We start from the raw sequence: 1153433 nt of genomic DNA, 5'->3' as shown, positions 1-1153433 counted from the left end.
CCAGGCTATCCAGACGGGGGTCGGTAAGCAGGCCACACAGCTTCTATCGAATCGCCCAGGAGTCTGGGTTAAGAAGGGGGCCCACGTGAAACGCCAATTATACTGACGAATGCGGAAAGGAGTCAGCTGGATATCTGCACAAGTTTGAAGTAAGACTTTTTGTTTTAACCTTGGGAGCGATATTTTGTTAATTATCTGAGCAGTGGGTATAAGACTTTCATACACCTTGCAAAATTATGCGCAAAAAAAATCTACACACGGCATCCGAAATACCAAAGAACACCATGGAAAACTACCTTGTCCAAGTGGTTAGCAAAATCAACAGCGAACGCAGACAATCGTTAGGTCTGTCTCAATCCCCTATTCTTCCTCCTATGAGCCCACCCACCTCCTCGCAAATTAATGAGTCACTGTTGCTAGACTCTAACAACGATTTCCATGCACCAGCCTCACCAGTAACTGTCAACACTGATGTCAGTACAGTGAATGTGGGGGACATTGAACAACATGCGGTAAATGACTCAGATGCACAGTTTGTCATTGAGGATGAAGGAAATAATGACAAAGAAGATGCGGAGGATGATCCACCGGCCAAGCAGTCCTCAAGGGCAGTTAGAGCCAGTCGCAGATTGCAAAGTAAACGTGGGGGGGCACGTTCTGGAAAAAACAAGACCATATCACCACCAAAGGACAAAAACCTCTGCCAGATCAAGGAGGTTAATAATTTGAGGGACATTTTGGACGAGGACTTAATGTCAAAAATAGCGGAGCTGTTAGAAATAAAAATACAGACAATTGTTAAGCCATTTATTAGCAAGATTGACAAACTCTCTGCAGAGATAAAGAAACTTGGAAGCACTCAAAATGTTTTAGCAGATGCAATAGGTAATGTCTTAAGTAATGTTAACAAAGGCAGTGATCCCCCAGAGAATGATATTGAATCCAGGGTAACATCAGATGTTACTCCTCCAGGAGTAATTCCTGCAGAAGACCCACAAACTGTTAGCCAAAATATTAACAACTTGCCACTAGAAGCCCCAACTGTCCGATCAATTGATTCAACACATGCTACAGTGCCCACTAGTTTTGATGAAAACCAGACACAATTTGTAGTTGAAGAAGCACCGTTAGTGCTAGTGTTAGCCAACACACCAACCCTATCACCGGACCAAACTGAGTCAGCCTCATCACTTAAAAGTAAGGCATTATATTGGCTCTCAAATAATATGCGGATAGCACAGAGGGGTGAACAGCGGTTAGCTGATGAAATTAAAACAGCAAGGAGGGTTGGTTGGATAGGAAATAAGCAAAAAAAATGGAAGGGCGACTGTGTGATACTAAATTTCTCGACTGCAGCTGCTCTTCCGGATATCTTGCAAAATATCCTTCCACCACAAAAAAGAAGTAGCTCTATAATCCCTCTCACATTAGAATTTTTCTATACTGATTCACAAAAGGCCAACAACCAAAAACCCCGGAAGCCTGTTTGGTCAACGCGAGATCATGGTTGGGGAGGGGGTCCATCAGCTCCTGACATGAATTACGCTCCCCAAAATAGGGCAGGTCCATGGCTACCAAATCACCACAATATTTTCCAAAACATTACCCCAGGGCAAAATTGGAATCAAATGGGCAGACGAGGGCCTGGTATTATAACCAATAACTGTGGGCCTACAGGAAATGTTAAATACAATGGAGGATGGCCAGGCATGCAGCAGAATGTATTGTATCCTAATACCCCAGCACCCATAGGTAATGCTGACTTTAATGGAGGATGGTTGGGCTCTTACCAGAACCCACTCCTTCCCATTACCCCTGCACCTAGATGGAATGCCCCCACAAACGGTTGGGGTTTTGGGGCCCCATCCTACAACTGGGGAGTTAGCACTTCGAATAGGTTTGCAGCTTTAGCTGGTTTAGCTGGCTGCGACTGACTTGAGGGAAGGGCCCTGACAACGCCATGTAATATTAACCACACACACCCTAGTTCATGTCTCGAAACCGAATCAAAGCATATTGCACCTACTAAAATCTTGCAACAGTCATTACATCTTGTTGAAACAACAACACAACAACTGCTCCCAGAGACACCTAGGGTAACTCCACCTTGTCAGGTAGCAGAAACAGAAGGGGCTTTAGGAAGTATAAAAATCATCTGCTGGAATATAGCAGGTCTGAAAAAAAACCTTTCAGACCCATCCTGGCACAATTACATTTCGAGTGGGGATCTCATTATGTTCCAGGAGACATGGGGGCTTGAAAACTACTATAAGGTGAACTACAGATCTTTTTTTATACCCGCAGTAAACACAAACGGGGGGAGACCCTCTGGCGGATTAACAATTTGGGTGAAAATCACAGGTGGCCTATCCTTCAAGCAAATTGATATTAATAATCCCGACATTTTATTGCTCGAGTTAAAAGATACAAAGGGTCGCTGCACTTACGTGATCAATATTTACAATAGACCACATCGATCATGTAAAGAATCAACTATTGTAACCCAGCTGAGCAACCTTGTGGCGGGATTTGATCAAAATGCACAAATGATTATAGGCGGTGATTTTAACAGAGGTTTTGAACCCATAATAGGTCTAGAAGACATCCACAAGGATGAGGATATGGCAAACAACATTCCCTTAGTAGATACAAATTACAAAGCACCCTGCTCAGTGAGTGCCTTACAATTATTGAACTTGACATTAGAATCAGGCTTACGTGCATGTAATGGGCGGTTGCCCTCAGACTGTCCCAGTAGACCAACGTTTACTAGAGGGGCACACTCCAGCCACTTAGATTATTTATTAGTCTCCCTGAACTTGTGGCCTATGACTATCGATCTATTAGTAGATGATCGCACGGAAAGCGACCATTATCCTCTGATTTTATCTGTCGAAACCCAGACTTTTAAAACCCTTGACAAAAGCGCTAATAGTATAAGGTCTTTGCCACAAGATCCTCTAGTGGCAAACAACCGCAGATCCCTGAAATGGCCAATAGTATTCGACAATTCCAAAATCATTAGTCAAATTTATAATGTTTTTGTGAGCCATATGTCTTCTCTCTTAGGTAATAGCACGGTCACCCAAAATCTCAGTTTGATAGAATCCCATGAACATTTAATTAACCAACTTGGCGGGATCCTGACCAGGGCAATAAAAAGACAACACAATGCCCAAAAGAGCAAACAAACCGGGATTACCTGGTATAACCAGGACTGCCGGAAAGCCAAGACAGATTTAATTATAGCGGTCAGGGGGGGGTTCAACGGATATTGTGAGAACTAAGAGAGTACAGTACAAAAGAATTTTATTAAAGGCCAAGAAAGAGTGGGACGAAAGGGTTTGGTCCGATTTACTGGATGCATGTAAGTGCAAAGATCAGACCACTTTTTGGAGCCTCATTGCTAGAGGCACCAGGGGGGTGACAGAATGTAAAGATAAATTTCTAGAGGAAAAGATATGGGTCGAGCATTTTACTATGTTATACTCTTGCACAAGCTCAGGTGAAAGTGGAGGTTGGGATAGTTTGCAGGCCCCCTTGGTAGCGTATGATGCACCCCTTGTTTTTTCTTTAACAGAAACTATCTCCGCAATTAAGGCAGTTAAGTCAGGGAAAGCACCAGGCCCTGACAGAATACCAGGTGATCTTTGGAAACACGAAAATTACATCTGGGCTCCTTACATCAATTTATTATCCAACGAAATTGCTCAAGGAGCTGCCATTCCGGAAACCTGGAAGGGGGCAGAGATTGTGGCTTTGTTCAAGAAGGGTGATAGGTCAAATCCCTCGCATTACCGACCTATCAGCCTTATTGACGTGTTACAAAAAATCTTTGCACGACAGGTTCTTGGTCGGCTTACCTCCTGGATTGAAGAGCACTCTATTTTTACAAAATATCAGGCAGGTTTTAGATGTAAGATAAGTACTGTTGACCAGGTTTTTAGATTTTTATGTTTAGTCTGGAAATATACCATTATAAGGAGTTCCCATATATACGTGGCTTTTGTTGATTTGAAGGCAGCTTTTGATATGGTTCCTAGGGCAGCCCTATGGAAGACATTAAACAAAATGGGTGTCCCTGGAAATATCCTTCAAATTTTAATTAGACTCCATGAGAACAATTATGCACGTGTGAGATGGGGACCGAATGGAGAAGTCACAGAGAAAATAAAAATAGCAAAAGGGGTAAGGCAAGGGTGCGTAATGGCACCTACCTTATTTTCTCTATATGTCAATGACATCCCTGATACTCTTTTGGGCTGCGAGCATGACTCTCCCAAATTGAGTGGGCAAGCCGTTCCGGCACTATTATTCGCAGACGACACAATTTTAATTTCTCAGACACCCAGGGGGCTCCAAAACCTTTTAAACACATTCAGTTTGTATTGTCATGACAAGGAATTAGAAATTAACTCCTCAAAAACAAAAATCATGACAATCAACCCCCATAAAGGCTTTAATAAGGTTTTTAAAATAAACAACGAACCTATTGGAGAAGTCCCTAATTTTAAATACCTGGGCATTATTTTAGACAGTGATGTTACATGGAAAACGCAATTGGAGAATTCAAAACTAAGGTTAACCCAAAATCAGGTACCAATCCTAAGGAAGTACAAGAATAGCCATTACAAAGCGGTCTCACCAGCTATTGAATTATTCAAATATAAAGTGCAATCTTCTTCACTTTATGGTGCGGACCTTTGGGCTTATGCTCTAAAGGATACCTTCCGAGTGAGGGAAAATTCCTTCATTAGGCAACTCTTAGGGATACCCGGGTCAACTCCAATGACACCCATATTATGGGACCTTAATTTTAGGCGTACTGACGATTATGCTTCTCTTCGCCCGCTACTCTATTGGGTCCGTCTATGGTCCACTGAGGAGCTGGCTGTTTATAGAGAAGCATTGCAAGAGATATTGGCAATAAAGAATATCACGCCCTTGCCATGGCTAGAGTACGTCAAAAAATGTTTCGAAAAATTAGGGTTAAGCGATTTCTGCTTGACCCCGATTCCCTTACAAGTAGTTCAAAACACATCTTGAAGCAAAGGTACTGGGACTATATTAGAGACTCAGTGCTTGCAAATCCCAGAACAGGGACTCTAACTTCAAAAATTTTTGAAATTAAAATGAACATGCAACTAGAGCCCTTTATGGACGAAATCCACCCTCCATTGGCTAAAAGCCTATATTTAAAGGTCCGCTATGGCATTTTGCTATTAAAAGATAGAACAACTAGCTGGAACTGCAATAAGGGGTTGACTGGGGTTGCTGGCTCTAACATATGTGAGTTATGTGAAATGGGGGTGAAAGAAGATGAGTCTCATGTTTTATTTATATGCCCAGCATACCTTAAAGCAAGGAAAAAATGGCTCAAGCCAATTTGTAATAGGCTAGGCCTTAGACAAATCAAGGTTGGTCTAAGAATATTTAAAGGAGATACTGCACAACCGATTGTGTTTAGCCTAAGTCGTTTTCTCCTATGTGCTGCCTTGGTTAGGAGAAAGAAAAATCAGAAAACTTAAATATAATGGGCTATTTTACCATGTTATTGACTGTCTGTTAGTATAATGCTGCCTGTCTTATTGTTATGGTGTATATCACTTTTTAAACATAACAGATATTTAATTTATTATTTTACCTTTGTGTATATTTACTTAGTGTTCTTTATAGAAAGGGGACCGACCAGGAACTAGTCAATCCCGGTGTAGATGACTTTTGCGTACTTTGCACAAATAAGATGTGATGATAAATTTTTACCCACTGCTGCTATCTACTATGTATTATAATGATGTGTCATGATTTTAATGTATTGTATCTTACAAGGTTTTTTAAACCGAATAAAGATTGAAATGAAATGAATGAAGCGATAGAGAGGTGAATGGACCAAGAGATTGTTGGACGAGTTAGTGGATGGAGAAGTAGATAGATGGGTGAAAAGATGCAGAGCAGGGTGGGTCAGTGAATGGATGAGAGATGGGTGGATAGGTGACTGGTTGAAGAGATGGTGGAAGAGTGAATGTATGGAGAGGCAGAGAGAGAAGTTAATGCATGGTATTGGGTTTAAGGAGAGAACAGATGGAGCGATATATGGGTTGATCAATAGGCTGGTGAGTTTGTGGACAGGTGGATAGATGAGTGAATGAAAAAAGAGATAAATGGATTGCTGAATGGATGGAGAGATGGGTGGTGCAGCAAATGGATGGAGAGATGGATTGATGAGTGTCTGAATAGACTTGGAAAAGATTGGATGGGTGGATATAAAACGAGTAGATAGATAGATAGATAGATAGATAGATAGATAGATAGATAGATCGAGATGCATTAATGGAGGGATATGTGGATCAGAGAATGGTGGTGAGGTGGATGGAGGAGTGAATGGATTGGATGATGACATGTTTAAATAGATGTGCAGGTGGATAGATGAGTGAATAGATGAGGAGGTGGTTGGAATTGTAAAGGGATGGATGAATATGTAGGTGAATGAAGAGATGGAAGAAGACACATATATGCAGAAGATGATATTGGGTGTTTATGGTGGAAGTGAGGGGGAAAGGCAGGAAGAGAGGCAGATGTACAGATAGGTGAGTAGGTCATGGGATGGATGTATGAGTGAAAGTATGGCATTATGGATGGCAGAGTAAGTAGTTGGATGAATATGTGGATATCTTCTTGCCTAGGTGAATTATTAAGTGAAGGCATTGACCCAAGATAGTTTTGGCCTTTCACAAGGGATGGTCTGTCTCTCTTTTAACTTTCTTTACTGCCCCTCATCACACCAAAGAGCAGAGGAGATGGAATATACTGGATCCCAGGCCTCAGGTATCTTACTACACCAGCAGTACGTGGCAGAATCATGTGGATGACCTGCTTTTTGTGGGCTTTGCTGGAACCAAGAAAGCCAAAGCTGTGACCAAATGCACCATTTCATGTTGGGTTAGCCTATGAATCAAAATCAGCTATGTTTTAGCCAAGGAAGATCCTCCACTAGGACCTGCTGCCTCCACAGCTCTGGTCAGAGGTGTTCAGGTGATTATTATCTGCTGGGCAGCCACATGGTTGTCCCTGCATACATTTGCTTTACAGTATTGCCTCACAGCCCAAGCACATAGAGACTAACAATCTGCAAGAGCTGTGATGCATGACTTCCTAGATTAAGGGGCACTACTCATGCCCACCTCCCAAAGGTTACTGCTTTGTCACACATTCTAAAGGGAAACGTTACTTACCATCAATGACAATATTTCTGTTCATTTCATAATATTCCTGCCGATTCTTCACATCCTACCTCTCCTCCCTGATGATTCAGTGCCCTATGTAATAAAATCCCACGGTATGCAACGGTGTTATGTGCTGTTATCGTTGATGTAATTAATCTTTCTCAGTTACTCACCATATACCTCACTGGGGCGTGGAAAACCTGGCAAGACCTGGCAGGTTTCTGCCTATTATACATCAGTGATGCCATATCTGGTGAGCTGTGATCGAGGCCACATGACATCTCTTGGTTGTACTTGAAAGCTACTGCTCGGGGAAGAGTTTTCCAGTACAGGCAGGCATCTGGGGAATCTTCTAAAGGTGAGTAATCTTTAGGAAACCACCTGAAATGTCTTTGCTGAAGCTATGCTCCTTATACATTTGTTCCTTTAAAGGGGTAAAGGCACACAACCTGCCTGTTATCGGACAACTTTATATTCACACTTTAAGCTCCATTCTACAGCTCGCTTTCCTCGAATTCAGAAGAGGTTGGAAGAAGAGAACTTTTATTGGCAGTCCTGATAGGTTTTAGAAATTGTATCAGCACCATAGAGCTATATCTGGTTTTGGATGTGGCTCCTCTGTAGTATGTTATCCTGCAGCTTCTGTGTACCTATTGTTTATCAATGCCGGCAGGGGAGTTCTAAATGTAGGAGTATGTTTATTGGGGACAGTAAGGCAGAAGAAACTAAGTAATTCCCATACTCAGGTATGTTATTTGATCACAAGGGGACTTGGTATCAGGCAGTAAAACGCACTTTTTATGAAATCCACAGCAGCACTGGCCAACTTGGCAAAGAAGTTGGGCAGGTGGCCACCAGCTTTGCTCCTGAAAATGTACCTAGCAAACTGTGTCAGTATAGGTATCTATGGGGCCGGTGTGTGGGGATTCCGAGATACTCAACCTATTCAGCAGGTCGAAAATGCCTTTTTAATATTTCTTTTGGCGATCCATATGCTAGGAATTGCTTTCGATGTTCCTGGACATCCAGTGGCTCATAGAACCTTTGATGGCGTGAATAAAGACCCTTTGCAGTGATATTTAGGCCAAGCTTTTGTTTGGCAACTATTGCTTCCCTTTTAAATGTGGTAGTGGGTTCAATTAGAGATTTGTTGCCAGTGTCTTTTAATTTGTGCATTAATGACTTTCCCCTAGCCATACATGAGGCAGGAAGAGACATACAACATGGGAGGAGGGTGTGTCCCTGTGCTACTTAACTTAGATAGTGCAGCTTGTTTACCGTGGACCCTGCTATCCATATACAAGATGTAGCGGCCCTGAACGCTTACATGGGTAAAGCACCTAGATTGAAATGTCTTTTGCTCTGCTGCAAAATGAGGTGCAAATTATAGAAACCTTAATCACCTTACAAAGCGCAGGCTGAGCCAAGTCAATAATTTGAGCCTGAGAATCTGGCGGACTGTAATCCACGGATCACCTATGCGTTATATGAGGATGGCGTTTTATGGGCAATGATTCCTCTTGTAAGACTATAGGAATATTTGCTGAATTAGTGAGTTCCAAAACTCCTTTCACCACGATGGACGCACAAGAAATAAATACTATGTAATTTGTAGACTTTTTAAAACTCATTGTCCTAATCTAGTTCAGCTAATATTTATAGATGTAAAAATAAACACAGCACTGGCAATGAAAATGATTTATGAACAAAATAGTGCAACATTGTGATGGTTTTCAATAACTCGTTCCGTGAAATGAATGATAAAATCAGTCTTTGGTGAACAGCCTCTGCCCTCTAGCCCTACTTAACCTTAATTAACACAATAGTACCTTTCTGAGGGGCATATTCTCAAGAATGTGTGATAACCATCGCAAAAGTTACTTAACGCAACTTTCAACATTGCAGTCTATCGCAGGAAAATGACGCTGTGTAAACCAAGCATTCTCAACACGGCGGTACCATGCAATAGTCTCCAGGTAATGCTTTAAATGTCTGCGTTAAAATCAACGCCACACCGCAAAAATGTGAATCGCGAAAACAAAAAATCTTGCGATGAGGCCAATGCGGTACAAAAAGCATCAAAAACCAGCAACAGGCCTGCAAATCCTATGCGTCTGGTGGGAAAATGCACCATAAAAACCACAGAAACAACACACCAGAAACAATCCAAAGCGAGTAGCAACATGAATGTACCCTGACCGAGCGCAGAGGCCCACGCGAACCCCACAACCCCCACAGACCACAAACAAGGAACAGCAGGGACGGCCAAGGAGAAGAGAGAGAGAGAAAGACGGGGTGCAGTCTGCAGCAAAACCAGAATAGCATCACGGAGGTGACAGAACACTACCATCAAATGACCCACAAGTAGACCACCTGGAATGCAGTCGAAGTGCAGAGGAGGCCAATCGACTAGGCCAAGAGGTGGTGGCATGATGTGATAACCTAAACCAGGCACAAACCCGCTGTCAACAGGAAGGCTGCAACGGCAACAGGAGGTGGGAGTCCTGGGCCACAGGAGGAGATGGAGGAAACCGAGGCCACAGTCATCAGTGTGGAGACCGTGAAAGGAGTAGGGAGGACGGACACAGCGAGAGGACCTGACACAACATCAACAGGGTGAGTAACGACCAGGGACAGTCGGACGGGGGACGGGGGAAATGGGCACAATGGCACACATGCACAACGAGGTGTAGCACACTGTACACCCACAATTACCCTGGATCATGTCCCTGATCCCCGTGGCACCCTGCAGCACACATACATAGCAAGAACAGCACACCCACATTAACTACAACCAGGCACAATGCTCAAACATGACCCTGCAGAACAGAGAACGCAAGTGGCTCCGCACACTCACTGTAACATGCCTACTACATCTGACAGAGCTGGAACATTGAAATGGAAATGTATGCGTACAACCACACATCCATCATGTAGCCCAAATGTACATTGTCCCACAGCAATATTCAGCACCCCCCAAACAGTCACAATGTACACGGTCATACAGGCTGCAGGTAAACAAGAACAGTGCACAACATACAAGTCAACACAATGTCAACATGCATCTCCCCTTCACATTGCAGAGGGGCACACAATACCTCCAGCAGAGCACAGAAGACAACACATCTTTGATGCCGGAGAGGACCACCACACCTATGACACCGAGGCCCTACCATAGCCCATGGACATCCCATGCAACCCACCACCAGGACCCGGGCAGCCAAACTACTTAGAGGAGAACACAGACCCTGCAACAGAACACATAGCAGGAAGTACCCGCAAGCACAGCTGGTGCACAACACTTCACCCACCCACACATGGCATCTTAATGCCAGGTGTCAGCATGCCAAAAGGAGGTGGCCGAAGAGATGTCGGTGGGGTCCGAACCCATGGAAGGCGAACTTAATCACATACGTTGGTGTCTATTATCCTTAAGGGACCACCTACAACCCACAAAGGAGAGCCACACTGCCATAGAGACACATGCAGATGCACATTCACTGTACAGAACCACGCCCAGTGGCACGCAAATAGCAGCCACACACCCACGTTGGCTCTGCGTACGATGGTCCAGGCAACTCCCCTTACGAATTGAGTGGGTGACAACAAAGCTACATTTCCAAGCTCCAACCCCCTGCCTGCGGTGACATGTCTGCGCCCGCTGTACACAGCACAATGTAATGTTGTAGGGCCCTCATGCATACAACAAGACCACAGGGACACGCGCATATATTATGTTGAACTGGCCACGGGCATGTGCGCCCGGCCCCTTTATTGGCAGGGCCACATGTACAGTGAAGCCTGTGCTGGATGTGTGTGTGGTGAGTGTAAGCCAGCCCACACAAAGTGGTTGGTGCTGGCAACAACTTGAACAGTGAACACCATTGAGACAGAAACAGAAAACACAAGCATAACAGGGTCAACTGCTGACCAACATGGAGGTAGCCGGAGCAAGTACAGAGGTCACCCAATATGCAAACAGAAGTGTCAGCGAGTTGCAGTGCACTGAGGTTGGGCCACTAGGGCTAAGCGCACTCATGTGAAGAAAAAGTCTAGGATTGTGTCCCTTCGAGATATTCCTGATGCAGATGCAGTGGGGTGAGTTAGACCTGCATCATCTCCCTCATCAACGTCCCAGGTCTCCCACACTGCTTGAGGTGACATTGCTACGCAACCTCTCCACAGCACAAAGCTCCATGGGTTGCGGTGCACTGAGTCAGTGGCACCTGGAGTGCTGAGCTGGGGATCAGGCGGAAGATGGCATCCACAACAGGTGCGAGCAACTCCATAAGTCTGCTAGTACCACAGTTTATACTCTAGCAGATGGCAGTTGGAGGTGGTCCTGGCGGTGGTGGCATGTGCCTCCTGCGGTGATGCGCCGTCCAGGCCGGTCAGGACTCAATTTGATGTGTGAGCCCTGGTGGGCCGCAGTTGAGCCTCAAGGCAACGGACAGCGCAGGGCCACAGACACATGGCGCTGATGACCCCAAGGCCATCACCTCAGAGGTCATCCAATATCTCAGAAGAAGGGCTGGGCGGGTCCTCATCTATGTTGAAGGCGAATGTGGGGGAGGGTTGCGGGGGACAGTGGAAGGTGTCCTCCGGAGCATGATGCTGAAGGTTTGATCTTATCCGGAAGCAGATAATGGTGGAGTGGACGGCAACAGCCTCGTTGCCAGGACCAACTTGGTGTCAGATACATGAGGATGAAACTACCCCCAGTCCATTGATTCAGATGCCACTAATGTACATCCAGTGAGTGTCCTTGAATGTCGGGAACAGACAGTGGTACCAGGACTGAGAGGGGATGTAGTCTGCGATGATGCCGGTACACTGATATGAACTCCGCCATTGCTAAATCAAGACTCTATGACGTACTGCCAGCAGCGGCCCACAGCCGTGTGTCGTTGGCGCGCGATGCACAGAGTTAGTGACACCAGGGCAGTTGTCTCTAGTGTTCGATCACCTCCGTAACGATGATCATCCACACGTGGTTGTAATGCTATGCATAGGCTTGGTGGCACCACATCAAAGGGAGTATAGTGATTTAAACTCTGCCATAATTAATGTTCTCATGGTGTAATCAAGACTCAGTTCCAAACGTGTGACCTACAAGTCCGCTGTGTCAGCCGGTAGAGTACGTCAACGAGAAAGGAGGACTGCGCGCCTGTGTCGCGGAGGCCGTAATGGTTGTAGCAGGTTGCCAGGGTCGCGGGCCTGGGGCTTGCACTAGCACGTGGTGGGCCTTCTTCGACAGACGCCAGTGTCGGCAGGTGGGCATTGAGGCCTGGGTGCGGTGCGGGAAGGCCTGTTTCAGGGACCAGCATCCCGGGGTGCAGCAGGCGCACAGGATCGCAGGCATCTCCGCTCACAGTGACGGCATCGGCCTCGTGGCGTGATGAGAGGTGCCGCCCTGGCAGAGACGTTGGGCATTCCGGAAGAGAACCACACCCAGAGCTACGTGCCTTTTATTCACACCCCTAAGCTGGCCTGGAGTATGCCGGGCCAGCCCACTCTGCTCACGCTTATGGGGGGACGTAACAAGCTACATTTCTGAGTTCCTCCCCACTGGCTGGGGTGACATGGTTGCGTCTACAGTCCATACACTCCATACACCAGCGGTGTTTGTCGACATGGATATGTGTGGTGGTCATACATACTGGAGTGTGGCCATCACATCCATGCCACACTTGGCATTATGTACATTCTCATTCCTGGGTCAATTGCCTCCTTCGCACTTGCCTGGTCCCCACCTATACCCACATCCTGCTATTGTATGGCTGAGGTGCCATGCCATTGATGGATAATGTACAATATCTGTCCCAGGTTCCCTCAGTAAGTTGTTCTGTCGTGTCTGCTGGGTGTGCATGTTTAATGTGAACTTCTGATGTGTGCATTTCCTGTGTTGTGAGTTGCACGATTGTGAAGTTGAGGTGTGTGGTGTGTTCATTTGGTATTGGCCAATGAGCTGTGCATTTAAGTGGGTGCCTTCCTGGTAGTGCAGGTTAATGATGGACTGTCAGCTGGTGTAGGGCTCATGCACACTGCCTGCCGGGTTGGCGGCGATGTTGGCAGGGATTCATCGGTGGTCCAATATTGGCTGGACATTGGTGGGATACGTGCGCTTTCTGTTGCACTTATTGTGTGCAGTGTTGCCAGGGGGAACAAGTAGGACATGTGTGCAGTCAATTGCCCTCTGACACGTGCCGGAAGACAGCTGTGCCGTGGATGCCTTGCTTGGTCTCCAGCTGTCCCTGCGCCGTGTGGGGGAGGTTTAAATGGTGGAGTATCAAGCTGATGGTGTCACCCATGCACGTTGTGAGGGACTTGGATTGGCCTGGCTGAGTCACTTCTCTGACTCGTGGGGATGTTGGTTGGAGGGTACCAGTGGCCAACAGGTACATCAATGCCAGCAGCTTGGTCTGAGGTGGGATGTTGGTTGTCCGCTGTGTTTTATACCGTCAGCCTGTGTGCAATTGCGGTCAGGATGCGTAGTTGGGTTGATCGTTTGTGCCTGTGGTGGCCTATGACATCCTCTGGTGTTGGTTCTGTGAGTTGGTGCATTTTGGGAGGATCGCTGACTTTGTCTGCCCTGCCTCGTGTTGGTCAGGGGGTGTTCCTGGGGGTGGTGGCAGTGGGAGTTGTGTCCCTCTTGGGGCTCTGAGCTGCATGTTCAGTGGCTCCATGGCATCATTTGTTCTTCAGGTGTGGCTCTGGGCTGGGCTCCCTTTTCTGGTGGAGGCTGTGGTACGACTTTACACCAGGCCAGAGCAGGTGTTAGTTTCCTGCTGCTAATGTGCCTTATCGCCTATTTTGTGATCTTATCGCCGATCTGGCTGGTCGTTGAGAATGTTACGGAGTGGTGTTGTTGCGGCTTTTTGCTGAGAAACGTCTGCATCTCATTAGCGATAGTTGCAGGGCTCATCTGTAGAGATTTTTTGCGGATGCTATCACAGGTAAACTGGTGCTATGGGCTGTTAACACCGCTTGTGAATGGGGCGATACATTTATTGTGACTTTGGTTGCGCTAAAGTGCAGATAACTCGGCGATAAGTCCTTGAGAATATGCCCCTGATTTTCTTTAAGGACCTCTAGCGCGTATGCTTTAGCTGAACAGGCTTGTCGTGTAGTTAGTTTCTGTTCTTGAAGAGGATCACTTTCTGTCTCTTTTTATGGAGTTCTGAACTAATAAGGACCTCTTGGCTCTGTGTTAAGCTCAGTTCACACAACTTGATCACCCAGGAAGCTAAATATTCCTCCCTGCTCAATGCATGTCTCTGTCAGGCTTAAATACACTTCACTGATTATTTTGAAAATGGGACACCAATTGATGAATGATGTAAAATGCAACAATTAGCATATGAATTGTGTTGCAATGTCACTAAATTTTATCACACATTATAAATCTGTTAAATACATCACATTAATACATATTCACGAATTCACGACTAATTGATGTGCTATCAAACAATAATAAAGCAAATGTTAAATGTTGTACATGTGCAATCAATACTAAATGCATCACATATCTATAAATGAAGACAGTGCATTTGGATACATGAATGAAAAAAGTTCATATAGATTTATGCACAACATATGTGTATATATATATATATTTTAATTCTTTTTATTGCAAACATGCTCACTACATAAAAACTTACATCAGGGCATGCTGAATACTATAAGACATACATGACATATGGCAGAGGACAGTACTTTAAAGCAGAAAAACAATCAGAACTGCAAGAATGCTTTTATGGCCATCAACCAGATCTAAACCCCTTACTCACCCTCCTCACACCTATGAAATCAGGGATCCTTCCACACTTAAACGGACCCCGTCAGAACCCCCTATATGCCTGCCATGCTCCCTACATGTGCATGTCTGACAGTGTAAATATTATTTCATGTACGCACATATGGATATATTTACATGGATTTATGCCCTATACAGAGAGAATATTGTGTATATGTGTGTATGAATGTATATATGTATAGAGTTTGATGTGTGGGGATGTCTTTATTCCTGTACATATTCATTTTATAGTTATTTATTATGTTAATATGATTATAGGAAAGATCCCTAGCAATATAGCTAGATATAAACAAAAGTCTATTTAGATGTGTGCACAAAATACATGTGTATATCTAACAATGTAAAAATGATTACATGTATGTACATCTATGTAAGAAATTGGTCACAATCAAGCCCCAAACTAACCTGTGCTCAACTGTCTGGTAGCTTGGCACAGAGCAGTCAGGCTTAACTTCGAGGCAAGGTGTAAAGTATTTTTGCAGCACCTCAAACAGTAATAAAGTGAAAACACAGCACAAGAAGAATCAAACACTAATTTAGAAAAATAGAGTACAATTTAATACATTATTTTACACAAACACAACAACAATCTAATTAGAAGTACCAAAGGCATTTAATTGTAAAGATTTGAGTGAAAATAGCCCCAAAAATCACAAATGGCCATCTGCGACCATCTGTTCATGTGAGACCTTGTGAAAGTCAAATGTTCAGGCCAATTATGATAGAGCGCAGGTGGGATACAGGGACCAGGTTAGTCCTGCTGAAAGAGTTGCCTCCGAAGTCCAGCACAACGATTTCTGTTAGCTGTGAAAGGGGCTGCATGGAGCAATGAGAGCATCGTATATGGTCCTCAATGTAGCATGAAGAGCAGACTGGGAGTTGGAGTTTGCTGGGACTTCACGTTGGTGGGCATCGCAGGTGGTAAAGTCTTGACACGAACAGATATGAACAGCTGGAAATCTTCAGGGGAGCTCAACAGAGGCCACACCAATGGTCCAGGACATGAGGAGCACCCATTTTGAGGGTCAGGAACTCACAACAGCAGAGGTCAGCAGGGCTCGGGTGGGTCCAGTTGTAGGTGCAGTTGCATATCCAGGCAGCAGATAAGTTGGGCAGTGCAGGGAGCTTCTGGAGCTTGTTATGTCCCTGTACCTCAGAACAGAAGGTCAGCTGGCTTACGCTTGGAGTCACTTCAGCCTGGGATGAAGGGTGCAGGTTCAATCTTGCTGCTCAGCAAGCAGGGCAGTAGACAGCAGAGTAGCAGGGCAGCAGAGTGGCAGTCCTTCTGTCAGCAAAGCAGCACAACAGTTCTTGTGAAGAAACCATAGGTCCAGGAGTGAACTGAAGAGTTGTTGTCTGAGGTCCAATATTTGTACCTGGTGATTTCTTTGGAGTGGAACAAACTTCTAGAGGATTCACTTTGAAGAGCTCATGTTCCTACCTTTCCTGCCCTGGCTACAGACTAACTTTAGGTGGTGTGCAATACTTTGTGTGAAAACAGGACACAGCCTATTCAGGAGTAAGTGTGGCTATGCCTAACTCTGCCCTCCCATCCTCATAATGAAGGACAATCCAGACACACCTAAGCTCTTTATTGTGTGTGGCTGTCTAGGAGAAATACACAAAGACCAGCTGCCAACTGCACGCTAAGGCAGAAAAATGCAAACTTTGGTAAAGGCAGGAAAATGCCAACTTTCAAAAATTGGCTTTTTCAAAATTGTAATTCAAAATCCGACTTTGCCATAACAGAGGATTTTTCATTGCAATTCCAAAGACACCAAACCAAACATGAACTGTTTACTTGTTCCCAGTTAGGAGATTGCCTTGTTAAATGTAGTAAGGTACCTCCAATGTTATTCCATGGGAAAGGTAGGCCTTTCAATAGTGAAAAACAAATTTAAGAGATTTTTACTACCGGGATGTCTAAAGATTAAAAGGTGCATGTCCAACTTTTTAAATACACTGCAACCTGCCTTTGGGCTGTTCAGGGCCTACCTTAGGAGTCATTAATAGGTATTAAAAAGGAAGGTTTGGGCCTGGCTAAAGTTTATTTTTGTTTTGCCAGGTCGAAATGGCAGTTTAAAAATGCACACAAATGTTGCAGTGGTATGCCTGAGACAAGTTTAAAAGGCTACTCAAGTGGGCGGCAAAATCAATGCAGTGCTCAGTAGCATTTAATTTACTGGCCCTGGGCAAACATACTCCAACTCATCTGAAATCGTACAAGTAAACTAAATATGGCAATTGGTGGCCAATTCTACCATGTTTAGAGGTGAGAGCACAAGCACTGTAGCACTGGTTAGCAGTGGTAATTGCCAACAAAAATGAATTCAGCGGAAAAAGTGGGGGGTAAAGTCAAAAGGTTTGGCCGTGGGCCGTCAGAAAGGACCAGGTCCAACAATATATATGTGTGTGTATTAATATATAAAATATATGTATATGTATATATATATATATATATATATATCAGCACAGCAATCCTCATAACCTCCTCGAGGGCGCAATGAAGAAGCGGACCTAACAGCTTCAGGCAAGTCTGTATTCTTTATTTAATCCGACCTTTCACGTTGACCCGTTTCGAGCATCAAGTGCTCTTGTTCACACAACAGTTACTGTGTCAGCCTATGCCTTTTAAACATAATTGTGAGTAACACCTCCCTTAGTGAGTCACATGATCACACTCATAGACATAGACAAAATACTGTTACATTTTCGATGTTTCACAATCACAATGCTGACCATATTAAAAAAGGCTTTCTTATTGATATTTGCTACAGAAGCTGTAATTATGTAGTTTTATATAATTACATCTTGGACTTGTTCAAATTATATACTGCATGAATGCATTCAAGTTTGTAATCCAAAATGGCAAGTGCATTAAATAATTTATAATGTTCAATATATAAAACATTTATAAATAAATAAATAAATACACTTAAAATACATATTGCATACTTTAAAACCTCAGCTGACCCTCTAACTGCTTTAATGCATGTTTGGACTTTGTATTTCATCTATATATACATCTTTGTAAACATTGTAAAGTGCCAAATGCTTGTTCACCAGTTGATATATTAAATCAACAAATGTGCGAAACTATTGCCAATGTGCAAGTCATAGCAATATGTGCAAAATTCTGCATTTTTTGTTTACATGTAATCAAAGCCTGTACATCACATATCTTATGTTTGCCTTAACTTTAGTTAAGATTTCAAACTTGTCTTTTGTGGCCGCGTGCATGCGCCTATCTGAACAAACTTGCACTATCACCAATGTTGTCTCCTCTTGTATTTGACCTTGCCAGAGATTGTGCACAGTAATTATTTAGACATGAGTGTGGGTTTGCCTTACTTGTTTTTTGTTTATTTTTATAAAGTGCTTTTTTTATGTGCAAAACAGTGCCGTAACATACTAATAAACTATCTAAAAAACCTTTTCAATTAAAGGAAAAAAAGCCTTTACCCAAGACCTTCACAAATAAGAAAAGTGCTAATACTAACAATACTACATAATTTTTTTTAAAAAGTCTGTAATATTAGAGTTTTAACAGTTTCAATGTACTGTGTGAGGTTCTTGTAACATGAACTTGACATATATACAAATCTTACATTTGATACCCAATCATGGCTCTCAGAGTGACTTACTTTTCACAGTTTTGCACAATTTTACAAAGTTGCTGAATTTTAAAAGATCATAAAAAGTTGTGCAAGTCCTCTGTTGTATTTAACCCATTAGGATACTTACTGTCCAGTGTTACTATGTAACCTGTCTCCTTTCTCCTCAACAATTTTTCTCTATCCCCACCTCTTCTTAGGGGGGGCACAAAATTGATCACAAAATATGTGAGGCATGCCAAGTTGTTATCATGCATAGCCTTGAAGTGCTGGGCCACTGGGTAAGCATTGTCATTATTAACGATGGCCCTGAGGTGCTGCAACATTCTGACGGGCACCTGCAGCCTAGTGCTGCCCACATAACATAGGCCACAGGTGCACGTCAGAACATAAACAGCAAACTCCGTCCGTCAACCATAGTTGCCCTTGATCGCGGTCTGGTATTTGGAGAAAGGAGTGTCATAATGAGTAGTGTTTGTCCCAAATTTACAAGCTCGACACGACGAGCATCTAAAAAAAAAATGTCCTTAGGTTTCAAGCAGGTACTGCCACTACCTATTTCTGGACTTGTTTTCACCAGTTTAATGCGCATGGACATTGCTTTTCTATAGGTAATGGTGGGTATGCTGGGCAATCTATTTCCCAAAACCCCATCAGTGAGTATGATGGGCCAGTTTTTCTTAATGATAGATCTAATCTTTCTCTCCTGCTTGCTGAATGTCATTATCAAGCGAGGAGTATCATTATCTTCTGATTCATTAAGTTCTTTGGATACTAACAAAGATTCCCTGGATCGTTCTTGTGACTTGGATAATGCCCTTGATGTAATGTAATGTAATGATGTCTTGTAAAGCGCCTGAATCACCCCACATGGGGTATCTCGCGCTGTAGACCGCTGGGGGACCCGTCCTGGCTATCCCTGTGAGATGGTCCCTACTGGGTATCTCCAAGGTGAAACCAGACATCCCCGGCGTATGTGGGGGGCCGTTGTGGAGATGAGGCAAGCTAATGCCCAGAGTTGCCGAGTGTGATCCCTGGTTAGAGTAGGCACCGGGGCGAGAATTATCGAGTCCGCTGACCCTGCTCCACGACCCTGTCGTGTAGGGAATTGAACCCTGGTCCCGGGCCGTCCTCTGCTTCCGGGTCTGCTGCCTCTACCCAGTGAGCCACACCACTCCAGTCACATCACTGTAGCCTCTTGTTTTTAAGCGCCCTACCATTTCTTTCGCACCCTCTTCAAAACTCTCAGGGGAGCTGCAGATTCTCTTTAATCGTAAAAGCTCCCCATAAGGGATGCCTTCAATCAGGTGTCTTGGATTCCAACTGCTGGCATGTAAAATGCTATTGCCAGCAGTGGTTTTGCGGAATAAGGATGTTTCTATCGTGTGGTTTTAAATTTCAATTTTTACATCCAAAAATTCAGATTTTACTCTACTAACATTTGATGTAAAAAGAGGTTTTGTTGGTTTTCATTCAGTGACTCCACAAATTTCAGTGCACTGACTTCATCATATATATATATATATATATATATATATATATATATATATATATATATACATACATACATACACATATATATATATATATATATATATATATACATACATATATATATATATATATATATATATATATATATATATATATATATATATATATATATATATATATATATATATATATATATATATATATATATATACACCACACTACCAATAACTTCCGTATCCAGAAATCTCACGGACACCTTGAGTACTTTGCAGATAATGTATTCCTCTACTGCATAGCTGTGCAGTTGTGGTATTGCGCAGGGCTACCGGTGCCCTGTTCACGGACTGCCCTGGAAGACGGCCTCTCTCAAAACTGGACTTATATATATATATATATATATATATATATATATATATATAAGAAACACACTCCTCAACACTCAAGAAATGACGATGCCATCTAATTTGTGCAGCACACCCTAACCGGCTAAATATTTTATGGGTAGGTGATTTTAACGGGCACTGTTCTAAAAAGCTTGCTAGGCCAGTGTGGGGGATAGTTGATGCGGTGAGAGAGGTAACCCCACACTTTGTCTATAACAAATATAGCAATGCACTCAACAGATTACTTATTAGGAGTTTAAACATAATTAATATGAGAGACACACACACAGGTCAATTAATAAAGACATTTCGGTGCCCAGAGAGTGGTTCAACAATTGATTATTTCCCGGCATCAGAAGTTTTATCTAAACAGGTCCTTCAAGTAGAAGTGAAATCCGTCATTTTTTGTGATTGCGCTGCCCTTTGCTGCTTAATGAATTGGGTTGACAAGCATAAGCTATCAAAGGATAAAGCCCAAAGCCAGTGATTGCTAGGAGAAATGACGTTATTCTTAAATGGGAGAAGGTCAATAAGGAAAAGATTGTTCCCACTGATACTGGCCCAAAAGCAGATAGAGATTTTGGCATGCTTAGAACCCAATTCAGATCCGCGGGATAGATGAAAGCTTTTGAAGAAATCCTGGACTATATGAAAAGTAGCCTGACGTGACAAGGACTTGTTCAACTAACCAGACACCAAGAGACTTATTTATGAGCCCTTTGCACCACCACCGTATGTATCTTTTCCCATATTAAAAGTGATGCACCAGCAAAGCAAGGGCCTTGTAAATAAGTCCCCAAGTGTGTGCTGGTTTGATTCCGCTTGCTCGAAGTCACTAAAGAACCCTTAGGATGCTCCCTAGAAACAAAGCCTTAGTGAAGAGCCTGCATATACAATACAAGAAAGCTCGGAATGGTCCATTGAGGTTTTGGAGGTAAGAAGCATGGGAGAGTCAGAGATCAGCAGCAGTCAGGAAGAACGGTCAGGATTTCTGGAAAGTGGCAAACACCCTCTTTAAAAATGAGAATGACCTGACCTTAGATCTGCATGTGGCAGAAGAAGCATGGGTGGCGCATTTTACAAAAATATTTGGGGCACTTGCCAGTGAGGAGGCTCCCCCAAACATCTTGCAGATGGCTGACCCAAGATGTAATCCAGTATCTGATCTGGCAGAGGTAAGGAGCGTTATGGCGCAGTGTGGGTCTGAAAAGGCCCGCCCGGACAGGGTCGCTATAGACTTCTTTTAGTACATCAAGAGCTGTGGACTCCATTATTGACCAATATATTAAATGTTATAGCCAAGGTTAGCCCCCCAGACTCCTAGAAAAAACACATTATAATTTCAATATATAAAAGGAGACAAGTCCCTGCATCTTAATTATAGACCTATATCACTGATAGACAGCACAGCCATATGGCCGGGATGCCCGCCACCCCCTCCCAACACAAATCCCCAATGGATGGGAGAAGTCGGACACAGGTTTGAACTTTTGAAAGGCGCGGGGGAGTTACCCCCCCCGGACGTATTTATTAAAATATGAAACAAAATTTAAAACATTAAATAAAAGTTTCATGAATTATGTACAATTTTACATTTATTACATTTCGATGAAGACATGTTCTTTGGCTAACCTTAACAGATCTCTAATACAAAGGTTTCCTAGCCGAGTCTAGCATCCTGAAAATGTATACATTCTAAATTAAAATTGTACATCCTAGCATTAAGGGCCAACGGCAAGGTCTTAACCGGTGTCAGATCCCTACTACCAAAATCTCGCCCTCGCGGTGTGAGTGGGGCATACGCAGAGGACTCTACCCTCATTGCCAACTGTAACTTCCCTTGTCGTGGGGGCCCCCTTTCCACTCGACGCCATCTTAAAGGTCGTCCGAGTTCCCGTGTGAGGTATCTGTAGGAAGGACAGCGTGGACTCCCCCCCCATCCCCACACTTTCTATCCGCCGTCGCGGATATCCGGCCCCCGGGAAATTCGTAGGAGGGGCATCTAGCCGCCTCCCCCCTGGGAGGGGCCTATGGCCGTCTCCCCCTAGGCGACCCATCCTTAGTGGGTGCCGCCTCCCCGTGGAAGGGGCCAATGGCCGCCTCCCCCGGGCGCTCCCATCCATTCTGGGTGGCGCCCCCCTCTAGGGACCTTGAAATTACTGCTCACCGATCATGACCTTACCGCCCGACCAAAAAATAAATACGACAGTTGTTTACCTACTAAGGGAAGAAGAAAAAAAAATTCTGACATAGCCTTGATGTGTCATCAACTGCTCTCTCATACAAAGGGAAACATTATCCTATAGGCAGAAGTCACATCATTATCTGAAACATTCCTTTACTCCTCTACAAAGGAAAAAAGGCCTATACATTTCTCTAATCAAAACTTTATTTAAACAAACATTGCCATAAGGGGCTGGTGGGTGGGTCAAAATTGCCGCTTGTTCCGTCGAGGGCTCACGAGCAACGAGTGGGTGCAGCCTTCAGAGCACAGGAACAAGAGGACGCTTCTTCGGATTCCCGCTCTATTTATCCTTCTGCGGGAGGGCGGGGAGCCTCCTCCGGTACGCCTATGGGCGTGGTCTTCCGTGCGGGTGTCTAGGACAACCCCTCCTGGGCGGGAAAAGGCGCGCCCCGGCTACGCCACTTCGGGCATACCAGCCGAGCCATGCCTCCCGCCCAAAATGGTTTCCCGGGGGGATCGGGGCACCCAACCATACGTTCGGAGGGAACCGAGTGGTCGCCCCTTTCCATATGGCCGGGATGCCCGCCACCCCCTTCCAACACCAATCCCCAATGGATGGGAGAAGTCGGACACAGGTTTGAACTTTTGGAAGGCGGGGGGAGTTACCCCCCGACCGTATTTATTAAAATATGAAACAAAATTTAAAACATTAAATAAAAGTTTCATGAATTATGTACAATTTTACATTTATTACATTTCGATGAAGACATGTTCTTTGGCTAACCTTAACAGATCTCTAATACAAAGGTTTCCTAGCCGAGTCTAGCATCCTGAAAATGTATACATTCTAAATTAAAATTGTACATCCTAGCATTAAGGGCCAACGGCAAGGTCTTAACCGGTGTCAGATCCCTACTACCAAAATCTCGCCCTCGCGGTGTGAGTGGCGCATGCGCAGAGGACTCTACCCTCATTGCCAACTGTAACTTCCCTTGTCGTGGGGGCCCCCTTTCCACTCGACGCCATCTTAAAGGTCGTCCGAGTTCCCGTGTGAGGTATCTGTAGGAAGGACAGCGTGGACTCCCCCCCCATCCCCACACTCTCTATCCGCCGTTGCTGATATCCGGCCCCCGGGAAATTCGTAGGAGGGGCATCTAGCCGCCTCCCCCCCTGGGAGGGGCCTATGGCCGTCTCCCCCTAGGCGACCCATCCTTAGTGGGTGCCGCCTCCCCGTGGAAGGGGCCAATGGCCGCCTCCCCCCGGGCGCTCCCATCCATTCTGGGTGGCGCCCCCCTCTAGGGACCTTGAAATTACTGCTCACCGATCATGACCTTACCGCCACAGGCCGGATAGTTGACCGACTATCCGCCCCCCCCTACTCCTCCTAAAGGTCATGCTCCCTCAAACCATTTAGCCATGCTATGAAGTCTCCTATGAGTAAGTCATTCCCCTCCCTGGACAGGTGAACCCCATCATTCAGATACATGTGATCACCCCGAATACACCCGTGAGGAATACTATGCAACTGCGAAGAGCGAAACAATCTACCAATTTTATTGTTAACCCTTTTCACTGAGTGGTTCAGTGCTGACACCGAAAGGCCCCCCGCCATACCTTCCTGGGGATCATGTGGGACCAGGCAATTGTGCACCCCAGGACTTTTTTAGCCAACCAGCTAACAGCCGACAGGACGTGTTCTAATAACACTCGTCTACCCAGTGTCACCAAGTCATTGCCCCCGAGGTGTACTATGACTACAGATGGCGGTGACCTTTGCCGCCCTAAAAGATCCTCAAAAAACGATTGGAATTGGTCAAAACAGAGCCCGCCCTTCCCATGGAAGGTCACTCTGTACCCGTATTCCCCAGATGCGTGAGTCGCGTCACCTGCCTTGAATACGTCCCCGGCACGCCTCACATATGAGTGGCCCACGACCCATACCACTCTCTCTCCAGTCGGTGATCCTTGACCGCTGGTCTCCTGATGGTGGGTCGACTTCCAATTCCGCCCCGCGTGACAGGCTCGCGAAACTGTAATTCAAACAAAAGACAAGAAGCGTGAGTGCATGTCAATTGATCATTACAACATGTGCAATCGCACATACCTTTTGAAGCAATTCGAGGACCAACGGCCCAGCTGTTTTACTTCCTCCGCACTCTGACCCCTGGCTGTAGCCTCAGTAGCAGCCCCTATCCTAAAGGAGTGGGTCCCAAAATCGCACGGGTCCATGCCCGCGGCAGCGATTGACAGTGCTAGCACCCTCTGAAACTGAAATCTCGTCAGTGGGGTGCCATCCTTGTGTCTAAGCAAACACCCCCCCCCCATGTAGCCGTCCTTAGTGCCAAATATTCCTCTAAACACTTTATCGGGCACGTGGGGGACCCTCGCGCGCGCTGCACGATAACACTATTTCCCATAGCTCCCTGGTCAGTCTTGGACCTGGCTATCGAGAGCACCATCGAATCCCCCCTTATTTGGACGTGATCCCTGCACAAGCCTCCCTCCATATCTTTCTTTCTTGTTCCTTGCGACGAGTTCGCTCACCTGCATAGCCCCGTGGAATGCCAAAGCGAAAGCTGCCCGGAACAGAACTGTTTCGAAAGGGGAGGAGCACGTCTCATCCAGCTTTGCTACAAGTAGAGACAACCTGTCTAAACCAATTGGGCGCCTCGCATCCTGCTTGCGACCCTCGAGGCGTTGCCAGCCGCGGAGCGCCTTCTTAACCAAAAAGGAACCCGTCGGGTCTCTTATGCCATGCACCTGCGCCATGAATGAAATGGCCGCCCTATGCCTATTGGCCGTTGCCGCCGATCGGCCTTCTCTGTGCAGTGCTACCAGGAACCCCAGGAAGGATTCCTCCTGACCCCAGCTCTGTCTCCCTGTTGGACCCAAAAATGTGCAGTAGGAACGAAACGCTCCTTCGTATGCCTTCCTTGTCCTGGGGGCTAAACTGGCTGCCACGAGGTCTTGTAATCCGGGGCACCGATTAGCCATAGTGCTTCGGGGAACGGTGCCGCCACTAGGTCCGCTGTGGGCAGATAGCCCCTGAACGCCTGCATATGTGAACGAGAGAGTGCATCAGCTGCATGATTCAGTACGCCTGGCACATGTTTTGCCCTGAACTGTACATTCAATCTCATGCAAAGTAGTACAATTTCTTTCAACAATCTCAAGATCCACTTGCAGCGGGCTGCTTGCTGGTTAATGCATTCAACCACAGTCATATTATCAGACCAAAACACCACTGAGCGGTCCCTGAAATGGTCTGGCCATGCCATCAGAGCAATCCAAATGGGGAACAGTTCCAAGAACCCAATGTTACCTGTCAGACCGCTGGAGTGCCACCACGTCGGCCATACTTGCGCCGACCATCGGTTACCAAAGATGGCGCCAAATCCCACGCTCCCAGCTGAGTCAGTCCACAGACCTAGTTCCTCTGAAGACGCTGGTGGCTTGTTCCACACAACTCGACCGTTGAAGTCCGCCAGAAATGCCAACCAAATGCGCATATCCTGGCGAACCTCTGCCGACAGTCTTGTACGGTGGTGTCCCTCCTTGAGACCAACCATAGCTTGTGCAATAGAGCGTGAGAAGGGGCGGGCCATTGGTATCACTCTCAAGGCAAAGTTAAGCTGACCCACTGTTTGCTGTAACTGGTGCAGGGTCACCTTCTCCTTGCCCAGGCATTGTGTCAAGGAAGCCATAAACTTGGCCACCTTTTCGATCGGTAAACGGAAACATCCCTCCACAGAATCGAGCTCAATTCCCAGAAACTCCAGTGAAGTAGATGGTCCTACCGTCTTACCTCGTGCCAATGGGACTCCAAACTCCCGCATGAGGATGCAGAAGTCCTGCAGCGCCTGCGCACATTTCGTATCGCCGGCTGCTCCCAAGAACAGGAAGTCATCCAGATAGTGCATAACATGCCTATGCCCTGTGGCCTCGGTGAATGCCCACTCCAAAAAACAGCTGAACATTTCAAAATAGGCACAAGAAATAGAGCAACCCATAGGCATGCATTTATCCATGTAATAACTCCCCTGAAAAGCAAAACCTAGCAATCGCTGATCTCGCGGGTGTACTGGGAGCAACCGGAATGCCGATTCGATGTCTGATTTCGCTATCAGCGCTCCGGGGCCCAGGTGATTTAACATGGCCACGGCATCGTCGAACGATGCGTACCGCACTGAACAAATATCCGGGTCGATGGCTTCGTTCACCGAAGAACGTTTTGGGGCAGACAAGTTGTGAATGAGTCTAAACTCCCCCGGGTCTTTCTTTGGGACCACCCCTAGCGGAGAACACACGAAATCCGCCACCGGCGGGCGATGAAAAGGCCCCGCCACCCGCCCCAAGCTGACTTCTTTGGAGATTTTTCTTGCAGCTACACTTGGGTTATGTTGGACAGATAACTGATTTTTACAAAAAGAGTCACCCCTAAAATCCCTCGCCGGGATGTTGAAGCCATATAGGAATCCATTCCTCAACACCCCGGCGGACACATGATCAGGGTATTTGTTCAACCAGGGAGTCAGTGCCATGATATCGACAGGTGTAGGCAACCGGGTACAAAGTACCACCCCACTCCTGCTTAGACCCCCCTTTTCCGCCCGTTCCGCTGTTTTTTGATCTACAGCTACTCTCTGGGTGTGAGGAGTTCCCACAGCCCGCGCACGCATGCCGGAACCTACATGTGCCCTGGGGCTTGCTACAGTTGCCTCTATTGAAGCCCCAACAAACCCCCCGCTTGCCACCATTCCTGCCGGTCTTGGGCTGATATTCCCCACCGGCGCCCGCTCAAAAGGGCACCGCGGGTTTTTGGCGGACTGACCCTGACCCGCTCCCGCCCGGCGAGGACGTACCTGCTGCCCCAGGCAAGAGCTGCTTGTGCCATGACACCGAGTCGAGGCAATCCCAGGTCAAAGTCGCATCAAACTCTTTCGCTTTTCGGAATTTCATATCATATCCTTTCCACTCATCCCCCTCATACATGGTATAAAAATCCATAATCCTATTCTGATAACAGGTCAACTCGGTCATGACTTCTGGTCTGCGTTCCCCCATGACTGCCGTAAATATCGAAAAGGCCTTGACCCAATTTGCTACAGTCTCATCGACCCTAAATTCCGCCATCTTGGCCCGCCATACACTGGGGTGCCATAAATCCTTCTGGGATTTTGCATATTCCATCTCGCGATGGTCAGTCAACAAGGAAAACATGTTCACATATTTCTCCCCCCATATCAGTTCCTTCGTGGCCGCAGGGATGTGCTGGGCCACCCTTTCACGCCTTGAAGGTAATGAACCTCTAAGATTCCCTTACCACCCTTCAGACTCCTGATCCGGTGATGGCGTCACAGGAGCTCTGCAACAACATTGCAACGTTTTTTCAGACTAAGATCCTGGATATTTATACCGCTCTAGAGTTGCTGAAACCTGTTACCACCAAGCCCGCTGCCTGTGCTGTCCTGGACTCTGGCCCTTCGGAGAAGTCTTCGGTATGGTGCCTGGAATCCTTCCCCTCTCTCTCTCTACAAGATGCAGAGATACTTCTCAGTACAATTAAATCTGGCTCTCCTCTAGATGTCTGCCCGCTTAGGATCCTAAAGCAGTGCGGAAATTCACTTTTACCCCCTCTTGTAGACATCATGAACAGGGCCATGAAGGAGGGCATCTTTCCCCAGCAGTGGAAGAATGCGGTAGTAAGACCTTTACTCAAGAAACCCTCTCTCGACCCTGGGGTGTTAAAGAATTTCCGCCCCATCTCACTGCTCCCAGCCCCCGCGAAGATGTTAGAAATCCATCTGAATAAACATCTTGCGGCCTTCGTGGAAAATTCTGGCTGTTTGGACCCTTCCCAGCATGGATTCAGGAGGGAACATAGTACAGAGTCTGCCCTCACCATAGTACTGGATAATATCCGCATGTGTGTGGATGGGGGGCAGACCTCCCTCCTGATCCTCTTAGACCTTACTGCCGCCTTCGATACCCTCTCTCCCTCAGTGCTAACATCTCGCCTGAGGGAGATTGGGGTTCAGGGGGAGGCACTGGCTCTACTCACTTCTTTCCTCGACAAGCGAGAGCAAAGAGTGAAGCTGGGTAGGTTTCTATCTCCATCCCTGTCTGTGCAATGTGGGGTCCCTCAGGGGTCGGCGCTTAGCCCGACCCTTTTTAACATCTATGTGACCCCCCTTGCCAGACTTATTAGATCTTTTGGGATGGAGGTAGTTTCCTACGCGGATGACACCCAGATCCTCGTCTCTCTCTCCCGGTCAGTTACTACAACTGCCTCCAATTTTAGATCTTGTATGGAGGCGGTTGGACAGTGGATGATTCACAATTCACTGAAACTGAATGGGGAGAAGACTGAGGTGATGGTGTTTGGAGGCAAGGAGGAGGTATGGTCAACTGACTGGTGGCCGGACTCACTTGGAGCATGTCCTGTCCCTGCGTCATCTGCTAAAAATCTTGGGGTGGTGATCGATCCTTCCCTCAGTATGTGTCAACAGGTAAACAGGACTATTGCCACCTGCTGGGGCGTTCTACGCATACTGAGGAAGATTAGGCACTACCTTTCACAGCAGGCTAGGAAACAACTGGCAGTGGCCCTAGTGGGCTCTCGTCTGGACTACTGCAATGCGCTGTACGCGGGACTGAACAAAAGCCTGCTGCAGCGCTTGCAGGTGGTCCAGAATGCAGCGGCCAGGTTCGCCCTGGATCTGCCTCGGGGCACCTCGGCCACGCTGGCCAGGAAACGGCTCCATTGGCTCCCAATGGAGGACCGCATTCTGTTCAAAATCCTGTGCTTAATCTATAGGACCTTAGCAAAAAATAGCTCTATAGGAATCGGATCTATCCTGTCCTGCTATAGTCCTTGCAGGAACTTACGTTCCTCTAATCAGGCTCTTCTATTAGTCCCGCGTATTAGAAAAGCTCGATGGGGAGGTAAAGCCTTCTCCAATCTTGCACCCAAGTGGTGGAACGGTCTTCCCATGGAATTGAGGTCCCTCCCCACTCTGCAGCTTTTCAGAAAAGCCCTGAAGACCCGTCTCTTCGCGCTCGCATATGCATAGTCTGATCTGCCATCTTTTCTGATTTATTTTGATAGGCGCCTTGACACCTTAGGGTTTTAGTTGCGCGGTACAAATTATTTTCAATTCAATTCAATTCAATTCAACCCTCCCCTGCCATTGGCAATGTGTGCTTACCAGGTTCGACCGTCGTGTCTGCCGCCTTTTCCCGGCTAACTGCAGGTCCTCCCGGTGCCACCTGTGGAGGAACAAGAGGAACATTCGCCGTCGCCGCCTCTCTCGACTGCCGCAACTGCTCGAGTATTAGTCTAGCTTCCTCGGCCGGGTCCCCCGCAGCCACTGGCCCCCCCGCTTTCTTCTTGAGCCATGACAACACCGCCGCTAACTGGATGGCCAATTCGGGGGGCATCTCCTCATCGTTAACAGGAGTAATTACAACCGGGATCGGTAAACCTATATCTGGGTTTGGTACCGGGCTACCCGCCGGTGTGATGGGGGACGATTGGGGGTACCTCAGGAACCAGAACCTCCCCAGAAACCGCCCTCCTCTTAACACGCTTCCCCCTACCCTCAGGGACTACTCCCGGCAAGGCCGGGCCTATTACCTTTTTAGGGCGGCCTGAGTTGTTCTGGGCCGCTAACTGTTTCTTAACTTCGGCCAAACCCCGGCCGATTGAGTCAACTTTTCTGAGCTTTCGGTCCATGCTTGCCATTCGGTTCGACAAATGGCGCAATACCTTCTCCATCTCGGAGCCCTTTCCTGCTTTCTTGCCGGCCATGGCTTCGAGTACTCTGCTTTAGCTGATCAACGAGGTCCTGGATCCTTCGTACTCCAAATAACTGAAAGAGAAACAACAAGATTACAAGTTCTCAAAATTGCCGCTTGTTCCATCGAGGGCTCACGAGCAACGAGTGGGTGCAGCCTTCAGAGCACAGGAACAAGAGGACGCTTCTTCGGATTCCCGCTCTATTTATCCTTCTGCGGGAGGGCGGGGACCCTCCTCCGGTACGCCTACTGGGCGTGGTCTTCCGTGCGGGTGTCTAGGACAACCCCTCCTGGGCGGGAAAAGGCACGCCCTGGCTACGCCACTTCGGGCATACCAGCCGAGCCACGCCTCCCGCCCAAAATGGTTTCCCGGGGGGATCTGGGCACCCAACAATACGTTCGGGGGGACCGAGTGGTCGCCCCTTTCCAAATGAATGGGGGGGCCACTTCTACATAGGTTCGAGAACTGGGTGAGGGGTCGGAATAGTCTGATAACATCGCAGTATGGTTTTAAAAAGGGGAAAGGGACCATAGATCAATGCTTAACCCCTTCCATGCTGATGACGACCCCCAGCCGTCATGCATCACAGTGCTCGGGTGCTGATGACGGCTAGAGGCCTTCATGAACCCGCCCACTCTTCAAATCGTCCGCACAGGCGCAGAATCGCGGCCACGCCCAAGGGGTTAAATATGAGCTTGATTATTGATAAATATACAGCAGCTAAGAGAGGCCAATTATATATGGCCTTCATGGATCTCTCAGCTGCCTTTGATTGCGTCATTCATTCTAAACTATGATCCATTCTGGAAACAATGGGGATAGAGGAGAGCATTATAGCTTCCATTCATCAGATATACTCACAGGCATCTGCCTGTGTGTGGTTTCGAAGGGAGGGGAATGTACAAGATAATTTGAGATTATGAAGGACATCTGACAGGGATGTGTCATTGCCCCATTTTAATTTCCAATCTACATTAATGGGGTGCAGGCCGCACTGACGAGATCTACACCTGACGCCCCTTACATCAATTCTACCCCCTCTAAATACTATTTTACGCAGACAATGCTGTGCTAATTGCTGGATCTGGAAAAGTGCTGCTTACACTGATTGGGGTATAAAGGAAGTTTATGGAGAACCTGAACCTTCGGGTTAATGAAGCAAAAACCTTTGTACTAGTCTCAGGAAGTCGCCGGAAGTCATTGTCAGCCTTTTCTATGAATATACAAAGGCTCGAGGTGGTGGATACCTTTTTCTTTTTCGGGATTCTTTTTGATGCCAAACAAACCTGTAATTACATGGTAGCTAACAGAGATTTGTTATTGGAATAAAGCAGAACAGCAAGTTTTACTTTTCTTCTATAAAAGGATGTTAGCTCTTCCCAGCAACTGCAAGATTTGTAATTGCCATTCTGCACTCGGAGCGCAATTTATAGTTAGTCCCACTATCACCCATTGCATTGTGGCATTCAATCTGGAGACGGGAGATGATACATCTGAATCAGAGTATTTATTATTAGGGACTGACAGAAATTGCACACAATATACGGCCCTTACTATATGTAAAATGCTCATTGAGGTCACTGGGCTTATAGGAGAACCCACAAAGCTGTTCCCTAATCTCAAAGGCGAGTATGAAGGAAATCTTTTTAGCAAAGGTGGAGAGAGAGAGAATGAGGCTAACTGTACAAAGCTTACAGTGATGACATATCTTACAACTCCTCTTATTACACAGGATCAGCATTCTTACTTAGCCACAGCATCGAACCCCCAGCACTGTTTTATTCTAGTGAGGTTATCATTAACCCGTTCCGTGCTTGTGTCGGAACCACTCTGTCACGAGCCTCGGGCGCACTGTGCTCATGATAGAGTGGTTCCGTCAAGCCACGGCCGCTCTGCCCACGCAGCATCAATTCCCCGCCTGCACGGGTGAATTAATGAGCGGGTGGGGCCGTGACGGAACCACTCCGTCATGAGCACAGCGCGCCCGTGACGGAGTGGTTCCGTCACAAGCATGGCGGCGCCGCGCGACCCCCCCTCAACTCCCAGCGTACCGCCAAGGGGTTAAATTATATTCCGTTAATGTTGGGCTATCCGAGTAATGTCCACTCTGTGGGAGATTTGCCAATATGAGGGAGAGGAGGTGGTATATGGCTAGGGCTATCGATCTCAAATCTGGGGAACTGGGTTCGAGTCTCAGCAATGACGCTGAACATCCTGTGATTTTGGGCAAATCACTGTGCCTCACAAAAAAATGAATGTGTCCTTATGTAATGCAACTGGTGCTATGTAAAGCGCTCTGATACCCGATTCGGGTCAAGTTTGCGCTATATAAAACTCTGTAAAAAAAATGCCCTGTGATAGCCAATCACCCCAAACAATCCTACATATTTTATTCTTTTGCAGATTCTATCACAGCAAGAGGAAATTATTATTTGTACCTCTTTTGCGTAGATATAATTTTAGACAATGCCGGGTAGCCTTAAATTTTATCCACCAGCTAGCAGATCCTTTTGTTTGTTATTCGTTGGCATCATTTTTATGCTCCTCTCTGAAGAAGAGGAGACTACAACTTGACATGTAGTGCTGGCTTATGAATTATTGATATAATGTTTTTTTATGGTAACAGAGTATGCTTTTTATGATAGAGGCCTCTTTCTTATTGCTTTTAATAGTAATAATTCCTGATAATACGGGGCAGATTTACAAGCCCCTTGCGACAACATTACACTGCTGTTGGGTCACTTCTGTGACGCAGCAGCGTCGTAAACAATGCGTCACGATGCAACATATTTACAACGTGACGTATCTAGGGAGATGCGTCACGTTGTAAAGCTCTGCGCAACACTATACCTGCGTCAGGTATACTGTATGCAGGGTGAGCCAGTGCTTTATTTGTGCCGGTGCTTTCCTGTGCTTAGCGCCGGCACTTAATTATCAGGGCCGGTCTCACACGCATTGCTAGACATCAGCGATTCTTATATTTGACATTAAATATTTACCTCACTACTGGACTTGGCAGTGGCACATTGGAGTTCTGGACTTTTTGGTTCCGTCCAGAGGTGTCAGGGAACAACACCCAAAGACCCCGGAGTTCCACCTGCCTTGGTGCGCAAATGAACAGAAACACGGGCTTCTCGATGGTGGCGTCAAAGACCAAAGGTTTATTACTGCAGGGACACAGAAATCACAGAATCTACACACGGGCAGAATCTAGGAGACTGTTCGATTTGTACATTGAGGGTTGCTCCTTATATACCAAAAATTGTGCTTCAGGCAAATATTTCACATGTCAGTACATTCCCAAACCTTTGTGTCTTAAACAATAAATATTTGGCGTTACACAGGAACTGTCGATAATATCTGATGCCAAACATCACGAAGAGGGGTTCCCACTAGTCCATCACAATCCCTTGTCAATATTGCATTCAAGAGCCGGACCGCCTCATCGTAAAGTTCGTTACCTCCCCCTAATAAAGGCCCAGAAGGAAAGGAGCAGAGCCAGGTGCAGAAGATAGGAAAGCGGGATAAGAGATGTTTGTGGGTTGTAAATGGGCAAGGCTACCGGCTTCGGCCGCCTAATCATGATCGGGACAATGGACACGAGAACCAGTTCAGGTGGGCTGGCCTCGGGCAGAGGAGGCAGCCTTTGTCGAGTCATGCAGCTTCAGCGTGATCTGGTTTAAGGTGTACGTGTCATGTAAGAGGTGAATCTCCGGCTAAGGCTACGTGTCCTTAATCAAAATGGAGTGATCAGAGGCTATTGCATATGTGAGGGCAAGGAAACACAAAATGGCGGCCATGATCTAAGATGGATGCCATGGGTAGATCACAAATGTGTTCATAACAGGAGTGCTCTTACTCGTATCGTAGCGAAAACACCAGGATATGCTAAATGGATCATTTGCGGTTCGCTGATACTAATATTATGTATTTCCGACAAACTTGATAACACGGGTTCAAATTGTCACGGAACCTCAGACCCTCCTTTTGCCCTTACATAGGCAATTACTCAGTCTATATCAGAGTCTAGTTCTATACTCATCAGGTCAGTGACATGTTGTTGTACCATCATCCTTTCTCGTGCCTTTTCTCCAAACGCAGGTGGTTTCCTAAAACAGGTTGCAGCACAAAGGCTACACAGGGCTGGACCACACTGGATAATCAGGCAGCATGAGAAGAGGAATACTAAGATGACACCAATGACCATTAGAACCTTCCATCCCCACGCTGAGATCAGAGTCCAAACCCACTCCATAAAGGACCAGTTTCCCTTGTCTACATGTATAGAGTCGGAAATCTTGTGTAGCTTAGAGATCGCCTCATAGACTGTTGGAGCATTATTAGGAATAAAGACACAGCAGCTCGATTGGATCATTCTGCATACCCCACCTCGGTCTGCAAGGATAACGTCTAAAACCATACGGTTTTGCAACGTCATGAGTCTATCCGCCTGAAGCTCAGCCGTCAGGTTGCTAAGGGCACCAGTAGTTTCGGTAATAGTAGATTCAACTACCCGTGTTAGCTGACGTATGTTTCTACTATTGGCCATAGGCCCCCAAAACGGAAGGAAGCCTTTGAAGAAGTCTCCAGCTTCCTGACCAGCAGTATCTTCTTTGCTGAAGACACCTCTCGCTACTCTTGTTCTGTGGTAATCAGATGAAGCAGTGTATGTTGGAGGCAACAATCGAGCAATATAGCATGAACCTGAAAAGTCAGCAGGCAACCATGTATAAGCTCGGTCTTGACAAATGAAATAGGTACCCCTAGCAGTAAGGAAGGCAGGGGAAGAGTTAGCCGGAAACACATAAGTCTCAACGCACTCACTCCTCCCTAGCTGAGCTCTCGAATTTCTCCCATTACCTTGCAAACAGACCTGACCTCGGTGAGGTACGACCCAGATTGGAGTTGAGCTTTTACGCTTGCTTTCTCCTAAACTAAGGCGATACTCTGAAGTATTCCAACTCAAATACACTCGTAGTTCGTCTCTAGGGTATGATGGAGTATTATTGACATCCTTGATCATGTCAATAATTCCCTGGACTAAAGCTTTGTTGGCAGAGTTATATTTAGTGGAACGTGGTGGACGCGGAGGATAGGTCTCAAGGGCATAAGCAAAGATGGTTTGAAGGGCCTGAAATGATCCATTGTAGCTGAAAGGCAAAACCAGATAGGGAATACCTTTATCCATAGTGTGGGGTATCAAGCCACACACCCAGCAGTCTGTAGTGTTAACTACCAGTTGGTGTTGGTGCAAGAGCTGTACAAAAGTGTTGTTAATGAACTCTGTACGTCGGGCTTGCTCATGTTCAGGAAACGAGTGAAAAGAGTGTATAGAAGAAACAGTAGAAGTAACAGGATCAAGGGGAGGTACTGTAGTAACTGGCACAAAAATCAGATTTATACTAAAGACTATTCCACCCATCAATGTTGCTAAAATAATCAAAAATGTAACGGCACATTGCATCAAAAAGCATTTGCTACGAAGAATTTTGTACAGTCTGTTTCTGCGAACATAAATCACATTTTCTTGTTGCAGCGCAGGAAGCTCCATCTTCTACAATCCGCTCGCGACCACTGATGATGTGTACGTAGATGAAAATGCCTCTGTCAGCCCTGGGAGTTCCCAGAACCGACAGAAAGATCGACCTTGTGTCAGACCCCTGCAAATTCAAACTAGGCACACAGCCACGACCCTACGGCTACCCAGACGGCAAGGCAATTTAAAAACAATAAACAATAGCAAACTTCCTGGCTGAAAAGCAAAAGTTCAATATATATGCATATATATCAAAATCACAATATGCAGTTGCCTGCTTTATTAGTCCTTTTTATGGCTTCTAAGGTTGTATCTCTTCTTCGCTGGTACTGTTTGATCGGAAAATAGTGTATCACTAGCAGCTGTTGCAGAGTTTAAGTTCGCAGATAACAAAGTTTCTTCTGATGCTGGAGACAAATGTTCAATGTTCGAAGGAGTTTTCTCAGGAGGAGAGTCAGGTTTCAAAGTGTCAGTAATCAAATCGGCATCACTGAAAGGGATAAATTTCGGGGTGATTTCAGATTCGGAGGCACCAATTCCCTTCTTCACCCAGTCGTCGTAAGGCAGCGGCAACGGAACACGCTTTACGTGAGAAGCGTGAATCCAGTGCTTGCGGCCAGCAACACGTACAGCTGTCCTCGTTGCCAGCAGGACCTGGAAGGGGCCGATGTAGCGAGGCTGAAGATTCTTTGTCCTCGCGAAGTTTCTGACCACCACGTGGTCGCCGGGTTTCAGTTGATGCCCTGGACTCTCCGGAGGCTTTGGTAGTGCATCGAAAACCTGTTGATGAATAAGACTCAATTTAGCAGTCAAGTCGTAAAGGTAGTCTATCAACATAGGATATTCAATGGAGCAAAATTGTTTAGGCCTTGGCACACCCCAGATATTTGCCGGGCGGCCAAACACAATCTCGTATGGAGAAAGCCCTATTCTAGAATGCACTGTTGCTCTCGTTGATAACAAGGCCAAAGGAAGTGCGTCTGGCCAAGCCAAACCTGTGGATGCTTGTATTTTGGCTATCTTCAGCTTGAGGGTGCCATTATAACCCTCCACTAGACCAGCTGACTGGGGATGGTTCGCACTATGAAATTTTTGTTTCAAACCTAGGCCTGCACATACACTCTGCATAACTTTCCCTATAAACTCACTTCCGTTATCTGACCATACAATCCGTGGCATACCGAATCTAGGGAAATATTCTTTGAGAAGAATTTTGGCAGTTGATAAGGCGGTATTGTCCTTCAGTGGGTATGCTTCTATCCACCTGGAAAAAGCACAAACCACCACCAAGACGTATTTCAAATTATTACAGCGTTCCATGTGAATGAAATCTAACTGAATCACTTCAAAGGGACAGGAAGGAGGAGCGAAATGACCAGCTGGAGTTGGAGTTCCCTTGCCAGGGTTATGCATCAAGCACACCATACAATTTTTCACCACTCTCTCTGCACACTTACTGATCCCATCATTCTTCCAGACCGGAGCCAACATCTTACAGATACCTTTAGAACTTATATGCGCTACTCCGTGCGCCATTGTCACTACTGCAAGCACATACGCATCCGGCAACATCCAACGTTGCTGCTCTGTCAAATCAATCCAACATCCATTCGAGTCCAACTTGCCCGTACTTTCTCTCCATACACGTTTCTCTTCCTCAGTCGCTTCTCTCTGAATCTCCTTCACACTTTCCATTGTATCTTCACACATCCCAGACTCAGCGATCCATCTTGCAGACGTTGCAACATACATTCTACTCATCACAACTCTAGCTGTTTGTTTAGCAATTTCATCAGCAAAAGCATTCCCACGTCCAATATCATCCGTGATTGCTTTATGAGCACTGCACTTTACAATTGCAACTTCAGTTGGCAAGGTTAGAGATTCCAACAAGTCGTTAACTAGCTGACCATGTTGAATCTTAGTCCCATGGGACGTAATGAAACCTCTTTCTCTCCACAACCGGCCAAAACTATGGGCCACGCCAAATGCGTACTGACTATCTGTGAACACATTCACTCTCTTTCCCTCAGCTAAAACACATGCTCTCGTTAGAGCTATTAATTCTGCAGCTTGGGCAGAATTCTGACTCACTCTTGCAGTCTCCACAATCGTCTTCAAAGTCGTCACCGCATAAGCAGCAGTCATATCACCATTCTCCAATTTAAAACATGACCCGTCCACATATAGCGTACCATCCGGATCGAGTAACGGAGTATCCTTCAGGTCAATGCGTCCTTTTGTCTCTTCCTCCGTTTTAAAATAGCAGTCATGTGGCTCAGAATCACTCGACTCTTGATCAGTCGGCAACAGTGTTGCTGGATTCAATACATTACATCTTTTGATCTGAATATGACTCGCTAGTAGTGTCAGTTCGTAACCAGATAATCTCGCACTGGTAAGGTGTTGTGTCTTCGTTCGGTTCATGAGTGTATCCACTGCATGAGGAACCATGACCACTAGCATGTTGTTCATCACCAAACCAGCAGATTGCCGAATGGAAGCCGCAGCTGCCGCTGTAGCTCTCAAACAACTAGGCAACGCTCTGGCTACCGGATCTAATGTTGATGAGAAATACGCACAAGGGCGTTGTTTATCACCAAACTTCTGTGTCAGGACACTCAACGCGCAACCTTCTCTCTCGTGAACGTAGAGCGTGAATGGTTTACTGTAATCAGGTGTACCCAATACAGGAGCTGAACACAAGGCTTTTCGTAATTCGGTAAAGCTCTCTTGACATTCATCAGACCATGGCACCGGACTCTGAACATTTTTCCCAGTCAAAGCTACCAATGGTTTCGCTAAAAGAGAAAAATTTGGGATCCACTGCCTACAGTAGGAGGTAATACCTAAAAAGGCACGTACTTCTCTCTGTGTGCGTGGAACACTCATTTGCGTAATTGCTTTTATTCTTTCTGGGGTCAACTTCCTTCCCTCCTTTGACAAGAGATGACCTAGGTAGGTCACTTCTTGGCAGCAGTATTGCATCTTGGAAGGTGATACTTTGTGATTCAAATCAGACAAATGATGTAATAACGAAACTGTAGCTGCTTTGCAAGTTTCCTTGTCATCGGCAGCCACTAAAAGATCATCTACGTACTGTACTAGGGCCGAACCTGGAGGAAGGACAAAAGAATCTAGCTGACTTTTTAATGCTTGACTGTAAATAGATGGACTCTCACAGTAGCCTTGTGGAGCGCGTTTAAATCTGAAGCTTCGACCTCCTAGACAGAAGCCAAAAATATCCCTGCTTTCCTCGGCTATCGGAATGCTGAAAAAGGCATTCTTCAAGTCGATGACTGAGAACCAATTGGCTGTAGCAGGAATCAATGTTAACAAGGCAGTAATGTCTGGAACCACAGGAAACTGTGGAACCACAATCTTATTGACTTCTCTAAGGTCTATGACAAACCTATATACTGGAGGCTTCGTAGGATCAGTTCGTTTCAGAATTGGCAATACAGGACTATTACAAACATTTCCTCGAGTTTCTTCAACCACACCTTTCTTAATCAAATCTTGCACAATCAATAAAAGTGCACGTTCTCCTTCACTTGATATTTTATTTTGGGGAATTCTAGGAAATTTTACATTTGCTTTCAAAGTTACTACATACGGTGGTATTTCTAAAAGGCCTACATCATTAGGACCAGTCGCCCAAAGAGAATCAGGGAGTGAGCGCAGCTCTGGCGGGAGTGCGTCCATTGACAAGTACATCGGAGAAGTGAGTCTTTTACCCAAAGTAAGCTGTACTCCTTCCGGAGAACAGTACAATGTCGCATATAGTCGTTTTAACAAATCTAAACCAAGCAGATTTTCATTACAACCTGTCGTCAAAATCAAGGGTGCTTTCAATTGGCATGGTCCAACAGAAATAGACAAAGGATTAGATATCGGGTTGTAAACAGGGGCGCCTGAAAAACCTACGGAAACATTCGTTGAGCCAGACAAAGGTGCGCCAGGGAGTTTCGCATGAATTATAGAACTTTTTGCGGCACCAGTATCCAACAGAAACGGTTCGACTACACCTGATGTTGCTACTGCGACATAAGGCCCACTCTGATCCACTGGAACTGATACTACTCCCTCTCTCTGTCCATGGCTGTCCTAGTACCCATTTTGCTGGAATCCCTCATCAACTTCACAATAATCCTCAACAAGATATTGCTGAGATCTATTCTGTTGAGCTGACTGTACGTTTCGTTGATCAAAGTGATTGGAGGGACGATCATTCGTTTGCGGAGGCATAGCACCTCGCCCTCGACCTCTAGAATTCTGCGCAAAACCACCACGACCTCTCTGGGCTGCTGCTGCATTATTTTGCGCTAAAATCGGACATTCATTCTTGTAGTGACCCTCTTTCTTACAGTACGCACACTGATTCCACTGATATTGAGGCCTGGTTGAACTATAATCTGTCCTTTGATACGAATTCTGTTGCATATTAGTCTGGTTCGTGCGAGGCGGATACGCCTGCTGTAAAAGAACTTTAGTCTTTAAATCTTTCGTTTTCTTCTCTGATTTCTCCTTTTCCTCTTTATCCCTATTTTCGTAGTACTGCGCAGTCGCAAGTATTTGCGCAGTCGTGGAAACAGCCCACGCACTCTCTGAATCCTTTAATTTATTGCATAATTCAGGTAACAAATTATGCACAAATTTATCGACAAACAACCTCTGTCCTCCTTCAGTGCTCATATCCTGACCACTATGGTCTACAAAAGTCTCTTCGAACCTCGTGAAGAAGTCGGAGACACTTTCATCTTTCTTTTGCTTGCATGCGGATAATTTATCCCAATTAACACGCAACGCAGGCATCAGAGTCTTCATTAAGTCAATTATTCTACCTGGAAGATTAGCAATTAGGGGTTCGGGTTTTGCACCACCCGTTTGCTGACCATCTGCTGCAGTGATAGCTGCCCAATCACCACCTAAAGCTGCTTGATGATCCTCTCTACGAATTTTAGCCCACACTGGTTGTGGAACTACATTGCCAAATAGCATGTCAATGTCTGCCAAATTCATTATACAAGCTTCAACTGTCTGAGCCAATTCCTTGTAATATCCGGCTGGATTCTTACGCGGATCTGGTAAGGCCTGTTTCACCGCTAGCACTTCAGCTCGCTTCCATGGAATGTGTATCCACACTCGTTGGAACTGTGCTGGAGCAGCTGCAATACCCGCAACCGCATCAGCTTGAATAGCTTCGCGCCAAATCGGAGGAACCTCCCTCATAGGATATTGGCGACTTAGCTTCATTTTCCCTTTCTCTAAATCTCTCGGCGAACGAAGAGATGGATCATTCCTAAAACTCAAAATAAGTTCCATCGCTTCTTTTATATTATCACCCACTATCATTCCTGCAGCAAACTCTTTTTGCACCTTGATTAAATCCTCCAAGTCTGATTCAACATCATCTTCCTCTATTTCCTCACGTAACAACGAGCACATCTCATCAAAGACGTATCGTTGCGTTGGTTCCTTCCACTGCATAAACGTATCTAATACATCTCTCGTATTATATCTTCTAACTTTCGTAATCCATCTGAGAGCCGTGGAATCTAAAACTCCCCGTTCTTCAGTACTTGGTAGCTGACTACGTCTCTGAACTGAATCAGAAGTAGGAGTCTTAATTAAGGATTTATATAAAGGAGACAGAATATTAGCAACAGAATCAGTTATTTTTCGACGTACAGAAAGTGGAGTTAACATACTCGCAGACGTAGAGAACACAGTAGAGGTAGGAACAGATTGCGAAGCAGTAGGAGTATCGATGAAAATAGTTTGTGAAGTAGTAGGTGTAAGCGAGACAGATACAGGTATAGAAGTCGGCAACCCAGGAAGAGGAGGAGCCGTAGGAACATTCACATTAACCACAGGAGGTACAGGAACTAGATTCTGAGGAACAAGAACACCAGGTTGTCCAGCAACCGGCAGTTGAACATTCGGTACAAGCTGGGCCGCAGCACCTTGTGCATACGGTGGAGGTGAACGTAACAGATAAGACAACAGAGGATCATTTTCGGGATCCTCCAGTATCTTAGCTGTTTTCGATGGCAAGGCAGGGTAGCACTTGTCAATCGCTAAATTATGCTCTCTAATTGCTACGTCTATAGCCTTTTCGCACTCATTATCTTGCAGTTGTTTAGTTGCTTGCTCTAGAGTTAACTCTTCTTGCTCTTTTTGTTCTTTCTTCAACCTTTTCATTTCTCTCTGTTTAGATTCTTTTCGCCAGTAACGGAAAGAATCAAACATTGCCGGCCGGGCTTTCTTACTAAACAGTTTCGCTTCTAAATTATCAAGGATCTCGGGTTCAAAACTACCATGTAGTGGCCAACTAAGGACACCATCTTTCTTACAATAACGGACCCACACCTCGTTATAGGATATAGGACCCACTCCAAATTTGCAATATAGGTCATAAAGGGGAGTCCCAATTGGAGGAACCAGACAAGAATCCTCTAATCGTGAGTCACTGTTGCAACTAAAACAAGACAACATTTTCCGACTTACCATTTTCAGTCTGGAACACAAAACAAACAAAACACGAAACAGATATGTGCACTTGAACCAAGAACTTAGGCCTACCAAAACCAAACTAATGTATCGATACCCAAACTGAACCAAATAGATTATCGTAACCAGAACAACTAGTGATAATCTTACGAAACCAAACCAAACCAAGAACCGATCAAGGATTTTTAACAATCCTCACAAAGTAACCAGCTAGCTATCACTAAATACTTAACTGAGGCACTGAAGACGTCACCAAGGAGAAACCCGTCACGTTTCGCTGTACTAAGGCTGCACCTCGGGTCCAAGACAGGGCGACGGTCAAGGCAACGGCCCACTGCAGCCGTCCTGAACGGGAACCCTCGTGGAAGAGAACTTCAGGGCCACTTTTGCGATATGCCGGGATCGATGAAGTGGGGCGCCTCCCTCAGGAATCTTCACACGAAGCTTCTCGAACTCTTCAGGCTTTTGGACCGGTACCGAATGACGTCGCCCCACGTGGGGCGCCAATTGGAGTTCTGGACTTTTTGGTTCCGTCCAGAGGTGTCAGGGAACAACACCCAAAGACCCCGGAGTTCCACCTGCCTTGGTGCGCAAATGAACAGAAACACGGGCTTCTCGATGGTGGCGTCAAAGACCAAAGGTTTATTACTGCAGGGACACAGAAATCACAGAATCTACACACGGGCAGAATCTAGGAGACTGTTCGATTTGTACATTGAGGGTTGCTCCTTATATACCAAAAATTGTGCTTCAGGCAAATATTTCACATGTCAGTACATTCCCAAACCTTTGTGTCTTAAACAATAAATATTTGGCGTTACACAGGAACTGTCGATAATATCTGATGCCAAACATCACGAAGAGGGGTTCCCACTAGTCCATCACAATCCCTTGTCAATATTGCATTCAAGAGCCGGACCGCCTCATCGTAAAGTTCGTTACCTCCCCCTAATAAAGGCCCAGAAGGAAAGGAGCAGAGCCAGGTGCAGAAGATAGGAAAGCGGGATAAGAGATGTTTGTGGGTTGTAAATGGGCAAGGCTACCGGCTTCGGCCGCCTAATCATGATCGGGACAATGGACACGAGAACCAGTTCAGGTGGGCTGGCCTCGGGCAGAGGAGGCAGCCTTTGTCGAGTCATGCAGCTTCAGCGTGATCTGGTTTAAGGTGTACGTGTCATGTAAGAGGTGAATCTCCGGCTAAGGCTACGTGTCCTTAATCAAAATGGAGTGATCAGAGGCTATTGCATATGTGAGGGCAAGGAAACACAAAATGGCGGCCATGATCTAAGATGGATGCCATGGGTAGATCACAAATGTGTTCATAACAGGAGTGCTCTTACTCGTATCGTAGCGAAAACACCAGGATATGCTAAATGGATCATTTGCGGTTCGCTGATACTAATATTATGTATTTCCGACAAACTTGATAACACGGGTTCAAATTGTCACGGAACCTCAACAGGAGGGTCGCAGGGCCTTCACAATGCACGTGTTCTCGACGGGGTGCACTTACCCCTAATCTATGAGCATTATCCTGGTCTTTAGAAGCTTGTGTCTAATTAAATAATTGTTCAGTTACGCCCTCAACCCCTTCTGTTCTCCAAACTCAGACACTTACGCCTCTCGTTTCCGAAGGATGCACATAACGCCGAGGCGCTAATTCTCCATTGATTAGTGCCTGTAAATAGCACAAGATTAGTACTGGGAGTGTTGCCTGCTGAGCGGAAACAGGCCCCTGTCTCTGAAAACATGATGGTCTTGGAAGTGTCGGCCAGGTGCCAGGTGCGGCTTAGTGTGTGACAGACTCGCAACAGCCCCGAAAGCCTTTTTGAATAACTTATCTGCCAAGTGACTTACTCTGCTCCATTCCTTCCGAGGTCTGACTTTAAAGAGGCACTTGTCTGACACCTGACTGACTCTTCCCACATAAGCACTCGCTTGCCATGGGACTGACTACCCAAAGGCGACACTTTTTCCAGAGACAGTCTCACATGCCACTGACACACTGCCCCAGCTTTACTGGCATTTAAGTTACTGCCTAGCACGCGACCGACTCTACCCCAGCCGCATCTGTCTTTCAAATGCACCCCTCTGCGTGTGAGGGACTACTCCATCTCGTCAGCCATTTAAAGGCATTACATTAGCAGCTGGCTTAGTTCGCCCAGTCCCCTGAGCCTTTCAGAGGGACTCGTACAAACAGCAACTGACTGTGCCACTTTCAAACAGCTTTCCAGCTAACTAACCTGATACGTAACTGGCTCTCCAAAACCCCAATAGATTTCTTAAAGGAACTCCTCATTATCTAGGCACACGCAAAATCGCTACAAGACCGGGTATCAGGGTGGTCCATGTCCGACGCATGGAAGGCACTCAATAAAGGGATGAGGGAATACCCTCCTATTCTCCACCACATAAACTCACACCAGTCTGGACTGTATTCTGTGTTCTTCACACATGCAAGTGCTCATTACTGACTCCACCTACCTGGGTAAAACCTTGTCTGATCATAATCCCCTTAAACTCCTCATGTCCTGGGCTGATTTCCTACCCCAGTCCCTACGTGGTGTTTACAACCTCTTCAATTAAAAGACTGTGTCTAAAGACACCCTGGCCACTACTATTACCACTTACTTTGCAGAAAATTCTGGCGCTGCTTCCTACCCGCTGATAGAGTGGGAGGCATTTAAAGTAACAAGACAAGGCGTGTCCATATCCACAATGGCAGGGGCGCGGCAGGTGGCTTTGCGTGACCTCAAGCACTCCAAAACACAGTTGGGGGAACTGGAGCAGAACTTGGTCCTTGATGATACTCGTGCAAACGGCTTGCAGAATGCCATTCCAAGCGGGTTTATTCCAAGCCACAGCGCCTCACTGAATGTCAGACATATGTAGCAGGTCATGCAGGTGGCTAAAGTCCTCTCTCCTACAGCAGGCTGCCTCTCCCTTGATCTTCAGCAAGCATTCAACATGTTGGGATGAGATAATATGTTTGCAACAATAGTCATATTCAGTATTCCTCCCACCTGTACCAGGTGGATTGAGCTTTTGTATACTGACCTTGCGGCAAGAGCAAGAACAGGTTCACATGTATCATTCCCATACTCAATACACCGCAGTACTAGGCAGTGATGACCTTCATCCCAGCTCTTATTTGAGTTACCTATTGAACCTCTGGTACAAAGCTTCAGGCAGATGGCTGGTGTATACCACAAGGAATACAGCATCACGCTGTTTCCATGTACATGGATGACATGATAATATACGTCAGGACCTCGCTATGGATTTTACATCCACATCCACCTTACATCATACGTTTGGCGATCTGTCTGCCCTTCGCATCAACCATGCTAGGTCCCATGTGTTTTTATTTCAAGAGCACCTAATCAGTGATACACTGCTAATGGGCACAAACATATCCAGGTAGCATCACACCCGTTTAGTTATTTATGTATACAGGTCTATAGAACTATTACTGATTTATTAGATGGCAAATTAAACAAATCCATCCTCTTGCTTCGCTCACAAATACGTTTTTGGGTCATACTATTCCTCTCAGTGGCTAGTCGCCTGGCACTATCCAAAACGGGTATGTTATCTCATCTGTTGTGTTTTTTTGTTAATTTGCCAGTAGCCATTCCCACTACCTATTTTAGACTGCTCAATTAGCTACTGATAGATTTGATATAAGGTGGTGTAGAGTGAGTCTCCTAACTTCAATTGTGAAGTATTTCAGTTAATGATGATAAGGACACAGGAAGGCAGATCAAATGCAGTTTATTCTGGGAGGAAGATCCCATACACCACAAGCCAGTTGTCAGCTTCAAATCACATTAAAACATTCCACAAGCCCTGAATCCTCTAAGCCTGAAACTATCTTACATACCTAACATTCTAATACATCATATTGATTATAGAAATATATATTTCATTCCTAATGAAATACTATGAAATCCTACAAATTGCTAACGGAGGAGAAAAGGATGGGCACCCCGAACTTCAAGGCTTACTGTTTTGTCGTCCAACTGCAATGGTTGTCCTATTGGCTGGCAGGCTTCTCTTAACTAGGATTGGCTATATTCAGTGGCTTTTGCGGCTTGGTGAAATATATACATTATTACTGCCAGACGTGGCGCGACTCCCCCTACCATTATTACTCAGCAGTGCACTCACATACTGGAAATAGGCTCTTACATACGCCAAAGCCCCCCTGCATGACTCCCCTAACACCCATTATGCTGCCTCCCCACACCTGTAGGCCTTCTCACATGGTTCAGATTGAACTCCTGGTAAACTGCAGGAATTACTTTGATGGGGGACATGTTCACAGAGAGTGGATTGATGTCACACAAAGATTTTATTCAGAATCATGGTTTGTCTAGTTCCCTTTTATTTACACATGCCAATATCTACCACTATATTTGCACGCATTGGGCGGAGAGCGGGTCGGAACCAGAGACCATTCATTCGTTCAGTCTGTATACGAAATAGGCACTGGCAGATATCTAGTTAAATGATTATATAAAGGTATGGCACTTCTCCTCAAATAACCCAGCACTTGTCCCCGTAATTCGCAATTTAAATGTGCTACATTTTCACTCCTAAGCAGGGCCTATTTTATGCCATTGAAGTTTCACAAACTTTTTCCTGCAGCTTCTTCACACTGTCCCAAATGCCATGCAGACTCTGCCAATTTATTACACATGCTTTGGGCGTGTCCCTCTTTGATGCCCTTTTGGGCAGATGTTCACACTGCTCTTGCTGTACTTGCCGGGGTTACCTACTGGAATACTGTAGAGCACAGTCTCCTGGGTTTGTATTCAGGTCCCAAAAACTCTAAAACCATGATGCTCTTCATGGACCTGGTGCTTCTCCTAGCCAAGCGTAAGATCACCACATGCTGGAAATCCCTACATTCACCCCAGTACAGAGATCTTGGCCTAAATCCATTGTCTCTTTGCTCACCATGCCATTCAAGTTTGAACCCAGCCATATGCAAATCAGTCTTGACCCTGTTCCTCATGAGAACAATCCACCCCGAACTGCTAAGCCAGGTCCTCCCTCGACTGGAAACGGATAGGGATATACACTGGGGTACTGCCGCGGGCTATGCCTTGCGAGAGAACAATATTGTGGTCTCCAGAAACAGCCTGTAGCCTTAGTCTGGGATGACCTGTTGGAAACTTTAAAGTCCCAAATGGATGATAACTAATATTTACTAGTAGAACAAACGTTTTTTCTTCTACTGTATTGCTGTCACCTGACCTTCAAAATAGATGTTATTGTACAATGTACCAGGTACTCTATTTCCTTAATTTTTATTGTGATTCATGACGATCCCACCTTCCTAGATGGAATTCTTGATTCCTCTGTGAAGATTCTCAAAAGCATAAAATGACCAGTGTGGGAGGTCAATATGGAGCCCTGTGGGACACAGCATGTGACTGTCAGGACCGGACCTGGTATTTCTCTTTGCACCAGCTGTTTTGCAATCCTGAGATAATAATAATAATCCACATTTGTAAAGCGCACCATCACCCGTAAGGGTCTCTAGACGCTGGGGGCCGTCGGGAAGATTAAGCAAGTTATTGCCTAGAGTCACATGGTGCTGGGCTAACCAGCCGCCGATGCCAGGGATCGAACTGTGATCCCCAGATTCCGGAGTCAGTCAACCTAGCCGCGGCACCACACCTCTTCCTAGGTAGGAGATGAATGAGCAGGGGTGTAGCTTAGTCCGTGAGATTTGGGGGTGTGAATCTCAAATTTCCCAACTAAAAAAAGCAGTATGTTGCAGGGTGAAAGGGTGAGCTGACCAAGGACCGTTTCTATGAAGAACAGGGTCAGTACTGATTTGCATTATTTTACCCTCTGTCTAGAGTGACACAGTAGATGAAAGTGAATGGGTTGGGATGCTACTTGATTGATTGTCATTAGCTAGACTATTTGCAAGCATTCGTCCCATCACATTTTGGGTATTTGATTGGCAGTAGTATGCTAAAAAACCTGGGACTGTTGTAGCTGTCCAAGCCAATTACTGCCAATGTTTGTGAATTCCAAAAAGTAGTAAATTTGCACCCATTCAAGAAGTACTTCTATATGCCTATTTGGTAAACCAGTCACTATAGGTATTTAAGTTTCTGCTCTAAAAAATGGAGAAGACAAAAATTCTTGGTGAAATAGGAATGATGAGAAAAAACACAACACAGACATAGCAGAACCGACTGAGGTCCAAAGACCAAACTACCAAGCCAAGAATCAATTCGAGGAGTGTCCCACCCCAAACACCCCAATCTCTTACAACTATGGATCCACCTGTCCCACTTAGGACAGGCTGTTCATGGCTACAGTCACGTACAACACAATGGCCGGCATATCCTGCCTTTTAAATGTATTTTCTATGCACGCGCTCATCTTTCTCCCTTCTGCGCAAAGCCGTGATGGTAGAGTTGTCAAATCGGTGTATATCTGTATATAGGCAGGGCTTCACGTTTCCAGTCCTTGCCTGTTATAAATCATTTTATTATGTGACTAGAAGTGGGTGTGCCAGCAAATTAATAGGGTGTGCCGGAGCCAAGGGTGTGGCTTGAGTCTAAGAGGCCGTGCTTCAGCCAAGGCATGAAAACATTTGGCATGTATATGGTGCAACAAACTGAGGCCCTAATTTACAAACATGTTACAGTGTGTTTGCATCACAAAAGTGATACTAAATTGTGAAAAAAGATTTTCTTGGATTTCCTTTCCAGTAAGCTGGAAAGTTTCCTCAAAGTAATGCATGCAGCACAAAGTGCTGCTCAGCATTATTGTGAGTCAAGAGGGCATTCCACACATTGTTTTTCAAGCACAGCCCTATCTACTAACAATAGTAGTGTGGGTTTTAAACAAAAACATAATGTCACTTTGAACTAGGCGTAAGACGAAGACGTTTTATTTCTCCTTTTTTTCCTACTTTACATGGGTGCTGCAATGTATGGCACATATCCCAAGTGGGAAAACTTATAATGTTAGTCTTAGCATAGTTTTTAATAATGGAAAGGCACAACCCCTATGATAGACATGATGGTCTGTGTATGTGTGCCTCAAGGCAGCCTGATTATGCTGCAGTGCTACTGAGAGAGCTGTATAGTATAGTGCCATATCTTAGTAGATCTCCACCTCCCAGCCAATGCAGCACACCATCTTTTTGTTGCTGCACTACATTGCGTGACACATTTGCAGTTCTGGGCCAGAGTGTAAAAATATGACACAGTCTCTTCAAAATTCCAAAGGGTGCATTTCTTTAACATACGGTACAGTTTAACCTTAGTTTATCCAATTATATCACTGCACAGACAGCCATTTATTAAAAGAGATAGGTCACCCACCAATGGCAAAGCCATTAGTGAACTAAGGCAGTAGTCGTGTAAACCCTCATAGTGGTCTAGATGCTTATTATAGATGGAGCAACATTATAGCCAATTAAATCAACTATAACAGGTGCTTGTACGGGGCACATTCTCAACTCAAGTATTTAATAGTGCTCTCATAGGTAATAAGTAGCCTCCCTCACCACACAGCTCCGCCTGGTAGCTGTTGCTCCCTGACCCTGCCAGGTCCTAAGTTTGAGTCCCTCTTCCACTCCAGGAACCTGCCTATACCTCATTCCTGGTGGTCCAGTGCGGAGCATCGCTACTCTGGTGCTTCTCTGCCCTCTGCCTTTTTCTCCTCTGACCTCTGCTTTTCCTTCATTTAATCTCTTCTGCTTTCCTGTTGACTTTCTTTCCCTTTTCTGCACATTTGCGCCTTTCCTTGCCGTGTCCCTGCCGCTGCTCGCCCCCTGTGGCCCGCCCTCCTCCAGCCCCACTTTCCCACTTCCTGATTTTCTATCTCCCGGGTGCCCAGCCCTCCCCTCATGCTACTTAATGTTGGCTGCTGCACTGTAAGGAGCGATCTCACTGACATCGTCAGTGAGTAGCCTCCTTTAACTCACAGCTCCGCTTGGTAGCTGTTTCCCCCTGACCTTTCCAGGTCTTGAGTTCAAGGTCCTCCTCTACCCACAGGCTCCTGCCTGCGCCTTATCCCTGGTGGTCCAGTGGGGAGCATCTCTGCCCTGCTGCTGCTCTGCCCCCTGACTCTGCCTTTTTCTGTTCCTGCTTTTTTATCCTTTGACCTCTGCTTTTCCTTAATTTCATCTTTTCATCTTTTCTGCGTATCTGTTCACTTTCTTTCCCTTTTCTGAACTTTTGCTGCTTTTTCCTTGCTGTGTCCCTGCCACTGCCCGTGCCCCGCGGCCCTGCCCTCCTCTAATGCCTCATTTCCCTCCTCCCCGCTGTCCAGCACTCCCCCTCATGCAACTTAATGGTGGCACCTCCAAAGGCAAGCCCATTTGTGCCTGTCCCTACCGGGACCGCACCCAGCGCCACAGACTCTGGCCCACGGACTATCCACAGCTACGACGCCAACACCCTCCACACCCTCAACACTGGACACCACACTTCCTGCTGCCGGGCATCTCCGAATGACACCCAGGGCCCTTTTCCCTGCCAAAACTGCAGCTGCACCTTCCCGTGCCAATGCACATCAGCCCCACTCACAGCACGACCAACAAACCCTGGACCCGACCTCCTCTGCTGTATGCTGCTCGACAGACGCTCCCTTCACAAACACGCTGGGACCTACTGCACTGTCTACCCCGACATCGCCTTCATCATGGAAACCTGGATAAACTTCACCTCTGCCCCGGACATCGCCACCGCCATCCCAGACAGCAACAAGATCATTTGAAAGGACCGCATTAGCAAACCGGGTGGAGGCATCACCATCATACATGAAAGCACCCTCTGCCTCACCACCCACTTGGACGGCCACTCAACTAACATGAAGCACCTCCACTTTCAAGTCTAGACCAACCCAAACACCACACTCAGTTAGACCCTCAGACCCCCCAGACCCCATCCACCCTTCAGCGACTCCATCATCAACTTCATCGCACCCACGCTCTTACTACCACAGACTACATCTTCCTTGGTGACTTCAACTTTCACTTGGACAACTCCAAGGACAAGAGCACCTCCTCGCTGCAGGAGAACCTCGCAATCCTCAGACTCAAACAACTGGTCACCTCCACAACCCACTCATCAGGACACACACTCAGCCTCATCTTCTCCGCCAGCTACAACATCACCTTCAGCCACACCTTGAAGTTTCTATGGACTGACCATCACTGCGTCCACTTCTCCTTCACCAAACCCACTGTACACCATCACGCCCACCACTACCCTTGCAGAAGTTGGAACAAGGTCACCAAAGAACAGCTCACCACCTCCCTCAGCAAAACCCCACCACCGACAGCCTCGGACGATAATACCTCATCACGCAACCTCCACCGATGGATCTCCAACTGCGCCGACGCACTGGCTCCCCTAAAGAGAGCCCCAGGCAAGCAACACTCAAAGAAAGCCAGCTGGTTCGCACCCGCCCTGCGTGAGTCCAGACGAGCCTGTAGATGGCTCAAGAAGAGATGGAGGAGCAGCAACACCCCTAAAGACCACTCAGCCTTCTAAACCGCTGTCACCACACATCCAAAATTATTGAAAAGGCCATAAGTGCTCACATGTCCGAGTTAATCGAAGCGAACCACATCCTGGACCTCTTTTAATCTGGCTTCCGAAGCAGCCAAAGTACCAAGACCATCCTCCTCACAGTCACATACTACATTTGCACCCTCCTTGAGGCAAAACCGCAGCTCTCATCCTCCAGGGCCTCTCGGGGGCCTTCAATACCCTATGCACAAGCACCACGACAACGGCATCATCAACAAAGACCTGGAATGGATACGCTCCTTCCTCACCGGCTCAACACAGTGAGTCAGACTACTACAGTTCCCCTGTGAACCCACAAAATTCAGCTGCGGGGTGCCTCAGGGCTCCTCCCTGAGCCGTACTCTCTTCAACATCTAGAAGGACCTGCTCACAGCCATCGTCAGGAACCACAGACTCAACATTGTCTCCTATGCCGACAACACCCAGCTGATTCCCTCCCTTACCAACTAACCCCAGCCAACAACAACTTCCACGACGGAATGAAGGCTGTCGCCACCTGGATGATAAACAGCTGCCTAAAGCTCAACTCAGAGAAGACCGAAGTCCTCATTCTGGGCTCCACCCCCTCCACCTGGGATGACTACTGGTGGCCCCTGCACTTGGAACCCTCCCACACCCACAGAACACACATGAAACCTCAACATCATCCTGGACTCCTCGCTCTTCATGAACCTCCAGATCAACGCTATCTCATCATCCTGCTTCCACACACTACACCTGCTCTGAAAGATCTTCAAGTGAATCCCAACAGAGTCCAGAAAGACAGTCACCCATTCATTCATTAGCAGCAGAAACAACTACGGAAACACACTCTATGACGGCATCACCTAGAAACTCCTCAAGAAACTTCAGAACATTCAGAACTGCCAGACTCATCCTCAACATCTCCCAGCACAGCCACATCATCGTCCACCTGAGAGACCTCCTCTGGCACCCAGTCAACAAAAGAATCACCTTCAAGCTACTCATACATGCCTACAAATCCCTACATGATGCAGGACCTGTGTACCTCAACCACCGCTTTGTATTCTACGTACCCACCAGAGACCTCCACTCTGCCCAACTGACCCTGGCCACCATACCAGATATCCGTAAGACCACAGCCGTAGGAAGATCCTTCTCCTATCTCACAGCAAAAACCTAAAACACCCTGCCTCTCCACCTCAGGCAATCCCCATCACTGCCTCAATTCAGGAAGGACCTCAAGACCTGGCTCTTCGACTGAACCACAGTGCCTTTGACGGGTCACCTGTCCCCCCCGCCCCCAGCGCCTTGAGACCCTAGTGGGTGAGCTGTCGCGTTGTACAAGACACCTGATTGACCGATAATAAACAAGTATTTGCAATGCAAAAGGTCTCACATTTTTTAGAGGTAGAGCTATTGGCACTGTAAATGGCAATGTCTTTTACCTATGTGTTTGGTTTGGAGTGTAGTGGATGTATGAACTGAGACAGAGCTGTAGCACTGTCTAGAGGACTAGGATGAGGAATTACCACTGGCACCCAAAAAGCAGCTGCAGCACTGTCTAGAGGACTTAGAATGAGGAATTACCGATGAGGCTAGAGAACTAGCTTTAGCATTGTCTAGAGAACTTAGAATGAGGAATTACCACTGGGATCAGAGAAGCAGCTGTAGCACTGTCTAGAGGACTTAGAATGAGGAGTTACCACTGGGAACAGAGACTCGGCTAAGAACTGCCTAGAGCACTTAGAATGAGGAATTACCACTAGGACCAGAGAAGCAGCTGCAGCACTGTGCAGAGGACTTAAAATGAGGAATTACCGACGGGATAAGAAAAGCAGTTAGCAGCACTGTCTGGAGGGCTTGGAATGAGGAATTACTGACAGGACCAAATATGGAATTATCAAAGAGACCAGAGAAACAGCTATAAGTTTAGCTATGAGTATTTAGTCATGCATCCCTTTTTTTTTTACAATTTAAGCACCTTTACATTTGATATAGAAGCAAAGTGTCTCAAGCGCAAGACCCACTGTGCCCTTTGCCAGTAAATGATTCAAACAAACCACACTGCTTATTCGGAGAATTCGAGGTAGTCATAAACAGAGTGCATCACTGCTCCATAATTAGGACAGTACATGTGCAGTGTACATATTAGAAGCAGTTCCTCCAACAAAGAAGAAGTACTGATCCAACATTGGTAATGAAAATTGAAAGTGGCAAGCCGATTGGTTAAAGCGCTTTGATACTTTTATTTGCGCTATATAAAACTGCAAAGAATAAAAAAGCATGGAAGGAGAAGTGCTTGCTGGTTTGTGGGGTGAAGGAGCGAAAAGATGCACTCTGTAGGATGATTAAATAGAGCATGTCTGTTTGTGAGGGCCTTCTGGCTGGGGTTAATTGGGAGGCGGAAGAGACGACGGAGTACATACTTATTATATACTTATATGTGTATGTACTTTGTGGGCTCTGGAGATCAACCCTGGGAGTAGTCTGATTCTGCTTAGGCACTTGTTTCTGTTCAATTGCCTCTATTCAATTGTCTTGATAGAAAACGACCATCAGAGGTCAGTAAAATACCAGAATCACTTTAGCATTTTCTAGATTCCAGTCCATAGAAATTGTCTTCCCCAAGCACCGAGAGACAATGATATTTTTTTCAGATCTTGTATTTTCAGTGATATGACCACCGAAGGCCCTGCTTTTATATTAAAAACAGAGCTTTGGACTATACCATTTCCCGCTGAAAGGCAATATTTCTCTCCATGTGTTCCCATACCTGGAGGGTCACGCAGTTTGGTGCTTACTTTCCCTCCATGTTAAAGAACAGTAGATGTTTCAGCACCCAGGCTAATGTGCTGCATAGCTAAATACATATAAGGTCCCAAAGGCGAGACCAATTGCACTGCAAATGCTTGTTAAGGATGCAATAATGTCCAGATGAGCTTCAAATGTTTCATATTTAGATCACAATCCACATATATTTTCGTGTCCTAAGTATCATTTTTAATTTAAAACAAAGCGTCCGGTTTTAATATTTTGACCATATGTTGCAATAAGCAGCTTTTCAGAAAGTATATTGTTATTAAAAGCTTCATACACATACCAACTCTTCCTCGAGCATAAAAATTCTAAGCAGCACAAATACATTAACTAAACAAAACGTAACAAAATGTATTATAAGTGAAATCTGTAGTGTTCAGCTAGTTTATCTTCCTGCAAACTAGGCTATCGAACCAACACTTAGAAGGAAGCAAAGAACAGGATTTTGCAGCCTGCTCCTGTTTGAAAGGAATGATGTGACAAGGAAAAACATACAATGTCATTTTCCACAGTGAAGGCTTTAGTAACTTCAGACAGTCTTAGAGGAAAGCAGTGCCATACATCCAACGATACTTGCATCCTGGTTCAGCCCCCCCAACGGAAGCTGACAAGGTGTAAGTAATGTTTAAAGCCTCCCCATTCCCCCTTTCCCCACCAATTGCCCTTTTGTATTTCGTGCCTCGCGGAAAATGCCAACGGAAACAATTCTAGGACAAGGTAAGCCCTTTAAATCACAAGGGAACGCACAATCGACAGAAACCATCTGATTTTTTCCAAGTTACTGGGAATGTAAATTAGTATCCGCAGGAAACAAAAGCGACTCTTAAAAAAAAACTGAAGCCTCCATAATTCTTAAGGTTTCAATATGACTGTTCGCCTCGCTCAAAGTTCAAGAATGTTTGTAAAGCACAAGAAACAGAAACACTCACCCAGCAAACATGAACTACTGTAACACCTACTAAAAGGCAGTATTTGATTAAAACAAATGTCCAGATTCCTTCTCACGTCATTAACGGGGGACAGCATAGAGACAGCAAGGACAGAGCGAAAAACAAAGTAGTAACCCTGGGCGTAGTGTGCGTAGTGGGGCTACGCGGATGGCCACAGAGTTGGAAGCAAACTCTGTGGAGCTCCGCTACGCTGCCTACTTCCACCCCCCATTAAGTTACCAGTCATTTAAAAAAACTAAAAACCACTTACCTCTTTACCGCAGCGTCCCGGCTGCCCTCCTCCTCTTCCTCTCCATACGGGTACTTCTTAAGAGACCTGTGAATGCACGCGCGCCTGCGCATGTGCATTTCTCGCAAGAAACCCATATGGCGAGGAAGAGGGCAGCTGGGAAATGCCATGGTAAAGAGGTAAGTGTTTTTTAGTTTTTTTAAATTACTGGTAACTTATATCTTAATAGGGGGGTGGAGACCGCCGGCAGGCCAACTCTGCTTCGCTGCGGAGTGTGCAGAGATTTGCCTACTTCGCGGAGTAGGCAAATCTCCGCACACTCCGCGGGCAGAGCGGAGTTCTCTGCCCATGGTTACAAAGTAGTGCACTGTAGGAAAACATATGGCCCATAGTGAAAAGATTCATGTAGCAGAGGTAGTCTCCAGGGAGGAACAAAAGGATGGACTCCTAAGAGGATTCACCAATGAAAAGCCAGCATTTTTAAAGAACAGTAACAGGAACCAATGAAAAAGATGGCCATTTTTTGAAACCCATATCTAGATACAACATGTCTCTTCGAGACAGCACATGCAGCACATGCGGTGCCTAAGCAAGACCTAAAAAGGAAGCTCCGTGAAATACAATGTTTGCGTAGGATGACATAATTAGGACAAGCAGGGAAGGGAAGTGATTCCAGGGTATCCGGTTTCACTTTTTGAAATTCAGCCACCAGATGCATGTATGTGTGTATGTCTCACTCCTATTTTACATCAAAGGTCACTGTTTTAGGTTTATTCTTGGTACAACCGACCCAAACAGCGCAGATCCAACTTGGGGCCCCAGACCCAACTCAACAAGTAAAGAATGCAATTATTTGGGGGTGTCACACCCCACACACCGACCCCAAAGCTATGCCCCTGTGAATGAGCTTAGAACTGTGCTTGTGAATCCCATGCAAGCACCAAGGATCTCAACATGCAGTTAACCTCATCAACAAATGTATGGAAGCCATTACAGTACCTTAGCCCTTGCGGAAATCTGTCAATAGGTTCGAAAAAGTATTTGCCTTTTCTGTAAACACTGAGGGGCTTATTTACGAGCCCCTGGTGTCAGCGGTACGTCACTTTTAATATGGGGAAAAGTGGCGCACTGGTGGCACAAGTGGCTTGTAAATAAGCCCCTGAGGGTTGAGTCGCTACACATTTTTCAATAATTATCATTGGAGGTGTGATATAGGTCTGGAATCATGACATTGCTATTAAATTGTATTTATGTAAAAATGAAGGCCATTGTCAAACCTCGTTAATCGTTCCACAACAGATATGCAGGTAGCGCCGCCACTCATTTTTCTCTGAACCACCTTTGTTCCGGTGTTTGACACCTGGAAGCAATAAGGCGTCTATTTAGCTTGCAGCCACTCACAATTCAACACTTCTTTTAAACGCACAGAGGTATGTGGCCGAGTTATCTGTTGTTGCCTCTCTTTATTTCCCTGATCCATATTTGGCCCTAGACAAATCCCCTTATGTGGCATGGGGCTCACATAAACCCCGTGTGCTCCTTTCCCTGTCGTACAACAAGCACAAATATTACAAAAGCATTTTTTTTGCAGTCCGAGCGAGGTCTGCGACATTTGGACCCACCGAGTGAATCATTAACTCCTTCTCGCACAAGGAACAGCGAAAACGCAACGTCTTGTGGAAGAAGGCGGGCGTCTCTCAGTGCGTAGGACTTCTCTTCAAACGCAGGACTTCTCTTCAAACGCAGTAAGTATTCTGGCTGCCCTGAATAAACCTCTGAATGTATCAGTTTACCGTCGATTCAGGGAATTCTTTGGTGGATTATTTACAAACCCCTGGGAAAAAGGGGAGTACCAATGGCGCAACGGGCCTGTAAGTGTACCCCCGTCTCTATTTGGGCACCCTTATATTGCGCGAACTCGACCCGCAGGTATCAGAGCGCTATAGGCAAACATCAGTTGCATCACAGATGGACACATTCATTTTGCTAGACACGGATAGATTACGTGTGTTGCCCAGAACAACAGGTTGTTGAGCGTCCCTGAGAGATGGCTCATAATTGAAGCCTGAACATATCATTTATGTCTAACCAGAGTCATACCTCTTCCGCTTAAAGCAAACTCCTCTATGATCCATTTCTCACAGTTCATTGTAAGATTGATGTAGAATTTAATTCAACCTATGGTTGGTTTGGTTTTTCTCTGGGATGGTTTCAGTGCTCCTCTAGTGTAGGCATGGCGCCACTGCGTCCTGCATCTTACATCCAGTGTAGTTTGCCACCAACATGCTTGAGAAACCTTATTCTGCTGCCAAGCTAAGCCTGGATCTGTCAAAAGCAGCATAACTCTGCCATTGAGGCATTTGTCTCTACAAAAACCCTACACAATGAAAACACTACTTTGTGCACTACTTGTTCCAGTGTTAAAATGGCAAACTGGTAGCCGTGTTGTGTGCCTGGAGTCTCTCTTGTGCCGGGTTCGAGGGTGTACCTTTCGCAACCCTAAGCCAGGCTAATTGCTATAGTTAGTATACACATTTAGGAACAACCATAATATGGAATACATTCATTCTTTTCAAAGTAATTTTGGAGAAATTTGTAACAAAGGTTTCGCATTATAATGCACATTGACCCTGGAGAATTTAGAGAATGTATTAACAACATTGATAGTTTAGTGGATTTGAGACTGTGCTGGGGCCTCAGAACAGAAATGAAAGCATGATTTTTGTTATAATAACATGCGCTAATAAGAGGCATGATGTCGGTTTCCGCTGGAGTGACCTCTTTGCAGGACATTGGCCATCAGCTACACATTCTATGTATCTGGAGATGGAAGAATTACTTGTATTATTTGCCCGCTAGAACAACTTTTGTTGCAAAGTTATTTTAAGCAACTGCCTTTTTGGCAAGTTCAGTAAGCCTGATAGCTTCCTGCCTGGATGGAGCTCAGCCATCTACTGATCAACGTGGATTGCTATTTTACTATTTTATTTTGATTTAGGATAGTGCATGTTCCTGGCAGAGTAATTAACTGGTATTAATATTGCCAAGTGGTTGGCACTCACTCATTCCTTTGCAGAATGAGTTGACGATGCATTAGGAATCAATCCTTGCGGTGCATGGCTATTACTCAAACAAGACGGATGCTGAAGTCTGCCACTCTGTGCCTGCACTGTGTAAAATGGAGCATTACCACCACATACGGCCAAGAATAGAGACAGATTCTTACGAGATGCTTACCAAATCTGACATGGGAGTACCCGCTGACTTACCTGTCAAAATCCCCAGTAGCTGGAAGTCGAGAGCAACTTAATCTGGGGATCACAGACCACCAAACTCTCTTTGAGGCCCAGACAATTTAGCCGCTCTCTGCTCCGCCGGATGGTCTGTCAGGCACACTAAAATTGTACCACATAAACACCACATGAATAGGTAAGGGAACCGTGATACAGACAATTGCCCGAGCACATGACAAACCTGATTTCAACTCACTGCCAACCAGCGATGTCGCTGAAAGCCCACCCTCATCGCTGGGGTCTTCAACAGAGTCCTGCTTCTACAAGTGGCTCTGTACCTCCCATTGTGCACAGCAACCTTTAGAAATGTATTTTCCGGCTCAGGTACATAGCATCCCTACTTTGCACACATCAGTGTGAGTGTATCAAGGTCTTCAAAGATATGGGATTCATTAACTGGCAAAGTGCCTTCTCTCAACAATGAGCCTAGAAACATCTCCTTGCCACCGCTGTCTGCTATCTGCGACTTCCTGGTTTACTATCCATTTTAAGCAATATGTTATATGCCTGCAGCACCATTTGCAATTCCCTTTCTGACAATTAAGGGAATACGATCCTCCCTTGGACCACAGTAAAGGCTACAGATGTCCAATTCTGCTCCCTGTGTAACTTCCTACCACCCTAAAATGTAATATACTGCATCACAGTGCAATAACAACAACAGCTCTACTCCTTCTAAGAAGGAACTTCATTTCAGATAACTGCGATTTGAGAGCTAACCAAACTAGGCGATTCTTGCAGCTATACTCAAGCAAATAAATATATGAACTTCCACATCACAAAACCTTTGGTTATCGTCTTCAGTGCACGTTTAACTCATCTATATCTAACCCGAACTGCTTAACTATCTCAAGCCACAAATAATGAATAACTCTGATAGTAAAGAATAACTCGCTGAATGGCAGAATCGAGAGAAAAGGAGGGCGAGGAACCGAAAAAGGCCAGGGAGCTCAAAACAGGACCAAAGATCAAAGGCAGAGCCACCTATACTGGACTGTCCAGTCAAGCCTAAAATGGATTCCAGTGCCAATATAAAATTAATTCTAAAAGTATGTAGTTGACCTCCAGGATCTAAAGCAAGGAATTTAGACAAACACAATTATTATGCAAAATAAAATACAGGCACTGCGAAAGGATTTTAAAGATCTGTCCGAAAAGTCTACAGAAGCTGAATCCAGAATAAGTAAATTAGAAGACAATAATTTGAACTCTAATAAGCAGGCCACAGCCTTAGGATCCAAAGTCACAGCTTTAACCTAAGAAGGTATGGATCTGGAAGACTGAAGCCCATTTTGTCTCCCAGAAGCTAACTCTTGCACATAATTCCTAGAAGCATGGATTCCAAACACGTTGTGAATTGCATTCAACCACTAGTTTGAAATTGAAAGAGCACATAGGATACCACCTGGGTTTAACCCCTCAATGAGCACAGCAAGACAGCCAAGACTGTACTATCACCACAGGGAAGCCATGCTTTTGCACATGAAAAAAAGTCCTTCATATACAATGGAATGGATGTAAGATTAGCATAGCACAAGACTACTCAAGGAAACAGAACCCCACAGAAAAGGAGTCCTAGACTTCAGATAGTTGCTGGAGGATTTGCTTATACCATTCTCATTCATGGACCATGCATAGTTCAAAATGTCGCATAAATGCGAGGACGCCCTGATCTATACTGAGCCTACTGACCCACAGACCTACATCGCCTGTTCAATCCATACAGCAATGGATACTGAACATAAGTCCCCTAGTTGAACAAGGCATCGGCCCTTCAAATGATACTGCCAAAATGTGTGTATAAATAGTCTTATAGCTACGAAAGATCTGTGGCTAATTGATGCAGAATAGGACATCTGGGTTTCTATATGCCTCCTCGATAAATTGCGCCTGTCCCAACATCAGCCTCAAATGACTGTGATGGGAGACCTTACTCATCTAAAGGTATAGCAGAATAATCCCCAAAGGGAGTACCCTGCAGCAGCCGCGGTCTATGCAGGTAACATCGGTGGGGCAGTGGGGCCGGTTGTGAGAGATTTTGAGGGACAATTCTTAGGGAACAATTAATTTTCCTTGGTCATCGTCCGTCGGAATCCCCTCCACCCGGACCCACCGCTGTTACCTGCACAGACTGCGGTTGCCCTGCGGAATCACACACATTTCAAGGTAACTTGGAAATAGGATAGCAAATCTACTGATAACTTCCTTTAAAATCTTCAATAATTCAGCAATAAGCTAGCAATTATTCAGGCATGCATATTTCTAAAAGCCCACAAGGTCTTTCAGTGGCCAAAACTTCACAGTAAGATTGGCCCTCCATGCTTACAATATGAAAAGGATGCTTTGAATCTCAAGATATTTTTTGTTATGTGAATCTTAATATATGTTATGTTATCATATGTCATGTTATGATGCATATGATAGGACTCTTCTGTTATTAGATTGTTTAAGATTATGCAGGAAAGTTTTAAGGTCCCAATTGTTTATACTCCCACAAAAATAATTGTATGGTAATGCTTTGACTTATATTACTTTCACATACCATTGTCGGCCAGATGAGGCATTTCCCGAGACATTTTCTGGCTCAACACATTTTGAGTAATGTCGGTGGGAAGGTGAACAGTTCTTCACCTCAGTATGGGGGTTTGGGGTGGGGTTATGTTGGGATGCATGTTCTTTATTTTTCTGTTCTTCCATTTCATCTTTGATCTTCCCATCTCTTCCCTATTCCACTAACCTAGACAGAAGACCACTGGTCATGCCTCCTCCTCATGTTAGAGTACTCATTACACCTAAAGCAATCATATCATATCATAGACAGCATGTTGGAGCGAATGTGTATACAAGAAAAGCTTTATAGTCGCCCCAAAAATCAACCTCATCCTGTTGCACGTTCTCACGCCATCCACTTGTTCTGCACTAAACTTCATCACTGGTATTTTAGTGTATCCAACCACTATGCATTATAAATCCCAAGAAGAAGGATCATGCCCTCAAACTGTTATCACTAAATGGAAAAGGCATAAACCACCATATTAAAAGAAAAAAGCTAGCTGAATATTGCAATAGACTAAAATGCAACCATGTCCTTTTGCACGAAACCAGCTTGAACCAAGAGACAACATCAAGTTTAATGCTGCATGCATTGCAGACTCCCTTAGCTCACAAAAAGGAAAATGACGTTATAACCCTTATCTCTATAACGTCCCAACAAATGATAACCAACAAATGATAACCAAGGAATATGGCTTTTTACAAAAGCCCCAAAAACAAAAAGGAAATTATTAATAATTAATAAATGTCCATGCTCCCACTGACAACCCAGTGAAATTCTGTCTGTAGCTAGATAAATCTATCATGAACCTTCCCAACACAAAAGGAATAGTTCTAGGGACGATTTTAATTTACCTGTGGAAACGGGGTCGATATCGGACACTGTAACATAATAAACTAAAGGGGTAATCCCAAAGAATGGAAAAAACATCTTGAAATCACAAATTCAAAACCCACCTTACATTCATTTTCGAGAATGTTATACACAAACTTATTCATCCACCCCAAACAGGTTTCTTAAAAGGATAATTGGCAGTGTCAACATTTTGTCATGTCATTGGAAAGGCACAACTTCTGAACTCCCCCACTGTGCTTTGGCATTAGACTCAGAGATGGCCTTGGACAACATTTCTTGGACCCTCTAAAAGGCAGACTCAGAAAATCCAAATTAGGCAACAACTTCATCTTCATGATTGTGGCTCTGTACTCTAGCCCGGAAGCATAGGGAAGAACTTAGGTACATCTCTCTTCCTCATTTAAACTGGCAGAAGGCACAGGACAAGGGTGCCCTTTGTCACCACTTTTCTTCCTATTGGTCATTGAACCATTGCTATCCACTTGAAGATCTAAAGGTAATATCAAAGGGATCTCATTCCCATTCGGTAAATACTCAGTTGTGACATTTGCGTACAGTGTTATAATTTTTACGGTGGAAGCAGACAAGGCTATGCCAAAATCTCCACAATAATGGAATCCTGAGGATTGAAGTGGCAACAACATGCTCTCAAGTATTTAAGTATTTGGACACAGATTTATCAAGGCAACGCCAGGACAACACAAAGGCTTTTGAAATATATTCAAAGCGATCCAACAGGTGCTTTGCGCAGCCTTGCAGGTCTTTGTAAACAAATTCAATGCTTGCACTGTGCTACATTACATTTCAAGCTGGGAGGTATTGAGTGAGTTGAGCATGGGTGTTCCTGTGCATCCACACATGGATTTTGGTGCATTCCAAGATTTACTTAAGCTAGTAAACCTCAATATGCTGTACCTTCCCTAGTGTGGCATAATGAGGAGAAATATCCTTATTTCTTCTTGTTACTTCCTCTTTGGATTGTTTTTGTGCAGGAAGGTGTCCCTTCCTGCATGAAAACAATCATGCCACTAATGCAGACACCCTTGTTCCATGGTACAAGGCTGCATGCATCCGCACTAGGCAGCACCAGTGATTCATCACAAGGATAAAGCAGAAATGCTTCATATATTTCTAAATATATGTACAGCGGAGGTTTTTTCCCACTCGCGATCCCGAATGGTAAGTTCGCAAGCGCGAATGGTAAATTTGCGAGCTGCTGTTTGAGTAGAATTTCTACCCGAGCAGCAGGAATACCAGCACAAACTGCAGTTCGCACTGCACTCCGTCACTCGTGGAACTTCGCAGAGTTTTTTTGTAACTTTGCAGAGTTCCGCATAGCAAAACTCTGCGAACTACTCCCAGGCCTAAATACAACACTATGGCTGCATATTGTATTCCAGCTACTATACCCAATACCGCTGTGTGCTACGCTAACAATTAACCATGCTACTAACGATAAACTGGGTCGTTCACAATCAATAAGTACTATAAATGAAACGTGATAAGAAAATGACCATCCAGATGCTGAAATCCACCTTTGTGCAATTTGGCCCAATAAACAATTCAAGATTCAGAATAATACTATATACTGAGATAGGTAGGTCACCCAGGGGATCAATCTTATTAAAGACTAAGTTCACAAGAATACCTTATAAGAATTTCTTAAATTTTATGTAACCCGAAGAAACTGAAGGGAAATTACTCCCCTGACCTTCCTAATTTGATACACAAACTTAAGAAACCAGGACACACAGTACACAGAATATTTAATTGTTTAGAACCTGGAAATAATTATCTTACACAACAACTGAAAAAAATGTGATACACAAGTAAAACAACAACATAATCACTGAAGCTGCTTGGTAAACAAACTGGCAATTACCATTCTTGGAGAAAATCACACCTTCATTAGTCCACACTTGCTTTTAGTCAAACTAAAGGATGGATTGGACACCAGACAAACTGCATAAACTTGGCCTTCTTCAATTAAATCTATGTTGGAAATGTACTGAAGCCAAGAGAGATTTGGAACACATGCTCCAAAGTATAAACGTTTCAAATCTTTTTGGACCAAGATAAAGAACCTCATACAGGAAATCTTTAAGACCCTCTCTTTTTTGGATTTCCCCACAATCACCATAGGTGTTTTAATCCAATTGCAACCACCAAACCTATAGCCATCAAATCTTCTATTAATTGTTAACTTTATTAACAGCTCGAACTGCCAAGCCAGGTCCACCCTGACCCGGAACACAAGCAACCCAATTCCATGTGGAGCTGGGACAGGACTGATTTGCATATGGCTGGGTTCAAACTGAGGTGGCATGATGAGCAAAAGAACAATGCTGTAGATGGCTGGGTTAACTGGTTGCACCGGACTCGGTCAAAGTCATAAGTTCAGGCCGGCCACGATGGAGTGAAGGACTGTTACAGGGACCCAGTTAGGCCCACTGAACAAGAGTACCTTAAACCCTGGTTGCAAAGCATTGTGGAGTTCCACGTCGAATATGCGTCATGCAGCAGCATTTCCTAGGAGCTGCGAAGCTGAGATTTGAGGTGCCGCGCTGCGGCTAGGATGCTGTGGAGGAAGGGCTTGCAATGAGAAGTCCTGCATCACGATGCATCATGCACCGGCTGGTTCCGAAAAAGCTGTGCAGCTAGTGATGCAGAGTCCTGATCTGTCATCAAGGATGCTGTTGACGAGGGATTTGTGATGCGTGAAGCAGCACACATGAAAGTGACAGAATGGCATTTTAGGATTGTGTATGTGCAGAAAGGGACACCTTCCTACACATAAACAATCCTTCACTGCATGCAGACACCCTTGCACCATATGCGTTGGTGCTACATTGCTAAACTTAGCACCATCGCAGGAGGAAATGCAAGGCTGCACCACATTCTTGTAAATATGTTGCAGCCTTCCTTTTCAGTAGTGGCAGAGCCAGGGGCGTAGCCAGAGCTTGTGGCACCTGGGGCTATCCCTCAGATTGCTGCCCCTGGGGAGAGTGGTGAGGGGGAGGAGGGGTGCTGAGGAAAAAGGACCGAGAGACACATAGTATCGCCGCTAATAGTTACCTCGATCATGCAAGTTACATGCACATACATGACACGGTCCAAGGCTACACAGTTTAATACACCGGTGACCAGCAGTACAAAGAAGAGCACACAGACTGCCACCCTGCAGGATTTCAGGAAGGGCCTAAAAACATGGTTATTCAATTAACGTCCCTCATCAGCAGCACGGCCCCCACCCCACAGTGCCTAGAGACCCTCACAGGTGATAAGTAGCGCTATGCAAATCCTGTTTGTTTGATTGATTGACACCCGATTTCCACACATCACTTGTGCGCTATATTAGTTTTATCTGCTTTAATGCTATATCTGCAACATTGTGATTTCAGTGATGAAGCATTGATGGCAGCAACACCACTCTGAAAATTATTCGAGCACCACTGGGTGTTACCAATCCTTGGTTATTTCTCTTGGTTATTACGTCTCTGAAAATGCTCTGACGTCATCCTGAACATTTCTTTGTAAATATGTATGATTATTACTTGAAATCATTTCTCACATTTTTTTGTAAAAAAAAACTGTAGAGTACTTTGTCGTCTGCGTTAGAAATTACTAGCATTCGCAGGGTTCTATACGTTATGGAATGTTCTCCGACACTCCACTGTACAACTGGCGGCCTGGTCTACGTTTCTGCAGTTGCAGGGCACTGGCTGCAATGTTCAGCTCATGGTTTGTGCACGTGGAGGGCCGCAGCTGGCACCGGATGTACAGCTAACAGCAGGCTGGGCATAATGGAAGGAAGAGTTAGTCAAATCTGAACTAGGAAATGGCGGAGTCAAAAAGGTGGGAGTGGCGCACCCCGCCCCCACCTTCTCGCCAGTCTTCTGCCGCGGTTGGGAAGGCTTTGACTGCTTGATATGCCATCTGTCCCTCTTCTCTCTCTGCTGTACTCTCACAGAGGATGAAGAGCCCACTAGTCGTCCTTATGCTACCGATCCTCGACCTCATCCAGCAGCCGGCTTGCTTGGACCTAGTCCAAGAATACTCCCCCCTTACCACCATAGCTGCCAAGGTTTCAGAATGCTATGTGTGACATTTTCATAATTCTAGTGTGATTATGAGTGGCATTTCCACAAATATGAGTGACACTTTATAGCAAGCAAATCAAGCAATGAAGACAAGGGAAACATATAAATATTAGAAATTACACCCATTTAAGCACATCTGCTAATGTTTCAAATTGCTTAAGTGTGAAATTTTTTATAGATTCAGTGGATGTATGAGACATTCAGTGAATAAATGTGTGACATTTAAAGTGATTCTTTCTTGCAACCAAAATTATGCAATGAAGTCCATGGAAACAGACAAAAATCGGAAATCACACTAATTTTTGCAAAAAGAAAGTCAAACTCTGCAGCAGGTGCTTTTAAAGCTATTATTTCATTTTTAAATAATCAGCACCCTCCACCCCGACCTCAGCTCCAGGTGTGGCTCAACCACAAGTAAGAAAGGGATCTCTGTCCGACTGGCGTGCAGTAAATTGAACATCCTGCCACAGCTTGGGCCCACCGGACACGTCTCCTCCCCCAACCAAGTGTTTCCACGTGGGACCTGGCGGTACCCGGGGAACATCTACAGAAAGCAGGTTTGGCGCTATTTTAAAGAGCTTTCTGATATAACAAAGAAAGCCTTCTTTAAAAACAATAAATGTCTTTGGCTCGAATTCACGCCAAGATGAACTGCTCAAGAAGATATAGTGGGCCAACGACGCACAAAAGTTCTAGTACTTCAGCTGCATCAGAACTGAACTGCATATTGAACAAAGCCTTCTGAGGCCGCACCACCACTGCAGCAGCTTGGCCAATGCACGTCGGGCGGCGCTGTCACGAGTCAGTGTTAGCCCTGGCTATTTCAAAGAGGTATTACATCGGATTGGTAAAAGAAAAGATAACAGGCTCACCAGAATCTGAACATTTCTGGAGTACGTCGTTGTTCTGCAGAGGTCACGCACGCACCTCACATTTGCATTTGGCTCTGGCTGCGACGGTCTTGCGCACCTTGGCCCGGTGATGTCAGGCGTAGCTGTAGTCAGTGAGTGACTGACCCGCCTACCTTTTTGTGTACAGCAATTGTAAGCAGTTTGCTTTCACTTCAAACGTGGGCGCACGCGCAGCACTGGGGGTCCGTTACGGCTGCATTTATAATTTATTTGGGGACACTCACTGAGTGTCCCCAAATAAATTATAAATGCCGCCGCAACCGGCCACCAGTGCCGCGCGCGCTGCCCCCAAAACAGTGCCGCCTGGGGCGGTCCGCCCCCCTCGCCCCCCCTAGCTACACGGGTGGGCAGAGCGCAGCTTTAAGCCAAGGAAGCTAACGCAGCACTCCGCCACTTCCTTGTACATATCCTCCTTACTCTTTTCCCCCGGCAGTGGCAGTGTATAGAGTCTAGACACACATCTGAGATGATTACGGAAAGGAAATGTACTGTACAACTAGCTGTTCCATAACCATGATCATGGCCTAGTTAAACTAGGACATGATTGTGGTTATGGAATGGAAAAGTACAGGCCTTGAAGGCGGTAACTGCCAACACCTATTTTATTTGGTAGTAGTAGCTGTTTGGTACTCACACCACACTCCTCTCTGTGCCACTATGATTGATCATCACACATTCAGGGAGCAGGGAGGCCCGGAGTCTCGTTGTCAGAGAGAGGGCAGGGCATTCACACATTTGCCAATTCCAAATGCCAAGTTGCGCATGAGGCGGGCCTCACAATCAGGCTCTGAGGATCAGTAGGTCTTTTATCCTCTCGAGTCTCTCTCCACAGTCCCTTTTGTGCTAAAGAGGGAAGGGAGAGAGAGAGGCTGACGCAGCTAGGGCAGAATGGCCATTCACTGTATGACTACACAATAAAGTCATGCAGTGATTGGTGAATATGCTCCAATGCTGTGGACATGTTCAGTCCAACAACCCCTGCGCTGTCTACCTGGCAACTCACTATACTCTAAAGCAGCCAATACTGGCGCTGCTAGGACAGAGCCAGGATTGGCCTGGGCAAGGCAACTCAATGCTCTTTAGGAGGCCAGAGGTCTGCTGCTTCAATCCCCCGTGATACCAAATTCTACGGGCAAGACTGCACAAGACTGCACATGTTGGGCTGGCTGGAGAAAGGCATCGGCCCAACCCAACATGTGCAATTTGGCAGTTGGTTGTTTACCCCACCCCCTAAGCCTGCTGGTGGCCGCAGCACGGAATGAAAAGGTACCAGTCTGCAGCTGAGACAGCTGACTGCCGTTGTCTGAGATTAAGTTGTAGTGCACTTTTATTTGTAAATGCACTGCAAATTTGCACATTTAATTAGGTCCATAGGGTGCAAAAAGTTCAGGAGGGGTGACGCCCAAATGTTCTCATGAAGGAACCACCCCTGAGCAGTCCCAATTTGGAGTCTGGTGAGGCAATGCATTGCACAGTAGTTCAAAATAGGAGTGCCTGGTCGACGATGTGTTGCGCTGTGGTTCCAAAGCATCAGTTCTGCTGGGACTACAGAAGGGCTGCCAGAGCACCTTCAGAAACACTTCCAAAGGTCAAAAACTGGGGTGGCACCACTTGGGAGGGTATGACTCACAGCAGGCAGAGTTCAGGTGCTGGGTTCAGGGTGGTTGGAGCCTTCTGTCCCTAAAGCTCTAGTCCGGCCAGCCAACTAGCCCTTGCAGTCACTGTGGTGGCCCTGAGTTCAAGAAGCAGGTCCAGTCCTTCACTCACTCAGCAGTCAGCAGGGCAGCAGAGTGGCTGTCCTTCTTGCAGAGCAGGATAGAAGTCCTTCTTCTGAGGTTCCCAAAGATCCAGATGTGCACTGAAGAGTTGGGTCTAAGGGTCCAATATTTATACCTGGTGCCCACTTTGAAGTAGGAGAAGCTTTTAGAGGTTTCTACCCCCCTGAGGTGTCCGGCATTCCCTTCCTTCCTGTCCTGGCACCAGCTTGCCTGGAGTCACAAAAGACCAGTGTCAAACCCTTTGTGAGAGCGCCCCGGCAGAGCTTTTGTGTAACCGTGGGTGGCAAATTCCGCTCTGCCCATGGAGTCTGCGGAGTTTTGACAACCCTGCACTCTGCTTTATCTGTGGAGTTCGTCAAAAAATTCCGACTCCGCCGCATGGCTGAGATTACTCAGTGCCACGGCAGGAAGTGACATCACAACAGGAAGGGACATCACGGCAGGAAGCTGCTCAGTACTTAAGCCTGTGACTTAAGGTCCCTGTGTGGGGGGAATTAACTGCCCAAATATGGATGAAGTTTGGCATAAAACTACATTAGTCAAGCCATCAAGTGCTGTAAGTGAGGCATACTAAAACATGGCACCATGAACAAAAGCAGAGTTTGTGTGTTGAAAAAAACCCCAAAGAAAACCACATGCTAGAAACTACAATAGTGATTATCAAAACTATAAACTTTATTACACTACCTAGAACACCACATTTAAATATACTGACAAGGTATTTTATTCATGTACACACTGTGAACATGGGAAAAAAATTGCAAGGTGCACAGTTTCAACCAGATACTCTGTACATCTGTTATTGCAGACATTATGGGACATGTTATACTGCCACAGGATGTTTGACCATGGAAAATTTGTGAGACCGCTTATAGCATTGAAAACAATCAATTAAAAAACGCCCATGCGTCTGCATACCTTTTATTGTGCTGGCCTGTTGACATACAGGATTGGATTCCAAAGAGGCAGAGTAGGGCCCATGAAGTTTATGAACATTAATGAGGGAAGACGTCTAATACCAAGGCAGTTTCGTATGGGTGACATAATCAAGTTCATTGTGCTGAAACCCCCTTCGCAGTCACTTGAAGTCACAGGAAGTGTATTTACAGCCCTCAAAGCAGGTTGCAGTTGCTCTGGAATCTCATTACCACCATTATCAACATAGTGTCTGAAGCCTTCAGATATGCCTTTATAATTAAGAGCGAATTTCCTACACAGGTTTTGTAGTTTCTCCTCACCTTTATACCATGGGCTCTCAATGTCGTTTGGCCACTTCTGTGGGCTGATAACATCTATCTCTGATGTAAAAGCTAAAAATTCATCTGTCCTAGATGATGTGGCTGACCTATTGCTTACAGACTGTGCATACAACCTGGAGCGCTAGTTATCTGCCAGATTTTGATAAAACTGGGGAAGGTTTATTTTTACCTGCCCACGTGAGTCCTCCCACCTTATTGGCACTCCTCTAAATAATCTCCAAAATCGACCAAAAAAAACTTATCATTTCAAGACAGGCAAATTCTCAAATCACTTCAAAATAATGACCAATTGATGATTCAAAAAGCTGATAAAGGGGGAGCTACTGTAGTTATGGATGCATCCTTCTACAAGAGCAAAGTCACTGAACATGTTGCAGATGAATCTACATACTTCTAACTAGACAAAGATCCTATTACAGAACTGAAAAGTACTCTACATCAGATTTTGGAGGACGCAAATGGTAAAGGATACATTTCTATGTCAACTCGTCAATTTCTCAACATTGATTTCCCTAGACAACCAAAGTTGTACATGCTACCCAAGATTCATAAGCACTTACAGAATCCACCAATGCGGCCGATAGTCACAGGATGTGGAACCATCTTCGAACCATTGGGTCAGTATATCTACCTTTCTTCAATTATTCGTCCAGAAATGGCCATCATATGTAAAAGACACCACAGACTTTTTGAATAAAATCAAATAAATCACCCCACACCACAGATATGTTGCTTTGCACAGTAGACGTTAAGTCGTTATACATGTCTATACCTCACCAAGCTGGCATTGAAGCAGTAGAATGGGCACTGTTGCAACAATCTGGAATCAAGGCTGAAAAACTTTTTATTTTGGAGATCCTGCATTTTTGTCTTTATCATAGTTATTTCACATGGGACGGACAATTTTTCCTTCAGCAGAAGGGGACATCTATGGGCTTCGCTGGGGCGCCAGCGTACGCCAATACGTTTATGGCTAAGTTTGAGTCAGACCATATCTTCAATGACCAAGAATGGATTAACAATGTGAGTCTCTTTTGTAGATTCATAGATGACATTTTTATCTTATGGACAGAAAGTAAGAAAATATTGGAGGATAAACTACTGCATCTAAATAACCATGATGAAAACATTCAATTTACATATACCATAAGTGATTCTCAGATATCATTTTTGGATGTTCATATTCAACTTAAAGAGTCACAAATCACGACATCAGTCTTTAGGAAGGAAACTGATGTGAATAATGCACTGCAGTTCCAAATTTTTCATCCACCTAGTTTGAAGAAGAATCTACCTTTCTCACAATATATGAGACTAAAAAGGATTTGTTCTGATCCACTGGATTTAGAAGTACAATTGTCCATTCAGGAACGGAAATTTAGAGAGAGGGGGTATCCCCAAGAAATACTTGAACAAACTAAGAGCCGGATCCAGGCCTTGGATCGAAATAATCTGCTCAAACAAAAACCCAAAAGTAAAACAGAGAGACACATGTTTGTCTCCAAGTTTAGTACAAGCACTCAGAAGATTAAAAATATCATTAGTCGTCATTGGGCGCTCTTGGAGAACGAACCAGATTTCAAAGGGATCTTTCGCATGAAACAGTTATTTGCCTTCACTAGGTCAAAAAATCTGAAAGAAATTTTGAAGTTCTCATCCAAGCAAAAACAGCAGACATCGTTGAAAGGAATGAGGAAATGTACCAATTGCGTACATTGTAATAATGTAATTGTAGGAGCTAGTTTACATCATCCTCACACAGGAAAAGAAATCAAGCTGTATCATAATTCAGACTGCAATTCAGCTAATCTTATTTACTACATTAAATGTCTCTGCGGGAAATTATATGTAGGTAAAACTGAGAGAAAACTAAAAGTAGGGATCTCAGAACATAAAAGCACTATCAGAAACAGAACTGTTAAAAGTAGTCTAGCAATGCATTGGAATGAGGCGAGACACAGCATAGCACAAATGCAATTTTCGGTACTTGAACAAGTCTTGATCTCTGAAGGTACGGATCGGACCCGATCCCTCCTGCAGAGAGAGACTTTCTGGATTAAGAAGCTTGGGACCCAAGATCCTAGGGGGTTAAATGAACGCATATATTTTGCATGCTTTCTGTAAATTGCATTCATATGTAATCTGTTTGTTCAGTACACTGTTGAAATGTGCAGAGCTTAAAACAATTCATAATGGCTTGCATTCATGTATTTATAGGACTAGCACAACGTTTTCTCTAAGATACTTAAGCATCTGGATTTTTCCATTCACTTTTCTGTTTTAGCACTATTTGATTTGTTTTTTCACAAACACAGTTCATTTCTTAGAGTAGGATAGTTGTAGAGTGTTAATAAAGTTTAGTTGATCGTTTTTGTAATGAGTGTCCTTTCAATATGGCGTTCAAGATTGAGTTCTTTGTTTATTTTGATGCGCGTGTTTATGGTGCCCACTGGGAAGATTCATGAACCGAACATTGTCGAGAGATCTTGTGAATCGCAGTTTATTGGAAGGTATTGTGACTCTTGAGTTGTATTAGTAAGATTTTCCGTGTTTCTATGCGCAGAATTGGTTTTCTCAGATTAGTTTTGCCTATCATTTGAGAGAAGCGCCTTTCCAAGATGGCGCTCAGTTTAGAGTTTGTTGTTTGTATCTATATATACAAACCAGTATCAACACACGTTTGAACTGGCGTTTAGCTGTGGATTTCAATGAAGAATAGAACTCGTTGATTTAAGCTTTCTCTGGTGAGGACTTTTGAATTCAACAGTTTTAGAATGGTGGTTTGAGATTTTTTGAGAACAGCGCACTTACGCTTTTCGTTTTTTAACAGCTTTTGAAACTTGAGGAGTCCTCTTCGAACTAGTACAGCATCCTTGTTTTGAACAACCCGTGATATTTTGGTAAGAACGGTTGCAAGATCATTGGGTTTAACTTATGTATCGGCATTAGTGGCATTAGATTGGCCGTTGCATACTATATATTTTGCAGGAGTTTGTGACTTGTTTGGAGTTTGAACAAGTAAGCACGTTTTTATTTCGCTTTTCACGACGCACACACGGGTGTGGTGGTGGTAATATAGCCTTTCAAAGGTTATTTTAGGATGCATCAATGAATAACTGACGTATAATTTTTGTCTTCTTGCTGAGAGAAGTTACTTATGACTGTGTATAACATTGTTGTTTATAGATAAATATGCTTCTGATGAAGGGCCGGCTTTGGTCCGAAATGCATTGAGCCAAAGTAGACATACAGATGAAGTTGTTGAAACATTTTTTCTACGTTTATACAATGTGAAAGTTGTTTTTCATTTATTTTGTCATCATTTATAAATATTTTGATGTATGTTAATGGACTTCTGATGAAAAGTTCGATAAAATGACAGCATTCATGGTGTCGAATTAAAACAAAGGAATTTGTTTTCCTAAAAATCAATATATGTTTAAATGTGTTTATTTGGGTTGAATTAATCGTGAGTTACTGTGCGTAGAGGTCGAATCCTCACGGATTCGAGATAGGAAGGTCCAGTTTGGAGGTAGGGGAAAGATAACCGTACTACCTCTGCAGCACGCTGATAAAAAGTCTTAAAACGCACAACGAATTTCCCAAAAATTTATATAAATTTGATTACGGTGTGCATCTCCGCTATAGTTCAAAATTTAAGCCCTCCTCTAAATAAGCCACTCTCAATAGCTTGTTCGTCGCAGAGTTACTTCATCCCTTTGAAGTGCTTCTGACAGTGTTCCAAATTCATGAACCGCATCCGCAACACCGGCGAGATTCAGCAAAAAATCTGAAGATGTCAGGATTTTATTGAGCCCGCTGAAAGTAACCTGGTTTTTGGCATCATGAGAAGTACTCCAGCTGGACTGAACAAAATGCTGGTGAAGGGCTTGGTATGACTCCCACATTGCTTGTATTGCGATTTTGCTAGAAGCAATCCACCGGATTGAAAATACTCGCCCAATTTTCAGTATTGCAATTTCTAAATCTTTCGCACATGCAGAGAGCTCTCGCTGATTTTTGGGAGACTGGTGGTACATGGCATACAGTTTTTTTGAAAAATGATGCATGGTTCTTAAGGCCAGGCACTGTATCAACCGTGTCCACTACACTGAGCTCAAGCCGGTGGCATAGACAGTGCCATTTTACAAGGCGAGGGTATTTACAGCATAGTCTCTCCAAAACACCAGAGTTTCTCCCAAGCATTACACTAGCACCATCACTGCACACCCCTATCCAATTGTCTGCAAGGAACTTGTTGCAAAAAACATGTTTTTCAAGACATTTCAACAGTGAGGACTCAATGCACTCTGCATCGCCCCTAGGCAACTCAAGCAAGTCAAGGAAAAAGGTGAGGGGCTCTTTTCCATTGATTGCAGCACGCACATAAATCATTAAAACAGTCATGGAAGAATGGGTTCTTGACTCATCAATATAAACAGATATTTTTGGAGCCTGTTCAACAATGCCGATGCAAAGCTTACTCCGCATTTCCTTAGCAATGCAATCAGTTATCTGTGCTGCAGTAAAATCGCTGTGTAGAATCGAGCCCACATCTGACTCATTAGCAACCTGCAAGGCTACTAGACCTGTAAAGTCTGAAAAGGGTCGATCATTTTTTGCACAAAAGTAAAGCGTGTGACACACCTTTACCGTTGAAGCATGACAATGCCTCTGCTGCTCCAGGATTGTTAACCGCAGTACCTCCTTCTTGGATGCAGCTCGGATATCACATGCGTTACAATGTGCTTCCGAAATATTATGCTTATGTATTTTTTTCCGCAGTGAGCCTAACTGGCTTGCATTTGTTGGGCCAGACTAAGCAATGCTCCCAGTGACCCATTCTCTAGCCATAGCCACACCCTGTGATGCTCCAAGTAGCTTAACCTCACTGCATATGTTGCAGTCAAGGTGCCCATTTTCACTGGTTAGCCATGGATACTTTTCTTTAAATTGAGCCCACTGATTGTGGTCCCAACACTTTGGCAAGCTGGTATCCCTTTCAAAACTGGCGCCCGCATCCAGGATCTTTGTTGAAGAGTCTTCCAGCGGAGAAGGTTGAATCGATCCTTGGCTTGGCATCATACTCTCCATATGTTGTGCAGGTACATCTTTCAAGCATGCACTGGGCTGTACTAGGCTACTTCCCGAATGGAACCGAGATCTCTTGTTCGCATTTGCAAAGAAATCCATGAAGCTGGATTTGCGTTTGCTTATTTCTGTAGAAAGCAGAAAGCATTGGGTCAGCTATATTTTTTGCATTGGTCACTCTCATATTCACTGATGGTTGGTGAGGAGAAAAAATTGCAAAATTGCTTTGCAAAAATATTTTTCGGATTACTTTTGGCACTTAGGAAAATGTTTGTGGTCCAATGAGCCACCCATCCCAGTTTATGGTGGTATTACAATTTTAAAAAAAAGAGAAAGTCACACAATGCCTTTTTAAAAAAGAAACATTCCTTCAATTAGCAAATGATGATCTTCAATTTTACCGGTGTGCTATTGCTCATTTTGTTTCCCATAAAAATTGTCCCAAAAACATTTCTGTGGTGAAAAGTTCTGGAATCTGTATGAACATTAAATTAAAATGATTTGTGGTCATAAATTAACCAAACGGTTTCTGGCAAAGAGTACCAGCACTTTTTACCTCTTTTGGCTACTAATGTTGCAGGCTCTGTGCTAGGGGTTAAAGGTAAAGTGTCTGGTCTGGCAGCAGCTGGCTGTGCGACTTCCTGGTGATCTGTGTTGTGTCCTGGGTGAGCATGAGACCCAACGCGGCCCTGCTGTGTTGCAGGATGGACCATTGCAGGTGTGAGCAGGACAAATGTAAGGCAGGGAGATCTGTTGAATAGGATGGCTCCCAAGATACTGTAAGCTGTAGTGCAAATAAAATATTCCACATTAGGCAACTCTAAGCATTTTCATAGTTGAAGGAATGGTGGCTTCCTGCTGCCATGGCCATTCATTCCTTAGAAACGGTTCTGAGGTATTCCATAGATTTCAATCAATCTTGAGCACCCAATTTTAATATTTGAAGAGGTGAAAGGGCTTTTGGATGTTGATGGCACAGCAGGTTGCCTTTATTGACTGCATTGCGACCTTTCAAAAGAGATCATCTTTAACCCTAAACTTAGAAACTTCCATGCTTCCTTGCCCTAGCAACAATTCTACTAGGGAACTACGAGGAAAGTCAATTGGAAAGGTCATGCATGATGTGTGGAGGAGAATTGGTCAAGAGCAAAGCATAAGATACAGTCACTCAAGCTATGTTACAGGTTTGTAAAGTTCAGCTGCACAAAATAGGTTGAAAGGATTCTCATTCAAGGTAGGTATGGTCTACTTAAGTTAGGCTGGCCTGCCATATCGCAAAGTGATGGGATAATAGTGCATAACTCGAAATAATACAAATAGCTGCCAAGTTTTCAGGATGCTTATGTGTAAGGCTCCCCGTGTTCAGTTTAAGGATTTTTCACTGATAAATACTGACAGAAAACAATATTTTTTCTGCCTGCATTTATTTTTAAAACTGGATAAATACAGAAAATTGCCCTACTTTTAAGTGACTCCCAATCCTGTCTTTCATGAATTATAGGCCAGCAGCTGGACAGCATGGAAATTAAAAAACAGGATGACATTTCTTTAAACAAGGGCATATGTCAACATACATTTTTGGTATAATGCTAGTATTACAGTGGATTGATTGTTATGTAATAATTGCCAGCTTAAATAGCTAAAACTCGACAGACAGCAAAGTATGAGTGCGCGTCAATCAGTGAAATAAATATGGAAATGTACAGTTTGGCAACCTTATTTATGTGCAAAGCACAAAATAATTATGGATAAATACAGATAAAGTGCCCAAAAGATAAATATGGGTAAGTACAGACGGAAATGTTAAAAAAAATAAATACCATAAAACAGGAGCCCTACTTATGTGTGACATTTCCATGATTTCAGTGTGTATGTGTGACACTTAGAGTGACACTTTCCACTCAGTGAAAACCAAGCTACAACGTGCAAAGTGATAGATATCAGTCAATGCACCCTATTCAGCAATGAGAAGCAATAAAGAACCTGTCTCAAAGTGATACAATAGACCTATTCCATAGGATTACACAGAGTCCGAAAAAGAGGTGGAGATAAGGCACTAAGGATCTGTTAGCCACAGCTACCTTAGAGTCACTGCCAAAAAAAGCAACAGTCAAGGGAAATTAACAACAGGCATTGGCATAGCCAATAGGTCTCGCTTTTGGGTCCTTCTAAGTATTTAGTTATGCAGCACAATATCCTTGGTGCAACAACATCAACCGTTGCATGTCTAAACACTTACAAGGTCCCCAAGGCGAGACCTATTGGCTATGTCAGGCTTGTTGAGCATGGTAGGCAGGTTTAGGATGATCTCGATATAAAAAGCTGTTCTCTTATAGTTAGCCAGGCTCTGGTCATTTCTGGAGGTTCGACGGCATCACAGCAGGAAAGAATGAGATGAGAGTGAAGACGAAAATTGCATTTTAGAGTCTCTTCATCCACAGACAACTAGTGTGAAAGTCAACTCATTTACCTAACTTCCACTAACCAGAAGTACACCTATGCCTTTAAACCTACGTCACTCTAAATGTACATCTTTTCTACCCTAGAAGGAGTTGTTGCTTCTAAAATCTATGTCAGACAGAAGGACAACACGATCCTTTCAAATACATATTAATTATCAAAATTCTATTCCCTTTGTCTCTAATGCGGAATCCTCGAAAAACTTTGATATAGATATGTGTCAAAAATGTATCTTCATAAGGTTGAGACTGATGCCACAACAAAACCTAAAAAACGATTTAAGACGTTAGGGAGCTGCTTTAAATCATAAGATCATCGTAACAAAGTTAAAGCTAGGTCACACTAAAACGAAAAAGACATCCAATTGTAGTGTTTGAAGAAAACTCAGGCGGTATACAGTAGCGTCAACATCGGCTAATTACAATAACATTCACCCCTTGGGGAGTCTCCCTCTTCCTCTCAATCCCAGCCCATAAATATTTAGTTAAACTAATTATGATAAATCTCGTGAGATGTAGCGAAGAAGGAAAAAAAAAGGACAAGGTTTTCGGGCGGATGGGAAGAGTAAGCGCCTATGTAATGAATGCTGCCTGGTCACCTTCAGGAGGAGCCTGTGGTCTGTTAAAGGTATAGCCTTTTTACTGGGAATCTTGTCATATAAAGCCATATGGAAAACTGGCATAAAAGCAAAGGGTGCAGGGATGGGTGTAATTAAATCAAGATGCAGATCTACTAGACAGAAAGGCAAACAATATTTCTTTCTACCTCGAATATCACTTGTCACCTCACCATAGACACACACGGGTGAAGCCCACAGCGTCGATGACACACGTCCACTAGGCTTTACCATGGTGACCATTCAGCGAGTACCTGGTGTACTATAACAGTGTCTCAATCAAAAGCTTACCGAATATTAACACCTTGGCTGCTAGGCGTTTTCCCCTCCAGTGCTGAATGATGCCCATTTCCATATTTTCATGACGAGCTCAGCTCGTCATCAGCACAGCTCAACTGTGCATCATGACGAGCTGAGCTCGTCATCAGCATCGAAAGGGTTAAAGCTAATATTGCCTCTGAGACAAAATGTCATACAACTATGCTATGCCAGTGTGCATCCGATGAGAAACAGTGAAGAGTATACCACGCTATATTCTCCCAAAATACTATTCTACTCCAGTGGTCATGCTTCAAACCCACACATGAAACCCATGTATTACATTCTACTAGTACAGTTGATACATCGGCATCGTAGTCAAAATACAATTTCCATTACTCATTTGTAAAGGTCTTGTAACGTGGTTTCTGTGTCAAACATTGTTTGTGCAGCCATTAAACTTACACTTACCTTAAAAGTGAAACTGACGCCAACGTCGCCAAGCCGAAAATGGTTTCTTAGGTGACGGTGTAGGTCGTAGATGCAGGGAGTGAAGTCTCCAGCGGGTCAGGCAACAGGGGAGGCCAGGAAGGGAGGGTGAACCCGGTCGATATCCGGATCCAGTCACATCCAAAAAGGAAAGGAGCCAGAGCAAGAAAAGCCTGAAAAATAAAGGGCATGGAGCACAAGGGCGGTACTGCTGAGGTGCAAAAACACCCATCCAGTGACGTATGCTATGACCACTGATTGGTCGCAGATGTCTCTGTTCTACTGATAGGTCTGACTCCCCGGCAAGGTTAAGAAAGGGTGGGGCAGGTTGCAAGAGCTGCAATAGGCATAGTTAACCTAACCCTAGGTGCAGGGGCGTGGTGATCAGCAAGCAGTCCAAGGCTTCACCTGGAAATACGTGGTTTGATCAGTGCGTGCTGTGCGCGCTTTATCACATTTTGAAGGAGCAGACCAGCGCATGGTGGACAGAGTTTTGATAAGCAGGGGGGAACGGCATCCCCCCTGGAAAATAAGTGGGGGGATGCCGTCCACCCGCGTAGTACCCCCACTCGAGCCCTGGATGTGTGGGATTGTGGGCTGGGTGTCCGGGCTGTGAGATGTGTGGAGGAAGGCCACATAGACATTCACAATCAGGCAGTGTGACCTGCAGTCAACCCAGGGGTCCCATAATGATTTCTGTTGTGTTTTCTTAGTCTTTCCCCAATTTCCTAGGCTAGCGTGAGCAGAAATTTCTTCAGTGACATGGCATTGTAATGGTGAAAGGGTGCCAGGGCAAACGGAGGTGACTTGGCTGTAGTTGGCACAAATTGATTGTTTATCGCTTGTACCCTTGGTGCCCCAATAATATTACTAACATGGGTGATGTCATAACATCAAACCTTTTGCCCATAAAGCTCCTATTACGCATACTGCACAAGTCTGTGTTAACTTGGTCCTTAGATTAATTAAATGAATACGCCGCCCACTTGCGGAACTTCGCGTAGAGCGGCTGATTATACTTCACCACTTTGCGGAGTTCCGCGTAGTGCTGCTAAGCGAACTCCGCCCACCCTTACTTTTGTGATCAACTCAAAGTGCCCCATCCTGCCAACACGTATTGTCCCTTTGTGTCACTGTCTGGGAGAAATACACAAAGACTAACTGCCAACTACACCTAGTCACACGACTCAGTGTCAGGCTGCAGGCCCTAAATGATTGGGTAAAAAAAATGTCCACTTTCTAAAAGTGTCATTTTCTGAAAATTGTGATAAAAATCTGGCTTTACCATTAAAGAGGGCTTTTAATTACAATTATTTAGGCATCAAATTCGACCTGCCTACTTGCTCCCAATTGAAAGGTATCACCTATTAAATGTAATCTTATCCTATTGGAGAGGTAAGGCCTTGCAATAGTGAAACAATTGTTTTGGAGTTTTCCGCTACCAGGAAATGTAAAAATTAAAAGTACATGTCCAACTTTTTATCTACGCAGCACCCTGCCCGCGAGGCTATTAAGGGCCTGTCCTAGGAGTGACTTATATGTATTAAAAAGGAAGGTTTAGGCAAAAGGTTTATTTTGAAAGGTCGTATGGCTGTTTAAAAACTGCACACATAGGCCAGAGACAGGTTTAAAGGGCTACTTAAGTGGGTGGCACATTCAGTGCCACAGGCCCATTAGTAGCATTTCATTTACAGGCTCTGAGCACATGCAGTTCCACTTTACTAGTAAATCAAATATGCTAGTTGGGGGTATGCTTATTTCACCATGTTATAAATGAGAGAGCACAAGCGCTTTAGCACTGGTGGGATGTGGTAAAGTGTACAGGTTCCTAATGCCAGCAGAAACAAAGTCAGCAAAATAGGAGTTTGGATTGCAAAAAGTTGGGGGAACATCACGCCAACGATGTCAGGTCAAAAATAGACAAATATTTTCAAATCCAGTAAAATATGTTTGTTGTAATCATCGGCTTTGACCAATATATTTCAAATGCGCAGTGCAGCACACATGCAAAGTCGGAAAAGCATAAAGAAATGAAAGCATTTCTACTGTTAGCGCCTCCTTTGAAGGGTGTTAACTTTTGGCGCAAAACCATGTCTACAAATCTTTATCAAAATGGCTTTGCGTCAAAGGCATGGGTGGTTTCATGGGAACGCCCATGTTCCACCCATGTAATGCCTCCTTGGTGCTAAGTAACACAAAGCAGTGCTTTGAGCTATTTGTAGGGTCCTTTCCAGCGCAAAACAAATTTTGCTCTGGAAAGTAAATAGCAAAATAAAATTCACGCTGGTTAGCGTCACTTTTGAAACCCAGCACAAAATGTTTGTAAATCTCCCCCGAAGTTCCTTTAGGCACATATAATTTGCGACCCCCTCTAAAACCCTCCTGGAGACACTGGATGGAGATTTACCAAATCTCTATGCAAAGCAGCACATCCTCCCGCGTGGCTTCGCTTCGCAACAGAGAAGAAGCAGGAGAGCACCATATTTTCAAAGATATGGCTCTCTCCTCCCCTTTCCCTTGCGCCAGTGCTGGTTACAGCTGCCGCGCGTCACGCACCACCTTAGCGCCATAGCGCTAGGGTGTGCGTGAGTCTAGCATAGGTTTTGTACAGGAAGGGGGCCCTTCCTGAACAAAATACTGTGCCTAGACACAAGAGAAAGCTTTTCCACTCTACTGTGTTTAGTAAATTGGGTTTAGCGTGAGAAACCTTGGGTGGTTTCATGGGAACGCCCATGCACCACCATTGACACGCCCCAATGGCGTAAAGTAATGCGTAGCAGCACTATGCGCTGCTTCGCATTACTTTTAGGTTATTTCAAGTGCTAAACCAGTTTAACACAAGAAATTAAATGAGGAACAAATATTTCATGTTTTGCGTCACGTTTTGTGATGCACACTTTGCGCAAAATCTAAGTAAATCTCCCCCGGGACTCACTCACCATTCACTACACTGTCTTTGTAAAAAGTAGGGCTGCCATAAACACATCTTTCAGTGTTGCTTTTAGCCTTTTACACTTTTAGCAGTGTTGCTACCTCTGACAGAAACCCCTTCCAGCGACCTCGCCTCCACCTGCTCTATTTATTTATTTATTTAGATTCTTTTATAGCGCAGGAATTCAATCTCCGGAGAGATATCTCCGCGCTTTGTTCTTTCTGATATCCAAGTCGAGACAGTAAAGTGTGACAAGTAAATGATTGGCATATGGGAGCTAAAGAGTGGAGAATAAATATGTCTTTAAACATTTCCTAAATACAGGTAGATTGGAATTAAGTCTGAGGGTGAGTGGCAAGGAATTCCAGATAGTAGGGCCCTTGTAAGATAAGGCTCAACCTCCTTGTCTCTCTTTTCTAACTTTGGGGATTGAGAGTAAAGCCTGGTGTTTTGATCGTAAAGAACGACCTGGTAGGTAAGGCTTGAAGACTTCTACAAGATATCTGGGTCCAGTGCCGAACAGGCATTTGTGGATGGTACAACAAATCTTGAATTTCACTCTCAGGCGAATGGGGAGCCAATGGAGTTTGTTTAGAAGGGGACGGGAAGGAGTCCTAGCTGGAACATTTAGGATCAATCTAGCGGCCGTATTTTGTGCCACTTGTAACCTCCCCAGTTGTTCCTCGTTGGCTGATATACGTAGCCCATTGCAGTAATCTAACCTGCTAATTACCAGGGTTTGTACTAGTGTTCGTCTATGATGGTCTGCTAAGTAGGGGAAGACTCTTCTAAGTAGGCCAATCACCCTCATACAGGTTCCTGTAACCTGTATGACGTGATCTTTAAGTACTAGGGATTGGTCCAGTTTAACGCCTAAGTTTTTTACATTTTCTTTAGGGCATGGAGCCGTGCCTAGTTCTGGCGGCCGCCACTCAGGGGACCAAAGAAGTGGAGCATTACCGAAGAGCATGACCTCCGTCTTGCCCACATTACACTGTAGGCAATTGGAGGCCATCCATCCGGCAATAGCTCTCATTCCAGCAGCAAATGAGTCTTTCACCTCAGATGTCATATTCTGGAAGGGAAATAAAAGCTGAGTATCATCAGCATAGGATATAGGTGTAAACCCATATTCTCTCACGATAGTCGCCAGGGGGCCACATATATATTAAAAAGTGTAGGGCTCAGGCATGAGCCCTGCGGAACCCCCTTTGTGAGCTCCCTATAGATGGAACTGTGGGAGCCCAGGCGAACACATTGTGAGCGGCCTGAGATAAAGCTTTGCAGCCATGATAGGGCCACTCCACCCACTCCCACCTTTTTTAGACGACTGATGAGGATGTCATGAGATACCGTGTCGAAGGCAGCGGACAAATCCAATAGCACCAGAATCATTGAGCCACCCCCATCTTGTGCCATCCTGATGGTATTGGTCACAGAGAGGAGAGCTGATTCTGTGCTATGGTTTGGTCTGAACCCAGATTGTGAGGGGTCCAGGCCGTCCGCTGCCTCGATGGATTTTCGACAGGTGAAGGTTGACATGTCTCTCAGTCATCTTACTTAGGTGGGGCAGGAGGGATATTGGGCGGAGATTGTTAGGATTTGACCATGGTAAGGAGGTATTCTTCCGAACCGGGTTTACAACTGCTTTTTTCCATTCATTAGGGATATTTCCCTCCTTGAGGGAGAGATTAATTAATGACGTAAAGCTCGGAGCTAATAAGTTTTCTAGAGAGACCAACATTTTGGCAGGTATCTTATCTGTTGGGGAGCCAGTTTTTATTGCATTAAGTAGGATGATGACTTCTGTTAACCTGATTTCTGGGATTGTAGTCAAAGTGATCCTACTGTCGTCCATTTTGTCTAGCTTAGGACTAGGAAGGCACAACATTTCTCCATTATTTATTACCTTGGTGATTTTGTCATAGATGGAGTCAATCTTGTTTTCAAAGAATATAGAGACATCATCACACAAGGTTTGGCTAAAATCGTCTGAGCTTTTGCAAGCTATAGGCTTGACGAATGTTTGCAGGATTTTATAAAGTTCTCTTGTGGAGTTTCCAGCCTACGTTATTTGTTTCTCCAAATTATATTTCCTTGCTTTTTTTTTATATTTTTGAAGCACTTGGATTGTGCCTCTAGATAAAGCATTTTCTTATACATTGCAGGAATAGACAAGGATTCAGGTACCACTTGTCGCTCGGACAAATTCCTTCAAGTTCACAGCCTGGTGAAAGTCCATCCAGTATTAGCTAATGTTTACACCGGAAGTGTTTTGCTTGAACAACCTTAAATGTGCAATTGACAGTATGCCTCGTTTTTTTCCAGTATCTGGTAAAACTTAAATAGGGTTAGGAGTTGTTAGGTAAGAGTTATTTTCATATTGCTCATGCTAATTCCATTGCTCGGTCCTCTAGTTCCTTGCTGGGCTCTTCAGAGGTCAGTTGTGTGAACAGGTCCTAATGACTGCATCTCACCAACACAGGGTGCCCATTATGAGGCGAGTAGCAGTGATCGGGGCTGGCGCCAGCGGCCTGAGCGCCATCAAGTGCTGCCTGGACGAGGGGCTGGAGCCCACCTGCTTCGAGAGGAGCGAGGACATCGGAGGGCTCTGGAGGTTCAAGGTAGGTGTGCTTGTGTTCATGTGGTAGACGTGTCCCACAAACGTGCAGGAAAGCTATATCCTCGACAGATGTTCATGCTGGCCCCTGGCTGTATCTCCTCTCTGCTAGCCAAGGGAGTAGTACCCCGAAAAATACCCCCACTTTGACCCATACATTGCAAAAAATGCGCGCGTAAATTGAGCAATCCCAACCCTTTCCTATGAAGCGTAACAGGAATTGTACCCCTGGGGGAAATGATGCAAAATGATTATTATTATAGCATGATTTTAAAGGAATGTTGCCAAAAACTACACATTTACCGGAGTTGACCTATTTCTCTGCTTCACCATTTCCCTCTTCTTTCCGTCCTTCCATGCATCTTTCTTTCCAACATGTTTTTTTGTGTTACATGTATTTCATTCTTTCTTTCAAATTTTATTTCCTTCTGTCTATTATCTATTTCTATTAGCCCTTTTTTCTAGCGTTTTATCCACTTATTCTTATGTTTCTCCTTATATTCTTTCACACATTATTTGCATTTTTTTTTTGTATTCCTTTCCTTAGACAATTCTTTTTTGTCTTCTTTCCTTCAAGTGGCCATCCTTTCATCTCACATTTCTTTTTATTTCAATATATTTTTCTGCTGTCCTTCTTTCTTTCTTTCTTTTCATTTTCTCTTTTTTATTTCTTTGATCTTTCCCTTTCTTCTATCCACTCTTCATTCATCATTTTATTTCTTCTTTATCTTTTTCTACACGTGTTTCCTTATGTTCTGTGCTCATTTGTACGTTCTATCCTTCATGATTCCTTGTTCCTTCCTTCATTATTTGCATTTTACCTGCTCTCCCTTGCGCTCTCACTCCATTGGCGTCTAACTTTTTTTGTTTGTCATTTTAATAGTTTGTCTTTCTCTCTAAAACTGTTTTAGGCTATTTTACGGTTTGCTTTTAGTCCGAACCTCACAGCTGTGTTATAGTTTATTTGGGGGATTTTTATTAGTTTTAACTTGTGATTTGCGATGACACGCGAACCAAGATAAATGTCACGAAGGGACATAAAACAAATTATTCTGGCTCAGGCATTCCTCCCCTTAAGCTGGTATAGCAGGTCAGTCAATAGTTACGCTCTAACCTCCCATGTGTTTTGGAAGACTAAGTGGGTCATAAATGAATGATTTACTCTGCTGCATTGCGTGAAAGGCAGAGTCCATAGAAGGTATGGCACTGTTTATTTCTCTCCTTGCGCTGGCACACTTTAGTGTACCTCCCGGTGCCTGCAGCGAATGTATGTCGATACCTCGAATACCATTACCAGCATGATCTTAGCGCGATGTTTTTACTTAACATAAACTATTACTTTGCAAGTTTTAACTACACATACATTTATAAGTCAAATTGTTATAAATGTACTATGGTTTATGCTAATTAAAACATCGCACTAAATCATGCTTACACTACACTACCTTACACTATTTAAACACCACTACACTACCCTAAACCCTAATAGACTACCCCGTACACGACCTTCCCCCTTTCTGGACCCTACATTCTAACACTACATTTCATGACCCCCAACACTACCCTAAACCCTAAACCACTACCCCCTGCACGACCCTCACCCTTCCCCAGTCTGCTCCCTACACTACAACAGATTTGCCTGACCTGGCAGAACTTCAAGTAGCAGGTGGACCCTCCAGAGAGGACGTGAGCCAGTGGCAAAAGACTTGTCCCACTCTTGAAGACCTGAGACAGATGGCTGTCAAACAGGAGAAAGAAGATGTCACTGGAACCCATAAGGTATAGTGGGAGGAGGGAATGTTATACAATGAGGTAAGCCCACACAACACCAAATGATGGGTCAGATGTCATTTATTGTTCATTAGTCACAAGTGCTCCCAGGAAACTGCCAACCTGGAGTCCAGGGAGAGTATTCAAAGACCACATTCTGTTTCTATGGTAATAGCAATGACATACTGTAAATCTAATGAAGAATAGACATAGAAGATAGAAACCAGATCACCACAATATCTCCCTTCCTTATAATTATTACACCTAAAACATGTTTTGTTCAAACAAAAAGAAATGTGAAAAATAAGCATAAAGAAAACTAAGACAAGAACAGAAAAATCGAAACAAAAGCACAAATAATAAGAAAGTTGAACATTGCAATAGAATAAACATACAATTGCATTTCCTATACAGATCAATAACCTACTGCTCACCCATGTGAAAACAACCTTATAAAAAGAATTACAGAGCCATGCGTTTAGGTGTAACCCAGATCCTATTGCTTCTTCTATGAAGAACATAAAATTAATTTTGAAACATTTTTACAAGAACTAGATGTTTTCTCTTTTGCACCATTATTTTGACTAAGACCCATTTGATATACAACCTTCTGAGGAAGTTTATACACCCTTGAAAGGTTCCACCAATTTTTGCCATTAATCCTTACAGCATGTTACGTAACCGCATCAACCTGCTCTGGTGAACCAAATATCGATAACCCTTCAGTACATTATGTGGTGACTTGGATTTTAACCCAATCACCTACTTTGATCTTAGACTCAAATTCTCTCTGATCATTTGATTTAAGTTGTCTTGTATAGACCTTTTCACCTACAGGTCTAATCTCCTTTACCCCAGATTGAGATTGAACATTTGTTAAACTACACTCCTGTATTCTCTTCCTCTGAATATATGAACCCCATTTTTTCATCCAAGCTGGACACAACTGAAATGATGCCTCCCTTCCTCTCAACAGCTTGAATGGACTTGATCCGGTAATAGCATTGGGTGTCGTGCGATGTGCCCATAACATACTCTGCACTGCCTCTTTGATATTGAAATTAGATGACACTGCCCACTGAATGCACTCCACTAAGATATGATTATTCCTCTCAATAAAACCGTTTCCTTGTGGGTGATAAAGAGCTATTCTTTTGTGCACAATGCCAGATTGTGACAAAAATCTGACATTTCTTTAGAAGTGAATTGCACTCCGTTGTCTGAAACAATCTCTTTCGGGAACCCTTCTCTTGCAAATAAACTTTGCAAATTTTTTATAACCTCATTTGAGTTTGGATCCGTCATGAAATGAACCTCCCACCATTTGCTAAAATAGTCTGCAACAACTAATGCAAACTTACACTTATTAGGCAGAATGTTAAATGGACCCACAAAATCCACCGCCAACTTTAACCAAGGTCCATCTGGCAACGCCAAATGTTGTATAGGAGGAGAAACTATCTTAACAACCTTGTCACTAGAATTACAGATCACACAATCTTCCACCACAGATGTAATCTGTTGATCCATGGAGGGCTACCAGTAAAAATTTTGAATCCTCTTCTTTGTATTAGTTTGCCCCAAATGACCTTCATGTCCAATGTTAGTTATAGCAGTCCTTAACTTTTCTGTGAAGTACCGAAAAATTATTTACCACCTCCCAATTAGAGTTACATTCACAACCAATCCCATTCCCATTACCAATAATCAGTCGGTTGGCAGTGCAGAAGGTCCATTAGTTTATTATAACAATCAAACTCTGCCAGAGGAGCTCCTTGCGACCTAACCCCACGAGGTCCGCCAAGAAGACTGCTGGCACATTATCAGAACATCACATATGTACAGTTACATTCTCGAAACCATTACCCAAGATGGAAAAATACAAATTGGTACAGGTTGGTGCAGGGGGAAAGTCCATATATGGGAGACAAAGCGCTCTTGGTTTAGCTCATCCTAGATGCGCAAGGTCGTACGGGTGACTCCCTTCTGCTAACACCGAGACAGTCCGCCCCGCACCCCTCCCGGAATGTGCCTATCAGGCTTCCTCCTGCTACCTATAACCTTGACAGGCCTAACGAGCTGAAACAGCAGTATTGCAACAGTTGGGCTATTTCTCAGGAGAACGACTTCGGTGCAAGAATTGAATGGGGTCTGTTAATGTAGGGCATCGAGCGAGGCCACAAAATGGCGTTAGTCAAGTCAAGCAAGTGTAAAACGTAGGTTAGAAATCTGAAATACTGCAATTCGGGTTCATGCTAGTGTTTGCGTATTTGTGGTAAGTAATTTAGATACATCATGCTAATTCTAAAGCATCGATTATATGCTTCGCATAACCGGAAATCAATTCCGGTTCCTCAAACCCTTCTTTTAGCGTGGTGTAGCTAAATACAAATGGGGGCATTATTCTCTGAAAACCTCCTCGTCAATGGCCATTAATTCATGAATCTCCTTTTGTAGCATCTGAATCTTGGCGGGAACTGGGGTAGGGACGCACAGAGTCGTTACTCTGGAAGCGCAATAGGAGCAACAAGCCGGACCACATTGTATCAGGACGCAACAGGTAAAAATACTACCGGCTGCTCTACCCAAGATTAACAACAATTTCCATCCTCAGGTGGACAGGAGCCCCCAGAACTAGCCGGACAGTGACCAGGATCCGTTGTCAGTATGCATTTCGGACGCTATGCAATGCAGCTTTTGAATGGCCAAATGAGCAGTGGGGGCGGAGTCTGGAATTTATACACAGCAGAAGCTGCCAATCACTCGGCATGCTCCGCCCCGAGCAGCCAAGACAACGTCAAAAACCATACTGTTTTGGAGCGCCACAAGCCTGGTCGCCTGAAGCTCAACCGTAAGATTGGCCAAGATATCAGATGTGATGTTAATGACATTTTCTACTATTCTGGAAAACCTTCTAATTTCTCTGCTATTAAATATAGGTCCCCAGAATGGGACCATACCTTTGGTAAAATCTGTGAACTGCTGCAAGGAGGTGTCAGTCTGATCAACTTCTGTTGCGATGAGCTGTCTACGTTGCCTATTGGGTACTGCGCTCGCTGGGTGTAGCTGGTGTGTTCTGTGATAGTCAGACGGTGCTATGTCTACAGGCGGGTACAGGAAGGACAGATAGCAGTGCCCAGCCCAACCACGTGGTAACCAAGTGTAAGCATTTTCCCCACATACAAAATACACATTGGGTGGCGTTAACAATGGTGGACTACTAGGTATCTTCATACGATAGGTATAATTGTAGATACTGTCACCAACCTGTACATGCCCCATCCCCTGTACACAGAAATCGGAGGAAGTATTTAAAATAGGAATGGGTACAATGCGGTCGCTTGTAATATTTCATTCAACAAAAAGCTGGAAATATTGGGAAGCATTAAAATAGTTTAAATCATAGAGTTCATCCTGCAGCCAGGTACTGTTCCTAACCTCCATGTACCTATTCATACACGCCTGAGGGTCTAACGATCCCCGTCCCCTGTTACCTTGTGGGTCAAATCCCTGATGTTCCTCGATATATGCTAAAATCATATCATAATCTTTCGCATTGTAATGCCTGTGATATTCTATATAATGATTGTACATGGCGGAAAACAGTTTGAACCATGCTTCACAGCTCCCTAGATAGGACAGGGGTAGTGAGAGGAACAGATCATGATTGTGCACAACAGAAGGCAGAAGCCCACAAACCCAGCAGTCAGTAGTGTTGGTAGCACTGTGCGTCTGATGAAGCATTTCGACAAATACATTTTTCGCATAGGTCTGGCGATGTTTTTCTTTGTGGGGTGCTAGGGTGAACAGCAAATGCTCAGGTGGTGCAACAGTAGAGGGTAAAAATGTTTGCAAAGGGTATTTATGCTCTAGATATACAAATGAGCCCATAAAAACAGCTATTATAACAGTCATAACCAACACAAAGGCTACCTTGACCCTCGTGGTCCAGGTCGAAAACATTGGTTCATAGAACGGTACGTATCGGGGTGCAATGGGAAATTCTTCTTCAAGTACAATACGACCAAAAGGGTACATTCCTAGCTAAAATTCCAAAAATAAACTCTGGCCTAGCAGTCCGTTCTGCCAGAGGGTTCTTCTCCCTGTGTCCGTCAGAGTCTCACAGGTAGACTCCTATCGTTCATCTCAAGAAAACAAAGAGTGATCCCGTTGTACAACCTGGCCGTTCACAGAAGATAGTCTTTCTTTCTTAACAGAGCACAGTCAGCCGCGTAGCTAGGGGGAGGCGGGGGGGCGGTCCGCCCCAGGCGGCACCATTTTTGAGGCGGCCGCTACGGGCCTCCAGTGCCGTGGTGCACGTGCTTTATTCGCCGTGGTCTAAGTTACACGTTCTTATTGCCACTCTAGCAAGGATGCTAAAAGTCAGTGAAGCTGTCCCCTGCCTCCCACAGTTGAATTGCATTATCCCATGTCAACCTGACGGTCGGCAACGGTCCGTAACTTAAGGCTTACCCACCCACCCCGTCACGTCCCAGCCTCGAACAGTCCAGCCAATGCCAGGGCCGTCATCAATCAATTGTAGCGTGCGTGGCGCGCGCTAGCTCTACAAATGACAGCCTTGCAATGGACATTTGGCCAGCCCTCCCCTCGGGCCTCGCATCGTGATAGGTGACGCATTACGCACTCACCACTACGCTCCCGCCTCTCGTCGTCACTGTCGTGAGGAGGAGAGAGTCAATGGCGGGCAGTGCTGAGAGCTTTTAATTATACTTGGTCTTAAATTGAAAGAAGAGGTGAGCAAATTTAATTACCTACTTACATGGTACATTGTGAAGTTAGAGGTCATCTGTAAACCGGAACCCTATTGTAATAATACCATTACTATTTGAGAGCATCAAGCACCTAATATAGCTCCCCGAACACCCTAGCATGTTCATCTCATACTGCCATACACTGGTTTATTACCTCCACCTTTGAGGGTGAATAGAACAAAATACAATGCGTTACTGACGAAGAGGCTCTACACAAATTGTCGCGGTACTATTGAAGGGATAAAAAATAAAATACTGCGCCGAAGACACGATAAACAACCCCCAAAGTAAAGACACATGTAGAAGGGGCAATGGGTGCCGGGTTTGGCAGCGGGAGAGGTTACGTACATTGAGGGTGCATCTGGATGCTTACTGATCGCACATAACTGCAGCTTTGCACCCTGGGGTGCTGCACACCAGATTGTCACAGTTGGGTCGTTTCCTTTAGGCCCCTGTGGGTCGATGTATCTGCGAGTGGCCCCTGACTTTATCCTGCCCTGCACGCTGCACATTGCCGTCAACCTTGCACCACTATCTATCGACCTCGTACTGTTGGTGGGGGCACGCCGGCAGGCATACTATCCCTCTGCTGCTGCCTTCCTTCACTGCCAGCCTGCCTCCCTCACCGCAGCACCGCCAGGCAGCCTTGGTGCGAGCAACCGGGGGCCGCAGCCCAGACATGAATACAAGCCCCCACCCAACACCTCTCCTCAGTGAATAACAGAAGGCAATAAAACGTAGGTTTTGTTTGAAGTTTATATAGCGCGAACTCGACCCAAATATATTGGAGCGCTTTATATGAGCAGCAGTCATATTACACAAGGACACATTCATTTTCGGTATGCATGGAGGGATTGCATTATTTGCCCCGAATCCCCTGAGCCAACACAGAGTTTAGAACCCAGCTCTTACATTCAAATGTCAGCAGCTCCGACCGTTAAGATACATCCTCTCCTTGGGTCTACACTATGATAGGATAGGAGTCCATCGCTAAATTATGCAACTGACAGCACTAAAACATTGAAAACCAGGCAAATGAAATACCCAAATACCCTGGGGACAGTTGCCCTCAATAATATTGAATGGTGGGGTATCACAGCGTAAATGCATGCAGACAGTAGGTTTGTTCTCCATGCCTCGAGCAACAGCGAGACTCCAGGGGCCTTATTTATGAAGGCCTTGCGCCACCGGTGCGTCACTTTTTCCCATTTTAAAAGTGACGCACCGGTGGAGCAAGGCCTTCATAAATAAGGCCCCAGGAATTAACTTAGCACTGCAGGCCGCGGTTCCAAGGTAGTAGCTCTACTGCAAGGCTGCAGAGGGTGGGAGTGAAGCTTCTCTCGAAACGCAGAGTGCTAAAGCACAATCGAAACAACACTGATTAGGGTTAGCGTGTAAAAACGAACTGTAACGAGCACAGTAATGTCAGTGCCCAGAATGGCTATAGGCCGATAAGAGGACAGGTGGGTAGGGTCCCTGCCCAGTTTGAGTAGGGAGATGAGGAGGATATGAGGAGGGACTCCCGGAGGGAAGCAGTAAGTTCCCCTGTAGTAAGTGCCTTGTATATGTAAAAAGAACAATTGATGGACAAAATGCAGAACAATGTCATACATTCACCCCCTGGCTTGGCAGTTCGGGGTGGACTGTTCCCATAATGAACAGGCTCAAGATTTGCATATGGCTGGGTCCAAACTGGGTTGGTGCGGTGAGCAAAAGAACTAATGGATTAAACCCAGATCCTTGTGACTGGGGGGGTGAATGTTTGCACTGCTCTAGGGCATTATTTTAAAAGGGAGCCGAGCCCAGTGTTCATTGTAGGTACTTTTTATTGCACAGTGTGTCTAATGGTTATTTACATCTGCTATGGCTTAATGTTATCCGTAGAAAGTATTTCTGCTGTTATAGCGACATTCAAGTGTTGGCTGTCCAGGGATGCAACTGGTCTCACTTCTGATGGACATTATAAACATTTCTGAATCTGCATCTAGTGCACAGTGTAGAATTTGGATGTATTTATTATATTATTAAAAGTCAGACCTAACAATAAAGTCATATTAACCTTAGTGTTGTTTGTGCTGAGGCTGCTCTGAAGGAGAGATGCACTATTACAAGCTGGTTTTGTGTCCCCAAGAGCACACGTCTTTTCATTCCCAGGTAGTTGGTTGCTACTGCTTAGAAGTAATGACAGGGCGCGATGCCTGGTTGTTGCCTTTGGGCCACCAGAGTGGGCTGTCACTGTATCCAGCCTGTGTTGGCAAGGGAGGAGCTGACTGACTGACCCCTTTGTGCTGTGTTTAGTTCTAAGGGCACACAGTGAGTTATTCCCTGTGAATAATTAATTTGTTGTTTTTGAAAGGTAAAGAATCACAGGCTTCGACACTGTTAAGTTGGTTTTGGGTCCCCAGAGCACATCATGTTTGTGCAGGTCCCCACTGCTTTAATGGGGGTACTATGGTGTATGGTCATTTAATGACCGCTGTAGATGATGGATCCCTGAACAGTGTCATGTATGTGCATGTTTGCATTGTGCTGAGGGTTAATTGCTCACACAGCTCTCTGATGGATGTCACATGCGGTTTTTCTGAGTCCCCAGATAGAGCATGCAGTCTGTGTATTTTCTTTTGTACTGCCAGTCACTGGTGTATTCAACTGTGTAGCCTTTGATCGTGTCATATATGTGCATGTAACTTGCATGATCGAGGTAACTACTATTAGCAGCAATACTACGTGTCTCTCGGACATCTTTCAAGTGCTCCCCGTCAATTTTCCCCAGCACCCCCCGCCCTGCCCCCCCCCACCCCAAGGGGCGGCAATCTGAGGGGTAGCCCCGGGCGCCACAAGATCTAGCTACGCCCCTGAGCACAGTGATCAAAGTTCCAGCTCTCAATGGGTTCAGTCCAGTGTCTCGCTCAGTACCTCAGACCGGCAAACTAGCAAACCCTATCTATTCAATTGAGTCTTTCCTTGTCTCCTAGTGATGGGGTCTGAGGCACCGTGGTGTTTTCTCGGCCGCAGGTTGTATCGCACATGACCTGGAACTTCCTGATCAGAAAATAGCACTGCAGGTATCTCTCTCTCATTAGAACTTTCGCTTGTCGGGGTACTCAAAACAGGATTCAAAGCAATTGCAGATTCAGCAGAGACCGGTTCACCTGATCTTGTCACTCCCCGCCTTTGTTCAATCTCGCAGGCGTCGGAGAAGGGTACGAATGCAGCAGCTCTCTCAGTTTCCTGTGTCAGAATTCCCCCTGGGCGTCGCTGATCATTCGGAAGTGGAAGCGGCAGCTTTTTCAGATGGGAAACATGTATCCAATGTTTCCTCCCGTCCACTTTGACAGCCGTTCGGGTGGCAAGTAGGATCTGTCGTGGCTCGGACCACCTTGGAGCCAGCAGGCTGGTGTCTCATTCAAACTTCTTTACTAGAACCCACTGGCCGGGTTGTAGTCGATGTCCGGGGCCCTCTGGCAGAGGCAGCAGTACAGATACTACCTGCTGATGAATAGAACGGAGATCTTTAGTCAGGGCATATAGATAATGAAGCAACATAGGATATTCTATATCAGAAAAGGATCATGGTCTGGGCACCCCCCCATATATTAGCGGGCCGGCCGAATGTGATCTCATAAGGAGAAAGGCCGGAACGAGAATGTGGGGTAACCCGTAGTGACATGAGGGCCAAGGGCAAGGTGTCAGACCTTTTCAACCCCGTGCTTTCTTGAATCTTGGCCATCTTGAGCTTTAAAATCCTATTGTATTTTCCACGAGCCCTGCTGATTGTGGGTGTCGGGCTGCGTGAAATTTCTGCTTTATTTGTAAACCATCACAAATATGCTTAACAAGGGCCCCATGGAAGTACCCCCCATTGTCTGACCAGATCGAGCGGGGCAAACCGAATCGTGGCACAAACTCCTTGAGAAGGGCCTTTGCTGTGGCCAGAGCAGTATTCTCATTGGTAGGGTAGGCCTCAACCCATTTGCTAAAAGCACAAACTACCACCAGAACATATTTTAAATGATTAACACGCTCCATGTGGATGTAATCCATCTGGAGTACTTCAAAAGGTAGCGTTGGAGGTGCAAAGTTCCCACTCAGGACATTTTCTTCCTTCCCTGGGTTGTGTTGCAAACAGACCATGCAGTATTGGGCTAACCGGACAGCCGTCCTTTGTATATTAGGGTTGTTCCATACTGGGTCCAGGAGCCCGCAAATACCTTTTGCTCCTACGTGGGCAGGGCCGTGAGCCATAGTCACAACGGCCTGTACTAATGCATTGGGTAGTAACCACCTCTGTTTTTCTGTCAGATCAACCCAACAATTGTTTTCGTCTAGTCTCCCTACTTCCTTTTCCCATTTTTCTAATTCTGCGGGGGTGGCTTCCTTTTGTAATTCTCTCACACTTTCCATAGTATTATCAAGCAAGTCAGATTCCTCCACCCATCTTGCGGAGGACGTCACGAACATAGCTGACATTGGGGATTGAGCTGTCTATTTGGCCACCTGATCTGCAAAAGCATTTCCTTCCCCCACTTTGTCCACTATTGCCTTGTGTTCACTGCATTTGATGATGGCTAATTTCTTGGGCAGAGTGAGGGCATCTAACAACCGTAATACCAGGGGGCCGTTCTGTATTTTCTGGCCATGGGAAGTAAGGAAACCCTGCTCCCTCCACAGCCGCCCAAAACTATAGGCCACGCCAAAGGCGTATTGGCTGTCTGTATAGATGTTAACTTCGAGTCCTTCACTCAATTCACAGTCTAGTAGTAAAGCCACTAGTTCTGCAGCTTGGGCTGACTGGTGGGATACTCGAAATGTTTCGACTACTGTCTTCAAAGTGGTAATTGCATACGCAGTTGCTGTTGTTCCATCTGCTAATTTAAAACAGGACCCGTCCACATATAATTCCCCCTGAGGGTCAGGTAGAGGAATGTCGGTAAGGTCAATTCTTCCTTTGGTTTCTTCCTCGGTACGGTAAATGCAATCATGTGTATCATTGGTAGTTTCACTCTGAGGGAGTGGTAACAGTGTAGCTGGATTTAGTGTTGCACATCGTGTGATCGTGATGTGTGGTGCAAACAATATCAATTCATACCCAGTGAGGCGTGCACTTGTGAGATGCTGCGTTTTTGTTTTATTTAGCAATGTGTCCACAGCATGTGGCACCATCACTGTCAGATTGGAATTTAAAACGAGTCCTTCCGACTGCCGGATGGCCACTGCAACAGCTGCTGTGGCCCTCAGACAGCTAGGAAGTGCTCTGACGACATTATCCAATGTGGCTGACAAATAAGCACAAGGTCTTTGCTTACCACCAAAGTCCTGCATTAACACTGAGAGTGAGCAACCGTCAACCTCATGCACGTATAGTACAAAAGGTTTACGGTAGTCAGGAGTGCCCAAGACAGGAGCAGAACATAAAGCAGTTTTTAAAGAGTCAAAAGAGTGCTGACATGACATTCATCCATCCAGGGGAGGGGTTCATGCACGTCCTTAGTAGTCAGATGCAACAGAGGTTTAGCGAGCAATGAAAAGTTAGGTATCCATTGGCGACAGTAAGAAGTGATGCCAAGAAAAGCACGAACTTCGCGCTGCGTGCAAGGAACAGACATATTAGAAATGGTAGAAGTACGCTCAGGGGTTAGTCGCCTACCCTCCTTCGACAGTAGATGACCTAGGTAGGTTACCTCTTGTCGACAGTATTGGAATTTAGACAAGGACACCTTATTCCCTTTTGCTGCCAAATGGTGTAGCAATTTAACAGTTGCAGCCTTGCAGCCTTCTTCTTTGTCTGAAGCAATTAGCAGGTCATCCACATATTGCAACAGTACGTTGCCTTCCAGCAAGTCCAGGTCGTCCAACAGAGCCTTAAGGGCTTGGCTATATATGCTCGGACTTTCAGTATAGCCTTGAGGTGCGCGACAGAAGCGGAAGCTTCGGCCAGATAACGAGAATCCGAAAATCTGTCTGCTATCGGGATGGATAGGGATGCTGAAGAAGGCATTTTTCAGGTCTATGACCGAAAAAAACTGGGCAGTTGGTGGAATCATCGTGAGGATCATGGTGATGTCTGTCATCACAGGATACTGTGGCACAACAATCTTATTAACAGCTCTAAGGTCAATCACAAAACAGTAAGTATCACCATGTCCCTGTGCACCGGAATCAGAATTCTTTTTCAAAATCGGGAGAATCGGTCTTTTGCAAATATTAGCAGCCGTTTCTTCCACCACCCCTTTGTCAATGAGATCTTGAATAATGGACAGCAGAGCCCGTTCACCGGCTGGTGCTATTTTATACTGCGTGATACGTGGTAATTGCGCACCAGTTTTCAACGTAATATGGACCGGGGGAATATCCAGCTTACCCACATCCGTATCCCCGGTTGCCCATAGGGTCGCGGGAATGCCATCAAACTCAGGGGGAAGAGGTTCGTTTTTAGCAAAACATTGTTTCATGCAGTCAGTGTAGGGTTGTATCGTCAAGTAAACCCCATCAGCGGAATAATGTATTGTGGCATTCAACCTTTTCAACATATCCAAGCCCAACAAATTCTCCCCACAATGCGAAGTAAGCAGAAAAGGTGTTTCAACAGTGGCGGGACCAATCGTAAAGGGGAGAGGTTTTGAGATGGGACTGACAACCGGGACTCCCGAGAATCCCACGGAAACATTATTTTGCCCGGACAGAGCCGCCCCTGGAACCAATGAACTATTCATTGCTCCCGTGTCAATTAGGAAATTCTCAGAAGTCCCCATCACTTCCGCTTTTACATAAGGTCCCGGTTGATTGACCGGGATCGACACTTGGCCCCTACTCTGTCCCTGGCTGTCCTATGTGTGCACATACGAATCCTGATCCTCACATGCGTAATCCTCATGAAAATACTGCCTGCCTTGGTGACCATCGAAATGATTTTGTTCAGACTTGCTTGATCCTTCCTCTCTGCGCATATCACTCTGATCGGGGCCGCCTCGTCCTCGTCCTCGCCCTTGGACTGCACTGTTCTGGGCAAGCAACAACGGACACTGCGCTTTCCAATGTCCTTCCTCTCTACAATATGAACATTGGTTTAACCCCACCGTCGGAGCCCCCCCTGTGCCTCGGCCTGCGCCCGCCCCTCTGGACATGGGCCCTCTGGCCCCTCTCCCCCCTCCTTGTCCTCGGACGACTTGCTGAAGCAGCACCCGAGTTTTGAGGTCTTTGGCCTTTTTCTCCACTTTATCCTTTCTCCCGTTCTCTCTATGTTCGTAGTACTGAGCCATACTCAAAACCACGGAAGGGGTGGAGGTAGTCCAGGTACTCTCTGCAGCCTGTAACCGTGCAGAGATTTCTGGGTCCAGGTTCGTTATAAACCTGTTCACAAACAACCTAGTTCCACCCTCCGTGGCCAAATCTTGCCCACTGAAATCAATGAAGACTCCTTCGAATCTAGTGAAGAAGTTGGAAACACTTTCATCCTTTTTCTGCCTACAAGCTGTCAGTTTATCCCAGTCAACTTTTTGCAGAGGTATTAAGGTGGGTAAACAGCCTTTACAATGAAACTTTTACAACGCACTACCATTACAACGCAGTCATTACATCGCAAACCATTACAACGCATTGCGCTGGGGGGCGCTCTAGGATAGGGAATAAGTTTAATTTTCTATCCAACACCTTCCCTAGTGTCCACGGGGACTGGAGTTGGAATAGAAAATTAAACTTTTCACTATCCAGCACCTCTAAGCGCTATGCGTTGTAAAGGTATGCGATGTAAAAACCGCGTTGTAAAGGCAGGCGTTGTAATAGCCTGCGTTGTAACGTCATACATCCTTAAGGTGTGCATATATGTTATTATTTTTGCCGGCAGAGAAATGATTTCATTCCTAGGCTTATGTCCTGGTTTGCGATCTCGGTCCCAACCCTTCAAGTCATCCCAGGTCCCCCCTAGTTCAGCGTAATCAGTGTTGTGTACCTGCCGCCATATATCAACAGGAACCAGTGACCCAAAGAATAACTCAACGTCTGCTAGGGTCATTACGGCAGAGGCCGCTGCCTCGGTCAGTTCTTTATAGTAGGCGGTCGGATTCTTACGGGGGTCAGGTAGTTGGGATTTCAGAGCAAGAACTTCGCTTCTTTTCCACGGAGTGTATACCCATTGCTCCTGAAACCGAGCATCCACCTGAGCCTGTATCACCTGCTGGGCATTATCGCGTAGTTTGGGAATTTCGGGATGATAGATAGGGTGTACTTCTCGCATGGGATGTTGACAAGTCCAAATGGGACTCTTTAAAAACATCCTGTCTCGATATTTAACCAATGTGTCTACATTCTTATACACATCCTGTGGATCCATGTTGAATTTATGGGTCTAACCTCGAATGTTATATAGTATCTGAGGGGCACTCCCATTATCGAAGCTGACTTCCCAAGCTCCGATAAGGGAATTGGACATTTGGAACAACACGTGTTGCTGCATTACCGGCTGTAGATCTTTTAGGGTACTCCATATGTCTGCTACCGTATATACATCGTTCCGCATCCATTTAACGGCCTGATCTGCAAATGCTTCCTTTTCGCCATATTCCACAGATGATCTAGTGAATAGTCATTTACCGTCCAACCATCCCGGTCCCCCTTTTGGTGTCTGTCCCGATTCTCTGGGCGTTGTGCTGGCTGATTGGGACGTCCATACGGGACTCGGGATGCTTAACAGTGTACGGGGTGCTTCTAGGGCATGCCTAGGGTCAGGGACGAGGGTGACCAGGTCTCTCATTGAGGTAGATGGGGCACTGACATTCCCCTGGGGGGTGAGAGACCTGCGTTCCTCCGGTGCGGAGGCTTGGGGCGCAGCCACCACTTGAACGGGTACCGCAGGGTATATGCGCTGTGGAGCATATGGTGGGGGAGGTCTTTTATCTAACAGATCTTCTATCTCATCTTCGGTCTCATTTCGTGTTACATAGCTCTTATTCACATGCAACCTAAACTGCCTATCCGCATACTCAATATTTTTCTCTGTCCTGTTCTTGTCATGTGCAATGGCTTTCTGAGTTACAGCTTGCCCTTGCTGTATCTTTAGAAGTTTCTCGGACCGAATGCGTCTCCTCTTTGCCTCTTTCTGCCATTTGTTAAGTTTGTCAAACATAGCCTGTCTGCTGCGCTTAGCAAAGAGGCGCTCTTGTAAATACTGAATCTTTTTCTCGTCAAAAGACCCAGTTTTTGGCCATTGTAGTTCCACATTATCCTTTGTGTACTTGTGCCACAAAGTATTGAAAAGAAGGGGGGGCGTGGTCTGAGCGCCGACCGGGATGGCTGTGTGAGCGTGCAGCTCCGCGCCCAGTCCCGACAATTATCCTGTTATTCCTGCCCCTGGTGCCCCCGGAGGAGCGGATTTGCAGCACGTGGTGTTGCTTGAGCAGAGAGAAGAGTTTGGACACCAGCGGGACTTCGGAGACAGTGTGAGGATCCGGTCCCGGAGCGCGGAGGAGCCGGGCTGAGGACAAAGGAAAATGCCGGCGTGAGAGGATCGAGAGGCCCAGGAGCTGACACACCCGAGCTGAGCCGGTGCTTCGGTGGCTGCCCGGCAGGGCAAGCGGAGCGTGGGTTCGACGGGGGGTGCCCTCGGCGCCGGCTCAGAGAAGTGATATCGGAACCCTAAAGTACGGTGAGTGCGGCGCCCCTCCCCCCCCCTCCTCGACATGGAGGCCCAGTGAACGACGGACTGCTCCTGGACGGCAATGCCGGCGACCAGCGGCGGCCGCGCACCCGGGGAGCTGGCCGAGTTCTTGAGAACACGCAGTGTGGTGACGGAGCGAAGGTCGAGTGGGAGCTAGGACGGCACTCTCAGGTTACCACGGCGCACTTGTTTGGGCGGCCGACGTGATCGGCTCTGGAAAGCGCCCAACTGCTCTTTTGGGGGTGTGCCGCGGGCTTGCTGCTTTGGACTGGAAGTTCCCTGGGCCTCTGTTGGAGTGCGGGTGGCCCCACGCAGCACACGGCCGTGGATCATCTGTGATAGCCTTTGGAAAGAAGTGTGCTCGTTGGGTGCAGGAAATCGTAAAAGAGGACATGGACAGTCCGTGATTGTGAGTGCGGAGCTCCTGTGTTAACAAACACTGGTCTCCACTGGGCGGTGTCGTGACCGGAGGGCCAGTGTTGAGGGCACTGTGAACTGGCGTGGCCTTTAGCGGTGGCCCGGGTGGCACGCATACCGCGGTCAAGATGGCCGCTCTTGGCGGCGGGCTGAACAAACCACAAGGACGAGACGACGCGGCTGCTTTGGTCCAAGATGGCGGAACTCAAGCCCCATTGGAGGCATTGACGCAAGAACAGAGGCTGATCCTGCGCCTCGACGCCATTCTGGAGGCGATCACGGCGACGAAGGAATCGCTGCACCAAGACATAGCGCAGGTTGCAACGGGGCTGGGCCTACTGAGAGCAGACCATGCCAAGCTCTCGGACAGGGTGAAAGCGAATGAACAATTGCTCCAGGAGTTGAGACCAGCGGTGGTGACCGCGGAGCACAAACTGACGGACATCCTCGGCCGCTTGGCGACTCTGGAACGACGGGTGGAGGATGCTGAAAGTCTTAACCGGAGGAATAAAGTGAGGGTAGTGGGTCTTCCAGAAAAAGTTGAAAAAGGTGACGCTGTGTCCTATATGGAGAACTGGTTTAAGACGGTTGTGGCACCGGAGGGTCTGTCTCCCTTCTTCTCCCTGGAGAGAGCGCATAGGGTCCCAGCCAAACCGCCCTTGGAGGGCCGACCACCTCGGCCGATGGCGGTCAAATTGCTGCACTATAAGGACCGCGATTTGCTGATACAGAGGGCACGTTCCCAGGGCCCCTTCCAAGTGGAAAATAACAAAGTTACGGTCTTTCCGGATTATACGCAGGAAGTCCAGAGAAGTAGAGCATCCTTCTTGTCAGTAAAAAAGGAACTGAGAGACGAGGGGATTCAATACTCCTTGCACTTCCCTGCCAAATTGAGAGTGATCCTTGATGACAAGACCCACTTCTTCCAAACTCCTGATGAGGCATGGTCGTGGCTTGAACTATACCGTGCCGGGACGGATCGCGCGCACAAAAGTGGAAGGGAACGGCAGAAGCCAGTCCCGATTAGAAAATCGCAGCGCATCCGTTCCCGGAACAAACTCAAGAGGGCCGTACGAGAAGCTCAGATGGCAGCTGACAGGAAGGGAGCGTTGGCTGCAACGGCGACCATCACAGGGTCGCAGCAGGAGAGAACATCAGGGGGATCGGAATCGGAGGAGGAGGGAGAGAAATCCAGGGGAGACGACTCGGACACGGGGAGTGCAAAAGGACCAGCGGTCACACCACAGACTTCGGATGGACTGTTTAACGAGTGAGGCTTAGGAGAACTGAGTAACTCTGAGGTACCTGTTGGTACAAACTCTCCTGACTTTTGATGGTCTATCAGGTATGGGGTTGAAGAAGCAGTGTGGGACAAAAGGGGCGGGGTGGGAGCTCTGCTCGCCCTGGCTCGGCGCTCCATCACCCTCTTGCGGCCCTTAAGGCCTTCTGTGGTGGCGACCACAGATTAGAGTAATGTGTGGAATGTTGATGGTTTGGAACGGGGCTGAAGCTGGGTTATTAGGTCCTGTCCTGGGGAGAGGGGTTTGGGGAGATGTGTGGGGTGTTTTGAAGGGGGGCTACAACTGCTGCGATGCGGGGAACAACTGTCTGTTAGTGATACTGTGCAGAAAAATGCATCATGGGGACGTTACCTAATCTAAAATGCATAACATGGAATGTCCGAGGACTTCGAACGATGGTGAAACGTCATAAGGTGCATGCCTATTTGGTGAGACGGGGCGTACAGATAGCAATGCTTCAAGAAACTCATTTGACCAAGAAGGAATGCGGGGCCTTACAGAAGAGGTGGCGGGGTCAGGTGTTTGGAACGACATACTCAGCATTTGCCAGAGGGGTACTAATATGGATCAGAGCGGGGATACCATTCCAGGTGACGGATCAGCGGGTTGATCCTGAGGGTAGATATGTAGCGGTTGAGGGACGGCTTTAGGGCAGGGAGGTGGTCCTGTGTAGTGTATATGCCCCCAATTAGGATCAGGACCACTTTTTTGAGGGTTTAACGAGCTCGCTGGCCTATTTCTTGGCTGGCCCTGTCTTACTGGGGGGCGATTTTAACTCAATCACTGATGTAGAGCTGGATAGATCACATCCGCCATTGGCCGACTCCCCAGTACGCAGGCTTGCGGCTCACCGGAAGGACTGGCAGGAGAGGTGGGGAATGGTAGATGTGTGGAGGGAACAGCACCCTGAGATTAGGGATTACTCCTACTTCTCCACAATACACAAATTACATGTTAGACTAGACTCGGTACTGTGTAGTGGCCCCTTGGCAGCTGTGGTGACTCATTCTGAATATTTGACCAGGACCATTTCAGATCATAACCCCTTATTGGTGTCAGTGCAGTGGCGACAGGCGAGGTCAGCGGTTCCATCATGGCGGCTGCGACCTGATACACTGGAGGACCTGGTGTTTAGTGACACGGTTCAACAGGGAATTGACTGCTATTTTGAGGAGAATGAAGGCTCAGCCACGTCAAGGTCAATAGAATGGGATGCGATGAAAGTGGTGGTGAGAGGTGTGTGCATGGGTAGATTTTCGAATGCGAGAACAGCAGTCTTGAATGATCTTGCGAAAGCGGAAGAGGTATTGAGGGGGCTGGAGCGGCAAACACCTGAGCGACCGGATATACAGGAACGACCGATGGAGGCTAAGGAAGTGGTGGCGACTGAGACGGAACGGCTGCGGTGCTATGATTATAAATTGTATGCTGTAAAGGTACATGAGGAACGAGATAAAGTGGGTACGCTCCTTGCCAGGCTTGCCGATCCAGAGCCTAGGGGGTGTCCGGTCATGAGTATAAAAACAGCAGAAGGGGACGTAGTCTACTCTCAATCAGCAGTCCTGGCGCGCTTTCAGTCCTATTACACAGGATTGTATGAATGCCAACTAGAGGCAGAGGTATCGGAGATAGGCAAATACCTGGACCTGATCCCGTTACCGGTGATGGATAGTGAGGAGGCGAAAGAACTGGGGGGTCCCATAACATTGGCAGAGATCAGGGTGGCAATTAAACAGATGGCACAGAATAAAACCCCAGGGGTGGACGGCCTACCGATAGAATTTTATGCCAAATTTGTTGATATACTAGCACCTAAACTATTGGTGGTGTATTCGGAGGCGAAGCAGGTGGGGCGCTTGCCTGAATCAATGAGGGAAGCACTGGTGGTACCGCTGCTGAAGCCAGGCAGAGATGCGTTGGATGTGACGTCCTACCGACCATTGTCTATGCTGACGGTGGACTATAAGATCCTGAGTCGCATCCTGGCCACCAGGTTACTGCCACACATGACCGCATTAGTACATAGGGATCAAGCGGGATTCATCCCGACTAGGAGCACTTCGATGAATATACGTCGCCTGATCCGAATTATAGATGGTGCTGGGGCCTCGGCTCTTGACCCTGTGGTGTTAGCAGTTGATGTCGAAAAAGCTTTTGACAGCCTCGAGTGGGAGTACCTAGATGAGGTGTTGCTGAAATTCGGGATCGGGGAAAGTTTTCGGAGATGGACAAGGGTGCTTTACTCGTCGGCGAGGGCACGGGTACGACTGGGGCCAATTGTATCTTTGGCTTACCCGGTTTGTAGGGGCACGAGACAGGGCTGCTCACTGTCCCCCCTGTTGTACGCTTTGGCGATGGAGCCACTGGCGGCACAGGCACGGACAGGCGCCATGTACAGTGGGGTTGCGCAAGGGTCAGAGTCGCATTACATATCATTATATGCTGATGATCTGTTATTGCACCTAGCGGATCCTGGACAATCCCTAGAAGGTGCAGTGGATAGCTGGCTAGATTCGGGCAGCTGTCAGGCCTTAGGGTGAATTGGACTAAGACCTGTGTATTCCCATTGCGGGTGGGTACGCCCTGTCCCCCACTAGCGCGAGAGGTGGTGTGGGAACCCTCCTGTTTCACCTACTTGGGGGTGCGCATCTACCATGAGGCTGCGGACCTCTTAGAGGGGAACGTGGGGCGTTGCATTCACGCGCTGAAGGGTTGCATGGATTTCTGGGCCTCCCTTCCCCTGTCGGTGTTGGGCCGAGTGGCATTGTTGAAGATGGTGGCACTTCCGCGGCTGCTCTATTATTTTCGTACATTACCAATATGGATCCCACAGCAGATATTTAAAGAATTGAAGATGCTGGTGACTGGCTTCCTTTGGGGTCATGGATGGCGTAGGGTGGCACTGGGTACCCTGACTAGACCCAAGTCTGAAGGGGGATGGGCGTCCCCGATTTTGAATTATACTACCTGGCGGCACAACTCCAGATATTAACGCAAAATATTGCTAGAGAATTCAGGGGTCCTGAACACGAACGTGGGATTGGCATCCAGAGGTGTGTCTTGTCATATATAGTCATGCAACAGAAACTGGATATGAGGGATCTTACGATAGAGGAAAAGATGCTTAAATTATGTTGGCATAGGAGTTTAAAAAGAGCGAAAAGAGACCGGCCGTAAGCACCGGAGATACCTTTGGGAATGCTGACCGCGCTGCCTCATGGGGGCGATTGGTCCCAGCTATTGGAATGGGAGGAGTTGGGCTTGCAGGTGGTAGGGGATCTGTATATCGATGGGACGTTGGTCCCCTATCAGACCCTACAGGAGCAATTTGGCTTACCGTATGGAACTTTTCTACTGCAAGCGGCAGTGGTGGCGGCGATGCAGAGACATTGGAAGGGAGGGCTAGCAGAGCCGGAAGTGACCATGGCATGCCAATATGTGGTGATGGCCGCTGGCACTGTCAAAGCAGTGACTTGCCTCCACACTAGAATGCTGAATGAGGGACTGGTGCCACTGCTAGCACTAAAGTCGCGATGGGAGGACAGCATAGGCAAGCCCATACCAGACACAGTCTGGAGACATGTGCTGCGACGGACGTGGAAGGGGACGAGGAGCGTACCTGACCCCGGAGAGGATAAAACGGTATTTCCAGGTGCTCGACGCAATGTGCCCGAGATGCTTGGCTCCCGAGGTTGATCTGGATCATCTGTTGTGGGATTGTCCGAAACTAGGGGCATACTGGCCGGAAGTGGGGGAGCTCCTGAATGCAGTCACAGACAGGGAAGTGGACTTTGACATGGCGGCATGCCTGCTGCTCTGGTTCCCTCATACTAAGAGGACTAAAATCACGAGTAAATGTATTGACCTGGGACTCATGTTGGCCCAGAGCTTTCTCTGAGGCAGTGGGACGTCACCGTCTTTAATTACGCTGACGACCTACAACTCATCTTTCCTCTCTCCACCCCTTCTGCTGTCTCTAATTTCCACTCTGTTATGTCTCATATTCTTCTCTGGATGAGCCAAAATCAGCTTAAGCTGAATCCCGGAAAGACAGAGCTCCTTCTCCCCGGCAGGAGCTCCATCCATTGGGGCCCACACTTCTGGCCCTCTGAACTTGGTCCTCCCCCTGTCCCTGTGACATCTGTGAAGAGCTTGGGTGTCATTATTGACTCCGAACTCTCCCTCAAGGCCCAGGTGGGGGCAGTGGTTTCGTCCTGCATGTTTCAGATCCGCAGGATCAGGAAGGTTGCTTACCTCCTGTCCCCCGCTGTCCTACTTCAAGTCACTCTGGCCTTAGTCCTGTCCCGTTTGGACTTTTCCAATTCTCTTTATCATGGCCTGCCTAAAACCCTGCTTCACAGGCTACAGGTCGTGCAGAACCAAGCGGCGCGCCTTGTATTTAGGACCCCCAAATGGCAGTCGGCCAAGCCCCTCCTTGCTAAACTGCATTGGCTCCCCATCAATCTCAGGGCAGCCTTCAAGATCGGCTGCCTAGTATTCAAGTCCCTCACTGGCCCTTCACCCAGCTTTCTGAAATCTCTTACCACCCCTTACTGCCCCCCCCGCACTCTCAGATCTTCCCATCTTCACCTCTTGGTCGTCCCACCCTTCAAGCTTACAAGGATGGGAGGCCGAAGCTTCTCATATCTTGCCCCTACATTCTGGAATTCTCTTCCTTTTTCTCTCAAATCTGTCACATCACTTATCCTTTTCCGTAAGTCCCTTAAAACCTGGCTCTTCCCCCAATCTGGATAAACTCTAATTTGCCCCTCTCAGTATCCCAATCAGCGCCAGGAAACCTACGGTGATAGTGCGCTTTACAAAAACCTCCTAACATAACTTGGCACTGGAAGTCCAAAGAAGGCCCATCGGTAAGGAGATGGATGAATGAGCTGTTGAAATGGTCAGGCTGTGAAAGTATTATCAGAATGCAACAAGCTACTAGAACTGGCAATGAGAAATGCTTGGACATGGCGAGGGCTTGGGAGATGGTGGTCCAAGCACTACGTGATTACATGACGAAAGATGAAGAGGAAGAGCAATGATAGCATAGAGCTCCATGCAGGTTAAGTGATTGCAAGGGACTCCTGATAGGTGGCGTGCTCCAGCGTTAGCACGGATTCTGTATGCTCGCATCAGCAGCAGTTGAGGGGAGTTGGGGGGGGGTGTTCCGGGGAAGACAGTTGAGCCCCGTACATAGGTTAAGAGAACAGGTAGTTAGGACACAGGGCTGATCCACGAAGAGAGGGGTTCCCGATGAAGTAGGCAAGCGCCACGGAAGTATCACTGGGGGGTTACGGGAGATGGCCTTTGGAAGGGTAGGGGTGGGACTACATTGGTGTGGGTAGGAAATGTTGACGGTGTCCCAGTGTGAACTTTGGGTCTTGATGGTGCAAGGAGGGTGGGTTGTAGGGGGGTAAAAGCGGATACTAAATGGTGCAGCCGACCAGATGCCCGAGAAGGGCAAACACTGAGGCATCTTCTTGAGAACGGACGACTTGGCGCGCCGCCCAGCCTCCGGGATGTGGGCTGAATGGCTGTGTACAGTATCAATGTCGCTTTAACATTCGCGATGCCAGAAGTGTAATGGTTGGCCTATTCTGAGGTCTTGTCTATAATTCTGCAATAAAAACAAATTAAAAAAAAAAAAAAGTATTGAAAAGAAGGGGACCTATACCGTGCTTGCAATACATATCATGGCTGGGTGTTCCTTCCGGAGGACTGGCTGGCTGGCTTTCGTCCAACCTCGTGCTCCCTCGATGAACGTAGCCAAAGCATAATTTACTAAAACACGGCATTGCCCTTCTCTACCGAATTCGAGCCTGAAAAGAATCGAAAATTATTGTTCATAACACAGAAGAATCAGTGATCATTAATCACAACCCTCTCATACACATGGCCATGCTTTCATTCAAAGTCACTCTTTCATTGCAAAACAAACCTTCAGTTTGACATGAAAACGAAAACACAGATATTTGCAAACGTAAAAACGAAAACACAGACTTTTGCAAACAAAAGGTGGAGCCCGTCGACTCCCACCTATGGAGAACTCTTTTTCAAATCTTCAACGCTGCAAAAACGTCTTCTTGTAACAGTCTTGTCCTTAGACTGCCTAGAGATAGCTACAGAGGTTTCTAAACCACAGACCAACCTACAGGCCATCTAACAGTATTCATGGTTCACCTCCCGAACTATGCTGGCTAATCCCGCTTTTTCAAGCGCCGCTCCAGATCTGTCCGAGTGCTACCCAATCTCAACTGCCGACGTTCCCGAGAGCAGTCCGGCCGAGTGAGAACTGCAATTCCCGCAAAGGCGTCTAGTCTCTATCTCTAGTTATCCCACACAAACCAGACCAGAGGCATCTGCACGTGCAATTTCAATGTTGCCCCGTCAGACCCGCTATTCAGAGTTTCTCCGTGACCACAGGTCACCAAATGCCAAGTACCAAGTCCAAAATTGCAAAAACGTTATCCAATACAAAACGAGACAAGACACTCACCTGGTGCACGCAGGTAAGATTGTACGTTCTTCACTACCAATTTCTGCTAAGGCCAACGTGGCTGGTTCTCGGGTTACACCCGAAGGACTCCGGTGTGGGGCCACTAGCAGCTGGGGGTCTCGCGATCGGGAGAGCGGAGCAGACCCCGAATTCTATTTAGTCTATTCGTCAACCCCCCCGATCAAGATCACCCCATTCAATGTCCCGCTTCTCTTCTGATTACAGAGGGACTACCCCAACGCGGAGTCCCTGCAGAGTCACCAACTGAAGTACCGAAAAATTATTTACCACCTCCCAATTAGAGTTACATTCACAACCAATCCCATTCCGATTACCAATAATCAGTCGGTTGGCAGTGCAGAAGGTCCAATCATTTATTATAACAAACAAACTCTGCCAGAAGAGCTCCTTGAGACCTAACCCCACAAGGTCCGCCAAGAAGACTGCTGGCACATTATCAGAACATCACATATATACAGTTACATTCTCGAAACCGTTACCCAAGAAGGAAAAATACAAGTTGGTACAGGTTGGTGCAGGGGGAAAGTCCATATATGGGAGACAAAGCGCTCTTGGTTTAGCTCATCCTAGATTAGCAAGGTCGTACGGGTGACTCACTTCTGCTAACTCCGAGACAGTCCGCCCGCACCCCTCCCGGAATGTGCCTATCAGGCCTCCTCCTGCTACCTATAACCTTGACAGGCCTAACGAGCTGAAACAGCAGTATTGCAACAGTTGGGCTATTTCTCAGGAGAACGACTTTGGTGCAAGATTTGAATGGGGTCTGTTAATGTAGGGCATCGAGCGAGGCCACAAAATGGCGTTGGTCAAGTCAAGCAAGTGTAAAACGTGCAAAGCGGTGTAGGTTAGAAATCTGAAATACTGCAATTCGGGTTCAAGCTAGTGTTTGCGTATTTGTGGTAAGTAATTTAGATACATCATGCTAATTCTAAAGCATCGATTATATGCTTCGCATAACCGAAAATCAATTCCGGTACCTCATCTGGTGGAACAAATTTTTCCCCCCTCATGATCATACCACCTTCTTCTACAGTTAATTCATCTGCAATTTTTGCAAAAGGTTGAAAATCTTTATCCAGATGTTTCTCTTTAGGCCAACCTGTGACAATGTAATGCCTAATTTTCCTTAAATTTGAATCAACCTCCATAGCCCCAAACCATTCATTTTCAGTGAAGCATCCAACTGAACAAGCATCTACAGCCGCAATCAAACAATCCTCATCAATATTTTCCTTAAAATCATTCTTAGACATGGGTACAGGAAATCTTGACAAAAAATATGCACGGGTATTTTTCCCACCTGGTATATGTGCGACTTGAAAACTGTACTGTAAAAGTTTACTACTAAGCCTAGCTATACATGGTGTATGATCTTTCACCACCTTCCCCTGCAGAATTGGAATCAAAGGTTTATGATCTGTGAGTAAGTTGAAGTTCCTTCCCCACAAAAAACATTTAAACCTCTCAATAGCCCAACAACATGCCAACAGTTCAATCACCGAGTAATTTTTCTCACTAGGTCTCAAAGCTTGTGAAGCAAAACCTACTGTAAATTCTTTTCCTTCCTTCCTTCACTTGTGATATCATGCCCCCTAAACCATACAAACTTGCATCAACTGACACCGTACATTTAGTGTCGGGATCAAATGGTGTCAAAATGACACATGACCCTAATTCTTTTTTCAAATTCAAAAATTCATTTTGACATGTCTCATCCCATCTAAAGATTGCCCTTTTTTAAGCAAATCTCTCATGTGTACTGTTTTCATTGAAAAATTAGAAATACATTTTGAGTAAAATTTGCACAGTCCCAAAAATGAATAAACCATTTCCTTTGTGGTGGGACTGGGAGCATCTACTATTGCCTGAATAAGTCCTTCCCTAGGTACTATTCCTGCACCGAAATCTGATGTCCCAAGTATTCTATCGACTGCACTCCAAAAATATATTTAGACTTATTTGCTACTATTCCATTCCTTTCCAACCTTTCTAAAACCTTACACACAATTTTATCATGTTGTTTTTTTGTCTTGCCAGCCACCAGTATGTCATCTTGATATACTACAGTCTCCTCAACTCCTTCCAACACCCTTTCCATAATGAGCAGAAAGACTGAAGCCACAGAGGCCAGTCCAAATGGCATTCTTCTAAATTGAAATGTCCCAATGGGTGATACAAACGCTGTGATATGTTTACAAGAAGGATCCAATTGCACTTGATGATAAGCTGACGCTAAATCAATTTTTGAAAAATACGTAGCACCTGCAAACATAGATAGAATATCATCAATGCGTGGAAGAGGATGAGAGTCTATCCAAATTTCACTGTTGACACTGCGAAGATCAATGCAGACTCATAGACTTCCATTCTGTTTGCGTCTGACAACCAAGGGAGACAACCAAAGTGAAGATTCAATTGGTTCAATTGCTCCAGACTCACACATCTTCTTGAGCTCTAAAGCCAAATCGTCCCTAACACTATGAGGTACAGTGCGTAACTTGTGTTTGATGGGGATTGCACCTTCTTTTACTCTTATTAAATGTTTGAAACCAGAAATGCATCCTAAACCATCACCAAACACTTTCGGGAATCTTTCAAACCAGGAATTAAATGTATCCTCTACCTACAAATCCTCTACCACTGACACTTGTTCTTTCATACCTGGTCTAAGTTCCATCTTAAAGAAACCCTGATGATACCAACCAAGGATGTTAAGTCCTTTTTCGCCACGTACGTCTTGCCCTCAATTATTCTATCCTTAAACATAAGAGTAGTTTCAAAAAATCCCGATAATTCTATTCTCCTCCCTTTGTATGAAACAGGGCTTCTATCCGGTGGATTAAGTGACTTTCCCTTCCATGTTCTTTCAAATAACTCGTCAGTTATCATGGTTATATGTGCTCCTGAATCAACCAACAAATCCAAAGGTTTATTATCAACCAAAACTTCAATAATCGGGTCAACACACTCTTCACTTTCATCCTTCACAACTACCACCAACTCAGTTAACGAGCTAACTACTTCACCATCACTTTCAAACTCTTTTACTTCTACCTCATAGATTGTATTCACACTATTTTTTGAAATACAGACTTTTGCAAAATGCCCTTGTTTACCACACTTATGACAAGTGGCATTCTTGGATGGACACATTCTTGTATTAGGAAAATGTGTGGCAAACCCACACTTATTGCACACATTTCTTTGATTTATTTTGTTTGGTACATATTTTATACCTTTTGATTCAGTGTTAATTCCTTTATAATCTACTCTATTAGGAATTTTAGCCTGAACTTTTCCATTGTTTACACTTTCCGACACTTTTATCACATTAACCATGTTTTTCTCTGATTTCAATTCTGACTCTTTTATCACATTAACCATGTTTTTCTCTGGTTTCAATTCTTTTTTAGCTTTTTGAGAAAGCTCAATACTTTTTACAATTGACATCGTCTCATCCAATGTTGGATTTTCAAGTGTCAGTAACTTTTCTTGTACTTTACCATTGTTTGTATGAACCACAATCTGATCCCTTATTAATTGCGAAGTGAATTGTTCAAATTCGCATTCTGAAGCCAGAATACATAAAGCCGCAACATAAGCAATGATACTCTCATTTTCTTCTTGTTTTCTTGTAAAGAACTTATGCCTAGCCACAACTAAACTACTCTCGACATCAAACTGTTTCTGCAAACTTCTTACTACTTTTTGAAACTCATATAATTCCCCCCCCCTCCTAATTGCGTTACTGGCAGATGTTCTAATACTGCTTGCCCTTCAAACCCAAGATTATGCTCAAGGATAAAACATTTTCTTTGAGCACTAAATCTGCTGCCACCAATTGCCCCTAAATACTTTTCAAAGGCTCTGAACCATACTTTCAATTTGACTGGTGGGTCACCTGGGAGCTGCAAAAATGGGGGAGGAGCTTGAACGTTCTGCATGTTTCCTGAACTCCAAAACAACACTAAGTTATAATATTGCTAAATTATATAATGCTTTTTGTTGTAATCCTAGAAAAACCAAAATGTCATTGTCTTACATGCAAATAACAGGTTCAACAAATAACAGTCTTCCTTTGATGCTGTTTTAACCCACTGCAACTTACTCAAACCTTTACTTTTCCCTCATAACAATGTCTCGACCATATGCGTGTAGTTTTCCTTCTTGATGCGTTTTTATTTAATGTACTCCTTCACAAATGGCACTAAACACTGTCATTTGTCGATACCTGTTGTTTCCTCCGGCCACAAGAAACACTTCCTTTCAACATGCTGACGTTCTTGATTAACGTTCTTCCACCGCTGCTCTTCCGACATGCACTCCAGACGTGTAAAGAAGAGAAACACTTCCTTGTGACGTGTAGACATTCGTGAGTAGCGTTCTTCCTGCCCTGCTCTGCTGACGTGCACTTCTGACGCGTAGAGAACCGATCACCAATACGCGCTGTCAATTCCACAACGTCATCAGTTTAACTATGCAACAGCAACGAGCTTAGCTCCACCATGCCAAAAAAACCGTTGCTCAACGCTTTTGCTGTTAGAGACAGTGCGACATGCAATCTCTGTGAAATCAGGTACGATAACTCAATTAGATTTCTGCCACAATTGAACAGCAGAATTATTTCGATTTTTTATTGTTCCTTCCGTTGTTTATATATCACAGTGCCAACACAGTCTAAAAATGCACACTTGCTTTACGCTGCGATAATGTCGTTTTAAAAAAAAAAAAAGCTTGCCAATTTCTTCTCTTTAAATTCACAAACAGTTTATCTTTACTCACAGTTCACTTCAGGAATTTCCACCAATTCCTCTTGAATTTCCCCACTAGACGTATTTCCCCACTTTTACGCCAATAACTCCTCGAAATACTTCAGCCAACCAAATCGAATCAGACGCTTGAAGTAATCAAGTTATACACTGCTCCTGGACTACGATGAGATCCTTGATCCCATCAGCGTCAAACTTTGAAATTGAAATTTTTTCGATATTTTCCTCCCAAGTGTACTCGAATCAGAATTCAGAAGCTCCAACACACGTGGGTAAGGTGACTAATGGCCCATCCTCGTCGCCAATTTGAAATAAGCCCACACAACACCAAATGATGGGTCAGATGTCATTTATTGTCCTTTAGTCACAAGTGCTCCCAGGAAACTGCCAACCCGGAGTCCAGAGAGAGTATTCAAAGACCACATTCTGTTTCTATGGTAATAACAATGACATACTGTAAATCTAATGAAGAATAAACATAGAAGATAGAAACCAGATTACCACAGTATACTGGGAGGAGGGAATGTTATACAATGAGGCAAGAGACACCAAACCAGGGGCAACCAGAAGAGTGGTGGTGTCCCAAAAGTAAAGAATTACTCCTTAACCTGACTCATAACATCTCCTTAGCTGGACACTTGGGGCAGACCAAGACCTGGGAAAGGCTTGTCAATCACTTCTACTGGCCCAAGTTGTCAGAAAAAGTGAATTACTTAATTCGCTCCTGTGTCACTTGCCAAACCACTGGCAAGGCAGGTGGCAAACCAAAGACTCCCCTTATACCATTTCCTGTGGTGGGGACTCCCTTTGAGATGGTAGGGATCAATATTGTTGGTCCCCTACACCCCCCTATTGCCTCTGGCAATAGATTAATCTTGGAGGTAGTACACCATGCCACTAGGAACCCTGAAGCTATTCAACTTAAGGCAGTTACTGCTCCTGCAGTAGATAGATTCCTGCTTCTCATTCACAACAGAATTGTGTTCCCAGGGAGGTCATTTCAGATAAGGGCACACATTTCATGCCTGCCCATCTGAAAGCAAAGTGGGATGAATATGGGTCACTTTTAAGTTCTAAAGGTAGCACTACTCGTTTAGTGAGAAGTGTCCCCCGGGCTCCTTAATAGACCTCGTATGAAGGTTTCACCAATATAAACAATATGAAAATGGTGCTTTGAAAATGCTTGTTTTTTTATTATTATTCCATCTTGTTGTATTCACAAGAAAATCTTTTGTTCACATGAATCTTTCATATTTGCAAAATGCACTCATATAAATCCCAATGCATTTCGGCATAACGTGAATGCCTTCTTCCAGGGGATAAATATTTGTCAATGAAGAAGAAAAACGGGGTGTATGTAAGAAAACGATACTCTGTGCCTGGTACATTACAGTGAAGTGATTGAAAAATGGAAAATCGGTGAGGGAGTGCTGGTGAAAGAATATCAGTGAAAAGATAGTGCAAAGTTCAATTTAAAAACACGGGTGCCTGATGATCAGTGAGCGGGATCGTGACTATGTAAAAGTACGGTTGTGAAATGATAGCCGTTAGGTAACGTGAACGCGGGTGAAATGTGCGGGTGAAAAATGAGGTCTAAACTAACTGGGACACAGAAAAGACAACATGCCGCTATTACGTGGTGAAAAGTAAACGAGTAGGAGTTAATGAGAAGCTTACCGTGGCGTGCACGGACAGGATTCACGAAGATACCGCAGTCATCTGCCAGGTCAGGGCGTTAGCTGAATCCCGGAAGCGGTTTAAGGGTTGTGGTTGCTAGGTTACGGGTAACTAAAGGTGGAGCTGACGTTAATGCGGTGAGGTGGAGGGCGATACTCCGGAGCACCTCACAAACTTTAAAACTATTAACAACGACGCTGTGCGTCCATTAATACCCCATTGACTTTTAAGTTCACCACTCCCTACAATCCCCAAGGAAATGGTCTTGTGGAAAGGTTCAATAAAACCTGAAAGGGATGATTATGGCTTTGCCTGAGAAATCCAGAAGGAGATACATGTTTGCCTACCATCCCAAAAATTTGCATACATGGAGGTTCAGCAGAAAGGAGTAGGCTTCGGGCCATTTGAACAGCTATTTGGACATCTGTAAGAGGTCCTTTGAGTTTGGATAGAAAATGTTGGGAGAGACCTCTCAAGGAACCCAAACAAGAAATTTTGGACTATGTACTTGGCCTTCGCTCTAGAATGGCTGAATACATGAAGAAAACAAACCCAAACTTGGAGGCTAGCAAAGAGCTTGTCTAGCACTGGTATGACCAGAAGTCCTATATGCTTTAATGCCAACCTGGACAACTGGTGTCGGTCTTTGAGCTTGTTTTCCCCAGGGTCCTACAAGAAAAGTGTATTGGGCCTTACCTTATCTTAGCGAAGAAGGGTGAAGTCACATATCTGGTGGATATGGTAAGCCCCAGATACCCTCATAGGATGATACACGTGAATAGGCTCAAGCTTCATAATGACAGAGCAGACATCACAATGATCATAGTGACAGATGGGGGTGAAGAGAAGGAGAGTGGACCTCTTCCTGACCTACTGTCTACCAATGTCAAAGATGGCTCAGTAGAAGGAGTAGTCCTCTCTTCCACTCTGACACAAAAGCAGGAAAAAAGACTGGTACAACCTGTTCAGACAGTTTGCTGATCTCTTTCCATTGACCCCAGGTTTGACAACATTGTGTACCCATGATATGGACATCAGTGATATCTTGCCTATCAAAGCAAAATATATAGATTGTCAGACCAGGTTAATGCTAGCAACACATCTGAGGTAGCAAAGATGATAGAGTTGGAGGGGATTGAGCCCTCTAGTAGTCTATGGAACAGCATATTGGTCCTGGTGCCTAAGCTAAACCCCAAGGGAGGAAAACCAGAAATTAGATTTTGTGTGTACTATAGAGGCTTGAATGTAGGCAACAAGGCTGATGCTCACCCCATTCCAAGAGCAGATGAGCTCATTGATAAGTTGGGGACTGCAAATTATCTGAGTACCTTTGACTTGACTTTAGGTTATTGGCAGATAGCCGTCACACCAGGATCCAAGAAAAATTCAGCTTTTTCAACTCCTGAAGGCTATTTTCAGTACAAAGTGATGCCCTTTTGCTTGAAGAATGCAACTGCCACCTTCCAGAAGGGGTGGGCTACCAAACTGCTACCATTCGAGGAAGGACTTGGACATATTGTGAGTAGACAGACTAGTGCACTCTTTGATTGCTTGATGCCACACATAGCAAGAAGGTCATCACAAAGCAAGAGTATACCTGGCAGCCCATTGGCTAGTGACCACATGTGGGCATTGATATGGCACTGTGAAAAGGAAAAGGAAGACTCCAGGTACCTCAAGTAAGTGGGCATGTATTAATTTGACGACACCGGGTCCCGTCAACAACTGCCGGTCCCTCAGCATGTAACCATCCTCGCGTGCCAGCATTCCATACAGACACATTCTGGAATGTCAACACGCGATCCCCACATATCTCTTTCCCTTATAATAAATGCAAAACATTATAAGTAATACAATTCACAAAAGTACAAAGTACAGATGATAATAAACAACACACTGCAACAAAAAAAGGAAAGATCCAGCGTGGAATGAATAGCAAAAGAAAAGATACAAATGTTACTACTACATAAATCAACGCCACACATCTACTTGTATAGCACATAATCATCAAACTTTACAGGTGCATATCTCCTCCTTACTGATGCAGAACAACAAACATCTGTGTTCTCAAGTTGCATGAAACCCATAGAACTCCTGGGCATTTCCTTCCCCATTCTTCCACACACATAGCTCTCTTTAGAGCTAGGCACCACTACCACCATGCTCTTGTTCCACACCTTACTATTCTCCAACACCACTACGAGATCATTTACCTCAGGCACCAACATGGGAGGCAAAAATCTTGACTGTCAATTACGAACATTATGAGAAACAACAACTCTCACAACATCACCTTTATGAACATCAATTTACCTCCCAGAACCAACATCACACATGGGCTATGCTTCTCCTGAACATGCACTTCCACCACTCTTCCCACTTTTTCACAATCCCAACTTTTCCTACCCATCAATTCCCTGTTCAAATGCGAACCCGCAACTGTTCCCCTCATCAAAAGAAGGAAGCCATATCAATGCTGACATGAGGAGTAATTCTCTTAGCCCACACCATCTGCTGGATGAACCTTTCCCAATCCAATCGAATTGATTGACGCTAATTGTAGCTGGTTCTTAAGAACACTGTTGACCCTCTAAAGAAGACCATTGCTACGAGGATGGTACAAGGAAGTCTTTACATGAATGACGCCATTCTTGTCCAGAAAATCACTTGTTTCTTTGAACACAATTGGGTGCCATTATCTGTCACCAAAACCTCAGGAAAACCTTCCCTAATGAAAACTCTACAAAAAATGTTTTATGACCACTCTAGAATCAATACTAATTACAAACTCCAACTTAATCCACTTGGACATGTAATCAATTAACACCAGGGCATATTTGGGTGCCGACCCTAGAACCCCAAATTTATTTATTTATTATTTATTTATTTATTATTGCTATTTATTAAGCGCGAACAAATACCCGTAGGCGTCTCAGCGCTAGACTAACTGCCATCTTCAAAGAGTATCACTGTAATTTTATTGGTTAAAAAGCCAGGTCTTTAACCGCTTCCGGAAGAGCAGGAGTGAGGGGCTGGTCCTGATAGGTTGTGGAAGAGTATTCCACAACTTGGGGGCCGAAACCACAAATCGACGATCGCCCCAAGTAACAGTTTTTGTCCGTGGCACCACTAGTTGGTTCAAGGTGGTGGAACGAAGTTGTCTAGAGGGAGTATATGGAATTAGTTGGTCCCTGAGAAACTGCGGGCCTTGATTATGTAGTGCTTTATAAACTGGGCATAAAGTCTTGAACTTGATTTGGTTACGAATAAGCAGCCAGTGGTAGTTCCTTATCGTATCTGAGACCAATTTAAATCTGGGTGTTCCAGAGAGAAGTCTGGCCGCCGCATTCTGAATGGTCTGCATTTTATTAGTCACCCGAATCTGTACATTTGCAAATAGGCCATTACAATAATCCAGGGAAGATAGAACTAAGGCAACGACCAGGGTTTTTCCCGCTGTGTCAGGTAGAAAAGGAATCATTTTCCTTATCAGTTGTAGTTTATGACAAGCTGTGGCTGCTGTTTTCTTGGCGTGGGCCATAAAATTAAGGCCATCATCAAATGTTACTCCCAAATTCCTAACCTTGGAGACTGGCTTAGGCGGAGCTCCAAAAGATGCAGGCCACCAGGCCGGGGACCATCCTGGCGAGAGAGGTCCAAAGATGACCACCTCCGTTTTCTCGGAGTTTACCTTTAGACAATTAGAGGCCGTCCACTCTCCAATTGCTAGCATACATCCTTGAAAGCGTTTTGCCACCTTGTCTCCATCACTGTTTATAGCCAGAACCAGCTGCGTGTCATCTGCATATGAGGTTAGGCTCATCCCGTGGGCTTTAATGAGTTTAGCCAGGTCCGACACATAGATGTTAAACAGTGTCGGACTTAGGGATGAGCCTTGAGGAACCCCACACGGCAGAGACAGTTGAGCTGATTGAAAAGATCCAAGAGTAACAATCTGGGTCCTCCCGGCCAGAAATGAAGCCAACAAATCTTTGGCAATCAGCTGGAGGCCCATTTTTCCGACACGGTCGATCAAGATCTTGTGATCGACCGTGTCGAAGGCTGCAGATAGATCGAGCAGCACCAGGACAGCTGTACCTCCCTGGTCCCGGATGACTCTAATGGCATCAGCTGCTTTGATTAGTGCAGTTTCCGTTCCATGGTATTTACGGAAGCTTTACGAAATGATCCAGATATGTCAAACGCCAATTTATGCTCTGGTATTCCTCTACTGACCACTGCCGGATCAGGAGAAGGCACTGTAACCTGTGAATTATCACTTAAAACATACATAAACATACACTTTACATTCCTTCACAAAACGTTCAATTGACCTGTCCACCCCAAGGCCACCAGAAATCCTCTCTGACCTATCATCGCTCTCATGCCAATATATCCTTCATGAGTAAGTTCAGGAATCTTGCACCTCATGCTTGAAAGAACTACCAACTGCTCACCCCTAAATAAGATTCCGTTGACGATGGACAACTCATTAACCGCCCTCCAAAAAGGAACCACTGTGTCACTCAACTCACGTATACATGGCCAACATCCCGTCACATACTTGATTACCTACTGTAAGACTTTGTCACCCTCAACAGTTGCACAGCATTCCACTTCTAATAATATGCCATCAGAAACTGCATCAATGGCACAAACAAATTCTAAACTTTCATCACAGTCAACATTCACATCCGCATCAACCTTTAACGGTAATTGTGACAAACAATCAGCTGCAAAATTTCAAACACCAGGAACAAATTGTAACTTATACTAAAACTCCTGCATGCGGTATTGCCACTTGGTAATGTGTGGGGTTGCCTACCACCATAGATAAAACTGAAAAAAATCCACCGATGGTTTGTGATCGGTACAGAGGATGAATTGATTGTCCCGCACAAAATTCCTGAAATAATGAACACCACACCACAAACCCATGGCTTCTCTCGCTATGGTGGAGTAAGTAGACTCAGCGAATTATCTAGATGCAAAAGCAATAATCTCTTCTTTGCCATTACTTCTTTTCTGCATCAACACGGGGCCTAAATCATGGTTCTGGCAGCAGTAGAGATGATACACAAATCCTCTGGGTCACATTTTTTGAGGGTATTCGTAGAAATAATCATATTATTGACAACATATAATTTGATCATATCAAAAACTCCCTGACACTCATCAGTCCACACATACTTTTTTATTTTTTAACTTTATCAGTTTCAAAAGTATAACAATGTATCATCAAATATCAGGTCCATTTATATCATGACAATGCCGCATATAATGACAAAGATGCTGTCCACAGGCCACACATAAACTTAGACATCACATTAGTCAGCTCAAAATAACCTTTCAAATCTGCAATTATGTGAGCGACACTACCCCTGCCAATGTTCCATACAAGTTACAACCTAGATAAGTTTTCATAAGAGAAATGATTTTAGACATGATTAATAATAACATTTCGGTGCCCAGTATACGTTGTGCTATTTACTCAGCCTATCCCAGTTGGAACGTGTCCACGCTCCAGCTGAGAGGCAGGTTGTGCCTGCGCTGCTGCCTTATAGTGTTTGAACGGACCCTAAATATCCCTAGGGCGGGACTTTCTAGGAAGCGTGGTGGAGTATAGATCATAGTTGGTGTTGCAATACGCAAGACTATCTAGCCAACCTTTTGATGTCGGGGCAGCTTTTCGCCCCAATTTAATTGCAATTTCCCTCTTAGCCAGAAGTAGCCGTATGGCGGTAAATTTCCAGACTGCCTTTGGGATATTTGCCACATACCCCAGCAATGCCACCTCAGGGGTTGGTTCAATGTCTAACTCTGTCATTTCCCCGAGTGTGTGGAAAATTGCAGCACAGAAAGTTTTAATTTTGCCACAGTTCCAGGAAAGATGAGCATAATCCACATGTGGGGATTTGCACTTCAAGCAACAGTGGAATCTGTGTGGGTCAAGTCTATGTGTATCATCTCAGGGGTAATGTATGTTCTACCCAGGAATTTAAAGTGAAGCAATTTGTGACAACTATTCAGGGTATACCTCCTTAGTCTGGCCGCAGCATGCTGCTCATTGATAATCTGTGATGGGGTGCCCCAGATCCACTTCTCAGTATGTATTAAACCATAACCAATAAAAACACTCCTCAGTTCATAACATCAATAAACATCACTTCTCTCCCTCTTTTCTTTAAAAAAAAATATGTTTTACCTTATCCAATAAACAACAGTCTATTCCAAATGTAACTTTAACCAGACCTGCACTTGTTCCCCTTTCCATGTTCTTAATCCACCCCCTTTTCCGTGAGTCCTAGATTAGTTCATTCCAATAAATCTAACAGTGACACTTCCCATCCCAAACATTCCAATTCAGGAAATGATCAAACAACAAGAGAACATTATTCCTTTATATCATTAGCTATCTCCACTCATGGGTATCATTCTGCCCTTACCTTTCAAGGGGGTCTGGTGCCTGGTGAATTTGACAACGCTTAAATCATATCAACCCAAATCATTAAGCTTTTATCATTCCAAATACACACCTATTTTGAACGCCTTTGAGGCCATTGCACCTCTAACAGATTGTGTTCCAATCAAAGAGACATCCACTCTCTCCAGTAACATAACTCACTTTACCCACCATACCACCTGCTTGGTTTGGCAGTTTCATAACAATAAACAGCTGTCTAATTCCTCTAGGTCTCAGAGTCTTGGGGCCTGACTTACATTTTGGCAGATGGGTTAATCCATCGCAAAGAAGGATATCCCGCCTATCTTATCATAGGTGCATTATATTCCATGGCACATGTAATAAGGCAGATTGGATATCCGTCATGTTTGTAATAGAGCACCCATCTGCCACACTCTGAATCAGACCCTTAGTGCTCTGCTCGAATGCTTTTAAATACTTGATTACACACAGTTTAAGGTTTGCAGTAAATGCTGAATAAAACATACTCTAGAATTTTTTTTTTGTTCTCCACCAAATCATAAAAGTCACCCCTTCTGCAGACAAAGGTCCCTTACATCAGATGCTCTTGGGCCTGACACTATTCATAAAAGTATAACTGATTTCCATGATAACTCTTTAGAAGACAGTTCACCATTTTTGGACCTTGATAGAATGAACTCAAAATCTTTCTTAATGTTCCACATCAGTCCATTGGGTGGATGAGGAGGCATTTTAATTTTTTTACCTTTTATTAACCAACACGCTAAGTTATTTTGCCCAGCTGGTGCTCAATTTACATACAAATGGCCATCTGAAATTGTGAGACTATAGGAATTCGCTGCCCTACATGCTGTTCCCTGTTCAGCCAATTCAAATAAAAAACATAATGCCTCATCTTTTCCTGAAATCCTTCATGTCGTCAGACTGAGAAGGCCCTCCAATATTAAAGGATGAGTGTCTCCTGAGTGATTTATCTGCACTGGTGCTCGAAAAAACACCTCTAGGAGATCTGGGTACCAAATCTGAGTTGGCTACCATGGTGTGATCAAGATCAGAACTGCTGCCTTTCTCCAAAGATGCACTACCATCCTTGGAATCATTCAAAAGGGTCAGAAGTCATATTTTAGCCGAAGACCCCAGAGAAATGCATCGGTTGCCTCTGCTTCTGAATCCGGACTCCAACTGAAGTGGTCTATTTGGAAATTCAGGTTGGATGTAAAGAGATATAGCTAAGACTGCCACCAAAGCTGCTGAAACATCACCACTCAAGAGTGACTCAGGTTCCTATCGCTGGGATCAGTCCCTGCAAATACTCTACTGATACAGACAAAAATTCTGAAACCCCTTTTCTGAACTCGTCTAAAAACTTTAATCTTATCCCTCCTAAGTGACTGACTTCACTCATGGCTGACATGTTATCCATACTCAACATTATACAGGATTGCACCTTTTTCTGCAGAAACTCGAAAAGGTTGATGTGGAGCTCTGATTGTTGTTCTGACCAAAGACCCCCGTTGCAATGTCACTGCAGAGAGTGCCCCAGCCTAAATAACTGACTTTCTAGTCCCCAAACATGTCTGGTTTCGCAACAAACATCCTGATTAGAATCTTATAAACTGTGAGGCTCCCAAAATGGTCCCACCAGACAAGGATCCTTTAAATCTGTTTGCACCATCCAATCTCTTTATCTCACAATGTCACAGAGTAGAAGGATGTCTTCCATTTTGAGGCGATGATACATTAGCAACTTATTAAATGCCTTAAGATTTAAAATTGGACACATTTCCATTGATTACATTTTTGCCATTAAAATTAAATTGCTCAAAAAACATATCGATTGCTCTGGCGAGTAGAGATGCTCTCATCTATAAAACATTATGGTTATGTGGCACTGCATTTTGGAAGAGTTCCTGAACACATTGTAGTAAAAACCCTCTCACTGTCAGTAACACAGAAGCATCCTCATAACTATTTTGCCACTTGGCTACAATATTCTCTATTCTGCCCCCCCCACCACTCCCCCAAGAGGTACTTCTCCCTCATAAATCCTCCTCACCTGAGATAACTGTTGACTTTTCTTCCCGGGCATACATCGACCACCTCTGCCCCTGGTCAGGAAGCTGGGGAGTGACCTCCCCAGGACTTGACAGTACTGGTCTTGTCGGTATCGCTGGTATATGCATCCTGCTGAGTAGCTCTTCCTCGGCAAGCCCTGCTGAAAAACAGCTGGCTACACACCTGCGTTTAATAAGACTGAATCTTTTACAGCACAGGTGCCCACCAACCTCCTTAGATATTAAAGGAAAGAGTCTCCAAACAGCTGTCCTAGTTCCATAGCCACAGCTAATTCACTGCTAGGTCTCCTAACTTAGGACTGATCTTGTTGGACTTGGCCCATTTTGCAGGGTCATCCCAGAACTTTTTGCCTTCCTCCTGTATTTTTTCTGACCTGTTGTTGACTGTTTTATTACTCTGGGCACTTTACCACTGCTGATCAGTGCTAAAGTGCATATGCTCTCTATTGTAAATTGATGTATGGATTAGTGACTCCATGATTGGCCTATTTGATTTACTTGTCAGACCCTAGTACAGTGCACTGCGTGTGCCCAAGGCTTGTAAATCAAATGCTGCTGGTGGACTTGTAGCACTGGTTGTGCCACCCACAGAAGCAGCCTGTAAAGTGTGTCTCAGGTCTGACATTGCAGAGCCTGTGTACAGTCTGGTTCTGCCATGTTGCTGGGCAAGTGCACCCACTTGCCTGTCCCTAAACCTTCCCTTTTCTGCATATTAGTCACCCCTATTGTAGGCCCAAGGGCAGGGTTCATTGTAGGTAAAAGGTAGGACATGCTCTTGTGTGTGTGGCATGTCCTAACAGTGAATTTCAGCCTTTTTAGTTTTCACTATTGCAAGGCTACTGGTTCCCCATAGGCCAGAATGGGCAGTTTGATTATTACATCTTATAATCCTAACTGACTTGGGGAACTAGGTAGAAATTCGAGTTTAGTATGCCTGAACTCAGAACGATAAAATACTTCTTTTAGTGAAGTTGGTTTTAACATTCTGTGTTTGAAAATACCATTTTTAGAAAGTAGGTATTTTCTTGCCTGCCTCTGCTAGGTGTGTAATCCTTGTTTGGAGTTTGAGTGACTTGGGATGGGGGATTTCAGGAGGCAGGGTGCGTCAGCACAGGGCTGAATAGAGAGATCGGCATGTAGATGGGTGGGAGGAGTTGCACCTGGGACTTGAATAGGGCTGTGCCTTCCCTCCACAATGCTGGCTTCACCTCCTGTGGTGCATCTGATGTCCTTGGCCTACACTGTGAAAGGAAAGAAGGAGCCTTGTCAACAAAGTGCTCCAGGACTGACCAAAACTGGTTTGGACTAGGCAAAGGCCTCCCTGCTTTCAGATAACAAAGGAAAAATGAGTATAAAATAGGGGACCCAGACCCAAGAACTTTAGATCACTTTTGGGAGACAAGAAGAACCTTTGCTCATGAGAGGAACCAGAGGAACTGAGGAGGACACTATTCCTAAGCTGAGCGCTGTTTGGGGGATTGGCCTGCAGTAGTTGCCTGACTGCCAAAGAAAGGAAAAAGGACGTTGTGCTACTTTTGAATTCAACCTGTAAAGGATCTCCAAGGGCTTGAGATAGAGCTTGCCTCCTGCTGAAGTCTCAGGGACAACAGACTTCACCGACCAGCTCCCCAAGAGTTCTTTTGAAGACCCTGCTGTTGTGTTGGGCCTCCTGAGGGACTGTGTGCCACAAGGAGCTGGAAGTGTGACTTACAAAGAAGAAGCGTGTCGCCGCCACAGCCGCTGTCATCGCATCACTGAAGAAGGGTGTCACTGCTGCAGCTGTCACATCGTTTTGCCGAAGCATCTCGCATCACCGGAGAACATTGTTGCCGTCGCATCGGATGCCGTCGCATCACCGGAGGAGCGTGTCGCAGGGCCTGGTGGAAGAATCGTTGAGTCGCTGCACGGCCGTCGGGCGTGGATGCATCGTGTCGCATCAAGAAGAAGACGCCATTTTTGTTTCATTGCACCGGATCTTCATCGCATCACAGCGCTGCTGCTCGCATCGCCACAGAAGTGCAGTAAGAAACAGACACATCACCTCCCCTCGCCAAGAAGAACCAACGCATCCATTACGCATCAGTAGGGACCCGATGCATCACCGTTCTTGCGTGTAAGGAACCGATGCATCACCTTCCCTGCAACACTTTTGTTGTATAGCGTTACGCATCCAAAGGTACATTGAACTCAAAGTGTCGCATTTTATATCTAAAGAAAACTAAGCTATTTCTACCTTTTTTAAAGTACAGTATTGTGGATTTTTGTTGTTTGGGGTCTTGTGTTAAGCCTATATAAAAATACTTATATTTATACTACAACTTGTCTGGTGTCCATCTGTAGTGTTGTCACTGGTTTACTGTATATGTTCACAAATGCATTACACACTGCCTCTGAGATAAGCCTGTCTGCTCGTGACAAGCTACCAAGGGGGTGACCAGGGTTATTTTATGAGTGTACCCTCTTTCCCTGACTAGACGCAAGGGTCCCTATTTGGTCAAAGGTACCTACCTCTGCCAACTATAGACCCCCATATCTAACAGATCTTTAATATCACCCCTTTCATCTGTCCCCTGCTAATGCACCGTTAACATTTCCCAGAAAATATACAGCTTTCTAGGCTCACCCTTTCAGCACACTTGGATCAACTCATCTTCATCTTGCTTTAGCTTCGCCTGCCAAGACTAGGATTTTTGCAAGTGGCCAACTAATATCAAACAAACAATCTTGGCAGCCAGACCATGTTCTGGCTCTACCTTTGTTAGGGACTTTGTAAACATGGACTTAAAAGTAATCCACGTCTTATCCATCTCTGGGTAATCACCACCTTGTTCTTTCTACATTTCACTTCTTAGTCACAGATTAAACATCACAGGAACAGACTCTACTTTACAGAGATCCACTCCCCAAGATTGTTCCCTCAATTTACAGTAGAGTAGACACACATCTGTCTAACAAATGGACAACATTTTATAATGTACAACCAATACACAGGATAGATGTGTGTTTTTGTTGCGTAATTTTAATCTCATGTAAACTGATTTTGATCATCTCTTGTCTGGTAGTAAATATACACTGATCAATCTCTACATTATTACTCTTGTATGCCTGCTCATTTATGTTCTTATGTTCTACAGGTTCATTTTGTGGAGCTTATAATGCTACGAAAACAAATGTTGTTAGATTAATTCTCAGAGCTTTGATTGCAGGCTTACCCCATATGGACATAGACATATTTGCTAATAATTAGAGCTCAATCTGTAACTGAACCCCCTTGTAGGCCATTTACTTTACGTGATAGTATTACCCAAGCTCACAATGGGTTATTGGGTGTGCCCTTCCATTCTCTTGATTCTTTTTACTTTGTGACATCACTTTGTTTCTGAGCTCGTGTTTGTCATTGCTGCTAATTTGAGTGGGCTTTTATACATTTAGTATCTCCTATGCACACATGGTTAATTATAAACAAGCTTACCTTTATTAGCATTACTTAATATTACCTGAAATAGTGACCCAAGGCATTAGGTCATCATGGCATGACAGACACATCTGAAGACTTCGTTGGACCCTTTGTACCCATCACTTTGTCCGTGCTTCTAAAGATTGCTCCCATGGTATAACCACATATAGTGATTTATCAGGTACCACGGCCTAAGCCGGTACTCTCCCTCATGTCTTGACTAGGATGAATTATCTCACACAAGTAAGGGGAGAGGGTCAAAAACAACTCCAAACCCCCTGGAGTTAACATATACACACATAAAGGGGTGGAGAGGGAACGACCACAAGGAAGGGTTGAAAACAAGCAGTGGCACAATTGTGTTTTGGAAAACTGCCCTCACTCACACACAAATGTGTGTGACATGCTTCATCATCGGGTCTGCTTACAAAACGCCCTGGCGTAGTCACGCACAGGGCGAAGCATAGGGAGGGGGAACACAAAACACAAAGACGGAAACAAACTTAGAAGTGACAAACACTGTTCACAACAGAATGTGTTAACCAAAGACTGGGTAAAGTGATAGAACAAAGTGCAGTCAGGCTAGTGAGGTTAAAACTGGCTCATGGATACCTGTCATACCTTTAATCCTAGGTTCCAAAGTCAGGATTAAAAATGTAATGAAGGATGGTATTGTTAAGGGAGGAAACCAGGATCCTGTAACACCCCTCCTTAAACTGCCAAGGTCAACATGTTTCGACCTTATAGTGCCACCATTCAACAGGTCACGCCGGTCTTCCTCAGGACGTCTATCAGTCCCAGTCTTTTCTACCCCGTTACCTTAGCTAAAGAGGTAACAGGTGATCAAATCGATCTTGCCCATGTGGAGGGAATTCCGCCAACACGGAATCTACATACTGAGGAGAGATAAAGATAATTCTAGAAACGTGATCCCAACAAATAACATACCCTTATTAAAATGTTGAATCAACTTGCCCTCCATCCACGTATAGTTTCCATACACTGAAAATATTCGAATGCCCCCATAGGCATCTGATTAGTTAATCAGTATGCCCCTTTTCCACACTGTGGTCCCAAACATTAAAACTAGATGTGTTTCCTTATTCTCATCACTGCTGCAAGAGTATTTTCTACGCAACTCTCACTGACATATATGGCGTTAGGCATGCACGATATTCATGGTTTAAAACCCATGTTCCAATCCAACTACAAAAGTGACAATCCAGCCCCATGTCACCACATACCAACACTCACCGAGTTTATTGGGAGATCAAACTCGAAATGGCGCCAGGCGGGAGGAGCTCCAAGGAACACAACCTGTGTTCAAAAGCAAAGGGTGGAACGTCGGGAAAAAGTGTAAAAAACGCACATACATGAGGATATATAACTGCGTATTTGCCTCCTCTCCAGGATATCCCATAAGTACATCCTGCATGTCCTTTCACGATAATAAAATGGACATGCCCTGCGGTATTTGCCCCAATAGTGAGCCATGCACCTCGGGAAACATCTCAGCATCGTTATTAAGAAAACATCCTTGTAATTCTAATTGAGGAATTGATCATTATCAAAACATGCACAATCATGTATATATCAGTGCCTGGATACCCTCACAGGTGATTAGCTGCGCTCTACAAATGTACATAACATAACATATATACGTTCCAAGTTACTTATCCTGCCTTTGAGTCCAAGGTCTTAGCCACCCAAGAGGTGCACCCTATGATTATCACATTTCATGGCACATCCTTGCGTAGCAGCCGGGACAGAATAGGTAAATCACTAAAGCCTTGTCAAGGCTGACATCCAGATCTTACAGGTCTCTGGAAAATTCTTCTTGTGGTTAGCTTCAACATACAGGGTGCTTCTTGGCCAGCGATAACACCACCATCTTCACGGTGCAGTGGCAGGACATCAACACTAAAGCTTCTGAGTCAGTTCCAGGCAACAATGATGAGCATGCTAATAATACGTTATTTTGGGATGAATTTCTGAAAGAAAAAAATCTAAGTTTGTGAGGCTTTTACATTATCAGAGGGTACATAGTGACATGCACAAGCCTTTTCAGGACCATAATGTTCTTGGGTCACAGAGAGGCCACATCACTTGCAAACAACAGTTTTCCGTTTGTGCTCCTCATGGTAGGCAGGATTCAGTTGACATCAGTCAGAAGACTCCTGCAAAGGTTTCAAGTAGCATGAAGCACAACTTTCTCCACCTGTGGAAAAGCTGTTCAGGGGTATATTTACATTAAAATGTCGGAGCACAATGTTACTTCAAAATTGGTAATTCCACGCTCCGCCATTTTTTAAATGCAGAGATGCACCATATTTGCAAAAATATTGGGCAGCCCGGCATTTCCCTAGTGCTGCCAATAAAAAAGCTGCTTAGCTCAGACACCCTTTGTGCCATGTTGCAAGGGTGCCTCTGCTGCATGGGTGATTGTTTATGTGCAGGAAGGGACATCTTCCTACACATAAACAATCAAAAATTGGCAATATGCTGTTCTGCAGCACGCATAGAAAGAGCAAACTACAAGTAGAAATTCATAATTTCTCCTGGTATCGCTATCCTATGACCAGGTTTTACCTGGCCTTAGTTTTGGTGCTGCCCCATTCTTGTAAGTATGGGGCAGAGTAAAAAAGCAATGGCTGTTGCTGCAGAATGCCCATTGCAACACCTGTTGCACGTCCCTTTCAGGCTAAGTGAAGCTTGAAAAGGGGCCGTATTTACAAGGCAGCGTTTAGCCACTTTATATGGCTTAATGCCACTATGTAAGTAAGGAGGGGATATCTCCAGCAGAACATCACAAAAAGTGACGTTCTGGTGGTGATATCCCCTTGTAAATATGCCCCTAGATCTTTATTCTACCCATAAGAGAGGTGACTGCATTGCTCACTTGTATAAGACTGAGCAGGCACTACTTTGCACCCTTGGGTTCCTCTGACTTTGTGGAATTATCAGAGGTACTCCATCAATGTTTATCCACCACTCTTATCCTCCATTCTGATCTCAATCCTGCTTTACCAGTTACTTCAAGTGAATTAGTAACTATGCAATTATTTGAAATAAGAGCATCACCACTAAGAATCCCTTCTCTAATACTGGATCCATCAATATGACGCCCATGGCTAGTCAAGGCTCACTCATCCAGCTTGCTTTTAGGTTGTCTCATGCCCCTTGGTTCTTCAACAAACTGAGGTGGTCTGGCTACTTTCAAAGGTATACAGCCACAGACCTAGGGCCTTCAGAACTACTTGAAGTTACTACTCGTCTGGAAACACTGGTCATATAGGCTTACATTGGGTTGTAGATCCACTTTCAAGCCCTGACCCATGCATTGTCAACTTTTTTCATCTATACACAAAACTGTTGCAATAAGGCAGTGCACAAATTGAGGGTCTTAAAATTGTGAGGTCTGCTTTGCAGCTCTTTGAGCTTTGAAAGCTTAGACTTTAAAGATTCAACAATTCCAAGATATAAATAAATAAATAAATATATATATATATATATATATATATATATATATATATATATATATATATATATATATATATATATATATATATATGTATGAAATGCTTCCTTTTCCACGAAAAAGAACAGAGGCCACAAGGGGAAAACAGGGTGGACACAGCTTTATTCCACAAGGTCCCAGCTCGGGCTGATGCATTTCGGCAATTAAACCTTCCTCAGCGCCTTTCAGCTGCAAAGTACAAGCCCCTGATGTCCTCCTACTGTTTAAAATGATCACCGGCATCTAATCCCCTCCTCCTTACGCTGTCAGCGCACCAATCAGAGTTCATGTGCAGTAGAGTGAACTCCAAGTCCCAGCATGCCTGGAATTAGCATCCCGAGATGGTGGTGTGGGGAAGTGAGTGACAGATGATTGCGGTGCAGGCTTCAGGTGAGTCGGGTGAGTCATGGAGCAAATGAAATAGGGTGAGTCCTTTCTGTGTCCCCTTGTCTGCTGCAGCTTCCAGTTGCGCCTAGTTGGAACAGGAGTGGGGGCTGTCAAATGCGAGACAACACGCCCCATTAAAGTGAAATACCTCGATCCACTCGCTCCTTCTAGACGGTCGTGGCGGTCTTCAGAGATAACAGTACCCTGGTTGCAAAGGTGCTGCGAGCAGCGTGATGCCAGTTTTTCTCCGAGTCACTTTATGCTGCATGGCCTTCTGGTCTGAGCCGCTGGCTTGCTCAGTATATATGAAATGCTTCCTTTTCCACGAAAAAGAACAGAGGCCACAAGGGGAAAACAGGATGGACACAGCTTTATTCCACATGGTCCCAGCTCGGGCGGATGCATTTCGGTAATTAAACCTTCCTCAGCGCCTTTCAGCTGCAAAGTACAAGCCCCTGATGTCCTCCTCCTGTTTAAAATGATCGCTGGCATCTAATCCCCTCCTCCTTACGCTGTCAGCGCACCAATCAGAGTTCATGTGCAGTAGAGTGAACTCCAAGTCCCAGCATGCCTGGTATCAGCATCCCGAGATGGTGGTGTGGGGGAGTGAGTGACAGATGATTGCGGTGCAGGCTTCAGGTGAGTCGGGCGAGTCATGGAGCAAATGAAATATATATATATGCCCAATACATCTGTAGGACCCTATTTTGTATATATGTCCAACATTTTACGCTCTGTTTTTAGTTATGGAGTGATAAACTGACATATTTAGACATATTTATACATTTAGCCAATTGCATGTATTTATTCAACATTGTATTTATATATGAATTAATGTCAAAGTCTTTTTTTCATATCCTTTGTAAAAGAAGGGAGGTGCCGATCTTAATTGGAAACAGTATATATGCACTGTGGTGGTCACGACATGTCATGTGATCAAGTCCGGGCTAACCGGAGGAAACGCGTCATGTCTGTTTGGATGGGAAAATAAAAGCACTTTAAAAAGTCGTAACTTGCTGTGTGGTCGGAGTCCTGGTCGGAGTCCGTCTTTATGGTGAATACTGGGAATCGTTTGGCATTCAAATTGGCCGGTTATCTGCTGCAGCCGGCTTTTGAACGGACCCTCCCTTGTTTGTTGGTTGTCTCAGTGCAGTGGACGCCGTTTCTACGGCAATCTGGAAGACTCGGAAGGAGTAAAGTGAGCCAGCCCCCCGGAAGTAATCTTTGCAATCAAGTGCGTTCGCGGTACACGCTGAAGCCGAAAGCTGCCTTCGAGTGTTTCGAGTCGCGAGAAAACTAAGAGGATCGAAGACATACAGAGCGGCTTCACTGGGCAGTGCAAAGGTGAGCGATAACCGCATAACGCACATTGCGTTCAGACTAACCATCACGGGAGAGGGAATACACAAGAGCAGAACAATATTAGACAGTTTGTTGTTTGCGACGATTCGCATTCACATATAACTGCAGTGCTAAGGTTCGTTTTCCCATCAACGCTGTAATGGCGGAGGCAGCAGGCGTGCTTCGTGACCGCGAGGCAATGGCTGAAGCATTATATTCGAATGTGGATATAGCGGACAAAAGCAAAACAAAAGACACTTCACAAACAAATAAAAAAGAGGCAAATGTGAGAAATGTTTTGAAAAAATTTGAAAAATTACAAAAATCGGAGCTTACCAAATGGTGGGAAAGTAAATCCCTGCAAAAGTACAAGGAAGCTGGAAGAGTACCAAGGGGGTTGAGAGTATTAATAGCATTTTCCTTTGAAAAACCGAATCCCCAACTACTAAAGGAATGGGCAACAAACAATCTGGATGCTTCAATGAATATGGTTTGCTTACTTATAAAATACGCTGATATTGACAGAGCGGAAATTGTAAAAGAAATAGACGCAGTTCTACTGGAATTGGAAGCATTTGAGGAACAAGAGCTTATTAAAAAGGAAAAAGAAAATATTAATAAACGTTTGGATAAACTACAGGATGTCATCAAAAACAGAAAGATTTACAAATTTGCAAGAGACAAAAATGACTATGAGACTGGAAAAATATTTACCTTTTCGAAAAAATTCGATAATGTGAAAAGGAAAGCTCTCTTGCCCAAAGCAGCTATAGCAGCTGCAAGCAGTGTCAATACTGAAATGTTATCTGTTGATGATACAAACTCCATGACTACCTCAATGAGCAGTAGCAGTGCGGACTCCATAGATGATATGGGAATAAATCTGAATGAAGCAAGTTTTACCCCCTCAGAGGAGTTGGGGTTTATGGTGGAAGATCGCAGGTATTCCCTACGCTCGAGGGGAACGCAACAACAAAAACCATACAATCAAAGTGCAACAAACGCCGCAACCAGAGGCGGAAACGCAAGAGGTAACTGGAGAAACAGAGTAGGGAAAGGGAAAGTACAACCGCCCCAGTAACACAGGATGACAAAAAGTACAGAGAATACAGTGATCAATTTGAGTAATTTAGATCTTGATACTGCGGAATTAGAATTACTCTCCTTAGGCCTTTCCTTTTGCCCCAAAACCGGCTTCCAATATACCCAAGCTAGAATTGATGTTTTCAAATTTATTCGAAAACTAAAATTGGTTAAGTTCCACAAACTAAAAAAAGCTAATGAAAAGGCAGCAGACATCAGTTCTTCTAATACACCGAGTATGCAATTCCAAGTTTCTGATACTGCAGGATTAAGAACTGTACAAGCATTGGCTGAGACGACAGATGCTGGAGAATATGAAAATACCCAACAGGAATTGAGGGATATGAGCATTATATGTACATGCCCTGCAGAAAGCCCTTTCAAACCAGCTTCAACTTTTGTACCGATCATGCCACGTGATGCTATTGATATTTTCAGTGAGGTCGTCATTGATGACCTCAAGCAACTAAACAGAGACATGAGCAACAGAAAACCTAATATAAGTTTTTAAGAACAACAATACACCAAACTGATGAAAACAATTAAGGATGCAGACAACGTCATCATAAAAAATGCGGATCAGGGTGGAAACATAGTCCTCTGGCCAAGAACTATGTACATTGACAAGGCCAACAAACACTTAAATGAAGTGGGCTGCTATAAAAAAGCCACTTTAGAGAATTGACATCTGTAAAAGATCTATTATTTAAAGAACTAGCCCATTGGAAAAGGAGAGGTCTCATCAACAAAGAGGAATACAATTTTCTAAAAACAGATTTTCCGATTACTCCAACTTTATATTTCCTACCCAAGGTGCATAAACAGGTCAACCCAGTGCCAGGGCGCCCTATTATATCTGCCCAGGGAGGATTGATGGAACCTACCTCTAAATATGTGGATTTTTTTTATCAGAAACTATGTGGAGGCCCTTGACTCATATATCAAAGATACGGGTCATTTTTTGGAAAAGCTCAGTAAAATAGCATGGTGTGACTAATACTGTTTTATTGTCATGGATATTTGTGCCCTGTATACTAGTATTGAGCATGGGTCTAGCAGGAGTACGTTTTTACCTGTCTAAACGTGAGATTAAATTCCATGAGCACAACAAAATGATCCTAAAAATGATTGAAATGTGTCTTAAACATAATTATTTCTTGGTTAATGCAGTGGTGTACCAACAACAGAGGGGTGTGGCGATGGGGGCATGCTTCTCCCCCAGTTTTGCATTTTTACATGTAGGATGGTGGGAGGAGCATGTCCTTAAGCCCATCCTGGAAGAACACTTCTCAAACAAGGTAGTTGCCTGGTGGCAATTCATTGATGATGGCTGTGTCATTTGGCAGGGCTCTGTAGAATCGGCACAGACTTTTATTGATGAAATTAATGTTAATGAATTGAATCTCAAATTCACAACCAACATAAGCAAGAAAAGAGTGGAGTTCCTAGATATAGAAATGTATATTTCAGAAGGTTTATTAAACACCAAACTACATAGGAAAATCATGGCTGGTAACTCCATCCTACATGCCAGCAGTACCCACCCTAGACACCTTATTAAAAGCATCCCATAAGGGGAATTTTTGAGGATCAAGAGAATTTGCAGTAATACTGAGGATTTGAAAATTTGCCTAGATCAAGCAGTGCAAAGATTTCTAATTAGAGGGTATACAATGGAAGACCTTAAGAAAGCCTTACACAAACTAAAGACACCAACAACCATACCCAATGAAACCCTGTTGGAAGGTAATACCGAAACTACCAGTGAGAAAGTACCTATCAGATTGATCACGGCCTATAACTGTCAACATAAGAAAGTGAGACAGATAATAGCTAAAAACTGGCCTATTCTCAAATCTGATATAACTCTGGCATTGGAAATTAAAGCTGTCCCTAGCATTACTTATAGAAGAGCACCCTCCATGCGGGACGCTTTAGTTAAAACTATGCCGGAGGTAGCTACTAAAACCAACATCAAGAGTGACTGGCTAACCAATAGGAAAGGCTTCTATAAATGCAGCTCATGCAGAGCCTGCAAATTTGGTATTAATACAAGGGAGGTTCAAGATGCTTTCTCCGCAGAACTATACCAATTGAAAGGTCTTTTTTCATGCAAAACTGAATTTGCTGTTTATGTCCTCGAATGCACTTGCAGACTTAAATACATAGGCAGTACAAAATTACCTGTGGCCAATCGTATCTTACAACATTTACGAGCTATTGTCAATTCTGACGCCAGTTACCCTGTGGCCCGCCATTTTAAACTTGTACATAATAATAATCTTAATGATTTAACTTATTTTGTACTAGATGCGGTGCCAAAAGAATTGAGAGGAGGAAACAGGGATAAAAAACTTAGACAACTGGAAAGTCGATACATTATGCAATTTGACACTAAGATACCGAATGGATTAAACACAGGGGAAGATTTATACAATTTCTTATAAAATGTTTTTGAGCGGAACTTTTAGAGATATTATAAATCTGTTCTATATTTGCTGCTAGTTTGCACTCAAATTTACCGCATTATGGATGATTTTTATAACCTAATTTTATAACTGTCTTTTAAACTTTTTATATATGTAGGTAGTATTGTGTAGATAATTTTGCCTTTTTTATATTGGATTTTAACGAGTTTTACCAATGTCCTTTGGTTTCACTGGTTTTTATCTGGTGTTTATTGGGTGGAATGTTTACGCTTTGCTATTTGCACATATATGGACAGTCATGTCATTTGAATTTGAGATTCGGACATAGTACAAGCTAGTAACGCTGGTTCAATAATTGCCATGCTTTGATTCACTTTTTCATTGCATTTGTCACTTTATATCCCTGATGCCTCGCTTTTTACACATTTAAACAATATGACATTATATAACTGAACAAATCGCATTTATGCATATGAATTAGTGTCATACATTTTTATTTGATATAATGTGAAACTTTGATGGGTTTTGCTTTTTCAACTATTAAGGATTCGAATCAAGACTATATTTTTCTTTTTTGCACTATATGAAATTGAAATATTTTACTGTTTTCCCTTTTTATAAAGGCTCCTTATTGTTGTTAATTACTGGCTTTGGAATACATGCTAATATGTATGGATTTGGTACCGTATATATTTGTTGTGGTATGATGATATCTGATCCACAAACCAGAATGTTACGATACCCATTTTGATTATGGGCACTTGCCCAATACATCTGTAGTACCCTATTTTGTACATATGTCCAACATTTTATGCTCTGTTTTTAGTTATGGAGTGATAAACTGACCTTTTTAGACATATTTATACATTTAACCCATTGCATGTATTTATTCAACATTGTATTTATATATGAAATAATGTCAAAGTCTTTTTTTCATATCCTATGTAAAAGAAGGGAGGAGCCGATGTTAATTGGAAACAGTATATATGCACTGTGGTGGTCACGACATGTCATGTGATCAAGTCCGAGATAACCGGACGAAACGCGTCATGTCTGTTTGGATGGGAAAATAAAAGCACTTTAAAAAGTCGTAACTTGTCGTGCGGTCCGTGTCCTGGTCGGAGTCCATCTTCAGGGTGAATACTGGGAATCGTTTGGTATATATATATATATATATATATATATTGCACAACGCTGAAACCCCCAGATCTCGGGTTTACAAATGAGAGCACTCCAAGCCAATACGGCGTAGGTTCGCCAAGTCTTTTATTTTTCAGAACCTTCTCAGCAATCAATCTACAAACGCGTTTCGGCGTTGCCGCCTTCGTCAGTGTAAACTATATATATATATATGGCAAATCCTGGTGCTCAGCCTTCTGCTCATCTGCTGAGAAATGAATAATTTTCCTTAAAGCACTGACCATTGTCCTTATTTGATCAGAGACATAAGACTCTAAGGCATGTGCACCCTTGATGTTTACGCTAGGGTTTTCCTTCTGGGTAAGTTAGTTTTTCCGTACCATAAATACACCTCTTATTACATTGTGTTCCCAGCCTCTCTGAAAAGCCCTTCTCTCTCCGGTGGTCCTTACACACATGCTTGTGAAGCCCATCTTTGACCTCACAGGTTCTGTACAACTTTTAGTTGATTTATGCCCATTACAGCTGCCCAGTTGCCATTTTGTCTTGTTGTTGGATTGGTATGGCAGGGCTTCATAAAGTATATTTGAAACACAGTCTCCTTGGGTAACAATGGGCTCAGTAACTCTCTTGGTGGAAGGTGGTTTATATGGCAGCCTAATGTTAGCAGATGGGTCATGGCCTTAATTTTTAAAACTTCCTACTTTAGACCGTTAGATAGCGCAGTTTTAAGTTGCGGCCAGAACTTGCACTTTAGATAAAGTTAGCCTTTGTGTCCTGCTATAAAATTGAGGTTTTCTCCTTATGTTAGGAACTTACAATTTTATTGAAGTCACAGAGCCAAGAATTAGCTTGACCTTCTGGCTATTCATCATTTTTGGTGTAAATTAACTATGAAGTGTAGATTTACATGTCTCTCTACCCAGTCAGTTTTATGGGGTGGAATCATAAAAAACATAATTTACATCTGTAAATTTACTTTATCACCATATGTAATGTTCTGCACACTTCGCAGGACCTCTGCGCTTGGGCAGAGACCTCCACCAAAGGGTGGAGACCTTTGTACTGAGGTTTGGGCATTGCATTTTATAATACATGAACAGTACTACTCTAGCAATACAAAACATCCTACAAAATGCAGTTTGTGTGTAGGTCCCCTAAAGTCTATCACTTATCAGCTATGAAATGCAAAATGTGTTACCTTAGTTGAGTGTACTAAAATATTCTATTGATGCAGCACCACTACTGATAACCCACTTCTTCAGGGTACAATAACAATTATGCTATTACATCAAAATTATCCCTCTTGAGAACACCACAAGAAAGAATATCTCTACATCAAATAATAAGTAGGGTAAATGTAAGGGGTAATGTCATATTTTTGATTAGGATAAAAGTCAGCAGTATGTTTGGGGTGTGGATTAAGTTTGGTGTTAGGTTAAGGAGTAGGCTTGGATTTAGAGTTAGGGTGAGGGATAGTATTGCATTTAGATTAATATTTTAGTTTAGCATTTGGATTATGTTTTGGGTATGGAATAGGGATAGTAGGTTTGGGCAAAAGTTTGGTTTTAGGCCTAGAGTAAGATTTATGGATTAGACCTAGTACTAGGGATAGGTTAAGTTTTAGTGGTAAGGGTTAAGATTGTGACCCTTCGTTTATTCGGTGTATTACTATTCTCAGGTATGGTATTCGCAGTACTGGTAATTACAGCATAAATGTGTGTATTATATTCCATGTACAGGCATACAGAGGGTCTACAACATATCAAAGCATGTGCTATCCACAATAGTTGTAAATCATGTACTATTTTGGTCACAGTGTAACTGATCTATTTTTGAGAAGGAATCTAACTTATTAGTCCCATATCATCAAGCAGTGATCACTCACAAGGTTTGCCCATGCTGTCATTGAGGACATGCAACGACCCATTATCTGTCCACGACTGTGGCCCATATACTTACTCATTTATGGACCAAAGTATCTCCATCCACTTATGAACACCCGCATTCATGGACACATCCCCACAGACATTCATTCTTCTCTTACCAACCAGACAATTAATCAACCCATCCAACCAGTTACTCATTCATCAAGCATTCCTGCCTTAATATCTTTGTTTGTATGGTCATTTGTTTTTCTGTTTCTTCCTTTCATCTACCTTGCTCCTATATTTCCTTCTTTACTTCCGTCTTCATTCCTTCTCTCCTTTGTTTGCATCCCTTCACTCCTCAAGTCTTTTTTCCTCCTTTCTTTTCATCAGCCCTTCCCTACTGTCCCTCCTTCAACTCTCTTTTTCATTCATTCTCTTGCCTCTGTCCTTCTTTTACTTCCTTTCCATGCCTTCCGCCCTTCATTATTTCCTTAAATTCCTTTCTTCTTACTCAAGCATTGACGGCTAATATAGGAATATGTTCTTGACTTAGTTATACTGCAAGCTTTTTTTATTGAACTTGGTATATAGATGTATATTTTCATGACAGTATCATGATATTAGCAGTAATAATACTTCTTATTTCCACAGGAGGATCCTGAGGAGGGCCGGGCGAGCATCTACAAGTCAGTGATTATAAATACTTCCAAGGAGATGATGTGCTTCAGCGACTTCCCAATCCCAGACAACTATCCCAACTACATGCACAACTCCAAGATCATGGACTACTTCCGCTTGTATGCCAAACATTTTAATCTCCTGAAGTACATACGGTTCAAGGTATTGTACAAGACAATGATATGAATTCACGAGTGTGATCAGCTACTAAAGCACTGTAGATGTATGCCCATCAGTTGTGACTTTAGAGTTAGTCTGAAGACATGATTAGGGTTGAGAAGTCTCAGAGTGTTTCCAATTGCATTAAGCGCATCTTCAAGCAGGGCAATCACTTCACATGTAGCATGCATAGCAACCCCAGTTGATAGGTCCTGACTAAGGGCCAGATGTATCAAAGGGTTTTGCCCATTCTGTGTCTATGGGGAAATGGGTTGATACATATGGCCCTAAGAACTTGAGCACAGAGAGAAGGCTAAATAAAGCCCTCGGCTCATTTTCAAGTCTAACTCTTTGTTCCTGCAGCATTTTATGGTAAACACAGATAACAAACATAACCCTACTCATCTATCCACTTTCCAATTCTCTGCATCCTTTTATGATGTCATTAATCGCCCTGGCCTATGTTTCTCCTTCACTGTGCATGTATTTATTCAAGCTGTGGCTGTCTAGTGTGTATGTGTTTGAAGCCATAGATGCAAGTTTAGATGTTCTCCAAGTGTGTTTTTCCAAAGTGTACAGTACAGCCCAGCCCCACCATCTCCCTGTCCCTTTTTGAAGCAGTGAAAACGCTGGAGAGTGGCAGATTATTTAATTATGTTAGAAATGTAGGCCAGGTATTGGAATTACCAGAAAGATGACTTCTGGCTCTGTTTTTAACAGAAAAAATGTTTCTATTTGAATACCGGGGTACCCAGCAGTACACTAACCCACTTCCACTCGGGCCAAGTGCATTCCTGTTCAACTCTAATGCAAATGAAATTAGTCACACACCACCTGAATATTTACCAAATGTATCCAAAACGTTCTGTCCATTCCTGTGTTCCCAGAGCCTTTATATAAATGATCGATATCTATACTTCAGATTCTGGTCCCTTCTAATGTACAATGCATTAATCCATCTGAAACGCTAACTTGTAAGACTTGTACCAACCCATCTTACAATAATAGCCACTACTTTATAGTGAAGCTCCCACACCTATTAACTGCATTTATCCATGTGTGCAGTTCACCGGTAGCCAATTATACTTTGGATTTTTTAAGCCTTCAATAAACCCCCTTCCGAAGCTTTGGAGAAACATCTCCCTGAGATCTCCTTTGTCTTCTTTCCACTTCTCAAAACACACTTGGCTCATGTAACCAACCTACATACCACCAAGAGTCACAATTTCCATATCCAAACCCTGGTAATCCCTTATTCTTGGGACCCTATTCAAAATCAAGACCAACCCAACTCTCCCAGAACACTGACCAAAGAGCAAATTTATCAACCTCAAAGGTGCCCTAACAAACATTTGAGAGATCCAAACCTCATAATATCTCAAAATGTGAATGCTTGTTCATCACTGAAACCTGGCTCTTTCCAACCACTCCATGGACATTTGACTTTCCCTTGCCAGCTGGCTTCACTCAACTTCACTGTTAGACCTGGCATATTTTGGTGTGTTTCCCCTCTCTTTTTGCTTTCTGACCTCCTTGTTTTGGCTCTGCTTTTGCTGGTTTAGTGTCTCTGCACACTTTCTCACTGCTGTTCAGTGTTAAAGTGTCAGTGTTCCTATTGTAAATTGTATTATGCATCGGTGTTTCCAAGATTGGAATATTTGATGTACTGTTAAGCCCCTAGTAAAGTGCACTAAGAGTGCCTGGACCTGTAAATAAAATGCTGCTGGTGAGCCTGCAGCACTGATTGTGACACCTACACAACTAGCCTTTGAAAGGGTTCTCAGACCTTACACTGCAGTGTCTGTGCGCAGTTTTTATTGTCATGTCGACTTGGCAAGTGCACCCACTTGCCAAGCCTTAACCTTACCTTTTAGCACATGTAAGCCAGCCCTATGGGCAGGGTGCAGTGTATGTGAAAGATAGGACATGTACTGGCATATGTGACATGTCGTGATAGTGAAATACAGTGTATTTTGTTTTTCACTATTGAAAGGCTATCTGTCCCATAGGATAGAATGGGAGTTTACTTATATCATCTTATGAGTATATCTTACCATTGGGACAGGATGGAGAAATTGAGTTTAGTATGCCTGAACTCAGAATGTAGAAATGTATATTTTAGTGAAGATAATTTTTATGTTCTGTGTTTGAAAACACCACTTTTAGAAAGTAGGAATTGTCTTGCCTAGCCATCCTGTGTGCCTCTGCTGGGCCGTGGATTAACTGTCTGGCTTTGGAGTGACAGGAGCTGGGTATGTGCATTATCTTCAGACAGCCACTGATGAAATTGAGGTGTGTCCTTCCTTTCCTGTGTGAGTCAGGGCTGAGCTGAATAGACCTGGGCTGCATTTAGAGTTGTGGGAGGAGATTTCCCTGCACCTGAATAGGCCTGGTCTGCCTTGGACTCTTGCTGACTCCACCTCCTGCCATGAAGCTGGGAGAGGACCGTACTGGTTTGGGCTGAGCTCAGACACTCTATGCCCAAAAGAGTAAAGGGAAACTGAGTATAAATATTGGGGCCCAGACTTCTTTTGGACTCAGAAACCTGCCACGAAGAAGAGCTGGAGAAGCTGTGAGGGAGAGCTACCACTTTACTGTGTTGGCCCGCAGTGGCTGCTTCTGTCTTGCTTCTGTCTTGGGCAGAGAAAAGACTGGACTGAACTTTCTGCACCTTCTTTGTTTGAGTTTCTCCAAGGGCTTGAGGTAGAGCTTGCCCCCTGTACAAGAAGTCTCAGGAACAGCAAAGACTTCAAGATAATCCGCTCCCAGCACTGTTTGGTGCAGCAACAGAATTAAAAGCAACCCAACGCCATCACCGCCGCGTTGCCAGCTCTGTGTCCTGAAAGCACAGCAGAGGACACCAATGATGTTGTTTGCCACCGCCACTGAGTCGCTGCTTGCACCGCGACCTATGGGCACCGCACTTTGCACCGCCTTGCTTCACTCTCTGGTTTCCCCAACAACGCTGCTTCATGCTGACATCGACGACACTGCTTGCACCGTGGTTCAAGGGCACTGCTCTTAAGTTACACAACACCCCGCACCCCATTCTTGGCGTACCGAAGCCAGCGGCATTGACTCGACAGCGCTTCCACAACGCCAACGCTGCTTGCACCACGACCTGTCAGCACCGCGACGAGCACTGCATAACTTCGTACCACAGCCCTGCTCTCACTGACACAGCAGTACAACCGTCATAGGTCCGCTGCCTGCACCACCACCTGAGGGCACTGTCTGCCACACCGCTGCACTTCGCACCGCATCCCCAACGTCTGCTGACACCGGCTCTCCTGACTTGAACCGCAAGGTGTTCGATCTGCAACTCGTGTTACTTCAAGGGCCCAAAACTCCTGCACCAACTTCCACATGGCACATCAGATTTCCACGAAAGGTTGCCAACGCCCTGCATTTCTAAAGGTACTGCATTGCAGGCCTCCCTGAAACGGTAGCTGGCCCGCGACGCCGTGGTCAGCCAGAACTGTTTGGATTTGTTGTTCACGATGCTGTAATAGACGCAGATGGAGCTACCCACTTCAAGGAAATGTATTTTGAGTCTATTTTTGATTATTGATATTTCTAAGAACTGTATGGTGGATTTGTAAATTTTTGGTCTTGTTTGCACAGATAAAATATCTGATATTTTTCTAAAACTGGTGTGATGTCCTTTTGTAGTGTTTTACTGTATTACTGTTGGTTATGTGCAAATGTTGTACACACTACCTCTGAGATAAGCCTGACTGCTCGTGCCAAGCTACCAAGGGTGGGGGGAGAGAGGAGCAGGGTTTTTTCAGTAGTGTACCCCCTTATCTGACCAAGAAGAAGTGTCCCTACTTGAACAGGGTAACAACTTGCCAACTAAAGACCCCCCTTTCTAACATTCACAAAGATATAATTCACAAAAATGGAATAGGTCATCTGGTATGTACAAAAACAAGTTTTTCCTCCTTTGAATTTCTATCAGTAAGTGTCATTTCTAACCAAACCAAAATATTTCCTACCACATCATCTATCATCCACCAGACCATATACACAAGAATCCTCAATCAGAATAATGAACTCATCACATCCATATTAGCATGCTATTCAATCAAAATGCTCCCAGGAAATGTCTGCATTCCTTGGAACATCTGCAAAGCAAAAACCTAGTGTCATCAAAGCTAAAGGAACTATGAACAATACATTATCTCTCCCAACTCATCTCCTTTACAATCCATAACAAAGAAAAGACTTCACTCAATCAATCTCCCCACCAATCAAACTTTATCCTCATGGCTAAACCTCGTAATGCCAACTAGATATACAGTCACATATAAATATTCTATGTTACTCTACATAAAAGTGTGATCAAAAAATTACAGACATCATGAGGAATATTCATTGGTGATTCTTTTAAGTCCCTATCTCCATTGTTTTTTTACGGTAGGGTGTGGCAGTATCAATGGTTGGCCATGTGTGATGCTGGACATACTACTGCTCCTTTCTGACTGTAGCAACTTTACACTCTTAAATTAGACTCCACCCCCTGTTTCAAGGGGTGGAGATATATATGTAAGTCTATGCTTACACATGTAGATTTACTCACATGTAAGCTTACAATTGTGAATAAGCCCTAATTTTCTCCTCACCGAAGCCAAATATTTTTTAAAAACTGACCAAGGAGAGCTCATCCCACTCCACTGCACTTTTCTAAACAATGAGTTAATTCTACACAAAAGTCATTAGTTTCTAGCTCACAACATTCGCAACCAGCATTTCTAAGTTCTTCTCCACGAAGATTTAAAAACACACAAGAAGACTCGTTATCACCAATCCTCCCTGTTTACTGAAGAGGGGCATATTTTTATTGTTCGACACACCCAATATATACTAGGCGTCAGATCCTTCACCAAACCATCATGATAGGCATACAATCCTATGACACCAAGTCTGATAAAAGTATGTGCACTGGACATAGCCCACTTAAAGTTCAGAATAACTGCCTCCTACCTAGAAGAAGGTAAGTTACCTTCATTTATAAAATCTTATCAGATTCAACTTCTCCTAAAAAATGAAAAAACTACATCACTGACCATTTCAAAATCTGCACCCAGTTTCCAAACTTCCCATCTTTGTAAAGTCACAGAAAAAAGTTGTGTCAATGCGATTCCGATCCCACTTATAAAAAATTAATGCACTAACCTTGCCCCAGTGCCCCTTGCCCCAATGTGACAGTCAAGGTGTCAAAGACACAAAGATATTAGACTACAACAATCCCATTTTAAGAGACCACTGTTGGTTTAATCTTAAAGCCCTAATAAACATAGATAGCCCGTATAACTGTTGGTTTCTTCTTAATGCCCTAAAAAACTGTAGATAGCTTGTATAGCCTTATCTCAACTTTCACAGGTATCTTACGGACAAACCTAGAGCCTTAGGAAGTGAAAGGAACACTACAAAAAAACACTAGACACAAATAAACAGGCGTACATCTTTTCAAAGTCTTAGAGTTTGGAACCTTTTGCTTGATGAACTCAGATTTAACTTCAAATTGCTATTCTCTATAAAAATGTAAAATCACACCTTTCAGGATCTATTTTGAGGGCTAATTTTACAATACCAAGTTTTTTTAAATCAACTCATTAGTTAATTTAGTTGTGATAAATACATTTGTTAGAAGCCTCTCTATTGCTCACATGGGTATGTTTGGCTATAGAAACAATGATAATGAATGAAATTAATGATCTTTCAGATACTCATTCAGATAACAGTGGTGCACTGTTCAGGTTGCAAAGCTGCCACAGACATTATTTTCTTTTGCAAAGAATATATGTGTGTGTTTGTGTGTCTCTTAGAAATGTATACACAATTAATAATGTAATATTTTATTTAAAAAATCATATTTTGCCTATTTAATGCAAAACATGACATTCTATTTTTATACTTTTATTAAGAATTAAAACCTAATTTAGACCCATTAAACACTGACAATAATAACATGTTCTAGATATGAATAAAAAATAAAAAAACACAAAGCAAATTAGTATGGGATTTCCTTGACTTTAAAAAACAATTTAAATGATAAAATACATTTATTTGCATTTAATTATTTATTAAACATTTAGTTTACAATAATTTTTCACATTAAATTATTTAAATATATAATTTTTAAAATAATAAACATTTCTAAGTTTTCCCTATACTTCCCCTTAGGGAGATCTCCACCACAGTGAAGTATAGTTCACATGAATATATATATACAAGTGTAAAGCAATGTTTGTGAATAGCCCTCAGTGATTGACTTGCAGTCTTGCACTCAAAAACCGCAATGAACGTAACCAAATGTTTTGCAGCAGTGAAAGGTACCTGACCTCTCTGGTTACAGCAGAATCGGTGTATCATACCCACAAGAGCAGTCTTTCTACGGGCCTATCCCGGCACCCCCTGGCTTCTTTGAAAAGTGGTGATCGATGTGCAATTAATTTCAACTTCATCTGTATTTTCTACAGAGGACACAATTTTGCTTTGTTTTGCCACCTACCTTTCCAACATAGATTGAACCAAAGTAAACAAAGCCTGGCTCAACCGCAAACTAATAGTGGAGCACCCCTCCCCAACATACACATGTTTACTTATCTACTTTTCTAAACAAATTCAAAAGATAATCCTCTTAAATTTACTCCGTGCTTTCCAATTGCCCCTACTCACAGATTTCTACCTAAGACCTCCCATTTGAGTGAACCCCTTCAGTGCGCACAACGGCCCACGGCCGTCCGAATCCCACCCACTCGTTAATTCTCCCGCACAGCAGGAGAATTAACACTGCAAGCAAGGGGCTAAACTCATATTCTGAAAAGAAAACACCATATTTCTCTTGATCTATCCTCTGTGCATTATATCCACTAAAGGCACCACGTGAACTAAAAGTACTGAAAATGATGTTACAAACTCATGCATACACCGGAGAAAATCGTACAGTTCTATTATACTTGAAATGGGCATGATACTTTGTATTGTGTCTCCCAAAAGTGGGCCAGAGCTAATGCAGTTTGACGTTCAGGTGAAAGACTCTCTAACCTTATTCCAACTTATGGAGCCATCTAGTGGACCTTTCCCCATTTCACAGGAAAGATTTATGCTCAAGTGAGAATGCTCTGTGATCGAAGAGCCTGATCACGAAGGTACATTTTTGACCAAGTTTGGGTGAGTTTACTACTTTTTGGTATTTACAAACTGCACCTTTGTAGTAATTTACACTTTTATAGTAATTTACACTTTTGTAGTAACTCCAGCACTACACATAGCCAACCAGTGGTACATCCCAACATAGAAAATAATGGAAATAGGTAAGGTAAGGTGAAGATTTATTGCACAGTTAATAAAAACTCACAATTATTAAAACAAGCAAATTTATAAGACAATCTCTAACTAAAGTGTTTGTAATTAAAATAACAGGTGAGTTCTCCTTGATAGTTAATAAAACACATTTTGGTATGTTGCTGTCCGTTGGGGCGACTGTAACAGTTTTTTGTTTTAAGCAGTGCTTCCAGTTGGCCCGGCAGCTGATTCTTTTAGTCTATTAGCCACAATGTCAAAGAATTTTGTTGTTCTACAGTTTAACTGGGTTTCACCAGGGTTAAAGCAGAGCATCACAGCCTGCCTGCAGCTAGTTATTCCCTTCTGAATCCATAGGGGCCGAAGCAGGTAGCGTCTTATGTCCAGAAGTTTTGTGCAGATGCAGATTATGTGTGTCAAGTCCTCTTTTCCAGTAGAGCAGAGTCGGCAGCAGTTTGCTGCGTTTTCTCTTTTCCAGGGTGCTAAGTGAGGCATTATCGGTATATTGCCAAGACGCATATTGAGGAACTTATTTTTTGTTGTCTGTGTAAGACCCGTTGTTAAATACGGTTGTGGCTTGAGAGCTGTGTAGCCTTCCAGTACCACCCATCCATGTGCTCTCTTAGCAAGAGTTGCTTTGTCCTCCATAGATGAGACCATCTTGGTGACCTTCGATACAATTTTTTTAAAAGTCTTGGGATCAGTTGCTGACTCCCATAAGTTTGTTAGTCCTAGGGTCTCCAATGATTCCATTAGATGTTTTCTTGCTGGTGAGTTTTCTCTAATAGATAGTTCAGTCCACAGGTGGGTGTTTAGGGATCCATACTCTGCGTCTCTGATTTTCCGCCAGCTTTTAATGTGTGCGCCTCTTCGCTTCACCGTTTGTTTCTGCAGCCCAAATTCAAGGCGGATTTGGGCAGGCGAGGTGCAAGTGGGCAGATGGAATATTGCCCTGTAGGCTCGACTGATGGTGTTGTCTAATGTCGTTGCGTCTTTACCACGCATGGGTTCGCTGCCGTAGGTGAGCATTGGCTGTAGGCGAGCTCAAAGTCAAAAGTCAAGTCAAAAAGTTTTTATTTGCTTTGGTACTGAACTGAGGACCACAAATTTAAAGAACAATTACAGAACATAAGCATAATCAATATAATTTTAAAAAGGATTTTAAAAATTTATAAAAATTATAACAAACCCATTCGTCAGTTGGTTGTTTACATAATGCTAGTAAACTGTTTACTGTAGTAATATTGCATTTCTGGTATATCGGCTTAAGATATCTATCACGTGCTTTAACTACACTTTCGTGTGGACAAACAAATAAAATATGCACAATATCTTGATCACCACCAAAACAGAGTTTACAAATGGGGGAGTCTCCTGGTGACCATTTAGATGTAACAGTGGAGACTGGGAGAATGCCTAAACGCAACATAGTTATGGACCTTCTTGCTCCATGTGTAAGGCAGAGCCCCAGGTATGGACGTAATTGCTTATATTCCAGAGACTCTATGTATGTTTTGTATGTAGATAACTTACTACAATGCATAAGGTCTAAATCATAGCTTAGTCTTGGAGTAAAGCATTTCAGAAACAGTTTTAACTGGGGTTTTGTCCATGCTATCAGAATATCTTCAGTCAGGTTTGCTGTTTTAAACGCTTCAAACATGTTTTTTGTGAAGTTGAGTTGTCGCGAATCTGTTTTAAATATCTCAATCTTCAACAGGAATCTCAATGTTCCTTTCTTTGCGTGCAGAATGTTATAAGCCCATCGAATAACATTTGCTATTGCTGTTGCGTATGAACTTGTCAGAGCGAATTCCAATCTGAGGGCCTGTACAGATGTTGATGTGGAAACCTTTAATAATCTTTTCAAGATCTTTCCTTCGGTCATATCCATAAAAGACCATTGTTTTATAGGTAGGTGTTCAGTTGCATAGGACAGGACCGAGGGTATTTTTACTTTATACACCTTGAGTAATGAGGAAAAATGCCTACTTCCTGTGGCAGTATACATTCTAGAGAGTGCCCCGGCATGGATTTCAGATTTTTTCTTTAGATTGTTTATATGTTTAAGGTTTTGTAGGTTCTTGGTGAAGATCCTGCCGAGGTAAGTATATTCATCTACTTCCTCTACTCTTGTCCCATCAAGGTTCCAGTGATATTTAGCGCTTTTCTTCCGACCAGAAAACGCCACTACTTTTGTTTTAGTTAGATTAGGGATTAGAAAATGTTCCTTCGAGTAAACATTTAAAGAATCCAGTAAATTTTGGAGACCAAAAGGGGTGAGGTCTAACATAACTATATCGTCTGCGTAAAGTAGCGCGTGTATGCTCTGAAGAGCAATCTTTGGTGGCAGGCTCGAGCATTTTTGTAAGTGAGATGGTAGATCGCTCAGATATAGTGAAAAAAGAATTGGTGCAAGAAGACATCCTTGTTTAAGACCATTTGAAGTATTAATTGGTTTCGTCAGACCTTTTTCACTTCCCATTTGTACCTGGGACCAGGTGTTCGTATGCAATGTGATTATAATTTGCAATAGATTTTCAGAAATCCCCAGTCCTCTCAGTTTTCTCCATAACGTTGGTCTATCCACGCGATCAAACGCAGTGGAATAATCTATGAAGGCAGCATACACTGGTTGTGATTTCCTCCCAATGTATTTATCGAGAATAGTCTGAAGTATTGAGATATTATCTGTTACTGAATGATGGGGGCGAAAGCCAGCTTGAAACTTAGGTATTATTCCATTCGAGAAGCACCAGTCTTTTAATCTGTCCAGTACCTCAGCTGCGAATATTTTACCAGTGGCGTCCATTAGTGCAATTTGGCGGTAATTACTAGCTACATTTCGATTCCCTTTTTTATAAATAGGGATTATTGTACTTCCTTGCCATGATTTAGGTATTCTCCTGGTACAGAAGATAAGATTAAAAAGTGATGTTAACATCAGACTCCATTCCTTAGGATTTGACTGCAAAACTTTAATCGGTATCAGGTCAGGACCTGACGCTGAAGTGTTCCTGGCATTTCTTATGTGATTTTCAATAGAGTGTGCTGTAATTTTTTCTGTTGGTGTTAGGATGCTCTTCAGACTAATTTCAGAGGCATTGTTGCCAGTCTTAGTTGGGTTCGCTTTATATAGGTCAGTTAAATAGACTTCCCATTCCTGGGGTGGTACTGGTATAGCATATAACTTCTTTTTTGTTCCAGTTATTTTGGCTATCAGAGACCAATATTTTCTTTGGTTATATTGTTTCGCTGCTTCCTGAATGTCCACCCAGTTTTTGTCTTGTTGCATTCTTTTTTCGCTCATCTTCTCCCTTTTAAGCTGATTTTTTAACTTATTTATCTCTTGCTGTATAACAGGTGAGTAATCTAAGAATTGTCCTCGTATAAGTTTATTTAATTTCCTCCTATGTATATTTTCATTAGCGTTCTTGTAGACTTTGTTTTTGCGTGGTTTCTCTCCGTATAGAAGAAATCTTTTAAGGATTGTCATTATACATTCGAAGTTAATTATTTGGTCTTCCGAATGTATTGTGGTTAAAATGTTGTTTTGTAGAATCTTTCCATTTATATAGTCTAATGTCCCTGAATTCCAAAAGATTCGTCTCTGCTTTTTATCAATTTCAATATTCCCCTTGTGGTACATAATCGGAATAGAAGAGGCAGTTTTTATCGACCAACCAGTGTGTAGGCATAAAAGCGCATGGTCGCTTTCTTCTGTAAAGATGACTTTCAAGTGATGGAATGTGTCCGAAATCTCTATACTACATATTAAGTAATCGATGATAGAAGAGGATCCATTTCCACGCCTTGTGTAGGATGCCGGTCTATCACCTTCTACGTTACCATTCAAGATTAGACCGTTTATATTTGGTAATGATGCTAATAGCATTTTCCCTCTTTTATCGGCTACTTTTCCTTTTGGGAATATTGGAATAGGTAGATCTATTGACTCATCTTCGTATATTTTTGCCCATTTGCCAATTTCATTATTAGAAAGTTTCCCGTTCACATCACCCACAATTAAATACGGAGTATTGTCTCGTTCTTCAATTATCTTGGATATTGAATCTATGGTTTCCAAGAAAGATGTATCCTGTATTGTGCCTGGAGGATTGTACATGTTGAAAAACAAGAGGGCTTTTTTTTGGTCGGAAATATTTGTTTTTAATATGATCTTGATACATTGAAAGTTGTCAGATTTCGAGTCAATTATTTCTTGTGACCATTGATGCTCCTCGCTTAAAAGAATAGCCAAACCTCCCTTGGCATGACCTCTGCTAGTTGTTGTGGCTGGGGTAGCATAAACATAGTAACCTTTCTGTTTGAATGAATTTATTGCCCATGTCTCCTGTATAGCTAGAATGTCAGGGTTTTCTCTTAGTGCTGTAGTCATTTTGTTGGATAGTTTTCCGGCCATATTCCACGAGATAATCTTTAGGCAACTGTTAAACAGTGCATTGTGATTGGTGTACTAGTTTGTTGCTGTTTAAGGCCTCTGATATCCAGGCCCAGGATTCTGTTGTTTTTCTGGCCTCTTTTTCCTCATGATATTGAGTCCATACATTCCTTTGACCATTATTGACCTGAATTTTTAGAATGTCCTTCCTAGGGGTAGTTCGCCCCAATTCAACATGATCAGAGGTATTTATGGTCCAATTGTTTGAGTAAGTATTGGTAGTAAAGTTTTGGGGACAGGTCAGTTTGGTTGCAAAGCTCTTTGGTGGAAATATTTCAATAACATCATATCCATATTTATGCAATATTTCTTTTTCCCTTACAATGATCCCAGGAACAACAGTTGACCAAAAAGCGACTTTCGCGATTTTTTGATTTTCTTTTATAGGAAATGTGACTAAATCTATTTCTTTACTAGTGATGGATTGTAGCGTATAGATTTGTTGCAACAAATTGATTATTCTTTCTCGATTTAACGATGGGTCATCAGTAGGAAAAAGTTCTTCAAATTGTAGGTATTTGGTTGAAGGTTGATCACCACCTTGGGGTTGCAACTTATTAGTTCTACTTTCTCTATTTGTTTGATCTATACTGTTTCTGAGGGGAACATATTCGGGTGCTTTATGATTCAGTTGTTTTGTGGGCAATATATTTGTGGTTTCATTTTGTTCCACTACCTTAGTTTGATTAGTTGTTACCTTTTCCAATCCTTCCTCAATATTTTGATCAATACTTTCGTTTTCAAATCTGATCTTTCTAGTTTTCTTTTTGTTTATTCTTCTTAGCGACCTCCTATTGCTCATTTTTCTTTTTGCCCTTCTGTTACTTTTCTTTTGATAGGGTTTTCCATTTCCAACCTCATCTAGTACAGGTGCTAGAGTAGTTAGTTCATTTCCTTCAACGGTATCTTTTATCATTTTGGTATTTTTAATCGAGAAGATCGGGTATTCTTTAACTATTGATGAAGGTTCCTCTCTAAACAATTTCTTTAGAGAGTATATTCGGTCCTCATTAAGATTTTTCTGGGTCGTAGTGTTAGGTAAACATACTGATTTTTGATCGGTAGTTTGAGTACTATTGTCACATTTATTTTGAGATTTAGGAGTTGGAATTTTTGTTGAAAGGAACGATTCAGAGAGATCTTTTGTTTCCTCTTGTGTCTGTATATTTTTTGTTAAATGAATATGCTCTTTTTTCCTCTTTTCTTCTACCAAGAATTTCAGAATGCCAATTTGTACATCCAGAGTTTGGTCAGAATTTTCTAAGATGTTACTTAAAAAAGAGAGGACAGATTCTAGTATTTCCTGTAAAGTATGTAGAGATTTTGAAATAGGTGTCGCCATGTTAGTAGAGTTCATATTATCTGGCAGAAATGTATCTATTGATGCTTCCAGGTCTATTTTATGATCAAATATTTGATTATGAGATTCCGTTTGCGGGCCAGCTGAGTTAGATGTTATCTCGGAGATATTTTCTATCGGTTTTGTACCGTTCAAGTAGGGATCCTCGATGTCGAAAAGATGATTTATTTGTTTTACCGGTGTGTTAGAGATTATTTTAGGAGAGTCAGATGTCAATGTTTGAGATTCCTGTGTTGAACAAAATATCTGAGGTTTTGATTGGGACCCTTGATCAGTTGAAATTGAGATATTCTGTACATCCGTAATAGGCAACTCAGTAGGCTCTTTACCTGGGTTATTTTCCATTGTTATAGGCAATTCACGATCAGGTAGACAAGATTGATTTTTTGGAGTAGGAGCTGAGAAATAATTACTGATAGCTGGTGTACCAATTAACCGACCCTGTTTCACTGCTTTTACGGAACTTTGTCTTACTGCTTCCTCTGTACCCATTCTCTTCATAAAAATGGTACGCGATCTTAGTTTTTTATATGCCATAAATAATTATCACGGTCAAATAAAGTATATTGTAAGCAGTTACCGTGATGTTATCAGATGTGTTGTTTATCAGCGTCGGGAGTCGATGACAAGGACTTTTAGGTGAAGAAGCTTTTTCCACGGTTCCGCAGATTTCTCTTGGTAGCAGGGTCTATATGTCTATCAAACTTTTAAAACCAGGTATTAGTATCACAGCAGATAATCAGGAGATGGAATAAGGGGGGGTGGCCCGTCCCGTCCTTGTGCGTCCTTGGACGGCCTAAGACGGCCCGCCCTTTGTCCGGGCTTCGTTCCGCGCTTGGTCCCGCACGCGTCCCGCGTCGCGGGAGGCAACTCGTTTTTCTACGTTTCGTCAGGGGCGTGTCCGTGGGCGTGTCGCCTGGGGGAAGAGGAACCAGCTGACCCCAGCAGGGAGTTCTGGTCCTCGCAGTCCCCCAGGTTAGGCGCTCTGTGTTTTTTCCCCCTTGCCTCAACCCTTCAGACTCCAGCTGGGAGCGGTGGACAGAGCATGCGGATTGCAGCTCACGCTCACACCAGCGAGTCAAGGGGAGGCACACCACGGAGAGATGAAAGATAGAGCGTCAGCTCTGGCAGAACAAAAACGGGATACAGTCAGCAACTTGGATTAAGATCCCTCGCCAAGCACAGATGAGCAACAGTTTTCGAATCCAGATAGCGGTGAGTGGCGCCCGCGAAGCGGGTGTCACGAAGCTTTGAGCTGCCTCGTCAGGGGCGTGTCCGTGGGCGTATCGCCTGGGGGAAGAGGAACCAGCTGACCCCAGCAGGGAGTTCTGGTCCTCGCAGTCCCCCAGGTTAGGCGCTCTGTGTTTTTCCCCCTTGCCTCAACCCTTCAGACTCCAGCTGGGAGCGGTGGACAGAGCATGCGGATTGCAGCTCACGCTCACACCAGCGAGTCAAGGGGAGGCACACCACGGAGAGATGAAAGATAGAGCGTCAGCTCTGGCAGAACAAAAACGGGATACAGTCAGCAACTTGGGATTAAGATCCCTCGCCAAGCACAGATGAGCAACAGTTTTCGAATCCAGATAGCGGTGAGTGGCGCCCGCGAAGCGGGTGTCACGAAGCTTTGAGCTGCCTCGTCAGGGGCGTGTCCGTGGGCGTATCGCCTGGGGGAAGAGGAACCAGCTGACCCCAGCAGGGAGTTCTGGTCCTCGCAGTCCCCCAGGTTAGGCGCTCTGTGTTTTTCCCCCTTGCCTCAACCCTTCAGACTCCAGCTGGGAGCGGTGGACAGAGCATGCGGATTGCAGCTCACGCTCACACCAGCGAGTCAAGGGGAGGCACACCACGGAGAGATGAAAGATAGAGCGTCAGCTCTGGCAGAACAAAAACGGGATACAGTCAGCAACTTGGGATTAAGATCCCTCGCCAAGCACAGATGAGCAACAGTTTTCGAATCCAGATAGCGGTGAGTGGCGCCCGCGAAGCGGGTGTCACGAAGCTTTGAGCTGCCTCGTCAGGGGCGTGTCCGTGGGCGTATCGCCTGGGGGAAGAGGAACCAGCTGACCCCAGCAGGGAGTTCTGGTCCTCGCAGTCCCCCAGGTTAGGCGCTCTGTGTTTTTCCCCCTTGCCTCAACCCTTCAGACTCCAGCTGGGAGCGGTGGACAGAGCATGCGGATTGCAGCTCACGCTCACACCAGCGAGTCAAGGGGAGGCACACCACGGAGAGATGAAAGATAGAGCATCAGCTCTGGCAGAACAAAAACGGGATACAGTCAGCAACTTGGGATTAAGATCCCTCGCCAAGCACAGATGAGCAACAGTTTTCGAATCCAGATAGCGTTACAGTAATCTAATCGATTTAATACCAGTGCCTGAATAAGAGTTTTCTGTGTGGATACTGGTGGAAAAGGGAATTATCCGTCCCGGTCCGGTTACCTTTTCAGAGAAATTAGGGCATACTGTTTTTCTTAAATTAAAAAGTAAGAGCGAGTCGTGCCCCTCAGATTCCACCCACTTCGACACTGGTCGCGCTGACAGAAAGGCTAACAAAGCGTGCCGATTCCTCTCTAAAGTATTAACGGGAATGGATATTTCAATGGAAAGCCATCGCGGTCGCTGATGACCTTGAAGCTGGAGACTGCCCTTTATGCTTCCTCAAGGATATACCCGTACGTAACATTACCAATAGCAGGGAACGTCTCGCGTGATTATTGCTCCTCCCCTAACTCTGTAGGCGAGCTCTTATTACCTGTAGGAGGGGACCCAGTGTCCGGTCAGGAAGAGCCTTCTGCAACGGCTTTATCGACAGATGGAATGTCGTGCCCTTCCGCCGGATAGCCTCTAGTTGTTGTTTAAATGAGCCATTGCTATCTAGTATGACGCCTAAATATTTGTAGGAGGTTACCTGCTCTAACTTCTGTCCAATCAATAGCCATGTAAAGTTCCGTTTTCTGTGGTGGTTAATTTTCATGATTTTTGTTTTGTTTAAGTTAATTGTCAGTGAGTTATTTTTGGAAAACGTATTAGTTTTGTCCAGCAGGTGTTGAAGGCCTATAGGGGACCGGCTAATGAGAACTAAATCGTCTGCATAAAGAAGATTGGACAATGTGTTGTTGCCCAGCCGTGGACCGTGAGATTTAACTGCATCTAGTTCTCTGGGGAGATCTGCAAGGAAGAGGTTGAACAACATCGGGGCTAGAACGCAGCCTTGTTTCAGTCCTTTGCTGGTCCCAATTTCTCTTGAAAGGTGTGTCCCAGGTCCCAGTTTTATCCTGACCCAGATGTTACTATATAGCAGTATTAACTGCTGTAGGAGTGGGCCTGGGATACCCCAAACGCTCAGTTTCTGTCAGAGTTTGTGACGGTTTACGTGATCGAATGCAGCGCTATAATCGATGAAACACAGACACAGAAAAGTCTTGCTGGCTTTTGCCGCGTCGGCCAGGAGGGTTAGCGCCATGATGTTCGTCGTAGTGCCCTGACCACTGCGAAATCCAGTTTGGGTTGCTGGGATGATGTTCTTTGCGGTTGCCCAAGCTGTCAGATCTTCTAGGATGAGGCCCGCGTACTACTTTGCCTCTGTATCCATCAGAGCTATGAGGCGATAGCTGCTTGGGTCGTTCCTGGGGCCCTTTTTGTAAATCAGACTTATTATCGAGCCTCTCCAGGATGTTGGTGTTGTTATTATTTCCCTTATTTTGAGAAAGACCGGTGCCAAGGTGCTGCTCCAGTAGCCAGCGTAGTTTTTGTACAGTATTGGCGGGATCCCATTTGGGCCAGGGGCCCCCTCAAGTTTGCCTTTTAGGATTTTTTTCTTGATCCTATCTGCTATTTCTAGGTGTGGGTTAATCTCTGTGTCTGCCGTTAAGTTGGTGGTTGATTTTAAGTCTGTGCACGCGTTTGAGTTGTGGGGCGGAGAAGATTTCCTTTTGTAGGCTGAGGTCTCGTCCCTTCCGGGTGTAATAATGGAAATAGAGACTTAAACTAAAACCCCATTGGAAGAAATGTTAAAGGTAATTAAATTAATTTATTTAAATTGCTTAAAAATTTAAATAAATATACATTCATGTAAACGAATATATCAATGTATGTCCTTATAGACATTATTTCCTGTATTTAGAGTATCCCTAAATGTTTCTATTTCTGACTTATTAATATCAATAATTGACTGTTAATTATTATGAGTGCTGGGGTATATCTGGTTTTTGAAAGATAATACACAAGTCACTCCCTGTCACTTGTGTCTCTACACCCAAGGTAGTGGGGTGTTTATATTACCCTAAGTGGCACCAATACTACTGTTCCATGTTATTTGATCACACAAAACACTGTATTGCCCACTCGTAATTGTTCTCACCTTTGATGTGCGACCCCTCAGTCCACCACTACCTTCCTTTAGATTCGTATATAAATAATGTTTGAAGCGATAAGGCCGTTGAATCTCCACACCAAATTTCCACTCTTTCAAGTCTGGCAGCACTTGATTAAAGAGTTCTACCATACATTTCTTGATGTCATTACTCTTAGAGCCTTCTACGATCCTAAAAGTCCAAATATTCGTAAATCATTGACTATTCTCTGCATCCCTCAGCTTTTGATGAATATTAGATGCTCAAAAGCTTGACTAGTTACCATGAACACCTTCTCCTTTCGCTGTAAAAAGTGTCTCCAGCTCTGTGACATTTAAAAAAAATCAGACAATGTTTTAACCACACCTTATAGTCCATTGAGTTTTGCATGTCATATTCTTGATAGTCAAAAGCTTCTGCCTTCACTTTTGCCTATGCCTGAGATTCCAGTCGCATTCGGTGCATCAGTATTACTTCCATCAGCTTCAAGTGCTTCAGTTACTTAGTGAGATTAGCTTAGATATTCACCATTCTTGCTCTCTGCGGTACTTAGTTCATAAGCAAAGCAATCCCTGCAAAATATATTAGACTCACTGGATCCATCGGAGAGTTTACCTTCTTCAGCATCCTATACACCCGTTGAGGGCAGTAGTAAGTGTTGTATTCATGACACTTAGGATATAGGCAAAGCAAGTGATCATAGATGCCGTGTGACCAATCGGACACTTCAGCCTGCAGCCATCTTTTCTTTCAAGAACCGTTTTCAACAAGTATATTTTACTTCTCACTTACTCCTGAAAGAAAGAATTTGCTATCTAGTGATTTTAAGAATCAATTAATGGAAGTGACACTAGTTGTGTATCTGTGAGTACACTGAATACACACAGGCCCTCACACTGAGGGACATGGTTTTGCCTTGTAGTCAAATTGCCACAGAGTACATTTTCATTCATGCCTTATTTTCCTAGAGCAATGTAACATCTGATTCCATGCATGGCAGTAGGAATGGTGAATAACATGCAAATGTGGGTTTACTGGAACCAAAGGAAAAGTCCTGGTTGAGCTGTAATTTGGCAAAACCTGGAATCAAGAATTTGTCACCGTTACTGACAATATTAAACCAGTTGTAAGCTACAAAAAGATGGCATAAAAAGTGTCTTAGGCAAGGATGGACAGTCTTAAGTTTGCCTTTAGACTGTTGTACTACAGGGCAAAACATTCTGTAAATTGGTGTGGGATCAATACTATGTTCAACATATCGACCTATAAAGATGTTATAGATTCCTCTGCTTTCCAATTGTTCCCACCCATAAATTCCCAGTAAATTCCTCCCAACCAAGTAAAATTTCCCATCATACAGACACCACCCTTCTTTTGAGCAAACCCCATGACGTCATACCTAATGAGGGCACTGGGTAAACTGAAAGTGCGGAAATATATGTCCTCAAGCCCCTTATACATCCAAAAAAATACAATTCTGTCATATTTGAAATGGGCATAGCCACTTCTTTCACAAAAAGACTCTAATATGTAAGAGGTCTTTTCATTTAGGATCCGTGCAGAGTTGTCATATTTTAAAGATCACTGGCCAGAGCTAATGCAGTTTGACCGAGTGATCTTGGGGTCAAAGGCTCTCTACCCATATTCTAATCTGTGGAGCCACCTTGTTGCCCATTGACCAAGCATTTGTAGGGACACATTGAGGGGATAAGGGTGGGGCAGGTAATCAACCTTGTGACTTAATCAAGGGGGTCAAAGAATGTGAGTCGTCAGTTGAGCAACACTGAAATTCTGTGTATTCTACACCCTTGGCCAAACCGCCTATTTATTGATGGTTGTGAGCCAACTGGAACAGCTGTCAATGACCTTCAGAGAGAAGGTTTATGAGCATTCAAACTTTAATCTGTGATTTAGTAGGTCACGTTGGTAAGCTTCTATCACAGTAAATCAGTAACTACATTCGTAAACGATTCAAAAGAGGTGATGGAGGTTCACAATGCTAACCATCTGCTGAGTTGCAATAAAAGAATATTCACAAATCCTATTATGTTATTTAAGACATCAATACCGGTCACTAAAGCTCATATATTCCTAGAATGACCTCCCCCCTCATAATTGGTTCCAACACCCACACTGCTAGAGAACAAAAATCCACAACATTCAAAACATTTGTAACTGTAAATACTTAAAATACAAATTACCCTTGGAAAATCAAACTAATTAACTTAAAAAAGTATTGCGATCATATACGTGCTCCCTACAGTCTCGGCTCCTAGTGGGAGTGCTGCGGGGCAGTGGGGTGGGGCGGGGGAGGGTTAGGGCATAGCATGGCTTTGCAGCGCACGCAATTTAATTTGTTTTATTTATTTATTTATTTATGTACTTAACTCTGGCCGGCCTTATGCCGGAGTTTACTACCCCCACCCTGCCCCTCCCCACCGCCCGCAGCACTCAGATTAGGAGCAGAGACTTGCTCCATATCCAATCTAATGCCTGTGCCATGATTAAGTTTAGCTTGGTATGTTAGGCAGACGTGTTGCGTACAATCAGAGAATTTATACACTTCCTTTTCTAAATTAAATCAAATATGGGTAAGCCGGACATATCCCTGCCTATTAACAATATTTGTCTACCCAGTTATAAAAGCAACAAGCATTTGCAAAGCAATGGTCTTGCATTTGTGAGAGTTAGCATTATTAGCGTTGTAAATGGCAGTGTTTTTTAGGTCGAGGACTCCGTCGCACTACGTAAGCAGTGGGCAGAGCTCTGAGATTTTATGTTTTGTAGTGTAGGGGGCTTGAACCCGCCCCTCTTCTCCATTGGCTGGCCTCGTAAATGCTGGCCAGCCATTGGAGGAGAGGGGCTTCACTCCCTTTAAGCCCCGTCTTTTTCGGATTCGGGGGCGTGTTTTTTGCGTTCTTTCTATCTGTGATGTCATCCGTCACTCTATAAAAAACACGCCCCCGATTGCGAGAATGTTGGAGCCTTGCGGCAGCCATTTCTGCCTGACCGCGTTCGGTCCTTGCCCCCGCCGTGAGTGTAAGAATATGACTCGTGATATAACAAAGTGGGCAAAAGGGCTGGAAAAGTAAGCCTTAAACACCCGAGTCCGTGAAGATAAGGAACCAGCCTTTTACCAGTCTTTTACTAGGGTTACCCTATCACAGCTTGACAACAGTAAGAAACCAAACAGTGACGTAAGACTTATTCTAGTATGGCTACCGCTGCAGACACAAGCCAAGCCGGTTGCTTCGGTGCAACTGCAGCCTTTTCATCCGTCGCGCGTTTGTGACGGAAGGCGAGAAAGGCGTGTGAAGCATCGGCTCCGCTCCTCCCCTCTACTGTGTTTTGGGGCAGTTGTTGGCTTGCGGCGCCAGGTCTGCATCAGTGAGTGCACGCCCCCCTGATTTCTCCCCTCACCTCGGAGGAGCCGCCATGCTTCGGCAGCAGTTCCAGTACGATAACAGCGGCAACACCTTCTTCTACCACCTCACATCCTTCATGGGGCTCATTGTCGTGCCGGCCACCTACTACCTGTGGCCCAGGGACCAGAACTCCGGTGAGTGCCCCCCTCGATAAACAACGTCGCGAGCATCCGCAAAGCCAGACTCCAGGGATGTTGGTTGATTACGTCTGTTACACTTGCTGTTGTCACTAGGTATACCTAGCTCCCCCTGTTTCGTCATGGACCTTTGGTTCTGAGGTCTCTAGGGCATGCAATATTGATGCTTACTTGACAGTTTTTTTGAGGGGGGTGAAAGGCTACTAAAGTGTGAGTCTTTGTTTTTGAAGTCAATTGGCTATATGTACTAGCCAAGAGAGAAGCTCCCGGTTCTTCAAGTGACAGACCCACTCTCCACTTTCTATCCTATTCCCTCCAGATTTGCTGCAGTTCCTGAGCATTCCAAAGTTGTACATGCATTTATGAGTTTCGTTTCTACCTGTGGCAGTCTGAGAGCCGTGATCATGGTCACAGTGCTCCAGGTTGGGAGGCTGCAAGAGTTTTTGAAGATATTTAATGCTGGTTTGTGTGACGCATTGCATAGCTGTTTGGTGCCCTCTTCTTTTTGAGTGACCCATGGTGAAGTGGAGGTATATTTCCATGTTCATTTTATATGTGTAAGTCACACACCTGAAACGTTTTATTCGTTTTCCCTATCGTAAGCTAGGTTATAGGAAGGGTACCTGTAACAGCCAAAATTATTTGAAACCTAACCTGCACGAAGCATCTGTGCAGTGTAAGATACTCAGAGTACCAAGCCAGTCAAGTGCATGCTGACAGCTGCCGTGTTGTAGCACCCTCTATCAATTGTCCTGCTGTTAGTAAACCCAGAGAGTCCTTACAGCACCCAGGACGTGCAGTCTTTCAATGATGTAAAAGAAGGTCTACGTGCACCCATTCCATTTTCCGTACAGCTCTTAGTGACTGTAGGCATCTTGAGCAGTACATCGCTGAAGGCGCGTTGCAGTGTGGCGGAGCAGGGATTACTGTTGCACCAAGGAGCTGTATTCAGATTGGGAATCCTGGAGGTGTGGGTCATACCAGCAGGCTCTGAGTGGTGGTAGCTCGCTCAAGTTTCCAAAATATCTGCTTTCTCTTGGAAATCCATCCTGCCGCCTCCCACGGGACACCGAGCCCACGGACCCGTGGAAGAGAGTGACGCGCCTGATGACGGCATCTTTGTTTTCGCCTTTCATTTCTATACCTACGAGGCTAAAGCCTAGTCCCGCCATACATAGCACCGTTTTCTGCTTCACAGATCTGGTGTTAAAGTTCCTTTATAGTGAAAGACGTCACCCACGTCCTATCTTCAAAGGAAGAAAGTGCCCTATATAAACCTGTATAACATGACATAACATACTAAAATATAGCATAATATATGGGATAAAGTCGCCCCTGGTTGTGCTTGCTCCCCTGCCCCCTCGCTGTGCTTGCTTCCCTGCCCCCTGGCTGTGCTTGCTTCCCTGGCTGTGCTCATTCCCCTGCCCCCTCGCTGTGCTTGCTCCCCTTCCCCCTCGCTGTGCTTGCTTCCCTGCCCCCTCGCTGTGCTTGCTCCCCTGCCCGCTGGCTGTGCTTGCTCCCCTGTCCCCTGGCTGTGCTTGCGCTCCTTCCCCCTGGCTGTGCTTGCTCCCCTGCCCCCTGGTTCTCCTGCCCCCTTGCTGTGCTTATTCTCCTGCCCCCTGGCAGTGCTTGCTCTACTACCCCCTTGCTGTGCTTGCTTTCCTGTGTATGTGCGTGTGGCTCTGTATGTATGTGGCTCTGGGCGTGTATGTGGCTCTGGGTGTGTGTGTGGAGCTCTGTGTGTGTGCGGGGCTCTGTGTGTGTGGGGGGGACTCTGTATGTGTGTGTGTGTAGGGCTCTGTGTGTGTGTGGGGGGGGCTCTGTGTGTGTGTGTGTGGCTCTGTGTGTGTGGGTGTGGCTCCGTGTGTGTGTATGTGGCTCTGTGTGTGTGTGTGTGGCTCTGTGTGTATGCGTGTGTGTGTGTGTGTGTGTGTGTGTGTGTGTGGCTCTGTGTGGATAGCTTTTTTTGTAGGTGGCTCTATGTGTGGGTGGCTCTGTCTGTGTGAGGGTGGCTCTGTGTAGGTGGCTCTATGTGAATGACTGTGTGGGTGACACTGTGTGGGTGGCTCTGTATGTGTGTGTGGGTGGCTTTGTGTGGGTGTAAATGCAATAGGTCATGCATTTGCGAGCGATTAAGCTATTGGCATTGTAAATGACAATGCCATTTATTTAACGATTAAGCTATTGGCAATGTAAATGACAATGCAATTTATTTATTAGTTAAAAAAAATTTTAAAAATGTCATGAGCAATGCCAATAGCTCTACCTTTAATAATGCCGAGACCATTGCATTGTTAATGCTTGTTCTCCATGTGTTTTGGTTTGGAGTGGAGTGGATGTATGTGATTTGGAGTGGATTTTTTTAGGTTGAATTGGAATTGTTAGTTGTAGAATTGTGTGGGGTGGAATTGTGTAGTGTGTAGAGTATTTGTGTAGTATAATTATGTGGCATGGCAAATAGCTAGTGTGTGAGAAAGTGAGAAAGAAGGGCAGAGCAGGCCACAGCGTGATTAAGAGAGAACGCCTGTGTACGCAGAAGACACCCAAAGAAGGAGAGAGCGTGGTTTTGAGGGACGGAAATTTTGAAAAGGCATGGGAAGGCAACTGTGCTCAAAGACACAAAGTGAACCATTATGAGAGAGGTGGGAAGAGTGTGCGAAGGTATGAGAAAGAGTGCAAGCTTCCTTTCTATAGAGGACCGGTGCAGGTATGGCAGAAACAGTGCAAGCTTCCTTTTTATGGAGAACTGGTGCAGGTAAGGTAGAAACAGTGCAAGCTTCCTTTCTTTAGAGGGCTGGTGCAGGTAGGGCAGTACAGTACAGATTTCTTCATCACAAGACATGTACATGGAGCTCTGAATAGCTTTGCACAGGAGGTGATTACACCATCTGTACTGTTGCTTCCTCCTCTGAGTAAATGAAACCCATCCTTTCGCACTTGTGTGTGTGTTTGTATACAGTGTACACGACTATGCATTGGACATCCTTGCCTTTGCAGTATTGCTCCATTTCTACACTTTTGGGTACCAACTGCTTTCTAGGCAAAATGTCATTGGCACAGTTTGCCATCTTCCATCAATGCATCCTCCAGGGAGGATTATTGCATTTCGATAAGTGACATTAAGAATATAGATGTTTATTACCAAGCATTGGCAGAGCCAGTAGGTCTGGCGCTGGCACCCAGCCTTCGGGCAATTTCTGTTTTGTTTTGTCATGGTTTTTGCTAAACTTTATGGGGTGTATGCCAGACACTCATCAATGTGAAAAAAGAGAAATCAGGGCTGGGGAAGCAGAGAGTGGGAGAAGCGGTGGCTACCGAGAGGACTGCGAGAATTAGGAATGGTGCGAAGATGAGCAAGGAGCTGAGGAGAAACGAAGGGGGCAAAAAGAATAATGGGTGGAATGGGGGTAAGAGACTGGACATAATGTGGATACGAACTGGAGGAGGAACAGGTAGAAGCAAGGGGAGGGGTATCAGCAGCACCCTGTTGGCTGCAGAAGAGAAAAATGCCCAACAAGCATGAGGAAGGAGGAGGCAGCTGCAACCCAGGACAGGGGGGGAAGAGCAGCTGCTCAAGATAAAAACAAACTGCCAGGGTGGGAACGGCATGGAAGATTACGTGAACTGTGAGAAGCAGTGAAGAGAGAGCGGAAAGACAAAGTAGTTCACTGAAGCAAAACGTATGGCCTATAGTGAAAGGATCCATGTAGCAGGCGTAGTCTCAAGGGCGGAACAAAGCAGCCCAAAGGTGGAACAAATGTATGCTACTGACTAATAAAAACAAAGGAATGAGTAAAAGCAGGCGAAAAAACCAATGGAAAGTGCTGGGCATGTTTAAAGCCCATAGACTGAATACCACATGTCTCGAAGACAGCGCATGCGCTGCCTAGACGAGACTTTAAAATCAGGAAGGTCCTTAGTCAATAAGGCAATCAGTAGGAGCCACACTCAAATGGATTATTAACTTTTTACTTGATGATCGCTTCTAGTCAGTGTCTCTACTGCACTTTCAATCTAATTTTAGGAACCTCCATTGCAAAGTCCTGCAGGGTTTATCAAAGAATCTGACTATCTTTAACATAAATCCTGCTCCACTCGCACTCTTAATCCATTCTTTTGAAATGACAGTTTATGCTCTAAAACACGACACCGAGCTGATTATCTTTCTAGAAGATGAGTTTACCATCCTTCACAAACAGTTCAAGGGTTGTTTATGAGTGGAGGTCAGATAGGTTAAATGCAATTATGTCAGATTTCATGCAGGTGAGACAGAGGTGATCTTTCACATGCCTTGAGCCTGGACCTTGAGTTGGTGACCAGACGAGTTAGGCTCTCCTGTCCAGTTCATGCAGTCAGTAATTTAGGGGTTGGTTATCTTTGACAATCTGCTTACCTTCAATGACCACATTAACAAGCTCTCCTTATCCTGTTTGTACATTGTTTCAATGATAAGAAGTTTGTCCGCTTGTTTGGCTCACTTCCTTGAAACAGTAGTTCACTCTTGTCTTGTCTGGACTACGGAAACTCTCCTTAGGTCAGCATTCCTTCCAACCTAGTGTCTTGCTGCTGCACATTCAAAATGACAATGCATATCTTATACTCTGCCTTAACAGACATCTTTAGATGATAATTAATATTTTTTCTTCTCATTGCCTGCCTATTCATAAGTGCAGAAGGTTTAAGGCGTTGAGCTTTTGACAGGCTGCATTTAACAAGGTATCAGCTGGATACATGACCACTTGTTTTGCTGTGTATTCTCTGTCAAGGCTTGTCCACTTAAGCTCTGATAATCTTCTAACCATATTCAAGGTTCCACAGATTCAGAATCGGTGGGTATGCTTCAAGTTTATCAAAGGCAAATGCTGGACCACACTTCTGTCTAGTTAGTCTCTGTGAAAGGTTGTGAGAGTAGATGTGTCCCAACTTTTGAAAATGCACCATTGTCTGAATATTGCCTCTCATCATTTTAATGCCAGAATGCTCTTTTGCCTGATGCACTTTAAAAAATAATTCATTCTTAGGTGTACATTTAATGGTTAAAAAAAATAGTCTAGCATCAAGAGACACCAGATTGTTTCAGTTTAGACCAGGGTTCTCCAAACCGGTCCTGGAGGGCCGGATCCATGCCAGATTTTTGGGATATCCCCATTGAGATACATGTAGTTATTTTAAAAATCTGGTATGGATCCGGCCCTCCAGGACCGGTTTGGAGACCCCTGGTTTAGACTGTTCAAGTTCTTATTTAACCATTGTCTGGTGTAAGTAAGATTTGTTACCCTGAAAAGGCATTACCTGTTTACCATGACCGCAGATTTTCTTTATCAATTTTTTGCCCTAATCCTAATTCTTAGATATTCCTCATGCGGCAAACTCTTAAATTCTGATGATGACCTGAAAATTATTCTAGGCCGAAATGCTGTTGATGCTACCGACATTTGAACTTTTCTAAAAACCTTACTGTCTAACTCATGCTCTAACTCATTTCACTGGGCCAACAATATAAAAACTGTTTGCTGAAGTTCATTGTCTTCTATTGAACACACTTGTTTTTTGATTCACTGCACTATGAGATCACAACAGGCACTGATTACCTTCGTTTTTTTATTTTTTTAAAAAATTATTTTTATTGTTGCATCAGAAAGCATAATCAATGAAGAAAATCAGCAGTCGGCAGGGCGTCAACATTCCGCCTCTGTCCGTTGGTTGCGCAACTTTTTTTGTTCCACAATTATCAGAGTAAACACGTAAATCTACAACATGAACAATAAAAACAACCCCCAGAAAAGCAGCATACACCTCCCTTCCCCCCTCCACTCCCCTGGACCCACCCTACCTCCCCCTGGCAAAGAATCCTCCATCCCTCTCACATAGTCTGATCAGTCAATTTTCATACGGCCCCTGTGGTCACTTTTGGCAGATCCACTGCGGTGTAAGCCCTCCCGTCTCCCAACACTTTCCCTTATCGGCCCCCCTCCAAACCATGATATTGTCTCCATTTAGCCCACACTCTCCGGAACTTCTTTGGGCATCCTCTGGCTTTATAAGTTACTCTTTCGGCGGCCATATACAAGTCCAGGCCCCTCCTCCACTCCTCTATATCTGGTGTTTCGGTTGCCCCCCAATGTTGTGCAATGTCCCTTTTGAATAAATGATAGCGTGGCCCTCAACCTGAGCAACGTCCCCTGGTCACAGCATGAAACCCATTCACTGGGCTATATTGGTTCTACAAACTCTATTCCAAAACAGGTTCACGTTCTTTGTAGAAGTCTTTGTATTTATTTTTTCATTTCATGAAAGTTTTGTCATCACAATCAAATTCACAGATCCAGCCTTATGAAATTCACATTTATAGTGTCCAATGCATTTCGGCTAAATGCTAGCCTTCATCAGGGACTAGATTCTAAAAACAAATATGAGGATATATCAGGGACTTAAGTGTCTAGATCATAATAATATATAACAACTGTATTTACTAATCTAACAAAGTGCAAGAAGGGTTTAGCCAAACAGTGAATTACCAAGATAATTGGTGCATAAGTCAAACAAAATGCATATGCGGTCTATTGAAAGACAAAAGGTTGCTGAGTATAAAGGACGATTAGCCACCACCAAAATAAGCGCGTGGAAATGGAGAATGAAGGGAAACGTGCACAGTTGAAACGAAACCCCGAGTGATCCAAAGTGTCCATGCGGAAAACGTCTAGAAAACTAAATTCCAAAGTACGTTAACGGTTACCCTCCACCAAAATAGTCGGGTTCACAGTGAAGCCGATAGTCAAAAAACCAGAGTGCTGCGAGTTACGGAATACCGGGAAACTCAAAAGATAAGAAAATAGACACGTCGGGAAAGCCATGCGTTAGTGGGACAACGTGAAATAATTCAAGCCGCTTACCGGTGATATTAAACAGCGTGCCCGTGAGCCGCTTCTCGGAGGGTTAGTCCACTAGTTCGAAAGCCCACGTTTAGATAGTAAGTTAAACATAAACAAAGGACCAAGTGCCTCTGTGGTTCATGGAGATAGAAAACGGATGGCTATGTGTAAACAAAGGTGTAAGAAGCAGGAGAAAAACGGTGCCATGATGGAAAAGTGCATGGAGTATGTTAAACGACCAAGGGAGAATAAGAGAAAAAGAGAAAAAGACAAGGGTCAAGATGAATAATGGAAAAACATCAGAGAGATACTAAACAAAGGCAAAAAATATATATCTAGTCGGCCAAACCTAACAGTAATCTAGATATAGGGAGGGATCATATAGTGCTCAAGTGGTTGTGATAATTATAACAAAAACAGATAAACAGAACACAAGTCAAATAGTGGTTCATGATCAGTCTCATGGAAAAACAAAACAGGCAATTATAAGAAAACATGCAGAGTCCATACTAATAGCTAGTTATGTAGTCCTAATCATAGGTAACATTTAAATTCAGTTCTCTCATTCATTCCGGTCGGTTTCAGCGTTTCAAGCTTAAAAATCCAGAAGTTTTCTCTACGTAGCATATTGTTGTGGTTGTCAACACCTTCACATTTTCGAACAATTTCAAGAATGGTAAATCTAAGTTGGCTCACATTATGCGAAGCTTCACAAAAATGGGTTGCAACAGTAGATTTGGTCTGTTTATTGCGAATGTTAGATTTGTGTTCATTAAGTCTCACTTTCAAGGATATGTGGGCAAAACTGAGAGAAAGATGAAAGTGAGACTTAATGAACACAAATCTAACATTCGCAATAAACAGACCAAATTTTTGTGAAGCTTCGCATAATGTGAGCCAACTTAGATTTACCATTCTTGAAATTGTTCGAAAATGTGAAGGTGTTGACAACCACAACAATATGCTATGTAGAGAAAACTTCTGGATTTTTAAGCTTGAAACGCTGAAACCGACCGGAATGAATGAGAGAACTGAATTTAAATGTTACCTATGATTAGGACTACATAACTAGCTATTAGTATGGACTCTGCATGTTTTCTTATAATTGCCTGTTTTGTTTTTCCATGAGACTGATCATGAACCACTATTTGACTTGTGTTCTGTTTATCTGTTTTTGTTATAATTATCACAACCACTTGAGCACTATATGATCCCTCCCTATTTCTAGATTACTGTTAGGTTTGGCCGACTAGATATATATTTTTTGCCTTTGTTTAGTATCTCTCTGATGTTTTTCCATTATTCATCTTGACCCTTGTCTTTTTCTCTTTTTCTCTTATTCTCCCTTGGTCGTTTAACATACTCTATGCACTTTTCCATCATGGCACCGTTTTTCTCCTGCTTCTTACACCTTTGTTTACACATAGCCATCCGTTTTCTATCTCCATGAACCACAGAGGCACTTGGTCCTTTGTTTATGTTTAACTTACTATCTAAACGTGGGCTTTCGAACTAGTGGACTAACCCTCCGAGAAGCGGCTCACGGGCACGCTGTTTAATATCACCGGTAAGCGGCTTGAATTATTTCACGTTGTCCCACTAACGCATGGCTTTCCCGACGTGTCTATTTTCTTATCTTTTGAGTTTCCCGGTATTCCGTAACTCGCAGCACTCTGGTTTCTTGACTATCGGCTTCACTGTGAACCCGACTATTTTGGTGGAGTGTAACCGTTAACGTACTTTGGAATTTAGTTTTCTAGACGTTTTCCGCATGGACACTTTGGATCACTCGGGGTTTCGTTTCAACTGTGCACGTTTCCCTTCATTCTCCATTTCCACACGCTTATTTTGGTGGTGGCTAATCGTCCTTTATACTCAGCAACCTTTTGTCTTTCAATAGACCGCATATGCATTTTGTTTGACTTATGCACCAATTATCTTGGTAATTCACTGTTTGGCTAAACCCTTCTTGCACTTTGTTAGATTAGTAAATACAGTTGTTATATATTATTATGATCTAGACACTTAAGTCCCTGATATATCCTCATATTTGTTTTTAGAATCCAGTCCCTGATGAAGGCTAGCATTTAGCCGAAATGCATTGGACACTATAAATGTGAATTTCATAAGGCTGGATCTGTGAATTTGATTGTGATGACACAACTTTCATGTAATGAAAAAATAAATACAAAGACTTCTGCAAAGAACGTGAACCTGTTTTGGAATAGAGTTTGTAGAACCAATATAGCCCAGTGAATGGGTTTCATGCTGTGACCAGGGGACGTTGCTCAGGTTTAGGGCCACGCTATCATTTATTCTGAAGGGTATCCTGAAGGAGGGTACACCCTGGGGCACGCTACAACTTTAAAATTACAGAAAGATATGGTGTGCAAGCGAGAATAAATCTCCAATGTCCCTTTTGGCCACCACCAATGCAAGTACCAAAAAGATAAGCAGAGGGCGTGCCAAGTCCACCTCGGTTGTCATGCCCAGCAAAGCTAATCTAGGGTCGTGCGTTAAAGCCACTCCCAAGACCTCACCTAGCTCCGTGAATATATGTCCCCAGTATGTTTGTATGGCGTCGCACACATAGATCGTGTGGAAAAAATCACCTCTCTGGCGGTGGCACCTAAGGCACGCCGAGTCTGTTATCCTTCCCATTTTAAGGAGGCGCACTCTGTCGAAATAGGTTCTGTGGAGCACATTCAGTTGGATGAGGCGTAGCCTTGATTTAATCGCCACCTCACGGGGGTGCATGAGGACAATCTCCCCCAATCCAAATCTTCCATCTCTCCCACGTCTGCCTCCCACACTCTCCGTAGCCCTGTCAAGTCGCCTAGCATGTTGTTTGTCAGTGTTTTATATGTGAGGGATACCGCCCGACCCAAGACCCGCTCCTGAAGCAACCTACCCTCCAGCGGTGCGTACTCTGGAATATCTGTGAGCGTGATGTTTTGTGCCCTCCATGCATGTCTCAACTGTGCATATTTGTAGAACTGAGTGTTGTGCAGTCCAAATTCATCCCTAAGTACCTGGAAGGATTTTAGTTCCCCCCTCTCAATCACATCCCCAATTGTTGAGATACCTATATCGTCCCACCTCCCGAAGCCCCGCAGCTTACTGAGTTCTCCCAACCATTTGCAGTGCCACAGCAGCGTCTGTCGGGTAGGCCTCTTGTCCCACCCCATGCGTCTAGTGGCCTTGTTCCATGCGGTCAGTGTGATCATTGTGGCCGGTAGCAGCGATGCCCGCACCGCCCCCCCGTGATCACCTTCGTTTTTAATGACTTGATCATTAAAGCATATTTATTCTACATCAGCATGGTCAAAGGTATTGTATTTTGAAAGTTTAGATATTTACCAAATGCATGAATGATAAATGTGTTAGTATACTTTTTTATATCTCTGGATGCTAAACTATGATATTGAACCTTACACTGTATGCCTTTATCAATTTTGCTGCTAGAAACCCCTTTTTGCCTAATTACACACATGGGGGCTTATTTATGAGAGCCTAGCATCGAAAATTGTAACATGTGCGATGCAGGGCTCGAATAAAGATTTATGAAGCCACGCAAAGCCACCCTGTGTGTCTCTGAGAGGCCTCATAAACCATGAGTACGGCTTCACAGTGCAAATCGCTTTATCTCCTTACTCTGCGCCCAGGAGGCATTCCATGGGCGTTGTGATGGGTTTTCCCATCTAACACCCATTGAATTTGATGCTGCTCCAGATTTACAATGTAAACCTGGGGATCCGTTAAATATTTACGCCTCATGAGGTGAGGGGTAACAAGGAGAAATATGTTTATTGCTCCTCGTTTTTTCCTCTCTCCATGTGTGCTGCATTGTGCAGCACACATAGAAAGAGAAAAATGCCTCATAGGATTGTTTTTTGTATGAAGGTGACCATTACTACAGAAAAATAATTGTGCCTGCAATGGAAGCCCCCTTCCACCACGGCGCAAGGCTGCCAAAAAGGCACCAACGCAGGTTGAGAGAAAAGGAATGAACCACATTGCTTAAATACAGTACATTTGGTGTAGGACAGCACAGCAAGGTGCCTTGCTGCACTGCCCTATGCCAGAATTCCATAATTCAGGCCCATAGATTGGAACTTGACTTCTAACGTCCTGACTAGCCTTTGCTAAAACGTTTACAGAGCTTCCCCATGCTCAAAAATCACAACCTGCCATTTGATTGGAGCCTGCTCAGCATTCTCTAAAAATCGTCTTTACGGGGAGGAGCCGCACCAGCGACCAAGATGGCCGCTTGAGTCTCGCTCCGCCGGCCGCCACATCCTGACCAGCCATCCGGCATATTATCCTGACACCCGTCCCTGCCATCGGGTAGGGGACCAGCACCTGAGTCACTAGGTGAAATTCTGGTTCGATTGGACGTCCTGGTGTCATAATATCGTCGTCTGAAACTTTGAGGCCTACGGACGTGGAAGCCGGGACCCCGAGTTTGGTGGGGTCCGTAGTGGAGTGCGACAACATCGGCCTCTGGGACCGGAAGTGGTCAGTAGGATCCTGGTTTATCTCGAGAGAGTCTTGGCTGGGGTGCCCTGAGTCCACCTACATTGGCCTAGGGTCACACTACTGAGGAAGTAGCCAGGACCCTATCGGCGGTGGCAATGGCTTCGAAAGGAGACCCTGAGAAGCCCCAGTCGAGGTCGTCGAAGAATAACCAGCAGATCCAGACCAACAAAATTGACAAGTATGCCCTCTCTAAGGGGTCCCCGTTTGATGCGAAGCGTACCCCGACTGGTGGTCGGGATGTCGATTCGGTCTTTGAAGACCCTACAATGAAAGACTTAATGGCGGCGATCACCGGGGTCCGCTCATCCTTGGACAAGATGGACACTAAATTGGACTCGGTGTCGATCGAGGTGGGCCTCATAAGGGCTGACCTGACCAAAATGGCGGAAAAAGTTAAGGACCTGGAAATCAAGATGACCAGTCTCATCGAGGATGTATCGGAGCTCCAGAAGGAGGTGCGAGACCTTAAGGCGGCCCGGACCCAATTCGATCGGAAGCTCGATGAATATGAAGGACGGGCACTCCGCAACAACGTCCGTATCTTGGGAGTACCGGAGAGGTCGGAGGGATTGACTCCGGACCTCTTTGTCGGGGAACTCGTCCTGGAACATCTCATGCCTAAGGGCCTCAGCAACTTTTTTATGGTTGAGAGGGCCCATAGAGTTCCTGGTGGTCGCCCGAAGACGGGGGCACCTCCCCGTCCCATAATAGCCCGGGTCCTGAACTTTCGGGATCGAGACGCTATCCTGCAAACGGCAAGATCCACGGGCCCGTTGGCCTATGAGAACGCTTCCTATTGTTTTTCCCAGACTTTACTCAGTTGGTGCAGAGGCAACGGCAGAACTTTATGGCCATCAAGCGACGCTTGAAGGACCGAGAGATGAAGTACTCGATTATGTTTCCGGCCTGTCTTCGGATTGAACATGATGGGAAAACTTGGTTTTTTGACAATCCTGAGGTCGCCGCAGACTGGCTGGACCGGATTGTGGGCTCGGACCCTGGAGGTCAGGCCCGGACAGACGATGGAGAACAGTGACTTGTCGCTGTGACTATACCGCATTAATATCACTAGTGACGTAAAGGAACTGGTCAGGGTTGTTTCTATTTCCCTTCTCTGGACTATTTTTTGTTATTTCCTTTATTGTGTATGGCTGAACGGGGGGACAGTGGTTGGTTCGGGAAGGTGGGGGCAGGCGGCCTGTTGTAAGGTCCTCCTCTGTTTTCTACTTTTAGATACCTGTAGTTAGTTGGGGGTGACAGGCACACTGCGAGTTGGGGATGTGCGTTTGCTACATGCAGGAGTGCCGGGAGGGGGGTTGGGGGACCGTTACTGGGGGGGATTCGATTGTTGAGTTGTTTGTTTTGTGTGACCAGAGTTCGCTATGGGTGCCTATGGATATTCTGTTCTTTTTTGGAGATAGGAATGGCCTCCGGTAGGTTGGGCTTGGGGTTTTCCGTCCTTAGTTGGAATGTGAATGGCCTCGGTGATAAGATCAAGCGCACTATGGTGAGTCAACTGATTAGAAGGCACTTGCCCGATGTGGCGCTACTACAGGAAACTCATCTTATGGGTAAGTGTTGTATGGCGCTTCACAGAGGAGGCTATAAACTAGTGGCTCATGCTGGCTTTACTTCCGGCTCCAGAGGAGTGGGGATTTTGGTTAAAAATTCCTTTCCCCTTATCATCCAGTCGACATGGTTGGACAACAGAGGCCGATATGTTGGTATTTCGGGGTTATGGGAGGGCAGAACTGTCACGTTTTTGTCTATCCATGTCCCCCCAGCGTTACAGGTGGACACTTTCCGCGATTTGGGCCGTGTGTTTCTGACTTTGCCCATTGGAACTATGGTATTGGGCGAGGACTTCAATGCTGTACTGGATGGTGAACTAGACAGGCACCCCTCCCGTGTGCTTTTGCCTTCCCTAGATGGCTGGCAGATTTTACTGCCGCATCGGGCTTGGTGGATGGATGGCGCCTTAGGCACCCTAGTGAAGTCAGCTATACACACGCCTCTGCAGCGCATCACTCACTCTCTAGGATAGATTATGTTTTGTTACCAGCGTCTCAGGCGGCTCTTATTCAGGAAGTAACTCATTTGGCACAGGGGTGTCTGATCATTCACCGATATGGCTTTGATTGAGGATGGGACAGGTTGATGTGGGTAGGGTGGCACCGAATAATGCGTGGCGTCTGAAAGACCGTGCTGTTAGGAAGGAACTTGTGCGTGTCACGGATCGTTACTTTCAGGAGAATGTAGGTTCGGTTACATCGAAGTGTTCCCTGTGGGAGGCGTATAAAACTGTTGCGAGGGGGGGAGGTTCTCTCACTTGTATCTGGGCAGAAGAAGAAGAGCAGGGCGGAAATAGATAGGGTGGAGGCGGAGTTATTGGTCTTGGAGGCTGCTGTCTCCTCCGGGGGTGACCCTGGGGCGGGGCACTGCCTCGGGTTGCTCCTGGATGAGTACAGGACCCTGACACGTGACAGAGTAAAGACGCAACATACTACCACGCAGAGTAGAATATATGAACATGGCGACAAGGCCGGGAAGTTGATAGCATGGCTGGAAAAGGGTGATTGGGGATCTCGATTGGTGCCGGAATTGTGTATCGTGGGCGCGGCGGTCACATCGGACCTTCAGTCAATTGTAGATGAATTTGCCCGTTATTTTGAGGAGGTTTATACCCCGACTGGGGACTTCACGGTGGGAGAAAACGCCGACATGATACAGGATATTCCAATGCCTTTTCTGTCTGCAGGGCACAGAGAATTTTTGGACTCCGCCCTCACGAACGACGAGGTGGCGATGGCTATCAGGGAGTTCATTCCGGCAAGGCTTCGGGCCCAAACGGTCTCCCCATTGAACTGTTTAAGCTTCACGCCAACCGTTTGGCCCCGCACCTGAAAGACATGTATCTTGAGAGCAGGGACCGTGGCAAGTTACCATATGATCAACGCATAGCCAATATCGTGCTTATCTATAAGGATGGCAAGCCGCGCCTGGAGTGTTCATCGTACTGCCGTATTTTTCTCCACATCGAGCGCACACCACTCGTTCACTTTCTTGTTGTTAGGTTCTTGTTTCTCTCTTATTTCATCCAGTTTATGCCTGGAGGAGAATGATGATTTACACAGTAAAATGTTTGGTGTTTGGTTTTAGTATTTACAATATACTTGCTGCCTTTGATCACAATGACCCAATTAAGGACTTTTACGTGGCATCGTTCTAGAATTTGAAAGACTTGAAGTTTAAAACTAGAAGCTTGTTTTGGATTCGTATTTGTTGTTGCTTTCTGTGACTAGTTTGAAACTATAGTTCCAGCAGTGGATCCTGACCTAAGAATGGTGCACACAAAGTGCAAATTTGTTTATTAACCTATTCAATCTGACAGCACTTTTGGATTTTTAATAAAAACATGCTGAAACTAGCCCTCAGAAAACCCTCTAAGTGGCAGACGCAAATGCAACGTTTTATCGTCCAACTATATGATACAGACACACAAGTTACAGATCAGTAAGGGGACTGAAAATAATTATTCGCGCAGGACTAACCTACTTGAAATTCATCCAGTAATTCCAGGTCTGAAAATACATTCCACTCGCTCTGACTCAGGACATATAGAGGGGCATATTTACAAGGGCTTTATCTCTGCTTTCTTGGCTTAAAAAGCCAAAAAAGCGGGGATAAAACTATCACCCTATTTACAAGAGGGTGCTAACATGCATAATCGCATGTTAGCACCCTTTTTCCTGACGCCTCCCTTTGCATCTCAAATGATATGCAAAGTGGGCGTCACTGGGCGTACCCTGGTTAGACAACCTTGCAAATATCAATGATGTTCACATCGTGATATTTACAAGGCTGCCCCAGCATTTTAGCACACGTTAGTTTTTGGAGAAAACTGCTGTTTTCTCCAAAAACTAACGTCTGCTAAATTGCAGACTTGCCTACCCCTAACATTGGGGTGGATTATGCTGATACGACCCTGAGGGTCGTATCAGCAAGGTTATCGCCATTTTGCAGGGAACATCGCTGGAAAACCAGCGATGTTCCCTGCTAAACGGTGATAACCTCGCTATCTCTGCAATTGTTATCACCCTGGAGTAACGCAATAAATTCCAGAGATAGCCTGCAATAATAAAATTATCGCTAAGCACGGCCAGCGATAATTATTGCTGGCCATTGATAATATGCCCCAGAGTGAGGCAATTTTTGCAAAGTAAACATCCCCAGGCCCTAGGAAGACGCTGGCCCGCAGTGTTACTGTGTATTCATTTGTCACAGCTGGGTGAGTGGCCAGGTGGAACCATCCAATAGGTGACAGACAAAAAGCTCAAATGAATTCTCTAATGCAGACACAGTCAAATGTTGACATTTACGAAGGCCATAAAAATATGTCTGGGGTCTTGAAAAAGTGGAAGTCACCCTATCCTCTCTGGACAACTGACAGTGCCATGACCCTAAAACGCCACAAAAAACAAAGCTGAGAGGCGCTTTTTAAAATAACATGTACTTGCTGCTCGGCTGCCCTACAATTAAGGAAGGAACACAAGTAAGGCCTTTTCCCTCCACAAAACGTCAAGGTCCTTCTTGACTCCGCAGTACGACCACAACTATTGCTGCTTTACTGTAGTCATGAGTTTTCATGCTGGTTCCCCTTTTTTCCAGAAATGATTCTAAATAGACTTTTGTGACCAGAGGAGGTGGGGGATAAAACGAGTGGCTTCGCATTTCGGAGCCACATACGTAACCTTAAAGCATCCCTTCAGCTTCATTCCACGGCACTGCTGCAGTGGAAGGACAAGTTGATCTGATATTCTACTCAGCCTTCGCCTGCCTGTGTTAACAGCTCTGTGCCGGTGCTGCCTGCCCTACACATTATTCACGGAGGTCCATCAGGAGGAGCACCTTGTGGGTGTTGTAGGGGAGCACATTTGTCTCTGCATGTTGTGGCGCATGATGTGACTTACATAGTGAAGCTCTAACTAAATGGCCAAGCTAGGCGCGCTACATGTGTTGAGATGCTTACAGCCTTACACTAGCCCCTTGTCATTCTTGGTACCCTTCCAACTTCGGAGCATATTATCAACAAGCCGTGATAATTATCGCTGGCCGTGCTTAGCTATAGTTTTATTATCACAGGCTATCTCAGGCTTTATTAACAACGCATTACTCCAGGGCGATAAAAATTCCAGAGATAGCGAGGGCCAGGGACAGACTGATTTGCATATAGCCAGGTTCTGAGCTGGGATGGTGCAGTGAGATAAATAACGGTGATGGATCAAGCCCTGATCTTTGGACTGGGTAAGAGTGGTCTGCTTAATTCAGACACTCTGTTCATCAATCATCACCACCCCCTTTTCTGAATCGGTGACAAAAAGGCAAACACCAAACAAGAATACTAATACACATATATCTAAAGGAAAATACATTCTGACAATTATTCATAAGCAAAGATTAATTCTAATAAACTATATACAGATTTGGACTTCATGGGGAGAATAACACAGTAAAAAAACAAATCCATTTTCCAAAAAATTATAAAATACAATCTGCCAATAGTTCATGCAAAAAAGTGAAAGTGGAATCAGTACAAGGGAATACAATTAAAGAATGGTGTTACTCATCGGCCCACATGCATCAAGCATTTTTGGAGTCGCAAATGGTGCGATTCCTTAAAATCGGCCGTTTGCGATTCCAAAAATGCTTTTTGAGATGCATCATGCTTTTTTAGAAATCGCAACTTTTTTGCGATTTCTAAAATTGCGATAGCATTTCAGAAATCGCAATTTTGCGATTTCTAAAATGCTATGCTTCATTTGATTTCAAATTGCGAAATTTGAAATTGCAAGTGCAAATTACCACGAAGTTGAACCTCGTGGTAATTTGCGAAATTGTTTAAAAAAGCACAAACATGCATTTTTTAAACTGTAAAGTTACAGACACACATGTCCTTAGGACATGTGTGTATGTAACTTATACTCAAAAGTACATTTCATGGGTGAAGGGGGGGTTCCTTTGGACCCCCCTCTCCACCCTTGAAATGCATTGCTGAATTGCGATTTCAAATTGCGAATTCGCAATTCCCATTCATTCCTGAATGGGAATTGCGAATTCGCACTTTGCTAATCACATAATATTTGAGAATCGGTAAAAATTGCGATTTTTACCGATTCTCAAATATTTTGCCAAAATGTACATGCATCCCATTTTGCATTTCCTAATTTGCAATTCCCTAAAAATCGCAAATTAGGAAGTGCAAAATGAAACAATGATGCATGTGGGCCATCATCTTTTTCATACAGCAGAGCGTCCAAAAGTGCATAGTCTTTTCTTTTTCTAATTGATTGTTGTATAAAACAGATTACAGAGCTAATAATTTTCATAGTGTCCAGACTGCATATACAATTAAACAAATCCTTATAGTTAAAAAGCATATTTTTTTAAAAAGTGGTTTCAATACAGTTTTTTGAATATTCATATAAAAAGGACAAAAAAGAATAAAATGCAGAGTGGACTGTAAAGTTTTACCATCGCATGGGCAGGGGGGCAAAGTTCTGTGCCATATCTCTGTGCTTGGGAATGCAGTTAGATAGTGTAAAGTGTTCATCCATAGCCTGGTCAAATAAAATCTATGCTGAACGTTCTTGACAAGGATAATACATAACTGAGTACCCCTCATGTATGGTCGTTCACAATGGGCTGCCACTGTCTGTTTTCTCATATTCGTCTTATCCCTAACATGTTCTGCGGCAGTAAAATATCTCGATCTCAAGTCGCTTTTACTGTATTCTCGTATGCTTAGGGGGTCGTCTGTACTTATTTCACATTTTGTCAAAAGTTTAAAAATGTGACACAGCCATGGTATTTTCATACCACGGTCTAAAGCTAGGCAATCTGTAATTAGATCCTTAGAGAATTTAGTTTCTTCCTTTGGCCATAAACAGTGCCAGAGGATAGGAGCAGCTGTATTAAAGGTATCACTTAGATATTGGGCGAACAGTTCTTTATGTACAATCACGTTTACAGTTGCAGTAAGGACTGCCAATAATCTTTTTAGGAACGTATTTCCGTTAATTTGAAGGATTGTCGTGTTTGCTCTCCCCCATATGGCAGCTCCATAATTAACTGCTGGGACACACTTGCTCCTGTACAAGTTTAACATTTCTCGTAGGGGTTTTTCCCAAGTTTTGCCCCAAACCTAAAAATTCCCTCAGTCGTTTTTTAAAAATTTCATTTTTTTTAATTCAATATGCGAATTACATGTGCCGTTATTGCAGAATAGCAACCCCAAATATGAAAAAGTCGGAGCTCTGTTTATAACCCCCCCCCACATGATGCTGTCTACACTTTTGTCTCTTGCCTCCACATGACATTACAAATGTTTTTTTTTAGTTCAGCTGTAAGTCTATGTTAGTCATATATTGGGCAAAGTTTTCTATCAGGCATTGTAAGCCGTTTGCAGTACTGAAAATTAGGACAGCATCATCTGCAAACACTGGGTGGGGCGTATTCCAAATGTTGGGGTATCTACAGCCAATTTTCGTAAAAATGAGTCCACATTATTTATATACAAGAAAAATAAAAGGGGAGCCAATACGCATCCCTGTTTAATACCACACTTTACTGCAAAGGCAGGCGTACATTCCCTAATTTTCCATACCGTACCCTTGAGGTTAAATAGGTGTCAATTTGCGATAAAATAGAATTATTTCTATGGGAGCACCAAGCCCTCTTAACTTTTGCCATGGTTTTTGATGATGAACTAAATCGAAGGCACTAGTCAGGTCTACAAAACATCATATCATGACAGCGATAGGACACCGTACGGTAAAAATGCGCTATAAAAATGTCAAAAATAAATAAATAAGTGGAGTGTACCTTCCTTAGCTAACGTGTACTTCCCAATTAACAGGTCTAGATTTAGACATTGCTTCACTGTCCCAATACCCCTCCTGAAACCATACTGTGCCTCTGTTAAGATGTTATTTTCGCTGGCCCAGTCTTCAAGCCTTTCCAGCATAATCCAGCCCATGATCTTAGAAGAGGAATCAAGAAGGGATATTGGGTGGTAGCAATTTGCCTTTTCCCTGTCCCCTTTTTTAAAGATGGGAACATTAATACTTTCAGCCCATATGACTGGTAAAGCTCCTCTCAAAGCAGCATTAAAAACTGTCACTAATATTGGTGTCCAGAAATCCAAATCATACTTAAAAACGTCTATTGGTACCCCATCTGACCCTGCTGCTTTCCCACTTGCACTTTTCTGAAGTGCAAGTTTTACTTCCTCTGGTGTGATTGGCAATGTTTTAAATGAATTTACCCTAATACATTTTTCATTTTTCCAATCTATGGTGTTTGTATCTTCTGGGTTAAAAATACTCTTAAAATGTAATACCCAATGTTCTGGTGGTACTACAGTATCAATCCTTACAGCATTATTATCTGTAAAATATGGATGGTTAACTATCTTCCAGAAGAGGGCTGGGTCTTTCAGCTCTGCCGCCTGGTTTAAATTCTCTCAAGCTTCCTCACGGATCACCCTTTTTCTTATTTCCAGTGTCTTTTTGTAATCTCTCCTGGCGGCACTCATTTTTGGGGGATCTCTAGGTTTTTGTTTGAGTGCAAATTTAAGTTCCCCATTTAACCTTGTACATTCATGTTGGACAACTCAATTTTTTCCTTCTGTTAGATTTTAAGTCGCCTGAGATTACTTTGGTGATGTTAGCAAAGGCCGTAATAACAGCTGTTTGGGTAGAGGAACCATCCAGACAAATTTCAAGATCTTTTGGTGTTTTCCCTTTAAGGGTTTCCATAAATAGGGATGGATTGGCACCTGTCTATTTTATAGAAACACCATTATTGCCTTGGGTGTCAATATCAGCATCTGCGTTCTTACCCCTTTGTTTTGTTAACATGTTTACCTTCAATATCAAACTTAGGGAATGATGGTCGCTAAACATACTGATATTTATTGAAACTTCCTTGACCAAATCATTGCCATTTGATGATATTATGACATGGCCTATATTTGATGATGATCTTGTTCCCATAAAGGTATGCACATTTTCTTTCCCATCTAAAGTTATTGGTTCTAAAATTATTAAATCATATTTATGTATTGCATTATTGATTACTTTCCCATACCTATCATGTTTAGAATGTGGGATCTTGTCGCCAGAATGGTCACAGTACCCACATGGCTCACCGGCTTCAATATCACATGTAACGCCATTAAAATCCCCAGCCCAAATTAAAACATAAAGCACTATGATTCCCTTCACAAAACAATCTAAGTCCCTTTCTTTTTTAAGTTCAAAGATAAGTTTATTAGAATAAAGAATAACATTAATGTGCAAAATATAGGAACAAAGAAGGTAAAATAATTTCATACAATGCATCAGTTGGAAGAGATAAGCACAAAGTATGTAAAACAACCAATCAAATACATCATATAGATACAAGATAATGCTCTCATAAGTTACATTGATTCTGTAAAGAATTATAATATATAATGTAATATAAATATAACATATATAATAACAATATGAAGGAAGTCATGTAACTTCTTGTTGTAGAGGAGCAGGGAGCACAGAGCATCTAGCACTAGTATCAAGGAATAGTGTAACTGGTGCCGACAGATCTAAACGTTTGGAAGCCATATGTGTCGGGTACACAAATGTCATGTCTAGCCTATGATGGTAGCAAACAGCATACCACCATGCTTGATGTGAAAGTTTAGTGAAATCTTTCCAATTCTTAGTTATTTGTTGGAAGGCCACTGTTAATAACAGTTCAATAATTTTTACGTTGGTGTCGCAATTTTCCCATGTAGGAGATAAGCTACCTAAAAAGATATGTGAAACTAAGAAGAGATGAGTGGATTGAAAAATGGAATTAAGTTGTGACCATACCTTTTCCCAGAAAACCTGGACAAACTTGCATGTGAAAAGCAAAGGAAATAGGTCAGCGTGTGGAAGCGAACAAGACCAGCAGTTATCCGAAAAATCTGAATGTCTTGCATTGAGGGTGAATGGAGATAGTAGGAGCTTATCGTAAACGAATAATAGTGTCTGTGTAGTATTTGCGGCCCTGGAAGACTTCCTGAGTTTGAGCCATATTCTATCCCAGAAGTCTACAGGCAGGGAAACTTCAAGCTCTTTCTCCCACGATAATTCTACCTTAGTTTTGTCTCTTGGAATAAGAGAGCTATGTAAAAGTTTATATATGTTGGAAGCTCTGAAACCATGAATCAGGAGGGTTTGCAGTTTATCTGTATGATTAGATACAGGGGTTATGCTGGGATGCTGTGTGTTGTAGTCGAGCAGATTGGATGGCTTGTGTTAAGAGATAACATTTGGGGTGGAAAGTGGAAGGAAAACCAAAAACGGTGCTGGCATGTGCAAAGGATATAATTACGTCCTGACTATATATTTGTTTCACCCAAATCAACACTCGTTGTCTACAGGATTTCCAAAATAAAGGTTTATTATTTATTAAAATGTGTATGTTGTGCCATATAGGAGAACTGAGAAAGGATGTCAAGGGGGGCAGTGGAATGATCTTGGAAGTATGTTTAATTATGGGAGTGGAAACAGATTGTGGCTTGCGTGTGAAGGAGAAGGTGGAAATAAAAGATCATTTATGTGTAGTCCAAAGAGGACAATATGTGGAAGGATCCAAGAGCCAACGCGACGACTAATTTAGTATGAAGGACTTATGATAGATAGGGTAGTCAGGGAAATTTACCCCACCCTCCGATTTTGGACGAATCAATTTTTGGATGGATATACGTGTTTTTTTGTGCCCCCATAGAAAAGAAGACAAGATGGAATTGAGTTTTTTTAAATATTTGAGAGGAATCGATAGCGGGATATTAGAAATTATATATAAGACTATGGGAGAAAGCATCATTTTTATAGTGTCTAAACTACCCCACCAGGACAAATATAGTGGATGTCATTTTGTTGTTAAAGAGGATAATCTCTGAATGCAATTGTCCATGCAACGTGATACTGTTCCTGAAATGGAAGAAGTAAAGTGTAGTCCTAAATATTTAATAAATTGGGGACTCCATGCGAAACCCGAAGTAGCAAAGTCAGCCGTAAAAGTATATTTTGTTAAAGGTAATATCTCACATTTGTCTTTATTCAATTTATATCCAGAAACATACGCAAAAGAGTTTACCTCTTCTAGAAAAGCAGGGAGAGAAACTTGAGGTTGCGAAAGAAATAAAATCGCATCATCAGCATAAGCTGCCATTTTAATACTGGTCTCCTAAAAAGTGAAGTCGCGAATGTTACTGTTTTGATGAATTCTCAGCAAAAAAGGTTCTAAAGCGAGGTTAAAAAGAAATGGAGAGAGTGGGCATCCCTGTCTAATTCCTCTACCAAGGTTAAAATAGGAGGAGGTACCACCATTCGCTGTTACAGCTGCTCTAGGATTAGAATACAAAATAGAGATTAAAGCAATAATTTTTGGACCAAAGCCAAACCCCAAAAGTGTACAAAAAACATTCGACTCTGTTGAATGCTTTATCTGCATCCAAGGCAATGGCTGCCAATGGATGAGAAATATGTGAGACTTTGGAGAGAATATCAAAAAATGAACAAGTGTTGTCTGTAATGAGCCTTCCCTTAACAAAGCTGGATTGCTCTGCTCCCAGTAAATCAGGCATTTTTAAAAAAAACTTTTTATTCGTGACTGTGACAATTATTACATGTTACATTCAATCATTGTACATTCTCTCAGTCTTTTCCTTTTTCTTTAATTTTAACTGCCGCGTAGTAGCCTTCATATATAACTTTCATCATGTCTTACATTTCTCCGGATATCATTCCCTTACAACGTTTATCATTTGCATTCAAATTACAATATCACCTGTATGTGAACTGTCCCTCAACCCCTTCCCTCACCCTCCCTGTCACCCGGCCATTTCCTTGCACATACTCTGTATTTTGGATGTATTAGCTTTAGTCTTTCCAGAGATTGTTTCAGTCTTTAGGCTTGGTTAACCGTTGCATCTTGCATTCGTATCTGTACGCGCTGGCATTCTACATATCATGTGTATGGTCATATGGTATGTCCTTGTGACATTTCTAGGTCTACATCCTCCAGCTCTATCAACATTCGTTTCCATTCTTGCGCTATAGGGTATTTACGAAGCCCTTTCTCTTCTTCCCTACGCAGTGCCACAGTTTCCGCTTTGCCCCATTTCAACAAATCAAATCGCCATATTTCTACATTTGGGGGTCTGGCAGATTTCCACCCCATAGTGGGAACCCTGAGTGCCAACAAGAGGCCTAAGCCTAAGAATTTCAGTTGTGCTTTACAGGTCTTGGATCTCTTCGTGTGTCGTATCAGGCAGGGTAGTGCCCCCTCAGGGATCTGCAGGGCTGTTATAGTGTGTAGTGTGTTTCTGATCGGCACCCAGTAATTGCGTATTCTCTGGCATGTCCACAACATATGGAGGATGCTTGCTTCATCCTCTTGACATCTAGGGCAATTGTGGGGGGTGGCAGGGAACATCCTGTGGAGCCTTTGGGGGGTGAGATATGCCCTGTGTAAAATCATTTATCAATAAACAAAGAACGCCAATGCTGCCCTTAGGTAATTCTCAACATATCAACAACTCACAATCGATTCAAACATAAAGTGAGGGGATCAATGTCTCTTGACTGAATCTTCAGTTTTATTAATTATTTTACTTCATTTGGAGTTTGTTTTGGTTTTCTCTGAATCTTTTTTTTTTTTTCAGTTTGAAAATACATCTAACATACAAAAACTGGAACACATTTTGTACACTTAGAACACTCCCAAACTCACACTCCCACATACACTCAGTTGTGAATCACAACTGAGTGTATGTGGGAGTGTGAGTTGGGGAGTGTTTTCAGTGTTACGCCTAGGCCTCCCTGTCTGGTATTCAGTTGTAGTTTGTTGAGGCTTATTCGCCTTCTTCCCGATCCCCATATGAGGGTGACTAATAATGTGTTCAGTGTGGTACAAATTTGCTGTGGGAGTAGCACCGGCAAGTTTACAAAGTAGTACAGTATCCGGGGAAGTAGGACCATCTTTGAGATCGCCACCCGTCTCATTACAGACAGGGGCAGGGACGTCCAGAAGTTCACACTACCTCAAAGACCATTGATTTCCCTCCGTACGTTACCCTCGATCTGGTCTTCCTGACTTCGATACACGTTAATGCCGAGGTATTTAAATGTGGTCGGTGCTCCTTGGATCTCATAGGTACCAAACTGTACATGGGAAGGCCGCTGCCCTTCCCGGAAATAGAAGCCTAGGGATTTTCCCGGGTTTATGGCCAGGCCAGAAATATTCTCAAATCGTTCAAAGATGGTCACTAAATGTGAATGATTACCATGCAGGTCCCGGAGGAACACTAATATATCGTCGGCATATATGGAGAGCAAATTATGGATTTCTCGAACTGGTATGCCCGCCTCCGCTGCCCTAGCTCGGAGTGCGATCGCCAGGGCTTCCAGTGTAAGTACGAACAGTAACGGCGACAGCGGGCACCCCTGCCGGGTGCCTCTGTGGACGTCATAACTGTCCGAGGTGTACCTGCCTGTGCGTGCTGTAGCCGTTGGATTCATATATAACAGACAAATCCATTTTATAAGGGCATCCGAAGCGTCTTAGGGCTTCAAACATAAAGCCCCATATCAGGGAATCAAATGCTTGTCGGAGATCCAGGGCTATGCAGCCGGCGTGTGGCAGATCCTGTGGGGTGGTCGCCATGAGGGCGTGGAGTCGTCTCGTATTCTGGGAAGTGCTCCTCTCTGGGAGAAAGTCACATTGGTCAGTGTGAATCAGGCCAGGGAGATGGGCTTGTATTCGCAGGGTGATAGCTTTGCTAAGGATTTTGTACTCCGTGGAGAGCATGGAGAGGGGTCTATAGTTGCTCACATCAAGGGTGTCCCTGCCGGGTTTCGGAATGGATATTACCAAGGCCTGCATAGTCGTGGCTAGTAGGTGGCTGACCTCATAAGCAGTTTTGTATATTTTCTCCAAGACGGGTGCTAGTGTTTCAGAGTAAGTTTGATAAAACTCCCCAGGCAGTCCGTCCATACCAGGAGTCTTGCCCCGGTTAAGTGTGTGGATAGCTACTTTTATTTCCTGCTGCGTTATGGGTCTGGCTAGGGCCGTCTGAACCTCCTGGGTCAGGATTGGAATTGTCAGTTCTCCTAGGAAGTCTATCATGTCATCCCTAGCATCTGCGGGGGGAGGGGCATAGAGTCTCTCCAGATGGGTCTTAAACTCAGTGTTAATTTCCAGTTGTGTGTTTACCTGCCTGCCTGTTTCATCTCGGATGCTCGTAATTACTGGATACAGGGGTATCTCGGATCAAACGAGCTAGTAGGGCACCGGATCTATCCACTTCCGCCTGCTGGCATCTCAGATAGTCCCCATAGTCCATAACACTTAAGGTTTCCAGGAGTTCTGCGTGCTCAATGTTATATAATTGTAAGTCACCTTTGCACCCAAGGTCTATTCCTGCCTCTGTCTCAAGCTCCCTCAGATGGCTCTCCACCTCGCAGTTTTCCATGGATTTCTTGTCTGGCTCCCACCAACTGGTCAATTGCAGCTCCCCTTATCACAACCTTCATATTATCCCATACTACCAAATTTGAGAACGTGGAGTCCCAGTTTTCCCTGAAGTAATTGGTTAACGTGTCACAAAGGTGTGTGCGGAACTGGCCATCCTCAAGTAGTGAGGGGTTGAGCCTCCAGGTGGGTACTGGTGAGGGTATCTTTCCCCAGTGTAGGTCAAGTGTTAGCGGCCTATGATCCGAAAATGTTTTAGCGAGGTAGTCTGAGGACGTACACTTGGTCGTTAAGGAGTTGGTACAGATAAATCTGTCTAGGGGGGTATGTAGGTTATGCAGTGGGGAGTAATATGAATACTCTTTGTGTGTTGGATGTAGTGCACGCCATACATCTGTCATTCCCCATCCCCAAAGCCATGTCCCAAATGAATCAGACAGTTTGTGTACCCCTGTCGCCTGTAGGGGAGGGTGCGATCTGTCCAGGTCCACATCCAGTATCATGTTCCAGTCTCCCCCTAAGATCCAGGGGACGTCTATCCAGTCTGCCAAAGCCCGAACCCACGGTTGCAAGGAACCTGTCCTGATCAAAGTTCGGGGCATAGATGCTACCCAAGGCTATCATTGTACCGTCTAGTGTGCCCTTCACCAGTATATAGCGCCCTTGGTTGTCCACCCTCCTCTCTAGCTCCATGAAAGGGGTACCATATCGCACCCATATCGTGGCCCCTCTGGAGAAGGCAGAGTACGTAGTGGAGAATATGGTTCCCCTCCATTTTTTCCGCAGTGTGTGTGCCTCGGACTGCGTTAGGTGGGATTCCTGTAGGAATACTATGTGCGCTTGCTGGCGAATCAAAGAGGCGTGCACTCTGTCGCTTCTGCACTGCCCCTAGCGCTCATACATTCCAGGTAACCAGCCTATATTTCCCTTTCTTGTCAGCCATATCCAAATACGGGTGTCACAATGGGCATCTTTTCATATTGCAATATGTACGTTATCGGTGCTAGCCAGGAGATGGTTCCCTCCCCTTCCCAAACACAAACTCTGGAGGCGCAGCCTCGGAACCTTGCTATGCCGAACATTAGACTGTAAAACATAACCAAACAATCTACGGTGCATACGCTTTAGGGGGGTCGGATAAGCATGGGCCGTGTCCAGAGAGCCATACTTGTCTGCGCTGTCGGCTCAACGGCACCGCCGGTAGAGTTATCATATAACTATCCATTACTGGTAGCCGCGTTTTGGGAGGGGGGACACTTCCCTGCTTATACAATATTATGCTTCTGTGTTTCACAGGAGTGTGGGGTGTGTGAGGTCCCTATTTCAGAGACAGTATATAGCAAACACAATTTGGTTACCTCGAGTCTCATCATATCAATTGGTAAACACATTCATCTACCCCGTCTGTAGGTCCCCCTCCCTCACTATGTCCTGGCTGTGCAATCAGTTTATAATAAAAGGATACCAATATGACCTGAAGTCCCAGGTCTCTTCCATGTCAGGAGTTATTCCTGGGCGTTGTCTAGAAGTTCATCTGCCGCTCTGGGTGTTACAGTCGGGAACAACACCATACTATTTTCCGAGTTCGAGTGTACAGTGCTGTCTTCAGTGTCCGTATTGATTGTCCCTCGTTCCTACCTGAAGGAGCCCACCTTTGCGACAGCATCGTCCTGTCCTTGTTTCTGTTGGTAGGCAGTAGGTTTACGCCATTTTGGTTCCATACTCCGTGCACTGGACCTGTCTCCCGTGTGATCCGTCCTTGGATCCATTGGCCGATGATCCCTGGGTCGGGTCCGGGTTTTCTTCGATATCCATCACTTCCAGCCACTCCTCCACGTCCGTGGGGCTTTCAAAGAAGTGAGTTTTGTTGTCGTGGATCACCTTGAGGCGTGCAGGAAATAACAGGGCGTAGCGGAGTTTGGCTCTCTGGAGTCTCTTTTTTACCTCGTAGTAGGAGGACCTCTGTTTCTGCACCAGGTTGGTATAGTCTGGGTATAATGAGATACGTTTGTTTTCATACTCTATGATGGATTTTATTCGGGCCTGTCTAAGCAGCACGTCCCTATCCCGGTAATTAGGAATCTTAACAATCAGCGGCCGTGGTGGTTGTCCCGGTCTCGGTTGGCCGGTGGGGATCCTGTGTGCCCTCTCCACACAGAAAAACGGTGACAGGCCCTCTGTAGCTACGTTATCTCGGAACCACTGCTCCATGAATTCCGTCATGTGGGGTCCCTCACTGCGTTCCGGAAGCCCAATGACGCGGATGTTATTGCGTCGGTTGCGGCCTTCGGCATCCTCCACCCGTTCCATAAGAGATTTTACTTGGTGTTGAATTTGTTGAATGGAGTCGGTGTGTTCCGCCACCGTCGGGGTGAGGTCCGTCAGCGTCATCCCTTGAACTTTAACTTTGTCCACCAGTTTGTCGTGATCGGCTTTAAGCAGTGAGAGATTAGTGGTAAGGTGCCCATCTGCGTCTCCATCGCGGCCCTGGAGTCTCTGATTTCTTTGAGTATCAGATCCAGTTTGTCCCCTTGTTGGTCATCCCAAAGGGGAGAGTTCAGTGTCAGAGGTGTTAGATCCTCCCAGGCCTGTATCCAGAGTAGGCCCCGCAGATGTCCCTTCCTTGCCATCCGCAACTTTCATACCCTTTCGTACCATGTTTGTCGTCTGTAGGCCCACACAGTGGCCGGGGCTACGACGCAGGGCAGACACCTACCACCTCCTGTGTTCCTCCCACTCGGATTCTCGTCTCAGCCCTGCGTTCTCTCAAGTCTTCGACAGGTGATTACCCTCTCAACAGGGTTCCAGTTAGGCCACCATTACGTATGAGTTCGCAGGCCACACCCATCTCTCTCCACCTCAATAGGGCAGCAGGGACCAGTCCATAGGGTGGGCAGTCAGCTTCACCGTCGTAGGGTTTCAGTCTTAGGGTGGGCGATTTTGTACCCCCCACTCAGGGCAGCAATGGCAGCCTTCTTCACGCCCTTACTCGTCCCTTAGGCCCGCTCCCGCGTCTTCGCTAGGTTTGGCGCCGGCCGTCTGTACCCTCACACCTCCGGCATAGCGCGACTCAGGGCCGGCGGCTCCTCGCTTAGGGCAGTGTCGGTGGCCCTCTCCGCGCCCCCATCCCCAGCTCAGGCCGTCGGCGCTTGCTCAACCTCGCCGTCTCGGCTCTCAGCTTCGGCAATGTCAGTGGGGAGGAGGGAGGGGGGAAGAGGGGGAAGGCAGAGGGGGCCAATTCCGTTCCACCCACCGTGTCTTCGTGCTTCCCCCACCCGTCGGTGCTCTATCGGGTCTCCGTTCAGGGATGCCGGCTCGGGGCAGGTCCCGGGGTCTCCCTCAGGTGGAGCTCACCTCTGCACGCCAGATCATCTCTCCAGGCGGTCGCTCCCAGGCCCTCGAAATCCTGTTCCAGGAGTGTAGGATGGCTTCAACTCATACACTCTCGGCTCCGCCGGCAGTCGGGCAATGATTTAGGCAATTGCGTCAGGGCAGTCCCCCGACACCGCGCCAGGCAGTATCCAATGCTCCGGGTACAGTCCACAGTCGAGGCCCCGGCTTGCAACGTGGGGCTAGGCCGCGGACTCCTCCTTCCAGTCCGCCGGGTATCCACGGCTCCTGGAACCCCCAAACTTCAGTCGAGGCAAGCGGGGCACCACAGCAGTAGAATCCAACCGTTGGTGGCGCAGAACGGCCCCCCGTCACGGCTGGCAGGATGTCTTTTCTCCCGGCGGCACTGGAGCTCTAACAGACTCCGTCCGCCATGATGGCTTGCTAGCCACGCCCCCCCCAGTAAATCAGGCATGTGAGATTCTAAACGTAATGCTAGAGCTTTTGAAAAGATCTTATAGTCTATGTTGACCAGGGAGATAGATCGACAATTTTTACAATGTTGAGGGTCCTTACCATCCTTAGGTATGAGACAGATAAGAGCATCGGAAAAGAGCCAGTACACTCTCCAGATTGCAAAAAGGTACGTATAAGGGTTACAATTTGAGAATTAGTAGATGAGCAAAATTAGTAAAAATTTCTACAGTGAAGCCATCTGGGGCAGGGGCCTTATCTTTTTTGAGTATTTTTAAAGCAGCATGAAATTCTTCCTGTGTAAAGTCTGAATCTAAAAGGGTCAAATCTGGGCGTGTATCAGGGGAGCGATGTACTGAGAGATAAAATGGTCAGAAGAAACGGTCTCAGATGTATATAATGATTTATAGAAGTAAAGAAATTCATTCAAGATCTCTTCGTCTTTAAGTTTTAGTTAATTATCCGCACCAAAAAGAGAATCTATATTGAGTTTGTTTTGTTTAACTTTTAAATAGTTAGCCAATAATTTCCTGGCTTTATTCTGAACACCATAGAATTTCGCAATGGATTGCAGTAAATAATTTGAAGCATTATTAGTAGTATCTTGATTGAATTGAAATTTGTCTTTTAGGAGCTCAGATAAACACGTTTTTTATTTAAAGAAGTAATGAGAATGTTCCAGTTGTTTTATTTTAGCTAACAGAGCAGTTGTGACTTGTTGTGCATTTTTGCGTTTTTTGGAGACAAAACGGATAATAAAATCTCTGGCTGATGCCTTGAAGGCATCCCAGACCACATGAAAAGATATGGCATCTGATTGATTAAAACTAAAATATTCGTTAAAGAAAGAGGTGAAGGATGATGTGAAAAGTGGGTCCAAAAGGAGGGCATTATTAAAGCACCATTTCCGTAGCAACTTGAGTTTCTGCAAAATATCAAGGTTAATAGGCACAGGGGCATGATCTGATATTAGTATGGAACCAATATCCGCCACCGTTAATGATTGAGAAATGTTATGAGATACAAAGATGTAGTCTAGGTGGGACTGGGTATGATGAGCTGGTGAGTATAAGGCATATTCTCTCAAGGTGGGATTGCAGAGTCTCCCAGCATCTCTGAGTTTGTGTTGTTTTATTATTCATGTAAATAGTTTATGAGATTTATGACGTACAAAGGGACATGATAAGTTTCGATCTAAAAAAGGGTCCAAAAATTCATTGCAGTCTCCTGCAAGAATGAAGTTGCGGTCTTAATATTGTGTGATGTGTTGGGCCAGGGAAACCCAGAAAGAGGGATCACCAACTGTGGGTGCGTAAATATTCAATAAAGAGACTGGAACATTATCCACTACGAATGTAACCAGTACCCATCTACCTATTTGGTCTGTACAATGTGATAGTATCTTAACGGAAAGGGATTTGCGAAAAAGATTAAGGACTCCATTGCGTTTCCCATCACCTGGGGAGAAGAAAACATCACCCAGCCAACCTCTTTTTAATTTTGCAGACTCTTCATCTGTTAAATGGGATTTTTGTATACATGCAATATCTGCTCCCAATTTAGCCAAATGGGTCAAAACTCTCTGTCGTTTGATAGGTGAATGTAAACATTCCACTAAATAATTTTTAAAGGCATACATTAGGACTAAGAATATATGAAAAATGCTGATGAAAGCAACATCTTGAACTATTCAAGCTATTTTTGACAACAAACAAACCAACTGTACATAAACTGAAATATTTGAAATAGAAAAACAAAGTAAGAAGAAGAAGAGAAGGGAATACAGCAAATAAACAACCTTTGAAGAATAGAAGAAAGATGTGAAGAAAAAAGAGGCAATGAGAAAGATACAGATTGAGATAAAGCGGTCAGAAGTAAAGAAAGAGAGAAAGAGAGAAAAGTGGCACAAAAGAGGTAACGCGCAATTGAAGAAAAAGACTTACATGAAATCCAGGACATACGAGGGGTGGAGGGATGAAAGGCCACACAGGACAATGACACGTCCAAGACGCATGTGGGAAGGCGGGACGGAGGACAGAACGAACAGACGTCATAACATAGAGAAGACAGTAACACACAGGAACAACCTGTTTGGAGAGAAAAGAGGTTAGTTATATAATAAAAACAATAACTATGAAAAGTAACTTCTGTTAACAAATCAATAAATGACAAATGAGTCAAATACAAATCCAAAGGTCATTAAAACAATAGAAAACATAACCGGGTCCATAGATTGTCTATTTGGCACTAAATGAGGAAGTAGTATCTATTGTGCCAGCATTGTAAGAGTATAAGAAACTATTCAGCTTTATTGGGTCCTCATATGTGGTAGTTTTATTGTTGATGGTCACTTTAGATAGACATGGGTGAAAGAGACCATATTGTTCACCTTTTGAGCGTATATGTGGCTGTAGTGCTAGGAATTCCTTGCGTCGATCAGCAGTCTGCTTAGCATTGTCTTGAGAGAAAAATAAGGATTTTTCTGACCACTTTAGGAGATTCATTGCTCTGGCTGCTGACAAAACTTTTAATACATCAGTATATTCGAGAAAATATAAGATCACTCCTCTTAGTTGTTTTGCTGAGGAAGAAGACTTTATATTTGATGATGGACCTAATCGATGTGCTCTTTGGATGTTTAGAATAGTGCTCTCAGGTAACTTAAGAAGTCGCGGAAGAAAGGACTTGAAAAATTGATTGGATCCGAGCCTTCTGTTTCCTCATAAGTAAGAAGGTTATTCCTCCTATTTCTGTTTTCCAAATTTTCAATTTGCTTGTGTAGTGAGGATACCTGAGAACATAGAGAGTCCACTCTAGAAGTAGAGGAAGATAGAGAGTCAACATTATGTTCCAGGAGGACTTAGCGTCCAAGGACTTCACGGCCACTCTCTTATGTCTCAACCTTAAGTCCCATGTATCGATCCCTACACACAATCTTGGACACATTCTAGACCAAGTCTGGTCATCCCAGGACATAGTTTCCCCCCCCCAGCATCCTCCCTTGCACCTGGTCCGACCATTCTCTTATCTCATTCTCTATTAACATTGGTTCCCCTCACTATCCCCCGCGTCCCAAAACCGTTTTTACACGTAGCTGGAATCGCGCTGATTTGCTTTCCCTTTCTCATTCCCTTGCTTCTTCCCCTCCCGATCTTAATGGCATTTCCCTTGACTCACAGGCCGCTGCAGTCGGCAATTGGTTATCTTCCGCTTGCGATCTAGTAGCCCCTCTCAAGCTAGTTAAGTCCATTCGTCCACACGAGGCTCACCGTTGGTTTAACTCTGAGCTCAAGGTCCTCAAATTGGAACTTAGGCGCTCTGAGCGCCTTTGGCGCCGTAGCTACTGCCCCGACCTCAAGGCCAAATACAAATCTCTTCTTAAAGAGTACAAGAAAGCCATTTTGGTGACCAAGACCAAGTACTTTTCCGAACAAGTAGTCCTCTCGGCTAACAAATCTAAAGAGATCTTCTCCTTGGTCAACAACTTGGCCACCTCTGATCGTGCTTGTCCTAACTTTATTCCTTCCCAGGCCCTCTGCTCTTCTTTAAACGACTTCTTCATCGAGAAGATCGTTAAAATCAAATCCAACATTTCTCTCACTCCTTTTACTCCACTTCATTCTGCCCCTTCCGTGTCTAATTCTTCCTTTTCCTTTTTCCCGCCCCTTTCCCTGGATTCCTTCTTAGCCCTGCTCACCAAAATCAAGTCTGGCTCTCCCATTGATTGTGCCCCTGCTCGCATTCTTAAAACTCTCTTCTCCTCTTGCCCTGCTACCCCTCTTTCCTTCCTTAATGCTTCTCTTTCTACTGGACTGGTCCCTTCTTCATTTAAATCTGCTATTGTTTCCCCCATTCTTAAAAAGCCTGGTCTTGATCCCTCTCTCCCCTCTAACTTCAGGCCCATTTCTCTTCTTCCTTATCTTGCTAAAATTCTGGAATCTTACGTCACTTCCTGTCTTTCTACTTATGTCGAACAGAACCAACTTCTTGCTTCTCACCAAGCAGGCTTCCGCTCGGGTCATTCAACCGAATCTGTGGTGCTCGCCGTTCTTGACGAGCTGAAAGCCAAGGCTGACACCAGCTCCCCCCAAGCTTTGGTTCTTCTCGACCTGTCCACTGCGTTTGACACGGTCGACCATAACATTCTTTTAGACCGTGTCAGCGCAGCGGGCATACGAGGCCCTGCCCTCTCCTGGATCACGTCCTTTCTAACAGGACGTTCACAAGCTGTTCACCTCCCCGGCTTTTCTGCTCCTCCCCTCCCGGTGTCCTGTGGGGTTCCCCAAGGTTCCTTCCTCTCTCCTCTTCTCTTCAACCTTTACATTCACCCACTTATTTCTTCTCTTCTTGAGCTGGGGGTCTCTGTGTATAACTACGCAGACGACCTCCAGCTCGTCTTTGATCTTTCCTCTTCTTCTCACTCCCTATCTTTTTTTCGCTCCACCATGGTCTTTATTTCTGGGTGGATGAGCGCCAATCACCTCAAGCTCAATCCAGATAAAACTGAGCTTGTCCTGACTGGTGGCTCATCCAGCCCCTGGTCCTTTGCTTTCTGGCCCCCTATTCTTGGCCCCCCTCCCACCCCGGTTCCCTCTGTTAAAACTTTGGGCATTAAGGTCAGCCAGGACCTGTCCATGCATGGCCAGGTCAGCGCTGTGGTGTCCTCCTGCTTCCTCTCCCTTCGGCTGATCCGTAAAATTTCTCGTTTCTTTTCTTTTGACTCTCTTAAAAGCATCATTTCTGCCCTCATCACTTCCCGCCTTGATTATGGTAATAGCTTGTTCGTGGGTATTCCTGCCTACGAAACCCGCCGCCTTCAAGCAATCCAAAATCAGGCTGCCCGTCTCATTTTTCACTTGCCCAAAACTCACCACATCACTCCTGTCCTCAAATCCCTTCACTGGTTACCCATCCTGCAGAGATCCTTTTTCAAACTAGGTTGCTTTGTCTATCGGGCTCTTGACCGCTCTGCACCAGCGTTCATCAACTCTTTGATTTCTTTCCACACCCCTGTTCGCACTCTCCGCTCATCTTCCTCTGCCCTCCTCACAGTTCCCCGTTTCCGCAAAACTCGCACTGGTGGAACCAGATTCTCTGTTCTCGCACCCCGGTTTTGGAACTCCCTCCCTCTCTCAATGCGTTCTATTCCTATCTTTTCACACTTCCGTAAAGCGCTCAAACATTCCTGTTTGCCCTGGCCTACCCCCGCTAACCTCCTTGGCCCTGTCTGTTCTGTTTCCCTAGAGCTCTCAGCGCCAGGAAGCCGTTTGGCCATCGTGCGCTCTATAAATAATTTCATTCATTCATTCATTCAATGTAGTAACTCGTTCATCAGTATCTAACCATTTATCAGAGAGCATATGAAGCTTAGAACTAGTCTCCTCAACAAATGGGCGTAAAGCTCTAATTTCTTCTAGCAACAAGTCCATTGTGACAGAAATAGATTGTTTAGGAGGAGAAGGAGGGTCCTTCTTCAGACTCTTTGTTGATGCTTTAGTGGTGCTAGAGCCTGAAGTCGTAAGAGGTGTCAATGAACCCTTAGGTGAGGTATTGGCTAGGTTATCAATGGAAAGACAAGACAGTTGTAGCGTGAGCTAGTATGGACCAAAAATCTATGGGATAAAAGTTTAAATAAAGGGAGATTCCTAGGTAATCTTCCCATAAGAAAAATTAACTTTGACAACGAGTATCAGCAAATACTACATATCAAGTTATAATAGCCAGAAAAAGTAACTTTGTGGCATAAACACATAAAGCAATGGTCAAGGTTTTATGCAATTAAACAATTTGGTCTATCATTGGAAGCACATCTCAAGTAATATCATGAATGTAAAAAGAAGAAAGAAGGAATGGCCCTAAGAGACAGACATCCAGAAGACGTCAAAAAGACTGGAACATAGACTCATAGAATTAACTTTGTTCCACAAAGGAGCACGCTCAAAAGTATATCATGACCAAACCAGGTAATTATTTGAGCAAAACACATATAATCAACATAATATGCATTGCTTAAATCATAACAATTGAAACACCATGGGGAGAAAACGTAAAAACATAATATCCTCACAGTAGAAATGAAATATGCTAGAATAAAAGTTCAGTCAAAATTTTGAGGAAGGCACATCTTCTGTGGTGAATTGTGACACTGTAGATTTCAAAAATGTCCAAGAGCACTAGTAAGAGGCACAAATTTAAAAGAGCTTGTGAAGAGAAATGCTGTGTTATTCAGCACTCAACTCCCTTAATATTAGATGGCAAGGCAATACACAAGGAGGAGCGTCATAACGTAGGAGCATAAAATGCCTGGCGTATGCTCAGTGAGGCTGTGCTGAAAATGCGCTTGCAGGTTGAAAGGCTTCACATAATACTAAACGTGGGGAAAGTACCTACAGTAGCATGCGGGACCATTACGAACATCGTCTGACATAAAACGAGCCGCTAGGAAAGAACTCCATCAGCGGACGAAGAATCCCACAAAATGGCGGACGCGAGCTCATCGGAGCTGCGCCCCGATCCACTCACGAGCACCTATGCCGGCAGATGTTGGAAAGCCTCAAAAACGGACTCCTTTAGCTCTGGATATATTTGCACAACATATCCTTTGTTTTAGATATGCTGCAAGTAGAAAAACACAGCGTTCGCTCCGTCCTCACCCCCGTCGTCCCAGGAGAGTCACGGAAGAGCTGCCATTTCCTTTGGGCGTTAGCCACGCCCCCCAATCTAATTCCTTTTCTAATTAATCAATTACGGTGCTCCTTGAATTGTCAAAAACAATATTAGAAAAGTTTATGATAACAAAGATCTGATTTTCATTAGAGATTAATTGTTAAATCTTTTTATAGTGTGATTCAGTAAAGGTGTTCCCTACAATCAGGGGGAGGCAACTGGAATTAATGTGGCCAGACCTCCCTTCGCCCTACCCTTTCTGGATGGTATTGCACTTGTGCAAATGCTTTGGTACCCATTTAAGCAAAAAGATTCGGGGGACCAAGTTTCTTGTAATAGTACGACCCCCAGACCCTCCGGTATATTTTGCCAGTTGGCATCATTGATCTTATTTTTGAGGCCAGCTATATTCCATGTCGCAATTTTTAGGGTGTTACTCAAAGGTGTTCCAGGATCAGCTATCGGGGGTTAACTGGTTTTTTCGCTATAATCATGCTCAAGTACGTCCTCTATCTCTCTTTCACAAGTATCTGTTAAAATAAACTTTCTTGCATTTATTTTAGGATTACCATTTCTGATATTAGTGCTTATAAAACAATGGTAAGCAATTCCCTCCACAATAAGGGGATTACGCAAATTCGTACCAATCACTTCGGCCTCCCCTGATGTTGACTGATGGGGAAAAAGAGTTAGACAACCCTGATTTTGCTGTGTTTTTAACTGGTATTTATCATACAAGTATTAGATCATTTCCTAATGTATTCCTAGGGGTACACAGTCAAAATATCGAATCTTTAATTTTGACTTACACTTATATCGAGTTGCTAATATCGAAGGGACAGAATATCGATGTCCAGAATATCGATGGCCAGAATATCGACCCTAAGGTAAGTAATATCGAAATTACTTATATCGATAGCATATATATCGATGTAAGTAATTTCGATTTACTAATATGTGTTAGAAATTTTAGTTAAGTATTTAAATTAATTGTTATAATATGTTTAATATGTTTTTATAAATAAAAAAATATATAAAAGTAAATTATGTTTTACTACCAGAGCGGGTTGTGGGTTTTTAGGGGAATAGGGTGGGAAGTAATTTATTTGTAATTAAATAATTATTTTTTAATGATTAATTTATTTTGCAATTAAATATTAATTGGCAATGAATTATTTTGATTGATTAATTGATTAATTAATTGATAATTTATGTATATTTTTAAGTAAATTATATGCTTTACTACTGGAGCGGGTTGTGGGTTTATAGGGGAATAGGGTGGGAAGTAATTTATTTGTAATTAAATAATTATTTTTTAATGATTAATTTATTTTGCAATTAAATATTAATTGGCAATGAATTATTTTAATTGATTAATTGATTAATTGATAATTTATGTATATTTTGTAAGTAAATTATATGTTTTACTACTGGAGCGGGTTGTGGGTTTATAGGGGAATAGGGTGGGAAGTAATTTATTTGTAATTAAATAATTATTTTTTAATGATTAATTTATTTTGCAATTAAATATTAATTGGCAATGAATTATTTTAAATGATTCATTGATTAAGTAATTGATAATTTATGTATATTTTTTAAGTAAATTATATGTTTTACTACTGGAGCGGGTTGTGGGTTTATAGGGGAATAGGGTGGGAAGTAATTTATTTGTAATTAAATAATTATTTTTTAATGATTCATTTATTTTGCAATTAAATATTAATAGACAATGATTTATTTTAATTGAATAATTGAATAATTAATTGATAATTTATGTATATTTTTAACTAAATTATATGTTTTACTACTGGAGCGGGTTGTGGGTTTATAGGGGAATAGGGTGGGAAGTAATTTTATTGTAATATTAATTAATTTTGGGTAAAGGAGTATTTTTAGGGTTCAGGGTCAGTTTTCAGTTCTTGGGTAAAGGGGTATTTTTAGGGTTCAGGGTCAGTTTTCAGTTTTTGGGTAAGGGGGTATTTTTAGGGTTCAGGGTCAGTTTTCAGTTTTTGGGTAAAGGGGTATTTTTAGGGTTCAGGGTCAGTTTTCAGTTTTTGGGTAAAGGGGTATTTTTAGGGTTCAGGGTCAGTTTTCAGTTTTTGGGTAAAGGGGTATTTTTAGGGTTCAGGGTCAGTTTTCAGTTTTTGGGTAAAGGGGTATTTTTAGGGTTCAGGGTCAGTTTTCAGTTTTTGGGTAAAGGGGTATTTTTAGGGTTCAGGGTCAGTTTTCAGTTCTTGGGTAAAGGGGTATTTTTTGGGTTCAGGGTCAGTTTTCAGTTTTTGGGTAAAGGGGTATTTTTAGGGTTCAGGGTCAGTTTTGAGTTTTTGGGTAAAGGGGTATTTTTAGGGTTCAGGGTCAGTTTTCAGTTCTTGGGTAAAGGGATATTTTTTGGGTTCAGGGTCAGTTTTCCCTACTGTTGCACCCACTGGAGTGGGAATAGTAATTTTAACCCCTACGCTATCCAACACTTTCCCTACTGTTGCACCCTCTAGAGTGGGAATAGTAATTTTTACCCCTACGCTATCCAACACTTTCCCTAATGTTGCACCCTCTGGAGTGGGAATAGTAATTTTTACCCCTACGCTATCCAACACTTTCTCTACTGTTGCACCCTCTGGAGTGGGAATAGTAATTATTGTTAAGTAAGTATATATTATATATGATTTGTTAATATTATTTTTTTTATTAAATATGTATTATTATTATTTTTTACCATTATTAAATATATTTAAATATGTTTAAGTAATTTATAAGTATTATTTACAGTATTTTTCATGTTATTTTAAACCAAAAAAAAAATCGATATATTTGACAACGATATTTTTAACATCGATATTATTTTTTCGATATTTTGGTACTTACCATGTTGTACATAGGGCGTCGATATTCTTTCAATCGATATAATTACGCCGATATTTGTGTAGGTCGAAATTCTGTCTGTCGAAATTCTGTCATAGATCCATTCCTAGGGGCTACTTTAGATCCCACAATTTGAGACCCCTGTGGTTTACCAGGTGGTTGTGAGCAATCACTTACAGTAAAGGCCGAAAGGGATGGGGTCCCTCTACTCTCTATTAGCTTTAATGGTACTACCTGTACACTGTCTCCGATGGAAGAGACTGTTGGGGTTGGCTCATGCTTTTATCAGGGTAATCCAGTTGTACTAGCTGTAGTTAATCACATGTTTCTAAATCTGAAAGGGGGGCAAATCAATTTTCACAGCTTAGATTATAAACCATGGGTGAACCTATAAGGTGTCTATCTCTTTGTTCCTCGCTCCATGGCACAACTAACAGTCACGGATGTATCCTCTGCATAAAAACATACCTTATATTTGTACCATTGTTTACTGTTTAGCATTTTTTTTCTTTTTTTTCCTGTTTTTCTCCTTTTCTCAATTACTGTGTTTACTTCATGTTGTCCTCTCTACCAATTTATTGTAAAGCGCTCTGATATCCTTCGGGATCTTGTTCGCGCTATATAAAACTTTATAAATAAATAAATAAATAAATAAATAAATAAATAACCTCTGGGGACCAGCTAGGTCTGTCTCCCCGACATCAAGCATGGTTGAAAGGTCCCTGATAATTTAAGGGGAATGGCCTGTAGAAGAAGCGCAAAGGTAGCACTATGATCTTGTTGGGATTTCCATCAAGGTCAGTACCCAGAAGGTCCAATGCATTTTTTTCAATTAAGCCATTGTTAAAATTTAAAACCACACATTCTCCCCTCTTTTCCTTCCTTGTGGGCCCTATCCAGGTAACTGTCCTGGCCATAATCAGATGGGTTTGTATAGCCCCATCCCAAGCTCCCACCCCCCTCAGCTTTTGGTCCACCATTAATTGGGCTGTAGTTTCTGCCTGGCCCTCCCTCAGTAATGGCACGTTTCCCAGTACTACCACCAAGGGGGCGGCTGCCGGTGGCAGATGCAGGGTCTGAATACCAGTCCTTTTTATGTCTCGGTCAGATCTTTCACTCTTCCTTTTAGCACCTGCGCTTCCTTGTTCTGATGGTAATGTAACCTGCCCAGTAGGTGCATTAACAATATTGATCGTTAATGGGTTGTTTACGTCATCCATATTATTTAAATTGTTACCACTAGTTGGGCTTGTTATCCCTTGAGCAAATTCTCCGGGTGTATCCACTAAAACGTCGGATTCGTCCATGTTCTTAGCTAAGTTGGTATCAAATGGGAGTGCCGAGCTTTGGGGTACAGGCTTCTTCTTTTTAGGCGCTGTTAGATTTGCGACGAGCGTCCGTTTACTCATCTCTTGGCTAATACTATCAGTGATCTGAGCATTTTCATTTAACAGGGGTAAAGACCATTATTCGTAAAGCCTCTGTGGTACTGAAGTTTGATTTGGATTGTGATTCGAGGCTATTAAACTTGTCTTCAATATGGGCCAGTCTCAAGATGATTGGATGTAGCATGTTAAACATCAGAGTTTCCTGCCTCTGCCATGAGGGTTCATCTTGGGGTAGGCAAGGTGTTTGTGGGGTATCGATATTTAATATATCCACAAGATTTAAGGCTCTTTTAGTTGTAACATCCACCCTTTTATTGACAACTTAGCATGTTTTGCAGGTTTAAGTCTCTGCGGGCCCTCCCCCCTCTTCCTCTTTACTACTGGGTCAGGAATTATTTCCGGACTAGTAGTTTTAGTCAATCTTGATGCCCTGGTAGATGGTCTTTGGGAAGTACCTATTGACTCTAACTCTGGTGTAGGATCACAGGGTGTCGGGCCAGTAGCTATATCGGGACTATTTCAGCAACTGCATCGGGGGCTATTTCATTCGCTAGGTCGATGCTGGGTCCACAGTCCTGAAATTTTATGGCGGCTATATCCCCCAGTGAGGATCTTATATTAACTAAAGGTTCCAGTGATAGACGCTGTTCCACCCTCACAATCTCATTTTCAAGTACAGAGGTGGCTCTAATCAGGAATTGATCAAGGGTCCCCGCGATAGTCCCGGCTGGCTGCACACCTTTCCTCTTTCCCTCTCATTTGCTCAACTCGGCTGTTGGCAAAATTATTCAAAAGGTAATGTATAATAAGGAGCCATCCACAGTACCTTCCTTTTGATGTAAATCTCAGGGAGGGGCTCAGCCCAGTCTCCTCCGGTCTTTGACGGGCACAGACGGCCAGCGGCCCCTTAAATACGCCGGCTGGCGCACAAAAAGTGTGCTGGCGCCTCCAGGTGCAGATGCTGCTGGGGTTTGTTTTCCAGTCCTCCCGGGGCGAGTAAATGCGATGTGGTGTGGGGGGTAACAACCCCCATAGGGCTCCTGTACCTGCCCTTTGAAGTGCGCTGTGCTCAAGGTCTCTGATCCGGCAAGTAGAGGCTCATTTGAGATGCAAAGGGAGTCGTCGGGGAAAAAAGGGTTCTAACATGCGATTATGCATTTTAGCAGCCTCTTGTAAATAGGGTGATAGTTTTATCTCCGCTTTTTAAGCCAAGTAAGTGGAGTTAAAGCCCTTGTATATATACCCCTTGGTTCCTAACAGTTTGAATTTATTAATATTTTTTTGTTGAAGGAGTGGCCCGTGATGCAACGCTATAGAAAAAAAACCCTCAGAAATAAACATGTTTCCACTGTTTGTTTAAACGATACACTTTTAATATTCCGTGAAGGATCGTTTTTTTTGTAGCACCCACATAAAGAGACTAGCATAAAATACAAATGAGTTTACACATATTTGGCTAAGATGTGTAAGTTTGAATTCCACAACAAAATGCTTTATTATGACTCCCATGCATCCATGACTGGTTGTTATCCACAGTTTCTGGTGATTAAAACTGGTTCTGCGCATGTCTAGGTTCTTGTCCAAGCGATTATTTCTAAGCAGCAGTCCTGACAGACGGTTACAATTGTAAAATTGTTTCTCATGCAGATCAATGCAAGCATTGGAGTGGTCTCGCAATTACGCAAGTTTGAGCTGTTGGCATTGAAAATGGCAATGCTTTTCGTTTATGTTTTGATTTTTTAGACATAAATAAAACGCATTGCCATTTACCATTCCAAAATGTCTGTCAGCTACACTCAGTCATGTGACCCAAGACAGGCTGTAGGCAAAGAGTTGAGTGCAGGAAAATGTCAACTTTCTAAACTGCGTATCTTCAAAACTGTAATGAAAAATCTGACTTTACCATTAAAGTGGATTTATCATGACAATTTCATAGATACCAAACATAACAGCTACCTGGGTCCAATTTGGAAATGTCAGCTTATTTAATGTAATAAGGAATTACTAATCTTTCCCAATGGGGGGTGTAGGCCTTCACAGTAGTGAAAAACAAATTTTTGTTTTTCACTTCCAGCACATGTAAAACCCAAATGTACATGTCCAATCTTTTAATTACACATCACCCTGCCCTGTTGGCTGCCTAGGGCCTACCTCGGTGGTGACTTATACGTAATAAAAAGTCAAATTTAAGGCTTGGCAAGGGGGTTATATTGCCAAGTCTTGTTGGCAGTTTAAGATTGCATTCAGACTACAATGACAGGCCTGGGGCATGTTTTAAGGTGCTACTTAAGTGGGTGGCACAATAAGTCCTGCTGGCCCACTGTTTGCATTTAACTTATAGTCCCTGGGTATATGGTATACCACTGTACAAGGACTTAGAAGTAAATTGAATATGTGAATAGAGTGTAAGCAAAAATACATGTTTTGGGGGAGTGCGCAAAAGTACTTTAGCACTGGTTAGCAGCGGTAAAGTGCACAGAGTCCTGAGGCAACAAAAACAAATGTCAGCACAAAAACAGAGATAAGTAGGCAAAATGTTTGTGGGCAACCCTTCAGAGATTGACAAGTCCAACAGTATCATACAGCATTTTCTTTACAAAGTCCTTATTCTTCGCTGAAGACTAATGCATCCTTCACCTAGTGAACTCTGTGGCATGGATCAAGGATAATGGCGAATGATCAGAGGGCATGATTGGATGAACCTCTGTCCAGAGGGTACACCCATGCGCAGTTGGGTTGAACATTCAGCATCCATAAACTTTTATCATACTGTCTCCGGCAAAATGTAATTATTCTGGAAGTATGTTTAGAGTGTGACATATACAGTTTTGGATTTTTTTAAAAAATCAGTACATGTGACTTAGAGTTTGTTTCACTTGACTAATTCAGGAACTAGTTTCACAGAAAGCCAATATTCCTCGATATTGGGACAGTATTGCAAGAAAACTGTAAAGCAACAGGAACATTTCTCTATGATGACAATAAATCCTCTTGCTGAGGGTTTGCCAGTTTCTTTTCACTTTCCAAATGTTAGTGGACAAAAATGGTGATGCTGTTCATATAGCCATGTTTTTGGTGCAATATACTAAAACTTGATAAACTTAAGTCTTTAAATAGAACAAAACCTATGGATGGGATATGAGACTCTAGTATACAGACATTAACTGAAATCTCCTGTTTCAGCTCCTTTATCACTTTTTACTCACTTGTTAATAGGATTCAATCCCTTAACGTTCCATGTCAACAAGTGCAATTTCTCCTATATATATACCTAATGGGAACCTATATATGTCCACTCACCTCTGTATTCTTACTAGCTGCTAATTTTTTTTCCAACTCTTTTCTCTTTGGTTTATGCTCAGCCACTCGCTGTGATCCTTCCGGACCTTCTCAACTCTAAAGCAAAATTAACCCTTCACTCAAATGGGGAATATCAACCTTTGCATTGGTTACAACTACAGCCACAAAGTAGTGCCTATTTATCTTTGCTGTAACCTGCCAGTTTACAATATTCAATGTAAAGTAAGCCCTATCTGGAAAATTAGTTTGTGAGAAAAATTATAAATCATACGCCTCTCACCTGAGAGAATAAAATGGTAACCAAACCATATGTCCTTTTAAAAGTCAAAAAAGTGCATAGAGAATATTAGTATAGTAAGAGAAGAGATGGAATACAATGTGTATTGCCTATACTTCATAAAACTTTGAAAAAAGAAAGAAAATGGTGTCTTCATAAAATCATTACCCTAATCCCACATGCGTCTACATGACCAGTAAGCTCCCTGCTCCTGTTCAACTAGCACCAACACTGAATCCCATAGCTTCAATTCATATTTCAAACATCCCCAGTGACACAGATTCTTAAGGTATACCATCAACCACCATTACTATACCTACAGTTAACAAACAATAGTTATCAATTCATCAAATCTTGATCAATCAACATCTGAAGTGGTAGCTTCAGAACCTTTGCTCTTACTCCATTGACCCAACAGCTCCTTGGCAGCACCCAGACATATAAAAAATATTTGATTGCCCTTAAGTATTTTGAAATATACATTCTGCTGTGATGTTACAGGATCACTTGGCCTAGCACAGGCTAACAGAATGTCTGGAAGAATAAAGTTCTTGAGATTGCCCGATGAGCAGTGGCAGGTTTATGAGCATTCTAAATCCAAAAGGGGAAGTGGTAAGGCCGTTGAATCTCCACACCAAATTTCCACTGTCTCAAGTCTGGGAAAACTTGATTAAACAATTCTAAATCTCTTGATGTTGCTACCCTCAGAGCTTTCTGTGATCCTAAAGGTCCAAACAATTCTGAAATCATTGATGATTCTCCGCATCCTTTAGCTACTGATGGATATTAGATGCTCAATAAAATGACTATTTGCTTTGAGCACCTTCTCTGTAGCTGTAAAATATGTCTCCAGACCTGTGATTGTTTAAAGAAAATCCTGCAATGTCTTAACTCTTTTCCTTTTAGTTATCTCAGTGTTCCATGTCATATTCTTGAAAGTCAAAAACTCCTCCTGTCTCTCCTACCTATGCTTTAGATTTCAGTTACAGTAGGTACATCAATATCATTTTCCTCAGCATCAAGTGCATCAGTCGCTCTGAAAGATTTGCTTAGAGATCTACCATTCTTTTTCATAGCAGTGTTTAGTTCATAAGCAAAGCCACCCCTGCAAAATATATTAGATTCAATATAATCCTGAGAGAGTTTAGCCTCTTTAGCATCCTCCACCACTATAGAAGCAGCGGTAAGCTCTGCATTTATTACACTCACAGTTTAGGCAAATTGGGTGTTTAAAGAGGTGAAACAAAAAAAATGTGCAAATTCAGATGAATCTGTATTGTAGGGATGCCAGGATCTCTGCAGTACTTTCCTACTTGCCCTTCCAGAATCCACCACCCAAAAGTAATTCACTTTTGACACTGGTCCCGTGGTAAAGGGGATTTGGAAGAGAAAAAAGAAAGCTAGTTCAGATATATGTCTCATTGGAGTGCTGATTGTCTAGTCTCTCTTTAGTGAAAATCGAAAATAAAAAAAAGTGTATTTTACTGAAATGTATGATTGTAACTTGGAAAATTCACTCACTTGGATCATTAATATACCTGCTGATTTACATCTAATTTCTGAGCTATCTCCTCTCTATTGTATTTATCAGATATGGCAATCCGCAAAATAAATACACTCTCGCAATGTATGAACATAATTCAATACACTTAAATTGTCAATAACTGTGTTTACACCCACCTCTGTACCAAGGATACTTGGGAGAAGAAAATAGGTTCAGAACTCAAGAGCTGTTAAACAAACAATTCTCTCCTCACACTGAAATTGACAAGAGTCCGCACAGAACACTTTCTAAATAAATCCCCAAATACTATAACTTCATTAAGTGTCCTTCCAAATTCCGTGCGTTATGGCTTGCAATCCTTTCATACATTAAACAAAGTTCTTCTGCAAGTTCAGACAGTCTTTCTCTGGATGTCAAGATTTATGGCCTTGGGTACCTTGTAAAAGTAAACTCCAAACTAAATAATGTTCACAAAACCAATATGCAGTTTCTTATCAAACTTAATTTTACAGAAAATTAGGTTTTAGGAGCATTAGATATGAATTGTTCAGCTTCTTTCATTTTTGGACAGCTTAGTTCAAACACTTTATATTTTTAACAAAGGCATCATGAAATCAAAAATCTTTCATTTAAATGTCTTGCTCCGATTGCCAAACCTTTGCACATTTAACTCTTTGCCAAAAAGAATTAAAAACAAGCATTTACAATGCAATGGTTTAGCCTTTGGAAAAGTTAGAGCTATTGGCATTGTAAATGACAAAATGTGTATTTATGTGTTGGTTTTGAAAACAGATAAATAAATGACATTGTCATTTACATTGACATAGCTTAATCTCTCGCAAATGTGAGACCTATTGTACCCTACGGACGAGCTCAGCAGACAGCAATTAGTACCACACACACACACCCAGAGCCACACACACACACCCAGAGCCAGCCACGCACACCCAGAGCCAGCCACACACACCCAGAGCCACACACACCCAGAGCCCCCCCACACACACACACACACAGAACCACACACACACACACACACACACACACCCAGAGCCACACACACACCCAGAGCCACACACACCCAGAGACTGCCATAGTGTATGAGCTATTACGCCTGCAGAACGCAATGTTGTCTGCCTGTATCTTGCTGCCTATATCTTGTCTGACTTTTTTTTAACCTTCACATATTTTGTGTGCTATGAAAATTGAGAATTTAGCTGAGCAATTAGCATTTCGTCACTTTAAGGTGGCAACGGGGCACCCTCGCTCTGTCCCATCAGCCCAGCCACTTCTAGAAAGTTATCCCAAGTATTTTTATTTCCTGCACCCCTGTCGCGCCGCCCCTGGCACCCTCGGGTCTCCGCACCTTCCAGAAAGGTCGAGCTGCATGTCAACAATAAACACACGTCCCAGGCCTGCCACTCCGACCAATGCTTCGCCCCTGGACGCCTTTAAATCTATATTTGTGCATCAACAGGCCCCAGCACGGCACCACTGCACGAGCACCGACCCTTGGAGCAGATTCTGCCTGTGCCCCCCAGTGCCGCACTTTTATCCACCTCGGAAGGATGAAAGGCTGCGCTGACTGCAAGCTAAAGACCAACCCCTCACTCATCAGAGAAAATGGTCCTCATACTGACATTTAAAGGGGGACCCATCTGGAAGTGCCAGGCTGCCAGAGAGGCTAGTCCAACACAGGGTATTGTTTCTTTCTTCATTCCAGCTAATTCCTCCACCCTACACTTCCTCTCTTTCTAGCTCACCTTGGCAGGTGTTTTTCATCTCTGCTTGCTCCCTTTGTCACTGCTTTCCTCTCTTTTTCTTCCTCTTTCGTTCTCCCTCTGCTGCATTTTTTCTCTTCCCCTGGAACATAGTCTGCTGATTAAAAAGTAGCACCGGTCCCAGCAAATAAGTGCCGGTGCCCCACCGCCTGCACCCACCAGCACACATTTGGAACCGATGCCAAGCAGGCACTGTCTCTAGATATTCCTGCATGTTTTCAATAATCACTATCAAGCTGTTTTCTTCAGCTTGTTTTCCAGCCCTGACTGGTGGTGGCGCTAACCTTTCACTTTCCATCCAGCTTGTCTATGTTTTCCAACTCCAGTGTTTGAGATGCTGGAATCACCCAAGTGGTAGTTAGTGTTCACTTTTTGTCCTGCTTTGTTTCTGTATAACATGTGGTTGGTGTTGTCACGCAAGGCCTACTTGGACCATTGTTCCCTGAGAAAGACTCGAGCAGTATCTTAAGCAAAGGACTCCATTTGTTGTACTTTTCAATGGATTCTTCTTTTCCATTGCTAGTTGCCAAAGTCCTTTACTGCGCATCCCTAGCATTGTGCAGTGCTGGATACATGTGGATTTTTGTTTCCTCAATTTTTCCTGCTTATATCATTGCAAGTGAACTAACCAATCCTGCTTTCTTTCTCCCTGCAGCCCTATAGTGTCAGCTGGGTCAGATTATACTTCTTACTGCAATAACACGGAATTACGACTACATCTCCCATGATGCATTGGATCCATGACTAGACAATATATGGTCACAGTTCAGTGGCAACTCTGGTCACTTTTTTCTACATAGTCTTGCCAGGGTCTAGACATTGACAAAAAAAAAACACCTTCCTAGACCCAGCACATAAATTTTTAGGTCCAACATGTACCTTTTTTTTAAAAATCCAATGTATCTGTCCTTACTCGGTGCTCTCATCTGCCCCCTTAAACTGTTCAAAGTGATGGGCAAGGTATGGGGCGGCCCCTCTCTGAGCGCGGCTGTGTTTTATCCTTTGATAAAAGAAGATGTGGTAAGTGTGGCTGTAATCCGGGCACCGGTTTCAAAGGGGAATCCACCAGCCAAACGGCGTCATTGTTCCAAACCCGGGCAGGCGAGGCGGGGGAGAGGCACGCGCGCGAGGGACAGAGATGGAGAGATGGGGAGAGGGCCATAGTGTGCGAGGAGATAAAGTACAACATGTAGGGCCAGGGATAAAGGGGTGAAGTTTGAGGGATGAAAAAATACGCATATGGGGTTGATGGATACGAGGGGTGAGAGAGTGTCGAGTGAAATGAGATGGGGGGCATGTGGAGGAGTGGGAAGAAAAAGACTGAAGTCACGGAAGACGGCTAGGGAGGCGGTAATAGTGAAAGGGAAACAGCACATGTGGGGGGACGGACGGGTATGGGGGTCAGGGAATAGGGAAAGCTGCGGGAATCGAAGAGGTCACGGAGGGAAGTAGACACGAGGGTGGTGGAAAGGAGATATAGAGGAGAAAGAGGAAAGACAAACAGAGACTGGAGAGGGGGAAATCAGGGCGGAGAGAAATAAGGAAAGAAAAGTGGAAACATGGAAAGAGGATGGGGGAGAAAGATACAAAGGAAGGGAATGTGTGATAAAGGCGGGGAGATGGAAGATGGCAAAATGATTGTGTAAATAAAAGCAGTGAGAACAATGTAGACAAATGGATTGAGAGGGTAGATCGTAGAGAGGAATAGAGAAAGTGAAAAGAAAGGGGTGGAAATTAGGCTAACGAAGAGCAATGGGTCGCCTAGAGTAAGGAGACAAAAACAACAACAAACAAGCATTAAGCACGGGCACACGGACAGCGGGAGGGTGGGCGGGAACGGGCAAACGGACAGCGGGCGGGGGGCGGGTTAACGGCACGAACATAATAATGTCCTGACCTGTACAAACAAGCTACTGCCCGGCCGCCATCTTCAGAGAAACGAAAAGATTGAGAGGGTAGATCGTAGAGAGGAATAGAGAAAGTGAAAAGAAAGGGGTGAAAATTAGGCTAATGAAGAGCAATGGGTCATCTAGAGTAAGGAGACAAAAACAACAACAAACAAGCATTAAGCACGGGCACACAGACAGCGGGGGGGCGGGAACGGGCAAACGGACAGCGGGAGGGGGGCGGGTTAATGGCACGAACATAATAATGTCCTGACCTGTACAAACAAGCTACTGCCCGGCCGCCATCTTCAGAGAAACGACGAAAACAAACCTTGACGACCCAAAAAAAAAAACCCCGCCCACAGCCGCATGACGTGGGCAAAAGCCTAAAATTCTCGGGAACGCCCCCGAATCTATGACGGACAGATCTCTGTTCCAATGGCTAGCCTCCATTTATGGAGCTAGCCAATGGAACAGAGAGGTGGTGACCAAGCCACAAACTGTTCTCATTAGATTTCGCCTGCGCCGAAAAGCTGCGCGGTGCGCAGCTTTCGACAGGCGAAACCTAAAAACAATCTTACCATGGGTCTTGTCTTGGGGGTCAAGGCTAAAAACCAAGATAAACCAAATTATATTTACTACTTGAGAGTTACAGATAGCAACAGCAGTCTAAGAAAAGACATTAAGGGCCTATTTACAATGTCGGTCGGAAAGCCTCCAACCTGCAGCTTTCCGATCGACATTGTAGGCTTAAAGTCCAACTGCCATATTATGATGACGCTGGTTGGAGTTTAAACTGACCGGGGAATCCGACGGTGTTCCCTCAGGTTCAAGGAACCCATCAGAAAGGCCTTATAATCCCTTAGGGATGGTGCTTCCACCGCTGGGATTATGGTGTTGGTTGCCCGCAGCCAATCCATGTCGGCCTTACCGACATGGATCGACTGTTGGAAACTGACTTTGGTGGTCGCTAGCAGGTCTCTCTTCCCCCCGGGTTGTCCACAGTTGGCCCTGGGGGGATAAACATTCCTAACGGTGCCTGCCACATGGTGCAGGGATGTTTTAAAACATACATTTTTCTATAGGAGCTTATGCTGCAAGCGTTTTCTGCCCGCCACACAAGCTCCCATAGGAAAATGGATGCTTCCGACCGCACTGTATGTAGTTGCATCCAATTGATGCGGTCGGAACCCCTGACCTGAAGTCGATCGATTCACAATCCACAACGGTGTCTGCCCGACATCGTAATCAGAATTTAACTGATTTAGGAAGCAAGCAGCTGCTGAATTATTCTCTTAATATAACTTTCAAACTAGACAAATCTGGTTTTCAGAAAAACTTGTCTGTGTCTTGTCTCACCACTTTATCAGCTTTAGGCCACCATGTTGGAAGTATTCTCCTGCCATATTATTAAGGAAATCAGCTTTCATTTTGTCAATTGTCACAACATCTGTTATTTTTACATAGAAATCATATTAACCATTTAGCGCAATTATTTCTTATGACAGTCCCTTTATGCAAATTACATCTGTTTTCACAATACTGACAGTACCCCTTTCCCTATGGCCTGCCTCAAGGCTGGGATTCTCAGCGTCTGATGAATGGAAATTATTTTCTAATTGGGGAGTATGAACGTGTGTAGCAGATTCTCATGATTGCTCCTCAGGCCCTAACACTTCCAATTAATTAAATATTGGACTTTGCTCTTTACATATCGAGAGTCCACAATAGAGTGAACTTCATGTTCAGTATCAGAGCTTTGCACTATGGAAGGAAGAGGTTGGCAAAGTGAGGTCCCTCTTTTCATGGTTTAATTAAGGATACATGAAACACAGGATGTATGTTCATGGAATCTGGTAGAGCTAGTTTGACAGTTACTGCACTTATGATTTGATAATAAAAAATGGACCAATAAATCTTGGGTGAAATTTACATTTCCCATGTGGATGTATATTCTTAGTAGACAACCATACAGCATCATCCACATTGTATTCAGGAGCAGGATGTCTTCTTTTATCTGCTTCTATCTTGAATATTTCTTTATCTACATGTAAATGTTCTGTACTTTTTTATGAACATATTTCAATATGTTGATTCTTTCCTCTACTGGCGGTTTACTAAATTGTATTTCCATTTGTTCAGCAGTGAAGTGAGAATGATAACCATGGGGATAGAAAGAAAGGTGTGTAACCAGTAGACAAACGTATAGTGTTATGAGAGAATTCTGCCAACCACAAGTGTTCAACTAAACTGCCCTGATCTTGAATATAGCAGCGCAAATATGTCTCGAGTTTTTGATTCACTTTCTCTGATTGGCTTTCTGTCTGAGGATGATAGGCAGATGGTATAAAAGATTTTTTTTTTACTTTTACAAACTTCCTTCTAAAATATTGAAACAAATTCACCTTCATGATTAGAGACAATTATGTTTGGCAATCCATGCAATCTGATTGTATGCTGTAGAAAGATTTTGTTAGTCTTTGTAGAAGATAAAATTCCTTTTACAGGAATCAAATGAGAGATTTTTGTAAAAAAATCTGGGGCATATTACCAACAACTAGCGATAATTTTTGTCTCTAACTTGTTTAGAGACAAAAATTATCGCCGCACATCGGCGATTTTTATCGCAGATAAACCTTGCTATTAGCAAGGTTTATCGCAAATGCGATAAAAAACGGCCGCAAATTGCAATGCATGAATATCGCTGAAAAGTCAGCGATATTCATGCATTACCGAGCTAATGCTCTTAGTCATGTTATCCACCTCCCATTGGATAACATGGCTAAGAACTGCTCAGGGCAGGTGTTAGCTTTTGGAGATATTCGTGCTTAGCGCGAATATCTCCAAAAGTTGGTAATAGGAGATAGCGATGTTAGGGACTGTTTCCAGTCGCTAACATCTTGGCACGCCCACTTTGCATGTCATTAGTGATAAATATCACTGACATGCAAAGCGGGGCCCAAGATGGTCGCTATCTCCTATTAGCTGTCACTAACTGGTGTTAGCGACAGCTTGGTAATAGGGAGATAATTTTATCTCCGCTTTCTTGGCTTTTAAAGACAAAAAAGCGGAGATAAACCCCCTTGATAATATGCCCCTCTGTCCCCACAAAAAGAATGGTACACCCCTGATTTGATGGTAAATCCACATTACAATCTATGGTAATGGTATCCCAAGTTCTAGGTGGAACTTCCAAACGCTGAAGCATTTCCCTTGGTCTGCTTAGATCATTGTATGCTCACACACAATTCTTTGAAATCTTCTTTCATCTTTTCTAAATATAAATATTACTTCATCAATTCTAAGGTCTTAAATGCTCCAGGATTACCTGAGGAGGGCGATCTATGTATTTCTTTAAAAGCTACAGTTCTTATCTCTTCTGAGGGCAGATATAATTGTCCCTTCACCCATGGCAAACCTTGTTCTCCAGTTCGATTAACTCCTTCCTTAATCCATTTTAGAAATCTTTCTTCAGACCATGTGCTCTTGATCTGTTCAGTGATTTAAGCCTGGGTGTTAAATCACGCCCTTCTTGGTGAGTTTGCAGAATTCAGCAACTCCGAGTTCCTCAGAGAACACAGAGTAACCGATAAACGCCGTACTCCACAATTGTGCCAAATTTATTTGTGCCGTTGATGAGCGTAGTCAAGTGTGAGTGACCGCGGCTGCAACCTGTAGTGCTCCAGGAGGCTTGGGCCCTTTGCTGAGTGGTTAAGAAAGGGAGCGGACCTGTAACAACATCTAAGCAATCTAGCTGTGGGCAACTTACTTGTGGCAACAATAGGCATTCTTGGCCCCCAACAACCCTCAGCAGAAAAGGGGACTTCATCCCCCAACCAGTATTGTGTGCCAGGAGGCCCCTGTGCAGAGTGGTTGAAACAGAGGGCGTGGCCTTCGAAGACATCTCAGCAATTCCACTATGAGGGACTGACTTGCGGCAACAATAGGGGTTCTTGGCCCCAATGACTCTCAGCAGCCAAGTGAACTTTATCCCCCAACCAGTAGTGCACCAGGAGGGCCTCTGTCCAGCATGGTTGAGAAAGGGAGAAGACCTCTGATGATGTCTCAGCAATCCCACTATGGGGGACCTAATTGTGGCAACAATAGGGGTTCTTGGCCCCAACAACCCTCATCAGCCAAAGGGACTTAATCCTCCAACCAGTAGTGCACCATGAGGCCCCTGTACAGAGTGTTTGAGAAAGGGAATGGGCCTGTGACAACATTTTAGCAATACGATTATGGGGGACTTACTTTTGGCAAAAATAGAGGTTCTTGGCTCCAATGACCCTCAGCAGCCAAGTGGACTTAATCCCTCAACCAGTAGTGCGCCAGGAGGTCCCTGTGCAGTGTGGTTGATAAAGGGGTTGGGGCCCCTGATGACGTATCAGCAATCCCGTGGTATGAGACTTACTTGTGACACCAATAGTTGTTCTTGCCTCCCCAACGATCCTGAACAGCCAAGTGGACTTCATCCCCCAACCAGTAGTGTGCGAGGAGGCCCTGTGTAGAGTGGTTGAGAAAAGGTGCAGGCCTCTGATGATATCTCAGCAATCCCAGTTTGGGGTACTTACGTCTCACAACAATAAGGGGTCTTGGCTCCCAACAACCCCCAACAAACCAAGGGGACTTTATCCCAACCACTAGTGTGCCAGGAGTCCCCAGTGCAGAGTAGTTGAGAATGGGTGCCCCCAACGATCTTCATCAGCGGCAAATTTCTTTTTCAATTCTACAAAGGCCTCTTCTGCTTCAGGAGACTAATGGAAAGTTGCCTGTGTCTTTAAAAAACGTATAATAGCTGTAATTATCTTGGAAATGCACTGAATGAACTGTCCATAAAAAATGAACAATCCTAGGAAACTTTGTACTTCTTTCACAGATTTGGGGGTAGGCCAGCCTAGAATGGCCTATACCTTTTTCTGATCTATCTTTAGCCCTTCTCTTGATAGAATAAATCTTTCTCTTTGTGTGTTTTTTCTTCTTCTGCTCTTGGTAAACGTCCGAAGAGTTCATAAAAAGTGTTGGTCCCCAAAAATAAGTTTTGATGGCGCCCACTTTCAACCACTGGCTCAAATTAAGCACTGAATGGATGCAATATTTTTAGGTCGTTGTTTTGATCCCAAAATATTGAGATGCAACTCAGGACCTTGACTCCTGGCTTAAGCCATGCAGAAACTTTAATAAATCTGCCAGGCACTGTTTAACTCATAACATTTAAAAAATGTCTTTGAATACAAATGTTTTAATTTGTGTATTCCGTAAACTAGACTAATTCATCACTCTATACTTCTTCCACACTTCCTTCTCCCAATTATTTATTCATTTGTAAGTTGTTATGCCTAAGATAGGAGGATGGCTATAGTAAATGGAATTTGATAAATGTTCGTTTTTTGGGGACCACAAGCCAACAAAAGAAAAATAACTTGCTCAATATTATTTATCTCGAACATAGCCTTTCAATGGTAGTTCTGCCCTCTTGATATTTTCTTTCTACAGCACTTAATTAGTGCAAAATTAAATAAATCATTTAAGTGCAGATGCTCAAAACTAACCTCATCGCCAGCAGTGTTAAACACAGGGGTTGCCGAACACCAGCTCTGATTATTCTTGATTAATCGTCCTGCCTCTTTTTTTCCATCGAACTCCACTACCTGTCTCTGTGCCTCTCTCTCTTGCAGGTTCTTTTTGATCCATGCTTTTTGCTTTTGTCACAACTTTCATATCTTTCTATTACTCATTCGTTTCCCATTTTTGCATTTCTCTCTGTTCCTCTGGATTAAATCATAGTTATAAAATACTTTTTGGACCCAAAAGGGAGTGCTGGTGCTAATACGCACCAACACTAATTAAGCATTGTATTTCTCTCTCCCTTGTTTCTCTAAGCCTATCCTCTTTTAAATTATGTCTCTTCTAGCTCTCTGTGTAAGATCTTTTCTTGGTTTATTTTCATAGTCTCTCTTGCAATCTTTCTTTCTTTTTTCTCCTCTCATCTTTCCAGGCTGTCGCTTTTTTGTCTCTTTATTTCTCAACCTTTTTCTGCACACTCTCTCTCATTCCCTCAAGGCTGTTTCTCATTCATGTTGACCTTGATAGGGTCTGCTCTACCTACCCTGTTGGGATATGTTCCTAATTCACGTTGACCCTTTCAAAGGTTAACAGAAATTGAGAGTTTTGCTTAGATTGTAAAACCCAAAAACGGAATTTTAACACCTTCTCCAGCACAAAAAGTGCCCTATTCCCAGCACTAAATGGTAATTTAGTACATATTTTATTCCATGCAGACTACTGTGCGTAACATTAAACAACGTCCCGACTTCTCCACTACGGGCCAATGGGATGTGGTCACAGAGACGGATGGGGTGCAGGAGTCAGCCATCTTTGATGCCATACTGGTCTGCAGCGGACATCACACTTTTCCACACATGCCGCTGGAATCTTTCCCAGGTGCGTTCCACTGCTCTAAACTCTTGAAGCAGGTCTGTTTATTGTGGCCAGAAGCCGAAAGCATATGCCTCCTTACACTGCATGCCTTTTCTCCGCATGCAATTACAACGCAGTCGTTACAACAACTGCATTGTAACAACGCATACCATTACCCCGCAAGTCATGACAACGACTTGCCTTGGGGGTGGGGGTGGGCGCTGGATGTTGGAATAGTATAATTTACTATTCCAACTGCAGTATGTGCAACAGTAGGGAAGGTGTTGGATTTTAAATCCACCACCTTGTGCCCCCTCCGTAAATCGTTGTTACGGTATGCCTTGTTACAATGCAGTCGTTGTAACGACAGCGTTATAATTGCATGCCCTGAAAAGGATTTGTGGTAAGCACTGTTCACTGAAGCAGAATGAAAGAATATCTGCTCCAGTATAGGTTGCTGCAGAAACCGAGCTAATGATGGAACTTATTTTCTAATTTACTAGCTGCTAAGAATGTATCTGAACTTTCCCTATTAGATCTGAGCTTTGAGAAAGCCCAAATTGTGGACATTGAATGAAATTCCAAATCATGATAGAGAGTCATTACACTACACTTCTACCAAATATTCTTGGACTCAACATCCCCTTTTAACTTGACACAGCCTTGTTGGGTTTTGAGCTGGTGAGAGTTCCCTGTATTTCACTCTCTGACTTTTGTCACATAGTAATAGTAAGCTTAGTGTGTATGTAAATGGACAAATTCCAGCTTAATCATTAAGCAAATCTCTTTTGAGCAAGCTCCTGGTGAAAAGTCTCGCTCTGTTGTCAGGGGTGTCCCAGTGGCAACTGATAATGTTGATGAGTTGTGGGGCAGATATATGTGCACACTCACTCTCGCAAGTGCCCACATACACCCACCATTCACAAGCACATACATCCAAAAAACACCAATTCACAGTAGGCACGCGCAAATAAAAATACTTTCATGCATAAACACATGCAGTCAGCATTCAAGAAGCACTTTCCGAGCTGTGGTGGTAATGGAGGCTTTGGGGATGGAATGGACTTTAGGAAAATACTTCTGCCTCCTTTAATTGGCTGACCTGTCATGGCTCAGCCAATGAGAGGAGAACCTTCCTAAACTCGTTACAGAATGGGGTGTGATCAGTGAGGCTTCTTGACCCCATCCCACTCTGTGACAAGGCATCATTCAGGGCTTAAACCCGAAGCACCCAGGGCTGACTCTGTCAGTCACTCTCCCACCTACATGGCTTTACGGTGCTCATGAGGCCACTGCCAACAGGCGTGGGAAATCTGCTGCCTGGCAAAACTATCCTCAGGCTTCCAAGGGCCTGAGTGCATGTAAAGCACCTGGCCGCCTTGCCCTGACATAGAAAGTGTCTGTGAGGCTGACCTTTGCTCAGCCTGACACTCATCATGCTTTGGTAAAGAGAGGGGGCAGAGCCCCAGGACCCGTAATGACAGACCGCCTCTGGGATGTCCCAGGGGTCCATTATGTTTCCTCTTTTATCCCACATCTATGTGGAGACTGGGAGATCTGGTACATGACTCCTCAACTCGATGCACCACTGTGGCCACAATACTTAAATATTTCTGAAACTTTCCACCAAGAGGACTGTCTCTGAGCCACTGAGGTTCGGATGGCCCATTATAGTTTGCTCCTATCAGTTTGAGTTTATTCAATTATTTGCCTGTTGCACCCCTTAACTAAAGAAGCAGCTTCCACCCCTCTCGGCACTTGGTATTACTCCCTCACTTGTTCCTGTGACTACATCTTTAGTTTCCTCTCTGGGTTTCTCTCTTAATTCTTAATTCAGACTCACATTTTAAATCTGGTTTCCACATGCATATTTCAATTAATAGGGCATAGAGAAGCAGAACCAAGTATTTTGTCTCTTACAAGAAGCTTGGAGTGGTATCCCCAGACCGGATACTGCTCTGCCCGATTACAACTGGACAGTGGTTCCCACACATGGCTTTTCCAGGTGCGGTAACAACAGGTCTGATTTATAATCCGGAATATCTGGCTGTAGATACAAGATTAGACCATCTGAGCCCCTCCTATGGTACTGAGGGAACCTGAAACAGCCCACAGCCCACCCTGTCCACTCACACCCCTTCTTACACCCTTCCCTCGGTCCCAGTCCCCACTACCATTTACCACCTGCTGTAAATGCACTTGTTCATCTGCGAAGAATTAGGAATTCAGAGTGCAATAAGAATCAGGACAGGTCCACATGGTTAACTCAAAAATGCCAGATTTAGGTTGGAGGATACAGACAGACCAGAAACATCACTTCCAGCCACTCCGTATCCTCATACATAAATCCAGCCAATTCATAAAAGGGTCCTTTGAAGTTGTACATGATTGATTTCAAAGCCTAATTTTATAGTCATGTGTAGTGATCTCTTGATTATTGAGCTGTCTTGGCCTGTGCCTTTGCCCCTTGGTTTATATGTTTTTATAGCCATACACTGTTCTGGAGACTACTGCAGTTAATTACATTTTGCACCTTTTTCATAATATGTGGCTCACCAAACTTTCTTACAGAAGTCACTATTTACCAATCATGCACTTGGCTGAAATCCATTTTCGTATCTCTTCCCATTTCTCCATGCAGGAATTGAGAAATTCAAGGGCCAGTACTTCCACAGCCGGGACTACAAAAATCCAGTGATGTTTGAGGGGAAGAGAATCATCATAATCGGAATTGGGAATTCTGGAGGTGATCTTGCTGTGGAGCTGAGCCGCACTGCCAGCCAGGTGCCGTAACCCTTCAGTTTCTTTTGAAGTTTTAAAAAGCATGGGTGCACCTAAGAACGTCAGATCAGTACAACCAAGCTACATACTCAGTTTGGATGCCCGCTCATGTATCACTCCTTTCCCGAACCTGTTCGCACCTTTTCTATGTCCAGGTAGACGGCAAGGGTGAGGAGTAAGGAGATTTTGGTGACAGGAGCACCTCTACAATGCTGCCCCAACAACGAATGTTTCTGAACAACGCATTGCTTCACCACGCATGCCTTTACCATGCAATTTTGTAGAAAAGTCATGACTAGAAAAGGGATGTGTGGTAAAGATCACACCCCAGCCCTCCCGGCCTGAGCCCTAAAAACTACCCCAACTCCCAGCCCTAAAAACTACCCACCTGAGCCCTAAACACTACTCGACCCCCCTAATCCCTACAAACTACCCGACCCCACCTAAGCCCTAACGACTACCCTGACCCCCCCAAGCCCTAAACACTACTTTGACCCCAAGCCCTAAACACTAACCCAACCCCTGAGCCCTAAACACTAGCCCAACGCCCCTGGGCCCTAGACACTACCTGACTTTCCAGAGCCCTAAAAATTACCCAACCCTGAGCCCTAAAGTCTACCCCGACCCCCTGAACCCTAAACACTACCCGACCCCTGAGCCCTAAACACTACTCAACCCCCCCCTGAGCTCTAAAAACTACCCCGACCCCTCCTGAGCACCAAAAACTACCCTGACCCCCGAGCCCCTAAAACTACCCCAACCCTTAAAAACGACCCCTACCCCCAAAATACAGCCCCACTCACCTGACTGTGTCTTCCCCCGATCCCTCCTCTCCTTGTGCCCGCCCAGCTCAGCATCTAGACCGCGCACTGCCTTAACCACGCATATGTGTGGTTAAGGCATATGTGTGGTTAAGGTAAGTGTGATTCCGCTTGCGGGGAAATGGCACGCAAGTGTGGTTCTGCTTGCGTGTAAATGGCACACGTGGCTCAGCCCACGTTATAACAGCTGTTACCCTCTACTAAATAACTATTTTTTTATATCGACCGTCACTTACATCAGAACAACAATATTGACTACCAACATTGCGTTATGAATAGTAAATCTATATTTGGCTATCTAAGCTCACCTTAACAATATTTGTAGCTGATATTTGGAGATGTTGCAAGGACTGGTTGATATTTATGTAAGCTTACCTTGACAATGCTGTGGCTGACTATCTGGAGTTGTTTTTAGAACTGGTTGATATTGACCTTAATACTCTGACTTACAGTATTTGAAAGTGAGTTCACACTGGTTGTCCCACTTTGAAGCATCCTTTGCCTTTTTTTACTTGCTGTTGTAGATTTACCTCTGTACATGGAGAGTTTCTGTGTAGGTCCGGCTATTTATGGTCACCTTTCCAATCTCTCTGGAAATCGCAAGGACCTCACCCACATACAAATGTGGCATGCTTCATCATTGGGCTTCTAACACACTGCATCCTGTTGAGTCCAATTGGGAATAAGGTTGTTTTTGTTTAATTGTGGAAGCCAGAGATAAATATAAGTGAACTTTTAAAACCATCTAGAACTATCCTAAATCAATTGTTATTATTGGATGTCTTGATAGGATTAAAATCATAAGTTGATGATACAGAGGGGATACCAATTAACCTGCCATACTATACTACCATCAACATGTTTCGGCTGAATCCAAAGTGCCCTATGCTCGTCAGGACTCAGAGTTTCTGGTTCAAAATGTAGTACATTGTCCTGGATTTTTTATGTTTATCCAAGGTACTTGACTGTTTTGATTGGAGATGTTAGCTATAGGCTAACCCCATGTAAGATTGACATTTTGTATAAGGAAATGTTGTCTCCATAAAGTATTACCCTCACAAGCTACCAAGGTACTCAATGTCCAGCAGAGATGCCACTCTGTTAAACGTTTGAGCTTCCAATGGCTTAGTCATTGTAAATGTCAGAGTACCTTCTGATAGGTCGGCTAGGAAAACCTTTTTAAATGGTATGCCGTGTAGTCCATTACACTACACTTTTATGCATACATTGTTTTTTAATCAGATTTGGCATTTTGAAGTCTTGCAATTAGAAGGTAGTGTTCATCCTCTACACTTAGAATAAAAAACGGGGGATCATTATGTAAAAAATGTCTCTCTCTTTCTGGAAATAGAGTTTCCAAAGCGCTTTACCACAAAGATTACAGAAAAGCATCTGAAATTGCAAAGGAATTTTCAGCAACAACAAAATGCTACCAGGAAGAGGAAGTACCAATAGAATTTATCAAATGGTGTGAATAAATAATACAACAGATGATCGCATGTTTAAAGATAGAGCTGAAACCTAGTATATGTGGAGATAAGGAAAAAAGCTTGATAACTGGAATAAAAACGTGATTTGATGAAGAGTGTGGATGCTTAAAAAGCAAAATTAGGAATTGGGAAAGGAGTATAAAAGCTTGCAACAATTTTGAGTCTAAGGCCAAGGAACTGTAAATGATTATTAATTTAAAAAAGAAGCAGACTTTACATGCTAAATGCTGGAAGACCAGGATTGAAGTTATTGATTCTAAAGATATTTAAAAATTCTGGACCCTCGTCCAGCATGGGATAGGCAAGGATACAGTTAAGGTGAAGTGCCTGGTGTGGGAAGAAGCATGAGGTACATAGTTGGAAGAAGCATACACAAATGGGTACACAATACCCCATGTCGAGGTAATCCTATAATAGAAGAAGAGACAATGGCTGAGTTTTCCCAGCTTGTCATAAAGGAAGCAATAAATTCCCACAATTTTACAAGCGCAGCTGGTCACGATAATTTGTCCAGGATGTTTTGTTTTTTTCAAAGAATATTAAAAACAGGTTTATTTCTGGGGAACTGGACGGCCACTGTAATAAAACAATTTTGTTTAAAAGGTGCTGCGACAGATCCCCAAAATTATAGACTGATAAATCTGCTAGATGTGGTAAGAAAGGTATATTCGAAAATCACTTTGAGCGTACTGAAACAGTGAACAGAAACTAAGGGGCAGATTTACAAGCCCCTTGCATCTCTTTTACGCTGCCGTTGCGTCACTTTTGTGACGCAGCGCTGGCGCAAAACCAGCGCCATGCTGCGGGGTATTTACAACATGACGCATCTGGGAGATGTGTCACGTTGTAAACCCCTGCGCCAGAAGTAGGCTTTCCTGCACAGGGAGTGGGGGGGGGGGGGGGGGGGGGGGGCGTTCCGGTGCAGGAACGCCTCCTAAAAGTGGCTGAGTGAAATCTACAAGATTTCACTCAGTCACTTTTGAGCCCATGCTGCGTCAAAACCCTGCGCCTGCTTGAAGCAGGCGTAAGGATTGAGGCAGCATTGTACAGATAGGGCACCCCAGAGCCTTGCTGGAGCTGCGTCGCGCTTGTGACACAACTCCAGCAATGCGCCGCTTTAACGGCACAGATGCGTCACACATCTGTCCATTTTTGCCCCATGGTGCGCCGCATTGTAAATGCAGCGCATCCATGGTGGCGGAGCTGTGACGCACAATAACTGGCGCATCCCTGCTGATATGCAGGGATGCACCAGTTATTGTAAATCTGCCCCTAAAAGTATAATCCCCACTGAAGAGGGTGGTTTCAAGTAGGGGCATTCTACAATTGACCACTGTTTCAGTTTATGGTCCCTAGCACGAAAGTGCCTAGACCTAAGAGACAATTTGTTGTTTTGTGGACTTGCATTTAGCCTTTGATTCAGTTAATCGAGACGTACTGTGGGAAGTGTTAGTTGTTAGTAAAGTATGGGATTCCCAATGGGCTTCTCCATATATTGCAGGAACTGCATAGAGAAAACTGGGCTCAAGAAGAAGTAGATACAGAAGGAGCACTGTCACAAAAAAAAGCAATCAAGATAGATTGTGGCACGGTTGTGTGTTGGCTCCTCTCTTATTTTCAATCTTTGAAGTGCATTTGCCAAACGTTTTGGGAACGGTGAATAGGTTTAATCCTAAAATGAAGGTCTTTCATATTCCATGCCTCTTATATACAGATGAACTTCTTATTATGAATATGACTAAAATCGGCCTCCAGAGGAAGTTAGACATCTATTTTTAAACTCTAGGCAGTAGGTCTTGCCTTTTGGACTTTATAAGTGTTTAGCCATGCAGCACATCATCCTTTGTGCTACAACATCAACTGTTACTTTACGTGCCACCAGTGACAACAAGGCTGCACGCATACTGAATGATAGGTGCTACGAATTAAGGAGACAATCAACAACAATCTGTTTAATATTAAACAAAGCTGCCCAGGATGTTAAACCCTATTATCAACTACCACAAAAAGGCTATGGCACTCTTTCCAGCTTCTGAGAAACATTTGAACACCAAAGCCAGCCACTCCCTTCACTCACCACTACTCAGATCCTACAGTCGCACAACTTAGACAACATTAGTCAGAGTCATCTATGCAGCTTTCGTGGGTGCTTAGCAAGCAGAAATATTTGTTATACAGGAGAAGAGTTGACACTATGTCCAATGGAAAGGACTGGAACTCAGTAATTTATTGTGAGAAGAAATAGCATGACATTTTTCTGCACTTAGGATCCCAGGGCTTTTACTCACGGTGCTGGGGTAGGTGCATATTACTTTGCAGCCTTGGATTACTTGTGTTGCAGGCACAGTGCTGAGCTTCTTAAACCTTCTCCAGCAGTTTCCACATTGCCTCAGTTGTTTGGGTTATACATATGTTATAAACTCTAGTAGCAAACTACAGATTGGAGGGATGTTGTGAGTATAGGCCCTAGAGCAAATATTTAGGTTATAGTGATTGTAGGGACAAGGATTTATGACAGATTAATAATGTTGCGTATTAGATCGATCTAACAGAGTCAGTTTCAGATAGCTAAGCCATCAATTAGATTACATATATTTTATAGTCTTATGCATTGGACATAGATTGCAGATGACACAGATCTCACATTATCAGGGCTGTAACCTGCAGAACAGTTCTTCATGCTTGCGCGTTTCACATGAAAGCACTCTATCTCTCTGGTATCAAAAATATTACACACCCAAAGGACTGAACAGTTATTATCCAGTTTATTTAAATCTCACAGGAACGGGGCACTGACTGCAGGGAAATCCTTCATGGTTGAGCATCACACATCAGCTCCTTTGTGTTACACACAAAGTGCTTGTGCTACAAACATAGAATCAATCACCCTTGGATGAACTGCCAATGGCAAGTGGGCAGAAGGTGTTCCTGACTTTCACAACACTGATAGCAGCACCACAGTGTTGAGACTTATGTTTACTTTGCCCTCTGAAACTTGTCACTGCATGTAGCAATTTACAAAATGAAACTTAGCTAACCACTAATATAAGTATCTCTCTGCAGTTGAGTGTTCATATTTGCCTAGGACTATTGTTATTTGTAGCTTGACTACACTAAAATGAGTACATGTGCAGTGGAATATTTCATACAGAAACGTAGTAAACAAACTATCACTTTATTTAAGTTTAATGTTGTAACCATTCCATTTTCTACCTAGAAGCCATTTCCTAACACCTGCCCGTTTGCAAGTTTATACAGCGGAAGTTCCAAGACTGGATTAACATTTAGGGACAGAGGAGGACTGGTTTTTTTGGAGTTTGGCAGGCAAAGCCTAGGTGCGGGGGAGGGGTGCGGAGAGAGCTACAATTAAACTCCAGTTTAAGAAGAGGGAGGGAGAAGAGAATAGGTGCAGCCTATCGGGATTTTCATCCGTGTTTTTATTTGAACACTGTTGTTGCTTTGTGCTGCAATCGGTACTTAATATAAAAACATTCTAATTAGGAAAATATAAATGTTCCTTTTGGTTACAACCTTAGCATTGCGACATGTGTATTGTTTCCGGCCTAGATTCGCATGCATGTACGCAGTGAGAAAAAAAGTTACACATAAAGCATCGTAGAGGATGGGAAAGCAGGTCAGCATATCCCGTAAAATCATAGCTGCTTTGGAGAATGCTGGTTTAAAATGTAAACATGAAAAACACAGCCTTACCTTGCTCGTCCTTGCTAACACTAGACAAACAGCATACACCTCTTGCCGATTAAGTCCTTGAAGTTTACAGCACGTTAGTGCGTGGGGGGAGGGAATCTTAAACATGCAGTCAATTTAATTAATTTTCCGCCTCCAGCGAGCTTGCCATGGGGTCCCAGCAGATGTAGACCAGAACCTTTGTAAATTTGGCTTGCACCTGGAAAGTACAACAGAGTAAGAAGGTTACGGGGCTGTAATACGGCCATTTGATTTTCCGCCCCAGCCAAGTTTAGTTTACTGCGAAAACGTAGACATCACTCGTCTCGACGATGTTGTCGCAATCGGGGACACACACACATACGAAGACGGAGAGCCTTTTAAATATTGCTTGCATCGGTGGGTAGTTTCAGGCAGATGATAACAAAATATCCCAGACAAACGTGATAGAAAGAATGAAAATGCACCTTTGGCCATCTGCTCAGAAGTGGTGCTGTGCACAGTGCCATCTCGCTAGGGGTGGGCGGAATGTGCGTAGTCGCGCTATGCAAAGCTCCGTAAAACTGTAAAAAATCTCTGTGAGCACGCAGAGTTCCGCAAACACGCGGATTGCTTGTTCCGCACTTTCACAATGCTTTTTTCTTGTTCCCAAATGCTGTTTGCATGCTTGGGGGAAATATCTCGCGAACACGCATGTTGAAAGCATGAACAAGCAAAAAATTCAGTGAAGCCGCGGATTGCAGAATTTTAATAACCCAAATTCAGTTAGCGGAACGGAATTTACCACAGTGGCCTACATCTTGCATGCCTCCTGCTCCGAGTACCCCTTGACTGAACTGCCAAAAGTTTCCTTCCAGCGAACAGAGTAAAACAAATTGAGGCACAAATCACAAGGTGGATGTCAAACCAACCAAAGCCATGTGGAAAAAAATGAAACCAGCTGAGGCTGTGCACCTTTCTTTAGACAAGAAAGTGGTACGGCCCCCATTATAAGTAAAAGGCATAATGGGGTGCATCTAGAAAAACAAAGTAGTCCTTAAACACATGAATGAAAATCTACAGTGTAAGGAAACTTTGGTTGTCCGGTGCTCCTGGCTTGCAAACGGAAGTGATGTAGCGGGAGCACCGGCTAATAAGGAGCTATGAAACAAGAGCAGTGGAGTTTTGAGCCAATGGCAAGCAGCAGCTGCAAATACACTCCGAGGAGTGATTACTGCAGGTCTTGCAGACAGCGCATGCATGCTGATGCTCGACCTAATACCATACTATAAATATGGATAAAACCAAAGTGCTTCTTTTAAGAAAAGGAAATTCTAAATTTAAATGGTACTTAGATAAAACCAAAGTTGAGGTATAAATACCTAGGGATGTGGTTTGGAAAGAAGCTACAATGGAAAGACCACATTGACTACCTACATGCATAGGTCAAGTCAAGTCAAGTCAATAAATTTATATAGCGTGCTACATACCCAGAGGGTCTCAAGGCGCTTGAAGAAGGGTGGGGAATTACTTGTCAAATATCCACGTTTTAAGTTGCTTTCTGAATGCTAGGTGGTTCTGAGTAAGGCGAAGGTGAGTGGGAAGTGAGTTCCAGGTTTTAGCTGCCAGGTAGGAGAAGGATCTACCTCCTATGGTGGTTTTGTTGATGCGAGGTACAGTGGCAAGGGCTTGGTTGGAGGATCGTAGCTGGCGGGAGGGGGTGTAGAAGGACAGTCGTGTGTTGAGGCATTCGGGTCCGATTTCGTAGAGTGCTTTGTGTGCGTGGGTCAGGAGCCGGAAAGTAATCCTCTTATTGACAGGGAGCCAGTGGAGATTTTTCAGGTGACCAGAGATGTGTTCTTTACGCGGGATGTCTAATACGAGCCTGGCTGAGGCGTTCTGGATGCGTTGGAGTTTTTTCTGGAGTTTTGCGGTGGTACCGGCGTAGAGGGTGTTTCCGTAGTCCAGTCGGCTCGTGACCAGAGCGTGGGTGACCGTTTTTCTAGTTTCGGTGGGGATCCAACGAAATGTTTTTTTGAGCATGCGAAGAATGTTGAAGCAAGATGAAGAAACGGCGTTGACTTGTCTGTTCATCGAGAGTGAGGAATCCAGGATGACGCCCAGGTTCCGTGCGTGGTCCGTCGGGATGGGTGCTTTTCCAAGGGCCTCTGGCCACCAAGAGTCATCCCAGGCGGAGGGGGAGGTGCCTAGGATGAGGACTTCTGTTTTGTCTGAGTTCAGTTTCAGACGGCTGTGCTTCATCCAGTCGGCTACTTCTTTCATTCCTTCATGCAGGTTGGTTTTGGCAGTGTTAGGGTCTCTGGTGAGAGATAGGATCAGTTGAGTGTCATCGGCGTAGGAGATGATGTTGAGGTTGTGTTGGCGTGCGATGACCGCGAGGGGGCTCATGTATACGTTGAAGAGGGTGGGGCTGAGTGAAGATCCTTGTGGTACGCCGCAGATGACTTCAGTGGCCTCTGACTTGAATGGTGGAAGGCAGACTCTCTGGGTTCTTCCGGTGAGGAACGAGGTGATCCATTCCAGTGCTTTTCCTTGGATTCCGACGTTTCTGAGGCGTTGTAAAAGGGTGCTATGACAGACCGTGTCGAAGGCTGCGGAGAGGTCGAGGAGGATGAGGGCGACTGTGTCTCCATTGTCCAGTAGAGTTCGAATGTCGTCTGTTGCTGCGATGAGGGCGGTTTCAGTGCTGTGCTTGGCTCGGATGCCGGATTGTGAGGAGTCGAGGGATTTGTTGGTTTCGAGGAATGCGGCGAGCTGGTTGTTGACCGCTTTCTCTATGACTTTGGCCGGGAATGGAAGGAGTGAGATAGGGCGGTAGTTTATGAGTTCGGTGGGGTCAGCTGTGGGTTTCTTCAGGAGGGCGCTGAGTTCGGCATGTTTCCAGCTTTCCGGGAAGGTTGCGGAGTTGAGGGAGCAGTTGATGACGTCTCGGAGGTGCGGTGCTATAATGGAGTCTGCTTTGTTAAAGATGTGGTGAGGGCATGGGTATGTGGGGGATCCTGAGTGGATAGAGTTCATCAGACGGATGGTGTCCTCAGTGGAGATTGGCTTCCAGTCATTGAGGATGTTCAAGGGGGGTGGGGGTCCTGCAGAGGGTTGGATGGGTTGGTCTTCGGGTCGGTTGTCGAAGCTGTTGTGGATGTCTGCAATTTTGTTGTGGAAGAATGAGGCTAGGGAGTCGCAGAGGGCTTGAGAGGGGGTGATGTCGTTAGAGTTGGCTGAGGGGTTGGTAAATTCCTTGACTATGTTGAATAATTCCTTGCTGTTGTGGGCGTTGTTATCTAGTCGGTCCTTGAAAGCGGCTTTCTTGGCATTCCGGATCAGTTGGTGGTGTATGCGGGTGGCGTTTTTGAAGGCGTCCTTGGTGCTGGTGGTTGGGTCTTTTTTCCAGGCCTTCTCAAGGGAGCGACAGAGTTTCTTGGATTTCTTAAGATCATCGTTGAACCAGGAGGCCTTCTTGCTGCCTAGTTTGATTTGTCGTTTTTTCAGTGGTGCTAGGATGTCGGCGCTGTTGGATAACCATTGGGTGAGGTTGGTGGCTGCTTGGTCGGGGTTTGAGGAGTGGGCTGGGGGGTTTAGAAGAAGCGATGAGGAGATCTGGTCGATGGTGATTTTGTTCCAGTTTCTTTGCAGAGTGGGTTGGGGGTGGTTGTTGGATGTGGGCTTGTTGTAGGTAAAGTGAACGCAGCTGTGGTCAGTCCAAAGGAGAGCTGTGGTGTGGCTGAAGGAGACATGTTTGCTGGAGGTGAAGATAGGGTCGAGTGTGTGACCTGCGATGTGGGTGGGGGTAGTGACAAGTTGTTTGAGTCCGAGGTTGGCGAGGTTGTCCAGAAGGGTGGTGGTGTTGCGGTCGTTGTTCTTTTCAAGGTGAAAGTTGAGGTCTCCCAAAAGGATGTAATCCTCGGAGGGGAGCGCGTGTGGAGTGATGAAGTCCGTGATGTCTTCACTAAATTGTGCGCAGGGTCCTGGTGGCCTGTAAAGGAGGGTGCCTCTGAGTGTGGTCTTGGGGTCGATGTGGATCTGGAAGTGAAGGTGTTCAGTGTTGGCGAGATTGACGTCTGAGCTGGTTGAGATGCGGATGGATTTCTTATGGACGATAGCGATGCCTCCTCCTGTGTGGCCGGTACGGTCCTTACGAATGATCTTATAGCCTTCCGGGATGGCAATGGTGATGTCTGGGGCTGAGGAGGCGTTCATCCATGTTTCTGTTAGGAAGGCGACGTCCGGAGAGGTGGTGTCTAGTAGATTCCAGAGGTCGATGGCGTGCCTGTGGACTGAGCGGGTGTTGAGCAGGATGCATTGTAGGTGGTTGGGGTCGGATATCTGTTGTGTGTTCGTAGATGAGGAGTTGTTCTTGGTGCCGTCGAACTTGCAGGAGTTGCAGGAGAAGGGTCCATGGGTGTGTCCAGGAGCGGCTTGGATGCAGTTGGGGGAACGGCCGGGGTTAAGGGCTAGGAGGGTGGTGGCATCGTAAGTAATGCGGGAGGGGTGGGCATTACGAGGACCAGGGGGTCTGGCGCTGGGCGCGGTCCAGGCACGGACGGGCGTAGACGGGCTTACCTTTGGAGCACCTTCAGCGCGAATGGGGAGCGGTCGCTGCGCGTTAAAGCTACTGTCATATATAGATAGTGGAGGGGGGCGGAGCGTGGGAGGGGCTGCTGGGAGGCGGGGAGGAGACACGGTCCACGAGTGACCAAACACAAAATGGACGGGCGAAAACGAAACTGTTACTACAGTCAAAGCGTCAGTAAAGTAAATAAATAAACAATCAATGCTGCGCAATATACAAAGAAATGATTCACATAAAAAACAATACCAGGCGCTATGTTCACCTCTAGGCTATGGAGGGATCACCTTAAGACCAGTCCTAGTGGCCTACTTGGCACTAATCCGTCCTCATTTTCAGTATTGGGTAATACTACTGTCTATAAGCTGTAAGTTGAGTAGGAACTTGAAGAAGGCAGATGTTTAAAAAATGTTTGTAATTGCTGCCTTCCACTGTGCTTAAAGAAGTAAGGAAGGAAACCGAGTTAACTGCCTGGAGTTACCTAACCTGTGCAGAGGTGATTAGATTTTGAAATCACTTGGAGCAAACCCTCACTCAAAATTATCTATGCTCTGTCATAAGGAGAATATATAGAGTGAATTAAGATGGGCTCAGTCTGTCTGATTAACGCGAAGGGAGACACACAAGATGTTAAGACTGAGAAGACTTAACATGTGTGCTGCATTCTGCAGCACACATAGAAACAGCAAAATGACAAGCATGATTGTTTATGTGCAGGAATGTGTGCCTTCCTGCACATAAACAATCATTAAAAAAATGACAATTTGCAACTTATTTGTGTGCTGCATTCTGCAGCACACATAGAAGTTACAAATCGCCATTTGTGATTGTTTATGTGCAGGAATTGACACATTCCTGTGCATAAACAATCATTCCCTCTACCTAGGCACCCTTGCTCTATGGTGCAAGGGTGCTTGTGTTGGCAGCCTAGTTTGGCGCCAGTGCTCTGGTAAATGCTGGGGTGCGCTGTATCTTTTTAAATACGGTATATCTCTGCATTTTCGGAACGGTGGAGCATGGCATTAGCATTTTGTGCTTAATGCCACGCTCTGCCATTCCCTTGTAAATATGCCCCTCAGTGCTTCCACTAATAAGTCTCCAGTCAGTGGAAGGTCTAGAGCCTCTAGGTCTGAGATCAGTAGATTTTGTATCAGCGGTAACTTTTTCAAGGCTTTAGCAGCTTTGTGAATAGATATGGATTTTGCCACAAAACAGTTTTTATAAGATTCTGCAAAGGCGAAGCTATTTCACAGGCACCAAAAACCAGGGCCCTGGATGGATCTCTGATCATCACAACAGTCCTGAGAGCTACCTTCCAGATGGTAAATAAGCTTGCCCAAACTATCCCCTGCTTTTTGTCATCCAGATCATCCAGGCGTATCGAGAGCCAAGTAGTTTAATTCTAGTCCTGTTGATTGAATTGAGAGGCACAGCTATGACTCCTGGAGTTGGCAAACTACCGATCTAAAACAATGACTTGTGTCTGCAGTGCAACCCCAGCAAGCTCCTTATCCCGTCACCTACACTTAAGGGTTGCCAACAACCTCTTGGCACTGGTTTTAAGGCTTCTCCTAGTATACTAGGGTAAGAGACTGGTCCCATGTTTAGCTTGAAAAATGAGTCTTTCTCTTCCAGTAGGAAATTGGAAAGTTCCTCATCCATCAACTACTATGCATTCAAGCACCAGATCCCATGCAAACCTGAACATGTGCGACTGATGGATATTACTACTGGGCAGTGGATGGAGATGTCCTGAGGTAGGATACACAAGCTTGTGACCCTTAATGTTATGTTATGTTATGTTACTCGTTTTGTAGAGCGCAACAGCTGCCCCAGCAACGGGGCGTCCCGGCGCTAGAACCGTAACACAATCTACTGGATACGAAAGGAGGGATCTACGGGGCGGGAAATAGATGGGTTTTGATCGCTCTTCGGAAGGTAAGCAAATCATCCATGCAGCGGATGTGGAGAGGGAGGGAGTTCCACAGCTTGGCCCCCAGGAGCTTGAAGGAGCGACCTCCGATGCGACAAAATTTTGTCTGGGGTATCAGAGCTAGATGTTGCCCCAAAGACCGGAGGTTCCGTTTGGGTTTATAGGGGGTCATCAGAGGACGGAGCAGCTCTGGGCCTTCATTCTTCAGGATCTTAAAGGCGAATAAGAGGGCCTTGAACTGTATACGGGCTTCTATGGGCAGCCAGTGAAGTCTGTACATAGTCGCTCTTACTGAGCATCTTCTTGGAAGGCCTACTATTGCTCTAGCTGCCGAGTTCTGGATTCGTTGGAATCTTTTTATCTCAGCTTTATTGGCTCCAAGCAACAGGACGCTCGCATAGTCCAGTCTTGACAGGATAGTAGACTGTACTATGAGTTGTCGTGTCTTGGAGTCGAAATAGCCTAGGATGGGGTATAGGCTTCTCAGTAGTCCAATGCAGGTTGCGGCGACTTTTTTAGTGTGTGATTGGAAGCTCAGGGTCGAGTCCAGCCACACCCCTAGATTTTTAACTAGGTTTTTTGGAGGGGGTGCTGGGCCCAGGGACTGAGGCCACCATGAATCGTTCCAGTAGTTGCTGTTTTTCCCCATTATTAAAACCTCGGTTTTGCCACCGTTCAGTTGGAGGCAATTTGCTGTCATCCATTTGGCGACGGCAGACAGTCCATCCCTGAAGTTGGTGGCCTCCGGGGAGGGGGCCTCACTAAGGCTGATGACTAGCTGAGTGTCGTCAGCATACGACACCATTGTGAGGCCCCATCTCTTAGCGACCTCCGCCAAAGGTTGCATATATAGATTAAACAGGGAGGGACTGAGAGCTGAGCCCTGTGGGACCCCTTGTCCTATGTCTTGGGGTTTGGAAATAAACGGGGGGGCAGATACCCTGAATGATCTGCTGGTTAGGAAAGACCGAAACCATTGGAGTGCTGAGTCCACGATTCCTATATCTTCCAGGCGTTTTAGTAGGATGGCATGGGACACCGTGTCAAAGGCCGCGCTAAGGTCAAGCAGTATCAGCGCGGCACTTTTACCGGTGTCCATGATTTCCCGCAGACTCTCAGTGGAGGTGAGGAGCGCGGATTCCGTACTATGGCCCGGCCTGAAGCCATGTTGGGAGGGGTCCAGGATGTTATTTTCCGCCATATACTCACTGAGTATTTTATTCGCGTGGGCTTCTGCTAATTTAGCAACCCAAGGTAGCAGTGAGACAGGCCGGTAATTCTCTGGTTTGGCGGGGTCTAGGGAGGGTTTTTTTATAATCGGGGTTACCCAGGCCTGTTTCCAGCAGATGGGTACCGTGGCCGTAGCAAATGATAGATTCAGAATCGCGGTAAGGGGTGGGAGGAAGAATTCCAAGGCTCCTAGAAAGTGACTAGGTCTCATTGGGTCTGTGGGTGCACCCGACTTCACCTTCCTACAGAGTTTGGCAAGTTCATCGCTGGAGATGGCGGGTAAGCAGGTGAGCTTTGCTTCTCCAAAGGTGGCGTTAGGAGAGTCGACGTCTCCTGGGATGTCCTGGGTGAAGGTGTTGTAGATTTTCTTCACCTTGTCTGTGAAGAAGGTAGCTAGATCTTCACATTGTTGCGTGGAGGTGATATGAGTGGCCGGTTTGGCTCCGTTCTGTATTTTTTGCACTATTTGAAAGATAGTTTTTGTGGGGTTTGCGCTGGATTCTATTTCAGAAGCGTAAAAGGCAGCACGGGCTGTCCGAATTGCCTTGTGGTATGATTTCAGCGAAGTCAGGTATAAGATTTTATCATCCTGCTTATATTCCTTCCTCCATTGCCGTTCTATTTTCTTACAGGCTTTCCTCATTTTTTTCAGGCTATCGTCAAACCAAGGGTTGGGAGGAGTACTACGTCCTTTAGTCCACTTGGCTGGTATGATAGTATCCAGCCCTTTGGTGATCCAATCCTGGAAAGATGCGTAAGATTTATCTATGTTGTCTGTGGTCTTAACAGGTTGGTGGCCAGGACAAAGAGGTAGCACATTCAGGAGAACAACTAGTTGGCAGCCGAGTTAAAAGTAAAGGAGCTCTTGTTTGGATGTCAGATGCACCATGCATCATTCAGTCCAACATATAGTGTGGTGTTCTAGAGTGTTGCGGTGTGATGCGAGTGGCAACAATCTATATTTAACTCCATAACTGTATTAAAGTCACCTTCTATAACTGAGAACTCCTGGGATGTGCTTGTCATTGGGTCACATAAAACCTGTTGGGTTACGTAAGAGGAAGAGGGCTGAAGGACTCAGTGTGAAACAGGGGTGACCCTCTAGGTGTCCCTCGCCAAGACATAACATTCTAGATGAACAGTATGCACCTGGGACACCAACAGATGCAAGCATTTGTGCAGTACGATTGTCACTCTTCTGAACATTTTAGTGAACCTAAAGTGGTACACCCTCTTGCATATATATCTCTCAGGGAAGATACAATTGATGCCCATTCAGTGTGTTTCTTGCAGCAAGAGAACATTGGGTGAGTGTCTCCTGGCAAAACTGCTGGACTGCCCTATGCTTGATCCTTCTCTTAAGGCCATTAAGATTGCAGAATAGAATAAAGTACGATGGGGTTTTAAATGGTGTGATGCACCGGAGACGTTGGACGACTTTAGTGATAGGAGGCATCAGGTCATGTGCACTTTATTGCAGTATTCTATACCTGGGGAAGCATCTCTTTGCTAAGCCAGCTTACTTTATTTGGAGCCCCATGTACATCATCGCTAGCAATATGACTACACTGCCAGACAGCAACATGAATTTCCAATTCCAAACAGAACCCTTCCCTACATTTCTCACCACTGTATAATAACTACGCTGAGGTATCTAGCACCCTCAAAACATTAGCTTAATTAAAAACTGGATACCCTGGAGATGTATGAATTTGATCCACATCCTAGACCCAAATGCCTCATATTATGAAAGGAAGGGAAAAAGAGCACTACATCGTATCCATCTGGTGGCATGGTGTTTTCCCCTTGGGTCCTGCCCCTCTCACCAACAAAGTCCAGATCAGCAATTAGGTTAAGTTGCATGGATATGGGCCGAGCATATATAGGTTCACTGGCAGAGGCAAAATGACTAGGGTAACAGAGACAAGTCACATTCTCTGTGGTCGTCCCAGTATTGGTAGTATGCTAATGATCTGACAGCGTCTGCTCCTCGTTAGGCTCTCTGAGACCACTCTGCTCAACGTCAGTACTGGTTTGCAAAACCTTTGTGGCATGACGTCTTTGATTTGTGTTCTCTCCATACGGGGTAGGCTGCTGTTGGGGCATGTGTCCCTCAAGAGGGAGTGGTCTTTGCTAAACCAGGGGGACCTTCCTCTCCTCAACCCAGTTCTAGGCAGTCTCTGGGGTTTCAGAGGAGTATGACCTCCCTCCAAAGTTAACTTGAGCTTCGCAGTGTGACTTGGTATGTATTACAACTATACAGCACACCGATTCTGCTTGACTGTTTGATGTTGAATCAAATGTGTATAATTGAGGAAAAGCATCACTGTGGCAGAGTTAAATTGCCCCTCTCCTGCTCCAAAAACTATACAGAGTATTGCATTGCAATCGGTATACTTGAGTCATGCAATGATAGGACAGGCTAGTGCACCCAGAGGGTCCTTGACGAGAGCAACGGGTGGGCCCTCGCAATCACAAAGCAGGTTGAAAAGTCTTCAGACAGCACCTTGGTTCTGATTGTTTCAGACTCATTCCGTCTTCTCCTTCAGGTGTCCCAAAAATCTTGAAATTGTTTTCATGGAAATGTCATTCTGCCTCCTCAACCATGTCTTCCAACTGGTTTTCTGTCTGAGTTGGCTGAGAAACTGTACCTGGAAAACTTAAAGCATGTTTTCTGTCGCTGAGAGGCAGCCCTCAACATTGGTAACTAGATCTACTACATTGTTGCGAAGGTATTGGCAGAGGAGGTACATGGAAAAATATACTTTTTCATTTTTCCCCTTGCCTCCTAAATGGCTTACAGAATTGTGCTGTTTTATGAGCTGCTTCACCTTTTATTTCCTTTACGAGTAGCCCTTCTGTTTCTTTGTATCCTGGGAGGTTTTGGACTATTTTTCCATTCCTGTTTGTTGTGTTGAGGGGGCCTCTGTCTTTGAGCATTTTCTAGAATATTAATTGGCAAAATTCAGGATAGTGCATGAAAGCCCTGAGTGCGAGCAGACCACTCGAATGTGCAAGCAATTGTGTGGTTGTATGCCTCCCTCATCTCCACTCCCATCTCAATCCTAGTCCTCAGTTGCGAGATCCTTGTCACAAGCAGTTCTTCTGCAGCTCACACGGGGTCAGGCGTTGGCTGCTTGATTCAATTTTCAGGATTCCATGGCGGTGCTCCTTGAACTTAGTTGCCAACTCCTTGCAGGGTGTGTGTGTTGCACCTATCATCTCTTGCTGTGCATTGCTCCTTTATGTGGGACCAGAGCATACGCCTAGACCACATTTTCTCACCTGCAGGGTTCAGACAAACCCAGTTACTTCAAATGTTGCGGGAAGCTATCCTTCACTTAGATTCAAGGTGGCGGCTCTTCTCGGTCTATTACGTAGCATGGATACGTCCCAGTGTGGTTCCTCAGCCCGCCCCCGGGCCCTCTGGCCTGTGTATGATTCTTGGGTTTGCTCTGGAGCAGCCCTGCCAAGTATGACGCATCTCCGATCACACAAATGTTTTTCCTGTCAATATCCGTGTTCCTGCAGGGACTGCAATTTATCACTAAAATCAGCTGAGCAGGTCGGCTGAGAGCATGTTCTTTCAGTGTTTAGCCATCATTTTGTTCATTCCATAATATTTGTTTACAGTACATAACCCTAACAGTATACATATACATATTTACAGAAAATCACCAGTACACAATAAATACACCAAATAACAACTGGAAGGAACAAGGATGATTAGTATTTGTGACACACTGAGTGCAACAAACATGTCGATCTCAGGATGATGTGAACAAAGCCCATTATGAAATAAAACTAAAACAGAATGAAATCAGGGTTTATCATATACATAAGTATTAAACAAGCACAGACCTCAAGGGTCCGCTAAGTAAGTCCAACTAATTGGATAAGACAATCACTCCTATAGGAATCCCTAGGGGCGCTGTAAAGAGAAAAAACATCTTTACCCATTTATATTCACAATCTCAAGCTGTAAGGGAGACGAGAGAGGCTCAGTTTGTAACTGAACAGTTATTTAAGTGCATGACAGATAATCAATCAATCAATCGGGGTTCTTGAAAAGCGTGACTCCTCACTCGTTAGAGTCTCAAGGCGCAGGGTGGAAGGGGGGTGGGGGATCCGCGGTTCAGCCAAAGAGCCAGGTCTTGAGGTCCTTTCTTAATTGACGCAGTGATGGTGATGGCCTGAGATGTAGAGGCAGGGAGTTCCAGGTCTTCGCAGAGAGGTAGGAGAATGAACTTCCTCCATCTGTGGTCTTGCGGATCCTTGGGATGGTGGCCACCCATCCCATCTGTGGGACAGATACCATCTCTGTCATTTCGTAGTGGTGCATATTTATAGTATTGGGACCCGACTGGAAATACCTAGGAATACTCAGCGTGAGAGTTGATCTGAGCTGTGGAGAGAGCAGCAGCCAAAGCAGTGGCGGTGGATGGCCACGTCGCCCGCATAGGGACACAAAAGGGGACAGCCCCTTAGTGTTTCCTCACTGCCCGGGGTTAGTATTTTGTGAGCTGCCACCAGGCTTAGAAAGGTAGCCAAGGCTAGTCGAAGACTTATCACCCACCCCCTTTTGACCCCAGGTGGATGGCGGCACATCCAGGAAGGGGGGGGGGTGTCGGCAGCGCTTTTTAGATGGGCTCAACAGAAGATTGCTTAGGATGTCAGCTGGTGCTTGGCTTCAGAGCTTTAATTACCCCTAAAACATCCTGGCCACAAGTCAGCCTGCAGAAACAACACAGACTTTTGAATTTCACGTAGGTTTATTTCAAATTGTGCTTTCTTAGCTGGCTGTAAAAGGCACTTAATTTCCTGATGTATTTTTTGGCTCACAGTAATATTCCCACTAGCATGTGTGCCAACCAGCTACTTTATTTCAAGTTCTTCTGTAATGTATTGGTACTTAATTGGCACTTTTCACAACTCTTTTGACTTGTGAAGAGATTTTTGTGCTGATTCTTGTCTTACAACCAGCAGATGCTCTCAAGCGTCACTATTTGACTACATCCAACCCACGTTTTTCTTTGCATTCAGGTACTTGTAGGTTCGTTTATTCCAGTGTAAATTCAGGACTACAACTACAAGTGCCAGAATGCAAAAGAAAATAATATATGATGCCATACTTACTGGCATAAAACCGAAAAACCTAAGAGCTGATGGGTAAGAACTGTTGTATTTTTTAACTATTATATTTTTTCTTCCTCTTTTGGGCTGAAATCGTATTACAGTGTTTTCCCCATGATGACCTGTGAAGCCACGCCTACTTCTTAAAATATTTAAACACATGTAGATATTAAATTGCAATAATTTAGTAACACTATTTCTCCTAAATTATTTGTGATGTATTCATGAAACAAGATTTGAGATCGTAATTTTCATCAAATCGTTAATGGATATGGCGCAAATATAATACTGTTGTCAAGTCTTAGTCTTTGAATGGCCAGCTAAGTAACTGAATGATAATCAATGATTCATTTAATACATTTGTACTGATAGGATTTGACAAATCCAGAAGTGTGCCAAACTATGAGCTGACATGTTTCGAGAGCAAGAAATAACTTTAAAAAGTGGGGTCTTCATCAGTCCAAATATCTTTAGTTGATCCAGACAATATTTGTTCTTCCACCTATGTCAATGTCGAGAATCTGTATTTCAAAGCAACCTTTTAGTGTGGAGTCTTGAATCTGAAGGCTAATAAAGGTTATTCACTTTGGAAGCAACCACAGGGTGTTTTTGAAGATGCACAGATGAAGGATAGTTTGAGATAAGTCTTTTTTGGACATTTGTAACTCCAGAAAATGTGAAATGTCCAAACTTTATGGTAGATAAAGTCAAACTCCGGGGATTCAGTGTCCATGTATTTACTCCGCCTGCCATAGTTTAAAGCTTCTTGGCACTTTCGATTTGTCAAGGGAACATGATTTATGGGGCAAAATGTGATGTTAAAAAATTCTGTAATTCTGCATGCCTTATCACCATCATAGGGGTTTTTGAAGAATATATTCTTCAGGTAAAAACTGAATAACCTATATTTGGGGAAAACTTGTTGAGTTGAGTAACAACCTACAGAAATAAGTTTAGACAATGGCGCTCATTCAATAGGGGAATATTCATAATACTGCAGTAGTTCAGTGTCACAGAAATCTCAATCCTTGTGGTTTGCTAATTCTGGGTGCAGAATTTCAAATGCAGTGTTGCCACTTAATTTAGAATGAGAACATTAGAGAACATAGATAAGGTTTTGTAAGCTGCCTGTTCTGCCAAAAAGAAGAAGCCCATGAGATACCAGCAGGGATTGAAGAGTTGTTGTAGAGCACATTAATCCAAAGTTGCATAAAGGATGAGAAAGTTTATTGAGAAAAGTGACTGCATCATTTGTACCTGTCAGGTTTTTCTAAGCACGCGGCGAGGATCCTGGGTTCTCAACCGCATTTCAAAGAATGGTTATCCAGTGGATATTGTATTGTCAAGACGCTTCCAAAATACGTTATTTGGTCTACTTCCTCGATCGATAATCAACTACCTGACAGAGGCAGATCTCAATAAAAGATTCAACCACTCCAACTATGGCCTGCTACCACGACACAGGTATTTGACCCCCAAGTTCATCTTTGTGTTTGGATCAGAGACTTTCGTGTAGACAGTGTAGTTATTTATATGAAGAGCAGGACATGTTCTAGGCACCTTGCATGTCAATATATCCACAACATAAATACCCATTGCAGACAACAGGGCACATTTACTATTGGATTATGAGCTCAGCAGTGCTTAATTTGTGTTGTTTTTTTGCGGTGCTCAGCACCGTCACTTCCTTCAAAACACTGGCACCTATCATTGGATTAAACCACTTGGTGGCGGTGTGTATCTATTCTTCAGCTGAATTTGTCAGTGCAGTCTTTATTTTAAACTGATAAATCTAGCATATAGGTAATTCTGCTACTGGCACTCAGCAGCAGTGGCAGGACTGTTGTTGGTGCCAGCTGGAGTGGACTCTTATGAAGTGCTGCAGTCCTCACTACAAAACCCACACACCGAAGTCTTGGTTAAGGTATGTTAAATTTCTTGTCTAGAGGGCTGTCCACCAAAACACTGAGTACTCCAATCTCCACCCTCCATCCTGGAGCCACCAACCACTGGTGAAATCACCTTTAAAACTAAATAAGTGGTCTCTTGCTTAATTCAAATTCTCACTAGTCAGAACAAATAGTTGTTCTACCAACTAAGGGCCTTATTATGAGTTTGGTGGTCCTTCAGACCGCTGAACCCATGGTGGAGGTGCGGTGGTGGTCGAGGACTGCCGCAACAGTAGTCCCACCACCGCAATACAACTACAGCAGTTGGACCTCCATGGGACCGTTGCAACCACCAGGGAACTGCGTTCCCAGGCAGCGGTGCGGTGGTCAGAGGCATTCAAAATGCTGGTGTTGCCCCTACAGCACCGCCAAGCATGTTTCGAGTTTTCCTCCCCACCAGTATTTCCTGGAGGTGTTCACACCATGAAATTCTGGCAGAGACGAAAGAAATGCGACCCTACAGGGCCCCCTATTGCCTCTAGGCCCTTGTGAACATGCAGGGGGCACATGGTGTGCTCCCCTGTGTTCATGCACACCCTTTTCTGCATGGTATGGTGTTTACAGTCCATGAGGTACAGGAAAGGGCATTGGCATTCCTATTGCAGTGCCTCTTTCAAAGGCACCACTGTGGGAACATCAAAGGACCACCCTTCAGACTCTGAGAGAACTTGTAATCTGGCGGGTGGTCAAGTTTGTGCGGGAGCAGGACAGGGGTGCGCCTCTTTGCTCTCAAACCGCCAAACTCATAATCAGGCCCTAAGTGTTTTCCTCTGTAGTATCTTCCGGGACCCACCCATATGTCCCATGATAACTCTGCATGTAATCTCAGTTTTGGGGAATGCAGGGATTTACCAATATAGAACAGAGCTCTACATGAATGCAGCTTGTCCAATACTAGCACAGTCAAGTGTCTGGGAGGTGGTATACTACTGCGCCTATTACACAGCTGAATACACAAAGCAGATAAAATAAGGACAGCGTCTTTCCAATTTATAAAGTGATAACATCACATAGAGAAGGTGATATGGACAATAATATTGTAGCCAACACAAAGTAAGTACTAGAATATTCAAATGATAAACACATAGTAAGCTAATACTCAAAATGGAGATTAAAAATGCCCATTGCTGGAGCATTTCAGGGCATCAAGTGCAGACTCACAGGGAACATGTTTGTAGATTACAAATGGCTACCTCAGGCGAATAATCATTGTACCTGAAGCCTACTGAATCTAGAATCTTCGCTCTAGGAGTTTGTTCTCTGGAATTGTTTTATTGACAGAGCCTGAGATGAAACCAATATTCTTTTCAGATTAGGAGTGGAATCAAAGTGTCCATGTCTTGTCTCAGCATTCTGGAATTTCTGCATTCCGGCTCTGTCCAATCATTGGCTTGTGGGCGAAGGGGGGGTTCACTGCACCTCTTTGGAAAAGGGCTTCTTTATTGCCCTTCCTGCAGGTGCTTTTTGCAGTGTAGAGAGATTGGGAGAGAGACGTTGTGTCTTGTGGTACCAGAACAGACCACTGTTTCCAAACTTAAACCCTATCCCTTTGAACTCAGGTAGGGGGGAATTCAATTCTTAAATGACCTCACACACAAACCTGGCTTACTAGAGATACGCAAGCACAATTAGGTCTGAGGAAAAAAACAAGAGATTTGCACTTGCCTGCCTTTGACTAATTTGGCAGACATAACTTCACAAGTCAATGAAAAACCAGGAGATAGAATCTCTATAAATCAGGAAGAAGCATGCTTGCCACTTATGTCAAAAGTGCCCACCGTAGGGTTTTCCATGTTAGAACTAGACTCTGTCTAAAGGACATAATAATTGAGACACCAAGAAACCTGTGGGTTCTCCCTACCTGCTCTCCAGATCGTTTCTAGGCTCTATATGTAACTTAACCCCAGAGAGGTTTCCCAGAAGCAAACATGACACTCAAGGGTCATTAGGTTAGAAATAAAGGTTCCTCCATTATCTATCTCTGAGATGCTGTCTAGGGTACATATTTACCTTTCTTAGCAATTTAATTCTATGCTACCCTGGTTTTTAATCACCCACCTTTTTCTCAAAGCCTTCTCTAGGAAAGTATGCAACGTTGTTTGTAGGGGGGTGACATTTCCACCATTAATGGGTGCAACACATTATAAGATTTTTTCTTTTCAAATTTTCCCATCTGTAATTGTTTTTCTGTCTTTCCTAAACTTCTTGTTTCAAACCTTTTAGGTATTTTAGCCAGCATCCTATGGTCAATGACGATTTACCCAATCGCATCATCTCAGGCAAGGTTCTCGTGAAAGGCAATGTGAAGAGATTTACCGAAACCTCTGCTATCTTTGAGGATGGAACAGTGGAAGAGGATATTGATGTGGTCATCTTCGCGACAGGATACAGCTTCTCCTTCCCCTTCTTTGAGGACTCTGTTCTGAAAGTCCACAACAACAAGATCTCTTTATACAAAAAAGTCTTTCCACCACACTTGAAGAAGCCTACGGTGGCCCTTATAGGGCTGATCCAACCTCTTGGTGCCATCATGCCCATTTCTGAGCTCCAGGCTCGTTGGGCCGTCAGAGTATTCAAAGGTAAGTGAAATTAGGACCATACAATGACAGGCTATTTGGAATTCTTTATCATCGACTCTAAGAGACTTCAATAACCATACAGCATAGAGCTTGCTGTTTTAAGAAACCCTCCAACATTGCTTCCCAACCTTTCATTAGGGATTTGGTTAAAAGATTGATCATTGTACTTGAAAACATTAGTAATCAGCATTAGTAAAAACACTCTTTCATTACCTGCCAAAACTCTCCTTTTATAAGCATCTGTGCAAATTGAGAGGCGGCCTCAAAGCAAAAGTTCCCTCTTCCAAAGATTATAGTCAAGTAAGGCGTAGAATAGCAGTCTTCAGGATTGCTTCAAAAAAGATGGCTGCTGGGAAAGTGCAGGTTGGTAAAAGGAAAAAAATCCATTCTTGTTTTAAAACGTGGAACTGAAGATATTTTTTCGCCATAGTGTATTAAGTTAATTTACATTATGTTAATGAATCAGGAATATTTTGGGAATGTTCAGGATAAATGTTAAAGCACTGTAAACTGCACCTGTAAGGTAAGGGCCAGCTTTAGGGTGGTGCATCTCATGCAACTGCACTTGGTGCAGAGCTTGGGGGTGCTGCATTTAAAAATTACTTATGGGTTTAAAAACACCTACAACAGAGTTCCTTGTGTGTCCAGCAGTTTTCAGGCAACAATAAAAATGTCAAGATAACTCTTATGAATATTGTTCTTGCTGGAGAGGGATCAGAGTTTTGCCTAATGGCGGTTTTGACTCATTATAAAGTAGCGCAGAGGGTTACTATGCCTGGTGCAAAGAACTTGTACCATTCAGATCACAGGACTGTATTTTATGTGGCTAGCTCAATTAATTACTGCTTTTGTCACAGAAATGATTTTGTTACTTGCAGGTCATAAGTTATAATCTTTATATAGCAAAGTGATCTATGAACTTTCATCAAAGAGCTGCATGGAAACTGCATGGTATAGATTAGCACTTTGTTTGTTATGTTTTTTCTGTCTTTATCCTAATGCTGCTAAAAAAAATTGTTAGTTTTCCTAGAAATACATTCTTAGCCTCATCGCTGCTATAGGAATTCCCCCCCCTGTGCTGGACAATGCAGAACAGGGTGTGGTCATGACGGAACCATTCCGTCATCAGCACAGCTCAACCGTGACTGATGACGGAATGGTTCCGTCACAACCATCGAAGGGGTTAATAATAAAGCCACCCACTAGGGTACATTTTAAATCATGAGTTTGTGTTTCCCAGGCTAAAAACTCCTTAAAATATACTGCCTGCTAGTATGGAAGACGTGATTCTTACACCTTGCAATCTTCATTGTTTTAGGTAATACTTCCTATAGGCTGATTTACACACAAGTGATTCATTGTTTCTGTATAATGTATGTGTGATGTTAAGTGCTCTGACACCCTGCACTGGTTAGGCTAGTACTATAAAACAAATTAAATACATGTAAGAGAGGGGTTATAGGGAGATGAGCGGCAATGTTGGATGGAGGTAGTGAGGAAACCAGTAGAGAAGGGAACCATGGCAGGTGCTAAAAAAGGATTGCCTTACCCGGCGCTAGTAGCGCCAAAGCCGGCACTGTGTACGTTTATGCTATGTAAGTAGCATTCCCATTATGCACAGTGTGCCATTAGTATGGCCTCGGGGTGCTGTTGATCGTCTAGCTTGCCTCTGTGTGTTTCTGAAGCCCCACCACAGACTGGAGCCGAAGCTGTTCTCTGATGATGTAGTTGGGCCTTGTGTTTTAGGTCACCTCTAGATGATAATATCGAATTTTTAGTGGTGGACGTAACTTGCATAATTCAGTATAGCGTAATCATGTTGAATTACCAGTAATTCAGTGAGATTATGGAGAATTACACAGGAAGTGTCACTGTGCATTTAGCACAATTTCGCTAGTTGAAAAATTCTAACTCGCGTCCAAAATGGATGCTAGGATGTATTTTGTGCTAAGAAATAGCGCTAAATGCAAAAGAATATGAATAGCGAGTGCCAGCAGCTGATCGCCCCCTCTAAATGTGCACTTGGGGTAGGATTTTTCCCCAGGTTACACCCAGTATTTGGGAATAGCTTCTAAGTGCAAAATGCAGACATGAGAATGCATCTTGCTCTAAAAACATTGTGCTAAATGCAACAAAACATATACAGAAGCGTAAGAAGTCACTCAAGCGCACTAAATGTGCTCTTGTGGTAGGTAGGATTTGTTTCCAGCAAATTATTTAGTTATATAAGTGGACGTAATTGTGTTATTTTCGGTAATTCAAAGAGTAACGCGGAATTACAGAAATTACTTCGGTTACTCTGGTGTAATTTAAATTCTGCCCAGGCCTAGTTTTTTCGAGCTATCTTCAGTTGGTTATCTGCCCACTGTGTGGCTGTTAGAAACAGTATGAACCCAGTGTTGTTGGCTTTGGCATGTTTACACGGCTTTAGACACGGTTAGTTTTCTGGAAGTGCATTCTGAGGCCTTGTATGGGAATAGCCAATATGGGTTGGAGATAGTTATTGCATCCATAAAATCTGACACCATGGGGCATATTAGCAAGGGCATCTTCGCCACTTTAGCGGCACTTTTTGGCGCTAAAGCGGCGATATTTTAATCGCCCTATCAGCAAGCTGTCGCTAACTGCTGTTAGCGACAGCTTTCTGGTGAAAGCGACCGTTTTGTGGGCCCCTTTGCATGTCAGCGATATACATCGCTATTGACAAGCAAAGTAGGCGTTCCCGACCAAAAGACCGCCGAAACAGCTGCTAACAGACATAATGCCTATTAGCAATGAGCCCCCGGCCCCAGTTAGCGATGAGAAAAGTCGCGCTAACCGGGGTTATAGCAGGAATTTTTACACCTGCCAAAATCCTGACTTAGCCTTTATCCTCAATAGGAGGTGGATTCTAAGGCTGAATCCTCCCCTGTCTATGAGCAGGCTTTACGTTTGCGATAAAAGTTTTATCGCTGTTTTAATTGTGTTTTTGGTGGATTTTGCCGAATCGCTGGATCTTTTATCGCATGGGAGATAAACGTTGGTAATAACGCGCTATCTCCGCGATAGGATACAGCAATAGACGGCGATAAAAAAAAAGCGCTAATCGCCAATTGCGATATTTTTAGCACGCCCTTGCTAATATGCCCCCCTGTTCGATGTTTATTGGATGCAATAATGTTTGCCTATTATGGGCAAATCACTTTTTTGGCTGCTAAATTCCAATGGTATTCTCCAACCTGCAATTTAAGATTTAGCCAATAATAATTGGCACATATTCCTAAAACCAAAACTGCTGTGATGGGTGACAGGCCAAATTAAGCAAAACTCTCCCCCTGCACCTTCGCAAGCAATCCGACCCTAACAAATTTAAAAAGCAGTTGGAAGCGTTTCCAAGTCTCAGTGTTCTCTATGCGCTTTAATATGTTACAGCATAGCACCAAGATACCTCGGTGATAGCAGTGCTATATAAGCTTACGTGCTTATAGATTATAGCGAAATCCTTCAAAATGAGGCATAACATGCACATTTGGTGGTTTCCGCATCATAATCTCCATATGCCAGCATTTACCAGGATGTTTCCATCAGTATATGTCAGAGGGTTAAGTTACAAGTTGCGGTAAAGTTCTGACAACTAATAATTGTTTGCACAAGGGTTGGAATTTTCTGGCCCACTTGTATATGGGCGTGTATGAGAGATTTTTTTTCTCAGATTGTCTGGTGTTTCTAATTCGGATATTTCAGTAGAAGTAGCTGCTGTTAGTATTATCCAAAGTTGTGTGCTCAATAGATGTTTGTGTGTAAGGTGTTCTGTTTGATGTATTCTGCCTTGATGTTAATGTGCAGATCGTTTTGTTGGGCTCTGTTCATCAATCTCAGGGGTGTAGCTTGGTCAGTAAGATTGGGGGGATGAGGCGGGTGAGCTTCAGATTTCCCAACATTCACCCTGGAATATAAAATTTAAATACATAATATGACAGGCAGGGCTCATAAGAGGGGCTTAAGGGTATCGGAAAGGGAGGGGGATGAGGATTGGTAGGGCACTAAGTGAGAGAAAGCTCATTTTTTTCGCAAAATAAACATTTTGGAAGCCTTTCCAAACAGAGACAGGGAGAGTGTGAGTTTTTGATTGAGTGTGCAAAAATTCCTGGAGAAATCCGACAGACACCTCACCATACCAGACTGAAAGTACCTGCACCTAGCTATTTATCACAAAATACAGTTATTGAAGCTACACCTCTGACCAAACTATTTGGAGCATTGGTTCTGCATTACTTTGTCACCACTGTATATTGGAAAAATGGAGATGATATAAACGTATGTACCTGAGATCTGCAGTGGTTAATTTGTAAAAAAATAAATAAGTGCCAGGGCTCTCGTCAGGAGGCAGCTTGCACGATCCTCCTGTCTTCTATTAGCGCCTCCTAAAACAGAGCCAACTACTAACCATGAAACTCTATAAGTTGGAAGAGGATATGGCTTAATGGCCAGAGCCGCCGATTGCAGAACTGGTGAAACCAGGTTAGAGTCTCTGGTTCGGCTCAACATCCCGTGATTCTGAGCAAATCACTTAATCTCCCCATGCCCACCATAAATGAGTGTCTCTAAGTGCCAGTGTATAGGATTAAGTGCCGGTGCTGAGCACTGGATACCACCAGCTCAAATTAAGCACTGGAGATCTGTATATTCTTCGAAAAAAATGCGGGATTTGGAGGTCTCATGGAAAAAGTGTGAAAAAACAACTCCACCTGCCTTGGGAAGCTCCAACTGTAGAGCTGCAGTCTGATTGTGCTAATGCCAAAGAAAGGCGATGTGCCCTGCTGCGAAGAGAAGCTCTGCCTGCACAAGCCATCTGATCGATCTCTGCTGGCTGGGCAAAGTGCATGTAGTTTTAACAGAACATGTCCAACAAAGGCTTAAACCTGAACTACCAAACTAGTAACAAAAACCTCAGAATAAAAAAGGGTTTTAACCACTATTTGTAAATTCACCCACTGAACAGAGACCTTGAGTTGCCCAACTCCTGCCCTCTCTAGGACTAGACACTCTACCAACGCCCTCACTCACTCACATATATCTCTTACATAGCATCAGCACTCACAGGCAGCCAACACTTTCCCAGCACCTTCACTTGCTGACACCCTACACTCTCACAACACTAGAGCTCACTGGAGTCTGAACATTCACATTACTTCATACATCATACACATGGGTGATGTTTTGGGTGTGTGGGGCTAATGGACTCATTTCACGGAGAATATCTAGATATATGTATTGTCCATGTGCGGTGCTTGAAGAGGAGGAAGTGAACCACCCTACTCCTCATAACCCAAATCACAAGGATCGGACAATAAACGTGTACAACTCTGGCACACGCAATTCAAAGAGTACTCAATAGTCAGTCCAGTACACAGACAAGAAAAGAGGCCAACGGGCCAAAAATAAAAAGAAATATAAGAAAAGCAAAAAATATATTATTTCCGTTTTCTATAACCAGACTAACTATTGAGTATTCAAATTCATTCGAATTGCGTGTGCTAAAGTCGTACAACATTACTTGCTCACCTCCAACACTCTCAATACCTGAGCGCTCTTCCCAGCATGTTTCAGTGTCAAACTTTACCCTTTAACTATGACTGAGGGGCATATTTATGATGAAGTGGCGGAGTGCGGAGTTAGCCTGTTTGGCTCAACATCACACTCTGCCACTTTAGAAACACAGGGCTGCACCGTACTTACATCAATACGGTGCAGCTCTGTGTTTTCCCCTGTGCTGGTGCTAAATTTATCAGCCTAACGCCAACGCTGGGACGCTTGCACCATAGTGCAAGGGTGTCTGCGTTGAGGGGAAGGTTTTTTATTTGCAGGAAGGTGTCCCTTCCTGTGCATAAACAATCTTTAATCCCTCCCATGCTCGTGACGGAACCGTTCCATCACGAGCCTCGGGGGGGCTGTGCTGGTGACGGAACGGTTCCGTTACGGCCCTCTCGCCGCGCCTGCGCGGCGCGAATTCCGCCGTCACAAGCACAGCTCACCCGCGTGCCGTGATGCAGCAGTTCCGTCACGAGCACGGGACCGCCGCGCGGCCCCCCCACCCCCTTAGCACTGCGGCGGAATAGCCGCTGCAGTGAAGGGGTTAACTGGTGTTTTGTAACTTTTATGTGTGCTGCTTAATGCAGCACATATAGAAGTTGCAAAGTGTCATTTTTTTTAAATTGTTCATGTGCAGGAAGGGACACCTTCCTGCACATAAACAATCACATAGAAACAGCAAAAACGAGGAGATTTAAACATTTCTCCTCGTTTTGCCTGATGAAGACCAGGTTTTCCCTGGTCTTAATTTTGGCGCTGCCTCCTATTTACTCCTCCCTTGTAAATAGGGGGCAGTGTCAAAATCAATGGATGTCGCGGTGGAACGCCCACCAGACCACCCATTATCCTCCACTTTCACGCAAAACACAGCGTGAAAGGATGCCTTATTTACAAGGCATCGTTTAGCTTTGTAAATATGGCGAAGCCCCTATCACCACCACAACGTCACTAAAAGTGACGTTTTGGTGGCGATAGGGGCTTTTAAATGTACCCCTGAGCCTCATGCATGGTGCCACCAGGTGGGTTGAGTTTGTGTTACTCCAGTGTTTTCTTAACTGTTGTAAGTCTGTTTCTATCAATGATTAAACTGCTTTTTTAGTGGTTAGATGAGTGGACTTATAAGAATTGGACAACCAAACTAGATGGTGGTGCGATTAGGGTTCTTGTGGGGGTGATGGTTCAGAAGAGTTTACCAGTGTCAGTGGCCGGGGGTACCTTTTGGGGAATGTTAATGCGAACAATCGTTGAATCCTTTCAAACCTATCCCAGGTCACTGTGTGTTGAGTAAAAAAAATCTTGAAGAAATAAGTCAAGAAATACATCAGTGAGTTGAGCACATCCCACAGAAACTGCCCCCCTACAAGTTCCTCACTCCAATACCATTGAGATTGGTCAGGAAGTTGATGTCTGCTGTGGTGATCTTTAGGTAAGATGCAGGTCACTGGGTCCAGTGCCATTGAGATAGTTCGGATAGGTTATGCATCGGCAGAATGTGTGTATCTGTTGGCTGGATGTAGCTGAAATCACATTAAAAATCAAAGCACAATCAATAGTTAAAAGACAACAACATTATTAAACAGCATACACATCGAAAAATGTGTCTAAAATGGCTGAGAGCAAAAGGAACACTTTAACCAAGTACATACACAAATACATAGATGTTGACTATAAGTAATAGGCAGTGATTAGACACCCTAGGACAAGAAATGGGGATACAACTTCAGCTACGCTGCAAAACCAGTGATGCGGTTTACCTTACCCATCATCTGCAACTCAAATACCTATTCAACAATTGCAGATTAATTGCTACTGTTTTGCAAGCTGTCGCAGGCCGCAGGCTATTCTGTGCACAGGATTGGAAACCCTTTAGGTCGACCCTGGGCAGTGCATGCACAGCTCTACGAGGCATGCTGTATTCAGGTAGGGACTTGAAGCTCCGCCCACTCTCCGCTCATATTTTTAGTTGGCTTGTGCCATTGTCCACTGTAAATTGTGGCTGTTCATTGGTCAATAGGCTTAGTAGTCCCTCCTTTGTACCGCCTTGTCTCATTTGGTAGCCTTCCATGGCGCCACCCACCTGTTACTTGTGTTGTTATTCAGTAGGCTTTAATTACAGCCTCTGAGCGCTATTTTCTCAAATTGCTTTATCCTGTTTTCTTTTGCAGGCAGGACACGCTCTCTCCTAACGCTATTTTTTATTTTTGTAGCACTGGCGCTGGCATTTGCAAAGCAATATGTCTCACATTTGCGAGAGTTTGAGCTATTTGCATTGTAAATGAGAATGTATTTAATTTATCTGTTTTAAAAACAACTCATAAATAAAAGGCATTGTCATTTACAATGCCAATTGCTAAAACTCTGGTAAATGCGAGATCTATTGCATTGCAATTACCTGCTGAAGTTTCGAACATAAAAGAAAACTGGTGTCATTTCTACTTTCGAATACAGCATTCAAGATATTTTTTTCCCAAATGAAATTCATCTGGATGGATATACAAAAAAGGTCAAATATCAAACTTGATAAAACAGAACCTGGGGTCCAGAGGATGTGGGCTAATGGCTAGAGGGGTCGACCTTGAAGCTGGAGATCCAGGTTCTAGCCCCTCCAGGGACGCTCAACATCCTGTGATTCTTTGCTAATTACCTTATCTCATTGTGGCTACCAAAAATATATGTGTCCTTGGGTAACGTAACTGGTGCTCATGTAAAGCGCTCTGATACCTTTGGGTCGAGTTTGCACTACATAAAACTCTAAAATAGAAATATTCCTGTTTATATTTCCATCAATTTTATTTTAGGAACACATAACGTCTTAATCTGCTAGCTCTGATAAATAGAACACCCCAAAAAGGAAAAAAAAGTAGTATTGCTACTGCCTATGAGCTCTAAAAATTCACACTCAGCAAAAGAACGCTGATTCTGGCTCTTTAGATTGTTGAACGGAGTGGAATTGTGACCAGTCTCTCTGGTGGCGGATGTCAAGTCCTGCCTTGTGTGAATATGTTTGCTAGTTTTTTTAATCCGCAAAAATATCCACCTACATGGGAATGTTTACTCGATTCTGCCATGTGCCTTACAAACCAAAAAACATAAACCTATTTTGAGTCGCACTTAAGTCAGCCATGTGTTTATCTACTTTTATATGGCTGTGCTACATCCTTATCTGTGTCTGTACAATTGACCTTTTGTTCTGAATTTTGACTATTTGTCCTGAATTTTTACAATCACTGCTTGGAATTTGCCTCCTTGCTGACAATCACCCTGGAAAACATCCTGGCGCTTATTTACAATCCTGGTGCACTGCAGAAATGTCACTTTTAATGATGTCCCAGTGGTGCACTGAGGTTAACTATGTCTACGAGGCCATGTAAAGCCACCCTCAGCAGCTTTTTATGGTCTCATAGATAAGGTTTGGGGCGGCTGGTGACATTTGAAAGTGGTGGAGTGTAAATATTGCACTGTGGCGAGCGAGCGTAGCCAGCTAGCCCGAACCACCTACGGGGAGGGGTTGGGGCGTCTCACCCGAGAACATTTGTAAAAAAGAGTGGGCAAATGTTGCATTCTCAAGCAAATTTGAGAAAGAGGTGGCTTGGCGAACACCTCTCTGGGAGTAGCTAGACAAGTGTCTTTGCACTTGCACAGATACATCACTCTACCTGCATTCACATAGGCACACTACTTACCCTGCACTCAAAGACCCATTACTGACCCTTCCCTGACACATCACTAAGCCTGCATTCACCCATCCACATCACTCACCCTGGATTCTCACAGGTACACTGCTCAACCTGCACTCACACAGACATCACTCACCCTTCGCTGTACTGCACTCAATAGGTTTAATTTATTACAGCCTGTCTAGGTATTTATGATACTATTTTTTAAAATTTAAATAATACATTTTAACAATAATATACAGAGAATTCCTTCAATTACATTGCTCACTCTGACCATAATGTGCCATATAGACAAAGCATTAAACAACAGTGGAAATGATAACACCCTTATAGCATTCGGATTCGGTCCTTCAAAAATTCAGTCATTCCAAGGTTTGTTGTATGTAAAATAATTATTTAAAAAAAGAACAAACTTATGTGAAACAGGAAACAGACAAAAATTAATTTACACGTGCAACTTCATAAAAGCGAATAGAGATATCCTGCATGGATCTTAGCTATGATGCAGCAGTCAGCTGCAGCGCTTCATGGCTTCCAGCCATGTGCATTGCTTAATTATTTATGCTTTTAAAGTACCCGCCTCTACTAGCACCAACAGGATTAAATAAAGCAGAGCAAATCTCAGAAGGCTTTGTTTAAACACAGGATTGACTAAGAAGGAAACAACCTCCTTGTAGTGTGCACTGTTCCTGTAGGAAAAGAATCCCTTTTCCAAAATAGTATTAATCAATAAACCAATAGTTCAAAACACTAGACATTGTGAGATTTCACATTATATTATTTAATTCTTACTGAAAAAATTATAATCTAACATTTCATAGAGACACAAGCATCATTATTGTGAGTCTATAACAAGTAATTAACATGAAAGTCAACAGTCATGATGTTTTCAATCTAGAGTTGTTTGTGACACTCTTGTTCTATTTACACATTTCTTTTTGAATAGAAAACCAAAGTTGATGATTGCTCAAGAATCAAAACTGCTGAATTTTCTGAGAACATGGTGCCCAATGCATTTCGGGACCTGAAGGTACCCTTCGTCAGGGGCAGAATCCTAAAAATATACAAACAACTGATCAATACGTGGAATGTTGATACACTATATACATATATATCAAGTTATGAAGTCATATAGTGGTATTTAAGACACTGAGGGGGGAGAAAAAACAGATCATAGTAACATCGCCTTCGTGTAATACATTAATAGAATATTTATATCAAAATAGACTCACATAGCACTCTTCCCCACATATATATACAACTAATTACAAATATTGAAGCACTCATTTCAATTCCATTCCTAACAATTCATGAGATAAAGATACACTGACAAGTTGTGGTTAAATGATCATCCAAAATGTACAACGTATTCATTGATATCCAGCCTCAAATAATATAGTTGTTTAAACACAAACACAATACTGAAGTCCATCTGCCTCTCCAGGTGCTTGCACTCCTGATATAACGCTGGTATTTATAACAATGTATGAGGTGCTGAGTAGGAGAGATGTTTAATATCCTGATTAATCAGTAATTCTTACCACAGGTGTGTGTACCCAGTGCTGTGCACTGGCAGCGTGTAAAGGGCTGACCTGTGTGTACCCAGAAGAACGTTATACCCAGCAAGGGCTATTAAGCAGTACAGGCACAGAATTGTGTGTCTAGCGCCGTCTGCACTCCATGATGTGTAGAGTTGTGCATCGGGCTGCCTATTACAAACTGTTTATACCTGGCAGTTAGATACGGCAGTGTGCCATGAACTGAACGTACACTCGCATATGTGCTATCAGTATAGATTTTCATATAGTTACCTCCAACATTTACTCACCAGTTGGAATCAGCAGAGCACAGTGACAGCGTGCATTTTTTTGTTGTTTAGGAAGCGCTTAGAACATAAGTATTCTCTCTGGAGTTTTTACTTAAACACATTATATTTTACTAATATGTATTTCCTGGTTCAGTTAACTGTCTCAATCAGCGCTGTCTAAGATGTCCCTTGGCATGAACTTAATGCATTAAAAAAAATATATAGCAAATTAATCACGTCTAAGCAGTGCAAGCGCCGCCAGTGGTGTTTGTCCTGTTATTTGTACCCACAGTGTGTAACTCGCAACGTGCACCCAGAACAGCTTATAGGCAAAGTGCACCCAGAAAAGCGTGTGAGCAGCATGTACCTATTGGTAGAATACGATGCATGAGAAGGAATCAAGTCCAGCTAGCTTTGATATTTTAAACCACATGCATCCAGCACCGCCGAGGGGGGGTTGGGTGGCAGGAACTCATACAGAAGAAGTTGCACCACTTCGCTTATATGTTTGTTTGCAAACTGAACACTGGCTCTGCCAAAATAGCGCGGACCGAGGCCTGGTGGATGCATTCAAAACTAACATTTCTTTCTCCCTAATTGCTGGGTCTCTCTCAGCAGTACCCCAGTCTGTGAAGACCACTAGCACACTTGACAGGACACCTCAGTGCATTAAGACCCGCTAGCAGCCACAGCAGGCATGCTCACCATAGGGAGGGGGAGGGAGCGTGGGGGGAATAAAAATAAACAAATAATAAAATGTTACTTACCAATCAGACCAGGGGTCCCCGCTGGTGCTCGGCCGGCTGATGCTGCAGGTTCAGCCGATTCCCATCACCCGTGGTGGTAGCAGTGAACACGAGGTGTGTATGTCTCGACGAGGAAGCTCTGGCATCACACTCACTGCTGGCTGGCTGGCAAGTACCTCCTACGCCAATCCAGACGCTGCTCCAGCAGCAGCTCCAGGATTGGATTGAGCAGTAGTGCACAAGTTCTGTTTGGGGCTTAAAAATGTTTGCGACCAGCTCGAACATGCGTACTAGGCTGCTCATTAGAAGAGCGGCATGAAACAACCCTCGCTCTTCTAATGAGCAGCCTAGCGCACATGTTCGGGCTGGTCGCAACATTTTTAAGCCCTAAACAGAACATGTGCACTCTTGCTGTGAGCTCCGCCAACCACCTGAATTGATACATATTATCGTCGAATCGATGCACTTGCACTGAACTCCTGCTGCCGCGCCCCCTTCTGAGCTGACTGGCTCAGGCGGCCTGTGAATGTGATTGTGTAATTTGCAAGTATGTGAGTGAGAAACAGCATGCACGCTTCTTACTCAACTCAACTCATGCCTCAAATTAATAAGTGGGGCAACGCCCAAGCGCCCTAATGGACACACCGCCCCTGGATAAGGTGTGGGGCAACACAGCACAAGCCGCTGTGTTGCCTCACACTGCAGTGGGGAGGCGTGCCATGGGCATTACGGTGGGTGTTCTCAAGTAACTCTCATGACATTCTCAATTTTACAACAAGCTTTAAACCTGTGAATGCGTCAAAAGCCTACGCCTACTAAGGGGTGGCGTAATGGTTGTTTTTGCGAGGTAAGGTGTACCCTCCCCCACAAAAACAACTGGATTTCAACACAGACACCTTTATACCATGGTGCAAGGTTTCCTGCGTCGGCGCATGGCAGCCATTTGAGCATCAGTGCAGTAACAGAGGACAGGAATGCATCCTGCCCTTTTCTTCAGACGTAGGGCAGCACAGCAGGAAGGCTTGCGGCTCTGCCTTATGCCAAACATTTGTTAATTAGGCCCCCTCTCGTTATCCATGTTAAGTGAATTTCAAAGAGATCTTGCTGAGGTAAAAAATAAATAGTGCACAAATATGAAACTATCAGTAAACAAAAACCTACCTTTGTGGAGATCAAATGCTGGACATTAAAAGTTTCCTTATTTCTTTGGAATGTGAAGAAAGTCCGAAAATGGCAGTTAGCCAAGTGGAAAATATTAACTGCTGATATGGAGGTGGAAGCAATGAATTATCCAAGGAGGAGAAGTTGATTGAGCTCCGCCATGAGTTGGGTGGGCCATCCAATGATGGAAGAGCCAGAATTTTGCCAGCAGAGAAGATGTCAAGACCAAGCACCCGTCTAAGCACTCTTAAGACAAACTCCAACAGTTTCCTCGTCTGTGGCCCACCACCGGACTTCATCTGCAGTCCTTGAGTATCCAAACACAATTGTCATCAGTGAGCGGTGGTACTTAAGTTTCTACTTGGTGGGAATACTCACTCATTTATGTGTGCGTTCCCCAGGCTTTTTGACTCAGCGACACATTTGGTCAATGCTTTAACGTCAGTCTCATCGTAAGTGCCTAATACGATTTGTTAAACGTTGGGATAGAAATCACACTCTTAATTTCAAGTGAGCGCCTGGTTCATCAAGTATAGGCTCTGTGAATATTGTGTCAGATACAGCGCTGTAAACGACACCACATGCTCCAGTTCAAACTATCTTTTCTTCCTCAGGTGGTCTTCTTCTTCAAAAGCCAAGACTCTTCTAATGGTAAAACATTGCTGTTTTCCTTAGCCCACTAATTTCTATTCCCTTTATTATTTAGTGCCTTCTGATGCTGCATCTGATCTTTAGCACCAACAATTCCCACCAGATCAAGCAGCGCCGCATATATAGTGCAGTACAACTACTCTTACTTTGCTGAGGTCAAAATGCTGCTCTAACAATTCAGATATGGGGGCACTAACTCTTTAACTCAACTGGACATGACACTTTTCTGAGTGTAAAAGGGCTACTATAAATAATTCATGTAGGGGGCATGACAGATGATCTACTGTTGATGGCTGGCAAGGATACGCAAATGAAAATACAGGGTGTAACAAACACCCCCACGGTGCGGGGGGGGGCACTCTCTTCAGTAAATGAAGGGGGTATGGGCCCCCTCAGCTCTTTGTGAGAGATGTGAGAGAGGCTTGAGCTGAAGCAAGCCTCTCTCCCTCTAAAGCCTGCAGCCTGCTCTGAACCCCTCGCTCTGAGCCCCTCCCACTGACTGAAGAGAAACAAAGTAACAAGTTGCAATGTTTCTCTTCAGTCAGAGGAGCAAGGCCCGGAAAGAGGATGGGGTGGGTGGGGGACCCAGATAGCAGGAGGCAGCACAGAGCACTGCTAGGGACCCTGACAAGGTTTGAGTGTGGAGTCGACAATTCTGTGGAGTTGACAATTAGGAAGCAGAACAAGTCATGAGGTCAGGTCTACCTAGTTGTGAGAGGGGAAATGGAGATGGTGTTCTTCCAGCAGGTTTTGAAGGCGCATACCACACTCATGACAAGAGTATGGATGCAAATATGCATGTTATTCATGAACTGGTTGCCATTTCCTAACAAAGAATGGCAAGATGGGTAACACACTGTCCCGCACACCTGCAAGACTATGTTTTGAATTAATGGTTTCAAGATCCTATCTTCTCAATGTTGTCAAATATTGTAGTACTAGTTCACAACTTTGGTTGTCATGTAACACTGCACCTTTATCTGTAGCTCTCCACTGTGAAGCATTTTAAACAATAGCTTGATTCCTATAGGAAATCTTTGGGTTGGATATTTTCGAGCTTTCTGATGAGGGTGGTGGGGAAAGTTTGTATTCTTTAGTGAATTTGCCTCTATAACATCAGTATATTGTTTCTCTGAATTTAAGCTGTGAGAAAGGTGGAGTATGTCTTGAGTCGGTATCCCCTTTGGGAGTGGGGGCCCTCAGAGTCAGACTGTCAGCATTCTCAAGGGCAAAGCTCATATGAGAAGGGATGAGGCAGCAAAATGGTGCCCTCAGGTAAGCACTCTTGTCAGAACGAACTGTGTGGGCGTCCGCACGGGGGTTGGTAAGAGAGGACCGAGAAGGGTGCAAGGCAGATGGGCGAAGGGTTCAAGGCAGATGGGAGAAGGGTGCAAGGTAGAGAGGAGAAGGTTGCAAGGCAGAGGGGAGAATGGTGCAAGGCAGAGGGGAGAAGGGTGCAAGCCAGAGGGCAGAATGGTGCAAGGCAGAGGGGAGAATGGTGCAAGGTAGAAAAGGGAGCAAGGCGGAGGGGGAGAACGGTGCAAGGGGGAGGGGGAGAAGGGTGCAAGGGGGAGGGCGAGAAGGGTGCAAGGCAGAGGGGAGAAGGGTGCAAGGCGGATGGTTATGAAGTTAAAAATGTGCCTCCCCTCGGAAATATTTCTGCGGATGCCCATGGCAACGCACACAACTTTGTGAGAGAGAGTGGGAGAGAGTGGAGAGAGAGTGGAGTGAGAGAGAGAGTTGAGAGAGAGAGAGTGGAGAGAGAGAGTGGAGAGAGATAGAGTGGAGAGAGAGAGTAGAGAGAGAGGGTGGAGAGAGAGAGAGTGGAGAGAGAGAGTGGAGAGAGATAGAGTGGAGAGACAGTGGAGAGAGAGAGAGTAGAGAGAGAGGGTGGAGAGAGAGAGAGGGGAGAGAGATACAGTGGAGAGAGAGTGAGGAGAGAGAGTGTAGGAAGACAGTGGAGAGAGAGTGGAGAGAGTGGAGAGAGAGAGAGTGGAGAGAGAGAGTGGAGAGAGAGAGAGTGTGGCAAAAGAATAGAGAGGGAGTGGAGGGAGAGAGTGGAGAGAGTGTAGAGAGAGTAGAGAGAGATAGTGGGGAGAGAGAGTGGAGAGACAGTGGAGAGAGACAGTGGAGAGAGAGAGAGTGGAGAGATAGTGGAGAGACAGTGGAGAGAGTGAGCGAGAGAGAGTGGAGAGAGAGAGAGTGGAGAAAGAGAGAGTGGAGAGAGACAGTAGAGAGAGGCAGTGGAGAGAGAGAGTGGCGAGCGAGAGAGAGACTGCGAGCGTGGAGAGAGAGTGGAGAGAGTGGAGGGTGAGAGAGGGGAGAGAGAGTAGAGAGAGAGAGAGACGAGAGAGAGAGTGGAGAGAGAGTGGAGTGAGAGTGGAGTGAGAGTGGATTGAGAGTGGATTGAGAGTGGAGAGAGAGTGGAGAGAGAGTGGAGAGAGATTGGAGAGAGATTGGAGAGAGAGAGTGGAGAGAGAGAGTGGAGAGAGAGAGTGGAGAGAGAGAGTGGAGAGAGAGAGTGGAGAGAGGGTAGAGAGAGAGGGGAGAGAGAGAGTGGCGAGAGAGAGTGGAGAGAGAGAGTGGAGAGAGAGAGTGGAGAGAGAGTGGCGAGAGAGTGGAGAGAGAGAGTGGAGAGAGAGAGCGGAGAGAGAGCGGAGAGAGAGCGGAGAGAGAGGGGAGAGAGAGGGGAGAGAGAGTGTAGAGAGAGTGTAGAGAGTAAGTGGAGGGAGACAGTGGAGGGAGAGAAGAGAGAGTGGAGAGAGAGTGGAGGGAGACAGTGGAGAGAGAGAGGGAGAGTGAGAGAGTGGAGAGAGAATAGAGAGAAATAAAGTGGAGAGGGAGACAGTGGCGAGAGAGACAGTGGAGAGACAGTGGAGAGAGAGTGAAGAGAGAGACAGTGGAGATAGAGTTGACAGATTTGAGAGAGAGAATGGAGAGAGAGAGAGTGGAGAGAGAGTAGAGGCTGACTGACTCAGAGACTGACTGGCTGAGAAACTGACTGAGAGAGAGAGAGAGAGACTGACTGACTGAGAGAGAGACTGACTGACTGACAGACTGACAGAAAGAGATAGATACTGACAGACTGACTGACTGACAGACTGACTGACTGAGAGAGACTGACTGACTGAGAGACTGAATGACAGGGAGAGAGAGACTGACTGACTGAGAGAGAGAGACTGACTCACTGAGAGAGAGAGAGAGACTGTGATGGAATTGGGGTCACAGGGCCCGATTCACAGAATGAACTTAAGACTCAATCCTAAACTTACTACTATTTTGGTATTCACAGAATGCACTTACTACTTTTGGCATTCACAGAATGAACTTGCTACGTTTGGTATTCACAGAAGTTAGGATTTTGTCTTAAGTCTGTCTTAAGTCTGTCTTAAGCCTGTCTTAAATTTGTCTTAAGACAAACTTAAGACAAAATCCTAACTTCTGTTAATACCAAAAGTATTAAGTTCATTCTGTGAATGCCAAAAGTAGTAAGTGCATTCTGTGAATACCAAAATGGTAGTAAGTTTAGGATTGAGTCTTAAGTTAATTCTGTGAATCGGGCCCACAGTGTGTATGAAGCTATGCAATGCCTCTTAAGATTGCTATTGTCTACTAATAAAAATGTATTATCAAAATGTGCTCTTTGTAGTTACATCTGCTTTTGAAATACTGCATTGTCGCATTGTCTAATGTTTTAAAACGGAAACGAAAAGGAGCAGTGGATGCACTTTTGTCAAAACTGAACGATGAGTGGGCCCGATGTTGTATATCATGACAGGAGTCTGCATCAGGAAACCCACCTAAAATTGGGCAAACTTCCCGGCCTACTGATGGAAGGGACTCTGTAATGAATGAACCCCCACCTACGATAGCCTGCTGGCAGACTAAGCCCAATCTTTAACTCCACCATCCAGTATTACTTATAACGGCTGGATTGGTGACAGTGGCGTAACAATAGCCCCGCATCCCCCGCAGTATGGCGGGTCACTGGCCTGAGAGCTCTAGACTGGCACGGAGGATGGGAGGGGAGCCCCCTCCATGTAGTTTGCAGGGGGGCCCCCTCAAGTTTCGTTACGCCACTGGGAAAATAGTATGGTAAACTCAGGGCAAAATGGCTGCACGCACAAGGGACCATCACTGATAAACATCTAGAGATGGCACCTTGTCCTGAGGGCAAATGATTGCTCCAGAATGTGTGGTAGATTGGCACAGCTACTGAGACTGTCACAGGAAACTCCGCTTCACCTTCAATGGTTTGTGAGTTACATACCAAACCAACAAGTGAATCCTTCTATATCGGTAATGCATAAAAAGCTCCTTGAGGGAAGACAGGATGCATTATTATTTCAATCACAACTAAGGGCCTCATTTACAATATTTTGAAACACGGCAGCACAGTCAGCAAGCCTTCCTGCTGTGCTGCTGTGTGTCAAAATAAAAGTGCAGGAATGTGGCCATATCTACAAGATACGGCACCTTTCCGTCCTTTTTCCCTGCGCTGGTGCACAAACAGCAGCCGTGCGCCAGTGCAGACACCCTTGCTTCATTTTACAAGGGTGCCTGCATGGAGGGGATGATTGTTGTTGTGCAGGAAGGGACACCTTACTGCACAAAAGCAATCATTAAAGGCTTTTTAACCTTTCTATGTGTGCTGGCGAAAATGAGGAAAAATAAAAGTATTTCTCCTCATTGCGCCTCCTTATACCTCCCCTAGGGAGGCGTACTTGGACGAACTGGGAACCGAAATCGGCCCTGGCAAACCGCTCAGTCTCCCCCCGGGAGACAGGGTGCAGCCTAGCTGTTTGCTAAGGCCGGTGTAGGCCACTTTGTTACAGGTGACCGATATTGCCAACACCCGGTAACAAAAAACGTCCCCACAGGGGCCAAAAACCAGCCCCCACCCTAGAGGCCCACATGCGAAAGGCCTGGTGCCCGCTTACGGCCAATCAAGCCATGGAGGTGTAGGATTCTGATGTGTTCCCAGGTTTGTCCCAGGTTTACAAAATGTTGTAAATCTGGGAATGCATTCTGGTCTATGGATGGTGCCTGGGAACACTCACACCAACACCCATAGAACGCCCCTTTCATGCAGAGTTATGCGTGATAGGGAAACATATTTACAATACCAAGAAAAGTCATGCAGGGTGACTTGACAAAGCCTTGCAAATATAGGGAAGCCCATTGCACTGCTGGTGCATCAATAAAAGTGACGCACCTTCGTCGCAATTGACCCAAGATACATGCAGGTGCATAAACAAGGTCATGAGAAGGCGTTGACATGCTCTTTATAAGTAACAACAATGTACACAGTTTGGGCTGAGAAGGCTGGTTTTTGCTAAATCATACTTCGAGTGCCAAGGAGCATTGCATCTCTCTATGGAGACAAGCAGAGAAAGGATCAGAGTTAGCATGAGCATGGAAACCTGGTGGTTGGGATTAACAGCGGTTAATTGTGAACTGTTTTAGAATATGAAGACAGAATTTCAACTTTTAACCAGTCGCGGCCTGTGCAGGAAAGAGCGGTAGGGTAGGGGTGTGTGGGGGAAATCGACAGACGACAACGAGGTAAACTTACATTTAAAAAAATGAAACCCACTTACCTTACGCTCGCTGCATCGGACCGCAAGCCAAGGTAAGTGATTTTTGTTTTTGTTATTTAAGTTTACCTAGTTGTCTATGGACTCCCCTACCCCCCATGACTTTTACCTGCGCTAGTAATAACTAGTCCAGACGTGTACCAATGCCATGAACATGGATGCATTCACATTTAACTTTCAACCCCAAGTCACTCGGATTCAACCTCAATACCGATCTCACCCTGAAGGAACACAGCGTGAATAAAACTAAGACAGCCTGGTACCAGTTCTCCCCACTGAAGAGAGTGACACCTTTCATCCTAGAAAGCGAGTTCAGAGTCACAGTTCAACATAGTGAACAACATAAGACCGAAACGTCAACTGTAAAGTCCATCTCTTGGCTGGTTATTAACGACGCATTTGGTTTCCACTTTAAGAACTATAGGAATCATCTATCATTAATTTAGCCTGATTGGACTTTTATTTCAGATGTTTGATAGGACAATTTATTTATCCCTTCGACATTTGAACTTTTTGATCTTGATTTAATCCTTGAAATGATATGTATCCTTTGAATTAAATTTGTTACACATATAAAAGAATCTTTTGATATAAAGATTACCCGTTTTGCTGTCTTCTCATTTATTTGTTTATTTTTATACTCACAATAAGGTTGTTTGAGATAAATGATACACAGATCCCAATGTGCTTAAGTCAGATAAATTGATATTTGGAATCTTTTCAATCTGACGCCTGTAAATTGTTTGACTTAAATGAATTCCCTTGCTGGTATTTTCAAGTTTATATTTCCTGCCCGAGCCCGCAAGGGTATATTGAGGCACCCACCTTACCCTAATTAATTAATTAATTAATAATTCATGAGAAGCAGCTGGGATGGAGGAGAAGGCGGGGAACAAGCAGTGTTCAGGTGAGGGAGAAGATGGCCAAAGGTATGAGAGGGTGGTATTGGGAGGAATGAGGTGTGCATAAAGAAAAAAGGGAATCAGGGAGGAGGAACAAAAGAGGAACATAAGTGGAACAGAGTGAGACTAAAAGGAGGGAGTGAGCAGGAGCAGATGGAGAGGACTGTAGCCCCCATGCATTTCAAAGGACACACTTAAATACTCTTAAACAGCCAGTAGCACTAGGTGAGAGATGAATATTCCACAGAGCTGAGCCAAGACATCATTGACAACATTTCAAGCCAATGGATGAACACTGTAAGGCAGAAGAAAGCCAATGGCTGATAGGAGCTAATTCAAAGATCACTCCATATGAAGTGTAAGCAACAGCCAAAGCCACTGGAATGATGTGATTTTGCAGCCACTGCATTTTCTGCATAATCATGGATATCCTGCATGTGCCACATAATCCAGCATCTACTTCCTAATTTGCATATTTTACCAAAGCATTTTTTCTAACTCAAATGGATCGAAACTCACTAAACAAAAAGAACCACGAACATTTCTGAGCACAGGAGTGTGGAATTTCACACAATATCTACTTGTTTTAGGGAAGGAGTATACTATATGTAAGGTCATGGCAGGAGGTCTGAATATGTCAGCAATTTCATTGTGCCTGACACCTGATTACAGGATAGGAATGGCTAAATCATTGATCTATAACTGAAGTAGTTTTCTCCTTCTTACTTTAGTTTCTGAGGAGGTGCCTTTTGAAATACCCTGGAAAATACATTTTAAGCATTCACTCAATTTTACAAACTATTACTTTATGTAAAGCCAGATTGTGGTTGCAGTCCAGTTCCTCGGTTGCCAACCGAGGAACAAAGAGACTGCCCACAGTCTGACCTTCACTTGACCACACTGTGTAATTCTTGGACTTATCACTTCAGGTCACTCGGCCTCAGTTCCCTTGTTTGCCATACACTGAAAATATACCAAGTGCTATCTCAATGACTGGCCATTTAAGTTTTACATTGAGATTAAATCTGCAAGGTTGTCAGAGTCAAACTATTATGGGTTTGGTTTTCAAAGCTTTTGGTCTGTGTATACTAGCCTTAAAGGTGCAACGGTAGTTTTGCATGTATAGAAGGATTTATTGGAATGAAGATTTTCATGTAAGTACATCTGTTTATAGCGGCTGAAAGTAGGAAGAAAGTGGTAATGCTGGTGATAGAATTCCATTTGAACTTGCACATAAGCTCGAGCGTGATTTATTAAGGTATTCAACCCCTTTCTAAGCCCATCCTAACTTTGAAAATGTCGGAAATTTATTTCTAACAAGAGAATAAATAAATCCGTTTCCAGAGTGGGCAGGGACCCCTCCCAAAAAATCTGGTGCTATTGGGAAAGGAGTTTCACAATGGGGTAAAATATCTTTCCCCCAGAGAAAAATGAAAACATGTTTCAGCAAGTGAATTTGCACTTGCTCAGCGGATTTGCACATCAGGGAATATGTGGCTGTAGATTTGCTCATGCAAAAATGGAACTCACAAAAATGAATAGGAGTACTCATGGAAACCTGCAAGTCTTCCAGGTAATCAGACCCACTTCTGCAAAACTGTGAATTCCTGAGCTGTAAATGGGCACCCACGAAAGGTGACAGACTTAAGAGAGCCCATTGGTCCCTTTCTTTAGGAACGTGTCCCTTATATATACGTTTATCTTTCGGCCCATATTGTTCTTATGCTGATTCTCCATCAAACACGCTTTATTTAATGACGCCTTAGAGAAATAATATTTAACGTTGTGCTTTAAAAAGGACAATGATTTACCAAAACTGCTGGCAATCTTAGTTCATATTTTTTCAACTTTCAAATATTACTTGGTTAATTTACCTTTGAAAACAAGTAATCACTAATCTTACCTCCATCTATCTGCACATTTTTGCATATGAGCAAGGAGAGTTTTGGGAGCAACCTAGATGGGCAAAAACATATTGAGTTGGCAACTACGTGTACACGTGTTCTGTTTTTTAACCACTGTCAATAATGCAAGCTAAATTTACGGTTCACTGTATTTCCCCGTCAGCACTCTCTCTAACAAAAAAGACTTGGCAATAATGAATTATATTTACAATTTACAAATTCTTACACATCTAAGTAGAACATAGTCGTTAACCACAATTATGCAGTAACATTATCTACTATTAATAGTAGTTAAATTAACAAAAGAGTGAAACAGTTCTACTTCCTAACTTGCCCTTTCTAATTGCATAATTCAATTAACTCTGAATCGTAATTTAGTCCTCAATTGTGGAGTATTTCCAGTGGCACTGGCAATAGGGCTGTCTGACAGCTCTGCTGTCTAAACCCACCCATAAAAATGCAAGCACGACCAAGTTGGCAAAGAGATAGCGAGAAGGATTACGCCCTTCTGTCCTCCAATTACTAAAGACCATCGGAAGGGAAAATGAAGCCTGATTTTCAAACCCCTTTTTATTTTGGAAAATTCTATTGATAAGACTATTTAATTAAAATAATATTAAATATTGCAAACCTGGATGGAATTATATTTTATAGAGTGCTTTAATGATATAATCACAACAATAGATATACACGCAAGTCGTAAGGTAGTTATTATTCGTGGAAAACATTCTACTTTGATTTTTGATCTATTCTTCTCTATTTTCATTAGTAGAAGTTGAACTGTCAATTATTTGTGCAATGTAATTTTTGCAATATGGTGCAGTGTTGGTGTGTCGCTGGCATTTCCACAGGTGGCGCAACTACTCATAGGACACAAAGTAAGGCCAATAAGCTTAAGTGGATTTGGTGTTGTATTATGTTTATTGCACATCCACTGGATTTATGAAGGGCTATGCCCCATCTAAACTCAGGGCCTGATTTAGTGTTTGACGGACAGTACTCTATCTCCAGGGTGGGGGAAGAAATTACCTCCACCATCCTAACAGACTACCACCCATCAAATTTAGAGATGCCTGCCTGCCCAGTAGCAATCTCGGTACACTTTCAATGATTGAAAATTTGGGTAGATGGGGGCCATCAGTAATGACAGCCGTTAAACAAACTTGTAAAAATGTTTTGGGTTTTCGAAAACAAACACTCAAAGTGGGAGTTTCTTTCAGAAAAACAAAAAACTAATGACCCACACACCATGCACCAGCATGACTTTCCTGGAAATGACAGATGGGGAGAATAAGTTACACAGTCTACCCTAATTAAAGCTGACAGTGTAATGTCCTTCCTCCGAGATCCCCACTCCGTCAGCCGCTGGAGGGAGTATCCATCAACAGAGCCAACAGGCATTCCATGGACTGACCACTTAACATCACCCCATCTCTAAATTAGGCAGGCAGATCAAGAGTTTGGCAGACAGGGTACTGCATCACGTTTGCGGCAGAGTACTTAGGGGCAGATTTACAATTACTGGCGCATCCCTGCATATCGGCAGGGTTGCGCCAGTAATTGTACGCCGCAGCTCCACCACCCTTGTGCGCCGCATTTACAATGTGGTGCACCATGGGGCAAAAACGGCACAGATGCATCACGCATCTGTGCCGTAAAAGCGGCGCATTGCTGGAGTTGCGTCTCAAGCGCGACGCATCTCCAGCAATGATCAGTGGGGCCTATGTGCACAATGCTGAGTCAATCCTTACGCCTGCTTCAAGCAGGCGCAGGGTTTTGACGCAGCATGGGCCCAAAAGTGACTGAGTGAAATCTTGTAGATTTCACTCAGCCACTTTTGGGAGGCATTCCTGCGCCGGAACGCCTCCCCCTGCGATGGTACGCCTCTTCTGGCGCAGGGCTTTACAACGTGATGCATCTGGGAGATGCGTCACGTTGTAAATACCCCGCACCATGGCGCATCTTTTGCGCCACTGCTGCGTCACAAAAGTGACGCAACGGCGGCGTAAAAGCAGCGCAAGGGGCTTGTAAATCTGCCCCAGAGTCTGCAAAACTTTAAATTGGGCTGTCAGTCAATCAAGTCGGCACTTGACCTCATAACACTTAGGGTCTCATTACGAGTATACCAATATTTGGTGTCAATATTGAGACACCCAGCAAATCCTGATATTTTAGTGCATGGTATTTATGGGAAACTGTATTACCTCCCCATCCTGAGTACTGCATCTCAGAATGGGTGTTAACACTGTAATACTGCAAGTTGTGCCCCATTCCAAGCAGCAAAATTCAGATTGGGCCATATTTTCAATAGACAAATTCTGCTGGGTCTTCCCTCGAGAACTTTGTGAGAAGACACATTTTGACCAATCCGAGATTATAGTTCTCATACTGTGTAGTATGTTCTCAATTATTATTTCACTTGCATTACATTGAAATATCTCTTTGTTGTACGTACCGGGCCTAATTCACAAAGGTAAAGTTAGACTAAAAGTCAACTCAGACCAAAAGTCTAACTTTACTTTTTGGTATTCACAAAGGTAAGATACTACTAATATCTTTACTACTTGTAAACTTAGTAGTAGTAACTTTGGTAAAGTTGCTAGTAGTGACTTACCTTTGTGAATACTAAATTAGTAAAGTTAGACTTTTCATCTAAGGTAGACCTTTGGTTTAACTTTACCTTTGTGAATCGGCCCCAGTGAATTTCATCACAACTAATGTTATCCCTCACCACAGCTAATGTTTTGAAATTTAAAGTAGCTTGTATGGCACCCCTACTTACCAAAGAATCACTTCTCTTCCAGGATTAAACAAGCTACCTTCGGTAGATGAGATGGAGGCCGATATTGCAATGGAGAAAGAAGCACTGGAAAAACGGTACGGGACCATATATTTCTTTCATTTTTCTTCCTTTATTTTGTACTCCTCCCTCAACACCCCAAATAAACATATCAAGCTTACCAGCTCACCAAAAGACCACATGTTTATACTTTTCTTATCTCCAAAGGCATGGAACCCTACCCTGCTCTCAATAAATTGCAACACAAATTTACTTTCAAGAGAAGGGACCCAATACTATTGTCAGGGGATTGCAAAAAACCTGACTGTCGAGGAACGACACTCTCTACTTTGTTCACATGGGATGGCAGTCACCCTAGCTCTGAAGGAGCTGAGTCTCGTCAATGACTGATGGCCTGCCACATGTCAACACAGAAGGACTTCTCACTTCCCACATCTCAAGTGCTTGCTTCATCCCCAACTGTCAGGGGGCAGTATCATCCGATGGAATAGTAGTCTACGCGTTTCTCTGTTAAGCAGGGGTGTCTCCTACGCCATGGTGGAGGAGATGCCCCACAGGAAAAATAAAATGATAATAACAGCATGCTCTTATCACTTATGTTTCAGTACTCCTCTGTAGGGGTGGGGTGGGCTGGACTGCCCACAGAGCAGGGGTAGGAGTGGAGGGCACCCTCTAAGTGTGCATGATTGTTTGGCCTGCCAAACCATCATGCACACTTAGCATGTTTTCCACTGGGCTGTGTTGCACAGCCTGGGTTGGGAACATGCCCAGGCTCATAGTCCCCATCTGAGCACCAAACCATGGTGCTCAGACCAATTGCGATGTTGCAATAAGCAGCGTCATGATTGGCTAGCTGAGTCTGGAAGCCTTGGTGCTTCCTTTTCCTGCTGCCTGCATGGACGCCAGAAGAAAAGGACGGAGGAGAAGCAGAGGCTGGCAGGTAAGTTTAAGCTTTTTTCTGATTGCTTTTTTTTCTTCAGTTGTTTTTCACCCCCAAGCCTGACTAATGCTGTCCCGTAGAAGCAACTACTGCTGTTAAGGGCTACCAAGTTTGAAACAACACAATGTTAATATAACTGGGACCTAATAGATGTATGCAATTTATAATTGCTTTTATAGCAATTCTAGTTGGGCATCTACATGTAGCTAGACGCTTGAAGACTCCAACTCCACCTTGTGTTGCTTCGTGGAAGGAGGAACTCTTGGATATCTACACTTTTGATAACCTTAAGGAACTAAGACAAGCCAAAAGAACTATTTGAACACGGCTGGGGTAAAAATATCACTTCCGAAGTTAGGTGAAGAGAACAGTCTGGGGCCCAAAGTGCAAGGACCAAGAACAATTAAGTCACTCATTGAGCATTCTGTATTTGAAACCTTATTTTATTTTGGTGTATTCTTGGCCATGACTTTTTTTGTTTTATTTGCCAAATGAAAAAAGTTAGCAACCTTCCCTGTTGCCTCTAATTTGTTCCTTAGCTTCTCCAGTGGACTGCAGAACTACATATTCCTACCGCATTGCTGTCGAGCAGGTAAAGATTTACCTTTCACTCACACAAGCCCACCTCTGAAAATTTCAACAGATTATGACAACCAAAACCACTGTGACCTACACTGTTTCCAGTTTTGATGGATGGTGCCCTTGTAAATCCAAAAGTAATTTCACCTTCACTCTCAAATGATTATTCCATGTGCACCCCAAATGGAATACATGGGTTGAAAATCATAGTGAAGCACACCCTCCGCACTCTCAGGAGAATGCACCTCAACCCAACATCTTGATGGTCCAGTTGCGCCATTCACTGGAACGTCAGTATTTCCTCAGGAAAGATGCCTGTAAAGGGTCTCACCTGCAAAATTCTTCATAAGCGGCATTTGAGCACCTCAGGAACCCACGCTACAAATCAATCTACTAGAGCTAGGCACCATAAAACTTATCTTCAAAACCTATTTTTTTTATCGCAAATGTGTATGTCCATACTTGGATAGACAGTAGGACAACATTCTGTTATAACCAAGCAGGGTGGTAATGAAATACCCAAAACTGTCACAAGAGGTTCAGCATCTCTGGCAAAAGGCAATTAAAGAGTGTCATATGGTTTCAACGGAACCACTCGAAGAAGCAGCAACAAAAGGGGGGGGGGTGGGGGGGGGGGGGAACGGCCTCACTCAGGACGTTATAGGAAAGCCCTCACTCACCACCTGGTGATGACATGCTTCATCATTGGGCCCCACTGAAGAGGCCGAATGCCTCCTCAGGATATGTGAGTTCAAGGCGTGCAGTGAAAAATAAACTAAATAGTGGTGAGGGGTTTAAAAATGATTTATTTGGGTGATCACTTAGGACATATTATTAAAATTAAGTGTAGGAAAGCAGTCCACAGTTACCACACAATTAACTGTGGACTGCTTTCCTACACTTAATTTTAATAATATGTCCTAAGTGATCACCCAAATAAATCATTTTTGAAACACTAAAGACATTTTTAATCCCCTCACCACTATTTAGTTTATTTTTCACTGTACGCCTTGGTAACTGTGGACTGCTTTCCTACACTTAATTTTAATAATATGTCCTAATGCTAGGTCACTGAGCTACTGGTGGTTGGCTTAATGCAGTCCTCCTTGAAAGTTTCAGTGCTGTAATTCATTTCTTTAAGAATAGATTATATTGAGAATAAACTCAAAATGAATTTCTAAAGTGCTGACTGACACTATGGATTGTTCTGCCAGCATTTTTTTTACAACCTAATTTCATATTCAACAAAGTATTGCATTCAGTTCCTCAACAGAAAAAAATACTTTAGACCTACAACTAAGCTGATTGTATGGTTTAGGAACAGAAATAAAAGCCAGGTCTTGTCCAAAGAGGGGCTATCTAGATGTACTCTGACAATCACCATCATATGTATCTCGAATTCTAGCAGTCTTTTGCCAATTGGAGTTTGAAAACACGTTATTAAAGGCTTGGCTGCAACTGCTGTCCTCTTCACAGGTGCCCAGTCGGTTGGCATTTGCAAGATAGCAACGTAAAGGTGATCCTTCTCGAAACACTACTACCCTGATCTGCAGCCTAGATTGGGAAGAAAAGTAGGACAAGCAGTAGTGTACAACATATAACCATAAGATTGCGAGCAAGTGAGTCTGTGAAAGATCCAGTGGTAGAAAACTGAAAAGTACTCCCCTATAACTAGAGGTTTGATTTCTTTTCTACTGATCATCCAGGGTGTGCCCATTTGTAATAATGTGAAATCAGGACTTTTGTTAAAATCCAAATTCTTTTTACCAAAGGCCCAGCAAATTCTAGCGGGTGGAAGAACCCTCCTTATTGACTCTTTGATACAGTTGAACTAATAAAATGCAGTGATCAGTAGACAGCTGTTTTATTCCTCTCTTTATTACTCTGCCTGGCCTCTGACACCACTACAAGCATACTTTGCAGGCAGTGTTTACCTCACTGAAGCACAGCCAGGAGGAAGACATTGCTGGAGACAGAGACTCAGCTGGTATGTAAACTGGCCAAACAACTCAGTTGGCATTCAAACATCTTTGCCTCCCTCGGCTGCCATTTTGATGTCCCTCTCATCGTTGAGACTGTTCTGCCCCAGCCAGGCTCGGTATTGACCAGCCCCCCCTGCTTCTGGCCTCCTATGCAGATATCGTGCTGCGTGTGGCCCTTTATTGCTCCCTATCACAGACGTGATGACCGGCTCTCCTCATCTGGACCACATCATCTGCCCCTTCACTAGCGGCTCAAGTTCACAGCCCCCTCGTGCCGCCTTGCAGACCTCTCAGCAGACCTTCACCTGCCCCGGTGTGGGTTGGGGCGGATTTTTCCGGCCCGGTCTCCAGCTGCAGGCTCATTACCGACGTGCTTCTGCTGCAGCTTCCCACCTCCTGATTTAGCGGACTGACAGCTCATGGTCAACATCATTTCCGTCTTTGATTCTTCTTGTAAACTTCCCAGGCACTCGTTCCATCGCCTAGTCCTGATGAGATCCCACTATCTCTCAGGGATCGAAACGTCGTCGACACATATCTCTAACTCTATACTTCAATTTGTATTATATTACTGATTATGAGATGCTAACTGATTGTGACTTTTTTCATTTATATTTCCACATATATAAAAGTCACCCTTTTAAGTCACTTGCCTAGGGTCAGGAAATCGGCTGATTTCCTTGTACCTCGTCACGTTTTGCTCACTCACCTTTTGTATTAATTGTGCAGTATATTATTGCTTTAATCAATTTTTCTATTCTGTTTAAACACGCTTATACCCCAATTATTGATTGTTGAAATTGGGTTATTTTGCTTATTCTACTTGTATGCGACCCTTGTTTTTTCCAATAGACATTTCCCCTTGGTCTCGTCTGACCTTTAGGGTCTCCTTGTTCTCTCATTTATACAGTGGCGGTTTCTCTTTGCGGGCGTCGGGGCTCCGCCCCAGGTAATTTGCACAGTTTATGTTCAATCAATCAGTAGAGAGGATTTAGATCACGTTTATTTATTTCTGTAAAAAATAAATTCCAAAGAACACGGGGCACTGTCTCTGAGTCTGCTGCCCAGCCCCAGTTACCAATACCGCTGCACCAAGTTTATTATACATTACGTGACGTCCACTGATTGATTTGCTGCTCCGGGGCCCAAAGAAGCCTGCTATATCTTTGCCGGCTGAGAACCTCACAGCCCTCAAGGCTGTGATGTCATCAGCTCGGCAAAGACATTGCCTGGAGGCCAAGTCTCCACCCCCTGATGGTGTGGAGATTAAGTTAGCCCCGGGCGTTTTTAATACAAGCCCGGGATTGCTAACGTCTCCACGTCAATCAGAGAGTGGAGGAGAGCTTGCTATCGTGTCATCCCACCCCCTCCCAACTCATCACAGGGCGTGGCGAGACCCACCCTGGGACGAGTTGGGATAGGGATCGTCTGCGCAGACTCAGACACTTCTTCCCGCGCATGCTTTTGCAGTTGGAGCCTTGGAGGAGAAGTAGCAGCCATTTTATGCAGACGGACTTTCAGGAGCGGAGACTAGCCGTCGTAGCCGAGGTCAAGGTCAGAGCCTCTGTCTGAAGGAAAGCGGACCGGTCGTGCCCTGCAGCAGCAGCCTAGTCCATCCATTTTGCCAGGTAACGGTTGCTTTCCGGACCGGAGTACAGTAGAGACTTGTGAACTACTCGGGCAGGTAGGGCCCCCCAGGCGGGCAGTTTTTTACTTCTGCTGCACTGCGTGTGTTATGTTAGTGTAGTGTTATTCCAATTCCATGGTGGAGCGGAGGAATAAAGGGAGCTAGTTTAGTTTGAGGGCAGAAAGGCACAAAACACGAGTTGAACAGAGGGCAGAAGGCCTAGTCCATCCATTTTGGTTGCAGGCTGCCAGGTAACGGTTGCTGTCCGGACCGGAGTACAGTAGAGAATGTGAACTACTCGGGCAGGTAGGGCCCCCCAGGCGGGCAGTTTTTAACTTATTATAGGCCTGCTGCACCGTGTGTGTTATGTTAGTGTAGACTAGTGTTATTCCATGGTGGAGCGGAGGAATAAAGGGAGCTAGTTTAGTTTGCAACAGAGGGCAGAAAGGCACAAAACACGAGTGGAACAGAGGGCAGAAGGGCACAAAAAACAAGGGGAAAATCATGAAGTGGAACAGAGGGCAGAAAGGCACAAAACACGAGTGGAACAGAGGGCAGCAGAAAGGCACAAAAACGAGTGGAACAGAAGGCAGAAGGGCACAAAAAACGAGTGGAACAGAGGGCAGAAGGGCACATAAAAACGAGTGGAACAGAGGGCAGAAGAGTACAAAAAACGAAGGGAAAACGAGTGGAACAGGGGGCAGTAAGGCACAAAAAACGAGTGGAATGTTTACATGGTTGTCCAAATCCCTTAGCCTGAACCCTTAGCCAAAATTAGACTTACACATTTCTTCTGTTACAGAAATTGTTTTCTGATGCAGTGAAATACTGTCAATCATTGATATTATTTGTAAGATTTCGTGTTGGGAAAATCTCTATGAAGCCTTTTGTAGTTTCTCTGTTATTTTAGATTTTGTGTACTGATTAGAATGTTTGTATTTTCTTTTCAAATATCTTACACATTTTGTTCTGAAGATATTTTATCCACATGAATCTAAATTCAATGTCAATTAAAACTTTCGGTGGAATGGAAGTGGTCTACTGATTGGAAGGTGCTGTCTTCAGCTGTTCAGTTATTTGTTTGAGGTGTTTTTCTTGGCCATGGTATATGATTAACCAGTATAAATATAGGTGTTGTCAGGCAGTCAGGGTGCGTTGGGCTGTGATTCGTTGCAAATGATAGGAAGATCACTTGGGTAAGTAGATGTTTTACAACACAGGTCAAGCCCTAACATGCCATTATTTACTCTTTACTGGACGCAGTGTATCTATTTGTTTGAGAACACTCCTTTTAAAATCAGTGTCCAAAATAAGAATGGCCATTTTGAGCAAGAGCATGAATGTGTGTCTATATACTTATCAGGAAAGAGACTTTGCAAAGTATATACGCAATCAAAAGTGATTAGTTAACACCTCGTTATTCCATAGTGTCCATGTAATATGGAACTTGCCTAAAATATTGAGCCTATAAAGGTTGAGTATTTTTTATGAATATGATTGTATTTGTTTCTGTGCACTTGTAAGGAGGAAACAAATGTTTTTACCATTTAGGTGACCAAAGCCATTCACGTATCTTGTCCAGGTCTGATTAAAATCTAGTGATCCGTGTATGCGTCTCTGAATCACAGTCCATGCACCATCTGAACACAAAAGTAAAATGGAAATGAAAAATATTTTTTTATTATAATTTCTGTCACAATATGTTTCGTGCAACACAAATGGAATGCATAGATTAACTGGTAAAACGCTATCATCCCAAATCCAAATAACTGACTAACCTATCCACTACTTAAAATGTACTTTCATGTTTCACTATACTAATTCAACACTAATCCTCTATGGGTCCCAATGTTTTTTCCCACTATTCTTTTTATTTGTTTTAATTATACTTATGTGTTGTGTGTGTTACAGTAATTCAAAGCCAATGGAACTTTTTTTATTAACTGGCAATAGTACTTTTTCTTTATGTCTATAAGAATCACATGTTCTTATGATGTGCATTAAAACTAAACAGGGCGTCTATACCAGTTCCAAATACAAATGCCTGATAGGAAGCACCTGTGCTCTTCTAATCATATTCTATTCAATGGATATTTTTTACAATTTAAAATGTTTATTTAAAGCATATTGCAGAAACTTTTACATGGCTGCACATTTTAATTCTTCTCACTAGTATTACATGTCTTTACAATAAAACACTATTGCATTAACCTGCTAACATCAGAACTATTGGCAATTCAAATTCACATATCCAGAACGGCTGCATCAAATTATCCTCCACAGCCTGATGTAGGTAGGGAAAACATTTTATGTGTTGCATGTATATATTTTATCTCTGTATGTTATGTGTTTTTGGTTTATACATGGTGCCTTTATGCATGATATTGAGTTTCAAAAAATGAACACTAACCAATATGATATTCAATTCTATGTGGAAAAAGTAGGCATTTTACTCTGATGGGCTAGCTTGAATGCCACTTTATCTCACGTGGGCACTGGGTCAGTAGACAGATCCAACCTGTTTATGCAACATTGTTAAAATTAATTGTGGTTTATTGCAATTTAGAATGGTTTATTCATGAGGCCTTGGAACTGATTATAGTTTTAGGGGAGGCAGTGGCCTGTTTCTGTTAAGCATAATGGCTTCCGAAAGTCTTGAAAATCCACCATTTGCCTGCTCATTTTTCAAAATTTTCTCGGGGGGAAACCCCCCACGAACCCTCCTTAGGTGGTTCAGGCTCGCTCGCTGTGCTCGCTCGCACGGTGTGCTACACCAATAATTTTACGCCTCACCACTTTCAAATGTCACCAGCCGCCACTGCATTTATATAATACCTCTCCGCCCTGTGGCACCTGTTCTTCTCCCTTATGTCCATTTCTGGCACCTGTTCTTCTGCCCCTTCCTCCCCCTCTGGCACTAGCATACATGTCAATATTTTAAAAGAGGAAAGTGGGAGGTTTAAAAAAATATATCAGAAGAATCAATCAATCGTCAATCATTTCGGATTACTAGAGCGTGGCTTTTCACCCAGGAGGGTATCCTGGCACTGAAAGCCAAGCTGCTTGGGAGGAATCAGTTCAACATTCAGGTCTTGAATCACTGTGTGAATTCCTCACTTAAGGGTGAAGTCTGGAGGTGGAAGGGGAGGTTGTTCCAGGACTGCGCTGCAAGTTAGGAAAAGAGTGACCTCCAATTTTGCTTCGGTGGATGCAAGGGGTATGGGCAAATGGGAGGGAGGCGGAGCGCAGGTTTTTTGGAGGGTTGGTGGAAGCTCAGGCGGTGGTTGGTGTATGTTGATCTTTGATTGTTCAGAGCTTTGTAGGCTATGGTCAGCATCTTGAATTGACATCTCTTGTGGACAAGGACCCAGTGGAGTTTCTTGAGGTGTGGGATGATGTGGGTCCATCTGGGGAGGTCGAGGATGAGTCTGGCCATGGAGTTCTGTATGATGTGGAGTCTTGGCAGGAGGTCTGTGGTAATTACTGTGTAGAGTGTGTTGCCATAGTCCAGGCAACTGGTGGTGAGGGCTTGAGTAGCGGTACACCTGGTGCTGACTGGGAGCTATTTGAAGATCTTTCGCAGCATGCGAACTGTGAGGAAGGAGGCTGAAGTGACTGCATTGATCTCGTTTTTCATGGTCAGCTTAATGTCCATGATGATGCTGAGGTTCCGGGTGTGGTCTGTAGGAGTGGGTGAGCGTCCTAGTTTGGCAGGCCACCAGAAGTCGGTCCAAGGGGAGGCGTTTGTACTCGTGGTAGATGGGTCATGAAATAGTAAGGGGTTGATCTGGGTTTCGTCTGCATAGGATATGATGTTCTGTCCATGGGGTCTAGAAATGTTGATTGTGGGCAGTCATGTAGGTATTGAGCAGAGTCGGGCTGAGGGATGACCCTTGAGGGACGTCGCAGATGATGTTCTTGGGTTCCGAGATAAAAGGTGGAAGGCAGATTCTCTGGGTTCTCCCTGTGAGGAAGGATCCGATCCAATTGAGGGCATCCTCTTGGATTCTGTTCTGATGTAGCCTTTTGATCAGGGTATGGTGGGACACGGTATCAAATGCTACTGAGGAGTTGAAGAGGATTAGGGTGGCTGTTTCTCCATGGTCTACGAGGGATCTAATGTCATCAGTGGCTGTGATCAGGGCCCTTTCTGGCTGCAGTTTGTGCAGAATCCAGATTGGTATGGTCCAGAAGGTAGTTGTTCTCCAGGTATTCCATGAGATGAAGGTCAAAGGCATTTCTAGGACCTTAGTGGGAATGGGGAGCAGAAAGATGGGCTGGTAGTTCTTGAGATTGTTATGGTCAGCGGACGGTTTCTTGAGAATGGGTTTGAGTTCAGCATGTTTCCATTCTTCTGGGAAGGTGGCCGAGGTGATGGATGTGTTGAAGATGGTGGTGAGCTAGTTGCTGATAGACTTGTATCCAAGGTTGAATGCGTTGTGGGAAAGGGTCTGTGGGTGCTCCTGAGTGGGTGGAGTATTTGATGGCTGTGGTGCTCTATTTGGTGAGATGGTCCCAAGCGATAATTCAGAGGTCGGAGCTTGCACCAGTGGGGGTGAGGAGGCCGAGAATGTCAGTGGCGGTAAGTGGGGTTTGAAGTGTTCGAAGATGGTGGAGATCTTGTCATGGAGAAAGTTTGCCAGGGTGTCGTAGAGATCTTGGGAAGGGGCGTTGATGTTTTCAGTTCCTGAGGGGTTGGAGAAATCCTTGAAGAAGCTGAAAAGTTCTTTGCTGTAGTTGGAACTGGCTTAGATACGGTCAGCTAGGGAGTTCTTTTTTGTCACTTTCAGGAGTTGATGATAGTGGAGCGATGTCTTGATGGCAGTGCGGTCTGTGGACTTATTGCTGGTGTGCCATTGCCTTTCTATTTGCTTGCATTTTTGTTTTATGGTTCTCAGTTCCAAGGTGTACCAACTGGCATGATTAATGGGTATTTTGAGCTTGGTGTGTCGCATGGGGGTGAGTTTGTTGGCACAGCCAGTGATCAGGTGGTGAAGTCCTTGACAGCCAGCTCAAGGTTGGTGGAGAGGTCATTATGGGAGGTGTTGAGGGCATAGGTCCATTGGCCCCTGGATATTTTGCTCCAGCTGTGGTGTGTGGTGCTGGGCAGCTTGGTAGCAGTGTTGGAACCTACTATGATGGTGAAGTGGACAATTGAGTGGTCTGTCCGGGGAAATCGTTGACATGGTTGTACTTCACTCTGTTGCTGGCTTTAAAAATAGGGTTGAGATTGTGTCCTGCTTTTTATGTGGGGTAGGTGAGGCCGATGTTCATGCTTTCAAGGAGGTTGACTGTGTTGGTGTTGTAGGGTTGTCAAGGTGAAAGTTGAGGTCACTGAGAAAGATGTAGAGTTTGGTGTTGATCGCTTGTGGTGCAATGAATTCGTGGATGGCATCACAGAATTCCTGGCATGGTCCTGAGAGTCTGTAGGCGAGGGTGCCTCTGATGGTTGTTGTTCTGTCTGTTTTGGGTTGGAAGTTGAGGTGTTCCATGATAGGGATGGTGATGTCCATGGTGGTGGTGCAATGGATGTTTTCTTTGTGGATAATAGCAGTTCCACTTCCATGTTTCTTGATGCGATCCCAGTGGGCAATCCTGCAGCCACTGTGTGTGGCTGCAGCGATGTAAGATGCAGATGCCGGTTGGAGCCAGGTTTCGGTGAGGAAGATGGCATCATCGAGGTGGAGGTGGTGATGTCTCAGATCTCGGTTTCGTGTGTGCCGAGCGATCGGATATTGAGCAGGAGGCGGTGGTGTAGTTCAGGTATAGTAGTGGTTTGTGTGGTAGGGGTGGTTGCATGTGCAGGTGCTTCGGTGTTGCAGGAGAAGAGACAGTGACAGTCTTATTGTTGAGCGTGGAGATGTGTGGCAGCAGTTGTTGTTGTTAAGTCTGGAGTCCAGGGATCTAAGCTTGGCACAGGAGTTGCTGTGGGTGGTGGGAGATCCAGGGTTCCTGGTACTTGGCAAGGTCCAGGTGCACCTTTCGTGCGCTGGCAGTGTGGGCACACTGTGGCCTGCTTTAAGTAAACCATGGGATAGGTGCTGGGAGGCAGGGAGTGTTAGAGGCCAGAGTGGTGGCAAAGCGAGCATCTGGCGCAGCTGAACACAAATGACAAAAGTAACAAGCAAAGAGGCAAAAAAGAACCAAAAAGAACACAAGCAAAAGTCACAAAGATAACAGGCATGAATTAAAATTGACAAAAGGCAAAGAAAATAGGCACAAAGTTTAAAGTAGCAAAAGGCAAGAAATAACAGTGAAGACCAGCACAAATGGAAACAGAGGGCAAGTGGGCAAATACCAAAACAAAAAACTTAGGCAGCGAGGGGGAGTTGGCACAGGGACCTGCTCTTGTGAATGGCAGAATATATTCCTGCCATTCACTTCTATTGAAGCAGAGAAGATTTCAGGTAGAAGGCAGACAAATTAAAACAATTTTTGGTTTAAGAAAACATGAGTCTCCTGTCTGAATTGCATTTATTGGCAAGTAGGCACTAGCTCTACTCCTCCCCCCCTTCTCATCTATTCGCTTGCTTCTCTCCTTCACCTGTGGCAACGGTTCTCCTCCTACCTTTGTGAAACTAGTTCTACTGTCCCTCCTCACCCAATGGCACACCTTCCATGTCCCCCTTCCTCTCATGCCTTTGACACCTGCTTTCCATTACACCCCATTTTCCTGTCCATTTCCCAGCAGCATCATCCCAGCCCACCATCTCATCCCATGTCAGGAGAGTGAAGGGGGCTAGAATAACAGCTCCTTCCAATGCCATGAATTTTGCTCTGGGGCTTTTATGCTAGGAAACTAGATGTAAGGGTTGTGTCAGAGAGAGCACAGCTTTTAATGTGGGGCCTCTACTCTCACTAGCACCAAGAATTCTTTTTCCCAGCTCTCACTTCACCACCAGCAAGGCCTGATGCTGCTTTGCTGGCTCTGCACCTGAGTCTGTCTTTTTCTGACTGGGACTTTTTATTCCTGTGACAAAAACTGCTCTAAATCAACACTTTCGCCATCATTCCATTCAAATGTCACTCAAATAATCCTTACTGTACTACAGCAAAATATATAGGTCAGTGAACTAGCCCACTTTACCCACTGGATACCTTTACTTCAAGTGACTGCATTTAGCCGTTTCACGTGTATATACACACCTAACAAATGGTTATTCAAAAATAGAACTTTTTACACTCTTGTAATTTTCAGTGACTGCTATTTCCTATGTACAGTAGGGCATCATCAACTATTTACTTAACACTCATTGCATTTACTATAAGTTGCAATGTAGACTCATTACTATGAAACAGCTTACGTACATTGGTTTAAATATTGGTTTATTATATAGCATCTCAAATAACAACTGAGGATAGCCGTGGCCTGGCTATGTAATGGTCTCAAAACTAACCCTGGTCCAAGTACCACGCTACGCTCGCAGAGCATGTGTAGTTTACGGTACTACGCACTACGAGAATTGCATGTAACATAGTGCAAAAACACGTAGCGTAGTGGGCATTTTTTGCTTGCTCGTGGTCCTCAACGTCAAGTTGGTGACTGCAATTGAGCAAAATCAACATCCCGGCGAGACTTTTTCCTCGTTCGCGATCAGCAACATCAAGTTGCCGATTGCGAGCTTGGAAAATAAACCTCCCGGCAAGATTCTCAACTTGGAGAGGTCAGGTTTCTCATTGCAAGTAGTTGCATATGCTCACGACTGCTCCAGATGAGAAACTACCAGTCCGCGTTGAGAAAGCTGCCGCTCGAGTGCAAATCTACTCGAGCGGCAGAAAACGACCACTTGCACTGTGAAAGATGCCGTTTGCAATGATTGCACAGTGCAGACAAGCAGCCGCACTGTGTCATTAGTGCGAGCAGCATTTCCCTACTGCACTACGAAGTTCGCGTAGCTACGCGTAGCGTGCGTAGTGCAAAGTGCACTTCGCGTAGCTATGCGTAGCGCTACTACGCAAACTACGCCCAGGGTTACTCAAAACATCCTACACATATTTCGATTCCGTCTCTGTCTTTACAGATTCCTGCCTTCGCTCCATTATGTCTTAGCCTGTTAGCTATAAGTGTGAAAGGCTTAATTTAACCAATCATAAAAAGTCCCTTCAAGAATAACAATTTTCAATATTTCCATAGAGATCTATGCCCATCCAGTAGGATCCCAAAGTCTCTATAACAAAATAATAGGGGTCCCTGCGCCCTCCTTCAGACCATGCCAGTCTCTCATCATCTGTGCCAGAAAACGACCTCAACTCTTCTCAAACCTTTGCAACAGATTGTTTAGACAAAAAAATATTTTTTGATACGTGACTACTTGGAACATTTCTTGCATCCATGTCTCTACTTTCGGCTAAACTTCAGTTCAGTTTTGGGGTGTTTGTGTTTAGGAACGCTGAGACACCACTGTCCCTATGGAGGTATAATTAAACCGGCTGTCATTCCAATATGTATAGCGTCATGGTCTGAAGTACAATTCCATATTATGTCTAGTCTAGTGATACGGGACAATAAAGAGAACACTAAAAACGAATCTATTCAGCTACTCATTTAGGGTGTACAAGAGATGAAAGTGTATTCCAGAGCAGTCGGTTGGATCAGCCGCCATGAGTCCAGTTAAAAAATGGTCTTTCATCAAGTCGCCCAGGATTTCTTTCTCTGTAGTGAGACGAGTTATAAAATGTCCTCCTTACGATATTTTATCCAGTGAAAACAAGTATTTAATTTTATTAGTTGATTATTACACCAAATGGCTGTACTATAGTTTTTGTAATGGAGGTACAACTAAAAATGCGATACATTTTTTGAAAACTATATTTGATGTGGAAGGTTTTCCTAAAATTATTGTGACTGACAATGGCACACATTTTGTTTCACAGAAAGTGTGTTCTGTTCGTAAAATGCTTGACACTTTTAGTTTCAAGGTTGCTGTGTACTCGTCCTCCTTTAACGGTTTAGTTGAAAGAGGAAACCGGATCATTAAGGAGGGTATACAAACTGCAGTCTCTACCAGACAAGACCCCTTTGCTTTCGTACATGACAAAGTGTGGGCATTCAACACTACCCCACACACTACCACTGGCATTGCACCATTTACACTTCTTAGGAAAAGAAAAGTACATACTCATTTGAATCCTAGTTGGTTGCATAAGAAAAACAACCAAAGTTGTAGTTCCACACATGATTCTACTTCTCTTCAAGAACATGTAAAAGTTGAACAAGACTCCATGAAGGCAAGCGTTGATACTGGTAAACATTCTGTGGACCAACCTTTACAAAAAGGGGATTGGGTTCTCATTAAAAAACCAAGAAAGGTGGCTAAAAGTAATTCCAAGTTTTCCACGTCACCTTTGGTAACACAAGTGAGTAGAGAGGCTCAAGGAATGGTGGAACAAGAGGGCTCTTTTCATTGTTTCTCCTTTTCAGGCTGATGTTATTAGTAATCACACCACCTTGGAGACAGAACATTTTGACTGGTATGACTTGTGCCATGAAAAAGAGTCTAGTTCTAACTGTGTTTTGGAGCGAGTTATTGTACAAACTGCCCAATCTCATGTTACCAACCATAGCGATTCGCGGGAGATATCCTTCAAGAGGGCCTCACGTCTAAGGCAAATTTCTTGTTAGTTAAGAGATTATGTTTTAGAACAGCATAATCTGTTCACTTTGCAGCGTGTACAGTGATTATGCAATTTACAAGTTCAACTTAAAAGTGATCCTGTTTTATTCCCCTTTTTCCCCCATTTCTCATGATGTCTCCTCACCTATGTTCTCATGTTTTCATTTGCTTCCTTATTGCTTTTTCCATGCCCTTCAAAAAAGGGGGAGATGTTGTAGTGTTACTCCATGAGTTGCATGCTACCACGCGACTCATGGTCATGTTGTTTGTCTTTAATCAAGCATTCTCAAGTGTGGCCACTCAGTTCAGGAGAATTCCTAGCAACACCATTCTCAGCGTTGGATTCTCTGCAGCTGGACAGCTGTAGTCGTGGGTTCATCAACGTATGAATAAACCTGTAACTTGAACCACCTTTTTCCTTGTTGTTATTGAATAAGGTCGTAGTAGTTGCCGTTCAAACTTGTAGGCTAGTCCATAACAGCAACAATCATGTACCTGAGTGTGACTTAAAGAGTGTGTACAGATGAGGTGCTAAAAGGGCCTCAGCCCTATCTCAACACTGCTGGAAAGGTAAGAGTGTAGCCCGGCCGGAGGCCTAGGCAGAAAGCGACAGGATAATGAAATGTAATCAGGCAGGAATCCAGTGAGGACATATCTCCAATCCACCATCTACAAGGAGCAGAAAGGTCGAAAAAGTAAGGCCAAGAAAAATTCAAGGGGAGTCATTCCTGGGGGCATTGCCTGTGTGCTTTTGATTTTTTGGTCAGTCTGGTCCCATTTGTCATGAAGGTGGCTGGTGGGCCCTAGAAGAAGAGGGCGTCAATACTTCAGCACCCAATCCTAGATGCCCAACTCTCAGGTGGCTCAGTCAGTCTCATTTATAGTTCCATCACCACTAGACCCTGGTTTGCTGATCCATTCGGTAGCACTCTCCACCTGGCACCGCTAAGCCAAGACACAGTCCCGCCTGAAGGTAAATGCTTGGGCACGTTAGATTGGACGATTGGGCCCCTTGGGCATCACTGCCTTTGTTTGCTGTGTGGCGCAGTGCAGCACACCATCAGGACAGCATGTTAAAACTGTTGTCAAACCGGCCACTTGTTCTGAGCGGCTTGGTGCATAGCTTTGCACCCCTCACCCCTCTGGCTTTGATATTTTTATTTATCCTTTAAAAAACAAGCACAAGAAATTAGAGTAAGAACAATGTATATGCAAATTTCTAGGCTGAAGCTACACTTCCTCAGCTTTGTGATTGATATTTTAAGCACCTGTGTCTGACTTGAGAGGCACCCCCAAGGGTATACAACGTTTACAACGCGAGCGTTACAACGAAGTACCATTACCACGCGGTTATAACAACGAAAGTTGTTACAACGAATTGCGCTGGGTGGCGCTCAAGGATAATAAATCATTTAATTTACTATCCCAACACCTTCCCTACTATCCACGGGGACTGGTGTTGGAATAGTAAATTATATTTTTTAAATTTGCGCCCCCCCCCAACGCAAGTCGCTGTAACGACTTGCGTTGTTACAACCGCGTTGTAATGGTACGCGTTGTAAAAGTGTGCGTGGTAGTGACGTACATCCACCCCAAGTAACGACTTGAAGACCTGCATCAGGTTTGCCGCCCTAGCTCTTCTTTTGGATACAGTGGTACTGTAATTACATTAATTCATTCTGTGCAAAACTGTAAGGATGGTAGAGTCTACCTGAAATAGTTGTGTTATTGCCGTTCTCCATTGTGGTTGTAAGGACTTCCTATCCTTATGTTTTCTAAAAACAATCCTTCCAAAATACATGCATATAAAATTACTCTGAATCAACACATCTTTGCCATGGCCCGATTAAAATTTCATGCAAATAATACTCATGCCCACCACCGCTCAAAGAATAGGTCACTGAACCAATCCACTTCAACCATTGCTGCCTTCCCTTTAAGTGACTGCAAAAACAACAAGTGATGGACCGAATGTGGATCAATGTCACACATTCCCCCAGTCAAAAGATCTGGGCCCAAATCCATCGTTTTTTTGCACTCCACACCACCCTGGGTTAGACAATGGCGATATGCAAATCAGCTCTGACCCTGTTGCCCCATGGGAACAGTCCAGTCCGAACTACAAAAGCCATGTCCTTCCCAGAACGGAATCAAGCATCCGAGGACCGGACCGGTTTCGAGGTAACACCTCTCATCAGCCCGGCTAGCTTGACTCCAAGTGGTGTGGAGTGCCTGGGACCCACGTCTGGGCATCCCCAGCGCACTTAGGGCGGCAATTGCAAAAACAACAAGTGATGGACCGAATGTGGATCAATGTCACACATTCCCCCAGTCAAAAGATCTGGGCCCAAATCCATCGTTTTTTTGCACTCCACACCACCCTGGGTTAGACAATGGCGATATGCAAATCAGCTCTGACCCTGTTGCCCCATGGGAACAGTCCAGTCCGAACTACAAAAGCCATGTCCTTCCCAGAACGGAATCAAGCATCCGAGGACCGGACCGGTTTCGAGGTAACACCTCTCATCAGCCCGGCTAGCTTGACTCCAAGTGGTGTGGAGTGCCTGGGACCCACGTCTGGGCATCCCCAGCGCACTTAGGGCAGCAATTGCAAAAACAACAAGTGATGGACCGAATGTGGATCAATGTCACACATTCCCCCAGTCAAAAGATCTGGGCCCAAATCCATCGTTTTTTTGCAGTGGTGTGGAGTGCCTGGGACCCACGTCTGGGCATCCCCAGCGCACTTAGGGCGGCAATTGCAAAAACAACAAGTGATGGACCGAATGTGGATCAATGTCACACATTCCCCCAGTCAAAAGATCTGGGCCCAAATCCATCGTTTTTTTGGGCCCAGATCTTTGGACTGGGGTGAATGTGTGACATTGATCCACATTCGGTCCATCACCTGTTTTGTTTGCAATTCCCTTTAAGTGACAGCATTTAGATCTGGTACATGTGTACATATTACAAAAAATAGTCTGCCAAGAACAGGACTTTCCACACACTTGTACTTCCAGGGACTGCTAGCCCTTATGTGCAGGAGGGTGTCATCAATTATTTCCATAATACTGAAAGGCATAAAGTTGCATAATGTGACTTCACTATCTACTAGCTCTGATCTATTGAATAATCCTTTAGCCAAATGAGTTCAAGGTACAGAGAGTAGCAGGAGGCTCTGAGCACATTTCAAGGTGGAAGGCACACTCCCTCAGCTTTGTGGTTGATATTTCAAATCTGATTTGAATGGGGCCGCTAGCAACTACTTAAGGAACTGCAGCAACTTTGCAGGTCTTGCACTTTTTTCAAATAAAGTGGTGTTAAAGCCATATGCACTTGTGTGCAGAAATTCCAGGATGTAAGAGTCATCCCGGAATACCTGTCTGGTTACTATTAACCATAGGAATGCACATTCTTATTACTAAAAAGAAATGCAAAGTTTAATGTTAGAAGCCAGTCAATAGCAAATGTGATTTTCAAGAAGTCAATATGTTTATTTATAGCACTTGTTTGGGGAGAACCTGGAATTATGTGTAAAGCACTGTTGCATGTATTATTTTCATCAACACTGTGTGCCTTTTACATAACTCTTCCAACGCGTAAGTCTACAACCAGTAAGACCTATGATGTCCCTGTACTCTTCTTTGAGGATCTCTGTTGGTAGTATAGTGCAACAGCAACTTACCATGTCTATTGCATTCTCCTATGAGGATGTCTGTTGGTGGTAAAGTGCACCTGCAGCGTCCCATCTCTTCTCCTCTGTTAGAACTCTATTGGTAGTATAGTGCAACAAGTTTGACGCCTATATAGTGCTCTTCCGTGAGGAACTCTGTTGGTAGCATAGTACAAGCGTAGCTTTCCGTCTCCATTTCATACTTCTGTGAGGACCCCTGCTCATAGTATAGCACTCTGGCCGCCGCCATTGACGGCGTGCAGCGAGGCCACGCCCCCCTCTGGCCACGCCCCCCCCCCGCCCAGTTTAAAAGGCGCTGAGTGCGAGCGCACTTTCAAAAGACTCTTTACTCCTGAGGCGGAAGCCGGGAGCTGCATTTTGTGTCTGCTGCCGATTTTAAAACCTTTTATCTTTTGAGTGTTAATTGAATCTGTGTTTTACCAATTATTATCCTACCTGACAAAGCCTGTTGCACACTTCTTGGGAGCCTGCTGAATGCAAGCAGCGCCTCCCTAACTCGGACAAACGCCCTCTGGCCGCCGCCATTGACGGCGTGCAGCGAGGCCACGCCCCCCCTCTGGCCACGCCCCCCCGCCCAGTTTAAAAGGCGCTGAGTGCGAGCACACTTTCAAAAGACTCTTTACTCCTGAGGCGGAAGCCGGGAGCTGCATTTTGTGTCTGCTGCCGATTTTAAAACCTTTTATCTTTTGAGTGTTAATTGAATCTGTGTTTTACCAATTATTATCCTACCTGACAAAGCCTGTTGCACACTTCTTGGGAGCCTGCTGAATGCGAGCAGCGCCTCCCTAACTCGGACAAACGCCCTCTGGCCGCCATTGACGGCGTGCAGCGAGGCCACGCCCCCCCTCTGGCCACGCCCCCGCCTTTCCCTCACTATAAAATGTGCCACTGGAGAAAGCGCAGCGGACGAGTGCAGCGGGAGCGCCTAAGGCAAGCCCGTCTGCGCCCGTCCACGGCCGACCGGGGCTAGGGGCAACCCACTCTGCTCCAATCATCACTTACTCTGCCTCCCAACTCCGCAGCCTACAGGGCCCCTGGCCTCTCCCTGCCTCTACCCGTTCTTTCATATCTACACTTGATCTTTCCCCCGCCTCTTCATCTCCCTACCTTCCGACCCCCCCCCACTCCCTCTCACTCTCTCAGAGATGATGCCAGCCCTGTCTTACCTAAAACTCTCTCGGCCTATTACCTCAACACCCGGTCAGCAGTAGCCCACTCACACGAACTGTCGGTACTGCTAGACCTCCACGCACCTGATCTTCTCTTCTTAACAGAGACTTGGTTCAGCGAGGACTCTCTCCCTTCCCTACTGGCCACTCTTCCTGCTCCATACTATGCTCTTCGAGCAGATCGTTCCAACGGTAGAAATGGGGGCCGGCGTAGCAGTGATCGCCCGGTCCGACCTCCCCTTTCAATGCCTACCTCTGCCAGATATTGCCACAACAGAGTACCTAGCTATCTGCACTACTTCTATCAATCCTCCTCTCACCTGTGTCCTCACTTACCGACCCCCTCAATCACCCCTATCTTTCCTCCCCTATTTTCAGGAGGTACTTTCCACACTGACGGTCAATAACTCCTCCATTCTATTACTGGGAGATTTTAATTTTTGGCCTTCAGATCCTGCGGAATGCCCTTCCTCTAGGGAATTCTCAGATACACTCCTATCTCTTAATTTTGTATCACATGTTCATTCTCCCACTCACGTCAAAGGACACATTTTAGACCAGATTTGGTCCTTGAACTGCCCAATAGACTCTCTGACCATCTCGCCTTGCACTTGGTCCGACCATTATCTGATCTCGTTTACCCTTCCCATCAATCCCCCTACCAGGCCCCCGCTCCCTAAGAACGTTTTGGTCCGCTCTTGGAGCCGAGTGGACCCGGAGAATTTATCTGCGCTATTAGCTTCCTCCTACCCTACCCTACAAGACCTGTCCTCTCTTTCTCAGGCCGCTGCCATTGAACATTGGCTCTCGTCTAGCTGCAATTCAATCGCCCCGTTGAAGCGGGTGTCATCTAAACGGGAGAAAGATGCCAACTTATGGTTCAATGAGGATCTTAAAACCATCAAACCTGCAGTACGCGGCGCCGAGCTCGCTTGGAGGAAGAACTACTCTCCCCCACTTAGAGCTGAGTTTACCACTCTCTTTGCTCAATATAAGCCATCCTGGCTGCAAAAACGGCCTATTTTTCCGCAAAGATCCATGCAGCTGAGAATAAACCGAGGGAAATCTTCTCAATTGTCCACAACCTGGCCTTTTCTGATAGGACATCTCTCAAGCCCTCCCCGTCCCAGGACCTTTGCCACTCTTTAAATAATTACTTTATCGAGAAGATTGCCATCATAAAAGCCAACATTCCCTCACCCCCTCCGACTTTTGTTGACCCCCAGTGCCCCCCACCTAAAGGACAACTAGATGCTTTTCCTCCCCTGACTAAAGACTCCATGGCCTCAATAATTCCTCTTGTCAAATCCGGATCCCCATTGGACACTTGCCCTGCACACATCCTTCGCCACATCTATACAACCTGTCCAGATCCCCCCCTTCACTTCCTTAACAGCTCTCTTTCCCTGGGGGTTGTAGCCAACCCACTGAAAACCGCTGTTATTGTCCCCATCTTAAAAAAAACGGGCACAGATCCTTCGATCCCCGCCAACTATTGCCCTATCTCCCTCCTACCATTCCTGGCGAAGGTGCTCGAACGCCATGTCACCAGGTCTCTGAGCACCTTTGTGGAGGAGTATGGGATTCTCGCCCCTCGCCAGGCCGGTTTCCGCCCCGCACACTCTACGGAGTCCGTAGTTCTCTCGGTCCTCGACAACCTCAGGGAGGGAATGGATACCAACCAGGCCCAGGCCTTGGTTCTCCTCGATCTTTCAGCCGCCTTTGACACGGTTGATCATACCATCTTACTTTACCGTGTCAAGGCGGCGGGGATCGGAGGTTCCGCGTTGGTATGCTATCCTCCTTCCTGAGGGACCGCACCCAGGCGGTTCGCCTGGGAGACTTCTCTGCGGACTTCCAAAAAGTTCAGTACGGGGTCCCCCACGGTTCCTCCCTCTCACCCCTCCTGTTCAACCTTTATATTGCCCCTCTCATTTTTTCACTGCAACAAATGGACGTCAGCATATACAATTATGCTGACGATCTTCAACTTGTCTTCAACCTGTCTTCTTCCCCTACTTCTATCTCCAACTTCCAGCCTATTATGATTTTTATCCAGGACTGGATGAACTACAACCACCTGAAACTTAAGCCAGATAAGACCGAGCTGGTGCTAACAGGTGGTTGCTCCAGTCCTTGGTCCTCACTCTTCTGGCCCCCTTCCCTAGGTTCCCCCCCGGTCCCCTCCACCTCAGTCAAAACTCTAGGTATCAAACTCAACTCTCAGCTCATTCTTCACTCCCAGGTCAGTTCCGTGGTGACCTCCTCCTTTCTGTCACTACGCACCATCCGCAGGGTATCTCGCTTCTTCACCTTCGATGCCCTGAAACTGATCATTCTGGCAATGGTCATATCCCGCCTGGATTATGGCAACGCCCTATATGCGGGGATCCCTGCATATAGTTTACGGCGGTTGCAATTAATCCAGAACCTGGCGGCACGATTGGTGTTCAATCTTCCGAAATCTCATCATGTAACTCCCCTCCTCAGATCTCTACACTGGCTTCCGGTCCGTGAACGCGTCCAGTTTAAACTTGCTTCTATCACCTTTCAAGCACGACTGGGCGCGTCTCCGGCCTTTATAACATCTGAAATTGTTCCCTATGTTCCAACCAGAGAACTGCGCTCCTCCTCGCAATTCCTGCTTTCAGCCCCCCGCTTTCGGAGAAAGAAATGGGGAGGATCCAAGTTTGCAACCCTTGCCCCACTCCTGTGGAACTCCCTTCCTCTTGAGCTCAGATCTATAACTCTGTACCCTCAATTTCGGAAGCAACTTAAAGCCCACCTATTTGCCAAATGTTTTAACTAAACCACTTGCTGTTCCCCTCTTCCTATTCTGCTCCCCCCTCTCCCACTCCGGAGAGCTGTCTTTTGTAGCGCCATGAAACCGCTGGTGTAAGTGCGCTTTACAAATATTTTAAACTCAAACTCAAACTCAAACAACTGCAGCTTTCCCTTGCCATTGTACTCATCTGTAAGGGCCTCAGTTGGTAGTAGAATGCAACATGTTTTTCATCTACATTGTACTCTTCTTTGAGGACCTAAGTTGGCAGTATCATTCAACTGCTGCCTTCTGTCTTAACTGCCCTCTGAGGCCCTCCATCGGTAGTATAGTGCTACTTCAGTTTCACACTAATTTGTAAAGACAACTTTTTTCAGTACGGTGCAAGAAGCCTTACACCACCATCTCCATAGTACTCTCTTGTGTGGACTTATATATGATACATAGTGACACTTCAGCTTTCCAGCACCTGTCTGAGGGTGTGGAAATCTTGGGCCTAGATGCAGGGCAGTGATGTATGCATTTTTTCAAGATGTCATCTTGGTCAAGGCACACTCATGTCTTTGTTTTCTATGCTGCAAGTATAGTTTTTCGTTTACACAGAATAGAGATTGTATATCTCACTCCTCTGAAGTCCCTCTATGAATAGTATAAGAAGGGCAGATTTGATTTTATTTTCGGTCTGGTACTGCTATTTCTATGTATAGTTATTTATCATATATTGCAAATGAAAGAATGCAGGGGGAAAGTTAAATTGGATGAACCATTAAGTGTTAACCCAGAAAAAATTGGGAGAGTCCTGCCATCATCTGAATTTTCTGCTCCCTCATTCGCAATATTCTTTTATAAGAAACTGTTTAGTGAAGCTCCAGTTCTCTCTAGACCCTATATTATAATTTTATAGGAGAGAGCATACATGTCTTCCCTTTAGCACATCTGCACTCCACAATCATGTCTGAAGACATCTGTCAACAGTATAGTGTGACTACAGCCTCCAATGTCCTTTGTTTTGTGCTGCGGGGACATCTTTTGGCTACTTCAGCTTTCAAGCACTTTATTTCTCCTTTGAGACCCCATTACTGCCAAAACCAACCTCCACGAAGGAATGAAGGCCATCGCCGACTGGATGAAGACCAGCCGTCTGAAGCTGAACTCGGACAAGACGGAGGTCCTCATCCTCGGCTCCAACCCTTCAGCCTGGGATGACTCCTGGCGGCCGACAGCACTGGGGGCAGCCTCGACACCCACCGACCACGCACGCAACCTGGGAATCATCCTCGACTCAACGCTCTCTATGACCAAGCAAGTCAACGCCTCCTCCTCCTCCTGCTTCAACACCCTCCGCATGCTTCGCAAGATCTAGAGATGGATCCCGACAGATACAAGAAAGACAGTCCCCCAGGCCCTCGCCAGCAGCAGACTCGACTACGGAAACGTCCTCTACGCGGGAGCCCCGACCAAGCTCATCAAACGACTACAACGCATCCAAAACGCCTCGGCACAACTGATCCTCGACATACCGCGCCACGGCCACATCGCCCCCCACCTGAGAAACCTGCACTGGCTCCCAGTCAACAAGAGGATATCCTTCAAGCTCCTCACCCACGCACACAAGGCACTCAACTAGACCGGCCCAGACTACCTCAACAGTTGGCTCTCCTTTTACATCCCCAACCGCCAGCTACGCTCCGTCGACCTCTCACTCGCCACCGTCCCGCGCATCCGAAGAACAACAACCCACCTCGCCGCCAAGATATGGAACACCCTCCCAATGAGCCTACGACAGACCCAAGACCTGCTGACCTTCAGGAGGATACTCAAGACCTGGCTGTTCAATCAGTAGCACCCCCCTCCCCCAGCGCTTTGAGACCCTCGCGGGTATGTAGTGCGCTTCACAAATGATTGATTGATTGGTGGCTGTATAGTAGAACTGCAGCTCTCCTGTCCTAGCTCCATTGCCGGTGGCGCCCTCATGGCGCTCTGGGTAAAAAAGTTTGACCAGCGTTTTACATCGTTGGGTTGTGTGAAGACTCATGTCTCTTAGTAGGCCAAGGACAAAAGTAAATCAAAAATTCTCATTGCACCGCAAAACAAAAATGCTTTGAATGCAAAATTCATCAATGCAATAGATAAATAAAAGCGTGATGACAGAGTCTGCTTTTCAATTATTAAATGGTTCCTCATGCATTCCACAAAAAGCAAAAGGACACATCAAAGCTGATAGATGTGAGAATAAATTGCTACAGGGGGATAATCAAAAATGTGTTTAACAATGTCTCAGGCCAGTGGCTGACCTGACGCCCCTTTCTATATGTTTGAAGTAAATATTGAATGAAATATGTTTCCCAAAATGCTGCAAGCACCATTACACGCCAAGCCTAATACTGATGCAAGCACCATTACACAAGAACCCTAAAAACATACATACATTCTGATTATTTTATAAAATGTATAATGCATTCAATGCTGCTATATAAAAGAAAGTAGTTGCAAGACCTGTTGATTTTGCCAAAGCTTGTTTAAATGTCTTTCTACCAAATGCACCCTAGTAAAAATGTTTACTGCATTTTGTTAATATGGTGCTGAGATATCCCCTTAGCATGAGGTACATTTGTACTTTAACGAAGATGTAAGGCACAATGTCACTTTAGAGGGAATGTTGTAAACCATCCAAAAACGTCTGTTCTATCTACACCAACAACGCCTGTCTTTGTATCCTTTTAGGTACGTGCCCAGCCAGCGTCACACAATACAAGTAGACTATATTGACTACATGGATCAACTCGCCCAACAGACTGGTGTAAAACCCCACTTGCTCAGCCTCTTCCTCCGGGACCCTCGACTGGCAATGGAGGTGTGCTTTGGCCCCTGCACACCTTACCAGTACCGACTGACTGGACCTGGAAAGTGGGATGGAGCCAGAAAAGCTATCTTGACCCAGTGGGACCGCATCATCCTGCCAACAAGAACTCGAATACCAGAAGATTGCACTAATTCCAAAATGATGCCACTTCTTTTTAAAATAGCTGGACTATTCCTGATGTTTGCTGTGATCCTCACTGTTTTATAACGTGAGAGAGCAACAGTGGAGGTGGAGTAAAAGTGTCTAAACGTTTTACCTAAGGAAAATTGGGACTTACATTTTCAGGCACCCTACTTTTTGGCAAATGTTCATTTATCAGACTCAAAACTCCCACAAACTTGCCTGTTTCTAACACATACTAAGTAAATCAACTCACCAACGTTTCCTCCCATTCCACCCATTGTGGCAAAATGGAGTACACTTCATGGAAACTCAAAGGGCAATTATTGGGCCTAATTTATGAGGTCCCTTGCGCTGCCGGATCGTCACATTCTGTGGCGTTCTGGGGTGCAGAAGCCTGCTCCATGTTTACCAGGCAGCACTGAGCCATTTTTTTGGCTTAAGGCTGCCTCATAAATATTGTTCCCTATAACGCAGTTTTCTGCTGGGGGTGTTCCCAGAAATATCCATGGTTTTTTGGCACTGCCCCAGATTAATGAGAAATCGTAACTCTGAGGTAGCACCAAAAACCTACGGCTTACTAATGGAGGAATAAGGGAGGCACAACGAGAAGAAAAATCTTAATTTCTCCTCTTTTTTCATATTTCTATGTGTGCTGCCTTCTGCAGCACATGTAGAAAGAGAAAAAAGCCTCTTTTAATTGTTTTTGTGCAGGAAGGTCTCCCTTCCTGCACAAAACTAATCATCCCTGCAATGCAAGCACTCTTGCACCATGGTGCAAAGGTGCCTGCATTGGACTCGGCAGCCCATTGTGCACCGGCGCCGGGGGGGAAGGAAAGGAATGCGTTGTATCAGATAGATACAGCACATTTCTGCCCTTTTCTTTTGCCATAGGGCAGCACAGCAGGAAGGCCTGTGGCGCAGGCCTATGGCAAAACCTCATAAGTGAAGCTCATTGTGTTTAAAGGCTTTATTATTAGCCAAAAATATATATTTGTCATTACAGACTACAACTTGACAAAGATACTCTATATCGAATCTACTACATCAGAAAGAACACTTCTGAGAATCAGCTAGTACAAGTACAAGTGTAAACCCTAATACATAACCTTCCCCATATACTTAATTCTAAGACTAAACTTTAGGGGAACTATAACCCTAACAGAAAGCCTGGTCCAAAATCTACCACCGACACTAAAACCAACTCTAAACCCACGCTAAGCCTGCCCCATACCTACAGTATCACTAAAACCCTTCACTCATATGTAATGCTATCCTTTAACCCAAATATAAACCTGAGGAAAATACAATCTGCAGAGCACATGGCTACCCCACTGGGGTTTCCCAGCGATAATGGATTACAAGCAGATACAGTGGAGATTACTCATTTAAGAGATAAAGACACCTCATACCCTAACCTCAAAATGAGTACAGATCCTAAACTTAGCCCACACCCTAAAACTTATCCTTGGCCCACACCATAAGCTTAACCCTAGGCACCAATAACCTTTACTGTAACCCTTTCACCTCAATACCCTTTACTCTAAACCTTTCACCTATCTCATTCAATGTTATGGTGTTATCAGTACTGACACTTTCGATGTAGTGGTATGTTTGAATGGTACATCAATGTAGTAAGTTCTCAGTAGTGGGCATTACAATTTGAACTATGTAACCGTATGTACTCAGTCAAAAGAGTGCCTACTCTTGCGAATGTGTATAATGTGTTAAATAGTGCTCCCCTCACATGAACGAAGCCAGAACCCTTGACCCCCATCCATTATTTTTCTTCCCCTTCTGCTGAAAGACTTACAGGCTTATTTACAATCCCCTTGCGCTGCCAGTACGTTACTTTTCCCCATATTAAAAGTGATGCATCGGTGGCACACAAGCCCCTTAATCTCACCAATCAACGTCCGAGCTACTGGTAGCTGTCCTCCCCACCCCTGATACTAAAAACCACGGGTTGATCACATGCTTTACACATATATCATACTTTCTGTCTTTAAGCTTATATTTGCCAGGAGGGCAAGTGCTCTTAACATGCCAAAATTCAGTATGTGATGTTAAGTAAAACACCTAAATAAGTAAATAGTGAGGAACTGACTTGTTTTATGTTGTTTTTGATTTAGCTGTGATAGTATTAGGATTTTAGTCCTATGATTACAGGATTATATTGCTCAGTCGGCCTCATCATTCTTCTTTGCACTGATTACAAGTGAAGTGCTGAGCAGGTACATGATGTTTCTGCCATTCTCTCTGTGCAGCATCAGGCACAACAGCCTTTTACATTGAGAAACTAGGCCTATGCAATTATCTGAATGGCAGAGAGGGCAGGAATAGATAGCCCAGATATAATATCATTCTAGAGATATAAATCTGTGTCCCTCTCTTACTGAGCTCAAGGTGCCATGGTGAAAGTGAAAAGGAGATGGAAGGATGAGTGCACATCAGACTCTCACTAGAAAAAATGTCTTCTAACACAACTATTGCTGGTGAAAATATTCCCCACTGGGTGCAGATTTTGTATTATTAACTCCCATGGGGAGGTATTTTTTCTAAATGATATTTGGGACATAATGGTTCTGTCAGGCTGTATTTCAGTTAAGATGTTTTATGTCAGAATATTGTTAGCTACAATATCATCTGACAAAAATACTGCATCCTCAATTTTCTTGACAAAATATCATCCCATGTGTCGTAAATTTCTAATATTAATGTCATTGGGTCAATATTTATATAAAAATTATGATTTCTACTATTAACGCCAATGGGTCAACATTTGTATAAACATTTAGGGCACAATATTTTAGTTCCGATATTCTGGTACCATACCAAAAGAATAAAGGTGGAGGAAATTCTAATGTGGATGGCAAGGGGAGATTATCAGGCATAGGACTGACTCATGGGTAACCAATCTGAATGACAACAGGAAACGAATTTAATAATTTAATAGCTGGCAAGGGAGAGCTGAACATCGAGACATCCAATGGAACATACACTGCTGGGTATTGTAAACCGCTCTCTGCAGCTATGGATTAAACAATGGATTCCTTCTGCATTTTCTGCCGTTACATATGTATTCAGCTGACCCTATTTTAGCTAGCTTTTTTCATGAGATATTGAATGGTTCTCAGATGGGATCTAAAAAGAGTCCAGTCATGTTCCAGCAAATTCTGGGACTGCAGAAGGTAACCATTCTCATGCATATATATGTTTGTGGACATGCACTGTTTAACTGACTGCATTCTGATTCAGTTGTGAGTAAATATTCCACGGAATTCTTTGTGTTGTTTTGCCTTTTTTATGCATGACTCTCATAGAAAGCCATTAGCGTCAATAAATGAATTCTGAATCCAGTAATTCATTTCTCTGACCTAACAACGGTGGGTAAGAAAAAAGTTACTTAGCTGTAACTAAAGCTCTCCATAATTGCTATTGATCATAAATTCATATGCTTGAATCATCCCCGTCATTGAGCTGGAAGCCCCATGTTATACAAATATACAGTACATGGAAACAAAGGCGAAATCGTCTTACCTTACTGGAATAAGTGTCCTAGGACCACTTGGCCTACCGTCGCCTCCTGCCTTGGTGCTGTGTCTGGCCAGTAGAGTTGCATAAATGTATGTCTGTTTTCCCATATCGCTGCTCTGCATATGTCAGCAGTAGATACACCAACAAACAGTGCTGTAGATATAGAGACACTTCTTGTAAAATAAGTCTTAACACTTCCTTGTAATGGATGACCTGCTTTCATTTAGCGGATCACTATTGCTGAAGACACCCATCAAGTATATCTTGCTTTGATTGAGGGTGTTCTTTAAGAGAGTGACTATATCCGTGAGTAACTGATCGAATTTTCTGAGTCGCTTGGTTTTCTCAATGTAGCATTTTAGACATCTTCCAGCATCTAATGAGTGAAGTCCTCCTTCAGCTCCAGTAGTTGGATTTGGGAATAAAGGTTTTGAGAACTACTGGCTTGTTCAAATGAAAATCTGAATGTACTTTCGTACTGAAGCATGGATTAGTTCACAGGCTAATGTTATCCTCTCTAAATTGAAGGAAAGGCTCATTTATTTTGAAGGCTTGGATCTCTCCTATCCTTTGGGCTGAAGTGAGAGCCAACAAAAGTGCTACCTTTCATGAGATCTATGTTAGGTCTGCTTTGTGAATGGGCTCAAATGGTTCCTTCATTAGTTGAGACAGTACTGTATTAAGACTTAATTATGGAGTAGGATGTCTTTTTTGAGGAAAAGTACTTAAGAGGCCATTGAGAAACTCCTTCATATGTCTGTTAGACCAAGGAGATAGTTGATTCAATGTTGTTTTAAGTTTAAAAAGCTTTATTTAGAACAAAACTCAATTACAAAACAGTAAGCCAAATAAAATCTCATGAAGTAAGTAACTACAAATATGAAGGGCAAACTGATCAAAGTAGAAAGTTGCTTACAGTTTTACATTATCAAAGGAAGGAAAGGGATAAAGGATGTAACATAATTCAAAAACTGAAGATCGAGCAACAATGTATACTAATAATAAATTAAGCAGTAATGAATAAACCAATAAAAAGTATAACAATAAGAACTAATATACAGTAAAATGTAAAGAAATAACATCTTATGGAGGTCTAACATTTTCAGAACGTATGGAAGATATAACTTCTTTTTTTTGCAACTTTGTTTAAATAAATAGTCTTGGTAACCAATATAAGTCTCTATTGACAAGTGGATTGTGTGAGGGGGAAAGCAATATCTAATCTATGGTAGTGGCAAATGTTATTCGCCCATGACTTAACAGAGAGTTTAGTTGAACATTTCCAATTTAATGTAATTTTCTGAAAAGCTAAAGCGGACATCAGATCAAGTAGTTTTTTTTTACATTGAGATAGAGCCAAAGACTCTATTAAACTACCTGCAAAAAGGATATCATTGGCCAGGGGTATGTGCAAGTTAAAGATTTTAGAAATGAGAGATCCTATATCAACCAAGAAGGAGGCTACATAGGGACATGAGAATAAAATATGTAGCAAATCAGCTGAAGAAGAGTTGCAGGACCAGCAAGAGCCATTGTTTGTGTGAGAAAAAATAGCAATTGATAAGGGAGTGAAGTATAGACTATCATATGGTAAAAACATAGACTGAGTAATAGAAGCAGACCTAGACATTTTTAATGATCTTTTCCAGATCTTATTCAGACATTCACGTTCCACGGACAACCCAAATCTGTTTCCCAAGCAAGCTCCAAATTTGTTTTAGAGCGAGTAGGATCCGGAGTGGAGAGATGCTTATAGATCAAAGAAGCCTTTGGTAACAGTAGTGATAATTTTAAGAAAGAATCAGTTAAAAGTGGGGAAGCATCAGAGGCAAAGGGGTTGAAGACGTCCAGTATTATTTTCATGAGAATTGAGAATTTCCTCCAAAAACAGTGCGGACAATTGAGAGAAGTTTGATAATGAGGAAAGAACAAGGGGTCATACCATCAAACCTTATCTTGAACCCAAACAATACCCCGAAGTCTCCAAGATTTCCAATATAGAGGCCTATTGTTAACAGAAATAAGATGATTATACCATGAGGGAGATTGTAGGAAAGATTCTCTAGTATAAAGTGTTGGTTGGTAATAAGGTCTTAGTAAAGAACAACTGTGACGAAATAATGGGAGATACGTAATGCTAGCCTTTGCAAAAAAGGAAAGAGCTTCCTTTATGGTGAAAGGAGCGAGTAATGATCATTCTATTTTAACCCATAAAGGTGTATAAGGTGTGTCAACTGTAAGAAGACATTTGGAAGCGTGCTTGAGGCAAAAGCTGTATGATAAAGTCAAAAGTCAGGAAACTTTACGCCTCCATTAGCTTTTTTTTCTTGAGGTGATTCAAGCAAATTCTAGGTTTCTTATCATGCCATAAAAATTTAGAGAGAAGAGTCACATTTTTTGAAATATGTAGAAGGAATACGGATGGGTATCATTGAGAGGACGTACGATAAAATAAGGGTAATCATCATTTGAATAGAATCAAGGCGGCCCCACCATGATAGGAAAAGAGTATTCCAAGAGAAAAGAAGGTTAAAAAAATGTGATTAAGGGTCTCCTTCATATTGAGTTTAACCGAGTTATTCAAACAAATTCCTAAGTATTTAATTTTAGAATTATTCCATCGGAAAGCAGTAAAATCAAATTGGTATTTAAGACAGAATTTGGTGATAGGCATGATTTCTGTCTTATCAGGATTGATTTTGTACCCAGAAGACAAATCAGAAAATTATTTGCAAAAGGGAAGGAATAGAGGTTTCAGGATTGGAAACAAAAAGTAAAATATCATCTGCGTAGGCTGACAATTTCAAATGGAAGTCTCCATAAGAAAAATCAGAAATAGAAGAATTTTGACGAACACGAGACAAAAAGGGTTCAATAGATAGAACAAATAAAAGGGGATAAGGGACATCCCTGACCAAAACCACGTTGCAATAGAAAAAAATTAGAGATAAGGCCATTAACTGAAACAGACGCAGTAGAGGACGAATAAAGTAAAGAAATAAGGGAAATAAATTTGGTGCCAAAACCATGCCAGTTTAGAGTTTTGAATAAAAATGGCCAATCAACTGTCGAAAGCCTTCTCCAACAGTAATTGCAGCAAGAGAATAAGAGAGAGTGGATGATTTATTCTGAACATTAAAAAACATTCGAGAGTTATCAGAGGTTAATCTGCCTTAAACAAAGATGCATTGTTCTGGATCGATGAAAGTAGGTAGAAGAGGTTTGAGAAGTAAGGCAAGCAATTTAGCGAAAATGTTATAATCTACGTTTACAATGGAAATCGGGTGTCAATTCATACAAACCTTTGGATCATGACCTTCCTTATGCATTAAACAAATTATAGCCTCTAAAAAAGTACCCTCTGCTTTGCCAGTATTGCAAAAGTGTTGGAAGAGGTGTAGTTTGGCGAGAAACAAATTTGAGAAGTGCAAATAGAATTCTACTGTATATCCATCTAGACCCGGAGTTTTCTCTTTTTTTTTCAAAACCGCTTTTATTGAAAGTTTAGGCAAAGCATAAGTACAGTTCTCCACAATCAGGAGGATACTGTCCACAGTAAACACATGGTAGAATGACTAGAAGGCCTAAACCTGGAAGCACCCCCCTCCCCATCCCATGTCCCACCAGCCCCCAAGAAACATACCCCAACTCCCGTCCCCGGCTACCCACCCCTTATCCCACCCTAACCCCGTGCACGTGTTCACAGTTCACCAAATACGTGGGTAAGGCAAAGCAGGTGTCAGATAACGTCCTAGGTCCCAAGGTCCCCATCCAGAGGTGGCACATCATCTATATCAACCGGGGGTTCCAAAGTCAGCCCCCTGTAGTCCGCCCACCGCTTCCAGATCTTATAGTGTTTCCGGGGACATCCTCGGGCCTCAAACACAGGAAATTCCAGCCCCATAAGAAAATCTAAGCCCGCCTTCCAGGCGCTAAGTGGGGGGGCACGGTCGCTCTTCTAGGCTCTTGCCAGATCCCGTTTAGCTACAACCAGCCCCAGTAACAGGAGGTGGCGTTTGTAGATGTTGCCCCCCACATTCTCCAGGACATGGAGGAGGTCCAGTCTAGGCGTGCGAGGGAGGTCCCACCCCAGCACCTCCGACAAACAGTTCCACACCCCATTCCAAAATCGAGTCAGACCCACACAGGACCATACCGTATGCAGAAGCGTTCCTCTTTCAGTCCCACAGCGCAAACATTCCGGAGCGGCAATGAGGCCTGCTCTCCACAATCGCTCCCTAGTGTAGTACGCCCTATTTAGGTATTTAAACTGTATAAACCTGAGGCGTACAGCTATGGCAGTCCAGCGGGGGGACTCAAGGGCCTCCCTCCAGTCATCCTCATCCAACGGGCCAACATCTGTCTCCCAGGAGGCCTTCAGTGACAGGAGAGAAGAAGAGCAGTGAGTAACCAGCGTTCGATAGATTTTGGAAACTTTATTATCACCCAGGTCCCCCATGAAGAGCTTGGCCTCCACTGGGCTGAATTCGGGAAGCTGGTCCAATCCCACCAGGCTCGGCGCGAGTGCATGGCGAAATTGTAGATATTTGAAAAATTGTGTCTTGGGCATATTGAATTCGGAGCTGAGGTCCTGAAAGGATTTAAGCGTAGTCCCCGTGAGGACATGACCGAGTGAGGAAATCCCGATGGCGTCCCAGCCTCCAAAGCCCGATAGGGAGGCCAGTGCCGGAAGTTGTCCGTTATTCCACAGCGGAGTTTCGGCTGTCAGCCTGCCCCACCAACCCATACGGCGCAGTGCCTCTCTCCATACCATGAAGACCACCTGGGTGACCCGCGGCAGCACCCTCTGTCGCCTGGCCGAGTACAGCAGCGTGTGTAGCGTGGCATCCCCCATCAAAAAGAGTTCCAACGCATATGCCGGGTCGCTGTGGGCGCCATACCACCACTCATTGAGCACCAGTAGATGCGAGGCCTGGTAGTAGGACAGGAGGTCAGAGGTAGCCAGGCCTCCACAGTACGTGGAAAGAAAGCAAGTCCGCAGTGCCACTCTGGAGGCACCCCCAGCCCACAGAAATCTGCCAAAGTACTGAATTCACACGACGGAACCACTGCGGGTCAATCCTGTACGGGTGGTTCTGTAGTTGATAGAGGAGCCGTGGCAGGGCAACCATCTTAAAGATGGCAGACCTGCCATAAATATTAAGGGGCATGCGTGACCAGGTCTTGACGTCCGATTGGACTTTGTCCCATACCGGCAGCACGTTGCGTTCCCATGCCACAGCAGCAGAGTCCGACAGGAAGACACCTAGATATTTTAGACCACGGACCGCCACCTGTAGAGCCGAGGCCGATGGGTATGTTTCCGGCCCGTCACCCAGCACCCTTCAGGGTCGATTTACGCGGATTAAGGAAGAGTCCTGAAACCTCGCCAAACATTTGCATTATGTCCAGCATGCGAGGGCCACAGCGGTGAAGGTCGGTCATAAAGAAAAGGACATCGTCCGCATACAATGCAATGCGGTCCGAGAGTTCTGCCCCCCACACAAAGCCTCCATACTGGGCATCTAGATGTATCTGTGCGGCCAATGGCTCCATGGCCAGTGCGAAGAGGTAGGGGGAGAGGGGGCACCCCTGGCGGGTACCCCTAGCAATTGGGAACTGCTCAGAGATCGCTCCAGAGATACGCACCGAGGCGGTGATGTCTGTGTACAGTAGCCTCACATAGGAGATGAACACCGGTCCCAAGTTGAGGAGCGGCAGGAGGGCAAAGAGGTAGGTCCAGCTGACCGAGTCAAACGCCCGGTCAATATCTGCGAGCAACAACGCTGCCCGATCCCTGGTCGCCCCCACAGCATCTACCGCCGCCTGTGCACGCCGAATGTTATACCTCGTCGCCCGGTGGAGTTTTCTCTTTTTTAAGTGAATTTATGGGGAGAAGGGGTAACTTGGGCAAGGAAAGTATCAATCAAAGAAGGAGAAGCAGGGGATTCCGGTGTGTATAAGGATTTATGGAATTTCACAAATTCTTCTAATATATCCTGTTCTTTAACAAGGTGTTCTCCCTCTGGAGTTTGAATAGATTCTATTAACGTACATTCTTTTCTAGCTTTAAGGTAGTTAGCCAAAGGCTTACCAACTTTATTTTGTCTGCCATAGTAGCGAGCACTACTACGTAAAAGAATAGACATAGCATTATCAGTGGTTATTTTGTTAAAATCTAATTTGCACAAACAAGTTCTTGTAAATTAGAGCCAAGGAGAAAGAATAAAATTGATGTGCTAGTTGTTTAATGTTAGCTAGTTTTATGTTGAGCAAAGGACTTTTACTTTTTCTTGGAGACGAAATTTATAATAAAACCACGAGCAGCAGCCTTAAACGCAACCCATATCAATGAAAAAGAGGAATTGGGATCCTCATTCAAAGAAAAAATTCTTCAGCAGAAGAGATGAAGGAAGAAGAAAAAAATTGGGTCCCGTAAGAGAAAATTGTTGAATCTCCATCGAGAGGATCTGGGTTGTGGTTGGAGCAAATCAAAATCTGTAATCACTGGGGCGTGGTCAGAAATCACAATAGGTTTCAGTTGAAGAAGAAATTAGTTTTTGAGATAAATGTTTAGAGAGGAAAATGTAATATAACTGTGTAAGAGAGCCATGGGGAGGGGATAAAAAAGAAAATGCTGTTGCATCTGGTTGGCAAAGACGCCAAGCATCAATAAGGTGTGACTGGGAAATGGTGTTGTGAAATTGTCTATGAGTTTTATGGGGAATAAAATGAACTTGGGATTTGCGGTCTATAAATGGATCTACAATCTGATTGCAATCACCTCCTATAACAAAAATATCATCTTTACATTGGATACATTTTTTTGTAATGTTAGGCCAAAAGGAATAGTCCGCTTGAGTTGGACCATAAACATTAAAAACAGTCAATGAAATATTGTTAATAAGTAACTTAACTCATAACCATCTACCTTCCGAGTCTATGTCTTGGGAAACAACAGAACAATTTAACCTTTTGTGACATAGATAATTACACCATTTTTCTTATTGGAGGAAGGAGAAACAAGTACTAAGCTGACCCAACTCCATTTGAGCTTCAAAACCTCCACTTCTGTCAAATGAGTTACTTGTAAAAGGACTAAATCCGGATCATAGGAGGCTAGATGAAAAAGTATTCTCTGCCTTCTTATGTTGTTAATAAAACCTTTCACATTCCAGGAAATAACCCTGAATGAAAATCAACTAAACAGTATATAAAACAACACAATCAACAGTAGTAAACGAGGAGAAGTAAAAGATTGAAACAGGGGAAGGAAGTAGAAAAAAGGAAGATAGTAAAGAAGAAAAGGAGGAAAAAAGGGATGATAGAGAAGACAATAAGAGAAGACAGTACATGTCACCCGTTTATTAGGAAGAGATATATAACTACAATGAGGGTAAAGAAAAAGGACTGACAACTGTAACACATAACTTTAGGGTAGAACAAGAAGAAAAATACAAGGAGTGGCAACCCACAAGTGAAGACTGCACATCCAGTCAAGGAAGAACGCACTACAATAGGGACGCATATAAAAAACGGATAAATAAGGAAATTCCAGAGACAAATTCCGTAAGAATAAGAAACGGGAGAGAAAAAGAATAATAACATGTAAAAAACCAGATATCGTTATTAACAAATCTGTAAATGACAGATCAGAGAACCTAACCAAAGGGAAGGGCTTCCGCTAAATGTGCAAAACAACGCCCGAACCTAAGAAGAGAAAATTCTCTTCTTGAGTCCCCTCACTCACCAAGGGTTGCCCCTAGGTGACATGCTTCATCATTGGGGCCACCCCAGACTGCTACTGTCTGGGCGTGCTGAAACTTGCGGAACGACTTATGAGCACTTTTTGTGAAAAAATTTGTAGTGCTGTATATGGGGGAAGTGTTGATGGTGATGCTAAAAATACCTAGCTAGTGAGCGATTTATTTATTCCTGCTCCTAGTTGGTATGGATAAAAGGGGGTTAATAGTAGGGAGGAAGTGTAACTGTTATGTGTATACTGTCCCTAGTATTTGGTCATCATGTTTTGAGGTGTCCCCAAAACCTCTTCTTCAGAACCACTTGGGAGTCAACCCATTGCGTACCACTCCGTGAGAAAAACAATCCTATACTAAAGAAATAATATAATAAAGAACAGATTCACACCTAATGTGTGAGCGCCAAAATTAAATACATATGGTTGAAATCAGACTCATAGTATTATTGTTTTGGCAACGCTTTGCCTCATTGGCTGCCAGGGTGGAGGGGCTTGTAGTATCCTTGGCTCAGCACTCCTCCGTCAATGACACCTATTCGTACCCGGGCGGACCGCATAATATTTCTTTAGTATAGGATTGTTTTTCTCACTGAGTGGTACGCACGGGGCTGATCCCCATGTGGTCCTTAAGAAGAGGTTTAGGGGACACCTCGAAACTTGTCGACCAACTACTAGGGACAGTATGCACATAACAGTTACACTGTCAAGGTATTGAAGTTGCAGAAGAAGGACCAGCAATTTCCATGAACATTGTAGAGTGAGAATGAATGAATTTCCTCAGGTCTGCCGGGTCTTCAAAGGTGCAAGTTTTGTTTTGAAAAGTCACCTTAAATAAGCCTGGATGAAATAATCCATATCTTGCGCCCAATGTGCGTAGAGCAGGGCGAAGGTTAAGAAAATCCTTCCTATGTTTAGCAGTAGCTGAAGACACATCTTTTGAGATAAATAATTTGGATCCAGACAATGTAAGTTGATTTTTGGCTTTAGCTGCATTAAAAACTTATAAAAGGTCAGTAAATATCAGAAAAAGTAAAATTAGACCCCGTGGCTTTGACGGAGCTGATGTAGAGGTCAAACGAGGACCTAGTCTAGAGCCCGTTGAATACATAGCTTTGTTAGATGGTGGAAGGTCTAGAAGCTTTGGGAGAATGGTGGTGAAGAAATGAATGGGGTCATCACCTTCCAAGCCTTCCGGAAGTCCATATAATCAGAGATTATTGCATCTGTTTCTATTCTAAAGATCTTCAGCAGAGTTCTTTAACAGAGGACCTCCTTCTCTAAGGTAAACACCCTGACAGACATGTCTTGTAACTCTCAAACATGTTGTTCCACCACAGAAATACGAGAATCCATAGATTACCATTTGGTATCTAAGACTTGTAGACAAGAGGTTTCCTCAATAAATGGACGAAGGGCACTTATTTCATCCAGAACAGTGTCCAAGTATACAGGAGAGACAGACTTCGGTGGAGAAGAAAGATCCTGATCAAGACGCTTGTTGGCAGAAGATGGAGTTTGCGGATTGATTGAAGAAGTTGGCGATGCCACCAGATCGCCAAGAACTAGATTGCGGCATCTTGCCGATACTATGTAATGAGGAATTATTATGAGAAGGATTCAGGAGGAGTAACAGTAGATTTTTTGTTGATAAAAAGCTGTTTTGTACTCCTTCCCAAAGTAAAGAGCAGAGGAAAAAACAGAACAATGCAGGGATTCAGGAGTAGACTGTCTCAATGTGTATAATCATTTTTGTTATTTGTGCTCCAAGAGTAAAAAGGCGGAAGATAAGGGCTGAGAATTATACTTGCGTAGAAACTGCCAAATCAAATCACCTCAGAAACCAGCTGATCTAAGATGCAAGATGAGAAGTAAGCAAACTACCATTTATGCAACAAGGTATGTAGAATTGAGCTGAAAGTCTCTTCAAACATAATGCAGTTGAGGAGAAAAAATGCCATTGCAGGAAAAAACAATATGGCGGCCGAATATGAGGAGATATAGCTTCTTTAAAATATCTCAGAGCAGGAGAGGTAAAAGCCATACCATTACACACAGGTGTTCAGTGGGTCTTCCGCTGCATGAAGAACACCGTTTCAGATGTAAAATAAGGCTGGAACTGCAGGAATCACTGCAGCATTTCCCATCGCAGAACTGAGCTCCGGAGCAGGTGGCCATCTTAGTTTGTGCGCATGCGCCTCCTCGATTCCATGCTCTTTTAAAACAAGAAATAGCAGCTAGCTGGACTCTAACGGAAGCATGCCTTAGCCCTGGATTTGGTAACAATTGTTGAGGCAAGGCAGATATTGGACTTAAATGAAATCAAAAAGATCCACCACAAAGGTCTGACTGTTTTCAGGGAAGTGTGTTTCTCATCCTGGTGTGGATGCACACAGTATTTGCTTAAATACCCTTCACACCAAAAATGAGCCCTTGGTGTCATGCTTTATCATAGGGGTCTTCCGGCTGCAGGACGGGGCGTGCTACGACCTAGGACTACATGGGAGCACTGTTTTAACAATACTGGGCCTCATTTATGAGGCCCTTTGCACCATCAGAACGTCACTTTTTGTGACGTTCCGGGCTCAGAAGCCGGCGTGATATTAATCAGGCAGCACTAAGCCACTTTTTTTGGCTTAATGCTGCCTGATAAATATCAGTCCCTTTAACGCAGTGTTCTGCGTTAAAGGCGCATGCAATGGGTGTTGCTGGGGGCGTTCCAGCAACATCCATGGCCTTTTGACACTGCCCCAGATTTACGAGAAATTGTCAATCTTAGGCAGTGCCAAAAGCTTACGCCTCCCCAGGGGAGGTGTAAGGGAGACGCAACAGGGAGAAATATATTTTTTTCTCCTCGTTTTTCCTTTTTCTTTGTGTGCTGCATTCTGCAGCACACCGCCACACTGTATCCTTATAGGCTGTCTGTCTTTGACACCCAGCAGGCTCTGCGGTGTACGCGGAAGTACAACTAGAGGCAGCGTGAGTGGCTTTTACAGCACGTGGTGCGGGGAGGTAAGACTGCACCACCTCTTAACTTGCATATAAGCCACTTGGCCCATGTGTGTGTTTGGAGGTTGGCCACACCGGACATTTTGTGGCCTCTATCGGCCTGATTCTAACATAGCCACAGCTACATCGGTTGTACGACGTCCGTGGTGGGAAAATTGTTTACTCTCTGGTATTGAGAAGCAGCATTTACTTTTAAGCAAGGTCTCAAAGGACATGTGTATTGGACGTTGTCTTCTGCTTTACACAAGCGGTCTATTTGTTTTAGTTTTTTTGGACTACAGTGGTAGTACGCATGTTATTGTGCGCGTTCTACCAGAGCACTTAGAACACATAAACAGTTGAAAAAACAAAATAGCCAGCTCCTGTCCTATATGGCAGGGGGTATAAACCCTGGCGTGCTTATACACAGGGGCTTTCTAAAAATGTGTTGTGTGGCTCATATTTTAGTTTTATTAAAAGGACCCCTAACCCCAAGTTGTAGCGTAATGGCTACAGCTGACAAACTTGGTGTTTAGGAAGCAGATTTTAGTCCTAGCGTTGTTTTTACATCCTTTGTTTCTGGGCAAATCACTTACTCCTCCGTGCCTACCTCAAAATAAAAACATTGTTTGCGATCTTTAAATTACGTTGCGATGTACTGGTATTAAACAGTAGCATTTGATTTCAGACAAGGCCACAAAGGGTGTGTGCATCAGGAGTTGTTTTCTGCTCATGCACAAGCAGCACAAGGGTTTTTTTTTTTAAAGACTACGCATGTTATTGCGCGTGTGATACTACTGCTCATTTTTGAAAATTCTGCAAGGTGCCGCATTACCTCAGCCCTCTTCTCCTCTCATTCCCCTCCCTGTTCTCTTGTGTTTTAGCAGCATCTCAGGCAGCTTTCCAACAACATAGATAGGTGAACCCCAGTACTATGTAGATCTTTAAAAAAATTATAAGTAGTAAAGTGGAATGCTTAGCTTGTTTAATATTGCAAATCCTTCAACAGTAATGCTAAGCATCAGCCCCGTTCGTGAGGTGCATCATCAGAGCTGTGTGACTGATAACAGCTGTGAGCCCGTGCCTGAGGTGCATCATCAGAGCTGTGTGAATAATAACAGCTGTGAGCCCGTGCCTGAGGTGCATCATCAGAGCTGTGTGAATAATAACTGCGTCAGCCCCATGTGTGAGGTGCATCATCAGAGCTGTGTGAATAATAACAGCTGTGAGCCCCGTGCCTGAGGTGCATCATCTGAGCTGTGTGAATAATAACTGCCTCAGTCCCATGCGTGAAGTGCATCATCAGAGCTGTGTGAATAGTAACAGCTGTGAGCCCGTGCGTGAGGTGCATCATCAGAGCTTTGTGAATAATAACAGCTGTGAGTCCCGTGCCTAGGGTGCATCATCAGAGCTGTGTGAATAATAACTGTGTCACAGCCCCTTGCTGAGGTGCATCATCAGAGCTGTGTGAATAATAACTGCGGAAGCCCCGTGCTGAGATGCATCATCAGAGCTGTGTGAATAATAACAGCTGTGAGCCCGTGCCTGAGGTGCATCATCAGAGTTGTGTGAATAATAACTGCGTCAGCCCCGTGCGTTAGGTGCATCATAAGAGCTGTGTGAATAATAACAGCTGTGAGCCCGTGCCTGAGGTGCATCATCAGAGCTGTGTGAATAATAACTGCAAAACAAGACCTAGACCGACCAGGCATAGAACATTCAATCAATTAATGGTGTACCATCAAATGCAAACCTTTTTGCACACTACTCCTCTCTTTTAATTGCTGAGGTAGGAGGTACATCCAAATTATGCCACAGTTAAAGAACACCTGTCCAATCCCTTGAAAAACATAAACCAGTTGTGAGACAGCAAATAACACACACCTATGTGCCTAAATAGGTAAATAGAGGAAAGTAGAAAAAAGTGTGTGTGAGCGAGATGGCGACTCACGGGCGAACCACCAATGGGAACCTGGCAGGTACTCACCAGGATTGCCCTGATCTCATCATTGGCGCCATCAAGCTCAAAGAAAGATGGGTGTCCACAAAACAAACAAAACAGTGTTTGTGAGGGAATGCAGTGTGTGGGACTAACAGACAAACACAAAACGTGTCAAAAGACAAATACGTAAAAGGCCACGAGCAACACGGAACTTAGCTTTATTCTGTCACTTTCGTGTTGGTCGTGGGATGTTAAAAAAGTGAGGATGGCTAATACCTATCTAGCCATACTCCACATCCCACGACCAACACGAAAGTGACAGAATAAAGCATGGGCAAGTAAAGCGCACATTTCAAACACCTTAAGTAACAAAATAAAGAATAATTGTATAGCTCATATTCCCAAACGTAACTGCCTCTAGGTGCTTGAACAATTGGAGTTATAATTTCTCAATAGAACAAGTACGATTGAGTTGCGTAACATTTATAACTCATAAATGTTACACAACTCAACAGTACTGTGTTTATTGACTAGAAGGATAAACAGAAGAGTTGGCCCTGCCGTAATTTGAAACTCTGGCTGGCAGGTCTACGGCAGGCGCCTAATCCACTCAACTGTCTCACTGACCTACTTTGCAGTATTACCTTGGAAGGGAAAATGTAATTTTCTCGCTTTATAGCTTAACTGGGTTCCTTCTTCAATTCTGACCTCTTGTTTCACTTCCCTGAATAGATATACCTCTTTAACACATCCTCAGTATTCAACAATCTCTGTCCACAATTTGATTCTTACTCCGAGGCAGTGCTTAGCTTGTAAAGGAATAAGTTCCTGTGCTGAGAGGTCGGCACCCTGAATTCGTAGTCTTGAATCCACCTCAGGCCTCTTTAGTCCACTACCAGACCCTCCCCGACCCGCTATCTCACTCTGCAGCTTTCTGCTTTCTCTCTTTGTGACCGTTTTAGGTCTTTCTCTTCCTCCTTCGTTCCCATATGTTTATTTTTCTATCTCTTCCTTTCAGTTAATGCTTGAAGAGGAAAAACACGTTCCATTCCCCAATATATCGCACCCACTGTCTCCAAGCGGACAAACCCCTGTAGACCCTCTACTAAACGTTCAGATGGTTCTCTTTCTTTCTCTCACTCTCAAGCACACAACCAGACACACACACGGATGCACACACCACACACACATTCCATATCTCACTGGTATCCAATTAAACACATTTTGTCGAGTTACACTCACTCCTGTAATCTCACCCCATCCACATTGCTCAGGTCACCCAAATTCCTACACTCTCTACCACAATGCTTTTAAGAACAGCATACTCTTGCACACACTCCCACTGCTCATCAATTCAAAGTTTGCTAAAAATGTTATGGAACGCATTGTCATACACAATGCCAATAACTCAAACTTTAATGCTGCGAGACCTATTGCATTGTAAATGCTTGTTATTTTTGTAGGTGAGCCACCTTGGCTGTTAAGCAAGATACTTTTTCCTCTGTCAGGAAAGCGTAGTCTATTTTTATATCAAGGAAAGCTCTAAAGAAGTGTGGGGCATATTACCAACAACTAGCGATAATTATCGCTATGTTGGTTTAGCGGCGATATTTTCATCGCCGAGCTGCGGCGATTGTGATCGCTTAGGAACCTTGCTATTATCAAGGTTTATCTCCTAAGCGATAAAAATCGGCCGAAATGCATGAATATCGCTCAAAAGTCAGCGATATTCATACATTACCGAGCTAATGCTCTTAGCCATGTTATCCACCTACCATTGGATAACTTGGCTAGGAACTGCTCTGGGGCAGGTGTTAGCTTTTGGAGATATTCGCGCTTAGCGCGAATATCTCCAAAAGTTGGTAATAGGAGATAGCGATGTTAGCGACTGTTTCCAGTCGCTAACATCTTGGCACTCCCACTTTGCATGTCATTAGTGATAAATATCACTGACATGCAAAGCGGGGCCCAAGATGGTCGCTATCTCCTACTAGCTGTCGCTAACTGGTGTTAGCGACAGCTAGGTAATAGGGAGATAATGTTATCTCCGCTTTCTTGGCTTTTAAAGCCAAAAAAGCGGAGATAAACCCCCTTGATAATATGCCCCTACATTTTTTGCTTGGGATACTGAGAAGATTTCTCCTTGTTTAACAAAAGGCAGAGTTTTTTTAATAGTGAGACAGTGCATACGTTAGCCTCTGCAGCTGATCGTGAAGTTCTTGCCTTGAAAAACCCGTCATCTAGGTAAGAGACTATTTGGTAACCATTTTTCATGAGATGGGCAGCTACTGATGCCATGCATTTGGTAAAGATTCTGGGAGCTGATGTGTGGCTGAAAGGGGGGATTTTGAATTGATAATAACGACTGGATACATTGAATCTTAGAAATGTGCAAGGTGTAAGATAAATGGGAATATGAAAGTATGCATCCTGTAGATCCAGAGATGACATGGAATCTCTGTGTGGTAGAAATTGTAGAACTTTCTGCAGTGTTTCCAAATGAAATGTTCGCTCCTTCAAATATTTGTTGAGATTCTGAAGATTTAATATTGTCATTCATTCTCCAGTCTTTTTTCATATAAGGAAAAAATTAGAATAAATCCAAATTCTGCTGCGTTTTGGGGACCAGTTCTATCGCTCCTTTCTTTGGCATGAAGTTTATTTCCTTCTGTACCAGGTGCAGATGTTGATGCTTTACCGTGAGCGGTGTTGTTGCTGAAGGTTTTTCTAAAAAATGTATGTGACCTCCATTTATCAGGTCTAACACCCAGAAGTCGGATGTGATACTGACCCAAGTGTAGTAATGGTGTGAAATTAGACTATCTAGAGGTGCAACTCTGTGTTCTGTAGTCTCCAGCAGAGCGCCATTGTATTTTAAAACTCTCATGCCCTCTGCCTTGGTTTCCAGCCCTTCTACATGGGGCTTGGCTTGTCTATGATAACCTGCTGGTGGTGGGGCTCTATATTTTTGCTGGCATGGTTGTTTGTATTGAAATTGTGATGCACCATTGTTATTGGTATTTTCAATGTATAAGGCGCACAGCTACCTGAAAGAATCAAAGAGCAATAAAGGAGAAAGTACTACAAGTTGAATGGCCACGTTTTTACTCCCTTCAGGAAATTCTCAAAAGAGAGTTTGTTCCATCTTGTTGGTATCTATGCATTTAATAGGCTCCTCTGTAGGATTACATGCCCCTTCCTCAAACACCTTGAAAGGATGTGTTAGATTTGGGGGTTTCTAGTTGGCAATGGTAGGTACCTTTGACCAATTAGGGACCCTCGCGTCTAGTCAGGTTAAGGGTGTACACTCCTAAAATAACCCCTGCTCACCCCCGTAATAGCTTGGCATGAGCAGACAGACTGAACTCAGAGGCAGTGTGTAAAGCATTTGTGAACACATACAGTAACCCAGTGACAACACTACAGATGGACACTACACAAGTTGTAGTATAAAAATAAGTATTTTTATATAGACTTAACACAAGACCACAAACGACAAAAATCCACAAAACTCTACTTTAAAAATGGTAGAATTAGCTTAGTTCTCTTTAGATGTAAAATGTGACACTTTAAGTTCAATATACCTTTGGATGCGTAACGCTATACAACTGAAGTGTTGCAGGGAAGGAGATGCGTTGGTTCCTTACACACAAGAACGGTGATGCATCGGGTCCCTACAGATGCGTAGGGTATGTGTTGGTTCTTCTCGGTGTGGGGAGGTGATGCGTCAGTTTCTTACTGTGCTTCCGTGGCGATGCGACCAGCAGCGCCATGATGCAATGAAGATCCGGTGCAATGAAACAAAAATGACGTCTTCTCCTTGATGAGACACAATGCGTGCACGCCCGACGGCCGTGCAGCGACTCAACGATTCTTCTGAGTCATGACAGGCCCTGCGACATGCTTCTCCAGCGATGCAACGGCGTCTGATGCGATGGCGACACTCTTCTCCGGTGATGTGAGACGCTTGGGCCATGCAATGCGACAGCTGCAGCGGTGTTAACCTTCTTCAGTAATTTGACGGCAGCGGCTGCAGCGGCAACATGCTTCCTGATGATGTGACGGCGTCTGATGCGACGGCTACACTCTTCTCCGGCGATGTGAGATGCTTCTGCGAGGTGAAGCGGCAGAGGTGACACCCTTCTTTAGTGATGTGATGACAGTGGCTGCGGCGGCGACATGCTTCTTCTTCGTGAGTCTCGCTTCCAGCTCCTTGGGACATGCAGCCCCACAGAAAGCCCACCACAACTGCAGGCACTTCCAAAGAACTCTTGGGGAGCTGGTGGGTGAAGTCTGTTGTTCCTGAGACTTCAGCAGGAGCAATCTCAAGCCCTTGGAGATCCTTCACAAGTTGAATGAAAGTAGCACAAAGTCCTTTCCCCTTTCTTTGACAGTCAGGCAACCACTGCAGGCCAATCCCCCAGACAGCACTCAGCTTAGGGATAGTCTCTTCCTCAGTTCCTCTAGTTCCTCTCCTCAGGAAAGGTTTCTTCTTGTTTCCCAAAAGTGATCTAAAGTTCTGGGGTCTGAGTCCCCATAGTTATACTAGCACATCCTTTGTCTATAAAGGCAGAGAGTGTGTGTCCCTAGTCCAAACCATTTCTGATCAGTCCTGGAGCACTTTGTTGACAAGACTACTTCTTTCCTTTGACAGTGTGGGCCAGGGACATCAGACGCATCACAGGGGGTGGAGCCAGCATTGTGGAAGGCAGGCACAGCCATATTCAGGTCCCAGGTGCACTCTTCTCCCACCCATCTACATGCAGATAGCTCTATTTAGCCCTATGCTGACTCACCCTGTCTCCTGGAATCCCCCAGCCGCTGTCACTCAAACTCCAGACAAGGAATACACAACCTAGCAGAGGCAGGCTTGGATAGTTAGGCAAGAAAATACCTACTTTCTAAAAGTGGTATTTTCAAACACAGAATGTTAAAACCAACTTCACTAAAAGATGTATTTTATCATTCTGAGATCAGGCATACTAAACACGAATTTCTACCTAGTTCCCTGAGTCAGTTAGGATTATAAGATGTTATAATCACACTGCCTATGGGGAACAGGTAGCCTTGCAATAGTGAAAAATGAAAAAGCTATATTTCACTATCAGGACATGCCACACACATCAGGGCATGTCCTACAATGCACCCTGCCCTTGGGTCTACCATAGGGGTGACATATTCAGAAAAGGGAAGGTTCAGGGGCTGACAAGTGGGTGCACTTGCCAGTCAACGTGGCAGTACCAGACTGCACACAGGTTCTTCAATGGTAGACGAGAGACACACTTTACAGGCTGCTTCTGTGGGTGGCACAACCAGTGCTACAAGCCCACCAGCAGCATTTCATTTACCAGCCCTGGGCACCCGCAGTGCACTGTACTAAGGTCTGACAGTAAATCAAATAAGCCAATCATGGAGTCACTAATCCATACATCAATTTACAATAGGGAGTGCATGTGCACTTTAGCACTGATCAGCAGTGGTAAAGTGCCCAGAGTCATGAAACCAACAAAAACAGGTCAGACAAAATAAAGGAGGAAGGCAAAAAGTTCAGGGATGACACTGCAAAAAGGGCCAAGTCCAACATACTGTGAGAGTCTTTGCTGAACGGCACCCAGAGATTATGCTGGTTCCATGACATGGATTGCAATGCTTCATCAATACCCAGAACAAATAGGGATTTATCATTGTAAGGCATGTCTAGAATTCTACTTTGTACCTCCAGTCTAGAGGAGGATTCCATGAGCCATCATTGTCGTTCTAGTACAGCTACTCCTGCCAATGGTCTAAAACCTGAAGGTAAAATATCCATGGTGACGTCAATGATTGACGAAGATGTTCTTTCTCCTTCCTGCAATTTTGCTTTCACCTCTGCTTTTTTATCATCTGGTAGGTGTGCAAGGCACGGATCTACATTGGGCCACATCTCGCAATATATCTTACTAGATTTTCCAGAGTATTCAAGGCCCTTGTAGTGGTGGCAGGAGTCGCAGAAACATACTTCCCAATGTTATTTAGCTTTCTACCTTCTCTATTCAAAGGACCAGTACATGGTGCTGATGGATTTCTGGGACTTCTTTGAGCAGCCTGTGTAACAACAAAACTGCTCAAGGGTGAAAAATCAGACATATCACGTTGTTTATTTATTTATAAAGTTTTATATAGTGCAAACATGATACCGAAGGATATCAGAGCGCTTTACAATTGGAGGGAAGGAAAGGTAATACATGCAGTATCGGCATCCAATAAGAATACCAAACAGAACAATTACAAACAAAAGGGGTCAGCCGATAATAAGACAGAACTGGTACATATCGAACTAGGAAGGGAGCAGATGATAAGTTAAAGAAGAATACCACCATTGCCTAGGTATAAGTCTAATCTCTTAGAGCAGAGGATCCAAATCCATTTAAGATAAGAACTTGTTCATCAGGAATCTTTAAGCTTCCAATTTGAAAGCAACCGTGGAGGAAATTCTGCATACTTCCTGTGGGAGAGAGTTCCAGATCTTCGAGGCAGAGCCTGAGAAAGCTCGGTAACACATTCTCTTTTTGCAAAAGATCTGTGGTTTCAGGAGGAAAGATTTAGCACTTCTAGAAGGTCTACCACCTGCGGATAATACTAGCTTTTGCGCTAGATAGCTGGGGGTTTTGAAATGGAGGGCTTTGTGAGACAGGCAGGCAATCTTTAGCTGTATTCTTGCTTCGTAAGGCAACCAAGTTAGGGATTTCAGGACTGGGGATATGTGTGCATTTCTTTTGGTACCTGTAACCAATCTGGCAGCAGCATTCAATGATGCCCCTAGTGGGGCCAAGGTATATTTGAGGTGGCCACAGAGCGTAGCACTGCCATAGTCTAGGCTCAGCAAAACAAGTGCTTGGACCATCTGCTTGCAGTCATCCTGTGGAAGGAATTGTTTGAGATTCCTGAGTTTCCTTATCAGGTGATTAACTCTCTTGCACACATTACTAATATGATTCTTAATATTCAGATGCTTGCCCAGGGTGATTGTGAGAGATTTGGCTGAATCAATGAGGGGTGAGCAGTTGAAGGCAGCAAGTTGGTTCATCCGGAGGTCTAATTTGGGGATGTGATTCGGAGGATAAATGAGAAGGAATTCTGTTTTGGAGGTGTTGAGCTGGAGGTGGTTCTCGGTTAACCAGTTTTGAGTATTCATTAAAGTAGTGTTGAGTGAAATAAGGTTATCAAGGGAGGAGATTTTCAAATAGAGTTGCTTATCATCTGCATACATATGGATGAGAATGTTCCTGGATTTTAGTGCATTAGCTAATGATTCCAATAACAAGTTGAAGAGAATGGGAAATAGGGCGGACCTTTCGGGGACCCCCATGGATACTGCAGAGGGTTTGGAGAGAGAGTGGTTCACCTTGACTCTTTGGGATCTGTGGTGGAGGAAGGAGGTTATGCTGAGCTTTATATTTTTTGTCTAACCGCTGGAATACCTGCACAACTGTGGCTGATGTTTTCATAACCTTAAGACTGTCTTCCGAAATGTGATCTATTATACTGATTGATTTGATAGTCTTCCTGGCAGTTTCCTTGAAATCATAAAGAGAACAATCATTCTTGTTGTTATAGGTAAGTCAAACCTCTTTGATGCCTTCTTGATGAGATGGTGAAACCCACTGATGTTGTCTGCTGGATTATCTACTACTGGATGAGTGGCGTAATCCGCAGTAGTAGCTACATACTGATCCTATTCTGGGCTTGAATACTGAAGATGTCTGATAACTGCCCCTCTTCCTGATTATCATCTGTATCTCATTGTGGTGAAACGGATTAAGGCAGTGCTGTAGACAATTGTGGTAAGGACATTAAAGCAGGCTGAAAAACTGCACTGGTAAAGGAGGATTAATAGGTCCCGCCTGACCTCTGGTCAGTGACCTGCTCTCTACCCCTGTAGCTCCACTGTTGTGCCTCCGCCTTCGCTGATCTGGTAGGGTTAGAGCCTGCCCCTGTGGCCCCTGCCTCACTGTGTACGTTTTTCCCCCTGTGTCACCTTTCTCGTTAGTTTGACATCATTTTTGCTGAAATTGCATTATTTTGTTGTGCCTGTCTTTCTTCTTGTTTTACATTGTATTGTTTGTTTTGATACTGGTATTTTCAGTCACTGTAGTTCTTTCACGCATTTCTCCCCACACTGCTCCCACATGGCTCCTCTCCCCTGCCGCTCAGGCTCCTGCCTCCCCGCTGAGCTTTCCCACCCTCCTCCCCTATTTAATGGCGGCTGCTGCTGTGACGATTGAGCAAGACCCCTGACCTCTGGTCAGTGAATTTCTCTCTTCCCCGGTAGCTTCAACGGATTAAGGCATTGCTGTAGACAATTGTGGCAAGGACATTAAAGCAGGCTGAAAAACTGCACTGGTGAAGGAGGACTAATAGGTCTAGCCTGACCTCTGGTCAGTGACCTGCCCTCTCCCCCTGCAGCTCCACTGTTGGGCTTTCGCCGTTGCTGATCTGGTAGTGTTCGAGCCTGCCCCTGTGGCCCCCTGCCTCGCTGTGCCAGTTTTTCTCCCTGTGTCACCCTGCTCGTTAGTTTGTCATCCTTATTGTTGAAATTGTATTGCTTTGTTGTGCCTGCCTTCCTTGCTGTTTTAAATTGTATTGTTTGTTTTGATTCTGGTATTTTCAATCACTGTTCTTTCGCGCGTTTCTCCCCACACTGCTCCCCTGCGGATCCTCCACCTGCCGCTCACGCTCCCATCTCCCAGATGAGTTTTCCCTCCCTACTCCCCAATTTTATGACATCCGGTGCGCAGCCGCGAAGCGGACGCGGGCTGGGGGCGTGCCGATGTCAAGCCTAAGTCAAGCCGATCTGCACCTGCCCGTGACCCGACAGCCACCAGCGCCAGGGACCCTGGATCCCCAAGCATCCACCGCTATGACTCAGCCACCCACCTCACACTCAACCACGGGAGGAACAACAACTGTCAGTTGTCCAAGCTGAACACCACCCACAGTCAGTTCTCCTGCAGTCACTGCCACCCGACCTTCAACACCATCAGCACACCCACAGCTACCACCCGCGTACCGAAAGCCAACATGCCCAATCCCTGAAGTTCATCCTCCTCAACGTGCACTCCCTGCACAGACACACAGTTGACATCTGGGACCTCCTCGACACCCTCTCACCAGACGTCGCCTTCTTCACAGAAACCTGGACCAACGCCTCCTCTGCCCCGACATCGCTACCGCCATCCCAGAGGGATACAAGATCAGAGGAAAGATCACCCCAACTGCCAAGGAGGAGAACTCACCATCACACACAAGAGCTCCCTCCGACTCTCCACCTCCACCACAAATTACTCCCTCTCCACCACTGAACACCTTTACTTCCAGACCAGCCCTGAAACCACACTTTGTGGCACCCATGCTTACAGACCACCCGGACCTCTTGGCTCGTTCACCATGATCATCGCCGACCTCATTGCACCCCACGCCTTTACCTCCATGGACTACATATTCATTGAAGACCTGAACTTCCACCTCGAAAACCCAAGTGACCCCAACTCCACCACCCTTCTGGACAACCTTAACATCGGCCTGAAACAGCTCGTCACCATGCTCACCCACAAGGCAGGACACACCCTCGAACCAATCTGCGTAGGAGGAAACAGCACCTAGTTCAGCCACACCATGCATCCCCCCTGGACAGACCACCACTGCGTACACTTCAACGTCGACAAAGCCACCACCCCCAAACCTGGACCGCACCCCCCAAGAAGGAACTGGAGCAAAATCACTGAAGACCAGCTCAACACTGCCCTCAACCGTGACACCCCACCACCTCGACCGACGCCAACCTCCCAGCCAAAGAACTCCACAGATGGATCTCAACTGCACAACCGAGCTCGCACCGCTACGCAACTTCAACAGACAGCGCCACAGGAAGGCTACCTGGTTCACCACTGACCTCCAAGAATCCAGACGCACTTACTGACATTTCGAAAAAACTGGAGAAACAGCAAATCCCCAGAAGATTGCACCACCTTCAAGAACGCCATGACGAGATACCACCAACTCATCAGATCCACCAAAAGGACCTTCATCCAAAACAAGATCCTTGCCAACTCCAGCAACTCCAAGGAACTCTTTAACATCATCCAGGAATCCACCAAGCCCCCCAGTGAAACCACAGACATCACCCCCTCCAGGACCTCTGCAACAAGCTCGGATCCTACTTCCACCTGAAAATCAAGGGCCTCTATGACCACTGCAACGACTGGAAACATGACCCTCACCCCGAAACATCCTCAATCTCCAGCCGCGCCTACCAGCCTACCTTCTCCGCATGGACCCAAGTCACCACTGAAGACACCACTTTAACTGTGAAAGGCATCCACTCTGGGGCTCCCACGGACCTCTGCCCGCTGCACATCTACCACAGAGCCGCCATTGCTCCAGAACTACGATAAACCATCAACACCACTTTCATGCCCGGCACCTTTCCTGACGACTGGAGTCAGACCCCTGCTCAAGAAGCGCTCAGCAGGCGCCACAGACCTCAAGAACTACCGACCCATCTCCCTCCTCCCCTTCACTGCCAAAGTCACAGTGAAGATCATCAATGCCCTGCTAACAAAATTCATCGAAGAAAACTTCAACCTCGACCCCTCCCAATCTGGATTCCGCATCAACCACAGCCTGAGACCATTCTACTCGCCACCACAGATGACATCCACACCCACCTCAACCAAGAAAACACCACTGCCTTGATCCTACTTGACCTCTCTGCAGCATTCAACACCGTCTTCCACCACACACTCACCACCAGACTCCACCAGACACTGATTCTTCTGTATCAAACAATTGTCTTGGGGCCAGATGTACGACCCGCCAATTAGCAAATAGCAAATTGTGTCCCATTTGCGACTCTCTAATTGGAATGCACAACAGTGTCTCAGACACTTTTTGCGATTCCTAATGGGGTTGCAAATTGCATGCCTCATTAATATTAATGAGGCAGGTGCAATTTGCAACCCCTTTAGGAATGGCTAGCATTCACAAGGATGGTGGCCTGCTGGGGTCGGCAGACCACCATGTCTGTGACTACTTTTTTAATAGAGCATTTTTTTTAAATGCAGCCCGTTTTCCTTAAAGGAAGCGGGATGCATTTAAAAAAGAAAAATGAAACTTTTCAGTTTCATTTTTTTAAGGGCAGTCAGTGGTCTCTGGGACCACGGCCTGCTCTTAAAAATATTTCCCCACATACTCACAAAGGGGAAGGGGTCCCCTGGGCACCCCTTCGCCTTTGCGAGTGGTTTACCACCTACTTGAAGTGGGTGGTAAACTGCAAGTGTTTGCGGCTGCAAAACATCAGTACATAGCATGTTGAATCGCTATTAGGAAGGAATGCCCCTTCCTAATAGCGAAAGTCGCAAATGCTATTTTGTGAGTCAGTGGCTCTCAGAATAGCATTTGTTCATGTTATTACCCTTTTTTGCGGCCGCAAATGGGAGGATCTCCCGTTAACGGCCGCAAACGGGTTGTACATCTGGCTCCCAGTGTGTAAGGAGACACTTTGCTAGGGGACGTTTGTTCTGCCATTAGAGTGCCTGACATGGCTTCATCTGAAATTATAGTTATTTCGGATTCTTTTGTAGTTGTTATCATCTTTGCTTATGGTGTTATTGTCGTGAAAGTTGTGCTTGTCCTAGTTGCGGAATATTTTACTAAAGTAATACTCTGGGTAGGTATGGTTGATTGCATCTTGTTTAATGGTTTCCTTGTTGATGGTTTTGTCATCATCAACAATATCGTTGTCGACTATGCTTTCGTCAATGTTGCTGATATTGCTATGGGCATCTCTGTCTTTGGGATTGTCATCAACAATATCTTCATCGATGAACTTGTGGATGGTGTGGTTGCTAATTCTGTCATTGACGGGACTCTCATCAACGGAGATCATGTCATCATTGACAATTACTTTTCCGTAGACAGTGTCTTTGGCGCCGTCTTCGCAGACATTGACTTTGACAGTGATAAAGTTTGAGACTTAGGGCCCGATGTAGGTACATTTTTTTAACCGGTTCTTAAATACCGAATGATACCGAATCGGTATTTATGAACCGGAAAACCACATGTAGGTAAAAAGTCGGTAAAAAATACTGATTCGGTAACAATCGGTATCCACACTCGGTAAATACCGAATCGGTAATCACCGATTCGGAAATCTCCGAATCGGTAACACCCAATCACCCCTATGGGCCTCCAGTCCCATAGGAATGAATGGGAGACACCGAATGGGAGATTACCGAATCGGTATTTACCGAATCTGTATTTACCGAACCGGAAAAATCCGATCTCGAAAATTCGAATACATGACATGTGACCCAGTGAACCAATCAGGGAGACATACCACACCCCACAACAAAGCCTCAGAGAAACCAACCAATCAGATGCAAGTACCACACCCCAGTACCTGGAGGTGGCCACACCCATGCAGATGCAGAGCAACAGAACTGCAGAGAGAGCTGGAGGAGAGACAGAGGAGCAGGCTGCACTGAGACTAGCATAGCTAAACCATGGAGTCCCAGGAGCCACAAAAGGATGGAGGTGACAGAAAGAGAAAGGTGAAATTCAGCCCAACAGAGCTCCAGGTGCTGGTGGAGGAGGTTGTGCAGCACTACAGTCAGCTGTTTGGGAGACAGTCCCTGCAAGTAGCAGAGTCTGTAAAGAGGAACACCTGGCTGGCAAAACAGAGCAAAGTCAATGCCCTGGGAGTGACTCATCGTGAAATTGACGACAGGAAGAAAAGGTGGTATGATCTGAGGATCACCACCAAAAAGAAGCTTGCCACCCATAGGAAGGAATCAGCAGCCACAGGTGGGGGGAAGAACCGTGCTCCAAGCCTCACAGAACTGGAGCAGCTTGTGGAATCCACCATGGAGCCTGAGAGCATACATGGGATTGAGGATGCTGACAGCTCAGCCAGAGCTGCAAGGAAAAAAGGTAAGATGCATGGACATGTACCCCACCCATTCCCTGCCCCCTTCCCCAATGTGGGTGACTCACTCACAATCCAGCACACAAGACAGTAGTCACCAGCAATGCATCATGGTAGTTGTAGTCATAGGTACATACATCAAAGCTGCCAACACTGAACACTGCATGCCATGCCACACTCCCCATACACAACCAGTTGAGGCACATGAAAATGTTTAGTAGGAATATGTGTGATGAAAACACACAGCTGATCATTGTCCATGTCTCTCCACAGGAGAGTCATCCCGCAGAGCAGCGCAGGGAGGGGAGTCAAGTGCACCAACAACGGCACAGAGGGAGAAGTCAACAGAGACAACAGGACCTAGCACTGTCCCTGAGGACACAACAACAACCCACGCACCCACACCTACGGAGCAAGACACCATTGCACAGCCACTGTCGCCCCTGCTGTTCGAGACACAGACTCCGGCAGCACCTGCAGGTGCAACTACACCAAGCTCTGGGTCCCCTGTGCATGTGAGGCCAAGGAGGCAGGACGTACCACCATTACGTATATTGGAAAGCTCCGATGAGGAAGTGGTGGAGGCACCCAGACCGACCACACCACCACTGGCTGGCGACGCAGGCCACCAGAGATCATTGGGATCTGGCCGTGCAAGTGACCGTGGCCGTAGGGCACGTGAGCAGGATGAGGGGCATAATGCGCAGGGGGTATTTGCAGGGCTGGAAGGGACAATGGTGAGGGTGCAGCGCATGCAGGTCAAAGGAATACTGGCAGTGCAAAGACAGGTGTGCATCCTGAACAGCAGGATGTCAGACATCAATCGGGGGATAAGTGGCATGGCAAAGGGAATGGTGTCCATGGGCAAAGGAATGGAGGCAATGGGCAAAGGAATGGAGTCCATGGCAGAGGCAGTGAGGGACATGGGTGTGCGCATGGGTTTCCTCTGTGACAGCCTGGAGAGTGACCACCAAGAAAGGCGCAGGTATAGGCGCAAGGTTCAGCAGCTGAATCTTTCAATTAACCGTCTGGCTACTTCTACCACACTGCTATGCCGCCAGTCAGTGACCATGCAAACTGAAATTGTGCACTGCTGCAGTGACTTGTCCAGGGGGATGGGGAGGGTGACCTCTGCTATGGAGGTTATGCTGACACAGCAGACAGCCACTGCTGGCAACACGTGTGTGGGGGACACAGAGGAGTCCACTAGCAGGAGTGGAGCCAGCAGGCCTGTACGGGACATTCGTCGGAGCAGCAGACTCCATGCAGATGACACCGCTCCCACTGCGCAGGTTGACCCCCAGCCCCGTGGCTCCCACAACATCACACATAAGCGCAAACATTAGGAGATCATAATGAACACAGGACAGGTCACAGTGAATTTAACTTTGGCCACCCAGTGTGCAAAGTGAATTTAATTTGATTTTTTTTGGTCTTGAATAGTGCAGTTGTGCAAATTAAAGTGAGTGTTCCAAGACATGAACATGCCTGTGTGTCATCACTCTATTAAAAGTATCTGTTGGTGATTTCTGCGCGTCGCATTCTACCATCTGTAGCAGGTGCTGCTCCTGCTGCAGTGTGATCGGCTGGTACAGTCCCGTCATCTATGTCCTCATGATATGTCAGTTCAATCTCTGTGCCCTCCTTGGTGGCAAGATTGTGCAGCATGGCGCAGGTAGCTATTATCTTGCAACAGATAATTGGCGTGTATTGCCGTGCACCTCCACTCTTATGGAGGCACCTACTTTTCAGCAGTCCAAAAGTGTGTTCCACCACGCAACGTGTTGTCCTGTGTGCCATGGTATAACGCCTTTCGCTCATGGTGGATGGGTTCAGGTAGGGGGTGAGCACAAATGACCGCAGGGCATATGCACTGTCACATGGGTGGAAAATGGAAATTTTGATTAGTGAAGTTCTCTTTATGTTTCCTTCTGCATGGACTATCAGGGTGTCTCACACATACTTACCCAGCAGGTATCCATCACCAAAATCACCAGCCACAAGGCGTCTGTATATCCCACTGTTGGTGAATATGTAAAAGTCGTGGGTACTCCCTGGATATTTGGCTACAATGTCCGTAATTATGTTGCCAGCGTTGCAGATCACCTGCACATTTATAGAATGTGTGGACGTCCGGTTTCGATATATGTGTTCAGTTGCTGCAGGTGGGCATAGTGGGATGTGCATCCCATTGATACAGACTATGATGTGCGGAAACTGGGCAAGTTGATAGAAATCGGTTTTCGTCCTTGCAAGTTCTGCAGGTGTGTCAGGGAACTCGATGTAGTGTTCCATCCTCTACATCATGGCGTCTAGGAATTTTCTGAAAAACCGTGACAGGCAGCTCTGAGACACCCCACCTACTGTGCTTATCACCTGCTGGTAGCTACCTGAGGCAAGAAGGTGTAGGCAGCACAGCACCTGCACATGGGGTGGGATGGCTTGTGCTCTTGGGGTTGGGTGTTCCAGATATGGGTGGAGGTCCCAATCAAGTCCAGGATGGTTCTGGGGTGGAGTCGGTACCTTTGCAGGATCTCAACTTCAGTCAGTTGGAAGAGGGTGATCCTCTGCCTATACACCTGCTCCTCCCTTAGCCAGACCCTCTCTCCTGATGCCTGTATCCGTAGCCGCCTTGCAATAACGTAAAAAGCCGCCATTGTGGTTGCACTGTTGCATTTTGGGGCCTTCTTATATATCCTGTTCCTGGTTACCAACTGATCCCAATCCATGGTAAATACCGATTCTTAAATACCAATTTTCATGAAATTGGGTATTTTTAGAATTAGCTACATCTCAACAGGCCTTTTTTACCATTTCTTAATTACCGACTCGGTAAATATAAATTCGGTATTTTCCGATTCGGATATTTACCATTTCTTATTTACCGAATCGGTAAATATGATTTCAGTAAATTCCGATTCGTTTAATACCGAATCGGTGTTTTACTGACTGGTATTTACCGAATCAGTACGTTTTTGGTCACATACATCTCGTTTATCATATACCGGTCGGTAATGGCCGAAATGACCGAATTTCGGCCGTTACCGACCTGTATTTGGCTACCTACATCGGGCCCTTAGTCACTGCTGAAGGGGAAGAATGCTTCAAAGATTCAGCACTTAACGTCTCTCTTTTGGACTTGGAGGAGCTGGAGATACTCTTAGACGTTTTTCTGACAGTTTCTTGTCAGATTTATAACCTAACTCTGAAGAAGTAATGTCCTCTCTTGATTTTCTAAGGGTTTTTCTGTGAGGTTCTCCCTTAGATTTTTTCCTTGAAGGATGTCCAGAATGGTTATGCTCACTTTAAAGAGATCTTGAGGAGGTTTCATTTTTTTCCCCAGATTGGGATTCTTCAGATTTAGGGACATATTAGCAACAACGTGCGTTTTTTTAATCGCGTCATGGGTATTCTAATAGGCGATAGCTGTGTTAGAGACTGCTTTCAGTCGCTACCAGTTTGGGTATGCCCACTTTGCATGTCATTAGCGATAAATATCACTGACATGCAAAGCGGGCCCCAAACCGGTCGCTATCGCCTCAAAATTGTCGCTTGCTGATGTCAGCGATAGAAAAATCACCACTTTATCGGCAAAAAGTGCCGCTAAAGTGGCGATAACACCCTTACAAATATGCCATACAAACTTTTGCAGACACAACAAAGCTCCTGCTTCTCTGTCCTTTAATGTTTTTGTAGCGAATGTTCTACATATTTAGCATTCCTTGCCTTCGTGGGCTAGATAATGACAATATATACAATCTTTATGTGGGTCTTCAGAGGGAAGTCTCTTTTTTCCACGTTACCCACATGGCCTAGAAAGGCTCGTCTTATTAGCTTTAGACATCGTCTAATTTGTAGTAATTAGTATCTGCTGGAAATATGGGAAAGAAATGGTCACTTATCTAACTGAGCACACAGACACACACGACATGCTGTTAGAAATCCGAGCTAGCTCACCTGGGTGAAGAGAGGGGCATGCTGTGCTTTGCTCTGATTGGCTTGGTTTGAATGTTTTATAAAGAGGCTATTGTTGTGATTTTGTTAAAGCTATCTAGGTGTATGTTTAACATTGTACTACTCATTATGTCTACTGTGGGATTCACAGGTCAACTACAGAAATTATTCAAGCAAGTGATTCTAGGAAAAATCCAATACTGCTGAACAGAACTTGTTTGCCATCATAAAGGAATCCCTGGCTGCTTTGACTGGGTTTCCTGTGAGCCTTCAGTGGTGCAATGGAAAGCAGGGTGCACTGTTCCTGGAGTAAAGGGTAGGCACAGAAGTCAGTGGAGGTGGTTATTATGTATGTTATGTTCAGTGCCTAATTTGTAAAATATTTAATTGCAGGTGCTCACATTTTTTAGGCGACCACACCCACTTTACCTGGCTCCACCTACTTCCTCAACTGGCTCCACCCAGTTATTTGTCTTCACCCACATTCTCAACTGGCACTATAATACCCGATCTGAATTTCAGTATGGGAGTCTTCCTCAAGTAAAGGTTTGATAGGAGGTTCCCCCCGCCTGAGAAAAGTTTGGGGAAAATGAATTAAAAAAGTGCATTTTAAAACACAATTTCTTAATAAATTGGCTGAAATTACTAATTCCCTGAAGGGACATCTATAACTACTACCTTAAGGCTCCCGTATTCCCATTGTTAATGCCTAAGCTCAGAAATAAAATGCCATCAAAATACCATGCCAGAGATAATAGGGAGGGTTGAGTGCTGGCCGTATCGCAATAGCCATGTAGACAGAGGCAGAGAAAGGACTCACACTGTGAAGAAAGGAGAGAGATTGTTAGGCAGATGGTACAGGGCAGTGAAGTTGGAGTGAAGGATGGTGCTAGTTTTGAACAAAAAAAATCCAGGCGTTTGTCACAATATTGTTGTGATGCGCATGGGTTGGTCTTCTAGGCATCTGGGTTAGACAGTTCTTGAAAGATGCAGAAGGTTTCTGAGATTCGGTCAGACCTGCTAGGAGTTTTTTAAATTAAGACATTTTGGTTCTCTTTATGGCACTTTGGAGGCCTTACAGGTAGCCCTTAAAGAGGGGCTATCTTCAGATAAAATAGTCTTGTGCAACTTGCATTACAGACTGGTTTGTTTCAGTTCCACTGTCACTAAATGGGACAATTTTTTGTGGATTTAAAGCCAAATATAGTGTTTCTTGGTTTGGCTGGGGCCAACATCGCAGAGAGCAGTGATATATTGTGGTATAGATTGTTCCGTAAGTCTTCAGTGTCATCCTAGTTGAGAAAGTTAGTTGTAAAACATTCTATGAGTTCCTCAAGCTCCTCTGCGATGACATATCTGTAAAACCTGGATGGCATAATTTCATATCTCTTTCTTTCAAAGAAATGCAAGCAGTTCTACAAACCTGTATCTAGTCCATTCGTGTATATCATATGGAAAAATCTGGCATGAATGGTGCAGGTGTCATCAATTCAAACCTAAAAGGTAGCTGACTCTTAGATGTCTCAGGACCTTTGTCAAAGATTCTTGACACAGCGGAGGATGCAAAAACATTGGGGTCCCTGATTTCTCCTGATGTCCTTTCTAGTTGGGAGGAGCAATAGGGCATTATTCTGTTGGGGAATGCCAACTGTGCAATCACCATTCAGCGTCGCCACTCGCTTCTGATTAAGATTGATCCTAAGCTGAGTGTGTTTTCCACGTAGGAGGTGGGCCCTCTGGCCGATGTCAAACTTGTTTGGGGATCCATTCATTAAAGAGCTGGTCACATTTGTAAACACTTTTACAACCTTCGACAAAGCCCAGTTTCCGTTTAAGCGATTTTTCATGCCCCAGGATTTTGCCGGTGCCAGTCTTGGTAGGGGGCGTCGACCGGCTGCACTGGCTACCAAGCCCGTCCGAGAAGTAATAACCATTGCAGTGGAAACTAGCAGGATCCCGCCCGCTTTGGTAATTTCTACGCCTCCGGATCCTACCCTCAGAGGAAAGGGGTAAAAGGAAGGGGCCATGGCTCCTATGCACCAATCACAGTAAGCGTTCAGAACTCCACAGTGATCCGCCTTGGGGCAGATAGGAGGAACGGGGGTCATCGTCCTGTTATAAATTTCAGGGATCTCAATGAGTGGTTGGTTTACCGCCACTTCAAGATGGAAGGCATCCAACTCCTCCGGGACCTGCTCCTCATCAACGATTGAATGGTCTGCCTGGATCTCTGGGATGCGTATCTCACGGTCCCGATCTTCCCACCTCACAGGTGAATCTCTAGTTCTGATGGAATTCCCAGGTGTACAAGTTCACTTGCCTTCCTTTTGGGCTGTCGTCCGCTCCGTGGTGCTTCACCAATGTGATGAGGCCAGTTATCAAGCACCTTCAGGCCGAGGGCTTCAGAATGATCGTATACCTATATAATATTCTGATCATGGACCACTGCCCTTTACACAACAATGGGGTAATCCAATGAACTGCCAGATCTGGGTCAACTACGTTACATAAAAGTTGGTTGAAGTGGAAGGAAAATATTTATACAAATCACATCACCCAAAATAAACATTATTCAAATTGGTCTGACATTTTTGTCAAGTTTATATCATAGTCAGCATAATGAAATCAATCTGTACAATTGCGAAATGGTGCTCAAAGATGAAGTGAAAGTAAAAAGTGCTCAAAGGAGTTCTTGTGTGAAGATTTAAGAGGGTTGAGATAAGAAAATCACAATATTTACATTTATTATACAAAAAACCTGTCTGACCATCAGTTGTACGTGTTCGATGACTAAGGAGAACCACATGACAGCAAAGAGATAGAGTAAATTGATTTCTGTCATCTACATGTGGATGCATATAAAGTACAGGCTCAAATGAGTGATAGACAATGTTTCAATTCCAATGGTGTTAGGAGGAACAATGAATCCTTATATCGGGGTCTTCATTGGGATAGAAGGAGCCACCTATGGATTATGTAAAGCAGAGGCAACAAATTACTAAGAGTTATGGATATGAACTCATAGATACGATATGTTAATTGACAGCAAACTTTCACCTTATTTCCACTGCAAGGGTGTCAGTGGGTTTAATCAAAAGACTATGCCAGAAAAATGACAGTGTTCACAGATGGTTTGGAGATTTAAAGATGTGCTGAAAATTATTAAAAGCGGTACAAAAGGGGGTGGTAATGGACGGAGCATCTGAACCAATCAAACACTCACACCCAGTCAAAAGATCTGGGTTTAATCCATCACCGTTCTTTATCCCACTCTGCCACCCCAGTTGGCTATATACAAATCAGTCTGACCCTGTGCCTCATGGGAACAGTCCAGCCCGAACCGCCAAGCCATGCCTTCCCTGGACCGGAAACAAGCTTCCGAGGACGGTTTCTGGCATTCCAGCCGTCTTCAGCCCGGCTTGCTTGAATCCAGTGGCAAAGTGAGCAAGTGACTCACGTCTGAGCATACCCTGCCACACTTATGGCGGCCAAAAGCGGTACAAAAGGGGGTGGTAATGGACGGAACATCTGAACCAATCAAACACTCACACCCAGTCAAAAGATCTGGGTTTGATCCATCATCGTTCTTTAGCCCACTCTGCCACCCCAGTTCAGACATGGCTATATGCAAATCAGTCTGACCCTGAGCCTCATGGGAACAGTCCAGCCCGAACTGCCAAGCCATGCCTTCCCTGGACCGGAAACAAGCCTCCAAGGACCGGTTTCTGGCATTCCAGCCGTCTACAGCCTGGCTTGCTTGAATCCAGTGGCAAAGTGAGCAAGGGACTCACGTCTGAGCATACCCTGCCACACTTATGGTGGCCAAAAGCAGTACAAAAGGGGGTGGTAATGGACGGAGCATCTGAACCAATCAAACACTCACACCCAGTCAAAAGTTCTGGGTTTAATCCATCACCGTTCTTTAGCCCACTCTGCCACCCCAGTTCAGACATGGCTATATGCAAATCAGTCTGACCCTGTGCCTCATGGGAACAGTCCAGCCCGAACTGCCAAGCCATGCCTTCCCTGGACCGGAAACAAGCTCCCGAGGACCAGTTTCTGGCATTCCAGCCGTCTTCAGCCCGGCTTGCTTGAATCCAGTGGCAAAGTGAGCAAGGGACTCAAGTCTGAGCGTACCCTGCCACACTTATGGCGGCCAAAAGCGGTACAAAAGGGGGTGGTAATGGACGGAGCATCTGAACCAATCAAACACTCACACCCAGTCAAAAGATCTGGGTTTAATCCATCACCGTTCTTTAGCCCACTCTGCCACCACAGTTCAGACATGGCTATATGCAAATCAGTCTGACCCTGAGCCTCACGGGAACAGTCCAGCCCGAACTGCCAAGCCATGCCTTCCCTGGACCGGAAACAAGCTTCCGAGGACTGGGTTCTGGCATTCCAGCATGCCAAGACCTCTGTACTTGGGTGAATGTATGACATTGTTCTACATTCTGTCCATCACCTGTTCTTTTTGCTTTTGTTACCCCGAGTGGGACGGGTATGCTCAGACGTGAGTCCCGTGCTCTCCATGCCACTGGAATCAAGTTATCCAGTCTGATGAGGGCTGAAAGCCCGAAACCGGTCCTTGGATGCTTGCTTCCAGTCCAGGGAGGACCTGGCTTGGCAGTTTGGGCTGGACTGTTCCCAAGGGGCACAGGGTCAAGACTGGTTTGCATATGGCTGGGTTCAAACTGGAAAGGCATGGTGAGCAATAGAACAATGGATTTAGGCCCAGATCTCTGTACTGGGGTGAATGTATGACATTGTTCTGCATTCTGTGCATCACCTGTTGTTTTTGCTTTTGAGAATTATTACAAAGCACATCAGCACAGGGAACTGCAATATAATATTAAAGCCTGGGAAGGCATTTTGGGATTATGTACTTACGAAGTTAGTAGGTCAACCATAAATGGAAGAACTGCGTGACATTGGCATGATATTTATCACCCAAGTTTGAATTTAGCCGTATGCATGGGAACAGAACCAATCTGAAGTGATCTAGAAGGAGGACCAAAATAACATCAGAGGCCATGACTAAATCATAACAGCTAAACATAAAAGACTACAGGGGGCAAGGATTCAATATACAAGTACGGCCAGCCGACGGGATAATGGACTTACCTCTGCGTACCTGGAAAGGATCCCGAAGTGCCTTGCATGTTTCCGAGAGGGCCGCGTCTAACAATAGCCCGCGAGAAAGGTCAACGTGCACGTGGCTGTACTCACGTCGGGGCATAGTTGAGGAATGCAGGCACCATTAGACTGAAGCGGCGTCCACAGACCTTGCTTACTACCAAACTGGATTCAAGCTAGCCTGGCTGATGAAGGGTTATGCCCCGAAACAAGTCCCTGGAAGCTGGTTTCCGGTGCAGGGAGGACCTGGCTTGGCAGTTGGGGCTGGACAGTGCCCAAAAGGAACAGGGGCAAGACTGATTTGCATATAGCTGGGTACATCAAAGGTTTCTTTTGTGGATGTTCCGAATATTGCACACAATGATTAGAAACACAGAACAGGTTCAGGCACAGTAAAAATGAAGTGAATTTAGAAATGCAATGTCACATAATGGAAATAAATCTGCATAGTTGGTTATTTACAGAGGAACTGCCTACTTTTCCACCAAAATCCTTAACTCTGCGCAGAAATCCAAAGATATTTTTGCAATCGTTGACGAGCTCTCACACCCGGATAGGGTAACTCTCAAACCCCTTCCGTCTCAAGCACTCTGTGACTCCCTCAACTGTTTCGTTATAGAAAAAATTATCAAAATCAAAAATAGCATCTCCTCCACTCCCCCGGCTGCACCCTCAATTGAGGCTGCACCCTCTGTCAACCCTCAATCTTTGACTCAGTTCCCCCCGATATCAGAAGAAGTCTTCATCAGTCTGCTTAAGAAAGTCTCCTCTGGTTCCCCCACAGATTGCTGCCCCCCCGCGATTCTCCGGGCTGCCTTCTCAGCCTGTCCCACCCCTCCACTGGCCCTTCTGAACAACTCCCTTCTGCTCGGCGAGGTTCCCAGTCAGTATAAGAACGCGGAAGTAGTACCCATCTTGAAGAAACCCAGCGCCGATCCTACAATCATGGCCAACTTCCGTCCCATTTCCCTCCTTCCCTACCTTAGCAAGGTACTTGAGTCATATGTCACCAGCATCCTCAGTTCCTTTGTTGAGGACTCCAACTTCCTGGACCCTCAACAGGCTGGGTTCAGACCAGCCCACTCAACCGAGGCGGTCATTCTCTCTGTAATGGAGGAACTCCGCAGAGGTGCTGACTCTAACGCCAGCCAAGCCGTAATCCTCCTGGACCTGTCGGCAGCCTTTGACACGGTCGACCACTCCATCTTGGTCGACCGTGTCAAGGAGGCTGGTATTGGAGGGACGGCCCTTGACTGGGTTCGTTCCTTTTTGACGAACCGCCGCCAATCTGTTCGAATCTCCCAATTCTCGGCGTATAGGATGAAACTCACCTGTGGAGTCCCGCAGGGCTCGTCTTTGTCTCCACTCCTTTTTAATTTATACCTTACCCCCCTGATCCGCTCCCTCCGGGGAAGGAATGTCACTGCATTTAATTATGCAGATGACATCCAGCTCATCTTCAACCTTGACTCGCAGGAAGCGGCCCAGGATTTCCAGTCCACCCTCTGCCATATCAGCGACTGGATATGCGCTCACCACCTCAAGCTTAACCCCGACAAGACGGAGCTCGTTCTTGTCGGAGGCTCAGCCAATCCATGGAACTCCACCTTCTGGCCCCTTTCCCTCGGCCCTCCTCCTAGTCCCGCCGAAAAAGTAAAAAGCCTGGGGGTCTACATCTCACAAGATCTTTCCATGAACCATCAGGTCAGTGCCACAGTATCTTCCTGCTTCCACCAGCTCATTTAAATCCGGAAAATAGCTCACTTCCTGACCACTGAAGCTCTCACCTTGGCGCTGCTGGCGCTAGTCATCTCCCGGATTGACTACGCCAACGCCCTATACGCAGGCATTCCGCAATACCAAATAAAGAGACTTCAGTTAATCCAGAATCAGGCCGCCCGTCTCATCTACCGTCAGCCAAAACATCACCACGTCCGTCCCCTCCTCAAAGCCCTTCATTGGCTTCATGTGTCGGAACGCTGCAAGTTCAAACTTGGCTGCCTAACCCATAAATCCCTGGCCAGCATCGGCCCCTCTTTCATCTCCTCTCTTCTTCATCCGTACGCCTCGCCCAGACACCTCCGTTCCTCCCATCACGCCCTCCTCCAGATACCTAGGTTCAGGCAAAAAAAGCACGGAGGCCTTAGATTCTCCTTCTTGGCCCCCTCACTCTGGAACTCTCTACCTCTAGACCTCAGACTCTCCTCTTCCTACCCTCACTTTCGGTCTCTCCTAAAAACTCACCTTTTCCGCGGTGTCTATACATAATGCTCTCCTTTCTCCCCTCTCTGCCTCTTTATGTGTTAGTGATCAGCGCCAAGAAACCGTCCGGTGAACGCAGCGCTCTACAAATCCTTTTTACATTACATTACATTACATTACATTACACGGGCATACCACCTTCAAGTGAAATGAAGTAAAAACCAATTCCATAAAGCATATGGCGGTGTTTTTAATCAAGTGGCATTTTTAAGTAGTCGAGTCTGATATGTTCAGTAGGCAACTTGATATTCATACAGAAAACATCAATGGTAAGTGTGATGGAATTTTGCCAATGTTAAGGCAGGACATCTGCCTGGCGGTCTCGGCTTGCTCATTCAGACCATTCTGGATTGTATCCAGGGTATGCATCCTTTTGCACTCACGTATATTAGGGATGGCAGCTATGTCCCTCAATTTTTATGAATATTTTCCTTCCGCTTCAACTAACTTTTATGTACCATGGACCAGTGCCCTTCACTTCTGTCCCATCACTTACAGTCAGCACTTCTAGAGTCTCTGGGGTTCATCATCGACTAAAGGAAATCCTCCTTGATCCCTGCCCAGTTGACTCCGCTGCAGCTATCCTCAGCTACCCATCTCGCAAACTGGCCAAGATCAAACATAAGCTGCGGAAGGCGCTGTCCAGGTCCTTCATCTCGCTTCGCCAATTGTCGCCAGATTGTGGGACTTCTTTAATCATCAATCCAGGCAATCTTCCCAGGACCCTTACATTACAGGGTTCTCCAACGGCTTCAGATATCTAATCCAGGGCCGGCTCTAGGGCGATGCGATCGGTGCCACCGCACCAGGCACTGACTTGGGGTGGGGGCACCATGTTTATTGTTTTAAAAGCTCCAGATGCCACATTCCTTGTCCAGCAATTTTCAAGTATCATTAAAAATGTCACGATAGATAGCTACGGTGATTAATATTGTTCCTGGTGAGAGACCCGAGCTTTGTCTGGGGAATGTTTTAACTCATCATAGCCAAGAAGGTTAATATGCCTGCTGCAAAGAACTTGTCCAATTCTGCTTACAATATAAATAGGTCAAGGGGTTATCGCTCTTGTCAGCAAGATCCTTTTGTTGCTTGCAGTTTAAAAGTTAAAATCCTAATATAGAGCAGTGAGCTATTAACTGTCATCAAAGAGCTCGTACAAACTGCAGGAAATGTATTACAGCTACATGTTTTTGCCCAGTCTTTCCTTATCCTTGTATTGCAAAAATGTTTCATTGGGTAGGAATCAACTCTTATTAGTAAAGAAAACCCCTTACATTTAAAATTCTTAATTTGTGCTTTTCCACACCAAGGACTTTTTAAATACTGCCTACCAGTATGAATGACATGTGACTCCTACACATTGTAGTCCTCTGTCTTAGGTAAAATTTCCTATACACTGTAAGCATAGTAGCACCGCCAGTGAGCAGGCGAGCACCTGCAATCACAGTAGCTTTTGAAACATAAATTACCTGCAATGTAATCGGCAGCATTCTTGCTCTTCGGAAAAAACAAATTGCAATATCAAAACACAGAGCAGGAGAAAACAAAGTAGTGATTAAATACTAGCTACTACTACTAACCAAGGCCCGGGAACTCGACTCCGAGCAGGTCGAGCATGTCTTGCTCCCAGTCCAGGAGGTCGGACCACCGGTGAGTCACCTGGTTGTAGGTGCGCCGGACCCCAGACACCGATACATGGCCCGCAACACCTTCCCCCATAGCTGGCGACGCTCCCGGAGCCCATACCCGGCACCGGCCCTGCAGCCTGCCGCAACGGTCTTGGGGAGGTGGCGCTGGACGTAGAAAATCAGTGCGGCCACCTCAACCGCGCTGAAGATCTCCCGGGCTACTACAGCCTCCCCCCTTAAGCGCCCACAAGGGAGCTGGGTACGGGGTGCGGGACCCTTCCCCTTGATGTTCTTCCTGGCTCCCTTTGCCATGGTCCTGGACAAGAAAGGAAAATAAAATAGGAAAGAAAGAATAGGGAAAAGGTAAATGAAAGAAAAAAGTTAAAAAAGTAGTTTTAAGTAACCAAAAGTAGAAAAAAACACAAAATATAGATGTAGAAAAATAAAGAGATAGATAATGAGTAAAAAAAATTAAAACAAAGGTCAAAGAAACAAAGGATTGCAGAGATTGAAAGAGGATGGAAAAAGCATGCCCAGAAACATAGCAGTGAATGGAAAACAAGATGGCCGTGCCCATTGTGACCGCAAGAGTAAGTTTGCGCGATATTTCCCCCTGCGAGCACGCAAAAACGCACGCGACCACGCAATTGCGCCCCGCGCACAACGCGAGCATGCTACTAGCTCCCGGTAACGGAAATACGCAACGCAAACAAGATGGCCGTGCCCATGTACGACTGCATGGGTTACTTCGCGGTCGGCGCGCTGAGAAAAAACCTGCGAACGCGCATGATTGTCTCCATGCAATGTATGTGTGATGTAAAGTGTTATGAGACCCTAAACTGGTATGAGGGGTGGTAGAAAACTAAATGAATCTAAGAGGCAGTGGTTATGGAGACTTGGGGGGCGTTGTCAAATGGTGGAAATGAGCGAATCCGTGGTGAGGTGGTCATAGGGGAGCGCCATCAAACATTGTCGCACAGGGCGCCACCAGTACTAAAGCCGGCCCTGGTCTAATCTGAGATGGGGCCAAGGGCATTCCCAGTCTGTTCCCCTCTTGGAAGAGGCTCACAAAGAGTTACAGTGGTGTATTGCATACATGGAGGCTTGGAATGGCCGTGCGATCTTCGGGTCTCATCCCGATTTGGTCATAGAATTGGAAACAGGCACCTCCAATTGGGGTGCACGCTGTGGGGAATTCTCCACAGAGAAGCAGCGCTTGCACTTCAACTGCCTGGAGCTGATGGCGGGGCCATTTGAAGTGAAATGCTGGACCAAGGAAAGAGCCCAGTGCTGCATACTCCTAAAGATGGACAATGTTACAGTGGTTCGGTATGTCCAACCATCTGGGAAGCACCAGGTTGAATGCCCTCTCCGACCTGGCTCATGGCCTATGGTCATATTGCCTGGACAACAAGATCGCTCTCTCAGGGTAACATCTCCCAGGCATATCCAACTAGGTGGTGGACTGGCATTCAGGTCATCGGCACAATACTAGCCTCTGGGAGTTTCATCTGGGAGTCTTTTGTGCTCTCCAGGAACACTGGGGCCCGTTCTCGATTGACCTCTTCGCTTTTCGGCTGGACCATCAACTGCAGAGGTATCCCAGTTGGAGGCCGGACCCCACTGCGGTGGCCACTGACGTGTTCCTCCAGGATTAGAGCAAGGAACAAGCATATGCCATTCCACCATTTGCCATGATCATCCAGCTTTCCACCCAGGTTCCGAGGCAAGCCACGTACCTAGTGCTGATCACCCTGATGTGGAGATCTCAAGTCTGGTTTCCAGTTCTGATGGAACTTTCTTGGGATTTTCCAATTTCTCTACCCCATTTTCAGGATCTCCTCAGGGATCACCTGGGGAACAACAATCAAATGGTGCTCTCACAGTCTCTCTGCCTCATGGCCTGGCGGTTTACTGGGAACATTGGAAAGTCCCAAGCATTTCTTCAGCCGCTGTAGCATTGCTCGCCAGAGTATGGGCAAACAGCACTAATAAGAGATTGGTCTGCTTGGTCAAGTTGGCTGAGTTGCTGTTATCAACGACAGCTGGATCCCGTGGGTGCGTATGTTGTATATATCTTTCTTTTTTTGGCAGATTTGGCTTTCTCATGCTTGGCTTTTAGTTCATCAGTACCTTTAGGCCCACGATTTTTGCAGGTTAAGTACTGGTCGATGGTTGCATTGTGGGTGAGAAACCTCTGGTGTGCAAACTCCTGAGGGGATTGAGGTTGTCGGTCCATCTGGAACCTAGGTATTACAGAGTTCAGAGTTCCTAACCTTTTTAAATCTTGGACTTCAATTAAATATCTCTCTCTGAAGCAGTTATCAGCAAAACTAGCTATTTTCTGTGCATGATCTCCTGTCTTGGACGTCAGAGTACTGAACTTAACAGATAGAGTCTTTACCCAAGATGGGGTCTACTTTACCAACTCTAGACGTACCAAGTGTAACTCTAGATCAGTGTTGTACCCCTCTTTTTCACAGATTCCTACGGCGTACGAGTCTGTGATGGAGGGATTCCGTCCTCATGGGGAGAATCAACTGCTTATTGCTCTTATCAAGCCACATCGGGCTTTGTCTTCACCTACCACTGCCAGATGGGTCCTGTGGGCCATTAAAGATGCAGGAATTGACATTTCCCAGTTTGGGCATACTCGGTGAGAGGGGCGATGGCTCTAAGACGTTCTCTCTTGATGTCCATTTGGAGGATATCCTTAATGTGGCGGATTGTTTCCCCGACTCTACTTTCAAGAACTTTTACTTCAAACTGGTCACAGACTTGGCATCCTTGGTAGTGGAGAAGGTTTAAACCAGCCTAATCCTCGCCTCTGGCCTGACATAGATTGAAAAATTTCCCAGCTATTGTAATGGAAAGTTTACATTCTATTAAGGATTCGGGGGTGAGGATTAGCCCGCCCTTTATCGTATGTTGCAGATTACCGCCTGATACAGGGGGTATTTTTCATTCATGTTATGATCATTTTGTTATTTGATGACTCTTGTATGCATTTTCTCTTGATGTCTGTCTTATTCTGGTATTCTGGTACATAGGTACAACAAGATCTTGTACTATTTGACAGCTTTAAAGTTGTATGTTCACAATTTTGGTTCTGATTCCCTTGTTTGAATTCTTTTATGATCAGAGAACCCCAAACAGGACTAATGTACAGTGAAAAAAGAGATGTTTGCTGAAAGAAAGAAGAATGCAGAGCATCGACAGGATGGGTTAAAGGAGAGTTCTTTTAAGGCTGCTGTGAGAAATAAAGCAAGAAAGAAAAGCCTCATCCTGGCCTCTGAGCCCTTAATAGAATTGAAACTTTCTGTTACAATAGCTAGGGTATTTCTCATTATTTCACTGTATACGTTTTACAAGAATTGATGAGTTTAATGGTCAGAACACGTATAAGTACCAAAAACGTATACACAACCTACAGAACACACACCAACACACAGAAACACAGTCAAACACATAACACATCCAAAAACACTCACCCAAATGCCCAAATGCACAAAACAGTCCCAGACATTTAAGAATGCAGACACAACTGCACACCCATTCCCCTTCCATAGCAATGTGTGTCTTTTTCCTGTTGAAGTCTTGTCAGTTCTCTCCCATAACTCGCCTCTGATAAACTGGTACAAACAAGGCAAAATCCAGATATCATCTGGCACTCTTAGCAGAAGGGTGAGGCAGTTGTGGGCACCACTGTGGATGGTGCGGAATCCTAGGGAGGTCAGACTGGCACCTCGCAACATCACAGGATGTACACTCTAAATCCTATGAAGTGCCCAGAGGATATACAATGCACAATGTTTGCAGGTACTCACACACTGGCATGATGAAACTTGAGGGGGCACCCTGCAAGGTATGTGGAGGGGCCCCCTCTGGACTCAATCAGGAGCTCTCCAGCCAGAGTATTGTACTGAGAGGGTTCCTGGAGCTTGGGGCCCTCCCCGCACCGCTGGGGCTGCAGGGACTTGTGTTACGCCACTGTACCCTGGGAAGGTGAAGCATTTTTTACTCATTTCCAGGTTTACGATTTGTCGTAAATATGGAAATGCAGCAGAAGCCATGGGTGTTGCGTGGGAACACCCACAGCAACACCCACGGCACTCCTCTTTCACGCAAAGTGCTGCGTGTAAAGGGGCCATATTTACAAGGACATGAAAAGCCCCGCAGAGTGGCTTTACTTGTCATTATAAATATGGGGCAGCAAGATGGGCTGCCGGTGCGTCACTAAAAGTAACGCACCAGCGGCTCAAGGGGCTTGTACATAAGACCCTATGTCTCTTAAAGCATGTTCAGTCAAAAATGAATAAAATTATAAGGAGCAAATTTCTTCATGGTATGTTAAATAAAAATGCTGGTAATGTTTCCAAGAAGAAAAATGTTTGCCATGATCAAGTTCGCTTTACCGGCTCCAGATTTGCAGCATGACATGTCCAACCAAGCTCTCTGCACAACAAAGCACTAAAGTAGAAACTCACATTAACAGAAGCACCATCTTCCCTGCAGATACACAGTAAAGACTGCTATTATTGGCTGGGCTCCAGTGGAATGTGCAAATAGTGACCATATGGAGACAGGGTGCAGCATAAGGACACCCAGCCACTCCTGGGCAGTGGAGACACTGCATTTATTTCTGTAGCTATGCTTGTAAGTAGTAGGCTGGTGTCACACGTTCTGAACATTTGTGTCAAGTGGAATATTTTATAGTGAACTGGCCACTAACATTGTGCACAGCCCCAACAATGTTTTGACACATCTTTACATGGGTTAACAGAATTGTCCTATATGGAGATTGTAGAGCAAATTAATGGCAAATGCCATATTTTAAGGCACAGCAATAAAATCACCACAAAAGCAGGGGCCATCAATAAACCTTGAGTTTTGTACTAGCCCTTATAACACTGCCCTTTTTTACAGGTGGGACAGTTCAAGTCTGGACAGCAGGGATCCTTCACTGCAATGACCAAAGAGATCAGTGAAATATTCAAGTTAGAATGTGAAATATTTAGTAAAATACTTATATAATTCGAAGTAACATAGTCAAGAACAAGCTGTTCTTTGGTTGGCAGGTCAGGAACTTGCAATGATGTGCTTGCACATAAAGTCATTAGTCATGCATCACAAGGCTTGGCATGTCTGCTATTAAGTATCAGTGTTGTGGGTAGAGAGCGGCAGCTGGTCGACTTCCAAGGTGAGCCACCGCCCTGTACCCAGTCAGAGACCAGTCTGTTCGGATTCAGTTGATGACTTTGGGCCTCGTTTATGTTTTTATGCTGTAGAGCAGTGCCACAGACTTGCTGCTGCACTGTCCTACGGTGAAATAAAAGTGCAGGAATCAGATATGATGCATTCCTGTCCTTTCCCCCTGCGCTGGCGCACAACTGGCTGCGGTGCGCCAACGCAGGCACCTTTGCACCATGGTGCAAGGGTGTCTGCATTGCGGGGATGAATTTTTTTGCACAGTAAGGAAAACCTTCATGCACAAAAAATCACAAGAGGTTTTTTCCTCTTTCTATGTGGGCAGCACACATAGAAAAAGGAAAACAAAGGAGAAATTAAGATATTTTCCTCGCTGTGACTCCCTTATGCTTCCCCTGGGAAGGTGTAAGTTTTTGGTGCTGTCTCAGACTTACGTTTTCTTGTAAATCTGGGGCAGTGCCAAAAAGCCAGGGATGTTGCTAGGAATGCCCCCAGCAACACCTATGGAACTCCCCTTTCACACAGTTTTCTGCGTGAAATGGGCACATATTTATAAGGCCATGAAAAGTGATGTTCTGGTGGCGCAATAGTGCTGGTAGGGACTCATAAAGGAGGCCTTTTCTTTTTAGCTTGGGATGCCAGTGACAGGACACATAGTCCCCCGGAGATCACTAATAAATGTGCATAATTACACCCTAAAAATCTATCAAATGGTTTTCCCGAGTCCCCCATAGAGGATCCTGCTCTTTGAGGTTTGTGGTGGGGTGTGGCGAGAAATAGTTGGCTCTTAAAATAAGTTTCAAGTAGAAACCTAGAGTCCTATCTTTTACTATTAATCCACAACATACATTTCCTTTCATCCTCTCCCTATTGTTGCAGTGAGGTTTTCAACTAACGATGGTAATAACGCAAACCCTGCAGCACCTGTGGCGCTGGGCGGCCCCAACTTCCAGTGGATTCCCATTCAGTCCAAGGACAATGAATATCTGTGAGATATGGGAGACTCAGGGGCCCCTCATCACATTCTGCAGGGGTACACCGTTATTTTGCGATATGCCACTGCAATTGACACAAGTAAAAGACTAGCCATTGGACAGGTCTTCTTTTGCGCAGTTCTGGAGACAACTAGTAGGCCTGTGGCCTTGGGGCAGCTGGTGCTTTTCGGAAATCTCAAAGCATCGGCTCTATATTTACTTGGCATTTATTACTTAAGGGAGTGTGAATATGGCCCAATAGGCCGGCGCCCCTGTAAGGCCTTGTAGTTCCTCAGAGGCCGGGGCCTGGTAGGCCTTTGGAGGAAAATAATTCCTTGTAAGTTAAACATCTATGACAGGCGACTGTTTAATGCCAAAGCCCTCTTTAGAAGTTAGGATGAATAGGGTGAGGTAGTTACCACAGGTGGTAATTATGATAACCCAAGGGTGAGGGATGTATGTCGTTACAACGTATACTTTTACAACGCATACCTTTACAACGCATTTTTTACACTGCAACATCCATTACAACGCATTCCATTACAACGCATGCCATTACAACGAATTCTTTGAAAGTAGCTTTACAACACATTCCACTACAACACATACTACATTTACAACGCATACCAGTACAACGCATACCATTACATTGCATGTATGGTAAGTATTGGATAGTGTAGGGGTAAAAATTACTATTCTAACTCCAGGGGGGTGCAACAGTAGGGTAAATGTTGGATAGTGTAGGGGTAAAAATTACTATTCTAACTCCAGGGGGTGCAACAGTAGGGTAAGTGTTGGATAGTGTAGGGGTAAAAATTACTATTCTAACTCCAGGGGGTGCAACAGTAGGGTAAGTGTTGGATAGTGTAGGTATGCGTTGTAATGGTATGCGTTGTAATGACATGCGTTGTAGTGGTATGCGTTGTAGTGACATGCGTTGTAATGGTTGCATTGTAATGGCATGTGTTGTAATGGATGTTGCGTTGTAAAAGTTTTGTTGTAAAGGTAGTGCGTTGTAAAAGTTGCGTTGTAAGTGTTGTTTCCCAAGGGTGGGGTATTTACCACTGGTGGTAAAAACTTCCTAGTCTGAGTTTTTAACTTGTAAATGAGGCATAACATGCAAAATCGGTATTTAACAAACATGCAAAATCGGTATTTAACACACCTAATTCCACGTTTTGCCTTTTTTTATGAGCTTTTTCCCCCTGATAAATTTAGACAGGTTTGACGTGCCGGAATCTATCAGGGGGAAACTGGAGGGTGTGATAATTATCACACAATTCCTAATTCTGTTCCCTGTGCAAACAAGCCTCTGTGCAAGAATCGGAATATAGCCCTGAATTAGGGCATAAGGGCAATACATACAATTTTTTTTTTTAAATGCAGCCCGTTTTCGTCAAAGGAAAATGGGATGCATTTAAAAAGACAAAATTCAACTTTGAAGTTTCATTTTTTAGGAGCACTGCCTGCTCTTCAAAAATCCTGTGGACCCCTTCCCATTTGCAAATGGGTACCACCACCCTTGAGGTGTCAATAAAAAATTAACATTTCTCAATCACAATTCAATTGCAAAACATTCATACGTAGTACTGCAATTCAGTATAAACACACCCCTTCCAAATACCGAATCTCTCAACACAACAGAATCGCAATTTGTGCCCTGAATAAATGGAAAAGCATTTTTACATTCGTAACATCACATTTTTTCAGTGAAAACTGACCCTGTTTTTGCAATGTGCCTAGCTGTGTATTTTGAACCGTAGCTCAGCCAGTACCTAGGGACCCCTAGCAAACCTAATATGTTTTTGAAAAGTAGACATCCAGGGGAAGCCAGCATGGGTGCAAACCTCAAACTTTGTGGGGAAAAAACACATTTTCCTCACATTTCTGTGATGGAAAGTAGGAATGTGCGTGGATCCACAAATTTCCATGCACCCCACATTCCCCAAAGTCTTTCAATAAAAATGGTACCTCACTAGCCCGCACCAGAGGGAATTCATTTTCCATGTACGCGGACGGACGTAAGCTGTCCCACACACATGAGCACTGGTACGTCGAACGGCTCACGGCCGTCCGATGCACCAAAGGGGTTCATAGTAAATTTACATCTGGCCTAGACATCAGGTTGGATCTAGTGTTCCAATTAAATTAATTTGATACCTTACATGACCACATTAGGTGGTCCCATTCAGGAGTCAAATGGGTTGGGGTGCAACCGTTAAACCCTATGTTAGCCAATGGGGCTCCAAATCTTTCCAAAGCAAGACAACAATGTAGAAGTGTTGCTTAAGTGTATATAGCTCCCTGTCATAGGGCTTCATAGGTCTTCCTTATTGGAGGCGTATATATATCCTAAGGGAAGTGGTGTACATGCAATTAGGTGTAATGGCAAAGTCAAACTAGCTCTGTCAGCTATAGTGGGAGGCCAAGGTACATTATGTCTCTGTCAAATGTAGCATGGCACAAACAGTGCTGCAGCCCTGGGTAAACACTGCCTTACATTCCCTTAGTACACTGGGTACCATATACTACGGACTTATAAGTAAATTCTTGCCAATTGAGTTTATCCAATTACACTTACCTTTTGTAATGAGTCAGAACACAGGCACTGAGGTCTGGACAGCAGGCCTCAGTGCACTTTCAAAGTCGAAAAACCAACAGCTAATAGTCCAAATCGGGAAAAAAGTGTGGGGGGGAGGGGAAACTGCACAAAAGCCTGTTTCCTTACACAGCGTATTCCACATAATTATGGCCACTATTTGCAGTAGAATTTGCGGGTGAGCTGTGCTTGTGACTTAACGGTTCCGTCACGGCACCGCCCGCGCTAGAGAACGTTAGCGCAGGCACGGAATTCGCGCCGCGCAGGCGTGGCGAGAGGGCCGTGACGAAACCGTTCCGTCGCCAGCACAGCCCACCCGAGGCTCGTGACGGAACGGTTCCGTCACGAGCATGGGAGGGGTTAAAGAGCCATGTAACAAAATATTTCTCATACGATAAGTCAGGATAGAGACATTGCCTTGTGTCCATTAAAAGTGCGAAATCAGATGGTACAGGAGAGCAATCCTGGTGCAAACCCCAACCGTATTTATCTGGAATCTCTTTCATGGGATTCCAAGATTTATTCTGTTGATGAGATTGGATATGCTCCCTCTAAGTGTTATTATTACTGGTTTTTGGGAAATGTGCCAAATAAAGAGACAATTTGCAAAGTATGTCAGTTACATGTTCAAGATTTTTATCGTGTAATATTCACCTGTCCTACGTTGCACAATGCAGGTCGGCACCTTTTAAGACCACTGCTTCTCAAATATAATATTCGGTCTGCAGCGGCAGCCTATAAGTGTTTAATGTGTCCCCCAAATCATCTAATTTTCGGATGTTTTTTAAACATTCATTAATGAGCTTGGTTGGTGCACTTATAAATGGGATATCTATTGAATACTCTGCCCTTAATTTAGTTGTAGGTATGAAGAAGTATTGCATGTCTTGCGTTGCACAATCCACTTTGTTGCCCTATAGACTACTAATGTTTAAGTTATAATTGTTGATAAGCATAGGAGGGTGTAAGGCTTTAAGGCTTCCATCTATGATATGAGCAGAGGGTTTGAAGGTTTAAGGGGACTGTTTGTAATTTTATCTTGTACAATGCACATTGTTATATTTTAAAGACATTGTGTTTTTTTAAAAAGCATTCAACTAACGTATGAGGATAGTAAGTGTTTAAAAATATTCTTACAAATTTGGTCATGTCAGGTCTTTTCACATTTTAGATATGTCTTCATCCTGGTCAACTTGTGTACTTTCAAGTTCAATTCTTTCTCAAAGGACTAATCATGGATTATATCTAAGCCTTTTACCGCAGTATGCACGAGGTCACTTTCTTAGGGATCTTGTCCCAATGATTTTAATCACCTTCTTGTTTTAGAGGTTTCTTTGTAGTATAGGTGGCATGAAGATCCTTTTGAATCTTTTTTGTAATCTATGAAGGAATTGTTTCCATTTAGATTGTAAATAATATGTTTAATGTATAATTGTGTTTGTATATTTTGATAAACAAATCCATACTAATATAATAAAGAGAGAGCCCAAACCTTTGAGGCGGGTAATCTCAGGAACCACAGCACCAATCACAACACCCAATACAGCGGTGGAAAGGGCAGTTGCAGCAGAAGGACACAGGCTATGCAGATGCCCACCATATACATTCAAAAGGTGAAAGAACCGTGCCAGCAAAGTAGTGCTGTGGGCGTGTGCTGGGGGCGTGACAAACGCTGGGGGCGTGTGGTACGTTCCGCCCTTCATGCCATGTCTCATATCATGTGCTAATCCCACCCTGCTCCCTTTAAATACCCCTGCACCCCATAATCATAACCCACCCTTACTCCTTAAAATACCCCAACACCCTTAAGCACTAAGCCATCTTAACCCTATAAATATACCCTGTACCCCAAAACCCAAACCTATCCCTAAACCCTAAAAATACCCCTGTACCCCAAAACCCAAACCTAGCCCTGAACCCTATAAATACCCCTGTACCTCAATACCCAAACTTACCCCTGAACCCTAAAAATACCCCTGTACCCCAAAACCCAAACCTAACCCTGAACCCTAAAAAAACCACTGCACCCCAAAACCCCAACCTACCCCTGAACCCTAAAATACCCCTGTACCCCAAATCCCAAACCTAGCCCATAACCCTTAATATACCCCTGTACCCCAAAACCCAAACCTACCCCTGAACCCTAAAAATACCCCTGTACCCCAAAACCCAAACCTACCCCTGAACCCTAAAAATACCCCTGTACCCCAAAACCCATACCTATCCCTAAACCCTAAAACTACCCCTGTACCCCATAACCCAATACTATATCTGAACCCTTAAAATACCTAAACACCCCAAAACATATACCTCACTACCCCAAAACATATACCCCTATATCCATACTTACCTTATCCAAACATTAAAAAAAAACATGCTTTTACCATTCATGCATTTACAACGAATTTCGTTGTAAATGTATGCGTGGTAAAAGCATATAAAGTGTAATGCCATGCGTTATAATGGCATTGCGGAGTCATGGTACTTTCGTAATGAAAGTATGCGGAGTGATGGTATGCGGAAAGAAAGTTGCGGAATAATGGGTGTTTACCCTTCCCAGTAAGTACATTGGTGGCACGGCGGCCCACATCTCCAGCAACATACTTTCACCACCCATTTGAAAAATGCACAGGTCTCTCTCATTGATGGCCATCACCGACATACACTTTTAGACACAGGTTCTAGAAGTGCGAACTTTAGAGCTGGGGAGCTACGTTCGAATCTCGGCATCAGCTCCACATCCTGTGATTCCAGGCAAATTGCTTTGTCTCCCCATGCCTACCACAAATGAATGTGTTCTTCTGTAATGTAAATTATGCTCATGCCATGTTGTCGAGTTTGCGCTATATAATATTGCAAGGAAAAATATAGAAGGGAAACTAGAGTTCACACACTACTGAACGCGCACTCTTAAGTGCATCAGCAGTGCACTGTGAATCGAAGCGTTTCACAGGCCTGTCACAGATAAAAAATGAAATCCTACAAAACAATATACAACTGGCCGGCAGCAATTTATACCCGGACAACGTCGGGACGGGCTGCTAGTAAATGATAAATGGCAAAATACATGAAGGGTAGAGCAGAGATTCAGTCTTTGGGCCCGTTGTGAGGCCCAGGTCAGAAGGTGACAGTCCGCAGCAAGTGACTGGGACAAGTGTGTTATGTCGGCCCGAGATGATGGGCCTAGGATAAACCCTGTTCAGGTTATTAGCCCAACCTCAGAGGCAGTCGGACCCTTTTATTTCACTACCCACATCATCTTGGAACATACCACCATGTCCCACAATATAGGGTCACCTCGCCCCACACTTTTTCTCATATTGAGCCTGCCCAATACTATATTGCTCCTTAACCTACATAACAACACAACAAAACAACTCCCTCCCGCTACCAATTAAAAGTTAAGTTTTGAATGATGTTTCTGGGAGGGACTGCGGTCTTTAGGGTGTATCAGAGAGCCCCCCTCGCTGACTCAAAGACTTCTCATTCAGCACCTCTTGCCTTGCCCAAGCTCGGTCACAGGTCTATGGCCTAGGGCTCATCCTGTCAGGTGCAGGCTCTTCAGGCTGTTCTGTTCAGGAGGCCAATCTCAGCAGGGCTATATCTTCACCCCCTCCCCCCCTTCACTTCCTGATTCTTTCTTGGTCTACCTGAGCCTCACAATTGTTCATCCTTTCCTGTGTGTCATGAACTGGTCTTGTGGTGCCAAAACATCCTGAAAAATTAGATGTTGCTTATGATCATCTCGGTCCCTTTTCAGGCTGACACCATGGTGCCCCTCACTCTGGTTACTTTCCATGGCATCGGTTCATAAGGGAGTCAGACCTTGCTTAAAAGAAGCTTGTCTCTCTCTAGCACTTGGCCTCCTACTAGTAGCTCTCAGGGTTTGGCCCCTCATCATTTGCTTACCTCAGCATTTCAGTCCTGTTGGAGCTCAGACAACACATCCTCGGTTGGGGCCATCTTAGCCCATTTCTCATGATGAGGGATGGTGGCAATCACTTTGTGGCCTAGGCACATCACGCTCATGGGCACTCCTGTAGTCACATGCAGGGTATACCTGTACCCCTGAGGAATGAACAGATGGCCCACTTGATGTTTTGCCCAGCTGCTTGGGCTTTGCTAATGACCTTCAATACAGTCATCATGAAACGTTTGCCTCCCCAGTGGCCTGGGGCCACCTGGGTGCAATCTTCCAGTGTTTGATGCACCAACATTATAGATACACCATTGTCTCATGTCCATTGTCTGTTCATAATTCAAGAATGAGGCTGTGGGTCACCTAGATTTTGCCTTGCTTCAGTATCACCTCTCCCACTGCTATTGAGAGTATGATTACTTCAGGCTCCTTTGAGTGGGTTGACGAAGACAACAAGCATGTATCGACCTTCAGGCAAACTCCCAAAATCGGTGCTCGCCCAATGCCGTGGAATGTTGGGGATGCCCCTAGTCGTGTGGGACTGGTGCCATGGACAGCCCAAAGTACTTAATGTGATTAAAATAGACGAGGGATGTATTTTACCAAAGAGCTATCTTTGTGTTTTGAAATGCCCTTTCCTCTTCCCCAAATCCATGGAGTAGAGGTCTTTGTGAGCTCTCAGAGAGGGGCTGTCAGGGTGGTCAACTTCGTTATGAAACAGCTGCAGTAATTAACTATGCCCAGGAAACTCAGACCTGCCAAATGCCATGTATCTGGCTTTTGACTAACGCATTTCAGTATGGTGGTCCCCATCACCGCACTGAAATGCGAAGTCATGCATAACATACATAGCGCATGCCTTGACTGTTAGGACACGCAGCGCTGCTGACTGAAACTAATTAAAGCTCGAGTGGCAGCACGCCTCGTGGAATGCGCGTTGCTCCCGGCAGGTTGGGGGCTGGCTGGCCATTGGTGCTGCGTGGCTCAAGCCGTTGCTGTAATAGGAGCCACGCTCAATCAGGTAACGCAGAATGAGAATAGTGTGCTGCTAGCAGAGTGTGCTGTCTGACCACAGCCTGCTGAAGTATTGCAAACTAATCCTGGATCTCCGACCATCCATCGCTACGCACTACCACCCTCCTCGCACTCAACCCCGGAAGACGCAGAGACTGCCAAGAGGCCTAGCCGAGCATGACCCATGGCCAGTTCTCCTGCCTCCACTGCCGCCAGACCTTCTCCACCACCCTGGCCACCAACACAACGGACACCACCACCGGTGACACCCTAAGATGCATCCTCCTCAACGTGCGCTCCGTACATAAACACGACATGGAAATCTGGAACCTACTCGACTCTCACTTGCCTGACATTGCCTTCTTCACAGAGACCTGGACTAACGCTTCCACTGCCCCCAACATCCACACCGCCATCCTAGATGGATGCAAGATCCAGAGGAAGGACCGCCCAACCACCCGGGAGGGGGCCTTGTCATTGCCCACAAGAGCACCCTTCGCCTCACCACCTCCAGCGAAACCTCCACTGAACACCTGCACTTCCAGATTTAGACCAGTCCCAACTCCACACTCCGAGGAACCCTTGTCTACAGATCGTACGGCCCTCGGACACCCTTCGCCACCACCATCACTGACTTCATCGCACCCCACGCCATCGCATCAATGAACTACATACTCATCGGAGACCTGAACTTCCACCTCGACAATCCCAGCAACCCCAATTCCACCATCCTTCATTACAAGCTCACCAACATCGGGCTTAACCAACTCGTAACTACACCTACCCACAGAGAAGGACACACCCTCGACGCCATCTTCGCTGCAGGAACCGTTGTTCACTTCAGCCACACAGCGCAACCACCATGGACCAACCACCACTGCGTACACTTCGCCGTCGGCAAACCCAAGGCACCCAAACCAGCCTCACGCCCACCACGAAGGAACTGGAGCAAGGTTATTAATGAGCAACTCATCTCCACCTTCATCAGAGACAACCACACCTGTGCATCCGACGCTAACATCGCAGCCAGATAACTCCACACTTGGATCTCCTACTGCGCAGACGAGCTCGCCCTGCTACGCAACCTCGACAAACAGCACCCCAGGAAAGCCGCCTGGTTTACCACTGCTCTCCAAGAAGCCAGACGCACCTGCAAGCGACTGGAAAAGAACTGGAGAAACACCAAGACAACCGAAAACTACACCACCTACAAGGACGCCATGACGACATACCACAACCACATTAGAACCACCAAGACGAACTTCATCCACAACAAAATCCTCGCCAACGTCAAGGAACTCTTCAGTGTCATCCAGGAATTTGCCAACCCATGCAGCGAAGCCACAGACATCACCCCATCCCAGGACCTCTGCAATAAGCTTGCAACCTACTTCCACCTCGAGATCATCAACCTCTACAATAACTTTATCGACCACCCACCAGACGCCACAACTGGCCCCCCGCCCCCCAGAGACACCAGCTAGACCATCATCACCAACTGGACACCAACCACGGCCGAAGACACTGCCTTGACCAGGAAAGGCATCCACTCGGGGGCCCCCACCAATCCCCGTCCTCCACACATCCTCACATCTACCACAGAGCTTCAGCCACCATCGCACACGAACTACAACACACCATCAACGCCACCTTCAAAACTGGCACCTTCCCAGATGACTGGAAGCGAGCAGAAGTCAGGCCCCTGCTAAATAAACCCTCAGCTGACTCCACCAACCTCAAACACTACCGGCCCATCTCGCTCCTCCCCTTCGCAGTCAAAGTTGCAGAAAAAACAGTCAACAGGGAGCTGATGCGATTCATTGAAGAGAACACCATCCTCGACCCATCCCAATCCAGATTCCGAAGCAACCACAGCACCGAGACCGCCCTACTTGCCGCCACAGACAACATCCGCACCCTCCTGGACCAAGGCCACTCAGCAGCCCTTATCCTCCTTAACCAATCAGCGGCCTTTGACACCGTCTCCCAAACGCACACTAGTCGCCAGACTACACAACGTCGGCATACAAGGAACAGCCCAGGACTGGATCCAATCATTCCTCACCGGAAGAAGCCAAAGGACCAGACTACCATCCTACCTCTCTGATCCCACAAAAATCACCTGTGGAGTCCCACAGGGGAATTCACTGAGCCTGACCGTCTTCAACGTATACATGGCCCCCCTCGCAGCCATCGTCCAACAACACAGCCTCAACATCTTATCCTATGCTGACAACACCCAGCTTATCCTCTCCCTCACGAAAGACCCCACCACTGCCAACCTCAACTTCCAGAAAGGAATGCAAGACATTGCAGTCTGGATGACCAACAGCTGCCTGAAGCTCAACACCGAGAAGACAGAAGTCTTCGTCCTTGGACCCACCCCTTCAGCATGGAACAACACCTGGTGGCCGACCACCCTCGGAAGCCCACCTACCCCCGCAGACCACGCCAAAAATCTCGGCATCGTGCTCGACTCATCACTCACCATGAACCGACAGGTCAACGCCGTCACCTCCAGCTACTTCAACATCCTCTGCATCCTCTGTAGAACTTTCAAATAGATCCCCTCTGAGTCAAGGAAGACATTCACCCACGCACTCATCACCAGCAGACTGGACTATGGAAATGCACTAAACGCCGGCATCAACAAGTCCCTACTCCGCAAACTCCAGACAATACAGAACACCGTAGCTAGACTCGTCCTCAGCAACCCCAACACCTACAAAGACTCCACTGGCCCCCGTGGAGAAAAGAGTCACCTTCAAGATCCTCACTCACGCCTTCAAATGCTTACACAACAACAGACCCAAATACCTCAATGACAGAATCAACTTCAACATAACCAAAAGAAACCTCCGATCGTCCAACCTCGCACTGGCCGAAAGCCCGCGCATCCACAGAGCCAGAACAGGCGGAAGATTCTTCTCTCACATTACAGCCAAGACCTGGAACTTGCTAATGGCAGACATCGGACGGGCCCCCTCCCTGAGCACCTTTAGAAAGACCTTCAAGACCTGGCTCTTCAGATAGACAGATCTGCGCCCCCCCCCCCCCCCCAGCACCTCGAGACCCTCACGGGTGAGTAGTGTGCTTACAATTCCCTGATTGATTGATTCCCTGATTGAATTAGAGTTGGTGCTGCACCCTGGTCTGGGGGCAGGCTGCATTCAATTTTCAGCAGTCTTACTTTCAACCCAGGCCGCGACCAAGCTTCATGTGACCTGGCTGTCACAGTTCCTACATCCGAACGCATAAAAAAACAGCCGGTAGTGCACCTGCATTGAATAAATTGGGGGCGGCGTCTAGCCTTGTTAGTTTTTCAGCAACCTGCACTACCATCCGTTTGTGTTGGGAATGGATTATTGTGGCCAATGAATGAGTGGCAGGCAAATTCATAGCTGCCAAGGTTTCAGATTGCTTATTAGTGACATTTTCATAATTTCAGTGTAATTACGAGTGACACTTCAACAACTATGAGTGACACTCTCTCACAAGCAAAATCAAGCAATGAAAACGAAGGAAGCATATATAAATAACAGAAATGACACCCATTTGAGCAACGTGAAACCCTAAGAAGATCTTAAAGCTGCTGTAAAGCACCACAAATGGAAGGGCACTTACCTAGCGCCCTTACATGGGGTGCTGCCTGGAGGCTGTGCATCGCTGCAGTCAGGCCCCAGGTTAAAGGGTTTTGGGGGCTGCAGAGGGGTTTGAGAAAGCTTCATACACATAGCCGCCAAGTTTTCAGATTGTGACTAAATTAAACTTTTTGTTTCCATGTTTCACCGCCCGTCTCAGATAGAGTGTGAGGCTGGGATCCTTAGGTCCACGTGGTACTCAATTGGCAACGCACTTACTGTGTGCTGACGTAAACAAGCCTTTACAGGGTTGTTGGTGCACGTGACAGGCCGGGTGTTTCTAATGTTGCTATCCTATTTGCCCCCTGGAAGACATGACTGTCTGCTGCTCAAGGGCCGGGGCCCGCTTTAAAACATCATGGGTCCACGTTGTACCTAATTTTCAATGCACTCTCTGTGTGCTAACGAAAACAAGCGTTTACACGCTTATTGGCGCGTGTGGCAGGCAGAATGTTCTAATTGTGCTACCCTGCTTGACCCGAGGAAGGCATCACTGCCGGCTGCTCAAACGGGGCCCGCCTCAAAGCATCACGGGTCCACGTGGTACCTAGTTGGCAATGCACCCTCTGTGTGCTAACGTACACAACGCATTACACGCTCTTTGGCGCGCGTGACAGGCAGGATGTTTATATATTGCTACCCTGGCATAACTGTCCGCCTTAAAACATCACGCAGGGGATCCTCTAATCGTCGAACACGGCCGCCAGTCAGAGGGAGACACTGTTGAGGAGAGCTGCCTGTGACTCCCCGTGTGCTCTGAGACCGCTTTTAAGACGGCTGTAGCCCGTCACGCTCCTCCCCAGCTGAAGCCTCGAGACTGTGTCAATAAAGCTAGCTGCAAAGCGCTTAGCTAAATTGAGGCACACTCCAGGCACCTGTTGAATGGCAGCCCTCGGGTGAGTGAGTCCTGCATTCTAACTAGGGTTGACACCTTTCCAAGAGAAACTTAACAGTTGTTAAGAGCTTTCAAAGGCCTGTTACTAAATATACCTGGAGGAAAACAGGTATTTATTTACTTGTATCGTGCAATTTCTGTATTTGTTTACTTTAAGTATTAGTAATGTTTCAGCTCTGGAGCATATATAAAGCTGAAAACTATTTCTATTTGGTCTTTGAAGTATGTACAGACAAAGGGTAAAATATTGCTACCTGTGATTTTGCTTGTTGCTATATTGGCTGGAACATTAAAATATCTGCCCTCTCTGCAGCACCTGCTTAACTGTTTTTAGGCACAAAATGCGCAACGGTATGGGGTGAGACATATTATGATGATTGCTTTGTTGTATATCTTCTGGTTACAAAATTTTTTGTATCAATATCTTAACATTCCATTTCAGGGATGTTAAAGACTTTCCAAGATATTTAGGGCTTCTCATTGATAAAAAAGGGTGTAATTTCCAAAATGGATATTTTTCCTTGCATTTTATGGCTTGGTTTGACTTGTGAGAAAGTGTCACACATTTGTCAGTTGAGTGTTACTCATAAGTGCACTGATACCATGGAAATGTCACAATCTGAAAACTTGGCCTCTGTGTGTATGAAACTTTTTTTCAAACCCCTCTGCTTCCCTCAACACCTTAACCTGGGGCCTGGCTGCAGTGATGCAGAGCATCCAGGCAGCACTCCTATGGAAGGGCGCTAGGTTAGTGCCCTTTCATTTTTGGGGCTTTACAGCAGCTTTAAGATCTTCTTAGAGTTTCACATTGCTTAAATGGGTGTAATTTCTGATAATTTAATGTTTCCCTCATCTTTATTGCTTCATTTTGCTTGCAAGAAAGTGTCACTCATAGTCATTGAAGTGTCACTCATAATTACACTATGACAATGACACTATGAAAATGTCACTCATAAGCAATCTGAAACCTTGGCTGTTATGCTAATTTAGGGTGTGCACAGAGGCCCAGGCCCGTCCTTGGTATTATGAGGTCCAGAACCTGTTCTGCCACTGAGAGGGGTGCAGTAGGCATGCCCCAATTGTGGGCATTGGACTCCCGTACATGCCCTGGTGCATCATGTAAAGTGGTGCTGGCACCATACAGTGTTTAGAAAATATTTAGTGTGAACTGTCCTATTTATCATTGTGAAGGAGAGGCAAACCTGCTGGCTCCTCTTGTGTAAAGTTCCTGTTATCTAAAACCCAGAGCCTTGCAGTGATGTTCCACGTGCATGTCCAGTGCATGCATGTGCAGTGAGTGTGTATCACATGCATGGAAGTATACTCTGTATGTGTTATCAGTCTGGGTACTGAAAAAGTTGGATCTATATTAGATGCCCTTTGGTTAGCGTGGCACAAGATGGAGGATGGGAACAGCTTCCCCAGACATTGGAAGTGTATTGTCTGTCCTCCTCTGGCTGGATGGTGGAGACCCAAACCCTGAAGTTAGTGAGGATGGAGGCAGAGTTTCCTTTAGAAACCTATTGAGATCCTTGATAGCAAAGGGATGCTGATTAGTTCTTCCTGAAAACTGTCCTTTTTAAGATGTTAGGGATGATGGGTGGTGCTGCAGTTTGTTGCTCTAGGTGAAAAGGTTTCTAGGCAGGTCCTGCCCTTTAGTCTGTCCTTGTGTATTGCTTCAGGAAGGCTGATGACCATCATGTAAGTGCAGATATCTTATACATAATTGTGCCCGTGTTTTGGATACCACTGCTTGCATCCAGCCCCATTGCTACTTGCTGTGAGAGCCACAACCATGCACAAAGGCTGCTTCTGATGAACAGCCAGTAAATTACATTTGAAAGAGAACCCCCAGAAGACTGTATTAGCAAGCATTTGCAATGCAATAGGTCTCGCATTAGGAAAGTTTGAGCTATTGGTCTTGTAAATGACAATTTATTTATTTATGTGTTGGTTTTGAAAATAGCTAAATTAATAGCTTTGTCATTTACAATGCCAATAGTTATAACCTTTGCAAATGTGAGACCTATAGCATTTGTAATGCAACATATTTACGTGACTTAGATGTATTGATATCACAAATAACAATGGCTTTTAATTTTTCGAAATAATTAATACTTAAATAAAAGTGATTGTAATTTATAATGGCAATATCTTAAACTTTTGTAAATAACTTTTGTGAAGATTATGTTCAGTGTATTTTTTTGTGACTAAAATCCAAGAACAGAAGTGAAATATTAACATATTTTTGTGACATTTGTAATAAAGCTTGAAACATTGAGAGAACATATTTGAACCAGTTGTTGTTGAATGGTTGCACAGATTGATGCTGTGATGGCGCAAAGTGATGTTGTGGTGGTGACGAGTGATGCTGTGGTGTTTAGTGATGCTGTGGTAGCGCATAGTGATGTCCTGGTGCCCCTGAGTGATGCTGTGGTGGCCCTGAGTGATGCTGTGGAGGCCATGAGTGATGCTGTGGAGGCCATGAGTGATGCTGTGGAGGCCGTAAGTGATGCTGTGGAGGCCCTGAGTTATGCTGTGGAGGCCCTGAGTGATGCTGTGGGGGCCCTGAGTGATGCTGTGGAGGCCCTGAGTGATGCTGTGGAGGCCCTGAGTGATGCTGTGGAGGCCCTGAGTGATGCGGTGGTGGCGCTGAATGATGCTGTAGTAGCGCACAGTGATGCTGTGGTGTTCTAGAGTGATGGTGTCTTGTTCCAGAGTGATGCTGTGTTGGTGCTGAGTGATGCTGTGGTGGCCCTGAGTGATGCTGTGGAGGCCGTGAGTGATGCTGTGGAGGCCGTGAGTGATGCTGTGGAGGCCGTGAGTGATGCTGTGGAGGCCCTGAGTGATGCTGTGGAGGCCCTGAGTGATGCTGTGGGGGCCCTGAGTGATGCTGTGGAGGCCCTGAGTGATGCTGTGGAGGCCCTGAGTGATGCTGTGGAGGCCCTGAGTGATGCTGTGGTGGCGCAGAATGATGCTGTGGTAGCGCACAGTGATGCTGCGGTGTTCCAGAGTGATGCTGTAGTGTCCCAGATTGATGCTGTGGTGGTGCTGAGTGATGCTGTGTTGGTGCTGAGTGATGCTGTGGAGGTGCTGAGTGGTGCTGTGGTGGTGCTGAGTGATGCTGTGGTGGTGCTGAGTGATGCTGTGGTGGTGCTGAGTGATGATGTGGTGGCACTGAGTGATGACGGGGTGGCGCTGAGTGATGCTGTGGTGGTGTTGAGTGATGCTGGGGTGGTGCTGAGTGGTGCTGTGGTGGTGCTGTGGTGGTGCTGAGTGGTACTGTGGAGGTGCTGAGTGGTGCTGTGGTGGTGCTGAGTGATGCAGTGGTGGTGCTGAGTGATGCTGTGGTGGTGCTGAGTGATGATGTGGTGGCACTGAGTGATGACGGGGTGGCGCTGAGTGATGCTGTGGTGGTGTTGAGTGATGCTGTGGTGGTGCTGAGTGGTGCTGTGGTGGTGATGAGTGATAATGTGGTGGTGCTGAGTGATGCTGGGGTAGCGCTAAGTGATGTGGTGATGCTGAGTGGTGCTGTGGTGGTGCTGAGTGATGCTGGGGTGGCGCTGAGTGATGCTGGGGTGGCGCTGAGTGATCCTGTGGTGGTGCTGAGTGGTGCTGTGGTGGTGCTGAGTGATGCTGTGGTGGTGCTGAATGATGCTGTGGTGGTGCTGAGTGATGCTGCGGTGGTGCTGAGTGGTGCTGAATGGTGCTGAGTGATAATGTGGTGGTGCTGAGTGGTGCTGTGGTGGTGCTGAGTGATGCTGGGGTGGTGCTGAGTGGTGCTGTGGTGGTGCTGAGTGATGCTGTGGTGGTGCTGAGTGGTGCTGTTGTGGTGCTGAGTGGTAATGTGGTGGTGCTGAGTGAAGCTGTGGTGGTGCTGAGTGATGATGTGGTGGCGCTGAGTGATGCTGTGGTGGTGCTGAGTGATGCTGTAGTGGTGCTTAAGAAGGAAGGGGTATGCAGTGAGCTTGAGTATGGTGATCGAAGCAGGCAGAGCGAGGGCTAGGAGGGTGCAATGAGGGTTGGACAGGGACAGAAAGGACTAAAGCGGGTGCAGTTAGAGCTGAGGCAGTGCAGAGATCTGTCTAGAGGTCGCGGTGAAGGATTCAGTGAGTTCTGGAGGTGAGTGTGTTGCAGCGAGAGGCTTACTGAGTGCTGGAGAGTGAGCGTTGTTGCAGTGAGCACTGTAGTGACAGCTGGTAGTGGTAGGTGTCACAGTGAGGGTTTTATGAGTGGTGGAGAGGGAGCGTGTTGCAGGAAGGGTTGTAGTGAGTTGCGGAGTGGGAGTGTCATACAGTGAGTGGTTAAGTGAGTGCAGGAGGCTGAGAGTGTTGCAGCGAGGGGTTAGAGAGTGCTGGAGCGGCAGGGTGTTGCAGTGATGGTTTTAGTGGGCATTGGTGTGGGAGTCTGGTGCAGTGAGCGTTGTAATGAGTGAACTTGCGTTTTAGTGAGGGTTCTAGTATATACTGGGTTCTAGTGTATGCTGGAGTGGGAGGATGCTGCAGTGAGGGTTGTAGTGAGGAATTGAGTGGGAGTGTGCTGCAGTGAGGGAGTTAGTGAGTGGTGGAGTGGTAGGGCGTTGCAGTGAGGCGGTAGAGAGTACTGGCGAGTTAGTGAGTCATAGTGAGGGCGTGACTGTGGCCTGACTTGACCACGATCGGTTGCATTCGAGCCTTGTTGCATTCAGTAATGTTCACTGCATAACCAGGTAAAACTTTGGGGCGAAATTGGTTTGTTGCTGTTTTTCTATAAAGCACCTTTCACCCCCCAAAATGCCAATACAAAAATTGCAGTCTGTAAATAGATCTGGAGGCGTGTCCCGATAGCACTCAATCTCCACAGATTTAAGTAACAAAGCCAGTGACCATGGGACGTAGGCTCTCATCCAAGCACAGCTGCAATGATAAAGGGGGGGAGCTAATCGGATGCAGACTAACATAAAAAGCAACGGAGAAGGAAGGAGGGGGAGGCGAGAAGGGAGGAAAGCTAATCGGATGGAGACTAACATGAAAAGCAACAGAGAAGGAAGGAGGGGGAGGCAAGAAGGGGGAAAGCTAATAGGATGGAGACTAACGTGAAAAGCAACGGAGTAGGAAGGAGGGGGAGGCGGGAGGCGGGAAGCTAATCGGATGGAGACTAACGTGAACAACAAGAAAGTGGAGTGGGAGGATGTTGCGGTGAGGGCTGCGGTGAGGACTTGAGTGGGAGTGTGCTGCAGTGAGGGAGTTAGTGAGTGGTGGAGTGGGTGGGCGTTGCAGTGAGGCGGTAGAGAATACTGGCGAGTTAGTGAGTCATAGTGAGGGCGTGACTGTGGCGGTAGAGAATACTGGCGAGTTAGTGAGTCATAGTGAGGGCGTGACTGTGGCCTGACTTGACCACGATCGGTTGCACTCGAGCCTTGTTGCATTCATTAATGTTCACTACATAACCAGGTAAAACTTTGGGGCGAAATTGGTTTGTTGCTGTTTTTCTATAAATCACCTTTCAGCCCCCCAAATGCCAACACAAATATTGCAGTCTGTAAATAGATCTGGAGTAAGCATGGGCGGAAAATCTGTTTCGCTCGCGGATTTTGCGGATTTTCGGTAAATTCGCAATCCGCGAGATTCGCGAATCTCCCGCAAAATCCGCAAATCCGCGAGCAGCGGATTTTATGGCTTGCTCGCACTGTTCGCGTGAGTTCGCGGCTTTCCAGTACAACTTCGCGCCCCGCGAATAAGCGCTAAATTGCAGAAATACGATCTTAGCAAAACTGAAACTACTTACCAGGTTCAAAAGTTCAGGCTCATCATTAGTAGCCATTTCCTGTAGTGCTTCCTGAGGGGCCCCTCCAGAGTTCAGTTGCCAGTTGCAACTATTATGTGACCCTGCTCTGAACCTCAGAATAGTTACACATATGCCACAAAGGTCCTGAATTACAGCTAAGGGAGACAAGCAGGAGCCAGGCTGGAAGTTCAAATCCATTAATCAGTCCCTAATTCATTATTGTCAGTTGGGGCAGGGCAGGTGTTGTAACTAATTTTGCAACAATGAAAGCACTTAGCAAGTGCAAAAGATCACTAACCAGGAAGCACTATGGAAGCAGGTGCCAGCTAAAAAAATATTCTGTGACACATTAATCAGCCCCAAATTAATTCAGGTCACTTGAGGCAGGGAAGGTGTGCTTTGCTTTGCCACAATAATGTAAAACTGGACAACCAGAGGGTGCTGTGATGAAACAGAGGGTGGCATGGGTGGGCCAGAGGGTGGCATGAGTAGTCAGAGAGTGGCAGTGGTGACAGAGAGTGGCAAACACAAAAAAAAATAAAAATCCGCAAATTCGCGAGAATTCGCGGATTTTGCGGATTGCGAGTTCGCAAACACGAGATTCGCAAATTTCGCCCATGCAGGGAAGGAAGGAGGGGGAGGCGAGAAGGGAGGAAAGCTAATCGGATGGAGACTAACCTGACAAAGCAACAGAGAAGGAAGGAGGGGGAGGTGAGAAGGGGGGAAGCTAATAGAATGGAGACTAACGTGAAAAGCAACGGACTAGGAAGGAGGGGGGGGCAGGAGGGGGGAAGCTAATCGAATGGAGACTAACGGGAAAAACAAGAAAGTCTTGGGCGTAAAGCACCAAAAAAACAAGCATTGGCGTCACGCGGAAGAAAGAATGTGAAGTCAGAGTGGGGGCGGGGGAGAGGAGGCGGGGGATAGCTCTTTAAAATGTGAAGCTCTTGGCGAGGGGGGAGGAGAAGTGAGCAGATCCCTTTGAAGCACGCACGGCCTCGCGGCCATGAAAGAAGTGTGAACGAGACCTAAACAAGCAACAAATGGCTTTCATTTGGTGATGCAAGGCAGGCGGATAGAAGCTCGTTCATTAGACCATATGCACTTCTGGAAATCCGCATTTTTCAGAGCTTAGTTTAGCTCTTAGTTTAGCCCCAATAGTCTCGTCCTATTCATTCCTTGCGGAATGGAATAGGACGAGACCTAAAAACTTAGTGGATTCATACACCCTATCATTCACATAATGTGTATGAAAGTGGGATCCACACCAACCCACTTTATTCTTGTTCCTTGTTTTTCATTACCAAGGAGAGAGCGCTCCACAGACAACTCAAAAGACTACTGTCTAACCAGGGCTGGTGTCTGCATGACAGCCAGTCTCCCAGAGAGTGGAGACTGGCTGTCTCCCCTCTCCTGAAGTCTGCACAGCCTGCCGGAGATATTGAAGGTCTGTTTCGCAATGAAAAGCCTGTCGGCCTGCTCAGAGAGTAAATGAGAGTGCCTGGCCCTGCATGAGGAGAGACAGTCAAGGAGAAGCCAGCTGTTTACCCAGCATGAGGAGCACCCAGAAGGTGCTGACTGCCCTTGGGAGTGAAGCTGAAGCCAACCTATGTTAGATTTGGTCACCCTTTGTGACCCTTCCATTGGTCCATATTTAACAATCAAACCTTTGCTTTCTAGGTCACCTGCTGCACTCAAAGGCTTCTTGCTGCCCTCCAATCTCCCAGCAAATCTCAAAGAGGAGATGCCATCACTGTTGAAGCAGGAGCCAATCTCAGCCTGGAGAACGAAACTGCTTGTATAGGTACAACTCCCTTTGAATCTGACCAGGAGCCTGCAACTGTCCAAAGAAGCAAACACCCATGTGAACCGAGCCCGGCGGCTGCAACTGCACAATCATCGGATTATAGCCTGGAAGCTGCATCTACCTGAAAGGGTGCATACCGACCAGTCCTGCTGAGCTGCTCCCTTATCATGGTTACAGCCCCCAGTGAAATCTCCATTATTATCTTGTTTAACGAAGACACAGTGGAAAGCCCTAGCTTGAGCAGCAACCATCAGCTTGACCTTCTGCGACAACACAAGAAGGTTAATGAAGCCTTACACAAGAGTCTAAAGCAGGCACTGTGATCATGATCTACAGTTGGAACAGTGGCTGTTGCCTTAGTGATCCCATTAATTTGGATACAAACTCTTGAACTGACCTGCTAACTGCTTCAAGTGACTGGCAACCTAGGTCCAGATTTATGAGCCAGCGCGTTGTCCTTGCATCGTTTGCACTACATTACGTTACATTTCAACTTGGGAGGTGTTCCATGGGCATAGCATGGGCCGGCCCATGCATCCACCCATGGATTTTGGGCTAAAAATAGTAAACATGAGAATGTGTTACAATGCTACTCCTTCCCCAGTGAGGCGCAATGAGGAAAAATCTCTTTATTTCTCATCATTGTTAAATTCTTTCCACATGTGCTGCAATCTGCAGCACACATACAAAGAGGAAAATGCCTCTAGGATTGTCCCTGCCTGCCCAAAAGCAACTGTGTCCATAACACAGGCACCCTATTCTATGGTGCAAGGGGGCTGCCTTGGTGCTCCAGCGCAAAGAGAGCAGAAATTCTCCATATCTTTGTAAATAAGCAGTTTTTCTGTTTTGCCCTTCGACGCAGCACAGCAACTTTGCTGCCATGCATTGCACATGCTTTGCATGAGGGATTTCTAAATGTGCTCCTTAGTGAACTGCACCTGTGTCTTATCTATCAATAGCTAAAACACAAGAGATGGACGATGTAATTATTGACCCACTGGTAGAATGTTGAGTTCTGAACTCTTGCTCTCCAAACTACCTCACAGAGAAGCCCCTGATTTCTTGCCTTCACTACCCTGAGTTAAGTTTGCCAAGGGTTGTACTTGGCCTAGTTTGAGAATCATTGTCAATACAGAGACCACAACATCAGTGGAAAACGACCAAACCCACCACGGTTGTGGCCAGGAAGACCTTGCCTGCCTCCTCCACTATTCCCATATTGGGCTTGACCGCTTGTATTACTGGAGAGAAGTCCAAATATATGTTTTTTTTTAAAAAGCTTGAGTCTTTTTTTAGAGCAAACAGTGCTGGCTGATGTCAGCATACATTTAATACGCATTCTCATTGTGAGGCAAAATATCTGAAACCCTAAGACAGTGTAGGTAAAAAAACATATATTTTTAGTTTCTCAATCCCATCTATCTTGAATTTAGGTTGGTGTTCTCATGTAATAAGAGTACATTTTGTATTGGTATGATTTCATTTGAGGAATTTCGATGAAATCCATTTTTAAATGTTTGACAGTTTTTGAGATTGATAATGTCAGTGAAGAAGGTGATTTTTATAATTTGTTAAAAACACACTTGATTCAACCATCAAGAATCGACACAGTTCTGTGCATAGGATGACCAGTGTGGGAGGTCAACATGGAGCCCTGTGGGACAGTGTATGTGACTGTGAGGATCAGAGGTGCTATTTGCCAATCCCGCCAGATGTTTTGAGATCCTGGAATAAGAGATGAATGAGCTTAGGACTGTGTCTGTGAATCCTATGCAAATTCCAAGAATCTCGATGAGCTATCGAAGGTCAGTTGTGTCAAAGGTCATAGAGAGATGAAGAGTTAGAGGGAGACAGGCCTCTTTAGAATTCAGGGAACATCATTACCAACTTTGATGGAAGACATTTCAGTATCATACCCAATGCAACGCATAAATTATATATAAAAAATAATTACCACTTTCTATAAAGACCTGATTGGCTACACATTTTCAATGATTTTCCCAAATCATGGATGATTTTATGCAGATTTGTAGTTATTGAACAAATTACTCAAGTTGGTAATACTCTTTCTGGTAGAGGCTCTATCTAACTGCAGATTCCTCACTTTTTGAATATTCCTCATTTGTCAGATTGGATTTGAGAACTTGCAAGCAGAACCTCAGCATGCCTGGGTGGCATCCATGTAGCCACCAGGCAGATGTCTAGGACAGGAACTCCATGTGGCAACGCAGTAGTAGCAGCGTTGGTCCTGATGGAATGAGCTTGCAGTCCTTCTGAAGACTGCTTTTTGGCCAGTGTGAAGCAGATCTTGATGAAGAGCAAGGTCCAGCTGGAGATGGTCCGCTTTTGCATGGCCTTGCCTTTTTTTTGTCATACTGTTTTCATTGAGATTGCAGGGATTCAGTGTCGCACAGTATATTAGCCCCAAATTTACAAGTCCAGATCAGCAGTGCGCTAATGACAGGTACAGATTATCATAAGTACATTTAGCGAGTTCACTGAAGCCATTTAGCACAAAGATCTGTGCAGTATTGCAAAATATCATATTTCGATCTGATAAAGTACTCCTTTTCAAGTAAGATTTAACATATAAAAAACAACAAGTAACAACCAAATATTTTTTTTTATAAAGTATGCATGGTGTCATCAGTAATCCCAAAGTACCTTGAAAGCATGGGGATATTAGGACTTGGCATGGCATATCCAGAGCGTGAGAGTCGGGGCTCAAAGGAGGCGCAGAACTGGAGTGGGGGGGGGAATTCCCCAGTAAGGCTATATATAGAAGAGGTTGATTGCTCTAATACAGGGGTGGCATGAAAAAGGGGGAGTCCCTATGATAAAAAATTTCCTAATGGAGCCCATACATAGTCAAAGCCTTTCTGAGTATCATTCATTATACCAGCCATATATTCCAATGCTAGGGCCTAGTGTGCCATTGGGAGATGGACAGGGCACCAGCCTTTCTCCAGACTGCCGCTGTGGCCATTTTAGCAGCCCCCAGACAGAACCATAGAATAGAACGGTCCCCCAGCGTCTGATATTTTAATAAAGGATCCGGTTTATTAGAGATCGGTTAACCCCAGATTTCCCTGATTTGTGAAAGGATTTCTTTCCAATATGGCCGAATGGAGGAGCAGTAGCACCATTTATGTCGAAAGTCTCCTATCATCCCAAACCCCCTCCAACATGTATTTGACATGTTCTGGGAAATTCTGTGCAGTTTCTCTGGGTATGAGTATCAATCATAAAGAAGTTTATAATGCGCTTCTCTTAGCCCTATGGAGCAATTATGTTTACAAATATCTCTGTACAGCGTGTGCCAGTGTTTATCTTCTATTGTGAAGCCTGAAGTGTTTTCCCACAATAGAACACGGCGGGGAGAGGGTGTGTGCTGAGAAGTCATTAGAAGCATGGGAAGGTAAGAAATACAGCCCTGAGCTATCCTAGCTTTCCAAACAAATCGCTCGGTAGTGAGAAGCTCCCTGGTGGTAACCATTTTTATATGGGGCTGTAGTGCCCAATATTTCAGTTGCATATAATGGAATCTTTTGGAGGGAAGTAATGTAAAATCTCTGCAACAATTTTCAAATGTTAGAATATTCTCGCCATGGGGGGTTAGCTAAGGTGCCGATCAGGATGGCTGTCTAGACGGTTTCCTCCGTCGTACCGGGACGACTTTGGACTTTTAAATGCACATTCTGGCATTTTCCCTGACACCTGATATCTCCAATATACGTCGGAACGCGTGGAGTCTTCGGTGAGCCCCTTTTTTCCTACGAGAATGTCCTCTTGCTTTGTCTTCTCCACAGCGGTTCGTTTCCCTCAGAACGGCCGCGGCCATTTCAGACGCGCGCGTCTGCATTCTCCCGCTTTTGGCTTCTTCATGCTGCCGTCTTTCACATACCACTTCTGAGCTCCTGGCACTGCCGTTTTGTCTCAGATTAGGGTGGTGGTTTGTGGAAAAGCATGTGACTCCCTTCATGAACCCTGAATTTACCTCGATGAAAATTGCAATGATTACTTCACAGCGCCACCATTTTAGAAGTACTTCAAAACTCCTTCATATCTAATATGTTTTTATGGGTCTGCTTTCTCGTTTTATGGACATTTTTTGTGACAACTAATGTGAATGCTGCTGTATAATATACCCTTCGCTGGAGGTCTATTTGAATTTTTCCAATCTGGCTTCTACCACAGTCTGCTTTAATGATTTTCCAGCGACTTTTGTCACTACCTGCTATTGTTTCACCAGCACTGATGGGGAGAAGGCTTTCGACAGAGTAGATTGGTCTTTTTTGTTTGCTTCACTACGATGGCATGGTTTTGGTCCCAAATTTATTTCTCTCATATCCTTGTTATATTCTGCGCCCAAGGCTTCAGTTCTTGTGAATGGTCAGCTTTCTATATACTAAAGAATTCTATGTTGTTCCTCTCTCAAAACCGTAGCTATTTGGAGGAGCCAAGAGATTGGATCTCACTATTCCCTACAGAGGGTAGTAGTGGGGATCCTTTTGTTGGATCATAATGCCCTCACACACCCTTTCAGTTGTCATGCTTCATCATTTGGGCTGCTCCTCGTTGGGGCGACGGTGCAATCCCCAACGGGCTCCCTAAAAAGGGGCTCTTTGTCGGAGATCTTCTATCCAACTGCCGTATGATGAGGTGCGGGTGTGGGGCCAAGTTGTGAAGATGCTGTGTTGTGAGATAAAATAGGGCTGGGAGTACCTGGAATGGGCACACTTTATTCTGGGGGTCTCCTGTCCTAATTAAAAGAAGTGTAACAAGGCGCTATCATGTACCACTCTACGGGTCTATGTGCTCTTGTTAGAGTGTCGGTCATTGATAATGTAAATAGGAGCAAACTCTGGGAGTTGATGAGTGGGCTGGGAGTTGAGCCAGGACTCATCAACATATAGAGGGAACTTCATTGGAACACCACCGCCAAGGTCCGCTATAACACGGGGGGAGCACTGATCCCTTCCCGTGTTCTGGCGGAGTGAGGCAGGGATGTATTCTTGCACCGTTTTTGTTTTCCCTTTATATCAATGATTTGGAGAGAAGTTTGGTTGCTCTAAACGTGGATTGCCCCAAAGCAGGAAAACGTCATATACCAGTTTTGTTGTATGCAGACGACGCCGTCCTGCTTGCCAGGACGGCTCGGAGCCTACAACAACTCATAGACAGGTTTGTGGACTTCATGGAAAAATTTGATTTGTCGGTGAATCTAAGTAAATCCTATGTTATGATAGCCGGCAAGAAGCCCAGTAGGAAATTTGCATTCAAAATAGGGTCCCACAAACTAGAAATTGTAAGCTCATTCTCTTATCTAGGATTGCTGTTTGACAAGGATACAAAGTTGGACCCTTTAATTGATGAAAGATGTAGAAAGCTGGTATCGGCAAACGGAGCGATTCACAACTTTGCTCGTAGATTGGGGCGGTGGTCTCCAGAGCAAGTGATGAACTTGTATGTAGCAGTTAGTACCGCAAAAGCTTTATATGGAGCAGAGGTCTGGGGCTTCAGGGATGCTAAGCTCTTACAACTGGAGGAGGATAAATTCTTGAGAAGAATTCTGAAAGTACCACAGGGCACCCCAGCAGGAATAACACACACAGAACTGGGGATACCTTACATCACTGATCTAGTAAAGATAAGGCCTGTAATGACATGGCTCAGGCTGTGGGTAAATCCTGTAGCAGAATTAAGCAGGCAAATAATTAGCGATTGCCTGCTTAAAGTCAATCACCTCCATATTCCGTGGTTAAGGTACATTAAAGAGACCCTGGAAGTCATTAACCACCCATCACTTTTTAGCGACCCGACTTCCATTACCCCTACATGCAAACATCAAATTAAAAGAGAACTATTAGATAAATTTGAAGCAGAAAGATTAAGCTCCGATTTATTAAAGAAATCAGTGGTGGCACATTGCCAAGTGAGAAATGGGGCGGGTATGGAACCTTATTTATTTTTAATGTATAATCATCAGGATAGATTTTTAATGTGTCGTTTTAGGCTTAATCTGTTAATCATATTTTAGCTTATCCCTCAGGTTTTACAGTGACAGTTGAGCAGAAGGGTGCCTGCGGCTGTGACAATAGGACTCCGCAGGACGCCCTTCATTTTGTACTTCTATATTCCTTTTATCAAATGCCCTGTCGGAGATTTCTGGTTGATATTTTAAAGGAGGCCAAAATTCGCCAAGTCAAGACTGCCCTGAATTTTTTACAAATGGCTGCTGATATCCGTACATTGTGCTCAATTATACATTTTTTGAGAGATTAACAGTAAGACTTAGGAAAACCCGTGACTGAATAATGATAATTGTGAAATATTCTTTTTAACACTTTTAACAACCCCCCTGTGCAATATGTATTTAAATCTTATGGTTCAGTCTCACAATGAACGTATATTTTTTGTATAATGCATTATGTACTTTTTATGATGAATTTTTCATCGAAATAAAGATTTTACTGAACTGAGTGTCGATCAACATGTTTCTCGCTATCGGTATATTAACCCTGCGATTCTTCTGGACCTAGAAATGTAAGCTATCTACAAGAAATGATAAGTGGTAAACAATGGTAAAGTAAATCAGGGATAACAATTTTACCCTAAGTCATCTTCGACCTGCCTGGATCTACCCACTCTTTGTGGTCCCCAGGCTTCAACAGTGCCCGGTGGAACCAGTCACACGGCTCTGCTCGTATGCAGCTTAGTGTGGGTGTCCTCAGATCTACCCTCCTCCACCAGTTCCGGGTCCAGCTTTCCTCATCCTTCACCCTTCAAAGGGGAGTACGTCAAGGCTGCCCCCTTTCCCCACTTCTTTTTGTTTTAGCTCTTGTTAGACCTGACATCATTGGCTTGAGTCTCTCCTCCATTCGTTCTGTTTTGCCTCTACTGTTTTACGATGTTTTGCTGGTATATGCTTTGGGCGCTGTGTCACTGCTGATCAGTGCCATAGCGCAAGTGCTCCCGATGTTAAATTGATGTGTCTAATGTATCCATGTTTGGCTTATTTGGTTTACTGTCAGTCCCTAGTCTAGTGCACCAGGAGTGCCGGGGCTTGTAAATACAAATGCCGCTCGTGGGCTTGCAGCACGTGTTGTGCCACCCACAGGAGCGGCCTCGTAAAAGAATGTCTACGGGTCGGTCATTGCGAGACCCACGTGCAGCCTCGTGCTGTCACGCCGGCTGCGCAAGTATACCTACTTGCCAGCCCTCCAAACCTTCCCTTGGCTTCATGTTAGTCGCCCCTATGGTCGGCCTTCGAGCAGGGTGCATTGGAAGTCTGAGGTAGGACACGCCTGACCAAGTTGGCATGTCCTGATAGTGAATTACCGCCATCTTGGTCCTTCACTATTGCGAGGTAGCCTGCTCTCCATTGATTAGAATGGGCCGCCGGGATTATTAATGCTATGATCCTAGCTGGCTCGGAGAGCACGGTGCAATGTCGAGTTTGGTATCCCTGAACTCGGGGTTCAATTACGCGTCCGTTGGTGTGGATGGTTTTTGGACTCTGGGTTCGAAAATAGCACTTTTAGAAAGTGTCTATTTTCTTGCCTAACCATATCTGGTTTCTGCTGGTCTTGCGTGTGTGTGACAGGAGCTGGGTGGCTCCACAGGTCTGGATGAGTCAGTATGGGATGAGTGGGACATTTACGTTGAGAGTAGGGGGAGAGTAGTTGTTGATAGCCTGCCTTGCCTGATACAATGCTGGCTCCACCCCCTGCTAAGCGACTGATGGCTCTGTGCCTGCCATGGACGATCCCAGCCCCACCTCCTGCCAGGAGGGCGATAGCTCTGCTCCTGCCAGTATCAATGCTGGCTCCACCTCCTGCGGGGCGTCTGAGGACTCAGCCCGGCTCAATGAATAGGCCAGGTGCTACTGCCTGGCTCCACCCACCACAGACCCAGGATGTTGGGAAATCCCCGGCATAGACAAAGGGATCAAAGACGAAAAGGGGTATAAGAGAAGGACCCCTGAACTAGGAAATCAGATCACTTCTGACAAGGAACCCTGTAACCAAGGACAAGAGGCCTGCTGATCTACGGGACTGCCTACCCCTTCTGCCAAGTGTGCTGTTGTTGGGGGAATCCTGCAGTGCTTCTTTATTTTTGCCAAGGAACCAGGAGAGAGGAACTGTGTGTGTACTCTCACGCTTGCTAAGAAAATCTCCAAGGACTGGAAGAGTGCCAGTCTCCTGCTGAAGTCACAGGGCTAAAAGACTTCATCTGCTAAAAGTGCTATTTGCTGGAAGTGTGAATCCAGCACCTCTGAAAGAACCAGCAATCACGACGACCGGACGCTGGGCCCGACCGACGCCAGCAGCAACGCCAGTGAGTGGGAGTACGGCTCTAGCTCCAGAGGACCTCGTGTCTGCACCGCTGCTGATCGCATCACCTGTGTGCCCCTTCGACGCCGTGAGCGCTGCTCACTCTGTGCAACTGCATCATCGACGACGCCTGCTGAGGCCTGATCGACACCGAAGACGCGACGCCGGATCGCTCGACGCCGTGGATCATCGTGTGCTTCATTTTCCTAAGGTACTGTGTTGTTGGGGGTCCGTGTGACTCCAGGCCCGACGTAGCGCTCCTCGTGGTCGCCGCCGAACCTGTGGATTAACTTTGCCTCGACGTTGTGTAACTCCCGTGTGGGTTACCCTGTTGCTAAGAACTGTGTTTCCAAGAAGAAGATTTGCTTGATACTAAAGACTTTTGTGCTAAAGAAGAAACTACCTTTGAACTATCCTTTTTCCTTCCCGAACGTATTTATTCCGATTGTGTACAGCTTTGCCGTTATTTGGTCTTGTGCTAAGCCTTATATAAAAATACTTATTTTTATAATACTACTGTGTTGTGTCCATTTGTAGTGTATTCACTGTATTACTGTATGTGGTCATAATTGCTTAACGCACAGCCTCTGAGATAAGCCTGTTCTGCTCTGCCAAGCTACCAAGGGGGTGAGCAGGAGTTATCGAAGGGTGTGATCCCCTTGCCCTGACTAGAAAAGGAGTGTCCCTATTTGTCAGAAGTGCATACCTCTGCCAACTAGAGACAGCCGTTCTAACAGCTCTTGAACGTTTTTTGTCTTCCATCCGTAACAATACATCAATGTCCGGTTTTCCCTATGGTGACAATCCACTGAAACTTTCTGCATATGCAGATGATATCCTTTTGTTTATTTCCTTTTTTTTTACATATATTTTTATTGGTATTTTCACAATACAGAAATATAAATGAAACATTGTGACACATAACAAATAGACAGTTATACGGGCAGGCAAGTAACGATACACGATTTATAATTGTGTCTGCCCCGCATTTCTACGAGTGGTCGCAAACAATTAACGGTGAACATATAGGTGATTGCGTGCTTCTTGTAGTGCGTAGTAAGGACAAAGCGTAGATGGGTGTAGTGGCTGTTTGGTGTTAGCTTACACTCCCTGCGATGGATTACTAGGAGTTGGTCAGGCGTGTGCGGTAGCTCTACGGTGGCTTGTGTGAGTCGAGGTATTTGTCAAGTGTTGACCACAAGGCTCGGGCGGGGTTTTTCCAGGGCATTTGCCTTAATGCAGTGATGTTCGCCCCTCTTAGGAATATGACCCAATTCAGCCACCCCTTGAATGTGGCTTAAGTGGTGTCTTTCCACTTGGCTAGTACGGTTTTGACTGCTGTCATCAGGAGGAAGTCTAGTAGGTACCTGTCTTGTTGTGTGGTCAGATCTGTAGTGATGTGTGCGGTGGTGGTTGTGGCAAATGTGTGCTGTAGGGAGCATCCTAGGGCTTCGCTGATGAAGCTCAGCACTTTCTTCCAGAATTTGGTGACTTTACCACAATGGAAGATGAGGTGAGCGAGGTCTCCCCCTGCTGCACCGCAGTTCCAGCAGTTGTCGTTGTCTTTGAGGCCTAAGGTTGCAAGGTGAGCAGGTGTCCAGAAAGCTTGGTGTAAGAGCCAGAATTTCATTTGTGCTAGCACTGGGGAGATCATGTTTCTAGATGGGGCCTCCCAGAATGTCTGTAGTTCTTGCTCTGTGAGATTGGAGCCGAGTTGTGTTTCCCAGTAGGTGTTGTTTTTTGTGTTTAGTTTGGATGTTCCTGGTCGGAGCAGCTTGTATAAGTGTGAGAACTGGTGTCCAATCTTGTTTATGTTCTCCATTTATCTGAAGATTGTGGGCTTGTGTTTGGATAGCTTCGCTTTTGTTAGGGCTGTCTTGATGGCAAGGAAGTTGTAAAGTTCTACCTCGGGGTGGATTGTCTGTCTCCCCTTTACTATCTGAATTTGATGCGTTTTCCCTACTCCCAGGTTATAAGATTAACTCCGATAAAACCGAAATTCTTCCTTTGACCAAAACTTGTCTGCCTCATCTTTTTTCCGCGACTGGCTTTGCTTGGAATAGTTCAAAGATCAAATATCTTGGTATTTAGTTTTCCAATTCTATTTCCTCTTCCATCAAATTAAATATGTCTGCAGTTTTGTCTCGGATTGATCAATTGTTCTCCTCCTGGAATCCTCTTTTTCTCTCCTGGTGGGGTCGACTTGATTCAATCAAGATGATGATTGCCCCTATTTTGATTTATATCTTTTCCATGTTACCTGTTCATATTCCTTCCCTTTACTTTAAACGCATTGATTCCTCTCTCTCAAAATTTCTTTGGAAAAATTAAAAATCTAGAATTTCTCTTGTAGCTCTTCTCAAAGCCAAGTCAATTTTCAAGATTTTCGTCTATATCACAAATCCTTTTTTCTATGTCAAGCATCCCGATGGCTTTCGTCAGAACCTTCCCCCTTTTCTCCTCTTTGGCTCCGTATTGAACAAACTTTATTATTACCCTTTTCCTTTGATGAAGTACTATGTTTCTCCACCAAGTCTCCTTATACTTCCCTCCCTTTATTTAAACATACTTCTTCTCTCTTAAATTCCTTGATTTTTCCGACTGACATCTCGCCAGAATCGTTTTTGCATACCCCCATCTGGTACAATTCACTTATTCTTTTGAACAACAGACCCATTTATTGGACGTCTTGAAGACTACGAGGTATCATGTGGGTCAGTCATCTCTTTGATGGCATTTCACCTTGTTCTTTTCCTCAATTTCAACTTCGGTTCCGTTGTCTGCGCTCTTTTCTACAGAAATTTACTATTCTTATGGAAATAATTCTTGACCGTTATTACTCTCTCCCTTCCCCAGCTTCAATAATCCCTCAATCTCCTCTTCTTGTGGTACTCTCCACTCTTCCTAAAGCATCTCTTATTTATAAATTCTTCTCCTCTCTTAACCCAGACCGTGTCAAAACTAAATTGGAGCTTTCTTGGGAAATGGATTTGGATTGTGTTTGGTCTGTTGCTCTTTGGGATAAAGTCTGGTCCAGAATTTTGAACGTTTCTTGTTCTGCCTCTCTTACCCAATCTTTATTTTTTCTATATCTTAGACTCTACCTTTCTCCTCTTTCTTTATCTCGTTTCATATCTTCTTCCGATTCTGCTGGACTTGTGGTACTTTCAATGCTGATCTTCTGCATCTATTCTTTCTCTGTCCTGCTGTATCTACTTTTTGGAAAAAAGTTTGGTCTTATATTTCTCTCATCTTCACACTCTCTGTTCCATACTCATTCACTCTTCTTTTTCTGGGCAGCCTTTTAGACTCTTTAGAGCTTCCTGCACACTCACATGGTGTTTACAATCTCATGCTTGCACTTGCATTCCAACATATCTCTTCCAACTGGAAATCCCTTACAAATGTTTACATACAGGGTTGGTGGTACTCTTTATGTCATTTTCATAGGCTTGATGTCACCTTTGCCTCTTCCTGTAAACCAAGACGTAATGTGGATCTTTATTGGTTACCTCTTACCACATACCTAGACCAATCAGTTCAAAAGAAATGTACTCCTGTCAATTCAGAACATGTTAAACCCCCTTGAAGGACTTGCACTCTCTCCTTCTTGTTTATTTGATATTTTTTACAGTTTTTCCTATATTGCAACGCTTTTATATACTGTATTTTTTGTATTGATATTTGTTGCATTTATTTATTTGCCATTATTTTCTATAAGTATTACTCTATTATAGCATATTTCTGTCTTATCTTCCCCTCCCCACCCTTCCCTATAACCTTAAAACTCCCATAAAATGCTTTATTTCTCAGTTTCAACATTAGCAATGTTACTACTTCAGACTATGTTTCCACATTTTTTATGTATTTTGCTGATGTCTAATTGTTGTTTGTACTTATTGCTCTTCAATAAAGCTTTCAAACATAAAAAAGAATATTCTCGCCATGGAATAAGTCGGAACTGGTTAGACATGCCCCGTGATTTGTCAAAGGTCCCTGGTGATAGTGCGGACGGAAACTCTGGATTATAAAGGATAGGAGTGTATGGGGAAGGAAAGGTTGTGAGCTCATGTGATTTAACCACTGTATCACATACTTTGAGTGTGGTTGATGTGGGTATACTCAAATACGCATTTTTCGGGGCGGTCTTGTTTAGGCTTGCATAAAACATCCCAGATTGTTTGTCCCACTATGGCTTTATCCATATAGATCAAACTCAAAGTTACCAACTGCACATTTCTTTTGTTATCTCAAATTTGAGAAACACAAACTAATATCAATTTAGTTTGTTAGGTACCTTTTATTCACACCCCTTTATTTTTTATTTTTAGTTATTTTGATTTTTATCAATGTATAAGAAAAACACTGTACACTTTTACACACAAATACAAAACATTTCAACATGCAATACAATTCCACAATCCATATAAATACAAAAACAGTTTATACCAAACTTTCATCAGCAAACATCAGTTCATCGATTGTGTGGGGTGTTACTTAATAACACCAACAACAGGGCTACTTCGCATTAAGCTGAATATTCCATCAACAGCAAAATCAATGTGAAGAAAGAAATTCAAACAAAAGATTTCAAAAAGACCACAAATCAATTCATTAGTCTACAAGACATTCAAAGTCAGTCTTTTATTAAATATGCCGACGCGTTTCAAACCCTATGACATCAGTTTTCGGGTTCTCTTCAGGGCTCTGTCTTTTGTGTTTGTCTGTTCTCCAGCTTCGTCCCCTCGCAATTTGCGATTCGCAATTAAGGAATATGTAGGATTCGCAAAATGTATTGCAAATCCTACATACATAGCGTTTTGCAATTCTCAAATAGCGATTCTCAAAAATTCGCTATTTGAGAATCGCAAAAACTAACAATGATGCATATGACCCTAAGTGCCATTTGAATTAAATAGGAGACTGTTGAGAAAATTGTATGTTTTCTAGGCCTGGGCGTAGTTTGCAGAGTAATAAAAAAATTTCGCGAACTTCCGTGAGTGGCGGAGTGCAGTGCGAACTGTAGTTTGTGCTGGTATTCCTGCTGCTGGGGTAGAAATTCTACCCAAGCGGCAGCTCCGAACTTACCGTTCGCGAGTGGGGAAAAAACTCAGCGCACATCGCAAAGCGGAGTTTTCTGCATTCCGCTAGGTCCGCGGAGTGCGGAGTGCAGAAAACTCCGCAAACTCTGCGAAAGGACCAAAGTTAACCGCCCTGCCCTAATGTTTTCTCTGTATCAATAAATTGATTGAAATGTGGCTGATGTTTTTGAAACCTTATAACATCCCTGCAGAAGAGACTGGGCCAGAGAATAATGTATGACCCCAATGTTAGGGGAAACAAAGACATAGAAAACCCCTCCCAGAGTGTAACGTGGGAAGCATGGACTATCAGCTGGCATGAAACACAAGGAAATGATCTTCACATGTGCACTGTTCTGTCATTGATCAATGACTGTATTTAAATTATGTTTATGTGTTGATCTTCAAGAGTAATGTCCTGCTATGTTTCCTTTAGTGTTTCTTTAAATGATATGAAAAATAGTGCATTACTGCAATAGAGAATACACATAGTTTTATGCAGTGTTTCTGAGTGGTCTACTGCTGTTGATCTTTCTCTTTTTTACTACCTAACAATTTTTTCCTTCTAGGAGAAAAATCTGTTCATCTTTCAGGGTTTAAAATTGTGAGTGAAGGACACAATGGGGACCGGAAAGTCTAGAAGGAATCATAGAGGTGGTAAGGCCTCGCATGGTAAAAAGAATAAAAAAAATGGTTAAAACAACTGTCATTAGAGAAGGATTTTAAATTATCACCAGAGAGCCCCAAGCTCAGATTTTAAAAGATACAATTTTTTTATAATATGTAACTCCTTTTTGCGTGCTAGTCTGGATTTGGAAAGGGAATGAAGGATGGTGACCTAGATTTGGTTTCATGTGAGATAGATGACATTCAACACTTGACAGAAACTATGGACTTATAGGGTGACCCTTCATAAGATTCGCACTATATAAAAGATTGCTTACAGCAGTGGCTTTCAATTGCTAAAAAGAAGCTTTCCTTTCAAAACAGAAAGGCCAGGGGAATGCCTCCACTGAGTACAGAGACTGTTCTGCATTAGCAGTGATCAACAGTGAGTGTAAAAAACCTAATAAAAAGGAGCTAGAACTAGCAAAGGATCGGCCCACAACGTATGATTAATGTTTATTAGAATTAAGTAACTATGTGCAAGCCGAACAGCATTTTTTGTCACTATGGCAACAGTGTGGGTTTTCAACAGTTGAAACAGACTTGGTTAAAGCAATACCAAACGCCACATCTCCTAGAAGATCTGCTTCTCTGCTGTGTATTTGGATGCACCGCCAAGTAAATATTGACAGAAATAAGTTAAAGAAACTGTTTATCGCCTCCAAGCTTCAAGGCCTTTATGTCAAACTGGTAGGAGAAGACAGTGAGTAAATATTTAGTAGCGCGTTGACTGAGGAGAAGATTTTTTTTCTTTACGGGGGAAGAAAGGAAAAGACAGAGAGTGGATGCAAATAGTAAATTTGATTCCTGGATCCCAGGTAGGGACCGCAATGAGAACAGCCACCCAACATTAGGAGAAAGCATCCACTCTGCAGGGACTTGTGTGCTTGCACCTCATTTCTCAGACCCTCCTCCAGCAACTTCAATTTACCCATCACTTCCAGACCCCTCCATACACTGTGAAAGAGATAACACACACGAGCAGGCACTGGCTCCAAAACCAGGCTTATCATGTGTCCCTTATTTCCATATATCCCGGAAAGGTGATTTAACTAGGGTATCTGACATGCCAACTAGCACTAGAGAAGGCTGTTTTAGAACACCAGTGCTGAATGGGCACCTATCAGGTGGAGGGGACATGCTGCATGCTTTTTATTCACCAGCCAAAACTTCCCCTTTTGTCTGATGGAGGATTTAGGGCTAAGTGTAGAAAATAGACATAACAAGGAGGAATGTGAGCAGTTGGCACACCTGAGTAAGGAGGCAGATGAGTTCCAAGAAGAATTGAACACTGATCAGGAAGAAATACAACGCTCTATTAATAAACTCCAGGATAAGATAAATAAAAGGGGACAGATGACACGTACATAGTTACGCTCACTGGCACTAAAGGGAAAGGGTAAGAACTCATATACTTATGACATACTATTGAGCACTAAAATAGCTGCAGCAAAAATAATGTTGAGGGGGACAGCCATGTTAAATCCATGGACCTCCTTGAAGGCGACTTAGATGACTGAGGATGTGCCTGACCTGCTCACTGCCAGTGTGAAATATTGAATGGCTTCATAAAATATGCATTGCCTATACCCCCCCTCCCTCGAGATGTAGAAATGTTTTAAAAAATAGCATATGGTCAGGGGATAGATCTAGAACCTACCCCCTCTGTCTCTGCTGTTGAAGAGCTGTTGAGTTGATCGGACTGTGCTGCACTACAGATGTAGACTCTACCTACATATGTACCGCTTTTCTTGTACCTGTGTTTTCTAGGTTGCTGGGTGCGTCCAGCCGTATTGTTATGGTACTATCGTTTGTTGTTTAAAGTTCCTTTTTAATGTGTTTATTGCATCAACATGACTCTGTAATTTTTGTAAATTTTGAAATCAATGCTGCTTGTCATTATATACTGCTGACACACTACGGGACGCCGAATTTGTATTGACTTTCAACAATAAAATTGGGTTGTAAAAAAAAAAAAATAGCATATGGTAGAAGATGGTCTTTGGCAAATAGTGTGTTCCAAATTCCACAGGGAAGAGATTGGACAATACTGACTAATAATATGGATGTTACAGAAAATAGATTGATAAATATGTTCGAGTCTATCAGGGATACAATTAAAGACCTAGCAGTTAAACATGGTGATTTTTTTCAAGTCACAGCCACTTTGCAGAAGCAAGGCGAGTCAGTTGCTGATTGCATCTTAAGATACAATGAAGCATGGGTTAACAGTGCAGTGGGGTACCGCACACGACAGAGGCATATAAGGATATAGCTACTCAAACACTTATGAATGGATTTTTAGCTTCTGTGGCCCATAGTTGTGACCTGCGCTACCCTGATTGGTCCACTAAAGGATATCAAGAGTTGTGCACGCTTCTCATAACCATGGAAAGAGAAGGTATTTTTAGGGTAAAGAAAAACACTGCTAAAAATTACGAAGAAATAATGTTGCAGCAAGTACAAAGAGAGGAGGAGCCAGAGGGAATGTACTATCATGGGGCACAGCATGGACAGGATAATGGACAAGGATACTAGAGAATATACAAGAGTAGGGATCAGTGTTATATTTGCCGGAGGTACGGGCACTGGAGTCGCAATTGTAAAAGTAATAAAGGTAAAAGGTACTGGAATGAGAGAATTGACCTTTATAACACAAATAATAGAAACAGCAGGAAAGACGGGTTTGACAGAAATGAGGTCCAGCCATCAACACCACCCATGCCCAGAGACCTCAAGCAGACCCAGCACTCCCTGAGAAATCCCTTCTAGGAGCAACATAATTCAGCATAGGACCACACGGAGAAAGAGATTGGATGAACTGTAGAAACGAGAGCCCAGTACTTTATGATGAAGGTATCAGACACAGCTGAGGAAAATCCCATATTTCCAATTAAGGTAGGAGGAAACCCTATCAACAGTAAGAAACAAGTTGGGTCCTAGTAGGGGTGAAACAGTCACTACTACTACAGTAAATGGAATGATGATGCATGAAGAATTATCAGAACCCCTACCAGTTTCTGTTGATAACTTCACTCTGACCCTTCAGTGTCTCCTGTCACAAGATGCACCCATCAATTTGTACTGGAGAATTGAGTTGCTCGAGCACACATTATATGTAGGAAAAGAAGGGTGTGCAGTGAGCATTTAGCTAGGACCACAGGAAGAGAGATTATTTTAAGTGCCAGCTTCTGAACCAAATGTATCACCAGGTTGCTACCCTAAGAATTTGGGGCCCATGGTCCAATGTCCATTGCTTTCCCCCTGACCCCAGTCACGAAACCTTTCGAGATGGAATATCCCCTACAGTGGACTGACGACTCGGTACGATACCCAGAACTAAGGATTTTACATTTCCTTTGGGAACTGTGTCTGTGTTGGGAAATGAAGAAGAAGGGTGGTGTTGGACGATGTGTATGCGTATGCTCAGAAATAACAGGACTTCAGTTTTTGACAAGCTTGAAGGGAATATGGTTTTACAGCTGACTAAAAACAGGTTCTAAAGCAAGTGAACGCAGAGTATTGGTCAAAATACAAAAATGAGGCATGATTATTGAAAGCATGCCCTTTCTATAAAGTGACACTTAAAGAAAATTAAGAATTACCTTAGGTTTGTCAGTACAGACTGTCACCTCAGGCAAAGGAGGGAATAAAACCTGTGACTGAATCGGTCTTGCAACAGGGTATCATTAAAAAGACCTCTAGCCCCTGTATTTGTCCTATCATTCCATTGCACAAGGTCAATACGGGGCAGTACAGGTTCATATAAGATTTCCGACAGATAAATAACATTGTGGTTCCCTTAGCACCTGTTGTGCCTGACCCCAATACCATAGTATCTTCTATACCTGTAGAGGCAGAGTACATTTTAGTCATATATCTCTACTCTGCGTTTTTCAGTATTAGAGTCCATCCAGGGAGTGAGTACCTCTTTGCCTTCACAATGAAAGCTACTCAGAATACTTTCAGAACAATCACTCATGGCTTCACTGAGAATCCCACGGTCTATGCGCAGGCAGTGAAGATAGACATGGACAGCCTACATCTAAAAGATTGTAGCATCATTTTGCAGTAGGCTCATGATTTCCTTGTGGCATCTCCATCACTTGAGGCCTGTGAAAAGGACCCTGTAAATCTGCTGAATCGCCTCCAGGAGAGAGGACACAAACCTTCATTGTCAAAATTCCATTGCAGCCAAAATTAGGTAACTTCCCTGGGTTATGTGGTATCCACAGGTACACGCCACATATCACCTGACAGGATAAAAATGATTCAGAGCATTCAGCCCCATCCACCAAGAAAGGAATGATGTCATTCATGAGGATGATTAACTACTGCCGCCAGTGGGGGGCGGAGCTAGCCAGCGTCGATGGCGGACGTGTGAGCTTTCGGCTCCTCGCCTAAGCCCCTAAAATATCCTGATAAACTATCCTATCGCATGCCGGCGTAGCTGTGTTCGGTGCCTGGTGACCCCTGGTACCCCCAGACCCGATTGAGCGGTCCGGAGCGGCCGTTAGTAGCGGAGAAAGCCAGGAGACGTCCCGCGAAGGAGAGAGATAGCGGACCAGGCCTGAAGCCGCGACCTGCCTTGCGGAGCAGACCGCACGACGTCACCCGACGTGCGGCCCCAAGCACTGGAGGAGCCGGGGCGAGCGGTGCTGGACTCGGCGCGCTGCCGCCAGGACACACGGGAGGCCCCCTCCCATCCCCACCGCACCACCCTAGAGCCAACGCCACGACACCCCCTCTCAGCCACACCTCAACGGAGAGGGCGAGCACGGTGCCGACTGAACACGGGCTGCGGAAACTTGGGAGACACGCCTTGGTTCGTCTGGGAGCACGCGCTCAGCGACATTACAGCTAGAAGGACACCGTCGCTAGCAAACCCGGAGGGGTTAGCATAAAATCTGCGGTCTGCGGGGGCCTACACAAGAAGCTTACCGGAGGGGACGCTCTCGACATAGCCGCCATTTTGGCCCACATGCTCCTCCAACGCTGGTGTGGAAGCCGGGAGTGGTGAAGGGGTGAGCGAAGCGCCACTCTCGCGGCCCTGTCTAAACTGCGACGAGGCGTTTCTCAGCGGCAGAGCCCCCCCTTCAACTGGGAGGCCATCATGGGGAAAAACGATGCGACGCAGGCCAAACTCTCGTTTGAACGCCGGAGGACGAAGGGGACGGAGCCACCAGCACTGGAGGCCTCCCCGAAAGGGGCAGCGGCGACAACGGCACCTGCGGAACTTCGGGAATTGCTGGCGGCGATGGAGAAGGGCATCCAGAACAGCATCGAGGCTGTGGGATCCAAGATAGATGCTTTGTCGTATCGCATGGACCGCATGGCGGAGCGAGTAGACAAACATGCGGAGCGCCTAGATATGGCGGAAAGGCGCCTCACGGAGGCCGAGGAGGCGCAGACTGAGTGGGACAAAGACCGTCGGCAATTCGGCAGGCTGCTCCAAGTGATCCGTGACAAGGCCGAGGACTTAGAAGCGCGCTCCCGCAGATCGAACATTCGTATAACGGGGGTAGCGGAATCGACTCGGACTGGTAAGATGGAGCTCTATGTGGAGAACATGCTGAAAGTGCTGCTTGGGGAGGAGGCTTTCTCCCCAATGTTCCTAGTGGAGAGAGCGCATCGCACTCTGGGCCCTCAACCTCAACCTGGCGCGCCTCCCCGACCCATCATAGCAAAGCTCCTGAACTACAGGGACAGGGACACGGCCTTGCGGCTGGCCAGGGAAAAAGGCCAGCTCCAGATGGAAGGCATGAACATATCGCTGTACCCCGACTTCACGGCCAAAGTGCAGGAGGAGCGCCGTCAGTTCGTACCGCATAAGAAACAGCTCCGCGAGTTGGGACTTGACTACGCGATGCTTTACCCGGCCAAGCTGAGGATTAACACTGGAGGGAAATCGTACTTCTTCACAGACCCTAAGGAACTGCAGAAGTCGCTGAAAACGTGGGCCAGGGAACGTAAGGAACATCGACAGCAGCACGGAGAGGACTCGGGGGCAGCATCGAACTTGGAGGAGCAGGACTGAAGCGGTGCACCCAGTATGTATTGCTCCCCACTGCGGATAGTGCCGTCGGACATGCCGCCACAAGGAAACTGCGCGATCCCATAAGGTGAGCTGTCCACCGGAACCATTTTGGAACACTAGATGTGAGACGGGAGTAGTGTCCACACCGCGAAGCAACCTGTTTTGCAGGGACAGACTACAAGTGCCGGAGTGGCGCTCAAAGTATTGACATTGAGAACTGGTTTGGGGGGAACGGGGGAACTGGGTGAGCTCAGTGTAAGGCATTGGATTACTTTGGGGCTAGGCAGGGGTGCAGAACTGGAGATAAACTTTGAAACCGTTGGTGGTTCTATGCAGTTTTGGCACGCTTTGCCCCTGTGCTTTTGGTTGAGACACTCCCCAGGGAGTTGGGACTTGTACTGCCTAACAATTTGAGGTTCTTGAGTTGATGGGGATTTGTGGGGGGCTCTGTCTGGCCGGGTTGGGGGTGGTCAGCTGTGGGTGGGGAGGGGACAGGGGGGCGGGTTCTGGAACCGGGTTTGGGGGGTTTGTTGTTGTTCGAAAGTTGGGGGGTCCGAGGTTTGCTAGGAGCATCTGGCTTGGAGTGAGTGCGTGTGAATGGAGTGACTGTCTGACCGCCTTGGGTACTGGTGCCCTGGGCTGTGTCGCGCCACCTGCCTACGGCGTTACTATGATACGTTGTGATCTGCGATGTTGGCTGCTGTAGTGTCTGAGCACCCACAGGCCCGACGCGCACTGACCCTGCTGACCTGGAATGTGCGAGGGTTAAACGACCACCGCAAGCTGAGGAAGGTTCTGAGCTTTCTCCACAGACATCATGTGGACGTAGCCCTGCTGCAAGAAACACACCTACCTGTTCATAGTAAGATGTTGCAGTCTAGAGGGTTGGCAGGAAATATAGTGGCAGCAGGCTTCACCACTCACGCGCGTGGCGTGATTACCTGGGCTAACCCCTCCTCGAGATTGAAACTAACCCCGATACATGTGGACACAGAGGGTAGATATGTGATTGCTAGGTGTGCGGGGAAGGGGCTAGATCTGCTATTAGTGAACGTTTATGGTCCCAATCATGATAATCCGGAGTTTTATGCAACACTGTCGACCACATGTAGGGCATACGCACACTCCAGAACGCTATGGGGGGGGGACTTCAACTTTGTATTTGACCCTGACAGGGATCGATCCGCTGGCCCTGCTCGAAGGCCAGTGGCATCTGCTGTCTACATGAGAGCGGAGATGACAAAACTGGACCTAGTGGATGTGTGGCGGGACAAACACCCTATGCAGGGCGGATTCACGCATTACTCGGCCTATCACAACATCCATACTAGAATTGACTACTGGCTAGCCTCCTCTTCAGTGCTTGGCGGCATCAGCTCGTGTACAGTCCTCCCGCGCACACTATCAGACCATTCCCCAGTCCTGATCAGTCTTTCCACCGCCAGGAAGGGGATCCCGCCTTACACTTGGCGTTTCCCGCCCTATGCTCTGCTGGACGACGCCTTTCGCGGGGAGATGGCGGAAGACATAGAACGCTACTTCGCCACCAATCTTGAATCGGTTGATAGCTTCTTCACTGTATGGGAAGCCTTCAAAGTGTATATACGAGGAATGGCCATGTCCAAACACTCCAGCGTGCTGCGCTCCATTAGAAGGGACCTCTCCGACTTAGAAAACAAGCTGGCGGACTTAGAGAAACGACAACTGGCTAATTCTGGGGGAGACGCTGGACAGGCGCTCCCACCCCTGCTGGCGGAATACAACGCGCTTGCGGACAGAGAGGTCCTTTATATGGGCAAGTACGCCACTGCCCGAGCTTACGGGGAGGGAGAGAGGCCGGGGGCATTGCTGGCCCGCATGGTCAAGGGCTCCCGGAGACCATTAGTGATAGAAGAACTGCAGACCCCGGAGGGTGACAGGGTAGTTGAGGAAGACCAGATACTGGAGACGTTCCGGCGCTATTATACGGAACTTTATCGTTCCAAGGCGGGGGGTGCGGAAACGGAAATTGACGATTACCTGGACTATATCTCAATGCCGTTCCTCAAGAACTCAGACAGGGAATTTCTTATGGCCCCCTTCCACGAAGACGAGATCTTAGATGCACTGGGAAGCATGCGGTCGGGGAGCGCCCCAGGCTCTGACGGTCTCACGGTAGGCTTTTACAAGGCATTTAAAGACCTCCTGCTACCGCACCTGATCGCCCTCTTTGATACCATCTGCGAGGATGGAGAGATGCCGCCCTCCATGCGAGAGGCCTTGCTGGTTACGATCCCGAAACCGGGGAAATCTCCGGACCTCTGTGGGTCGTACAGGCCGCTCAGCTTGCTGAACGTAGATGCGAAATTGTATGCAAAGGTGCTAGCCAACAGACTGGCTCTGCTGGTACCGGACCTGGTGGCACCGGAGCAATCTGGTTTTGTGCCTAGCCGGAACCTGACTTATAACATCCGCACGATACTGGGTACGATACAGCATGTTAAACAGGAGAATCCCGCGTTGGCGATATTTCTGGATATGGAAAAGGCGTTCGACTCTGTCGAATGGCCGTTCATGATCAGAGTGTTGCGAAAATTGGGACTGGGAGAACCGTTCTTGCAGAGGATAGGGGCACTTTATCACCGCCCCTCGGCCCGACTGCGCCTGGGTGACAGGGTTTCAGACCCGATACACATCAGTAGGGGAACCCGACAGGGATGCCCCCTGTCGCCACTGCTGTATGCGCTGGTGGCTGAACCGCTAGCATGCGCCATGCGGGAATACCATAGCCTGGAAGGTGTCAGTTTCCCCACCTACAAGATCGGCATCTCAACATATGCAGATGACACCTTACTATATGTCCGGGACCCGGAAACCAATTTGACCTCGATTCTCAGGGAAGTGGTCCGATTTGGAGCGCTTTCTGGACTTAAAGTGAACTGGGACAAGTCCATTGCTTTCCCCCTGACCCCAGTCACGAAACCTTTCGAGATGGAATATCCCCTACAGTGGACTGACGACTCGGTACGATACCTAGGTATCCGCCTTCACACGGATCCTGAGATCCTGATCCGAGACAACTACGGGGCCGCGTTCAACAAACTGGTGGATGATGTGGATGTCTGGATCAGACTCCCCCTCTCCTTGTTGGGCAGGATTGCCCTCATGAAGATGGTAGTGCTTCCCCGATTCCTCTTCCTCTTTGTTAACATTCCGGTTGTATTGTCGAGGGTCTTCTTTAAGCGATTGACACAGGTCTTGGTCAGGCTCGCCTGGGGCGGGAAGCAACCTCGAGTCAAATGGGCGACACTGTCACTACCATGCGAAATGGGGGGACTGGGGGCGCCAGACTTGGAGCGCTACTATCGAGTGGCTCAGGCGATACACTTACACTCATGGATCCATGGAGATACACGTACACCACATCTCATCCTAGAGCGGCTGTTCGCTGACCCTCTCCCCCTGCCGGCCACGATCTGTCTTCCATCGGACCGAGCGGTCGGACAGATGGACTCGCTCAAGGCGACCAACCATGCATGGCATGCACTGATGAGGGAGCGGGGATGTGAATTGATGTACTCCCCACAGATGCCGGTGGCCTGGGCCCTATGGCTTGACCCGCTCAATGAGAAAGGGGTAACGGAGGCCCTAAAAGCCCTAGGCGTACAGACTATGGAGGACTTGTTCTTGGATGGTACCCTGAAAACCTGGGAACAACTCCCCCCTATCACCCCGGCTCCCTCGCTGCTGCAAAGGTTCCAGTATCATAGGATCCGATCAGCCTGCCGAGAAATACTGGGCCCTTCGCTACAGGAGCCTGAGGAGGTCCCTGAATTGACGTATATTATTAAGACTAAAACTCCTACTAAACTGGTCTCTATGGTCAACAAACTAGGACCCTCGCACCAAGCGTTGCCTGTCTCTGCTCCTAGAGCGGCGTGGGAAACGGATCTCCAAACCCCCATCGATGACGCTATGTGGCGCTACTGCTGTGCCAACACCCGTAAAGTATCTCTTAACGGCAGGCACCGTTTGGTGCACTTTAAATTCCTGCAGAGGGTATATTATACCCCTGAGCGGCTACACCGCTATGGCTTACGTGGCTCCTCGGAGTGTGAGCGCTGTCGGGCCCGGATTGCTGACTTTTTTCATTTGGCCTGGCTTTGCCCGGGGGTGAGCTCCTTTTGGGAGGAGGTCTTTGCGGAGCTTGGCGGGATTTTGGGGGAACCACTGCAGAGATCTCCAGCGCTCGCGCTGCTGGGCTTCTCCAAACTACTGGCCCCTTCGTTGCGCAGGATGGTGGATGTAGCGTTGCTGTTGGCCAGAAGGGTCGTGGCAACGTGCTGGATGCGCGGGCCACTCCCCACCAAATCGAGATGGCTTAGGGACCTCCAATACTGCTGCACACAAACGGAATTGTACAGCGAGCTGCTGCCGCCCAGGAGCAGGCCGAAATCCTTCTGGGACCTCTACAGGGAACACCTACTAAAGGGGGAGGAGGACGACACTGACTTGTCGGAGGCAGATGAACCTCAGGCCGGGGAGTTGGAGAATGATTTGGACCTGGGACAACTGCCGCAAGGGGAGCTCTGAAGTTTTCCTGGAATAACGTGGGATATGGGAGGGCGCAGGTGGTACACGGGGAGGGTGGGTTGGGTGAGATAAGAACTAGTGGACGGTTCAGGTGGGGGGTGGGTGCGACACACACTTAGGACACACACGACACCATTCACATAGGACGAATAACAGAGGCTCCAGCAACGTGCTCGATGGCAAACGGGGAGGGCCTTGGGGTTGTTTAGGGGTAGTTTCTTTCTGGTTTTTCACTTTCTTTCCTTTCCCTTTCTTGTTGTTGCAAGACCGCACAACTACACTTGAATTGTATGATTGCCGACTGTCTCATTGCTCAGCTGAAGCCTCTCAGGGTACGATAAGATTGGCGTATACTGTTCTGTTCCATCACCTTGCGCCGCCGGGCCTCCGGGATGCCGGCACTCAGGCTGTGTATAATGCTCTACAGAATTGCCCACTGGGCCTTCGCGAAGTGTTGTGAACTGCGCTGTTGAAATGCAATGCCACTTTATGCTGACGGTTGGAGCTATCAAAAATAAAGGTCTTTTTAAAAAAAAAAAAAAAACTACTGCCGCCAGTGGATCCCTTAGTACAGATCCTATGATGCCATCCTGTGACAATGTACACTACAAGATGCTCCCAACAGCATTGTATGGACTAATGAACTTGCAGACTGTTTCAAGAACCTTAAATAAACTATGTGTACTGTGCCAGCCCTGGGGCTGCCTGATTACAAACTGCCCTTCCATCCCTATGTGTCAGAGCAAAATGGCATTGAAACTGGGGTGCTGACACAGCAGCATGGCTCAGGAAAAAGACCTGTGGCATACTACTCTGTGACTTTGCCTGTAGCAATGACTGGGCATCTGACTTGTTTGAGAGCAGTGGTCGCAGTAGCTGTGATGGTAGAAGGATGGCTCCCATTGTGTTGGACTAGCCTTGTAATGTCCATGTGCCACATTCGGTACAGTTGTTGTCCTCTGTAGCAACACAACATTGTCTGGCGGCCAGGCAAACGGGCTATGAGGTCTAACACCAATATCACCATTAAAAGATGCCCAACTGTTAATTTGTCAACATTATTACCTCCAAGAGGTGATTCAGATGAGACCCCTGACCGTGACTGTGTTGAGGTTGTAGAGACATGCACCACACCCAGACCAGATTTGCAGCAAATGCCATTAGAAAAGGCAGACTATGAGTGGTACACTGATGGTTCCTTCAGCAGACTAACAGCCACAGATTACAGATCGGGGTATGCTATAACAGTAGACACCACTGTTGAAAGTGCAGCTCTCCCCCTGGCACATCTGCCCAGTAAGCAGAGATGTATGCTGTAACAAAAGCATGCATCCTAGCTGAGGGAAAACATTTTAACATTTACATTGACTCACGTTATGCCTTTGGAGTTGTCCACGATTTTGTCCAGCTGTGGCAGTATTGTGGTTTCATAATGGCAGCAAGAAACTTGGAGTAGGGATGAGATGGTTTTTGATGGTTTCTGCTCATCTAGTGTCCAGGCAATTCCATCTGCTGCAGGTAGGGCAAAGGGTGGTATAGCTACCCTAATCTCTGTAAAATACAGAATGATAAAGATTGAGAATATTATGGACTACCCTTGGTTTAAGATCATCCTGGTCTCAAACCGATGTCCCAATTTTACTAATTAATTGGTATTATAACTTTTTTTACCACAACGACAGTGGGGTCATTATTAATTTAAAAGAGGAGATAAACAAAGCAGTAGTTAAATGTTTTCCTGTTTGTATAATTTGGCTGGGGGATTACAATTGCACCTTATGTCAGTATAGCTCGCACATGGTTTGTGGGGTGCTAGATATTTAAAACCAACCACTCCCACATTTTAAACACACTGTCCAGGGCGAAGCTCTAAATGATATCACCGTAACTAACAAATTATGTTTTGTTGATACTCTGGTTTGTACTCCACTTAATCAGTATCCAACATTCCAGGGAGGGGTTAGGGCAAGTACTATAGACTTTATATTGATTTCTAGGAAATGTTCCCATTTGTTGAAAAATGTTGGGGTGGAACCCACCGCCACTAGTGATCATAACCCCCTGGTCGTCAGTTTACGAATAAAAGTAGCAAAGGGTAATAGTGATGATCTCCCCTTAAATTATAACCCTAACCAAGGGGTGAGATTAAAATGGATTAAAATAAACCCCGTTGAATTCGAAGAGAACATTGTGCAATCTAATATTGATAAGGTTATGATGTCTATCCAATGTTCTTAGTTCAGAGGAGGTCACACAGAGGTTTGAAGAAATTTGTAGAGACGTAGCTAGTAATTTGACAAGGTCCATAAAGAGAAAAGAACCACAGGTTGTAAAATGGTTTAATGCTGTGTGCTCTACGTCCCAAAAAGACCTAAAAAAAGCCCTGTGCACGGTACCGCGTGCTGGAGATTTAATTAGGAAAGCAAGACAAACGTATAACTTAGTAATTGGGAAAAGAAAAGAAGAGTTATGAAGCCTTGCTTGGGATGACCTGGAGAGAGCTGGGGCCCTCAAGGACTCCAGAGGTTTCTGGGAAGTCATAAACCGCTCACTCCTTACAGACGAGGTTAGAAATATGGAATCATTAAAAACTGAAGATGCATGGGTAGTCCATTTCTCAGAGATTTTTAATCCCAAGGGTGTATAATTGCAAAACCAGAAAGAAGAATTAGCTGCTAATTTTGCAACTGCAACCCAATTGAGTCTGTCCATTATGTTTGGGAAGGTTGAAGCTGCATTCCTGAAGGGCATTTATGCAAAAGCCCCTGGGCCAGACGGTGTCCCTCTAGATATGTTTAAAGGTAATCCCCTAATATGGGCACCTTTGCTGCGAATTGTTTTTAGATCGTTTATAGTGGGCCGCATCCCTGATTCTTGGAAAGAAGCCGTGGTGGTCCCAATATACAAGAAGGGCAGTAGGAATGATCCCACTTGTTACAGGCCTATCTCGCTAATTGACTCAACATACAAAGTCTTGGGAGGGTAATTCTTGACCGTCTTGAGCTTTGGTTGAATGAGTCTGGCATGATATCCCATTCACAATTCGGCTTCCGAAAGGGGATGGGTATGAACGAACAATGCCTCAATTTGTCCTTAGTCATGGGTAAGTACATGAAGGTCAAGCGAGGATTGATCCACTTGACCTTCATGGACTCATCCATGGCTTTTGACACAGTTAATAGGGGAAAGATGTGGTTACTCATGGAAAAGATGGGCTTTGAAGAGGCACTCATTACCCTCCTACGTAGGATGCATTTATCTATGTCTGTTTCCATACGTTATGGACCAGGAGGAAAAAAATCTAGGTCCATCGCATCCACAGAGGGCGTACGTCAGGGATGCATTTTGACCCCCTTTTTATTTCTTTATACACAAATGGGGTGGAGAAATTCTTACTGTAGTAGGAAATCCAGTTCCCCTGTTATCATAGCGGATGACACCGTATTGATGACCTTGACAGCCAATAGTCTACAAAAAGCCCTGATCGCTTTTACTTATTTTATCACGGAGTTGGATCTTAAGGTCAATTTTAATAAGTCTTTTATTATGGTATGTGGCCTGAAAAACACAAAAACGAGGAAATTTGTGGTAAACGGCAGAAATATTGAAAAGGTCCCTTCTTTTACATATTTAGGGAATGTTTCGAACAACAAATTAAACTGGGACAATTTGATTGCGACTAGGGCCCAACAGACCAGCAGAATCGGAGAGGGCCTGTTTTGCTTTGCGTCCAAATTGGGTCATAAGCCAGTGGCAGAAATTTTTACGTCCTATATATCAAAATGTTGGTCAGTTACAACCTATGGGGCAAGAGTATAGAGAAGTCCAAAAACCAGTCAATTGCAAATTTTGGAAAATACATTCATGAAAAGATTGCTGATGGTTCCCACCGGCTCTCCTACAAAATTTTGCCATTCAGAGCTGGGATTGGATTTTGTTGAAGATAGAGTCCCCTGATTTTATGGGAGAAAGTGTGATCATCGAAGAGGTATCATTTACCAGTGTGATTTTAAGGGATTGTTTAAGTTTAGAAAATGTTTTGTCTATTCCCTGGCTCTGCTACGTCAAAAATGTTCTAAGTAAGATTGGCCTAGGACATTTTTTTGAAAATCCGGATGGCACACCATCTAATATAAAATCAATGATTAAAAATGCCTATCATAATGAGTTAATTATATCTAACCTGGATGATGAGACCCCATTCTATGTGTCGCCAAATATCCAACAATTTTATTTATATTTTAGTACCCATACACATTTCCGCCTCCTTTTGAAGAGGTTTCGTCTCTGCACATTGCACTTTCTAGCCGCTTTTCCTATCCAGGCGAGCTGGTGTGAGAGACTGACTCCCTGTCCATGCAGTAATTCAGCCGAACAAAGCACAATGCACTTTATGCTGTTTTGCACTTTATACAAAAATGTAAGGGCATGTTTTATTAGGCCCATTCTGAGGGAATGCCTCTTGTTCATATCTGGACGGTTTTAATCATTTATGATCTCTGTCCAATGCTGTCATTTGTTGCGCTGTGTTAAATTTTATTAGAACTGCTTTGCGAATCAGGAAAAGATATAAATTGTGATAGGGAAATCCGGGAATAGGGCTTTAAGTATTTTTAAGCTATTTATTTATTCTGACACCCTTGGACTGATATAAAGAAATTGGCAGCCTACAGAAAACCTTGCTTTGAAACTATATATGCTGTTTGGTTTAAACATTGGCAAATTTTGCTAATCTGGCGTTCGCGAATTTGCGTATTTGCGAACTCGTATTCCGCAAAATTCGTCGAATTCTCGCGAATTTATTTTTTTGTGTTCGCAAGGGTTTCTGCCAGTTCCCGAGGGTTTTGTACCAGTTCGCAATTGCGAACTTACTTGTCGGCTCGCAACGGTCGCAACTATGTTGTTTCTACGTCTGGTTCATCATCACAGGTTCACAGCACCCTCTGTTTCACCACTGCCACCCTGTTTCACCCATGCCACCCTCTGGTACATCAATGCCACCCTCTGGTTCATCACTGTAGATTATGGGGTGGGGGGGGAAAGAAGGCACACCTGCCCTGCTTCAACTGACATGAATTAATTTGGGGTTGATTTATTAATGTGTCACTGTTTTAAAATTCCAGTCTGGCACCTGCTTCCTTATCTGTAATTTGCTTTCTGTTGCAGTGCAATTTTTTTTCCCAGGACCTTTGTGGCCTACTTGTAGCTATTCTATGAGCCTGCTGTGAGGGTCAGAGCAGGGTCATAGAATTGTTGCAACTAGCAACTGAACCCTGGAGGAGCCCCAGTCAGGAAGCACTACAGGGAATGGCTACTAATGATGAGTTTGAACTTTTGCACCTGCTGAGTGCTTTCAGTTTTGCAAAACTCGTTTTTCTGCAGAACAGCAACTGTAATGCCCCAAACAAACATAGGCAACTGAACTCTGGAGGGGCCCCTCAGGAAGTACTACAAGGAATGGTTACTAATGATGAGTGAACTTTTGCACCTGCTGAGTGCTTTCAGTTTTGCAAAACTTGTTTTTCTGCAGAACAGCAACTGTAATGCCCCAAACAAACTTACTTGTGAAAGTTGATTTCTAATCCAAAAATGATCCAAAGAAAGTCAAAAGGCCTCAAATCCAAAAAAGTGCAGGCAAATGTCAACCTGAGGAGTTATTCTGATAAAAATCATCATTTTCAGAAGGTCTATGCTGCTTGCTAGTGGATTTCTTGTGCAGAATTACAAATTTTGTAATTTCGCGAGTGCGAGATTGTTGCTGCCCACCGCACCTACATGTTCGCAATTGCGAACTCTCGCGATGCGTCGCCAAACTCCAGCGGGATCCTGCAGCAAGATCAAAAATGGCGCAGAACTCGCAAAATATAGAGAAAAACAACTCGGCAAACGCTGAATGACGGTAAGTGAACGCCGCACGCCGCAATATTGTATCACCAAGAAAAAAAATCCACTGCGTGCGAATTTGCGGATTTTCGGTAAATTCGCGAGAGTTCGCGGATTGCGAATTTACCGAAAATCCGCAAAATCTGCGAGCAGAACGGATTTTCCGCCCATGCTTAGTTTGGTTACACTTAGCTTTTGCAAAACGTAATATAGAATACTTTTTAAGCATTGTATATATTTTATCATCATAATCATGTACTTTTATGATTCGTGAGAATCGAATAAAGTTTTTCAAATGAATGAACAGCAGCAGGACCTCCCATTCAAAATGGTCCCTTAGTAAAAAACTTAGTAAGGGCAATACTACTATCCAACATAATAGCAGTAATAACATGTGAGGCACACACAGGAGCTAATATTAAGATAGCCAGAGGTAATGCAATTGCTGACACAGCAGCAAAAGAGAGCATGTTACAGCCAGTACAGATGGTGCCTTTAATGGCAAAAAGTGTTCCAAAAATACAGCTCATTCAGAAACAATTGTTGCTAACTGATGTGAAGTAAGCACAATGCAATACCAAAGGGGATGATGGATGGAGTGTTGAGCATTGCAAGCACTCACCCCCAGTCAACTGATCTGGGTTTAATCCATCATCATTCTTTAGCTCACTCCGCCACCCCAGTTCAGAAATGGCCAATATGCAAATCAGTCTGACCCTGTGCCTCATGGGAGCAGTCCAGCCCGAACTGCCAAGCCATCTCTTCCCTGGACCGGAAACACGCATCCTGAGACCGGTTTCGGTTTCATAAGCCTGGCTGATGACGGCTGATTAGACCAACATATTTCTGCCCACACAGAGAGCCAAAGAGGTCTGGGGCATTCGTCAGGCTTGTCGTATCCCTACTATTGTATAAGTCAGGTGTGCCCTATAACCTTGTAATCTGAAGTGGGGGTGTGCGCCTAAAGTGTGACCAAGTGATTCCTACCTGGGATACTCTCATGTGCAAAACGTTGTGTACCAGCAGAGAGGAAGAATAATACACAGAAACAAGTTAGTTGAAACGTAACGGTGTGCCAGATACAATTAATATTCAAAAGCACACATTGGTGAATCACATGGCTATAACCACAAGTCTCCTCGCAAACTTACAATCATCACCAAACACATGCAAAAGATACAAATTATCTTGTGAGTGTAAGGGGGTAATGGAACGGCAAAATTCTATTGTCAAGAAATGGTAACGTTAACTAATATTGGGTATGATGGGAAATATTCCATCACTCCATCCAATGATTAATATGTCCTTGGCAAAAAAAAAAGTGATCCACCCTTATGTGAAAATATAGTGGTGTTCCTCCAGATGACGTGTGTCTCCTACAATGGTGGAAAGCACAAAGCTTTGTGGCATGCTACATCACTGGAGTCTTCCCACCACATTGCGGGTCGGGGCGTGCTGGGACCCAAGACTACATGGGTGCACTGGTTATGAAAAACAATACTATGTGAGTTGTAGGAGTGTGAGTGGAAGGGTCAGAACTGAGTGAATGGTGAGAAATAAAAAAAATCTGGCTCAGTGGAAAAAATTATTTGTAATGTTCCTTTGAGCTGGTTAAAAGTGGGGAATGAGATGGAGATACTATGCTTTAATGAGCAGTGTAGACATGTTTCTAAGCCCTCCCCTGGCTTCTCATCAGGACCTAGAAGAGATCCCTTCTACACTCAAATCAAAACAACTGTGGGCCGCATTTATGAAAAGTGATGCATCGCTGCGAGAAAACAGCGACGCGTCACTTTTCATTTCGCTCTCCCTGCGACACTAATGAGGCGCCATATTTACAGTATGTCACATCATGTCGCAAGGAGTTACTGATACGTCAGTATTTCTGTGTCAACATGTTTCGAAGCCCTCCCATGGCTTCCCATCAGGACCTAGAAGAGATCCCTTCTACACTCAAATCAAAACAACTGTGTATTCAAATATAATCCTAACTAAGTGGTGCACATAAATTTAACATGCACAGTATACTATACCCCAGTAGGTATATTGCTGAATGGGTTCTGGAAGAATAAAAAAAGAGTTAAAATAACATAACACATCCAAACTGCACCATATGTGGTGTTGACCTGTAAAGAAAAGTGATATATTTCTGCTATATATATTTTTTATCTTTATCCGTTATAATTGGTAATCAGTGCTGTATTATGCCGGCGAGATGGGACAATACAAAAACATATACTCTTAAACATAAAACACACACTCTATATCTAAGGCCCGCATGGTGTGCATATCCATATGATAAGTATAACTGAGAGTATCTGTTAAATATATCTCTCCTTCAAAAAACAGTTTAGTGACAGATAAAGAAGCCTCCAAAGTTTAGGCTGTTCACATACTCTTTTATCGCCCAGAAAATGCCCCATGTCACACACTGTTAAAAGAAATGTAAAAAAAAAACTGTTGGTTTTGAGATCCTTCCTAATTGAGCAGCGTTTAACTGTTGCAAATCGGCTGTGCGGTACTTACAATAGCAAGGTTACCTCCTCACCAGCACACTGCCTCACTGCGGCTCCGTGGAACATTGAGCCAGTTTGGGCAGTGTCCTTAAATACTGAGCATAATTGGTAGTTTTGCCGCCAAAAAACGCACTAATTGGTACAAACACTAGACCGTCAGAAAATCCAAGAAGGAGACCTAGAATGGCACCTCCGGCTGAATGTGTTTGTTCCTCACTTCCTGTTCCTCAATGGTGTTTGTTCCTCACATCCTGTTGCTCAAGGGTGCATGCTGTATAGCTGAAAAAGACTAGTGCGCTAACTAAAAGGACACTATCTCGTCCTAACTCTTTTAACTGAGTGTAAAATATGGACCAGTCGCTTAGCGTATACAGAGCGTAATAGCCTGGAGCGTTCACAGAAAAAGCTTCTGTTGTAGATGCGTATAATGAAAAAAATTAATAATATTAAAAATAAAGTAAATCATTTCTGTACAAGTATTTACAAATGGTACATGTATTCGCGTTTATGGTAGACATTGTACCAAGGGAGTGTGCATCCAGACATGCGGGTTATGAGAAGTGTTTTTTTTCATGTTTCATAATATACACGACAAAATGGGGGTATTGGCACCTCACAATAGAGGGGTGAACTCATGACGGCATAAACAAATAAATACAAGAGTGGCAAGTCTTGTTGCAAGGCAATGACTTCCCATGTTTCTATTCGGCCCCTCATAGCGACATTGTTGAGATTTTTATGTTGGCTGTAGTGTTTCTTAATAAACGATGTGTTAACAAAACTGGGTTTCAGCCCAGTTGCTTCAAAAGATTTTTATGTAGAGGACATATAGTGGTAATGACACCTCTCTACAGAAGGGTGAGATCAAGATGGCGTAAGTGAAAAGGAGTGGAAAAACGTGTGGCAGGACATTCAATTCCACAGGGTAATGTACGGGCCATAATATTTCAGGGGTGTTTTCCTGCTGGCCCTAAGTGTTTAATACAAGTTTGGCTAACATAAGGGTTCTGCCCAGTCGTTTCAAGAGTTTCTATGCAGTGCATTTGCAATAGATTTCTCTTCCCAGAGATAGTGACAAAAGTCACAGGGAGATACAAATCAGCTAAATTGTCTCCAGGGGATGTTGTCGTTCAGACCTGTAATGTGTGTCCCCGAACTGAACACCACTGATGTTCCTTCTCTAGAAGATCATGTTCACTGTTCAGTTGTTCGATATTGGTCCATTCTAGGTCTTCCATTGTGTGTTGGGTTGTCAAGTAGTGGGTAGCCATTTTTGTAGTTCTTCTTTTGGAACGTACGTTGCTCCTGTGCTCTCCTATGCTTGTCTTGACAGGTCTAGTTGTCATTCCGACATAAATTCATTCCGCATGCGCAAGTGATGATACAAACCACATTCTTGCTGTTGCAGTTCCTAAATCTCCTCTGCTCCCATTCCGTATCATTCCTGAATTTTATACTTTTGCTTTTCGCCTGGAAGAATTAAACCAGCAAATGAACAATTTTGAAATAACACTAAAACAAAGCAAATACAACAAGCTGAAGAAAGACACAGCACGTTTCAGTCATGGGTAGCCATTTTCGTAGTGCTTCTTTTGCAACGTACTTTGCTCCTGTGCTCTCCTATGCGTGTCTTGACAGGTCTATTTGTCATTCGACATATTCCATTCTAAATGGGCAAGTGATGATATGAACCACATTCTTGCTGTTGCAGTTCATAAATTTCTTCTGCTCCCATTCCATACCATTCCTGAATTTTATACTTTTGCTTTTCTTCGGCAGGTGGAAAGTGCTGCAATTACCACAAGGATAATGGCCCTTCACTGGGGGTAGGATAGTATTTTCTGCCTCAATTGCTAAGGTGTGTCATGGTCTTGTATAGACCAGCATGTCCCTCAGGCTCCTTCCACTTTTGTGTGCAATTATCGGTTTGGGAAGGTTGAGGTTTCCACATGCCAGGAGTCTCCAATGTTTGTTTACAATTTTTGTGACTTGATTGGAGTTGATATTGTAAGTAGTGACACATATTGCTCTCTCTTCTGGGTCCTTAGGTACTCTCGGTTCCATAAGGGCTTCCCTATTGTTGTTGCGTGCCCTCTTCATGGCTCTGTCAATGATTCGTGTAGGGTAGTTGTGTTTCTTCAGGTTCTCTTGTAGATAAGTAGCCTGCCTCTTGAAGTCTTTAATCTCCGTACAGTTCCTCCGCAAGCAGAGAAACTGTCTGTATGGGAGATTGTTCCGAAGGTGGCGGGGAAGGAAGCTGTTTTATAACAGCAGACAGTTCTTTGCTGTAACTTTAAAGTGAGTGGTAGTCTTTAAAGTGCCCTCATCTAGGTAGATAATAAAATCCAGGAAGACCAAGTTGGTCCATGAGGTTTTGTTGGTGAATTTCAGATAGATGATTAGTTGGTTCAGCCAGGTCATAAAGTTATCAGTTGATGTAATGTCTCCTTCCCATAGTGTAGTATCTTCTTCACTTCTAGGTGATAGACATACAGGCCAGCTATACTGAGAGCAAATGTGCTTCCCACGTTGGTACCGTGCTTCTGTAGGTAGATGGTATCCTCGTAAGCAAAGACGTTTTTTGTAAGTGCCAGGAACACACATTCCATAACCATGTTGCATGGTGTGGTGAAGAGTACCTCCTCAATGATAGTTAGTGTCTCATCATGTGGGAGACTGGTATACAGATTCTCCACATCCAGTCCCATCAGGATGTGTCTGTTGGGGTCAAAGTCCATTCCTTGGAGTAGCTACAGGAGTAGCTGTAGGACTTCCTTTGTATCCTTCGGGTATGTATCAGTTTTGTGGACCAGTGGGCGAAGGAAAGCGTCTGCGAACTTTGATAGTGGTTCTAGTATGGAATCAATGCCCAATACTATGGGGTGGCCTGGAGGTTGCACAAGGTCCTAGTGGATCTTGGGAATGGTGTAGAAGTAAGGGGTTCTTGGTGATTTTTTGGTGAGGAAACCAGCTTCCTTTTTGGAGATCAAGTTGTGTGCTGTCGCTTCTTCCACCATAGAGGCTATCCAAATCATGATGGATTCTTTGTGGTCTTCTTGTAGAACTTCATAGTTCCTGAGGTCTTTAAGCAGTCTTCTGCATTCGTTGTCATAAGCAGTGGCGGTGTATATGACAAATGCCCCGCCTTTGTCTGCTGGCTTGATCACGATGTCCCTGTTGGATGAGAGTTGTCTTATTGTTTCTTTTTCTTTCTTGGTTGTGCTATGGAAGGTATGTTATTCACGGTGGTGATGTTCTCCACTTCTTTCATCACTGCTTTCTCATAAGTTAGTAGTTCGATAGGGAGCGTAGAATCAGAAGGGGTGAAGGAGGATTTTACTCGTAGTCCTTTGTCCTCTCGCTCTTCCTCAGATGATTCTTTTTCTTTAAAGAAAACGCATAACTTGAGTTTTCAATTGAATTCCTTCATTTCGGCACAGAGTTTGAATCTGTCCAGGTTGTTGGTTGGAACAAAACCCATACCTTGTTCTAGAGCAATCCTCTGTAGTGGTGTCAATTCATGGTCGACCTGTTAGGTTGACCTCTAAGTTATCTTCCGGCTCGTTGATGGTTAGTTGGGCAGTGCACCTGTCATGCTCCTGGTGAAGACAAATGACGCCTCGTCTTCTATGGTTGACCAGTGGACATTGCAGTCCCTCCGGTTCCTACCTCTTCGTGGTTCAGGACGTGCTCCTAAAACAGGTGGTGGTCCATAATAATTATTGTCATACTCCTGTGGTGGGAGTAACCAGTGTGGGTAGGCCTCTCCCATTGGGGTGGGCCATAGGGATATGGCGGATATGCTGGTGACCCATGACCTTCCCCCATCCTTTTCGTCCTCTGTTGAGGGGTCTTTGGTGTTGTCCGCCACCTCGTTGGTATCTTGGGCCGCTCCCTCTGCTGGAACTGGAACTATTCGACCCTGATTGTAATGCGTCTCCTTCTGAGCTCTGATCTTGGTTTGAATTCCTAGATACGTAGTCATCACAAATGTATGGGTATACCTTTTCATGACTGAAACGTGCTGTGTCTTTCTTCAGCTTGTTGTATTTGCTTTGTTTTAGTGTTATCTCAAAATTGTTCATTTGCTGGTTTAATTCTTCCAGGCGAAAAGCAAAAGTATAAAATTCAGGAATGATACGGAATGGGAGCAGAGGAGATTTAGGAACTGCAAAAGCAAGAATGTGGTTTGTATCATCACTTGCGCATGCGGAATGAATTTATGTCGGAATGACAACTAGACCTGTCAAGACAAGCATAGGAGAGCACAGGAGCAACGTACGTTGCAAAAGAAGCACTACGAAAATGGCTACCCACTACTTGACAACCCAACACACAATGGAAGACCTACAGTGGACATTATTGAACAACTGAACAGTGAACATGGTCTTCTTGAGAAGGAACAGCAGAGGGTGTTCCGCTTGGGGACACAAATTACAGGTCTGAACAACGAAATCCCCTGGGGACAATTTAGCTGATTTGTATCTCCCCGTGACTTTTTTCACTATCTCTGGGAGGAGAAAAGTAACTACTGCAAATGCACTGCGTAGAAACTCTTGAAACGACTGGGCAGAGCCCTTATGTTAGCCAACCTTCTATTAAACACTTGGGGCCAGCAGGAAAAAACCCCATAAATAATATGGCCTGTACATTACCCTGTGGAATTTAATGTCCTGCCACACGTTTTTCCACTCCTATTCACTTATGACATCTTGAGCTCACCCTCCTGTGGAGAGGTGTCATTACCTCTATATGTTCTCTACATAAAAATCTTATGAAGCAACTGGGCAGAAACCCGGTTTTGTTAACGGATCGTTTTTTAAGAAACACTAGAGGCAGACATAAAAACCTCAACAACGTCGCCATGAGGAGCCGAGTAGAAACATGGGAAGTCATTACCTTGCCACAAAACTTGCCACTCTTGTATTTATTTGTTTATGCCGTCATGAGATCCCTCCTGTACTGTGAGGTGCCAATACCCCCATTTTGTTGTGCATATTATGAAAAAAGAAAAAAATCACGTTGGCGTAACCTGCATGTCTTGCTGCACACTCGCTTGGTACAATGCCTACCATAAACGTAATTACATGTACCATTAGTAAAAACTTGCCCAGACCTGGTTTACTATATTTTTAATATTAAACATTTCTTTCATTATACGCTTGTGCAACAGGAAGTTTTTTCGACGAGTGCTCCAGTCTATTACGCTCTGTATACGCTATCCGGCTGGCCCACATTTTACGCTCGGATAGTTTAAAGAGTTCGGAAGAGGTATTGTCCTTTTAGTTAGTGCACTAGTCTTTTTCCCTCCTAGGGTTATACAACTGTATAGCCCTAGGAGCGAAAAAGACTGAACGTAATGGGGGTCGATCCTTTTCCTTTCTCGCCCCCCACTCTCGGGATAAGCTGCAGTCTCATCTACTTTCTAATGCGGGCAACCAGTGTTTCTGCAAAAAATTGAAAACGTGGCTGTTTGACCAATTGGATATGACCTTCAGTCTTTGGAATCTCCGCAAGCGACACAAGACCTACCAGTGATATGTGCACTATATAACATTCTCTTACTTGACTTGACTACAACAGGCACCCTTGAGCAACAGGAAGTGATGAACAAACACCATCGAGCAATAGGAAGTGAGCAATAAACACATTCATCTGGAGGTGCCATTCTAGGTCACCATCTTGGATTTTCTGACGGTCTAGTGTTTGTGCCAATTAGTGCAGTTTTTTGGCAGCAAAATTGCCAATTATGCTTAGTATTTAAGGACACTGCCCACACTGGCTCAATGTTCCATGGAGCCGGGGCAAGGCAGTGCCCTGGTGAGGAGGTAACCTTGATATTGTAAGTACGGCACAGCCGATTTGCAAAAGTGAAAAGCTGTTCAATTAGGAAGGATCTCAAAACCAACAGTTATTCTTTTTTTTTTTAATTTCTTTGAACAGTGTGTGACTATAGGTACGCCTTCCCTCCCGTTTTGAAGGCTCATGGGGCATTATCTGGGCAATATAGGAGTATGTGAACAGCCTAAACTTTGAAAGCTTCTTTATCTGTCACTAAACAGTTTTTTGAAGGAGAGAAATATTTAACAGATACTCTCAGTTACACTTATCATACGGATACACACACCACGCGGTCCTTAGATAAAGAGTGTGTTTTATGTTTTGTGGGGGTATGTTTTTGTATTGTCCCATCTCGCTGGCATAACACAGGACTGATTACCAATTATAACGGATAAGGGTAAAAAAATATATCATAGAAATATATCACTTTTCTTTACAGGTCAACACCACATATGGTGCAGTTTGGATGTGTTATGTTATTTTAACTTTGTTTTTATACTTCCAGAACCCATTCAGCAATATACCTACTGGGGTATAGTATACTGTGCATGTTAAATGTATGTGCACCACTTAGTCAGGATTATATGTAAATACACAGGGGCCTATTTATGAGCCCTTGCATCTCTTTTTTGCCATTTTAATTTAAGAAGATATTTCTTCTTTTTCTTTCTTCACTTGAAAATTCAAACTCTTGGTGTTAAGGTGGCCTCAATTTTCTTTCATCAATCTGTGCAGCATCTACTTCTTCTGATTCTTTACTCAAGTCTAAATTCTCTAACTCTTCTAATATTACATAGGTCCACTCAGGGGCCTTGTATTTGTTGTTCAAAATTATCAGTCTTGGGCTTCTTCGTGTGTTTCTCACAATTAACTGTTTAGACTGAGATACGATCTGAGAAAAATAAGAGGAAGACCAGAGCAAGTTAAGAAGATTACTAGTCAAACTCAATCTTTTCACTCCACCTTCACATTCTCCGTCTTTTTCTAAAGTTCTTTTATTTTCAGTGTGTCTAGGCACACTCTGTTCTTGTTCTGAATCACTCTCTATCTGTTCCAGTTCAGGTCGTAATATTGTTATGTCATCCTTCTTCCTTTATCTGGTTCTGTTCAGGTCTTATTTGAAATTGATCTTCTTCTTCTGCCCAAACTTGTTCTTCTTCTCCTAAATGGTACTGTTCAGGTCTTACTACAATTTGTTCTTCTGCTGCCTGAACGTGTTCTTCTTTGCCTGTCTGTCCCTGCTCAGGTCTTTCAATAGTTCTGTTCACCTTTGCCTGAGTATTTTCTTCTTTCCCTGTCTGGTCCTGCTCAGGGTTTCGAGTAACTTTATTTGCTTCTACCTGAGTGTGTTCTTCTACATCTATCTGATCCTCACTACTTTCCTGTCTCTCTAACCTGGTTATTTTTCTTGTTTGAACAACAACTTCAGGTATGTCAATCACTGGTATCCATTCCCCCTGACCTGTGCTCGGCTGTTCCTCATCTATTACTCCAGAATCAATCTAGATTCTCCGACTCCATAACCTTCAGCTGTTTCAACTGGTTCTGTTGCTGTTCTTCTTCAGTGGGACCTGGAACTATTTTGGTATGACTGGCATGAATCCAATTGGATAAACCTGAACACTTCACTGCTGTGGTAGTGACCAGTATGACTTGAAGTGGTTTATCCCACCTGAGTGCTAGGCACGACTTTCTGGTGTGTTTCTTCACTACAACCCTGTCTCCAGGATTCAAATCATGTGCCTGTTTTGGCTGCCTGGCAACTACATCTTCTCCAACCTGGTGAGAGACAGAATGCACTTGGTCAGCCAATCCTTTTAAATAGTCCAATACCAAATAATCTGTTATATTAATCAATTTATGTCTTGGAATAAATGCTTGCATCATTGCCCTTCCCATGAGTATCTCTTGTGAACTCAACCTGTTTTCCTATCAGGAATACTTCGGAGTCCCATTAACACAAGAGGCAATGCATCTGGCCATTTCAGTTATGTGGATGCACACACTTTTCCTGAATTGTATGCATAACCTTGTACTAAACTTTAAAAATCAATAAAATAGATTCGCAAAGAAAAATATATTTTGCTCTGTCTTGTGCTTGTGTGGCAATTCTATTTTGTATCCATCTGAATGTTTTACTGGTGACAGCACTTTCTCACATATATAAGCACCACACAAAGTCAGACTCATGACAGAAGAAGCTGTTTCATGTCTTAACAATGGGATGTGTGTTTGCCTTTTGCCTTGGCATGCCAATAAACATTGGTAGAAGCAAATATATTTCATCTGTTTTGGAGCCTGCCTGGTGTCTGTATTTTCTTTTTGTCGCTCTGAGGAGGATCGGAAGAATTATTGCTTACAGTATGGGAGACGTTTGCTCTATATAAATCTGTAGCTCTAGATGCAATCTTAATCCCCAAATAAGTAATGTCCTTCCTAGCCCACTAAAATGGGAAAGCAGCTACAAGACCCTCCATTTCCATTGCGGGAATCGTCAAATTCAGAAGATAGGATTTTGGAGAGGTTGCCTCAGAATGCGGAGACTCTTTCAAAGGTTTGGAGTTCCTGCTGTAAGGCTAGTAGGGAAGTGTGAGGAGAAGTGATGGGAAGGAGGATGTCATCTGCAAATAACAATATTTTATATTCATCTGGCCAAATGGGTCTCCGCAGATGACACAATTTGCTCGTATCCTTGCTGCTAGGAATTCTATACAGAGGGCAAAAAGAATGAGAGATAGGGGGCAACCCTGTATTGTTCCTCTTGCCAGGTCAAAAAACTCAGATACTGTGCCATTCACCAAGACTCGAGATCAGGGCTGGTGATAAATAGCCTTTACCATATTTATAAACCTTTGTCAATCAGGTGAATAACATTTCTCAAATTATCATGTGTTTGACGGCCCGTAATAAATCCCGACTGGTCGGGTTGTATCAATTCAGCCATTATCTTGGTGTATAATTTAGCATGCAGGTTAAGCAATGCTATTGGCCTATAAGAAGAGCAAAGCTGCAGATATTTCCCCAGATTAGGAATGTAGGAATGACTGTGACCATTGCTTAACTCATCAATGGGGTCACCTCCTGAGATACACCCATATGATTAAACAGGTCAGTCAAGTTTGGAGAGAGGTCTGAACTGAAGGTTTTATGAAAGTGGGAATGAAGACCGTCAGTTGGAGATAGTCCATGGCAGCCATCACTCTTTCTCTTGTGATAGGACTATTTAGATGTTCCTTAATTTCAACAATGTCAATTGGGTTTCTGAGGCTAATGAGTCTGCAGTGCATAAATGTTTGTAAAAGTCTTGAAATGCCTGGGCTTTCTCTTTCTCGGTCATGTGTATCAGTCCTTCCTCATTCTTAATTTGTTTGATATAGTCCTTTTCCTGTTTAGGAAGCATCAGGCATACCTTATTGCCATGTTCATAACCCAATATTTTTAGGTGTAAGAGTGTAGTCTCTGCATTGTTTTTATAGATCGTCTGGATCTTTCCCTTCAGCTCTGCTTCCTTCCTCTGAAGAACAAGAGAAGGATAGGCCTTATGTGTCCCCTTTGACTGAAGAAGTTCCCTTTCCAGGGCCTGTCAATATGCAGCTGTTTGTTGATGTAGAGTGGAAACTAGTGAGACACATAAGCCTTGTATGACTGCCTTAAAGGTGTTCCAGATATTGGAATAGGGAGCATCACTGGTATCATTTAACTGAAAGAACTATTTCATCGTTTTACGTATTTCGGCCTGGAAGAGCCTGTGAGTGCATTAGGGAAGAACCATCTATGAATGCTGGGGGTTGGCACTGGTCAGTCACAGACACCCTCCAATGGGATATGATCCAAAATGTCTGTAGGGTGGATCTCTGATTCCTATATATTTGTGGAGCAGCCATTGACTTAAAAACACATAGTCTATCCTAGAATAAGACCCATGGGAGTGCAATAAAAGGTATAGTCTTACGTAGTGGGATTGAGTATTCTCCATATATCTAGTAGCCCCAATTGGTGAAGAGCTGATTTTACCACCTTAGGAAAAAAGCCAGCTTGTGACCTGTGGGAATGGGTAGTGTCTAGAGTGGTTTCCCAGATCAGGTTGATATCCCCCATTAATAACGTCACCCTCCGATAAGCCACCCAATAAGGAGAGAAAGGATAGAAGAAACTCAGATTGGCCAGTATTAGGGACATAAATCATGGCTATAGTCCATAGATGACCATGGAGGAGACCTTTGACCATCACAAACCTTCCTTCTTTATCTTTTTTGCTATCATGCAGTTGAAAATGAACAAACAAGCAAATCAGCAGGGCTACACCACTTTGTTTGGTAGCAGGTGAGGATCTAAAAAAAAGGGGATATAATTTATGTAGCAAACGTTGGTCATTGCCCCTGCTCAAATGTGTTTCCTGAATGGGCAATACATTGATGATGGTCTTTCAAATATCTCCAAATCTGTTGACTCTTGTTAGGGGAGTTGAGACCTTTAACATTCCAGGACCAAAATGTAAGTGTCATGGTTCTTTAAAAAAAGTAATTTTCTCCACATGGGAGGATGGGAGTGGCAGATACATTGGAGTTACGGGCAAGTGGGAGGGTCAACACATAACCTTCCTATCTATTTATGTTCCTCCGGGCCTACAGGGCACGACATTTGCAGATTTTGGGACAGTCCTACTTACTCTCCCTGAGGGACTTTTAATTTTAGGAGGCGACTTTAACACGTCGTCTCTGGTATGGTGGACAGGCATCCCCCACGGGAAACGGGGCGGGCGATGCGGTGGCTACCGGACTTCATGGACGCAATGGGCCTGGTTGACGGTTGGAGATTACTCCACCCGGATCAAAAGCAATACACATTCCACTCCGGGGCACACAATAGTCTCTCCCGGCTGGACTACTGTCTAGTCCCCGCCGCACAAGCATCCTACATAACAGAGGTCACACACTTAGCCAGAGGCATCTCAGACCATTTTCCGCTGTGGGTCCACATAGTCGTAACTCGGGGTACAGCTGGAAGGGTGGCCCCCATCAATCCGTGGTATCTGCGTAATCCAAAAATTCGCAAAGACCTCATTGCATTGCTAGATGAATACTTTACTAATAATGTAGGGTCAGTATCCTCGTCCCCGTCCCTATGGGAGGCCTTTAAAACTGTCATCTGGGGTCAGCCTCAGTCTTTGATAGCCGGCTCTAAAAGGGAGAAGCAGAGGGTGGTGGTGGAGCTAGAGACCGAAATTAGTGTGCTGGGGAGAGAGTTGGAATTGGGAGTTATGTGGGCTAAACTTTATCTGTTGAGCTTGAAGCAGCATGATTATAAGGCGTTAGTCACTGATAGGGCTAAGGCTCTGGGTAGGGAGCAGCAGGGCAGGCTCTATGACTGGGGGATAAGGCAGGGAAGCTTATCGCATGGCTGGACAAGAGAGATTGGGCTTGCTGTTTCGTCTCAGAGCTCCTAACGGAGGAGGGGGTATCTCTTACAGAGCCACAGGACATAGTAGATACATTTGCTGACCACTTTCACGAGGTTTACACCTTGGTCTCCCCTCACTCGGAAGCTGACTCCCAGCTACTACTCCGTGACATACAGTTCCTGTGTCTTTCCCCAGCGGATCGAGAGTTTATGGATAGTGCGCTAGCCGCGGACGAGATTGCTCAGGCCATCCGCTCATTAAATTCTGGTAAGGCACTGGGCCCCTACGGGTTCTCTATCGAGCTCTATAAACTTAAACCTGACAAACTGGCACCTTATTTGAAAGAAATGTTTGGGGACCCTAGAGACGAAGGGGTTCTGCCTAGGGATCAGAGAGTGGCTTTGATAGTCATCATTCATAAGGAGGGCAAGATAAAAATGAACTGTGCCTCGTACAGGCCTATCTCTCTTTTAAATGCAGAACTAAAAATCCTGGCCAAGCTCCTGGCAAATAGACTGGTAAAAGTAATCAGCGGGCTGGTCCACCCCGACCAATCGTGCTTCATGCCCCATAGGAACACAGCCCTGCATAGATTGCATTGGGTGATAGCCAGAGTTCACACTCTGCGGGAGCCAGCTATAATTGCGTTGCTCGACACAACAATGGCCTTTGACACAATTGAATGGCCCTATCTGTGGGCGGTCTTGGCCAAATTTGGGTTTGGTCCCGAATTCATCAGATGGGTATGCCTGCTATACACGGAACTGCTCGCCCAAATAGTGGTAAACAACAGAGCTTCAGGACCATTCTTGCTGGGTCAGGGCACCTGTCAGGGCTGCCCGCTGTCCCCCCTTCTTTTCTTGCTGGCCCTGGAGCCTTTTGCCACCTGGATATGTTGGGAACCTTCGATTAGGGGCATGCGGTGGTCCCTCGAATGGGAGGATCGCAAATCTTTATATGCAGATTATATTATGCTTTACTTGACCTCCCCCGTAAGTCCCTTATTGTGATCTTCAATGTCCTGGCCTCCTTCGGGAGAAATTTTAGGACTTTCAATCAACTGGGAGAAATCCTTGTTGTTTGTATTGAGGGGAGATCCCCCTGTCCCTCCTCAAAACTGTCCTGTACAGATCAGCACAGAGGGGTTCAAGAATTTGGGAGTCTTTGTCTCTTTGGATCCCTCGGTTAGATATGAACAAAATCTCCTTACCCCCCCTGCAGAGGCTTAAGAGTGATATTGCCAATTAGAGGAAGCTTCCTCTTTCAATGTTGGGTAGGGCAGCCCTCTTTAAAATGATGGCTCTGCCTCGTTTTCTCTACGCCTTGCAAAATACCTTGGATGTGGTGCCACCTGGTTATTTCTGTGAGATCGAGAGCCTGCAGCAGAGTCTACTATGGGAGGGCAGGCCCCGCATCGCTCTGAATAAACTAATGCTTTCTTGGTATGACGGGGGCATCGCCCTCCCAGATATCAAAAGATACTACTGGGCCTCCCACCAGGCTGCGATTAACCATGGCACATAGGGCTGAGTTGATGATCTGGGGTATGCCATGGATAAATGGCTTCTTCCCGGGGGTAGGTATAGCAGAGCCTTGTATTCTCGACCGAAAAAAACTGGCATTAACGGGGCCGACAAAATGACGAATGCAGCACTCGGAGGGAGGAAGAGCCGCTGGTCCTTAGACACCTCCGCGCAGCGCACTGGGAGATTTTGTGGTGGTTGCACACCCATCGTTATCCCTGAATGAGCGGTGAGCGGGACGCTGCATACCACGACCGGAGCAGCTCAGTCGGGACTGTCGCTGTGGACAAATGATCCCCTGGAAGGAACAACTCTTACATCTGATGAGACGGGTGCACCTAAACAACCGGGTGTGGTTTAAGGTCAGCAGGAGCAATTTCAGTACCCGACTGGCTAGAAAACGGCAGAGAACCGGAGCCTTGCCTTACCCTAAAATGGCTGCTGGCACTCAGCAGAAGACTGAATAAATGAAAGGGGCTTTGCAGTAAGTGCCCCAGCAGCAACAACTTACCTCATCACGGCAGGAGGGGTTTTAAAGTAGAAGGGGCTCTGTGCCTTCCCCACAGATCTACAAGCACTGACAGTGCTCAGCAGTAAAAATTGCAATACTACACATCACCCCTATCAGTCTCCAATTGCAAGTGCTCAGGAAGACTTAATCAGCAGGCATTTACTGATAAGGCCCTAAAGAATTCCTAAGGATAAACCTGGGAGGCATTGGGGACCCTCGGAAGTGGAGTTCGCTGGCCATGACTGGTGGAAAGCATGCTGCTACCCTGGTCATCCTGGTTGCCGTGTTGGAAGTGGTGCCTGTTGACTCATCATGCCTGATCATCGGACTCTGTACAGAGGGAGGCCGGAGTGCTTCATACCCACATTCAATCTTGAGGTAGCGATGTATCCCATCTATTTTGCAAGTTTCAAGCATGTCCGTGTTCCTCGCGCTGAGCTGCTGCTGCATACTTCTGGTTCTTCAGTGGATGCGCCCCAAAGTTAGGTCTGTGGTGAAGGGCATGGGTACCACTATGATCTTTTGGCAAGCATGTTTTTTTGCCCTCCCTGTTACTACCTGTTGATCCCTTGTCTGACCCCAAAATGCTGTCATTGTGTTCCCTATCACGTCGTGCTCCTCCTCTGACAATAAACCGGACTTCGACCAGTCCTCAATTTCATCCCCATTCCGTCCTACCCTTCACGATACAGAATTTGGGAACCTACCTCTGACCGTGGAGACCTAAACTTTTGGCTGAAGCCCGGTGGAGCTACTTGATAGCTATAGAGGAGATGGGCTGTGGACTTTCCCTTCGGCCCTCACCTACCCAGCAAGGACATTGGGCAGACCTTACTTTGTCTCTTCATCGTACTCTTCCCCCTACCCCTTTACTCCACCCACTTTCTCCTTTACCGCCCATTTATTCCTCCTCTTTGCTCTGTGTTTTCCCATTGAGACCTAGCCGCTTGACCGATGCCCGGTGGAGCTACCTGATAGCTATAGAGGAGATGGGCTGTGGACTTCCGCCTCAGTCGTCACCTACCCAGCCGGACTTTGGGCAGACTCTCCTTCGTTTCTCCATCCATCCTATCTCCATCCTTTTCCCCTCTTATACCCCTCCCCATTCCCTTCAAGCTCCTTTTACTTCGTCTTTTGACGCTCTGGAAATTTTATCGTGAACTGATGTAACTTGTAACAGATGTAATTTTGTAACTTTATGGATCCTTAAGTGAAGCGCTCTGATACCTCCGGGTCTAGCCAGTGCTATATAAAACTCAAATAAATAAATAAAATAAAAAATGCCACGGGTTCACTGGGTTGGAAAGATAAACTGACCATGGCCACCCCGCTGTGGGGCTCCGAGAGGCTGGGTAAGCTCTGGAGAACAAAAGGTTTCGATAAGTGGAACCTTCTAGGAATCTCCTTGGTCAAGGATATTTGGGGGAAGGGGAGAATTAAATAGTTCGAGGAAATGCAGGTGGAGTATGAACTAACCAATGCCGAATACTTCCGCTATGTACAGGTCCGTCACTCACTTCTCTCGGCACTGCCCGGGGATACGGAACCCCCTGAGGCCTCCCCTCTAGAGGATACGATACTGGATGGCCACCTTCCTGAGAAAACGATTTCCTTGATATATAAAAAACTAATCAACCACAGAGGTGATCCCCTTGAGGCGCTAAGGGACAAATGGGTGCAGGATGGGATAGAGCTAGATGATGAGGACTGGCAAACAGCAGTGTCATCACCAAGGGAGGTCGCCATCCCAGCTCGCCTGAGATTGGTTCAGCTTAAAATTCTCAATAGGGTCTACCTCACGGGACCCCGACTGGTACGCATGGACTGTCAGATATGGGGTTATGCAAACGGCATTGTGGTCTCACAGGTACCTTTATGCATATCATCTGGGAGTGTGTACACATCACCGCACATTGGCCCAAGATACACAACACTCTACATAAGGTACTGGGGGTCTTCCTGACGCCGGAGGCGAGAAGGTGCCTCCTGAACATCTGGGAGCCTACCGACTTAAATACCTCACAGACGCAATTGGCTACTCTGGGCTTCATGTTAGCTAAATGAAATATAGCCCAGCTATGGGGAGCGGAGCAACCTCCCACTCTGGAAGGGTGGGAAAACAATTTAGATTGGTGCATGTTTAGGGAGAAAACTACGTATCTTGCGAGGGGACGCCCTTGAAAGTGGTCACAGGTTTGGGGGCCCTGGAATCGTTACAGAGGAGAAATTTGTATGCCACCCAGAAATGCTGTTCTTGACGACCCCCCTCCCCGTGAAGTTCCCTTACATTTGTAGGTATTGCTTATCATGTGACCCCCTGATGTATAGTCTGCAGCTCTGCAGGAACCACTGTAATGTGATTTCTGCTGATGTTTTCTTTAATAAAAAGAACTATAAAAAAAAGTACTTTTCCACATTTCCTCCCTTCATCCTAAACTCCATAAGAAGCTGAAAGATGTCCCTATTGTCCCCCCATTTCCCATCCCCCTCCACACAACCCCAAAATCCAATGCCATCCGTCACACCATGCAAAGACTAAGTAAATTAAGAAAAGAACAAACAGAAACAAGATAATGTAAAAGCACATAAACTACAGATACTGGTTTCTTACCGATTTGTTATCTCGTGTTCCCTAAGCACAATAGGGGTGGACATACATCTGCTTTACCACCCCACTTATCAAAAGTAGGCGACTTATGTACCATAGAAAAACTGTCATCCAAAGGTGTATAGTTACAGCGTAGGTAACCCATATGGTTAGCAGTATAAATGTGCCAATGTCCGCATGTAGCTTCACCCTTAATATCCGCCTAGAGATTCATCAGTGATACAATAAGATTATATCCCAGTGGAGATCAAATGAAACAGATAAATCAATAGAATGCATTTGTTTATAGTATCCACTCAAAGTCAGACACCACCATATATTCTTTCCATACAATGGATATGCTTTAATTGCATCATACTATCTGAATTAATCCATTAATAAAGTACAAACCAAATCCACAATACATATATATACTTTAAGGAACAGGTGCACCGAGGGGTGAGGTGATGGGTGTAAGGGAAGGATTGTGGAAAAGGACAGTGGTGTGTGCATATATACATCAATACGATAATTGCAAACTATCCTGACAGTGTTATTGTCCAATCATTGAATGTAAATTCCTAACACAATTACAAATAAAAATTCTCTGACGTGTATGCTTGACAAAAATACAGCTAACACGGTATACAGCTAACACCGTAACACTGTTCTTTAAAGTATATATCCATTGAGGATTTGTTTTGTACTTTATTAATGGAATAATTCAGATATTGTGATGCAATTAAAGCATATCAATTGTAGGGAAAGACTGTATGGTGGTGTCTGACTTTGAGTGGATACTATTGACAAATGCGTTCTATTGATGTATCTGTTTCATTTGATCTCCACTGGGACATAATCTTATTGTACCATTATCTACCCAGGCCCAGTGGCTTTTGGGTCGCCCCATTCTTATAGCTCTAGAGATTCATCAGGTTATGGAAGGCCATTGGATTGCCTAACTGCAATCAAAGAGAAAAAAGGATATCATTCATAATATACCCCAATACCGAACTTCAGTAAGAGTTCTCGAGCTGGATAAACATAGATGTTTTCTCTTCACGTTTTATTTTGTCTTCACCCCTTCTTTAGAGTCTTCTAGGTCCTCATGTGTTGCTGACCTCCGGGTTGCGCTATGGAAGCGTCAATGTTCTTGGCGGAGCCCGGCAATTCCCCTCCATTGATTCCTAACAGACCTGCAGGTTCTGCAAAGTCTGTGAAATGGCAGTGTTTATTTTTATATTCAAAGGTGATGCAAAAAGGGAAAGTCCATCTGTATTCAATAGGTTTAGATTTCAGCACCTCTGTAACTGAATGGGATTGCAATCTACGAGCTAGTTAAGCTGGGGCGATGTCCTGAAATAGGGAGCAGGTAGCTCCCAGAAATTCCACCATTTCCAATTTTCTGGCTTGTTAAAGACCTCTTTCCTTAATCTGAAAAGAGTTAAATTTGGCAAGGATATCCTTAGGCCGCTTGCCATCTCCATGTGTTTAGAGGCACACCCTGTAGACTCACTCCAGTTTTACCTGTGGCTGGTCATCTCCCAGGACTTTTGAAAAGAAGTGAATGATAAAGGTTTCCAGATCCAGGCCTTCAATTCCCTCCTCCAGACCCCACACTCTGATGTTATTGCGCCAAGAAATGTTTTCCAAATCCTCACATTTGAGAAGGCCAGCCTGCACCTGGGTCCGGAAGAGCGTTGTGTCCTCCTTCATTGGAGCAATTCGTCCTTCAACATCCTGAATTTTCGTTTTGAGATCTTGAGCACAGGAGCCCACTGAGTCCACATTAAATAGTAGAGAAACCAACAGGGAGTGTATCTGCTTTGAAAGAGTCAAAGGAGGCGATATCTACTTTAAGCTCTTCTCTCAGCTCTTTTTTTAAAGTCCCAAAGGGATTAGAGGAGGTCCTCTTTTGTCAGTGCCATAGTGTCATCCACTGAAGATGTATCACTTACCACTTTCGGCTATGCCGGTCCATAATAACTCGAGACTCTATTGGTCTGCACCTTTCTTCGAGACATTGGAACAGGTGGAGGTCCCAAAGGTACACCGGGCGGGGCACTCTGTACTGTCAGTGTCTAAAATTGGCATAGACAGCAGGCATGTTCTAAGGGTGGTGCGTTCATGCTGACCTGTCTGCTTGATCTGAAAAGATCCCAAGAGAAGACCTTGGCATAGGTCAGAAACGAAGATCTAGGCGACCGACTCTTCAGCCATCTGTAGGTCACCACAATAGTCCTGGGGATAATTTAAGTATCTCCAATATGGCTCTCCCTGGTCCATCTAATATATTTTGTGCCTTGCCTGCCATAGAGTTCCAACATACATAGACAAGAGACTGGTCAGTGGGTAGTGGCGCCAGGAAGCAACAAAATGAGAAGAAAGGGAATGTATCGTTTATGTCAACTGGCCCTGCTCCTCAAATCGCCCCTGATAGTGCCAGTAGTAAAACTGGCTGTTAGGGATCTGGAGCTGCCATCTTAAAGTCAAGAATGTAATGTAAGTACCGCACAATCCGCTGGTTCTCTCCTCCACACACGGAAGTACCCGAGGGCAGCTCGGAACCAGCCAGACAGAGAGGAACATCCTATATACTGTGGCCAGTGAGTAACTCATGGTTCTCTGTGAGAAAGGAGCTGTTTGTCATTCTCCACTACCTCACATCCACACATGGGAAGAGTCGGCACATCTGCTGGTGTCATCGGGGATCCGCTGCATCTTACGATGACAGCAGCCTGAGATTAGGGTTGCCCAGATCAGTGGTGTCTCTTTGCTGCTTCCACAGACACTAGGTGGTTTCTACAGTCGGGGCTCAGCACTGAGTGCTGGACACAGTCGTCACTTGTTACCAGGCCGCTTCCCTCATTTCACCATTCCACGAAGTTCGGCACCTCCTCAGTGCTTAACACCTCACAAAAGCCCCCTACAAAGTCCACCTATAGTGCGCTCATCCTGGCGATGATCATAGTTGGTGGGACAAGGTTAGTAGGCTGTAATCTGCAACACAGCCATGTTGGCTTGGCACACCCCAGGCTTTGTCTTTTTTCACTACAACGAACCCCACAAAGAGCTGGTCATTTACCCAGTTTTCTCCAATACCACAGATGTAAAAGCTCAGTGCTCATTTGGGCTTCAAGTGATAGCGTCTCGCCTCCTCCTTAGAGGGGTTAGACAGAGTATTGACGTCCGGCAAACTGATGGTTTGAAAGACATGGAACAGAGTCACGACTTTCGACAAGAAGGATGCTTGGGTCCTCAGAACCAGGTGTACTGGGTAGAGAGTAGTGTATGGTGGGTTAACACAGACATCCGAAAGCTTCCTCACTTGTTGCACCAAAGCTATGTTAGCAAGGAACACTGTCTTGAGAGTGAGAAGCAGCAAAGGGCAGCTCAAAGGGAGTGCACATAAAATATAACAAGTTGAGGTCTCACTGTGGCATCACAAAAGGAGAGCAAGGAAAAAGATGTTGCAAGGTTTCCAAAATGCATCACAACCGGGGATTTAAATACCAAGGGCGGGCCCACTCCGTTCAATAAACCTATCCCAACAACAGGCATATATAGTTTTAGTCGCAGGATGCCTGGCAGCCATGTTGACTGCAACCACCTTCGAAAGAACGCCAAAAGGTGTTCAGTTCAGCTCAAACTCCAATTACAAAGGTGGAGATTGCCAAGGCCTAGGTGCAGGACCCTACCCCATTGCTGTGACCGCAGGTCCTCCTTGAGGGACAGTCTGTTTAGAGGACAGATGCTCAAGTGCAGGGGCTCAGAGTCCATACTATCCTTGCCTTATCTGGGAGCACGAGAATGACTTGGGCCCATTTGGTCGTGATCTTATTCAGAATTTGGAGCAGAAATAGTATTGGCTTAAAAGAATGTGTCTCTGAGCGAGAGACGCCTTGGAAACTCCAATGCGCTGAACTGCTGACATTGCACGTTCTTGGTGTTGGTGAAACGATAGAGCCAAGGTTCTCTGCATGTGTTGAAGAGACCTTGTGCCACCTCTGGATGCAACTCCCCCTTGTGAGCCGCTCTGTGTCGACGGCGAGCATTCAAAGATCCTGTCAAGTAGTTGACCACCAGCAAAAATCCCTTGAAGGTCTAGGCACTACGCCATTTCCAGAGGCGTAGTGCCTCCTGCCATATGTCCAAAGACCCCACTCTGCCCTGCTTCTTTATTTTATTTATTTATTTATAATGTTTTATATAGCGCAAACATGACCCACAGGGTATCAGAGCGCTTTACAGTACACTGTTATCACACAATTATACATACAATCGGAAATCGCATACAATACAAAAGAGGTAGACATTGGTGTTTGGATATAATCTGTGGCAAAAAGTCATCAGAGAGTTAAAGTTTTAGGATGTTAATTTGTTCATTAGGAACATTTTCACTTCTTTTTTGAAGGCGTAAAGGAGGAGATTCTGCGTACATCTGGGGGAAGGTTGTTCCATATCTTCGGGGCGATACCTGAGAAAGCTCTGCACCCAGTTCTCTTTTTGTGGAAGGATTCAGTTTTTAGTAGTAGTGAGCTCAAGCTTTGCGAATGTCTGCATCCTCTCAATCCCTCCAGCTTTTGTGCTAAAGAGCTGGGGGTGTTGCTATGTAGGGCTTTATGGGTCATGCAGGCGATCTTTAGTTGTATTCCCGCCTCATAGGGTAGCCAGTTCAGAGCCTTCAAGGCCGGGGTGATGTTGTTATTTCTTTTTATTCCGGTAACCAGCCTGGCCGCAGCATTAAGCGATGCCCTGAGTGATGCTAGCTTATATTTTTGAAGACCGCATAGAGTGGTACTTCCATAGTCCAGTCTTGGAAATACTAGAGCTTGCACCGCCATTTTTAGATCAGTCTGTGGGAGGAAAGGTTTAAGTTTCCTTAGGATACTCAACTCATAATTGGCTTCCTTGGTGGCATTGTAGATTTGTGCCTGCATATTTAAATGTTTGTGCAGGGTGGCTCCCAGGGATTTTGCGGAGTCAATGATGTGTGGGGCGCAATCAAAGGAAGTTAGATGCTTCAGCCATAAGTCAATCTTGGGTGTGTGATTGGGAGGGGAGATGAGGAGAAATACAATTTTCTTGGTGTTGAGCATGAGGTAGTTGCCATTGAGCCAACTTTGTGTATTATGAAGACTGGCATTGAGGGAGATGAAGTCATCTGGTGAGGATATTTTCATATATAGTTGTGTGTCGTCCGCGTGTAGCTGATATGGAATGTTTGCAGCCTTCAGCGCATTGGTGAGGGGTTCCATTAGTAGATTAAAAAGGATTGGTGATAGTGCTGATCCTTGTGGAACTCCTAGGGTGACCATGGATGGTTGAGATAATGATTGCTTCATCTTGATTCTTTGGGTTTTGTTGCTTAGGAAGGAGGTGAACCATTGTAACACTGGACCAGTTAGGCCCTTCGTTCAAGTAGGGACAGTAGATTGTCGTGTTTAACCGTGTCAAAAGCGGGAGATAGGTCAAGAAGTATCAATAGGCACGATTCGTTATGATCTAACATTTTTAAATTGTCATCCATTATGTGGGTGAATGCTGATTTGGTACTGTTGCCTTGACGGAAGCCGGATTGGTATTTATCTAGGAGGTTGAAATTCTCGATGTGGTTGCAAAGTTGAATTTGTACACATTTTTCCAATAGTTTCACTGAAGTGGGGATGTTGGATATAAGGCAATAGTTGTTGAGGTCTGTGGAGAGGGACTTGGCTTTCTTTAGTATAGGTGTGACCTGCCCTATTTTAAGGCAGTCAGGTACTGAGCCTTGCCTCAGAGAGGCGTTAACAATTTTTGCCCATAGCGGTAGAATAGATGTCTTTATCATTTTGAATACAGATGGGGGTTGGGGATCGGAGAAATGATTGGCAGGGTTGATATCTAGCAGGGTGCTATAGATTTCATGTTCCGGGATGGGTGAGGAGTGCCAGTTGGCATTGTTTTTTGCAGCTTCGATCGGAAAGCTAAAAAGGTCCTTGATCTGTGTGTAAAGCAAAGACTCATGGTCAGTAGTTTGTTGGAGGTCTTTCTTGGATTGAATTTCATTTTCAATGGTTCTAGTCTTTTCTACGAAGAATTTGCTCATTGCAGTTAGCGGTTGCTTAGCTCTACCACGTTTGGAGAGTTACGCAATTGTTGTTTTACGATTTCGAATCGTTTTTTGTTACGGTTAATGGCTTGGGTAAATGCTTTAGCTTTTAAGATTTTCTTGCAATGCCACATAGTGCTAGTGTTGTTCTTAAGCACCAGCACAAGTCTACACTTGATGGATAAAAAGTAACCCTGGGCGTAGTAGGGGTAGTGGGGCTACGCGAAGCTACGTGAAGTGGGCGAAAAACTACACCCACCTACGCACTTCGCGTAGCCCCACTACGCGCCACCCGCCTCCCTCCCGCCCTCCCTAAATACTTAAATTACCTATTAAAAATGAATAAAAACCACTTACCTTGTACGCTGCGTCCTCCGGGGCTCCCTCTCGTAATCGCGCCACCGTCTTGGATACTGATGCGCATGCACGGCCGCGCATTTCTTGCAAGAAAAACGCATGTGCATTAGTATCCGAGACGGCGCGATTACAAGAGGGAGCCCCGGGGACGCAGCGGACAAGGTAAGTGGTTTTTATTCATTTTTAAAAGTTAATTTAAGTATTTAGGGAGGGCGGGAGGGAGGCGGGTGGCGGGCAACTTCGCTACGCCCACGGAGTGGGCGTAGTGTTGTCTGCTACGCCTACTTCGCAAAGGGCAAAGTAGGCAATACTACGCCCACTCTGTGGCCGTAGCGAAGTACTTAGCCCAGGGTTAATAAAAAGCTTTCAAAACAAGCGGATGGCCCTCAGCTCCAGGAGGTCAATATGAAGCCAGGACTCCACCAACTACCAAAGTCCTCTGATCCCCACCTCTCACAGACTGCCATCCCAACCCAGAAAGGGTGCATCAGTCAGAACTGTTAGCTCTGGTGGGGTAGGGAGATGAGTCTGCTGCTGACACAATCCTGGTCCTACAAACAGCACTGCAGATATTTTGGCCTGTGGCAGGGCAGTGGTGTCTCACAATTTGGAATTTCCATGTGGAGCAGAACTAAGTTTGGCCAAGGCACCTAAGATGGTCTAGGTCAGTGCCTAATTCAAAGACAGCAATGGCTCAGTATTGGTATGCCTGGACTAGAGGATACCTATCAGAACAACAGATCTGAACTCAAAGGTGGATAGCTGAAGATCAATAGCTTTGGCTGCCCTCCCCATGTCAATGGGGAAGGAAGAACTTTCCTCAGTCGCAGGACCAGGGGGTGAGATAAGGCTGGAATCAGGAGAGGTGTCAGCGCAACTGACATCATGCAGGTCATCATACAATTTGTAGGGTTGGCCAGTTTCATCACCTGTATCATAGTTATTATAGAAATCTATCTCGAACAGGGAATTTTATTTGTGGGATCTGCCTTGTGGAGGTGGGACACTAAGCATGTCTGAGGTGGAGAGGGTGTGGTTCGGCAGAGTGCGGCTTCATCAAGGTCATAGTTGTGCTAGCTCAATAGCAGGAGAGCACAATGGGCACCTCGTCCTCCAGTGCCAATGGTGGTGTCATTGGCATCAACATTGCAGAAACTGACATGGGTCGTTGAGCTGTAGTCTGACCTGGTGCCAGAGAAGGCCCAGTAACGTGTTTGGAGGGTCTCACTAGCACCAAGAATGAACCAGTTGGCGATACCCCAAGTGGAGGGCTTCTTGGCTACATGGGGCCCACAGGCATGCCAGAGGGAGTCAAAGGGGATCTGAATAGTCCTCGCCATTGTGCCTTTTCCAGTGTACAAGTGTGGCAAGAAGGGGCCAATTGCCACTTTGATTTTTTTTTTAAATTACCCGAAGATATGGAGCGTGATGATCAGTGACCTTGCGATCGACTCTTGTGACTTCTGGATTGGGAATGGGACAGAGAATGACACTTGGAACTGGGCCTGTCACGACATGGAGTCTTCTGATGCTTACCGACATATAACTTCAGTTGCCAGTCTCTTACGGCCTTTGTGTTCAATGATGCACAGCCACTGCAGGCCTTAGATTTGTGACTCGACCCCAATCACCAAAGGCAAACCTTTTAGGGTTTTAACCCTGTCATCTTGGAAGGTTGTACTTCCCTTTGTACTGTAAAGTTTAGGGAGCAAAATGGTGTCTAAGAGACAAAAGGTAGGTCTAGATCTGCGTCTGGTGGTTCAGAAAGGAAGGAACATATGTCAGCACGGGGGAGTGGTACCTATATAGGTCCCACACATCATTTCTGCAGCGGAATGGTATCAGTGCTAAGCTGCATGGTGCCACCTGCCGGCGCTCAGAGGTACTGTTCAAAAGTTTCTGGTTCCAGTCTGGAATATATTCAAAAGGCAAAGAGTCTGTTATTATAAGTCACTATCAGATTTTTTTTAATTAACGTGTAAATGTGTAAAACTGAAGGACATTATCAAACCCTCCAATCATTTTGCATGTGATGTGCAAAAAACACCCACCATTCATGTATATTACACCACCTTGTTGGACCAACTTTGATACCAAGAGGCAATAACGTTTCCATTTAGCTCGCTCCCACTCACAATTAAACTCTTCCTTTAAACGATCTGGTGCAAAATCTCCTAGCTGATATGGCCTATTATAAACACTGTTTGCACAATTCCCTGGCATACAAACAGCAAAAATATTGCAAAAACTATTTTGCTCCATTTAGGCACCAGTGCCAACCTTGCTCAATCGAGCTCGGAGTGTAGCTTTAGTTTGAGTACACTCCCTTCTATTTCAGAGCATGTGCTAGGACCTGAGACCTCTTGGGCTAGCCAAAAAGCTGTGGGGCATTTGAGTTCTCCAAGTTAATCATTTGCCCTGTGTCATATAAGGATGAATCAAAAACACAGTTTCCTACAGAAGAAACGATCCTTCCTTGGTGCATAGGACATTGCTGCAAACACACAAGTAAGTACTTCGACTGATCTGGCTACACCTGAGAATTTATCAATTTATTTTAAATTCAGGAAAATCCATCTTTATAATGTACAGATTCGATTTCTTTTTTTTTTTTTTTTTGTCCTCATATATGCCACCAGATTTTGTATGCTCTAGATGGGTCTCACTGTCGCCTTTTATACTGACATTTCTGTATCCGCCCCGGGGACAGTATCTTAGCGGACAGGAATGTCCCAGAGGTAGGTTATTTCCTTATCCAACTCGCCTGACCTATGATGGAATACTTCAGTGCAGGGGAGGACAGGACCGACACAACCTCTGGCATAATCATCGGACCGTTTACTTGTTAGACCAGACCTCCAGTTTTGACCAAACATTCTCAGTATTTCCATTGCGACCGACCATGTCCATCTTACAGACTTCCATTATATTTTTTAGACACTCTGCAAATCTGGGAGGGGCAGCTGACTTCCATTCTTTACATATTTCTCTCCTGGCGATAACCACTACATAGAAAATAAACTGTGAATGTAGATTATTAATATTATAGTCATAAGGTAGACCGAAAAATACAAGTCTGGGTGTACATAAAATGGTTGTTGTTAGTACCTCGCCCAGGAAGCCAACTATCGCTCTCCAGTACTCCTGGATCTCCGGGCACTCCAAAAACATGTGGATATCATCTGCTGCTATGAGATTACAGCGGGGACAGCAGTAATTATTTTGCGTTATCTTGTATAATTTAGCCGGGGTCCAATATACTCTGTAAGCTGTAAATAAATGATTACGCCTTAGATTGGCTGGTTTAATTAGTCTCTGGGATAAAGTAAAAGAATCTGACCAGATTTTACTGCGCTCTTCAGGGAGTTCAGCTATTATGTTTCCCCAGAGGCTTGTCAGTTCAAGATGTAGATTATTCTCGTCATCAGTAATTAACAGTTTATACCAGAATGAGACTTCTCTAATCCATCCCCCCCCTACAAATTGCATCCAGAAGTCCAGTATCTTTTTCCCGCTGTAAGGTCTGACTTGACCACCAAGCAGATAATTGGTAGAATTTAAATCTAGTCAGTAGCCCGTTTGTAAGTAGTGTTAGGGAGTTCTAGTCCATAAGGCCCGAATCTACCCATAAGTCCCCCATTTCAGTATTCCAGCTATTCTCAAAGGATGTGAGAGCTGATCTTGAAGACACGCAGGAGTTCCCGGAGAATCCCATATTGGAGTGTACGTATGATAATAGGGAATTCCCAATACCTTTCGAATAAACCCCCAGTTTTTCAGTGCGGTCTGTAGGATCTTAAGACAATTTTTTTTAAAGAATTTCTGGTCGCCGAACTTAAAAAAAAAAAATCATGGTCATATGGTAGATCGTACAATAAAGCCTGGAACAGACAGCCCTTTGAAGATGCATCTAGTGTGTTTGCAAGTAGCCTAAAATTTTTAAAGGGGAAAGCATGACAATATAATAGTAAGTCCGGTAGAGCTAGACCTCCGATTTTTAAACCCCTCCTCAATTTTTTCCAGGCAATCCTAGAGGATTTACAGGCCCAGATAAAAGATCCAATCTTGCCCTGGAGATTAGTAATATCTTTTGATGAGAATGATAAAGGGATGGAATTATAAAGAAAGGTCAGTTTGGGGAGTATAGTCATTTTAATGAGATTAACTCGTCCATATATATTTAATGGTAGATTGCCCCATCTTGTTAATGTTTTAGTGATGTCTTTAACAACAGTCTGCCAACTAGATATTGGTATATTATTTAAATCTTGAGTTAAGTAAATTCCCAAATATCGCATTTTTTGTTTCGCCCCCTGTATAGGAGTATTATTATTCCACCCCATTATCTCTGTCTTCTCCTTGTTAATTTGGTAACCTGACAGTTTTCCAAATTCTTCTGATAAGTGAAATAGCCTGGGTATAGCTTCAGTGTGGTTAGAGGTATATAAGAGGAGATCATCCGCATATAGGGCAGTTTTGAACTCCAAATTAGCCATCCTAAAAAGTTGAATTACATTGTCGCTTCTAATACCACAAACAAAAGGCTCCATATAAATATCAAACAAAAGAGGAGATAAGGGGCAACCCTGTCTGGTACCTCGAGATATGTCAAACCAATCAGACAATGCCCCGTTAACCAATACTTTTGCCATTGGGTTATGATACAGTGATTTAATACCCTTTATAAATATTAGGGGGAACCCAAATGCAGTCATTGTGGCCCAAAGATAATTCCAATTGACCTGATAAAAGGCCTTGGCCGCGTCTATCGCGACCAAGGCTAACGGGAGGCCTTTGTCTTTAGCGTAGTCTATAGCCCCTATCACTTGAAAAGTTAGTTCATTTAATTGTCTCCCTGGAATGAAACCTCTTGGATCAGTATGGATTATAGATTTTATTATCTTCACGAGTCTGGCCGCTAAGATCCCGGAATATAGTTTCATATCCGTGTTTAAAAGAGAAATTGGCCTGTAAGACTCTATTTCCTTGGGGTCTTTATTAGGTTTTGCAATAAGCGTTATTGTGGCTTCAGCCCAAGAAGGGGGGATACTGTAGCCATGAGATAGTAAATGATTAAAGAGTGTAATAAGTGAGGGTGACAGTTGTTCTGAGTAATCTAGATAGAGCTCGACCGGAAGCCCGTCTGAACCTGCCGCTTTCCCCCGCTTCATTTTCTTTAATTGGTTTGATATTTCCCCCTCTGTGATCTCGCTTTCTAGATATCTTTTATCCAATTCAGAAATTTGAGGTAGGTTTTTCTGGAGCAACCAGGTTTCTATCTCTTCTAACTTTGGGTCTTTATCTTCAGTATAGAGGCTTTTCATGAAGCTCCTGGCTTCATCTCTGATATCAGCATCTTCCTCAATCAAGTCTCCTGTCTCTCTTTGTATTAAAACTTTGATATTGTTCCTAGTTCTTTCCTCTCTAGATTTCCAAGCAAGGAGGGCTACGCATTTTTCTCCATATTCAAAGTTCTTTAATTTGCTGGTCTCCCATTTTTCTTCAATAATTTTCTCATCACAGACTTTAAGCTGAAGTTGTAACTCTATAAGCTCCTTCTCTAACACCTGGACCCTCTCGGAGTTTGATAAGATGGCGTTTTGTAGCTCAGAATCTTTTCTAGTTATTGCCGCCAGATCTTCCCTTCTCTTGGCTTTTATAACCTTTCTTTTGTGGGCCATTAGGGAACTCAAAACCCCTCTCAGAAAAGCCTTATAAGTTTCCCAAACAACCTGAGGGGTGGAGGAGCCTATATTTATTGTGAAAAATTCTGTGGTTTTTTCTTTAACTTCTCTTTTTACCTGGTCACTTAGTAACAATGACCTTTCCAAGGTCCATCTTGTTTTTAAGGGACTCAAGTTTAGTAAAATTACCATTTCCAAAACTGCATGGTCTGACATCCCAACGGGTGTAAACAAAAGAGAACTAATGTCTGTAAGGAGATGCTGATCAACTAAAAAGTGGTCAATCCTTGAGTAATTTTTGTATTTTTTACTGTAGAAGGTAAATCCCCGTGTAGATCTATATTTCTTCCTCCATACGTCTAAAAGGCTGAAGTCTTTCATTATACCGCCTAAGGTAGAGAGTGATTTAGTGGGAGCGTGATACTTGGCTTTGGAGGTTCTATCTAGTGTCTGATCGAAAACCAAGTTAAAATCACCTCCCAAAATTACTGGGCCAGTTGTCCCTAGTAAAACTGTCGCTAACTTAAGAAGCGGGCCGGGGTTATCGTCGTTTGGACCATAATATACTGCAAGTGTATAGGGGATATTTTGAATAGATATAGCTGCTACCAACCATCTTCCTGTCTGATCTGTCTCGTACTTTTTCAAACGTATCCAACTATTTGCGCGAATTATAATGGAGACCCCCCTTGTTGTTCCGTCTGCCTAGAGCAAATAATTTCCTGCACCCATCTCAATTTCTTAAAAAGTGAGCTACAGACGTCTGCCTCTGGGATGGGTCTCCTGAAGCATTATAAGATGCGCATCAGAGTCTCTTAAAAATTCACAGATCCGAGTCTGTTTCCTTTTTTCCCCCAGTCCATTTATATTCCATGAAAGGGCTTTAAGCTTATATGCCTTACTCATAACCTGACTATGATCTCATACCCATCCTGAGCTGTGTGTAAATGAATTTTTTCTGTATATGAGGATTTTTTTTTGTCTTTTCTCCCGCTGCTCCCCCCACCCAGTGTACTCCCTCCCCCCAGAGGAACCCCCCCAACATACCAGACGATGGCATCGCCTTTGGAGTTCCTAGGAGGATCCTCTGACTGAATCCAAACTAAAGCTAATCTTTTATAGCGAGTAAAGTATAGTGCTGGTGATTCCCCTTCCCTCTTCAGTGCATTGGTGCATTGTGTCACGAGATATGTTAAATCAACAACAACAAAAAAACCTTTCCTTTTCTTTTTTCTCTTTTTTTTTCTTTTGTTCCCTCTTTCCCTTTTTCCCTTTCCTTTATCCCTTACCCCATTTTTAGACCCACTCTAATATAAATATCTAGTCTTATTCTTCACTAATTTTCTTGATTTTAACTCATACGACCTAAGAGATTATCTACCTCATCAGGCTGTGAGAAGCTGTAAGTCTTATTTTTCCACATAATTCTAAGTAGAGCGGGGAACCTCATCTGCACATGAGCTCCCAATGATCTCAATTCTGGCATTCTAGTGCCGAGCTCCCATTGTCTCTGTGCAGTTCTGGCTCCTAGGTCTGACCTGATGAGGTAGGGGTTAGACCGATAACGAAGATCAATTTTTGACAGACATCTCCCTAAGATAAGCTCCTTGACACTGAAAGTTTGGAAATTTACCAATATCTTTCTAGGGGCTTTCCTATCTGTGTGTCTCTTGAAGGGGTCTCTGTGTACTCTTTCGATTTCCGCCTCCAGATCTATATCAGGACGGTCTTTTAAGACTCCTTCCCTGAGAAACCTACAAACAAATCCCTTAATGTCTTCCAATTCCTCGCCCTCTGGTATCTTCAGAATCCTCAAGTTGTTTCTTCGGGCCTGGGTTTCCAATCTCTCGACATCTGTAACCAGAGATCTGTTTTGCGCTCTCGGGGTATCTATGTCTTTTGAGTTTCCTTGTACAGATTTACTTAATGTTGCAACTTCCGTTTCCAATTTCCCAGTACGGCAAATAACATCGTCTAACTTGGACTCCAAAAGGTCTGTCGTGTATTGTCTTTTGATTATTCTCGGATATCTCAAATTTAGACATCATGTCCCCCCTTAAAGACTGAAAAAGATGTCCCAATCGGTCACTATCTTGCTCACTTAATTCTTCTGATCCTCTTCTTGATCTGGAAGCGGCGGGCTCTGGGTTTCTATCTTTATAGGGACCCTGGTTCGTAGTTCCTTCTTGGGTTCCTATTAAGCCATTTAGTAAAGGCATAGCTGTTACTGGAGTTTTCTTAGGTCTGGTGTCTTGTATGCCTGGTGCTTTATCACTGGTCAGAGTATTATGAGAAGGAGCAGGGGGAGGGGGAGGGAGAGGCAGGGAAGAGGAAGTTAAAAGTGTGGGGGGTGCGTTAGGGCTTTTATGTTCTGGAAGATTCAACTAAACCTGTTGATGCTCTAAATCAGATATTACCAAAGTCTCTGTAACCCCAACCTCTTCACTTATTGCCCCTCCATTTAAGGGATCCAACAGCCCGGCGTCTTCCATGTTACATACATTTTCCAAAGGCCCAAACCGATTTTTTTGAGGTACTGTGTTAACACTTCCCTCTATCTGTGTGGTAGAGCTCATAGACTGATCCCTGACTTTGAAGTAGGATTTGAGCGAGGGAGTGTTCTTCACCACCTGTTTGTCTACATTAGACCCTTTAGACTTTTTTACCGAAGTTGCCCCTTTGTTTTTCCTTTTGCAGGGGGTTAATGGCATGGGTCTCTCTCTCTCTTCGAAGTCCAGGGCCCCTCCCTCCTTCAACTCTTGCCGTGATCTCAACTGGTACCTATTCCTCCTTGGAGGTGGGGTAGTTCTTATTTTCAGTGTTTTTGTTTTCAGGCTTAAGTTTCAAGCACCTGGCGCAGTTACTGCAGTTACTGCAGTTGCTGTGTCTAAGGCTGCTAAGGCTGCTGTAACAGGCTCTGATTGCCTCTGCACTTGCCCTGGCACAACGTCTAGCTCTGAGGGATTCTCCACGATTTTTGGAGCCTCTTTAGAAAAATTACTCTTGACAGGGACCTTTATTAATGTTTGCTCCATATAACCCTGCCTCATTAACAAAGGCGGGGGACTTGTTACTAATCCCCCCTTTACTCCCCACCTTACCGCAGGAGTGTAATTATGCTGTTCGCCGGGTGAAACATACTGGGATCCCTCGCATGCCGGTCCTCTGAGCTGGAGCTGAATGAGAGCAAAGCGCGACCTGATCCATAAACTCCGCCGGCGTTCTCCCGGTGAAAGTGATACCTCCCGCGTCATGCGGGTCTGGGTGAGCGCAGGTCCTAGCGCCGTCTGCTGTAATCCCCGTGGAAGCAGCCGTTAACCTCGCAAAAGAAAGAGGAACCGGCTTAGTCTGACCTGGGACAAATTTGGAGCATAATACATCTGCCGCTTACCTTGACATAGGGAAACTCGCGATCTCTCGCTAATGCACGACCTAAATCCCAGTCATAGGGAAACTCCTCGGTGCTGCCGCGACCGGCTCTCAGCCTGCCGCCATGTTCCTCGTGGGCGTGACCTCGGACCGCCCCTCTATCTTTCTGATGCAAAGCTGGCACCGTTTCCACCTGTTTCCCACAGATTCGATTTCTGACTCAGATTACAAGTTGGACATCCTAAAGTTGATGTATTACGTGCCAATGCTGAGCTGGAAAATAACATATCCTTTTATTAACCACCTCATGGCAGTTCACTTTAAATATGCTGTACAAAGTATGTCTCTCCTGTATGCACATGCAATTGATGAAACATAGTACTGTCTAAATAGGGTTATGAGTACAACTTTCCACACTCCTCCACTAATGAGAAAGGGTCCTGGGGAAAGTTTAATGACCAACTACCAGATTTACTCCTCAATTCAACCGATACTCATAACAAACAAATCTGGTGGTCAAAAAAGACGGAATGGGAGCAAGAAACAATTAATTACAACAAACAAGCGTGCAAACACCCAGCAAATATACACAATGTAAAAGAGCAACATATAAGAAACAAACCTTAATGAAATAGTCAGATTTCCATCAACTACCAAGAGAGGCCAGTGTCATAACTTGGATATCCTTCCTTCCTACCACAGCCCTTCTTTTATTGGTTCTCCATGCTGTCAATCATTACTGTGAAGACTGATAGCATAGGAGGTGAATGACAAAAAAATTGAATCAAAACATTGTGCTACTTAAACAGTGTGTCAAAAATACTGTCACTGCAAAAATATGGAGGAACAAAATACATAAAGTAAGAATATACTTCTCTATGTGTAAAACATTTTTTAAAATATTGTATATAAGAGTTTTTAAATTAACTTAATACTCATTTATCATATTAATTTTAGGTGTTAGTTTTATCAATATAATTGTGGTGCATTCTTAGTGTAGGTTGTATTTATTAATGTGTAATTACAATTGTTATACATTTAGTTAGTAATTTATAATTTTAAAGTGGGTTGTAGGGTTTGTAGGACATAACACAGAAAGTTATTTAAATGATAAATTATTGTTTTTTATTTAAAAAATTTTTTTTAGACTAATTAAACATTTAACTGGTGATTAATTCAGTTTTTTTTATTGATTGATTGATTTTATTTCTGTATAGTTTCATTACTGACTTATATTTTAGTTGCAGGTTCTTGGGTTTGAAGGGGACTATGGTTGAAAGTTATTTAAATTATAATATTGTTTCTATACAATCTAATCCTTACATTGATTAAATATGTAATTGGTAATTATATATTTTTGATTATTTCTTATGAAAATTAGTTGCATTGTTTATTAGTTGACAATTTGATAATACATGTTATAAAATGTATGTAATGTATTTATATTTATATATATGTACGTATGTATATATATATATCTATATATATATGTGTGTGTGTGTGTATCTTCATTTATAACTCTATTTGTTTCATTTAATTACTATTTTAATGTCATTGTTTTATTTATAATTTATTTTAATATTTTGAGGTTTAATAGAGTTTTTGGATAGTAGGTAGGAAGTGTATTTATTTTAATTGTGTTTATTTTGCTTTTTAAAATATTTTTATGTTTACATTACATTTTTAATAATGTATACTGCATATTGTTTTTTATTTTGAATGTTTTTTAATAGTTTAATGTTGCTAGCTAGTTATATATTTGTTTAATAATCCTCAGGTCTTGGAATAGTATATGTACCCTTCCTAACTCTTACATGTTCCCTGAAATGTGTTACCCCTCCAAAATCCATTACCTTCCCTGCTTTTGCTTAGGTTGGAGGGGGAATAGTAAATCTAACCACTACTAAGTTCAACATTTTCTTTGCTTTTACATACATTGGAGTAGGAATAGTAAATCCAACCCCTCCTAAGCCTTACACTTTCCCTGCTTTTGCTTACATTGGTGGGGAAAAGTAAATATAATTCTCCAAAGTCCAGCACTGTCCCTGCTTTTGCTTATGTTGGAGGAGGAATAGTAAATCTAATTCCTCCAAACACTTTTATTTATTTATTTATTTGTTGGTTTGTATAGCGCTTGAATCCACTCCAACTGGAGTATCTCTGCGCTTTTGGAACCGGCAAACAGGAGGCGTGAAATGGAGGCTAGATCTCATTTTTGAACAGTGTGGTTTTCAGATGTTTTCGAAATGTAAGGAGTTCTTTACATTGTCTCAGAGACAGAGGGAGTTTGTTCCACAGATTAGGTCCAGTAATGGACAGAGCTTTTCCTCTGTGTCTGGATTTTTTGGCACGAGGAACCACTAGGAGGAGATTGTTACTAGATCTGAGAGATCGTGTTGGGACGTAGGGGACAAATTTCCGCTCGAGATAGACGGGCCCCTGTCCATTCAGGCATTTATGAATTAAGCAGCATATTTTAAATTTGCCTCCTTGTCGGATTGAGTGCCAGTGCAGCTGCTCAAGGAGAGGTTTTGAAGCAGTTCTCGGGGGGCCTTGAGAATAAGGTAAGCTGCTGTGTTCTGAATGACCTGTAACTTAGCCAATACCCCTTCGTTGGCAGAAAGCAACAGGCCATTACAGTAGTCGATCCGACTAAGGATCAGGGCCTGAACAAGGGTTATCCTAGCAGAGTCGGGAAGCAGCGGAAAAACTTTGCGTAGTAGGCTGATGGTATAGAAGCATATTCCTGAAATGTAGCTTGTGTGTTGTTTGAGTGACAGATCTTGGTCAAACCGAATTCCCAGATTCTTCACGACCTGTTTAGGTTCAGGAACAGCTCCTAAGTCTAATGGCCACCACTCCGGAGTTCATAGCATTTTGTCCTCCCCAAACAGCATGACCTCCGTTTTGCTGACATTGCATTGAAGGTAATTGGAGGCCATCCATTTTGCCACTGCCTTCATGCCTGAAGAAAAAGAGTTCCTAACCTCAGCGGAGAGAGTCTGAAAAGGGAAGAGGAGCTGCATATCATCTGCGTATGATACGGGGATGAAGCCGTACCTACGCATTACTCCTGCCAGGGGTGCCACGTAGATATTAAAGAGGGTGTGGCTCAAACAGGAGCCCTGTGGCACCCCCTTAGAGATCCCTACTTCCACTGAGCGATGCGCACTCATGGTGACTCTCTGGGTGCGATCAGATAGGAAACTCTTCAGCCAGTCAAGGGCTTTGTTCTTAATGCCAGCGTTCGACAACCGTTCCGTCAAGATGGTGTGAGACGCGGTGTCGAACGCTGCTGACAGATCTAATAGAACCAAGATGACTGAGAAGCCCTTGTCCTGGTACATATGTAAATCATCAGTAACAAATAATAAACGCAAGAATGACAAGCTAACGAAGGATAAACGCTTCTATACCCTAGAAGGTACTTACCCTTACCTGAGGCAAGACTTTTACAAACAGAACCACTATGTGGATGACATTAGACCAACACCACAAAGAGTGAATAATTTTACTGATTCTTCGGACTCTGAGAATGGAGGACCCACCAACTACTATGAGCCAGAAAATAACTTTAACCAATACAATGGCCCTCGTCCAAAACAGGCTTTTTTGTCCAACAGGGGCCCACGACGAGGAAGACCCAGAGTCCATTTTCGGAATCAGACCAGAGGCAACTTCCAACAAGCCCATCACCAACAACAGCATCAACATCAACACCAACACCAGCATCCACACCAACAACATCAACCACAAGAACCCCAATTCATTCGCGAGACGCGCAATCGTCAGTACTGGGGACAAGGGATGTAATCCCGATCTTTAATCTGTCCTCAAGAAACATAGACTCCCACACTGAATCCCTTCTATCTAAGGGCCTTTCCTTTGTCCCTCATTCTCAACTAAATATTTTTGAACTCCAGAAAGATATCATCTCTTTCTTTCGTAAAATCAGGCTAAAAAAATTCTTCTCTTTACATACATATAATAATGAGTTAACTCAGGAAACCAGACAATTATCCTTGCCATCTATTTTCATTAGATCAATTAGGCCCTGAAGTCGCCACTTTTGAGCTAGTTGTTCTTCAGCAACTTGAGAGGGCTCTCCGCTACATACCAAAACCTATCTATAATCTCAGTAGAGAGGAATCAGACTCACTCAAGAATTTGAGACAGGACAATACCTTAGTTATTAAGAGTTGTGACAAAGGCGGTGGCATTGTCCTGATAGATACCGACAACTATGACCTAAAAATGAAGACTATGCTCTCCGATACCGCCACCTACTCTCTAGTAAGAAGTAATCCTCTTATCTCTATCTCCAAAAAAATCTGCAATCTTACTACCACAGCTCTCACCGCAGGTGACATTAGTCAAAAAGAATTTGAATTTTCAAATCATCACCAACATAAAACAGCATGCATTTATGGCATGCCGAAAATTCATAAAAACACCATAGATCCCCCCTACAGACCTATTGTGTCCACGATAGGTACGAACACTGAACCCCTCTCTAAATTCGTTGATTCATTTTTACGTCCTCATATACCAAAGATTACTTCATATATCAAGGATACAGGTTCTATGATATCTAAGATAGAAAACGTGCCCTGTGATCCATATACAGATTTGCTAGTTACTATGGATATCGAAGCGCTGTATAGCAACATTCCCCAGCAAGAAGCATTATCAGCCACTAGTTGGTTTATCGATAAATTTGATATTCCATGCCCAAAAGAATTTCTATTGGACCTTCTACATATTGTACTCTCTGAGAATATTGTAGAATTTGGTAATACCCTCTATCGCCAAATCAAAGGCGTTAGCATGGGGGCTTCAGTTGCTCCATCGATTGCCAACATCTATATGGCAGCCTTCGGAACCAAGGCTATCCATAACGAAATAGCCCCTTTTTTCGAGTCCATTTCCCATTGGTCCAGATATATTGATGATATTTTTTTTATCTGGACCAATGGGAAAGACTCCCTCTGTGAATTTCTAGAGTGGATTAATTTAGCAGACGATAACCTTAAATTCACAGCCCAATATAATAACAATCAAGTTGAATTTTTAGATATAATCATTAAACATCAGAATAACAAACTGGCTGTCGATCTCTTTGTTAAACCCACTGCGAGGAATACCCTCTTACATTTTAAAAGTTTTCACCCCGATGCCAAAGATAAAGTATACCTTTCTCCCAGTTCCTTCGAGTCAGAAGGAACTGCTCTAATCTAGCCGATTACGACATTCAAGCAAACATCATGCGTCAAAAATTTCTAAGTAGAGGCTACCCGCATAGGTTAGTTAGAGATTCATACAAACGAGCAAGATATTACGATCGAGATTCATTACTTAAACCAAAGCCACCCACAATGAATAACAAACTAGTCTGCATTACAAAACATTCTACCCTAGATAACACAGTCCGCCACATTGTGAACTCCAATTGGCACATTCTGAACTCTAATCCGACCAATTGTAAACTAGAAAAACCCATGTTCGCACACAGAAGGAATAGAAACCTTAAAGATCTCATTGTGCATTCTCGCTTCATTTCCAAAGATGTTCGTTCAGAATTTGTTCAAAGGTCAATCGATGATAACTTCCCAGTCAAAGGCACTGTTAGATGCTCATCCTGCAAATCTTGTAATAATATCATATCAGGAGAGTCATTTGAACACAATGGTTGCCACTTCAATGCCACCGATATGTGGAACTGTAAAACAGCTAATTGTGTCTATTTGATCCTATGTCCTTGCCAACTCGGGTATGTTGGTGAAACCTTTAGACCGATACAGACTAGACTTACGGAACACCGTTCAGCCATCCGCACCAACAAGATCTTGGCGCCTTTAGTTAAACATTTCATAGAAAACCAGCATGGCCTTGATGATTTTAAATGGCGCATTTTAGAAAAGATCAGACTCCCAGATAGCAAAGGCGGCGATAAAGTCAGAAGAAAAAGGGAAGTCTTCTGGATTTTTTCTCTGGGAACTTTTAAGAAAGGATTAAATTCCGAGATCCCATGGGAAAATGCTATAATCTAACCTTTTTAGGTTTTGAGTTATAGTTTTAGTTCTTATATCTACTATTAGTTGCCTGGACTGGTATTAAATTACCAATAACTCTCTTTAATAGATACTGTACCTGACTTTGCCCTCATAAAAAGTATTATGAATTCACACCACGGTGACCAATCAGTATCACTAAGAACTAGAAAGATTTTTTGACATCAGAAGATATACAATTTTGTCTTTCTTCTGCTTCTCTATATTCAGTCTTTAATATAGATTTATATATGAACTGTGAGCGCTATTTAGAATGCTATTTTTAATGTCATAACTTTTGTTTTTGCAAGCATCTTTTGTTTTCCAATTTTTGCAGTTATAGTATTTATTGCGCGCTGTTATCCATCTATGAGCGCCATCTTGTAATGGGTTTTATGCATCACGATCATAGCAGTAATAGTCCGTTTTCACTTTCCCATATCTAATTATCGGACCTCGCGTTTTCGCGCCGTCTATAGACTTTAAATAGCTGTTGCCACTATAACGTCCACCCTTTCGACTGGCGAGGCTTCTATGCAACTTTGTAGCTCCTGGAACAGCACCATCTTGCTGCTCACGAGACGTTTCTCGCTCGTAGGTAAGAGAAAACGAGTCACTATTTTTAGCCGTCACACATACGAGTTATGTGTTGGCATCCACTGAGCGTTTCTTTATCTTTTTATTTCAGCTTTAATATATCCTTTGGAACAGCACCATCTTGCTGTTCGCAAGAAATTTCTTGTTTTCGAGGTAAGATCTCACGAATGCGTGTCACTATCCCCTGCCGCCACACTCATTACCTGTGTGCTGGCATCTGTAGAGCCATTCCCGGCTTGCTCTCGTTTCATTTACTTAGCAATTCTTTATCTTTACAGCCATTAATTATCCCCGGCATTCTGACCCGTTTTGGATCTAGGAGTGGACAAGTATTGCGATTTAAGAAGCCCCATTTACATGTTCCAAGGTACATGCCTAACCTATATCAGTTGTAATACTGCTTAAATAATTCTCACATGAGCATTTTGCTGGTGAGTGTTCTTCGACATAGCCTATTGAGCACCATATTGATCTAAGGCATATGTTGTCCATTTTATATTGTAGCCATGAATATGTGGTAACAACCAGACGTCTATACCTATTGACGTAGTTCTAATCGTATGGCTTTAGAATCCACATCTGAAGATACTAGGTAATTATTTTAAGTAAAACCATTATTTAACAGACCATGGACGTCGACTTTTTTGTGTTATCTCATGAACATTATGTGTCGATACTCCACTCTTTACATTTCCCTTATCGTTTTTTTCTCTACTTCTTCCTTCTCATCTATAGTTGTATTCTGTTGCTATTTGCACAATAACCGTATAAACAATCAACGTGTCTCCTTTCTCTACATATCCAATCAGGTAATTTTATGACCATATTATCATTTCTTTTCTATCAATAGTTTAACAGCAGTAATCAGTTACCTAGAATATCGCTACGTATAGACGCCTTTGTCTTCATGTAAGCCAACATCTACTTTTATTAATATAGTTAGTGTATTGTTTCTATTTATGCACTTCATCTTTTTATATATAATGATTATGTAAACAAAGTATACAGATTCTTACCTTTATATATGTTCCCCTCGTATGGCACAATATGTGAAATATATCCTATCTAAATGGTTAGTTGTTATTCGTAGACCAGTCACTGTGAACCTATATAAATTCCTTCACCACACCTATGTGTCTTTAGGTCCCCATATTTATGGAATCCACCAGACCGTTTGTAGTTAGACATTAAGTGGCTCTCTGTGTTCTAAGTGTCATCATGAATATTCGACTCCCATGTTTATTGTTATACATCTTATTTGATCAGGTATTGGCCTTTATCAAGCGGCCCTGACTATTCAAGAAGTTATCATCGATTTTTTGTGCTAGTGAATGGAAAGACAATACTGCGAATGTGAGTTTATTGATTTGTACCATGATGTACTATATTAAGATTAAGATAAGTTAATCATCACTATTTCCTTAATGTAGGATTTATTTAGAAACATCCCTACATGAAATGAAGAAATCTAACTACGTCTTATATGAATACTGAACCTCACATGATTTTTGACTATTTGTCTTGTGTCTAGTTAAGTACTGCACTAATACTTTATGAATACCTGTCTATCATATGACAATAAGTGACCAAATTTAAAGTCTGGACCTGTTAGGTCGTAAAAGTTCGTCGAATATTGATTTGTGCAACATTTTAAAGTATAGTTGGTAATATGTATTAGTCATGTTAAATAAAACCTGTGCTTTGATTTATAATATTTTTTAATAATGTTCTTTCAGAGTTTCATCTGTGACTCCTGAGGAAGGCGTTTTTTTCTGCCGAAACGCGCGTCGAGTTTTTATAATTAATTCTTCAGTATTTCTTATGTCATTTTGAATTTTGAATGTATTATCACTTGCAACTTTTTTGATCTATATGTTAATATGATTTATATGTCTTATACCTATTGTGTTTAAAGTCTGTTGAGGATTTTTTATGTACCATAATTTTATTGTATCATATAGTTTGACTTATGTGTTTGAGTCTCTATATGATTTTTATCTATGTTAATTAAATATATATTTTTTAAGATACATTTCATTTTCGACATTCCTTTTCTCCACTGGTCCTAGACTAATTGTTCACGCACTCAGCTGATGGCCTAGGATTTTTTACCCATATTAATCATCAGTAACAGACAGGAGGGTGGACTCTGTGCTATATTTGGGACGGAACCCTGACTGGGAGTAGTCCAGGGCACTAGCAAGTTCAATATGTCCGGATAGATGACAATTTGCATGTTTTTCGATCAATTTCCCCAGAAATGGTAGTAAGGAGATAGGTCTTAAGTTGGTTAAGTCAGACCATGGGGTAGCAGTGTTTTTCCTTATAGGTCTGACAAGGGCTCGTTTCCATTCCTTGGGGACGATGCCTGAACTGAGTGAGAGATTCACCAGTTCAACAATCGTTGGGCAGAGTTGTTCAGCTAGTGCGGGCATTATCCTGGCAGGGATGGTGTCCTCTGGACTCCCACTCTTAATCTGTTGTATTAATGAGGAGGTTTCTTGTAAAGAGATTGGAGGGAAGATATCTAGGGAATATATATCCGGTATAGCTTCTGTGTGTATCTGGGGAGAAACTGGGTCTGAGGATATAGCCCGGTTTGTGCATACTATTTTGTCATAAATTTTATTAATTTTGTTGGTGAAAAAACAAGAAATTTCGTCACACAACTGTTGAGATGACATCCCAGGGGATTCGCATGCAATAGGTTTAACGAACATTTGCAGAATTTGAAAAAGCACCCTGGGGGAGTTCCCTGCATCTTGTATTTGTGAAGCAATATGGGATTTTCGTGCCGTGCGAATCTCTTTGTGGTAAAAGGATAAAGCATCCCAGTACTTTTTCTTATCCTCTTGAAGATGGGAGGTTCTCCATCTTTTTTCTAGTTTTCTTGCACCTAATTTGAGTGTTCTTAGATGGTCAGAAAACCAGATTTTTTGTTTTTTAGCTGGTCTAGATTTGAACTGCTTCAAAGGGGCAATTTTATCTATGACTTTCTTAGTTTCTCCTTCGAATTTATTAAGGGCAGTTTCGATGTTATCCTAAGGTAAGAAGAGCGGGGGATTACATTTTTCCCTGAAGGTAGTGTCGGTGACTTTGTGCCACTGTCTACGGACACAAGGTAGTGAGCTTGGGCATGAAGGGGTGAGTACATAGTGGGAGGTGGGGAATTCTACAATAAAATGGTCAGTCCAGCTCCCCTGGGTTGCAGGTGGGCAGGAGACAAGCGGGATATTAGAGAGTATCAGGTCTAAGGTATGACCTGCCTGATGCGTGGGTCCACAATTCCTTAGTATTAGTCCTAAGGAGGATAGGTCAGTTAGTAGGGATTGTGCTTCGCTACAGTCTGATCTTTCACTATGTACGTTGAAGTCTCCGACTAATATGAAATCTCTGTCGTTGTCAACATGTGGGGCTAGTAACTCTACCAGCGTGTTGGAGAAGTTGTTACAGGGGCCAGGCGGGCGATAAACTAGGGCACCTTTTTGGCTTTCTTTGGGGGATCATATGTATTTTAAAAACTAGAAGTTCAATTTCGGAGGAGCTGAGTTCTTCTAAGACCGAGATGGTCAGCTCTTCTTTGTGTACAATAGCAATCCCACCGCCAATTTTTGATGGACAGTCTAGTCTGACTATTTTATAGTTACTCGGGATTCCTAGAGTTATGGCCGGGGTACAGTGTGGTTTGAGCCATGTTTTCGTAAGATAACATATGTCTGGTTGTTTAGACGAAATTAATTCCCAAACCTCTGCGGAGTGTTTCGAAAGTGATCTAATATTACAGAGGATATTTTTCCTCCCTAAGGGAATGTCCTTTGCAACTCTAGCAGTAATGGAATTCAAAGGCTTAGGACAACTTCTATAGTCGGTCTTCCTCATATGCGTGGAAAATTGGGTGTGGCAATGGCGACAGGAAAATCGGCCTTCGACCTCCGGGAGATCGTCGCATCTGACGCCTAATTTTGGGTATATATTTAGACCCAATAGTGCCTGCGAAGGGTAGGTTATCCTTTCCGGGAAGGGTACAAAAGGTAACGTTGTGTCAGCCTCCATGGCCCCTAGCGCCGTCCTGTCGCCGACGGGCGCAGACGGGCAGGTCTTTGGCTTGTCTTAGGCGCCGACTAAGGCGCCCCGCTGCGCGCAATTGCTAAGCGCTAGATCCGACGAGGGGCTAAATAGCCCTCACAAGTGAACAGCTAGAACGCTACCTGCTCAACTTCCTGTGGGTGTCTGGCTCTTACCTGCCCCGCCCTCCGCACTACAGTATTGGCTACCGAGTCGGACCGGGGCGGGCAGGCTGGGGTATTGAGCACAGACGGCTGATCAATGTAATGTGAGCCCCTAGCAGCACCGGCAAAGTGCAAATAACAACACAATGTGAGTAAAGTTAAAATTCTTAATCAATTTTAACAGCTATCCGCCGCTAGTACAAAGTGCAGGGTATATTTAAAAGTATTTAAAATTTGTAATCAATTTTAAAAGTCGTGCGCATTAAGAGGAGTAAAACAGTATTTCATCAGAGCCTCCGCTCTAAGTGTGCTTGCAGGCGCCAAGCGGGGTCAGGAGATGCTGCCACCGTCGTCCCTTACCGCAATGGTTTGTGCCTCCTCGCAGCCTAAATAGCCCTCACAAGTGAACAGCTAGAACGCTACCTGCTCAACTTCCTGTGGGTGTCTGGCTTTAATGTTGAAGTTGGATTTTAAATGACTATTTTGAAAATCGAACTTTTAAAAAGTTGGTATTTTTTTGCTTAAATCAAATGTGCCTTTCTGCCAGTGTCGCATGACTGTTAATGGATTTTCTGTAGTGTAATATGTATTCCTTCCAGACAGGGGACAAAAGGGACTTTGGTTTGGCGAGGGATATTCCTCTCCAGAGCAGGATGTCCTGGTGGGGTGTACTTAGCTCTTCCTGAGCTTCAAAGGGTAACCTGGAGGCCCTTTCATGACTTCAGAAGATGCCTGCCTTTCATTGGTAATTGCAGCTCATAACTGGGCTTGCCTGCCCTTTGTTCCACATCAGAACTGATTTTAGAGGGCCGGAGAGCCCTGGGCCGAACCGTGGTAGTTGAGGCCGTTTACTCCTGATGTCACGAGGCCAGACTCACTATGGATCCTAAACAACTGAGCCAAGTACTCTTTCTGCTCTTGACTCTCAGTGGTGACTATAGACAAGCAGTCAAAGATTCCCTTGTGGAGTGGGGGGAGTGTGAATACAAGTTAGTGAACATGACTCATAACTAAAAGAGCAGTAAGACAGCAGTTCCAATAAATCAATGTCCAGTCAAATACTTATTTTTCTAACTATATGCATTCAAAGTAGTGTTACAGTATATAAACAATAACACGTTCAATTGAGGTTGGGGCTCTAGTGTTTTGCTAGCAAATCCCTATCCCGCATGTTCTTCCTGATGTGGTAGGGGTTATTCCCAATTCACTTGTGGCTGCATCCTGAGACCCTTAACTTGAGTCTATTCCGACCCTTAGCAAAATATGCAAAAGTGTCTTTGTCTGGCTTGCTTCACTCCCGATGGCATATGCACGAGGGGCGGAGCAAGACAGGAAGAAAAAGGGCTGAACAGGGCGGAAGAGCGCTTCCCGTTCTAGTCGATGCATGCGGCTCTTCCATCCTGCCCCTCCTCACCTACCTGTATTACTTCAGGGTTGCTCTGAAGTGTTCGGAGTGCTTTCTCCAGAATCAATCTTGTCTACAGTAGTTCACCCGGCAGGGGGACTTTCCCGTCTTCTTTGCTCTGGCTGTTCGCCGAAAACCGCTGGGGCCTTCACTCACCATCTCCCTGACTACAGCTTTTCACTCAGCGCCCGGGAGCCTTTACCTTGATTCCTGAAAACATAGGAGTAAGGCATTAATTACTCACACAGAATCAACGCTCTCCAAGTCGGTAACAGTTATATTGATTTGCATTTTTGACTGCTAAAGACTTATCTGTAGGCTCTCCTGTTTTTGGTTTCTATTTTTGGTAAATTCTGGTGGTTTTTTTTCAGTTTTTCCAATACCTTAAAAAACAGTGGTTAACAGTGATTACACATTTTTGTGCCATTAAAAACAACAGAAACAGTGTTCTTCCAGTGTTTATGGAATTTTAATTTAATTGTAATTATTGTTTGCTTTCTGCACTGATAGTGCATGCATATAGGTAGCATATGCCCAGGGTATATGACGTCCGAATAATTTTTTTCTGTACCAGTATGGACTAGAAAGTCAATTCCATTCTTCATTAACTCTGAAGATTGTAAAGAAGTTTTCAGCATACCATCTAGAAAGTGACAAGGATCTCTTACAGGAAAGCACTTCAGCTCAGGTATCGATTTTGACAGATCATCATACAACTTTTTCATACGTAGCTGAATTACTGCACATACAAACAATATCACTCCAATCTTTATTGAACTTGAAAGGAACTTTTTTCAACAGCATTCCAAGTGACACTGCATTCCATGCTTACCAAACACTTAGGGGCTGATTCTGATTCGGGAAAAACCGCTCAGAAAAGCCGTTCAGAGCGTTTTTCCCGTACGAATCGTACCCTGCAACGTATGACAAAATACGATTCGTACCAGGAGCGGTACTCCGTACGAGTCGTACAGAGACCGTACGACTCTAATCTCCGTACTATTCTCCCTCGGAACCTGCTATACACGTCATCTGTACGGTTCGCGGCTGGTTTTTACGACTCAGCAAGTACGATACGTGTCGGGTACGCACCGTACGACCCTTTTTCTAAGGGAGCTGAAAACAGCCATAAAAGCAGAGTTCACCCCGAAGCAGGTATGGAACGCCCCCCGGGTACTGTGCGTACACCCCATGATGGCAGGGGTACAGTGCATACCCCTGCGATCATGGGGTGTACGATCGGTACCCCATGTACGATGGGTGTACGAGCCGTACCCCATGTACGATGGGTGTACGAGCCGTACCCCATGTACGATGGGTGTACGAGCCGTACCCCATGTACGATGGGTGTACGAGCCCCACCCCATGTACGATGGGTGTAAGAGCTGTACCCCATGTACGATGGGTGTACCCATCGTACATGGGGTACGGCTCGTACACCCATCGTACATGGGGTACGGCTTGTACACCCATCGTACATGAGGTACGGCTCGTACACCCCATGATCACAGGGGTATGCACCGTACCCCTGCGAGCATGGGGTGTACGGACTGTACGGTGTGTATGTGTTTGTGTGCTTTTCCGTACGACTCGCCCTTACCTGACGTGGACCGTACAAATCGCGTCCTCGTACCCCGGTCCGGATCGTACTCGTCAGGTCGTACGGCATGTGTACGAGTCGTACGGCATGTGTACGAGTCGTACGGTTCACAGTTTCAGCCTTGCAATATGTACGGATCGCGACGATTCGGACGGATTCACGGAATACGGATCGTACTATGCGACTTGGACGGACGGGTACGATTCGTACAGAGAGGGCTTCGGATACAAATCGTATGGATGTTTTTTTTACCGAATCAGAATCGACCCCCTGGTGTCATGTTTTCGCCACTATCTCAAATGCTTGTTGACATCATTCTTTTCACATATACCTGTCACTACACCTTGCATTGAATGTTTAAAGACTGGGATATATGGATATTCACTTACAATCAATACTGACTCACTAGAAAAAGGGGCTGATGTATCAAAGGATTTCTCCTATTCTCTGTGTGTGGGTAAATGTGATGGTACATATTAGGAAAGAAAGATTCTTATGAATCCAGCCATTTTTCCTATCAGTGAAATTAAATGTAGCCAACATTTGAAATATGATTTTGATATTTCCAGATTCTCTACAATTTATAAAAAAAACTAAAAAATACCTAAAACATGCTTCTAAACACTGCATCTTGAGACCGAAGATCAGAAAACTGAAAAAAAGCAGAAGGAAGAAGAGACAATGTTTTAGTGACATCCGTAAACAACAAAACCCAAGCAGAATAATGTTAGCCCAGTCTTTCTTAATGCTACCTTGTATAACAAAGTTACATTGTATTGGCGCCTTCAGGAAGAAATAAAAATGACTCTTTCACTCATCTTTTCCTTTCTATGAATGACACTTAGTTTGTGGTTGCAAATAGTGTTTTTTCAGTGTTTATATGTTTACACCAGTGGTGGCTACTTTCCTTTCGGTGGGATGTTATCAGTTATTATAGGTTTAAACCTAAAACCAAATAACCTACTTATCTGAAATAGTTTCTATGGTCCATGGAGATCCTGTCCCCTTGCTTCTATTACTTGATAGCTATAAAGAGAGATAAATATAATAATAGTCTCCTTATATTCTAAGGGGCTGATTTATTTTCTTTGCAGTTTAGCCCTGCAAATGTTTGTGTTTTTTATTTTTTCTATCCTTATTTATTTCCGGGAGAATATGTTTTTTGGTTTTCTCTTGGTCTTTATTGAATGTGCATAGGTTAGGCTTAGTTGGATCCTAAGCTGATTATCTCAGGGGTTAGTTCTACCTTATCTATTCCTAATTACTCTGACTTGTGTTCTAAGTAGACAGTACCTAATAACCTACACTTCCATATAGATACCTACCAATTGCTTGCTGATAACCATTAGATCTATACGGGATAGGGATTTTTACAGTGGTTATCTCATAGTAATACATTAATTGTGCTTCATTACCATTTCCCTAAAGCTTACACATTGCAATACATATACTTTATTTTCACTACGGGAATCATAAGGATTATCTGACTAGAATGTCCATATCTGATGCACGTTCGTTAGGTGTCTTCCCTTTTCCTTGTTTTGTTTACCCTCTTCCCACAAGCCACCATGTTAGCTTTAACTCTGTTAAGCTGGCATTGATTGGTGTGGGAAGTTGGGACCTTGCTTCAGATCTTGCATCTTGCCCCTGTGGAAATAACAGGTGAGAATTACGGTCTTGGTGCCACAGTGCCCTTAGCAGCGAGTTTCCTGGGGCCTGATTGGCTAATAACAAGTCTTACTGACTCCAGCAGCAAGGAAGTTGCAGTGTTTCAGTGGGTGCCCCGCCCGCTGGCAGTCATCATACTCCAGTCCTGTTCAAAAAGTGGGCTGCATGCAGGAGGCACGGCAGCAACCTGCATGCAGGCACTGCTCTGAGCTTACGTTGCTGATTTCAGCATCAATCACACAGTAAGTTCTCCACTCCCCAATGGGGAAGGGGAGTTGGATTCCAATGCTCCCAGTTGGGGTCCCATTAATATGGTGATGCACCCAGAGTGTCCTCCTCAGATGACGGGGGCAATTCAGATAGATCCCTAATGCTTCCATGTAACCTACGGGTCACGAGACATCGCAATTCTAGACCGATGGCCCTTTCCTCATAGTATTCTTGATATAGGCAGCCCCACCTGGCATAATATGTTGCTGTAACTGTACAGGCCAAGGCGCTGGCTCTCACTGCATGGTGGTCGGTACCATGGAGGACCCTCCTGGGATTCAGAGTGGCCACTAGGTTCCTCAAAGGCTTCTGCCCTTAGTCTCTATCAATAACTTCCACAGCGTACCCTTCAGGCATATGGGGGGGGGGGGTACCGCAACCAGCACTGCATAGATTTAACTCCCACCTCACAGCTATGTTCACGGTTGTCCTCTTCTGCATACAGGGTCGCCAACTTGAATCTGCACATGGGCAATGGCCCAAATGGTGCAGCAGCCATCGAGTCACACCTCGCAGCGGAAGTCTACTCTGCTAGGCTTCCCACTGGACTTCGCTCTCTCCAGCACCCTCGTCTTCCTCACAGGGCACACTGGTCTTGCGAGGAATGTGCATGCGTGGGCGGCCGCACATGCGCATTAGTATCCAAGACGGCGGCGCGCTTACAAGAGGGAGCCCCGGGGGACGCAGCGTACAATGTAAGTGGTTTTTATTCATTTTTAAAAGTTAATTTAAGTATTTAGGGAGGGCGGGAGGGAGGCGGGCAACTTCGCTACGCCCACAGAGTGGGCGTAGTTTTGCCTGATACGCCTACTTCGCAAAGGGCGAAGTACGCAACACTACGCCCATTCTGTGGGCGTAGCGAAGTACTTAGCCCAGGGTTAATAAAAAGCTTTCAAAACAAGCGGATGGCCCTCAGCTCCAGGTGGTCGATGCGAAGCCAGGACTCCACCAACTACCAAAGTCCTCTAATCCCCACCTCTCACAGACTGCCATCCCATCCCAACCCAGAAAGGGTGCATTAGTCAGAACTGTTAGCTCTGGTGATGTAGGGAGATGAGTCTGCTGCTGACACAATCCTGGTACTACAAACACCACTGCAGATATTTTGGCCTGTGGCAGGGCAGTGGTGTCTCACAATTTGGAATTTCCTGGTGGAACAGAACTAAGTTTGGCCAAGGCACCTAAGATGGTGTAGGTCAGTGCCTCATTCAAAGGTAACAATGGCTCAGTATTGGTATGCCTGGACTAGAGGATGCCTTCAGAACAACAGATCTGAACTCAAAGGTGGGTAGCTGAAGATCAATAGCTTTGGCTGCCCTCCCCATGACAATGGCGAAGGAAGAACTTTCCTCAGTCGCATGACCAGGGGGTGAGATAAGGTTGGAATCAGGAGAGGTGTCAGGGCAACTGACATCATGCAGGTCATCATACAATTTGTAGGGTTGGCCAGTTTCATCACCTGTATCATAGTTATTATAGGAACCTATCTCGAACAGGGAATTTTATGTGTGGGATCTGCCTTGTGGGAGAGGGACACTAAGCATGTCTGCGGTGGAGGGCTGTGGTTCGGCAGAGTGCGGATTCATCAAGGTCATAGTTCTGCTAGCTCAATAGCAGGAGAGCACAATGGGCACCTCATCCTCCAGTGCCAATGGTGATGTCATTGGCATCAACATTGCAGAAACTGACATGGGTCGTTGAGCTGTAGTCTGACCTGGTGCCAGAGAAGGCCCAGTGACTTGTTTGGAGGGTCTCACTGACACCATGAATGAACCAGTTGGCGATACCCCAAGTGGAGGGCTTCTTGGCTACATGGGGCCCACAGGCATGCTAGAGTGAGTCAAAGGGAATCTGAATAGTCCTGGTCATTGTGCCTTTTCCAGTGTACAAGTGTGGCAAGAAGGGGCCAATTGCCAGTTTGATTTTTTTTTTAAACTTACCCGAAGATATGGAGCGTGATGATCAGTGACCTCGCGATCGACTCTTGTGAATTCTGGACTGGGAATGGAACAGAGAATGACACTTGGAACTGGGCCTGTCACGCATGGAGTCTTCTGATGCTTACCGACATATAACTTAAGTTGCCAGTCTCTTACGGCCTTTGAGTTCAATGATGCACAGCCACTGCAGGCCTTAGATTTGTGACTCAACCCCAATCACCAAAGGCAAACCTTTTAGGGTTTTAACCCTGTCATCTTGGAAGGTTGTACTTCCCTTTGTACTGTAAAGTTTAGGGAGGAAAATGGTGTCTAAGAGACAAAAGGTAGGTCTAGATCTGCGTCTGGTGGTTCAGAAAGGAAGGAACATATGTCAGCACGGGGGAGTGGTACCTATATAGGTCCCACACATCATTTCTGCAGCGGAATGGTATCAGTTCTAAGCTGCACGGTGCCACCTGCCGGCGCTCAGAGGTACTGTTCAAAAGTTTCTGGTTCCAGTCTGGAACATTCACAATGCAAAGAGTCTGTTATTATAAGTCTCTATCAGATTTTTTAAATTAACTTGTAAATGTGTAAAACTGAAGGACATTATCAAACCCTTCAATCATTTTGCATGTGATGTGCAAAAAACACCCACCATTCATGTATATTACACCACCTTGTTCGACCAACTTTGATACCATGAGGCAATAATGTTTCCATTTAGCTCGCTCGCACTCACAATTAAACTCTTCCTTTAAACAATCTGGCGCAAAATCTCCTAGCTGATATGGGCTATTATAAACACTGTTTGCACAATTCCCTGGCATACAAACAGCAAAAATATTGCAAAAACTATTTTGCTCCATTTAGGCACCAGTGCCAACCTTGCTCAATCGAGCTCGGAGTGTAGCTTTAGTTTTAGTACACTCACTTCCATTTCAGAGCATGTGCTAGGACCTGAGACCTCTTGTGCTAGCCAAAAAGCTGTGGGGCATTTGAGTTCTCCAAGTTAATCATTTGCCCTGTGTCATATAAGGATGAAGCTAAAACACAGTTTCCTACAGAAGAAGACGATCTTTCCTTGGTGCATAGGACATTGCTGCAAACACACAAGTAAGTATATCGACTGATCTGGCTACACCTGAGAATTTATCAATTTATTTTTAATTCAGGAAAATCCATCTTTATAATCTACAGATTCGATTTCTGACTCAGATTACAAGTTGGACATCCTAAAGTTGATGTATTACGTGCCAATGCTGAGCTGGAAAATAGCATATCCTTTTATTAACCACCTCATGGCAGTTCACTTTAAATATGCTGTACAAAGTATGTCTCTCCTGTATGCACATGCAATTGATGAAACATAGTACTAAATAGGGTTATGAGTACAACTTTCCACACACCTCCACTAAGGAGAAAGTGTCCTGGGGAAAGTTTAATGACCAACTACCAGATTTAATCCCCAATTCAACCGATACTCATAATAAACAAATCTGGTGGTCAAAAAAGACGGAATGGGAGCAAGAAACAATTAATTACAACAAACAAGCGTGCAAACACCCAGCAAATATACACAATGTAAAAGAGCAACATATAAGAAACCGACCTTAATGAAATAGTCAGATTTCCATCAACTACCAAGATAGGCCAGTGTCATAACTTGGATATCCTTCCTTCCTACCACAGCCCTTCTTTTAGTGGTTCTCCATGCTGTCAATCATTAATGTGAAGAGTGATAGCATAGGAGGTGAATGACAAAAAAATTAAATCAAAAACATTGCGTTAATAAACAGTGTGTCAAAAATATTGTCACTACAAAAATATGGAGGAACAAAATAGATAAAGTAAGAATATACTTCTCTATGTGTAAAACATTTTTTAAAATATTGTATATAAGATTGCGTACCAGTTTTTAAATTAACTTAATACTCATTTATCATATTAATTTTAGATGTTAGTTTTATCAATATAATTAAGGTGCATTCTTAGTGTAGTTTGTATTTATTAATGTGTAATTACAATTGTTATACATTTAGTTAGTAATTTATCATTTTAAAGTGGGTTGTAGGGTTTGTAGGACATAAGACAGAAAGTTATTTAAATGATAAATAATTGTTTTTTATTTTAAATTATTTTTTAAGACTAATTAAACATTTAACTGGTGATTAATTTTGATTTTTTTAATGATTGATTTTATTTCTGTATAGTTTCGTTACTGATTTATATTTTAGTTGCAGGTTCTTGGATTTGAAGGGGACTATGGTTGAAAATTATTCAAATTATAATATTGTTTCTGTACAATCTAATGCTTACATTGATTAAATATGTAATTGGTACTTATATATGTTTGATTATTTCTTATGAAAATGAGTTGTATTGTTTATTAGTTGATAATTTGATAATACATGTTATAAAATGTATGTAATGTATCTATATTTATATATATATGTATGTATGTATATATATATGTATATATATATGTGTGTGTGTGTGTGTATCTTCATTTATAATTTTATTTGTTTCATTTAATTACTATTTTAATGTCATTGTTTTATTTATAATTTATTTTAATATTTTTCAGGTTTAATAGATTTTTGGATAGTAGGTAGGAAGTGTATTTATTTTAATTGTGTTTATTTTGTTTTTTGAAATATTTTTTATGTTTACATTACATTTGTAATAATGTATACTGCATATTGTTTTTTATTTTGAATGTTTTTTAATAGTTTAAGGTTGCTAGCTAGTTATATATTTGTTTAATAATCCTCAGGTCTTGGAATAGTATATGTACCCTTCCTATCTCCTACATGTTCCCTGAAATGTGTTACCCCTCCAAAATCCAATACCTTCCCTGGCTTTGCTTAGGTTGGAGGGGGAATAGTAAATCTAACCCCTACTAAGTTCAACATTTTCTTTGCTTTTACATACATTGGCGTAGGAATAGTAAATCCAACCCCTCCTAAGTCTTACACTTCCCCTGCTTTTGCTTACATTGGTGGTGAAAAGTAAATATAATTCTCCATAGTCCAGCACTGTCCCTGCTTTTGCTTATGTTGGAGGAGAAATAGTAAATCTAATTCCTCCAAACGCTTTAATGTTGAAGTTGGATTTTAAATGACTATTTTGAAAATGGCACTTTTAAAAAGTTGGTATTTTTTTGCTTAAATCCAATGTGCCTTTCTGCCAGTGTCGCATGACTGTTATTGGCTTTTCTGTAGTGTGATATGTATTCCTTCCAGACAGGGGACAAAAGGGGCTTGGGTTTGGCGAGGAATGTTCCTCTCCTGAGCAGGATGTCCTGGTGGGGTGTACTCAGCTCTTCCTGAGCTTCAAAGGGTAACCTGAAGGCCCTTTCATGATTTCAGAAGATGCCTGCCTTTCATTGGTAATTGCAACTTACAACTGGGCTTGCCTGCCCTTTGTTCCACATCAGAACTGATTTTAGAGGGACATGGAGCCCTGGGCCCAACCGTGGTAGTTGAGGCCGTTTACTCCTGATGTCACAAGGCCAGACTCACTATGGATCCTAAACAACTGAGCCACGTACTCTTTCTGCTCTTGACTCTCAGTGGTGACTATAGACAAGCAGTCAAAGATTCCCTTGTGGAGTGGGGGGAGTGTGAATACAAGTTAGTGAACATGACTCATAACTAAAAGAGCAGACAGACAGCAGTTCCAATAAATCAATGTCCAGTCAAATACTTATTTTTCTAACTATATTCATTCAAAGTAGCGTTGCAGTATATAAACAATAACATGTTCAATTGAGGTTGGGGCTCTAGTGTTTTGCTAGCAAATCCCTGTCCCGCATGTTCTTCCTGATGTGGTAGGGGTTATTCCCAATTCACTTGTGGCTGCATCCTGAGACCCTTAACTTGAGTCTATTCCGACCCTTAGCAAAATATCCAGAAGTGTCTTTGTCTGGCTTGCTCCACTCCCGATGGCATATGCACGAGGGGCGGAGCAAGACAGGAAGAAAAAAGGCTGAACAGGGCGTAAGAGCGCTTCCCGTTCTAGTCGATGCATGCAGCTCTTCCATCCTGCCCCTCCTCATCTACCTGTATTACTTCAGGGTTGCTCTGAAGTGTTCGGAGTGCTTTCTCCAGAATCAATCTTGTCTACAGTAGTTCACCTGGCAGGGGGGTTGTTCGCCAAAAACCGCTGAGGCCTTCACTCACCATCTCCCTGACTACAGCTTTTCACTCAACGCCCGGGAGCCTTTACCTTGATTCCTGCAAACATAGGAGTAAGGAATTAATTACTCACAAAGAATCAACGCTCTCCAAGTTGGTAATTGTTATATTGATTTGCATTTTTGAATGCTAAAGACTTATCTGTAGGCTCTCCTGTTTTCGGTTTCTATTGTTGGTAAATTCTGGTGTCTTTTTTCAGTTTTTCCAATACCTTAAAAAACAGTGGTTAACAGTGATTACACATTTTTGTGCCATTAAAAAAAACACAAACAGTGTTCCTCCAGTGTTTATGGAATTTTAATTTAATTTTAATTATTGCTTGCTTTTTGCACTGATAGTGCATGCATATAGGTAGCATATGCACAGGGTATATGAGGTCCAAATAATTTTTTTCTGCACCAGAATGCACTAGAAAGTCAATTCCATTCTTCATTAATTCTGAAGATTGTAAAGATGTTTTCAGCATACCATCTAGCAAGTGACAAGGATCTCTTACAGCAAAACACTTCAGCTCAGGTATCGATTTTGACAGATCATCATACAACTTTTTCATACGTAGCTGAATTACTGCAAATACAAACAATATCACTCCAATCTTTATTGAACTTGAAAGGAACTTTTTTCAGCAGCATTCCAAGTGACACTGCATTCCATGTTTACCAAACGCCTGGTGTCATGTTTTCACCACTATCTCAGATGCTTGGTGACAACATTCTTTTCACATATACCTGTCACTACACCTTGCATTGAATGTTTAAAGAATGGGATGTATGGATATTCACTTACAATCAATACTGACTCACTAGAAAAGGGGGCTGATGTATCAAAGGATTTCTCCCATTCTCTGTGTGTGGGTAAATGTGATGGTACATATTAGGAAAGATTCTTATGAAACCAGCCATTTTTCCTATCAGTGAAATTAAATGTAGCCAACATTTCAAATATGATTTTGATATTTACAGATTCTCTTAAGTTTATAAAATAACTAAAAAAATACCTAAAACATGCTTCTAAACACTGCATCTTTAGACCGAAGATCACAAAACTGAAAAAAAGCACAAGGAAGAAGAGACAATGTTTTAGTGACATCCGTAAACAACAAAACCCAAGCAGAATATGTTAGCCCAGTCTTTCTTAATGCTACCTTGTATAAAAAAGTTACATTGTATTGGCCCCTTCAGGAAGAAATAAAAATGACTCTTTCACTCATCTTTTCCTTTCTATAAATGACACTTAGTTTGTGGTTGCAAATAGTGTTTTTTCAGTGTTTATATGTTTACACCGGTGGTGGCTACTTTCCTTTCGGTGGGATGTTATCAGTTATTATAGGTTTAAACCTAAAACCAAATAACCTACTTATCTGACATAGTTTCTATGGTGCACAGAGATCCTGTTCCCTTGCTTCCATTACTTGATGGCTATAAAGAGAGATAAATATAATATTAGTCTCCTTATATTCTAAGGGGCTGATTTATTTTCTTTGCAGTTTAGCCCTGCAAATGTTTGTGTTTTTTATTTTTTCTATCCTTATTTATTTCCGGGTGAATATGTTTTTTGGTTTTCTCTTGGTTTTTATTCAATGTGCATAGGTTAGGATTAGTTGGATCCTAAGCTGATTATCTCTGGGGTTAGTTTTACCTTATCTATTCGTAATTACTCTGACTTGTGTTCTAAATAGACAGTACCTAATAACCTACTCTTCCATATAGATACCTACCAATTGCTTGCTGATAACCATTAGTTCTATACGGGATAGGGATTTTTACAGTGGTTATTTCATAGTAATACATTAATTGTGCTTCATTACCATTTCCCTAAAGCTTACACATTGCAATACATATACTTTATTTTCACTACGGGAATCATAAGGATTATCTGACTAGAATGTCCATATCTGATGCAAGTTCATTAGATTTCCTCCCTTTTCCTTGTTTTGTTTACCCTCTTCCCACATGCCACCATGTTAGCTTTAACTCTGTTATGCTGGCATTGATTCGTGTGGGAAGTTGGGACCTTGCTTCAGATCTTGCATCTTGCCACTGTGGAAATAACAGGTGAGAATTACGGTCTTGGTGCCACAGTGCCCTTAGCAGCGAGTTTCCTGTGGCCTGATAGGCTAATAACAAGTCTTACTGACTCCAGCAGCAAGGAAGTTGCAGTGTTTCAGTGGGTGCCCCGCCCGCTGGCAGTCATCATACTCCAGTCCTGTTCAAAAAGTGGGCTGCATGCAGGAGGCACGGGAGAAACCTGCATGCAGGCACTTCTCTGAGCTTACTTTGCTGATTTCAGCAGCAATCACACAGTAAGTTCTCCACTCCCCAATGGGAAAGGGGAGTTGGATTGGAATGCTCCCAGTTGGGGTCCCATTGATATGGTGATGCACCCAGAGTGTCCTCCTCAGTTGACGGAGGCAATTCAGATAGATCCCTAATGCCTCCTTGTAACCTACGGGTCACGCGACTTCGCAATTCTAGAGCGAGGGCCCTTTCCTCATAGTATTCTTGATATGGGCAGCCCCACCTGGCATAATGTGTTGCCGCAACTGTACAGGCCAAGGTGCTGGCTCTCACTGCATGGTGGTCTGTACCATGGAGGACCCTCCTGGGATTCAGAGTGGCAACTAGGTTCCGCAAAGTCTTCTGCCCTTAGTCTCTGTCAATAACTTACACAGCGGCCCCTTCTGGCATATGGGGGTGGACCGCAACCAGCACTGCATAGATTTAACTCCCACCTCACAGCTATGTTCACGGTTGTCCTCTTCTGCATACGGGGTCGCCAACTTGAATCGGCACATGGGCAATGGCCCAAATGGTGCAGCAGCCATCACACACCTCGCAACGGAAGTCTACTCTGCTAGGCTCCCCACTGGACTTCGCTCTCTCCAGCACCCTCGTCTTCCTCACAGGGCACACTGGTCTCGCGAGAAATGCGCATGCGCGGGCGGCCGCGCATGCGCATTAGTATCCAAGACGGCGGCGCGACTACGAGAGGGAGCCCCGGGGGACGCAGCGTACAATGTAAGTGGTTTTTATTCATTTTTAGAAGTTAATTTAAGTATTTAGGGAGGGCGGGAGGGATGCGGGTGGCGGGCAACTTCGCTACGCCCACGGAGTGGGCGTAGTGTTGCCTGCTACGCCTACTTCGCAAAGGGCGAAGAAGGCAACACAACGCCCACTCCGTGAGCGTAGCGAAGTACTTACCCCAGGGTTAATAAAAAGCTTTCAAAACAAGCGGATGGCCCTCAGCTCCAGGAAGTCGATATGAAGCCAGGACTCTACCAACTACCAAAGTCCTCTGATCCCCACCTCTCACAGACTGCCATTCCATCCCAACCCAGAAAGGGTGCATTAGTCAGAACTGTTAGCTCTGGTGATGCAGGGAGATGAGTCTGCTACTGACACAATCCTGGTCCTACAAACACCACTGCAGATATTTTGGCCTGTGGCAGGGCAGTGGTGTCTCACAATTTGGAATTTCCTGGTGGAACAGAACTAAGTTTGGCCAAGGCACCTAAGATGGTGTAGGTCAGTGCCTCATTCAAAGGTAGCAATGGCTCAGTATTGGTATGCCTGGACTAGAGGATGCCTTCAGAACAACAGATCTGAACTCAAAGGTGGGTAGCTAAAGATCAATAGCTTTGGCTGCCCTCCCCATGTCAATGGCGAAGGAAGAACTTTCCTCAGTCGCATGACCAGGGGGTGAGATAAGGTTGGAATCAGGAGAGGTGTCAGGGCAACTGACATCATGCAGGTCATCATACAATTTGTAGGGTTGGCCAGTTTCATCACCTGTATCATAGTTATTATAGGAACCTATCTCGAACAGGGAATTTTATGTGTGGGATCTGCCTTGTGGGAGAGGGACACTAAGCATGTCTGCGGTGGAGGGCTGTGGTTCGGCAGAGTGCAGCTTCATCAAGGCCATAGTTCTGCTAGCTCAATTGCAGGAGGGCACAATGGACACCTCGTCCTCCAGTGCCAATGGTGATGTCATTGGCATCAACATTGCAGAAACTGACATGGGTCGTTGAGCTGTAGTCTGGCCTGGTGCCAGAGAAGGCCCAGTGACTTGTTTGGAGGGTCTCACTGACACCAAGAATGAACCAGTTGGTGATACCCCAAGTGGAGGGCTTCTTGGCTACATGGGGCCCACAGGCATGCCAGAGTGAGTCAAAGGGAATCTGAATAGGCCTCACCATTGTGCCTTTTCCAGTGTACAAGTGTGGCAAGATTGGGCCAATTGCCACTTTGATGTTTTTTTTATACTTACCCGAAGATATGGAGTGTGATGATCATTGACCTCGCGATCGACTCTTGTGACTTCTGGACTGGGAATGGGACAGAGAATGACATTGTAACTGGGCCTGTCATGACATGGAGTCTTCTGATGCTTACCGACATATAACTTCAGTTGCCAGTCTCTTACCGGATTTGAGTTCAATGATGCACAGCCACTGCAGGCCTTAGATTTGTGACTCAACCCCAATCACCAAAGGCAAACCTTTTAGGGTTTTAACCCTGTCATCTAGGAAGGTTGTACTTCCCTTTGTACTGTAAAGTTTAGGGAGGAAAATGGCGTCTAAGAGACAAAAGGTAGGTCTAGATCTGCGTCTGGCGGTGCAGAAAGAAAGGAACAGATATCAGCACGGGGGAGTGGTACCTATATAGGTCCCACACATCATTTCTGCAGCGGAATGGTATCAGTGCTAAGCTGCACGGTGCCACCTGCTGGCGCTCAGAGGTACTGTTCAAATGTTTCTGGTTCCAGTCTGGAATATTCAAAATGCAAAGAGTCTGTTATTATAAGTCTCTATCAGATTTTTTTTAATTAACTTGTAAATGTGTAAAACTGAAGGACATTATCAAACCCTTCAATCATTTTGCATGTGATGTGCAAAAAAAACCCACCATTCATGTATATTACACCACCTTGTTCGACCAACTTTGATACCAAGAGGCAATAATGTTTCCATTAAGCTCGCTCCCACTCACAATTAAACTCTTCCTTTAAACGATCTGGCGCAAAGTCTCCTAGCTGATATGGGCTATTATAAACACTGTTTGCACAATTCCCTGGCATACAAACAGCAAAAATATTGCAAAAACTATTTTGCTCCATTTAGGCACCAGTGCCAACCTTGCTCAATCGAGCTTGGAGTGTAGCTTTAGTTTGAGTACACTCGCGTCTATTTCAGAGCATGTGCTAGGACCTGAGACCTCTTGGGCTAGCCACAAAGCTGTGGGGCATTTGAGTTCTCCAAGTTAATCATTTGCCCTGTGTCATATAAGGATGAAGCAAAAACACAGTTTCCTACAGACGAAGACGATCCTTCCTTGGTGCATAGGACATTGCTGCAAACACACAAGTAAGTAATTCGACTGATCTGGCTACACCTGAGAATTTATCAATTTATTTTAAATTCAGGAAAATTCATCTTTATAATCTACAGATTCGATTTCTGACTCAGATTACAAGTTGGACATCCTAAAGTTGATGTATTACGTGCCAATGCTGAGCTGGAAAATAACATATCCTTTTATTAACCACCTCATGACAGTTCACTTTAAATATGCTGTACAAAGTATGTCTCTCCTGTATGGACATGCAATTGATGAAACATAGTACTGTCTAAATAGGGATATGAGTACAACTTTCCACACACCTCCACTAAGGAGAAAGGGTCCTGGGGAAAGTTTAATGACCAACTACCAGATTTAATCCCCAATTCAACCGATACTCATAACAAACAAATCTGGTGGTGAAAAAAGACGGAATGGGAGCAAGAAACAATTAATTACAACAAACAAGCGTGCAAACACCCACCAAATATACACAATGTAAAAGAGCAACATATAAGAAACAGACCTTAATGAAATAGTCAGATTTCCATCAACTACCAAGAGAGGCCAGTGTCATAACTTGGATATCCTACCTTCCTACCACAGCCCTTCTTTTAGTGGTTCTCCATGATGTCAATCATTGCTGTGAAGAGTGATAGCATAGGAGGTGAATGACAAAAAAATTTAATCAAAAACATTGCGTTACTTAAACAGTGTGTCAACAATATTGTCACTGCAAAAATATGGAGGAACATAATACATAAAGTAAGAATATACTTCTCTATGTGTAAAACATTTTTTAAAATATTGTATATAAGATTGCATACCAGTTTTTAAATTAACTTAATACTCATTTATCATATTAATTTTAGGTGTTAGTTTTATCAATATAATTGTGGTGCATTCTTAGTGTAGTTTGTATGTATTAACGTGTAAAGACAATTGTTATACATTTAGTTAGTAATTTATCATTTTAAAGTGAGTTGTAGGGTTTTTAGGTCATAAGACAGAAAGTTATTTAAATGATAAATTATTGTTTTTGTATTTTAAATTATTTTTTAGACTAATTAAACATTTAACTGGTGATTAATTTTGATTTTTTTATTGATTAATTGATTTTATTTCTGTATATTTTAATTACTGATTTATATTTTAGTTGCAGGTTCTTGGGTTTGAAGGGGACTATGGTTGAAAATTATTTAAATTATAATATTGTTTCTGTACAATCTAATGCTTACATTGGTTAAATATGTAATTGGTAATTATATAATTTTGATGAAAATTAGTTGTATTGTTTATTAATTGATAATTTGATAATACATGTTATGTAATGTATTTATATTTATATATATGTATGTATGTATGTATATATATATATATGTGTGTGTGTGTATCTTCATTTATAATTCTATTTAATTCATTTAATTACTATTTTAATGTCATTGTTTTATTTATAATTTATTTTAATATTTTTGAGGTTTCATAGATTTTTGGATAGTAGGTAGGAAGTGTATTTATTTTCATTGTGTTTATTATGTTTTTTGAAATATTTTTTATGTTTACATTAAATGTTTAATAATATATACTGCATATTGTTTTTTATTTTGAATGTTTTTTAATAGTTTAAGGTTGCTAGCTAGTTATATATTTGTTTAATAATCATCAGGTCTTGGAATAGTATATGTACCCTTCCTAACTCCTACATGTTCCCTGAAATGTGTTACCCCTCCAAAATCCAATACCTTCCCTGACTTTGCTTAGGTTGGAGGCGGAATAGCAAATCTAACCCCTACTAAGTTCAACATTTTCTTTGCTTTTACATACATTGGCGTAGGAATAGTAAATCCAACCCCTCCTAAGTCTTACACTTCCCCTGCTTTTGCTTACATTGGTGGGGAAAAGTAAATATAATTCTCCAAAGTCCAGCACTGTCCCTGCTTTTGCTTCTGTTGGAGGAGGAATAGTAAATTTAATTCCTCCAAACGCTTTAATGTTGAAGTTGGATTTAAATGACTATTTTGAAAATGGCACTTTTAAAAAGTTGGTACTTTTTTGCTTAAATCAAATGTGCCTTTCTGCCAGTGTCGCAAGACTGTTAATGGATTTTCTGTAGTGTGATATGTATTCCTTCCAGACTGGGGACAAAAGGGGCTTGGGTTTGGCGAGGTATGTTCCTCGCCTGAGCAGGATGTTCTGGTGGGGTGTACTCAGCTCTTCCTGAGCTTCAAAGGGTAACCTGAAGGCCCTTTCATGACTTCAGAAGATGCCTGCCTTTCATTGGTAATTGCAGCTCACAACTGGGCTTGCCTGCCCTTTGCTCCACATCAGAACTGATTTTAGAGGGCCACGGAGCCCTGGGCCCAACCGTGGTAGTTGAGGCTGTTTACTCCTGATGTCACGAGGCCAGACTCACTATGGATCCTAAACAACTGAGCCAAGTACTCTTTCTGCTCTTGACTCTCAGTGGTGAGTATAGACAAGCAGTCAAAGATTCCCTTGTGGAGTGGGGGGAGTGTGAATACAAGTTAGTGAACATGACTCATAACTAAAAGAGCAGACAGACAGCAGTTCCAATAAATTAATGTCCAGTCAAATACTTATTTTTCTAACTATATGCATTAGCCCTTTCCCTGTTGATGACGGAACCGCTCCGTCATCAGCTGCGGTGGTGCTGTGGTGATGACGGAGCGGTTCCATCATGGCCCGCTCGGCGCTCTTGCGCGGCGCGAATTCCGCACCTGCGCTGAGCGTTCCATTGAGCGGGGCGGGCCAAGATGGAACCGCTCCGTCATAAGCACAGCGCAACCGACGTTGGTGATGGAGCGGTTCCGTCACCAGCATGCGGCCGCCGCGCGGCCGCCCCGCCCCCTTAGCACTGCGGCAGAATAGCCGCCGCAGTGAAGGGGTTAAAAGTAGTGTTACAGTATATAAACAATAACACTTTCATTTGAGGTTGGGGCTCTAGTGTTTTGCTAGCAAATCCCTGTTCTGCATGTTCTTCCTGATGTGGTAGGGGTTATTCCCAATTCACTTGTGGCTGCATCCTGAGACCCTTAACTTTAGTCAATGCCGACCCTTAGCAAAATATGCAAAAGTGTCTTTGTCTAACTTGCTCCACTCCCGGTGGCATATGCACGAGGGGCGGAGCAAGACAGGAAGAAAAAGGGCTGAACAGGGCGGAAGAGTGCTTCCCGTTCTAGTCGATGCATGCTGCTCTTCCATCCTGCCCCTCCTCACCTACCTGTATTACTTCAGGGTTGCTCTGAAGTGTTCGGAGTGCTTTCTCCAGAATCAATCTTGTCTACAGTAGTTCACCCGGCAGGGGGACTTCCCCGTCTTCTTTGCTTTGGCTGTTCGCCAAAAACCGCTGGGGCCTTCACTAACCATCTCCCTGACTACAGCTTTTCACTCAACGCCCGGGAGCCTTTACCTTGATTCCTGCAAACATAGGAGTAAGGAATTAATTACTCACATAGAATCAACGCTCTCCAAGTCGGTAACAGTTATATTGATTTGCATTTTTGAATGCTAAAGACTTATCTGTAGGCTCTCCTGTTTTCGGTTTCTATTTTCGGTAAATTCTGGTGGTTTTTTTTCCAGTTTTTCCAATACCTTAAAAACAGTGGTTAACAGTGATTACACATTTTTGTGCCATTAAAAACAACAGAAACAGTGTTCTTAAAGTGTTTATGGAATTTTAATTTAATTTTAATTATTGCTTGCTTTCTGCACTGATAGTGCATGCATATAGGTGACATATGCACAGGGTCTATGAGGTCCAAATAATTTTTTTCTGCACCAGAATGGACTAGAAATTCAATTCCATTCTTCATTAACTCTGCAGATTGTAAAGATGTTTTCAGCATACCATCTAGCAAGTGACAAGGATCTCTTACTGGGAAGCACTTCAGCTCAAGTATCGATTTTGACAGATCATCATACAACTTTTTCATACGTAGCTGAATTACTGCAAATACAACAATATCACTCCAATCTTTATTGAACTTGAAAAGAACTTTTTTCAGCAGCATTTCAAGTGACACTGCATTCCATGTTTACCAAACGCCTGGTGTCATGTTTTCACCACTATCTCAGATGCTTAGTGACAACATTCTTTTCACGTATACCGGTCACTACACCTTGCATTGAATGTTTAAAGACTGGGATGTATGGTTATTCACTTACAATCAATACTGACTCACTAGAAAAGGGGGCTGATGTATCAAAGGATTTCTCCCATTCTCTATGTGTGGGTAAATGTGATGGTACATATTAGGAAAGATTCTTATGAAACCAGCCATTTTTCCTATCAGTGAAATTAAATGTAGCCAACATTTCAAATATGATTTTGATATTTCCAGATTCTCTACCATTTATAAAATAACTAAAAAATACCTAAAACATGCTTCTTTAGACCGAAGATCACAAAACTGAAAAAAAGCAGAAGGAAGTCGAGACAATGTTTTAGTGACATCCGTAAACAACAAAACCCAAGCTGAATAATGTTAGCCCAGTCTTTCTTAATGCTACCTTGTATAACAAAGTTACATTGTATTGGCTTCTTCAGGAAGAAATAAAAATTACTCTTTCACTCATCTTTTCCTTTCTATGAATGACACTTAGTTTGTGGTTGCAAATCGTGTTTTTTCAGTGTTTATATGTTTACACCGGTGGTAGCTTCTTTCCTTTCGGTGGGATGTTATCAGTTATTATAGGTTTAAACCCAAAACCAAATAACCTACTTATCTGAAATAGTTTCTATGGTGCATGGAGATCCTGTTCCCTTGCTTCCATTACTTGATGGCTATAAAGAGAGATACATATAATATTAGTCTCCTTTTAATCTAAGGGGCTGATTTATTTTCTTTGCAGTTCAGCCCTGCAAATGTTTGTAATTTTTATTTTTTCTATCCTTATTTATTTCCGGGAGAATATGTTTTTTGGTTTTCTCTTGGTCTTTATTGGATGTGCATAGGTTAGGCTTAGTTGGATCCTAAGCTGATTATCTCTGGGGTTAGTTTTACCTTATCTATTCCTAATTACTCTGACTTGTGTTCTAAATAGACAGTACCTAATAACCTATTCTTCCATATAGCTACCTACCAATTGCTTGCTGATAACCATTAGATCTATACGGGATAGGGATTTTTACAGTGGTTATTTCATAGTAATACAATAATTGTGCTTCATTACCATTTCCCTAAAGCTTACACATTGCAATACATATACTTTATTTTCACTACGGGAATCATAAGGATTATCTGACTAGAATGTCCGTATCTGATGCACGTTCGTTAGGTGTCTCCCCTTTTCCTTGTTTTTTTTACCCTCTTCCCACATGCCACCATGTTAGCTTTAACTCTTTTAAGCTGGCATTGATTGGTGTGGGAAGTTGGGACCTTGCTTCAGATCTTGCATCTTGCCCCTGTGGAAATAACAGTTGAGAATTACGGTCTTGGCGCCACAGTGCCCTTAGCAGCGAGTTTCCTGTGGCCTGATAGGCTAATAACAAGTCTTACTGACTCCAGCAGCAAGGAAGTTGCAGTGTTTCAGTGGGTGTCCCGCCCGCTGGCAGTCATCATACTCCAGTCCTGTTCAAAAAGTGGGCTGCAGGAGGCACGGCAGCAACCTGCATGCAGGCACTCCTCTGAGCTTACGTTGCTGATTTCAGCAGCAATCACACAGTAAGTTCCCCACTCCCCAATGGGGAAGGGGAGTTGGATTCCAATGCTCCCAGTTGGGGTCCCATTGATATGGTGATGCACCCAGAGTGTTCTCCTCAGTTGACGGGGGCAATTCAGATAGATCCCTAATGCTTCCTTGTAACCTACGGGTCACGCGACTTCGCAATTCTAGAGCGATGGCCCTTTCCTCATAGCATTCTTGATATAGGCAGCCCCACTTGGCATAATGTGTTGCCGCAACTGTACAGGCCAAGGCGCTGGCTCTCACTGCATGGTGGTTGGTACCATGGAGGACCCTCTTGGGATTCAGAGTGGCCACTAGGTTCCGCAAAGGCTTCTGCCATTAGTCTCTGTCAATAACTTCCAAAGCGGCCCCTTCTGGCATATGGGGGGGGGGGGTGGTACCGCAACCAGCACTGCATAGATTTAACTCCCACCTCACAGCTATGTTCACGGTTGTCCTCTTCTGCATATGGGGTCGCCAACTCGAATCTGTACATTGGCAATGGCCCAAATGGTGCAGCAGCCATCGCGTCACACCTCGCAGCGGAAGTCTACTCCGCTAGGCTTCCCACTGGACTTCGCTCTCTCCAGCACCCTCGTCTTCCTCACAGGGCACACTGGTCTTGGCAAGCAGGCAGGCGCTGGTGCTCAAGGGTCCAGGGTAGGTGAAATTTGTTTTCCTGGGTGATGTCCTATTATTAAGCAGGTAGACTAGAAGGCCTTGCCTGCCAGTACTGGTCAGAGGCAGAGGTCTTGCAGAACTTCCCCATCTCACACAGCCCATCTGGCTACTTGGCAGATGACACATTTTTGGGATCTCAACCTCTACTTCTTATAGTCCATTTACAGACACCAAATGTGATATGGGTCTGAGTCTTTGCAGTTGTGTGTTGGGATTCTGATTCTTTTGAAGTACATGCTTCTCCTCTATCTATTCCTCTTGAAAGGCTGTCTATCACAGCAGGAGTTACTCTGAAGCTGAAAGTCCTACAGCACAGACAATAGGTGTGACTAGTGTTCACACCTGGATTTCAACCACAGTGAAATGTGCATCTAAGAGTTAAACCTGGACTCTCACCCCTACACTTTATGATTCATTCATCAGCCCCATCTTCATCCTGAGATGCATACAGGCCCTTACCTTGTGATCTCTCACTTAATCAAGGAGCAGCATTTGAAGTGCCCAAGCGAATCCCTCTCTCCCTTCTCCAGTGTGACTCACCCACCTCACAGTAATGCAGCAACACACAAATCTGTCAAGGAGGATTCCTCTACCACTTCATGTCTTCATCAGTGAAAACTGGGCTTCCCAAAATGGAATCCAGTATTCTCCATGTAATGTTGCATGCACATTTGCACTCAGTACATGCACATAGCACACACTAAGCAGTACTGGTACCTCAATGCATTGTGTTACCCAAGGCACACATATTTTCAGCACACACATTCATTCTTCATGCACTGCTCAGTACTGTAGTCATTCTGTATTGTGCGTTGGTGTGCCACTTACAAGCACACACACTGTTAGCACACGTGTTCACCATGCGTGTGCTGCACACTTCACGCTTCATGCATTGTACTTGTTGCAGGCACACATACAGCCAGTACATGCAATTACAGTGCATACACTGCATCTCTCATGTAATGTACTCCTTGCAGGTATACATCCATCCATTACATGCACTCACCATGCACGCACTGCACATGACTACTGTATCCCTATATTGTACTGTTCCAAGGCACACATATCCAGTGCAGTCACCACTCCTGCACTGTGCAACACTTTACACCTAACTGATGTAGGCATGGGTGAATTAAGCACACAGCAGAAGAACTTTAAAAAATGTGGTTTAAGAAAATTGGTTAAAAAAGACCAATTCACTCCTACTAATCACTACACAGTATACTGCCATCACCCAACTCTAGATGCTTAATTTGAGGCCATCGTTTTGAGCGCCCCTCCTTGTCCACCAATACCGCAATTCATGAGACAGGTGTAGGGCATGGCACACATGCATGATCTGTGTTTGCCTATGACAACAAAAACAGCATTAGGCGTACAGGCAATAGTACAGTTGGGCACTCAGGCCTAAGTATACACGTCCATTACCATACATAGGACCTTTCCATCTCAATATCCTGCTAGACAGATGGGAGCCAAACCCAGGGGAAGAATAGACCAAAATTAGTTCAAAAAGTGCCTGACCCACACACAGGCTGGCATTGGATATGAAAGTGGTTCCCTCAGAACCTCTCATCTGAACACTCATGGACCTTTATAGACTCATAAGAAGGAATTCCCTGCTCTCTGAAGCCTGAAGGAATCAAAAGTGCTTGCCTTGAACCCAGGATCCCAAAAGTAACTCTAAGGGTCAGTTGGCTCACCTCCTGTTTGAGCAACAGGAACACAAGAAGCTCCAGAGGCCTTCCATGCAGTTAACCAGCTGCCTAGAACCAAATGGACATGGCTGGTCTCTGCTGCTGTTTTCTGCTGGTGATAGTCCTGACACCCAAGATGTGCCCTCCAGTCTCTGCACCCTTGGCATGTGTCAGAGTGTACTCCTCCAACCTAAAAACTGCAAACATTGTACTCTAAGTGAAAATCTATATGTGCTGGGCTCTTTGTGTTGAAAACAAACCGTCCCAGGGCTCGTCAGGAATGTGAGAGGACTTCACTGAGGGTGACATGGGACCTGCATCGGACTGCTGACGCAACCTTCCTGGCTACAGATTCCTGACTTTACCAGAACGGTGCCCTTTGCACCAGCAATGACAGCACTGCGTTTCCTGCCAACGTGAATTTCTGACCGGTGACTAGCTTTTCATGTCAATATCATTCCCCTGGTGGTCAACCACCAACACAAAGCTCTGACCAAAGCTTTTCACATTGAAATGTACTAAGTTAGAAAGTAAACTTTACACCTGGTCACTGTCTCCGAAACAACTTCCATCGCTGTCGGCCTGTACTTTTGACTCTGACCTTGTACAGTGACCAGAAAATCGTGACTGAAGCTTTGTGCTTCTTGGCACTATTTTTTTACCTAAAACTTAAAAAATTAATAACCCCGGATCAACTTATTGGATATTTGTCATTTTGGTGAATTATATTTATTAAAATATAAAAATTAAAATTTACTCTATTCTAAATTGGTTTGGGATATTTCTTGTGTTGCGTTTTTACTTTGTTACTGTTTGAGGGCACATTAAATACTTTACACATTGCCTCTAAGTGAAGCCTGACTGCTTCTGTGCCAAGCTACCAGAGGGATAACCACAGGTTTATTTATTGACTTAGGAGTTCACCCTGACAAGGGCTGAGTGCATTATTTGAGTAGAGCTCTTACCCCTCTCAACAAATAATCCAATTTGTTACAATCCTATTAACACATTTGTTTCCATAACACTTCCGAATTACAATAAGAGCGCTTTGTTTGTGCTTTCATAGCTGGTGTATTTTGAAATGTATGTACAGTTAATTTGTAGGTATTTGCATTTTGTTGTTTGTGAGAAAATATTACATCCTACATCCTTTCTTTGGTCACCAGCAAGAATATCACATAATTCATTTTATGATAGCCTCTCACTTTGCATTCAGAGAAAGAAAAGTAAACACAAATGTCCACGTTAAATGTAAAAGCAGCAATTTAAGACGGCACAGACTAACATTTGACTTCTGTCAGACTGAACACACAGAAAATGTGATAAGATAAAAAAAATGTAAGGGCATCTTTATTCCTCAGTCACCTTCTGAACAACAACATGGTTATTTTGAGGGTACTGCAGCACCCCTACTTCCAGCGTCCATGCTTGAGTGAGTGTCACAACTTCTGCCTGCATCTGTGAATGTGTGTGCAAAGCACTGTCATTTGACTATGATGGGAGCGCTTAACTGCTTACGGAATATATATGTGTGTGTGTGTGTGTGTGTGTGTGTGTGTGTGTGTGTGTGTGTGTGTGTGTGTGTGTGTGTGTGTGTGTGCGTGTGTGGGTGTGTGTGTGTGTGTGAGAGAGAGAGAGAGAGCAAAAGAGAGATACAGAGAGACAGGTGTGAGCACTGGCCCTCCGGGTGGGACACCCAGCTGCGGATCAAGTCTGTGTGTGTAAGCTGGGTCGGACTGGCCAATAGTAAAGCCCTGGCATTTGGCACTCTAGTGGGCACCATAAATTGCTAGCCTAATTGCAGTATTCTGATTAAGAAGTTTTTTCCAGAACCTTTGTAGCCTGTGGTAGATATTCATTGGCCAAAAAACGATTCCACTCCCATTTCACTGCACCACGACATCAGTAAAGACCACAGGGAGCAGGGCTGACCTTCAATATCCACTAAACCCCCATTATCTCAAAACCCACTGCTTCCAGGGAGCTCAGCTCTCCCATCGACCTCAGCTCGTCTTACTCCATACATTTTATGGATGGGCAGGAATTCCACTTGGCACTCTGCCAAATTCCCCCAAGTTCACTGCATGGTAAAAGTCCACCCAATACTACTTGATTTTTGCTCAGGAACTATAAAAATAAAAATATTGTGTTTTGCTTGAATAATCAGTAAATTGCACTGCAGGCAGTAAAGTAGATATCCGTGGTGTGTCTCCAAACTTCAACAAGGTGAGAAATTATTGGCCCAGAGTTCTTTTCACATCACTCTTTCTAATTTTATTGGCCTGTCTTCTAGTTCCTCAGTGAGTTCTCCATACACCATTTGTGTGAACAGGTGTTAATCATTTGGATGTTCTAACCTACTCTTCTCAACACAGGGTGACCATTATGAGGCGAGTAGCAGTGATCGGAGCCGGCACCAGTGGCCTGAGCTCCATCAAGTGCTGTCTGGATGAAGGGCTGGAGCCCACCTGCTTCGAGAGGAGCGAAGACATTGGCGGACTCTGGAGGTTTAAGGTAGGTGTCCTTTGAGTTCAATTAGCGGATATGTCCAACAAATATGAAGGAAGTGTGTAGCCGTGACAGATTTTCAAGATATCCACTGAATATATCCCCTTTCTGCTAGCCTCTTTTGTCATTTTGGATTATTATGTGGGTCATAAAGCAAATGACCAAACCCATGGTTCCCCTGGCTCATTCACAGTTGTAGGAACTGCTTGGTTTCCAACCGCAGAGCTCTAGCTGGTTCCTCTGGTGGCCCATCCACCAAAGGGCTGCTAGCTTGTACACATCCGGAAGTCGCCCTATTTAGGATTTCTCTTCTGAAGCTGATTTTTCCTGGCCAGGTTTGCCGGACTTGCAATTTTTCCCTTCCTCTGAATCCAGTGGATGTTGCCCAGTTACTTAAACGACCTGATATTAATTCTGATGTCCTTCCAAGTTTCTGTCTCACTTCACAAGCTCCCTGTTTCTCCAAACTCCTGAAGAAACCTGCCTACAATCAGCTGCAAGAAAATGGGGAAAAGGAATAGCTGGTCCACACTATGGACCTGATTATGCGTCTGGCGCTCCACGGACCGCCAGATGGTGGTGTGGTGGTGGCAGTCCATCCACGGCCACACTGGTGTTCCGACCGCCCTATTACAATTAGGGCAGTCGGACTGCCATTGCACTGCCTCCAATGTCAGGGATCAGAGATCCCTGGCAGTTGTGTCGTGGTCTTGAGGCCAGAATATGCTTGGCTGGACCGCCGCAGTCCCACCAAGCATACTACAAGGCTCCTCTCTGCCACAGGTTTCATGGCATTTCCTACTCCATGAAAACCATTGTGGAGAGGAAACAAAAGGGACCCTATAGGGCCCTCTGTTGCCTCAGGGCCATGTGAAGCATGCAGGTGCCCCCTCTGTGCATGTACCCACGAACCTGCATGGCATGGACTGCACCAGTCCATTCCGTGCAGGTACTGCCTCTGATGTTCCCATTGCACCAAAGAACTGCCCACCAGTCACAAAAAAGCCATAATCTGGTGGGCGGTGCACACACAGGTTTGGCGGTGCAGGAGCGGGGCCATCTCACTCCCACACTGCCGAACTTGTAATCAGGCCCTATGTGAGTACGCTTTCAGCAATGCATCTGAAAAACGAAAGTTCTTGCAGTAGCATTTGAAAAGCTATGAATTCAGCTTAATTATGGTATTGCTGTAGGTTCAATATTACTGGACCTTTCTGCTGCCTTTGACAAAGTGGACCCCCAGAATTTGTAAAGCAGATGGAAAGATAACATTATCCAGGACATTTCACTAGCTTCAGGACCTGCTGAAATGAGGAATTACAAGAATTGCTAATTTCTTGCTTATTTCCCTGATAACGCCTCATTTTGAACCAGAGTTTTACCCTCATTTGCTGCCACAGATTTTGGCTACTTTTGGCAGAGGTTTCGGGGTGAAAGTTAAGAAATTTGTGGTGTTCCCAGCCTGGGATCTCATAATTCCTATGGGACTGGTAATGACCTAAAATTCGTTGTTTTGTTTGAGTGTTGACTACTGCTGTGCCAAATATTTAGCTGCACTCAGGTCACTTGGGCAAAAGTGGCAACAGAAATCTGTGACCACACTTTTTCTGATCTTGATGAAACATGATTACATTTCTCCAGCGTATGCATATTTTCCATGGGTTCTAGCCCATGAGTGAACCATATTCAATGCCAGGTTGCATTGAGCACAACCAAACAATGTTCTGTACAATACATTTCAGGTGGTATGCTCTTGGACAGGTCCTTCAAGCAATTTCATCTTTCCATTCCTAAATTTATACGCTTACTACTGGTAGCTGGGCAACTATAGTGCCACTAACCCCAATGGGCATTTGTCTGATCTTCATATTACCCAATAAAGTCAAATATAGACACGATCTGCAATTAGAATACTTTTCTGTGAATTTATCTTATGTGAATATCCTTTAAATGTGTCATGAAACTCACTTTTCCACACCTGGGCAAGCAATTCCCTCTACAGCGTAGACTAGACTATTGGTTTCCAAAATGTGGAGTATTCCTCTCTTGATTCAGAAAAGGGGGTGGTGATGAACAGAGTGTCTGAATTAAGCAGACCACTCTTACCCAGTCCAAAGATCAGGGCTTGATCCATCACTGTTTTTTAGCTCACTACACCATCCCAGCTCAGAACCTGGCTACATGCAAATTAGTCTGTTCCTGTCCCAGTGCATGATGGGAACAGGGCAAACCAAACTACCAAGCCAATTCTTATACTGGGAAGGAAACAAGCTTCCGGGGACCAGTTTCTGGCATTTCAGCCGTCATCGGCCCGGCTTGCTTGAATCCTGATGGTGCAATGAGCAAGGGACTCACATCTGAGTATACCCTTCCACACTTATGGTGGACAAAATGATTCAGAAAAGGGGGTGGTGATGAACAGAGTGTCTGAATTAAGCAGACCACTCTTACCCAGTCCAAATATCAGGGCTTGATCCATCATTGTTTTTTAGCTCACTGCACCATCCCAGCTCAGAACCTGGCTACATGCAAATTAGTCTGTTCCTGTCCCAGTGCATGATGGGAACAGGGTAAACCAAACTACCAAGCCAATTCTTATACGGGTAAGGAAACAAGCTTCCGGGGACCGGTTTCTGGCATTTCAGCCGTCGTCGGCCCGGCTTGCTTGAATCCTGATGGTGCAATGAGCAAGGGACTCACATCTGAGTATACCCTTCCACGCTTATGTTGGACAAAATGATTCAGAAAAGGGGGTGGTGATGAACAGAGTGTCTGAATTAAGCAGACCACTCTTACCCAGTCCAAAGATCAGGGCTTGATCCATCACCGTTTTTTAGCTCACTGCACCATCCCAGCTCAGAACCTGGCTACATGCAAATTAGTCTGTTCCTGTCCCAGTGCATGATGGGAACAGGGCAGACCAAACTACCAAGCCAATTCTTATACTGGGAAGGAAACAAGCTTCCGGGGACCGGTTTCTGGCATTTCAGCCGTCGTCGGCCCGGCTTGCTTGAATCCTGATGGTGCAATGAGCAAGGGACTCACATCTGAGTATACCCTTCCACGCTTATGGTGGACAAAATGATTCAGAAAAGGGGGTGGTGATGAGCAGAGTGTCTGAATTAAGCAGACCACTCTTACCCAGTCCAAAGATCAGGGCTTGATCCATCACCGTTTTTTAGCTCACTGCACCATCCCAGCTCAGAACCTGGCTACATGCAAATTAGTCTGTTCCTGTCCCAGTGCATGATGGGAACAGGGCAAACCAAACTACCAAGCCAATTCTTATACTGGGAAGGAAACAAGCTTCCGGGGAACGGTTTCTGGCATTTCAGCCGTCGTCGGCCCGGCTTGCTTGAATCCTGATGGTGCAATGAGCAAGGGACTCACATCTGAGTATACCCTTCCACGCTTATGGTGGACAAAATGATTCAGAAAAGGGGGTGGAAATGCCAGAAACCGGTCCCTGGTAGCTTGTCTCCTTTCTGGTGAAGAATTGCTTGGTAGTTTAGTCTGCCCTGTTCCCATGATGCACTGGGCCAGGGACAGACTGATTTGAATATAGCCAGGTTCTGAGCTGGGATGGTGCAGTGACATAAATAACGGTGATGGATCAAGTCCTGATCTTTGGACTGGGTAAGAGTGGTCTGCTTAATTCAGACACTCTGTTCATCACCACCCCCTTTTCTGAATCGTTTTTGGCCACTATAGGTGTGGCAGGGTATACTTAGACATGAGTCCCTTTCTCACTGCACCATCAGGATTCAAGCAGCCGGGCCGAAGACGGCTGAAATGCCAGAAACCGGTCCCCGGTAGCTTGTCTCCTTTCTGGTGAAGAATTGGCTTGGTAGTTTAGTCTGCCCTGTTCCCATGATGCACTGGGCCAGGGACAGACTGATTTGCATATAGCCAGGTTCTGAGCTGGGATGGTGCAGTGAGATAAATAACGGTGATGGATCAAGCCCTGATCTTTGGACTGGGTAAGAGTGGTCTGCTTAATTCAGACACTCTGTTCATCACCACCCCCTTTTCTGAATCGTTTTTGGCCACTATAGGTGTGGCAGGGTATACTCAGACATGAGTCCCTTTCTCACTGCACCATCAGGATTCAAGCAAGCCGGGCCGAAGACGGCTGAAATGCCAGAAACCGGTCCCCGGTAGCTTGTCTCCTTTCTGGTGAAGAATTGGCTTGGTAGTTTAGTCTGCCCTGTTCCCATGATGCACTGGGCCAGGGACAGACTGATTTGCATATAGCCAGGTTCTGAGCTGGGATGGTGCAGTGAGATAAATAACGGTGATGGATCAAGCCCTGATCTTTGGACTGGGTAAGAGTGGTCTGCTTAATTCAGACACTCTGTTCATCACCACCCCCTTTTCTGAATCATTTTTGGCCACTATAGGTGTGGCAGGGTATACTCAGACATGAGTCCCTTTCTCACTGCACCATCAGGATTCAAGCAAGCCGGGCCGAAGACGGCTGAAATGCCAGAAACCGGTCCCCGGTAGCTTGTCTCCTTTCTGGTGAAGAATTGGCTTGGTAGTTTAGTCTGCCCTGTTCCCATGATGCACTGGGCCAGGGACAGACTGATTTGCATATAGCCAGGTTCTGAGCTGGGATGGTGCAGTGAGATAAATAACGGTGATGGATCAAGCCCTGATCTTTGGACTGGGTAAGAGTGGTCTGCTTAATTCAGACACTCTGTTCATCACCATCCCCTTTTCTGAATCGTTTTTGGCCACTATAGGTGTGACAGGGTATACTCAGACATGAGTCCCTTTCTCACTGCACCGTCAGGATTCAAGCAAGCCGGGCTGAAGACGGCTGAAATGACAGAAACCGGTCCCCGGTAGCTTGTCTCCTTTCTGGTGAAGAATTGGCTTGGTAGTTTAGTCTGCCCTGTTCCCATGATGCATTGGGCCAGGGACAGACTGATTTGCATATAGCCAGGTTCTGAGCTGGGATGGTGCAGTGAGATAAATAACGGTGATGGATCAAGCCCTGATCTTTGGACTGGGTAAGAGTGGTCTGCCTAATTCAGACACTCTGTTCATCACCACCCCCTTTTCTGAATCGTTTTTGGCCACTATAGGTGTGGCAGGGTATACTCAGACATGAGTCCCTTTCTCACTGCACCATCAGGATTCAAGCAAGCCGGGCCGAAGACGGCTGAAATGCCATAAACCGGTCCCCGGTAGCTTGTCTCCTTTCTGGTGAAGAATTGGCTTGGTAGTTTAGTCTGCCCTGTTCCCATGATGCACTGGGCCAGGGACAGACTGATTTGCATATAGCCAGGTTCTGAGCTGGGATGGTGCAGTGAGATAAATAACGGTGATGGATCAAGCCCTGATCTTTGGACTGGGTAAGAGTGGTCTGCTTAATTCAGACACTCTGTTCATCGCCACCCCCTTTTCTGAATCGTGTTTGGCCACTATAGGTGTGGCAGGGTATACTCAGACATGAGTCCCTTTCTCACTGCACCATCAGGATTCAAGCAAGCCGGGCCGAAGACGGCTGAAATGCCAGAAACCGGTCCCCGGTAGCTTGTCTCCTTTCTGGTGAAGAATTGGCTTGGTAGTTTAGTCTGCCCTGTTCCCATGATGCACTGGGCCAGGGACAGACTGATTTGCATATAGCCAGGTTCTGAGCTGGGATGGTGCAGTGAGATAAATAACGGTGATGGATCAAGCCCTGATCTTTGGACTGGGTAAGAGTGGTCTGCTTAATTCAGACACTCTGTTCATCACCACCCCCTTTTCTGAATCTTTTTCGACCACTATAGGTGTGGCAGGGTATACTCAGACATGAGCCCCTTTCTCACTGCACCATCAGGATTCAAGCAAGCTGGGCCGAAGACGGCTGAAATGCCAGAAACCGGTCCCCGGTAGCTTGTCTCTTTTCTGGTGAAGAATTGGCTTGGTAGTTTAGTCTGCCCTGTTCCCATGATGCACTGGGCCAGGGACAGACTGATTTGCATATAGCCAGGTTCTGAGCTGGGATGGTGCAGTGAGATAAATAACCGTGATGGATCAAGCCCTGATCTTTGGACTGGGTAAGAGTGGTCTGCTTAATTCAGACACTCTGTTCATCACCACCCCCTTTTCTGAATCGTTTTTGGCCACTATAGGTGTGGCAGGGTATACTCAGACATGAGTCCTTTTCTCACTGCACCATCAGGATTCAAGCAAGCCGGGCCGAAGACGGCTGAAATGCCAGAAACCGGTCCCCGGTAGCTTGTCTCCCTTCTGGTGAAGAATTGGCTTGGTAGTTTAGTCTGCCCTGTTCCCATGATGCACTGGGCCAGGGACAGACTGATTTGCATATAGCCAGGTTCTGAGCTGGGATGGTGCAGTGAGATAAATAACGGTGATGGATCAAGCCCTGATCTTTGGACTGGGTAAGAGTGGTCTGCTTAATTCAGACACTCTGTTCATCACCACCCCCTTTTCTGAATCGTATTCTTCTCTTGGGCAGCTCTTCATCATAGTAGTGGGGCCTACAGAAAACAAAACAATCTTTGCATAGTCTATGGCGTTTTGCTGCTACGTAACAGGCTCAACGTTATTCAAAATTAGAGCCTGAAGGCTAGAAGTTATTATTTGAGAATATCGTAGAATTAGCAGACAGGGTCTGAGGGTGTATATGAAGCCCTTCTAATATCAAGAGGAGGAAAGAGGCTGTGGTGTCAATCAGGGTGGTGTTGAGGGTCTTGAGGGCCAGCTTCCTGTCTGTGAAAGCAGGACAAGACAATATGAGGGTACCTAAGGGTCTCTTGTGTCTTCAGAGATCAATCAAATGATACATTCTTGAGTGCTAGTGACAGTTTAAGGGTTTGTGTTGATGCCAAGATTTTGTAAGAGGTTAGAGTGTAGCAAGAATGGGTGTAAGCATCAGCAAGGTGGGTTCGAAGGGCTATGTGACGGCTGGCTGAGATGGCTTAGACCTTACTGGAGATCTCAGAGGATGACTGAAGACTAGTGTATCATTGGCCCAGGTCTAGCCTGGTTAATAGTACCATTGGGTAGAGGTATTTAAAGGCTGGCTGAGGGACTCTCAAGGACAGATACGCGTCTATGTAACTGGTTGCGGTAATAAGAGTGCTGATTAAGAGCTCAAGAGTGACAGCTGACAATCTGTGATGAGCAAATCAGGGCCCTCTTAACTGTGAGCTTAGGGTAAATCATTGAAAGCTGTGAAACTGAAGGACAACAAATGCCTAGGAGGCCTGGTTGCCTAAAGGAGGTCTCTGAGAAAAGTCATGGACAAAGAAGCCTGAGCAGAAGGCCTCTTCTCATACATTACAAGCAAGCCCTTCCCTCACCTCTCCTCACCCTCCCCCCTGCATAAACTGTTTGGGGCAGGAGGACCTTGGTGAAAAAATTCCCCCACCTTCTGTCCGGTGAATAGTTTCTGGTACATTACCATAAGTACAAAGACTGAGTCCCTCAAAACATGTCTGTGTACATTGGTGGGGTCAGACCATCTGCACAAAAGACTCATGCAATCCTGTTTGGCAGAGGTAAACCTGAACTGCTGCTATTCTTGCTGTAATTGCTTTGTGTGTGAAGGAAGCTTGCATTGCTGCTAATACAGTTATATTTATTATGTGCCTCAAGGAAAACCTGCACTATTGCAGCCCATGCTATAGCTGATCTCTGATTGTTATGGATGCTTGCACTGCCAGTGCTGCCTGAGTTGTATACACGGTTGGACATACTTTACATTTCATATACAAAGGGTGGGCCTGTGGACATACACCACTAAATATCATGTTTGTTCTGCTATGTTAGAGTTTAACCCCAAACAAATACCCTTTACCCCTACCTATAATATCAATATCTCTAGCTGAGTATGCATCCAATATGGATATGTGAATCCATACATTTTTTAAGGGCATTATAACACTCTAAACGGCTTCTTAAGGGTAAATTGCAATTGTTAAACTCCCAGAACTTGAGAATTTCTTGTCTTCTCTCATGAATGTATGCATTTCACCATACATTTTAGGAACCTCTGGGAAAGCTGGATATATGCTTGAGATGTTCAAATAGTGTCACTTGGGATCTTCAACTGGGTTTCACTAAGATTAACTCAGGTATATGCTAAGCCTGGGCGGAGAACTCCGCAAAGTGACAAAAAAACTCTGCCAAGTTAGGCAGGGTTTCGTGAAGGGCATATTGGGTTACCTTACGCGCTCGCATTTTTGGGCCAGGTCCTCATCCTATGCTGTAAAATCAAATAAACAGCAATGGAAGAGGGCACTGCTTCTTTTTGCCACTTGAGTAGAAGTTCTACTCGAGCAGCAGCTTCCTTAATGCAAACCGAAGGTTTCTCAACACGAGCGGTGGCGACCATCCCTGTAATGGCCCATGTTGAGACATCTCGCAGGGAAGTGGCCTAGCGTTGGATTTTTCTCACTCACAAATGTCAACTTACCTTTGGAGAGCGTGAGCAAGGAAAAAACTTTCTCGGAGCTCCACGAGCTCCGCGGAGCACAGAGTGCGAAAAACTCTGCAAACTCTGTGAATGGCATGAGTTCACTGTCCGGGCTTACTATGTGCCTCTATACTTATGCCACCATTCTGCCTATTATGGCGAAGGGTGGGAAATCATAGTTTGTCACTTCTGACCAATCTTGAAGGAAGGCGTTCACTGTCTCTGCCACAGGATCTGTTTTCCATCTGATGCACTGTGGTAACTGATGGGAGAGGCGAGAAGCAAAAATGTATTTTCACATAATCCCCACTTAAGCATCAGCTGGCATACTATATGTTTGTTGAGATACAGTCCACTATGGTGTTGTTTATCAGGGAAAGTATTCCAGTGTCACCGAGGTTTGCCTGTACAGTAAATGTGGCAAAAGTCTTTTGCCAGCACTGCTAACATTCAGGATGGCGTTCCCACCTAACGACTAATAAATCTCACTGCAGAAGGGTTATCCTTCTTGAGAAGGAAAACACTGAAAGAACTGAGACCTCTCTCACTACTTTTTCCATCTGTCTGTGATTTTGTAAAAAGATTAAAAACAAATCAGTTAATTCAATTAGCAATATTTATCTAATTGTTATAAGTTGTCTTAAAAGACAAATTTCAGAAAATGCACTGCCAATATATCAAAAGGGAAATACAGGAAATATTCTTATATTTATAAAAGTAATTTGTGAAGTGATAATATGCACCAATGAGTGTTGGAAGTGCTTTGTGGTCAAAGCAAGTTCTTCTTGAGCAGGCTACATTGTAACCCGGATTCAAGGTGAAGGAAAATGTTTTAAAGGATATAGATAGATTCAAATACTTCATTATATATTCAATTTTTTTAACCAATTCAATATTTTTAGAGTTGGTAAGCAAAGGATTCAAGTGTTCTTCTGTACCCGTGTTTAATGTTTTGTAGTCCTCTACTGGTGCCCTTTTTGGGAGAATACACTACAGTGTGGTGTTGGGGTTCTTATTATGATGAGACATTAGTAGAGCCTGTATCATTAAGATTGGAATCTGGTGGAGCCTGGAAGATTGAGAAATAAAAGGTCAATAGGAATGGGGACAAATATCTGTTTACTACGCAGACAGGCATAATCAAGGGGAAAATTGTCCCTAGCTTTCGTAAGTGCACAATAATGGGCCCCTCCTCTTAACTGTAAAATCAAACTTCTTAAAAAATATTGTTACAGATTTTGATCATCTTAAGCAAAGCCAAAAGAAAAAACAAAGGCATAACTTTTTCATATCAACATTCATAAATTACAAACCATTAATGGGTTATCAACATCGCAACAGTTCTGTAGCAGTATTGATAACATTGAAGATAGGCTGTTTGATTATGATCGAGAAATCCTGGTAACGCTTGACATTGAGGCGTTGTACACCAACATCCCCCAATGTCAAGCGTTACAGTCAGGGGCAGGACTCCGGAGCAGATCCCCTGGCAACAGACCAGATGCCTTCATTTTAGAATGCTTGGAGATAGTTAAAATAAACAATTTTTGGGACTTTGATGGGCTGGTATACCAACAGATCAAGGGCACCAGCATGGGGGCTTCCTGTGCGCCGAGCATAGCAAATATATGTATATGGGTGAATGGGAATTGAAGAATATTTTCAATGAAGCAGCTCCTTTCTTTGAAAATGTTAGCTAATGGAAGCACTTCATTGATGATATATTCTTTGTTTGGAGAGGAGACAATGATACTCTACCTGAATATATCTCCTGGCTCAATGCCAGTGACAGTAATTTGAAGTTCACAGCCAAATCTAGTCCTGTAGAAGTTGAATTTTTAGACATAGTGATCTGTGTCCTAGATGAAAGGCTACAAGTGAGTTTTTTTAGAAAACCAACAGCGAAGAATACCATCCTCCAACACCAAAGTTTCCATCCCTCAAGCCAAAAGGATTCTATTCCTTTTGGGTAATTCTTGCGTGTGCGCCGTAATTGTACTAACATGAATGACTTCCACATACATGAGGATGCATTGAAAAAACGTCTCCTAGCTCAAGGGTACCCTCATCGATTGGTAAAGACAGCCTTCAAAAGGGCTAAATACTACAATCGGGACACTCTACTACAGGGCAACACTTGTGCTCCACAAGAACAAATAGTATGTGCTATTAACCATTCCCAGCTAAACTAAAAAAATTAAGAACATTGTAACTGAACACTGGAAAATTCTAAATGTACATGAGGATGAGGAACAACTAAAACCTCCCATGGTAGCTTATAGGAGAAATAAAAGCGCCTGTGACATGCTAGTACGTACAAGAGAAGAAACCCACAACACCCAGCATCAGACCACCATCACGGGCCTACCCCCCTATTAGGGAAGAACAGATGTGGCTCTTGCCACGCCTGCGACACAGCCATGTGTCACGAGCTCCCTGACATATACAAGTAAAAACATCAAACTTAGAGATCTAATTGTAGGAGCCAAAACATCATACACCTTATCTTGTGTCCAGGCAAACTAGCTTATATAGGAGAAACAGGTTGTGAATTCCGCATTAGATACAGCCAGCATAAATCGACCATTCATACAGAAAAACTCAAAGCTCCTATTGTTTCAAACTGTCTATAAATTAATCATGTGGAAATTGACCTGAAATGGTTCATCCTTGAGAAGGTCAAACCACAGGCAGGATTGTCTGTTGAAGTGGTTCGGAGAAGAAGAGAAACCTTCTGGATTTTTTACCCTTAATAGTGTCAAGGAGGGTTTGAATGAGGAAATTATTTGGAATGATACAAACTACCATTAATTACCCCATGCATTGCATCTTAAAGAGTGAACTACATGTAATTTGTACATAACCCATATTTGTTTCATCATTCACTCTAACTAGGCCATTTGGAGTACCTCTGGGATAGATTTCATGCTATTTGTCACTAGTTCACCATATGCTTAGCTAATAGTCTGCTCTTTGTGGGCTATGACCTTCTGATGGTTATGTAATATTTCGATCTTTCAAATAATATATGTTTTTTGTAATTGAGCCCTATGTATATTTGGGCTAACCACTTTATCTCGGCTTTTTATCCTATAGATCCCTTCCAATCTATACTAATCATCACCTTAAGAAATAAGAAGTATGCTACACACTGCACAGATTGAGGACATGATTGCTATCGAGAACACAACGTATCAGTACTCAGTTGTGCCACCACAGAATCTCTGGGAGTGAGGATACCCCATACAATGTGAGCACCTTAATCAATAGGAAGAAGTGACCCTATTTGATCATTTCATACGCTTGGCCATTCCAAGAGGGCACCAGATGGAGCGCTTGAATGAAAGTATACTTCTTTACTGTGACGCGTCGCGGCAGAACGCGCCGCCAACTTTAAAACGTTAGGGCCATAAATCAGTCTATTGGTGTTGATTATTTTATTTTAACCTGATCCACACACCCAGTCTCTGTACTAGATCGATTGATGGGCAATATAGGCGCATTTTCCGTGTTGGTGTATTTCACTGACATTCAACATTTAACGTGATAGTACTATAATCTTCCACCTATAAATACAGGTAATTTAAAGATGGTAAATGAGATATTCACCTGTGTGTAGATCCCACAATACAGTAATCACTGGCTTTGCTGAATTATATCAGGCATATATTCAATCTAAGATGGCGCGTGATTTAGCTGTTGGAGCATAGATTTCTTTTTGGCTGCGACGCATTGCGTTATGACGGGTGATCTGAGCATTTTTTATGGCGGCTTTGGTGTTTGTACAGTTCCAGACACTGCTGCCAGTTGCAGAGCCTTAAGCACGTCATTATCGTAGACATAGGTGAGTGGATAGCGCTTGTTTTTGGTGTGAGAAAGGGCATTTCACTCTGCGAGGAGTCGATATAAGCCATAGACCGACACCTCACCTTATAACTATATCTTCTCGTGAACCTGCACGTAGTAAAAACCATTAATAAAGAGAGCACCATAAATTGTCATCACATACTATTGCACATATATGTTCATAGAGCATGCTCGCTCCGGCTTGTAGGTTTTTGATTTTAGTTAGGTAACTCTGTAGCCTTTCCCAGTACATTGTCACTGTATTGCAGACAATTTAATGAAACACCTCCTCTCTTTTTGTTACCGACATGGACATCAATTTAGTTGATGTAGCTACATGTAGGGGTGGGCGGCCAGCTACGCTCCGTGCACGGAGTGTGCGTAGTGCCGCCTACTCCGCATTTTGCGTAGCGGGCGTAGCCAGGCGGCACTACGCACGCTCCGCAGACGGAGCGTAGCTGGCCGCCACCCGCCTCCCTCCCGCCCTCCCTAAATACTTTAAATTAAAAGTTTAAATTAATTAAAAGGCACTTACCTTGCCCGCCGCTGCCCGCCGCGTCCCCGGGGCTAGCTATCTTCATTTTGCCGTCTTGTGTACTAATGCGCATGCGCGGGCCGCCGCGCATGCGCATTTCTCACGAGAAAATGCGCATGCGCGGCCGCCCGCGCATGCGCATTAGTAAACAAGACGGCAGCAATGAAGATAGCGAGCCCCGGGGACGCGGCGGGCAGCGGCGAGCAAGGTAAGTGCCTTTTAATTATTTTACCCTTTTAATTTAATGTATTTAGGGAGGGCGGGAGGGAGGCCTGTGGTGCGTAGTGGGGCTACGCGGAGTGCGGAGGTGGGCGTAGTTTCTCGCCCACTTCACGTAGCTCCGCGAAGCCCCACTACGCCCACTACGCCCAGGGCTACATGCAAATCTTGCCAAATTTTTCGGGAGCCAGTTCCCTCATCTCTGTTACGAGCACCCTGACATTTGTGCTACGTGCGCACAACATAGATGCAAATCTCTTACTATACAGATTTTTGTAAGTATTAGGAGTATCTTCTTAATAACAATACCACCCCACAATTAGAATATCAGCTCCAGTAGACATTTATTTTATTTATTTATTGATACAGTTTTATATAGCGCAAACTTGATCCCGAGGGATATCAGAGCGCTTTACAATTTGAGGGAAAGGAAGGTAAGAGTTCACAACAAGAATCAAATGGGGAATCTAATAGGCATTGAATCATATAGTGCACATATAACAGATCTTTTATAAACCTGGGGTAACAAAGAATGGGCTAGTCGATTACACATAATGACATAAGGGGAGCAAATACAGTAGTAATAAACAGGATCAATAACCAATGTATTAGCGCCGGAGTTACACCAGAGTTCAGCCCGTCTGCGCCCGTCCGCGCTGAGGACGGGCTGCAGGACGGGCTGCATACCGGGTTCCCCGATTCTTTCCCTCAGGTATCACACTCCTATACCTTGGAGGAAATGCTGGCTTGGAAACCAATTGACTTCCTGTGCCACCATAGGTATACCCCTGAGGAACTACTGCTTATGGCCTCACATAACATATGTACCCGGAGCCCTGACACCTCCCCCATGATTAACCATCCACCTCTTAATTTACACTCCTCGTCTAAAAATATTCGTTCGGAGAAAGGATACCTTATCAATGCTCGCTCTATAATCAAAAACAATATAGCTTTCCATGATTTTGTGTTGGCTAGAAGGCCTGTCTGGGTCTTTGTCATGGAAACTTGGGTCTCAGAGACCTCAGGACACGACCTCTTAATGGCAATTCCAGAGGGATATGCACTGCACAGATTTGATAGAGTTAAGCGAAGGGGCGGAGGATTAGCTATTCTCTACCAGTCGCATCTTATCTGCCGCATTAATGCTCTGTCGGTACAATCCGACCCCTTCCAGGTTCTACATTTCTTTATCTCTTCATCTCCTTCAGCATCCTTTGTTGGCCTTCTTGTGTATAGGCCTCCAGGCCCAAGATCCAAATTTAGCAGTGACCTGTTTAGAATCCTGGAGCCATATGTTGGCAAACCCCACTTCACTATTCTAGGTGACTTAAATTTCCACTTAGATGACCCCACCTCTAAAGATACTTCCTCCTTGGTCGACCCCCTCGAAGCCTGTGGCTTTTCCCAACTGGTAAAAGGCCCAACTCACCGGGCAGGCCACACGCTTGATGGAGTTTTCTCCAACGATCCCAGGGTTAAGACAGGCACTCCAGAACCGCTGGTCTGGACAGACCATCTGGCAGTACCTTTAGTACTGACCCTTCCTCATTCAGATCCATCCATGAAAGGTCAGACTCAGGGAGAGGGCAAAAGGAACTATAAAAACATCACCAATGACTCTTTGGCCCTCTCATTAGTTCTGTCCCCATGCCGTCAGACCCAGAGAAGACAGCACAAAATCTTGCCAACTCCATCGCTGGGGCTATAGATACTCTAGCTCCAGTTACACGCCGATATTCAGCGAGGCGTAGGCCCTCTGCCCCTTGGTTCACTGAGCCTCTTAGGTTGATGAGACAGGGGTGCAGGAGACAGGAGAGAAAATGGAGGAAATCATGGGACACTATGGACAGAGAGACTCACAAACGACTGTTAGGTGAATATAAGTCCACGGTCATTAAGACAAAGCAACAATACTTCTCCGACCTTACTACCTCTCTCACCTCATCGAAGGAGCTGTTCAAAGTAGTGGACTCCCTCTGTTTATTACAAGATCCAGACCCAGTGACGGGATCTCAGGAGCTCTGTGACAAGATTTCAACCTTTTTCTACACTAAAATCGATGAGATTGCTGCTCATTTGGAAACACAGAAACAATCCTTAGGGAATCACACTATACAGGCTCTCACCAACTTAGAAGCCTGGCCTAAAGATCCCACCAAGACTCTATCTAACTTCCCGTTGATCACACTTGACAACCTTAACTCACTGCTAAATAGGACCAAATCTTCCTCCCCTTTGGACCCCTGTCCTCTTAGAGTGATGAAGGAGTGTAGGGACACACTACTTCCTCCTCTGCTGGAGGTAATGAATAGTGCCCTGTTGCACGGGGGTTTTCCTTCAGCCTGGAAGAAAGCGATTGTCAAGCCACTACTAAAAAAACCCTCCCTTGACCCCACCATCTTAAAAAATTTCCGACCCATATCTTTACTTCGTGCCCCCGCCAAAATGCTTGAGACCCACCTGAATTCGCACTTGTCTGCCTTCCTTGACTCTGCTGGGTTCTTAGATCAGACCCAGCAAGGGTTCAGGAAACTACATAGTACGGAGTCTGCACTCACTATGGTGACAAATAACATCAGAATGAAAGTGGATCAGGGACCGACAACGCTGCTGGTTTTACTCGATCTGACCACAGCATTCGACACCCTATCTCCCTCAATTCTAACATCTCTTTTGAGGGAGATAGGAGTGGAGGGGTCCACTTTGAGCCTTCTGTCCTCTTTTGTAGATCTTAGAGAACAGAGGGTCAAACTTGGAGAATACCTCTCCCCTGCTACATCATTGCAATGTGGGGTACCACAGGGGTCGGCTCTAAGCCCGACCCTATTAACATTTATGTGGCCCCACTAGCGAGACTAGTAAAAGCGCAGGGTATGGAAGTAGTGTCATATGCAGACGACACTCAGATCATGGTGTCACTGGCCCAACCGGTCAGCACCTCTGCGTCCAGCTTCAGGAGTTGTATGCAATCAGTCTCCGACTGGATGATACTCAACTCCTTGAGGCTGAATGGCGACAAGACCGAGGTGCTGATCTTTGGAAGGGACCAGGATGTATGGTCGAATGAATGGTGGCCGCCATCCCTGGGAACATGCCCGGTCCCCTCTCATTCAGCCAGAAATTTAGGGGTTATCTTTGATACCTCGCTGGCAATGACCCTTCCGGTCAACAGAACGGTGGATACTTGCTGGGAAATTATCAAAATTCTCTGACGAATAGTGCACTACCTTTCTCCCCAAGCTAGGAAACAGACAGTAGTTGCATTGGTCGGTTCAAGATTGGATTACTGCAACTCACTATATGCAGAGATCAATAAGGGACTGATCCAGCGCCTCCAAATAGTACAGAACGCGGCCACAAGATGTGTATTAGACATTTCGCGCTCCTCCTCTGCGACACTAGCCAGAAAGAGCCTCCACTGGCTTCCTATAGAGCACAGTATCTCCTTCAAAATCATTTGTCTGGTGCACAGGGCTCTGAAAGCTGGAACATCTGATGGGCTGGGATCTCTTCTCTCTGGCTATGTCCCTAGCAGATGTTTACGCTCATCACAACATAATCTTTTGGTGATCCCTCAGACTAAGAAGTCCAGATGGGGAGGAAGAGCCTTCTCCATAGTTGCTCCGCGTCTTTGGAATGCACTTCCATTGGAACTTAAGTCCCTATCCTCTTTGCCCCTTTTTAAAAAGGCTCTTAAAACATGGTGTTTCAAGAAAGCTTATCAGTAATCTAACTCTCTGGACATGAAAATAAGTTTGGGTTAGGCGCCTTGATGCCCTATGGGCTGAGTCTGCGTGTTACAAATTTGCTTTCATTTCATTTCAATGCTGTAGTATTTCCGATGCGATTAGAGCTGATAATCCTCCATTATGTTAAGGTAAGAACTTATTCATGAGGAATCGTTTTGCTTCCAGTTTGAAAGCAACCTTGGAAGAGATTCTACGAATTTCCGGTGGAAGCGAGTTCCAAATTTTTGGTGCAGAGCGGAAGATCAGAGGTTTCAAGAGGAGGGAGGTAGCGCTTCTAGACAGTCTCCCCCCTCCAGATAGTTCTAGCTTTTGCGAAAGGTAGTAGGGAGGCTTGAAGTGGAGGGCTTTGTGGGATAGGCAGGCAATCTTCAGTTGAATTCTAGCTTCATGGGGCAGCCGGTTTAGAGATTTTAAGACTGGGGACATGTGGGCATTTCGCTTTGTGTCTGTGATCAATCTGGCCACCGCATTCAGTGAAGTCTTTAGGGGGGCCAAATTGTATTTGGGGAGGCCACATAGCGTAGCACTGCCATAGTCAAGCCTTGGCAAAACAAGCCCTTGGACCACTTGCTTGAAATCTGCATGAGGTAGGAAAGGTTTGAGATTCCTGAGTGTTCTCAGAAGGTGGTTAGCTCCCTTGCACACATTGGTAATATGGGTCTTCATATTCAGATGCTTGTCCAGGGTGATTCCTAGAGATTTAGCAGAGTCAATAATGCGGGGGGAGCAGTTGAAGGCGGTGAGTTGGTTCATCCAGAGGTCTATTTTAGGAGCATGTTTCTGGGAGAAATGAGGAGGAATTCTGTTTTGGAGGTGTTTAGCAGGAGGTGGTTCTCAGTTAACCAGTTTTGGGTAGTCAGTATGGTTCCAGGAACAAATTGAGAGATTGGGAGATAAGGAGGACCCTTGGGGAACCCCCATGGTGACTGGGGATGGCTTGGAGAGTGAGTGGTTAGCTTGAACTCTTTGGGACCTGAGATGGTGGAAGGACGAGAACCAATGCAGCACCTGACCAGAGAGGCCCATCCTATGATCAAGAATGACTAGGAGGTTGTCATGATTGACAGTGTCAAAGGCGGAGGAAAGGTCAAGTAGGATAAGGAGGCAGGATTTATTTCGATCAAGCATCATTAAGATTTCATCCATCACGTGAGTGAGAGCCGGTTCAGTGCTGTGCCCACTACGAAAACCAGATTGGTGTTGGTCCAGAAGATGGAAATTTTCGATGTGCGCACATAGTTGAGACTGGACTCATTTTTCAAGGAGTTTGGCTAGTGTGGGGATACTGGAGATAGGTCGGAAGTTGTTAAGATCTGTACTGTCAGCTGTAGGGTTTTTTAATATAGGCGTTACCTGAGCCTCTTTTAGGCATTCAGAGATCGTGCCTTGTGACAGAGATGCATTGACGATCTTTGTCCAGAAGGGGGAGATTTCATCCTTAATTACTTTGAAGATGGTGGGTGGTAACGGGTCACTGAAGTGATTAGATGGGTTGTGTTGTGTTGTCCAAATATAAATAAAAGATAATTTGTTTTGGTGGATACAAGAAGATGGTTTTATTTACCTCATCCACAAACAGCTACGGGTCAACTGACCAGAACATGTCACAACATTCTATTCAACAGAGATCTACAGTGGAACTACAATGAATGTGCATTCCATATGTTAATTACAGCATACACGAAGCATAAACCAGACCATTACATACCTCCCATCTTAACAAAAACAAAGAAAAATTATAAGTTGAGAATACTGCAGAAGGAAAAAACTTTAAGACACATGAAAACAAGTCATACATAACGTAATTTTAAGCAAAGGTGCACCACAACAAAGACATGTGTAAACTAAGGTCTTCTAGTTTGCACACAAGATATATTCAAAAAACTTTTTTCATATGAAACAAACAAGAACATTTTTTTCTCAAAAAAAGATTTTTCTTTATTCACTCCAAATGTTAAAGGACACAGCCGACGCGTTTCGTCCCTGCAAAGTAAATAGTAGAAGCTCTTTGAGCGCGACGATGTATTATTGAAGAAGCAAGGTTGCAACAAGATGACCAGGTCGTATATGGTCACAGGATCACTGGTTCGAAAAAATCAAGTGTATCGTTCAGTTCAATAAATAGGACGTTATTCTGTTACAGTTGGTCAGGGGACCCAAATTTCGAGGGACTAGCATCCATTGGTTGATTGAAAGATGCGGATGCGTGTTTTATAACGAAGCATCCAAAGGAGTCAATTCTTGCAAGGATTACGGCGAGTCACGGATAGTGCTTAGCCCTTTATTCAGTGGCTCCAATCGTGACTGGTGACCAGGCTCTATACGAACTGGTTAAGACGGGAAGGGGACTACGGACGTTTTTGGAACATCTCTTGTTTGACGAATCGGCCGCTGGATTCGAACCAGTACGGACTGCTGCATAATATAACATAAAATAAAATAAAAAAATAAAGGGGAAATGCCGATTGGAGCCACTGAATAAAGGGCTAAGCACTATCCGTGACTCGCCGTAATCCTTGCAAGAATTGACTCCTTTGGATGCTTCGTTATAAAACACGCATCCGCATCTTTCAATCAACCAATGGATGCTAGTCCCTCGAAATGTGGGTCCCCTGACCAACTGTAACAGAATAACGTCCTATTTATTGAACTGAACGATACACTTGATGTTTTCGAACCAGTGATCCTGTGACCATATACGACCTGGTCATCTTGTTGCAACCCTGCTTCTTCAATAATACATCGTCGCGCTCAAGGAGCTTCTACTATTTACTTTGCCCTGAAGAAGTCCCCGCAGGGACGAAACGTGTCGGCTGTGTCCTTTAACATTTGGAGTGAATAAAGAAAAATCTTTTTTTGAGAAAAAAATGTTCTTGTTTGTTTCATATGAAAAAAGTTTTTTGAATATATCTTGTGTGCAAACTAGAAGACCTTAGTTTACACATGTCTTTGTTGTGGTGCACCTTTGCTTAAAATTACGTTTTGTATCTCAAGTTCTATATAGAACTGCCATTGTGATGGTGGGTGGTTGTCAGTGTGCACACTACTCCCTTTGTGGTATTTAGAGGGGAAATATTAATTTGGCTATTGTGGTCAGGTGCTCCGTTAAGAAAGGTTCCACCATCCAACTTGCTTCTTTAAGTCATACATAATCCTTCATGTAGACAGGTGGCTTCCGTATTCTTTGGCTCCTAACACGAACATGAAAAGAAGGCTTAGAACCATGTGAAGAAACATTGGCAAAATTAAATGATGGCTTAACAGAATCAAGGACATTTTGACCACCCACTTCAGATTTCACAATTACAATACGACTCTTATTCCAAATCCTACCATCTTTTGTTTTGACAGCATTCTTAAAAACCTTAACCACAGGTCTAATATCCGTATACTTAGACCAGGACTTGCGTCCAACAGGTGCTTTTATTTTAACACAATCACCAATCTTAACATCATGAAATTGAGCACATTTTCTTTCATCAAAATATTTCTTTCTAGAAAGTTGTTTTCCCAACTCCCTTTCTCTCCATTCACCAATACTGTTATCTGCCAACCCTTTATTCAATTTCATCCACCCAGGACACCACATGGTATCTGGAATTCTGCCCTTAAATAACTCAAATGGAGATTTTCCAGTAGTGGAATGAGGGGAATACCGATAAGCAATTATCCTCTCCTTGAGGGCAACCTTCCAATCCGACCCATTAGCCCTTGCTAGCTGTATACATTCTTTTAGAGTTTTGTTAACTCTTTCTACAGCTCCATTAGTTTCAGGATGATACAATGATGATCTTTTATGAGAAACCCCACATTTTCTCAAGAAATTTTCAAAGAGACTAGAACCAAATTTAGGCCCATTGTCAGAGAGAAGACTGTTAGGAAAACTTTCCCTCTTGAATATATCGTCTAAGAACTTGATCACAGAGTCAGAAGTTATGTCTCTGACTGCACACACCTCTATCCATCTAGAGTATAGATCAATGAGAACTAACAAATAAGGAGTATCAGACACACCACTAAGTGGACCCAGAATATCTATTGCAATTTCATCCCAAGAATGATTTTGTAAATCTCTACAGACCATGGGAATCTGTTTGGTCTTAAGAACTTTGTCACTTGTACTGCATTCTAAACACTCCCTAACCATTCTTTCAATTTCTAAATCCATTCCTGGCCACCAGAATTGGGTACGCATCATCTCTTTAGTTTTAACAATTCCTAAGTGGCCAGAGTGTGCATGCTTCAATAATATTTTCCTAATCACTGTAGGGGGATCCAATTTCGTTCCACGTGTTAACATACCTTCTGAAATTGATAATTCCTCACACACTAGAGACCAAGGTTTTTCCAAACGTTTATTTTTTCTCACCAAGGACATAACCTTGATTAATTCCTCATCTTTCTCCAGTTAATTTTTCCATTCATTCTCCCCGACAACACCTTCTGTGACCTCACACACATTGATCAAATCTTCTTCCTCCACCTTTTCCTCATCACTTATAACTTCCTTGTTTACTAATCTTGACAAACACTCAGCGGATTTATTAGAAACCCCAGGAATGTAATGCACATCAAAGTCAAACTCTTGCAATGAAATGATCCACCTTCTGATTCTAGAAGATATTGCATCCAAACCTTTCTTTGAAAAAACTTCCTTTAATGGTTTGTGATCAGACATAACAGAAACCTTAGTACCCCAAACCAAATTCTTAAATTTCCTCAGGGCCCAAAAGATTGCTAAAGATTCCTTCTCTATTACAGAGTAATTTAATTCTGGACCTCTAAGACACCTTGAAGCACAAGCAATTAGAGATTCGCTGCCATCTCTACTTTGAACTAACACAGCTCCAAGACCTTTGTCACTCGCATCAGTAAAAATGAAAGTTGGTAAGCCAGGAACAAACATATGTAAACACAAGCTTTTTTTAATTCATCCATTATCTCCACAAACTCTCTCTTACATTCACTAGACCACTCAAAAACCACAGTAAGTCTCCTCCAATTTTTTGTCTTGTGAGCGAAATGGATAATAAATTTTCCATAAAACTCGACCATTCCAAGAAATGAAAGAAGTTCATCCTTATTAACAGGTTCAACCATTTTGTCAATAGAATCAACTAACTCACTCTTAGGAAAAACACCTTCACTCTTAATGCAATGACCAAGATAATTCACTTCATTCATCCCAAATTTACACTTTTCCCTCTGGAGTGATAATCCAGCCCTATTCAATCGTTCCAAAACAGCACATACACGTCCATTATGTTCAAAAATGTCTTTACCATAAATCAACAAATCATCCTGATAACATTTGACACCGGGAAGACCCTTCAGAATTCTTGCCATAATACGTTGAAACACGGAAGCTGCCGAAATCAGTCCAAAAGGCATTCTTTTAAATTTAAATGTACCCATTGGTGTAATAAAGGCCGTTAACTCTTGGGAATCTGCATCTAGCTCTACTTGATGGCAAGCAGAAGCCAAATCCAAGGTAGTAAAATATTTCGCACCTTCCAAAGTTCCCACAATTTCATCAATATTAGGCAAGGGAAATCTGTCTACTATAACCTCCTTATTCAATGCGCGTAAATCAATGCACATGCGAATCTCTCCAGATGGTTTCTTGGCAATCACAACAGGAGACAACCATTCTGTGGCTTCTACCGATTTAATAATCTGACTCTCAACAAGCCTATCAATTTCCTTCTGCACACTTCCCTGTTCACCCAATTGAATTCTCCTTACTTTAGCAACCACTGGAATTGCGCCTTTTTAAAAATGTTATACAGTGCTTGTAACCTTGTAAGCATCCTAAACTTTCATTAAAAACATTAGGGAATTTGTTTGCAAATGAAGAAGACATATCATCCACCTTTTGTATTTGAACTTGAGGAGAAGCATTAGGATTAAGTTTAACTCCTAGATCACGTTGATGTCTCCAACCCAGTAAAGAGTCACCCTGTTTTGCCACATAGACTTTACCTGGAATAATACGACTTCCTAACTCAATAGTAGCCATAAAATGACCCAACATCTTAATAGGTTTCTTGCCATATCCCAAAGGAAAAATGTCACTCCTTAAGAGTTTAACCTTGTTTTGGAAATACCGAAGAAACACTTTTTCATCAATTATAGTAATTTGCGAGCAGGAATCAAATTTAAAATCAATTAACTCATTGTCAATTTTTAAAAAGTGAGATGGATGCTCTAAAAGATCACAATTTACTTGAAAAGTTACAGTTTTATCTTGAGGTTGAGACCACTTCCTACTCGATCCCTCTCTTTTGTTCGTTTTGGTTCTACAACACTTTGAGAAATGTCCCCTTCTTCCACAAGAATTGCACATAGATTTCAATGCAGGACAATTAGGAGAGTTGGCCAAATGCCCAAAATTCCCGCTTCTAAAACAAGAAAACTTATTATTAAAATTAAAAACATTTGAACTAGAACTATTCGTCTCATTGTCATTTTGTACTAATGTCACATTTTCATCTTTTTTTACTTGACATATAATCTCTTCTACTTTAGATGCAGTTTTAGTCTCAGTATCTGTGGTTTTCTCTTTTTCTCCTTTCAGTTCTTCCACACATTTTGTCATATGTTCAACTTGTTTTGCAATAACTATTACTTCCTCCAAGGTGGGTTCATCCTTTAACCAAAGTTCCTTTCTTATACTGTCATGTGCACATTTTAAGACAAATTGATCTCTTATTCTTTCATCGAAAGTCTGCCCAAATTTGCAAGACGAGGCTAGTTTTCTTAAAGCCGAAACATAGTCTTCTACCGTTTCATCTTTCTTTTGACCACGTAAACCAAAATGATATCTCTCCCTTACAGTGCTCAGTCTTGGAAGATAATGCCGATCTAATTGTTCAATTGCTATTTCATATTCATTCAAGTTCCTTTGCTCTGACGCACTTAGGTCCGGCAAATGCTCTAAAACATCTTGACCAGCTCCTCCCAAGCAATGTAGTAATAAAGAATGTTTTCTTTCTGCATTTACATTCGTGCCACAGACCCTTGCATAGTTTTCAAAAATGTTCTTCCATTTTTGCCACTTGACATTCGGCTCACCCGGACTCGTCAAAAAAAAATGTTGGTTGAGTTACATTCTGCATTCTTCTTTTTTTTAAAGTTTTACAAACCAAAAAAAAATATTTTTTTATTTATTTCTTGACCAAATTCAAATTTTCCTTTCCTTTTTTCTTGTTATTATTCTGTTATGAAAGTAGTAGCAGTCACAATAAAATTGCTTATTTTCTTTATTTTAAGATATCCAGAGCACTTTGAAAAAAAATTCTATTATTTTGCTCAGTCATTCATAGATATAGTATTTTTTAGTAAAAGAACAGAACAGAACACAAAGCTGTAACAAAGGGGATGCTTATGAAAAATTCCAATGTATACAATGAAAATATGTGTGTTCTCTTAGACTAAAAATGTTCCTTTCTTTACTTCGTGCTAATAGTCATTATGGAATGCATTCATTGATGTCAATACAGAGCAGGAACGCAGATTAGAGTATGAATGTTCTACTCTTTGTCAGCTTAGAATAGGAGTGCTCCAGTCTTAACTTCGTTTTTTTTATGAACGATGGAACGCATGAAGTGACGAAGAAATAGAGCGTCAGCTTAGAATAGGAATGCTCCAGTCTTAACTTCGGAGCGCTGAAACGAGGTCTTCATGCAACGCATGCAGCATAATAGTACACTGACGTCCTTGACACGCACGTCACTCTTTTTAAAAAAAAGAAAAAAAATCCTGTTTCCGATATTTTGCATTTAGTAAAGAAACTGCTTCTAATCCTCCCACCGTACTCCTCACCGTGTTCTTTAAGTAAATCAAAATCCATCGTACAGCCGCTGGGAAGACATTGCTTCCTTTTAATAAAACTGCCGCTGGAGGAGAGGTGCACGGAAACATGCAAGTCTTTGTGTTGAGGTAATCTTTTAATATTCTACTCCTGATCGTCGCCAAATAAATGTGGTGTTGTCCAAATATAAATAAAAGATCATTTGTTTGGTGGATACAAGAAGATGGGTTTATTTACCTCATCCACAAACAGCTACTGGTCAACTGACCAGAACGTGTCACAACATTCTATTCGACAGAGATCTACAGTGGAACTACAATGAATGTGCATTCCATATGTTAATTACAGCATACACGAAGCATACACGAAGCATAAACCCGATATATACAAGCTAGCCACCTTCCAGCTTCTTAACGCAGTCCAAGCGAATTATGTTGTGTGGGGGGCGCAAAGAAGTCTCGAATTGGAGTGGACGAAGGGTTGAAACAGGTTCTGTGAGGATAATTATATCTATCTCATTATGTTGTATGAGGTCGAAGATCTCGGAGGCGTGTTTGTTGGCAGACCTACAATTGAGTAGTATGCATTTGAGTGGAGCCAGAATAAGGGTGGGAGGAGTCTGAATGATGTTCACTCTCTTGAGGTTATCGTTGTTTATGATTCTGAAGTTGTGGTAGGGTTCTTTGTTAGGTTTAAAATGAATGGTTTGAAATATTCCCTTTGGACTCATTGATATCCATGCTAGACGAATAAGACTTGAGAAGGCTGTCAATTTCTTTGGGCGTAAGACTGGACGAGCTCCTTGGGCAAGAGGCTGCAATAGGTAGGGGAACGGAATTGGAGATGGTAGGGGAAGAGGGATGGTCACGGAGAGCTGTGTCAATTGTGCTGACGGGGGCTCTGGGCCGGTTCAGACTAGAGAGGAGGGGGCTTAACAATGGGAGATATTCAAGTGAGAGGGCTTTCAAACCGTTGAGTTCGAGGGAGAGAAGGTGTACCTGGAGGGAAATATCGTCCAAGATTTCCAACAAGTCTGGGTGTTGGGAAAGGGGAGGACATTGAGTGTGGAGATCTGGAGAGGGGGAGGGTGTCTAAGTGTGTTAGAGGGGTCCGAGGCTGTAATGGGAGATTCAATATGAGAGGGTAGGTCACTGAATATAGGCATTGTTCCAGGATGCATTGACCAGGAGGTTGATTGAGCGTTGACAACTGGAGAGGGGGGGGGATTCGGCACTGAGTATTAGAGGTGTACCAGGAAGCCTTGACAAGGAGGTTGGAAGTGGTGATAGCATTAATGGCCACGAAGTATGTATTTCGAGCCGTTTCGAAACCAGCAGGGGCAAAGGAGGGGTGGTGAGTGAGGAGAGAGGTAAAGCTGAGGAGGAAATGGGGGCATCGATTTGGCGTGGCCTTGAGGTAGTTAGTGTTGAATCTTGTCGTACTGGGGTTGAATTGTTAGCTACAAAGCTTTTGATATTCAAAAAGAGTTTGTTGAACTGCTCTAGGTTTCGATTGGACGCTTGAACGAGAATGATCCCATTGTTGTAGACAGTAATGGTGAGATCCACTTTGTGGATAGGAGAGGAAGTGATAGAAAGACTAAATCCGTGGGGTGTTTTCCTCATCTGTTTGCACTGGAAAAATGACATGAGAGTTGTTCTCCATTAGGCTCTCCTGTTTGTGAAGAAGATTAGGTCAGACATGATGTTGCAATTGGACATACAGAAGTAAGTATCTGATATAAGTGTTTCCATTGTTTCTTTTTATTAAGCTGAGTTTGAGCTTTTTTGATGCATTCTTAGTGAGGTTAGGGGGATAAAGGTAGAGGTTAAAGGCGCTGAGGCCCACTCTAGAGAGTGATCCTTCAGTCAGGCTGATGGTGTTGGCATCCATGGTGGGTGTAAACCGAGGAGGCAGTGGAGGCGAGGGAGAAGTCTGGACACTTCAGCATTGTCAAGGGCGAATGATTACTAAATAGTTTCCTGCACTCATCCCCAGCCATCATGTCTTTCAGTGGGCAAAATAAATGGAAAGAAGAAAGCCTTTCCAAGATGGCCGCAAGATATGTTGGGACTTGCTCGTCTATGTAGAAAACAGTCACAAACCTAGTCCTACTTCCATGTTGAGGCCTAAGGTCAGAGTTTTGATATACGGGTGATGATCCCAGGTTGGTTTTCCCCTCAGGGCTACAGGATAGGAACCATTTTGTAGCTAACTAGTAGACAATTATGGGCTGAGGGAAACAAAATGGAGAGATTTTCCCATCAGGGCTTCGGAAAGAGCCCAGAACCAGCAGAGCAACAAAGTGAAAGCATCTGTGCCTTCATAAGCAAAGCACACAGCCTAGAGTTTCGAACAAAAGACTGTGTGATTTTACCAATTAACATAGAAAAGACACATCGGATACAGAAATTTGAACAAGGGTATAGAGTAAGGTTCTACAAATACACCTATATCTTGACCTTCGATCACTCTAGAAAAAGTACTAACTTATCTAAAAAAAAAAATGTTTTTTGATTCATCTCATCTATAATACCAGCACACCAAGTGGACCAGTTCCGCATTTGAAATTTGCACTGTCGCCTTATGCTCCAATCATTCATGTGCATCCTACCCATATCTGGGCTTGATCCATTGTAAAAAAAAAGTCTGTGAACAGTACTTTCTGTAAGTCAAGTATTTAGTTGTCCTGTTAACTAGGCATTGAGAACAGACACACACATAAGGAATGTCCACCACGTATGAATTGCATGATTATATTCTTGCACACTTTCTACAGGTCTGTGATCACCTTTCTGTCACTATTTGTATGACAGATTGTGGGAATAAGGTAACTTTGTCTTTCTACTTTCTTTCTACATGGAATCTCTCTCAGTAAGCAAGAGAGAACCCATGGATCAAATTTATATAATTGCTTACATCCGATTTTCTCTAATTAAAAAGCCTTTTGCCATCTTAGATCTTAGCTTCTTGAATCTGGTGACCAAAGTCACACCACTGGCCACTTGTATTACCTCTTCTGAATTTGTCTAAATTCCTTTTTTTCTTTTTAATAAATTGGTCCAATCAATTGTATATATATATATACTAGCAGCCCGTCCCGACGTTGTCCGGGTATGAATTACTGCCGGCCAGTAGTATATTGTTTTGTAGGATTTCGTTTTGATAGCATTTCTTATCTGTGACAGGCCTGTGAAACGCTCCGATTCACAGTGCACTGCTGATGCACTTAAGAGTGCGCGTTCAGTAGTGTGTGAACTCGAGTTTCCCTACTTTATTTTTCCTTGCAATATTATATAGCGTAAACTCGACAACATGGCATGAGCACAATTTACATTACAGAAGAACACATTCATTTGTGGTAGGCACGGGGAGACAAAGCGATTTGCCTGGAATCACAGGATGTTGAGCTGATGCCGAATTTCGAACGTAGCTCCTCAGCTCTAAAGTTCGCAATTCTAGAACTTGTGGCGGGAGGTGTGTCTAAAAGTGTATGTCGGTTCTGGCCATCAATGAGAGAGACCTGTGCATTTTTCAAATGGGTGGTGAAAAAATATGAGTATGTTGCTGGATGTGGGCCGCCGTGCCACCAATTTACTTACCGGGGGAAGGTAAACACCCATTATTCCGCAACTTTCTTTCAGCATACCATTACTCCGCATACTTTCATTACGAAAGTACCATGACTCCGCAATGCCATTATAACACATGGCATTAAATTTTATATGCTTTTACCATGCATACATTTACAACGAAATTCGTTGTAAATGCATGAATGGTAAAAGCATGGTTTTTTTTTAATGTTTGGATAAGGTAAGTATGGGTATAGGGGTATATGTTTTGGCGGTACTGAGGTGTATGTTTTGGGGTGTTTGGGTATTTTAAGGGTTCAGATATAGTTTTGGGTTATGGGGTACAGCGGTAGTTTTAGGGTTTAGGGATAGGTGTGGGTTTTGGGGTACAGGGGTATTTTTAGGGTTTAGGGCTAGGTTTGTATTTTGGGGTATAGGAGTATTTTTAGGGTTCAGCAGTAGGTTTGGGTTTTCGGGTACAGGGGTATTTTAAGGGTTCAGGGCTAGGTTTGGGTTTTGGGGTACAGGGGTATTTTTAGGGTTCAGGGCTAGGTTTTGGTTTTGAGGTACAGGGGTATTTTAGGGGTCAGGGGTAGGTTTGGGTTTTGGGGAACAGGGTTATTTTTATGGTTCAGGGTTAGGTTTGGGTTTTGGGGTACAGGGGTATTTTTAGGGTTCAGAGGTAGGTTTGGGTTTTGGGGTACATGGGTATTTTAAGGGTTCAGGGCTACGTTTGGGTTTTGGGGTACAGGGGTATTTTTAGGGTTCAGAGGTAGGTTTGGGTTTTGGGGTACAGGGGTATTTTAAGGGTTCAGGGCTAGGTTTGGGTTTTGGGGTACAGGTGTATTTTAGGGTTCAGGGGTAGGTTTGGGTGTTAGGGTACAGGGGTATTTTTAGGGTTCAGGGCTAGGTTTGGGTTTTGGGGTACAGGGGTATTTTAGGGTTCAGGGGTAGGTTTGGGTTTTGGGGAACAGGGTTACTTTTATGGTTCAGGGCTAGGTTTGGGTTTTGGGGTACAGGGGTATTTTTAGGGTTCAGGGCCAGGTTTGGATTTTGGGGTATAGGAGTATTTTTAGGGTTCAGCGGTAGGTCTGGGTTTTTGGGTACAGGGGTATTTTAAGGGTTCAGGGCTAGGTTTGGGTTTTGGGGTACAGGGGTATTTTTAGGGTTCAGGGCTAGGTTTGGGTTTTGGGGTACAGGGGTATTTTAGGGTTCAGGGGTAGGTTTGGGTTTTGGGGAACAGGGTTATTTGTATGGTTCAGGACTAGGGTTGGGTTTTGGGGTACAGGCGTATTTGTAGGGTTCAGAGGTAGGTTTGGGTTTTGGGGTACAGGGGTATTTAAAGGGTTCAGGGCTAGGTTTGGGTTTTGGGGTACAGGGGTATTTTTAAGGGTTCAGGTCTAGGTTTGGGTTTTGGGGTACAGGGGTATTTTAGGGTTCAGGGGTAGGTTTGGGTTTTGGGGTACAGGGGTATTTTTAGGGTTCAGGGCTAGGTTTGGGTTTTGCGGTACAGGGATAGTTTTTAGGGTTCAGGGATGGGTTTGGGTTTTGAGGTACAGGGGTATTTATAGGGTTCAGGGCTAGGTTTGGGTTTAGGGGTACAGGGGTATTTTTAGGGTTTAGGGAGAGGTTTGGGATTTGGGGTACAGGGTATATTTATAGGGTTAAGATGGGTTAGTGTTTAAGGGTGTTGGGGTATTTTAAGGAGTACGGGTGGGTTAGGATTATGGGGTGCAGGAGTATTTAAAGGGAGCAGGGTGGGATTAGCACACGATAAAAGACATGGCATGAAGGGCGGAAAGTACCACACGCCCCCAGCATTTGTCACGCCCCCAGCACACGCCCACAGCACAACACAGACACGCCCACAAGGGACTACTTTGCTGGCACGGTTCATTTACCTTTTAAATGTATATGGTGGGCATCTGCATAGCCCATGTCCTTCTGCTGCAACTGCCCTTTCCAACGCTGTATTGGGTGTTATGATTGGTGCTGTACTTTTTGAGTTTACCCGCCTCAAAGGTTTAGGCTGTCTCTTTATATTATTAGTATGGATAAATATATATATAAATTCATTAAGTATGTTATTAAAAAGAAATTTGTTTACGTCCTCTAGGTGCCAACTTTCTTTCTTGCCTGTGTGAAAATCTATACTATTTGGGAAAGGTCCTGAAGAAGGTGGTTCATATCGTGTTTCACCCCACCCAAACGTGTGGTGACCTTATTTGTCTAGATCTTGCTGTATACGGTCATTTGACCTGGTCTTGGAGACTGTTAATACCCTTGTTTCTCCCTCACACCCAGATGTGTATATATGTTTGGATTGTTTGCGTTTGCCTGTTTAGATTGGTTGAGTGAGATTGCTAATGATATAGTGTTGTGTATATTCAGTTTTCAGTAGTCCAGAACTTATGTACTGTAATCAGAGCATATATGTTTTGCATATCTTTGCTTTTTAAAGAAACAATAATGTTTGTAGAAAAAAAGAAAAATCCCAAAAAACACTAGTGTACTTTGTTTTAAACAAGTAATCAAGCTACGCTGATATGTTTTATGAAAAAAGCAATCATGAATAATAAGTAATAGACAAAAGTAGAAATAAATAATGCAATTGGAATCCTACAACTGTGAAGTCTTGATCATGTGTTTTGCATAAAACCATGCAAGATTTAATCTAACTCACAAAGAAATATAGTTCAAAGTGGAGTTTTATTGTTTGATTGGCAGTATTAGTAAGCAGCCTCAGCAGGTCAATATACTATGGTTCTTCTATACCCATAGTTGGGTCTCACTCTCCCTCGTCCTATCCGCCACCCTATCGCTGAGGTTACCGGGGCCATAGTAGTTCATCCAACTACCAACACACTCTATGGAATTTGGGGACACAGACTCTATTTTCATAGTCACACTTTCGGCTTCCATGTATATGTCGATTCTGGGTTGCCAGTCACTATTTGTTGGAGTCTTTTGGCAGTGCCTAGTTTGTGAAAAAAAAGAGAGCCAGTGCACGAAGCTTTGCTCAAAATCTGGTGACTGGTGCAATTAAACACCAGCATGCTGAAAACTAAGGCCAGTCTTTAATCCAGTACCAAAAACTCCCTGCCTCTTTTGCTCACTATGGCAGGTTCCTGCTTTGTCCCTTTGTGACAGTTTTGCCATCTTCCTCTTCCTACGTCTTTCCGATCAGTCTGTTGTCCCCAGCTTGCACTCTGCAAGGATCTGATGTGGGAAAATAAGTGCCAGCCCCCAAAAATGAGTGCCTGTTTGTCAACCCCGGCTCAAATTAAGTACTGTGTTGGTATCCCCACATTTTTGCAAAGTCATTGTTGGTCAACATCAAGCCCAGTCCATAGAGTAGGAGATAGGTTCTTGGTACATAGAGTTCGTTTGAAATACCAAGGACTTTGCTGCTCAGGATCCTAGGGATTTCCAAGTTAAGCAGTGACTCATCTCTTGGGGAATGTCTAACCAGTATTTTTGGATCACACTACAACCCCTAAGAATGTTCATTAATTGTTCATGCCACACTTCATACATGTGGGGCTCAAAGCTCACACAATCTCATGTAGTTTACTCCTGTGGTTATGGACCCAGTGCAGAATTTTCAGCGGTGGTAATCTCAGCCTAGTTTTACCACCACCCTCCTAGACTACCTCTTTAAGTTCAATGAAGACTTCTTTCTTAACTGCACTAGCCCATTTGGAATGTTACTAATTTAGGTTTAATAAGTATACATTAAAGCTCCCCTATCCAGCTGACTCTCCAATTGGGCGAAGTCAGGCAGGCTCACCAGTCTAAGTTTTCAGCCATTAAAGCATGGTTCAGCTGTGTGTCTTGAAATAACAGATTCTGTAGGAAGCTGGGTTTCTGTTTCAGTAACACCCCCACGTTTCACCAGACTACTGATGTACTTTGACTTGGTGTGCCCTGGGTCCCTGCCAATCAGGTTCCCAGAGCCTGTGTTCTTTCCCAAAACTGTACATTGAACTCTCACTTTGGCACCTCTCTGGCCACGTCAGTCCCTTGTGAAAGGTACCATGGGTACCAAGGGCACTGAGGACAGGCAAGGTCTCTAAGTGCCACAGCACTTATTGTGCCACCCATAGAGGCCCTGTTCCTTTACACACATACACTGCCATTGGAGGTTGCGTGTTTTGGTGCAGAACAAAGTGAAGAGTCGACATGGCACACATCCCTGTGTGCCATGCCTACAACCCACTGCCCTGGCAGGTCAGCCACCCCTCTAGCTGGGTGCACTATACCTGTGGTGAGGGTACTGGTGCATTGGCCCTGTTCCTCTAGAGTGTCTTAGACATTGCAAGTGCAGTAATGTTATTAAGACTATATGGTGCTAGGAGTTTGTCATTATGAGCTCCACAGCACCATAATGGCTTTACTGAAAACTGGGAAGTTTGGTATCAAGCTTCTCAGCACATTAAACCTAAACTGATGCCAGTGTGGGATTTAATAAAAAATGCACTCAGGGGGCATCTTAGAGATGAACTCTGAAAAACAACTAGCCTCTGGTGGGTCCCCTGACTAGTAAAAACCAGACTGCCACCACAAGACATGTTTCTGGAAACCTGGGGTAGGAGCTTTCGCTCCCTGAGCCCAGAAACCAAGCCTTTCCTGGGCGGATTGTTCACCCCTTCCCCAGGCAAGAAAGATTCATCTGTGGCAGGGGAGCTTCAAAGGCCTTGCGGTCTTTGCAATTTGACCCCTTGCCACTCCTGCTATCAGGAGCAGGCCCCCTTCCTGTCTCCCCTCCTTTTGGGCAGGAATACAGGCAGGAAAAATTAGCCATCCCAGAAGGTGTGCCCATCTTTGCCAACCCCACCTCTCAGGTGGGAGAGGCGAGGTGAAGCCCACTCTTCAGAGCCCGCCATTTTACAGATGGCAGGCACTCTCCAATCCGGATTAGGGCTTGTGCCCAATCCGCTATGTGGGGTGAGCACACTAAGGTTATACTCACCCTAAGGTCAGTAGCTGATTGGTTACTGACCTCGAGACCCCTAAAATGCCCCCTTCATACAGTATTTGGCTGGCAGCCCTGAACCAAGAAGTCAGAGTCCTACGAAGAAGAAGGACGAAAGAAGACGCCCAGCAGAGGAGCATGCCCTGAAGAACTGACTTGGCCCCAGCCCTATCGGCCAGTCTGCAGCATCCAAGAATCCTATGCCAAAAGTCACCTTGTCCTTAAGCCAGTGACCTCCAGAACCCCTGCCAGGGCTGACTGCCTTCAACAAAGACCGGATCTCCTATGAACAGCAGCACTATTCTAAAGAAAACTCCCAAGACAGACTCGGAGCCTGCTGAGGACAAAGAAACCCAATGCATGTAACCACCACTGCACCCGTTGGCTAAAGGCCCCAGTTTGAGGGGCCCACCTGTCCCAGGAGGTCCCCCAGCACTCTAGAGTCTGAGTCCACTGTGGATTGGCCCCTCCAGGACTCCCAAACATTGCCTGCAGCCTCTGCACGGAGACCCCCCCCAACCGAAAGAGGCCCGATAAGGTGAAATCTGACCTCAAAAGAAACCCCTGCATCCAGCCGCCCTGCACCCTGGAGAAGAGAACCCAAGGTGCTCCTACGTCCCGAGCCATCCAACTTACCTGCCCAGCTGTTGGTTCCTCCAGGAAGTCTACCTGGACATAGTCTGCAGCCAAAATCCCAATCCAGCAAGCCCCATTGAAACCAACAGGGGACCTGATGCCAAAAACAGCACCCTGCACCCAGCCACCCCTGTGCCGCTGTGTGTGCACCTTTTGTGCTAAACTGGATCCCCCTTTGCCCTGAGCTAAACCCTTGGAGCTTTCCTCCCACAACCTTGTGGCCTGCTCGTGAGCAGCCACCAACCGGAGGCCCCCTATCCCCTTTGGATAACATTGGGCCTCAGCACTCTGCACCCGACCGCCCTAGTGCAGCTGAGGGTGTTTAAAGGGAGCATCCTCGACCCTGGGGGAACCCTGGTTCTTACCCCAGAATACCAACTCCCACAAACGTGTACTTACCTGTTAACCAATACCTTAATTTCTCTCCATAGGAATACAGTGACTGTTTTTCCTTGAAAATTGTTTTAAGTGAGGAGTTGGTTTATATGGAACATTGACACAAGTGCAAATGTACTAAAAGTGATTTACTTACCCTTTTTCTAGGAAATGTCTCAGTGTGATATCTAGGCATATCACACTGATTAGCAAAAGTTATCTGAAAAGTAATCCAATAAGTACTGTACAAAGTAATCTGAAAAGGAACTGAAGAGTAACTTCAAAACATTGGCTTACCTGTAATTCAATCAACTGCATTTGAATCTGCATTCAATTGTAAAACATTGCATAAGATTTTGCAAAGCATTTATTTCACTTACTTGCATCAGGCCTGGCTTGCTTCTAGAAATAAAATACCTAACTAATATTTTTGATACAAAAACATTAGTCTGAGGTGAGTCTTTGAGTGTGTGACATAATTTGCTGATTGAGTGTGCACAACAAATGCTTAACACTACTGTAGGAAAGTCGTAGGTGCTTCTTATGGTTACCCCCACGTTTAGCTTGATGTGATGCTATTTTTTACTAGTCTGGCTCGGATCCTGCTAATCAGGACACCAGTCTGTGTACTTTCTCCCTAAACAGTTATGTTATGTACTTAGGTACACTCCAGATTGGATACTGGGGTACCCTTGTCAGTCCCTGGTATATGGTACACATGTGCCTGGGCATAGGTACCCCAGAGGTCTCCCATGGGCTGAACCATGTATTATGCCACCCATGGGAGGCCATGCAAAATGGAACTACAGGCCTGCCTGTGTAAGTTGGTGCATGCACTACTTACTAAAGATATAGGTTTATTATATCTAAGGGTCACTGCACTTAAAACCTATAAGTCCTCCCTCTAGCAGGCCTTTACAATCCTGAAGAAAGAGTGTTTGGTTCGAAGAGAGAGGGTGCACCTGCATGAGCAGGACACCCTGCAGCCTACGGAGTCCATTCTCCCGGGTTGTCAGTGAAGCAGTCATAAACTATATATAGAGGGGCATTATGCGACCGTGTGATGACCAACTCTAAAATGGCTGTAACAAACCCTATCGTGTTTGGTGTCAAACATGTTGGAATCATACTCCCACACTAGTAACCAGTGCGGAAGGGATGATTCCACCCCACAGAAGGGTGCTTCGTGGGGTCCCTGGTGTTCCCGGTACCAGCCTTCTAGCTCCGGACAGCACGAAGTGGTTGCTGCCGACCAGAGACACATTTCTGCCCTCCTGCAGCTGCTGAGCCAAGCTCGAGCAGAGGAAGGCAGAAAAAAAGTATCCTGTCACAGGGAGGTTTGACTACCTCCAAGACAGGATTTTTTTTATTAGGGCTGGGTGGATGTGCTTACCAGCGGCTGAAAATCTGCATGTGGGGCACATTTGGTGTCCCTGTGCATAATCCAGTTCTGGGAGCCGTTGGCTCCAGCTCTGGCGTGAAACTGGACAAAGGACATAGGAGTAACCTCCCCTCTGTCAAGCCTCTCTCCTGGGAGGGTTCCCTGAATCTTTCCAACTCTCTCACGTGGGTACTTAAGGGCTTACCTGGCTATAGGACCTTAGATTCATTGTTTGACAAGATTCTAACCTGAAACCACTGCACTTTGACCATCTGGGAACTCTGGACTTCATTTGGGCCTGACTCCGTCTCCCTCTCAGTCTGCTGCATCGTCTGTACCTATTCACTATACAGGGTCCGCGCAGGACCTGTGGAGCAACAAAGACAACTGAAGATAATTTCTCTTGGAGTGAAGGCGTCACTCCCCTGCATTCGCAGGCACCTCAACACTGCTGAGTGGTCCACTAATCTTGAGCTCCTATGGACTCCAGAGGGTCCAGCAACACAGGAGGTAGGTTTCTATGTCCCTTGAGCCCCGATCTGCCCTCTTACTGAGTTTGAGGTCAATATCCCTCGTGGGGGCTGCAGTACCTGAATCCTGGTGCACCGCATTCATTTGCAAGTGCATATGCTTGTTGGCATTTCCTTAACAAGTGCATTGGGCTCCGTGTAGCCTCAGCCTCTTGGACCATTTTCTACCAAGATCTTTGACCTCCTCACACCAAGTGCTCCATGGCTTGTTGTTTGGAGAAAGTGCTTGAGGTCCTCTCGCGACTCCTGTGCCTCCGGCCTGTGGGTCCATTTGAGGCTCAACTTTGCTTTTCTTGGGATCCCCTGGGTTCTCCAGACCTGCTCTGACTCCCCTTTCTGTGGTGAGTTGCCTGGACCATGCTGGTCCGAACCGTATACTATCTTGACTCTCTGCATGGGTTGCTGTTGCCAAAGCTTATTGGTGCTCCCACTGGACACCGACCCCTCAGCACTCGACATCCTTTGTGAGACAGCTCGCATCCGGCTCCTGGCCATCTTCAACATCGCCTGATCCCCGCAGCGGCAGAGTCAAGAGCACCGCCAACTAACCTAAAGCACCCGACATCGGTGGGCATTCATCTACCGAGCCCCTGGTAACTCCTAGAGGCCCCAGAACTCTGTCCCCTCTGCTTTCAGGTACTCTTCATCAAGAATCCATGTTTGGATTCCAATGGACATTTTTCTCCCTTCCAGAAGTGGCACTTTCTCAAAGTCCGCCATTGAGTTCAATGGTGGTTTCCTATGCCACTTCATCCCTATGCACCTAGTTCCCTGGGATAGGTAACTTGTGTATTTCGGTATCCACTGGTTGGGGTGTCTCTCCAACCTGTTGTCTTCCACGGGGTTCCTTCGAGGTCCACTGGGAAGGGTCCTTAATCTCTAAAACTCCAACTGTGACTTTCCTATGGAGTTGTATGGAGCACGCAGTCGTGTTCCCACACTGTACCCATCCTCCGAGGAGTCCCTACTAACTCACCTTGGGTGGTTCCTTGGGGTCCCAGCCATTCTTCATCCTCTCAACATCGTCCTGACTTGAGTCGTGGTTCTTATACCACTTTCCTAATATGTAGGTTGATCTCCCCCCACTCCCCCAGGGCCCACTGTGGATAAGTGCTATTTACTGTAATTTCTGTGCTTAAGTATTGTGTGCTTTGTGATTATCTCCGTGTAGGAGATACTGTGTGATACTAGATAGTATTATAATAATAAATACATACTTTCATTTAACCAGTACTATAAAATGGCATTCTGGTAAAACAAGCTGCTTTACATTCCTACAAGACTAAGCCTTAAGGCTGCTCTCTACAGCTTCCACTTGGATAGCTTTCTAAGGTTATCTTAAACCTCTTAAATCACCATTAGGGTTGTTTGGACTGGTGCAAGGTGCCCACTTTAATCAGAGGACATCATATACCAGGCCAAGCCTTTTGGCTCGCCCACACTACCACAAATAGAGAGTAAGGTGCTATCTACTTTTACCTCTGCCTACCTTGAGGGTTCCACTAGACTCTGTGCACACTATACCTCACTTTGGTGTAGTACATACAGAGCCAGCTTCCTACAGACTCTGATTGATGTCATATACTTGCTCCTGGGATGAGAATGATTGAATGTAGCGCCCTTCCCATACGTCTCTGATCTTGGATATATTAATAGTGTTGCAATCTTTGAACCCTCTCAGCTTTCCTACATCTACAAGTACCCTTCCCTCCCATAGCAGCGTTTCTTGAGTAATTTTGTTTTCCTACCTAAACATTTTGTTGACTTTTACCAAGCATGCATTGCTAACTGCGTCACAGACAGTCGAGTGACCCTTTTATTCTTCACTCTCCCTTTTCTCTAACCCAATCACAAACTGTGAAACTCAATGCCCAAAAGTCTGTTGGAACCACATCTCAATAGTTTCTTATTACTACACTTTTTATTACAAATGAGTTATGACATTGCCATGCCTTATTTTCAAGGTTAGGTGGCACATGTATTCTAATTATCTAAAAGCATGAACGCTTTCAAGGAAAAAAAGATGTTAACAATGAAAAAGAGGGGTGGGCGGAGTGTGTTGGTGCAACCATATATTCTAAGGCATAACATTTTCCAATAAATTAAATGGATGGTGCATAATTTTCTTATAATGGGCACATTGTAGCATCAGAACACATCTTTGTTCCAAAAATATGTCAAGTATGTCACCAGGCCCCACCTTATGAAATAGACGGTCTACACACACGCATGTGCATCCTGACCTCGGGCGTGGGGTCAAGAAATGATTCGATTTTCCGGCACCGTGCTGGGGCGGGCGCCAAGTTGTAATCCTGCCACCAGTGTTCTGTGGGGCAGATATACAAGCCCCTTGCGCCACTTTTGCGTCACTTTTCCCATGTTAAAAATGGCACAAAAGTCGCGCAAAGGCCTTGTAAATAAGCTGTGAGTTTTTCTTTCGGCCGCAGTGGCCCCTCCAATTAAGAAAACTACAAAGTAGTTACCATTACTGACTTAATACACAAGACTAACAATCAAATTGCCTCTGACTATTCACCCTTGCTCGTTACATTTCGAGGCTCCTCTCTTCGCCACTCTGCAAGTTCCCAAAACAGGCAAGGAAACCCCAGCAAGGTCCTGAGACAGGAGCCTCACTCTCAGGCAGACATCATATGCATATGCCCCCCAGTTCAATGCTTAATTTGTGCAGGCAGTGGGCACCAGTACACACTTTTGGGGACTGGGACTTATTTTTCAATATCGGACTTTCATTCAGAGCAGGGAACAGCAAAGGCAGAAAAGAGAGATGGAAAGACGGGTAAGGTAGAAAAACAGTGACAAAGGAAAAAGGGAGGGATGAAAAAAACCTGAAAGATTGTAATCGCAACAAAAAGTGTAGGGTGGTGGAAGAAAGAGCTATGAGGTAGTCTCAAGACCAGACAGCATTGGAATTTGGGAACCTGAACAGCCATATGGCAAGTTCTTAAGACATCTTTGAGCACTTGTACTTATTCTTTATAATTTACAAATAAAGCATTGCTTCTGTTACACCTCCTGATAGCTCTCCCCACTTACCAGGCAGGCCACTCCTATTCCTGCTATTGTTGAGATGGCACTAGGTGATCTGTCTGTTGAAGTCACCCATCTTTCCATGCACTACCAGCTCTACCGAGCATGTAAATCCATTTGATCATGTGTAGAGATGCAACTATGCTGTCTGTCCCTATTTAGCGAGACTTGGACAAGGCGCCCAAAGTTACTCTTTCCACAAAATATTCGAGAATTGGAGTTGGAACAGTAAATGATCCCAGCCTGGAATATATGACCACATTAGGGGCTTCAAGTCTCAGAGTTTGAGAGTCATGTCCAACTATTATCTTGGCAGGCCAGGGAGAATAACATGTCTCACAGTGACCACCAGGAACAGTTTGTGCTTAGGGCCATGGGTCTTATTGCAGCTACTCCCGACTCTGATGTGGTGGTGGGGGGCTACTTTAATCTAGTTTGCAACAACTCCCTCGATAGATCAACATGGAAGTGTGGCGGCTGTTCCTCCTGGGAGCAGAAGAGTGTGCTCCTCCCCCACACTACTGGGCAGAAATAGGTTTTTTTATTACCATTTTATTTTTGATACCTTCTGACAGCAAACGAAGTGTTAAGGAAGGGCCAGTGCGTCACTGCTGCCAAAGATTGGCAGCAGTAAAGAGTGCCCACTTAAGTTTCCACTGCGCAAGTTGGTTAGGCCGGCTACCTTGCTGCTGCCAAACCGACATGCGCAATTCAAACCTCTCCAAACTAGCTGTCTTGGACAGCTGGGTTGGAAAGCAGGCACAGGCCCACAGTGCCTTTTGGAGTATAGAGACAGCCTGGTCCAGCCAATCAAGACGCTTCAAAACCAGTAGTGGCTACCAATCGCGAGTGGTAGGGCTGGGGCTGGAGTGCTCTCGGGACTGAACAAAATTTTTAAAAAGATACACTTACCTCGGCCGCCCAGCTGCTGCCTCTTGTCCGTCCTCTTCTTTTCGTCTCCGCCGGCTGCAGGAAGGAGGATGAAGCACCTGGGCTCCCAGACTCCCAATAGCTAATCACAGCGCTGCAATGCAGCATTATGATTGGTCTGAGCATCAAACCAGGGCATTCAGTTTGGGACTGGGAGGCTTTGCATGTTCCTCACCAGGCTGTGTAATGCAGCCTGGTGGGGAAGATACAAAGTGCACAGGGCTGTTTGGCCTACCAGAGAGGGCCAGCCAAGCAGTCAAGTGCACGTAAGGACTGCAAACCACTCCGCTCCCTAATCTGGCCAGCCCGCCTGCCTGAGAGCCACTCACTTCCATAGAAAAAGAAATGATAGTAAAGATATGTTATTATCATTTTATATTTCCTTTTGAAGGCAGTGGGGCAACGCTCCCCAGCCTGAGTGGAGGAGCTGCCACTGTTTAAAACAGCATTTTGATTGGATGAGAGTGTTGGCTGTGGGCTTTGCGCTCAGAGGATGTGATGCAGAACATTGAGCAGCAGTGTAAGGTAAGTGATTTTTTTAATGTATATATTTATGTTAATATGTATATTAATGTGTATTTGTTGTGTATGTGTTATGTGTATATGTGTATATATGTGCATATGTTATTATGTGTATATTTTTTGCGCCCCCCACAATGTGATTGCCACCAATGGCCACTGAGAGAGTCGATCAATCAGGAGTTTTCACGGGCACCAGGTTGCAGTGGTTCGCTGATATGGGCCTAGCGGATGCCTGGTGCACTAGTCATTCCACTTCGAGGTGGTGCACTTTTCTCTCAGCCGCACACCAGACCTACAGCTGAATTGACTGCTTCCTAGTCTCCCTGCATATTCTTGCAACAATGCACCAGACAAACATTGAGATGGCAGCATTGTTTGACCACTCACCGTTCACACTAACATTTATTATACCTGGGGTGGGGTTCAATGTCACTCATGGTGACTTAACGTTAACTGCTCACATACAGCTCCATTAAAAAAGAGATAAAGAACACTATTCAGCACTTTCCCAAAGATAATGACATGCCGGGCACGCCTATCTCTCTCCTCTGGGAAACACTAAAAGCTGTACTTAGGGGGACCTTCTGTGCAATTTCTGCAAAGCTCAATAATAAGGAGCAGCGGGAGAAATTGAAAGACCTAGAAATACAGGTAAGAGACTTGGAAGAAGCCCACAAGAATACAGTCACACATATAGTTTGTAGGCAATTGGATCTTGCTAGGAGACAACCTAAATCTCTGGACAGGGATAGGGCAGAATACACCGTGGTCTGAACCACATACAAAATACTGTGCAGGGGTATTAAGGCAGGGCCCTTATAAGCCCACAAATTTAGAGGCCAAACTTAAAAACACTGGATCTCAGAAATCTGTCAGGCAGACGGTATCCAAGCTCGCCAGGATAGTGATATTGCTGAGGTCTACACAAGGCTGAGGAGACAGTTCCAGGGGATTACCAGGACTTTCTGTCTCCAGTGGCACGCTTACCCAACAAAGACACTCTCACTCTCAAGGCGGATATTCGCATAGAAAAGGTCCATGCTGCCATTTCCAAACTCCGACTCAGCATTCAAAGCCCCAGGATCTGATGGCTTCACCCAGGGTTCTACAAACTCTTTGGGCTACAACTAGCCCTAATGCTTGCCCGACTTTACAAGTCAATTGAGGATGCACTCCCACTCCCACTTGTTCCCTCCATAAGAGAGGCCGTTATTATAATTATACCAAAACCAGGGAAAGATCTCGCACAGTGTACCCCCTGTCACCCCACTTCTCTTTGGAACCTCAATGGAAAGTTCTTCACATAAATCCTGGCAGCTCAGTTGAGCCCCCACATACAGGAACTAATTGACCCAGATCAAACTGGCGCAGTGATAACACCAAGCGCCTCCTCCACCTCATGGATAAGGCAGCTTGGTCTCACACCCTGACATTGCTTATGTCCATCAATGCTGATAAGGCCTTTGATCGGGTGCATTGGCCATTTCTCCAGATAGTAAAGGCGAGGGCAGGACTTAAGCAGCAATTCTTGATGTGGGCATGGAGTACATACAACAACCCGCGCGGTTTCGGGGTAATGGAGATCTGTGACTTGGGGTGAGTGTTTGGAAAGTTTCCGCTCTCTGTCCATCATCTCCTTGTGTTTGTTTTATTACAAACACTCACTAACACATTGCAATATCTCCTCCCCGGAGATATAAACACAATGCACACAATACTTAGGAAATAGAACACGAAGGTAGCACAAATACACAGTGGTCTCCAGGGGGAGACCAAACCATATACTCATGGTGACTTAACGTTAACTGCTCACATACTGCTCCATTAAAAAAGAGATAAAGAACACTATTCAGCACTTTCTCAAAGATAATGACATGCCGGGCACGCCTATCTCTCTCCTCTGGGAAACACTAAAAGCTGTACTTAGGGGGACCTTCTGTGCAATTTCTGCAAAGCTCAATAATAAGGAGCAGCGGGAGAAATTGAAAGACCTAGAAATACAGGTAAGAGACTTGGAAGAAGCCCACAAGAATACAGTCACACATATAGTTCGTAGGCAATTGGATCTTGCTAGGAGACAACCTAAATCTCTGGACAGGGATAGGGCAGAATACACCGTGGTCTGAACCACATACAAAATACTGTGCAGGGGTATTAAGGCAGGGCCCTTATAAGCCCACAAATTTAGAGGCCAAACTTAAAAACACTGGATCTCAGAAATCTGTCAGGCAGACGGTATCCGAGCTCGCCAGGATAGTGATATTGCTGAGGTCTACACAAGGCTGAGGAGACAGTTCCAGGGGATTACCAGGACTTTCTGTCTCCAGTGGCACGCTTACCCAACAAAGACACTCTCACTCTCAAGGTGGATATTCGCATAGAAAAGGTCCATGCTGCCATTTCCAAACTCCGACTCAGCATTCAAAGCCCCAGGATCTGATGGCTTCACCCAGGGTTCTACAAACTCTTTGGGCTACAACTAGCCCTAATGCTTGCCCGACTTTACAAGTCAATTGAGGATCCACTCCCACTCCCACTTGTTCCCTCCATAAGAGAGGCCGTTATTATAATTATACCAAAACCAGGGAAAGATCTCGCACAGTGTACCCCCTGTCACCCCACTTCTCTTTGGAACCTCAATGGAAAGTTCTTCACATAAATCCTGGCAGCTCAGTTGAGCCCCCACATACAGGAACTAATTGACCCAGATCAAACTGGCGCAGTGATAACACCAAGCGCCTCCTCCACCTCATGGATAAGGCAGCTTGGTCTCACACCCTGACATTGCTTATGTCCATCAATGCTGATAAGGCCTTTGATCGGGTGCATTGGCCATTTCTCCAGATAGTAAAGGCGAGGGCAGGACTTAAGCAGCAATTCTTGATGTGGGCATGGAGTACATACAACAACCCGCGCGGTTTCGGGGTAATGGAGATCTGTGACTTGGGGTGAGTGTTTGGAAAGTTTCCGCTCTCTGTCCATCATCTCCTTGTGTTTGTTTTATTACAAACACTCACTAACACATTGCAATATCTCCTCCCCGGAGATATAAACACAATGCACACAATACTTAGGAAATAGAACACGAAGGTAGCACAAATACACAGTGGTCTCCAGGGGGAGACCAAACCATATACTAAAATAGTGGAATGCTAACCATGACTCAAATTAAGAACGGACCCGGAAGACATAGAAGAGCCGGGGATCCAAGGACCCACCCTAGGTGAGTATCCAGGAATCCCATGGAGGTTGTGTTGCAGTGGAAACACGACCGTATGCTCAATGTTAGTCAATAGGTAATCTGCAGTTTCAATTTTAAAGCACAGGGCCCATCCCAGTGTACCCTGAAGAAACCTTGTGGAATATGGAAGGTTGGAGAGTCACCCCACCCATGGATACCCCAGGAACCGGGTTACCTACCCCAGGTAAGCCGGGCGCATAGTTGTCAAGTGACGTCGGAAACCCCCAACCACAGTGGTGGGCTGCAGGAAAGATGCAGCTGGAAAAGAAGACAAAGGAATCCAGTGGAACCCAAAGGTGGATTCAGGATGAGAGGTGCCTGCAAGCAGAGGAGACAGAGTCTATGCCACTCAGGAGTGACCAGGAGGCACAGAAGACGAATGCCCACCGATGTTGGAGATGCAGGAGAGGTTGCAGGTGCCTTTGAAGTTGCAGCTGTGTGGAAAAGTCAATGCTATAGAAGACCGCGAACTGTTCACAAGCTGTCCCACGTCAGATGTCGAGGGCCAAGGGGTCAGTGTCCGTCAGGGGCACCTACAAGCCTCGGCAGGGGCAAACAACGTACTCGACTAAAAAGGTGCAGTGTAGGGACCAGCAAGGTCCAAGTGACTCACCACGAGCAGGTAAGTTGGAGCAGGCCCCGAGCAGCAGGGGGGCCCATTGAAGCCAAAGAAGACCCACAGGCCGAAGGCACAGGAGTGCAAGAGGACCTTGAGCAGCTCACCAATGAAGAAGGTCTTGGCTGCAGAAGATGCTTGCGGTTGGAGCTTGTTGGAGCCTGAAGTTCTCTCGAGGAGGGAGTCAACAAACCTTGGAGATGGCAAGTCGACGCGGTGCACAGGGGTTCTGTTCCAGCGGTTCCGATGAGTGATACTGGCCTAAAACTATGTATGAACGAAAGGAAGGGGTCCCGAGACCAGAGGAAAGAAATTACAAATTTACACCATTTGTATTCAACAATTCAAAAAAAGAAACTTATAGAAGCAAAAAAGAATTAAATTCAAGATTGCATACATCCTATTCAATGGATATATTACTCATTTATACATTCGTTTGATACCACAGTTTATATACATTATACGTGCCCACATTCACAACAGGAAGGGGGTGACGTGAGGGAAAGTGTAGGGGGCAGGATATATGTGATCTGATTCATTCGGTGACAAGTCTTATTCAAGCTTCTAAGACAATGTACATGCGGTCCCTGAAAACAGGGCCACAGTTTGCGGCTCCTATAGAGTCCAAATTTATGAATGGTAAAGACCGGCCTAACTCCGTTGTAGCCGTAAGTGTCTGAATGGGGACCGGAGTTGGTCGTGGGTTGTGTAGTCGTCTACGTTTCGACCCAATATAAGTAGGATTCTTTTCCTTACGAAAGGGTCTTCATCAGGACAAACAGAGTTGTGGGTGGGCAACCTCCTGGGGAGCAATTAGAAAAGCGAATTAGAAACACACCAATCCTGTATTTTAATTCATAGGAAGGTGGTACATAATAATCGTTAAAAAAGGAGAGAGAGCCGTGTTGTCTATCTATGTCTGAATCCCATAAGTAAGATTGAAAAATATAGACTAACGCTCACCTTTCGCAAGGGGCGATAGGAGTGGACTTGAAGGGTAGGTTTTCTTGGTCCAAGCTGTTGGTTGATAACTCTAAATTTTAAAAAAAGACTGATGTTTTTAAACAAGTCTAATAGGTTGACAGCTAGTACATTTAAAACCTATATAAAAGGTCTGATCTTTAAGATTGACGATGTGTAAATTCATCTTAGCTGAAAAAGGGGGGCTAGTACACACATACTGCTGTGAGCTCAAATAGGATGCGAAGGTGTTACGATCCTCTGTATTATTACCTGTTGACCCCTATAGGGTAGCACCCTAGTGGGTTGTGGAAGTAATTCTAGGTGGTGGGTAAGAGTTTTCACCCTGCAAGAATGGAAAATGAAATATCTATTTGCACAACAAATATCAAACATGCGAACATTACTGGTCTTACAACAAACTATTTTTGAATGGCTTACCACTATCACCAGTTTATTAAATTCGATTGGGTGGATTCTGTATACAATATGTAGAAAACCTCACTCAAGCATACTAATCCATTCGGGGCACCCACGTTTTTTGGGGTGGGAAACCTATGTATGAAAAGAAATTCGTAAAAAAAACTGGTATTAGTCTTGCAGAAAACCAGGCTAATTTACGTATCTATGCTTGCAAGCCAGTATCATTACCGGGAGAGGCAGCAGGAGATTTTTAATGCAGTAGACTTTTTCTTCTAAGGATCACCGATTCTTTATGGAGGATGCACATGCGAATTGAAAATTTCTACTTGAGAAAAAGCGGCATGAAAATCTGCCTGGAGGGGGAGAAAGTATTCTAAATTACAGAAAACATCAACCGCTTCAAAATATGCAACCTAGCATTAATTAGGAATCACTGAAACAGGTAACATTACCAAGTGGGCTGCTAGAGAAATATACTATGATGCAGTCCTTAGCCCATCTCGTGGGAGGGTGCCTTTTCTGCCTAGAGGAAATGTGGAGAATAGTAGGACAAAACCCAGGAAAATGGACTCCGAAGGTTGAAGGGGTGCCCGCTCATGTAGGGACACCCTCACACATAGAACTTAGCACCCTGGCTTTCTGGATTGAAAGACCTGCCTTAGGGGTGACTTATAGATTTTAAGTGCAGTGACCTCAGATATGGCGAAAGGTATATCTGTCATCGGTGGTGCTAGGCTAGCACCAGTTTACACAGGCTGCAATGGCAGCCCTGTATTTACAATTTAGTGGTCTCATATGGGTGGCATAATACATTCTTCAGCCCATGGGAGACCCCTGGTGTACCTATGCCATGGGTACCTTAGTACCATGTACTAGGTACTTATCACGGTACACTAGTATCCAATCTAGAGTGTACCTAAATACTCACCATGTCCAATTTAGGGATGAAACACAGAGACTGGTGTCCTGGTTAGCAGGATCCCAATCAGACTAGTCAGAAAAACATAATGGCACCAGCAAAAAGCGGGGTGACCATGAAAGCAGATCCTACTTTTCCTATAGGAACATCGGCAGAATAGTAGAAGATAACAAATGTGTCGGCTGTGCCAAATATTTTAAGGGAAAATCTTCTCTGACCAAGATCTTTCTCCGCGCTGTCTGACTTGACTTTTCTTGTTCGGTTGTAGTTATAGTTTCTTCACTGGACCAAAAACCAATTGTTCCCTGTTCACCTGGTGACCCAGACTTTCTATTGTCTTATGCAGTTGTTGTACCAAAGTAATCCATTCATGAGCCTAAAGTAGAATGTTGTTGAAATGAACTATTAACTAGAACGTCTCACACTAATACCCAACACCAGGCCTCAATAACTTGGTAAAACACTGCAGTGCTTATGACAAATCATCATGTGAATATGTGTACTGCCAGCATCTGCTGTTCCAACAAATCCTCAGATAAACGTGAGGCTCCCAATGTATTGGGAAGGTGTATTATGCGTCCTTTACATCCACTCTTACCATCCAATCTTGAGCTCTGAGACTATACATTTCCAAAGGGATTCCCACTATTTTGAAGTACAGATAATCTAACCACTGATTCACCTTTCAGATTTATTCGCTGCGTATATTTCTTAATTTTTAGTAAAAACAAATTGCTTATTGAACCTAAATATTCCATAGGAACCTCTTTTATAGTTTTCATTTTTATCATCTTCTGGCTTTCTTTCCCAACAAGTTTTCTTTTTCCTCTGAAAAATGTATCTCTCAGAATACAAAACTGTTCTGGCTCATCCATAAACTCAATCCATCATCTCTTGTCCAATTTTATTTGTCTGCAATCTTGGGTAAACAGCATCAAACAACCTCTCATCCTACCAAGGTTGATAAGGGTATCAGGACACACCTGTGTAGTTTCCAAAACCTTAAACTCTACTTCAGTTGTTTGTGACTCTACCACTACCTCCTTTACCTCTGTGGGTAAAAGCCAGTGGCAGCCTGGAAACCAGCAAACATTCATATTCCTCTATAAAACTGTGTCTGTCACTGATGGAACCAAGACATTCAATTTTCCTTAACCAGGAAACTGACCTCTCCCTCTCCAAGCTCTGTCAAAACATCACTACAAAACAACCTATTCATTTAACTCTTAACTGTATTTAAATTGGTGTATGTTGCTGCTGTATGCGTGGACCATCAACTACTAAAGCCACATCTACTAACTTTGGGTCTTATGTAATGATGGATTTTCACCATTTAGCATAATGCTGCATTGGCATTCCTCATTAGGCTCTCCTGCCTATCTCAGCTAAACAGTCTCATGGCATAATCTACCCTAACACTGATTGTTTGAAAAGCATTTGCCCATAATATAATAATAATTCCTATTTGTAAAACAAAAACATATCACCCCCTTAAGGGTGGGTTTCAAGGCGCTGGGGGCTTTTGGGGACATTCAGTGAGTTATTGCCCATAGTCACATGATGCTGAGCTGAGCTGCCATGAGGGATCAAACTATGACCCTGAGCTTCGGAGTCAGCTGCTCTGGCCACTGCACCACACCTCTCCCTTCACCTTGCGCTTTTAACATATCTTATCTGACACCAGTAACAACTTGCCACAACCCAGCACCATTATCAACAGGTTGCTTTGCTTCAAAGAATAAGCCCCTGCTACGCCACAGATAGCAAGCAACTTTGCATCATGGATAAAAATCCTCTCTCTGACCAAGTGACTGATTCATTACACACAGAAAACACTCACTTGAAACTAAATTCACCCTTACAAACTCCATCTGATCATAATAAAACATTCAACAACAGAGATGATAAAAGCAACACATCTTTTGAAGCAGCATTAAAAGAGGCTGCATTTCACTATGGATGGAATGTTAATGGAATATTCATTCTGTTTGCTTTGGTAATCGAACATTTTATAGGATTTGTGAACAAGAATTGTCAATTCTATTAAAGACACAGAGGTGAATATTATGCATTCCACTCTTTGCTTTATTTTAACTGCAGCCATGCAAACAAAAAAAATCAGTAACCATAGAGATGTATTGGAAAAAAACTACAACTCCGAGAATACCTACACGAAACACATATTTCACAGTAAAATGACCAATAATCTATAATCACTCATGAAGTACTATAAACAGGGTAAACAATATGAACTCCACCTCTTCTGCTGCGAGGAATTCCTTTTGGGGTAGCGAAAGCCATGGTTTCTCTCTTGCCTCTTATTGAAAATGTCTGTAATAAAATAAATGCAATCAACATATGAGTGGTAACATTGAGGAATTCATCATCTCCATAACCAACACATTAACTGTTCTGTTATGCAATTGTCGGGTAGGATAAACGTTGCCTCTTGGTCCTTACTAGATTTAAAAATTCTTGTTCATGAATGCGGTAAAATGTTTAATTCTATGTCAGGACCGGAGGCTTCAAATGAAACAAGTTTAAAGCCTATCAACCACCATAGAGAAAGGATTACCTACTGCCTTGCGGTAGACATCCTTAAACATGGAATGCAACGACCAGTCTGCCATGCAAATATTTTCCTCAAGACATGCTCATACAGCAAGAGAGTTTAAAGTCATGGCTTCTCCGACCAAACAAGCTCCAAAAATGGAGAAGTCAATCCCTGCTTCTAAAAGCAACAAATTGACCCAATGCACCAAAGTGGGGCAAGACACTGGGGAATGAGGTTGTAACAACAAAATTAATAATGGATTCGAAGGGAAGTTGCAAAGAGGGGCAGTAACCTTTTCAGGTTCTCCTAAACAGTGGATTACTCAAAGCTTTCGGTCCCTCGGAAGTGCTGGAAAGACCATTTGTTTGCTCGCTGATTATGTATGTACCATATCAGGAAGGTGACACGTTCTGGGGTGAAAGATTGACCTGCTATGGCAATACTTCTAACATCTGAGACCGGTTTGCAAGAGACTAGACACAGCAAGAACGTCAATTATGCAGAGAGCTGTTTTCTAGATACAAGAGAATTATTGGGCCAGAATTGAAGAAACTTAAGGACCAAGCAAACATCTCAAGGGGAGGAATATTTAGGTTGAGGTGGAGAGGAAAACTGTAAACCCCCGAGAAGCTTAGGAACAAGGGAATATTCACCTACTGGCCTGTTGGCCACAGGAAGATGACCAGCTGAAATTTCTGATCTGGAGGAATGGATGGTTCTATAAGAAATAGCATCCAATACCAGGGAGGCCAAAAAAGTAGTGATTTGTAGCATATCTGCTGCCACGGGATCCGAACTCTGTTCCAAGCACCCGCTAGACCACTTTCTCCATGCTGCTTGGTAACGCTTATGTGTGGAATCTGCCCAGGCTTGTCAATGAGGTCGAGAGCTTGCTCTGAAAGTCACACTTGCCAGCATATCCATGCTATTAGTTTCAAATGCTGTGTCCCAACCAAGGGATGCTGATACCCTAAAGGGTCCAGTAGGATAGTAGGTAACTCAGGAAGGAATAGAGGATATAAAGATCCAGTAATGTTGGAAGCCAACTCCGTATCCTCCAAAGGGGTGAGATCCAGATCAATTCCACTAACTGTTGTCTGATCTGAAGGACTACTTTCAGTGGCAAAGGGAATGGGGGGAAAGTCATAGTTCAGACCAGGCTACTTCCACAAGAATGCATCTGTCGCTAGAGCAACAGGTTCCAGCCTCCTACTGAAAAAGGGTGGTCCTTGGAATGTTAGGCAAGAAGCAAACCGGTCCATCCAGCCAGACCCCATTTCTCTATAATCCTGCTAAACAGAGTTTAATCGAGTTGCCACTCGCTGGCATCCCTGAAGTGCTGGGGATTCCAATTGAACACTGCATTCTGAGTGCCAGAAAGAAGAAGTGCTATTACAGAAATCTGATGCTGGAGGCAAAAGTCACAGAAATCTTTTGTAATCTCTGCTAAAAAGATAGGATTGTGTGCCTCCTAAGGAATTGACATATTGGACTGCTGAGACGATGCCCATTTTCAGGAGGACACAAAAATGAGCTTATCGGGAGGAAAAGGAACAAACTGAAATGGATCCTACTGGCAACTCCAGTTTAAGTGTAATGAGAGTTCTGATCTGGACTGTCCTGTTCCTGTTGTTATCTTGCCACTGTAAGAACCCCAAACCCAATATTTGGTATTGGATTCCATCACTATGCCTGTAATTAGACCAAGAATGGCCTCCCCATTCCATCCGTCCATGTGGTCAAGCCACCACTGCAGTCTGTGACACACTTTCTACATGAAAGCAACTTGATCTGCATAAGACAATCCTTTTTGCAAGTGAGCAATCTTCACGCATTGCAGAGCCTGATAGTGAAGCAGACCTGGGATATTTACCTGGAATGACAATGTTAGAAGGCCACTAATCTCGCTCATCAACAAAGAGTGATTGTCTTCTTTGCCAGAGCCTTGCGGATTTCTTCCTTTATTACTTTGATTTTTTGAAGTGGAAGAGCTAAGGTGGCTGAGACCAAATTTATTAAAAAGCCAGGAAAGGTAATTTGTTGTGCAGGAAAAAGGATGGATTTGTGGTAGTTGATGACAAACCTTAGTGATTCCAACAGGGAGATTGTGAGGGTAACCGAGTCTTGAGCAGAGATAGATTATGAGACATCAAGAGGAAGTCCTCTAGATAGACGATCAGTTGGATACCTTTGGCTTTCAAGAGTTCTATCACCGGTTTGAGAAGTTTGTTAAAGCACCAAGGGGCCGAGGACAGCCCACAGTGCATTGCCAAAAACTCTTAAGTAAGATGTGTCGACTGAGTTTGCAAGAAGTTACAATGTGGAGGTAATATTGGCACTGTCAATAGGCCCCTACAGATCCAAACGAACCATGTAGTCGCCCTATCTTAGAACGTCTTGTAACAAATGGATCCCCTCCATTTTAAAATGGTGCTAAAGGATCCTGGTATTGAGCTCTTTATGGCTGATTACCATTTGGAAGCCACTAACTTTTTTGTCCATGAGAAAAATGTTGCTTATGAATCCTTAGGGCTGAGCATTGCATCGAGCTATGGTCTGTTTCTGTAGAAGAGAGGACAACTCCTGTTCTATTAAGTACATTTAGTGAGACTGAGAGTGAAGTTGGTTGGAAATAGAGGCTTGAACTCGAGTTGCAATAATTTCCAGTTTAAATCCTCGAACCGTTTGAATAAACCATGCATATTGGGTTATGGTGCTCCAATTGTGAAGAAAAAAGCAGACCCTGCTCTGTCTCTATGTGGGAAGAAGGGGAGAGACTCACCTTTGAAAGAGGCATTAGCAGTTGCTCTGAAAGGATTTTGGCGGTTGAACCGACCTCTGGAGCATCTTGCTTGAGAAGGGAAGAAAGGAGTTCTACTTTGAAAACCATCTGGAGAATTGTCTTGGGGGCTGACAACAAAAGGAGGAGGCTTGATATTGGAAATAGCTGGTGGAGCAGCCCCAGTCTTGATCGGCCTCGGAAAAAAGTTCGGATTGAAATTCCATTTTTAAGGCTGTTTGGGTCTTGTCCAATAAGGTGAAGGAATTTACAAACTTCGCTGCCTCCGTAAAATAGTACATTCTTGCATGTTCCTAATAACGAAATAAGCTTTGAATGTGCTAACATTGGAAACCCTGTTTGTTTACACCATCAGAGAGCTAATAAGCTAGGTGAAGGCGAGAACTCACGTTAGGAGTACTCCATCATCCATTTCAACCCCTGGGTGGCCGGTATGATCAACTAGGCTGACTCTGGATAAATAATGGTTACATATGGCATCACATATACTGCGACCATTAAGTGTGTTTACATGCTTTTAACGGTTTTCATGTGCCTTTTCCTTGGCAGTTAACACAGAACAAGTGTCCAAGAGTGGAGTGGCAGCATATAGTGCAGCCCTGATGAAACTGCCAAAATTAAGGTGGCAGTGAAACATGTCGGCATTTTAGGTAGGTAATGGTATGCAGGAATAGCTACCAGCCTTTTTATATGTACAGCATACACCTCTTTCCCTATGAATAAAATTGGTTAAGAGATTTGGTTGCTGTGTTTTGTGCACTGATTTATGTTGTGTGTTTGTCACTAGCAGATGCTTCTGCTTTCCACTGTTTGTTACACGTTTTTGGTTGTTTTTTTTGGATACTTTCCTTCTATTTTCTTTGAGAATCAAGTGACTACCAATGATGAGACAGGGGCTTGTCTGGAAATTACATACCAGTTACCCCGTTGGTGGTGTTTCCGTGAGGTGTCACTTGTCTCTCACACATTTTTTTCTAAGCAGATATTTGTCCAACATTGTTGGTGTGGATAATTGGTATTGACCTTGAAGGGTCAGACAAGTTGCACTTGTTGTTCTGTCTATCTGTCAAGGAAGTTGGGCCTCTTTTTAACATAAAATTGGGGCGCAGTGCAGTGAATTATCCCCTTATAAATTGTAAGGAGATTGGAATAGTTATCAGTACATTTAGACTGTTCTATTTCTTAGTAACTGACATATGTGGACGCCCGTTCGACAGGGTCTTTTGTTGTAGGTCTATGTTTGAGTGGAGGGCGACCCTGTTTGATTCCCTCTGAGCTCCCATTGAGAGTTTGTTTATCGTTTGAGGGACAAGACCTAATTTGAAGTCTGTGACATTCTCTCATGTCAGCTTCACAGGCAGATCAGAGAGATTGGAGTGAGACATATGGCTCATAGTATAAGCAGAATTAATGTAAGTCTCCAAATAAAGAAATATACTGGGCATTTTTTGCTTCTGCTACAGGCAAGCCTTTTGTGATATGAGGGTGATAGACCTTAGCAAGGCAGCAATGACAGGCGGTTTATATATAAACCAATATATATGTATATAGTCCTATGCTTAAAGATTTTGGGGCATATGTGTGTAGCCTTTTCCCGTTTGCAAACAGGAAAAAGCCAGTTGGGGTGTATCATCCCAAAAGGCCTTCGCAAAATAGGGAATTGCAAATTTTGTGATTCCCTATTTTGCGAATGCATTTAAGAAAGTGCAAATTGCTATACCTTACATGCAATTCTGGAAGCACCCAAGTTGTGCGATATTGCCTTTAGAAATCTCAAATTACCACCAACGCGTTTTTCCTTGAAAAATTCACTTTTTTGGCATTTTCAAAGTGCCATGTGGCGCACATACATGCCCTAAAGCAGTGTTCTTCAAACTGTGGGGCGCGCCCCCCTGGGGGGCGCGACACCTTCTGAAGGGGAGCGCGCACTCCACTCTAATTTTACCTTTGTTCACTGACACGTCTTCTTAGGGAACTCCGGAATGGTTGGAGGGAGGAGGGAGGGGAAATCAACGTGGGCACGAAGTGCCCAGGCTTTTATTATGTTCACTGTCCCAGGAGGGGGTTAATCAATTCAGCTTCAGCTGCAGTGAGGAGGCAGGAAGTCTCCTCTGCTAAAACTGAAGGTACACAAACTGAAGACAGCCTTCACATTAGATATTATTATAGAGGAGACTCCTAGCCTCGCACTGCAGCTGAAATGCCTGTCTGTTCCTTTGCTTTCAGTTTAAGCAGTGGAGACATCCTGCCTCCCACTGCAGCTGAAGCATTTTGGCTCTAAGAATTAACCCCCTCCAGGGAGGGTTAGCGCTTCCCAGAAAGGAGACAACTAACAGAAGATATTGTGATATTTTGAGGATTACTAATGTGAAGATAACATACAGTTTTTTTTTGCTGTGGATATGGTAAACTGGTGGTATTCCACCATAAGTATTGTGTTAGTTCAATAGGCTGGCTACCTTCTAACTGGGTTGCCCGCATTCACTAAGTGAAACTTGATTATTCTTTGTTTACTGTGTTCAAATACGGTGTGTGCAGACTCTCCACAAAAACCCTTTTATTATCAGCCATAGATTATTCAAGCAGCCCTGGAACACAATAAAAGTTATTTCTATTTCTATTTGCTGTTCAAAGTATGCATGGACAAGTACTGACAAAACAGGGTTAGGTGACTGCTTATTTTTGTACCGCCTGGGACATCAAAATAATAAGCTATCAACCCTAATCACAAGACTGGGAGTTTGTTGCAGGATCACCACATTATTTATTTCCTCCACCCTGATCCCTGGTTACTGATATATTAGCAATTGTTTAACACATTTGAAACCCTACGCTGCCGTCAATAACATTATGAGTTACTTCAAGTGTCTGGGAATGCACCTTGCATTCAGACAACTCGCTTCTCATTCTTGCCCTTCACTTTCACGCTCACCCTGCACTCACACTGATCACCATGTACTCACCATTCACCCACTTACCCTGCACTCACAGTGATCACTCTGCACTCACAATGCACTTGCATTGTTCACCCTGTACCACACCCTGCAATCACACGGGCGCACTACTCAACCTGCGGTCAAGTGACACTTCACTCACCTGTCCCCCTCACTGCTCAATCTGCAATCTCACTCAAATAAGCCCACCACTAACTATACATTCATTCGTCCCACTCTGCACTTATACCTGCAACCAAATTCATATGACCATCTCGCTCACCCTGCAGTCACACCTCTTACCCTACTCGCAAACTGTCGCATGGCTCACTGTGCACACATGAGCACTCCTACCACCCACACAGCACAGAGGGTTAATGTGCCTGCTCCATAGAATGTGTACCATGCAGATCACAGAACTGAGTGTGAGTAAACAATGAGTAGCACTTTAACAAAATAAAGAAAGTTGAGGTGCATCGTTGGTGAGTGGTAGTGAGGGAATTCATGGAGAAGGAGGAAATGTGGGAGGGGGCATGGCTGCAGTTTGTGCGCCAGCGCAGGGGGAAGCACAGAAATGCGTCATATTCTTGTAAATATGTTGCATCCCTGTGCTTCGGAAGTATTGCAGCGTGGCGCAGCCAAAGGGTTTGCTGTGCCACGCTGCATGACTTGTAAATCTGCCCCTGAATGTGGACACTACCTGAGTATGGCAGTAGCAAAAGTCCTTTCATAGATTGACCATCTGTGGCAAAAAACAGGCACACCCGTCACATTTATGTTGGTGGTGTTATCAATCAATGTCATGTGTAAAACAAAGCATCCTAGTAAAAACAATTTGCGCACATTTTATCTAGACAAATGGTGTTTTGAGCTATGTAATAATCTGTCATTTCAGCCCACCCACTCACAAACCTGCACTTTATTAAACACTCTTATTATGTTGAACATTATTTGCTGGATATGGCCCAGGATATGCGCGCGGTGGTCAATTATGTATTGCACCAGATTGCAGAATTTTCTGTCAGGTGTTGGGGGGGCCCAACAGCAAAAAAAATTGAGATGGGGGGGATTAATCTACAAAAGTTTGAAGACCTCTGCCCTAAGGGCATGTATGTGAACCACAAGTGCACACATGCTTATTTCAGTGGTGCAACAGGGTGTCCTTCTGGCACCATTGCCCCCTTGAAATTGCATTTTGCAAGTACCTAATGGGTACTTGCATATTAGGAATGAATGGGAAGGTATTCCTTAATTGAGAATCGCAAAATGCGCTTCTTGGTGCACTGTTGGTGAGGCGATGAGGTCCTCTTGTGTCCTGAGGACCTCAGGACACAAGTGGAATTCATCTCCCGAGCAGAAGTGCGCCGAGGCGCGTTTGCAGAGTGGTGTAAAAAGGGGGCGTGGCCTTGGACCACCTCTCTGCAATCCAGCTCTGTGGTGCATATTTGAGGTACCTGGTGGGCTAGTTGGCCCCCAGGGACCCTCAGTATTCAAGGGGGCGTGTTTGCAGAGTAGTGGAGAAAGGGGGCATGGCCTTTGTCTACCTCTCAACAATCCCACTGCATGAGGCTTACTGGAGGAAAGAGGTAGGTTAGTTCGCCCCTAAAGGACCCCCAGCAGCAAAGGGGACTTCAATCCCCATCCAAGAGCACGCCAGGGAGCACGTTTGTAGAATGGTGGGTAAAGGTGGCGTGGCCTCGTACGAGTGCTTACCAAAGCTGTTGTGTGGGACTTACTGGAGGTAATAGGAGGGGCAGTTGGCCCCCAAGGATGTCCTTGGGGGCCAATTACCCCTCTTGTTACCTCCAGTAAGTCCCACACAGTGGGATTGCTAAGACGTTTTGGGAGGCCATGCCCCCTTTTCCCCACCCCTCTGCAAAAGTGCCTCCTGGCAGACTACGGGATGGGGGATGAATTCCAATTTAGTCCTGAGGGAGTATGGGGGCCAAGAAGCCCTTCTGGTACCTCCTGTGAGTCCTACACAGCGGAATTCCTGAGTGCTGGTTGGAGGACCACCACACTTTCTCCACCACTCCGCAAACGTGACTACTACTTAAAGAAGCATCTTTCTGCACCTCTGACTTAGAGGTAGTTTTTTTTGTTAAAGATATTTTTATTGAAAGTACAAGAAGGAAGAGAAAGGGAAGTAAGGGAAGGATATAAACACAGTAAATGCGACAAGAGCCCTCGCAGGAGCTCACTATACATGGCATAGGAGTTTAATATTGCTGAAGATTGGACAACGCGGCCACCCTAGCCAGGATGATTCTCCCAAGTCTGCCAGCCAACAATGTTGCCCCCAGCGGGGAGTCCATAGAAAGGCATCAGTTCACAGTGGCGCCAGGCAAAAGCCGCCCAAGCCTGGGGCTCATTCGATCAGTCTAATTTGCGCCTCCTCGTTTCTCGGCCATAAGAAAACAATGCAGCGAGGTGAAACACAAAGACCCACCACCCACAGAGATAGACAGAACAAAACACCCTCCCTCCAAACTCCTTTAACCCTCCAGCCCCCCCCCCAGTGGTGGCAGCCAAGTAACAGGCACACATCCGAACATTCTCTCACACTTGGAACAAATGGAGTGCACGTAAAGTGGGCGGGCAGACCGCAGACGGTAAACCTTGAGAAAGGAAGCGGACTAGCGGACCCCATCTAAAGATGACGTTTTTAAAATCTCCTCTGAAAACATCCACCATACGTTCCATACTCAGAATTTTCCACAACCTAGCATACCAGAGAGAAAGTGCAGGTGCCTCCTTCTTTTTCCAAGCCGCTGCCAAGGTCAGCTTGGCCGCACCCATGCAGAGCCAAAGGATTTGTTTATCCGCTTTGGTCTGATGCTCCAGGAGCGGATCACGGAGACCCAAGAGAACGAAGCCTATCGAGTCAGGAACCGGGTAACCCAGCACATCCTTGATTTGGGACAGTATCTCCTCCCAGTAGGGGCGAATGACAGGGCAGTCCCACCAAATATGGCAAAAATCCCCCAAGAGACCGCAACCTCGCCAACATCTATCCGACGTAGAGGGAAAGATCTTTTTCAACCGGGCTGGCTAAAGGTACCAGTCCAACATCGTTTTCATGTGGGCCTCCCTAAGGTCAATGGAATGATTAAATCTGTGCAAGTCACGCCAGAGGTGAGTCCAATCCTCGTCAGAGATATCCCGACCCAAGTGCTCTTCCCACAAACTCATGTATCTAGGGCGAGGCGAGATAGCCGTGGCCAGCAAAAGGCCATAGAGGAAGGAGATCACCCCTCTCATGGACGTGGTGCGGGTGATAAAGGATTCGAAATCTGTGGGAGGCCTTGTCGCTGCATCCCGCACCTCCGGCGACAACGCCCAGTGTAGCATTTGAGCATGACGGTAACACCGCATAATCACGCATGCAATTATGGAAGGGAAGTGGCTCATAACCATGAAACAGGTGCGTGAGCGCGTAACACCCCCCTGCTCTCCACCCATCAAATGGGCCCTCCATGAGAGCCGGTGGAAAGGCCGGGTTAAAATGTATAGGGGTGAAGGGGGACGGGAAGGAGGTCCACCTCTCATCGCTAGAAACCGAGTCCCAGACCTTCAGGGTGGTACTCGTAGACGTGCTAATATAGGCGTTCCGAGGGCGATCCCCCTTCGCCTTCCAGACCAGGTCCCATATCGACCTCCCCGCCACACTCCTATCCATATGCAACCAGTGCTTCTCCGATTCCATCTGGGTCCACTCGATCAGCACTCGGAGTTGCGCCGCCTTATAATAGATGTGCATATCTGGGAGGCCGACCCCACCTTTCTTCAGAGGCCGTCGCAGCGTGAGAAAGGAAAGTCTAGCGCGACCCCCTTGCCAAATGTAGTGTAGGATCATGGTCTTAACATGCCTAAAAAAGCCCCCATCTAAAGCAATAGGAAGCACTTGAAATAGGTATAGGAGCTTAGGGAGCATCGTCATTTTAACAGCATGGACGCAGCCCAGCCAAGAAATGAACATGGGCTTCCACTGATTAAGCTCAGTCTGTATCTGGGCCAGCAAAGGTGGGAAGTTGGCCGCATACAGAGTGGTGACGGACGAGGTCAACCGGACCCCGAGGTACTGTAAAGAGGAGCTGGCCCATGACAGGGGCGTGAGCGGCCGGATACGGTCCACCTCAGCAGATGATAGCGTGAGGTTAAGGATGTATGACTTGGTAGGGTTGACCCGAAAACCCGCCACAGCTTCAAACTGAGAGAGTACCTCCTGTAGCCGCGGAAGGGAGTTTCCCGGGTCCGCTAGTGACAATAGAATGTCATCAGCAAAAAGGGAGATTTTATGTTCCTCTTCTGAAAAGGGGAGACCACTGATGCCCGGGTCTCCCCGCACCTTAAGGGCTAGGGGTTCAATGCTGAGCGCAAAGAGTAGGGGAGATAGGGGACAGCCCTGCCGCGTACCCCATGAGTGTGCAAAGAAGGGTGAAACATCGCCATTAACCATGACCCTTGATCGAGGGCTGTGGTAGTTGGCCCGAAGCATATCTATGAATTTGGGGGAAAACCCAAAGGCCGCCAGCGTACCAAAGAGAAAGTTCCAGTCTACCCGATCAAACGCTTTTTCAGCGTCAAGGCCACCAAGACCGCCGGGATCTTGAAGCGATTGGCCTTCTCGATCAAGTGAATCAGCCTTCTGGTGTTGTCGTGGGTCTGGCGACCCTTTATAAATCCCGATTGATTGGGATGAATAAGGGCAGGCATAAGGTCCTGGAGCCGTGCAGCCAAGATGGAGGAGTATAATTTAGCGTCTACATTCAGTAGAGCTATGGGCCGGTTCGACTCACACTTCGAGGGGTCCTTCCCGGCTTTGGGGATAATCGAAATCATCGCCTTCTGCCATGGAGCCCGTAGTCTGGCCCGCCTCCCTCATGCCATTAAAAAGGGTCACCAGGAAGTCCCCAAGCTCAGAGGCAAAGGTCTGATAGAAGGGTGCCGTGAAGCCATCTGGGCCAGGCGCCTTAAGCGGTTTAAGGGACTTAATTGCGGCCAACACCTCCTCCCTAGTAAAGGGGGCCTCCAAAAGGTCATTCCACTCCTTGGAAACCTGCGGAAGCGGATGAGCCCTCAGATACTCCTCTTGATCTTCCGGCACCAGGCTATCCGCCGAGTACAGGGCGGCATGGAATTTGCCGAAGAGCTCCGCCTTGGCCGCGTCTTGATGCACCAAGGCGCCCGAGGGCGCCCGGATGTCACCCACATATTCTCTCTCACGCTTATCGCGAAGCTGTCGAGCCAGATGTTTCCCCACTTTATTGCCTTGTGCGTAAGAAAGACGTCGTAAGCGCAGGAGGGTAAACTCCGCCCGATTATTATAGTGGGCCCTGAGTTTACCCCGCACTGCTGCAAGCGGACGGAGCGTCCTTCGAGAAGGATTCTGCTTGTGCGCAGTTTCAAGTGTCGCCAGCTCCGCCTCCAGCGCCTCCCTTTCCTCACGCCTAAGTTTGTTCAGGGCGGAGTTCAGCGCAATGCACGTGCCCCGTGTCATCGTCTTAAAGGCGTCCCATTGGGTGAAAACCGAGGTGTCCCCTTCTTTATTAAACTCAAAGAATTCACCAATGGCCGCCCAGAGTTTAGTGCACGACTCCTGATCTCGTGTAAGTGAGACAGGGAAGTACCATTTGCGGTGGGGGGACGTCCCCGGGGCCCAAGTCAGGCAGACTGCCAAGAGGCTGTGATCTGATACAGAGAGCGGGAATATCCTACTTTCCCGAAGGTCCCCCTGTAACGACTGGTTCAGAAAGATGTGATCGAGACGCGAATACATGTGGTGAACATGGGAGAAGAAAGTGTAGTCTCTAGTGTGGGGGTGGAGGGCGCGCCAGCCATCAATGAGACCCAGACTGTCCATAGCATCTCGCAACTCGGGGGAGAAGAAGCCCGCCTCCGTCCTCTGTTGGTGCGAGCAATCAAGGCCTTTGTCCCAAACCAAATTGAAGTCCCCCATCACTATCAAAGCACCCTCCCCAAAATCCCCCACCTCCCGCATGAAAGCCTCAAGGAACCCATTTTGGCCCGTGTTCGGCACATAGAGAACCACCCACGTGCAGAGCTTGCCAAGGAGCATCCCCTTCACCATCAGCCATCTACCCTCCTTGTCGCTACGCACACCCATGGGTTGAAATTGCAGTGTAGAGCGGAACAGAAGTGCCACCCCCGATGCTTGGTGGCGGCAGAAGACCTGTATATCAGTGGGTATTGCCTATTCTTAAGCCTGGTTTCGTCCCTACGGGCCAAATGAGTCTCCTGCAGACCCACCACATCCAGATGATGATCTATAATGTATTTCCACACCTTCTGACGCTTTTGGGGGGAATTAAGGCCTTTAACATTCCAGGAACCTATCGTAACAGGCATCATTTAGACATTTCCCTCCCACACCCCGCTCTACATAGTGCCCCCTGTAGCGCCATAAACAACCCGACCACACCTGCAATCATACCAGATCCACCGCTACCACCACTGAGCCCAGTCCAAAACAACCCCCCCCAATCCAAAGGGGCCCCAAGACGTGAAGTAGAAAAAACAGTTCCAGAACCGGAAAGAGAACAAATAAACCAAGAAAAGAAGCAGCTGGACATGACCATAAGGGTCGGGGGTAGAAAACCCGGGTAATGCCCCCCTCGAGTTCAGGGTCGGAGTAACCCTCCAATGGAGCACGGTCCCTTAATGTACCTGAGGTAGTAGAGCCCCTCCGGCCCCACGGGCCGCCGTTTGGGGAGCCTAGGCTGCTGAAGAGCTGTCTATCCGGCTCGAATCAGTCACCAAAGCCACCGAGGCAAGGACCTCTCCCCTCTCACTTTGGCTCGCCGAGGGAGTCGGGCCCTCCGCCATACCAAGGCGGCCCCCTCTCTGCCATGCCGGGGAGCGGGAACGGCGTTGTCTTCTTGGGGAAGCGCTGGCGCCAGCCGACGCGGCCTCCTCTTCCATGCCCAGAAGTTCCCTGGCAGCCGCCAGGGATCGTAATTGCACCAGTCTGTTCTGCCATCTAAAGATGAGCCGAAAGGGGTGGCCCCAGGAGTAGGACACCCCGTGGTCTCGCAGGAAAGCTGTGACCGGGCGGAAGTCCCGCCGCTTCTGCAATGTGGAGGCCGCCAAGTCCTGAAAGAGCTAGGGGCTGTGTCCTCGAAACTGCAGGTTGTTGGTATCCCTGGCTTTTCGTAGGATCCTCTCTTTTAATTGAAAGTCGTGGACACAAACTAAAATGTCCGGCGGCGTCGAGCGCGCGCCACGTGGCAGCCCAACTCGATGCACTCTGTCCATGCGGATCTCCGAGAGGTACGCCTCTGCTAGAACCTGCAGGAAAAGGGCCTCCACATACTCCCGCAAGCTTTCACCTTCTCCTTTCCAGGGCACAGCTTGGATTCGAATGTTATTGCGGCGGGACCGATTTTCCAAGTCTTCGCAGTGGGCCTGAAGGTCTAAATTCTGCTCCCGGAGCCTGAGCATATCCGGCTGTAACTGGTGGACGTCACCACTAAGGCCTAGATCGTGCTCCTCCAGGGTCGCCACCCGTTCTCCAATGCCATCCACATCTCGGCGGACCTCGCGCAGATCGGAGGCCAGCTGTGACTTCAGCTCTGTGATGTCGTCCTTGATGGACGCAAAAAGTTCGATCAGGAAGGCCTTTGTGACCGGGCCATCCCCGTCTTCCTTCGCAGGGGATTTGCTGGAGCTGGGGGGCGAACCGGATGGACCCTTCCCAGGGCCGTCCTTCCCAGGCCTGTTCATGCGGTTCCTCGTCGTCATGATGAGGAGCCTTGGCTAGCCCCCGCGCGTTCCGCGATCGCTAGGAGCGCCCCGGGATATCAGGCCACGCTCCCTCGCACCCCCGGGACCTCCGCTCCGCTGTCACCGGGAGGCCGGAGCTATCAGAGGATAGCAGTCGCCGTGCACACTCAATGTCCGCTGAGTCGCCCCCGGGCTATAAGGGGTAGGGTCGGATCAGCACCTCCTCTCCTATCGTCTCTCTGCGCTGTCCAGCAGCCGCCAGACAGGTCGGCGCCTCCTCGCCACCTCCGTCCAGGCGATGTGAACCAAGATGAGCCACAGGGGGGTAGATTGAGTTTGTGACGGCCTCAGTCAGGGGATCCTGCAGTGCGATCGCTCCTCTCCGCAAGTCGCTGTGGCCCAGGGTCCCCCGGGTAATGGCAGCCGATGCTCTCCGGGCGATGCAGTGTAGGCCGCACCAGCGCATGTGCGTCGCCGCCTCAACACCTCGGCTAAGTCCGCCGGTCTTGGTCGTAGCTCGTCGGGAAAAGGCTCAAAAGCATTCGGGGCACCTCAGTAACCCCAATAAAGTCGATTCCGGAGCAAAGATCGCCTTAGGACTGCTATACAAGGCGATGAAGGGATCGGGGTGCCGGAGGAGCTCACAGGCATGTCCTACTCCGTCGCCATCTTGGCCACGCCCCCTCTAGAGGTAGTTTTAATCCCCCTGCCCTATTATGTACTAGGGCCTTACTAGAGGAGGTCATGCTAATCACAGGGGTACCCCATCGCAAAGTGTACCCTAGTGTATGTAGGTGTTTTCACTGTATTCTAAGTGTCTTTTAGCATAGCACTGGCTCTAGGCCAGGTTAGTCAGAGTCAGGTACCACCAGTTAGGTGGACATGAGAACTTTCTGTCCTCTGTTGGTTCGTTCTGCACATCTCTTGCTTCTTCCTATACTTTTCTTCGTCTTTCTGGACTTCTGTTGCCTCCTTCTGCATTAGTCTTGCTTCTTTCTGTGCCTTTGTTCCTCTTTCTTCACATATCCTACCTCTGTAGGCATAGTTAGAAATTAGCATTTAAAAAAACCTTTGAAATTCACTGAAAAAGCCATTGGTTTCAGGGACATTATATGTAGAAATTAGCATTTAAAAAACCTTAGAAATTCACTGAAAAAAACAGAGGCTTCAGGGACGTTTTAGTTAGTTGGACATTTGATGAAATAGTTTTCCATTAAAGAGAAACAAATTAGTTTTTCAGACAAGTTTCAACTATGGAGTCTATCATTTGTGTATAGGTCCACAGTGATATTGGTCTATTACCTAAAATGTGTCTTACTGCATTCAGACCGTCTTTGTGTCTAATGCTCGTGTAGAGCGAGGTGACATCAATAGTTGCTAGTAGCATGTCTTGTTTCAACGGCAAATCATAAATAATCGCCTGTGTCTTGTGTGTAAGATGGCAACATTTTAACCAAAGGACGAAGAAAAGAATCAATAAATTTAGATGTATTTTCCAACGCACTACCTATGGCCGAAATAATCGGGCAACATGGGGGGGTTGTCAAGATCATTGTGCACCTTTGGAATTAAATAGAACACTGGTACCACAGGATTATTGATTTTGAGAAACAGAAGCTCTTCGTGATTAAACATTAATCATACCAATGCTGTAATTGTGTATTGAATACGCTGATTGGCAGTCATAACCTCTGCCGATATTTTGACATAACTGCCCGATTATTCAATTGCTTATATGCCTCATCTAAGTACCTATGTTTTTCCCACAGGACTACATTTCCGCCTTTATCGGCATTTCGAATTAAAAAATTACTATTCGATGACAATTTATCAATAAGGGCCTTACAATCTTTCTGCTGCTTTGACCACTTTTTATACGTTGCATTGGTACATTTCTCAAGATTTTTAAAATCATTTACTACTAGTTCATTAAAGACATCTACCGAGTCTCTTGCAGACAATGGGACAAAACGTGATCTCGGTCTGAAGCTTATTGTTTCACTGTCTCCAATATAGAAGTCCTGTTCCATTGCTAATTCATCAACGCGAGTTGCTCTGGGCTCCACCTCTTCAGCTTCATTGATGTTTGTTGCTGATTCTAATTGCCTCATCTTTAGCAGGAGTTCCATATCACTTACTTACAGAGTCCTAAATTCTGTCTGCATTCCAGGCATGTTACTAACTGATATTACTCTGGATTTACCTTGACTCATTGCAAAGTGTTTTTTAATTTGAGCATCTGTGTATTTTTGAAAGTATCTATCCTCGTTTTAACATGATTAAATTCTGATGTTGGATAGTAGGACAGTCCCAATCGCAAGATCTTTTTTTCATTTTCAGATAACGGGATTGTTGTTAGGTTACCGATAGATGCCTCATTCACCATGTTTGCTTCATTATTTATTTCTTGTTGGTTTCGCCTTTTGAGCTCCTGCTGTTTTGTGCCTTTGCGCCTCTGTTGTTGCATAGCTTGTCATGTCCCTGGGGCGGAGGTTGAACCTTCGCTCTTCTTGTAAAAAACCATGGGGCATATTATCAAGGAATACCGATATATATATCGCAAAATGCGCTTATATTCACGCATTAACGCCAATGGGGACTTAACCTGACAATCCACCTCCCATTGGATAAACAGGTAAGTCACATTTTTAGCGGGCGTTAGATTATAGTGATAATCGCGCTTAGCATGATTTTTTTTATAGCTTTGCCTGCCTTGCCAATAGGCGATAGCTGTGTTAGCGACTGCTTTCAGTCGCTAACAGTTCGGGTACGCCCACTTTGCATGTCATTAGCGATAAATATCGCTGACATGCAAAGCGGGCCCAAACCAGTTGCTATCGCCTAAAAGCTGTCGCTAACTGCTGTTAGCGACAGCTTGCTGATAGGGCGAGAAAAATATCGCTGCTTTAGCGGCAAAAAGTGCCTCTGAAGTGGCGATATGGCCCTTGCTAATATGCCCCTAAATTCTTCCAATACTGATGGTACTTTATTACTGGTAATCCCACTTGGGCCTTCATCAGCTGATGTTTCAACTTCAGAACTTTGTACTCTACTCAAACCTGGTTGCACCTCTACTGTTGTTGTTGCGCCTGCATTCATTCTCTGCCTTTTCATGTTCTCGAATTTTTGGGCAAACGTGTAAATTTGGCCTCGTTCATAATCACCTTTATCTCGCAGAAAATGTCTGCGCTTTACGTTCTTTTATAGAGGATTCCAACTTGCGTAGAAATTCAGTCATATCCTTCATAAATTTTGCTTTTTGTTCTTGATCTTGTTCCTTTTCCAACATCTCAGTTATTTGGCTGATTTCTTCCATTAATTTTGCATGATCTATCTCCGCATATTTAATCAAAATTGCAAGCATTCTGCGAGAGGAATCTTGGTTTTTCTCCGTCCATTCGCGCAACATATTTGGGTTTGGGTCCTCATACGTGGGAGCAACCAGGATTCTAAGTCCTCTAGGAATTATTTTTACTTCTAGATATCATTGAAGCGATTTAGCTTCCCACCATTTAAACAGTTCACTGTGTTTCAACTTTTCAAGGCGTTTAAGTCTCGCCATCACATCCGATACTTTTTCCCTGCTGCTTGCACCTCCTATACCTTTTTTCATAGCCATCTTGGTGTCATCAAACATCGATAATGCAGCCTTCTCCCTCTCTTTCATCTCTGCAGCCGACATTTTTAATCACCTGTGGGTACTACTCCACACGCCAAAAACCGTCAGTTACGTGCCGTGAAGCATAATTCGGCTCACTCCTTTAACCAAATATTTTAAGGCATTAATCCAACCCTTCAATTCATGCACTTATCTGCAATAAATATTCTATCCATCCCCATAGGAGATTTAAGTGACTTAGATTTCTATCCAATCACCTGTTTACTCATGAAATATAAGTCACTGAAATAACGCAGCCTATGAAATGTTTTAATAACAATAACATATGAAATGTTAATAATGTTTATAATGCGGCAGAATTTATTTCTTTGACGATTCAAAAAATAGGTTTATAAGTTTTTAATTGTTTGCAGCAAAAGATGAAATTTAACATATGCGCATGCAAATATCGTCTGTTTTCAATGGCATTGTGTTTGCAGTTTAACACATGATACGTCACATGCACATAATTTTAAAAATGGTTGATATTGGCAGAAAACTTAGTTGGTGAACAAGCCTGCTGATACAGGCAAAACGTGTTCGATCAACCGACAAATAAAACCTGATATTTGTCAAAACACGGCGTAGTAAATCCTTGTTTGCAAAGGAGTGCAAAGTGTATATGTATGGACCGAGCTTGGGTGGTCTGCCGAGACGACGTGCCCTCTGGTCAGGAGTTTGCAGCGGCTGCTACACAAGCAATGCGAAGAAATATATATTTATCAAGGCACTTCGGTGCTGAAACGCGTAATGGCTGACTGAGCACAATCTAATAAATCAATGTTGTGCACTGAATGCGGTCCGTGCCTCCTGTTTTTTGCTGTATCACAAACGCCGGCTGGCAGAGGAGTTGCTGCAATATATATATATATATATATATATATATATATATATATATATATATATATATATATATATATATATATATATATATATTTACATATATATATTTTCTATATATTTGTATTTCTACATATGACAAGCTAATGTGATTAGGCTAAATTTCCACTGTGACAGAAAGAAACAAAATGGACATCAAGTTGGTGCTTTGCCAATCATGCTTAGAAGCATGCTGGCTGCTCTCTCCGTGCACCTGCATAGGTTACTGACTCTGCGATCACTGGCAGTTATCTTCAGGTGGCATAGGCCTCAGGGTACATAGAAACTGATTGAGGAGTAACTTATTTTCCTGGCCCTCAGGAGAAGGACGCTACTGAATGGCAGTGTAATAGTTGCTGTCTACGTGCTCCTATATAGGCTATTGGCTTCTGTGATCAATGGCAGATTTCTTTAGGTGGAATAAGGCCTCAAGGGTGATATAAGCTGTTTGAGGGGTAACTGTTGTTTGCCTGGCAAACTGTGAGGCTGCTCCTCAAAATGAGGAAACTAACCAGCTTATTTTTTAAACGGATACCTCTTGTGGGCCGTCAGCAAATCTGTTGATGGCTTCATTCAAATTTAACTGCTTAACCTTATTAGGCTCACAAACCATTATCATTAGATCACTTTGTATCTTGTCTCCATATTTATTGTTCAAATAACGTCTTACCCTTTTCACACAGGAGAAGAATCTCTCCTTTGTAGCAGTAGTAATATGTAATGTAAGAATTAGATGTAAAAGGTCCAAAACCTGAGGAAACGCTCCTGGTAACTACATGAGATACTGCGTGCAGAGTGAATACCTGGTACATTCTTGTCTGAAGGATACGATTTTGCAGTTTCCAGTTTAGATTGCAGAAGATTTCAGTCTACTGCAGCCTCTGGATATTTATCAACAATAAATATTGCAGAGGAAAAGTCCCAAGAACTTACGGCTTTTGGATTGAACATTCCAACAGCAGACATGAGGCCCATGCTCTCTGTAAATCGAGCATCAAACTCATTTGAAAATGTATCCAAAATAGAGAAATAACATTCCTGCTTTAAGCACTTTGACAGTGCAGTTTGACTTTCTAGGACATCAAAATGCCTGGATCTTTTCCCTACAGAGGTACTGCGAAAATAATCTGTCAGTTTGCTACTCAAATTATGTTGTCTCAAAGGTGGAGTACTTGGATTGGATTTTCTTGAATCTCAATCTGCTCTGCTATGTTCTTAGCCTAACTTAACAATTCAGCCACCGACTGTCTTGATGGGGTTTCACTAATCACTTCATGTTGACTTAACTAGCTGACATGCTCTTGGCAAGTCAAGGTATTTGCTCTGTAGTACTTCAGATACACTGTGAATCTTTAAGAGAATGAGTTCCATACACTGCAATGTAAGCAAGAAACCAACGTTTTCAATGTTCTTAAGACGTCCTTTGCCTTCTGAACTACCCTCCTTGTCACAATGTTGTGATTCAATTATAGGGAGAACAACAATAATCAATCAATCAATCAATCAATCAATCAATCAGAACATTTATAAAGTGCACTACTCACCCATGAGGGTCTCAAGGCGCGGGGAGGTTGCTGCTACTGCTTGAATAGCCAGGTCTTGAGTAGCCTCCTGAAGGTTAGTAGGTCCCGGGTCGGCCATAGGAGGATGGGGTGGGTGTTTCAGGTCTTGGCGGCGAGTTGGGAAAACGATCTGCCACCAGTGGTTGCTCTTTGGATGCGGGGGACGGTGGCGTGGGCGAGGTTGGTGAAGCGGAGCTGGCGGTTCGGGGTGTAGAAGGTGAGTCATCTCTTGAGGTATGCCGGTCCTGTGTTGTAGAGCGCTTTGTGAGCGTGGGTGAGGAGCTTGAAGGGGATTCTCTTGTTGACGGGAAGCCAGTGCAGGTCACTCAGGTGGGGTGTGATGTGGCTGTTACAAGGGATGTCGAGGATCAGGCATGCAGAGGCCTTCTGTATGCGTTGAAGTCGTTTCAGGAGTTTGACCGATGCTCCTGCGTAGAGAGCGTTTCCGTAATCCAGCCTGCTGCTGACAAGGGCCTGGGTGACCATTCTTCTTGTTCTGGTGGGGATCCACCTGTAGATCTTGTGGAGCATGCGGTGGGTGTTGAAGCAGGAGGATGAGACGGCACTGACTTGCTAGGCCATGGAGAGCGTTGAGTCGAGGATGAACCCCAGATTGCATGCGTGGTCGGTGGGTGTTGGTGCTGCTCCCAGTGCGGTCGATTCATCCCAGGCTGAGGGGGTGGAGTTGAGAATGAGTACCTCCATCTTGTCCGAGTTCATCTTCAGACAGCTGTTCTTCATCCACACGGCGACGGCCTTCATTCCTTCGTGGAGGTTGGTTTTGGTGGTGAGGGCATCCTTGGTTAGGGAGAGGATCAGCTGGGTGTCGTCGGCATACGAGATGATGTTGCGGTTGTGCAGTCGGGCGACGTGGGCGAACGGTGCCATGTAGATGTTGGACAATGTCGGGCTGAGGGATGATCCTTGGGGTACGCCACAGATGATTTAGGAGGCTATGGATCGGAAAGGGGGGAGGCGGACACTCTGCGTTCTGCCGGAGAGGAAGGAGGTGGTCCAGTCTAGAGCCTTGTCTCAGATCTCTGCGTTGTGGAAGTGTGTGCGTAGGGTACGGTGACAGACAGTTAAAAACTAAGGCCTAACGATGAACCCTTCTTACTAGCAGCACCTGACCTCCTTTTTCCCCATAAAAATGTGTCTTCCCCTCAAATTACAATTGGGGTTTGTGTGCACACTGACTGGCACCCACTGTTACTGCCTATTCCCTAGGGAACTAAATTCAAGTGAACAATCGCAAAGGTGCACCACAAAATTCTTCAAACAACAATATTATCACTATAATGAGTCGCGAAAAGATGATGTTTTCTTGTCTTTCAGAGTTCTTTATTTTCGATCATTAACACCATACAGCCGACGCGTTTCGTCCCAATGGGACTTATTCAGGCCTGTTAATACAAACATATATACAATAAGATATTGTTAAAAAACGGGGATTGCAGACGACAATTTACATTACATACATATACTGAGTGCTTAAACGGAACAAGTGTACTACACAGACATCGTTAAAAATAGGCCTACATCTAAGAAACAGCCAATACAAACATGGACAAAAAAGGCCTAATACACAATAAATAAAACATTGCTCATCAGACAGCAAAAAAAAATGATGACAAATAAGGGGGCTTCATGGTCCACACGGTCTCCATTTTTCTAATGTCTCCAACAATAAGGTTCACATATAAAGTCTTAATGTAAATCATTTAATTCATAATTAAAAAATTATAATTTGGGTGAATTGGGAACGTAAATCACATGAAACTCGTGGGAGAGAGCTTAGATCTCATTTCTAAACCACTAAAGGTGTATGTGGCACATAGTAATGGAAAAGAAGGGAGAAAAAGGAAGAACTGGAGCTGCGGGAACAGTGAAAGGAAAATCCGTAATAATTAAAAGTGAATACCTTGTAAATTGGAAGAGAATGCTTCCAAGTAAATCCTCAAAGGAGAAGTTCCGTACGGCTCCTTTCACAAAATTGATAACTCTTAAATGATGAGAACCTGGACTGATTGTTCTAATACGACTCTGTAAGAATCCAAAATAAGGAAAAGAAAAGAAAAGAAAAAGAAAAGGAGAAAGGCTAATTTAGTGACACTGAACTAATGCCTGGGGGCATAGCAGCCTTTTGAGAATAGTACTAGAGACCACGGAGGAAGGGACAGAGACAACTAATGAAAGACACTTACTATCTACGTCTGGTATTGATACAAACTGTGAGTGATACGGATGTCCTAAGGTTGTATGTAAGCTCTGGTGAGATTCTTGCCATGGATCGGAAAGAGGCTGAGGGGGTGGAGCCGAGGATGAGGACCTCCATCTTGTCCGAGTTCATCTTCAGACGGCTGTTCTTCATCCACACGGCGACGGCCTTCATTCCTTCGTGGAGGTTGGTTTTGGTGGTGAGGGCATCCTTGGTTAGGGAGAGGATCAGCTGGGTGTCGTCGGCATACGAGATGATGTTGCGGTTGTGCAGTTGGGCGACGTGGGCGAACGGTGCCATGTAGATGTTGGACAATATCGGGCTGAGGGATGATCCTTGGGGTACACCACAGATGATTTAGGAGGCTATGGACCGGAAAAGGGGGAGGCGGACACTCTGCGTTCTGCCGGAGAGGAAGTAGGTGGTCCAGTCCAGAGCCTTGTCTCGGATCTCTGCGTTGTGGAGGTGTGTGCGTAGGGTACGGTGACAGACAGTGTCGAAGACGGCTGATAGTTCCAGGAAGATGAGGGACGCGGTTTCGCAAATGTCCAGCAGGGCCCTGATGTCATCAGTGGCGGTGATGAGGGCAGTTTCGGTACTGTGGTTGCTGCAGGAACCCGGACTAGGACGAGTTCGGGATGTTGTTTTCCTCAAGGTAGTGGGTCAATTGTCCGTTGATGGTCCTCTCGATGACCTTCACCGGGAGCAGGGAGATGGGCCGGAAATTCTTGAGGTCCTTCGGATCTGCCTTGGGTTTCTTGAGTAAGGCGTTGATCTCTGCGTGTTTCCAGTTCTCCGGGAAGTTTGCAGTCTTGAAGGAGATGTTTCTTGGCCTTGTGGAGATGGGGTGCGATGGTGGCGCTATCTTTGTTGAAGATGTGGTGTGGGCGTGGGTCTGACGGAGAGTCGGAGTGGATGGAGTTCATGATTTTGATGGTGTTGTCGTTGTTTAAGTTGGTCCAGGTGAGCAGGGGATCGGTGCGGGTCGTTTGCTGTGGGGTCTGAGGTGTTGGTGGCTGTCGGCAGCCTGTTTGTTAAAGCTGTCGTGGATGTCTGCGATCTTGCGATGGAAGAAGGTGGCAAGGAAGTCGCACCAGTCTTGCGATGGTGGGATGTCGGTTGTGTTGGTGCTGGGGTTGGAGAGTTCCTTCACGATTTTGAAGAGCTCTTTGCTGTTGTGTGCATTGTTGTTGAGGCGGTCCTTGAAGGAGGCCCTTTTGGCGGATCTGATGAGGTGATTGTGTCTGCGGATGGCGTTTTTGTGGGCTGCGTACTTGTCCCGTGTCTGTTCGCGGTGCTATTTCTTCTCTAGTTTTCAGCAGGTTTGCTTGGAGGCCAGGAGGTCTGCGGTGAACCAGCCGACTTTCTTGTTAGTGCGTCTGTTGGAGGGTTTCTTCATTGGGGCGAGAGTGTTGGCGCAGTCGTCGATCCATCACCTAAGGTTGTGGGAGGCGGTGTCCGAGTCGTCAGTGGGGTCGGCGGGTGGGCTTCGGGCGAAGGTGGTGTGTAGCTGGTCTTCGGTGACTTTGCTCCAGCTGCAGCGGGGGATCTGTTGAGTGCGTGGTGCGTGGTGGGTTTCCGGAAGGTGACGTGGATGCAGCGATGGTCAGTCCAGTGGAGTTCGGTGGTGTGGTTGAAGGTGATTTGGGAGCTTGCGGAGAAGATGGGGTCAAGCGTGTGGACGGCGGAGTGGGTGGGCACTGTGAAGAACTGTCTGAGTCTGAGGTTGGCTAGGTTGTCAATCAGGGTGGTGGAGTTGGTGTCGTTGTTGTTCTCGAGGTGGAAGTTCGGGTCTCCGAGGAGGATGTAGTCCATGGAGACAAGGGCGTGCGTGCTGACAAAGTCGGCAATGGTGTCGCTGAACTGAGGCCGGGGTCCGGGGGGGTCAGTAGACAAGAGTTCCTCTGAGGGTGGTGTTGGGGTTGTTGTGGATCTGCAAGTGGGTGTTCGGCGGTGTTGAGGGTGTCGTCGGTGCTGGTTGAGACCCTGAGGGTGTTCCTGTGGACGATGGCCATTCCACCTCCTACCCCATTGGTGCGGTCCCTGCGGGTGATCTTGTAGCCATCTGGGATGGCTATGGCGATGTTGGGTGCAGAGGAGGCGTTCATCCAGGTCCCTGTCAGGAAGGCGACGTCCGGGGAGGATGTGTCGAGCACGTCCTAGAGTTCGATGGCATGTTTGCGTGCGGAGCGGGTGTTCAGTAGTATGCATCTGAGGTGGTTGCATTCTGTCGCATGGGTGATTTGGTGATTTGGAAGCTAGTGAAGCTGCAGCTCCGGCAGGAAAAGGGTCCTTTGGTGTGCTTCAGGGTGGCCAGGAAGCAGGTGTACGGTCGTCCGGTGTTGAGTGCATGGAGGGAGGGTGCTGGCGGTGTAGTGGCGGCGGTTGGTGTGGTGTTCTTGGGGACCAGGGGGTCTGGCGCTGGGCACGGGGCGGGCGCAGCTGCACAGCGGCCACCATTATGAGGGGAGTTGGGAGGGAGGGAGGCAGGAGCAGCCGGGAGGCGGGAGCGGGTAGCGAATGAGCAGGCAGGGTGCCGGGGCCACAGGGGATGCAGCGGCCAGAAAAACGGGGCTCGTAAGGAAGACAACAAGGCAGAAAACTGAACAAGAGTCTATAAAAACAAAGGCAAGACAGAACAGCAGAATCAAAAAGGCACCAAAACATAGCAGGGGGACACGGTCACACAGATGATGCTGTGCGGCGTGGGGGAGCAACCTACCAGAGTCAGGGTCAAGGGGCGCTCTCCTCACCGCGCAGCGGCCACCATTATGAGGGGAGGTGGGAGGGAGGAGCAGCTGGTAGACGGGAGTGGGTAGCAAATGGGCAGGCAAGAGGGTGGGGCTGCAGGGGACGCAGCAGCAGGAAAAACGGGGCATGGAAAGAAGACAACAAGGCAGAAAACCGAACTAGAGTCAATAAAAACAAAAGGCAAGACAGAACAGCAGAATCAAAAAGGCACCAAAACAGAGCAGGGGGATACAGTCACACAAGTGATACTGTGCGGCGTGGGGGGACGACCTACCCAAGTCATATAGACTCAAATTGCATCTGTACTTTTCTAACACTGGAGTACCAATAAAACCATCTCATACCCGAGAGTCTTTCTAGCTCCATCACATACAGATTAATCTCTTTCTGAGCTTTCACAAAGAGCTCATGCCTTGGTGAACTTTGTGAAAGAAAAACATAAACTGCTTGGAATGCTGAAAAGAAATGTTTTACTGGTTGTAAGTTAGTTACTGTTTGCACTAACACAAGGTTTAAGTGATATGCACGGTAGTGCATATAAATTGAGTGTGATGCGATCTCTCTTATTTTTGCTTGGGCACCATTAAAACACCACTCATAACTGATGCTCCATTGTAGCACTATGCAACACATTTCGTTCAGTCAAGTCCTGCTTTCTGTACTGCTTAAACTATGGCTGTAGCAAGACTGGAGTCATCAAAAGTCTCCATATGTTAATACCCTAGTGCACGGGTAATCAAAGTACAGCCCGCGGGCCGCCAGCGGCCCGGCAAGCCTTCGTTGGCGGCCCGCAGACTTTGCAGGGATCGTACTGGTGTTTTTGTTTTTTTTAAGTGTCAGCAAACACAGACTCTCCTTTATGGGGGCCGGGCAATTCCAGTGATAGAGTGAAGCTGCAGGGGCGCTAAGAAGAGGGGAAACTCATTAAAGCCTCATTAGCAAGTAAGTGGTCTTTTAAAGACCTGTGAAGTACTTGTGTGCCTGGGAAGCTGGGGAAGCTGGCCGGGCTGCCACACATGCAGGATGAGGTGACAGAGGGTGACAGAGGATAGCAGTGTGTGAGAGGGAGGGAGAGGGAGGAAGACAGAGGGTGACGGAGGGAGCGAGAAGGAGACAGGGGGTGAGGGAGGGAGAGGGAGGGAGACAGAGGGTGATGGAGGGAGAGGGAGGGAGAGGTAGAAAGAGGGAGACAGAGGGAGGGAGACAGAGAGAGAGGGAGACAGACAGTGGGAGACAGAGGGAGATAGAGGGAGGGAGACAGAGTGAGGAGACAGAGGGAGGGAGAGAGAGGGAGGGAGACAGAGGGAGACAGAGAGAGGGAGACAGAGGGAGATAAACAGAGGGAGTGAGAGAGAGGGAGACAGAGGGACGGAGACAGAGGGAGTCAGATAGAGGGAGACAAACGGAGGGAGACAAACGGAGGAAGACAGAGGGCGGGAGACAGAGGGAGGGAGACAGAGGGAGGGAGACATAGAGAGGGAGACATAGAGAGGGAGACAGAGAGAGGGAGGGAGAGGGAGAGAGAGGTAGGGGGAGAGAGGGAGAGAGACAGAGGGAGAGAAAGAGAGAGGGAGACAGAGGGACAGAGACAGAGGGACGGAGACAGGGGGAGGGAGACAGAGGGGGGGAGACAGAGGGAGGAAGACAAAGGGTGCCAGGCAGAGGGAGCAAGAGAGAGGGAGCAGAGGGTGATAGACGATGGAGACAGAGGGAGGGAGACAGACAGAGGGAGGAGGGAGACAGATAGAGGGAGACAGACAGAGGGAGGGAGACAGAGGGAGGGAGACAGAGAGAGAGGGAGGGGGAATGATAGAGAGGGAGGGAGATGGAGAGAGAGAGAGGGGGGAGGGAGAAAGACAGAGGGAGACAGACAGAGAGAGAGAGAGGGGGGACAGAGGGAGGGAGACAGAGGGACAGAGACAGAGGGTGACAGACAGAGAGAGACAGACAGAGAGAGGGATGCAGAGTGTGACAGACAGAGTGAGACAGATAGAGAGCAGAGGGTGACAGACAAATGGAGACAGAGGGAGGGAGACAGAGGGAGGAGGGAGACAGATAGAGGGAGACAGATAGAGGGAGACAGATAGAGGGAGACAGATAGAGGGAGACAGATAGAGGGAGACAGACAGAGGGGGAGAGGGAGGGAGACAGAGAGAGAGAGCGAGGGAGGAGGGAGACAGATAGAGGGAGACAGATAGAGGGAGACAGACATAGGAAGACAGAGGGGGTTAGAAGGAGGGAGACAGATGGAGGGAGACAGAGGGAGGGAGACAGAGGGAGGGAGACAGAAGGAGGGGGAGGGAGAGAGAGAGAGGGAGGGAGACAGAGGGATGGAGATAGAGGGGGTTAGAAGGAGGGAGACAGAGAGAGGGTGACAGAGGGAGGGAGACAGAAGGAGGGAGACAGGAGGAGGGAGGAAGACAGAGAGAGAGGGAGACAGAGAGAGAGAGGGAGACTGAGGGAGCCAGAGAGAGGGAGCCAGAGGGAGACAGACAGAGGAAGGGAGACAGACAGAGGGAGACAGACAGATGGAGACAGACAGAGGGAGACAGACAGAGGGAGACAGACAGAGGGATAGAGACAGAGGGAGGGAGACAGAGAGAGAGAGGGAGGGAGACAGACAGAGGGAGACAGACAGATGGAGACAGACATAGGGAGACAGACAGAGGGAGACAGACAGAGGGAGGGAGACACTGGAGACAGAGAGATAGAGAAAGAGAAAGAGAGAGAAAGAGAGAGGGAGGGAGAGAGAGATGGAGAGAGGGGGGAGGAAGGAGACTGAGAGAGGGAGGGAAAAATAGAGAGAGGGAGGGAGACAGAAAGAGAGAAAGAGAGAGAGGGCGAGAGAGAGAGATGTGTGTATGCCGGGTCTGGTGGCTCAGTGGGCGAAGGCGTCCGCTGCAGGGGCCTGTGTTCAACTTCATGGTCACAGTTTTTTTTGCTCTAGCCCTGCCCCCTCCCCCACTGGCACCACCCCCACCGGTGCGGCCCTTGGCCGCAAACCACACTGTAAATTTGACCCCGGAGAAAGTTTGTGAGTACCCATACACTAGTGCATTCTCTTGAGCATTTCCCCCACCATCAACAAAGCGGCTAAAACTCAGCTGCTCTTTATGTGAGACATCTTTAGTTTCATTAACTTGCACCGCAAAATGTTTTGTCACTTTTTAGGGAATATGCTCACGGACAAGCGCTTTCACCACATATATCATGTCATTTTGGTAATCAGGAGAGAAACATGCCCATACCCCCTGGACATTTTTTCTTTTAACCTCTCATCTTGATCAGAAATCATCTCTAACAATTCAATGAAATGTACCCTATTGTGAGAATGCTCAGTTTAATCTGTGGTGTGGAATGCAAGCTCTTGACACCCCATGAAACATACTACTTTAAGTAGAAGCTCCTCTTACTTACTATCTTACTATCATGGAAGAAACTGACTGCTGACGGTTTGTAGGCTGCTGTAATCTTTTGAAGTTGGTCCAAGCAATAACTTTTGATTGGCTGACAATGAATGTGTGGACAAAGAGCAAGTAAGCTTTTCCCACTTACTGAAGCCCATACCACTGAATGCAACATTGTCAGGTTAACATCCTCCTCCTCCCACAGAACCAGCACTAAAATGCCTGCATGCACAACAACAAACTGTGGGCCATATTATCAAGAAAGGGCGATACATTATCGCTGCTTTTATCGGCAGGAAACCGCAGCTAAAGCGGCGATAATGGGCTTGATAATATGCCCTTGTGAATCCCCATAGAAGCCCAGGTTAACACCAGAACAGTTTCCTGCCGATAAAAGCGGCGATAATGTATTGCCCTTTCTTGATAATATTGATAATATGGCTCAGTATCTTTAAAGACTGAATACTCTACCCAAGGAGTAATTTCCATTAAGCCTACTGCATCCAGTGAAGGGGAATGTTTGAAGTTTTGGTTGCACTTGGTCGCCATAATGATTCACTGACAGGTCGTCACTTGCTGAAATCAGATTTTGATATTGGTGTCTGACTAGTTTCTTTGATTCGAGGTGCATATATTATATCACTCCTCAATAAAGAGCTGGCTGTATTGGCATCACAGCATGATGACTAGTCAGCAAGGTCAACCAGAAAAATACTGTCATCTAAGCTGCCAACATAAGAATATGAAACTTCAACTTCAGTGTGAAATGAACACTCAGCACTGTCAGCATGTGAAAAAATATCAGTAATGTTAACAATGGCAGAACTCTCATCAGCACAGGTAGAAGCGGCAGCAATGGCAGTATTATGATGTTTCAGGGATGTCATCAGATTGTGAGCATATGACTTCCCACTAGACAGAGCAGCATCAGGCAACTCTGGTTCTCATTAGAGCATGTATGAGGGTCTTCGGTAATCCTTTTTTTGTAAACAAATGCAATATTAATCTTTGTTTTGGATCTTTGGGTTTTGTAGTAGGAAATGACATTTTTTTCTGTGTTCCTGTGTTTGCAGCTGAATTCATCAATTCTACTGCTAAAATGACAAACATACAGAAACAAAGGGTTAGGGCATGGCGTGGTACACTGCACATAATAGTGAGCAAGAATCTGGCACTTGGACAGTGCGGAAACATCAGTCAATGCAGGGCAGGAGGGAGGGGGCAGGTGCATGGACTCAGACAACAGAGGGGATGTAGGCAGTGGATAGGGGCAGCACAGTAACTGTGCAGGGCAGGCGGGAAGGGCAGGGGCAGAACAATGGCCAAACAGGGCTGGACATGATGGAAGTGGTATGGACTTGGACAATGGAGGGCAGGGAGGTGGGGGTTAGAGGCACCATGTTTGGATGGGGGCAGCATAATGAACAATGGCAGGCCAACCTGCATCCAGCCCCCTTGCCATGCATTACGAATGACATTTTACAAAAACCCTAGACATTCATTGAAAAAAACAAAGGTTAAAGTGACGTTGCAGTTAGGAATTGTAAGAATATCTAACTTTACATTAACAAAATCTTAAAAATTTACTGGAAAAACAAAGTTTAAAGGGATGTTATAGTTAGGTGACAATATCACATAAAACATTCCATTTGAAACTAACAAAACCGCTGAAATTCACCCTAAAATAACTATTACTTGTGTCCTCGCCATGCACTGCTTTTGCCCCTAAGAGAGAAAGAGGGAGACAGTCAGAGATAGCCAGAGAGAGGGAGAGAAATCTTTTTTAAAGAGTCAGAGGTGAGAAAAAAGAGAGTGAGAGATAATTTTGTCAGAAGGGATTTTGGGAGGCAGATGCATTTGCAATTGTCCACATAGCTCATTCTTTGAAAAGTCTCTGGCTGTTTTCTTGCTCTGGCAGGCTGGATAGTGTGGAAGGTGTCCCAGCCCTAAAGAGGTGAGGTGGGAAGCTTGAAAGTCCCTTACTGTAGGGAATGGGATGAGAAGCACAAGCATCACCCGACAATATTAAGAGCCTTATTAGAAATCCAGGCATTCCCCATTAAAGTATTACCAATGTGTTTAGAAGGGATGTATGACGTTACAACGCATACTTTTACTCCGCATACCATTACAACGCGGTATTTACAACGCATACCGTTACAACGCATAGCGCTTTGGGGTGCTGGATAGTGGTAAGTATAATTTACTATTCTAACTCCAGTCCCCGTGGACCCTAGGGAAGGTGTTGGATAGTAAATTAAACTTACCTCTTATCCTAGAGCGCCCCCCAGCGCAATGCGTTGTAATGGTATGCGTTGTAATGCCTGCGTTGTAGTGGTAGTGCGTTGTAAAGATTGCGTTGTAACAGGTGTATACCGTTTAGAAGTGCTCTTGCAGGCCTATTAAGAGTCCCTTTCAAGTTGCAGCCAGTGCTACCTCCTTAGTAGTGACATTACTCACTGAATGTATTTTATTTTCTATAAACAACCTAGTGTGCTCCAAAGATTGGGGACGGGCATGCTTAGCTTTGTTCACTGCTGAACTCTAGGAGATAAGCAGCAGTGAGTGTAGAGGCCGTGCCAACAGTCCCACGAAGACTCCAAGGATATGTTGTCCCTCTTACTAGTGATGTGCTCCTGCAAAAAGGTGCAATGCATTGCAACTGCTGATGGCATCTGCTGTGACCTGCAGGTGAAGTGTTCTAATAATGGCAAAACTAAAGCATCCTTCTGAATTGGAATATTGAGTACTTTTCAATCTACAAATACATACTACAGATAAACAGTTAAGAGTATCAAGTCTAGTCCCAGCAGCAGAGCTTTCATTACCAACAATTGAAGCAGACCAGTTACATAGCCCCAGGCAGCACAGCTAGTGAGGCACCTGGCCTTGCTTCTCTGTCTCTTATATTTCCCTCTCCCTCTTTAATGCACGTGCACACAGAAAAAAACTCTCTACTTCTCACCTTTTCACCACCCTTGATTTCACTATTTTTAATTGTGTTTGTTCACTTTTTCACTGACTCTATTTCTTGATCTCTCTTCCACTCACTTAGGTACTCCTTTCTCTTGCCCGCTCATTTACCACAACTGTACTCTTTCCATCTGGCCATTTCTTTCTAATCTTTGCATCTTTGCATAGCCCTATCTCTATTATTTCCTCCCTCTTATCCCACACCTTACCTGCTCTAACTCTTCTTCTCCAGGATCTCCTTTACCCTTTCTCTGCCCCCTCACTCGTTAGGTTTTCTACTAGTTCTCCCTCCTTGCGTTCTCCTGTACCGCATAGTCCATGGGCTTGCAGGGACAGCACTGCTGCAGGACATGGGCAGAGAGCCAGAAGTGGCAGGGACATGTTCAATATAAAGCCGGATCCGGCAAGGAGGTGAAATTGTGAAATGGCCCACCACACCTAGGCTCCAGCGAGGCTGCTCAGGATTAGGGGTGGGCGTAGTTCGCGAAGTAGAGCTACGCGAAGTGCACTTGACACTACGCGAACTTCACGTAGCACTATGCGAGCTGCGTAGTAGCATGTTCGCACTGTGCAAGATGCGTTTTCAATGATTGCATAGTGCGGACAAGCATTCGGCACTGTGCAATCATTGAAAACGGCATCTTGCACAGTGCGAGCTGTAGTTTTCTGTTGCTCGAGTAGATCATTACTCGAGCGGCAGCTTTCTCAACGCGAACTGGTAGTTTCTCATTGAGAGCGGTCGCGAACATGCGCAACTACTCACAATGAGAAACCTGACCTCCCCGCGTTGGGAATCTCGCCAGGATGTCATTTTGCTTGCTCGCAGTCGCGAACATGACGTTGAGGACCGCGAACAAGCAAAAAATGACCTCTGCACTATGCGTGTTCGCACTGTGCTACGTGCAGCTCGCGTAGTGTGAAGTTGCGCAAACTTCGCAAACTCTGCGAGCGTAGCGTAGTGCTTCGCCCAAGGTTACTCAGGTTCCCAATCCACATCCATCATGTGCGGGCAGGGAGGGGTCAGATGAATGAAACTGCCGGCCTCACACAGTGAGGAATGGGGTGAAAATGGCTCTTCACAAATTCCTTTTTAGTTTTAATCGAATGCTTCTTTGAAACCTAGTGGAAGGGCGAATGTCTCCTGAAACACACCAGTGGTAGGCGTATCTTGCACAGACTTCAAAATGCGAAATTTTGCGGTGTTTTTAATATAAAATGTTTTGAAAAAAATATAGATATGTTTTAGCTAAACTAATTCTAATTAAATTATATGAGCCGCAGATGGGTGCAGTGAGAGTGCTAAGCCTAAAGAGATGTTGATGTATGTCAAAAGTGTTTTTGTAGCTTCTCGCTACTGCATCTCTCGCTGGCACCGCCTCTAAATGCATGCGTGCACTCAAGGGAAGCACAGCATGTAAACATACATTTAAAAATAAATGTTTTAGAAGAGGTGTTATTTCCATTGGTCTCCTGGATAGTATATGGGTGATCCTCTTGTATGTGCAACATGCATGGTGTTTGGGTCTTGGCTGGCTTTAACGCTGTTGGTGCACAGTGCGACAATCTTTGTCGGCCCCTCTCTCACATGCGAGTCATTGTTTTATAGTGCAACTCATACCTGTAGTGAAGAGGGTGTCAGAGCACTTCCCGTCGCACACAATACAGAGCCAATGAATCATGCATGTGTAAACAGTCTATAGGCTCTTCACAGCTGGGCCTCAGCAAGGCTGGTCCTACTTATTCCCTACCCTTCATCAGCCTCAATCTGCACATGCTGTTGTATAAATGGGTGGCCCAAGCCAGCCCCATAGGCAACTGGGCCAGCAGCAGAGGACATGGAAGGATACTGCCAGCCCCACCTAACAGGTGGTGAGATTAAAGGATTTCGTCTGTTTCTGCTGCAAGCTTTGAAAGAGCGTGCTTATGTCCCACATAGCCACTGGTGGGACCAGACAATACAGGTCAGCTCACAGTGAAACCTTTTAAATCGGGCACACAACTGGACAAAAAAAAAACCTGCCCACATCTGGGCCTCAGGCACTGACCCTTCGCCCATTGCACGAATTCCCGGTTTACCTCTCCGAACCTGGGTGCCACAGACAACTGTTAATGGTGCACTGTTTCTTACCTTCCCTCAACACTGTTGATAGGACGTGATGTTGGCCAAAGCGAGGGAAACTACTGCCGGAAGAGAGGGATGAAATTGAGGGGCCAGGTGGGGCAGAACAAATTATTATGCCAGGCAGCCAGGGCCATCGTTTACTACCACTCGCTGTTGGTTGCTTTCGGGTTCCACGTGGGCCAGGGCTTGGCTGCTGGCCTGGGTGGGGACATCTGCACAATGCACATGCATAGCACAGCCTCCAGCAGAGCACCACCAGGAGGCTGTGGTGTGAGATGAGGTGTGGCAGGGTGGGTGGAGAGTGGAGGGGCAGGTCAAAGTGATACGATTGGTGTGACATTATACCAGGTCCGTCATTGATAGCACTTTCACTCGCCCCTAATGATTGACTGCCCTGTGAGCAAACACACCACTGGAGAGGGTGTGTGGTGCGCAAATACACCACTAGGATGTGATCAAGTGGTGTTATTGTCTTTTTTTTAAATAACCGTTGAGTCCACAGCAGCACTGGCTGGCTGGTCCTGGGGGCTGGAAACAAGAATGAGAAGTGAGTGATGATTATGCTGGCCAAGGTGTAGGGGTTGCAACAGGTGGCCTAGGGGTCATAGTTGTAACCCTGATGACCCCTAATTGATGTCCATGGTGACATCACTGTTTCTTAGGACATGTTTCTCATTGCTGCTGCGTTGAGTGGTATTATCCAATTCATGATTTATTGTGCACAAATGGTAAACCTACTTTTTGTATCCACAAAACTAACTTTATTACGATTTCTTAAGTTCTATCTCTTTCATTTTTAAAAGCTGAGGTGAGTAATTACACATTGTATAGGCAAAGATTTCAAGAAGAGTCGCTGGTGAACAATGCACAGAATTTAGAAACACAAAGGGCCTCATTTACTACAATTTGATGCAGGGCAGCACTGCATGCCATTTTGCTGCGCTGCCCTGCGTCAAAAGAAAAGGGCAGGAGTGCACCGTATCTCTGAGATACGGTCCACTCCTGTTCTCGTACACTGCTCTGGCACACAAATGGCTGCCTAGCACCAACACAGGCACCCTTACACCATGATGCAAGGGTGTCTGCGTTGAAACCAGGTTGTCTTTTTTAGAGGACGGGACACTTTCCTTCACAAAAACAACCCTTACACCACTCCAGGGGAGGTGCAGGGTATTGAAGCATTCCAAGATGTACACTTTGTTGTGAACCTGGAAACATGGCAAAAATAATGGATGTTGAGTGGGAACACACATCGCAACACCCATGGCACGCCTCACCCGCGCAGTGTGAGGCAACGCAGCGGCTCACTCTGTGTTGCCTTACACCATAATTACGAGGCCATGGAAAGCCATGCAGGGTGGCTTTCCTTGTTCTCGTAGATCTGGGTAAGCCCAGTGTCTTGCCGGAATGTCAGAAAACGTGACATTCCAGCGCCGCACCGGGCTAGTAAATAAGCCCCATAGTCTATAATTCATCAGCTGTTAAATGAAATTTCTTCATTTGGTTAGGTTGCTAAGGTATTCTACTGATGCACCTGCACTAGCGAGAGTCCACTTCATAGGTGTACCTTTAAATAGATGTGACTACATGAAAATGATCACTATTGAGATGTTGAGATACTACAAAAGGGAATAGCCCTACATCAAATAATCTAATTACTAGAGTAAATGTAAGGGTTAATGTAAGAGGATTTGTTAGATTTAGAAGTAGGGTGAGGGTCCGTGGGGTTCCAATTAGGTTTAGTGTTAGGGCAATGGGTAGAATTTGATCTAGCCTTAGGCTTAGTGATAGTATTACATTTAGAGTTATGGATAGTATTAGCTACGGTAGGCATTTTGATTAGGTTTTGATTATGGCGTAGGCACAGCCTTAGATTTATGGGTAGGTTTGTTAGAGATAGAGTAAGATTTACAGTTAGGCATAGTGTAGGGGAAATGTGAGTTTTAAGGTTTAGCGTTAGGATTGTTATTATTCTTGTGTGTTTTACCATTAGTTTAGTCAATGTACTGCTAGTCTCAGTAATGATATTGTCAGTATTGGTAATTAAAACATGGACAATTTCAAGCAGTGGTATTTAAATGTAGTTGTATTCTATGTAGGGGCACACAACCTGTCTACAACATATCAAATCATATATTAACAGCAACATTTGTAAGTCACAACCTCTTTTGTTCACAATGCAACTGACCTATTATTATAATTAAATTCCCCCAATAGACACTGCTGTCATTTAAGACATCCAGTGACCCTTTGTTCATTCACCAATTTGGCCCATTCATAGACCCAGCCATTTCCCTCTCTATCAGTGATACCTTCATTTACGAACACTTCCTCAAAGACAGTCATCCACCTACTACCAACTAGTCACTTAATCAACCCACCCAAGTCACACATTCATTCATCAAGCCTTCCTGCCTTAATTCCTTTGATAGTTTGTTCAATCTTTCCTGTTTCTTCCCTTTTTCTTCCTTCTGCTTTTGTCTATCTTCCTCATTCTCTTCTACCGTTGCTTCCTCCCCTCCTTTCTTCTCTTCGCCCCTTCATTCCTTATGCCCTTACTTTTCCTACTTCCTTTCCTAACCTTAGTCCTTTTTGCCTCCTTCCCTTTCTTTCTTCCTACTCAAGCTCTGACAGCTAAAACAAGATTTTTCTCTTGCTTCAGCTATGCTGCAGACTGTGTTTTATGAAACTAGGCATGCAGATGGATATTTATATGACAGTGACATGATATTAGCAGTAATGATATTTTTGATTCCCACAGGAGGATCCTGAGGAGGGCCGGGCCAGCATCTACAAGTCACTGACTATAAACAGCTCCAAGGAGATGATGTGCTACAGCGACTTCCCTGTCCCGGACAATTATCCCAACTACATGCACAACTCCAAGATCATGGACTACTTCCGCTTGTACGCCAAACACTTTGGACTTCTGAAGTACATACGGTTCAAGGTACTACCCATTACAATTATCCTATGACCTCAGAGGTGTGATCATCAGGCACAGCAGTCTAGATGCATGACCACCGGTTGTGACTTTAGGGTTGTCCTGATACCCTAATTAGGCCTGAGCCCTACCAGTCTCTTTCCAATGTCATTACCCATATCTTCAAGCAGGGCAAATCACTTCATGGAGCATGCTGGGAAAACCCAGTCAGTGGGCCCTGACTGAGTCCTAGAGTATACAATGAAGGGTAAAACCACACTCGTCTCATTTTCTTCTCCTTATTAATCTCTGTTCAGCCGACAACACAACTATAAAAGATACAACATAAAACGTTGTAACGTTGTGAATAAAAAAAATACAAAGACTACAATTTAAAATGAAAAAAGCTTTATCTTTTTATTGTTTTACAGGAATACATTACTAATCCAAAATGTAATCATATCTACAGTCCTTTAAATTATACCTATCCCCGGAACAAGCAATATTTTTTGCAGTACAACAAGGAACTATAATATCCAAGACAATGCACTGGAGATATAAATATAAGATAATACATTCTAAAATGTATTCATTCATCTCTATATTTGCCTATGAAATCCTTATCCGAATAGCTTTATTTATAAATCTACCATTTATGCAGAGGAGTCAAATGAGATGAGCTACGCTCTTCATACAGGTTGCAAAAAACAATAAAGTACAAAGTAGACAGGACCAAGTGTCGGTCACATTGACAGATCAATCAATTCATTTCTAAAGTGCACAGCGACTTCAGGGAGTGTCCCGGCGCCATGAAAAATGGCTCCCATCCCACCCCAACCAAGTCAGACATCCGTGCGCAGAAAGCAATCCTGAACAACCACATTTTAGGGAATTTCTGAACTTGCCTTCAACCCTGATCTTATGAAGATGTACAGTCAGGCGATTTCAGGCCTGTACCGCAAGATGGGTGGTAGATAAGCCACCTCACTTCTTGCATTTGATTTTGGGATTGGAGACTTTTAATCGGGTGAGAAGTGGTTAAGTCGATTTGAGAAGTAGAGAGGAGCCTAGCCTTAGAAAGTTCTATATGCCATAACAAGGGTTTTGAAGAGAATTCTCTCCTTAGCAGCTGATGGAACGCCTTCACATGGGGGTAGAGCAACAATTTAATAGTTAACCTGGTTGCTGCATCCTGTACAACCTGCAGCCTCTTCAGTAGGAAAGCAGGCAGACCCAGGTACAAGACATTGGCATGATCCAAGCATGATGCAATGAGAGCATGAATCACTGTTCTCTGGGACTGCAATGGGAGCAGGAACAAAAATGTTCTCATAAATCTTAATAAAGAAAATCATGACCCAGCTATCTATGGAGACACAGTAAGGTGACAGTCTATCTTGACAACCAGAATCTGAGCCACAGCAACTGGGTGGTGGGAGATAGGAGAGAAGGGAATGGCTGTATTTTTTGGCCAACCATCTAACTCCCACTGAATCAAGGCCAGAACCCAACAGCATGATGGCAGTTTTGCCAGTATTGCACTGAAGGTTGCAGGCCCACATCCATTCAAAAACTGCCTCCAAGCCATTTTTGGAAGTTGCTTGCCACTCACTTGTGTCTTTTTCTATAGAGAGATACAACTGCGTATCGTCCGCGTAGGAGACTTCAGCCTAAAAGGACATTTTCTAACGAGGCCAGAAGAGACATATAAAGATTGAATAAAGTAGGACTCAAAGCGGAACCCTGCCGCACTCCAAATTTGAGCATTTTGTAGTCAGAACACTAAGGGGCCAACCACACTGCTTGGCTTCCATTCTCCAAGAAAGAGCAAATCCATGGCAGGGCCAAGCCCTGACTCCAATGTCTTCCAAGCGCTGAAGAAAGAGGGTGTGCAACACAGTATCAAAAGCTGCTGATAGAGCTCACAACATCTCGGTTGCCTAATTACTCTGATGTAGGTCCAGCTTGATTGATTGATTGACCGACAGAGCGAAAGCTCAGGTGTCCGGTGTCCCACATGAAGAAAAACAACTATAAATAAATAATACCCAATCTAGGGCGAGTCAACAAAAAATCTATGTTTCGTTTTTTCTATAAAAGAAAAGTGAGCCTCAATATATTTGGTGGTAGATATAATAGTGTGCATTGTAACAGTAGACTTGTTAAACTCAGCACACACCCTGGCCACATTGCAAAACTTGTAAAATAACCATGTTTTTTAGAGTTAGTGATTATATCTGGATCTGGGTCATAAAATAACTCAATCCCATCCACGTTTTTACACAAAATTGTGATACAATTTACCCACAGTGTCTTAAGAGCATTAACGAGCTGCAATCGGTTGAACCTGGTTTCTGGCTTTGACCAAATTGAAAACCAAGGCATGAAAGGACACACTTTCAAATATTCCTCCAAATAAGAGAGCCCCATCTTTATGCAACATATAAAGGTGGAGAAACAGACAGGGGCAAGTAATAACATAAGCATGTTCTGTCTTTTGTAAATACATTGCTCTATATATCCCCAAATTTTCTGCACTATATATATAGGTAGCCACTGATACACACTTGTTCTTATAAATGTCCACCATCTCCTTTACTGGTTTGGTATTCAACTAGGAGGCAAACTTAAATAATGCTTCAACTGCTATTTGAAATTGCATTATCTTTATATTAAGCAGGTGCTTCCAAATACATATCCAGTCTAAAGGAAGACCTAAATCAGTAAACATCTTAACCAAATTAATTCCAACTTCATTAATTAAATAGGTTCTAGATTTTGTTGCCCATGAGCCATAAATCATAACAAACATTATTGACAAGTTACTTGTCAAGTCTAGGTTATCCATACATGATACAAAAAAATCCAGAAATTTCTTTTCAATCCATTAATAGACCTGGCCATAAGTACTGCATCATCAACATATAATAGTTGAATACCTTTTTCCGAATCATTGGTGTGAAGTGTAAAGAGAAAGGGTGCCAAAACACGTAGCCCTGGCAGATGCCTCTATTAATCTCAAAAGACTCGGAACATTCCCCATATATTACATTAGCCCCCATATCAGAATGGAGTTGTCTCAGGAAACACATAATCAGTTCTTGAACACCCAGGAAGAGCATAGTTGTCCAAAGCCTTAATTGGTTAACACAGTCAGACATGCTGCTCCAATCCAAAAACGTGACGTGTAAACCGCCTTTCTTCACTGGAGTATGTTTGTTTACTAGCATGTAAAGGTTTAAACCGTGTTCTATAGTGCCCAACCATTTGTGAAAACCATGTTCAGTCTCTGAAATAATAGAAATTTCCTCTTCCAAAATATCAAGTCTATCTATTCGATTATGTACATAATTTTGACAGTAGAATCCAAAAGAGGTCATTGACACTAGCCCTTCGGCTCACTCCTATCGCCTTTCTTGAATATATGTATCGTAGAGTGTCACCACACCAGGAGCCATCAACTCTTCATGGCAATATTTAAAACGTTAACTAAAATAGCAGCCTAAAAGTTCAATGTGGTGCTTAAACACATCGATCAGTAACAGGGGCCTTACCCTTAGGGATCCAAGTAATAGCAGAGATCACCTCATAAATCCCTACATTCAGGGAAAACATAGAAGTGTGTGATTGGTTGCCCAACATTTACTGCGTACCTACCCCAGATTTTAGTGGATGCCTCCCTCTACTCAGTATTTAATCAAACTCTGTGCGCCTGCTGCATTCTATGGTGAACACAGAAAAGCAACAGTGCCTCCTCATCACATCAAGCTGTGGCTGGGATTCTCGGTCTAGTTCTAAAGGTATATGTCTGGAAGCAAGCCACATCCTTTTATCATCTACCAGATAATGAACAACCATCCTCAATCAGAATAACAAACTCACCACATCCATCTTTAAATTATTTTGAATCAATATTCTCCTCAGAAACTTCTAGATCCCTCGGAACGTCTGCAAAACCCCACTCTCATCAAAGAAAATCTGCATATTGCATTATCTCTCTCAACTCTCATCCTTTATAACCCACTCTAAAGGATAGAGCTGGTATCTATCAACCCGGCCCCCCATTAAACAAACGTTATCATCATGACTAAACAAACCTCCATGCATTTTGTGTTACTCTGCATTTGCTTCAGTATAAAGGGCAATCAAAAACCACAGAATTAGGAGGAAAAAGCTAGAGGAAACCTCTACCCATCATGTATCCAAAGAGTCTAACACATCACAACTGGTACAAGCATTGCTCATTCTTCAGAAGATCTCACTAATCCTTTTAATCTTAGCACTCTCAACATCATGAGAAAGCTAGCTCTTGGGGAACAAAAATCCATCATTGATAAACCATCTGCACCATGCAAAGATCTCAACACCAGCAATTAAACATCCATAAAAGCTGCAAAATATGAAGACAGCTAGTGATGTTGGAACATAGAAAAATAAAGACAGAGGCACTATGTCGAGTTTAGCAGACGGTATGTGATTGCAAACGTGACAGAGTACTCTGTTTGCCAAAATCTTGGTCGGGCCACCTTATTTAAAGTTGGGCAGAGTATAAGTATTCTGTTGATGCAGAGGTGGGGGGTGGCCAGTTACAGTTTTGTTGTGGGGATGTACATAAAACTGTGTAGGACTCCGGAACAAGAGTCTCCTCCACAGTCCAGTTCTGTGGTCCGAATCCTGCATTGTATTGATATAAAATTGTGTACCACCTCGGCTGAGGTGACAGAGACTGCTGCTGATTATTGTATGTATAAAATCTGTTAGTATGGAGGAACACTTAAAAAAAAAAGTATTCTGTTGATGGAGCCTGAATTGGCTCTGCTGATGGAATAATTTGGAGTAGGGACTTTTACACCGTCTGCCCTATTTGGGTGGATGGTGTAAAGTCTTTTTTCCTGTCCATTACTATCAGGTAAAGCCTGATAGTATTGGACAGGAAAAAAACAATAATGACCCCAATACCCTGAGAAAAAACTCCCAGGGTGTGGTGGTCATTTGTTTTTTGTTTTTCAAAAACAAATTCCTGCTTTGGGAGTTTTTTTGAAAAACAAAAAGCTTTTGAAAGTGTGACCGGCGAGCATCATGTTTAAAAGTCTCATCCATCAAACCTTACCTCTCATTGTAGAGAGTTGTTTGCACAGTCAGTGGACAACTCTCAAATTGACAGGTGGGGTCCCTTGAGGTGACAGGGCCTGTGTCCTCCATTGTCCCCAAACTGTAAACTCTGTTTGCCCAACTCTAAATCTGACCCATAGTTCTCCTCTTTAAAGACAAATATTTAAAAAAAGAGACAGAGAGCTCAACCCATTCAACAGCACTCTTCTAAATTATTGCACAATGGACCAATTCTACACAAAAAATTGTTTGTTTCCAGCTCAGGCCAACACCAACATTTTTACAGACTTCTCCAAGAAGATTCAGAAACCACATAAGAAGACTCTTAATCAACAATCCTCACTGTATACCTGATGGAACATTCCATAATGGCCATCTTTTTCGTCTTCAGACACCCTGTCAATACTAACAATCCTATTACACTAAATATTCATAAAACTCTGTGAACTAGAGATAGTCCCTTAATCCTTTAAATAATCAACTCCTCCCTAAAAGAAAGTAAGTCGTTCTCATGTTTAAAATCTTGTCAGGTTAGACCTCTCCTAAACCAAAACTAATCTGTATCCCAGGCAATTTGTAAACCTAAGACCAGTTTCCAAACTTCCTTTCTTTGGTAACGTCATAGAAAAAGTTATGTCAATAAAATTCCTGTTCCATATATTCATCAATGATGTATTAACCTTCAGTGGCGTAACAAAAGTTGAGGGGCCCCCCCAGAAAAGTACATGGAGGGCCCCCACCCCTCAGAGTCAGTCAGGAGATCGCAGGCCGTGGTACTGTTTTGAGGGGCCCCCTGGAGCTCGCCCCCTCCCCGTACCGCAGTGGCTGCATGGGCCCATGTTACACCACTGTTAACCTTGTCCCAATCTGACAGTCAAGAGGTTAAAGCCACCTTCCATGCCATAGCTTAGGCACAAAAAATGAGACTTCAACTCTCCCATTTTGAAAGACCTTTATTGGTTTTCATTGAAGTCATATTGAACTTCAGATGACCTGTATAGCCCTCCAAGCCTTACATCTCAGCGTTTGCAGATATGATATTGACAAACCCAGAACTATAGGAACACAGTTGAGGCAAATCATGCCTAATCCTTAAAATCTAAATAGCTGAATCTCGCCTTTTTTGGCAAACTTCTACATTTTGGAACCTTCTGTCTGATGTACTCAGATTCAACTCCAAACTACACTTCTTCAATAAAGGTCTCACAACACACATTTCATGTCTATTTTGAAGGCTAATACTAGTATTTCAGTATTGTGTTATTAAACTCTGCAATTAATTTAGTTTTGATGATTTCTTGCTTTTGCATTTGGCTCCATTTCATCAGCATTGTCTGCACCATAAGTGATGCGTGCAGTACCTATATAGGCGCCACCCCGATATGCTGATGTCAGTTACTTTTGCTAGGAGCATAGAGTCACAATGAGACCTGAACAGTGGTAAAAAAAACTAAGAGCCTGAGAATGGTATCTCTTACACTGCAATTGGCTCGCAGAGCAGGGAGGATGAGACGGTCTGTAAGAAATCTGCAGCTAGATAGAGTCTCTACCGTATAAGGCGTTACCAAAAGTAAGTAACTTGCTCATCTAATGGAGACCTCTGAGCATAGACTAGATAACCAAGCAATGCTTCCCTGGAGGTGGGTTTGCAAAGCTAATTTTAAATCAAAAATCCCTGCAGGACTGAACGGGCGAAGTGCTGGTTGCAGTGATTGTCCAGACATAAGTGTTTGGTAAGCGTGTGCAAAGATGCACATGTTGCTGCTTGACAGATGTCCAGTACAGGGGGCGCTGCAGGCTAAAGCAGCGGCTGCAGTCTTAGCTCTGGTGCAATGAGCATGCAAATCTTCAGGCGGTTGTTTCTTGGCCAGTGCGTGGCAGATCTTGATGCAAAGCACTATCCATTTTGAGATGGTCCTTTTCTGAACAGGCTTTCCCTTCTTAGCTCCTGCATACCCCACAAAGAGTTGATTGTCCACCGAGAACAGTTTTGTGCTGTCAAGACAGAACGAGAATTCTCTTTTTGCCTCTTTTTGAAGTCTCTCGTCTTATTTTGAGGCTTGAGGCGGAGTAGGAAGGTAGGCAGGATGATGTTCTGGACTACTTGGAAGGGAGTCATAGCCTTTGGAAGGAAGGAGGCATTTGTCCAGAGGACCAGCCTGTCAGAGTAGAAGGTGGTGAAGGATGGTGTGCTGAGGGTAGCTGCAATTCGTTGACCCTCCTGGTAAGTATGGGCGGAAAATCAGTTTCGTTCGCGGATTTTGCGGATTTTTGGTAAATTCGCAATCCGCGAGATTCGCGAATCTCCCGCAAAATCCGCAAATCCGCGAGCAGCGGATTTTATGGCTTGCTCGCACTGTTCGCGTGAGTTCGCAGCTTCCCAGTACAACTTCGCGCCCCGCGAATAAGCGCTAAATTGCAGAAATACGATCTTAGCAAAACTGAAACTACTTACCAGGTTCAAAAGTTCAGGCTCATCATTAGTAGCCATTTCCTGTAGTGCTTCCTGAGGGGCCCCTCCAGAGTTCAGTTGCCTACTTGCAACTATTATGTGACCCTGCTCTGAACATCAGAATAGTTACACATATGCCACAAAGGTCCTGAATTACAGCTAAGGGAGACAAGCAGGAGCCAGGCTGGAAGTTCAAATCCATTAATCAGCCCCTAATTCATTATTGTCAGTTGGGGCAGGGCAGGTGTTGTAACTAATTTTGCAACAATGAAAGCACTTAGCAAGTGCAAAAGATCACTAATCAGGAAGCACTAAGGAAGCAGGTGCCAGCTAAAAAAATATTCTGTGACACATTAATCAGCCCCAAATTAATTCAGGTCACTTGAAGCAGGGAAGGTGTGCTTTGCTTTGCCACAATTATGTACACTGACTGGACAACCAGAGGGTGCTGTGATGAAACAGAGGGTGGCATGGGTGGGCCAGAGGGTGGCATGAGTAGTCAGAGAGTGGCAGTGGTGACAGAGAGTGGCAGTGATGAAGAAGAGTGTCCCAAACAGGCTGGACACGTAGAAACAACAAGTTCGCAAAACTTGCGACCCGACAGGTAAGTTCGAGTTTGCGAAATTGTACAAAACCCTCGCGAACTGGCAGAAACCCGTGCGAACACAAAAAAAATCCGCAAATTCGCGAGAATTCGCGGATTTTGCGCATTGCGAGTTCGCAAATCCGCAAAATTCGCGAACGCGAGATTCACAAAATTCGCCCATGCTTACCTCCTGGTCAATGTTATGGCCTCTAGAAAGGCAGTTTTGATGGTCAATAACCTAAGAGGGCAATTGTGCGGAGGCTCATAGGGCACACACATCAAGAAGGTCAGAACAAGATTTGGATCCCTCTGGGCCGTGATGAATGGCCTGGGGGGAAATGTGCTACCAGCCTTTAAGCAACCTAGCCACAAATGGTGACCTAAATAAAGAAGGTTGATCGAGCAATCGCAAAAATTGTAAAATGGCTGATAGATAACATTTAACTTTGCCAGAGCAGAGCTCTGCTGGGCCAACAATAGAGCAAACAGAAGAACCTTAGAAATAGGTGCAGAAAGAGGGGCAATGTTGTGGGATAACACCAGGTCACACACTTATCTCAATGACAGGCCTATATCGACTTGTTGGAGGGACGCCTGGCTGCCAAAATAACATCACTGACTTCGGGAGGAAGATCAAAACTTGTCAACTGTTGCTGCTCAACCTCCACGCATAAAGGTGAAGGGTGTGCAGGTTCGGGTGCAGAACCCTCCCTTGTTGCTGCTACAGAATATCCTCTCAGAGAGGCAGCCTGATTAGAGGACCAATAGTCATACTCAACAGCTTCGGATACTAGACCTACTCTGTTCAATCCTGAGCCCCAAAAATTACTTGCCCCTCGTAATTCCCGAACTTCTTGAGAATTCTGGGCAAGAGTGCTATTGGCGGAAAGGTGTACACGAGGCTGTAGCTCCACTCAAGACAAAAACTGTCTCTGGGCGAGAGCCACCTTGGAAACTCCAGCTCATAGAGCTGCAGCCATTGAGCATTCTTGGCAGTGACGCTCAGGTCTAATGCAGGCTGTCCCCACTGCTGAAGGAGAGCCTGCACCACTTACAGGTAGAGACACCATACATGATCTGCTAGGCATCTTCAGCTGAGTTAGTTTGCCCTGGCCTTCAGAGAGCCCTCCAGGTGTTTAACCACCAAGGAAATGCCCTGGCGTTCCAGCCATGTCCAGAGATGCCGTGCTTGTTGACAAAGAGTCATAAACCCCACCCGCCTTGTTTGTTGCAGTACCACTTGGCAATGCTGTTGTACATGAACACCTGCACCAACCTGCAGCCTCTCAAATCCAATCAAATTGCCCAAAGCTCCAACAGGTTGATGTGGAACTCAGACTCCGCCAGAGACCAGAGTCCTCTGATCTCCACCTCTCCTGGGTGGCTGTCCCATCCCAGAAACGACACATTTGTCACCACAGTCAGCTCTGGTTGGGGAAGGAGAGGGGTCTGCCACTGACCCAATCGTAGTCCATCAGCCACCACTGCATATCTTTTGCAGATCCCTCCGAGATAAGGACCATGTCAGAAAGATTTCCCTGATTTTGTGCCCACTGGGACCTCAGGTCCCACTGCAGAGCGGGCATATGCCAACAGTCATGAGCTACAAGCAGGATGCAGGAGGCCATGAGGTCCAACAACCTCAGGGTCATTTTCACTGAAATCCAGATAGCCTGAATATCCTGGACTCGCCGATCAGACAATAGATCGCCATATTCTGGAGTTGGGAGACGACTGCCTGTGATGAGCCTGCCTTCAACAGCCAATACTCGAGGTAGGGAAAGACTAGAACTCCTGATCTCCAAAGATAGGCTACTACCACAACATCCCTTTAGTGAAAACCCAAGGGATGCTGGTATGGTCGAAGAGGAGAGTGACAAACTGAAAGTGCTTTTAACCCACCGTGAACTGCAGGTAATGTCTGTGGGCATGCGGGACGAGGATGTGGAAATATGCATCCCGCAAGTCCATTGCTACCATCCAGTCTCCTGGGTTCAGGGCAGACAGAACTTGCACAACCGTGAACATCTTGAATTTCTCTTTATTCAGGAAGAGGTTGAGAAGGCGCACGTTTAGAATAAGACAAAGGCCTCCATCCTTCATGGGCACCAGAACGTGCCGAAATAGCAACCATGACATACTGCAGATGCTGGCACCTCCTCTATGGCTTCCTTGGCCAAGAGACCCAGCACTTCCTTACGGAGCAAGGGGAGGTGGTCCTCTGTCAGCCGGTCATATGTGGGTGGCATGGGTGAAGGGGTAGTTGCAAAGGGGATGGAGTAGCCCCTTTGGACGATTTGCAAAACTCAACGGTCCGATGTTACTGACCCGTAGTCATGCAGATGAAAGCGTATCCTGCTGCCCTCTGGATATCCATGATCGTTGGAGGGTAAACTAAAGGGGTTTGGAGGCTGTATTGCCTGGGGAGTGGGTGGGGTGGGGGGTATTTGAACTGGCCAGACCTCTGGCTGGATCACTGAAATATTATCGACGGACACATTATCGACTTACCAAAATATCGTTGACAAATTATCGACGACAAAAATATCGACTTACTATACTTATTACACAAAATACAAAAATATCGAGTAAAAAATATCGAGTACTAACTATATCGAATACATAAATATCGCTTAAGTAAATATCGACTACAAATATATCGTTGGACATGAAATTAGCCTTAACACAACAAAAATATCGACTACAAAAATATAGACTACCACAATATCGTAAAAAAAAAAATATCGAGTTCATGTTTGTACACTTTTCTTTCTAAAATACCATCTTTATCATCAATAAAAGTCATTTCTCACAAAAAAATACATTTCACATATAATACCTGTTACTTACATAAAATTACTATTAATCCACATTTGCTATACATTCTATTACATGCATTTTATCATTTTCTACTATTCTTTGCATTTAACTAACATTTTAAGTACTTATTTTCACATATAAATATATTGCATTTAAACACGAACCTGCTTTAATGCGGGAAAGACCACATACCACCATTCCCACATCAACAAACACTCCAATTAACTTAAAAAAATTCAAACTAGCCTATACTATGCTTCCTTATATCCTACAACCAATCAAATCAAAGCACACATAACACATATACTATAAAAGGGATACATGCATTCTACCATTTGTTGCTGCTACCTCTCTGGAAAGTAGATGCCAACACTTTGAAGATTTTGTTGCAGAATAAACATCTTTAAAGATCCAGCTCACTAGCTAATTAATCAAGTAAGTAACACAGCATTTTTGTAGATAACTAAATTAGAAGTGCACTATTTTCCTTACATCTCCTAAGTCTTACACTTATTTTATTTTCATGTCTTCCTACTTTTCTGATAGAAACTACTCCAACACAATTCCTATTAAATGGTCATATTTCTTCACGTGCAAAATCCGATTGTAAGTATATAATAAATCTCTGTTACACAACAACTGCTGTTTTTAAACACTAATTTACAAGAGTATTTAATTTTAAAAAACATTATATTTACAGATATCCAGAAATTGTGCTATTTCTACAGGAAAAACGATAAAACTACACTAATTACACATGTAAGTATAGATGTGTTTGTTATAAAACTGCCAATTTCATTAATGCACACTTTTAAACAACATATCTTGGTTTTTACATCTTCCCTATAGATCATTTGAAAAATCCAACATCAACTATAACAAAACACAAGAATACCCTTCAGAAAAAAGTAAGTATAATTGTAATTTGCTAAAAAGTGGGCACAAAAAACGCAAACTATATTCTTAACACCATGTTATATATTTTGAATTGCCTCTACAGATATTCAGAAAACATCATACATCTATTCTACATATCATATGAAAACATCATACACAAAATATACCAATATACAAGAATAGCCTTGTAAAAAATGTAAGTATACATGTCATTTCTCTAAAACTGCCGAAAATAACACAGACTATGTCCTTAACAACATGTTATCTATTTTATATTTCCTCTACAGATATTCAGAATACATCATACAGCTATTCTACCTACAACAAAGAAAACGACATATTTAGAAGTTAGTATACGTTTAAATTTATTACATTTCCAAACGGTTCAGTATTAAAATAATAATATTTTGCTTTTATTTATTCTATCTACTCTACAGATCATACCTGTACTAAATTGATATACTCCAGCAATTACTACTATACTACTATTTAAACAAGTAAGTATATGTAATGTTTACATCAAATGCACTAGTAGGCAAAAATGACAACTGCTTTTGAGTAGGAAATACGTTTCTTATATGTAAACATTAACGTTGTTTTTCTATATTTTCATACCAACAGCAAATAAAGACATACATACAAGAACATCATTGAAAAGACATTTCTGCTTCTGTGACTACTACTTTGATTAACTGTAAGTATAAAAGCATCAATAATGATGTTAGCACCACAAAAGTAAAAAAATGGGTTCTGATTTTGTTTCTTTCTACTCTTTCCTAGAACAAGTAAATCAAAATGACTGAAGGTGCAGAATTTGTCATGTCTCAGAAAAATAAATTACTATTATGCTACATGGGTTATGTGTACAATCAGGAGAGACAAAGTGGTAGAAAGGTTTTTTGGAAGTGTACAAAATATTACTCCAACAAATGTTATGGGAGGGCCACTACTGAGGAAAGTAATGTGCTATTTACTAGAGAACATAATCATCCCCCAAATGTCACAGAAATTGAAATTAGAGATGCTTTAGAAAGTATTAAAAGTGCTAGCACACAAAGTGACAAACCCACCACACAAATCCTGAAAGAAGAACTGGTAAAAATCCCTGCCCATGCTTCAGGTCAACTACCCTCTATTGACTCCCTGAAACGCACAATTGCACGCACTAAACGCCTCACTAGCACAACCCAACCCAACCCAACTTGTTTTGATGAAATTATTATTTCTCCCGAAATGGCCATCACACACAATAAAGATAAATTTATTCTTTTTGATAATGAAAGCAGTACAAACAGAATAATTATGTTTGCAACTGCAAGTAATTTACGAAAAATCCAACAGTGTCCCCAATGGATGATGGATGGAACATTTAAACCCTGCCCAAAACCTTTTTACCAACTGTATTCCATCCACGGTTTATACCATCATTCTAACATACCTTTCATTTACTGTTTGCTACCCAACAAACAGCAAACAACTTACACCGAAATTTTAAATGTTCTCAAAACGGAAATCAATAATTATTTTCCTGAAAAAATAATTATTGATTTCGAATTAGCTATGATTAATAGCATTTTGAGAACATTTCCCCACACAGCAATCCAGGGTTGCTATTATCATTTTAATCAGAGTATATGGAGGCATCTCCAAAAATCTACTTTAAGTATACTATACTCTACAGATAGCACCTTTGCCTATCAAGTTAAAAAGTTAATAGCCCTGGCCTACGTCCCTGTTACAGATGTTGCTGAACATTACAATTTATTAATTGACAGCGCATACTATAAGAGGAATGAGGACAAACTAACACCATTGCTAGACTATTTTGAAGACACTTGGGTGGGAAAGTTGCACAGATCAGGACATCGACGCCAGCCCAAATTCCAAATCCCTTGGTGGAATGTCTACCTCAGTACTTTAAACCAAGAGGCTAAAACCAACAACAGTGTTGAAGGTTGGCATAATGCTTTCCAAGCAACTACAAACCGAGGCAAACCCACATTCCAAAACCTTCTTGAAGCTTTGAAAAAAGAACAAAGCTATCAGGAACTAAGAATGGAACAATCAGTGTCACAAATAGGTCCAAAACTCACTAAACAAACCCAACAAATGTTCCGACTACTTCAAAGTCAAGTCACATTATACCCTACAACTAGAGGATTAGAATACCTGGCAATAATAGCAAAAAGTCTCCTCTAAATAAATGTAAAGTAAATATACGAATGTCTTCTTACAATATTAAATTAAATTACATATCATACACATATATAATAAATTATAAATAAAACATATTTGTTTGACAAACATTTTAAATTTATTTTAAAAAATTCGTAACAAATATGCAATGTTTATAATTTGTTATAACATACACATAACATGAAAAATCGACATTTCCCACCCAATCAAAATTGTAAAATAAATACTTACAATTTTTGGACTTGAGAGACGCAATCAAGGAAAAATCAATCCATACAATCCAATCCAATATCTTACTATTCCAATATGGGAAACCCTCAAAAACCCGAAAATAAAAAGTAAAACGTAAAAAAACGCTCCAGGAAATCCCGAAAACAGTAGTGTGGACACTTTAGGATTTAAAGTTATATACACACTATTTTAAAAAAACGGTTACGCATATCAATGTATCAATCCGAATCGAAACCCTCAAAAAAAACCGAAAAAGGTTTAAAAAGTGTAAAAACCGCTCCTGGCAAACACGTAAAATAGGAGAAAGAATGTCTAAATATAAGCATAATAACTAAAACGTTTGTTTCTCCGTTAAAAAACACGCTTCCTTCCATGTAGTTTTCATGCGAGGAACCGAAACCTGTAAAATAACATACATAACGAAAGCCACCCACAAATACCCCCTTCACATTTGTAAATATACTAACCATTAACATTAACCATGTAAGAAGACATTTCCGAACACTTAAAATTAGACTTGAAGTTAAAAAAGCACGACACATCCATAACGGAGACTTTTCACCAAAACGCTACTTAAACTATTAATACATACACCAAAAAACACTACAGAGTTCGATTATACCCTCAAACATTACCACTTACTTATAATTAGTAGTTAAAAATAACCTTACCTCTCTCCACGCGAAGCAACTCCCAACCGCGAGCTTCTCCAGTCCTGAATGGAGCGCAATAACCTTACGCGGTAAAAAAGTAGTCCCCTTAACCCATTTGTGTAAAAGGATAATAGAATAAACAATGTAATATGGAAAATATATAATACATACACATGTATAAAGTAACAAATTAATACACTATACTCATGACAATTTTCCTTTATTAACAAAAAAATATATATTTAATAGAAATTAATATATAATATTTATTATATATTAATAATATTAAATAATTATGTAAGACTTTGAATAAAAGATGTAAATAATTTATTATGGTGTATATTTATATGAATAATTTTGTGTATAATTTTAATAAAACATTATAAATGTTTATGCTAATAATTAATAATGATAAATAATATAACTTATTTATTGTTATTAATATAACAATTAGAACCATTTTGTATATAAAGAATGGCCTGAAATAAAAGTATCTATTTTATCTGTGAATGTATATATTTTTGTTAATAATAAAAAATGTTTATGTTTATTAATTAATAATAATAATAATTAATAAAATAATTATCTTTTTTATTAATTATTACAAACAGTTTTATAATTATGTCTAACTATAACAAAAGTATATAATTGCTTTAGTAATATTTGGTCAATACCAGATATTATAATTAAACATATTGTTTCCCTATACAATTATAAACTTTACAACCAAATCCATTTATATGTTTTATGTAAAAACAACATTTTGTGAAATATACACCAAAGAATTTTTTTTATTGATTTCAAGTTATCCTAACAAATACAATAATAGTCATGTTAGTTGTTAAAAAGAAAAATGTATTATATATATTTTATTATATTAATATTTAATATTAAAATTATTAAATATTAATGTAAAAATGTATAACAAATCATTGTTTTATGTATTTCTATATAAATACTTTAAATTGTAAGTAGCTGATGGGAATATGTAAAATTTACAGAAAGAATGTAGAAATCAAAAAAAATTTTTACATTGACAACATGTATATAAATGTAAAGATGTTATTCTGTGAATAATAAAAGTTAAAAAAATTTGATGTTATATTTCTTTGTGATTGTATTGTAGTACACAATAAAAAATCAAAAAATTGTTTAATAAAGTTATTTGAAAACATCTATGTTGCATTAATTTTTAATATTAAAATACAGTAATGAACAAATGTATACAAATGTGCTGCACACTGACCAATTTTATATGTATTATTACTACTCCAGTCAATCTAATATCATAGAAGCTGCAAGACACTAGCAAAAAATTATTTACTATTCCTACTACACTCAAGGTACTACCATAAAATGTGGTGGAGACTGACCAATGTTTTTTTATTAATCCAACTCCAGTGTAGGTAATATTACTGATGGTACTGGACACCAACCAATTAATAATTAGAATTCCAACTCCACTCTAGCTACTTTCTGAAAACATGCTAATACATATATTTTTTTGATCAAAATAAAGCGTACTAATGTTAAGTTATAATAATAGCTATTTTCGTGTAATAGATTTAATATATCAGTGTTAAGTTACACTATACATCAGCACTCTAAAATACCCAAAACTGTCCCAAAACACTAAAAAGACCCCTTCACCCTAAAGGCCAAAAGTGACCCTGAACCCTACAAATACCCCTTTATCAACAAACTGAAAACTGACCCTGAACCCTACAAATACCCCTTACCCACAAACTGAAAACTGACCCTGAACCCTACAAATACCCCTGTACCCACAAACTAAAAACTGACCCTGAACCCTACAAATACTCCTTTCCCCACAAACTGAAAACTGACCCAGAACCCTACAAATACCCCTTCACCCACAAACTGAAAACTGACCCTGAACCTCAAAAAAACTCCTCTACCCACAAACTGAAAACTGACCCTGAACCCTACAAATATTCCTTTCCCCACAAACTGAAAACTGACCCTGAACCCTACAAATACCCCTTTACCCACAAACTGAAAACTGACCCTGAACCCTACAAATACCCCTTCACCCACAAACTGAAAACTGACCCTGAACCCTACAAATACTCCTTTCCCCACAAACTGAAAACTGTCCCTGAACCCTACAAATACCCCTTTACCCACAAACTGAAAACTGACCCTGAACACTACAAATACCCCTTCACCCACAAACTGAAAACTGACCCTGAACATCAAAAAAACTCCTTTACCCACAAACTGAAAACTGACCCTGAACCCTACAAATACTCCTTTCCCCACAAACTGAAAACTGTCCCTGAACCCTACAAATACCCCTTTACCCACAAACTGAAAACTGACCCTGAACACTACAAATACCCCTTCACCCACAAACTGAAAACTGACCCTGAACATCAAAAAAACTCCTTTACCCACAAACTGAAAACTGACCCTGAACCCTACAAATACTCCTTTCCCCACAAACTGAAAACTGACCCTGAACCCTACAAATACCCCTTCACCCACAAACTGAAAACTGACCCTGAACCTCAAAAAAACTCCTTTACCCACAAACTGAACAGTGACCCTGAACCCTACAAATACCCCTTTACCCACAAACTGAAAACTGACCCTGAACTCTACAAATACTCCTTTCCCCACAAACTGAAAACTGACCCAGAACCCTACAAATACCCCTTTACCCACAAACTGAAAACTGACCCTGAACCCTACAAATACCCCTTTACCCACAAACTGAAAACTGACCCTGAACACTACAAATACTCCTTTCCCCACAAACTGAAAACTGACCCTGAACCCTACAAATACCCCTTTACCCACAAACTTAAAACTGACCCTGAACCCTAAAAAATTAACCTATAACAAAAACTATGAAACTGAGCCAGAACACTATAAATAATAATAAACCCAACAAGAAATATGAATATATAATAGAAAAAAAAATGTTTTACAAAAACAATAATAAAATATATTATCACATTAGCTATATTAATAATTTTGAATAATTAATATTGCTTTATTCCAATTAATTAATTAACATCAACATAAATTAACACATTACATTTCAATGTATCCAATTAATGTAATTAAGTCATTATTATAAATTAAATACCAATTAAGTAATTTAAATTATATGCAATATATTAATTACATCATTAACTAATTATAATTAATGTGTTAGCAATTTATAAATGTAAATAATATGCTAATTCTTCATAAAATAAATCACTAATTATTAATAATTAATAACCAAAATATCAATTAAATTCATATACAAATCAATCTTTAAAAATAGTTATTATTAATAAATAATGACTCAATTAATCAATTAAATTATATGCTAAATAAACAATTAAACAATTAACTAATTAATATTAATTATTTACCAATTAAAACAATTACCAAACATATATTAAATCATTAATTATTATTAAATTACTTCCCACCCTTTTCCCCTATAAACCCACAACCCGCTCCTAAACATTAACTACTATTTATTTATATATTATATATATATTATTTTATAAAATCTATATTTTCTAACATTTTCTCTAAATTTTCTACTTTTACTATAATTATTAATAATTAATTAATCAATTAATCAATTAATTTATATGCTAAATAATCAATTAAACAATTAACTAATTAATATTAATTAATTACCAATTAAAACAATTACCAAACATATATTAAATAATTAATTATTATTAAATTACTTCCCACCCTATTCCCCTATAAACCCACAACCCGCTCCTAAACATTAACTACTATTTATTTATATATTATATATATATTATTTTATAAAATCAATATTTTCTAACATTTTCTCGATATTTTTTACTTTCACTATATTTCGATATTTTGTCTACTCGATATTTTTGAGTCGATATTTTTGTATTCGATATTTTTGGGCCATTTTTACAGTCGATATTTTGTCCAACGATATTCCTATAGTCGATATTTAGTTAATGTCGATATTTTTCCGTCGATATTTTGTCCATTCGATATTATGTAGTCGATATTATGTCCAGTTACCCCTCTGGCTATGTGTCCCATGTGGTCCATGCCTGCGGCCACGAAAAAGCTGGGAAGCCTGTTGGCTGTGGTGGCTGGGAAGGTATTGGTGCAGTTGGGATCAACTTGGGGTGGAAGGGAAACTGGTGATGACGAGGTGCCATTGACAAGAACAAGGTCCTGGCCATAGCTCTGCTGTCTGTAAAGCACCCCGGTGCTTAGTCCACCTTCTCCAAAAACACTAGAGCCATCAAAGGGCATGTCTATAAGGGAAGCATGGACATCCCCTGAAAAACCAGTGGTTTTCAGCCAGGTGTGGTGATGCAAGGCTACATGCGATTACATCGCTCTACCCAACAAGTCGGTCGTGGTTGTGTCCAGTTTACATTGTATGGTGAATTTTGCTGCATCTCTCCTCTCAGCAATAGCTTCGGGCAGTGTGGAGATCATTAGTTCCTATGGAGAGCATGTTCCCATTTGGCACCAGAACTGACAGCCGATGACAATCCGACTCTGAGTGGGAGTCAGGAATAACAATAGGGTAGGACGCCACCATCACTGGAATGGGTGCCGAGGGAGGTGTCAGTCTTGTCAGAAAGAGATCCATGGTGCCCAACTGGCGCAGTGAGTAAACCCACCAGCGAAGATCCCGTGGGGGACTGTCCGGAGAAAGGGCACCCTGGCCCAAAGGTGCTCCAGCGAGGCCTGGCCACCAAAATAGGAGGTGCATGGCCTCATAAAATTCCTTAAGCTGGACTTGGATCACTCCAGCTCCAGAAAAGTCAGGGGAGTACAGAGCAGACCCAGGCTCTGCCGAAGCACAAAGACTGAAGTGCTGACGCTCTTGTGCCTCGCCAGAAGACTTCGATGCACACAGTGAAGCTGATGACCTCTTCTAATTCTTCGATTTCTTGTGTTTCTGGGACTTACCGGTCTTCCTGATGAATTTGAGTGCAACGATGACGATCATCATGTGCAGCTCTGCAAATGCTCCATGCAATTGGATCCTTGAGTGTCGCTGGGTTGTCCGACGTTGGGCAGCAAGGAGGTTGTGGGATCACTCCCTTAGTGCCTTTGGATGCATGGCGCAGCAGTCCTTGCAGGTCTTGGAGTCATTGTCCTTATCCAAGCACCATAAACACACCAAGTGTCGGTCTGTGACAGACTTCTGACTGTGACAGACACCACATGGTTTGAAACCAGCTGGTTTCTTTGGGGACATCCTATCACAACATGAGAGAAAATCTCTCAAAAAAGTACCAACAAAAAGTCGAGAAAAAAGGCAGTCAAAACATGACTGAGTGTAGCACTGACCAGATCACCACTATCTGGCACAGAAAGGAAAGAACTGATGTCAGCATGCCGGGCTGGTGCCTATATAGCTACTGTGCATATCACGTCCAGCGCAGATGCTGAACCGAATGATACAACCTACCAGAATGCAGGGGTACTGCTCAAAAACATCTGGGTTCAGTCTGACGCCTGGGGATGATTCTAAGATTAGGAATCTGCGGATAGAAGTCCCTGTCTCCAAATACAAAGAGATCTGACCTAACTCTCAAGAATGTCAGAACATATGCTTCTTAATTGTTAGTTGTCTCTCTGGACTTATTGACTGGGGGCTAATAATAAATTACTCATTGGTACTCATTTTAGCACCTTAGAATGAAATGACTATTAAGTGGATACTGGCAGGATTTTAACCTGTGTTTGTAGGTCACACACAGATCTCTAAAGAAAGCCACAGAAGTCACAAAATTATCTTAGGAATAGAAATCTTTTCTAAAAAGGTGTACCCTTGCACCTTTGTACTTCAACATTAATACATTTTCACAATTAATCTTAAAAACAACAATGAAAGATTTGGAGACAGATTAAACGCTGTAAGGTTATTTAAATAATTCCCAAGAGGTTTTCACAATTTAAAAATTGTGATTCGTATTAATATTGGAAATGATCAAGTGAATTAGTAGTTCTCAGGAATGATAAACCCATTAAATAAGACAAATACAGTCAAAGTATAAGTTGTCAATTAGTTCCCAAGCAGGGATGAATGAATTAAATGAAACATAAGCCAGAACAATCAAAGGAACCATAATTTGCTTAATGACACATTCTGCAGTTTCACTGTACTGGTCGTATGTACTTACACATGCATGGCTTAATTCTTTGAGAAATGCATGTGCTACTGGCAAGATCAACCAGGTATCTTGGCAGCAGAAATTTGATCCGTAAGGTGTACTCTTGTACATTTGTATTTCGATTACATGATGTTGACCTGATTTTAAAAACCTCAATGAAAGTATACAAAAGTTTTAACATTATTTTTTTTACAACAAACATCTACACTGACCTGTCTGAGAAGAAAACTGAGGGGCCTATTCACAAATTACATTTTGTAGTATGTTAGTAGTACTACAATAGTTGAAGTTGAAGTTGAAGTTAGGGAAATTTATAAAGCGCACGTATACGAAAAAGGTTTCATGGCGCTAAGGCAGTCGGCTGCAGACAGGGTGACAATTAGACCCCAAAAGCACTAATGAATAACCAGGTCTTCAAACCTTTGCGGAACTCCAAGTAGGATTGAGAAAATCAAAGATCGTCAGGGAGAAAGTTCCAAAATCGGGGAGCCTGGAAGGAGAAGCTCGACCCCCCGTGTTTCTTCCTAACAAAACAAGGAACAACCAAGAGATTCTTGGAGGAAGACTGTAAATTCCTAGAAGGAGAATAGGTTAAAAGCCTAGAAGCAGAAGGGAGCTAAGCCCGCTAATAATTTAAAAATAAGACACCCTAATTTAAATTGGCGTCTATGAACCACCAGTAGCCAATGCAGTTGCCTCAGCAGCGGAAGGGCATGATGGAATCTGGACCGGTTCTAAATCAGCCTAGCCGCCTGATATTGAATGAGCAGGAGTCGGCGTAGTTCATAGGCCGGAATACCAATATAGAGAATTGGCATAATCGACCCGGGAAATAACCAGGGCGAGAAGGATAGCCTTAAGAGCCTCAATGGTGAAGAAACGGGAGACCTTGCGAATAGTGCGGAGGCATAAAAAGCAAGAAGAGACAATCATACTAATCTCGGTGTGCATTGAAAGATCGTCACTGATTTTAATGCCCAGACTCTTCACCGACTTAACAGGAGAGGGGGCTGGTCCAAGGGAAGGGGGCCAAAAATTAGAGGACCAGGGATTGGATGAGCCTCCGAACAAGACTAACTCAGTCTTGTCGGGATGAGTTTAAGCTCATCAAGTCCTGGATAAAAATCATTGTGTTTTGAAAAATGGGAAATAGAGTGAGGAGAGGAAGAAAAGGAAAAAATAAATAAGTTGAAGGTTATCAGCGTAGTTAAACACTGTGACCTACCGATTACGTAAAGTCAAGATTAAAGGAAAAATGTAAAGATTGAAGAGAAGAGGGGAAAGAGCAGAACCTTGTGGGACACCACAAGAGACTGTACGAACAGTAGACCAAAAAGGGGAAGCTGAACCTCCTGTTGGCGGTTCTCCAGGAATGAAGAAACCCAGCTCAAGGCCTCATCGAGATGCCAGCTGCCTGGACACGGCCGACCAAAAGGTGGTGGTCGACCGTGTCAAAGGCCGCTGAGAGATCGAGAAGTACAAGGGCCTGAGTAGATCCACGGTCGGCACTGACTCTCAGCTCATCCAGCACTGCGAGAGTGACTGTTTCCGTGGAATGAGTTGGACGGAAACCAGCCTGATAAGGGTTTAAGTAGTCAGAGGCCTCTATAAAAGAGCTAAGGCAGTTGGTGACATGTTTCTCCAAGACCTTACCCAAAAAGGGAAGTAGGGAGATGGGTCGAAAGTTGGAAGAGATAGTCGGATCAGCTCCCACCTTTTTCAACACTGGAACGATCATGGCTGATTTAAAAAGATTAGGGACGACGCCCAAGGCCAGAGATTTATTAAGGAGAGTAAGCGGTGGATCGACACAGATCGAAAAAATCTCAGGGAGGATATGTGAAGGACAACTATCAGTGGGAGAACCAGATTTAGTGGAGCTCACCAAACTGAGAAAATTCTCTGTCAGTATGGGCGGAAAGTGTGAGTAGGAATGTATACTAGGAGAGGGAGAAACGAAAAAGGGGGACAGAGGAGAAACATGGGATTGAATACTAGAAATTTTGGTGAAAAAATAATCGTGGAGGGAATCACACAAATCCTGAGAGGGAAGAGGTTTAGCGGTTACTCAATCAAGTTTAGAAAGACTGTTGAGAACGGAGAAAATTTCCTTGGACTTATTAGGGGATGATAAAATCACTGCGGAAAAATATTGGGTTTTAGCAGTAAGGATGTCATTTATATATTCCCTAAGAATGGTGGAATAGATGGTTTTATCAGTGGGGTCATAGTGCCGGCGCCACTTTCGTTCAGCCTGTCTAAGCTGAAGTTTCATGGCTTGTAGAGAGTGGGTAATAGAACTACTAACATACTACAAAATGCTATTCACATAGGTCTTTGTCCCTACCTCTTGCATGTTTTATGTGTGGGGATCTATGCTGTCACTGCCCAGATCTCTGCACACCCAAGTATATGTTTTGAGCAGTAAGTGTGAGAGGGATGGAAAGGTGACCAGAAAATTGGGAATACATACCACTACGGGGGTTTTAAGGAAGGAATAAGGTGGGGTTAAGGGGTGATCAGGGATGGGGTTTAGGGAGAGACATGCACCTACCCACAAGAGTAAGCCCCTTCTTATTCACAAACTTGCCTTTTATAATTACTGCATAAAAAAAGGACACAAACCGTCCGTAAAGAGCTGGAGAAAGTGCAACACCACCCATGGCCACTCAGACTTACTGCAATACTCTCCCATAGAAACTGATGGAGGAAGGGACTTAAAACAAAACTCCATAGGAACTAATGATAAAATATATTAAATGATGTAAACAGTTTAAAAATATATTTACATTATATTATTGGTACATAAATTATTTTAAAAACTGAAATACGATAAATATATAATATAATTATATAATATCTACCTATCTACTAGGATTTATATAGCGCGCGTATATAACGCGCGGCTACCCCAATGGGGCAACCCAGCTCTAAATTAAACAGATGGCACATGAAGATGGATAATTAGAATAGCCATGTTTTCAATAGCTTTCTAAACTTCTCAAATGAGGTACATACACCAAGCTTCAGGCTAGGAGCGTTATACAATTTGGGGCCCAGAAAGGCAAAGGAATGCCCACTTGCCTCAGCAGTTTCACATGGGGAATCACAGCAGGCTTCTGACTACTTGAAGGTAGAGCATGGTTCAAGGTGTAACGATGGGCCAGGATCACAAGCCTTTAAATAGATAGGGCCAGAACTGAACATGGCTTTGTGCATGTAGCACAAAGCTTTGAAATTGATGTGTTTATTATTATTAGGAAGCCAATAAAGATTCCCTAAATGAGAAGAAACTGAGGCAAATTGAGAAATGGGACATAGAAGACGAGCTGCAGCCTTCTGAACAATCTAAAGCTTATACACAGAGGATTTATTGGCCGATAGATGAATCCAGGCTGGAAATGATCAAGCCCTGTACAGTCGTTTTTTAGGAAGAGAGGGGTAGATGCCATAATATATATTTGTTTCCTCGCTTTTGCTAACGCGTTTCGAGGCTTCAGCCTCTTAATCATAGCTGGCTTGGAATCTGCTCGGAAGGACTGTTTGATGCTTCAATAATTTGCATGCTTTTAACCCTCAGTGGGCGTGGTTACTGTGTTGAATGTAGGGACTTGTGGTCCACTCGAGCACCATTATTTTCTTATAGTAAGGTTCGTCATCTTCCTTGATTTTACAGCATGTTTGTTACCCTTCGTGGGCCCCCAGAGTGAGTTGCTGGTAAGGAAGGCCCATCTCCTGAGCTGAAAACAGGCTTGGACATAGTTCCAACCACAGCTTTGCCATTAAATGTCCGAGATGGTGCCGCCCTCCACGGCAGGGCTGCCGTGTTAATTTGTGTTACGCAATGGCCCAAGAGCAATGAGGACGCACACTCAGTAGATGAAATCTTTTGATTTAGTAAAAAGGACATCAGCAGCTTCAGTCCGATATTTGGATCCATTTAATTTTCCTTGTATCCTTGATTTTGCTTTGTTTCCTCGCTTTTGCTAACGCGTTTCGAGGACTGTTTGATGCTTCAATAATTTGCATGCTTTTAACCCTCAGTGGGCGTGGTCACTGTGTTGCATGTAGGGACTTGTGGCCCACGAAGGGTAACAAACATGCTGTAAAATCAAGGAAGATGACGCACCTTACTATAAGAAAATAATGGTGCTCAGGACCACAAGTCCCTACATGCAACACAGTGACCACGCCCACTGAGGGTTAAAAGCATGCAAATTATTGAAGCATCAAACAGTCCTTCCGAGTAGATTCCAAGCCAGCTATGATTAAGGGGCTGAAGCCTCGAAATGCGTTAGCAAAAGCGAGGAAACAAAGCAAAAGCAAGGATACAAGGAAAATGAAATGGATCCAAATACCGGACTGAAGCTGCTGGTGTCCTTTTCAATAAATCGAAAGATTTCATCTACTGAGTGTGCGTCCTCATTGCTCTTTGGCCATTGCGTAATATATAAATATATATATATATATATATATATATATATTTTTTTTTTTTTTTTTTGAGTACAAGAAGGGCGGCACAACCGGGTACTTTTTAGAAGTTCTTTATTTCACCAACACTCCACCGACGCGTTTCAGCCTCACGGCTTTTCTCACGGTCAGTGAGTCCTTTTTTGCTTTTTTCTTAAATACTGCCCCACTTGAGCCATAAAGTGGCATTGTGGGATATGTAGTTTTAAAGCAAAATTTAATTTAAACATAAATGACAGACAAAGGACTGGTGTGTTTACATAACAAGTATAGTACTAGCGTCCCAAGTTATGTTCACTCAGGGATATATCTTATCACATTTGTTTAAATGATTATTGAATTATATGTGAAGGGTATAGTACCCAAGTTCATATATTGTTTCTATAGAGTTCATTTTCACTCCAGGTGTATTTCGAGATCTTCTCCGAAGTTCATGCCTCTGGGCTGTTTGGTTCGGAATCGGACAATGAAGCGTGATTCCATTTGTCGCAAGAGACGGACCATGTCCCCTCCTCTCTCTGATTTGGTTAGCATTTTCAGTCCATAGAAATTCATTGCTCGCCAATCCCCATTTTGGCAGGTACTCAAATGTTTTGCTGTCGCATACAACAAGTTCTGATTTTTCACCGCTCTGATGTGTTCCAATATTCTTTTCTTTAACATGCATGTGGTGGACCCTATATATTTCATTCCACATTTACACTCTATCACATACACCACATTTTTTGATGTGCATGTGATGTACTGTTTAATGGGCATGTCTTTTCCATCTGGTTCCAACACTGTCTTCATCTTTTTACCTATTTTGCAAGCTTTGCACGTAGTACATGGCTTGAAGCCTACATTTTGTTCCATCCACCATTTAGGTTGTTCTTTGGTTTGGAAGTAACTTTTCACTAATAGGTTTTGCAAAGATGTATTTTTCTTGTACGTGATGGAAGGTTGTTTTCCTGCCAATCGTCCCACATCCGGATCACTGCTTATTAAATGCCAGTATTTGTTCATTTTTTTAGCGATGATCCCGCTCTCCTTGTTATATGTCGTTATGAATCTCGGTGGATCCTTGTCTTGTGAAGGTTTTTGTTTTTCAATCAGCGTTTCCGCTCTGCTGATTTTATCTGCCTTTTTTTTGCAGTCTTTTAGTACATAGTCCTTATATCCTCTTGCTTGGAATCTCAATTTGCTTTCTAGTATCTTTTTTTCGGCATCTTCTGGTTTGGAGCAGTTTCTTTTCAATCGTATATATTCTCCGTATGAAATGCTTTTGAGTAGCGATTTCGGATGAAAGCTGTTGCCATGGACTACACTGTTGGTTGCAGTTTTCTTTCTGAACAGTGTAGTTTCCAATTTGCCTTCTGAGACATAGACCTTGGTGTCTAAAAAGTCTATCTCATTACTGTTCGTAGAGCATGTGAATTGGAGACCTTCCTCGTTCTGATTTAAAGTCACAAAGAATTTCTGGAATTGTTCGTTGGTGCCATTCCAGATCAGAAAGAGGTCGTCAATGTATCTGACCCATAAGATTATACGATCTAGTTCTTCTTGGTCAGTTGTGTTCCAGGCTATCATTTTCTCCGAGTATCCCATGGCGATATGGGCGTAGTTGGGAGAAAATGAAATCCCCATGGCTGTACCGCACTCTTGTCTATACAGATTGTTATTAAAAAGAAACACATTGTTATTGAGACATAGGTGTATCATTTGTAGAAGCATAGATGTGTGCTCCATTTCCTTTATGCTTCGTTGCTGTAGGAAATATTTACATGCTTTTAATCCTACATCATGCCTTATGGATGTGTACAAAGACACAACATCTATTGTCACCAAAAGATAGCCTGGATTCCATGAAATGTCCATTAGAATTCTCAAAAAGTCCCCAGTGTCCTTCAGATATGATGGCATACTCTGGGCGATGGGTGCAAGGAAGGTGTCTACATATCTGGAGACTTTTTCGTACAATGAATCACAGGAGGACACGATGGGTCTGCCTGGCGGATTAATCAGGGTTTTGTGGATCTTCGGCAGGAAGTAGATACACGGAGTGATGGGAAATTCCGTGGTCATGTATTTCATCTCTTCCTCATTGATTAATCCTTTAGTGCGCCAAGTTTTTAATTGTTCATTTAGATCGGACATCATTTTCGCTATTGGATTTGATGTTAGTTTGCTATAATGTTGGGATACATTCAGCTGACGTTCTGCCTCCAATATATAATCACTCGTGTCTTGAATAACAATATTCCCCCCCTTGTCAGCTGGTTTTATTGTTATGCTGGCATTGCTCATCAGATTTTGTATGGCTTTCCTTTCTTTCATTGATAAATTTTGTCGTTTGTTATCTTTGACTTTTACCAATTTGTCGATTTCTTCCGACATCGCATCTGCGAACAAGTCAATTTTGTTGCCTGGTGACAAGACTGGGCAGTAGCGGGATTTTTTCTTCAATCCAGTACTTTTACTTTGATTTGTTTGAATGTTCATTTGTTGTAGCATTTGTGTGTCAGTTACAGTGTCACCCTCGGGATTGTACATTGTTTCAAATATTTCTCTTAAGTCAGAAAGTTGTTCGATTGTAGTTCCACCTTCCTCTTCTATTGCTTGTTGTGTTATCTCAATAGCATTATTTGATACCACTTTATTTGCATGAATTTTAGCCAGTTTAAGTTTTCTCACAAACTTGTATAGATCAATTTTAGTTTGTGGATAGTCGAAATGGGCTTCTGGACAGAATGATAAGCCTTTGTTTAGAACTTTTTGTTCATCATTTGTTAGTTGGTATTTCGATAAGTTCACGATTAGGTTGGTTACTTCCTGCTTCGTAGGGGATATTGCCTTCTTTCGCTGCTTTGACCTGCGGGGTTTTCTGGTGCTGGTGAGGGATTTGGTTGGTTTTGCGTGCCTCTTCCCCCTCCCCTTCTCTGGAAGGGCATCCTCCCTCTGCCTCCTCTGGTGATATCTTTTTCTAGATTCACCATCTTTACTTCCTCTAAAATGTTGAAGTTTTTTGACTGTTCACTTGTCACTTCTACTAAACTGGCATCCGATTCACTGCCACTTGATGCAGGTGTGTTGAGAGGAAAGTTTTTTTTCAAGTTGTCGTAGCGTCTTGCAAAAGTGAGAATTCGTCAATGTATATAATCTAATTCATCCCTTCTGAACTTTCGCTCTTTACGTTCCTGTATTTCTGTTTCATACACGTCCAGTCTTGCTTCCATTTCTGACCTTAACTTTGTGATTTCTTCCTGCTTTGTGTCTTTCGAAATTATTTCTTCAAGCTCCTTGATTTTAATTGTGATATCATCTATATCCATTTTGGCATGCTTGATGAGGATGCGCATCATATTCAAAGAACACATTGTGTTGTTTTCTAGCCATTCCATGATAAGATCTTCCTTTGTATCTGGGTGTGTTGGCATGGTGAAAATTCTCAATCCCCTCGGGATTCTTTTAACTTCCACATAATTCTCGAGTGTTATGATCTCCCAGCTCTTGTTTATTTCTTTCTTGTATAAGCGCTCAAGTGTATTCATTTTCTGCTTTAAAGTGACATTATCATTCTCTGTCGTTTTTGTTTTTCTTGTCACTTCTACCGTTGTGGCCCCTGGTTGGAACATTGTGGACGCTTTCGTTGCGCGTTTGGCAACTCGCGCTTCCATGATTCTCCCAGAGCTTTGTGTAAACACACCTTCACTATAAGAATGTTTGTTCGTGGGCGGTTTAACTGAAAACTTCAATTTCTCCGGTCTGACTTGTGACCTCCTGCCTCGCGTTTCGTTAACGCTTAGACAATTCACCGTGATGCACAAATTCAGCCACTTCGATAACCCGCTACTTAAATATGCAGTGATTCAGAACGCTCACCTCGTTGTGGTGTCTTTTACAGCCGCAGCCGAGCCTGCTGCTCCTTCCACAGCGCCGAGGGCGTTTCCTCCAACTTCAAACAGTTTGCTGATCGCAGGTCATCGGGCGCTTCTCACAGCAACGTATTCCCAGCAATTTGATCCGTTCATGCACGAGAGCGCTCAACAGTGTGTGCTCGACCCAAGGGCAGGATCAAGGCCCCAATTTTCAATTTTGGAGTACAAGAAGGGCGGCACAACCGGGTACTTTTTTAGAAGTTCTTTATTTCACCAACACTCCACCGACGCGTTTCAGCCTCACGGCTTTTCTCACGGTCAGTGAGTCCTTTTTTGCTTTTTTCTTAAATACTGCCCCACTTGAGCCATAAAGTGGCATTGTGGGATATGTAGTTTTAAAGCAAAATTTAATTAAAACATAAATGACAGACAAAGGACTGGTGTGTTTACATAACAAGTATAGTACTAGCGTCCCAAGTTATGTTCACTCAGGGATATATCTTATCACATTTGTTTAAATGATTATTGAATTATAAAAAGTACCCGGTTGTGCTGCCCTTCTTGTACTCCAAAATTGAAAATTGGGGCCTTGATCCTGCCCTTGGGTCGAGCACACACTGTTGAGCGCTCTCGTGCATGAACGGATCAAATTGCTGGGAATACGTTGCTGTGAGAAGCGCCCGATGACCTGCGATCAGCGAACTGTTTGAAGTTGGGGGAAACGCCCTCGGCGCTGTGGAAGGAGCAGCAGGCTCGGCTGCGGCTGTAAAAGACACCACAACGAGGTGAGCGTTCTGAATCACTGCATATTTAAGTAGCGGGTTATCGAAGTGGCTGAATTTGTGCATCACGGTGAATTGTCTAAGCGTTAACGAAACGCGAGGCAGGAGGTCACAAGTCAGACCGGAGAAATCGAAGTTTTCAGTTAAACCGCCCACGAACAAACATTCTTATAGTGAAGGTGTGTTTACACAAAGCTCTGGGAGAATCATGGAAGCGCGAGTTGCCAAACGCGCAACGAAAGCGTCCACAATGTTCAAACCAGGGGCCACAACGGTAGAAGTGACAAGAAAAACAAAAACGACAGAGAATGATAATGTCACTTTAAAGCAGCAAATGAATACACTTGAGCGCTTATACAAGAAAGAAATAAACAAGAGCTGGGAGATCATAACACTCGAGAATTATGTGGAAGTTAAAAGAATTCTGAGGGGATTGAGAATTTTCACCATGCCAACACACCCAGATACAAAGGAAGATCTTATCATGGAATGGCTAGAAAACAACACAATCAGTGGCGTAACGAAACTTGAGGGGGCCCCCCTGTAGGGTACGTGGAGGGGGCCCCTCTGGAAAAAATCAGGAGCTCTGCGCAGGCCCGTAGCCAGAATGTTTTTTTAAGGGGGTCCTGGCCCTCAGCTATGACGAAACATAAAGCTGTGCACAATACGTATATTCTTTCCAAAGTAGTATTTGTAGGGGAAATGTACAGAATGCAAAATTTGAAATTGCACACTGCGTGTGGGTGCTTTTTCAAACAACAGAAATTCTATCTTGGTGGGGTTGAGCTTCTGCTAGGGGCTGGGCATCCAGGTTTGCATGGTATGCAGGCAGTGTTTGAGGCACTGTATGTTAGAAGTGGAGGAGACTTTCAAGTAAAGCAGTGTATCATCGGTGTGTTAAAGGAAGCAGAGAGGTCCACAAATATCAGGAGGCAGTGGTAACATTCATCTGGAGGGCATTGTTTACGACGTGTAAGGTAGTAGTCCCCTAGCTACAGCATGATCTGAAGCCAGACTGGTACTCATACATAGGTAAACGGCTTCATTTTCAAGTACAAAGCATTCACAAATGGTGATCATGCAATAGTAAATCAATTTAATTATACACAGACCCTTGGCTGGTGTTAAAGTCAACTTCTCCTGTCCCTAAACTGCAAGAAGTGGGACTCGGAGCTCCTGTCATTGATGTCAAATCGCCAGTCGTGCTGGGATGCTGAACGTAGAGAGGGCCACACCAGGATCCATGTCAAACAGCATCCGATCAATCTTGAGGCCATCCGAGGCATGAACTTCAAACTTTACCCTCTCGCTTTCCCGCCTTCGTCAACAACAACACCGTGATTCCGCTCATAAGCAACCCACCGTCATCAAACACCACTTCAAATCCAGCTTGCCTCTTCAGAGACCACATCTTCCCCATAAAACTTTCTAAGTCAGAAGGTAAACCTTCCACTGGCAGGAACCCAGTCCCTGCATCCGACCCTCGCTCCATCACGGTCATCCTTAACTTTTGATTTTGAACTGGTCTAACACGATCAGATGGCCACGCTTGACGCTTATTGGTATCTCCTGTTCTACTTATTGGATTTGTATTGCTTTGGTATAGTCTTGTTTATTAAAATTTTCTATATTTTCCTAAATTGGCTTGGGATTTTTGTTTTGTTGTGTTTTCACTTTATTACTGTTTGAGTACTGCATAAATACTTTACACATTAGGTGAAACGTAAGACTGACTGTTGTGTGTCAAGCTACCAGAGAGTGAAGCATTTGTTTATTTGGTGACTCTAGTGGTTTATGCTGATAAGGCTTGTTATTATTATTTGAGGTGGGTTTTCACTCTCTCAACCAATACTCCAAGTTCTTACAGCAAGTAAAACTGGGAAACCAAGGTTTCTGAGATGTTGTTAAATTCAATCAAGGGTAGGTATTCAAGGCACTGTCTTGGCAATGTTTGTTTAGACTGCCTTGAATACCCACCTCTGTAAAATCCATTACGACAGATGTTAATTGTGAATGATGCCACAAGATCTAAAAGAATGTGGATACTGACAGCCAGCATACACCTCTCCTCTTAGGTTACCCAGATTCAACAGCAGTATCAGTCCCATTCTATGGTGTAGAAGAACGTCTGCATATACATGATGGGGGAGGCCATGCTGTGCTATGCGATACTGATTCGAGACCAAGATGCCCAATCTAAGGCTTATTTTGAAATGGGAAGGAGAGAAATAGTGTGGTAGTTGCAAAGGTCTATCGTATTAAGGGGTCACTTCATTTTCCTTTCCTCTCCCACTTTCATTTATTTCCTCCCATCTTTGCCTGTTGTCCTGCCTCTTCCTTGACAGCATTATGTTTGCTCTTCTCTCGCAACTTGCTCTCTGCAGTCCATCATGTGGTCCTTCAGCCCAGTCAAGATAGTTTCTCACCCAGATTACGTAGGACACTGTGTTTGAGTGTCTATAGCTCAATGGTGTGGGGGCAAGGAAATCACTGAAATGTTTGCAACAGAATGTGAAAGCAGCAACAAATAAGGTTTTTCTCATAGGGAGCAGGGGACAGAAGCAGCAGCATTTTAAACTTAACTCAAATGCAGTAATCGTACTGCACAAATAGCAGCATTGGATGCTTCTTGGCAATACAAACCAGATAGAACACAGGCTAGAAGGTGAGATTTCATCACACATAGACGAGGTATAACTTAGACAGCAGGACTAGAAGCTTCGCTCACACAAGCAGTAGAGGTAAAACACAAAAGTACCTTTGCAAGTTTTCTTCAAACATAGAAACATTGGCAGATGCAGTGCAAGCTTTCCTTAGACTAGGACAAAAAAGGCACAATATAAACAGCAACTATAACAAGCACTGGCAAGGCCAATAGATCTTGCCTATACAAGAGCTGTTGGCTTTGGCAATGTGGTTTTGCCATGTTGTACCCCAGTGTGTCTGCTGTCCGGGTTGGCTACAAGTTAGTGGCACGGAGTGTCCTAGAGTGAACTGGGGGAGTAGAGTCCCGTACACTGGATTTGTCGGCGTAGAGTGGAGTAGGGGAAGTAGAGTGTCATAGAGTTGAGTAGAGGGGAGTAGAGTTCACTGGTTCAGTGGCAGAGACTGTTGTAGAGTGCAGTGTCAGAGTGCACTACCGTGGTGTGGAGTGGAGTGTGGTGAAATAGGGTAGAGTGGACTGAGGTAGTAGGGTGGACTGGACTGGCGTAGATTGGTGTGGATTGGATTGGGATAGAGTGGGTTGGATTAAGTGGAGTAGGGAGGGGTGGATTGAAGTGGGTGGACTAGATTGGCATGGGGTGGATTGGAGTGCATTAGATTGGATTGCAGAGGGGTGGATTAAATTGAGGTGGATTGGATTGGGTGAACAGATTAGGGTGGATTGGATTGAGGTGGATTGAAATGGAGTGGGGTGGATTACATTGGAGTGGGATAAATTGGATTTGGGTGGGATGGATTAGATTGGATCGGGGTGGATTGTATTAGGGTAAAGTGGTTGGATTGCAGTGGGGTGGAATGTTTTGAATTTGGAGTGGGGCAGATTGTTTTGAATTGGAGTAGGGCACATTGGAGTGGGGCTGATTGGAGTGGGGCATATTGTTTAGAATTGAGTGGGGCTGATTGGGGTGGAGCAGATTGTTTTGGATTGGAGTGGGGCAGATTGTTTGGAGTGAAGTGGGGCACATTGTTTTGGATTGGAGTGGGGCACATTGTTTTGGATTGGAGTGGGGCAGACTGGTGGGGAAACTGTTTATGATTGGGACAGATTGTTTTAGATTGGAGTGGGTTAGATTGGAATAGGTTAGATTGTTTGGGATTGGTGTGGAATGGATTGGAGTGGCAAAGATTGTTTTGGAGTGGGGCAAATTGTTTTGGATTGAGTGGGACAAATTGTTTTGGATTGGAGTGGGGAAGATTGGAATGAAGGAGACTGTTTTGGATTGGAGTGGGGCAGATTGTTTTGGATTGGAGTGGGCCAGAATGGAGTGGGGCGGATTGTTTTGGATTGGGGCAGATTGGAGTGGGCTGATTGTTTTGGATTGGAGTGGGGCAGACTGGTGGGGAAATCTGTTTGGGATTGGGGTGGAATGGAGTGGAGAAGATTGTTTTAGATTGGAGTGGGGCAGATTGTAGTAGGGTAAATGGTTTTGGACAAGAGTGGGATGGATTGGACTGGGGCAAATTGTTTTTGAGTGGAGTGGAGGGAATCAGAGCGGACTGGATTAGAGTGGGGTGGCTTGGATGGGGATGAGGTGAATTGGATTGGAGTAGATTTGACTAGGCTGGATTGGTGTGGAGTGGATTGGAGTGTGAGGATTGGGTGGATTAGAGTGTGGTGAATTGGGATGGAGTGGGTGGATTGGGGTGAGGTGGAGTGGATTGGAGTGGGGCAAATTAGAGTAGGGAAGATTGGAGTGGGCGGACTATAGTGGCACATTGTTTTAGTTTTGAGTTGGGTGGTTTAAAGTGGGGCTGTCTATTTTGAATTGGAGTGGGGCAGACTGGAGTGGGGCAGAATGGAGCAGCGAGTAGGGAATATTGTTTTGGATTGTAGTGGGCGGATTGGACTGGGACAGATTGTTTTGGATTGGAGTGGACCAAATTGTTATGGACTGGAGTTGGGTAAATTGTTTTGGACTGAAGTGGGGCAGACTGTTTGGATTGAAGTGGGGCAGACTGTTTGGATTGAAGTGGGGCAGATTGCTTTGGATTGGAGTGGGGCAGATTGTTAGGATTGAAGAAGGGCAGATTGTTTTGGATTGGAGAGGGCAGATTGTTTTGGATTGGAGTGGGGCCGATTGGAGTGGGGCCGATTGTTTTAGATTGGAGTGGAGCAGATTGGAATAGGGTAGAATGCAGTGGGATGGATTGGAGTGGGGCAGATTGTTTTGGATTGGAGTGGGACAAATTGTTTTGGATTGGATTAGGACAGATTGTTTTGGATTGAGTGGGGCAGATTGTTTTGGATTGGGGCGGATTGATTTGGATTGGAGTGGGGCAAATTGGGATAGGGTAGATTGGCGTTGGTTTGATTGTTTTGGAGTGGGTTGGATTGTTTTGGAGTAGAGTAGGACAGATTGTTTTGGATTGGAGTGGGGCAGATTGTTTTGGATTGGAGTGGGGCACATTGGAATGAAGGAGACTGTTTTGGATTGGAGTGGGGCAGTTTAGAGTGAGCAAATTAGAGAGGGTCAGATTGTTTTGGATTTGGGCAGATTGGAGTGGGAAATATTGTTTCAAATTAAAGTGGGGTGAATTGGTTTGGAGTGGTTGGATTGGGGTGAGGTGGTTTGGACTTGAGTGGGGCAGTTGGAGTTGGGCAGATTGTTTTGGATTGAAGTGGGGCAGATTGTTTGGGGCTGAAATAGGGCAGATTGCAGTAGGGCAGATTGTTTGGGACTGGAATAGGGCAGATTGCAGTTGGTCAGATTGTTTTGGATTGGAGTGGGGCAGACTAGAGTGGGACGGGTTGGGAGGATTGGAGTGTGGAGGTATGGAGTTGATTTGATTGGGGTGAGTGGTTTGGATTGGGGTGAGTGGTTTGGATTGGATTGGTCTGGTGTGGATTGAATTGAGTGGGGCGGTTTTGAGTGGGGTGGTTTTGGGTGTCCTGCACGATTATGTGTTAAAGCATCATTTCAGAAATTTCACATAAGAAAGGATGTCGCTTTGCAATAACATGATCCCAATTTTTGAGAATAGCCCATGATCAAAAATAATATAAAACATGAGTGCAAACTGAGAAAAGAAGACTTGCCAAAATAAATTAAAGTTTACTATACAAATTAAACTTTTGCAATTTTATTTGTCCTGCTGGGTATTTTTTTGCCAGTCATATGCCGTCTGTTTGCAGGGCACTAAAAGTTAGCAACAGACACTGATTAAGTTGAATCAATCAGTGCTTGGTCCCTGCTCCACAGAGATGAACAGAAATTATGTTAGGCATGCAGTGATGAATTACTAGGCTGTAAGGAAGAGTGCCACGCAAGCCAAATGGTAAGAAAATGGTAAGAAACTGGCAGGCTCCAAGCCCTTTTCTCTAGACAAGAGTGTCTCGTAAGCGAAGCGCATGCTCTCGCAAGCTGGACCCTAAAAATGACTCTTAGGAAAAGCAGCTGATCCATGGAAATTAGTTGGGCAGGCATCTCTCCCACAACATGGTGCATCACAGAAAGGAGTTTTGCAAGTGTCCTTCACATAGTTATATGAAGATGCAGGAAAACGCTCCCTCACAATATACGTAGAGAATGGTAGGAGATGAGTGAAAAACTTGCACAAAACATGAGCAGTATGGGCAGCAGCTCTTAAAACAGGTAAGTCACTGGAAGTAAATGTTATATCATGCATATCTGTATAGCGCACTACCTCAGGGGTTTCAGGTGCTGAAACTCACTTTACAATATAAATACCCTAGATGGCAACTGTGCAAACCTCACTAACATTTACAAAATAGAGAGACAGGAAGCAATCATCATTTCAAGATTCCTTCACAAAACATGTACATAATGCTAGCAGGGACAGGTGTGCAAATCTACCAAGGAGCATTTGGTCATGTAGCAGGCTTTAGAGCTGTCCTTGATTTCCTGTGAACTGATGTTCACAGGCATGATTTTTGTGGCAAAACAGAAATTCAAAGTGCGATTGGATTATAAGTTTGAGTGGTTGATTGTGTTACACATAATAGGGCCCACTGGCACCATTTATAAGTGTGCAAGCATCAATTCTGAAGTGTGAAAGTAATACCTTTTGTTTTGGGAATACATTAAAACACCAATTGCAGTTATCATCCAGACAGTGAAGTCGATTGTTGTTATTTAAAATGCACATTAGCGCTCAAAACTATAACATGCAAGGATTTCTGGCATGCGCCGCAGGACTAACTATGCATTTCAAACATTACTTTTGATGTATTTACGGCTCATTGCAATATATCAGGAAAGTTGTCCAGTGGTTCCCTTTCTGCCAAAGAGTGCATATGTGAAAGAAATGCAAAACTTACCCACACCACAGTTTAAAAGAGGATGTCAAGTCTGGGGAAAGATTCCGTTCCATTTCCTGTGTGTCGGAAAGATTCAGGCTACAGGTAAAGAGAGAGACTTTCCGTCCCTCTTTGGCATTGCCCGCTCTTTTTCTCTAGTCAGGTCAGACTCCCAGCATGCATGCAAAGACAATGCTGAGGGGAGTTAACTAAACTTTTCATGCACGTGATCTATCGGCCTCCGCCTCACTCAGAGGTCATACCATGGACAAACCACCTTCCTGTGTCTGCAGCCTGCTATCAGCAACACAACAACTGCTGTGTTTTTAAAGGGGCCTCATTGCAGAGGTTATTTTTCTTTAGTAAGGCTGCATTTCAAAGGTTGAATATTTTCTTTTTACATTGTGCACATTTTAATTCAAAGAGTTGTAATAATACTGCAGAAGCTGCCTGTGACCTGGCTACGACCCTGGCTCTCCGTCCGGAGTACTCTGCTAAGGGGCCCCCCTGGAGCTTGGGGGCCCGAGGCCCCCCCGCACTGCGGGGGCTGCGTGGGCCTGTGTTACGCCTAATGTGTTCTTTGAATATGATGCGCATCCTCATCAAGCATGCCAAAATGGATATAGATGATATCACAATTAAAATCAAGGAGCTTGAAGAAATAATTTCGAAAGACACAAAGCAGGAAGAAATCACAAAGTTAAGGTCAGAAATGAAAGCAAGACTGGACGTGTATGAAACAGAAATACAGGAACGTAAAGAGCGAAAGTTCAGAAGGGATGAATTAGATTATATACATGGACGAATTCTCACTTTTGCTAGACGCTACGAGAACTTGAAAAAAAACTTTCCTCTCAACACACTGGCATCAAGTGGCAGTGAATCGGATGCCAGTTTAGTAGAAGTGACAAGTGAACAGTCAAAAAACTTCAACATTTTAGAGGAAGTAAAGATGGTGAATCTAGAAAAAGATATCACCAGAGGAGGCAGAGGGAGGATATCCTTCCAGAGAAGGGGAAGGGGAAGAGGCACGCAAAACCAACCAAATCCCTCACCAGCACCAGAAAAACCCGCAGGTCAAAGCAGCGAAAGAAGGCAATATCCCCTACGAAGCAGGAAGTAACCAACCTAATCGTGAACTTATCGAAATACCAACTAACAAATGATGAACAAAAAGTTCTAAACAAAGGCTTATCATTCTGTCCAGAAGCCCATTTCGACTATCCACAAACTAAAATTGATCTATACAAGTTTGTGAGAAAACTTAAACTGGCTAAAATTCATGCAAATAAAGTGGTATCAAATAATGCCATTGAGATAACACAACAAGCAATGGAAGAGGAAGGTGGAACTACAATCGAACAACTTTCTGACTTAAGAGAAATATTTGAAACAATGTACAATCCCGAGGGTGACACTGTAACGGACACACAAATGCTACAACAAATGAACATTCAAACAAATCAAAGTAAAAGAACTGGATTGAAGAAAAAATCCCGCTACTGCCCAGTCTTGTCACCAGGCAACAAAATTGACTTGTTCGCAGATGCGATGTCGGAAGAAATCGACAAATTGGTAAAAGTCAAAGATAACAAACGACAAAATTTATCAATGAAAGAAAGGAAAGCCATACAAAATCTGATGAGCAATGCCAGCATAACAATAAAACCCGCTGACAAGGGGGGGAATATTGTTATTCAAGACACGAGTGATTATATATTGGAGGCAGAACGTCAGCCGAATGTATCCCAACATTATAGCAAACTAACATCAAATCCAATAGCGAAAATGATGTCCGATCTAAATGAACAATTAAAAACTTGGAGCACTAAAGGATTAATCAATGAGGAAGAGATGAAATACATGACCACGGAATTTCTCATCACTCCGTGTATCTACTTCCTGCCGAAGATCCACAAAACCCTGATTAATCCGCCAGGCAGACCCATCGTGTCCTCCTGTGATTCATTGTACGAAAAAGTCTCCAGATATGTAGACACCTTCCTTGCACCCATCGCCCAGAGTATGCCATCATATCTGAAGGACACTGGGGACTTTTTGAGAATTCTAATGGACATTTCATGGAATCCAGGCTATCTTTTGGTGACAATAGATGTTGTGTCTTTGTACACATCCATAAGGCATGATGTAGGATTAAAAGCATGTAAATATTTCCTACAGCAACGAAGCATAAAGGAAATGGAGCACACGTCTATGCTTCTACAAATGATACACCTATGTCTCAATAACAATGTGTTTCTTTTTAATAACAATCTGTATAGACAAGAGTGCGGTACAGCCATGGGGATTTCATTTTCTCCCAACTACGCCAATATCACCATGGGATACTGGGAGAAAATGATAGCCTGGAACACAACTGACCAAGAAGAACTAGATCGTATAATCTTATGGGTCAGATACATTGACGACCTCTTTCTGATCTGGAATGGCACCAACGAACAATTCCAGAAATTCTTTGTGACTTTAAATCAGAACGAGGAAGGTCTCCAATTCACATGCTCTACGAACAGTAATGAGATAGACTTTTTAGACACCAAGGTCTATGTCTCAGAAGGCAAATTGGAAACTACACTGTTCAGAAAGAAAACTGCAACCAACAGTGTACTCCATGGCAACAGCTTTCATCCGAAATCGCTACTCAAAAGCATTCCATACGGAGAATATATACGATTGAAAAGAAACTGCTCCAAACCAGAAGATGCCGAAAAAAAGATACTAGAAAGCAAATTGAGATTCCAAGCAAGAGGATATAAGGACTATGTACTAAAACACTGCAAAAAAAAGGCAGATAAAATCAGCAGAGCGGAAACGCTGATTGAAAAACAAAAACCTTCACAAGACAAGGATCCACCGAGATTCATAACGACATATAACAAGGAGAGCGGGATCATCGCTAAAAAAATGAACAAATACTGGCATTTAATAAGCAGTGATCCGGATGTGGGACCATTGGCAGGAAAACAACCTTCCATCACGTACAAGAAAAACACATCTTTGCAAAACCTATTAGTGAAAAGTTACTTCCAAACCAAAGAACAACCTAAATGGTGGATGGAACAAAATGTAGGCTTCAAGCCATGTACTACGTGCAAAGCTTGCAAAATAGGTAAAAAGATGAAGACAGTGTTGGAACCAGATGGAAAAGACATGCCCATTAAACAGTACATCACATGCACATCAAAAAATGTGGTGTATGTGATAGAGTGTAAATGTGGAATGAAATATATAGGGTCCACCACATGCATGTTAAAGAAAAGAATATTGGAACACATCCGAGCGGTGAAAAATCAGAACTTGTTGTATGCGACAGCAAAACATTTGAGTACCTGCCAAAATGGGGATTGGCGAGCAATGAATTTCTATGGACTGAAAATGCTAACCAAATCAGAGAGAGGAGGGGACACGGTCCGTGTCTTGCGACAAATGGAATCACGCTTCATTGTCCGATTCCGAACCAAACAGCCCAGAGGCATGAACTTCGGAGAAGATCTCCACATACACCTGGAGTGAAAATGAACTCTATAGAAACAATATATGAACCTGGGTACTATACCCTTCACATATAATTCAATAATCATTTAAACAAATGTGATAAGATATATCCCTGAGTGAACATAACTTGGGACGCTAGTACTATACTTGTTATGTAAACACACCAGTCCTTTGTCTGTCATTTATGTTTTAATTAAATTTTGCTTTAAAACTACATATCCCACAATGCCACTTTATGGCTCAAGTGGGGCAGTATTTAAGAAAAAAGCAAAAAAGGACTCACTGACCGTGAGAAAAGCCGTGAGGCTGAAACGCGTCGGTGGGGTGTTGGTGAAATAAAGAACTTCTAAAAAGTACCCGGTTGTGCCGCCCTTCTTGAACTCCAAAATTGAAAATTGGGGCCTTGATCCTGCCCTTGGGTCGAGCACACACTGTTGAGCGCTCTCGTGCATGAACGGATCAAATTGCTGGGAATATATATATATATATGTATATGTATATATATATATATATATATATATATATATATATATATATATATATATATATATATATATATATATATATATATATATATATATATATATATACATATATAGTTTTTTTTTAAGTAAACTTTAGCATTGGCATTTTCTGACAATAGAGACTTGACATCTGATAGTATAATGACAGGTAATATAAGAAAGCAAATAAGAGGATAAAGTAAATATAATTCTCTGCAGTATCCCTCGCAGTTCGCCCCGTCCATTAACTCTTAGCTGTGTACAGTATCAACAAATACCTCTTGTTACAGTAATATTTTATGGTGGCGATTTCCCAACATGAACTATCATCATCTCAATACAGAGTGCCACCAGTGCCCACATTGCTCGCAGACCGAGTCCTTACTAGTATTCTAACACTAGGACCCCCTTCTATATTTTTCCTCAAATATCTGGGTAGGCCAAAGCAACTGGTGGCCACCTTATTTATTTGATAGTCCATGGTGAGCTTTGCATTCAACTAAAAGCCCAGGTCTTTAGCCACCGGGCTAGGGTTGGGAAAATACCACAGTTCATTCGGCCACCAATGCTGGCCTCACAATTGAGGATGGTTGTCAACCAGTAAAACCCCTGTCTTATTACCATTCAATCTATATAAAATACACACATAATATATACATGACATATACAATATATTTCAAGATAATATAATTTTTCATTTATTATAAATTATTTTATTAACATTTTTACATTTAAAAATGAATGTAACATTAATAGGCATTAAATGCATATTAATGCAACAGTGATATGAATTACAAATATTTAGATCACTGTTAATTCATTTCATGCATCACTTTCAATAATTTAAAATTTTTAATACAAAATATCATTTTTTTAAATGTAAGTGTACATTCATAATGAAACCTCATATAATAAATTTCAAATTTAATCTATTCAAAATAATTACATTTTTAATAAAAAAGTTAATAATACTGTAACATGTATAACATTTAGGTTAGTAATGCTGTCACATTTTGTTACATTATTCTAAATTAGGCTCCTTAATTCAGGGGGTTGGGACATGTAGGTCTACACTTTTGAGTAACTTTGCACTTGTCTGGCTTTATTCACAAAGGTAAACTTACACGTGTAGTGGAAGTTGACTATATTTTTGCTATTCGCAAACTACAAGTGTAGTTTTAAGTGTAGTATCTTTAAACCATAGAGACTGTCCTATCTTTTAATATACGGAGTTCTCTGCAGTTGTAAAGATACTACACATAAAACAATACTCATAAAGGCCAGTAAAGGGTAAGTAGCCTTAAGTATTAAAGTTACTCAAAAGTGTATGAGTAAACTTACACATGTAGATTTACTCATCCGTAAGTTGACCATTTTAAGTCATCTCCTTACTTCAGTAGAGGTGTATCATACAAACAACAGCAGCCATTCCCTAAAAATTCACAGAACACATCTTCCTTAATTGAAAAATGGAAATCACTGTACATTTTAAAGTTAATAACTGTGAGTTGTCTACACATAAGCAGACTCCATGATTTCTCAACCACAACCCAACGGTGGAGTGCATCCACCCTATATGTTCAGTCATCTCCATTTCCAAAACAAAAGAAAAACACAAACAACCAATTTGTCAAATCGATGTATGGGCTTTCCAATTGTCCCCACACGTTGATTCCGAGCAGAAACCTCCCAAACAAGTAAAATTCACCACCATAAAAGAAAATACAACCTTTCTCCTGAGCTACTCACAGGACATTATCCCTTATAATGACACAGGTAAAACCAAAAGGGCTAAAAAATATGTCCCCAAGTCCCTGCATAAACCCAAGAAAAGTACACGGTTCTATCAACTTAAAATGGGTATGGTCTTCTCTCATCCTAAAATTCTAAGGAAATACTGCTTTTTGTTTAGGGTCAAAGCAGAGGTGTCAAATAATAATGAACATTGGCAAAACGAATGCAATTTGAATAAGTGCTTTAACCAAGGTCAACCTATGGAACCATCTAAAGTGTAGTGGGACGTCTTAGCAAATTTAATGCTGAAGTGAGAAGACTCTCAGATACAACTGTCTCTTGAGTTTTGAAGTCCCAAAGGCATGGATGTCAATGAGGGTGGTAACCCTGACTGTGCATTTCCTTTCCTTGGCCCCACAGTTCATAAAGGTAGAAACACAAACATAAAGTAAAAATGTATAGTTTTCAGTCTAGCCTATTGTGGTATCTCCCTCTTTGCCCCCCGGCAGCTCCGCATGTAATGGTGCTGCTCGCGGTGACATCATTTAGAATGTCACCGCGACCAGCGTTCCAAGGCGAGCGCCGGGGACACTGAGGCGGTGACAGCGACATCAAGAGGCTGTGGCTGAGGTCACAGGAGTTCGTACTTATTAAATGGTTGTCCAACATTCACCGTGTCCTGGTCATCTTTTGGTGAATGCTACACTGGCGACGAGGGTCAAGAGCCTGTGACCTCAACACGCCGCGGAAAGGAAAATAAAAGCAGCAGCTGTCTGAAATATACCTCGCAAGCTGATCGTGAAGGAAATGAGTCACGGTGTAACTGACTAAAGGGAACGAAGGAGTGACTGTGTTAAGCAGCAGCCCGGAAAGTCGACGAAACGGAGGAGAGCGGAGGAATCGAAAGGTGCTTGGGGGAAGACGTCTTAACTCACTACGACTGTCATCCCTGAGGTGAGGTGCAGTTGTATGAAGTCCCAGCGCGTAGATTCAATGCCTCCTGCTCACGCGATGTGTAGCGTGCTTTGACCCACACTAGTATAAGGTCAGGAGAACCCTCTGTTTCATGTCGGCCCCTGCCAGGTGCCAATTATAGCGCCACCGGAGTTGCGGATCTAGCGAGAGCCAGGCGCATAGTGTTCAACCCTGCATGGTAGACTCTCACCGCGCGTGCCCCCTACCTTCAACGGGGTGGAGTTGTGTGTCATCGCCACAGGGGTGCGTGTAGCCTGGTCCTTCGTAATTGCATCCTCCCTGCCCGGACAGCGGCATGACGCATCAAGCGACCTGACAATTAAGGGTTTGTTCGCACAAGGACAGCGCTAGAAGTGAGAAGTGTGGGAGGAAGCGCTCTCCTAAATCAAAGCGTTTTGGGCTGACGCGCGCCTTAATTACCAGCAGCAGGGCAGCGTGTAGCATTGTGGACAAAGGGGCAATTGGAGCTTGGCCTCGGGTGGTGAACTCCCTCTGCCCAGAGCCCCTGCGCTAGTGGCGCGTGACCTTCAGCACGCAGGTGTGAAGAGCACACACGGAGCAGCGCTATTATTGAACATTTGAAGTACAAACCTGCCGTTTGGATTGGTGAAGCTACACGTTTTGGGCGGTAACCAGATCTGAACTTGCCAGGGCTACAGAGAAATTTGAGGCATTTTGGCTGCTTAAAGGAATAAGTGGAATGCCCAGGGGCCACTGAGAGCGTGACGAGGAAGGAGTGAGGGGCCTACGAGCGCAGCGGAGTAGCGTTTCTCTGTCACACTGGACCCATCCTTGTGTCTGAGTGACAGTGGGACCCACTGTCAGAACGGGGTGGAAAGAGGAGCACGGCAGTGAGACCATTTTGTATGGAGTTCTGTCCTGACATTCAACACCAAGGGAGCATTTTTATCTTGTGACTTTGAAATTTTGGACGGACAGGTTTTGCTTGTCTTCTTGTACATTTTGGCGAGTGGAAGGTGTGCAAGGGTGGTTGGACTGTTGTTCCTCTAAAAGTGTCTCCACTGGTGGGTTAATGCCTTCTCCCGCTAGTCACGTCTAGAAAGCTCAGATTCAGGTTCTTTTTGAGTGCAGGTTGCTACTTGAACAGTAGGTGCCTTCTTTTGGGCTAGAGTTTTTTTTTCTGCCTATTGTGTATTAAACATGCAAAGTGTAACCCCTCCACCCTTCTTCCTGACCAGCCCAGGGGACCCCACCATCCTGTGGAAAAAATGGAAAAAAGTGTTCCTTAATTATGCTACTGTGTGTGGGCCCAACTTGGGTCTAGAAAGGAAAGTTGCATTATTAGCTTATTACTTGGGCGCAGAGGGGGAGGAAGTCTTAGACCATCTCCCGGATTTAGGAGCACAGGAGGCAAGGGGTCTGAATGAATTTGAAATTAGTCTTAAGAAGTTGGACTTGCACTACCTCCCCAAGACCAGCACAATTATGGAGAGGTACCATTTTGGTAAGAGGGCACAAAAGGATGGGGAATCCATAGAAGATTTTGTGTCTGAGTTGAGGAAGTTAGCTGCGACGTGCAAGTTTGGGGGAGCGAGCGAGGAGAGAATTAGGGACCAGTTCGTTTTGACCTGCAGGATGGAGCGAGTGCGCGAGGAGCTGTGGCTCAAAGATGACCCGCCATTAAGAGAAGTTCTCATCATAGCCAAACAGGTAGAGCACATGTTGCAGTGCGTCAAAGAAATTAAGCAGGATGCAGGGGAGAAAAAGATCGATGACAAGGTCAATGTCAGTGAGGTGGTGTCCGAATGTGAGACTGTGTCTGTTGTTAAAGGTCAGAAGACAGTGGGCAAGGAGCAGAAGGAAAGCAGACCGGGAGGGTCGTACAAGGGTACCTGCTACAGGTGCGGGAAACAAGGGCATCTAGCCAACGACAAAGAATGTCCCGCCCTCAGGTTCACATGTAACAAGTGTGGCAAAAAGGGCCATTTCAAGCAGTTTTGCAAGAGTGGGCAAGGGGCCAGTAGACAGAATAGGGACAGAACGAATGTGGTGAGCGACGAATTTGTTGTGCAAGTGCAAGAGTTGAAGAAACTAGGTCCAGGGAACCCCTTGAGCAATGAAGTTACAGCACAGGTAGAAGAGGAACAAGTTGAAAGTCCCAAAGACACTATAAAAGTTGGGAATGTTGAGATAGATGCATTGTTTGACTCTTGTTCTCGTATAACTATCATTAATGCAAATGAGTTCTCACGTGTGTCAAAAGGCAAAATAATCTTGAGGAGGTTAGACCTGAGACCAGGAGGGTATGCGGGGCGCCCCATCTCCATGAAAGGGTACTTCCTGAGCAAGATCGAGTACAGAAACAGGTCCACTGTCTCCAAGGTATATGTGTCCACTGTAGGGGATAACATTTTGGGGTGGCGTGCACAAAAGGGGTTAGGGGTGTACCTCAATCCCAACAGTAATCCCCAAATTTTGATACAGGAGATACAGGAGGGTGAGGCTAACTTCACAAGAGAATTTGAAGAAGTATTTAGAGAAGGGCTTGGATGTTTGAAGAACTACTGCCACAAAATCAAATTGAAGAAGGATGCCAAGCCCGTTGTAGCAAAAGTCAGAAGACTCCCCATAGCCATTCAGGAGGAGGTCAGAACTGAGCTTGAAAAACTGTGCAAGGCAGGAGTTATCGAACCTGTGGAAGCGACCGAATGGTTGGCGCCCATCGTGGCAGCGAAGAAAAAGGATGGGTCAGTCCGGCACTGCATTGATTTGAGGGCACTCAATAAAGAGGTCGTCGTTGACCGATACCCCTTGCCGAACATCACCCAAATGATGAGCATGCTTGAGGGTGCCAAGGTGTTCTCCACCCTCGATCTCACCTCGGCCTATTTCCAGATAAAACTTCACGAGGAGTCTCAAGAACTCACTGCTTTTGTGACACCCATGGGCGCTTACAAGTTCAAGAGGATGCCTTTCGGCCTAGTCTCGGCGGCTGCCGTTTTTCAAAGAATCATGGGCAACATCCTAAAGGGCATCCCGGGCGTCATGTGTTACCAGGATGACGTACTGGTGTTCGCAAAAAACCAAGTTGAGCATGATCAGAGACTTAGATGTGTACTGAGGAGGTTTTTGTCCCAGGGTCTTACTGTGAAGAAGGACAAATGCGTTTTTAGCTGTGCCGAGCTGGATTTCCTGGGCCACAAGATTACAGCAGGAGGCATACGTCCTAAGGTCGAGCTCCAAGACACCATTGTGAATTTGTCACCACCCAAGAACAAAGACGAGATCAAATCATTCATGGGGATGCTGGAGTTTTATGGCAAGTTCATCAGAAACCTAGCTGGCAGGACTTACGCCATCAGGCTGTTATTGAAGAAAGAAAGCGAGTTCAAATGGAGCCAAGACTGCCAGAGCGAATTCGAGGATGTAAGGAGAGCTCTTGCAGAAGCCCCTAGTTTGAAGTCCTACATGCCCGGCCGGACAACGATCCTCACCACTGATGCAAGTGCAAAAGGGTTGGGAGCAGTTCTAACCCAGAAAGGTGTGGAAGGAGAAGAAACGGTGGCCTTCGCCTCAAGGTCACTCCAAAAATCTGAGAACAACTACTCGGTCATTGAAAAGGAAGCATTGGCGGTATCCTGGGCAGTAGGCAAATTCAGAGACTTCCTGTGGGGTACGCAGTTCACCCTCCGAACCGACCACAAACCGTTGGTAGAAGTGTTCAGCAAGAAGGGATTGGATGCCATCTCCAGTAGGATAAGGCGTTGGGTGGTCAGTCTCCAGGAGTACACCTTCAATGTCGAGTATGTTCCGGGAACACAAAACCTTGCAGCCGACTGTCTGTCCAGGCTTGTCAGTGATGCAGAGGCGAGTGAAATGCGAGACAAAACAGATGAAGATGATGAAGGTTTCATGGTTGAGAATGTCTGCACCATCCAGAAGGCGTTGGGAGAAGAAACGTGGAGAAAAGCACAAGAAGAGGACAAGACCATGGAAGAAGTTTGCAGAAGAGTGAGAGGTGGATGGAAGCACGTGGACAAACGTGTTGAAGACCTGCGGCCCTTCCTGGCTGTAAAGGATGAGTTAACCATTGTCGACGGATGCCTGTTCAGGGGAACAAGACTTGTACCACCAGCTAGTGTGAGAGACAACCTGGTCGAGATAGCTCACGAAGGGCACTTAGGAATCACTAAGACCAAGCAAAGACTCAGGGAGAGCTATTGGTGGCCGAACATGGACCTGATCACGGAAAGAAGAATCAGGGGGTGCATCCCGTGCTGCAATAGCGACAAGGTCTTGAAGCAACAGACACCTCCCATGGTGTGTAGGCTGCCCCCGTCTGGACCATGGGACGAGTTGGCTTTGGACATTTTGGGCCCGTTGTCCGGGGAATTGCGGACACCCTACATCTTGGTGCTCGTGGATCTGTATTCTCGGTGGCCGGAGATAAAACTCGTCAGTGAAGTCACGACAAAGACTGTCATCGGATTCTTGCAGGAGGTGTTCATCCGTGAGGGGCTCCCCAGCAACATTCTCACTGACAACGGAGTGCAACTATGCTCGAAAGAGATGGAGGACTTCCTGGAAGAAAGAGGCATCAGACACAAGCGATGCGCGTTATACCACCCAGAAACCAATGGCATGGTCGAACGCTTCAACAAAACCATCAAGGAGAGCATCCAGCTGGCCAAAGCCAGTGGCGTGAATTGGAAAGAAGAATTGTGGAGGCGTCTGGAAGCATACAGGTTCACACCGCATCAGACGACGGGCGTTACCCCATTAGAACTGCTCCGTGCAAGGACACCCAACACCAAGCTTACCCCGGGGTGGATGGAATGGCACAAGGGGTGGTCGGACCGAACCAAAGAAAAGGACAAGCCATGAAGATGAGGAAGGAAGGATACGACCAACGCAAGGCCACACGAGAGGTTGATTTCAAAGTTGGAGACGACATAAAAATCAGAGCTCCCACAGGGAGGGCAAGCTGGTCAGAGTACAGCAGTCCCACGAAAATCACAAAACTTTTCAAGAATGCAGTCAAGACCCAAGAGGGGAAAATATGGAACCTAGGGAGGGTTGTGAAGTACCACCCTCCTGTTGAAGTCCCAGAAAAGGAAAAAGGGGAGGGGAATGGTCCTGGAAGGGATAGCGGGTTCGCTGTCAGGAGATCGTCAGGTGTTCCTCATCCGGGCCATGGGCCTCGCAGGAGGGTGACCAGGCCCCCCAGGCGTTTTGACCAATATGTAATGATTTGACTATCGCCAGTCTGTTTATGTAATGTCTTAACTCATGTTTGATTCCTGCACCTCGTTTATCTAATGTTTTCTATTCCGCAGGGAAGGGGGATGTGTGGTATCTCCCTCTTTGCCCCCCGGCAGCTCCGCATGTAATGGTGCTGCTCGCGGTGACATCATTTAGAATGTCACCGCGACCAGCGTTCCAAGGCGAGCGCCGGGGACACTGAGGCGGTGACAGCGACATCAAGAGGCTGTGGCTGAGGTCACAGGAGTTTGTTCTTATTAAATGGTTGTCCAACATTCACCGTGTCCTGGTCATCTTTTGGTGAATGCTACACCTATCCATAGTCCCACAGTAGGAGGCAGTTAGGGGGATATGGGTGAGAAAATTGATCAACCCTGTGATGTCATGGGGGGGGGGGGCAAAGGATGTGTGTAGACACTTGTGCTACCCCTGACATTGTGTTAATTCTGTTCATTCTGTGTTCATGGCCAAGCAGCCCGTTTATTGAAGGGCGTTTACCCACTGGAGTAGGCAGTTCAAAACAACGTTCAGAGGAGAGGAGAGCATTCACCAGTGGTTAATTTGTAAAAAAATAAGTGTCAGGCTCTTGTCAGGAGGCAGCTTCCAGCAGCCCATTGCTCTTATTAGTGCCGCCTATAACAGAACTAACTACTAACCAGGAAACCCTCAAAGGGGGAGGGGGGGAGGGGGGGGCGGGGGGGGGGGGGTTGAGGGTGTGGCTTAACAGCCAGAGCTGTTGACTTTGGACCTGGGGAACCGGGCTCAACATCCTGTGATTCTGGGCATATCCTTAATCTCCCCATGCCTACAAAAAATAAATGTGTCTTTAACTGGTGCTCATGAAAAGCATTCTGATACCTTTGGGTCGAGTTCACGCTATAAGCACCGGGGTTGAGTATTAAGTGTAGGTGCCGAGCACTGGAAACCACTGGCTCAAATTAAGCACTGGCTATCACTGGTTGTTTGAAACTCCTTAATCTGTGTTTTGTAAATCATGTGAGTAAGCTTCTTTCATAATAAACCAGTAACCATTTGTATCTGCTGAATTAAAAAGTTACAAAACAATATTTGCAATCGAAACCATCTTGACAGGCAGAGAGCAAACCATAGGCAGACACCTTCCTGGCTTCAAGTATGATATTTACACTATCCAGTTTAATTGGTTAGTTTCTTGTAAAAAATGTAATTACATATCTAATGTCTTAGTAAACATATCAAACCCAAAATAAAAAACAACCATAGCTCATAACCAATGCACTTAGCATGTTTTTAAAGTTACCTTTTAAATATTTTGCAATTGCTATTAATAATGTCAGATTTATAAATGTGTACAAGTAGTATCAGCTCCAACAAAATATCAAGTAGGGAGTACAATAGAAAGAAAATAATATATTAAATTGATGGATGGTTTACAGAGTCAATACTACCAGCCCATTGATTGATGAGAATGCTGGTTGAAGCTGTTGTAGTAATATTGAAATGCAATTTATATGAAAACAAATTCAAACCCTGTTATAGCCTTTAACATTCAATAAATATCTCCTAAATCTCATATTTTCTTAGAATATACACCTCCTTCATAAATGGTTCCAGCATCCACACTCACTGTTGGAGAACAAAGTTACACAATGTTAGCAATCTGTAACAAAATACTCCTAGGGATGCTAAATTCATAATATAACCTCAATTTTCTATGATCATATAATTGCATTACGAAACCGAATGGAGTCTTTTTTCCAAGTCTCACATTATGTTATGTTATGTTATATGTTTTATGTTATGTGTATAAAGTATACAATCACCTACGAGGGTATCCTAGCGCTGAGCAAGTGTGTGTAGTTCCTAGGGGAGGATGGTTAACTGAAAAGCCAGGTCTTCAGCTTTTGCAGAATCCAAGAAGAGAGAAGGAGGCTCTGATGTGGAGCCAAAGGTCGTTCCACATTTTAGGAGCAATGTAAGAGAGCGCCCTTCTTCCGCATCTGGTTTTGTGCATGGGTGGGAGATGTGCGAGTAGGAGTGTTTGGTGGAAGCAGCTGTGACTGCTCATGTCGGTGGGGCCTAAGTTGTTTATGCCTTGAATGTGTTTGTGAGGCATTTGAAATGAGCTTGTTTGTATACCCGGAAGTGTGATGTGTTGTGAGTTCTGTGTAAGAGACTGAGGGTGAGTCTGGCTGCTGACTTTTGGATGGGTTTTTAGCCTTCTGGTGAATTGCTTGGTGATCATGGAATCAAGGGTGAAGTCATAATCCAACTTGCTGGTGTCTAGGGTGTGATTGGTGTTTTTTTTATATTGCTCAGGAGCCCTATTGAAGATCTTCTTTAGCGTCTTACGGGTATAGAAGCCAGATGCAGTGACAGTGTTGAGTTGTGTGATCATGTCCAGTTTTTTGTCGATGATGATTTCGAGGTGCTGGGTGTGTGTCCGTGATCAGCCAGTCACTAGCTGGAGTGCCATGGAGAGATGAACTTGCCAAAGATCACTACTTCTGTCTTGTCGGTATTAAGCTTGAGACAGTTGGCTTTCATCCAGTTATCAAGTTTTGTCATGCAGGGGGTGAACTTCTTTCATGTGTTGGGGGGTTTTGTATGAGAGGGAGAGTATGAGTTGTTTGTCACTGGTGTAGGAGAACATGTTTTTATTTTTTTATTGAGATTTTCAAAATTACAACAAACAAAAAGAAGAATTATAAAAGGAGCATAGCATTACACTGCAGCAATGCGGGTAAAAACTGTATAACAGCATCATGCTTGACAGTGTATCCAAATGTGGTCATAGCAAACCCATACAATACCAGAAATAGATCTGTATCCTAATAATTCCAGCAGGATAGCCAGTTGTTTGATACAATGAATTTGAAAAAGGTACACTCATTCCGGTTATGGTTTTATTTGACTTCAGGTCCAGTGGGTGCAGGCTGCTCCTGTGTGGGAGTGTTCTTACTATCCTGTGTTTCCAGGAGGTAGGTTTGAAACGGTTGCCAAATGTCTACAGGCCAAGCAGCCGGAGGCTGCAGTGTGCATATGTGTCACTCGTGGTATTACAATATGTCATACTATGAAGCCATGCATTGAGTGTGTGAGGGACTGTGTGCAGGCCCACATGACAGCCACATCACACTTACCGATCAGAAGTGATATAGCAACAAAACGGCGCTTGGATTTGGGAAGATCATGAACATACCCCAACAGCACCAACAAAGGCGACGGCGCAACCTCAACCTCCACCATCTTAGATATTTCCCCAAAAATCGATCTCCTATAGCCTTCTATTCTAGTGCAAGTCCATGTCATGTGTGCAAAGTCGGCCTCCGGAGAGCAACACCTCGAACACATTAGTGAACGAGAGGGGTCCATACGATGCAATTAGCTGGGGGTCATGTATGCCCTCCACAGAAATTTGAAATTCAACAATTTGTGCCGATGGTTTGGAGACACCCGACGTGTTTGTGCACAGCATCGACCCCAAGGCACATCTGTCAACTGGTAACCAAGATCACGTTCCCATGCCACCCGTAGACTCGTATTATGGAACAGGGGCTGTGCCACTGCCACCTTGTACATCCTTGCCACTAAGTGGCTCCTATCCCCGCCTTGGATAACCCCGGTTAAGATTGAAAAGTCAGGGGGTTCCAAAGGATAAATATCCATGCATGCGCGCAACGCCCTCTGCACTCTTAGCAGCACAAAAGGATCCAATGTAGTAGCGGGTCTAAAATGGGGGTCTTCGGTAGGCGAAAATATGTGTCCTCCAGGAAACAAATCACCAAATGTTATCAGCTTATATTTAGCCAATATGTGCTTCACTAGGGTCTCCTGCAGGATGGGAACACAACCATATCCTGCAAGCAGTAACGCGGGTCAATATAATACACGAGCACCTGTCACACACAGCAGCTTATGTCATGCCCAGCTGGTTGTGGACACTGTCTGGATGTCTTGCGGGTCCCAAGGGAACCCATGTGGCAATAGAGTATTGAGCGGAGCTAGGAGCACCAAATCAGCCTCAGGTCTATAGTATGGGATCCGAATGTCTGTACAATACCAGTGTCAAGCAAAGCTCTCCTGTGCTACCAAATAATAGATCTGCAAATTCGGTACACCAAACCTCCCCTCTCATACGGCAGTATTAAGGTGTCCCAGCCAATGCGGGCCTGTTTACCACCCCACACCAACCGTGTTAACAGCGTGCGTAGGTGAGAAAAAAAATTGTTGTATAGCGGTATGGGAATGTTCAGAAAGAGATACAAAAATTGTGGAAGTACCACCATCCTAATTATAGCTATCCTTTCGGTCATTGATAAGGGTAGTTTCAACCAACGTTCAATGTTGCGTCCAAGTTTCTCCATGACCGGGCCATAGTTCAGCTGAAGGATATGATCCTTATCCCTATGGATGTGCACTCCTAGGTACTTAACAGAGTCATCACACCAAGTCAGTGGGTAATCCACCGTTCTAGCACAGGTTGCCTCAGTCAATTGGAGTACCTCCGACTTCTCTGAATTTATATGAAGACTCGACTTGGTGCCGTATCTCGTCACTTCCTGGAGCAACGGTGTTAAATTATCGTCCGGGTGCCGTACATATAGAATGGTGTCATTGGCATAGAGTGTGAGCAATAAGGGCCCGGTGTTAAATTGCAAACCCTTGTGACTATGCCTTTCTAGCAACTGGCGCACCAGTGGGTCGAGTGCAATTACAAATAGTAGGGGTGATAGAGGGCATCCCTGTCGCGTGCCCCGTGTAAGTTGAAACACTTTGGTCAATTTGCCATTCAGTCGAATATGTGCTGTGGGCAATGTATATAATAGCCGAACCACTGACAGGAACTGTTCCGGCACCCCCTGTCTCTCCATGGTCGCATATAAAAAGGGCCACTCAAGCAAATCAAATGCATCAAGGAGGACGGCGGCTGCTGGAACCTACTAATGTTTAGGGCAGTGGATTTGTGGGGAATAACCCCTGATTGCGCTGGTGAGATCAATTTCTCCACAATCAATGCAAGTCTTGATGCCAGCATTTTGGCTAGATTTTTATTATCAAAATTCAAGAGAGACAGGGGACAATACATTTCAATACATCCTTTCCAGGCTTGGGCAATAAAATTATAACAGCTTCTCTCAAGGTGGGTGGAAGTACTCCAGTCTCAATGGCCTCCTGTTACATATTGATAAGATGGAGTACAAGAAGACTTTTATATTTTTTTTATAGAAACAACCTGTGAATCCGTCCAGCCCTGGTGCTTTAGAGCCATCCAACGCATTGATGGCCTCCGTTACTTCAGCTTCTGAAAAGGGCTCAGCCAGGAATTCCCGGTGAACCTTGTCCAACCAGGCAAGGGAGACCTCATCGAGGTAGTCACTGTAGTCCGGAGGGAGGTCGGTAGTTCTGGAGGTATATAACGTTATGTAATACTTAAGTTCCTCCCTCAATACCCCTACATTATCAGTGATCCGCTCTCCATCTTCCCCACTTAGATCAGCTATGCAAGTGAGTATGCGGGTTTGTTGCATCAGTCTGGCTAATGTTCTACCAGGCCTTTCACAATCCCTATACCGCCAAGCGACAGTGTATTTACCTAAAATTGTGCTTCATGTTGTTCTGCGATATCGCGAAATTCTACCAGCAGTGCTGCATGTCTTTGTAAGTCAGGGGGACCAATATTAGCTGCACTACGATCCAACTCCCAAAATGGCACCCGTTTATGTATCAAAACTGCACCCCTTCTGGCATAGGAACTATATCCTGCAAAATATTTATGTGCAATCCAGCTCGATGCCAATAATGTATTAACGTTTGCTGCGAGGTGAATTTCTTGTAGAAATGCAATGTCTACTTGATATTGTTGCATGTAGTTGGTCACCTGTTTACACTTACGGGTATTATTTAAGCCCATGACATTCCAAGACTTCAGCACCACACTGGCCTCTGCAACAACCTTATTAACTATAATCTTTATCATGTGCCTCTGACTCACTGGCAACCAGGCCACGTATGCTACACTGTAGATGGCAACTGCAATAATAACAGACTACAAACATTAGCCTGCAAACCCAAGTACCCCCTCCCACCACTCATCCCCCCCACCTAACTCTGGCGGGAAGTCCCCATCCCTTATAACCATTGTTAAAGAATCATACAAACAAAAACAGATTATAATGAAATCCTGCATACACTGAGACATATGCTACCGTGCTTCCCCTAGTATTGGCACATAGTGCCTGCATACTTGCATATTATGCGTCCATGGCGGCACACAACGTGCCACTGGCATGAGTCCATATCGGTGCAGCTTGAAGATTATGAACGTGACATCATAGAACTTCAGCGTAGAAAACAGGTGCTGTGTGACTAACTAGCGGTGAAAAGATCCACACTCCGGAAAGCAACACCTCGAACACATTAGTGAACGAGAGGGGTCCATACGATGCAATTAGCTGGGGGTCATGTATGCCCTCCACAGAAATTTGAAATTCAACAATTTGTGCCGATGGTTTGGAGACACCCGACGTGTTTGTGCACAGCATCGACCCCAATGCACATCTGTCAACTGGTAACCAAGATCACGTTCCCATGCCACCCGTAAACTCGTATTATGGAACAGGGGCTGTGCCACTGCCACCTTGTACATCCTTGACACTAAGTGGCTCCCATCCCCGCCTTGGATAACCCCGGTTAAGATTGAAAAGTCAGGGGGTTCCAAAGGATAAATATCCATGCATGCGCGCAACGCCCTCTGCACTCTTAGCAGCATAAAAGGATCCAATGTAGTAGCGGTTCTAAAATGGGGGTCTTCGGTAGGCGAAAATACGTGTCCTCCAGGAAACAAATCACCAATTGTTATCAGCTTATATTTAGCCAATATGTGCTTCACTAGGGTCTCCTGCAGGATGGGAACACAACCATATCCTGCAAGCAGTAACGCGGGTCAATATAATACACGAGCACCTGTCACACACAGCAGCTTATGCCATGCCCAGCTGGTTGTGGACACTGTCTGGATGTCTTGCGGGTCCCAAGGGAACCCATGTGGCAATAGAGTATTGAGCGGAGCTAGGAGCACCAAATCAGCCTCAGGTCTATAGTATGGGATCCGAATGTCTGCACAATACCAGTGTCAAGCAAAGCTCTCCTGTGCTACCAAATAATAGATCTGCAAATTCGGTACACCAAACCTCCCCTCTCATACGGTAGTATTAAGGTGTCCCAGCCAATGCGGGCCTGTTTACCACCCCACACCAACCGTGTTAACAGCGTGCGTAGGTGAGAAAAAAAATTGTTGTATAGCAGTATGGGAATGTTCAGAAAGAGATACAAAAATTGTGGAAGTACCACCATCCTAATTATAGCTATCCTTTCGGTCATTGATAAGGGCAGTTTCAACCAACGTTCAATGTTGCGTCCAAGTTTCTCCATCACCGGGCCATAGTTCAGCTGAAGGATATGATCCTTATCCCTATGGATGTGCACTCCTAGGTACTTCACAGAGTCATCACACCAAGTCAGTGGGTAATCCACCGTTCTAGCACAGGCTGCCTCAGTCAATTGGAGTACCTCCGACTTCTCTGAATTTATATGAAGACTCGACTTGGTGCCGTATCTCGTCACTTCCTGGAGCAACGGTGTTAAATTATCGTCCGGGTGCCGTACATATAGAATGGTGTCATTGGCATAGAGTGTGAGCAATAAGGGCCCGGTGTTAAATTGCAAACCCTTGTGACTATGCCTTTCTAGCAACTGGCGCACCAGTGGGTCGAGTGTAATTACAAATAGTAGGGGTGATAGAGGGCATCCCTGTCGCGTGCCCCGTGTAAGTTGAAACACTTTGGTCAATTTGCCATTCAGTCGAATATGTGCTGTGGGCAATGTTATAATAGCCGAACCACTGACAGGAACTGTTCCGGCACCCCCTGTCTCTCCAAGGTCGCATATAAAAAGGGCCACTAAAGCAAATCAAATGCATCAAGGAGGACGGCGGCTGCTGGAACCTACTAATGTTTAGGGCAGTGGATTTGTGGGGAATAACCCTTGATTGCGCTGGTGAGATCAATTTCTCCACAATCAATGCAAGTCTTGATGCCAGCATTTTGGCTAGATTTTTATTATCAAAATTCAAGAGAGACAGGGGACAATACATTTCAATACATCCTTTCCAGGCTTGGGCAATAAAATTATAACAGCTTCTCTCAAGGTGGGTGGAAGTACTCCAGTCTCAATGGCCTCCTGTTACATATTGATAAGATGGGGTACAAGAAGACTTTTATATTTTTTTATAGAAACAACCCATGAATCCGTCCAGCCCTGGTGCTTTAGAGCCATCCAACGCATTGATGGCCTCCGTTACTGCAGCTTCTGAAAAGGGCTCAGCCAGGAATTCCCGGTGAACCTTGTCCAACCAGGCAAGGGAGACCTCATCGAGATAGTCACTGTAGTCCGGAGGGAGGTCGGTAGTTCTGGAGGTATATAACGTTATGTAATACTTAAGTTCCTCCCTCAATACCCCTACATTATCAGTGATCCGCTCTCCATCTTCCCCACTTAGATCAGCTATGTAAGTGAGTATGCGGGTTTGTTGCATCAGTCTGGCTAATGTTCTACCAGGCCTTTCACAATCCCTATACCGCCAAGCGACAGTGTATTTACCTAAAATTGTGCTTCATGTTGTTCTGCGATATCGCGAAATTCTACCAGCAGTGCTGCATGTCTTTGTAAGTCAGGGGGACCAATATTAGCTGCACTACGATCCAACTCCCAAAATGGCACCCGTTTATGTATCAAAACTGCACCCCTTCTGGCATAGGAACTATATCCTGCAAAATATTTATGTGCAATCCAGCTCAATGCCAATAATGTATTAACGTTTGCTGCGAGGTGAATTTCTTGTAGAAATGCAATGTCTACTTGATATTGTTGCATGTAGTTGGTCACCTGTTTACACTTACGGGTATTATTTAAGCCCATGACATTCCAAGACTTCAGCACCACACTGGCCTCTGCAACAACCTTATTAACTATAATCTTTATCATGTGCCTTTGACTCACTGGCAACCAGGCCACGTATGCTACACTGTAGATGACAACTGCAATAATAACAGACTACAAACATTAGCCTGCAAACCCAAGTACCCCCTCCCAACACTCATCCCCCCCACCTAACTCTGGCAGGAAGTCCCCATCCCTTATAACCATTGTTAAAGAATCATACAAACAAAAACAGATTATACTGAAATCCTGCATACACTGAGACATGTGCTACCGTGCTTCCCTTAGTATTGGCACATAGTGCCTGCATACTTGCATATTATGCGTCCATGGCGGCACACAACGTGCCACTGGCATGAGTCCATATCGGTGCAGCTCGAAGATTATGAACGTGACATCATAGAACTTCAGCGTTGAAAACAGGTGCTGTGTGACTAACTAGCGGTGAAAAGATCCACACTTGCACCGGAGTCCGGTATTTCCTGTGTCTGCTGCGGTGACGCCATGCCTCTCTTCTTCACAGCGTTGGAGTACTTCTGACAAAACTCTTGGGCATCATGGGGGGAGTCGAACACTCGGGACCACCCGTCAACATCAACCTTCAGCCGTGCTGGATACAGCATTCCATATCGTAGTCCTATCTTTTGCAGGGCCGCTTTTACCCCTGCATATTTTCTGCGTGCTTCCTGGACCATAGCAGTGAAGTCCCGGTACAGGGATTTGCTCGAGCCCTGCCAGTCAAGCAGGCCCTTCTCGCGTGCCAGCCGTAGGGCAGTATCCCTGTCTCTAAAGTTCAGAAGACAGGCTATGATCGGTCTAGGCGGGCACCCTGGGTTGGGTCGCGGTTCCAAAATGCGGTGTGCACGTTCAATGACAAAGGTGGTGGTAAAGGACTCACAGCCAAATATATCCGTCAGGAGCGTTTCCATGAAACAGTCCAGACGCCCAGTATTGGTAGATTCGGGTACCCCCAAAATACGGAAGTAGTTCCTCCGCCCCCGAGCTTCTAAGTATTCATTCTTGATGGCGACAGTTTTAAGGAGCTTCTCCATTCTCTCATATTTCTTAGCCGTCTGGGCCGCGCCATCCTCCAGGTTGGGGAGTCTTCCCTCCACCACAGTCAGCACCCTTCCTGTTGATCCAGTCGTGTCCCCATGGAGTCCAACCTCCTGTCGAGGGCATCAAATCAAGTGTCCAAGGCTCTAAAACCTGCTCTCAATTCCGCCAACAAAATGTCGGGCCCGGCTACCTCAGTTGCGTGTGTCACTCCTCCCTCCGCCATGTTAAGCTGCGGCGCAGCAGTGCTGGGGGCATGTGCTTTGAAGGACAAGGTGCTTTGCTTGGGGTCTTTACGCCCCATACGCAACATCGTTGATTTGCAGCAGTCTTTGTTGTGCCAGTAGCCCCTTAGTGGAAAACCCAGAGGTCAATAAGGAATGGGCCTCACATGTGGATAGGCTGCACCCCCGCCTAGTGCTATTCAGGGCTACTGCCCTCACACTCCAGTCAATGAAGGCAACAAGGGTGTCAGCTTGGCTACGCCACAACAGCTATTCATCCACAATGCTAGAGGTGACTTTCATATGCCCCATGCCTGCCGCAGGTTGAATCAGGGCGTTGTCAGCAGTTTGGTGTTCAGAGCAGGCCAGGAAGAAACATCAGCCACAGCCTGGCAGTCGCCGCAATCAGGCACTCCAGTCTCTCAATCTAGTGCCCAGGAGGACACCACCGGTGCAATTCAAGGCGATGTTTGCCTTCAAGCTTGTCCCCACACACAGTGCACCCCTACGGTGTGGCTCCTCTCTGCCCGGATGGGCCCAGCCTTTGCCATGCGGCCTGCAACAGTGCACAGGGGCTGAAGAGAAGGGGGGCCCCACTGCCATGGTGTAAGAATGAGAGGGGAACTGGCATGGGGTCGCCGCCGCGGGGAGGGAAGCTCTTGCGGGCAGCACAGTACCCAGCGGGACAGCCGATCCCCAAGCCCGCCTGTGGCACCCGTCACCGTGGGGCTTCTGGGGAATGTCTGTGCCTTGCCACCGGTGTCACATGCCTCTAGCCCCCACCCGACCGCTCACCTCAACACACCCGCTGCCCGATCCCAACTCCTGGCAGTCCCGCAACTCGAGGCCCCGGCGTCCCTCGTGGGGATAGGCCACACCGCGTCCAGCTCAACAGGTCAGCGCCGATCTGCAACGCGAGCAGTGATCAGGCAGTTGCCACCAGTACTAGCTGCACCATCGTCTCCTACACCTCCTGCAGTGTCTCGGAGTGCAAAATCGCCATCTGCGCAGCCATAACAAGCTTGGAGAAAGAGGTCAGTGGTGGAGCTCAAAGCCTACACAGCCATCATTGTCTGCAGCTTGGCCATGCCCCCGTAGGCGAAAATGTTGATGTTGTGTGTGGTCAGAGGGATTATGTAGGCATTGAAGAAAGTGGGGTTGCACGATAAATCTTGATGAACTCCTGCTGATGAGTTTGCAGGCTTCCAAGAAGTAAAGTGCCAGACTGACATCTTGTGTTCTATCTGTTAAGAAGGAGCAGATTCAGCGAAGAGAGGGTCCTTGGATGCTAATCTTTTGCAGGCGCCATACAAGGATGGGATGTGAGACCATGTCAAATGCTGCATAGATGTCAAGGAGAATGAGGGCTGCCATGTCTCCTCAAGGATCATGCAAATGTCATCTGTGGTGGTGATGAGTGCTGTTTCTGTACAGTGTTTTAGCCTGAATCCAGACTTTGTGGCATTGAGGAACTGGTGGTTGCTGAGGTGGTGGTTGAGGTGTTCGTTGATTAGTTTCTCTAAGACCCTTGCCCTGTATGGTAGAAAGAAGATGATTGTGTAGTTGGAGGTCTTGGCTGTGTCAGCTGATGGGTTTTTGAGCAAGGACGTCACAGTAATTATGATGCGACCGCCCTCGCTGCGGTCTCATCTGCTGATTCAACATTGCGGCGGGTGCTGCACCAACCGCAATGGTGAAATACTATGTTGTGCATTTCCATGCACAACGTGGCAGGCACAGTGCAGTGCCTGCCACCTTGTGCATGGACATGGTACCCCCTACCCCCCAAGGGCACCCCCACCTGCCTAGGGGCCCGTACCGGGCCCCTACGAAAATCGCCGCCATGGAAAGGCCTTTAAAAACCAACATCATAATATGGATGGTGGTGCATGCTAGGCACCACCACCATATATGTGCCCCAGCACCGCCTGTCCGGCATTCGTTACTATTGCCGACCGGCCAAAAGCGGCGGACAGACTTTCCGTCCACCGCTATACCCACCGCCAATTCATGTTACGATGGTGGGCGTATCTCCACCACCGGGCCGGCGGTTGGGATCCACCCGCCATTGTAATCAGCCCCTTAGTGTCCACTATCTCAAGCCTGGAAACAATTGATTAAAAAATTCTAAGATGCATTTCTAAATGTTGCTACACAGCTTTATGCAATCCCAAAAGTCCAAAGTTAATTAAATCATTGGTGATTCTCAGCATCCTCCAGTTTGTGATTAATAGCAGATGCCTGATAGTTGATCATCTTCCTGTCTAGTTGCTCTGAGAACATTCTCTGTCTCCATAAAATGTGCCTCCAGATCTGTGACACCTCAAGCATAATCCTTCAATATCTTAACCATTTTCCTCATAGTTCACTGAGTCTTCCATACTTTATTCTTTCTAATTAAAAGCTCCTACCTTCTCCCTTCCCTCTGCTTTAAATTTTAGTTAAAGTCAGTACATCAATATCACTTGCATCAGCATCAAGTGCATCGGCCACTCTATCAGCGTTGCTTAGATATATTCCAATCTTGCTCTTATAGTCAGTCAGTTCATAAGCAAAGCTGAATCAATTCCTCAGATAAATCAGCCTCTTCTCCAATTATAGGGGCTATCTCTTCCAAATATAGTGTGTTAAATAGCAAAAAGAATAGATCCTCTGCTGCAGGGGCATAGCTATTAAAACATAGCAGATGCAGTGGCTCTGGTGCCCAGGTATTTTAAGGTCTTGCTGGACTCCAGTTAGGTTTGTATGTTACTAAACAACCAGAGCAGCATTTCCTTGATTGGACCAGAGCCCAATGTATCATTTTTCAGCTGGGAAGAGGCGCTAGGAGGGCATGATTAAAGAGAGGTCACACTAAATCACACTGAACAGTATCCACATGACACTGTTTATTTTTGTTGTATTACGTTTTCATCAACAAAGGAATACATGTTCAAATAAAATCAAGTCATACAATGCAGTCCAATTACAAACAATCAGGAGTAATAAACAATATATCAATGCAGTGATACCTGGTCCACTGCATGTGATACTTATTGTAGGTTACATAATGACAATGCGTACATAAAGAAAGGAAATAGGTTCAGAGAAAGCCAACTTTCTCAAACCCCCCAACTCAATCTGCCATTCCCAAACCCACATATCTGAGAAAAGCATAATATAGTGGATGGGATCATCCTGTTATAATAAAGGATTAAATAGGATACTGTATGATGCGTGTGCATGTTAGTGGAGTATGTCAGGTGACAGAGTCATGGAGGCACTGATGCCACTATGCGGGTATTGTTCAGGTTGTATCAGCATCCTGGGACTTAAATTGTTCCAGTAAGCTATCCCACACCATTGCTAGAGGTTGTTTGTGTAAACCACAATACTCCACCCTTCACAAGGCAAGACATGACCCTCAGCCGTACCCCAGCGTATAATTTCTTCATGCCAGTTCGAACCAGGGGTTGACATAGCGGATTTCCATCATCGTGTAATCTGATGTTTAGCTAGAAGAAGTGCAGAGTCAACAAAGTAAGCCATTGTGTTAAAATGTTTGGGTCTATTATATAGGCCCAAGAGTCAATGTTCAACAGTGTCCCACTGTGCAAGCTCTGTAAGTGTCCCCCCAATAAGACATGCCCATAACATATGCAGCAAATATGTGGTATCTGCCGTACATCTAGGGCAGACAGGTGAGGCTGTCTGGAACATCCTATGAAGTTTCAATGGTGTCAGATACTCTATGTGCAAGAGTGAGAACTGTATAAATTTGAAGCGGGCATTATCGGATACTCCACTTGTGTACTCGATGAGAAAGTGCCATACTTGTTCATGGAAAACACAGTTCAGGTCCAGCCCTTCCATTGCGCTCAAAGAGACATGTAGATAAGCACATAGCCCTTTGTAGAGCCACTTGACTTAGTATCTATTAGTGCCCATTTCATAAATGGCTTAAATCAGTGTATTGGGGCCAGGTTCATTTCCGGTCGGTGGCCAGTGCTTATTGACATGGTACAGTATGTTGGCGTGTGTCAGAAAAAGGGAATTAGGGAGCCCATGAAGCTGTGTGAAGTTATGATGGTCATCAATGCTTCATCGACAAACAAATCTCCTATCGTGATCCCTTCACTCTCCCATGGTAGTAGGCTGGTAGATGTCAGCATGCCTACCAGTGTAAGCAGGCTTCTCAATGGTATATTAGTAGCGTAATGTGGAGGTGCGTTCATATAACAGAGAGCACATCTCTAGTATATAATGGCATTGTGAAGTAAGACATAAGGGAGTCAGTTGCATCACTCCTGGTAGCAACAGTCTAGGAAGCGTGCCCTTTCTAAACATATGTAAAGTATAACCCATTTTGTTTAGGTGGAATCCCGCTCCGTAGAGACGGGACACCATTTCCATTTTAGACAACGCTATCTGGCCTGCAACTGACAGGGGCAGTGTAATCCAGAATTGTATCTGGGAATTTAGCAATGTGACTGCTTTCAACAAATTACTGTCTATCAGAACTGTGGGTGATCTGTAAATTTGTATGCCTAGATTCCTAAATGTGCAGTGTGCAACTGGTATGGGCCACATGCCCAGTAGCAGCGTGCCATGAGGCGCATCATCCTTAAACAAGAGCGCATAAGACAGCCTCATTAAACTGCAAACGAGATAGGGCGCCAAATGAGTCGAGTATATTGGAGATAGCGTCAAAGTCCATACCCAGGTTGGGAGCATAGACTATCATATCAACTGCATACATGGTGACTGCATGTATCTAAAGTATCTGTGGAATGCCCCAGGTCCTGGCTGCCTGCCAAAGCTTATGTGTCAGGGGTTCCATTGCTGGAATAAACCATAATGGCGAAAGGGGACATCTCTGCCTGGTCCCTCATGAGAACAGAAACGTGGTGAAATATACCTCCCTGTTTTGGCTCTCGCCATTGGGTTAGTGAAGAGGTTTGATCCATAAGAAGAATGTGGGAGGAATATTACATTTACCCAGTGGTGAGAACATTTAGTCCCATCCCATGGTATCAAATGCCTGCTAGAGAGCTAGGGGAAAGCAACCCGCCATCGGATGGTGTTCTTGAGTCAACCCCATAACCTGGTAGATTCCCTGTATGTTCAAAGGCGTACTCTGCCACAGAACAAATCTGCATTGGTCTATGGATGAAGTCGAGAAGCAAGGGAAGTAGGCGCTTTGCCAGTACTTTACCTAATATCTTTATACTCTGTGGTTAGAAGTGATAGGTGTGTACAGGAAGAAAGGTCTTCTGGGTTATGGCCTGGTTTAAGTGAGGAGGTGACCAAATTTGGTCACGTAGTAGGTGGCAAGGAGCCCAGTGCTAGGGAGGTGTTGTAAAGTCTTTCAAACTTTGGGATTAACCGAGATGAAAAAGTGGAATAAAATATAATGGCTAAACCATCTATCCCAGGCGTTTTATTACATACCATGTCCTCAATCGCATGGCGCAGTTCCCCTGGGGTCAAAGGGGCTCACAACTCCTCCGTATTTACGGCTGAGACTTGTGGCAGCTGAAGGTCATGGAAAAAAGTGTCCATATTGCTAGAGGGCCAGGAAGAGCGAGCACTGTAGAGCTCAGCATAGTAGGCATGGAAGACCTCATTGATCTCCAACTAAGTGGTCAGTGGTTATTAGAGGGGAATTATTACGAAAAGGACCGGCATTGGAGATGCTATCTGTCGTATATTATGCGGGCCAAGAGTGCGCCTGCTTTATCACCTTCTGTGTGTCTTTTTTGTATATATGTTTTATAATCTATAATCCGCAGGTGCTCCAAGAGATCTGCATGCTTTATTTTGGTGTCTTGTAGGGTGTCTGCATGTGTGTCATCATGTACCAGTTACGTTTCAGTGTGATGAAATCTCACAATACTGACTGACGGGCCCTAGTAGTTGTGGCATGGATTTCCCCTCTGATTACAACTTTAAATACTTCCCATTCTATTATTGGAGGTGACACAGTGCCTGCATTGTCTACGAAATATGCATCAATGGTTTTAGCCAATGTGTCTTTAAAAGCAATGTCCTCCAAATTAAGTAGTTGCATGCGCCATGTAACGATAGGGGTTGGGACCCAGCACCATGATACGTCCAACTAAAGGGGGTTGTAGTCAGATAACATGTTGCCCAAATAAGAAGCATGTGTAATTGTCTCCTGTAGCGGCGAAGAATAGAGGATGTGGTCTAGATGTACATGCAGTTTGTGTAGGGGGGAGTGAAAAGGAATAATCTCTTCTACCTATATTGCATGCACATCAAGCACCAATCAAAGACCAACACAGCACCCAATCAGTCAGGGCCTTAATTTGCCTAACCGAGATAGGAGGATGGGAGTGATCCAGATCTATCTTCAAAAACACACCGAAGTCCCCTCTGATAAGCCACGGAAGGTGTGACCATTCTGCCAGCACAAACGTGCTAGAAAGACATTGTGGTCTGGGCATAGATACCACCCAGCACTAACATTTCACCACCCCCCAGACAAAGATATATCTTCCATTGACATCATTTTTAGTGTCTCTGGCTTCAAATGGCACACCAGTTTGTAGCCAAATGGCTGCCCCCCCCCAGTCAAAAGCAGAGTATGCCGTAGCAAATAACTGCCCCCCTCCATTTCATTTGAAGTTTAATTGCTTCAGAGGCCGTTAGCCTTTCTGCAATTAAATTGGGCGAAACCTCTATGGCGTTTGTGGACCGACCCCAAACCCCTGTACATTCCATGTTAGTATTATTAATGCTGTATAACAGCTGTCATGTCAACAAAAAAGAAGCAATATGTCTAGGAGACCCAACAAGATACATACTATACAATATGAGATATTGGAACATGAGCGATGGCAAAAAAAGAAAGGAACATTTCCCCAATACTAGGTCCAGCAAAAAAAACAATCTTTCGACCAAAACTGTAAAAACTGCAAAACCATTAGAACAAAATAATACTGTATGCAACTGCCTTGGGGAGGCCAACAATGTTACGTAACGAGACAAAGATGTACAAATTAGCAAAGGTGTAGTATCCCTGCGCCTGGGCCCTTGGAGAATCATGGTAATCAAGCAACAAGTAAGGCAATCGAGTCATTGAGCACTGAGAGTGATGAAAATAATGGGGGGGGCGGTGGAAGAGAGGGTGAGGGGGGATGAGGAGGGGGAAATGGTCATAGGGGTGTGGGGACTCGTGGGCAAATGACGTGCAACAGTTTACCAGGTAGCTTAGAGTGGTAATTGTAGAGAACACAGGCTTAAATGGCATTGTCTGAAGTTTGTGGTGTAAAGGATGGGAAGAGAGCCACGCTGGTATTGGAAACCGAGTCAGAAAAGCCCTGGTGGAGGAACTAGAGTGGGGCAGCAGTTGTTGTGACCTGATGGAGGAGACTATGGCTAACACAGCTCACCTACCCTCTAGTGCCTGTTGAGGAGAGGGGGCTGCTCTAGATGTCATTGTTCGGGGAGTCCCTCCCTAGATGGTGGATCCTATGGGAGAGGAGGATGCACGCTACGAAGTGCTGTTCCAACCAGTTCCAGACCGCTTCAGGAGTATCAAAGAACAGAGGGGCATATGTGTGAGGAAGTGGCAGAGTGAGGCATTAGTCTTCATGGCTTAATTCCTCACTCCGCCACTTATGAAACGCAAGGCTGCACCATATTTACTAGGATATGGTGCAGCCTTGCCTTTCCCCTGCGTTGGTGCTAGACTTAGCACTGTAGTGCCAACGCAGGCACCCTTGTACCATAGTGCAAGGGTGCCTGCGTGCAAGGGAGGATTGTTTATGTGTAGGAAGTTGTCCCTTCCTGCGCATGAACAATCCTAAAATGCCATTTTGTCACTTTTATGTGTGCTGCTTCCTGCAGCACACATGAAAGTCGCAAAATGGCATTCCGTTTTACGGATTGTTTATGAATAGGAAGGGGGGGGCCTTCCTGTACATAAACAATTCATGGCATTTTGCTTTTTGCTTGTGTGCTGCACAAGGTAGCACACGTGGAAAAAGCAAAAATGAGGAGAAATAATGCATTTCTCCTCGTTTCGCCATCTTAAGACCAGAGTTTCCATGGTCTAAATTTTGGTGCTGCCGCCTCTGTACGTTGCCCGTGTGCATAGGGGGCAGTGTTAAATCATTGGATGTTGCGTTAGATCACCGACCACAACACCCACTGCCCACCCCTTTCACGTTATCCATAGTGGAAAAGGGGGCCTTATTTACAAGGCAGCTGCCTTGTAAATAAGGCTAAGCCCCTAACGCCACCAAATGTCGAAAAATATGACATTGTGGTGGCGAAAGGGTCTTGTACATATGCCCTATAGTGTGTTGATCATAACTTTCAACCGTGCCGGAAACAACAGCGGATAGGTGAGTCCCTCCACCCTGAGATGTTTTTTGGCAGCCAGTAAGAATGCCCGGCATCACAGGACTACCAAGGTGTAATCCAGGAAGAGGGATATGTTTATGTTGTTCATGATTATCGGTGCATTGTTTCTGGCTTTCTGTAGTAAAACATCCTGGACCTGGAAGTTGAGAATACATGCCACGATAGGTCTTGGAAGTGACCAGGAGGCACAGAAGACGAATACCCACCAATGACGGGTGATGCAGGAGAGTTGACGATGACCTTGGAGCTGCAGCTGTGAAGACCAGGCAATGCTGTAGAAGAGCAGAAACTGTTCAAGAGCTGCCCCACGTCTGATGTCGAGAGTTGAGGAGTCGGTGTCCGTCGGGCGCTCCAACAAGCCTTGGCAACTGCAAACAACAGGGGAAAGCGAAGAAGGTGCAGTGTCAGGACCAGCAAGTTTCAGGTGACTCACCACAAGCAGGGTAGTCAGGACAGGCCCCAAGCAGTCAGGGGAGCCAAAAGAATACAAAGATGACCCTCAAGAGGACCCACATGCCGGAGGAACTGTAGTCGCAAGATGACCTTGAACAGCTTCCCAAAGAAGCAGGCCCACAATGCAAGTGTTGCGGTGAGGACAAAGATCTTGGTCACTGCAGATGCTTGAAGTGGGGCTACATGGAGCCCAAAGATCTTGGTGGAAGGAAGTCAACAAGCCTTTGCAACTGCAAGTCTACACAGTGCACAGGGGTTCGGTTCCTGGGGTTCCGACGAGGGATACTGGCCTCAAACTTGGTGAGAGAACAGGTCAGGCCTCGAGGGATGTGAAGAACCTCTATTGCTTCCTTTCACCCCACTCATCCTTTTCCTTTACCATCCTTTCACATGTCCATCCACCTATCCATTCATTCACCCATCCATCCCTCTACTGGACCATCATTTCACCTGTCTATCCACCTATTCATTCACTCATTCTTTTACCTATTCATCCATCTACACACGTGTTCATCAACTCAACCATTCATCCACCTACTCATACCTCAGTCCTTTCACCCTTCCTTTTTATTCAACATTCCTTCCTTTACTTTTCTATTTACCCATTTTTTGTTTCCCTGTTCCCGCGTGCTCTTCTATTGACAGCAGTATTTCTTCATAGTGTTATTTATGAGATTCGGTCTGCTGAGTTGCAGACAGAAGAGACCCATAAAGAGCCCCACCCCCGCTGTAGCTGCCAACGCGGGGGATTTGCTATGCCCCTGCTCTTGCTAAATGAAGAACTGTAGCAAGTCCCTCTTTGACTGGTCACTCAGTACGGAAAGCATTCAACTTTCCATTACAGGCATGCAGGGAGGCATTTTATTTCTCCCTCTCTACTTTCTCTATGTATCACAACTTTTTAATTATTTTTTTTTCTGCTTGCTTTCTCCTTGAGGCTTCTTCTTGACTTACTTCCGCATCTCTTCTCTCCTCTTTGCACGCTTTCTATTTTTGGTTCTTTATTTCTCCCTTTATCATCGCTCTATATTTACCTACACTCTCTCGCAATATCTCATGGTTGTTACTAATTCAGGTTGACCGTGTTAAACATAATTCATGTTGTCACTTTTAGAGGTCAAATAGTTTTAGAGATCAAATTCATTCGGAATAGCCACAAGAGAATAGAGTTTTTTGAAGACTAGAAAAGCAAATACCGGGGATTTTAACACAATCTCCAGCACAAAAAGTGCCCTTTTGTCAGCCCTATATGCTCATACTGTACCTTTTTAGGTCTCGGCATCGAGACCTATTGTTATGGAGTTCGCTCTGAAGGGACCTAGAGCTGTGAACACGCCGACCAGGGTCCGTGAACGCGCACACACACAGGCAGGCATGGCCGTGCACACACAGACACACACAGAAACAGACACACGCACACACGCACGCACACACACACCCCATCCCTCTCTGCCCACTCCCTCTCTGCCGCCCCCCCCTCTACCCACACTCACCGGGCTCTTTCCCTCTGCAGTTGGTCAGTCATGGCAGCAGGCAAACTCGTGTCTTCTCCGGCGATCCTTCAGCTGATGTGCACGCCCACGCTGCGTCACGTGCGCGCCCACCACGCTGTTTTCACGTTTGTTGATCCTCAGCTTGTTATATACTTTGGCTATGGACAATTAGACCACCGTTTTGCTCCGTCAATCATGTTTTCTTGGGCTGCGGTGTCTACAAGGCAAGGGGGCAGTGCACTGCACATGGATTTATCCTCGTCACGCCAATCGGTATTGTTTAATTTTATTTCTTTCGATCAGCATGTTTTTTTGTAATCTCTGGGTGAGCCGACGCTGGGACTTGAACCCCATTCCACAGTGTCAAAGTCTGGACACGGAGTGAAAGAACGTGGCTGTGCAAGCTACCACTGGACCCACTATACTCAGTTACCATGAGGTGGCGATATCTGCCACTCACTTTCCTCACTGCACCTTTGTGTTAGCCACGATGATCATAATCATTTCTATCCACTTTCATAATAGGCTTGTATTTTCAAAGATATCCTCTAATACTGAAAAAAAATTAGGGCAATAAATATCTATACAGCAGAGTACGTAAACACAAAATGTCATGACATTTTGCACACTGTTGCAGGTCCGCTGTAGTCCAGGAGATTGTCTTCTGAGAAGTGTTTACATCCTCAAAATGACTTTCCAGTGTAGAGGACCATTGGTGCACCTGCTTATCTGGCAATATGCATAAGGATTACTGCCTATCTCACTAATATTTTATCTTCGTAAATAGTTTGTTCACAGTACATTGTAAATTGTTTTCACATCATGGGAGCTCTAAAAATTGAATTCTGTTCATCGCTTCTAAATGAGGCGCTTTTTGGCATTCTTCGACAATGCTTTCAAACTAATTTCTGCTACTGCGGTAGATGGATGGCACTCCGGAGAATATTGTGTTGATCGGTATAGCTCTATAAGCCGTGCGCGCCCCTGGTGACCCTCCCGCCCGACCCCAGGTCTGCCCAGTAGAACGGCGCTCACTTCATCCCTCTGTGAGGCAGAAGGCGAGTGTGAGTGCAGAGTGCGCAGAGTGCGAAGTAGTGAGTGCAGAGTGAGTGTGTAGAGTGAGTGTGCAGAGTGCAGAGTGCAGAGTAGTGAGTGCAGAGTAGTGAGTGTGCAGAGTAGTGAGTGTGTAGAGTAGTGAGTGTGTAGAGTAGTGAGTGCAGGGTAGTGAGTGCAGAGTAGTGAGTGCAGAGTAGTGAGTGCAGAGTAGTGAGTGCAGAGTAGTGAGTGCAGAGTGCAGAGTAGTGAGTGCAGAGTGCAGAGTAGTGAGTGCAGAGTAGTGAGTGCAGAGTAGTGAGTGCAGAGTAGTGAGTGCAGAATGCAGAGTAGTGAGTGCAGAGTGCAGAGTAGTGAGTGCAGAGTGGAGAGTAGTGAGTGCAGAGTGCAGAGTAGTGAGTGCAGAGTGCAGAGTAGTGAGTGCAGAGTAGCGAGTGCAGAGTAGCGAGTGCAGAGTAGTGAGTGCAGAGTAGTGAGTGCAGAGTAGTGAGTGCAGAGTGCAGAGTAGTGAGTGCAGAGTAGTGAGTGCAGAGTGCAGAGTAGTGAGTGCAGAGTAGTGAGTGCAGAGTGCAGAGTAGTGAGTGCAGAGTGCAGAGTAGTGAGTGCAGAGTGCAGAATAGTGAGTGCAGAATAGTGAGTGCCTAGTAGTGAGTGCCTAGTAGTGAGTGCCTAGTAGTGAGTGCAGAATAGTGAGTGCAGAGTAGTGAGTGCAGAGTAGTGAGTGCAGAGTAGTGAGTGCAGGGTGCAGAGTAGTGAGTGCAGAGTGCAGAGTAGTGAGTGCAGAGTAGTGAGTGCAGAGTAGTGAGTGCAGAGTAGTGAGTGCAGAGTGGAGAGTAGTGAGTGCAGAGTGGAGAGTAGTGAGTGCAGAGAGCAGAGTAGTGAGTGCAGAGTGCAGAGTAGTGAGTGCAGAGTGCAGAGTAGTGAGTGCAGAGTGCAGAGTAGCGAGTGCAGAGTAGCGAGTGCAGAGTAGCGAGTGCAGAGTAGTGAGTGCAGAGTAGTGAGTGCAGAGTAGTGAGTGCAGAGTAGTGAGTGCAGAGTGCAGAGTAGTGAGTGCAGAGTAGTGAGTGCAGAGTGCAGAGTAGTGAGTGCAGAGTGCAGAATAGTGAGTGCCTAGTAGTGAGTGCCTAGTAGTGAGTGCCTAGTAGTGAGTGCCTAGTAGTGAGTGCAGAGTAGTGAGTGCAGAGTAGTGAGTGCAGAGTAGTGAGTGCAGAGTAGTGAGTGCAGAGTGCAGAGTAGTGAGTGCAGGGTGCAGAATAGTGAGTGCAGAGTGCAGAGTAGTGAGTGCAGAGTGCAGAGTAGTGAGTGCAGAGTGCAGAGTAGTGAGTGCAGAGTAGTGAGTGCAGAGTAGGTAGTGAGTGCAGAGTAGTGAGTGCAGAGTAGTGAGTGCAGAGTAGTGAGTGCAGAGTGCAGAATAGTGAGTGCAGAATAGTGAGTGCCTAGTAGTGAGTGCCTAGTAGTGAGTGCCTAGTAGTGAGTGCAGAGTAGTGAGTGCAGAGTAGTGAGTGCAGAGTAGTGAGTGCAGAGTAGTGAGTGCAGAGTGCAGAGTAGTGAGTGCAGGGTGCAGAGTAGTGAGTGCAGGGTGCAGAGTAGTGAGTGCAGGGTGCAGAGTAGTGAGTGCAGAGTGCAGAGTAGTGAGTGCAGAGTAGTGAGTGCAGAGTAGTGAGTGCAGAGTAGTGAGTGCCTAGTAGTGAGTGCCTAGTAGTGAGTGCCTAGTAGTGAGTGCAGAGTAGTGAGTGCAGAGTAGTGAGTGCAGAGTAGTGAGTGCAGAGTAGTGAGTGCAGAGTAGTGAGTGCAGAGTGCAGAGTAGTGAGTGCAGGGTGCAGAGTAGTGAGTGCAGAGTGCAGAGTAGTGAGTGCAGAGTGCAGAGTAGTGAGTGCAGAGTAGTGAGTGCAGAGTAGTGAGTGCAGAGTAGGTAGTGAGTGCAGAGTAGTGAGTGCAGAGTGCAGAGTAGTGAGTGCAGAGTAGTGAGTGCAGAGTGCAGAGTAGTGAGTGCAGGGTGCAGAGTAGTGAGTGCAGGGTGCAGAGTAGTGAGTGCAGAGTGCAGAGTAGTGAGTGCAGAGTGCAGAGTAGTGAGTGCAGAGTAGTGAGTGCAGAGTAGTGAGTGCAGGGTAGTGAGTGCAGAGTAGTGAGTGCAGAGTAGTGAGTGCAGAGTAGTGAGTGCAGAGTGCAGAGTAGTGAGTGCAGAGTGCAGAGTAGTGAGTGCAGAGTGCAGAGTAGTGAGTGCAGAGTAGAGAGTGCAGAGTAGTGAGTGCAGAGTGCAGAGTAGTGAGTGCAGAGTGCAGAGTAGTGAGTGCAGAGTAGTAAGTGCAGAGTAGTGAGTGTAGAGTGCAGAGTAGTGAGTGCAGACTGCAGAGTAGTGAGTGCAGAGTAGTGAGTGCAGAGTGCAGAGTAGTGAGTGCAGAGTGCAGAGTAGTGAGTGCAGAGTAGTGAGTGCAGAGTAGTGAGTGCAGAGTGCAAAGTAGTGAGTGCAGAGTGCAAATTTGGGCCCACAGGAAAAACAAGAACAAAGGGTTTCTGAGGGTGGCTTGCTTTTGGAGTATTACTAGTAGGGAAATGGATGTTTATCTACAGAAATGGATGCAGAGTAGTGAGTGCAGAGTGCAGAGTGCAGAGTAGTGAGTGCAGAGTGCAGAGTATTGAGTGCAGAGTGCAGAGTAGTGAGTGCAGAGTAGTGAGTGCAGAGTAGTGAGTGCAGAGTAGTGAGTGCAGAGTGCAGAGTAGTGAGTGCAGAGTGCAAAGTAGTGAGAGCAGAGTGCAAAGTAGTGAGTGCAAAGTAGTGAGTGCAAAGTAGTGAGTGCAGAGTAGTGAGTGCAGAGTAGTGAGTGCAGAGTAGTGAGTGCAGAGTAGTGAGTGCAAAGTAGTGAGTGCAGAGTAGTGAGTGCAAAGTAGTGAGTGCAGAGTAGTGAGTGCAGAGTAGTGAGTGCAGAGTAGTGAGTGCAGAGTGCAGAGTAGTGAGTGCAGAGTAGTGAGTGCAGAGTAGTGAGTGCAGAGTAGTGAGTGCAGAGTAGTGAGTGCAGAGTGCAGAGTAGTGAGTGCAGAGTAGTGAGTGCAGAGTAGTGAGTGCAGAGTAGTGAGTGCAGAGAGTGCAGAGTAGTGAGTGCAGAGAGTGCAAAGTAGTGAGTGCAAAGTAGTGAGTGCAGAGTAGTGAGTGCAGAGTAGTGAGTGCAGAGTAGTGAGTGCAGAGTAGTGAGTGCAGAGTGCAGAGTAGTGAGTGCAGAGTGCAGAGTAGTGAGTGCAGAGTGCAGAGTAGTGAGTGCAGAGTGCAGAGTAGTGAGTGCAGAGTGCAGAGTAGTGAGTGCAGAGAGTGCAGAGTAGTGAGTGCAGAGTAGTGAGTGCAGAGTAGTGAGTGCAGAGTAGTGAGTGCAGAGAGTGCAGAGTAGTGAGTGCAGGGTGCAGAGTAGTGAGTGCAGAGTGCAGAGTAGTGAGTGCAGAGTGCAGAGTAGTGAGTGCAGAGTGCAGAGTAGTGAGTGCAGAGTAGTGAGTGCAGAGTAGTGAGTGCAGAGTAGTGAGTGCAGAGTAGTGAGTGCAGAGTAGTGAGTGCAGAGTGCAGAGTAGTGAGTGCAGAGTGCAAAGTAGTGAGTGCAGAGTGCAAAGTAGTGAGTGCAGAGTGCAAAGTAGTGAGTGCAGAGTGCAGAGTAGTGAGTGCAGAGTGCAGAGTAGTGAGTGCAGAGTGCAGAGTAGTGAGTGCAGAGTAGTGAGTGCAGAGTAGTGAGTGCAGAGTAGTGAGTGCAGAGTAGTGAGTGCAGAGTAGTGAGTGCAGAGTGCAAAGTAGTGAGTGCAGAGTGCAAAGTAGTGAGTGCAGAGTAGTGAGTGCAGAGTGCAGAGTAGTGAGTGCAGAGTGCAGAGTAGTGAGTGCAGAGTGCAGAGTAGTGAGTGCAGAGTGCAGAATAGTGAGTGCAGAGTGCAGAGTAGTGAGTGCAGAGTAGTGAGTGCAGAGTAGTGAGTGCAGAGTAGTGAGTGCAGAGTAGTGAGTGCAAAGTAGTGAGTGCAGAGTAGTGAGTGCAAAGTAGTGAGTGCAGAGTAGTGAGTGCAGAGTAGTGAGTGCAGAGTAGTGAGTGCAGAGTAGTGAGTGCAGAGTAGTGAGTGCAGAGAGTGCAGAGTAGTGAGTGCAGAGAGTGCAGAGTAGTGAGTGCAAAGTAGTGAGTGCAGAGTAGTGAGTGCAGAGTAGTGAGTGCAGAGTAGTGAGTGCAGAGTAGTGAGTGCAGAGTGCAGAGTAGTGAGTGCAGAGTGCAGAGTAGTGAGTGCAGAGTGCAGAATAGTGAGTGCAGAGTAGTGAGTGCAGAGTGCAGAGTAGTGAGTGCAGAGAGTGCAGAGTAGTGAGTGCAGAGTAGTGAGTGCAGGGTGCAGAGTAGTGAGTGCAGAGTGCAGAGTAGTGAGTGCAGAGTAGTGAGTGCAGAGTAGTGAGTGCAGAGTAGTGAGTGCCTAGTAGTGAGTGCCTAGTAGTGAGTGCCTAGTAGTGAGTGCAGAGTAGTGAGTGCAGAGTAGTGAGTGCAGAGTAGTGAGTGCAGAGTAGTGAGTGCAGAGTAGTGAGTGCAGAGTGCAGAGTAGTGAGTGCAGGGTGCAGAGTAGTGAGTGCAGAGTGCAGAGTAGTGAGTGCAGAGTGCAGAGTAGTGAGTGCAGAGTAGTGAGTGCAGAGTAGTGAGTGCAGAGTAGGTAGTGAGTGCAGAGTAGTGAGTGCAGAGTGCAGAGTAGTGAGTGCAGAGTAGTGAGTGCAGAGTGCAGAGTAGTGAGTGCAGGGTGCAGAGTAGTGAGTGCAGGGTGCAGAGTAGTGAGTGCAGAGTGCAGAGTAGTGAGTGCAGAGTGCAGAGTAGTGAGTGCAGAGTAGTGAGTGCAGAGTAGTGAGTGCAGGGTAGTGAGTGCAGAGTAGTGAGTGCAGAGTAGTGAGTGCAGAGTAGTGAGTGCAGAGTGCAGAGTAGTGAGTGCAGAGTGCAGAGTAGTGAGTGCAGAGTAGTGAGTGCAGAGTAGTGAGTGCAGAGTAGTGAGTGCAGAGAGTGCAGAGTAGTGAGTGCAGAGAGTGCAAAGTAGTGAGTGCAAAGTAGTGAGTGCAGAGTAGTGAGTGCAGAGTAGTGAGTGCAGAGTAGTGAGTGCAGAGTAGTGAGTGCAGAGTGCAGAGTAGTGAGTGCAGAGTGCAGAGTAGTGAGTGCAGAGTGCAGAGTAGTGAGTGCAGAGTGCAGAGTAGTGAGTGCAGAGTGCAGAGTAGTGAGTGCAGAGAGTGCAGAGTAGTGAGTGCAGAGTAGTGAGTGCAGAGTAGTGAGTGCAGAGTAGTGAGTGCAGAGAGTGCAGAGTAGTGAGTGCAGGGTGCAGAGTAGTGAGTGCAGAGTGCAGAGTAGTGAGTGCAGAGTGCAGAGTAGTGAGTGCAGAGTGCAGAGTAGTGAGTGCAGAGTAGTGAGTGCAGAGTAGTGAGTGCAGAGTAGTGAGTGCAGAGTAGTGAGTGCAGAGTAGTGAGTGCAGAGTGCAGAGTAGTGAGTGCAGAGTGCAAAGTAGTGAGTGCAGAGTGCAAAGTAGTGAGTGCAGAGTGCAAAGTAGTGAGTGCAGAGTGCAGAGTAGTGAGTGCAGAGTGCAGAGTAGTGAGTGCAGAGTGCAGAGTAGTGAGTGCAGAGTAGTGAGTGCAGAGTAGTGAGTGCAGAGTAGTGAGTGCAGAGTAGTGAGTGCAGAGTAGTGAGTGCAGAGTGCAAAGTAGTGAGTGCAGAGTGCAAAGTAGTGAGTGCAGAGTAGTGAGTGCAGAGTGCAGAGTAGTGAGTGCAGAGTGCAGAGTAGTGAGTGCAGAGTGCAGAGTAGTGAGTGCAGAGTGCAGAATAGTGAGTGCAGAGTGCAGAGTAGTGAGTGCAGAGTAGTGAGTGCAGAGTAGTGAGTGCAGAGTAGTGAGTGCAGAGTAGTGAGTGCAAAGTAGTGAGTGCAGAGTAGTGAGTGCAAAGTAGTGAGTGCAGAGTAGTGAGTGCAGAGTAGTGAGTGCAGAGTAGTGAGTGCAGAGTAGTGAGTGCAGAGTAGTGAGTGCAGAGAGTGCAGAGTAGTGAGTGCAGAGAGTGCAGAGTAGTGAGTGCAAAGTAGTGAGTGCAGAGTAGTGAGTGCAGAGTAGTGAGTGCAGAGTAGTGAGTGCAGAGTAGTGAGTGCAGAGTGCAGAGTAGTGAGTGCAGAGTGCAGAGTAGTGAGTGCAGAGTGCAGAATAGTGAGTGCAGAGTAGTGAGTGCAGAGTGCAGAGTAGTGAGTGCAGAGAGTGCAGAGTAGTGAGTGCAGAGTAGTGAGTGCAGGGTGCAGAGTAGTGAGTGCAGAGTGCAGAGTAGTGAGTGCAGAGTAGTGAGTGCAGAGTAGTGAGTGCAGAGTAGTGAGTGCCTAGTAGTGAGTGCCTAGTAGTGAGTGCCTAGTAGTGAGTGCAGAGTAGTGAGTGCAGAGTAGTGAGTGCAGAGTAGTGAGTGCAGAGTAGTGAGTGCAGAGTAGTGAGTGCAGAGTGCAGAGTAGTGAGTGCAGGGTGCAGAGTAGTGAGTGCAGAGTGCAGAGTAGTGAGTGCAGAGTGCAGAGTAGTGAGTGCAGAGTAGTGAGTGCAGAGTAGTGAGTGCAGAGTAGGTAGTGAGTGCAGAGTAGTGAGTGCAGAGTGCAGAGTAGTGAGTGCAGAGTAGTGAGTGCAGAGTGCAGAGTAGTGAGTGCAGGGTGCAGAGTAGTGAGTGCAGGGTGCAGAGTAGTGAGTGCAGAGTGCAGAGTAGTGAGTGCAGAGTGCAGAGTAGTGAGTGCAGAGTAGTGAGTGCAGAGTAGTGAGTGCAGGGTAGTGAGTGCAGAGTAGTGAGTGCAGAGTAGTGAGTGCAGAGTAGTGAGTGCAGAGTGCAGAGTAGTGAGTGCAGAGTGCAGAGTAGTGAGTGCAGAGTGCAGAGTAGTGAGTGCAGAGTAGAGAGTGCAGAGTAGTGAGTGCAGAGTGCAGAGTAGTGAGTGCAGAGTGCAGAGTAGTGAGTGCAGAGTAGTAAGTGCAGAGTAGTGAGTGTAGAGTGCAGAGTAGTGAGTGCAGACTGCAGAGTAGTGAGTGCAGAGTAGTGAGTGCAGAGTGCAGAGTAGTGAGTGCAGAGTGCAGAGTAGTGAGTGCAGAGTAGTGAGTGCAGAGTAGTGAGTGCAGAGTGCAAAGTAGTGAGTGCAGAGTGCAAATTTGGGCCCACAGGAAAAACAAGAACAAAGGGTTTCTGAGGGTGGCTTGCTTTTGGAGTATTACTAGTAGGGAAATGGATGTTTATCTACAGAAATGGATGCAGAGTAGTGAGTGCAGAGTGCAGAGTGCAGAGTAGTGAGTGCAGAGTGCAGAGTATTGAGTGCAGAGTGCAGAGTAGTGAGTGCAGAGTAGTGAGTGCAGAGTAGTGAGTGCAGAGTGCAGAGTAGTGAGTGCAGAGTGCAAAGTAGTGAGAGCAGAGTGCAAAGTAGTGAGTGCAAAGTAGTGAGTGCAAAGTAGTGAGTGCAGAGTAGTGAGTGCAGAGTAGTGAGTGCAGAGTAGTGAGTGCAGAGTAGTGAGTGCAAAGTAGTGAGTGCAGAGTAGTGAGTGCAAAGTAGTGAGTGCAGAGTAGTGAGTGCAGAGTAGTGAGTGCAGAGTAGTGAGTGCAGAGTGCAGAGTAGTGAGTGCAGAGTAGTGAGTGCAGAGTAGTGAGTGCAGAGTAGTGAGTGCAGAGTAGTGAGTGCAGAGTGCAGAGTAGTGAGTGCAGAGTAGTGAGTGCAGAGTAGTGAGTGCAGAGTAGTGAGTGCAGAGAGTGCAGAGTAGTGAGTGCAGAGAGTGCAAAGTAGTGAGTGCAAAGTAGTGAGTGCAGAGTAGTGAGTGCAGAGTAGTGAGTGCAGAGTAGTGAGTGCAGAGTAGTGAGTGCAGAGTGCAGAGTAGTGAGTGCAGAGTGCAGAGTAGTGAGTGCAGAGTGCAGAGTAGTGAGTGCAGAGTGCAGAGTAGTGAGTGCAGAGTGCAGAGTAGTGAGTGCAGAGAGTGCAGAGTAGTGAGTGCAGAGTAGTGAGTGCAGAGTAGTGAGTGCAGAGTAGTGAGTGCAGAGAGTGCAGAGTAGTGAGTGCAGGGTGCAGAGTAGTGAGTGCAGAGTGCAGAGTAGTGAGTGCAGAGTGCAGAGTAGTGAGTGCAGAGTGCAGAGTAGTGAGTGCAGAGTAGTGAGTGCAGAGTAGTGAGTGCAGAGTAGTGAGTGCAGAGTAGTGAGTGCAGAGTAGTGAGTGCAGAGTGCAGAGTAGTGAGTGCAGAGTGCAAAGTAGTGAGTGCAGAGTGCAAAGTAGTGAGTGCAGAGTGCAGAGTAGTGAGTGCAGAGTGCAGAGTAGTGAGTGCAGAGTGCAGAGTAGTGAGTGCAGAGTAGTGAGTGCAGAGTAGTGAGTGCAGAGTAGTGAGTGCAGAGTAGTGAGTGCAGAGTGCAAAGTAGTGAGTGCAGAGTGCAAAGTAGTGAGTGCAGAGTAGTGAGTGCAGAGTGCAGAGTAGTGAGTGCAGAGTGCAGAGTAGTGAGTGCAGAGTGCAGAGTAGTGAGTGCAGAGTGCAGAATAGTGAGTGCAGAGTGCAGAGTAGTGAGTGCAGAGTAGTGAGTGCAGAGTAGTGAGTGCAGAGTAGTGAGTGCAGAGTAGTGAGTGCAAAGTAGTGAGTGCAGAGTAGTGAGTGCAAAGTAGTGAGTGCAGAGTAGTGAGTGCAGAGTAGTGAGTGCAGAGTAGTGAGTGCAGAGTAGTGAGTGCAGAGTAGTGAGTGCAGAGAGTGCAGAGTAGTGAGTGCAGAGAGTGCAGAGTAGTGAGTGCAAAGTAGTGAGTGCAGAGTAGTGAGTGCAGAGTAGTGAGTGCAGAGTAGTGAGTGCAGAGTAGTGAGTGCAGAGTGCAGAGTAGTGAGTGCAGAGTGCAGAGTAGTGAGTGCAGAGTGCAGAATAGTGAGTGCAGAGTAGTGAGTGCAGAGTGCAGAGTAGTGAGTGCAGAGAGTGCAGAGTAGTGAGTGCAGAGTAGTGAGTGCAGAGTAGTGAGTGCAGAGAGTGCAGAGTAGTGAGTGCAGGGTGCAGAGTAGTGAGTGCAGAGTGCAGAGTAGTGAGTGCAGAGTGCAGAGTAGTGAGTGCAGAGTAGTGAGTGCAGAGTAGTGAGTGCAGAGTAGTGAGTGCAGAGTAGTGAGTGCTGAGTGCAGAGTAGTGAGTGCAGAGTGCAAAGTAGTGAGTGCAGAGTAGTGAGTGCAGAGTAGTGAGTGCAGAGAGTGCAGAGTAGTGAGTGCAGGGTGCAGAGTAGTGAGTGCAGAGTGCAGAGTAGTGAGTGCAGAGTGCAGAGTAGTGAGTGCAGAGTAGTGAGTGCAGAGTAGTGAGTGCAGAGTAGTGAGTGCAGAGTAGTGAGTGCTGAGTGCAGAGTAGTGAGTGCAGAGTGCAAAGTAGTGAGTGCAGAGTGCAAAGTAGTGAGTGCAGAGTGCAAAGTAGTGAGTGCAGAGTAGTGAGTGCAGAGTGCAGAGTAGTGAGTGCAGAGTGCAGAGTAGTGAGTGCAGAGTAGTGAGTGCAGAGTAGTGAGTGCAGAGTAGTGAGTGCAGAGTGCAAAGTAGTGAGTGCAGAGTGCAAAGTAGTGAGTGCAGAGTGCAAAGTAGTGAGTGCAGAGTAGTGAGTGCAGAGTGCAGAGTAGTGAGTGCAGAGTGCAGAGTAGTGAGTGCAGAGTGCAGAGTAGTGAGTGCAGAGTGCAGAATAGTGAGTGCAGAGTGAAGAGTAGTGAGTGCAGAGTAGTGAGTGCAGAGTAGTGAGTGCAGAGTAGTGAGTGCAGAGTGCAGAGTAGTGAGTGCAGAGTGCAAAGTAGTGAGTGCAGAGTGCAAAGTAGTGAGTGCAGAGTAGTGAGTGCAGAGTAGTGAGTGCAGAGTAGTGAGTGCAGAGTAGTGAGTGCAAAGTAGTGAGTGCAGAGTGCAGAGTAGTGAGTGCAGAATAGTGAGTGCAGAGTGCAGAGTAGTGAGTGCAGAGTAGTGAGTGCAGAGTAGTGAGTGCAGAGTAGTGAGTGCAGAGTAGTGAGTGCAGAGTGCAGAGTAGTGAGTGCAGAGTAGTGAGTGCAGAGTGCAGAGTAGTGAGTGCAGAGTGCAGAGTAGTGAGTGCAGAGTAGTGAGTGCAGAGTAGTGAGTGCAGAGTAGTGAGTGCAGAGTAGTGAGTGCAGAGTAGTGAGTGCAGAGTAGTGAGTGCAGAGTGCAGAGTAGTGAGTGCAGAGTGCAGAGTAGTGAGTGCAGAGTAGTGAGTGCAGAGTAGTGAGTGCAGAGTAGTGAGTGCAGAGTAGTGAGTGCAGAGTAGTGAGTGCAGAGTAGTGAGTGCAGAGTAGTGAGTGCAGAGTGCAGAGTAGTGAGTGCAGAGTGCAGAGTAGTGAGTGCAGAGTGCAGAGTAGTGAGTGCATAGTGCAGAGTAGTGAGTGCAGAGTAGTGATTGCAGAGTAGTGAGTGCAGAGTAGTGAGTGCAGAGTGCAGAGTAGTGAGTGCAGAGTGCAGAGTAGTGAGTGCAGAGTAGTGAGTGCAGAGTAGTGAGTGCAGAGTAGTGAGTGCAGAGTAGTGAGTGCAGAGTAGTGAGTGCAGAGTAGTGAGTGCAGAGTGCAGAGTAGTGAGTGCAGAGTGCAGAGTAGTGAGTGCAGAGTGCAGAGTAGTGAGTGCAGAGTGCAGAGTAGTGAGTGCAGAGTGCAGAGTAGTGAGTGCAGAGTAGTGAGTGCAGAGTAGTGAGTGCAGAGTAGTGAGTGCAAAGTAGTGAGTGCAAAGTGAAGAGTAGTGAGTAGTGAGTGCAGAGTAGTGAGTGCAAAGTGAAGAGTAGTGAGTAGTGAGTGCAGAGTAGTGAGTGCAAAGTAGTGAGTGCAAAGTGAAGAGTAGTGAGTAGTGAGTGCAGAGTAGTGAGTGCAAAGTAGTGAGTGCAAAGTAGTGAGTGCAAAGTGAAGAGTAGTGAGTAGTGAGTGAAGAGTAGTGAGTGCAAAGTAGTGAGTGCAGAGTAGTGAGTGCAAAGTAGTGAGTGCAGAGTGCAGAGTAGTGAGTGCAGAGTGCAGAGTAGTGAGTGCAGAATGCAGAGTTGTGAGCGCAGAGTTGTGAGCGCAGAGTTGTGAGCGCAGAGTTGTGAGCGCAGAGTTGTGAGCGCAGAGTTGTGAGCGCAGAGTTGTGAGCGCAGAATGCAGAGTTGCGAGCGCAGAGTTGTGAGCGCAGAATGCAGATTTGCGAGCGCAGAGTTGTGAGCTCAGAATGCAGAGTTGCGAGCCCAGAGTTGTGAGCGCAGAATGCAGAGTTGCGAGCGCAGAGTTGTGAGCGCAGAATGCAGAGTTGCGAGCGCAGAGTTGTGAGCGCAGAATGCAGAGTTGCGAGCGCAGAGTTGTGAGCGCAGAATGCAGAGTTGCGAGCGCAGAGTTGTGAGCGCAGAATGCAGAGTTGCGAGCGCAGAGGAGTGAGCGCAGAATGCAGAGTTGTGAGCGCAGAGGAGTGAGCGCAGAGTTGTGAGCGCAGAGTTGTGAGCGCAGAGTTGTGAGCGCAGAGTTGTGAGCGCAGAGTTGTGAGCGCAGAATGCAGAGTTGCGAGCGCAGAGTTGTGAGCGCAGAATGCAGAGTTGCGAGCGCAGAGTTGTGAGCGCAGAATGCAGAGTTGCGAGCGCAGAGTTGTGAGCGCAGAATGCAGAGTTGCGAGCGCAGAGGAGTGAGCGCAGAATGCAGAGTTGCGAGCGCAGAGGAGTGAGCGCAGAATGCAGAGTGAGTGTGCAGAGCAGTAAGTGCAGGTGCAGAGCGGTGTGTGCTGTTGAGTGCAGAGCGCTGTGTGCTGTTGAGTGCAGAGCGCTGTGTATTGGCAATGTAAATGACAATGTCATTTGTTTATGATTTAAAGAAAAAAAAAGAAATGTCATGAGCAATGCCAATAGCTCTTCCTTTAATGATGCCGAGACCATTGCATTGTAAATGCTTGTTTTAAATCCCATGCAGACTACTGTTTGCAGTATTAAAGAACGCCCCGATTTCTCCGCTACTGGACAATGGGACGTGGTCACAGAGACGGATGGGGTGCAGGAGTCAGCCATCTTTGATGCCATACTGGTCTGCAGCGGACATCACACCTTTCCAAACATGCCGTTGGACTCTTTCCCAGGTGAGTTACCCTGCTCTAAAAGTTTGAAGTAGGTCTGCTTGCCCTGGACAGAAACAGAATGAAAGAATGTTTGCCCCACCATAGGTTTGCAGAAGCCGAGCTACTCATTAAACTTGCAGTTCTCTTTACTAGCTGCACGTGCTAAGAATACATCTGAACTTTCTCGTTAAGATCTGAGCTTTCAGAAAGGCCAGCTTGTGGATGTTGAATGAAATCTTGATCATCACAGAAGGTTTAGACTTCTACCAAACACTGCAGATAAACTTTGAACTCAACCTCATCTGTTAATTCGACGCAGATCTATTCGGTTGTGACCTGGTCAGAGTTCTCGCTCAGACTTTTGTGACATGCTAAAAGCTATGAAGCTTATTGCATATGTGAATGATCCCCTTCCAGCGTTAATCATTAAACAAATCAGTTCTGAACAAGATACTGGCTCAACTCACTCTCGCTGGTGTGAGGGTTGCCACAGTGGTCCATCCTGTCTCCAATTTTATCCCACACCTACATGGATACTTGTGAGATCTGGTACAGGACTCCGCCGTCTCCATTCACCAGTATGCTCACAATACTCAAATATATCTGAAACTCTCAACCAAAAGGACTGTCACAGTGCTACTAAGTTTGTATGCCTTTACAGTTTTTTCACTCATACTTCGACTAGCTTGTATTTATATTTAAATCTTCGCAACCCCAGCTAAACCTGCATGGCTTTCCTCATCCTTTACTCACTAAGAGCCTAATTGTGACTTTTGGCGGTGCGAGCGGAATGCCTCCGCCCGCCCTGCCCCGCACCACCAAGAGTCTCTGCTGCCTGCCCTCCACATTACAATTGAAAGAGGTTTGGTGGGCAGGCGGGTGACATGGCGGTCCTACAGCAGAGCCTCTTTCAAAGGCGACGGTGCCTTTAGAAAAGGCACTGCAATGGGAACTCCACACAAGGTTCCTGCATGTCATGGACTTTTAGGTTCATGCCGTGCACAGACTGGTGTGCATGCATGCAGAGGGGCACATGTTGCGCCTCTCTGTCTGCATCCATATGGCATGAGGCATGTTTCCTCTCCGCCATGGTTTTGATGGCGGTGGAACAGTAGTGAAAAACGTGGTGAAGAAGAGGAAACTCATAATGTGCCTGGCAGGGCCACAACGGACCCGCCAAGCAGATTGTGGCATCAGGACTGCCCGCCACCTCCAGGTAATGTCCATTCCCTGGCGGCAGTCCCAAGGCGGTCTGACTGTCCAAGTCGTGATGGGGTGGTTGGACTGCCGGTGTGACACCATTAGTCTGGCGGTCCTCGAACTGCCGGACTCATAACTGGGCCCTTAGTATGGCCCCCTCACATTTTCCTGTTGTGTCATCTTCTGCTTCCTCTCTAGATGTTTCTCATAAATCTTGATTCAGGCACACATTGTTAAATTGGTTTCCACTTACATATTTTAATTGATTCATTTTCTGGCATGAATAAAATCTTTTATGACAGCCTCAAATTTGTATTCTGGCATCATGGACATAGATTCACCAAACTGCCATAGATACCAGAAGTGATATCACAGCCATCAAAGGGCTGATCCCTCATGACAAGGTTGACCACTTATCCCATTGTAACTACTTTACTCTTATTTGCTGCTGACATACAGGGTGCGAGGAAAATGTAAGAACTACAGGAAATACCTTCTTAACCCCTAAGACAAGGGTAGCAAAGGTAGTGCCAGGGTTACCAAGACAGAGTGAGGGTGAGCAGCTGCTACTCCTAATTGGCAACCACGTCTCGGAGTTGAAACGGACATGTGGGCAACTAGCTCAATAGATGTTATTCCCGTCATAAATTCTGCCCCAAACTGCCAGCCTTTTGGAAGAAAACCAAAGGTACAACAGCTTGCATTTCTTTCTCATTTTACCCTGTTTCTATGCTGCCTGTCCTACAGAAAAGCTAGATATCAAGATGCCCGCAAATTCTACATCAAAACTGGGATCTGTGATGATTTATCAGGATGCTCTTTTTCCCACATCGCAGCAAAGACCTGGTAGAGCCTCCCCATACACCTCCGGACCATCACCTCACTTCTGGAATTCCGAATGGCCCTCATGACCTGGCTTTTCAAATAAGCCTCCGGGGCCTGCAAGTGCCTGCATACCCTATTGGGTGATTAGCCGTGCTTTACAAATCCTGATTGATTGATTTATAGGACCGAGCATACAGGATCTGGACTAGGCCGCCCTTGTTCAATTGATATACTGAATACTTATGTGCGAGTACAAGATTTCAGGGCATAACTCGGATAGTAATGCACGCCTGGTTGGCTTGACTTGCTCCCTGCAACACACAGAGAGGCAGAGACAAGGCACTTTGACTCTGATTATGAGAAATGTGCTCTGGGGTCCCAGGTAGGATACCAATCTGCCCAATTGTAACTGGCCCGCTGTTTAAATACGTTTATTGCCCAGGTAGGAGACCACTTGTCTTATGTTACCACCCAGAAAATCTGCCTGGAAAAATCACATGAGGCGTGAGCATGCAAGCCTGCCCAACCTCCTCCTTACGGGACTTGGGGAGCCCAAAAAGATCCCCTTGCAAGCTCACAGCTTGTCTCCTGACACTCTCTTACCTGAAAAGATCCTCTTTGCCAGCCCACAGCCTGTTTACCCCCTAACACCTTTCTACACCCCTCCCTCTGTCCCAGCTCCCCACTCCCATTTACCACATGCTTTAAATCTTTTCGGAATTAGGAATTCCACACATAATATGATCCAGGAGAAAGAGGTCCACATAGGTATTCCTAGTTCAGTGGAGATTATCTCAGAATAGACAGATTTAGGTGTGGAGGTACCATCCAGAAACATTATTTCCAGTCACTCACTATCATCATACATAAATCCAACCACCTAATAATGCAGGCCTTTGAAGTGGTACATGCTTATTTTCAAAACCTCGCTTTACAGTACGATGTAGTGTTGCTGATTGTTGGATATTTACTCTGTTTAGTTGTATGCTTTTGTCCGTGTGTTTACATTTTTGTATGTTCATACATTATTAAGGAGTCTAATACTGCTAATTGAATTTAGAGTTAAAGTTTTAGTTGTACTAAGGAGCACAGTTTCATTTTAAAATGTGGGCCATATCTGCTGTAACCAGATTTTCCAAAAAAGTAGGTTGTGAATCCCTGAGAGAGATAATTACACAGCTCAAAATGTCTTCCACTGGCCCAATATGGTTCTCCAGTATGGGGGTAAAGAAAAGAGTAGATCGCTACAGTTACAAGAAAATAGCTATTTACACAGGCTTTTGGCAGTGCCCAAGTCATCCACCGCGTATATTGCTCACAAAGAACTGGGCATAGAGTACATGGAAGATATTATGGACCTTAACACTCTAACGAAATTGCATAGCATTTGGTCAAAACAGGGCACCAAGATCACCAGAATAATCAGTGGGGACTGCTTGGGTTTGGGCAACCATGGAAAAATGTCATGGTTTTTGTATATCAAATCACTCCTACTGGAATTGGGCATAAACTTTAACCCATCAGAACTGCATGGTATTTTGTAATTTAACAGGGGAGAAATTAAATAGATTTTTTCTGAGTAATTGGGTGGTTCTCATAGGTGCCCAGGAAAGGATGAAACCTACAATTGCTAGATTGTATATGGGTTCAATCCAACGGGGGTTCAGGGACACTTGACCTTTGTGAAGAATATCTACGACAGGTTCCTGCCAACCAGACTCCGCCTTGAGGTGATCCGCCGCCTAGTAGTCTTCCCAAAAACACATGCATGGTTCCCAAATCTGCCTAGGTGCCCGTGTGATGGGAAGGCGAGACAGACAACCTTACATGTTTTATTGTTCTCTAGACTTTATAGTGATATCAGGTCATCAACGCTACACCCCCTATTAATATCCCAAGGTTTATCAAATCATCAGGAGGCTTTAATTCACTCAAAAAACCTGCCAACTTTATACACATGTTTTGTTATTCTAGATTACATCAAGGAGGCCCTCTATAGACGAAAATCTTTAATCTATGTAGGCAACTTGCGTTTTGAGGAAATTGACGATTTTTGAGAATTTTTTCCTAGTTGATCCCACTTGTAATCATGGGCGTGGTCTTAGTTGTGAAAAACCACATATAAAGACTTGTAAGTTAAACACTACAAAGGGAGATGGGCATGGTTCCCGAATCTGCCTAGGTGCCCATGTGATGGGAAGGCGAGACAGACAACCTTACATTTTTTATTGTTCTCTAGACTTCATAGTGATATCAGGTCATCAACGCTACACCCCCTATTAATATCCCAAGGTTTATCTAATCATCAGGAGGCTTTTATTCACTCAAAAAAACTGCCAACTTTATACACATGTTTTGTTATTCTAGATTACATCAAGGAGGCCCTCTATAGACGAAAATCTTTAATCTATGAAGGCGACTTGCGTTTTGAGGAAATTGACGATTTTTGTGAATTTTTTCCTAGTTGATCCCACTTGCAATCATCGGCGTGGGCATAGTTGTGAAAAACCACATATAAAGACTTGTAAGCTAAATACTACAAAGGGAGATGGGCATGGTTCCCGAATCTGCCTAGGTGCCCATGTGATGGGAAGGCGAGACAGACAACCTTACATTCTTTATTGTTCTCTAGACTTTATAGTGATATCAGGTCATCAACGCTACACCCCCTATTAATATCCCAAGGTTTATCTAATCATCAGGAAGCTTTTATTCACTCAAAAAACCTGCCAACTTTATACACATGTTTTGTTATTCTAGATTACATCAAGGAGGCCCTCTATAGATGAAAATCTTTAATCTATGAAGGCGACTTGCGTTTTGAGGAAATTGACGATTTTTGTGAATTTTTTCCTAGTTGATCCCACTTATAATCATGGGCGTGGTCTTAGTTGTGAAAAACCACATATAAAGACTTGTAAGTTAAATACTACAAAGGGAGATGGGCATGGTCTTTAAAAAATTGCCTGTGATACCATGTTTGGGTCCATATTGAATTGCTGTTTCTCTATGTCTACCTCAATGCTTGAATACTTTTGTTTTTAAGTGTAATTATTGTGTCTATATGTAAACTAAATGTATTGAGCTTTTTATCCTTCGATATAATTCACGTCTTTATCTTGTATTGCTTGCTTTTTAATAAAAGATTTACTTAACTTGACTTGATGTAAAATGTGACTAACCAAATTAGCTTACAGAAATTACTTTTTGAAAATGGACTTAGTCTAAATCCAGTTTCATATTTCTTTCTATTGCTCTATGCAGGAATTGAGAAATTCATAGGCCAGTACTTCCACAGTCGGGACTACAAACACCCAGAACCGTTTGAGGGGAAGAGAATCATCATAATAGGAATTGGGAACTCTGGAGGTGATCTTTCTGTGGAGATCAGCCGCACAGCCAGCCAGGTGACCTAATCTTCAGGTTTTTAATAAAGTTTGAAAAAGTTCAGATGCACCCAGGGGTTTCAAATTCGTACAGCCAAGCGACACACTCCGTTAGATGCCCCCACTTCTGTAACACTTGTTTCCACTGCCTACTACTCACATACTACTAAAGGCCATTCACAAACCTACTGCCAGAGACCTTTGCCTCTCCTTTCATCTCTGTGCCACAGTGCATACTACTTTGTAGTAAATGTGGGAGGAACCAGGGTGAGTGGTGGGAAAATGGGGACTGATTACTCAAACATCTTTAGGGCGAAAAAAAATGTAACAAGGCATTTTGGAGACACATGCTAAAACAAAAACACACACACACATAAAAGAGTAAGAACATTGTAATTCACAAGATGGACTTCTAAGGTAACTACAGCCCTAAAAGTACCCAAACTGATATAATTATGCTGCACACCAGCCTTGGAGTAAGTTAAGAACTGAATACACAAGGAGGGATGAAGAGCTAATTAAAGGTCCAGCACACATGCCCCTGGATTAAACTGAGAAACAAAAAGGTGTACAGTTCCTGTTGAAGGTAGGTCAGTAGGGTCCTGAATGATCAAGTCTGAGGGACCTGATTCCTCAGAACCAAGAGCCCTCACACACCCCAAGGGGTGTCATGCTTCATTATTGAATAGCTCCTCGTTGGGCCGCGCTGGAATGCCTAACGTGCCCTGCGAGGAGGCTCTTTGCCAGAGTTCTTTTGAGCTGCAGTTTGTGAACATCGGATGTTTTGGAAGGGGTTCAATCTGGAATGAAGGAACTGCGCTCAAGTGCCATGGATCTGGTTGTGGTAACACAGGATGCTGGTGTGAGTGGGAGTAGGAAGAGAACACTCCTGGGTTGGCTAAAGGACAGGTAATGTGGTTATAGTTTAAGTTGTGTCACATACTGTAATGTGTATACTTTTTGGAATTTTCTATTGCATATTTCATTGTGTTTACTGTGTTTTGTTTTCAGTGTAAGGGGAGGATGTGTTGTGTATTGGTTACTATCTTTTCCCTGTTGGGAGTGAGGCATGGAATGCTGGTTGCACTCTTCCACGGTGTTCCAGTCCATTGGCCAGTTGATGCCTTTACCTTGGACTGGAAGCTGTGCTGCCTGGCTCCTACAGTGGCCTCCTGGTCAAGGCCCTGGCACTTATTATTTTATAAATTAAGCACTGGTGTCCCATGAAAGTTTCCAAGCTAGTCTCCATGAAATAGCTTGGTGCAGCTGGAGTAGTGTGATCGGTGGCTGTATGATAAATGTCCCACAGACTTCTTCAGCCCCAAATAGCGTCACTTAGACCTACTACTGTTTACTAAAGAGGATAGGGTGTTTTTGAGGATGCACGGGTGGAGGAGTGCTGGAGGTAAATCTTTTTGGGCATTTTTAACCCCAGAAATGTGAAATACCTCTAGAGATATGAGGGTCAGATATCCTAGCGTTCCATACCAGGAACTGAGTTTAAATGATAATTTATAGATTTGGGACCTGGTTGTGATGTTAATTCCGTTGCCACTGTGATGATGCAAAGTCCAAATATTCAGTGCATTTAGACCCTCATTTCAATTTTCTGGAACTTTCGATTTGTCCAGCAACAGGACTTGGGAGGCAATTGGGCAAAAGGTGATTTTGAGATGTTATATTTTGAAATGTCACACTGTAAGGATTTTCAAAGAACATATTCTCCAGGTTACACTGAGCAGAATATATCTGAGTAAACAACCCTGAATTAAGAAATAACTAGCAGAAATCATTCATTTCCAAAGTAGCACCCCATTCCGTTGTGGAAAATGCATAATAGCGCTGTGATTCCAAGTCACAGAAATATCAGCCCCCGTGCTAACGCTAATTTCAACTGTGGTCTTTCAAGATGGCTCGGGAGAAAACCTTAGGGGCATATTTACAAACCCTATCTCCACCACAATGTCACTTTTCAGGAGTTTGTGGTGGCGATAGGGGCTCCGCCTTAATTAAAAGGTAGTGTTAAGTCACTTAATGTGGCATAATGCTGCATTGTAAATAAGGCCCCCTTTCACGCTATACTTAGCATGAAAGGGAGGGCAATGGGTGTTGCTGTGGGCGTTCCACCACAACACCCATTGATTTTGATGCTGCACCATATTTACAAGGGTGGTGCAAATATGGTGCTGGACAAAATTAAGACCAGGGAAAACCTGGTCTTACCCTGGCAAAATGAGGAGAAATATTACATTTCTCCTTGCTTTTGCTGTATCCATCTGTGCAGCAACAGTAAAACGCTAATGATTGTTTATGTGCAGGAAGGCGTCCCTTCCTGTACATAAACAATAATAAAAAAAAATGTTTTGCAACTGCTATGTGTGCTACATAGATCAGCACATATGGAAGTTACAAAACACCATTTAAAGATTGATCTGAAAGAGACATTTATTTAAATGAGAAAAGATCGCGGACACGAAGGAATTTGAGCCTTCTTACAGACAAGCAGTACCTGTCCTAGCCATCCACGGATCAAGAACAGTGATACTTCCGCCCCTTGTTGGTAAAAAGGAGAACAGATTTGTTTCCAAAGACCTGGTCAAACCACATCATGTGGCCAATCATAAGCAGTAGGCCAAGTGGACTCCAAAGATGTAACAGACGCCTGTTGGACTTGGCCCGTCTGGCAGGTCCGCCCCTGAAGTTTGGTGCTTAGTATATGTGTCCGGGGAATGGTGATTCCCCCTCTGAGTGTGTGTGTGGTGAGAGAGACCTGCCTCCCATAGGAATGCATGGGGAATGGATGTGGCCCTGGTAGTTCCTGATGCGTGGGGGCGTGCCGGGTCGTGTTTGGTATGTGTGCGCTCGTGAGGTTGAATGCTACAAGATGATGTATGCATCATGTGTGTGACTAGAAGGGAAGTGCCACTTCTAGACTTGGGTGCATGTGTGCAGTAGGTGTGCTGGTGTATGATTGGCTGAAGCCGCCTGGGCCTTCCCCACCAGGCTGGCCCCACCCCCTAGGGTGCGTCCAGTGCCCCTGGCCTGGCCAGTAGCATGAAATTCCTTATAACCAGTTCTGGCTGGTTCTCTCCCTGCCTGCCCCTTTTGGAGACAAAGGGAGCTCCTGTATAAAAGGGGGGTGGGCCCTCTTCTCTCTCTCTTCCTCTCTTCCTGCTCGTCCTGCCTGGAACCCTCCCAGGGTCGTGCTGCTGCGTGGGCTCAGGGTTGGCTGGCCTCCCTGGGCCCTGCCCTGCTCCTGCACTGCTGATGTCCCTTTTTCCCTTCTACAAGCTGATGTGCTCCCCCCTGAACTCCTGGACTTCCTATGGACCCTGCTTTCTATGGCCCTAGCGCTTGAGAGCGTTCTCCTGCTATCCTAGTGCCTTGTGGCGCTCATTCCCGCTTCTAGCGCTTGGGAGCGCTTTCCTGTCGTCTTAGCGCCTTGGGGCGGTGCCATCCGGCTGTCCTAGCGCCTCGAGGCGCTGCCGTTCTGCCCCCAGCGCTAGGAGCGCTCTATTCCTCCAGCCGGTGCCCACCCGGCATATGCCTGTCGTGGGAGGGGGCCCGAGCCCCCAGCGAGTGCCTACCTCGCGTTATTGCCTTCCTGGCTGCCTTATCGAGGGAGCCGGGCCCTCGTCAATTTCCCCTGTGTTTCACCGCCGCAGCCCGGGACCCTGCGTGAAGCCCGCCCCCGGGCCGCGCTCTGATTGGCTGTCGGCCCGGGCTGAGCTGATGACGTTTCCCCGGGCCGCGCTCTGATTGGCCGGCGGCCCGGGGAGCTGTGGGGACGACCGGCGAGAGCCACGAAGGCAGGGGTCGGCGGGAGCCTACTCCGCGCCCCTGCGTTCCACCCGAACCACTGCCGCTTCCCCCCCGGGGGCCCCCAGGAGCGAGAGGGAGCCCCGGAGAGCGAGGAGGACCGGCGCGTCTGCCCGCCGACGGTGAGTGCTGCCGGAGGGGAGGCGGGGCGTCGGAGCACATTGTCGGTGCTCGCCCCTCCCCTCCAGCGCGAGCACGCGTGTGCCTCGAGGCCCGAAGGGCCCCCAGTGATGCCGGGTCCCCCGAGGGGGGCCCCGCCTGCCCAGTTCTGATCCCGAGCCCGCGAGGCTCCGTCACGGCCCCCATTGATGCCGGGTCCCCCGAGGGGGGGCCCCGCCTGCCCAGTTCTTGCCCTGAGCCCCGTGAGGCTCCGTCACGGCCCCTGGGGCCCCCAGTGATGCCGGGTCCCCCGAGGGGGGCCCCGCCTGCCTGCAGTTCTTGTCCCTAGCCCTGCCTGGGCCCCGAGTGGCCCCACCACGTGTCCCTGGCCCTGCCTGGGCCCCGAGTGGCCCCACCACGTGTCCCTGGCCCTGCCTGGGCCCCGAGTGGCCCCACCACGTGTCCCGGACCCTGCTATGTCCCAGTCCCCCAGCGGCCCAGCACTTAGTGGGCCGCTGCCACGTTTAGGTTTGCCCTGGGCCCCTTGCAGCCCACTCAGGACTCCGAGACTCTAAGGCGCCCTCGCCCCAGGAAGGCCATCTGGCCTAGGGGGCGCTACTGACTATTATCAATGTGTTGCTGAGACTGATTATGTGTTGCCCTGCTGATGGGGGCCTCTGTTGTGTTATGTACCTTGCCATTCCTTCCCTCCTGTATAACCTTGCCTCATGTATGTCTATGCTGGTTAGAGTGAGTTCTATTGCTGGTTCTATGAGACCCCGGGGCGGGACGTATTCTATGCTAAGCTCCTGGTGATTGTGTCCTAGTCCTAGTCCGAGGAAGCTCCCAGTGAACATGTGTTCTAATGCTAGATCGATCATGTGCCTACTCCTGGCAGGGGCCCCTTGGCCCTGCCCTGTTCTTTCCCCTTGTAACCCCTGCCGTACCTCGAGCCCCTTGTAAGGTGTATGTTCCTATGTGTCCTTCGTAATACAAAGACTATTTTCATATATATATTTGGTGTGGAGTTCCTTTTGTGGGGGGGCCCGGGAGGTTGTTGTTGGTGGGTGCGTGCGCAAATGCTTCACACATGTCCTCCGAGATAGGCCTGACTGCCCGCGCCGCGTTACCTAGAGGGCGAGCAGGGGTCGACTTTACATAGGAGTGGTGGTCTCTGACTGGCTGTGGCGCAAGCCCTGGCCGGCCGGGGGTCCCATTTCTTACACTGGTGGCTAGCGGTGGGATCCGGACTTGTGTTTGCGCAGTACCACAACGATAACTGGCCTCCCTACAAAACTCTGCATTGTAAATGGTCGCAAAAAAAGGAGATTATTGCTTTTAAGAGGTTACTTAAATGTCTGTTCTGTGAAAAATGTATTCTGGTACGCTATGGGTTAGGTGGCCCTAGCTCGGGAGGGTAGATCAACTCCCTAGTGCAATGGGTTTTTCTGGATTCACCAGAAGGGTGGGATCCAGTGGTGGCAGCGTAATTGTGTTCAATGTGCATGGTCCCTGTCCCTTCCCTGGAGTAATGATACCTGTGCCACATGGGTCGGGTCAGGTTGCTGAAAATGTCTGTTCTGTGGAAATGTTTAATGATTAATAGAAATACCCGTTCTGTGGAGAGTTTTTTTAAGGTTACTTAAATGTCCGTTCTGTGGAAAAATGTGTGCGTATGCACTGTGAGTTAGGTGCCCCTAGCTTGGGAGGGTAAATCATCTCCCTAGTGTAATTTGGTTTTCTGGATTCACCAGGAGGGTGGGATCCAGTGGTGGTTGTGTAATTGTGTTCAAATGTGAAGGGTCCTTGTCCCTAGAGTAATGGTACCTGTGCCCCGAGGGTCGGGTTGAGGAATCAGGGGCGGTGGAAAACTGTCTTACCAGTCTAGGGGACGGTGTGTGGATGAATGTTGAGGTGCACGGAGTAATGGAGTGTAAGTTCTCTGGGATGGGGAGCTTGCTGAATCACCGATAATCCTGTCCTTCCTTACCCCGTTGAATGTGGTTGACGCATCATGTGTTCCGTATCCCGCTGGATGCGTTTTAGGCGTCAGGTGTCGCCCTGGCTGAATTTATCTTAAGTGGTATCCCTGTTGTGTTCTAGGCGTCAGGTGTCGCCCTGGCTGAATGTATGTTAAGTTGTATCCCGGACAAGGAAGACCTGCTGGCGCGGCCGCGGCTTGCCTTGGGGAGAGCTGAACACTGAGACTCCTCTTGTTGCGTTTTAGGCGTCAGGTGTCGCCCTGGCTGAATTTATCTTAAGTGGTATCCCTGTTGTGTTCTAGGCGTCAGGTGTCGCCCTGGCTGAATGTATGTTAAGTTGTATCCCGGACAAGGAAGACCTGCTGGCGCGGCCGCGGCTTGCCTTGGGGAGAGCTGAACACTGAGACTCCTCTTGTTGCGTTTTAGGCGTCAGGTGTCGCCCTGGCTGAATTTATCTTAAGTGGTATTCCTGTTGTGTTTTAGGCGTCAGGTGTCGCCCTGGCTGAATGTATGTTAAGTTGTATCCCGGACAAGGAAGACCTGCTGGCGCGGCCGCGGCTTGCCTTGGGGAGAGCTGAACGCTTAGTTCCCAGGTGGAAGACCAGTGGAGGGAGGAAGTTCCAAGACTGGTAGGAAAGTGTGTTCTGAGGGTGTTTCTCCTGGGAGAACGCGGAACCTCAGAAGTAGAGGTAGGGTGGGGCATTCTTGCCCGTGACCTCTGGCAAGCCTGGGGGGTGCGGACCCTAGGTGGAAGGAACAGTGGTAGTCGTGGCTACCCTGAGAAAGGGAGTGGAGAAGGGCTATTGTGGGCCCGGGGTTACCACCCCCCACTTCGGATTAGCAGGGACCAGTGGTATCTGGATGGCTTAGGGCCTGGTCCTAGTCATGGACAACTCAGGAGTACCAGGTGGGTAGCCTGGTTGGGCCTATGTCTTCATTTTTTTTTCTTTTTTTTTTGTTGTTGTTTTGTTTTGTTAACTTTTATTATTTTTAGTCTGTGTATGTCTATCGGTCCGGCGGTGCGGGCCGCGTCCAAATTCTATCGCCCTGCAGCAGGGAAGTCCATCACGGTAGTGATTGGTCTGCCCTGCGTTTGGGCTGGGAGGGGCATGTGTTGGACTTGGCCCGTCTGGCAGGTCCGCCCCTGAAGTTTGGTGCTTAGTATATGTGTCCGGGGAATGGTGATTCCCCCTCTGAGTGTGTGTGTGGTGAGAGAGACCTGCCTCCCATAGGAATGCATGGGGAATGGATGTGGCCCTGGTAGTTCCTGATGCGTGGGGGCGTGCCGGGTCGTGTTTGGTATGTGTGCGCTCGTGAGGTTGAATGCTACAAGATGATGTATGCATCATGTGTGTGACTAGAAGGGAAGTGCCACTTCTAGACTTGGGTGCATGTGTGCAGTAGGTGTGCTGGTGTATGATTGGCTGAAGCCGCCTGGGCCTTCCCCACCAGGCTGGCCCCACCCCCTAGGGTGCGTCCAGTGCCCCTGGCCTGGCCAGTAGCATGAAATTCCTTATAACCAGTTCTGGCTGGTTCTCTCCCTGCCTGCCCCTTTTGGAGACAAAGGGAGCTCCTGTATAAAAGGGGGGTGGGCCCTCTTCTCTCTCTCTTCCTCTCTTCCTGCTCGTCCTGCCTGGAACCCTCCCAGGGTCGTGCTGCTGCGTGGGCTCAGGGTTGGCTGGCCTCCCTGGGCCCTGCCCTGCTCCTGCACTGCTGATGTCCCTTTTTCCCTTCTACAAGCTGATGTGCTCCCCCCTGAACTCCTGGACTTCCTATGGACCCTGCTTTCTATGGCCCTAGCGCTTGAGAGCGTTCTCCTGCTATCCTAGTGCCTTGTGGCGCTCATTCCCGCTTCTAGCGCTTGGGAGCGCTTTCCTGTCGTCTTAGCGCCTTGGGGCGGTGCCATCCGGCTGTCCTAGCGCCTCGAGGCGCTGCCGTTCTGCCCCCAGCGCTAGGAGCGCTCTATTCCTCCAGCCGGTGCCCACCCGGCATATGCCTGTCGTGGGAGGGGGCCCGAGCCCCCAGCGAGTGCCTACCTCGCGTTATTGCCTTCCTGGCTGCCTTATCGAGGGAGCCGGGCCCTCGTCAATTTCCCCTGTGTTTCACCGCCGCAGCCCGGGACCCTGCGTGAAGCCCGCCCCCGGGCCGCGCTCTGATTGGCTGTCGGCCCGGGCTGAGCTGATGACGTTTCCCCGGGCCGCGCTCTGATTGGCCGGCGGCCCGGGGAGCTGTGGGGACGACCGGCGAGAGCCACGAAGGCAGGGGTCGGCGGGAGCCTACTCCGCGCCCCTGCGTTCCACCCGAACCACTGCCGCTTCCCCCCCGGGGGCCCCCAGGAGCGAGAGGGAGCCCCGGAGAGCGAGGAGGACCGGCGCGTCTGCCCGCCGACGGTGAGTGCTGCCGGAGGGGAGGCGGGGCGTCGGAGCACATTGTCGGTGCTCGCCCCTCCCCTCCAGCGCGAGCACGCGTGTGCCTCGAGGCCCGAAGGGCCCCCAGTGATGCCGGGTCCCCCGAGGGGGGCCCCGCCTGCCCAGTTCTGATCCCGAGCCCGCGAGGCTCCGTCACGGCCCCCATTGATGCCGGGTCCCCCGAGGGGGGGCCCCGCCTGCCCAGTTCTTGCCCTGAGCCCCGTGAGGCTCCGTCACGGCCCCTGGGGCCCCCAGTGATGCCGGGTCCCCCGAGGGGGGCCCCGCCTGCCTGCAGTTCTTGTCCCTAGCCCTGCCTGGGCCCCGAGTGGCCCCACCACGTGTCCCTGGCCCTGCCTGGGCCCCGAGTGGCCCCACCACGTGTCCCTGGCCCTGCCTGGGCCCCGAGTGGCCCCACCACGTGTCCCGGACCCTGCTATGTCCCAGTCCCCCAGCGGCCCAGCACTTAGTGGGCCGCTGCCACGTTTAGGTTTGCCCTGGGCCCCTTGCAGCCCACTCAGGACTCCGAGACTCTAAGGCGCCCTCGCCCCAGGAAGGCCATCTGGCCTAGGGGGCGCTACTGACTATTATCAATGTGTTGCTGAGACTGATTATGTGTTGCCCTGCTGATGGGGGCCTCTGTTGTGTTATGTACCTTGCCATTCCTTCCCTCCTGTATAACCTTGCCTCATGTATGTCTATGCTGGTTAGAGTGAGTTCTATTGCTGGTTCTATGAGACCCCGGGGCGGGACGTATTCTATGCTAAGCTCCTGGTGATTGTGTCCTAGTCCTAGTCCGAGGAAGCTCCCAGTGAACATGTGTTCTAATGCTAGATCGATCATGTGCCTACTCCTGGCAGGGGCCCCTTGGCCCTGCCCTGTTCTTTCCCCTTGTAACCCCTGCCGTACCTCGAGCCCCTTGTAAGGTGTATGTTCCTATGTGTCCTTCGTAATACAAAGACTATTTTCATATATATATTTGGTGTGGAGTTCCTTTTGTGGGGGGGCCCGGGAGGTTGTTGTTGGTGGGTGCGTGCGCAAATGCTTCACACATGTCCTCCGAGATAGGCCTGACTGCCCGCGCCGCGTTACCTAGAGGGCGAGCAGGGGTCGACTTTACATAGGAGTGGTGGTCTCTGACTGGCTGTGGCGCAAGCCCTGGCCGGCCGGGGGTCCCATTTCTTACAACGCCCGAATCTGGCTACTATCGGAGAGGTTCAAACTGAAAGACTCAACACCTTTGAAGAATCTGCAGTGCGAAAAGAAGGACTGTGCAATAAAGCCATGGACCTTGTATCTCTTGAGACCCAAATACCAGTTCGTCAAGAAACAGCTATCTACAATGAAATAGCATCTGACTATACAAATGTAACAATTGATCAAGTGGTTCCAACGATTTCTACGAATCCTGATGCAATCCCTACAATTGACAGAATTGCCTCTGGCTATTTCATTAACTTTGATACATTTTCAGAGGATCCCAGTGAACTTGAAACAATGCCAGCTAAAAGAACTTTTAAAGAACAAGCTACAGAACTTTTTCATCGCTTGGAAAAGACTTATCTAGTTTCACCATGGATTGAACTTTGGTTTCGATCAGCCAACACCTTTTTGGCTGCAGTGCCCAAGGTCAGAAGAACCAGAGCAGGAGGTTGTTCCTTTTCCTTCAATGTTGCTAGGTTATGGAATGCTCTCCCCTTTCATCTAAGGTCCAATCCGGAATTGACATCTTTTCGGAAACAACTAAAAACATTCCTATTTAATAAGTAAAGCCCTCCCCAGCTCTACGTCTCGTTAGATAATACCCTCAGTCTCAGCCCTTGGACGCCTCAGGGCAACTATGTGCGCTCTATAAAAATCATTTTCATTTCATTGTGTTGGGTGTACTTTTTCTTCTACTTTGGTTGACTCTTGTATTTACTTTGGGAATGCTGATAAATGGAAGATATGCTAAAAACAAAAAAAGGACACAGCAAGTAAGAACATCAACTTACTCCTCAAGCCACACAAATCATCTCATCGTGAACAAAGAGACTTGTCATCAGTGAACATCACAGCCGTTCCTATACCTGGTGGTACAGAACTGATTATGACATCTTTAGTAAGGCAGAGCGGTTGAAGATTCTACACCAATTCAAGATTTCCTTGAGTGACTTTGTTTCATCTAGTACCTTTTCTGATGATTGGGACTTTGAGACTGTTAATAATATGATGTCAGACTTAGAAATGTCTGCAAAATTTACAAATTATGAATACTTAGAAGGTTCATCAGATTATGAACTAATGTATTGTTATATTCACTATGGTCATAATTTCTTGCACACATCTGCAAATCCTAGAAATGTACTAAAATATAACCAATGGGAACATTGTCCTACGCCACCAAAGGGTAGCTCAAAAACATTTTATGACAAATTTCTATACTTTTCAGGTTTTAATGTTTCAAATCCAGAATCACTTTACTTTAAAAATGTTAATAGAACAGGAATGAAAAGTATGTTGACAAATACCAAGCAAATTTATTCTGAGGCCTTTTTTGCTCAGCTGTATACATTAGGTTTTAACTTTTGGAAAGATAACATTGAGGCAAAAACTGTCTGGGGCACAAAAGACAGGCTGGTGCAGGGATTGGTAGCACTATTTGGAGCCTGCATCATCCCAGAGCAAATTATGTTTTTGAATGACACTGTCCAACAGACATCTTGTCTTGGGTTAGCCAAGATAAAAGATTTAAACAATCTGTCCATACCTACACCTACACCTGCTAACAGTAACACTTCAGAGGGGGTGGTCGACGAACATACTATTTTGCTTCAAAACAGAACAGATCCTGATTGGAAAAAATGGTTAATCTGGCCCACAGACACAAACAGCTGTCAAGATAGATTCCTGAAAAAGACACAAGGGTTCACATTCACCAGGCCAGATCCAAGATATGTTCAGAGACAACATCCAGGAATAGTAACATCATACAGTGTAGGGAAACTGTGCCTTGAGTGGCTACAAAAATCTACACCAAAGGAAGTAAAACAATACTTATCTTTACTTAAAGATGTCGTTGATCTGAGGGACTTCTTACAAGGACCTACTAAACCGCGTCATAAGCGTTTTATATACGCCGGTATCTATGCTATTTAAAAATGAAGTGTGGAAGATTACGCAAGCAGAGACTGCAGAATGAATAGGAGAAATTAATCGTATTAATTTAGAGAAATCTCTCTCTGTAGTTGACAATGGGTTAACGACTCTGTCATCCAGAATATATTCTTTGGACGGCATAGTATCCTCTGCCATAGATATAATGGAACAGGATTTGGTCATGTTGCAACATGGTCAGTCGCATTTACGTTCTATAATGCTATTAGGTTGGACGTTACAAAACCTACGCTCAGGCTATGTGCCTTGGCGTCTAATCAACACCATGTCACTGTTTTCTGAATTTAATCTCACAGATAAACAGATCAAACTGGCACAGAGGGGAGCAGACTATACAGTGCTGAGCATTGAAAAACTGGAAAGATTGCCATTTACTGTTTCTGAGAAACCAGCAACAGAATGAATAATATACAGTACAATCTCTGTGCCTGTTACCATTTTCCATTTTCAGTATTGCTTAAAACATATACCAGCAGGCGTATATGAAAGGTTGGGTAAAGAATACATCAAGACATCCTGGGATTTACCTTATACACACAGATGTTGGAGTGGGGGGAAAGAAGTGTTTCTTAGTGGTACAAATTGTGAAAACACACTAAGTGGTTCTCTCCTTTGTCAGGGTATTACATTACACTTGGCCTGTGATGGTTCCTCAAACAACTTATCCTGCCGCCTGCAAGGTTCACCAGCTGCAGTGATTGATCCACTTTTTGGGCAACTTTCTAATGGAAGTTACATTATGCTGAATGATCACAGCTGCTGTGGCACGTTGCCAGGAATACCCTATCTCGTAACTGTGTCAGCCAGGGTCACTTGCTGTATGCAAGTATTGTTTCCAAAAACCAAGACAGATCGTTAGTCACCGTTATGGCCTTCACTGAACATCTCTTCTATACGAACTGATACTTTAAGCAGAATGAAAGCCATTCTATTACAAAAAACTGTGCCTTTGACCTCGGCAAAAGAGGTGTATGATCTGCACGTTGCAAGGACTACTGCAGAGATACATGTCATTTTAACCACAAATTGCCCTATACATTTCTCAGAAATGTTAGGTCGTATCTTAAACATGTCTGATACGAGTGGTATTGTACATGTATTTAAGACAGTTTTTTCGGGACTGTAAGCACCTTTTCAAGCAGTCCTAGGAATTTTTCCAAACTTCGTGCACTCTGTTTGGCAGACTGCCTCTCATTTTGGGACTCGTAGCAGGGATACTATTTTTGCTCCTACTGCTCTGATATGGAGAGCCAACTCACCAACGACAGCCAGTTCATCTAGGAGAAGACTCTTCTGGCAATGAAGTGTCGTGAGAGCATAATCCAGATTTTGGGATTAACTTGTTTAAGAGAATTCAATACCACATGGTTTCTATCATTCAGACCAATTTGGCAAGATTGCATCTTACCTGTTCTGTGATGCCTGCTATGTGGAGAAGAATGCATGCTAGACATCTGTCTGACACTCCCATCAGTCATGCCAACGGATGTTGATACTTTGCTTGGACCAGTGACGGCTCATGCACTGTGTTGTCCCCAGCGGCTACCAATTCTGATAAAGGCATTCATTGAGATCTCACAGACACGAAATACTGACGGTGAGGTACGAGAAGCGACAGGCGTACAGGTACCATCTACTTCGATTATTGCTACTGCGACCAACGCTGGCGGCAATGCTTCACATCTATGTGCGATTGATCTTCTTAACGAGGTAATCCAACTTTCACCTACAATGGTAGACAAATTCTTTACAGACTTAGAAGATTTTTTTTTTATACATATTTTTTTAAAACATTTTTTATTTTCATTTCATTACAGACTTAGAAGATTTGAGGTTTTCTTCAAACAATAACACTGAGTTTTGAAATTGGCACACAGTGTTCTGAGAGACTCTGAATTCGAACTTCATTTTTTCAAAATAAAGTCCTAACTTTGGAACTCTTTTTCCTATAATTAATTTTTGTTTTCCAAATTTGTATTTTTTCATTTTTTGCCACAAAGTAATCTGCTTAAAGTAGAACTATTCATAGAGAACTAGAAAACTTTGAATAACTTCCAAGAGACAATATTTGATCTTGTCCACATTCTAACAGTTTATATATTCTGCCATGAAATGGTATACGATTTTTTTCTTCTGTATTTCAGAGCCATTTCATAAATGTATTTTCGTGATTCATTCGGTTAGCATTTTCAAATGTCAAACTATATGCTTTGAATGAAACATTGCTTTTAAATGCGTACAGCAGAAATGCTCTTTTCGTGTACAACCAGTACCAATGCATTTTTATGTATTTTGAGTGGGTTTTTAACACATCATGTTTAGATATGTGTTTATTTGTTTAGAACTTAGTATTGTCGTATATAATAAAGTGGAGTGGGTGATGTGTGGCGTTTTAGGCTCCGAGTGAATTTTCCCGATTCATGCCCTAATATAGGCATAGAAATCAAACCCTTATTTAGGCATAGCCCATGCTACCCAAATACAGGCATGGCTACTTCCACCCGTACCAAACAACACAACGATTTCTTGGAAAATCGGCTTAAGCAGTCAGGGAACTTCCCCTTGCTTGAATATTGATTTCTCCAAGAACTCAGCTAGTTTTACAATGAACAACTATTCCCAAGGGGTTAATTATGACGTTCTTATGCCCGACTTTGTGTCAAACTATGGCATTCCTAAACACCTTCAAGGTTTAAATATACCTTCACTTGCTATAGCAAAGGACGGTAGTTCGGAGCAGTTCGACTATCTGCTTGCCCGACGCAGCTCGCTACAGCAAGTGCCAAAGGAAGCCAACTCTCCAGCTGACGCACTGATCAGGAAGCTGCCCTTCTCCTGCCAAAAATCCAGCACTAGTGTTTTCAAGCTCCTCTTGCGGGGTGTTGGGAAATCGAGTCCCGAGACTGAGATACCAGACCTCCTTCATTCTAACTAAGGTATTGAGCTGATTAGAACCTATAGAAACCTTTGGTAGATTCTTGGCAAAGAAAACTGAAACCTATGCTACACAATACTTACTTCTTCCCGCGTACTAGACTTAGGTTAGGTACATTGGGGTAGGCGTATTTTAGAAGCACCAGTTCAGTATTTTAGTCTATGCATTTATGTATGCATTTTTATATGGCTTAGAAACCACACAATGCTCTTACAGTATTATTTCATTTTACTGTTTACGCTGTACGCATTATACTTATGCAGTCTGCATAACGATTGTAGCAGTTCACTTCTCTTGTATGAGAAAAAAGACTGTTCAATAAACCTTTTATTGAAAAATGCCCGTCTCTCTATTTCTCTGCAACTCTGTACAAACTAAGCATGCACAATTGACTGAGTGAAATACTTATCTATTGTTTCCGCGACTCTGAGAGATATATTTCTTATTCTTGAGAAACAAAGTTGTCATGTTTATGCGGTTGTCAGAAACAAATCCCTTCTTGTGTATTCAAGAAAGTTTCTAGTGACCTCTGAGTTAGCTGGCACACACACAATTAAGTTTAGTATATTCGATAGAGACCTAGTTGACCTCAGTCCTACGTCTAAACTATAGGATATATTATTCCAATGCGCAGAGCCTATTGGGAATATAGGAACTACACTACAATACTCCCATACTATCTGGGATATGGTCACTCAATTGCTGCCTCAGTGCCTAGAGGAGGCCCGTACCATTCTCTCCCAGGCAGTGGCAGATGGGAGGGATGCAGCTTAATTCATGATTTGATGTAGACTGGATACCACTGACTCACGAGGCAGAATGCTTGCCACGTTGGTAGCCCTTAGGCGCTATGCCTGGTTGAGGACATCTGACTTTTCAGAGGAAGTCCAGTCAACTTTGCTGGACATGCCCTTCGATGGCTGTTGCCTTTTTGGTGACAAAGCAGACTCTTGCTTGAGTGCTCTAAGGATTCTCAGGGTACAGCCAGATCTTTAGGCCAAGCTGCATCATCCCATCCACCCCAGTCTGCTTTTCGCCCCTTTCGTGGTTCCGGAAGGGGAACCCCACCACGTCTGGCCCAGTCTGGCCACCAGTGCACGCAAGCTGCAAGCCTCTGCATGGCCGCAGACGTGGGACCCAGCAACCTTGTGGGTATGGTAGACAGCGGGCAGGCCAGTCTACCCTTTCCCCGCCTGCAGCAGCCACTACATCCTCCTAGTTCAATCCTTCAGGGCCATCAACTGCCAGTGGGTGGCAGGATTCGCCATCACCTATCCCACTGGCAATTCATCACGTCAGACAGGTGGGTATTGCAAATAGTCCGAAGGTCTATTCCCTTCCCTTCGACACTGCCCCTCCCTCCATGCCACCATCTTTCTATTGCATGTCGGAGGATCAGTTGGCGATCCTCCGCCAGGAAGTCTCAGCTCTTTTGGCCAAGGGAGCTATTGAAAGAGTCCCTGTGCCAGAAGTAGGTTGTGCTTGCTATTCCCACCTGGGGTGGCCATCTGGGAGAGGCAGAGATCAGAGAAATCTAGTCTCTGGCATAGTCCGGGCTCCATTTTAACCTGTTGGAGCTCCGGGCGATCTGCCTGGCACTGAAGGCATTTCTTCCCTCCCTCAAGGGAAAAGTAGTGCAGGTGTTCACAGATAACACTACCGCCATGTGGTGCTTCAACAAACAGAGTGGGGTGGGGTCGTGGACCCTATGTCAAGAGATTTTTTGTCTTTGGACATGACTGAAACACCAAGGCATAACACTGGTAGTTCCACACCTGGCAGGTTCTCTGAATGCAAGGGTGGACTAACTCAGTCGCCTGTCCGTGGTAGATCACGAATGGCGTCTTCACTTGGAGTTGGTGCAAAGTCTGTTTCAGCGGTGGGGAGAGCCTTGATTAGATCTGTTTGCCACCAAAGAGAACATGCAATGTCAAGAGTTTTGCGCATTGGAGTTCCCAAGGCGGCACCCGCTCTGTGACGCTTTTTGTCACGAGTGGAACTGCGGCCTCCTGTACGTCTTTCCCCCTGTACCTCTTCTGCCCCGAGTGCTGAAGAAAATCAAGCATGACTGGTCCTAAATCATTCTTATGGCTCCGGACTGGGCACGAAGAGTCTGGTACCCAGAGCTCCTGAGCATGGCCATCGATCCTCCTATCAGACTGCCCAATGGGGACGATCATCTGTTGCAACAACGGGTGACACCCGAACCTGTCCAGCCTCCACCTCCTTGCATGGAGATATAGCGGCGACAGTTGACAGCTTTTGACGTTGCGCCCGAAGTCTGTAACGTCATCTTGGCAGCCAGGCGTCCCTCCACTAAAACAGTATACACGTGTTGATGGAATACATTTGTGTCCCCTCTATGCCCCTCTTTCTGAGGTTTTCTTGTTTATCCCTTCTTTAGCCCAGCAGGGCTCTGCTCTGGACACTCTAAAAGACATGGCTTGGCAGTTCGGGCTGGACTGTTCCCATGAGGCACAGGGTCAGACTGATTGGCATATAGCCATGTCTGAACTGGGATGGTGGAGTGAGCTAAAGAATGATGATGAATTAAACTCAGATCAGTTGACTGGGGGTGAGTGTTTGATTTGCTCAAACCTCCGACCATCGTCCCCTTTGGTATCTCTTTGTTCGCCCTAAGTTGGCAGAATATGCCCAGACGTGGGTCCCTTGCTCACTTTGCCACTGGATTCAAGCTAGACTGGCTGATGACGGCTGATTAGCCAGAAACTGGTCCCAGGATGCTTGTTTCCGGTCCAGGGAAGACATGACTTGGCAGTTTGGCTGGACTGTTCCCATGAGGCACAGGGTCAGACTGATATGCATATGGCCATGTCTGAACTGGGGTGGTGGAGTGAGCTAAAGAATGATGATGGATTAAACCCAGATCAGTTGACTGGGGGTGAGTGCTTGCAATGTTCAACACTCCGTCCATCATCCCCTTTGGTTTTGCTTTGTTCCCCATAAGATGGCAGGGTATGCCTAGACGTGGGTCCCTTGCTCACTTTGCCACTGGATTCAAGCTAGCCTGGCTGATGACGGCTGATTAGCCATAAACCGGTCCCAGGATGCTTGTTTCCGGTCCAGGGAAGACATGGCTTGGCAGTTCGGCTGGACTGTTCCCATGAGGCACAGGGTCAGACTGATTTGCATATGGCCATGTCTGAACTGGGGTGGTAGAGTGAGCTACAGAATGATGATGGATTAACTCCTGATCAGTTGACTGGGGGTGAGTGTTTGATTTGCTCAAACGCTCCGTCCATCGTCCCCTTTGGTATCTCTTTGTTTGCCCTAAGTTGGCAGAGTATGCCCAGACGTGGGTCCCCTGCTCACTTTGCCACTGGTTTCAAGCTAGACTGGCTGATGACGGCTGATTAGCCAGAAACCGGTCCCAGGATGCTTGTTTCTGGTCCAGGGAAGACATGGCTTGGCAGTTCGGCTGGACTGTTCCCATGAGGCACAGGGTCAGACTGATTTGCATATGGCCATGTCTGAACTGGGGTGGTAGAGTGAGCTATAGAATGATGATGGATTAAACCCTGATCAGTTGACTGGGGGTGAGTGTTTGATTTGCTCAAACGCTCCGTCCATTATCCCCTTTGGTATCACTCTGAAAGAGTTACAGCAAACAAATGATGGACAGAATGCTGACAATGCAAACTTTCTCCCCCAGTCAAAATATCTAGGTTAAATCCATTGTTCTTTTGCCCACTACGCCACCCCACTTTGGACCCAGCCATATGCGAATCAGTCTCGACCCTGTGCCCCATGGGAACAGTCCAGACCGAACTGCCAGGCAAGGTCCTCCCTGGACCAGAAACAAGCATCCTGGGACCGGTTTCAGGGTATGTCACCCTTCTTCAGCCAGGCTAGCTTGAATCCAGTAGCACAGTGAGCAAGGGACCCATTTCGGGGCATACCCATCCCACTTAGGGTGAAAAGTGTTACAGCAAACAAATGATGGACAGAATGCTGACAATGCAAACATTCTCCTCCAGTCAAAAGATCTGTGTTAAATCCATTGTTCTTTTGCCCAATACACCACGCCAGTTGAATGGAGGGGAGTGCTTGCAATGTTCAACACTCGGTCCATCATTCCCTTCGATTTTGCTTTGTTCGCCCTACATTGGCAGGGTACGTTCAGATGTGGGTCCCTTGCTCACTTTGTCACTGGATTCAAGCTAGCCTGGCTGACGACGGCTGATTAGCCAGAAACCGGTCCCAGGATACTTGTTTCCGGTCCAGGGAAGACATGGCTTGGCAGTTCGAGCTGGACTTTTCCCATGAGGCACAGGGTCAGGCTGATTTTCTTATGGCCATGTCTGAACTGGGGTGACGGAGTGAGCTAAAGAATGATGATGGATTAAACCCAGATCAATTGGCTGGGGGTGAGTGCTTGCAATGTTCAACACTCCGTCCATCTTCCCCTTTGGTTTTGCTCCGGACACTCTAAATGGCAACCTTGCAGCTGTTTCTGCTTTCCTTCGTCTACAAGATAAGTCCTCCTTGTTTAAGTCCCCTATTGTAAACAGATTATTTTAGGGGCATTATTCATCTCTTTCCTCCATCTCCTTTCATAATGCCCCAGTGGGACTTGAATCTCGTGTTAACTTATCTTATATGTTCTCCCTTTGAGCCTCTTCACAACTGTCCTCTCAGGATTCTCACCCTGGAAACTGCTTTTCTTGTTGCCATCACTTTTGCTGGCATGGGTGAGTGACCTTCAAGCTCTATCTTCTAAGCCCTCTTTCTTTTCTATGCATCCAGACAAAGTGGTGCTTAGGACACAACCCTTGTTTTTTCCTAAAGTGGTTACACCATTAATGAAGGACAAACTATCACTTTGCTTACCTTTTTCCAGCCTCCACACCCTTCCAAGGAGGAGGAGAGACTCCCCCATCTAGACCCAAAATGTGAGCTGTCCTTCTACCTTGACGGCACAAAAGATTTCTGGGTGGATGATCAACTTTTTGTTGGCTGTGTGAGTGCCAAGAAAGGTCAGGCTGTCCAGAAGCGTGCCATCTCCCAATGACTTGTCTTTTGTATTACAATTTATTATGCTTTTGTGAAAAAGGAACCTCCAATGGGGCTGCGTGCTCATTCCACTAGGGCTGCAGCAGCAACTACTACATTGTCACATGAAGTCCCACTTCTTGACATCTGCCAGGCGCCAATGTGGGCATCCTTTCACACGTTCACCAGACATTACTGCCTGGTCAGCCAAGTCCGGAGGGATGGCTATTTTGCCTGTTCTGTCCTCCAGGATTTTCTGGTTTAAACAACTCCGGGGTTGGAATTGTTGGGCTATCTATTCTAAGGTAAGAAATCTGTAACTAACTGTCTATTTCAGATGAACAAGGTATACTTACCTTTGGTACCAATGTATCTGTAATAGACATATGTTAGTTATAGATTCCTTACCGCCCTACCCATCCTCCCGCTCTGCAAACTGATTTCCAGGGATAGGGACTCCCTTACGGGGCCCGTGTGTGGTGCACCAGTAGTCAGTGTCTTGCATTGCTCTGCGCTTCTGGCGTGGACAGTCATGTCAGAACTGAACTCAGGAACTTAACATGCAGGGACGGCATCTAAGTAGGCACCGCAACATCATCCCGGCGACCATGATGCCAAGGACGGATGCAGAGTCAACCAACGCAACCTGCTGACGTGCAGGGGTACTGCTAAGCAGCAAATTCTCCGGATCCAGTCTCACACCTGGGGGTAATTCCAAGGAAAGGAATCTATAACTGACATATGTCTCTTACAGGTACATCGTAACTTTATGTGGAGGAAGCAACACCTTCCTGCACATAAACAATCTTCCCCTGCAACGCAGACACCCTTGAACTATGGTGCACGGGTGCCTGCGCTGGCACTAGGCAGCTAAATTTAGTGCCAGCACAGGGGGAAACTAAGGGCTGTACCATATTCTTGTAAATATGGTGCTGCCCTGGTTTTCTAAAGTGACGGAGCATGTCGTTAGCCTTCTTGGCTTAACAAAATGCGTATCCACTTTACTTGTAAATATGCCCCTTAGGGCGCTATAAAGATACGAGGGCATATTTACACTTTTAGTGACATTCTGGTGGCTATATCCCCTGCTACATATTTATAAGGCCCCTTTTCACGCTTCACTTAGTGTCAAAGGGGCATGCAGTGGGTGTTGCAGTGGGCATTCAGCCCCAACAACCATTGCTTTTTGACGCAGCCCCATATTTACAAAAGACACACAATTGATGGACGGAATGCAGAACAAATCAAAACATTCACCCCTAGTCAAGAGATCTGGGTTAAATCCATCATTCTTTTGCTCACCATGCCTCCCCAGTTTAGACCTGGCCATATGCAAATCAGTCATGACCCTGTGCCTCATGGGAACTGTCCAGCCCGAACTTCCAAGCCAGGTCCTCCCTGCATCCTAGAAACGGTTTCAATATTACATGTCTGTGGGCTGCATCACATAACAATGTTCAGGGAATATCTGGTCTTCGACTGGCGATACAAGGAAAATTATTAATTTCTCCTCGTATTATACTCTTTCCATGTGTGCTGCATTCGCCTTATAAGATTGTTTATGTGCAGGAAGGTGCTGCACGGGCACCCTTGCAACATGACGCAACGGTACCTGCGCTGGTGCTAGGTAGCTTTTTTAGCACCAGCGCTAGGGGAAACGCAGGGTGCACTGTATTTTTGTAAATATGGTGCATTCATGCGTTTAAAAAATGTCAGAGCGCGGCGTTACCAATTTTGGAGTAACACCACGCTCCGAAATTGTGTTGTAAATATCCCCCATGGTCTCTTAAGCCGCATCATCTGCCAGTGGGAAGAAGGGAGCCCCTAACACTCCAATAAGTCTGGTTTGGAGGAGCGTTGCAAAGCAGAGTGCTCTAAAGTTGCATACATTTTGGGAACGTTCATTGAGAAAATGACTGAATACTTTTTGCCCTGCAGGTGTTTCTCAGCACTCGACGAGGATCCTGGATTATGAAACGTATTGTTGAGAATGGTTACCCACTGGATGTTGCATTTGCAACACGCTTCAAAAGCATGCTTTCTGGTCTGCTCCCTCCATCCATAAGCAACTCCATGACAGAGGCAGCGCTTAACAAGAGTTTCAACCACTCCAACTACGGTCTGCTGCCACGACACAGGTATTTGACCTGCAAGTCTCTCTTTATATTTGGGTTGGATAGTTTAGTGGAGATAGAGTAGGTGTAAATAAGGAGGAGGACATGTACTAGGCACCATGCATGGTAATCTATGGACAGCGCAAACACCCATTGCAGGCAAGGCACGTTTACTATTGAATTATGAAACTGCCCTTATAACGGCTTGCAGAAACGTGTGACTTAAGGAAACGTCTTAAATTCAGGCATATGCACCCTCAAAATAACACATGCCAGACCTATAACACTAATATCACTCAAAAAGGCTGGATGCGGTTGTGATTGGGAAATGCCAACCCCTACACATGGGCATCCCGGATAAAACTAGCTTTCCTTACCTTTAACTCCAACACACCCGAGGCAGAACTGATCTTGGTCAGTTCAGAAAATTGGTTTAATCCCACCTCGTCACCCAAGTTTACAATATACCTTGACATCAAATTAGGCCATCAAACCAAGGTATTAGGTGAATTTAAATTGTTTGTGTAGCGGGCCGTCCAAAAAACATTGGGGGATATTCTTAAGAATGTGTGATAACCATCGCCAAATTAACTTAACGTGACTCTTCACATCTCAGTCTATCTAGACAAAATAACACTGTGTTAACGTTGTGTTCCCAACCCAGCGGCACCATGCGATAGTAGCAGGATAACGTGTCAAATGACCGCCCAAAAAGTAACGCAACCCCGAAAAAATTTGAAACACGAACGTGAAAAAAGATGAGATGCCCCAAATTGCCACACGTTATGCGGAAAAATGCACTATAAAAGCAACAAAAAAAACTCACTAAAGCAAACTGCATATTACCATGATGCACCCGGAACGAGTGCAGAGGACAACCCTAATCCCACAAGCCCCACGGAGGACCAGCCAGGAACCCCGTTTACGGGGAAGGGCAAGGAGAGGAGGAAGAGGAATACGGGGTTCAGTCTGCAGGAAGACCGTATCATGGTCACGGAGGTGATAGAACAATACAAACAATTGTTTGTCACCTCCACTGCGTCATTGGCAACACAAATGGAAATATGGCAGTCCATTGTCAACAACGTCAATGCAGTCGGAGTGACGAGGTCAATGGAGGAGGTCAAGAGGTTCTGGCATGATGTGCAAAGCCAGACTAAACAGAAACTTGCCGCCAACAGGAAGGCAACAAAAGCGACTGGAGGTGGGAGTCCTGTGCCACAGAAGAAGCTGGATGATCTGAAGGAAAGGTGGCTACATTTATCAGTGTGGTGATGGTACAAGGAGTTGGGGGGCTGGACACAGCTCGAAATTACCTGACCCAACAGCAACAGGGTTAGTAACCACCAGGGACTGGGTGGTCGAAGGGAGATGGGCACAATGGCACACATGCACAATCATGTGTAGCACACTGCACAAGCACAATGATAGTGGAATATGTCTCTGATACTCTTGGCACACTGCAGCACACATCGAAACACCAAGTAGGCCCATGTCTACAATGTTGTGCACAAGTGGGCCCCCTCCATATCAACAATGCCACAACCTTCCCATGCACATGTGCAGAATCCAGAAAAGCAGCGGCTCCGTAAGCCACACTGACAATGCAAGTGACACTGCATGACTGATAGCATGGCTGCAGTCAAAATAATTGACATGGTGCACGACTCGACTTTGAGGTGTCCCAGTGTAGATCACATCAGTAAAGGAGCAGGTCACACTCTGACACATCCACGTGCACCTACAACCAATGACGTCAATAACACATCTGCAGACAAACAATGCTCAAGAGTACAACATCTGTCCAAGAGCACAAATGACCCAAGTCTCAAACATTCCTGGACCCAAAAAGCACACAAGTCAAAGGAACACCGCCTCAAAGGGATATGGGGCCGCTAAATCAGAGCTGCAGGGGTGAATCTCCCACAATGCAGCACCCACACATAGAAATCACAGCACATCTACATTGACAGCAATGTGGTACAAAGTGCAACACTTACACCACAGGACAGAGGACACAACTGGTGCCGCTTGTGCATAGTAACTGGACACCCACATCTGGCATTGCATGACACTGTGAGATGAAAATGTACGAGTACAACCACACATCCGTCACAAAGTCGAAATGTCCACTGTCTCCCATCAAATAGCCAGCTCAACCAAAAGAGTCACAATGTACATTGTCATGCAGTCTGTAGGTAAACATCTACAATGCGTCAACATACATGGAACACTATGTTAACCTGCATCTCCCATTAACATTGGAGAGGGACAATCAACACCCCCTGCAGAGCAGACCATGCATCTCATCAGTGATGATGAAGAGGATACCCTGCACATATGCTCAGACACCCTCCAACGGCTAATGGACAGCCTCCGCACCCCACCCCCAGGAGCAGGCCAGCCCAGCTGCCTCGAGGTGACGCCACCCCCTGCGCAGACCACACAGCAGGAAGCACAGACCACCACATCTGCCTCACAGGACCCCCCCAATCAGCACATGGATTTCCAACGCCGTGTGTTGCGTTGCCAGGAGGAGATGGCCGATCAGCTGCGGGTGGGTTTTGAGCTCGTGGCAGCCAAACTTGATGCCATACGTGGGTGTCTGAGTCCCATCAGCAACCACTTACACTCCGTAACAGACAGCCACTGTCTGTCAGACAGGCACCAGCAATGATGGCACAGAGTTGGCACAGATGTGCAGGACAATGGAGACCATGGAGCCAACGCAGGCTGGAAGTATGGCAGCCACGGCAGAACACCAGCGAGATGTAGCCGGGATCTTCCATGCCTTGCAGTTCCTTATCTTGCCATTGCTGCCACTGAGCCTGTCCCAGATAACTGCTGCAGGAACTTCGACACATACATCTCCAACCCCTGATGAGTCAGTGGCACACAGTGAAGCAGCACTATCACCTCCGTGCCCTGATGTGCCAGTGGTACACAGTGATGCAGCCATTACACCACTACACATACCTGACACACAGGACACAGAGGACATATAAGAGGAGTAAGATGTGGAGGGTAATGACTGTGTGAGGAAGGAGGTAGTAGCATCCATCCCCACCACATGGCCTGTCCCTGCCTGGTTCAGCCCTATGCATCATGCCCTGGGACATCACCTCCCACTGTCCCCCAGAACACTCTGCAACATTCACCTTGACACTGACATGGACTGCCATATCTGCTCTGGTTACCAATGACACAGCAAACCTTCTGTGGACTGAACTCTTCAGCTTTCAATTCACTTTTAATTCCTCCAAGGACTCTGGTTGGCCCACCACTGGGCAACCATGTAAGGTGGGCTTGGCATGGCCATGTACTGCTCCAGCCCCGGAATTCCCCAGAATGTGAATTAAACATTCAAAATCACACAGATGTGTTATGTCTATGTTCACTCAAGTATAAAAGTATGGATGAATGTAGGGACATTGATTGCACTGAAAGGTGCATCCTGGTAAATGATTTCAATGTGCATGTTTGACCCTGAGCCACATGGCCAATTAGATTGCTGTGAAGGTATGAAATAGGTGTGGCCTCATTGCACATGAACAACAATCTCGCAACCCCCCAACGTAGCACCACATCCATGTATTAAATAGGGCTGTGTGTGGAAATGACAATCGGTAGCAGGCCAGAAGTGGTGTCCCCCATCACATGTGACAACAGAACGTCTCTTTGCATGCCTACTCACACACATCTTTATAGGCAGGGTCTGTGTTGATGGATAACATTGCCCTCATGGCCAGAAGTTGGACACCATACTCATATTGCTGAAGACACGTAAGTGCACAGGCCTGCCACCAACTATCCCAAACACAATGTTTGGCTCACAGAGGTGGAGCTATCAAAAGGCTCTCTTGTACAGGCATCAGTTAGTCCCTTCCTGTGTACGAACAATTCTCATTGAGGCACACAAATTGTCATTCTAATCAACACTCATCACAGTTGAACACTAGTGAAGTTACGTAGACTTTATTAGCATGTGCGTGTCAGTATGGGCAAGGCAAGGACCACAACATGCAGAGAAATGCTTAAGAAACTTACTGGCAGCATAGAAACATGTCGAGGTGCAAGACATGGGGAGGAAAAACAACAACCCAAATCAGTATGGATGGCAATGTTCTCAACCCACCTTTCCTTGCTGGATGAGTCATGTGCTGTTTGGTGTATGTTCAGGGTCCAGTGTTAGGGGACAAGACTCACAGCCCATGGAATCTGCATGGTGCTGTACCACCGGACTGTGCCAGCTGTCTGCTCTGCTGACAGTGAGCAGGTGAAAGGGTCCTACAAGGTCACATGTAGTACTACATTGACATGTGTGTACTCTCCCCCAGCAGTATGGCTGAATTGGGAACGTTGCCAAATGACGTTGTACAGCTCCACCCATGGGACTGCATCACCTTGCACAGGTGTGTGTGTGCACACACACTTAGTAGCACGCACATGCATTCTGAGTCCAGACGAAGGCAGACATATCCACTGTTTTGTGGGTTATGTGAGCATCCCTCAAGATGCAACAAGGTGTGGGGACCTGTGCTGTGGGTGACAATCAGATGTGGCTGCAGGAACGTAGTTACTCGTCCATGAATGCGAGCGCAGCTTCATGGGCAATCTGTTCCAAGAGTACATTGTTGTCAAGTTCAAGGAACACAAGGGAGAGCCAATCCATTAACTGGTCCGGGGAGATGTGCTCTGTCCATGTCCTTTCACCAATCCGCAACACAGCCCAATAGGGGAGCGCCTCGATGTGGTCACTGCACACGAGGAGTTGTGCAATCTCCCATGCACAACTGCCAGCATATACGCAAAAGATCAAGGCATCCCATGCACGGTTATCCCAGGGACACTCCTGTTAATGGGCCAACAGGGGGTGCACAGTCAAGTCATAATCCAATTCAGCTACCGTTGCGTTGGATAGGCAGACCTCCATGGGACACTCGAATGTGCATGATCGACAGTGGAACCAGGGCTGGACACATGTGACGTAGATAAGATGGAAACTCAGACGGCAACTGATTCACAACACTGCCATTGGCAGTGATCCCAACAGATGCAGCATTCGTGCACAGTACAGTTCTACATGAAATGAAATGAAGAAGACATTTGTAGAGCGCATGGCTACCCGTAGGCCTCACAGCGCTAAGAAAAGAGCGGACAGGTATGGACCGATTATCTGGCTGGGAATAGATGAGTCTTCAACATTTTTCAAAAGGAAAGATGATCTTTTTCCAACCGAATATGTTCCGGAAGATCATTCCATTTCTTGGAGGCACCATAAGAGAAACGTCAACCTCCACTTCTGGCCCTCTTAATTTTTGGTAATGTGGCCATGACAGGGGTTGTGTGTGTGCCCAGAGTGGGCTGCCATTGCGTTTGTTGGTCTCGTAGCACAGGCAATCCTCAGACCGGCTGCAGTTCTGTGGACGATATGCCACAGCTCTGGGAAATGAGTCATATGTGTGTACAACGTTTGAACGTATGGGTTGTTTTTACCAATGTGTCAAGGGCAGCCCTTGCAGGTGTAGCTCGGGCAGAGACAAGTGTGTGGGGTGTGGACAAGTTAGTCTTTCATTAGCGCAGTTCGTGGTGTGGGAGTTGTTGGAGTCTGGTATGGTATCTCATGCAGGGTGTGCCAGCCGTATTCAAGACCAGGGTCGGGGTTCGGTTGTCATTCCGCCTTGTGTATTGAGACAAATGAGTTTTCATACCTACTTTTAGTCTGACTACTGCTTGCATTTCTTGAATGTGATGTGGCCTTCGTGCTGACATTGACTCCAGGCCTTAGATTTGGGGTGCACCAATTGCGAAAAACACGTACCAGTTGGCATGTATGAATGAGCCAAGGGCCCGTTGGCCTTGCGCTCCTTGTTCAGTATCTTTCTTTCTCTCTTTCTTTCTTTCTTTCTCTCTCTCTCTCTCTCTCTCTCTCTCTCACTCTTTCTCTCTCTCTCCTTTGATGAGTGCCTGACACACCTTCTTATCTTGGATGTTGTCTTGCAGGATTTGACTTACAGATTGTCCAGGGATGCCCCACCATGACTCTTCTAAATAGTTGTTTTGAGACATATTTGAGTGTGACATTTTGTTTGGACCTTCAATGGTGAATGAATGATTCAGATTTTCTGTACTCACATGTATGTTAATTATGGTAAAGGTGCGACATCAGGCGAATTCTTTTGTTCATGATTTCGTGACGTTGATGTGCAATACCTTGGTCCGGGGGAGGTGGGAGGTGCCCAGGGTAGGGCCCGGGGTGGGGGGGGTCCGTGGGTGGTGGCGGTGGGTGTTGTTGCCCTGTTGTTGCTCGGAGCTGCATGATCAGTAGCTCCATGGCATCTGTTGATCTTCAGGTGTAGCTCTGTGCTGGGCTCCCTTTTCTGGTGCAGGCTGTCGTCCGATTTTACACCAGGTCAGAGAAGGTGTTAATTTCCTGCTGCTAACACACCTTATTGCCTGTTTTGTGATCTTATCACAGATCTGGCTGGTCGTTGAGAATGTTGTGACATGGTTTTGTAGCAGATTTTTGCACAGGAACGCCTACTCTGCATCTCATTAGCGATAGTTGCCGGAGTCATCTGTGGCGATGTTTTTTGCGGCTGCTATCTCAGGTAAACTGGTGATATGGGCTGTTAGCACCTGCTTGTGAATGGGGAGCTAAATTCATCTCAACTTTGGCTGCGATAAAGCGCTGATAACTCAGCAATAGATCCTTGAGAATATGCCCCGTTGAGTACCCCAGGCTCCACCTCCATCCTGGAATTACCAACTCCTTGTCATCCCTTCAATAGTAAGAGGTCTCTTGGTTAATGCAACTTCTCAGTAGTCAGCCTGAATTATTTCTCTACAGACTTAGGCCCAGATTTACTAACACTGTGTACTGAGCCAGCACAAAGTGTTATGATGTTGTTTACTTTCCAATACATATCAAGATTTACGTTGCAAAGTTGGCCAAAGTAAAATGAAGTAGCACTATGAGATACTTTGGGTAAAGGGAGCCTTCCATGAGTGGTACATGGGCATGGTCATGCAACCACCCTTGGGGTTTGCCTCTAACCCTTAGCTACAGATAAATGTAGAAATGAATTTGCTCTAAAACCTTATGTCGCATTGAGACAGGTGTAACAGGAGAACGGTTTTCATTTCTTCTTACTTTTTTAACTTTGCATGTGTGCTGATTTGTACAGCATGCATGCCAAGTGTGAAACGTATTAAGCATAGCTTTTATACTGGAAGTGGACCTCTTCTTGAAAAAATGAACACACCATTGCAGTAAGGAAGAAGGACGTGTGCACTGGCATGGGACAGCCAAAAGTGCGCCTGCGCTGGGAGAGAGAAAAACCGTGCTATGTCATAGTAGATATGGCACTGTTTTTAACTCTGCTTTTGACGCAGCACAGCGCAGCAACTTTGCTGTGCTGCACCAAACGTGCAAATGCCCGACCCCAAGTGGCTCCCTTTGTGTTACCTGCTTGTATCCACCCACATGCCATTAGATAACTCTGCATATCTCAAATTGGGAAATGCGTGGATGACACAGATGTGGAATATAGCTCTACATGAATGCAGCTAGTGCAACTGCAGTGCTCTGAAGTGGCAGGGAGGTGGCATATGGTGCACATTACACATGGAAAGAGTTGGCCATGTGCAAAATAGTTGCGACTCGCAAAATAGGAATAGTGAGTCGCTATTGGGAAGGGGCGTTCCAAGGGTATCCCTTCCTAATAGCGAGTCCTCCAGCTATGTATGACTCTTGTAACTGAAATTGAGGTCGCAAAACAGTCGCAGTTTCCCACCCTTCTCAGAAGGGTGGTAAAGCACTCTCAAACAGGAAGAGGTCCCCAGGAGACCCCTTCCCCTTTGTGAATGCAGGGGTGAAATATTTTTTAGGGTCAGGCAGTGGTCCCAGGGACCACTACCTGCCCTTAAAAAATTAAACAAAAACGTTTCATTTTTCTTTTTTTAAATGCATCCCGTTTTCATTTAAGGAAAACGGGCTGCATTAAAAAGAAAACTGCTTTTATTTAAAAGCAGTCCCAGACATGGAGGTCTTCTTAGCCCAGCAGACCACCATACCTGGGAGAGCCAGCCCTTCCTAATGGGGTCACAAACTGAGGCATGCAATTTGCAACCCCATTTAGAATCACTAACAGTGTTTCAGACCCTGTTGTACATATCATTTTGCGAGTCACAAATTGCGAGTCACACATTGTGATTCCCAATTGCGAGTCGCAATTGCAATGCAATCTGCGACTCGCAAAATGCTTGGTTGTACATCTGGCCCAGTGTCTTTTGTGGGGTCCTTTCCAGCTCGGGAGCTTGCAAATAAATACGCCACTCATAGAGCTCAGGATTGTATGTCTTTATTCCTTAGCATAGAGGACTCACTCTCTTCTCTGATCACATCATAACCATCATCATAAAAATCTTTATTCGGTTACAAGTATAACCATAAAAGAGCATAACATCATAAAGCATACACTTCACAAACTGTAAAAACAGATAAGCATCATTCTTATAACACCATAAAAAGGTCAAAAAGATAAAATCACGTTGACAATGCATTACATCGAGAGTCCTCAAGTACCCCAGCGGGGTTAATCGGGTCTAGAGATCGCCTAGATCTCAAAGGTGCACCTAGGAACCAAGAACCAGCAAACAAAACATATTTATTGAGCAGGAGCAGCAAATACAGAGGAGCCGGTCGAGCTTGTATAAAATTCAGAATTTTCAATAACAGGACATACACCACTTCCAGGCATGCTACATATTTATAGAGCAGCGCACAATGTAGGGTATCCTGTGGAGATGTATTGTCGCAGGCACAGAGCTCCAAGTTTGTGGACGAGTTCATCCACTAGGGGAGGCCAAATGATGGTGCAGCAAATTAAACCTGAATCTCACCACCACAAATCTATCACTCTCGTTAAGTAAAAGAGATAGATAGGGCTGCATACCCTGTACAATTTTCAAAAGCATGTACCCCATACCATGGATTTCACCATCTCTGTGTGTTAATGTTGCAATACAACATGTTCAAAAAAACAAATTCCTCACCCTTTTGAGCTCCAGGGGGCACAGAGATTGATGGTTATGGAATGTGTCAGTCCTGTCCATGCTGGTAAAAACTGCATAGGCAATCCAAGGGATTTTCTGCACGTGATCAAGAGACAAACAGTCAGACAAGATCAAACTGTAGGCTGGGGACTTTGCAGAACCTGCAGAATGTGTTTTAGAAACGTGTTTTCTGCAAGATGGATCTTATCAACTGTAATATAACCTTACCACACTGCCATATAGAGCCTTGGAGATGCACCAGCCTAGTAAAGCTTAACTAGGGTGTCCTGTGACAAAGAGCCCAGCCTCTGTGCAAAACTAGTCACTGCCCCTATGGTCTTGACCAGATGACATTGCCTTCCCTCAACTAGGGGTTTCCAACTTGTGTTAACATCAAATACCACTCTGAGAAAGGAGAAAGCTGAAACATGTGCCAGATTGTGACTCCCCACCTTAAATGTTTTGGAGATGGTGGACCGTCGGCCAACTACCATAAAGTATGATTTTGTGAACTTATCCAGTAGTGATTGCAGTCCCTCTGGAGTACGCACCATGAGCACAATGCCATCGCCGTATAACAAGGCCGGTAACCATCTAGTTCATAGCCTAGGCCAATCGGCCTGCACTGAAAGGAGGGCCTGTTCCAACCCGTTCATATACAGGGTAAACAAACAGGGGCAAGTATACAACCCTGATGCACTCCCCTTGTGGTGCTAAAATGCTCAGTGAGATATCCACCCTATGAATACTTCCCTGCAGCCGAAGCGTTACCATGTAGGTTCGATTAGAGGACTACTAGTTCTGGATTTACACCCATCACAAGGAGAAGATCCCACACGGTCTTACGGTTGACTCTTTTGAATGCGGACGGGAGGTTTGTAAACGCCAGGTGGAATGATCCTGGCTGGGCAACAGTGTACTTATTTATAATTACGTAAAGGTTTAGGCATTGATCAATAGTCAAGTTGCTTGGCCGTAAACCATATTGAGCCTCTGAAAATCTATTTTTCTCATCTTCCCACACCATCAACCTATTTAAAAGTTCCCTCGCAAGGACCTTTACTTCTGCATCAATAAGTAAAATTGGTTGATTACACTGGGGATTATTCTTGCCCCCCTCTTGAATATCAGGAGAATCTCAGCAGAAGACCACGAAAGCGGGCACCACCGCCCCCCACCAACCCCCCCCCCAAATGCAGCAATTGAGACCAACGTTAGTCTTCCCATGCAGACCTCAATGTTTTCCAGAAACAAGTCAGGAGTTATACTATCAGGTCCTGGGGCCTTATTACAAGATAGCGCCTGGATGCCCTGAGAAACATCCTCTAGGGTAAAACAACATTAGCTGTTCCCAAAGCTAAACCACCCTGATCTTCCACAACATCAGCAAGTCCAAAATTACATACGCCTTTAAAGGGGTCCTCAAATTGCTGCTCGGAGATGTGGTGACAGAGTGGACCTTGACAGTTCCGCAAAACAAGGCTCATTTATCACCTATCTCTGGTTTTGCAAGCTTGGGCTAAGTCCTCCCATGCAGACTTAAGTAATGTAAGCTTGTGATTAGTTAAGAGCTTCTTATATTCCTTCCGACAGTAGGCAACATTCTCCCTGTCTCTGGGAACCTGCTTTCGCGCAGTCTTCAAAAGATGAAGGGACTAAGAGCAGTCTTGATCAAACCATTTTGGCTCATCTGAGCTGGATTTTGTAAAGAGGACCGATAATAGTGCCCACACCTTTTGGATAACACATACAAATACAGTCAGGATCGGCCCCTCAAGGCATTCAAATCCAGGTAGGTAGATATTTCCTGGTAGCACTCAGTTAAAGAACAACAGATTAAATTCCTTTGTTTCTACTTGCGACCAAGTGTTACTGTGACTGTTTCCTGGAGTCTGCTGGGGGCACATTTGCAACTTGGATCTCTCTTCGGATTTTCCCCCACCTCTCATGGGCCCCCCTTCACGGGTGCCGCTCGTCTGCAGAGTGAGCGAAAGTGCCTTTTTGAGAGAGGACACGAGACCGGGTGAAGGCGCCCAGGACCAAGAGGCTTGTGGGACTGCGAGGACCAGCCAGCAGCGCAGCGGGTCATTAGCCGCAGCTGGTCCTCTTCCCGCCCCCGTCCTCCGCCTGATAAAATCAACTGTTTGTGCTGACTACCTGGTGTTACCGTGACTGTTTCCTGGAGTCTGCCGGGGGCACATTTGCATCTTTGATCTCTCTTCGGATTTACCCCCACCTCTCGCGGCCCCTGCTTCGCGGGAGCCGCTCGTCTGCAGAGTGAGCGAAAGTGCCTTTTTGAGAGAGGACACAAGACCGGGTGAAGGCGCCCAGGACCAAGAGGCTTGCGGGACTGCGAGGACCAGCCAGCAGCGCGGCGGGTCATTAGCTGCAGCTGGTCCTCTTCCCGCCCCCGTCCTCCGCCTGATAAAATCAACTGTTTGTGCTGCCTACCTGGTGTTACCGTGACTGTTTCCTGGAGTCTGCTGGGGGCACATTTGCATCTTTGATCTCTCTTCGGATTTACCCCCACCTCTCGCGGCCCCCGCTTCGCGGGAGCCGCTCGTCTGCAGAGTGAGCGAAAGTACCTTTTTGAGAGAGGACACGAGACCGGGTGAAGGCGCCCAGGACCAAGAGGCTTGCGGGACTGCGAGGACCAGCCAGCAGCGCGGCGGGTCATTAGCCGCAGCTGGTCCTCTTCCCGCCCCCATCCTCCCTTCTCTTAAGTCCCTCCCTATCCGCGCTCGCGGGACGCGCGCAGGACAGAGCCCGGGCAAAAGGCGGGCCCTCTGAGGCCCTCAGAGGCTGAAGTAGGCTGGGCTGGGCCCTCTCCCTTGGTATATCTTATGAAATAGGTCTCCTTTCTAAAAAAAGTTTGTTCCTAATTATATTCTCTGACATATTGTAATTACAGAAGGCTTTTGAAATTAGATTTGTCTACATACATCTTATGGTCCCATTGCTCTATCTTAGCCTTCACCTGGTGTAAAATACTATTGCTTTACAACATTTTGGTGGTGCTTGTTTGGATTTTGAAATGACGGCAAAAAAATTAAGGTCAGGGTGTGTACTAGTGGGTAGGTCATGTTCTAAGACAAAATCAAATCCCCTGCGTAATAAAGATACTGCTACTCTACACTTAAAGGGTAAATGTCAATTGTATAGTTTATGGGAAAGGGGAAAGGATAAAGCTTTGTCTGAGGGGTTAAAGCCTGAAGAAATGAAGGGTAAAGACGTAGAGGAAGATACATTCTCAATAAAAGATAATAGTAATCAGGAGGATGCTTCGGCAACGTCACTATTTGAGAAATCTTCCTCGGATACTACGGTGGGAGGCCTTCCTGATTCCCATGATACCCAGAGGCATGTAGAGATTGCTTCTGGGGTGCCCAGATTAAATAATATTATACCCTTCTACGTCATCTTTACGAAACTAACTGAGGTATTAGTACATAACCCCTCGCTACCTCCTAAGGAGGATCCAAAAGTTCCTGATATAGATACAGAGACTCAGAAGAAGCAGTCCGACATTGTACACAACACAGCCTTGGATCACACCAATACCAAAGATGTATTACCAATGCCAGGGCTTCAACTTTTTTGTAGTACTCCCTCTAATAAATCAGAGTTTTCTATATCTCAGGTAAATTTTTCATCTAGCCCCGTTCTTAATATGAATAATATTCTCCCTAGTTCTCCTACTGGAAATGACAATATAATAGCCAAATCTTTACTCTCCCTAGAACATCTACTATCTTCCATCTTACTATTATTGGAAAAATTTGTTGGCGGCTCAGATTGTGTCCTAGATACGGTAACCCAAATACTTAGGGTATTACTAAATAGTAATTATGGGACCGAATCTGGTTCGCATCATGAGTCTGCTAACTCAGACGTGAAAGTGAGTAAAAATAAGGAGTCCATAAATGAGTTCGAAATCGCACCTTTAGCCTCAGACTTAGTTCAAGTTGACCTAAATAAGAACTCTCAAGATTCCATTGGAAAAAAAATAGGGGGTTTTAATGCTACTGCTTGTCTCAGAAGAAAATTACCGAAATAAATCAAAAAGGGTCTCGGAAATTTACTATTAGTGTTTCTTTGAACTAGTGGAAGTCTATGCACTCTCTGGAGTTGGGAATCCCAGTCCCAGTCCGCGAGGTCCAAGAAGGCCCTTTGAAAAAGTTTAACCATAAAGGCTCTCGGATCCGACCCCTCAATTCCTTCAGGAATTCCGAAAAGTCTAAGGTTTTGTCTCCGGGCCCTGTTTTCCAAATCTTCCACTTTGGCTTCCAAAAGGGAAACTCTTGAAGTATTTTGTTTGACCGTTAATGTAGTTTGGCTCACATCTTCCTCCACCTCTACTATTCGTGATTTGATGTCTTCGATTTCTTTTGTTACTCCTCCTAGATTCTGACATATCTCCATCATAGTTCCTTGTATTTTAGTATTGTCTTCTCTTAGTTGAGAGTATTGTTGTTGTATCTCTACTCTCTGTTCTATCAGAATCTGCATAATTGCTTCCATTGAGATATCTTTCGGAGGTATAGCATCTGAAATGTCAGAAGCGCTCTGTCGCGCAGAATCACTAATTTGTGTAGTAGATGGATCAGGTACTGTTTCTCCACAATTTGTCTCATCGGACATATCAGCCAGAGAGTCATGTTCCCCATTTTCTCTTGATTCAGCACTAAGGTTATGCTCTAACTGCGTTGAATTTTGCCTCAGGCTGGATACTATAGTTGCATTAATCTCTTCAGAATTAAGATTTGAGAGTTCAAAATCTTGCTCGTCACTGAGTTTCTTAGCATCGTTTAACATGGTATGTGACATCGAGGTATCTGAGATGGCGTTAGGTGAGACTCTAGAAATCCCTGAGTAGATCTCATTATTTAAATCCCCATTACCTTCTTCCGAGATCATAACCACATTGCCAGTTACCTCTTGGTTCAAGGGAAGTGCACTCGAGTTAGGGTCGATTAATAGATCCATAGATTTGTTTGGTTTTAGACTTAAGTCCTTATTTAAGTTGTCTTCTTGAATTTTACTAAGTTGACCTTTCAGCTCATCAGGGCTAGCTCCTGAAAGTCTTAGGGCCATGTTCTTAACCCCACCTTTAGCCTCTATCCATCGTCTCAAAGGGCTATCATCTATTAACCGAGTTTTTTTGCTTTCGGCCATTTCTTTCCCTGTTGTTTTTAGTAGAAGGATTTTTTGTTTGGTCTTAACCTTTTTCTTGGCTTTCCTCGCTAGCAGTTTTTTGTTAACTATTGCTTTGGAGGCTTCATTAAGCCCTTCTTCTTCAGGTCCCGATAACTCCTCGTAGTCAGCGTTTGAATCCTCATCTGATTTAGCCTCAGGTTCGATCCCACCCTCTTTCACCATCTCTTTCTCTATTGAATTGATCTTATCAGTCAGTGCTGGTACCGTATTATCAGCCGTGTTATTAACCTTAAGGTGTACAGAGCCTCCTGCTTGGTCTTGTACTATGTGCAGTGGACTACTTATCGGGGCTCTCTCTACTGCAGCATCCATATGTTTTCCAATTTCATTTGTCTTAACCAATTTTATCTTACTGGTTTCTTTCGATGTTGAACATGTAGGTCCTTTATCCATGGGGATTTTATCTGACCCTTTCTTGCCTCCCCGTGCCTCTGTAGCAAACCCATTATCTTTAATTGCCTGTGTACTAGTTTCTCCTGGCTGGGTCTCTCCGTTTTTGTTACATGGCACTGTGGGCACAATAGGTACACCGAGTTCTTTATCCACCAATATTCCATCCCCGTCTTTTCCACCTTTGTCGTTGCCCCACCTCTTTTGTTTGTTTGTTAATTGCATTTCTATCAAATCTGAGTCCACATTTACTGTGCTACTGGCACTGACACTTCCCTTTAAATCCACAGGTTTTAAGTGTTCTGAATGTTGTTTAATTTTAGCAGAGTTGTTAACCTCATTTTTATCCCCCACCACCGTTACCCCTGCAGCCACTGCAGTCATAGTACCTGTGAGTGCTTTCTTAACTGTCGAAGCAGTCTTCCTGGATCTGGTCTGGCGCATTGAGATTAATTCATGTGCCGTGTTCGTCTCCTCTGTTTCTGTCCGTTTCAGCTCCCTTGTAGCCAGGGAAGGCTTCAGGTGTGTTCTTTGCAGTATCGAGGCTGGGAACGCCCAGCCTACTGTGGGGATAGAAAGCAGTGGCAGGCGAGTGAGGCTCGTTACGTTAATCCAGGAATACAGCAGTTTCCTGCCTTCACTTTTTTTGTGAAGTCAGACTTAACTAAGGCCACCATGGATAAGCGTTGGGAACTTCGGAAACTGATAGATGCCTTTAAAAATCTAGGATGTTTGGCCTATCTTCAAGAGCCCGCTCGCCTTAAAGTTATTCGTGATGGGCAAGTGGTTTTCTTCACTGATCCCATATCTGCGGAACAATGCTTGGAAAAATTTTCACGGGACAACGAAAAAAGAAAACAAAAAGAAAAAGAAAATTAAGGTTGCATCTTTGTGCAAATTTCTAAAGGGACTGGATTGTATACAGAGATATGCTTATATATGTCTGTCCCTCTCTTTCTCTGTTTTCTTTTCTCTCCTTCCCCTTCCCCTTTTTTTCTCTTTTTTTTCTATCTTTTTCTTCTTCTTTTTCTTCTTGATCTAGGCGGGGTTTTTTATTTTGGGTTCGAATTGAAGTGAATATAGACACTGTAAGATACAAGTAGGCAAGAATTAAATATGGTTAGTGCAGCCACTCATACATGCTTCTTCACTGCGCTGCCACGCTAGCGGCAGCAATGCTAGAGGGGAGCTCCCCCCCAAGAAACAGGGAGCCGCAAGGGAGGGGGTGGGGTTGCCACAAGGGCAGGGGTGGCAACGGGTGTCGTGGGTGGAGGGGGGCGAAAAAGGTAAAAAACATGATTGCAAGATTTGATGATATATTTTTGTTTAATAAACGTAGAAACGAAAGGGTAACGAAGGTAAAACGTATCGAGGAAAAGGAGAACAACATATTTATGATCAATATTAAATAAATGCTGAAGTTAAGAATCCTATGTTGGAATGTAGACGGCCTAAACAGTAAAAGCAAAAGAAAATTAGTACAGGAAGAGATTAAACTGTATAACCCTAATATAGTGTTGCTGACGGAAACTCATATAAAATACCAAGACAGAAAGGTGTTAACCCAACTAGGCTATGAATTGGTTATTTGTACTTCTTTAAATGAGACTATTAGGGGGGTCGCTATTTTAAAACAAAAAACGCTCCCAATAGAGATAATTAAAACAGCCTCTGATAACAGAGGTAGATGGGTAATAGCACAGATGCAAGGAGAGATGTCTAAGCTGGTACTATGTGTGGTATATGGCCCAAATAGTGATAAACCTAAAATCTATGAAGATCTAAGCTTAGAATTGTTAGAATGGGAGGGGGAAACCATGATTGCTGGAGATTTCAACTGTGTTATGAACTACAAAATAGACTCTACGGGGCCAATGAACTTTAAACGAATGTATAAAGTAAGAGCTGCTATTTTAGAGCTGGCAAGATTAAATAACATTAGAGATCTATGGCGGTCTAAACATCCCAGGGTACCCGGCTTTACTTATTACTCTGCCCCGCACAGATCTTGCTCTAGGATTGACATGGTATGGGCCTCGCAACAAATTTTAGAAAAGTGTGCGATTGAAATCTGTCCCAAAGTCACATCGGATCATAACCCTCTTCTTTTGGATGTTAATTTGGAAAATCGGAATGTAAAACCACGAAAGTTCACTTTTCCTAGACATTTGCTAGTTGATCAAACATTCATCTCACTAATTAAAAAACACATACAAGAATTTATTGAGCTAAATGTTGATACTGCTAGTATCAATATGGTATGGGATGCTTGTAAGTGTAGCATTAGAGGGTGTGTCCAGCAATATGTATATAGGCTCAATGCAGAAAACTACAATAAAAATAAAGATAAGACATCTAAATTGTTGGACCTGGAAACACAATTGGCTGAAGCGACTCTGCACTCAAAAAGCGATATCGAGGGGCTTAGAGCACAACTGGTGGAATTGCAAGCTGGACTCAGAAAAGAGCTGAGAGAAAGATATGCGGTTAAACTACATAAATACAAGTTAGATCAATATGAAGGGGGTGACTGTATAGGAAAAGTATTGGCTTTTAAAACGGCAGATAGGAAAGCAAAAACTAGAATAAAGGAAATAATTGGATCAGATTTAGTGATTTATGGACAAGAGGATCAAATATTAAATCAATTTGTTAAATTTTATCAACATTTATATACCCCAGAGGAGCCATCGAACGAAGCAGAGGTTGTAAAATATCTAGAACAATACCTAAGACCATCGCGAGCATTAAATCACGAAGTTATTCAGCAATTAAATTCTGATATTACTACTGAGGAGATCAAATTGGCTATCGATCATTTACCATTAGGTAAGGCGGTAGGTGAGGATTGCATACCAGGGGAACTATATAAATTGTGCTATCAAGAGCTGGCCCCACTACTACAAAAAGTTATTAACTCAATTATTGTCTCTAAACAATCACCACCTTCATGGAAACTTGCTAAAATCATATTTTTTCTTAAGAAGGGAAAACCGGAAAAAGAGTGCGGCTCATATCGGCCCATATCTTTACTCAACTCTGATGTGAAAATTTTTTCAAAAATTTTAGCTAATCGGCTAGCACCCCATATGCCGGATATTGTCAATCCCCAACAACATGGCTTTGTGATTGGTAGAGATACTACATTACATGTCAATACTTCCATAACTGCTTGGGATGTAGCTGCAACGACCAATACCCCACTCGGTATGATAATGTTAGATGCTGAAAAAGCATTTGACCGAGTGGGGTGGGAATATTTGTGGACAGTATTAACTAAAATGGGCATAAATGGTTTTTATTTAGATTGGGTTAAATCTCTCTATGATGATCCACGGGCCGTGATCAGCTATGGAGGTATAGATTCTGACAACTTTAAGATTGCAAGAGGTACAAGACAGGGATGCCCTCTTTCCCCACTATTATTTGCTCTATCTCTAGAACCTTTTCTAAATGCTCTAAATGATCAAATCAATATAATTCCAGCTCAACATGGGGATATAACTCTTAAATTAACTGCCTTTGCGGATGATATCGCAATTTATACATCGGATGTTTGTAAATCTATGCCCGCAATTATAGAAGAAGCACATAAGTATGGGAAAATCTCCGGGTATAAGTTAAATGTTAACAAAACTCAAATTATTCTTAACTATACTCCGGCTACATGTAGCTTTAAAACCTGTAATGAAGCCGTATACTTAGGTATTAAGCTCACCGCCAAAGTGGAGAAAATTGTGGAAATAAACTATGGGTCATTCCTTAAAGATACGGCTGCGAGTTTTAAAAAATGGCACAAGATACCTTTGAGTTTGTTAGGGAGATTAAACTTGATAAAGATGAAAATTTTACCTAAGTTCCTTTATCTGTGCAGAGCTATACCGCTTCAACCAAACAAGCTTTTTTTCAGGAAATTGGATGGCATCTGTAGTAGCTTTATCTGGGGGTATAAAAAAGCACGAAGGGCGGTAAAATTTCTGACTCTCCCAATCTCTAAAGGGGGTCTAACGTTGCCGGATTTTAACCGATATTTTTTAGCTACTTTTCTTTTACGCACCAGGAGCCTATTAAAAAATACCCCCTCTTTATTTTTCCATCAATACATGTTGGGGGCAGATGCTAATCAATTTCTACTACGGGTCCATGATCCAAATTATTTCAAAAGAGTAAAGTTTAAGACTGCAAAACATGCCATACGAATTTGGGATAAAATTCTGCACACTAGTAATAGTTCATTTTTCAACAGTGAACTTAGATTATGGAACAATCCGGGTCTTCCTGACATATTCTCGGATGGTGTAGGTTATCGATGGATTAGACAGGATATAACCACATTAGGAGATCTATATTGTATTACTGGGTTGAGGGATTTCGAGAATCTAAAAATTACCAACGGGCTTACGGATGACATGCATTTTAAATATAGACAACTAAGAGATTTTTTCTGTAATAAACTGAAAATAACGCAAGTTAAACACTCTGATATTATTGAAGGTATTTACTCAGAAAAAACTAAATCATTAATCAGGTTGGGATATCAATGGCTTATTAAGGAGAAGGGCGAAAACATTACTCAAATCGCAGCTAAATGGTCTCGGAGATTAAATCAAAACATAAATTCTGCACAGATTGGAAATGCCCTAACTCATTTAAGTGAAATAGTTCACTCCTCTAAGTTGAAAATGCAGCTATATAGGACAATTACGGAATTGTATTATACACCGCAAAGAATATCCAGCTGGACACATGGAAACTCATTGACAGAGAAATCTAAGTGTGCTAAATGTAATACTGATGCGGCTGGAATAGAACACATGTTATTCTCATGCCCTGCGCTCTCCAATTTTTGGAACCGCATATCTTACCATTTTCAATTCAACCAGATAAACTCATCGGATCTTACTGTACAAATGGTCTTATTAGACATCCAAGAAAAGAATTATCCCCATAAGGATCTATTAACGATTTTGATAGCATGTGCAAGATTAACAATAGCCAGGGGCTGGATCTCCAAAGAACCCCCTAGTGTAGCGGATTGGTTAGCTTTGGTTTACGAAATTAGAACTATGGAATTTGCTTTAGCTAAACTTAGGGGCCCTAAAGCTCTTCTGAGAAAAGAAAGGATATGGATGCACTTTTTTGAAGGCCAAGATGTATGATTTAGGATAGTTCAAAAAATTTGTCTATCTGCGCTTGTAGTTTATTATTGTAATAGTAGAGCTAATGTGAAATTTTGGCTTAATAATTAAGTATATGTTGTTGGCATTCATCAGTCTTTTTTTGTTGCTCATATTAACTGTATTTGTATGTTAAGTATCGAATGGAATTGTAACGAATTATATCATTTCTTGCAATCAATAAAAATGTTTAAAAAAAAAAAAAAAAAGGAAAAAAAATAGGGGGTTATCTCGGGGAGTAGTTCGGCTGGCAAATTAAAATCAGCCAGCGGTAATTGTGTTGCCGAACTTGATCTAGAAATAGAAACTCTGACCGACCCTGATAAAATGTTAAATAAAGATCTATTTCCAATTTTTACACCACAAATAAATAAAGAAAAAGAGGTTATCGTAGATTCTCCAAAAAAGGAGAAAAGGGCAGTAATAGCCAAGCAAAAAAAGCAAAGAGAAAAAAAGAGGAAACCAAACCGTGGATTCTTTAAAAAAAGACAGAGGAAAATTAATTTTGAAGACAACATAGAGACTTTGTCTGAAAAAATTTCACCCCAAGACTCTGTGTCCAATTTATCTCAAGAATTAATTGGTCAAACTAAATCCGACAAAGTAATCATGACTATTGATTCTTTAGGGCCTTCTAATTACCCTGGGTGTGGTGAAAAGATTATTTCTGCAAATGGTTCAATACCAGTTCTTAATCCTTTAGCGACACCTTTTCCGGATAAGATTGCAATTGAAAATGCCCCTAAATTACCCACTCCTGAAAAGGAAAATGTAGATACTATTTTTTTAGATTTCATTCCTCTCTTTGACTTTGATCTTATTTTAAATAGATCTGTACTCCTTAACTGCTTTCGAGAGATTGAAAGTTTGAAAGTAATTCAGTCAAATGATATAGACGTTGTATCACTTTTAAACCCCGATGTTGGGAAGATAGCAAGGGTTAAATTTCATTCAAAACTAGTATTAAATCATATTTAACAAAGGTCTGAAGATTTACAAATAAGGGGGAATGATGTCACCCCTTTTTTCTTTGTGGAAACATGTAATAAAAGATCTACAAACTTGTCGATAGCCTATGGAGTAACTCCAGGCGTTTCAGATCGGTCCTCAATAAAAACGGAGGAATTAAAAATCTGTGTATCGAAAAACGAACGACAAGTGATCTATAAAAATCCTTTACCCTCCCAACCAACTTTGGTAGAAGATGATTCTAAATGGAGCTGGTTGCCTGGTGTTCTGTCAAGTAAATCCACCTCCGCTCCTAATCCGTATTCCAATTTTTAACATCGATTTAAAAATAATCTCGTGGAATACGGCTGGATTAAAGAATAGTCCAGAATTTTTTTTATATTTGTATACCTTAGAAGCTGACATAATTTGCCTACAGGAGACTTGGGTGGATGGGAAATTCTTGGCGGAAAAGGATTACTACGTGTTGGATGGTAGTGCAGTTCCCTCGAGGAGAGGTCATGCCAAAGCAGGGTTGGCTTTCCTACTTTCCAACAAGATCAAATGGCACTACACTTATTACCTAGACCCTAATAATTTGTTCCAGGCAATAACATTGTTAAACTTAGTTAAGGATGACCCACGGAAATCACTTGTACTGATAAATGCCTATATTCCCCCAGATGCATGTTTTAATGTAGGTTTAAAAACGATTTTTTCTTTCATACAGAATCTTCTTGACTCCGAGTCCCCTCCTCACATTTTGTTATTAGGAGACTTAAATTGTAAAATCTCAAACTGTGGCCTCGATTTGTTCAGGAATAAATTCAAGGAGGAATCACTTCAGATACCGCGAGCCCTATTCCCTGGGAACATCAAGACCAATAAGAGAGGGAAATTATTCTTGGAGGGAATATTAGAGGTTGATAGTATAATAATAAATGGAAGGCTCCCCTCGGACATTCCGGCTAATTTCACACAGAAATGTAAGAACAGTGAATCTATACTCGATTATGTGGTAGCAGGCAACACCCTTTTCTATCTCCTGAAAGATTTATTTATTTTATTTATTTATTATATTGATTTTTAGAGCGCGCAAATACCCGAGGGTGTCTTGGCGCTATTGTTGCAGAACTCTCTAAGGAAAAATGGGGAGTTAGGCTTGAAACAGCCAAGTTTTTAGTTTCTTTCTGAAGTTGAGCAGAGTTGGTGCGCATTTGATGTGGAGAGGGAGTGTGTTCCACAATCTGGCTGTGGCAACAGTGAAACGTTTGTCTCCCCAATTGGCCCTTCTTGTACGGGGGACTGTTAGCAGGTGAGCCGAGGATGAACGTAATGTCCTTTGCTGTTCGAGAGGGCAGAAGGCTTGTTTTAGGAATTGGGGGCCATGGTTGTGGATAGCTTTATAAGCTATGCATAAAGCTTTAAATTTGATGCGGCTCCGTACCGGCAGCCAGTGTAGCTGTTGGATGTATGGGGAGACAGATGCAAATTTGGGAATGGATAGCAGGGTCCTGGCTGCTGCATTCTGTACTGTCTGTAATTTGTTGAGGACCTTTTGTTGTGCATTTAGAAGCAAGGCATTACAATAGTCAGTTTTGGAAAAAACTAATGTGCTGACTAAAGTTTTGCCTGCGGAAGATGGTAAGTAAGGGATGAGTTTTTTGATCTTTTTTAAGGTGTGGAAGGAGGATGAAACCACCGAATTGGCAAGCTGCTGGAAGGACAATTTGTTATCAAAGATAACCCCCAGATTTCGTACCTTGGCTACTGGTTCTGGAGGTTGTCCAATCTGTTGGGGCCACCATTGTGTAGACCAGTTGTGTGTCGTCTGCGTATGTAGTGAGGGAGATTCCGTGGGATTTGATGACCCTCGCTAAGTCGGACACGTATATATTAAACAGTGTCGGGCTTAGCGAGGATCCCTGTGGTACACCGCAAGGCAAAGAGAAGGTCTGGAAAGTGTATTGTCCCATCTTCACCGTTTGTGGACGGTTGGAGAGAAATGAGGCGAGAAGCTCCTTGGCTTTATCTTTTATTCCTATAGCCGCGACACGGTCGATCAGTGTGGCATGATCGACCGTGTCGAAGGCTGCGGACAGATCTAAAAGTATCAGGATTGCGGCTCCTCCATTGTCCATTGTGGACCGATTTTCCATTGTGGAAAGATCTGTCAGTATGTAACACAGAACTTAGTGACCATAAGGTATTGGTTCTTAGTGTAAACTTCCATCCCCCCTATGGATACATGGCACATAAATAGTGATCTGGTAAATTTTGGAGCCAATTCTGGAAGATGTTACTGGAATTTTCGGGCCATTAGGAGTTTGGCGAATATTTTGGAGTCCACTGTGGAGAATTTGTTTCAATGGGAAGGAAATGAACTACTATGCTTCTGCAATTTTTTGAAGGTAGTAATTTCTGTAGCAAATAAATCTTATCCTGCAAAAAAAAACAAAGTAATCCCAAACTGTCTTCGGTATTTAAATATTGAAATAAATAAATTGGTTAGGGAGCAATATCTCTTTTATACCCCTGAAAGATACCATAAAATAGTTCTTTTAAGAAGAAGGAAAACGAGGGTGAAGGCCAGATTGAAGAGAGAGAATGAAGATTCCTTGTGGATTAAACTTCGGGAAGCTACCTATAGGGGACAAGCTAGGTTATTCTGGTCGATAATTGGTGAGGGTTGTGGTCTAAGATCTAGACCTTCACCAATCTCTATAGATGAGCAGATTTGGGTCGAATACATAGAGCAATTATATAGTAGTAATGGCTTGCCCCATGAAAATGATACACTATATGAGGTTAATCATCTTTATGGCCCACCGTCCGAGAAGGACATTGAACTAGCCATTAAGGGCTTGCGTTCTTCGGGCGCGATGGGTCCGGATGAGCTCCCCATCTCGGTGATAAAACAACAGAGTAAGCATTGGAGTAAAATTCTTTTTCCAGTTTTAAAATTCTGTTTTGCTTGTGGAACTGTTCTATCCTCCTGGAAAGGGAGCATATTAGTCCCCCTCTTCAGGAAAGGAGCTAGAGACTTGCCACAAAACTACCGTCAAATTGCTCTTTTAGATGCTATAGGCAAGGTTTTTGCAAAATGCCTTCTTAACTCGATTAATGATTGGGTGCTCAAGGCTGAAATCTTACCCCATGAAAAGACTGGGTTTAGGCTAAAGCATGGCACTTTAGATAATCTGACTGCATTGCAGGTCATAACTGAGAAATATGTCAAGGTTCGAGGAGGGGGAGTTTATGGCACCTTTATCGACTTCTCCACAGCCTTTGATTAAGTGGATAGATCCTTGCTGTGGAGAAAGTTATTCGCTTTAGGGATGCCACCTATTCTTATTAATTTAGTTCGAGCCTTGCACTCAGACACCTGGTGCAGAGTATTGATGGGCGGGGAAAGAGGGTTATCTAGAGTAATTACCACAACAAATGACTTAAAACAGGGTTGCCTATTGGCTCCTCTGTTATTTCTCTTGTATATAGCTGATCTCCCCCAGGTTTTATCTGCAAGTAAAGGTATAGTTCCGATCTTGGGGGGTGCCCCAATTGCATGTCTAATGTATGCAGATGATATTCTGATCCTGGATCTTACACCAAAAGGTCTGAATAGTCGCCTGCTCTCCTTATATGAATATGCGGAGGCGCATCATCTAAAGATAAATATTGCAAAAAGTAAAGTAATGTGCTTGACGGGTAGAAAAAAGTCAAAATATGCAAACTTTCTCTGGTCTGTGGGGGGACAAAGACTAGATGTAGTACAATCTTATATTTTCCTTGGAAAAATAGTTACTAGTAATTTAAGTGAAAAAGCACATATAGCTAATAACACACGGAAAGCGATTGCCCAAGGGAATAGTTTGATTTCACTTTATAAGGCTACTGGTAGAAGGCATTTTGCGACATTGCTGGAGGTATATCGAGCAAAAATTCCAGCATCATTACTTTATGGCATGGAAATAGTTGATATGAAAAGTTGGAGCTTCATGAATGCAACGGAAGGCAAAATTCTACGTAGTCTAGCGTCTGTCAATACAGCAAGCTCAACAGCCGCCCTTAGACAGGAATTCGGCTTACGTAGTAGCTGGGTTCAAGGCTTATCGGGAATAGTGCGCTTGGTTTTTAACCTGGCAAAGGGAGATCCTGGCACTTTAAGGTATCTTAAAAAAACTGAGTTATTGGGAAATTTTAATGAATACTCGCTCATTGTAAACAATTTCAGAATTGCTGCCAATCTCTTGCAATTAGATGAATCAGTTCTATTCACTCTATCGGCATATCAGCTGAAATCTACCCTGAAGTTGGCCTCCTGGGAATTAAGTTTTAGATTGAATAGGGAGGCTTGTATAGCGAAGAAAGGTATTACTCCAGCCATAGCCTCTTGTCTAATGAGGAAAGCCCAACCATATGTTGTTTGGAATCTCCCTCACGGAGGCCGGCGTTTACTGTTTTTATTGAGGCAGGATTTACTTCCTTTGAACTCTCTAATGTCCAGATGGTATGGCTCCTCATCTTTATGTGACTTCTGTAATATCAAAACTCAGGATATGCATCACATTATATTCGTGTGCCCGGCCCTAATGGTGCATAGGCGCAAGTGGTTAAAACCTATTTGTCTTCAATTGAGTATTCTTTCAGCTACTACTTTCCTTGATGCTATTCACAACCCTCCAAATGAAATGTTCTGTTTTAAATTGTATAACTTTTTTAAATCTTTCTTAGCGATATATTAGAAGGTTACAAATGTCTATTTATGTCTAACCGTCTATTTCTCTTTGTATTGTATTTATGATTATATGTTACTGCATTAAATTTGTTTATTCTTTTATGTGGATCTCATATGAGTTCCAAAATCTTAAATAAATAAACTTGAAACCTGATAAGGTACAATGCAAGCTTCCCTCACAAGCAGAGCAGATTCAGCACAGGCAGTACTTGCGACCATCTCAGATGTCTACCCTGGTTAGATATAGATGTCCTAACTTGTGTCTCCACCAATGGTCTAATCCTGCCCCTTACTCTACCAATGGCTAGGGACAAAGGATTATGGTCACTAAAAAGGCTATGAATTATATTGAAGTTTGAAACAAGCAATATCAAAGGAGCAGAGACAAAGGTAAAGTCAAATTTGGACGCACAACCCCTCCCTTTAAACGAGGGGAAATGTGTGGCTTAACTGAATGTACTAAATTTTCGAGGGCAAAAACCAGGTTATAAATGTTTAGTAATATGATTACCTCCGTACTCTCCGCTGTATGAGCCATATGGAGTCCCTCTGTGTTAGACGGACCGGTCCCTTTGCCTCTGTTTCTCCTCTCTTTCTTCTCGGAGGCGAAGGTGCTCTAAGTTTATTTTTTGCTCGGCCAATTTGAGTTCTACGTCCATCTTGAGTCGGGCCATTTCGAGTTCGTGTAGTCGGGCTTTTTCTCTTTCTTGGATCTCGTCTTGCGAGAGACCCGTTCTTTGCTCTTCAGGGGCCGTGTTGGTCTTTTTCGCGGTGCTTTGCTCAGGGGTTTCGACATCCCCGGTTTCTGCCCAAGATTCTAGGGCATGCTTAAAATCGTCCTTGGTGCTTAGTCCGGTGGTAGCGATACCTAGTTCGATGCAGAACTGCTTTAGTTCACGATGGCTGTATTCCTCTAGTTTTTCCATTTGGAACTTCTCAGTTGCTCCGCTCTCTTTAGTCGACATTGTTGTTCGTTGTGGGGTGAGCTACTCTCTGTACGTTATGCGGTGATTCGGATCGCGCCGCTGGCCACCAATGTTAGACGGACCGGGAGGGTCGGCCGAGGTTACGGGGAGAGGTCTCCAGGGAGAGCCGTCTCCAACGACTGTACAGATAAGTAACTTCCCCCCCACAGACGGACACCACACAAGATTGAAGGTTAACGAGACTTTATATGCAATTCTTAGGTTACGTCAATATGATACAAGGAGGTCTGGACTCAGGGGTCCCCTCGGTTCTGATCTCTGGTTGAGGAAAAGGGTAGCGGGACAGTCTTAGTTACCAATGAGTTCAATAGCTCTCAATCCTCGAGCTCGGCGGGTGTGCTGATCGGGCCGTGGAGGAGCCAAGCAGGTCCCGAGATGGATGAAGGATGGTCGACGGGCCGTGGAGAAGCCAAGCAGGTCCCGATGCAGATGACGGTTACAACGGTCCGCGGCCTCGCCAGCAGATCCGGACGACGATGAAGGATGAAGGTTACGACGGCTGTGGCAGCGCCAACAGGCAGGATGATGGTGCACAGGACAGAGCTACGGCAGCGCCAGTAGTCCGTCCAGGATGAGTTCTTCTTTCGTCTCTCGACTCCAAGATACAACTGCCTTCCTGCTCTGGAGCTGCCCCAGTTATAGGGCTGGCGTGCTTTGATGTCCGGACCCTCGCACTTGGAGGTCGGGAGGTCCGGGATGAGGGAGTCCAGACACCCAGCAGGGGGGTGGAGCCAGCGCCCGGGGAGGCGATGGGCGAGCGGCACTGGCCGGGGGAGAACCATCGACACCTCTTCCTCCCATTGACTGGCCAAGTAGCTCGCTCACCTCCTGGGTGGAGGGTGGTGCCGGAATGTCTGAGGCCGGGCTAGGCCCAGGGTTGAGGTCGATCGGGGGCCAGGCTGCCTCGTGGCGAAGTGTCCAAGATGGCGGCCCCGGCTGGGCGCATGGGTCGGCAGTGGATCGGACCCACGAGGTTATCATGCTCGAGGGCAGGTGTCCCTGAGGGGACGTAGGACGTGCAATGGTGGTGTGTGGTGCTTGCGTGACTGGCTCGGGCCTGGTCGAGCCGGGGGAGAGCGGCCCGTCATGTGGCCTGTCCAACACTCTGCTATCATACATTTGGGCTTGATGTTATCTAAAGCCATGGGGCAGCAGGCAATCGAAGTCACCTTCTTATACAAGCGTATCCAGACCAACACCATACCCCACCTGGGAGTTAATTGCCCCGTTATAAAAGTTAATGAATACTGTGGGCGTGGAGCTGGAGACATGCAGCTTCAAGGCTTGAAACAGATGTGAACCTCACTTGAGTACTTTGATATAACCACATAACTACAATGCCTCAGAAATTACCAACTCCCCCCTCCATTAAGCCCCCTGTCACTGACGCAACTTCAGGAGAAAAATACATTTTGTATACTTCTAGGAAAAGATTTACCAGGTTTCTTGCAGATAGATGACATATTATGTCCTAACAAACTACACCCAATTATTGTCACTAAACTTGGCAGACAGGCCTGCAATATTCTAGGAGAGCAGCCTCAGCTCGTCCCGGTTGCCAGATGGAATAGTCATGGGGGGGACTTATAGGCCGGACAAGTAGCAGGAATGTTTCAGAGTCAGCGAGTCAAATACAGGATTCAAGATTACGCTGGGGCGCAAATCTGTTATATAGGGGCAGGGTTGAGGACACTGACAAAACCGGCATAGGGTGACCACAACAAGCCAACTTACCCCATACCGGGTCCATGAAGGCTGACACACAATCTCAGGTTTGTAAAAGAAGCCCAGTGGAAGCTCCAGGATGTTGGTCGATCTCAATGAGTTGTATAAGCCTAGGGTGGTCGGGACACACACTGCAATGGTGGGTTTGTTAAAGTTGACCACCACGCAGTCCCCCGCCTATCTATTGGCCTCAGGGTCCAACCATCCTACCCTCTTCACCATAATAATTGAGTCAGCAATCTCCATACCTAGAATGAGACTTGAACCAGTGTATCACCTTGTTTTTTTTAACTTCCCAAATGTTTCTGGTATAGAATTATTATATGTAGAACTATTCCCTAAGCGTACCACTTAAGGGTTGCCTCTGGGAAAAGGTTAATTACCAACCCTTGCCAAGGAGATATAGGAGGGTTGGTTGCTACATGGGGACATAGCCCAACCAGGGGGATTGTAGGGCTCGGGTAGCATTTGAAAGAGCAGGAGAGATTTTAGACTTCAGAGGGTGTAAAGGGTCTAACTCAGTGGGATACACTGAAGCACTCTATAGGCGGGCTCGGCCAGTGTTAATAGGCTCTACCCCGGGTAAGAAATTCTGATCCTTATGTGAGGCTACTAGGGTTTTCAACTGGCCCATGATCTCTGAGACACTAGCTTCAATCGCCGCTAACCTTGAGATAATAGAATCTAGCTTGGTGATCATGATGCCATTTAGCTCCTGGGAGCAATCATCTGGCGAATAATCAAACCAACAGGTAAGCAGGCCACAATGAAGCAGTGACTAAGTCTTTTTTTTCTTCATACAATATTTGTGCAAGAATGGTAAATACATAGCAGTTGCAGAGATACATCACAGTATAACAGAATCGAAAAGGTAGGTTCTAACTGATGGGCTCCACCTCCTTGCATCGCCCAAGGAGAGACTGTAACCTGTGTGGCTTTAAGATGCTCACCTTCAAGGGCAAGCATCAAACGACTTGCAAGCCCCAAGTTTCCTTTTGGAAGCTAGGTCTGATTAATGCCCAGCCAATCCCCAAGCATGCCATCAACATCAGAAATGTATTGAAGAAGACATCCTTGATGTACTCTTTGTTACCGAAACATGTCTTAAGGATATCTCCGAGCCGGACATTAATCTGTCCATTCCCCCCAGGCTATCAAATCCACAGATTAGATAGAGGAAATAAAACGGGTGTGGAATTGCCATTATTTTAAAAGCTGCTTTTAAATGTACTACGACCCCAATCTCACTCCCGGAATGCGAAAGTGTCCAGTTCCACATCACACTATCACTGTCGGCACATACTCTGGCATTCTAGTGTATAGACCACCGGGCCCCTGTTTCTCCTTCCTTGAGGCATTACCAGATATCTTAGCTAGCCTATCTCTAGAGAAAACCCACATAACAATATTAGGTGATTTTAACCTTCACTTTGAAGCACTTGACGCCTCATCCACCAAAAGGCTTCTGGGGGATCTGGAGGCCTTGCAACTAACCCAACTGGTCTCGACATCTACCCATGACAAAGGGCACACATTGGACCACATATTCTGCAGTGACCCCCAGGTCACGGTATCTGATGTTACCCCAGTGCCCTGGTCCGATCACTGCCTTATTCTGTTTAGACTACCCAAACCTGCCACTCAGACTAGGGTTGAGGCCGAGACTGTATCCCAGCATACTTGGTAATCTGCGACCTATGTCACTACTTCCTCTCCTTGGTAAACTCCTGGAGAAACATGTCAACTATACATTAGTCAACTACCTTGAGGACAATAATCTACTCCAGCCTACACAGATGGGCTTCGGTGCCCAACATAACACTGAAGCAGCTCTCCTGGCAGTTACCGAAGAACTTCAAGTCCTACTAGATAATGGAGAGTCTGCCACCATTATTCTGCTTGACCTCAGCGCAGCATTTGATACTCTCAATCATGCTATACTGAAAGACAGATTAAGGGAAATAGGTATCCGGGACAAAGCGATGGACTGGCTTTGTTCCTTTCTGGAAGATTGGTCCTTCCGAGTATTGCAAAAGAACAGTTTCTTAGACCGCCTGCCAAAAAAGTATGGAGTGCCGCAGGGCTCCTCCCTCAGCCCTACGCGACTCAATATATACGTAAGATAGTTGGCAACTATCATGCAGAAATTTGGCATTTCGAGTGTAGCAGACGTCACCCAGCTGATTGTCTCTCTGTCAAATGGCCCCAACCAAGGCAACCAACAACTGGCTCCCTGGCTGAACAAACTGTCACACTGGTTCTCGGACTGCTGCTTAAACTGAACGGAGAGAACACTGAACCTATGGTATTAGGTAGCATGGCCATTCCTAGGCCACAGAACAATTGGCCGGCCTGCATGGGAAACCCACCTGATCCTAAACCTGTTGCAAAAAACTTAGTAATCTAGTTGGATAGCACCCTTGCAATGAACCAACAGGCAAAAAAACCAGTTTGGTTTCTGCTTTGGGCTTTTAAGAATGATCAGAAACGTACTGGAGCTTATCCCAGAGCAGCCAAGGAAAACCGTTCTGCATTCCCTCAGAGTCTCACATCTGGACTATGGTAACTCGCTTTTCCTAGGATCACCAAAGTACATGATCAAAAGACTTCAGACGGTGCAGAACATGGCAGCAAGGCTCCTGCTCAAACCCTCCAGACATGTTTTGGTGAGAGTCAAATAAAAAACCCTATGCATTGCACACAGGGCAATTAATAATAAAGGCCCGGAAAAACTCTGAAACCTGATATCCACTCACATCCCCACCAGACCATTAAGGTCCTCCCATCCTCACCTCCTCCGTACCACCAGAATGAAAAAATCAAGATAGGGAGGCAGGTCCTTTGCACACCTGATATCCAAACTGTGGAGCGAGCTCCCTCTTAGCCTAAGAGCGATGCAAAATGAACTTTCCTTTAGAAAAAAACTTAAAACTTCACTGTTTCCCTTAGAAAATTAATCAGCTTCATACTGACCTCAGCACTCATCATCAGCGCTGGGAAACCTTAGGGCAGCCATGCGCTATACATATCCCAAAATCAATCAATCAATTGGTTTACATGTAGAGTATGGCAAATCCTTTAAAAGAGAATTTACTCCTCACATAGAGAGGAGTCGGGCAGGCCCGTACCCTCCTGGATGTGTGTCCTAAGGGCATGTCCCAGATGTGGGTCATGGAGTGTCTGGGAGACTGCTAAGTCAAATTCTTGTCTTAAGGTATCGAAGGAAATAAAGGCTCCATTTCTTCACATATCCCCAAGATGCTCAATTCCTATGTTAGCCCGCCTTGAGAAGTCAGTCAGGCTGTAGACCTCTGTCAGTCCATCACTGTGCCAGAGGGGGTCATGGCCGTCAGTGTATCTCGTTCTCCCACATGCCTCTCTGCCTCGTTCCAGCATCTCACCACTGTGGCAGTGTGCTAGGGGAGGTCCCCCTTCCCTTTCGAGTATATAGAATGGTTTCGTAGTTGTTTTGGGGCATCACATCTCTATCTCCCCTATAGGCAGGTTTGTCCCAGCCTGAGAATATCCATTCATTAATGACCAACAGTTGCGTGGCCCAATAGTACATTTTGACATCCAGGATTGCTAAACCCCCATCATAGATCCCTCTCTGGAGTTTCTTAAGAGCAATTCGGAGTGTGCCTCACTGCCATAGTAACATACGGAGCTCTTGCTCTACCTGTTGGAATAAAATTGAGGGGATAGGCTATGGCGAATTTAGCAAAACGTAGGGCAGTGTCCAAGTCTGTACACACACGTTAACGCTTTTCTGCTTTGGGACGACCATACGTCTTTCACGCTTACACCTGAGGTTTACAATGGTACTTGGCTGTGTGTTTCCCTCTTGAATATCACCCTCCATAATTCCCCCCCCCCCTCCACCCCCTCGACGATGAGGAAAAAGCCTTCTGGGCGCGCCCTTGTACATACTACTGCCAGGACACAAGGATCAGGGGATGTTTGGGGAGTCTCAAGGGGACTGAAAGAGCACAAGGCATGACTAGAGGAGAGCATCCCTTGGTAAAGATAACCTTCACTCAGCCAACTCAGTCTCTTTCAATGCCACACACACTGCCCTAGAAAAGGACCCCTAAATGGTAGTGAGTCGGGGGGCACCAAGAGGGGACCTTGAAACAGGAGCCACTGCCGTTCTTTTCCCCATCTTTTAAGTGACTGTGCTGAAGTAAAGGGGTTATCACAGCAAGCTGAGGATCTTCCCCTGAATGTACCATGAGTGTGGCCCTCTTCCCCCGCTAAGTCCATATAAATATATGACTATTCTCAAATATCAAGGTCTAGCCAGAAATGTCCAGTGTCCAAACCTGTAACACTCAAACAGTAGGTCACAGGTCCTCCTGGCTTCGTTGGGCCTGCAAACCATGTGGGAAGCAGCCATAAGGGTCAAGAGTCAATACGGGGCAGAATCGATCATAGGTGTCCCCCAGGACCAAGAGGGCAGCGAACTATCGAGATGAAAGTAACAAAGAAGGAGGGGGCACAGGCACTAACAGCATCCAAAGAAGTTATGCACATACCTTAATGTAAATCGCCGCCAGATGTACCAAGAGTGTCTGGGGGTGCCCCTTCATCAAACCAAGGGGAATCTCCCCGCTTCGGCTCTGCCTAGCGCTTACAGGCATGGGATGGGCCTGCTCATGGCCAGGATTTTGCCCGAGCGCGCCCTGAACCTCGGGGGCACTAATTGCACTTTATAGCGCTGTGAGGCACAGGTGCAGGTCTCTGCTGGGTTCCTCCTCTGTACTCTTAAACTCTGGGACAGGTAGTCCCCCTCTTACTCCTTCAAACAGCCCCTACACAGTGGGTCATGAATTGCACTTTATAACACTGTCAGGCACAGGTGCGGGTCATTGCAGGGCACCTTCCCTGCCCTGATGAACTCTGGGAAAAGTAGTCCCCCTATTACCCCAGCAAAAGCCCCCATTCCACGGGTCACAAAATGCGTTTAATGGAGCTGTCAGGCATAGGTGTGGACTCCTCCTCTGCTGTTTTGAACGCTGGGACAGGTAGTTCTCCCCTGTTACTCCCAGAACCAGGCCCATGCACAGGTCACAAATATCGCTTTATATTGCTGTCAGGCACAGGCGTGGGTTGTTGCATGGCTCCTCCTCTGCCCTGTTAAACTCGGAGACAGGTAGTCCCCCTCTTACTCCTGCAAACAGCCCATGTGCCACGAACTGCGCTTTACAGAGTGGTCAGGTAAAGGTTGTTGCAGGGCTCTTCCTACCCTGTTGAACACTGGGACAGGTGGTTCCCCTCTTACTACCACAAATGGCCCCCACACCGCAGATCACAAATTGCGACTTACAGTGCTGTCAGGCACAGGTGTGGGTCATTGCAGGGCTCTTTCTCTGACCTGTTTAACTCTGGGATAGGTGGCCCCCCTCTTACTCCAGCAAACAGCCCCCATAACAATTATTAACCACCCCATAACACATTCATCAAGTTATGTACTGAGTCCACCCAGAACCACAGGAATCCTAGCACACAGTCTCACAACACTACATTACTCCGATGAGTGACCTGAGCGCTCGTACAAGTTGATCAGATCAAGTGACATGAAGTGATTGAGATGCACTCTGCCCAGGCACCCTCGTTTCATGTTCTGCTGCTTGATCTGGAATGTCAGGCGGGACGACCTCATCTGTAAGTGTAGGAGCCGATGATCGCAAGGGTAAGTGTTTAAAGTGTGATGAGTTCCATGTGATGGACTGTCCTGGACCATGTGCAGTCACCATATGCCCTTTGCTTGTCACAACCCTCAGAGGATCGACAGCAAACAGTCTGTTTTCCATTTTCACTTCTGCCTGGCCTCACCTTCACTGAAAGCCATTTCTCGGGATCTCCGATGCAGATTGATATAGGCCTTCATCTTGCACTCTTGAGAAGTGTCGGTGACACAAACCTTTTCAGCACTCAAGGATCACTCTGCTGTCCATTGTGGCAGTTTGGTTCTGATGGCTCTTTGGAATAGCTTCAGTTCAGTTCATAAACTTTTATTCGGTTGCATGTAGCGTAACCATAAAAAGTACAAGAATAAAATGTTACGGTCCATATAAAAAACTCAAAGTATGTTACATTAAAAACAATAAAAGACTTTAAACATTAAAGACCATTGGTTTAAAAACAATTCCTTAGAATACCAAACAGATAGACGTGTAAATAAAAGCCTCATTATTTACAGCGGATTTTTAGACATGATTTTAAAAAGCAAGCTACACATTTGGCAATATATTGAGAATCCAGGAACCGCAGAGCCAGATAGGCAGGCCGACATGTTCTCAAACCCAGTTTCCGGAGTATAGGAATGATCCAGCGCTTGCGAGGAATCTCATAAAATCTGCAGAACAGTGTTACATGGATTGTAGATTGAGATGATGTACCATCGCAAGGGCATTTCATGAGGGTATACGACCAGTCCTTCACTGTTGGAAAAGTAACTAGGCGGAAAAAGGAATTAAAACGAAACCTAGTCAAAACATACTTTTCATGAGTAGTTAGGTGGAAAGATAAATATGGCTGAATACCCAAAACAGTCTGGGCCGAAAGAATCTGTACATTTGAGGATTTCCTTACTTCTTGTGAGAGACGTAATTCTCTCAGATGGGATAAGCACATTTTTTTCAGGTCTTTCCTGGTGATCTCTATCAGTGTGCTAGGTTCTGAGAAATAAGATGTACGATTCAGGTCCTTAAGGAAGTTAGAGACGTAGAAGAGCCATGGGATTTTATTCCAGTTTGCCAAGGACAAGCAGTCAGTTATCAAAGAGCGGGTGAGATGACATTGCGTTTTAGACCAAATACGGTGCCATAACAGGATCGGCTGGCATTTAATGTTGTCTGCCAAAAAATCAATACCCAGCTCGATGTGGCATCCGTACGTTGGGGCACTTTGCGGTAGGGCCAGTAGATATTTTAGAAACCCGTTCTGAACCGTCTGCAAGCTATCTATAGGAGCGTAACCCCAAACCCCTGCGCCGTAGGTTGCTACGCTATGGCATTTGGCGTGATAGATCTTTAGCAACTCTGCTGGGGCAGGTTTACCCAGCTTCTTTGAAAAGGAAACTAGGGCAGAGGTTGCTCTTTGAAAGAGAAGCTTTTTACTTGACATGGCATGTTTCCAGGAAAGTTTGTCATCTACTAAAATTCCTAAGTAGGGATATTCCCTAGTACGTTCCAACCTAACTTGATCAATAAAAACTGGCTTGGGGTTCTTCGCCCTGGGGCCAAGGTGCATAACAAAGGTTTTATTTTTATTCACTCTTAGGCCTAAAGAGAGCATGAATTGGCAGTATTTATTCAGCTGTCTTTGTAGCTGGTTTAATGTTCTGGCTAGGATTACTGCGTCCCACCTGGGTATCGTTATACTGCTGCATTGTGCTGCTGACTTACTCTGCCACATAGAATTCGTTCTGGTGCCTGCGCTGCTCGTATTGCCTCCCTAGCTGCATCTGCCATTATAGTGCTCGCTATATTCAGCTGATTTGAAATCGCGTGCTGCTCGCTTTGTTTGGCCTTATTTAATTCGCATTGCCTCTGTAATTATTTCTAATGGTTGTAGTGATTGCCCGCTTTGCCTACAGAAGTGTGTAGCCTGATTGTGCCAGTGCCCCTGCCGACAGCGTAACCCTGTCTGTGCCCCGGTCGTTCCGGTTTCGTTTTGCCAGCCATTTTGCTGTTGTTGTGCATCGGAGCCCGTCCCCTCCACCACGATCCCGCCTCCCAGCTGCTACTCCCTCGCCCCTCCCCCTCCACTATCCACATATGACTGAGGCCTTCGCACGCAGCAGTCACGTGCAGCGGTCGCGCCCCATGCGCGCCGAAGGTGCGCCAAAGGTAAGCTCGTCTACGCCCGTCCGTGCCTGGACCGCTCCCAGCGCCAGACCCCCTGGCCCTCGCAAAACCCTCTCCTCCCGCATTACGTATGACGCCGCTACCCTCTTTGCCCTTAACCCCGGCCGCAAACCACAATGCTGCGAAGCTGCCCTAGGACACACCCATGGACCCTTCGCCTGCCACTCCTGCAATTTCGCCTGCGCCAGGACCCACACCAAATCCACGAACTCCAAACAAAGCTCCCACTCTAACCACCTAAAGTGCATCCTGCTGAACACCCGCTCGATCCACAGACACGCCACTGAACTCTGGGACCTACTCGACACTGCATCGCCGGACGTCGCCTCCCTTACAGAAACCTGGATGAACGCATCATCAGCCCCCGACATCGCCATAGCCATCCCGGACGCTTACAAGATCATTCGAAAAGACCACACCAACCAAACAGGAGGAGGCATCGCCATAGTCTATAAGAACACCATCCGAATCACGACCAGCTCCGACCATAACCTCGCGACCGCCGAACACCTTCACTTCCAGATCCACACCGACCCCAGGACCACACTTAGAGGCACCCTCATTTACAGACCACCAGGAACCCGCACACAATTCAACGAAGACATCACTGACTTCATCAGCCCACATGCCCTCACCTCCGAGAACTACATTCTACTGGGAGACCTCAACTTCCACCTGGAAAATAAAAACGACAGCAACACCTCCACTCTTCTGGACAACCTAGCCAATCTCGGACTCAAACAACTTGTTGACACCCCCACCCACCTTGCCGGACACACGCTCGACCCTATCTTCACCTCCAGCAAACACATCTCCTTCGATCACACCACAGCTCTCCATTGGACGGACCACAGCTGCGTTCACTTCAGCTACAAAAAGACCACGACCCACAACCCCCCACAACCTATTCCTCGAAGAAACTGGAACAAAATCACCACCGACCAACTCTTCACATCGCTTAACCAAAACCCTCCTGCCATATCATCGGACCCAAACCAGGCTGCCACCAAACTCACACAATGGATCACCCACAGCGCTGACGAATTAGCACCCTTGAAAAACCACCATACCAAACAAGGTAACAAAAAGGCCCCCTGGTTCAACGATGACCTTAAGAAATCCAAGAAGGTATGTCGCACTTTCGAGAAAACATGGAGAAAAAACCCAACCACTGACAACCTGACTACCTTCAAGGACGCCACCCGCAAACACCACCAATTGATCCGATCCACCAAGAAATCAGCATTCAAGTATCGACTCGACAACAACGCCCACAACAGCAAGGAACTATTCAACATCATCAAAGAATTTACCAATCCCACCGCCGGCACCAACGACATCACTCCCTCTCAAGACCTCTGCGACTCTTTATCCTCTTTCTTCCACAACAAAATCGTCGACATACATAACAGCTTTGAAAATCAATCCAAAGAACAGTCCACCCCACCCACCTCTGAACCAAAACAGCAGTCTCACGACCTTTGCGCCTGGAACCCAATCACTACTGAAGACACCATCCGCCTGATGAACTCCATCCACTCAGGATCACCAACCGACCCATGTCCCCACCACATTTTCAACAAAGCAGACTCCATCATCGCACCCCATCTCCGTGATGTCATCAACTGTTCCTTCAACTCCGCTACCTTCCCGGAAAGTTGGAAACATGCCGAACTCAGCGCACTTCTGAAGAAACCCACAGCAGACCCCTCAGAACTTAAGAACGACCGCCCTATCTCACTCCTCCCATTCCCTGCCAAAGTCATTGAGAAAGCCGTCAATAGTCAGCTCGCCGCCTTCCTTGAATCCAACAATTCCCTCGACCCCTCACAGTCCGGCTTCCGAGCCAAACACAGCACCGAAGCCGCCCTCATTGCAGCTACAGACGATATCCGAACGCTACTGGACAACGGAGAAACAGTCGCCCTCATCCTACTCAACCTCTCCGCCGCCTTCGACACAGTCTGTCATAGCACCCTCATACAACGCCTCAACAACATCAGAATACAAGGAAAAGCTTTGGACTGGATCATCTCGTTCCTCGCCGGGAGAACCCAGAGAGTCCGCCTCCCCCCATTCAAATCAGAGGCCACCGAAGTCATCTGCGGCGTACCACAAGGATCATCACTCAGTCCCACCCTCTTCAACATTTACATGAGTCCCCTCGCTTCCATCGCACGACAACACAACCTCAACATCATCTCCTACGCAGACGACACCCAGCTGATCCTCTCCCTTACCAAAGACTCAAACACCGCCAAAACCAATCTACACGAAGGAATGAAAGAAGTAGCCGAATGGATGAAGAACAGCCGTTTAAAACTAAACTCAGACCAAACGGAAGTCCTCATCTTAGGATCATCCCCCTCATCCTGGGACGACTCATGGTGGCCCCCGGCCCTGGGTACAGCACCCATACCGACAGATCACGCACGTAACCTGGGATTCATCCTAGACTCCAGCCTCTCGATGTCCAAACAAGCCAACGCCGTCTCATCTTCTTGCTTCAACATCCTACGCATGCTCAAAAAAATCTTCAGCTGGATCCCCACCGAAACAAGAAAGACAGACACCCACGCACTGGTCACTAGCCGTCTGGATTATGGAAACACCCTTTAAGCGGGTACCACAGCCAAACTACAGAAAAAACTCCAACGAATCCAAAACGCCTCAGCCAGACTCATACTGGACATTCCCCGTCAAGCTCACATTTCCGGTCACCTCAAGGAACTCCACTGGCTCCCCGTCAACAAGAGAATAACGTTCCGTCTCCTTTCCCACGCACACAAGGCCCTCTACAACCTAGGACACGAATGCCTCAACACACGATTGTCCTTCTACACACCCACCCGCCAACTACGATCATCCACTCAAGCCCTCGCCGCAATTCCGCGCATCCACAGATCCACCATGGGAGGAAGATCCTTCTCCTACTTAGCGGCCAAAACCTGGAACTCTCTCCCCACTCACCTCCGACTTACAGAGAACCACCTCTCCTTCAGGAAGCAACTGAAAACCTGGCTATTCGATAAGTAATGCACCCCACTCCCTCAAGCGCCTTGAGACCCTCTGGGTGAGTAGTGCACTATACAAATGCCTGAACTTGAACTTGAACTAGAGGGACCCCGTCTGGTCCGGGAGCTTTACCAGTTATGGAAGATGACAACGCTGTAATGACCTCTTTGAGATCAAAAAGAAGGTCAATGGGCAATATGGAGTCCACGGGAGGGTCACCTGTCAAGTGAACCTCACTACTGGTAACCTCTGAGGGACCACCAAAAATCTTTGAGAAATGGGCCACCCACTCGTCTGCTGTCACTGCCACGTCTAGGTGTTGAGAAGATGAGGCATCTGACAGAGAAGGTGATTTTACTGTACGCCAAAACAGTGAGCTGTCTTTACGTAGGCAGCTCTCGTGTAGTTGGGCCCACAAATTCTTCTTAATTTCTTTTCTGCGATTTTTTTAATGCTTGATTATAAACCTTTCTAAGTTTAGTGATTTCAGCACGATCTCTGTCGTGCTTATGAACCGCTTTTTTTAGGTTAGTTAGGGCTATACGGCAGGTAGAGTCAAACCAGCCTTTGATTTCTGGGTTTCTGGGTTTTTGGCTACGAAATAGTTCGTCTTGTATGATTCTAATAATTTCCAGAAAGCTGCTTAAAATCAACTGGGGAGAAGAGTCTAGTGCTAAACAGTTGTTCATCCATGGAAGAGCACTAGTTACCCCTTTATTAGTTATTGCTTCTGGGTCAATTTTGGACCATTTTACAGAGAAGCCGTTTACTCTGTCCATAGACAGTGATTGTTGGTTCAGTAAACTGGCCCTAGATAAGTGAGGTGAAGGATTTTTGAGTGACAGGCTAACACTAATAGGAAAATGGTCACTAGAAATATCTGAGCCTGTATTAAAAGTTTTAAGATGACCCTTTATTATCTGGGAACATAGGATATAGTCGATGACGCTTGAAAGACCCCTTCCATGAAAAGTTGGCGAAAAATCAACGGGTGGATCTACAAGGTCATTCGCATATTCCAGCTCCAAAGAAAACAAACAATTATTAAGGCAATTTCCTAGCTTCGTGTGTGTGAAGTGGGTCATAGGGCATCCGTTTTCATCCTGGAGACCACAGGTACCGTTCTTATAGTTGTTACATAATGGTGCATTAAAGTCTCCCCCCCAGATCACATAAGGGGTAGGGGTGATGGGCTTATTCCGCTGTTCCAATAAGAAAGATGTAATCTCGGTTAAAGTATTGATACATTCATTGGGGTGGAGGTTATTATAAAAATTAGCCATGAAATACAACATACATTTATTAAATATAACCTTTAAAATTTGGAAATTCTCACCAGACAATAGAACAGTTATATCCATTGCTGGAAAATGATTTGTAGTATATATTGCGAGACCACCTTTAGGTCTACCAAAAGATTTAGAGCTAGCTGGGACATGGTATGTTTTATAGCCTAAAAAGTGTATAGGCTCAATGGCCCAGGTTTCCTGGAGGCAAACTATTTGGTGTGCGCAAGTTGGCAGGACTTTCACCCGTTGTGAAGTAAGGAGTTGAGCGATAAGAATAGGGGGCTTGACACAGGCTTGCTTAAATTCAATCCCCTCCATGGATGCTCGCTGAATGACCCTTTTGAGGGTACCCATAAATTGTTCCACAATACCATTTGCTTGGGGTCACAGAGTTGTACTCTTTTGATGCTTAATATTCCTTCTGACTAGGCACTCTCTGAACTCTGTGCTGTTGAATGGTGCACCGTTGTTAGATTTGAGAATGGCGGAGATACCCCACACCGGAGATATGTTGTTCTTCCACTCAATGACCTTGTCATGGGTTGTTGATGATAAATCCTCAACCAAAGAAATAAACATGCTCATTCATCAATAACTACAATGAGATGATGTCCGTTTCCTAGGGGCATAAAGACATCAACTGCACTCCTTTCCCAAGCCTTTAAATGAAGTTCAAACATGGTCTGTGGATGTTGAGTACATTTGGGGGAAAGGATTTTGCAAAGATGGCACTTGAGTTCCTTCTCACCTAGCTTGTCTAACCAGGGGAACTATACTCGGGGCTCATTTACAAGACCCTTGCATCACATTTGTGCTGCAAACCCATATTTACGATGCCATGCACAACCACTTTGCGTTGCTTTTCATGGCCTCGTAGATATGGTGTAAAGCAACGCAGCTCAAGTCAATGTGTTGCCTTAACCTGTATCAAGGAAGCGGTCAATGGGCGTTGCAGTGGGTGTTCCCACGCAATACCAATGGATTTAGGACCTGCCCCAGATTTATAAAATTAGGTATACCCCAGATCAAGTGTAAGAAAGAGAAATGTTTTCTGTTACCCTTGTTTTTTCCTCGCGGGTCCTTGCATTGGCACTCAGCTGCAAATTGTGCACCGGCTAGAAGGACAGGAATGCACCGTATCTGGGAAAGATGGTGCATTCCTGACATTTCGAATTGGGGCAGCCCTATTCCAATTCTTTGTAAATGAGGCCCTTGGGTGTTAGGGGCTCCTTTGGTATCTACAATACCACAATGTCCTTCGTGGGCTAGTTCAATGACTTGTTGTCTGAGGCTCTCAGGTACATCAATTCTTGAGTCTCTCAATACACCTTCTTTGGTCCCAGAAAGATTATCCTGTACATTTTAGAATTTTTAAAACTCAATATCGTCAGCAAGGGATGAACACTCCTTTTCCAGGATTTGAGTCAGAATGATGCTTTGAGTATATGCATGTTCTTGTCAGCATTCATGGCTACAATAATCTGTTCAATTGATTTGGCTACTGGCATACTAGACTTCACCATCCTCCACAAAAACAATCATTCCAACAACTCAGACACCCTTGCACCATGCTGCAAGGGTCCTTGCGTTGGCACTTGGCTGCAAATTGTCAGCTGGCTGGAAGGACAGGAATGCATTATATCTTGTAAAAATGGTGCATTCCTGCCCTTTTGAAATGGTGTAGCAAAAAGACTTGCAGTGCTGCCCTATGCCAAAGCTTTGTAAATGATGCCCTCTGTTTTTTAGGGATCTTCTGGTAGCTATGATACCACAATGTCCTTCATGGGCTAGTTCAATGACCTGTTGTCGCAGGTTCTCAGGTACAACAACTCTTGAGCCTCTCAATACAACACCTTTTTTAGTCACAGACAGTTTATCCTGTACAGTTTTGAATTTTTGAAACTGGCCATCATCAGCAAGAGGTCAAACAATCCTTTTCCAGGATTAAGTCAGAATGATGTCTTTGAGGATATGCTTGTTCTTGTTAGCATTTGTGGCTACAATAATCTGTTCAATTAATATGACCACTGACGTATTAGACTTCCCAATGTAGTTGATGTACTCCTCAGGTATCTTGGATGTTAAACTGTGACGGTGCAGTGGTATTTGTGAGAAATAATCAGCCAGGTTCTTGTCTTTACCCGGTTTGTATACAATTGCATAATTGTACTCTTGCAGTCTCAGAACCCACCTCTCAACGTGAGGGGGCATCTTGGCTTTCGGAATTCTGAAGATTATGAGCAAAGCTTGGTGGCCTGTTATGATGGCAAAATATTTTCCTCACAGAAACACATGAAAATTTTGCAGGCCGACACCACAGCCACACTCTCCTTCTCTGCTGAGAATAGGCACGTCCTGTTTAAGGCAGGCACCGATTGACATAGGCTACAATGTATCTCATAGAATTCTGATGACCATTATGTTGAGCAAGGAATATCCCCCAGCCCCACCAGACTTGCATCCACTTTGATCTCAATGTGTAGTTTGGGGTCAAAGTAGGCCATCTTGATTGCATTCTCAATTGCCTGTTTTATTCTTTTGAAACTTTGATCAAATTCAACAGACCAGGGAATGGGACATTTTGTTTTGTCAACTCTCTCAACGGAGCACTTACAGTAGCAAAATCATGAACGTACCTTGACCAATAACCGGCCATACCTAGAAAGGATAGTAGCATAGTGACATTTTGCAGGGGCAAGTAGATGAAAGTGCTATAACTTTATCAGGGTCAGGAGTCATTCCCCCATCAGAAAATATATGTCCAAAGAAATTTAGTTTTTTCGTGTGAAACTCACACTTTGTTCCTTTCAGAGTGAAACCTGCATCAGCAAGTAATTCCTCACTTGTTGAAGAGCCTTGCCATGCTCTTTGCGTATTGCTCCAAATACCAGTATGTTATCACTGTGGTTAAAAGCATTTGTGACATATTGAATTATGCGCTGTATAACATCCTGAAATATTTCTGCAGCCGAGGACACTCCAAAGCTCAACTTTTCGCATCTGAATAGGCCAACATGTCAAAAAAGTTGTGATGTACCTGCAATTCTCTCCCAACTTGAGTTGATGACATCCCTGTTCAGGTCAAGGCAGGAGAAAACGTTAGCAACATTTAGCTGCATGATCATGTCCGCTATGTGTGGACCAAGATGTGTCTCTCTCTCGATTGCTTTGTTGGCCTGTTGTATATCAACACAGAAATGCAATGCACCCTTACTGTCCTTTTATGGCACCACCACTACGGCTGACACCCATGGCATAGGGCCAGTAGAGCGCTCAATGATGTCATGCTTTAACAGTGTTTCTAGTTCTTTCGCAACAGCTTCTTGCAAGTTATAAGCGACTCTGCGGTGTTGCTGGGCAATTGGGAGAATGTTCTCATTGATGTGAAGTCACATTTTCATTGTTTTGAGCCTGCCCAGGCCATGAAATAAAGATGTGAACTGACTCACAACTTCAAAGTGGACATAGTGTTTGATATATATCAGTCCCATGTCAGAAGCCGTTGCAAAGCTGAGTAGCCACGCACTGGACAAAGCTCCTTGAAGAACATGAATTTGGCGCTTGCACTGACACTGATTTATGTATAAAAGTTACTGTGAATGACCCTTGACTCTGCGATGAGTTAGATGTGACTAACGTGTATACTTTTGTGTTTGACGGGTTGAGATGTGGCACTGAAAATAGGCTGTTGAATTATTCAAATGGCATGATGTAAATCAACGCACTACTATCTATGATGAAAGTTATGGAGCAACCGTTGACATTTATTATAATCTTGGGGCAATGTCCAAATGAGTTTTGTTGATTCATTTGGTGGCTTGCTCTTGTTATTGGTTCTTCCTTGCAAGCAGCCAGAGCTACGTGTGCCTGTCATTCTTTGGTCAATGCCCTCAGCGCACATCCATCTTCCTCACTAGCGCTCGAGGATGACGTTGACTAGCCTCTTTAGGATGAACTTGATGATGATCGACTTTGTCTGGTTTCTACTTGTTGTAACTGATGCCGTTTTTTGTTTTGTGCGGTACAAAAGGGGGTGGTGATGGACGGAGCATCTGAATCAATCAAACACTCACACCCAGTCAAAAGATCTGGGTTTAATCCTTCACCGTTCTTTAGCCCACTCTGCCACCCCAGTTCAGATATAGCTATATGCAAATCAGTCTGACCCTGTGCCTCATGGGAACAGTCCAGCCCGAACTGCCAAGCTATGTCTTCCCTGGACCGGAAACAAGCTTCCGAGGACCAGTTTCTGGCATTCCAGCAGTCTTCAGCTCGGCTTGCTTGAATCCAGTGGCAAGGTGAGCAAGGGACTCACGTCTGAGCATACCCTGCCACACTTATGGCGGCCAAAAGCGGTACAAAAGGAGGTGGTGATGGATGGAGCATCTGAATCAATCAAACACTCACACCCGGTCAAAAGATCTAGGTTTAATCCATCACCGTTCTTTAGCCCACTCTGCCACCCCAGTTCAGACATGGCTATATGCAAATCAGTCTGACCCTGTGCCTCATGGGAACAGTCCAGCCCGAACTGCCAAGCCATGTCTTCCCTGGACCGGAAACAAGCTTCCGAGGACCGGTTTCTGGCATTCCAGCCGTCTTCAGCCCGGCTTGCTTGAATCCAGTGGCAAAGTGAGCAAGGGACTCACGTCTGAGCATACCCTGCCACACTTATGGCGGCCAAAAGCCAATAGCGGTTTTGTGGGCATGGCAAGAAGGCTTATGGCACTTTCTGGTGTCCATTTTCTCCTCTTGCTGTGATGTAGTTAGTTTCTTTTTCGCTTTCCAAAACATTATGAAGTGGTTCTCCTTACCACAACCTTTTTGCATTTGTCACATGGCTGGCCATTTGTCTCCATGTGGATATGAAAAAACATATCAGTAGCACAACCTTTTCTTCTTGGTAGACAGTGACTTACAGGCATCTACTCGATGTTCGTTCTTACTGTTCATGGCCAATGCTGACTCACTTTCGCAGTTCCAGTTTCTATGGCAGAGGCTTGTCAGTCTGCTCTTTCTTGGTTTCTGAAGGCCATTAGTACTTTCTCTAAGCTGAGTGTCTCTCTCAACATGCGTCTTCTGAGGGAGTCTGAAAGATAGCCATCGATAATACAGTGACGTATGGCACAACCCCCAGAAATTCACCCACCTCGTGTATCTTCCGCAAGTATTCTTGGATAGGTTCACAGTGCCATATTATGTGCATGAACATGCCCAGTTGGTTGCATCCCCGCTGCAAGACCCATCAGTTGGCCCTCCCGTGTGTAGCAATTGGGGACCTGTAATGTAGATTCTGTGCAGGATCTTCAGTTGTACTAAATGGAGACGTGCTGGTATTGCAACAGTTTTGGGGGAGGAGACTGCCAACTGCCAATCTTCGTCATCCATTTCGATACCATCCCTAATCCACTTTTCTCGCAGTGGGCGCAGAGGATCTTCCATATTGTTTATAAGCTTTCTGTAATTGAGGGAAACTACTTTTTCAGGCAAATAACCATCGAGTATTCTGTCCTCCAGAGGGGATGAGTCTGGAAGGGAGGAGTTTCGGGGCAAGACTGATCGCAACGCATGTCAGACTTGGAGATAACGGAATCGTTCCGAATCTGCCAACTCATATTGGCGCTGGAGAAAGTCAAAGGGTTTCACGTCACTTGCATCCCAGAGGTCTCTGATATGCGATATACCTATTAGGTCCCATTTGTCGAAGCCATTTGAGTTCCACAGATCTCCCAAATTCTGAGAATCCAATAAGGGCGTAGCAAGAGTAAGTTTCTGGCTTCAACCAAGTGATTTATTAGCTGAATGCCAGATTCCAACTGCGTGGCCGGTGGGACCTGTAAATGAATATCTGCCTGGTTTGGAGTAAAGTGCTCAGCTGTAAATACCATTGGGGAGAAGCCATCTATCCATATTGAACCCTGGGTCGTCAAAGCGGCCGTAGGTACCATGATTTATGGCTGCAAGGTGCGCAGCCCAGTAGTATTTTTTAATATCCGCCAACCCGATTCCTCCAAAATTCCAGTTGAGTATGAGTTTATGTAGAGCAATACGTGGTTTCCCATCCCATAGAAGTTCCAGCTGGAGCCCTTCTATTTCTTTGAAGTACAAGTTTGGGATAGGGTCAGCCAAGTTTTGTAATGCGTACAAGAAATGGGGTATGGACATCATTTTAAAAAGGGCCGCCTTGCCCATCAGAGAAAGTGGGAGTGACTTCCAGTTCACAATGTCTCGTCTGAGCCTTTGCATTGGGGGGACGAGGTTACGGGCTTATCGGAGGGAGTGATCAAGGGAGACAAATATTCCCAGGTATTTGAATCCTTCCGTGACTATCTGTATCGGGCAATTTGGGGGTAGCGGAGGAGGACCCACACAGAGGACATAAAGGAAAGATTTCTGCCAGTTGATACCAAACCCGGAATATCTGCCAAAAATGGCTAAGATATCGAAAACAGTGATAAGAGATTTCTTGGGAGATGTGAAATATAGCAGGACATCATCAGCATATAGAGAAATACGGTCCTCCCAATCCGGGGACCATCGCATTCCACGAATGACTGGATCTCTCCGGATCCATGCTGCAAGGGGCTCCAAGGCCAGTGCGAATAATAAGGGAGACAGGGGACATCCCTGTCGGGTCCCTCGGCTGAGTGTAAAGGCCTCAGATTTTTTATTATTTAAAACTACTTGAGCCATAGGTTCATAATATAGCAGACGCACCCATCGAATAAATCCTGGCCCACATCCCAACTTTGTGAGTACGGCAAATAGGTAAGGACACTCAACCGTGTCAAAAGCCATGGTGGCATCCAGAGAAACTATGATCGCCTTTTCTCATATGGTAGGTGCCCTGCCTGGAACCCCGTGGACCCTGCGCAGGTTTAACGCAGAATTCCTACGTTGCATGAATCCTGATTGATCAGGGTGTACAAGGTCCCCTATGACTTTGATCAACCTATTAGCGAGTAATTTTTCGAGGATTTTGAGTTCTGCATTTAACAGTGAAATAGGGCGATAGGAGGTGCAGTATGTCCCTTCCTTATGAATTGTGACAATAGTTGCGATTATCTGGTCCATAGGCAGCGACCCCATTTCGAGGCTGTCTTCGTACATAGCCTTTAGATAAGGGGCCAGTTTATCTGGTCGGAGCTTGTAGAGTTCTATAGGGATGTCGTTTGGTCCTAGGGCCTTGCCCAGATGTAGGGCTTGTATTGCGAGCGCTATTTAGTCAGTGGAGAGGTCACTGTCCATGAATGCTCGGTCCTCGTCAGAGAGTGCGGGGAGGGAAATATCTCTTAGGAGGTCCGAGGAGTCATCTTCGGTGTATGGTGCCACCGATTTGTATACTGTGCGGAAGTGATATGCCAACTGGTTAACTATGTCTTGGGGTCTGTTATGGGGGACATGTCAGTGTCTTGAAGCTCTGGGACAAGCCTGTATGTATGTTCTCCACCCATCCACAAGCCCCATGGCCTCCAGGAAGCCGGAGAAAGAGTGTGATGTGTAAGGCAGCGCGCAAGGGGGGTGCCTGTCCAATGAGCCAGAGAGCACTGAGTTAAAGTCCCCACCAAGCACTAGCTGCCCCTCTGGTAACGCTCGCAGTATAGCGCTTTGATCGGTAAGTGTTGTGGATTGTAAGCCTGGTTGTGCGTATACAGACATGAACGTGATGGTCCGACCCTCCCATGTACCTGTGATCCCGACATATCTGCCCCGGTCATCAGTCCAAGTGGACGTGAGCGACAGCGTAAATGATCTTTTTTGCATGATGCCCACACCCCTAGAGTTAGACTTGAAACCCACGGGTGCGACCATCGAATAACGCCACCTATGCATAGCCCTGCATGTGTTACCAACCAGATGAGTTTCTTGAAGTAGCACAATGTCTGGCGCCAGTCTCCTGATATATTGCAAAACGACACATCGCTTACTTTTGTCCCCAAGCCCGTTAACATTCCAACTTAAGATTTTACCATCCTTGTTCCACTGTGCACACATTGATGGCAAAATAGGGTGTAATATATTTTACAATAATTACGGACTGTACTGTCGAAATCAACCAAATAGTTGCAAACAAATTAAAAACGTCCCCTCTCAACAACCCCCTTCCCTGCTCCCCTACACTCTGGGCTCAGCACTGCCCATATTTATCAAAGCCAGAGTGCCTGTCGCCCAACAACTTACTAAAAGAAGATACTGGGGTAGGCTTAAGCGCCCCATCGGCTCACCTCCCTACCATTTCAAATTACAGGTGCTCCGGGGCCACATGGGCCAAAACTACAGTATGCAAGTTACTTCAAAGTATGCTAGTGCGCAGTATTATAGACTAATGTCACATGCACCAACAGCCTGTCAGTGACAATCAAATTATAGGATGCGCAGGCGGTTAGAAGCCACTTTGTGTCTTACTGGTGGAATCTGGCTGTCAGCCTCAACGGCCACTGGAGCCCCCCTCCGCCGATGTCCTCCACCCGTCCAGCCAATCGAATGCATCCTCTGGTAGATCAAAGAATCGAGCCTTTCCTTCGGCCTCAACTTAAAGACGAGCCGGGAAAAGCATTGCGTACTTGAGGCCCTTGTCACGTAGTCTTCTTTTGACATCTAGAAATGAGCGGTGAAATCAGGAAACAAAGTGATTTCCGAATTTTCTAGTTTGATTGGAGGGGCGACTCTGGCGGCTTGTAGGATTGTGACCCTGTCCCTGTAGTTTAGCAATCGGGCCAGTATCGGGCAGGGGGGGGGGGCAGGTTTCGGGCAGCCCCCAGGCACCCTGTGAGTGTAGTGATTACGTTTTCCACAAATAGGTCTATGGCGGGTCCTTCCGATTTCCCCGGCACCCCAAGGATGGGTACATTACTGCGCCTCATGCGCCCCTCATAGTCATACAGCTTGTCTTCCGTGAACTTACGGAACGCATGGAGTTCACAAATTTTGGTCTGCAAGTGCAATGTATCTTCCAAAAGGCTGGTTGTGGTGAGTTCCAGTTGTTTAACTTTTTCCCTGTACTTGGCAAGGTCAGCGCTGATCAGCGTAATTTCCGAAGAAAGAGTATCCATCCGCTGCTCCATGGAGGTGCGCACCCCAATAATGGCCTCCATTGCGTCTTTCAATGTGAGGTCTGAAGAGTCATGTTCCGTCCCTCCCTGTTGTTTGTCCCCGCCACCTTACGCTCAGGCAAGTCCACTTTTGGGCAGGTGTAACGGTCCAGTCTACTCTGCTGGGTTGATTTTACGCCCTTCGTGCCAGACATAGTGAGATCCGTACAGGCGCCCCGATCCGACTATGCAAATGATAGTGTCATCACTGAGTTCAGGCCTGACCTACTCGGAGTGCAAGTGTAGCCTTTTTGGTCTGGAGCCGCCTGGGGGGGGGCAAGCGATGCTCAGGTGTTAAACCACAAGTTCTTTGTACCAGGCCATGTGTTTCTTCATGCACTCTTCGTGTGCACCGGGGGCCACTTCACCATAGGGCGCCCATCGGTCCCTACAGCACATTATGTGCCAGGTAGAGCTGTCTCAGGGCGTGGGGCCACAAGATCTGGCGCAGCAGCTATCAATAGGGAGCCCGCAGCAGCGATGCAAGTGAAACAGCTGGAGGGGGGAGAAGGAGCCCCCCGCATACAACAATAATGGAAGCGCAGAAATCTAACATTGATTGCTCAGCAACTCACAGTCCTCAGCCCCTCCGTGGTCTCCTGCAGCATGCAGTAGTATCTCCACAAAGGTCCTTTTTCTATTTCGCAACGTTAGGGCTGTGTCCACTCTGAACAGATCTGGTGCCCAAGATCCGCTGTGCAGGGAAAGGTTCAGGGATGCCGGGGCTGCAGCGTCCAAGATGTTCGTCAGGCCCAGTGACTCCGGACTCGGAGTATTTCGGCCCCCCGGGGCGGGGGGGAGGAGTCACTCCGGCAAGCACAACCTCCACTGTGGTCTAGGCACCACGTGAGGCACCGGCTCCACGTCAGGGAAGGCCTCAAATGCTGGTGCCTGCAACTTCGGCCCTGGACGTCCGTTCGACACCGGACCAAGAGCACTGAGCACCGCTACACCTCCGGATTGCAATCCTGGCCCTGTACACAGAGTTGTGTTGCGGATTGGTGGTGTAGTGAGGGAGTCATGGAGACACTCTAACAAGCGGCCATGATGGCTTCTTCATCATTAAATCCACAACATTTACAATGTTTGATAAGCTCATCAAGTCTTTCAACAAACTCATCCATCATTTCACCAGCTTGCTGTCATGCTTGATTGAAAATATAGTTTTCTTAGTCGGCGTTTGGCATGAGACTGAATTTGGCTTCCAATGCTTCCTTGATTTGACAGTATGATACTTTGTCAGCTTGTGATATGTTCTTCAGCACTTCTTTTACTCTATCATCAGGAAGGTTCTTTAGGTAAACCATTATGTTCTTGTCATCTACTTCTTCTAGGGCATCTATGAAATTATCAAATGTCTCGATCCATGTAGTCTATCTGGCGCCAATATTCTGCTTCTTGGTTGTGTTGAATGGTGGTGGTGGTTCCAGAAACGCAGCCACACTGTAATTCATGCTTCTTATGGTAGGCATTTAAAAATGCCACTATTCTGAAGGTCTTTCATTGTACTGGATGCTACTAACTGCTTTGCATGTGTCGGCGACTTAAATGGGCTTGGTCGACACACTGGATTTGAAGTTGTGTGCCTCTTTCATCTTTCGTGTTGGAAAGTACATTTGCACTTTCGTACCTGACTGCCTTCAGCAGTTTTGTTGCATGGAGAATGGCTCTTTGTTTTGATGTGGAGCCGTATCTCTTCTCTGATCTTTATCAGTTGCTTTCTGGCACTCTTTCATAGTTGCTCCTCTGTAGGGCCTTCAACTTCTTCAAGGGCGGTCTACGTGTTGGAGTGGTGCTTCGATTCCACACACGAGCACAGTTTGCTGTAGCGTTGCAAACTTCCAGGGAGAGCAGTCTCACTCCTTTGGGGCTCGGATCCCCCACTCGTCGCCAGTTGTATCATCCTCGCCAGCCCAGATGCATGCAAATAAATACACCACACACAGACCTCTAGATTGTACATCTTCATTCCTCAGTGCTATGTCATAACCGTTAATAACCATACCTTAACAACTTCAAGAAAATTATGTACTTAATCTATTGTGTCCGCCCAGAACCGCAAGGGTTCCAGCAGACATAGTCTCACGACATTACATTTTTCAAATGTACACTGTGAGAATATTCTAAATCTAGTAATTATAGAGCAAAATACAAAGTCATATGGACAACATTTCAACTTCGATAAGCGGAAGAGACGGTGAAACCAGGAGAGACAGGCAACTGGAATGTTTTTTATCAATACATTGTGCTTCACACAAATAGGTTCAAAGCAAACCAGTAAGTAGAATGTAGCATGCTCCATTCCAGGAAGTAAGTAATTAGTATTAATGTCATAAATGTGTGGCAAGTCAATTAGATGGGCCGTCTCTCTGTGTTCTCTCGTTCTTTCTGCTTTCTTTCTCTGGCCTCTCTCTGCTTTTCTTTCTTTCTTCCTGCAGCCTTGTTTCTGAATTCATTAATCATCTCACAATGTTTTCTGTTCTGGGTTATGACATTTTGCAGCTTCAAACGGATGAAAGGGTGGTGAACTTCGAGTGAAAAGGACAATGTAGCACTTTTCTGTTATTCAACATTCTGTACCTTTGCAAAATATAGCACAGACAATGCCAGTTTATTAGTAAACTTCCTATAAAAATAGCTATGTACCCCTAGGAGGATTTGTTACACTGTGCAGATGCCTCAGACCTATAGGTCTTGCCCCGAGTTCTGAGCTTTTGGGCCAGCCTTGGTAGATTGTGCAGACCATATTCTTCCTTTGCATTCTGATACTCTTAGTCCAGTATAAAAAATTCACCATTAAAAACACTAGAATATGGGGGGGCGTGGCTTAGCGGGCGTTGATGGCGGACGCAGCTTTCTAGAGCTCCCGCTGGCCCGATAATTATCCGACTAGTTATCCTGGCCCCCGGACCCGAACAGCATACTGCTAGTGGGGCAATTGCGGCGGACGGTGCCTGGAGTCGTCCGGTGCTGGAAGCGGTGCTCCGGGACCGTCCAGAACAGCGGAACCGGCCGAAGCAGCAGGCGGCCTAGTCCCGGACGGCAAAGCCGGGGCCTCAATTTTGGCGCACCCGAGCCGGAGAGCTCGCGCGAGGGCCGACAGCGCGATCCTTCCGCCCGAGCCGGGGGCGGCCTGGTACCAGCGGCGCAACGAGGGGGCCCTTGGTCAACCCTGCTGTGGCGGCGGAAGTGACTGATGCCCAGAGGACGCCGGTGAAGAGCAGCGGCCTACCTGGCCTTGGTGAAGCCGGGGCCTCGAGTTTGGTGGTTCCCGTCAGGCGATACCGACATCTGTTCTCGGACAGGAGAGCAGACGCAGTGGGACCCAAGGAGCAGAGGGGTCGGATATGCGCCTAGACTACAACAGCTGTGCTCACCGGGGCAGTGGACTGGAGGCCAGTTGAAAGGACCGGAGGGACCCGTGCCCGCGCCTGGAGAGGCGTGCCTGCTGGCCTGGTGTGGACCTGGGGCTGACCCTACGGCGGCGGACGACGAACAGTGAGTGCCTTCCCCCGGGCCCCCCCCCCACATTGGTGTGCTGGCTCGGTGGGTGAAGGGGACCGGTGGGACCGGATTGAATCCAAGCTGTGGTCCTGAGCACGCTGCCAGACCTGAATACGGGCCCGGGGTACCCCTGGGCGGACATGGAGGACCACGAGGCGGGCTCATACATCCTGAAGCGGTGGAACCCTTAGGGAGAGGTGTCCCTGGTGGATCTTACCCACGCAGGGGCTAGACCTGAAGAGATTTGTGGGAGCTCTGCGGGAGCCCTCCCCCCCCCCCCGGAGCAGACGACGGCGGTGCGCACGAGGCGTGTGCCGGCAGTAGGGGTATCTGGCCAGTGCAATACCCTTGGCAGCTGTTGGAGGAGTGGATTGCCTGCCGAGAGGATCCGCGGACGTTCTGCGGGCAGTGGTACCGGAGTGGGCCTTGGCCATGACCAGAGGGGGGGGTGGGCCCACTAAACAGGGGCCCATCGACAAGTTTACGGAACCGAGTGGCGGTCCCGGAGCACAAAGTGGCCAGGGGTCGGGGCCAGACAACGCGGCGCTAATGGCGGCGATAACCCAGTCAAGGGACATGCTGGATGCCAAAATTGGGGCTGTTGGGGCGGACGTCACCCTCTTGCGACAGGACCTGCGCAACACTGTGGCGCGGATTACCGAGGCCGAGTCTAGGATTTAGGTGGTGGAAGATGATGTCGGGACCCTGAAGCAGAAAATGGCGGCGATGGAGAATATTCAGAAGGGTCTGGCGCTTCGTGTGGAGGATGGCGAAGGACGGGCGCGCAGAAACAACCTTCGCTTTGTAGGTTTTCCGTAGGGCTGTGAAAAGGACAAAATGGAACAATTCCTATCCCAATGGCTGGAGAGCTGGCTCCCCCAGGATGTCTTGTCCCGCTGCTTTGTGATTGAACGCGCCCATCGGGCCCTGACACAGAAGCCGCCGGTGGTAGAGCGGCCCAGGCCGGTGATCGCTAGAATCCTGAACTTCCACGACAGAGACACTATACTGCGGGAGGCGAGGGCCAAGGCCTCCCTGCTCTTTGAAAACCAAAAGATCATGATCTTCCCCGACTACACCAGAATTGTACAACAACAGCGGCACTCCTTCCTGGCCGCCAAGGCGAAACTTCGGGGCCTGAAGATTCAGTATTCTTTGCTCTACCCAGCTCGCCTACGAGTGGTCTTTCAATCCCGGACTCACTTTTTTGATACGCCAGAGGACGTCTTCAGGTGGACGGATGAAACGGTGAGAGTCAGACCCCATGCTCAACCGGGCCTTGATCCTGGACACACGAGTGATTCATCACAGAACCGGGGTGACCAGAACGCCCGAAGCAAGAAGAACAGGAAGTCCAGATCTCGAAAGCGCACTGCCTCTCGCAGTGGGACCCGGTCTGCTGCGCCTACTGACTCTGATCACTCAGGAAAGGGCAGCTGAGGGACTATGGAGGGCCATGCCCGCCTACGGATACCAGATGCTCCTGCAGGGGGGAGTTGTCCGCCTGAGTTCTGCTTTACAGACGACCGAACGCTGAGTATATTGCCATGACTGTTTGGTTATTCTAACGATTGATGGGGCTGTGAGAAAGGTTCGGGGAGCTCCAATATAGGGGCTACCTGCCTCCTACGTGAGTGGGAGATGTTAGGGGGAAGGGGGGAGTTCTTAGGTTAGTGGGTATTTGGGATCCATTGGTATGGTTGGCCTTGGGCGCTCTGTTTTGGGCCCGAGGTTGCCCATGCAGCGACAGATACTTCAGTGTTCTATGAGGTATTGGGGTGGGGGGAGTAGACCCGGAGCAGGGAAGTTGAGGGGTTTGTTTGGGGGGCAGGTGGGGGATGGGGTTGGGGTTGGAGGCGAGGTGGGTGTTGCTGGGTGGGGTGGGTGGTGGGCGAGGGGGAGGAGGGCGGTTGGGGGGTAGATAAGTTTGACACAGTGTCTGCGCTACTTCGGCAATTGAAATGTATGTGTGTGTGGCTCCGAGAGCCCAGGTTTTTGCTTTCTCTCCCCATTGACAATGGTTGACGCTCAGAGACCAGGCCTCCCGCAGGTGTTGTTGCGAGTGGTGAGTTGTAATGTCCGGGGGATGCTGGATAAAATAAAGCGTGGGGCGGTGCTGCGGCTGGGGAAAAGGGAAAGGGCTGACGTCCTCCTCTTACAGGAGACGCACCTCCAAGGCACCAAGACCCTCAGTTTGCCGCGGTATGGCTATCAACAAGTGTTTCATGCGGGCTTTGTGAGGGGGTCCCGAGGGGTGGCGGTCCTGATACATCGCAGGCTCCCTTATGTACACGAGACGCAATGGATCGATGCCCATGGTAGATTTGTGTTTGTTAAGGGTATGGTTGGGGATGAACCGATGGTCTTTGGCAGTGTGTATACCCCGCCCCCGTTGCAAGAAGCGCTCATTGAGAGGTTATTTGAGGTGTGGGCCGATATCCCGGATGTGCTGGCGATTGTGGGAGGAGATTGGAATGACGTGATGGATGGACGGATGGATCGATATAGGCCTGGAAGGGAACTCCCGGCGGCAGCACCGACAAAACTTAGTGGCCTGGCACAGGGCATGGGTTGGGTTGACTCCTGGCTGTACCAGCACACTCTGAGCCGCGAATACTCTTATGTTTCTGCAGTGCACAAGTCCTTCTCCAGATTAGATTACCCATTCGTGCCGCTCCACTGGATGGCGAGGGCTGCTTCTACGGCTATCCTTCCTCGTGGTATCTCGGACCACTCCCCTGTGACCCTAGACCTTTCGTTAGACAAGAGGCGACAGCCCTTCCGATGGCGCCAGTCTACGTGGCACCTGCAACAAGATCGCTATCGTTCACATCTTCGTGAAGCCATATCTAACTACTGGGAGGAGAACGATAGGCCTGAGGTGGATGCCGCCACCCAGTGGGAGGCACTAAAGCCGGTACTCCGGGGTGTGGACATCGCTTGGTGTGCCGGGGCCCGTAGGACCCGTCAGAGAGAGGTGGAGGAGGCAGCGGGGCGGGTGCGGGACCTGGAGAGAGAGTGCAATATGGGCGACACAGACGAGGCAGTGGGGCAGCTCTTGTTGGCACAGCAATCATGCACAGCCCTGTTACTAAATGAGGCGCGCCAGCTGTGGTTGGCCACACAGAGCAGAATCTATCAGTGGGGGGATAAATCCAGCACCATGCTCTACAGACTCTGCCAGCACACCTTCCGGGCTCAGACTCTGCCGGGTATTCGGGATGAGCGAAGGGACCCGATGTCGGCCCCTGAGGACATAGCGGCCAGCTTTGCACAGTACTATGCGGATCTGTATGCCCCCCCGGAGGTCCTCCCTGCCGAGGACGTCGACAAATTCTTGGCGGATCTCCCGCCGCGTGCGCTCTCGGATGAGGGCCGCGATCGGCTGGAACTCCCCCTATCCTTGGAGGAACTGGGCACGGCACTTGGGGAGTTGAACTCTGGCAAAGCCCCGGGACCTAACGGGTTCCCGTGTGAATTCATGAAAACCTTTCATCTCCAACTGGAGGGGCGATATAGATTGGCACTGGAGGCAGCCAGGGAGTGTGGTCGCCTCCCAGCGGATTGGCGACATGCCGAAATTGTTGTATTCTGTAAACCCGGGAGGCCCCCCGAACACCACTCCTCATATAGGCAAATTTCCCTTTTAAACTTTGAAGCGAAGATAGTGGCTAAGGCTCTAGCCGACCGCCTCCTCCCATATATCACCGACCTGGTTCACCCTGATCAGGTGGGGTTTATGCCCCATAGGGCGACGAGACACAATATTCGCCGCTCGCAGGTGGTGGTGGAGACAGCCCAAGCCGCTGGGATCCCGGCGGCGCTCCTGCTGGCCGACATGGATAGGGCGTTCAATTCTCTCAGCTGGGTGTACCTTCGGGCGCTTCTATCCCGCCTCAATCTTGGGCCTGGCTTCCTCTCGTACCTGCTCCTGCTTTATACGGACCTGACGGCGTCTGTGAGAGTGGCGGGGGCGGTGTCAAAACCCTTTCCCATTGGACGGGGCACCAGACAGGGTTGCCCTCTCTCACCCTATTTATTCGCACTGGCTATGGAACCCTTGGCGGCGTGGGTGCGGATGGACGCGCAGCTGCGGGGGCTAGAGTGGGAGATGGGTCCGTCTGATCGCATTGCACTGTATGCCGATGACGTCCTCTTCTTCCTTACGGCCATCAATAGATCCGGGCCCAGAGTCCTGGAGATAATGCGAATTTTGGGGGAAATATCGGGCTTGCACTTAAACGTGCGAAAGTCTAAGCTGTGGGTGCTGGGGGGCGATGAGAGACTGGGTCCATGGGCGTCAACTCTGCAGACGGCGGCAGGCGGACTTAAATACCTGGGCGTCTTTCTTACAGACGTTTCAGATGTGGCATGGTCGCGCAATGTAGTGCCCGTCTGCGACAGAGTACGGTCGGACATGAAAACTTGGTCCAGAATGCCCTTGAATATCTACGGCAGATCGGTGATATTTAAAATGGTGGCCCTTCCGCGTCTCCTATACCAACTGCAAAATTACCCATACCCCATAGCGCCGCAGTGGTTTCGTCAGGTGAACGCTGCGCTTAGTCAGTTTCTTTGGGCCGGGGGAGTGGCGAGGGTGGCTCTTCGCACTTGCTTCCTGTCCACGTACTGCGGGGGCCTGGCCACCTCAGACATTTTGTCATACTATCAGGTGTCTCACTTACTGGTGCTTAATGACTGGTGGTATGGGAACCGGAGTGACCCGACCTACGCCCTTGAACGGTACTTGATGGATCCGAACACGGTGCATACCATCCTGTATTCGGCGACTATCAGGAAGAGACTCCCCGTGGTTACCCAGGTGGTCTTCCGAGTGTGGCGTGCGGCTCTGCACCGCATGGGGTGGTGGAATAAGTTGACGAGGGAAACCCCGTTGTGGCAGAACGGGCGACTGCCGGCACTGGCATCTCTACAGGGGTTCAGGGGCTGGGACGACATAGGCATCTCAACACTAGGCCATGTCATGAAGGGCACCACCCTCAAGTCTTTCCAGACCTTGAGTGAGGAGTATGCTATGCCCAGAACCCAATTCTTTAAATACTTGCAACTGCGGCATGCATTGTCCCCCTCTCTGGTGGGCTTAGAGTCCCTACCCGAGTTCAGTCCCCTAGAGGCTAAGGTGTTTATGGGGGAATTGGAGGAAAAAAAGATTTCTAACATATACCAGACCCTAGTTACGCACTGCTCCTCCTCCCTTGATAGGCTACGCTCCGCGTGGGAGGGAGATGTAGGAGCTCTCGAAGAGGAAGACTGGAGGGAGGCCCTGAAGGCCCCGAGGGGGGCGGCCATTGCGATGCGTTTACGTTTTATCCAATTTAAATACCTACATAGAGCCTACTATACCAGAGAACGACTGTGGAGGGCAGGCTTGATTGCCTCCCCTGAGTGCTTGAGGTGCGAACGGGCGGTGGGGACTTTTATACACACTGCGTGGTCGTGTGCGAAGCTGGCGAGGTACTGGATGGGTGTATGGGACTGCTTGTCTGAGGTTTTGGGATGGGACCTTCCCCGATCACCGCAGCTCGGCCTACTGCATGTAATGGAACAGGTGGGGGGCAACATATACAAACGTCATCTATTGGTTTTGGGCCTCACAGTGGCCAAAAGAGATATAGCTCGGGCCTGGAAGGACCCCAGGGCCCCCTTGTTGGAGGTGTAGAGACGAGGATTGCACTTTTGCATTGGGCTGGAGCATCCAGTCTTTGAGGCCAGGGGCTGCCCCCGGAAACATTTTAAGATATGGAAAAGATGGGCGGACTATAGAGGGTTGTGGCTGGAGCCACCTGTGCCCCAGGATGCTGGAGAAGAACTTTACCTATTGGAACTTGGGCGACAGGGAGCATGCACTTTTAGTAATTTCTGGTTTTGTGCCTTGAGACTATGCAGACACTGTGTGGGGGAATGGGTGGGACCCGGGGGGGATGGTAGGGAGTTGGGAGTTGGGGGGGCGGCTGTATAACCTATTACTGCTTGTACTGACTACACATATTATTTCATAATATGCTCGCTGGTCCTGCGATGTAATGCGGGACGGTGTCCCATGTGTATATTGCCAGTACTGCAATAAAACTTTGTTCTGAAAAAAAAACCCACTAGAATATAAAGTAAAAAATCTTAACTGAATGAATGGTTGGTATATGGGATCAGAATGGTGCACTGCTTCTTTTGAGCTTGATTTTGAGTTTCATTTCCTAGCAGAGGAGGTTGAGAGCTTTGCTTAATTTATTCCCAGGGAAGCAGCAGTATGAGTAACATCCTATCATGTCACTGGAGTGCTGGAGCGTACTGGGCCTATGTTGTGTAGTATCTTACGCGCTCATTTCGAGTTTGGCGGTTCATAAGACCGGCAAAACCGTGGTGGCAACTGCCACATTGCGAGGGTGCCCACAGTATTACAACTGCCACGAAACTGCCGGCACCGCCAGGATCAAGGATCCAGCTGAGCCGGCAGTCTTTCAGTGGCAGGAATATGCTGGTGGTGCCGCAGTTGGCACCATCGAGCATATTCTGAGTTGCCATTTCACTACCCTTTTCATGGTGGTAAACCCGCAATGAAAAGGGTGGCAGAATGCCAACAAAGGGAGCCCTCACAGGGCCACCTACCTGAATAGGGCCCTGAGGGTGCATGTGCGGGAGCACATGTAGTGCCCACCTGGATTTGTACCCCTCTTCCTGCACGGAGTGGCACATATGCCACACCATGCAGGAAGGAAGGTGCCGTCAGTGCTCTGAGAGCGGCGGTCTGCCTGTGAGGCTCTTTTATGAGCTTGACAGACTGCCGCAGGACCTCTCGCAAGACCAGGAAAAAATTAATGATCTGGCAGGTGTCTCCCTGCAGGCTCAGTCATCCACAGCGGACTGTGGGACCCCCAAACTTGTAATTAGGCCCTTAGTCAAGTCATCGACAACTTTACCATCGGTCAAATGAACCTTTATAGCTGACATGAAGCATTGAAAAGCAGAAAACATCAACAATACAATTTACTAGTTAAGCCCATGTTAACTCCACAATAAGGATTAGGACTCACTGAATATGATTAAAGAGTTTTATTGGGGATACCTATCAATCCAGTAAATTGGCAAACAATATGCAAATGTATTAAGTACATTAGTACAATAGGCTAAGCCAAATATCTCAGTTGGTTGAGACACAATAGAATGAGATACAGAATTGTGACAGCCACAGTTATACAATAGCCAATTAAAGTGAACTTGTGTTTCATAAAGAAACTTACCAGCTCTACTCTAACATGGGTCAAACATAGGATCATCTATCAAGGGTCTCTAATTCGGGAGCATAGAAGCAAAAGGTGTCAGCATGATCAGACTTCAGGAGAAGTCCAAAGAAAAAGGAAATAAGTGTTAATCATACAGCTTCATACTCACAACGATATGCGCAAGCAGAGAGGTCTGTACCTCTTCAAGTCTAAATGGAATCTCTCCTAATGCAGCCTATCGGAACACCGATATAAAAGTAACAAGAAATTCAAAAACATGTTATCTCTGTTCGCAGCATCAGTAACCAATCAGAGCACTACTCGAGTGCACCTGCAACATAGCTCTGAATTCCCAACGTATGGAACTAAGGATGCCGTTCTCAGCCTTGAACATCTTGCCATCCTGGCACACAATACCCAGAAAGCTTTTTTCGGCCATTGTTCCTCCATGTTCAATGCAAAGCCTTTATCAGGCCTCTCCATCAGTCCTCTAATACAGACAATGAGCCTTTCACTAGCTAATGCAATAATACACCTGCAAGAGAAGGAAAAAACATGCTAGCAAGCAAATACATTTCAACTGAGGCCTACAGTCAGGCTAACCTAAATTAGAATTTAATGTGCACTATGATTATATGGTTATACATCCATATGGGTAACTTTAAAAGAACTGCAAAATTTGAGCAAAAGAATACATGTTTGCATATGCAAATATAACTTGAAGTGTAAGTGTAAAACGTGAATAAAGAATCCATGATTCATGTTTAAACTGAATATTAGTGCACACATATATAAATCTCTAGGTTCTACAGGGAATACACTTTAGTAAGGCGTTGAATTGTTTCACACACGTTAATAAAATAAAGGCACACAATGGATTTATTGCCAAGTCCACGTATATAATTGCCTTTCTGTGATGTGTAAGGGTGGAGCCTCAATTATGCTGCTCCAGGAGGACACCCTTTTTCTGTGGCACAGAGGGTGATAAGTATTTGGTTGTCATGGTACATTAGAGTGCTGCAGGCAATCGGTAAGCCGCGCCAGCAGGTTGCTGGCTGCACACTCTGAGGAGTCAGACCAGTTCCTGTTTCCTGACCCCCACCAAATGGAGGCACAGGCAGTGCACTAGTTCTGTCCCCTTGATATACCTCTGTAAAATAATAGTTGTCCAGAGATTTTCATTTTTGATTTGTGTTTTTGTATCATTAGAGAAGTAATTTAGCTTGGGCAGATGTTGCTATAAGAGCCAAATGTATCTGGACATTTTTAAAAATGGTGGATGTGTTGCAGTGATGATGTAATATTTCAGGAACCGTGAAACCTATATACTTCATTTTGGAGTCAAAACATAGGTTGTGGTGGTCACATCATCTTATAGAGACATAAAATAACTCTTCAGAGCAACCCTTTTGCCATTTTCCAAAATGGCAGCTATAATAGAGGAAGAAGAGACATATGTTTATGATCTGAATATGAAAAAAAATCATGTTTTTCCCTCATGTTTTAGACACATTTTCATAGATCACTTTATTTGTTCCGGCAATCGTTCATGGTACATTTGCAAAATGTTGAACATTTGAGAAGAGTATATCGGCAGGGACATATTTTTGTATCACAGATTTTGTAAGTTGATAGATGTACCTGTAAGTTCTGTGGGTAGAGGCTTTAGAAATTTCATAGGTTTTAGCACCTCATCAATATCTTCCCAACCAAATTAACATGGATCTTTGTCTACATATACATGATCCAAAACATTTACACATCTTCTGATCAAATATAACGCTCTTTTAATGTGTCCGCGCACTGAATATGCCATCAGGGGAAGTTCACTTAGCGGGACTGATCTCTTGAACTCACTGTACCGAAGATCGTCAAATGTGTGATCGACAGAACTTGTTTTCCACACACGCATAAGATATTTCTCTACGTCTTTAAAGTCAAAATTCTTCTTCTGTCACAGCAAATCCTTTTAGAAAATTCACAGGTTCAGTAGTTAAAGCTCCAAGCTTTGTTTCAATTTTGCTCATAGTGTCATCACCCATGAGAATAAGTGCATTGATAACAACACTGGGCATATCTTGGTCAAGTTTCTTGTACAAAATATCATGTGGGATTAAGTGTCTTTTCTCGCCTGTTCCATAATGTTCACATAACTCTGACAATCCTTCACTTATGAACGTTGCAACAAATCTAAGCAGCACAATAAAAATATTTGTGTCATTTGACAGTACTATGACTCAATTGAAACCATTTGGAACAGCCCACTAAAGATGTGGGACAACACGAAGGTCAACTTCCTTCAATTTGTTGTTAAATTCTGGAACTATATGGCCCGTACCTTTTGAATATGTCTGTGCAGGCACCAACTCCTCATTGATAATCATTCCACTTGCAATAATTGGAAATTCGTGTTCACTGAAGCATCAGCAATGTTTTGGCAAGATAACATCTCAAAGTTCATCTTGTGCAATGTTGATGCCCAGAATTTGTCAAGTTGCAAAGGTAAATGTATCAAATTTTTGATGAAGGCAAGGTCAATTGTTCTATTTTTAGGCATTCGTCTGATTCTCTCACAATCTTAGACAGATAGCTCAAGATAACTGTCAAAGACAATGTGCAGGTGCACACTGACTTTGATATCTGTAGAACAGTCTGAACGACCTCTCCGAAGTTTTGCATGGATAAAATCTTGATCATTCGCAATTGTGACATACAGTCCACAACAACAGCAGTTTTCAATGAAGAAACATTTTCAAATTGAAATTCTTCAGGTGAAAGTTTTTTTTTAGCTCTTGTAGGAATTTGTGCTTCACTGATTTGGTTGCAGCATCACCATCAAATAATGCTTTTGTTGAAAGAAAATCATACAACAGAATGTCCTTGATAAATTCACCCCTTTCTTTTGCTACATCCATATCTCTGTGTACTTGCAAAAGTTATTTATTTTAAATGTTTTGTAGTGGCTGGTTGGACAAAACTTTTGCTATGGCAATTAAAGCAATGAAATCTAGCTTTACCTGCCCGGAGTCCGACCTGCCTGAGTCCTGCTTAACGGCCATGAGGAGCAACGTACTGGGAGCAGCCTAGCACCCTAGCACCATCGGAGAGAGGAGTGATTACTTAGACGGCACCCTGCTTGTTTTTTAGAATCGGTACCCGCGAGGAGAAACCGCAGCGGCTCGAGGAGCGGAGCTCTGCCACATTTGGAGGCAGAATCCGTGAGCCGCCCCCTGGACTCACCTGCCTGAAACTCCCTGTGCTCAGTAATATCTTTGGTGCCGTTTGGAGGAGCGTGTGCGAGCTGCTCTGCTTGAGTAGTCTGGCAGCCAGAAACTGCTTAATCCCGTTCAGGTACTGTGGCGCTTAAACTTTAACCCCTTTCCTTGTACTGCTGGAGGAAAAAAACTCGTTTGTACAGCATTAAACAGGGCAGCCCGTGGGGTCAAAAATAAAAAAAAAGGAAGTTAATAACTGGAGCTGTCAGCTATACTCTGTGACTGTGAAGAGGTTTAGCCTTCCCTATTGTTCTGTTTCCTTGTTGGTCTCACAGCCTTCATACTGCGAAGAAGTAATAATGGCTCCGAAAGGGAAGGGGCCAAAAGCTAAGGCTGCCACAGATGCAGCAATGAATGGGAATTTGACGGCTTCTGGTGCTGCAACTGCCTTAGATGCCCCAAATACCTTAAGTACCCCTGAGTCATTCAGAATTTCTCGTAAGGGCCTCAATGGGCAGGTGGAGGCTCAAAAAGATATGGGGGCAAAAGAACGCATAGTACCTGATATCTTCAAGAAAAATAATGTTCCCGGCGCACAAATTACTGTACAACCGGCAGCTGCACCTACCGCTGTGGAGTCAACCGCTGAACAGAATTCACAGCAGACATCTCCTCCAGTGATAATTCCGATCTCTGGGGTGCCATCTGTGGCACCAGTAACGGTGCAAATGGATGATGAGGTGGCTGAGCTATGTCAGGCAGTAGAAGAGGTCAGAGTCTCACCTAAGTCAATTATAAATGCACCTCAAATGAATAGGAAACACGACCCTAACACTCAAGATAGAGATAGAGATACAGGAATTGACATTGTTAATGATGGAGAATCCGCTGGCTCTGGCGGGCAATTTTACTCCATGTCCGATGTTTCTCTTGTGTCAGAGAATGAGAACGAGAATGAAAACGATAGACTGTCCCTTTCAGGTGATTGGGCGGATGATGGTAATCTGTCTCTTAAAGAAGACATTTTAAACCTAGATTCCGCCATAAATCAAGAGAATCATGGTACAGTGCGCAAGATCCTTGAACCCGCAAAATTGCTTCCTGCTGGTAGGCCTAGCATGGTGGAACAGCCTCAATGGGATGCTATGTCTGGCTCCCAAATCAATCAAGGAGAGGCATCTGCCAATGTTGAACTAGAAGGCGAGGTTACACTCACATCTATTTATAATTTACAGTCTTCAATCATTAAAATTATTATGGCTCACAGAGAGGAAACCAAAGCCGAAGGGCTGCGGACCCAGGGGGCGGTGCGCAAACTCCAGAACACAGTGCGCCGTATTGCTAAATCATGTACTGAAGTCTCTACCAGAGTACAGGAAGCAGAAGAGCGGATTTCCTCTGTCGAGGACGAATTAGCTACGCAAAAATCCTCAATAAGTACACTGCAGAAAACCGGTGATGATATTGACGGGAAACTTACTGACCTGGAAAACCGCGCACGAAGAAACAACTTACATGTGCTAGGTGTACCGGAAGGCAATGAGGGAAAGGACGCTAGACAGTTTGTTGTGGAACGTTTTACATCTGCCTTCCCTGATCTGAAGGATTGGCATTGGGACAAGGAGATCATAAGAGCTCATAGGTTTCCGTTTATCCAGAGAAGAAATGTAGAAGGTGGGGTTGAGAAACCAAGAGCTATCCTTATTTGTCTTCACAACTATCTCCTTTGGGAAATTTTGTATGACGTGGCTAGACCAGCGCGGCCCAGGAAAGGCAACGGTTTTTACTTTTTTGTACGCCCGGACTTTTGCCAAGTGACTGTGCAGCAACGATGGCGCCTAAGGCAATTGATATCACCCATTCAAGCAAAAAGGGGACAGGTCTTTTTGTTAAATCCTGCTAAACTTAAGGTTATGTATAAAGGGAAAATGGTGTATTTTATTTCTGAAATTAAGGCGCAGGAATTTCTGGATACCATGTGATGTATATGCTGATGTATATTTTTCTGTAATTTAGCTTGGCCATTTTCCCTAAGTTTTTGCAGATCTGTTGTCACTATTTCTCTGCTCTGTAATCCAGAGATTGATGATATGCTTTAAAGAAAATAGGTGTATGGAGCAGGGGCATTATTTAGGGGATGAGGGGTTATAGATAGGAATAAGGACACAGGGATCGGGTCGGACACGGGGGGAAGTAATCACTACACGACTACTCACCATCACGAGGACACAGTCCTTATGGCTCTGTTGGGTGGGATCACTGAGGGTGGGGGATGGTGGGGGAGAGGACGAGGGGGGGTAGGGGGGAAGGGGTTTGGTGCTGGGGCAAGGAAAAACAGTAAAAGTATGTTTTGTGCAAAGCAGGGTCAAGAGCACTTCATTTTTGTACTTTTGTTTTGATACAACCATTTTAGTAATGTGCACTGCCTGTGCTGTGTTTTCTGGCGAATTGTTGTTTAGAATAAAAAATGGGTAAATTCACAATTTGTTCATGGAACGTTTGCGGCCTTAACGATAAAAGAAAGAGGGGTATAATGGCTCAAATATTGAAAACCATGAGAATTGATGTACTGTGTATTCAGGAAACCCTTATACCTTGGAAGAATAGAAGCTGGTTTAAGGAATTAGGATTAGAACTGGTGGGCTGCTCTCGACAAGGCTCTAATATAAGAGGAGTAGCTATACTTAAGCGGTACGGGCTGGGCCAATTAGATGACTTAAAGAAGATCCTTTGGGTCGCTGGGTCCTTATGGAATTACGATTGGACTCTACAGTATGCTCTGTTTACAGATCTAATGCTGATGATCCGGCTGTATTGAATCAATTGAGTATTGAGTTGGCGTTATGGTCCCCTATAGTAGTTTTGTGCGGAGATTTTAATCTACACTTGGATGGGACATATGATATATCAGGCAAAAGTCCGTATGTAGGCAGGAAGAAAAATGTGTTCAAAGCCACCAAAGGTATTATTGAGGAATTTGGACTAGTGGATGTAGGGTTTTTAAAGGGTGGGAGTACCTCAGGGAGCACTTTTTTTTCTGCTCCACATCAGAGGCATTTTCGATTAGATTATTTTTTTGTGTCTGCCTGATTTATCAGTAGCACTAGAAATTTTGGATTTGAAATTATTCCTAAATTGATTTCTGATCACAATCCTATTATTCTTTGTATTGATATTAACTTTATGCAGTCTCCGAAGCCTTGGTCTTTCGAACGGAAGCTTCTTTATGACCCCCTCTACATTGAACATATGAGCAAATGGATCCTGGAATTTTTTGAAAATAACAGAGGATCAGCTTCAATTGGGATTATATGGGATACGTTTAAATCAGGGGTTCGAGGGGAAACCTTAAGTTATTAATTTATAAATAAGCAGAGGGAAAACAGGAAGGCGGATGAAGGAGAGTTAACCAAGCTGCGAGATATTGAAATTGAATTAATGGTGGCGTGTAGTAGAGGGGCCTGTACAGAGACGATTTTAAGGGACTTATCGATTCAGAAAGCTACGAAGTTGGGGAAAACTCGGGTAAGCTGTTAGCTAAAAGGCTAAGACATAAGGTGTATCTGCTAACATAGACAAAATAATGGATGACTCGGGAATCTACATGACAACCCAGTAGTGATATTGGGGTTTTTTCGCGAGTTCTACAGTAAACTATATACAGACGATGTTGTTAGAGACATTGAACAAAAGGTAACTGACTTTATGGATCCACTATTTAATCCCACTTTATCACTGGAGGAGGCAGAACAATTGGACCTTCCCATCACTTGGGAAGAAATAGAATTGTCCTTATTGTCACTAGCTTCTGGTAAAGCTGCTGGACCTGATGCCATCCCTCTTGAGTTTTTTAGGTTGTTCCGTCATAGTTTAAAGCAGGAGCTAATTACTTTATTCATAGCGGCCCAAAATGGAACTGCTCCACCATCTTGGCAGGAATCAATATTCACTGTTTTTCTTAAAAAGGATAAACCTCCTTTATCGCCTTCCTCATTTCGCCCTACCTCGATAATCGATGCTGACAGCAAAGTGTATTCTGAGATTTTAGCTTCACGTCTCTCCAACATTATTTCCCCACTTGTTTCGAAGTACCAGCATGGGTTTATTCCTGCACGTGACACAGCGGACCATATCTGCCGATTGATCACTTTTTTGGACTGGGCTCCGGCAACCCGCTCGAATATCGGTGTAACCCTGTTGGATGCGGAGAAAGCATTCGACAGGGTGGCCCGGCCATATTTGTGGGACATCTTATCCAGAAAGGGACTGGGTCGGGGTATTTTAACTGCCCTGCGGACCATGTATGGCACCCTTCTGGCATCTATTCGTTTAAATGGGCAAATTTCGGCTCCATTTTCAATCACTCGCGACACGCGTCAAGGGTGTCCGTGTTCTCCTTTACTTTTTGCGTTTCATATCAACCGAGAAAGAATAAAACCAATTTATTTAGCTCATACAAATTATCGGGCTCTAGCATATGCTGATGATATTGTGGTCGTTACAACAGATATACAATCCGCATTGCCTGACATAAATGATTTAGCTTTACAGTTTGGGCTTTTTTCTTGGAACAAGTTGAATCTCTCAAAGACTCAGATTTTATATTCTGGGGTTGATCCACCTGCTAATATTCCATTGGTTTCGGAAGTAATTTATTTGGGAATTAAGATTTCACTGCCAATTTCCAATATTCCTGAAGTGAACATTAACCCAGCACTGACTAAAATTAACTCTTTATTAGAAAGATTAGACCACCTTCATTTTCTTTGCATGGGAGAGCTAACGTGTTAAAAATGTTAATTTTACACAAATGTTTGTATATGTTTCGCACAATTCCTATTGAATTCCCTTCTGCTTGCTTTAAGAAATTAGAAAGGGTAACCTCGAGGTTTCTCTGGGGCTATAAACGACAACGCAAAGCCTACAAAAAAATGATTCTCCCAAAAGAATGTGGCGGGTGGAATATTCCTTATTTCTTCTTTTATCACATTGCGGCGATCCTTCAATTTATTAGCCCACTCATAATGGGGGATAGAGCCAGCATCCCTTTGTGCAATACTCCATCAATTTATGAGCTAGTTATGGGCGAAGAGATGAAAGCATGCTTTTTGAAGGTAATCGAGCCCTGCTATTACAAGAAGACGAAATTTAAGATTGTAAAAGCAGCTTATGGGGCTTGGCAAACGCTCCGCAGACATCTGGGCGTTGCAAAACTGAATACGTATACACCCTTTGTTTCACCTGCTTACTACCTCCTATTTTTTATGATTTAGTAGCTATTAGATGGGGGATTAAAGGAATACGCCATCTGGGGGACTTGTACATAGAAGGGCATTTAGCCTCTTTTAATGAGCTAAAGATCAAGTTTTCCTTAACAAAAAAGTTCTTGCAAATTCGTAGCTTTTTGCAGAATACAGAGCAATCATTAGATTATCGAATGAGTAAAATTCCCCTTATTGAGCATCTGGTAAAAAAGACATCAATCAGTACACTGTATGCATGTTTAATGCAGGAATTTCCTGATGATTTGGAAAACTGCCAATTAAATTGGATAAATAAGTAGGGGATATTGGAAATAGATATAATGGGGTCAGTAAGCCTAGCCAATCGAGTTCTTGTTTCCGGGATGATGAAATCACAATATTTTATGTGTATACATGATTTATATTATACCCCTAGTAAGATCTCTAAGTGGAGCACTACACGGGGACTAAATGTAGCAGATGTGGTGTTCATGCCGCCGATGCGGTACATATGTTTTTTCATTGTCCTAAGCTTGCTGAACTTTTTCAGCAAATTGAATTTTTTTGGGGGGTAATTCTCAAACGCACTGTTAATATAACTGCTGAGATGGTATTGATTGGCTGCAGCTCAGATAATGTGGGCTATCCTAGACCAAAATCTATAACTTGTTTTCTTTTTATTTGCATGGCTGTATTACGAGCTTGTATAACAAGAGACTGGATTAATCCTGATCCCCCTTCTTTTTTTAGCTGGCATGAAAGATTATTATCAATGTATAACATAGAATTGGCTATTTATAAAACTAAGGGGTTGAAAAGGAGCGATAACGGTGCAAAGATATGGGCACCAATTACTGACTAGATCTAGATTTCGCGATACTCCAGATAGGAGTTTTTTCTCTGTTTTTTTTGTCATTTATATGTATGTTCAGGAATGCTATAATTATCTTTTGATGAGCTCATGTACCTGACTGTATCTTTTCTGTAAATGATTTGTCTTGCTTTTTTAGGGCTCGGCCAAGCGTACACTGCGCAGCAGTGTCGCGCAGGTCGAGATCTTATGTTTCCCCAGTACTGGGGCTTGAACACGCCTTCTCTTCCATTGGCTAGCTTCATAAATGAAGGCTAGCCATTGGAAGAGATGTGTGTCACTCAGGGCTTGAGCAGATTCGTGGGCGTTTCTTGCTTTTTTTAAGCCCCGCCCCTTTTTTCGTCATTTGGAGGTGGGCGTTTACTTGTTTTTTTTTGCGGTGCTTTTGTTTTGCCATTTCCCCAACCGCCGCCGGAAGAAGTCGTCCTCAGGTGAGTGCTTGCTGTCCTGCCCCCCCTCGTTGTTCGTGCTTGCTGTCCTCCCCCCCCCTTGTTCGTGCTTGCTGTCCTGCCCTCCCCCGCCCCCCCTCCCGCTGTCCGTGTCTTCGTTCCCACCCCCCCTCCATTGCTTTTCATGTGCTAGTTTCTCAAGTCGGCAACGCTTTATCTACTGTGTTATAATATCAAGGAAAACTTGTGAATCCGTTCTTAACCGTACACTCCTCTCAACCTGTTATCGTGACACATCGATCTTCACTGGCGTGTCATATTTCTCATTTCCACGTTTAAATCTCTATGAAAAATACAAAACGCCGACTAAAACGCACAATTTTTAAACATAAAGACACACTGGCAGCGTTTTACTCTAGTCCCAACATCTCCGGGGTCTGCAGGTTTTAGACCGAGATAAAAATATGGAAAGATTAATTCGGTGAAAGCGGCACCTGTAAATGTGTAAAGGTGCTCCTTGGTGTCGGCTGTGTACAGGGACACCCGCCCCTCTTCGTAATCCAGATAGACCCGCAGCAGCCTGGGGCTCTCCCGCAGGGGCGTGGCAGGAGAGGTGAGAGCCGTGTAGTAACCGTGATACTCCTCCACAGCCCAGACCCCCCGCTTGGGTGACTTTGAGTCTGCTGCGCCCTTGTTCACAGACTCTTGTGCAACGCCCACACACCACCCATCACCCTCCAGCAGCAGCTGCAGCTCCCAGTGGTGCCTCCCTGCGCGGACACCCTCCTTCCCCAGCACACAGGGATACTGGAAGCACTGGGAATAATCGTCAAAGAGGCGACGACACTGCACAACCTGGAGCAGCCCTCTCACACGTCTCTTATTCTCAGACAGCTTCAGCAGATCTCCATGAGCGGTGTCCCCATCCAGAGTCACCACTTTTTACTGCCTCATCGCCATTTCCGGCTCAAAAACTTTTACATGGTTTAAAATACTTTCCTTTCTCTGGTCCTCATTCGTCGTTTTTTCTTGTTCTTTAAACGTTTCATTTTCACACTTTCTCAGGGTGCTCCTGACGTCCTTTAGCAGCTCCTCTGCCGGTTGCGCACACTTCGAATCTACCTCTCTGATCAGGGCATCGAGGGATGAAATTTCCTGAAGTCATTTAATTGTATTTGCTTTTTCTGTCCTGGTGATTTTTTTCTGAATCTCCTCCAGTCTCGCGAGAGTGGCGTCTTCCTCTTCTCGCAGAAGCTGGTGCAGTTGTTGAAATTCCGCCAGAGTTTTCGTCTTCTTAGCTTCCACACCCTTTGTGTGGTACACACTATAGTCATGCATAAGTCACACTACACAAGGCACAACCTACACCAGTGATAATGGGCATAGTCTTTAAACCTGCCCTACCTGCAGTAAATGAAGTGCAGCAGGTATTGGCCTATACCGTCTGCGTTACCTGGAAGGTGAAGTCAGAGCTGCTATAATATTGTGACCTGCTAGGGTTCAGAAAAGGTTTGCAATTTAAAAGACTTTCACCTTAGAAAATCAGTGTGGGGCACATTATGCACAACTGTCCTTATGTGTCGATGGTGCTAACTGGAGGCACATCTTTGCTATTCTCATAGGGATTATTATTCAGCAGGCCTACAAGGAGGTTAAACCTGAACTCAGAGTTACTTGAGCTAATGAAAGACAAAATCAATAGTCTCGTCCAAAAATCCTCCAGTACCCCACTTCACGGTACGGGAGCATTTCAACGCTCCGGTTTTCGTGTTGCTCCCCTGCCCCCTCGTTGGTTGTGCTTGCTGTCCTGCCCCCCCGTTGGTTGTGCTTGCTGTCCTGCCCCCCCCCCCTTGTTGTGCTTACTTGTGATCCGGTTTTTGTGCCTCTGTTCCCTGCTTGTGCCTCTGTTCCCTGCTTGCGCCTCTGTTCCCTGCTTGTGATCCGGATTTTGTGTTGCTCCCCTGCCCCCTCGTTGGTTGTGCTTGCTGTCCTGCCCCCCCCTCATTGGTTGTGCTTGCTGTCCTGCCCCCCCCCTCTCGTTGGTTGCGTTTGCTTGTGATCCGGTTTTTGTGCCTTTGTGCCTCTGTTCCCTAGGGCGTTACAGGGCAGAGAGGTGTGTGTGGCTCTGTGTGTGTGTGGCTCTGTGTGTGTGTGTGACTCTGTGTGCGGGTGGATGCGTGTGTGTGGCTCTGTGTGTGTGGGGGTGACTGTGTGGGCGGCTCTGTATGTGTGTGTGTGGGTGGCTTTGTGTGTGTGTGGCTCTATGTGGGTGCAAATGCAATAGGTCTTGCTAAAAATAACATGACTCCAAAAGCTAAAAACTAACATATCTCCAAAAGTTACATGTTGTTCCTCGTGTGGAGACACACACCTGCCATGCACGTTTCACACATACTCTCTCACACACACAAACCCTCCCCCAAACATAATCTCAACACCACAATACAGCAAAAACAGTGTGAACAGCACACACAACACAGCATTGAAGAGAAAAGACACATCATTGAAGAGAAAAGAAAAAGCAGTGATACCTACAGATCAAAGGCAATAAGTGACTAACACACAAATACCTCAGATATCTCTTGCAACCGCCATTCATATAGCAACCAGACACAATCATGAGTACATTAGTACAGACACGTCATACCAAAATGTCAGATATAAAATAAATGCCAAGGAACACCCACAGAAATGTCGTTTTCAGAAACCTTGAGATTGTGTGAGATGCACCAACATCTTCGAGCAGGAAGGTTTCTCTCTCTTTTTCACACGCATGCACACACATGCACACACACCATATTATATGCTATTTTGTGTGCCAGCATACAACACCCCTAACACACACCTGACACCTAAACGACCCCACCCAACCTTACAGACAACAGCTGCTTTTTCTTAACAGAAAAGCCCCCCATAGCATTTGGCTACAAACTGGCTTTATGAGTTTAACCACTCTCCTGTGTCGCTGGCCAGGACATTTGGAGAACAAAATAAACTGACCAACCTAATGCCATGGCGCGCCAGTGCATCCAGCTAACATAATGCTTTGCTTCTTCATGAGCAGAACTGATTTCCCAAATATAACACAATAAGCACACAAAATAGGATGGATCACATCATTTCAAATGGACTATGGCTGCAAGAATAGGCTGCAAGGAAGCCATGTTGTCCCTTACCAGATGTATCTAAGGCATTCATGTGTGGTTCTAGATTTGACATGTGGCCTAAATTGGCATTAGCTTGTATGTAGCACATACGGAATGCACATGGGAAAGTTATTAAAAGAAATTGGAGCCATTTAATTTTCAGGTGGATCCCAATCGTGCCTCCTCCTTGGAACCGGGGAAGCAGGCTCTTGTCTTAGCGTTGGCTCAATATCCTGAGATTCTGGGCAAATCACTTAACCATTTGTTATAGTAAAAAAAGCCCACACAATGAAAGTGTTGATGTGTAATGTAAATGGTGCTCATGTAAAGAACGCCAATACCTTCGTGGACATGAGAGCGCAGGAGACGCTGAAGCAAGGGGGTGGGTAAAACAAGAGAGCAGGCAGGAGGGTGTAGTTGGTTTAAAGTGGGGGGTTCATTAAACACAACGGTGGGGGGGGTGGGTTAAGACGCTGGAGAGGAGAGAAGGCGGCGTGCAAAAATGAAAGTGTTTGTGTGTCATGTAAATGGTGCTCATGTAAAGCACTCCAATGCTGTCGGAGACATGAGTGAATTGGTGGATGAAGCAGGGGCGGGTAAAAGAGCAGGGAGGAGGACATGGTGGGTTAAAAGCAGCAGGTAGAGGGCGATTCATTAAAAACAACTGCACCGGGTGGGGGCTAGTGGGTTAACAAGCCAGGGAAGAGATAAAACGGCTTGCAGATGCTCTCATATGGAGTACTTGATAACAAATTAAATAAAAAAGTCACTTTAGAGTGCGTAGCCAGTGTCTTGAAGCTGTACTTTAGCCAATCTCCATGCCACTGCATGGACAGGCAAAGCAGAGCAGAAAGCCAGGAAAGTAAGAGCAGATGACCTGCTTGTGATGGGGGAAGGGCCACGCATGCGTGAGTAATTAGCGCCGCGGCCAGGCCGCAGTAATTACATGAGATGGCTTATGTGCTTTGCCGCATGGTCCCAACCACCTGAGCTGGGCCACGCCCCTTTATTTATAGCTGGCGCGTGACGACACGCGCCAGCGCCATGTGAAACCACCGACGCGGGTAGACTGCACCGCTAACCCGCGTCGGGGGACACTACATTCCTTCCAACCTTTAATAAACAACAAGTAAAACATTGAATATGTAGATCTGTTCCAGTCACTAGACTTTCAGTCCTTGGTTCGTCACACCATGAAGTCTGCCAGCCTGGAGGATGGAGCGGGATTGCTTCCCAGGCCATGTCTGGAGTGTTCTCCCCGTGAGGATGGCAATGACGGGGTCATTTCCTGCGAGACCTCACCCTCCGGGGATGTCACAGGGGAACTTGGCAGTACTCTGGCTGGCGTTCCAAACAGTGAAGGGGTGCCATGGTCGGATCGGTCCACATCTTCAGTGGGTGTCATTCCTTGGTCACTATCTGCTCCTTCCTCCCCTGGCTGTTGACGTGGTCTGGCGTCCAGGTTGTCCGATAGCTGCTGGTCCGAATTTCCGGCGTGTACCTTTTTGAAGAAAGAGATGTTTCGTGTGATTTCCTCGGTTCCTCTTCTGGCGGTTATCATAGTGCCGGTTCGATGGATAACTGTCCACGGCTGATGTTCGAACGGAATCCGGAACTTGCTCCCAGAGTACCTGCCCTTGAAGTAGAATCTGTCCCTTACTTGAATGACCGACCTCCAGGCTCGTCAGTCGGCGCTTGCTTGGTCATTGGAGCTGGTCTTGTTGGCTAGGACCTTTTCAGCGTCAATCTGAGATGGGGTCCAGCTTGCGTGATGCGGGATGGTGCCTCCCACTACTCGGACCATGCTTGCCGGTCCCGGAACTGCTTTGGTTATGAGATGGGGCGTCAAACGGTATTCTCTCAGGAAACTGTATATGGCCCTCTCCAGTGGTGATCCATCCACATGCGCGATGCGTATTACCTTGTTGAGTGTGCGCATGAACCTCTCTACTTCCCCATTTGCTTGGAGCCAGCGCGGGGTCACTTTCCAGTGCTGAATTCCCCAGGCCTTAATATATTCTGCAAGTTCTTCTCCATGGAAGGGTGGGCTGTTGTCTGTCTTCACCCCTTCGAATATTCCGTGAGTAGCAATGGTTTTCTCGAGTTTTGTAATCACTTCCGTGGCTGTCTGACTTCCTAAAATCTCGACTTCGGGGTAATTTGTGTAGTCGTTGATGATCCTAGGGCATAGCATCCATCTGAGAGATGTCCAAAATCAACACTCACACATTCCCATGTCCGTCGGGGGTTTTCTTTAGTGATGATGGGGTGAGGGCGATACGGTTGGCCTGATGCCTGCACCATGAGCATGTTCTGACTGTTTGTTCAACCAGTGGGTCCATCCCCAGGAACCACACCTTGGCCCTAAGCCGACTCTTTGTTTTTACCATGCCTTGATGTCGCCTGTGTGCGAGGTCCACGGCTTGTTGAGCCAGGCTTGATGGGATCACCAATCACGGGCCTCGGAGCAGACAACCGCTGCTGTCGACCAAAAGTTCATCCTTGACCTGCACAATTAACTCCAGGACGGTCTTTGCTTGCGGCGTCCGTCTGGTCATAGTGGACTGAATGGGGCACCAGTCATTCGATTGGACCGCTATTATGACCAGTGGCAGGCATTCATCAATCCAGGTGGCTTCTACTATGGTCTCATGACTCATGGGAAGTGGTCGGGATCTTTCTGATACGAGTCGGACATATTCTTCAGTGTCTTCGACATCCTCTTCTTCCGCTTTGGTGGTGGCCCTGGGATGTCTCGAAAGGTAGTCCGCTGTATTGGATGAGCCTGGTTTGTATTTCACTCTATAGTCATACCCCTGTAGCTGAAGGATCCATTTTTCAATCCTCTGGGGAGGCTTGGATGCTGACCCTTGAAACAGGGTTTGTGGTCTGTGGACACTGTAAATGGATGGCCGTACATGAAGACATGGAAGTGCCAACAGGACCAGTGGATGGCGATCGCTTCTCGTTCTATCTGTGAGTATCTCTGTTCTGTGTCTGTCAGGGAGTGGCTCGCATATGCTATCGGGCCCACTCTCCATTTCCTTGCAACTACGTGAGCACGGCTCCTAGCCCATATGGGCTGGCGTCCACAGCGGCGTTGGTGGATCGGGCTGTGTCGAAGTATGACAGTGTTGTGTCTGCCGACAGGGCTGCTTTGGTATACTTGAAGGCTTGTTCCTGTTGGGGCCCCACTGCCACATGGTGGTGGATTTCGTCAGTTCCCTGAGGGGCTTTGTGAGGTTGGATAAATACGGGACAAACCGCCCGTAAAAGTTCACCATCCCAAGGAAACTCCTTATTTCCGAGATGTTGGAGGGTGCTGGGGCTTGCTGTATGTCTCACACCTTGTCGGGGTCTGGGGCCACTCCTTTGTCGGAGATCGTGTAGCCAAAGAAGCTGATCTTGTTCTTTAAGAACTGGCACTTTTTTCTGTGTTGGGTCAGTCCAGATTCTTTGATCCGCTGGAGAACCCCGCGAAGTCTAGGGGGGTGATCTTCCATCGATGATACGTATATTAGTAAGTCATCGCATACATTCAAGACCCCTGGGAGCCCGCTGAGGACTTCACGGATGGTGTTTTGGAACACCTGCGCGGCACTTGAGATGTCGGTATCTCCTGACACCGACGTGTGTAGAGAGTGTGGTGATGTATTGAGAGTCCGGGTGTAGTGGCAGTTGGTGATAGCCGGACCATAGGTCCATCTTCGAAAACCACTTTGCGCCGCTCAGTTCTCCCAAGATGTCGTCGATGGTGGGGGTTAGGTGTTGTTTCCTTTTTACTGCGGCATTTGGGAGACGCATGTCAACGCAGATGCGGACCTGCTCCGGCTGTTTCGGTTTCCGTGCCACCACGATTGGGGACACTATAATCCCTTCCTTCTCCAGTGCCTCAAGCTCTTCTTCAACCTTCTTTCGCAAGTGGAAAGCAATGCGCCTGTGCCTCAGCGCCACCGGTTGGAATAACGGGTCGATGTGGAGAGAGACCTCTTTCCCTTTTTTGGCAACCAATGCCTTTGAAGAAGTCTTCGAACTCCTCCATGATGGCCTCCAGTTCCTCCTCTTGTACCACCATGGCGAGTGATATTAGCTTCAGCTCTTCTGCTGATTGTCCTGCTTACCAGCATACTGCTTCCTTCCTTGGTCACGTACACTGTGGTGGGGATCTTCAGGTCCTGGTGTCTCAGCTCAGTTTTGAAACATCCCAGGAGCGGGATGGGTGTCTTCTGTCCGTATGCAAATACCCTGAACCTTGCTTCGCGTAATGGAAACGTGGACTTAGTTGATTATACACATTAGCAGCCATTAGTTCAATCGAGGCCCCAGTGTCTATTGTGGCTTTTACATCCTGGTGGTGGATCTTGATTCTGCACCTTGGAAGTCGTTGTCTCTTCCGTCGCGGCTGGTCTACTGCGAATACATAGTGGACCGGGTAGTCTCCCGCGTCATCGTCCATGTACTCACTTTCATGTTCTTCAGCCACTGTCTGTGCTGCTTTTTTCCGTGATTTTGCAGACCTGCATACCGCGGCGAAGTGGTTCATCCACCCGCAAGCACTGCATTTCTTCCCTCTCGCTAGGCAGTCTTGCATGCAATGGGGCGTGCCTCCGCAGTAGCCGCATACCGTTTTCTTGTCTTGCTGTCTTCTCCCTGGATTTTGGCATGCTTTGGGCCTCACCACGTTCGCCTTTTCCAACGCGTTGACTTGTTCCGTCTTGATGGGTCGGTGGAGGGCCGCCTCCATGTGGGATGCTCGGGCTTGCAACAGTTCTGTTGACCGGCCCAGGTGAGGATGTCCCCTAGAGACTTGCCATCCTCTTGAAGAATGTTCACTCTGAGTTTGGACGAGTAGCACCCTTGTATTATCTGACCTCGGATTTCTTCCTGTTCGTCTCGAAATCCGCACGTGCTGGCCAGTTCTTTCATACGCCTGTGGAAAGCGTCTGACGATTACTCCGCCTCTTGCTTGGCCTGGCGAAAGATGAATCTTTCATAGTCCCTGTTTGCCATCGGCTCAAAGTGCGCATTTAGGGCGCTGAGAAGCGTGACATACGTTTTGGGTGTGGCCTCCACCAGGGTTTTGTAAATGCGGTGGATGTCTTTGCCTCCTAGGTGGAGGAGTAGGGCTCTGCGCCTGTCCCTGGCTATGCATACCCCTTCAAAGTAGATCTGGAGACAGTCGGTCCAGTCTCTCCATCGCGGGGCAAGGGATGAGGGGGCGCTGTCCACCACAAAGGGCTCAATGGCGGGGATCGACGCCATCATGGCACAGACACAGTCACACCTCATATGCATTGCTTACCTCCTGGGTGTGGTAGTAGCCACCTGGCAGAGGGTGACGAAAACGCTGTTGGGATCGTCTCCTGTGGCCTGTGGGTGCTAGGACTCACTGTAGCTTCCTCCTCTTCCAGGGTGCTGGAGTACACACGTGTGTGGACTCCAACAGGGTGAGCAGAGATGGCCCCCCCTTCTTCCCAGTCAGCGTGGGCTCCAACAGGGAGAGCAGAGATGGCCCCCTTCTTCCCAGTCACTCTCAGGGGCTGCAGTGCCTTCCCTGGATGCAGCAGACTTGCTAGGGGGCACACAGCAGGCTCGCACAGGACAGGCAGCACCTCCATGGACTCCTCACAGCCTAGATCAAAGGCTCACCATCCTCCAGAGAGCACAAACCCATTAGGTGCTCAGCATGGGTTCGTTTCTGCCCCTCGTCGCCAGTGTGATGGGGAAGGGCTGCGAGCGCGTGAGCAATTAGCGCCGCGGCCGGGCCGCAGTAATTACATGAGACGGCTTATGTGTTTTGCCGCGTGGTCCTGACTGCTTGAGCTGACCCACGCCCCTTTATTTATATCTGGCGCGTGAGGACACGCGCCAGCGCTAACGTGAAACCTCGGACGTGGGTAGACTGCACCACTACCCCGCGTTGGAGGACACTACACTGCTGACAAATCAGAAGCACGTAAATTAGAGGGCGGTTGTAATCAACTAATGATAGTAAAGCTAAGTATTGGGCGGGCTGTAAGCCCCTCTAAAGTTTTTTGTTTTTTTAATCAGAAGAGATTTTGCCTCTGGGCAGGCGAAACCTAAAAAGGATGCGTACAATGACGACTCTTTGCAACTTAAGCCTAATAGGAGCTGGACTGTAGGAACTTGCTATCTGCGGTTGTTTTGTTGCTGTATGCTGGAATGAAAAGAAGATTTTTGTCTATTTAGGATTAGGAGTGGACTCAAATTGATTGGTGATGCCACGGGGCTCATCACTCTGGGATACTGCGTTCCTTTTCTTTCTAGTCAGAATCGTAGCCTGTTTATGAAGCTCTTCTTTGGTTTCAGCAGGTCGTTCCTTTTGGAATGGCTTGTTTCCACATTTCTAGGAATCTATTGAAGTGTAGCAAGATTGGGAGAGAAACCTTGTGTCTCTCGGCACCAAAACAGGCCACAGTGCCCAATCTTTGGTCTGTCCATTGGAACCAAGGTAAGGGGAAATGTAATTCTCAAAATGTAAACACACATATCTTGTTTACTAGAGATATTCAGGCGCATTTAGGATGAAATGTTAGATTTTTCTGCCTCAGACGAATGTGGCAGACATAGCTCAAAACATCAAAAGTGCCAGAAAGATCAGGAGAGAGCATGTCTAGAAATCATATGAAAAGCATCCTTGGCACTGAGGGCCCACCACCCAAGCGATCACTTTAGGGTTTTGCATGGGAGAACTAAACTCGGACTATAGGACACAATGGCTGTGACACCAGGAGACCTGTGGTTCTCTTTATTTGCTCACTAAATTGTTTCTTGATGAACTGTGCTGCCAAAACCATATAGAGGTTTCCAAGCAACAAAGATAGCATGTAAAGACCTGAGGGGCCTCATTTACAAGAAAATGCCGCAGCGTGGCACCGCAAGCCCTTTGGCTGCGCCACATTGTGGCTCTTTCAAAGCACAAGGATGCAGCATATTTACAATAAAATGTTGTATTGTTGTGCTTTCCCCTGTGCTGGCACACAATTTGCTGCCATGCGCCGACGCTGGCACCCTTTCACCATGGTGCAAGGATGGCTGCCTCAATGGTATGATTGTTTATGTGCAGAGGTGATTTCCTCATTCTATGTGTGCTGCAGAATGCAGCACACATAGAATGAGGTAAAAAACAAGGAGAAATGAATATATTTCTCCTTGTTGCGCCTCCCTACGCCTCCCTTGGGGAGGTGTAGCATTCAGGCGCATTTCCAGGTTTTGGATTTCTCGTACATCTGGAAATGTGTCAGCTTCCACAGCAACACCCATAGAACGCCGCTGTTGCGCAAAGTGATGCGTGTAAAGGAGCTGTATTAACAAAAACAGGAAAAGCCACGCAGGTTGGTGTTACATTCTGTATAGTACAATTTAATATGTTTTATCACCATGTATCTTTAAGTGCATGAGCCATGTTATGTTTCCTAAGATGTTCCATGTTCTTAACAGAGTTTTCCTCATGCAGCATTCTGCTGCTATTGTCAGTTGTAACCTGGACATCCATGTGCCTAGACCAGATGCTGTGCTGTTAATAAATCTACCTTAAAGATCAACCTCTCCTTGGATTATTACAAATTTTGGCGACAAGGATAACCCACTCCAGCCATCTTCAGCACAGGAGCGGAGTTTGAACCCATTTTCTTCAATTTTCGAAATATTGGTAACTATTTGCATTTTTTTTTTTACTTCAGAAAGCTCTGAACACTCTCCATTTCATCTACCATTTCGGAATTACTTCTGCCTTTATTCCGCTTTTCTGGAAACATTTGGAAATATTGTTTTTGTGTACTTTCATCAGTTGCATCTTTTGGATTCATTCTACCTTCGTTGATGAACTTGCTCGCGCGTTGGCACTGGCGCTGTTCCCTAGCAACCTCCTGTTGTTGTTCTACCTCGCCTGTCATCGCTGTTACGAGTCGTTCTGCGTGTTGCTTCTGCTTCGTGTTCTTCTAACACGTCACTGCCTCTGTTTCCTTCCCGCGCACTACGTGGACAGACACTGCTACGTTACTTCCACTACGTAGACAGACACTGCCACGTTAACGCCCGGAACCAAAAATAAACACTGCAGAAGCCATTGAACGTCACCACGCAACGTATTGCGTCATCGCGCAACTGTAGAAAACGTCGTTGCGCAACTCACGCAACGTGACTCAATTTTGGATATTATTGTTACCAGTTACCTAGCAACCATCATACGCGAAGCCGTCTTTATCCTTCGCTTGGAAATATTTTTACAGCGCTTCATTTTATTAACAAAATTACTCTTTTTATGGCAAAATCTTCACAGTGCTTGGATTATTTACAATTTTCTACATCCTGAGGACTTATTCATCGCCTAGCCAACAGTTTTCACCCACTTTTCCTGCTACTTCAGATGTACATTTTCATCTCTTTGTCCTCCCTATTTCAAGTACTGTGTTATTTGATTTTCATTTATTAGCATTTTTCTAATTTTAACTTATTCATTTATTCTTTCATTTTATTGTGCATTTTACATTTTCTTAACATGCAGTTTGATCCTCCAGCTAAATTTTTACAGGTCAAGGGTGACCCTCCTATTCCCTGGTCAAGGTGGAAGGAGGAATTTTTCAACTACATGCGTGCCATTGATGGAGAGCGTATGGGTGCTGAGAGGAAGAAGAGTATTTTATTACATTGTTTATGATCTGAAGGACAAGAAATCTTTAGAACTTTACCTCACTTACCTGTTGCTTCTGGTAGTGGTGATACTATGAATGTTTACACAGAAGCTCTTACTAGATTAGAAAAAAGGTTTAAACCTACGGCCAACATTGCTTTAAATCGTTTTAAATTTTATACTAGAGCACAAAAGCAAGAAGAATCATTTGATGATTTTCTAACTTCCTTGAGAGCAGTAAGCATTCATTGTAATTTTGGAGCCATGTGTGACGAAATGATTTGTGACCAAATTATAGTACATGTTAAGAACAAAAAGGTACAGGACAAATTGTGGTGTTTAGGTGATCCTAATTTAGAAGAAACCATAGCTATTGCCAAATCAACTGAAATGTCAGAGAAGTGGATGGACATAGTTGATAAACAGGGTTCTCATCCCAGTAAAAATAATACTGATGAAGAAGTGTGCATAGTTAAACCTAAGTTTGATACTAAGAATTCGATATCTACTCAATTTAGAAATAAAAATTTTAGGAGAACTGATACCCCCAATTCTAATACCTCTCCTTCATGTTATAGATGTGGCAGCAAGTTACACATTGCATCTTTCCAAGGTTGCCCTGCTATAGGAAAAACTTGTATTATTTGTAATAAAGTAGGACACTTTAGTAATGTCTGTAGGGAAAGACGTTTTAATTCTCAGTCTCGTTCAGGGCAACAAATGTTTTCTAACAATAGTACTGCCACTAAAATATCTGCACTCAATGTGGTTAATGAGAATATGCAAGATTTGGATCGTGGGTATGTTGTTTCCATTATTCAAACTGGTTTTATACTATTTACGTGCAAAAAATCTCCAAAATGTTTATTTCAAGTCTTTACTACTGATATTGAGCTTATGGTAGACTCTGGGTCCCCATGGACTATTATCACCAAAGCATATTTCGATGAAAAACTACAGTCAGTATGTGATATTACTACTCTACAACCTTCAGATATTTTTGCGGAAGGTTTCAATGGAAATAAGATTGATATTGAGGGATTTTTCAATGTTCCATTGAATTTTGGAGGAAGATCTGCTTTCATTAAGTTATATATTGCTATTAAAGGAGTTAATGTACTAGGCTGGCATGACCAATGGGAGCTTGGGATCACTTTAAATCCTAGAGCCAAAGATCCCATTTCTCTATGCAGGGAACAGGATATGATTAACTCTGTTTGTTCCAATGATGGAAAGGAAGATGTTGTTTCCTTTTGGAGCAATAAGTTTAATAATGTCTTTTGTGAACGTTTAGGGAAATTAGAAGGTTTTTCACATAAGATCGTTTTAAAAGAAGGTGCTGTACCTGTTAAGCAAAAGTTAAGAGGAGTTCCCCTAAATGTCAGAGAAGAATTAAAAGAAATGTTGAATGATTTACTAAAGGACAATATCATAGAGCCCATTGAATCATCTGAATGGGTTTCGCCCATTGTTTTGGTGCGCAAACCTGACCAGAAATTGAGAGTTTGCATTGATTTAAGAGCACTCAATTCCAACATTATCTTTGATTGCCATCCTTTACCTAATATCAATGAACTTGTGTCTCTTTTTGATGGTGCGCAGATTTTTTCCACTTTACACCTGAGATCTGCGTACCATCAAATTGAACTTACTGAGGACTCTAAAAAGTATACTGCATTTATCACTCCCATGGGCCTGTTTCAATACAGAAGAATGCCTTTTGGCTTGGCATCGGCTGCTTCCGTTTTTCAACGTGTCATGTTTCAAATTTTCAGGGATCTTGACGTGTTCGTTAAGTGTTTTCAAGATGATATATTAATTTTTTCCAAAAATGAAGTTGAACATTCTACACATTTGAATGAAGTGTGTTGCAGGTTAGAAAAATATGGTCTTACGCTAAAAGCACACAAATGTAAACTTTTCAGAAAATCTGTAGAATACTTGGGACATACATTATCTGGAGAAGGTTTAATTCCTAAAAAGTCAAACGTTGAAGCCATTCTCAATGCCCCTGCCCCGAGCAATAAGGAACAATTATTATCATTCTCGGGCATGTGTGAGTACTACAGTAAGTTTGTAGTTAATTTTGCCACCAAGATGGAACCTTTGAGGAGGTTATTGAGACAGAGTAATGAGTTTGTTTGGGAATCTGAACAAGAAAAAGCATTTGCTGACATTAAGTGTGATATTGTTAATTCACCAACTCTAAAACCCTTTAGAATAGGTAAAAAATGCATCATTACCACTGATGCTAGCTTGTATGGTCTTGGTTGTGTATTATCTCAAACTGATGGTGCAATAGAATGGAATGTGGCTTTCTCATCCAGGACATTAAATGAGACAGAACGTAGATATGCCGTGATTGAACGGGAACTACTTTCCTGTGTGTGGGCAATTGAGCACTACAGAATTTACATTTGGGGCAGTGAGTTTGTATTGAGAACCGACCACAAGCCTTTGGTACATATCTTATCTGTTGGTGGAGGTTGGAACTCTACTGCTAGGATTGCACGTTTGGCATCCAAGTTACAAGAATATCACTTTACTGTGGAGTACATTCCGGGAAAAAAAAATGTCACGGCTGACTGTCTTTCACGTCTTCCTTGCAAAGATCAGGAAGACAAAGTTAATAAGGTCAGTGAGGTTGATTTTGTTTTAAATTTGTCTGATGTTGTTACTTCCCAATATCAGGATATTACAGAACAGTTGTGGTTAAAGTGTCAAGAGGAAGATGAGAAATTTGGGATTCTTAAGAATTATATTTTCAAGGGCTGGCCTAATAAGACGAAAGTCAGAGATGATTTGCTTCCGTTCTATAATGTTTCTGAGGAGCTATTTTGTGAAGGGGATTTAGTTTTCAAATCTGGAAAGTGCATTCCACCTGTAGGTATACAGGAGATCATTCTCAAACTGGCACATAAAACACATCCTGGAATTTCGGCTAAGAAGCGTCTAATAAGGTTAAATTTTTGGTGGCCAGGGATGGACAGGTATATTGATCGTACTGTCAGGGAATGTAGTGAGTGTTGTACTAAGGACAAAATGTTAAAGTTGCATGTTCCCCCACTTAAACCTGTCAAGTGGCCTGAACTTCCTTGGAGTAAAATAGCTTTTGACATCTCAGGTCCGTTTCAGATATTACCTGAAGCCTCACGTTATGCGCTGGTCATGATTGACTACCACTCTAAATGGCCTGAAGTGAAATTTGTAGCCAGAGTTACTTCTGAGGTTGTTATTACGTTTTTTAAGGAAGTTTTTGCAAGAGAAGGTTGCCCATCTGTATTAGTGTCTGATAACGGTGTACAGTTAGTGTCGTCGGAGATGCAATCTTTCTTGCAAAGTTGTAACATCAAGCACTTACGTACATCTCTTTATGAACCACATGAGAATGGGCAGGTTGAACGCTTCAACCGAGTTTTGAAGAGTTTTGTTGTTGATGCCATTAAAGAAAGGAGTAATTGGTTGAATGTGATTAGGGAAAAACTGTGGACCTATCGCATAACTCCTCATACCACGACAGAAGTTAGTCCTTTTAAGCTCCTCAAAGGCAGGAATCCTGCATCCAACATTTGTCCTTGGTGGTTTAAGGAGAAATGTAAAGAGTTAGGAGAAGATGAGGTGGATATCCAGAGTGTGGCTAATAGAGTTGATTGTAAACAGAGTAAGTCTGCCCTGTGGTACAATAAAAAATGGAAGGCAATTAAATCTAATTTTTGTGTTGGGGATTGGGTTAGGATTCTGAAACCTTTTATGGTCAACAAAGGTTCCAGCAAGTATAGTAGACCCATTCAAATTAAAAGAGTTTTCGATAATTCAGTAATCACTCAAGATGGCAAAGTTTGGAACTTAAGTAAAGTTGCTAAATGTCCTACACATTCTGTTTTCCAACCAGACCAACGTGACAATTCTGACAGCAGTTCCCTTCCAGGTCCTTCTCCTGATTCTGTGGCTTTTAGAGTCAAGGATGATGTGCGTATCAGAAGAAAACCAACTTCTTTACATGATTTCGTTTAAATATACTTTTCTTCTTTCTTTTAATAGGGGAGATGTGTTACATTCTGTATAGTACAATTTAATATGTTTTATCACCATGTATCTTTAAGTGCATGAGCCATGTTATGTTTCCTAAGATGTTCCATGTTCTTAACAGAGTTTTCCTCATGCAGCATTCTGCTGCTATTGTCAGTTGTAACCTGGACATCTATGTGCCTAGATCAGATGCTGTGCTGTTAATAAATCTACCTTAAAGATCAACCTCTCCTTGGATTATTACAGTTGGCTTTTCCTGTCCTTGTAAATATGGGGCAGCAAAATTTCACCGCCGGTGCATCACAAAAAGTGACGCAGAGGCAGCGGGAGGGGATTATAAATGAGCCCCTTCTGGTTTAGGGATTTAGGGACTTCTTTACAAGCCCCTTGGGATGCTGATACGTCACTTTTTCCCATATTAAAAGTAGCTTGTTGTAAATATTCACATGAATACCTACAATATCCATCTCAGAGGCACTGTCAATAGGGTCCCATAGGTAGATACACATATTTTCCTTTCTTGGTGATCTCATTCTATGCTACACCGACCTTTACTCTGCCTTCAAGTCTTCTCTTACAAACTTTAAAACACTGCATACAGAGGACGACATTTCCGCTACTGATGGATGTAATACTTTTGTCACTCCGGTCCCTACAAAAAATGTACAACCAACGTACACCGATAAATAGCTATGTCACGCTGAACACATTTCATGAGCATGTATTTCCATCGTTCAGAGCATAATTTCCATTTTCACATTTCCCACCTGTCATTGTGTTGCTATCTTTATTGAACTTCTGCTTTCAAAACTTGTAGGTTTTACAGCCAGCATCCTACAGCCAATGACGAGCTACCGAATCGCATCATGTCAGGCCATGTGATTGTGAAAACCAATGTGAAGATGTTCACTGAAACAGCCGCCATCTTTGAGGATGGAACAGTGGAAGAGGATATTGATGTGGTCATCTTCGCTACAGGATACAGTTTCTCCTTCCCCTTCTTTGAAGATTCAGTTCTAAAGGTCCACAACAACAAGATCTCTCTATACAAAAATGTCTTCCCACAACACATGAAGAAGCCTACCGTGGCCGTCATAGGCCTGATCCAGCCCCTTGGTTCCATCACGACTGCTGCAGAACTCCAGGCCCGCTGGGCTGTGAGAGTATTTAAGGGTAAGTGAAAATATTACAGAAACAAACAATGGCAGCCTTTTACAGTTTCTCCGTGGCTGCACAATATGACACTGCATGAGCTGTACAACATACAGTTTGCGGTTTTATAAAATACTGCACCAGCACTTCCCAATCATTTATTATTTTTATTTGAAAAGTTTTGCGCTGGCTAGACCCGGAGGTATCAGAGAACTTTACATGAGGATGAGTGTTTCAGGGCATAGTTACCAGTTACATAGTTACATGTTACACAGTTTCAAAGCATAGTTAAAAGTTGCTGGAGCGCAGTTACATGTGTTAAAACATATACGTAAGGGAAAACGCAGGCAAGGGGAGAGATACAGGGGAGAGAGGATAGGAGCAGGGCAGGTAGACAAAGAATGAAAGAGGGAAAGAGGTGGGGGGGTGAAGGAAACGCAACTGAGAGACGAGAGAAAACAGTGTCCAACGTCTGGAGTGCTGTGATCCCAGTGGAAATGGTGTCATTCTCACACCTCTGCTGTGTGTGGCTCCCTTTACGCTGTGGACTCTCTCAGAGGGGTCTCTGAGAGTCCAGGGCATAAATACTGGATCCTTCCCCAACAAGGGAAGAGGGAGCGCTTTGGCAAGGGGCGCCATTCCCACACCACCACTGTGTGTGGCTCCATTGACGCTGTGGACTCTCTCAGAGGGTCTCTGAGACTCCAGGGAATAAATGCTGGATCCCTCCCCAACAAGGGGAGAAAGGAGTGCTTGGGCAGAGGGCACCACACACCATCGTGGTAACTTTAGGGATAATGGTGGATTGCATGGTAAAACAGATTTTGATGATTGATTTTAGGATATTAATTTTCATCCTCTGCTAAAACTCTCTTTGCTAAACATCAGTGCCAATAGCTAGGTGGTCTCAGAGTGCAAGTTCACTCTCCCAAAGATGCTGTCAAGTAAGGTCTAGAAGAGCAGTATGGATGACTTCTTCACGAAGATGGTTGCTGAGAAGGTGCAGGACAGGGACTTGTAGCAAAATGACAGGACTGCAGTCTCCATATTAATAGGTGGAAATGAAGATATTTTTCTGTCAACGTGCATTAAGTTAATTTACATTCTGTCAATGAAAATGTTGTGGACTACTTATACTTTATGCTGCACGTGAAACGTTTAGCTCCTGTCGGGTGGGTATGTTTTGGAGAGAAGTCAAAGCACTATAAACTGCACCTATAAATGTATGTTATGTTAGAAACATTTGTGTTGTACAGTGTGCCAATAATATAGCCTTGTGGTGCTGTCGATCACCTAGCTTCCATTCCTACGATGATGTTTGGGCCCTCTTAGGTCAAAGCCTACTCAACAGCACAGCTGTCAGGTTTGCTAAAGACATCTTGGGAACATTCAGACAGCTTCCCAAGGAATGCATTCTGTCCGTTGCTTACAATTGGCTTTGTGGTTTGTTACTCACATTTTCAGATTTTCGATTTACTGGCTTTATTTGTTTTAGACTGTCCAGCTTCAGTTCGTCCCTCCCAAGGAGCAACACCTTATCACACTGCCTCTCCTTGTATTCTTCCAGGAGGGCTCTTTTCTGTAAACAGGCCTGTAAATCTTGGGCCTCATTTACAAGACCACTGTGCCGCCGGTGCATCACGATTTTTTCGATACACCTACAGCGCAATGGGCTTGCCCATATTTACAAGGCCACGTAAAGTCACCCAGTGTGACTTTTTATGGCCTTGTGAAAATGGCCCCTTTCACACAATACTCTGAGTGAAAGAGGGGTTCCAGGGGTGTTGCTGAGGGTGTTCCTACTCAACATCCACGGAACCGTACACAGTCCCATATTTACAATGTTTTGAAAAGCTGGAAATGGTTGTATATCAGTACAACGCATGCTTTTACCCTGCATGCCATTACAAAGCGGGGATTACAACGCAAGTCGTTACAACGACTTGCGTTGGGGGGGGCGCTGGATAGTGGAATAGTTTAATTTTCTATTCCAACTCCAGTCCCCGTGGATAGTAGGGAAGGTGTTGGATAGAAAATTAAACTATTCCCTATCCAACAGCGCCCTCCAGCGAAAGTCGTTGTAACGACTTTCGTTGTAATCCCTGCGTTGTAATGGTAGTGCAGTGTAATAGTTGCGTCATAAAGGATGTTCCCCCTAGAAATTCCTCAAAATCCTACGCCACCCTAGGGGAGACTTAAGAGTGTAGCAAAGGGGAGAAATGCTTTTATTTCTCCTCGTTTTTTCTTCGTTCTATGCGTGCTGCATTCTGCAGCATGTTTCTGTGCAGGAAGGTGTCCCTACCTGCACAAAAACAATCATCCCCACAACGCAGGCACCCTTGCAACATGATGCTAGTGTGTCTGTTTTGGTGCACAGCTGCTGTTTGTGCACCGGCACAGGGGAGAAGGACAGGAATGCACCATATCTTGTAGATATAGCACATTCCTTCCCTTTTATTTTAGCACATGGCAGTGTAGCAGGCTTGCTGCACTGCCTTGCGTCAAAATATAGTAAATAAGGCTCCGTGTTCTCATATTGTCACATTTGCTGTGCATTTGAAGACAGGGGTCAAATTTAGGCCTGGACAGAGTTTGCGTAGTTCTGCTATGCAAGACTATGCAAAGGGACCAAAAAACTCCACCATGCTACACGGAGTTCCGCAAGCGGCGGAGTGCTTTATGTTGTGCTGTTCATGCTGATTTGTAGCACCTGGTGTTTTGTCCTGCTCTTTAAAATCAGCCTGATTGGCACCACACGCAGTGCAAGAGGATGCTGCTTTGTTCTGCTGCTTGAGTAGATGTTCTACTTGAGTGGCAGCTTCCTCAATGCTAATGTAAGATTTGCCAACGCGAGCTTTAGTGACCATCCCTGGCTGCCTGCATTGAGAAATATCGCCGGGAGTTGGTCTCGAGTAAGATTTTCCTTTCTCCCTAACCTAACGTTGGCGAGCACTAGTAAGGAAAAAACTCGGCTCTGCAGAGTTTTTCAGAACTCCGTGCCCCACGTGCTATATAAAGTGGCAAAAACTCCACAAACTGCACTAGCGGGTGGAATTTAATGCCCAGGCCTAGTCAAATGTCAGGCTCTGTCTTCTGAGGAAGCTTGGTGTTCACTTTCCTTTCTCTGACTTCGAAGTGAGAGGATTTATGTGACAATCTTGCTGGGTACTGGGGATAGGAAAGGGTTATTTTCTAGCATACAACCACATTGAAATGAACTGGGCAAGTATTTAATAATTTATCGGAATTAGAAAACAACAAATGAAGCAAATTATTTTGATAATTCTGCAGTGTGTTAAAAACAAATACTTTAATATGATACATTGCCATTGAAAATGTGTGGATATGGCATCTCCTACTACACAGTAGGAGATGCCATATCCACACATTTTCAATGGCAGTGTGCTACCACATCATGCATACTCCACTCTATGCCGCATCATTCTACTCTGCAACACCCCATGCCATTGCACCATTCTCTGCACCATTCCACTTTACACAACTCCACACCACAGCCCTCTGTGCCACTGCACTCTAAACCACTCTATGCCTCTTTACTCGACTCTGCACCACTCTAGTTTATGCCAATGCTCTCTACGCCACTCTACTCTACTCCACTGTGCTCTTCGCCACTGCAATCTGCAACTCTCCAGTCTATGTCACTCCACTCTACTTTGCGCAACTCCACTCTACGCCGCTCTGCAACACTGCACTCTATGCCACTTCAATCTATACCAATACATGCTTCGCCAATGCACTCTATTCTGTACCACTTCACTCTACACCCATACACTTTATGCCAATCCATTGGGCCCCACTCTAATCTACTCTGTACTACACTCTATGCCACCGCACTTTACATCACTTTACTCTACGCCATTAAACTCTGGGCCACTCTACTCTACACCACTGCACTCTACCTGCACCATTCCACTCTATGCCACTTCATTCTACTCTGAAACAATCTACTCTACACCATTGCACCCTACTCCACTATGCGCCACTCCATTCAACGCTACTGCACTGCCGCTTTACTCTAAACCACTGCCTTCTATGCCACTGCACTCTACTCTGCACTATTGTAGTCTATGCCACTGCTCTATACAGCACTCTACACTGCTGCACTCTATGACAATCTACTCTGCAACACTGCAGTCTCCATTACTGAACTCTATGCCACTCTATTCTGCAGTACTGCACTCTATGACACTATATTCTGCATCACTGCTCTTTTCAGCACTCCATTCTATACCACAATCCTCTACTCTACACCACTCTACGCTACAGCCCTCTACGCAACTCTACTCTGCGCAACTGAACTCTATGCCACTCTAAACCACTGTACTCTACTTTGCACCACTATAGTCCCACACCACTACTCTCTATGGTACTCAATGCCACTACACTTTATGCCACTCTGCACTGCTACCCTCTACAGCACTCTAGTCTGAAATACTGCACTCTCCGCCACTGAATTTAGCGCCACTCTACTCTGCATTACTGCACTCTATGCTAATGCACCCTATGCCACTCTACTTTGAAGTGGTGCACTCTGCAGCACTCTACTCTGTGCCACTATACTCTACTCTGCACCACTCTACACCACTGCACTTTATGCCACTCTACTCTATACCTCTGCACTCTACGCCACTGTACTCTATGGGCCATATGCATGAACACATGTTCCCATAGACACAGAATGGGCAAAAGCCTTTGATGCATCTGGCCCTATGCCACTGCACTCTACACCAATGTACTGAATTCCACAATTCACCACTCTAATTTACGCTACTGCGTTCTATGATGCTGCATTGTACGCTGCTGAATTCCATGCCACTGCACTCCACAACAATCTACACCAATGCATTTTACACCAGTCCACTCTACTCTACACCACTCCACTGTATGCCTCTCTATGCCACTACAAACTAATCTACTCTGTGCCACAGCATTCTACTCTGCACCACTGTACTCAATGCCACTGCACTCTATGCAACTCTACTCTACACCACAGCACTCTACAACAATGCACTCTATGCAACTCGACACCACTGCACTGTACAATACTCTAATCTGTAACACTGCACTTTACGGCACTGAACTCTACGCCACTCTGCTCTGCACTACTGCATTCTGTGCCTCTGCACTCTATGCCACTCTACTCTACTCCGCACTGCTGCACCCTGCTCCCCTGTACTCTTTACCACTCTACTGTGCTCAGCATCACTGCACTCTATGCCACTGCACTCTACTTTGCAACACTCTAATCTATGCCACTGCATTCTATTGCTCTGCATTGTACGCCGCTGAAGTCTTTGCCACTGCACTCGTCACCACTGCTCTCTACACCGTTATGCTCTACAACACTCTACGCCAAGCACTCTACACCAGTTCACTCTACTCTATGCCACTCCACTCTACCCAACTCCACTCTATGCCACTCCAATACATGACACTCTATCCCACTCCAATCTACGACACTCTATGACACTCCCTGCCATTCCACTCTCCGGAACTCCACACTACTCTCTTCTACTCCCCTAACTTTTATCCATGGTGAACAGGAGCCATGCTGGTGTACAACATGGCTAAAACACATTGGCACAGCCAATATATCTTGCATAGGTAAGACCTATTGGCATTGCCAATGCTTGTGTTCTAGTCTTCCTCTGCATGACAATGTCTAATTCAATGCACAGTAAGTGTAATATTTTGGTGGTAGGACAGTGTGTAGTGTTATTTTTTGTATAACTTTGGTTTGTATTGTAACTGGCCTGTTATGCAGCTGTTAGAAATAGGTCTCAATGTGGTGTTGCTGGATATGGCACGCTTAAACTGTTTTGGACAAATCTAATTTTTGGGAAATGCTTTCTAAGGCCCTAAATAAGAATGTCCCGGAGAGGTGCAAGCTAACTGTTACACAGATAAAATCAGACACCGTGGGGGTTTGGTTTTTAGGTCTCGGCCTGAACCAGCACATGCGCTAGCCTCGGCCGAGACATTTAGTAGCTCTGAGAAATGCTACTTTGCCGGCGATCAGCTTGCTAGAACGCGCACAAGAGGGGCGCGTCATGCACAGCTGTCGCGGCTTCTTTAAGACTTGTGAATGCTTTCCCCTACCCCCAGCTGGCACACGGCTTCTTTGATCTTCATTTTTTTTTTTACAAGTGCGGCCGCTCACTTTTAGTTTTGAATGGTGTGAAAAAGAACGCAAGTAAAGTTGAGGTTCAACTCAGCAGTTCCTTTAAGCTGCCGAAATCAATGCCTTAAATGTAATCTAAGAGGGGTATCGTCTTTTTTTTTTTACTTTATTGTGCATTCAAATAAGGTTACACATAAGGGCCTACAACCACAGGGGCCAGCCGCTAGCTGAAATAGAAGCAAGTGTATCATTATATACCACAGCTCCTCCGCCGACATCCCTGAGGCCCGGCAGCGATTCAGGATGAAATTCGTAGCAACGCAGGATAATGTCTTAACTTATTATTATTTTTTTTTGTTTTTTACAAAAGAAAAAGAAAGGAAAACACAATTCTCAAGGCAATAGTACATTATACACAGAGTCGTGCTCGTACGGGAGGGACCTCCAAGTGCAATGTTGTTTAGATTTATAACTAGTACGAAGGGTCAGGGGGGTCAGCGGGGAAGCAGATGAATAGTAACAAAATTAAATGAGACATGGAATGTCGGATCAGGGGGAAAGGGAGATATCTATGTTTCCGAGGTAGGCATTCCACTGGTTCTAGACTTTAGTCCACGCCCTAGGTCTTCCCCTAGCCAGATATACAGTCTTTTCTCTAAACATACACCAATCCATATTTTCCTTCCATACCGATACAGTGGGCGGCCGCTGGGAACCCCACACCTGTGCAATGTCCCTCTTGGCGATCATGTTCCCTAGGGCCACCCACCGGGTCTGAGCGACACTATAATCATTCGGTTCCCACACATTCAACAGACATCGCCGGGCTTCAGGCAGCAGCGCAACTCCAGTGACCCTCTCTATCACTGCATGCACATGATTCCAGAATGCAGCCACCTCCGGGCACTCCCAAATGATATGGAGGAAGGTTCCAATCATTTCACAGCCACGCTTATATAACCCATCAGCAGAATAACCCATACAGACCAAGCGAGGACCAGTGACATACACACGATGGAGAATTTTAAGATGGACGAGGCGGAGACGGGCGGGAATAGCCACCTCCTTAGGTGAAGATAACGCGGACTGCCAGTCCTCATCGACCAGTTCCAACCCATCCCCAGTCCAGACCTCCCTGAGGCGTACAAGGAGATCCGCCCGATTGTTGATCAACTTCTTGTATATTAATGAAATCGTGCAATCAGGCACATGACCATCAAGCACACGATCTTCCAGCGGGGAGGACTCAGGGATATGAACACCGGCAGTGAAGACCGAGGTCAAAGCATGACGAACCTGTGCGTATCTAAAAAACTCCCTGTCACTCAACTCGTATTCTGTCTGTAACATCTCAAAAGTCTTGACTGCACCCTTGGCCCAGAGGTCGCCCACCCTGCTAATACCAATCATGTCCCATTTCTCAAAACCTTTCGTTTTCCAGAGGCATCCCAATCTTTCAGACGCATACAAAGGAGTTGAGCGTGTCAGTCGATCCCTCCAACCCAAGGCCACATTCGCATCAAAGATTTTTTTTAAATTTTTTTAAAAAATATTTTTTAAAGACCTTTTATAATAAATGTTGATGTTTTGTACACTGAATACCTTATGTTTTGTGGTTCTACTATAGCATACAATACAAATAGGCTGAAGGGTAAGAGATAGTATGTTGTGAAGAATGAAGAGTGAATGAATGAGTTCCCCAGAGAAATCAAAACCCAGGGAACACCTAAACTTTTCTCCACATTCGCATCATGCCAGACTCGTACAGCAATCTTGGTGGGACCTGTTAAGTTCCTCCCTGCCACTTTGGAATAGAGTGCCCTATTATAATTTCCACCAGGTAACAGATGCTTATCCATCTTGAATGCTGGGTTTGGGCTGGGTGCGTACGTTGCATGGTTAATCGCACTCAGCTGAGAAGCCCAATAATACCGCCTGATATCCGGAAGCGCCATACCCCCGTCATACCAGGGGAGGGTTAGCTTAGCAAGGGCAATTCGCGCACGTCCGTCCCAGACCAGCCGCCTCTGCAGGCTCTCCACCTGGCGGAAATAGCTTGCCGGGATAATGTTGAACGAATTCTGGAGCGCGTACAAAAAACGTGGCAGGGACATCCTTTTAAAAAGTGCAGCGCGACCGAGCGGCGACAATGGCAGTCTACGCCAGCGAATGACGTCGAGTTTCAGCCTTTGGAGAGGGGGAAGCAAATTGCGTTCATAGCGGACGGCGGGGTTCAAAGATATAAAAATCCCCAAATATTTGAATCCCGTCTGCGAGACCTGGATGGGAAATCTACGAGGCAAAGGGGGGAGACCACCCGAAAGCACATAGACACAGGATTTAGTCCAATTAATGACTAAACCTGAGTTCTTTCCGAACGAAGTGAGCACATCGAACAGAACGTTAAGCAATTTTCGGGGGAAGGTAAGGTATAACAGGATATCATCAGCGTAAAGCGAGACCCGATCCTCAAAATTCAGAGTCCACTGAATACCCTTTATCGAAGGCTCCCATCGCAGCCAAGCAGCCAGTGGCTCCAGAGCAAGCGCAAAAAGTAGGGGGGACAACGGACAACCCTGCCGCGTACCCCTCCCAAGGGTAAAAGAATCCGATACTCGGCCATTAACGACCACCTGAGCCAGCGGTTTCTCGTACAGGAGTTTCACCCACCCGATAAACCCGGAACCGAAACCAAATTTCGCGAGGGCGGCCCAGAGATACGGCCATTCTATAGTGTCAAAGGCCATCATGGCGGCTAAAGAAGCCAAAATGGCCGGCTCGTGAAGGGACTCCGCCCTCGCAAGGACGCCATGCAAACGCCGCAGGTTGAGTGCGGTGTTACGATGCGGGATGAAACCAGATTGATCCGCGTGGATCAGGTCACTAATCACCGTGATCAGCCGGTTGGCTAACAATTTAGCTAGGATTTTGGGTTTGGCGTTTAACAGCGAGATGGGCCTGTATGAAGCACAGCGATCCCGAGGCTTCCCCTCCTTAGGAATAACCACGATCGCAGCTAGACGCTGATCACGAGGAGAATACCGAGGTCTCGGGACTCCAGGAACATATCTCGGAGATACGGTGCAACTTTATCAGGGCGCAATTTGTTTAGTTCAATGGGCAGACCATTGGGGCCCATAGCCTTGCCAGAGCGAATGAAGCGAATGGCAATTGCAATCTCGTCCGCCGACAGTGGAGCATCCATTAGGTCTCGGTTAGCCTCCGATAGGCGAGGCAGTGCAATATTGCATAACAACAGATGAGAGTCTTCCTCTGCTCTATCAGAGACCGGAGAGTAAACCGTACGAAAATAGTGAACAAAACACTCAACAATCTCACTCGGATCTGTCACACACACTCCATCCAGTTTCTCAATCAGGGGAACCACGCGATTCGCCCTTTCTTTCTTATCGAGCCACGCAATCAGTTTACCTGCCTTGTCCCCGACATCATACAATCTGCCCTGTTGTTCCCTGTTCATTATTTTGGCAGCATCCGTAACCAGGGATCTGTAATCTAATTGTTTCAGGCAGAGGGAGTGCAGTTTAGCGTGAGTCACGCCAGATTCCAGATCACTCTCCAGCTCGACTATCTCTGTCTCAAGACGAACAATTTCTTCATTTTTGGTTTTCTTAGCCCCAGCAATTAACGATAGAGCCTGCCCACGAATGACCGTCTTGAAGGCTTCCCACAATGACACAGATGAGGACACAGACCCCACATTTTCAAGAAGGTAATGATCCAGGGACTTTATCAAATCAGCACGGGTCTTAGGATTGCGAAAATACCAAGGGTTTATGGGAGCAACCCGTCCTTCACCACACACTCTAGTATCCATAAAGAGCCACAATGGGGAATGGTCTGAAATGCCCCGGGCAAGGTGCCTGATTTCTCTGTTAGAGGGGGACTGCGCCACCGGCATCAGGATGTAATCAAGTCTGGAAAGACTATCATGGGCCCCAGAATGAAAAGTGTATTGCATCTGCTCGGGATGCATCAACCTCCAGCAGTCTACCAGACCAAAAGTCTCCAAAAACCCACTCAGCCATGATTGAGACTTGGTAATGTCTCTGGGGGGGTGGCGATCTACACTGCCAGAGACAACTGAATTGAAGTCCCCACCCATAACCAAGGTACCTTCGGGAAGTCCCAGCACAACACACCCAATATCTGAGAAGTAGAGGTCTGTAGACCCGGCGGGATATATAAAGTAATCAGCGAAACAGTCCTACCCTCCCATCTACCGGTGAGGGCGGCGTAGCACCCCCTGTCATCAAGGATTACGTTGTCTATTTCCAAAGGGAGAGAGGACCGAACAAGGATGCCCACGCCCCTAGAACCAGAGGTGAACCCAGAGTGTGCCACGAGACGGTACCCCCACCTATTCATGGCGTGACACGTGTTCCCAATCAGATGTGTTTCCTGTAAAAGAACGACATTGGGGGACAGGCGACGCAGGAATTGTAGCACCACTCCCCGTTTTATTCTATCACCCAACCCGTTGACATTCCAAGACATTAGCCTCCACCCACTACCCCCATCCCAGCAAGAAGTGCAGAACCCACCCCACAACGAACACAATAACCGGATCACAGAAAAGAACAATGTGTTGCCTTGAGAGAAAATAACCAACACACAAACACTTCCCCCCCACCCCCCAACTTGAACCCGTTACAACACCCCCCACCCTGCACCCCTGCATTAGACTCAAAAGCCACCCCAACTTGCAGTGTGCCTGTCGCCCTACCATTACACTAATCTACAAGAAGAAACCCAGAGGAGGAAAGAGTCTCGCTTCCCCCCGCCACCCTCGGGTATGCGACAATAAAATACAACAATATTAGAATGTCGAACCCAGCTGTGAAGAGTCAAATATTCGGAGGTCGGGAACCGCATTGTCACTCTTGCTCCGGCTCCGGTGCTCAGTTCAATCCTTCCGGGCAGGCAGAGAATCCAGCCAGTCACTCACACTCTCAGGACGGTCAAAGAAAAACATCCGGTCCTCGTATTCAACACGAAGTCTGGTAGGAAACAGCATAGCATATTTCAGGCCCGCTTCTCGCAGTCTTCGCTTCACTCCCTGGAAACCCATCCTTTGCCTTTGAACAAGCTGAGTGAAGTCCGAGTAAAAGCTTACTGTTGTGTTTTCGAACTTTACCGGGCCGCTCACCCTCGAGGCCTGCAGGATACCGTCCCTGTCCCTGAAATGAAAAAGTCTGGCAATGATAGGCCTCGGAGGGGCACCCCGGCTTCAGTTTCCCACCGGGCACACGATGGGCACGCGCCACGGTGAAGAATTTGCTCAGTCCTGTAGGGGCAAGGTGTTTTAGGACGAGGTCTTCCACCAGGAGATCTGTTGAAGGATTTTCGGGGTTTTCAGGGACACCAATGATGCGGATGTTGTTGCGTTGTGCCCTATTTTCAAAATCCTCCAGTCGATGAGACATGAGGTCGTTGGATGATCTAAGGTTGCCGATTTCAGTTTGTAGTTCCGACACATCGGCCGTAAGGCTAGAAGTCTTCAAATCCAGCGACTTCACTTTGTCATTAGTCTTAGACAGGTCAGCTCTGATCAAGGTGACATCGATGGCAACTGCGTCGATTTTAAGAGCTAGAGCTTCATATTGCTGGCCGATGGTAGCCTTCATGTTGGCAATGGCGCCCATGACGTCTTGGAGAGACAGTTCGGTCAGCGCAGCCGGGTCTTCCTTGGCGTCCTCCGGAGTACGGCTGGCGCCACCGGGTGATCCTTTAGACTGGGTATAGCGATCCATGATATTAGTTTGAATCGGTCCCCCGCGAATAGGCGCCTTGGTTTTCCGCTTCTCGTTGTCGGCCCTGTTAGCCATATTGGAAGATGCGCCCCGGAGGGGCCCGTGAGACCTGGTGAAAATGGCCGTTCGCGGGCAAGTCACCGAAAGTCTACAAAAGTGGGCTCGCGTGGCCGAGGTGACAACATTGTTCGATACAGAAGCGCTTGGAACCGAAGGCACAAAATGAAGAGGCAGGGCCAGACCTCTGACAGACCGGAACAGTCCTGCAATCTGATAGAGCCAGGACCCAAAAACGAAACCGAAAGTTGGTTCAAGGCTACTGGGGGAAAGCCCCTCAGCCATTGTTGTTTTACTTCGTCCCGGCGTGTCAGCTTGCCAAGCCCCCGGCTTCACCGCGAGGTGGGCCTCAGAAGTTCGGACCGACGTAATTGCAGTTCCCAAGGTCCAAATCGAATTCTTGAAAGAGCAAAAGTGTCAGCAAAGGTTCATCTTCAGTAACCCATCTGCAAAATCAGGATAAAGTCAGGATATGTGCGAAGGGCGGCGAGGGTCCCGGGAGCCCTGTGCTCACGCGGCCATCTCGGATGCTCGCGTCGGTATCGTCTTTCTTAACCAGTTTTTACAAATATTTAGAGAGTTTACAACAGAAAGCAATGAAGTATTTCCAAGTAAAAATTCACTGTAACTGTAGTTGACGAAAAGTTACGTTTAATTTCTAAAGTTTTATTTTTCCTTTTTTCTACAGTGCTACATCATTTGAGGATGGTCGCTTTGTTTCAATAAAATGATTTGGGTCAGAGAGAGGCTTGACACCCTGTTTCTTAAAATAGCTGCTGTCAGTTGATCGTTCTCTAACTGGAGTTGATGATACTTCTGGCTGTAGTCACATAATTAGTTGGGGATTTAGAAGCCATGGAGCTCTTGGTTGTGCTGGTCTGCCTCATCATGCTGTCTGCAGGTGTGTGTTACCCTACGATACGCAGTTTGTTGACTTTATCGTTCCAGGCAGGTGCGAAGCAGAGTATAAACCCAGAAAGCACAATAGTACTAGATAACTATATAGGCAGACCCCCTGCGAGAGAGTGTTTATTTTACTTTACTCTTCAGTGATTTTGTTCCACTGTATATCTTGTTTTATGTACTATAACATTTTAGCATTTTGGATTTTTTTTATTGTATCTTTTTTTGTAGGAAGTGTATGCGTCAGATTAACGCCTGTCTGCAGAACGATGTGTTGAAAGTAAATTGCGTTAGGAAGGGATGTGTAATATTTTTAACGTTGGTCTTAATGTTATGTGTTCATGGGTCGTTGTTTCCAGAGTCGAAGTCTTCGTATACCAAAAAGAACTGTGCCGTCCTGTCCAGTTTGACCGTTTATGGACTGTACTGTGAGCCACTCTGATAATCCCCCCCCGCAGTCTGGCAGTGTGAATACTCTTGTTATCCAGAGTGGATTATAACAATGGCCAGAATCTAACCGGCCCGCATGTCCTACGCACAGGATGAAAGCCCAGGAACCCCCTCCCCTCGGGAGTTCTCATGTTGGTGCTTAAGTGAAGGGTGCAACAACTACATTCTCAACACAGGGACATTGAACCTCAAACAGGCACCGTAACACACATATAAACAGCACCCTAGAACATTAGGAAACTCCCAACCGACGATGAAAATCCTTGCTTGACCTCCAGTGTACCGGTGACAGCTCCAATTAGTCAGTTAAAAAGTGGGCATATCGTTTGGACGGAGTTGAATTGGACCTCAGGTAATGCCGCTCCTCTGTGTGGGTGCTTCGCCACATTCTTACTCTATAAGGGTCTCGAAATTTGGACAGACCACCACCCACACCACCAGGCTTAACCTTTCACCCAATCTCAATCAACTTTTGACCCCTTGGTACCACCCAGCCAACCCCTGTGCTTCACGTCCAGGACCCCCTCCAGCCTCGTGCCACCTGGCCCACCCACGTGCTTCATGTCCAGCACCCCCCACGTGTGGCCCACACCGAAAGCACCGCCTCGGCCCTGGCAGAGCACGGACATGCCCACTCCGGCGTGGGTCACTTCAGAGCTCCGGCCAAGCCTCTCCCGCCAGCCGCCGGAGCCTCCCTGGTACACCTTTCGTGTGGAGACACATCTGTTCCTCTTCAGGCTCGGGCCTGCAGCTCGCCGGACCCCTCGGTTGCTGTGGCAACATTTTTATTACTCTGGGGCCAGGAGTAATTTGGGTTTACTCTACGGGGTAAAAGGTCAGAGCTTCTGTGCCTTGGACAGGAGCTACGCATCTGGACTGCTTCTGGATTTGGGAAATACTACTGGTAGCCTTGTGGCAACCATCAGCTATTAGCCGCTGGAAAAAGCTTTTGTAGGCTAGACAGACCAGGCATGCCTCCAGGCAGTTCCAAACACTGCACGCATGTTTAGACCTCGTTGGTAGAGAGCACGCATGCACTACAAGGAGGTAGTGTCTAAGCAGGCCAAGACCACTACTGGCATGCTTTGAGTGATCTTGGGCTAATCACCCTTTCTCCCTAAAAATTGTTTCTTTTCTCTGAAAGTTGTGTTAGCTTAAAAACAGGTTGAACACCACACAAACCACTGCCAACTTTCACTGAATGCACATCAAATAAAGGGCCGAACCTGCCAAGGGAGTGCAGCAGGCACAGAGATGCACATCAAATAAAGGGCAGAACCTGCCAAGGGAATGCAGCAGGCACAGGGATGCACATTAAATAAAGGGCCGAACCTGCCAAGGGAATGCAGCAGTGCCGCACAATAAATGTTGCCTATAGAGTTTTATGTATTTACAGCTCTCAGCTTATCATGATGTCGGTAATAATCAGAGGCGCGATGCATGCTTAGTGTAGCTTGACCACAAGGTGTACATATTTGTCATCAGGCCCATATATTGTAGAAACAGAAGGCCCACGATGAACCAATGGTACACACAGCATGGTACCTGCAGGTATGCCTCAAGTATGGAATGATAACACTTATAAAGCGCACAGCGAGCTCTCTAGGCACGGCCGTCCATATCCTTTAGTGATTCCAGGCCTTTCTTAATAGCAGGCAAGGAGGCCAGTTTCACCCGCCCTCCTCTGGGCCACCTCACTCATCGGAGCACCTGTGCTTCCAAAACATGGAAGATCTCAAGAAACAGAGTTCTTCTTGGCACTACTGAAGGATGCATTGAGAGATCAGCCACCACAGAGCTGCCATTTTAGTTAGTTAGATCAGGACTTTAGTGGTTGGCTGATTTGTTTGATCCTCCCCCTAAAATGAGTCATGTGGTGCGGACATGCAGCGGAGAGGCAGACTAATTGATACGAGTCTTTGCTTTTTAGGTCTCGCCTGAGCCAGCGCATGTGCTGCTCTGGGGGAGACATTTAGTAGGGCTCTAAAAAAGACAACTTGCGGGCGATCAGCTTGCTAGAACGTCCACAAGAGCACGCTCAACGTGTACAGCTGTCGCGGCTTCTTGCACTCGTGAAAGCTTTCCCCGTGCTCTTTATAAGCAAGGACCTATTAGAGTGCTTCTTTAGCAGAACGCACTCTGCGGTCGCCCCGGGGCACAATCAGGCACAAATAGAAAGCGCAGCTGTTTATTGTCACTGACACTCACATGATAGTATTCTCGTGAACGCCGACGTGCGCCGTGACTGGACTACCGTCAACATGAGAAATGACCCCAGTGCTGGAAGACCGGTTGCGCGGAGTTGCTGCGGTGTGTATTCTCTAAGCTTTCGATGCGCGCGCACCCCTGCTTTCACTTTTGCCGTCTTTTTATATCACACGTGCACCCCTGCTTTCACTTTTGTCGTTGTTAAATCCTTTTTTCCCCCCATTGACACTTAGTTATTAAGGCACCTTCACACCTTATCGATCTGCAAGTCGTTAATCCTAAAACTAACTATTTATGTATTCTGACCATGTGCCTATGTTGGGACTCACTTTTGCTGTCTTCTTAAATCGCGCCCGCACCCCTGCTTTCACATTTGCCGTCTTGTTTATGTTTCTTGTTTAGGTCGGGTGGAGAGCTGCTGAGCGCATGAGCCAATGCAGCCCCACCCACTCCCCCTTGTGTCCTATGATTGCAGTTTGCGGGACATTTCTTCCTCTCGTGACATTGTTGCTTGCCTCACCAATCCGCTTTTCTTGCCCTTCGAGGTGTCTAAGTGTTTTGCTTAAATTTTGTATTTGCTTTGCTCACTTAAAGCGAGCTGCCTGCTTCACTAGAGCACCTCTCCGTTGTGAGACTCTCGCCCTCCCTCCCACTCTCCAGTGGTGGGAGGGGACTGGACTGTCTTTGTGGTCTTTGGCAGTAATTTACTTATTTCCAAGCACAGCAGCGCGCTGATAAACCTATTGGGAACATATTGAAGCTCAGTCAGGTTGTCATTCCCATGTCACTTCTATTTGCGAGAGAATCAGCTGCACAATCTACTGCTGCAGATCAAAGAGGGCGCTGATTAGAAGGCCTCTTCCCTATCAGTGTTGCAGTTCAAACAACATCCTGTACAGTGTCCTGGGACCCATGGATCCTTCAAGTTGCTGTTGCCATACTCAGGTCTGTAGAGATTCCCATTCACAAAAAAGGGAGATCGGTACTTCCTCACAAGTTACATACCAGTCTCCCTGCCAGCTGTTGTGGAGAAAAAACAAATCTGCCCACGACTCCTGCAAAACCTCAATAGCCTCGGTATGCCGAATCAAATGTGGGTACTGAGAGTCAAAAGTGTGCTGTCTCTTTTTAAACCGTTATTTCCTTTGCAGTTTCACAAAGTTCCATCTGTTCTGCAGCTCGTTTTTTATTGAATGGCTCTAGAGTTTTATGCACAGCATCAAAATAACTATTGGTGTAGAAGTGCTTATGCACACATTTTCATCTAATGCAGGAGCATTCATGTAACATATATAGCATGGGTGTGTTCAATTTGGCAAACGTCTATACAGATTTTGGTCAGAAATGCAAGTGGGGCTTACAGTTTGTTACATTAATATTTGAATCGCAGCAGAAGTTCCGATTTATTCACGAAGCAGAGTTGTGTAGAGCTTAGCAGTCTTCACAATGTTAGCATTTTTTTAAAAAATGTAGTGAGTTTGTGAAAAAAAATGTTTTGACCATTCCTAACCTCTGATGACTTGCTGCTTCGGTATCATTGCGTTTGCAGAATCCACTACTTTTCTTAATAGTCCCACTTTCTTGAGTTTCTGTTCCCACTTGGAATTCTTGCCCTCATGTTTTTTTTCACAACAAAAGCCATAAAACCGTGTGTAGCAGGGGGGGGTTTGCACTTCGATAATATCTTCCAAGGCTGCGATTCCTTGACGCAGTGATCTTTTAGGTTTGTGAAGGGAAGTGACACTGAAGCACAGTGGTAGCGCTATCTTTTGGCACAGCTGACAACTATCGTCGCTACCCCAAACATGCACACAGTTTTTGAAACTCCCTTCTAACGGCACCCCATAATTATGGCATGCTTTTGTTGCAATTGGTGTTGCAATATTTAGCAATGCCAATAGCTCAAACTTAATTAATGCGAGACCTATTGCATTGCAAATGCTTGTTATTGGGTTTGATAATGATTGCCTACGAGTTAAGTACTTCAAAATGATGCATTCAAGGCAGATGTGTTATCAGCACCAAAGTTTACATATTCTAATATTTCTTCGTACCAAACTCTGCATATCATTGTATTTACCAGGCTTTTTCCCCAGCACATATCAGAAGGTTTGAAATAGCAATATGTGCCTGGGGACATGCCGGAGCGCACACTTTATCGCATCCTGTAATAACGAAGTGCAGTAAACTTGCATACAGGTTTGCACAGTGATTGTTTTTTCTGTCCCACTGGTGATCAAGGCCTTGGTGTTTGTAATATGTGCTTGTGAAATTCTTTCGCACATTTTCTTGTGTTTCTTATTTGGATATCTCAATGATGGTCGGTGCTGTTGGTGTATCCTGAGATGTATGGTGAATGGATGTTTGTGTGTGATGGGTTCTGTCTAATGTACAGCAGAGGGTACAACAGGCAAACGACGTGGGGTGGGGGGGAGGGGTGGAGTGGGGGTGGAACTCGACAGATGACGGAATAGGTGTAATTAAATAAATAATTAATACCTATTCCATCATTTGTCGACTTCTCTGCCACGCCCCACTGCGCCACTGAGCCAGCCGCTGCTGCTGATGTATCTCGCTCGTGTGCGGGGTGTTTCTATTTACCAATCCATTTGGAGCAATTATTTTGTCGTACTTCCTGGCCACTGCAAAGGACAAATGGAGATGGTTGTTTCTACTTATGTAGGCGAGATCTGGAAATTGCTGGAAAAAAGGTGGGATTCTGAGTTTTCGTTACCAACATCTGCAGCTGGCTCAGGTAAGCGCGGTGAGGTGGCAGGGCAGGGCAGGGCGCGGCAGCGGGGAAATCCGACAGACTACGTAATAGGTATTATTTATTTATTTAATTATACCTGTTCCATCGTCTGTCGACCCTACCCACTTCCCACCCCGCCTCAGCCCAGCAACCGCCCCACCGCGTTAACCTGTGCTGGCCATCGCTGGTCACACAAGTGCGAAAAAACTCCCTCAGAAGCTGATGCTCCAACTATAGAATTGCAGTCGGGTTGTGCTTCTGTCTCATGAATTTCCAGTGCCATACACAGGTGAAGTGTTACGCTTCAAAGAGAGGTTCGGCCAGCACAAGCCAATTGATGTCTGCGGTGTGACATTTTTAGAGCTTAACAGCAAATGCAAAGGTAAGGCTCAAATCTAACTTTACCAAAACAGTTTAGCAAGGCCACAAAACAACATTTCAACAACAAGAATACAAGCATTGGTAATGCATCGTTTTCGTCTATGTAATGAATAAAGAGCTGTTTTCATCAGTCATCGTCTGGGAGAAGGAAAGAGCTCCCTGACAGGTAATACGGGTGGAGAGGATGTGGTGCAGTGGGCAGAGCTACTGACTCAAGAGCTGGGGATCCTGATTCGAGTCTTGGTGGCGCCGCGCAACTTCCTGTGATTCTATGCAAATCACTTAATCCCTCCGTGTGATAAATTTCAATATAAATATGCTGCAACAGTAATAGTAAAAGGCAACGTCTTATAAAAATACAGTTCCATCAAAGCGGATGTTAACAGTATTTCGGTAGTTGGAAACTGATAAGAGAAGCAGACGAGGAACAAGCAATGGTGCAGGAAAATATGCTACAGCCAAAAGAAATAGAGTGAAGGTAAGTGGCTCGCACAGGAACCAATGAGAAACCAGGAAAGAGAGGATTCAGGTAAGTCCCTTTTAAGTTTATATTAAAAACAATAGGGGGCATATTACCAAGCAATAGCGATAATTATTGTTATTGCTTGGTTAGAGACAAAAATTTACCGCTGAGCTGCGGCGATTTTTATCGCAGATAAACCTTGGTAATACCAAGGTTTATCGCAAATGCGATAAAAATCGTCCGCAATGCATGAATATCGCTGAAAAGTCAGCGATATTCATGCATTACCGAGCTAATGCTCTTAGCCATGTTATCCACCTCCCATTGGATAACATGGCTAAGAACTGCTCAGGGCAGGTGTTACCTTTTGGAGATATTCGCTCTTAGTGCGAATATCTCCAAAAGTTGGTAATAGGAGATAGCGATGTTAGCGACTGTTTCCAGTCGCTAACATCTTGGCACGCCCACTTTGCATGTCATTAGTGATAAATATCACTGACATGCAAAGGTGGGCCCAAGATGGTCACTATCTCCTACTAGCTGTCGCTAACTGGTGTTAGCGACAGCTAGGTAATAGGGAGATAATTGTATCTCCTCTTTCTTGGCTTTTAAAGCCAAAAAAGCAGAGCTAAACCCCCTTGATAATATGCCCCTAGATTTTTCAGGCACAGCACAAGCGCTGTGCAGGCGAAACCTAATTGCGAAACCTAAAAAGCGCAGCACAAGCACTGTGCAGGCAAATCCTAAAAATAGGATTTTCACCACTACCTTGAATTGACCAAGTGAAAGAAGACTATGAATTAGATAGGCAGGCCCAAGAAGTTCGATATACAGCAGGGAGAGCAGCCCTTCCTGGTTGCTCTGCAACAAGTAACTTATTGTAGGGTCCTCACCTTGGTAAGATTGAGCTGGCTAGGCACATGGGCACAAATAAGTTAACAAAAGCAGGATATCTAGGCAGGATGCTTCAGTGATGGAAAAGTGGTCGCAATCATAAGGGTTTGTTACTTTCACTGTTATTTCAGACTGCAGACCATTATTGTTCCGCTTATGCACACTTTGTGTCTGTTATTGTGCAAAATCTCTCCGACACTGAACACTCTCACAACATAAACTCTCTCTGGCGCCAAACACTCTCACAACACTGATACCCTCTGGCATCCAACATCCCGCACCATATCTGGACTCTCTCACAATAGACCCTCTCAAAGCACCATGGAGAACTTGCACTCATCATTTCTGTTACATGCACTCCCTGGTGCACAGCACTTTTACTGCACCTGCACTCGCTGGTACCCATTAGTGTCCCAAGATTTGCAATCCTGGAACTCAATACTCTCACATCGTTCGCTCACAACCAATACCATATATAGTTGTGTATATATATATATACATCCAAAGATAGTTTTGTGCTCTGGACCCCTGCCCCTTGCAGCGGAGGGCCTGGACGGGGTAGCCACTCCCCAGGTATCCAAAATCAATTCCACACGAGCTCGTGATCAAGAGGTTTTACCTCGAAACGCGTTGGGTAGGAGCTAATAATTAAAGCTCTTTGAAAACTGCAAAGCTGGCCTGGACATTCCTTTCTTCACCGTGTAGAATTGATTTTGGATATATATATACATATACATATATAACACATCATGTGATCAAGGCAGTGGATATATATATATATCACCACCAATTGCTGACCTTAATGGAAAGTCAGCGGGACAAATGCTCTGGGTACACAACAAAGGATTTATTCAGCATGAATGAAGCGCTTTCCATGCAACGCTTTGGCATACGTGTTTCTTGCCAGAATGGCCACAGGCTTATAGATTCTTGTGGAATCCTGGATATGATGGTCCCGCTAATATCTTTGTTTGTACCCTTATCATGCAGCGCAATGCCGCCTTCTCTCTCCCCTCGCATAACTAATCTCCAAATGGAAATACCTCTGCTTGGGGGGGCGCCATGATGTACTCCTCGTACTCCACCAAAAGTGCTCCAGACTGAGAGGGCATGCCCCCTGCCAGTATCAGCGGAAACCGGCTACACAACACCATCAATTGCTGACCTTAATGGAAAGTCAGCTGGACACATGCTCCAGGTATACAACAAAGGATTTATTCAGCATAAATGAAGCGCTTTCCTGCAGTCCGTGAAACACTTTGGCAGACCCGTTTCTGGCCGGAATGGCTGTCATCAGTGCCGGTCCCATAGCTGATAGAGTCTCGTGGGCTTTAGAGACCACTCCCTTAGAAGTACTCTCTCGACTCCTCCTCCCACAGGCAGGTGTGTGGATTGCGCTGAGGATCCCAGGTCCACTGCATGATGGTAGTTGCAGTCCTCACGTGGGTCCTCATACAGTGATGTGGAACTCTGAACAATAATAATGTCCCCAAATTCTTCGTGCTGCGCTGCACTCCACCACGGGAGTCCTAGATATGATGGTCCCGCTAATACCTTTGTTTGTACCCTTATCAGGCAGCGCAATGCCGCCTCCTCTCTCCCCACGCACAAATAATCTCCAAATGGAAATACCGCTGCTTGGGGAGGCGCCGTGATGTACTCCTCGTACTCCACCAAAAGTTGCTGATTTCGGTCACAACCAGTACCATATATAAATGTATATATATATATATATATATATATATATATATATATATATATATATATATATATATATATATATATATATATATATTATATATATATATATATATATGTATATATATATATATATTACCTACTGGCGGTCAACAGTAGGCAGTTATAGTTAGGACCTATTTTCTATAGGAAAAGCGTTTTTTGATTTGCCAATATCTTTGGCGCCGTTTGACAAATCTTCATGTAATTTTCCAAAAAATAGGGTTGGACCGCTCAGTTGGTGTGTTGAAAGTGTCGGGGTGATTCATCAAGTGGGGGCCGAGAAAAAGGGGGGTCCCAAAGTGCATTTTCTCCATGTTATTTTTCATAGGAACTTTATTATAGGCTACAGCTCATACTGCTGAACGGAATTACACCACATTTGGCAAAAAGGTAGTTCTTGGTTTAGACTGCACACTTTTTATTAAATGGTGTAATTCCGTTACGTAGTTCCTGTGAAATTTAAAAAAGAAAAATATCAATATCTGAGCACCGAGGAGGGTTCGTGAACCCTCCTGGGCACGAGCTTCATTCTGATTGGCTGTCAACACTCCAAACCAGGAAGTGTTGGCAGCCATCTTGTGACTCAAGTGGAAAAAAGGTTGAAAAAAAAGAAAAGGGGGCAGGGTAGAAACACCTTGTTTTTAAACTGCAGAATTGACAATTGGGCTGCATTCCTGCTGTGAAAAAAAGAAAATTAGTGTTTAGCCCCCGGGTTAGCCAAGTCCCGGGGGCATGCTCAAATTATATAGCGGGGGATCACCACCTCCCCGGGGCTCTTATCTTTATTAATTCAAATGTGTGGGGGGGGCTCAAGCCCCCCCATGCACCCCAGGGACCATCACCTTCCCGGGGCTTTGCCAAGTAATGTGGGGGCTCGCTGCCCCCCACAGCCCCAGGGGCCGCCACCTCCCCGGGGCTCTTTTTGAATTTTTAAAAAATGTGTTGGGGGGCTTGAGCCCCCCTACATGCTCCGGTGACCACCACCTCCCCGGGGTACCAAATATTCAAATATGGGGGTCCGTTACGGACTCCCGACCCCGGGGACCACCACCTCCCCGGGGCTTAGGAAAAAAAGAGAGGGGGGCTCCGCGGCCCCCCTCCTGGAGCTTTTGATGGCCCTGGGGACCACCACCCCCCAGGGCCGGCTCCTGCAATGTCCCAGGGTGCCCACCTCTGGGACATTGCTGTTTGCTATGGCAGGGCGGGAGCACAGCTCCCGCCATGCCTTATCAAACCCTGCTTTGCTTTATTAAAGTGAGAGCAGGAAAACCTGCTCTCGCTTCAATGAAGCAAAGCAGGATTGCTTTTGAGCATGGGGAGCTGCATGTTAGCAGCTCCCGTTGCTCTAAAGAGTTGTTGGCTCCTGCAGGAGGCGGGGAGCCGGCGGGACCGAGGGGGCATTGTGCCTCCCCCCACAGTCCCCAATGGAAAGGGCCGGTCCAGGGCCAACTAACCCACCAGGTACATCCAATAAGCGCCACGGAGCTGCGTTGCAGAGAGGTGGTTCGAGGCCATGCCCCTTTTTACACCACTCTGCAAACACGGCTTCGGGCGCACTGCTGGTGGGGCGATGAGGTCCTCTTCTGTCCTGAGGACCTAAGGATACAAGTGGACTTCATCCTTCAAGCAGCAGTGCGCCAGAAGCCGCGTTTGCAGCATGGTGTAAAAAGGGGCATGGCCTCGGATAACCTCGCTGCAACGCAGCTCTGTGGTGCTTACTGTAGGTACCTGGTGGGCTAGTTGGCCCCCCGGGTCCCTCAGTATTCAAGGTGACTTAATAGGGACATTACAGTTAGAAATTAGCATTTAAAAAACCTTAGAAATTCGTGGAAAAAAACATAGGTTTTAGGGATGTTATAGTTAGAAATTTGCATTTAAAAAACCTTAGAACTCCACTGAAAAAAACATAGGTTCAGAGACGTTATAGTTAGTTGGACATTTCACTTGTACAAAACCAGAGAAATTCGACCGTTATAGTTAGTAGAGATAACTATAACTCATGCCCCCACAATGCACTGCTGATGACGTCACATATTACATCACTCATGACATGGTCAGTGACATCACTGATGACATCACTCATGACATCTCAAATTACATCACTCATGACATCACTGATGACATTATCCATGTGATAATCTGATGCACCTCCACCCACCCTAATAAAACCTTTTATACACCCACTCTAAAATACAGAATACCAATATTGAAACCATAGACAAACTAATGGCAGTTATTACATACCTCCTCAGTAATTCCTAGGTTTACACATACACATACACTCATTCACCCATACAGTAACTCATACATGCAGTCACTCATCAATACAGCACTATCATAGGCACTCATACACCTATACATACACTCACAAACTGCCACTCATCCATAGACTTACTCACACACCTACTCAGTCATGCAAAGAATCAATCACACCGATTTACTCACCTATACAGTTATACACAGACCACCTCACTTATTTATACAAATACTAACACATACTTTCTCTCTTATACAATCACTGATACAAGCACACACTCATCCATACAGCCACTCTCACAATCACTCAGTCTCACGTATAGTCATTTATATACTCCAACACTCACATGGACTGCCTTTCACATATGTAGTTACTCACACATATACCACTGAGACATCCATTCACTCACCAACACACCGATTGATGAATCTTCTTGAAATTTTCCAAACTTTTAGCCGCTCCTTTCCTGAAAGTTTGGGGGTGATTGGTCAAGCGAGGGCTGAGAAAAAAGGGAGGTCCCAAAACGTGTTTTCCCCTTGAAATTTCCCATAGGACCTTTAGCCATGGCTACAGCCCGAACGGCTGATCGGAATTACACCAAATTTGGCAGAGAGGTAGTGCTCAGTTCCGACTTGTGCCTATTGCTTATATGGTGTCAATCTGTTCAGTAGTTCCTGAGAAAATTACAGTTAAAGTAATATATATATCTATGGGCGCGGTGGATCCGCGTAGAGTGCGAGGATTGGCATTGTAGCTAAGCATGAGCGGATTTTGCGGATTGGCAATCCGCGAATTTTGCGGATTTGCGGATTCGCAATCCGCAAAATCCGCGAATTCCCGCGAATTTGCGGATTTTTTTTTTTTTGTGTTCGCCCGTGTTTCTGCCAGTTCGCGAGGGTTTTTACAATTTCGCAATTTGCGAACTTACCTGTCGGGTCGCAAGTTTTGCGAACTTGTTGTTTCTACGTGTCCAGCCTGTTTGGGACACTCTTCTTCATCACTGCCACTCTCTGTCACCACTGCCACTCTCTGACTACTCATGCCACCCTCTGGCCCACCCATGCCACCCTCTGTTTCATCACTACACCCTCTGGTTGTCCAGTGTACATTATTTTCGGCAAAGCAAAGCACACCTTCCCTGCCTCAAGTGACCTGAATTAATTTGGGGCTGATTAATGTGTCACAGAATATTTTTTTAGCTGGCACCTGCTTCCTTAGTGCGCCCTGATTAGTGATCTTTTGCACTTGCTAAGTGCTTTCATTGTTGCAAAATTAGTTACAACACCTGCCCTGCCCCAACTGACAATAATGAATTAGGGGCTGATTAATGGATTTTAACTTCCAGCCTGGCTCCTGCTTGTCTCCCTTAGCTGTAATTCAGGACCTTTGTGGCATATGTGTAACTATTCTGAGGTTCAGAGCAGGGTCACATAATAGTTTCAACTGGCAACTGAACTCTGGAGGGGCCCCTCAGGAAGCACTACAGGAAATGGCTACTAATGATGTGCCTGAACTTTTGAACCTGGTAAGTAGTTACTTTCAGTTTTGCCAAGATCGTATTTCTGCAATTTTGCACTTATTCGCGGGGCGCGAACTCACGCGAACAGTGCGAGCAGTGCGAGCAAAATCCGCTGCTCGCGGATTTGCGGATTTTGCGGGAAATTCGCAAATCTCGCGGATTGCGGATTTCCCGAAAATCCGCAAAATCCGCGAGCGGAACGGATTTTCCGCCCACGCCTAATTGTAGCATAAGCGCACCATCCCGATCACGCGCTCAATGCTAATTGGCTGTCAAGCGGTTGTAAACATTTGAAATCAGGAACTGTTGGCAGCCATTTTGTGCCTCGGTAGAACCGAGGGTGAAGAAGTCTGTGAAATATGTATGCAAACCGCAAAAAGGGGGCAGGGTAGACACACCCTGACCCCCTAGGCCTGCTCAGGGGGTCGCACAAGGACCTCTAGGGCAAAAAAAATATATATTTTTTTTAAAATCACGGGATGCATGTAGGAACCGCGCATTTTGCCGTCGAAAAAAAAACCGAAGCGCAGGCTCCCGCGATTTAAATGTTATTAGTCCCCGGGGCGGCCAAATCCCGGGGGCATTTAAAAAAAAAATAGTGTGGGCGGTTCCAATCCCCCACACACTGCCCCGGGGACCGCCTGGCTCTAAGTCAATATATGCGGGGGCTCACTGGCCCCCCGCAGCCCCGGGGAATGCCATTCCCTGGGCTTGTTAAAAAGGGTGGGGGAGGTCTTACACCCTCCCAGCCCCGGGGACTGCCAACCCCCTGGGCTTCTTTAATGTGTGGGAGGGGGGTCGCATGCCACACCCCAGGGCCGGCTCTTGCAGTGTCCCAGGGTGCCCACCCCGGACACTGCCATTTGGAATGGCAGGGTGGGAGCCTCGGGGCTCCTACCCAGTTATTGCAAACTGCTTTCCTATTTGGAAGAGAGAGCAGGAAACCTGCTCTGTCTTCCAAATAGGAAAGCAGATTGCTTTTCCTCAGGGGGAGAAGTATGTTAGCTGCTCTCCCTGAGGAAAAGCAATGCCGGCTCCCAAAGGACGCGGGGAGCTGGCTGGGACTGTGGGGACATTGGGGCTCCCCCCACGGTCTCCAACGTATTATATAAGCCCCAGGGGATGGGGTCCCCGGGGATAATAAAAAATACTGATAGGGGCAAATTTTTTTTACGGTAAAATTAGGAGTTGCGCACCCAGCGTGGCGCTCAGTGCGTCCCCTGGTGTGCACGCGTTGGATGCACAGCGTCTAACCCGTAGGGTCCTCGACTCCAGCGCGTGTGGTGCACGACTTGTACGTGTTGGCTGCACGACTCCAAGCCAAAAATAAATAAAAAATATTTTTTAAATATACATGTAGCTTATGTGTTTAGTTGTTAGGTGGCTAAAAAGAGTCCTTGTGTTTATTGTGAGATTTTAGTACCTACAAGTACCGATGCAGAGTCTAAAGTTCAAGAGGAAGACTCTGTGCCCTTCATCTGTAAAATGTACACCATCTCTCCTATAGTTGCCTTGCATATTGAAACACAGATTGTTGTGGTATATGGACCCCATTCTATACTCTCGGAGAAAAGCAGAAACAGATTTATTCACATGTTTCCTAGCTTTCTCAATCTGTGAACAAAATTGATTGGACCAGTTCCATTTCTGCCTTTGGCATATGTTAGAATAGACAAACGCAGTTTGGGGGAAAAGTGACATCAATTCTCCAAAGGTGTCCTTCATGAGCATTTTTGTTTTAATTTGACCAAGGGGGCCAAAACCCGGGGACATTATTAAAAGTGTTGGACAACAGTGTTACCCCAGCGTCTTTGTCATCACGTATGACATCTTTCTGAGCTTTTCTTTATTTGAACTCTGCTTTTTTTACAGTATCTTTCTACCTCTTATCGCAATCTGTTCCACAGCGTCCGTTCGTTCGAGTGTTCTTAGTCTTGTTCACTTGTTGTTCTTTTGCTGACTTGCCTGTTTGTGTACAAGATCCGCCTTCCTTTTTGTGCAGCCTTCCTTTGTGTAACTTCTTCTTTTATATCTGACCTTTGTTCTTCAGTACTTGATCCAGTGTTCTGAGCATACCAGTATACTTGTAGACATGTAGTTTACTACTTTCCATCCCCTCCCTCCACCCTAATTGACAAAATAATGGGGGGACTCAAAGTAAGGGGCTCTGGTTGTTACTGTGTCTTAAGCTTGCAACACAATAGGTAGGACTCAGATTTACAAACCCAGCCTCCACCACCCATGGACCTTCCTCCCCGTTGTAGCCACCTCCTTTGCTATGGCTTATCAATCAAATCTCTTCACTTGACCTGGTCCTCCTCCAGTGTATTCTCCTCATAGTCCAAGCCCATACAATCCATCAATTCATGTGCCTTTGCCCACTCGGTGCGTGGTGGTACCGCCTCCATATATTGCACATTATACACCCCCTAGGGCGTACCCGCTCTCAAAACGCATTCACTGGCCATTGTACATGCAGACTTTGGTCCACCCTTTTTATCCATTTTTGCACTTTGAGACATAACCTCTACCTCTGTTCTTCATCTCCTACTTTCTCCTTTCAAATTCTCTTGGAAAGACCTTATCAACCCTTCAAGAGAAAAAGTAAGAAGGCTGGGAAACCACTTTATATGTGAGCTCTGTATGCCATCCTAATACCCAATCATCAAATTACATGCTTGCTACCTTTCTGTAATGCACTTCAGTTGCACTGTCCATTCTTGTCTGGCTGTGTGCGTCACGACAACTAAAGGGACCATTTTCCTGCATATTTTTTCCTCAATATTTATTGAATGTTTTCAAATTAATTTCCACAAGTACAAACTTTGTTCCTTCATTTCCAAAATAAGTATTAAATACATTTTATAGTAAGCACCAAAAACGCCGATATTACAGTAAATAAGTTGTAAAAATATTTTCAATGTATCTTAATTTTTTTTTCCTAAGCATCTCCAACACTGATATTTTAGTAAATACGTTTTTAAAATAGTTTCAATGTATCACAAAATATTTTATGTGACTACCACAAATGTCGATATTACAGTAAAAAAGTTGTAAAAATAGTTTCAGTGTAGCTCAAAATATTAAACATGAGGACCATAAACACTGATAGAACAGTAAACAAGTTGTGAAAATAGTTTCAATGTATCAGAATAACTCATTTCACTTCACTGAGAACATGTTTCTTTACTTCTGACAGATCTTACATCTTACAGATGGAAAATGTCACTTACTCACTAATCATTTGTTCTTGGCATGTAGTGCTGTAGATTCAAATGGTTTCCATAGTCCTGCCATCTTGTTTTGTATTGGGATGTTTGCAAGTTGTTTTTCTTTGAAGAAGTCTATCTAGTCACGTGGTTAGGCTGTCTCCTCCTTTCGATGACATTGTGCATGGGAATCGACTCTTTTGTTGGTATATTTGGACGCAGATAGTGAGAATGGAGTTATTAAGAGAATAACATTATTTTACCTATGTGTGTGTGTGTATATATATATATATATTCACTGAAAAAACCATAGGTTTCACACCAGTTATAGTTAGGAATTAGCATTTAAAAAACCTATTAAATTCACTGACAAAACCAGTTATAGTTAGCTGGAAATTTTACTGATATAAAACCAATGAAATTCCACGTTATAGTTAGTTGGACTCACTATAACTTGCGCGTGCAATGCACTGCTGATGACGTCACATATTACATCACTCATGACATGGTCAGTGACATCACTCATGACATCACTGATGACACCATCCAGTGAATATGTGTCTTTCTGAAAAATAAATATTAGTGAGTAATGTTTAAATATTTAAATATATATATTATTGTTTCACTTTGTTTATAAGTGGCTACATGTGTTGGTAAGTAGCTACATGCGTATGTATATGGGTTATTAGATGTTTCTCTTAGTATCAGTATGAGTGTCTATATGGTTTGGTGGGGGTATTACTTAGCACATAGATGCATGAGTGACTGACTCGCTGTTTGTATGTGTTTTGAAGACAGCATATGTGCAGGACTGTATAGATGGATGAGTGTGTATATGTGTATGTTAGTGAGTGAATGACTGTCTCACTAGTGTCTTTATCAGTAACTACATATGTTTTAATCTAGTATATGTGAATATTGATGTATATAAGTGAGTATATGTGAGAGTAAGAGATTGTAAGAGTTCCTGTTTAAATAAGTATGTGTTTCTATAAGTGATTGTTTAAGAGAATAAATATGTGTATTTTTCAATACAAGTAAGGTGGAAGTGTGTGTATAACTCTATATTCAAATAAATGGATGTTCAATAGTTTATTTGCACGTGTGAGTATGTGTGTGAGTAACTTTTGGATGACTGTCGGTGTGTAACAGGATGTATAGGTGTATCACTTCATATGATAAGTGAGTATATGTATGAGTGACTATATAGAACTGTTGGTGAATGACTGGATGTGCATATAGATGGTGGAATTACTGAATTGCTTGTTGTAACTGATATGGGTATCTCCATTTTTTTTTAAATTTCAGTTTCTATTTTTGAATATGTGTTTCAAGGGTTACATTACAGTGAAAGGAGGTCTGTCACTATGTCACAAGGATGGTGTCATCAGTGATGTCATGAGTGATGTCACTGACCATGTCATGAGTGATGTAATATGTGACGTCATCAGCAGTGCATTGCACGCGCAAGTTATAGTGAGTCCAACTAACTATAACGTGGAATTTCATTGGTTTTATATCAGTAAAATTTCCAGCTAACTATAACTGGTTTTGTCAGTGAATTTAATAGGTTTTTTAAATGCTAATTCCTAACTATAACTGGTGTGAAACCTATGGTTTTTTCAGTGAATTTCAAAGGTTTTTTAAATGCTAATTCCTAACTATAACTGGTGTGAAACCTGTGGTTTTTTCAGTGAATTTCAAAGGTTTTTTTAATGCTAACTCCTAACTATATAAGACCTGAAAGCCCACCAGGAATCTCCAGTATGCGCCAGGGGACTGCATTGCAGAGAGGTGTAATGAAGCCACAACCCTTTTTACACCTCTCTGCAACGCAGCCCCCGTGCATGTTTGAAGAGGGGAAACTAATTCCCCTTGCATACTGGGGGCCCCTGGGGGCCTATTAGCCCACCTGGAACCTCCAGTATGCGCCTGGGGCTGCATTGCAGAGGTGTAATGAGACTATGCCCCTTGTTACACCTCTCTGCAACGCAGCCCACTGCCGCGTTTGCAGAGGGGGAACTAATTCCCCTTGCATTCTGGGGGTCCCTGGGGTCAACTAGTCCACCAGGAGCCTCCAGTATGCACGAGGGAGCTGCATTGCAGAGAAGTGTAATGAGGCCACACCCTTGTTACACCTCTCTGCAATGCAGGCCACTGGCGCCTTTGCAGAGGGGGGACTAATTCCCCTTGCATACTGGGGGTCCCTGGATCATATCTGCCCAAACACCGATATTCCGAACGATTGTAAATGACTTTTCTTGAGAAACATTTGGATTTGGATTATCATGTCCTATACTTTGGAATTTTTGAAAGACTGACTTTGAGGATGCTATAAATTACTCAAGTCTGCCCGAATTGTGTGGGTAAAATTGATACCTAGTCACTTTTAATAAGAATATACTTATGTCTCGTCTAACATTTGGAAGAAATATCTAGTTATATGACAACGGGATACCGACATAACTTGAAGGAAATAAGAACGCCCTGAAGAAGTTCTGTTGTACAGAACGAAACGTTTCGGCTGGCTGTGGTACATAAACTTAAGGAAAATAAAAGCATTTGAATATACACCAAGATTCAGCGCTTCAATAAGTACTCTAAGTGATATGATTTGATTGGACTCATTGTGAAAGTGGTGCTGTGCCAAACTTTGGAATATTCTCCACTACTCTCTACTACTTACTCTCTCCCACTCTCTACTACTCACTCTCTACTGCTCTCTACTACTCACTCTACTACTTACTCTCTACTACTCTCTACTACTCAGTCTCTACTACTCACTCTCTACTACTCTCTACTACTCACTCTACTATTCACTCTACTACTCTCTACTACTCACTCTGCTACTCTCTCTACTGCTCTCTACTACTCTCTACTACTCACTCTCTACTCTCTATTACTCACTCTCTACTCTCTACCTCTCTACCTCTCTACCTCTACACCTCTACCTCTCTACCTCTCTCTACACGCACACATATAGACATATATGCATATATATATGTGCATATGCATTTATATATATGTATGTGTATATATAAAAAAAACAACTAAACATTTTTTTTTCTAATCAGCTACTTTTAAAACTGTCATTCTTTTTCCCCATGGTACACTCCCCGGTACGCTTACCGGTGCGCGTACCGGGCGCTCACCCCGCGAAAATCAAAAAAAAATTTTATTTTTTTTTTGCCCCGTGGGGCCCTTTTATGGCCCCCACATCAAACCTAGGGGGTCAAGGGGGGTCTACTCTGCCCCCTTATGGTCATTTCCCCCTTTGTTTTGGCCACCTCTTGTGTCTCGATCCTACCGAGACACAAGATGGCGGCCGCTCCGGACTGTTTAGAATGTTTACAGACCCCCCAGAGCCATTCAGCTTTCTCCGCGCAAGTCGCGTGACGCGCCCGGTGCGCGTACCGGGCGCTCACCCCGCGAAAATCAAAATTTTTTTTTATTTTTTTTTTGCCCCGTGGGGCCCTTTTATGGCCCCCACATCAAACCTAGGGGGTCAAGGGGGGTCTACTCTGCCCCCTTATGGTCATTTCCCCCTTTGTTTTGGCCACCTCTTGTGTCTCGATCCTACCGAGACACAAGATGGCGGCCGCTCCGGACTGTTTAGAATGTTTACAGACACCCCAGAGCCAATCAGCTTTCTCCGCGCAAGTCGCGTGACGCGCCCGGTGCGCGTACCGGTGCGCTTACCGGAGCGCTGCTATAGATATATATATTTTTTTGAACCTTAATTACTCAAAATCCACTGGAGCACATATCTTGAGACATAGCAAAGGCACATCGGGCTACCAGTCCCTACAATTTTGCCAAGTTTGGTGGAAATCCATTCAGCCGTTCGGGCTAAAAGTGAAATCGACCGCCCTATGGAAATTAACATGGGGAAAACGCGTTTTGGGACCCCCCTTTTATCTCGGCCCCCGCTTGACGAATCCCCCCCAAACTTTCAGGGAAGGACCGGACCGCCATGAGACCATTTTCCTGAAAATTTCAGGCAGATTCGTCAACCGGCGCCAAAGTTATTCAAAATAGAATGTTGAGATTTAACATTGAAAATTATCCTAACTATAACTACCTACTGGCGACCGCCAGTAGGTATATATATATATATATATATATATATATATATATATATATGTTAGTAAATTCTACAGGGTAACTAGCTTACTATACAGTGCAGGCCACAATATTGCGAGGGGCGCAGCAGGGAGCTGCCTGACTGAATGTCATACAAACAGCATCTCACCCATCCCACTTGTTCTCAATGGGGTTCCATTATAGACTTTGTATTCATCTCTTAATGTACCTCAGCGTAATTGTTAGCACCCCATCAACTTCCTGCCCTCCTCCCATCTTCCTCCCAACTCCTTCTGTCACACTATAATGACCCTTCTGCCCCCTCAACAGATGCAATAAGACCACCATGAGAGCAACCCCTCAAGTACTTACAAACTTTTAAAGTAGAAGAATTAGCACTACTTTTAAATAGTAGCATTAGTTCTCTCATCTAAACCATGTCTGTGGATGATAAGCTGCGCTTACATAAAGTTCTATTTCTAAGAGCTTTGATTAGTCTGAATGAAACTGAAAAAACATATATATATATATATATATATATATATATATATATATATATATATATATATATATATATATATATATATATATATATATCTATATATATATATATATATATATATATATATATATATATATATATATATATTACCTACTGGCGGTCGCCAGTAGGTATATATAGTTAGGATTTTTTTGAATAGGGATTTCTGAAAATTCTATGTTGAATAACTTTGGCGTTGATGGACGGAATTGGCTGAAATTTTCAGGAAAATGGCACATTTTGTATCTGAGCGTCCCCTGAAAGTTTGGGGGGCTTTCGTCAAGCGGGGGCCGAGAAAAAAGGGGGGTCCCAAAACGTGTTTTTAACATTGAGTTTTCCAGAGGCGGTTGGACTCACTTTTAGCTCGAACAGCTGAATGGATTTCCACAAAACTTGGCAAAATTGTAGGGACTGGTAGCCCGATGTGCCTTTGCTATGTCTCAAGATATATGCTCCAGTGGTTTTTACGAAAAGTAACTTTGAAAAATATATATTGGGCTACATTGGGCTATATATATGTTAGAGCCCAAATGTAGCCCAATGTAGCCCAATGTGGCCCAATGTAGCCCAAAGATGGCCACCAGAGACAAAAAAAACAAATGTAGCCCAAATATCAGCCAGATGTAGCCCAACTATAGCCCAGTGACAGAATGTCCCAGAGTGTTCTAAAGAACAACTAGAACGCTGACAGTCTTACTTATGACAAAAGTATGGCACACCTGAAGTTATCTTGATTGGAATAAAATGGTAACACTTAATACATTTAATTTGAAAAGGAACAAAATGAGGGGTTTCATTTTGCCATAGAAATGTTATATATATATATATATATATATATATATATATATATATATATATATATATATATTGTAGCTCCATTCGACCCATTCTCCAGAGACGAAAAACGCACTCACGGGGGTATGTTGCAAAAGAATTTAATACGGCGTTCTGACCAAAACAAACAGACGCGTTTCGGACCTCTAGTCCTTCATCAGTGTTAGTGTGTGCCATTCTACCCGGCACCATATATACATTTCACTTCCTGTTAAGTGAGAAGGAAAAAAGACAAGCGTGCAAATATTGACATACTGGCGGCCATTATTAAGTGGGTTCAATTATCAGACACAATGGCATATTTACAGTGTGTTTTAACCCTCATGATGTACTAATGCCTCTTTTCATCGTGTTAAATGAATAAAAAACAAAAACAATCTTGCTGTGTATCAGCATATCATGGCATTGTGACCCCGTATTCTCAAATATTTACACTAAATACATTCTGAACATTTTGAACACCTTTCTGTACATTTTAATCCTCGTACAGTTGCACTCAGGGTTAAGATGTTATTCTAATGCTGTATTAGCATAAAGTTGTAACCCAAGTCGGTGAAAGTTAAACTAATCTCGCCGTGTATCGGCGTGTCACCGACATGATCTAACGGCCAGATCACAAGGCAACAAATCACATTATCATCAACTGACTTTGACAATTACATATTTACATTCCAAATATCTTCCCCTGATCAATCAACTCAGTGAATAATGATTTCACTTAAGACTAATATGGGTATGCATCCCAAAAGTCCCACAATAAAGAGAAAAGGTCATATTTGATCAATATACCTAATACACTTAATAATTGAGCCGTGTATCGGCTCAACCCCAGGACTATACATCTACGTCAAACTAATCCAAGTTTCAGTACATACGGGTTCATATATCCCATCCAAAGGTAAACCATATTCAAAGGGAAAGAAGAAAGGGAAAGTATAATAGCAAAGAAGATGATATGCTGTGAAGGTGAAAAGGAAGATAGAAACAGAAAGGAAACCTTCTTTTATTTGTAGGATTCTAAAAAGAAGATGAGAATGAAAGAAATTGAAGAGGATTACAAGAAGTTAAGAAAAGAGCCTGGAAAATTTCAGAGAAAGTTAAAGGCACAGATCCATAAAAAAGGAATAAATTCAAAATTCATTTCCAATTTCATCTTTGAGGCCATCTTGATTCGAGCATGTATGAGGCTAACCTATTTACAAGAAATACAGTTCTTATTTCATCAAATCTGCTTATAACATTCCATAGATATAATCATGATACACCTGGTGCAAGTTGGATATTCATTTCCCCAGGTGTACTCCCAATTCCTCTCCAATGTTTAGCCCACCCGGCTGTTTCGTCTGCATGTCTATAATGTATCGCGACTCAAGTCTGCGAAGACGTGTCAACCTATCCCCTCCCCTAGGGTTAAGCGGTACATGGTCCAAACCAAAGAACTGGAGTAAATCCCGATTACTCTGATGGACTTGGGCAAAATGTCTGGCCACCGGATAGGAAACATCTTTGTTCATTATGGCACGTTGGTGTTCTAGAATTCGCATTTTTACCCCATTGATCGTACTCCCTATGTACTTGTGACCGCAGGGGCAGATCAAACAATATACCACATATGGTGTAGTACATGTGATAAAATGTTTGATCTACTTCGGTAGGGTTACACCTGGAATGGCATAGGAAAGCACCCTTCTGCTATGCTCACATGCACGGCATTTTCCACAGGGAAAGAACCCCGACATTTCTTTTAGGGTGCTCTGTCCTGTAGATTTTGTGGAAGCTAAGTGACTATGGACTACCATGTCCTTTATAGACCGTGATTTACGGAATGTGATGAGTGGTCTCTCAGGAACATCACATCCAATAACTGGGTCTGTGCGTAGTATGTGCCAGCTTCTAGAGAGAATCCTCCTCAAAGCGTTGGCCTCTACTGAGAACTTGGTGACCATTCTAAATTTGTTTGTAGTCTCAGTATCTCCTGTTTTTTTGGGGTTGCACGCCAAAAGTTGTTCCCTGGGAATCCTTGTCACTTTTTTGAGAGTTTTATCCAGTGCCGCTGGATCATATCCTCTCAAGCGGAATCTCTGTATACTCTCATTGGCTGCTATCCTAAAATCTGCATCTTGTGAGCAATTCCTTTTAAGCCTCAGCATTTCACCGTAAGGTATGCTTTTTATTAGGCTCGGTGGGTGACTACTCTTAGCATGGAGTATGCTATTCCCTGCCGTGGGTTTTCTGTATAAGGCAGTTTGTAATGTACCTTCATTCACAAAGACTTTTAAATCTAAATAATGGACTTCCTCATTACTGATATCAGCAGTAAATATCAGATGTAGGTCATTCTTGTTCAGATCCCTGACAAAATCGTTTGCGTCTGTGGAGGAGCCCCTCCACACCACAAACAGGTCGTCAATATATCGACGCCACATCACAACGTTATCTGCCCATTTTGAGTTTTCCTCGGCAAGGGCCACCTGCTCCTCCCACCAGCCCACGAATAAATTCGCGTAGCTGGGGGCGAAGCAGGTTCCCATCGCCGTCCCGGAGATTTGTTTGAAAAGAGTATTTTGAAACAAAAAGATGTTATTTTCTAAACAAAATTCTAACATCTCTATTAACCTAACACCATGTTCTTTGTACTTTCCGGGTCTCGTGTCAAGAAAATATTTGACCGCCTTGATCCCCACGTCATGTTTGATGCACGTGTATAGACTGGTTATGTCTAGAGTAATGAGCAGAAAAGAATTGTCCCATGTGATGTCTGCCACCTGTTCGATAAAATGTTTAGTGTCTTTTACATACGATTTTAGGTTCACTACAAATTCTGCCAGGAAGAAGTCAATATAGATTGATAGATTCTCCGTCAGTCCCCCTTTGGATGACACAATAGGTCGTCCAGGCGGACTGATTAAGTCTTTGTGCACTTTGGGAAGTTGATAAAAAGTCGGGGTTACTGGTTCTGGATTGCGCAAATACATAAATTCGTCCATATCCAACATAGATCTGTTCCGCCATTTCGTCAAGAGGTCATGATATGATCTTTTGCTGCACTCGTATTCTCCTTCTGTCGTGACAAGATAATTTTCTTGATTTTCCAACTGTCGAAGGGACTCTTTGCAGTATTGCTCTCTTGACAATAAAACGATATTCCCTCCCTTGTCAGAAGGTTTCAAAATTATTTTATCGTTTCTCTGGATGTTTTCAAGGGCAGATTGTTGTTCTCTGGACAAGTTATGTTTCTTTTTCCAATTGGATCTTTTGTTGACACTCATTCTGTGTTGAATCAGATCCTGTATGACAGCATCCGAGAAGGTGTGTATAGCGTCAAATGGCATTTGGGGATTGAATTGCGAGGGAGCCCGAAAATTGGTTTGAGGCGATTGCTGCTCAATACTTGTTTGGCTCTGCAGCGTTTGTGTTTGTTCTTGCCTCAATTCCTCCAAGGCCTGAACTGCATTTAGATCCCTTACTGTTAGAGCATCAGTTGGTTGGACAATTGATCTTTTTTTCTTCATTTTACGAGAGTCCACACTGTAAGGTTTGATTTTGTGAAACTTGTGTAACTTCATTTTCCTTACTAGTTTGAATAAATCAATTCTGGTTTGTGTAAATTCCAGATGGTCACTCGGGCAGAATGTGAGGCCCAGTTGTAAGGTGTTCTTTTCGACCTCTGTTAGATCTTGGTTGGTGAGATTTATGATGGTCAGATTCTCATTGCAATCTACCACCTGTTGCCCTTTTTGCAGGTGTTTTGATTCACCTTCTTGGCTCTTCCTCTTCCTCTGCCAACCGCCCCTTCTGGTCTGGCGGCGTCGTCTTCCGGGGGTTTGACCTTTCCCCCTCTCAACCACGTCTTCTGGATTACATTGTATTCCAACTGAAAAGGGGTTTCCTGTGATTCGTTGGTATTCACTAGGTCGTCATCACCAGAGGGTTCTCCATCCGTGACACTTGATTCCGAAGTTGCTGCTTCAACTGTTGGTTCCATGGTTTGCTTCTAACTTTTGTTTTTCATGGCTGCTCTGACGTCATCATATTTTTTGGAAAAAGTTAATACTCTCCCCTGAGCGTAATCTCGCTCGTCCCGCTCAAACTTCTCTTGCTTCCTTGATCTTATTTTTAGCTCGTACTTCATCAGCCTCTTTTTCATCTCTTCTCTGAGTTGTTGTATCTTTCCTTGATCATCCTCTTTCAATAGTTCTTTCTCCATGGAGGCTATTTCTTCCAATGCCTTGGATCGATCGCTCCATGCAAACTTGATCAAAAGATCTAGCATTGCTTTGCAGGACGCTGCTGTTAACTCCGCCCATTGCTCCAGTAGCTTAGGGTCCGGGTTTTCGTATGCTGGAACGGTATATATTCTGAACCCTCTAGGGACTCTATCCACATCCACATCATTTTGGAGCGAGGTGGCCTCCCACCATTTCCTAATCTCCTTTTCACAACATCGCTCTAGCTTGTTGCATAGTGTTATGAGGGCGCTTTGAGGCTTCGTCACTACACCCCCTTGGGCCGATGATGCCTGTGCATTTGGTGTTCTCCTTTTAAAAATGTCCAAAGCCGCCTCACGGCGATCCTTCTCATCACACATATTTCTCCAGGTCAGTTGCTGTGTAGCCGCCGCGGGAAGACCTCACCGCGTTTAATTGCACATTACCCCCTCGCCCTGCTTAGCTATCAGTCAGTGCCAATATAACTGAAGAGACTCACGATTTTCCGTCGCTGCTTCCGCGACCTGTGTTCGCGTCTCCTCTCCGGCTGTGCTTTGCGGTGCCCCGGTACACGTCACTCCACAGCTCCAAGATGCACCAAAGTTCCCGAGTCACTCGCGGGCGGGTGTCGTTTCAGCGTGTTGGTACACACGCGTTAACATTGTAGCTCCATTCGACCCATTCTCCAGAGACGAAAAACGCACTCACAGGGGTATGTTGCAAAAGAATTTAATACGGCGTTCTGACCAAAACAAACAGACGCGTTTCGGACCTCTAGTCCTTCGTCAGTGTTAGTGTGTGCCATTCTACCCAGCACCATATATACATTTCACTTCCTGTTAAGTGAGAAGGAAAAAGGACAAGCGTGCAAATATTGACATACTGGCGGCCATTATTAAGTGGGCTCAATTATCAGACACAATGGCATATTTACAGTGTGTTTTAACCCTCATGATGTACTATATATATTACCTACTGGCGGTAAATGGCACATTTTGTTTCTGAGCGTCCCCTGAAAGTTTGGGGGGGGTTTCGTCAAGCGGGGGCCGAGAAAAAAGGGGGGTCCCAAAACATGTTTTTAACATTGAGTTTTCCATAGGGCGGTTGGACTCACTTTTAGCTCGAATGACTGAATGGATTTCTATGAAACTTGGCAAAATTGTAGAGACTGTTTGCCCGATGTGCCTTTGCTAGGTCTCAAGACATGTGCTACAGTGGATTTTGAGAAATTAACGTTCAAAAAAATATATATATCTGTGACAGCGTCCCGGTTAGCGCCCCGGTTCGCGTACCAGACGCGTAACGGAACTTCGCGAGGAGAAGCGGATTGGCTCTCCAGTGACTGTCAACATTCTAAACAGTCCGGAGCGGCCGCCATCTTGTCTCTCGGTAGGATCGAGAGACTAGAGGTGGAAATAAACTAAGGGGGAAATGAATGAAAGGGGGCAAGGTAGACCCCTCCTGACCCCCTAGGATTGATTTGGGGCTAATAAAGGGCCCAGCGAGCAAAAAAATTTTAATTTTTTTTTTTTTTTCGCGGTGGAAGCGCTACCCGGTACGCGAACCGGGTAGCTCACCGGTAGCGTAACGGGAGTCTGCCATCTTGTGTTTCGGACGAATTTAGTCACAAGATGGAGGATAAACAATGTTGGGAATGGGTATAAGGGGGCACGGGAGACATATCCTGACCCCCTACGTTTTCTGAGGGTGGCTGAGGAGGCCCATATATGTAAAAAAAAAAACCTTTTTTTTTCAAATTTTATGCACGGTTAGCACCCGGTCCGCGCACCGGGTAGCGTTCCGGAGAGAGTAACAAGGGGAAAACCAAGGGAAATAGTAAAATATTATTTTAGAGTGCTTTGAGGTAGGGTAGCTCTGAATAGAGCTGTTGTGTTGTGTGGGTGATGTAAGTACCAACATGTAGGTGATGTCACTGACCATGTCATGAATGATGTAATATGTGGCATGATCAGCAGTGGATTGCGGGTGCGCGATATATAGTTAGTGCAACTAACTATATATGCAAATTTCAATGGTTTTGTGTGAATAAAATAAGGTTTTGTAAATGCTAATTCCTAACTATATATGGTCTATACCTATGGTTTTTTCAGTGATTTTTCAAGGTTTTGTAAATGCTAATTCCTAACTATATATGGTCTATAACCTATGGTTTTTTCAGCGAATATATATATATATATATATATATATATATATATATATATATATATATATTTTACCTACTGGCGATAGCCAGTAGGTATATATAGTTAGGATTTTTTCTCTATGGGATTTCTGAAAATTCTATGTCTAATAACTTTGGCGTTTGTGGACGGAATTGGCTGAAATTTTCAGGAAAATGGCACATTTTGTTTCTGAGCAGCCCCTGAAAAGTTGGGGGGGTTTCGTCAAGGGGGGGCCGAGAACAAAGGGGGGTCCCAAAACGCGTTTTTCCCATGTTAATTTCCATAGGGCGGTTGGACTCACTTTTAGCTCGAACGGCTGAATGGATTTACATGAAACTTGGCAAAATTGTAGATATGGTTTGCCCGACGTGCCTTTGCTATGTCTCAATATATGTGCTCCAGTGGATTTTGAGAAATTAACGTTTTAAAAAATATATATATCTGTGACAGCAGTCCGGTTAGCGCCCCGGTTCGCGTACCGGACGCGTCACGGAACTTCGCGAAGCGAAGCTGATTGGCTCTCCAGTGTCTGTCAACATTCTAAACAGTCCGGAGCGGCCGCCATCTTGTCTCTCGGTAAGATCGAGAGACAAGATGTGGTGAAAAACGAAGGGGGAAATGAAGGAAAGGGGGCAAAGTAGACCCCTCCTGACCCCCTAGGATTGATGAGGGGGATATTAAAGTGCCCCGCGGGGCAAAAAGTAAAAAAAAACATTTTTTTGCGATTTTTCGCCGTAGAGGCGCGTCCCGGTACGCGAACCGGGCAGCTAACCGGGCAGCTAACCGGGCAGCTAACCGGCAGCGTAACGGGAGTCTGAGGAGAAGCTGATTGGCTGTCAACATTGTAAACAGTCCGGAGCGCCCGCCATCTTGTCTCTCGGTAAGATCGAGAGACAAGATGTGGTGAAAAACGAAGGGGGAAATGAAGGAAAGGGGGCAAGGTAGACCCCTCCTGACCCCCTAGGATTGATGAGGGGGATATTAAAGTGCCCCGTGGGGCAAAAAAAAACCAAACATTTTTTGCGATTTTTCGCAAAAGAGGCGCTTCCCGGTACGCGAACCGGGCAGCTAACCGGCAGCGTAACGGGAATCCGCCATCTTGTGTTTTTGGAGCGTCCGGTTCGCGTATCGGGTAGCGTCCCGGTAAGCGTAACAAGGGGAAAACCAAGAGAAACAGTAAAAAAAATTTAAGGGAATAGATTTCCACCAAACTTGGCAAAATTGTAGGGACTGTTTGTTTGATGTGCCTTTGCAAGGCCTCAAGATATGTGCACGTGTGGATTTTGTCTAATTAAGGTTAAAAAAAAGATATATATCTGGAAGCGTGCTCCGGCGCGCTTACTTTACGGGTTTTGTTTGGCGCTGCAGAGCCGATATGTCACGGTTATGAGACGCGTCATGAGGCGTCTCACGTGGCTACGTGAAACGTCACGTAATAAAGAATATATTTTACAGCTATAGATATTAGCTTTTAAAAAAACCAATGAAATTCACTGAAAAAACTATAGGTTATAGACCATATATAGTTAGGAATTTGCATTTACAAAACCTTGAAAATTCACTGAAAAAACCATAGGTTAGAGACCATATATAGTTAGCTGGACATTTTATTGACATAAAACCAATGAAATTCCATATATAGTTAGTTGCACTAACTATATATCGCGCACCCGCAATCCACTGCTGATGATGTCACATATTACATCATTCATGACATGGTCAGTGACATCACTGATGACATCACTGATGACATCTCAAATGACATTACTGATGACATCACTGATGACATCTCAAATGACATCACTGATGACATCACTGATGACATCTCAATTGACATCACTGATCACATCACTGATTTTTTTAACATCATTTTTATTGCATCACCAATATAAATGTACAGACAAGATATTCAGCAAAATTAGTATGACATGGACCAGTTCAATTGATGACATTCGTGTTTCGTCCGGGGGGCTTCCCCCGCTCGTGATGCGGGTATCTTCGTCTCCGTCTCGGTCTCGTACTTCTTACATTGTCTGACCGCTTCATTTTGCACATAACCCTGGATTGCTTTTGTGGTTTACGCCCCTCCCCCTCCCCAAATTTCGGTACCCCAACATCCCTCCAAACCAGCTTCCTGCCCTCCCTCCCCCGTGGTCGCGCTGCGCTTGAGTAACCATGTATCAGTGCCTGGTGTGTTGCAGGAGGAAGCAAACAATCGCTAAGGTGTGTTCTCCTGTATAGTGTTAGGGTCTGCTCCGGCTGGTTCGCTCTCGCCTTCCTGCCCTTCATCGTCCACATCCCTGAGCGCCTGCACCATCACCTCCCATGCTGTCGCCTTTTCTAGTGCTTTCTCGTCATTCGACCTCCAGGCCAACTGGTATCGTAGGGTACTATCACACGCGGCCCATCTCAGACACTCCCCATACCATCTTTTATACGTGGGCCCCACTCTGGACTTCCAATTTCGTGTGATTTCCCGCTTGGCCAAGATAAGCCCTAAGTCTATGAATTTACTCGACATCGTATTTCTAGGTGTGTGCGGGAACCAGTGAAGGATGCCAACTGCTTTAGTATACTGGATATCCCGGTCCGTCGCACCGTTAAGGGCCCGCCCAACTTCCTGCCAATAGTCGCCTAAAGAAGGGCAATCCCACAGCATATGACACAGATCCGCCCCCGCTGTATTACATCTGGGGCAAGCAGCGTCGGTCGCCCCAAAGTACTGTTGGATTTTCCCGGGCGTGAGGTATGCCCTGTGGATAACATAAAAGTGGATCAATTGGAACCTGGCATTCCTCGAGCTCTTCCGCGCCCTCCTCAGCAATTGGCCCCAGGTCGTGTCTGGTATCTCCACCTGGAGGTCCAGCTCCCACTTGGCCTTCAGGGCTGCCAAAGGTTGCAAGGCCTCCCGCTGCATCCTCGAGTACAGGCATGTGACGGCCTTAAAGGTTCCCGCCGCCATCATGGCGTACTGGCAGGCCATCGAGGTACCTGGTTCCTGCAGCCCTTCCCCCCAGTGGGCTCGCATGGCGCCTGTGACTGCCGCGTGCAGCAGATAGTCACCCCTCGGTAGGTCAAATCTCTCTTGCAGGTCCCGAAACGGCAGCAACACCCCATCTTCGTAGAGGTCACCCAGCACGTGTACTCCCGCCTCCTCCCACCCTAGCAAGCGTGACCAGTCACCTCCATGTGGGAGGGCAGTGACCATCCCCAGCGGTATTTCGGGGGCGTACATAAGGCGGACACCCGCCCGCTTACGGGCCCGGTCCCAACATAGACGGAAAGTCTGCTCCTCGACCGTCAGGTCTCCCACTCGGAGTTTCTGGTGCAGCGTGATATAAGCCAGAACGTGTCGCGGGGTGCCTTCGACTCTCGCGTCCTCGGGACCTCTATATACTCTCGCCACCTCCTGAGTAAAAGTCTGCAGCTGGGCAGCGAGGTAATATCCTTCGAAGTCCGGCACTGCCATGCCTCCCTCATCTTTGGGGCGTAACAGCGTGTCGAGCGCTATGCGTCTCCTGCCCGTGCCCCACAGGAACGCTATGATCAGTGACCTCAGGCGTTTGAAAACCGAACTCGGGATCCATACCGGCAGTGTCCTAAAATAGTACAAAAGCCTGGGCAGGGCTATCATTTTAAGCAGGGAAATTCTACCAGCCAGAGAGAGCGGTAGAGTCGCCCAGAAGTCCATAGATCCACGCAGGGCGTTAATACAGCGAGTTACGTTGCCTTCCAGCAGGTCGGACGGGGTGTGGTAAACATAGACCCCTAGATAATGGAGGCAGCGCGGTTCCCACCGGAGTTCCTGAGCAGTGAGTGGGCACAGCTCCCCCGGCCTCAGGGGAAACAGACAGGATTTAGGCCAGTTGACCTTCAGGCCCGATAACCTACCGAACTGCTCCAGTAGCCTCCGCGCCCCCTGAAGTTCGGCGCCGGCATTGGCCAAAAACATCAACAAGTCATCCGCATAAAGGGAGATGAGGTGCGGCCTCCCCCTAAAAGGCAAACCTGCGTAGTGGCGGCCCAGTCTGGCTACCGCAGCGAAGGGTTCCATTGCTAACGCAAACAGTAGCGGGGATAGGGAACAACCCTGTCTAGTTCCACGCCTGATCGGGTATTGTCTCGAGATCAGCGCACCCACCCGGACCCTCGCTACCGCCTCAGTATAGAGGACCTTGGTCCACTGTATATATCCGTCTCCCAACCCGAAGCGACGCATCACCTCATACAGGTATCCCCATTCGAGGCTGTCAAATGCCTTCTCAATGTCGATGGACAGGACAAATGGGGAGACGGCGTCTGGCCAGTCCGCACCCATCAGTCTCGTGAGTCTGCGGATGTTATGAGTGGTGTTGCGTGTCGGTATGAAACCGCACTGGTCACCATGAACCAGGCTCGTCATGTGCACTAGCAATCTGTTGGCCAGAATTTTACTGAGGATTTTATAATCCGTCGTCAACATAGATAACGGACGGTACGAGGACAGCGCCGTACCCTCTCTGCCCTGCTTCAAGAGTGGGATCATAAGGGCCTCGCACATAGAGCCCGGGAGTCGGCCCTTCTCCTGCGCCTCATTGTATACCTCGCGCAGCCGCGGAGCAAGATGCTCTAGGTATTTGCCATAAAATTCGATCGGTAGACCGTCAAGGCCCGGGGTCTTGTTTCTGGCCATCTGTTTTACTGCGCAACCTATTTCTCCGAGGGAGATGGGCCGCCCTAGCTCTTCTGCCTCCGAGTCCTCCACGCGCGGCAACTCTAGCCCGTCCAAGAACTCCTCAAGCTCCTCCGTCCCTCCCGTATCACCACTCAGATAGAGCCCTTCATAATAGGCTCGGAACTTGTTCAGGATCCCGGGTTGGGAGTGGCAAGGCTCCTCCCCTGGCTCCTGGATCCTCATGATCGGCCCTTCCCCCCGGATAGGGTTAGCAAGCCAAGCCAACATCGCCCCCGCCTTATCACCTTCCGCATGCGCCCTCGTCACGTACGCCTTGTGGTCGAAGCTACGCAGCCGCTCTAGCTCTACCGCCAGCCCCTCCCGCGCCCCACTAAGCCCCTCCTGCAGTTCTGGGTGATTCGGGCGCCTCTTCTCAAGATCCTTCAGCCGTGTCTCAGCCTTATCTAAGTCATCCAACAAAGTCTTCCGTGCCCCTGCAGTGTGCCCAATACAGTGTCCCCGCACCACCACCTTGAAAGCATCCCATTCAACCGCCCTCGTGGAAGCCGAGCCACTGTTTTCCTCAAAATACCTCTCGATACGTTCACTCAGGGCCTCCCTGAACAACAAGTCGTCCAGGGTGTCAGGTTGCAGGCGCCATGTTGGCACGCAGTTAACAGTCACCATCCATTCCAGAGACATCAACAAGGGGTTGTGGTCCGATATCGTCCTTGCCAAGTATTCCGCCCCTCCCACCGCAGGGAGCACACATTCCGAACAAAGAAACGCATCCAGCCTCACATGTAAATCATGCAGGTGCGAGTGAAAGGAGTAGTCCCTAGTGGTGGGGTGCAACGCCCTCCATGCATCCGTGAGGGCCCAGCTCTCCTGCCATTCTAATCTACGCTTGGCGATCCTATGTGCTGGGGACGCGCGTAGCGGGGGATGGGACCTATCTAGTAGCACATCCTCAACCGAGTTGAAGTCCCCCCCCAGGAGGACCGGTCCTGCCAAGTAACCCGCCAATTTGCCCGAGACATTAGACAAGAAAGCGGGCAGGTCTACATTAGGAGCATACACATTGCAGAGCGATATCATCCTGCCTCTCAGCCTTCCCTCCACCGCCACATATCTGCCCTCTGGGTCTATCGACGACTTCGAAACCTGGAAGGGGACCCCCGCCCGTATCCAAATCAATGTCCCCCTCGCAAATGCTGAAAATGTCGTGTAGAATAACTGCCCCCTCCAGCGCCTTTGTAGAGCCGCCCCTTCCTGCCTATTTAGGTGCGTCTCCTGCAGGAACGCTATGTGAACCCCCCTACGCTTGAGGTACGCCTGAACTTTATGTCTGCGCGTCATGGACTGCATGCCCCGCACATTCCAGGTCACACATTTCAACGCTCCAGTACTAGCCATTCCCCCCTACACAACCGGACCATACAGCAAAGAACAGTGTTCGCCTAAGTCTCGCGACCACGGGCCCTCCCCCCCACCCTCTCCAAACAGGAAGCCAAACCCCTCCAACAACTACAACCCCTTGAGCAACCCCAACTGCTCGCAACTCCCACCCCCCCAGGACAGGCCCCCCCGCAGCTGGAAGTACCCCCATCCAAACCAACACTCCCGACCACCCCTCAAGGAAAGGTGGTAATATTCGCAGTCCCCACTGCGATGACCTTAGGGGCCAGTAAGGCGCGGCTCAATGCTATAAGACCTCCAACAAATCAGCCCCGCGCGCTCCACCCCACAATCCCCACATTACAGATCCCCAAAACCTCAATCAATATCTTTCCACTGCTGTGGGTCCATCGCCCCGGTGTCCAACCAGCGAGTCCATTCCGCCAAACCAGTTCAACACGCCTCCAGTATCTCTCCCGAGGTCTGCGGCGTCACAATAGGGCCCCGGGCTCCACCAAATTCCGATAGACCTGTCTCTGAGCCCGTTCCCGGGGCCTCCGAATCCGTGCCCTTCCCAGACTGAGTCCTGGCGGCTCTGGATAAGTCCACCACCGCCTGTAGGGCCGCCTGCCTCTCCGCCTCCGTCTGCGACATCGAGGGTTTCCCGGTCCTCCTGCGATTCTTTCTGATCCGTTGGGACTGCCTGATCGGCTTTTCCACCTTGGCCTCTTCCTCCCTGGCCTTAGCACCGTCCGTTCCTGCCTTATAAGTGTCCCACCAGTCCCATGCATCCGCGGAAGTCGTGAAGAATAAAGACTTTTCGTCCACCACCACTCTTAGCTTGGCAGGAAACAACAGGGAGTACTTGATGCCTTCCTGGCGGAGCTCTCGCTTGAGGGACAAGAAGTTTGCCCGAAGTCGCTGAGTCTCAAACGTGTAGTCCGGGAACATGGTGACTCTGTTGTTTTCCACTTGAAAGGGCCCTGCCTCTCTCGCCCTCTGTAAAAGCCAGTCTCTGTCCCGGTAATGGAGCAACTTGAACACCACCGGGCGAGGAGGAAGGCCCAAGGCAGGCGGACGCGCCGGAACTCTATGTGCCCGCTCCAGGGAGAAGAAGGGGGACAGACCTTCAGGTGCCACCTCCGTCCGCAGCCAGTTATCCAAGTAGCCCACCATGTCGTCGCCTTCAATTTTCTCCGGCAGGCCCACTAGGCGTACGTTGTTGCGCCTGTTCCTGTTTTCTGCATCCTCGGCCCTCCTTTCCAGTACCTTCAGACGGTCCATCACGTCGGCCATCTGGGCCTTCACCGTTGCCTGGGCCGGGGCTAAGTCCTTAACCGTGGTCTCCACGGATTTCACCCTTTCCTTAAGTTTATCGTGGTCGGCCTTCAGGAGGCCCAAGCCCGTTGCCACCTGAGCTATATCTTGCTGCAGGGCATCCTTTGTGGTGGCGATGGCTTCCAGGATACGATCCTGCATCCGCTGTAACGCCGCTTGGTCTCTCTCCGCTCCTTCCGCCGCCTCAGTGTCGGTCGCGCCATCTCCCTTCCCCTTCGGCTTCCCCATCTGGGCCGGGATGGGCGGTGATCCTCAAATGTGTTCCTGGTCGCCCTCCGAGCGTCGCCGGGCACCGTCCTCCGGCCGGGTTCTCAGGCCCAGAAATGACACCAGGAGCAGGAAGCACCGAGCGGCCGTGGCCCGGCCAGCGCCAGGTGCGCCTGAGATCCGGGGTCCTCGTCTCCGAGTCACTGTCGCACCGTTGTCGCCCCAATCAGGAGACGGTCCAAGGGCGCGCCCAAAGTTCTTCCAGCACCTGGGGAGAGGCGCGACGCGGCCGCCAGCACCTCTAGCGTGTCCGGGAGCGGTCTTCAGTGGGTCTCCGGGCAGATGTCTCCGTCACAAGCAATCTCATGCCATCGCCGCCATTTTGGGGTCCGCGACTTCTCGGCCGAGTTCAGCTTTCAAAGTTAAGATACTGCTGCGGGAAGGCTCGGTGTCGTCCTCCGCAGGTCCCGGACCCTCCGCAGTACCGTCCAGTATCGGATAATGTCCTTTATCTCGGGGTTCGAATGAATTTTCAGGATATTTTCCGGGATCGGGCACGGAGCTCCGAGCTCACGCTGCCTACCTCCTCGGCATCCAAGCCACGCCCCCCTGATCACATCACTGATGACATCTCAATGATGACATCACTGATGACATCTCAAATGACATCACTGATGACATCACTGATGACATCATCTAGTGTCTGTGTGTTTTTGTAAAGTTTAAATATGTTTTACATATTGAAGAATGAGTGGATGTATGGAAGACTGAGTGTGTGTGTGACTGGCTGGGAGGTGTGTGACTCTGTGCATATCAATGTGTACTTGTATCAGTGATTGTATAAGAGAGTAAGTATGTGGTAGTATATGTGCGAAAAAGTATGGTGTTCTGTGTTTAACTGTATAGATGAGGAAATCGAAGTGTGATTGATTCTTTACAGGACTGACTAGGTGTGTGAGTAACTCCATGGATGAGTGGCAGTGTGTGAGTGTCTGCATAGGTGTATGAGTGCATATGATAGTGTTGTAATAATGAGTGACTGTATGTATGAGTGATTGTATGGGTGAATGAGTGAATGTGTGTGTAGACGTAGGAATCAGTGAGTGTGTATGTAGTAACTGGTATTGGTGTGTCATGATGTCATCAGTGATGTCATCAGTGATGTCATCAGTGATGTCATCAGTGATGTCATTTGAGATGTCATCAGTGATGTCACTGACCATGTCATGAATGATGTAATATGTGACATCATCAGCAGTGGATTGCGGGTGCGCGATATATAGTTAGTGCAACTAACTATATATGGAATTTCATTGGTTTTATGTCAATAAAATGTCCAGCTAACTATATATGGTCTCTAACCTATGGTTTTTTCAGTGAATTTTCAAGGTTTTGTAAATGCTAATTCCTAACTATATATGGTCTATAACCTATGGTTTTTTCAGTGAATATATATATATATATATATATATATATGTTTTTTCAGTTTCATTCAGACTAATCAAAGCTCTTAGAAATAGAACTTTATGTAAGTGCAGCTTATCATCCACAGACATATATATATATATATATTACCTACTGGCGGTCGCCAGTAGGTATATATAGTTAGGATTTTTTCTCTATGGGATTTTTGAAAATTCTATGTCTAATAACTTTGGCGTTTGTGGACGGAATTGGCTGAAATTTTCAGGGAAATGGCACATTTTGTTTCTGAGCAGCCCCTGAAAATTTGGTGGGGTTTCGTCAAGGGGGGGCTGAGAAAAAAGGGGGGTCCCAAAACGCGTTTTTTGCATTGAGTTTTCCATAGGGCGTTTGGCCTCACTTTTAGCTCGAACGGCTGAATGGATTTGCACGAAACTTGGCAAAATTGTAGGGACTGTTGGCCCGATGTGCCTTTGCTAGGTCTCAATATATGTGCTTCAGTGGATTTTGAGAAATTAACGTTTAAATCAAGATATATATCTGTAACAGCGCTCCGGGCAGCGATCCGGTCGGCTTACTTTTCGCGTTTCGGAACTTTGCGCGCAGAAAGCTGATTGGCTCTCCGGTGTCTGTCAACATTCTAAACAGTCCGGAGCGGCCGCCATCTTGTCTCTCGGTAGGATCGAGAGAGAAGAAGAGGTGAAAAACGAAAGGGGAATTTAATGAAAGGGGGCAAGGTATCCCCCTCTTGACCCCCTAGGAATGTTGTTGGGGTTATTAAAGGGTCCCGTGGGGAAAAGAAAAAAAAAATGATTTTTCACGGTAGAAGCGCTTCACGGGCCGCGAACTGGGCCGCAAACTGGTAGCGAAACGGGAATTCGCCATTTTGTGCTTCGTTAAATAAATTACTAGGTATAAGGGGGTGCGGGAGACGTATCCTAATCCCCTATGTTTCCTGAGGGTGGCTGAGGAGGCTGATATATGTTGATACATCTCTTCCAGCGGCTGTGCGTGAGCTTTTTTTTTTTTTGCTGCGTGACAGTCCGGAGCGGCCGCCATCTTGTCTCTCGGTAGGATCGAGAGAGAAGAAGAGGTGAAAAACGAAAGGGGAATTTAATGAAAGGGGGCAAGGTATCCCCCTCTTGACCCCCTAGGAATGTTGTTGGGGTTATTAAAGGGTCCCGTGGGAAAAAGAAAAAAATATGATTTTTCACGGTAGAAGCGCTTCACGGGCCGCGAACTGGGCCGCAAACTGGTAGTGAAACGGGAATTCGCCATTTTGTGCTTCGTTAATTACATTACTAGGTATAAGGGGGTGCGGGAGACGTATCCTAATCCCCTATGTTTCCTGAGGGTGGCTGAGGAGGCTGATATATGTTGATACATCTCTTCCAGCGGCTGCGCCATCTTGCCTTTTTTCCAATGCCACAATTTTGTCGTGCACGGCAGCCATTTTAGATGCCAGGCTGGTTCCAGGCTATCACCTACCCCTGCGGATGTAGTTTATGGCCCCAGCTGTAGAGAATTCAGACATGCCAACCCTCCCGATTCAGGCGTGTGACTACTGATTTCAGTGCTAGTCTCCCGCCTCCCGATTTCTGCAAGCAAAAACCCGGGGGCATATTACGAACAACTAGCGATAATGTTTGTCTCTAACTTGTTTAGAGACAAAAATTATCGCCGCACATCGGCGATTTTTATCGCAGATAAACCTTGCTATTATCGCAGAAAAGTCAGCGATATTCATGTATTATCGAGCAAATGCTCTTAGCCATGTTATCCACCTCCCATTGGATAACATGGCTAAGAACTGCTCAGGGCAGGTGTTAGATTTTGGAGATATTCGCGCTTAGCGCGAATATCTCCAAAAGTTGGTAATAGAAGATAGCGATGTTAGGGACTGTTTCCAGTCGCTAACATCTTGGCACGCCACTTTGCATGTCATTAGTGATAAGTATCACTGACATGCAAAGCGGGGCCCAAGATGGTCGCTATCTCCTTTTAGCTGTCACTAACTGGTGTTAGCGACAGCTTGGTAATAGGGAGATAATTTTATCTCCGCTTTCATGGCTTTTAAAGCCAAAAAAGCGGAGATAAACCCCCTTGATAATATGCCCCACGATTCCTTGGGGGTTTCAGCTGACAGGGCTTGGTATTGTGTTACATGGTAATTTTTCCAGGAAACGTCAGAGGGTCGATGCAGGGGTTCTAGAAGAGGTGATAAACCATTTAAGCCTCATGAACAAGCGCATGGTCTTTTAAAGATTTGTGAAGTACTCGGGGCGGCGGTGTGTGTGTGCCCTCTTTCAGGAGCGGGCGGGGGGGCACTGCCAGCAACTTGCCAGGTCAGGTAGTGTTCAACACGTGCATCACCCTTTCTCTGCCTGCTATTGCGCTCCATGCTTCGGAAAGGTAAGAAAAAGAACGTGCATTTGAGTTTGAAATGTCCGATCCTGCAGCAGCACACTTCCAAAGCCCACACATGACAATAACCCGATTCAAGGCCCCATTCACCCGTTTTAAAAAAAATAGATAACACTCCAACAAAGTAAGATTATAAAACTTTATTAACTATTAACTATAACGAACGGAACAAAAACTGTAAAAACATTTAAACATTTTTCAGCCCAAAAAGAAGCAACAATGGTTGGAAGCTGTCTTTTGTGCGAATAGTCCCAAGGCAGCACAACGTGCAGAGTTCTGGACGGCACCCAGGTGATGTCGCCTGGGTGCCGCACTGGTTTTGGGATCCTACAATGCAGCACAGAAAAACAGCGTGGGGCGTCCCGGGTGGTGCGGGGGGAGGCCTCGTCAGTAGCGGTCTGTGTCCAGTGTCACATGGCTGACACAACATGTACGACAGGCACCCAGGTGATGTCCAGTAAACTGCCGCACTGGTTTTGGTATCCTACAATGCTGCTCTGAAAATTGGCGTGCGGCGGCCCGGGGGTGGGGGAGGCGGCGTGAACGGGCCTCCCCAGGTGGCGGCCATCTAGCTGAGTTGCGCCCGCTCTTGCGGCTACAGCGTCTCGCTCACCATGTTGTTGAGTTGCTCCCACTCTTGCAGTGCAGCGATAGGCGGCTGCCACATGGCTCTCAAAATGGCGGACGGCTCCTCGGTTTTGGGCCTGGTCCACTGAAATGGCCCTGGGACACCTTGGAACTCGGACGCTTGCCTGCTAGGGCTTGGGCTCCATTCTCGAAAAGCGTCCCCTCAGCCGTGAAGATTCTACAAAAGTCTTGGGGGCCCCCGACTCCCGCAGGCTTCCGGTGGGGAGCGGCTGCCATGATTGCTCGTGGAATGACCACGACGGAGCCACGAGATGGTGGTGCTCTCATGCTGACGCCAGCTTCAGTCTGAATGATCCAGAAACAAGGTGGGGCTTTCATCGTTTGGGAAAAAAAAAATTTCTAAACCAATGAAAAGTGTTATTTTTAGGTCATATGACCAAGCCTTCCATCTTTAGGAAACCAAAAGTAAAATGAACCAATGAAAAGTTTTATAAACAAGTCACATGACCTGTTATGCGGCATAGGGCTACAAAAAGCGTAGAAAATCCGTTGGCACGTGAGGCGGCGTCAGTAGCGGACCGATGTGCGAATAGGCCGAAGGTAGCACAACGGGCCGAGATCCGGATGGTACCGAGGTGGTGTCCAGCAAATTGCCGCACTGGTGTGGCCATCCTACAATGCTGCGCCGAAAGACGGCGTGTCCAGCTGAGTTGCGGTCACTGTTGCGGTACAGTGACTCGAACGCGCCGAGATCCGGATGGCACCGAGGTGGTGTCCAGCAAATTGCCGCACTGGTGTGGTCATCCTACAATGCTGCGCCGAAAGACGGCGTGTCCAGCTGAGTTGCGGTCACTGTTGCGGTACAGTGACTCGAACGCGCCGAGATCCGGATGGCACCGGGGTGGTGTCCAGCAAATTGCCGCACTGGTGTGGCCATCCTACAATGCTGCGCCGAAAGACGGCGTGTCCAGCTGAGTTGCGGTCACTGTTGCGGTACAGTGAGTCGAACGCGCCGAGATCTGGATGGCCCCGATGTTGTGTCCAGCAAGTTGCCGCACTGGTGTGGCCATCCTACAATGCTGCGCCGAAAGTCGGCGTGGGGTGCCCCGTTGGCTTATGAGGTGATGTCAGTAGTGGACCGATGTGTGAATAGGTCGGAACCAGCACAAGGCGCCAAGATCCGAATGGCAAGTCCTGGATGTTGAGTGCCTCAGTTGAGAGTTCTGAGCAGTGCTTGTAAGACTGTCTGAAGCTTATTTGCACCTGCTGCAGCTTCACTATTGCCCTGGTGTGGCCAAAGGTCGCACATGAGATGGGCGGCCGGCTCCCGAGGTCCGGCGGAACTTTTTTCCTTTTCCTTTCTGCTTCTTTTCCTACAATCCGTTTCATCTGAAGACACGACCAGGTCCCTAAATGTGTGCAGGGGGACGCTATTGATTGAATGAAAATGGCGGCTTGACACAAAGCTGACTCAAGCGTTGCTGTTGGTGCTATACAGACAAAAATTGGTTTTCAGTTTGTACATTCTTCATGTTTTTTTTTCCATCCAAGTCTGATTGAGAGTTTGTAGAAAAATGGCTTCAGATTTTCCACATACTACTCTTCAACATTCTTCCTAAATGTAACAATGTGAAACTCACTAGGAGAACGGCTGTTTCTGTTTCCTTTCAAAATGCTGCCAACAATATTTTCTGAATGGAAGACACCATCTTGTAGCATAAAGGGCCGAAAGGGGTTCTGGTCTGGCCGATGGTTGGTGGAGACATTTTGACTATATCTTGGACCTGCCCGGCCTCGCCCAAAATGGCGCCGGTATAAATGGGACTCGTAACTCCTTGCCCGCAAATGTATATCTAGAAAATGTTATTGTAAGTGGCCCTGTCCTATTTTAATTACAAAATGTATGTCCACCGATTCCGCAACTGTTAGACACCTTAGTTCTTGCAACCTAATGGCCCGCTCGTTACGTTCCTCTACAGTGTAAATGTCTCCTCATCATATACGATTTCAGTTTGCTCCGTGGCCGGCCCACGTGGTTATAGGCCCGTATTTGTATACTGACATTTTCACAATAAAGGTTTTTAAAACAAAACACGGTAGTAGTATTTACATTGGTAAAGTTTTTACTTTTAGTCACTGTTTTCGAATCAGTAAAAGGCAAGTGAAATAAAGCAGTCCAATTACATGACGGATAAAAGGTATAATATGTAGGAACGCAGTAAAGATAAATGGTCAAGGGCAGTTGTGTTTTTCACTGCTGCAACATAAAGTGATCGATAAGAATCTGATAATCAGGCGTATCGGCGACTAAGACAGCAGGCCGAATCTCTTTTACTCAACGGCTCCGTCATGGAAGGAAGAAACGCCCTTTTTCTCGAAAAAGGAATATATTTTACTTGCAAGAAAGTTGTAAATTTTCCGGGAAAGTACATTAGCCTGGAATATTATAACATATGTTTGAAAAAAAAATATTGTTCGAAAACAATAAAAAGCGTAATTTTTAGGTCATATGACCAAGCTTTTCATCATTAAATTAACAAAAGTAAAATGAACCAATGAAAAGTTTTATTAACAAGTCACATGACCTGTTATGCTTACGTTACGCGCTGCGCGCCGCGCCTCGGATCACTTCCGGGTGCGCTAACGCGGCGTGTCATATAACGCATTACGCGACAACGTAGGTCAAGAATATAGTCAAAATGTCTCCACCAACCAGCGTTCAGAACACAACCCCTTTCAGCAGTCCAAAAAGTTCTGTTAAATGACAACAGAGGGGACAGGCAACAAGAACCATCAGTCAAAGAGGGGAGGGCAAGTTCTTCTCTTCCGGGTCATGTTGGGGCGCTACCGGAACTGATCGAATTGGTAGTCTACAGTGTTTCTGGATGTTTCAGACTAAAGCTGGCGTCAGCATGAGACCACTACCATCTCGTAGCTCCGTCGTGGCCATTCCACGAGCAATCATGGCAGCCGCTCCCCACCAGAAGCCTGCGGGAGTCGGAGGCCCCCAAGACTTTTGTAGAATCTTCACGGCTGAGGGGACGCTTTTCGAGAATGGGACCCAAGCCCTATCAGGGAAGCGTCCGAGTTCCAAGGTGTCCCAGGGCCATTTTAGTGGACCAGGCCCAAAACCGAAGAGCCGGCCGCCATTTTGAGAGTCCTGTGGCAGCCGCCTATCGCTGCACCACAAGAGCGGGAGCAACTCAACTACATGGTGAGCGAGATGCTGTAGTCGCAAGAGCGGGCGGTAAACAGCTGAATGGCGGAAGAGGCACAGTGTAGCAGAAGCGGGCGGAATGGCAACTAAAACGGTAAAGGGGCGCCCCACTACAGCTTGTCTTCAGGTCAAACGGATTGTGGGACAAGGTCCAGAATTGAAGAGTCATCAAAAGGCAAAAAGTTCCGCCGGACCCCGGGAGCCGGCCGCCTATGTCGGGGGCGATCTCAGGCTACACCAGTGCTATAAGACTTGGGGAGGGTGTCGGAGCCAAGCGTCTTCTCCGAGTCCATGGCCATCACACCGCCCCTCAGGGGCCTCCGTCAAGCTGTTTAGGAAGCTAACATATCACATTGTTTTCTAATGCAGTCAGGTCCACAAACGACACTCACTTACTTTGAGAATAGTGAAGCTGCAGTAGGTGGAAATAAGCTTCAGACAGTGTTACAAGCACTGCTCAGAACTCTTAACTATGGCACCCAACATCCAGAACTTATGCTATTTGAGAATGGCAGTGACATCGAAGCATCTCAGGGACCAAAACCATTAACGTACTTTCACGTATGAAAATCTTACTTGGGGAGGGGGCAGGAGCGAAGCACCCCCTCCCAGTCAGCGCCACCACACCGTATGTTGAAAATTTGAAGCCATCGTTCTACAAAGTCAACCAAACTTGGATTGAAAAATCTAGAAAAATGTACAAACTGAAAACCAGTTTTGGTCTGCATAGCATCAGTAGCAACGCTTGAGTCAGCTTTGTGTCAAGCCGCCATTTTGATTCAACAAAGCACAGGCATTGAAAAAGGTTCAAATTCAGAACTCTAAACTATGGCACCCAACATCCAGGAGCTTGCCATCCGGATCTTGGAGCCTTGTGCTGCTTTCGATCTATTCACACATCGGTCCACTACTGACATCATCTTATAAACCAACGTTATGTAAATAGTTTTTTAATAAAATGTTTTACCCTGTTTCTTTGCTGGTGTGTTGTCTATATTTATAATATTTGCATAGGGTTTGTCGTTATTTTGGGCGGGGTGGGTGACGGAGTCGAGCTGTCTTGCAGCCCTCATGGTGTGGAGCTCAGTTTATCTCACTATTTTCGTATTTCTCATGAAGGGTTGTTCCTAATATTTCTATTTTAGCGAGGTCAAAAAGAGATCCAATTAGTGGCCTACTGATTTTGCTCGATTACTTTTATTTTTTTACACGATTTTTCACTATCTGCAAAGACTAAACAGAGTATTGCGACTTTGTGCTTGTTTGTAAATAGAGAATGATCCAAAGAGAACCAATTCTAAAACAGTAAATGCTTGGACAACAATCAATCAAATGGAGAGACAAGCAGGCACGACGGATTACAACGGGGGCAAAGGCTTGCGTTAACTACCGTTCACTACCTGCAAAGAGAGAGTACTACTAAGACAAAAGAGGGGAGGGGGGGTGCAGCGTTCAAAGCACATCAGCGTGCATAAATACGAAAATGTTTTTATCTATCACGTACTTGACATTTTAAAGCTTTTCATATTTGCTATTAAAAAACCAATGAAATTCATAGAAAAAACCATAGGTTATAGTGGATATATAGTTAGGAATTTGCATTTACAAAACCTTGAAAATTCAATGAAAAAACCATTGGTTTTAGGCCATATATAGTTAGGGATTTGCATTTACAAAACCTTATTTTACTCGCATAAAACCATTGAAATTCCATATATAGTTATAAGCGCTAACTATATATCGCGCACCCGCAATCCACTGCTGATGATGTCACATATTACATCATTCATGACATGGTTAGTGACATCACTGATGACATCACTGATGACATCTCAAATGACATCACTGATGACATCACTGAAAACATCTAATTTGACATGACTGATAACATCACTGATGATATCATTCATGTGATAATACGATGAACCTCTTCAGACTCTAATATAACCTTAGATACAATCAGTGTAAACAGACACTCACAGACTGTCACTCATCCATGGAGTTACTCACACACCTAGTCAGTCATGCAAAGAATCAATCACACCTCCATTTCCTCAACTATACAGTTATACAAACTTTACTTATTCAAACATATACTAACACATATTTACTCTATTATACAATCCCTGATACAAGTTCACAATGATCCATACAGCCACTCACACATTCACTGGCTCTTATGCACAGTTATTTATATATGTCAACTCTCACATGTACTGTGTTTTACATATGTACTTACTTTGACATGTAGCACTGAGATATCCATTCACTCACCAATACACTCATGCACACAGTCAACCGCCCATACAGCTGTTTGCACATGCACTTTTGAATCTATACATATAGTGAATTAACTACTCACACATCTATGTACAGAGTCACACACCTCCCAGCCACCCATACACACACACTCAGTCTCCCATACAAATACTTGGACAACCAATCAATAACCCATACAGTTACTCATATAGCTACTGATCAACATATGCAGCAGTTTGTAGAACAACAGATATAATGATGCACAAATTAAAACAGTTTAGTCACTAACCCATGCACTCAGTGAGACACATTTAATCACTCACTCAATCAGTCAGTCATGCACCTAGTAAATCCTTCATCCAGACACTTATACATCCACTCATTCTTCAATATGTAAAACATATTTTAACTTTACAGAAACATACAGTCACTGGATGTTGTCATCAGTGATGTCATCAGTGATGTCACTAACCATGTCATGAATGATGTAATATGTGACATCATCAGCAGTGGATTGCGGGTGCGCGATATATAGTTAGCGCTTATAACTATATATGGAATTTCAATGGTTTTATGCGAGTAAAATAAGGTTTTGTAAATGCAAATCCCTAACTATATATGGCCTAAAACCAATGGTTTTTTCATTGAATTTTCAAGGTTTTGTAAATGCAAATTCCTAACTATATATCCACTATAACCTATGGTTTTTTCTATGAATATATGTATATATATATATATATATATATATATATATATATATATATATATATATATATATATATATATATATATTTGGCAAGGAAAATCGAAAATATCATCTTTGCATTATCAAAATGTTAGGCCAAGATTGGTCACTCACTTCTTTCACAAACTCCTGGCCTTGATCTGATAGAACTATTTTCGGACTTCCATGGCATAAGTACAGTTGCGAATACAATAATAGAATTGGATAAATGCACAGCAATTTGTTATATCTCAAAGTTCAACAGTTAGTTGTTTTTATGGTGCACCGTAAGGTGGCGTCAAGGGTCCTGCGACGTCAAGGTACATAACACAGACGTGGCACTAGAGGATCTCTAGAGTCATCCCTTCCCGGGCACACAAGTGTTTATCTTCCCACACAAAGAAGACTTTCAATCCAATGTTTCAATTGTTCATGAGGTTTATTTTATATTTGTAGAAGAATTTATCATCATTATTTCATGTTGTTCATTCCAAATCATTCATGTGTTTGAAGGTCAGACATTGTCATAATAAGGCATCCAATGCATTTCGGGCATTATATAGCATGCCCTTCATCAGGGAAATAGACACTATAAAACAAAGAATAATAAAATCATATCAAAAACATTCTGTGTGAGTCTTTTTAACATCAATCATGACATTAACTGTACAGGATCTGCATGATATGTGCATATAACTATATGTGAACTGTGTGTGAATTCAAGGGTTCAGTGATTCACATGCTGTGGTTAGTATTAGTGAAAAAACAGAAAGAATTTCTCAAAGGAAAAAGCTATCACTCACATGGCTGGGTCTCTGACGATGCTTGTTGTACTGCAAGTTAAAAATGAAGCGATGTTACAAAAATAGCCTCAACTGGTGGGGCAGTCCATAAGGCAGAGATCATTCTATCAAAAAGACTGGTGGTCTGTATAGTCCCTCAAAACTAACCTTGCTCGGTAATATACGCGCGATTACGTCCTTCTCTCCTCGTACTCCGCGATGGCACAATGAAATGCCGATCGCGTTCTCCTATTTAACCTAGATTCTGGTCATGTGACGAATCACATGGCATGGCCATGGAAGAAAGACTCATTACCGAGGGTAGCGAACCAACGTCTGATGTCTAAGTAACGCCCCTGTTATTGAGAGTAATCTAAATCCTAATTATCATAATGGGTGGCATGAACTGCCAGTTACGAAAAATGCTGAAAAAATAGGTTAACGAAAATAAAAATAAGGTTGGAAAAATAGATGTGGTTGGAAAGAAAAATCGGGAATCGAACTTCTCACTGTTAAGATGTTAGATGGGCTGTTCTGTGGTTAGTGCTATTGTGGAATATGCAAAATGGGAAAGAATATTAAGAATGAAAGGTGTAAGTGTCAAGTGTGTGTATGAACTCACATAGTATACACAAGGAACAGTCAGGGGAGCAATTAATTATAGGTAACATGCGAATTCAATTCTTTCATTTAACCCCAGTGGTTTCTGGCAGGATAAATTTTGTATCCAATAGTTCTCTCTCTGCAGAAGGTATTTAGAATTGTCTCTGCCTTCTATTTTCTGGACCGTTTCAAGGATGATGAATTTGATCTGGGAGATATTATGATGTTCCTCAACAAAATGAGAGGATAATGCAGATTTCATATTTTTCAAACGGATGTTTGACTTGTGTTCGGTTAGACGTACTTTAATCCGACGTTCCGTCTTACCTACATACATTTTGCCACAAGGACATCTGATCCCATAGATGACATTGCTCGATTCACAGGTGGCATTTACTCGATTCACAGGTGGCATTTACCTTTAGTTTGATGGGATAACGTTTTGAAGGGTGACAAAATGTGTTGCCACGGATTACATTGTTGCAACTTCCACAGTTAAGGCAAGGTTTCGTACCAGAGAATTTAGTTGCAGGTGGATACAAAATTTATCCTGCCAGAAACCACTGGGGTTAAATGAAAGAATTGAATTCGCATGTTACCTATAATTAATTGCTCCCCTGACTGTTCCTTGTGTATACTATGTGAGTTCATACACACACTTGACACTTACACCTTTCATTCTTAATATTCTTTCCCATTTTGCATATTCCACAATAGCACTAACCACAGAACAGCCCATCTAACATCTTAACAGTGAGAAGTTCGATTCCCGATTTTTCTTTCCAACCACATCTATTTTTCCAACCTTATTTTTATTTTCGTTAACCTATTTTTTCAGCATTTTTCGTAACTGGCAGTTCATGCCACCCATTATGATAATTAGGATTTAGATTACTCTCAATAACAGGGGCGTTACTTAGACATCAGACGTTGGTTCGCTACCCTCGGTAATGAGTCTTTCTTCCATGGCCATGCCATGTGATTCGTCACATGACCAGAATCTAGGTTAAATAGGAGAACGCGATCGGCATTTCATTGTGCCATCGTGGAGTACGAGGAGAGAAGGACGTAATCGCGCGCATATTACCGAGCAAGGTTAGTTTTGAGGGACTATACAGACCACCAGTCTTTTTGATAGAATGATCTCTGCCTTATGGACTGCCCCACCAGTTGAGGCTATTTTTGTAACATCGCTTCATTTTTAACTTGCAGTACAACAAGCATCGTCAGAGACCCAGCCATGTGAGTGATAGCTTTTTCCTTTGAGAAATTCTTTCTGTTTTTTCACTAATACTAACCACAGCATGTGAATCACTGAACCCTTGAATTCACACACAGTTCACATATAGTTATATGCACATATCATGCAGATCCTGTACAGTTAATGTCATGATTGATGTTAAAAAGACTCACACAGAATGTTTTTGATATGATTTTATTATTCTTTGTTTTATAGTGTCTATTTCCCTGATGAAGGGCATGCTATATAATGCCCGAAATGCATTGGATGCCTTATTATGACAATGTCTGACCTTCAAACACATGAATGATTTGGAATGAACAACATGAAATAATGATGATAAATTCTTCTACAAATATAAAATAAACCTCATGAACAATTGAAACATTGGATTGAAAGTCTTCTTTGTGTGGGAAGATAAACACTTGTGTGCCCGGGAAGGGATGACACTAGAGATCCTCTAGTGCCACGTCTGTGTTATGTACCTTGACGTCGCAGGACCCTCGACGCCACCTTACGGTGCACCATAAAAACAACTAACTGTTGAACTTTGAGATATAACAAATTGCTGTGCATTTATCCAATTCTATTATTGTATTCACTTCAGTGTCCCTAGGATCAATAGCACGCACTAAAAATCAGCACAACTTGAAACATGAGCAATTACGAGGATATCTCTAAAACTACAGAGGCCAGAGCCTCTACTTTTGCGTTTGAAACAAAAGATGTTGATCAAATTTACTCCCTAATCAGGGATGAACTCACACAGGAAACCACTAGCCGGTCAAAAGAGCAAAACATAAGACAACTAATCTATCTACTAAAGAGGAAAACGAATCAGCAACTCCATGCTAGTACTCTTATAAAATATCACCGGAATTCACGCATACCAAGGGGGCTAAGAATTGCACTTAAACCATCCCTGTGTAAACATTCTAAGAAATTCCAGGAGCGCTGGTACGAAATATTGAATAAATGGTCTCTAGACTTAATTCTCCTGATCATACAAGAATTATCCTCCATTCTGGAAGAATTAAGCATGGAAATTGAGGAAACACAATCTGAATTATCCAAGATGTTGACGGAAGATGAATTAAAAACCACCCTTGAGGATATCAAAAGCCAAATAGATCGACACTCTAAAGAAATCAATGAACGGAAAATCCGGAAATTTAAAAGAGATACATTGGACTACCGCTTAGGAGAAGTATATACATGGGCGGAGGTATATGCACAAAAACGTAAAAATCGTCCTTACAATTCAAACACAACGACATCTTCCTCAGATAGTGATACTAGTCAAAGACCACGGAAACCTCAATCGATCCCGGTACCTCAGGAGCAAACAACAACGGACCAACCCACTACCAGCAAAACTACAGAAACCAGTCCTTTTTTAGAGCAGGGCCAAGCTCAAAAAGGAGACCCAGGAGAGGGTCAGGAAAAGGAACAGGAAAAGGACAAAGAAAGGGACCCGCCGACCACACGGAGCACGTCAGCCATAGCCAAGGAGAAGGAGAAAGAGAAGAAACTCAAAAAGTCACAGCCTCAGAACAATTAGTAATCAACATTAGTGACCAAACTTTGAGCCCGTATGAGTTAAGCCTACTACAAAAAGGAACATCATTTGTCCCAACTACCACTACTAACAGTCTGGAACTTGAAGTCAGTTTTTTTAAACTGATGCGGAAACTTAGACTCAGACATTTTTTTGACAACACGATACCGGACCGACCGAGCATCGAGAAAGACCAATTGCTAGGCCTACGACCACACAGTACCTTTCAAGCTCCAACTAGCCACAAGACGCTAGATTTATTTGAAAATTTGGTGAAACAAGACCTCCGCAAGATGAAACACTATAAACCCAAAAGAAGGAACACCACACAAAAGGATCTTGACACCTTACAGAAATTGGCTTTAAACGACAAAATCATATTTACAAAAGCTGATAAAGGCGGTGCGATCGTCATAATGAATATGGATATGTACAACAATAAAGTGTCAGAACACATTAATGATACAAACACGTACTGTAAATTGGATCACAATCCCACACTGGAGTACTCCAAAGTTTTAAAAAACATCATTGATGACGCACACAAACAAGGTACCATTTCAGACCGGACAAAGAACTTCTTGGTTACACTCAATCCCAAGAGTCCCACATTGCGGATGACACCAAAAATACACAAGAATACCTATGACCCCCCGATGCGACCCATAGCATCGACGAGAGGGAGCCTACACGAACCGATTGGCCAATTTATCGACAGGTATCTACAGCCGACAGTACAATCGATGCAAACTTATGTCAGAGATACATCCCAGTTTTTGCAAATACTTCAACAAATTACGCTGGATCCATCTGAAAAACTAATCATGTGTACTGCAGATGTTTGTAGTTTATACACCAGCATACCCCATGACATGGGCTTAGAGGCAATAGAGTCTGCTCTTTTAAACACAGATCTTGATCAACAATTTCAAACTTTCCTCATGGAGCTGATGTGTTTTATTCTATACCACAGCTATTTCAAGGTCAATGAAGCCTGGTACCAACAACTAACGGGCATGGCTATGGGCAATTCGGCAGCACCTTCGTATGCCAACATATTCATGCAGTGGTATGAAAATCAACATATCTTTTTGAATACAGAATGGTCTCGCAATCTCAAAACAATGATCAGATACATTGATGACCTTTTCATTCTTTGGTCTAATACAGAGGAGAAACTAATAACGGAACTCACTAAATTCAACAATCTGGATGCACGAATCCAACTGACATGGACCACATCAGAAACTGCAGTAAATTTCTTGGATGTAAAAGTCACCAGAACTCCAGCAGGCTTTAAAACAGACGTTTACACCAAACCAACGGACAGGAACAACATGTTGTTATATTCGAGTTTTCATCAACCCAACTTGATTAACAATCTGCCGTTTTCACAAATGGCAAGAGTAAAGAGAATCACCTCAGATGAAAATGCACTAGGAGTCAAACTTAGAGAAGTTAAAAAGAAATTCTCGGAAAGAGGGTACCCTGAATCTTTACTAGAGGAATCAAAGAAAAAGGTTGACATATTGGATAGAGAGAAACTCCTAACCACTAAAACAAAATCTGAACAAACACGGACAGTGGTGGTATCTAGATATTCTACATCCAGCAGGAAATACAAACAAACCATTTTAAAACATTGGTCTATACTGAATCTTGAACCTGATTTCAAACAGTCATTTAATCAACCTCCCATCTTTGCCTACACTAGATCAAAGAATCTTGGAGAAATTCTTCAACATAAAACATCCACAACCTCAACACCTGCAACTAAATTCTCTGGTACGAAACCTTGCCTTAACTGTGGAAGTTGCAACAATGTAATCCGTGGCAACACATTTTGTCACCCTTCAAAAGGTTATCCCATCAAACTAAAGGTAAATGCCACCTGTGAATCGAGCAATGTCATCTATGGGATCAGATGTCCTTGTGGCAAAATGTATGTAGGTAAGACGGAACGTCGGATTAAAGTACGTCTAACCGAACACAAGTCAAACATCCGTTTGAAAAATATGAAATCTGCATTATCCTCTCATTTTGTTGAGGAACATCATAATATCTCCCAGATCAAATTCATCATCCTTGAAACGGTCCAGAAAATAGAAGGCAGAGACAATTCTAAATACCTTCTGCAGAGAGAGAACTATTGGATACAAAATTTATCCTGCCAGAAACCACTGGGGTTAAATGAAAGAATTGAATTCGCATGTTACCTATAATTAATTGCTCCCCAGACTGTTCCTTGTCTATACTATGTGAGTTCATACACACACTTGACACTTACACCTTTCATTCTTAATATTCTTTCCGATTTTGCATATTCCACAATAGCACTAACCACAGACCAGCCCATCTAACATCTTAACAGTGAGAAGTTCGATTCCCGATTTTTCTTTCCAACCACATCTATTTTTCCAACCTTATTTTTATTTTCGTTAACCTATTTTTTCAGCATTTTTCGTAACTGGCAGTTCATGCCACCCATTATGATAATTAGGATTTAGATTACTCTCAATAACAGGGGCGTTACTTAGACATCAGACGTTGGTTCGCTACCCTCTGTAATGAGTCTTTCTTCCATGGCCATGCCATGTGATTCGTCACATGACCAGAATCTAGGTTAAATAGGAGAACGCGATCGGCATTTCATTGTGCCATCGCGGAGTACGAGGAGAGAAGGACGTAATCGCGCGCATATTACCGAGCAAGGTTAGTTTTGAGGGACTATACAGACCACCAGTCTTTTTGATAGAATGATCTCTGCCTTATGGACTGCCCCACCAGTTGAGGCTATTTTTGTAACATCGCTTCATTTTTAACTTGCAGTACAACAAGCATCGTCAGAGACCCAGCCATGTGAGTGATAGCTTTTTCCTTTGAGAAATTCTTTCTGTTTTTTCACTAATACTAACCACAGCATGTGAATCACTGAACCCTTGAATTCACACACAGTTCACATATAGTTATATGCACATATCATGCAGATCCTGTACAGTTAATGTCATGATTGATGTTAAAAAGACTCACACAGAATGTTTTTGATATGATTTTATTATTCTTTGTTTTATAGTGTCTATTTCCCTGATGAAGGGCATGCTATATAATGCCCGAAATGCATTGGATGCCTTATTATGACAATGTCTGACCTTCAAACACATGAATGATTTGGAATGAACAACATGAAATAATGATGATAAATTCTTCTACAAATATAAAATAAACCTCATGAACAATTGAAACATTGGATTGAAAGTCTTCTTTGTGTGGGAAGATAAACACTTGTGTGCCCGGGAAGGGATGACACTAGAGATCCTCTAGTGCCACGTCTGTGATAAGTACAGTTGCAACAGTGTTGAAGCAACTATGGCTGCAGTCTTGGATTTCAGAGGAAATGCCTCAACCCATTTTGAAAAATAATCTGTTGCAGAGTAGAGTAGGAAATGGGTATTTCGGTACTAGGCTAAGTCAAAAAGCTGGTGGTGACTTTCTGGCAGGAACATTGCCTTTATGAGGTGGACCAAAACCAACAAAAAACTTGATAGATTTAAAAGTGAAGACTGTCCAACTTGAGCACGTTGTCTAAGTACGTGAATGAGCATCAGAACGACTGGGATTAATAGTTGGGCCATGCATTGTTCGCTTTATGATTGAAGCCACATGATTAAGTTTTAAGTTTCCTTTACAATGGCGTTGATGCCCAAGCGGATGTATGACGTTACAACGCATACTTTTACCACGCATACCTTTACAACGCGGTTTTTACAACGCATGCCTTTACAACGCATAGCGCTTTGGGGTGCTGGATAGTGAATAGTTTAATTTACTATTCCAACTCCAGTCCCCGTGGACACTAGGGAAGGTGTTGGATAGTAAATTAAACTTATTCCCTATCCTAGAGCGCCCCCCAGCGCAATGCGTTGTAATGGTTTGCGTTGTAATGACTGCGTTGTAATGGTAGTGCGTGGTAAAAGTTTCGTTGGAAAGGTTGTATACCGCCCAAGCGAACTAACTACAAAAGGAGAAGTCACCTTACCTCGCGACTTGAATAAATAGTGTCCTCACCCAGAATGGACAGTTGAATGATTTTTTCTATGAATATTTCCTTTATTAGCTTCAGTTTGTACTACCTACAGAAAGTGAATATGCAGGTATTATCGCAGAAGTGAAAATTAGAAAAGCAGAGTTGCAGAAGCAGAAAAAGCCGAATACTGAGGTTGCCCACGAAAAACAGAAAGAAAAATATAAAAAGAGAGTTTCCAAGAAATATAAGCTGTACACCTTCAGAGAAGAAGAGTTAGTTCTTCTGAAAAATTGTAGGCAAACAACGAGAAAAGGAGGCATTTTGGAGCATAACTTTACTGGACCGTACAGTATTGTTGGAATGCAAGAAAACCGTGAAAATGTACTCAATGCTAGCAACCTCCCATTAGGTAGAACTTATAAGTTCAACATGTTGATGCCTTATAACTTGAGCGTGAAAGGTAATCTATTGAAGGTTAACTATTTTTTAAGAAATGTTTCTTCTTTTCATGATCACCTTTTATACTATACACGCACCTTATGAGAAAATGGAAACTGTTCTTTGTCCGACAAATACTGGCGTTCATTGGATACTTTTGGTAAGTGAAAGTTTTTTCAATATTAATCAGTCAGTTTTGAAAATTATTGTTGAAAAGTATGACTGGTTGCAAGAATTTGAAGTGCCTAAATATTTTTTGAAGTGCAGGGACAAGGGGGAATGCTCTTTTGATGGATTGGTCAGAGACATTTGCATATGCCTTTCCTCCTTTGCCTCTGATCCTGAAGGTGGTGTCCAAGCTCATCAGATCCAACATGAAGATGATTCTGATTGCTCCAGACTGGCAACGTCAATGGTGGTACTTGGACCTTCTGCAGTTGTCGGTACTCCCCCACAGGAGACTACCTTCCAGGGTGGACCAACTGACCAAGATGGGTGGGAAGATTCTCCATCCTAGCCTTCCCTCACTAAACTTGGCAGCATGGCTCCTGAGGTCCTACAATACAGACACTTAAATCTGCAGCAGGACTGAATGCACATTCTAAAAGAGGGTAAGAGGCCTTCCACAAGAGCATCATATGCGTATAAGTGGAAGAGATTCTACCTATGGTGTGTTGCAAATCACTTTGAACCTACAAAAGGGGCAGGAGGAAGTGATTCTTCCTTACCTCCTTTATTTAGCTAGGGCAGGTCTTAAATATTCCTCCATCAGAGTTCATTTGTCGGCCAATACTGCATATAGAAAATCGCCCAACAAACCTTTTTTCCAGTTGCAGGTTAAGGATTTCCTACAGGGGTTGAAGAAAGTATATCCCCCTGTTCCAGCTCATTACACAGATGTGTCAACCATGCGACGTACTGGTCACCACAAGCTGTTTATTCCTGCCCATGCACTATCCCAGGGATGTACACTAGCTCTTAACTGTGTCCTGCTCCCTCCGTAAAAAAGGTAAAAAGGAAATGTAAACTGTGCTGCCTTTTTTAATAACATCAGATCGTTTTAATGTACTAGGAAGAAGAATTAAAGTATCCTCTCCTGTATGTATGTATTTATGTACGAGACTGTAATGAGACACAACTTTGTCTCCGGCATTTACTCGTCCTGAAATGTCATTTGTAACTTAAACAAACCAGGACTTGGTAATGACTGAATGAATGTGACAGTGTGTGTTATGGGCAGGCCAGTACTTGTGAGGTAAAAAGGAAATGTAAACTGTGCTCCCTTTTTTATTAATGTTAGATCATTTTAAATGTACTAGGAAAAAGAATTAAAGTATCCCCTCCTGTATGTATGTATGTATGTATGTATGTATTTATGTATGAGACTGTAATGAGACATAACTTTGTCTCTGGCATTTACTTGTCCTGAAATGTCATTTTTAAGTTAAACAAACCAGGACTTGGTAATGACTGAATAAATGTTACAGTGTGTGTTATGGACAGGTCAGTACTTCTGAGATAAAAAAGGTAAAAAAGGAAATGTAAACTGTGCTGCCTTTTTTAATAACATCAGATCGTTTTAATGTACTAGGAAGAAGAATTAAAGTATCCTCTCCTGTATGTATGTATTTATGTACGAGACTGTAATGAGACACAACTTTGTCTCCGGCATTTACTCGTCCTGAAATGTCATTTGTAACTTAAACAAACCAGGACTTGGTAATGACTGAATGAATGTGACAGTGTGTGTTATGGGCAGGCCAGTACTTGTGAGGTAAAAAGGAAATGTAAACTGTGCTCCCTTTTTTATTAATGTTAGATCATTTTAAATGTACTAGGAAAAAGAATTAAAGTATCCCCTCCTGTATGTATGTATGTATGTATGTATGTATTTATGTATGAGACTGTAATGAGACATAACTTTGTCTCTGGCATTTACTTGTCCTGAAATGTCATTTTTAAGTTAAACAAACCAGGACTTGGTAATGACTGAATAAATGTTACAGTGTGTGTTATGGACAGGTCAGTACTTCTGAGATAAAAAAGGTAAAAAAGGAAATGTAAACTGTGCTGCCTTTTTTTAATAATGTTAGGTCGTTTTAAATGTACTAGGAAGAAGAATTAAAGTATCCTCTCCTGTATGTATGTATGTATGTATTTATGTATGAGACTGTAATGAGACATAACTTTCTTTCTGGCATTTACTGGTCCTGAAATGTCATTTGTAACTTAAACAAACCAGGACTTGGTAATGAGTGAATGAATGTGACAGTGCGTGTTATGGGCAGGTCAGTACTTGTGAGGTAAAAAAGGTAAAAAGGAAATGTAAACTGTGCTGCCTTTTTTTATTAATGATAGATCGTTTTAAATGTACTAGGAAAAAGAATTAAAGTATCCTCTCCTGTATGTATATATGTATGTATTTATGTATGAGACTGTAATGAGACACTACTTTGTCTCTGGCATTTACTCGTCCTAAAATGTCATTTGTAACTTAAACAAACCAGGACTTGCTAATGACTGAATAAATGTGACCGTGTGTGTTATGGGCAGGTCAGTACTTGTGAGGTAAAAAATGTAAAAACGAAATGTAAACTGTGCTGCCTTTTTTATTAATGTTAGATCGTTTTAAATGTACTATGAAAAGGAATTAAAGTATCCTCTCATGTATGTATGTATGTATGTATGTATGTTTTTTATGTATGAGACTGTTTTGAGACACAACTTTGTCTCGGGCGTTTACTTGTCCTGAAATGTCATTTGTAACTTAAAGAAACCAGGACTTGTAGTTGTTGGTACTCCCCCAAACTTCCTTGCATACGCGACAAGTAACTTTTGTTCAATTCACCTTTTTTAAGCCTGATGGAAAGGTGAAAAATTTCCAGACAATGATGGTATATTTTTCCTTTGGTGGAGGTTCAGGAACAAATTCTTACTCTGATGAGTTCTCTGAATCAGAGGATGATGGTGGATTAGCAGCCATGGTGTCTTTAAGTAAATCTCTTATCCAAAAAAGAAAAAAGAGCAGCAGATCTTCTCAGGAGGTCTTTCCCTAAGAAAAGTTCTAAGAAGAGTGATTGAAATGGGTGGGGTCCTTCAAAAGTTTCAATAGGAAGTGTAATGAAACAATCAAATCTCTTTTTTTGAGGTCACATGGGGTGCGCGTAGGATGGGCACGCTCAGCACGCTCCCTGCTCGCACCGAGCGCGACTTTGCGAAATTGCATTAAAAAGTGATGTACTTTTTAATAAAGTTAAAAAATATTCAGATAATCTCTTGTCTTAATATTTATATTAAATATATATAAATACGTTTTTCAACATGAAAAAAATCACGGGAGTTGGGCACCCACCACGTCTGATAAGCATATGACGTAACGCGCTACCGCGCGTCCATCACGTCACGTAATACATACATCTCACGTATGCGCCAGAATTCAGTGTGTGTTATGGACATTTTAACTCTCAATACCACAAATCTAATTTCTTTGCAAAAGGTTTTAATATATGAAGAAATCATATAAAAGACAATAATAGTTTATGATTCACTGATTAGCAAACTTCAGACCTCCCAATACTTTTTATGAAATTGGAAGTACCCTTTCCCAATTAGTGTTTAGTTCGATACAGGTGCCAGCTCTTTACTGGCGGATTGCTTTTTTGTGTTTAAGGGCAGTTATCAGGCTGACATAGACTATGATGATGTATATATATGTGTGTCTCTGTGTGTGTTAGAATGGAAATAAGTATCATCTCCTGTAGAAAAAGCAGTACACACCCGATAATGGAAGCTTTTAAGAGGGGAGTCAAGAATATAAAATCGATTCAGATGCCAGCTCCTTACTGGAGGAATGCCTTTTTAAAGTTTATGGGCAGTCATCAGGCTGACGTAGACTACTGTGTGTCTCTGTGTTATATATGTGTGTGTCTCTGTGTGTGTTAGAATGGAAATAAGTATCCTCTCCTGCTAGAAAAAACAGTAAACACACGATAATTGAAGTTTTTAAGAGGGGAATCAAGCATATAAAATCGCCCATTCCAAACACCTTTGACAGCCAGGAAACCCTTACTTCCCTAAGCTGTTGTACAAAATGCCAGGAGAACATAATGGAAATATCTTACTATACTATGTTCAATATTTAAGCTGTGCCTTTTAAAAAAAAAATCAAAGACAAAACAAAGTACCAAGTAATCCGAAGTAAAGAGTCTTCATTGCGTGCTCCTTGGAATAACATTTTAAGAGTATATATGGTGTGGCTACATCACAGTACAGCATGAGAGAATAGATTCTGAAAGCTGATGAGGGCTCCTGCTCATGCATGGACACCCTCTCACACCCAGCACTCAGCCTTCAGGATTGTTGAGGCCTGCCATAGGAGTGACTGATGACTTTATATATGTCAGTGATAAAATAAAACCAGTGAAAGTTAGCTTGACGTTTTGTTTCACTTATGGTTGTACAGACGTGAAAGATTAGGCATCTAAATCCATGGAAAAAGTTCTGGCTGTACGGAAGAAACTACTGAAAGGGTGCTTGGAAGCAATAGTGTCGAACATACAATTTGTACGATTCTTGTTTTTGCTCACTCAAAATGCACCAATTGAGTTGATGTCTTAAATTTTGGGTTGTAGACAACGCAGAACTCTTCAACAGAATGTAAATGTAAAATAGATGTATATTAGCACATTTTAACTGCTATTGTAAAAAGTGTAAACTTAATTTGGGCAATTTGGAACATGTCTCATGTTTGACCATGTAGCGATTCTAAAGTTTGTATTAACCGCAGTTATGGTCTGCTTGCATCACAGAACAGCCTTACAGTAGGGATTCTGAAACACTTCTTTAGCTTTGTTCTTTTTGTTATTAAAAAACATGGAGAGCGTGCTAAAATACAACAATGGCTAATCAAGCATTGGCTAGCATTGGTTGTTGACTTATGTAAGAATCTGCAAACAGGGTCAATATCTAGGACATTTTCAGTGTCAGCTTCTATTCTTAGAATGTTAAATATTGATTCACATGTGCCCTCCTACCTACCCACCAACACATGTCGTTGTTTCATGTTATTATTTATTTTACATACGCATTGACAACTCTATATTACACTTACTTACTCCATTATCAACCTCATGTGTGATTAGAATGTAACAATGGAGTTGATGCCCAAGCAGACTAATTAAACAAGGAGTGAAGAACCAAATATTTACAATACTCCTTCTCAGGGGTCTTACCAATAAGTAGTCCATTCAAGAGTGGCAAAGAAATCAACACAGAATCTGAAATATGAAAAGACATCTTTATTATCATTAATTGTGAGGCTCCGTCGCCCAGCCACGCTTAAAGCAACTGGATGAGAGAGTCTGCCTGCATGGCCTTCGCACAGGCCTTTTATACAGAATATTTCGCTTTAAGCACACATTCCTGCTTTGAAGTGCATTATGTTGGAAATTCCCAGGACGTGCATACAAAGCACCACTTTCAGGATGAGTCCAGGCTAAGAAAAGAATTGCACACATGCTTGGTTTCCTGTTCCATCAGGCCGGACAAACCCACCATAAAACCCTTCAACTAGATCGATGAACATGTCTTAAAGGAAAGGCAGCAACAGATGGGACGGAGATAGAAGCCGTGGGAATGGTGCCATAAAAGATCGGACATGTCCTGCTCTTTGAACTTTATTGCGCCAGCTGCTGAACAAGGAACTGGCTTGGGAGGTTAGCCTCAAGCAACAGGGTCAGCTGTCGTCAGGTCATGCAGAAGTCAGCACAAACCCATGCTAAGGTTATGTCCTTTAAATGCTTACTCTGCCATGGGGAAAAGCCTACTGTAAGGGCAACGAATAACATGGCTGCTATTTACAAGATGAAACCCAAGTGTTCAATACAAAACCTTCAAATGCACAGTGAATCCATTGGTGTAACATGACGAAAATACTCATGAATAACGCATTCATTATTTGCGGTTCACTGATACCAAATTCATAACAGAATCATGATATTTAAAACACAGGTTCAGAACGCCAGGAACCACAGAGCATCCTTTTGCCCTTACATAGGCAATAACCAATACTCATGCTAATTCTGAGACCATGTCTATATTTCATCACTAGCTGGTGTTGATGTAAATACTGTACAAAAGGAATTATCAGTAAACTCTGACCTAACCAGTTCATGTTCAGGTAAAATATGAAACTCATGTGAAGAAACAGAAAGAGTATGTTGGGAAGTTGGTGCAGACGTCAATAGTGTAGGGGGAAACATACCAAAATATAGTAGCCAATAAAATACATTAAAGTATTAAAATAGATAGAGCTATACTGCACTTAGAGAACAATATTCTGTAATGTCTGTTTTTCATCTCCTGCTTTTTATCGTCATTCCTCAATACAATCTCCATTTTCTAATGTCGCTCACGCAATCTTGGTAGAGTACATCAGCTGTGATTATTAGCAGGTCATAGGGACACTGCAGGTCCTGCAGGCCTACTGCCACTACTCAGGTCACAAACTGAACCATTTGTACTCCTACGTGACCCTGCAACTGGCAAATGGTAACCAATCAAAAATTTAACAAAAAACATAATGCAATTCAGCAAGGCAAAAAGAACAACAAAAGGTCAAATGCGTAATACTTGCACAGTCCTAAGCAGACAGCAAATCATAGAATTTTCTAATAACGTTTTATATTGCTTCCTACGCATTTCAGTAATTCATTAGATGTTTAAGTGAAACAATGGTGTTCCTGATCAATGCTCTCAGATGAAAAAGGGATACTCTTCCACAGAGAGTGGACGTTATTCTGTTCTTACTAAACAGAAATACTTTAAAACAATGCCAGCAAAGCAGCAAAAATTATTTTCCAAACTTCAAGTCTATATAAGCTCACAGAAAATACCCAAAGTCCATCAGATCCGCTTCCAGTGTTTTCTTCGCGTTGGGCCTCTTCAAGTCAGGCCTTTCATGAGGAGACAATACTGTTTAGTTGGAGTGCCGCTCGGGGAAAACACTCACAGCTCACTCGAAAGTCTCAGTGTTTCAAAACAATGCACCAGTGTCTCTTCTTGGTGGCAGACACTACAAATGATGTGCTGTTTATTGATCAAGGGCACAAAGCATCTCGTGCAGATCCAAGCACTATTTAAAAACGACCAGCAAAATCAGCAGCGCTTTCAGGCTCCAACACTCATCACTTAGTGTCAGAGGACGCTCAAGCTGCTCTCTCCTGGGCACCAGAATGTAGTGCCTTTTTCTAAACGTGGATCCTTGGGTGCACTGCCTTTCCACTGGTGCAAAGCAAAAGAGGTGTGAAGGTGGCCAAAACTCGGGCCAATGGCTCAAGGGAATGTACACTGACAGAGGTTTCCAGCACATAACAGGTACAGAGCCCAAACAACAAATAAACGAATCAGCTCCTCCTTTCTTTCGCAACGCCTTTCGCAAATCAAATGCCTTGCCTTGGAGGAATCACCGATGTCGCGCTGATGATCGTTCGCGACTTTCTTGTTGTAGAGCCAGGGAAATCTGTTCATCTTAGAGCGGTCACTGATGGGGTGTGAGCTTAGTGTTGATCACAGGTCTGCAGGGAATCACTCTTCCTTTAACTCTGGAAGATCTTAGCAGGACCTGTTAATGATGCAGGATATGTAACACAATTGTTAGTTTCCTTCAAATCAAGCACAAAAAGCAATTCATGTGTTTTAACAAAAGGACTGGCAAGCAGGTGACCTACAATCTGCATGGGAGTGACAATGTGCCATGAGCATAAAATACAAGAGCAAAGGCAAAAGGGCAAAACAGTATCTTTAGAATATTCAGGTATGTTCTTTTCATTATTCTCTGTCATCTATAGCTACACAGGAATTCTATCAAAATGAATTTCCTCACACAGTGGCATTATCTAATGGGGTAAATACATGTGTTCCCTCAATGACTAAGCCTAGGTGTTCCTAAATTCCTTATCTAGAACATCTCGAATAGAAAGATAACATCATTCACATTATCAAAAACATGAAGAAAAAGTCCCTTTAAAAATGTGCATTAAGTCACTATGCAATATAAAAGGCTAATGATCAAATGTGAAGACAAAGAACAAACACTAGAAAGTCCTGATATTTGCATGTTTAGAACACATCTAATCCCACCAAAAATATTAAAGCAGCAGGAACACAAGAGAACTGAAAAATTAAAAATAGACATTGGAACCAGCCTATCACTACCTTGACAAGCAGTCTGAAAAAACATTTTACATAACATGGGGGGTCCCTAATACATAACTACGGTCTAGAAGTGTACACATAAACAATACACCCATAATGATAAATGGGCTGACTGGTGAAAGGAATATGGGAAAAAGGGAAATGGAATTAGGACACAACTAAAATGCCTAATAACTAAGCATAATGCGACATTGGTCAGGGGCATTGGTCAGGGGCAGAACAACAAAAGAAAAATCTATAGGAAGAACAAGAGTGTGCTTGGGTGCCTCAGGCATGTAACACAGCACCAAGAGAACGGGGAATACACAAAAGACCAAAGTTACACAAATTTTCTCTCTTCAGGGAGAGGAAAAAAAATGAAACCTGGCTTGCTTTCAAGGGACAAAGCCATATGCTATTTGGGAAACAAAACATTATTAAATAACGCAATATAAAAATTAGGTCACCGTGAGTCACAGATCTATAATTCTATCCTTAGGTCCAATCAAGGATACATAACAATTTAGGGCTGCCTATTCCTTTAAGGGAATGTGCAGTACGTAACATCAGGTGATACACTTTGAACCTGTTATATTTGTTTAGTTTTTTATTTTCAATACAGCCAAATGTATAGCCAAAGGTAGGCATGCACTGGTAAAAGTGCTGCCATCCTTCCTCACAGTATGCAAACCATATCTGTGAAATTTATAAAAACATACAAAAAAATGCAGCACCATGGCATGTGTTTTTATGCACTTTAAACCTGCAGTCAAAAACCCAATATTTGGGCCTGTCTAAATTGTCAGGTCCAAACTCCATACAAACTCTATACCCAGCGTTTGACACTTGAGCACAACGCAGTTGTAGATCAATTGTCAAAATATAATATGTCATGACAGCTGTAAATACCTCAAACAGAAACATGTACATTTTTTTCTTGTTAAAGAAATGACGCAAAAACACATCTTTTGTCAATTAGCCAAACTCACGTGTCTTCTCTTCTTAAGAACAATCCATGAAAAAAATCTGTTGGCAAAAACAGAAAAATACACAACACAAAAACATTGTACCATACACAAAAAATAAATGTTTATTACTTAACTGTTAATGAGCAAACCTGTATTGAACGTAGGCCTGTAACCTATAACCTTCAAAATTGTGTGAAAAAGGCTGCATGTTATTTTTATCTAACACTGGATGCATCATTTCTTTTTTCTGTAAAATAAACGCAGCTAGCAAACATTATTTCCCTTAACCTGGAAACATAATGTAGCATTTAACATGATGTTTAAAGAAACCTCTTTTCATTTCCCCGTTTAAATCAAGGCCCTTCATGTTACCACGTGAAACCAGAAACCAGAAACCTCACCCTTAGCAGCCCGTGCAGAGAGGTCATTCTGCATTCCTCGGAAACAAAGGCCTAATTAAAAGGCTGTAAATGGCAACACATGAGGGGCCTTCTCCATAATTTATGGGGAAACACTTAAAAGAGAACATCTCAGCGAGCGCGCTGAGCCAGCTGTTGCAAATTCTCCCAGCCCCCAGCTTCTGCCACAGTGGAGCTGACAAAGCCAGTAGGCTGGATCTAATCAACAATAATTCAAGCTATTTTAAAAAAAATAATTTCTCTTTTTAAGCGCTAAAATGATCACTATTCCCATATTATTAGACTACATTTACTGTCAATTTGTCTCAAAAGCTAAAGACACACAGACCAGTTTTTTAGAGTAATTACTTGTTGCAATCCTATGGCACACACGTCATCAGTGTTAAATAAGCAAACTGTCCGTAGGCCTAGCTTGAAAGTAGAACCTCCAATCCTGATATTAAAACAAGCTTGTGTACTGGCACATTAACCCACTGAATCACAAGAAAGCACAACCTTATGTCAAAACCTAAATGCATGCATTTGCTTAAGGCTGAGACACTTTAAGGAAAGCAAAAATGCAGTTTAAACAGTGAATTTACTCAAAATCGACTTTCTTATTTTGGGCATTACAAAATAAATATTTTACAATTTTCTTGCAGAATATGGATTACTAGAAAGTCTATTACATGATCCAAGAGTCAGGTATCTGAAAATAATAATTTATATGTTATAAAAATGAGCTTGCCTGCGCCTATGGCAAGCGAATTTATACAAATGAATTCTTGTCATTTAAGTGATGCAACATAACGCAAATCACATTTTAATGCTAAAAGGTCATAGCATGAGTGTCAAGCTTTATGAATATTAGAAAACGATTTTGGTAGCACTAATTTTTATGAATTATTTTTCCATAATTAATAATTTTCGTCTTCTAATAAAACCCAATTATTTCTCTTTGTGATTGTTTTTACATATAAGAGCCCGCTACATTCCTTGTCTATTATTTAGATGCATCTACTCACAAACCTGAGCGCATATGCCTAATTTAAAAAGCGTCAAATTCTGCGTCACTTTTTGCGTCACTTTCTAGGGCCCCTTTAATGTAAAAGGGCCATCATGCAAAATTCCACCCGTGTTTAACTACAAAAATTGCTGGCTGAAAAAACATTCCTATCAAATATATTGCAGCTAAAAACGTTTTGCCTGTGAACATTTAACACAGTGCATTTAAGTGAAAAACGCTGTAAATGCATTTATTTCTGCAAAAACATGTAACTTCGATTTTGGCTGGGGCCTTATCTAAATCCATTAAATGTGAACCACACACATTGAGCACATTTCAGACATAAACAGAAAGTGTTGAAAACATTTAGGACACACAATACAGCGCTCTCCAACCATTTCTTGTAAATCGCGTCGTCGCAATGTACAACAAAACTCACAAGCAAAATAGACATGTAAACACACATTTTAACCACGCATTCAAACATACATTTAAACCCACAAATCAACACTCAGGACGAAAACAGGACAGTCCGGACCATACGTAGCTGTAAGTCATATTTACAAGAAACACTGCTCAACAGTGTAAAAACCAAAAATACACTCAATTCACTAGCTGCAGCTGGCAGAACACCAAAAATCGTTCTGCATATCCATTCATAAAATTATACAGAGTAAAGCATCCTTATTATGTATTATTACATATTTTAATTCCCTGCAGATACAAAATCACCAAGGAAGAAATATGTTTGTAAATCTAACCTATTTAGATAAACCGGCTAATTCAAACGTATACAAAGTTGGCCAATACAAAGCTTCAAATTCGCTAAGATCAGGCATCTTATAGCTCACTAATCCAGCATCAAACTTCAAGGGTTACGGGATTTACCAAGTCCCTGCAAAGAACAAATACCCTCGGTTTTTGGCGTCTGCAGGCGTCAAATAATACAACAACAACAAAAACGCTAGCAAAGTGTCACCGACAAAAACACTAGCAAAGCGTCAACAACAAAAACACTCGCAAAGGTGCATACGACAAAAGCACCAGCAAAGTGTCAACTACTAAGGACTCTGGGAGCGACCCATTTAAATACTTATCACAGCTGTACCAAAGAAATAGATGTCCAAATTCTAACTGCCAATTTCTAACTGCACTAACAGTCTCTTTAAAAAAACTTGCGCCAAAAAGGGTTGCTCAGTCAGGAGTGACATCTTTTGGAGAGTTTTAAGTCAGAAAAATCAAAAATATGCCAGGCCGCAAAGACAGAGAATCCCCCAGAACCTCCGTGCACAGAGTACCTCTTTTAGTAGATTCCTGTCTTGCCTTCCCCAGCATAATTCTTTTCTCTGAAAAATCTCTCCTCCAGGTATTCACTTCCATGATGAGCCCCACGTTGGGCGCCAACTGAAGAACCAAACATTTACAATACTCCTTCTCAGGGGTCTTACCAATAAGTAGTCCATTCAAGAGTGGCAAAGAAATCAACACAGAATCTGAAATATGAAAAGACATCTTTATTATCATTAATTGTGAGGCTCCGTCGCCCAGCCACGCTTAAAGCAACTGGATGAGAGAGTCTGCCTGCATGGCCTTCGCACAGGCCTTTTATACAGAATATTTCGCTTTAAGCACACATTCCTGCTTTGAAGTGCATTATGTTGGAAATTCCCAGGACGTGCATACAAAGCACCACTTTCAGGATGAGTCCAGGCTAAGAAAAGAATTGCACACATGCTTGGTTTCCTGTTCCATCAGGCCGGACAAACCCACCATAAAACCCTTCAACTAGATCGATGAACATGTCTTAAAGGAAAGGCAGCAACAGATGGGACGGAGATAGAAGCCGTGGGAATGGTGCCATAAAAGATCGGACATGTCCTGCTCTTTGAACTTTATTGCGCCAGCTGCTGAACAAGGAACTGGCTTGGGAGGTTAGCCTCAAGCAACAGGGTCAGCTGTCGTCAGGTCATGCAGAAGTCAGCACAAACCCATGCTAAGGTTATGTCCTTTAAATGCTTACTCTGCCATGGGGAAAAGCCTACTGTAAGGGCAACGAATAACATGGCTGCTATTTACAAGATGAAACCCAAGTGTTCAATACAAAACCTTCAAATGCACAGTGAATCCATTGGTGTAACATGACGAAAATACTCATGAATAACGCATTCATTATTTGCGGTTCACTGATACCAAATTCATAACAGAATCATGATATTTAAAACACAGGTTCAGAACGCCAGGAACCACAGAAGGAGTGACTTTACTCCCAACTTGAAAGACTACTTCAAAGAAATACTACTTATGATAATTTGGACACAACACTAGATGGCAGGAGTATGCAGAGTATGTAAATCTACAACTAGCATGCAAACACATCTTTACCAAGGAAATAAACTTGTATTAATACATACATTTGTAATCTGAATAAGGTAACTAGGATGTTGCATTTGTTTCTATGCCTTGAATGTGCACCCATCGGCAGCATTCTTGACATAGTGCCTGTTGGGAAGAAAGTGAAAATTGATTTGTTATTCTGTTCGGATTGTATACAGGTCAATAGTTTTTTGTTTTGCTAACTTAAATTTATTTACATGCTAAACATAGTGCACTCTCCCCAGTCAGTGGCAAATTGGAAATGAGTCAATTACTAGGAAGGGTGTATAGCCAGTGAACCAACATGGCGGATGCAACTCAGAAAAGATCCTAGCAAATTCATTAATTATACTGAGATCAACCCTGTATCAGACCCATCCGCACAAGTGTGAATTGGAGATTATCTGCCACCAAAAAACCCTCAAGTACTTATATCTGTTACTTTTTAACTTCGTCGACTAGTTATATTGAGAGTATTTACCTTAACGTTATCCGTAAAAATTTGTGAATCTTTTTGGCTGCATACAGTACAGAAAGTTTCAACAGACTCTAAGGGGTCGATTCTAAATCGGGAAAAAACGCTCCGAATAGCCGTTCGGAGCGTTTTTCCTGTACGATTCATACCCTGCAACGTCCCCAACATGTACGACGAAGTACGATTCGTACCGGGAGCAGGACTCCGTACGAATCGTACAAAGACCGTACGATTCACATCTTCGCACGATTCTCCCTCGGATTCTGCTGTACATGACATCCGTACGGTTCGCGGCTGGTTTTTCTGATCCAGCAAGTACGAATAATGTCTGGTACACACTGTACGACCCTTTTCCTACGACAGCCAAAAAAAGCTGTAAAAGCAGAGTTCGCCTCGAAACAGGTACGGAACACCCCCCCCCAGGTACGGTCCGTACGCCCCATGATCGCAGGGGTACGGTGCGTACCCCTGCGATCATGGGGGCTACGCACCGTACCCCGTGATCATGGTGCATATGGACCATACCCCACGTTCGCAGGGTGTACGGTGCGTACACCCTGCGATCGCATGGGCGCGATGCGTACAACCCATGATCGCAGGGGTATGCACCATACCCCGCGATCATGGGGCGTACGGTCCGTACAGTGTCTATGTGATTGTGTGCTTTTCCGTACGAATCGCCCTTACCTGACATGGACCGTACGAATCGCGTCATCATACCCCGTTCTGGATCGTACTCGTCAGGTCATACGGCATGTGTACAAGTCGTACGGTTCACGGTTTTAGCCTTGCAATATGTATGGATCGCGACGATTCGGACGTATTGACGAAATACGGAACGTACTACGTGACTCGGACGGACGGGTACGATTCATACGGAGATGGCTCCGGATGCGAATCGTACAGACGTTTTTTCTCCCGAAATGGAATCGACCCCTAAATATAAAAAATATGTACATTAGCGCATCATACATAACACAAAAGTGTAGATGGGTCTGGAAAAACTATAATGTCTACCGTGATATGTAACCTGACAGCACTAAAGACTACATCCTTCTGGGAGACCTCAACTTCCACCTTGAAAAGATCAACGACCGCAACACCGCCACCCTCTTAGACAACCTCGCCAACCTCGGACTTAAACAACTGGTCACTTCCCCCACCCACATCGCAGGTCACACACTCGACCCCATCTTCACCTCCAGCAACCATGTCTCCTTCAGCCACACTACGGATCTCATATGGACTGACCACAGCTGCGTTCACTTCACCTACAACAAGCCGAAACACATCATCCACCTCCAACCAACTCTACAAAGAAACTGGAACAAAATCACCACGGATCAGATCTCCACATCACTCCTTCGAACCTCCCCAGCCCTCTCTTCTAACGCCAACGAAGCCGCCTCCAACCTCACCCTTTGGTTATCCAACACCGCCGACACCTTAGCACCACTGAAAAAACGTCAACACAAACTTGGCAACAAGAAGGCCTCATGGTTCAACGATGATCTCAAGACGTCCAAGAAACTATGCCGCTCCCTTGAAAAGGCCTGGAAAAAAGACCCATCCACCAGCAACAAGGACGCCTTCAAAAGCGCCACCCGTACTCACCACCAACTGATCCGAAAAGCCAAGAAAACAGCATTCAAGGATCGACTGGACAACAACGCCCACAACAGCAAGGAACTTTTCAACATCGTCAAGGAATTTTCCAACCCCTCGGCCAACTCCAACGACATCACCCCCTCTCAAACCCTCTGCGACTCCCTAGCCTCTTTTTTCCACAACAAGATTGCTGACATCCACAACAGCTTTGACAACCAACCCGGAAGCCAACCCACCCTACCATCTGCTGACCATCTTCCCCCCGCAAACACCCTTAACGCCTGGAACCCAATCTCCACTGAGGACACCATCCGCCTGATGAATTCCATCCACTCTGGATCCCCCACAGACCCATGCCCTCACCACATCTTCAACAAAGCAGACTCCGTCATAGCTCCGCACCTCCGAGACGTCATCAACTGCTCCTTCAACTCCGCCACCTTCCCGGAAGACTGGAAACACGCTGAACTCACCGCCCTTCTGAAAAAACCAACAGCGGACTCCACCGATCTCAAAAACTACCGCCCCATCTCGCTTCTTCCATTCCCGGCCAAAGTCATCGAGAAAGCCGTCAACAACCAGCTCGCCGCCTTCCTCGAAGCCAAACAATCACTCGACCCCTCACAATCTGGCTTCCGAGCCAAACACAGCACCGAGACCGCCCTCATCGCAGCAACAGACGACATTCGTACTCTACTGGACAATGGAGACACAGTCGCCCTCATCCTCCTCGACCTCTCTGCAGCCTTCGACACAGTCTGCCACAGCACCCTTTTACAACGCCTCAGAAACATCGGAATCCAAGGAAAAGCACTGGAATGGATCACCTCGTTCCTCACCGGAAGAACCCAGAAAGTCCGCCTCCCACCATTCAAGTCCGAGGCCTCTGAAATCATCTGCGGCGTGCCTCAAGGATCCTCACTCAGTCCCACCCTCTTCAACGTATACATGAGCCCCCTCGCGGCCATCGCACGCCAACACAACCTCAACATCATCTCTTACGCGGACGACACTCAACTGATCCTTTCTCTCACCAAGGACCCCAACACCGCCAAAACTAACCTACACGAAGGAATGAAAGAAGTCGCCGAATGGATGAAACAAAGCCGTCTGAAACTGAACTCAGACAAAACAGAAGTCCTCATCTTAGGTACATCCCCCTCTGCATGGGACGACTCCTGGTGGCCGGAAGCCCTCGGAAAAGCACCCATCCCGACAGACCACGCACGGAACCTTGGCGTCATCCTGGATTCTTCACTCTCCATGACCAGACAAGTCAACGCCGTATCCTCTTCCTGCTTTAACATTCTTCGCATGCTCAGAAAAACATTTCGCTGGATCCCCTCCGAAACAAGGAAAACAGTCACCCACGCTCTAGTCACGAGCCGATTGGACTACGGAAACACCCTCTACGCAGGCACCACCGCTAAACTCCAGAAGAAACTACAACGAATCCAAAACGCCTCAGCCAGACTCATATTAGACATCCCACGCAACGAACACATCTCTGGCCACCTTAAAGACCTCCACTGGCTACCCGTCAATAAGAGGATCACTTTCCGACTGCTTACCCACGCACACAAATCTCTCTACGACATCGGACCAGATTGCCTCAACTCCCGACTGTCCTTCTACACCCCCTCCCGCCAACTTCGCTCTTCCAACCAAGCCTTCGCCACTGTACCTCGCATCAACAAGACCACCATGGGAGGCAGATCCTTTTCATACCTGGCTGCCAAAACATGGAACTCACTCCCCGCTTACCTTCGCCTCACCCAGAATCACCTAACGTTCAGAAAGCAGCTTAAAACGTGGATATTTGACAAATAATCCTCCTCCCCTTCCTAAGCGCCTTGAAACCCTCTGGGTATGTAGTGCGCTATACAAATTTTATGACTTGACTTGACTTGAAAAGTGACTGATTTGCAGTGCATGTGAGAAAAATGTGAATGTTGGTGAAATAAAATTGGGTGAGGGAGCAATATGAAATTTTATTCTGGTTCTGCCCACTCCTCCAATGTTAAAAAAGCAACGGCAGTTTTAACAAATAACTGCCTGGGTGTAAAAAGTGGTCGACATGTTTCAGCAAATATATTGGGCAACTGTGTCCTTGCCTTCTTCAGGACCTAGGAATTGCTTGTGCTACTGCAAAGTGAAGAGTGAAAAGATAAATAAAAAACGTGACTGCATATGTGTCTAACTATGACAAGGAAAAAGATCACCTGATTTCCTAGGTGTCTTCTTAGCCTATTATTGGTAGAATCTGCATGTCACTGATAAGAAAAACAAACAAAGACACACAGTGAGTGTACAGACAAGAAACATTGGTAGACAATACAAAATAAAGATGTGGAAATTAACCATACATTCTTATAAACTAAGTATATCAATTACGACATCAAAGTTTGCTTTCATTTTAACACAGGAAGGCATTAAGTTTTCCTTCCTACATGTACGACAAACTCCATCTTACCCAAGTCATAGGAGTGATGGACCTCACCCCACCCGGCAGTGGCTCAGGCAATGAGGGAAGCACCGCTCTGGTTAAAAAGGAAGCAAAAAAACAGAGGTATGTGTAATTGCTACCTGTGATATGAACAGTATACATATATTGGATCAGAAAGTCTGCTATGGTTGATAGGTAAGTATATAGCTTGTTGAAGATCAGCCATGGTGTCCTCCAGGACCGTACTAGCTAACTGTTAAGACATGATTCAAATACACCGACTATGCTCCGCTACCTGAGCATATCGATTTTGTGGTACTTTGGCATCCGGCCAGTAAGTAAGTAGAGTGGTATATAGCATTCACCACCGCCCGACAGCAACTGGTACATATGAAAGCTGTGTGGCTGACGTCCCAACAGACATAAGGATTGCTGTATCACAAGTACGCTGGAGCAGAGGTAAAACTGAAAGCACCTACATCGCTCGTGAACGTATTTGAAAAATGCGTGGCAAAATACCCAACAGACTGCCATTTTAAAAGTACGATGAGCAGAGGTGAAAATAAACAACACCTACAACGCTCGTAAACGCCCTATGTACCCAGACTGTTGTAACTATCTCGGCTGTGTGCTCCCGCTAGTTAGACCTCAAGAAAATGAAAGAAAGAAAGGAAAGAGCCTGGCCTTACCTTTCCGTCGATACTTCTTTGCCGGCTTCCGAGCCGACTGGGGAGGCGCCGGTACGGAAACGGAGCCTCGTTTAAATGCAGTACCATGATTGGTTCCTAGAATCACATGGTATCGCTAGGGGGACGCCTCTTTGTTTTTTGTCATTAGCGCATCATAACAGCAATGGTAAAAATTGTAAACTTAGATTGCAATGTTTTCTACATGTTTCCAGGGTTTTACCGATCGAGTACATAGGACAGTCACAACTGTTCAAAACTATTTGTAATGGCTGGATAACAAACATAATTTTAAATTCACCAACATAATGGAAATATCTTACTATATTATGTTCAAAATTTAAGCTGTGCCTTTTTATAAAAAAAATTCAAAGACAAAACAAAGTACCAAGTAATCCGAAGTTTATGACACCACTAAGGTATTATACATTTTTTATCATGAAATGTTAAAGTCAAACCTGATGACTCCATTAGGTCCATTGCAATTTTCATTCAGCTTGTGGCCATGGTTGACACATCTGTATAATGAGCTAGAACAGGGGGATATACTTTCTTCAATCTCAGCAATTGGCTGCTGACTTATGTAATATTCTGCAAACTGAAAAAAGAGTTAAAAATGTATATGTTGTACAATTGTCCAAGCTTAATTTTAATGTGCATAAACACAATTGTTCTCAATAGGATTGGGGGTTGAAAAGCAATCATCAGAGGTTTCAAACTAACCGCGTTAAGATCAGACTAGTGGTCAGACAAAATCATATGCGAATATCAATATGCTTCCGATGGGCACTATGGACGCGTTCGGTAGGCATTCACAAGGGTCATCCCTAAAAGCCCTCTTTCCTATTTACAACTATTCTAATGAAAAAAAGTTATTAACATAAAATAACATAAAGTAATGTATCTTCAACAAATTAATGTTTAAAAAAAACATAATGGAAGTATCATTACCAGCATGCAAAAAACACCACAATTGTAGCTGTCTTGTTGTTTTTGGTTAGATTCTATCACTATCCGCCATTGGTCATATTCGGGATGCTTCAATATCTGTAGGAAAACCTTTTAGAGACATACAAATGGTTATGTTAAATATTTTGCTTTGATTCATTTCATAAAGAGAAATCATACCGACATTTTTATTTTTGCAATAGAAGAAATAATAAAGAGATATTGGAAAGTTTCATAGGAAAAGGTTACCTTCAATTTAGTAAAAAGTCTTGGTAGGTTCGAATTTTGCTACTCAGTGAATCATAAACTATTATTGTCTTTGTTGAAGGTTTCAAAATCTGGAAAAAAATATTAAAGAAATGTTTTAATATGGAGAGTTTAAATTTTATGGTAGAGATGTCTGCTCTTGATACATTTAAAAACAAAATCATTTAAAAAAATGACCATTACATTTATTTTAAAATATTTATTTAAAAAATATTTAGTCACTTTAAACTATTACAACCACTCATATTTTTCAACAAAAACAATAATAACTTTCAAAAAATCTAATTACTTCTCACCTATTAAGGAGACATTTACACCAGCCGATGGAACATCATTACAACACACATACAAATTATGTACCCTTACTTAAAAAAAGTTACCCTTTAATATATTACCTATGACACTCGAATTATAAGGCCTTAACAAGTCGAGATTATAAGTTGTATGTAAAGGCATCTTGCTAGCATTATTGACTAATTTTACAAACTTTTCTTGCATATCGGCAATACGGTACGGTCCAGTAAACTTATGCTCCAAAATGCCTCCTTTTCTTGTTGTTCGCTTGCAATTTGTCAGAAGCACTAACTCTCCTTCTCTGAAGGTGCACAGCTTATATATTAGTATGCTCATCTAAACCATTTGTCTGTGGGTGATAGGTTGCACTTACAGAACGTTCTATTTGTAAAAGCTTAGATAACTCTGAATTAACCTAAAAATAATAGGTATAATTATATTTGGCAAGCAAAATAGAAAATACCATTGCATTATACTAATGTTAGGCCGAGATTGGTCACTCACTTCATTCACAAACTCCTGGCCTTGATCTGATAGAACCCTTTTTGGACTTCCATGATCTAGAATATGGGAAATAAACATCAAGGAAAATTGAAAGACATGTCTTCAAATAATAAAATTCAAAACAACATTTTCACTTTGTATCTCAAGTGAAGGCAGAAAACGTGTAACGAGCATTTAAATGAGAAATATATGGGTTTTAGAAACAAACGTCTATAAGACTATCACAATGGAGATTTATATTTAAAAAAAATATTTATAGAAGCAAGAAAAATTATAACTCACCCATTGTTCAATTTGAATTGTCATATTTGGCCACTAACATCGGGAGGACATGCTTTTTTTCGTTTTGTTGATACCAGAATGCCCACTAATAAGAGGCAAATGGAATTCAGAAAAAACGTTTTGGGCTGCTTCAACACCAATGACAACTTTAGTGTTCTATTCTTTACCAGTGTAGAACAAGCTACCATCTATTAAAAAAAGATAAATGAAAAATGTTACAGTAACTGCATGTCAAAATAAATTACATGAAATGAGACCATGCCTTTTCTCAACCAGCCCTAAAACATTACAATGAAAAAACATGAATAAAAAAATTATAGTACAGTCAATGGTGAATTTTTTAGACAGTCTATGCAATCCATGCTTCTGGACTTTAGTGAAACCTTCAGGATACACATTATGTCTCACATAATCAAAAAGATCTTGGTACTTAGTGGCACCCATTTCTATTTAAAATGAGAATAAACATAAAAACAAGGTTAAGAGAATATCATCACATGCTTACAGTACATTACAATACCATAAATAACTAAATATGGGAGTGAATACAATAATAATATAACAACTGCCCCCCCACCCCTGACCCCTCACTCTGCTGACAAACTTTAAAGAAGGGACGGCCACGTGGTGCAGTACTTCACAATTATGTCACCTCACATTCAGGGCCGGGGAGAATAAGTGGTTGCTGTAAATGCCTAGAAACAGAGGCCACAAGGAAGCCCCAAAGGAAAGGCCACTGTGATGAAGATGCCAAGTTGTAACTTAGTGAAAACAAGCCACTTCAGCAATGAGGCCTGTGCGTGGGATGGCCACGTGGTGCAGTGCTTCACAATCAGCGTGGGAGAGATTAAGTGCCATGGGGAGATTAAGTGATTTGCAAACACACAGAGGTTGGACTCTGTTTGTAAAATGGTCGGCCCTACGCACTGTGCTTATCTCAAGTTGGTGGTACCAGAAAGTGCTGACTAGCTTGTCAATTGTATATCAATGATTACCACTAGTACTCTAAGCCTTGAATAAAACCTGCCCTTCGAATGGGGACCACAAAACCTTGTCACTCTGGCGCAGCACTTACCAATAAGCCACAGGGAACAGGAGCAGCGCCTCTCACCCCTCTCGTCAAAGTTTCAGAACATTCGACTACTTACTAAGCTTTATTTCCTAGGAAAGATGTTTCTACAGAAATACTACACCACCTTTCAAACTTCAAAATATGAAATACCTTTCGAGCTACCTTTCTTCCCAAATGCAGCACAGAACATAGCCCCTTCAAATACTCAATGACGTGCCATATATTTAAGATGAAAGCAGCACAGGTTATCTTGAGCTTCTAAACCAAGACAAGTTAAAGAAGCAGGAAACCGTGCTAAAATACACTGCTTCGAGAACGGCGATGTGGCGCTTGGCAAATTAAAGAAACGCGGCAGGATTAAGGGCCATATGTATCAAGCAAATTCGCATTCGCAAACGCCGAAATTCGCAGAATTTCGGCGTTTGCGAATGCGAATTTGCTAAATGGAATGTATCAAAGAAAAGCTGGTGCAAACAAGGAATCGCTAAATTTGCGATTCCTTATTTTGCAATTGCATTTAAGGAATCGCAAATTTTGCGATTCCTTCAATGCAATGTATAAAGCCAAAAAAAATGCAAATTGTCCTTAAGGAATCACAAATTACCACCAACTTCAAGTTGGTGGTAATTTGCAAATTCCTTGAAAAATGCAAATTTTTGCATTTTTCAAAGTGCCATGTGACGTACATACATGCCCTTAGGGCATGTATGTGCGCCACATGTGCACCCATGCTTATTTCAGGGGTGCAACAGGATGTCCTTTGGACACCCTTGCACCCTTGAAATTATTCTCAATTTGCGATTCTCAAATTGCGAATCGCAAATTGAGAATAACTTCACATTCATTCCTATGGGCCTCCTGGCCCATAGAAATGAATGGGAAATTATTCCTTAATTGCGATTCGCAATTAAGGAATACTAAGGATTCGCAAAAAAATTGCGATTTTCTACAAACATCCCAATTTGCAAAAATTTCTAAAAAATCGCTATTTCAGAATCGCAAATCTGGATGATGATACATATGGCCCTATGTGATTTGCACAGAACAAAGGATAACAAATCAAGTTTAACGTTATTACAAAACATGGAGAGCTTGCTAAAACACAACATTGGCCAATCGATTACATGTGCAGTGCATGGGGAGGAAGCAGCACGTGGTGCACTACTTAAATAATGAAAGGAGGCAAGATTAAGTGATTTGCCCAGAAACAGCGGCTAAGAAAGCAAGTTATTCGACATACAAAAGCTGGAAATCGTACTAAAATACAGCATTGCCGAAAACATTACTTTTGCAATGCATGGGGCATGTGACACTACTTACATGACGAAAACTACATCGCATTATCTTGAACAACACGTAGCACTCTGCTGCGGGAGCGGCCACGTGGAGTTTGGCAAATTAAAGAAACGTGGCAGGATTAAGTGATTTGCACAGAACAAAGGATAGCAAATCAAGTTTAACGTTATTAAAAAACATGGAGAACATGCTAAAATACAACATTGGCCAATCGATTACACGTGCAGTGCTTGGGGAATAAGCAACATGTGGTGCACTACTTAAGTAATGAAAGGCGGCAGGATTAACTGATTTGCCCAGAAACAGCAGCTACCAAGGCAAGTTATTCAACATACAAGAGCTGTAAACCATGCTAAAATACATCATTGCCAAAAACATTGCTTTTGCAATGCATCGGGTACGTGACACACTACTTACACGAGAAAAACATCGGATTAACTTGAACAGCACGTAGCACACTGCTGCGGGAACGGCCACCTGGCGCTTGGCAAATTAAAGAAACGCAGCAGGATTAAGTGATTTGCACAGAACAAGGGATAGCAAATCATGTTTAACGTTATTAAAAAACATGGAGAGCGTGCTAAAATACAACATTGGCCAATGGATTACATGTTCAGTGCATGGGGAAGAAGCAACACGTGGCGCAGGATTAACTGATTTGTCCTGAAGCAGCGGCCATCAAGGCAAGTTATTCGACATACAAAAGCTGGAAACCGTGCTAAAATACACTGTTGCAGAAAACATTACTTACACAAGAAAAACTACATCACATTAACTTGAACAGCACGTAGCACACTGCTGCGGGAGTGGCCGCGTGGTGGTAGGCAAATTAAAGAAACGCAGCAGGATTAAGTGATTTGCACAGAAACAAAGGTTACGATGTCAACTTTAACTATATAAAAAAGCAGGAAGCGTGCTTAAAACAGCATTGCCAAATCGAACAAAAATTTGCATTCAAGTGGTACTTGAAGATCGTTCAGATTAATTAACTTAATTACCCTTAAATAAAGTGCTCACCTACGAAGAAGTGGATACGAACACTATCAATGGCTGTGACTGCGGAATAGGAAAAGTTTGATTTCAGCGACGCGATGCAAGGAGTGAACATTATCGGCAGGGCTGTGACTGCCGAATAGGAAAAGTTCAAGAAGGTTGGAAGGTTATAAATGCTTTGCAGAATGATGATTGGTTGAGCATGATGTCACTGGGTGTGAGAGCTGTGATTGGGCATGTTGTAATTGAGCATGTGCAAATAAAATGAAATATGTTAGGAGTACACGGCCAGATGGTGGGATGTATTGTGCGCATGCGCAACATTAGCATGCATGCGCTACAACAAACATGCATGCGCAAAGTGAAGGCAACACCTAGGGGGTACACACACAGATGGGGTTTGGATATTGATAGAACGCCGGCTCCCCGCCCCCCACGGTCCCCAACGGTGCGGGCCAGCCCCGGGGGATTGGCTCCCTGGGGCTTCCAGTGGCATGGGAGGGGGGGGGGGCACGCGGCTCCCTCCCCATTAACAAAAAGAAAAAAAAGTCCGGCCCCGGGGAATGGGGTACCTGGGGCCTTGAAGTGGCCTCAGGAGGGGGGCTATGCAGCCCTCCTCCATAAAAAACAAAAAAATAATTGCCTATGCCGCGGGGGATTGGGTCCCCAGTGCCCGGAATTGGCCACCGGAGGGGGGCCAAGCGGCACCCTTCCACTAAAAAAAATGAATACAGATACTGCGCATATTTTCATCGTACCATAAGCGCACCCTTCCGATCACGCCCTGAATGCTAATTGGCTGTCAAGTGGTTGTCAACATTCGAAACTAGAAACTGTTGGCAGCCATTTTATGCCTCGGTAGAAGGGAGGCTGAAGCTGCCTGTGAAATGTGTATTTAAAAGGTGAAAAGGGGGAGGGTAGACACACCCTCTAGGTCTGCTCAGGGGGTCCCACAACGACCCCCAAAAAATGTTTGGGGGGGAATCGTGGGGTGCGCGTATGATCCGCGCATTCTAGCGATATCAAAAAAAGAAAGAAACGTGGGCTTCCGCGTGTCTTTGGTAATTTGCATTCTTTCAACTGTTTAGAGGAGATGCAACAGTGCTGGATCCAGGATCCACCACTGATTAAGAACAGGTAATGATAACACTACTTGCCTGCTAAGTGAATTTCCTTCCATAGGCTAACATTGACTGGTTTCACTTGGAAATTCTTTTAAGTATGGAGTTTTGGAACGTTAATATATTCATCTAAAATCATCCGAACAACGAATTCCAATTTACTCACCTGTTAGCAGGAGAGAACCCAGTGCTGCACCTTTTAGCCCATCACTGACCCTGAAAAGTAATTCTAAGCATACTTACAATTAACTTGTATTTCCTTCCATAGGAATCCATTGTCTGGTTTTCACCAGAAAAGTTTCCAAGTGTCTATTTTCACAAACTAAAAATATTCCTAAAAAATTGCCTATATGACTTAAACGCATTCTTTAAACTGTTTACAGGAGATGCACCAGTGTTGGATCCAGGATCCATCACTTAGTAAGAAAAAGTGACAATAGCACTACTTACCCTGTAAGTGAATTTCCTGCCATAGGATAACATTGGTGAATCTGTGTGAAAAAATGTCTGTGTCAACTTTTAAAATAGAATAATATTCCTTAAATTTCAGTACTGTAATCAAAACGCTTTTACTCAACTGTTTACAGGAGATGTCCAAGGACGGAATCTAGGATCCAGTCCTGTGGTTAGAAAAGTAATATATAAAGTAACTAATTGCATTAAACTAGAAATTAACATTGAGGTCAATGTTCAATTGTGATTGAAATTGTGTTTCCCATTGCAACAACTGTAACTACTGTACTTTAAAGTCTATTGCCTATTTGCAAAGTATTTAAACTAAAGTAATTCATTCTGATAAAGTATATTTTGTAATGTAATGTATAATGTAATTTAAAAAACTAAAATATGTAAAAATAAATAGTCTAAAAAATGTAATAAATCAGTATCAAAAAATAAATATAACAATTAATACATTTAAAAATTGTCATTTACAAAACCTTCAAAATTCACTGAAAAGACCATAGGTTTCAAGGCTGATATAGTTAGGAATTAGCATAAAAAAACCTTAGAAATTCACTGAAAAAACATAGGTTTTAGGGGTGTTATAGTTAGGAATTAGCATTTAAAAAACCTTTGAAATTCACTGAAAAAACCATAGGTTTGAGGCTTGTTATAGCTAGGGATTATCATTTAAAAAAACATAGAAATTCACTGAAAAAACCATAGGTTTCAGGGGTGTTATAGTTAGCTGGACATTTCACTCATTGAAAACCATTGAAATTCCTTTGTTATAGTTAGTTGTACTAACTGTAACTCTCGCGCCCGCAATCCACTGGTGATGATGTCACATATTATATCATTCCTGACATGGTCAGTGACATCACTGATGACATCTGACATGACATCACTGATGACATCATCCACATGACAATCAGATACACCTCATCATACACTAGTATAACCTTTCATCATTCACTGTAAAATACAGAGTACCATATTTGAATCCATTCAGATCTACACACACATCTAATCACTTACCTATAGATTCACTCATGCATGTTGTCAATATTCAATAGAACACTATCAAATATACTTATACACTTATATTGGCATTACACACCAGCACACATCCTATTCAGTTATGCAGTCATCCTACTCACTTTTGCAAACAATGTATCATATTTACATTTACTCAGCTACTGTAACGTCCTGGTGGTCTCAGGATCGTTAACAGACAATCACAATGAGGACACAACAACTATAGTACGTATTGGGACTTTAATGAAGGTAAAAGAAATACAATAAGTCAACGAAAAAGAGTCGCTGGAATCTTCCAGCCTTTATACGTTACCAACCCACAGCACGGATGGTCCTGACCGTCCTCTGCAAATACGCCGGTCCCGGCGTACGCCAACAGAGGGCAGAAAACACAGTAGCCGAAAATGCCACTCGATATGCTGTGAGGGGCACGAGGAGTCTGTGGGTGAACAGAGGAGTCAGAGAGACACCCAGCCGGGGTCTCTACCTGTAGGGAGCAGCCGCTTGACCTCTTCCTCAGACTACACCGAGACGCTGAGTCACCTCCTGGTGCTGCGTTACCGATGCCCAAAACAAATGCAGCGATGGGATCGAGAGCAGCCGCTCGATCGACCCTGGGGACCCCGCGGCTGCGACGCGGCAAACACCTCCCGGTGTGCGTCACAGCGGGTATCCCCTGAAACACGGGCAGGGCTGGGAGCTTTGGCTCACACTAACCGATTCCCGTTTGAATAGTTGTAACACAGCAATCACCTCCTGGTGTGCGTGTTAGCGTGTTAGCGTGAAATGCGCCAAGGTACTTGTAGGCACCACGGCGGCTGGGAGCCACGGCTCCAACCAGCGTCTGTACTACAGGGCTCTGACTCCGCCGAGTCAATGCGGCTGTAAACGGATGCCCGGTAGAGCTTCTGTGACTGAAACAGGGCAAGCTTGGCAAGACACGGCCCAGGGAGTAACGACTCGACCTACCTCCGTTCTTGCAGAAAGCTTCCGCTGCTTCTCTTCTCTCCGGAACGCCTCTAACAATGATGCTGGGATGTCGGTAGTAAACTCAATATCCGACAGCGTTCCTTTCCCAGGTTCCTCCTTTATGGGTGTGTTTTTCCTGAGTTATGCAACGGCTCTCCCGTTTGCATAACATCACTCACGCTAAGCATCCTGGGAGTCGTAGTCCGTCTTCGCTGATCACGGCGTTTTCCCCCGCACGACGGGAATTCTTAACAGTACATCCTCCCTCCCTCAGCGTCTCCCCACGGGGCCAGGGCTGGAAGGAAAACGGCGATGAAACAACGAGACCAAGCGCGGAGCGTGTACCCCCTCAGCGGGTTCCCATGATTGCTCCTCAGGGCCATAGCCTTTCCACGCCACCAGGTACCACAGCTTGCCCCTACGCCACTTGGAAGCCAGTATGCCCGACACCTCGTACTCCACCTCCGACTCCACCCATACCGGCCTAGGTGTCTCAGACTTCTTGGAGGTCGCTGGTTTGAGCAGTGAAACATGAAAAACTGGGTGAATACGCAATGACTGGGGTAAGCACACCTTCACGTTCACTGGACCCATACACTTGGTAATTCGATAGGGGCCCATGAACTTGGGATGGAATACACTGTTCTTTCGAAATCTCATGTTCCTCGTGGATATCCAAACGTAGTCTCCAGTTCGGTACAGTGGCCCCGGTCTTCTCTTCCTGTCAGCCGTTGCCTTGTACTTCTTTATGGCCTCTATCAGGACAGCCCTCGAACGCAGCAAGGTGTCCTTGATGTGTGCCACCCTGTCCGCTGTGGCGGGAATCTTGTACTCTTTGAGAGGATGGAGAAATGGCAAGAACCTAGGATGATGTCCATAGTTGCTGTAGAACGGAGATGACTGGGTGGAGCTGTGTGTGGCGTTGTTATATGCTATCTCCGCAACCCATAGCAAGTTGACCCATTCTTCCCTTCCCTGATCCACAAAACAGCGCAGATACTGCTTGAGCGTTTGGTTCAGGCGCTCCGTCTGGCCGTCCGTCTGAGGGTGGTAGCTGGTGGACAGGGCAGTCTTGACGTGCAGTGCCGTGCACCAGGTTTTCCAAAACTGAGCAGTAAACTGCGACCCCCGGTCTGACACAATCATCCCTGGCAAACCATGCAATCGTACCACATTCTTCAGGAGTAATGACGCTAATTCTCCAGCTGTAGGGACTCGTTTGCAAGGTATAAAGTGCCCCATCTTCGTCAAATAGTCCACAACCACCAGGACCGCCGTCATCCCTTGGTCTACCGGCAGACCCACAACGAAGTCTAGCGATATATTATCCCATGGTCTATCCGGGGTAGGAAGTGGATGGAGGAGCCCTTGGGTTCGGCTGTGATCGGCCTTCATGGTAGCACACGTAGTACATGCCTGTCCCCACCTCTGGACGTCCGCTCTCATGGCTGGCCACCAGAAATGCCGTCCCATGCTAGCCACAGTTTTTTCAAAACCCAAATGACCCGCACAAGGAGAGTCATGGCACCAGACAAACGCTTGTTTCCTCAGTCTAGGCGTGGGTATCAACAGGCACCTGCCTTTCAGGGGTATCCCATCCCTCACCTGCCATTCCTTGTGACTGAGGAGCCACCTCCTCCATGCGAACGAACGGATCCCTCTCTGGATTCCCCTAAGGAAGGTATCTGGCTGAATAACCCCCAACACCATCTGAGGGGGAATGATGGAATGCTCGGCAACAGGCAGCGGTTCCTTGACCGCAGACTGACGCGACAGGGCGTCCGCCTTCCGGTTTTCCGACCCAGGCCGATAAGTGATGTGGAAGTTGAACCCCGCGAAGAATATCATCCACTGCAACTGCCGGGGAGAAAGGTGTCGTGCTGCCGTCATGAACTGTAGGTTCCGATGGTCCGTGTACACCGAAACCACATGCCTGGCCCCCATTAACCAAATGCCTCCACTCAGCGAAGGCGTCTTTAATTGCGAGAAGCTCCTTCTCCGCGATGTGATAGTTGCGTTCAGCGTCGTTAAGTTTGCGGGACATATACGCTACTGGATGAAGCACCCCTGTGTCTTGATTACGTTGGGACAGGATTGCCCCCAGTGCCACATCCGACGCGTCCGCTTCTACCACGTAGGGGAGATCCGGATCAGGGGGAGCCAACACCGGTGCTTTACCAAAAGCGCTTTTCAGGGCTTCAAAGGCTTCCTGCGCTTCCGGGGACCAGACAAACTCCTTGGACTTCCTCAGTAGTTGTGTGATCGGGGCCACCAACCCCGAAAATCCATCTATAAACCGCCTATAAAAATTGGCGAAGCCTATGAAGCTTTGAACGTCTTTAACTCCTTGAGGCACCGGCCACTCTTTCACCGCCCTGATCTTGCGTCCCGCCATCTCTTGTCCGTCCGGACTCAGCATCACTCCGAGGAATTCCACAGATGTGACGTGGAAATCACACTTGCTGAGTTTGCAAAACAGCATGTTCTCCCTCAGCTTCTGGAGTACTGTCTTGACGTGGCTTACATGATCCTCCTCATTGGCCGAATAGATGAGAATGTCGTCGATATATACGACGACGTATATATCCATCACATCCCGAAATACCTCATTCAGAAAGAACTGAAAGGCCGCTGGGGCGTTGCACAGGCCGAACGGCATGACGAGGTACTCAAAAAGGCCGAACCTGGTCTTAAAGGCGGTCTTCCACTCGTCTCCGTCCCTCATGCGCACAAGATGGTATGCCCCCTTCAGATCCAACTTTGTGTATATACGAGCCTTCTTTACCTGTTCCAGGAGAACACTGATGAGAGGCAAAGGGTAGCGATTCTTTATGGTTATCGCATTCAACGCCCTGAAGTCCACACAGGCTCTCAGCTCCCCGTTGGCTTTTGGGATGAAGAAGAGCGGCGAGGCGGCCGGGGATTTGGACGGACGGATGAAGCCCAGCTTTAGGAGCTTATCCAGGTACCCACGGAGAGGCACATATTCTGGTTCCGTCAGGGCATACAGTCTGCCACTGGGAACGCTTGCCCCTGGCACCAGGTCGATCTGGCAGTCGAACAGTCTTTGAGGAGGGAGCACCTCGGCCTTCACTTCATCAAAGACGTCCTCAAAACTGTGATAAGCTCGAGGGAGTGCCACATCCTTTTCTGCCGTTGTAGCCACCGCCTGCCTCCCGCTCTCTTCTGCGAAAGGGGGGTCCGGACGCATTCCACAATGCTGCTTGCAATACGGTGACGTCATCTCAATGCTATGCGTTGGCCAGTCCACTGATGGGTTATGCTTCTGTAGCCAAGGCAGTCCCAATATGACACCGTATTGTGGTGCTCTGATGATGTTGAAATCAATCTGCTCCAGATGGCTCCTTCCGTACTTCACCGGAAGGACCCCCGTGTGCTGCCCGATGGGCCCCGTCACCAGTCGCCTCCCATCTACTACATAGACATCTTCGGGTATGGCCTTGGGAAGACGCACTAGCCCCAACCTACACGCCTCGTTGTAATCCATGAACATGCCTGTAGCCCCCGAATCCATCATGACTACAACGGGTATCCACTGGTCGTGCACACCCACATGCACCGTGAGGAATAGGTATCTTTGTCCTTTGGTGACAGAGTTAGATAGGGAAGGGATGTATGCGTGACTCCGAGATGCCCCTTCATTGGTCTGGGAGTCCTCTAGTTTTCTGCCGGGACATCCACCACTGCTGTTACCGACCGGTTGGCCCGGTAACGTGAGGTTTTCGGCTTGGCAGGACACTCACGTACGTAGTGACCCTTCTTGCCACATTACAGGCACAATATGTGTTTACGGCGGGATTCTTTCTCCGTGGCAGTGAGACTCGCTCTTATAGCGCTGATGTCCATGGGTTCTCCCTTGGCTGCAGTTGAGGTTTCAGGACTTCCCACCGTCACGTAGGACGGAAGGGCTTTCCCTTTTCTCCGATGATCGCCTTTTCGTTCGCTTAGCCGATGATCCAACCGCAACACCAGGTTGATAAGGCCTTCACACGTCTTGGGTTGCGGGTCGATTTGAGCCACGACATCCTTGAGCTCATCGCACAGCCCTTGGTGAAAGAGCGCCGTTTGTTTCGCGACAGGCCACTTGGTTTCCGCAACCAACCTACGGAACGCGTTGAGGTACTGCACCAGATCGTTAGATCCCTGTCTCAACTCTAACATTTCACGGTCCGCAGTGTACGACTCTGCCCTTCGGTCGAACACCTTCAGGAATTCTTAGCGAAATGCCCCCCAGTCGCAATGGATGGGTCGTCCCTGCTCACCAGAGGTACGGCCCATTGCGCCGCGTTTCCAGCCAAATAGGAAATAAGGAATGCCACACGGGCTTGGCTTGTAGGGAACGGCTTAGGTTTGCACGATAAATGTAGCGCCACCTGCGTGAGGAACACCTGCACTGTGTTGGGATCCCCACTGTATCTCTCCGGTGTCGCCAAGGGTATGGAAACCGGCATTTCCACCACTACCGCTGGGTTTTGGTTCGTGCAGGAGGTGCTGGGCGTGAGCGGGTCGCTCTGTAGGGCATCCAGCCTGTCCCTTACATCGACAGTTTCTTGCCTTGAGGCAGTCAACTCTATTTGCATGGCGGCTAAAGTGGCCAGTACGTCTTCCAGTGTCACCATGTCTGTTATCGACCAGGAGACAGTTATTGTTGTAAGGTCGGATATTTTGTAACGTCCTGGTGGTCTCAGGATCGTTAACAGACAATCACAATGAGGACACAACAACTATAGTACGTATTGGGACTTTAATGAAGGTAAAAGAAATACAATAAGTCAATGAAAAAGAGTCGCTGGAATCTTCCAGCCTTTATACGTTACCAACCCACAGCACGGATGGTCCTGACCGTCCTCTGCAAATACGCCGGTCCCGGCGTACGCCAACAGAGGGCAGAAAACACAGTGGCCGAAAATGCCACTCGATATGCTGTGAGGGGCACGAGGAGTCTGTGGGTGAACAGAGGAGTCAGGGAGACACCCAGCCGGGGTCTCTACCTGTAGGGAGCAGCCGCTCGACCTCTTCCTCAGACTACACCGGGACGCTGAGTCACCTCCTGGTGCTGCGTCACCGATGCCCAAAATAAATGCAGCGATGGGATCGAGAGCAGCCGCTCGATCGACCCTGGGGACCCCGCGGCTGCGACGCGGCAAACACCTCCTGGTGTGCGTCACAGCAGGTATCCCCTGAAACACGGGCAGGGCTGGGAGCTTCGGCTCACACCAACCGATTCCCATTTGAATAGTTGTAACACAGCAATCACCTCCTGGTGTGCGTGTTAGCGTGTTAGCGTGAAATGCGGCAAGGTACTTGTAGGCACCACGGCGGCTGGGAGCCACGGCTCCAACCAGCGTCTGTACTACAGGGCTCTGACTCCGCCGAGTCAATGCGGCTGTAAACGGATGCCCGGTAGAGCTTCTGTGACTGAAACAGGGCGAGCTTGGCAAGACACGGCCCAGGGAGTAACGACTCGACCTACCTCCGTTCTTGCAGAAAGCTTCCGCTGCTTCTCTTCTCTCCAGAACGCCTCTAACAACGATGCTGGGATGTCGGTGGCAAACTCAATATCCGACAACGTTCCTTTCCCAGGTTCCTCCTTTATGGGTGTGTTTTCCCTGAGTTATGCAACGGCTCTCCCGTTTGCATAACATCACTCACGCTAAGCATCCTGGGAGTCGTAGTCCGTCTTCGCCGATCACGGCGTTTTCCCCCGCACGACGGGAATTCTTGACTGCTACACACTTATAGAAATAGCACTTCATTTATTCATGTAGATAGTAACTCAAACTTAGTATGTTATGAAATCACTATCATAAGTATACAGTTATCTATACAGTCACTCATGCAATCAATGAGTCTTATGTATACATATTTATATACAACATCTGTCACATACACTGTCTTTTATTTTTGTACTTTGTTGAACATGTACCATTGAGGAATATATCTGCTCATTACCACACCAATAAAGATATTCACTCATTTAAACAACTATTATAACACGTAGTCTTAATGTCATATACCTACTGAATTAATCACTCACATATCTTTGGGCAGTCAGAGATCTCCCACCGAACCATACACATTCACTCTCCCATATAAATAGTCAGTTAACTAATCAATAACTAATATAGACTTTCACATACCTAGTAACCAACTTATGCAGTCGTTTACACAACAACTGACGAAGTAATACAGATATTCATACAGTATCGTCAGTATCCAATATATTTAGTGAGACACTATAAATTACTCAAGTAAACAATCAATTACACTGCTACTAAATCCTGTATCCAGATATTTATATATCCACTCATTCTTCAATGCAGATTGCTATATATATAATACATATTTAAATAACAAACCAAACCACATTCACTGGATGATTTCATCAGTGTTGTCATCAGTGATGTCATTTGAGATGTCATCAGTGATGTCACTGACCATGTCATGAATGATGTAATATGTGACATCATCACCAGTGGATTGCGGGCCCGAGAGTTACAGTTAGTATAACTAACTATAACAAAGGAATTTCAAGGTTTTGTATGAGTGAAATGTCCAGCTAACTATACCACCCCTGAAACCTATGGTTTTTTCAGTATATTTCTATGGTTTTTTAAATGATAATCCCTAACTATAACAAGCCTCAAACCTATGTTTTTTTCAGTGAATATATGTATATATAAAACATATTTAAACTTTAAAGAAACACACTTTCACTGGATGATGTCATCAGTGATGTAATATGTGACGTCATCAGGAGTGCATTGCGGGGGCATGAGTAATAGTTATCTCTACTAACTATAATAGCTGAATTTCTCTGGTTTTGTATGAGTGAAATGTCCAACTAACTATAACGTCCCTGAAACCTGTGGTTTTTTCAGTGAATATATATATGTATATCTCTCTCACTCTCTCTTGCTATCTATCTATCTATCTATCTATCTATCTATCTATCTATCTATCTATCTATCTATCTATCTATCTATCTATCTATCTATCTATCTCTCTCCTCTCTCCAACCCAGGGCCGTAGCCACGGGGGCATTTGTAGGCCGGGCCAGCCCATGTTAATCATTGATCCCCCAAAAGACAGAGGCATCTGGCACAATATTTATGAAAAACTCAGTTTAAATTCAGTTTACCCAAATTACCTGCATTCACAATTGAATGCATGTAGCATGATTGGAAAGAAACATGCTGAAGCTCGGAAGGTGAATGAACAATAAAAATACCTTTTTTATCTTGTTCCGTTTGCTGCTTGTTAATAGACAGAGGTTAAATGTCAGGCTATGGGTTCAGAAAAATTGCTGTTTATTCTTTTATGTGGCAATGCGGTTTACATTTATTTTTCTTTCTGCAAAGTGGCAGGATTTTGTAAAGTTAACTATGTTACTACTGTACAAGCAAGGCTACTGGAATTATGCAGCAGGGAGGCTCAAATTATGTGGCAAGGTTGACTAAATTGTGTGGCAACAAAACACAAATTGTGATGCTTAATGCATCACAATTTGTGATGGTATTACTTCATTTTTTGGTACTTTTAACACGGTTAAGTTACAATTTTTTTGTTAAAAGCTGCAGATTATGCAGCAGATGATGGATTATGATGTAAATGCTGAAAATATAATATTATGCAGAAAACACTGCAGAGATCACATAATTCCGGTATCCCTATTTACAAGGAGTGTGAAAAGAAAGACTGTAAGGTACCACATTCATACACAAAAAACATTAAAAAATCTGTAAATGAACTGTACAAATATTTCACCATACCAGCAGTTATGAAAGCACAAATGAATCACATTTTGTTCTGTTATTCTGAAGTGTGAAGAAAATAAAAGATTTTAATAGGAACAAAACAAATCTTGGTGAAGCACAGATGATCAATATTGTATTGTAATGTAATACAACATTTGTATAGGACTTACTACTCCTGTGCGTGGCACTGGAGCGCTTATGTACATGGGCAGCAAGCTACACCATACAGGGTGCTGTGTGGTTGGAAGTATGTTGGCTTTGTTTTTTGATACTATGTGGAAAATGTTTCCATGTTGTGCTTGATGATCACAAAGGTGCAGTTATCATGCATGTTTTGGAATTCAGCATATACCAGGGAGGTGAACTATGTGGTGTAAAATACACAAACGCCCAGTTTAGGGTTTTTCAGTATGCTAGCAGATTTGACTAGATCTGCATATCCCTTAATGGCATTTCTTATGTTTATAGTTTACTTATCTGGTAACTCCACTAGATTGTACAATCAGAAATGTGTGTATAGTGTGCTATTTTTGGAGGGAGAGAGAAGTGGCGAGATCTCCTGGGTTTTCAATTGTTACTATCATCCTATATCTGAGTGTTGTTGTGAGATGCAAAGAAGCGGCCATAGTGTATAGATATTTGGAACATGCAGTCATGGACTAGATTAAACTCCTCTGATTGACCCGAAGTGTGACAGATCTTTTCAGTTACTCCATGGCCGTTGATTTAGTGATGGCTGGTTTATTGGTTGCACAATAATGGTGATGGGCAACACTTGTATCACATATGTCTTCAGTGTAATTAAGATGTGTAAATTAGAGTTAGCTGTCGACTGCTGAGTATTATGGTATTAGTGTTAGCTAGAAATGTTATATTGGGAAATTACATAACTATATAATACCTTGGTGAGCCATTGGTTAGCCCTCCTTGGCTTACCTGCCTATTGAAAGTAGTTTGCTCTTTGGGTTGTTTACAATCTGTACATTGTAAGTTGAAGATTGAGCTTAAGGGTGTGACTGTCTTTCTGGGTTCTGTTATCGGAATGTATGGTGGTGTAGTTGTCTTGGAAATAACCATGTTTTCAACTGTCTTTAAGGTGTAAATGCTACTGGATGCTTTGGATTCTTGCTGGTAGTAAGTTGCAGAACTTGGTAGATAGTACTGAGAAATCAGGTCCTTGTTTTGGATTTCTTATAATAAGGTGTTGTGATGATAGGTGTTGCAAGCCTGGAACACAGGGGCATAAGTACAAGAACTTAACGCCGCCGTGGCATCAATTTTCTGACGTTACTGCACCTTTTTTTATCGCCTTATTTACAAAGTGCTGCTAACTGCAGTTAGCAGCACTTTTCCAGTGTAAACGTTAGTTTTCAAGATTGCCACTCCAGTTAGCGGGACGTAACGAAAATGAGATGCAAAGTGGGCGTTCACTAGCAAAAACGGCCGCTAACCCCACTTTGTGATATTTACAATGAAATTTCTGTCTGGCGATAACCCCCCAAAACTGCTGTTAAGTCCAATTAGAGGCAATATTTTAAGACCAGAAAATAGCTGATCCTAAAATTGGAGCAACCACTTGGGGTCTCATTTCAGAGGTTTTAGTGCTGAACAGCGCTGCAAGGAATGTTGATGCGGTGCCGTGCGGACAAAACAAAAGCTCAGGAATCTGCGCTATCAGTAAGATAGGGTGATTTCCTGGGCCTGATTCTTGAGAGTGTTGCATAGCTGCGACAAAACAGCGTTGCAACACTTTTCACTGTGCCCTTCTTGCAACACCATCGATGAGCCGCATTCACTGTACGGCTCTCCATGTCGCAATTAATGACAGGTATGTCTACATTTATGCAGTTGTGTCACAAGCATGACGCAACTCCAGCAATGCATGGGGCAAGCCTATCCCTATGGCACTGCGTCACCCTTACACCTGCCGGGCAGGCGTAAGATTCTGACACAGTGGCGTCCTAGAATTGTCGCAGTGAGATCTGATGGATTTCACTGCTCCACTCCTATGAGGCTTTGTTGTGTGGGAATTCCCACCCTGCATACATCATAACTGACGCAGGTATAAGGTAGCACAGGGCTTCTTTTCTCTTTTCTTATTTTCTCTTTGTCATCAGCTTGCCATCAGAATGGCTCATACAGTGTGGCATTCTGTACTTTTTCCATGCAAATTAGACTACTTAGGTGCTGAGAAACTCTGACAGAGCACTATCAATCCTTTGCACTTTTTCAACCTAGGCCTTTCACTCTTATTTTCACTTTGATCAGATTCAGATGTTTCACCACAGCATCTCTCAGATCAAAGCCGTTGCACCATCTATTATGCAGATCTTGTGTAGCAGCTGCAATCTGGTGAGAAACTGCACACTGTACATCAACCAGACCTACACAGCAATGGCTAGTGTTCACATCATTGTTCTCCACAAGTGCATTTGCAAATGCATTTTCAAGCCACTTTGGTGATGCTGAAGCACCGTCTTTTGCAAAAGGTAACTCTGTGCTGCCATTGTGTTGCTTTATTATGCTTGACACTTCAGGCAGATAGCTGCAATCCAGTCCAATCTGTTGTTCTGCACTCATTATCTTTGAGACCACATTATGATCTGATTTCAGAGAAACTGGCAATCTATACCTGGGCATCAGTCTTTGCAATAACACTTTTGCCACTATGCAGTTGTCACTTTTCTCAAAAAAAGTTCTGATACAACACTGTTGTGCTGCTTCAAAAACATTTTCTTGAGCCTCTTTTAATTCACCTGTGAAGATTCCATAGAATGTACATGCTATCAGAACACAAATTTGTGCAACTGAATTAGCATTTCTCTCTCCCATGACAACAGTGACTCCCATTTGAGCAGATATACTGCATGTTATAGTAAGGGCAATCAATTTCGAATTTTGGGCTGGGATAACTACTGAAAGCCATGAAGCTTTGACAACATAATGTATAAGGAGCACAGCATGTGCTGCTTTTAATGTGTCACCTTTCAAACATGGGCCATCTACAAAATGGACATTGTTGGGCTGACTCAGACGTTCATCCTTAAAGTCTGAATTTGACTTTATGCATATTTTCATGATATTTAGACATTCATATTCAGTTTCATCACAATCCAATTCATTTGCTGACATCTTTTTGAATAGGCAATGAGAGAGCGCAGCCCTCCCTCTCACTGCAAATTGGTGTATTTTCTTTCAAATAAACTTTCATTCCTAGTGCTGGGGTGCGACATTCTTTCTCTTTCAACTCTAGGAATGCTTTTGTGCAATTGTTGGTCAATGGAAGCGGATCAGACACATCCTTATGTGTCAGCCTCAGTAAAGGCTTAGCCACTAGGGAAAGGTTTAGTAACCACTCTCTACAGCAGCTAACCATTCCCAACAATTTCCTGACTTCTTTCTTAATTTGAGGTGGATTTATCTTGGAATATTTCCACCCTTTCTGGTGACACCTTTCTACCTCCCTTTCCAATTTTGTTTCCCAGGTATTCATCTTCTATTTGACAGTACTCCTGACTATTCTCATGCAATGGCACTGTGATATGAACTTGGCAAAAATCAATAAGTGTAAGCCATTCTTCAGCACATGGAATGTGAAAAAATATATTGGCTGGATTCGGTACCACAGGACAATTTGGAAAAAATATGCTTTTAATCTCCTGCACTATTCTGTTCTTTTCATTTATTTTCTGTGAACCTGTGATCAGAAAGTTACATAAACTTCTAATCAATACCATCAAAAATCCTTTTATTGGTACAATTCCTGCAACTGATGGTGTTCCTGAATACATGTCATTTGGTTCTAATTTTAATAAGACATGTTCTGCACATTTTATTAATCTGGCATCCTTCTCTGTGAACTCTCTTATTTCTGTGTTTATTATTTTTTCCAAAGCAGAAGATAATTTTTCAACTGTCTTTTCTGAAAATAATGCTACAGCTATCTCTTGTTTGACCATTTTATAATGTACATCCTCATCAGGAATCTGAAAAATAACATTATCTGATGTACAGTAATCTGTGCTGCTTAATTTGCAAAAAAATTGTTTTCCTGCTAGGCCGGAATCCCAGACAACAGTTTTGCAATCTTCCTCAAACGGGCCTAATTTTGTTACACATTCTTCTAAAACTGGGTTTGTAATGTGTTTGTTTAAAACTCCTGTAATTAAATCTGGACTTTCCACTGCCTTCACAATGGACTTGGTAAATTCAGAATTGTGAGGGTTAAAACTCTCATTTTCAAACACAGCAACCTGTTGGACTGGGTTCTCATTTTGTCTCTGGAAATAATTCACTCTTGCTCTGGACACCTTATTTAAATTAATTTGAGCTTTTTCCATATTTTTAGGGACCATCTTTGCTTGGAAAATTCCTGCCATAGGTACCTGTTTCTGAACTGACATTTGCATTTGCTTAGCTGGTATATTTTGCATCTACATTTCTACATGTTTTGTGCATCATGTTTAAATTTATTTTTCTTTTTCCAATGCTCAAATCTGCTATAAAGATGGCAAAAGGACACACTCTCCAGCAGTACAACACCCATACCTGAATTTTCACAAACCAAAACACCTTTACTTCCATCCTGTGTTCTTTTAATCTGTACCCAATCAACATCCTTTGCTGGCACTCCACCCTTCAGGAAAGTAATCACTGCTATGTTTTTCTCCATAACAACAGAAAATGATGGTGCATTCATGCAAACCCTTTTCATTGTCTCCTCACCTGGCCCTTGAACAACTTTAGATTCAAACCACAATTTAATCTGCATGGCAATGTTAAAGAACATTTCCAAATTAATGCACAACTCCTTTAAAATTTCAACAAATCCATCAACTTGTGGGTACCACAGCATAATTCGGTCTCTCAATTGTGGGAATGTGTTCAGAAATGCTGCAAGTTCACTTTTATTCTGTGTCATATGAAAATGCACTTCTCCTACCATTTCCCTCAATGAGTAAGCAAAAGCTTCTCCCTCATTCTGCTTATTATTTTTCTCAACTAAATCTGGTGGCTTCTTTTCCTTATCCAGTTTCCTTGCTAGGTCTGGAGGTTTCTTTTTCTTCTCATGTTTTCTTGCCCATTTGTCTCCTAATTTCTCAAACCCATTGCATTTAAAAATATATTATATTTCTGCAATGTGCAATTGCATTTCTGAAGAACATATTTTCTCATTTGCATCATCATCCATATGTACCCTAACACTTTTCTGAGATGGAAAACTTCCCGAACCATCAGTTTCATATTTTGAACCAAATCTGTCAGGCCATTATGTGTAGTTAATGCACATGCAACTGTTTCCTTACTCAGGGAAATTAATTATTTTCCCTGACACTGATTCACATTTTCATTATTTAAACAGCATGGACTGTTATTTTCTCCATGTTCAAGTGCTGAATTTAAAACACTAAGCTGTCTCTCTTTTTCAGGGCCTGTGTTAATATGTTCTCCCATGTTTTCTATCTTTTTAATCACTGCTGCTTCCTCAAAGCAGGTTTGAGAAATCCCATTTTCAAATATATTTATTTTATCCTGAGCTGTAGATGTTGTAAAGGCCAGTTTTCCCTCACCTTTCAGTGCTTGGGGTAATTTCTGTTCAATAATCTGTGAATTCTGAGTTTCTGAAATAAACTCTGCCATAATCACTCCTTCTGCAGCTCTTTGAACCTTTTCAGTAGGGACCATATTAATTGGGACAGTCATAATTTTTCTATGCATTATCTGTGCATCTGCAGTTAGCAATTCTTGGACTGAATCAGGCACATTTGAAGCAGTAACACCTGGAGGTATCACTGTCAGTGCTGAATCAACAGTTAATGGGTCAATCTGAAATGTTTGCACAGTTTTCTCAATCTGTAGTGCTTACTAGTACACTATTTTCAGTATTTTTTAATGGGAACCACATAAAGTGGCGGACACTCAGTTAACAATTCATCCATTATTTCATCCCCTGATTCATTATTTATATGAAGCTCTTTATCATCATTAATTCTCTTCTCCTGTATTTGGCGCTTTATCTTTTTATCCTCACTTGCTTTCTCTCTTGCTGTCTTTTCCCACAAGCTTAAGGTCTCAAATTGTGCAGCTTTAGATGGTGTCTTTATTTCACATGAGACTTCCCTTAATTTGTCAATAATTTTCAATTCAAAAGTACCATCTTTTGGAAACCTCGAAACACCCTCTTTTTCAGTAATCTTGCACCATTGGTGAACCCACATACACGTATTTTGTCCCAAATTAGTAGACATAAAATGCACAGGTGTTCCTTCAGGAGCATCACCATTAAAAAATGAATTTTTCACTTTACCTCCTAACAGCTTCTTTAAGCCTTCAAACAATTTCATTTTTGTAATAGTTCAATGCAATTTCTTTTTTCCAAAGCTGTCAGTCTCAATTTTAGTCAGTTTTACTACTACTATTGACCCTCCACAAAATCTTACTGCAATATTTCTCTTAATCAATACCTCTGTTAGTAACAACATAAATATATTCTCTACTCTGTCTGTTGTGCTAAATAAAGGATAGATTTATATTCACTGCGAGTAACACATTCCGCTTACCCTTCACAAAGTAAGACCTTCCGTTTACTCTTCAAACACTACAGGTAAATCCCTTCCGCTTACCTTTCACTCAAGCTCAGAAGAACCTGCTACTCCTTTGGACTTATCCTTCAGGATATATCTTAGGCCAAACTTTCACCACAAACCCTTTTGCTGTCACTCAAGCTCAGAAGAACCTGCTACTCCTTTGGACTTATCTTTCAGGATATATCTTAGGCCAAAGTTTCACCAGCGAACCCTTTTGCTATCAATCAAGCTCAGAAGAACCTGCTACTCCTTTAGTGTGACCCTTTCTTGGTGATATCAGACCAAAGTTTCCCCAGCGAACTATTTGCTATCAATCACTCACACAGAAAATAGTCCCTAATTTAACACTGCCAGCCCTACCTAGCTTCTCAGTGTTATTCCAACAGACGAGTAACCTCAGTGCAGTGTAGCTTCCATTTACCACCCGCTATTCCTTTCCAGGATTCCACAGGTGTGCATACCTGTGTGTTCAGACAACATAGAACAAGACACTAACTTAACATAAAGAGTTAAAACATGTAATCAATAACCAAAAAATGATATCCTATGAAATTACCAATATAAAAATAACACCATCAATTCAAAATGAGCAAAATATCACCAACAGTAAAAAAAAACTTAATATTTTCAACACTTCAAAAATACATGCTAGCATATTAACAACATTTAACAACCCTATTGATACTCACACCACTTCTTGCATCACCTTCCAGTACTGCTTTGCCAGTCTTCAGGTTCTGAGCATTGGAGTCAGGAATCAGGACTTGGACATTTATCTAACTCGGGCAATTATTTTACTTCCCTCCTAAGGTCAATGATCCATTAGTTGAATAGTTGATGGTGAAATCAATAATCATTAATCACCAAACTAATCAATAATAACCATCCTCTGCTACCAAAAACGGATGGAGCGGTAATTTCTTCTGGTAATTTCTCAATGCAAAACCCTCATGCTACCTCTAATTTGCCGCTGAAAAAGGTGTTGGGCCCTTCTCACCATGTATTACCTTCAGGAGACTTTAAATAAAGATGAACAGTCAAAAATGCAATTATTATTTTAAGCCAATAAAGAGAGTTGTTGAGTATTTAAAGCGTTTTATTTTCTAGTCAAAAGTTCATTTTTCTCTGACCCTTTATTCATTAGTAAAATATCAATCAGGTTACAGAATTTGGAAGACAGGAAAAATAGCATTAATACAGAACATATTACAGTCTGCATATAAGCATTACATATAGGAAAGAAAATGTGGTGCAAAATTTCAGTCAAAACTCTTAAAGAGTTTCTAAGAAAAATAGTCTTGCAAGGCTAATCAAAAGTCAAATAGTTTGCAGAAATCTCCCATTAAGAGAAATGTGTGCATAAGTCAAATAAATCTTTTCAGACCTAATTAATTAGTCAAAGCATAAACTTAAAGTTTAGCATCTAAATCTGAAAAGCGATTTTATCTGTTGATGCTCTTCTGCATCTGTCTGTGTCTAAAGAGGAAAACAGCCCCTCCTTCACCAGACCTCAAAGGAATGTGGCCTGCAGTGCCAACATATGACGTGCCAAGACTTGGGAAAAAAATCACCAGGGAACCCCACCCACCTGACTCTCCTCGGACGCCCAAGGTTGCACCCGTGACGATCTCGTACCTAACCCATAGAATGAAGCAAAGCCTAAGCCAAAATGAGCAAGAAGCCAGCTGAGCTAAGAAAGCCCTATGAGCAAAAAGCCATATGAGCCTAGAAGCCAAAGCCCCTCCAGAGAGGTCATTATTTATACTCTAATTCTTGGCAGTCTATACAGAAATGTTGCATCTTCAGGAAAACCTGTACGTGATTGGTCAGTCATGATGGCATGAGGTCTCACTCTCCTGACTTATTCTAAAATTCTGACTATACCAGTTTTAACAAAAGAAGCATACATAATAAATACATTTTATAAGTTTGCAACAATTGCTAGGGAAAATGTTTCTATAGTTTTCCTTCCTTCCTGTCACAGCGCAGCAGGACGGATACTTTATCAAACTGGTACATTGGCACAATCACAAGAAGGTACAGTTCAAGGTGTCCTTGACTCCTTCGTGGTTTGAGGAAAGCTGCCACAGTCTGCGCATGCACTCTTTTCTGAAAATGCAAGTCATAGCCTTGCTGGATTCACAGGCAGCCATTTAATGGTAGGCCAAAAATAAAACAAACACAAAGAAAATATTAATTTCATGTAAATCAACCCATTATGTTTCCCAACTCCATACTAATACCCCTTATAAATGTTTACCTAGCCAAGCTATTAGTGTAAAAGCAGCTTTTCTATTATTTATGACAACATGCAAAATAAATGTGCAATGTGCAACATAGCATTTTTATGCTTTAGTGTAAAAGCACACAAAGTTAATACAACACACACAGCAACATGCTTTAGTGTTTTAGATAGCTTTTCAATCAAAAAGCATTTAGCCCCCTGTGTAGTGTTTGGTGCATTATTAATTCACACACATTATAAAAAGAGGTGTTATTACCTGAAAATATTTATCAAAATATGCAACAAGTCAAAGTCTCTTAAGACAGAAATAGTGAATTTAGACTGCAAGGGATGAGCTGGGAAGAGAGAAACAAATTCTATTAATCTTCAAAGCTAAAAAGGCCACTTATCACAAGTTTTTCTCCACACTGCAAAAACACATGTTAATTCAGCAAAAGCATTTCAGAAAGAATAGGCCTCACTTTCATGTTTTTCATGTGCCATGTTTTTAACTTGCACCAAAATGTGCGTGGCAATTTAAATGCAGTCGGTTTGTAGCACAAAAAAAAAACAATGCCTGACTGCAGATGAAATCTGCTCCATCAGAGACACCTACCTACACAAAACAAAATCTATCAATCAAGGGTATTTTCTCTTCCTATATGTGGTGTGTGTTGATTGCTGATTTGAAGGTTGTGTGAGTATCAGGGATATTGTTGTGGCTCCATCTCTTCTCGAGATGTCTCCAGGTGGGTCTGGACTAGTGGAGGAGGGAAGTGAACCAGATGGCCTTCTTGGAGTGTTGTTTGCCTGGTCTTTTCTTGAGTGGTGCCAGCCAGGCTCAGTTGGAGATCCATCGGGGGAGGTTGCGCGCTGCAGAGTTGGGGTCTGTGAGCATTGGTGGAGTGGTGGTGCTGAGGGAGTTGACAAGAAGTTCTTCGGTGGCCTTGATCCAGCTGCGAAGGGGGGCGACAAAGGCAGAGGTGTACGGTGGGCCTGGTGAAGGCATGATAATACAATGATGGTAGTCGAGGAGAGTTATGTGGTGTGGCTGTAGTTGAAGTTTCTACTGGGGGAGAAGATGGGCTCAAGCGTGTGCCCGGCTATGTGGGTTGGTGTTGTGACTAGCTGTTTTAGTCCGATGTTGGTGAGGTCCCCCAGGAGGGGGGTGGTGTTCTGGTCACTGCAGTTGTCCAGGTGGAACTTGATGTCTCTGAGTAGGATGTAGTCGATGGATGGAAGAGCCTGGGGTGTGATGAGGTATACAATGGCATCAGTAAATGGGGGTTTATGGCCCAGGTGCCTGTAGACTAGGGTGTTGCAGAGGGTGGTGTTGGGGTTTGTCCGGATCTGGAAGTGGAGGTGTTCCATCATCGCCGTTGGGTCATTAGAGTGCTTGGTCAGTCGGAGTATGTTTTTGTAGGCGATGGCAATGCTTCCTCCTGGATGGTCGAGGTGGTCCTTGTGGTTGATTTTGTAGTCATCTCGGATGACGATGTCTGGTACGTAGCAGAGGTTGTTCCAGGTTTCCGTGAAGAAGGCGATGTATGAAGAAGTGGTGTTGAGGAGGTCCCAGATTTCTGTGGTGTATTTGTGGAGGGACCGCACATTGAGGAGGATGCAGCTGAGCCAGTTGGGTGTGCTGTTGGTCGGCTGGGTGGCAAGAGGTGCTGGTGGGCTGATGTGGCAGGAGGTGTGTTTGCAGTTTTGGCAGGCGCAGGTTGCAATGGTATTCTTCTGTGATGCTAGATGGCAGGTGGAATTGCATCCAGGGTTGAGGGTGAGGAGTTTGCTGGCTTCGTAGCAGTGGAGAGTCCGAGAGGCAGGGTCCCTGGTGCTGGGCATGGTACAATGGCGGATGGACGCAGACGGGCTTGCCTTTGGCTTTCCTTTGGTGCACCAGTGGCATGCTCACTGTGCATGACAGCACAGGGACTGCCATCAAGTAGGCTGGACAGCTGGGAGGCGGTAAGCATAGGAAAGGACAGTGGAGGAGCGGGACATGGGGATTGCAGTGGCTACGAGGGAGAGGATAGGGAAAAAGGAACTGCAAAAAAGCACAGGAAAAACAAAGCCAAATAAAGCAAAGAATAAAAAAAATACAAAGGTAGAAAAGAAATGGAGAAGAGCAGAAAGATGAACAGGAACAGCAGAAAAGAGGGGCAGAGGGCAGTCAAGCTGCAGAGCAGCAACGCTCTACCACTGGTCCACCAGGGGTGAGGCGCAGGCGGAAGACTGCGGGTGGAGGAGGGACTTAAACACCTGGCCTCCGGGTCAGAGGAACCAGCAGCAGAGGTAGGGGACAGCAGCAGCAGCAACCAGACAGCACAGGGCTGTGGGGAGAGGAAGTCCACTAAGAATTAGTCCCCCATACACCCAAAAGCAAACTAACAGGGGGCTAGGAAAGGCAGCACCACCCGGTTGCCTCTTCTGATCTAACAGTGGTGACCAGATTCCGTGTTTCCCAGTTCCCAATTTAGTAACGGCGGATCAAGCCAAATACCCAAGGACCTGGGCCAGTACCGGCCCTGTGCCCCTGACCCCCACTGCCACCAATGGCCGATCTCAGCGACTTGAGCCAGTTGGTGGTGTTACCCACCAGTCTTGTACATGCCCATGGCAATGCAAGTAAGCCATAGCTAAGGGATTGCTCAGGGCACAGTGTGCGTCACCCACAGGCGCTCTTCTGCTACATGTCCCACCTTCTCCTCACCTAGACATTGACACCGGGGCTTAATATGCTGCACTCTCTCCAAATTTGTGACTCAGTCAGCAGGAGCATCAGCCAGGCAGGATTTCACAAGCCTGGGTACAGCAGTCGCCACCAAGTCCGCTGGTGAACCTCCTGATGATCCAACAAGGCCTCCTTAAGCGTGAAATTGCAGTGCTCCCACCACAGAAGTTTGGTGCAGCTCAAGGGCCTCACCCTCCACAGCATCCGGCCAGTGCAACATCCTCCAGCTTGTGATGCAGAGAGGCACAGCCCACCATTGGTATTTTCCTCCGTGCACCCCTGTGTAGTGATTGTGTGTGGTATGCGATGCAGACCTCCCTACATTGGTGTGCAGGAGCGCCTCTACCATTCACACCTCCAAGGGGCGTCAGGTGGTCTTCTCACACAGGTCAGCAACGTGTCTCCATGCGACCTGCCAGACTTCACCACCAGGTAAAGGCAATCGCTGATGCATCAATGTCTACTGCCAGGGCCCAGCAACTTCACGGGTCCTCTGCCTCCCACTGTGGGCCACAGACGTAGGCCCAGCGAGGCTTCAGGGCCCCAGGCATTGTCCTCACTTTCAAGGATTTGGCTGCCATGGTGTTGCAAGGAGGGCTCTTTGAAAAGTGATGCATCACTGTTTTTTCCCAGCGCCTCATTTCATAACTGTAGTCCTTGCTTTGTGAGATTCTGGAGCCGCCAGATATTGTAACAAATGCTATAGATTACTTGGTCTGCCTATATAAATAGCTTTGAACATGAGAGTATATTCTAAATTTGAATCTTAATTCAGTGGCAAGAAGAAATGTGATCAAGTTTTCCTTTCTGTTGGATCAGCTGAGCTGTGGAGTGTAGGACTGCTGTAACAGTCTAGGATTGTCACTGGTGGCCAGATAAGATGGCACTGGCTGCATCTAACCTGGAGATTATGAGCGCATGAGTGGCCGTCTTGAGTTGATCATTTGGGAGCAGACTTTTTATCCTTTTAACTGAGTTAGATAGACATGAGAGAGGTTCTAGTGGCAGTGTGCTATCAGTAAGGAAGCCCAGTGATTTTACTGTTGCTTATGGGGTGGATGGGCAACCGTTTTCGGCCAATGCTATCGTTAAGGCTGGGCCAAGCCTTTGTTAGACTTGCACGGTAACAGTAAGAATTCCAGTTCGGTGGATTGAGCTGGATTGAAGTTTAAGGAGTTCTCAGACGCCCATGAGCGAACCTTTCCAATGCCTCTATTGAGATCAAGGATGCCCTCTATGGATTAGAGTTTTAAATAAAAGTGCGTATCTGCGTTTTGATGAAGTCAGATGCCAGAGTTTTTTAGAACTTAACTTAAAGATTCAATATATAAGCTGAATAACATGGGTGATAGGATGGACCCTTCAGAGACCCTTAGACTTACCTGTTCAGGTTTAGATGTATGGGGACTGCATAACTCTTAGAGGCTCTGTCAAACTCTCACTGAAAACCATACTGATACTGATGGTGATGTCACAAATTGATCAATTGTAAGAACATATCAGATGAAGCCCTAACTATGCCACAATTTTTGATAATGCAACACGGGTCTATGTCCTGAGGAACCCACGATTCACCAGGAGATATAAGGGTCAAAAGCCCTCGAAATTGCTGGTGGGTACGTATAACCACCAAGTGGAATTGTATTAGACAAGAAGCGGCAAGAAGGATTGTAGAAGGGATTGCCTGCTCCTGTCTCCAAATTTCTAAATGCCCCTCATAACCATGTAGGACAGAGAATTACATTTTTATTTGAAAGAGCCTATTTATGGGACTGTTGCTTTGAAAAATTACTAAATAGTGCAAATATGTATGGAACAGTTCCGGATTACCAAATAGGCACAGTAGGCAGCGGCCTAAAGTCCCCACTGCTTTTAGGGGCTCCACGACAACCGATCAAAATAATATTGATTTGATTTTGAAAAGGAAATTACAATTACATTTTCTTAAATATTGTTTGCAAAAGATAGAAAAAAAATTAAACAACTCAAAGAAACAAAAACATTATATTAAAGACTCCATCAAGAAAATACTGTATTATGTACCCATTAACAACTTAAAGTACATAAACCAGAGACATCAGATTCACATAACAGTTTGTCTCTTAGGAGATAATTTGCGAGTGGGGGGCCCGAAATTCAACTGCCCAAGGGCCTCCAGAGTTTTTAATCCGGTACTGTATGGAATTATGTTTTTCATAGTCATCACACTGGAGGTACACACTAGTCTGTAGATAAGATGTAAAAGACTACTTTGAGTGTTTACCCATTCTTCTCTATTTTGTTTTTAAATGACGAATTGTGCATAAACATTTCATACAATGTAATTTTTGCTTAGTTTGGTGCCTCCCAGAATTACAACAGTGTAGACCCGAGTGATGTACTTGATGTACAAATAATATGGAAATAGCCACTGGTATGACACAACGAAAGACTGATAAGCTTGAGAGGATTTTGTGTTTCATGTTTATTGGCCCACCCACTTGGTTTATGAAGTCTCAGCCTTGTCTATTGCTTTGTCAAGCGAGCTTTTGGCCATAACACAACATTCGAAGAATATTAATATTTGAGAGTAAATACCCACCCAAGCATGTCCTGATACTGCTGTGCATGTATTTGTTGGAGAGGGTATTATTTCCCCAACTCGAGTTCTGCATATCCGAATGGATGCTAACTGTAATACTGCATGTTGTCCTAGGTTTCAAGCAGCAAAACTCAGAATGTGTGGTATTTCCCTGCATATCTTCCGCCAGGTCTTCCAGGGTGAAATTTGTGAGGGGAAAACGATGGCCAGATCTCGAAATGAGGGCACAATTGTGGAGTGTGTTCCTAAATACTATTAGTTGACATAGTATATTAAAGACAGCTTTGTTGCGTGCACAATGACTATCAAGAGAACATAGCCGGGATGCCCCATCACAAGTAAAGGTAGTATTGTCACAGCTAATGTATGGTTATCCAATAGCTTATATGACAGCCTTACCTACTCTCTTCTCTTGTAGGGTTAAACAAGCTCCCTTCCATAGACGAGATGGAGGCCGATATTGCAAGGAAGAAAGAAGCATTTGAAAAAAGGTAAAGGACTATACATTTCTTTCAGTTGTCTTCCTTTATTTCTCCCCACTGGCCCTCAACTCCCGAACATATTTCAATCTTCGCAAACTACGAGAGGTTTACATCTTTATCATCTCCAAAGGGTTGTCACTCAGCCCTGCTCATAAGGAATCACATACAACCCTTGCACCCGAACTTCTCTTCAAAGATGGTATCCAATCTTGCTCTCAGAGGACTGCACAAAACCTGGGGGCATATTTAAAAGTCCCTATCGCTACAAGAACGTCACTTTTTCAGACATTCCTTAGCGATAGGGGCTTTGCCTTATTCACAAAGCTGCGTTAAGCCACTTAACGTGGTTTAACGCTGCCTTGTGAATAAGGCTCCCTTTCATGCTACACTTGGCTAAAAGGGGCAGGCAATGGGTGTGGCTGTGGGCGTTCCACCACAAGACCCACTGATTTTGATGCTGCCCCATATTTACAAGGGTGGCGTAAATATGGGGCAGCACCAGAGTTAAGACAAGGGGAAGTCTGGCCTTAACATGGCGAAACAAGGAGAAATGCTTTCTTTCTCCTAGTTTTTGCAGTAGAAACAGCAAAACGCTATTGATTGTTTATGTGCAAGAAGGTGTCCCTTCCTGAACATAAACAATCATTAAAAGAAAAGATGAGTTGCGCCGTCTATGTGCACTGCATCCTGCAGCACTCATACAAGTTACAAAACACCATTAATGATTATTTATGTGCTGGTAGGGAGACCTTCCTGCACATAAACAATCTTTCCCTGCAATGCAGACACCCTTGTACAATGATGCAAGATTGCCTGTATTGGCGCTAGGTAGCTACATTTAGCGCCAGTGCTAAAGGAAAGGCAGGGCTGGCCGTATTACTGTAAATATGGTACATCCCTGCATTTGGAAACTGTCTGAGCGCAGCGTTAGCCTTCCTGGCTTATTGACGCTTTTAGCCACGCTCATTGTAAATATGCCCGAGTGTTGATGATGAATGACATTCTACCACACACCCCAAACCCAGACAGATTTCTCCTTCCTCACAGTTTCCTATGAGATTGCTGGCACGCTCTTTCCAGTGGAATACCTATCCTTGTTCGCTCAAAGAAAACAACATTCAGCAAATTCCAACAGATTGCAACAACCAGAACCCACTATAAACTACACTGTTACCAATTCCCAATGAAGTTTGCCCTTGTAAATCCACAAGTAATTGGTCCCTCAGGGCCTCATTTATGAAAAAAGTCACAACGCTGGTGAAAAACAGTGATGCAGCACTTCTCATTGCGCCATCCTGTGCCACCATGGATGTGCCAAATGTACATTATAGCGCTCCATGTTACAAGGATTGCACAGATACATCAGGAATTTTGACGTATCTGGTGGCTCAGTAATGATGCATATCTGGGTGTGTCGGTAAACTGATGCAACTCCAGCAATGCGTCATTACACATGGGGCGATTCTCATGTAAAAGGCCCTGTGTCACTCCTTATGCCTGCTTGAAGAAGGAGCAAGGATTGTGATGCAGTAAAGTCTTAGGAGTGCACAGTGAAATCTCATAGATTTCACTGCACCATTTCTATGAGGCTTTCTTACGTGGGAGCGCCCACCCGGCAAACATTGTACCTGATGCAGGTATAATGTAGCATAGGGCTTTACAAAGTAACACATCTGCCTAGACGTGTCACTTTGTAAATAGGGCGCAGAGTGGCGCATTGTTTACCCTGCCGCAGTGCCCCAAAAAGTGACACAACGGAATCGCAAGCCCTCATAAATAAGGGCCTCAGTTTCTCAAACAATTGTTCAATGTCCAGTCCCATAGGCACAGATCTGTTAACCCCTTGCATGCTGGTGACGGCTCCCGTCCGTCATGGCACACAGTGCTCGTGTGCTGATGACGGCCGGGAGCCGTCACGACCACGCCCGCGATCGGAATGTGCCACACAGGAGCGGAATTCCGACCGCAGGCAAGGGGTTAAGGATCATAAGGAAAGATGCCAAGCGTAGTCTCAGGAGACTGCACCTCAAACTTCATAGAGATGTCAACATAACTAACTCCTGAGAGTGGTGCGCTCTTGGTTTTATATCATCTGCAGCTTTCAAGCGATTTACACCCAAACCAACCTTATGTGGATTTACTATTCAGAACCCACAAAAGAACTGTATTATCTAGAGTCCACAAGGGGAATGTACATTTCAAACTTCCAAAGTCCTGCACCCACATTCACACACACACACAGCTGGTGCTTTGCTCACCAACATATTTTTCTTTACACCACTGCCAAGGAATTGACTTACAGTATGAACCAGACCCAGTCAGTCACAATAACAAAGGCCCCAAAGAGGTCAAGGAGTCAGATCAAGTCAAAGATGGAAATGGGCGGCATCTTTTCGCTAAAAAAGGCTTACCAAGCGAATCTCTTCTTCTACATCTGCCTCTTGATTGATTCTGAAAGTAAAAAGTAGGGTTCAAAGCCATCTACTGGATTGCCAGGACATAACTACATAGAAATTGGTGCTTATCGCCACTTGTTTCAAACACACACAGGAGTGTAGCAAAAAGCCTCCACTCAGACCACAGAAGAAAGAACTACACCAACCGATGTCAGCTCATAAGGCATTGCGAAGGAATCTAATGTTAAAGGTGGTAGAACACATACCCAGAAAGCTAAGCTATAAAGGCTTTAAGCCTGATCAGAAATAAATCCAGTGAATGGCATCCTATAAGGGGGACCTCCAGAACCTTCCTAGAAAGCAAGACTTCAAGATGATCACCCTGCCAGTGATATAGCCCTTGATAACATGGGTGATTTTGGGACATCCATCAGCCTAGACCTTCACATTTTAATTCAACTGCTGCGCAGGTAGAATCTGCACTTCATAGTGGACAACCAGCATTGTCCATAGTGGGCATCATCCCTCAGCCTCTTCTCAATCTGCATCACTGCAGTAGAAACCAACTTAACAAACTGGGGAATAGCTGTATATCCCTGATTTAATGAATGACTCCTCAGCATAGGTTTCTGAAACAGTGCAGATCACAATGCAAGTGATCAGTTCCAGGAAGATACTGGTCCTTCCGGTACAATAGCAGTAACAGAGATGAAAGCCTTGCGCTCCTCAGATAGACATATGTGCCTGGCTTAACACATCCAGTCTCGGGACAGGAGAAAAGTTAAAAAATCCAAGGCTCCTGGGCTTCATGTTCACATGCACCCGGCAGGTTCTGCAGTATTGTTGTTGTATGTACTTTATTCGATATAAAATATCATAAAAGCATGAACAAAAATGATTTAAGAATAAAAAGTCTATCAATTCATACAACAAGTAACACTGTAAAATTTGTCTAAAATGTCCAGTAAAAACATAAACAATATATACAATAAAAACAAATATTATTTACAGATTGGCATATATACAGCATTTGAGCTCTTAAAACACTAACTCTTGCTGTGCTTTGCGAGCTTGGTACGTCTCAGCCAGGCATTACCCAAGTATATTGCTACCGCGCAGATCATGCTGGGGGAGGAAGTATCTATTTTAAACATGCGTAATGCTGCCCTGTAGTCCTTAAACCCCAGATTTCTGCATGTAGGTTTAAGCCATTTCCTCCTGGCAGCCCTATAAGCGGGACATGCAAAGAGGAAGTGGGGGAGCGAATCTGATGGCGCTTGGCAACCTGGGAAGCTCGCAGGAGTTGAGCTATGGTTCCTCCAGCCCGCTACCAACTTGTTAAGTGGGAGTATTCCTAGCCTGAACTTCATATAAAGCATTCTATCTCGGGGGAGATTGTATAAAATCGAGATAATGCTCAAATTTGACATCCGGCTTGTGCTCTAAAAACTGTTCTCTAAGGGTCCCCCGATTGGGTTTTTGTGCCTCTACCCCTTTCACCCATTCCCAGTATGCCTTCTTGACAATTTGCTTAGCAGGCGGGGTCTGGCTTGCCCATACTTCTCTAAAACCAATTTCTATTACCAACTGCTTTAATTTACAGATCCACTTGATCTTATTCCCTGAGTCTAAGCTGATGATCTCACTCAGTGCAGCGGCATAGTTGGCCAGTTCAGGAGTCCTTCTTAGGCCCACCCAAAAAAGTAATGGTCGTAATCTTGCAATATTTGTAAAGGACTGCTTCTCCAGGCCACTACAGAGCAGAGTTAGAGGGGTGGAGAGAGGGAGGGAAACCAGGCTCACTGCAGGTCACCCCGGTGTCTGCTGGGGCTTGTGGTTGCTGCCACGGGTCCTACCGCGGGTCCTCTTGCAGGCAGGCAAGTTCGTGCAAAGCGTCTCCTGCGCAGCGGGAGACGCGAGTTGAATTTAAATCCCCCCGGTCGATGGAGGGTGGGGCAGGCTCACTGCAGGTCACCCTGGTGTCTGCTGGTGCTTGTGGTTGCTGCCGCGGGTCCTACCGTAGGTCCTCTTGCAGGCTGGCAAGTTCGTGCGAAGCGTCTCCCGTGCAGTGGGAGACGCGAGTTGTATTTAAATCCCCTGGTCGATGGAGGGCGGGGCAGGCTCACTGCAGGTCACCCCGGTGTCTGCTGGGGCTTGTGGTTGCTGCCACGGGTCCTACCGCGGGTCCTCTTCCAGACAGGCAAGTTCGTGCGAACCATCTCCCGCGCAGCGGGAGACGCGAGTTGTATTTAAATCCCCTGGTCGATGGAGGGTGGGGAAGGCTCACTGCAGGTCACCCCGGTGTCTGCTGGGGCTTGTGGTTGCTGCCGCGGGTCCTACCGCGGGTCCTCTTGCAGGCAGGCAAGTTCGTGCGAAGCGTCTGCAGTATTGGCAAACACAAGGAGATGATGGACAGAACGCTGAAACTTTTCAGACACTCACCTCCAGTCACAGATCTGGGTTGGATCCATCATCATTCTTTAGCTCAATTCGCCACCTCAGTTTAGACCCAGCTATATGCAAATCAGTCTTGACCCTGTGCCTCATGGGAACAGTTCAGCATGAACTGTCAAGCCAGGTTTTCCCTGAACCGGAAACAAGCATCCTGGGACCGGATTTTGGGTTACACCCTTCATCAGCCAGGCTAGCTTGAATCCAGTGGCAAAGTGAGCAAGGAACCCACGTCTGGGCATACCCTGCCAACTTAGAGCAAACAAAGCGAACACAAGGAGATGATGGACGGAGCGCTGACACTTTTTAGACACTCACCCCAGTCACATATCTGGGTTGAATCCATCAACATTCTTTAGCTCAATCGAACCAGCTGTATGCAAATCATTCTTGACCCTGTGCCTCATGGGAACAGTCCAGCCTGAACTGCCAAGCCAGGTCTTCCTTGTACTGGAAACAAGCCTCCTGGGACCGGTTTCTGAGTAACACCCTTCATCAGCCAGGCTAGCTTGAATCCAGTGGCAAAGTGAATAAGGGACCCACGTCTGGGCATACCCTGCCAACTTAGGGCGAACAAAGCAAACACAAGCAGGTGATGGACGGAGCGCTGAAACTTTTCAGCCACTCACCCCCAGTCACAGATCATTCACTGTATTTCTTTTGTGTTTAGTGGAGGTTAAAAGTTTCAGGTAATTTGCATGTACACACAGGGGTTGGTGCATTTTGGTCACCTTACTATGGTTGTATCAAAATAGGAGTTGAATTACATTTGCAAAGGAGCATATTATACAATAACAGGTCATGGAGTTGGGGCAGGGCATAGGGAACTGAAATGTGTGTCATTTTTTAAAAAAAAAATCTTTATTGATAGAAAGGCAGAAGTTATATTCACAATAACACAGTTAGATGCCAGTGTCATAGTAGCATTGGTTATTATCCAGAGAAACGGATACCATAAATCACAGGTTAACACGGGGCATCTGCTTTCCTACTATGGACATGGATGAATTGTCAGCAACCATTTCGCACAGACTATATTTCACCTTCATACCAGACCCATTTTGCATTCCGTGATCTGCCCACTTTCAGCACAGTTATTAGTTTCTAGCAAGTTCAGCTAACAGAGAAAAGAAAAACAACAAAACTTAACTATTGTCATCACTTAATTGAAGTTATACCCGGTCAAAGTTGGTTATCAGTCACTGCACACGATCAGTGCGTTATCAGAGGTTTTGTCACCCCCTAGCGCCACCCCAGCAGACACCAGAGTACATTATTTATGCCCGCCTTTCCTAATCCTCCTCCTCCTCTGAATCCAAGTCCTCGTCTTCCGGTAGTGGTTCACATGGTTCTCCCCTGTATTCGTTCCAGGGCGTCCACACCTTGTTCCATTTACGGGGGCAGGCCCGTAGTACGTACACCGCTCTTTCCTTCACCATTAGTAAGTCCATATTCCTGATCCACCCAGCCACCGTAGGTAACTCCGGGGCACCCCACCTTTGTGCAATGTCTCGCTTGGCCACTGTCACAGCCAACGTGACCCACAGCTGTCCATACCTGTCCAGGTCATTAGGGTCCCAAATGTTCAATAGGCACTTACGGGGTTCAGGCAGGATTGACAGTTTGATGGCCTGGGAGACTGTGCGCATAATCTGCTTCCATATGTCTTGGATCTGCGGGCATTCCCATAAGGTGTGGAAGAGAGTACCCTCCTCCCCGCAGCCCCTGAGGCAGAAGGGGTGTGGCGCCCTCTGTATTCTGTGCAGAAGTGTTCTGGTGTAGTAAGTGCGGTGTAAAATCTTGAGTTGCACTAACCTGAACCTAGCCGAAATGCCCACTTCCCTTGGTGATGCAAGCACCTCGTTCCACTCTGAGTCATCCATTTCGCCTAGGTCCCCAACCCATCTCTCTCTGAGTTTCTGTGTGGGGTCTTTCAGGTTGTTAACCAGCTTCTTATATGTGAGAGAGGTTGCCTTCTGTTCCATAAAGTCAGTCAGTAGCCTATCCTCTAGTGGTGACGATTCTGGAAGTATGGTGTCAGGTGGAATTGCTTGTAGTAGCGCATGTCGGATCTGCACATATCTAAATGTTTCAGTGGGGCCCAAAACATATTGTTGCTGGAGCTGTGAGAATGCAACTACCGTGCCTTTGTCCCAAAGGTCCCCTACCGCGGAAATTCCTATGTGATCCCATTGCGCGAATCCCTTACAGGACCTCAAGTTTCCTAGCGATCTTGTGTCCCACAATGGCGTCATTCTGGTGATCTTCCCCTTCCAACCCATTCGAGATTGTGCTGCGTGCCATAATGCCGCCGTATGAGACGTCGGTCCGAGTAGGCTCTTAACTTGTGAGAAGTTGTATAGTACCGAAAGCATACCGTCCGTTCCTAGCTGTGACCAGTCCGCCTTGTACGCGGGGTCTCCCCGCGATACGTGGATCCAGTGATTAATTACCTTCAGCTGGGACGCCCAATAGTACAACTGAAGATTGTGCAGCGCGATCCCCCCTTCATACCAGCTTTTCACTAATTTATCATGTACTATACGGGCTGTGCCGTTGCTCCACAGTAAGTTGGATACCAGCACAGCGAATTGTTTGAAGTAACGCGGTGCCACCACATAAGGGGTATTTTCTAGCACATAGAGAAATCTGGGGAGAGCCATCATTTTATATAATGCCGCTCGCCCAAGTAGGGTCAGTGGCAGAGTAGCCCAGTATTTAACATCTGCACGCAGGCGTGCCAGAGGCGGCATCAAGTTTTCGGCATAAAAGTCCGCAGCACTGTTAGTAATGAAAATACCCAGGTATTTAAAGGAGGTGGTCACCAACTTCAGGGGACAGTCGTCCTGCAACAGTGGTTCCGGGCCCTTAAGCACGTATATTATTGATTTGGACCAATTCAGGGTGTATCCTGACGCCTTCCCGTGCTCATCGCATAGAGTCAATAGGGCAGGGATTCCCTCGTTAGGACCAACCATGTAAATCAGTATATCATCTGCATACAGGGAGACTTTATCCTCCCACCCTTCCTCCCAAGTGATGCACCGAAACAATGGCGTTGCCCTGAGCAAGATGGCCAATGGCTCTAGTACCAGCGCAAAGAGCAGGGGCGATAGCGGGCACCCTTGTCTAGTTCCGCGTCCCAATGGGAACGTTGGCGAAATGTGACCATTCGCAACCACTTGTGCCACTGGTGAAGTGTACAGTAGCCGTACCCACGCAAGATATTTTGGGCCAAAGCCCATACGTGCAAGGACTGCAAATAGATACTCCCATTCCACCAGGTCGAAAGCCATTTTGGCATCTAGGGATAAAATTACAGCTTGTTCTGAAAGGAGATGTGCCCGTGCCAGCACCCCATGGACCCTCTGTAGATTCAGTGCCGTGCTCCTGTGTGGCATGAAACCCGATTGATCGGGGTGTATCAGGGTGTGTAGGTGCTGGGTCAAGCGACTGGCCAGGAGTTTCACCAAGATTTTCGCTTCCACGTTGAGCAATGAAATGGGTCGGTACGAGGTGCATACAGTTGGTGGTTTAGCTGGTTTAGGAATGGCTACTATCGTGGCCGTGCGCTGGTCAAGTGGGAGTTCCGCCCTCTCCACACTCTCAACATACATATCCAACAGGGGTTTGCTCAACACGGAAGCCGTCGCTTTATACCATTCCACGGGCAGTCCGTTGGGCCCTAGTGCCTTGCCGGATTGCAACGCCTGTATTGCCAATTGGATTTCTGCCTCTGTCAATTCAGTGTCTAGTTCCTGCTGCGCCTCTTGTGAGAGCACGGGGATAGCAATGTGTTCGAGCGAAGCCATCGCCTCCCGTTCCGTGACTGTCCGCACCGGGGTGTATATCTCCTGATAGTGACGTGCTAATGTGCGTACTATTTGTTCAGGGTGTGTCTGTAGCTGTAATAATACACAAGGGGGGCATGTGTGGGAAGTATTTAATGACCTAGCATTGTTACAATCCCTACAAATACTTAAAAAACAAAGTGTAACAATGAGTCAACAAGAAAGTTGTGCAGCTATCAAAATGACTGTGTGTGTATTGAAAGAACACAATCCCTGAATCCAAAGTATTCTTGGTGAAAAATATGTTCCCATCAGATACCCGTCCTGTACCGCCCTACATCACTTGGGATCCTTCACCCGAAGGAAGTGGAAAAAACCACTTAGGATTAGGTAGATTGTGGCCTTTCTTGTTGACCCATTGTTACACTTTGTTTTTTCTGTTTTTTCTGTGTCTGTAGCTGGCCATCATGTGCGTAGAGTCTCTGCATCCCTCTGTTACTACCGCCCCGTTTGTCCAACCAAGCCAGCATCCTCCCAGCCTTGTCACCCACGTCATATATTCTATGTGCGGTGTTTGCCAAATGTCCCTTAGTAGTCGTTGTGAGGTGAGCCCGGTGTTGTTGCTGTCAGAGGTGCAGTGTATGTGTCGTTTCACGGGTGGGGTTCGACATGTGGGCGGCGTTCGCGGTGTGGAGCGCCAACTCCAAGTTTGCGAGTTCACTTCTGGAGTCTTGTTTATGCCCTGTTATCGCTGCTATGGCTGCGCCGCGCAGGACTGCTTTGTACGCTTCCCAAAGCATCGAGGGCGATGAAACTGTACCTGTATTTTCGGTAAAATAGTGCGCTGTGGCCAATTTGAGTTTCTTCCTGATTCCAGGGACTGTTAAATAGTTGGGGTATATTGGATACATCCTGGCGCGCTTCCTCTCTTTGGTAGTAAGGTGGAGGGACACTGGGGAGTGATCAGATATGCCTCTGGGTAGAATTTCTAGTTTGTCTATTGATCCCAACCCTACCCCTAGAAAGAAAAAGTAATCAATACGTGAGAGGCTGTTATGTGTAGAGGAGTAGTGCGTGTACTGAGTCGCCGTGGGGTTCAACTGACGCCAGACATCTGTGAGGCCTAGTGCGCTCAGAAAACCAGGAAGCTTGGCAGCCCCTCTCGGGCGGTCTCGTATGGGAAAAGTGTCCAGGAAGGGGTCTGTTATTGCATTAAAGTCCCCTCCGATGATCATATCACCCTCTGGGAGGTCAAGGAGAAACTGTCCAAGCGCCGGCAGTGCTGTAGAGTGGAGTGCCGGGGGAATGTACACGGACACCACACTGAGGGGCCTCCCCTCCCATTGGCCATGTAGTGCCGCAAAACGACCCTGGTTGTCCGTCCTGCGGCTTTCAACCATAAAGGATGAGTTCTTTTTGAGGAGTATCCCTGTGCCCCTGGATCCCATAGTGAATTCTGCGTGCACCGCCATGGCATACCCACGTCTGTCGAGTGCTTTGCATGTAGTCCCTGCTAGGTGCGTTTCCTGAAGCATTACTAAATCAGGCCCGTGGCGTTTGACGGTTTGCAGGACCAAACCTCTCTTAATTTTGTCTCCCAGGCCTCTAACATTCCATGTGAGCAGTTTCAGGGGGGGCACCGCTGTCATCGCAGGGGCGCCCTCAGCGGGTGCATCTCGTTCAAGTTGGGCCATCTGGGCTTGTGACCAGTGTTACTGGTGTGTGGCAATGGGGTGTAACGCATATGCAATGACGTGTGCTAGGGTACCAGAAGTGTACGGCCTGCAGTGGGGCCGTGTTCCACATGAAAGCAGTGATGACTAAGAACGATAGCAGTAACAGTACAACTTTTCCCCCCCACCCCCTCCCTGCTCCCCTGCACCACGGACGACTTCCCGCCCGCAACCCCAACTTGGCAGAGTGCTTAATCCCATCCCTAACTATCTTACTTGCTCGTGGGGTTGGTGAGTCCCCTACAGGCACCGGCCAATGCCCGCCCTACTCAGCTCCATCAGCTTCAAGGTCCCAAAGGCTGCAAGCGTGTCGTCCCCCACGCAGCCATTCATTCAGACTCTGACAGGCTGTCCTGAATCAAGTGGGTCCTTCTCAAGATCAGACTCCAGTCCTGCTGTGCCTTCCTCGTTCGTGGGGCTACTGGATGGATGTTCCGTCGGTCTTCCGTTACGCTGGTTCTGGCGGTCCCTGTGCGGGCGCTGGGGTTGGCCCACCTGTCTCCATCCATCAACCCATTCTTGTGCCACCTCCGGCGTATCAAAAACCACGTTTTTCCTTCGGCTACAATACGCAATTTGGCGGGGAAAAGCATTGAGTATGGCAGCCCTCTGTCACGTAACGCCTTTTTCACTTCAGTGAATGTTTTCCGGCGCCTAGCCACCTCCCCCGTGTAGTCCGGAAAGAAGGCCAAAGTCGAGTTCTGAATTTTTACAGGTGGTGAGACCCTGGCCGCTTGCAGGATGGCGTCCCTGTCTCTAAAATTAAACAGTCTAGCCAGTACAGGCCGTGGTGTGGCTCCCGGCTTGGCCGCACCGCCAGGAACCCGGTGCGCCCTTTCAACAGAGAAAAAGTGTGACAGGCCTTTAGGTTGTAGCTTGGTTTTGATGAGTTCCTCGACGTACAAATCCATAGCACCTTTCCCCTCCGATTCCGGAAGGCCTAGGATGCGGACGTTGTTTCTCCGGGAGCGCCCTTCCTGATCGTCCAGCCTGTCCTGTAGTTGTTTGGTGACTTTTTCCATTCGTTTCATCGCCACTTGCAGGTCCGAAGTGTCCTCAATGAGCGACTTGGCAACTACCTCCACTTGAGACACCCTTTTTGACATTTTCTTAAAGTCCGCCCTTAGCAGATTAACTTCGGAAGAAATGGAGCCCACCGTTGTTTGTACCTCGGTGAGGGTTTTCATAATGTCTTCCAAGGTTACCTTTTTTGTTCCGTCTGTATCTGAAGCTGTGCCTGTGGAGTGACGCCCGCCACTCTGAGAGTGTCCGTGCTGGCTGTACGCAAATTTGTCGAGTTTCGCCTGTGTCGACGCACTCCTTGTACCCCTGCCTGCCATGGCGTCGTGCTTGTGAATGTGTAGCCTGTTCTTGGCGATAGTCTCAGTACCACGCGCCAATGAGCCACGTGGCTCCCTCGGGCGTCAGGCAGTGTGCAATCAGGTGGGCGTCTCACTGGTTTCAAGAGCTCGCTTTACCTCCCACAGGGCCCAGGCGCGGTGTAGTCGGCGGTCCCAGTGCTGTATTTGTGCGGCTTGTCGCGTGGCCACCCCGGCCCCTCGCGTTCACTGTAGTATTCCTTGCCTCGGCACTCCGGTGTGTCTTCGTTGATCCCCTGGCAGGGGTCACCTTGCGAACTGTGTTCAGACCCCCACTGTGCAGCAGGAGGGTACCCCAGTCCAACAGCGTTAGGGTGCAACTGTTCGGCGCCTCTCGATGGGTCGGTCACCACTATGTACGCCCCATCAGGATGTTCTCTCTGTGCCAGGATTCAAGGGTTCAGTCCCGTCCCCCCGTTAATCTTGAGTGAGAACACGGATTATTGGCACTGTGGGAGGATGGCCGGGCCTCCGATGCGATCTTCCTGACCCTGCTGCGTGGGCGTTGCGCCCGATATTGGTACTGTGGGAGGATGGCAGGGCCTCCGATGCGATCTTCCTCACCTTGCTGCGTGAGCGTTGCGCCCGATCGTCTCCTCCTCCCAATATGGCGCTGACCGGGACCCGGGGATATCTCCGCTTGCGTTGGTACCGGCGCTGTGTTGTACTGGTTTATGTAACCAGTCCTGGATGCGGCAGTCCCTACTGCACTTACGGGGGTCCGTGCCGGCAATGCGGAGCGCCGGAGCACTTCTCTTTGTTGTGTCCTGAAGGGGCCGGCTGATGCCACCGCGCCCAAGCCGAGCAGGATGCACTTCCGCCCGGGCCCACCAGGTACGCCAGGCCGGTGCGGCCAGACAGCCACAGGCCTCAGCACGTCGCTTCAAAATGGAGCAGTTCCCGGCTTCTGACTGCCGCCGGGGTCGGAGCAAACAGCGCCGCTCGGGTCCCCGAGCCGATGCCGCTACTTCGGGCGGGCAATAACGCAGATGAGTGAACGGATTTTAATGCGGGCCGCTATGCCTTGGGGAGCTCCCGCTTCAAGCTGTTGGCCACGCCCCCTGAAATGTGTGTCATTTGATTTTATTGTAGCGCCTGGACAGTGCCCAGCGCCACAAGCCCTGGTTCGCAGGCCCTTCACCACTATGATGCCAGCACCCTCCTCGCCCCCAATACAGGACGCCACACCGTCTGCCACCATGCCTTGCCAAAGGACACCCAAGGACCATTCTCCTGCTGGAACTGCAGCTATACTCTCATCCACCCCACAACGCTAGCTCCTCTCACCACCCAACTGACCAACAGCGCACCCGACCGGCTCAACTGCATCCTCAACGCCCGCTCCCTCCACAATCACTCCACAGAAATTGGGAACCTCCTAGAAGCCACCTCTCTTGACATCACCTTCTTCATAGAAACCTGGACCAACCCCAGCTCTGGACCAGGCATCGCTATCCCCATTCCCGATGGCTACAAAATCACCCGCAAAGACCACGCCGACCGACCTCGTGGAGGCATCACCATCGTCTACAAGAACACCCTCCACGTGACCACTCACTCGAACGACAAACATACAACCATGGAAGACCTCCATTTCCAGATCCAGACCAACCCCATCACCACCCTTCGCTGCACCCTCATCTATAGGCCTCCCGGCTCCATCCCCCCACCCTTCACTGACCCCATCGTAGACCTCATCGGACCCCAGGCTCTCGCATCCACCGATTGCACCCTACTTGGTAACCTCAACTTCCACCTGTACAATCCCAGTGGACCATAACACTGCATCCCTTCTGGAGAACCTCGCCAACATTGAACCCATGCAGCCAGACACTCGCTCTGCCCTGTCTTCCCCACCAGCGGAAACATCACCTACAGCCACAACACTGAACTCCTCTGGACCGACCATCACTGCATGCACTTCACCTTCACCACTCCCATCGTACACCAGCGCCCTCACCACCCCCCTGTCATAGCGGGAGCACGGCCACAAAGAACATCTCATTGCCTTCCCCAGCACTAACACACCGCCGACATCAAACATACGCCAACACCTCAGCACGCAACCTCCACCGATGGATTTTCAACTGCGTCAACACTCTGGCACCCCTCAAGAAGGCATCAGGCAGGCAACACTCCACGAAAGCCAGCTGGTTCACTCCCACCCTACACAAGTCCAGACGCACCTGCAGACAACTCGAGAAGAGATGGAGGAACACTGAAACCCCGGAAACCGACGCTACTTTCAAAACCGCCATCAATGTAGACCACCTCCTCCTCAAAGCCACAAAGAAAACAGCCCTCCAAGACAGAATCAATGCCAACGCACACAACTGCAAAGAACTCTTTACCATTTTCAAGGAGTTTGCCAGGCCAAACAGCTAGACCACAGATGTCCCACCCTTCCAAGACCTCTGCAACAAACTCGGCACCTTCTTCCACCTAAAGATAAGGCAAATCTATGACAGCTTCGACACCCAATATCATACCAGATCGCCTGTTGCCACTGCACCCAACCACACCACACATCAACAGATCATGCTCAACTAGACCCCACTCACCAGAGATGATACACTCAAGATGATGAAGAGCATCCACTCGGAGCCCCATTGGACCCCTGCCAATATCACATCTTCTTTAGAGCAGCCACCTCCATTACCTCAAAGCTTCACCGCACCATCAACTGCTCCATCAAAACCGCCACCTTCCCTGACAACTGGAAATATGCTGACATCAACCAGCTCCTGAAGAAGTTATCCGCCGACCCGACAGACCTCAAGAACGTCAGACTCATCTCCCTCCTCCCCTTCCCAGCCAAGGTCATCGAGAAGGCCATCAACGCCCAACTCTCCAAGTTCATTGAAGAGAACCACGTCCTGGACATCTCTCAATCCGGCTTCTGAAGCAACCACAGCACCGAGACTGCACTCCTCGTCTGCAACCGACGATATCAATTCCCTCCTTGACCATGGCAAAACCGCAGCCCTCATCCTACTGGACTTCTTGGCCGCCTTCAATACTGTCACCCTAATCATGAGACTCCGTGACACCGGCATCCACAACAAGGCCCTGGACTGAATCCACTCCTTCCTCACTGGCCGAATACAACGAGTTAGACTACCTCCATTTCTCTCAGAACCTACAGAGATAAGCTGTGGGGTGCCCTAGGGCTTCTACCTGAGCCCCACCCTCTTCAACGTCTACATGGCCCCACTCACGCCCATCGTCAGAAGCCTCGGACTCAACATTGTCTTCTACACCGACGACACTAAGCTGATCCTCTCCCTCACCAATGAACCCACAGCCGGCAAGATCAACTTTCAGGAATGAAGGCTGTTGCCACCTAAATGAAAGACAGCCGACTCAAGCTCAACTCAGACAAGACCGAAGTAATCATTTTGGAACCCACCCCATCAGCCTGGGATGACTCCTGGTGGCCCTCTGCACTGGTACACCCTCCCACCCCCACAGACTACGCATGTAACCTTGGCATCATACTGGACCCCTCGCTCAAAAAGACCCTACAGATCAACAACATATCCTCATCCTGCTTCCACTTGCTCCGCCTGCTTCGAATGACATTCCGATAGATCCCCACAGAATCCAGGAAGACGGTCACAGCTGTTCCGAAACGCGTCAGGCGTTTGTTTGTCATATACTAAAGAAATAATCCACGTTTGAACTGGATTTTGGGCTCGGCGCAATATGTTTCTTTGACGAGAAGGATTGGTGTTTGATATATATATATGTATCCAACAACAAAGTTGCCTGCAGTGAGGAGCCCACACAGGTGAGTTTCAATCGCCACTTCTTTAATGAAAAGGAGGCATCACAAGCGGCCAGAGTGCCTCAACATCATAGTGATCCTGCCCAACGCGTTTCGTGGATGAACACTTCCTCAGGGGCTGTGGGCTTGAGAAGGGTGTTGGACACAGCAGTTTGAACAGCACTCGTTTTTTATAAAAAGTCCCCGCCCTTGTGGGCGTGGCCAAACGTGTGGCCTGATGGATCTTGTAGTGCTGCCCTTGTTCCTACAGTGAGTCGTCGTGTGAAAACATCCCAATACTCTCTTTCAATCCCAAGTGGGTCGCGAGAAACAACTTCGGCAGCTTGAGGTGCCTAGTACTTCTTTCCATTCGGCAAACCTGTCCTTAACGCTGACATGTAGTTTAACGGGGCAGCAGGGCTGTACCTGGATACAGGTGGGCTTCACTCGCGGGTGCAACGCTTACTATCCAACAACAAAGTTGCCTGCAGTGAGTCCACACAGGTGAGTTTCAATCGCCACTTCTTTAATGAAAAGGAGACATCACAAGCAGCCAGAGCGCCTCCACATCATAGTGATCCTGTCCAACTCGTTTCGTAGATGAACATTTCCGCGGGGGCTGTGGGCTTGAGAAGGATGTTGGACACAGCAGTTTGAACAGCACTCGTTTTTGATAATAAAAAGCCCCCACCCTAGTGGTGATGTCGTGTGAGCATGAGTGAGCATGAGTAAGAAGGCAGTATTATGCTTGTGGGTCTGTCACTTGCCCTGGCATAGTGAAGGAAATTCCTGGCTTATGGAGGCACTGATGGCAAAATATTTACGCAGGCAATGCTTAGCATGACAGGCACCTGTGACAAAATGTGGGCAGATTGAATATAATTCTTGCCATAAAGGTAAACACTGATAATGGCATATTTGCGGTAATTAGCACTCCAGGCAGTTATTGGGATAATGGTAAAATATGGATACTGGCATACTAGAGGTAATTCTGGGCATACAGGGCACCCGTGGAAAAATGATGGAGCTGGCATACTTGAGAAAAATATTGGCATCGGGCACCCACAACATAATGCTTGCATCAGCACACTGGAAGTAATTAGTGTAATGAGGGAGGCCCACAATGGCCTATTAGATGGGGCTGCTGTGACAAAATGCGTGTCTGGCACACTGAGGTCATTTTTGTCATAAGGGTTACCTATGGTATTTGGACAGCATTAATGGCAAAATTCTGGCTCCGGTACATTATATGTAATTTTTGACCTACAAATGGCCCCCATGACAAAATGGTGTCCCTGGAAAAATGGAGGTCATTTTTGGCATTTTGGAGCACTTCTTCCACGTTTTGGAATATGGGGGTCTATTTCTGGGGAGTGTCAGATTTATTTGGCTAGATATACTAAGAAAGGACTTGAATAATTAAGGATTGTCCTTCCAGAGCACATGGCTTTTTCACAAATGTATGTGAAAATGGTGGTTTTTAAATACAGCGTTGATCTCATTTTTTCAATATTTCCTGCTGGCCAGGACTCCTCAAGCCCTCTTAGAAGGGATCCGGCTCACTTGTTTCAATAATATGCTACAATTCAGGGGTATTATTGTGCCCAAGAACATTCAAAATCATGTCAACACTCTAATATAGATGGACCCTAAAATGGACATGTGTCTGTGCTGTATTGTTATATGAATTATGCAATGAAAGTTTATCCTTTAACTGATTGTGATGTCAGCATGGTTACCTCCTATGAAACTTCAGGATCAAAGGTCAAATGAGTGATTTCATTAAGGTCCAAGAGCATGTGATGTCACTTCTGCTACCCCAGCCATTTTGTGGAATCGACCTCCATGTCCCCTGGCTGGGAGGGTGGGGGAGGACTAGACCAACAGTGCCCTCCTGTGCTATGGATTTCGCCCTGGGGGCTTTGAGTCTAGTAAGCGACATGTAAAGGTTGTGTCGAATAGAGCGCAGCGTTTAAACTGAAACCTGTACACACACTGGCATCAAGCATCCCTCTTCCTATTACTCACCTCACTCCCTGCAAGGCATGGTGCCGCTTTGCTGGCTCTGCATCCCGGCACAGTTTTTTGTGACAGGCAGAATTTGTGCCTGTCATATAAGTACCGCACGTTTTCCTTTTCGAGGCTGAACATTTTGTGATTTGAGGGTGCAAAACTCTGGAAACTAAACCACAATATCCTGGGGGTCTATGCATATATTCATGTGCAACCCTCCTTCCTGCATTTTCTAGGCGGTCTTCCTTTATGCACCTGGTTGGCTACACAAATCTGACTGTGGGGATTTGGAGCTCCAAGCCTCTCCACCCTACTGGCCAAAGTTACGTTCACACAATGAAGTGGACAGTCTGCACAAGTTGCCAAGTTAAAAGTGTTTGCATATACTGATGATTTTACAAACCTATTCCAGAGAATCCAGAGCCTAATGACCAGTAATAACTCAAGCATGCAAGTCTATTCATGATATAAAAGCGGGAGAACTATTGTTACAGATTATTAATTGCACTCCAAGGTATCAGAGCCATATGCGTGTATCACTGAATTGCTAAGGGAAGCAAATGGTGCAGTTTTGTGGACTGGAAAGACTAAGGAGGTGGGAAAACCAGCAAATGGTGCAAGATGTCCATTAGCATTCACAAAACGTCCACATAGAGCAGAATTGAAACATCAACATTAGATGGGAAGTTAGTGATAGGGTGAGGAGTAAAGGGTTACAGGAACAGATGGAGAATGAAAAGACTCATCAAGGAGAAAAAACAAGGAGCACCATGGATATCTAAGGGGAGACGCACATTTCTGGAACTACAGCTGATTGGCCCTGGTTTAGGCGTTTTTGATGAAAAGCAGGTTTAGGCATTTTGTATTAATCAGGTACCTCACATTGCACCAGTTGTGTGTATGAAATAATTGGTCCAGTTCAAGATGACCCTGATTGCCTGCAGAAGTACCAAGGCACTCTTTTACTAGACTCTGGTCCTCGCTGTAAGCCATACTCTTTCAAGTTAATGACTTTTCTACCAAAGCTGTTATTTTTTAAAATTCAAACCAAATCCATTCAGCTACCAAGGCTTGGAAGTTGTCTCTGCTGAAAATGATGAACTGTTCATATTAAACAGATTTCCATCAGATGTACATTTTCCTCTTTTTATTTGCCTTTCTATAGTATGCTACCCTAGTTTCATCCTTTGCATCATTTGCACCCCTAAGAATGAGGTGAATCAATAATTTAACCAAGCCTTAATGCAGAATGATCAGCACTTCTGAGCTGATGTTGAAAACCATGTAAAAAGCTAACAGCACTTATTATTTCTCACTTTCAGATACGTGTCAAGCCAACGTCACACGATACAAGTAGACTATGTTGACTACATGGACGATGTCGCCAAAGAGTTTGGTGTGAAACCCAACTTGCTCTGCCTCTTTCTCAAGGACCCTCGGCTGGCAGTGGAGGTGTTCTTTGGTCCATGCACAGCCTACCAGTACAGGCTTACCGGACCAGGAAAGTGGGAGGGAGCCAGGAAAGCCATCTTGACCCAGTGGGACCGCATCATCAAGCCGACAAGAACACGAATTCCAGATGTGTGTGTCAATCCTAGCATGATTCCACTTCTGTTCAAAGTGGCTGGACTAGTCCTGATGTTTGCAGTGATCGTCACTTTTCTAAAGTGAGAAAACGTCAGTGAAGGAGGTGAAAAAACTTGCAAAAGGTTTACACCAGGAAATTTAGCATGTAGATTTTCAAGCTCCCTGTTTATTAGCACAGGTCAATTTACCATGGCTAAAACTCCCACAACATTGTCTGCTTTAACCATTGACTGGCTGCCAGCACTCACCAAAAGTTTTCCCTCAGCGCTCACCATAACAACATTAACTATCCTACATTTGTGACAAAACTTGGATTGATCTCCTCTATTGGGGACACATTCACTGCTGATTATGAGAATCAATTTAGTCAGGTATGAAATCCTCTTTACAAGGGGGCCAGACAATGCCTTTTTATGGATCTCAGTGGCTTTTCTTTAGGAGGGGAACAGAAGAGAGCGAAAAGCAGTAGATCATATTATTTGGGTTACATTCTGAAATTAAATGGAACATGCAGATTCAAAACAGTGTATCCTAGTCATGGTATCACACACTGAATTGAAGGCACACATACTGAGTTAAAGATCTCATGCTACCTGAAATAGTCAAAAGAGGTAGATTGGTTTGGAAGGGTTATGCATGCTCACGAGGTATATACTAAGTCAAGAGTGTGCACGGCTATACTGAGGTCCACCACAAAAGCCATACCCGATGGCTAGAAGGGTCAGCAAGATGTCCAACTTAAAATGTAAAATATTTAGTAAAACAATTAGAGAATTGGGCAGTAGCAAATTCAGGAAAAACATTTCTTTTAGTGGCAAAAGCAAAAACTTGCAATGATGTGGTTGCACATAATGTCAGCAGTGCCATTCTAATGAGGCTTACTATGTCCGATATTGGGTATCAGTGTTGAGCGAAGTGTGAAGGAATGGATTGATATACCCACTTAGAGGCCAGTCTGTCCTGACCTAAATGATCAGGTAGGCTGATTTTCTCAACAGATCTTGATGGCTTGCGGCCTCATTTACAAGCCCATTGCACCACCACTGCGTCACTTTTTTCGACGCACCAGCTGTGCAACGGGCTTGCAAATGTGGGCCCCTTTAACGCATTACTCTGCGTGAAAGGGGCATCCATGGGTGTTGCTATATGTATTCCCACACAGCATCCATGGAACCAGACACATTCCCAGATCTGCGTTTTATAAACCTGGGAATGTGTCCGAATTCTATGTCTCCCCAGGGGAAGCATAGGAGTGTCACAATGAGGAGAAATACTTTTATTTCTCCTAATTTTTTCCTCTTTCTATTCATGCTGCCTTAAGGGAAATTCCATCAATGATTGTCTTTGTCCCCTTCTGCACAAAAAGAGTCATCCCCACAACACAGGCACCCTTGCAACTGACACAAGGGTGCCTGTACTGGTGCATGGTAGTCAATTGTGCACCAGCGCAGGGGAAAGCACATGAATGCGTTGTATTGTTAATACATTAAGGTCAAGGGGGTGCTACAAGGGACTTGATTCTAAAAGCAGGATATACTCAGTTGGGAGTCGTATTCGGATTATCGCACTCCAGTGTATCAACAAGATATCACGTGTGAAGAAAAATCTGAAAAATAGAAAAAATCACTGGAAGGAGAAAGATACACGGAAAGAGTAAACATGTATTCATAAAAATGTTTATAAGTTTAGTAGTACAATTCACAAAATAGAAATATGGGGAGACATGTGAAAAAATTAATTTGAGCAAAAAAAGTTATGAACAGAGGTATAAGCAACATAAACATATCAGTTCAAAACTAAACATCAAATCCTGATAGTTACGACAAACAACCAGAATAATTAATAAACAATGGTTGTGAGCTTGATCCAACGAAACGTTGATGGAGATGATGGGAATGTCGACGTTTCGGTCTATGATGCTGTCGTCATGTAGACTATCATCAGGACCAAACAAATCATTGCTGGTAAAAAAAAACCTGAAAATTCTCACTTGAAACCTTCTTTTGGGAATGAGAAGTAACGACCGCTGGAAGCGGGAAGTGGATCTTAGCTACGGCGTTAGTACGACAAACCCTACCCGTCTCCGGTCGATCTACAGAGAATTGCTGAACCAAATGAAATTGAATTTCATTCGACGACTTTCCAATAGCGGTAGATTATACAGCTTCCTTTAAAAGTAAAAAATACATTTTTACTCTTTCCGTGTATCTTTCTCCTTCCAGTGATTTATTCTATTTTTCTGATTTTTCTTCACACGTGATATCTTGTTGATACACTGGAGTGCGATAATCCGAATACGACTCCCAACTGAGTATATCCTGCTTTTAGAATCAAGTCCCTTGTAGCACCCCTTTGACCTTAATGATCTAGTGCCCAAGCCTACAAGGGTAAATTGGGTTTCCCCTGCCTTAATTACGTATTGTTAATACGACGCATCTGTGTGCTTTGAAAATGAGGCAGCTCAGCGCAGCTAAATGGCTTGCAGCGCCCAGCTGCACCATTTTCTTGTAAATGATGCTCTTGGTTTTAAGCTTGCGGTGGCAGTGAAAAGACACATGGTCCTTTACAGATTACTCATACATGTGCATAATTACCAGTAAAAATACATCAAATGGGGTTCTCTAGTCCCTGAAGAGAGGAGCCTGCTCTCAATAGCATACCCCGTCAGGCCTTCCATTCCCTCAGAGGTCCTGCCCGGGTAGACCTTTGGAGGTAAGCATTTCTTTGTAAGTTAGGCTTCCCTGATAGGTGGATGTTTAATACCTAGGCCCTGATTCAGACGTCGCCGGAATCAAGGTGCTATTTATCGTACCACGTAAATAATGATCCTGCAAGGTTCATTACTTATCAAATGCGATAAATTACACCTATATACCTGCCTAGTACTCTTTCTGCTCTCTCTTGGTGCCATGAGGAACCTCCATCTTGGAGAGTTGGCGTTCTAGTTCCTCTGACACACGGGACTATATTAACCAGCGCTGCACGGAGTTGAGCACCTTAGGGGTTATTTGCTCTTCGCTTCGACTCTCTGCTGAAGGCTTCTATTTTTTAATTCTTGTATGCTGCTATTGTTTGTTAATTGCTTCCTCATACCTGCACTTTAAAAAAATACTTACAGCTTGTTTGCACACATTCTACCTGACTAGCACTGTTCCTGCTCTCCCTTGGTGCCACGAGGAACCACCATCTTGAAGAATTGGTGTTCTAGATCCTCTGACACACGGGCTATATTAACATGCGCTGCACGGAGGTGAGCGCCTTGGAGTCATTTGCTCTTTGCTTCGCATCTCTGCTGAAGGCTGCTATTTTTTAATTCTTGCATGCTGCTATTGTTTTTAATTGCTTCCTCATACCCGCACTTTGAAAAAATACTTACAGCTTGTTTGCACACATTCTACCTGCCTAGCACTCTTCCTGCTCTCCCTTGGCGCCACGAGGAACCACCATCTTGAAGAGAGCTATATTAATGCGTGCTGCGTGCGTGGCGCGCCGCTGGCGCACCTAAGGCAAGCCCGTCTGCGCCCGTCAGCATCCTGAAAGCGGCCAGCATGCTACCTGTGAGTCCTTTGGTATCAGATGGAGTTATAAGGCAGCCGCTTTACGGGCCCTTGATTCCACTCCTCACTGCCATTTAGTGTACTGGGATGTGGCTGGGGTACCATAACAGGCTTGTCACTCCTGTGGGTTTAAGCTGTCCCTGGGTCAGGTTCCTTTGGATAACACTGGTAATTCAATTGGCCAGCTGTTCAAGGCCCCCTCTATTCGTGCTGCCTTTATTAATGTGCGCTCTCTTAGGAAACACTCTGCAGATGTCTTTGGGCTTTCAGAGGACAATAAGTATGGGCGGAAAATCCGTTACGCTAGCGGATTTTGCGAATTTTCGGTAAATTTCGCGATCCGCGAACTCCCGCGAATTTACCGAGAATTCGCAAATCCGCGAGCGGCGGATCTGGGGGCAAAAGTTGAAGCCTGGCCTGTTGTAACTATTTTACGATGGCGCCAGCAAGCTGCCAGCCCCATCCTAAAATAGGTACTAAGTTAGCTTCAACAGGAAGCTCTAATAGATAAAATAAAGCAGGTGCTCGATTTTATCTATTAGAGCTTCCTGTTGAAGCTAATTTAGTAACTATTTTAGGATGGCGCTGGCAGCTTGCCGGCGCCATCGTAAAATAGTTACAACAGGCCAGGCTGGTGTGCTTTTTTTCCCAAATGTACCGTGGAAAATCAGCTGTGATGCTGGATAGAGGCTTTTGCATCCTTGACTTTCACGAGCGCAATACCCGTGCTGTTCCTGTGACCAGGAGCTTTTTCTCTTCATCTGCTGAACTGATCTTTCTCTGACCTTTTATGCACACAAGAGGCATGTGAACTCGCATGGAAGCCCCGCACGTTTGGCCCCGCGCACACACTCGCGGTTTGCACCGTCTTCCCGCCATTCACCCACTATGATGGACAGCTCACTCAAGGGACCCCTGCGCCCTTCGGGGCGATTGCATAGTAACACACACATGGTCGCTTGAAGTAGTTGATGCTCAAATTCAGTGACTCATTCATTAGCCTGATCTTTCTCTGACCTTTTATGCACACAAGGGACCCCTGCGCCCTTCGGAGCGATTGCATAGTAACACACACATGGTCGCTCGAACTAGTTGATGCTCAAATTCAGTAGCCCAAAAACAATCGTGAGCGTCGTCGAGGCTGGACAGGTGTGCCTTTTTTCCCAACTCTACCGTGGAAAATCAGCTGTGATGCTGTATAGAGGCCTTTGCATCCTTGACTTTCACGAGCACAATACCCGTGCTGTTCTTGTGACCAGGGGCGTCTTTCTCTTCATCTGCTGAACTGATGTTTCTCTGACCTTTTATGCACACAAGAGGCATGTGAACTCGCATGGAAGCCCCGCACCGTTGGCCCCGCCCACACACTCGCGGTTTGCACCGTCTTCCCGCCATTCACCCACTATGATGGACAGCTCACTCAAGGGACCCCTGCGCCCTTCGGGGCGATTGCATAGTAACACACACATGGTCGCTCAAAGTAGTTGATGCTCAAATTCAGTGACTCATTCATTAGCCCAAAAACAATCATGAGCATCTTCGAGGCGGGACAGGTGTGCCTCTTCCCAAATCTACTGTGGAAAATCAGCTGTGATGCTGGGTAGAGGCCTTTGCATCCTTGACTTTCATGAGCGCAATCCCCGTGCTGTTCCTGTGACCAGGAGCTTCTTTCTCTTCATGTAATTGTGTTCGCACGGGTTGCTGCAAGTTCGCACGCATTTTGTACAATTTCGCAATTTGCGAAATTGTACAAAACCCTCGCGAACTTGCAGAAACCCGTGCGAACATAAAAAAAAATCCGCAAATTCGCGAGAATTCGCGGATTTTGCAGATTGCGAGTTCGCAAATCCGCAAAATCCGCGAACGCGAGATTCGCAAAATTCGCCCATGCCTGGAGGGCAATTCACTTGACCTATTGTTTTTAACTGAAACCTGACTAGATCCCTCTTCAGATCCGATTGTAACGCTCGCCACACCTTTGGGCTATAAAATTTCCAGAGCTGATCGCCCAGTGGGCCGAGGGGGTGGTGTTGCTATTATTTATAAAAATAAGTGGTATCTCCGTAGGGGGGATGCTACTTCATGGGGCTGATGCGAAGCCTTAGACTTCAGTATTCACTTCTCAGCTCACTTCACACTTGCAGGCTATTTGATCTACAGGCCACCGGGCCCAGTGGGGCCTTTTCTTCAGGCTTGGGTAGACCCTGTCACCACTAGGGCGGTTAGATTTGCCCATTATATGGTCCTGGGTGACCTTAATATTCATTTGGCTCAGGCTGACAGTAAGGATGTGCGTGACCTGCTGGATGTTTTACAACTGGCTCAGCTCGACCAGCATGTCAGCCTTCCTACTCATCAAGCTGGACATGTACTTGACCCTATTTGTACCAACTTCCCTATTTTATTAAGGGACCCTTGTCCGGTTACCTGGTCGTACCATTTTATAACCCACTTCTCGTGGGAAGTGTCCAATACTGGCTTTTAGCACATTCATGCTACAAATCAGCCTTTGGTAAAATCGATCCTCTTGAGCTAAAAATGGCCTTGGTAGCTTCCCGGCCTAGTCTGGTGGGTGAGCTTGAGGAACGTTTGGCTGGGTTCTCTAGCTGGGTCTCTAATGCAGTTGCGATGGTGGCCCCACTACGTTCCACTAGGTTGGCTAGGGAATCTCCGTCCAAACCTTGGTTCAACCCATCCCTCAAAGCCTTGAAGCATGATTGTAAAATCCTTGAGTGGGCCTGGCGGAGGAGTGTTTATTGCCCGGATGATAAGCGGAAGCTCAGAGACAAGCAGAAGATATATTATGCAGCCATCATGCTGGGTAAAGAGCAATACTACTCGGCCCGCATTAAATCAGCCAGCAACAACTCTAAGGAAATTTTCGTTATTGTTCAGAGCTTCACATCTCCGTTGGCCCAAGCAAGTGTGTCGTCATCTTCACCTACTTAGTGTAATACTCTCTCCTGTTGTTTCAGGGATACGATCCTGGCTATCCAAACAGTATTTACCTCCTGCAACATCAGTATGGAGGCATTTCTGGTTGTCTATCTGCTGGTACAGCTCATTCTCTGTCAGTTTTTAGGCCAGTCGATCCATTGGAATGTCTCAAAATTCTTAAAGGTCTAAAGTACGGCTCGACCTCAGACCCCTGTCCTGCTAGGATACTGGCAGCAGTTGCTGAGGTCGCAAACGCAGAAGTAAATTCCATCATTACCATGTCCCTTCAGAAAGCAGTGATACCACAGGCTTGGAAGGAGGCCAAGATCCTGCACTTATGAAAAAGCAGTCATTGGACCCCCTCTGTCTGGGGAATTACGGGCCTATCTCCCTCCTTCCTGCTTTGGCAAAGGTGTGTGAGAAGGTGGTAAATAAACAGCTCACGATTTTGTGGAAAAGGAGGCGCTGCTGCATCCAGCACAATCGGGGTTCTGGGCATCCCACAGCACAGAAACAGTGTTGGTTAAGGTGGCGGAGGCCATTCGGGAGTGTTTGGACGCCGGCGGGAGGGCTGCTTTAATTTTGCTTGACCTCTCGGCGGCGTTTGACATGGTCCTGCACTCACTTCTTCTGTCACGTCTGGCCAAGATTGGTTTGTCAGGTGCTGTGCGGGGCTGGTTTCGATCCTTCCTGCAAGGGCAGGTCAAGCAGATTTAGATTCCACTGTCCTTCTCTTCCCCTTAGCCAGTAACAACGGGAGTCCCCCAGGGATCCTCCCTTCGTACCCTTCTTTTTAATATCTATGTCACTCTTCTGATATACTTGGCGGAGGAGCTGGGGGCTAAGGTGATGGCTTATGCTGATGACACCCAGCTGCTTTTTACCTGGGACAAAGACGCGGACTCTGTACTTTTGGTTCAACATTGCCTAACATTTATCTTTAAATGGCTGGCGGAAGCACAGCTTAAGGGCAATGAAGAAAAGTCAGAGATTCTCCTATTTGGTAAATTTCTCCTACGGCCTCCTGAGTTCCCACTACCTACCTCATCAGGGAAGCCAGCTAAAATCTGGGGGTTTGGTTTGATGAATGCCTCTCCTTCTCAATACATATCAAAAAGCTGACTGGCTGCTGTTTCGGCCTGCTTAAAACTCTTAGAAGATTTTTTCCTCTCCTGCCTCAGGCAGCGAGGAAAACGGTCACCTGTGTGCTGATCTTGTTGTTGCTGGTATCCCCGGCTACCCACTGAAGAAGCTACAGGTGGTTCAAAACACCGCAGCCAGACTCCTATTGGGCCCGTTGTCCAGGGACAGTGTTCGTCAACAGTTGCGCTCTCTCCACTGGCTTCCCATGGTGGATAGAGTGTAATTTAAACTTTTGACTTTGGCCCACCGTGCTCTCCACGGGTGTGGCCCTCTTTATTTGCAGAGGCGTCTTTCCCTCTATGTTCCTGCGCGCTCCCTGTGTTCTTCGTTCTTATGTTATGCCCAGGTCCCACGTTTTAAGCTTCAGAGGATATGGGGCAGCTCTTTTGGAGTGAAAGCGGCGTTTGCTTGGAATGCTCTTCCACTTGTCCTGCGCATCATCCAGGATCCAGTTGCGTTTAAGAGGAAATTGAAAACACATCTATTTTCATCTATATTTACATGAAGCCCAATGCACTTACCCTGTCTGGTACCGGGCCACTCATGAGTAGCTGTGCGCGTTATAAATTTATATATATTTATATAACATATCAGAAGTTTTGGGGGAATGACATGCTGGTTTTGATGCTTACTGCACAATAATCTACATTGTCTGATAAGTACTGATAGAGATGTTTTTCATAATTAAAGGTTTTTGCACATGTAATAGTATTTACTTGCAAAACAAAAATGTGTATCTTTCACATTTAACTGACTGTAGTTAATAGGTCTAATTTTAGGATAGCTAATGTTTTACTACCAAGAGTCTTCTTGGTGTGTATCTTTTTTTATTTCAGAAGAAAGCTATACAAGCAACTGTACCATTTGTTTTCTCTTCCCCATATTAATGTTTGTTGTATGCAATATGTGCTAATGACACCTGCAGAGTACAGCTGAGCCCAATTTATCTCATTATCTTGCAGATAAAGTGTGAAGAGTGTTTAGAAAGCCTGCAATGTGTAAATGGATGTGAAACTAATGAATATGCTTTACCTCTGTTCCTTAAACCTTATTGGTTACCCTTCCTAGGTACCATGTGTAGGTGTAACGAAATGTTGAAAATGTGTTCTATGCTAAAGCAATGTAGACACAAAATCAGATGCCTTTCTCCTATGTTAGAAGCTCCTCTGCCAGACTCTTAGGGGCCGATTACGATGGCGGTAAATCCACAACCGCCGGGCCGGCGGTGAGGACCCCTGGCCCGGCAGTCGCGGATTTACCGCTATCACCCTTAAAATTCCCACCGCCAAATTAGGACGGCGGTAGGAAGGGAAAAGGTACCTTTGTGGACGGAAAGTCCGTCCGCCGTGGTACCGCAAGGCGGGCCTTTTTCGCCCACCTTGCAGGACCAGGTACAAAGGGGCAATGGAGGCGGTGCCGTGCAGGCACCGCCGTGGGCATTAGGTTGCCTGTCTTTTGCGGCAGAGTTTCCGCCGTACAAAGACAGGCGGAAAACGCCTTGGGGGGCCCGTTGCGGGTCCCCAGGGGGGTGGGGGTGGGGTGCTGCACGTGGGGGGTACCTATGGTAGCCCCCCTACATTTGCATGTACAAGGTGGCAAGCACCGCACTGTGCCTGCCATGTTGTACATGCAAATGTAAAACATGTATCTTTACATTGTGGCGGGTGCTGCCACCCGCCACAATGTAAACATACAGGATGCGCCCGCCAGTATAGTGGGCACATCCTGATTCATTTTGCGGGACCACTGCACCTATGGCGGGCGGTCCCTAATGCACCAACGATTGTGGGTGGACTTTGTCTGCCCGCCATCGTAATCGGCCCCTTAGAGAGAATTACCTTTCTATTGCTAATGAGCAGATGCATTCTATTACCTTTCAGCGGCTTTTCATGCTGACACTCATTATCCTGCCTTCTTCCCAATTTTCCTGACTTTTGTCTAGCTTAGATGGTAGGGTGTTCACTTTATGGGAAAACTAATTTTGTTCTGTTATATTTGAGACAAATTTATGACAGTTTGTCTTTTCTCTTATGATTTTTTATTTCTTTTAAACATATCGACTAATGTATTCATGTATTGGCTATTGAATTACAACTAATTTGATGATTTGAGTTTGTAACTTTGCCAATCCTTTAATAAACGTCCATGGTTTGCAAATCTAATACTGTCTATTCTTTTGTGGAGCCTAGTGTGCTTCACGTTATTGAAATGCATAGGCAATCTAAATGTGCCCCGAACCACTCTACAAACCCAAGCTGCATGGTCCTGTTCAGAACTCTGATCATGTTCTGGCGTTCCCAGAGCGGTCGCAGTATCCAAGGAGTGTGAGTATAAGTAGGTCATGTGTGTTTTTTTATTGTGAGTTGTCGAGAGATGCAGTGTTTGTGTTTTTTGTGATTGGTCATGTTTTGAGCTGTGTTGTTTATTTAGATCTAAGAGAGCTTTATCCGAGATTAAGATTTCGAGTATCTTTTTCATGTATATTGCTTGAGTTTATGGAGAATAATGCACTGGCTGAAAAGAGTTGAGGTTTGGTTATCAGATTTATCATAATACAAGATTCCGGGACAGATATTGAGGTTTTGATTTGTCTGTTACAGGTGAGGTGTCTGAACATGAAGCACTTTCGGGCGCACCTAGATAGGGACTCATTAAACTTCCATGGTGAGATTTTACTAACTGGGATTGCTGTCTGGTTGATCCTTTGTGCACGGAGTAGACTACACTAGTCGGGAAAGAAGATCCGAACACATACCCTCTGTATCTGTCCAGCATCCTTCTATGTTCAGGTAGCATTGCTGGAAAGATACGGAGGACATGCGTTAGGGTCTCCTTTAGTCTACATTCTGTGATCCCAGCAGATTTTAACCAATCGGGTTGTTGGTCCGGAATTGGTTGAATTCCTAAATGGAGGTTCTTGAAGTTGAGCTTGATATAAAATGGAAACCCAAGGTCGAAGTAAGGCTGCGGGTTTAAAGACCTGAAAGTGGCGATGACTTCCCAAGCAGGATCCAGCTTTCCAAAAGTTGCTTTGTCTTCTTGCATGAAAATGAATCTGACTGTAAGTGAAAGGGAAAGTTACTTCACACATTTCCTGGGTTGATTCCTCAAGTGTTCTGATAATGCATTGTTTCAGACTCATTGGTAGAGAACTAGGTAATGCGTCATTTGCCTACAACCTATACCACAGCACAATGCATTTTTTGGACACTTTGACGTTGATGCTGGCTTCCGACCACGGTGTAATATGTGATGCAATAGGCCAACTAGCTTGATATATATGGTATGGTGTATTGAATTGTGTAATGCAGTTACATACTCCTGGGACTTACTTTTCTTGCTCAAATTACCTTTGCTGACATGCTTGAAGACTTGGAATGTGTTTCATGTGCATGTTAATAGTGCAAATATGTGTGGCTCATTGCGTTCATGGTGTGGACACTAGGACAGGGAATATATGTTAGTGAAATTAACAGACATATTGTAAATTATTGAAACCTTGACATTATGTATATGTGATACATTTTGTATCATGCTTGGCTGAACATAGGTAGCTGCGTAGTAGTTATTTTATTTCATAGATCCTATGCAAATGAAATCCAGATTGTTATACATGATTAGGGCCAAAATTAGAGATCGTATTATCTGTCTGAATTCCTGACGCAGGATGTGTTATAGATGCAATTTACTCTCAGGGAATTACATACACTGGCTTCTTCAGCCCGTCTCCAGTGTATGTGGCATCCAGTTCACAGATTGACTGACTGGATATGAAATGTATGTTGCAAGGCCAATAGGTCACATGTTAATATGTGGCGACATCATTTAGCAGACTATAATACCCAACAATATGTTGTTATGGTACACATGTCTGCTATCTGGGCTTGGTGTCTGGCACTATATGTGTGGCACAAGCACATTCCACATGCAGAAAAGTGTATGCCAAACATAATAGCCTAAATTTTGTTCATTACTAGGCCAGTTTGAGTAGACCAAACAAGAGTGATGACTTCCAAGTAGGAATCTGTTTACTAATATTTCCACGCATCACATTATTTGGCAACAGAGAGTGCTTATGTAGGCATTCAAACAACATTCTCATATGCGCATTAATTGACATATTATACCACTCCAAACTGGGATGCCTTAGTGCATGTTACCTTGGCAGGAGTGATATTGCATTTACCTATAGCCTTTACATCTATTTGTCCTTTAGTTTTGCTTTTTGTCCAGTTTTGAGTAGCACAAGTAGTTGGAGCTGTAGGAGTAAAAGCGTTGTTTGTTTCAGAGTAAGACACACCAACACCGTCACATCAATTACCGCATGTAACAGTTGCATCCTTGCCTAGTGGGTTGAATGTTCCTTCATTGTGCCTAGGTAGCCAATCCAGCACCGGCATAGGTAAGGACTGTGTACACAGCCATAATACAATATGGTCAAAATACTGACCTTCATGAGTGTAAAGCATTAAAAAATGTAGACTTGCAATACACACACTCAGTCATTCCAAACTGTTTACATTTTTTTTGTATTTTTTTTTGTATTTGAGCTTATATAGCGCACACATTTACACTCCCTTTGGATTGTGGTAGGATGTCTGACAGTCAGTGCATTGTAGCAGCAACCATACTCACAACATGTGCATACTGTTCAACATTGCTAGTTTACAATTTGTTTGGTGTAAGTGTTCCCGACGCACAAGCATGTGAGACATGTTGTTGATATGCACACATATTTTGGTCCACATGATGTTGTCCTGGGGTGAGTGTAACACCTAGCTACATACCTTTGTGATGGGCCAAAATCTTTTAGATGAAATGTGATTGTTTTGATGTTTACAATGACTGTGAAATGGAATTGACTGCACAAAGTAAGTGTTCAATCATTTATTAACATTTTGGAACTCTCTTTATAAACAAATATTCAATTTATGGCCATCAGGCGAATTCAAACCTCACTTGAAAAGTTCTGCACAATGATGTTCCTTCGTCAGCTTCCCGCAAGTGTGGCTACATTTTTCCCTCTGTCTTCAACTTCATCCTCATCTGGCACGCTTCCTTGTCCTCATAGCCTAGGTCCCATGGGACATTTGATCACACACAAATGTTGTGCAATATAGAACACTCAGGATCATTTTGTAGACAATAAAGGGGGAGTATAGCAATCACCCCCCAAACATGTCAAACCCCCCAGACATGTCCAAGCAGTGGAAGCGAGAATTCTGTACCCCAAATGTCCACTTCGCTATACCACTGTTCTTGCCTAATGAATTATTGTAAGAGTGCTCTGCATCTGTCTGGGGATGTGCAAATGGGATCTTGACCCATGGCTTGGTCAGCGAAAATACAATGAATGAAAGTCACTCAATGATCATGGTAACAACCCACATTCAAGTGCATGTCTGTATGTGTGCTGAATGACTTACACATTTCTACCAATATTGGATGCTATTGGTTATATTTTGATTAGCACATTTAATTCCACATGTCTATTCCTGTTCTCTGTGTCATATTGTGTCATGTGCATGGCCTGCTACCTTTAATAGTGCCACAATAGGACAATCACATTTGGGCTGCAGCTTAGTGTGATTAAGTATGGTCATAATTACCGAAAGCAAATTTGCGAAGCGCAAAATCCGCGAATTTGTGCGACTTCGTTTATTTTTTTATTTTTGCGCGTTCGCAGGGCACTTTGCGTGTGCGTGGTTTTTTTTTCAGCGTGGCGACCGTGAAGTTATCATGCGGTCGTACACAGGCGCGGCCATCTTGCTTTCAGTGTTCACGTTGCGTATTTCCATTTCAGGGCACCAGTTGCATGCTCGCGTTGTGCATTTCCTACGTGCGAGCCGCAATTACGTGTTCGCGTCCGTTTTTGCGTGCTCGCAGGGGAAATATCGTGCAAACTTACCCAAGTGGTCGCAATGGGCGCGGCCATCTTGTTTTTCATTCATTGCTATGGTTCTGGGCATGGTTTTTCAATCCACCCTTTTTTTTTTTTTAGACACATTTTTATAAAAATTTTTCTTCAGTCATCCTGCCAACATTCTTACAGTTCAATCAGGAATTTTTTTTTGGGTGTTCGCAAGGGTTTCTGCCAGTTCGCAAGGGTTTTGTGCCAGTTCGCAATTGTGAACTTACTTGTCAGCTCGCAACGGTCGCAACTATGTTGTTTCTACGTCTGGTTCATCATCACAGGTTCACAGCACCCTCTGTTTCACCACTGCCACCCTCTGGTTCACCCATGCCACCCTTTGGTATATCACTGCCACCCTCTGGTTCATCACTGTAGATTATGAGTGGGAAAAGCAAGCACACCTGCCCTGCTTCAAATGACATGAATTAATTTGGAGTTGATTTATTAATGTGTCACTGAATTTAAACTTCCAGTCTGGCACCTGCTTCCTTATCTGTAATTTGCTTTCTGTTGCAGTGCAATTTTTTCCCAGGACCTTTGTGGCCTACTTGTAGCTATTCTATGAGCCTGCTGTGAGGGTCAGAGCAGGGTCATAGAATAGTTGCAAGTAGGCAACTGAACTCTGGAGGGGCCCCTCAGGAAGCACTACAGGGAATGGTTACTAATGAAGAGTTTGAACTTTTGCACCTGCTGAGTGCTTTCAGTTTTGCAAAATTCGTTTTTCTGCAGAACAGCAACTGTAATGCCCCAAACAAACTTACTTGTGAAAGTTGATTTCTAATCCAAAAGTGATCCAAAGAAAGTCAAAAAGGCCTCAAATCCAAATATCCAGCAGCATCCACAAAAAGTAATCCTTCCAGGTCAAGAATCCAAATGAAAGTGACCAGCACATGAAGAAAGCACTGGGAGGAGCCTGCTGGACAGGAACAGGAAGTTGGAGACTGTGGGGCACTTCCTTCCTCCCCCCCTCAAAATGGACTCCTTGCAAAAAAAACTGCAGGCAAATGTCAACCTGAGGAGTTATTCTGATAAAAATCATCATTTTCAGAAGGTTTATGCTGCTTGCTGGTGGATTTCTTGTGCAGAATTGCAAATCTTGTAATTTCGCAAGTGCGAGATTGTTGCTGCCTGCCGCATCTACGTGTTCGCAATTGCGAACTCCTGCGATACGTGATCACAGCGTACTCGCAGTGCAAGGTGGCAAGCCGCGATGACATAATCGCGGTCGCCAAACTCCCGCGGGATCCCACAGTATGATCCAAAATGGCGCAGCACTTGCAAAATATCGAGAAAAACAACTCGGCAAACGCTGAATGACGGTAAGTGATTGCCGCGCGCCGCAATATTGTATCACCAAGCAAAAAAATCAGCTGCGTGCGAATTTGCGGATTTTCGGCAAATTCGCGTGAGTTTGCGGATTGCGAATTTACCGAAAATCCGCGAAATCCGCGAGCGGAACGGATTTTACGCCCATGCTTACTCTTGACTTCCAATGCATGGTGAGCTCCCTTTTGGCCATGACCAACCCCAAATCAAAGAATTTGCTAGTAATTTTTGTGGCAGGTGTGTCGGGGACCCAAAGCAGAAGGCAAGCTCCCATTCCCACTTCAATCTGATGCTCCGTTACCCAGTTCAGACATGCCACCACTTCCGTCCAATAGGAACCCAGCCCAGCGCAGGACCAAAACATATGACCAAAATCAGCCCCCTCCGCATTATATCCGGACACATCGAGTGAGTCCCCCCAAAAGCTTGTTGAATTTTAACCGGCGTTAGGTAAGCCCTATGCAGCGTGAAATATTGAACTAATTTAAACCAGGCATTGCGCGTGCCTTTCCAGGCCCTCCGCACGAGCTGTGGCCATGTTGTCTCAGGTATCGGCTTGCCAAGGTCCTCCTCCCATTTACCCTTTAGCCTATCCAGGGGCGGGAGCCCCTCCATCGCCAGTCTTCTGTATAAACAGGTGATAGCCTTGAATGTGCCCGTGGCCATCGTGACATATTGACAGCCCAACGATGTGGGGGGCTCCAACAGTCCCATCTTCCACTGTTTCTGGATTCCCGACACTAGGGCGGCGTGAAGCAAAAAATCTCCACTTGGTAGATGAAAGGCACTCTGCAGATCTCGGAAAGGTAACAGGGCGCCGTCCCTAAATAAGTCCCCTATCACGTGGACTCCGCACTCCTCCCAACCTGCCAGCGCTGACCAATCTCCGCCATGTGGAATGGCGGTGCACATGCCCAAAGGAATCTCTGGGGCGTACGGGACGGTAATTCCTGCTCGTTTCTGGCTGCGCAACCAGCATTGTCGGATGGTGCGCTCCTCAAGAGTGAGTTGATCCAACCTAAGTTTTTGCTGTAGCACTATAAAGGACAACACCTGGCGAGGAATAACTCTGCCCTGCGGCCCATATGGGCCTCTAAACTCGCGCCCCACCGCCTGTGTAAGCCACTGCAACTGCCCTGCCAAGTAGTACCACTCGAAATCTGGAACTGCCAGCCCCCCCTCCTCCCGCGGCCGCAGCAGGGTGGCCAACGCTACTCGCAGTCTGCCAGAACCCCAAATAAACCCTGTCACCATTGATCGTAGCGTCTTGAAAAAGGAAGCTGGGATCCACACCGGCAAAGTGCGGAAGAAGTACAACAACCGCGGGAGGACCACCATCTTTAGGAGCGCTATTCTCCCAGCTACCAACAGCGGAAGAGTTCACCAGAACCCCATGCTACCTCTAATTCCCCTCAGCGCCCTGCCTATGTTTCCTTCCAAAAGGTCGGAGTGGGCACGGTATATCCGAACACCCAGGTACGGCAAGCACACAGACTCCCAGCGTAGATCCTCCAGTGTTGAGGGCTGTGGAAAGTTCAGAGTTAAGGGGAACAAACAGGTCTTAGTCCAGTTAACCCGCAACCCCGATAGCTGGCCAAATTCCCGGAGAAGGGCCCGGGCCCCCTGCACGGAATCCTCCGCATCGGCCAAGTACTATGAGAGATCATCCACTTATAAGGAGATATAATGAGTTTCTCCACGCAGTTTCTCCCCTCATAATGTCGTCCTTGGTGGGCATGCGCCGCCAATGGTTCGATCGCCAGTGCAAATAAGAGAGGAGATAAATAACAGCCCTGACGGGTACCTCTCTCTACCTGGTATGCCGCCGATAGAGAGCGTCCCGTACGAACCCTGGCCTTAGCTGAGCAGTACAGCAGCTGCGTCCAGCGGATGAAATTATCCCCCAATCCAAAGCCTCGCAGCACCAGGAACAGGTACGGCCACTCCACACTATCGAACGCCTTTTCGATATCCACCGACAGCACTACCGTTCCTGATGGATCCTCTCCTTTCTCCCCCATGATCCGTATCAACCGCCGTATGCACTTCGCAGTATTCCGAGCGTGAATGAAGCCCAACTGATCCGGGTGCACCAGAGTACTCATGATCCAAGAGCCGAATGGCCAAGATCCTGCTCAGCACCTTATAATCCACCGTGAGCATTGAGAGCGGGCGGTATGCTGTCCTGGAAGTGGGTATTCCGCCCTTCTTCAGCAGCGGCACTATGATCGCCTCTCTGGCTGAAGGCGGCAACTTGCCAAGTTTCCAAGCCTCTCCGTACACCATGTGTAACTGTGGCGCGAGGAGGTCAATATATGTTGCGTAAAACTCCACCGGCAAGCCATCCGCCCCCGGTGTCTTTTTCCTGGCCATGTGCTTAACCGCCGCCCTGATCTCTCCCAATGAAATAACAGCGCCCAGCATGTCACCCTGCTCCGGTTCCAATCGCGGCAACTGTGCCTCCTCCAGGAAAGCGTCTAGACCATCAGGTAGCACCTTCAGCCTACTCTGATATAGCGATGTATAATAATCCAGAAATTGGACATTGACTTCTCTCTGTGAGTGTCGGGATTGCAAGCGGCGCATGTACAGTCGCGCGCCACTAACCTGAGGAATCGGGCCAGCAGGAACGATGAGATGAAAGTCCCCTCGACTTGTCTAAACACCACCCCCAGAGGTGACGTGTGAATCACCTTCTGAGGAAGTATTACGAGAAGCCGGGAGGTGAGAAGGTTTTTAGAAGAGCCGGAGTTTTGGATGTTGCCTTCTGGGTCTGGGTGATCCACAAGACTCGGTTGAGGGACGGACTGCAGCGTGGAGAGACAATGGACAGGTATAAGTGTCTTGTCTCTTCAAGGTCACTTCCCTCCCCTGGCCCCAAGTAATGACACTTACCAGAGATACAACTCTCTCGTCTTTGAATGCTAACAAGCAGTTCCTCAATCCGAGATAACTGGATAGGTGAAGAGAAAGTTATCGTCACTTTCTCCAATGGCGTATTATCCAATGAGGCTCTTCGACTCTCGGTAAACAAAAAGGTATTAGTACTTTGTAGACTCTTGTTCTCAATAACTCTTGGGAACAACCTTGTCGTTATAGGATAGAATAACAATGAACTCAAAGAAGAACTCTGTCTTACGGGACTTGAGATCTTCTGGGGAATAAATGAAATCAGAATGCGTATGACGCGGGAACTTAGAAAGAAAGGAAAATACTGGGGAAGAAGAACGATCCTGTTCTTCTTTTGTAATACTTGCGACTTGTCGGAAGTTTTTCTTCACTCCTCTGACCTCGCAGGCTTTTCTTCGGCGTAGACTTGGAAGTACTCTGACCACGCAGGCTCTTCTTCGGCGTAGGCTTGAATGTTCTCTGACCACGCAGGCTCTTCGTCTGCGCTGGGTTTCTTCTCGGTATATCTTCGGCGGGGACAACACCATCCGCCAATACCTAAACCACCATAACAATTGTCAAGCACCGATCTGTTGCAGAGGAGGAGCTTATATAGGCTCAGCCTTCTTTCCTGCTCTCCAGAGCCGCTTTGCCTTCTGGGACATGTAGTTCATTTGGAGAGATCGCATTATTTTGCCTTTTCTTCCTTTCCCCGCCGTGGTGGCGAGAGCGATCGCGACAGTGAGTATACCAGATCCCCAGTTGGCGTAGCCAGCGATACTATTGGAGTGCCCCTGACAGCCGGATTAGCCAGCCAGGCCAGCAGCGTGCCCACCTTGTCCCGCTCAGCATGTGCATAAACCATGTATTCTCTGTTGTCGAAGCAGCGAAGCCGTTCAACCTGAGTGGCCACCTGTTCTCGCGCCACCAATACTTTCTCCTGACCCCCCGTGGCCGCGTCACTGTCTTTCTCTGCCTGGCGTAGGCAAGTCTCCTCTCGTTCTATGTCGTGTAGTAAGGTCTGACGTGCCCCTGCGGTGGACGTGATACACTCGCCCCGCATCAAAACTTTGAAGGCATCCCACTCATGGGCTCTAGTCGTTGCCGTCCCTGAGTTCTCCCTAAAATAATTTTCGATGCCCTCCCTGACTTCTGCACAAAACACAGGGTCTTCCAGCGCCATTGGGTTCAGTCACCATGTGGGGACCGCCTGATGTTGCCGCGACCAGAGGTCTGTGATCAGACAAGGGTTATGATCCGAGAGTGTCCTCGCCAGGTATTCACTATGATGCATGAGTTCCTGGGCCCCTGGTGTACATAAAATGCTATCAATATGTACGTGGAGGTCATGTGGCGCGGAATAGAACGAATAATCCCTATCTGCGGGGTGATGCGTCCGCCAGGCATCCGCGAGGTCCCACTCCTCCTGCCAATCCCGCCGCGTCTTAGCCTTTCTACGCACCACTTATTGGGCCAACGGGGGATGAGAACGATCCAACTCCACATCCGCAACAGAATTGAAGTCCCCCCACATAAACACTGTGCCTACCAAGAAGGACGCCAACCTCCCAGAAAGCTTTGAAAAGAAAGCGGCTTGATTGGTATTCGGAGCATAGACACGTCAAAGCGTAACATCTCAGCCGTCTAGATGACCAAACACCGCCACAAATCTCCCTTCCGAGTCTACCAACATGGTCATGGGCTGAAAGGGAACTCCTGCGAGCAGCCAAATCAAGGTCCCGCTGGCAAATGCAGAATAAGTGGTATAAAAGAGCTGTCCCCTCCATCTCCTCTGCAGCGCCTGCCCTTCAGCCTGATTAATGTTTGTTTCCTGTAAAAAGGCCACCTGGATCCCCCTGCGGACTAAATATGCATGCACTTTATATCGCTTCCTCATAGAGTTCAGCCCTCGGACATTCCAGGTGATACATTTTAGTTCAAGTCGGGTCGCCATAAGCAGGTATACTGCTGAGCTCAACCTCGTACATCCTAACGGGCACACTGACAAACCCCCACAACTCAAAACAACCCCAACAAGCCCTCAACCCACCCTCCCCCAGAACAGGCGCCAAACAGTTGTTACCCATCCAAACCCGAACCCCACTGATGGGGATACTCTGGTAATGACCAGAGACTCACAAGTTATGTGAGGTAGAGGGGGTGACCCTACGCCAACCGAGCCGGACCCCGATCAGTCTGCCTCAGCGTATCGGACAGATCTCGAACATGAAAACCTTCTCACCCAGGCAGTGCCCCGCCCCAAGCGTGCCCCCCTTTCTCAGGAACCCCCACCTGGCTTCCCTCCGCCCCAGGAGAAAAGCAAGCCTCCCGCCTGCTCCAGTAAATGTTCCACAACAGCCCCAGGTGTCTTATTGCCGCAATACAAGCATGCACCCTTACTGTATACCATGCGAAGTCCAACAGGATCACTCGTCCATCAGGTCATGAGCAGTTTGTGGAGTAACCTGAGGCAAGCCACTGGGGTCCCCCTCAGAGCCCCCTGACCCCCCCTCATCTGATCCCTGTTGTGATCCAGAGTCCGCCTGTGAGGCCGCAGTCACCGCTCTGGAAATGATAGACACCGCTTGTAAGGCAGCCAGTCTCTCCAACTCTGTCTGAGATGTAGACGGGGATTGTTTGTTCAATGTGCGTTTCCGGTTGCGACTACTCCTATGGGGTTTTTGTTGTGCCTCAGCTGTCCTATCCCATTTGCCAGCACCGTCCGTGCCCACACGGTATCGTTCCAGCCATTGCCAGGCGTCTTACCGCCGGTCACAAAAGGTCGCTGCCCCGTCTACCATCACTTTCAAGCGTGCCGGAAATAACAGAGAGTACTGCACACCCTCATCGTAGAGAGCCCTCTTGACCGCTAGGAAGGAAAAGCGGTTCCGTTGAACCTCCTGGGAGTAGTCAGGGTAAAGAGAGACGGAGGCATTGTCCACCTTATACAGGCCAGACGCCTGGGCCAGGCGCAGTATGATATCCCGGTCCCTAAAATGCAGCAGGCATGCAACCACAGGGCAAGGGGGGCCACCCGACGCCGGCGGTCAGGCCGGCACTCGGTGGGCCCTTTCCAATGTGTAAAAGTGCACCAGGCTGTTAGGGACAACCACATCACGCAGCCACGCTTCCAGATAGGAGACCATATCACTCCCCTCGACTTTTTCGGGCAGCCCTACCACCCAAATGTTATTGCGCCTGTTGCGCCCTTCCGCATCCTCAGCTCTCTTCTCCTGCTGCTGCAGTCTGCGCAGAAGGTCGCCCATCGTAGCATCTGTCGCCTTCTGGGCCGCCTCCAGCTTTTCCAGCACGAGCTCCGTGCTCTTGACATGATCAGTTACCTTGTCGTGATCCGCCCTTAATAATCCAAGGCTTATCGACACCTGCGCGATATCGTGATGCAGCGCTTCTCTCGTGTCCGATATGGCCTTGAGGATCTGGTCCATCTGTTTCTGTTGCAGCCCTGTGTTCGGGTTTCCGGTCAAGCTCTGTTCCTGGGTCTCCGGCGAATCCTCAACCTGGTCGACAGGTGCCGTCCCCGGCACCTTACGTGGTTTCCCCATGTCCCAGCCCTAGAGCCGATCGCCAGCACCGACAGTAAAGGCCCAGCACTTCCAGTCCCCCTGCACCTGTTACCCCTGCTGTGTCCGTGGGGGTGGGCGGTCAAAAAGGCGACTTCACCAGCCACCCTCCCAGGAAGTTCCAAGGGCCAGCAACCCCCTGCCGCGGCGACTCCCTGGGCACCGCAATTGCCCTCTGTTCAGCGAGGGAGCACCTCCTGCAAGCGTCACCGTCCTTCAGTCCGGCCTACACCAGGCATGCTGTGGCCATTCTAGACAGGGCCCCGTGTCCGTCCCCAATCAGGTCCCGGCTCCTCAGTGCTGTAAAGTTGAGCCAGTCCTCTACACAGCGTCGCAGTAGGTTGGGCGGGCCATGGTTTTCAATCCTCCCTTAATCTTTGCAATCCTTTGTTTCTTTGAACTTTTTCATTTTTTTACTCATTATCTATCTCTTTATTTTTCTACATCTATATTTTGTGTTTTTTTCTACTTTTGATTACTTTAAAACTACTTTTTTAAACTCTTTTCTTTTATTGACTTTTTTCCTATTCTTTCTTTCCTATTTTAATTTCCTTTCCTGTCCAGAACCATGGCAAAGGAAGCCGAGAAGAAAATGAAGGTAAAGGGTCCCGCACCCCATAACCGGCTCCCTTGCTGGCGCTTAAGTGGGGAGGAAGTAACTGCCCGGGAGATCTTAGGCACAGTGGAGGTGGCAGCACTGGTTTTCTTTGTTCAGCGCCACCTCCCCAAGACCGTCGCGGCAGGCCCCGTACCGGGTACGGGCTCCGGGAGCGTCGTCAGCTATGGGAGAAGGTGTGCCGGGCCATGTATCGGGAGTCTGGGGTCCGGTGCACCTACAACCAGGCGACGCACCGGTGGTCAGACATCCTGGACCGGGAACACAACCTGCTCGACCTGCTTGGTGTGGAGATCCCTGGGCTTGGTGAGTACTAGTAGCTATTTGATCACTACTTTGTTTTCTCCAGCTCTGTGTTATGACATTACAAATATTATTTTTTTCAGAAGAGCAAGAATGCTGCTGATTACATTGCAGGTAAATTATGTTTCAAAAGGTTCTGTGATTGCAGGTGCTTGCCTGCTCACTGGCGGTGGGACTATGCTTACTTGTTTTCAATTTTGTGCTCATTTGGCCTGAGTGATTATGTATGAGTTTACTTTATAGAACTGCGTAATGCTAGATACTAGAGACTCAAGTCCAGTACTTCCTTGTACTCCTGCCACTAAGAAGAGATAGTGGTGGTGGATTGATAGTTTGAGTATAATAGGACTAGTTATTTAGTAGGAAACTTTTTAGTGGTCTGCAATCATGGTGGACTGTGTCTGTCAATTCGCGTGCTGCGGAGTGCTGCCTGCCAGTCCTAGTAGAACCTTTTTGTAGTTGGTTTAGGGAGAACTACATAACTTTCCAAGTTGATGGTCCGTGAATCCAGCAATACTAATATCCTAGTAGACAGCAGATAGGTCAATAAATTTTGTGCAATTGTTGTCTATTTCCCCAAAATAATTTGTTATTGTTTTTCCTAAATGTTTGATTTGGTTGACAACAATCATCCATGTTTGTGTCTTTCTTTCATGTACATCAGATCCCACCAGGGGCAAGAGGACATAGGTGGAGGTAGCGGCGCCGGCGGAGCAGGAACAACAGGAAGGCGCCAGGATAGGTCCGCCATGGGCTCCTCTGCTGGCCCTAGTGAGTTTTCCTGTTAATATTATTAATTATACTTCCCTATCTTTTACAGCACCTATTTATTCCAAACGTTCCTCATAATTCTATTTTTTCCTAAATCGTCTTTGATCTTCTTGTAGACTGTTTCTAAATTCTTATCCTGCCTCTACTATGACTCTCTGTGCTACTACTAGATTATTATTAGTCTGTCTGTGTAGCTAGCTAAGCTTGCACAGTTGGCAAAAGGTGTACTGTTAAACAAAACTCCTATTTAGCAATAGTTCTAGGCACTGAGTGCAGTCGTCTGGGTTGTCCATAATGTCTATTGAAGTCTTCTAAATGTTTATGCTTTGACAATTCCCAACAATAAAATGTCAATGGCCACCAAGAATAAGATACTAGTTTACTTTCTGATTGGATAGGAGGACATACTACTACTGTTGCAGGGACTATTCTGCACATACAGAACTATGGGCAAGAAATAGGGCATTGGTTATAAATTATAATAGGCGCAGTTAGACTTTCCAAATATCTCAGCCATAACAGAAGTTGAACCCCCAATCTCCTTACTGACTAGCTAGTGTGTCATAGAGTCATTATCATTATTTAGCTCGCGAATGCAGCGATGATCATCAATGACAACCCAGAACATAAGACTATTGAGTCAGAGTCCCGACCTATCAGAGTCAGGGACTCATGCTTGCAAATTGCAAACCCTTTCGCTCACTCACTCATGACCAAAAACCACAGAGTCTATGTAAGTTTTAAAGCTTTATTAAAGGTAAAACAACTAGCTCTGTGTGTACTCTGTAAAAATTTAAATTGCACATTATATAAAAACATTTATTAAAATCAATGTCATATTAGCAATAGTTCGAGGCACTGAGTGCAGTCGTCTGGGTTGTCCATAATGTCTATTGAAGTCTTCTAAATGTTTATGCTTTGACAATTCCCAACAATAAAATGTCAATGGCCACCAAGAATAAGATACTAGTTTACTGACGACTGAAAAGTGGCTGATTTCACACATTAATTGTGGGAGAGCCCTCACCTGGTTGGAACATAAAGTCTTGGTGGCGATGAATAGTTGACGACTCCGACTAACAAATGATGATGATCTTGCTCTTGTTCGTAGAAGAGAAGCTTCTGTCTATTATGAAAAAAATGGTGCATGTTAAAAAGCAAGCATTCATCAGTTGTGTCAAAAAGTGTAGCATCACATGTTATGGCTAAGCATAAATAAAAAACACCCTTCCCAGAAGAAAGGGAAATTTTTAGTTTAGACTAGAGAGTCACAAATTATTAAATTTGTTTATGTAGTAGTAGTAACTTTTTTTCATTCCTAGAAAAAATAGGGAGTGGTGAATATGGCATCTAAAAATATTAAATGTTTTTTCTAGGCAAAACACCATCGGCACAGCCAACCGCCAGTGCCGGGGCCAGCGCGGAGGTGGGCACTCCAGGGTCAGATGCGGTGCCACAGCCAGCAGGATGCCACGGTAATGGCGGGCAGTGTTAAGCTATTATATTCCTTACTTAATGAGATTGCAGAGTGGGCTCTCTGCAGGGGTGTATATGTTGTACAGTACAAGTACACTTTACTGTTAGGAAGACTTACAAATTTAGAACTAAGTTTTTTTGTCAACCAGGTAGAAGACAGTCACCCTTGTCTTCTCATTACCAATAGCGGCGGGAGTTGACGAGTAACCAATGGCCTCCTCTAATTTTGACTTCAACTCAGCTGTGAAAGTTTTATCCAGAAGCCAAGTCAGATCAGAGATGAACTTGGTGGATGGGATGAACGAAAAGGGAAAAAAGGGTGTAAGGAAGGACGAGCGAGTGAAAATTAATGACTGGCAAAGAATGATACTTGTTTTTGAATGCTGCCGAAGGTGGCTGGGAATCTGATGCATGGCCGGTTGAAGGCTAAAGCAAGGATGGGTGGAAGGAGAAAGAAAAGAGGACTGCCTGGGTGGGTGAAACAGAAACTGTGTGTGCGGAATATATCCTTTGGTTCAAATCCAAATGCAAGTCAAGCACGGATACATGGCTGTCGTTTTACAAAATAATAATAAAAAAGATTGTTTTTCGGTGAGAAAAAGTAAGGTTTTTCCAGTTGAGAGTCAGACATTAAGAAGAATGATTGACATTTACTTTGAATGGCTGGATGCCTGCCTGCCTGGATGGTATCTTCCTCATAGTTAGCATAGGTGTACGTAGACAGAGTAGACGGTCACTGGATGAAGAGTGTTATTTTGAAGAGCATGTAACACCCCACGTCTGTGCCAGATTATCAAAGCTGAGGAAAGTAGAAGTTGTAATTTTTCAGAATACTACCATGACTAGTAACAGTAGTTTGCAAGCACAGCATATATCCGGCGATTACGGTGACCACTCACTCACTACCTTTGTTAATAATTTTTTTACAACTTTGTCATTCATGTGTGGCCTATCGGTGTTTACTCAATCAAAAACAAAGCACCTAAATGTCATCCCATATGTAAGCAAATATCCTGTGAAGGGATAGATGATCATATTATTTATCTTCTTCATTTTCCTTTTGGAATAGTCATGGGCAGGGCAAGGTGAAAGTTAAATTAACTAAGCAGTAGCCCTTGTAACAAAGTATGGCCAGTGCCACCCGTAATAGAAAAGTAAGAGCTCCACCACCTGCATGTACTGGACTGGTAACAGTAACGCAAGTCTGTGACATCATGGCTTGCGTCTGTTTTTTTTGGGGTGCAAGTTGACTGCGCTGGCATTATGCCAGCTTCAACAAGTTTACGTACCAATTTCACTGACCAAGAGAGAAGAAGAAGACTGGTATACTGTCTGAGTCTAATGTAGTGAGTCCAGATAGTGCTAGTAGAATTCCTGAAATTCCCACTAATTTTAGAGCAGAGGGCGATTAAGTGGGAGGTTAGATAAATACGTGCCACAAATGTTATTTACTATGCTTGCAAGTTGCTAGTTCTACTATGACACAACTTTCTGCTGTATTATTTTGTGTTAATCTTAAAGAGCATTGGTTACAGTATGTTTTTCTTTCTTCATATAAATACTCCTTCCAAACTAACAAGGAAGGAGTTGGCTAGACGGGCCCAGCAACGGAAGCTGGAGGCAATTGTCGCCGAATATCGGCGGCTGGTGGCCCAGGAGGAGGAGGAATCACAGTCCACATCTACATCAGCTGCATCCTCCTACTCTGTCCCTGGGTCATACGGTCAGCGCAATCCTCCAGCGGTACGGAGCCGCGGTCTGGCAGCCACCCGCCACCGCCGAGCAGCAAAAACAACAGCTGCCCCCCACAGTACCTGCAAGTGCAAGGGTCGTGTGCAACGCTTAACCCTCAGAGTGTCAAACCTTGAGCCGGAGGTGGCGAGACTGAAAGCCCTGCTCAAGGACCTCCGGAGAGAGCAGTGTGACCACCTAGCCAAAGGACACCGTAGGCGGAAGTAGAGAGACTGTCCCTTGTCCCTTTTTTAAAGACTTTTGGGGGGGTGGAAAGTGGGTGTTGGGGTTTTTGTACTGGGGACATTGATTTCATGGATAATTGGTTGGGGTTGGGGGGGAGTCAGGTCTTCTTGTGGAATAGTTTTTTTTTGTTAGGGTTCAAATAATTATTTATTTCAACTTAAACATAGCATCCGCGTTTTTTTTACTGTTTTGTGGGGGAAGCAGGGGTGGGTTAACTGTACATTTGTTTTCCTGAAACTTAACTGGCTGGTTGATTCAAATTGTCTAATTGCCCAAATTTGTACAAAAGTGCCACTGACAGTTAGTGAATTCAATTGTCCTATTACTTTACTAGTACTACTATCAGTCTCTCCTCTCCTCCTACTCCATTATTCTTAATCCCCCAAAATGCTTATCTTACCTGTGATTCGTGTTTGAGAATAGGGCTAGGCACAGGGCTGGCTGCATGGCAAATGGCGATTAAGGTTGGCTATGGAATCCTGGATGGATGAAATGTCATCGTTGTGGTGGTAGCAGTAGTGGTACACACTGGCAGTAGCAGCATATGAAAAAAAAGGAAATGAAACATTGAGTGGCCTGAGCGTAGCATCAGAACAGTACGATAGATAGTACAGTACACAAGAACAGTGCCATAAATTGTAGCCTAAGCAATGCTAAAGTATTCAAAATATAAGTACTAGTTGCATGGAGGATGGCTACTACAAGAAATAGTACTGAAGGTGAAGGACACAGCAGCGTAAGCTTTCGATTCGTCACGTGTAGGAGGAGGATGTTGTTGATGATCAATCCCCTTGATGGCGCACATGAAATTCTGATTTGATTTGCAAATACTCATGGGTGTGTGTCAAGCAGAATAAGAATAAGAATATATCCTCAGATTCCTTCACCAGCCTTGAAATTGATTTTCTGTTGCTTTGACCTTATCCTCCCCAGCAAGTTTCTGGAATTATTGTTGTCATTTAGTCACACCTCAGTGAAAACCACACAGCCAGGAGGAAGAGGGTTAGGGTTTGAAAATTGGATGGGAATGGGTTTTTTTAGGAAAGCTTTGTGGAGAGAGAAAAAAACCCACAGCATGCACAAACAACAAATGAAGAAAAACAAATCTTTGGATACGAAGAAATCCATAAATCTTTTAAGGGACATAAAGGAAGTGCACTACTGCATGCATAAAGTTGTTTGCTAAATGGATGGTTAGGTTACTGAAAAGTAGTACTTACTACAACTTACTAACTATGAAGAAAGAATTTGACAGTACAGGGCTGCAGTAATTACGCAATTTCACTTGCCTATCTACCCTCAGAGAGAATAAACACTTATTAGTACATTAAATTAGTTTTAAAAATAGCAAAGAAACTTATCAAATAGCTGGAGGGATGAATTTGAAGCAGAGAGCAAACAAACACACAGAGTCACACTCATAGAAGTTCACAACAATAACATTATTTAAAAGATAAGGAGAAGTGAAGAGGTTTCTGTAACTGTATTTTGTAGTTGTCCTGTTCAATTTGGGAAGTTGCATGCATCCAGCCATTCCTCTTAATCGCGGTACTCCTCCATTCCATCTGACGCTCCGTCGATCAAACTTGGTGCCCAGACACACTGTCCACTTCCTGCCTGGCGGATGCGGAATTGCGGATCGCTAATGGTAAGCCTGAGTTAATCGTTTTTCCCATCGCACAGGGTAAAAGCTGGCCTGTAATTGTTGATGGAAAAACAGGAAGTGATATCAAAGCACCACGGAGAAAAAAATATAAGGTACGGTGTGTACGTCAAAAATAACACTTTCAGTTTCAGAGGCGACAGTATTACATACAAGCATCATTTCTAAAGTGCGTACTCTGAGTCTCCTTTTCAAGGATAGTAATTAGCACACAGCAGGCCAGGGCCATGCAGACGGTCAAGGCAGGCACCACTGAGTGAAGCAACCTGATGTAGCATACCTCTTTGACACAGACAGACAAAGCATATCTAACTGTATGCAGCGAGCCGTATAACCGCAATTTTACATGAACTGCTGTCTGGACTCTGGCATAATAACTCTACACTACCTCGACCACTCCATACCACGACTAGACAGACATGTAGTTCTGCTGTAGTTGTTTTTGACTGGTTTACCTGTTTGCCACTCACGAAATGGCCATAGTTCTTCTGTAAACCGACGATGATGATCCATCCATCCCAGTGAGTGGCTGTAAAGAAAAAAAATATTATGTAACTTTGACCATCAAGACTCATCATCATCATAGTATATTGGCAAACTCAATCCAAGGACATTTTGCATATTAAAAAAATGCAACGTAGTGGTCCCTGCAGTAGAAGTACAATTTGAATTGAACAAGGTAAAAAGAACAGAGTAGACTTGAGTTACATTTAGTGTGTGAAAGATTAAATAATAACAGAAGACATATGATTCAGGCACAACAAACAAACAGCAATTGGCATGCAGTGCTGTCCACTGCATGACATCTCATTATTCATTACCTGTTCCACTTTTTGTCCGCATCTTGTTCTTAAAGTGAAGGCCCACAGGGCAGCCTCTCGTGTCAATTTCAGACGTAACTGTCAGCAATTAGCATATTGTCAGTAATTCCAGTCCCACTTCTTTTGAGGGGACTCATCTACGAAGCAACAGTTTCTTGATTCTGCGTAATCCAGCTATCTGCCTTGAGGGAAATGGATAGGGGGAGTCTGGAGGAGGAGGATAGAGGAGCATGACTGAGTTGTGAACTTGTGAACTTCAGGAATGCAGACAGAGGCACCTTCAATAAGGAAATAAGACGAAGACTGTGCTGCTGATGGATTTGTTGTGATTTAAGTTTTGTTGTGGTAAAAGTTGCAAAACAAAGAAAGACACACAGGAATAAAAGTGAATAAGGACGGAAAAAAAAGGAAGTCAGTTTCAGGCCTAGGTGTCAGGGAATTGGAGCTCGTCCTCAAACTCTGAATTGAGACTGGAGTAGGTCAGCTAACAGAGAAGAACTTCCGTCACCTAAGTCAGTGTCCTCTTCTTCCTGCATGGATTCACGTCTTTTTTAATCTGGTGGTATGAAGTGCTGATTCATCTTGATCATTGTTAACCTCTCTACATTTTTGAGTGAGAGGCGGGTACTTTTTGAAGTTACAATGGCACCAGCAGCACTGAAAACACGTTCAGAAGACATACTTGCCTTTTTGTACCGGGTATCTAGAATAGTGGCACAAATGTAATGTTGTTCTGTATGTATTTTTTTAAGCCTTTCATTGTCAACTAGGCGGGTTAATAAGCTCTCCGCCAACTGATATGCGTCTTGCTTGTCAGTATCATCTTTGAACGTTGAAGACACCGCTTTCAGTTGGTGCTCTAGCATGCGCAACAATGGGATAGCTTTGCCCAAAGTACAGTCCTCCCTGCTGACTTCACGAGTGAAGACCTCAAAAGGACGAAGCATGTCTGTCAGGCTTTTAACTAGTCCCATTCCTCCACCTCTAGCCTCTTGTCTTTCATAGAAGAACCCTGTGCAAAGACATACTCATTGATTACCAAGCACTGCTCAAACATACGCTCAAACATGTAGAAGGTTGAGTTCCAACGTGTTGTCACCTCCTGGTTGAAATGTGTGCAGATTTTTTGGCAGGTGGTCACTAACTTGCTGACTTTGTTTTCTTTTTTCAAGAAATCTTGAACAACCATGTTAATATTGTGTGCCAAACACTGCACTCTGAAATAGCCACCATCATTCATGGCCCTAACTATATTACTGCCATTATCCGTGGAAACATAACCAATCATGCGCTTTCTTGGATACAGCCATTTAAAGACCATACTGTTGAACTCCACCAAAATGTTTACTGCAGTATGAGATTTCTCCATGTCAAACATGGCTACTGTTGCATGTTTCCGACTGGCTTGAAAAATTGTGTCACTGTCAACACCTGCATATATCTTGTCTCTAACCCCTGCAAAAGAGACCCAGTGTGCAGTGATGCACATGTAATCAAGGGCTTGGCAACTGGTCCACATGTCTGTTGTCAGGTGGATAGTGTGAACAGCACTCTTCTGCAAAGCTGCCCCAATCACCTCCAGCACCTCCAGCACATCTTGATGTAGTGCTGGAACCACAACTCTGGCAAAATAGGACCGGCTAGGAACCTTTCATTTAGGGCAGACTGTTGCCACAAATTCTAGAAAACCCACCCCTTCCACAAAAGAAAAAAAGGGAGAAGGTCCAGTGCTAACATTTTAGCCAGCATTGCATTATAAAGACGTGCCGTTGTGTGGTTGCGTTCAAATTGCGCCTCCGACCAAAACATGCTTTTAATGGTGGTCTGGACCGTTTTTATACATGATGATGATGATCCAGACTTCTTCAACCCAGTTAGGCTCATTGATGTACTTTTTCGAATTGGTGTCTCTCCCAGACTCTTAGTGTGCCTCATAGATGTTGCTGGGGTAGAGGGTGGGGATGCTACCACTGCAGTGCTGCTGCCAGGGGTACTGTGTGTACCAGAAAAAATATCTGTCGCTTCTTCACCTCCCCCTTGCACGATCATCAGCCCCTCGTCATCATCAGATGCAATATAAATGGATACATTTGGATTTGTTGTACTTTTGGCTTCCCGGATCTTACTTAGGATAGTGTGGTGTTTTTGGAGATGACCTCTCTGGCCTCCGGTACCATAGTTGGTACCAAGCTTACCCCGACTAACTACATTTCTACAAATCGAACAAATAACTAGGTTTTCCACCTTTTTGCTAATACTAAAGAAGTACCAAACTGGGGAGTTGAGATTTCTGGTGGTGGTGGTGGAGGTGCTACTTTCAATGCCAGATGAAGTGCAGGATGGGCATGGACGAATTTGACTCTGGTGTGCCTTTACAGTTACAGCACCACTAGAGGTAACGGAGATCAAGCTGGATGGAAGTCTTTGCCGGCCCTTCTGAAGAGAAAGTATGGCAGCTGTAGGTCGTGTTGGTGTAGTAGTTACCTGTGTTGGTGGTGGTACCAGTGCCACGCCACCCACATCCCGCTCAGCAGCAATTTGGCATAGGGTAAAATTGTCTGTCTGCTGCATGCCCGCTGGGGCTGGAGTGACGACTGTGATGACTGGGTCGTCATCGTCAGACTTTTCGTCAGCAGCAGAATACACCACTTCTACTTCTTGTTCGTCATCATCACCCATAAGTGAAAGCCTTGCGGGAACCTTCCTTTAAGGTTTAGCTACCTTTGTCGGCTCATGGCGTGCCTCCCTCTCAGACTGCATTGGTGGGTTCCAATCAAGATCTAGATCATCAGAAGGAAGGAGACTTGAAGAAGAATTTGTACTAGCCCTCCTTGACCTTTTTCTTGCTGGGCATCTGGAAGCCAATGGATCATCAGGAAGAGTGGCTTGCTTGGATAATACCTCTGTTTGAATCTCGATTTCCTGATGTGCCCTTACTTCTGGAGGAACAAGCATTGTGGGCAATTGTGCCTCTCCATGCGCCTCTCCATGCGCCTCTACTTGCGCCATTCCATGCACCTCTACTACTTGCACCTCTACCTCCTCCACTCCTTCTGCCACTCCTTGTGCCACTCCTTGCACCTCTACTTGTGCCACTCTTTGCGCCTCTCCTTGCGCCACTCCTTGCGCCTCTCCATGTTGCACCTGTGGTTGTCGTTGCGGCTGTGGTTGAACACTCTTCAGATGAGTTACACCCTGCGTTGATTGGATGCTACTTTCTTGCGATGAGTCAACGCCAACATCACTGGTCGATGGTGATTGAGCAATTAAAGTGGCTTCCTCTGCGGCACTCATGGCCTTGGGCCTAACTTGGCGTGGTGGCACTGAGACCAATGAAGCTGAGGTGCTGCTCCCAGCTTGGTCCCCAGTGGACACCACTGCTGCAGGCATAGTTTTTCTTCCCCCAAAAAAGTGTCTGTGGGCACACCAGTCTCCTTGGTCTCCTTGGTAAGTGGCGCCACTTGCTTCTTCTGCTCCTTCTTACTGGCAGTGGCACTGGCAACTTTCTTGGTAGAGGAGCTACGGCCACCTTTCTTTGGGCCCATCTTCTTCGGATGTCAGAACAGCAGGCCGCAGTTGCACGAGTTGCAGAGTTGTCTATGGCCACATGTGATGTCACGTGACGTTGTGCTGCACACACTGCAGCAGGAATTCTTCCTGGCACTGATGATGAACGATGAGGATGATTCGTGGTTCTCTTTGGGCACCTAAAAGCAAAGGAAGCCAGAGGAACATCAGTTAAAAAAATGTTGCATATGTCGTGCTTCAATTAATATTTGCAACAAGGCATTTATTATTATTACAACACACCCAAAAACTGAAAGACCAAAAATAAAAATTGCAATTATTTCTAATCAAAAATGGATGTTTACATTAATAGAAGAGAGACCACACAGAGAGAGTTGTTTCATGCACCACTGAGTACCCCTGGGCATAATGAAATGGATGAAAGCAAGGCAGACTGGGTGCAGGCCTATGGCACAAAGCACACTGCCTGGCTTCAAAATGGCCCCTTGACACCCTCCCACATGGCCAGGCCCTGCCTGGACCAGGCCTCAAAATGGCCCCCACCCACATGGCCAGGCCCCAACAACACCCCAAAAAATTGAAAAACAAACAAAATCACCCCAATCCAATGCCATCTATGCCCTAAATGATGTTTAAATTCAAGACACCCCACAGAAAGACTTGGTCCGTGCACCACTGACTACCCCTGGGCCTACTGGCTAGTGTAGCTTTACACACCCCAAAATTTAAAAAAATCCACATATAACAGTGAGCTCTTCAATTCAATTCCATGACATAAATGATATTTAAGTTCAACAACACTCACAGAAACAGTTGTATCATGCACCCATGACTAACCCTGGGCCTACTGGATACTGTGCCTACCCACAATATATTTTTTTTAAAGTTGTGAAAAAGTTTAAAAATTGTAGTTGCAGCAACTGCAATGCCCCAAACAAACAACACCAACTTACTTGTAAAATCTCAAATCCAAAAGTAATCCAAAAGTGATCCAAACAAAAAGTCCTCAAATACAAATATCCAGCAGCAGCCACAAAAAGTAATCCTTCCAGCTCCAGATCCAAATGAAAAGTGGCCAAGTCATGGACAAAGCACTGGGAGGAGCCTGCTGGACAGGAACAGGAAGTTGGAGACTCTGGGGCATTTCCTTCCTCCCACCCCCCAAAAATGGACTCCTTGCATAAAAAAGTGCAGCCAAATTTCAATCTGAGGAGTTATTCTGATCCAAATCATCATTTTCAGAAGGTTTATGCTGCCTACGGTAGATTTCTTCTGCAGAATTGCAATTTTTGCAAGTTCGGTAAAGCGAGCTGTTCAAATCTCCCGCCGGAAGTGAGCTGCGCGCCACGCCGCCACATCAACGTGTACGCAATTGTTTACTCCCACGATGCGTGGTCGCTGGCCCTTATGATGTAGTCGCGTTCTCAAACTCTCGCAGTGCAAGATGGCGGGCGGCTATGACGTACTCTCAGTCGAAACGTCTAGCGCGATCACGCAGTCAGATGCAAAATGGCACAGCGCACGTCAACCGGGAGGAAAAATAACTCTGCGAACTCAGAATCACGGTAAGTCAACGCCACGCGCGCGAGATTGTATTTTTGAAGCACGACCAAGTAAAAAAATCCACCAGCTTGCGAATTGTGATTTTTTTTTTACAATTTTGCGCGATTCGCAGGCCGCGAAATTGCAAAAAATTCACAAATTCCGTGAGCGGAACGGATTTTCAGCCCATACTTAAGTGTGATAGGTGTTTTGTAGGTCCATTGCCACTGCAAGTGACAGCATATTGTTCACAAATTGTGGTTTGTTGTCATTCATAGGTAGGCTGTACCAGTTCTAACCTGTTTCACATTCACACTTCCCTGTGAGACCACTGATGTTGTTGCACTACCTGCCAATGACGGAGCCTTTGATTTGTTAACTTCCTTTTGAAATTGGAATCTGGTGAGTACATGTAGTGCATTAACAGAGGTTCAGTGGATAGTTGTCCATTTCATTGTGAGCCTTCAGCTACAGCTTTTCAACTCACAATATGTCAATGGGCAATGGGATTGGCACATGGGTATGCAATGTGGGACATCTCTAGGTAGGACACTCTGATGTTGTAACTGATCGCTGTCTACCACAGACGTGAACCCAATACATTGGTCTGCACATAGCTGTGTTGTACTGTAAATTGATGAGGATAATATGCCTATTAGCAATGGTTCTACCATCATTGCTGTGTCAAATGAATGTTGAGATTGGTATCCTGAATACACTGTGGTGCCTTGACTAGGTTGTATTACAATTGATGTTGATAATTGTTGAATCCCATATAAGGCTACGTTATTTTAGTGTTTGTGACTTGCACATTGCAGATTTCATATAGTTTCCATTTGGTCAATTTTCCACAAGACAACACAATATTTGAATCTGTCATGGTGGCGCTATACCTGAGTGAATGTCTGTACGTGTACTGTCAGTATGGCTGAGAGATATGTTGATTTGTACTGTTGAGGTCCCTTTGCAAACCTGTATAGAACTTTACCCATGTCTGGGGCCTAAATTGACATTGGATGGCACACATGGCCTTTCAAAATTATTATTCCTGACACTTCAATGCGCATACATGTATACTGGCAAGTGTGACACACATACTAAATTTCAGAAAAACATTTTCCCACTACCCTAAAAATGAGGAGTCTTGAAATGTAGAGAGAGTAGGTATGGCAATTAGGAGACACATATCTCACACTTCTCTATTTGGTTGGCGTTTAACTCATAAAGGCTTCTCTGTCCTATAACATGTCTTAGTTTACATCTGTTACCTAGTACACATGATGATATGGTCCCATTTGTTAACACAAATAGAAATGTGAAAGTACTAGTCACTGATGTTCAGTAGCTACGGCCATTGATAGATTAGTGGTTACAATACAATGTGGAACGTCATTGTCTACATGTTGCAGTGCGTTGAGCCAGCTATATGAACAGGAGATAAAGGCCCAGATATTTTGAAATGTGGCACTGTACAGTGCAGCAAGTACATTATCAGCACTGTACTGCTTCAGTGAGAAAGGGCATTGTAGAACCTATTTAAGGCCATTCAGCTAAATCCAAGATAGGCACAATTGCAACATGGGGATTGGGTCGCTGCATTTCATGCGTGATTTATAAGGGTGGGCAGTTAACTCTGCTCTGTTGAATTTTTGCAGCTCCGCGCTCCACTCGGAGCACAGATTTTTGCAAAAAAAATGATTCCACCTCCTAGCGGAGTTTGGCCCCACCGCCCACCATTAGGATACATACAAAACAACTTTGTGGGTGCCTGCCACTGATTGAGGCTTTACGACTTCCAGGACATGGGTGGCATGGTCTGTAGGTCATCTGGAGAGCTGGACAGTGCAGGACCTCTGCCCACACCCCTCCCTAGCCCCAGCACTCCCCTTGCTGGAGACAGCTCCAGCAGACATTTTTTCTCACCCCCAGGTGCCGCCATAACTGTGAAGCTCCAATCAACCTCACTGCGACCCCTGACTGTGCACCTCTGTGGGGGCCAGAGGGCAGGGCTCTGGCACTCCCAGACTCCTCATCCAAGAGGCGGGTCCTGTGCTTGTCCCGTCCCTGTATCCGCGAGCGAGGTGCTGCCACCACAGTCCTGCAGTGCTTCAGCTCACTGTAGCTCCTCCACTAGCAGTGACCTGCTCCAGAGAGAACCCATTCTTTGCAACAACTTTGCCTCACGTCCGTCACGGTAAAAAATCAGTATATTGAGTTGGAAATGTCGACTTGCACTAATATTGAGTGCAAAATATCGGTATACAGAAATATCAACAGCAAGAATATTGTGGTCAAGAATACTGAGTTTAGGGTAAGAAATATTGCTTTCTAAAATATCAAAGTCATTAATATCATTTTTTTGTCTAAATATTGCATTTGTTTTTTATTATATGTGTTACAATTTTTGAAGTTATTAATTTTATTTTATTTAAAATTTGTGTTTTAGTTCCGTAGGGGGTTGTGGGTTTATAGGGGAATACGGTGGGAAGTCATTTAATTAAAATAAATTAAATATTAATTTTAATTTATTAGTATTTATTTAATTTTGGTTTTATACTGTTTATTGTGGGAATTAATTTATTATTAATTATTTATTTATTGGCTGTTAATTATGATGTTATTTATTATCAATTCATTTGTAATTATGTTAATTGTGGGTTTATAGGGGAATAGTTAGGAAGTGATATAATTATAATGATATTATTAATATTTATTATTAATTCATAATTTTTTATTTTATATTGTTAATTGCGGGAATTAATGTATTATTAATGATTTATTAATTGGCTATTAATCATGATGTTAATTATTAATAATTAATTGGTAATTATGTTAATTGTGATTTTTTTTAGGAGCAGGCTGTGGGTTGTTAGGAGAATAGGGTGGGAAGTAATTTAAATGTAATACATTTATTAATATTTTTAAAAGAATGTTTATTCAATGTTAGTATAACACCTTCGCTGCGGCGGCTTTTCCGCCGCGGCGCTAAGGGGGCGGGGGGGCCGCGCGGCGCACCCATGCTGGTGACAGAACCGCTCCGTCACCAGCCTTGGTTGAGCTGTGCTCATGACGGAGCGGTTCCGTCATGGCCCTGCCCGCTCAATGGAACGCCCAGCGCAGGCGCGGAATCCTCGCCGCGCAGGCGCGTCGGGCGGGCCATGACGGAACAGCTCGTCATCAGCACAGCGCTACTGCGGCTGATGACGGAGCGGTTCCGCCATCAGCACAGAAGTGGTTATAGTATTACTTGTGTGCGTTCAATCATCAATAAATATTTATATTTTGCTTGGTAATTGCTAATTAATTAATTGTTAATTAATTATGTTAATTGTGTCATGTTTTAAGAAATGAGTGGTGGCATTTATAGGGGAATATGGTGAGAAGTAATGTATTTATAATGAATTAATTATTTGTTAAATAATGCTAATTAATTCATTAAAAATTAAATATGACAATTGTGTAATAATTATGAAGTGTGAGTTGTGGGGTTTATAGTGGTAAATGGTGGGAAGTACATTTTTTAAATGAATTAATGATTTGTTGTTAATTGATATTAATGTATTAATGTAAAACTAGTTATGGTAATTGTGTAAATATTTTAGGTGTGTGTTTTGGTGTTTATTGGGGTAGAGGGTGGAAAGTAATTTAGTTTAAATTATTTAATCATTACTTAATCATGAATATTAATTTCTTAATTGATAAATATTTTTAGTAATTGTTTATTTTTATTTTGTTTGGGGATTTAGGTTCTCTAGCTGTAACGTTTGGTTATTACATTCATGTTTAACTTTTTTTATGTGATTTTTAATTATTAATATTTGTTTAATTGATAATTAAATGTGTTAATTATGGCGGTACTCTTTTTTTAGGTCTCGCCTGAGACAGCGCATATGCTGTCCCTTCGAGACATTTAGTAAGTGGCTTTTAAAAGTGCCACCAGAGGCTTTTGCTGGCCTATAGCTTGCGTTCACGAGCTTGTGCATGTGCACGGCTGCCATCTGTGTTTTTATTGCTGTAATCAGGCTCCTCTGCTTGCACTACCCCCTCCCTTTTCCCCCTCCCTCCTGGTCAACTTCATTTGTGTCTTCTAGCTGTGAATCCTGCTCCTCTGCTCACATTCCCTCTCCCTTCTCCCTCGCCTCTTCGTCAGTTTCATTTGTGTCTTCTATCACTGTGAATGCTCCTGCTTCCACCAGGCACACACACCATCAGTTGTCAGTGCACACTTCCACCAGGCACACACAGCACCAGCCGTCAGTGCACGCTTCCACCAGGCCCACACACCACCAGCCGTCAGTGCACACTTCCACCATGCACATACACCACCAACCGTCAGTGCACGCTTTCACCAAGCACACATACCACCAGCCATCAGTGCACCCTTCCACCAGGCACACACACTACCAGCCGTCACACACTACCAGCCGTCGGTGCACGCTTCCACCAGGCACACACCACCAGCCGTCAGTGCACGCTTTCACCAAGCACACACACACCACCAGCCGTCGGTGCATGCTTTTACCAGGCACATGCAACACCAGCCATAAGTGCATGTTTTCACCAGGCACATGCACCACCAACCTTCCACCAGGCACACACACCACCAGCCGTCAGTGCACGCTTCCACCGGGCAAACACACCACCAGCCGTCAGTGCACGCTTCCACTAGGCACACACACCACCATCCGTCAGTGCGCGCTTCCACCAGGCACACACACTCCCAGCCATCGGTGCACGCTTTTACTCGGCACTCACACCACCAGCCATCAGTGCACGCTTCCACCAGGCACACACTACCAGAGGTTAGTGCACGCTTCCACCAGTCACACACACCACCAGCTGTCAGTGCAGGCTTCCACCAGGCACACACACCACCAGCCATCAGTGCAGGCTTCGACAAGGCACACACACCACCAGCCATCAGTGCACGCTTCTACCAGGCACACACAACCAACCATGAGTGCACGCTTCCACCAGACACACACACCACCAGCCTTCAGTGCATGCTTCCACCAGGCACACACACCACCAGCCGTCAGTGCACGCTTACACCAGGTACACACACCACCAGCTGTTTGTGCACGCTTTTACTGGCGCACACACCACCGGTCATCAGTGCATGCTTTCACCGGGCACAAACACCACCAGCCGTCAGTGCACGCTTTCATGGGCACACACACCACCAGCCATCAGTGCACGCTTCCACCAGCCGTCACACACTACCAGCCATCGGTGCATGCTTCCACCAAGCACACACCACCAGCCGACCGTGCACGCTTTCACCAGGCACACACACACCACCAGCCATCAGTGCACGCTTTCACCAGGCACACACACACCACCAGCCGTCAGTGCACGCTTTCAACAGGCACACACACCACCAGCCATCAGTGCACACCTTCACCAGGCACACACCATACCAGCCGTCAGTGCACGCTTTCCCCAGGCACACACACCACCAGCCGTCAGTGCACGCTTTCACCAGGCACACACACCACCAGCCGTCAGTGCAGCAGGCAGGCTCTTCTAAGAGTTTCTTGGTAAATATTTGTTCGATGCCTGGGCGGGAGTGGGTCAAGTTTCCTTAAACCATGCTGAGTATGCAGGTGCAGTGCTTGAACTCCTGTGTGAGTGAGTCATGCTGCCTGGGGCTCACTCACTCCTCACTTGTAAATCGCGCCTGCACCAGGATTTTTCACATTTGCAAAGTACGGCGCATGTGCACAGCTAGGCAGCCCCCACACCCCCGGGAATTACAGCTTCCTACAACCAGAATGGAACCAACATTCAGAGCAATGAAAACAAGTTCATTTGATGTAAAGAACTGTTAACAAAAACCAAGGCTCGCTATTGTAAATCTGGCAACATTAAGAAAACAGCAACAAAAAACAAACAAGCATTGGCATAGCCAATAGGTCTCGCTTTTTGGACCCTATAAGTATTTAGTTATGCAGCAGAATATCCTTGGTGCAACAACACCAACGGTTGCATGGCTAAACGCTTATGAGGTCCCAAATGCGAGACTTATTGGCTATGCCAATGCTTGTTTAAATTTAGATGCTTGTAAATTGTGTGGTGCTATAGTGTAGGAAAAAAATATTACATTTATTTAATAAATTAACTGTTTGGATTATAATTAATTTCTATCACAAAATATTTATTTTTTTGTAAATTTCTTGTTAAATTTGAAAAAGAAATTTTATATGTAAATGTTAGATTTTTTCTACATTACAGTATGTTTCTATATTATGCAAATATTTATATTTTTATATATGTTTTGGGGTTTTTCTTATATGTTGTACTGTAGTTGATATTTTGTTTGTTTTTAAATTTGAACTGTATTCAGTGGGAGTAGTCATTTTTACCCTCCGCTATTCAACCCTTTGCCTACTGCTGCATTCGCAGGAGTGGGAATAGTAATTTATACCCCTACACTATCCAACACTTGCCCTACTTTTGCTCTTACTGGAGTATGTATAGTAATTTTTACCCCTCCATTAGCCAATACTTTCCCTACTGTTGCACTTACTGGAGTGGGAATGGTAATTTTTACCCCTCCGCTATTCAACACTTTCCCTACTGTTGCACTCGCTGGAGTGGGAATAGTAATTTTTACCCCTCCACTATCCCACACTTTCCTCCTGTTACACTCACTGCAGTGGGAATCGTTATTTTATCCCCTCCACTATCCAACACTTTTCCTACTGTTGCACTCGCTGGAGTGGGAATAGAAATGTTATCCCCTCGGCTATCCAACACTTTCCCTTCTGTTGCTCTCACTGTAGTGGGAATAGTACGTTTTACTCCTCTGCTATCCAACATATTCCCTACTGTTGCACTTGTTGTAGTGGGAATAGTAATTTTTACCCTTCAGCTATCCAACACTTTCTCTACTGTTGCTCTCGCAGGAGTGGGAATAGTAATTTTTTTCCAATCCGCTATCCAACACTTACCCTACTGTGGAACTTGCTGGAGTGGGAATAGTAATTTTATTCCCTATGCTATTCTTCACTTACCCTACTTTTGCACTCGCTGGAGTGGGAATTGGAGTTTTAATGTTTCCACTAAACTAAATGTTCCATAGTGTTGCACTAGCTGTAGTGTGCATAGAAATTTTGAAACCTCCGCTATCCAACACATTCCCTACTGTTGCACTTGTTGGAGTGGGAATAGTAATTTTTACTCCTCCGCTATCCAACACTTTCTCTACTGTTGCTCTCGCAGAAGTGGGAATAGTAAGTTTTTCCAATCCCCTATCCAACACTTTCCCTACTGTTGCACTCATTGGAATGAGAATAGTACATTTTTCCCCACCGCTATCCAACACTTTCCCTACACATGTATTCACTGGAGTGGGAATACTAATTTTTACCTCTCCGCTATGCAACACTTTCCCTACTCTTGTACTCGCTGGAGTTGGAACAGTAATTTTTTCCCCTCCGCTATCCAACACTTTCTCTACTGTTGTACTCAATGTAGTGAAAATGTAGGTTTTAAAAATTTTCAATATTTTTATATTTTAATTTATAATATATTTTTTTTAATTCATTTTTATGTTACAGGTGTATGTATACATATATATATACACCAGGAGTGTTGAAACGTGTCATGGCTGCTGTAGTTGCAGCAAGAGCCAAATAAATATTGGAACTGTATCACTTGGGTCTGTGCTTCACTTTTTTGGGGATATAAGTTCATTAAAGCTGCAGCTGATCGTAGGGGCAGATAAGTGATTGTGCACCTTACATTGAATGGGTCTAAATGTGTGTTTTGTGCAATATATGGGTCTAATATTGACCACCCTGATATGATAGATGGATCAACTTTAGAATTACTGGAATGGAGTCCTGGGAGTCATGCAAGATTTTAACTGCACAATTGACTACTCCATAGATTCTACTAATCAGCAAGCCTCTCCTAGAATGGTAAAAGTTAGGGCTTCCATTCTTGAACTAGCTTATTTACATTGCTCAAGGGAAGCATGGAGGGCGCTACAACTAACAGTGCCAGGATATACGTACTATTCTGCACTGCACAAATATTATTCCAGGATTGATTTGGAAATTGTGAATGATAATATGTTACAAGCTGCTAGCATGGAAGTGTGTCCTAGAGTTACATTAGATCACAATCTGATATTGTTACATTTGAACTTACGGGCAGCAAGAAACCAGAGGCATCTGTTTTCTATCCCTCGCCAGCTACTTACAGATAATAAGAATCTGCTGGAGTTCATTCAAATTAATGCGGGTACGGCCTTCCCATTGGTTGTATGGGACGCAATGAAGGCCTTTACTAACAAAATAGAAATAAAGAAAGAAATATGAGTGCACTCTGTTGTTCAATCACACAATTAGAACTTGTAAATACCAATGAAATTATGAAAGAGGGCTATGAGCAACAGAAAATATACTTTTCTCTGATTGAAAAACGCTTAAGCTTGTGGTGGTTATTGAAGAAGATAGAGTCCAGCACCAATAAACATTGCTCCTTTCAGTACGAATATGGTGAGCAGGTTTGGAGTTTGTTGGCTCATCAAATAGCAGATAAGAAATCTAAGAGCCAGATCAAAGCTATTAAAGGGGAGGGTGGCCTCTTATATACGCATTCACAAACAATAGTGGAACTATTTGCTGCTTTCATCAGATTCTTTATGGCCAATCAGATTTATTTGACTAAACGGGTTTCAGGGATTACCTACAGGGATGTGCTTTCCCAATGCTTGAGAGATGCATGTATCAACACTTCAAGAGGAGATTAAAGGTACTGAAATTACAGAAGCTTTGGCAGCACTGCCATCTGACAAAGCAGATGCAAAACCACTTGAGTTCTATAAGATTTTTAAGAACATTATTGTGCTTCTTCTAAGTTAAGTTATAAAATCCATAGGGGTCAGCGGGGAAGTGCCCTGCTCATGGAATATGACAAATATTGTTTTTGTTTTGAAGAAAGGTAAACCATTAGTGGAGCGCGGCTCGTACTGCCCTAGATCTCTTATTAATGCAGACGCAAAACATTTTCCAGAATCCTAGTAGCCGGGCTGGGGCCTTCGATGCCAGGGTTGGTCTCGAGTCAGCAGCACAGATTTATTCTGGGGAGGGATACTATGGTCCAGGTCAATAACTCAATTGTCGCCTTTGATGTTGCTGAGGAAACCGGCTTCAACCTGAGGCTGATACTATTAGACACTGAAAAGGTGTTCAACTGTGTCGTATGGGAGTGCCTCTTGGCAACACGGACTGCTTTTGGCTTGAGTGGTTGATTTTGCAAATGGATGCAGGCTTTATATAACAAACCCAGTGTTCAGCTGGCTTATGCAGGGTTATTATCTACTCCTTTTTGATATTCCAGGGCACGTGGCAGGGGATCCCTCTCTCCCCTCTACTATTTGCACTACATATTGAGCCATATCTACGTTCATTGTATTTAAACGCACACATTCAGGCTGATATATCAGGGTCATGTGAATTAAAAAATTACTGCTTATGCTGATGATGTGGCAGTCTATTGATCAACCCTGTAGCTGCGTTGGATTATACAAAAGATGAAGCTAACAAATTTGCCACTTTTCTGGGGTATAAGTTGTACGTTAGTAAAACATACGTTTGTCTTAATTTTTGGCCGGTAAGATCAGTTCCTGGTGTTTGCTCATCAGCCAGGTACTTAGGGGTTCTTTTTTTACACAGGTGAAGCAAGAGGTGAAGCTAAATTATGAGTCCCTATTGCAGTCTGTCATAAAGAAAATGAAAGGCTGGCATAATTTGCCTATTGGCATTATAGGGAGGTGTAGTATCATTTAGATGAATATATCACCAACATTTTTATATCTTTTTGTGCAATTCAGTTACGCATGTAGAAATGAGATTCTTATCAGTCTCACTGGTGCAGGGACACCCTTCTGTCTACGGGTTCGATAAATGAGGATCAACACTGGAGAGGGAATAAACACAAATGTATTATATCTCATGAGATGGCTCCGTAAAACAGACACTACATGTGCCTGAGAGGGAACTAACTAGAACAGCTTGTGGTCTGCCTTTTATACAGTCTGGGTACCATAGGAGTTCATTAGAAAACCCCTTAGTCAAGGTTACATCACACTTTACATAACCCTCTTGTGGCATTTTTACATAACTCTTACACAACCCCCTTACACAACATCTACATGCTGTACAATCCTGATAAACCCCTACCCACGTCACTTTCATAGTTAAGCAAGGGAGGTTATAGGCGTTGGTGGGCTAACAGATTAGACATCTGTGCACATAGGCTCTTTGGCAGTGCAGGGCAGCTTACACTGACACGCAAACGTTAGCAGTATGACCAGCTTTCAGTGAACATGCAGTTTCTAACTTAGAAAGTCCCCGGAGAAACACAAAATGGGGCTGGCAGGCAAAATAGCAGAGAGCAGACGCTAAGTTAATAGAATACAATTTTTACCGTTTAACGGAACCTCCTTTTGGCCTCTCCTAAATACAATTTGCCCAAGCAAGAGTATATTTCAGATATATAAAAAAAACTTTTCAATTACTGAATACATGAAAAAATCAACATCATACTGCAAAAATTGAAGGTGCTCTATTTGCATTGTTCAAGCTTTCGGTATCTATTTTCATAAATTCATCTATTTGTTGCTTAAACATAATCTGCTTATTAGCATCACGAATTTCCACTTTCCTATGGATACAGGATATGTATAAAGAAGTACAAACGGGACATATAATAGGCATAAATTGAGTACAAAGACAACATCCTAGAATAGCGCCTACTATACGAGCTGCTATTAAAAGTAATCCCCATGACATAACAATTTTTCAGAACCAACCAGACCAGGTCCATGTTCCAGTGTCTTGGTGTATCTCAGTCGCTATCTTATGTAATTTAGAAATGGCCTGATAAAAGGTAGGTGTGTAGTCTGGTATATAAACTCAACAACTGACACCGATATTTTGGCATGCGCCTCCACGATCAGCAAGAATTACATCTAGAACCATATGGTTCTGCAAAACTACGAGTCTTGCCGCCTGGAGTTCCTCAGTTATGTTACCTAGAGCTGTTGTAGTCTGATTAAATACTGCTTCAACTACTCTTGTGAGTCTTTGTATGTTCCAACTGTTGAGAGGTGGCCCAACAAAGAAAAACATACCTAAATTTACGCCAACATATTCTCGCAATGAGCTATAAGTCTTATCCACTGCTTTAATATCGATCATTCTCTTGGTCTGGGCTAATGAATATCTTGTGCCAGAGGTACCTCGAGCATATTCCTCCATTTCCCAATCCGTTCCCTTTGCTTGCGGATCACCATCATCGTTTGGATAACATACTTTATTCAATTTTTTATTAAGACCCCCTACATCAGCACTAGAAACACCCCTAATTTGTGAAGCTCACAAAAGTGCAAACCAAGCACGACAAGAACAATTGTGAGAGAATGGGAGCGGAATAAGAGGAGTTCCCCTAACCCCTGTTGTGCTGGTAACAATCTGCAAAACCAACAATAAGAAATACTAGTAATGTTGTGAGTGTAATGTAATATTCTAATAAATGAATTATTCTTGTAAGAGAGTCTATGTTTTTCATCTAACCGTGATGTTGTAAAATGGTAATGTTCGGATGGTGTGGGTGTTGGATATACAAACATGTGCACAGGATATTTTACATGTAAAAAACAAGCTATAACACAAATTCCAATTAGTCTAATTAAACTTGCTGCTAAATAAATAGACATCCGTTTTCGTTTCTTCTTTCTTGACATGAGGTGTTGAATATCTTGATGTTCTTCCTCAATGTTTAACGACCAAAACCCCAACAATGTTCATAATTGTATTGTCTCTTAAAAATGTTGCACAAAATGTTCTTTTTCAAAAGAGTCTATAATTTGTGTCCAATGCATATATGAGTCAATGGGGAATTTTCAAAGAAAATGCAAATATTTTAATCAAACAACACTTTTTCACCTCAACAAAGTCCAACCTAAAAAAGAATAAATCGTTGAAGGCTTGTAGTTCAATAATAGCAATGAAAAAGGAAATCAATATTACAAGTACTCAAGAAAAATCGTCCACTAGTTCATCCCCTATGGCCTCAAGGATTGTTAGATATATTGCCTCTTTCAAAGGATGCAATTTGGGTCCGCTATAAAATCCTGTCAGGGAACTGAAGCTCCGAGCCAGGACAAACAATTACAATCTTGCTCAGAGCGGGTTCCTGGGCCAAGAGATGGAAAGTTCTGACTCTACTTCCAGTCCTGGACAAAGTAAATGAATAAGCACTCAGATAGTGTCAGGGATTCTCTGTACATTCATTGGCCTTCCAAATACCACTTCATACGGCATAAGGCCGGACATGCTATGTGCCACTGCTCGTGTGGACATAAGGGCTAATGGCAAAGCATCAGGCCATTTAAGCCCTGTCGAGGCCTGCACCTTAGCTAGTTTAAGTTTCAAAGTCTCATTATAGCGTTCCACCAAACCAGCAGATTGTGGGTGATTAGCAGCATGAAATTTTTGACATATGCCCTGACTTTCAGATATTAATTTGATAACATGTGCAATAAAATGAGGTCCATTATCACTCCATAAAATTTTACTAATTCCGAACCGGAGGAAATACTCCTTCAAAAGGATCTTAGCTGTAGTGAGTGCAGTATTATCTTTCCTTGGATATGCCTCCACCCACTTACTAAAGGCACCTACTACAACCAAGGCATACCTAAGGTTATTGCACCTTTCCAGTTCTATGAAATCCATCTGCAGAACTTCAAATGGCGCACTAGGCAGAGAGAACCCTGTTTTTGGGGTAGCCACTCCCTTCCCCAGATTGTGTTGCAAACATATCATACAGTGTTTAACAAGATGTTCAGCTGTTTTCCTTATATCTGGATGCTTCCATACTTGATCTAACTGTGTGGCTATATTTTTTGCACTAACATGTGCTAGGTCATGTGCCATAGGTACAACGGTAGTACATAGGAACTGGGCAATTTCCACCTGTCCCCATTTGGCCCTCTTCTCCAACAATATTCACTATCCAATATTCCTATCCTTTCCCATTGTTCTTTTTCCTCTTTTGTTGCCATCTGTTAAATCTCACTGATTTTGTTATTGACACCATAGATTTTTTCTGCAGAGGAGTACATTACATACATTTTCTCTTGTTGGCTATTTGCTGTTTCTTTTACAGTACTGTCTGTGAAAGCATTGCTTCTTCCCGCATAATCTACCACTTTCTGGTATGCACTACACTTAACTATAGCCACCTGCTTTGGTGGTGTTAATGCAGTGAATACATTCTGAATTAATTCTCCATGTTGAATCCTTGTTCCATGTGACGTCAGGAACCCCCTTTCCTGACACAAGCATCCGAAGTTATGTACAACTTCAAAGGCGTACTGGCTATCTGTATAGATATTTACAGACAGTCCTTGACTAATCTCACAAGCTCTCAAGAGTGCAATAAGTTTGGCGGCATGTGCAGACTTATAGGGGATTTGAGCCATTGCCACAATTGTGTGCAGCGTAGTAATAGCGTAAGCTGCAGTCGTAGTACCATCAGGCAGCTTAAAGCAAGACCCATCTACATATAATGCACCCTGGGCATCAGACAAAGGAGTATCAGTAAGGTCCATTCGACCTTTAGTTTGTTCTTCAGTGGTGAAAATACAATTGTGTATATCACTAGACGGTTCAGAAGGCAAAGGCAACAAGGTAGCTGGATGTAGGGTCAGACATCGTTTAAGAGTTATGTGTGGTGCTGACAAAATGAGTTTGTACCGTGTAAGATGAGCACTCGTTAAATGTTGTGTCTTAGTTTGATTCAATAATACATCAACTGAATGGGGAACAAAAACCGTCAGTTTGTGGTCCAGTACAAGTACTGCTGATTGTCTGAACGAAATAGCAGTTGCTTCCACAGCTTTCAGACAACCATGGAGTGCCCTGGCCGAATGGTCCAGAACTGCAGTATAGTATGCACATGGGCATTGTTTGTCCCAGTGTAGCTGTGTTAGGACAGACAATGTGCAACCTTTATGTTTGTGTACATAAATAGAAAATGATTTTGTGTAATCAGGTGTTCCCAAAACAGGTGCAGAGCATTACGCTGCTCGAAGTTGCTGATATGCATCCTGACACTCAAAGGACCAGGGCGAAGGAAATGGGGTATGTTTTGTTGTATGGGCAAGGAGAGGTTTAATACTGATTGAAAAATTCAGGATCCAATGACGACAATAGGACGCCATGCCAATCAATGCCCTAACATCCTTTGGTGTCTGAGGAATAGGTGTGTGTCAGCGTTCATCCCTCCTTCAACAAGAGGTGACCTACATAGGTAACCACTGGTCGACAAAACTGCAATTTATTTCTCGATACTTTGTGTCCCAATGTTGCAAGGTGAGTCAATAAAATAGAGGTAGCCTCAATAAAAAGTTCAGTGGTGTTGGCTGCTATCAGCAGATCCTCTACATATTGTAACAATGAAGTCCATAGGGGTAACTGCAAGGTATCAATTTGACGTTTAAGGGCCTGACTATAAATGCTCGGACTTTCTGTATACCCCTGAGGAGCACAACAGAATTGGAATAATCGCCCTTTAATTGAGAAACAAAACAAATATCTACTAGAGGGTGGAATGGGAATGGAAAAGAACACATTTTTAAGATCTATTACATAAAAAAACAGAAGCTGTGGCTGGACTCATTGTCAATAAAGTAGTAATATCTGGAACTACGGGAAACTGTGGCACAACTATGTTATTGATTTCACGCAAATCAATTACAAAGCGATAAACTTTTTCTTTATCTTCAGAAATGGAATGCTTCAAAACAGGCAAGCTAGGGCTGTTACAAACATTGCTATCAGTCTCTTCCACTACTCTTTTTACAATAAAATCTTATATAATCTGATCTAAGGCGCTTTCGCCTTCCTGTGATATTTTACACTGAGGTATGTGGGGCAAGACAGCATTCTGTTTAACCTGAATATGCACCGGTTCAATAGACAATAAGTCTAGATTAGTATCACCCTCTACCCACTCAGAAGGCGGGAAAGTGGACAATGCATGTGAGACTTCATCAATAACATACTGCCTATCGGCTTACCAAACGTAACACATACGCCATCCGGTGAACAACAAACGCGTGCATGGAAATGTTTGAATAATTCGCGACCTAGCAAATTATCAGGACAATTTGGTGCAAGAAGGAACGGTGACTGGTCCAATCGAAAGATCCAGGAGTTTTGACACAGGACTAAGAATAGGCTTACCAGCAAAGCCTATGAACAGGTTATTATGGCCAGACGAGGGAGTCCCAGAGATCAGTTTTTTAGAAAGCGCACTTCTTATAGCCCAAGTATCCACCAGAAACTTTGGCGAGGTCCCCAATATATTAGCAGTAAAATATGGGCCTGTCTGATCTATCGGTATGGAAACCAATCCCTACCCTCGTCCTACGCTGTCCTAGTTAAAGTGCATACCCGTGGCATCGGATGCACTAAAATCATCTGCATAATAAGGCTTTCATCAAGGCAGGATTGTCAAAATAATTCTGTCAATTACTAGGACCGGAGCGCTGTTGAGGACCCCTTTGAACTCCTCGTCCTGTACATCTACCTTGTTTGTGAAGCAATGGGCATTCAGATTGTCAATGTCCGTCCTGTTTACAATATGCACATTGATTCTGACCCAACGGACCACATGACTGAGAGTCTTGAATATTCCTCCTTGGGAGGTCAGATCTAAATACTCCACGACCTCTACATCTCTGTGGCCCATAAGCCTGGTTCAACAACATTTTAGTTTTCAATTTCTTATTTTTACCCTCTTTTTTCTCCTTCTCTTGATTTACTTGAGTCTCATAATACTGGGCCATATCCAAAATCTTTGGTGGTGCAGAGGAAGCCCACGTGCTTTCAGCTACCTTTAATTTCTGTGAAATTTCAGGTAACGAGTTAGCTACAAATTTGTATACAAATTAATGTTGACCCGTATAAGAAGTTGTGTCTTCACCACTATAATCATGAAATATCATTTCAAACCTTGTAAAATATGTCAGGGACCAACTCATCTTTCCTTTGTTTGCAGGCTATTAATTTTTCCAATGCCATTTTCTTTGGTGGCACTATCTCTTTCAAGTGAGTAATCATGTGACCCGGTAAATCCAATATAAGCAGTGGTGGTTTCTGACCCATTTCCTACCAATATCTGCCACTTGTAATTGGGCCCAAGTAACACCAAAGGCTGCCTGGTCCTGTTTGTGGACCACACGCCAAAGATTAGGGGGCAATATCAATCCAAAAAACATATCAATATCAACTAAAGTTATAACACAAGAAGTTACAGCAGCATTCAATTCATTATAAAATGCACTCAGGTTTTTCCTAGGGTCAGGCAAAGAGGTTTTAAGGGACAATACGTCTGACCGCTTCCAAGGGGAATACATCCATTGGATCCAGAACCCAGCCGCATTAACACCCTGACCGTCACCTACGGCTGCTTGAAACACGGGGTCACTTCTCGCATAGGGAAAGCTTTAGTCGAGGTCAACATGAGCCTCTTAAGTTTTCTTTCCTGAGTAAATATATCTTCTACCTCTACTTTTAGGGTAGCAGAGGTCATCGCTCCTTCATTTGTCCTTTTACAAAATCAAATATATTCTTGAGGAGCTTCCTCATTCATATTAGTCCTCTAGGTCTCTATAAGTGCATTAGCCATTTCCCCTACAACATACTGCTGAGTCATTTGTGGATATTGTGTCAAAGCCGTAAAAACCTTGTCCAATCGTATATCATCATCCCGTACCCATTCACAAGCCCTAACCAATCATACCACTTTGTCCTCTTCCATAAGGATAGATCTATTACGTTATTGAGGAGTTGGGGGTGTACGTACTACAGTCTTTCTATCAAGAACAGGGGTAACAGCAGAGGCAGCAGGCAATGGAGGATACATTTTATTAACTACTGGAGGTAACAGGGGTGGCGCCGTAGGGACTGCATTATTTCCAACAGGATTCGGCGCATAAGGATGCAGGTTGGTCTACAAAGCATTTCTTCTCATTCTGAATCCTCCTCTTCTAAACTCGTACGTCCTGCTTCTTCCTTACGCTTTCTGCAAATGAAGTTTAAATCGTCTCTCATCACTCTCCAAACTATCTTCTTGCATTTTTATTTGGAGCTCCATAATCTTCTGCACAATAGTCTGCTCTTCAGCTTTCTTTCTATCCTTTTCTTGTTTAATTTGTTTCTGTTTAATATATTTTCTCATAATCCTAAAGCATCGAACATACTCTGCCTACTTTTCTTTTTAAAAAGTTGTTCCTCTATATATTGCAATTTATTTGAATCAAAGGTACCATGAAGTGGCCACTGTAAACTAGCATCAGCCTTTGTATATCGTATATTTGTTCCATAATGCACTAACCAGTATGGAAGAAATACCATCTTAATGTACATTTCATAATTCGTAGTGCCTTCTAAAGGCACTGCCTGTCTTTCCTCTAAAACAAATTTCCTGCTGCAGCAACAACACAATGCACCAATTGTGCTCAAAATAGGCATGTTTACCAAATACTTTTTAACTATAGCATTAAGAGACTCATACCAAAAGATGAGAACAAATTCTCACATTACCTGGCAATGGCATTTGCAAATGACTTTTTCAAACAAAACCCCAAAAAAGACAACCGATTAGATCCTACCTGATTTCAGTACTCCAACTCCCAGCTGTTGATCCTCGGATCAATAGATCACCTCCAAAATGCCAACTGAAAAGCCCCAGTTGAGAAAACAGCCGCCACAAAGGTCAGGTCGATAAGCTGAAAATGACATTGGCCTTGAGAGCAAGTCTCAATCTGAGGGGCGCCCCTTAGTATTTCTGTCCTGTCGAAACGTCCTCCTTCTGGTCCAGCTGTGTCCATCAATAAAGCCCCACATTGGGCGCCATTTGTAGAAATGAGATTCTTGTCAGTCTCACCTGTGCAGGGACACCCTTCTGTCTACGGGTTCAATAAATGAATATTAACACTGGAGTGGGAATAAACACAAATGTATTATATGTCATGAGATGGCTTTGTCATACAGACACTACAAGTGCCTGAGAGGGAACGAACTAGAACAGCTTGTGGTCTGCCTTTTATACAGTCTGGGTACCATAGGAGTTCATTAAAAAACCCCTTAGTTATGGTTACATCCCAATTTACATAACCCTCTTGTGGCATTTTTACATAACTCATACACAACCCCCTTACACAACGTCTACATGCTGTACTGTACAATCCTGATGAACTCCTACCCACATCACCTTCATAGATAAGCAAGGGAGGTAACAGGCGTCGGTGGGCTAACAGTTTAGACATCTGTTCACGTAGGCTCTGGGGGCGTAGCCAAGTTGGCCACCATGGCGGACGTGCCTTGCTGAGGCTCTGCAAGCAGGCTTCCACCTCTATCGATAATGCCCAGTGGCACCGGACTACACCAGTCATCCAATGCCGGCACCTGCGACGGGCGTGCAGCCTTGTAGCGGCTGAAATCCGGCTTCACAACAGGTGAATGGTGCAGAGCACAAGATGGTGCCCAGCGCATCGTAAAATCCCCGCCGCGGCCCCGTGAAGGGATCCTGGCGCCACAAAGACAAACTAGCTGAGCAATAGACACCAGGGGGGAGGGGGTGGGGGGGTAATGACTGCCCTGAGAGCGTAGGCGCGCCGCGTGCTCACACTGCAATAGCCGCAAGAGCCCTGGAGTGACCACCATCCACCACCCGGGCCTTACCTGTCTCCAGCCCGAGAGGCAGTTGAGGCTCCCTGCATGCACGCTGTCACTGAGGTGGAACGACTGGACAGCACCAAAGGCGGTCTGGTGAACGTGTAGGCCTTATGAGTGCCACCGCCAGTCCAGCCTGGTATAAGAGTTCCTCGATCACACGCAGAGCGGAGCATCCGTGCGGCCTGCCTCCTGTGACCCCGGACGAGTAGCAAATCCCATATGAGCCCGCTCGGTGGTACTGGAAGGCTGGCGGGAGGCCCTGTTCACCCTGCGCAAACTGCAGTGAGCCGCGACCGTTAGGCGGCCAGCCTGACTTGAAGATAGCGGCCTTGAGAGACAAAAACTACTGAGGCGCACCAAAGCGTGGCAAGCAGTGAGACCCACCACCGGTGCCCACAGCCAGCACCCGCATCAGTGCCTGCAGGTCGACGAGAACTGGTGTCCCGGCACTCTGTATCAAAGAAAGAACCAGCCTGACCTCACCATAGAGGGTTGCCCATAAGATCCTTGGGGAAAGTGTGAAGCATGAAAGTACTGGCCTTAACGCCACCCACTACTGCGAAATACAAAAGCAGAACTGCCGGCAACTGGTGACAGCGGCACTTGCAGCGGCGTACTGCAACGAGTTCCGGGTGACTGAGACTGTGCCACCACCCCCGACATCAGGAGAGGCTGACTACCAGGCCGACTACCAGGAGAGGGGGCGCTGCAAGCTTCTCTACTTCTGTCTCCTTCCTGAGATGTTTCCACTGACAAGATGCACCAACTAGTCATGGTGCCGAGAGACGCAACGCCAGTCAAGCCAGCGATTCACCCAGACGCCAACACCCACCGCGCTTGAACGGTCCCAGCTGAAGAAATAGGCAAGCCCAGAGCAGCTGCGACAGCCGAAGGGGCTACCTCATACGCAACCAACAATCACTCCACTGGCCCCCCCAAGGACGATGCCACAACAACGGACATCTCCCTATTGGCAAAATTAGATAAAGTTCTAGCGGCAGTAGAGCAATCCAGGCTATCTATGGAGCAGAACTGGACACCGGAACGACGGACATTAGCCTCCTCCGCAATGACCACCGAAAATTATCCGACAAGGTCTCTGATAATGAAAAAGCAGTCACTTCCATCCAGCCCATGGTACAGACTCATCAAGACTCGATACAAACGTTGATAGGCCACGTGTCCACCATGGAAAAACGAATTGACGACTTGGAAGGGCTCACGAGACGCTGCAATATACGCGTTCTTGGCTTGCCAGAAGGAATTGAAAAGGCAGACACAGGGGAGAACATGGAAACCTGGACCAAGTCATTAACTCCTGACGCAGAGTGGACAGTGTTCTTTTCCATCGAACGAGCCCACCGTGTCCCAGCGCGCCACCCCCAGCCGGGAGCCCTGCCACGCCCAATGCTGGCAAAGTTCTTGCACTTCAAAGAGCGTGATGCAGTGCTGAGGGTGGCCCGTCAGGCTTGGCCGCTCAGGGTAGAGAACAGAACCATCATGCTCTTCCCCGACTATTCCCAAGTGGTCCAGCGTCAAAGGTCGTCCTTCCTGGAAGTGAAACAGCGTCTACGAGCAGAAAAGATGCAATACTCCCTGCTATTCACCGCCCGCCTTAAATTCATACATGATGGTAACACTCACTTCTTTGCGACCCCGGAGGAGGTGCATGACTGGATGGACCAGCACGGAGCCACAGGCATTCGGCAGAGCGTACCCACAAGGAAAACACTGGAACATCGGGCCCAAGAAGACAGCGCCTACGGCGTCGCAACCGACAGGGCACCTCCAACTCGCTCCCACGCACCGTGGGGTCCCTGGACCTGAAAAAAATAGTTCAAGAGAGAAAAACCTTGAAGGTTTGGAGTGGTGTGGCTCACTGGTTAGAGGCGGCAGACCCGAGAGCAGAGGACGGCCCGGGACCAGGGTTCAATTCCCGACGCGGCAGGGTCGTGGACCAGGGTCAGCGGACTTGATAATTCTCATCTCGGTGCCTGCTCTAACCAGGGATCACACTCTGCAACTCTGGGCATTAGCTTGCCTCATCTCCACAACGGCCCCCCACATACGCCGGGGATGCCTGGTTTCACCTTGGAGATACCCAGTAGGGACCATCTCACAGGGAAAGCCAGGACGGGTTTCCCTGCGGTCTACTGCGCAGAGATACTCCTTTGGGAGTCGATTCTGGCGCATTACAAACCCACAATTTAATTTAATTTAAGGCGGTGGAGACCCTCCGCCCCACCTCCCCTGCAACGGACGTTGAGCGGGTTCCCCACCTATTCAGATCAGAGGAAGAAGGAGATAGCGAAACAACACAATCTGGAGCGGACTCAGTGACCCTGCCATCGGTCACCCCGCGAACAGCTGATGACCTGATATAAATGGACATTTGCAACATAAAGAAAGTACCGGGGGGGAGGAGATGCCTCTTGTGCTCCAGCGCAAGCAGTCTCATTGCACGCGCGCCCACATGCCACCTTCGGCCTGGTTAGCCCTTTATATACTCAAGCATACCAGCAAACAGCCATTAACTTGCACACATAGCCCACACGCTGAGCTACCTCGCAGACACAGCCCGCCACCCCCACAATATGCCAATGCTCTCACACCAACCAAGAGCTAGTTTGAACGTATCGCCTTTGCCGATGGGTCCCCCGCATTGGGGCTGTGTTTTGCCCCACCCCGTTTCCCCCACTGGACACGCAATACTGCACTGTGTCCCCGCCAACATGCTGATGAATAGCTGCACAGACGCCTGAGTAGTGCGTACATCGGAGGAACAGATTAGAGCTCGAGACTTTCAGGAGAGTCTGAGTGACCCCTCAACCCTCCATACCATACAAATAAATCGATGGCACACACCTGCACCATCACCATCCTTACACTGAACGTGCGTGGTATGCACACCGCGCGTAAATGCTGCTCAGTATATGCTTACATCAAACGCCATCTCACGCAAATTGCATTCTTGCAAGAGACGCACCTCACGGCAGGAGAAGAGGCAAAACTGCGTAAGCGATGGAGGGGAATCATATGCGCCACTACGTATTCGGCCTTTGCTCGAGGCACCCTTATATGGGTATGTCCCAGCATTCCATTCCAGGAACAGTCCCACACCCTTGACCCAGATGGCCAATACGTTCTCTTGCAGGGACCACTGGACGGTCAAGCAGTGCTATTGGGGAGTATATATGGGCCCAACGTTGACCAAAGCAAATTCTGGGACACACTCTCCACTACCTTGAGCACATACACACAAATCCCGTGGTTCTTAGTAGGGGACTACAACTGCGTATAAAACAAAACACTGGATAGATCCAACCCCCCCATCCGACGTCCCCCATTGCAGAACAGGCAAAGCGATTCGCGACAGGGGTGCACCACTGGTCCCTCACAGATGCCCGGCGCACTCGGAACCCCACCACCAGACTCTACTCATTCCACTCAGTGCCACAGGACCTCAGAGTGCGCTTAGACAGTTTCCATTGCTCCCCCGCTAACCTGCCTCTCATTTCAGATACGGACTACCTGGGCAGAACCATATCAGAACACGACGGTCACACACTCACGATTCGATGGCGCCCACCACACCCCCCTGTCCCAACTTGACGTTTTCCCAGGGACTGTCTCGATGACCTGGTTTTCAATCAAACTCAGGCGGACCACATCCACCAGTACTTCCAAGAGAACACTGACACAGCCACCACACGTGCGACAGAGTGGGACGCCTTTCAAATAGTTATATGGGGCACTTGTATTCAGCACATCACAGGAGTCGGTCAACTCTTGGAGCGAGACATCAAAAGAGCAGAGCAAACCCTGGACGCCCTTACAAAAGAGACCTACCCCGACAAAGCCACGCCGGCCAAACTTGCTGCAGCAAAAACAGCATATGAAGAGGCTTTAGCAAGCTTGCGCCGCTATAACTTTGCGGCATATGCGTCCCGTGTTCACAAAGAAGGTGCCCGGGCGGGCACGTTATTGGCGTGGCTCGTCAAGCAAGATTTGACCCTTCCGCCAATCATGGCCATTCTCAGTACTCGAGAAATTCTATTATTCCTAAGACTCAATCCTGCGCACCTTTCAAGAGCATGATATCTCGCAATAGAGCAGCTTTCAGGCGCTCATATACACGCGATCGCAACATAAGACACAGTGCATCCCAGTTCTATACCCCAAGTTTGTTCATGATTAGAATATGACTTACACTCCACAACCCCTACGAGAACATGAGTGGGGGGACAATGCATCACACATGCCCAGCGCAGCGGTCATCCTGTGCGAATGTTAGCTGTATATGGACACAAACCCCTGAGGGTCATCGCCCATCCATTGACTGAGCGAGAGGGCTCAACAACCTTCAAATGATATGCTCTTATGTCAAACTATGATGTACCCGTGCAAGATCACTTGTACGCCAATACCATCGGCAGTGAAAGATGTGATGTATGTAATAATCTCAAATGCCAATAAAAATGTTTTGCAAAAAAAATCTATGCTCGTAGGCTCTTCGGCAGGGCAGGGCAGCTTACTCTGACACGCAAAAGTTATCAGTATGACCAGCTTTCAGTGAACACACAGGGGCATATTACCAACAACTAGCGATAATTATCGCTATGTTGGTTTAGCGGCGATTTTTATCGCTTAGGAACCTTGCTATTATCAAGGTATATCTCCTAAGCGATAAAAATCGGCCGAAATGCATGAATATCGCTGAAAAGTCAGCGATATTCATGCATTACTGAGCTAATGCTCTTAGCCATGTTCTCCACCTACCATTGGTTAACATGGCTAAAAACTGCTCAGGGGCAGGTGTCAGCTTTTGGAGATATTCGTGCTTAGCGCGAATATCTCCAAAAGTTGGTAATAGGAGATAGCGATGTTAGCGACTGTTTCCAGTCGCTAACATCTTGGCATGCCCACTTTGCATGTCATTTGTGATAAATATCACTGACATGCAAAGCGGGGCCCAAGATGGTCGCTATCTCCTACTAGCTGTTGCCAACTGGTGTTAGCAACAGCTAGGTAATAGGGAGATCATTTTATCTCCGCTTTCTTGGCTTTTAAAGCCAAAAAAGCGGAGATAAACCCCCTTGATAATATGCTGCACAATTTCTAACTTACAAAGTCCCTGTAGAAACACAAAATGGGGCTGGCAGGTAAAATGGCTGAGAGCAGAGGCTAATTTAACAGAATACATTTTTTACCATTTAACACGCATCCCAAACTCCTTTTTCAAACAACTCGAGAGCGCCATTGGTAGTTTTATGTGGGCTGTAGGCGGGCACACAATACGGTTTAGTAAATTTCCTTATAATCAGGGAAGTTTACAGCTCCCTGACTTCAAGCTATATTTTTGGGCTGCATTTGCAGGATGCCTTCACAAATTGCTGACAGTGGATAATCTAGATTCCAATGCTTTTTGTCATTGTTTTGCTCTTGGGCCAGATAGTAGATTGTGTTTATACAGATCAAGCGATCTCAACTACTTTTAAAGAGTCAGGTTAAGGCTATTAGAGACATAGGTTATATATGACATGAAATTTTATCTAAATACTTTTTACCCCTAATGCATTCAAATCTGCCTTTGTGGGATAATCCGATGCTTTTGAATAGATTTCGTGACATAATCGGTAAGATCTAGGCTAGCTATGGGGTTGAGCGACTGGGACATTTATATGGTGTAAATAGTTTTCGAACATTTGAAGGCTTGCAAACTCCCTATGAACTCCCCCGTTGGATATTCTTTAAGTACTTACAGATCAGAAATTACTTCTTGTTCCGCCATAAGGTAAAGGCATTTGTAAGTTTTGAATTATTGGTATGTCTCAATGGAGCACCTGAGAAATCGCTAATAAGTTCTATCTATAATAGTCTCTGCCAATATGGAATTAACAATAGCTCTAAAATTGCTTTGAAATTGAATAATCTTTTATCTGAAGATATTGTCCCTGTGGAAATTCTTGCTGCATTAGAGACGCTAGAGGGTTCAGTACATTCCATAAACTTAATACTACAACAATTTAAAGCTTTGTATATGCTATAGTTTACCCCTGACAGAATAACAAGGTGGGCTAGGAATGATAGTGGTGATAAGACTAAGGGCCTCATTTAGTCCCTTGCGCCACCGGAACGTCACTTTTTGTGATGTTCTGTGGCATTGAAGTCTACTCCATATTTACGAGGCAGCACTAGGCCACGTTTTTTGGCTTAATGCTGCCTAGTAAATATCGTTCCCTTTAACACAGTTTTCTGCATTAAAGGGGCAATGCAATGAATGTTGCTCGGGGCGTCCCCTGCAACATCCACGCTTTTTGACATTGTTTTTGACCTGACTGTCAAGGAAGTAGTTTTAGTTTATGTGTGCAAAGAATCACACGTAGCCCCCTGACAGATATCCAGGACCGGAACTCAGTGATCTAACACATTGGTTGCAGCCTTGGTTCTGATAGAATGCGATCACAAGCCTTCAGGAGGTTGCGTTTTAGCCAATGTGTAGCAAATCTTGATGCAGAGCACTCTCCATTGTGAGATGGGCCCTTTTGGCACCGCCTTTCCTTTCTTTGATCCGATGTACCCCATGAAGAGTTGATCGTCCACCGGGAACTCTTTTGTTTGGTCTAGGTAGAACACAACACTTTTTTTGAGTCCAGACAATGGAGTGGCTCTTCTTCTTTAGAGGAATGAGGCAGAGCATAAAAGGTAGGCAGAGTGATGGATTAGCCTACATGAAAGGGAGTTACCACATTCAGTAAAATGGATGCTCTAGTCCAAAGGACCAGCTTGTCTGGGTAGATGTTAAAGTACGGATTATGTAGCAATAGTCCCTGTGTGGGTCTTTTCACTGTAACGTGCTCCCTTTTTCACAGGCAGAGCGGCCACAGATGGCCACTAGGTGGCACTGCAGGCAATTTCTGAGAGGCCCGGCACTTTCCTCGTGCTGCAGGCTGCTCGTCTTTCTTGGGCATTGGAGGCTTTATAGGGGGCCACAACTGCTAACCGTCATGCTTTAGGGCCTTGTGGCTTGGGCAGGCATAGTGCAGGAAGGTGTTGGTGTTGTGCTAGAGGCACTATTGTGGTCTGACACCCTGTGATGACCTTTGACTACCATTATTTTAATTGACTTTGGTGTGTATTTAATACTAGCCTGAATGTACAACGTCCTGCATATGACTTGCTTCTCTTAAAAGTTTGTTTCTTGTAATCTTGTCAGAGGGGTGTGGAATGTTCCTTTTCCTCTTGAAGTGTAGCGTGGTGAGCAGTTGTGCCCAAATGTATACTGTGGTGTACACTAAGAGATAAAGTATGTGATGCTATAAGCAGTGTGTTCACAAATATGCATTGTGTTGTACATGAAAAGTATTATGAAGTTATTCCTTTTGGCTTTGACATGGCTTCATGTCATCCTGAATTCTGACTCTACTTGGCTTCAGCTTTTCTGCACACACAGCCACCCTTGCAAGTTGTTTGGATTAATCACATTCAAGGATTGTTTTTTTGAGAGATTGCTTAATGTACCCTGGAATGCTTTCGTGAGCTTTGTCAAGATAAAGGCTGTACCATGCAAGATTGGAGAAGGGGACGTGGGAACTCCTTCCTGCTAGGGAATGCTTGCTTGGAAGCTGGCCAGTTCTGGTAAGATTCCTTTGGCTCAGGGGGGAAGGTTTCTCTCGAACCTCATAGTTTGTTTTGAGATTATAAAGCTAAGGGTTGTTGATTTAGAAACCAGGATTTTGTAATCCGAACAGGGATGGACATGTCTTCTTCGGAGCGGAACCCTGGTTCCTTAGGCTCTTAATCATGGCTGTTAATTCCTCAGTCAGGAGTGGGTTAAGATGCACTGTTTGCATCAGGTGAAGTGTTGAGTTTTGACTAGTGCCATTGTGATGCGTGGTTCCAGTGGCTGTGGTCATTTGAGGTGTTTGAGCTTTGATTATTGCCATTGTGATGTTTGGCCAGTGACTTTGATCATTTGAGGTGTTTTCCTTGTGATGTGTGAGTGAGTTGAGGTGCACATCCAAAGTAATCATTTGATGTAACTAGTGTGTATATATCTTTCTGATCTCTTGCAGGACGCCCAGCATATTTTATTTTCTTCAGTGTTATCTCATATAATTTGCTGCATTTACTAAGTGTGTAATTTTTGCTTGCATATAAGCATATAATATATATATATATATTCAATGAAAAAACCATAGGTTATAGTCCATATATAGTTAGGAATTTGCATTTACAAAACCTTATTTTACTCGCATAAAACCATTGAAATTCCATATATAGTTAGATGCGCTAACTATATATCGCGCACCCGCAATCCACTGCTGATGATGTCACATATTACATCATTCATGACATGGTCAGTGACATCACTGATGACATCACTGATGACAACATCCAGTTACTGTATGTTTCTGTAAAGTTTAAATATGTTTTACATATTGAAGAATGAGTGGATGTATAAGTGTCTGGATAAAGAATTTAGTAGGTGCATGGATGACTGTATGAAAGAGTGATTAAATGTGTCTCACTGAGTGCATGGGTTAGTGACTAAACTGTCTTAATTTGTGCATCAATATGTCTGTTGTTGTGTAAGCTACAGCATGTGTTGATCAGTAGCTATATGAATAACTATATGGGTTATTGATTGGTTGCTCAAGTATTTGTATGGGAGACTGAGTATGTGTGTGGGTGGCTGGGAGGTGTGTCAGTCTGTGCATAGATGTGTAAGCAGTTGATTCACTAGGTGTATGAGTTCAAGAGTGCATGTGGAAACAGCTATATGGGCGGTTGACTGTGCATGGGTGTCTTGGTGAGTGAATGGATATCTCAGTGCTACATGTGCAAGTAAATACGTATGTAAAACACAATACATCTGAGAGTTGACATATATAAATAACTGTGGATTAGAGCCAGTGAATGTGTGAGTGGCTGTATGGATCACTGTGAGCTTGTATCAGGGATTGTATAAGAGAGTAAATATGTGTTAGAATATGTTTGAATAAGTAAAGTATCTATAACTGTATAGTTGAGGAAATGGAGGTGTGATTGATTCTTTCCATGACTGACTAGGTGTGTGAGTAACTCCATAGATGAGTGACAGTCTGTGAGTGTCTGTTTATACTGAGTGTATGTAAGATTATATTAGAGTCTGAAGAGGTTCATTGTATTTTCACATGACTGATGTCATCAGTGATGTCATCAGTGATGTCATTTGAGATGTCATCAGTAATGTCATTTGAGTTGTCATCAGTGATGTCATCAGTGATGTCACTGACCATGTCATGAATGATGTAATATGTGACATCATCAGCAGTGGATTGCGGGTGCGCGATATATAGTTAGCGCATCTAACTATATATGGAATTTCAATGGTTTTTTGCGAGTAAAATAAGGTTTTGTAAATGCAAATTCCTAACTATATATGGACTATAACCTATGGTTTTTTCATTGAATTTCAATGGTTTTTTGAAAGCTAATATTTCTATCTATAAAATGTATTCTTCTTTAAATCATAAAATATATTGTACATGTTTCCTTATACATTTAAAAAAAAAAAAAAATTTGTTCCGCTCCTAGTCCGCGAACTGGTCAGCTTCCCGTTAGCGGAATTCAAAGCCGCGACTTAGTACGCGAGCCGGTAATCGTTGCTTAAGCGTAACTGTTACGTTATCATGACGTTTTGCGTTGTCGCGTAATACGTTTTCCGACGCGCCAAGTTAGCGGACCCGGAAGCGGATTGGATAGCGGCGCAAAGCGCGAAACGTAAAGACAGCAGGTCATGTGACTCGATAATAACACTTTTCATTAGTTCATTTCACTTTTAGTTTCCTAATGATGTAATACTAGGTCATGTGATCTAAAATTAACACTTTTCATTGGTTTAGAACTTTGGCTTTTCCCAAATGATGAAAACCCCTCCTTCTTTCCTCACTCTGACTTTCATCTTGGTGAGAGAAAGACCTTTGTACAATCCAGAGAAATGGCTTCTGTTGTTGCTTCTGGTAGTGTTCCTCCACCACCACCTCCACCTCCTCATGGAAAAAAAGGACCACCTACTCAACCAATCTTTCCACAAGAGGAAGATCAGGAAGAGGAGGAAGAACCTGAATATTTGCCAGAGGAGCCCAGGAGGTACAACAGGAAGGAAAATTTCATATGGCAATTCTTTAAAATTCCACCAGGACAAAAGAAAGTGAACGCCAGATATGTCTTCTGCCGTATCTGTGATGATCGCCTTTCGAGAGGGACGGATAAAAAATATAGTTTTGGGAATTTCACTATGCACAGGCACATGAGCAGGTGGCACCCAAATAACTATAGTGCTGCTCAGCTTCGGGACGAACAACAAAATTCCCCAGCAATAGCCAGAAGATCGGTCGTGCCAGAAGTTTCGGGACCAGAAGCAAGGGAGTTGATCCCGAATATTCAAGTGGACATGGGGGAAGTGAAACAAATGTGCGTGTGGTGCAATCAAACATTATGCTTCCGCGAAAGTAGCATAACTCTCATAATGAGAGCAATCAAAAATCATGCATGTCCAAAACGCCCCAAAAAATAAATTCATCTTTGTTTTTGTTGCTCCTGTTGAGCCCTCTTCGATGAGTCATTTTTGTTTCCCCCCTCCCCCCCAAAAAGTAAAAAAAATACAAAATGTTCAGAAAAAAACACACAAATCGCTATCCTCTTCATCACTTACTTCCTCTTCTGCAACATACACATTCTTATAATACTTATTATTTTTCTTCAAATACACTGTTGCCTTTTTGACTTTCCTAACATCCACTAAATCTTGCCATATTTTCTTATTCTTTGTCGGAACCCCATTAACCAAGATAACCAGAGGTTCCTCTTCCACTTCCTCTACTCCAATTGTGTTAATGTTTTTATTCAAATCTAAAGGCAAATAAACAACTCTTCCCTTTAATCCTCTCTGTAAATCTGCTGGAGGCAACTTCCCTGTCTTTGGCTCCATTCTTACAATAGCCTGAAAGGGATGGATACTTTGAATCAAAATAGATTCATAAGTATTTAAATCCTTCAATTCAGAAGGAATCTCAACCAATTCAAGATTATTATGAACTGCCCTAGCAGGCATCTGGTTTTGGTTTAATTTATTACAACAATAAGTACACACACGTTGATCCGATCCCAAATCAAAATAATTTTCTACCATCAAGTATGTGGCCAAATCCTTCCATTCACTATTATTTTCCCTTTCAGTTTTTGCATATAAATCCACTACCTGAGTCTGATTCTTATAATAAGTGCGTCGACAACAAACACAAGTGAAATTAGGCCTCTCACTTGATTTCATCTGAAACGTGGCAATTTCCTTCTGAAAATTATCTGTACTGTAAACCTGTACATTATCTTCCACATTACTCTCTACTTCAGGGTCAATTTGAACATTCTCATCTTTACTACTAAAGTAACAAAACTCAATTTCTTCACAAATATTCTTCACATCTATTTCAGAACCATGCAAAAGAGCAGCACATAATTGTTTAAGCATAATTGCTGGACTCTTTGCATAATACAACATTCTCACTAATTTTCTCACTTTATTATGATGCACTGCTAGCATCCTGAAGTGATGAACACTCTGGCATACTCTCCTGGAAAGACAAGCCAGTGAATGACCACGCAAACCTGTTATTTGTCTCACTCTGCAAGGATCTAAATCTTGCAACAACTTCATTTTCTGCTTCAAACTTTTCTTATTAAATGTCCGTATAAAATCACAAAGCAAATTGATGGAAACCTGTCGCACACTGCAAATAGAACTACACTTCCAAATGAACACAGGAACCTTAGGACGTCTTCCTAAAACCTCATCACTTAGCGCCTCTTCTGTCTCTGTTGTCACAAGTTTTTCTTTTTCAACTGGACAACCATCCTTCACTTCATAAGCTCGACCACTGATGTCAACTGCATGCACCAAATCATTATCCTGAAAATAAGTCTCCTCATTAAAAAATGCCTCAGAACTTGAACTATGCATCCATTCTCCGGAAAAAACTTCACAAAAGTTAGTACGATTTACTACTCTCTTCCATCTACTGTTTGTTTGGAAATCAGAAATTACCTTGCTTAGTTTCCTAATTCTATTGATTACCAAAATAAACAACTTTCGCTTAATTTCAAAAGCATGATCAATAATTTTCTCGACATTTTTCTTCTTCTTATAAAATGCCGCTTTCTGTTTGCATTTCTTAATATTTTTCATTAAATTAACTATTATCCTATTACGGAACATTCGTTGTCGAATGTCCCTAAACTGTTCTTTCCTTCTACTATCATGCACAGAGTTATCTCTTCCTCTACCAGTAACATTTTTCATGGGTCTTTGCTTTCCATTTAAATTACTCTTGTTTTTCTGAACTGAAACATTTTGGCGAGAAATTCTTTTTGTACTACAAATATTTTTTAAGAAAGATTTTGTGCTCTTACCCGGAGCTTTCTTGGTGTTTTGATAAGTATTTAGGGAAGAGGACTGCTGCAATAAAACATCACCGTGCTGTCTTTGACGTTTTCGAGCCTTTCTAATTCTATTTCTGGTAGGCATTTTCCAAACTATGAAAGAATCTGCAGTTGAATCTGTTGAAAAATTTAATAAAAAATGTTAATAACCACTATTACCAAACAGTAAATGAATAACAGTCATCAAAAACTTAATGCCCTACTTATTATTTAACATAGCAAATCAAGGCATATGACTGTGTATGATGTTATTTTTCTTTTTTAAATGGAAAGCGTTCTTCATGGTGCAAGTTTCTTGTAAATACGCTCCCACCTGCGAAACGGAACTTTGCGTGCAGAAAGCTGATTGGCTCTCCGGTGTCTGTCAACATTCTAAACAGTCCAGAGCGGCCGCCATTTTATCTCTCGGTAGGATCGAGAGAGAAGTAGAGGTGAAAAACGAAGGGGAAATTTAATGAAAGGGGGCAAGGTATACCCCAGTTGACCCCCTAGGAATGTTGTTGGGATTTTTAAAGGGTCCCCTGGGGAAAATAAAAAAATATATATTTTTCACGATAGAACCGCTTCCCAAACACCGAACTAGGCCGCAAACTGCACGAGAATACGCCATTTTGTGCTTCGTTTTAATTAAATTACTAGGAATAAGAAGGTGCGGGAGACGTATCCTAATCCCTTATATTTTCTGAGGGTGGCTAAGGAGTCTCATATATGTTGATACATGTGTTCCAGCGGCTGTGCGTGAGCTTCTTTTTATTTTTGCTGCGCGACGTCTGTTAACATTCGATTCGAAGGAAATCAGGAAGTGTTGACCACCAATTTCTCAGTGCGATAAAATATTTTGGGGCATATTATCAAGCCTACGCACTAAAATTATCGCCGATAAAGCGGCGACAATGGGCTTGATAATATGCTCTGTGGAATTCCAATCGAAGCCCATTTTAGATGTCTTCACATCTAGCATGTGCTTCGATTTGAAATCCATAGAGCATATTATCAAGCCCATTATCGCCGCTTTATCGGTCGTTTTCGGCCGATAAAGCGGCGATAATTGAAGCACACAGGCTTGATAAAATACCACATTGTTATAAATGAATCCTTATTGAGACACAATGTCTGCGCCAACTTGCCTTTTTTACAATGCCACAATTTTGTCGTGCACGGTAGCCATTTTACATGCCAGGCTGGTCTCAGCCTATCACCTAGCCCTGCGAATGTAGGGAAATATTATCAAACCTGTACACTAAAATTATCGTCGCATTATCGGCCGAAAACGGCTGATAAAGCGGCGATAATGGGCTTCATAATATGCTCTGTGGAAATCCAATCGAAGCCCATGTTGGATAACATGGCTAAAAACTACTCAGCACCATTGTTTGGACATTATTAACATGGCTATGTAACTCCCATAATCAAAATTTAAATTTGCCAAGAACACTTGTGTTACTGCATGCCAGAATGCTACACCGAATATGCAATTACAATTTCGCAAAGTAACAAAATCTATTTCTATATCACTACAGACAAAGCCACAATTTAAAAACACAGCTTTCTTCATCATTTTCTCCTTAGCGATAAAAAGCGGTAGCAATGCATGAATATCACGCTGAAAAGTCAGCGATATTCATGCATTATCCTGCAAATGCTCTTAGCCATGTTATCCACCTCCCATTGGATAACATGGCTAAGAACTGCTCGCAAATGCGAAAAAAACGGCCGCAATGCATGAATAACGGTGAAAAGTCAACGATATTCATGCATTATTCAGCAAATGCTCTTAGCCATGTTATCCACCTCCCATTGGATAACATGACTAAGAACTGCTCAGAGCCCCATGAGGAACGCTTTCCATTTAAAAGAGAAAAAATAACATCATAGAAAAGAATCGTTTTTAAACACAGCATATAAATCAATTGTATACCTGCATTGTATACCACATTTTAAAAACACAGCTTTCTTCATCATTTTCTCCTTAAATCATACTATTCTCTTTCTAAATTAAATAAATCTTTTCTCACCTTAGCAAATACTTTTTGAGTTTCAAAACAGTCTCAGAAATACACCAAATTGTCTTGAGCAGATCAAACAGGATGCACTCCAGAGGCTGCAGCTATTGAAAGCACAGAAATACAGATATTCTTTTCACATATCTCTCATATTAGCCAATCATAACTCTTCCCTCACTTTTTTCAAATCAAAACCCTTCCCCCCTCTGCCCTCTCTGCCTTTTTTCCATAGCAACCACCTCCTGGAAGACCTCTCATGTTTGCAAATTCACACAACAATGTTTCAATTGAACTCTGAACTCTCAGTGCACCTGCGTATCCAGTGCAATCTTTCATTAAAAGTTTCTTCCTTGACCATTGAAATTACATCTTTCAAAGAACACATCCATGCACCCTAACTTTCTGTTTTCAGAAATGGAAATGCATCAATCACTGCTAATGAATCATTAGCATTGGAAATCCACAGTTTTTTTTCTTCACAAACTCCTACTGTTTCAACTGCCCTTTCATTACCACACTTCATCTGACTGCAGCACAACCTCCTCCCACCATGTTTAACGTCTGGATTGTTGGACATAGTTACATCCACTGGGCTCAAAGGTATGCTGACAACAGAAATTTACACAACCTCAATTTACAAGATGTGGAAATTAAATGGTTGGGCCAAAGAGGATTAAAATGTCACCAATTGATACCATTGGTGAAAACCTTTATGCATTTGCCAAAACCTGACCTGTTAATAGTGCATTGTGGAGGTAATGATTTGGGCACTTTAACAGGAGTAGGTCTGGAAATGCTTTTAAAGGACACCTTTGAGCAATTAATGGCACTTTTTCCTCAAACTGCCTTGGTATATTCCAATATATGCCAAAGACAGAAATGGAGGTGGTCCAACCAATTTGGTCCACAAATTGAGAAAGCGAGGAAGCATGTAAACAAATCTGTTTCAGCTTTCATGAGAGACCATGGAATGGGCTCCCTGTACAATAATAACTTGCGTTACTACATGCAAGATATCTACAGAGGAGATGGAGTTCACTTCTCAGATGAGGGCAACAGAATTTTCATTCTGAATTTAAGACTGTGCATTGGTACCTACTTATAAGTACCTAAATGGAACATAAACCCAAAAGCTCTTCTCAGAGCTACCCTTCATCTGATCACGCATAATTAATACTTTTCTCTAACTTATTTCTGTAATTTTCAACAAACTACGCTCAAAGAGCGCTACCCGGTACGCGAACTGGAAGCTAACCGCCGAAAATTATTTTAAAAATGTTTTTTCTACGCACATATGGTCCTCCTCAGCCACCCTCAGAAAACCTGGGGGGTCAAAATACTTGTACCGTGTCCCCTTCTACCCTTTCTGAACATTATTTAACCTCCATTTTATATGTTAATTCGACCGAAACACAAAATGGTGGACTCTCGTTACGCTTCTAGTTCGCGGACTAAACTGCTTCCCGGGAAGCGGCCCAAAGAAAAGGTGGGAAAGTAATTCACAAAAAAAAGAACTGGAGACACTCTCACCAAATATAGATTAGCTCATACTACATAACAATCCCTTTCATTTCACAAATTTGATTGAAATTCCATTTAGCCATTAAGCCTGTAGAACTCTCTAAATACCTTGAGGTAAATTACTTCACAAAACACATCTGAAGTGTTGGAATTGACAACCAATAAAAATCTTACTTTCATTTTCTACTTTTATTACCTGATATTTGATTGGTTATATACCTGTATATATATAAAGGAACAGAAGAAAACACAGCCATTTTGACTGCTACTTCTTGTTGTACATCACATTACAAAACTTACCTAAGACTTCAACTTGTTTCTGAAGGTAAGTTGTTATTTTTAAAAATGAAGTATATTGTGCACTATAACTTGATATGGTACACTTTTTCTTAAACATATACACTATCCCTCTGTAGTAGTTATGGATTTAGATAGACTTCTCTGTTATAGTTAGGAATGGAGTTAGGCTTCTCTTCGTTAAATCACATACACTTTTTTATAGTCCTATTTCCACTCTGATACTATACACTGCCAAAAGACAAATTCACTGATAAAAACTACCTATCTAAAATTAATCCCAACAGTGCCCAATCTCTACTAATATATATTTTTTTATTCAAAATTTCAGGCAAAATGGAAGGCGAACAACAAGTTACATTTTCAATTGAACTGAAGGAGAACAGCCAAGACAAAATTGATGACTTTATGGATGACAGTAGAGACCACGAACTTCTACAATGTGTTGAAGCAGTGGACAACCTGCTTCAAAATGAAAAAAAATTACACCCTATAATAAATTATGACATTTCTGACAATGAAATGTTAGAAAATTTAATAAAGTATGAAACACAATCATAATAAAAAAAAAAAAAATAAAGAAAACAAAAAAAAACCAACAAAAACAACAAATAATTAACATACAGTATTAGAAAAGTCTATCATTCCTTTATCCTTATAGTACGCTGCCCAGAGCGCTTCCCGGTTCGCGTACTAGGAGCTCACCACGCATAAATAATTTTTTTTTTTTTTTTTTTTTGCCCTGCAGAAACCTTTTACAACCTCCACATAAAACCTAGGGGGTCAGGGAGGATCTACTATGCCCCCTTATCAAAATTTCCCCCTTTGTTTTGGCCTCCTCTTATCTCTCGATCCTACCGAGAGACAAGATGGCGGCCGCACCGGACTGTTTAGAATGTTGACAGACACCAGAGAGCCAATCAGCTTCGCTTCGCATAGTTCCGATAAGCGAAAAGTACGCGAACCGGATCGCTGCCCGGAGCGCTGTTACAGATATATATCTTGATTTAAACGTTAATTTCTCAAAATCCACTGAAGCACATATATTGAGACCTAGCAAAGGCACATCGGGCTAACAGTCCCTACAATTTTGCCAAGTTTCGTGCAAATCCATTCAGCCGTTCGAGCTAAAAGTGAGTCCAACCGCCCTATAGAAAACTCAATGCAAAAAACGCGTTTTGGGACCCCCCTTTTTTCTCGGCCCCCCCTTGACGAAACCCCCCCAAATTGTCAGGAGCTGCTCAGAAACAAAATGTGCCATTTTCCTGAAAATTTCAGCCGATTCCGTCCACAAACGCCAAAGTTATTAGACATAGAATTTTCAGAAATCCCATAGGGAAAAAATCCTAACTATATATACCTACTGGCGACCGCCAGTAAGTAATATATATATATATATATATATATATATATATATATATATATATATATATATATATATATATATATATATATATATATAAGCAAGCAGACTCCTCGCGGAATGGAAAGGAGAAGAGGCCACAACAGGGAACTTTTCAGGAGCCGTTTAATCGTGGACAACATGGCAAAATGCATTTCGGCGAATAGCCTTCTTCAGTTGCTGTTGCTGTCACGTGCTGACCCCGCCTGCACCTTTGTAGTGTCCTGTACCACCCTCATTGGAAGGTAAGTATGCTCCCGCCCCCAAGTCACATATGTATTCAACCCTGGTGGCACAAATGAGACTCCAACTCCCAGAAAGCATCTCTTCTGGTGAGCATAGCGTGGGGACGGCAGGCAGCGTTCAGGGCAAAGATGCAGTGGTGGAAGGAGGTCAGTACGCCTAGTAAAAGTCACACACACTCCCTTCAGTTCCAAACAGTTCATACCTCGAGTGTGATGCAGCCAAACAATGAGCCAGGTGTAAAGCCGAATGTTCAATGAACTCGACTCCTCGTTTGGTAACGAGCTGCCGCTGGCAGTAGGCTGTGGCAGGCAAAGCACTTGAGGCGGGCAGGAAACCATCCAGGAAACGGAGAAACAAACAGGCTTTGACAGCAGATGCCAGCGTTCCTGCCGCTTGTAGAACCGGAGCCTCCAGCGCACCCTGGCATGTGCGCGAAAATAGATAAGCAAGCAGACTCCTCGCGGAATGGAAAGGAGAAGAGGCCACAACAGGGAACTTTTCAGGAGCCGTTTAATCGTAGACAACATGGCAAAATGCATATATAAATTCGACAGGTTGCCCTCTAAGAAAGGAATCCACAGGCAAAATTCATAGCTCCTTTTATTTGGACTTCAACTGCTTGTGAATAGCGGCGCAGCAACAGCTTCAAAGTTCTTGCACCAACACCAGACGCGTTTCTGGGACTCCAATCCCCTTTCTCAATGGTTGTGTGCTATGAGCCAACTGTTCGTTCTGTTCCATTGCACTTCAATTACATATAGTCCTGCCCAGTGGGCGTGGCCCCTGGCCTCTTGGGACATGTAGTGCCTGGAAAATTCGACCTCCAGTGAGTTAGTAGAACCTTGGCATCATTATTGCTTTCCAAACCTCAGTGGGCTGAAGTACTGGCACGTCTCAGCCCTTCACTTTGCTTTATGTAGAAGTCCCGGATTTTTTGCATCCATTTCACACTGATCCTTATGGAGCAGCGCTGGTCTGCCTTGAGGCAGCGGGATCCTTTCGCGGCTGAGCCAAAGCCGCTGCAAATAAATTCGACAGGTTGCCCTCTAAGAAAGGAATCCACAGGCAAAATTCATAGCTCCTTTTATTTGGACTTCAACTGCTTGTGAATAGCGGCGCACCAACAGCTTCAAAGTTCTTGCACAAACACCAGACGCGTTTCTGGGACTCCAATCCCCTTTCTCAATGGTTGTGTGCTATGAGCCAACTGTTCGTTCTGTTCCATTGCACTTCAATTACATATAGTCCTGCCCAGTGGGCGTGGCCCCTGGCCTCTTGGGACATGTAGTGCCTGGAAAATTCGACCTCCAGTGAGTTAGTAGAACCTTGGCATCATTATTGCTTTCCAAACCTCAGTGGGCTGAAGTACTGGCACGTCTCTTTGCTTTATGTAGAAGTCCCGGATTTTTTGCATCCATTTCACACTGATCCTTATGGAGCAGCGCTGGTCTGCCTTGAGGCAGCGGGATCCTTTCGCGGCTGAGCAAAGCCGCTGCAAATAAATTCGACAGGTTGCCCTCTAAGAAAGGAATCCACAGGCAAAATTCATAGCTCCTTTTATTTGGACTTCAACTGCTTGTGAATAGCGGCGCACCAACAGCTTCAAAGTTCTTGCACAAACACCAGACGCGTTTCTGGGACTCCAATCCCCTTTCTCAATGGTTATGTGCTATGAGCCAACTGTTCGTTCTGTTCCATTGCACTTCAATTGCATATAGTCCTGCCCAGTGGGCGTGGCCCCTGGCCTCTTGGGACATGTAGTGCCTGGAAAATTCGACCTCCAGTGAGTTAGTAGAACCTTGGCATCATTATTGCTTTCCAAACCTCAGTGGGCTGAAGTACTGGCACGTCTCAGCCCTTCACTTTGCTTTATGTAGAAGTCCCGGATTTTTTGCATCCATTTCACACTGATCCTTATGGAGCAGCGCTGGTCTGCCTTGAGGCAGCGGGATCCTTTTGCGGCTGAGCAAAGCCGCTGCAAATAAATTCGACAGGTTGCCCTCTAAGAAAGGAATCCACAGGCAAAATTCATAGCTCCTTTTATTTGGACTTCAACTGCTTGTGAATAGCGGCGCACCAACAGCTTCAAAGTTCTTGCACAAACACCAGACGCGTTTCTGGAACTCCAATCCCCTTTCTCAATGGTTGTGTGCTATGAGCCAACTGTTCGTTCTGTTTCATTGCACTTCAATTACATATAGTCCTGCCCAGTGGGTGTGGCCCCTGGCCTCTTGGGACATGTAGTGCCTGGAAAATTCGACCTCCAGTGAGTTAGTAGAACCTTGGCATCATTATTGCTTTCCAAACCTCAGTGGTCTGAAGTACTGGCACGTCTCAGCCCTTCACTTTGCTTTATGTAGAAGTCCCGGATTTTTTGCATCCATTTCACACTGATCCTTATGGAGCAGCGCTGGTCTGCCTGAAGGCAGCGGGATCCTTTCGCGGCTGAGCAAAGCCGCTGCAAATAAATTCGACGGGTTGCCCTCTAAGAAAGGAATCCACAGGCAAAATTCATAGCTCCTTTTATTTGGACTTCAACTGCTTGTGAATAGCGGCGCACCAACAGCTTCAAAGTTCTTGCACAAACACCAGACGCGTTTCTGGGACTCCAATCCCCTTTCTCAATGGTTGTGTGCTATGAGCCAACTGTTTGTTCTGTTCCATTGCACTTCAATTACATATAGTCCTGCCCAGTGGGCGTGGCCCCTGGCATCTTGGGACATGTAGTGCCTAGAAAATTCGACCACCAGTGAGTTAGTAGAACCTTGGCATCATTATTGCTTTCCAAACCTCAGTGGGCTGAAGTACTGGCATGTCTCAGCCCTTCACTTTGCTTTATGTAGCAATCCCGGATTTTTTGCATCCATTTCACACTGATCCTTATGGAGCAGCGCTGGTCTGCCTTGAGGCAGCGGGATCCTTTCGCGGCTGAGCAAAGCCGCTGCAAATAAATTCGACAGGTTGCCCTCTAAGAAAGGAATCCACAGGCAAAATTCATAGCTCCTTTTATTTGGACTTCAACTGCTTGTGAATAGCGGCGCACCAACAGCTTCAAAGTTCTTGCACAAACACCAGACGCGTTTCTGGGACTCCAATCCCCTTTCTCAATGGTTATGTGCTATGAGCCAACTGTTCGTTCTGTTCCATTGCACTTCAATTGCATATAGTCCTGCCCAGTGGGCGTGGCCCCTGGCCTCTTGGGACATGTAGTGCCTGGAAAATTCGACCTCCAGTGAGTTAGTAGAACCTTGGCATCATTATTGCTTTCCAAACCTCAGTGGGCTGAAGTACTGGCACGTCTCAGCCCTTCACTTTGCTTTATGTAGAAGTCCCGGATTTTTTGCATCCATTTCACACTGATCCTTATGGAGCAGCGCTGGTCTGCCTTGAGGCAGCGGGATCCTTTTGCGGCTGAGCAAAGCCGCTGCAAATAAATTCGACAGGTTGCCCTCTAAGAAAGGAATCCACAGGCAAAATTCATAGCTCCTTTTATTTGGACTTCAACTGCTTGTGAATAGCGGCGCACCAACAGCTTCAAAGTTCTTGCACAAACACCAGACGCGTTTCTGGAACTCCAATCCCCTTTCTCAATGGTTGTGTGCTATGAGCCAACTGTTCGTTCTGTTCCATTGCACTTCAATTACATATAGTCCTGCCCAGTGGGTGTGGCCCCTGGCCTCTTGGGACATGTAGTGCCTGGAAAATTCGACCTCCAGTGAGTTAGTAGAACCTTGGCATCATTATTGCTTTCCAAACCTCAGTGGTCTGAAGTACTGGCACGTCTCAGCCCTTCACTTTGCTTTATGTAGAAGTCCCGGATTTTTTGCATCCATTTCACACTGATCCTTATGGAGCAGCGCTGGTCTGCCTGAAGGCAGCGGGATCCTTTCGCGGCTGAGCAAAGCCGCTGCAAATAAATTCGACGGGTTGCCCTCTAAGAAAGGAATCCACAGGCAAAATTCATAGCTCCTTTTATTTGGACTTCAACTGCTTGTGAATAGCGGCGCACCAACAGCTTCAAAGTTCTTGCACAAACACCAGACGCGTTTCTGGGACTCCAATCCCCTTTCTCAATGGTTGTGTGCTATGAGCCAACTGTTTGTTCTGTTCCATTGCACTTCAATTACATATAGTCCTGCCCAGTGGGCGTGGCCCCTGACATCTTGGGACATGTAGTGCCTAGAAAATTCGACCACCAGTGAGTTAGTAGAACCTTGGCATCATTATTGCTTTCCAAACCTCAGTGGGCTGAAGTACTGGCATGTCTCAGCCCTTCACTTTGCTTTATGTAGCAATCCCGGATTTTTTGCATCCATTTCACACTGATCCTTATGGAGCAGCGCTGGTCTGCCTTGAGGCAGCGGGATCCTTTCGCGGCTGAGCAAAGCCGCTGCAAATACATTCGACAGGTTGCCCTCTAAGAAAGGAATCCACAGGCAAAATTCATAGCTCCTTTTATTTGGACTTCAACTGCTTGTGAATAGCGGCGCACCAACAGCTTCAAAGTTCTTGCACAAACACCAGATGCGTTTCTGGGACTCCAATCCCCTTTCTCAATGGTTGTGTGCTATGAGCCAACTGTTCGTTCTGTTCCATTGCACTCCAATTACATATAGTCCTGCCCAGTGGGCGTGGCCCCTGGCCTCTTGGGACATGTAGTGCCTGGAAAATTCGACCTCCAGTGAGGTAGTAGAACCTTGGCATCATTATTGCTTTCCAAACCTCAGTGGGCTGAAGTACTGGCACGTCTCAGCCCTTCACTTTGCTTTATGTAGAAGTCCCGGATTGTTTGCATCCATTTCACACTGATCCTTATGGAGCAGCGCTGGTCTGCCTTGAGGCAGCGGGATCCTTTCGCGGCTGAGCAAAGCCGCTGCAAATAAATTCGACAGGTTGCGCTCTAAGAAAGGAATCCACAGGCAAAATTCATAGCTCCTTTTATTTGGACTTCAACTGCTTGTGAATAGCGGCGCACCAACAGCTTCAAAGTTCTTGCACAAACACCAGACGCGTTTCTGGGACTCCAATCCCCTTTCTCAATGGTTGTGTGCTATGAGCCAACTGTTCGTTATGTTCCATTGCAAGAACTTTGAAGCTGTTGGTGCGCCGCTATTCACAAGCAGTTGAAGTCCAAATAAAAGGAGCTATGAATTTTGCCTGTGGATTCCTTTCTTAGAGGGCAACCTGTCAAATTTATTTGCAGCGGCTTTGCTCAGCCGCGAAAGGATCCCGCTGCCTCAAGGCAGACCAGCGCTGCTCCATAAGGATCAGTGTGAAATGGATGCAAAAAATGTTGCCTGTGGATTCCTTTCTTAGAGGGCAACCTGTCGAATTTATATATATATATATATATATATATATATATATATATATATATATATATATATATATATATGCCGATATGAAGGTTGCTCACCTAGAGAGACACACATGAGACCAACAGCGAAAGGTTACCATCCTTTATAATCAGTACAGGCTTGCAAAAGTTCATGGGCAGATTAAAAACAGCTTTCCACATTGCCACACGCGTTTCAAGTTTCCCCTTTTTCAAAGGCTTGTGGGAAGTTCGTGCTCGGGCGACGCCCAACTCCTGATTACTTGCAAATTTTTACGCATTGAATTCTGGGAGTTGCAGTGTCCTTTTGTCCATACTCAGATTAAGACTGCACTTGCTGGCTGCTGACGATAAAGCTCCCACTGAGCCCCCACCAACTGCATGCCTTCAATCCACTGCTGTTGCTCCACATACAAGGGCAGTGAATCTTTCCTCATGGCCTCCTGATGATTCTGGAGTGGTGCAATCTCGGCGGAAGAGCCGTCCGCCTGATATTTGCCGATATGAAGGTTGCTCACCTAGAGAGACACACACGAGACCAACAGCGAAAGGTTACCATCCTTTATAATCAGTACAGGCTTGCAAAAGTTCATGGGCAGATTAAAAACAGCTTTCCACATTGCCTGACGCGTTTCAAGTTTCCCCTTTTTCAAAGGCTTGTGGGAAGTTCGTGCTCGGGCGACGCCCAACTCCTGATTACTTGCACATTTTTACGCATTGAATTCTGGGAGTTGCAGTGTCCTTTTGTCCCTACTCAGATTAAGAGTGCACTTGTTGCTGCTGACGATAAAGCTCCTACTGAGCCCCCACCAACCGCATGCCTTCAATCCACTGCTGTTGCTCCACATACAAGGGCAGTGAACTTCCCACAAGCCTTTGAAAAAGGGGAAACTTGAAATGCGTCAGGCAATGTGGAAAGCTGTTTTTAATCTGCCCATGAACTTTTGCAAGCCTGTACTGATTATAAAGGATGGTAACCTTTCGCTGTTGGTCTCGTGTGTGTCTCTCTAGGTGAGCAACCTTCATATCGGCAAATATCAGGCGGACGGCTCTTCCGCCGAGATTGCACCACTCCAGAATCATCAGGAGGCCATGAGGAAAGATTCACTGCCCTCGTATGTGGAGCAACAGCAGTGGATTGAAGGCATGCGGTTGGTGCGGGCTCAGTGGGAGCTTTATCGTCAGCAGCCAGCAAGTGCACTCTTAATCTGAGTAGGGACAAAAGGACACTGCAACTCCCAGAATTCAATGCGTAAAAATGTGCAAGTAATCAGGAGTTGGGCGTCGCCCGAGCACGAACTTCCCACAATCCTTTGAAAAAGGGGAAACTTGAAACGCGTCAGGCAATGTGGAAAGCTGTTTTTAATTTGCCCAAGATCTTTTGCAAGCCTGTACTGATTATAAAGGATGGTAACCTTTCGCTGTTGGTCTCGTGTGTGTCTCTCTAGGTGAGCAACCTTCATATCGGAATATATATATATATATATATATATATATATATATATATATATATATATATATATATATATATATATCTTTGTTTGTTTGAATGTTATGCAGTTGGCATCTGGGAAAGCCTTTCAGTTAGAGAGCATTGTGTAAAATAAAACCCCAGGCCTTATTCTAAAAAGGGTGTCTTTGCATTTTGTAAAATAAAACCCTTTTCTAAAGGCGTTGTTTGTTTTGTGTTAATTTCTCCTAGCTCCCTCAGTGTTGCACCACAGTGTGGGAGCTGTATTATCTGAAAGGCGAAGCAAGAAAGCTAAAGAGGCAGGGAGACACTGCTCCGGTAAGGTATGGCTGCGTTTGTTTGGAGCGCTTTACTATAAATATTTTTTGTCAGTACCCTGTGTTGATGCACTTGCCTGGTGCAGTGAACCAGTAGCTAGGTGGCGCTACACACTTGTCCCAGGCTGCAGCAGTCTTACTTTGGATTATGGGCCCTTCAGTCTCGGGAGAGGCAACATCCAGGTGCAGGAGTCCTGCTCACTCAATGGGACACGCTGGTCATCTCTTCATTAGACCAGGTAATGTAGTGTGGTTCCTATATTCCCAATAGGCTCTGCGCGTTGGAATAACATAAACGATAGTTTAGACGTAGGACTGAGGTCGACTAGGTCTCTATTGAATATGTTAAAATTAATTGTGTGTGCCAGCTAGCTCAGAGGTCACTAGAAACTTTCTTGAGTAAACAAGAAGGTGTTTAGCTATCCTGAATAGACAAGAAGGGATTAGCTTCTGACAACCATATCACATGACAACTTTGTTCTCCCTGCAATAAGGAATATATCTTCAGAGTCGCGGAAACAATAGATAGCCATTTTACTCAGTCAACCGTGCATGCTTCGTTTCACCAGAGCCGGGCGTTTTCAATAAAAGGGTTATTTATTAAGCAATCTTCTTTCTCATGCAAGAGAAATTAATTGCCACAATTGCAATACTTGTCATAAAGTAAAGTGCGTACAGTAAAAGGAGTATTATGAAATAATACTGTAAAAGCATTTATATGGTATCTCAGCCATAAGATACTTAAAATGGATAAAATACATACAATGATAAAATAATGACTAAACATACTCAACTGGTGTTTCTAAGATATGCCTACCCCAGTGTACCTAACCTAAGCCTAGTACAGGGAAGGAGTAGATGAGTTACAGTTTTTGCCAAGAATCTGAATCAAGAATTCTCTATGGGTCTAATCAGCTCCGTACCTTGGGTATAGAATGAAGGAGGTCTTGTATCTCTCTCTCAGGACTCGATCTCCCAGTAACCCGCGAGGGTATCAGGAAAACACTGGCGCTGGATTCTCTCGGCAGGAGAAAAGACAGCTTCTCTCTCAGTGCGTCAGCAGGGAGGGTTGGCTACCTTCGGCACTCGCATCAGCAGGGCATCGGGCAAGTAGATAGCGGATTCTGCTCCAAACCACTGTGTGTTGCTTAAGGCAGATGTTGGTATATTTATACCTGGAAGGTGCCGAGTTTGACATAAGGTTGGACATAAGACGTCACTAAGAACTGGCAGTTCTTTCAGGACTCTCAGGAGTTCTAGCGGTACAAAAGGGGGTGGTGATGGACGGAGCATCTGAATCAATCAAACACTCACACCCAGTCAAAAGATCTGGGTTTAATCCAGTTCCCATGAGGCACAGGGTCAGACTGATTTGCATATAGCCATGTCTGAACTGGGGTGGCAGAGTGGGCTAAAGAACGGTGATGGATTAAACCCAGATCTTTTGACTAGGTGTGAGTGTTTGATTGATTCTGGGTTTAATCCAGTTCCCATGAGGCACAGGGTCAGACTGATTTGCATATAGACATGTCTGAACTGGGGTGGCAGAGTGGGCTAAAGAACGGTGATGGATTAAACCCAGATCTTTTGACTGGGTGTGAGTGTTTGATTGATTCAGATGCTCCATCCATAACCACCCCCTTTTGTACCACTCTCAGGAGTGACCATGGAAGTAACGCTCACGGGATAGGCTTTTCCTGGCACCATGCCACAACAGCTGTGGTCACTTATTAGAACGTAGCTGCCGTTGGAAAGCTGTCTGAAAAAAGGCTCTATCTGTGTAGCAGGGGTGCCGTGCAGGTGACATGAAAGGTTATTTGAAGAACCTTCGCAGGCTCCATGCAAGTTAATTCCTTGACACAGAAGTGTACCCCTTAGTGATTTTTTACAGTTGTCACCACTAAGAAATACTTCTTTCTTGCCCCCACTCCAACATCTATGTGTATAAGGCAAATTCCAGGTTGACTTGATGTATCCTTTACCCAACCTTTCATACAGGCCTGCTGGTATATACTTTTGGCAGTATTGAAACTGAAACGTTGTTATCGGGATTGTAATGGTGCCATGTATTATCCATTCAATGACCAGTCGTTCTGAGATTGTCAATGGTAATTTTTCGAGTTTTTCAATGCTCAGCACAGTATAGTCTGCCCCTCTTTGTGCCAAAGAGATTTGTTTATCAGTAAGGTTAAAGATTGAAAACAATGACGTTGTGTTGATTAGACGCCATGTCACGTTGCCTGAACGCAAATTTTGTAACGTCCAGCCTAACTGAACAATAGAACGTAATTGGGACTGGCCATGTTGTAACATTAGCATATCCTGTTCTATTATATCAAGAGCAGATGATACAATGCTGTCCAGTGAATACATTCTGGAGGACAGGGTCGTTAACCTATTGCCCACTACAGAAAGTGATTTTTCCAAATTAATACGATCAATTTCTCGTACTTTTTCTGCAGTTTCAATTTGTGTTATTTTTCAAACTTCATTGTAAGCTGCGTATATACCGGCGTATATGAAACGTTTTTGACACTGTTTGCGAGGTCCCAGTAAGAAATCTCGCAAGTCAGCACCTTCTTTAAGCAAAGTCAAGTGTTGCTTAATTTCGGGTAGTGTGGATCTCTGTAGCCATTCGAGGCATAGTTTTCCTACACTGTATGTTGTAACTATCCCTGGATGTTGTCTCTGGGAATTTCTTGGGTCTGGCCTATTCTGTTTGAACCCCTATACTTTGTTCAGGAATATATCTTGACAGTTATTAGCGTCTGTGGGCCAGATCAACCATTTTCTCCAATCAGGATGTGTTCTATTTTGTTTTAAAATAAAGGACACGTCTAACCCCTCATCTGTAGTGTTATTTCTATCAGGCATAGGCTTTGGTATAGTCGGGCTGTTTAAATCTTTCATCTTGGCTAGACCAAGACAGGTTGTTTGTTGAATGGTATCATTCAGGAACAATATTTATTCTGGGATCATGCAGGCTCTGAATAATGATTCTAACCCTTGTACCTGCCATTCTTTTGTACCCCAGACAGTTTTTGTCTCAATGTTGTTTTTCAAAAATTCAAAACCAAATGTAGACATTTTTTCATAAAACTTTTCAGAATATATCATTTTAGTGTTTGTCAGCATGTTTTTCATTCCTGTCTTATTCATAATTTTAAAATAAAACGTTTCTGGATCAGTGTTATTAAACCCTGGGAAGTATGGGAATTTTTCAAAAAATGTTTTCGAACTGCCTTTTGGCGGAGTTGGACAATGTTCCCACTGATTATAACTGAACACATTTCTAGGATTAGCAGATTTATGCAAATAATGATGCCCAAAATGATTGAAGCAATACATTTCTTCATAATTCTATGAACCCCGTAAATAATCATGTTCTGTAAATTTTGCTGACATTTCTAAATCTGACATCATATTATTAATATTTTCAAAGTCCCAATCATCAGAGAAAGTACAAGGTGATACAAAGTCACTCAAAGAAATCTTGAACTGGTGTGGATATTTCAAGAGTTCAACCGGGCCATAGATTTCGTAATCAGTATTGTCCCATGCTACACCTCCAGGTATAGGAATGGCTGTGATGTTCACTGATGATAGTTCTCTTTTTTCAACTTGAGAGGATCTGTGATTTTTTAGAACCAAGTTGATGTTCTGACTTGCTGTGTCCATTGTACTGTATTTTCCATCAATTATTCTTCCCAAGCTTAAAACTAAGATGAGCCAGAGCATGAGGAAAAGTACACCTAACACAATCCACAGTTTAATCCAGGGTGAAATCAGATATGTTTCTCCAAGTTGATGAAAGAGTTCTGTAATTTTGTCTTTGAAAGGTTTGTTTGCTGGCTTGTCTTCATATTCACTTGGATCATCGGAAAAGTCATCGAAATTGATAAAGTAGCCAGATGCAGTTCTGTCAATTGTTTGGATGGCATCAGGATTGGTATTAATTTTGGTAGGCGCTTCTTCCTTTTTTTATATTAGAATAGTCCGAGGCTACATCATTGTAGACAGGTGTTTCTTGACAAACTGTTGCAATTTGGGTTTCAAGAGGCACAAGTTCCATGGCTTTGTTGCACAGTCCTTTTTTATTCACTGCAGGTTTATCAAATGTGATTAGTTTCTCAGTTTGAACCTCTTGAATTGTAGCAAGGTTTGGTCTTCTGCTACTTCTTGGGAGTCCACTGGGCCTACTACTTATTATTGGCCACATGGTTGTGGTTTTACCAGGTCAATTGATACAACTCGGTTCTCCTTTTTACCAGCAAGGGGCGGTAGTATGACTGATCTTGTTCCGCTGATAGCTAAGACAGGTACTGCTTTTCTGTAAGAAGGCCCAAATTCCTTCTTCACCGCGATTTTTTCTCTGACCAGATCCCCAATCTTTGGAATCCAGACAGGTCTTGCTGGGACAGGTGGTTTCTCTTAAGTGGCCGTTGGCTTTAGTTTTGTGTTACTTAGACTTCTTGTTTCATTTAAGTCCTGTAAAACAGACAAACGATCTTTGATATCAAAAGCTTTTTGTTTCACCACTGAAATCTGACAATCGAGATCTTCGATTATCATTCTTGTACCAAACAAAAGTTCATACGGAGTGATTCCACCCAGAGAATTTCTTGGCAGATTGTTAAGACTACGTGGGACACTTATAAGATGTTTGACCCACCCATCACCCTGAACCTAATACCCTCGCTGTTATAGATTGCTTTATGTCACGGTTTTTTCTCTCCACTACCACATTTCCCTCAGGATGGAATGGACTAGAGTACCGCAATGCAGTGCTCATGCTGGCCATGGCCTCCTTGTAAGCTCGAGAGCTAAACGCAGGACCCTGGTCAGAATGTAGCATACCAATTGCGTATGTGCCGATAAAGACTCGCAAGTCTTTTATAACAGTTCTGGCGTGAGCCGAGCGCTGGGGCCACATCCAAATGAATCTCATCTTAATATTTATGGGATCGCATTTGTCTGGTCGGACGCCTGCGTGTAGATAGTCTAATGCTGTCTAATCGAGGTGTCTAGGCTGGTATTACTGTGCTAGAACTGTACTTGCAGACACAACTATGTCTAATGCAGGAATGCACTGTTCGAACTTGCACAAGTGCAACATAATTTTTTCTTCATTTAAACTACCCTTACTTTCTGTTTAGTTTAGGATCTGCGATAATTAGTTCTCCCATCTGCTCGAAAACCGAAAAGAAACTGCCCCAGATTCCTACCTTCAGCTTCCTACGAACCGCTGACACCGGCTCCCTGTTTCATTTCCGTGTGCTAAAACACGCGATATCTCAAAGTTGCGTGCTGGAACGTCATATAGCGTCCAACATCGACAACGGACTAATGTCCCTAAACCCTTTTAATTCCACTTCGACGAACTGGTAGTGCAAAGTTAATACAAATGCACGCAACTGCGAAAGTGAATGTATTAAAATGAAAAATCGAACCTGTACCACCAAACACCAATTTTACTTATCGACGTCAATCGTGACTTCTACATCATAAAAATCATAGAAATCAACAATGGGCTACCGCTTTTCAATAGTCACAAAATGTAACCTCCTCACAATAGTAATGGAAGACAGACTATCGCTTTTCTTAAGCATCTGTTCGGCTCAAATGATGTTGATTAGGATCTAAAAGACGTGTCAAATGTGTTTAGTGTATGGGCACTTAACTAGACTCCTAAGTGTACTAGTGGTCAGCCAGAAGAATAACATAAGTAAAAATAAATAAATAATAATAAATAATGAAATAGTGTTTTCATCATACATGTATGTTTGCACAGAAGTTGGTACACTTTATCAGAACTTAATCCTGTATTCACACCTCATTAAACACCACAATCACATGAGTATAAATTCATCACAAATGACAATTCATCATAAATAACAAGCAAATTCAATTTTGTCATTCAGCCCTCCCGGTTTAACGGTATTCAAGTACCTCATCCAGAATGTCTCTCTTTGGGCTATCCATATATTGGGATCCACATGGGGCTCAACCAATACCTGCTCCAGTACAGTATATCTTAATTGAGGGATAGTATGTTGTCTTTCCTTCCAATGTTGCGCTAGACTTGATTTCTCACTCCCTAATCATATGTTAGATTTATGCTCTGTGAGCCTAACCTTCATCTTCCTGGTGGTTCGACCTACATAAACTCGGCCACATGGACACTTAATAGCGTATATCACTGAACTTGTGTTACAATCCAAAGTGTGTCTAAGTTGATCTGTTTTCCTGTATGAGGATGCATGAATGTGTCTCCCAATAGTACGTTACCGCAGTGCCCGCAGTTGAAACACTTGCGCATACCTTTTGTCCTCTCCTGTGGGATCTTAGTTTCTTTTAGTTTCAAAAGTTCTTTTAAGTTTTTTGATCTTGACAGAGCAAAAATAGGTTTGTCTATGAAGACTGTTTTAAAGTCTTCTTCCTGTTCAATTAGTTCCCATCTTCGCAGTATACACTTTTTAATCTTGGGTGTCAACGTGGATTGTTTCAACACGCATATTTCCCTTCTGGTCGGATTTCTCTCTGCTTTCTTCAATAAAACCTCCCGAGGTTTTGATAAAGCTTTCAGTTTTGCTTCAGTTAGTATCTTGTCTGGGTATCCTCTACTGCTGTATTGTTGTGCCATTTCTTCTATATCCACCATAGCCTGTGTTTCGTCGTTGCTAATCCTCTTGATTCTGATAAATTGCGAGAATGGCAAGTGGTTCTTCAGAGTCTGGGAATGAAAACTTGAGAAATGCAGTGCATTGTTTCTATCCGTCGGTTTCTTGAATGTTTTGGTTGTAATCAAGTTGCCCTGTTTGGTTATGGTGGCATCTAAAAAGTTTATGGTTTTCTGATCAATATGATTGGTGAATTTAATCATAGGATGACACTGATTGAGAATTTCAATGACCTTTTCCAATTGTATCCTGGTTCCTTGCCAAATTACCAAAATGTTGTCTATATAACGAACAAAAAGTTTTAGATGTTCTGTCCACTGTAAATTTTCCAAAATGTGGGTGTGTTCGAACTTGGCTATAAAGATATTTGCGTACGCGGGCGCCCCGTGAACCCCATGGAAGTTCCTGTCTTCTGTAAATAGAATTTAGATTGCCATGCGAAATATCCGTGATAGGGACAGAATTGTAAAATCTCTAAGAGCAAGATGTTCAATGATTCCTCATATTCACTTCTTAACAGCATCCATTCCACTGCCTCTATACCCTCCCCATGGGGGATTGACGTATACAATGCAGTCACGTCGATTGTAGCCAGCCATGTTTCTTTCTCGCTAGGTATTGTTAAGTTAGCCAGTTTATTTAAACAGTCGGTAGTGTCTTGGATATATATTGTCCATTTCTGCACCAATGGTTGTAGGTAGTAATCAAGAAATTTTCCAATCGGTTCATGTAGAGAACCGCACCCTGTCACAATAGGGCGGAAAGGAGGGTCTTGAGGATCTTTATGCAACTTTGGTAGCATGTAAATATGAGGTCTTTTCGGATAATCAGTGATTAGAAACCTGAACGTTTTGTCATTAATCCATCCTAGATCTTTTGCTTTCCTAAGTATCTCCAACAGAATCGTTTGAAACATGACAGTAGGATCTGCATCTAGAGCAATATAGGTGTTGGTGTCCTCCTCATGTGATGAGACTTTTTGGTTGTAGTAGGTGGTATCCATCACCACAAGAGCGCCCCCCTTGTCTGCAGCTTGAAATGTTAAGTCCGCATTATTGCTCAATGCTCTTAGAGTTATCCATTTGTTTTTGGTCAAATTCATGCTTTTGCTTGTTTTTTTATGTGTGTCCACTAAATCTTTCTTTACCAATAGCTCAAATAAATCCAAAGTTTTATGAGATGTGGGAGGAATAAAAGTACTTTTTGGTTTGAACACCTTCACTGATGTATCGATATCTGGCATTTGTGGTGTTTGATGAAAAAAACATCTTAAGCGCAACTTCCTCATGAATTTATATAGAGCTATTTCTGTCTCTAGTGGTTTGGTATTGTATGTGGGTACAAAAGACATTCCTTTATTAAGGACTCTTAGTTGACTGTCCGTAAGTTCTGTGTTCGAGATATTCACCACCAGGTCTTCTAGCGGTTTCTCCCCTTCGCCTTGGGCTTTTTTTGTTGTTGAGCCTTGTCCCCTTCTGACCCGTTTTCCTTGTCTCCTTCTTGTGGAGGATGGTCGCTCTTCTGGCCTGCCTCTAAAAAAGGCTCCCTAGTGGTTCCACTGGTGGTTGCTCCCTCTCCAGCAGTTGGTAATGTGCTCGTGGTTGATACGGGCGGTCTGTTCGGGAGAGTGTCTTGTTCGGTAGCCACACTTTCTTCTGATGAGGCCTGTGTTCTCTTGAATGGGCGTTTCTGGGCATAGACTTCGGCCCAAGTATAAACTTCGTCCAGTTTATAATCTATCGTATCTCTACGAAACTTTCTCAACTTCCTCTCATGTACCTCCTTTTCATGTGCCTCTATTGTTTCGTTGATCTCTTTGAGTGCTGGATCCAACTCTTTCTTAGTCATACGTGATTCCAGGTTAGTTTTCAGATCCTGAATTTCCGTGGCTAATTCTTTAAGTATATCTGATAACTCCTCAATAATTAGGAGTATAAGGTCGAGCGAGCACTTATTCAAGATCGAGTACCATTTGACCATGAATGGTTTATTAAATTTAAAAATCATTGGCTTCAAGGCAATTCTTAATCCTCGTGGGATCTGTTTCACCCGGTGGTACTGAATGAGCGTTGAGGCGTGTAGCCTTTGATTCACCTCCTTCCTTAAGGTATATTGTAGTTGCTTCAGAGTTTTGCTGGTTGTGCCTGGGGCCGCTTGAAACGCCCTGGTTTCTTTGATCAGAGAGTATATGCTTGTTGCTTCCTCATCTGTGTATCCTTTTACTTCAGCTTGATTGGCCGTTAAGTCTGAAATCTCTTCAAAATTCATGGCTGGGGGTGCTGGTTGCCAATGGGGTTTTAGTAATGAACAAGATAAGTGTGTAACCGACACACCCCTTTGTTTTTCAACCTTAGTGTAACTTGATTTTAAACAAATCGGTGCAGACCCGCTACCTGACTAGCCCCTTTCAGGTCTTTCAAAGAACTGTACTTGCAGACACAACTATGTCTAATGCAGGAACGCACTGTTTGAACTTGCACAAGTGCAACATACATTTTTCTTCCTTTTTTCAAATATTTCAACATTATTTTAAAATAACGTATAGTACATGTGTTCATCAATGTTGTGCCTCCTTTTCAAAACAAAAGTATCCAACTCAATTATGATTCATTGATTATTTACTGTTTGTTTTCAAAAATGTCTTTCTCTTTCAATTTTTTTACAGTTATTCATGAACATATTCATAATTCATCTTCATTAAAAATATGATTTGCTTTCTCTAACAAGTGCCAAACTAATACTGATATAATTAAATAGTTTCATTAGAATTCGCGATGACTCCCAATGCATTTCGATGCTTCAGCATCTTCGTCAGGGGAAATGCTAAGTAAAAAAATATCAGCATATGAGATCAAACACTAGTGTATGTACGTATCTCAAAAATCATTTTTTAACTTGTGATCATGCATTATAAAATATGTGATCATACATTCTAGATGGTCATGCTATTGCATTATCTCTTTTTACCAAGCAAACCAGCAATTCAAAAGTCAAATGGTTATTTGTATTGTGATTGTGCCCTATACATGCCATCAAGTGTGGTATAGTGTATCCAACGTGTGTGTTACATTCCATGTACCAGTGCCACAATGAACAAAAATGATGAATAATGAACATACCCTCCAGACGGGTGTGTGGTCTAATAATCAAACTTCTGATAAAACGACTTAATCTGAAAGCAAAACGGGACTCCTGTAAGTATACATCTATACCGTCGCCATAATGTCTAAAACAACCCTTGCGAATTCATCACTTACTTCCTCTTCTTACTCCATTAGACCCGATAAATCTGTGTGCACTGTTTGGCCTGTAAAACAAATAAACTACCCTTACTTTCTGTTTAGTTTAGGATCTGCGATAATTAGTTCTCCCATCTGCTCGAAAACCGAAAAGAAACTGCCCCAGATTCCTACCTTCAGCTTCCTACGAACCGCTGACACCGGCTCCCTGTTTCATTTCCGTGTACTAATACACGCAATATCTCAAAGTTGGATATCCCGGATTTATCGGGTCTAATGGAGTAAGAAGAGGAAGTAAGGACAGGCTGACAGGAGCGGGGAGGCCGGAAGTAGTAACAAAGTGAACGACAACCCTGTGAGGCGAACCCCTAGGGTGTTGATCGTCTCTCCGTTAGACGCAGACCTAATTGAAAGAGGTCTCTGACTGTAATGACTGATCACCCAGGTCTTATGGGAGAATATTACCAATAACCTTCATAAAAACAGTGGCTCCTTCTGGCAGCTAAATCCAGCAGGATTATACACAGATGTGAACAATGGGTATATAAATAAATAGGAAACGAGACCAAAAGGAAATTGAAGTTACTCCTTTGGTATTAGAGACAGCACACTTTGCAAATTGATGCTAGCATCTTGTGCTCAGTTGATCGTCCCATACTACACAGGACCTTTCGCTTAAACAACAATCTCCACATGGGCAATAACTCCATCTGGATCAATAAGAATCAGTCCTGAGGAAGGTGTACAAAAGAAAGCCGAAACGCCGCGACGACTTTGTGATTCTTTTTCGTTTTTATTTATGCAAAATATTTTTTATCAATATGCACACTGCAAAATGTTTTTAATGATGTTTTTATATGAATTGTGAACTGTAAATTGTTAATGTGTAATAAAATCTAAAAACAACGTTACCAAATATACATTGTGATAAGTCTTAATTAAATTTATAATCTTCTTGAAAGTATTGTAAATAATTATACAGAACCTGCCATAGCCTACGTTTGTCCCTGATATTATAGTGTGGAACTGATATATATCGATAATCAATCACACTTCATTGTACCTTTGCCTTTCCCGTCGATTTCTCGGCATGCTCATTTAAGGATTAAACTCGTAGTACCAACACTAAAATAGGACAAATCCCATTTGTCCTCCGAATTGGGACTTTGTTATTTTTTCAACGCTGAATAATTGCCTTCCATTGAGGCTCTTACTGCTAGTAGCGTTTCTCCATCTATTTGTTTTTTAGAACGCTTTTTTGTAGCTACGGAAGCCGGCTGACCAGCTGCCGTCGTGGCTCTGTTAGCCAATGACTTCCCTGCAACGTGAACGCCATCACGTTGAAGACTCTGCGTATGTATCACGTGAGTCTTTTGTAGTTATTTCTGCAAAAGAACTACTTGTTCCCAAAGCGTTTTATGCTTGATTGTGCCACCTTTTGCATCTTTGAAACTATTTTGAACCCAGTTCTGCAAGTATTCATTGTAGGACTGGAAGCAGTAATATGAATCGCACACTATTAGTGTGGGGAATTCGCAATCAGTATTTTCAAGCGCCATTTTGAAACCCTGTATTCAGCTCGCTGAGCTGTACAATCTCCTAGTGATTGAGTTTTAGTGACCAATGGTCTAAATTTTCCTTCGTGCCATCGACCTTTAACAATCGCGCATGCAGCACTATAGGCTTGTTTAGCCCCAACCGCGGGCTGTGCTGAACCGTCTGTATATATTATACAGCCGTAATGTTCCAGAGGCAGAATCTCAGTCTGCAGAGGACATTCATATTCGTATTGGAGAAATTCTTGCGTTTTTAAGTTAGGATCAAATTTGTATACGACGTCTGGTGCACAAAGAGAATTAACCCATTGTATCCATCTCGGATGTAACGCTTTAGCATTTGGAATGCTTCCTCTTGTTACTGCTTCTAAAGCAGGTACTGGTGTAACGATTATTATACGACCTTGTGCGAGCGCTCCTTCTTTTGCTACAGCAGTTTGTACCGCAGTTAGAATTTTTTCAGTAGAACTGAATTTCATTTCAGCTTGTGTGTACAAGTGTGATTTGTAAGCTATTGGTACCGTTTCTCCCTCATTAGAGATCAGGTTTGTAAATCTGCATCTTCCTGGGATGACTCGGATTATAAGGTTGCGTTCGTTTGGGCGTGTTTGCAGTTTTGTTTTAGTTAACATGTCTGTTTGTAATGATCGTAAAATTTCTGTGTGTTTTTGAGTCCAATTAATTGGTTTGAAATCAGGTTTTATTAATTCGTAGAGTGGTTTAACCCTCTCTGCATAATTTAGAATGTAAGTTCTTCCAAAGTTCAGGAAACCTAGAATTGATTGTAAGTTTTTCAGCGTTTTTGGAGCTTGGAGTACTGCACACTTCTCTAAGAAGTTGTCTGCTAGGCTTTTGCCTTCACTTGATAATTCATATGCTAAAAATAGGACTGTCTGGTGGGCAATTCATGACTTTTTAAAGTTAAATTTGTACCCTTCAGATGCGAACCCAAGTATGATGGTGTTCACTCTTTTCAAGTGTGTCGCCAGGTCATTGTCTGTAAGATAGATGTCATCGACATAGGATAATGCCTCATCATCATACATTTGTAGTAACTCCGTTACCCTGGCTGAAAATAATCCTGGGATGTTCTTGAATCCCTGTGGGAGACGACAAAATTGCTTTTGGGCCCCCATGCTGGAGAAAGCGGTCAAATACCTGCTTTCTGGTGCAATGTTTTGACAGAAAAAAACATTTGAAATATCTAATGTCGTTTTATATTTTTTGCACACGATATTATTCATTAGTGCTGCACTGTGTGAGTTTTGTACTGTAAATGTTTTACAACCGGAGTTTAGGTGTCTGTAGTCCAAAACTAGACAATGTGAATCGTCTGGCTTGGAGACACGAAACAAAGGATTGTTCATTTGTGAGGTGCATGTTTCAATCACCCCCTGATATTCTAGTTGATCTAAGATCTCTCTGACTTGTTTTTTAGCTTCTTGCTTAGCAGGATACTGCCTTTGTGCAGTTGATTGATTTTTTAACTGGATTTTATGGTGAGGAGAATCCTCTTCCCATCCTACATGATTTTTATATAATGCAGGAGCTTGGGCCACTGCCCATTTTCTTGCATATGTGTATTTTTTATGAATTGGAATGTGATTTGAGAAGGCAGGCATAATCATTTCTTCGCAATGTGTCACTCCCTGACAAACTCTGGTGGCCAGTCCTTTTCTGCTAGAAGGATATCATAACCTTTAGATAGATTCTCCCCGAAGAGACCTTTTATTTTCCTAGTTTTATCTCCCTCTATACGTAATGTTATTTCATATAGTTTATGGGGCACGCTAACTCTGGTGTCTGCAGTTTCCACTTAAATGTATTCATTCGTGTCCACTGTCTCCAGATTTATCAGGATCTTGCGAGCTATGGTCACTTCTGCTGCGCTGTCTAGCATTGTTTGGGCCCACTCTCCGTTCTTGAGTTGTGTCCTCAGGATCCTCGGCATGTTTTATTTTAATACTGGCTACCTTCTTTTTGGGAAATTGTAATTTTTTACTTTGATGAGCAGGTTCTTTGTCTTTGGACTTGACGCACTCTTCTTTATGTTCTGACCGTCCTCTTCTTTCCGATTTCTGTGAGGAAGTCTGAAAAGTTCGAGAGGGACGTGTATCAATATCTTGATATCTGTCAGGTTTTCTCAAATTTTTCCTATTTCTAAGGTTATATATTTTTTCAGAGGGCTCCCGTTGTGGAGACTTGCCCCCCCTTCTGGAGATCTATCTCTTCGTTGGGGAGACCTTCCTCTGGTCTGAAAATGTTTTTCTCTGGGAGAGGTTTGCTTATTACCTTCCCACTTCTTCTTTTGAGAATTGAGATTATTTTTAATGAACGTTTTTTCAGGGTTTTCAGTTAATTGTGGTTTTAGTGGTTTACCACCTAAACTGTCTCTACCTAATTCTTCATAGGATTTTTCAATTCTGGCAAGTTCAAAAGGTTGGTCTGCTATATCTGTTTCTTTTAGTTTTTGGTGGATTGCTGTACCGTCAATTGTCAATTGAACTAACTGTCTATATGCTTTTGTTAATTCTTTAATTTGAACTAAATGTTCTTCGCTAGACATTTTTTCAATGTCAGGATGTGGTGTATAGGTGGCTAGAACCGGCTATGTGGCTCCTGGTCTACCTAGTGGACCGAGCCTGGTAATGTGATTTTGATGTTTTAGGGCGCCATTAAACCAGAGCTCTTGTTCTTGGTAAGTTAGTTGAATTTCAACTTCCTCGAAAGGGGTGTATTCCGCAGGAGGTTCCCCTGCTTTGTAGTAGTGCAACTCATGTGTTACAGCATTTCCTGCTGGAAAAGTTATCCATGAATAGAATACCTCTGTCTGCCAACATTCATGTGCCTCGACAACAAATATGACTGTACCACCTCTCGATGATACTCTGTTTTTTATAAGTTTTATAGTTAAGGTTTTCCATACATTTACCAGGATGAGTATTGCATCCGGTTGATCTTGTTGGAGACTTGTGTCTTCCGTCAAAAGTTGAGCCGCTAGTCTAGCTCTCTCGATTTTCGTTGTCACTTTCTAACATTTTACTGACTGAAAGTTTGTAGATCAAGTTTCAAGGAAACAAAGATTAGGTGCACAATATTTTGGAACACTGTATTCTTCAACGTTGACTAAACCAAAAACTAATACATAGGAATCTCTTCCTACTAAGTTTTGGCGGATATTAACCTTTTACCCACTCCAGACGTCTATTGGCGTTTTTACGGGAAAAGGGGTCTGTGTGAAAAGCACGACTGAGTTACTCTAGTATCTAGCGTTAAATTATCGTCTTACCAAGCGTTGGGTGCCATGTACTGTAGTTCCTATATTCCCAATAGGCTCTGCGCATTGGAATAACATAAATGATAGTTTAGACGTAGGACTGAGGTCAACTAGGTCTCTATTGAATATGTTAGACTTAATTGTGTGTGCCAGCTAACTCAGAGGTCACTAGAAACTTTCTCGAGTAAACAAGAAGGTGTTTAGCTTTTCTGAATAGACAAGAAGGGATTAGCTTCTGACAACCATATCACATGACAACTTTGTTCCCCCTGCAATAAGGAATATATCTTCAGAGTCGCGGAAACAATAGATAGCTATTTTACTCAGTCAATCGTGCATGATTCGTTTCATTAGAGATGCAGAGAAATAGAGAGACAGGCGTTTTCAATAAAAGGGTTATTTATTGAGCAGTCTTCTTTCTCATGCAAGAGAAATGAATTGCCACATTTGCAATACTTGTCAAAGTAAAGTGCGTACAGTAAAAGGAGTATTATGAAATAATACTGTAAAAGCATTTATATGGTTTCTAAGCCATAAGATACTTAAAATGGATAAAATGCATGCAATGATAAAATAATGACTAAACTTACTCAATTGGTGTTTCTAAGATACGCCTACCCTAGTGTACCTAACCTAAGCCTAGTACAGGGAAGGAGTAGATGAGTTACAGTTTTTGCCAACAATCTGAATCAAGAATTCTCTATGGGTCTAATCAGCTCCGTACCTTGGGTATAGAATGAAGGAGGTCTTGTATCTCTCTCTCAGGACTCGATCTCCCAGTAACCCACAAGGGTATCAGGGAAACGCTGGCGCTGGATTCTCTCGGCAGGAGAAAAGACAGCGTCTCTGTCAGTGCGTCAACAGGGAGGGTCGGCTTCCTTCGGCACTCGCATCAGCAGGGCGTCGGGCAAGTCGATAGTAGATTCTGCTCCAAACCACCGTGTGTTGCTTAAGGCAGATGTTGGTATATTTATACCTGGAAGGTGCAGAGTTTGACGTAAGGTTGGACATAAGACATCACTAAGAACTGGCAGTTCTTTCAGGACTCTCAGGAGTTCTAGGACAAAACAGAAGCAGGGGGAATTCCCGGGCTGCAGGAGGCTTGGTTTGTTTAAGAACGCGTTGTACTTTCTAGGAGTCTATGGGAGTAGCCTTGCCGTATTTGGACTGCATTGGCTATGACTTAATATGGATATGATTCTTATGGCTTTATAAGGATATGATTTGTTATAACCACATAAGGGCATACATCGGGAATATCGAATTAGGGTCCTAGATTCAGTCACAACAGTAATTGACGCTGGTGCAGGCTCGACAACCTAGGACGGAGTGAAGTACCGCACTTGCTCAGTGGCCCACGGTTTGCAAGAGATTTTAGTGAGAGGATACTGGCCAATATTTCTGCAGGTGATTGCCACTTTACTTACAGTCTCTTTCATGGTCAGAGTGTGGAGCAGTCGATTGCCAGGTGGCGCTAGTGATGCCTCGTTTGGCAGGCCACAACAGTTCTCTAGTGCTGCGGGCCTTGGCACAGTGCACTGATGGGACTGCTAGGTGGTGCTGAGGTCGCAAACTGCTTCCTCAGTCAGAAGTGCTAGGGCTGCAAAGCCTGCAGCATGAGGGGATGCGGACTTCTCCAGTGGCAGGTAAGGACACACAAATGCCAGCTTTTCTTAAAATATTTTCTGATGGGTAGCGATTGGCACCCACTGTTGCTGCTGGTTACTCGGGCTGGGAATGCCGGTGCAGCAGGGGGAATGTTATGTTATGTTATGTTATTTCCATGTCTAAAGCGCACAGCTGCCCCAGCAAAGGGGCGTCCCGGCGCTATATCTGGGGAAGAAACACAACTCAGTCAGGGCAAAAAGAGAGTTCGGCAATAGAATAGAAAGAGAGAGTTCAGCAATAGAATCCTAAGATCCAGTGGGAAAGATAAAAGTTTTCACAGCTCTCCTAAATGCTAGAATCTCATCCATGGCACGAATATGGGCAGGGAGAGAGTTCCACAGTTTGGGTGCGAGAACTCTAAAAGAGCGACCACCTGCTCTGCTTCTCTTGAAACGTGGAACAACGGCTAAGTTTTGCCCCAAAGACCTCAACTGCCGAGGAGGAGCATAAGAAGAAATAAGATGTTGCAGAATCTGAGGCGAGGATTGTTTCAAAATTTTAAAAGATAGACACAAGGTCTTGAAATGAATCCTCTGAATCAAAGGTAGCCAATGGAGCTTACGGATAGTTTCTTTGGCCGAGCAAAATCTAGGAAGGCCTACCAGCGCCCTGGCAGCCACGTTTTGGACGCGCTGCAGCCTGGTAGTTTCCGGCAAGTTGGCACCAAGCAAAAGAGAGCCCGCATAATCGAGTCTAGATAAAATGGCAGCCTGAATTATCAGCTGTCAGGTAGGGGCATCAAAAAATTTCAGGATCGGACTTAGCCCAGGTAAGATCCCTAAGCAGGTAGCTGCATACTTTGATATGGTGCTCCCACTATCACGCTGTGGTGCTGCAGCACTTTAGGAGGTCACTGCAGCTCTCTGATGCCACTGGCCTTGCTGGATGGCACCGCAGGCCTCTTTACTGCCTCTCTGAAATGTGCAGCTTCTGGCAGGGGCACTTGCTTGCTATTTCACATGTGGCGGCTTGACATGTTGTGTGGTGAGCTGTTCCCTCGGGTGCTTTGGCCCCTTCACTGCGACTGCTGCCTCTTTGCCTGTGCAGGCATTTTATGACTTTTGTCTCTGCCAGTCAGATGGCGGAAACTTGCTGGGACACAAGCATGCAGGCAGCTGCAGGGTGGATGCCGGTTAACTAACTGGCAGCTCTGTCTAACCTCAAGGGGGTCCCAGGACACCTTCCTTTTCTGGCAACGGCCTCTTCATATTGCACTGCCCAGTTCCTCAGCAGGCGGACAGAAGCTGGGCATCGGACTGTTGCAGACTCACTCACAGTCTCTTCCCTCTCCTTTTTCCTGGCTAAGAGATGGTGTCCCCTTCTGTCTATGAGCCGTTGATCTCTCCGTGGGTGTGGGAGTGTTTTATACATGGGTTCCATTGCTCCCCCGGAGACACGGCAAGCAGCGGTCGACAAAAAGCACATGCGGGGATCGACCCACTCGTCGCCATTGAGGGGTTTTGGGCCATTGGCCCACATGCTGGATGAATGGCCACACGGATGCCTGATATGGGGTGCTGGAACTGGCCACGTGCACCCAGGCCCTTTTATTAACATCACTTCTGATGCATGTGATGGATGTGTGTCGGATGCATGTGTGTCCAGCCCTCTAGGGAGTGGCTGGTAAACTCAGTGCCTGCTGAGCCACTAGAACTTGTCCAGCAGGACACTACAGAAGGCTTCAAAGGCAGTGGTGTCCAGGCTGGATGAAGAACAACTACAAAAAAGTATCAGAGGGTCTATAAAAGGGAAGAATTTAAAGATGACGGACAACAGCCCGACAGTACAAAAACCCTTTAACTAACTGAACAGAAGCGTGGTGTGCACAAACATCTCAAGTGGATGAGGAAAAATACCCATCAGTCACCACTCGGATCCGCCCTTCATCATTTGGGATTTGCCCAGACCATCCGTGTGAGTATGTTTCGTCACAGGCATAAGGAGACCAGGTGGTTAATAGGTCTTCTTTGTTGTACTGTTAGAAATGGGACCCTGGCTGGCCAAGACTCGCGTCGAGGTCAGTCAGGGATCACCATTCCTAAGGTCAGGGCAAGGGAGTTACACGCCAAGATAACCCCTACTCGCCCTCTAGGTAACGTGGCGCGAGCAGCAAGGCTAAACTTGGAGGCGATATGAGTTAAGTATTTGCGCACGCACCCCAGCAACAACACCCAAGGCCCACCACAAAGGAAACTCCACACAAGGGTATATATAAAAATAGCCTTTGTATTCCAATAAACATACATTAGATAAAACACACACTTTACATTGTGCCAGAGGCACGGGCAGAATTTACAAGGGATATTTACAAGACAGGGCCACCTGGACCACTGTCAGGAATCAGCACTTAGCACATAACAGAAAATCACTGTAGCACAACACAAGTAACTACTGGTAATCAGGTAAGTACTCCCTACGCAATCCTAACCACCTTAGGAACAGGTCACGCAGGGAACCAGGACCTTACTAGCACCACCTGCACTAGCAAGAACAACCAACTAAATATCAACATACATTTAGGGGTATAGACCTGGGGATAAAACACATGATGTATCAACAACACATTCAGCGGTGTAGGGCACACATGACGCATCAACACACGTTCAGCGGTGTAAGGAACAAGGCACATGATGCATCAACAACACATTCAGAGGTGCAGCAAAGAACACTTCGCATAATTCACATTAGCATAGAACTTACATCAAAGTCCAGGGTCCAGGTTGCGCCACTGCGCCAAAACCTAAACGTAGCAGCTGCCCACAAAGTGCTGGGCAGCTGAGGGACAGAACAGGGGGGGCCTAAACGCTGCAGCTGGCACTAAGTGCTGCGCAGCTGGGGAAAGGCCAGGGATGAAGGAGTGCGCCTCACTCCTAAAGTCCAGAACATGTCCCTAGAAAAGAAAAGACCTACACGGTGCAGCTGCCCACTACTTGCTGGGCAGCTGAAAACAGAACTGCGACAGGGCTCTTACTAGCCCTCTGGGACAAAGATGCGCCAAGACGTGGGAGCCCTCTAGGCTCTTGAAGAACTGGGACCCTTGGAGCACTCTGGCTCCTCCACCACAAATGCTGCGCAAGCTGGGAGCCTACTAGGCACAAACACTTGCCCATCGTTGGAGCCCTCTGGCTCTAGGATCAACTGGCTCCGAAATACTGATGCCCCGAAATGTGGGAGCGGCCCGCTGCCATCGGGGGCCGCTCAGTGCATGAGGACTGTGCACTGTGCCTTGAAGGCACCAACAACCTAGAGCCCCCTTCACTGGGGCTCTGTAGTGGACAACCGTTGGGGCAGCCCTCTGTCGAGCGGGGCTGCCCTGGAAAAGAAGCACCGACCAGGTCTCCCGCTCCCCCCGCCCCCCCGGGCAGCTCTACTCACCGGCTGCTCTCCGGAGGCGGCGGGGGACACAGTCGTTTGGCAGCAGTCTGCCGGGGCTCTCCCTCGCTCACGGGGGCCTCGGCAGACATCTTCTGGTAGGAGCGGGGCTCTCCCTCACCTCATGGGAGCCCCGCCCGCTCTCTCCTTCGTCTTCACCCGGTCCCCCATCTCGGGACCGGGACTCAGCTCCAGGGTCAGTCTCCCTGACGGCGCTGGCCAATCCCAGCGCAGCGGCGGGCGGGACTTCCTCCGGCAAACCGGAAGTCCCGCCCCGCGTCAGGCACCGTCGTGCCTGACTTCCTGTTTTGCGGCGCTCGGGCCGCGGCGGTGAATCTCAGGGGCATAGCGAGGGGTGGGCACCCTCAAAGTGAAAGGATAACGGGGACAAGCTCCCCAATCTCTGGCAACGCCGGGTGGGCACCGGCTGTGGATTGCGGAAGTCGGCAAAAACAGCGGAGTGGGCTCCCGCGCCGATCCTCACGCAGAATGCGTGCAAACAAACGCCGGGTGGGCACCGGCCTCGGAAAACAAAGCGCTCTCAGCGCTAGCGGGACACAAAGCGCTCCAATGCGCCAGGGACAGCACACAAGCGCTTTCAGGCGCCAGAAGCCACCAGTCAAGCGCTCCCAGCGCCACCAGCAGGACAAAGGGCCTCCAGGCGCCTCAGGGGAACACAAGTCCAGCAAAAGTCCAAGCACAGCACTAGAGGGGAATAAACAGCGCTCCCAAGCGCTATAAGGGACCAAAGTCCAGCAAAGCTCTTCAGGAGTCCAGGGGCTGGGGAGGGCCCAGGGGAGGCAAGCCTTCCCCCTGGGCCCAAGCAGCAGCACGCCCCTGGCAGATTCAAGTTGCAGAACAAGAACATTTTCATGGGGTCACAGCCCCTCTTTTATACACCTTTTTCTTTTGTCTGTAGGTGCAGGGTGGGGGCAGAACCAGTCGCAGCTGGTCTGTGAGCACTGTTGATGGCTCAACCACCCCTTTCATTCATCAGGCAGGCTAGGGTCATCAGTCGCACCACAGGGGGCGGAGCCAGCATTGTGTGGGGGAAACCCAGCCTCATTCAGGACACAGGCGCAGCCCCTCCCTCACATCAGCATGCTAATCTCTCCATTCACCACCGGGGCAGACCCACACAGACTTCCTGGAGCCTGGCATCCCAGCCAGCTCCAGCCAATCACACGCCAGCACCTTCACAGCACATACACAGTCATGTTTAGAAGTGGCGCTTCCGCACCAGACACAACCATGTCACATACATCGTTGCGAAGCATTCACTCTCCCGAGTTCGCACATACCAAACTTGACCATGCACGCCTCACGCATCAGGAACTACCAGGGACACAGACATTCCCCATGCATTCCTATGGGAGAGCAGGCCAATCTCACACACGCACTCAGGGAGAGCACGCACTTTACACTGCGCCACAGTGTCAAAGTGCGCAAAGACCAGAAATCACTAGGCAAAAAGTTCAGGGGTGAACCTGCCAGAAGGGCCAAGTCCAACATGTACCAACAACAGTATGGTCTACCACTTGGTAACAACTAATGAGTGGTAAAAATGTGGTGTGATTGGGGAGTGCAGTGCAAGTAAACGTGAATAGAAAACAAAAACAACATGTGTTATAAAATTGGGTAAGAGAGCATAGAACTAACTTTATTCAATTGATGCTCACTTAACCAAGATTAAAATTTTTTGTCAAAGACAGTTAGATTAAATGGGCTGTCTAAGGTGGAACCAGGTTGACATGTTTCAGCAATTCAGGACTCCTTCGTCCTTGCTTTCATCAGGACCATATAAACAAAAAGCAATGCTACTGCAAGATAGTGATAAATGAAACGTGACAACAGAAAAGAGGGGCAAAACAAACAAGTGCAAATGTCACCTGCAGTTTCCAAAGTGCAATTTTCCGTCGTGAAATTACAGCTAGTGTTGTTCACTATAAAGTCAGAAAGAAAAAAGAGGATTGAGTGTCAGACTTGGATATCTACACCTTTAAAACTCATTCAGTAGTTAGGTCCAATCAGTATAGACCTTAGACTATGTCAGAATTACTGGTGCTAATATTAGGATATATACCTTACATTCCCAATACGTAAGAAAACAGAAATCTTACCATAGTCTGTAAGATATGACGACCTCACCCCACCTGGCAGTGGCTCAGGGAAAGAGTGAAGCACCGCTCTATAAGACATGTAAAAGTTACAACATGTTTATCACAGTGTGCAGAAACCTTTCATATAAATGCCCTCCTCTCTACTGCAAAGTACAACAGAAAATGGGATCTACCGGGCGAGTGATTGGCCCGTTCAAGATAGTTCTATGCTGTTGTTAAAAACCGGGTGAACATGGTTATTGTAAAGCCACTCGGACGCCGCTAGCACAGAGCCTGGTGGGTCAGAGGGCTATCTATTACAAAACTGTGTAATAATCGCTGCGGTGGAGGAGCGGGGAGCACTCTTACCTGTCCGTCGGTACTCCGTAGCCGGCGTCTGAACCGACTGGAGAGGCACCGAACGGCAGGAAAGAGCTTCGTTATGTAACGCGATCTGATTGGTGGAAAACCACGTGGTGTTCATGAAGTTTGCGTTCCAATAGGTCAGTGCTAAGCTAGCCATGAAACCGCGCTTGCCATAGGTGTTGCTAGGGTAACAGAAATTGCAATCGCGCTTGTCAATGCTGTTGTTAGGGTTACAAAAATGTAAACCAAACCAGCGCGTTTCGGAACTCTCATTAATAACGTAAAGATACCGCAACCATCTGGCAACGGCATTTACTACAGTAGGCAGTCTTTCTTTAATGTTGGTATGATTATGCCCTGTTTGTGCTCAAGGCAAAGAGGGATGTCATAATAGCGCTGTGTTGTGGTGTGTCCACCAGGTAAAAAGAAGGAATAAAATAAGTGAGATTTGACCCTCCTTCATAATTTTTAAGCAATGTAGTGACTGATCATCAGAACTGACAGTCAACTCAGGAGTTCGACACGTAAAGACTCCAATGGGAAGGCAGTAAGACTAAATCAGATCAGTTGGTAAGTCACATTCTTCCTATCTCATATGAATCAATATAGATAGTTCGATTTACTGAAGACCAAAATATTCCAAGGTATACTTAATTACAAGGTAGACCATAGAATATCGTAATTTAGCCCTTCGCGATGAGTATTAAGCTTCAGTACCCATTTCTGTTCTTTTACCAATAGGTATTTTGCTACATCTGCGGTATGTGATGGAATGAAAGGTTGCTCTAAAACAGTCCATTGGAAATCGGTAGACAGATGTTTGGCTTCTAAAAAGTGAGTAATGAGTTTTGTTGCCTGTCTCGCACAGCGAATCATACTTTTGTGTTCCGATATTCTAATACGGACTTTTCGCGTGGTCATCCCTACATACTTGAACCCACAGGGACATGTGATTAGATAGACGAGTCGATCACTGTTACAATTAGTAAATTTTACTTGTTTCCAGGGTCTTGATGTTCCAATGTCTATCTCAGTCGATTTACTGGTTTGTGGGCAAGCTTGACACGTGCCACAGGGATGGTGTCCTGTGACTAGGGGGAGATTCCACAATGACCCGATCGCTCTTGGTTGTTCTTCAAGGGGTCTCATATGTACCAGCCTGTCCTTCAAGTTGGAACCTCTTTTGAGTGAAAACAGTGGACGTTGTAGAGTTAATCGTCCTGAATTTAGGATAGGCCAGTGTTTCTTGACCAGTTTCTGAATACTGTTGGATAGAGTACCAAAAGTGTGAACAAATGTAAGTCGTTCCAAAGGAGCTTTCGGTGTGGTGGGTTCCAATAGGGCTAACCTGTTGTTGTTCATGGATTGTTTTACCAGCCTAGGTGGGTACTTCCGAGCAACCAACTGGTTGCACAGAATGCTGGAATGTCTTTTATAGGCTGCAGTTGTAGAGCAATTCCTTTGGACACGCAAAAACTGTCCAAAAGGAAGGTTTTCCTTCAATGATTTCGTATGATGGCTGTCGAACAGCAAAAGTGAATTCCTTGAGGTGGGTTTTCTGTACAGCTCGGAATGCAAACCCTCCGGCTTGGCCAGAATCAACAAATCGAGGAAGGCAAGTTCATGTTCTCCTATCTCGATGGTGAACTTCAAGTAAGAATTTCTGGTGTTAAGCCATTCTAGAAACTCGAGACATTTTTCTTTAGTACCTCTCCACGTCACAAAAATGTCGTCGATATACCTTTTCCAGGTTCTCAGGTTATCGACATAAGGGTTAAGATCATTGAAAATGTGCTGTTGTTCAAAGGAGTGAACATACAAATTCGCTAGACTGGGGGCATAAACGCTCCCCAAGCTAGTGCCAGACACCTGCAAGTAGATCTTATCTTCGAATTGAAAAAAGTTTTGCTTCATCGCCAAAGTGGCGCCGGCCATGATGAAATGGACCGGTGTAATGCTGTTCAGATCCTTAGAATCTAACAGTTGATGGATAACCTCTAGGGTCTCGTCCTGAGGGATGGAGGTGTAAAGGGCCTCGACATCGAAAGAGACCAGCAGGTCTGTGTTGATGTAAAACTCAATGTCGGGTAGCAACCGTAATAGATCTGTGGTATCTTTAAGATACGTGGGCATTTCTTGCACCATAGGTCGTAAAAAGTGGTCCACGAAAGTAGATAAAGGTTCCAGGGCCGACCCTATGCCCGAGATTATCGGGTGTCCAGGGGGTGGCCATTGTTCTTTGTGGACCTTGGGCAAGGTGTAGAAATAGGGCATTTTAGGATGTTCGGTGTATAGAAAAGAAGCTTCAGCTTGAGTAATCCAGCCCTCAGAGGTCGCCTCCTCAATCATACTTTTGATGGTTCGTTTCAATCCTTCAGTGGGGTCTTGATCCAGGACATGATAAGCATTCTTCACATCAATTTGTCTTAAACACTATGAACGGTAGGCATCAGTATCGAGTAAAACAATCGATCCGCCCTTATCAGCCGGTTTGATGGTAAGTTCCTTGTTGGTAGTTAAGGATTTCAGTGCTAGATGTTCTGCTTTTGGTAGATTGTAGAAAACTCTATTGTCTTCAGAGAATAGACTGTCTATTTCCTTTTCGATCGCCTGTTCATAGGCTAGGACCTGTGGTGGCATCAAGTGGGTTGGTGGTGTAAAAGTGGACTTGCACTTTAGTCCTGTGTTGATATCTCTTTCATCTTGTAAAGGGGTATCTTTCTCGGCAAAAAAGAAATGCATTCTTATCTTTCTTAGAAACCTAGCAAGCTCCAAGCGAGTTTCAAAGTGGTCATTTTGATGAGTCGGTACAAAGCCGAGCCCTTTATTAAGAGCCTCTTCTTCTGTTTGGGTCAAAGTATGTTTGCTCAAGTTGATTACTATTCCGCAGTCGCACCGCTCTGTACGGATTCCTTGTTCTTGGCCGAGTTGCTCCTCAGGTTCCTCGTCCCCGTTGATGTGGACGGAGGGCTGTAATGGACCTGGAGTTGAGTTTGTCCTCTTCTTCTCCCTCGGGATCTGCCACGGCCAAACCCTAAAAAAGGCTGCCCAGTAAAGTTGCCTTGAAAATTTGATGGAAAATTGGCAGAAAAATTGGGCATGCAAGGGCCCATTGGTTGTTGAAATGGACCTGACTGTTGTGGTGGAAAGAAAGGAGGCATTCCTCCAAATTGCCACGGGTTGGGTGACCACCATTGTTGTTGCTGATTTCCCCTCCAATTGTTTCTTAGATTTCTCTTTCCACGCACTCGACCTCGTGTGTTGAAATTGCTGTTACTGGTGTCGCTCCCCGAGGTATTATCATCAGAGCTTGATGTACCATATGCGGAGCCTGTTTTGCGACCAGTTGCATTGAAGGCTGGAGGGACATAGGAGTCACTCGAGTAGGGATATACCTTTTCAAATTTAAATTTATCAAGATCTTTCCTGAATTTCTCTATTTTTACTGATAATGTATATTCCTTGTACTCTCTATTGTTATTGTTAGCATCATCCAGATTTTTTTGGAAAGCTTTGGAGGAGAGAGTGGTTTTAATTTTAGATTCCATGATCTGAATTTCGAATATTATGGCATCTGCTATACGTTTGGAAGTTTGGATGATTAAAATCAACCAATCCTTGGTACATCTCCAGGCGATCATAGCCCAGCTCTTAAGAAACTCCTTATCTGTGAGGAATAACCTAGGTGCATTCGTCACTATGAGGCCCGTCGGGGGCAGTCGTTGCGGAGATATTGAGCCATGATTGTGCCATGTAGTGCTGTTCTAGTTTGTGATTTTTTGAGTCCCAATAATTTGCCCCATTCATCCTCGTTGACAGAGATGATGGCATGTGTGGTTTCAGCTAAATCGGGGTGTTCGGCTCACTGCACCATCAGGATTCAAGCAAGCCGGGCCGACGACGGCTGAAATGCCAGAAACTGGGCCCCGGTAGCTTGTCTCCTTTCTGGTGAAGAATTGGCTTGGTAGTTTAGTCTGCCCTGTTCCCATGATGCACTGGGCCAGGGACAGACTGATTTGCATATAGCCAGGTTCTGAGCTGGGATGGTGCAGTGAGCTAAATATCGGTGATGGATCAAGCCCTGATCTTTGGACTGGGTAAGAGTGGTCTGCTCAATTCAGACACTCTGTTCATCACCACCCCCTTTTCTGAATCGCTCGCCAAGAGCTGCCAACAAATCATTGTCAGTAAAAGAAAGGCCGTGATTCTCAGCCATGGTAGAAGGGAATATACGTTAGAACTGCACATTGTGAAGAGAGCAAAAGGCTTCTGTTTTCTTACGTATTGGGAATGTAGGGTATATATCCTAATATTAGACAACTGATTACTCTACTATTAGAAGTACGTATGTCAGCACCAGTAATTCTGACACAGTCTAAGGTCTATACTGATTGGACCTAACTACTGAATGAGTTTTAAAGGTGTAGATATCCAAGTCTGACACTCAATCCTCTTTTTTCTTTCTGACTTTATAGTGAACAACACTAGCTGTAATTTCACGACGGAAAATTGCACTTTGGAAACTGCAGGTGACATTTGCACTTGTTTGTTTTGCACCACTTTTCTGTTGTCACGTTTCATTTATCACTATCTTGCAGTAGCATTGTTTTTTGTTTATATGGTCCTGATGAAAGCAAGGACGAAGGAGTCCTGAATTGCTGAAACATGTCGACCTGGTTCCACCTTAGACAGCCCATTTAATCTAACTGTCTTTGACAAAATGTTTTTATCTTGGTCAAGTAAGCATCAATTGAATAAAGTTAGTTCTATGCTCTCTTACCCAATTTTATAACACATGTTTTTTTTGTTTTCTATTCACGTTACTTGCACTGCACTCCCCAGTCACACCACATTTTTACCACTCATTAGTTGTTACCGAGTGGTAGACCATACTGTTGTTGGTACAGCAAAGAAGACCTATTAACCACCTGGTCTCCTTATGCCTGTGACGAAACATACTCACACGGATGGTCTGGACAAATCCCAAATGATGAAGGGCGGATCCGAGTGGTGACTGATGGGTATTTTTCCTCATCCACTTGAGATGTTTGTGCACACCACGCTTCTGTTCAGTTAGTTAAAGGGTTTTTGTACTGTCGGGCTGTTGTCCGTCATCTTTAAATTCTTCCCTTTCATAGACCCTCTGATACTTTTTTGTAGTTGTTCGGTATTGGGGACTGTATTCAGAGTCAGGTTTTTAAATATTTCCCTGACATAGTCTAAGGTCTATACTGATTGGACCTAACTACTGAATGAGTTTTAAAGGTGTAGATATCCAAGTCTGACACTCAATCCTCTTTTTTCTTTCTGACTTTATAGTGAACAACACTAGCTGTAATTTCACGACGGAAAATTGCACTTTGGAAACTGCAGGTGACATTTGCACTTGTTTGTTTTGCACCACTTTTCTGTTGTCACGTTTCATTTATCACTATCTTGCAGTAGCATTGTTTTTTGTTTATATGGTCCTGATGAAAGCAAGGACAATGGAGTCCTGAATTGCTGAAACATGTCGACCTGGTTCCACCTTAGACAGCCCATTTAATCTAACTGTCTTTGACAAAATGTTTTTATCTTGGTCAAATGAGCATCAATTGAATAAAGTTAGTTCTATGCTCTCTTACCCAATTTTATAACACATGTTTTTTTTGTTTTCTATTCACGTTTACTTGCACTGCACTCCCCAGTCACACCACATTTTTACCACTCATTAGTTGTTACCGAGTGGTAGACCATACTGTTGTTGGTACAGCAAAGAAGACCTATTAACCACCTGGTCTCCTTATGCCTGTGACGAAACATACTCACACGGATGGTCTGGACAAATCCCAAATGATGAAGGGCGGATCCGAGTGGTGACTGATGGGTATTTTTCCTCATCCACTTGAGATGTTTGTGCACACCACGCTTCTGTTCAGTTAGTTAAAGGGTTTTTGTACTGTCGGGCTGTTGTCCGTCATCTTTAAATTCTTCCCTTTCATAGGCCCTCTGATACTTTTTTGTAGTTGTTCGGTATTGGGGACTGTATTCAGAGTCAGGTTTTTAAATATTTCCCTGGGTCCTACCCCACCGTTGTGTTTCTGTTGTTTCTTGAGCAGCCTTTTGACTGCGGACCCCTTGACTTTATGCAAATTTACGATATCGCATAAGTGTCTTACCACCAATTGTGGTTGAGCCTTTTGCTCTCTTCACAGTGTGCAGTTCTAACGTATATTCCCTTCTACCATGGCTGAAAATCACAGCCTTTCTTTTATTGACGATGATTTGTTGGCAGCTCTTGCCGAACACCCCGATTTAGCAGAAACCACACATGCCATCATCTCTGTCAACGAGGATGAATGGGGCAAATTATTGGGACTCAAAAAATCACAAACTAGAACAGCACTACATGGCACAATCATGGCTCAATATCTCCGCAACGGCTGCGCCCCGACGGGCCTCATAGTGACGAATGCACCTAGGTTATTCCTCACAGATAAGGAGTTTCTTAAGAGCTGGGCTATGATCGCCTGGAGATGTACCAGGGATTGGTTGATTTTAATCATCCAAACTTCCAAATGCATCGCAGATGCCATATTAATCGAAATTCAGATCATGGAATCTAAAATTAAAACCACTCTCTCCTCCAAAGCTTTCCAAAAAAATCTGGATGATGCTAACAAGAACAATAGAGAGTACAAGGAATATACATTATCAGTAAAAATAGAGAAATTCAGGAAAGATCTTGATAATTTAAATTTGAGAAGGTATATCCCTACTCGAGTGACTCCTATGTCCCTCCAGACTTCAATGCAACTGGTCGCTAAACAGGCTCCGCATATGGTACATCAAGCTCTGATGATAATACCTCGGGGAGCGACACCAGTAACAGCAATTTCAACACACGAGGTCGAGGGCGTGGAAAGAGAAATCTAAGAAACAATTGGAGGGGAAATCAGCAACAACAATGGTGGTCACCCAACCTGTGGCAATTTGGAGGAATGCCTCCTTTCTTTCCACCACAACAGTCAGGTCCATTTCAACAACCAATGGGCCCTTGCATGCCCAATTTTTCTGCCAATTTTCCATCAAATTTTCAAGGCAACTTTACTGGGCAGCCTTTTTTAGGGTTTGGCCGTGGCAGATCCCGAGGGAGAAGAAGAGGACAAACTCAACTCCAGGTCCATTACAGCCCTCCGTCCACATCAACGGGGACGAAGAACCTGAGGAGCAACTCGGCCAAGAACAAGGAATCCATACAGAGCAGTGCGACTGCGGAATAGTAATCAACTTGAGCAAACATACTTTGACCCAAACAGAAGAAGAGGCTCTTAATAAAGGGCTCTGCTTTGTACCGACTCATCAAAATGACCACTTTGAAACTCGCTTGGAGCTTGCTAGGTTTCTAAGAAAGATAAGACTGCATTTCTTTTTTGCCGAGAAAGATACCCCTTTCCAAGATGAAAGAGATATCAACACAGGACTAAAGTGCAAGTCCACTTTTACACCACCAACCCACTTGATGCAACCACAGGTCCTAGCCTATGAACAGGCGATCGAAAAAGAAATAGACAGTCTATTCTCTGAAGACAATAGAGTTTTCTACAATCTAGCAAAAGCAGAACATCTAGCACTGAAATCCTTAACTACCAACAAGGAACTTACCATCAAACCGGCTGATAAGGGCGGATCGATTGTTTTACTCGATACTGATGCCTACCGTTCATAGTGTTTAAGACAAATTGATGTGAAGAATGCTTATCATGTCCTGGATCAAGACCCCACTGAAGGATTGAAACGAACCATCATAAGTATGATTGAAGAGGCGTCCTCTGAGGGCTGGATTACTCAAGCTGAAGCTTCTTTTCTATACACCGAACATCCTAAAATGCCCTATTTCTACACCTTGCCCAAGGTCCACAAAGAACAACGGCCACCCCCTGGACGCCCGATAATCTCGGGCATAGAGTCGGCCATGGAACCTTTGTCTACTTTCGTGGACCACTTTTTACGACCTATGGTGCTAGAAATGCCCACGTATCTTAAAGATACGACAGATCTATTACGGTTGCTACCCGACATTGGGTTTAACATCAACACAGACCTGCTGGTCTCTTTCGATGTCGAGGCCCTTTACACCTCCATCCCCCAGGACGAGACCCTAGAGGTTATCCATCAACTGTTAGATTCTAAGGATCTGAACAGCTTACACCGGTCCATTTCATCATGGCCGGTGCCACTTTGGCGATGATATTTACAACAAGGGGTGGTGAGGGACAGAGTCTCTGAATTAAGCAGAAAGCTCTCACCCAGTCAAGAGATCAGGGCTAGATCCAACACCGTTTTTTAGCTCACTGCACCATCCCAGTTTCAGAACCTGGCTGTATGCAAATTAGTCTGTTCCTGTCCCAGTGCATGATGGGAACAGGGCAAACCAAACTACAAAAGCCAATTCTTACACTGGGAAGGAAACAAGCTCCCGGGGACCGGTTTCTGGCATTACAGCCGTCTTCGGCCCGGTTTGCTTGAATCCTGATGGTGCAATGAGCAAGGGTCTCACATCTGAGAATACCCTTCCACGCATAGGGTGGACAAAAATATTTACAACAAGGGGTGGTGAGGGACAGAGTCTCTGAATTAAGCAGAAAGCTCTCACCCAGTCAAGAGATCAGTGCTAGATCCAACACCGTTTTTTAGCTCACTGCACCATCCCAGTTTCAGAACCTGGCTGTATGCAAATTAGTCTGTTCCTGTCCCAGTGCATGATGGGAACAGGGCAAACCAAACTACAAAAGCCAATTCTTACACTGGGAAGGAAACAAGCTCCCGGGGACCGGTTTCTGGCATTACAGCCGTCTTCGGCCCGGTTTGCTTGAATCCTGATGGTGCAATGAGCAAGGGTCTCACATCTGAGAATACCCTTCCACGCATAGGGTGGACAAAAATATTTACAACAAGGGGTGGTGAGGGACAGAGTCTCTGAATTAAGCAGAAAGCTCTCACCCAGTCAAGAGATCAGGGCTAGATCCAACACCGTTTTTTAGCTCACTGCACCATCCCAGTTTCAGAACCTGGCTGTATGCAAATTAGTCTGTTCCTGTCCCAGTGCATGATGGGAACAGGGCAAACCAAACTACAAAAGCCAATTCTTACACTGGGAAGGAAACAAGCTCCCGGGGACCGGTTTCTGGCATTACAACCGTCTTCGGCCCGGTTTGCTTGAATCCTGATGGTGCAATGAGCAAGGGTCTCACATCTGAGAATACCCTTCCACGCATAGGGTGGACAAAAATATTTACAACAAGGGGTGGTGAGGGACAGAGTCTCTGAATTAAGCAGAAAGCTCTCACCCAGTTAAGAGATCAGGGCTAGATCCAACACCGTTTTTTAGCTCACTGCACCATCCCAGTTTCAGAACCTGGCTGTATGCAAATTAGTCTGTTCCTGTCCCAGTGCATGATGGGAACAGGGCAAACCAAACTACAAAAGCCAATTCTTACACTGGGAAGGAAACAAGCTCCCCCTTTTCTAAATCGTTTTTGGCCACTATAGGTGTGGCAGGGTATACCCAGACATGAGTCCCTTTCTCACTGCTCCATCAGGATTCAAGCAAGCCGGGCCGAAGACGGCTGAAATGCCAGAAACCTGTCCCCGGTAGCTTGTCTCCTTTCTGGTGAAGAATTGGCTTGGTAGTTTAGTCTGCCCTGTTCCCATGATGCACTGGGCCAGGGACAGACTGATTTGCATATAGCCAGGTTCTGAGCTGGGGTGGGGCAGTGAGATAAATAACGGTGATGGATCAAGCCCTGATCTTTGGACTGGGTAAGAGTGGTCTGCTCAATTCAGACACTCTGTTCATCACCACCCCCTTTTCTAAATCGTTTTTGGCCACTATAGGTGTGGCAGGGTATACTCAGACATGAGTCCCTTTCTCACTGCTCCATCAGGATTCAAGCAAGCCGGGCCGAAGACGGCTGAAATGCCAGAAACCGGTCCCCGGTAGCTTGTCTCCTTTCTGGTGAAGAATTGGCTTGGTAGTTTAGTCTGCCCTGTTCCCATGATGCACTGGGCCAGCGACAGACTGATTTGCATATAGCCAGGTTCTGAGCTGGGGTGGGGCAGTGAGATAAATAACGGTGATGGATCAAGCCCTGATCTTTGGACTGGGTAAGAGTGGTCTGCTCAATTCAGACACTCTGTTCATCACCACCCCCTTTTCTAAATCGTTTTTGGCCACTATAGGTGTGGCAGGGTATACTCAGACATGAGTCCCTTTCTCACTGCTCCATCAGGATTCAAGCAAGCCGGGCCGAAGACGGCTGAAATGCCAGAAACCGGTCCCCGGTAGCTTGTCTCCTTTCTGGTGAAGAATTGGCTTGGTAGTTTAGTCTGCCCTGTTCCCATGATGCACTGGGCCAGGGACAGACTGATTTGCATATAGCCAGGTTCTGATCTGGGGTGGGGCAGTGAGATAAATAACGGTGATGGATCAAGCCCTGATCTTTGGACTGGGTAAGAGTGGTCTGCTCAATTCAGACACTCTGTTCATCACCACCCCCTTTTCTAAATCGTTTTTGGCCACTATAGGTGTGGCAGGGTATACTCAGACATGAGTCCCTTTCTCACTGCTCCATCAGGATTCAAGCAAGCCGGGCCGAAGACGGCTGAAATGCCAGAAACCGGTCCCCGGTAGCTTGTCTCCTTTCTGGTGAAGAATTGGCTTGGTAGTTTAGTCTGCCCTGTTCCCATGATGCACTGGGCCAGGGACAGACTGATTTGCATATAGCCAGGTTCTGAGCTGGGGTGGGGCAGTGAGATAAATAACGGTGATGGATCAAGCCCTGATCTTTGGACTGGGTAAGAGTGGTCTGCTCAATTCAGACACTCTGTTCATCACCACCCCCTTTTCTAAATCGTTTTTGGCCACTATAGGTGTGGCAGGGTATACTCAGACATGAGTCCCTTTCTCACTGCTCCATCAGGATTCAAGCAAGCCGGGCCAAAGACGGCTGAAATGCCAGAAACCGGTCCCCGGTAGCTTGTCTCCTTTCTGGTGAAGAATTGGCTTGGTAGTTTAGTCTGCCCTGTTCCCATGATGCACTGGGCCAGGGACAGACTGATTTGCATATAGCCAGGTTCTGAGCTGGGGTGGGGCAGTGAGATAAATAACGGTGATGGATCAAGCCCTGATCTTTGGACTGGGTAAGAGTGGTCTGCTCAATTCAGACACTCTGTTCATCACCACCCCCTTTTCTAAATCGTTTTTGGCCACTATAGGTGTGGCAGGGTATACTCAGACATGAGTCCCTTTCTCACTGCTCCATCAGGATTTAAGCAAGCCGGGCCGAAGACGGCTGAAATGCCAGAAACCGGTCCCCGGTAGCTTGTCTCCTTTCTGGTGAAGAATTGGCTTGGTAGTTTAGTCTGCCCTGTTCCCATGATGCACTGGGCCAGGGACAGACTGATTTGCATATAGCCAGGTTCTGAGCTGGGGTGGGGCAGTGAGATAAATAACAGTGATGGATCAAGCCCTGATCTTTGGACTGGGTAAGAGTGGTCTGCTCAATTCAGACACTCTGTTCATCACCACCCCCTTTTCTAAATCGACTTTGGCGAAGATAAGATCTACTTGCAGGTGTCTGGCACTAGCATGGGGAGCGTTTATGCCCCCAGTCTAGCGAATTTGTATGTTCACTCCTTTGAACAACAGCACATTTTCAATGATCTTAACCCTTATGTCGATAACCTGAGAACCTGGAAAAGGTATATCGATGACATTTTTGTGACGTGGAGAGGTAGTAAAGAAAAATGTCTTGAGTTTCTAGAATGGCTTAACACCAGAAATTCTTACTTGAAGTTCACCATCGAGATAGGAGAACATGAACTTGCCTTCCTCGATTTGTTGATTCTGGCCACGCCGGAGGGTTTGCATTCCGAGCTGTACAGAAAACCCACCTCAAGGAATTCACTTTTGCTGTTCGACAGCCATCATCCGAAATCATTGAAGGAAAACCTTCCTTTTGGACAGTTTTTGCGTGTCCAAAGTAATTGCTCTACAACTGCAGGATATAAAAGACATTCCAGCATTCCCACCTAGGCTGGTAAAACAATCCATGAAACGGGCCATGAACAACAACCAGTTAGCCCTATTGGAACCCACTACACCGAAAGCTCCTTTGGAAAGACTTACATTTGTTCACACTTTTGGTACTCTATCCAACAGTATTCAGAAACTGGTCGAGAAACACTGGCCTATCCTAAATTCAGGACGATTAACTCTACAACGTCCACTGTTTTCATTCAAAAGAGATTCCAACTTGAAGGACAGGCTGGTACATACGAGACCCCTTGAAGAACAACCAAGAGCGATCGGGTCATTGTGGAATCTCCCCCCAGTCACAGGACACCATCCCTGTGGCACGTGTCAAGCTTGCCCACAAACCTGTAAATCGACTGAGATAGACATTGGAACATCAAGACCCTGGAAACAAGTAAAATTTACTAACTGTAACAGAGATCGACTCGTCTATCTAATCACATGTCCCGGGTTCAAGTATGTAGGGATGACCGCGAAAAGTCCGTATTAGAATATCGGAACACAAAAGTACGATTCGCTGTGCGAGACAGGCAACAAAACTCACTACTCACTTTTTAGAAGCCAAACATCTGTCTACCGATTTCCAATGGACTGTTTTAGAGCAACCTTTCATTCCATCACATACCGCAGATGTAGCAAAATACCTATTGGTAAAATAACAGAAATGGGTACTGAAGCTTAATACTCATCGCGAAGGGCTAAATGACGATATTCCATGGTCTACCTTGTAATTAACTATACCTTGGAATATTTTGGTCTTCCGTAAATCGAACTATCTATATTGATTCATATGAGATAGGGAGAATGTGACTTACCAACTGATCTGATTTAGTCTTACTGCCTTCCCGTTGGAGTCTTTACGTGTCGAGTTCACTGTCAGTTCTGATGATCAGTCACTACATTGCTTAAAAATTATGAAGGAGGGTCAAATTTCACTAATTTTATTCCTGCTTTTCGCCTGGTGGACACACCACAACACAGCGCTATTATGACATCCCTCTTTGCCTTGAGCACAAACAGGGCATAATCATACCAACATTAAAGAAAGACTGCCTACTGTAGTAAATGCCATTGCCAGATGGTTGCGGTATCTTTACGTTATTAATGAGAGTTCCGAAACGCGCTGGTTTTGTGTACATTTTTGTAACCCTAACAACAGCATTGACAAGCGCGATTGCAATTTCTGTTACCCTAGCAATACCTATGGCAAGCGCGGTTTAATGGCCAGCTTAGCACTGACCTATTGGAACGCAAACTTCATGAACACCACGTGGTTTTCCACCAATCAGATCGCGTTACATAACGAAGCTCTTTCCTGCCGTTCGGTGCCTCCCCAGTCGCTTCAGACGCCGGCTACGGAGTACCGACGGACAGGTAAGAGTGCTCCCCACTCCTCCACCGCAGCGATTATTACACAGTTTTGTAATAGATAGCCCTCTGACCCACCACGCTCTGTGCTAGCGGCGTCCGAGTGGCTTTACAATAACCATGTTCACCTGGTTTTTAACAACAGCATAGAACTATCTTGAACGGGCCAATCACTCGCCCGGTAGATCCCGTTTTCTGTTGCACTTTGCAGTAGAGAGGAGGGCATTTATATGAAAGGTTTCTGCACACTGTGATAAACATGTTGTAACTTTTACATGTCTTATAGAGCGGTGCTTCACTCTTTCCCTGAGCCACTGCCAGGTGGGGTGAGGTCGTCATATCTTACAGACTATGGTAAGATTTCTGTTTTCTTACGAATTGGGAATGTAAGGTATATATCCTAATATTAGACAACTGATTACTCTACTATTAGAAGTACGTATGTCAGCACCAGTAATTCTGACATAGTCTAAGGTCTATACTGATTGGACCTAACTACTGAATGAGTTTTAAAGGTGTAGATATCCAAGTCTGACACTCAATCCTCTTTTTTCTTTCTGACTTTATTGTGAACAACACTAGCTGTAATTTCACGACGGAAAATTGCACTTTGGAAACTGCAGGTGGTGCACTTGTTTGTTTTGCACCACTTTTCTGTTGTCACGTTTCATTTATCACTATCTTGCAGTAGCATTGTTTTTTGTTTATATGGTCCTGATGAAAGCAAGGACGAAGGAGTCCTGAATTGCTGAAACATGTCGACCTGGTTCCACCTTAGACAGCCCATTTAATCTAACTGTCTTTGACAAAAAAATGTAATCTTGGTCAAGTGAGCATCAATTGAATAAAGTTAGTTCTATGCTCTCTTGCCCAATTTTATAACACATGTTTTTTTTGTTTTCTATTCACGTTTACTTGCACTGCACTCCCCAGTCACACCACATTTTTACCACTCATTAGTTGTTATCGAGTGGTAGACAATACTGTTGTTGGTACAGCAAAGAAGACCTATTAACCACCTGGTCTCCTTATGCCTGTGACGAAACATACTCACACGGATGGTCTGGACAAATCCCAAATGATGAAGGGCGGATCCGAGTGGTGACTGATGGGTAATTTTCCTCATCCACTTGAGATGTTTGTGCACACCACGCTTCTGTTCAGTTAGTTAAAGGGTTTTTGTACTGTCGGGCTGTTGTCCGTCATCTTTAAATTCTTCCCTTTTATAGACCCTCTGACACTTTTTTGTAGTTATTCGGTATTGGGGACTGTATTCAGAGTGAGGTCTTTTAATATTTCCCTGGGTCCTACCCCACCGTTGTGTTTCTGTTGGATGAAGAACAAGCCTTGGCTGATGCAAGAGTCCCGGTACTCAGGGTAATGGTGCAGGGATGCTCCTGGAGGGTATACCATCTCCAAACTCAGCAGAGAGATGAGGGTAACCTCCTGCAGCCACAAAAACCTCCTCCCGATGTGATGCTCCCTCAGTGGGCCCGATGTCCAGCAACATGGTAGACCAGACAGATGTGGTCAGTGCCTGCAGATGCAGGGGGGTGGCTTCTCTGCCCCAAGGGAGATGTTCGCTGGTTGTGAAAGTGCTGGGCAGTCCACAAATTGTTGGAGATGATGCACAGCTGCAGGAAGAGTCATGTCTTTCCAATTGTCAAATAGCATGCAGCCTGGCAGAGTTCTGCACCAGTTTTGGTGCAGGTCCTTAGTGTCCTCTGTGTTGTCTCTTATTTGTCTTCTTCAGTTCCCAGGAAGTCGAATTTGAGGACCTGTTGTCAAGGGGACACCTAAATACTCAATTTAGGGGTGTTTAGGGGAGTATATGGTAATATCCAATGGGCTACCTGTCACTAGGGTGACTCTGCCCCCTATATGACGACTTGCTGTGCCCTAGAAGTCCCAAGACAATAAGATGGTGAAACCCTTAGTTTACACAATTAACAGTTTAGAGTAATCTGGAGTTTTAAGAATGGGTGCTGAAAATATTGCTTCTTTTAGGTTGTCAAAAGCCTTCTGACAGCTCACCTTCCAGTTAACTTCCTTTGGTTGCTTCTTGAAAGTCAGTTCTGTGAGTGATGTCACAATAGTACCATCGGCCTTCACAAACCTCCTGTGGTACCCAGTCAAGCCATGGAACACCCTGACTTGAGTCTGGGTCGATGGGTCTTCCAGTCCAGAATAGTATGGATCTTGGGTTGTAAGGGTTGAGCTTGGCCCCCACCTGCAAGGTGACCCAATATACAACTGATCTCTGCCCTATCTTGCACTTGCTGGTCTTGATAGTGAGGCCTGCATTTGGCAAAGCCTCTAGTACTTTTCCAAGGTGCATTAGGTGATCCTGCCAAGTGGAGCTATAGACAGCAATATGATCTAGATATGCTGCGCTAAAAGACTCTAGCCTAGCCAGGACTCTGTTCATCAGCCTCTGGAAGGCTGCAGGGGCATTCTTTAGACCAAATGGCATCACAGTACACTGGCAATGCCCATCTGGGGTCGAGAATGATGATTTTCTTTGGCTCCTGGGGTGATAACAATTTGACAGTACCCTAATGTTAAGTCAAAGGTACTGAGTAACATTGCTGCACCCAACCTGTCAATCAGTTCATCTGGCCATGGCATAGGGTGTGCCTCTGTCCTGGTGATTGCATTGAGACCCTGTAGTCTACACAAAACTTCAGCTCTGGTTTCTGCCCCTTAGAATGAGGTTTGGGAACTAAGACCACTGGGCTGACCCAAGGATTCTCAGAGGGTTCGGTCATCCCTAAATTCAGCATCTTGCTGACTTCAGCTCCAATGCTTTCCTTAATTTGGTAAGACTGCCTGTACATTTTATTTTTGACAGGCTGCTCCCAGTGATCACATCATGTGTGCACCAGGTTATCTGAGATGGGGTTAGGGAAAATAGCTCAGCATACTGTCCCAGGACGTGATTGCAGTCAACTTGCTGTTGGGCAGTGACGGTGTCTGACGAGATCACTCCCTCAAAAGACCCATCTTTAGGGTTGGTAGAGAGGAGGACAGGGAGAGATTCACTCTTTTCTTCCTGATCCTCATCAGTGGCACTGGCTATGGTCACATCAGCCCTGTCATAAAAGGGTTTGAGACGATTCACATGGATGACCCTGTGTGGGATCCTGGGAGTGCCGAAGTCCACCAAAAAGGTGACCTCCTCTTTTCTTTCAGGAATAGGTTAGAGTCTACTTCATTGGTCCTGGAGGGCCCTGGGTGCCACAGGCTCCAAAACGCATACCTTCTATCCTGTCTGAAACTCAACCAGTGAAACCTTTTGGTTAAATCATTGCTTCTGGAGCTCTTGGCTTGCTTTAAGGTTGTGTCGTATGGCTTGTACCTCACTGGTAAAACTGTACGTTTGTTGAACAACATAAACGTCAGGATGGTGCTAGACTGATTCTATGCACACTCTCAGGATGTGTTGGCCTATAGCCCTGCTAGGTCACTGTACACCATCCGTACCCCTAGCCTTACAGGGTGACAAATGTATGTACAACCATAGACCTTTGCATCCCTAATCCTTAAAGGTATTCATGGGAAAGGTCTAGAAACTTTAGGTTCAGACTCTCATGCATACCCAAAGTAATACACAAGAAATACTCAGCAAAGCGTTTCAATATTTATTAAAGCAAGGTGATTCTTGCGTAAAATAGGTGTGCTGTGATAATTAGTTGAATGAAACAGATTAGCATAATTAGCATTAGGAGAACAATGAAAAGAAAGAAAAATTTCACTATTGTGCTAAGGCATGGATATACATACTGTGTATAGTGCACTCCTACCTAGTGTTCCCTAACCTAGTCTTGAATGGGGTGGGTGACCTGCCAAATCCCTGCCAGGTGGACTAAAAACACCCCATTACTTGTAGGTAAGTGTTGTCAGGCTGTTCGTCTTGGTCCAGTCACATCTGAAGAGGTGAATGACAGTGACAACGGGACTGTAGTAATTTCCCAAGGGAGTAACCCCAAAAGTGTTGATGGAGCATCATGATATTCCAAATATTGTAGGGGTGCATCATAATCATGGATAGTCCACACTTGCCTATATTTTTGTGTTGTATTAGAAAGTGATTATTATAAGCGTGGAGCAATAACAAATGTGTAAGGGAAATTATAGAAAATTGCTTCATGTCATTCAAGAAAGTAAATTGGCATTTAAATGGAATTATGTAATCCTCAATGTTCATTGCAAATGCTTAATGAGGTAGCTCGTGCTTAATGCAATGCATTAGATCTAAACGTGCACCATATTAAAGTCTTCACACGTAGAGATGAATAATTGTGCCTTAAACTTGATGAAATGTAGTGCTTGCAGATGCAACATTTACTAATGCGTGTAATTCTCGATGTATAAAGGCCTAAATGAATGTTCACGTTTTGCTATGAAAGGCCTATTTGTATTTCTTATGTCAGCTGAATTATGTAGGCCTGAAGTGTATTTTCCCTGTAAGAGCTCTCATTTAGAGTCAGTCAGCGAAATTCATGAGCGTGCAAGGTTGTTCTGTTCTCATGCTTCGGTTGCAGGTGCAAGGACACTGTCTTCATTAGTTAGACTGACGCCTTTTTATTTAGGAGTTAGGTATGGAGGAGGCCTGCAACAAAGTATACTGGAATGTCGACAATTGGGAGCCGATACTCTTTCTCGCTGAAGAAGCCTGAGACCCAAGGACATACCAACCGTTGCTGGACGAAGTGCAAGTTTTGGTGGAAAATGACCTATGAGAGGAGCCTGGCCAGAAGAGGTGTTTCAGAGGTGTGTCTTATCAATTGTGCATTTTGTATTAGGGACAGTGCCCTGAGGGAGGAGTTAGCACAGAGCCATTAGAGGGTACAAGGAAAGGATAGATACAGAGGAGGGAGACTTAGAACAAACGTGGTAGCTTTGGCTACTGACCCTTACAATGTGAGTGTACTTCTTAGGAAGTCTTCACAAGCCAACACCTTTTCTTGACCTTGCCTGGGAAATGCTAAGTAGGGATGCCACTTTAGTGATAGCGTAGGGATAAATTAATGAATTTCTGTTGCTACCCACTAATGAAGACTAATTTAGATGTTGGAGCAGTCATTGCCAGTTTAATATTTCTGGGGTTGCTTATTTTCTTTATGCTTCACCAGATCAGACTGGTGCATAGGATGAACTTTGTATTAGTGCCTATGTATTTTTTTAACCTCGTCATGCGATGTTTGTATGTTCAGTTATTTTTGGCTTTGTAATAAAACTCCTAAATTTGAAGTCGGAGTCAGTTATCCTTTCTGAGTTTAAGTGAATTGGTCCAGGTTGTCTATTTGTGAATGTATTGGTTTTCTCCCCTTTACACTTTTCAGCAGGTAACAAAGGTCCAGTCAACCGAGGATTCTTAGTGAGATTTTATTATAGAATCCGGTGTTATCAGTTGGTAGCAGAATAGGATGGTTACCTCTGTAATAAGGTGAGACATAGAGAAGGTTAGTCATTCAGTCCCCATAGAGCCCAAGTGATGGTGATCCAGTGGATCGTGAGCGGAGGACAACGCCGTTTGATGGAAACCGACAGAGAGTGACGGTGTGGCGGAAGCAGCAGTTCTAGGTAGAGTGAGTATGATGTGTGTCTGTTAGATTGCTGTGTTGTTTTGATTGTGTGATGTCTTGCAGAGTTGGAATGAGAGTTGAGTAATTGTGGTTTCGGGCTGAACGTGTGCGGTCCATGAGATTTGATTTTGATATCCCGGGATAAGAGATTTTGGTGTAGAAGACACCCAGAGTTGAAATTGTCTGACCAGTGAGTGTGGGAGTCATGAGACATGGTTAACTGACCCACCGGTGATGGGGAAACGTGTGCGTGAGTAACCGACGCAGGTCATGGGTTACTGTATGTGGACCATTGAGTGAGTGGATCCTATCAATTAAGTACATGACTGTCCGGCCCTTCGTGGGCAGATAGTCTGAGGCAGCTGTCCAGTCATTTCGCGGCCAGACGGTTGCCAGAGTTGGGGTCGACAATTGTGAGAGACTGTCCGGTCATTGGTGGACAGACAGTCATAGAAGTAACTGTTCGGTCGTTATTTCATTGTATGAAAGAGATGAGTGAGTGTGAGCGAGACCAATTGTAAAGGAGGGGAACTGCTGCATGTGGAGGAAGAGTGCCGTCAGAGAGTGCCGCGCTGTGATAGGTTGGTTAGTGTGAAGTTGCGCTGGTATTGGTGGATTGACATCAGGAAGTAAAATGAAAAGCTGTAGGTAAAAGGAAGTTGATTTCATCATGAAATTTTTTAAAGTTCTTCGAGATATGTGTAGAGGAGATAGAAGGGTGGTTACTCGGGAAGGAGAAGAAGCCCCGCCTGAGGATACCCCCTGCCCATTACATGGCTACGAATGTGAGATTGCATACCATTATTTGGTTTGAAAATTAGCATAAAATGACTGAAAAAGAGGGCGAATTGGCATTTTTTTGTCATGGTACTTTCAGGTTGGAAGTGTTGTACCAGTTGAAATCCGCGATGTCTTCCTTGCGACCTTTACCCAGACTGACACGGTTTGAGGCGTTACATGCATGGATGAGAGCAGCACATGACAGGAAAAGAGACCGAAGTCAGGAAAGGGTGAAAAAGTTGATCAGGGATTTCAAGATGTGCGATGGGACGCATTGGAGTAAAGATGGAGGGTGGAAACTATTGAGAGGGATAGGCTATTTCCCGTTGCTGGTGAAAGTAGGAGACACCCAGAAGAAGTGTGGTGATAAAGATGGTAGTGATACAGATGACAGCTTGTTACACAGATTACTATCAGAAAGACCACCTCCATATAACCCAGACTCAAGAGAAGGAAAGTCAGTATTTACGAATCTTTATCATAATCTTACATCGTTCTAACACTCAAGCTGTATGTCCATCATCCTCATTATTTTTTCCCACTTCACGGGCCACAGTGTACGAGATCGGGTTCTTACACCCGTGCTTTATAGCTCTGCATGCTGAAGATCACCTTATATGCACTACATTATTGAGGTGAAGATCGAGAACCCAATAGTGAAGGGAACGTTTAAGTCCATTTTCCATATGTATAACCACAGACCGTATGTCTGTTTTCAGTGTCGATACCTTTGACGATTGCATCATCGCGTCCTGGCGCCGGAGACGTAGTGAAGCTTTTATGGAGACGGGGAAATACAGCGTCTTCATATGAAGATCGACCACTTGCGAGAGTTTTAAGGTTGCTTGCTGCGGAAACAGAATAAGTTCTATACCGGTGAGCATTTCGTCTGAACGGTTCCTCGAGCAGCTAGTATTATTTGAGATTGAAGTACGGGCCGTTTATTTTGGTTTTCATTTCGCAGGTTTATTTAAGCTGAATACTGAGGTAGAAGGCAGTGTGCATTCTGGGAATTCTTAGTTTTTTCAAGCGAAGCGCGACAGCAGTACTTGTGAGGTCAGTTGAACTCTAATGCTTGATTATGCTACACCTAACAATTATGAGTTTCTAGTTGATTATGACTATACTGGCTCACAGATTTTTGACATGACAGTCCTATGGTTTAAGCTGAACACCGAGGGATAAGGCAGTGGGTATTCTCGGCATTCTCAGTTTCTTCAATGCGCAGCACAACAGAAGTACTTGTGAGGTCAGCTGAACTATAATGGTCGATTTTTTTACATCTAACAATTATGGGTTTTACAGTTGATTATGATCATACTGATAAACAGATATTTGACATTACAGTCTTATGGAGATGATGTACAGGTTGTGGATTTCCTAGACACAATCGTATTCCATCTATATAGGTGAGCTCAGGTGACTCCTCTGAGTCGGTGAGTTTTCTAATTGACATAGACGGGCCAGTGATTAAGGTTTTTTCACACTTGGTCCCTTCATCAGGGGTATTCTGTGGAAACAATAAAAAAAGAAGACATTTCAATTGATGCACGTTGGGATCGGTATTGTAGTTTATGTAAATAACTTTTATTCAAGAGTGCGTCATGCAACCAACACCAGAGTGAAAAAGAAGTGTGTGTTGTTATGAGAAACTGCCACTTACTCTTTAACCACGAGTCAAAGCTCGTGGATGAAGCACCTGCGCGCCAGTGAGAGGTACCGGACCTGATATAATGTTTGTCAGCCTACTAAGCAAACCCCAAAATAAAGACTGTATTCGCTACTGATGACACACATATGCTCCGCAGGCATATTTTCAACACAGCACACATATCGAGGTACACAGTGTTACTGCACTAATAGTGTGCACTCCAGAATCTCAACAGGAACATAAGGGATGAGAACACAGACTCCAGCAGGTACTGAAGCTAATGGAGTTATAGGTGTTACAAGGTTACCGGATGCTCTTATTGTGCCGGTTACCATTGGCCCAATAGTGTCAGTATATGACCCAGATCAGGCGAGAAATAGGAGTTTGGCACAGTCTGTAGTAGGAGAGGGGACTAGCTCTAGAGGGAATGGCATAATGAGTAGAATAGCTCACCTTCCGAGACCCATAGAATTGAGTACTCCATTGCCACCCACTGCAGACTCCTCTAGAGGACAGGTAGATGTGAGAACGGCAAGACCTAAGTCTTTGGCCGATTCAAGATCCGACATAAGAATGTGCGAAGCACCAGTGAGAAGTCAGAGTGACAGGATAACAGGCAATTGGGATCGCAAAGACTCGGGAAGTTGACCAGTCCTTAGGAATATAGCAGAAGGGAACCGATGTGGAGATCGGGGCAGCGAGAATGAAGAATCGAGTGACGCATCTAGTTGAGGGACCCTGAAAGTCCCCATAAGAGCAAAGATGTTGGACGTTGTGAGATTTAAAGCTGAAGTAGATGAGATAATTAGTGGGAATCTGCCTTTGGAAAGAGTGGAACTTTATGAGCCAGACAAGTTGTTGTTTGTAGCAAAGGACGTAACTCGCAAAGCAAGGACAGCACATGAAAAAGTGACAGAGTTGGCTAGAAGGTATGAGGTGGATCTGTCCAAAACAAAGATGTTGCAGTGAAGTCACAGATTACAGTAGAGTGATCAGGAATTAGAAGAAAAGAGAGACATAGGGTTGAAAGCTCACATTCGAGCATTGATTATAGGGATACGGGCATGGAGCATGCTCGATAAGTGGGTGGAAAGATGGTCCAAGAAGAAGAGCACCAAGAAGAGTATAGGAGAGACACAGCCTCCAGGAGGGGGAATAATAGGAGTGGAGAGTTACCCTTTGTGGGAGGTGCAGAACGAAGGGTATGTGCATGTACCTTAGAGTAGAGGTGATTTGGCAGCATTTACGAATGAATTTCCTAGGCTAAGGGAGAAGCCTGTCGAATGCTACAAGCAGGTCGATTGTTTTGTCAAAATTTTGAAAGTTTTGTGGGATGACCTGAAGGCATTGTTTGATATCGTTGTACCAAGTGATTTGTGGGCAGCTTGTAAAGTTGCAGTTGATTGGCCAACTTCTGAACCAGACAGGGATTCTGTTACCAATGGTCCTTCAAATATTGTCATGAAAAAGTTTGAACAGGTAATTCCATGGCTGAAATCCAAAATCTTGCCACAAGATATTGATTGGGTTAAGATAGATCAAACTGTTCAGGAACCGAAGGAGTCCGTACATGAATATTATGAGAGGTTCCTACAAGCCTTTAAGCAGTACAGTGGACTAGACACATTAGACCCTAAAGACATGGAACAGTTTGTTTCCAAGTTCGTTTTGGGTCCCAGACCAGAAGTTAGCATCATGATTCAGCAACATTTGATCTGCTGGCAGAACAAGTCAGTGGATGAAATACTGCGGTATGCCAGGTACTGCAGCGATGAAGTGGACTCAGAACACAGAAAGCTTAAGGATAAGCGGATGCTGGTCCAAATGCCAACCGCTGACAGGGAATTTCAGAAACAGCCAAGTGGAAGGATGCTAGGAAGAAGACAGGGAAACAATCAAAGAGGGACCCAAAATGCACAGGGTCAAGGGTAAGGGAAATCTGTAGACCCCAAGACAGGGATGGATGTGGCAACACTGAAGAAGACCACTGCGTGTCACCTTTGTCACAAGATCGGACATTGGTAGCACAAGTGTGGAGTGAACCCGGCAAACCAGGTGCTACAAGAGGCAGAGATAGTGCAGGTACTTGAGGTCATCAATACAGTACAAGACCTAGATCCATGCAAGGGGGACGATGGTCCCGCAGGTGCAAGTCCCACAACCTCCGAGATTCCAAAGGGAAACCGGACGTACCAGCAGATGCCCTTTTTAGATAATTTTGATGAGTTCAGCTTAGACCCGTTGAAATGATGGTGCCGGAGGGGGCAGGAAGATTGCACTCTTGGGGCAGTCTTAGAGGTAGACCAGAGGGGACCATTGGTAGAGGCAGATGTTGATGGTCAACCCACCACCTGTTTGGTTGATACTGGTGCTACTCGTTCTACTGTAAGATCTGCAGTGGTTCCCAACCTACCCTTCTCTGGACAATCAATCCAAGTCATAGTAGTGCCAAATAATAAAATGACTAATCCATTGACTGAGCTGATTCCTGTGAGAATAGGAACCTTCCGAGATCGACACTAGTTTGTGGTGTGCGATTCAAGTCCAGTTTGTCCGATAAGACGTGATCTTTTGTGCAAGTTGAATTGTACCATCTACTGCACGCCCAAGGGGCGGAATTACTGATGAATGATGATGTTGCCACCTTTAAGGTTGCGAATCAGCATTTGTGCATAGAGATGTATCCTATGTTGACAGTGGAGGAGCTTCCACTTGACCTAAGAGACACTGTTTCGTTGGATGTGTGGGATTTCACGGGAGAAGAGATTGGATTAATCAAGGGTGTTGAGCCAGTTAAGATTCAGATTAAGCAGAATGTTGGGTTCCCGAGAACACCCCTATTATAATCTGTCACCAGAGACGATCGCAGGGATTAAACCTGTAATTGACTTCATGATTAAACAGGGAATTCTGAAGGAGATAATGGGCAGTCCATGCAGCTCACCCATTATGGAACTACAGAAACCAAGTTGGAAATTCAGAATCGTGCAAGACCTGTGAAAGGTCAAAACAATTGTGGTTCCATGTTGTCCAGTGGTACCAAATCCATCAGGGATACTATTTCAGATTCCATGCGAGGCAGAATGGTTTACTGTGATTGATATGTGTCAAGCATTCTTTTCTATAAATCTTCACGAGGAGGGCCAATGTTTGTTAGCCTTTCGGCTTGAAGACCGTGTGTTAACGTTGTGTTGTTTCCCTCAAGGGTATAAAGAGAGTCCATCGATCTTTAATCAGATCTTGAAAAAGAATCTTGAGAGTCTTGTATTGCCACAGAATTCCGTTGTCGTGCAATACATTGACAATCTCCTTATTGCGTCAGAAACGGAGGATGCTTGCAAGATCGACATGATTGGCCTACTGAATCATTTGGCAGAGAATGGACCTAAGGTGTTCCCAAACAAGTTGCAGTCCTGTTTGAGTGAGGTACAGTACTTGGTCATCGAATTGAGAAAGGAAAGAGAAAGGTGTCACCAGATCGAATTGAGGCGATCATGAATATGGCTGTACCTACCACTCAAAGGGAAGTCACAATGTTCTCGGGGATGGTTGCCTACTGTCACTAATGGATTCCCAATTTCTCCCTGAAGGTGAAGTCTTTGCAAAGGCTGATGCACAAGGATGTGAGTGATCCGGTACCGTGGGACCACAACTGTCTGGTTTCATTCTACAACAAGTCTTTTTCATTGTTCTGTTGTGAGCGAGAAGGTTGCGCATTGTCAATCCTGACTCGGAATCATGGAGGTGTCCGTAGACCAGTTGCCTATTTCTCAGCGACTCTAGATCCAGTAGCTTTAGCGTTGCCTGTATGTCTCAAATCCGTTGCTGCAACCAATGTCAGCATTGAGAGGTGTGAGAGCATTATTATGGGTCACCCTTTAACAGTCTATGTTCCGCATTCTGTTGAACTGTTGATGACGAGGACTAAAGCATAGCACCTGCCCCACAATAGACTCACACGCTATGAGCAAGTTATACTTGCTGCAGAGAATGTGACTCTGAGAAGGTGTTCTGTTTTAATCCTGTTACACTGATGCCTTTGCCAAATGCATATGATTAAGATTGTGAAGACCATGACTGTCTTGATGTGACTGAACTTTGCACCAAACTGAGACCTGACATTGTTGATGAAGCTCTGCCTGACCCTGATAACATTTTCTTTATCGATGGTTCATGTTTATGAGACAATGGTGGTCAGTTGAGAGCGGTGTTTGCTGACTGTACCATTACGGGAGTAGTTGAAGCTGCTTGCTTAGAAGGAGTGCAAACCACACAAGTGGCCGAAATTATTGCCTTGACTCACACCTGTTTGGCAGCTGAACAGATCCAAATAACCATCTACACCGACAGCCAGTATGGGTTCGGTGTAGTTCATGATTTCAGACAACTATGGTCTCAGAGGGGTTACATGACATCATCTGGTTCTCCCATTAGGACGGAGAATATGTGATACACTTGTTGGAAGCCTTACAGTGTCTGAAGGAAATTGCTTGTAGTAAAGTGTGCAGCTTATGGGAGGGTAACCAACTTTGGTCTCTTGGCAACAAGTATGCCAATGAAGTTGCACTTTTTTGCATTGAACAAGGGTGTATTTTTCTGGCGATTACACAGGAGAGAGCCAAGAAAGAACCAAGCTCAACATGATGTTAGCCATTGCAGACACTTGGGATGAACTCAAGCGCCTGCAGGAAGAGGTTTCAGAGCAGGAAAAGGATGTATGGATCAAATCAGGATGTGAGAAAGGGGATATTAACATTTGGGTCTCAAGTGATGGCCGAGCAATGTTACCAGATGAGCCTGATGGCAAGACAGATTTATGGTGCCGTGCACCTCGGAAGGGATGCAATGGTGCGAGGGTTCAGACAGACGTGGTATAACCCACGATTTTGTACGGTTGCTGAAGCAGTGTGTCAGAGGTGTGTTACCGGTCAACAAATGAATACTGGGAAGAAAACTTTGCTTACGTTGAGTCACTTTGGGAGGTTAGGGACCTTTCAATAGAATGCAGTTCGATTTTATCGAAATGCCTAAGTGCAATGGATGGAGGTACATTCTAGTGGTGGCGTGTGTTTTTTCATGGAGAGTAGAAGCTTACCCGACACGTTAGTGTGACACCCTCACAGTAGCGGAGCTATTATTGAGGGAGTTGATCCCTAGGTTTGGTTTTCCAACCTCGTTGTAATTGGATAGAGGAACACACTTCCACAGCGAGATCATGAAGTTGCTTTGCGCTGCTTTAAATGTTGATCAGAGACTCCATTGTAGCTATCGACCAGAGGCTTCTGGTATAGTGGTGCAGATTAATGGAACTTTGAAAGCACGGATGGCGAAAGTGTGTTTGTCTACATCTCTAAAATGGCCTGATGCATTGCCTTTGGTGTTGATGAGTGTTGGCAGTGTCCCAGATAGAAGGACCGGCCTTTCCCCGCATGAAATCCATATGTGGACGGCGATGCGATTGCCAGCCGTACCATCCATTGCTATGATAAATATCACTGATGACTTAATCCTTGATTACTGCAAAGGACTAGCTGATGTGGTCCGTTCTGTGTCACAGCAGGTGGAAGCTGAAGCTGTTCCAGCTTTAATTGCTCTATGCCAGGACGTGTGCCCAGGTGATTTGGTACTTGTCCGTAAGCACGTGAGTATGAGCTGCCTGGATGCTTGGTGGTGAGGCCCATATCAGGTGATACTGGTAACAAACACAGCAGTGAAGTGCGGAGGATTGCCAAACTGGGTGCATGCCTCCACAGCCCCTCAGAGTTTCAGCACCCTTAGACGAAACAGCTCCTCTCACGAATGAAAATCCAGCTGTGGCGGCAAGGCCATAAGAGGGGACTAGTCAAGCTGTGAAGGTTGCTGACGAAGCTAGTTGCTCACCAGACCAGTCTGAGGAGGGTTACGCTACACACAACCCAAATATTGACTCTGAGGAAGAAGATCACTTTGTGAGTGGTAGAGAGTCAGACTCAGCGGAAGGAAGTGGTGTGCAGGGTGTTCGGGAGGAAAGCAGAAGGGCTAGACGAGTGAAAGAAGTGAGGCCTGAGAGACAGAGAAGGCTGAATCTGAGACTGGCTTCAGAGAGAGATCTTGCCCCTGTGTCCGAGACCTCTGAATTGGAAGTTAGTGAGGAAGAACAATCTCAAGATGAGGAGATCAAGAAGGACAAGAGTGCCTTTGCCAGAGATACACTGCCCCGGAGTGGACTTACGCAGTAACTGATCCCTGGAGTAGTGAGTTCTGGGAGGCTGAGGTCCGTGAAAGTGATCAGCAGGAATCCTCTACTAAAAATAGGTGTGGAACTGCTAGTTCCAGGACTTGAAATCAAAGGAGTGTTGACAATCACTGTTCTGAAGCCTCCAATTTTGAGCAAAGTGCGAATCCTGATATTGCACAGATTAGTTTTCCCAACGTCTGGATTTGAACCACCACCTCATGAAATGGTAGATGTTTGTCTTGAAATTTGCAACATGTTTTAGCCGCAATTGGATCTGAACTTATCGTGGATTGCAAATAAACTGTGTTTTGTAAATAAGTGCTTTAAAGAAGATAACCTAGGCCCAGGAGGAAGAAAAAGAAATTTAGGGACTTTCCACAAAAGAAGAAAGAAGTTAAGGAAGTCTTTTTATGGACTGTGTAAATAAAGAACAAGAGTACTGTAAAGGGAATTTCTAACACTTCCGGAGTGGTGTTTGAACTGGTTAAACAACAACTTGTGGTGGAGAAAAGGACTCAGAGTGTTTGTTTTCTGAAAACCAAAGCGACAATGAAAATGGAGGCTGGAAATCTGAACCGTAGGTCCAAATGTATGATAGGTACTCTCACAGTAGGAGTGATAGTTTCAACAGTCGTTGTTCTCATAGTGTCAGTTGCTATTCCACACGAGATAGAAGTCGCAGAGGTGAAGGAAACACCTACCCCTAGTGCTTCAACTAAGAAAGAGGATATCATAGGAGCTGAAAAGGCTATGCTACATCAGATCAATCGTTGATTGCATGTAGATTTGTCTAGAGGTGATTTTAAGCGTAATGCGTATGCCAAGCTGCTATAGGAATATGTTGAGGCGATGGATGCGAAAAATTGTTATGTGTGTATGCAGTTGCCTGCCTCAGTGGAGGAGGGCATTAAATGCCTTCATCTTCCACCGACGTATGGTATTTCGTGTAGTTTGTTGCTTAGTATGTTTTATGGGAGAGGTCATTATGAGTACTTCTATTCCAATTATGATGCAGTGCTTTAAGAGGTACCAGCTTACAAGCACCTGAACAAGTATGATTATTCTAAGCAGGAAGATAGGATTGTGAAGTATTTCATACCGACTACACTTTGGATACAGCCTATGCCTTTAGACATAACTTAACGTGCTCACTAACAGGTGTAGAGAAGATCAAGTAGAAGATAGATATAGACAGCTAACACAAACACATAACACCGGAGAAAGTCCAGTAGATTGGACGGAGGAGGAGAGAGCTCACAGAGAAATGGGGAGCTATAGCCCTATAGCATTGGAGCTAGTGCAGAAAGGGAAGCTGTGTGTGAAATGTGTACAGACCTATTATGATAAGGTTTATGTGGGACAGAGTACATGTAACCATGTTTTCACTATGGAAGAATCCGCAAAGAATTTTTGGCAAGGTTCGGTGCAGATGGTGCCAACAGTATAATATGTGTGTGGAAAGAATGCTTGCGTGAGATTGCCTGCAAATTGGTATGGTACTTGTTATTTGGGAATTATTTTCCCCAAGATCTACCATGCAGAGGAACTAGAACTCCTGGAAGGTGAAAAGCATTCTAGAGCAAGGAGGGATGTAAGTGCAGGAGCTGTGATTGGAGATATCTTTGGAGCAGCAATACCAAGTTTGGGAGTGATTCTGAATGATGTGAAGATTAGAAAGTTGGCGACTGTTGTTAACAAGTTGTCAACTAATACAGCTAAGTCATTGATACTTGTTGATGGATAGATGTTTTCGATAAGGACAATGGTGATGCAGAACCATCTTGCTTTAGATTTGTCATTGGCAAAAGAGGGCGGAATCTGTAAAATGTTGAAGGTTCAAGAGTACTGCATTTATATACCAGATAACCGTAAACATCTGGAGAAATATGTAAGTAACATCACTGTGATCCATCATGAGATTCAGGATTTGACTGAAGAGGGTGTTTGGGAAAAAGTTGGTAAATGTTTTGGTAGAATGGGAAATTGGTTTGCGAATCTGGGAAAGGGTATTCCTGGTTACATTCTGAAGCCCATCATTATAATCGTGGTCTTTGTGGTTTGAGCTTATTAGTGGTACAAGGTGACCCAAGTCAAAAGATCCTTTAGGGAGCAAGAGATAAGGATGACTAGACTGCAATGAGAATTTCAAGTACCTAGAGAAGTTCTGACAGGGAATAATGGCTACAAGCTCTGTTTAGGTCAGTTTGTTCTCCAGGGAGTTGTGATTTTTGTTGATGACACTAGTCATCAAAGGGGGAACTGATAGAGCGTCATGATATTCCGGAAATTGTAGGGGTGCATCATAATCATGGATAGCCCACGCCTGCATATATTCTTGTGTTGTATTAGAAAGTGATTAGAAGCGTGGAGTAATAACAAATGTGTAAGTGACATTATAGAAAATTGCTTTGTGTCATTCAACAAAGTAAAGTGCCAAATGCTTAATGAGGTAGCTCACGCGTAATGTAATGCATTAGATCTAAACATTAGATCTAAACGTGCACCATATTAAAGTCTGCACACGTAGAAGTGATTAATTGTGCCTTAAACGTGATGAAATGTAGTGCTTGCAGATGCAACATTTACTAATGCGTCTAATTCTCGATTTTTAAAGGCCTGAATGAATGTTCACGTTTTGCTATGAAAGGCCTATTTGTATTTCTTATGTTAGCTGAATTATGTAGGCCCGAAGTGTATTTTCCCTAGAAGAGCTCTCATTTAGAGGCAGTCAGCGAAATTCATGTGGTTGCAAGGTTGTTCTTTTCTCATGCTTCTGTTGCAGGTGCAAGGACACCATCTTAATTAGTTAGACTGACACCTTTTGTTTAGGAGTTAGGTATGGAGGAGACCTGCAACAAAGTATACTGGAAAGTCGATAATTGGGAGCCGATACTCTCCCTGAAGAAGCCTGAGACCCAAGGACAGACCAACCGTTGCTGGACGAAGTACAGGTTTTGATGGAAAATTACCAACGAGAGGTGCCTGGCCAGAGGAGGTGTTTCAGAGGCGTGTCCTATCAATTGTGCATTTTGTATTAGGGACAGTGCCTGAGGGATGAGTTAGCAGAGAGCCGTTAGAGGGTAGAAGGAAAGGATCGATACTGTGGAGGGAGACTTAGAACAAACTTGGTAGCTTCGGCTACTGACCCTTACAATGTGAGTGTACTTCTTAGGAAGTCTTCACTAGCTGACACCTTTACTTCATCTTGCCTGGGAGATGCTAAGAAGGGATGCCACTTTAGTGATAGCTTAGGGATAGATTAATGTATTTCTTTTGCAGCCACTAATGAGACTAGTTTAGATGCTGGAGCAGTCATTGTCAGTTTAATATTTCTGGAGTTGCGTATTCTCTTTATGCTTCACCAGATCAGACTGGTGCATAGGATGAACTTTGTATCAGTGCCCATTTACTTTAACCTCGTCATGAGGTGCATGTATGTTCAGTTATTTTTGGCTTTGTAATAAAACCCCTAAATTTGAAGTCGGAGTCAGTGATCCTTTCTGAGTTCAAGTAATTCTGAGTTTAAGTAAATTGGTCCAGGTTGTCTAGTTGGGAATGTATTGGTTTTACACTTTTCAGCAGGTAACAAAGGCCCAGTTGACCGAGAATTCTTAGTGAGATTTTGTGATAGAATTCAGATGGGATCCCTGGTGTGCCACCCTGACATTGTCAGGGAGCACACTGAAGCTGTTTTACTTTCAGAGGATGAGGTGGATAAGGCTAGCTGCCTGGCCCAAGAACCTGGAAAAATACAGACTGAAGGCACTCATAAATAGGATTGAGGTAGAAGCACTGAGAGACACGGGTGCAAGTGCCATCATGGTGACTGAAAATCTGATATCCTCAGAACAGTACATAAACTTGACAGACATATAATGGAAGAGGTGTGGTGCAGCGGCCAGGGTGCCTGACTCCGGACTATGGGGTTCATGGTTCGATCCCCGGTGCCGGCAGCAGGTTAGCCCAGCACCATGCGACTCTGGGCAATAACTTGCTTAATCTTCCCGACGGCTCCCAGCGCTGGGACACCACTATCAATGTTAATAATGTCATCAAGGTTCACCCCATGGCTATGGTGACCTTGGAATGGGGAGGAGTAAATGACTCAAAGAAGGTGGCCCTGTCTCTGCTATACCAGTTGAAAGTCTGCCAGGAAATGACCTTGAGACTGCAGCATGGGCTGAGGTAGAGAAGATAACACATGCAGTCAAGCTGGGAATACCTGAATGGGGTTGTTTTAAAACCAGAGCACAGATCAAAGCCAAAGGGTGAAAAAGAGGTCTTTGTAGCCTGGAATAGTGGCCCAAGAAACCTCCAAGAGAAAAGGTAGGAAGGCTGGGAAACCAACTTCCTTTCAGACACAAGGCCAGGTCCCCTCTCCCCAGGGAGAAACCATGTCAGTCTTTGAGGGAATGGAACCTCTGGGACTTGAGCCTTACACAGCAGAGCTCCTAGGGCCAGGGGTGCTCCCTAAGGAATATTTATACCAGGGACAAAAATCATGTCCCACTCTTGAAAGCCTGAGACAACAAGCTGCTGCACAGGAAAAGGGTGATGTCAGAGGTTCCTTAAGGGTCTATTGGGAGGAAAGACTCCTATACACTAATGCCAAAGATCACAAACCTGGTGCCACTGGGAGAATGGTAGTGCCTCAGATGTACAGGTAGTTTCTACTCACTTTGGCCCAGACGTCCCCCTAACTGGGCATCTTGGCCAGACTAAAACTTGTAGTAGGTTGGTTGCCCACTTCTACTGGCCAAACATGCCCCATAGAGTAAAAGAGTCCTGTAACTCCTTTGTTACCTGTCAAGCCAGTAGCAAGACAGGTTGCAAATCAAAGGCCCCCTTAATTCAACTTCTAGTAGTGGAGTTTCCCTTTGAAAGGGTAGCAGTCGACATTGTTGGCCTCTTGACATTTTAAACAGCTTCATGCAACAGGCTTGTTCTGGTGGTAGTGGATCATGCAACAAGGTATCTTGAAGCTATTCCACTTAGGATTGTCACTGCTCCTGCAGTTGCCAGGGCCCTCTTAAGTATTTTTACTAAAGTGGGGTTCCCTAACGAGGTGGTTTCAGACAGGTAGTAACTTCATGTTTGCTTACCTGAAAGCGATGTGGACTGAGTGTGGGGTGGCTTTATTAGGTACCACCACATGTCATCCACAAACCAATGGCCTTGTTGAAAGGTTTAGCAAGGTTTAGGTATGATTATGGGGCTCCCTGAGAAGCTCACAAGGAGATGGGATGTCCTGTTACCATTCCTGCTTTTTTCCTATGGAGAGGTGCCACAGAAAGGAGAGGGCTTTAGTCCCTTAGAGCTTCTGTTTGGTCATCCTATTAGAGGTCCAGTATGTCAGGTGAGGTAAGGCTGGGAGAAGCCTCTCAAAAAGCCAAAGCTAGACATAGTGAACTATGTGCTTGGACTTCGTTCCAGGATGGCTGAATACATGGAAAATGCAAACCACAACTGTCAAATGGTCAGGATAGGCCTGGTAAGGAACACCACCCTTAACATGCTCATGTTTCTTAAGTTGCCTTCTCTTTACACACGATTACTTTTGACATAAAATTTGCGTGCATTCATTTGCAAGGTAACATTCTCCAAATGGGCATTGCTTACATTTCTACTCCATAGGAACACCATTACGACACTTTAAACATTCAGTACAAGGCATAAAGTTCACTGCGCAAATGTCAATATTGTTATTGATCGGTAGGCAACGATGCTATCCAACTAGAATAAACAATTGGAGCTGAACAGGGGTTGCGACATTGCAACATGAGTACTGTCTAAAATGCAAACAGAATCAGTTCCTTGTTTGGGGTTAGTGCGCTCAGCTGATATTGTGAGGTCACTACATGTCAGAATTCCAAGGGATGGCCAGCTCTACACCAAGACGAACAGCCTGACAACACTTACCTACAGGTAATGGGGTGTTGGTCCACCAGGCAGGGAGGTGGCAGATCACCCACCATAGGCAAGACTAAGGGCATCATTACGATGGGGGGCGGACAAAGTCCATCACAACGGCATCGCCACCATATTATGGGCCAGGACCGCACGGCAGGCAATCACAATGATTGCCTGCAGTAAAGCGGCGGACGGTCTTTCTCTCCGCCGCTGTGACCCCCGCCATTCTAATAGGGAGGCGGGTGAATGGCTTGCAATCGGTGAAAGATGTTGGGTGGATTGCCACCGCCGGTCGGGTGGTGGCGATCCGCCCGACATCATAATGGCCTCCTAGGTTAGGGAGTGCTAGGTAGGAGTGCACTATACACATCATGTATACGCCCACATATATTTACTGTCTTAGCACAACGGTAAAATTGTTCTTCCTTTTCATTGTTCTCATAATGCTAATTACGCTAATATTTTGAGTTCAACTAATTATTACAGTGCACAAATTTTACGCAAGAATCACCATGTTTCAATAAATATTGAAACGCCTTGCTAAGTATTTCTTGTGTATTTCTTTGGGTATGCATGAGAGTCCAAACGTAAATGTTCTAGATCTTTTACAATTAATTCCTTTGAGGATTAGGGATTCCATGATCTAAGGTTGCACATACATTTGTCACCCTGCAAAGTTAGGGGTACGGATAGTGCACTGTGACCTAGCATGACTATAGGCCAACATATCCTTAGAGTGTGCATAGAATCAGTCTAGAACCATCCTGACGTTTATGTTGTCCAATAAACATACAGTTTTACCGGTTGTTAGTGCCTGCAGATGCAGGGGAGTGGCTCCTCTGCCCCAAGGGAGATGTTCATTGGTTGTCAAAGTGCTGGGCAGTCCTCAAAGTGCACAGCCGCAGGAAGAGTCCGGTCTTTCCAATTGTCAAATAGCACGCAGATAGGCAGAGTTTGGCACCAGTTTCGGTGCAGGTCCTTAGCTTCCTCAGTGTTGTCTCTTATTTGTCTTCTTCAGTTCCCAGGAAGTCAAATTTGAGGAACTGATGTCAAGGGGACCCCTAATATACTCAATTTAGGGGTTTTTAGGGGAGTATATGGTAATAGCCAATGGGCTACCTAACTTTAGGGTGACTGCACCCCCAATATGACCACTTGATGTGCCCTAGAAGTCCCAATTTCACCAAAACAATAAGATGGTGAAACCCTTCTTTTTCTGTTCACTTCAGGTAGCCCACCTTAGGGGTGTGACTAGCCTCTGAGTGAAACATGCTTCCTGAATATCTAATTTCGTGACTGCTCTGGTGCCAAATGGGCTCCAGGTCTGTGGGAAACCCAGGGTCACATATCAAAGGCAGCAGAGTATTTAAAGCCTCTGTCCTTGATACACTAATTTATTAGCCATCCTGCTAGAGGTGGTCGGAACAACTTCTGCCAAGCAAACCTTGTTCCTGGCATCTGAGAGCACGGGCTGTTGCTTGCTGGTGGTCATAAAGTCATCTGTGGTGGCAGGATGGAAGATACCAGTCAACCAACCCACTATGGGGCATGTGTATCAAACAATGGTTGTGCGATTCCCAAATAGCGATTTTTTGACAATCGCTATTTGAGAATCGCAAAATGAGATGTAATTAAAAATCCGCAAATATTTTCCGACTCCCTGACATTCCTTAATTGCGACTTGCAAATTGGGAGTCGCAATTATCAAATGGGTTCCCATTCATTTCTATGGGCCAAGATGTCCATAGGAATGAATGGGAAATGCGTGCGTAATTTGCGAGTACCCAATAGGTACTCGCAAAATGCACACGCAATTTCAAGGGTGCCTAAAGGACACCCTGTTGCACCCCTGAAATGTGCGTGGGTGCACATGGGACATGTATATAAGCCACATGGCACTTAGAAAAATGCCAAAAAAGTTAATTTTTCTAAGAAATCTCAAATTAACACCAACCTGATGATAGTGGTAATTAGCGATTCCTTAAGCGAAATTCGCGCAACATGGGTGCTTCCTGCATTGCATTTAAGGACTCGCAATTTGCAATTCCTTAAATGAATTCTCAAAATAAGGAATCCCACATTTTGCAATTCCCTATTTTGCGAAGGCCTTTTGGGATGATACATCCCAAAAGGCTTTTTCCCGTTCGCAAACGGGCCGATTCTGAGAATCGGCCTGTTTGCAAACAGGAATGGGCTTGATACATATGCCCCCATGTGACTATAAGGTTACAGGGGGCACCTCTAAGGTGCCCTCTGGGTGCATGTCTTCATAAATCCAATACTGGCATCAGTATGGCATTATTAAGATGAGGTGTTTGATACCAAACACCATTATTTTCAGTGAAGCCATTATGTTGCTGGGCAATTTGTAAAGACCAGTGCCCAATATATACCTCTACAATGGCTTCCTGATCACTTGCAATGCCTAGCAATGGAGCAAGGCATCACAGGGGCTCATGCAGATGTGCCCTCACATGTAATATAATGCACCCTGCCTTAGGGCTCTAAAGGCCTGCTGTAGGGGTGACTTTTCTATAGTGCATGTAGTGTACTTCAGCATTGCACACAGGGAATAAGCAATGTTGTGTTTTTTCAGAATGGTTTGCACCATTTCACGCATCCTGCAATGGCAGTCTGCATGTAGTTTTTGTGTGGGTCCCTTAGGGTGGCATAATACATGCTGCAGCCACTGGTGACCCTCTTTAGTACTCATGCCAGGGGTACCATTTATCAAGGATTTACAGGGGCACTAAAATCCTCGCCAATTGAGTTAAAATCAACATTTGTCTTGTTTTGGAGAAAGAGCACTGGCAGTGTAGCCTAGTAAGCAGGGACCCAGTGCACTTCCAATCAATAGCATCAGTATCAGTGGGCAAAAAGGGGGGGGCATGTCAAAAGAGGTACTTTCCTATGCCCCTTGAAAGAAGGGGTCTATTGCAATAAAGCTAGGAAAGCGTCCATTTTCTGACCTATTAACAATTTATAAAGCCAAGTGTATCCCGATTGCCATGTATGGTGCTGGCATTTGGGGCTATGCCAACGTTGAAACACTGCAGCTAATAGAAAATAGATTTTTAAGATATCTCCTAGTGGTACCGAATAGCACAGCTACATTTATCTGCCATGCTAAGTTGGGTTTGTCATATCTGTCTGACCAGATTAAAATGAAGCCTATGTTGCTATGGCATAAGGTCTGGACTAGTACTCCTACTACCTTGAACTGGGACGTGATTAATGATTGCTTGTTCCTTCATGGGGTTTGTTGTATCCTTTGGATTATATATTTCAAAAAATTTGCAAATGATTTAGGTCAACCTGAGTACCTGAATCAGGTTACTAGGAACAAGCTAAAGTGGCTATGCACGGATCACCTGGAGAGCATTAGATTGGCTGCAAATATTATGAAACCAACAATAAGAGCGCATCAATTACTCTTGATTCAACCAGGAGCACAACCCTACCTGACAAATATTTTAGGAATTTACGATAACCGCTATTGACCCATCTTCCCCTCAGAATTTTCCATATCAGGGTCACTTTTCCAAACATAAATGACTGGTCTCGTACCCTATCCTTATGTCCCTGTGATAATGTGTCTGTACAGTCCACAATTCACGTTATATTTTTTTGTACGTTTTATACTTTGCCTAGGAAAAAATGGATTTTGCCTATTTTAAAAATGTGCAGCCTGAGACAATGTCGACCTGCCTTTTTAAAGTTGCAATGTTTAAATGATGGAACTGTGATTGAGCACATAGTTAAATATTTAAAGGAGGGGTTAGACATAGACAGACAATGGACAGCCCCTCTTTTTTTTAAACTTCATGAATTTATTTTTATTTAAATTATTTTGATCAAATATGTAATGTTTTTTTTCTAAATGCATTGTGCTTTGATAGTCTAACACTTTTTAAACCAAATACATTGTTTTCTGATTCTGATTCTGATTCCATGGGGGCGAAGCCTCATGACAAAGTGTCCACGACCCACCCCCGCCCCCCACCCCCACCCCCCTATTGTTGCAGTACTGCATTGTGGTAGTCCTTAAGCACCTGTACCAGCCTTCCCTTGATTGAATAAAGAATGGCTTTAAATGCTAATTAAATCGGTCCAACAGATTATTGTGGAGCCTGGATTTCACAAGAGACCAGAGTCCTTGGATCTCCACCTCGCCAGGATGGCCACCCCAGCCCTAGAGTGTCATATCTGTCACTACAGTCAGCTCTTGTTGATGTAGCTTAGCATTGTATGGTGTTACCTTTAACCCCTTCCCTGCGTGGCTGATTCCCCTATGGTGTGGGGCGGGGGGTGAGTGTGGTGCCGCAGTGCACGTCACGAGACCAGGCCGTCATAAGTGGAGCTGTGCTCATGACGGCCTGGTCTCGTCACGACCCCGTCCACTCATTAATTCTCCCGCACAGGCGGGGAATTAACAGCACGTGGGTGGAGCGGCGCCGTTATGACGAGACCAGGCCGTCATGAGCACAGCTCAACTGTGACTCATGATGGCCTGGTCTCGTCATGAGCACACAAGGGGTTAAGGGAAGCTGATTTGTTGTGTTAGACCAAAGACAACATCGGAATGGTTTGCCTTTGCTCTTAGGATTTTTAATTGCTTTGAAACATATTGACTAAAGCATTTATGCATTGGCTATTAACTTACACCTAATGTGATGATTTGAGTTTGTAACTTTGCTTATCCTTTTGTAAACTTTGTTTGAAAATATAATACTCTCTGTCCTTTTTGTGGAGCCTAAGGTGCTTCACGGTATTGAAAAGTATTGAATTTGATATCAGCCTCGTTTGGAACTAAAGATTCGTCGGAGGCCGTTTGGAGTTTGAATTTTTCCTAGGTTTTCTCAGAAATTAGTACAGTGTAAAATGTTCCATCAATAACATATACTTTTTCCCAGTTACATTCCAACAGGCTCACCTTGCTGCGCTGCAATGTGCTGTCCTTTTCCCTGCACTGGCACACAATGGGCTGCCTAGTGCCAACGCAGGGTGGATTGTTTTCATGCAGGAAGGGGCACCTTCCTGCACAAAAACAATCCTGAGAGGCTTTTTCCTCTATCTATAAGTGCTGCTGAATGCAGCACACATAAAAAGAGGAAAAGCAAGGAGAAATAAACATATTTCTCCTCGCTACCCCTCTACTGGGAAGGCGTATTTACTTGGCGCATTCCCAGGTTTGCAAGTTCTTCTAAATCTGGGAATGCATCAAAATCCATGGATGTTGCATGGGAACATCCACCCAACACCCATGGAAACGCCTCCCTGGTGCACAGTAATGCAATGCAGTGATTTGCGCTGAGTTACATTGCTCAAGATTTATCAAGCCAAGCAAGGTGGCCTTGTGTTGCTTCATAAGTCTAATTCTTTGTGTCGCTCTTGCACCACATGGTGTGGTGCAAGAGTGACAAAAAGAGACACATAGATGTACCCCTGTGTTTATTGGGTGTGTTAGATAAAGCCAAACTTGTAATTCTGACCCCAGCGCAAACAGGAGTTGGAGGAGTGTTCGGAAATAAATTACCCTCTCATATTCAGGGCCTAAGTGACATTGTTGCCTATGAGATGACAAAAAATGGATGCACACAAAGGAAACACGTTCCAGACAAATGCGAAGGTACGGTTTTACATTTACTCTTCCCTGGCGCAGGGATGGATTTCTCAGCCAGAGTGGGAGGGGAGTAATTCAAGCAAAAGTGAGTCCCTGATCCTCAAGAGGTTCCTCCCCAGGTCCTGGATCCTTGGCTGGTATCAGAGTGCACTTCCCTACAAGAACATTTTTAAATCCTACGTTTTGGGCTCCTCAAAACTACGAACAGGCTTTGTCGTGCAAAAATGTTGCCACCTGTGACAACCATCAACGCAAAGCTCCAGTGAGATCTTCTATTTGTGCTACAGCAACCAACAGCATCAACCAGCAACACTAGAGCCACACTTCGCGCTACAGCGACAGCACGCAGTGACCACCAATGAGAAGCTACAGCAGCAACTGTCTGCAATGGCTGACCAACACTTCGCGTTACAGTGATGACTGCTATATAAGCAGTGCAAAAAAAAAAATGACACGATAATAATAACGTTATTATAATTTTGTTTTTCGATGCAGAGTCGGGCGGGGATGGGCTTGGTGACACCTTAGCAGGGAGTGGTTTGCACTCCTCTAAGTGCACATGGCAATATGGCTGGCCCTCTAGGACCAGCAAAACCATCATACGCACTTGGCATGTTCTCGATTGGTCTGTGTTGCACAGGCCCATGAAAAACATGCCCAGGCACCAAGGCACTGCCTGAGCTCCAGCAGCATCACAATTGGCTGGGAGAGTCTTGAAGCCTGGGTGCTTCTGGTGCTTCCAGCAGACCGAGGACAGAGGAGAGGCACGCAGCAGCGTGACGGAGAAGGTGGGTTTATTTATTTATATTAATCCACCACCCCATTCCGAAGCAGCCGCCACTGCTTATAGATCCGGAGTCAAAGCATGAATGGGAGAAAGTGCAACGATGACCATCATTACATCATACTTCCTAGACAGGCAGTGTGGCAATAGAGAACCGGCACAGCAAGTTCTCTACTGAGCAGGAAGTCAAGTATGTCGAATGAGGGTGTATGTAAGGAAACAGGATTTTTGCAGGTTTGCCCCCACTTTTTTCCCCCATTTGGACTACTACCTGCTGGTTTTTCATATTTGAGAGTGCACTGAGTCCTGCTAACCAGACCGCAGTATCAGTGTTCTGACACATTATAAAAGGTTTGTCAAATTGGCTGCCCCCAGTTGGCAGGTACTTACTAATAAGTCCCTATTATATGGTACTCTGGGTACCCAGGGCATGTAAGACAGAGTGTACACCCAGGGCTGCAGCACTGATTGTGCCACCCTGTGTGTGGCAAGGTACAAAATGGCTCTAAGCCTGACACTGCAGACTGGAAAGGCAGCTGTCATACTGTCATTACAATGGCGTAAAGATCGCCACCACCTAGCCGGCGGTGCCGACCATTACGCCAACGCAACAAGAAATACCCCCGCCATATTATGATGGCGGTAGGTATCGCGACAGGCGCAAAGTCCATCTGCCTCTTTTCCGCCGGACGGTAATCATTCCGATTGCCGGGCAGCCGGAGCTGGGCCAGGAATATGGTGGCACCGCCAGTCCTATAATGATGTTGATGATTTTGCTGGCCCTGGGGTGTGGGGGTGCACTTGGAGGGTATCCATGGCAGGCAACACGTGGTGCCTGCCACATGGTGCAGGGAAATGCTGTCCATGCCCTTTTACCATTGCGTACGGTGCTACAGCCAGCCGCAATGGTGAAAGGCCAGGATGCGCCCGTGACTGATGTCCCCCCCGCCATCATAATGATCCCCAAAGTTCCTACTTAATAATATATATGTCTCTTCTAAGGAAAGCCTATCGAACCCTAAAGCAGGGTATATTATTAGGCAAGATATGTATGTTTATATGAGTCTTCACAGGAAAACTCCCAAAGTTTTTGTTTTGCTATGGAAAAGTTACCAGCCCCATTGGCTGATACTAGTTTGCAGGCTGACAGCTCCTCCTGGCTAACTTCTGTAGGGGACTACCTAACTGGGCATGTAGGGTAGCTAATTAGTCGCTGCATTAAACCTGTCCTGATGCTCAAGTTGAACTTAATCTAAAGTGTTAGAAATGGGATATCTGGTTGGCTGAGGCTTGCGCCAAATTCAGGCAGAAACCACCACTCTAGTCAGGGCAAGGGAGTCACACGCCAAGATAACCCTTGCTCACCCCCTTGGTAGCTTGGCACGAGCAGTCAGGCTTATCTCGGAGGCAATGTGTAAAGCACTTGCGCACGCACCCACCAGCAACAACATCCCAGGCTCCCCACAAAAGGAACTCCACACGCACTCAGAGAGCACATGCACGTTACACTGGGACACAGTGTCAAAGTTCGCAGAAACCAGGAATCACTATAATTAGGTGATACAAACAGGCATAAAGTTCAGGGGTGAACCTGCCAAAAGGACCAAGTCAAACACAACCCCCTTCCAGCCAAAACGCAGGGCAGACCAATCACCACTGTGATGGGATTCCTTGCTTGGGGCGATAGAACACGGACGCGGGCCCGCACTGCAGGGACAACCTCCGGTTCTACACCACGTGGTTCCACAAAACAAACACCTAAAAAAACTCAGGCCCACCGGTACTCCTTAGTTGTCCACCGCTAGGACCAGGCCCTAGGCCACCCAGATACCACTGGTCCTAGTCAATCCACAGAGTGGGGGTAGTAACCCTTGGCATACAATAGCCATTCTCCACTCCCTTTCTCAGTGTAGTTCCAAACTACCACTGATCCTTCAACCTAGGGACCGCACCCTCAGGCTGACCAGAGGTCATGAGCAAGAGTGCCCCACCCTACCTCTACTTCTGGGGTTGCGCACTCTCCCAGGAGAAGCACCCTCCAGAACACAACTCTCCTAACAGTTTAGGACCTCTCTCCATCAACTGGTCTACCACCTGGGATCCACATTCACAGGATGCACAGGGGTCAGAGGCGAGGTCTCCCTCCCTCTGCACCCCCTTCCGGAGTTCTGCACCCTCCCACTATAGAACAGGGCCCCTCAACTTAAGGTAGGCCCCACCTGCTCTCAGGGTAGTACCACAACAGTCAGCCAAGGACCCTAAAGATCCCTGCTAGGCCTGCACCACCCCTTCTGGGAAACACAGGGTCTCTTCACTTAAGATGAGCCCCACCTGTGTTCACAGGGGTACCCCAAGAAGGCAAAACTGGCCAGGACACTGGTTACAGTTGCCCTGACGTCCAGGACAGGCAAACACCTGAACCTGGCTCCCCAACCTAGGGACGCTACCCTTTGGTCAGATGCCTGGCACAACAGGACTTCACAAGAATGACACATAACTAATGTCAAGGACACTGATTACAGTTGCCCTTACCTCCAGGATAGGTAAACACCTGAACTTGGCTCCCCAACCTAGGGACACCACCCTTTGGTTAGATGCCTGGCGAAACAAGACTTCATGAGGGTGACACATAAATAATGTGTTGTGTGACAGTCTGCCTGTCACTCAGGACAGAAGTGGCGTCACCATGGTCACTCATTGGCGACACAGCCCTTATGGCTGGCCCCTGACCCACTGGTTCTTACACTGGGGAGTCTTTTCCCCTCTCACCCCTCCATCTGGACTTCTGCACCCTCCCAACTGGAGCGGTACCGCCAGACACCAGAACTACTGGAGCTCTGCTTACATAAGCTCCATGTTCTCTGAACACTGGGAGATCCTCCTCAAATCCTAACAGTACAGCCTAGGCTCCCCACCTGGTGTTCCCTAAAGAAACCATCCAGTCCTGAGACAGGGTTTCAGGCACATGGAGACACGCAGTCCCACCCACTCCTTCTCCTCAGACACAGGACATGTGCCCCTACACCGGGACCTAGCTGGGCTACTCTGAACCTCTTCCACCACTCTGGGCTGGAAGACACCTCAGCCACTCCTTTAGGAATTATTCCTCAATGCTCCTTCAGATCTTCTAACATGGGGAGATCCCCCACACAGAACAGTCAAACAGGACAGACTAGGTTCCTTTCCTGGTGTTCCATCTAAAAACCACCCAGTACTGGAGACGGATTGGGGTTCGGAATACGGCCCAGTCTCACACCTTCCTCGCAGGACATGATGTGAGGCCTTGCAACCTCCTCACTATAACAGCACCCAACTCTGAACATCTTCCACCACCCTGGGTTGGAAGACACTAAGCGTGAGCGCAAAATCTGTTCCGCTCGCGGATTTTGCAGATTTTCGGTAAATTCGCAATCCGCAAACTCCCGCGAATTTACCGAAAATCCGCAAGCGGCGGATTCGGGGGGCAAAAGTTCAAGCCTTCAAGCTTGAAGTTGTTGTTGTAACTATTTTAGGATGGCGCCGGCAAGCTGCCAGCACCATCCTAAAATAGTTACTAAGTTAACTTCAACAGGAAGCACTAATAGATAAAATAAAGCAGGTGCTCGAGCACCTGCTTTATTTTATCTATTAGTGCTTCCTGATGAAGCTAATTTAGTAACTATTTTAGGATGGCGCTGGCAGCTTGCCGGCGCCATCCTAAAATAGTTACATCCCAGAATGATGGATGGACACTTTGGACAGCTCACTCAAAGGACCCCTGCGCCCTTCGGGGCGATTGCATAGTAACACACAAATGGCAGCTGGAACTAGTTGAAGCTCAAATTCAGTGACTCATTCATCAGCCCAAAAACAATTGTGAGCGTCGTCGAGGCTGGGCAGGTGTGCCGCCCTTCATCCCAAATCTACAGTCGAAAATCAGCTGTGATGCTGGATAGAGGCCTTTGTATCCTTGACTTTCACGAGCACAATCCTCGTGCTGTTCCTGTGACCAGGAGCTTCTTTCTCTTGATCTGCTGCTCTGATCGCTCTCTGACCTTTTATACACACAAGAGGCATGTGAACTCGCATGGAAGCCCCGCCCGTTTGGCCCCACTCACACACTAGCGGTGGCTGTGCACCGACTTCCCGCCATTTACCCACTATGATGGATAGCTCACTCAAGGGACCCCTGCGCCCTTCGGGGCGATTGCATAGTAACACACACATGGTCACTGGAACTAGTTGAAGCTCAAATTCAGTGACTCATTCATCAGCCCAAAAACAATTGTGAGCATCATCGAGGCTGGGCAGGTGTGCCTTCTTCCCAAATCTACAGTCGAAAATCAGCTGTGATGCTGGATAGAAGCCTTTGTATCTTTGACTTTCACGAGCGCAATCCTCGTGCTGTTCCTGTGACCAGGAGCTTCTTTCTCTTGATCTGCTGCTCTGATCGGTCTCTGACCATTTATACACACAAGAGGCACTTGAACTCGCACAGAAGACCCCCCATTAAAAAAATCCGCAAAATCCGCGAATCCGCAAATTCGCGGATTTTGCGGATCCGCAAATACGCAAATCCGCGGATCGTGGATCCGCGAAATCCTCCCATGCTTAGAAGACACCTACAACATTCCTCTAGGGTCACTCCCCCATACAAGCTCTTTATTTCAGAGAACTCACACCAAAGTATTCAGCAAGCTCCTTATTTCAGAGAACTCACACCACACGTCCAGTACAACACACCATTCATCCACCCCCGACCGGTGAGACAGTATCTACTGTCCTTGAATCTCAACCTGCACCCCTCTTACTGAGCACCAGGTACCACACTCTGGGAACGGGACGGGGAACACATGCACTGGACACACTTTTGCTGCAACCACTGGATCCCACCCTTACTGGTGAATCCAGAAAACTCACACTGCACTTAGGGGATAATCTACCCTCCCGAGCTAGTGACACCTAACTCACAGTGCACAAGAAACACATTTCCAAAGAAATGACATTTATAACAACCTAAAAACAATAATCTCTTTTCATGTGACTATCTAAAATGCAGAGTTTTGTAGTGAAGCCAGTTGTCCTAATCCTCACCGCTGATCACCAATGTTAGAAATGGGATTTCTGGTTGGCTGAGGCTTGCGCCAAAGCCAGGCAGAAACCACCACTCTAGACAGGGCAAGGGAGTCACACGCCAAGATAACCCCTGCTCACCCCCTTGGTAGCTTGGCACGAGCAGTCAGACTAATCTCGGAGGCAATGTGTAAAGCATTTGTACACGCACTCACCAGCAACAACATCCCAGGGTCCCCACAAAATGAACTCCACACGCACTCAGAGAGTGCACACACTTTACACTTGGACACAGTGTCAAAGTGCACAGAAACCAGAAATCACTATAATCAGGTCATACCAACAGGCAAAAAGTTCAGGGGTGAACCTGCCAAATGGGCCAAGTCCAACATAAAGGAACAAATTTTGGGCGGAATGCTGAACAATGCAAACATTCACCCCCAGTCACAAAGATCTGGGTTTAATCCATTGTTCTTTTGCTCACCACGCCACCCCAGAAACAAGCACCCTGAGCCCGGTTTCAGGGCATCACCCCATATCAGCCAGGCTAGCTTGAATCCAGCGCTGTAGAGAGCACGGGACCCATGCCTGGGCACACCCTTCCCACTTAGGGTGACAAAAGCAAGAGGAACAAATGATGGATGGATTGCTGAACAATGCAAACATTCACCCCAAGTCACATCGTTCTGCTCACCACGCCACCCCAGGATGCTTGTTTCTGGTCTAGGAAGGACCTGACCTTGCAGTTCGTACTGAACTGTTCCCATGGGGAGCAGGGTCAAGACTGATTTTCATATGGCTGGGTCCAAACTGGAATCGCATGGCGTGCAAACAAACAGTGGCTTTAACCCAGATCTGTGACTGGTGGGAGATGTTTGATTAATTCAGCATTTTGTCCATCATTTGTTATTTTTGGAAGTTGAACTTAATGTCACCATTACAGTAATTCAACTTTTAGAATATTGTCACTCTTTGACCCAGCTGGTCCAGTGTCCTCACACGGGCTCTGACCAACAGACAGCTTAGAAACAAAGACAGCAGCTGCAGGGTGAGGGGTTACCTCCCCTGCTCAGGAAGCCACTTGGAGTATTAGAGCAAAAAGTAAGCTTCAACAGGGAAGCTGCCTTTGATGGGCAAATGGTGATAACACTCCTGACAGGCTGCTCTTTGTTTAGGTAGACAAGCTAGAGACAGGGAAAGAGAGGGAAAACCGGTGCGGCACACGGTTTCCCCATGGTCAGGTAGCCACACCTCTGGGATGGGCTACCAAGCTCCTCACAGTTGAGAATAGGTTCAGATATCTTGAGAGTGGCTAAAATAGTACCTTCGCTATTGACTGGGCAGACTTGTTTCCTGCGGACCGGGCTTTGCTCCGCTCATTCCTTTCGGCCGGGCTTGGCTCCGCCGAGTCCCCTCTTCGCTTGCAGCACCTGTGGGCCGGGCTTGGCTCCGCTCTCCCTCTTGGCCGGGCTTGGCTCCGCCGAGTCCCCTTCACTGGACTACATTTCCCAGCTGCCCCGCCAGTGGCAAGGACGCCGCATTCGTCATCGCGTGGCGCCAGGAGGCGCATAAAGGGCATACCGGGGCCGAGTCCCCTTTGATATCGCTATTGACTGGGCAGACTTGTTTCCTGCGGACCGGGCTTTGCTCCGCTCATTCCTTTCGTCCGGGCTTGGCTCCGCCGAGCCCCCTCTTCACTTGCAGTGCCTGTGGGCCGGGCTTGGCTCCGCTCTCCCTCTTGGCCGGGCTTGGCTTCACTGAGTCCCCTTCACTGGACTACATTTCCCATCTGCCCCGCCAGCGGCAAGGATGCCGCATTCGTCATCGCGTGGCGCCAGGAGGCGCATAAAGGGCATACCGGGGCTGAGTTCCCTTTGATATCGCTATTAACTGTGCAGACTTGTTTCCTGCGGGCCGGGCTTTGCTCCGCTCATTCCTTTCGGCCGGGCTTGGCTCCGCCGAGCCCCCTCTTCGCTTGCAGCACCTGTGGGCCGGGCTTGGCTCTGCTCTCCCTCTTGGCCGGGCTTGGCTCCGCCGAGTCGCCTTCACAGGACTACATTTCCCAGCTGCCCCGCCGGCGGCAAGGACGCCGCATTCGTCATCGCGTGGCGCCAGGAGGCGCATAAAGGGCATACCAGAACCTCGTCCCGCGGGACGCGCGCAGGAGCGCGCCGGGAGAAGCCCGGGACAAGGGAGGGCCGTCTGCGGCCGTCAGAGGCCAGGCCGGGCCACCCCCCTAAGGTCTTGAAAATTGATGTGACCATTAATGAAGGTGACTAATACGACTGTGTTTAGTAAAGGTCTGAGCCGATAACTGTTCAAAATATCTGTTAACTGTTTATATCATAACCCCGTGCTGTATTATTAATCATGTCCTCGCGATCAGATAAAGGGGGAAAGCTAACATCTAAATCCACCGGCGGCAGCCTCATTGGAACTTTAGATAACTATATCACGCGGGCAGCAGCCATCCTTGACCAGGAGATAGCAGACACCAAAAACGGCTTTCCTTAGAAATATTTTCAAAACGATCCTCTCTGGGATCTATCAGGACCTGTATATCTCCTGAAAACCGAATAAGTCAACGTCTTGTTGATTTAGGATTGTCAGAGATTAGTACAGTGTCGGATACACAAAGTATCATCACCCTGGGGAACAGTACACAGAATAGCAACACTACTCACGAGGAAAGTCGGCCATGTAAGACATCCCCCACGAAGATACATGCATGCCCCACTGTTGAAACGATAACCACAAGCACCAAATCAATAGGGAAAAGAAAGCGGGGCGGGCCGAAAGGCAAACGGGCAAAGATCCCCAAACTAGCAATCAAAATGGCTAATCCATCCGGTATACATAACCATACACAGGCTGTTGCTTCTGCCCAGAATAAAAGTGCCCCCCTTCCAACCACAAAAGCGCAACATCAGTCGCTGAAAAGAATGCCAATGATCGCACAGGGAGATGGTGGGCTGATAGGGCAGGTGGAACAGATTGTAAAGTCCTTAATGCTCCCCTCATCGAGAGACTGAAAATAATTAATGAAAATTTAGGCAAGTTACAACAGGCTACATCAGATAACACTCAACTGCTACACTCCTTAGTAGACAATAAGATGGCGGGGGGACACTTTACACAACTAAGCAAACGGATTGATACTAACCAATCCTCCGCACCCACTCCCAGTCAACCCACAAAGTCAGCAGAGATAGGGACTTTGAATAATGGGGTTATTAGATCAGAGGACATGAAGGCCAGACCTCAGAGCACGGAGAGAAGTCGCAGCCTTGTGGGGGTCCCCCAGATACATCAGGATGAGGGCACACAATCAGCCTTACTAATAAACAGATCCATACAGACTAATAAGTTGGCCCAGGGTGTGGGTAATCGAACTATCCTTGACCTGCCATCACAAAGTAGCCCTTTAGTGATAGTTCTGGGAAATGTTCTCCCCCTCCGCCAAGGAGAAAGAGAGGACTTTTCCCAGATTAAAAATAAGGTTACACACTGGCTATCCCGAAACACTGTAGGAGGCCATATGGTAGGGCACAACATAATTATGGCCCGACGAGTAGCGTGGCTGGGACACTCTAGGAAAACCAGAGATGGAGACTGTATAGTGATAAACTTTAACAGTCCGGTACCAGTGGAGAGGATACTTAGGGAAGCAGAGGGAGGTACTCCGTCGGGGGGACAGGGTATAGAAATATTGCCCCTTGGGTTTTTTAATAGGCCAGGGCAGCAGGGTGCCTTTAACACCAGAAACAGGATGTTTGTTAACAAATTACCTTACCCTAGAGGACCAGATGGGTGGGACTTACTACCTTTAAGGTCCAATGGAGTTCAGATGAGTGGTGGTCCAGGATACCTCTCGCACTTAGAGGTCACAAACAGATTTGATGCTCTCTCGGGCCTCAATGACTGCGATTGACTGTGTGGTAATCTAACTAGCTACCTCCCTCTTAACCATCCTAGCACTTTGCCTGTATATTCCTTATCCCAGGTTAGTTCGGTTAGAGGCTTTAATAATCCAGTAGTTGTTATCCCTAATAAAAAGGTACCACTAGTAGACGAAGGTTCCTGTGAGGTTAATCACTCTGGAACAACTCAGTTTGATTCACCTAGAAAGCCTGTTCCCGTGAACATAGATGTTAACTCAGAATTTAACGTTCTTTCATGGAATGTTGCTGGGCTGTCAGGAAAGGTTCTAGACCCCTTATGGGTGCAGTTTGTAAGTCAACACTCTATTGTCTGTCTCCAAGAGACATGGGCTACCAACTGCAATATCCCACTGAAGGGTTATAAATCATTTAGTGTTCCAGCAACAAACTCAAACAGTGGTCGTGCATCGGGAGGATTGGTCATCTTTACCTCCCTGGCACTACGATGCAGCATAAGGGTCTTTTCCTCAGGTAACAGAAACATCCAGGCTATTATCTTGGGGAAGGACGACAACAGCTTGTGTGTGAAAAACGTTTATAACGCAAGTAACCAGGTCGAGGGATGTAGGATTACTAAACTGCATAATTTTATAACTCAGTGTCGTGGACCAACAAGAAGGAACCAATGCCTAGATGCATCATTGTAACATTTTGCGATTTCTTAATTGCGAAAATTAAGGAATCGCAATTAAGAAATCGCAAAATGCTATGCATCAAAAAATCGCAAATTTGATAGCGATTCGGTATTTTTCCTTAATTGCGATTTACAATTTGCGAATCGCAATTAAGGAAAACCCTTCCCATTGATTCCTATGGGCCAAACGGTCCATAGGAATGAATGGGAAGGCATTCACATTTTGCGAATTTCAAATTGCGATTCCCAAAATGTGAATGCAATTTCAAGGGTGCAGGGGGGGTTCAAAGAACCCCTCCCTGCACCCCTGAAATTGAACTGTAAGTACAATTTACACACACACATGACCCAAGGACATGTGTGTGTGTAAATGAAAACTTTCAAATATGCAACTAGTGCATGTTTGAAAGTTTACGGTAAATTAGCATGATGTTCAACTTCATGCTAATTTACCCCTTCCAAATTGCGAATTCGCAATTCCAAAGTAATCATGCATTACATTTAAGAAATCGCAAAATTGCGATTTCTTAAATGCATTCGCAATTTAAGAAATCGCAATAAAATTGCGATTTCTTAAATTGCGAAAAAAGCAAAATGCTTCATGCATCCCAAAAACGGGATTTGCATTCGCAAACGGCAGAAATTTGCGATTCGCACCGTTTGCGAATGCAAAAACCCTTGATGCATCTAGCCCTTACTACTTGCAGGCGATTTCAATGTACACCCTTGCGGCGACCCTATGGTAAATACTTTGGCGACCATGGGTTGCCCCAGGATAACTGGGTTACACTTTGAACATACAAAACAAGGAAATGCGCTGAATCTCATGTTAGATGAGCACAATCTCTTGTTTACCACGAGCATTGCACCACCACTATCCACACAAAAGGAACCCACTTTTACGGGCAGAAGCCTAGGGACCTTTATAGATTTTATTCTAGTTTCTAGAACTATTATGAACCTCATCTTGGCTTTCTGTATAATACCGAGTGCACACAGCGATCACAACCCAGTCTGTGTGCTTCTAGGAGGGAACCTTTTGAAAAAAAGGATAAAGCCGTAGGAGGAATTATGCTGCATCCCATAAACGGAGGGCGACGTATTAAATGGAACCAGGTCATACCGCCCGTTTTTCTTGATAGACTTAAAAAGGACTGTGCTGCTGAATTTTTAACCTGCCTTAGCACTGATCCCCTGGGCGAAGGAGTCCTTGAAGCCTTTGACAGTATCGCCATTCATGTAGGAAAGATGTTACATGCCCCGGGGGAAAAACCCTTTCCAGGGATCCTAAATGGTTCTGTCACAACTGCTCCAAAGCAGCCAGAGCTTTGAAGAAGGCCCTTAAATCAACTCCCAAAGATAGATCCATGATCCGTACACTTCGATCAACTGATAAAAGAGCGCTGGCTAATAGGAAAAAGGAGATGAAAATTGCGCTTTGGCAGGAGCTTTTAGACCCTTTGTAAGTAGGAAGCAGCTCAAGATTGTGGTCCACAATTAACCGTTCCCCTTTATTTACGTCAGGGGTTAAAGAAGTGGGGTCAAACATCACTGAGGATGATTGGGTGTCCCATTTTACCGCAATCTTTAAGCATACCGTTATATGCCCAGCCCAACCAAAAGAGGTGCCGGGGTTGGTCTCTGTGGTGTTCTCAGTTGTGGAAATAATGGAGGGAATCAATAACCTCTCAAATAAGAAGGCCCCAGGTCCAGACGGCATCCCCCCCGACTTATTTAAATCTAGCCCTCTATTCTGGGCCCCAATTCTGACAGCAGTGGGAAACGCCGCAGCGGAAAAGGGCTGTCCTACTTCCTGGGGGTTATCAACAATTGTACCCGTATTCAAGAAGGGAGATCGAAATAGTACCTTAAATTATAGGCCTTTCTCCCTAATTGATTCCATTGTAAAAGTTCTAGGGGGTGTTATACTAAAAAGGCTGACTACCTGGGCGGAGGAGAAAGAGATAATTTCTGACATCCAGTACGGGTTCCACAAAGGGCAGTCAACTTTGGCCCAATGCCTAAACCTCTATTTGATTTTGGGCAAGTACACCCTTTCACGTCCTGGGACTATCTACATGGCCTTCATGGACCTTTCCTCGGCTTTTGACTGTGTCAACCGGGGAAAGTTGTGGCAGTCCATGGAGGCCATGGGGGTAGAGCAACATCTGGTGAACTTCATAAAAGATCCACATAGAGATACAAAGGCAAACGTTAGATACACCATGGATCGCAAGGTAACAAGAAATTTTACTACCAGTCGGGGAGTCAGGCAAGGGAGCATCCTGGCCCCCTTTCTCTTTAATCTTTATATAAACGACCTTGAGGAAGCATTGGTTGATACAGGGGCGGATTACCCATACGTGGGCCGTCAGGGATTGCCAGTCTTGCTGTACGCAGACGACGCTGTCCTTCTAGCCCGAACCCCGAAAGGGTTATAAACAATACTAAACGCCTTTCACAGATTTATGGTTAGTCGTGATCTATCCATAAATAATACAAAATCTTATGTGATGCAGGTGGGGAAAGGAGCAAAAAAACAGTACCCCTTTAGGGTAAATGGTACCAGGGTGCCTACATGTACCTCTTTCTCCTACCTGGGTGTCTTCTTGGACCATCAGTTGAACTGGGCTTCAGTCCTGAATAAGAAAAGGGGAGAAGTTACTAGGGCCAACACAACTTTCTGATTTTGCTGCGAGAATGGGCAATAGACCAGTGGCGGCCATTTTGAAGGTTTATCGTGCAAAGAGCATTTCGATAGCTAGTTATGGGAGCGAACTGTGGGGATACTGCAATCTAGAGGGTCTCCAGGTGGTTGAAAACAAATTCCTAAAACAGCTTTTATGTGTGCCACAGGGGACACCGAATATGTCTGTGCACGAAGAGATTGGTATGCCTTTTATTAGTGACTCCCTGTCCTTGCGACCCCTCAATTTTCGGCTACAATGCTGGCTCAATACACAGTTTGGTTTAACCCATAGTCTCCTAAAAGAGATATTGAGCCTAGATTGTATGACCAAAATTCCCTGGATGAAATATCTTAAAACCAGCTTTGGGAAGGAGGGACGCTTTGATTTGTTCTTAAAACCGGAAGGAATCACTAGAAAAGATGTGGCATTTATCAAACAGTCCTTTACTGCACGGAAAATATTGGAAAGGCAGGAAAAGGATCTGTTGAAGCCCAATGTGCGCCATCATATGATGCTCAAAAGCACGCCAGGTGAGGAGCCATGTCTACTTTGGCCACTACCAGCCTATGAGCGTTTTTTATTAACTAGGTTTAGGTTTAATTTGTTTAAAGTTTTATTAGCAGTCCCTAGGGGGTGCATAGAGGGACAGTGCTAGCATCCTGTGGCTGCAACAACTTGTCTCCTCAGGATTTGCTGCATTTTATGTTCTTTTGTAAATATTATGAATTCCCCAGGGCTTTTTATCTTAAACCTATTTTAAAAAGACTGCAATTTGTACAAGCTTGCCTGGCCCTACTTTATTTACAATTGTTAAAACCAGATTGTATACCCCATGTGATCGGCTTTTTGAAAAGCTCAATGAAGTATAGAAAATGTCAGGATACCTAGAATTGTATAAGTAAACCCTGAATGATGCTTTTCCTAATGTGTAATAGCTGGATCTTAACGTCATGAAAAACCTGTTTTAATGGTGTATATTGTAATATATATTTTAACTGAAAGCTAGAAATATATTCTGTTTTATGAACTTTTATGGTTTTTGTACAAAACAAAAACCGAATAAAGTACTTTTGAAATAGTACCTTCTGGGATTGTGAAATGCCACACATCACTGGAAATTCGTCACCAAGTAAGAGAGGACTTAGCAGTCTATTGACTAGTGACCGCGTTGTCCCCTCAGGGCACTTTCCTGAGATAAATATGGCCTTTCTGGCACCTGAACCTCAGATCACACTTGACCTGGAAAAAGTACTGATAAAGGAATGTCCTGCTGCCCCTAGAACTACGCAAAGTGAGGCTGTACCGTCTGCTGGACAGCATCTGCTGCACTTTGGGCTAGAAAAGTTTGGACTGTGTCTGTGACTCCTTTTTGTGCCGGAGCCCAAAGAAGTGACTCAAAGGGTTAATCGGCTGGCATCCTGGAATGGCACCGGGGACAATAAAGCTGAAGAATTCCAAACCAGCAGAGCAGGAGCTACTTCTGAGGAATTGCCGCTGACTGCCGCTGGGTGCCTCAAGAGACTGATCCTCCATTGCCAAAAGTTGACCTCGAGTCAGCCAGGCCTGGGAAGGCTGTTAGAGTCCAGATTGGTCACTCAAGAGGGACATTAGCCCCCACCAGAGGTGACCACTGTGTTTTGAAATCAGTAGCCCACAGTGGCTTATCTAGATGTCGTGCCACTGCATTTGTGGCCCAGCGGCTGTATGTAAGATGTAAGAGGGGTGGGGTGCTGGTGAGTTCCGCAACAGCCACTCTGCATAGCCGCATGTAAGAGCGGGGGAGGCCATCGCCCCAAACTCATGCCTCCCAGGGTGGACCACCCACCTCCTTGCTACGCCACTGGTAGCCCAGCCAGCCTTCTACTGTCCCAAAGATAATTTTGTGGGACTCCAATCTCTGTGACCAAAGCCACCCCACCTCACCCATGGACTGAGGAATCATCACAAATACACCCCTGTCGACCGCTAAGCATCCAGAACATCTTTTCATCCTGCATGCTTCAGCATCAGGACCACTCTGTTAAAGTCTATGGCAGTCATTTGCTAAAGGCTGGAACCGGACTGGAAAACGCTCCGGTGTCCAGGTAACTATCCAAAGTATTCTTACTGACCCACTAAACCTTCATCCTGTCACATTTGGTCACCCAAGTCGGGCTGTAGTTGTGGACGTACCTGTTACAAACTTTTCAAAAGTTTGCACACTTTATATTGACCAATGCTTGATTGCAGTTGAATTAACAGTTGATAAATGCTTTAAACATTTGTATCTCCTGAAACCTTCAGTGGATTGTGCTCATCTTGGACTATAAAAATTCATAAAAATATACAGTATTTTTATAAATCATTGTTGTGTCTCTTTATTGTTGAGTAGCTTTCTTATTTAGTTGTTTTGTAACTATTAAATGTTGTACACTAAGTTCCTTAGTCTGAGCGTCCTTGCTGCTTGAAGCCATATCTACCCAGGGTTGAGCTTAAGGTTTTACAAAAAAGCCTGACAGGACCCACAACAGGTTTAACAAGGGTATTCCATGATAAGGCTACCTAGTTCAAATCCTCACAGTATACAAATAGAAATAAAAAGAGGGTCAAAGGAAAAGGGGAGGCATCAGCAGCTACTTGGAATGGGATACATGCACAAAAGGGGTGGCCATATTTGGGTGATACACGAAGGGCTCTTAAAACACAAGGGAAGATGATGGGAAGTTTGAGTGTGAATAAACCAACAAAGGGGAAATGTTTCAGATACAGGAAAATGCATGGACATAAATGAAGGGAAGAATGGCTGGCAAAAAGAGTAGCCATTGAGTGATGCACTGACAGTGGATCATAAAGAAAAGGCCAGATAGGAGAAACAGAGGCATGCAGTCATCAAGAATTACAAGTTACCTTGATGCTGCCCATTGAAAAGTGACAGTAGGAATGAATTCGAAAATGAAGGCAAGACATACTGATGTCTCTGGAAGAACAAGTTACTTACCTTTAGTAATGCCTTATCTGGTAGAGACTCGATTTAGCCGCAGATTCATTACCTTAGAATATTCCCAAGGCGTCAGATTGGATCTGGAAATCATGAGTAATGCCTCTCCATGAGGGTAAATGGCATCAATTGGCCAAGTGTTGGCATTTAAACGCCAGACGTGACATGGGTGGTACTCACATAAACACCACCACATGATGCTGGCATCAGTTTCTTTTTGTGACATTTCTGTACCAGAACCACAGACTCATGTTAGAAAGCTGACGGACCAGTGTGCAGATACTCAGGACCTTCAGGGACTATCTAGATTGAAGAACTCATTCGCAGAAGCGGGAAGGAGGGGGCGGGTCTGTAAGGAATCTGTGGCTAGATAGAGTCTTTACCAAATGATGCACTACCAAAGGTAAGTAATTTGTTCATCTGAAAGAGACTTCTAGCTGCAGATTCCTTACTTTAGAATACTGGTAAAGCCCCTACGATCTGGAATTCACTACCGAAAGACCTTCGCTGCAACCCCTCTTACCCTCTCTTCAAAAAGAGACTCAAAGTACTCCTCCTCAATAAATACTAGGGCTCTTAATATTTATCGATCTTGAACCTGCTCATCACCCTTCTCTCATTGGTCGCTCTGTTACCCAGCCCCTCTCCCCCCCACCTCACCCCCTCCTCTATTCTGCTCTCCTGACCCCTATCACTTACTTAACTCATTGTTTATTTTTACTTTATTTTAATGTTCCTGTGCACTTCCATCTGTATATTGTACTTAATATGTACTTGTTTTATGTTCTTGTATTATCAATATGTAAAGCGCTCTGATACACTCGGGTCCAGCAGCGCTATATAAGACTATTTAAATAAATAAATAAATAAATAAAATAAAATAAATAAATAAAACACAGAGCATGGGCCATTATCGGGTCCAGCAGAGTATAGATATCCATTGGCATGACTGATGGGAGAGTTAGACAGATGTCTAGCACGCATTCTTCACCGCAAAGCAGGCAGCGTGGAACAGGTAAGATGCAATCTTGCCAGATTGGTCTGAATGACAAAAACCATGTTGTATTTAATTCTCATAGACGAGGTAAGCCCAAAAGATGTACTATGCGCTCACAACACTTCCGTTTTAGGAGAGCTTTCTCCAAGTTGCTGGGAGTGACGCCGGTGGATTGGCTTGCCAAAGCATAGTAGTAGGAATAAAAATAGGATTCTTGCAACGAGCGCTAGAATTAGTGGCAGACCACCAAACACAGAATGCACGAAGTTTGGAATGATTCGGAGGACAGGAAACATCCTTTATAACACAACCATTACATAGCCCTACAATGCAGGCTTTACAACTCATGACACTACATCGCATAACACTACATCGCATGTCACTACAATTCAGGCATTACAATGCATACCATTACAACGCATAGTACCCCTACACTATCCAAAACGTACCCTACTGTTGCACCCCCTGGAGTTAGAATAGTAATTTGTACCCCTAACTATCCAACACTTACCCTACTGTTGCATCCCATGGAGTTAGAATAGTAATTTTTACCCCTACACTATCCAACACTTACCCTACTGTTGAACCCCCTGTAGTTAGAATAGCAATTTTTACCCCTATACTATCCAATACTTACCTTAAATACAATTTAATGGTATGCGTTGTAATGGGTTGTGTTGTAAAGGTATAATGCGATGTAATGGAATGCATTTTAAAGGTAGTTTCTAGAAATCTGATGTAGTGTCATGCAATGTAATGGAGTGCGTTGTAAAGGATGTTGCAATGTAAAAACTGCGTTGTAAAGACATGCATTGTAAATGTATGCGCTGTAACATCATACATTCTCCGAGGACTGCCTGAAAAGGTGTTAAAAGTCCTGAACATATGGTCTTTATTACATGTACATCACTCTTATCAGACATGTTTATGAAACGTCCCATCATATCTGTGAAATGTATAGGGCAGTTTGTACTTATTAAAGCCTGTATCTCAGCCGAAGTCCTTGCAATTTGTAGATCAAAGGTTTCTTTGGCTGAGGTCAAAGGCACGGGTTGCCTTAAAATCATGGCTTTCATTCTGCTTAAAGTATCAAATCGTATAGAAGAAACATTCAATGAAGGCCATAACGGCGACTCCCTGGCTGTGTTTATTTGGGGGAACAATACTAGCATACCACAAGTGACCCTGGAGTTAATCGTTACCAGATATGGGATTTCTGGCAACATGCCACAGCAACGCTGATCATTCAACATGAGGTAACTTCCATTTGAAAGATGGCCAAACGTTGGATTAATCACAGTAGCTGGCGAACTTTGCAGGGGGCAGGATAGGTTTGCCACAGAACCGTTACAAGCCCTGTGTAAACTAATATCCCGACAAATGAGTGACCCGCTCAGTGCATTTTCACAGTGTGTACCGCTAAGAAACACGTCACGACCCCCACTCCAACATCTGTGTATGTAAGGTAAATCCCAGGATGTCTTAAAGTATTCTTTATCCAAACTTTCATATTTGCCTGCTTGCATTTGTTTGAGGCAACCTTGAAAATGGAAAGTTGTAACAGGCAGAGTTATTTTGCAATGAATGATCCATTTTGTAGCTGCTTTTTCTGCTACCATAAATGGCAATTTTTCCAGTTTTGCAATGCTCAGCACCGTATACTTTCCTCCCCTTCGTGCCAGTTTGATCTGTTTATCAGTGAGATTGTATTTTGTGAAAAGAGCCAAGCCACATAGCCTGCACGCAATGATTGCAGCATTCATCCTAATAACATAATAGAACGTATTTGAGACTGGCTTTGTTGTAACATGGCTAAATCTTGTTCCAGTATGTCAATAGCAGAATATACAATGTTTCCCAGTGAATATATTCTGGAAGACAGAGTCGTTAACCCATTGTCGACCACAGTGAGAGATTTCTCTAAATGAATACGATCAATTTCTCGTATTCTTTTTTGGGCCTTCTGCTTGTGTAACCTTCCATATTTCATTATAAGCAGCATAGATGCCGGCATATATGAAGCGTTTTTGACGCGGTTTACTTGGCCCTAGCAATAAATCCCTCAGATCTGCGTCTTCTTTAAGTAAAGATAAGTGTTGTTTCACATCCTCGGGTGTAGACGTCTGTAGCCAATCAAGGCATCATTTTCCTACAGTGTATGTTGTTACTACCCCTGGATGCTGTGGTTGAACATAACGTGGGTCTGGCTTATTGATAGTAAAGCCCTCTATTCTATTCAGGAATCTTTGTTGACAGATGTTTGTGTTTGTGGGTCAGAGCAACCATTTTTCCCAATCAGGATCTAATCTATTGTTTTGTAGTATTGTGTCTACTGTGCCCGCACCCTGTGTAGTGCTATTACTTGCAGGTGTTGGTACAGAAGGTGTGTTCATGTCTTTGATCTTGGCTAATCCAAGGCAAGACGTTTGTTGCACAGTGTCATTCAAAAACATTATTTGCTGTGGGATGATACAGGCTCTACAGCTTCTACCCCCTGCACTTGCCAATCTTTAGAACCCCAGACAGATTTTATGTTGATTATATCTTTCCAAAAGTCAAACCCTTGTCTAGACAGTTGTGCAATAAAGGCTGCAGATTGTATTAGTTAACATATTTCTCTGTCCTGTTTTGTTTACATTCTTATAGTAAATGTTTTCTGGATCCGATGTATTGTACCCTGAAAAATATGGAAACTTATTTGCAAACGTTTTTGAACTACTCTTTGGTGGTGTAGGACAATGTTCTCATTGGTTAAGCATAAACACATTTTTAGGTGTTGCAGATTTATGCAAGAAATGATGACCCTATGATTATAACAATAAAGCTGTTCGTAGTCCGATTAAGTTTTCATTGTTAGAGAATGCAGCAGACCTTTCTAGATCAGACATCATGTTATTAACAGTCTCAATGTCCCAATCATCACAATAGGTACAGGAGGTAATAAAGTCACTTAATGAAATTTTAAATCAGTGTGGAATCTTCAAAAGATCCGACGGGCCAAATATATCATAATCGGTATTGTCCTAAACTATACCATCTTGTATATGAACGGCTGTGATGTTCACTGCTGACAAGTCTCTTGCTTAATGATGGGATGATTTGTGTGGTTTTAAAAGTAAGTTCAAATTTTTACTTTCAGTGTCCAAATGAATATATCTGCCATTCACAAGCCCGCTAAGAGTCATTATTAAAGCTAGCCAAAGCAGAAAGAAAAATATTCCAGAAATAATCCATAGTTCAATCCATGATGAAACCAGATAAGTCTCTTTCAAAAAATGAAAAAAGTCTTGTACTTGTTCTTTGAAAGTTTTTGGGACTGGCATCGTTTTAGGCTCACTTAGAACCTCATAAAACATATCAAAGTTACTGAAGTAGCCAGAAGCAGTTCGGTCAATTGTTGGAATTGCATCATGATTCATTGAAATCGCTGGAACCAGTTGATCACGTGTTACATTGGTGTAAACTGGTGTCTCTTGACGAATTGTTATTTCAGTTTCAAGAGGGATGAGTTCCATAGCATGGGTGCATAGTCCTTCATATTTTACTGCTGATTTCTCGATGGTGATGAATCTTTCAGTCTGAACCTCTTGGATAGTAGCAAGAGGAGTGCGTTTGCTACTAGGTCGGAGTCCACGAGGCCTGCTATTTAGTATTGGCCACATAGTGTGGTTTAATGAGGTCAATTGACACAAATCTTTTCTCCTTTCTTCTAGCAAGGGGCGGCAGAAGTACTGTGCTTGTTCCGTGGATGGCTAGGATAGGTACTGGTTGTCTGTAAGAAGGACCAAATTCCTTCTTGTCCGCAATTTTCTCTGTAACTAGATCCCCAACTTTTGGGATCCAGACAAGCCTTGCTTTGGATGGCTGTTTTTCCCCAGTGGTGGTTGGCTTCAGGAACATGTTGCTTTGTTTCGATCTTAGTTCATTTAGATCCTGTAAAACAGCCAAACAATCTTTGACATCAAAGGGTTTATTTTCCACCACTGTGCCTTTACATTCGAGATCTGGAACCCATATTCTTGTCCCAAATAGGACCTCATATGGAATGATCTCCCTAGAGAACTTCTTGGCAAAATATTTAATGAGCGTTGGACCCCATATAGATGTTTGACCCACCCATCACCAGAACCTACTATTTTAGCTGTTATAGACTGCTTTATGTCCCGGTTTTTCCTTTCCACAACTGAATTTCCCTCAGGTTGGAATGGAGAGGAGTACCACAATGCTACGCCCAAACTGGCCATGGCTTCTTTGTAAGCCCGAGAGCTAAACGCAGGACCCTGGGCAGAATGAAGTGTGCCAATGGCGTATGTGCCGATAAAGACTCGCAAATCTTTTATAACAGTTCGAGCGTCAGCCAAGCGCTGAGGCCACATCCATAGGAACCTTGAGCATGAATCCACTGTGACCATAATATATTTATAGTTACCGTCCCTTTGCAAAGGACCGCAGTGATCCAGGTAAACACAAGCTAATAGTTTATCTGAAATTAACAGAGGCGTCTCTGCAGGATGTTTCACTGTTGGCATATTTCACATTCCAAAACATCGTTTTTGGTCCGTTTCCTAATGCCAGGCCAACAATATCTTTGTTTTAATAAAGATACAGTTGTAGAAACACCTGCATGGGCAGAGGCTATCCCTTCATGCACTGCTAGGATTAGTCCTAATCTACGTTCCTTGTTTGAATTACCCTATTCCCCACTCCAGGGATTCGAGCAAAAGAAACGTTTGCATCAATTACATAAGAGTACTTTAGTGGAAACTTTTTCGGTAACGCTTCACCACTGCCTTTGCTTGAAGTATTGACAGCCAACAATATCTCACTGTCTATTCTCGTTTTTGAACGAGTGATCGCAGCTGCAGAAGCCATTTGTACAGTCCCCTTTGCGGCTTCAACAGACAATTAATTCCCTGCAATGTGAGCGCCATCACATTGATGACTCAGTGTGTGTATCACATGAGTATTTTGTAGTGCGTTTCGCAACTGAACTACTTGTTCCCAACCCATTTTATGCTTTATTGTGCCACCTTTTGCATCTTTGAATCAGTTTTGAAGTCATTCTGTAAATATTAATTATATCACTGAACACAGTAAAAGGAATCGCACACTATAGGTGTGGGAAATTATAAATTCGTACTGATCCAGAGGCAGAATTTCAGTGGGCAGAGGACATTCAGGTTCAAATTGCAGGAATGCTTGTGTTTTTAAATCAGGATCAAAAATATCTTTAACATATGTTGCGGCGAGAGAATTAACCCATTGTATCCATCTAGGATGTAAAGCTTTTGCATTTGGAATGCTCGCTTTTGTAACTGCCTCTAAGGCTGGTACTGGAGTCCCGACAATAATGCGTTTCCCCTGAGCTCTTTCTTTTGCTATAGCAGTTTGAACTGCTGTCAGTATTTTCCTGTTGAAGTGAAGCGCATTTCTGCTTGTGTATACACATGTGATTTGTGTGCAATTGGTACTTTTTCACCCTCATTAAATGTTTAAATAGGTGAATCCGCATTGATCCAAAATTATTCGGATCACTAAATTGCGTGTATTTACATGTTTTTGTAAGTGATTTGTTGCTAACATGTTAGCTTGGAGGTAACGCAATATTTCTGTGTGTTCTTGTGTCGAATTTTTGATTAAAAAATCAGGTTTGATTCATTTGTAGGGAGGTTTAAAAATTTCTGCATAATTTAGAATATAAGTTCTTCCAAAATTTAGGAAACCTAGAATCAACTGTAAATTTGTCAGCGTTTTTGGAGGTTAGAGCAGCGCACACTTTTCTAAAAATTTAGCTGCCAGGCTTTTGCCTTCACTTGAAAGCTCATATCCTAGAAAAAAGACATTAGGTGGGCAATTATGGATTTTCTTTAGTTGAATTTATAGCCCTCGGAGGCGAAGCCCTGTAAAATGGTACTCACCCTGTTCAAGTGCCTATCCACCTCATCGTCTGTCAGATAGATGTCATCGACATACGACAATGCCTCATCATCATAAATTTGTAGTAATTCTGTTACTCTTGCTGAGAATAACACCAGGCTGTACTTGAACCCTTGTGGGAGTCTACAGAAGTGATGCTGGGTTCCCATTATTGAGAAAGCTGTTAAGTACCTGCTTTCAGGTGCTATGTTTTGACAAAAGAAACAATTTGGATTATCTAATGTGGTTATATATTTTTTATGCACAATGTTATACATTAATGCTGTTCTATGTGTATATTGCACTGCAAATGTTTTTGAACAAGTGTTCAAATGTCTGTAATTCAAAACTAAACGATATGTTTTGTCTGGTTTGGATACAGGAAACAAATTGTTCATTGAGGAGGTGCATGTTTCAATCACCCCTTGGTATTCAAGTTAATCTTAGATCGCCCTGACCTTTTTTTTAGCTTCATTGGGTACTGCCTTTGTGCAGTAGGTTGATTTTTTAACTGTATTTTGTGGTGAGGTGAGTCCTCATCTCATCCTGCATGTTTTTGTATAATGCTGAGGCCTAGACAACTGCCATTTCCTGGCATAAGTATATTTTAGGAGAAGTGGAATATGGCTGGAGAAGCTGGCATAACGATGTCCTCGCCATATGGGCTCTCCCTGACAAATTCTGGTTGTCAGTCCCTTTCTGCTAGAAGTATTTCATAACCCCTTGAAAGTTTCTCTCAAAAGCGTGCTTTCACTTTTCGTGGTATGTCTCCCTCCATCCAGAGTGTTATTTCATATAACTTTTGTGGAGTACTAACCCTGGTGTCTACAGTCTTTACTGTTATGTACTCATTCAAGTCCACTATCTCCAGAAGTTCCTTCAGGTTCTTGTGAGCTATTGTTACTTCTGCTGCACTGTCCAGCATTGTCTGAGCCCATTCTGTGTTCTTGAGTTGTGTTCTCAGTATTCTCAGCATGTCTGATCTTCAGATCTGCCACCTTCTTCTTGGAGAAATGAGGTTTTGATTTGTTTTTCTGAACTCGTTGATCGTCTTTAGACTTCACGCGTTCTTCTTTATGGTCTGACCATCCTCTTCTTTCGGATGTCTGTGACGATATATGAAAGGTACGAGAGGAACGTGTATCAGTATCCTGATACCTAGCAGGTTTTCTTAAATTATCCTTATTCCTGAGGTTGTACCTCCTCTCAGAGGACTCCTTATGAAGAGACCTACCTCGGGGATCAGAACGTTTCTGTTTTGAATTTTGTTTATTAGTTTCCCACTTGTTTTTAGAAGATGTAGGATTATGTTTGATAGAGCCCTTTTCAGGACCTTCAGCCATTTGTGGCTTCAAAGGTTTTCCACCCAAACTGTCTCTGCCTAATTCTGCATAAGATTTTTCTATTTTTCTGAGTAGTTCATGTTGATGTTCTGTTACATCAAATTCCCTTAAGCATTGGTGGATCGCCACTGACGCTGCCTCCCCTCTAATGTTAGATAACATTATTGTTGAGACCTGGTAGAAATTGTTCAGTAATTCCAAACCTAAATTCAGAGCAGGCTCTGCCCCGTATTCGTTTTGAATTTGTTTCAGGACATCTGGTATTACCGCAATTGACGGAACACCATGGGGCATATTTACAAGCCCCTTGCGCCTCTTTTACGCCGCCGATGCGTCACTTTTGTAATGCGGCGGTGCAAAAGATGCGCCATGGTGCGGGGTATTTACAATGTGACGCATCTGGGAGATGCGTCACGTTGTAAAGCCCCGCGCCATAAGAAGGCGTTCCGGCGCAGGTGGGGGCCGCAGGAACGCCTCCTAAAAGTGGCTGAGTGAAATCTACAAGATTTAACTCAGTCACTTTTAGGCCAATGCTGCATCAAAACCCTGCGCCTGCTTGAAGCAGGTGTAAGGCTTGACGCAGCATTGGAAGAATAGGCTCCCCAGAGCATTGCTGGAGCTGCGTCGCGCTTGCGATGCAACTCCAGCAATGCGCCACCTTTACGGCACAGATGCGTGACGCATCAGTGCAGTTTTTGCCCCATAGTGCGCCACATTGTAAATGCGGCGCATCATGGGTGGCGGAGCTGCGGCGCACAATTACTGGTGCATCCCTGCTAATTTGCAGGGATGCACCAGTAATTGTAAATCTGCCCCCATGTGTTTTACTATAGATGGAAGCAAAGACTGGGCCCCAAGTGGTGCAGTCGTCCAGTTGAGATGTGATCCCTATGTTAAACAGATTGTTAGGATTCTGTGTTTCTCATAAGGGCTAGTATTAGGAAATACTGCTTTGATTTGAGTAATTTTTTGAGCTATCCAGAATGGAATTTGTTCACGTTTTGTGGGCATTTTATCCATGACTGCGTGTAAAGTCTGTGGAGTAATTTTTAGTGTATAACCCTTTTGGAAGTTTTGATTTGGAATGGTCATTGGCGGTTGGACTGTGAAAGTCTGCATGACATATTGGACTAATTGTCTGTAAATTTTTATTAACTCTTTTAGTTGAGTAAGTAATTCATCATCTGACATATTTTTGATGTCAGGATGAGGTGTGTAGCCGGATGAAATCGGCCATATTGCTCCTGGTCTACCTAGTGGACCGAGCCTGGTAATGTTTTTGTGATGTTTTAGGGCACCTTTAAACCAGACTTTATGCTCCTGGTATGTGAGTGGAATTTCAATATCTTCGAAAGGCATATATTCTTTAAGGAAGTGAAACACTTGTTATTGGATTTGATTCTGGGAATACAATCCATGAATAGAATAGAATACCTCTGTCTAAAATGATTTGTGTGCCTCTATTACGAAAACTGCTCTCCCACCTCTAGGTGATAGGCCATATTGTATAAGTTTTAGAGTGATGGCTCTCCTTGTATTTGGATAGATAGGTATCGCATTCTCATCTGTTTCATTGAAACCGGAAGAATTTACAGCTAAATGTAATGCTTCGTCGACTTGAACAGCCTCAGCATTCTCCCCGAAACTGGACATAGTTTTTTGAAAAATGTAGAACAAGTTTCAGGGAAACAAAGATAAGGTGCACAATATTTTGGAACACTGTATCCTTCAACGTTGAATATTCCAAACAGCTAATATATAGGATTTTCGTCCTATTCAGTTTTGGCGGATACTTAACCCTACCCTATTCCAGATGTCTTATGGAGTATGTGAGTAGGGGTCTCTGAGAAAAGCACAACTGAGTTACTTCAGTATCTAGCGTTACATTACTGCCTTACCAAACCGCCATGTAGTGTGGTTCCTATTTCCCTAATAGGCTTTGCGCATTGGAATAATATACACTATAGGTTTGACATAGGATTGAGGTCAGTATGCTCCTATTGAGTATATTAAACTTAATTACTTTGTGTGCCAGCTAACTCAGAGGCTCCTAGAAACTCTTTGTAAACAAGAAGGGAGTAGTTTCTGGCAACCGCATAAACATGACAACTTTGTTTCCCTTTAGAATCGGAATACTCTCAGAATCGTGGAAACAATAGATAACAGTTTCACTCAGCTAATCGTGCATGCTTAGTTTCGGCAGAGTTACACAGAAAGAGTAGACGGCTGTTTCAATAAAAAGGGTTTATTGAACAGTCTTATTTCTCGTGTAAGAGATATGTGCTATTACAATCATAAGATGGTATGCGATATATATTATGTACAGCGTAAGAAGTAGAAAGAAATAATACTGCAATAGCATTGTCTTTTAGCTATGACACATATTCACATACATGAATAACACAGGCTAAAATGCGAGTACTCATACTATTCGTTCTCTACCTAGTTCTACCCCAGTGTACCTAACCAAAATATAGTACAAGGTAAGAAGTAGGTGCTGTATTCTATAGTGTGGTAAGCTATAGTTTGTTATGCTACGTTTGCATTCTAAGTTTGTACGCCCAGAGTCCCTTTAGGTTCTAGTCAGCTCCATACCTTAGAAGGAGAGAGGTTGGAATCTCTTTCCAGGTCTCGAGCTCTAACACCCAGCGAAAGGAGTGAGAACACTGGCAGCTGGATTCTCTGTGAGCAGGGAACACAGTATCTTGTCAGTGCGTCAGGCCGGGACACAATCAATCAATCAATCAATCATGACACTTGTATAGCGCACTACTCACCCGGAAGGATCTCAAGGCGTGGTCTCTTCCGAACTTGCTGTGGTGAGCCGTATCATGCTGTGCAGCCGAGCCGCAGTTTGCCATGGTAAGGGAAGGTATATTTATGCCTGGAGGATGCTTAGGAATGTTAGCATTGACGTAAAGTTTGGCAGAGTAAGACGTCAGGAATGAACCCTTAGAGTATAGCGGTTCATGCGTAATGAATGAGTTCTTGGAGAAACCAATAGTCCTAGGCTACGGACACTCCCAATGGCTTAAGGGTCTGGTTTCTAAGAACTCGTTGTGACGTTGGGGTGGACGGATGTAGGCGACCATGCCTGTATTTGGATAGCATGGTTAATGCCTAAATAAGGGCTGGAATCTTATGCCTATATAATGCGAATTGTGCCTATATAAAGACATGTATTAGGAAATCCTTAGGAAATCCTATATACGTACACCTGAAGCGGAATACAACAACAGAAGTCACCCAAGTCTGCAACATCTCATCAAAGTGGAAGCACAGAACTGATGGGCACACCTCCTGAAAGGGACAGGTGGTAGAAAAATCAGAGCCGCACGAGCGAATAAACCACTGTGCAGAATACGCACATAAGTAGAAGTGCACCTCGACATTGACAACATCCCGGTACAAACAGCAACACCTCTACAACAGAACACAGGACACAACTGGTGCCTGCAAATGTGCACAACATGGCAAATCACATCTGGCACAGCAGGAAACTGTGACCTGACAATATACAAGGAAAACCTGCAACCTGCAAATATGTTTTATTCACACATGCTGTGTTTGTGGGCAACTCGTACTGTACCATGATTGCCAAGGATGGCAACAATGGCACATGCTCATGAGAAGTCATTGTCAATTATGGTGTTCCTACCGGCTATTCCTGCCGCAGCTGCAGTGGGATGTGGGCCACCTGTCCCATCATCCACATCATTATCAGGTACTTCTGGAACTGGGATCCATGGGGCATTGGTGTGTACACAGATGTTGTGAAATACACAACATGCAACGATCATCTTGCACACGATCTCCGGGCTGTTTAGGAGCTTTCCACTTGTGCCGTCCAGGCACCTGAAACGTGACTACAACAGGCCAAATGGGCACTCAAAGATGCCCCTGGTGCATTAGTGGGCTGCATTGTACTGCCTCTGGGCAGGTGTGTTTGGGTCTCGGAGGAGTGTCATCATCCAAGGGCAGTGTGCATACCCTAGATCACCTGTGACAGTGCAGAGAGAAAAGAGTCAATACTTGGTTCGGCAGGATGTGATGGCAGGCCCAATAATCCAGTGATGCCTGTGCTGGCTTTGTGTGGGGTGAGTGTAACCCAGCCCCCAGGGAGTAGCTGGTGCCGGCAACAAGTACAACAGTCATCACGTATCCAGAAATGACATGTCAGAACAACAAGGGGGATGACTTGAGTCACACAGGGTTTATGGCCCCGGATGCACTGCAGCCGACACGGGCCCACCTCCACGGGACTCTGACCTGTGGGAGTCTGGAGTAGGGTCATGGGGGCAGAGCAGGTATCCATAGATGTAAAAGGAGCTGGTTGCAGAGTGTCTCGTGGACAGTGCAAGGTGGACCCCAAGGGCATGATGCAGAGGGCACATGCCAGCTGTGTCCGGCAACATGACGGACCTGAATGCCACAGACTTATGCCAGACACCAAGTCCGTACATGCCCGTTGCTGATGTCAACCCCCAGGCCACAGGCTCAGATACCAACGATGTTCCGCCGGAGGCTGACGGTCACTCACGGCACACAGGGTTAGTGGTACCACGTGTCGCCGGACTGCCATAGGGAAATATGCCACACTGATCGAAGGGGGTCTGGCACGGTGGCCGCTGCCACGTACAAGGGGTGCCATTTAGGACTCAGGACACAGTTCCACATGTAGTACCTACTGTGACGAAGGTGATGCCAGTGGAGTATGTCAATGAGGAAGGAGTAATGTTGGCAAGCGTCGTGGGGCCAGCGATGGTCTGAGGATGCTGCAGAGATTGCAGGACTGGGTCTTGGAGCTTGTCCCGGCACGTGGTGGGCCCTCTTTGACATACAACGGTGTCGGCAGGTGAGGAGTGGGGCATTGGGACAGGTAGACCTGGTCTGGGTGTCAGCATCCTAGGGTGCAGCAGGCACACATGGTCGCAGGCCCCACTGCTCACGGCGTCAGTGCCGCCCTGTCAGTGATGTTGGCCTTTCAGGGAGAGAACTACGCTCTGTGCCACAGGGTTTTTGTCCATACCCCTGCGCAGCCCTGGCGTACTCAGAAATCACCCACTACACTCACGCACAAAGGGGGGGACACAGCGAGCGACATTTACGCTATCAGGGCCATGGCCTGGGGTGACATGGCTACTTCCACTGTTGTACGTTGTGTGATGGTGGCTTTGAGGTGTGTGGTTAGTTGATTTGGTACTTACCAACGAGCAGTTCAGTTCCATATGTTCCATCCTGGAAGCGCTGGTTGATGCTGGACTGTGGGAAGATGTAGGAATCGTGCACACTGCCGGGGTAGTTTGCGACGACATTGGTGAAGAGTTTCCGGTGGTCCACTATTGCCTGCACATTGATGGAATGGTTGTGCTTTTGTTGCGGTAGTGGTGTGCAGTATTCGCAGGGGGCACAAGTGGGAATCTGGCTATGGCATAGAAGCCTTGCTTGGTCTCCTGCTGTTCCTGCGCAGTGTGGGGGAAGTGAAGGTTCTGGGGTATGAAGCTGAGGATGGCATCCAGGACAGGCAGCTGGCTGTGAGACCTCACTGACTCTGGCAGTTGTTGGTTGGAAGGTACCAGAGGCCAACAGGTGCAGCACAGCAGCAGCTTTGTCTGCGGAGGGATGTTGGTTCTCCGTTGTGTTGGGACCGTCCACCTGTGGGTGATGTGGACCATGATGCGGATGATGGTTGTCCTTTTAAGCTTGTAGTGGGCAATTACTTCCTCTGGCTTTAGGTCTGTGAGACTGGTGTGTTTTCGGTAGGTCCGCTGTCTTACTCCGCTCTGCCACTGTGGTGGTCGGGGGGCAGGTTTGGGTCCTGGGGGTGGTGGCGGCGGGTGTTGTGACCCTGTTGGGGCTCCGAGCTGCGTGATGAGTAGCTCTATGGCGTCTTTTGTTCTACGGGTGTGGCTGTGTGTGGGGCTCCGTTGCCTCCTGCAGGTAGTCGTACGGCTTTACACCTGCTGCTACCGCGGCTTATCGCCAATCTGGCCTTTCGTTGTGCAAGTTTGGACATAGGCACAGAGTCTGAATGCCCGATTTAAGACAGAGCTGGTATTTGCACTATTGAAATACCTCCACTGTAACATGTCATCTTCACGGGCTCTCTCAAAATAGTCCCCCTTGGGTGTAATTACAACTATGGCTCGAGCACCGTGCTTGGGCAAGGGAGCCTCGGCCCTGGCTCCTTCCTAGAAACTTTGGTGGGTGCTGGTGTTTGAAGATGAGCTGGGGCAAACTCAGCCCCTCATCCCTTTTGAGGTGGATAGGATAGTTTGAAGAAAGCGTGGAGTAAACTCTTTCACAAGCCTTCGTGGCCATGCTGTGCGGCTTACTTTTCCACGCCCTTCCACGTTCTTCAGGAATGCACTAGGTTCTGTTTCCTATTCTCTGCCAGCTCGCGGAACTTTGCAGAATTCCACAGAATGTTTTTGCAACTCTGTGGAATTCCGCGTAGTGCCACTCCACAAGCTCTGCCCTCCCTTATTTAGGACGCCACCACTCCCTATTTGTTGCAGTAGCACATGGCAGTGGTGTAGTCCGTGAAAATGTGAATTAGCATTCCCTTGATGGAAGAGAGGTAGGCCTTCAATGGCAAGCAGATTGCTTTTCTCTCTAACAAGTTGATGTGAAACTGAGATTACACCGTATACCAGAGTCCTCTGATCTCCACCTCTCCCAGATCGAGCCCCAACACAGGAGTGCTGCATCTCTCGTCAAAGTGAGCTCTGAGTGGGTAAGGGTTAGGGCTCTGCCAGTGACCCAATCACGATTTTCAGGCACCACTGCAGCTCTTTTGCAGTTCCCTCCGATATCTGGACCAGGTTAGAGGGATATCCCTGATGCTGAACCCACTAGAACTTCAGGCTCCACTGCAGAGCCTGCATATTCCAGCTGGCATGGGTTACTAGCAGGATGCAAGAGGGCCAGTTGCCTCAGAGCCAGTCTCACTGAAATCCAGGATAGAGGGTGAATCATTGGAATTATAGCCTGACTATCCAAGACTTGCGGTTTCTGCGGATAGGCTCAAAATTGCACAGTATCCAGAATGACTCCAATGAATGGGAGCATCCGAGAGGGATTCAGGTATATCTTTGGCAAATTGATAGTAAACCCTTGAGAATGTAAGAGGTCCGCCGTAGTCTACAGGTGGGTGCAACTGCCTGGGGAGAGACTTCAGCAGCCAGTTGTCAAGGTGATGGAAGAATTAACCCCCTCAGCTCTGCAGATGGGCTTCAACTATCACCTGTGTGAACACCCGAGGGGTGCTGGTAAGGCCAAAGGGGAGCACAGGAAACTGAAAGTGGGCCAGCAGGACGGGTGTGTGAATATAGACAATTGAAGGGTGTAACCCCATTTGAAGCTCCCATTTGTCTGAAGTGATGAACTACCATGGGGGCAGGTGGTTCTTGATCCTGCTGCCAACTACATGCTTGTGATGGTGAGAGGATATAATAAAGGGGGTTGAAAACTGCAGGTGTAGGGGGGTAGTGGACTGGGCAGATCTCTGTCCACATGTCCCACAGGGTTTGTGGGAACCCCATCCACAGCCACAAAAGGACTGGGGAGTCTATTGGCTCTGCTGGCCGGGCGGGAATGGATGCAGTTGGTAACTGCGAAAGGCAGAGTTGGTCTGGTGCAGGGCCATGGAGAGTTCAAGCGACAGGGCAATGGTTCTGATGTCCTTAAAGCTCTTGAGCACCAAATGTGCCTTATTGCCAAACAGGTGCATGCCATTGAAGGGCATGTCCATAAGGGGCACCTGGACATCCCCAAAAAGCCACTTGACATCAACCAGGTTTAGCAACCGACTGTCACTGACGAAGCAATCACTCTACCTAGCCAGTTGGTTGTATTGAGTCTGCAGTGTATAGTCAACTTTGCTGCAACTATGCCATCTGCAGTAGCCTGGGACTGCGTGGCTCAGGTCTCTTCCAAGACCATTGGTAAGACATGCTACCGAATTCCAAACTGTGTGGGATTATTGGTCTAAGAGGAACACTGTGTTCACTGACTGTAGTGCAAAGCTGATAGAAGAGACAATCCTCTTACTAAATGTGTCCATCCTCTTGGGTCCCCTATCTGGTGGGGTGGTAGGGAACACTCCAGGTTTGACTTTGGGGGTCCGGACAACCAGACTCTCTGGATGGGGTGCTGTTTGAAGAAAGATTGGTCCCCAGGAGCGAGTGATGGTGGCGGGAAATCGTCCTGTGCACAGGATCTCTTGTGCAGGGCTTGGCCCATGCCCAGTGTAGGACATCAGTGACAGCTTCATTAAATGGAAGAAGAGGTTCTGTGACGGCAAGTCCCGGTTGAAGCACCTCTGTCAAGACGTTTGCTTTGACTGCCACCAAGGGCAGCATAAGGTCAAGGACCTCACCCACCCACCTCACAACCATGGCAAATGAAGCCGCCTTCTCCTAAGGCACATTAGGAGATGAGATACGGCCAGTGTCTCGAGAGGTGTCTAGACCACTGGCATGGTTGCCCTCAGACTCTTCCATGGGATCAGGATAACCATAAGATCCTCAGATCCGCCCAGATTGTATTCCCCTCAGGGCTTATCAGTAAAAGGAGTCACTTTCTCCGATTTGGAGGTTTGTGTTCCAGCTGGCCCTGGGGTCGACATCAAGCTCCAAATCCGAGTCAGGCATAACAAAGAGGTGGGCATTCTCAGCACCAGGAACAGCGCCACTGGAATGGGCTATGGGGAGGGTTGGGGTCTTGTGTCCAGAGCCAATATAAATCCAGGGACAGATCCAATGGGTTCGACTGGTGCTAAGGGTGAACCTGCAATGGGAATCCAGTGGGGCAACAGCAAAGCCCATGGGGCCCCAAAGGCCTGCCAAATATGAGGTGCATGGCCTAATAAAATTCCTTTAGATGTGCAGGAGTCACTCTGGCTCTGGGAAATTCTGGGCGGCAGGGGCAGAGCAAGACTCAAGATACATAGCTGACAAGTGGGAGCAGGGCCTAGATTTGTTGCATTGTTCCCATGCCTTGTCCAAAGATTTGGAACAGCGTGGCAAAGTCAAAGAGCGCTTCGACTTCTTGTGCGTTTTTTGGGTGACGTGCCCAACGATGACTTTGCATGTGACGTTGATCGTCAGGAACAGCTCCACAAGATTGGAACCTGGTGCGTCGAGGAGTTGACTGGCATCTGGTGACCAAGAGCTTCAGGGAGCATTCCTGAACTGCATTAGGGTTCATTGCTCGAAACTAGGGGCAGGCTTTGGAGTCATGGCCCACCTCAAGGCATCAAAGACAAACCATAGGGGGGTTCTGTCACAAACATCTGCCTGTGGCAGGACCCACATGATTTCAATTCCACAGTTTTTCAGGGGACACGCCTATCGCACACTGGGAGCTTAAGCTAAAATATTTTCGACAAAAGGTAAAAAAAAATAGTCCAACAAAGGGACTCCGCTAACTCTCTCCAGATCGGCACTGATGATGTGGAAAGAAAAGAACTGGTGTCGGTGAGCTGGGTGGCACCTATATAGACACTGCACATTCTCTGAATGGGGTGGTCAATGTATAATAAATGGCATGGGCAGAGAATGGCATAAATAATAGTGTATATGTTAAGTTAAAGAATTCTATGAGGGAAAATTCTCCATTACAGTGAGGAAATGGCGTGTTTTCAATAGTAAATGGGCACACACTGCAGCGTCAAAACTTAAAGTGTACAGTCAGTGGGGAGGGGGTTGGATGGTGTGGTTTGTACGCAAACAAGGGAGGTTCAAATGCAGGGCCCCCAGCTGCCAATCCATTCCAGTGTTTCCTTATACATTTGGAAATAGCATTGAACCCTTTGGGAAAAAGTTGTAACTCATATTATTCTGTCAAATTTGGTTTTGATCTTAGCTGTTAATATTTTGTTTTTGGGGCAATACCATGCCCTTTTCATGAATCATTTGACCAGGCATTTATGGTATCCATGGGCTAATCATTTGTTGGGAAGGACTTAAGCCTCTTTAAAGTCATCTACTCTTTGTTTGCAATTGCGTCTGATACATAATAACTGACTAATTGTCAAAGATTCATGCAGAGTACGTGGGTGGTAAACTGAGTAAGCTAATAAAGTATTCTTTCAGTAAGGTTGCAAAACCGAGTAATGTAAAGTACATAATTTTCTGTTTTATTTGACAGATCCAAAAAAAGAGATTTCTGTGTTGGGGCTATGCAAGGTGAATTTGAGGCCATTGAAATTTGAATTGTGATGTCAGTAGAATTACCTTTACAAATAAGAAAAATATTACCAGTGTACATTTTGAAGAAAAGTATCTTATCTCTGAAAGGATTGTTGGGAGTCAATCAATACAGTCCAGTATAAAATGGCAAAATTGGGAGCAAAAACTACTTCTATAGACGTGCCCTTAATTTGGAGAAATTCATTCTCAAATTGAAAAATATTTTTGTAAGAGCATAGTCAAGAAGGGAGAAAATAAATTAAGTAAGAACCTGATGAGGTGTAGGTCTTGTGCTCAGGACAATAGTTATCACAATAAGGCCATCGACTTGGAGAACGTTGGTGTTTGATGTCAAGTGTCACCAACAGTGAGATTTGGAATAGGGGACATCTTTGATCCAGTTAATAAAGTGCATACTGTTGCATATGTAACACTGCGTCAGAGGAGAGAATGGTTTGATGAAAAAGTTCACATACCCAACAATAGCTTCCAGGACTGACATTTTTATGTCTTTTTGGGAGAGTCAAATGAAAGGTATTCTGGGATTTGTAACACTGAGAAATAAAAATCCATTGTTACTCAATAAACCTTTTACTTTGGCTTCTGTAGTCAGTGTGAGGATCAACTCACGTGTTTGGACTCTGGAGATTTTAACATAATACTCAGGGTTAAAGAACTGCCGATGTAAGTTAGATTTATAATTAGAGCGATCTTGCAAGACAATCCCTCCACCCTTGTCCACTGGTTTGATGACCAAGTCTGGGTTGCACTTCAAAGCATTGAGTGCTAACCTTTCTTAAAGGGAGTTGTTATACAGGGTAAGGTTAGACTGGGGATACTATTTGTGGGGTTGGGGGTAGAACGACAATGATGGACATAATCCACTACCTTAGACAGCAATTCTGGGGGGCTACACTCAAAAAAGGCCATCGGGTGTATTTTCCTGAACAATCTGTAATTCTAGGAAGTTGTTCCTTTCAGTAACTGATAGGCTCCTAGTGAGTTCAAGGGCCTGTTGGTAAGGGTTGCTAGAGAAATTGACATACGGTTCTGGCAATCCCATTAAGGTATGTAAATAATTGAGAGTAGGTAACTGGATAAGTAAGGACTGGCTGCTAGGGAGAGCGACAGAAGCCGCTCCCTATCCCGTCAAGCTATGGAAATATCCACCTAATAAGCAGTTACTTTTTGCACATTGGCACTTTATCCGCCCTGTAGATTTGCACAAGGGCACTTTAACCGCATCATAGTCTTGCACACTGGCACTTTATCGGTAGACTTACAACTGGCTACATAGTAAGCCAAATACACGCTGACTAATCAGGGGAAAAAATGGTTTATGACCAAACACTTTTAGATTTGTAGGAAAGTGCTGTGGTTGACTCGCTTCACCCGACCGCCTCTTACCTTTTCTACATTACTATTTTTACTCTTATAATCATGAAGCGCAGTAAATAATTAAAATGTTTCCCAATTTGATGTGCAATGGTGCAGCTGATGTATAATAAGTTTTAGACCTTTTTTAGCTAAATATTTTGTATTGTATTATCGCAGTTATATCTATGGTTTTGAATGACTAATAAACTATCTTATTCAATTCCATTCAATTCAGTAGGGACATAAAACAGTCTTTTTCTAGGTAAGGCCATTTCATTAGAAGAGAGGGTGTGATTGGACAGGTTACAAATTGGTATAGTCTCCAAAGTTTTGTGGTGATCCCCATAGGCAGTACTTGCCTGTTGCATGTCTGACTCGTGGACTGGTTTTGTACCATTTCCATGCTCGCTGTGACCCTCTACCTTGTTTGGGTTGGCACCCCAAGCCATCAAACCTCAATTTTCATGCACCTGCAACATTCTTTGCCCTTGTTGGTTTGTTCACACCTTTTTCTCATACCCCCTTGTGTCTTTACTGCCCTCCATGTATCACTCAAAGATGGCTACCCATTTTGCGCTTGTGTTCCAGTGCAAGATGGCCACCAGGGTTCTCCACTTTCCTTTAATACCCGTTTTAGGTCTCATCTAGCGTTGCAGCGCAAATACGCTGCTATCGCTTTGCGAGGCATGCAGTATACACTATAGTGTGGAAGCTTCGTGAAAACTCCGCCCACTCTCTCTTCATTGGCGTAGGTTATAAATGCTGCCTTCCGATTGGTTTTAAGCTTGTTAGTCCCTCCCCATGACAGCAATGTCAGTTATTTGTATACTTTCATGGCTACTGGCCCCTTCACTGCACAGACTACTTTCTTCCTGTGCCCCCCTCCCCCCTCCCACAGTCCGATGCCTTCTTGATGCCCCCTTTCCCCCTCGTGCCTCGTCGCTCGGGAACTAGCAGCCACGCACACGCAAACCCTGCCTTTCAATTTCCAGGCAGTGCTTGTCTTCAGCATTGCTGTGTTATAGCATGCACTTTACAGTGCCCCAGAGGCACAAGCAGGAACCAACTACAGTGCTCCTGTACTAGCACACAGTCTATGTTCCCCCTGGGGCACAAGCAGGCATCTACTTCTGTGTGCCTTTTTTGAGGTGAGTGTAAGGTATTTTTCGCATAAGCAGCTAACAGGTTGGTGAATTAGGCAGACTATCAAAGGACAACAACGCGATTAGAGACTAGACCAGTGCACATCTAACAGCAGTCTTGGGCAGGGGCAAACAGATGATAAACAATGGAAACTGTCAGGGCACGATAAGGGGTAAGGAGGCCGTGGGAAAAGTGTGGCAGCAATCACCGAAACCACGAGTTTTCGAGTCTCCTGAATGGCGTAGGAAATAGAATTTTCTCCGTCAGATGTGATGGCTAGTGATGAATACATTATGAGCGAAGCAGGCGCTTGCTTCCCTTTTGAGCAATTCCTTGATGCCACTGTCCCAGGAGGAAGTCTGCCCCCTCCCATATATACTAACTAGCAGCCCGTCCCGACGTTGTCCGGGTATGAATTGCTGCCGGCCAGTAGTATATTGTTTTGTAGGATTTCGTTTTGATAGCATTTCTTATCTGTGACAGGCCTGTGAAACGCTCCGATTCACAGTGCACTGCTGATACACTTAAGAGTGCGCGTTCAGTAGTGTGTGAACTCGAGTTTCCCTACTTTATTTTTCCTTGCAATATTATATAGCGCGAACTCGACAACATGGCATGAGCACAATTTACATTACAGAAGAACACATTCATTTGTGGTAGGCACGGGGAGAAAAAGCGATTTGCCAGGAATCACAGGATGTTGAGCTGATGCAGAGATTCGAACGTAGCTCCCCAGCTCTAAAGTTTGCAGTTCTACAACTTGTGGTGGTAGGTGTGTCTAAAAGTGTATGTCGGTGCTGGCCATCAATGAGAGAGACCTGTGCATTTTTCAAATGGGTGGTGAAAAAATATAAGTATGTTGCTGGAGATGTGGGCCACCGTGCCACCAATGTACTTACCGGGGAAGAGTAAACACCCATTATTCCGCAACTTTCTTTCTGCATACCATCACTCCGCATACTTTCATTACGAAAGTACCATGACTCCGCAATGCCATTAGAAAGCATGGCATTACATTTTATATGCTTTTACCACGCATACATTTACAACGAAATTCGTTGTAAATGCATGAATGGTAAAAGCATGTTTTTTTGTTTTAAATGTTTGGATAAGGTAAGTATGGGTATAGGGGTATATGTTTTGGGGTACTGAGGTATATGTTTTGGGGTGTTTGGGTATTTTAAGGGTTCAGATATAGTTTTGGGTTATGGGGTACAGGAGTAGTTTTAGGGTTTAGGGATAGGTATGGGTTTTGGGGTACAGGGGTATTTTTAGGGTTCAGGGCTAGGTTTGGGTTTTGGTGTATTTTTAGGGTTCAGGGGTAGGTTTGGGTTCTGGGGTACAGGGGTATTTTTAGGGTTCAGGGGTAGGTATGGGTTTTGGGGTACAGGGGTATTTTAAGGGTTCAGGGGTAGGTTTTGGTTTTGGGGTACAGTGGTATTTTTAGGGTTCAGGGCTAGGTTTGAGTTTTGGGGTACAGGGGTATTTTTAGGGTTCAGGGGTAGGTTTGGGTTTTGAGGTACAGGGGTATTTATATGGTTCAGGGCTATGTTTGGGTTATGGGGTACAGGGGTAGTTTTAGGGTTTAGGGATAGGTATGGGTTTTGGGGTACAGGGGTATTTTTTGGGTTCAGGGCTAGGTTTGGGTTTTAGAGTACTTTTAGGGTTCAGGGGTAGGTTTGGGTTTTGGGGTACAGGGGTATTTTAAGGGTTGGGTGCTAGGTTTGGGTTTTGGTGTAAAGGGGTATTTTAGGGTTCAGGGGTAGGTTTGGGTTTTGGGGTAAATGTAAATGTAAATGTGTTTCGATTTATATAGCGCAACACTTTAACCCAGGGGTCTCAAGGCGCTTGCTTAGGGAACCCGTCCTGGTATTCCCCTGTGAGATACCCCGGCCGGGTATCCACAAGGTGAAAGCCAGGCATCCCGCCGCGAGGGGCCGTAGTGGAGATTAAGCAAGCTATTGCCCAGAGTCGCAGAGTGTGACCCCGTGAGTCGAGTAGGCACCGGAGCGAGAATTGTCGACTCCGTGGAATTTTGAGCCCAAGACCCGCCGAGGCGGGGAATCGAACCCTGGTCCACGGCCAATCTCAGCTTCCGGGTCTGCCGCCTCTAACCACTGAGCCACGCTTCTCCACCAGGGTACAGGGTTATTTTTAGGGTTCAGGGCTAGGTTTGGGTTTTGGGGTACATGGGTATTTTTAGGGTTCAGGGGTAGGTATGGGTTTTGGGGTACAGGGGTATTTTAAGGGTTATGGGGTAGGTTTGGGTTTTGGGGTACAGTGGTATTTTTAGGGTTCAGGGGTAGGTTTGGGTTTTGGAGTATAGGGGTATTTTTAGGGTTCAGGGGTAGGTTTGGGTTTTGAGGTACAGGGGTATTTATATGGTTCAGGGCTAGGTTTGGGTTTTGGGGTACAGGGGTATTTTTAGGGTTTAGGGATAGGTTTGGGTTTTGGGGTACAGGGTATATTTATAGATTTAAGATGGGTTAGTGTTTAAGGGTGTTGGGGTATTTTAAGGAGTAAGGGTGGTTTATGATTATGGGGTGCAGGGGTATTTAAATGGAGTAGGGTGGGATTAGCACACGATATGTGACATGGCATGAAGGGCGGAACGTACCACACGCCCCCAGCGTTTGTCACGCCCCCAGCACACGCCCACAGCACTACGCAGACACGCCCACAAGGGACTACTTTGCTGGCACAGTTCCTTTACCTTTTAAATGTATATGGTGGCCGTCTGCATAGCCTATGTCCTTCTGCTGCAACTGCCCTTTCCAACGCTGTATTGGGGGTTGTGATTGGTAATGTGGGTCCTGAGATTACCCGCCTCAAATGTTTGGACTCTCTCTTTATTATATTAGTATGGAAGTATGGATTGCTAGATAAAACCGTCGAACATGGAGGTTGCTTTGCATGGTTTTTGCTTTACATGTAGTGTTTCCTGTGCACTATAAAACACAAAGAAACTACTTTTGGCAGTCATCATTTAGGTTTTACTCGAGGCAAAACACCCATCTCTCAATATAACAATACAAAGAATAACTTTATTCATATGGTTAATAAAAAAAACATTAGATTGTAATATTACAGAACACTAAAATATGTCAATACCGCTACAGTTAAATAAATTATCATCTGACCAACAGCAAGCTGTGTGATATAAAACATCTTCAAGTTAAACTACCTTCACAATAAAAGGCAGATTCCTAACGGAGCAAAAAATGTCGAGTTCACCGTCTACCTTTTAGAGTCCAATACACTAACGAAAATGAATGCAGCAACAGCGGGACAGCAGTGACTTCATAAAACATTTCATCGGACAATGACTAAAAAGCAGTAAAATCCATCATTTGGAGAAGTTAATGCTAATTAAGCAGCAACAGCAGACAGCAATGGCTTGATAAGACATTACATCATAGGGTCACGGGGATGGGTCCCTTTTGGATCCACCCCCCCTTGACTCCGCACACTACTTGACTTGTAAGGTCTTCTCTAGACGTTACATTTCTTTTCTACACGAACTGCATCCCTATGAGACTACTAGTATTAGTTTGGAGCATGTATGCTGGACCTTGATGCACTCTTGGTCCCCCCTCCCCTTTGTTGTAATTGTGGTAATAATGCACCCAGTAATTACTGCATTCCTGTGCTATTGGGTATTCTGGCCACTGTATCAACGCATCTGGAATCGTGTGCAACTTGCAATGAGGGCCTTAGTGCCTTACTTAGAGCTAGGTGGATTATTAACACCCGCCAAAAATTGGTGGATGAACCATCCATTGTATGAAGAGTGTGTTAATGTCCACAGTGGCATAGCACAAAATGATGGGCCTCCTCGAGAATGTATTAAGAGTTCTCTGAGTCCCCCATATCTCACTGATATTCATTGCCCTTGGTCTAAATGAGGGTCTCCTGAAGGTTTGGGGTGGGGGATCTTGAATGGGTGTGGCCCCCTGTGCCCCCCCTGGATGTCAGTACTACTCTAAATACTGTCGAGGGGAGATCCTCCACTTTTTGGGCATGTTACGCTCCGCTCTACTCCAACTAAGGCTCTTCGGCTTACATTGTAGTCTTCTGAAATGAGGTATCTACCTATTCATTTTTTTTTTGCTTTTGGTTATAATTCAAAATGAGTGGATCTCCGAGTCTTTGTGAAATGCTTATGATAATAGCACTGGAGTTTCCTAAAACAGGGTTTTCACTACTATCCTCTTGCCCTGCACCAAGGGTATTCTGTGGCTTTGTTAGACTCCAAGGTCGGTCTACCGGGCCAAAACCTTGCTCGATTTTCAGCATACCCACATATAACACACATTTACATAAAATGAATGTAAATGGACTTTTAAACATAGCTTGTGAGGCTCCAAAATGGATATGAGGTTGCTTGTGATTGGCCACTGCATGCCCAGCTTTGACTTGCAGACAACATTCTCTCAGTCTGCAGAGGCTGCACAGTGATAAATTCTTTATTGTATAGTTAATAAAAACCGTTACAATATATATTCCAGTTAATAAAATACTTTCCTTAGCGTACTATTATGCATTAAATACAATATTAAAACCACCTTTGTTATAAAAAAAAAACAGATACAGGAATTTTTTATGTAACTTGATGAGTTATAAGTTTAACCTTATTGTCCTTTGCAAGTGTTCTCGATATTATTAAATAGTTTCAGAAACGAGCTCTAAATCAACCAATGTAAATTGCAAGATCAAAGTTCAAAGGATCTGACTTGTGTTAGCTTTTCAGTAAGTTTTCAAAATTGATTACATATTAGTTATTCAACATATGAATTGTGGGTCCACTGAATCCAATGCGTTTAATATCGCAGAGCGGCATGTTTGAATACCTTTTTCGTTGAACTTTCTCCAGAGTAAACTCCGGCGATCACACTCCAGTGCTAGACAGATGCAGATCAGGTGTATAAGGTCTTGCACTGCAGCGCCACATAGATTACAATCCTTCGGGCCCGGAGTCCTCCAGCCAGGTTGGTCGGCATTTGTTGGGAGTTTTTCCATACGTAGCTTCAAGTACTTTAGTTTTAGGTGGGGAGGAAAAGCGAGGCCTAGATAGGCAGCTGGTACCGGCTTTTTGTAGGATTGTATTATCATCCATGGGTGTGCACAGCGGCTTAAAGTTGTTTTATCTTCGATCAACAAGTGCATATTAGCTGCTTTATTAAAGATCTGCTTAAATGCTGATACTGGTAGCTTCCTTTGCAAAACAGCTGTCATCTCTGTACTTTTCAGGGAGGAATTTAGGTACTTCGCATAATGAGATTTGGGGTTGCTTTGCAGGGCGGCCCAAATGGCAGAGTTAATTTCTATATCGCTATTGAGCCAAATGTTGTACCAGAATTTAATTGACTCATATCTTTTATGTAATATTTGAGATTGCAATCCGAATTCGAGACGTACCTGTGCTGGTGAAGCATCGCACGGTAAACAAAATACACGTTTGTACACTCTTGTTTGGATTTTATCTAATAGTGGTGCACTTCTTCCATAATGTACCACACTGCCATAAGCTATCGTTGGAAGTAGTTTGGCTTTGATAACTGTGAGAAGGGGTGTGAACAAGGGACCTTTAAGCTGTTTGGATAATCTGCAGAATGCATGCAATTGGGCTGTTCCCTTCTTTTCAATAGTGTCGAAGTGCACGGAGAATGTAAGCCGTCTATCCAGATGTGTCCCCAGATATTTATAACTGTCCACCACTTCCAGGTTCATGTTATCAATTGTAAATTTCGGCTGTTTAGAGCGACGATGCGTTATGATCATGACCTTTGTTTTTTTACTATTTATTTCCATCAGATTCTTTTTGGTGTATTCAGCCAGCTCTTGAATTAGACTTTGCAGTCCTATTCTTGTTTGACTAAGAAGGACAACATCATCTGCATAAGATAGATGCGTAAGGGGTAGAGTCCCTAACCGTGGCAGATGTGCATTGACCCCATCTAGCCTTGGTGTCAAATTGGCCATAAACAAGTTAAAAAGATGAGGGGCCAAGACACAGCCTTGTTTTAATCCTTCACTCGTTGTAATCTTCCTTGTTCGCCTTCGGACGTTATCGATCTTAACCTGCATCCAGGTGTTGGTATAAAGGTCCATAATTGGGTTTAAGATCGTGTCCGTCAGGCCCTGTTGCTTTAATTGGGCCACAATGTTTGTCGGCTAACACGATCAAAGGCCGCCTTGAAGTCCACAAAACATAGATGTAGTACTTGACTTTCTTGTAGTCTTTTTTCTACAATCAGGCCTATTACTATGACGTTTGCCATTGTGCCTGTGTCGCGCCTAAACCCTGACTGATTTACAGGGATTTTTCTATTATCATCGGACCATTTTACAAGGTCGGTTAGAACCAATGAAGCATAATAATTTGCCTCCGCATCTATCAGCGCGATTACGTGATAATTTACTGGATCCGTACGATCCCCACCCTTATATATTGGGTTAATGATCGCGCCTATCCAGCTTTCTGGAATGCGACTGGTGATATTGATCGTCTGAAACAGGTTGTTAAGTTTACTGGTCCAATAATGTGGAACTTGCTTGTAGATTGCCTGGGGGACGCCGTTCGGTCCTGGTGCACTATCTTGCCTGCTTTTCCTTATGATTCACAGTATTTCTACTTCAGCGTAAGCTCGGGAGGTTTGGCCCAAATCTTCGTTTTTCTATTCCAGGGTATATATCGGGTTGGAATCGATTAAGAGCTGAGTCTCTGCATTTTTACTTTTGTTTACTGGGCTTGCAGCTAATGGTAGCTGTTCCATGGTGTTTATTGAAAATGTATCAATTAGATGCTGGGTCCATGCCATCTCCGAGACGCAGGTCGTGCTTATGGTGTTTGTGGTTCTGTTCATTGAGTTTACCTGCGACCAGAATGCCCTGGAGTCAGATTTTTTTTCATTATAGACAATTTCCGTCTAAAAAAAATTCTCCTCGTTTTTTTCTTCATTCCAGATTAGTTTCTTGTATTGTTTCTTTAATGAACGTACATTCTGCCATACTTTTGATTGAGAATTATTACTTTGAGCTCTCCTCAGAGACTGTCTCAAACGCTTTCTCAGGGCTCGAGACAGCCTAGTAAGATGGCTGTTGTTGTTTCCATTATGCATCATTTTGGTGTTGACTCCTACTTTTGGTAGCTTATTCAGGAAGGTGGAGCATGTTTCACTGGTCAATTGATTTTCTGGGGCAAGCGTTAGCATTAGATTTTTTGCATCTTGGGCTATCTGTGGTAGCGTGGCACACGTCCACCTTAAACGTTTCAAATTTATTGTAGATGTTACCCCGGCTATTATTGGGGCCTCTGGGTGTTTTGGAGGGGTTATTTTAAGCTCAATATGCGGAGCCAAATGATCACTATCAGGTCAGCTTTTGATTTAAAACTTCTTAGTTAATCCCAAGAGGGTAAGAGTGACTATAGTATAGTCCAAGATAGAGCTTGAGCTGGGACCGATATATGTGCAATTGGCGGGCCTATCCTGTTTTATTCTCCCATTTAACGTGCGCATGCCTAGCTGTTCAAGGTCCCATATTAGTTGCCGGCCCACTTTGTCCATTCGTTTTGCCAATGGGATCACCTGCATTTCTACTGCCCAGATTTCGTTTGCTGTAATGATATTTTCTTCCTCTTCGTGGGGGTGTAGTAAGTTAGCATTAAAATCTCCTGTAAGAATTATCTCCCAGATTGGCTGATCAAGGCGGAATTCCGCTGAAACATCACTAACTTTTTTGAAAAGCTCTTGTTTTATTTTAATTTTTGGGTGTGCATAAATATTAATAAGTATAATGGTACCTACACCAGCGGATGGTCCCATTTCCAATTTTATTATTTGCATGTCTGGGGTGGATGAGGTTAATTGAGAGGACTTGATTTTAGTGCCGTGGAAATGTAAACAGCCAAACCCCCCTTGGCTCGTCCATATTGCTGAGTTCATGTAGCACTGACGTGATGACCTATTCTACCTGGAACTTCAACAGGGGCTATTAGCCAAGTTTCTTGTAGTGCAATTATTTTATGTGTGTCCCAAGACTCTGTCTTCCCATTATCATTTAAGATATCTTTTGCTCCAGCGATGTTCCAAGATAGAATTTTTATGGAGGCCAGGCCGGTTTTACCACCCTGATTATAATTTCATTCCTCTCTAATTCCTCCGTTTGATCTGCACTGATGCTCAGATTTTGTGCTTTCCGGCCCCTTGGCACCTTGCAACACTGAGTATATGATACATTTATCCAGAGACTTTACAGAATCACTTCTTAGCCTAAATTTCATATCTCACATTCACACCCCAACCCACATTCAGGGTCATACTTTGGACCAAGTTTGGTCCCTTAACATCCCTATCCATGCCCCTATTGTTACCCCTTGCCTGTGGTCCGACCACCACCTGATTTCCTTCTCATTGGATCTCAGTCCGACCACAAACCCCCCCTGCCCAAGAACATCTGGGCTCGCAACTGGGGCAAAGTTGATACTCCAGCACTCTGCTCCTCCCTACTAGCATCTAGCCCACCCTTGGATAGGCTTACCACATTACTTCAGGCCGAAACTCTGAATACATGGCTGACCAACGCCTGTGACCAACTGGCCCCCTTAAGACGTATCAAGGTAAGACGTGCCCACGACGTCAACAAATGGTTCAGCCCAGAACTTAAGGAGAAAAAACTGGCTGTCCGCCGCGCCGAACGTGCTTGGAGACGCACCTACTGCACCGCGTCTAAACTACTCTACTCCTCCGTCCAGGCAGAGTACGAAAAAGCCATCTTAGACGCCAAAACCTCTTATTTTTCGAATACGATTCTCCGGGCCGAGAACCAACCCAGGGAAATTTTCGCAACAGTATTCGAACTGGCCTCTTCGGACAGGACCACTTCCAAGCCGGCACCCTCCCAGCTCTTTGGCGACTCGCTGAATAACTTTTTCATCAATAAAATTTCAGACATCAAGGTCAATATTCCCCCTCCCTCCCCAGCATTTCTAACCTCTGATCCCCTTCCAAACACCTATCACCTTGACCATTTAGCCCAGTTGTCTAAAGAAATTTTCCTCCCTCTGCTTTCTTGCGTCAAGTCGGGATCCCCTTCTGACCCCTGCCCGGCCCATATCCTGCGAGACATCTTTCTAACTTGCCCTTCCCCTCATCTCACTTTCCTCAATCAGACCCTCAAGTCAGGTACCGTCTCCACCTGTCACAAAGCTGCCACCATTATCCCTATCCTAAAAAAAACAGGCGCAGATCCTACAGCGCTTGCAAATTTTCCGTCGATTTCTCTTCTCCCCTATCTAGCCAAAGTCCTAGAATGCCACGTCACTAAAGTCCTCAGCTCTTTCATCGAGGACAGCGGTTATCTTGCGCCTTGCCAAGCCGGGTTCCGCCCTCTCCATTCCACTGAAAAAGTGGTTGTATCTGTCTTAGACACACTCAGGGAGGGGCGGGACACAAATCTCCCCCAGGCATTGGTTCTGCTTGATTTGTCGGCCGCCTTCGACAAGGTGGACCATACCATCCTTCTCTCCCAGGTCGAGGCGGCAGGCATTGGAGGTTCTGCCATGGCCTGGTTAAGATCATTCTTGAGCGATCGCTCACAGGCAGTCAATCTGGCGAACTTTTCCTCCCAGGCTCGCAAAGTTCAATGTGGCGTCCCCCAGGGATCTTCTCTTTCCCCCCTTCTTTTTAATTTATATATCTTTCCTCTCATCTTTGCACTGCAGGGGATGGAGGTCACGGTGTTTAATTACGCCGATGACCTCCAGCTCATTTTTAACCTCTCTGATTCCCCTGACTCCATTTCTAATTTCCAATCAGTGATGGTCTTTGTCAGGGATTGGATGAGCTTTAACCATCTCAAGCTCAACCCTGACAAGACCGAGCTTCTTCTCACTGGCGGTAAACTTAACCCCTGGTCTCCTTCTTTCTGGCCCCCCTCTCTTGGTCCCTCCCCTTCCCCTTCTTCCTCTGTTAAGACCTTGGTGATCACTCTTAACCATCAACTCACTTTACACTCCCAGATCAGCACGGTGGTTTCCTCTTGTTTTTTCACCTTGCGTACTATCCGAAAGGTCTCATGTTTTTTTTCTCTCTCAGCCCTTAAACTGATCATGATGCATATGGTCCTCTCTCGTTTAGATTATGGGAATGTCCTGTACAATGGCGCCCCTGCATACTCCATCCGACGGCTTCAATTGGTGCAGAACCAAGCCGCCCGCCTGGAACATGGCTTACCCAAATCACATCATTCCACTCCCCTCTTAAGATCCCTCCATTGGCTCCCTATTAGAGAAAGGGCCCTTTTTAAAATGGGATGTATGACGTTCCAGGCCCTCGCCGGAACTGCGCCTTCTTTCATTAGGTCCAAAATCGTACCCTATATTCCTAGCAGACAATTGCGTTCTTCTTCCTTGTCCCTTTTGGTGGTGCCCAGGTTCAAGAAGAGTAGAATGGGAGGCTCTAAGTTCTCCGCTCTGGTGCCGCAATTTTGGAACTGTCTATCTCTCCAAATGAGATCAACATCATCTTACCTGGAGTTCCACAGCACCCTAAAAACCCATTTTTTTCACAGGCCTTCAAAATCTAAATCCTCCCTTTCACTCAGGAATCATTCTTTCTCCTCAATAGCGCCATGAAACCGCCTGGTGTACGAGCGCTCAATAAATATTTTAAAATTCAAATTCAAATCTGTTGAGGTTTTTTCTTTTGAGACGCCTGTCATTGGGAAAGGGGTGTCATATAGCTAATTCTTTTCTATATACCGTGTTAAGTTAGCATGAGCTTATTAAATGTTTAAACGCCATTTTACCTTTCTGCCTCATTTTGCACACAACACGTAATTGTTGTTTTAGCTTTCAACCCAGAAGAGCTTCGTGATTTACTTGAGAAATAATATGTTATTGCTCTGATATCAGTTTTGCTCGGTACACTGTCTGCACAGTGAGTGCTGAAGGCTGCAAGGATAACTAGACACAATGTTGTTGTACGGTCTGATCTTCGCACGTCCATAGACATAACACACATGCTGCTGCCAAAATCTGGCTCTAGGCAGGTTTTATATTGTGCTGAACACACACGAAACACACTTGATAGTGCTTCGCATGCAGAGAGCTGGTGGAAGATGATGTGATCCTCTGCCACTGAGATTTTGGAGGTATGGGCCCGCCCTGCTAAAACCCAAATGAGACCTTCATAGATATAAAATACTATGCTAAATAGGGAGGGTGTGAATTAGGTATTGTTAATTCCTATTCATTTCAGCATCTTAGTATGCTGTCACCATTCGCCTTTAATGGACTAGTAACTATGCTGATAACTTTGTTGCTTATAATATGTTTGCTAGTATTGTACAAGATACTGCGTTTGAGAACCATGCATTAGTAAATAAATGTTTCAAACAATGCACGTGTCCTCATTTACTCCATGTTCTGGTTTGTAATGATTATATAACGAACGAGTGTTCATGTGGTCCACGATACCTGAGGTAATCTAAATTCATGTTCTGGTCTGTCTAAGCATTGGGAGTTTGTTATGACCAATGAGACACTGTAGCTAGCTCAGTAAGGGGATTTTGGGTACTGCAGGTGAGTTTTGGGCCATCCTAATTCACCGAGGTTCCAGGTCTCTATGCACAGTTCTGTAGGAGAACGAAATTCCCGCTACATGGCGCCCAACGTTGTTGGCCTTATATCATGACACTCGAGTAGTATATCATTCAAACCTTAACCCCTTCACTGTCGTTTCCGGAAAGCGGTGGTGTCGGAAAACCTACCTATTTTTTGTAATATGTCTTTTCAAGCTTGATTCTTACTAAATCGGTTTCCTTGACTTACTACCCAGTTGTGCTACAAAGTTTACTTTGTTTTTCTTATTTCTTGTGCCGTCATGGCTGCCGTGGACATTCCGCTGCATAGTCGCATTGCGGTGCGAGATCATTTGCGGGTGAACAATGTGCCTTTGGAAGGCTTGGCTGTGATCATGGTGGTGAGTGCGGAACATGCTTATCCTTACGAGCTGTTTAATTCGTGGGTGACATTTCCGGCGGTGGATGCTAATTCTGGTGTGTTCCACACATACACTCCCACAGCTGTACCTAATGAGTATACTCCGTACAGGGCACAGGAAATTCCTATTGACGTTAGGCAGCATGGAGTTTGGTTTGGTGGCGCCCTACCCCATTCTTTAGGTTAGGTCCTTTGTCCATTCCAGGCGCTAGTTGGCCTGATTTGGCTGGATTTACTCCTCATCCTCTACACGGCAATTGTAACGTGACTGAACTCCGACGACTACATGTAGTCGCGATTGCCGTGATTAGAGCCTTAGTGCATTACATGGGCCGTAATCTTCCAGGTGGAGCTCCAGGGGGTGCGGAACTTCCAGCCGGACAGGGCGGTTCAAAAATCAGTCCTGTCATGGTAAATGCTGTCATGGGCAAGAAGCCCCAGGATAAGGATGATTTTCCTTTCTGGCTTGCCGAGAAATTTGACCAGCTGGAAGCTGCGTTTCCTAATACGACTCCTGGTGAAAAACACTGGATTCTTACACTTAGTTTACCGAAGGATTTGTCCCCTGAGCTCGTTGACTGAGACCTGGGGTAAGACTTTTGCAGCGGCCTATGCGAGGTGCTACGGCACCCCGTCTATGTCCGTGCTGTCTTCGGTCCTTAAACGTGTTCAAGATGATCACGGACCGGAGTCTACGGTTGAATTGGGCATGCGCCTGTGTGGCACCTTTGATGTGGTTTGCGATCTGATCCTTGCGAATGTTATGGGAGATGCAGTGAACTTTCAGGTGGCTAACACGTTGGCTTCCCGATGCCGAGAAACCCCGACAGTTAGCGAAGATCATTGTGGCGGCTTATAAAACCGTGGGTCGCAATGCCAAGGGTCTTAAGCCTTTTTCTGTCAAGGAGAAAAGTCAGCCCCAGGGACAAACTTCGGAAACGGAAATTCAGCCCAAGTCCAAAAAACAAAATTGGCCTAAAAAACAGAAACAGGGTAAGCAACAGCAACAACAACAGACCCAGAATTCTCGTCCTGCGTCTCCGTTACCTGCGCAGTCGGAACGTGTTTATGACTTGCGCGACGATTAAAATTCCTGATCGTTTTCAGGCTTCTGACCAACGCTCTCCTCGTTCCTTTCCGGACTCATCGGCCCCGACAACCAGTGGTGGAGGGGGTGGCAGAAGTCGGGGTGGCCAGCAAGGACGTGACCAGCCCCGCCCGAGGAACAGTGCAGAAAAGCAGGAAGGCTCTAAGCCTAAGAGACCGCAGTTTGCCAAGAAGAAAGTCGCAGCCTTAACACTGCATCGATATGCCCCAGATAGTGAGAATGCGGCTTCGGAATCTGACGTGGGCTCTGACCTTGCTGGACAGCGCGGCGGAGATTACCATAGTGAGAGAGGCCCTCCGTCCACTACTGAAGGTGAAAGCGACTGTTACTTATGTTGTCATTGAAACAGCTGATACCAGAGTTGCTCCCCCTGATAGACTTTTTGAAATTGTCCTGTTAATTCAGGGTGACATACAGCGAACCATAAAAGGGGTGTTTTGGGAAAATCTTTTGTCTACATATGACATTCTGCTTTCGGAGGCTGACTGTCCCCCACCTTTTGTGCTTGCAGCTCCGCGAGGGGAGGAGGTGATCCTACCCAGTTTCGCGAACACAGTCTCGAAAGAGGATGCGCTGCACTCTGCAGAAGAGTGGGCTCTGGCTCTAGCACCGGCTGTGTACCGTATCAATGTGGTTGGGATAGATTGTCCCCATGCCATGAGATTTCTTTACGGTCTCAGCCACAACCTCAACCTCAATATCCCCATAAGGCGAGAAGCTAAGGCTTCCGTCTCGGCTATCCTTGAACAATTAGAATATCAAGGTGTGATTGAAACCTGTGTGTCACCAACAGATAACCCTCTTTTTACTGTGAACAAGCCAGACGGTTCATATTGTTTGGTATTGGATTACCAGCATTTAAACTCGCATTGCCGTAACTGTGCAGTATAGAATACTCACGGCTCTGCTCTGGTGAATAGTCTTGTGCCTAAGAGGTTTAAAACCACGCTTGACATTGCCAACGTTTTTTATGCCCATCGATTGGATGCTCTAAGTTCCCAATGGACATCCTTTACTTGCGGCGGCGTCCAAAAACAATATCGGCGTTTGCCTATGGGCTATAAGAATAGTCCTGGGATTTTCACTGACCGCATTGTCTCCCTATTAGAGGGAATCAACCCAGCTGCTTGTTCGTATGTGGATGACATATATCTCACAGACGACGAACTTTGGGAGCATCTGTGTCGGGTCAACGGGATTATTTGTGCCTTTGCCGCCTTAGGTTACAAATTCAACTTTGCAAAATCGCACATTGCAGAGTTCACAGTGTTGTTTCTGGGCTACGAGCTCAACAATGAGGGTAAGGGATTGGCTCCTCACTTCCTGGAGAAATGCGCACAATTGCACGCTCCGACAACACTGAAAAAATTACAATCATTACTGGGCTTCTTGAATTTCAGGAGGACATACATTCCGGAATATGCCCAGCGTATCAAGCCGTTGTACGCTTTGATACAACCATCTTTTTCCAAATCATGCTGGCTGCCAGAGCATTCGGCTATACTGCAGTCTTTGCAGGCTGATCTGCTCGCTTCTAAATTCTTACTGACTCGTGATAACCAGACCAACCTGGTGATAAGAATTATCCCTGGGACGGTGGGTTTCACGTACCTGACTTTTAATGAGGGAGACACAGTACCTATTGCTTACAAGTCACACTTGTACACTTCGGCTGAGTTGCGCTTTTCCACTGTGGAGAAAGTTTTGACGGCTGTGCAGATGGCGATTCTTAAGGAACGTGCCCTGTCACAGGGAAAGCGCATGTTGGTTGTTACCCCGTGTCCTGCCTTGGAGGCAGTTACAAAAGCCAGTGTACCAAATTCGAAAGCTTTGCCCCCGAGGAGGATTCAATGGGCTGTGTCCTTGACATCCCAGGATGTCATGTTTATTTTTGACGCCTCATTACGGTCGCAGGAGTCCTGCAGTATGAATTTTTTCATCCGGCTCCTTTAGCAATGCGACCCCTGGAGGATTTCCATTGTATCATTTACACTGATGGTTCGGAGCAGGTTGCGCATGGCTCTAAACATGCCTATGTTTCCGCATGCGCCATTGTGGTCGGTGCCATGGTGAACGATGAGTTCAAGTCCAGTGTCGTGCACACGCAGACACTAGGAAACTGCACTGCATAATTAGCAGAGCTTTGTGCTCTGATGCTTGCGTTGGAGTACGCAGATCCTAGTGTGACAACTCTAATCGTAAGCGATTCTTACTACTGTGTCCAGTCTTACAATGAGAACTTGTTCTTTTGGATTCAGAATGATTTTCGTGATTCCAAGGGTAGCACAATAAAACATTAAATGATCTGGGTCCGAGTGGCTGAGCTTAAAGAGCGGTTGCCACTTGCGTTAGTGATTCATACTCTCGGCCATCAGCGTGTAGGAGTCCACGCTGTCGGTAACTCGCTTGCTGATGAAGCGGCAAAATCTGCAGTATCGAAATACTTAGTTACCGCGGTTACACGGTCCAAAAGTAAAATAGATGATGACATCTTGGCGGCAGTTGCTGCCACTGAGAAGGGAGGTAAATATCCTGCGGGGTTCCCTTCGAAGTACACATATCACTTAAGTCCTTATAATGTTCCTTATGTGAAAATTCCTGATGTTGGCGAACGTTTGATTCCCAACTCGGATCTCAGAGCTACTTTGATTACAGCGGCGCATGAAGTTGTGGCGTCTGCGGGCATCTCAACCACTGTAACTCAGCTACAACAGAGGTTCTGGTGGCGGGGACTGTACAAACAGACACGTGATTATGTCCTTCAATGTGACATTTGTCAGCAGATCAAGCCTTCGACTGCTGGGCGTCCGCCTCAGACACAGTTGTAGATTTCTAATAAACCACTAGGTTGCGTTTATTTAGATCACTGCAGTCCTTTTTCTTCTGCTACTGCGTATAATTACATCTTAGTAGCAGTTGATTCATGCACACGCTTTGTGTGGGTATGGCCCCATCGCAGCGCTGATTCACGGACTGTCATTAGAGATTTGTGTGTCTTTGTAGGGATTTTTGCCTGTGGTACCTTCCATTCGGATCAGGGTCCGGCTTTCGCCACTAAGGCGTATAAGGATGCTATGGTTTTGTTGGGGGTCCAAGTCAAGTTTTCGTCTCCATACAGACCTGAGGGTAATAGTGTAGTGGAGCGAATGAACCGTGACTTAAAGCAATCTTTGACAGCTCGAGGTATAGGCACTGGCAGAAACTGGTTGGCCCACCTTAATGGCGTGCAGCATGCTCTAAACAATCTCCCTAGAAGGTCTCTGGGTGGGCGGACCCCGTACGAGATGCTCATTGGTATCAAGATGTATGCCCCTGACCTCGACGTTCTAGACTGCGTGGCTCAAGCCACGGCCTTTGACGTGGATGAACATTGCAATGTTTTACAGGATCTACAAAAGACCAGAGACAGTCTTGCAAAGGAACATTTGCCCTCCACCTCGGATGATGCGTTGCGAATCCCGGTAGTTGGCTTCCTACCCAAAGTTGGAGAACTGGTTTGAGAGAAGATCGATAACAAGAAAGAATTTGGTCCTTCCTATCGTGTACCGGTTCCTGTTCTGGGAGTGAAGGGCACAAGAACAGTCATTTTACCACCACTTCCTGGTCGTAAGGAAAACAGGTTTATCTCAATTGACAATGTCAAGATACACAGGGTGGCCGATTCTTCATAGTATGACGCCGGCGGTCTCCTGTCCTTCAGTTGTGAGAAATCCTGTGTTGGCCACTATTTCAAATGCTGAGCCAGAAGTGGCCCTTGAGATGCCTGCCATTTCCAATCCTTTATTAAATACTTTTCACGTTGATAACATTGATGACATAGACTATGCCTATATGCCTATCCTGCTGATTTGTTGATGCCTGATATACAGACACGTTTGACCACAGAATCCAGATTCCCATTTGACTCTGTTTCAGTGAATTCGAAGAAACGCTCACGTCTAGCAACATATGCCACATTATTTAAAAAACATTTTTTGGTCCCACCATGGACATATATTTAGCTGGTGCTTTTTTCGGTATATCTTTTTATGTCAATTGGGTTTGTGTTTTATTTTTTCCGTCTATGTCGAGGAGAGAACATGCATTCAGCATCTTAATGGAACTTTGGCCCCCCTTTCCTCGTCCCATTCTGCACACAGACTGAAGAGAGACTTGAATTTTGTGAACATCACTGCTTGGCCGGTTCTTGATGGGATTGTGTGGGATGCAGTTAATTTCCAAATCCATGGCCCAACTGAAGTGGTTAATGTCCCTTATGTGCTCAGAGTGAACATGGGGGATGTGGTGAAACAAAACATACGTTCTGATGATTGGGATGTTCAGGCCTAGAGAATCATTATTTTCTGATTTGAAATATTATGCTGCCTTTGATGCTGAAGATTTGTATTTAGAATCTGCTAGTTATGGTGATTTATTTTGCTTCCAACATTTTGGTAACCATTTCTTGCATAAAACAAAATCCAGAAGGGGTACAGTAAATTACACACAGTGGGAACATAGCCCGGCACCGTTACAGGGCAGCTCCAGTACATTTTTGAAAAAGTACACTTATTTCACCGACTTTAATCAATCAAGTCCTGAGTCCTTTTACTTTAAGATGACACAAAAGCCCATGTCCAGAGTTAGACTTACCGATACTAAATTATTGTATTCAAAGTCCTTTCTAGAGAAGTTAGCTGCAGAAGGCTATGAGCTATGGAAGGAAACCATTGACCTTAAAACGGTTTGGGGTTCTAAATATTGGCAGGTACAAGGCACTGAGGCTTTGCACCGTGCATGTCTCATCTCAAATCATATGTTGTTTTTAAATTCTACCATTTTCCAGACAACATGCTTTGGATTGGCTACTTCAAAAAAATTAAATACCCCTTCTATTCCTGATTTAGAAGAATATTCGGGTTGGAATAATTTTACACAGTTTTCCATTTGAGAATTGCAGACGTTAATGCACAATTCATCCTTCAATATATCCAGTTCGGATCCGAGAGGTTGGCTGATGTGGCACAGAAGCTCTGATTCTTGCCAACATCGCTTTTTGGGTTTATCTGACAGTTTTACACAAGTCAGGCCTGATCCGCGTTTTGATGCTGACCATACTGTCACCACATACTAAGTTGGCAAATTATGTCAGAATTGGCTACAACATTCTACATTAGCTGCTGTTAAATTACATCTTTCCAAGCTGACTGATGATGTAGATTTAAATGATTTCATAAAGGGCCCGGCTAGTGGTAGATCTAAAAGATGGATTTATGCAATTTACAATGAAATCTGGAAAACTTCATAAGTTGAGGCTGCTAAGCGCCTAAGAGCAATGGATCAAGGTAATTTAGAAAAAGTACTTGCAGTTGTTGATAACAGTATTAACATGCTTTCTTCCCGCATTTATACATTGAATAATATTGTATCTTCTGTTGTTGACATAGTACATGATGAAGTGTCTGTTTTGTACCATGGTCAAAATCTATTGCGTTCTATTATGCAATTTGCTTGGACCCTGCAGACACTTAAGGCTGGTCTTGTGCCTTGGAGTTACATGAACGTTTCCTCTCTTTTCGCCCCTTTTAATTTAACTGACAAACAACGCATGCTTTCAATGCGTGATGCTTCGTTTTCCGTGTTACACATTGAGAGGTTGGAATCTTTGCCGTTCTCTGTAGCTGAAGCTACTGCTGCAACGTGGCTTATCCACGGATTAATAACATTGCCTTTTGACTTGTACAAGCTTACTAGTTGTATGCGTTACATAGCTATAGGGAGATATGAACCATAAGGGAACTCATTCCTCCACGAGGCCTGGTCTCTTCCTTTCACTTATAGATGCCTGAAAGACAGGAAATAGGTGTATCTTAATGGGGAAGAATGCACTGAGTCCCCTGACTATTCATTGATATGCAGACACATCCAGTTACATGGTTCTTGTAATCAAGACCGGCCTAATTTAGCCTGTTTTTTAAAAGGGACTCCTGTTCCTGCAATAGTTCCCACATTCACATTACTGGCGAATGGTAGTTATTTACTGTTGAATAATGAGGAGTGTTGCGGTTTAATTAAAGGTGTCGCTTGTGTGGTAACTGTATCAGAACATGTCGTCTGTTGCAAAAACGTTCTGTATCCCCCTAAGCATGGGAGTTCAGCTGTATCCATCTGGCCGCGCATCCCAACCTTGAAAGCAGAGTTCAATGGTATGACTAGAATAAGAGCCCTTTTGTCTCAAAAAGAAGTGGCCCTGAGTTCGGCCCGAGAAACATTTGTCCTTCACATAGCTAGCACACGCACAGAGGTGCCGGCCCTTTTGAACACTGATTTACCATTACATTTCAGCGAGCTGGTTCACCTAATCTTTAATGCCTCCTCCACTTCTGGCCTGGCTCACTTTTTTAAATTAGTTAGCAGTGGTCTCTTGACTTCATTCGAGAAGATATTTGGTATCATCCCTAGCTTTTTCCAATCTATATTTTCGAGTCTGTTTGGTGGCTTCCCAGTTTTGCTGGCATTAGCTGCAGGCGTTTTGATTATATTTTGTTTTATTGAACATGGATGCCAGTCCTGCACTGGTAGCTGCAGAGCCCCTCCTACTGCTGTTTCGCAACCGGATGCTTGATTACAATGGCACCCTGCCACTTGCGACTTTAAGCACGGCTTTTGGATTATCGTTTTGATTTTCCCATTTCACATGTGTCCAGCCTGTTTTTCATTGCCGAATGGGCCCTTGATTTGTGTCTCTGCTTGACGGTGTCTCCTGACGTCGATGTTAATCATCTGATGAGCCCCGTAGTTGCTCATGAGTTGGTTTGTTCTGGCGAAAGGATTATGGCGTTGGCAGCGATGCATGGACTAATGGGTTAGTGGGACATACTCGCAGCGGCGCATGAGTTCTTGGAACAGAGTGTTCTTGAAAACCCACCGAGTTGTCCTCTGATGCTGCTAGAGGATCCAATGCTGGAGGAGCACGTATGTTATTTTCCGCTGCTTAATTGGATGGCTGACCTGTTTTCGGATGATGACAGTGATTTCATTTTAGAAGCTGTTGCTGCGTATTTTGCGTATACAGGACTAGCCTGAGATGCCTCTGAACCTTTTTTATTGTTTAGGCACATACCAGTTTGTATTTTTTTTTCTGGTACCTTTTCCTTATGCTGAGTTCTTTTTATACGCACCTGGCCTATTGACTTTATACGCCCCAGGCCTATTGATTTTATCTTTGATGATTTTGAACCATTTATTTTGGCCACTATAGGCCATCATGTATGCCTTTTCAGATTAGCATAGCTCATTATTATTGATCTCTGCTTTCATGTTATGCCCCTGTTCTGGTTTTACCTTGCCTTGATTTTGTCCGTGCTCGGATCATTGGGGGGGTGTCATATAGCCAATTTTTTTCTATATACTGTGTTAAGTTAGCATGAGCTTATTAAATGTTTAAACAACATTTTACCTTTCTGCCTCATTTTGCACACAACACGTAATTGTTGTTTTAGCTTTCAACCCAGAAGAGCTTCGTGATTTACTTGAGAAATAATATGTTATTGCTCTGATATCAGTTTTGCTCAGTACACTGACTGCACAGTGAGTGCTGAAGGCTGCAAGGATAACTAGACACGATGTTGTTGTAAGGTCTGATCTTCGCACGTCCATAGACATAACACACATGCTGCTGCCAAAATCTGGCTCTAGGCGGGTTTATATATTGTTGTGCTGAACACACACGAAACACACTTGATGGTGCTTCACATGCAGAGAGCTGGTGGAAGATGATGTGATCCTCTGCCACTGAGATTTTGAGGTATGGGCCCACCCTGCTAAAACCGAAATGAGACCTTCATAGATATAAAATACTATGCTAAATAGGGAGGGTGTGAATTAGGTATTGTTAATTCCTATTCATTTCAGCATCTTAGTATGCTGTCACCATTCGCCTTTTATGGACTAGTAACTATGCTGATAACTTTGTTGCTTATAATATGTTTGCTAGTAATGTACAAGATACTGCGTTTGAGAACCAAGCATTAGCAAAGAAATATTTCAAACAATGCACGTGTCATCATTTACTCCATGTTCTGGTTTGTAATGATTATATAACGAACGAGTGTTCATGTGTTCCACGATACCTGAGGTAATCTAAATTCATGTTCTGGTCTGTCTAAGCATTGGGAGTTTGTTATGACCAATGAGACACTGTAGCTAGCTCGGTAAGGGGATTTGGGGTACTGAGGTGAGTTTTGGGCCATCCTAATTCACTGAGGTTCCAGGTCTCTATGCACAGTTCTGTAGGAGATCGGAATTCCCGCTACAGGGGAGGGTAGCCTGGTGTTACCTCTCCATTGAGAGAGATTCCCCACTCATCAAATTTGGTAATTTTGTGTAGTATGTCTTTGACTATTTCTGCATTCCTCCAAGTTGCTAGGGTGCCTTCCCTTGCTGTGTTGTTTCCGGGGTTTACAAATTCTATTGCTAATAGGTCGGTAGGTGTTATGTGTTGTAGACTTGGGATTTCTTCCATTAGTCGTAGGATATTACCTCTGTTCAGATAGTCTTGTGGACCTTGTGATTGATAGTTTGGGGTGAGTAGTATCCTTCTTGTTGTGTTCAATGTATTGTCCTCTTTTTGCACGAAATAAGTTAATATCTGCTCATTTATCCAGTGACTCCTTCGGTCTTTGTGGTCTTTATCATTTATACCGTTATGTTGATTTTTTTCGTTGTTCTTTTTATTAGCCTTACCGATATTCTCTCGTGACTCATTTACTTTAACAGGTACTTTTGAATTACCTATCTTTAAGCCCCTGATGCTAAGGATTAGGGCATGTTCTTGCGCGGATGTCAGGTAAGCTGGGCTCGACCTTGTTTCTTTTTACGGACCTCTGATGATCTTTGGGCCGTCGTGTTCCATATTTATGTAGTCTAATGGCTGGTCTCGTGGGTGCTTGTCGACTTTCACAATAACTTGCCTTGGTTTTTTTATGTCGCATTTACTCAAATTTGCTCTAGGACTGACCGTTGTTTGCTGGACGAGGCTTACTACTTGTTTTTGGTTGTTGACTTTGTTTGTTACGTCCCTTGGGTATCCTTGTTTACCCACCCCTAGATTTAGGTCTTTGAAGGTTTTTCTATCTGTTACGTGACCATTCTCCACATCAGTTCTAGTCTGTCCATTTTCAAACGGTGTTGACGGAATAGTTTGTTTAATTGTATTTCCGCTAATTTTAGATTGTCCCCTTAGGCTCTCCACTGATCTATTTGTTATGGGTAATTTGGAATCACCACTCTCAAGACTCCAGTTTGTGCTACTCCCGTCTGGAGTGTGGGTTGCAATTTCGTTATCATTACTCTCCTCCATGTTTACTGAGATGTTTGATCTTGGCGCAGATGCTTTCCATCGAGGTAGTACTTCCGTGTTGGCTGACTGATGTTCTACCACTTTGCCAGTATGTTTTTGGAGTTTCCTTGTGGCCTTGGGAAGGTTAAAAATTGGATAATTTTCCAAAGCCTGCTTATTAGCAGGTCTGCTATTTTGTTGCTGATTTCTCGCTTTTCTGGCACTTTTTTTGTCTTTTGATTAAGACGGGCTGTTGATTATTTGTGATGTTTGTCTGCTCATGTGTTTGTTGATCTGTTTCAGTAATCAAGAGGTGACTATGTTTGGTCAGCTCTAGAGGTTGATTCTTTGGTGTTGTCGGTTCCTCCGTTGATTCTCCAAGCTTTATCTTTTTTCCCTTTTTTTGTTGAAGGGTTAGTTCTTTTGTTTTTTGTGACTTTTTTCTGCAAATTCTTCAATCCTCTTTTCTGCTTTGTCTGTTTCATTATTACATGTGTCTTTTTGCTGAACTGTGGTAATGGTGTCTCTTTCTTCCAATGTGCAACATTTGCCATGTTGGTCCATATTTTCCGACTCACGGTTTGCTTGTTTGCATTCATGTAGGATATTTTTAAGTATTGCTGGTAAATCCCTTAACTTTTCAAGTATAGGGCTACAAGGGCAATTTGGAGACTTGGCCCGAGTGTTATTTCGATCCTGGAAATTTGCAAGCGTGTTTGTCATGGTATCAAGTTTGATGTTTATATCTGAAATAGGTTCGGCGATTAGACTCATTAGATTTATTTGAATATCAAGTTTGTCGGACTGCATGTTCAGAGTTTTGATTGATGTTTCTAGTATTTTCCCCAGAGCACCATGTAATTTTATTAAAGACTCCAGGTTGTGATTTGGGTCTTGTTTTCCATTAAGATTTCCATCTGCCTGCTGACACCAGTGGATGTTGTGATTATATGGGTTCGCTGTACGTTTTAGGTTTTCCACAGTGTTTTCCCTTTCCATGTCAGCTCTTTGCTCCGGGGTTGGTTCAATTATATGACGTGTTTTATTAAATGCTTCTAAGGATGCTTGATCGGCCTGTTCCGGCACACTCGATATCTCAATTATTGTTTCTTGTCTTTCATTTTGGCGTATTTTATTAAATAGTTTTGTGGGAGCTTGATCTGCCTGTTCCAACTCACTTGATATCTCAATTATAATTTCCTCTTTTGAATCTAACATCAGTGGTTTACATATTTGGCCAGCGGCTAGGCTTTTTTCTTGCACATCATTAGATAGAGTAATGAGCTTATTAAACGTTTTGGTTTTCTTGGAGTCCGTTTCACTTATATACTTAATTTGTTTATCATGTTTGGACGTTGTACCCAGTGCTTGTAGAATTTCTTTGTTGTCCAGAAATGTTTGAGACTCCATCCATGAGTCACAAAATTCATCCATTTTATTGAAATCATCCTTTTCTTGGTTTAATCGTGACTCTTGTCTGGGTGTAGAATGATTATTGGGTTTTTCTTTATAGATGGCGTCTGGTTTGCTTATGACTTTGTCTCCTGGCTCACGTCCTTGATTATGCCCTGGCCTGAACCCAGGGAGTTCGAAGTGTGGACGTGGTGTGCCACACCTGATTGATCCATATTAGTGTCACTGATTACTAGAAGTGGTAATATAGTTGTTGATATTGCTCTGGTTGCTCTAGTTTGGCTTGTGTTGATTATAAGATTTTCCAATTAATTTTCCATATTGATATCCGTAATCCTGTCCATAAAATCATGTGGGTTTTTGTACTTTGCTAATTCTTGCTCCTAGCCGTTGTTTCCCATTTTTGCGTGTACTTGTGCTTGCATTTGAATTGTGTGCTTATTATCCCCCTGACTTATTGACCTGTTGGCCTCTTGTGCTGTTAGCTTACTCATGTTTAATCCTTCTTTTCCGATGGTATGCACTGTGCTCGATGTAGGTTGTGACGATGATGTTGGTTTATCGACCATCTGAGTAATTGCCTTGCACGGTGTCAGTGATTTTTGAAGAACAGTTATCATTGCTGGCATTGAGTAGATAGCTGCAACTGGGTCTTTTAAAAACGTGAATTTGCCAGTTGGATTCATTGAACCAAATATTGAGTAGATTGGTGGAATTAATGAAGCTGTTGATAAATTGGTTGCACTACTCTGAGGGGTAGTTGCCCCCTTAGTGTCGTTTTGGGTTTAATTTACTGTTTCGTGGGTTGTGGTGGATTCTTTCGTGTCCTACCTGACCTCATTATCCCAAAAAGAGTTGGCTTAAGCCTCCCCTTGCTGCCAGTGGGACTGATAATCTGGTCTGATATGCCGCTGATCCTATCCCCCTTCTCCGCGGGGAACCCCTCCTGCACTACTCTGTGGCTCCAGCCACTAACAATGACTATTGTTTTTTACTGCCAAAGGGTGTTAAATCCCGAGGCAGGGGCAGTTACTTCTCGAGTCTTATGCGGGCGCTTGCTTGCTGATTTCACTGTCTGTGCCCTTATTCCCCTGATCGAAGTGGGGAGAGGCGGGAGGTCCTAATTGGATGTTAAGGTAACGGGGAACCTTGCCTTACACTGCTCGCACTTTGCTGCACTAACTGGATGCCCGCCAGCCCGCCACCATGGCTCACCACAGCTCACCATCCGTTGCCTACCTGCCCGTCGTCCCACTGGCTCCTGCTGGCGATAGCAGGGCAAGCGCTCGGTGGTGACAGGTATCCCTGATAACAGCGGGAGCGGAGGTGGACTAGCATGTGGGGCAGAAGTGTGAGGCTGGAGTCTGGGGCCTGGAGAGCAGCCAGGAGCCTGGACACTGGGCACTGGGCGCTTGGAGGTGTGTGGCATTTCGTGTCTTGTTCACAATATATGTGGCAATGTATGCTTTTTTGATGTTGGCTCTAGAATGGGTGCCTTCTTCTGAGGGACTCATGGTTCAGGCTCAGCGCAGCCCCCCTTTCTGGCTGCCACTAGCCCCGTGCTCGCTCCTGTGGCGTCCTAGACTGGTCCTAGGCTGGCCGCCCCTTACTTCACCCCTTACTTCACCTCAGGGGCTTACCTCTTGATCCGCCGTACTCTGCGCGGAGGGAAGCAAGACAGCGGGTAGGTAGTGGTAGCTGTCGCAATTTGCGCAATTGAACCTGCCGCGGCTTCCCGCAATTACACCTGCCGAGGCTTCACCCGCGGCGGTCTCGGATGACGGGTCGCGGGTTTCCGGCGGGTTTCAGACCTCAATTCACCTCAGTTCGCCTGAGCCCTCCCGCCGTCTACCGTTTCCTCACTCGGAGCACTTGGCGCAGACGGGAAACATCATTTACTACGAAGGAATTACCACGCATAACGTTTACCACGGGTCACTCACCACGCAAATGTCTTTTGAACGCGGGTGCCTTCAACGACCGTCTTTACCACGCGAGTGGTATTCCTTCATGTCGTTCTGCCTGTACGATTTGCGTGGGCTTGCGGTGGGCTGGGGGGGGGCCAAGGGGGGGTTGGGGGGTCTCCCCCCCAAAAAAACAAGCGGATATTAATAAATAAATTAGAAGAAAACTTTTAAAAAACGCTCTACAATGCCTCAAAACGAACAAGGAAAGAGCCTCACCAACAAGGAGACGTGTACGTCGTACTAGAAGTCCTTTATCAGTTTTGATAGGCGTGTTTTGACGCTTGTTTTCGTGGTCGGTGGAAGAAAGGGATGATGGTGAAAGACGTACAGGGGTCAGATAAGAATCTAAACTTTGTTAATTAAGGTATTATTTAAGCGCATTATGAAAAAAAGAAAAATAAAATGTAAGGGAATCTGTTGTTTTTTATTGTTTAAAACATCGATCTTTTTCCATTGTACTGCATGTAGCCTATGAGTATCATTATGTAAATTTCAATGGGACGTGAGATGTTTTGTAACGTTATTATTGCGGTGTAAAAACATGCGTTGTCAAATGCTGCGTGGTAAAGACACATGCAAACTAAAATTGGCGTGGTAATGCCATGCGTGGAACTTGTAATCGTGGAAAAATCATATATTCCGCCTCCAGACTCCACTGGCAAGCTTCCTTTGAGGTGAGTGAGTGGGGTGTTTGATCGGTGGGGACCGTTTGTTAACTAAGGACCCCCCCTCCGCGGCAGCTGGCGGAAAGGGCAGTAAAAAGGCAGTGAGGGGGCTGTAGGTGAAGCCCACGAAGGCGCGAGCGGAGCACTCAGGGAGTACCACGGGCGAAAATGGACCTAGTCAGATCCGCCTAAGTCACCCCCTGGGTTTTACTTTCCGGCCGCCTCTGTCGGCAGTCGCGCTCGTGTCCTTCTCCTCCCCCTCCCAAGGAGGCAGCCTCACCTACTTAGCGGTCCTGGTTCCGGTGCCGGCTTGGAGTCAGAAAAGACCTGACAGCTTCAACGGGCAAGACCCCCGTGCTGCCGCCGATGCGGAAAGAACCGCTGCCTTCACTTGGGGCACTGCACGGCTGGGCTGTGTCTGTATGCACGGCTGCAGCTTCGGCCCTTCGGCGGTTCTTCTTCTGCTCGCATTGCTCACACCTCCAACCGCTAGGTGGCAGCAACCACCTGTCCTCTGGCACAAATGGCAAAAGGAAATTAAAACTGTGCAGAGGCTGCATAGTTTTAATTTCCTTTTGACACTTATTTTGTTTCCTCATGTGCCAGAGGGCTTGGCCAATGCCATTTTAATTATCATCATTTCTAATCCTCATTTGAATGCAGTTGCTTTATTACTTAAATTCAGTTTTAACGATGATGAAATGTTCTCCTTTTTAATTTTCTCTAAAGCTACCTGCCAGCTGGAGTGGCTGAGCTGTATCACTGTTAAACCCATCCTCCTTTTTTTGTTTGTAATTCCCTTTATTTTACTTGTCTTTTCTCGTTTCTCATGACGATGACAACCTTGACATTTTTTTTCATTCCTCCACTCACTTATTGTCAAACCAGTATTAGCACTTCCATGGATGGACTACTAGGCCATTTAGTTTTCTGTGGGACTTCTTAATGTTTTTCTGAATCGGATACTCCCGATATTCTTGTGGCATTGACAAAAGGTACATCTGACCAGCTTAACAGGACACTAATTCTACATTCTGTTTCCATACCCTACTACCCACTTGCAGAAATGTATTGATTTGATCTCTGCAGCCTTATTGAACTGATTTCTGTTTCGATTTTTATCCCTCACCTTACTTGTCCTTAAAACCATGGCATTCTCCAGGGCTTACAAAATCACATACAGTTTGTAAATGTGCTATCCCCTCTAAAGCATGGATTGTACCAAACGAACCACAACCCGATTTTTAAAACAACAAACTTATGCAGCCCACCTAGTGTTTATAGGCATGAGGCAGGCAATTTTTGAAGTCGAGCATTCGAGACCTCTGTAGAAACAAGAAAGTCTCTCAGCAGAAAGCAATTCTGGTATTGTTTTAACTTCTGCTGGTCGTTTTTGATCAAGACAGTTAAATAGAGGCACTTGAACAGAAAAAAGTCCCTAAGCGGAAGCAGACAAGTCCTATGGCTGATCTCCAGAGCCCACAAAGTACATACAAGTATATACAAAAGGATATAAGTAAATACTAAAGTCTATACAAAAGGTCTCTAATGCTCGACCTAAAAATGTATTCTGTAGTATGAGTTGGGTACAAGTGATTTCAGTCAGGTAATGTGAAGAGTCTGTCTGATTTCACCTGGGATTTTCAAATGCCTACACTAAGAAAAAACACACTCTCTCATTTATATTTTGAAGGCCTTAAAAAGTGCTGATTAGTTAAAGAAATATTGCGTTTACAGCATCCCTAACAATCTGCTCTCCTCTTTCTTTCCATTGCTCCTAAAGCCCAACCTTATGTCCTGCTTCTTATACAATGTGTTTTAACAAGCTGTTCTAGCGTTATTACTTTACTTCATAAACCTAAAACTAATGGAGGTGTGAATTTTCCTGACTTCCGCTTATATCATGAGTCTTTTTCTCTTCGTCAAGCTTGCAAATGGCTTCTCTCAGAATCTCCCCCCCCCCCCACTCCACTTTGGCTTTCTATTGAACAAACTTTGCTGCTACCCTTCTCTCTAAAGGAAGTTATGGTTTTCTCTGCCAAAACTCTGCCAAAACTACTTTTACCTCCTCCCCTTTGTTTAAACATACATGTTCCCTGTTGAAACCTCCAATGTTATTTCATCCTGTCTCTCGGGAATCCTTTTTAGAATCTCCAACATGGCATAATTCCCTTATTCTTATTAATAATAGAACCACTTTTTCGAAGTCTTGGAGATTAAAAGGTATAATCTGGGTTTAAAATCTTTTTGATGGTTTTTAGGTCTCGCCTCTCGATGCGCATGCGCATCGAGCAAGCGAGACTATGGGGGCTTATCCACTCTTTATCCAACTTGCAAGGAATCGTGGCGATTCCTTGCAGTGCCCGTGACTTTTAAGCTCAATGCGCATGCGCATTGAGCTTAAAAGCGCGTGCACATGCCCCCAGCCGCCTGCCTTGCCTACTCTCCCGCCCCCTCACTTCTTGATTGCACGGCCGCTAGGCCGTGCCTCCCCTACTCTCCTCCTCCTACTCTCCTCCCCTCGCCGTCTGTTCCCGCACTCCTCCCACACCCCCGCTCCGCCCCCTCCCCTGCCTGCCATGTCGCGTCGCATTTCTCCTCCCCCTCCCCCCAGCCGCCTGCCTTGCCTACTCTCCCGCCCCCTCACTTCTTGATTGCACGGCCGCTAGGCCGTGCCTCCCCTACTCTCCTCCTCCTACTCTCCTCCCCTCGCCGTCTGTTCCCGCACTCCTCCCACACCCCCGCTCCGCCCCCTCCCCTGCCTGCCATGTCGCGTCGCATTTCTCCTCCCCCCTCCCCACAGCAATGCCCTCCTCCGGGTTTCTTCTCACAGCCTTTGTTTTGTGTGTCTTGTCTTTTTTTTTTTTTACTACATTTTGTTTCTTGATTTGTCTCTTTTTCAGCGTTCTCACGTCGTTTGTTATTCTTTGTGTACCTCTAAGTAGCTTTAATTCTGAAATGTGGGTGCCAGTTTCACACCCAACCTCCCTCCGCCTCTCTTTCTTTCTTTTTTTTTATTTATATCGGAATGGGACATTTATCGCACAGTTCAATGTGTGATGAGAGTACCACTCCCGTGGAAGCCTCGTTCTTGATCAATGGCCGGATCCGGCCTCCGCTGGTCATTATGCCCCCCACACTGCACGGCCCAGTCGCACTCTTATTTTTGTGTGCAATAGCACTGTGCATGCATGTGTTTGAGAGTATTTTGTACGTGTGTGCAAGAGGTATGATTGCAAACACACAGAACACTTAAAAAGCGCACAATCATTTATAAGAAAAATGCCAGCGCTAATTGCGTTGCCAGTGCTTTGTTGTGGTTCACAGTGGCTCGGCTTACACTGCAGAACCTTTCAAAGAGAAGCAAAGACTAAAGTCAGAATGTGTAAATCGTGAGTTCTATTGTTTTTATTGCTGTGGTTTGAAGTGTGATTAGCTTCCGCCTGTCGTGCTACATCAGACGTCAGACTGCACGCGCAGCCTAACTTGAAACATCTTGCACCCACTTCTAGGAGTGTGCTTGCTTCCTTCTTGGCAGGAGCAGATGTTAAGTTGCTTTTCTGTTTGAAAAATGCTGCAATTCTTCCTCTACACCCATATCCGTCCTTTCATTGAGGAATTCTTGAATTGTTGCAGGTTTTGAACACATTAACCTGTCAGGAATGCTCTTATTTTGGCAGCTGTGTTACTTCTGAAATGATCTATTTCACTTTGCCTATCATTCCCACATCTACTCGCATCCAACAATTAATTTCCTTCTCTCACTGCCCACTGGCGGGGGTGTCTCTCAATCTCTCTTGCGTTGTGATTGCAGTCACTCGGGTGGCACCAGGCGTTTTTTTTTTCTTCGCAGACAAGTTAAAGACAAAGACACTCACCTTGACCAGTGCCTGCCGCTGGCACCGCAGATGGGAAATGGACATTTGTCCATGAGCTGAAAGCAGAAGAGAGTCCACAAGTCGAAGGCTCTTAGGCGGATGTTCTGTTTGTATGTTTGTGACTGTCGCATTGTGTGCATAGGTGCAGGTTTGTGTTTGAAGGTTTGCATGTGTTTGTGTGGCTGGGTCTATGTGTATGCTTTATATGTTTGTGGCTGCAGCCATTGTGTGTTTGTGTACCTGTTTTTGTGCATTCCTCTATTTGAGTCTGTTTTGGCACGCACTTGTGAAGGTATATGTGTATTTATAATCTGTGTGTATGACTGTTTTTGTTCGACTTCTTTGTGTTGAGTGTCTGTCTCGGCTCCCTGTGACATCAGCAGTGACATATGGGTTAAAGCTTTGAATGCAGGAAGGCCCGGAACGACTTTCATCTTCCCAATCTCAGTAATACCGCAACACCTGGCAAACCGTTTCAGCAAATTCTACTTGGCCGTCAGTCCGGCAGCCTCACCTCACCATTTCTAGCTTGTTGAAACAAAAAACTAGTACGTTTTTCCTGCTTATACAGTTTACTGCTGGTTAAATAACGTAAGCAGCTTATACGTAATTCATGATTTCTCAAATCAAAGGCTGGCTGTGCATAATTAAATGGTACGTCAATATATTGTCTGAAATATCAGAAACCTTTAAAGGTGAAGGAGAAATCGGACTACAAGTTATTTGCATGTGAGAGGAGTCTACTTAATTGTTCTCATATTGCAAGAGAAACTCCTTCCACCTTTAAAATACCTTTACTAACTGTAATTTTTGGGATGAACCTACAAACGAAGGTTCTTTGTATTCGGCTGTAAAAGACTAACATAACGCAATAATATATTTGACTTTTTTTCACAATTGAGTTTGATGTGGTCTGTTCCGAACCTTTGAGCTGTGAATTTTGATCGTGCTTATTTGGTTATCCATTTGGTTTAAGGTTAATGTTTATTGTAATCTCCAATTCAAATTGTGTATTCTAGGAAATAGTGTAGAGATATGGCATTATTATCTTGAACGTTTTGGATTTTTTGAAACCATATATTTGTTTCAGCCTCACTCACCCTCAACCCCTCACCCTCACTCACCCTCAACTCCTCACCCTCACTCACCCTCAACCCCTCACCCTCACTCACCCTCACTCACCCTCAACCCCTCACCCTCAACCCCTCACCCTCACTCACCCTCAACCCCTCACCCTCACTCACCCTCACTCACCCTCAATCCCTCACCCTCACTCACCCTCAACCACTCACCCTCACTCACCCTCACTCACCCTCAACCCCTCACTCACCCTCACCCTCACTCACCCTCACTCACCCTCACTCACCCTCACCCTCACTCACCCTCACTCACCCTCAACCCCTCACCCTCACCCTCACTCACCCTCACTCACCCTCACCCTCACTCACCCTCAACCCCTCACCCTCACTCACCCTCAACCCCTCACCCTCACTCACCCTCAACCCCTCACCCTCAACCCCTCACTCTCACTCATCCTCACTCACCCTCAACCCCTCACCCTCACCCTCACTCACCCTCACCCACCCTCAACCCCTCACCCTCACCCTCACTCACCCTCAACCCCTCACCCTCACTCACCCTCACCCTCACTCACCCTCAACCCCTCACCCTCACTCACCCTCACCCTCACTCACCCTCACTCACCCTCACTCACCCTCACCCTCACTCACCCTCACCCTCACTCACCCTCACTCACCCTCAACCCCTCACTCACCCTCACCCTCACTCACCCTCACCCTCACTCACCCTCACTCAGCGCAACCACAGCATCTTCACTAAATATATTTAATAAACTTTAAGCTATTGGCAATATAAAATAAAATCCATTTTATTTACGTATTAATTATTAATTGTTTTTTAAAGCCATTGATTTTTTTTATATCAATACATATAAGTCACATATAAGTCCAGTTAATACAAAACATGTTGCTTTACAAATGCTAGAGGTGTCACATTTACAAAAATTATAACTATTGGCTTTGTAAAGAAGAAAGCTATTAATTTAGCTATTTAGAACAAACAACACATAAATAAAAAACAAAAAAATAAATAACACCTATAGCTCAAACTTTACTACTGCGAGACCTATTGCATTTCCAATGCTTGTTCTCCTTGTTCCTTTCCTCAATTCCGAGCTTTATTCCACTGTCCCCGTTCCTTTTTGCAGAAATGTACTATTCTCATGTCGGTCATTCTCGATATCTATTACTCTCTCTTCCCTCTTCTGCTCTTCCAGCTGCTGACAATCCTGAAGATTCTTCTTTCTCTACCCAAAGCTTCTCTTATATATAAATATTTCTCAGCTTCTAACCCATACCGCTCTAAGTCCAAATTGGAACTTTCCTGGGAATCGGACCAGTGGTGTGAATGGACCACTAACTTCTGAGACAAATTTTGGTCCCGTTCTCTAAAAATCTCTCGACCGGCGTCTCTCACCCAATCTATATTTTTCCTTTATCATAGACTTTATCTAACACCTGCATCTATAGCTCATTTCTCCCATTCTACTGACTCTAATAGTTGGACCTATAATTCTCATAATGCTGATCTTCTACACTAACTTTTCTTTTGCCCTTCTGATCATTCTTATGGGACAAGGTCTGGGCCTATGTATCTAATATGTTTAATATCTCCTTTCCTTATTCCCTCCCTCTTCTTTTCTCTGGAAATCTCTCTGACTCTATAGATCTTTCTATACAATGTGTTTTAACAAGCTGTCCCAGCGTTATTTTTGGGAAATCTGAAGCTCCCATCCCCCCAGTCATACCGACCAAGCTACACCCCTGAATAGAAGCCAGTTTGCACCTCCATTCCCAAAACTAGATATGGCTCAGCTATTTCTTAGTAAATCATTTGCTTTCAATAAAAATGTGCACTGAAAGTAGCCACTCTTGCGTCACTGAGTTCCCATCTGCTCTGACGGTCAGCCACGAAGGAGTGTTGAGGGCTGGGGCCAGTTCGATCTGCAGAAGGCATGTTTTTCAGGAAGCTCCTAAATCCGCTAAGCAGAGTTCTGGAAATGCCCAGCGATTCCTGACAGCAGTAGCGTAGCCAATGTGTCATAGGCCCTACTGCAAGGAAGGAAATGGACTCCTTGCCACTAGTTGAACTGTAAATTACAGCAATCATCAGAGTTCAGTGGGTCCCTCAGGGCATGGGACCCTGTGCCACTGCACTTGCAGCACCAATGGAAGTTCAGCCCCTGGCTCACAGATTACTGTTTTATCTCTTTCAATCTGTGCATTCAGTCGAAAGTGGGATACCTTCCTCCTATGATTTTGCATAGAAGGTACGATTTTACCTTCTATTACCTTTAGGCCTGGGGCATCAGTTCAAACTCGAACACTGATGCACTTTGATAACCAAAAACAACATACTACTTTTTCATAAGTGAGGATTGAGTGAGGAAATTGCCCACTTCCCGCACACGTAACCCCAGCTGAAAGTCACACACTATCTATCTATCTATCTATCTATCTATCTATCTATCTATCTATCTATCTATCTATCTATCTATCTATCTATCTATCTATCTATCTATCTATCTATCTATCTATCTATCTATCTATCTATCTATCTATCAAAGGACTTCTATCCTTTTCTTTTTTATGCCTCCCCCGGGGAAGGGTCAATTTTATTTTTAGCCCACCCTACCCAGAGCCGTTAAGGCCTACGGACCCCATCCTTGTGACCTGTTTGTGTTTTTTGGGGGGCAGGGGGCAGGGGGCATGCAGCCCGCTCCCCCAGCCATATGATCGCCCCAGGGACTCCCTTCCCTGATGCTTGTTTTTTTGTTTTGTTTTAGGGGAAAGGTGCTTGCAGCCCCCTTAGCTGTTCTGCAGCCCTGGGGACCTTATTGACAGGGGCTGTGAGTATGGGTCCCGCCACTGGCGGGAGCAGTAGTGCTCCCACAGGGCGGGAGCCAACATTTCTTTTTTTCCCATGCACTCAAGCATGGGCAGGGAAAAATGTGCAGGGGTAGAGTGAAAATCTGCTCTTGCAGGGTGAAAGCATACAGGGGAGCCAGTACTGGCCACAGGGGCCTTGGGGCGCTCCCCGTGGCCCCCAACTTATTTTGATGAGGTGGAAGCCCCAAGTGGGCTCTAGGGCACCAACAAAAAGAAAAGTGTTCATCTCCCATCAGCCTTGAAGATGAGTGCAGGTTGGGGAGAAGGCCCTGGGTTGACCCCCGCAACCCCCAGCGTATTTTAAAGATTCGTATACCTCGGTTGCTTATTGAGTCACCTACAAAAACCAAAATTTCTGGCCAGCTGGGGCCATGGGGACACGGAGGCTTCCACCACAGCCTCTAATGAGTCTTCATGTTGTGGGTGTATCAGATTGACACCCGGCACCTACTGTCATCAGTGATGTCATGAGTGATGTCTTTGACCATGTCATGAGTGATGTAATATGTGACGTCATCAGCAGTGCATTGAGGGCGTGCGAGTTATAGTTTGCTGAACTAACTATAACGGGGGAATTTTAATGATTTTGTATGAGTGAAATGTCCAGCTAAATATAACGCCCCTGAAACCTTTGTTTTTTTTTGTGAATTTGAAAGGTTTTTTAAATGCTAATTTCTAACTATAACATGCCTGAAACCTATGGTTTGTTCAGTGAATTTCAAGAGTTTTTTAAATGCTAATTTCTAACTATGCCTACAGAGGTAGGACATGTGAAGAAAGAAGAAAAACGCACAGAAAGAAGCAATAGAAATACAGCAAGAAGCAACAGAAGTCCTCAAAGACAAAGAAAAGTGAAGGAAGAAGGAAGACATGCAGAAAGAACAAACAGAGGAGCAGAAAGAGGCCTTGTTGCAAAATCATCCTGTACCCTCAACTTTTTCTGATGGGTACTGGTGGTAACTGACTAACCAGTCCTCGAGCCAGTGCTATGCTAAAAAACACTTAGAATACAGTGAAAACACATACATACACTAGGTACATACACTAGGGAACACTATGCGTTGGGGTACCCCTGTGATTACTAACCCTGGGCGGAGTTGGCGGAGTGGGGCTTCACGGAGCTACGCGAAGTGGGCGAGAAACTACGCCCACCTCCGCACTCCGCGTAGCCCCACTCCGCAAACACCACTGGCCGCCAGCCCCGCCACCCGCCTCACTCCCGCCCTCCCTAAATACTTTAAATTAAAGCAGTCAAATAATTTAAAACTCACTTACCTTGCCCGCCGCTGCCCGCCGCGTCCCCGGGGCTCGCTATCTTCCGTCTTCCGTCTTCTTTACTAATGCGCATGCGCGGGCGGCCGCGCATGCGCATTTCTCACGAGAAAATGCGCATGCGTGGCCGCATGCGCATTAATAAAGAAGACGGAAGACGGAAGATAGCGAGCCCCGGGGACGCGGCGGGCAGCGGCGGGCAAGGTAAGTGAGTTTTAAATTATTTGACTGCTTTAATTTAAAGTATTTAGGGAGGGCGGGAGGGAGGCGGGTGGCGGCCAGCTACGCTCCGTCTGCGGAGCGTGTGTAGTGCCGCCTGGCTACGCCCGCTCCGCAAAATGCGGAGTAGGCGGCACTACGCACACTCCGTGCACGGAGCGTAGCTGGCCGCCCACCCCTAGTGATTACCATGGCCTCCTCTGTAAGCCCCTAGTGCCTAATAGGGCAGGGGGATTAAAACTACCTCTTAAAATGCACCACAATGCACGTTTGCACACTGTTGAAGGGAGGGGGGCCTAGGTGACATTTGTGCAAACACGCCCTATGGCCGTTTTAAGTTAGGGGATAAAGTCCTCTTCAATCCTGAGTATCCCTTGGGTCCAATTACAGCCACCAGGTATTTCCAGTTAGCACCACAGAGCTGCGTTGCAGAGAGCTGTAAAAAGAGGCACAGCCTGGACCACCAATCTGCAACGCAGCGCAGTGGCACTTACTGGAAGCACCTGGTGAGCTAGTTGGCCCCCAGGGGCCCTCAGGATTGAAGGGGAATTATTTCCCCAACTTTAAACGTGCTACAGGGCATGTTTGCACACGTCACCTCAGGCCCCATCCCCTCCCTTCACCACTGTGTAAACGCACCCTGTGGCCGTTTTAAGGTGGGAGATTAAGTCCCCTTGAATCCTGAAGGTTCCTAGGGTCCAAGTAGCCCATCAGGTGCCTCCAGTAAGCGCCACAGAGCTGCATTGCAGAGAGATATAAAAAGGGGCACGGCCTGGACCACCTCTCTGCAACGCAGCGCAATGGCTCTTACTGGAAGCACCTGGTGGGCTAGTTAGCCCCCAGGAGCCCTCAGGATTGAAGGAGAATTATTTCCCCAACTTAAAACGTGCCACAGGACGTGTTTGCACACGTCACCTAAGGCCCCGTCCCCTCCCTTCTCCACTGTGTAAACACCTCCTGTGTCCGTTTTAAGTTGGGAGATTAAGTCCCCTTGAATCCTGAAGGTCCCTAGGGTCAAACTAGCCCACTAGGTACCTCCAGCAAGCACCGTTGTAGAGAGGTGTTAAACGGGGTACGGCCTGGACCACCTCTCTGCAACACAGCGCAATGGCACTTACTGGACCCACCTGGTGGGCAAGTTGGCCCCCAGGGGCTCTCAGGATTGAAGGATAATTATTTCTCCAACTTAAAACATGCGACAGGGAGTATTTGCACATGTCACCTCAGGCCCCGTCCCCTCCCTTCGCCCCTGTGTAAACGCACCCTGTGTCCGTTTTAAGTTGGGAGATTAAGTCCCCTTGAATCCTGAGGGTCCCTAGGGTAAAACTAGTCCACTAGGTACCTCCAGTAAGCACCACAGAGCTGCGTTGCAGAGAGGTGTAAAAAGGGGCGTGGCCTCAGAACACCTCTCTGCAACGCACCTCTCTGGCGCATACTGGAGGTACCTGGTGGGCTAGTTGGCCCTCAGGGACCCTCAGTATATTGAAGAGGAATTAATTCCCCCAATTACAACTCGACTGGGGGCGCATTTGCACAATTGTGAAGGGAGGGGGGGTGGCCTGAGGTGACATGTCTACAAACACGCCCTGTGGCGCATTTTAAGTTGGTGAATTAATACCTCTTCAATCCTGAGGGTCCCTGGGGCCCAACTAGCCCACCAGGTGCCAGAGAGCTGTTTTGCAGGGAGGTGTTCAGAGGGCACGCCCCTTTTTACAACACTCAGCAACGCGGATCCGTGGCGCTTACTGGAGGTACCTGGTGGGCTAGTTGGCCCCCAGGGACCCTCAGGATTGAAGAGGAATTAATTCCCCAACTTAAACCTCACAACAGGGTGTGTTTGCACACATGTCAACTCAGGTCCTGCCCCCTCCTTGCACCACTGTGCAAACGCACCCAGTGGTGCGTTTTAAGTGGTATGCAACGCTTACAACGCACGCGTTACCACGACCTACCATTACAAAGCGGTCGTAACAACGCATTGCGCTGGGGGGCGCTCAAGGATAGGAAATGATTTAATTTACTATCCCAACACCTTCCCTACTATCCACGTGGACTGGTGTTGGAATAGTAAATTAAATTATTTAATTTTGCGCCCCCCCCCCCAGCGCAATGCGTGGTAACAACTTTCGTTGTTACGACCGCGTTGTAATAGTAGGTCGTGGTAACGAGCGCGTTCTAACGTCATACATCCGTTTTAAGTTGGGAGAATAACTCCCCTTGAATCCTGAGAGTCCCTGGGGTGCAACTAGCCCACCAGGTACATCCATTAAACGCCAAAAAGGGGTGTGGCCTCAGAACACCTCTCTGCAACGCAGCTCCCTGGCGCATGTTGGAAGTTACTGGTGGGCTATTTGGCCCCCAGGGACCTCCAGTATACAAGGGGAATTAGTTCCCCATCTGCAAATGCACCAGGGGGCGTATTTGCAGAGTGCTGCAAGGAGGGGGCTGGGTCTCCGGGGCGATGCCAGCCTTTAAAAAAAAAATCAAGAAGGGGGCTGTGTGGCCCCCCTTCTTTTCCTAATGTTTTGGCCTTGGCGACCCCACCCCCATCCCCAAAGAAATTTGGAAGGGTGCCACGTGGCCCCCCTCCTGAGGCCTTAATCGGCCCCGGGGACCCCATCCCCCGGTGCATGGCCTTTTTTTATTTATTGTTTTGGAGGGGGCTGTGTTACCCCCCTCCTCAGGCCCCTTATGGCCCCGGGGACCCCATCTCCCGGGGCCAGCCTTTTTTTTATTTGTTCATTTTTTAAATTTTGAGGAGGGGGCCACTTTTAGCCCCGGGAACCCCATCCCTCGGAGCTGGCCCTCTCCATTGGGGGCCATGGGGGGGTCCCCAATCCCCCACGGTCCAGCCGGCTCCCCGCGTCCTTTGGGAGCCGGCGTTGTTTTTCCACATGGGCAGCTGCTGAGATGCAGCTCACCGTGTGGAAAAGCAATTGTCTTTGGTTTTTCGGAAGAGAGAGCAGGTTTCCAGCTCTCTCTTCCAAAAACCAAAGCAGTTTGCTTTGGCAGGGAGGGAGCCACAAGGCTCCCACCCTGACATAGCAAACAGCAGTGTCCTGGGTGTGGGCACCCCGGGATACTGCAGGAGCCGGCCCTAGGGGGTGGCGGTCCCCAGGGCCATGACATGGCTCAAGGAGGGTGGCCGGGCGGCCCCCTTCCAACATTTCCAAAGCCCCGAAAATGTGGTGGTCCCCAGGGCTGGGCTGTCCGTCACGGAACCCCACTATTTTAATATTTTGAGTCCCGGGGAGGTGGTAGTCCCCGGGGCGTGGGGAGGTGGGCTTGAGCCCCCCCACACAGGTTTTTTCTTTACATTTTTAAATCAAACACACAGGGGTGGTGGTCCAGGGGCTGCGGGGGGTCCTTTAAGCACCCCCACCCATGTATTTTTTAAGCCCCGGGGGTGGCGGTCTCCCGGCTGGGGGACTGTGAGCCCCCCACAATTAATTTCATAAAGCCCCGGGGGTGGCGGTCCCCAGGGCTTGGGGCGGCCTTTGAGCCCCCCTCCCATTTATTGTCTAAGCCCGGGGGGGGGGGCGGTCCCCGGGGTCGGGGGGCTGTGAGCCCCGGCACATATTATATAAAAGCCTTCCGGGCCCCCATTACATAAAAAATATTGCCCCCTGGACTTGGCCCCCGGGGGCTTAATAGTAATGGCGCCTGGGAGCCTGCTCTTCATTTTCTTTTTTTTGAAGCTGGATCCACGGATCCTCCGCGGATTTTCCTGTTTTAAAAAAAAAAACATTTTCCCCCTGGGGGTCCTTGTGGGAACCCCTTTTAGCAGGCCTAGGGGTCAGGGTGTTTCTACCCTGCCCCCTTTTCGCGTTTTGCGCATTTCTTTTACTGATTTCTTGTGCCTCGGTCCTACCGACGTTACAAATGAAGGGTAAACCCAATATGTGTCATTGGGACCTGGGTGCTTGTCAGTACAAAGGGAAGGGGTTCCAGAACACTGTTAATACGCAACAGACAAAACTAAGTGTGAGCAATAGAAAACAAATGAGATCAACTTAAGGGTACGTTGTTATTTAATCACAATGCTCCTACGTAAAATATATTATACACACAATTTATGTCATCATCATAAAATTAGAAGTTCCCCAACAGCGTGAGGGAAGGGAAGTGTCTGTGAGAGGAGATTAGTGCAGGCTTCGGGACATGGTATAGTGAAGGTCAGACGACCTTAATCACAACAGTTTCTAAACCTGGCTTCCAAACAGAGCCGGACACATAAACAATTAATGTACATAAATCCCATTATGCCATGCTTCTAGGATTGCAGTATAAATCACGCTCAGGGTAGAGGCTGGTAGGTGCACCGGTTGTCGGCGTTTCGACCCCACAAAAAGATAGGTAATGTTAGGACCTTAAAGGAGGATCTTCCTCAGGACAGGGGTAGGGGAAGGGGGCGCAGACTTCCTAGAGCCGGAAACATTCAAAAAGACTTTAAATTAAAATTAAAATTCCGTGAGTCATACACGGGTCCTGGAGCAAGGAAACCAATTCAAAGAGTTCGGCGAGGCCCACTGGGGTTTATATTTTTCACCTTGAGCCCTGGCAACCATATTTGGGGCTACATATACCAGGTTGCCTTGCGCCCACTTGGGCGGAACTCTTATCAATAAATATGGTGCTCAAAACCACTTCTGCATTCATTCTACTTAAGCCACTGACAAAGAGCATCTTTGCTCGAAATGCGTATTGCTGCGTATGAAGATTGTGTGGGATGCTGTGCAAGCAACTGCCGGCGACGGTGTGCGTGATTCCTGTTGGTGTGACCTGTTCACCGAGACACCTCTTCTGTTTACCCCATGCAATTTTCTATATGGTCCGTTAGACACGGCTACAGCCCAAACTGCTGAACGGAATTACACCAAATTTGGCAAAAAGGTAGAGTTTGGTTTGTAGATTGTGCGTTTTGTTAAATGGTGTAAATCAGTTCAGTAGTTCCTGAGAAAATCAAAAGTAAAATCATATATATATCTATAGACGAAGTACGGTACGATTACAGTACGTGTACCTTCCAGAGCACGAGCTTTATGCTAATTGGCTGTCAACACTCCAAACCAGGAAATGTTGGCACAAGAAAACAGAAAAAGAAAAAGAAACGCGTAAAACACAAAAAGGGGGCAGGGTAGAAACACCCTGACCCCCTAGGCCTGCTTAGGGGGTCCCACAAGGACCTCCAAGGCCCCCCCCAAAAAACTTTGGAGAACAAAATCGCAGGATACCCTGCCGATGAAAAAATAGAAAAATTGCATTTTTTTTTTTTTTTTTTAGCCCCCGGGGGTAATATCCCGGGGGCAGTTGACTCTTTGTACAGTGGGGCCCATATGGGCCCCCAATTCCAGGGGACCGCCACCCCCGGGGCTTACTTTAATAGGGTGGGGGTCTTTGAGGCCCCCCATCCCAGGGGACTGACACACCCGGGGCTCATTTTAATAGGGTGGGGGGCTTCTTTAAAAAAAAAATAACCTGTGTGGGGGGGCTCAAGCCCCCCCACATGCCCGGGGACCGCCACCTCCCCGGGTAACTAATATTCAAGATAGGAGGGTCCGTGACAGACCCCCAGCTCCGAGGACCACCACCCCCTGGGGCTTTTAACTGTTGGGAGGGAGGCCGCGTGGCCCCCCTCCCGGAACCTTTGATGGCTTTTGGGACCGCCACCCCCCACGGCCGGCTCCTGCAGTGTCTCAGGGTGCCTACCCCCGGGACACTGCTGTTTGCTATGGCAGAGCGGGAGCCTCGCGGCTCCCGCCCTACCATAGCAAACTGATTTGGTTTTTGAAAGAGAGAGCAGGAAACCTGCTCTCTCTTTCAAAAACCAAAGCGGATTGCTTTTCTGCATGGGGAGCAGCATTTTAGCTGCTCCCCAAGCAGAAAAGCATTGCCGGCTCGATGCGGGGAGCCGGCAGGGACCGTGGAGGGCTTGGGGACACCCCCACGGCCCCCAACGAGGAGAGCCAGGCTCACGTATGCCTATGTCTCACGTAGCGATGCAGCGCGAATGCGCTGCCATCGCTTTGCGATAAATGCAGTATACACTATAGTGTGGAAGCTTCGTGGAAGCTCTGCCCACTCTCTCTTCATTAGCTTAGGTTATAAATGCTACCTTCTGATTGGTTTTAAGCTTGTTAGTCTCTCCCCATGACAGCTATGTCAGTCATTTGTATCCTTCCATGACTACTGGCCCCTTCACTGCACAGACTACTTTCTTCCCGTGCCCCCTCCCGCAGTCCGAAGCCTTCTCAATGCCCCTCTCACCTCCTCATGCCTCGTCACTCGGGAAAGAGCAGCCACACGGACCAAATCCCTGCCTTTCAATTTCCAGGCAGTGCGTGCTTCGGCATTGCAGTGTTATAGTATGCACTTTACGGTGTCCCGGGGGCACAAGCAGGAACCAACTACAGTGCTCCTGTACTAGCACGCAGTCTACTTCTCCCCCCCCCCCTGCCCACAAGCAGGCATCTACCTCTGCGTGCTGTTTTTGAGGTGTGTGAAAGGGATTTTTCGCATAAGCAGCTGACAGGTTGGTGAATTAGGCAGACTATTAAAGGACAGCAACGCGTTTTGAGACTAGACCAGTGCACATCTAACAGCAGTCTTGGGCAGGGGCAAACAGATGATAAACAATGGAAACCAGCGGGGAGGGGCGGGGGAGGATAAGGGGTGAGGATGTGTACTGACCAGATTTTTGGACCAGATGGAATCCGCTCCTAGGAGCCCCTCTAATCCAGCCGGAACGTAAACAACTCCCTCCTTAGAACGTATTAACAATGGGTATAGGCATATGTATAACATTTCGTACCTAAGGATGGGAAAAAATAGCAATAAACAAGCATTGGTTCTACAACATCCTATTCACACCTATTAGTCTCGCGGCCACATAAGCCCAGACTAGTCTACCCTGGGGCAGGTCTGATAATGTACCATTTCGCACTTTATTCACTTGACACGCAATCCGGCGCGTCTACACACATGGGCCTGTAGTCCCAGTGCTCTCCTTTATACCCGATCTGCAATCCAGCAGACCTACACACCCCTCAATCTTGGGTGCTCTCACTTACACACGACCTACAATCTGGCAGGACTCTGCACCGTATCCCCCCGGTGCTCTCATTTACACACGGTCTACAATCCAGCAGACCTACACACTTATCCTTAGGTGCTCTCATTTACACACGGTCTACAATCCAGCAGACCTACACACCTATCCTTAGGTGCTCTCATTAACGCCGTGTACCAACGACAATCACTTTCCTATGAATCCTCAGGGATGAAATCTGCAATTATCTATTCAGGGTAAAACTACGGCAATGGAAATTAGTGTAGTGTTTGAATCACAAGGTGTGCCTTCTGCTCTTGACATCAACTGTTTTCTGCCTCCCTACTTGTTCAGTCATTCCTTACCTGACCGGGATTCACATCCGTTCATGCAAACAACATCTGACTAGAAGAACTAGATCACAACGATTGAACAAGAATACAAGGCACATGTCGGTTCACCAAAAATGGGGGCATTTATTACAATATAAAGAACAAACACAATACTACACGATATATATATATATATATATGCTGCAAAGAAAAAATAGAGGTTAAGATGCGCGCTTCGCCAGGGAAGGGGCAGATATCACCTGGTTAATATGAAGTTTGGACTCGGCAGTCATCTAGGTTCTCGTCTCGTCTCTCTCTGTGTCTTGGCTCGTCTCGGGGGTCCACCTCAGCCGTCACAAGTACACGTCTGCACCGCTAGGCTCAACCTTCTCTGCTTCCCGCCAAGGCACTGGAACCTTGTTCGTTATTAACTACCGTCTCTCTCTCTCTCTCTCTCTCTAGCTCTCAGAGAGTCTTGGCTTTTCTCAGACTTCAAAATGGCGATTGTCTGCCGCAGAAATAATTAATGGCAGAGATGCTAACGGCTAGCTGCCGCCTACGGACTGACTCATTCAGTGCCTAACACTTTCACTAATATGGAAGCTGTCCCTTCATGGAAAGTTACGGCCAGTAACCTGCCGCCCACCAAATTCTTGTACCTCCCCGTACCAAGGACACGTTCCCAGCCGGCCGGCCTGAAGTTGTGTCTTCGGAGTGGAGAAAAATACAGTCCTTCGATAGGGGCCAGCCTGAACCGGTTGTCTCCAAGCGAACAACACCTTGAAACTAAAACATTACATTTAACCTAAAAAGCCTCTCCAGCTACCGGGCAGAGGGAAAGATGGAGTCTGTCCCGTTTAAGGCCTGCAAGGCCCGAAATATGCGTGACTCCATAGAAAATGTACTAATACTCTTACAAAAGGACGGATCATCCCTAATACTTATATATCTATCCCCTAGCTTTAGCTTATAAGCCCTGATCTAAAGAAAAGGGTACGAAAATGCACTACTGTGCCTTATGGATAGGTCCTACTTATAGTCCTAATCCCTATACCATAGGGGATAATAGGCTGGAGTCATCATTCATCATCCTCCTTCTAAAAAGGGTCGGAAAAGTCGGTTATTACAGGAGGCCATGGGGTAAGTGTGGCAGCAGTCACCGAAAGCCCGGGCTTCCGAGTCTCCTGAATGGCGCAGGAAATAGGATTTTCACCGCCAGATGTGATGGCTAGTGATGAATACATTATGAGAGAAGCAGGTACTTGCTTCCCCTTTGAGCAATTCCTTGATGCCACTGTCCCAGGAGGAAAGCCTGTCCCCTCCCATATATACTAATTGCTGGATAAAACCGTTGAACATGGAGGTTGCTTTGCATGTTTTTTGCTTCACATGTAGTGTTTCCTGTGCAATAAAACACAAAAAACCCACTTATTGGCAGTCTCCATTTAGGTTTTACTCGAGGCAAAACACCCATCTCTCAATAAAACGATAAAAATAATAACTTTATTCAAAAAAACGCTAGAGTGTAATATTACAGAATACTAAAATGTATTAAAACCGCAACAGTTAAATAAATTATTATCTGACCAACAGCAAGGTGTGTGATTTAAAAAAGCTTCAGGTTAAAATGGCTTCACAATAAAAGGCAGATTCCTAATGGAGCAAAAAATGAAAATGTCCAGTTCACCTTCTACCTTTTAGAGTCCAAAACACTAAAGAAAATGAATGCAGCAAAAGCGGGACAGCAGTGACTTCATAAAACATTGCACTGGACAATGACTAAAAAGCAGTAAACGCCATCATTTGGAGAAGTTAACGCTAATTAAGCAGCAACAACAGACAGCAATTGCTTGATAAGACATTAATTACATCATAAAGCATTAAAACTAATCGTATGAAGAATTAATATTTCATGCAAATGGCTAGATCAGCCGACTGCATCCCCTGTTGACTAGCTTTCGCTAATTTGTTTTCCAACAGCATCATAAACTTCGTAGAAGCAATGTTTAGATGCAAATTGTTCAGGTCCAGGCACGGAATAGGTGCCTGCCTGAAGGAGAGTCAACCCTTTTCGTGTAGCTGTTTTCTCAACAGGGATCTCCGTTCAACCAGCAAACTAATAACCATGAGAATAATGGTCTCGACTGCTGAATTGCACAGACTGCAGTTGTCGCTTTGCTTAAATTTGATCCAAAGTGGAGCATAATCATTTGATCGTCAGCCTTGTAGGAGCATATTTACAACAGGCGGCATCAAAAAAAGAGCTCTGGAAGGGTCAGTTGGAGAGCAGAACTGTCTGTAAACAAAAAGTGACCTGAGTGGAGGAAAAGATAAGCGCATTCCGCAAATCTTTTCAACTAAAAAAGATAAAAATAAAATACCCCAAATTGTGGAAAGTCAACAAAAGCCCACGAGGGTATCAACAGCTCAAGGAAATATCGCAAATCCAACTGAGATAGATCTACCAGGCACCAAAGTAAGCGTGGAGCATCAGATAATAACCAAAAATGTGCAACCCATAAATGCGTGGGACTCATGTGATGGTAAGATCTTGGAGCGTGGACTACGCCCCGAAAAGGAACCAAAATCTGTAGGTGAAAGTGATTCAAGTGAACCTTTCTTATCCTTATCGGATCACACGGATAGCTCAGATGAGGATCAAGATGAAGGACAGAAGGAGGAGTCCTTAGAAGGCTCAATTGCTAGTTTGGCAAGCAAACGTAATGATTCTATCATGGATTCCACATCAGAGGAAAGGACTCCAAATGCCACTATGGTCTGCAATAAATTGCTGGAACAAAAACCTCCAGATACAGGCATATTACAAGCCGGAACGAGCAAGAATCTTGCATGGGTAATATCTCTCTCCCCGCAACCCTCACCTGAAGCCCAAGTTGACATAGAAGCTACTCCAGCATCAACATTGGGAACCACGACAGAAGCGACAGCAATACTTAACAACCCTAATGAGATATCACTAGCTGCAATTTATCAATTAATTGTGGAGCACAGAGCTAAGACACGTTCAGAGAGCCAGAAAACACATACGGCTTGTCGTAAACTTCAGACTTCAGTTAGAAGAATTGCGAAGACTTGTACTGAATTCTCTGAAAGAATAAATGCAGCAGAAGGAAGGATATCTGCCATAGAGGATCAAATGGTGGTACGAAAGACTAATATAGATATGGTCTCATCTGATCGCGAGGTTATGCAACTGAAGATAGTTGATCTAGAAAACCGACTCCGGCGAAACCATCTCAGTATCCTTGGTGTTCCGGAGGGGGTGGAAGGGACGGATGTTCACCAATTTGTACAGGAATTGTTTTTGGAAGCTTTCCTGGAGCTAACAATGTGGAACTGGGTCAGTGAGATACAGCGAGCCCACATTTAAACTGACCGAGGGGAAGAGCAGCTCAGCAGGAAATTGTCCTAGGGCAATTTTGATTAATTTGAACAACTTTTCAACCAGGGAGGCATTATACGATCTCGCAAGACCTGATAGGAAACGACATGCCAAAGGATTTCAATTTTTCGTGAGATCCGACTTTTGCCATCACACGGTGGAGAGACGTTGGCACCTGAGACAATTAATCAACCCCTTTCAAAATAAGGGAGAACAAGCTTTTCTGCTAAACCCAGCAACCCTTAAAGTACTATAAAAAGGGATGTATAAGTTTTTTTTTATATCAGAGATACAAGCTCAGGAATATTTTAACTCCCTCTGAAAATTGAAGCATTTTTGTGCTCAAATCGTGATTTTACAAAAATAGGAGATTTGAATACATTTTCAGAGTAGGGGGTTTCTTAAGCCCAACTTGGGATAAATGATGAGTAAGAGGCAATACCGAAGACGGGAAATGAAGTATGAATATGTTAGTATAGATTTTGCATATCATTACCTGACAATGATGGTTAAGGAAAAAAAGTGCTAGAGCAGAGCAGAGCCTGGAACGAAGTCTCTCCCCATCGTAAGGGCCATAAGCCCCTTTTTCTCAGATGTAGGGTGGAGGGGAGGGAAGACAGGAGGTGGAGGGCGAGGTGTGTGCTGGGGTCACAGGGGGACGCGAGGGAGGGTAATAGGGTAAGTTGAGGTGGGGGAGGGGTGGGTAGTAACATAAAAAACAGAAGTCAGATACATACTGCTGGATATACAAGGAGATGCCGTATACCACTAAAATACATTCAGAAAAATATAAGCAATGGCTATATAAGGTATTTTTTTTAGAGAATAATGGGTAAATAATATACAATCTGTTCATCAAACATTGGCGGTCTAAATGATAAGCTGAAACGTGTGAAGGTGTTTGAAATAATTATGATGTTAAATCCGGAAGTGCTGTGTTTACAGAAGACACACATTGCATGGGCTAATAAAACCTGTCTGGAGATTAAAGGTTACAATATAGCAGTGTGCTCTTCCCAGACAACTACAACAAGAGGTGTGGCTATATATATTAAAAATTGGGGTGGCACAGCCCTTAGAACAAAATCAGATAAATGGGCTCATTGGGCCATAATGGAGCTATCTTTGGGTTTCACTGTGGTCAATATATATGAATCAAATTTGGATGGTCCCCATATTTGGGAAGAGCTGGAGATCGAGTTAGAACTGTGGCCTGGCTCATTGATTATATGCGGTGATTTCAATATACATGTGGAGGGTGGCAGTCTCCTAAACGCATATAAAGGAAGGAAGCCTAAAGTATTTAACACCATCGCTGCTGCAGCAATTCCCCTCCTGTGCTGCAGATCCTTCATTCCCATTGTTCATGACGAGCTCAGCTCGTCATCAGCACAGCTCAACCATGCCTCATGACGAGCTGAGCTCGTCAAGAGCATCGAAGAGGTTAAGGCATTTTGTTCATTCTAAAGTACTCATGGGATGGGGATGTTTGGGTAGAGAAACAACATAATAATCCTGGTTTTACTTATTACTCACACCCCCATAAAAAATGTGTTTGTTTAGAATATTTTCTGGCCCCTACACAATGGTTATAAAATTTAGACATATTAAAACTTCCGCAGTTACACTCAGATCATAATCTGCTAATCTTGGAAATTAAGGCGATCCAGGGTCTGAATGGGCAAACTGTCTGGACTTTTGACAGAAAACTATTATTAGATAATGAGCTTTGTATCTATATTAAACAATGGACACAAGCATTCTTTGATACTAATAGAAAAAGTGCATCTCGGCAGTGGTGTGGGATGCGTATAAAGCGGCTTTGAGGGGGGAAGTTATAGGGTTTGTAGTATACACTCGAAAGAAATGTAAGGCAAAGATGGATCAACTGATCAATATATTTGGTAAACTTGAGCTAGAGCATATTCAAATAGTTAGCAATGGAGCTGAGGAAAATATACTAATGCAACATCTATGTAAAATAACACTGGCAAAAGCGGAGATTAACCAATATATATTCTAGAGAAGGTGGCCCAGAAATATCAGATCTATCAGCAGGAACTATATGAGTATGGAGAAAAAACTGGCAAACTACAGGCTTTAAGAACGAGGCAAAAAAGTGTTAGAAAGGAGACCAAGGGGAAGATTGCACTGATATATCACTGCCTAAGATAGATGAGGAAACTTCTCAAGAGTTAGAGCAGGAAATTACAATAGAAGAGGTACAGGCTGCATTGGCATCGTTATCATCCGGTAATGCGTCCGGACCTGATAAAATCCCTATAGAGCTATATAAAATACATGCAACACAAATAGTACTTCTGATACAGGATTTATTTTTGGATATTCAATTTCATGGAATAACCCCAATGTTATGGCAGGACACGGACATTGTCGCGTTTCTAAAGAAAGGCAAACCCCCAGAGCTCCCATCATCATATCGTCCAATTTCTCTCATGAATGCGGATGCAAAAATCTACTCTAAAATCATGGCCACCTGACTACAAAAGAATATAGCTGCAATTATTTCACCATGGCAACACAGCTTTATTCCTGCCCGGGGGACCACAGACCACATCCGGCGAGTAATCTCAATAATGGATATCGCCGAGGTAGAAAAAAGAGCTGTGGCTGTGGTCCTCCTGGAGGCAGAGAAAGCTTTTGATCGGGTGGCCTGGGGTTATTTGTGGGACAAATTGACAGAGAGAGGCTTTGGTCCAGGACTTATTCGGGCGATACAGGCTATGTATTATAACCCTCATGCCAAGATCCAAATAATGGGATATACATCTAGAAGGCTCAAGATAGAAAAGGGTACGCGTCAAGGCAGCCCTTGTTCCCCAACTTCTTTTCCTTTTATTTTGGACCCCTTTATTTCTTTGATTTTGAACAACCCAACAATTAAACCGGTAATCTCTCATAGTTACGAAACAAAAATATTCCATACGCTGATGATATTGTCCTATTAACCTCAGCTCCACAAGCTCCCAAATTTGGGAGGAGATTGGGTTATCTACTAAATAGCTCAAAGACACAAATTATTTGCTCCTCTCAGTGTACATTACAAGACTCCAGAGTGGTGCAGTCAGCAACAAACTTAGGAGTCATATTAACCTCTAAAATCATAGATTTGTGGGCATTAAATATAGATCCAGTGATGGCCTCAATTAATAGGGAGCTGAAACGGCTAGATCATTTACACCTCACAATAATGGGTAGGATAAATGTTATTAAAATGAAAATCTTTGCAAAAATGTTATACCTAATCCGAGCTATCCCACTAGAGCTTACGGCAAAGAAAATCCAAAAAATAGAGGGGATGTTCTCCAACTTTATCTGGAATTATCACAAAACCCGACGTGCTTATAAATATTTGACTCTCCCATGTGATCGGGGGGGGGATGGAATGCTCCTAACATTCAGATGTATTAAATGGCCACGGCTCTTCAGCATCTCGGTGCTCTCTATCATTATGAGAATACACAAAGCAATGTGAGTGAGTTACCGAATATTTATCAATTGACGATTGGGGAAGCGGCAGGTGGAATATATCAACGGCAAAATGACATAAAGAAATATCAGAAGAAAGGTTGTAAATGTATTGATTATGCTGTGAAAGTGCGAAAAAAGCAGAGAGAATCTGTAGGATAAGCAGGTTTACTAGATATTCATCACTCTGGCATTCTGATCTTCTACAGGCAAATATATAGGATGATATGGCTAAAAAGTGGGAACAAAAGGGGATTGCTACTCTGGCAGATGTCTATGTAAATCAAGAAATGGTGGGGTTTATGGAACTTGCACAAAGATTTGGTGTACAGCGGGACTCATGCTTTAAATATTTACAGATCCGTAATTGTACAAAAGGAATTGCTAAAGAGAGTATTTTGGGTTGATACCAATTATACAGCTCATGAACAATACTGGCAATAGAATTAAAGATGATTATCAAGAGCTGGTAAAATTTCAGGCTGATGATCTGTAAAAAAACAGAAGTAAACTGGTCAACTAAATTAAATGATGGGGAATTGATATAGATAAGGTGCTGGAGCTGGGAAAGTCTGCGTTCATGTCATCCAACTTAAAGGCTCAGCAATATAAAACGATAAATAGCTTGTACTACACACCATCGAAACTCTTTAAATGGGGGAAAAGAGAATCAGATGACTGCCCTAGATGTCAAATGGGACCTGCTGAAATGCTACATATGTTCTACTCCTGTGTAAAATTGGATAATTTAAGAGAGCGGATGGAATGCATTAGGGAAGAACATAAAGATTTCCTCTACATTGATGTTATTGGGATAAGATTCAAGGGTGTAAGAGGATGCATCGCAACGGGATTTTTTGTTTTAAATTATAGAAATAGCACGTCTCCTGATAGCAACAGTATGGAAGGATCAGGAACCACCTACAGTGTATCAATGGATGAATAGGTTACTATTCATTGGGAAGCAAGAAATTGCTCTGTATAATTGTAAAGGGATGAAAACCATGAGGAAAGGTATGAACATTTGGAAGCCACTGATTGTGTGGATGGAGGAGCAAAATAGACAAGGGGTGGGCTCGACAAAAAGGAATTGCAACTAGATCGCATACCCAATTGCTGTGCTATTGGGTATTCTGAACACTGTATAACTACATCTGGAATCATGAGCAACTCGCAATGAGGGCCTTAGTGCCTCATTTCTAGCTGGGTGGATTATTGACACCAGCCAAAAAGTGATGGATGTACCGTCCATTGTATTAAGAGTGTGTTAATGTCCACAGTGGCATAGCACAAAATGATGGGGCCTGCTAAAGAATGTATTGAGAGTTCTCCGAGTCCCCGATATCTCACAGATATTCATTGCCCTTGGTCTAAATGAGGGTTTCCTGAAAGTTTGGGGTGGAGGAGCTTGAATGGGTGTGGCCCCTTGTGCCACTCCTGGATGTCAGTACTACTCTAAATACTGTAGATGGGAGATCTTCCACTTTTTGGCATGTTACGCTCTGCTCTACTCCAACTAAGGCTCTTCGGCTAACATTGTAGTCTTCTGAAATGAGGTATCTACCTATTCATTTTTTTCTGCTTTTGGTTATAATTCAAAATTAGTGGATCTCTGTGAGTCTTTGTGAAATGCTCATGATAATAGCACTGGAGTTTCCTAAAACAGGGTTTTCACTACTATCCTCTTGCCCTGCACCAAGGGTATTCTGTGGCTTTGTTAGACTCCAAGGTCGGTCTACGGGGCCAAAACTTTGCTCGATTTTCAGCATACCCACATATAACACACATTTACATAAAATGAATGTAAATGGACTTTTAAACATAGCTTGTGAGGCCCCAAAATGGAAATGTGGTTGCTTGTTGTTGGCCACTGCATGCCCAGCTTTGACTTACAGACAACAATCTTTCAGCCTGCAGAGGCTGGGCAGTTTTAATTTTCTTTTGACACTTATTTTGTTTCCTCATATGCCAGAGGGCTTGGCAATTGCCATTTTAATTATCATAATTTCTAATCCTCATTTGAATACAGATGCTTTATTACTTAAATTCAGTTTTAACTATGAATGTTCTCCTTTTTAATTTTCCCTAAAGCTACCTGGAAGCTGGAGTGGCTGAGCTGTATCGCTGTTAAACCTATCCTCCTTTTTTGTTTGTTTGTAATTCCCTTTATTTCACTTGTCTTTTCTCGTTTCTCATGACGACAACCTTTACATTTTTTTCATCCCTCCACTCACTTATTGTCAAACCAGTGTTAGCACTTCCATGGATGGACTACTAGGCCATTCAGTTTTCGGTGGAACTTCTTAATGTTTTTATGAATCTGATACTCCCAATATTCTTGCGGCATTGACAAAAGGTACCTCTGACCAGCTTAATAGGAAACTAATTCTACATGTTGTTTCCATACCGTACTACCACCTTGCAGAAATGTATTGATTTGATCTCTGCAGCCTTATTGAACTGATTTCTGTTACGATTTTTATCCCTCACCTTAATTGTCCTTAACACCATGGCATTCTCCAGGGCTTACATAATCACATCAATTTTGTAAATGTGCTATCCCCTCTAAAGCATGGATTGTACCAGTGCTTCCCAAAAATTTAAGAACCATGACCCAATTTTTAAAACGTGTATTAAGAAAGGTACCAGCTCCTAAACTGAAATAATCAGTTACTGTTATAGTTATTGTCACAGTTTAAAATCGTTGAAAAGACCTCAAATAGCTACCACACTAGCCCTGAGGAGATCAAACAATTCAAAAATGACAATTCTGTTCACCAAATGAAATTCAGAAGAAAGAATGATGAAAAGCAACACAAGAATTATATTTCAAAGAAACTTATTATTTGTATCTTCAAATCAAATTCATATTTTACAAGGGTACATGATCAAATTAATTGTAGGTAAATCTTAGGTATAAGGAAACGAACAAATCATTCCATAAATACACAAGATAAACAATCCAGTCTGTATACTAAATGAAAGAATGACTCCTTGTTGGAATAACCAGTAAGTCAGATGTCGAATGTAGACCTTTTCTTTGTTTGCACTCTTCTTTTTCACAGGGTGTGACTTTACATATTGAACTGCACTACTGAAAGCTCACAGTGCAATCTGTGTTTTTTAATATAAGTAAGTTATTCATTGTATGAGCTTTTCACCTCTGTTAGTATTTAGAACTATTAATTAAAGCTTTGTAAGCTAGCGTTCTCTGTCACCACACTGATTAGAATGTTTAGCTTGACCTAATGCAGATATTGAATATTTAGCTATAAACAATGTACACCTTGAAATGTAAATAAATTAGTAGAATATGTATATATAAATCAGTAATATGTTAGCAACACTTACAAAGAATATTTGTCAATTTCATGATTATATCATTCTGTAGGGGTCATCCATACTGCACTAAATTCTCCGTCCTGATGATGGTCTTGGGATAAAACCTAAAACCACATAAGACCGAAACGTCGACACACCAGTCCATGTCTACATTCGACATCTGACTTACTGGTTATTCCAACAAGGAGTCATTCTTTCATTTAGTATACAGACTGGATTGTTTATCTTGTGTATTTATGGAATGATTTTTTCGTTTCCTTATACCTAAGATATACCTACAATTAATTTGATCATGTACCCTTGTAAAATATGAATTTGATTTGAAGATACAAATAATAAGTTTCTTTGAAATATAATTCTTGTGTTGCTTTTCATCATTCTTTCTTCTGAATTTCATTTGGTGAACAGAATTGTCATTTTTGAATTGTTTGATCTCCTAAGGGCTAGTGTGGTAGCTATTTGAGGTCTTTTCAACGATTTTAAACTGTGACAATAACTATAACAGTGACTGATTATTTCAGTTTAGGAGCTCTAGCAACATAGACCCTACTACGCTGTAAGTTTTGAATCTCGAAATAAAACCCTTGCCGGTACCTTTCTTAATACATATTGTTTGCCCGAGCCCGCAAGGGTATATTGGGTCACCCACCCCTTCTAACCAATTTTTAAAACAGCAAACGTTTGCAGCCCACCTAATGTTTATAGACAGGAGGTAGGCAATTTTTGAATTCGAGCATTCAAGACCTCTTGTATATACTTTAGTGTATACTTACGTGTGTATGTACTTTGTGGGCTCTGGAGATCAGCCCTAGGAATTGTCTGCTTCCGCTTAGGGACTTTTTTCTGTTCAACAGCCTCTATTTAACTGTCCTGATATAAAACAAGCAGAAGAGCTCAGTAAAATTCCAGAATTGATTCTGCTGAGGGACTTTTTTATTTTTATTTTTCTGGCAACTGCCTCTAACTTTCTTGATAGAAAACGACCAGCAGAGTTCAGTCAAATACTAGAATCACTTAAGAATTCTCTACATTCCAGTACATAAAAATTGCCTTCCACAAGCACCCATAGATAATAATATTTTTTTCAAATCTTGCATTTTCAGTTATATGACCACCGAAGGCCCTGATTTTATATTGAAAACAGAGCTTTGGACTATACCATTTCCAGCTGAAAAGTAATAGTTCTCTCCATGTGTTCCTATACCTAGCGTGTCACGCAGTTTGGTGCTTACTTTTCCTCCATGAAAAAGAACAGTAGATGTTTCAGCACCCAGGCTAATGTGTTGCATAGTTAGATACATATAAGATCCCATAGGCGAGACCGATTGCATTGCAAATGCTTGTTACTTCTATTTATACATACTGATTCAGCAAGCTTGCTTTCTGCTCACCAGAAAGCTTTTTGGGATGATCCTCCATTGCCAGACTGCCTGCCTAGGAAGCACAACCTCATTATGGTTGTTGAGACATTTTACCCCACTCACACCTTGACCCCTGCGCTGCAAGTGTCACATGAACTTGGTTATTACACGTTTTTATGTTTCTTTTTCTGTCATTCCATCATATCTTTCAATCCTTTGTCCCAGGCTGGTTCAAGACTCCAGATGCACTTCACAGACCATTCTTTATGAACCATGTCTCCCTGTTGCTCATGCATGGTTTTTTAGGTCTCCCCTACGCCGCGCACATGCGCTGCTTAGGCAAAAAGACCTTTTGCTATCTGTGCGGCTTTTCAGCCAAAAACGTGCATGCGTTCCATTGCCTTCAATGGCAACGTGTGTACGTGTGGCCATTCACTTGTGGGAGCGAGCGGCTGGCACCATATGTTATCAATTATCGTGGCGCCAGCCGCTGGCTTCCGCAAGTGAATTGCGCAGGCCCCCTCCTCTCTCCCCCCCCCTGCTGCTGTGCGAGGCGCACGCGTTGTGCGTGTTCTTGAACGTATGTGCTTCCCGCATCTTTGCTGGCTGCAGTAAATGCAAGATTCTTGGCATTTTGGTACTACTAATTACCAGATGTCCGGGAGCATCTTAGAGGGAGAGAGGAAATAAGATGCGTGCACTAATAGGGTCCATAGGACTGCTCTGGCGCTCAGGTAAATGTTACTCCCACAGCCTCATCAATGCCACTGAAGCTGCCCTGTTGCCTGTATGAGCACTGGTACTGTCCTCAGCCGAGGTAAAGATCTGGTACTGAAAAGGGGAACGTTATGAAGTGGCGGTACTCCCGTGAGTACCGTCCCATTTAAAGCACTGGGTGCCAATATGTATTACAATGGTGCCATGGATCTTCAGCCAAGCTACAGCTAGGAAACTTGCCCACAAGCAGCAGCTGGTGCGTTGGCCCTTATAATCTGACGCCATGCAATCTGCTGGTAACCTAGATTCAAAAAGCGTAGTTGCACTGATAAATTCCAGAACCTTCAACGTTCTTCTTAAAATATCACCTTCTGTCACGGTCCAAATATAAGAAGTTTGAGTTTGCCATTGCTGCAGCTGGTGTAGGGTCTTGAGAATGAGGATATTGGATAAACTAGCAACATATCCTGTTTTTCACTACGACGCGCAGAAGATTGACATGGAGTTGACATTAGAAGGACTTCTTGACATTGCACTCAAGCATGGGCAGGGAAAAATGTGCAGGGGTAGAGTGAAAATCTGCTCTTGCAGGGCAGAAGCATACTTGTTGCTGGTCTTGCCAGCCCTGGGGAGCCAGTGCTGGCCACAGGGGCCTTGGGGCTACCCCTGTGGCCCCTTAATTATTTTGAAGATGTGGATGCCCCAGGTGGGCTCTAGGGCTCCCACAAAAACGAAAAGTGTCCATCTTCCATCAGTCTCGAGGATGAGTGCTGGTTAGGGAGAAAGCCCTTGGTTGGCCCCTGCACCCCCCAACGTATTTTGAAGATGTGTATACCGCGGGTGGGTACTAAGTCACCTACAAACACAAAAATTGCTGGCCAGAAATTTGGCTGGGGCCATGGGGACACTGAGGCTTCCCCCACAGCCGCCAATGAGTCTTCATGTGGGTGAATCAGGTTGGCACCTGGCACCCACTGTAAAAAGCAATTACCGGCACACACGAACACCCAACACGGGTGCTGGTTGTGGAGCAGGCAGGCCCTGCAGTGGACTTGGGGCACTGTTGCAGCCCCTAACTCTTGCCATGTTGTGGTTGCCCCCAGTGGGCAATGGGGTGCCCATAAAAAATAAAACAACACAAAAAAAGAAATATAAAGGGGCCACTCATTTATTACTCACTGCTCCATGCATGGAGTAGCCCATGATGCCATAGGGCCTTTTTTTTATTATATTTTTTTTCTTCCTGGTGATGCCCCTTAGAAGTGGCAGGGGCACAATTAAACCTTTTTTAATGTTGTTGGGGGCTGCAAGGAGTGCAATGGCCCCCGAGCAACATTAAAAACAAAGTGGATCTCCTGAGTCACTGAAGCCATGGCCATAGGAGTCCTTGCCATATTGTTTCAAAGCATTCTGAGTTGGACCTATATGCTCTTCAACTGGATTGCGGGAACCCCATGTAGTGGGTTCTAGGGTTGAATATTGTGGTCTGAAAAACATTTAAAAAATACTAAAAGACATGCTCATTTATTTTAGTATGGCAGTATTGAAAAAATGTATTACAATCACTTTCATTAAACATTCAAATGTGTGAATTTATAAATATGTCTGATTTTAGTTACTGGTGACTTTTTGACAAAGACAATAGGTGTGCTTTATACATGTTGATGTGCTGACCCTTTGATAAATCCAATAGGTCTGCTTTTTATATTTTGACAAAGCCAGTAGGTCTACCTTATTTAACTCCTTCGACGCTCATGACGAGCTCAGCTCGTCATGATGTACACCTCCATACACTCATGACGAGCTGAGCTCGTCATGAACAATGGGAATAAAGCAAAGCCAGCACAGGAGGAAAATAACGCTAGCATCGATGGTGTTAAAATGACACCCTTTATATTGCTACATCACAGTTGTGCAGGGCCACAGGGGCTTGTGGCCTGGCCCATCATCACGTCATGCAAGCCAACGGTTGTAGATATCCTAATTTACGTTACAAAAAACATAGAAATTCACTGAAAAAAAACAAAGGTTGAAGTGAAGTTAGCAATTGTACTAATATTTTACTTAATTACATAATTCTTGACATGTTCTATGACAACATTGCTAACATCACTGCATCTTTTAAAATTTCATAATTGATGACAACACTGTGCATGGTGGAGGTACAAGTTAAACTTACTTTCGGGAGCACGATATAGTTATTTCAGAAAACTCTAACTGGTGAATTTCAGTGGTTTTGATTGTTTGGTAAACTGATATGTTTTCACCTAACTCTAATGTTCCTTTAACCTCTGTTTTTTTAATCTTATATATGGCTTTACATTTTGATTAGCATTTGCACTTTAAATGTTGCCTCCTCCCTTGCATGCGTCATGTGACCAAGGCCTCTGTGAAGGGCGAAACGTTATGCTGAGGCGTGCCGCTTTCCTTATTGAATAAAAACACTGCTCACCTGCATTTGGGTCTCCTCTCTTCTTCTGCGCCGACGGTATCCAGGACTGGGCTCCAGGCGAGAGAAATGTAATGTAAATGTTTTGAGCTTATATAGCGCACAGCTACCCGCAGTGGGTTTCCCGGCGCTTGCTTAGGGAACCCGTCCTGGTATTCCCCTGTGAGATAACCCCGGCAGGGTATCCACAAGGTGAAAGCCAGGCATCCCGCCGAGAGGGGCCGTTGTGGAGATTAAGCAAGCTATTGCCCAGAGTCGCAGAGTGTGAACCCGTGAGTCGAGAAGGCACCGGAGCGAGAATTATCGAGTCCGTGGAATTTTTTGGCCCAAGACCCGACAAGGCGGGGAATTGAACCCTGGTCCAGGGCCGATCTCAGCTTCCGGGTCTGCCGCCTCTAACCCCTGAGCCACACTTCTCCACAACTGAAAGAAAACTGAGATTGTTTCATCCCTACAAACCGGCAGAGTGCTTCGCTGGTGTTTGGATGACCCCTTCTCTTACGAGCGGCGGAGCGGCAGGAAGCCAAGACCTCTGGTAACCCGGAAGTCGTATGTCTTCTTCCGTTAGGGAGTAATTGCTCCAGCCCCCGGCCACTGTGAACGCCGACTGCAACACGGACCTGACGAGGAGTACGGAGGGCGTTTTGCTCCCTAAAGACACCTGAAGTCGGGCAGCTGTGTTCGAGTCGTGCAACAAGATAACGCCGGTAAGAGAAGTTTGTGCCTGGTTGCTCGGCGGCGTGCATTTGCCTATACCGTTGGGTGGCGGTGAGAACGCATTGGGCGTTGGATAAAGCAGGAAAGCGGCATGTCAGCAGACGCAATAAAGGCGAGGGAACTGGCAGCGTTAAATGCGTTTGATGATTCCCCGGCGGGGGGGTCATCTGGGCCAGCAGCACAAAATGTACCTGTAAATGAACTTGGCAGTATTCGTGATAAGTTTAAAAGATTGGAAAAACTTATGAAGCGAGAACTTTCAAAATGGTGGGAGCACCGCTCCCTGAGCCGCTACCTGGAGGTCAACAGAATACCGCAGGGACTGCTAGCCCCTAGCTATGAGGATCCGGACCCAGAGATGCTCAGGGAGTGGGCAGAATGTAACCTTGAGTCTTCGCGCAGGCTAGTACAGATACTTGTACGCTATGCAGAAAGTGATCGTCTGAAAACACAGACTAAAATAGAGGAACTGAATCTGGAGATTGAGTCATCTTGTGGGGAGCTAACCACTGAATGTACAAAGCTACGTGGTGATATGATGGCAAGGCTTCAGAAAGAAGAGGAGGTAATTAGCAAAAGAAAGGCCTTTAAATTTCAAAGAGATAAGGCGGACTATGCTGAGGGGCGCATCTTTACTTTTGCTAAAAAATATGAAGCCATATAAGCCACAAGAAGACTCAAGGCTGTGTCAGTTTCAGGCCGCTCTACCCAAAGGCATGGGTCAGGGGCAGCACAACGAGAAGATTCTTCAGAGTCAAACTTAAGTTCTTGTATCAACAGCGACTCAGACTTCAATACGTCTCAAACAGATGCGCAATTGGGGTTTACCAGACTCACACCAGCAGAAGAGCTCGAATGCCTACGGAAGGACAGGCGCAAGACCTTACGCCGAAGAATCCAGGCGACTGCAGGAACAAAATCCGCAATGCCAAGCGATACCAACGCCGAAAGGCCAATTCAAGAAGAAAAAAATCAGCAGAAAAAGAAAAAGAGCACCAGGAAATGGAACAGGAAGTGAGCGATCATTTAAGAACATCTGGTACTGCCCCCTCAGTCATCAATCTTACTGATATGGTGTTGTCCCAGTCCGAACTCCGCATCCTATCGATGGGTCTCACATTCTGTCCTCCCTGTGATTTTAATTATGTGGACACGAGGATAGATCTATATAAATTTGTCCGCAAGATAAAGTTGCAGAAACATTTTTCAGGTGGTAAGACACGCAACACCCCTTTGAGGGCGGAAACAACTAACATGGGGCTCCTAGCTCGTGATGCCCCATGTTTGGAGGCTATGGAATCCCTCGGACTGGAACAATCAATATCTCAAGAAGCCTCGGCTCAGACTATAAGCAAGGTGGGGGGCCTCACATCGTTTAAACCACGCTCTACTTACACTCCTGTGATGTTATATGACAACATTGACATCTTCCATGATGCAGCTGTTAAAGAGATCAAGGAGCTACACTCGAAACTGCTCAACTCCAAACATAGGAAATACACACAGAATGATCAATATTTGAAGCTCATCAAAAAGATCCAACAAAATGAAAATGTCATTGTCAGGCAATCTGATAAGGGGGGCAATATAGTGTTATGGCCGCGAAAACTATATTTGGAAGAAGCCCTCTCTCAATTAAACAATCCGGATTGTTATAGACACAGCGACATCACCCTGGTCAAGAAAGCCCAGGCAGACTTTTACTCATTATTGATGGGGTGGAGATCTTTTGTTTTACTAAGCATGGATGAGCTCAAGTACTTAAAGAATGACAACCCGATCATGCCGGTCCTATACCTAATCCCAAAGGTTCACAAGAACCCGGTCAACCCCCCGGGAAGGCCGATAATTGCAGCTTGCGGGGGTCTGCTAGAAAAGACAACCATCTATGTAGACTCATTCTTGCAAGAACATGTACAAAGCCTACCATCCTTTGTTCAGGATTCTAATGATTTTGTGCGCAAAATCGAGGACATAAAGTGGGATCCTGATTTATGGCTAATTACGTTAGACGTCACGTCTTTGTACACCAGTATCAACCACCAAGATGGTCTACGAGCTACAGAATTTTTCTTGGGACAGAGACCGATTTTAATGGCAGATCGCAATCGTATGTTGTTGTCTATGATTTCATTCTGTTTACATCACAATTTCTTTATGTTTAACAACAGATATTACCAGCAAGTCAGGGGTGTAGCCATGGGGGCCTGTTTCTCTCCCAGTTATGCCTGCCTTCATATGGGCTATTGGGAGAGACAGGTCCTCTTTGGTGAGCACTCTGACATTGCCATGCGGTCTATTGTACGCTGGTATCGTTTTATAGACGATGTGTTCCTAGTTTGGAGGGGCACTCGTCAGGAAGCTGAGCAGTTTATCGAGACTTTGAATTATAATAACTACAACTTGCTGTTCACCTCTGGAATCAGTAAGGAACAGGTACATTTCCTAGACATGACAGTATCAATTGGACAGGACAAACTTGAAACCAAGTTATACAGGAAGCCCACGGCAGGCAACACAATACTCCATGCCAGTAGCCACCATCCTTCCCATCTCATACGCAGCATCCCCTATGGGGAGATGTTGCGTATCAGACGGCTGAGTAACACTGAAGCTCAATGCCATCTAGCTCAGCAGGCTAGCAGGACTAGATTTTTGGCAAGGGGGTACAACCCTGGGCTAATTGACAAAGCCATTGCTAAGGCCAATGCTTTGTCACGAAGCGAAACCTTACAACGTAAGGTCACTACAGGGCCAACCACCTCCCAAGATCAGACAGTCAGACTGATCTGGGCCTACAACAGGCAACATAGGGTGCTTAGTAAGATCATTTCTAGACACTGGGGTCTAATCAAATGTGACCCTATCATAGGTGACAAAATTCCAGCTACACCATCAATCACCTATAGAAAAGCATATTCGATGCAAGATGCATTGGTCAAATCTAGCCCAGAGGTTTTATCCAGTAAGAACTGGCTAGATAAGAGCAAAGGCTTCAGGAAGTTCTCTTCCTGTAAAGCGTGCCAACATGGGCTCAATAAAACAGAATATGCAGTCCCGTTCACCCCCAGTGCACGCAAGATCAAGAAACAACTGACTTGCAAAAGTGAATTTGTGGTTTATGTGCTGGAGTGTCCGTGTGCCCTGCGGTATGTGGGTAGTACCAAGCTGCAGGTGCACAAGAGGATACTCCAGCACATAAGGGCCATCAATACCAGCGACCCGGCATATCCGGTGGCCCGTCATTTCAAGGAGCACCACAACAATGATAGTACCCTTTTGCGTTACTATGCCGTCGATAGTGTAGGCCCACTGAGAAGAGGAGGAGACAGGGAGGGAGCCCTTAGGAGGCTGGAGACCAGGTACATACTGGAAATGGATAGCAGAGCCCCGGGGGGGTTGAACTCAACGGAAGACTTTTACACCTGTCTCTGATCTATCACTATGATTATATTTTCTGTTCTGGATCCCCCACCCCTCGAGCAAGCCATTAGTAACAACTTTGTAAGACCTTATCATCCCAATCGGCTTATTCATTTATTGTGTTTGGTTGTCCTGGTGTTTAACTAGACATGGTAATATGATACTTCCAGCTTATCTTATGTCCTGTGCATGTCTAGGGTTGCATATGGCCCATTTGTGTGGTGTAGCCTAGGCTTAGGCTACATGACTGTTTAACAAACGCTAAGTAGTACTCAAAATGAGAAAAAGAATCAAAGGTAAAAACACAAAAAAACTAAATAAAATGATAGAAAAAGTAAAAAATTGATTCACACTATTCACTTTCACGTCAAATGCCAATTTGCGATTGTCAAATAATGGGTGCATATCTCAACATAGGTGAATGAGAAGAGAGGCTGCAATATTCTTGGACGTTTCAGAAAAAGGATATCTCCTCTCTTCTCCATTCCCCTTAGGACACAGACAAACTGTGGGCTTGTGCAATATTTATATTTGAGTCAGGATGCTGCGATCTCTGGGACTAGCTAATGCATTTATGCATCAAAGTGTACGGATTACCTGATTTCTCATCCAGTGTATATAGTGTATAGTTAGTGTATATATATCAACTATTAATGTATGTATATATATATTTTACACTTTAATTTTAACATTGTGCTGTTGATGATAAATATGATTGTTATTTATTGAAACCCCAATTGTTTACATGACACTATTTGCACTTTTCTGACGTTTTGCACATTGCCGAGATTGCACTTTTTCCAAATCTTTTAAGGGATTATCCCGAGATGAGAGCCTTGCTATGTATAATGTTGATAGCACTTTGCATTTGCACTTTATTGATATCTTGCACATTGCGAAAATGTTAATTACAAACTACATAAGGGATTATCCCGAAATGCAAGTAGCAGCAAACGTTAAAATGTTGTCTGTGTCTATTATTGAGAGCACCTTACATGTGACCATATTCCACCAATGGCTTTACATTTTGATTAGCATTTGCACTTTAAATGTTGCCTCCTCCCTTGCATACGTCATGTGACCAAGGCCTCTGTGAAGGCCGAAACGTTATGCTGAGGCGTGCCTCTTTCCTTATTGAATAAAAACACTGCTCACCTGCGTTTGGGTCTCCTCTCTTCTTCTGCGCCGACGGTATCCAGGACTGGGCTCCAGGCGAGAGAAAGCTGAGATTGTTTCATATATATATATATATATATTCACTGAAAAAACCATAGGTTATAGACCATATATAGTTAGGGATTTGCATTTACAAAACCTTATTTTACTCGCATAAAACCATTGAAATTCGCATATATAGTTAGTTGCGCTAACTATATATCGCGCACCCGCAATCCACTGCTGATGATGTCACATATTACATCATTCATGACATGGTTTCGTTAAGCGGGGGCCGAGATTAAAAGGGGGTCCCAAAACGTGTTTTCCCCATGTTAATTTCCATAGGGCGGTTGGACTCACTTTTAGCCCGAACGGCTAAATGGATTTCCACAAAACTTGGAAAAATTGTAGGGACTGGTAGCCCGATGTGCCTTTGCTATGTCTCAAGATATGTGCTCCAGTGGATTTTGAGTAATTTAGGTTCAAAAAATATATATATATCTGGGCGGAGCCTAACCACACATCTGATGTGATTGGCTGTCAGCACTTTATCCAGGAAGTGTTGGCAGCCATCTTGGGACTAATATACATGATAGCACCTCATTAAAAAGCATTGTAGTTAATAGAGGGTTTTAGGACTTTAGTTACATTATAAATCATTTGTTGATGGTACCATACTCATTTTAGGAATTGTGGTGTGTTCTAAGGTGATTTTACCATGTGAAAAAGCCTTCTGCTGTGATATCATGAATCATGTTTGAAAGAAAACTAATATCTCATGATTTTCTCACAGTGGTTTGGAAGGGCATCTATAAGCTAAACTGAACAGTCATGTGAGAATGAAGTCTGACATTCTCAGTAAAACATGTACATCCAACAAGTACAGAGACTGTCAGTTGATTCCTTTGTGTTCTACTGCAGCCTCCTAGAGTGTTCTAAAGAACAACTAGAGCGCTAACAGTCCTACTTATTACAAAGGTATGGCACACCTGAAGCCATCTTGATTGGAATAAAGTGGTAACTCTTAAAACATTTAATTTAAAAAGGAACAAAATGAGGGGGTATATTTTGCCATAGAAAGTATGATTAGTGCTGCAGAAAGAAAAATTAGGGCACATTTGAAGTGACTTCTCAAATCCTCTTCAATTTCATTAACCGCATCGCTGCAGCGGTTATTTTTACCCCTACGTGGCTTTTTTCTAAAAGCCGCGTAACATGACGAGCTCAGCTCGTCATCTGCACACGCCCCCCGTGGCTGATGACGAGCTGAGCTCGTCATCAGCATCAAAGGGGTTAAAAAATTCTGACATGCAGACTGAAACATGCACTTTGAATACCAGCAGCAGACTTCCCTGGTGAGCAGTAGCTTTACTACAGTGATCTAATGAGCAACTAGAGTGCTAACATTCAGAATTTATGGCAAATGTGTGACACATCTGAATGCCTTCTTGATGGAACCAAAGTAAACAAGCATTGAAAATGCAATAGATCTCGCCCTCGTTTAAGTTAAAGCCATTCTGTTTGAAATGAGGTGGCTTTTTAGCTTTGCTTTTATTATTGTTTTTTAAACTTTCATGTAAATAACATGCATCTGTATGCATATATGTATATGTATGCATGCATTTATATTTGTATTTATATAGATATACAGATTATATATGTTTATATATGTATGTGTATATATATATATATATATACCTACATATACATATATATAAATACATATGCATATATATGCATATATATATATGTGTATATGTGTGCGTGTAGAGAGAGGTAGAGAGGTAGAGGTGTAGAGGTAGAGAGGTAGAGGTAGAGAGGTAGCGGTAGAGAGGTAGAGACTAGTAGAGAGAGAAGTAGAGAGAGGTAGAGAGGTAGAGAGTAGAGAGTAGAGAGTGAGTAATAGAGAGTAGAGAGTAGTAGAGAGCAGTAGAGAGAGTAGCAGAGAGTGAGTAGTAGAGAGTAGTAGAGTGAATAGTAGAGTGAGTAGTAGAGAGTAGTAGAGAGTGAGTAGTAGAAAGTGAGTAGTAGAGAGTAGTAGAGAGTAAGTAGTAGAGTGAGTAGTAGAGAGCAGTAGTAGAGTGAGTAGTAGAGAGCATTAGAGAGTGAGTAGTAGAGAGTAGTAAAGAGTGAGTAGTAGAGAGTAGTAGAGAGTGAGTAGTAGAGAGTGAGTAGTAGAGAGTGAGTAGTAGTGAGTAGTAGAGTGAGTAGCAGAGAGAGAGAGAATAGTAGAGAGTAGTAGAGAGTGAGTAGTAGAGTGAGTAGTAGAGACTAGTAGAGAGAGTAGTAGAGAGTGAGTAGTAGAGAGAGAGTAGTAGAGAGTCAGTAGTAGAGAGTAGTAGAGAGTGAGTAGTAAAGAGTGAGTAGTAGAGAGAGAGTAGTAGAGAGTGAGTAGTAGAGAGTAGTAGATAGTGAGTAGTAGGGAGTGAGTAGTAGAGAGAGAGTAGTAGAGAGTAGTAGAGTAGTAGAGAATGAGTAGTAGAGAGTGAGTATTTGAGAGTAGTGGAGTAGGAGAGAGTAAGTAGTAGAGAGTAGTGGAGAATATTCCAAAGTTTGGCACAGCACCACTTGCACAATAAGTCCAATCAAATCATATCACTTAGAGTCCTTATTGAAGCGCTGAATCTTGGTGTATATTCAAATGCTTTTATTTTCCTTAAGTTTATGTACCACAGCCAGCCGAAACGTTTCGTTCTGTACAACAGAACTTCTTCAGGGCGTTTTTATTTCCTTCAAGTTATGTCGGTATCCTGTTGTCATATAACTAGATATTTCTTACAAATGTTAGACGAGACGTAAGTACATTCTTATTCAAAGTGACTAGGTATCAATTTTACCCACACAATTTGGGCAGACTTGAGTAATTTATAGCATCCTCAAAGTCAGTCTTTCAAAAATTCCAAAGTATAGGACTTGATAATCCAAATCCGAATGTTTCTCAAGAAAAGTCATTTTCAATCGTTCGGAATATCGGTGTTTGGGCAGATATGACCCAGAGACCCCCAGTATACAAGGGGAATTAGTCCCCCCTCTGCAAACGCGCCAGTGGCCTGCGTTGCAGAGAGGTGTAAAAAGGGGCATACCTCATTACACCTTTGTGCAATGCAGCCCCCTGGCGCATACTGGAGGTTCCAGGTGGGCTAGTTGGCCCCCAGGGACCCCTAGTATGCAATGGGAATTAGTTCCCCCTCTTCAAACATGCACGGGGGCTGCGTTGCAGAGAGGTGTAAAAAAGGGTGTGGCCTCATTACACCTCTCTGCATTGCAGCCCCCTGGCGCATACTAGAGGCTCCTGGTGGGCTCGTTGGCCCCCAGGGGCCCCCAGTATGCAAGGGGAATTAGTTTCCCCTCTTCAAACATGCACGGTGGCTGCGTTGCAGAGAGGTGTAAAAAGGGGCGTGGTTAATCAGTTTAATACTTTGCTCTCCATAGCAAATTGTCCTTCCACAAAATTTGCAAACAATTTTGAAATCTCCAAACTGGGTTTGGATGTTTGGGACCATCTCACTTGTCTCTGGACCCGATGGAGTGGGTTGCTTACTTTGGGAGGTGCTGGGTGAAGATTGGGGAGGGTTTCTGGTCAGTTCTCTGACCTCTGCCGCAGCATAGTTGTTTGGGTGCCGGCGTTGTATGTGGCGAATCATGGTGTTGTTGCCCAAAGAATACTTTTTGGCAGGGTTCCCCCTGGAAAGTACAGTGCCACAGATGAGACAAGTAACCTTTGGCGCATTAACTTTCTTGAGGCCCCTTGGGATTTTAAAAAACTCCCAGACAATGTGGTCCTTTGCCTTATAGGTGGTAGTATCTTCAGGCAGGTACCGCCTCTCCTCCTCCTCCTCCTCCTCCTCCTCTTCTTCTTCTCCACCACTGTGGTGTTGTGGTAGTCCTTGTGGTGGTGGTGGTGGTGGTGGTGGTGGTTGTGGTGCTGCTGCTGCTGCTACTGTAGCCATTTCTCAGTACAAATAGGTACAAATAGGTCTGAAAACAGGTCTTCCTCAGTCAAAGTAAAAAGTGAGAATGAGGAAAAAAGGTGGGGGCTTTCATCTTTTGGAAAACAACACCGTCCTGAACCAATGAAAAGTGTTATTTTCAGGTCACATGACACTGGCTTTATCATTTAGAAACCAAAACTGTCCTGAACCAATGAAAAGTGTTATTTTCAGGTCACATGAACCGACGCGCTTACGCTACACGCCCCGGAGCGCGCCCGGTGTCGCTTACGTATCGCGATCGTATGCACTCGAGTGCTTCCGGGTGCGCTTACGCCGTGCGTATCACGCGGACACTGCTACGCGATACGTCACAATGATGTTTTCGTTCGCGGCAATAGCGCTAACGGGACGCTCACCAATACGCGCACCGGGGCGCGCCGCATGACTGTGCTTACCGGTGCGCTCACCGGTACGCGCACCGGGAGCGCTCCAGGGCAAAAAAAAAACATGAACAATATACAAAAACAAGCATTTACAATGCAATGGTTTCGCCTTTGGAAAAGTTAGAGCTATTGGCATTGTAAATGACAACATTTGTATTTATGTGTTGGTTTTCAAAACAGATAAATAAATGGCATTGTCATTTACATTGCCATTAGCTTAATCTCTGCAGTCACTCTGCACTCCCTAGTCACTCTGCACTCCCTTGCACTCCCTAGTCACTCTACACTCCCTTGCACTCCCTAGTCACTCTGCACTCCCTTGCACTCCCTAGTCACTGTGCACTCCCTTGCACTCCCTAGTCACTCTGCACTCCCTTGCACTCCCTAGTCACTCTGCACTCCCTAGTCACTCTGCACTCCCTTGCACTCCCTAGTCACTCTGCACTCACTTGCACTCCCTAGCACTCTGCACTCCCTAGCACTCTGCACTCCCTAGCACTCTGCACTCCCTGGCACTCTGCACTCCCTGGCACTCTGCACTCCCTGGCACTGCCTAGTCACTCTGCACTCCCTAGCACTGCCTAGTCACTCTGCACTCCCTAGCACTCCCTAGTCACTCTGCGCTCCCTTGCACTCCCTAGTCACTCTGCACTCCCTTGCACTCCCTAGTCACTCTGCACTCCCTTGCACTCCCTAGTCACTCTGCACTCCCTTGCACACCCTAGTCACTCTGCACTCCCTTGCACTCCCTAGCACTCTGCACTCCCTGGCACTCTGCACTCCCTGGCACTCTGCACTCCCTGGCACTCTGCACTCCCTAGCACTCCCTAGTCACTCCCTAGTCACTCTGCACTCCCTAGCACTGTCTAGTCACTCTGCACTCCCTAGCACTCCCTAGCACTCCCTAGTCACTCTGCACTCCCTATCACTCCCTAGCCACTCTGCACTCTGCACTCTGCACTCACCACTCTGCACTCACCACTCTGCACTCACCACTCACAACTCTGCACTCCCTAGTCACGCTGCACTCCCTAGTCACTCTGCACTCCCTAGTCACTCTGCACTCCCTAGCACTCCTTTGCACTCTCTTGCACTCTGCACTCCCTAGTCACTCTGCACTCTCTAGTCACTCTGTACTCCCTAGCACTCCCTAGTCACTCTGCACTCCCTAGTCACTCTGCACTCCCTAGCACTCCCTAGTCACTCTGCACTCCCTAGCACTCTGCAGTCACTCTGCACTCCCTAGCACTCTGCAGTCACTCTGCACTCCCAAGCACTCCCTAGCACTCTGCAGTCACTCTGCACTCCCTAGCACACCCTAGCACTCTGCAGTCACTCTGCAGTCCCTCTGCAGTCCCTAGTCACTCTGCAGTCACTCTGCCCTCCCTAGCACTCCCTAGTCACTCTTCACTCCCTAGCACTCCCTAGTCACACTGCAAAGTAAGCTTTAAATCACACCTACAATGCACCAAAACAAAAAAAACAGGCGTTGAAGCACACCTACAAGCATTCAGCAACTAGGCTGGTGAGTGAGGGTTTAATAATAATTAACCCCTCCCCCCACCTGGTCTTGAGCTGAAGACCCTTAATGCTCCTTGGTGAGGTAGGTAGCTAACTCTTTCTTTTGTGTTTTATTGAATTAATTTAGGGAAAACTGGTGTTTCTCTCTCTCTCATGTTTATTATGGAGATAAATGAGTCCACAGTCCCATTAAGTCGACGCATACTAAGGGTATTCAACAATCCCGAGGTTTTCTGCTCTGCCATCACGGATGATCTACCTCTCCTCGCCACATCCGTGATGATTCGTAGCACATAAGTCTTACCACACATGGTATTGATGGTAATTTATTAGAATACACGTCAGTATTGTAATTAAGCAGCAAATAAAACAGATGGACTAACGGTCTACAAGTAACACAAATAGAGTGCGAATACATCCAATCCGGAGCAATCTCAGATTTTCACCAGCGCCTAGAAGGAGCCTGTTGTTGGTTAGGCTCTTTTATCCAAGAAAGATAAAATAATGAAACAGAAAATAAATACTTGCAAATTCAGGGACAGCTACTGAGTCTTCGCTCTACCGCCAACAAACAGCAAGTAGTGCCTGGTTTTTAACAAGAGAACAGGAAAATGAAACTATAAGGCGATGGGGGCAGTAGTAAAGAATACATACCAGCCTTGAAAAGGTATGTGCACTCCTGACGACCACCTGGCATGCCACAAAGGGAACGGTGCCGGTCCTTTCAGTAGTCAGCCGAACACCGGTTTAAGAACACGGCTAGTGACGTCATTCCGTTGGACATTTTCTAAAAGTGACTTGGATTTTAACGGCAGAAATGCGCGCCACATTTGCACTAGAGTCTCTAGACAATACAATTAAGTACACCTTAGAACAGAAGGGTCCGGTAAAACCAGGGGAGTAGGTTCAGTTGGTGAAGCAGGTGCAGTGGCACCGAGGCTTAGAATCCTGTACTCCGGTCATTGTAGTGTTTTACAATTCAAACAGCGTGGGGCTGCATTTCCTTCATTGCATTAGAGCCAATGACACACTGGGTCGTCGCCACTGAGTAAAATGCACACGAATGCGAGTCTAGACCGGACAGGAGGCGTAACCGGACCGTTTCTTCATTACAGCGACGCTCTGGAGGCAAGTCTGCCCGCCGTGTCCCTTCGCGTCAAGAGAAGCAACTTTCATCACACTAGCCTGCCAAGGAAGGGAGATTCCACTCCGAGAGGAAGTAATGCGGCGAGGAATGTGCAGACAACGCCTCAGATCACTGGGATTCACAAGTTCATCTTCCAGCCACGCCCAGAGGGGCCGCACAGTGGGACCAACATCGGCGCAGCAGTAACGGCAGCGAGGAGTGCTCGGATTATATACCAGTAATCTCTGTGCTTGAAATGGAAACAAGAAACAACGGCACAAACAGGGGGGCAGAGGCTTACCTCATGGCCTCGGTAGACGCTGCTCGGAAAGCACAGAGTCCTGTAGGGATTCGGGGACGTGCTCTCCCCTTCCCATTGGCTGGAAAGTAAAATTCCAGCCAATGGGAAGAGGAGAGGGCGGGACTTAAAAAAAGACCCAGAAACGCCCCCGAATCGCGTCAAGGCATGCCCTGAACTGAGTGACGCTCCTCTCCTCCAATGGCTGGCCAGCATTTACAAGGCCAGCCAATGGAGAAGAGGGGCGTGTTCAGGCCCCCATACTACACACATAAGATTTCGGCTCCGCCCACTGCTTACGCAGTGCAACGGTAGCCGAAACCTAAAAAATAGTATTACATAAATATACAATATAGGATTCATTATAAAAAATATTACATTTCATAGCTATAGAAATTTGCTATTAAAAACCTTTGAAATTCACTGAAAAAAACATAGGTTTGAGGCCCTATATATAGTTAGGAATTAGCATTTAACAAACCTATGAAATTCTCTGAAAAAACCATAGGTTTCACACCAGTTATAGTTAGGAATTAGCATTTAAAAAACCTTTGAAATTCACTGAAAAAACCATAGGTTTCACACCAGTTATAGTTAGGAATTAGCCTAACTGTGTTTGCACTAGCAAAATTCCTCATCAATGTCTGGCACACTCGCACCCGTATTCTGAAGATGCAGGCTCCCTCTTAACTTTAAGGTCTATAGTTTTTTAATGCAATTTTATCAGTATGTAATCTTACGGTTTTACATCGTATAAAAAATGTATTGATTGATTATGTATGTTGATTTTATAGTGACTACATATGTTTTATTGTATATCTTTGATGGCCAATGGCCGAAATAAAGATTGAAGATGATGAGTTAGGAATTAGCATTTAAAAAACCTATTAAATTCACTGAAAAAACCATAGGTTTGACACCAGTTATAGTTAGCTGGAAATTTTACTGACATAAAACCATTGAAATTCCCACGTTATAGTTAGTTGGACTCACTAAAACTTGCGCGCCTGCAATGCACTGCTGATGACGTCACATATTACATCACTCATGACATGGTCAGTGACATTTTTATTTTTTTATTTTATAATGAGGCATACGCAGGTCTAAAGTACTACTCATCATGAAACTTTAGATTCCCTGATTACAGCATGTGTCAGGATTTTTGCTAAGATACATGTTCTATATTTAAGGAAGGAACATTACTTATTCAAGTCCCTGCAGAAGGTGGCTTTATGATTTTGGGCCCACTGAAACGCGTTGACGCTTTACTTTCCTGTTAAATTCGAATTGGGACAAGTCAGACAGAGGATTGATAATTTTGTCCTGTTCCTTGTTTACAGTGATTTCGAATTAACGTGATAAAGGCACAGTTGCTTTGCCTCGTTTTCCTTCCATAAGATTTGTTTATTTAGTATGGTTTTATTTAGGATATATGCTCTGAAGTATTGATTTGTCTTTGCTTATTATACTGATACCAGTATAATGTTTTTATGATGAATTTTTTATGGAATGTTATGATATTGTGATGTCTTATTTTTAATTATCCATTAAATGCATATATATATTTTTTCAATCACTGTCTCTTAGTAGTCTCCTTGGAGGTGTTCCACATTTAGAATTTGTCTGTGTGTTGGCACTTTGATCGTATGGAATTAGTACGAGTTGAATAGTCCAAAGGGAAACCTTTTTTATTTACTTGTCTAAATGAGGGTCTCGTGAAGGTTTGGGGTGGGGGATCTTGAATGGGTGTGGCCCCTTGTGCCCCCACTGGATGTCAGTACTACTCTAAATACTGTGGATGGGAGATCTTCCACTTTTTGGCATGTTACGCTCTGCTCTACTCCAACTAAGGCTCATCGGCTTATATTGTAGTCTTCTGAAATGAGGTATCTACCTATTCATATTTTTTGCTTTTGGTTATAATTCAAAATTAGTGGATCGTTGTGAGTCTTTGTGAAATGCTTATGATAATAGCACTGGAGTTTCCTCAAACAGGGTTTTTCACTACTATCCTCTTGCCCTGCACCAAGGGAATTCTGTGGCGTTGTTAGACTCCAAGGTCGGTCTACCGGGCCAACACACATTTACATACAATGAATGTAAATGGAGTTTTAAACACAGCATGTGAGGCCTCAAAATGGATATGAGGTTGCTTGTTTTTGATGACTGCATGGCCAACTTTGACTTGCAGACAACAATCTCTCAGTCTGCAGAGACTGCGCAGTTTTAATTTCCTTTTGCCACGTATTTTGTTTCCTCACATGCCGGAGGGCTTGGCCAATGCCATTTTAATTATCAGAATTTCTAATCCTCATTTGAATGCAGGTGTATTATTACTTAAATTGAGATTTAAAGATGATTAAATATTCTCCTTTTTAATTTCCCCTAAAGCTACCAGGAAGCTGGAGTGGCTGAGCTGTAGCGCTGTTAACCCCATCCTCCTTTTTTTTTGTAATTCTCTTTATTTTGCTTGTCTTTTCTCGTTTCTCATGACGACGACCTTTACATTTTTTTCATCCCTCCACTCACTTATTGTCAAACCAGTATTAGCACTTCCATGGATGGACTACTAGGCCATTTAGTTTTCGTGGGACTTCTTAATGTTTTTTATGAATCTGATACTCTCAATATTCTTGTGGCATTGACAAAAGGTACATCTGACCAGCTTAATAGGACACTAATTCTACATTCTGTTTCCATACCCTATTACCAGCTTGCAGAAATGTATTGATTTGATCTCTGCAGCCTTATTGAACTGATTTCTGTTACAATTTATATCCTGCACCTTACTTGTCCCTAACACCATGGCATTCTCCAGGGATTACAAAATCACATCAATTTTGTAAATCTGCTATCCCATCTAAAGCATCGATTGTACCAGTGCTTCCCAAACGTTTAAGAACCACCACCTAACTTTTAAAACAAAAACTTTTGCAGCCCAACCAATGTTTATAGACATGAGGAAGGCAATTTTTAAAGTCGAGCATTCGAGACCTCTTGTGTATACTTTAGTGTCTACTTATGTGTGTATGTACTTTGTGGGCTCTGGATATCAGCCCTAGGACTTGTCAGCTTCTGCTTAGGGACTCTTTTCTGTTCAACTGCCTCTTTTTAACTGTCGTAATATAAAACAACTAGTAGAGGTCAATAAAATGACAGAATTGCTTTCTGCTGAGGGACTTTTTATTTTTTATTTTTCTGGTAACTGCCTCTAACTTTCTTGATAGAAAACGACCAGCAGAGGTCAGTAAAAAAACAGAATCACTTTAGGATTCTCTACATTCCAGTACATAGAAATTGTCTTCCACAAGCTCCCGTAGACAATAATATTTTTTTCAAATCTTGTATTTTCAGTTATATGACCACCAAAGGCCCTGATTTTATATTGAAAACAGAGCTATGGACTATACCATTTCCCACTAAAAAGCAATATTTCCATCCATGTGTTCCCATACCTAGCGTGTCAGGCAGTTTGGTGCTTACTTTCCCTCCATGAAAAAAAGAACAGTAGATGTTTCAGCACCCAGGCTAATATGATGCATAGTTAGATACATATAGAATCCCAAAGGCGAGACAGGTTGCATTGCAAATGCTTGTTAGTTCTATTCGGCAAGCTTGCCTCTCTGCTCACCAGAAATCTTGCTGGGATGATCCTCCATTGCCAGACTGCCTGCCTAGGAAGCACAACCTCATTATGGTCGTCGAGACATTTTACTCCACTCACACCTTGACCCCTGCCCTGCAAGTGGCAAATGAACTTGGTTATTACATGTTTTTATGTTTCTTTTTCTGCCATACCACATATCTTCCAATCCTTTGTCCCAGGCTGGTTCAAGACTCCCGGTGCTCTATATGCACCATTCTTTATGAACCATGTCTCCCTGTTGTTCATGCATGGTTTTTTTCCACAGTTTCGGTGAGAATTTTCTCCTTCCCTTTCCAATTTTGGGAGCAGCACCTTACATCTAATTCTTTTACTTTTCTATTACATTGTGCAAGGTATCTTGAGGAAGTGAGTAGCACACATCCTTTCTTCCTTCACTCATTATTGTTGCTCTTTACTTATATCTCAGATTATGACTACTTTCTCTGTCCCTTTACAGCTGTCTCTCAAGCTCCATATTTGACCGAGTCCTATTGATGATCCTCTATTTACAATAGGATTGAAACATCATCGACTGCACACAGCCCCATTCCAATGTATTTTATAATTCACAGCTGTGCTATTTTTTTTACTGGTTTGATACACACGTTGATCACCTTTGTTGTACGTTTGCATCTCACTTCAAAGAGCACGGGGCATGTTTGTCACTAGCACTTACTTCATTGTTTATCACATTTTTAATTTTTTGTATTTTATTTCTACATTAAATCACCATTTGGCTTTGATTATACTTTGCTTGAATTGCTCCATTATGGCCCATTGTTCATGCACTAGATTAATATACCTGAGGTCCCTATTATCTCTAGAGCTTCCTTTGTGTGCTTGTGACTAGATAAGTCAAATGCTGAACTTGGAGGCCACATTTTTTTCAGTAGTATCATTGAATTTCTCACTCCAGGCTGAGTGCCATGGCAACAGTTTCTTACCATCCTTTAAGCCATTTATGCCTGAAAATTATGTTCTTTTCAAGTGGGATCTGAAATGTCATGCTGGTGATCAAAGAACCAACAGAATAGCGGTAGGGACATAGCTCCAGGGGTGGGGGGTGTGGGGGGAATTCCACTTCCCTAAACAATCATTTTCAATTAAATCGGTCTCGCCTTTGGGACCTTAGGTGTAATTAGCTATGCAGTACATTAGCCTGGGTACTGAAACATCTACTGTCCTTTAACATGAAGGGAAGCACCAAACTGCATGACACGCCAGGTATGGGAACACCTAGAGAGAAATATTGCCTTTCAGTGGGGTATGGTATTAACCAAAACTCTGTTTTTAATATAAAATCAGGGCCTTAGGTGGTCATATCACTGAAAATACAAGATGTGAAAACACTATTATTGTCTACGGGTGCTCGTGGAAAACAATTTCTATGGACTGGAATCTAGAGAAGGCTAAAGTGAATCTGGTATTTTAGTGGCCTCTGCTTGTCGTTTGCTATCAAAAAAGTTCAATAGAGGCAGTTGGCAGAAAAATAGAAATTATAGAAAGTCTCTCAGCAGAAAGCAATTCTGATATTTTACTGACCTCTGCTGGTCGTTTTCTATCAAGACTGTTAAATAGAGGCAGTTGAACAGAAAAAAGTGCCTAAGCAGAAGCAGACAAGTCCTAGGGCTGACCTCCAGAGCCCACAAAGTACATACAAGTATATACTAAAGGATATAAGTATATACTAAAGTATATACAAGAGGTCTCTAATGCACGACGTAAAAATGTATTCTGTAGTAAAGAGTTGGGTACAAGTGATTTCAGTCGGGTAATGTGAAGACTCTGTCAGATTTCACCTGGGATTTTCAAATGCCCGCACTTAGAAAAACACACCTCACTCATTTATGTTTTGAAGGCCTCAAAAAGAGTTGATTAGTTCGAAAAATATTGCGTTTAAGGTACCCCTAACAAACCGCACCCCTCTTTTTTTCCACTGCTCCTTAAGCCCACCTTATGTCCTGCTTCTTATACAATGTGTTTTAACAAGCTGTCCCAGCGTTATTGTTGGGAAATCTGAAATACCGATTACCCTCTCCATTTCCGGCAAGAGAGACGTGAATTGAATATACAATCTGGAGTAATATTCTTCAATTCATTAGGACTGGTGTTTTCTCTCTCCCCGTTTTAATTGGAATTATTTTCCTTATGTATTGTCCCATTTCACATGTAATGAGTTTATGATGTGTCAAACTGTTCTTTTTTAAATTGTTTTTACATTATTTTTTTTTAAACCTTTATTTGGAGACAAGCATAAGACAGCAGTGGTACAGTCATGATCCATATAAACAATAAGAGACAGTGCAATGTGGTAATATGATCGAAATGTCCAGGGTACATGTCAAGGCATAGTACAGTGCAGACAGTAATGGAAAAGACATACATCAACAGTAAACGTGCATCGCAGGGCATATCCAGACAGAGCAGTAGGCAATGGCAGGGGGATAAAGCTGTAACACATAGTCAGGGAGGTAGGGAGACAAATACCGACCCGGTGGACGGCCACCCACCATTCAGAGGAGAGCCCCCCCCAACCACCAGAGAGATAGCAGTCACTGACCTTACATAACTAACACAGGGGTTTCACAGTATAACATACATAATCAGCATAGCTAACCAACCCCTACCCGTTCGTCACTCTCAGAGTCAGATTCCTGCCCTGCCCTAGTAAGGAGGTACACCTGTAACGGGCTCCAGAAGTCCTTGGGCCTACATCGAACGGGCATCAGCTCAGCATACACGTTGTATTGGTCCTGACAATAAGTGAGATCACGTAACCAATCTTTGAATTGTGGCACCCTGCCTCGCCCCCAACAGCAAGCCACTCTCCGTTTGGCCAGTAATAAGGCCACGTCCACAAATATACGGTGGATGGTAGGCACCTCCTTAGTATACCCCAGTAGGAGGACCATGGGGTCAAACAACACCCCATCTTCGGTCATTACCTGAATAGCAGCATGGACCTGCACCCAGTACTCCAAAACAGCCGCACACTCCCACGCCAGGTGTAGGAAATCGGCACCTACTGCCCGGCAACGGGTACATCTATCGTCCTCTGACAATCGAAACCGAAGTTTCCTGGCCGGGGTATAATAAAACCTCTGGATGAATTTGTAGTGTATAATTTTCAAACGGCAACTGGAGGAGATATTAGCAGTAACACCACAACAGTACTTCCACTGTTCGTCAGAAATTGTAATGCCGAGCTCAGCGTCCCACTGCTCCCGCACCCCACTATCTAATGGCACCATATAGCTTCGAAACCAAATGCCGCCCATCGGAGACTAACAGCACATGGAGTGGCAATGTCACATCCGGCTCACTAGGGAATTCCGGCAGTAAGGCACACAGGCCCTGTCGCAGACGGACATAATAGAACAGCTCCAACGAGGAACAGACTACATCACCCAAAAACTGGTCTCGGGTGCGGAAAGTGCCCTCGTGGAAAAGGTTTCCCCAAGTAAGTGCCCCAATACGTTTGCATAGGCGCTGAAACCCTGTCTTCTGTAGTAGGGACAAAGCCGGATGATAAGCCAGGGGCAGTGCAGGTGAGTAGAGAAAGGAAAGGCCCAGTGGTCGCGCCACACGTTTCCAAGCATCCACCGTGCCTGTCACCGTTGTCTGGTGGGTGTCCACATCGTCCACATTGCCAAGCACCATACCTTCTAACGGGAGCGGGTGTGCGACCCATTGTTCAGCCGCAAGTTGTGGCATAAACGGTGTGGGACGCATCCAGTGGTATGCATAGTGTGCCTGAGCGCTGAGATAGTAAATTTCAAAGTCAGGGACGTCAAAGCCCCCATCGACATAGGGCAACGTTAAGGTAGCCCACGCCACCCTCGGCTGTTTACCCCCCCAGAACAGACGAATGAGCTCTGAGCGGAGCCGTTTAAAAAAATAAGCTCCAGGGTGATATGGAATATTCTGGAAAAGATACAGAAAACGTGGTAAGACTACCATTTTGATCAGGGACGCCCGACCCGCCATGGACAGCGGTAATGACATCCATCTCGTGACGTTGTCCGCCAATTTAGTGATAGCTACGCCATAGTTAAGCCTAATAGTCTACTCTCTACACAAAGAGGCCACAATACCCAGGTATCGCAGCTCCGAGTCACACCACTCTAACAGGTAGTCCAACGGAAATCGCTGAACCGCCGCAGTGAGCGGAAAGAATTAGGATTTCTGCCAGTTGATATGTATCCCAGAAACACCCCCAAAGGCAACTAGCTCTCGCAAAAGCGCATTAAGATTAGTCTGTGGATCCTTCACATAAAGTGTGACATCATCAGCGTACAAAGAGATTCCCACTTGGCGTTGGAAACAATTAAATGCACTCTGTTGGTGCAGCTGGCGGATACGACAGGCAAGGCGCTCTATGGCAATGGCAAACAGGAGGGGAGAAAGGGGACATCCCTGCCTAGTCCCTCTTGTAATAGGGAACTGGGGGGAGAGCACACCATTCACTACCACTCTCGCGACCGGGTCAGTATATAGCAGTTTGACCCAGGAGATAAAGATCCGAGGAAACCCCATCCTGCATAAAACATCAATAAGGTAACCCCACTCCACTGAGTCAAACGCCTTAGTGGCATCCAGGAAAACGGCGGCTACCGGGAGCTCCGGAGCAATGGTCGGAATAAGGGAAAACAAAGTACGAAGATTGTGGGAATCGCCCGGCCGGGCACGAACCCGGACTGGTCAGGCAAGACAATAACAGGCATGAGCTCAGAGAGCCGAACCGCCAACACTTTCGCCAGAATCTTGACATCACAGTTGAGTAACGAAAGGGGCCTGTAGGAACCCACGTCTCGGGGATCTTTACCCGGTTTAAGCAACGAGGTGATAGCAACTTCACTCATAGAGCCGGCCAGCCTCCCTACCTCCAGGGACTCCTCAAAAACCTCGCGAAGAACAGGAGCCATAATATCCACGTAACATTTATAGAATTTGGCAGGAAGGCCGTCCAGACCAGTGGCCTTCCCATTGTTCAGGGACATGATGGCACCCCTAACCTCCTCCACCTCAAGAGGCCTACCCAGGAACGCCCTGTGATCGTCCGACAGCCAGCAAAGCGCCAGATCATCAAGGAATCCGCCATAACGCACATCATTCGATTGCTGTGTAGTGTACAGGTGGGTGTAATGGTGAATAAATGTCTCCTGAATCTCTTTCGTGTCTCTACAGTGAGTGCCATCCGGCAAGTCCAGTTTCAACACATCCGAGCTATATCGCTGATGCCTAGTAAGTGCAGCAAGAACCTTCCCAGGCCTCTCCCCCTCACAGTATCTCCTAGCCGTCCAATACTTCCCCCTATGCTTAGCCTCCCTGGCAGCCTCCTCCTCATACTCTGACAGCTTACTCCGAAACTGACCCAAGAGGTCGGGATCAGAACCAGCCTGCAATCTGCGTTCCAATTGTCGTAAATCAGCCTCTAAGCCCTCAAGAGTGCGAACAATAGATTTGAGCATCCCACAACTCTTGGATATAGTGACACCCCGGATCGTGACCTTAAACGCCTCCCATATCACCTCCACACTGTCAACAGAGCCTTTATTCCTAGGAAAGAAAGCTTCCACCTCCTCGCCAAGTTCAGCCTTAAAAACAGGGTCCAATAGGGCAGTCGGAAAGAGCCGCCAGGGTGGGCGCGGCCTGTGCAACCCGGGCACCGTGAGCACCACTCTAACCGGGCAATGGTCAGAGTACGTCCTAGCCAGGTGTATCGCCTCCCGCAACCCCGCTACCAGCCCTCTGGAAAGGAAGACATAGTCCAGTCGCGCCCATGAGCGAGCCTGGGCTGTGAAGTGCATGCCCTCTCTATCAGTCGGGTGAGCATACCTCCAGCTGTCGATCAGCCCTGCCTCCTCCACAATGCCCCGTAAAACATCCCTGGTTTGCGTATTGAACTGAGGACTACCCTCCGATCTATCCCCCAGAGCCTGCATTGCTAGATTGAAATCACCCCCATACGATATGCGAGGCCTCCACAGCGAGAACGTGGCCCCAAAGGGTAAGAAAAAAGGAAGGCGTATCAACGTTAGGTGCATAACAGTTCACAAAGAGCACAGTGACCTTCCCAAGCCTCCCCCACAGCAACACATACCTCCCCTCAGGATCCACCCGTGACCCCAATTCTTGAAAGGAGAGCGATTTCTTAATAAGAATAACAGTTCCACGAGCATATGAGGAATACGATGCAAATGACCTCACTGTAGCCCATCTCCCACCAAATGTAGGAGCAGGCACACGCCGCAGATGTGTCTCCTGCAGGAGAGCTACTTGTATTGCATGTCTATCCAAATACTGTATCACATTTCGACATTTCCTGGCATCATTAAGCCCACGCACATTCCAAGACAAAATCGATATCTTATCCACAGTATCAATCGGCATTACCCATGATCAAGGTGCCACGGGGCACACAGACACAGTGCACTGTCCCTGACCCCCAGCGCAGGGCAGCGAAATGTCATCACCTCACACCACAGCCACTCCCACAACCGCACTCCACAGTCATCCCAGCCATCTCCAATCCAAAAAACCAGATACCCCCCCCCAGGTCCATACAACAACAGCCGTGCAACAGGCACGCCGGCAATACAAAGTGTAACGCGTAACACACACACCCTGCCCCCTCTGCAACAACCATAGGCGTCCCAAGAAGAGCCCGCCCTTGTCCACCCTCTCCTCTGCAACAATGGCAACCACGCGCGGGCGCGCCAGCCGTTCCTCCATACGCAACAGAACAGCACAGGCCCGAAACGGCCGAGGACAACGCAGAGTGGTAGACACAGGCCAGTGACAGGACAAGCACAAAGCTGTAGCCAAGCTCGCAACCATCGCAAGAAGCAGGCAGAGCACGCGCCACCAACACAGCCCCCCCCCTTCCCCACCCACCTGATCAACCCCCAACTGTCAGGACATCCAGATACCCTCCCCCCCCCTCCCCATTCATCCGTCCATTCAACCAACAAAACAGTCGCACCAAGAAACTGTAAAATAGTAGGGCATTCCCGATGGGGTGTCCACCAGAGGGGCACATCACCACTCCCACACACCACGCCGCACTCCGACCCACAGGGCTCACACACGGCCCAGGCGTAGTGTGGGGGTGGGTGCCCGGAGCACAGCAATGTCAACAGCCACCGCTCCCCTACTGACCCCCAGTAACGGCCGCCAGGACCGAACCAGTGACCATCACGTCCATCCCCAAAAGTACAAGGCCGGAAGCGTCCAGGCCACAGGAGCAGTTACATAACTGTCCGCGCAAAAAGCGCGCCAATGTCGCCGCGCCGAAAAACAGAACCCATATTCAAGCGTCCTCCTCCTCTCCCGCCGATCGGTGTGCCTCCTGTTCCCTTTCATCCTGTCGGTTCTGCGCAGATCGTTCCCTCCTGAGGCTCTTCACAAAGTCCTCCGCATGCTGCGGGTTCGTAAAGAAATGCTGCTTTGCCTGATGGGTCACCCTCAGCTTAGCAGGATAAAGCAAAGCATAGTCTACTTGCAGTTCCCGAAGTTTTTTCTTGACTGCCAGGAATTTACGACGTTGGTCTTGCACCATCGGCGTGACCCCCTCAAAGGAGAGCGTACGATTAGTGCGAGCCTCCTGGAGGGCAGCGTCTCAGTCCCGATAGTTCAGGAGACGCGCAACGATGGGGCGCGGGGCAGCCCCTGTGGCCGGCCGCGGCCCAAGGGAACGGTGCGCTCTTTCCACAATGAACTGCGCCGAGAATGGCTCCGCTCCAATAACACCAACCAGGAGTCTCTCCACATACGTCTCCATTTTCCCCACATTTGTCGTCTCCGGTACACCTACCACGCGTATGTTGTTGCGTCGACTCCTCGCCTCCAACTCCTCATTCTTAGCGGCTATCACCCTCAGGATATTGTCCATTCTCGCCAACTGAGTGGTATGGGTGGCGGCAGTATCGTCGTAATCAGAGATGCGCTGCTCCGCCGAGGTTAGGCGCTCCTCGTGCACATCCAGCTTCTGTACCACTGCATCCATGCGCGATGAAAGTTTGTCCACTTTGTCCACAATAGTGGCAAATCCCTGCCTCATCTCCTGCATCATCTGCTGAAAGTCCGGGGTGGGAGGTAGTAGCCCAGCATCAGCGAAAGGCGGGGGGGGAGACCGCGAGCTCCCGGCCTCCTGCACCAGGCGTGTACCCCTCCTGGCCGCTACCGAGTCGAAGGACAGCTTGGGCTGCTTATTGTCCGGTTTCCCCATAATAATCCGCTTCTCCCAGCGTGGGGCAGTCACGTCACAAGCAACCTCCTAGCGAACACAAAATCTCCCCAGCCGGGGGCACGAGCAGGCGCGAACACCCCGCCACTCCCGCTTCAGTAATGGCCGCCGCTCACCTCGGGCCTAAGACGTGGTCCCCTCGTGTTTCACCGTCAGGACTCGGTGTGTCTCCCGCACCGCTGCTCCATGCAAGAGACCGCAGGTCACAGGTGGCGGTCACAATCGCTCGTTGCAGTGGAGTGCTCAGCAGAGTGCCCAACCGCCAACAGAGTGCAGAGGGGGGAGGGAGCAAGGCCTACACCCCACGTGCGAAGCCGCGGTCTGGAGTAGACAGGGATGCCGGGCCTCGGAGCACCCGACTTCCGGAGCCTCAGGCGGGGAAAACTTCAAACCCCCGTAACTTCAGTCAGCAGGCTCCGATCAGCACAGGAGTTGGACCAAGTGTGGACAACAGCTACACCAGCCAGAGTCCGGGGTCAGATCAGGGATCAGCGATGGCCAAGAGGATCAATACACGGATAGGAGCTCCGGGCGGCAGGAGCCTCACGGCAGTGCGGCCATTCTGCAGTGCGCCCTCTAGTGCCCCCCAAATTGTTTTTAAATTTACCAAAATAAAATGTACATGTTTTTGTATGACTGCTTCATGTTTATCATTAGCTGCTCCTATTTTTTGAAAGTGTGTGAATTCTTTGCATGTTTAGTGTAAAACTGTGGTTTATTTTTAAGTTCACCCAAAAGGGAAACTTTATTGACAGTTAAAGCAACAGAGAGGCAAAACCCCATGCCTGAATTGGAGGTAAAGATTTCTTGCAACTGTCGGCTTAATATCATCTAAGGCCGGCTCAAAGCTAAACCTATCTTTAATATCCAAAAAGGCTAAGGTTACCTTGCCAGCACGGGAGCAACTATGAAGCTGCGCCATTCTATACTCTTCATAATGGGTCTTTAGAGAATTCCTGGAGAGTAAGGAGCAGGCAGACTCAGGATCAACCCAAAGTTCCCTCAACCATACTGAGTAACGTGTCCTTTATGTACACGAGCCACAGGAGTTTAGGAGCCCCCCTTAGGTTCATAACTTCTGTAACTTCCTCCCTGTATGGTAGAAGTTCTGGGGTGACCCACAGGCGCCGCCAGTACAATAAAGATTTAGAATTGATTACATCTACAATTGCCATAAGGCCCAGATCTAGTCGAAGCGGGATTAATGGTGTGCTCCGTGGAAGCTTTAGCAACTGTCTCAGGAAGTTGTTCTCTACCAGCGTTAAAATCTCGGGTCTTGTATGGCCCCAGAGTTCGGCGCCATATAACGCTCCACCCCTGGCTTGGGCCTTGTATATTTCGATAGCTGGACTGACTGGTTTCTGGCTAGACTTACAAAAGACCTTTATAATGCCACCCGATTATTGAGATAATTTTAATGACGATTTTTTGGTTTGTGACCCCCAGTCCATGGTTTCTGTAATTGTGATGCTGAGGTAGTCAAAAGAAGAAACTCTTTTGAGGGATTTACCATTTAATGACGGGTGCGCTCTTGTGCTTTTAGGGCTGTTCAACGCCATAAATTTGGTTTTCTGTAGATTCATTTCTAATCCTCTTTTGTTACAGAATTCTTCAAATTTATTAAGTGCCCTCTGAATCCCCATCGGTGACTTTGATACTAACAAAGTATCATCAGCAAACATCATTGCCGGAATTTTCCGGGAGGCTAACTGAGGTGCATCAAGGTCTTTCTCGTCTAATGAATAAGTTATCAAGCCATTGATGTAATGACTAAAAAGAGTGGGGGCAAGCACGCAACCCTGACGGACACCGCGTTTATCGGGATGGGTGCTGTTAGCTTTCCATCCTTACCAAACCTGATTTGAGCATAGTTGACCTCGTGTAGCCACATAATGAGATGGGTAAGATATATTGGGAGACCCATCTCATGGAGGACTGTCCAAAGTTTTTCCCTAGGGACCAAAATCGAAGGCTGACCTCAGATCTACGAATAATTAATAGAGGCTGCCACCCTCTAGACACACGGTCTTCCAATGTAACAATTGGAGCCTGAGTTTTTGGTCCAAAGTGGACAGTTTTTCACTAAACCCTGCCTGGAGGGGGGATAATATCTCCTGTTCCTCCATCCAAGAATGTAACCTAAGCAGCAATACACGCGCACATTTTTTTTGCGTGATATCTATCAGGCTAATTGGCCGATAGTTAGTTGGTAGGAGCGGTGAGCCTTTTTTTTAAATGTGGATTATTTCCGCTCCAGCCCAGCTGGGGGGAATCTCCATGCCCTGGAGTATGGCATTGAATAACACCCAGAGATATGGAGCCCAAACAGTTGGTTCACTACGAAAAAGGTCCCCAGGAATTTTGTCTAGTCCGGGTGCTTTGCCCGGAGCAATTTTGGCTAAAGCTCCCTTTATTTTATTTAGACTTATACTTATACTAGAACTATTATCATAGGGTTCTTTCATTTCCCCTAATTTAGGGGAATGCTCAATCCCAATGGGACATCCCTCAAGTATCTCATCAGTCAATATTTCTTCCATGGAGTAGAGAGATTCAAAATGTTCCTGCCAAATATCTTCATCCAAATTTTGGTCTACCACAGATTTAGCACCAGTGCAACCAGTATTGACAATTTCCCCGAAGGTCTTCATGTCCCTAGCCCCAAAGGAGCTTCTCAGAGCATCCCACTTCTCCATTTCCCAACCCTTTTTGGCTTCAAAAGTAGCGGCTTTGTAAACTGTCCTGGCATATTTAACTTGTAGGCGATCATTAGCTATAATAGACAATACCAGCAATCTTTTAGCCTTGCAGCAATGATCGTTATACCAAGGGTGGGACTGCGTCCTACTCTGTTGATTTTTTGTTTTTTTTAAGGGATAGAAGAAGTCCAATGTGACTTCTCTTAATCTAACATGGTTTGTTGTGACAGAATCAAGATCTATATCTTCCCCTTCGAGGGTTGTTAAGTTGGATGCTGTCAGGAGTACCGGCACCAGGGCTTCATATAAGGTACTTAATTTTTCTTGCGATGGACTGAGATCAGTCCATCGCACTTTTCGTCTAAAATTGGTAAGTGTCAATCTGGCATCAATGGGGTTGTCCGGGTTAAGGGCACTACCAGGATTAAACTCCATTAGTTCTAGTACTAGCGCGTGGTGGTCGCTATCAAGTCGTGGAAACACCCTAAAGTCAATTAACCTGTTCCAGGATTTGGAGTCGATTAAGATGTAATCCAACAGAGAACCACAATTATTTCTATGGAAGGTATAACAACTTGATGTTTCTGACAAAGTCCAGCCATTGCATGCTCTTAAGGAGTGATTCGAAACAAGGCAGTTCATTTGAATCACCAGAGGGGACTATTTTTTGACTGGGAAACATTGTGTCTCCGGGATTGCCCAAAAACTATCCTCGTCATATAGGCTATCCAGGGGCATTCCCTCTAGTGGCTCGAACTGACAATTGGAATCCCTCCCAAGATCACCATGTGATTTTCGGCAATGGTACCTAAAAACAATGTTAATTCTTCCAATGTAATGAACTCTTTTCCCTTGACCATAGGTCTAGAATATACGTTTAAGAGAACAACTGAAATATTTAGGGGAAACTGGAGTATAACACATAATATGTCATTCGATCCTGTGTCGAGCTGTTTGGCCGTGCATCCTAGATGGACTCCCACCCATGTAGTAAGCCTCCTGATGGTCTCCCCTTGCCCCAGATGTTGCGGGGATACTAAAAGTAGCAAAACCCAACTTGGTGACTTCCTCTCTAGCCCATGTTTCCTGAAACATGCAGATCTCGAGTTCTTTAATAAAGGAACCCCAGCTAGGATCATCCAACTTGTTGTTTAGACCTGCAATGTTCCATGATAAAACCCTTGTTTTCGGGCCATTGAGGGGATTCGATTTATCAGGCGCTTGAGGGGGTACTTGCCAAACGGGTTCTATCTTTCCGCTTTTATCCTTGGGCTCCAGCCCCACGAGTAAACAGAGTTTAGGGTTGTCCCTCCAGACCAAGTCACCGTCGTCATGAGTACAACCAGGGGAGCCACTCATGCTCCAACTGGTTGGCCCCTCCCCCCACGGAATACAAGGTCTTGTGAGGTTAGCCTAGATCAGTGTTTCTGTTAGGGGTGGACATATTTGTGCCTTGCTGATGGAGTAGTTTTCCTTTAGTCAATCTACTCCATCCAAGCAGCTGAATCTATTTGCAGTGCGGATGTTAAAAATAGGTTGCTTTTGCCAGTACTGGTGAGACAACCGGCGATCATTCGGGTCATTTCTCCAGTCCCGCTCTGAATGCCTAATACCATGGTAAGACCTGTTTGGGGGATAGAACTATCCTAAAGGGAGTACTTGAATACCAACCATTTTTCTCCCATCTTCTCTAGCTAACATTTTTTGGGTCATCAACGGGTTTCTAAAATTAATTATGATGCAATCTCCATGTATATCCTTGTATCATTTGCCTATCCATCCTACCCTGCGTGTGGTAAGAATCTCGTCCACGTCCTCATAACTGAAATGTGTATGATTTACAAGCCAGTGGACAGATTTGTTCTTTAATCCTTGGTGGGATTCAGATTGGTCGCTTCTAAGTTCGGGGATACCTCCAAGAATAAGGGCATACGGAGTTGATGCGGGTGGTAGATTATAACTGGAGGGGGTAGCCAATGATTGGTTGCTTCTGTGTTTATAGGGGTGCCCCCCTTGCCTGTCTGTTGTTAGATTGATGTAGCCCTGTAGATTTATGCAAAGGGGGTGTGGAGTTAACTTGGTTAGAGATAGCCGATGTGGGCCTTACAAAGCCATCACTAACAGCCTCTGATATGTGAGACTCCCCATTCAATTTTAAAGGCATAGTTTGTTCATTGGATTTGAGGCAAGGGTTAACCAATACATTGCTTATAGTAGTCTGTACACATCGCCCACATTTCAAACCTACGATACCATGGGTACCCCCCCTGTACTTATCCAATCATTAAGAAGTACAGACAACCCGTCAACCCTCTCTTGCAGTAATCTAATTTCGTCCTTAACTATATCCCTCATTTGAATCTGCAAATCCACCACCAACTTTGTAACCCACACTGGCTGATCACTTATGGTTTTCCTGCTCTCCTCTGAGTTCCCCATCCCAGAATTCCTATTATCGGAAGTCACACCCTGGGGCTTCTTCGTTCTTTCAGATGCTTTCCCCTTAGGTTTTGGTTTAGGTTTTCCGCACTGTGATTTTAAGTAATGACCCTGGGCGGCTCAGGAATGGCTACTTCTATTGTTTGTATCTGGTCACTAGAGGGATCTGTTGTGGAGATCCCTGAAATTTGTAATATACTCGAATTAGTATGTGGAATTTCTACGTTTGGGGTCAGGGACAATCCTCTCTCGGTCCACTCTATTTCAGTTGCTACGGCTCCTAGAGCCTTTTCTAGCATCTGATCAATGGAGGTAGGTTTAATATTTTGGTTTGGGCAAAACCAGGCCTGTTTCTTCTCCACACAAGCTCTTCTCCCCATTGTAAAGTATTATTAAGGTTAGACTCTCACATTTGTTATTATGTTTAAGCTTTAGATGGACGCACAGGGTTCCTCTTAAAAGCACCACTACGATGCTCTATAAATGTACCTAAATACACAAAGACTTAATGAATAAACCAGCGCTAGAGGACACTGTCTAACATCAGCAGGGGAAGAAAAAAAGAAGAAAATCTACATATACAACGTTCGTCAGTAATCTTGTCGTGTTCATATCTAGGTAGGACCCTAATTCTATATTCCCTATTTATTCCCTTGTGAGGTTATAATCAATAATATCCTGATACAGGCATAAGAATCAGATTCATATTCAGTAATAGCCCATGCAATCCAAAGCACAGCACGGCTACTTCCATCGACTCCTAGAAAGCACAACGCGTTCTTTAAACAAACCAAGCCTCGAGCAGCCCGGGAAAACCCCCCTGCTTTTGTTTTGATTTGAACAAGAACTCCTGAAGTCCAGAAAGAATTGTTAGTTCTTAGTGACGTCTTATGTCCAACCTTACGTCAAACCCGGCACCTTTCAGGTATAAAATACCAACAGTTGCCTTAAGCAAACACACGGTGGTTTGGGGCAGAGCGGCCATCTACTTGCCCGAGAGCCCAGCTGATGCGAGTGCCCACGGAAGCCGCCCCTCCTGTTTTACGCACTGAGAAAGACGCTGTCTATTTTCTCCAGCCGAGAAAATCCAGCTCCGGTGTTTCCAGCCTACCCTTGCGGGTTGCTGGAATATCAAGTCCTGAGGAAAGAGATACCAGACCTCCCACATTCTATTTACCAAGGTACGGAGCTGACTAAACCCGTAAGAGAATTCTTGATGCAGATTCTTGGCAAAATAATCTTAACTAACTAAACTTAAACTGCTACTTACTCATCCCTTCCCATGTATTAGGCTTAGGTCAGGTACACCGGGGTAGGCTTAGTTAGAAGCACCAGTTGAGTACGTTAGTCAATGTATTTATGTATGTATATATTTGATCCATTTTAAAGTATCATATGGCTAAGAAACCATATCAATGCTTTTACAGTATTATTTCATAATACTACTTTTACTGTACGCACTTTACTTTACTTTAAGTATTGCAATTGTGGCAATTCACTTCTCTTGCATGAGAAAGAAGACTGCTTAATAAATAACACCTTTTTATTGAAAACGCCCGTCTCTCTATTTCTCTGCACTCTGGTGAAACTAAGTAGGCACTGCTGACTGAGTGAAACAGCTGTCTATTGTTTTCACACGACTCTAGAAATACACTCTTATTCTGAGGGAGCAAAGTTGCCATGTTTATGCGGTTGTCGGAAACTGAATCCCTTCTTGTCTGAGCCAGGAGAGGTTGTCCCTCCCTATTCATTCAAGAAAGTTTCCAGTGACCTCTGAGCTAGCTGGCGCAAACCTAAATTAAGTTTAACATAGTCAGTAGAGACCTAGTTGATCTCAGTCCTATGTCTACACTGCTGTTTATGTTATTCCAATGCGCAGAGCCTATTGGGAAAATAGGAACTACACTACATGGCGCCCAACGTTTGGTAAGGCAATAATCTAACGCAAGACACTAGAGTAACTCAGTCGTGCTTTTTCACACAGAACCCTTTCCCCGTAAAAACTCCAATAGACCTCTGGAGTGGGTGAAAGGTTAATATCCGCCGGAACTTAGTAGGATGAGAATCCTATGTATTAGTTTTTGGTTTGATCAACGTTGAAGGATACTGTGTTCCAAAATATTGTGCATCTAATCTTTGTTTCCTTGAAACTCGATCTGCGACAGAAAACTTTCAGTCAGTTAAATGACAGAAAGTGACGAAGAAAGGAAGCGAGCAAGAATAGCAGCTCGGCTCTTAGAAGAAGACGTAAGTATCCATGAAACCGACCCCGATGCAATACTGGTCAATGTAAGAAGAGCTATAACTCTAAAACTTATAGAAAATGGACTGACACCAAGAGGTGGTACAGTCATATTCGTGATAGAGGCACATGAATATCGGCAGACAGAGGTATTCTATTCATGGATACATTTTCCAACAGCACACGCTACAACAAAAGACTTCCACTATTACAAAATAGAGGAACCTCCGGATGAATACCCTCCTTTCGAGGAGATTGAAATCCCACTAAAATACCAAGAGCACCTGCTCTGGTTTAAAGGTGCCATAGGGGACATAAAGATCACATTACCAAGCTTGGTCCACTAGAAAGACCAAAAGAAACGGGGCCGGTCCTATGCAATTATGCAACATACCCAGACCATGAAATAATGTCAAGCAAACAACTCCTAGTTAATCTAAAAGAATTAACAAAGGCATATAGAGAATTAGTTCAAGTGGCAAGAGATGATATAAAGAACCTCCAGAAATTGAAGGAAACAGATATAGCAGAACAACCATTTGAACTCGCAAGAATCATAGAAAAATCCTATGAAGAGCTAGGAAGAGATAGTTTGGGTGGGAAACCGGTAAAGCCCCAACTAACTGAAAGTCCTGAAAAAACATTTAATGCAAGTTGATGGGCTTACTCTCCTGTGAAGCCACGGACGAAGGAGGAAGCACCGATGTGTTTGGGGTTGATTGGAACCTCAAAATACCCTTCACCCAGTCTTGACTCATGGGGCACTGACTCCAACCTTCCTAAGCTTACTACATCAAAACTTCTGATAAGCTAGGGATATGTATATCTATAATTTATATTTATATACATTGATAAAGAGAACATTATCACTTTTCATTGTACATACACCTTAATTTTTCTGTGGTAAAACATTAGTGAGTGACAGGGGGATCTGACCCCGGTCCTGACGAAGGGGCATGGCGCCCCGAAACATGTTGACCCGCACAGGAGAGTAAGCCCATTAACTTGCTTTATCTCTCCGCATCACTTTTTTAACAATACCAGCCAGTGTCTATTAAAAAGTTTTTTCTACCACTAGGGCAGGTATTTTTTAACATCACTTTATTTATTATCACTCCTGACCCTATTGACACTCACTCCTATTCACTCACATAGCACCCACAATAAAAAGGTGCTCCAGCGTAATCGCTTGTCGTAGCACTGCCCCGTCCCGCAGTGGGGCGGGAAGACCCCAATGATGAAGCATGACACCAAGGGCCCTTTTGGTGTGTTAGGGGTATTTTAACACGCATTGTGTATTCCATGAACACCAGGATGTACACTAACTCTACGTGAGGTGAATTTACAATCACTACTAGGTTTCCTAAATTTCTGAAGAACGTACATTCTAAATTATGCTGAGAGGGTTAAACCTCTTTATGAATTAATAAAACCAGATTTCAAACAAACCAATTGGACTCAAAAACACACAGACATTTTGAGATCATTGCAAACAGACATTTTAACTAAAACAAAATTACAAACTCGCGAAAATACACGCAATCTTGTAATCCGAGTCATCCCAGGAAGATGCGGATTCACATAACTGACCTCTAATGAGGGAGAAACGGTACCTATAGCTTACAAATCACATTTGTACACTGAATCAGAAATTAAATTCAGCTCCACAGAAAAAATTCTAACAGCAGTTAGAACTTCTGTAGCTAAAGAAAGAGCCCTACCCCAAGGCAGGAGAATATCTGTTCTTTTAGCAGAATCAGCCCTTGAGGCATTAACAAGTCCACGTAATCTGATTAAAGTGGCCTTAGATCCAAAATAAATAGAATGGGAAAAATCTTTTGCTACAGAAGACGTGAAATACTACTTTGACCCAAAACTGAAAAAACTAGATGATCTAGCATATGAATGCGAATATCCTCAGCCAGCTGGAATTCTGCCACTAGAAAAATATACCTGCGTAATCTATATGGACAGATTCGCACAACACTATGATGTAGAAAATAAATCCTATGATGCAGCGTGCGCGATTGTTAAAGGTCGCTGGCGCTCTGGTAAATTCAAACCAATGATTACCAAAACTGAATCACTCAGGAAATGTTCAGCTCAGCGAGCTGAAATAAGAACTTTAAAGATGGTGCTTGAAAATGCCGATCGCAAATTCCCCACACTAATAGTGTGCGATTCGTATTTCTGCGTCAAATCTTATAACAGTGACATGCAGACATGGATCAAAAAAGGTTACAAAGATGACACAGGTGCTACAATAAAGCATAAAAGAACTACGAAGGACTCACTTGATACACGCATTGAGTCATCGACGGGATGGCGTTCACGTTGCAGGGAATTCATCGGCTAACACAGCCACAGCGGAAGCGGTTCAACCGGCTTCCATAGCCACTGAAAAGCGTTCAGATAAACACATAGATGGGGAAACCATGCTGGCAGTAAAGGCCTCACTAAAAGGTGATTATGCAGCATTACCTCTGAACTATCCACTCGATAATACATACATAATTGATGCAAACTCAGTTCCGTTTGCTCGAATCCCTGGAGTGGGGGATAGGGTAATTCCAAACACGAACCAAAGAATCTTCTTACTACAAGAAGCACATATGGGGTTGGGTCTGAGGCACCAAGAGATCCTGAAATCTCTGATGGAACTACAAGCGGAGTACTGGTGGCCGGGAATGAGCGTAGATATCTACTATTTTGCAAAAAATTGCAAGGACTGCAACAGAGATCGTAGTTGTGAACCGGCCCAGCCTGTAGCCCAGATACCACTATTACATAGAATCAGGCTATCTATAGCGCAGAAATACAGTAGAAAAAATGCTTCCCCATAATAATTAAGACCGAATTCACTTAAAAATGTAGACCCCAGCGCTCGGCTGACGCCAGAACTGTTATAAAAGATTTGCGAGTCTCTATCGGCACATACGCAATTAGCATGCTACTTTCTGATCAGGGTCTTGCGTTTAGCTCTCGAGCTTACAAAGAGGCCATGAACAGTATGGGCATAGCATTGGGGTACTCTTCTCCTTTCCATCCTGAGGGAAATGCGGTTGTGGAAAGAAAAAAACAGGACATAAAGCAATCTACAACGGCGAGGGTATTAGGTTCGGGTGATGGGTGGGTCAAACATTTAACAAGTGTCCAACGTAGTCTTAACAATCTGCCAAGAAACTCTCTAATAGGTCTCACTCCATACGAACTATTGTTCGGAACTAGAATGCATATTCAGGACTTAGATAGTCACACTTCAGTGGTAGAAGAAAAAACCTTTGATATCAAAGATCGTTTGGCTGTTTTACAGGATTTAAATGAAACAAGAAAAAACCTGAGTAACATAAAGTTGAAACAACAGTCGACAGCCACTGAAGAAAAACCACCTGTCCCAGCAAGACCTGTCTGGATTCCAAAGATTGGGGATCTAGTCAGAGAAAAGATCGCGGTAAAGAAAGAATTTGGGCCTTCTTACAGAAAAGCAGTACCTGTCTTAGCTATCAACAGAACAAGATCAGTTGTACTACCGCCTCTTGCTGGTAAAAAGGAGAACAGAGCTGTATCCATCGACCTGGTAAAACCTCAATCATGTGGCCGATAATAAGTAGTAGGCCCAGTGGACTCCCAAGAAATAGCAGAATACCAAAATTTGCTACAATCCAAGAGGCTCATACTGAGAGACTAATCACATTTGATAAACCAACAGTGAATAAGAAAGGACTATGCAATATTGCCATGGAACTAGTGCCTCTTGAAACCCAAATAACTACAGTTCGTCAAGAAACACCTGTCTACAATGATGTAGCCTCAGACTATGCAATTGAAACAAATAAAAATGCAACAGCAAATGAAAATCCGGAAGCAATTCCAACAATTGACAGAACTGCATCAGGCTACTTCATCAATTTCGACAACTCCTCTGAAGATCCAAGCGAGCATGAAGAAACGCCTCCAACAAAATTTTTTAAAAACAAAGTAATTGAACTTTTTCAACAACTAAAAGAAACATATCTAATTTCACCATGGATTGAATTTTGGATTGTGTTAGGTGTACTTTTCCTCCTGCTTTGGCTCATCATGGTTCTATGTTTGAGAGAAAAGAGAGCTGTCATCAGTGAACATGACAGCCATTCCAATACCCGGTGGGGTAGCGTGGGACAGAACTGATTATGACATTTTTGGCCCGGTCGAGCTCTTAAAGTATCCTCACCAGCTTAACATTTCATTAAGTGATTTTGTGACACCTAGTACCTTCTCTGATGATTGGGACTTTGAAAACATTAATAATATGATGTCAGATTTAGTAATGTCAGTCAAATTTACAGAACATGATTACTTACAATGTTCATCCAATTACGAAGAGCTATACTGCTACACCATTATGGTGATCACTATTTGCATAAAACTGCTCAGCCTAGAAATGTTTTATCTTATAACCAGTGGGAACACTGTCGAACTCCACCAAAAGGCAGTTCAAAAACATTTTTGAGAAATTCCAATACTTCTCAGGGTTTAATAACAGTGATCCAGGCCATTTTATTTTAAAATGTTAAATAGAACAGGAATGAAAACAATGTTGACAAATACAAAATTGATTTA

General features: G+C 44.8%; 2 protein-coding genes and 1 pseudogene across 7 annotated transcripts; 2 read left to right on the top strand and 1 right to left on the bottom strand.

The window, feature by feature from the left end:
* Positions 1 to 7459: 7459 nt before the first annotated feature.
* On the top strand, positions 7460 to 297306 carry LOC147747929 (flavin-containing monooxygenase 5-like). 4 transcript variants are annotated; one of them, XM_086956922.1, is made up of 10 exons: positions 57493 to 57527; positions 57689 to 57842; positions 85179 to 85317; positions 140588 to 140776; positions 217531 to 217693; positions 220311 to 220453; positions 240576 to 240775; positions 243484 to 243839; positions 268660 to 268732; positions 293767 to 297306. In XM_086956922.1, the coding sequence occupies exons 3-10, from the start codon at positions 85189 to 85191 to the stop codon at positions 294110 to 294112; spliced, it is 1599 nt and encodes a 532-aa protein (XP_086813048.1). In that variant the 5' UTR covers positions 57493 to 57527; positions 57689 to 57842; positions 85179 to 85188; the 3' UTR covers positions 294113 to 297306. The 4 variants fall into 4 exon arrangements, 3 of the variants coding, with proteins under 3 accessions (XP_086813053.1, XP_086813048.1, XP_086813033.1); XM_086956927.1 differs by lacking the exons at positions 57493 to 57527; positions 57689 to 57842 and adding an exon at positions 7460 to 7581; XR_015308464.1 differs by lacking the exons at positions 57493 to 57527; positions 57689 to 57842 and having other exon boundaries at positions 85085 to 85317; positions 293767 to 294899; positions 294950 to 297306.
* A 56922-nt stretch (positions 297307 to 354228) lies between these two features.
* LOC147747927 (flavin-containing monooxygenase 5-like) lies at positions 354229 to 884067 on the top strand. 3 transcript variants are annotated; one of them, XM_086956883.1, is made up of 9 exons: positions 354229 to 354443; positions 464188 to 464326; positions 549409 to 549597; positions 632211 to 632373; positions 637642 to 637784; positions 659111 to 659310; positions 745897 to 746252; positions 863406 to 863478; positions 882321 to 884067. In XM_086956883.1, exons 1-9 carry the CDS (start codon positions 354430 to 354432, stop codon positions 882667 to 882669), a joined length of 1626 nt encoding a protein of 541 aa, XP_086813009.1. In that variant the 5' UTR covers positions 354229 to 354429; the 3' UTR covers positions 882670 to 884067. The 3 variants fall into 3 exon arrangements, with proteins under 3 accessions (XP_086813009.1, XP_086813023.1, XP_086813017.1); XM_086956897.1 differs by lacking the exon at positions 354229 to 354443 and adding an exon at positions 445256 to 445324; XM_086956891.1 differs by lacking the exon at positions 354229 to 354443 and adding an exon at positions 453732 to 453772.
* On the bottom strand, positions 729618 to 730589 carry LOC147747928 (E3 ubiquitin-protein ligase TRIM15-like; annotated as a pseudogene).
* Positions 884068 to 1153433: the final 269366 nt, after the last annotated feature.

This window comes from Lissotriton vulgaris, chromosome 1_1 (assembly GCF_964263255.1).
Source record: "Lissotriton vulgaris chromosome 1_1, aLisVul1.2, whole genome shotgun sequence".
Lineage (NCBI taxonomy): Eukaryota > Metazoa > Chordata > Amphibia > Caudata > Salamandridae > Lissotriton > Lissotriton vulgaris.
The sequence above is the reverse complement of the archived record's forward strand: the minus strand, read 5'-3'. Positions and strand labels throughout refer to the sequence as shown.

What these genes read in the sequence shown, in the direction of transcription:
- LOC147747929 (XM_086956907.1), top strand. Translation starts at nt 85,156, where the DNA reads ATGACTGCATCTCACCAACACAGGGTGCCCATTATGAGGCGAGTAGCA. An exon ending in GCCGCTGGAATCTTTCCCAG is followed by an intron (nt 217,694 to 220,310) that starts GTGCGTTCCACT and finishes TTCTCCATGCAG; the next exon opens with GAATTGAGAAATTCAAGGGC. An exon ending in GGCCTGCTACCACGACACAG is followed by an intron (nt 240,776 to 243,483) that starts GTATTTGACCCC and finishes CAAACCTTTTAG; the next exon opens with GTATTTTAGCCAGCATCCTA.
- LOC147747927 (XM_086956883.1), top strand. An exon ending in GCCGTTGGACTCTTTCCCAG is followed by an intron (nt 632,374 to 637,641) that starts GTGAGTTACCCT and finishes TGCTCTATGCAG; the next exon opens with GAATTGAGAAATTCATAGGC. An exon ending in GGCTGTGAGAGTATTTAAGG is followed by an intron (nt 746,253 to 863,405) that starts GTAAGTGAAAAT and finishes CTTCTCTTGTAG; the next exon opens with GGTTAAACAAGCTCCCTTCC.